Here is a 947909-nt window from a genome sequence, read left to right as displayed (position 1 = left end):
AATGGGGCATTGCCCCACCAACCTCAGACTATTCTCAACCAGCGCTCCCCATCGTTTTTACTTATGGGTCCAGATGTCAGGGACTGGGCAGAGGAGGAGGACACTGGAGAAGGGGGTGATGTCAGAGGCTGGGCAGAGGAGTGGTGGAGACCGCCTCCTCATCCTGATCCTTCCATGGAGGAGGAAGAGGAAAGCAGTATAGATTTACAACAGTGGTTTGTTGGAAGGTCACAGCCAGTAGCGGAGCTTCATGCTCTGGCACCAGGGGGTGGAGAGCAGGCGGGGTGGGGCTGGTGTGCATCCTGGGGGCATGACGCGCTGCCCACAGGGGTGTGGCATGAGTCCTGGGGGCATGGCATGCTGCCTGTGGGGCCGTGGCGCCCAGCATGGACAGGGGGGCAGCTGCGATGGCACCCCACTAGGATCGCACTGCTGGGGGTGGTGCACTCCCCCCGTACTCCTCTTCCTCCGCCAGTGGTCACAGCTCAGAGGCAGATGAGGAGGAAAGTTGGGAAATAATGGAAGAGGAGGAGCAGGCAGAGCCAGAGCAGCAGCTGGCTGAAACGTCGTCACTAGAAAGCATTCCAGACCCACCATCTCCCAGAACCCAGCAAGCCTTAAAAGTAGGAGAGCAAAGAACTCAAAGACAGAGGGCGCTTAGCAGCAACCATAGAGGAGATGATGATGATGAATGAGGAAGTGTGTGGAGATTCATTTCGGACAATGCCATTATCCAAGAGGCTGGGTTCTATAGCCTCTCTCTGTAAAGATTGAAATAAAAAAGGACGGTAAGAAACTTTTCCTCATCTTTATACTTTTCTGGGAAACCATCTGGGAACCACTGTCAGCACCCTGACACAAGGGAGGGTCACTGGCTTTTATCTTCCTGTTTCTTACTCTTAGTGTTGCCCTTCTATAATTAATAATAATTATTAATAATAATAAATATTTATATGCTGCTCATCCGACTGGGTTCCTCCAGCCACGCTGGGCAGCTTCCAACAAATTAAAACACAATATGACACCAAACATTAAAACCTTCCTTGAGCAGTGCTGCTTTCAGATGTCTGAAGACATCTGAAAGTAGAACTCAGTAGGGAGGAAGATGGGAACACAACTAGAATTCGTAGGCTCTGCCTGTCATTGACTTTGGCTTCACCTACTGTTGGGCTCCCTTCCTTCTGTCCTATGAGTCCTAACGGGGACCAGATCCCACTGTACTCCATGGTTCTCCAATTCATTTGCTCCCCCCACCCCCCAAAATATGCTCACGCATTTTATACTTAATTCCAGCACTTGCCACTGGGCTTGGCCACTTCCTTGCTGCAGAAGCTCGGTCAAGCAGTTAATCTCACTACAGACAGCAGCCATTTAGCAAAGTTGTCTTTACTAGGCCAACACCAACACACCACTATAAATACACACACTATTTACAGATATTACAAGTACTGTAGTCTTCTCTCTTACCCAGTGTAGTGTTTCTGCTGGAAGATAGAGACTAGTGTCTTTAAGAAATATGGTTTATTAGCACAAATTTATACTTCCACCCTCAACTTGTGTTGATGATGATAATAATAATAATAATAATAATAAATTATTTATTCACCGTGCATCTGGCTGGGTTTCCCCAGCCACTCTGTGCGGCTTACAACAGAAAAATGAAATACAGTAATCTATACATGGCTGCCTTCAGATGTCTTCTAAAAGTCTGGTAGTTGTTTTTCTCTTTGACATCAGATGGGAGGGTGTTCCACAGGGCGGGCGCCACTACTGAGAAGGCCCTCTGTCTAGTTCCCTGCAACTTGGCTTCTCGCAACGAGGAAACCGCCAAAAGGCCCTCGGTGCTGGACCTCAGTGTCTGGGCAGAACGATGGGGGTGGAGACGCTCCTTCAGGGATACTGGACCGAGGCCATTTAAGGCTTTAAAGATCAGCACTAACACTTTGAATTGTGCTCGGAAATGAACTGGGAGCCAATAGAGATCTTTCAAGACCGGTATTATGTGGTCTCGGCGGCCGCTCCCAGTCACCAGTCTAGCTGCCGCATTCTGGATTAGTTGTAGTTTCCGGGTCACCTTCAAAGGTAGCCCCACGTAGAGCGCATTGCAGTAGTCCAAGCGAGAGATAACTAGAGCATGCACCACTCTGGCGAGACAGCCTGCAGGCAGGTAGGGTCCCAGCCTGCGTACCAGATGGAGGTGATAGACAGCTGCCCTGGACACAGAATTGACCTGTGCCTCCACGGACAGCTGTGAGTCCAAAATGACTCCCAAGCTGCGCACCTGGTCCTTCAGCGGCACAGTTACCCCATTCAGGACCAGGGAGTCCTTCACACCTGCCCACCTCCTGTCCCCCTCAAACAGTACTTATATCTTGTCAGGATTCAACCTCAATCTGTTAGCCGCCATCCATCCTCCAACCGCCTCCAGGCACTCACAGAGGACCTTCACTGGTTCTGATTTGAAAGAGAGGTAGAGCTAGAGGTACTTGTAACAGTCTAGTTCCCAAAATAGAAGTGATTTCAGTGAGTAAGTCCTGTGAAGCTTCCAGCACTAGGTAGTGTGAGCACAAAGCCATCAATATCAACTTGCCTTTCCCCACAATTTTCATCTGTTTCTTCCTTGGGATGCTTCAGTGGATTTTAGTCCTGGGTAGCCTACTTATTAATTGAACCTGAAGCTTCATTTATTAAAAAAAATAAATTAAATTAAAATTTAAAACATTTCACTGCTTGGCTTTAAAGAGCATTTTTGTTGAAAACGAATATGTCCCTCCTGTAAAGTTAAACGGACTGAGTCGGACTGCTCAAAATTAAAATGATTTGGAAAGCTAATCTTCTCAATTCCCAAAGCAAGTCATTAGCTGCTTTTATATCACTTAATTTTGCTAATAGAGCAGAATGTAATGTTCTTCACTGCGAAGAAAGAACACTTAACTTCAGGGGGAAAGCATATTGTTCTCATTAATGGAAGAAGAAAATAAATTGACAAAAAAGTTTACTTTTATGGCAATTAAGTCTTCTATAGAATCAGCATAAAATCCAGTTTTAATAATTAACCTTATATCTGGAGCAGAAAACCAAGGGAAGAGGATATGGAATGGTTACTTGACTGCATACAAGTAAACCTTCCTTTCAGCTGTGATGCTCTAGGAATTGATGAAGGCAAAGTTTACAGGAGGGATGAGGCATCTCAGCCCTGGGGCGGGGAACAAATGCAGATGTCTAGGCCTCTCTGTTTGGCCTTCAGATTGCTCTCATGCACACCCTGCTCCACTCCTGATTCACATCCTTATTGAGTGTTTTTGTCTGGCTGGAATGTATCCTGGAACTCTGATAAAGCCTCTTACTTGGAGAGGGATGGTTGGATGAGTGTGTGCAGAAGATAACCTACTGAGCAAAGGTACAATGTACATTAATTGGTCTGGAAATTCCGCCTTCTAGCTCTACCCACCACTGCAGAGGCATGGCTCAGAGGGATGGGAGGCAGGGCGCATGGGACGCCTCACCATGAGGGAACGGCACTTACCACAGGGCCTGCAGCACACCTGAGCCATGCGTCTCTCCTGGGAGTAATGCGGTGGCTCTGGCACCTTCAGTCTCCACACTGCTTGAAATGGCAGTGTGGGGCTTACATGTGCCCGCTGCCTCCCTCCAGCCACCCTACTGCTGAGGGGAAGGTGGTGAATGGACTCCTTGGAGGCTCCGCAGGGTTCCCTGCCACAGCTCGCCCCGCACCATGGGCAGCTCACCCCACCCCTGGAGTCAGGACACGTGTGCCGCCCCAGGCGCCCTCGCTGCTAGCTAAGCCATTGCATCATTGGCACGGGTTTCTCAGATGGGAATACAGACCTTGGATTGTAAAAGGTTCCCCCACCCCTGGTTTAGAGAGACAGAGCTTCCATGAGGCAGGAAGAGACCATTGCCTCAGGTTGCCCCACATTGTGTTGTGGGGGTGGATGAGCACCCGCATCCCAGCAGTTTCTTTCCACTCACAGCCCTTGGATGTGGGATGAGGAAGAACAATCCCTAGTTGAACTGTTTGACTTTTCCCTCTAATGCAAGTTCAGCCCTGGATGAAACCAAGCAAAATGCTTTCATTAATATTAATAGTGCAGCTAGGTAATTGTGATCTTTTAAAATGATAATTGGTCCAATATATTTGTAATTGTAACCCTCAAGCACTTATTAACCTCTTTATCGTGAACACATGTGGGCAAGGAAGGAAGAAATATATAAAAATTCTAGCATAATGTAGGAAGCGATAAAGGAAAGAATAGGCCTCCTTCCCTCTACTCTCATATTATCGATCTGCTCATTACAAATGATCATGAATGAACAAACACAAAACAGGAAGAGATGTTGCAAGTCCCAGGTGGGCAGATGCAAACAGATATGAGATCATAGTATCAGTTTCCTACTCATGCAACTTCCTACACAATTATGTAGCTTTCTACATACTGTAGTTGTTATGCTCTGGAACTAGTCAAGCCTTCAATATGCTCCTGGGAGCCTCATTAACAGAGCATTATGTAATAGCAGTAGAGAGGATCCTCTGATCGTATAGATATGGGAAGTGTTCTAGTAACAGGTAAATGCATCTGCGTCCTACTGAAATTTGAAGAACCAGGATTCATTAATGAGTGGCTTTTGAAAACTAATGAAAGCCAGGTCAATTGTTTGCAATGGAGGTTTAAAGCTAATTGTTTTCCTCTCCTTGTCTGAAGTAATACATGCAAGAATCTAAGTCGTTAGTATGAATTACAATGTTTCCAGCAGTGCATATTGTTCCACATTATTTTGTGTCTTGTTGTACCAGTACATAACAAAAAGGCTCCATTTTTCAATGAAGTGATTATTCTTTCCCATACTCTTCGTATTGTCCTCCAGTGTTAGTTACACTTGGTGGAAATAATCAATGCACTAATAGTTGTGTGGGCTGTTAGCAGATGTATAACCATTTTCCTCTAACAAGACTAAATCTTTAGCATAGCTAGATATGCTGATAAGTCACACCTAATAGTGATTTCTATCTATTATAACTGCTGTTCAGAGATATCATATCTTTGAGCAAGACCAAATAACATGCTATCTATCACCATTAATTGCTCTATACTGTACTTCCAACACAAACAATTTAATCTCCCATAAATCTTGAGGGTGTTAAATCAATCAATCAATCAATATTTCACAGCAGTACTGTGAAATATTTTTTTTGCTGTGAAACCTACTACCACAAATATTTTCATGCAGATACAGGTATTTCATGTGCCAGATCTCTTCCACTTTAGCTTGATAGGTTTTAAATGCTGTTATCTATACAGTATTCATAATACCATATATTTCGCTCTGTAATTTCTGAGACTGATCTTTTAGCATTAGAGATTCAAATTCAGTGTTTTCTCAAATAGGGCCATGTTTTAACTTCTGGGTAATTCATAGTTCTCCATACTGTTTAAAGGATCTGTTTCTAAACCATTTTTAATCTCAATCTATACGTTTTCCAGAAATGAAAATTGCCTGGCAAAGCTGCTTTTTTACATTTATTCATTATAAAATAAAGTTGTTATTGGGGATAATCCAGGATTTAATTTTCTCTTGGATTTACTGTGTAGCAAGCAAAGCTTTTGTACATGGGATAGTTCTAATCAACTCTTCTTAAATAAATAAATAAAACCCCAAAATAGTGTTCTCTTTTGCAAGTGGGATGAACAACACATATAGTCCACCGGGTCCACAAAATCCTGTTGGCAACTGTTTTCTCACCATCTTTGGTACCCTCCTCTGGACATTTCCTAATTTGTTGATATTCTTTTAACACTGCAGTGCCCAGAACTGGACACAGTACTACTCCAAGGTGAGGTCTGGCCAAACAATAATAATGTTCTTTTTCTCACAGTCTTTGCACAGAACTCTGTTGATGCAACCTAAGATTGCATTAGCTTTTTTTGTTGCCACATCACATTGTACATGTTTAGCTAATATATACAATATAGTATGTACAACTGCTGCTGCCATTCCCAAGAGTCAGGGAGATTCACTGTTAAGATGGGCAAAGTTTGTTTCATCCCTGCTTCCAATAGGCTGGAAACTGTGGGAGTTCTGTTGGGTCTTGAATGTGCCTGCAGAGATTAAATGAAATGCAAAAAGACAGTGCGTAGTTTCACCATTTGTCCTCTACAAAATAAAGACTTCAGCCAAGACCAGAAGATTCTAGAAGTGTCTCCTTTGGCTCCACCAGGCAAGCAAGTAATTGAAGAAAGAATAGGGAGGACTTTGATCTCAGTGAGGTGCTAATTTGTAAGATCTGGAGGCTGTTAAGAACTTAGGAAGCAAGGAATCAGTACATAAACAATGACCTTTATCTCGAAGGCCATTACTGACGCATTACTCTCTGGATACATTCATTTACACAGGTTTTTGAAGACAAGACAATGTGTCAATAAAGGAATTAGACCAGACACCTTGAGCCCATCACATTTATCTCAGTTTGCTGACAGGAACAGTAGGTGACACTAAGTCACAGAAAATACTTCAAAGTCTCCTGGGCCCTAGGTTTTCCACAGAAGCCAAACAACATTTACTGCTTTGGTAACAACAAACAATGTGTTGGGATAATGCAGCTGTAAGATGAAAGCCTAGTCCACTTAGCAAACACAAAGCTTTCACATCCAGTATTCTTTAACCAGATTTAATTCAATTGCCGTTGGCTTTTGAAAATTGAAATTATTTCTAACTTTCATCTTGACCATTTTGAAAGGAACACTTATTTTTTAAAAGGATGTAGCAAGGTTGAGAACTAGGATGTTTAAACATAGCTGCCAAGTTATCCCTTTTTTAAAGGGATTTTCCATTATGCTGAATAGGTTTCCTCGCAAGAAAAGGGAAAACTTGGCAGCTATGGTTTAAAGCCATGAAAAGCCAGAGTATTTGCTTCATGTTGTTTAGAACAAACACAACATGTGGTGTGACTAAAAGGTGAGGATCATTACCAGGAAAAAAAACCCTAATTTTCTCTGTAGTAGTTTGGACTTCTGCAAACAATAAGATTTTCTTCCAAATCCTCCCCAATATACAATTTACAATGGTTTGTAGCAATGGAATAGTCCTGAAAATTGTGCAGGGCTTCCAAGATACAATGAAATAGAAAACCCAGGTGAGATGAGTGTGCTTTTAATAAAGAACTAGGTTCTCCTTTGAATAAATATCCTATTTACTTAATGCTGCTGCTGGTCAAATCTAAAACTGGCAGGGTCTTTCAATAATAAAAAAAGAAAAAGAAAATTTTGTTTTGCATTTAACCTACCAGAAAGCTGAAACACCAGTCATTTGAAAAATGATTCTGATAAGCAACAGCAACAACTCTATTATCACCCCTTTTAATAATGAACTTAGGTGGTGAGGCCAGCAGGACTGTAGCTACAATGAGGCCACCGAGAAACAAGAAGGAAAAACTGGCATGCAATGTCAGCAGAAGTACAACACATACTTAAAACAAAAATCTCAATGGGGTCAATTCCATCATTAGCCCAGTGAGAACTGAACATGCATAATAGCTGTGGAATGTCATATCACACACGGAGAGAGCCTTCCCATTCTCTCTTTCTCTTTTCCATCTTAGAAAAATAGTACTGTACATAGTTGGTGGGGTGTGTGTGTGGAATGACATTCTTGGAGGTGCGACTGGATGGAAATAGAGGTACTATTTTTTTAGGAGGAAGGTGAGGAAATATTAAACCATTTTGTTGCAGGTCACACATACAGTATTCATAATTACCCTGCTTCAAACAGTCATCCAGAACACCTTACAAAGATTAAGAAGACCAATAAAATTATATGAAGAACAACACTTTAAAACAATGCTAAAAGCAGTTAATAAAAGAGGTTGTTAAAACAGCATATAGTTTATTTCGTTGACACCAGTGTAGGCCTGTTGACTTTCGGTTGAAGATGGCGACGAGTAAGGCTGCTTGTCCTTGAGCTCCATGGTCTGTTTTAATTTGTTTTAATTTTGAATACTTTTAAAGTCAGTTGGTTCAGGTGTTAAGTGTTAATTGAAACATACAGGCAATGAACATATCAGTTTTACTTTTACTTTTACATGGGCTTAAAAGCCATATATTTTAATTGGAGGGCAGTCAGTGGGATAATGGCTGTTTTGACTCAGCGCTTAGCTCAACGGATGGAGACTGCAGTTTTAATAGGGTTACCATGTGAGCACAGACCTGCAGTGCTTCAGATAAATCGTCCGGAACTCCATTGCCAAATTTAGTCCATAAATCTATGCTAGACTCTTGTGAATCAACAACTGGAGCAGCCAGAGCAAGAGAGGCAGAAGTAACTGTAAAGCATTTGTGGCAAGATGCAATTCATATGTCTTCTATGGACAGTCCTGATTCTTGCAAGAAATGGGGCTGGAGATGCCTTATCTCAAATAAGACACTTTGCAGCATATTCCTCTAATGAAAGCTTAACCAACTTTAATTTGATAACTTTCATTTGATCAATTGATCCTGACTTGTCAGGAGCCAATACACATGCTCCCAAGCAACCTCAGCTTCCTCCATATAACAAAACCTCAACAATGCATAGTAACAATTTTGGCATAATAGACTTGGCCACAACAGAGACTGAAACTCCCTCACTGTGGGAACTTCCACGTGACCAATGTCTCTTGACAAAACAAACAGCAGAGGGAATCTCTAGCAGAACCAACATATTGGAAAATGAATTTCCAATTTGAATGCCATCATTACGGTCATGATTGATTGGGCCAAAGATCTGGGTCACAATGTTATGATGTCAGAATGGGAAAAGTTGTGGAAGAAGGGTATGAAATTCACGGCATGTGCGGCGTTGAAAGAGAATTTAATGAAAATGATGTATAGATGGTATTTGACACCGGTAAAATTAGCGAAAATGTACCACAAGGGTGACAATAAGTGTTGGAAATGTAAAGAAGAAGTAGGCTCATTCTATCACATGTGGTGGACATGCCCCAAGATAAAAGGCTTCTGGGAAATGATTTATAATGAAATGAAAAAGATATATAAAAATAAATTTTTGAAAAAAACAGAGGCCTTTTTACTTGGAATAGTTGGGGAGGAAATCCCCCAAAAAGATGTCAATTTGTTTATGTATGCCACCACAGCGGCGAGGATTTTAATTGCGAAATATTGGAAAAAAGAAGAATTGCCCTCTCTACAGGAATGGCAAATGAAAATGTTGGACTTTATGGAACTGGCAGAATTGACAGGAAGACTCCGAGATCAGGCGGATGAGAGAATGGAGGAAGACTGGAAAAAATTCAAAGTATATTTAGGGAATTATTTTTAAGAATTGAAAGACTGAATATCTAGGGAAACACTGAAGTTAAGGCATTAGGGGGGAAAAAGAGAAGATTATCAAGGAGGAAACAGAGTTATAAACAAAAGACTGAGATTAACACGAATTAGGGAAAAAAATATGAGGATGAAAATTAAAAGAAATGAGTTAGAAACTGTTATAGACGAATTTAAAATGAAAATCAGTAAGAAGGGACTCGGGGAAGCAAAAGGGACAATGATTTAACAAGATGATGTATGATGATATGTGTTTATTGTCTTTATTGTTGTGTATATCTGGGTTTTTTTTGTTTTTTTTATGTTTTGTTGTAATTCGTTATGTTTTTTAAATGTTATATAAAATTTAATAAAAAAGATTTTTTTAAAAAATGAATGCCATCATTAATACTTCTATAGTAGAGTACTATGGCTCGTCATCCTCATCCTCATTGTCACTGTCAATCATCAAGTACATTTATAAATCACTTTCTATAAAACAACCTTAAGCAATTCAACTACCTGCATTTAAAAGGCTTGTGGGAAGAGGAAGGTCTTCAACAGGTCCTGAAGTATTTCCACACAGAAAACACTACTGTACCAGCTAGGCATTTCTTTATTAGTAAGATTGGTTGTTAATGTGGTGATTAATGTTTCCTCAATAGGAGCTAATAGTTGAGATTAGTCATAAGATGGAGGAAGGGGCTTATGTAAGGCATGCGAAATAATAATAATAATAATAATAATAATAATAATAATAATAATAATAATTTATTTATTTACTTGCTTACTTATTTATACCCTGCCCATCTGGCTGGGCTTCCCTAGCTACTCTGGGCAGCTTCCAACAAAAGATTAAAAATACATTAAAACATCAGTCATTAAAAACTTCCCTAAACAGGGCTGCCTTCAGGTGTCTTCTAAAAGTCAGATATTTCTTTCTTTCTTTGACATCTGATGGGAGGGCATTCCACAGGGGCGTTCCACCACTGCCGAGAAGGCCCTCTGCCTAGTTCCCTGCAATTTCACTTCTCGCAGTGAGGGAACTGCCAGAAGGCCCTCGGCACTGGACCTCAGTGTCTGGGTTGAATGATGGGGGTGGGGACGCTCCTTCAGGTATACTGGGATCAAAATAAGCATTTTGGAGGACAGAGAAGAAAGAAGCATAGAGAGAAGAATGAGCTGGAGGCTGGAAGCATCTTGGGACCAAACTAGAGATGACTTTAACTTGAAGTCTATGGTTTGTTTTTAACCATATTCCTCCAGCAATGATTTTCATTGGGACACCAGTGCACAGAGATGGGAAGTTAATAATCTGCTTCCTTGCTGTGGTCATGATGAAAATTCCTACCACTATAGCTCTTAATAATAGCATTGCCATGTTTAGCATCAAGGTTGGCAGTGGATCTGCTGCCTGGTAGGCGTGCAAGTGCTGTTTGCCACCCACCTATGCTCGGCTACTAAATAAGTCATTCATATATATCCTCCAATAGAAGCCAAATCTAGGTAGTGCTGCCCCTGGATCTTTCCACTGCTCAGGGAAGTGGGGTGCTTGTAAAAACAGTAAGTGTCATTACAGCATATCAAACTTTCTTTATATTATTTTATTTAACAGATTATGTATTGCCGCCTGATTAACTGATTCTTTTGGCCTGGCCAGTACAGATTTCAGACCAAGAGCTGCATGACAGTTTTGCAGAGAAGGCTAGAGAAAGCAAGGGATGCGTACCTCCTTAGAGCTTCCACACTGTCCTCAAGTCCCTCATGTTGTTCTTACAACAGCAAGAGGATTTGATACAGTGTTTCTCCCCTTCCTATTCATTCCCCTTTGTCCCTAACTTCTCTAGCTGAGTTATGCTGGAGTTGCAACTCAAGTCTGAACTACGCAAATGTTCTTTTGGCACACTGGGAATGTTTATGGGCTAAGTTGCTTCTCCATCCCCCTCTCCTGCTAAAGCACTACTATTTATACTGTCACTCCTGAGGTTCCACGTAGATTATCATCTATGTACCAGGATGACAAACGGTTTCAGCCTGCCAACAGTCACTCCAGAATAAAGTATATATAATTTTAACTTATACTTATGATTGTTGGCAACTGGCTCCCAAACACTTTATTCAGTAAACAACTTGCACATTAGACAGAATGGTGATCAGACTAACACAGTCTTTTCACACACATCCTATGTTTCAATATGAAGTTTGCCAGCTATGGACAAGCTTATGATTTAGTAAGTATAAACCAGCAGGCTAAATGCGGTTTTCAGAAGTTACTTGTTAGCAATCCTGTACCAAAATGAAAATTTTCAAGGGCTAATATGAATTTTGATTGTGAACCTATAAGATAAGTACTGGGCAATTTGACACAGTCTGTTTCTTCTACATACACACAGTCTCCCCACACACACCACCCAAACATGGAAAATTCACTCTCATGGACTTGAGGATCGAAGACGCCACTAGCCATTATCATGGCTACAGTGGTTGGGAAGTGCCATGAGATCAGTGGTATTTTCAGATCAAATGACAGACTTCCCCTCACCCATCTTTTAAATGAAACGGTGGTGCCCAATCTTAATTTTGAAAACGTTTGATTCCTTTTATTGCTCATGCCTTAGCTCTACACTTAATAGAGTTGGGTTTGTTTTTTTGCAATGGAATGCCTTTGCATCTTTAGGAAACAATATGTCCAGGATAGACCACATGCAGAGATTTGTTCATCCATCTGGAAGATTCCTACCACTTGCACCTCCAGAAAGGTTGGCAGTCCTTTTGGAGTGGCATCCAATGGGACACGAGAGACTGCAGTCACAAGTGAAAATCCTCAACACTCCCATTTCATATGGAAGCATTTTAGGTTTACACATACATTGGGCTTTGGGGGACTCAGACAAAAATATAATCCTGAGCATTATAGTTCAGTCTTTTCAGGTGATTCACATTGCTCAATGAGAAGTATTACCCAGCACTGGATCATCCCTGTTGCTAAATGATAGGCATTATACAGTGGTGGATAATTCCTTTGTGCTAATTCTCGCCCATCCCTGTTACCATAGGTTAAGAGTGGTACATAATGAAAGAGACAGGAGAGGATGAATACACCACTCTTAATAGCATTTTCATGTTGCATTACAGTTTGGTGCATCCCACCAACGAGATAATCTCTTAATAAAAAATGTGTCAGGAAGAACATGGATGTTGCAAAATTCGGCACAAATGCATGACTTGATTTGAATCATACTGCATATGAATCACCAGCCTGAATCGTTTGCAGCAAAGGGCTTTATGTTTCAGGAATGGGAGTGGGGACCTGATCTTGTGCAGGAACATCCTGGCAGAGATGGGTTGTTGTAGCTTACTGCGGGGGAAGAGGTGAGGCAGTGGGATGGTTGGCATGATGCAAATGTACTGGTACCAGTGCTTTCCGCCTTGCCCATCCACCTTTTGATGGGAAGTGTCCCATCTGATGGGAAGCCTGCCCAGCAGAACTACCCCACCACCAGTCAAGCCACTTCTGGACCCAATAGAGAATAGGTAGGCCCATTCCTTTATTTATCTCCCTATTGGAGCCTCATAGGCAGCTTTGCACCCATACAGGCTTGCTCCTAGGAACAGAATACATTTGTCCGCTTGTAGAACAAGTAGTGATGGATTTGAAAGTGCAGAAGGCCACCCATATACACCAACTGTTCTACTGTTGGTTTACACACAAAAAATCCTTCTTATGTACTTTATTATTTTTAATCTGTTGTTTGCGGTTTACAGTGTTCTGCTGTCTTCAATTTGTGGCCATTCGCTAACCACCAGTTGTGATTCTCTGCCAGAAGCTGTCCCCATTACAGAAGCTCTTCTGGGCAGCCACAAAGATTTGGAGACTTGGGATGCAATGGAATATTTACAGTGGGATTGTTCAGCTGTTGAGAAAAACCAAACCAAACCAACAACAACTAGGCAGCAATGCTCTAAAATGGTAAATGCTGGTGAAAAAACGACAAGCAGGAGTAAATTTCTGAATCACTGTGCAACAAATCTAATCATTTTATCATGTCAAATCCAACAGACTAAAGACCTATCTAATCTTGGTATGTGTAAGATGATGCTGGAAACTGAATTCTCACAAGACCTGTTGAAATCCAGCTTGCCTCCTCCACCTACTAAATGACAGATGAAGAAGGGGCATTGCAAGTAACATCCCCATTGATTGCTCTTCCTTTGCACCATGCATACTAGTAGTGCGTGGTTCAAGAAGGTCTTTTCAGGTGCCATGAAGTAGTAGCTATTATGGTGCAAAATAGAAGGCTGGATTGCAGTGCAGTTGTTAATACTTATTTATACTAAGCATTACTGTATACAGATATATAAAAAAATAAGACAGTCTGCAGTCTCACCATCTAAACGCTATGATGCAAAAGGAAACAAGAAAAGAGAGGAGGAAAGCATGACTTGGAGACTATGGACTAAGACCTACGCACCTATCTTTGACCACACAGGACCAGAAAGCCACAAAAGAAGATAGGGGAAAGGTAAACCCACAAAGGCTGTAGGCTATACATACAATGCATTTAAAGCACTTTTTAGGACCCCCTTGAAAGAATCTTTGGAACTGTAGTGTGTTAAGGGTGTTGTGAACTTTAGCTCTGTGAATGGTAAGCTGCAGCTCCTAGGATTTTTTTGGGGGGGGAGGGGGCAAATGCAGGGTCGGCCCTACAGCAAGGCTGGGTGGCGCCGGGCCGCCAGGGGGGTGCTGTGCTGCTGTGCCTGTGGCAGCCACACTGCGCCCGCCAGACAGCCACGCTGGGAAACGGGGCGTGGGCGTGCCGGAGGGATCTTCGTACCACGCGCCAGGGCGCCAGATATGCTTAAGACGGCCCTGGGCAAATGTGCTTTAAATGTAAGGTGCGTACACAGCCAGAGACTATGGTGATAAGTGGTATACAAACTGTTGAAACTACTGCCCAAACATAGTCTATGGGTACAGTCTACAAACCACCTGTAAAGCACAATCCTATTCAAAGCAAATAATACTTGATTCAGTGGGTCTTACTCTCAGGTGAGTGTATATAGGATTGTGGCCTTAATGAAGGAGTGATACTTTTCTCCCTCTCCCCTGCCTCCATGACACAAGATTCAAGATCCAAGCCCAAATAAGAAATTTGTCCCCAATGTCAGCTTCCTAAAATTTCAACATCTGTTTTTATTTGGTGTGCCTCCAAATCCGAATTTGAGAAGCCAGCTGGAAAGCACATGTATGTACTATAGGCCTTTTGTATATATTATCTCAAGGCACTCCCCAACAAGGCTGTTACCTTCCTGCAGTGCTCTTATGGATGGAATGGGATACGGACACACACACACACACACACACACACACACACACACACACACAGTTTACACAGTTTACAGTTTACAGCTAGGGAGTAGAGCTTGGGCAGAACTACACCATATATTGAAAGTGCATCCAGCACACATTTAAAATGCATGATTTAAAGCACATGGCAAAGGATAATGGGAATCGTAGTTTTTGTGGGAGTCAAACCTAACCATGCCATTGAAGGGGTTAAGGACCACAGAGTTCTAATTGCTGAAGTAGTGTCAGATATGCCACATCTCCTCTTCTCCTAAGAGGGAAGAAGGAAGTCTTGTTTCCTGTTTCTCTCCCCCCCCTTCATACTGCATGCAGTGGAGTCAGACATGCCTCAACATAGGTATCTGTGTCAAACATGTGTCTGAGGCTGCCTTTGCCATTTTTTTCTACCTAAGAACATATACCTGCATTTCTTATTGCTACATAACACAACACATTACTGTGACCTTGGATCAAGTAAGTAAATAAATCGTTTTTAAACTTACTTCAGAATGTGGTCTGTTTCATGGCATTAGGGTATTATTATTATTATTATTATTATTATTATTATTATTATTATTATTTATTCAATTTATACACCGGCCTATACTTGGAGGTCTCAGGACAGTTGACAAACAAGACCACAACATATAAAATCAAACCAAAAACAATAACCCAATAAAAAACCCCAAAAAGAGCCACATTCTAAAAGGGATGTCAATAAGATCAACCAAAGGCCTGGTTAAAAAGGAACGTTTTTGCCTGGTGCCTAACGGTATATAATGAAGGCGAACTTCCCTGGGGAGAGCATTCCACAGATGGGGAGCCACTACTGAGAAGGCCTGTTCTCATGTCGCCACCCTCCGGACCTCTCAAGGAGGTGGCACACGAAGGAGGGCCTCGGAAGATGATCTCAGGGTCTGGGTAGGTTCATATGGGAAGAAGCAGTCCTTGAGGTATTGCGGTCCTGGGCAGAGGGTGGGGGCAGCTACCTTAAAGCAGCTGTAGTGTATTAAAAACAGTTTTAAAGCCTATTCCTATGCTTCATTAAATCTGCCTAATGATGGATTTAAACTCTGCTACTGGGGCTCTCTGTGCGCAAGCCCTGTGGTTTAAATTTGTTAGTTACTCACACATGGTCTGTAGAGGATTAAGTATAATTCCCAGTACCCTTAACAAAATGCAGTTACCAGGATTCTTTGGGGGAAGCTTCACATGGATGCTGTGGATTTGCCCAATGGTTAGTCTTTTAAATAACATATCCTTATGTAATCCAGCAAAAAAAAAATTTTTTTTTTGCCACCGGTCCATAAATACCCATTAAGGAAATGATTCCTCCCCCCATATGAACAGAACAATTCTTTAAAACAAGTGGAAACTATTCGTGAACTGGAAGTTAAGGCTGCATGTTAATTGTCCAATGATATGTCACTGAAACTGACGGCTTATTCCAGGGCTGTCTTGAGCAGGTCGGGCGCCCTGTCGCTGAGCCGCGGAGATCGCTCCGGCGCCCCCGCCCTCGAAGCGCGCAGCGCCCCCCCCTGCTGGCCCCGCGCCCCACACCACTGGGAGTACACCTAGAGCCGGGCCTGGCTTATTCCAAGTTGAGCTTGCTGTTATATGATGGCATCAAGCAAAACAAGGGCCTCTCTTTTTTTTTAGCATCATGGCTGTTGCTGTACTCATGAAGATTGTACTTTATTATAAATGCTCTCCAAACCTCTCCTTAACCCAAAAAGTTTGCATGGAACTTACTGGTCCTTGATCATGAATATGCGCTGCAAATAATTGTTAGGCTTTACACAGAGGCTTCTACCAGCCTGTTTCCTTGCAAAAGGAATGCCTGAGAACTACTTGGGGAATGGCATAGATTGCCTTACCTCACGTGTAGGGCAAGATACTTGGATCTAACACCGCTATGTCCAACTAATGCTATTGAATCAATTCCCTCCTGCTGAATTAATTTAACTTAATTAGCACAACAGATTACAATGCATGTTAAAGCAAGTTTGCGTAAGAGACCAACAGTGATGAGTGAAACCTAAGTACTAGGATTTCAGCCATCTACCATGAAGCTTTAACAAGCAGGTAAGTCAGGCTTTTAAGTTTTGCAAAATTAGATAGGTTCACACATTCATACATAGGGTTGAATATTTACAAAAATTATATTTACCATGTCCAGGGAACAAACCCTTTCCATATACTGGGGATTCTGTTCCAGAATCTTAGCATAGTACTCCTCATGTCTCAGTTATTAATTGGCATATATATATATAAAATGAAGACACAGGAGTAACTTGAATGAACTCTCTCATGACTAACAGTACAATCCTGTACATGTTTATTCATGCCAGAAGTAAGCCTCACTGGTTTCAAGATGGGTTTATTTCCAGGTAAGTATGTAAAAGATTGCAGCAAGGGGAGCCAACATGATGTTCTCCAGATATTGCTGGACCACAACTCCCATAGTCTTTGGCCATAGTCTCGAACAACATCTAGAGAGCTCCTCGTCACCTACTCCTAGATTGCAGCCTCAAAAGTATAACCTGGGAAACTCACACCTATGAAGAAAGGAAAAACTGACTAATTTATTCTGTTGGTGCACACCAATATCCTTTCATCTCTTCCAGTGGGGTTGCTTTCCTCCTGATTTACACGAGAGGGTGTGACCCAATCACGCCCAGCAACTGATGCTCTTCCTAAATGCCTGCATTCCTGTTCTGAGCAGTATGCTTCCTTTCTCCATCCACTATTTTCACTTGGGTTTCCTCCATCATGGAGAGTGCTACTAGCTGGAAATCCTTAGCACCCCAGATGAGCAAAAGTATAGCAGGAGTGCCAGAACTTATGTAAACAGAGAATTACCTTATTACAGCTGCATGTGGTGTTATAATTAAATAAGACTGCAGCAGAGCCACTGGTGTATCACATGCGCCACAGTGTCGCCAAATCTGCAGATTTTCATCCTTACTTTTATTAAGCATGACGATGCCCAGCAGGATCTATTTTGTCTGATTATACTTTACTGGAGAAGAATAGTAAAAGGCAAGATAATTAAAAATATATGCCGAAACAAAGGCTTTGAAATAGTTCAAATTTCTCAGTTGGCTCATATGTATAGGGAACCCAAAGGATGTCTTAAATTTAGACATATGTCTTCAGTCTGTTTAATGTGCCAGAACAAAAAACATTGCTTGAGACCACCATGAATTGATCTCCAAGTGGCGGCTTGACAGAGTGATCCTAATTTTTAATATGCAATGCATGCCATCATCATATATCTACAAATCTTTGCGGAGGAAACTGCTGCAGCCTCTTGTTCATGATATTTCTGAACTGATGTAAGTTTTCTCCACTCCTCCCTGTAGTAAAAACTAGGAAGTCTTTGCTGACATCCTCATATGAGATCTTAATTTTAGAAAATCATTTCTTTGAAACACACAAAACAGCAGCAGCAGCATCATACACATACTGAACTATTTGCTGTCTTCCAATTATGTGGTTTCTCAACTTACTGAATGAGTAAATTAAGATAGACATGTTTGTGTACAAAATGATAGCCGTTTAGCAGTGGCCACAAAGGCAGAAAAACACATATGGATGGAAGCTGTCCATGATGCATTTAGGCTGATCACCAGGCCAATAATACTTGCTCCCACTCAGAGGACAATGGCTGTGCCTTTTCTTCTTTTCAGGCTCCATGAATAAAGGCCAATCCATGTGTTTTACATGTATAATCAAACCAGCAGATTTCCTTCTAGCAGTCAGTACTGGCAGCGGTGACTGGAGAGAGCCCCAAATAGACCACTTACCAGCTGCTATGGGGCGCAGTGTTTGTGGTCTGGCATGGCCCCAATGGTGACTGGGCGAACTTCCGGTGCCTAGGCTTCCAGGGCCTGCCCACAACTGCAGCTAATTGTGGGCAAGCTGAGGGGCATGGCTTCAGGTGTGGACCAGAGGGGAAACCTCTTTTCTCTGGTCTATTCCCTGCCTATATAAGCCAGTCACGCTCCACACCTGGGCTCAGTCAGCACTGATTTCCTACCCTCCTTCACTAAGTGTTATGCTCCAGGTCTCAGAATTTTTCGGTCATTGTATTCGGGGCCAGGGAGGAATTGGTCTTCAGACTGCATTGGACTTGTCTGGGGCTTTTGCCACAACCTGATAGCAGTTAAGGCATAGGGTGGAATTCTTAGCCAAGGTGGACATCCTTGGAGTCCCACCCATTGTGATCATAAGGAAGCAGGGTATCTGTCAGGGACTGGGCAGAGGAGGAGTGGTGGAGACCACCTCTCCATCCTGACCCTTCTAGGGAGGAGAAAGAGGAAGACAGTATAGATTTACAACGGGGTTTGAGGCAGGTCACAGCTCAGAGGCAGATGAGGGGAAAAGCTGGGAAATCATGGGAGAGCTGGAATAACATGTTGTCATTAGAAAGCATTCCAGACCCTCCATCTCCCAGAACCCGATGAGCCTTAAAAGTAGGAGAGCAAAGAGCTCAAAGACAGAGCGCATGTAGCAGCACCTGTAGAGGAAGTGATGATGATGACGAATGAGGAAGTGGGAGAGACGGGGCAGTGGTGGTGGAGATTCACTCGGGACAACACCATCATCCAAGAGGCTGGGTTCTATAGCCTCTCTCTGTAAAGATTGAAATAAAAAAAGGATGGTAAGAAACTTTTCCTTGTCTTTATACCAGCCAGGAGCTGCAGACAGCATCCTGACAATATCCCATTTAGGGGATTCAAGGGGAGGTGCTTCTGTCCAGATGCCCAGATGGTGGCTAATGGTGATCCCAAAATGTTGATCTTGGAGGGTGGCCCCCATTTGATGTATGTCATAGGGCAATTCTTAACCTTGGTTAACCCTGCCAAACAATCAATCAGATGTGGATTCATTGATACTGGATACACACCCAGGGCCATCATAAGCATATCTGGAGCCCTGGCGCTGTGATGCAAAGACCCCTCTGGCGCTCCCCTGCCCCGTTTCCCAGCACGGCTGTCTGGCGGGCGCAGCGCAGCGCCCCCCTGCTGGCCCGGCGCCCTGGTGCCCTGCGCCACCCAGCCTTGCTGTAGGGCCGGCCCTGCACACACACAATGCCTGCCAAGATCTGTAATCACTCAAGATGATGGAGTTTATGGAATTGGCTGAGATGACCGGAAGAATTCGCAACCGGGGAGAGGAAGCGATGGAAGAAGAATGGAAAGATTTTAAGTTGTATTTAAAGAAATATGCAAAAGTGACATATTAAGATCAGAAATTAAGTTGTAAATAAACTGTGGAATTTTACGAATATGTTATGTGAAAGGGAGAAAATAGGATTATACAAGGTGATTAAAATGGTTTAGAATTTGCTAAGTATAAATGAGCCAAAGAACCACAGGCGAAGGGAACCCGAGGAGGTTCCAATATACAATGTGAAAAAACTAAAGAATATGTATGCTTAATATGTTTTTGTTTTTTGTTTTTTGCTTTTTTTCTTTTTCTTTGTTCTGTATTATTGTTGTATTTTTGAAAATTTTAATAAAAATATTTTTTAAAAAAGATCTGTAATCACTCAAGTTGTGGCCTATTCTATGCTAAAGTGATTGTCTTAAGCATATGCAGCGCCAGGGTGCACACATCTGCCCTGACCCCCCCCCCAGGTTGCCCAGAATTGTCAACCTTTTTTTAGCAGAGGAGCCCAGTGCAACAGCCCAAGAAGTGCTATGGGCGGGCTGTCAAGGCACATACGGCAGAGCTGGCCAAGCGCCTCAGCAGCAACAGAGAGGCCCAAGGTGCTGTCGCCTGTGTGACCTCTTTATTTTGAAGTAAAACTGCTCACACAAGGAGACCACTTACATGTGTCACTAAGGTGGCTACAGTCATATTGTTGTCGACCCTTCTTAATCTGCTCTTTTCTAAATTCAAGTTTTAGTGGGCTATAGGACAAGGAGCAAAGGGGGGTGAAGCATTCTGGGAACTATAGTTTGTTAAGGGTACTGAGAGTTGTTAGGACAGCCCTGTTTCCCTCACAGAATTACTATTCTTAGGAGAACTCTGCAAAAGTGTATTTTTTCACTTCAGCTCTTCTTTGCTTTCAAGATACAACTGAACTGGTTAACTATTTTATTTTTAAAAACTAACCCTATGACACAAAGATGGCGCCTGTAGCTATAAGTGGTCTCTGGCCTTGGAGCCATTCCTAGTGCCTCCAGGAGCCAGCTGGGAAATAGTCACCTGAATCTTCTGCTAGGAAACAAACCATAGGAATGAAGAGGGTGATGCCTGTGCCTTTAACTGCAGGTATGGATGGGCTAATATATCAATTTCAGTTCCTCATTTTTCCAGTCTTCAGTTCTCCACATTTCCACATCACTTTGTGATTACTATTATTATTTTAAGAAAAACACTCATGAAAATTCATCAGCATTTTTGTGCAAATTTCCTCCACAATACACATTTTATAAGTGTGTTTGCCTAATTGTAGACCAACTTGCTTAACAAAAACTGGTGGAAAGTATTTTAGATAAAATAACCAAGCATTTCAAAAAACAAGACTTTCTGGAGCAGAACCAGCATGGCTTTTACACAAGTAAGTCCTTTCTCACTAACCTATCACAATTTTTTCTTTATGCATCTTTGCCTAATGTTCACATTTTTGAAAAGCAATTTCTCTTAATATAATGCTTTTCCGAATGCTATTTTACTAATATATGCATTTTTGTGCACACTTTACTCTAGTGTGTCTACACACACACACACACACACACACACACACACACACACACACACACGTCTGGAAAACTGCATTGCAAAATTCAGATAAGTTCAAATTCCAAATGGTAGCTGTGTTTTGCATTGCACATTGTTTCAGAAAATATGGATTTGGTCTTGTCAAACTGCAGCAAAAGCTTTGTTTCAGGCTTAGCATAGTAATGCTTTCAACAAAATGAGGAGGAAAATGTTTTAGATAAGAAAACACTGCAGTTCTCATCAACTCACCCATGGACCTTAGCCCTAGGAGGGACCCATCCAATTATCTGTTCTTAGTATGTTAGCATGCATGCATGCTAGCAATTACTTTGCCATGTGTTCCTCTGAGATTTGCTCTGCTTATAAAACATTTTGTTCAGCATGCAGCACTTATCATGTGAGGTCAGATGGAGGTGGCACACCCACTTCCTGTTGACTGTTTGCTGCCACACTTCCTCCACTATTACACGAACAGTTGGACACTAAGCATCCTGTTTAAGGAGATTTTTAAAAACATGTCCGGAAGTGTCGCTTACCCTGTGTTGAATCATGTGGCTCAGTCCTTTCCAATGGGAAGCTTGCTGTAGCACTCTGCTGTATTGATTTAATTCTTTTGTAGTCTCTGTGTCTGTACAATTGCCAGAGCCAAAAGATTTTTTTAAAAAAAAATAATCACATCAATCTCATTAAGAAGCAGTATCTAGGCACATCCGGTTAAGAGCTTGCTTCTACTTTTTTTTTTTTTTACCATGATTGAATTAAAGGCAGTGTTCAGTCAACTGAGGAGGAAACAGGAGACCTCTCAGCTTTTTATGGTGTTCATCACCTTGTACCAAAAGCATCTCAGTTTAGTGTTTCTGCTTCTACAGTTTCTTTTATTGCTTCTGCCTACATTCTTATCTCAAACACTGTCTCGCTAGTATTCCTGATATTACCCTGCAACGATTGGCCTTTCAATATGCCACACCTTTCTGGAGTGCTGCAATACAGAGCTGCCTGTTATTATCATTATTTTTGTGGGGATTGATATTTCCAAAACCTTAGAGTTGCTTCGATTGTTTCAGTACAGCTGGGTTACCTTTTCTTTGAGTTTCATGTTCAGTGAAAATTATTTCCTGTCCCATAACCAGGGCCGTCCTTCCTATTAGGCTGATTGGCACAATGTGCCAGGGTGCCCACCCAGCAGGGGGCGTATCAAGGAGGCACACGGAGCTGCCCCGTGCCTCTGCCTCCACCTCGCCCGTTCCACTCCTTTCCTGGCAGCGGTGGCTGAAGCGAGGTGGCGGCAGCGGAGCTGCCTCCGTTGGGGAAAACCTGGACCTGGACCTGGGCTACCTCCCCCCCACTCCTTCAAGTCACAGCCACGGAGCATTGTGGGGCAGCGCTGTCTGTGCTCGCTGTGACTTGAAGGAGTGTGGGCGGAAGGTAGCCCAGGTCCAGGTCCAGGTTTCCCTCGCGGAGGCAGCTTTGCTGCCGCTGCTGCCGTCGTGCTTCAGCCGAGCAGGCGGAGGCGGAGCACAGCTGGCAGCATCCCTGCCTGTCGTGCCGTGCCCTCCCGCTGCCCGCTGCGCATGGCCCTGCCCGGCGGAGTGCGAGGAGCGTCAGAGGGATCATCGCGCCACGGTGCCAGGTACACTTAAGATGGCCCTGCCCATAACCCTGCAAGAAAAAAAAGTCTCAAAACTGGCCTATAGCTACATTAGTTTGTTATGTAATATAAAGATATTGAAAAAGGTTTGAAATGCATGCGTGGTCGGGGAAGATGGGAATTGTAGTCCAAAACATCTGGAGGGCCGAAGTTTGGGGATGCTTGCATTAGTGCATACTTGCAATCAGAAATGCACAGAGCCCTTCCCTCAATAAATTGGGAGTGTTTTTATCATGTGCCCAAACACCAGTTCCTGGATATGTAGTGATTTCTTTGGCACCATTAATGTTAGACGTTCCACAACCTTTTGGATATTGTTGGTCAAGCTGAACTGAATATGCACCCTCTTTTATAGGACCATTTATCACCCCCAGGAAATAGAAGTGGGATGTCTGGGGACTAGGTGGGTGGAGAGGTGAACTTTACAAATCTTCATCTTATCATAATTATAAGGTTTTTCTCTTTCTTTTTAACAATAAATGGCCTTGTTCCCAACTTTGGAATGCTCCTGAAATGACAATAAATAGATAGGTTATAGAACTAAATTTGACTAAGCTGCAGATGAAGTCTCACAAATTTAAGGATTCTATTGCTTTGCCTGCTATAGTTTATAAAACAGGAGAAATTGCAGGCGGAAAAAACACACGAAACCGTTTCTTCCATGTGGTTCTGGCATTTTCTGTGCAGTGTCATCTGATGGGGGGGGGAGTGTTTAAATATAATCCACAGAGATTTCACTGAACGCATTGTAGGAGGAAGCAGTTTATGAGAATTATTTGTGGTTTACAAGAAAATAATCCTTTTGGATGAAACATAAAACAAGCTGACAAACTAAATAAAACAATTCCTCCAAACTGTGCTTTCCTTTGACAGTTTAAAAACCATCAAAGCTCAGGGAATGTTGAAACCAACATGAATACTTTTCCTAAAGGAGAAGCTGAAAAACAATATTCTTTCAGTGGATCATCTGTTTTGAAATTTATATAGCTCATGGCTACCGTTTAGATAATTTCTGTTATTTAATTGACTGGTTTATGCCATAGCATGCAAGTGTCCTTTGTGGCTGGGGATGCTTTTTAGCAGCTTCATCTGGTTCACCAGCTTCTGCCATTCCTGAACAGGGATAGTCTAAACACTATAATCCATGCGCTGGTAACCTCAAGGCTAGATTACTGTAATGTATTCTACGTAGGGCTGCCTATCATCAGTCATTGTAGACCAGGCATCCCCAAACTGCGGCCCTCCAGATGTTTTGGCCTACAACTCCCATGATCCCTAGCTAACAGGACCAGTGGTAAGGGATGATGGGAATTGTAGTCCAAAACATCTGGAGGGCCGAAGTTTGGGGATGTCTGTTGTAGACAATACTAGGCGTGGGTCTGGTAGTGGTCTAGTTCAGTACAAGGAACTTTTCTATGTTCCACTGCTAAGTTGAAGAAAAGTAAGATAGAAATATAAATATAAAGATCCAATCTGTTTTATAAGACAACACCTCATTTTCCTCAAAGACACCCAGGCAGTTCAATTAGTTTTCTTAAAGCCTGCTGTTGCCCCCCAAAATATTGCACACAATCCAAGGCACCATGTAGCAGTTATTTCTAAGTTTGTCATCACTTATAATCCTATGAAGGGCTGGGCAATCAGGCACTACAATCAGCTTGTAAGTATATCTTATTGGTTGGTGCAGGATTTGACGACAATAAATGTCTAGCAGCTCCATCTGATACACCGGCTGAGACCCTACCTGCCTGCAGACTGTCTCACTAGAGGGGTACATACTCTGGTTATCTCCTGCTTCTTGGGAGCCAGGAGAGTGGAGTTTTCACTAAGCACTCATCTTTTGCAAAGCCAAAACTCTATGGAACTTAAGAGCTCATAGGAAATATGTCTTTAATTATCAACAGTATAAACCACCAGCAAACAGTACAGAAATTAAGGAAGGAAGGAGTTTTATGTCCAAATTTAGTGGAGGGTTTCTAAGTTGTAGCACATAAGTTTGCAATCCCACTGCCATTTTTAAGGGTGCAGCAAAAAGCATATGTACTGGGGGTAAGGGGATTTTTCTTAAACAACACATTTCCTCTGTATAGCTAGCATTCTTTATTCTACTATAAGCAGCACATCCTGCAGTTGTGACTTAACATGTACATTTTTATTTATTTCAATATAGGCCAGAGCAGGATTGAGACCACGGTGTGCAGAGAGGGATACAGTGGTCCCACCAAAAATCCAATTTGAAGCTGATACTAGCCATAGCTATCAATGGAAGGCTCCCACCCAGGCATTATTAGTGGAACTGAGGTGCCTTGCAGGACATCTTTGGGAGAAGAAAGGCTAAGGAGTGAATCCTACACCATTCCAGAGTGGAGTCCCTATGACAGTTGGGTCTTGTACGTCTCCTGGCAAATCCTGCAGCCAAGCTGGTGCCAAATAGAGTGCTCTGCTTTCCTTTGGGCCACATCAGTAAGGCCAAGAGAGGAATTTTTGTCATCTGGGGAGCCAGGATCTCCACACACACTGCCAGGGTTTGGTTTGACTTCACCCCTGGAGGTACAGTCCATTGTCCTTTGAGACAGATGGATGCCAAGAAGAGGCACATCAAGGTGCAAAGCAGCTCCACCCTTCTCCCCACACCCTACAGTTACAACCCTGCTCCCTCATGACTGATATAGTTCGAAATTGTACCAAGACACATTTCAGAACTGCTACCTGCTAATATATTTATGGAGAAACACTGCATTCAGGACTGTTCTTGCCACTGGCAGATGCTGCAAATAGTAGTTGTGGTGTTCACGACATTGTGTGCATTGGTTATTTGAAGCTAGCTGAAGCACTACTCTCCTCATCTATCAACTGACTCTTCTGCTTAGCATTTTTCCATTGTGGAAATGGGAATTCATTGGATTATTGAGTCAGTAATAGACTCTCCAAATCACCAGTGATTTATTTGCTTCATCATAGTCATTGATTGGTTGGACAATGACTGATGGACTCCTCTACACATGCTAACCTATATTAGAATCTCCATCAGTAACAAGTTAACTGCTTAACTATGTCAAAAGACAGCGAACATCCATATATATGCAAAACTTCCAACTCTGAAGCATATATGGCATATAGTCTTTTAAAGGATATATGTGTGGTTTTTTTTGGTGTGTGTACATACGTTCATACATACCAGTATACATATACCTAGCAGTTCGAAAGCACCTCAAAGTGCAAGTAGATAAATAGGTACCGCTACGGCGGGAAGGTAAACGGCGTTTCCATGCGCTGCTCTGGTTCGCCAGAAGCGGCTTTGTCATGCTGTCCACATGACCTGGAAGCTGTACGCCGGCTCCCTTGGCCAGTAAAATGAGATGAGCGCCGCAACCCCAGAGTTGGTCACGACTGGACCTAATGGTCAGGGGTCCCTTTACCTTTTATACTTACATATATACACACAGTGCTTTTTTTCTGGAGGGGACTCAAGGGTACGCACACCCCTAAACATTTTGTGAATCTAAGCTTGGCCTCATAGAGGGGCAGTATTTCAATATGAATAGGAAAATGAGAGTAACCCTAAACATTCTTCTTCTTCCTCTTCCTCTTCCTCTTCTTCTTCTTCTTTAAAAGGAAGTGCTCTCTCTCTCTCTCTCTCTCTCCCTCTCTCTCTCTGTGTGTGTGTATTTGCTCATTGGCTTGCATGAATGAATAAAGAGGCAACATATTATGGCTACTCACATCCCCCCCCCATCTTTTCTGTAAGCAGTAATAAAAAGACATTTCAAATGTATGCATTGTGTTATAACCTTTTATGGAAGGCCTACACACTGTGTGCTTTGTCACTAATGGATTTTTATTTTATGGTTGCAGGCAACAACCTGCAACAACCTAGTAACATTTCCTTCCGCTGGTCTTCCACACATACCCATAAAAGTATTACATCACACATGTTCTTCCTCCACCATATGGACAACATACAATCAGGAAGTAGGCCATCATTTCACTGGCCTTGTTGGTAACATGGTTACATTCCTTTCATGGTGATCAAGCTTTTCCCTCCATAGTAGGAATTCTATCAAGCAATACAGAAGCATCAAAAACGTGATCCAGAGCTTACTTGGCTAATCTTACTGCTCTTTGCTGTATGGATTGGGAATTGCCCTTGTACACCTTTCCTTGTACACCTTCGTCACACTGTGTGTGTGTGTGTGTGTGTGTGTGTGTGTGTGTTATATGTGCACATAGTGTGTGTTTATGTGTGTATAGATTCAGATATATACTGTAGTGTCAAAACACTAGTAACGTATTATGGGGAAAGTGCTGCTTTGGGCAATATATACAGTTTGGTGATAGAACTAAATGGTCTATCATGTCCCCTTCAAGATAAAAATTATTTAAACTCTGAGCAGCTTGCAACAAGCAAGAACAACAGACTGGGTGGAGTTAGGATAGTATGCAGGGGTGCCAACTTGAATAAAATATTGGGGGAGGAAAGAAATCCTCACTCCGTATAATCGATCACAAGAGACGGGGTGCACACACCATTTGAATGGCAATGCCCATCAACTTCAAATGTGACTGTTGGATTTTCTTAGCAATTGGCCATTTACATGTAAAATTAATTTAATAGCACTGTAATCCCTGCTCCCAACTAGTTTAATAACACATCTTGCACCAGATCTTGGGCGACCCTTATGCTCCTTGATAAAATAAAAATGAAAGTACTCAACTTGTTACACTGGTAGGGATGGTATCTGCAATATATAAAATACTACTCCAAAATCCCATGAATCGCCTAGACACAGTCAAAAGACAATGGGAAGACGACATAAGCTACAAGATTAACCCCACTCAGTGGACCAAAATGTGGTCTAAACCCCCCTTTAAATCCATATCAACAAAAAGGAAAGAACTCACTCTGCAACTCACCTACAGGTGGTACCTAACACCAAGAAAACTAGCGCTAATATGCCCAGGAACATCACCAAAATGCTGGAGAGGGTGCACCTCAACAGGAACATATTTCCACATGTGGTGGGAGAGCCCCCAAATCCAACTATTCTGGACAACAACCATATGAGAAATATGTAAAATAACCAAGCAAGTATTAGAAATCACCCCAGAACTGGCCTTGCTAAACATCTTCCAAGGCAATAACACCCACCTACATCACAAAGAACTCATAACCCACTTCTCTCAGCAACCAGAAACACCATAACCAGACACTGGAGAGACCCGTCAGGAGTAAGCATGGACCAATGGTACCAAATAGTATGGGAAACACCCTTACTAGAAAATTTACCAAAAAGCTGAAACTGACACGGGGAGAAATTGAAGAAGACGGCTTCACCCCGGTATAGTTCCCCTTTATCACATACACAGCCCAACAAGACAACGACAAAAATCCACCAACAGCATACAAATCAATATGTCTAACCTGACCCAAAACACCCACCCACCCCACTCACACATGAAACAAAGAACACTACAGCCAACCACAAATGAACAACCATATCCTAGGCCAACCCCAACATCTCTCACCACCAAAGGAACGCAAGCGAACAGCAGAGAACCTACACAAGCGATGCTGACAAAACAAAAAGCCCACATACACTAAGCAAAATAGAAACATCCTCACCCAACCCCAACCACCCAACCACCCTCCCCCATCTACCTCTTCCCCCCTTTTCTTCCCAATGTCTCAACAAATGAAACTGATTTGTAAAGATGTTACAAGAGACGTTGCACATATTTTTGAAACTCAAGAAAATCTTTAATTAAAAAAAAACTTGTTACACTGGTTGCATGTGGAGTTATTACGAATCCAATTGCTCAAAATGCTCCTAATAATTGTCTGTATTAATATATTGCCTTAATACAAGCAGAACATACAAGGATTGTGAGATTTTAAAAGGATAAACCCCCCCCCCCAGGTAAGCAGCTCCAATCTTCATTGATTTCAGTGGATGTAGGATCAGATATTTCTTCATTTTTGAACTTCTTTCCTTTATCTAAAATCATTGAAGCCCTGATTCATTAATACCTCTGCCAGATATCTGATGTAAGGAACATAATTACAGCTCAAGACCTTGTCTTATATCATTAACCAGAGCTTTGGCTTTTGTGCCCACAATGATTTGAGTGAAGAATTGCTTTTCAGAGGCTGTCATGACTAAAAAGTCATTACAATCAAAATTTCCATTGTTGATTTATCCCTGCTATTTGGGCTCTTAATTTTCAGGGCTTACCAATTAGTTCCGATGATTAGAACGAGAGCTGTTACGCTTAAACTAAAGGACGTTGCCTCCATTCTTCAGAGACTTCCGTGTTGGTTTTTTGTTTTTTTTACTTCTTTATGGTATGCTAAATGGACTTCTCTTATTGTTCATGTTTTCTCTCGTCTTAGATTATTAATTGCTATGGCTATGATGGGCTTTGATTTATTTAAATCAAAACAGGCCTATCTGGCTTCAGTTACTCTTCATTTAACTTCACGTAGACATCGTTAGAAGTCTTACTGATACAAAGCACATCTGGTTTTGATAAATGACATCTGGGGATGCATGGCACCAGTCAGCTCCAAAAAACATCCGCAGTTTACCATGCATCATTAGATGCATGCAAATTTTGTCTATGGCTCTAATAACACTGAGTTGATTAAGGGGGCAGAGGTGGTAAAGCACAGGAACCTTTCAGCAACACAGGGGTTCAGGAAGTAGACTATCACAAGGAGGCACTCCATATTATTGCAAATAGAGAGGGAAAAGGTTATACAGCCATATATTGTACAAATTTTGTAAAAAAAAAAAAAACTACAAAGATAATGGATAAAGGTGTGTATACAGTATACACATTCCTATACATAATATCTTGGGAGTTTTTCTCTGCCCTGCAAATAACAGATTGATTCTAAGTCTGAAGAGGTTGAAATCATGTGCTGAAAATGGGTTTGGAAACGTGCATTTTAATTCTAAAAGCATCTTTTGAAAGTAAGTCATAATAAAATTAAGAGGACTTGCTTCTGTGTAGTTAATTAAGGCAGAAATTACTAACCTTTTGGATCAGTGGACCAATATTTTGAATTCTGAGAGAGTTCTGTGGGTGCAAGTCACAAAATCGCTGCCTGGGGATATGGCATAACAAGTCAAATTGTGACTTGGTGTGGCATTTCCAAGCAGCAACTCTCCCCAACTTCCCTTTCTTTCAGTTCCAGGCATGCCTACATCTGCTGTCAGTTCTGCAGTTCCTTCCACGTTCAAGTTCAATTCTGCTTAAACTCAAAGCCCCAGTTTCCTGTGTGTCTGGCCATCCATAGCCCCAGCTGTCAGGAAGGCACCAGCTATAGTTACAGATATATGTATATTTTGGCTGCTTCCCTGTGGTCTGGCAAAAGTAAAAGAACCACAGCAGATACCCACAGCAACAATTCTTGTCATCATGGCAGTGAGAAAAAGTGCAGCCACGACAGCTAAAATTGCAGCCAGATGCTGCTACCTCTATCTGTGCACACACAGCCTGGTTCACACTGACATTATCTATGTGATACAATATTCAGGCGTGATGATGAGTGGTTTTCATGGACATTTAAAAATGTGCTGCTTGAATATGTAAATTAGCTCCTAGTTATCATAGAATGGGGGGACAGGAAAATATGATAGAGAAGTAAGCGTGAGAACACTCAATCGCTATTAAAGAAATTAAGTAAAAAGTAATCGAAACAATCTGGGATTCTCAATCCAAATTAATGAAGCTGTGCTAAATCTGCAAAACTGTAATAATATACTCAATGCTTTTATGTTGGTACCTTAACTACGATTATGGGGGTGCGATTTCTGTAATGTCGGTTTTCAGAATATGATAGAAAGAAAAAATGATTTCTTATTCTGGATGCAGTCTCACTCCCTGGCAGGAACAAATGTATTGTTTGTTTAGATGTTTTTGTCTCAGGCAAAGGGAGGGAGATTACTCCTTGATCTATGTTCCTTGAGACTTGGGTGGTTTTGGTGGCTGTAATGACCTATTTCCAGCCATTCCAGGTAGTTCACCAGCTATAGCTGTTCCTGGACAGGGATAACCTGGCAACAGAGATCAACACTCTGCTAACTACCAGACTGGACTACTGCAAAGTGATCACTGTGGGGCTACTCTTGAAGATGGTTCATAATTTGAAACTAGTGCAGAATGCAGCAGTAAAGCTGCTGATGGGGGTTTCTGACCAGACACACATTGTCCTGGTCTTGAAATATCTGCACTGGTTGCCAATTTGCTACCAAGCCCAATTTAGGGTGTTAACACTGAAATATAAAGGCCTTCATGACTTAGGCCCCAAATAGTTGAAGGACCATTTCCACCCATGTCAACCAGCCTGGGTGTTAGGATCAGTCAGTGGGGGAGGTCCTGTGGGCACTGCTGACACTGTCTGTGGTTTGAGACAATGCATGAGAGAAAGAGCCTTCTCTGTGGTGGCCCTATAATTTGAGGAATGACATCTTCTCTAAGATGTATCTTGTGCCATCACTTAATGCTTTTTGGTCAGCATGTATCTCCTTACACAAGGCTTGGACTGAGTGGATGTCTTCTCTCTTCCTGCACTGCTGTTCTGTGTTTTTTTAACTTTGTTATTGCTTAGTTATATTCATATATTTTACAATTTTAATATAATTTGTGTTTGTTTTAATTGTGATATTTTTTGTAACCTGCCGGAACCATTATAAAGTACAAATAATAAATATTTTATGGAACTTGAAAAGCAATACAGAGGGAGATTTGGAGTACCATATTAAGTGCTAATGTTCTTTGTTCAGCTTTTATAAAGTTTGTTTCAATTTCAGAATACAATGAACAGAAACTCAAAAAAATGCTAATGCTATAAAGATTAACATCTTTATTCATAATCTCCCTGGCTTGATATTTCAATAAAAATAAAAATGTAAGCAACTGTTGAAGACGAGTTCAAAGTAGCAGATCTTAAACTGTAGGGTAACTATTGAATGATAACAAGGAAACATTTGGAAAACTGCTCTGGTGATAGTACATAAAATAATTTCCTGTTTCCAATGACTTGCCTATATGGCTCATTCAGTATGAATTTAATGGGTAACTAAAATATACATTGGAAAAGAAAATGCCACAATAGCCCAGAGAAGTGTTTCCATATGCATCTTAGAAGAAAGCCTTTCTACTGGCTAATAGAAACATGCCCTTTAATCTTAGTGAGTACAATCAAATGATAAGGATTCCAACTATAAGGCAAGGCAGTTTCTCCAAGATAACGTCTGCAAGTTTATAAAAAATTAAGGCCACAAAACAGAATTAAAACATTGTGTAGTATTTGCTGCTAATCACCCCATCCTCTTTTAAGTTCTGGTGCCTCATGTAATCAGTTGGCCAGATCACTTCCTGAAAGGGCTATTTTCAGTTTTGACAGGGTGCCTTTCTGGGTCCCTCCACCCCTGCTCACTTATTGAAGGTCAAACTGTGTTGAGTTTATAAGCTGGTTAATGAAGGAAGTACATTCGAAATGGATGCAGTGCAATGATTAGATCTGAGCTTAACAATATTAACAGTATTAACTGGTATGATTTGTCATTGTGTTAACATATATGGATCTTGAGAGACATGGTAAAGTAAAAATGCAGATGTAATTCCTCCAACATTCATCATGCTATTTCATCAGAATGTACTGGTGCCCCAAAGGAGAAAAGGATTAGGAATTTAGCCACAATTTTAAGTTAAATGCTTGTTTCTTTTATATCACCATAAATCTGCATTCCACTTATTTTGGTTGAATCACTTAAAATCCTACATGGGATGATTTCAAGCATCCTAGAGCCAGGATACATATTATACATAACATATAAAAAGAATCTAGTTTGTCTCATTTAAAGTCAGCAGCATTTTCTTCCACAAGATATTCCAACAGGAAACAAAGAGTGGTCATTGGGTGCATTATTGAAATAGCTGAAGATAAAGTTCAGGATGGAAACAGCCTTGGCTATCTTGGTGGAACAACTATACAAGAAAAGGGGCAGAGAAAGTGTGGCCTCACTTCCAATGGCTGCTTTGATAGGTGGGCAGAGATGCCCACATGCCAAGCACCTGACATCACCAGGTGACCCAACTCTGATTCTTTCATTTCCTCCTTTTCAGCTCAGCTTGAACTCAAGTTGAGCTGCAAAGGAAGAGCGCTGCTGGAAGTGCAATTTCTAGCCACTGCATATCAGCTGATCAGCATCGGATGCCAACCTCAGTTTTGGCCTGCCTGGATAATTTCCGCTCAGGAATCCCCAAGTTCAGCTGATCTCAGCAAGGTTGCAGCTGCTGCCAACCAGCTGATTAGCACCAACTGCACCAATCCCCTCCTTTGGCAGGAATCAGCTCCAATCCAGAGAATCTTGAGTGGAGCTGATTCCAATCGGCTGGTCATTGTCAGATGCAAACTCCAATAGGGAACTCCCAAGTGCAACCAGTAGGTTTTGCCTTTGGCACCAGATTTAAATGATGTCAAATACAGAGGAATATGCCTGCCAAGGAATATGCACTTTAAGGTTCCTTCCCCCCCCCCAGTATATTTACCTGCCTCACACCTGGTACTACTTATGATGTCAGGTGAGGGGCACATGAGGGTGGCTTGGGATAAATTAGGCTAACAAGCTGGATATTTCCACCGCTATCTTAGATCTTTCAGAGACATCAATATCCTTCTGGATGACTTGTATGTATTCACAGTAGGAGCCACCACCTTTTATCCCTTAAAGATCTGGCTTGCTGTTGTGAGCGCACCTGGACATGCAAGTAGAGTACTTAATACTCTATTAGGAAAGCCAAAATTTATTTTGCATCATGGAGAGGGAGACCCGTGTGTCTGTATTTGTTGCATATATGATAAAATTCCACCAAACAGGATAGAGGTTTTTCAGGATCCTCTGAGCCTTTGGCAACATGTAGTTTATGAGTTATTTTTTCAGCTAATGCTCAGCTCCGCATTTTGTTATAACAAAGCAAAAGTCTCAAGTCCTGTAAAGCTCTTGCTTTACCCTGCCCTTTTGTTAGGTAAAGGTAAAGGGACCCCTGACCATTAGGTCCAGTCACGGACAACTCTGGGGTTGCGGCAGTCATCTCGCTTTATCGGCCAAGGGAGCTGGCATACAGCTTCCAGGTCATTGTATCACATAGGAGCAGGGACCGAACAACAGGAGCTCACCCTGGTGAGGAGATCCGAACCGCCGACCTTCTGATCAGCAAGCCCTAGTCTCTGTGGTTTAACCCACAGCGCCACCTGCGTCCCTCTGCCCTTTGTTAGTCAGCAGCAATTTACAATGCAGCACCTAGGTATAAGAGGAAAACTACAGCTGCTACAATCCTGAATCCGTTAGTCATTCATTCCAAGGAGCAAAAAAACTCCTGTATGGCATTCTCCAGTTTCTACAGATATTTACTCTCCCCTTTCAGAGGAAATTCTGTTGGCTCTAAGCCAGTTCAGATTCTGTTGGCTCTATGCCAGTTCAGATTTACATTTTAGTGGGAAATGGAAAAAAGAAACAATTGCTGTTAGAACATGAGCTGAACAAGAGTTGATTGATACCTTTGATCTGAAAATGCATAGTTTATAAAGAAAGGAAATAATTACATCACATATTTGCTCATACATAGTATAGATAACCATTTCACTCACATTTTCCATAACATGGCATGGCATTTGACATTAAGTACTATTTATGTGCCCCTTATCAGCCCCTTGCTTATGATAAAGCAACTTAATGGCAGCTTCAATACCTGTAATTGCTTGGGATACCATACCATTAGGCAGGGAACTATAATTATCAATTCTCTAAAGGAGACAGCCTTGAAGACCAAGGAGCTAAAGTGTGCAGTATCTAAACTACTTAAATACAGGTCTTCCCTGATTCTTCGTAAGGTTGGTCTGTTAGAGCCAGACAATGTTAGTTCATTTCTTCTGTTTACTATGCTGCTTGAATATCTAGAGGCAGCTCTCTTCCTGAGTTGTAAAGTCCAGGAAACTCTCTGAATGATAAGCCTGAATATTGGCAAGTGTGCTTTTTTAAAAAAGTCTGGTTTCAGTACTGAAACGTCCTTGGTTGCCTTGTAGAATGACACGCTGGGAGAGAGTGGAGAGTAAAACCCCATAGCTTCTTCTGGACCTCATGGGGATTATGATGCCATCAGCCATAGTTTCCTTCTAGACAGGCTGTCCTAGTAGAGTGTAGGTGGGACTGCTTGACCTTTAAAGGTCTTCATGGCTTGTGCTCACAGTATCTGAACCATCGCCTCTTCTGATATGCACATGAGGCCATCAATGACAGGGCCTCTCTTTGATTGACATTGTCAGTTGATATATAGTGGGTGGCTACAAGAGAAAGGCTCTTCTCAGTGGCGGCCCTATAGCTATTGAATGGGCTCCTCAGATAGTACCTACAGTACTTTGATATCTTTTTGGCAGCAGGCAAAACCCTTTCTTTTCTCTCATGCTTTAAAAACTTGCTGCTTTTTAAGTATGATTCATTTAAATTTCCTGTTTTTAAATCCACATTTTTTGTAGTTTTTAATGCGGTTTCAATCCCTGGCATTTTAAGGTTGTTTCTGCTGTTTGGTATAGTTTTTAGTCCTTTTTTCGGTTTAAGGAAGTTTTCATATTTGATGCTTATTTTTGCTTTGTTTAAATTTCCCTTTCTTTCCCCCTTTTCTCTTTCTCACACTCCAAAAGAGCAACAGCTATTAGCCATCTAATAAAATCAGTGAGTACCGGTAATTTAACTAAATCATGGTCTTGTCTCTAGATTTTTTGTATAGCTTGGTGACCAGAGGATGCTTTGAACCACTGGGATTTGAGACATGTCTCACCATCCTGAAGGAAGAGGTGGAGCAGATTGTATTCAGCTGGCCAAAGATCTCTGGTTTAACCACTGGCTGGCAAGAAGAAGAAAAATATCGGGACTGCTGCTAATTTTGGGGATTGATATTGTTTGAGGAGCTGTGCTGCTATTTATCCTGTGCATAGAGTCCAGCTTGTAAATAAATGGACTGGGTTAAAACACGTCCTCTCTCCCTACAAGGAAAAGGATGTTATGTGGAAGCCTTCTCTTGAAATATCCTACCACTCAGGAAAATGGGGAGTATGGAACAATATAAGCCACAGTACTGATAACTGGTTGATGTACTCCCGGCCAGAGTAATGCTTAGTCTCAAATTGTAAGAGAAAGTTCACTGACTGATCAACCTGAATCCACAGGTAAGAATTGTAGAACTGCCTGCCCAAATCCCCATCACTCTGTGTTGATTGGGGAAGTCTGACAGCTGTTTGTAAGCCCATTCGAGCCTCCTTGTGATCAGGAAGCCTGATAATGCATTTCAACACAATGACATTCAATGAAAGAAAGTTAGAGTTTGGTGGAATTATTCTATCACAAGAAGCTAGGAACCTAGGAAGTTGCCTTACACTGAGGTAGACCATTGGTCCATCTAGTTCAGAGGCTCTCCAGAATTCAGAAAGGAGTCTCTCTTAGTCCTACCTGGAGATGCTAATGATTAAAAATAGGTCCTTCTGCATGCAAAGCAAACACTCTTCCAATTAACCATGCCCCCTTCCAGGAACTTGCAATTGCAGCACAGAGGACATAGTCCTGCAGAGGAAAAGGCTTTAGCCAGAGGTAGAGAACCTTTGTATCCAACTCAATATATTTGAGACATGATCGGTCTTTCAATGCTAGTTCCCCATTTCAGAAGGGGCAGAACTCCTTGAAAGCTGGCAGGGATTATGAAAATGTATGGCAATATTCCTCATTGTGCTAAGCTAAAATAAAATAATCTGAATGAGGTTCTGAGACCCCCTTGCTAATCTTCAGATTTCTCTTCTTTGATGGAATGCCATGAGAAAACTGCTTTTCATGGTAGTTCCCACTACAAGCACATGGCTTTCATCTGGGCTGTAACCACAAAAAGAAAACCACGTGTTTATGGCTTGAGAACACCAAGGAGAGAAACCGTACTCATTGAATTTCAGGCTAGAAGAGATGCGCTACGAAAAAGTCTCATTTCTCTTGTGTCACCAAGTCCTACTATTATTATTATTAAACAAGATCAAACGGGTCCAGCCAAGATTGACATGAAAGCAACAGACTTTTTTGGGGGGGGGTGCAGAGTTGGGGGAATAAGGCAGTGAAAAGGAAGAGTGGAAGCGATAGAGAACAAACGTTGTGTGGAGAAATTTGTAATTTAACTTTTAAAAATCGGTATCCATGTCACTTCCAATATTTTAAAGCCATTCGTTCCTGAAACCTACATAGACCTTGTGTATTAAACTGTGAAGTCACAATTGAATGCCATTCCCACATTAACTTGACATGGTCAACAAGGAGAACTCTATGAAGGCAGGCTTGTGGTGACCAATGATCAGAGGCCAGCAATTTAAGTTATCAAGGAGGGAATTCTTGAGTCTTAAATAACTGCATGTGTAGGTGCATGAATTATAGGTGTGCAATTGGCCATTCTGAAGTAATGAGAATATTTTTAAAATGTATAATGACATTTTTTTTTCTTAATTACTTTGATTTTAATGTGTACGAAGTTCATCTTATTATGAACAGCTTAATCCAAGATTATAATACAATTTTAAAGGACTATACAGTCATACCTCGGTTTAAGTACGCTTCGGTTTGAGTACTTTCAGTTTAAGTACTCCGCGGACCCGTCTGGAACGGATTAATCCACTTTCTATTACTTTCAATGGGAAAGTTCGCTTCAGGTTAAGTACAGACTGCCGGAACCAATTGTGTACTTAAACCGAGGTACCACTGTATATATATATATTCCTGTTATTTCTCCCTGCCCCAGGCTAAAGCTGCATTCAAAAGCCCCCCCCCCATGTCTTAATTTATAATGTAGTTCAAATGTTATCAAGGAAAATATCTTACAGTTTAAATTCTAGATAGGCAAAGGATTTAGTAATATGCCTAAACTATCCAAGGAATGCTTTGTGGTAAAACAGTTTTGCTTTTGTTTTTTACAAATGGCTAGACTCTAGAGGTGTGATTCTATTAAATTCTATTTTCACTCCCATGAGATTAACATAACACCCTTTTTTGTAAATTTGTGTGTGCTGTTGATGTATTTTATCTGACCTGATATTTCATTATATCATTTGATTTGCACTTTCATTTTTTGTGGAATTGAATAAGTTGAGCACTATACTGTACATGTATCTTGTTAGATACTTTACATATGAACTGAGATATCACTGCACCGTTTTTAAATAGAAAATGCATCATTATCACATGTACCGTGCTACGCTATTGACCAGAAATGTGATTAATAGCAGGTGATTTTATTTTCAACTTTGCAACAGTCATAATGCCCTTAAAGTGACTGCAGATACCACAATAGAAAGCTTTTAAAAAATGTCCTTCGTTTTAACATTTCAGCTACAAACCGTAGTTTTGGGATATTCATGTAGTTTTCTTATGACCTTTAAGCAGATATCATTTCATGTTGTATTTGTCCTTAACTCATTCAAATATAGCCTATCCCCAATTAAACTACTTTCCCCAGAATTCATTTTCTCTACATCCAATTACAGCGGTTTAACTTTGCCATGTGGTTTGCACCGTTGCACAAATTCATGAAAAATCTGTCAAAGGTTTACTGAAAACAACCTCACTGAGGAATGTTTAGCATTAGGTAGTCATTGCCTTCTTGTAGAAACTACAGCTGGCAAACCTTGCTTAATGATCTGTCTTAATTACTACCACAGAAAATGAAAAGATTGAGTCTTTTGAATACAAAAGGTGCCTTCCTTCCAACTGAAGTTGTATATTAGAGCAATATCAATTACTACTGATCTGAGTAGCCAATTCATAAACAAGGTAGGCTTCAGTCCCAAGGAGTAATATGACATTGTACTGTATATCCCAAGAAGGTAACAATTTTGCCCCTCTGGAACTGATGTATTTTTACAGGGTAGAATTATGGGGCTTTTAAAAATTCCTAATGTGATACGCTCCAGGTGGCTGGCAATATGATGAACTGCTAACTGGGAGTTCCTAAACAGCACACAAATGGAAAACCTCAAAATCTTGTCTTGCCCAGACGCAAGTGTTGAAGAAGTTGGGCTCTGCACTTAGTTGTTGCACTCTATTTACAAGCCTTTACATAGAAAAGGCACTTTTTGCTGGGCCAATATGCAAGCATTTGACCTACACAGAAATATCCCACAGCTTTAGGTTTTCAGAGCTGACATTATCTTATATATTACCTAGCTGAATCTGCTTGCACTTCCCAACGAAGGAACCATATTTTGGCAAAGCACTATCTCAACAAGGTCTTCAGACTTCTCCCCCATTATGTGCTTTAATTGTGTGACTCTTCCATAATGTTATAGGAAACAGGGAGATTGTGTTGCTCTTTGCTTCCCCTTTAAAGAAAGCTATAGCAGTGGGACAATGTCCTCTTGCACATAAGAGCAGTTGCACAGATTCAGTAGCAGAAACTGTTGTGAGGGCTATCTCAGAAAGGAGCTCATAAACATAGCTGCCAAGTTTTCCCTTTTCTCACGAGGAAGCCTATTCAGCATAAGGGAAAATCCCTTAAAATAAGGGATAACTTGGCAGCTATGTCATAAAGCAGTTGTTGAATAAGTGTCCAACACTTGCCTGCATGCAAAAAACAAGAAAAAGGGTCAAAAGCAATATGGTTTGGGAGGAAAATTGTTTCCTTATTTGCTTCTTTAAGGAATTAATATTTCTAAACAATGTTGCATTGGTTATTATTCCTGCCACAGGCGAAGCCCAGTAGAAGACACTCAAAACAACCACCTTCCATATTGTAACCACATTATGAATAGTAGAATTAGTAGGGATGCGTAGGATCAGATTTTCCCAGTAACAGTCTGTTGGCAGATGGGTACAATATACATATGCAATCATTTTGTAACAGGATCAATGTCTTCTTGAAGGGAAATATTTGGATCCTATGCAACTGCTCATTTATTTAACACACACACACACACACGTGTGTGTGTGTGTGTGTGTGTGTGTGTGTGTGTGTGTAGATAGATAGATAGATAGATAGATAGATAGATAGATAGATAGATGATAGTTTGAAATGTCATTTGATTGCCTTGCTGGGAATGTTTAAGTTACAGATAGCTAAACAAACATACAGTGGAACCTCGGTTTATGAACACCTTGGTTTATGAATTTTCGGTTTACGAACGCCGCGGACCCGCCTGGAACGGATTAATCCACTTTCCATTACTTTCAATGGGAAAGTTTGCTTCAGTTTATGAACGCTTCAGTTTATGAACAGACTTCCGAACCAATTGTGTTCATAAACCGAGGTACCACTGTATATCTCAATGGCTTGATTTGGACAATTGTTCACGGCTTCCAGCCAGGAACAAGTGTTGGGGTTGAGTCATTTTTCACATGTGTCTCAAGATTCTTGACAAGCATACCATTGGCTATGCTGTGAGTAAACCAGGAAATTCTGGCTTAATGTTGGGTAACAAATTGGGCAAAGACGTCAGGATCATATCTAACATTAAGCCAGAGTGGCGCAGTTTTTCTGTAAACAGGAAATCTGCCTTAATACAGGCCAGGTTCTTTCTGCCAAAGCCAGAGTGTGGTGGGACTAAGGGATGGGTGAGAGACGAGTGCTCGACCACATCACAAGTTCACAAATGCATAAGCGATGGACTCCCTTGGAATGAGGTGTACTCTCCTTCATTGAAGGTTTATAAACAGAGGTTGGATGACCATCTGTCAGGAATTCTTTAACTGTGATTCCTTAGCTGTAATTCTTGCATTGCAATGGGTTGCAGTATATGACCCTGGGGATTCCTTCCAACTGTATAAATCTTGAACCATCATTTGAACCATGCCAGTGACTTCGGGTGAACTTATTTCTTGACCTGCCAGTTGAGAATAACACTTCATACATCTGATGAAGTGGACTTTAGTCCATGAAACATTGTACCACAAGAAACACTTTCAACTTTAAGGTGACCCAGGATGTGCTGTTTTTTGATAAAATAAACTACTAAAAAGAAATGTTAATGTGGTTGTAATGACTCCCAGGAATATTAAAACTTTTATGTACGCAGGACTGCCTACAAAAGTCAAAGTTGCAGCAAGTCACATTTGCTAATCTTTGGTTTCAGAACTTTGGAAGATAATACCTCTAGAGAAGGAAAGAAAGAGTGTGCTCTTCAATACACACACACACACACACACACACACACACACACACACACACACACACACAATCTTGTTGAAAGTGGTTTGTGAAATGATCATTCCTGCCCACCCAGTGTATAGAAGATTCAGTGCTTTGAAATAACTTGTTACTGAAATCTATTTTTGGTGATATTTGATTCAGATGTAGGAAGGGAGGCCTATTGACTACAATAGACACATATAACAAGAAACATCTTGTGGACTTCATGTGTGTGTGCATGTGTGTGCATGAGTAAACAGACAACAGACACACAAATCTGTCTCTGTGTGTTTTCATTCTCCCTTTCTCGTATATCACATGAAATAAACACTATATTCACTTCAACAGGCTCGTGCTTTTATTCTTGTCTGTTCAAGAGAAGCAAAACAGTGAAATCTAAACCGGGCAGCAATCTTACATACCCGCCAACATTCCTCAGATGAAAATAGAGACATTTCTCACACTCACCCAACTGATCCTCCTTGACACCCTCTCCATTTTTGTTCCCCCCACGAGCATTTCCTATCAGAAGAAAGGCAAAAGCCACCACTACAACTGGACACAGCACACCCACCCCTCCGCTGCCCTGAGAAAACTCCTTAATCTGTTTTTTCATTGCTTTTTGGTAGGGAAAAGATTAGATATGGACAAACAAAGCATTTATTTTTATTTTTTAAAATCAAGACTCCTTGCACTCTGCTCCGCTCACCCTTTCTTCCCTCCCAGGGTGGCCCTGCCCTCTGCCTGCCCCTCAGAGCTAGCAAGTCACATGGGGCTGGGCCTCAGCAGCCTTTCCTCCTCCTGGCCCGCTCTCCAGCGGCTGCTACGAACTGTCCAAGGGCTCTCAAAGGCCCTCTTGCTTTAAAGCTGATAGAACCTTACATTTGTCCCTATTGAAATTACGGTAATTTTGTTAGCTTGGTCAGGGGCGTACAAAGTGGGGGGCGGAGGGGGCAGGCCACGGGTGCCACTCGGGGGGGGGTTGACAAGATGGCACCTGCCTCACCCCAGCTGTAGAGCAGCCAAGGGCGCGTGGCGTCCGTACGGGCTGCCGCTCTCACGCGCCATCCATAGGGGCTGCCTCTCACATGGTGACCCTACAGGCTGCCGCTCTCGCGCGCTGTCCATACGGGCATCTGTACGGGCTGCCTCTTGCACAGTGTCCATACAGGATGCTGCTCACGTGGCAGTCTACGGTCACAGTGCAATCGGCAGCCCGTACGGACGTCGTGCAAGTGGCAGCCCGTATGGAGTGCGCATGTATGGCATCCCATACAGTCACCGCACATGCGCACTCTGTACGGGCTGCCCCGCCCCAGGTCCTGGAGAGGGTTCCTCCACCGCTGAGCTTGGCACAGATTGGAGAAACTGGGCCAACACTAATGAAATAAATTTCAACAGGTGCAAATGTAAGGTTCCATACTTGGCAATAGGAATCAGCTGCACAAATATAAGATGTGGGGACACCTGGCTTGCCAGTAGTACATGTAAAAGTCTAGGGGTCTTAGTACACCACAAGCTGAACACAAGCCTACAGTAAGATGCAGCCGCAGCAGCCGCAGCAACAATAACAAAAAAGCTGATGCTGTTCTAGGCTGCATCAACAGAAGTCTAGTGTCCCAATCAAAAGAAGTAACAGTACCAACTCTATTCTACCTTAGTCACAATTTTGATGGATAGCTGTGTTGCACTTTTCATATTGTTTTGGAAAGCGTGATTTTTGATAAATTTGTTTCAGTTTGCATTCATTGCCAAATTCATCTTCATTTTTATCTATGACCAGCAATAACTTTGTGCAATGTCACCAATTGTGCCAGTTATAACTCACCCTCCATGCACCCACACTTTTCTTTGGTCACCTATGAAAGTTGTCGTATCAATTTATCAATATAATGAGTGGGCAGTGGAAACATTTATTTATAGATATACACAAACAATAAAATGTCTGCAGACTGGACTAAAAGACCACTTCCTGACATTAGATTTATTTTGAGCCCAAAGCACTGCAATTTGATTTCTGAAGGTCTTGCGCTCACTGCTTTTAAAGTGTACTTCCTGCCTTTGACCAAGCAGTTGGGAAAATGTTCTCTGTGTATGAAACAGAATTCATGTTGGTTGCTTCTCTTCACATATGTGAACACCTCTGACTTTAAATAATAATTCAGGGGTATCATTTCAGATAAATATTTTATAAAGCTATTGCTTTATAAAAGAGCTTTAAGCTCTGCCAAAACCTTGCTCACATTGTTCTGGTCATCCCTCTGCATTTCCAGATGTTACCACGATTGCCATTTTTGGAATCTGAACCTTAAAATAACAAACACATCCAGCTTTTAGAAATCTGAGGATTAGTTGATTAGACTTTTAGTTAATCCTGGTATGTCAGGGAACACAGAATGTAAACTTTGATAATTACTGTAAAATCAAAGGCCTCTATGACATACCTCTTCCAGGAAAGAAAAAGCCATATTTTATATTAGAGCATGACACAAAGTAAACAGAGAAATGTTGTTATCTTACAATTGCTGTTCCGCTTCTTCAGTTTCCTCTAATTATTACTCTTAAAAAAATTTCTATGGCAGTTTAATTAATAATCTGTGCAGGCATCTTTTAAAAGGGTAACTAAAAAAACCCATGCAATTAAGTACCATTCAGTGCACACATGCCTCTGGGTTGTGAGGAAAATATACATAACTGAATAATGATATTTACATGTAAATGCTGACAACAATTCCACATGCCTTTTGTGAATGAATATATATCTCAGATTTTAGAACATATACCAGAATGCTTCCAATTCTATGGTATCAGTGGCAGAACATCTGCTTTGCATGTAGAAGGTCTCCAGTTTAGTCCCACATTTCTCCAGGTAGTGCTGGTAATGTCCTCTCTCTGAAACCCTGGATAGCTGCCAGTCAGTGCAGACAGTACTGAGCTAGATAGACCAATGGTCTGACTAGTCTAAGGTGGTGCTGAGGAGGGCTGCACTGAGGAAGAATGGTGGGAGCCACCCCCTCCCCCTGACCCTGAATCTTCCCAGCAGCAGGAGGACAGTATAGATTTGGAAGAGTGGTTTGCAGAGGGGCATAGTTAGAAGGCAGAAGCTGGGAAATACTGGATGGGGGAACAGCTAGCAGAAGAAACACTAGAAGAGAGAGAGTTAACAGATTCGCAGTCTCTGGAGAGTATTCACCCCCCTTCTCCTCAGATTATAAAATGTAGGAGTGACATAGATTAACAGGGAAGGAGGAGTGAATGACCCTTAATTGGGATCGCCATTCTAGGAGGCATATTCTTTGTTCTCTCACTGTGGTTATTAAAGATTCCAACTGGCAAGACATTCCTTTCGTTTGATCCTTTGTTTACTGCTGTGGGGAAGGAAGTTGATTCCCTGAAGTCTGACAGGTGGCTTCTTATGCTCCAAAACAATCCTATCTACTACTAGGAGAAGGCCTAGAGTATTGCTGGCTAGTAGCTGCTAGGATAGGAAGTTGGGGGAGAATACGTTTATAATTTTGTCCCCTCCCATTGCAACCAGTGGGAGAGAATTTACTATGCCTGCCCCATGGCTGGTAAAACTCCAAGCTGTTTGAGGACATGTTGGGGGAACATGTCTCACTCTTCCAAATTACTACTCTAACTCTATGTACTTTTTAAGGATACAAAAAGATAATCCTCCACCTGACAGCAAAGGGTCCTAGAGGCTTTGTGGGGATCGGACTTCAAGGGCGCCACATTTGCGACCCCTGCTGTAAGTGAACGTTTTCTTAAGTTTCCAAAATTAATTCAGACCTACCTTATTTTACTAATTGATTAATAAGTACGAGGAGGAAAGATATGGAAACACTCTCCTGCAGTACGCATTTCTAATTTTTATTTAGTGATGCTGAAAATTACTTCTAGGTAGTGGTGCCTGTCTACTGTAGAAGCCTGTGGTCTCTGATAACCGGATTCTAGTTAAATGAGTCCCATTTACAGTGCAACTGAGATTTAAAAGGGTAGAAACCCAGCAAGTTAATAGATGTAAATTTAAGTAAAAGCACTAGACCATGCCTGCTCACTAATATCAAGACTCGAGCCAAGCAATTTGCTTTGGGCATCCAGAGGCTATTAAATTTGTTTTGCACATTTGATGGTGGAAGTCATGCAGAGAAACAAATGGATTCATGGAAATGTGGGATTCAACTTTAGTTATAGATTTAAATTAATAAATTATATAGTCTTGAAGAGATATTAATGTAAAAATAAACACGGGCATATTAAATGGGCTGTGATACAACCCACAGGCCACTGCTACTTTCTGGAGCAGAGATAGGGGAATGTCTGGCCCTCTGGATATCATTAGCTTCCAAGTTCCATCAGCCTGAGCTAGTGGAGCTAATGATCAGGAATGAAGGGAGTTGCAGTCCACCAATATCTGGAGAGCCACAGGATCCCAGTTCTGGTCCTAGAGAATTCTAGCTTTTTTGATTTAAAAAGGATATGTGTAGGGCCAAACAAGACATGATGGTGTTAAAGCCATCACTTAAAATATAAATAATAATAATCAGGCCCGTCTTTCTCATTGGGTTTACTGGTGCATTGCGCCAGGGCGCTGGGTGCTCATGGAGCATTCAGGGGCACCCCAGCAAGTGGGGGAGCTGCGCTGCAGCCTCCCCTTTCCCTCCTGCGCGCCCACCAGCTGTGCCGCTCAGGGGAGAGCAGGGAGGTAAGCAAGGCGGAGCAGGGGTTTGGTGCCTCTGGCGCCCTTTGGAGGCACTAGGACCCTGTTCTGCTCTGCAGCGCCTAGGTCATCCCTCATCCCGGCGCTGCGTTTCATTGGTAGAGGTGGGACTTCCAGCAAGGCAAGATGGCGATGGGCATGCTGCCGCGGAGCTCTTGAGGGCGGGCAGCGTGCTCACGCTGCCTGAGGGGCTCCCAAGCCACCGAGAGCCACTGAGAGCACCGCTGCCATTGCGCGGGTGCTGGGGGGAACCCGGTGGACCGGCCGAGGAACCACTGCCCCCCCCCCCCAGCTGGATACCCTTAAGACGGCCCTGATAATAAAATAAAATAATAATAATAATAATAATAATAATAATAATAATAATATCTTCATACCCCACCCATTTGGCTGCATTCCCCAGCTACTCTGTGTGGCTCCCAACAGAATTAAAAGCACAATAAAACATCAGTCATTAAAAACTTCCCTAACTTCAGATGTCTTCTAAAAGTCCTTGACATCTGATGGGAGGGCGTTCACAGGGCGGGTGCCACTACCGAGAAGGCCCTCTGCCTGGTTCCCTGTAACTTTGCTTCTTGCAGTGAGGGAACCTCCAGAAGGCCCTCGGAGCTGGACTTCCGTGTCTGGGCAAAACAATAGGGGTGGAGACACTCCTTCAGGTATACTGAATCATAGTGTCTTTTTTATGGTTAAAAGTCACTGTGACCGTTCTACAGTTTTCACAGGGAGGAAGGTTAATTCTTCCCTCCCTGCTGCAGTCCAGATGAGAATCACCTCTTCTGCATGGCGACTTTTCAGCCCGGAAGGCAAGCTCATGTGGATTATTCCTTCTTCATTTTGCATGTTGATTGCTGAGTTTTTCTTCAGCTGTGATTATGGAAACTTACAAACCAGTTACCCAGATTGATTTTACTACAGTACCAGGTTGTTGGTCTGCCTTTCGCAATGTAAAATGACTAATAATACAGATTTTATATGCATTGCGTTTTACTAATATATGCAATTTTTATGAACACTTTCCCCTAATATAAGTGTTTTTATACAATGTTTGGCTGGAGAACTGCATTGCAAAATTCAGGGACATAAGAATTTCAAAGGAGAATTGTCTTTCCGTTAAAATATTGGTTTAAAAAGTCAAAATTAAGTAGTTACTCAATAAAATACAAACAAAATTGAATTTATTCCCCATTTCTAGGTGCAAATCAGTTTCTCAGATGCACAAGTTCAGATGGAGGAGCATCTCACATGACTGCATACTCTCCCATAGCAATCATTAAAATACAAGGTGGTGACCATTTTAGTCGCTACCAAATGACGCACAATTGCCGATGCACGGGTTCTTTTGGAACTGGAAGAGGGAAGAATGGGCCAGAACAGAACAGGGCAAGATGTGCTTATGCACACTCAACCAACATGCACAGGGGCTGGGAACGGAACCCCTACACGAAATGGTCATTGCTTGTAAAATAAAATCCCCCATATAGAAGACTAGATATCAGGAAGTGTGGAAGCCTAATTCTCACCAACATGCACATTTTCTGTGCCCTGGAATTCTTTGGTATGGAGGAACATGAGGTTTCTATGAATACAGATGTATGGGTTAGAGCTAGGTTTGTGCACATACCCCAGTCCAATTTGAGGCCTGATTCAGCACTTCAGAATGGCCTCGGAATATTCTGGGGTTGACCCAACCCATATCAAAGTCCTAAACCTGGGATATTTGCACAGCGTGTAATTAGTTTTCTAACCCTAATTCAACATGTGATGGGTTGGGTGGAGAGAGGAGAGGAGAGGGAGAGGAGACACAGGCAATGTTGGTCCACTTAGGTTTGAGATCTGTGATATGGGCAGAGTGGTTGCAGGGTGGTTACCTGAAGGAGCGTCTCCACCTGCATTGTTCAACCTGGACACTGAGGTCCAGTCCTGAGGGCCTTCTGGTGGTTCCCTCACTGCGAGAAGTGAAATCAGAGGGAACCAGGCAGAGGGCCTTCTCGGTAGTGCCACCCGCCCTGTGGCACACTCTCCCATTAGATGTCAAAGAAATACTGTAAACAACTATCTGACGTTTAGAAGACATCTGAAGGCAGCCCTGTTTAGGGAAGTTTTTAATGACTGATGTTTTAATGTGTTTTTAATCTTTTGTTGGAAGCTGCCCAGAGTTATTATTATTATTATTATTTTATTATTACACAGCTCTAGTGAAAACAAAACTCACTTTAAAATGAGTATGCAATATATTTATTAGATACTACTTTGTTTTGTGCTAATTTATATTTGCATGCTTATAAATTTGCATTACATTTACACGCCTCTCTGTCAAAAGGTATACTCAAAAGACTTTATAGTCTCACATCTCACTCTCTGCTTTTCTAAAGTCTGAGAGATCCCAATGTAGAAACCACACAGAGTTAATGATAATTGAGATCATGTGTTCTTTATCAAAGCTTCCTCAAGAAAGCAGCTTAAGAGGAAAACCCATAAATCTGTCTTGACCACAGTCTACCAGTCTTCTTCCACATTGCTGCCTTTAGCTAATTTGTTGCTTTAATTTCTGTAGGAAGAGGAAAGTCCATAAGAATTATAATCGAGTGTTGTTCAGATAATCAGATAAAAATAAGCTTGATTCAGCAAAAACACTTGCCTATCTTTTGCAATCCTATACCCATTTACATGGGAGTAAGATCCACTGAACTAAATGAGACTTACTTATGAGTAGACATGTACAAGATAACACTGTTAATGATTTTTTAAAGAACATACTGCAATTTATTATATTTCATTTTGTATTTATTATTGTTTTTGTAAAGCACCTGGGAATATTTGCGGAAGGGTGGTACATAAATATTGTAAGTAAAAAATAGATACTGCCGCCTTGCTATGGGGCAAAACATACATCATAGCTGATATGGCCAGTTAAGGCAAGGAATGAAATATATCCCTGGTCCCATTCATCAGAGATTGACACTGTCTACATTCAAAACAACTGCAGTTGAGGATGGGTGGGGAAGCTGGCAACAGTGAACACATCACAACCATGGGGACAGAGGAAAAAGTGTTCTCCCATGCCCCCTAGCAGCCACCTTGATATGGAAATGTGTCCAGCTGAGAGTCAGCAGGCCCCTCTTGCCTCCGACTTGCCAGTGTGAAGAAAGGTTGCTCTGCTGAGAGGCAATAAGACAGTTCTTATGAAGTTTGTCATGGCAGCCAAGCAACTCTCGTGGAACATGCCCACCCCCTGCAAATGGGTGTCTTTTAGGGCTGTGATATTGTGGGTGCCAAAACAGGGCATCCCAGGTTCCAATCAGAAGCCAGGATGGCTGACAAATGCGCAGCTCGCCTGCCGATAGGCCGCCCGCTGCACCTATGAAGTGGCCCTTTGTGCGCATGACAAGCACGAGGGGCGGGGCTCCTTCCGGTGGAGGAGCTGACCGGAAGTGCCTCTATACCGTGAGGAGACCCGGAGGAAGCAGAAGGAGTGGCGGCCGGCTGAGGTAATTGAGAATTGAGCAAAGTGTTCTGCAGCCCAGCCGAGATCCACAGGTTGCAGAATGCCATCTGATGTAACAGAGGCGCTAGAGGAGCCTGAAAATCTCTCCTATGAGGAGTTGGAGGAAGATGACAATGTGAGCGCCATAGACTTGTCTGAGCTGCTCAAGGAAGGGAGCAAGGAATCACATGATCAGGCTGAAAACACTCAGTTTGTCAAGGATTTGTGCATTAAGAGGGAGCTTTTCAAGCTGGGCACCATGGCCCTGTACTTCACGTACTCTGCCCTGCAGGAGGAGATGGAACGCCACAAGGACCAGTCGGCCTTCACCCCTCTCTACTTCCCCCTAGAGTTGTGGCCTGGTACATAATGTGAGGATGCAGTGCACGCTGCTGCTGCTTCCTAGTGATGGTGGCACTTATTTTGCGGGACTCTGACTGTTTCCCATTGACTCAGGTGGAACGATTTAATTAAGAAACCATTAAACCCAAATGCACAAGAAATGAGCAAATGGGGAAGATGCCTGCCTGCCTGCCTGCCTGTACATGAGTGGTGTTTTGGTGGGTTAGCTAGCAAGATGGCACTAGAGATACCCCCCACCCCGGGCTGCTTGCTTGGCACTGTGCTTTGTTGAATACCAAAGCCCTGGGTGGAGCCTGGCAGCTCGTTCCCAGACCCACAACTCCCTGCCTGCCTTTGCCTTTTGCAGGTGGAGAGGGAGGTCTGGGCGCTACCATGGCTGGGACCAAACAGTTTGCCTCCTTGCAAGGGGAGGCAGAGAGGGGGCAGGAAGCGCCCTGCCCCTTCTGCTTCTGCTCACGGTGGTCTCTGACTTTGTGGCATTCCAGGTACGTAGTAGACGAACTGCAGACTTTCAGTTACCATCTTGTACATAAGAGAAATGCTAACGGTTTAGTTTCCCTGTAACTTATGGATGTGTTAATGATTCAGAAATAATAAAATTTATACTTTGGTGTCTTAAAAAAGAAGCAGCAGCCGCCGGATGGCTTCTATAATTCCAGGATGTCCTGCTTAAGTCGGGACAGTTGAGCAGTATGGTATGAGTAGAAGCATGTACCTGGAACCTCTGGTGCTTATAGTATGCACACAAGGGAATGAAAAGTGTTGGATTTAGACAGTGTGTGGTTGCTCCTTTTACCCTCTTTCCTATATTTAATCAAATGGATTGTGTGATATGCAATGAGATTTTGAACCAGCGTCGTGAGCATCAGCACCATGTGAAATGAAAGTGAGGAATAGGCAGAAGTTGGTAACTGAGCAGGGAATGGATGATTATGAAAGTACCTTTGAGGAGTCTGTATGTCTGCCAGGAAGGGGGGGGAATGATCCGGGGGGGGGCAGGAAGTAAGTTGTTTGCTAAAATTATCACTTTCAAGTCCATGAACCCAGAATAAGTTAGTGCTAAGATAAAATTGAAAAAATGCTGTCCATAACTTGTCATCAAAGCTCATTGTCAGAGTCAGCATGGAGGCAGTGAAGCATTTTAAATATAGAAATTTATAAGTAGCTATTTATGTCTTTAATAAAATTATACTAGCCAAGGAGAGCAGAAGGAACAATGGGGAAGTTCAATTGCAGAGGCCTTGTACACAGGCTTGCACTGAACTTTTAGATCAAATTGGTGTCTATTTGTCACAGTTTCATAGAATCTGAAAATCTTTCATGTTGAAGAATACAGTGGAAAATTCAATAGCCACTGTGTGAAAAGCAGATGATTAAGAAATCAGATTGCTATCACTTGCAGAACGGAAAGATAAAGGAGGAAACATGAAAAGGATATTTGGTTGCTGCACAAGTAGAAATTGTGATGCTGGGATCAAAGGCCCTGGGATCTAACTTCCTAACCGTGTACTTACATTTCATTCATTTCAATAGAACTCAGCAGTATTTAACATTGTCTGGCTCGCAAGTTTCTTTTTTAAAATGTGAATCACAAAAAATAATAGAAAATAGAGAAAAGTAGCATCGTATACTGGGTACAGGTATGTATTACTATGAACTGTGCCCCTGCCCGCTATGCTTGCCTACCACCTTGTCATTCCCCCCACATTAACCCCCTAGAGCTTCCTCTAACCACCCTATGTAATTACTAAGCTACCTTTTTACCTTCCCAACCCCATTTCTGAAGCCACTTCTGTCTTCTATTCCGCCGCCCTGCTTTGCACCTGTTTCCACATTCACCTTTATGCCGATGGCTCAACCCATCCATTCATCCATCCCCCCCCCCTTGCACACAAACCACCCTGGGGAATCCTCCTGCATCTTCATCTTCTCACACCCTTTTCACCTTCTGCCTAATTATGAAGCTGCCACCGCCTCCTTTTATTCAGACCCTTTCATGCCCCTGCTTTTGTCTTCAACCCAATTCCCGTGCCTCCTACTCCCTCCTTTTCTGCATCCCCCTTTGCACCCCCATTTTTTCTTTTACCTTCGTTCCCTTTTCCCCACTTTACCTTCCTCCTTACGTCTCTCAGCTCTCCCTTGCTCACAGTTCAACATTTCCATTTCCATGCCTTTGGTAGGAAATAGATACAGTTCTCAAGTACAGGTAGTACTTTATCAATTCATGAACAAAAAAATCAGGAACCTAAGAAACATTTTGATCCCACTTCTCTTCCACTAGCACGGGAACATAGGAAGCAGGTTTATAGTGAGACAGACCATTGATCCATCTAGTACTGTCTACAAGGACTGTCAACAGCTCTCTAGGATTTCAGACAGAGTTCTCTCCCCAGTGTGTTGCCTAGAGATGCTAGCATAGAACCATTGAGATATGGCGTTCCCCAATATTGCACCAACATGGTGTACCAACCTACCTAAAGAGACATGTATTTATAAATACAACCTGTGTGCAAGTATCATTTGCTGGACTGAGAACTTTGCGTAATCTGGATGTATATATGAATGTGAACTGGAGTGAGGACACTGTAATGCTTTGAATGGGATAAGCATTCCAAATATGCTGTCGAATGCACGTGCCTATCCACATTTGGACGCACCTAGTCATGCACCTAGTCATGACACGGGTGGTGCTGTGGTCTAAATCACAGAGCCTAGGGCTTGCCAATCAGAAGGTTGGTGGTTTGAATCCTCCAACCGGACGTTGTGTGGTCCCAGCTCCTACCCACATAGCAGTTCAAAAGCACATCAAAGTGCAAGTAGATAAATAGGTACCGCTCCGGCGGAAAGGTAAACAGCATTTTCGTGCGCTGCTCTGGTTTTCCAGAAGCGGCTTAGTCATGCTGGCCACATGACCCAGAACCTGTCTGCAGACAAACGCCGGCTCCCTCAGCTTATAGAGCGAGATGAGCGCAGAACCCCCGAGTTGTCCGCGATTGGACCTAACGGTCAGGGGTACCTTTATCTTTTAGTCATGTATTAACATCTTGTTTAAATGGGATTAGAGCTGGATGACCAAGAACATGTGCTAGAGAGCCATGGGAAATCAGAGATCCTTGGTGTATATCCGCTGCAAGTCCCTACATCTTTACAAATGTTATCACCTGCTTCCCCCAATGTGTCTGAGGACAGCGAGGACATAGATCAGATTTCTGCAACCTGGTGCCCTCTAGAACTTTTGGACCAGAACAACTCCCAGCCAGCAAGGAGTGATGGGAACTTCAGTCCAAAACCTATGGAAGACATCAGGTTGGGAAAGGCTGACCTCAACATTCTCTTCAGATAAAACTTAGGTACCAACCCTGTCAGTTGTTCTTGTTAGTGAATTCCATTAAAATCAGTACGATATTCCATTCTACAATAGTTGTGCATGAGATCAAAGCCAATGATCCAAATCCTGCTAAAGTTAGTCATGACCGAGTCCTTGAAGACGATGGGGCTCTGGCTTGTTCAGAGTGAACTTTAGCAGATATAAAAGAACTGATGCAGAATTTGTTTAAATAAATTTAGCAAACCAAGGCTTTTTTTCTTGCCACAGGAGAAAAGACCGAACAACAACAGCAGCAGTTAAAAAAAAGAAATTCATTGTGATGCCTACATCATGGAATATGCTTGAATCCATTGCCCATATAACTTTATTTACTATTTATTTCATGTAATTTATAAACTGTTTCGTAGAGCTCATAAGAAACTGTGAGCAAAAACAGAAGTAAACTAATGAAAACACTATAATCAATAAAATGACACTAAAAGGCAGCGGGATCTCCCTTGGCAACATTTCAAAGTTGGGGAGCCATCGCTGAAAAGGCTCTGCACCTGGTATGACCACAGAGGTTGACCTGATAATGAAAGGGTCTCTGAAGCTAATGGGATGACTTAGACAGGTTCTTATACACAATCCCCTACCAGAAGCTGTGATGATGGCCTGTGGCTTGTGGCTTAAATGGCTTTAAGAACTTAAGAAGGTGAGATATTTCATGTTCAATGACAGTATACCAGGCTTTTGCCTTCATGTCATAGTAATCAGCTTCCCAGAGACATTTGACTATCTAGAAAAAGGATGCTGAACTCAATGCGTCTGATCTGGTCCGGTCCTTCCACGTTCCCTGCAAAATTCATTTGTTCATTCTGTAACTTCTGGGACTATTAGTTTTAAAACTTAGCACAAAATAGGTTAAGTATTTGTACTTAATCATAGCGGCAGACAGGAGTGGTTTATGCCTAAACCACTTATTTGCAGACAAAAATGTTCATTGAGCTAGCCAGGAATCCCCCATCTTTAGGCCTGTCAATCTAGCACCTTTCTGAAGTGCTACTCTAATTAAAGCCAAAATCTTTCCTTTTGAACATAAGTGCATCATCAAACTCTGAGCCGAACAGCCATCCTAATATGGGGTCATCCGCAAAGGAGACACAACAGTCTTTATCTGAACTCTCTGGCAAAGGAAAATTGAGGATTTTGTTGTTGTTTTGCTTGTGTTTCCTAACTTTGTCTCCACTAATTAAGCAGCAGTTTATCTACTTGCACTTTGAAGTTTCATTCAATACCTGTCCTGTGTTAAGTCAACAAAAGGCTGAGCTCTAAGGCAGCGAGTGGCTGGCTACCCCTTTCTGACTGCCTAATTAAATGTAATTACTTTATTTTGTACCAGAGTTCGTACTTGTAACATTGCCTTGTAATAATTTAAATTGCATGCATGCTTCAGGGGGACTGTTTGACGCCAATGAGGAGACATTCCTGCTGTCCCTCCCCTTGTAGCATCAAAGTCAAAAGTACCGGGATGTCATCCCTCTATCTGCTTATTAACCTCACTACAAGAGAAACTTACCAGAGGTGTTGTCTCTGCTTAAATGGACAGGATGTATCCCAGCGGACCCCGTTGTATTGCTAATGGGGAGTGGAAGGGATCCTGCTTCTGGGCTTACTGAATATTGGAAGTTTGTAAACAGACCTTTCAAACAAATACATGTTTTAACTGGCTAATCTGCTTCTGTTTTATCCATTTTTTAAACAAACAAACCAGAATAATTAGTGGCACAATATGGTGATATGTAACAAGATTAAACACAAGATCTATATGTAAAACTGATTTCATTGTCACCAGACAATACCTTTTCAACCAGATTTTTTTTCCATATCAGCTTGGGTGGGATAGATAATGTTTAAACGAACTTTTTCATCAGCTTTACATCACAAAATATGGAAGTAAAACAGGATAATAATAGGGGTTGCCGTCTTTCATTGGTGTACAGTTTTGCATGCGCATGCGCACACGCACACACAGAGTTGAAAATAATTGTTTCATTTCTCATTACCTTCCTTAAATGGTTTGGGAAATAGTGTTCCATCATAAATTGCAACAGGCTCTCCCACCCACTTTTATGTCCTGAGATGCTGGCAAAAAAATATTAAATCAAAAGAAGTTTACTGATATCATAGAAATAGTAAATTATAAGCCCTATTAAAAAAGACAGGTTTAATGAGCTCTGGATAAACTCTCAGTAGCCAGCCAGAATTTTGATTCTGACTTCAGTGATTAATCATATGGTAAATCTGTGTGTCACTAGCACTAATAATAGGGTTTGCTATTTAATCTTTGTTGGCTAGTGAAATAATAGCATCTTTTCTGAGTGTCAGAGCCCTCCCCTTTTGTTAATGGTGCCAGTAGGTCTACAATGCTAGCAGTTAAAACTAATATGAGACCCAAGTCTCTCAAATTGCATCCAAGTTTAAAGAGCAAAGGGGGAAGTGGAGAGGAGAGAGCCGTACTTCTTGACTTGGGAGACACGACCAAATTGTGTATTGTGCAGGCAATATTACAAAGAGTGCTGGTGGGGAAAAAGCAATTCACCCACTTATTTTATTTGAGTGTTTCCACACCACAAACTTGTTCAAAAGTGAGGTACCATTTTTAAAACACTATAAAATTTTAAAACCATAAAATGCAAAAGAAATGACCAACACCGATTCAAATTAATTCTCTAAAAGCTCTTGGTGAAGCAGAAATGTTTTCAGCAGGAGGGAAAATATCAGAATTGCGGTGGCTTGCCTGATTTCAATGGGGGCAGCATTCCAAGGTACTGGTGTCACTACTCTAAAAGCCTTCATTTGCATAGTAGAATAAAAGCCTATCATAAACCCAAACACTACCTTAAAATTCCTGCTGCAACAATAAGCCTTAGTCATCTCCCTGCAGTTCAGCAAGGAGGGTGCCTGTCTAATCTCAGCTGAGGAAGGAGTTTGGGCCACTATCCTGGATGCACAGCTTCCATACCTGCCAAATGCCCCAGGAAAAATCACTTTGTTCAGGGCAAGAGTGATGTGCAGGTCACATGACTTGTCTGGCAGCGAGTCCTAGAAGACATGTATCCCAGTTGGATGGTATGAGCTTCTAGCAGTTACAAAACCATGCATCCGAGTCACAGGGGACCACAAACAGAGACTTCCCCAACTATCTCAGTGATCAGGCTGGTATATAAGGACTAATAGAATTGTAGCATTGGAAGGCACCGCAAGGGTGAACTAGTCCAACTCCCTGCAATGCAGACATCCCAACACACGATCTCCCATCCAATTTGAAACGATATTGGACCCTGCTTAGCTTTGCAAATGCGCTAGCAGTTTTATTGCAGCACCACTATCACCTTAGGATACCCTGGACCCATGTTGTTAAGGGCCTTGTGAATTAATACAAGAACACTGAGCTCAGCCTGGTAACATACCAGCAACCAATGCAAACTTTTAAGCACTGGAGTTTGGGCATGTTGGTAGTTTGTCCCCATCATCAGTCTAGCCACAGCATTTTGCAGCAGCTGGAGCTTCCTGACCAGATGGAAGGGTAGCCCCAAGACTCAGCTATACAGCTGCAAACATAACATTTTAAGTGTGTGTTTTAAGTGCATTATACAAATTTGACACTAGAGGGTGATGGTGAGTTTATGGCAAATTCAATCTATTTTTCAAAATGCTTTTTTAAAAGGAGCATTTTCACAGTGTTTTTTTTAAAAAATAGGTGTCTAGATTCTACCCCACAGAGAGCAAATTGCAATGGTGAAGTTTTGAGTTTAACAATGAATCCCTGCCGCCAGGCTACCCCTGTCCAGGAATGCCTGTATTTGGTGCACTAGTCAGAGCTAGTACCCTAAGACGTAGTCATAAAGTAAGCCATGGCAGGGTTTTTAAGCATTTGAGAAATATAAGACATACCCCCAAAATAAGCCATACTTCCGCACCGCGGAAACCAACCCCCACAGGCACCTCCACTCACAGAGTCACTCCATGCGGCCGGCACTGCAGGAGCGCAATCAGCTGTGAAGCGGCGCTCCAAGAGCTCCACTTAACAGCTGATCACACTCCTGCCTTGCTGGCTGCATCCCTGCACTCCGCCTTCTCGTCCACCGCCGTTCCTGCCACTTCCGTGCTTGCTGCCACCACTGGGCTCACTGCTTCTTCTTTGCCTGGCCCGGCCAAGGAGCTTGGAGCACCCTGCAGCGGCGGGCGGAGCGCCTGAGCCAGCGGCCTCCACCTGGCCCGGCCAAGGACACCTGCTGCCCCGCCACCTGGAACCGGTGGCTGCTGCAGCACTGAGCACTCAAGAGAGCCCAGCAGTGCCCTGAGCCAGCGCCCTGAACCATAAAAACTGTACCGGTAATAAAAAATTAAGACATCCCACCGAAAGTAAGCCACCCTGTGTTTTTTTTGAGGAAAAAAAGTTGTAAGACGGTGTCTTTAAAAAAAGGGAAAACACGGTAATAGACACTCCTAACTACGGAGGCTACCTGAGCCTCAAGGGACAAGGATAGGTCAAGGAGCACCTCCAATCCACACATTTGTTCTTTCAGAGGGGAGATTAAACCCATGCAGGACAAAGAGATGGCCAATCTCCTGGAACAGGAACAATCTCTCAATCCACATAATGGCTTCTTTCTGTTAGGAAGAAGCCATGACCAGTCTTAAGCACTTTTTAAACAAGCTATTAACATAATGTGTAGCTTGGCTCACATTTAGCATCCCAAGCCAGGAACCGAGGATCTATTTCTAACACCCATACACAACAAATGAATATCCCTAAAGTTTTTAGAGAGCATGGCCTGCATAAACCTGGAAATGGATAATTCGCTTTGCATGAAATAAAACATAGTGAGAGAATGTACAAATCTTATCTTGTCAATACTTCTGCCCTCTTAAATAAACTAAGTATTATCATGTCACAGAGCATATAGTATACATGTATACGAAGGAATAAAAAAAATCAATTGTTTGGGGTTGTATAGAAAAGGGGGGGGGTATGGAAAATTGGATTCAAGACCATTTGAACACACACAAAATCTTTTGATTGCTGTATCAATCAGAAGTTGGGGGTGGGGGGAGGCAGTTCCTGATGTGATAAATTGCTGCCAGTCATTTAGCCATGGTGAAGTTGTCGCCAAGCATCCCCTCCACTAATACAAAACACACGCAGCCGGCTGTGCTCTCCCTGTTTCCTTGCAGAGAGCCACACCAGAGCAGTGCGTCTCTGCCCTGCTCCAGGCTGTTTGTCTGTGCTAATACCCATGGAGACAACAGCCTGCTTATGTCACAAACCACATCTGTCACCGTGAGCTTTGTTTCTCTAGCCTTGAGTTAATGATTTTTGAAGGAGGCACCAGATCACTCATGCTCTCTCTCTTCTCTTCATCCCAAGTATGGAGCCTGCCTTTTGGTAGAGGTGGTTGGGAGATCAAAACCATGTCTTGGACAGTGATGGGTGGCCCTGAGCAGCGAGGATGACAGCATCAAATCTGTTAGATAAAGCTATAATGTGAATCTCTGTGGTGAGCTACACTGCATGGCCCAAATGCTTTCTCTGTTGCTGCTGGCACCAAGCACAACGCTTGGCTTTAATAGCTCTGTTTTACTAGGGCAAGCACATCCTCTTCCATGCTAATAAAATAGCTCATTTCTGTCATCACCCTTCCTGATTGATAGCATTTAAGGACCCCCTACTGGTGTTACATTTGCCCACTGCAAGAGCGCTTTTGGAGAGATTCTAGGGAAGCCATATCATATGAAGGAGGAAGAGAAAAACATGACATGCCAGAATCAAGTTGTTTCCTGCAACAACCACAAGAGCAGGAAATGTGACTTGCTTTTCAGCTATACCCCTGGAAAACCCCATTTAGACAACATGCTGGTTTCAATTTGATTTCATCTATAGAGTTAGAACAACATTTGGGTCAGCTCCAGGTTTGAGGGTCCCCACTGAACTAGGGCTGCTTGCATTGGCATGTGAATCTGTGGCAGGTGGTTATGATTCACCCACAGTTTTAATTCATTTTAATTTATTTACTACATGTATTCATTACCTTGCTGCACCATCCATTCCTCCATGGAGCTCAACGTGGTTTATATGGTTCTCCTCCTCCCCATTTCATCCTCACAACAATCCTCTGAGATGCCCATGTAAGATCTCCCATATAATGTACAGTGGTACCTCGGTTAAGTACTTAACTGGTTCCGGAAGTCCGTACTTAACATGAAGCGAACTTTCCCATTGAAAGTAATGGAAAGTGGATTAATCCGTTTCAGACGGGTCCACGGAGTTCTTAAATTGAATGTACTCAACCTGAAGCGTACTTAACCCGAGGTATGATTGTATTTAGATTATGAGTCATAGAGAGGGAACATTTGGGAATATCTGAGTAGAATAGCTCTTCTGCTTGACTGCCATAGTTACAGACACTTTGTCCCAGCATCTGACAAGCCTTAGTTGGGTCTTGACATGATTCAACAATATAATTTGTATGTCTTTTTGTTTTGTTTTTGCAGGCATGATGTAGACATTCTGAGTGTTTCAGTCAGATTTAAATCAGCTTTATGTATCCTGCTTTTCTTTTGATGGTATACTGGTTTTAAAAAAAGTATTTCCTGTGCAATGTCGTCTGCAATTCTGTTTATCATTCCATAGGAAATCCTACTTTTAAGTTAATTGGTCCTTTAAAGCTCATATTTACAATTTTTTTATCATGGACGCTCAAGGTCAATTTCTACATTCCTTAAATAAGCAAAATTCCCTTTTACGTCAATCATCTCTTTTCTTGATCCTTAGTGTTCAAATCTGTTGCATTCTCAACAATAACCTCCCATTCCATGGGAATGCTGAGTTTTGCACTTAGCAAAATAATTGCACCCATAATCACACTGGAATGTAACTGTTCCTTTCAATAAATTAAATATGTCATTCTTGAACAAATGTGTCTCATTTCAATCCATTAAAAAAAGGGTGAGTCTATTGCCCAGCTTGCTCAACACTGGTTTAGCATTCTGAGGATGAGCCATGGTAAGAACTAGGCCTTCATATACTCCTCCTCTCCACTCCTTCAGTTTGGCAGACAGAAGATCAAAAGCTTCTGTTTAGATTGACCACAGTCACGTCATCCAGACCTAGACAAACTGTGGTTAAACTTAAGTATTTTTAGCTGAAACAAACCAGCTCCATAAACTGTAGCCTGAAGTTAGCTTCTATCATCTAACCTAGCTAACTTCCACAGGCAGCTCCCTATACTCCCCCTAATTCTGCTCTGGAGGGTCACCAGATTTAGAGAGTTAGGGAGGGTGTTTCCACTGACAGAAGCCCAGAAACCATCAGTTGAATGACATCATTGGATCATACCCAAACAGTTTATATATTCTATGCTTAAACTGATAAATCAATCTTATAAAATGTATAAATAATAAAATTAATTCCTCGTGGTTAGTTGGAACAAGTTGCCTGCAACTAAACACCAACAAGACCAAAATGACCAAATTCAACAATAAAGAACCTGCAGGTGATACAGCATCTCTTTTTGGTGTGATGAAACCCAGTCCTGGATTCTACAGTGCCAGACATCAGTGGATATTGTAGCTTAACTACAAAATATCTCAACCAATCCCTTACAGAGAAGCCCTCTCCCCTCCCTTCAGCCAGATGCCTTTGCCTGTGAGTCACTGACCTAGAACTATGATGATAAGAGAAGCTTTCAGGGAATCTCAGTAATGTGTGTGGACTACAAAGGTATTACAAGCTGTTTTCTTTTGGGATTCCATTAGAGCTGCCCTTTTCATCTCTTAATCAATCAGTTTAGATCCTACATGTTTTCATTTTAAGTGCCTTTAATAAGTCAGAAACCTTTGAAGAATGCTGCCCCCAAAGGAGATCAGCATCAATACATTTCCAAGCATTTTGGGCAATCGGTACCAATTTTATGTGTCTGTTAGGAAAGACCACACAAGGTTGGCCCTTGAACCAGACACCAATTCAGGAAGGAGAGCAGGACTCTCCAGCACAGTACTGAGGAACCTTTAGCCCTCCAGATGTTGCTGAACTACAATTCCCATAATATCTGATCCCTGATGCTGACTAGAGCTGATGGAACTTGGAGTCCAACACCTGGTTGGCCACAGGTTCACCATCCTCATCCTAAGTAAAATTTCCAAGCTATGATGACATGAACCTTCACACTTGAGACATTTTATAGGCTCACTGGGCCCCACTCCAGCAGAGGTTCTTCCATTATGTGCCTCAGCTGATCCTTCCCATTTGCCTCTGTTTTGACTTTCTCATGGGAGTCAGCCATTGAGGTGCATAAAAGGATAACCTTGTCATGGTCCCTATTGCAATTCACACTGGGAAGTATTGAGATCTACTGGTGCCATGGTGTACAGGGGAGAAGTGGCTGTAAAGTGCACAAGGGAGTAGCCTTAGGATTATGCTGAATGCCATTTGGGATGTATCCGAGCACTATAACTATTTTATTTATTTACTAAATTCATATTCCACCTCTCTTCCATCACAGAACTCAAGGCAGTGCACACAGGATCCCTAAGCAGATTTAGGCAATGTTCAGACTCAGATTGGCTTAACCTTCCGTAAGGTGGATAAATTATGTGCAAACAAGCTATTGAAATATCACAAGTGAGTTTGTGCTTTTTAAAAAACATTGAATTGAATGGGTGAAAAGACAAACTGGCATTTTGATGCCAGCAAGATCATGTAGACTCCCGTTGGAAGCAGCTTTTGTTGTCTTCAGAATATGATCTGAGCTTGAGGAGATCAGGCTTTTGATCTGAGCCATCAGTTTCCTACATGCAACAAATATTGAAGTTGTATTTTTAGAAACAAATCTCAGTGAGAAATGAAGCAAAAAAGCAAAGAAGTTAAGCTACAATGGTAAAAACAAGTATACGGGAGTATGTTACAAGAGGTTCTTCCATTCTTAGTTGCAATAATTACGTGGAATCTGTACAGGACCAGTCTGCTGCTGCACAATTTATTACCGGTAATACAAAAGGGTTTTGCTTTTCATAGAATCATAGAATTGGAAGAGACCACAAGGGCCATCCAGTCCAACCCCCTGCCAAGCAGGAAACACCACCAAAGCATTCTTGACATATGTCTGTCAAGCCTCTGCTTAAAGACCTCCAAAGAAGGAGACTCCACCACACTTCTTGGCAGCAAATTCCACTGTCGAACAGCTCTTACTGCCAGGAGGGTGAAATTTTCCCGCTCCTGGATTATCTGAAGCTGCATTGACAGTTCTTCAAAATGCTGATTATACACATGCATTATCAACAGAATACTTACAGAAGGCCTAGTACGACTTCATTGAGATGAAACTTCCCTATTCTTCAGTCACCATTGTCTTAAAGAGACGAGACTGATTCGGCAAAAATAGTGTATTGCATTGTTAGTTTGGGTGGGTTCGTCTAGATATCATCTGAAGGGTCCCTTGGAGCCCTGTGATTCTTTGGCTGCAGGACTGGGGTTTGATCAGGAACGGGCTAAGGGAACAAGTCAAGCAGGAGCGCTGGAGATGGTCTTTATGGCCCTGGGACAGTTGTCAATGACTCTCTTCTTTTAAGGAAGTGTTTCTCAATGGATGGGCTTTTCTTAAAAGGAGAGACCCACATGGAAATCATGGCTCTTACACTCCTCCCTTGAGCGAGAAAAAGAGCAGCTAGTTTAATTTTGCAGCTAGAGCTGGGAACATCCATAGGCCTGATGTTGCTCTTTGTGAGAATCCGGTTACATCATTTGGGAGACCCCTTGAAACCTAATGGTGTGTCTATTGCAGTGTCAATGCTCCGAGCCCTTCTATCTTATGCTCAGACTGAAGTCTCATCTGCACTATACATTTACAGCAGTGTCATAACTCTTTTCAAATTGGCCTGGGTTCCTCTAATCCTGGGAACTGTAGTTTCTTTGTTTTTTTAAAAAAAGGGTGCTGAGAGTTGTAAGGAGACCCCTATTCCCCTCACAATTCTCATAGTAGCTTAACAGTCAATCCCTCTTCCCCAGGAACTCAGAGTTTTAGCTCTGTGAATAGAATAGGGGTTATCAGCATTCATATTTGGCTCCTATACGATGAAACAGTCACATTGACTGTGCAAGTTTATTAACCCCTAGGGTTTGCATCAGCCTGGTGGAAGGGCAGTTTGGCCAACTTGCGGCACTATTGGTTGGGGTCACTGAGTGGGGCTTGTGGGTGTCACTAAGGGTCCTTTGACCTCTTCGCCCCGCTTCTGCTAACCAGAAGCTTGCAGAACAAACTATCCAATCAGGGAGTTACCAGATGTCCTTGGATTTACTAATGAGTTTTTATCTTGGTATTGATGGGCTTTCTGCCTAGCAGCACTGAGATTGCTGTGGCATTAGGAACTCAAAATAGAGGGGCAACTAACGTGATTAACAACATTCCTTGGGCATAACAGTTTGGTAGCAGTAGTTGGATTATTTGGTTTCAATCCACAAAAGAACCTTATCTGGGAACGAGACAATGTATTAGCTCCAGATGGAGGAGAGCTGCTGGGCAGAATCAACTCAAACAGAGAAGCTTCCAAACAAAAGGTTGTTCAGTTGATCATGTTAATTGCAATCCACAAGAGGGTCCTTGAGAGCAAAGTCATTGACCGTGATATGAATCAACTTCTTCATGCACTGTCAATGAACACGGTTTCATGGCAGTTTCAGTGAGAGGAAATATTAATGCACTTTTGTAGCCGACTTGGTACTTCACTACAATCAGTCTTGGTGAGAGGAAGGTGCTTAATGTGAAACATCATGTTGCACATGCAGTTACAGGGCTCCTGGTCTGCTGGACTTTGATGCCACAGCGCAACACTCAACCCACACCCTGGTTTCCAGCTTTCTCCACAAATGAAATTCATTTGTCCTAATTTGGCTGCTTTGGGGGATCCCTCTCTTTTACAGCTTTCCCCCCCAAAGTTTTTTTTTTTTGTACTTGGACAAAACTTGCTGCATAGACCGATTCCACTCTTTTGTTTATTGGTTGTGCTGTTTTGGCTACATTGACACCCAACGTCCCAGACACTGGAAAAAGAGGGAGTGGTTCTTTTCCCTATGGGGAAGAGCCATAGCTCTGTGGTAGAGTATCTGCTTCACCTACAGAAGGGCCCAGCTTCCTATTCCCAGCATTTTCGTATAGGCCAGGGGTGGCCAGCTCCCAAGAGACTGATCTACTCACAGTTAAAAACTGGGAGTGATCTACCCCCTTTTGGGGGGTTCAGGTCAAAGCTGTTGAGTTTTTTTAAGGAATGGAAGCCCTGTTTTTTGGGCTTTAGGTCAAACTTGTTGAGCTTCTTTTAGGAGGGAGGAAGGCCAATTTTTGTTTAGGGCTTCAGGTCATAGTTGTTCAGCTTTTATTAGGGAGGAGGAAAATTTTGGGTGAGCTTTTTTGGGGTGCCAGTGATCTAGCAGTGATCTACCATAGACACCCAGTGATCTACCAGTAGATCATGATCTACCTGTTGGACGTGCCTGGCATAGGCCATAGGACATTTTGGCATCTGAGGCAAACAACAAAATGGCGCCCCCTCCTCACTAGGGCAGAAGGGGCGAGGGAAGATCCACATCAGAAATGTGTGGGGGAGACATATAAAAATGAATATCCGGGTGCTGCTGCCCCTATGGATCCTGCTGCCTGAGGCAGTCCCCTCATCTTGCCTTATGGGTGGGCCTGCATGTAGGAAAGGGAGAGAGCCCTGCCTGAAACCTTGGAGAGCCACTGCCAGCCAACCTAGATGGACCACTGTTCTGATATGGCATAGGGTGCTTCCTATATTGTAATTCTGCAGTCCACTCTGTCAAGAGTATAAATGTATTATAATTCTAGCATAAGTTTTGGGAAATGGTTTGCCTGCCCGTCTAACTTCCATGGGTTCAGCCGCCACTTGAGATATTGGTTCCAAATTCAGCATAAGGGTTACCAAGCTGACGGAGGAGGTATTTATTGACGGTTGGATGTTGGGTACCATTTTGAATCAAGATGATAGAACAAAGTGTGGCTTTGGTGTGACTTTGCCCAATTTTTAGCCTGGAGGAGGAGGAGGAGGAGGAGGAGGAGAAGAAGAAGAAGAAGAAGAAGAAGAAGAAGAAGAAGAAGAAGAAGAAGAAGAAGAAGAAGAAGAAGAGTAGTAGTAGTAGTTTGGATTTGATATCCTGCTTTATCACTACCCTAAGGAGTCTCAAAGCGGCTAACATTCTCCTTTCCCTTCCTCCCCCACAACAAACACTCTGCGAGGTGAGTGGGGCTGAGAGACTTCAGAGAAGTGTGACCAGCCCAAGGTCACCCAGCAGCTGCATGTGGAGGAGCAGGGAATCGAACCCGGTTCACCAGATTATGAGTCTACCTCTCTTAATCACTACATCACACTGGCTCTCACAAATTGCACTATCCATTTAAAAATCACTTCTTTTTTTGTTTCTGCAAATTTCCAGGCATTCCCCATTAGTAAATACAGAGGCGTTTCCCCAGAATCTCAATGTATTTATTTGTAATACATCTATGCTGTTGTTTTTTATACTGTCATGATACTATGACTATTGTATGTATTCTTCTAGCTCACTGGTCATGCAATGTAGCCCACGTAGGCACAAAAAGACTCTTCTTTTTGTGCCTGCCAAGAACTTAAAAAACAGGTGGGGTGTCAGACACTCTGCAGGCTATCATACATAAGCTAATAGTATCCCATTTGGCTTGGTGGACCTCAACTTCAAGTTGTGCACATCTGCATTACAGTTTGCTGATTACTTCGACAATGTAATAAAGCCAATGCTTTTTTCTTTTAAAAAAATGTTTCGAGATACTCTCATTTTGACTCAGGAAAATCACCATTTTATAGCTCATATTTGGGAAAATAAATACAGTAAATGGACAATCCCATCACCTCCTGGCAAATAGAAGGGGAAGAAATGGAGGCAGTGAGAGATTTTACTTTCTTGGGCTCCTTGATCACTGCAGATGGTGACAGCAGTCACGAAATTAAAAGACGCCTGCTTCTTGGGAGAAAAGCAATGACAAACCTAGACAGCATCTTAAAAAGCAGAGACATCACCTTGCCAACAAAGGTCCGTATAGTTAAAGCTATGGTTTTCCCAGTAGTGATGTATGGAAGTGAGAGCTGGACCATAAAGAAGGCTGATCGCCGAAGAATTGATGCTTTTGAATTATGGTGCTGGAGGAGACTCTTGAGAGTCCCATGGACTGCAAGAAGATCAAACCTATCCATTCTTAAGGAAATCAGCCCTGAGTGCTCACTGGAATGACAGATTGTGAAGCTGAGGCGCCAATACTTTGGCCACCTCATGAGAAGAAAAGACTCCCTGGAAAAGACCCTGATGTTGGGAAAGATTGAGGGCACTAGGAGAAGGGGACGACAGAGGACAAGATGGTTGGACAGTGTTCTCGAAGCTACAAACATGAGTTTGACCAAACTGCGGGAGGCAGTGCAAGACAGGAGTGCCTGGCGTGCTCTGGTCCATGGGGTCACGAAGAGTCGGACACGACTAAACGACTAAACAACAACAACAAATGGACAAAAGTACAAAGGTTCACAAAATGTTTAGGGGTATGCGTACCTCTGCGTCCCCCAGAAAAAAGCACTGAATAAAGCTATAGCAGCACAATAGCTGCTCAAAGCTTCCTTTGCCAGATCCCTCTGTATTCCCCCCCCTTATAAGCTTCAAAGAGTTGTCTGTTTAAGCCTGAGCACACAACTTCATTTAAGCTTTTGTATAACAAGGTTGTGATGTCAGCTGGGAAGCTCTTACAAGAAATCGTTGACCTTTGTATTGTGTAGATTTTGACATGAAACTTCCAGGTTCGGCTAAATGGCTTATACCACAAGAAGTGTGGTTGAAGAAAGTCACAAGTAGAACAAACAAAGGGCATAAATGATTAAACAAAACACTTCCAAAAAGAACTCTTCCCTCCAATGTATGAAAGTGAGTCTTTACTGGAAAGCAGTTTTTTAAAAAAGAAAGACGTATCAGAAATGCAGGCAGCGCCCTCTTCTGCCTAGTTTTGGAATAGGCACAATATGGATAACAAATACTCCCAAAGAAATAGTTTTTATCCAGCATTACATGTGTTCAAACGAAGTGAGATTAGGATAATTAACACTGGTCAACACTGGGAAGGGCTGAAAAATAGTGTTTTACCACCCACTGAAGAGATTATCTCACTGGGGCGGCAAATGAACAATTCTCCCTCTTGTTTGGGATGTTTTCACCCTTGTGCAAATAAGCATCCCACATTAGTTAGGTGTCAGCTTTTGAATCAACTCCTGAAAGCACTTGACTGTGATAGCTATGCCTATTTCAACCCCCCTTTTCCCCCCAACAGTACATGAAATTCTCTCAGGTGTGGGCACCCTCAGAACTGATAAATGCCAATATGATTTTAACAGTTCCTTCCCATTTCTGTCTTGATTGGCCCGCAATCAAAAACTGAAAGCAGTGTTAAGATGGCGAGGACAGCAAGAGGTGATTTTATTTTTTTTCCTACAGCACAAAGTGATGGTGGCATGAGCACATCTCCAAAATTTAGTCAGTAGAGCAGTTATCTGTATTAAATACTTATATGTTAGAGTCACTTTTAAAATTTTAGCTCAAACAAAGGCTGTCTATTGAAAGTGAGGAGTGTAAGAAGGTAGGACTTTGTGCCACAGACCCTGACCTACACCCATCAAGAATCTAGATGTAAGCCTGAACTGCCACTCTATGAAGTTTCTACAGATGGAATGGAGGAGAGGCAGGAGACTCATCATTTTGTCTTGCCATGGAAGTGAACTTGATGGGAGCCAGATAAGACTGAGGCAAAGTTAGTGGGGAGTTCCCTAGACCAAGTGGCTGAGGGTTTCTCTGCTCTTGGTGGGGTTACACTCCCTTTGATAGTGTAGGCAGCTTGGGCATAGTTTCTGGGTTGCACAGAATGTCTCCCATCGGTTTCAGCTGGTGGCTCTGCTGCGCTTCTATCTGCACAGGGATAGCATAACTTCTGTTGTCTATGCTCTGGTAAACTCTTGGTCAGTTTGCTGCAACGCGTTATACATAGGGCTGCCTCAGAAGACTGTTCGGAAACTTCGGCCGGTGCAGAATTTGGCAGCCACTGGGGCAAGACGGTTTGAGCATATTACACAGATCCTGACCCAAGTGCACTGGCTGACAGTTTTTGGTCCCAATTCAAAGTGCTGGTTTTGACCTATAAAAGCCTTAAATGGCTCAAGACTGCAAATACCTCAAGAACCACCGCTCCCCATACGGACTGTCCTGAGGCCCTTTTTTATGTGCCTCCTCCACGAGAGGTCTCGATGGTGGCAACATGAAAACAGGCCTTTTCCTGCAGTGGCTCCCTGATTGTGGTATACTCCCCCCCCCCCCTCCAGGGAAGCTCACCTGGTACCTTCATTGCATATTTTAGACACCGGGCGAAAACATTTCTCTTCAACCAGGTGTTCAGCTGAATTTAACTTCTGTGGCTTCTTAAATGTGTCTGTGGGAAGGTGGGGGTTCTTGGTTTGTTTTTGTTTTATTCTGTATTTTGTGCTCTCATTTTGTATTTTTATGTTGTGAACTGATCTGGGATCTTCAAACGAAGGATGGTATGCAAATTTTATTGAATAAACAATTTTGTCCTTTGGATCAGACAGCAAAATGTTTTGGGTTTGCCCTTCAGGTGTTGTATGACACCATTCCTATCAACCCTGACTACTGGTTCTGCTGTGAGCTGGAATCTGAAAACGCCTGGAAAGCCACAGGGCCACTATCCTTGACTGATGCGTCGTTATTAGGGCTTATGTCTTATATCTCCAAAGCAACTGTGCTTTGGTGGAATAGATTAGTTTCCAACGAGGTTTCACTTGCATGCCATTCCTTCATTCTTGTCCGTGCTAAAATTAAAAGTTCTTATTCAGTGTTAGTTGGCAAACCTGATGTTGAGCTGTTTTTTGTTTGTTTTTGTTTTTAAAAATCATTCTGGCACTGGGCTCTTCGAAAGGGCAGCGATGTAAGCCAACAGTGCTAATTACCAAGTTACCATCACAGAGGTTTCTTGGGGAAAGAAAAATGGCACAGCGGATACCCTTGTGATTCCTCATAAACCACATTATGTTCTGCTCCATCAGTCTCTTCTGCAACACGCTATTATTCTGGCAGCCGCAGAAGCAGGCCGTCATAAATCATGCGCTCGGAATATTTCCTCTAAACAAGATGATGATGCAGAACCAGGATGACAAGGTTTTGAAGCAACAGGGCTTGAACGCCCAGGCATTACTGCAAGACAGGGGAAAAAAGCACTAAACAGAAAAGTATGCCTACGAGATAGGAGTAAGTGCACGGGATCTTCATCAGCTGGTGTTTTGGCTCAGAGATAAAGTCAATGTTAGCATAAGCAGACTTGGCTTTGGATCAAAGTACCTAGGAATCTTCTTAGAAAAAGTTGCCTAAGCAGCCACACAGCACAAGGAGCGTGTGACAGCCCCAGGGGTGAAAAATCCAATGGCAGGGCTAGCTCCAGGTATATTGACGGCTGGAAAGTTGGTGGGGGGGAGGGGCAAAATGCTTTTTAAAACAATGTATAATACTATTTTTCTGGGGAGGTGGGGAATTAAAATGGCAAAACCAGGAAGTTTAACTGCACAGATTGGACTCTTCTGCCAACACCGCTAGCTGACTGAATGCCTGGCACTGCATTGTGGGAGAATTAAAATGGCTGTGCCAGAGACTCCAGGCAGTTGCATGGGACTGGAATTGACAGTTGACTGGAAAAAGGAAAAAAGGAGAAGAGGGCAGACTGGACCCTGTGGGAATATCCACTGCCGCACCTATAGATGTAAAGGAGAAGCAGAGCTATGTGTCATCAGCGTATTGCTGGCAACATACTCCAAAACTCTGTGGTTTCACATAGTTGCTTGCTGTACAAAAAAGAGTTCCGAACAACCTGCAACATGTTTAAGAGCATAAGCAGGAGGTAAAAACTTATTATAGTAAAAACACATGCAATTCATAAAATCTGCAGAGCAGTGTCAAAAGCAGCAGCTAAAAGCTTCAGCAGGAGAATTAAAGCAAAAAAAAAAAAATACCATTGTAAATCCAGACGGGGCAATGAAGGAAAGTAGGACAAAAAAAGATCAACATGTTAGAAAAGATCAACAGGAGGAAACTTTAAAAGTTTAAAAAGGAAAAAATTAAGGGAGGCACACCTGAAACCGATAAAGAAATCTAATCCTGCCAGTATGCTTATCAGGATGATGCAACAGCGGAAAAGAGAAGATCAGTAAAAGAAAATGCAGCAGGAGTAACTATCAGAAGGAGATAATCAAGTATTAGGGAAAGAACAAAAATTCAAAAGAACCCTTATAAGACAATGGAAAGAAGCAGAAGAAAAGGTATTGAAATCAGATGCAAATAAGCAAAGGAGGACTGAGTTTAAGACAACTGTCTACAGATGATAGAAACCACAAGACAGTAAACAAATATGAAAAGACAGAAGCTGCTTAACACCAGTATGAGTCGATTGGGCAGAAAATGAGAGCAGGTGCCGATTCTGCAAATACATCTACAATAGTCAGCCAAATTATGACACTGAAAAACTCAGTACAATTCAGTAGAGGGGAACTTGTGCTAATTTACTGGAATTATTCTCTAATAATTCTCTAAGTGTTGGTGTTGACCTTTAAAGCCCTAAATGGCCTCGGTCCAGTATACCTGAAGGAGCGTCTCCACCTCCATCGTTCTGCCCGGACACTGAGGTCCAGCACCGAGGGCCTTCTGGTGGTTCCCTCATTGCGAGAAGCCAAGTTGCAGAGAACCAGGCAGAGGGCCTTCTTGGTGGTGGCGCCTGCCCTGTGGAACACCTTCCCATCAGATGTCAAAGAGAAAAACAGCTACCATTTTTTAAAGAAAACATCTGAAGGCAGCCCTGTTTAGGGAGGCTTTTAATGTTTAATAGATTATTTTGTTTCATTTTTCTGTTGGAAGCTGCCCAGAGTGGCTGGGGAAACCCAGCCAGATAGGTGGGGTATAAATTATTATTATTATTATTATTATTATTATTATTATTATTATTATTATACACACGAGGAGGGAGGGGTTAGACTAAAAATATTGAATTACCATTTTTGATTGTTATACGGTAGAGAATAACACAAGAAGAGTCCTCTTGGATCAGGGCAAAAAGGCTCATCAAGTGGTGTCTTTATGATATATGGTTTATTGACACATATAACCTAAGACGGAGGAGCTCACAGCATTAACACCCCAAGAGGGTCTTGCTTCTCCCATGGCCACAGCCTTGGATTCCAGCAGAAATCAGGCATGGCTGTGTCTCTCAGCTGCCCAGCCTGCTTCTAGCTTCAAGCTCACACCCCTCAACTCCAGCTTTTGTCTTTCTACCTAACAGTCAGTTGAGGGAGGGCCCACCCACCTTTCTAGCACAGACCCACTCCCTTTGTGACCTTATTGAACTGTACTTAAGCCATTAACAACCCCCCCCCGGAAAAACCAAAACCTTGCCTGGCTATTCCAGCAACTGAAATCTTATTGGATCCAGGAATTATAAGGGACCCAGGCGTACAGGCTACTCCCCCCCCCCAAAAAAAACCCTCACAACAATAAAATCGATTCCGTTTCAGACAAAGAGGTACAAAAACCTCACTAGCTTCTTGTCAAATACAATTTCCAGTAAATGGCTCTCTATTTTCATCTACCAGAGTAAAGTATGATTCGAGGAAGAAGCTTAGCTGAAAATACCTGGGCATCTCAGACTCACAAGTAGATTCCACAGAAGCCACAGCCTTTAGATGGGAGCCAGGCAAGTAAACATCCAGCTGCCAATGGTGAGAAAACAAGTTCCAGGACTTGGTATCTGTGCCTTGCTAACTTCCAAGCTTGAAATATTCTGACTGGTTTATTTGCTGCTTGATGTGTCATTGCTGCACTGTTTACTGTCTAATGCCCGTAGCTATAAACTTGCAGTGGTAGAAGACTGCTTTTTGCAGTTTGTATATTTCTCCAGCAAGCAACCTGGCAATTCATTGGAAGTTAAGGACGAGGTGCTTCTTTTGTTAGCATGGCTCTGTGAAGGCTTCCACAGGGAGAACCACACACTACTAAGTAAGATGAAGAAGAGGAACCCCATTCACCACTGTAAAGGTAAAGGTAAAGGGACCCCTGACCATTAGGTCCAGTCGTGACCGACTCTGGGGTTGCGCGCTCATCTCGCATTATTGGCCGAGGGAGCCAGCGTATAGCTTCCAGGTCATGTGGCCAGCATGACAAAGCCGCTTCTGGCAAACCAGAGCAGCACATGGAAACGCCGTTTACCTTCCCGCTGTAGCGGTCCCTATTTATCTACTTGCATTTTGACGTGCTTTCGAACTGCTAGATTGGCAGGAGCTGGGACCAAGCAACGGGAGCTCACCCCGTCACAGGGATTTGAACCGCCGACCTTCTGATCAGCAAGCCCTAGGCTCAGTGGTTTAACCACAGCGCCACCTGGGTCCCCATTCACCACTGAAGCAAATGCAAAAATTCATCCCAGTGGTGTGACATTATCAAACCTGGCAAAAGCTAGTTTTATAATAGCAGGGTTAAGTACACCAGCAATGAAATCCAAACCCAAGATCTTCTGGGATGAGAGAGTTGGGGTTTGGCATCTCTTGGGCTTTCCTAGTCATCTTGGCTCAGACGGCAATATGCCAACAGGCAGGAGATCCTTCATCCTAGCTCAACTGGGGCTCAGCCAGCAGAACTGAAGCCAGTGTAACTTATGCCAGCCTAAGTCTTTAAAAGGGGGTGTGGCAGGGGCATGATGGGATACGGAGGGACTTGCACGTATTCCAAACCCCTTTCAGCTCAGTCACGTGATCTAGCAAGCCAGGGGGACTTAGCTGGCAAAAGAAAAAGATGGTATAAGGCAAATTCCTCCTAGGAATAGTTTTCTTCAACCGCATCTTCACATTAGATCAAACAGCTGCCCCAGGGCCTGCTCATATCCCAGCACACTGCAGCATACATACCTGTGGTGTATTTAAGCCAGGTTCCCTGTCCTCGTACAATCTCCTTAACTCATTGCCAGGTTGCCAAACAAGTGTGAGACCTTATCTTAAAGACAAGTCCTTGTGTGGAATAAGAGACTGAGCCAAACAGGCTTCAAGCACCGTTGTTGGGTTTGTTTGCATATTCCTTGACTGTTGTTGGCTGATGTTTTATACTGTGTTTCTGTTGTAGATAGTTTTAATTTTGTTAAAGAAGAAAGCTCTCGACCCAGTCACTTTACGGAGTTATAATTGCACAATAGGGTGATGACGTTTTCATTTATTTTCTCAAAACTTATTTCCTGTAGCCCAAATGGATGAACTTTTGCCTATTAAAGACTAAAATGAGGTATATTCCATTGAAATATTAAAAAAGGTTACACACAAACTGTTTTTAATTTTTTTGTATGCCGTTTTACCATTTCATAAAATTGTACAGTATTAACAATTCTATATATATTTCATATCAAATTTGGACACACCACATTCCACAATGGGGAGTGTTCTTAGCAACATAGGGTATACAAATGTCACACCTGCGCAAGGTAAAAGCCCCTTTTGGGGACCTCAAAACTCAGCCAGCACACCCTGCCGGACACGCTGGGAAAAGAACCTACAGGAGAGGTAGCAAAACATCGTCCTCTAGCGGTGTCTATACTGTTACTGCAGCTAAAAAAAGCTTCCTTGTGTGTTTGATGACCCTATATAATGTTGTATATACATATGTGACTCTAAAGCTTGGGTTCAATTTTATATCTGCTTACAGTGACTTCAAAAATGGTCAAAAAACTGATAAATAATTTTTTTTAAATCATTTTGTGCGTGAGGTTTTTTTTTATCAAATCTCTTTGAAAGTAAGATTTTTATCTAATCTTTAATGAAAGCTCATCAAATTATGATACAGGGAAATGAGATTGTAAAAATGTCATCACCCTATTGCACAACTGTAGAAGTGGTTTTATTGCCGTTAGTTTACTGAGCTCGTAATCTTTTATGCAGCAGACCCACAACTTACGTGTGTGTGTATGTGGGGGTATACTTTCTGAGGATAGTGCATAAAGCCAAAATCAAGTACTGTATAGTCAAAATATTTTGGGTGCAATGGCAGGAAGGATTGCCAAGCTCCCTTTCTCCAGACACCTGACCCCTTTCAATTGTTTTTTTTTTGGCTAAGTGTATAAAGATGAATAAGCACGTTAAATGTATTCAAGTTGCAGGTCTACCGTACAGTATTTATATTTGACTGCCCATTGCTCCTGTGACACTGAGTTGCGAAACAGCTTACAAATTTGCAACTAAAACAGAATAAATAGCTCTTACCCACTTTGGGATCATGAAAGTGATGAAGGGTGGGGATATAAATCTAAATAAAGCGCAATAATAAAAGTCCAGTTCAGTTATAAATAGTTTCCAGGCCTGCTGGAATTGATGGGAAAGCTTGCATAACTGTGCATTGGACTGAAGCCCAGATGATAATAGAAACTGTAGACCAGAAATTTTGGAACAGGCGTCTGGGCCACACCATATGAAAGAGACTGTACAAAAGGCACGTAAGCTACGGGGGGGGGGGGGGAGAGTATATTTTCAGTCACATACAGACACTTCACACATTTCATTAAAGATACAGCTCAAGGACCATTACGGTATATACTCCACCAGCACCATTAAAATCAACGGCGCAAAATCCATTTAAGTAGCAGGCAACTGTTCATCATTTAGTACATGTGAACCCTTATTTAAATATAATCTGGGATTGAGGAAGCACAGGGTGGGAGGAAAGGAGTTCTGGCAAGGAAAGGCGAAAGAAAGAAAGAAAAAAGAAAGAAAGTTTGTTTTGAATGAAGTCCTCACAGATGACCAGCTGGCAAGGCCTTTTATGGCCAAAAAAGAGATGCCTTTCTCACGCTGGCTGCACACACACACACACACAATTACCCTTCAATTTTGTTTTGATAGAACAGTTATAAAACCTGTTTTAGAGGCCAGTTTGTTTTTATAAGGCAGCCCATGAAAACAGCCTCAGCAACTGACGCTCTGCATTGTTATGGCAAGCTCTTAGACCGCAGGCAAAATGGGTCTAATCGCTTGCTAATAATAAATATATATCGTCTCTTAAATAGAAATCTAAAATTAGAAGCAGCTCAGTCCACCGCATTCCTATCAAATAGCTTTCCCTGGTTTGCGTTGGCTTCATTAGTCCCTTGTCCTGTGGTGACCCCTACTGGAAACTAAGTGTACTGCAGCCAACTCTAGGAAGGCATTTTTGTTTTAATTTTGAAAGAGCTCATAGACGTTTCATCAGTTTTTGTTTTACAGAGGCAACATATTTCCCACCTGCTCCCTCCCCCCCCCGCATCAAACACCCCTCTCTCAGCTGGCTCTACCCCACCATCCCACTCACTCCTAAGGATAAAACAGAAAGTAAAAGTATGAATAAATAATAAGAACATGAAATCTGATGAACAGAGAGTGGGTTAAGGAGATTCCTTCAGAGACTCAGCCTCTGTGCCACATTCATTCATTCACTCTGTGCCACAGTGGTTAGAATGCCAGACTAGGACTTGTGAGACCTGGGTTCAAATCCCCACTGTGGCATGTGGGGATCAACTGCACTTACCTGGGGCAGGAATTCCGCAACTGGGGTGCTGCCATCAAGAAGGTTGTTCTCTCTAGTCTGAGATACCTTCTTGATGGCAGATCCACAAGCCATTTATGTACTTGGTCCTAAACCATTTAGGGCTTTGGCTGCTGGTGGCAACACCTTGAACTGGGTCCAGTAGCCAGTGCAGAACTGTGAGGACCAGTGTCACGTGGACTTATATAGCTGCCCTGTTTAACAGCTTTGCAAACATGTCATGCACTAGCTGCTGCTTCTGGACCATCTTCACAGAGTGCATTGCAGTGATCCACTCATGAGGTTATTAAAGCACAGACCGGAATCCAAACTGCATGTCTATAGGCACTGAACCAACAGTCTTCAACACTTAGACTACCTACACTTCCAATAACACCTTTGAATCAAAGGGAACCCCCAAGGTATGCAGGTGTTTTTCCCCAGGAGGCATGAAACTGCATTCAAAACAGGCATTCTCCCTTCTCCCTGGACCCACATTTGCCCACATGAATCCCAGACCTACCCACACCACCTCTGTTTTATCAGGATGTGGCTTCAATCCAGCCCATCACTGCCTCCAGGCATTGGCTCAGCACCTGCCCAGCCTCTCCTGGTTCAGATGGAATAGAGAACAAGTGAGCGAGAGCTAAATATTTTCAGCATACCATATCAATGAACACCCCCACCCCAAATCCCCAGATAGCTGTATCTTAATCTATTAATATCCATCAAAATCTATTTTAATTTTTTACAATCCATTCCATTAATTCATCCACTATGTGCAATAATTCAAGAGAGATATGTTGAATAAGAACTGTGAAAGTTCTCATTGCTAGATGCAATCAGAGGTCTCATGGAGGTTAACTTAACATGGGAATAGATTGCGACATAAAATTGCAGATGTAGTCTCTAGTTCCTTTCATCGGCTGGAATGGACAACAGATACAAAGACCAATTGGAATACCACTCTGTATCACATGAAAACATTTTTCAAAACATGAAATGGCTTTTGGATTGTCATTCACAGAGGTTTCAGGTGACAATAATTCTAATTGTTAAATAAAGACATTGCCCTAATATGGATTTTGGGACTTAATTCCCTCAGTTTCACAATCGCTCCCTCTTCCTTGCTGTATGTTTTTAAGGTAATAGATGAATGCACCCCCGAGGCAGCTCTGTGAAAAGTTGAGATTCGAAAAGCTATTTAGAGCGTCAGCTTTAGTGCAATGCAACAGTTTGTACCAATCCCTGCAACGACTCTTTGAGCCTTCAAGCACCAGCAATCAGGCTTTACCCCGAGTCTATATTTTAACATCAGCATCACCTGGGAAGCTTTTGTGTGTGTGTGTGTGTGTGTGTGTGTGTGTGTCATGTGCCGAGGCTGTGGAAGAGCACATCTCCTTAAAGAGCTGTCGGCTATAAACAGAGAAGAAAAATGGGTTGTGAATCATTCATTAGCAAGCAATGGGAAAGTTCGGGAACCGTTTTGCTGAATCGCCACTTTTGTTTTCTAATGTGAAGGTAAGCAGGCCTAGAATACTCCACTCGTGACGACTTTTCAGTGTCATTCGAAGCTGTGAAACAGAAGCCACTAAGGGCAAAGGGAGACTTACCCTCAAAACCAACGAACCTTCAGAGGGTCATTGGGATTAGTAAACATTTTCACAGGTGGCCACAGGCCCAGGGTTGGCGGTCTGTCAGGTTGGGCGCTGGCCGAGGGCCTGATGGAAGGTTCCCTCACAGGTCTAGACCTGACTGTACTCTGCCTCTCCTCAAGGCCCTCGATGCTTTTGATTGGTTGGTGGCTAACGAATGCGAGCCAAGCCCATCTTCCATCTGTGGTGACTGCTCACTATTTTGAATTATTCAAAATGTAATGCCCAGTCCCATGTGTTTATGAAATGTATTGGTTTCCTAGACCTATAATTTGGGTATGTAGTCAATGTATAACACGACAGCTTTGTTCTACGTACAGCCATAAACCTTTATGGAAAAGTTATGATTAAAGCCTTTAAGAGTGATTGCTAATTATGGCTGGTATGGTAACCTTACTTACGCAAACACACACTTTGATGGAAGCCTCTGAAAATGGAGGTGAGCAAATGGAGGGTTATCAAAAGGGAATTGCCTCTTTTCTATAAGATTCCCCCAAATGCATGCTTGAAATTGTATTTGCTGTTCCAGGTCTACGGTTTCTGTGACAATAAATTTGATTATAACATTTAATGTAAGAATAATGGTATTTTACGCCACAGTTTTAAAATAGCTCCATTTAGCTAAGGGTTTCTGCTTGCTGTTCAGTAATTCTCTATAATGAATTAAAGTATCACTTTCTCCTTCAGAACAAAAGTGATGATAGCTTTCCATTAAAAAACAACAACTTGGATTTTAGTGAAGCTGTGGAGCATTAGCATGGCTACCAGAAACAAAAGGCAGCATTAAAGATGGAGCTTTATGTTCTTTCTAACTTGAGCCTTATTTCATATAAAAATAACGTTTTCTAACTTTGTAACAGAGTTTACAGTTATTTTGCCAATGTGAATAAAGCCTGTTGTTATTTACCCTCTACTGCAGGTACTTCACTCTTTGGTCAACAAGACTCCCAGAGTGGATTAAGATTCACAAAATCAAGGTGGCCTCTGTCTCCAGGTTTTCAATCCAAAAGACACAACACAAAAGGAAAAATGGAGGAGGAGAGAAGAGGAAAGCAAACAAGTTCAGTTACCAATTCTTAAAGTTACAGTAAGTAACATTACTTTCTAAATTTCTATTATCATGGTGCACTCTACACATGCTTAGAGACACTTATATTTATATATAGATTCCAGGACTGATGGAGCCAAGATCCCTCCTCTCACATGGGGGGAGTGCCACACACACACATTAGTATGTGCATTTTAAAGATTTAAAGAATTGAGTTATTCACATTTCCACAAGTTTGCATTTTTTTAAAAATAAAGAATTCATGAAAATTCATCTAATTACATCTAATATATTTGTTTTTGCATGCAGCTTTCCCTAATATGATGCATTTTAGTGTGCTAGTTCCACTAATGTATACATGGGCTCATTTGCAAAAGCTGTGTATCTGGCCTCTCTCTTCTGCAGAGCAAAAAAAATGGATGCTGCTGTATTTCCTCATCTCTGGTATAGTTCGTAACCACCATCTCTAAAAGGTTGGCACTTCCAAACCCTCCATAATTCTATTATTTCCACCGAGTACGTTTCATTCTTAAAACTTAAAAATGGCACAAAAGGATTTCTCTGAAGCTTGGAAAACTACCAGGGTCAAAGCAACAATGCACAGTGACAATGAGTCGCGCTTCCTGGGAAAATGGGATAGAAAAGGTTCTGCAAGCCATAGTAATTCTCCATTATGAAGCTCCCAATTTATTTATGTACAAGGGAGCCCCATGCCATGAAGCTCTGCCAAGACATTAGCTCCAATATGGCGACGGCGTAGCAAGCAGGCTTCGGAGCGCCACAGATAACAGGACTGTAATTAGTGTCAATTGCTACCCAGGGAAGTCAATTTTCCTTTTTTTCCTTTTCTACTTTTAAACTCACCAACCTACGGAGATTCTATCAGCACCTTCTTATTTATGCTATGAGAAACACCTTGGGCAAGTTCTGTGAAGTATCCTGGGCAGGCTGCCAGCTACTAGCTATTAACTGCCAGCTCCCTTTTATATTGTTTATTCCTGCGTATAAGACTACTTTTTAACCCAAGAAAATCTTCTCAAAAGTCGGGGGTCGTCTTATACACCAGGTTGTATTTCTTATACGGCGGGTATATCCCAAACTCTATATTTTAACTGGAAAAGTTGGGGGTCGTCTTATACGCCCAGTCGTCTTATACGCCGGAATATATGGGTACTTTGTTTTTGGAGCTCCTGGCAGTCACCACAGAGAAACTCTTAAATTGAACAAACAACACTTTCTATTTTATTATTATTATTATTTTCTTCGGTTAAGGAAACCTCTCCTTGTTTACTCCTCACTGCAATACTATGCTTCCTAGTAAACGCAACAGGGGCCCAGAGGAAGCAGTTCTATCACTGGCTCCCAAGCAATCTAAAACAGAGGACTTTTTAAAACAAATCTGCTTTTATAGTTCCAACAAAAAAACGATTTTCTCCCCTTAAAGATGATTGTGAAAATGAGGAGAAGGTAAGAGCACAGAACTGGATCCAACGATGAGGCAAGTTGACTCTGTGCCTCTAAGAGAGGAAGGAATAACAAGTTGGGAGAGTACCCAATTAACTCTAATTGCAAGAACGGTTGAGCATATCATTAAAAAAATTAGAGGTATTGCCTCTAAAATAATCCAGTTATCCAAAGAGGTCCACAGTTTATCAGTTAATAACAAGCAGGCAGTAACAGAACACCAAAACACCAATGTGAAATGACGACAACAAGAGCAGACCCCTATGCTTGGCGTAGAATGCGCAGAGGCTTTTAAAACAAACTCTTCTTATTTAATCTTCCAACCAAAAAAGATTTGCATGACAATTTGTGGAAGACCAGATCAAACTCCTAACTGGAAAGGTGCCCAGCGTTCCAAGCGACATTTATCAGACTTACTTGGTATTGGACTTACAGAGATTGACTTAGTTGGGACTGAACCCTTGAATACCACAAATCAAATCCAAATAATTATGTTAACTTTTTCTACTACCGGTACTAGACTGCCCTCACTGATTCACAAGCTGAAATTCAGATTGTCAAGCAGAGGAGTTTTTCCAACCTGGGTATTTTGCAATTCTATTGTTGCATCCTTATGAGATGAGGACTGGTGCTACAGAGGGGTCCACAAAACCAAGGCCTGGATCCCCAATGGAAGTAATGACGTCACAAAAAAATCAACAGGTGGGGAGGAAACAGAGATGCCCAAGTTGAATTTGCAGAATCATGCCCAACATCAAAATAACCAGGAGAGCCAAAAGGAACAGCTGATTTCCCTAGACCAGGGGTGGCCAACTCTAGAGACACTGCGATCTACTTTCAAATTTAAAATCTGGTGGTGATCTACCCCCGTTTTTAGGGGGTTCAGCTCAAAGTTGTTGAGAGCTTTTTTTAGGGAGGGAAATAGCACACTATTGGGGGGAGGAAAAGAGGCAGCCACTAACCTTCCGACAACACTAGGCTACCAAAAAAATCCCTGATTGAGCTCTTGAATGGATTACCTCTTAGAACCTGGGTACATCACACTGCTCAACTGATGGGCAAATATGACCTTTCAGTGACTGAGATCAAAGAACTTCCCTTATATTCCCAGAAAAATATTTTTAAACGAATCATAGGGACAGCGGTAATTAAAAACGATCTAAACTCTATGTATACATCCACATGCGCCCCATTATATTTTAAACTAAGAGAGGCCCATGAACAAATACCTTATTTCAATGAACTGACTTTTGTACAACTTTGGAAAGCTTTTACAGAGTTACGATTAAATACAATAAACTCTGCTTTATGGGAGACACAGAGGCATACCAACAAACGAATGTGTTTGCATTAGGGGATCTCCTGGAGTAGAGAACCTTATGCATTATATCTTGCGCTGCTCCTTATATAATGAAGTAAGTAAGATAATGATTTTTAGCACCTATAATGACAAGGTCCCCTGGCCAGAACCCCTCTGACATGATTTTATATCTCCTCGCAGACACAGGTAAGTATGTGACCTGGCGTGTAGCACTCTTTGCAACTGACGCTAGGAAAATTAGAGAAATTATATAGTCAAGATAGCCATCAACTGTAAAGGAGATGCATTTATTTGACCCTACCTACATCAAGCTATATTCTATCTTTATCACCAAACTCTGAATATAATTGTAAAGGTAAAGGGACCCCTGACCATTAGGTCCAGTTGTGACCGACTCTGGGGTTGTGGCGCTTAGCTCGCATTATTGGCCGGCATTATTGGTACAGCTTCCAGGTCATGTGGCCAGCATGACTAAGCCGCTTCTGGCGAACCAGCGCAGTGCACGGAAACACCGTTTACCTTCCCGTTTGGAGCGGTACCTATTTATCTACTTGCACTTTGACGTGCTTTCGAACTGCTAGGTTGGCAGGAGCTGGGACCGAGCAATGGGAGCTCACCCCGTCGCAGGGATTCGAACTGCCGACCTTCTGATCAGCAAGCCCTAGGCTCTGTGGTTTAACCCACAGCGCCACCTGCGTCCCTCATGAATAAAATTGTGCATTGTATTAATTAGCATTATTCAGGATGAGAACAGAAATTGTACTCTGGCGGCGCGGCGGCAGCAGGAGGCCCTATTAGCTAAAGTGGTACCTCAGGTTAAGAACAGTTTCAGGTTAAGAACAGACCTCCAAAACAAATTAAGTTCTTAACCCAAGGTACCACTGTATTTCTATAGGCACTGTTTTGATAATATAAATGTTTTTAGTTTTTTGTATTAATCTAGCATATTTCCTTTTAATTGTTGAATGATTCTGTGTACATTGCGGCAGCCTTTGGCTATGTGCAATAAAACTGACTATTTCCACTAATGTATGCATGGGCTCATTTGCAAAAGCTGTGTATCTGGCCTCTTTTCTGCAGAGCAAAAAATTGGATGCTGCTGTCTTTCCTCATCTATGGTAGAGTTCATAACCACCATCCCTAAAAGGTTGGCACTTCCAAACCCTCCATAATTCTATTATTTCCACTGAGTACGTTTCATTCTTAAAACTTAAATGGCAGAAAAAGATTTCTCTGAAGCTCGGAAAGCTACCAGGGTCAAAGCAACAATGCACAGTGACAATGAGTCGTGCTTCCTGGGAAAATGGGATAGAAAAGGTTCTTGCAAGCCATAGTAATTCTCCATTATGAAGCTCCCAATTTATTTATGTACAAGGGAGCCCCATGCAGTGAAGCTCTGCCAAGACATTAGTTGTTCCTGTATAACTAAACCCAAGAGCTCTACCATGGGACCCAGGGCAACTAACAGGTAAGAAAAGAGTCCAGGTGTCTTGCATATATTTATGCTCTTGAATCACATAAGGAGAACCCACAACATGACTCTGTATTGTGCCAGCACTGGCCCATATCCAGGATGGGGGATGCTGGAATGGGGAGAAGCCATACCAGGGCTTCTCACATGGGACAGGTGAGCTGCAGTGGCTCCCATGCTGCCAAAGACACATGGGTGGGTGGTGCCATTGACACCCCTACTGAAATGCTTTCAACATTTAATTCTACAGTCATACCTCGGTTTAAGTACGCTTCGGTTTGAGTACTTTCAGTTTAAGTACTCTGCGAACCCGTCTGGAACGGATTAAATCACTTTCCATTACTTTCAATGGGAAAGTTTGCTTCAGGTTAAGTATGCTTCAGGTTAAGTACGGACCTCCAGAACCAATTACACTCATATGCCCAGTCTTACAAGAAAGAACTAAACAGGTATTAGAAGCCACCCCCAGAACTGGCCCTATTGAATATTTTCCAAAACAATAATGCGCACTCACACTACCAAGAGCTCATCTTTTCAGCCAGGAGCACCATAGCTAGACACTGGAAGGACCTGTCAGGAGTGAACAAGATACCAAACTGTATGGGAAACAGCCTTACTAGAAAAGCCAACCAACAAATTGAAACTAGCACAGCATCACAAAGACAAATCATAGAGAGGGCAGGAATCATTACCCTCAGTCTGAAGAAGATTCCTGATGGTGTTAAGAAGCTGGAACAGAGTGGGGAAAGCGCTTTCTGCCAGAGTTCTGTACGGCACCTCCTGATAAAAAAAAGCTGGTGTGCTTTACCAGTAGTCAAGTTTTGTGTATATGTGCAAAACTCTGCCCTCTGCTCAATATAAAACAGCAACAAAAACAAATAACATTTATTCTTTATGCTGCCAACAAAGCATAGACCCTATTTTAAAATCATGTCCTCTCAGAAACACTGATTCCCAAATGTCTACACGTTTTTAAACACAATAATGCCTCAGATTCACTAATACTAGCAATGGTTTTTTAAAAATTCAATAAATCATAATTCATGATACTTAAGGAATGAGATTAACTTACACCTGTAAAGAAGGATGCTGTGCTGTTCACAGGACAGAACTCAAACACACTTTATCACACTGATCAGTAATTAACAGACTGTTGCTTTGTGGCCGCAGCCCTCATATATCTTTGCCAAAGCTCTCCACAAGCTTCTGCTTCATTATTTTGTGCTTTTAAATGCACACGAGGCACACAGTTCTGTGCATATTCCTTTACCATTCTATGCTCCGAATACAAAATATAATTCTTTCTATCCCGATTTCAGTACTCAGTCAGAATATGTACAATGAGGCAGTAATAGTGATCTCAATGCTTTGTTAAGAGTGGGTTTAAGATGGATCTCATTATAACTTCATACATCCAAGAAAACTCAGTTGGAGGGGCTGTAAATGGTTTCCTTTCCCCACAATTTTCAATCTCATCCAGAAGATGGTACACAGACCCTGCGGAAACATAGGAACATAATCTCTGCATCAAAAGCACATCTCTTTTGATAAGAGTTGAAGAAGACAGAATGGATCCAAGGTGATGGTAGCGGCCAGCCAATCTTGTCTGGCCTTCATAACTGGCTGAAGCCTGTTTTCACCTTGGCCCTGTCCTGCCTTCAGGGGAGGTCATCAGAATCATGAGACCTTACACTGAGCTCAAGACACTGCATAACTGGGCTGGAGAGGATGAACCTCTGCTTCCCTCCACAGATGGAAAGGCTGGTTGCTCATTGCTATTACACGAAGGGTGGTGGTGGTGGGGAGGTACAGCTCACCAGTGGCAACCTGGTAAATGTATTTGTGGACCCTTGGGCTAAAGAAAACTAAATCATGGAGGAGGCACATTCAAAGCCAGACAAGAAACAACAGAGAAGGAGTACATTACCACATCTGTGAGTCATGGGGTGAAGATGAAGACCAGTGGAAGTGCAGGGTGAAAGAGGCTGAAGAAATGGTATCTGCTGTGATTCAAGTCCCACTAGAATTCAGGAGCCTTTGCAGCCCTTGCTTAAAGCTGGAGTGCACTTAGAATGTGCTCCCAATTATTCAAGTTGAATCACCTGGTGAGTGGTTCAGGTGGGTGTCCCTGCCCTGCTATTAATAGTAGCTCAGGGAGGGTGGCTCAGTTCTAGATCTGGCTGTGGGCAGATTCAGTTCCCTAGTCTATTTAATGGGAAACAAGTAGTACCCGTATTTGGGTTTGTTTGTTTAGTGAAATGTCTTATTTTTGTTTTGGAATTTGCATGAAATATTGGCCATGAAGTGGGCAGTGGAACTGAAAGAATGAAGGGTGGTACTTCCCTTGTTTGAATGCCCTCTCACCTGAATGCCGCCTTCTCCTCACTCTGTGCAAGGCTTTTATTATTGCTTCACCATAGCTGCCAAGTTTTCCCTTTTCTCGCGAGGAAGCATATTCAGCATAAGGGAATTTCCCTTAAAAAAGGGGAGAACTTGGCAGCTATGTGCTTCACCTGTTCTGGGGGATTTTAAAGCAAAGCTCTAGTAGATCTGGTTTTAAATTAAGCCCTGGTTTAAGCATTTCCACATGTGCAACATGTTATGCAAGCACAAGTGAATCTGCAGACCTTTTCTGCCAACCTAATTATTTGGGTTGTATGCAGATATACTCTCTTAAAAGTGTGAAAAGGGGATCACTGGCTCTGTATAGCAGTCACATTTGGTTGGGCTCCAACAAAGCAGGGCAGAGCTGCAAAGGGAATGTCAAAATATCATTATAACCAGTTTCCCCCCAGGGGTGATATATCACGGTTTAACTTTATGCAAACAAACATTTCTTTGATGTGCCCAGACCTTTTGTCCCTGACAGGTCATTTTTATGTAAGCTAAGCTTATTAAAGGTTCAGTGTTCATTGGCCTTATGGAATTGTTGGTGGAATCCTTTTGGCCTGGAATCTATCTTGCATTCTTTAGCCCAAAGACAAGCTGTAGCTGAAAATAAATGGATCTGAGTTCATCGCCTGATTACCTTTTGTGTCTCTTGACATCACTCAAGTGCCTGCGTCATTCTCATTTTAATTCTGGCTGCTGTTGCCATAAGGTAAAGAAATTATTGATTAATCATAAAAGCTGTAGACACAAACAAAAACGGATGCATGAGAGGGGAAACAGCTTTACCAGAGAAGATGGATTTTTTAAAAAACAACAACCCCAAGATTAATTATCACAAACATCCCTGCTGTAAATGATTTTGCATCATCTTTAATCTTCCATTCTATGCATCTACAAAGGTTATTGCATTATATAATGAGTATATTGCTGATACCAGGGGCCTGATTCATGTTTCACTTAGAACAGTTTTATAGCTTAAGAATTCCATTATGGAAGCTCTCCAGCAGTTGTAAATTTACAAAGCTCCATTGGCTTCAGCAAAGTTATGCTGATTTAACCTAGAAATAATTAGAAACGTTTCCAATTTATAATGCCATGAGATCTGGATTGTTCCCTTTGCATATTTAACAGCTCTTGTGAATGGGATATATTTTTAAAATTGTCCACCAGATGTATTGTGCAGCATGTTGTGCTGTAAATGTGATAGGTTGTATCCAATGGGTGCTTTGTTTCTGCTTGTGCAAGTTAATTTCCAACTACTTTTGCTCCCTGAAAAGCTGTTCTTAAAGACTGAGCTAAAGGTGTGTGTGTTTTAATGTGAGCTGATGGGTCTCCCCCACTTTCTCTAACTCCCCCCCCTTTCTAAAGTGTGTCATTCAGTGCTATTTTTCTAGAAAAAGAGGTGCCGGAACTCACCATAAACATGGCCCTTGTTCTCTTATAATGGCAATGGTGCCCACCTGAGAAGTGCCAGGACCGATATCTGATGAGTGTATGTGTTGTGTGTGTGTGAGATGCGGAGACTCTCTTGAACAGAAAGGGATATGTGGAATTCTGGAGTAGGTAGAGGGAGATAAGTGATAATTAGGTGCAAGCAGAAGTGTTTTCCATTAAGGCAACTAGCTACAGGCTGCAGCATCCAAAGCAGTTAAATGAGAGTGTGCATCATGGTGATCAGTTTGATACACTTGTCCACTTCTAATACGGCAAAATCTCCATATGCCCATTTACAAAGTGGTCTATTTAGAAGCAGGACCTCAGGAAGAAGCAGCTTCTTAAGGGTCACATCACAGATCTAAACTGGGCGGGCACTTTCAAGAATGCAAGTTGAATAGATCTGTGCATGGTTTTTTGTATGTGCTGATGGAATCATAAAATTGCTCAAGAATCTGCTTGGCTAAAAAAAATAATCAAGTCACATTGAGTACATCCACCAGTCAGTAGGCTTGTTAACTTTTTATTTATTTTTTAAAAAAATATTGAACCCCCGCCCCCCGGTGAAGCTAAGAAATGGGACCAGGGACAAGACATGTCAGACACACAGACAGGTAAGCACTGACCCACATCACCCATTTAAAGCACACCCAACATACATTTACTGCACACATGGTTTCCCAAAGAATCTGGGAACTGTAGTTTGTTAAGTTGGCTGGGAATGAGGGGGAAACTACAGTTCCTAGGATTCTTTGGGGAAACATGTGTGCAGTAACCATGTGTTGGACGAGCTTTTAAGTGTAAGGTGTGGATCTGCCCAATGGGGCGTCATGCATAGAGACTGGAAGGTTCTGTAGCTCACCGGCTTTCAGGCTCCCTATACCGATTGCTAGCTTGGCACCACTCAGCCTTTTAGGATTCCTGCAAATGTAAGGTTGAACTATGCGCTGACAGTGTGAAGCAAATCTCAACCTTCATTCCCATCACACCAACTCTGTCATGTGAAGAGACCTGTAACGGGAGCTTCCTGTGCAAACTTTAGCATCAACAATAGAGATAATAAGTGGAGAAACGCACCTGCAATGATGAATGGAAGAACTTGAGCACACGTACATTATCTAATACTGCTGCCCATAGTGTGTAGAAGATGTTTACAGATCAGAAGGGATACAGAGATGAGCTGCATAAGTTATCTAAGAAATGAAAAGGATCTTCAGAGAGTCAACATGCTAGGTTTCAAACAATATTTGATTTTAAGTCATTTGGAGGGAGGGAGCATACTGGTCAATGGCTCTTCTAATTTTTTTGAGGAAGACATAGCGAGAGCAAATTGCTACATTGTTGGATACATTCTTATTAGAAATAAGGCACATTTAAAAAAATAAAAATAAAACCTGTTCCCCAAGGCAGCTAGTGATTTTCTTCATAGTTTGTTTCATTCAAATAAAGGCTCAACCTTCACAAGAAGGGGTCGCACAACACAGGCCAGCTTTAGGCAGTGTATAATCACTGAATTTATAATCCACGAGTAGCCAATTCACAGCCTGAAAATAATTTAGAACAGGGGTGTAGGATTATCAGCAGGGTGAAATCTGAAACAGCAGTGACCGGTGGTTAAAGCTTCTATGTGCTTTACAGACACATCAAACAAGTGTGTGATGGTTGCCTTCTCAGCTACAATCAACTTGATCAATCAGTTTCTGTGCATTTAAGTAGTGGTTTGATGATTATTAAACAATAACTCCAGAGCCAACAAGACTAGTCCATTTTAATGATATTTGTTCAGTGAATTCGGAGCCTGTCAAAAAGAGTTGTCGGGAAGAACAATTAATTGGTACAAATGTGAGTGCAAATTCTCTGTATTCCCCCCACCCTCACCCCCCCTTTTTTTTTACTTTAAAGCATTTTGTTCAAAGTATACAACTTATGTGCACGATAACAAAGTTCATACGGTTTTCCTTGGTGACGATAAAAAGCCTACTTTTTGTTATAAATGGGAGTAAAAACTAAAAATGAAAAAGAGAGGTCACAGTTTTGTCATTGGTATGTGAAGGTTGTTCCACGGGCCCATCCACAGTTCGTCGTCGTCTGACTGCGTGTGATCGCTGGGTAATTCCAAAGGCTCCTTGACATCCTCGTTGTCAACAATGGACTCCTGCTCTTCTGTGCTTTTCAACCTGTTGCCCCCTGACTTTGTTCCTGTGTTATCAGCGTCTATAGTGGAGGATGCAAAGGAAACACTGCACGGTCTTGTGTTCAGTTTGTCACTAGATGATGCCCCCGTTGAAAACGTATTGAGTGGGACATTCTCCTCATGTGTCACTGCCAACTTATCAAGTTTCTTGAAATGTTTCCCCAGCCTCACAGGGGATGTGACCTTTAAATTGTTTGAGAGGCAACTGCGCCGGGTTCGAATGACTGAGCCATTTTGGGCAATGTAGATGTTCCCATTGATATTGGTTTGAATGTTGGGGTTGCTGAGACGATTCCTCTGGCTTTCTGGGGCACTGTCCTCTCCAGTGGAGCTGGTCTCATACTCTGGATCAACGACCAGCTTGATCCTTTTTTTCCTCGCCCACTGAGAGATGACAAAGAAAGAGAGAAATCAATTATTTTATAGTGTTGGTTTTTTTAATACATAGCACTGGCAGCTCTGTTGTTTCCGCTAGAAAACAAAATTAGGTAAGTGAACAATTTCCTTTAGAAAAATCAATTTAACTGCACTAAAATATGCTGAATGACTTGTTAACCACTGTGTATTGAGATTAAAACGAGGAATGCCTCAATATGGATATTTTTGTTTCAGAAATGAAGTAGAAGCTATTTACATTAAGATCTATAATAAAACAGAGGGGGGGGGAATGTGTGAAGCAACAATTCCTATAAACATCTCTCATCTCTCACTGGACACATGCAGGAAAACGCTTTATTCATGACCTGGAAGGGAGGAAGCAAGTAGAATCTAGATTTTGATCTCTGTGGCGGCCAGTGATCACAAAGCACTTCTGAACTGCCTTTGTCTAGTGCCCCCCCAGATATCACTGGACTACAATTCCCATCATGCTTGAATATTGGCTGTGTTAGGTGGGGTTGATGGGAGTTGCAATCCAACAAGGTTAGGAGTTGAGGAAGCCTGCTCTAGAATCTCTGTTCCCTGACACCATTTGTATAATGAACTGAAGATGTTTTCAAGTTAACATGCTTGGTTTTGCATTTCTATTAGTGTTTGCAGGAGTGGATTCTCTATATTGGAAAAACTTGGGAAGTGAAACACACTGAGGTATCTTCCCAGGAAAAGGTGTGATGTTATCTTCAGGCTGATCTGCTTGACCCCATAAGCCAACCAGTGAGCCCAAGCTGCAGAAAACCTGGGTGACTTTTCCTGGGACACCTCTCTGAAAGCCTGAGATTTAGTTCTCTCTGAAATACATTCACCTGAGGCAGTAGATTATGAATGACATCTTATCTCTCGATATGCTTACCTCCATGATCAGATACTGAACTTTATATAGAGTTATATCCATGATAACGGCCTCTGTCAGACATAACCAAACTCCCAAAGTTTTCACACCACAAACACAGGCAGATAGATGAACAAGCCTTAGAGATCAACAGGGTATGTATAATATGCCAATAGGATACGTATTTGGAAAATCATTATCACCTCCTTCTAGAATTAACCACTTGAAATATCGTATTGTAATATCAGCTCATGAAGAGCACTTGACATTTCTGCTTCAAGGGGATCATTGCACAAAAGCAATGGTATTTTACAGCTTGGCAGTCTTAATTTCTGAAGCAAGTGCAACCATGTGGATGTTGCAATTAAAGGGGATGGGGAATATACCACATGAAACCACGCTTATCCCCACATGATGTCTCACTAGCATGAAATCCCGATGCGTGTAAGGATTTGCTCGTTTACATTAATCGAATTACAGTACACAAACCAAAACTTTGGAACACACCAGCCAAATATAATTGCAACAGATTCAATATAATTATTAATTATCTTCATAATTGGCCTCCCAATTTGAGCACTAACCATGTAAATTTAATGAAAAATAATCAATCTAGTTAATAAGTAGTTTCCATGCTAAATAACGAACCTAGCTATAAGCAATTTGGGTAGGCATAGAATTCATGCAAACAGTTCTTCAGTGAAAAGATTTTATATATATATAAAGCAATTTGATTTCTAAGGCACAGAGACATCTTTAGAAAATGCAAATCACACAGTGGTAGAAATAGACATATCTACCCCCCTCTCCCAATATTTAAAGAAACTGCTAATTCACACATGCTAGCTGTTTGCTTGATTACTGCAGCTTCAGCTTTTCTGAGTGAATGAACCATCTCAGAGCGCAAACACCGGAGGAAGAATGTTCATCGCAGCTCACAGCACTTCAAACACAACCCCATTCACTGGAGTTCTCCTTCCACTAATGTAAGAGAGAGGGCTTGCAGAGAGCAGCCCACTCTGCTTACTTCCACCAGATGGGAGAGCAGCAGCAAGTCTGGGAGTTCAAATCAGGAACAGGAAGGGTTAAGACGGGTCCAGGGCTCTGCAGAGTCCTGGTGGCTCAGCTCCAGGTTGGTAGCAGGGAAGCAGGGGAGGAGCTAGCTTCAGCAGGGGCTGGAAAGGAGGGAGGAGAGAGAACGGCACCTCAGGAGCCTGGTTTGGGACCACGGAGGACCCATAGAGCAAGGAGGAGGGGCGTTTGGAGTCTTAAAAGGGGGGTCAGAGCCCACGAGACGCCATTGTGGGCTTCTGCCCCATGCAGAGCAGACATGATTTGAGACATCTCACCACTGTATATAGCATGCACAATAAAACTATGAAAATCCAGAGGATGTGTGGAGTGCTTACTCGGGAGTAGCCAACACCCCATCTGTGACAGCAAGCCCACAATCTCTTGATGGCTACCCCGAGGGAAGAGGGCTGCAAATGTAGCAGCCGGCATGAAGTTGGCAGCATCTAAAGCAGAAGAGAGAGATGCCAAGGGAGGATTGGCATGAGTTGCCAGCACCCTGCAACTATGGAACGGCTCAAGCACCAGGTAGGCACCCGGGCACAGGGGAAGCCAAGCTTAGTGAACCGAGCAGCTCGGAACACAGCCAAGCCAGAGGAGCGGAGGCTGGACAAGCAGAGAGGACACTCGGGATGGGCCAGCACTTTGTAGGGCGACCCTCAGCACAAGCTGGCTCTAAGACTGAGAGGCATGGTGGCGTGGAAGTGCAGGAGGCTGAGAGGCGAGTCCGGGCAGAGGGGACAGACGGAGGGGAAAGGCAGCGGCCACAAGTTCCCATACAGTCCCGGGGAGGCAGCTGCAGCCAAGCACAGCCCCCTCCAGCCAGATGTGATGCAGAGGGACAAAGCCCGCGCGCGGGTACTTTCAAACGCTGACGCGGGAAAACAGAGGGAAGAGAAAGGCGGGAGATGCCTTTACAATGCACCCAGCCACTGGGTGGAACACTGCCCCCAGAGGAAGGAATGGCGAGAGCAGGCAGGCACAGACACAAGCCTGGATGCCAGATCAGGAGGGGAGGGGCCAGGCAGAGCACCAACAACTGAGCCCTCCTGTAACACCCCACAGCACGACAAAGAGATGGAAGTAAGTCTGCAGCTGCCAAGAGGCCAGACCCAGGAGACAGTCGGGCTTCTCTGCAGGGGCAGCAGCAATGATTTCCTATCGGTGGACTTTGCTAGGCAGAATCAGATTCCCCTTTTCCCAAGGAAGCTTCCCATGAGCGTCTCGGCCATAGACGGCAGGGAATTGCAGGAGGGTGAGGTCACGCAACAGACCCCCTCTCGGAAGATGACAGTGAACAAGCACGCAGAAGTGCTAGCTTTGGACTTAATGGACAATGACCCTGTGGGCAGCCAGCGCCGGGGAGATCTCACCTTTGGAGATGCAGACGGCAAGGAGCACTGCAGGAAAGAAGGAGAATCCTCAGGATCGCACCACATCAGCTCCCCAGGCGGATGGAACGACGCAGAGGCGGGGATGCAGGAAGAGAAACTGAGCCGACTCACCAAAGAGGACACTTTTACCCAGAACATACGGAGGGACTTGAGGGAGAAAAAGGGGGCAGGGGAAGGGCTTGCCGAGAAAGAGGGGTTACTCTTTAGCAATGATGCCCGGTATATGCCCCAGGACTCCCTCAGAGGGAAGATTCTCAGGCAATATCATGACAACCCCACGGAGGGGCATGCAGTACATGTCTTCACGAGGCTCACACCCAGTAAGGCCAGTCTTGGGCGAAACCCCAGAGCCTTCCCAGAGCAGGGGGAGGGGGAGATTGGGGGACCACCTATTGAGGCATGGGGTGAGAGGAGGGAGACAGTACACCAACAACTGGATGGAGACGTGGCAAGGAGCAATGAGGCTTACAAGGAGGGGGCAGACCATCACGGGGGACTGGAGAAGGTCTTCCACGGAGGGGACAGGGTCTGGCTGTGGTCAGAAGGCCTTCCCATGGGGGGAAGGGGGAAGAAGCTGGCACCCAGAAGGCTGGGGCCCTTCAAGGTTCTGACACAGATCAACCCTGTCACCTTCAGGGGGGAAGTACCTACAGCGAGAAAGGTCCATCCCGTGGGTCACAGGTCTTTGCTCTCACACTTTAGGGAAAGCCCAAGGTTCAGAGGACGTGACACACATCCAACACAAGACGCTGACAGGAGGGAGGGGGAGGAAATCACACAAAAGACACTAGACAGAAGGGTGGAGGGAGAAGGCAGCCAAGAGGTTCCAGAAAGAAAGGAAGAGGAGGAGGTCTACAGTGCCACAGCGAGCCCGGGCTCCCGGTGGGGGGAGGGGGGGTTAAAATGTCTGATGGCCAGGCAGGGCACTCCTGCTTCCCAAAACGCGGAGGCAACCACGCACACCATGCAAGGGGAGGACCGCACACTGGAACTGCACGCTCCTTTCTCCCACAGACCCAAACCACCACACGTCAGTAGCACAGGGAACACAGAGGGGGAGGGCGATCCCAGGTGGGGAGCAGGGGAGACGCAGACCCAAGGAGCCCTCCGGGAATCGGAAGCAATTTTCCAGAGGGAGGAGGAGGATGACAACGGAAGGAACTACACGGACCAGCCACCCAGCACCGACGGGGAACAGGATTTTACACACACTACAGAGGAGGAAGACCTGTCAGGCTTCCAGCCCTCTTTACAGACATCAGACCAGGCAAACCAGGCCTCAGAAAGGGGGGGGGAGCCTGGAGGGGGGGTGGATGTAAGAGAGAGGGCTTGCAGAGAGCAGCCCACTCTGCTTACTTCCACCAGATGGGAGAGCAGCAGCAAGTCTGGGAGTTCAAATCAGGAACAGGAAGGGTTAAGACGGGTCCAGGGCTCTGCAGAGTCCTGGTGGCTCAGCTCCAGGTTGGTAGCAGGGAAGCAGGGGAGGAGCTAGCTTCAGCAGGGGCTGGAAAGGAGGGAGGAGAGAGAACGGCACCTCAGGAGCCTGGTTTGGGACCACGGAGGACCCATAGAGCAAGGAGGAGGGGCGTTTGGAGTCTTAAAAGGGGGGTCAGAGCCCACGAGACGCCATTGTGGGCTTCTGCCCCATGCAGAGCAGACATGATTTGAGACATCTCACCACTGTATATAGCATGCACAATAAAACTATGAAAATCCAGAGGATGTGTGGAGTGCTTACTCGGGAGTAGCCAACACCCCATCTGTGACAACTAAGGATCAGGAAACGCTGAGAAATCAAGAATCACATCTGGACTCAACCAGATCAATCAATCAATAAGTAATAAAAGTTTTGTTGTCAAAGTTGTTGTAATCTGGACAAGCCACCCTGTTTTTAATTATTATTATTATTATTTTAGCCCCTGTGCAATCCTATTAGTGCGTATTCAAGTTCATGAAGCTGTTCGGCTAGGAGCCCGTAACGCTTCTGCAAAACATTTCTTTTAATGGAAGAGAGTAGCAGGCTGGCTACTGGCTGGTTCCCAAGCTGTGCCCGAGACTTGCATAATGCTCCCCCCCCTCTTAAAAAGCAACACACAGAGAGCACAGCAAACCAAAACCACACCTCACTGCACACTGTCTACCTCTTGTTCCACCTCCTGTGTTCTAAAAAGATGTAGAGTCACTGGGATTTTCTGACTCAGCAGTATCTGCGATCCTTGTGGGCCCTTTCTTCCGAATCCTCTCCCTTTTGGGGACATCTTCAGAATCTGTTGGAGTTTCTGAGCTCTTGGTAGTACCTCTCTCTGCCTCACTGTCCTCCTCTGGGTCAATTTCGTCCTCACTGCCCCCTCTCTGTTTACTAGAGGTTTCAATGTCATCTGACTCCTCCTCTTCTATAGCTGATGGTGGCTCCTCTTCTTCTGATAGTTCTTCTATGGTGTCATCTAATTCACTTCCTCCTGTAGATGACCGGTTCTTGAGACTGGACTTGGAGCTCCTGCTTTTCTTCGTCTTGACAGTAACTTCGCTGCTGACGGAGCTCTGCAATGACGACGACATCTTGGACTCTGTATCTTCAGACGCTTTACTTTGAGAATCGGAGGTTTCGTCTTCAGAGCTGCTGCTACTTGAACTGGACCCGGACGAATCTGAACGCTCTTCATCAGAGTCCACTGTGCTTTCAGTGGTTTCGTCTTGGTCCAGCGTCACTTTCAAGTAGTCTTTATCGGAGGCAGAGGTGCTACTTGCAGATGACGACGACGACTCACTTGAAGACGACGACGTCCTTCTCCTTTTCCTCCTGCCGTAGTCACTCACTTCAGACTCACTTTCTGCCGTGACGCTGATTGAAATCCCTGACTTCGATTCTGATTCGCTCACTTCCTCTGACGTGCCACGCTCCCGGATTTTCTTGGAGGTGCGCTTCAGGGCACGGCCAACCTTCTTTGTCGATATCACGTCACCTGCTGATTTCTGGAAATAGCTTCCCTTGATAACCATGCTGTCTTCTCCTTCCGCTTGGCGAGCTGCTGCCTCCAGCTCTGCATAATCTGCATCTTTCCCTTTCACTTTCTGCAGCATCATTGGGAAGATCTTTGCCTTCTTCCAAGGAGAGGGTGTTGCCTCCGTGGTGGTTCCTGGCTTGGGGGCACTAACTGTTATTCGGCTCAGCTGCATCACTGCTTTGAGCTTCTTCCTTCCCTGGCTGGGGCCTGCCTTTATAGCCGCCACTTCACCTACTGCACTAATAGCTACTGGAGGCCCTGGTCTCTGGCTTACAGCTCTGCTGGGAACAACTGCACCAGGACTTGTCCTCTGTAAATCATAAGAAATGGAGCTTAGTTATAATTTTAGAAAGCTGGCTGGCTTGAAGACAGGTTGCCCTAGAATACTTTGCGGCAGGAAGAAATGAAGAGTTAATTGCAAGGAGGAGGGGAAGAAGCTAAATAAGTATATGGATTAGACTTGTTTTTAACATCACCACTGGTAATATCTAAGGAACAATGAAACTAAAGTAGTTGTGAAAGTCAAAGGCTAAGCCTTTGGGGGGGGGGGGGCTGTGGATTTTCGTACGGCTTGCAGTGGAGGCAGGAGACAATTCTATGGCACAGTAACTTGAATCTTCTGCATATGTTAACACAAGACCTTTTTGATTGTTGCCTGTATCAAAGGCTTTTAGATATGCACTAGTTATATGATAATTTAAAACCACAATTGTAATAAAATGCACTTTATCACTTTAGCCGCTAGAGGATGCTGCAGCGCTGAAAATGAATACATGTCAAAGAAACCGTTTTCAAACTCTTATCTTTTCCCCCCTCTGCCCTGCCACATAGACGCATCTAGAGCCCTAAACAAGTGAATTTCTCTATCCTATTTATTGGCAGAGACACAGGCACTCCCCCTTGTTTTCCTAAGGTATTTTATTTCTTTCCTGGCCACCCTTTTGCGTCTGAAGGCAGCCTGTTTAGGGAGGCTTTTAATGTTTAATAGATTATTGTATCTTATTTTTCTGTTGGAAGCCGCCCAGAGTGGCTGGGGAAGCCCAGCCAGATGGGTGGGGTATAAATAAATTATTATTATTATTATTATTATTATTATTATTATTATGGGGGGCCAATGTGATGTCCTGATATCACACACGTGACTTCTCATGACGTCCTGAACTCACAAGCGTGACATCATGCAACGTTGCGAGGAGCCAGGGGGTGGAGCTGAACACCCTCTGAACATTGAGGGGCCCCAGCACCCTCACAAAAAACATGGGGGGGGAAGTGCCTTGGTCCCAAGGAGCCGGCATGCATGCATGGACTGCCATGTATAATTGTAATCTATATTTCAAAATCTACTATCTACTATGGCAGGGTTTCCCAAACTTGGGTCTCTAGCAGTTTTGGGACTACAATTCCCACCTACCCTGACCACTGGTCTTGCTAGCTAGGGGTGATGGGAGTTGTAGTCCAAAAACAGCTGGAGACCCACGTTTGGGAAACCCTGTACTATGCTATCACTCTTTCCCACAACTCAATTTTTTGATTCACAGAAATTCAAATGCTGAAGGTGGTAACACAATGTGGTCTGGGGTGGAGAACACTGCTTGGCTGCATTTGGACAGAAATCTGGTTGGCTTGGGGAAACTGCCACCTCTCTCAGCAGGCTCATTTCCACCTCACAGTGATAAGGAAGTCACCCCAGGTAAGTTTTTTAGAAGGGCAAGTGGCTTTGGAGAAGAAAAAGGGGATGCAAAGCTTTCCTTCCACAAATGTCCTTCCATTCGCTTAACTCAGAATCGACGCTGACCCTGTCAGAACTGAAAAAATGCTTACCAAATGTACACATGTCCTGTTAGGAGCTTTGATATATTTGCAAAAGGTCAATATATTTGGAACTGGAAAAATAAATAAATGAATAAACCTACATCTGCTTCTGCTGTAGGTCCCTGTGGACTATAATAGTAGCCGCCATCACTTTCCACGACCACTTCGCCATACTCATCATACATTCCAGAAGGAGACAGCAATCGGCGACGACTTCCATATTGAGGCAATTCGTACCTGGGGGAAAAGCCAGGTACAGACATCCTTTATGTTTGTATCCATGTTGGTTATGCATACTCACAAATACATGCAAGATCACTCATCCTTAGCTTGCTTGCTTGCTTCTTTTTTTTAAAGTGAGTACTCTTGTTACTATAGTTTTACTGCAAACTATATCTTATATATGGTATCTTCTTGGTTTTGGTGGCAGTGAGGAAAGAGGGATATATACACATACAAAAATGCCCTTTTGTTTTCCTACCTCAGACTTATTCTTGTACAGCTGTTTTGAGGAACTGGGGGGGGAATGTCAGGGGGGTCACAACAAACCTGCTATGAAGCCCACGGAAGATACACATGTGTAGGTAATGTAACCATCACTCTGACACTACTGTAGTCAGTCACAACAAGGGATGGGTGAATCAGTCAATTTTGGTTTCTATTGGTTTCTTATTTTTCTACTCACAATTAGTTTGCAATTGCAATTTCACATTAGTTTGCAATTGTTGTTGTTTAGTCGTTTAGTCGTGTCCGACTCTTCGTGACCCCATGGACCATCAGTTTGCAATTATTGTTTTTAAAAAAGAGGTTCTCGTGAAAATTAAGCAGCTATCTATCTATCTATCCATTCAATTTATATTTTGCCCTTCCTCTTGAAGGAGCCCAGGCTGGCAAACTTTAATGCAAACTTCTCCTAATAAACACATAGCCGTATGCAATCTTGTCTAATATACATTTTGCAAAGCAATTTCCATTAATATAATGCATTTTTCTATATTATCTGCACCAATATCTGCATCTTTATGCACATTTTACCTTGCATATCATTTCTGAACACACTAATTAGCCAGAGAATGACATTTCAAAATTCAGAGAAGTGCAGATTTCAAAGAATTGTTGTGTTTCAGCCAGGTGTATTGTTTTGGAAAATGCAGCTTAGGTTGGTTTGACTTTAAAGGTGAACTGAATCAAATTTCTCCCCCATCTCTTGTCATAACGGGAGACTAGAATACTATTTTATGCTGTACAGTGGAACCTCGGTTTATGAACACCTCGGTTTATGAATTTTCGGTTTATGAACGCTGTGGATCTATCTGGAACGGATTAATTCATTTTCCATTACTTTCAATGGGAAAGTTTGCTTCAGTTTATGAACGCTTCAGTTTATGAACAGACTTCCGGAACCAATTACACCCATGCTTCAGTTTATGAACGCTTCAGTTTAAGTACTCTGCGGACCCGTCTGGAACGGATTAATCCACTTTCCATTACTTTCAATGGTAAAGTTCGCTTCAGTTTATGAATGCTTCAGTTTATGAACAGACTTCCGGAACCAATTGTGTTCATAAACCAAGGTACCACTGTACTTGGCCCTGTCCTTGGAAGCAGCTACAAATAGTGCAGTTTTACAAGATGAACAGACATAACAGAAAGGCACAACATATAACATGTGGCATGTCCAAGGGCAGGGACGGCTTGTCCCGTCTTGCTGCCTGCAGCAAACAGGAATTGCTGCCTCCTGGCCTGCTGTGGTGCACTGCACCACAGCCCACTTCCTTAGCCGCTGTGCCCCAGCTCTCGTCAAACTCAGTGGAAGACGGGATGCTCCTCAAAGCGTTGCCCCTCACTCGGCTTCTCCTCCCAGGAGTGAGGAAGATATAGGTGGCAATGCCTGTAAGGGCGCTTGTTAGCTTCTCACGAGTAAGAGGCTTCAAACTCTGTAGCTGGTTTTTACAGAGTTTTATTATATACATATGTACAAGACAGAGCTAAAAAGTCCATGACTTCTCTAGTCCGATACAGAATCCGGAAGTGGTGCGCGTTTCGATTGGCGCCAACATGACAGGAACTGGGGAGCCCTCAGCTTCTGCTTTTGCTCCCTGTGTTTGTCCCCCCCCCCTGTGCTCCTGGGGTGAAGGGGCAGGAACATAGCTCCCCCCCCCTCAGAACTGCTAAACTGTTAAGCAGGCTCTCTGGTTACTGACACTTCTCCCTCTGCAGCGCTCAGGTCCGACACTTCCGATCTTCCCCACTGCTCCTGTGAGCTGTCAGTGTCCCCTTGGCGCTCCACTGCTGTGGGAGCCTCAGCACCACCTTCCTACCGATGCTCTGAGGCAGCAGCATCTTGCAGCCCTTCCACCGATCCGTTGGGCTCCCTGCTGACCCCTGGTGGTCCCCTGACAATGCCACACACTGAAGCCCCTCCCTCTCAGCAGTGGAAGTGGTGAGGCAGACAGAGCACCTCCTCTTGCACTTCAACCGCCTGAGGCCGCCATGGGTGGGCCGGCTCTGCCCAAGGGAACGAGCAAACTTATTTTTAATTCAAAGGGACTTTCACCATTTGTGATATGGTACTGGGCTCTGCTGTTCAAAGAAATCTAGTGTAAAAACTGCTTGGCCGTGCCTAAAGCAGTCCTTTCGATTCTTGCTCTGGTTGGCATGTAAAGTTGTGAAGTGGTATAGAAAATGCAGAATGAATAATACCCATGTTCATAACTGTAGTAATCTTGCCCGTAGTACTCTTGGCCAGGATCAATTCCAGATTCCATAGAAAGTTCCTGTTTGTCACAATACAAAGAAAAAGAGAAAAAGAAAGCTCAGTAGGAATACACAAACCCGTAGATCTTAAAGAGCCCCAAGTTCATGTGTGAGAGGGGTATGAGCACAGAGAACAAGATAAAAGTTGCTGGGTCCTTTTTTATCCTCAACCTCTGGCACTGGAATAATAATACAAATAATAATCCCAGGGTGGTTTTTTTCTCCCTTTAATGCTACTGCTCAGATGTGGGAGACATAAAAAGTTCTTCATTGGTGCTCTTCAGAATTCTCAGCCAGCAGTGGGGCTGAGGCAGGGGCAATGGGAACTTCAGATACATTTTTGGAATATGCCTACGTCTATTTCAGCTTTCAAGAGGATCCAGTTGACAGATGGTGACTAAAGCTGAAAGAACAATATTTTGTTATTGTGCCTTCTTTACAAACTATTTTCTCTGACATGATGGGATTGTTCTGAATGTGGTATCATATTTCTAAATAAATAAATAAATGTTAAGTTTTGCTTTCCTGCCCCCAACTTTGTTTTATATCATTGCTAAAACATACTCCTGATCCAAAGAGAGAGAAAGGAGAGAGAATTCATCCTCAGCACCCTTATTCCTATGATATAAATTACATAATTACCATACAGTTGTTAAATAATTATTGCGCAATGTCTTTATTTTTATTCACTATACTGTACTTGAATAAACCATTGTAAGTCATGAATACATGCATTTGTCTGAACCAGAGTTCACTTCTACAGTTGCATGAAGTGATCTTCTGTGTGGTAGGAGTGTAAAGAGGACAGGGGGAAAGCTAGCAGTGAGGTTTGAGAGAAATGAAATGCAAGAAATGCAATGGTGATAATTATGCTAAAGCTTAGATCTATGTAAAACACAGTGCCTATTCACTGTAGTGTTTATTTTAAATTATGATGATAAATAGCCTAACACTGATAGTTAGTAATGAATAGTCACTGCAATTATTTTACATGCATCTAAGGCAGGGGCAAGAGAATCTGCAGTCAGAAGTTGTCGGACTATAACTCCCTGACCATCGATGATGCTGGCTGGGGCTAATGAGGGTTCGAGTCCAACAGCACCTGGAAGGGTAGGGGGGGCCACCAGTCCCCCACTCCTGAGCTAAGCAGACATATTTCAAGTTGCTTGGAAACCAAACTTATAAAAGTAGAGCAAAGTAGACTGTTTTTCTTTGAAACAAATTTTAACAGTTGGTTGGAGACATTAAATATGGGGAGGCAGTAGCAAAACTCTCTATCAAACTTCCTTGGAGGGATGTTGTGGTCAATCATGCACAGCTTACATTGCAGCAAGAACAACAAGCATTCATCATGGATTACCAAAGGACATACCGAAAAGGGAAAATAGAGAGGCTGATCTAGCTCATGACATTAATATCTCCTGAATCACATCCATATTGCTCCACTATAATAGCCATGAGTTGTTGGAATGTGCTCTGCTGGGCAATATCTATGGCTGGTCTCCTAGTTCATTCTGTTTAAAAGCAGCTGGGCCTGAGCTGAAGTAACATCTTTTTCATGGGTGGGGAGCCCAGGATCAAGCCTTGAAAATGTGCAAAACTGACACCATGTGGATTGTTGAGTTGGCCTAAGTACATATTATGCCTGCACCATTTGCTTCCAAGACATGGTCCTTCCTCCTTTTGAAACCCAAAGAAGGATCAAGCATGTGAGAATCATTAGTGCACGTATGTTGTTGAGATGTGCAAACTTCAAGCTTGCAGGATCTATGTCGTCATTTTTATGGAACTTTGAATAAGGCAAAAATAATTATTACTCAGAGACTTCACAATGTTGAATTACAACAAGAAGATGCCTCACTCCTGGAGAATTACAGATGTTTAAAATCGTGGCCTAACTTTGCGGCTGCCCCTTAATTATCTAACAACACTAATGAAGCCTATAGATGGGCCTTTTCTAGAGCCCGTTTTGAGGCAATGCCCTCAGCTGTGCTGTACGGCAAATTTATGCCTTTGCCCTTGCATGTCCAATAAGGTAGAATCTGTCACTCACATCCTTTTATTTTGTGAATTTTATAGTAAAGAACGAGCTCGACTTATTTTACCCCTTTTATCAAAATTTATACCCTTACAATATTATTTGGAATTCTCCTCCGAAATCTTACGAAAATTCTTTCTGGAAGATTCCTCAAGTCCAGTATCATAGGATATGGCCAAATTCTGCACTTTAGCTATTAAGAAACGTAAATCTCTTCTATTGAATAATACATTGCAAATTCCTTTTGTGTAACTGTTCTGCTTGTGGTGACGTTATTGCTGATTTTTTGTTTGGAATTATGGTACTTTGTATTGCTGGCTTTTGCTGTAATAAAACTGAACTGAACTAGAACCGCAAGATCCACCAGCCAAAATTTGGTGCAAAAGACATACATGTAAAATTAAAGAATTTGAGGCCAGAAAGTTTTTTTTTTTTGAGTACTAGAATTTAAGAATCCTTCTACACAAAAAATTCTTCCTCCTGGTTCATCCCCAGGATATATTTATTCCAGCAGTGAGAGAGGCATTTTGTTTTTGCTATTGTTAAATAATTGAGAGTCAAAAATCCTTGCCCATCTTCTGCAAATCACTACTAGAGCGAGAGCTGCCTTCTTCCTTCTGCTATTATATGTTCTTCACTTGCCTCATGTAAGCTATAATTCTGGCTTTCCTCATGTGGAGGATGATACTATGGCCTGAACCTCTAAACCAAGTCTTGCATTTCATAACTAAAGCGCCATCACTTATCAATATACTTTACAAAGAACTGAGGGTATCGTTCATGCTGCTAATGAAGTTAATGGAAGTTCTCAAGATTATTAGAGCATAAAGGGTGTTTGCAATTATCATTCAGCTCCTTGAGTATAGCTTATAACACTGCAGTTAATTATGTTATTTGGGACAAAAAGGAACTTGGGACAGTTTTAGTAACAGCAGAGAAGCCACCGAAATATGTCAACTTTAAAATCACACAACTGAAGACAGGCAGTCTCAGGTACATGAAAATATCACAGTATTGCCAAATAACTTGTCAGCATAAATACATTGAAAAATAATTTAAAAAACTTGTTTTCTCCTTCAGTGTTAATGATAAGGAAGTGCCAAATGTATAAATGTGTGTCAGAAGGTATTCTATACGAGTGCTCCCAAAGTTCTAGAAGAAAGTGAGAAAATTGTACCTCTGGTCTGAGAAGGGACGGCCTCAGCAATTGCTGTTGCTGACAAAGAAAATTGGAAACAGAAACAGGTTGATGAGAAAGATATAACAGAAAATGCAAGTAATTTATTTTGAGGTTGAAGGGTTATGAGGTAACCTTTAAACCAGCACGACAACAGTAGTTTTGCTTATGACTCTAATGGCCAAAATGTTGCTCAGAGCTAATTTAGTTCTAATCTAATGGTGGATTTTCTCAAGGCAAAAGGGCAAAGCCACTTCAGATCCACATGTGTTAAATTCAGCTTAACTGCCCTGTGATTTGGCAAAGGTCCCAACAGGCCATAGATGTTCTTGGCCTCTAGGGACCTGGTTCCCACAGTTGTCAATATTGTCATCTTCTTCTAAGACATTTATACTTATTCTGAACAAATTCCTGAGTCTGAAACACCTGTCTTGTGTTAGTTTTGAAGAGTGACCACATGCAACAATCAATCAGTCAATCTTTATTGTGGTCAAAGACCAGACAGGACCACATGTATAATTTACAGATTTCCTCTTCAAAACTCAAGTGAAGAGTTATTTCTGGAGGGAAAAGTTACAATTAACATACTTTGGTGTCATCTATATACCTATATTACAGTAAAGGTAAAGGAACCCATGACCATTAGGTCCAGTTGCAGAAGACTCTGGGATTGCAGCGCTCATCTCGCTTTACTGGCCGAGGGAGCCGGCGTACAGCTTCCGGGTCATGTGGCCAGCATGACTAAGCCGCTTCTGGCGAACCAGAGCAGCGCACGGAAACGCCGTTTACGTATTTTGATCTGGGAAATCTGTTCTCAAGTACAAAATGTTTATTGTAGCAGTTCTAGCCAGTGCTTTTTTCTAGTGAAAAAGGTGCCAGAATGAACCTCCCTTAGAAGACCCACCCCTGAGCCCAAAGAGGGTCTCCTCACCAGCCAGAGGTTTGTTGAGGCTGCTCAGCTGAGGCGAAGGGTGTCTTCCATGCCTCAGCTGAACTTAACAAGCCCCCTGCCCATGCCACTCCAGCATGAGAGCTTGCTCAGCTGAGACGCAGAGAGGCCAACGAGTCCCCTGCCCCCCAACTCTCTAACTTGTGTGAGCTGCGTGGGGGCTTGCTCAACTGAGGCATGGATTTCCCATACACCAGCTGTTAGCTGGGGGGCTGAAGAGCCTCAGTAAAGCTCCGCTGCACATCCAGCTCACGAGGACACCCTCTCTGGAGTCTGTAAGGGATTTCATCTTTGTGCTCTCAGGAGGGTCTCCTTGCGAGCCAGAGGTGCAGGGGGACTTTGCTGAGGCTGGCCAGGTCTCTTCTCCCACTTCTGGGGCCCAGCTGAGAGGTGCCAGCACACTATTCTGGCAAGTTCTGGTTCTAGTTCCCTGAGCCCATTTATCTCGCAACTGCCAGTCCAACTGGGTTTTGAACAACAAATGGGAGATAGGGTTTCATATATTCTTATTCAGAATGCCTTGAGCAGGCTCTTTTCATGAAACACTCCAACTTCTAATGCTCAGACACTAGGCAAGCATTCATGCAAAAATTACTTTTTTGAAATATAATTACAGAATTTGGAAAGGCATTTCACAAAACAGGTACCGAGGAGAGGCCAGGTGTGCTGTATTTGGAAATCCCTGAGTGGACTCCATTTGCAGCTCTGCAGATCCTCAACTCTCATTGATAATGCAGTTTTAATGTTGTGTTCAGTGAGTTAAATAATATAAAATGCAAAAATTATCCAAGCTATGTTGAAGAAAAGAAATGTAAATGGTAACTTCTTACTAAAATATAGCATGTGTCTTACCTCTTGCTGTGCATATCCACGCCTGAAAGTAAGCACAAGATAAACAGGACATTAACCCAGCTATTCAAGTTGTAAATATAAATATGCATTTTACCAATCTCATTTTCTTCAAAATGTAAAGACTTTGCAATAGAACATTATGGGCCTCACTGTACATCCCACTGAATTCTGTAGAACTACCCTAAAACAAACAACATGGCATACAGATTATGTTGCATCCTTATGAGGACTTTTCCTTGCTGTGCTTCATGTTCCCAATCTAGAAGGTCCTTGAGACTTAATTTGGCACACTACTGTGTGGCTCTTGGGCAAATGCATTGGAAATAATGATCAAGATACAAAGAAACAGATAATGATGGCAACAGTACAAAAATAGGCCATAAATATCTTAAGTTCTGGATTACTGTGGGTTTCTTTTGATTATTACTGCCAACAGAATAATAAAAATGAGAACCCAAAATTGACCAAGAAAGGCAAGGTTCATTTGACATGGGTCGGGTACCATATTCTAATCCTAGATCTCCCAAGGAGATATGAGTAACTCGCTCTCCCCCTCTCCCTCTCCTAGGAATGCATAGAAGCAAAGGTGGAACATCTATTTGTAGTTAAAAGCTGCTGGCCACATGTCAGATATCCAAAAGCCTTCCCCTTGTATCTACTGCCATTGGAACCTTCCATAGGGTCACTTCAGAAAGTCAAGACACATCTAGGAAGATCTTCCATCAAATCCGTAGTTCAGATGGAACTGTGGTTGGAATGGAACCTACTGAAAAACAGGATCTGCCCCTCAGAAATAAGTTTCCTGGTAGCATCTCATGTATCACAGTACTGAATAGCTTAAAGCCAATGAAGGGTTGGACCCAGAATTAGCTTGCTTAGAGTAGGCGCATTAATGGCTCTACAAGTTAGTCATGACCAAATTAGGCCCCATTGATCTCAATGGATCTACTCCAAGCTGGATCCAACCAGGAGAAATTTCAAAGCAGCTTGGGAGCTTGGATGGTGGAGCTACAGGTCAGTAGTAGCTACTGAGGTGCACAGGTGGGACACCATGGAGGGGGTGAGGTGCAAGGAACTTGGCCTTGTGGTGGCAGGAGTGGCAGATTGGCTCTGCCACCATGGACCAAGCACCCCCCCTCTCTTTCGCGGGAAGTGCCAATCAGCTGCTATGTTGAGATGCCAGGAGAGCAAGAGTACCACGCTGCTTCACTGGCTACTGGCTAGCATCCAATGCTTCTGTCGACAGAAGTCTTTCATCAGAAATTCCTTTTCTTCCCCATTCCACCTTCCGTCAGTAGAAGGGAAACATTGCAACCCACTGAATGTAGTTTGTTAAGGGTTCCAGGAAACTGTAACTCTGTGAGGGGCACACTACATTTCCTAGGATTCTTTAGTGTGGGGGATGTGCTTTAGATCAGTGTTTCTCAACCAGTGTGCCTCCAGATGTTTTGGGACTACAACTCCCATCATCCCTAGCTAGCAAGACCAGTGGTCAGGAATGATGGGAGTTGTAGTCCCAAAACATCTGGAGGCACACTGGTTGAGAAACACTGCTTTAGATGTTTGGTGTGTACGCAGACGGAATCTTTAAATGACTTGGTAGGCAGACGACGATCCCATACACAGTTACTTGGGAACAAACACAGTTGGATTTACCAATTGGGGTGGAAGTAGCTGTGCAAGTAGCCCTACCCATTTCCTCTGATACCTTTGTTCCACCCCATGCTTCCCATTGTAGAAAGCCGGATTGAAAATGTGCTGCAGAGTGGACGTGGCAGGCAAAGGACAGAAGGTGAAATTGGCAGGTTCTCCAGCTCCTGTGTTGTATGCTTGATCTAGCTGCCAGATGGACATCATACATTTTCAGGGTGCAGTTTTGAAGACTTAACATTTTCTCAAGACTTATATCCCACTAAATTCAAGGGGACTCAGCCCCCCAGTGCATTGATAGCCAGATTAGGCGTTTAATTGCATGTTTATGGACAACTGGTTTTAGTCAACTTTAAGAGCACTTAAGTTCCTCTGGACTGATCTCTTCATGTTCTGTTTAGGACTTACATTTTTTTTTTAATCTTGAAGCAGACATGCTCACAATTATATTAAGGCTAAACTAGTAGAGAGACAGCAGATGAGGGAAACAATTTAATTACACCTAGGGGGAAAATAAAGAAGAGTCTGGAGGATCACATTTAATTTTTAATATTACCATCTGCAAAGCTTTTCTATTAGCATTCAGCTTGTGTATTGGATTATCAGAGGTAAATTATTGCTGTAGTCCATTTGATAGGAAAGTAATGAACATCTAAAATGGAGATTTATCACTGACTTTTCAAAGTCTACCTATGCAGTATTGCTTTATTATTTTGTATGGCATGTTCCATTGCTGCCTCATGGTTAAAACTCTGGCTGCCTGCTGCTTCTTAGCAAAGTGGCACTGGAAGGAAGAAACTTGAAGAGCAAAAATGGCAGAGAGCAGCAGGGGAGCTTAACTTTCCCTTGTTTATTGTTCCACAGACACACCTTCACACAACCACTCCCACTCCAGTTGGCGTTCCTGACTGACAGAAACATAGATCTGAAAGTTGGGGGGGGCATAATTTATAGGGAGAAGCAGCAGGCAGGAGGAGGGCAGTTTAAGCCTTCTCCCACCTACTGATTTCCTCCTGAAAACCCACCAGTTAAGGTTTCGGGTACAGTGGTACCTTGAGTTACAAATGCCTCAGGTTACAAACTCCGCTAACCTGGAAGAGTTACCTCAAATTGAGAACTTTGCCCCAGGGTGAGAACGGAAATTGTGTGCCGGCAGCGCAGCGGCAGCAAGAGGCCCCATTAGCAAAAGCACGTCTTTGATTAAGAACAGTTACAGGTTAAGATGGGACCTCCGGAACGAATTACGTTCGTAACTAGAGGTACCACTGTATATCCTCACAATGCCAATATGGACTTGAAACCCAAAATGTGAGTAGTACTGGGTGGGCAGAAAAGACCTTGCCACCCACTTCCTTGTCCTCATTGTTATTCCCTGTGAATGCAACTTTGCAGAAGAGAGGTTGTGGTCAGGGTTTTAAGGCACAAGGTAGCAATAGAATGTGCAACTCCACCCACAGTCTCCAAAACCAAGATGGCTCAGATCCCAAGTGGCAATTCTCAAAAGCACTTCTACATTTACGTAGAGGCTGGCAATAATACTTCTGCTGGCCAGGTAGCAGCTTCCCAAGCCACAATGATCATGTTCTGGATCAGGCATGTCAAACCTGCGGCCCTCCAGATGTTTTGGCCTACAACTCCCATGATCCCTAGCTAGCAGGACCAGTGGTTGGGGAAGATGGGAATTGTAGTCCAAAACATCTGGAGGGCCGCAGGTTTGACATGCCTGTTCTGGATGGTTCAAACTTCAGATGACTTTTTAAAGAGCTGCCACTAGAAGGAAAAGGCTAATCGTCTCTGAGCACACGCTTCTGTGATCCAAGATAAAATATCATGTTGCAAGCAAGAAAAGCAACACTATTACTTTAATTCAGGGATGAGGAACCCGTAGGCCTCCAGATGTGGTTGGACTACAATTCTCATCATCCCTGATCACTGAGCAGGCTGGCTGGACCTGATTGAAGTTTGAGTTTAGCAACATCAGGGGCCAGGGAACTGATATGAACTGAATGATATAGTGTCAAATAAAACTGTTCATAACAAAGCATTACACAATAGTTATGTAATAACCTGCAAACTGTTCATAATAAAACCAAAATAATACTTTTCTCTCTCTTATTTTTATAAAACAGATCTCAAAATGTTTCAGCAATGGTTGCCATGCTATTGCCCTGTGCATTAAAGGAAAACTGGAGAAGAATCAATATACCAGTACATAATATTTCTTATACACATGCAGTCGTTATTAGAAATCCCGCCACCATATTTTACCAGTCTCTTAAGTTGCACTCAGTATGTGCAATCAATGATCTTTTAGATAATTTGAATTCCTGACAACTTTGGTTTTCAATCTTTCTTTTTTAAAAGTAAGGCACACTTCTAATCATTATTGTTACGAAGACAAAAAAAAAAAACTGAAAATGCATTAATGGTTTTGGCTAAACGTGAAAGCTACATTGTAATTCTAGTGGCTTGAAGGAAAACCATAGACCTATCTCCTGCAAACTGTCAACATTTCTGGATTACTATTCAATTAATACTAGTAGCTGAGCAAAAATCTCTTAAATCTCAAATAACAAATAATGATATATAATCATGTCCAAACAGCAGCAGATGGCAGAACACTTGCTGTACATATACACCACTTCTGGATACAAGAAACATAATTTGTAGAATTGTTTGCATACTGTCCTGCAATTTTTTTGCTGATACAGATTTAAAGGAGTTACAATTTGTCAACTCCAGTTACTGGATGGATAGATTCCTATGTGTATTTGCCTTACTCTAAAAGTATTTTAGTTATTATCTTGTATGAGACCCAAAAGATAGATCAAAATCAAAGGCAGTAAACAGAATGTAGAATTAGAACATGCTTTCTTGCAACTTTTGGCTCCTGAGATAAAGGTTTTACTATTTAAAGCTTCAAAGATACCGCCTATCTCTGTAAATGATAAATACACAGGCTCTTTTCAAATAGCTCATGGAAGGATCACTTGTTTCTCTTTAATCAGTTCCATTCTATCCTTGCTGTAAACAGAATATAGTTTTTCAGAGTCCCTCTATGGTCTCTGATCAAACAGTGCTTCAAAAATGGTTTGCCACTCTGAGCAGTGTCAACTGGATTGAATTTTCAAGGGGCCTCAAAACGCCAAACTTCAGGTGTGCATGGCCCTCAAGGCTAAAAATGGTCAACTTCTAACAAGATATCTAGCACAGAGGACACTGGTCTTCTCAATGGCTTCAGAGACTTTATGTTACATTCTGCAGATATGTGCAGTAGGAAATCTCCTCGTGGTGCAATTTCTTTTACTCCCGTTTTAAAAGACATTGGAGGCACCGAAAAAGTTCAAAGATTTGCCCTTTACAAATGGCAGAAAATGCTAAAACAGGAAGTATGGGGAAGGGAAAAAAGCAGGATGGTTTCAAAACAAGCGGAAAAGGAAAGTAGGCCAGCCAGAAGCCACATCCACATTTAAAGTACCAGGTCTTCCTCTGAAGAATTCTGTCAGTTATTATTATTTTTTAGAGTGCTTACGAGTTCTAACTGTAATTCTGGGAGGAAAATAGGGGTCTCCTAACAATTCTCAGCACCCAAAACAAATGACTGTTCCCAGAATTCTTGGGGGAAACTCATGACTGTGAATGGGATCACATTGCTTTAAATTTATGGTGTCTATGTGGCCTTAATTATGTCCACCTGAAAAGAAGTGGGGTGGTTATGGGTCTACCTGAAACATAGGCAAATGGCATCCCACCCCAAACAAAATGATAATTTATGTTGGAAAAAAAGACACCGTATATAGCCCTGAAAAGCGTTCTTTAGAATGACAGCGTTCATTTCACCCGGGAGATTATTCTAAACTTTGTCTGGCTGAACTAAAGAAACCTTTGTAAACAGGCTTCTTGTGTATTGGCTGACCCACTTGCATATGGAAGGTCACACATGATTAGAGATTCATTATCCTCTTGATGAGATCCACTAGAAACTAATTTTGAAAGGCAATGGCCATTTGGTTCCGAATAATTTAGTGCTTTGAAAAATATGTTCTTCAGTAATAGATTTCACGTGCCCTCTCTGGTCTGCCCATATCAGCCCTTCAAACGCACATGACTAGCTTTATTCAAAGTAGGAAGTGTAATGGAATCTGAACATACTATACATGTTATAGCACATGGAAACTGTTTTAAGGACCTCGACATGATATAAGGCTCCATCTTCAGGTTTAATCTGAATGACTATAATTATCCATTTGCCTTGGAGTAAGCCTGGTGTGGTCTGGTCCATGGGGTCATGAAGAGTCGGACACGACTAAATGACTAAACAACAATAATAAGCCTGCTGGAACTTCATGAGGCTTACTTGCTCACAGACAGGTACCTGTAATCTGCACATTTTCATAAGGGCTGAAAAAAACGTCTAGTCTAACATGAAAAGTAAAAACAAAGGTGATTATTTTGATTTTGGCTTTAAATTACGCACAAGAACTCTGCCTGTGTGCTTGCTGCTGCACCCTCTTAATAACAGGTTTATTTGTACACAGCCAAGGTGAGGGACCTGTGAATGATGTTGAGCTCCGAACTCTCATCAGCCCCAGCTGTCATGGACAATGATCAGGAATTATGGGAGTTGTAGTCCAATAACATCTGTAGGGCCCCAGGTTCCCTACCCCTGATATACAGCAACATGATAATTTCCCAGTGGGCTCCGCATCAAGGCAAACTGATCACGAGAAACAGGAATGGGAAACCCATAGCTCTACAGATGCTTCTGGAAACAGTTCCTCCTTGGCTACTGACTAGCATGAGGGTGACATGAACTGGAATCTGACAGCAAACTCCTGCAGTATATCATCACCACTATTTTAATAACCCAGGGTGGGTTATGACAGAGCAAAGAGGTGAGTCTTCAGCATTTGCCAAAAACTGTACAGTGGTACCTTGGTTTTCAAACATCTCACTTTGGTTTTCAAATGCCAAAAACCCAGATGTAAATGCTTCCATTTTCAAATGCGCCTCAGAAATCAAACGGCTTCTGCTGAGGCGCCCCCCCATTTTCTCTATTGGATTTGCAGTCTGACCTTTGCGCCTCGGTTTTCGAATGTTTCGGAAGTCAAACGGTCTTCCGGAATGGATTATGTTCAAAAACTGAGGTACCACTGTATAATGAAGTTGTCAGGCGCATCTCTATGGGGATGGAGTCCCACAACTTAGGGGATGCCACAGATAATGCCCTCTCCTGGGCCACTCCCTCTAACCAAAAGTTTTAGGAGGGTGGTGGAACTAGCAAGAGGGCCCCGTCTTGTGGGAACGGGATGCTGGACTAAATGGGCCTTTGGTCTGGTCCAGCAGGGCTCTTATGCTTCCATGTGTCTTCTGGGGGGCCACAAGTTTCTCACACCTGCTTTAAAAGCTGCCCTGAACTTTCGATTACTAAAGGAACTCTAACACTGTACAGCAGCATGTTACAGTATGTTAATAAGGCTTGAAAATTTAGCTAGTTATGCAGCACTGCAGCATTTCGTTCAATTGCAGTGCCATTCTGAAATAACGGAATGAAGCAAATTGAAACTTACAGATTTAGAAACCTCTTATTTCAGGAGTTTCTGCCATTCCTGAAGACGTGCTATACTCAAGAGCGCTCAAAAATGTTAAACTTCTGTTGTAGCAAGAAAAGAAAATGAATTGATTACTGTACTCACTACATAGCTGGCTATTACTGCTACTGATGACATACGCTGGACGTGAAATAAACTCCACCTTGAATAGGAGACTTTATTAAGCACAAAGCATTTTCTAATGTGTCAGCACAACTCAAGTGATGAAGTTTGCAGCGCTTGGCTCCAGGACAAAATAGAATCTACCTTCAGCAATTTTTGATTGAGCCATCCATACTTGTCCCAAGAGCCACTGGAGAAAAAGCCAGACGGTGAAGAAAAGCAGCATATTTTTAGACCTTTAACTAAAGTACCCTTGTAATTACTTGTCTGTGCATGACTGATAATATTAGCCCAACAAACTGGCTTTTAAAGTTCACTCCAAATACATGCTTTCTTTTGAACTCACATCCTACCCAGGGTACAACAGCGAAGTTCTGTGATCAAATCACCCACTGTCATTTTCTTTCATGGAAAGAATATCCAGTGTGAGACTCTTTTGCTATGGTGTTGAACAGGGGAATCAATGTTTTCTCTGATGGAAGTCACCTTGTTCCCTACGCCCTAGATGGACAGAAGGTAGGACATTGGGAGAGTTTCTGACTCACTGATTGTTCAAGACTTGCAACAACAACAATAATAAAAATGCTCCCCCTCTTCTTTCTTCTTAAAAAAAACACTAGGCTACTGAAATGAAGAAAGCTGAGGGGGGAAACCAAGTGGATTTTGTGTATGGCAGGCCTGTGAGCTCAGTCTTGATACTGAAAACAAATCCCTGCTCTGTGAATATGATCAGAGATACTTTGTTCCTTAGTTTTAAGAGCATTGCCCCCTTCCATTCCCAATCACTATTTTACACCTGGCTCAGGTTGACGGACCTCTGCATTTTATGAAAAACCGCTTCTGAAGTCCACTTTCCCCTGCAAGCTAGTCTGCTGCAGTATAAACACCTCTCTTCCCCCCACTCTGTGGCTAAAAGCAGTTTTGAGGGGAAATGTTCAATATCCATCTCCCCAGTGCTATTCCCCTGATCCAAATACCCTCCTCCCCGCTTTTTACCACAGAATGGCGTATATTTGCTTATATAGCTCCGGCTTCTCCATCTACTTTGGCCTTTAGCCTTTCTTCTTCTTCTAGCTTGTCATGTATTCAGAGAGCCAGCTACCCAATTTAATAAAATTATCATTTAATAAATAGGTTTCATTTGGAGTACTTCAAGCCACATGCCTGCAAAATCTACCCCACCAAAAAAACCCCGCACACTTATAAATCCCTCTTTTTGTAATAACAATTCAAATTACTTTATTAGATTTGATGAAATGGGGGGAGGGCGACTTTCTGAAAGAAATATGCTGAGCAATGTAGCATGCAGAATGGGGAAATTCTGTGTTTTAATAAGAATATGTTCTTTCTTTTTTATATAAAATTCTTTTTACACAAAATAAATTACAAACGTGAAGTCTTAGAATATGCAGTGTCAGTATATGAAAAAGTAATGAAAGGCATGCTGTGGATTACAGAAAGAAGGAAGAGAAGGTGGAATGACAAATCAGAAAACCTTTATCAACACTATAAGCCTGCCATCCTCTCCAATCTACAGAAAAAGATGATACGTAATTGTACTAACTTCAGCTTTCCTCCCCCCTTTTTTTGCTGAGTCTGTTTTGCTTGCTATCTCTTGCTTTCCAGTGACATCCAACATCTTACAGTGAAAAGTTAAGACTTCTCCCCTAGCGAACATTTTAACGTGAAAGCAATTAAGACACCATAGCCCCTCTTTGCACTGCAGGGTAGTTGCTGTTCTTGTTGATACAAACGCTTTTGACGGAAGGATGCCCCCCTCCCCGATAAACAAAAACATCCCCATTTAGCATTGCATCTGAGCTAACATGTGCTTCCAGTCCACTGATTTTAGTTCTGGAATGCCTCCTCCTCCTCCTCCGAAATAAAAGCAGTACTTTTTGAAAAAGTAGATAAGGACAGCACTCCCATAGGGAAATAAGCATCATAAAATTAAACCATCTGCACCAACTGAAGAAAGGTGTTATCATGGAGGGGGGAAGAGAAGAGAAACTCTTAGTGACAATGACAAAACAGTTCTGTGGATCTGGAATACATGGGGGATCCTGGGCGACAGGTTTGCAATGGTACCAGGCTATACACCAGGCAACATACACAGAGTTGTCATAATGCAGTGGACTGCGATGGGAATCTTTTTTCAAGTTCCTCCACTATGCAGCTCAAGTTTCCATTCTGCTGGCTGTGCTCAGCCTCAGTCACCGTTTGTGTACTTGGTGGTTCTGGCGTCGCAACTGGCCTCAGCTTGGCAATGTGCTTAGGTAGGATGTGGTTTTTGTCTATTTGACTATACATATTGGCCACAGATTTTTCAATATCTGCTAAGTTCTGGATGTTTTTAAGAATCCCCTTCAGCTCCCGGCGAGGAGGGTCAGGTAAGTCAGGGATGCAGACCTGAGGTGACACCACTTCTTGTTTGGAGGGTGACTTGGCGTGTTTTGCAGGGGAGAGGAGCTGAGTGCTTAGAGTAGATGAAGACGATGATAGGGAAAGGCTGGGAGGAGGGGAAGGAAATGGAAGTGGCAACGGGGGAGGAGTTGGTGGTGGGGGAAGGGGAGACGGAGGCGGTGGTGGAGGGGTTTTGGGTGGATCAGGAATGATTTCCATTGCTTCCACTGTAGGTTGACAGGGTAAAAGATTTTGGCGAGCTGGAATTTTGATCCTAAAGGAAGGAGGAATGGGCTTGTGAGATGGTGGAGGGGACAAATGTTCAGGAGCGTCATGGTGAGTGATGATCACAGAAGGTATAGTAGACGTGTCGAGTTCTACCACCTCAGAGTGAGGACTGAGGGAGGAAAAAGAAGGCGAGAGGTGGACAGGAGATGGAAAGAGGCTTTCGGTAGACAACTCAAGTGAGCTCTCTCCATCCTGAGTGCAGCTGCTGTGTGTCGGTGAACGCAAACTTTTCATATCCCGGGATCTCACTTGTTTCATTTCCTGCAGAGCCTGCTGTTCAAACTGCCTTGCTTTCTCTCTGACTGATATCTTTGTGCCAATGATCTTTTTGAAGACTGGGCTGCCAACGTCGGCTCTGCGGTGCTGAATCCCTACCCTTTCCTTCTCTGTCCTGATTCTCTCCTGCTCCCATTGAACTGGGTCCATAATGACTGCCCTACTCAAAGCATCAGAAAGGTGTCTTCTGGGAAGACGAGTTGGTAGAGTCCACGCCCGATGAATGCTTCCCAAAGGCCATCCCAACAGAAAATTTTTCAAGGCTAACCTTCTGGGAGAAATGGGGGGCAGAAAATCTTTTCTCTCTGGCAGGATCCCAGAATAAGAAGAACCCTGGATCGCACCCTCCATGTACAGAGGGTTCTGAGTTGTCAATGGGTTCTCATCAGACAAAAGTGTAACGTTACTTGCAGATTTGGGGAAGTTATTGTTCAGGGTTCCATTGATATTAGATTGCTTGTGGGCCTCAATAGCACGAGAGGCAAAGCTGCTTATAGCCCTCTGACGGTCCCCTTCTTCGAAGACTGACTTTTTTCCCCTGCTTTGTTGAAAATGGTAGAGAAGAAAAAGACTTGAAAGAAAGAAAATAATCACAGGTAAGGAAGCATGCATGGACATTGATTTGAATGAGAAAATATAATCTGAATGCTGTGAACAAAAAGCTGGGATGTCTAAAGCTTCCTAAGGATATCTAAGAATCTAGAGCTACAAGTAATTAATCTATATGTAATTAAGCTACAAACACAAGACATTTATTTATTTACTAAGGGAAGTGGTTCACTTGTCTTACCAAGGGAAGGCAAATAAGGTAAACTTTGATCTTCTTAATTTAAACAAATGCCTTGCAGAAGCTAATGCTTTGTATAAATCTGAATTTTCTCCCGAAAGCTCAAAAGCCATGACAAAGAGGCATTGTGTATGAGATCTGTTTCAAGGAGTGCACATGGTGTCTAGGTCCTTGCTTATAATAAGTGGGGATCAAAGAAATAAAAATGACAGCACAGTGGATTGTGAGGGAAGTTCCCAGTCTAGTGATTTCTTTTGGATCCGGAGACCTCAAGTACACATGGACTCAGCCACAGTAAGGGCTTTACCATTCATCTGAATGGAGGAGACAGCTTCATGTTGAGAGCTGCCCCTTGAGTTGATATCCATAGGGGCACCTATATGAATAAGAACTTGGTTGTACATTATAGCAAACGTAAGGGTATGGATTGGGATGTTTGTGTTCCAAATGGGCTAGAACAGTCCTTATGGTCACCAAAACAGCTGTTAATCCCTGTTCTATCGGAAACATCTGTAAGTACTCACCGTATGGATTCATGGTAACATGCTGTGCATATGCTCCATATTCCTAGTGGGACCAGGAGTCTATTGCTCTATTGATATGGTGAGTAGTTGTAAGATTACGGGGTTAGTGTGGGATGAATACCTTCTCAGCGGCATCCCATGGCAGTTGTGCCATGTGGTCTGCTTGCAAGAGCAAATGGAAATTGTATTTAAATGAGTCAACCCACTAAGCGATACTCCTGTGCAAGCTCTGCTCACTTCACTAACAAGGCGCTTGCAGGAGCAGCGGTTGGCAGGCTATGCTCTATACTCCCTATAACTCAAATCCATTTTGGCTTAGCCTAACTGCAGACACGGTGAAATGAAAAGGCTACGCTTTGGTGATTTGATGATTGCAAAGCTTAAGCTGCTTAACAGCGATCAGTCCCATTGGCGTTAATGAGCCTTCCAGTAAACGCACGTTTTCAGGTTGCAGCCTCTAAATTTTAGACGTGCCAACAAGCTGAAGGAGATAGAATCTACTCACCAGAAATGACTGGTCTTCACACACAGTGCAATAACAGTGCTTTCAGTTCCTTAGCCCTACTTCCCTTTGGAACGTAGTACATTGAATGATTTAGAAATAAATGTCTTCCAGGTACTACATTACTATGAAATAATTGCAATTCTCAGTAACAAAAATCAACTACTTTCCCCATATGCTACAATATTACCCGCAACGGTTTGAGTTTACTTACTGATGCCTATGTGTCCAAAGACAGAGAGGAAAAGGGAGAAATGAGACATGAAATGAAATGAAATGTTAGTTCATGTATATAGTTGCGTATATTATGAATAAATCCAAAGCCAACAATGAGAAAACAAGTAGATTGAGTGATACGGGGGAAATCAGAAAAGCAATTAGAAGCAGATGTCCTCTTCAGAGCACCTATCTCTTAAATTTGGAGAGATCACAGAAGCACTGGAACTTCAATTTCGTCTTGAATAACTTATTGAAGTGATACAAGTTATTGTTTTACACAAAAGCAATTTCACCGATGAGGTTTAAATACAACACAATTAAGCAAAGCAAGGTGTTCTTAATCCACAAAGTCTCTCAGTAACTTCTCTGGGCACAGCAGGTTTTCTGAAGTAAGTCCCATTTCTAAAAACAGCCTCATCCCACTGCCATCTTCACAACTGGCTCCCAGTGCTGCATAGAGTGCTGGGCTGGATTTTGGACTCTTTGGATTTTGAGCTCTATCCAATCTATATCTGGACCTTCTGTACGTGTATACCATATTCCTCACCCCCTGTGACAACCTCGTCCTCCCTCTTGAAACTCTCCCTCTCTCATTACTGGGATTTTGCACTCAATATTGTTTAATGACTAAACAGGCTGAAATGTTATGAAACATCATAAGTAATGATGTTCTCTGGTCAAGTGACAGTATAGTGATGATAACCTTTCTTCACAATTTCCGCTTGAATGCAGAAGTTAATAAAACACACACCCTGTCTTCAAAAAGGACAACAATCAGATTAATTTATGCACATGGGCCATTTATAACTGTATACAGACCCTAAACCTGGTGACCACACACTTTCCTTTAATTTTTTGTTGAGCCCTATCCAGAACTTCTGCATGAGGTGTGGGGGTGGGTCAGGAAGTGCTGATGTATATAGCTATAATCACAACCCATTAGGAGACAACTTCCTATGCTGTGGTACAGGTGGATGGCATCACATCCCTTATAGGGCCATGGACTCATCCAGCCACATCCTAAATAATGGAAGATTACCTCCTGTATCACCCGTGCACTAATTCCTGGGCAAGCTAGACATTCCAAATTTTGTATGTCAAGAATGCAATATTCTGGTTGAAATACCAGCCTGCTTAAATATCACTTCCATCATTTACAGCTGACTCCATGGTGGATTGACCCTATGCCATAAAACCCTGGTGCCAGAACCAGCTTCATAGTGTGAATAGCGTTGTCAGTGAAAGCAGCAGTACAGAATCCTGGGGCTGTGCCAGATCTTGCTTCCTCCAGATTTAACTTGTTTTGTCTCCACTCTGACGACATCACTGGCTCTGCTCCCTCAGATCCTGAGCTCCCTTCCCCAGAACTTGACCTGGCTCTGACCACACAACCCTCTTTCTATCCTGGGTCTTGACAACCAACCCTTGACTCTTGCTGAGGTAGCCCAGACCCAATAAGCTACAGATCATGAAAAAAGGTATAGTAGCAAAAAAATGATATTGCTAAGGCATGGCTTGCTGCCCAGGTATGCCCACACATGGAGGCGTCTACAGCCAACTCTCTATTGATGATAATGAATGCTGGATCACGCCCAGCATTTAAAAGTTGTAAACTATTTCTGAGATGATACACTGTTGTCAAACATGTTGTTAAAGTGTTGTTGTTTTTAAGTGCATTGGAGAAAATTATATGATGCTGTTTGAGATACATTTTCCTGGATGCAACTGGCATCAGTAACCCTGAGCAAACTTATCCTTCCCATAATTGCCTTGTATTTAAACAAACGAGCAAACGAAAACACTCCTACTATGAAAAAAAAGGCACTATAAAGATGTTTACATGGACTAGATTGTAAGACTTACCAGAATAACAAGAGCAAAAATGTGCAAGGGCAAAAAATTGTATTGTTTGATGTAATAGCATCTCTTACCACAGTTGACAGTATAATCAGAGTAACCTTGGGCCTCAAATGCGTTCCAGAAATGATCAATGCTGAATTGACCAACATTCCAATGACCAAGCCATTTTACAACCTCAAGTTCAGGGAATGAATGTGGCCCTCCGTGGATCTCTATGCACCCTCAGGACCTTCCCTAGGCCACATTTATTTCTTGTTTAAATATTTATAAACCACATTTTCATATATAATATCGTGTCTTTCATTGATCTTGTTCTGTGATGCGTTACCAAATTGTGATAACATCTCTTGTTTGTTTGGGTGGAGAACACAGAAACCTGTCTTTTACATGGCTAGCCTGTTGCCTATTGACAAAAGAAGTGCTTTTTCTTCGGTTCAGGGGACACTCAAGGGGACACAGTACCAGAATCACGTTGTTGTTGTTGTTGTTGTTGTTGTTGTTGTTGTTGTTAAAAAGTGTGACATTTACAGTAACAATGTCATGGTGAGTACTGGCACCTATTTTTCTAGAAACAAAAAGCACTGTACAAAGGTAAGGGTTACATCTGTTGGTTTGGGCATTTTTGCCTTTGGCTCTGCCCACCACTCATATTTGGCTGTCTGGAAGGTTGATCATGTCGGAATGTGGCCCCCAGGCTTAAAACATTACCCCATCATAGATCATAACCTTGATGTTTAAGCCACCATGAATGGCTTGTTAATTCTTCCCTTGTCCTTGAATTTACACAGCAATGTCAACTGTAATCTCTGAAGCATCGGAATTATATTTTGGATTGCTAGTATTGTAAACCGCAAACATCATTGAGGACTTACATGGTGCTGTCGCCGAGTTCTTCATAGAGATTATGGGCAGGAGTGCTTGCTGGTTTGCCAGCTGGTAAGGCCATCTGGATTCGAGCTGTCTTTGCACATTCTGCTTGTCTCCTTTGGTGAGCCACATGGAAAGGAAATGGAGAGTGTCACACATGGTTTCCCACCAAGAACACGCCACGGCAGCCCCCAAAAGGAATATTTGTTGCAGTTTTTCACCTCGTGATTGGTGACAATACTAAGAAGAGGATTTGAATGCACCACATTGGCAGAATAAAACCTGGCTCCTGACTTGATTTTATTTCCTTCTGATATACTGTATGCAACTCAAGATATGATAAAATATCCTTTAGTGAGACTTCTGAAAGAGTTTTAAATATCACCTCTTACTCTCGGAAATGGATACCTGAGACACCTAAACAGGAAAGCGAATGATGTTTTCAATGGAGCTTATTTCCAAGTAAATTTAAGAAAAGATGCTGCATTTGTATTACAGAGCAGATAAAACCAGATTATCTCAGTGTGTTACTGCTGACCTAACAATCCATGTATTGATTAGTCTGTGTTAGGAAAATACACCGGGATTTATTCTTAAGGCGATTATACTATTCATTCCTCTGTCATTCCTAGCCATGTTCAAGATTCAGCGGTTCTTAAGAAAGTGTACTTCCACACACAAACACACCATGCAGTACAACACGACATCTATCATCTATCTATTTATCTATCTCCATAACTCTTATCTTACACTATACAGGCTATATAATTATCCTGTCTCTTTTAAAACCTAGGCATACTCTGATACAGTATATGTCATTTTCAGTTTGCGTGTTCAGACCCAGAGACCTCCCACCTAAATAAAAACACACTTGACTAAAATTTTAGTTTTGGTTTTTGGCAGAATTTAGGCCACAACTTTATTGATTACAGAAAGTGAGTGGTTGCATAGGCTCTGGTTGGACTAGCTCCCTGCACCCTTGCAGGCAGCGCTGACCCAGAGCTCTATCATAGGTCAGCCAAGGGTGAACACCTGAGGTAGGTAGAAAGCCCAGGTACAGGCTATGTCCACTCCCCCAGATGCTCGCCTGGACTCAGGCACGGGCACAACCCCCTCTCAGGGGTTGACCAAACCAAGTTGAGTCCCTGGATTCCTTTAATGGAATACCCTTCACATAGGGATGGCGAGACTGTTCTCCCATCCCTATCACCTGAACCAGTGCCTATCCGCATCTGTACAAGTTGTGACGATTCGCTACGCAGCAGGCAAAACCCAAATGCAACAGCTAATCAGCCAAGTGGGGAAAATTCCTGCTGTGTCCCTGTCCCAACAACAGACAACACACGACGACACAGCAAGGTCAAGCACAAAATGCCCTAAATATAGGGAGAGGTGGGCGGGTGTTCCGATGCACTGAGCCCGAAAGAGGAAGCGCCACATGCATAGATATTTATAGGTCCCTCGATCTGTTGAGACAGCACCCCATTGGCCAGATTAAACCAAGCAATGAGGGACCTACCAGTCGGGTGTTGTGGCTGTCCAATATACCCACCCACAACACAAGGGTCAGCCTCCAGGTCTCACTGCAACACATGCCCTCTTTTAGGAAGGACACACTTTAACTTTATTGCTTTCCATAGGAATACTTCAGCCAATATTAAAAGTGGCATATGGAGACCTCCATTTCAATATGATCTTTGCTTTCAACATGCAATAGCCAAGGGGTGGAGAATCTGGGGGCAGAATGTATCTCTCAAGTTCTTTCCAACTGGCACTTGGGATATTTCCTCGGCCACCTTCCCTCTCCTCAGGCCACAATCCCAAGTGATATTTATTTATCCTATGTAATGCATTTGAAACAAGGCCAAAAATAAATACTTACTCTTTAAATCTGTTTTGTTATGCAGAGTGATAAAACAGAGAACAAAAGTTGTGAGTTTCACTTAGTAAAAATAATTCACATTGTGAAATCTAATAAATTTCATAAGGCATTAAATTCAACTGTGCAAATCACATTAGCACTAAAACATTAATGGATTAGTCAGTTAACAGTGCAATCATATGAAGGTCTGCTCAGAAGTAGACCCTGTTGAGTTCAATGGGATTTTATCCCAAGTAAATGTGTATAGTACTACAGTCTTAAAGAATCAATTAATAAACTAAACAGGCATCGCTGATCAGGCAATGCAAATTAAATTAAGCATTTTACTATAACCAGGAAAACCACAGATGGCAAAACACCATCTTAAGAGAAGCACCACCATTCTCATATAGGAGTTAAAGTATCTTCAGAGACAGCAGCTGATGTGTCATATAAACGTCCCCTCTTTAAAATAAATCAGCAAGCTTTTTTCCTTTAAAACAATCACATGTAAATTGTTACAGGTAGGTAGCCGGGTTGGGCTGCCGTCGAAACAAAATAAAAATAAAATAGAAAAAATCCTTCCAGTAGCACCTTAGAGACCAACTAAGTTTGTCATTGTTATGAGCTTTCGTGTGCACGCACACTTCTTCAGAATTGAAGAAGTGTTCTCCATTTTGCTCTCCATTTTGGAGAAGGCTGTTCTCCATTTTGAGGTCCATTTAAAATGTGCCACTCTACTTTGATTAATTCATAATTTGTGGTTCACCATTGATTTCTTCTTCAATACAGGATACCAAAATTTCAGAGGTGCCACTTAATAGAAATGAGCAGCAATATTTTTTTTTGGTTATTTGCAAACTATACAAGAAGGCACTGAGCAGTGCTACAACACTGTTAATTCACCCTGGAAAACAAGTAGTGTAAAATTCATTTAACTTTACTGTGCTTTTTTACAATCTGCAAAAATTAATTCATTGAATATTAAGCTGATCAGTGGGCTGGAAAGTATTGAAAAATGTAGCTATGACACACACGCAATTTTAATACAAAGCAATTCTTAATGTTTCCATTTTATGTGCACCAATGATGACAGTTATGTTCATTTGGCTTTAATTCTTGCATTAACTTGAAAAGTTATTTTGCCAGCTTTGATATTTGGTGATTAAGGCCTAGCAAAACCTTAGGAGAAGAGGAAAATACACATATTCCCTTATTATTTAAGTACAGATCACAGGTGACAGGTACACAGGAGTACTATTGAATATGGTTTAAAAAACCATCAAGGTATTCATATGCTTATCCTTATTAATCTTACTAAAATTTTATTAGTTGCTTTTTCACAAAAGAGGCAAGAAGCAACTGACAAACTTTGTAATACTACAAAATAGTTCAAAATACAAACGTTAAAGCCAAAATAAATCATAAACATAAGAACACATCCACACATGCAAAAGACAGGTTGAACACATCCTACTTCATTTAAAGAGGTCTGGAGGGCGGCAGTATGAAAATGGGCCATTTCCATGGTGGCTCCCTGCTTGTGGAATGCTTTCTCCAGGGAAGCATGTCTGGATCCCTAATCCCCCCCAGGCCTTTGGCTAATTAAATGATCTATGGCCTTTTAAATGTGTTGCTGGTGGGGGAGACTTATTGGTTTTGGTTGTTACTATGGTATGTATTCTTGTGTTTTTATATTGTAAACCTTCCTATGATCCTCCGTTGAAGGGGGGGTATATAGATTTAATAAATAATAGTGACCACAATAATAATAACAACAAACACCTAAAACCCTCCAAATTAAGGGCCAAAAGCCTGGGTAAAAGGAAACCTTTTTTGCCTGGTGTCTAATATTATTGTTATTATTATTTACTGAATTTATATACTACTCTATACCCAGAGGTCTCAGGGCATTTCACAGAACAAAATCAAAATATAAAAGCACAAAATATATAATCAAAATAAAAACAAGCCAATAGCACCTCCCCCCCAAACCCCCATATTTTAAAAGGGCATAGGAGCGTTCTACAAGCAGGGAACCACCACTGAAATGGTTCGTTCTTACCTTCTGCACCCCCCTTGGAGGGATCACACAGAGAAGTTTAGAACTCACAGGATGGAAGTAATCTGAAATATGGATGATGGGGTGCAGAAAATCTATGTTGCAGCCCCTGGAAAAAAACTGGATTCCTGCACTAATGATCCCTTGAAGCATACCAGAAAGCGAGAGGCCTTTTTCAGAACATGATGAAAGTGTGATCAGGTTGTGTGAGGAGAAAAGGAGAATGTTTGGTACCTATAGGCAGCTGATGTATGAATAGAAACCCGTAGCTCATTTGGCTGAATTATTAGTTCTTCTAAAGTCATGGGAACAAAACTGGAACCTTATTTGTGACATGTATCTTCCACCTTTGAGTTCTGGTCCTTGCCCCCCAAATGGTGAGCCTCTGTTTCCGAAGAAGGCAGAGCCTTGAGTTTTTCTGTAAATGCTCTTGGTGAGGAGGGGAGACAGTGGAACCTGGAGCCTAAACGGAAAGGGCTCCTCAAGTGTGCATGCTGGGAATGTGACCAAAAGTATGGAACATGCCACCAAGCACAGCCCAGTCCTTCATCTTTGATTTATACAGAGTGCTGGCATACTTACTGTTTGTAGCTGACCATAACTATTAAAATAGCAGGCATGCAGCAAAGGATGATGATGACAGCCAGAGCCAGCAATGCCCCTTCTGTGTAGCCTACGGCTTGGGCCTGCTTCTTGACATTGGCCACCACATCTGGAGTGCGGATTTCCAAAATGCGTCCTCCTTGCCCAAGGTACGGCTGAAATTCTTTATTGATATCAAGGAGCTTGCCATCCAGAAATCTTGAATATTAAAATAAAATAAAGAAAAGAAAATAGCAAGTGAAACAGGCAAGATCAAGCTGCCATCTCTCTTCTCCAAACCTGGTGCCTCCTCCAGATGTTTTGTAGTGGGAGTTTTCATCCAAAACATCTCAAGGGCACCATGCTTGAGAAGGCTATTCTATTCCTATTTAGGGCTGTACTGGACATTGTTTAATATTTACTCCAATATCAGCATATTAGACACAGATAAATGATTATTGGGAAGAAAACAGAAAAGTATTTATTGGGGGAAAATATGAACATTCTGATTCCCCCCCAGTGCCCTTTTGGTTCCCAATAATGCTTTTTGTGCTTGGGGACAACAGTTTCCTCTTCCTTCTTTGCCTTTCACTGCCATGGTGCCTTGCTTGGCTCACTGCTGGGCTGTAGTGACCCACAGGATTGCTCTTTAGGGGGGTGACATTTGCAATGACATTGCACCAGACATAGCATCATGAGATCACAGCAAATCTAAACTGTCATTGTTAATTGGGCTGAACAGCATCGGGGGCAAAGGGGGAGGAGTAAAACGGAGCCAAGACACAATGACCCCCGAAAAGAACCAAAGGGTATTGAACAACACCGACGCAATGCAAACATGATCATAATAGCGAGTGCCCAAAAGACCACATAAAAACAAGAATGCATTGCAAGGTGTAGATGCTGTTCTGCAAATGGGGAGAACATCAGGAGACTCAATATTCCCAATATTCTGTCTGAACTATACCATGGGCCCATTGAAGTTAATGGACATAACTAACTTAGGTTCATTTATTTCAGTGAGTGTATTCTGAGTAGGACTTAGTTGAATATGACCCCATTAGACTAGCTGCACATTCAAGTGTAATGCAAGAAGAAAGCCTCTCACTGCACACTAGATGATGCTCGTGTATGCTAGATGTCATTTGTACTGATGAAGAAAGAACATGAAGGAATTTTGCTTGGCCGGCAGTATACTTCTGGGAGATGTAACACCGCCTCTCCTAAAAATTCTGTAAGCAATTTCTCTACAAACCTCTATTTTAAGGTTTTTATAGCTCAACTGTGCATATTCCACTCCAGATGAAATCTGGCATACTGTACAAAATGAGACAGGGGACCTTTTTCATTTTTTAATGTCACATATTTTCATGAAGACAGTTTGCTTGAGAAATTCTCTCTCTCTCTCTCTCTCTCTCTCTCTCTCTCTCTCTCTATCTATCTATCTATCTATCTATCTCTCTCTCGTTTGTAGAAGATAATGCAGGCACCTAATATTTGGTACCTGACAGTCACCTTTTCCTGGTATTAGTAATGGAATTGCAAAGTAGCACACAACTGGAGTTACTTTAGCAAATAACTTCATACGCATCTTCAGGATATTCTCAAGTCAGCACTCAGTTCAAAACTGCAATTATATAATTGATCGCAAGACTTTGCACACTTACGTGGAAGAAAATGCCACTGAAATCAATGGAACTTCCTTCCAAGTATGTGGAGTTGCAGCCAAGAATACCAGATAAAATTATGCAGGCTCCATTCTGTGTGAGCACTTCAATTAATGAGACGTGAAACCATCACTTAATATCCAGTGACTATAGACTGTTGATATACTGAAATAGGGAACCATAGCCAACTTTATGTTCCTCTTGATAGGAACAGGGTATCTGCATAGTCACATCTAAGTTTCTCTTTACTGTCATACAGCCACATTTTGTCCACAGTGGGCAAACTATTGTTTGCATAGTCAAGATTTTTTAAAAAAATTGTGATCTCCAGTTCTGGTCTGGAGACAAAAGTGGGTTGCATAAACCAAGCTTTGCTGAGAACCAGGAAATATGGGAGGATATAAGAGCCCATGAAGGGAGGAGAGAGAGTTCTAACACAGGGCCTGTGTCCTTTATTTACATCTCTCCATTCTCTCTCCCCCAAAACACATTCTTTCTGCTGTTCTCCATTCCCTGAAGGACATTCCTTGAATCGGGTCATGAGCCATGGAAAGAAGAAAAAACAGGGGTCTGAAGAACCCAGCTTACTCTTCCAAAGGACAAGGAAAGCCATCTCTAAGATCCCCCTGCAGGATCTGCTGGGTAAGAAAGGTCACAGAATCCTCTTCAAAGCTTCTTACAGCAGGATTAGGTGATGGAAAGTACCAGTTGGAGTAGCTTTGGAGATTAGGATAAGAATCTGAGCTTATCTGAACCAAACCTCTGGAGGTTCCTAGCCACAAGCTAAAACATGTTAATGCTTCAAATTGAAACTCTCACTTCATTTCCCCCCTTTACTTTGCTAAGCTGACACTCATTCACCTCTACCCCAAAGCCAAGGTACTATTCCCTAGGATTTTGCTGATTAAAATTTTATAAAGCTTTTGAAGAGAGGGGGGAAAGGCTGACTGTGCAAAAATAAGAAAATTGTTTAATTAGGTTGCTTCTAAGCCAGTGTTAATCGGTAGCTGTTCAAAACAAGAAACCACACACTTTCTTCACTTTTTTTCACGTTAACCTTCTTTAGTACAAAGTCTGTATATTAAATGAAGGAAAAATGATACAAGATGATTCCCCAGACCTGTCTTGGGGTGGGGGTGGGGGTTGAGGGTTGGAAAGAACAACCAATTAACACAAGATGCTAAATCTCTAAAAATTACACAAAGCCGGGCTCATATTGGAGGCTGCTGTTAGTGCTGATGGTATAGAAACAGTTCTTTTTTAATATGTGCTGTGATCCTGTGTACATTTACTTGAGAGTAAAATATCTCGGCTATTGGGTGCTGCAGCTCTTTGGGTGTTCTTATTCACAATAAGAAGAAGATGTAGCTGTATAGTCAGTTTATTAGTTGCTGGCTTGTTTATTCTTAGTGGTTCAGTTCTAGTTATGCAGCTAAGAAAAGGAAGTCACAGAAGACTGGCAGAAGTCATACAGAATAACCTCTCATAGTCCAAAAGGAAAGTAGAGTTGCCAGCCAGTGACGCTAGGTGTTAAAAAAAGAGTTGGTCCAACTGCTGAAGTATCACCAGTGATTTATGCAATTTGTGCATATGACGCTTAAAAGAACAACTGTGTAACGTGTGCAACAAAGTTGTTTCCATTTCCAGGTATAGATTGTCACAGGAGCAGCTGCACTGGTGAAGCTTTCTGGAGCACCAGAAATTGTGTGGTGGTTGTGATCTTGTGGATCATCCTTGCAGAGTAGTTATCAAACTAACATCCAGAAACAAAAACAAAACAAAACAAAAAATAAGGGTCTTTTCCTGACTCCATATTATGAGAGGAAGAATTAGAGGGGACTGCTCTGCAGCCATGTAGGTAGCTGATCTAAAGGACTATCAGCTGACTGACCCATCTACAGAAGCATGATGCGAGTGGGCTTTGTGTATGTGTCAAGGAAAACGTCTTCAGCCAGGGAAGAGTACCAGCCTGGCTCCAGGGCTTAAGCCCAAGAAAGATATTCTACTATTGTAAAACAAAACACCCATTTTGTGGCTGTTTGTTACATAGCTTACTAGAAAGGCAGTGAGATCTGTAAACTAGCAGATCTCTAGGCAAGCTTCACAGGATCACTGAAACCCTGTATTTCAGAAATTGTCTTCATTCCATTGAATAAGTTGAAACCAAAGAACGATTCTAATAAAATATCCTGTTGAGTGCATGATTAACTATGACTTTTAGGATATAAAAAGAGGACATAGCAGGATAAAAGAATGACTAGGGACTGAAATACTACAACATGGGACAAATTTGCACAGGGATAATATTCCTGCATACAAACAAAGCACTGAGAAAATGCAGATTAAGACATCTCACCATGAGTGCAAATAACTATCTTGTCTTAAGTGATAGCTGTGTGAATGCAACTGATGACTGTATTCATCCCTTCTTTTTTGAGTGTGTGTGTGTGTGTGTGTGAGAGAGAGAGAGAGAGAGAGAGAGAGAGAGAGAGAGAGAGAGAAAGGGGAAACCAATCAAAAGGTTTGAAACTACAGAATAAATCCTATGTTTTCTTGTTTTGTTCTGTATGTTCAAACCTTTACCACTGTCAGGCTGTATATTTGCTACCTGTTAATATAATATTAGTTCATAAATTAATTTTCTCCTCTCTTTTTCTGTAGCTATTTCTAACCTATGATGATCCTATTCACTATACCTCTTCTTAACAGCCACATGCTTTTCTATCTCACTTGTGCTATAATTTATCCACACAAGGTTTGGGACTCAGGAGAATAAGATTCCTCTAATGAATCACAATTCAAAAGGCATCCCATAGGTATTTGCTTCATGGACATATGACTGACAGATTGCCTCATTCCATCATGGAGCACTGTGACCTGACTTTCCTTCGGGGAGAAGAAGTACAATAAAATATATGCAAAGCAGCAGGAGGCACAAGAGGGGGTTTGGAGAAAGAATAATGATCTCCCACTTTCCACAAATACAAGGCAACAGATGATATAGGTTTGGGAATAGAGGTGAAAAATAGCAGTCTTCACAAATGAATGAACCAACACATGCACACTCATTGCAGCAAATGTCCTTAGCTTGCTGACTGTGTCATTCATACAACTGCTGAAGATCCAGACAAAGTTTGTGAATAAGAATGTGTGTGGGGTGGAGAGGAGGGAAATTCAATTCAGTTCATATTTGAAGCCAATTTTACACTTTCCAAAATGGTATGCAAATTGAGAACAAAATTCATTCTGTCCTTTGCAATGCAGTTCTCCAACCAATGTTTACAAAAATGCAAATATTAGAAGAAATGCGTGAATAAATGAGTATATATTAGTAAAAATAGCATACAAACTGCATTATATTAGGAAAAAAAATATACGTTCATCAAAGCTGCAGGCAGAAATGTGTTTATTAGTAAAATATTGTACTTCATTTAGGATATTATTGAGGATAGAAAATTGCTTTCCCACTGGCCAGGCTAAGCTTTTCTCCCTGACTTCTAGTTTTCTAGTTACAGAGAATGCTTTACAGTGGTGCCTCACAAGATGAATTAAATTCGTTCTGTGAGTCAATTTGTTTTGCGAAAAATTCATCTTGCGAATCCATTAGGAATGCATTGAATTTTATTTTATTTTGCTCATAGGAACACATTGATTGAATTTCAATGCATTCCTATGGGAAACCATGATTCGCTAGATTAATTTTTCACAAAATGAATTCGTCTTGCAAGGCAACCTCTGATCGCAAAACCCATTCGTCTAGCGAAAAATTAGTCTAGCAGGGCATTCGTCTAGCAAGGTACCACGTATTATGAAAAAGCATTCTGTCATGAGAGCCTCTACCAGTGATCCAGATACAGTCCAGACACAGGTTCAGCTTGCCTTCAGAGTCCTATTTGAGTGTCCCCTCCCATGTAATTACAGTTATGAAAAAGGAGAGAGTGCTGTTGCCCTTTCTCTCTCTCCCCATCTGTTGTGCCCCCATTGTCTCAAGGTTTATATTGTCCAGGATCCTAAATTACATATGGAGCCAATCTTCTTATGGTAGGCTTCCTGCTGCAGAAGTTATCTTTATAACAGGTCAGAGGTGTGCAGATTGAGTGGTGAGGACATGAGAGAGGAAGGTAGGTTCAGGAAGCATGACTCAAGTCTCCTGTTTCTGGTGGGAAAAACTAGATATATGCTTCTTTCGCCTGCCCAAAAGCTAGGTAGCGAATGGGAAATATATATTTCTACATATGCACTGGAAGGGCAACCTTGAAATGACACTGAGTCAAGATAAAGCTAGTTTCAAATCCTAATGTGTTGTATGAGACAGCAGAATTACATGGGTACTCAAAACTTTCCAATGAGCCTTATGTGGAATGTGGCTATAAGTATTATATACATATATCAACAGCTTATAGGTACATCACGGTGTGCATGAAATCACAGTGTGGTGCAAAAGGAGAAAGGGGTATTAATTTTGCTAATCAATGTGGTTAAGTCAGTAACTAAAATAACCATTCTGCCAACCAGATATTCACAGTGCTGACAACAGATATAATGCTACAATGACATGATGGAATACATACTTGAACAGCTCGTTCCTCATTATAGCACGGTTTGTTTGAGGGTCAATTGCGTAGACCATAAGATCGGATTTCGAATAGTCTTCTTCTGAATAGCCATCTCCGTATCTGCGAGCACCAATGGATTCTACCACAACCCTTGCGCCAGGAATCTGGTCTTGAATATAGCGTTCCAAAATCCTGATAATGGAATACAATAGAAACATCTTCTGTGACTAATTGACATGTTCATTGCAGAGAGACAGAGACACACACACAGAGAAGCCCAATGGTAAAAAAACACCTAAAACCCAGGTATTTTTAAGTACAAAACTCCTAAGGAAAACTGTAGCAACAAAGAAGCAGCTCTCACCAGCATTGTGCCATAACACTACTAATGTCTATTTATGATAGCATCTGAGTTTTAAATGGCTTTGTGGAAATTCCAATGGTATTTTCCAAATAAAACTGTTAGCATTATATAGGAGTCAGTTTCACCTCTTCATGAAAGGCTAATAAATTCTCTCTCACACAATTATGCCGACAATGAGTTGCAGTAGTATATTTCATTGATACATACAAGATGAGATAACATAGCAGGTAGCAGTGTATCTAGTATTCCCCAAGAAATATAGTAAGCTTTGCAACCAGATATGGAGCTGACAGGTTTACCACAGGATGATAAAACAAACAAGCAAAAACCAGCCTGCAGTTAAACCACAGGCATTATATAGAAACTGACAAAACTGTTGCAAGATAGCTTAAGCAATGTAGTTGCACAGATACATACTGTATCAGGGACATAGAAAACACAGTTCGAAATTGTCCTGAATCTAGCAGGCGAGATCTATCCACAGAAATAGGCTTCTGCACCGATACATATCTAAATGCACATCTATGCTCTTCTTAAAGGGGGTTCAAAGCAAAAACAAAAACAAAACACAAATAAAAAACCAATGCAGTAAACAGTATAACAAATTCAAAATAACTGTAAGTTAAACCAAAATAGTAAAAATCAAGTCAATAGAAAAACAGCAACAACTGGATTTTGTCATTATTGAAAAGTAGCAGCTGAAAAACTTGTTGAAAAAAGTAGGTTTTAGCTCAGCGGCCCTCCAGATTTTTTGGCCTACAACTCCCACGATCCGTAGCTACAGGACCAGTGGAGGGCCGAGTTTGCCTATGCCCGTTATAGTCCAACAATATCTGGAGGGTAAAGACTTTGGCAGGGTACAGACATTTTATGTCCTTTATACAGTTGACTAACAGGTCTGGGAGCTGAGTGGTTTGTTACTATTCAACGTTTTGCTATGTTCGTCTTTGGATTACCGTATCTGAGATAGAGATGCCAGAGGAATCTTTTGGCCTATAAAGCAGATTTCCTTGCACTCACGCATTCAATCCCCAACCCCAATCATGACATGGACTCTTGTTATGAAGGTTTTTCACCTGAGTTGTTTTTTTAAAGAATGAAAGTTTTAAAAATAATAATAATGCAGCACTGTAAAGAGATATTTAAATTGCCTTATAATTTATGTTATTTACATATTCACTGATATATAATTGGTGCTGTCCTAACAGGGGCCTCATTGCTTTTCTTTATCCTGAAGTGTTGTCTGCTAATTTTATATGCAACAAAGTTGTTTGTTGCTAGAGGCAGTCTATAGACACTAAGGATGCAATTCTAACCATGTCTATTCAGAAGTACCGGTAAGTGTCATTGAATGATTGCAACCTTTTAAAAATAGAGTACATCATTCATTATTGTTCTTTTCACATGGAAATAAGTGACCTGTTGTCACCTGTTGATTTTTTGTGTGCTCCTCAGTCAAAATCTGAGGATTTCTAGCTGTTAAACACAAAACCCTGTTTATTACAAATATTTAAAACATAGACTAACTTGAGCATTATTTCAACAAATCCAGACACACAACCATCTTCTGTATAAAGTACTCATTTATGAAATAAAATGTTGCATTACAAACACTTTTACAAGTGACATTACAATGACCGAAGGAACGTGCCTGTAAAATGTTTATTAGGTAAAGGTAAAGGGGCCCCTGACCATCAGGTCCAGTGGTGGCCGACTCTGGGGTTGCGGCGCTCATCTTGCTCTATAGGCTGAGGGAGCCGGCGTTTGTCCGCAGACAGCTTCCGGGTCATGTAAATGTTTATTATGCCCACAGTAATTCACGCAAGCCAAAACACAAAGAGCAAAAAATATCAACAGGATGTGAAACAGTCCTTCCCTGATATCTGAGCGAGGGAAATAAAACAGGAGTAAATTTCTGTCAAACTATAAAATCAAGAACACAAGCCTTCCATCCTAGCTTGCCTCATTTTGGAGTAAGCCCAGTTGAATTCAATGGGATGTATTTCCGAGTAGATATGGTCAGGTTTAGATTTATTAACTTTGAAAGGGAACCCATAGGGAAGTTAACTGGTTTGTAAATGCTGATGACTGATATATGCACGTCTATTGCGTGCTACGATATTAGTAAAAATAAATAAATAAATGTATTTCCACATCAGCAAATGATGTAACAGAAGACTTGTGTAAAATAAACCAGTAACAGAAAACACTGGATCGAAGTGTGAATGAACAGATTGAGGCACCTTTGTACATCCCTACTTGGGGATACTTCAAAGAACAACCACTATATTTGGGGATACTTCAAAGAACAACCACTTTAAGATGGGAGTCCCAGGTTCTCTTGTCCAAGGAACCTATAAGAGCCTTGCCCACAATTTAAGCAACACTAGGAATCTCTCTTGGTCCTCTTAAAGATTGCAACTGGCCCATCTTTCCTTTCTCAGTGGTTTCTCATGGTTCCTGCATCCATTCTGCACTGGAAAGAGGTGTCTTTTAGTACTCCGAAATGTTTACTGTGACAAAATATATAAACTACTCTAAGGACACGATAAGCAAGACTGCAACAGCACAATACTAGGAATGGCAGAAAACTCATCCAGTTCAGATCAATATTTGCTGTTCCTCACAATATTCTTTGAATTTCATTTTATGTTTTAAAAGGGCTTGACACTGATTATTCTAACCATACAAACATCTTGGGTACAAACCTCACTACTGAAAATTTCAATATACAGATCAATGAATTGTTTTCAAACTGATCCAATGAACAGTATGCCTCTGTCCTGTTTCATCTGAAATTTAACCTGACGGAAAGAAACTACTAACAAAAGCAGAGCTTTTCATATTCATTATAGACAAAGGCATATGTACATTTCAGAATAGTATCTCTGTGGGCATTTGCTACATGCTGCATCTAATGAAAAGGGGATTTACAGGAGTTACAGGAATGGCTGCGTGAACTTCAAACATTGTAATAATGTAGCAAACAGCTATTCTGTTCTGCAATTTAGGAGTTGCTGAACGTGATAGAGATGGAAGGTGAATATTAACTGTGTACCCCAGTGTTAAGAAAACTAAGGCAATGATTTTGTACATTTTTGTTTGTTTGAAAAATACACATAATTGTATGGCTCTAGAAATAATGCAAAATCCTCCCAGTATGGTTTTTTCTATAAACATAGAATGAAAAGGAGCATCTTGATGAAGACTAATGCATTGTTGGGTTTTTTTTAAGTGTGAAAGCCTTGCTTGTGGGCTGTTGCTGCTGAACTCAACAAGAATGAGAGATGAGAAGAAAAAAAGATGACAAATAAGAAGAGCTCTGTTGGATCAGCATTCTCCATAGTCCAGTGTTCTCACAATGGCAAACAAGATGCCTGAAAGTAGGATCTGAGGACAACCATCTCCCACTTACAAATCCCAGAAAGTGCCATTCAGAGACATCCAACAATGGAGGCAGAACATAGCCATGATGGCCACACACAGAGAAGCAGAGGTTTACGTGGATTGTAAAGATCAGAGATAAGGTACGTGAAGGACCCCAGAATCTCAAAAATGGCATATATATATATGGGAAATATGATGAAACCACAACTGCACTGTTTCCAGTATAGAGTAGCGCATCTATGCACTTATTTTTGTCCAAAATTTTAAAAACCGGAATGATTTTAGGGACCATCAAGTTTAGGCAATATTGGTTCTGTTGTAGTGCAAAAACATCTAAAGCAGGAGTCACCAGCTTTTGGGTGTGTGTGTGTGGGCATATCTCACATGAGAAAAACTGACTTGGACATGGCACCATAGACAAACTGCTACATGTGCCACAATCATGCACATGTGGAAAACACACATACGCACACAAGGCATCACAATCACATACATGCACACACTCCTGCGGGTGGTTTTTCCAACGCTATTTTATAGGGGGGGAGGGGTACTTCCCTGGGGTTCTTTGGGAGGAAGGGTAGGATATAAATTGAATGAATAATAATCTATCTGAGTGCAAGAGTTAATTTTAATGCCCCAGCTGCAATTTCCAGAAAGATCACATCCCTATAACTATTAGGCTTTTTCAAAAGTACCCACAGAGGTTTTCTCCAATACCCACAGAGATCCACCCAATCAATGTAAGCTTTTCTTAAGCCTAACTCACTCAAGGGGAACATTTTAAGAGTGTGTGTGTGTGTGTGTGCGTGCGTGCGCACGCGCAGGGGCCACAGCTGGAGACATACTAGTTAACCCTTCCCTATCCAGCTGTGACTCTTTCTCCAAAAGAGAGAATGACAGGGGAAGCCATTTTTTATCATCATCATCATCATCATCATCATCATCATCATCATCATCATCATCATTTTATCTTGCCCAGGGCAACCAAACAAAAATACAATAAACCCCACATAAATATATTAAAAACAAGAGGAAAAAGGAAATACATTAAAAGCATCCCACCTACTTCTAAAAGGCCACTTCTATGAGTTCATGTTTGCTCATAGGTGCCACACTGGCTTGAAAAACAAGAAAGGATTTGTTGTCTTCTACCCAATTTTCCAATCCACTTTTGGAGAATATAGTGCAAAGCCAATTAACTCTCTGTGTTACCTAAACCAGGCACTCAGCTATTGTTATTTTTCTTTACCTAACGTTTGGAATGTAATGGATTTTCAATGCCCACCCCCTGCCCCGCATTCGTCTGTAGGAAAATGAATAAAGTTGTACTTATCGTTTCCTCCATTTTTGCATTACAATTATACAGCAATGCTTTCCAGGAGATCAGCTCTGCATGCTGCCTTTGCTTCTGTTTTTGTATCAGCAGCTCTTCTTTCTGCAGCTAGCAGAGAAGCTTTCAGAGGCAAGGCACCCACTACATTTCTCTCCCCTCAGCTTGCTTTTTTCTCCATCCCTTCTCGTTTGTACTTAACCAAACCTCAGGGGGCTCCCTCTCCCTGGGGAGGCAGGTATTATGTTCCTCTTTCCACCCTGCATAAACATCCTCTTCCTCATGCATGCAGGGGTGCACAACTGAAATCACGATGAGTGCCATCTTCAGATTTTTATTACCTCAGGAGGTCCACGGGAGGTGATTTCTGTTACCATTTTAAGTTGTTGCTTTCTTTTCAACAGTCATTTGTCAAGCTTCCTTTTTCACTCCTCACTTGCATAGATTAAACACTTTTTTCTGCCTATAGTACATATTATGTCCTCCTTCTTTAAAACCACACTGAACACCTGTATTCTGTTAAACCTCTTTTTCTTTTTCTCTTTCACCTGCAGGTCATTTTCTTAGCCACCCCCTTTCCTCTCTACACCCCACAGTGCTCTCTCGTTTACCTCCACACCACAGGTCCCCCAGCACCACACTGAGTTCCTTCCTTCAGCGTCTCCCCACTTTAATTCGACACCCCATCTGATTGCTACTCTTCCTTGTGGAATTTGCCAGCAACAACACAAAAAGCTTTAACTCTTCCTGCAACTAACAGGTGGGGAGAGGCTGGCCATGCAGTATGCCAGAGTAGCAGCAACAGGTTGCAAAAAATGGCTCTGTCAGCTACACTGGCCTTCTTGAACAAAATGATGGGGGGGCAGGCACATCTTGCCCTGCCCTGCCCCCCACTACCTTGTCTTGCCACCTGCTGCTGCCTCCTCATTGTGCTACACTACTTCTCAGCCAGGGGTCATGTTGACACACACCCAGTTCAGTGCAGTAAGCACAGGCGATTGGTGGTGGTGCCTCCCTCCCTCCCTCCCTCCCTCCCTCCCTCCCTCCCTCCCTCGGTCAGCTGCCTTCCCCCAACCATGCTCCTACCTCTCCAATGCCTGCTGCTGCTCACTGGCCAGGTGTGCTTGTCAATGCTTGGACTGCAGTAGTTTGGGGGGGGGTGGCCCCCAAGGGGGCCCTGCCATTGGAGGACACCGCCTCCACTGGCTCACCTGCCTGGCCATGCGTTCCTGCAGGGCTGCTCCTTGCCAAGCCACAAGTAGGGAGCAAGCATGTGAGCAGGGGAAAGAGGGATGGGCAGCCCACGGCAACTGCTGCATCCCTTTGCTTCTCCTGGAAACAAGGCAGAAACAGGGGCAGCAAACCGAGGGAGGGATAGAGGGAGGTGGAAAGGCAGGCAGGTGGGGGAAAATATTAAGGGGACTGGGCCCCCATAAGAAAATTACCGGGGGGGGGGGGAGAGGCCTAAGGGACACCAGCCCCTTAAAAAGTTGGAACCTATGTGCTGCATTGTCATTTCAATTCATGCAGTGAATTCTGCTCTACCATTGGATGTGAATGTGGAGTTCACAAACCCTGATCTTAACGATACAGTTAAAAGTACAGACTCTTCCTACAACAGAGCTATAGCTATTAATTCATTCTCCCAAATGAAAAGACCAGTGGAAGTATTAATGTTTCATTATACTGATTCCCTCCCCCCACTGCACTGAAAACTGAAATTTACAGAGAGATTATTATAATAGACCCAACAAAGCCCTAACATTGTATATTGAGATTTGCTTCGAGATCTTCACCATGCTGTCTAGAATCCAGGAATCCCAGTGGAGGATCAAAGGCTGAGCATACGTATGTCAGAAAAGGATTTGAAGATATTAATTCTTCATTCCGAAATAGATATTGTAAAGTCTTAAGAAATGTCATAGGATACAGCACTGTGGCTCATTGTAAAAGTCACAGGCAGCCGTAATATCTAATTTTCACTCCCAAATGTTGAAATTGTGTATTTTCATTTTTTGTTATAAACATACCTTTAGAAGTAATGCAGAGGGAGGGGGGGGGGAGGAAGGTCAGTCCATAACTGGGAAAATGATTCTTGCTTATGAATGCCCAGGCACAAACACAAAAATGGGTTTCTGAGTTGCCAGTAATATTTACATTAGCCAAGATGAAGACGCTAACATATCTACAGGCTTCTGCAAACATAGCTACAAATCTAATTCACCCCTTTGGTGGGGATGGAGAGGAATTCATTTTGGTTACCTAATTTGCACTTCTCAAAACAATATGTGTAGCAAAATACTTCTCCTAACTTTCCAACACAGTTCTGCAACCACTTAGGTGACATATAAAAATGAATAGTTTAGGAGCAAGTGTGCATAAACATGTACCCTTTTCTTAGTTAAAATAACATCTTGATGTTTTCACATTTTGTAGTGACATCTCAAGCCACAAGGCCATTTTATTAATTATCTGCCATTTTTTGTACACGAGCATTTAAACACATGTAATTAGATCTTTATGGACTCTTGCTAACTCCTCCAAGCAGGCAAGGCAGGTATTGACATTTCTCAAACAGCAGTGATGTGGTGCAATAACCACTAGGATGAAACCACTGTCTCCATATGAAAGATCCCCATCATTGTGCTTCTGTGAACACTTATGTTAAGATATGTGTGCACATGTAAATTAAGCATGAGTCAATCTGCTAACAACTTGCTCCTTCACTTGTGTATGCTTGGATTAGGCCCACTGTGCTGAGACCACTGGCATTTCAGTTTTGTGAGCAATGAATGAATTTTTGTTATTCATTTGTTGTACACACAGTCTTCATTTAATCTGTCACCTTTGCATTTCCGTTGCTGAGGGACATGGTAATTCCTGAGTACTGAAAGCACAGCACTTAAAGCCGTTAACACTATGCCTGTGTTGCTGTTGTGCTAGGTTGCCTGGTGTGCTAGGTGACTGTCCCAAATAGGTGTGCTCTCTTGTGACACAGTTCGTGATAAGCAGCACAGATATCTCCGCATAAGACTGGCCTGTCTCATAATACTTTTTTGATTTTACCAACAATTTCAATAAGCCCATTTTATTACACAATATTATTTTGATCCGTTGTCGTGGGGCCCCTAGAAAGCATGGGGCCCATAGACCAGTCCCTACTCTGCCTCTTTGGTAATCCGGCACTGTCATACAACTCAATTTTTTTATGAATAAACATTTTAAAATAGTAAGCTATTAAAAGATGGATTGTGGAGAAGAAGGGAAGGACTATTGTGTGCATCCTGTTATGGTAACAGAACAATAGCCAGAATGCTTTCTAAAATTAAGTGGTCTTCATCTCACAGCCAGAACAACACATCTGCATTGAAATGGGAAATGATCACCAATGCTTTTATGGTAAATAATCTAAAGAGCAGTCTCCTTGATTTCATCAGAGATGTTAACCAGAAGTAATTGCCCTCCTTGTGGTCTAATTTATTGTTGCTTTGTTGAAGAATGAATAAAATAATTCTTGGCATAAAAATAAATCATAAAATCCTAATACTTTAAAGTAGGGCTACAAGTTGTTGTTCGTTTAATCAGCGCATTAATAAAAAAAAACCTGCACTTTATTCATCACTGAGGATCAATTCTAATACGTGGGAACTATGGGTTAAGAGTTAAGAGCACATTTCTTTAATTTGTTTGAGGTTCATTTTGTTCCGATGTGCTACTATAATAGGGAAGGAATAAAAAAGGAAGGTGGTTTTTAACAAGGAGTTGTTTTTTGTTAAAGAAGAAAATTCTAAGTAATCTTACATTGCCTTCAGTGCCTCCAAAAATATCTATCACGAGGTTTTGATAATAACCACATTTATATAAATGGAATTAATTGACTGAAAAGACTGGATTGTGGGATTTATTTCACACAAGGTCAGCAAGGTGAGGATATATGTGGAATTTCCTGGTGTACTTGCTACCTTTTCTGATTCCCTTCATGCTCAATCTATTTCTCATCCATGTCAATTTTGCACGTGCTTATTCATAAGTCCATTTCACCCTGTTTCCACATTAAATGGCAATGATTTAAAAACAAAATCTGTACCAATGGTCAGATTCAACATGAGTCCTGCTAATAGAATGGTCTTCTGCTAGTGCTGGGTGGCTTTCTGCCCTCTCTCCTCCCCCGGTGTTTTATGTATTTATTATTTATTAATTGAATTTATATACCGCCCTATACCTGGGACGTGGGTGGTGCTATGGGTTAAACCACAGAGCCTAGGTTGAATCTCCTCAACGGAGTGAGCTCCCGTTGCTCGGTCCCAGCTCCTGCCAACCTAGCAGTTCCAAAGCACGTCTAAGTGCAAGTAGATAAATAGGTAATGCTACAGTGGGAAGGTAAACGGCGTTTCTATGTACTGCTCTGGTTCGCCAGAAGTGGCTTTGTCATGCTGGCCCGCCGGCTCCCTCGGCCAATAACGCGAGATGAGCACGGCAACCCCAGAGTCGGTCACGACTGGACCTAATGGTCAGGGGTCCCTTTACCTTTTACCACCCTATACCTGGGGGTTTCAGGGCAGTTCATAGTGTTCTCCCTGGGGTTCCAAATTGGCTCAGTGGTGGTGGTGGGGGGGAGAGGAGAGATTGTTCTACCCGGCAAGCTGAAATGGACGGACCAAAACAAATGAAATGTCAGTGAGGCATTGAAGAACACACCAAAATGGAAGTGCTTTCCAAAAATAGCAAAAGTGAAACTCAAAATGTTGTGCCTTAGCTCTTCTCCCTCGGTTTCTCCCTTCTTTCTAATCTTTATATTGCCTATTGCACTGATGTTTCAGGAAAGATTGAACAGTAACTTTTTAACCACTGGTACTTTCCAGGGTTTGACTCTATAAGATGTTTAGACAATGAAGACATTTCATTACCCTATAAGCTGATCCTTGCTTTGTTCCACAAGAGTAGGAGGAACATTGGAGACAATGACTTGCATGTCCAACTGGTTGACTACAGAGACCTGGAAAAAGAAAAGAAAGAAACACTTGAGCTTGCAAAACATACATTATCATTATCTCAGAATGAGAACAGGAGCAAGGTGAGATTCTCCACCCGCACCTGTAAGCACCATTGATGTGGAGCAGGGATGCAGAAACATTGAGAGGAAGTGCATCACTAAAGAAAAAGCTCAGAAGAAACAGAATTGGGAGGAAAATACATATGCTAATTAATGCATATAGCTGCAAATTTAGTTACCATAATGTGAATAGAAATGCAGTACACCTCTCACCACAGTGGGAAAGACTGTTGACTAGACAAGGTCTCTTTCAATAAAACGTGGTCTGTCATTTATAAAGAAGGGCACATGGCCATCCTATTTGCAACACTGTGACCACTTACAGTGGTACCTCATGTTAGGTACCGTCCCCCTTATGAATGCTGTGGGTTACGTGCTCTGCTAACCCAGAAGTAGATGCCCCTTGTTGCAGCCTTTCCCCCGGGATGCGAGCGGAAGTCATGCTCCGGCGGCGTGGCAGCAGCGGGAGGCGCCATTACAGAAAGTGCAAGTTACAAGTGGTTTCTGGAAAGGATTAAGTACGTAACACAAGGTACCACTGTATATGGAAATTAATCCCCCCCAAAACACCTGAGAAGCTAACTGGGTAGTGCATACAGGTTCTGATGCACAAAGGTATCAAAGATAATGATTTTTTCTTTCTTTTTGGAGACAAAACTAGTAACTGTCTCCCCTCGAGCTCTATTTCTCAGAACAGCAAAGGCAACCTGTTAACAGTGATAGGAAATTTCAGCTCATATTTTGTCCCCTATATGTGAGACAAAGCAAGCATAGTGAGAGTTTAGCCACATGTACACTGAAAGAGCGATCAAGCTGTGTGTAGTTTTTTCTTTCCTTATCAAAAGTGGTACAGCGTCGGTTTCAAAGATGACAGGAGGGAAGGAAAACAGCTTGAATGATTTTTCAAATGGACTAGCACAGGAAACTTCTCTCTTCCTCTCTCACACAGAGCCTTGTTTTTCTCCGCTGGCCTGTATGTGAAAGGGAGGCAATCAAGTTGCTCAACCGAGAAAAGAAATATGAGAGAATTCTCTTCTCTAGTGTTCGCAAACTAGCCAGGGTAGTTAAGGGTAAACAGTATTAATGGCACAGAAGACAAATCATAAAGGACCTACAGTACTACCAACAAATGTTCATTCAGTGATAAATCAAAAGATAAATTCAAAATTCAAAAGAGAGTCAGTGGCTCAGCTGTGATGGGGATGCAGGGGCAATTGACTTCAGCTGAATTCAGTAGAAATTCCACCTTGGATAAGGAACCTGCAGTGTTTCTGAATGTGGGGAGGATTCTAACCTTCAAAGTGTTGGGGTTGGAATCCCCATTCAGAGCTTGGGAGAAGAACTGTTGAGAATGTTCTAGCTCTGGATTCCCTACACTGAGCTGCCGATTGGCTTACAAGGCCTCTTCAAGCTCTATGATTCAACACAGACAGTTGCTCTTCAGGATTTCAGGCATATGTCTTTACAGCCCTACTTGGAGATGCTGGGGATCAAACCGGGAATCTTCTGCATTCTAATCATGAGTTTTACCACTCAGTATGGCCCTTCTGCTTGAAAATCAGTTGCTTCCCCATCTGCACATTGAAACAACTCCATAAATACCACATACCTGGCACAAGAGTTTGAGAAAAAGGTGATACTGTAAATGATAAGCAGAGGTACTAGAAAATTATATGCAGATACATGTGCAAATCTGGATGCTATTAAACTCAACTGCAAACTTCAGTGTAATCCAGTAAATGAAACTCTGAAGCAGTTAAGTGTTGGTGTATTAGTCATTCTCAATATGTAGTGTTTTAAAAAGGACAACTCTTTGTGTTTGTTTGTTTTTAACAGACAGAATTATCTAAGTCTTTATAGATTTAAGAAAACAACATTTCCATTCAGTGGCCAGGTACCTCTCCATACCATAGTAGTGGCTTTGGTAAATAGAAGTAGTATCATCTACTGTATTGAAGAATAAATCCTAAAGACATTTCTTAACACTGGATGATCATGCCTTCTCTTTCAATTTGTTCTTTAAAGCAAATAATAAATGAACAGGGGTCCACAAGGTTTGATTATTTATGGTTGCCACTGTTGGGAATTTCATTCCTCCGTTCTGCAGATGTGTGATTGTTGTTGATACGCGTCTGTGTTTACATTCCACAGTGTTGGATGTCATGGGGAATGGAAGTTCAGATACACTGTTCCGTTCTTTATTGCTTTTGTTCCCCGCCCCTTTCTCTCCGTGGAAGAAAGAGAGAGAGGAGCCATGTTTTCTTTGTTCTGTTATGTTTGATTTTGTACATAATAAATTAGGCTTAGATGCCACACCTCAAGGCTCAGCTTCTGTTTGGACTCTGCTAGTGTTGTGTACTCATGTTCTTGGATATGGGTCACATCAGCGTGACTGGACACAAGAGTGATGAATCATCCTGGGCGGCGCTGTGTTGGGGGAGAGGGGTTGGCCACAGTGTTTCCCAACAGCCACTACACCTTTTCCTACTCTTGAATAGCAAAAGGGATGCAGAAAGCTTGGTGTGGGAGGAAGTTGGTTATCTCATGTTCTTTGGCAGAAGTGGAAGCTTTGGAGAAAACAAGAGGAGCTTCTGCCTGCCAGAAAGCCCAAGTGATATGAGATTATTTGATGCAAAATAGTTCTGAACTAAGTAGCAGGGGCTCCCCTTCCTTCTTGAGTGCTTCCTCTGAGTGCTGCAATTTGAGTCTGACCAACATAGTACTTTGTGCCACCAACTTCATCCTTGGACACAACGTCTCAGACAGTGAAATATCAGCTTCAAAATCTCAAAGCTGCATGCAGCTTGCCAGCAAGTGGAATGAAGATGAGTGAAATGACATCTTTGCATGACTCAGTTGCTCCCTTTTGCCATGGCTGGATGCACAATGAAACTACCGCAAAGCAGTGACCTCCACACTCTATGATTCTTGCTTCTCCTCTAAGCCCTTGTGGGTAATGTTGGCGAGTTGTCTTTGAAAGTTGAAAGGAGAAGTGACTGGGCACACATTTCCTCTGCGCTTGAGGGCAGAGACCCTGCTATACTGCCCAAGACTTCTCAATGCTTTACAGAGAATTGGGGAAACAGGGAGAGGAAGGCCTCAGTTCAAGTGTTTTCAAAGCTGAATGCAATCCTCTGCAATTCGCAAACAAACTTAGGACAGGGAACTAATACGCTGGTGGGTGTTGTACACAAGGTTCACTAGGGCACTAGTCTTTGGCAACCTGATAAGCAGATTTGTGAAAGCCAATCCCCTTCAGCCCCAGGCAGGCAACAGGAACAGGAGATTTAAAGACCCACTGATGGGCTACTTAGAAAGGCATGACAACACCAGCTATTGCATCTCCATCATATGCAATCAGAACAAAAAAACTACAAGGAGGGTGGATGCCTGTAGCACAATGTGGCCTATAATAAACTTTGCAGCAAAAATAAGCCCCCAAATGCATACTTACAAGTACATCTGATTTATTGCTCAGCCCCTTTCCATAGTTGTCCGTAGCAATGACCTGAAACTTGAAATACGACCGCCGCATGTTTTTGAAGAGCATAGCAGTTTTGATCAGCCCCGTATAAGGTTCGATCACAAAACCTTCCTTGCCATCCTTGATTGGAGGGATGATGAGTCTGTACTGCATAGCACTGTAGTTGCCCGTATCTTTATCATTCGCCTGATAGGTTCAAAAAAGAAGGGGGGGAAAGAAGGCAGAGAAATTACTGAGACAATCATGTATACTGAGAAGCACTTGCTGCGGCCTCTGTAATCAATACAGAAACTAATCTCGTGGGCATTATGATAATCAGTTTGACTGCTTTCTGCATTTGTAATATCAGAAATTAATTTTTAGTAGCTTCATGGCTTCCAGAGAAATTTAGGCTAGGGGTGGAGAACCTGTTTCAGTCCAAGAGCTGCATTCCCTTGTGAACAACATTCTGGAGAATGCACTTCAGTGGTGGTTGGGGCCAGAGAGAAAAGTGGGCAGAGCAACGGATGTGAGTAGTAGGTTATATTTCAAGCACACAAACACACACTTCATCCTCCATGCAGGCAAGGAAGAGGCATCATCACACTTTTAAGGCCTGAGGTTCCCCAACTTTTTAACACAAGGGAAGGGTGCTTGTTATCCCTATAATTTGTCCTGAAGGTAAATATTTTTGTCACTTCATTAAGGGAAGATATATGATGCCTCAAGGGTAGTGATATGCCTGTTAGAAGAGAGAAAGGACTACAGTTGATCTTAATAGCACTATATATTTTCTTTTGTTTATGTGGCAGACATAAATACGCAGATGTTTTCACAATTCTTTTATGAATGAATGTTGAGAAATATTTTACATCCTCTGTGCATGAGACTTCACCTCAACTGTCAAAATAAGGAGCAGCATTATCTTTCGGGTGCAAATTTATAGCCAAACTCAGGCATATTTTAAAGGTGCTTAAAAATACCAAATCCTTCTAAAGCTTCACCATAGGCTTCTTGTTCACATCTATGAAGGGAAATGCTTGCATGCGAAGGGGGTGGGAATGAAGCCTCTTGTAATGGAACACCCTGCAGAATTGACCCCCACCCCCATGATGGGGAGGAGACATGTCTCTGCCCTACTGCCGGCTGTATGTTTACTTGGTTTTTTTTTAAAAAAAACCTTAATTAAACATTAGCCCCCCCCCCCAAATTAATTTGGAACTGTATCTGTGGAGGGCTGGGTGGTCCTTGGGTTTTCTCAGGGTGGGCTAGCCTGATTGAAGACCATTGGATTGTAGCCATAGGGTGGATCAGGGGTGCTGTGTACAACCCATGGTCTCTCATTAGGTGAATGAGCTCTGGTAATCCTCCTCTTTCCTCTTCTTTTGTAGTTGAGAATAAAAAATCGGAAGCTTCCACTTCTTCTTCTGAAACACACAGTATTTCTCCACTATATCTAAACTCTGAGAACTGTGGTATATTTGAACTCTAGCTAGCAAGAACAAACCGGTATCAAATCAGGATTTCAGATTCTAATTTGTACACAAACTAGAATTTAAATCAGCTTTCGCCAACCTGGGACCTTCCCGAGATTTGGACCACAAGTACCATCAGTCCCAGCTAGCATATTAGTTGAAGGAACATCTCCTCCCAGATCAGCCTGCCACATACAAATATCATTTACCAATGACCTTTTTGAAGCACCACCTCTATCACAGGTGATGTTTCTTATGACAAAGGAGATGGCTTTTTCAGTAGAGACACCCCAGGGAGTTGGAACTCCCTCCTCCCGAGGTATGCCTTCCATCAACCTTTAGCGGCCAGCTGATTAAACAAAAACATCCAGACATTTTAAAGCATGTTTGATAACTTTCCAGCCTCCGCATCATTCAATAAACTGCTTGCAAAACTTGGATGAACTTCAGGAACAGCCTTTGACACAGCGTGAAGAGTTTCAACGGGGGGGGGGGAGGAGAGAATGTGCCCATTTACCACATGTGCAGAAGTGCTGACAAATGGCCTAATGGGATGTTCTGGATTGCAGCCACTGTCGTTAGATTAACGCAATTCATCAGCAATTATCTCTTGAAGATATGGCATCTTTAACCAAGTGTTCCAAATAATGAAAACTGATCTACTAACACTGTTTGCATAGACATGCAATCAATCAGGACCTAATCACCGAATTGTCAAGATGAAAGAGAAGTGGCAGTGGGCCGAAGCAGAGATGGAATGTGCTTCTGTTTCTGTTGTTTTTTTGCCCTGCGATGATGCGTCCTCCAAAATACAGACTGTTGTAAAACTAATCCATATGTGCAACCAGGCTGTGTGGGTTGTCAACTGAAACAAACAACGCCATGTGCAGGCTAACAGAAAGGGGCTGGTGCTGATGAAATGATCCCCATCTTTTTATATTGGTTAATTTCAAATCCTGGTAAGTATTAGGCATGGCTAAGGCGGGAACTGATATCCAAAGTTTTCAGTGGCAAGGGAGAAGGTGAGGTGAATTTATGTCAGAAAGGGAAGAGGCCGGAGGAGAGGAGCATGTGATCCTGTGGCCCACTTCCTCAGCCATGCTTAGGAATTGGGAAGGTTACATAGGTATTGGCTTGGTTTCTGCTTAAAAATGTCAACGTCACATAGCAATATGACCCTTTTCCCGACTACAGACAAGTGTCTGATAAAAGTGAAGTTAGTGATGCTTGCCTTTGTATAAGGGAAAGACTAAGGTGGAGTGGAGCAGAGGTATATTAAACAGCATTGCTGGGAGAGGGGCCAATTGCCCACAAAACACTAGATCAGGAAAGAATCATCAACCACAAAACAGTAAATACTGCCCTTGTCAAAAAAACAATGCAACTATACTTCTGAAATTTGACAGCTTCATCTTACAAGGAAGGGCTACTATGCCTAGAAATTTTATGCAATTCTGCTGGGAGCGGGAAGTTATTGACATTTCATTTTTTAAAAATAACAACTTCCAAGGTATCCATTGCAATAGCCCTGGACTTATTTGGCAGGTTTAATCTGTTCCTGAGGGACTAGTATACCTGCAACTTCCATCTACTTCTACCAAAAGGGAGAAAAGTTATAGTTTTATCAAGATGTCCCAATAGTAAATTGCAGTGTGTGAGGAGGGGAGACAAAGCCTTGTTTGTTTGTTTGCTTTGCCAAAGTGGCTCAGGACTTAGACCTCAAGTTGAACTGGGCAACCTCCCAAGTGCTTTGGACTGTTTTCTGAAGTGCCAAATTAGGGTCTGAACTGAATCTTATATTTCTAGGATGTCCAACAGTTTGATCACGATCTACAGGTCAATCTTTTTTTGGGGGGGGGGTCCTTGGTCAATCACAGTCGATTGCGGGAAACCTGAACCCCCCCCCCCAAGCTCAACAACTGTGGTAGATTACTGCCAGTTTCTTTATAGTGGGAGTAGACCGCAGTCTCTTGAACGTTGGAGATGCACACCCCTAATATAAATGCACATAAAACACATGATAATGTGGAGCTGCCTCTATGCACTTGGGCTTTAAGCCACTGATGTTTTAACCCCACATTAGGGCCCCATGTTCCCATTACCCAATCCAAATGGCCAGGAACCTTTATGTGGCTGCCTGAATCACGTCTCAGTGAAGCAAACATCCAAGAACACAAAATATGTCTCCAATACTACTCTTATTTTCAACCTGCAAATACAGCAGGTTCCAATGCTCTCTTTATAATGCAGAGGTGGGAGAAACCTAATCTCAACAGAGTTGAAACAAGGTGAGCATGTGGAACTCAGAATTTGAAAGTACAGTATTAAATACCACCCAGACACTTATTGTAAAATACATATACAGTATTAGCATTGAAGCTTACAGGGATGTGTTTAGTGTTTGCTCTTGGAGGACATACACTTGCAGATGAGTCATCCTTGTGGATCAATAAGATTACTCAGAAGAAGAAAAAGTTATCAGGAATTTATAACAGGAAAACCACCGATTAAGACAACCAAGATAGTCACAATACAATTATGGAAACAAGTGGTATTTTAACTGGGATCAAAGCAAGGCAAAAAGAAGAGTATAAAGAATATCTAAATGTGGGAACAAATTTACTCACAAATATATGTGTGAGACAAGCCACTAATGTCAAAGTGTTAAAAAAAACTGGGACAGCAGATGTAGCTTTTAAAACAGAAAATATACATCAAGCTGTCAGTTCCTGCAGGGAGAAAAGTGATCATGTTTTAAAAGCTATTATATTTTGCCGGAAACTGTGATTGAAAACATCTGAATTTGCCATCTGCTTTAGTGGAGCTAATGTTGACTAGGAAAGCCTATTCGTTTCATGAGCCCCTTCAGTATATTAGAACTAAAATTAAGAATGACCCTATGAGGAAGGCTGCAGTGCACAAAAGGACTGATGATAGTTTATCCGTCCCCCTCCTCGCTTTAAGTAGCTAGTTTGACTCAAGTTCGCTTTCTTAAAAGGAGAAAAAGAAATGGGTAGCAACTGATGGCCGTCACTGCTAATAAAATGATAAATTTCCAGCAGTCTTCAGGCCCTGAGCAATGTTTTGCTGAGTCCACAGAGAAGGGTCAGTACAGTAGTCCTCACAGACTCAATAAAAGCGAAATAATTGTGCAATGCATTTCTAAAGTGACATAGACAAACTGTATCACCTCTTAACTTTCTGGTATCATTTTTATTGCAACATCAGAAAGAATTTCATGAAGCTATAGCTTCTTAAGAGTGTCTTAGAAGTCTAGCTCAAAGTTCAAAATGCGGTATTTCTACTATAACCTGGAATTCTTCTCTTTTAAAACAATACTTTTTGTTCAGCCACTGCCACTTACTCCCAATTATAACAAAATAGAAATACACTGTGTTTTTTCATCAACCTCGCGAATGCCTTGAACATTGGCTAAACAAGCCTTTGTATCTCTACAACATAATACTGCTTGGCGTCAAAACCTTCTAGATATCCTATCCAGAAACAATCTACCCGAGTTTAATACTCTTAAACTGTGGAGCCCTGATAAAATTTGGGAATGGATCCATGATAAAGATGCCTTTTTAGACACCATGAATATAAGAAATTCTGGGTTTTCCTACTGGTTTCCCCAAATAAAAGCAAAATTTGTGCCATTTTTTTGGTGGATATCACTGATCCCACCCTTCAGAGAGCTTTCACTATGGCCCAGTTTCAAACATTGCCAACTGCATACCTGACCGGTAGATTTACAAAAACCCTGGTAGAGCACTGGTTATGCCCTTGCTCCATGAAAATTAAAGAGGATCTCATACATTACCTCCTCTATTGTCCCATTTATTTGGGCTTTAGAGATGTTATTCTTCAAATCATACCCAACTCTATAATTAATCCTGAAGATAGACTAAAATTTTTGTTAATTGATGCTAACCCACGGATTACCCACGTGGTTGCAGTCTTTGTGACGAAGGCCATGAAAGCCAGGGAAAGATTTCTGGATGACAAAGTAAAGGCCCCTTCTTCGTCTGATTAATTTGTTGCTGTTCCCCCCCCCCTTCCTGTTCTGTGGGATGAAGGTTTTGTTGGAATGGTATGTAATGAATTTTAATATTTTTAAATTATTGTTGTGTAGATATTTGTGTAAAGGCATGGTCACAATAAACTGACATGATGATGAAATACACATGACTACATTTGGTCTCATCTATGCCCTGTTACCCATTCCTCTGCTGCAATTTGCTTATTATACCAAATTGGCGAGACTGTATACTTTTGCATTTTCATGGACAGCTAGCCCCATGGCTTACTTCCCATCTCTTCCTGTGTGTGTGTGTGTGTGTAATATATATGGGCAACACCTGTCCATAGCAATAATTAGAACCATCTAATATAGGGAGGGTGAGTAAGGAGACTGGTGACAGCAATCCCAAAGCCTCGGAATCAGACCCACAATTATGGTGCAGGAGTAAACCAAAGGGAAACATTTATCCCTCTGGTGTGCTCCCTGTCCTTAGATTCCACTGGTGTCACTGATTGGCTCCTGGGGCATGGCCATCCCTGGCCATGATGCAACTGAACCACTGTCCACACACCACTACTTGCAAGCTACCACCATGTACCTAGTATAAACAGGCCTGCTCCTCACCTGTGCAAGGGCATAAGAGGAACCCAAGGCTACTGATAAGTCTCAAATTGCAACCTTAGTGTTGCCAGGAATATGGTTTGACTAGGGCTGCCATCCATCGGAAACAGCGCCCCCAGGTGGAAATCTCTTTAATGTCTAGGGAAATCTGGACATAGCTTAAAAACATCATTTTTTGTTGTTGAGATTTTGCAAACAAACAAACAAACAGCAGCAGCAGCAGCAGCAGCAGCAACAACAACAACACCTTGATAACTTTTGTGTCCAGATTTCCCCTTTTTGAAATACGGCAACGCTGGGTTTAAGAAAACTAGTGCCTTTTTTCAAAATAAAAATGGAATAATATAAAGAACATATTTTGGTTTCCTGTTATGCCTCGTGAGGTCAGGAGAAATGATATATAAAAAAACTGGGCAAAAATTAAACAATGCCAGTATGCCATGTCATTGTGGGACCCAGGTGGCGCTGTGGTTAAACCACTGAGCCTAGGGCTTGCTGATCAGAAAGTCGGCGGTTCGAATCCCTGTGACGGGGTGAGCTCCCGTTGCTTGGTCCCAGCTCCTGCCAACCTAGCAGTTCGAAAGCACGTCAGATAAATAGGAGTAGATAAATAGTAGATAAATAGGAACCGCTACAGCGGGAAGGTAAACGGTGTTTCCATGTGCTGCTCTGGTTTGCCAGCAGCGGCTTTGTCATGCTGGCCACATGACCTGGAAGCTATACGCCGGCTCCCTCGGCCAATAATGCGAGATGAGCGCGCAACCCCAGAGTCGGTCACGACTGGACCTAATGGTCAGGGGTCCCTTTACCTTTACCTTTATGCCATGTCATTACCAGATGTTAATGCTCAGGAAAGCAGTGAAGCAACATGACAACAGTATTGAACTGAAAGCTCACTCCTTTAATTAATCACCCACAAGATAACATGCATTAATTATTCTTTTAGAGCAAAATTAAGGCATTGGGAAGAGTGAAGAGAGAGGACTATATAATGTGGGGGGAAACAAAAGGTATGTGAAAACACAATTGATATGCAAAGCACTAAAATCATATCATATTAAGTAAATCTCAGGCTTCGAATCCCATAGATTAATAGCTGCAATTATTGCTGGTTTATATTTAATTTACTTATTCACCACAAAAATGCATAGTGTAACATTTGGCCTTAGAATGATAGTAAAAAGGGAACAGCTGTTCTAATGTGAAATTTCTAAAGAAATGGAATTATAACAAAGGTTGTCAAGAAAAGATAGATACAATTCTAAAGCAACTCATTCTGTTGATGACTCACTTTTTATAGCAAAACTCTATCTCGATATCAGGGTGGGGCACCCTGGCCACTAGGCCTCCCCACTAGGCCTGCAAGTCTGTATCTGGGTAAGTCACACCCATCACCCATGGGTCCTACATTTGCCATCCTACAGGGTACCAGGTATGAGGCAGGCAACCACAGGACATCAAAGGAACTATCAGGAGCTTAAGGTGACATCCCAATTGTTTCTTTGCTGAAGCAAGGTGTTGATTAATGGTGCAAGTATGCTTTGCTCCAGCACTGACAAACAGTTTCCATTTGAAATTAATGTTAAAATCTAGAGAAACCATTTCTCCCTGCCATTGCTGATCTTTGAACTTTTGTAAACTGATGGTTCAAAGAATAACACTTGGGCTATTTTTGTTTTTTTGTATGCTGTTTTACCATTTCATAAAATTGTATTAACAATTCTATATATATTTCGTATCAAATTTGGACACACCACATTCCACAATGGGGAGTGTTCTTAGCAACATAGGGCATACAAATGTCACACCTGCGCAATGTAAAAGCCCCTTTTTGGGACCTCAAAACTCAGCCAGCAGACCCTGCCGGACATGCTGGGGAAAGAACCTACAGGAGAGGTAGCAAAACATCGTCCTCTAGCGGCGTCTATACTGTTACTGCAGCTAAAAAAAGCTTCCTTGTGTGTTTGATGACCCTATATAATGTTGTATATATGTGACTCTAAAGCTTGGGTTCAATTTTATATCTGCTTACAGTGACTTCAAAAATGGTCAAAAAACTGATAATTTTTTTAAAATCATTTTGTGCATGAGGTGTTTGATTTTTATCAAATCTCGTTGAAAGTAAGATTTTATCTAATCTTTAATGAAAGCTCATCAAATTATGATACAGGGAAATGAGACTGTAAAAAAAGGCCTTACCCTAGCGCACACACAATTTGAATTGGAGTGTCCACCAACTTTGGGGGAGCCCAGCCCCCACAACCGCCAGGAGTTGGTTCCTATGAGCCTTCCCATTTTTATCTTTATTTTTTACAAAGAACATTTTCATAAGGCATTGTTTTCACTTCTTCCCTTTGGTTTCTTTATCAAAAAATAAACTGAATAATCAGTATTAGACCTGTGGCCAAATCTGCACCACTAAAAGACACAGCAACAGATCTGCTTTTATTTTATACTCCAACATAACCCCCCCCCCAATTTTATTTTTGTTCCATTTTAATTTAATTGCACTTGTTGAGAATTTTTGTTTATTTGCTTAGTTCAAATAATATTTAGCAGGAGAGATTAAATAATGCCATATAAAGAGCTGTATTTCTGGTTTGTTATTATATTTATATGTGACAAATAGGAGCCTACAATTATTGCACAGACATTAAGGCTATATAACACAATTTTTAGAATTAATAACTTCAGGGATTAATTTCTACTTAGATTATTGCTCATCAGACTGAAGTCATTTTTCATGAATTTGTGACAAAACAGACACACACACATCTGTGGCAAGTGAAGATCAATTTACAAGGATGCAGCTGTGGCACATTTGAGATGATGCACATAAATTGCTACCCGAAAACTTAATAACTACAATAACTAAATCATCCAGGACTATTAAAGTGACACTAATTATAGTGAAAATTGTTTATACTGACTTGAAGTGTGCACAAGCCTAAAGAGCATGTCTTTCTAACTTTGTATAAATCACACACTTGAAAACTTGAAATGCATTCCATACCAAAGGCCCAAACTTTTTACTCCAAGAGGGCTCACTAGATGCAAAATAAAAATGCAAGAAATTGATTCGGAACATTTTATAGTGCTTTTCAATTAAAATTTATTCAATGACTTACAGGGCACTTTTAAGTGTGTTTATTCAGAACTCAAGGCTGTTTCCAACATTGTAGCACTGCTTGCAACACAGTTTTTTCTTCCTCCCCTTGAAAGCAGGATTGCATATGGCTACCTGAAAAGCATCATGAGGACAAATAATCATAGATGCTCAACAGAAAGGTAGTTGGGAGGAGCCTTGTGTCTTTGTGATATTTCCCCTCTGGAATTTGGGGTTAGGAGCTGGAACTATGCAGCTGGTGGTGGTATCTGGTCTGGTGACTTGGGGCTTTTCAGGAAGGCATTAAGAAGTGTCCAGGTTGACTAATTCATGGATGGCAGAAACCTGACCTTTTGTCTTTTACCAATAGCAATACTCTCTATTGCTGTTCAGCTAGTGTCCTGTTTGAGCTTTGACTTGTCTGCATAGGAATTCTATCACTTGCTGAATACTTGCCCCACATGCCCAGCTGCTTTTCTTCCAAGCGGCTACAATTTCTTCCAGAATATTTTTTGTCTCCAAGCATTCTTTTTCCCCTGCTTTTTTGCCAGTTGCCACTCTGGACATTTTTCTTAAACCCAATCCATCTTTTGCCCCTAAAATTCCCAGCAAGGGTCATGAATCACACAATGCACCCTCATTCCTTTTCTCAGGTGAGGCAGCTACAGCCTCCATTTGTCTTTCATACCGCCCTTCATCATAAATGGTTTCACTTCTTCAGTGTGTCACCTTGCTCTGTATTGTTTCTTCCCAGTCCCCTTTAATTCTGGGTTTCTTGATCTCAGTTTGGCTTTTTTTAAAAAAATATACTTTCGTTAGTCTCCAAAGTACAAATCTACTAGAAAACAGACAATGTTAAAATGATACCTTCTTACTCAGCAGATCTCCCTTGTGCATTCATCATAATACTGCCTACTGCAAGAATAAAGAAGTTCTTGCAACTTTTTAACTTGAAGTAAAATAGCTGTGCAACAAGAGACAGGCATTTTGGAAATAGGCATTTAACCCAGTATGCTAAATTCCTACAGATCTGTAACCATGGACTGAATATCCAGTGCTACACAGTCTCATTTCCCAGGCTAACAATGCTGTAAAACTGACTCCCGTGCCTCAGTTACCCTGATAAAATACTAGTGATGATTGTAGTATTTGTGAATACTTTTACTTGCTATGTTTCTATGTCTGAATGCAGAGATGTTTTACCTGTTGTGAAGTATGATTTAAAAAATAATAATTATGGAAGGCAAATCTTAATCAGTACAAATAATTATTTCAAAATTTGTGACTTTGTCATCAATTAAATAAAAACCATCTGCGGAAATTCAACAGAAGGGACTTCCAGACTAACTGTATTTTATCATTTCTTTTTCCTAAATGAATACATATCCCAATTGATAAATGAGGGTTAACAGCTCTATTCAGAATGCACTATATGAAAGCTTTGGAAGAGTTAAAACTCCCCACAAATTTGCGGCAATGCCTATGTTTCCTAATTGGTTGTATTCATTTTTTTGCCTAGATTTATCATTGTCAATGACCTGCTGTTTTACTGCTGAGAAACTCATAGTAATGGCAATAAGAAGGAAACATCCATACGTCAGCAAAGTTTTGGAGCATCCCTCTTGCACATTAAAAGATCAAGTACCTTTTCCCTTCCATCTTATTTTAAAGCGTGCACATTTAATGATCTTTGCTGTTAAATTTACAATGCCATGACTTGCTTTTACATTCAAATGAAAGCATTTTTTTTAAAAATATTTTTATTAATTTTCCAATTAAAACCAATTATATCACATTCAATATTTCAAATTATACACATATATATATCAATCAAACCGAATGTTATGCCAAATCATCTAAAGAATTTTTTATTTGGGTTCCCATGCTTCAAGAAATTGGGAATTCCTCGCAACTGTCCACTGCCGTCTTTTTTCTAAAGTTCAAATCGTCCTCCAAGTTCATAATAATCCAGATCTTCCCCTTACAGTCACATAGATGTTTTCCACTTTCATCCGATTGTTTCCCAGCCGCTGAGATAAATATCAAACAACGTTTCACAGATGTTCTTTCTCCTGTGTGAGTTAATCAGTCCAGCCTCCCCATAAATCTTCTTAATGGAGCTCCTTGTTGCGTCGAAGCAGCCCGAAGCAGCGCCATCTCAAAAAGCTCAAATCACTTTCGCTTTCTCTCATAGCCATGAAGATTCACGATCATTATAGAATTTACAGCTTTTTCAGGCAGGAGACCCAAACATCATACCATAAACTCTTGGTAAATTAATGGATCTCCTTGCCCTATAGCTGAACTTAGCTTCAGGTCGCTGCTCCAATTTAAAGTGCGTCACAACTCATAAATCCTCCGAGCGCGTCCAGAACTCCTTCCGCCCGACTAGGGGGAGGCTTTTCTCATCGGCAACTCCACATCTTTAAAAAAATATGCTCAGTAACAACAGTTATAAAGTTCAACTCACACAGTCTTTTGCTTCTCTTTCACTCCAAACAAGCCAGGACATCGCGTCCGGGAAGGTACGAGGCAACAATATGAAGGAAATAAAAAATAAAAACTCGCTTCCCTTATCGCTCCGTCCCCATCAATCCTTCTTCCAGATGCAGTACAATCTTTGACTCCTCTCCTTTCAGCAGCATAAATTTCTCAGCAGTAAACAGCGCTTCTTCCCCTCCTTCTGAAGTATGTCCATAGATTTAAGCCTAATTATCTTCTTTAACCATGGAAATCCCCGCCATGCAGATTAGCGTCCGGGAGTCCTGGCCCTCGTAAGTGCTCAGCCCAAGCTCCCCCCACTCCAAAAACAGTCGGAGTGGGTCTGGGGGCATCGCGGGCCAGCGGCCCCTCTCCGTAACCCCCGGAGAGGGTAGGGGGTTGCCATTTACTCCCCTAGCAACCGCCAAATTCCTTACGAAGGTCAGAGAGATGGAAAACAGGTCCGCCATTCCTGCAGGCGGAAACCGGAACACAATTTTTAAACTTCAGAGTCAAAGTGACATTAGTTGAAAAAGCTTGACTTGATTTTAAGCATACTGCTTTCTCCAATTTAATGAGGACAATTATGAAATTCAGAACCCTAAATTACAATGTAGAACTTTAAAGAAATTTTAAGCCAGAAGTGCCCCTTTTCATTTCTGAGAACACTATTTTTGTAGTCTAGTTACATAAAACTTAACAATAAACATTGCATTTAATAGTTACTTTTTACAGTAAGACTCATTCTTAAAGACTTACTGTTAGGAAGGGGGGAAAGTGCACTTGGAAAATGCACTTCACGGATCAGGTAAATTGATCTTCTTTTCCCTAAATAAACGAAGTTATGATGATTTTTGTATAAACATGGAATATATGTACAGTTAAGGTTGTTTTGTGATTGCTGTTTGAATGGTTGATTCAAAATCTCTCTCTCTTTTTTTACTCTAATGGCTTCTGGGATGGAATAAGTCAACCTATATATTGGATTATTTACTTTCAGTGCAATTTTAAGAATGGTTATTCAAAAGTGAGTCTCACTGAGCTCAGAAGGGTTTATTCCTTTGGTAAACAAATTTAGGATTAGAGTGCTAAATTCTGTAAATGTATAAGGTAAAATGTGGAAGGTCAGATGTAAGAGGTCAAAAATTAGACAGAATTTAAGAGGCTCACCTAATCCAGCATTTTGTACTCACAATGGCCAACTAAATGCCTATGGGTATCCCACAAGTAGGACCTGTGTGTAATAGTGCTCTCCTCACTTGTGGTACTCAGCAACTGGTATTAAAGGGCAGAAAGCAGTAGATAATACAGTGACCAACATTAGAGGCATGATATGGTTCATAATCAATATCATTATTTTAGGGTTAAAAAGAAAGTTGGGTGACAGTTAGATACAGAATGAAGCAGTCATAAATCTAAAATAAAACAAACAAATGAACAAAACCCACTATAGTAAGATGCCATTGCCCACCTTTGTGACTTATGAGATGATAGTTGGGCTTTTGCTAATTGTCAGGGGGACTCCTTACAGGGAGCCTCTCTCAGTCATCCTGACCAGCACTTCGCTCAGCGATAGCGTCAGCAGCAGGTCAGGAGGGAGCAGTATGGAGGGAGGGCTCCAAGATGCTACTGAGCCCTTGCACCGACTCAGACAGCCAGTAGAGGAAGGAAGGCTCAGCGACGCAGCAGAGTCACAGCAACGTCACAGCCAACGAAGGGGAGATGGGACGCAGCCCCTTCCGGCACCCGGTTTGAGGCCGCGCCCCGACGTAGGGTGAAGGGGAGGTGTTTTGGGGTCCCCAAGCTCTTATGTTGGACCAGAAACCAGAAGGCGGCATTGCCGGATTCTGAGAGCGACTAGGCAGTCATGTTTTCTGATGTCTCTGCACTCTAAATAGTATGCAAAATAAAACTCTTAAAGACAGAGCGGACTGGAGCATCTTTACTCGGGAGTAGCCGCAAGAATAGTGCAATTCTATGCATATCTACTCAGATGTAAGTTCCACTGAAGTGAATCCTGTATAGGGCTGCAATTGAACTCAGCCAAAGTTGGCTCAACCATCTCTTGTTAATGGAACACATTTCTGTGGATAAGAAATGCCTTCATTCTATTTACATTGGTGAGCAAGAGGATGGAACTGATGGGTTTCTTTATGGCAACTTATTATAATTACAGATTGACTGTAAATAGAAATTACAACAGTAGTTTAATTCTCTGTGGTATGAGCACTTTTATTCTTCTGACTATAGTCAATCCAATGATTGTACATTTCTATAGCACATTTATGGATAATCAAGTACTCCTAATATCCTCTGCCCACTTCTTAAACTATAATGATTCCTGCTTAGCCTTTCTAATTTCAGGGTTTGCTTTCCTGGACTCTGTAGTTTTCCTCCAAATAGGCCTCTCTCCTGCTGCTACTGTCAGAGACAGTGAGAAAATATGAATGATGAGAGCTTACTTCTTCCCCTCCTCTAAATCTTAACCTAACCTAACCATAATACCTCTGAGTTAACATTATGAAGAACTACCTTGAGGGGAAATAATGGGCCTCTTTAATAAACTGCTGTCATTCTCCATTAGATTTCTAGCTTCCTAAATCAGGTCCAAATAAGAGAATTCTTGGCAGGCCAGGCATCCATGGACACTTTTCAATAAACCTGTCAGCAATTTAGATTCTTCCCCATGTTGACTGCACAAAATGCAAGATGAAGAAGATAGAAAAGGACACACATAAGTGTATTCGATCAAATACTTCTAGTCACATGTAATCATAAACATACTTGCTTATATGGTACTTTTCCCATTATCTTTCCCCCTACTCCCTTCAAATTCAACACCTTGGTATACAAGTTTTTAAAATTATACAAGCATCAAGTACTGAATCTGATTTTAGGGCAATTGTATGCTTTTGTATGTATAGAAAAATAGTCAAAAATATTTTTGGACAGCAGCCTTAGTGGAAAGGACCTCTGCCCAATTCGGACCCACCTCCTTCCCCAATATCCCCTGTAATATTTTCAACTCTCTGGAGAGGCTTTTCAAGGGGTAAAGATGGCTGTAGCAGGAGAAGGAGGGGAGTCAAGCTTACAAAAATCCCTTTCCATGAAATTAACCATTCATGGTTCTTGGGATCCATGCCATCTTCTCTGAAGCAACTCTTACTGATTTTGATGGTGTTAACATGCAACTAAGGATGCTTGGATTAAAGCCTTATTTTAATTTTAATTTTATGATTCAGGATTGGTATGTGAAAAGTGGTTTTCCTTCAGGGATCACAAGATGGTGGAAAGAAAAGCTCCTAGACTGGGGACAGCCGTTCACGCTCCTTGCCATGCCTCTGGTGCCTATCTCACCGCCACCACCAAAGACACCAGGGCAAGTGCTACTACTGTATATGGAACTATAAGAAAGGACAAGTCAATGTAACAGTAGTGGCAGCCGCTGCTGCATTGTAGCTGCAATTTCCCATGGGCTAGCCCATGCCCACCAGTTAGAATCTCATGCCAGTACCAAAATCCTAGTACCTCCTCTCTGTGCATCTGCATGGACTATCAGGACTGACACATAAGCACGCCTTTAAAAAGTATTATTATGGTCTTAATTATATTATACTATAATAATACTATAATAATGTATTATTATAGTAAGTATAAATGAATAGCTGTAATTCATTACCGGTATTTAGGAGTACAGTAAATGAATCAGTTCTGGTTACAGGTAGGTAGCCGTGTTGGTCTGGGTCGAAGTAAAATAAAAAAATTCCTTCAGTAGCACCTTAAAGACCAACTAAGTTTTTATTTTGGTATGAGCTTTCGTGTGCATGCACACTTCTTCAGATTCTTCAGGTAAAACTTAGTTGGTCTTTAAGGTGAATTTTGAATCAGTTCTGAAATTTCTTTTCACAAGCAAACCTTCAAACCCATAAATAACAAAAAAAATCTGTATACATACCAAATGGCATCTTCGCATCCTGCTAAGACTCGAAGCTAAGTGTTAGAATAGGCAGGCAAATTTGCTTTACATAGTTGCACCTTTCGAGGACATCCAAATGAACATACAATATTTAGACATCCAAGATACAGGACTCTGGACCTCAGCCATGTGCTTGTTTAACGTGATTCTCACCTTCACTTTCATCACGGAAGCGAACATTCTAGCATCTTCAGACACGCCTCCTATGTATTGCTTCCTTGTGAAGACAGGTGCATGGTCATTTTCATCCTGTACTTCAATGAACACTTTGGCAGTATTACCTAAAGTAAAAGACAAGGAATTAGAAGAATTTGGCTACACACTGAGTGCTTTTAAGTAATCGGCATTTCTGAAAAGAGACACATAATGGAAGGAAATTAATTTGTAGCATTAACGCCCTGATCCTAAAGGCCTGCAGAGGTACACTGTGCACATTGCATAGAGTGGCTTGCTGCCGACATTGGCTGGCCTGTGCAACTCCATTATATGATGTTTCCTCAACTGCATGGAGTTCTGAAGTTGTAGCTGCTATGATACCTACAAAGGCATTTAGGTGAAGTGTTCCTTTGTCCTTTTCTTTAGCTCCAAAATTACTTTGGGTGGTATCACTGCCCTGCATATGAGCATGGCCATGGTAGTTATTTTCTGCTGCACAGATCCAAACTTCAAGGGCCACAATATTTTACTAATGTGGCACATGATTATTATTTATTAAATGTATATACCACCTTTTCTCTGAAATGAACCAGCAGTTATGACAGGGCACTGATATTGCAGTGACTGCAGTTCATTCTGAAAACAGACCAGAATTTCACATGGTTGGGTTGTTAATCATACAGAGACCATTTCACAACAAGGAGTGAGGGCAGGGTAGCAAAGTGGTAAAAGTGAAGCCATTATTGAGTGGAAGAAGACACAAGGAGGTAGGATTTGTGGGCTTTGCGTTTAGTGAGACAAAGCAAAGAGACTGATGTGGGACTAGTCAGAGCATGTATTTATGACTCTATGTCATATGGAAGTCTTGGTAGGCATCTCTTAGGACTGGGAAATGTTACCTCATATTATATCAAGGTAGCAGGTTAAACAATATGGCTATGAACTCTAACATCATCAATGGAAAAGACTGAGGCATCTAATCAAATGAAATCTAGCCTTTTATTTGCAACTACAATTTGGTTCCCAGCGTGAACTGAATATGAGTAATCGTACTAATAAAATGGATACCAAACTCACTGCAGCCACATAATAGATCTTAGATTTGAAAGAACTTTCTTTCCGGTAACCTTGGGCCACAAGAGCACAAAGCCTGAACATCAATATGAAAAGTACATAGTAATCTAAAAAAACCACGCAGACAAAAAAAAACCCCACATCACTTTCAGACTCCATAATCAAAGAAGTTGACACATTGTCGAAAAAAGTGAAGTCAGTTTGCTGAAAGAAATCCCATTTGCCAGTGAGAAATGATTTCCTTTCAGAGTTGATTCTTTTCCATGACGGCAAGTTATGGCTGTTTTATACTGCTATATATGGGGCATGTTTTCTTTATATCCGTCACCCTGATTATTTTGGTCTCTTTTCTTTTTGAGTACCGTATTGAAAAGAGTTCCATAGCTGTATCTGGAACAGAAACACACCACTTCCTGTATTGGCCAAGGTGTCAACAATATGACATCTTTTGAAGTCCAACCATTGGGAAAATTATAACTTCATAAGAAAATGGAATCTCATGCTTTATATGCATGAGAAGATAAACAAGGAACTGGTGGTACCATACCTCAGCAGAATATCCAATTATTCAATTTCTTTGTCTACAGGTTTTGTTTAAAATCACCAGAATGTGATGCTTCTATAATTTTCTGTTGCAGACAGTTGCACCCTTCCTTCCCTGCAATTCATTTCTTTGTGACTGTTTCCCTACCTATTGACACCAATATACTGTAATGGAAAATACCTTTGGTAGCTCTAGGCTGGTATAGTTTGGGGGTGGGGTCTGTTTTGTAAGCATACTGTAGAAATGAATGGACTTGTTCGCATGAGTTTAACAAATATATCAGAGATTGGCAGGAAGGTGAATACGAAAGGAAAAGGAAAAAAACACACACAAAACCTTTGTTTTTGTCTTCTTTTCCAATACTTTTAATGTTAATAACTTTTTTTTGAATTCTTTCTCCAGGCTCTAGAGTTGACAGATATAATGTACAATATGAATAAAGGAACAAGGGTCACAGGGGGGAGGGAGAGAAGACGTTAAGGAAAAGGGTAGGAAAGAAAGGGTGGAGAGGGGTGGGAGCAGAGAGGGTGGGAGGGGGGAAGGGAGTTTTTATCTACAGAGATATAGGAAATGGGTATGACTTGTAAGATTCGAAGTATTTGAGTTGTACCGTTACCTTATGTGCTTTTGTTTTATGTAAAGTTTTAAATTGATCAATAAACTTGTTTTTTAAATTCAAAAAAAGAAAAAAGAAAAAAAAGAAATGAATGGACTTTGGTTCAGAGCATCCAAGGCTGCTTCTGACACATGCTAGTTCAGCTCCTACTACCAGTCATAATACTACACCTATGAATCTTCCTATGGGCATACTGGGAATCTCTTGGCTCCATCAGAACTCCCATCTCCCAGCCTTCAGCAGTGGCTAAAATTGCTCTGCTAGTTTAGAACTGTGGCAGTGAATTGTTCTAAGCAGTTCCTTTACTTCAGTTAACTCCTGAGTGAAAGAGTATTTCGCACAATTATAACCTATGTACATGTTCCAGATTTGCAGAGCTTGTAAATTGCTAGTTATTGGCAGACTACTCAAGGAGGAAAGATTAATTTAAGTTCTGTGTTTGCTGGGCAGCAGAAATTTGCATAATATATTTAAAATGTAAATTAAAGATTTCTTCAATAATGCTTGCTGTTCTTGATTTGACAGTAAAAGCAGGCATTTTTGGTCATGTGATTTTTTATTTTTACTTTTGTGTTGGTGTAGTGAAGGTGTGCATTTTACTGTGCTCTCAAGGAATGACAACCAGCAGAAAATAAATAAATAATAAAAATAAAATAAATAAATAATAAAAAAAATGCCATTAACACCAAACATTCACATTTTTATTAGGCATGCTAGTAAATTAAACACACTGACCAGGGTGTAACTAGTTATAAATGCCCAAGTTTCTTCTGAACTGTGTTCACCCCCATAATAAATGGTTACCTGTTTTTGTGGCATACAAACAGAGCACACCTCTGCACTTTCACAAGAACCAATGTGGTGTAATGGAACTTATTGGGTAACCTTGAGCCTGTTACTCAGTCTAACCTACCTCACAAGGTTCTTGTGAATATAAATTGAAGATGGTGCCTTGAGATCCTTTGAAGAAAAATGGAATAAATGTATTTTTTAAAAACCCTATTTGCAGTTGTGCTCCCCATTGATATTTGCATAATCACCAAGATGCTTCCAATTTTTAAACAAGGTATAAAGGACAATTTTATTTTAACGATAAAAACAACAAACTATATATATATATATATATATATATAGAGAGAGAGAGAGAGAGAGAGAGAGAGTTTTAGAGGTTTTCTAATGACTTGCCACATACTATTTCAGTAATCCTTACAACACTCCATCAGGGGAGAGCAGTATTACCACAACTCTGTGGTTTGTGTTCTAGAGGCTTATTAGAAGGAATATGAGGGGGAAAGGGCAGTAGGAAGAGAGTTTCTTAAAAGAAAATGAAGTGTGATATTTCTGTGAGTAGAACCCACATTACAGAATAAATGTTTAGACCACCCCTGCCTTCCCTGCCTGGTGCACTATGTATTGCTAGAATCAGTGCCTTTTTTTTGGTAAAAGGTGGCAGGACTCATTTTTTGATAAACGTACTGTGCTAGCACATAATGGCTCCCACAGGCAGGAAAAAACAGAAGTGATGGTACTTTGGACCAGTAAGTACTATCACAAAAGAGGCTCTGCTAGAATCATAGAATTGTAAAGTTGAAATGAAGGGACCATAAGGATCATCTAGTTCAACCCCCTGCAATGCAATAATCTTTCATGCATGACCCTGAGATTAAGACTCTCATGCTCTACCGACTGAGAAGCAGCACTTCACCTTAGTCAAAAGACTGAGAAGCACTTTCAAGATTTAGCCAGACACGTCCCAAGTCAAATAGGAGTGGCCGATCAGGTCATGTCGCTGAACAGCAAATAATCCCGCATTATAACTTCTATTTATGTTTTCTGTTAAAAGTTGAGAGAGAATTAAATCCACTTTCAACTTCTTCTTCTTTTTAAGCTAAGCTAGCTAAAATGTTACCCTGAAAGGCAACTGGCAGAGTGTGGTTTTGGTAGCTTTCTGTACTTCCAGGTCATAGAAAGAAAGCTGAAACTGGAGCATACAAGAGGTGTTTTCAACACTACTAGTCTACTTAGCTCGATATATTTATTCAAATGTCAAGTAATCCCTTCCTCTGCATAATTAAAATTATTCTGTTATTTCTGTGTCTTTTAATTTCTGACATTAAACTATTAAAGCCTTTAGTCCATATAGTTATTTATCTACATAAATCAATCTACCTTCCAGCTTTAACTTCGATGACATTTAATTTCATTAACACCTTCATTTCAGCTCATCATTTCATTTTTATACATGGCATATATTTCATTGGTTTGGCAGCTTGTGAGCACAACATCTGTGAGTCACTCATTATTTAACTCTTTCCTGCTAAGAAGCTCCCAAGCAACCAGCAGCTGACTATAATGGAAGAATTAATATGTCAAAATATAGCCATTGGTTTGTCTTCCAGTCTGGGCTAACAGATGTTAGAATCCCAGATCTCATTCTTCACACAAGCAGATATATAATCATTATGTGGAAGCAGAATGCGAGACTCATTTCGGGGTTCTACATCTTGGTGGGAGTCTACCTGTGAATAGGAGTCCCTCCCCTATAGATACATCTCTCAACACATGAATGGCAGAGAGGTGAAACTGATAGACAACAGCTTGGGATCTGTGTGGGATCAGTGCGCGAGGCCCATCTTTATACCCTCACATGCAATCATTAATCATGTGAGGGGGAACACCTGAATGGGCATTTACGTTTTCAATACCGGGCTTTATTTTCAATACAGAAACTATGCAACCCCTACAAATGAAGAAACTGCAAACCTTCCCTTATTGCTCTCTACAATCCCGCATTATTTTACCGGCTACTCTAGAAACATTGGCTTAAAACCAAGAGTGCTATTTTACTAGTGGAAAGTGTCTTCCTCTTCAGTAAGGGCTATTTCTGATGAAGTGGAAACCTGCTGTGTGAGTAAAGTGAGGCCAAACCTAGATTTCTTCCACTCACAAAACTCTTTTCATGAGGTGTTTTTTAATGGTCCACTGAAGTTTATTTGCTATCACATGAATTTTCTTTCTCCACTATATTTCTCATCACCGTGAGAAGACTTCCACTAGCACTTATTCAAGAGTTCACATAACGGCAGTAATATATTTTCTCCTTCTGCTCACAGTTCCTTAGATCCAACCCATGTAATGGCAAAAGCAATAATAAATATTTAACTTTTATTTGGGACTTCAAAATATTCAAAGTACTTTACATACATTATCTCACCTCAGAACTCACTATAACAGCTTGAAATATCATGCTGGTACTTTATCCTGCAGAGGAGTGGAGGCTGAGAGAATTGTAGCTTGCCTGAAGTCATGTAATTCACAACTGAGGTGAGATTACAACCAGAGATTTCCCAACTCAGAATCGTAGACACTCTGCTGCACTAGCTCTTGACTTGCTTTACCCACACCTCATTCCTTCTTCACTATAATATCTGATCCTGATCTTTTTTAATAATAATAAAAAGCATGTGAATGCCTCCAAGATAGAGGCATTCTGCACTAGATAAAGGTGAGGCTCGGAAAGGACAATGATAGGTTTTAAACAGGCAATATTGTAATATATCCAGAATAGTTTTATACTGCATTATTCACACCTTATTTCTCTTCATGGTGATCAATTTCAGGGGTGCAGTGCCTACCTATATTTGGTTTCCCTGAGAAGGGAGGTGACTGGAGATAGACAAATCTGTCAATTTCAGTTTCTCTTTTTTTCCAGTCTTAAGTTCAGTTCTCCACATTTAAAAATCCTCATGAAAATTGATCAGCATATTAGGGCAAATTTATCCTAAAGTAGACATTTTTTGTAGGTAATTTTGCCTAATATACACATTTTTGCAAAACAAATTTCCTTGGTATGTTCTTTTAACTAACGTGTGCATTTTAGGCATTCTTTATCCTAGTATATGCATTTAAGCACACATTACTTGGCTGGAGAACAGCATTGCAAAATCTGGAGAAATGTTTTGAAGGGTGGCTGTGTTTCAGCTTGGCATTGTTTAGGAAACTGAGAGTTTGGTAGATGCATCTTTGAATGCAAACTGAATAAATTATCTCCTCCATCCCTACTAGAGGCCTATGGTATCCTGTAACAGCTGAGTGAAGAATAGGTGGATACACACCAAAACTCCAGATTTACTCCCAACAGCAGATCTCCAGAAGGAGGCAGTGAGCACCCCAAAATGCTACTAGCTTACAGAGCCTCTAAAGCTCTCTCTCCCCAGATCTCTCCCAGTTGGACTCATTCTATGACTCAATCTGCAGTTCTGTTGTTTATTTTCACAGAGAGATGTAGAATAAATCCATGCTTAGCTAGAGGTGGGGAAAGGGGAAGCATGTCCCCTTCCAGGACCACCCAGATATTTCCTAGCTATTAAGAAATTGCCCACCATCAGGAATCAAGTACTTGGCCACTTGGCCACTGGCCATTAAAAAGCATTTGCAGTCATTGTGGGCTCATTAACCCTGTCCTGTCCAACCCCTCAGTCTTACATTTATATGCAGTTGAACTGAAATATTTACCAAGCTCCATGGCATTAGGTGAACACTACTTCTGGTGGCTCCACCCTCAGAGGAATGCTCAGCAGAAAAAGAATGGGGCACCTGTTCGTTTCCACAGTAGGCTAAAAGCAGACAGTTATTTCTATTACAAAGGCCGCTTTAATTAAACTGTGGTTGAGCAATATAATTGGATGGGCATCAGTAATAATTTATGCAGTTCTGCCCTTAACGATCTGCCAGGATGTTCTTGCATATTGGCAGGTAAAATAAACCCATCTACTGCTTAACTCAATTTCTGCTTTAAAAACCTGGCTTCAGCCACATAGATCACAATAATTTAATGACAAATCTTACCTGTTATTTCAGTTCTTCAGTTGCCTGCCTTTTAAACAATCAATCACTAGTTTAATCTGGTAAATGCAAATACATTTGTCTATAACTAAACTTCGATACACGGACCATTTTGTCATAATAAAGGGAGTGCAAAATAATTACAATGTAGCACAATTTAATAAACAAGAGCTACAACATGTTAATGGGTGATATTGAATGTCTTGCCAGAAGCAGCAAAACACAGGCCACCTTCTCTCCCCCTCCCTACAACCCCTGCATTCCCCCTCCCTAAATCTGCTCTGAAGGGTTTCCCCAAAAATGTGTTGCACAAGCAGAATGGTACTGTTTGAAGTCACCAACTCCTTCTTTTCATTTTTACTTCTGATACTGTTGGAAAACTACATATTACCTTAAAACATGTGGCTGCTGCCAAGCTATGTCTTATTCCTACATCTTCTGATGATATTTAGTTAAAGCAGCAATGGCCAATAACTTGGATAGCTTGAAAAGAAGATTAGACAAATTAATGGAGGTGGCACTGTGCGTTAAGCCACAGTGCCTAGGGCTTGCCGATCAGAAGGTCGGCGGTTTGAATCCCCACGATAGGCTGAGCTTCCATCGTTCGGTTCCTGCTCCTGCCAACCTAGCAGTTCGAAAGCACGTCAAAGTGCAAGTAGATAAAAAGGTACCACTCTGGCGGGAAGGTAAACAGCATTTCCGTGTGCTGCTCTGGTTTGCCAGAAGCGGCTTAGTCATTCTGGCCACATGACCCGGAAGCTGTACCCGGCTAGTAAAGCGAGATGAGTGCCGCAACCCCAGAGTTGTCCATGACTAGACCTAATTGTCAGGGGTCCCTTTACCTTTACCTTTAAGGCTACTAATGGAAACTGTCTATGTCTATGTTCTGCCTCCAGTGCTGGGGACAGTAAGCCTCTGAATAGCAGTTACTGGGAATCACAGGTGGAGAGACTGCTGTTGTGCTAAGGTCCTACTCGTTGTCTTCCCATAGGCATCTGGTTGGCCACTGTGAGAACAGGATGCTGGACTAGATGAGCCATTGACCTGATCGGGCTTTCCTTCTGTTCTTAAATCTGTCGCATGATAAGATATCGTCACACGCCTCCTACAAGTTGCAGACAACTGAAGTTTGGCACAGCAGTCATAACAGAACCAAAATAGCTGGAGAAAAATAAAATAAACTTGACTTAAGGTCTTAGTTAAATTGATAGAGGCTTTCCAGAAAGGTAGCCAGGTCAGTCTGTTGCAGCAAAAGCAAGTTTTTAAGCTCATGGTTAAAAGACTGGCAGGGATCTTGCAGATATACAACTCAAAGGGTGGAGTGGAATTCTACCTCATTATTAGCTGAGCTGTTTTGTCCCTGAAGCATCTGCCCTGAATAAGAGAAGGCTCCCCAGCTCTAAAAGCAAGTGTGGTAGAGAAACTGACTTTAATCTCTGTATTGTGCCCCTTTTAAACTAACCCCAAGGCTTTCTGTGCCTGTGAGCAGATGGAGGACCCAAGGAAGAATACTGCCTTCTACTTTTCGCTCTCCACTTCTCTCACAAGGTCCAGCTGCCCACTGACTCCACAGAGCAGCAGGCAGAAAGATGCTTGTGTGAGTGGGGTATTTTTAATGAATAACAGGTACCAACAAGGAATTATAAACTTGTTTCCACTAATGCTGTATGGTGAACTCCTGCTATTGAGCCCTGCTGTTGCTTCGTGGGGTGATATACTGTATGTAGTTCTCATACACATGAATCAAGTATTCCAGATGTCCTGGAAATAATGCAAACTGCTACACATAATCTTAGGAAGTAGCATAGCTTTTTCATCACATCTCATCATTTAAAGTGGGTTGGGTGGGGAAAGCTAGACTACAACTTGTTAGACTACAACTCCCATCAGCCCTAATTGGCATGCCCAATAGTCAGGGATGATGGGAGCTGTAGTTTAACAACATTGATGGCAGGGCTGCAGGTTCCACATCACATGTTGCTTGTATCAAACAGGGGGGACATGGGTGGCACTGTTGTCTAAACCACCAAGCCTCTTGGGCTTGCCGATTGTAAGATTGGCAGTTTGAATCTGCACAACGGGGTGAGCTCCCATTGCTTTGCCCCATCTCCTGCCAACATAGCAGTTCGAAAGCACACTGGCACGAGTAGATAAACAGGTACTGCTGTGCAGGGAAGGTAAACACCATTTCCATGCACTCTGGCTTCCCTTACGGTGTTCCATTGCACCAGAAGCGGTTTAGTCATGCTGGCCACATGACCCAGAAAGCTGTCTGCCAACAAATGCCGGCTCCCTCAGCCAAGTGGAGATGAGTGCCGCACCCCAGAGTCAAATTCAACTGAACTTGACTGTCCAGGAGTCCTTTATATTTTACCTTTACCTGTAAAGGTAAAGGTAAAGGGACCCCTGACCATTAGGTCCAGTCGTGACTGACTCTGGGGTTGCTCCGCTCATCTCACATTATTGGCCGAGGGAGCCAGCGTACAGCTTCCAGGTCATGTGGCCAGCATGACAAAGTCGCTTCTGGGGAACCAGAGCAGCGCACGGAAACGCCGTTTCCCTTCCCGCTTGCAGTGGTACCTATTTATCTACTTGCACTTTGACTTGCTTTCGAACTGCTATGTTGGCAGGAGCTGGGACTGAACAATGGGAGCTCACCCCGTCGCAGGGATTCAAACCGCCAACCTTCAGATCAGCAAGCCCTAGGCCCAACATCTCTCTCTCTCTCTCTCTCTCTCTCTCTCTCTCTCTCTCTCTCTCTCTCTCTCTCTCTCTCTCTCTGAAACAGAAACTTTAAAACAGCACATATTTCTTAAAAGGCACTAAACAGCAAAGCTGCCTCATTTCAACTTAAAAGTTGTGGTTGGAAAACAATACACCTCCCCCCCCCCCGGCAATATGATTATCCACCTGAGAAATATTTATCACCTCTATTGCTTAGTTCTTGAGCGTGGCAATTGCTCTTTGAGGTGATAAAACAGAAGAGAAGGTGCATTCTCTGTAAACATCCTATAGCTATAAACAACCTCCTAGTCTACCGTTGACAGAACAGCAAAAAGAAGATAGTGATCAAAGGTAACATTTACCGAATATGAAGTTTCCACTAGGTATCATCTGCCAACTGGCAACACCTTTATCTTTGAGGACTTATTTTTCAGCCATCTATTTGTATCCATGACCATTCTCAGAGTGACACTAGAACAGCCTGGAGGCTTCTTCCACTGAATATGCCAAAGATTGCTAAAGTTGGGTGTCATATGTAACAGGAGTGATAATTCAAGAAAAGATAATAAACTGTGACAACTACTGTCAGCAGTTGTACAATAAGCAACCGTCAAGCATTATACCTAAGGGGTCTTGAGAACTGAGTTGAAATATAAACAGTCACCTTATTTTTTGGATACTGTAAGAATTAAATTTGAGAAAATATGCGATAAAACCCCTCAGTTTTGACCCTCTAGAACAGGCACCCCCAAACTGAGGCCCTCCAGATATTTTGGCCTACAACTCCCATGATCCCTAACTAACAGGACCAGTGGTTGGGGAAGATGGGAATTGTAGTCCAAAACATCTGGAGGGCCGAAGTTTGGGGATGCCTGCTCTAGAATATGGGACAACACTGTGATCTACTAGTAGGATACAGCCCACTGATGTGAATGAGATTACATCACTATGTCATAAGGTACTAGATTCTCTGTCAGGCCTCTCCGGAATGAAAACACCTGACTGTGACTGATAATAATAATCCCCACATGCTATGGCTTTAGTAAGGTACCATGCTTACAAAAATATATTTTCTTGTCACACTTTTCTTCTATCCTCTTAGATCTCTGCTGTTCTTTAGCTTTCCAAGCTTCTCCTTCACACATTGCTTTGGTTTCCTGAAATTCTCCATTCCACTTCACTGCAATGTTCTTTCTTTCCCCTCAGGTGAGTGTGTCTTATATTATTTATTATGAGCAAGTGCCAGGTGCATTCTCTTAAAGTGACACACACATGTTGCAGTATCTAGCACTGCGCTTTCAAAGCACAGATCCAACTGGATCCACACTTCCAAAAGGCACCCCTTTTTTGGTATGTTGCATGGGTGGATATCTGCAGTGTGTGTGAGAGAGAGATGTTTCACTCTATCTCCATGCCACACAGCTTCTCTCTTATTAAAAAGAGAAGGAAGCAGTGCTGGGTGGTGAGGAACTAAATGGAGAGATGATGAGTGGTGTCTTTGGCTCTGCCCACAACTCACAGTGGCTTATCACCATTGTTTTAAGGTGGACTTCTAACTTTCCCCCTTCTTTCTGCCTCAAATTCTTTTAATTTGCGGGCTCAACATTTTAAGTGGGGTAAGATGTTTGTGGTCAACTTCTGTGGAAGTGATAGGTTTCAAGAGTCTTCTTCACATTCTTCCTCAGGGGCATGTGTCCAGCAGGAATTCTCAAATGCAATGGAGGGATTCTACAGTCACTGCAGTAACCCTTGCATTTGAGAGCTGCTTGTAGAAACATGCCCCTGAAGATGGATTTCACCCCAAAACATGGCAGGCCTAGATTGAACCATGTTTCAAGCACCTAAAGTTTGTTCTTCTCCTTTGCCTGTCAGTGGTGGCATCTCCGCCTTATGCTGTTGTTGTTTCTCTTCTTTCAATTACCAGCTCTAGATGAATTATAAGCGTGTCAAGATTTGTCTTCTGATCTTGTCTGGAAGATCATTAGCATTTAGGTACATCCATCATATATATAAGAAAGAAGCAGCTATTTATATATGATAAGGAGAACTCTTGCGTCATACACTTTTGACAGCTTCTGTAAGACACATCAAGAATGGAACTTGGCTCATATGTTGATAAACTCTGCAGATCATTCCACACACCATATATGAATTTCTAAAATAGGTGGGGAAATGCAAGAAAATGAAACAGGGCTGGTGGACGGTTCACAAACATCACATCATCTTTAAAGTATTTACATGCTTCATAGTTGTCAATAATACTGCATTCATCTTGACTCTGGTGAATGAAGAAATGAAAGCGATAAAGACCCCATGGACTCAACAAGTGTTTGTTTAAGGGAGCAATACTTTATAATTGATATGTGCTGATTTTTAACATTGAGCCTCTGGGAATAAATAGCCTCAAAAAGCCATGTTCACAATCTGAAACAGTACTGGAAAACAAAAGGTAGCAGAACAATGGAAACGATTTAAAAAAAGAAGAACCATAAAATGCATATAGATGGTGCTGTTATCATTCTACTGATAAAGAGGTATTGGCATTAAAATGGAAAAGGAAAAGAAATATTGAAGCTGAGAGATTTTTCCCTCCTTAAAAGTGCAGAGCTGAGGCTGTTGTGGCAGACAGCCACTGACTGAAAGAAAACTATTATTATTTTACTTTCTAAAACTGGCTGAATAAGGAAAAAATATTTCAAAATAGTGTTTTACTTAATTAAAATATCCTTCTAATAATAGAGATTTTTTTAATGGCCTTCCATTTTCTAAACCATACACTCAGCTCTGTGGGATAAAAGCATCATAAGCTATTTAACCACTGGGCCTTTCAGGGACACCCAAGGAAATAACACAGACTTTCTTTGCTATGGAAGAGCTAGCAGCTGTGTGCAATGAGTGATATTTTCTGTGAATGCTAATTTTAATAAGAGGTGCACTCATTCACATCAGCCTTTGGGATCATTTCTGGCATACTGCCTATGAAAATGAGAAACATTACAAGGATATGCCCTGAAGCAAAAACATAAAATGGAATCAATAACATTCAAGTTGTCTTCATCACAAAATTTATTTTAATTGCCCTGCAATCCATTATTATTTGGAAGGCTGATTAGCCAAGTGTTTTGATGTTCTCAGAAGACATGTTTCTGTGACTCCCAATATTTTGGTTCATGGTTATGATGGCTCAGAGACAAATGGGAAGGGTGGGTTAATTCAAACAATTGCTTATGAGACATGCTGTGCCCCTTAGAGTTTTCCCCATCATTCTTATCCAACTAGCAGCATATCTTATGATGGAAACATCATTGCTCTGAAACGGAGCAATCTTTTTTGCCACTTTCCAGGGACCTAAGAAACTGCCTCAGCATTATCTACTGGCAGCAACTGTCCAGAGCTTCAGCCAAAGGTCTTCTTAGCTCTTCTTAAAGATGTCAGGGATTGAACCTGGGACCTTTTGCATGGGAAAGGTATCCTCTCCTATTGAACTGTGGCCCCTTCAGTTAATTGCATGATATACTTTCAATGGAGCAATAGTAGCTACCCCATTCTGCCATAGTAAATGTATAATTCCAAGATTTGATTACAGTTCACTTCTGTAGTTTGGAAGGCAGATGTGGCATTACAAAACATTTCATATCACAACTTAGACTTGTATATAAAATACACCAAAAGAAGAAGAAAAACCACACAGAAAACCATGACTGCAGAGAGGTAAATGTCTTCAGAAAAGCAGAAATGGGCATTTCCCCCCTCTGTCTAAAGGGATGGCTAACCTGTGACCCTTCAGATGCTGCTGGACTAAAACACCCATCATCTCTAACCAGTGGTGATGCTGATTGTAGCCGACTGGAGTTTAGAGTCCAGCAATATATTGAGGGCTACGCATTCCACCCCACTGCTGTAGAAGAACAGAGTAAGCCCATCCAACCAAATTAAAACTTGAAGATGAGCTCCTTGTTCTATTACTTAAATCCATTAAGTTTAATTAATTGGGATGAAGCAAGTAGATATTCATAAATTAAATGGCCATAAATTTTAATCAATTTAAGATACCAATTAATGTATTGTTCTTATTTAGCTTCATGAACATTTAATTATGCTTATTGAAAAGTTTAAAAGACTTCCATTCTTTGCTGACTGCATACCAGGAGACACTCTTTCATAAAGTATTCATGGAGAACTTATTGCTATATTATTTGACCAAATCTTCCAGTTCTAATTATGATTCACACTTTTCATTTAAATACTTGTTTCTTGTACTAAGAAACTTTGAGAAAAGTTGCTAACTCAAGATTGCTTCTGGTTTCAGAAGCTGAGTGTAAATTGGTACTGGAGAATGTATGAAACTCTTATATGTTTCCTTTAAAATTAAAGCTAGGAAACAGAATATTGTGTGTGTGTGTGTGTGTGTGTGTGTGTGTGCGTGTGCGCGCGCACACACACACACACACACACACACACACACACACACACACACTGGTCATTTATACTGTGCAGGATTTTCTCCAGAAAAAAACACAATATTACATTTTTTTTTTTTAAAGTAAGCACAACCCATCCCTTATGTGCAGTGGAGGCTGGTCCATTAGTATGGATGGGACACTGTCCCACCAACTACAGCTCTTGGCCACACCTCATCCACCTTCTTAATTACAACCAGACAAGAGGATGAAGCTGTCAGCCCCTTCAGTCTCAGCATTAGCCTTGTAGAACTCAGGAGGGAGGAGGACGAGGGCAAAGGGGCTCTGGCTCCACCTACTGTTGGTCTCCCTGCCTTCCAACCTACCAACCACAATGGGTACCAGCCACCACTGCTTTTGTATACAGCTGCATATACAGTAGCATATTGGCCATATGCTACTACAACTCCATGGAAGAGAGGCATTCTGTGTCACCCTGATGGTGGTAGTAGTGATGGTCTTGGCAAACTGTGTTGAACCTTCAGAATGACTGACATGTGGAGGAGGCTGGGAAGGGATGAAATGTTTGGCAGTGCAGAAGCCACCCTACATCCTACAACCAGCAAGCTATCCAGAGAGCTGTTGGCGATGCACCAGGACAGCAGTATTCAGTCATTACATTTTAAAACAACACACAACTTATTGTTAGCACACAGCAAGAGCCAAATAAGCAAGACACTGTATTCTTATAGTAGAATTAAGTTGCAGTGGCTTGAGGCTGTCAGATATATATCTGAAACTGCTAGGCAAATTTAGCACATGAAGGAATTAACTAACAATGTAATAAAGTGGCAGAATAATTCTTAAGGTAATGTGTGCAACATTGGTGGGGGGTAGGCGGTGAGGGGGAAAGCAAGATGACCTTTTTGCTCAAATATCCAAATGCACAAAGAAATAATAAAAAAAGGTGAAAGTAACTTGCTTTTGGATGGCACAGGTAAATTGGAGCGGACCACTTGTAGCGAGTCTGCTTGCACGCGAAGTAAATAGCTTTTCACAGTTTCATAATCCAGTGGGTTTTTGACGTAGATGACACCTGTTCTGTTATTAATAGCAAACACATCTGGAATGCAACAAAGAAAAAAGAATTAGTGACATTCCCCCCTCCTCTCTCCCTTAAAAGTACATTTTATTCATGTATCGTATTAGACCACCTGGGACAGTATTACTTACCGTCTTCATTTCCTGAAACAATGGAATAGATAATCGTCTGATTCAAAGCAGCAGCAGTTACAACAACAACGTGAGTTCCTTTGGGTGCACCTTCACTCACAGGAGGGGGCCTGCAAAATTGGGCAAAACAGATTGCTCTTTCTTATTGTCATGTCCTCAGTGCTCTACTGAAATAATATATACAAAATTTTTCTCCTTGTCTGGGGGGCAAGAAGAAACTGGAAGCTATGTGTGACTAGGATCATGTAATTCCAGCGGTTGCCTGACATGAAATTAGGAAAAAAATAAGCATACAGAATAAAGCAACAATAATGGCTTGAATCAAACATTAGAACAGTGGCGCGATTGCTACCTAAATTTGCTGCTACAAGTGAATATGTAAACATTTTAATCCCTTTCCCACATGGGTCTGCCTGATAGCTTGTGGAAGGAATTCCAGTATTCTCACAGCCATATAAGATCCCTACGCCCAGCCTTATTGCAGGAAATGTTGGTGGGCAATCTATGCCATTGATTAAATGCTTTAAGCACATCTATGATTACTCCTGTCCTCTGCACAAAATATTTCTGCACAAATGAGGCTGGATAAACTTGCCGAAAGAAGTAAGCTCAAGACTAAGGCTGAGCTAGAAAGAATAATGTAGTTGCTAGTTATTGTCTTTGCTGAACAAAAAGGACCATGCAATGGAGACGCACGCCCTGAGAAGCTTCTCTCTAAACTGTTTCTGCTGTCAAGAAGCAGTCACAAATAAATGTGCCTGGCAATAAAATGCTGTTCCCTGCACCTTTGAACATGAAGCCATTACTCAGTTAGATCAGTTTGAAAGGGGAGGAAAATGCTGAAATCAATTTACCCTTCTCCACCATTTTGCAGGACATCATAGGCCTAAGGGCTATATGAATCTTTTCAAATCAGGTCAAATATGAGCCTTGATCATTCTGTAAATGTCCATGGCAAGCATGGATGGATTGTCCCACTGCTCTTGTTCGATGCATCTTAGGACCGATTTTCATTTTACTTTTTATACTCAGATCGTACATCTGATGACAATATGTATGCATATCCAGAACTTAGGGTGTGTGCATGCAAATATAAAATTAGAAACAATTATGGGAAAGACTGGATTTTTAAAAATAGACACACACCTAATTCTGCATGTATGCGTCTATGCAGGCTATATGCAGGGAAACCCACATCTTCTCTATTTAGTTATCTATTCATACCAAAATACAAAATATAAAGAGAGAATTGGCTCTAAGATAACTCCAGTACTCTAACTCAACTTCAGTATGTTGGGATGAAATTTCACCGTACACTGATATACTTGCACAGGAAGGATAGATAGACAGGAACCTTCCTAGACTGTCTTTCTAGACTTAACCTATTGATCTTCCCGTAGACCAGGCATCCCCAAACTTCGGCCCTCCAGATGTTTTGGACTACAATTCCCATCTTCCCCGGCCACTGGTCCTGTTAGCTAGGGATCATGGAAGTTGTAGGCCAGGGGTCAGCAAACTTTTGCAGCCGGGGGCCGGTCCACTGTCCCTCAGACCTTGCGGGGGGCCGGACTATATTTTGAAAATAAATATGAACAAATTCCTATGCCCCACAAATAACCCAGAGATGCATTTTAAATAAAAGGACACATTCTACTCATGTAAAAACACCAGGCAGGACCCACAAATAACCCAGAGATGCATTGTAAATAAAAGGACACATTCTACTCATGTAAAAACATGCTGATTCCCGGACTGTCCGCGGGCTGGATTTAGAAGGCGATTGGGCCACATCCGGCCCCCGGGCCTTAGTTTGGGGACCCCTGTTGTAGGCCAAAACATCTGGAGGGCCGCAGTTTGGGGATGCCTGCCTTAGACCAATACTCTGAGAGTTGTGGGTCTCATTTTCTTCTTCATCCTTTCCTTGGGAGAGGAGACAACTTTGTATGTGTCTCCTGCTGAGATGAAAGAGCATGCATGGCTCTTCACATCTCTACCTTAGTTAGAACTAGGATCTTTCCTTTCAAGTATGTGCTTCCTGCAATAAACACAGCCCTTTATTTTCTTAAGAGCAGTGTCTCTGTGTGATTATATCCAGGATAAAGTGTGCTCCTCCAACAGGGATCCAGGGATCCATTCTGCTTCCGTAACCATGTTAACACCAACACAGTCACCCTTCCTCTGAATATTGTGCTTCTGCTGGTGTGTTTGCACCTTGCTAGCCTCTACCTTATCCCCCTCTACCTCCTGGTAAGCAGGAGCCAAGCAAAGCAAGCAGAGGTCAAGTGAGTACCCTGCATTGCAACTTTTTTTCATAGGGTATTTGCTCTATCCCCATTGACTGACAGGGTTGCCCTTTTCTATCTTTTGTATCCTTGCTTGCCGTGCACACAAATGTGTGAAAAGAGCTACAGCCTTTGCTAGTAGTACACCTAAAAAAGGTATTTAAAAAGTGAAATTTTCACATTTGAATTCCAGGTTAGAGTGACACACTTTTCATTAAAGAACAGCAGAAATGTTTGGTACTTAATGCTTAGTAAGATATTTGGAAATGCAGAGCCACACAATTATTTTGTGACAGATTTTCTCATTGGGCTGGCGTTGGGTGCAGCCTGAAATCTGATAGCAGACACTATACTGTAGTGAAATTATGGATGACAGGATAAAAATCATGAATTTGTTTGTAATCCAACAGATTGAACTGCTTTTCAATTAAACTTTTCTCATTTATCTGGCTTCTGCATTGGTCTGCATGACACCAAAATTCAAGTAATGATAACAATACATTATTGATGTAATCTCAAATGTAAACAATTTGCTACCTTGTTATTTTAAAGACATGCAGGCTAGATTCCTTCTATGTCCACTTTTCTAAGATGAAGTCTTTAAAAATTCAAAATGGATTTTTGGGTGTGTGTAAAAACCCTTCTTTTGATCCTAACCTGTTTTTAGCACTTTCTTTTTTTAGTAACATCTCTGTAACTCCCGTTCTGACATTGCTGAATTCTATGGATTGAGAAATCAATATCAATTAGGAAGGTGCTTTTGCATTCAATATGGAGAATTTGAAGGAAGTGAATAGAGAAACACCAAAATTCATGTTCTTTGTAACCTTATAGTAATTGTGCCTTATCGATTTAACTTCCTTGACTTAACTAATGCAATCGGGTTCAAAGAACAATACATCACTTCAATGAAAACATACTGTTAGTCCCTTAAGAAACTTTTGTCGAAACATATGGAACTGAATGGGTAAAAAGGATAAAAGGACTCACCAGCTAATATGTGGCTATGTTTGTCCTGAGTATTTTAGCTCAAGTGCTTTTCCTGTTTCTGTAAAGGTCAATTATTAAGCTAGAATCTTGCATTAATTGCACAGAGGCGATCCATTTCTACAAAGGGACAGTGCAGGCAGCCCTGCTCCTAAGGTTGCACAACTCCTCAGCATCACTATGATGGGTCTAGTTCTGCATAGCCTCTCTTCTTCGCCGAGGGGAGGGGTTGTGAGCGGGTCTCGCTTCCCGCCAACCAATCCGGCTGGCTGGGGGGGGGGCGTGGTTTGCCGCTCTTAAGCAAACGTGAGACCGTGGCTCAGCCTGTTTGTTTCCTGCACACATGGATCACCCTCCCTCCCTCTATTCTCATGCATTCAACACCTGACCTTGCTATGGACCTTGGTTGGTCGCCAAGGTCCACTTGGCAGATTGGCACCAGCCACTTGGTTTTTCGCCTACCTCGTAGCAAATCATCACAACTTTGTAAGGTTTGGCGGTTAGGCATTGGAAAATGCATTGTGTTGGAGGGGAGGTTGTGGCCATCACCTACCCCTCCCCTTGAAAGGTACCAGTATTCCATTAAAAGAATCTGGTGGTCATGGTTCCTGTCCGAAGCCCAGGTGGTGGCTAGGGCCATGGCACGACCCTCCAGTGACTCTAGGGGAGAGTTTCCAGTTGATTTCCAACAACAGGTTCCCCCTACAGGTCGTTAACCCTTGTGTGACTTCCTGCAGGGTGGGCAGGAGTCAAGGAAAGTCTGTTCGGATCCAGTGCCTAGGCCAGGCTTCCTCAAACTCGGCCAGATGTTTTGAGACTACAATTCCCATCATCCCCGACCACTGGTCCTATTAGCAAGGGATCATGGGAGTTGTAGGCCAAAAATGTCTGGAGGGTTGAGTTTGAGGAAGCCTGGCCTAGGCCCCAAGCCAATACCACTCACATTCTGTAACCAATAAAGTTGTGGCCATTTTTAGCCCACAAACCTAAAATACAGGTGTCCATGTGTCTTGTTTCATCATAAAGCGGGGGACTGGGCCTCGACTCACAAACATGTCTTGGCCTTCTTAAGAATATATTAGCTTTTAAAAAGAAAGTGGTAGTAGTAATCTGTCTCCTTCAGTCACAGTCCCCTTCCAACCCCCCTAAGTATGAAGAATGTGTACATTATAACACACCGTCATGTCTCATGCCCAACATATGTCAACAGAGGCTCTTATGTGTAACAAAAGATCTTTATCCAGGCATATATAGGCTTGGCAACGGACACAGTTCAGGAGTCACAATTCGGAAATTCAGGCATCAGCCAAGACGCTCAGAACTGGATGGAAACAACGAAGTTATCCCAACAGTTTCCACGCCCTGCCCATCAAGCTCTTAAATAACAGACTTTGTGGGAATGTCAGAAGTGCAAATGTGTACTCCTCTGAGGTGGGTGCTACTTACAGCTGGATGTTGCATTTGGCAATGAATGCATGTGATCTGCTGGTCACAGGTATGGAGACAGGATATGTGTCACTTCAAGCTTTTCCCACTTATCAGATGATTGTAAATTGGGGACACACCAGCACAGAGGAGGAAGAGACTTCTCTCCTGCAGTCTGGGGCTTTGGATATTCCTTTCCTAGTGTGGAAAAGAGCCACACTGCAGTGACTTCCATTCATGAATCCAAGAAGAAAAGTGATCCTAATGTTCGCTCTCTGTTCCATTGAGCACCAGAGAATAAAATCATTCTGTTTTAGAGCTCTGTAAAGTTTAGCTGACATATTTTAATTTATAGCATTTCACCTTTGCATGCCTTTGTGCTTATGTGTGCTGTACCACGTCAGTAAAACATCTGCAATAGGCTGAGCTGCCAACATTCACTGCTTCCAGAAGGCCAATTTAAATTGTTTCTTTTTCTTCTCTGCAATATTATTTGCAAGGTATGTTCAATGGGATTGTGTGTCTTTTCCTATGCCCCCTCCTTACATTTGTCATATTGGTTCATGAAGTTTTGACCTTTTCGGTGATATTTACCTCAAAAAAAAGATGACAAGGGAGTTTAGGTATTATTACAATGAACCACTGACATGGCCTATTATCCTTAAAGATAAATGTCAAACTTCATTCTGATGGACTTAATGTCATCAGGTGCAATGCATCCTTGTGTAGTCCTTGCAAGGATTCAAAATAAAAGCTAGAAGTCAGTTTTTCTGTCAGGAATTCTTCAGAATCAAACTGTACTCTTTAAATAGCTCTTTAGCAATCAATTATTACAGCATAGTTATTTAGCAATCAATTATTACAGCATAGTTGCCAAGATGAATCAGATATGGAAAGGTTATTCTGTATGCCGAAAGACAGTGAAAAGGTGGGATGTTTTGCTAAATAAATGAATAAGGAAAGAAAGAAAGGAAAATGAAGGTGTAAGAATTGTTAAATTCTTATGATAAACTAGCTGGCCTGGCCACGCGTTGCTGTGGGTTTTTGTGTTAAATGGACCTTTTTCTGTTAAATGGACCTGCAGAGTCTCCCTTTAGAGTCCCCTCACCTGCCGTGTCCCAACCCTGACTCCCCTACTGTAAGTTTCAAAAATAAGACTCCCCCACCCACGCATGTTCCTGGAAATGTCCCCACCCCCACTGCTTTGGCTGACTCAGGGTCCTACCCCCCCCATGGCTATGTGTTTTCCCCTCCCTTTGTTGTGCCTCATCCCTGTGACCCCCCCATTGTGAAAGCCCCATATTCTTTTTGTTTTTGCCTGTGGCCTACTGGGCAATGGTGAGGCCTACTTATTTTTCCCTGCTGGGCAATGCTGCGGCCTACCCAGTTTTCCCTGTCCCCCCACCCCCCACTGCTTTGGCTGACTCAGGGTCTCCCCCCCCCCCCATGGCTATGTGTTCCCCCCTCCCTTTGTTGTGCCTCATCCCTGTGCCCCCCCCCGTTGTGAAAGGACCTATTATGTTTGTTTTTGCCTGTGGCCTACTGAATGGTGCGGCCTACTCAGTTTTCCCTGCTTGGCAATGCTGCGGCCAATTGAAAAAGCTGGGCCTTGTCATCTGGCGGCGCAGCTTTGGAGGCGGCAGCGTGCGATCTGCCTTTCTATTGGATGCTGCTGGAGTCTTTAGAGCTTCTGGTGGTGATGTCTAATTTGGACACCATTTTTTGTGTTTAATCATTATTTTAGGTGTGAAAGGTGTGGGGGTTTTTTGGAATTTTTTTAATGCCAGATCCCTCCCTGATGGGCATGGAACGTTGTGGCCAAATTTGTTACATTACGGTTCAGCAGTTACGGAGAAAGTCTGTGACCTCCGCGCGCAATGCCTACATTTTAATATATAGATTTATACTATTTGTTAAAAATGATTTTGCTGGGGGATGTTTGCCATTAAGGATTTGTTCAGCAGCCCCTTCCTTTCTTTTGATAATAGTAAGAGCTGAAAAAAACTTTTTTTAAACTTCTTTGTGAAGGTCAGAAGAAAGTCTTCCTTTACTGTAGCAGTTGATGCAGAATCTTGCTATGATTACATGCCTCATGTCTTCTGTATTAAACTCCCTTAGGGAGGTGTCCTGAGATTCAGTTATTTGACTTTGAAAGAAGGAGGAGAAAAGAAGTATTATTGTACAGAATCCTCTAAGGAAGAATACTTTGATTTGTTGTGCCTTTTCCAGCATTCTAAAGAGAAAGTCCTGCTAGTGAAAATGCTTTGGATTGTGAGAGCAAAAGATGTTCTTGGGATCATTATACTCAAGTGGGGCCCATACAGAAAATGAACAGGAAATAGATGAAATGGCTGGAAAGATATTGGCTTGGTTCGCACAAAGTGCTAAGCCATGGTTTGTTGAACTATGAGTTAACCATGAGTTGTATCACAGATAAATCAAGCAAACCATGGTTTGTTTCTCAAAACTTTGGTTTGTTTCCCAGTTGTGTCTGTGGTGGGGTAGCCAAACAAATGATTATTAAGTAAGGGTGCTGGGTTCAAATGTAATACAATCCACAGTTAAACAAGGATCATGGTTTCTTGGTAATAATCAAGAAAGTATAGTTAAGCTGTTAGGTTAATAGATAACATTAGTGTTTAGTGCAAAACAGATCACTAGCTTTTCTTGAACCATTGTGGTGCTTGTCCAGAGGAAACCTTAACCAGCAAGAGAAAAATACATGAGCTCTCTTGGGATACTGACATCAAGGCTACCTTTATACATAGGCAAGACAAGGGTCTAGTATTAACAAAACCATCTTCTTTAGAAAGCATGGATTGGTCTGGCTGCTACAGAAAAATAGTTCTCAGCCATTACTTTTCATATTTTGGCCACCATGTAAAGTCAAGGCTGACAATGTTTACTGCATTTTTTTTTAGCTGTGGTGTGGACACAGCTTCGTAGTTTATACTACAGATGTACACCGCAGGCAAGATGAATGGTGGAATAATGATTTGCTTTCCATGCTAAGGAAGTCAATCTTGTCCATCCCATTGTGTGCCAAGAAGGTTGACTAGCTTTAAAAATATTGTTTAAATAGGCACATACACGTTTATGTGTATAAACACTCACACTTCACATTACAGAAGGAAATTTAGTAAGATTTCAAACTGTTTACAAAACTACACAGACAGAACTCACAGCAGAACACACACACACACACACACACACACACACACACACACACTTTAAGGATAGTAAAAGCAAAGTGCTTCTCTCCCTTTGAAAGGTTAACATCTGCCTTCACTCAAACTGTCTCCTTAACTGTTATGTACAACTAATTTCTCAGTCACAGTTTTCTCTTATCCTATGTGGCACGTGCCTGGAAATAGGAACAGAGCAGAGAGGTGAACATTCTGGTCAGTCAAGATCATTCTTGTGAATTAGAAATCTGTGCACTGGATCATGCTTATAGAAACAAAGGTCATGTTGCAACAACATCAACTGAACACTGTGACCTTTGGTATTTCACTTTTTCTGCAAGAAATAAATCCCTTAACAGAAAGTTAGTGTTCCTTAACAACAGACCAATTTCTCAAAATGGAGCCTAGGGTTTACTTTGCTGTTTCAATGCATTTGAAAGATGTGACTATTTTCCTTTACTTGATATAAAATGCTTGAACACCTGTTAAATGTGCCCACAGGCAATACTTAATAGCTATTGATTGCACTCCTTTGCTAGCAATTTATTGCCTACAATTGGAGTCCATGGCTATTAACTATGACTTTCTAGTTGTGTAAGAGGACAAGATATGCATTAATTAACAAAAATCCAAGGTACCTTTGATCTCTTTTTTTTAAAAAAAAGGGTAATTAATCACAAGAGGATGCCATTTCTCAACACCCACCCACACACACCCCAGATATTAATTTAACCATTTCTGCTTTAGGTTTAATTTCACATTTGGCCTTTACACATTTTATAATGCTAGAAAGAGTTAGGACTTCTGCGCTCCCTTTTTCCAGAAAGATTCCTTTTTCTTAACTTCAAATTAATTTTGCACACGTACATATTACAGTGACAGCGATGCTAAAAACATGCCATTGTCAAATTCTGAATGAATCCATAAGCAGCAGAGCACATCATTTAATGAACTCATCCTCTTTGTTAAAGCACCCAATTATCCAAATGCTGTACATAGCCTGCTGAGGTGACCATGCCTACCAGTCCCTGTGTAAATTGTGCAACTTATTTGCCTGTGATTCACATAGCTAGAATCACAGGCAAATAAGTGTCCAATGCCATACAAGCCATGCAGGTATATGAAAAATGGATCAATGGAAAAGTAGCTATATCCAGAATTAACAATACAGCACAGTAGGGATCTTTCTTATAATTCCCTGCAACCTAGCATAACTCTGCTCCTCACATGCTTTAGCTTCAATCAACAAACAAATCATTTTATTTCTCTGCTTGCATCCTATTAAGTATCCTATTAAGTATCCACATCCTATTAAGTATCCCAGAATTCTGCCCCTCTTGTTGCATAATTATCCTGGATGTTTTGAGCATAACATACATTGCAAAGTGGTATATAAATGAAGTGGCTATGAAAATAACGCCATTACATTTTTGAATGGTTTCATGGTAAATAAGAGAATAATGCAATCACTTTAGTTCAGCAGCTCTCGTTTTGTGGTAAGAGATCTGAGGTGGACCTGGAGTCTCAACATAAGCAGATGTTGGACCTTTGATGTCATGGAATGTCTGGATAGCTCAGCTGGTTACAGCATGGTGCTAATAACACCAAGTTTGCAGGTTTGATCGCCATATGGGAGAGCTACATATTCCTGCATTGCAGGGGTTTGGACAATATGATCCTCAAGGTCCCTCCCAACTCTACAATCCTATGATTCTATTATCCTTTCTATATGTTAAGGGGAGCCATATTCCTGGTATCTCAAGACAGGTATGTAAATATACATTAAGATATGTTTTATAAAAGGGTACATAATCTAATTATAAGACCTTCATATCTGTGTAACTGCCCATCAGTGAACTGAAGAATGAATGCAACCAATTAAATCAGGCTTCCTCAACCTCGACCCTCCAGATGTTTTTGGCCTACAACTCCCATGATCCCTAGCTAGCAGGACCAGTGGTCAGGCATGATGGGAATTGTAGTCTCAAAACATCTGGAGAGCTGAGGTTGAGGAAGCCTGAATTTAATAAAACCAGCCAGATGAACGAGACTCAGGTAGTTGTCATTAACGTATAACATCTAACTGCACAAGACCCATATGCAGAGCCAACCCAGTGGGCTTAAGTTAGCTAAATTCATTTGTTTCAATGAGTCTGCTGTATGACTTAAGTTGGATACAATCCACAAGCCTGACAAGGAAATCACTGTTTATTTATTGGTGCTAACTTTGCTTCCTGATTACATTATACTTTTCACAGTCTACATAACGACAGAGTTCAAATAATAGTTTCTTTCTCCTCCCCTCACATTTCCCTTAACTAATATTAATGATATTTTAAATGTTTATTCCTTACATTTACATACCACCTTTATCTTCCAAGGATTTCAAGGTGATATGCATGGTTTTCCTCCTCCCCATTTCACTGTCACAGCAACCCTGTGGTTAGGCTATGAGATGGTGCCTGGCCCAAGGTCGCCCAGTGAGCTTCATCATCTCCCAGGTCATAGTCCAACACTCTAACCATTATCCCACACGTAATGGTAGAAATGGAACACATACTATACCTGTATTCATCCTGGGTAAACCTTGGAATTACTGAGGGTTGCAGTACTGAAATTTCTACAGTGGTGGTATTGAACTTCACAGGATCCCCATCATCATAGGCGATGACCACGAGCTATCAAGCACACAAACATAGTGAAGATCAATTTCAGTCTTACACATAGTGATATTACATGCCATTTGGCTTCTGGTAAAAGTAGCCAGCTACAAACTTTGCAGATCTCCAGAAAACTCTTAATTCCTTCATCACGGACTAGCCAACTTTAGGTGTGATGATGATGTGCTCAGCTGACTGCCTCACTGCACAGCACTCTGAATTCCTTTTGCTGTCAGATCTGCAGCACTTGATTTTTTTTAATGAACTTACTTTTGTTTTGGTTACAGGTAGGTAGCCGTGTTGGTCTGGGTCGAAGTAAAATAAAAAAATTCCTTCAGTAGCACCTTAAAGACCAACTAAGTTTTTATTTTGGTATGAGCTTTCGTGTGCATGCACACTTCTTCAGATCTTCACATCTGAAGAAGTGTGCATGCACACGAAAGCTCATACCAAAATAAAAACTTAGTTGGTCTTTAAGGTGCTACTGAAGGAATTTTTTTTATTTTACTTTTGTTTAAAGGCAAAAATAACATTGAAATAAAAAACGAGTAGCAAAAAAAAGAAAAGCCAAACTTTTTTTAAAAGCCTGTTTGGAACCCAAAGTGCAATTCTAACTCTTTAATCCTAAAGCTTAATCCTATAAATATTCCGAACTACAGTGAAAGATTAAAGTATATTATGCAACAAAGAAAAGAAAAAGTGGAAGGAGTTTAATTAGGGGTGTGCTGGAGTCCCCTGGGAAGTTTCACTAGTCTTACTGAAAACATTTTCAATTCCCTAAAAGTTAGTTGGATCTTTCACCTCAGGTGTATGAACCTCAAAACAACTCTAGAAAGCTCAGGGTGAAAAATAAATTTAAAAATATTAGTTCATAAATTTCCAAATGGAGAATCCAGAAATGAACAGCTTTTGCTCCATTCCAGATGTGTGCTTGGTTGCATATTATTCATTCATTCATTCACTGAATTTGTATACTGCCCTTCATCCAAAGATCTCAGAGTGTTTTGCAGCATAAAATACAGAATAAAACCATGGCATATACAATATACATGTATACACTATAGTGGATATAGGCTACCCAATTCATTGTAATGGAGGCAGCAGATCTGCAGTCTTCATTGGCATGGAATGAGAAGCTCTTGTGGGCAAGGAAGCTCTGTGTAAAAAAGCTAATGCAAAATCTGTTGTAGTCTATTACATTTTTGAAACAAAGCATTCAATTTTACATTCAGTACTTCCTGAGCACAATTATTTGAATCACTGCAGACAGAATATACTAGGATAACAAGATAATGTGTGTAAATTATACTGGCATTATTGTATCTCAAAACTTGGTTTCTAGTGTTTTTTACATAGATGCAAATGACAAAGAGATTTAACATTAGTCTGTCTTCTCAAAATGTTATTTTATAACTAACGTGCAGTATAATCCTATGCCTATTACTCCCTAGTAAGCATACAATCCTGCGGATATTTACCACCTAGTAAGCATATTTAGGATTGGAACTTAAATTATTGAATGGTACACGTCTGCAATCTTTGATGGTCCCAGAAAAATTTAATGGATTATTCATGGCAACATTTTCCTGAAGCAGAGGTATCAAGATGCCTAAAACCCATTAAACCCATTCCTTCCACTTATAAAAAGTGAAGCGACTTCACTTTCTGTCATAGTTTCACACACACACACACACACACAAGCAAATGAACTAGAAAACCATGGCAAGCAGATGGTGTTTTTCAAGAAGACAGATGAGTGGGTTAAAGTACACAAACTCATTGAGATACCTTTTGGGGGCTCGCTGGCATGTTTTTCAATTAAGAAAACGTGTGATTAAAAAGGAACTGTTTTAAACCAATATATCAGAGAAGAATAATTAATTATCATAACTTGAACCAGTACTTTTTTCAGGGGAAAAATATATATATGAGAACACTCATCCCCCAAATTACACTGAATTCGATTTTCTGTAAAATGATGCATTATAATCTGAGCTTTTAAAGCTGCAGCGTCAACTGAAATCCTAACAGACAAATACAAACTGAGTTGCAAACATTAATTAACTTAATGGATCTCCTCAACCAGCAACTGTCAGTACAAAGCTCCAAAAACAAGGAAAAGTAAAAAAAAAAGAAGAAGAAGAACTGGAGGCACCCCTCCCCCATTTTATACATATTTGCCTGAGTGTAGATTCCTCTGATTTAATTGGAGATTGTTTCAAACTGAGCAGCTTGGAGACACTGCAGCAGAATCTGTGCTTGCTCATCCCTAGTGATTTAATTTTTCTTTCTTTTTGCAGTTATTCTGTGGGGTTGTGGAGGACCAGGAAAAAAAAAAGCTAGGTAGTATGATGGAGCCCTCAGGCTGGGGGATAGCCACTCCAGTGCAAAAACATATTACAGTGCATATGTGGATGTTATTACCTTAAATAATGTACTGGGCTCTTCATTAAGGTTCACACGAGTAACCACACGTCCAGAATCTTCTTCGACGTCAAAGATACTTGCACTGTAAGGGAACTGGACTACATCCACTTTATACCTCACCCAACTTGCTGGTGTCCCCTATAAGAAAAACACACAGTTGTTATTGTATACAGCATGGGCTGGAAAAGAAGACTTAAATGTTAAAATACAACCCAATATGATTATGTTGACATTTTTAAAAAACAAAGAGTCAAAACTACGGGATCGACAGCAACCTGCCCACTGACAGGAAAGAGCCAGGACCACAGCGGGGAAAAAGGCATTTAACACATTGGTTATTGATCTCACAACAAAGGGATGTTACTTTGGAGACCCATTTCCAACTAAAAAATCATGGGGGAAAGTCACCTTGTCAAAAATTATCAAGGCTTCAGGTACTAGAACTGAATGACACTTTCAGTCCTGCATTCATTTTGGAATATTCCGCTCCTAACAAAAGAGCTTTTTAAGTCTGAAATTATGCTACACCTGTAGTTAATGTATCTCATTATATTCATAATTCTTAACTTGAATGTACCATTTATGGGGGAAAGGGGAGTCAGATTGAAACCTGACCAAAGGCCTGGTGCGGAACAGCTCCATCTTGCAGGCCCTGCGGAAAGATGTCAAATCCCGCAGGGCCCTGGTCTCTTGTGGGGCCAGTGTTTGTGTTATTCAGCTGAGGTGTCAGTTGGATCGTGAAGCAAAATCTTTACTGATGCAATTTTCTACTTTTCCCTTTGTGAGTAAGCAACTGGTTTAGTTGTTTTCAATCTTTATTATCCCTGTGCTGTTTTCCCTGTGAGTAAATTCATTGTTATACTTATTGATGGTTATGAGATGGCAAGCATCAATGAATATGTGATCAATAACAACAAAACTATTTTGCATCATATTAGTAAACGCAGCTTGTGGCAACCAATCATGTTAATGAAAACGTCAGTGAAAATTGGTATTTGATGTTTTGTGTTATTAAGAAAGATGTAGACATTTAAATGGAATCTGGTTGCATTTAGGTAATAAGACAACCTTTTGTTTCTTTTGCAAAACTGATCATGAATTTTGGAAGTGAATCATGAGAGCATGACCACCAACCAACCAGCCAATTCACTGATTTATTTATTGCTTCATTTAAGGGACAGAGAACCTATAGCTCTCAAGATGCTGCTGGACTTCCATCAGCCAAAGCCAGCACAGCCCATGACCAGGGATTATGGGGGTTGTAGTCCAACAAGGTCACAGACTCTTCATCCCTGTTTTGATTTCAGGGTGCTTTATATCCGACCTCCCAATACAACACAGGCATTAATTCACACCCTGGAGGTGAAACAGAGAAAGGGGATTGGGAGGGACAAGTCCAAGCCATTTTTCAGCAAGCAATCAGGGGAATGTGCCCCCTTTGTGCCATAACAGAGAATGCTGAAGTACACATTTGGAGAATACACAACCATTTAGCCAGATATGGGATCTATAGGGAATGGGTACCATAAAGCTGGCAAACTGGAAGGGCCTGGAAAAAGTTTTAAGTCATATGCAGATCCAATATTTGTAGAACAATCACAGGTGAGTTGGGACACAAAACTTTTTTTTTATTAATGCTATGCCATGGTACAGTGTTGTTCCCACTGGGTTATCCTCAGTGTGGAAAGCCACCAGGTTGCTCCTGCTTATAGCAGTTCACTGGTGCATGGCAGAAACCCTTTTTCAAAGAATGACAGGAACCCTCTCTTGCATTATATCTCCACCAGTCGTTCCCAAACTCCCCCACCAACCCACGGATCACTTGAAAAGTGCTTTAGGTTCTGGGTGGACCACTTAATGATTTTTTTTGGCCTGTTGTAGCCATTGTAGACGCTAGAGATACTGTATGATTCTTAATTGCATTTTTAGAGACACCTTGTAGACCACCTGTATGAAGCTCACAGAGGTGGTCTATGAGACTCGCAGATCACAGTTTGGGAACCCCTGACCTACACGGTACATCGCAAACCGCACTCCCCTGGCAAATTTTAGGAAATTTCTCTCTGTCTCCCTGGAAGCCCCACAAGTTCATGGCGGATGAATGGTTCTGTGAAAGGTGGTATTTTGTCCTCAGTCACATCTAGAACCGGATTTTTATACAAATGCTTCAGTTTTAGAGTTGTTTATTTAGCAGCACTGGTGCTTATGGGCCCCAGACATGCTTCTTACATTCCATATGGAAAATTAGTGTTGAGAGGGTGGTTTTTTTTGTATCCCTTTTCATCTTATTATTTACAAAATCCTCACAGGAATAGCTATTATAGCATGTGCTACCTCATCACTGTCATATCCTGTCCTCACGAAAACGTAACACGCCATTCCTGACATCACATTCTCTTGTCACCATGTGAGATGCCAGATGCTTCGAGGTCAGTCAGAAACTGCAGCCACCAGGGAATTTTTTTGCTGTCATCAAAAAATCTCCAGAGAAGCAGATTGGAATTAGTGTCCCATCAGAAGCGTAAAGCCCCGGGATTTGATTAATTCTGCACACACCGTCAAAAACATACTGTCAGAGGGCCTGGTATGGCTACTCTAGAGTAACGACTCCAGCATGGTCTTTTAAGGTTTTTATTAAGTGCTGATTATTTACAGTGTTCAGAGCAGTAAAAATGCATCCTTAAGGTGAGGTGTCTGAACTCCCGAATGGCGATTGGCGCGTTTTCTTCCAGCACCACAGCTTTGGCAGACCCAACCTCTTCCCCCTACGTTTGCGTCGCAATTCGGGAGTTGGGGGAATTGGCCTCCCCCCTGTGCATCCTACTTCCTGTCCCACCTGCAGCCTGGGCTCCACAACCTTGCCTGAGCCTCGGACACCACTTCCTGACTCTCCGCTGGAGGCAGAGCTCTCCTTACTCTCTCCCGCGCTTGGGGATGGGCTGGAACTTAAGATGGGAGGGACTTCCCTGTATCCCTCGTCCCTCACATCCATCCCCCTCCCAGGCTCCTCTCCCCCCCTTCCTAGTGGCTCTCCGCTTGCTGGGGACGAGTGAAACCCCAAGAAGTCTGTGGCATCCGAGCCTGTGGGTGTAAAAATTTCCCCCCAATCCTGCGATCTTTCTCCTTCCCCCTGAGAAGACGGGAATCCCAAGAAGTCAGTGGCGTCAGAGCTGGTGGGAGTAAAAATGTTCTGCCAGTCCTCTCCTGCCTCTGACGTCGTTGACCTCGGTGAAACCCACACCTCTTCTTCCGTGTCCTCAAATTCCGCTTCCCATCTCCATGGAGAGCTGCTGCCTGCTATCCCTTCCTCCTGCCCCTCCCCCTCTCCCTCCCTTTCCATGTGCCAGGGCTTGGGCCTGTGGGGGAACAGGGCGTGGAACTCTTCCACTAAAAATTCCTCAGGTACTTCTGTGGCCGGTATCCACTCATTGTGGGACGGCGGAGTGTCCTCCCATGCTATCAGGTACTCCAGTCCTCTCACCCCTCTCCTTGAGTCTAAAATCTCAGTTGCCTCATTGAGCTGTCGGGCGTCTCCCGTCTCCCCCCCTCCCTCTGGAGGCTGATCGCTGTCCCTGAACCTGGTACTTTCCCTGTACGGCGACAGCAGCGATCTATGAAACACTGGGTGCACTCTCATGTCCTCCGGCAGTGCTAGCCTGAAGGCTACCGGGTTGACCTGTTGCGTGACCGTGAAGGGGCCCAGCCTCCTGGGTGCTAACTTCTTGCATCGCCCCCTGGTGGGAAGACCTTCCGAGGATAACCAAACCTTGTCCTTGTCCATCGCCAGCCCCTTGTCTGACAGCTTGTAGCCTAGGAAGTCCACTTCTTTGGTGTGAAACTTGCACTTCTCCAGCTTCACATACAGGTGGTTGTCCTTCAGGCGCTGCAACACCTCCCTGACATCCTTCACATGCTGCACTGGGTCATTGGAGTAGATAAGGATGTCATCCAGAAAGACCAAGCAGTTCTTGAAGAGGAGGGACCCCAGGACGTGGTGCATGAAGGCCTGGAAGCATGCTGAGCCCCCTTGCAACCCGAAGGGCATCACCAGATATTCAAAAGAGCCCAGAGGCGTGAACATCGTGGTTTTCCATTCATCACCCTCCCGGATCCTAATCAAGTTGTACGCCCCTCTTAGGTCGAGCTTGGTGAAGATCTTGCCCCTGCGTGCCGCTGTCAGGAGATCATCCACTCTGGGCATGGGGAAAGCCATTGGCTCTGTCACCGAATTCAGCCGTCTAAAATCCACCACCAGACGGCGCTGTTGCGTGTCTTTCTTGTCCACCCAGAAGACCGGGCTGCCCCCTGCTGCCTTGCTTTCTCTGATGAACCCCCGCTTGAGGTTCTTGTCGATGAAAGCGCGCAGATCCTCCAGTTCCTGATCTGACATGGCGTATAGCTTGGCTGGGGGTATAGTTGCCCCTGGCACCAGGTTGATCTGGCAGTCAAAAGGCCTGTGTGGGGGTAGGTGGTCGGACTCCGCTTCGCTGAAGACCTCCTGCAGGTCCCAGTACGGCTTGGGTATTGCCTCACCCCCCTTGACGTGCATGGTGGCCACCGTGGCTATCGGAGGCCCCTCCCCTGGTTGGTGCTGCATGCAATGTTCCAGACAAAAGTCCGATCCAAAAGTGATGCATCTCTGGTGCCAACTTATGGAGGGGTCGTGGCGCGTCAGCCAGCTCATGCCCAAGACGATGGGGGGGTCTGAGATGGTTGTGACGTTGAAAGCCAGTGTCTCTGAGTGCCTTCCCACCGTCATTCTCATGGGGGGGGGTTGATGCGTGATGGCCCCTCCCAGCAGCTCTCTGCCGTCAATGGTGGCCACGTGCAGGGGAAAATCCAGCTGCAGAAGTTGGATCTGGTGCTCTTCCGCAAAGTTTCTCGAGAAGAAGTTGGCTGAGGCACCACTGTCAATTAAGGCGAGGACTGTCAGGGGATAGCCATTTGGGAGCGTGAGCGTGACTTCTAGAACCACTCCTGCTCTGGGAGGGGTGGGCTGGCTGTGCTCCTCTCTGTGCGGGTGGGCGGGCGGGGGCTGTTGTCTGCTGACTGTGCCTGGCCGCTCCCCCTTGTCTCCTGCAGCCAGGCTGTCTCGTTTCCCTGCTGTGGTGCTGCGTCAGCTGGGGAAGGTACAACCGTTCCCGCCTTTCCTTGCCACTCTCTGCGATGAGGGCAGTCTCTGACGCGATGCCTGGGGGAGTTGCAGAGAAAGCAATTCCCGCCTCTTCCCTCCTTGCGTCTTGGCGCCGCCGGGGTTTGAAAAGCCCGCGCGCGCGCGCTCCTCCGATCTCCATCGGTTCCGGCTCTGGGCTTGGCCTGGGCGGGTGTGGGGGCGGGTCCTGGGGTGGGGTTTGGTGATGTGGTCTGTCCTGGGAGCGTGGGAACCAAGGTTTAGCTGCGCGCGTCGCTTGTTTGTCATTCCATCTGGATTCCTGTCTCACCCCCCACCGCTAGCGCCGCTTTGCTTAACTCATCCATAGTTCGCGGTTTGGGACCTCTTGCCAGCTCATCCTTAACGTCTGCGTGCAAACCCATGTAGAAGGCTGATTTCACTGGCTCACTTTGCAGATCCCACCCCAGTTTGTGCACCAGCATGGTGAATCTCGCCCAGTAGTCCCTAACTGTCGATTTTCCTTGTGTTAAGTTATGAAGCTCCTCTTTAGTGGCCTCCATTTCACTGTCACTAGCGTACATTATTTTTAAAGCTTCTAGAAATAATTTTGCGTTCTTCATGCAAGGATTTTTTTGCGCGATGAGCGGTCTTACCCATTCTCGGGCGGCCCCCGTCAAATGCTCTATGATAAAGGAGACTCTGTGCGCGTCATCTGGGAATTCTGCTGCATGCAATTCCAGCGCATAATTTATTTCTGTCTCGAATCCTAGGTACTCCCTAGGGTCGCCGCTAAACTTGGTGACTAGGCTCTGTCCCCTTCTCACTTGGACTAGCTGCGGCTGGGGCACCCCCCCCACCTCTAGCGGCTTTCTCCTCTTCCAACTTCTTCTGTAGGTCCAAAACCATCACCCTTAGCTGTTTCTCAGTCTCCTCTTTTGTCCTCACCTGGTCCACCAGCTTGTTCAGCTCCTCCTGCGCCCCTCACGCTTCCTCCTGAGCGGCATGCAATTGCTGCTGTGCGTGCGCTGTGAGGTTCTGCAGCTCCTGCTTCGCTGCTTCGGCCTCCAGCCTCCAATGCTCAGCCTCTTGAGCGCTCATCGCTGCACTCCAAAGTAGCCAAAAAAAAGATTCGGGAGTTGCTGTCAGAGGGCCTGGTATGGCTACTCTAGAGTAACGACTCCAGCATGGTCTTTTAAGGTTTTTATTAAGTGCTGATTATTTACAGTGTTCAGAGCAGTAAAAATGCATCCTTAAGGTGAGGTGTCTGAACTCCCGAATGGCGATTGGCGCGTTTTCTTCCAGCACCACAGCTTTGGCAGACCCAACCTCTTCCCCCTACGTTTGCGTCGCAATTCGGGAGTTGGGGGAATTGGCCTCCCCCCTGTGCGTCCTACTTCCTGTCCCACCTGCAGCCTGGGCTCCACAACCTTGCCTGAGCCTCGGACACCACTTCCTGACTCTCCGCTGGAGGCAGAGCTCTCCTTACTCTCTCCCGCGCTTGGGGATGGGCTGGAACTTAAGATGGGAGGGACTTCCCTGTATCCCTCGTCCCTCACACATACGGTACTAAAATTATTAGTAGCAAGAGGAGCTAATTGAAAGACAAATGTTTAACTATTTTGCAGAGTCCCCCCATGCCATCTCCTGTAAATCAGAATACCAAACTGATTACATGCATTTTTAGGTGTGGATGTTAATTACTGTAAGTTCATAAACATGTCCTAGAGACAGAAGCTGCTGAAGCAACTATATATGCAAGCTATGCAACACATATGTGCTGTCTTTGTGCGTGGTTGTACCATTTGCTTTTCAGTGGTTTCAATTTACCTTCTGGGCAACGTTCTGAGGACCTTATGCCAGTAGTGGACAGAGGCAATACTAGGCAGATCAATTAATGTAAATTTTACTTGAGCAATTTCCTTCTGTTATGGAGACCTTGTTTATTGTTGTTGAGCTTTATATATATATATATAACAAAAACATCAAAAGAACACTGGCCACAGAGAGTACAAATTTAGCTGTGCTGTTCTATTTCATGGAGAAGAGATTCTGCTTCATGAGATGGCTCCTCTCGCCACCAAAGGAACACAAATAAACAACAGAGAACCTAGACAAGCAATGCTGACAACAAACCCTACATATATTAAGTAAAATAGAAACATCATCACCCGACCCCATCCATCTCTCCCCCCTTTACCTCTTTCCCCCTTTTCTTCCCAAATGAAACTGATTTGTAAAAATGTTACGAGATACATTGCACATATCTTTGTAAATCAAGAAAATATTTAGTAAAAAATGAAATAAAAATGAGATGGCTCCTATATGCCATAATGAGGTATGATGACTATTCACAAAGTCTTCCCACTTGACTTGGCTTCTGCAAGTTGGCTTATTATAGGGCTGATTCATATAAGCCTTCTGCAAATTGGCTGCCTGAATTCTGCATCACAGACAAGGTAAACTAAATCACTGCACTATGTTTTCTTCTAGACTTACATGCTAAAGTTCACTATATCAAACCTTGTCGGTGATACTGCAGCCTCAGAAGAAAATAAATTACATCCTGAACATGCCATTTCCAGGAAGGGGAAAGAGAACTACCATCCAATGCTGCTTAACAGGAGGCTCTGAAATCAAACTATATATGACTTTCCATTCCGCATATTGAGAAAGGCAATGGCAGTAATTCCATATATTGAAATTCTGCCGCATATGTAGAAGAGAAAAGAGACAGATTAGGAGACATGGAAAGCAACTTGTTCTCTTTTCTTTTTTAATTTTTTTATTGAGGATTTTCTTGGTTTACAAAGGTAATGCAGTGTCTCATAATTCTCTTTTCTAACTACTCCAGAGTTAATGTGATGAGCCTTCAGAACTCTAATCAGTTCCTTGTGGTGAATTGCAACCCACAAAAGTATTTGGAAGACGGGTCTGATTGACATTTTGCAGGCTCTAGCTCAGGATGCAGAAATGATACAACATTTCGATAGAAGGCACATGATGGCTTCCTACAGGGCATTCCAAAGAGGACATCTGTTCTCTACTGCTGCTACTTCTTGTCTTTGTGCATTGAATATGAAGGTCAGAGAAAACTTAGGAAGCTGCCTTAGGAGTCGGACCACTGGCCCATCTAGTTCAGAATTGTCTACACTGAATGGCAGCAGCTAACCAGGGTTTCAGGAAGTGGTCTCTCCCAGCTTTGCCTGGATATATCAGGGACTGAACCTCGGACCCACTGCATGCATGCTGGGTGCTCAACCACTGGCTATTCCTTAGTAGTTAAAATTTTACTGCATACTTTTGCATGTCAGGAGAGATGGGGTGGAACCAGAATACACAGGCACACTGAGGGTAGGGTGAGCACATGGACATTTTGTGAACACCTAAAAAGGGCTTCTAATGTACCATAATTCAAGAAATCATATATAAAAATAGGTAATTTTTAGATCATTTCAAACATAAGGTATTCCAATGAGATCAGAAGGCACTAAGATAGTTATACTCTTAATGTCAGGCGGAAACCTGATTTAATAATGTTTTTACAAAATATAATTAGCAAGAAATTACTCAAACCCAGATAATGTGGTTCAGAATAGCAACAATCACACTCTGTTCCAATGACTAAAACCTACAATTATCATTAAGCATCAGCACATTAGGTAATTAGTTATTGAATTCATAAAGCTGGCATGAGATCATTATTTCTGAGAAAGCTACTTTCCCCCCATCATTTTAGAAAACAACAACACCAGGATATTATAGTTATTGGCAAAGTTGCAACTGATTGACAAAGATCATCAAAGGAAGATTAAACATGGGTTTTTTATTTTATTTTAATAAACTTGCTTTCATTATCTGTCACATTCATCATCTGCTTAGGTTGCTTCAAGTCATTCAGAAAGCATGCTTGCTTCTGTTGTGAACATCAAACATTTTGAAACCCTGGGTTGGAGCACATTTATACTGGGAGAAGTGTTATATCCTATGCTAAGGAAAAGACATAAGCTATGCATTGACTTGATGTGTTGTAGCACATAAAAAAGGCTACCACTATCATCCTCCACAAATGCTTTGAAGGGGGGAGTGCTGCCAGATTAAGAATCTTTATATTATGTGTTATGTGTTCTTAAATGGCAATTGCCTCCATTGAACTCCATAGGATTTACTTCCTTGCATAAACACAAAGGATTGGGGCTTCAAAGCTTCAATTCCCAAAGCATTAAAAATGGAAATGCCACAAGCATTACAATAAAAATGTGTGGTTACTGTCTCACAAAAAGAATTGTATCCATACACTCCCCCCACCCCCACCCCAAACTATAGTGTCTATGGAACAGTGAGCAGCCCAGCACAGACATAATGGTAGCTCAGTTCAAAGCACTGGTTTGTAAATGAGGAATTGACCCAAAGAACCTACGCTACGCTGCACAAATGCCCTTTCCCTTAACTAGTCAGACTTAAACCATAGATTAGCATTACATCTGCACCTTGTCAAATCTAAGCAACACTTTAAAAAAAAATGGAGTTCACAATAAGGGTTTGAAGCGGGTTCACAAATATTGGTTCAGGGGTCTAGTGTCAGTGCAAATGTATTGCTAAACCATGGTTGACAGCAACAATGTAAGAGAGGGGTAGACCCATGCATGAGAGAATAGGATGTTGGGGAAGGAGCCTTCCTGATGAAGACTCCCTGCAAATCACAACTGAAAACTGGAAATCCACATCAGAAATGCATGCTTCTTTCTTTCTTTCTTTCTTTCTTTCTTTCTTTCTTTCTTTCTTTCTTTCTTTCTTTCTTTCTTTCTGACGTGTGAATGTCTCAGTTTCATTTGGGTGTCACTGCTTTAGGTGGACAGCAAAAGCAAGGGCCAGGGTATTTTAAACATGTGGGAATAACTTCAGACTCTCCTTTAGACCTCAGACGGGGTGGTCTCTCTCTCTTACTGGGAATGAGTATGAAATTTGTTTTTGGTGAGTGGTGTAGGTTTGGAAACTTTTTGCCTTGAGATGTTCCTAATTGCCTCACTAGATGACCAAGCACTTACGAAAGTTTATTCCTACATATTAAATGTACTTTGCCTGCTACTTTGGTTTTAATTATCTAGATTATAAATGAATTTGATCAGCGTCCTTTTTAAGCTTGTTTCTGACTACTTGGCTTTTGCACTTCTTATTGCAGTTTTTACAAGATCATTAACTTTTAATTTTTAGCGTGGCTTATATTGTAATACTGGATTTTGAGCTGTTAGTTTCTCAACCACCTATAAATATGATTTGCTCCTTCTGTGGTACCTGCCAAATATTTTCCCGGTGCTGTTACTGCTAACAGCAAGGAAAGGAACAATTAGATGCCCACTTTAAGTTCCCAATTCTTCCTTTGTAGTTACATCATTACCTGCCCCACACCTGATATCTGGAACATGAGAAGTAGTTATGGGCCTTCCTGGGACCTATCCCAGGCTCATGGGCTAGAAGTTCCTAACCCTTGCTCTATAGCTATAATTGAGGAAACTATCTGATCTTTATCATTTGTGTTTCATTGCAGTCTCCAAAATCGTACTCATCAATATGGTATGAAAAAGTGAAAAGGGAAAGTATTTTTGCTGCTTTGCCAGCAGGAATGTGTAAATAAAGTATCTAGGAGGCTCTCTTAACACCTCATTTCCAGGCTTATTTACTTATAAATAAAGCTAGAAAATTATATATGCTCTCCCTGGTTGTCCTAATGGCCCTATTTCACCCCCTGCTAATAGACTGCTATTGAATGACTATTTTGAAGCTTAGCAGGTTTTGATAAGATTGCCTACAATTACTTGGTGTCCTTCAGTGGCATTATGCTCTCTGCAGTAAATAAGCACTCCCCCCCCCAAAAAAAACCCCACACAGTCTTCCTCTAAAGACAATAAAAAATGCCACTCTGGCTATGCTAGAATTTAATGTGAAGGGAGGTAGAGAAGATACAGGAGGGACAAGCACAATAATAATGGGCAAGTTCACTTATTCTCAAACTGATGGGACAAATATCAGCTCAAGGCACTCTGCCAACGAAAAATTACTAGATAGCATAAATGGCTTCTTCCAACTGCCAGCTCTAAAGCCCATTTAAAGAGAGGTTCGATTTAGTCTTCAATGGAATGCTGAAGATGTCCACAACCCTCTGCCAAAAGCTAGGATTTCAGCAAAGAGGAAAATTAACATTTTCACAACTGTTTTGTGGCTTCTTTTACCTTACTGCCACAGTAGCCCTTCTCGCGGTCCCTGTACAGAAATGCTAGTCAAGAGAAATACAGAAATGCCAGTCAAGATACGGTAAATCACTGCTGTATCCTAATACCTACATTAAACATGGTGTTGATCACACAGAGCCCTTCTACAAACAGGCTCCTGTGATGGGATAAAGTTCCATTCCTCTATGGATTAGATCTCAGAAAATCCCTTGAATCCAAAAAAAAGGAAGAAGAAGAAAGAAAGAAAGAAAGAAAGAAAGAAAGAAAGAAAGAAAAGGAAAGGAAAGGAAAGGAAAGAAAAGAAAAGAAAAGAAAAAGCTAGTGCTACAAAACCCCAAAACACTCATCCCTTTTAAAAACAGCATTATCTGCTGGCTTTAGTAACAAAATGTTTAGGGAAATTAGAGGGGAGTCTCTCTTTCCCACCCTCTGCCAACATTTTCAACCATTTGGTGTGGGTGTGTGGGAGGGAGGGAGGGAGGGAGGGAGGGAGGGAGGGAGAGAGAGAGAGAGAGAGAGAGAGCAACCACAAATGTAGTACGTATTGAATATATTCAAGAACAGGGCCTTGACTCTTTCCATGAACCTTATCCCCCACCTGAAATCTCTTTGTCTGTACCTTCTGAAAACTGGAATAATGTTGTGGTCACTATCCATAGTTTGAAGACTGAAGAGATACGATCAACTAGCAGAAAGCTACTAGATTCTGACCAGTAGGGAAAATTTACTGTTTTGAACCAAGAACATGGGACCAGTGCTGTTTTTTTCTGGGGGGATGCAGAGGTACACATACCCCCAAACATTTTGTGAGTCTAAGTTTGGCCTCATTGAGGGGCAGTATTTCAATATGAGTAGGAACATGAGTTTGACCAAGCTGCGGGAGGCAGTGGAAGACAGCAGTGCCTGGTGTGCTCTGGTCCATGAAGAGTCGCACTGTATGGGACTGTCATGTTCCCACTAGCAACAGACTGGGAAAACATGCATATTCCCTGGGAATGTTGACCAGTCTGATAACTATTGAGCTTTTCCCTTTAGGCTCCCTAGAATGTGAGATAGCTGAGTCAGTAGAGCATGAGACTCTTGATCTCATGGTCATTGGTTTGAGTCCTACACTGGGCAAAAAAATTCCTGCATTGCAGATAACCCTCATGACCCCTTCTGGCTCTGCAATTCTATGATTCTAAGATCGGTGCTTTGACAAACAAATCAGAGTTTACCCATAGGATATAATACAACTATGTCAATCAAATGCCAGACTGAAACCCAGATGCTGCTGGGAAAGCTGATTCCAACAAATCTGTGCTGCTATATTCTTACAATATATTAACAAAAGGATTTTTTAATGTGGTTTTTTATTTCTTCACTCTCACACAACACTTTTCATGCTTGAAGACTTTTGAACAGCCCTTCAAAAGTTTTGCTTTGTTTTCTGTAGGAGCCACAAAGCTGTTGCAAATGCAGGCCCACCCCTTGCTTTTTCCTGTTTATCATCAACACACTAAACCCTGATAAGGATTTCACATATAAATTGTTCCATAAGAAAAGAAAGTGGAGTGGGGAGGGAGGAGGCATTGGGGAGCTGGGGAGAGTAAAAAGAACTCTGCGTTGTGATTTTATCCATCTTGAGAACAATAATTGAAGTGCTCAAGCCAGAGGATAGGCTGGCATAAAAATGCATAGGAGCTACTGCTGGGTTAAATAAATAAAAATAAATCATAGTAATCACTTATGTTGTTCAGAGGATTAAGGCCACTTATTTGGCTTTTAAAGAAATCTCTCCTGGGTGCAGGGTATTAAGAAAAAGATTTTTTCTTCCCTTACCGGAGGGTCCAGATCCTCAGCTTCAACCGTTGTTATAACCGTGCCCTTGATTGCATCAGGAGCAACCATGCCCCTGTACAGAGGTTTGCTAAATACTGGGGAGAAATCGTTCATATCCTGCAAAACATAATTAAGAATTTACTGCTGAAGCTGAAATGAAATTATGGACACATTCACAATAGTTCTTTCAAACAAGGCTCTGCTCAGCCTCTTCCCGTTATCCAATTCATTTACTATTGTCAAGCCTTCTGGCTCCTCAATTGTGTTACTTATCTGCGCACAAGACTGGTACTAAAGAGGAGGATGCAAAATTTCCCATGCAATGTAAATGTGTAAAGAATTGACAAAGAGTAGATCTGCTTCATCAAAACGATTGTCATTTCAATAAACGAGATTTCAAGGGACTGAGCAAATTCTTGTAGGCTGTGAAAATGCAAACTCTAGAGTAGAGTCTTGAGAAGCAAACATATCACTTTTTTATTTTAAACATAACTACTGATAGGTCACTGGGACACAGGTGGCGCTGTGGGTTAAACCACAGAGCCTAGGGCTTGCCGATCAGAAGGTTGGCGGTTCGAATCCCCGCGACGCGGTGAGCTCCTGTTGCTTGGTCCCAGCTCCTGGCAACCTAGCAGTTCGAAAACACATCAAAGTGCAAGTAGATAAATAGGTACCACTACAGCGGGAAGGAAAACGGTGTTTCCGTGCGCTGCTCTGGTTCTCCAGAAGCAGCTTTGTCATGCTGGCCACATGACCTGGAAGCTGTATGTCGGCTCTTTCGGAAAATAACGTGAGATGAGCGCCTCAACCCTAGAGTTGGTCACGACTGGACCTAATGGTCAGGGGTCCCTTTACCTTTACCGATAGGTAGCTTTCATCATGTGATCTCTTATGAAATTAGTTTCAGAGCTTTTGAATGACCCAACAGGTTTTGAGAGAGGGACTCTTTTTCCTTTTAACAAAATGTGATGCAAAATAAATTGGATCAAATCCAGGGTTTTGTAGAAACTGTGATCAATCAAATACGCTTGCAATAACAAGCTCAGATATGAAATACCTTAACTTTCAGGATCATCATTACTGCATGACCTATATATCCTATCATTACTGCATGACCTATATATCCTATGGGGGGGGGGGATGACTTTAACCATGCTCCCATGAAGCCAGTTTTTTGTAAGTTCCACTCACATGTTGAAACAAACGTTACCACTCTCCCACACATGCAGGAAGAGGCAGCAATCAACCATTAAAAAACGACCAACTCAGTTTAAGGGAATCTGCCTGCACTGGATTTGTAATCCATATTGGCCGGAGTTCTCAATTGGGTGTAGTGGGACTATATGTGTGGCATATAGTGAATAGAGCTATTGTGGTTGGAAGTGCTGCTCATCCAGCACAAGAAAAGCCATCAGTGCAACAACCAGTCCAAGTGATCACCAATGCCACCAAACACACACTCACTCTCTCTCTCTCTCTCTCTGTGTGTGTGTGTGTGTTCTGTGTCTGCATTTCTAGTTCATGTGTGTTGGGGGGGGGGAGGCGGATAGAGCTCCATGCATTTCCCCCCCTTTTTGTTTTGCCTCTCGCCCAGTTTCTCCCATTTATCATTGGTGAAGTTTGAATCTGGTCTAGCGTAGAAAATTAAGTAGATGGGGGAGAACATATTTTTTTTTGTCAGGTTCAACATGCTAAGTGAAGGAAAGACTACATGCATGTTTGGATGTTGTCTGGGGAAAAAGCTTTTTTCCAGCAGACAAACATATTCTGCAGGTCAAGTAAGGTTCACATGTTTATCCACATGATGGCCTCTACACCAGTGGCCCCAGATTCCCCCTGCCCTTGACAGATCACATGGGAAATGCTGAGGGTCTTGGTGGACCACCTAAGAAGTTTTCTGCCCTTTGTAGCAATTGTAATATACTGTGTTAGTTGCTGAATTATTTTTCAATTGTCTTTTTACAGCCATGTTGTAGACCACCTGAATCGTCCATGGACCACAATTTGGGAAACCTACCTCTACACTACAAAGGTGCAATCTGAATAGCCCAAGAAGTAGAACTAGGAGGAACTGAAGAAAAAAAGATGGAGATGGTGTGAAGGCTATTGCTTAAATTGCAGTTATTTCATACCAAACATTTCTCTATATGGATATAATCTGTGTAGGAAATACTTGCTTAACTGTAATGTATGAAATATAGTGCTAATATTTTTCAGTACACTGATCAGCCCCTCCCCCCTCTAAATAAAATGTTGTGGGGTTTTTTCCTATTTGTTCAAGAACATGTAAAACAAGGGATTATTTCAAGCAAACATCATATTCAGGCCTTTGCTATGTCCCTTTGTTGTGTCTGTACTGTTTCCCGATAATAGATGACAAATTCAGAACGCCTAAACATTTGTGTTCATCTTCTGCATGTCCTTATGTCCTTTGTGTTAGGAAATCAGCAACTATAAATAGAAATGCCAAAAAGAGAAATGATGTAGAACATCCTCTGATAAGAATGCTTCAGAACATACCCTTCTATAGGAAATGACTGGAAGGCCTTATTTATATTTCTAAGGTAAACAAATCAGGAGCAAATAAAAGTAAGAATGCAAAGTTGCCTAAAATTAGGGTCACCATATCTCAAAAAGTGAAAATCAGGACACAGTTGTTCATGTTTTCTTTTTAGGGGAACCAAAGTTTTTGAGATTTTTTTTTAGTAAAGCTACAATTATTTTTAAAGGCATTTTCAACATGATTTAACCCCCGTTGCCTATTTCTGAAAAATTATCCAGGACGCAATTTTCAAAGGCTGATTCCAGGAAAACCAGGACTTATGGCAGCCCTAGCTAAAATGCTGAAAGATGAGAAGTTTTTGAGCCACCTTTTTCTACTGAGTCAGTCAACACATGAGTATTTAGTGTGGTGACAGTTGTACAATTAGCAACACAGCAACACAGAATGCTATTCAATAGACATTCAAAAATTCAACCCTAAACCTTTAGCTTTAGTTACAGGTAGGTAGCCATGTTGGTCTGAGTTGAAGCAAAATAGAAAAAAAAATCCTTCAGTAGCACCTTAAAGACCAACTAAGTTTTTATTTTGGTATGAGCTTTCGTGTGCATGCACACTTCTTCAGATACACTTGAAACAGAAGTGTCAGACCCTTATATATATACAGAGGGTGGTGTGGGTGGGTGGGAATGGGTGATGGGCTGATGGGAGTGGTAAACCTGTAGATGGCTGTTAACGACTGCTGATGACTGCAATTAGTCCGGGGGGGGGAGGGAAGCAAGGGCTGAGGCGCCAAAGAAAGCTTGATCATGCATAATGAGATAAGAATCCGATGTCTTTACTACTTTAGCTTTAAGTAGTAAAGTTCAAGGAGAACTCTACCCCATGATTTTGCTGATATACAAGCTTTGTTCTTAATCCCTCACAAAGTTCACTATTTGTAAAAATGTTACTGAAATAATATTTGGAGAAATCTATTAAGGGAGTGGACAAGTTGGATATGATAGTAATTTAGCTAGAGGGAAAGGGCACACTTCCTTTGAAAGTATATGTGAACAATCAAAATTAGGTAAAATGATAGTTTTAAAAGAGCAGCTATTTTCTATGAAGGAAAGGTTATGAGTGTCCAGCCTGCCATTTTTTTAAAAAAGGAAGGCTTTGTTATCCCACAAAAGGAAAGAGAGAGAAAAATATCTCTAGCCTGCATATGTCAGATGAATCAATATGTCAGATGAATCAATCAATATAAATACATTGTAAAGAATTACAACATTTTAAAATTAGCAGGGAGATTTGGTAATACACAGCTTTTATGTCCTCAAGTAAAGTTACTCATGCACAATTGCATGGAGAAGAATGCATTATGGCTGGAGAATATCTGCCATTACTAGGAATGGGGGCCTTTTTTAAATCTCATTTGCCTTCAACTTGACGGGGTCTGTTCAACCTGGCATGTCTCCGCACCAAGACAAAGGTGTGGTGGGTCCTAATCCGAGAGATGCCATTTGCAGATGACGCGGCCTTGACAGCACACTCTGGGGAAGCTCTATAGAGATTCATCAAACGTTTTGCCCAAGCCTGCAGGGAGTTCAGCCTCACCATCAGCCTGACGAAGATCAACATGCTGGGTGAGGACATTGCCAGCACTCCACGAATCAGCTTTGATGGCCACATGCTTGAGGTAGTAGATGATTTTGTCTCCTTGGGCTCCACTATAACCAGCAACCTCTCAATTGAGCTGAATAAGCATATTGGTAAGGCAGCTATACGGACCCAGGTGGCGCTGTGGTTAAACCACTGAGCCTAGGGCTTGCTGATCAGAAGGTTGGCGGTTCGAATCCCTGTGACGGGGTGAGCTCCCGTTGCTCGGTCCCAGCTCCTGCCAACCTAGCAGTTCGAAAGCACGTCAAAATGCAAGTAGATAAATAGGAACCGCTAAAGCGGGAAGGTAAACGGCGTTTCCATGTGCTGCTCTGGTTTGCCAGAAGCGGCTTTGTCACGCTGGCCACATGACCTGGAAGCTATACGCCGGCTCCCTCAGCCAATAATGCGAGATGAGCGCGCAACCCCAGAGTCGGTCACGACTGGACCTAATGGTCAGGGGTCCCTTTACCTTTTTAAGGCAGCTATAGCAAAGACTTGCTTCTCCAAAAGGGTACGGGAGAATGTGGTGCTAATGACCAATACCAAGATGAAGGTCTTCCAGGCTTGTGCACTGAGGACTCTGCTTTATGGTAGTGAATTGTGGGCAACTTAAACTCACCAGGAGCAACACCTCAATGCCTTCTATATGTGCTGCATCAGGAAGTTTTTGAGCATCAGGTGGTAGGACTTGTTTGAGTCTCAAACAAATAAGTGCTCTCTCAAGCCCACATTCCCAACATGCTCACACTCCTGTCTCAGTGATGTCTATGCTGGCTTGGTCATGTCCACAGAATGGAAGCTGGTACGATCCCCAAGGACTTGCTCTATGAGGAGCTGGCTTCAGGCACCGGGCCCATTGGCACACCAACTCTGTGTTACAAAGTTGTCTAGAAACGTGACATAAAGGCTGGCCAAATCAACCCTGCCATGTGGGAATCCCTTGCAGACTGTAGTGTCTGGAAACTGTCAGGTTGTGTATCCACAGCAGTGACCAGAGGAGATATGACCACAGGGAGGAGCACAGAAAGAATAAACACCACGGTACATCTGCATCAGCACAACTGAATGCCTTCATGTGTCCTGCTGCAACAAAACATGCCTCTCCCTTATTGGTTTCTACAGCCACAGCAGATGCTGTAACTCTCCGACAGTTTGACTTCACCCCTGAAAGCACACTCTTCCATTGCCCCCCAAAACAAACAGATGCAAACAACAACTAGACTTACAAGAACACTGACAGAAATAATTTCATTTGAGTGTAAACTACGTATTTCAGATGATTGTCATTTCCCTTATTATTTCATCTTAGATATTTAATAATACTCTGTTTATGTGTCACTCATCGATTCAACATATCATTATTGTAAATGTGACTAAAATGTAGAAAATAGAGAAATGACATTCAGTTTAATGCAGTATCCTAATCATACAGGCCTTTGTTTCAATTAATTATTAGGATTAAAGTATTAGGATTTAGAGTTATGAAGACAGCACAGAATTATACCACATCACAAATCCCCAGATTATTTCACTCAGGGGATTTATGTATATGTTAAACAGCATGGGAAACAATATTGTAGGATTTTGCATTGAGTATTGAGATGTGAGAGACCCCATACAACTTCTGCTTACTGAAACTGTACAGGCAAAACGGTGGTGGCAAATGTCATTTGACATTATCAGCCTGATGGAAGAGAAACTGGAATAGATACTACCTCATATCTATTTGGACCTCTCTCAAGTTTCCCACAATTTACACTTCAGATGTCACTTATCACCCACAATTCTGTGGAATAAAAGTTGCACATCTTTGCCAGGCATCAAATATTGCGATCTTTGAGTTGTCAGCTAGCGCTTGAGTAGGAACCTCTCTTCACACGTTTTGCCACTGTATTATCCTAAGGTAAATATAATCTCTTTCAGTTGTCTTTTTCATTGACTAGGATGACTACCCACACAAGAACCTGTTGTAAACATTCCCAGGGGGTTACTACTGTACTTCCCTATCATTTAAACAGATCAATGCTAGTTCATAATACAAAATCAAATATCACCACGCAAAATATTAATTGCTATCCTAATATTGTTTCTGTTGATTAAAATCCAAATGTGTGACATTTCTACATTATAATTATTAGTTATATTACTTATTTCTTGTTTCACATTGCAGTAGATACAACCTGAAAGCAGAAGACAAAATGCATGCTTTTCTGCCGAGATTCCATGCTTAAGTATATGTGAAGATTGCCATATAGGAGGAATGTCCATGAATTCTGACTGCACATTATGAACTCTGTCTTGCTAGCCTTGGAATTATGCCACAGTAAAAATAAAGACTGATAGACAAGATTTCCGGAAGCCATCCCTGTCATCTTGGCTCTGGCAAGATCTGCCAACACCCTTCCATCAAGAGGTGAACTGACAAATCAGCTCTATTATATTTAAGAGGCTAAGAAGTTGACACTGACTTTGCAAAAGAGGAGACAAATATAGTAAACAAGCAAACACAAGGTCAGTGAAGGACATAGTGGGACATGCATTCTAGAGACAAGGAGAAAGAATGCGAGGGTACTGAAAACTGGCCAACTTTTTACTGCCTTCTTAGCCTGGTCTCTTGTTTCCTCCATTCTTTTTAGTGAGGTCTGCAGGGAAATAGTGTTAGGAGGGGCTGCAAGCAACTAGAAGAGATAACAAAATCATTAGCCAATAATGGCAAATAAGATGCTCACTGAAAGCAAGAGTCCTGTTATACAAGATGGAGATGAATTAGATTATTATGTACAAATCAACCTGTAAATCAAGTCGATTATGAAAACACAGCCCATTTTACCTGTTACGCTTACATTTCTAGTTTGCATTTGTTTTAGAAATGAATGAAAAATTAAATGAGCCGCCATTTGGTTAATCATTTCTAAAGCACATACAAACGAATAAGCATGTGAATGAATAAAACTTGTTTTAACTGCTTTGCACTGAAGGCAGTGTTTTGCATTGATCACATGGGCCAGGATGCTGTGTGCTATTCACCGAAATGTCACTGTGAGAAGCAGTTGAGAAAGAGCAGTGAAAATAACAAGCCTATAGATGTCAAAGAAAGATTACCGGGGCGTCGGAAATAAAGGAAGGGAAGTAAGGCAGAATGGTTGGCAATCAACTATGATAAAGCCAAAGTATTTATCTTTACAAATGGTGTGTTTCAGATCACTAAGCAATTGAACGGGGAAATCATTTCAAATATTTGGGAGTTATTTCTCAGCCAACATTGTCCCTGTCAATTCAGATTCAAAACATGACATCTGGTGTATTGAATATTTTAGTGGTAGTACTAAGTTTTTATTATACAAAAGGAGAACAGCGTATACCTTCAGCTTAAATGATTCAGTTCTCTTGGATGTCCTTAAAAATACAAGCTTCTCATACAAAATACAGACACATATATATGCATGAGATAATCGGAATATATACACTTTATTGTATAATGGGCCATGAAAAACGGCAACAAATGTTTCACAAATATTCCTTAAATAAATAAAAGTGTGATCTTGACCCTACACTATAGATGCCTGGAGGGAGTAAGGATACAGCAATAGTACTTTTCCATTGGCCTTTCCATTACAGTGGTACCTCTGGTTAAGAACTTAATTCGTTCCGGAGGTCCGTTCTTAACCTGAAACTGTTCTTAACCTGAAGCACCCCTTTAGCTAATGACGCTCCTGCTGCTGCCGCGCCACCACAGCATGATTTCTGTTCTCATCCTGAAGCAAAGTTCTTAACCTGAGGTACTATTTCTGGGTTAGAGGAGTTTGTAACCTGAAGCGTTTGTAACCCGAGGTAACACTGTAGTATGAAGGAGGCAGGCTCTGTCATGGCAGAGCCTGAGAAGAAGGCTATTGCTGGTAGTAGCTGAAAGGATGTGTTTAGTGAAGGACGGGGTCAGTAGTTTTGGCTCTTTGGGATCCAAACTCCACAGATCTTCCAAAGGGACAGTTTTCAATGTCCTCAGCCATGCCCACATGGAGCTGGCATTGGAAAACAAAGAAGAAATGAGTAATTTTCCAGCCCACATTGCCCTGGTCAAGTCAGATTCTAAACATTACTTCTGCTGCATCAAACATTTTAGCTGCATTGCTGAATGTTTATTCTACAAACGGAGAACAGTGCATACATTCAGCTTCAAAGATTCAGGTATTGCATACTTTTCTAATGATCCAAACGTTCAGGACAAAGTACAGCAATGGAGAATTTATTTTTCGCACAGAAGATAATCAGAATATAGATACGCCATTGTGTAATGGAGCCACTGTCTCAACACTGGTGTCACTACAACTTACCTGCGCATAGCTCTGGCGTCTTGGGGTAGGAAGCCAAACCATGCTGCCTTCCTGCCCTTCCCCATCCCAGGAAAGTGCAGCCAGTGTTTGGAGAGTGTCTCTGCCCTGCAACATGGGCCACTGCTGCTGCTAAGTCATTTCAGTTAACGCCACTTATCATTTTGTTGTCAGTGGAACTGTCTGCAACAATTATTGGTAATACTGAATCTACAGCAGAATCTTATTAGCAATAAAGGAGATTAAGCAGTGAGGAGTTTACAGTGAATCAAAGAACTGATTGCAAAGTGATTAAAGTCAGCATGGCAGGATTCACTAATACAATGCCAAGTGACCACTGCAGTGAGCGCCAAGATTTGCTAGGAGAACTGTAACAATGCTACTACTAGGAGAAACTCAGTTTTTCTTCAAATGGCATCATTAGGAAAACGATATATTTTTTAACCTCGGCCCTGTTTTTTGTTAGAGTAACGGCTGATGGGCAGATGACCATATAATTCTATTACATATTATCAGTCTGTCTGACTCACTGTCATTCTCCACTCCCTCGCAACTGTTTGCAGTGGCCTGAGTCCAAACCTATTCCTTTCCCTGCATGCCTGCAGCCTGACAAATTACTCTCACATCTGTTCAGGTGTCCCCTCCCTCCATTTTGAAACTTCCAGTAACCTTTTCACTGCCACCACAACACAGTGTCTGCTGGGCTGAACTGAAGCAGCTGCCATGTCACGTCAGACCTTTGGTCCATCTAGCTTTGCATTGACTAGACGGCCCTGGCTCTCCAGGGTTTCAAACATCAGATTTTCCCAGTCCAAATCTAGAGATGCTGGGGACTGAACTTCTGCACGCAGAGTATGTGCTCTATTACTGAGTTATGGCCCTTCCCCAATATTTTCATCCAGTATTTCCAGTCTAAATAGCAGAGGTACATCGGTCTGAGTATTAAGTACAATCAGAAAACATATAGCAAGTTAGTGACTGAGTATTGTGAGGGTGGATGACTTTGCCTTGTCCTTTTATGTAAACTTTTTTGGATTCTCCTCGCAAGTCTTGGCTACTTTTCTTATGAAAGTCGAAAATGGCCACTTTCTCTTATTCTCTCTCTTTAAACTAAACAGACCTTAAACTAATTGCAGTAATGTTGTTAACATGGCACAACGGCCTCTTTTTCATATTTAATGTTCTGCAAGCCTAAAGAAGCTAATTATTTAAATTAAGGGATAATGTTCACAATGAAGTATATGAGGCAATAAAAGGCTTAGGCAGACAATTAAACACCGAAGTTAAGTTCAGGAGTCTGGTATCTGCTCAAGCTTCTTATTGCACAAACTGTCCAGTGTGCCAGTGCATTCCTTTTCTCCAAATAAAAACAGAAGAACAGAAGAATACACACACACACACACACACACACACACACACACCAGGAAGCAATGTCATTAATGAGCTTGGGAGAAGATACATTTTGAAAGGTACAAGGAAGATAATTAATGAATAAATGAACAGGAAAGCATGCACATAAAATATGAGTCAGTGTTTTGTTACTGATTTTGTGAACTGTATATTAGGATGTCTTTGGGATATAAATAATACATCCATTGAAAGCATTCTCCCTTGTGGGAGCAGTCAAAAATAGATACCCCCCCCCCACTTTAGTCTGAAGTGCACCCTCTCCAAGAGGGTTGTACCATGTTATATTTCTGCATCCACCATCCAGCTTTAAGAGAACAATCTAAAAGTAGCCTCATGTACCTCAGGAGCTGGCACAAAGTCAAGGTAGCAGAGGATCTGTGCTCATGGTGAAGCAATGAGATAATATTTTCTATATCCCCCACAAGTTTAGCAAGCCATGCCTTGACAAATATTGTTTAGGGCCCACGTCACAACTGCCATACCACTACTTTAAGTCAATCTACATAGCTTTTGCCACCATGTGATGAGAAGTCCATGTGCAGTGGATCATCGTCCAGACTAGGAAGCTTTTTCTAATCCAGATCTGTAGTGACATTTGTTTTTTTTGGGGGGGGGGCAATTTAATCGATGCCTTGAGATGAACTTACATGTGGTTCATCAAATGACAACATCCCCACATGGCTTTCAGCTGTTCAGTTATGCTATATGCACTAGATTCTAGTTTGAGTTGATGTCAAGACTCTGACTACTGCAAAGATGCCCGAAAATGACTTTTATAGAAACATAGAATTGTAGAGTTGGAAGAGATCCCCAGAGTCATCTAGTTCATCCTCCTGCAATGCAGGAATCTCAACTAAATCATACATGACAGGTGGCCAGTCAACCTCTGCTTTAAAACCTCCAAGGAAGAAGACTCCCGCCTTCTGAGGGAATCCACTCCACTGTCAAACAGTTCTTCCTGATATTTAGTCAGAAACTCCTTACTTGTAACTTGATTCCATTGGTTTGGGTCATACCTTCTGGACCAGGAGAAAACAAGCTTGCTCATCTTCCATGTAATATCCCTTGAGATATTTGAAGATGGCTACCATACCTCCTCTTAGTTTCCTCATATCTAGGCTAAACATACCCAACTACTTCAACCGTTGCTCATAGGGCTTTGTTTCCAGGCCCTTGATCATCCTGGTTGCCTTTCTCTGAACACCTTCCACATTGTCAATATGCAAATTCATACATGCACAAGGATGTGAGCATTCTGACATACTTTTCCCTTTGCTGTACATGTGGCAGTGAGACTTTTTTTTTCATGTTCATTTTTACAATGTTACAAAGTAAAAATCAGACAAGAGTGATCTGGCATGTACACAAATGTCAGAACAATAATTTCTAAAGAAAGCTACATGATAACTTTTCCCAACAACCAGATCCTGTTGTCTTAGTACAACTACAAAGACAAATTATGACCACAAACACTAAATACAACTGCTAATAGCAAGCAATATATTACTTTAATAGCAAGCAATGTTTTAGTTTAATAGCCAGCAATATTTTACTTTAAGCTTTTTGGGGGAAACATTTTTATCTACAGTGTCTCTAAGGTGCTAACAATCAATGTTTTCATTTGACAAAACCATTGGCTTTGTTTGCATGCACAAGCCTTGTTCCATTAGCACAGGGGTCAGCAACCTTTTTCAGCTGTGGGTCGGTCCACCGTCCCTCAGACCATGTGGTGGGCCAGACTATTTTTTTGGGGGGGGGGGATGAATGAATTCCTATGCCCTACAAATAGCCCATAGATGCATTTTAAATAAAAGGACACATTCTACTCATGTAAAAACATGCTGATTCCCAGACCGTCCGTGGGCTGGATTGAGAAGGTGATTGGGCCGCATCCGGCCCATGGGCCTTAGGTTGCTTACCCCTGCACTAGCCTATCTCATTCCTCCTTGTGCAGCACAATTGTAGACTACTTAGTTAACTAAGCATAGTTTTCTGTTACTATGTAACCAGAATACTATGGTTACAAGGTACTGTAGTTTGTATTCCTGGTTTGTCCTGAACCTGCTATCTATAGTTTCTTTGTTCAGATATCACAGGAAACCATGGTTATTTAACTCAGGAAATTTTCAATCATGGCACACCAAGAAGGGGTGGCATGAAGGCAGAACTTGCTTGCACAAAGCTAGTGCATGTCTTGGCTTAATAAGCCGAGATATGTACGTCCAAAATGGGTGTATTGTTAAGGACTCTTTTTAAGACAATTCAATCACTTACTGGTTCTGAGAGATGGGTCTTTGCACACACCAATATGTACATTAATAGAGATCACATGAAAGTATGTGAGAGCAATAGTATGCATTCAAATGATGCTCAAAAATAATTTTTTTAAAGAGAGAATTAAAAAACCCACAAATGAAAATACAAACCTTCTCAGTTCAGATACTAGAGAGTATTTTTTTGCACTGTATATAACTATGTCAGAGTACAACCAGAGAAATGAATAGGCATGCCATGTTGATTTCAACGAGTCTACTCTGAGTTGGATACCTAATAGGATATGAATCACTAATAGCAACATAACCCTAACCAACAGCAACAGTGTCTCATGTACAACAGAAGATATAGGGGGGAAAGCTCACTGCTCAGAGGACCATTAAATGGCCCAAAATGAAGATGGGAAAGGAGGTAAAGTGTGATCAGTGAACAGAACATACGGGAAAGGAAGAGTAAGATGTCACAGGATAAACTGTGCTAAATGATGAAAAATAAGAAGCATAAAAATAAGGTGTGAGCCTTGTTCAAACAAGCCCTGCCCTGCCTCAATACCCTGGCTCTACTTCCTCTGTATGTTCACCACCAAGGCACATTGAATGTGGCCAGAATCCTCCCTGAATTCAGGAATCCTACACAATCAGGGTTCCCAACTGAAGGGACAATTCTAACTGTGTTCAGCTGACAGCAGTTAGAATCTTGCTGCAGAGCTTTCTGCTCACTGTACAAAAAAGAACAGATAGTGATATTGGGCGGGGAGGGGGGGTAGGGCTGGTGTGTGCCCCTGAAACGCCATACACAGTTTGAGCCATTACACTTTCTTTTGATGTCTGAAAACAGGGTGCGTGTGTTAAAGAGAGAGATATGTCTGGTACTATTCACACGTGGAACAGTTTAATGTTTCCATTGTACAGAGTATGTAAAATACTCTGGGATCGGACTAGGTTAATATTTTGGCTGAGATAATATTCACTCTTCTGTGGTGACTTCAGGACGTTTACCACCATTTAGTTGAAACATTCCGTAGCAAGATTGACAAACTGAACCCAGCTACCAATAGTTTCTCTATGTTTCCCTGATTAAAACCACTGAACAAAGGAAAAAGAAATAAATCAAGCTTGTATCTTCTGCAGAGATGAAAGATGCTAAAACACTGCTCCTTTCAGATAAGCACATCTTCACTGCTCTGCAGTTGCCCTCTGTGTGCCACTACTGGGTCATTCCCCATTCCAAGAAAATGTGGAATGGGCCACCAATGTGCATTTAGCAACGAACAGCAGCCAATCACAATCCCTTGAAGAGCATACACTTCAAGCACATGTTTGTGTCATGTTCACAATTTACATTGCTACCATTACACTTAAAATGTATTGATTGTACACTTAATAATTTAAAGCCTTTAAAAAGCAGGAAGAATAAAGTAACAAGATCCCACACTAAATTATGAACAAAGAAATATTCATAATGAGAAAGCAGCTTTCACATGGCCATTTCTTTTGGGATAGTTGGCACTTCTGACAGCAGAAATTGAAATTCTAATGCAGCATGTACAAGCGGTTGATCCATAAGCGAGGCTCATAAAACTATGGGTTTATGCGAACTTAAACTGAAATATAGATGTTGCTACTTTGGCAAACAATTCTGTTGAGTGTTTATTTCAGTCTTTGGGGGAATTTAAAGGATTCACCAATCTAATTTTGTAACTCACAAATCTAGGAGCCAAGGCATAGCTCTGTAATTATGTACATTTGCAAAGCAATTATATTTGTTAGTACTGTACATTTTAAATGTGAACAAGTTCCTGCTATAACGTTTGCAGATGTATGCAAATGAAAGAGAATGAACATTATAAAACTGTAGGGAAAAGAAGAAGTTTTCTCTTGGGTGCCTCTGCTTCTGCAAAAATACATTTGGGTCTCTGTTTAATGGTACCAACCATCCAATTAAGTTAGAAGATAGGAATTTTTTAACTCTTACCCTTATTCTCACAGTGACAGTAGCAAGGCCTGGAGGCATTGTTCCCCCAATATCGAAGGCTTCCACTAAAAAAGTGAATGCTGCATCTGGGTCAGGAAATGACTCAAAATCCAAGGACTTTATAAGTGACAGGTCCCCGTTAAATTTGTTCAATGAAAAATACTGCAACGCTTCCCGGGTTCGTATTCCATAGGTAATATTGGCTCCAAGGTCAATATCCTTAGCCTAGAAGACATAAAGAACATTATTTTGGCTTCCAGCAAAGGCAGTATACACAGATTTCATTTAAAAAACACCACCACCACCACTTTGGAGGCCAAAAATTATTATTGCTTAATTTAATCTGAGTAATTACGTTTCCTCAAATTGTTTTTTTCCTAAAAAATTATTTAAAAAAATCTGCTAACACAATATATTGAATCCAATAAATCCTAACACAGGCGCTCCTGTCCTTCTGAACTCCAGGCTGTAGGCACAATACCTCCATGAAAAAAAGCCCCACAGAGACAGACACGGAGACAAAAGGCGCTCTTCCCTCTACCCCACATACCTTGGTGTGCATTGTCCTTTACCTGGAATAGGAGGCTGATATGCCTACATATCTAGTGCTTTCTTCCCTCCCCATGATCCTGATAATTAAATTACTCCTATGCTACTGAACCATATTGCAATTGTTCACTGTGCAGCTATATAGGAGGGGGTCAGCTATTTTGTCCTGTGCTTATAAGGCCACTGCACACACACCCCTTTTCAGTTTTGTGACTTGGCATGAAAAATGGGATAGGAGGTAGGGAGGAAGCATCTTGCACTGGATTACAGGCAACCTGTTTGTACTGCAAGAGTCTGAAGATGCATTTAGTTCTCTACTAGCTGCAATAGCTTCCTCATCTTTCTTTGCACACCAAGATCATCTTTCTTCTTTGGACAAATGGGTTTGCGCACCAATTGTACAAATCCAGAAGTACTTTCAGACCCCCCAAATTATAATGCATATGCTTTCTCTTGCTGGTATAAAAGTTTTGCTTTACAATCATGAAAATAGTAAGTAAGCTAAAACAAGTTGCTGAATTTCAAGAAGTCTTTAAGGTTCAAGCAGGGGTAGGGAACCTCCAGCTGTTTCTGGACTGTGTCATTCTAACAAAGACCATTACACTCATAGAGTGTAGTGGCATTTGCGGACAGGCCTGAGAGAAATCTGGGAGGGGGTGGGCTAAATGTGAGGCTGAGTCACGGGGCGTGCCTTGAGTTTGATTGACAGGCACATCTAACTTAATGATTGCGTTGGTTTCGCTTCTCCCCAGTCTTTTGGAAGGCTTCCGAATCCCCGCTCACCCGCCGCTGATTTTAGGTTTTAGTCGACACTGCTTGCCCGACTAGCGGGGGTCGCCTGTATTCAGGGGTCCAGTAGGAATTTTTCCCCTTGGCTGATTGGCTGTTGCCATTTGGTTTTCGCCTACTGTCAAGCAATCTGTCACAACTTGTTAGGTTGGCTGTTAGGCTTTGGTTAAATGGTATTGGAGGGGCATGGCTTAAATGCCTACCCCCCAATTATTTGCTCCTCATAGAAGTATTCCGTTAAAGGAATCCTGGGGCTCAGGGACTCTAGTCCATCATCCGGCCTTAAGCAAGGATGGTGTGTCCATTACAGAGCCGAGCCTTGGGGAACACTCCTTGGGGGAAGGAGAGTATAGTGAAACCGTACCTCCAATCCCTTGGGGTGTTCACTTGACTTACCAACCACTAGGTAAGTCGGAGCTGGTCCTGACTCAAATGGTCAGATGGAATTGGTCCTGCTCAACTGGACAGATGGTATGGTCCTGACCCAATGGTCAGATGGAAATGGTCCTGTCCCTTAGGGTGGACAGAAGGATTAACCAAAGCCTAAGCCAACACTCAGAATTAAATTGTATTTTAAATAAAGTTGTGGCCAAAATAATGCCCCAAAACCAAACCATAATTATTGTGTCTGTTGTGAGTTGTTGGGATTTCTTGGGGCCTTGTTACGCAATTAGACATGCTGTTGGGGGCTGTCGGTAAGCTGAAATTCAACAGCGTTTGGAGGGTCACAGGTTCCACTTTCCTGTAATACAGTAATAGTTTACTGTATCTGTACCATAAGAAAGGAGTTAGATTCTATTAAGGAGACTTTATTCAATTCAAAGAGATGCTGAGATTAATAAGGAGTCATAATTCAGGAATTCAATTTTTTAAAGTACCATTTTGGGGTGGGGGATGAAGATCTAATGGTGCCTCAAGATATTTTAGTATTAATCTAATTTCAAATATTGATGATCTTTCTTTTAATTAATTTATTATGAAGACTGCCAGTGTTATAGATTGCCTTTTGTAGGTTAAAAACTTAATATAAATCCCAGAAATAAATGATTAGAAGTTTTATTTTATTTTCCCCTACTCTCTCAACTAATTTTAATTTTTTTTTAAGAGAAAGCCAACTAGGTAGACTGGTTTTGATGCAATACGATTAATATATATTCTTCTTCACAGAGAATATTCAGGGAACTCATGGCTCTCTTACCTCTAAACGTAGGAAGACGCTGCCTGGGGGCAGGTTTTCAGGAATAGTCACTGTATAGGAAGCATTCGTGAACACAGGGCTGTTGTCATCAATATCCAGAACTTTGATTCCCAGAGTTAATGTTGTACGGCGGGCATCCACAGCTCCATCTGTTGCTTCAACAATGAGTTCATAATAGTCCCTGTTTTCTCTATTTAGCTTCACTGAAGTGTAAATACTGCCATTGGATGTTATGCGGAAAAGATTGTTGAAGTTTGCCAAACTGTAACGGACTTGACCATTTACTCCAGCATCTGGGTCAGTAGCCTAAAAGATAAGGGAGGGGAAGAAACATGAAATCAGGAGCTTGTAGCACAAATAGACCCTTTTCGGGCTAATGGAAGGAATTCAGATTCGTTGATATCAGATTTATAGCCCCACAACCCTAAGAAAGCATGGGCATCCAGCGCCACTAATCCAAATCTCCTTGACAGAAATCCAGCTTCCAAAAAGCAAGGTCCCTGAAGGTTGTGGGAAGGTGCAAAAATAAGCCTGCATAGCTTCCTGGGGTTGCTCTAAAACTGGATGCAGGAATGCTAAATTCAAGTAGGGACCAGGAATTAAGAAGTAGCTGGTACAATATTCCCTACAGACCCATTTCCTAAAGTCTACACTTTTCCCCAAATCTCTTGAATTATATCTATAATGCAAAGAAAGAAACTCTGCTTGCTTCCACTTTCTGCTGGGTGTTACCAGTTGCCAGGGGGAAATGAAATCCTCAACTCTGTTCCTTTGGTCACTTGCTGCCAGTCCTACTTGGACCCACAGCCAGTCCTGCTCCATTACTCCATTAGAACCATAGAAGAGGAACAGAACTCAGAATATCGGCAGATGTGACACCACACCTCCTCTTCTCTTTACCTTAAATAAATCAAGGCATAAGAAACTTGGCTGCATAAGAGAAGGGAATGCCTGCTTGAGTAAGGCATTTTCATTTGTGCACATTTCTAAGAGCCTGCAGATAACACCCCACAAGTTGTTACATAACATAAAAGTCCCTGGCTATCACCACAACTGTCAGGAAGTTTCCAAAGACATTTAATATCCTGCCATGGTGCTCAGTGGGAGGCATAATAATGAAACCATTTATCTTCATGGAAATCAATTAAAAGTTAATTAAAATGGTTAATAAAAATCACACACTTGTTTCTCTTTTGTACTACATCAACACAATAAACATTGGTGGTTTCAGCTTTATTTGTGTCTCAGGTTAACACATCCTTGCAAACAACAACGCCTTATCAAAGTTGCCTATGTGGTGCCTTCTGTGGCTTCTGCAATATAAGTGTTAATGTTTAGAGAGCTGAAAGGTGCTGCTTTCACTGGGATGGGGGGCTCAGGTACAATAGTAGCATATGCTGCACAGGTTACATTTCTGCCTGATAGGCTGCTGCTAGAGGAATAGGATCTGTGCCCCAAGATTACCATGTTAGGCACACATTCAGCAGGTGCAACATTTACTACTAGTCTGTCTGCTTCTCCACCCAACATCTGTTAGATTTCTGCCCGCCTTAAGAGTAACCTGTCACCAGGGGCAAAAAAATAGCAATCCTAGTAGGTATTTGGATATGGTAGCAACACATATAAGCAGGGCCTTGCCACAAAAGTGTATATAATATGGCGGATCTCTGTTATTCTCATTTCATAGATGGGGAAATGAGTTCTCTTGGCTTCAAAACACCACATGCTGTTGCCATTTCTGAAGGGGGAGACAGGGAAGGAGGGTGGGGGGAGGCCATTTGGCTCAGTGCAGGGCCAGAGAGAATTTCATGATGTCAGCACTGTGGCTGCCCATGTCGAGCGCCCTTCCTTGTGCTTCTCCCTCTTGATAACCAGCAGCAAGGTGTGGTGTTGCGATGCTGGGACAGCAACACAGTCCCAACCATGCAGCCCTGCCAACTGCTACTGGGTAAATATGTTTGTGATGCACAGTTTGTTTGGAAATCTAGGCCAGGCCTCCCAAGACTGGCTGTACTGGAGTTTTGCAATAAAAGTTGCTAACTGTAGCTAGTTGTAGAGAGTACAAATTAAAAACATTTTTTTTAAAAAAACAACCTTGTTGCATTTTTTTTTTTAAAGACAGAATGCATTGTGGGGATTTTAACTGAGTAGTGGCAGAACACTATATCTTCAAAGCCTTAATCCATGGAGCCAATGTGTGTGCTCAGATAGTTTTGCTTTAAACAAGGGCCACATGAAAGCAATTAAACAGCTGCTAACTGGATTACAACCAACACCCATTAAGACAATAGTAAATTAAAAAAGATTTATCGCTGTCTAAAATTCAACAGCCAAGTTAAGTTGCATAAACATGTAGCTCTTAATTTATCAGGGGAGCAGAAAGCGGGAATGCCCCCAAGTAACAAGAGAATTTTTATTTGTTAAAAGAACACCACCACCACACACCAAAAGTATTATTATTATTGCCATTTTCTTCACTTGAAAAGTTCAGAGCAATTTTTGCTCCAATAAGCCTTCGTGAAAAGCCTATAAAAATAAATGAAGGTTTCAAAAAAGCATATGAGCCTAATACTACACTACATATCCCAAATTAGCTGAAAGGAAAAAAATCAAGACTCATGCTCAAGGGAGGAGATAAAAAATACAGGAACATAAGAGCTGGGAAATGCCATAGTGGTAGAGCATCTGTTTTACCTGCAGAAGCTCCCAGGCTGAATCCTTGGCATCTCTAGGTAGGACTGGGAGAGACCCCTGTCTGAAACCCTGGAGTGCCACCATCAGTCAGTGTAGACAATACTGAACTAAATGGACCAATTGACTGACTTCATATAAGTCAGTTTCCTATATTCCCAATTGCCTTGCTGGACCCATCAAGTCTGGCTCACTGTTTGCCTTGATGGAAGAGAAGAGAAGGTACAGCAACTTGAGGCCAACCTAACCACACTTGGCGCTATTGGACAAGATGAGGAAATTCTTGGTAGACCAGAGTGGATTCTCCTGGAACAGAATGCAGGTGGGGTGCCCCTAAGGGGAAGGGAGATTGCCAGTGCAGGAGATGAATCCCCAGAAGAACGTGACATAAAAAAGCAGGCTGTCAGGGGGAAAAAACAGGCTGCTGCAAAATTGATTCCATGCCATCAACTTGGACACTGATTCTCGGCCAGAGAAGAAACAGTAGTTTCAGACCTCAGAACACACTGGGGTGGCAATAGAAGGAAGATACAGTGCACAGAACAATTCCTGCCACTCTCAAGAAAAGGAAGGGACATCTGGAAGTGGCATGTGACTCCCTTTGGAGAGGGACGGAGGCAGCTGTGTGTGGAAGGATAACTTAGGGCAGGCATCCCCAAACTTCGGCCCTCCCGATGTTTTGGACTACAATCCCCATCATCCCTGACCACTGGTCCTGTTAGCCAGGGATCATGGGAGTTGTAGGCCAAAACATCTGGAGGGCCGCAGTTTGGGGATGCCTAACTTAGGGTTTAATTTGTCTCTATATTAATGCACAGTGTATGGGAATCAAGCAAGAAGAATTTGAGTTCTTAATACAGGAAGACAAATATGACCTAACAAACATTAATGAAACCTGGTGGGATGTGACTCATGAATAGAATGTAAAAATTGAGGGGTATAAACTATTCAAAAGGAGTAGATTAAACAGGAAGGGAGGAGGAGTAGCATTGTATGTAAAAGATGAGAAGAGATCCATGACATTGAGAATGAAAGACAGACTGAGATCATACACCATCAATGCAGGCAGAATTTGCAGGCCACTGTCCATAATGGCTACAGATCAGTATCATTAAGTTAATATCTATTCATAGAATTCTCACATAAGAGAACAGATAAATGCTGCTAATATTTGTCTACACCTATCTGGAGGCAGGCTTGTTTATATTCAATGCTGAATCAATGCATTGTCTGTTTAGAATGAAACTCTGCATAAATATGAATTAGGGTTCTCCCCCTTTCTTTTCTAGAAGCAAATCTTAAATTTATTCTCTGCCAACAGCTGCATCTTGTCAATGATTGTAACAAAGGAAGAGTGTGATGATATGTGCTGTTGGGGCTGCACTTTCATTTTACACAATCAGAATTGTAACAAGCCAGTTCTTTTGAAGTTTCTACAGTATTTGCTACTGCCTGATCTATTTGACTACCATTCTTTGTAATGTACATAGTGTAATACCTTGGATTCAGAGGCAAGGCATGTGGAATTTTCACAGCATGAAAAACAAACTGCAGCAAAGCACAAAAATTTAAAATAAAATGACCTTACACTAAGCAGATACTAAGCAAACAGAGATACTTAAAGAGATGAAGCAGTATGATTCTGAAAATTTACTGAAGTTACCCTTTCTTAAAGCTCTGGAATCTAACATTTTGAGCAAAAATGTGCCAGGAAGTTTGAATGCAGAAAAAAACATTCCTTTTCTCCCACACCTTTGACTAATTTAATGATCTATAGACTTTTAAACTGTGGGTGGGTGCATGGGGTATAGTTTTTATTTTTTATTATGATATATTTTTGTGTTTTTATCTTGTAAACTGCCAGGATCCTTGGATGAAGGGTGGGATAGAAATTTTATAAATAGTAATAATATATAATTAGAATTATAGATTGAAGTCTGCTATCTCTATACAGTCGTACCTTGGATCCTGAACACCTTGGTGCTTGGACGTTTTGGCTCCTGAATGCCGCAAACCCGGAAGTGAGTGCTCCGGTTTGTGAACGTTATTCCGAACCCGAACATCTGATGGGGCTTCTGTGGCTTCTGATTGGCTGCAGGAGCTTCCTGCAGGCAATCAGAAGCCGCATTTTGGTTTCTGAATGTTTTGGAAGTTGAATGGACTTCTGGAATGGATTCCGTTCGACTTCCAAGGTACAACTGTATACTTGTAAACCAGAAATGTGTGTGACCACATATTTTAACAGGAACCTGAATGTGTGCCAACTAGTCATTTCCATGATGCTGATAACCAAATACTAACATTAAATTGCCACTGTCCTACAGTCTGCCCCTTTTCCATTATCCTAATTGGAATAACTGACTTCATTCTAAACATATCTGTTTTGCCCTAAAGGGTAATGGAATGACATTTAGTTCTTCCACAAAGTTTAAAATATAGAACTGAAACCTATTCACAGGAATTACAAGAATAACACTTGCATTTGTTAACAGGGGAACTATATGCAGGCCTCAGTTAAACCAAGAAGCCCAGTCCAGAGAACTGCAGGTGCAGAAAGCTACACATCCACTGTTGCACTTATCTTTTTGAAATGTAGCTCATGTAGCAAGGACCAGGCAATTTCCATCATGCTAACATAAATCACCCACAAAATTCTGATGAGGCATGGTGCTGTAAAAATTACTGGATCCAGAGCAACTGCAAACTAGTGGGTAGTACAGAAATCATGTTCTCTAAAGCGCCGGTGATGTTTTCTTAAACTGGACTTTCCTTGAAGAAATCCCTGTGTCAACAGGAGAACTCAATGAATCAGGCACTTATCCAGTTTTCTGTTTAATTAGCTTTTATTTTAAAGCCATTTGATCAATGCTGCAGATTTTTAAATAGTGATGTGGAATTAAATATTCAATGAAACCTTTCAGCTAGTGGGAAAAAACACAACTTAATGGGAAGATAATAATTTAATTATTATTTATTATATTTATATCTCACCATTCCTCTAAGGCGTACATGGTTCTCCTCCTCCCCGTTTTATCCCCTACAACAACCCTGTGTGATAGGTTAGTCTGAGAGTGAGTGACTGGCCCAAGGTCACCTAGTGAGCTTTTTGGCCAAATGGGGATTTGAACCTTGGTCTCCCAGGTCCAAGTCCAACACTCTAACCCCTAGGCCGCATAACTAACCTCAGCAAAGTGAAAATTATCTTAGAAATAATGGGGTTTTGGGGGGGGGGTGGAGGGAAACTTAGATATTCCACTACAGAAACATTTTCCCCCTCCATCACCCAAGGGAAATTGGCACTAGAAAAATATGCACTTCCCAGCAAAGTATCTACTCAGATAAATTAGTTTTGAAAAGATATCACCTTATTTTAAGGTGTAGCTTGATAAACGTTACTGTACCACCTATAATAACATAAGAACCCTCCATAATCCATGCAAAGGTGTATATTCCAATTCTTAGAACCTTCACATTAACGTACCTAAGCATAAGAGTGTAAGAACTTTATTGTGCTTTTAAGTCCTAATAGTTTCACTGGGATTTAAATGCATTTTAACTTGGTATTGCTGCCTTTGTCTACATGACACCTACAGTAGCTCTTTCTGGAGTGCCTTTCTGAAAACCCTCTGCTAGGGAAGGATTAGGAATGTTACACACATACCAAAAGGGAGCACTTAGCTCTTAGCCATTTCTATTTATTTCCCAAAGATTAAACTTGCCAATGGGTTCTTAATTGAGAAAGAGATTCAGTGCAAAGGGATGTAGGCATTTTTACATTTCACATGTCAGAGCAGAATATGTAACATGCCGTGCCCCATTGTGTGAAGTAGCTTCTTAAAAATGGAAAATATTTCAAACTTTGTAATTATGAATAATTCAGGAAGTTAATTCCGACATAATCTATTCTCCTCTCTTCCCCCTTCAAGGACTCCCACTGTGACATTAAGAAAAATAACCAAGGAACGGGATGATCCCTGCCTAGGAAGTAATAGTTCAATTTCATAGAACATTAGGGAATATGCTGTAATTTTCTTATAAATTCAGTTTATTTGGTCAACATTTCAAAGCAAGAGAGTGTACTCTACACTGCTATTTTATTTCCCCCCCCCTTTGCACAATATCATCCCCCCCCCAACTAATCCCTCTGCGAGTTTGATGCCCAGTTCAGAAATTAAGGCTTCTTTCTCCAAAGGTGGTCAAAGAGTATTATTGAATTAAGGCATAAATAGAAAGGTTACCTGCAGGTTACAATTATATATTTATTATCCAGCCCTTATGGTGTGATAAACTGTTGCAGGATAATAAAAGAACCAAAGAACTTAGGAAGCAGTGTGTGGAATGAGAGTGTAAGGAGACAAGCCTGGTAGATTTCCCAAGGTTACTGTATGGAAAATACCGTAGTTGGGAATTCTCAGCCAATGGGCTGAATGTTGGCCACAGCATCTCCCCCCCCCCACTCCACACAGCAAATAGGATTGATTAAAAATAAAATTGAAGCAGCTTACATTGGTGCCAGTGGAAGTTTCTAAAGCTTAATTGCCATAGTGGTTAGCCATCCACAACACACCCATTCCAAATTTCCCCAGGTAGCAATCAAGCTGGTGAGGGGAGCCTTCAATTGGCTGTAATTGGAAGCTCCCATTAACTGTGGGGTGTCATTTTCCTGGAAGGGATCACAGCTGAAAAGAGAAAGGTTGAGTCTCCCATGCACTGCAGGTGCCACCACCAAAAATCACCCCCCCCCCATGCAGTACTTAGTCTTGGGGAAAGGAAAGCTCCTACCAGCCTCAATAGTGCACTGTTTTTAAGCCTAATTGTTATAATGGAGGGGATCTTTGTGGATTGCAGCTGGAAACAGAAGAGTTAGTTCTCCCTTTCCCATGCACCGTGATCTCCATGAAGATCATACCCATATCTAGCAATTAGACTTGAAAAGAGAGAGGGAATGTATGAAAAGGTTTGTGTATATGCATGTGTGAGAGAAGTGCACAGTCCTATCTGCTTTGTGTTAGTCCCATTATTCCTGGCATGTGGTTTCCAGAAGGTGAGCCACAAGGGGATCTGGCATTTGGGCAAAGGTTCTCCCCTCCCAATACAGAATAAAGAGTGGAGGAGGACTGTGGTCATTTCTCTCACATCACAATAACAAAGGATCACACGCCAGAAGAAGATAGAGGAGCCTGGTCAATTTCCAATCAATTTAATTTTTGACATTATGAGCCACAGATTTTCTTGTATCATTCTGTTGGCGACTCTCTTTTCTTTCTGTTCTTGCCTGTACTGATGTAGACACGGTCACAATCAGAAACAAAAAGAAATCTGGCTTTAAATATAGGAGTTCTTTGACTCAAAGGAGGGCGGTGGACCAGTAGCGTTAGTTTTAGATTATTTAAGCTGAAGATGAAATGCTACCCAGTGAGATATGGCCAAAGAAGACAGACAGAGCCACACAATGTTAGCATAAAATAGATCATGCATATCCAAAGAATAAATAATAGGACCAAGAAGGAGGAGATGATGCATCAGCCCAGACCAGCCATTGCCACATTACGTCGTCTCTTTGATGATGGGAATGGTCAAGAGCTGAGATGGGAAACTACCACCAGGAAGTAAGGAAGCCCAGTATTGCGGCCCCTTCCTTTGGGCAAGGCATTTTCTGGGGAAGGAGCTCTGGTTTTGACACAGGGGTATCAGGTCCCACACAAATGCCCACCCCAGGATCCTCCCCTCCTGTCTTCAGAGAAGGTCTTATCAAGACTGAGAGCAGAGTCTTGTGGGTCACAGCCTAGTCACTGCTGTTACTGAATGGATTTAGGACAAATTGTTAACGTGATTAAGAATACAGAGCTCTGTAAACTGGAACTGAACTTGAAATAATATTATTTCTTATTTCCAGTCCCAAGAATCTCAAATTCAACCTAGTTTTGAAATGTAGTGGGCCTCTCCAGCATCAATATGTCCCCTTTCCCACCAGCAATTAGATCCCAGGGAATTGTGTGATCCACACTCATGTTTCTTAAAAATGGATTAGTTGTAAATATTAAAATATGATCTCGTAAGACATCTCGGATATAATTTTTGATCAAAATATTTTAATGTTCTACAGAAGAAAAGTCAATAGCTATAAGAAAAGTGGTTTGATATGGTTGAACTTCACTGTCAGTTTCATGCATTTGAACTCTCAAATCTTTATGCTTCACATTGGCCTTCTAAAAAGAAGAAAAGGAATTGCATTCAAAAATTGACTTTGGGGGATCCCAATGATAAAATTAAAAGAACAGTGGGGAATCTGGTACAACTCCAATTTCCACAGTCAAGTAAGTACTGTGTGGAGTTTAAAGGATATGAAATGCATCCACAACACTTTGAGACTTGTCCTTTTTAGTTTTCTTCTTTTAATCTTCTTTGCATTCCCCCATTCCCAGCAGGGTTTTTTCCTATGCCACCACCTACAAGGATACCAGCTGTGAGCTCTTTTACTTGATAGGATATTAACACTTTCTATTGGCTCTGAATATGCAATGAGGTTTATTGATGTAGCTTGGAGTTTCCAAGGAACTATGCAGTCGGAAATTCTCTTGTTTCGGTTTCAGCAGCATGTTCAAAAGAAAACTCAAACAAGGATATCTACATTCAGGTGGGAAAGATCTGCTTAACACTCTGCTAACAATAGTTCCATTCTAGTTTTCTGAGTTGTCTTCAGGCTGATTTGTGGTGCATTGTTTTTATAAAAAAACTGTCAGGTGTGCACTGCAAAGTTCTGCTGAGGCTCCAGAAGAGGCATCCCCAAACTGTGGCCCTCCAGATGTTTTGGACTACAATTCTCATCTCTCCCGACCACTGGTCCTGTTAGCTAGGGATCATGGGAGTTGTAGGCCAAAACATCTGGAGGGCCACAGTTTGGGGATGCCTGCTCCAGAACAAAAGACTACTGTGCCTTTAATTAAAAGCTTCCTCCTCGCCATTCCCTTTATTGTTTCCTGTTCAGCATGAGTCATAGCTGCCAAGTTATCCCTTTTTTACAGGGATTTTCCCTTATGCTGAATAGGCTTCCTCGCGAGAAAAGGGAAAACTTGGCAGCTATGGCATGAGTAGTGGATAAATGATGTATTTCCATTTAACTGCTCAGATCATTTGAACAATTAGTGGGGAATTATTTATGCCCCCAGTCATGCTGGTTTAAATTACTGCATTCTTTTTGTTCCTTTTTCTTAATTTTCTTTAATAGAACCAGTCATTAAAGTCTCGTGCCCTGCAGAGAACTGAATACTAATTAAATGGGAATTCATCACTACCCTACCTTCAAGTGTCGTTTGCACAGAACCTGTGGATGTAAATCCAAACATGCATAGTCTTCTGTATGGACAGATCTCTTCATGGAAGAGACACATCATGCACTGGGGACCCTATGCATATTCAGCTGTCTGCAACAGAAACTTGGACATGTGGAGGTTGGGGTGGGTGGGACCAGTGGGTGGGACCCCGATTCTCAGTAAGACTATAGACTTCAGTTCCTTTTGACAATGTTAAAGCTTTTCATGTTACATGAGTTACAAATCATGATGCATACTCCCTGCTTGTTAAATCTACAAAGCAATTGAAGGAGTTGAACTCAAATTGCAACCAACATTTTCAAATTAAGGCAGTTTTTTATTTGCATTGTTATTTATCTTTTCTTTGTGCACAGCTAAGTGTATGGCTCAATTAAACTGGCTGGGAAACAAATCACTCTAAAACTTCTTGAAAGGAAAGGGAAAGGGAAAGGAAAAGGAAAAGGTTAAGTTTTGCCAACACTTTCCTTGTTATTTCCAGATTTACTACTAAATGACAATTCTGGCTTCAGCGAAGACAGTGAAGACAATTTTACCCCAGTTTCAAACAGTGTAGGCTCACTTCAAGTTTTGTTCTAGAATATTTTATGAACACAGTTTTCACATTTCTTATTTAATATTCCCAAACTGGATTTGCACATTTGTGGAAGGCATCTTTCCACAGATGAGAGACGAAGGCTCAATTTTAGACACCATCAAACTGGTACCTCCTATTTTTCTGCAAAAAGGGAAGCGGTTCTATCACATATTTACTCCAAAGGAAATCCCACTAGATTGAATAGGGCTTACACTTTAGTGTTTAGGACTGCAGCTTTAATCACAATGTGGGCCAGAAAAGAATTTTAGAGGGAAGTTTGTAAATATGGGTAACATATTTCATTCCCACTCAAGTACTATGAGAGCAATACAGGAGAGGTTTGAAGTTGGTTTCATGGAGAACAGTTGCCCAGATCCCAAGGACAGCTGTGGACAGGAAGGGTTTAGTATCCATGTGTCCCTTTTGCAACACTGCATTTCACATTCCCAACAGTTCATGCATGGATTTTGCCTCATGGTGGGTTGGGAGGAAGGGAGGAGTCATTTTCAAATTATATCTACTGAGATATGTTTAAGTTCATTTTTTTAAACCGAAAATGTAGTTAAAACCAACTTCATGAATTGGCGTCATCCACTGAAGAACCTGGCAGCTTTAATTCATTTAGAGACATATTCAAATCAGTAGGTTCACCTCCGCTAGCAACAGACTTACCCTCACTTGACCAACAAATGCATTGGCTTCCTCTTCTAGTACTGTAAGGTTCTTAGGCAGAAAAGGATCAAAGACTGGCCCATTGTCATTTACATCTGTTACAACCACATTCACTGTAGCAGTTGATGTCTGCAGGAAAAAGGAAATAAAATTACATGAAGATACTTGGTGCTTATTATTGAAATTTGTATTCCACCATTCACCATGAGGGCAACATCCATAAGAATAAACGCAAATTAGAAACCAGACAAAACACTAAACTATCTAAGACCATTACAGTGGTACCTCAGTGTATGAACACAATTGGTTCCGGAAGTCTGTTCATATACTGAAGCGTTCATAAACTGAAGCGAACTTTCCCATTGAAAGTAATGGAAAGTGAATTAATCCGTTCCAGATGGGTCCGTGGTGTTCGTAAACCGAAAATTCATAAACCGAGGTTCCACTGTATACAAATGAAAGCTACAGAGTTGGAAGGTCACAATTGCATTGTACCTGGTTATACTTAGAAGGTACTGTGGTAGTGGGGTACGAGAGCTGATACATTTATATATATATATACACACACACATACAAAGTGTGCACTGTAGATTATTTTGGACAGTATCAAAAGTAATCTGGGACCAAAGGGGTGCATTGGTTGTCAGATGTGTCCCTGGCTTTTTAGACTTGTCTACCCGTGTACTATCTGAAACCAAAGGGGTGTGTTGGTTGCCAGCTCTCCTACCCAACTCCAGCTCTCCTACCCAACTACAGTAGCAGAAGACAAGACTCAGAAATTGTTTTGTGGATAAATTATGTCATCATATAAAAGTTCAACAAAGGCTGTAATTGTGCATGTGCAAGTAAAATATCCCAGTAACAGAGCAACTGGATGAACATGAGGTGTTTTTTTCTTCCAAGGGAAGAAGACAATAAACAGCAATGTGCTACTGTATTGAAATGTAAAATGACAGAATTACGTGCCATTAAAATGAATATTAAGCAAATGTATGGATTTAAATAGAGTCTGAGTCACAGAAAAGAAATTACCTGAAAAGTGGGAGGGGAAATTTCAGGCAAAGCCTAAAATGTTCAGCTATGAGAGTATAAAAGAGGCTATGGATATATAGCACCTTTGTCTACAAAACATACACTGATAGCCTTGTATAAATGATACCCTGATCAAGCAACAGAGATCTACCATGCATAAGATTTCTAAACATGCACATTTGGATGTGTATCTACACCTGCACCACAGTGCTCATTTGGACCCCACTGAATGAACTGGATCCTCTTTTGAAATAAAGATGGGGATCTGCATTCCCTTTCAGAGCCACTAGCTAATTAAAAGACGCCTGCTTCTTGGGAGAAATGACAAACCTAGACATTATCTTAAAAAGCAGAGACTTAACTTGTCGACAAAGGTCTGTATAGTTAAAGCTATGGTTTTCCCAGTAGTGATGTGTGGAAGTGAGAGCTGGACCATAAAGAAGGCTGATCACCAAAGAATGGATGCTTTTGAATTATGGTGCTGGAGGAGACTCTTGAGAGTCCCATGGACTGCAAGAAGATCAAACCTATCCATTCTGAAGGAAATCAGCCCTGAGTGCTCACTGGAAGGACAGATCCTGAAGATCCAGTACTTTGGCCACCTCATTAGAAGAGAAGACTCCCTGGAAAAGACCCTGATGTTTGGAAAGATGGAGGGCACAAGGAGAAGGGGATGACAGAGGATGAGATGGTTGGACAGTGTTCTCGAAGCTACAAACATGAGTTTGACCAAGCTGTGGGAGGCAGTGGAAGACAGGAGTGCCTGGCATGCTCTGGTCCATGGGGTCATGAAGAGCTGGACACGACTAAACAACAACAACAGACTGTCCTACTATACCATTACACGCCACCCCAATCTCCAAGCAATATGAGATTCCAGGGGGTTCAAGAAAGGGAATATCCTGAACTTGCACACTTGGATGCTACATCCTACTGATGTTCCTTTTTTATTTTATGTATTGGAGATACAGGCTGAAAATAGAGTGCAGTAATTAGAAGCAAAGATGCAAATGTGACCTTTCCCATGAAAAGGTGTAACCACAGTGACAGTTAACTAGCCAGGATGAAGCAACTGAAGCAGGAGCTCCCATTCTGTACCTCATTACAGTCTTGCTGATGCTCCTATAAATGCAACTGCAAGTCTTAGAAATTTGCATATTATTTTCTGCTCACCAAACATTCTGTTTAAAATGAAATAAAGGTAAAAGTACTAAAATCCAAGTGCTAATATATGGAAGGTTGCACCTTGGACTGATCCCCACCACCACCCCTTGAGTTATATCTTCATTAGAGAAAACTATTTGTGCACTAAACAGAGAAGGCATGCAAAGTCCCTAGATGGAAGATGCATATATGATATGTTTATTTTTGTTTTTCTCATGTAGCATTTTCCTTTCCACAAGAATACCCACAAGAAAATAATCAAATAAAAAAGTGAAATCTACATGGACTTCACAGGAAAGTTCAATGAACAACAGGACAGAATCTAGCCTGTTGCTCATGGCTTACTTGACAAAATCCTTACTTGAGTTGTTTGGTATTCCAATCCCCACTCCCACCCTGGGGAGTATCTTCCCAAAGACGGGGGGGGGGGATCAAAATAATCTTCCACAGACAGGCACAGAACAGGGATTTGGTAGATTGGAACCCCAAGTCTACATCATAGAGCCAGTGGAGACAAAAAATAATATTTCAAAGCTAAGGATGAAAGGTTTAGGTAAAGGATTGTGCCATTTGTCAGCCAGGAAGCTTTGCCCGAGGCTGGTTTGCCCAGGCATCCTTTACCAAGTGATGAATTCAATGTGTGAATAAGACATCACAGATCTTACAGCATGGAAAGAGCTTTCACATTTTCTCACAAATGCATTCAGTAACAGGGTATAGGTAGAAGGAGTAATAGGGAATAGGTAGAACTCCATGTGGGGGCTGAAGGTCAGAAAACCATCTTGGCAGGCTAGGACAGAGGCACAGAGATTAAGTTCAGGGTGCCTTGGAAAGCCAGTGCTGCACTGCTGGGGAAACAACCCCCCCTTGAGTTGTGAATGCTGTAAACTCTTCATTCCCTCCCTTGAAAGCTTCTGGTGTAAATATGTGTAATATAAACCATATGTCTCAAAGACAGTCTCTGCCACATCTTGATTCCCTACAGAAGCATGACCCTGGGTGAGTGCCTAGAACCCCCCTGGAATCTTGCTACTTCTCAGCAGAGATTGGGGGTGGCATAGAACCTTTGCAATATTACGCATGTGAGCCAGCCTGTAGTCTCCAAAGTGCAGAATGAAATGTTATGGCAGACACAAGCATACTATCAAAACAGCAGCACTGTGTGACATTATCATGTTGTAATCCTCGCTGGGCCCACTCCACTGACTGCAGCTTTGTGAGATAGGGAAACATGATATCATGTATTGAGTATCCCTTGATTTTCAAGAGGAGAACAAGACACAACATTGCCATTTTTAATGGCATTTTTAATTCCTCTCTAAGCTTGCCTCCTTATGGAGACTTGTATCTAAACACAGCATATGAATTTCACTGTTAAGAGAATAGTATCGGTTTACTAGCAACTCATTGCTCATAAATGCTTTCATTATTTAATTTTAGCACTATAAACACTACTGAAATCTTACATTATAAGCAACAGTTCAATTCCCCAAAATGATGCTTCATTTACAGTAGCAAGTATGAACTACTAGCACATTTCAGGTGGAAGAAGTGGATCCATGATCCAAAGAAAGACTACTATCCAGGATATGTTGACAGCATTTAAGAGAAATGTAGTATTTGGCAGTAAATGGAAGATTACATTTTAGTATTAAGAAAGATCACTTGTCACTGGCAGTCAATTACATCATCATTGATAACAAATAACGTAACAAAGCAAAACCTCCTAACATCTCAAGAGCTAACCTAATTCTCTATACCATAGCTAGTGGAAGAAAACATTTGATACAGTTTTCCTTATGATTTGTCACACAACATTTTCAAAATGATTTCCCCAGTGCTAGGGGGGAAATTGAACCAACTATATTTGCCATGTGCAAAGTCTCTGTAGAGATTCTGGTAAAATGCTTTTATATGGCACAACAAGCATCTCAGGTTACGGTTTCACACAGTGCAAAGGAAAATGTTCAAAAAAGAAATGTTAGAGACTTGGGCAGTGTCCTGGCCCCAGGGAGCTGGAACAGCCATAAGATGTCCCCCATGGGATGTCCCTCGCAGTGTGCAGTGTCTGTACTGGCCATAAAAAAACAATGGGAGGTCAGAGGATGCGACACAAATCATTTCAGTTGCAGCTCTATTTCCAGAACAGCACATTGGAGTCATTCGCACAGAACCTCCCAGCATAAAGGGGAATTACTGAGGGTTATAGACAGTTTAACAAAGACTTGCCCTGTTTTGGCTGCGCTGCTCTCAGTGCCCTGTTGTTTTCGTCCCAGAAATTTGTTTTTATATTTCTACAAGAAACTTACCCCATCTGGTCGGCCATCTGAGGCTGTAACAATCAAAATGTAGCGATCAGTGCTTTCTCTGTCTAAAGGCTTTCCTAAGGCTAGAAGTCCAGATCTAGCAATAAAACAAACATGTATGTTACATCAAAATATGGATCCTAAAAATTGACAAGTACTGTATATATTTATATGCTGCTGGGTTGGTTGCATTAGTGAATACTTCTTCTTGTGATCCAAAGCAAAGCAAAAAGTGATTTTCTTAAAAAAAAACCATCCAAGTTTTCGTCTGTAAAAACTACAGATAAGTGCTTTCTAGTTTGTTTGCACATTAAAAAACAAAACAAACCACAAAGCACTAAGTGCTAGGAATAGACCAAAACTATTCTCACGGAGGAAGTTACAAGGCAAGTATGTTTTTTTCATTAACTTCTGCTGATGCAGAAGATCAGAACTCTCAATTCAGGGACATCTTTATTACACCATTGTGATTAAACTATATACTTTCCTTATAGCTTACCTAATTTGGCAATATAAGCAGCAAAACAATTGTGGCTTTCACACATGGGCGTACCCAGGATCAAAACTAGGGGGAGGCAAGGGGAGGGGCCAAGGCACGGAAGGGGAGGGGCCACAAAGTGGGCGGGAACTGCGAACTCACGCTCCGCCGGGCTGTGCCCCTCCCTAGAAGCAGGGCTGGTGGGCGGAGGCGGAGCCCAGCCCAGCGGAGCGCGAGTTCGGCGTTCCCGCCCGCTGCGCTGCGCTCCCTGGTTCCCTGCCGCGCTTGGCCTTGCCTGAGGCCGCGCCGGGGAGCTGGAGGGAGGGTGCGGCGCGGCGGGAATGGCGAACTCGCGCTCCGCCGGGCTGTGCTCCGCCTCTGCCCACCAGCCCTGCTTCTAGAGTAGGGCAGCTGCCCTAACTTGCCCCGTGGTGGGTACGCCCTTGCTTTCACACACAACCAGTCACAATAGAAATCAGTATTCATGACCAACTCTTCAGGCAACAGGTTCACAGCAGACAACGGATGCGAACAATCCACTTTCTCTGCGCAGCTAAATACTGAGTTATTTGTATTACTGGCTAGCAAACATTTCCACATGGTGCTATATGTGGGGAAAGGGTTTCCCAATTCCCATGTTTCCATTTTGCTCAACCCCTTTCTGCAGAAGATATGAGAAACTGGCACAGCATGGGAAACTGTAATTGGTTCTTTAAGAGCTCTCTGACACTGATGTGCCATGCCACAATGGCCTTTGGAGGTGGAGACCATGTCCAGTTCCTTCCAACTTCATTTTAGCTTTTAAAGGATGCCACTGGACACAGGATTGTATTTCAAGCCTCTCCGATCTGCTTGATCATTCGAGAAGTGATCGGTTGTGGCATCCAAATACTAGAATTAAGTATTTTGTTTCTCTCCATTCTTGTTCTGTATTCAATGGCTCCCATTATCCTAGGGTCATCTGGAAGCAGAGACAAACTACTCTACATCAGTCAGTTCTAAGGCATGTATATGCTGCAGCATCATTTCACCACCAATTTCTTCTAATTCTAAAAGCTTGCATACATAACATAGACCTGCCCTTCTGTCCCAGGACATCAAAGTGCTACGGAGATGCAATGTGGGTTCCTACAACATGACCTGGCTCTTCTGACATTACCACTCAACAGCTCCTGTCTCCTAAAGGGAGCACTGGCCCTAGATTACCAACAGGGCATTATAAAACTCTCTTATTCTGAAATCAGAAGAAACAATTGAAATGAGAAGAGCAGTGCTGTGTTTATATTTTATTTCTATTTTTTGTGTATTGTTAATTAGGTGCTAGTTAATTAATCAGTAATATAGTGGTACCTCAGTTTAAGAACAATCCGGTTTAAGAATGATTCGGTTTACAAGCTCTGCCAAACCAGAAATAGTGTCTTGATTTGAGAACTTTTCCTCGGTCTAAGAACAGAATCTGAACGGTGGAAGGGCACCGGCGGTGGGAGGCCTCATTAGGTAAAGCGTGCCTTGGTTTAAGAACGGTTTTGGTTTAAGAACGGATTTCTGGAACGGTTTAAGTTTGTAAACCGAGGTACCACTGTACCAGAGTTACAATATTAGACCTACAGGAGGACTAATCAAGGAAGGGCTGCTTGGTACTATCCTACCCCTGCCTGGTCTGATTCTTCTAGCAGCTAGCCAATAACAGTGGGTGGGTTGTTGTTGTTGTTGTTGTTGTTGTTGTTGTACTGCAGCAGTTTGTTTGTCCTGTAAGATACCTGCCTGCAGGTAAGGGGCTGGTAGCAGTGTGGGGTACTGTTTGACTCCTGGCTGAGTAGATAGAGCTGGGGTGTGGGTGTGCTTCCAGAGCCTGCCTCAGTATAATAGACTCTGCCATAGGTCACCCTTGAAATGGCCACATCAAGGGGGTCCCATATATTGACTGGTGGTTTCCCTCGCCCCACCCCATAGGCCAGGTACTGTGGGTGACAGACAGGCCTGTGACCCTTATCCAGGGAGAAAGATTGTGAGATGAAAAGTTTGGTTTGGTAGGGTTTCTCCTGAGGGAGACAGAGGGAACAGACTGTTGTAGTCTTCGGCCTGACAGTGCACGATGCTCCTACTACTAGGCCTTAGTATATCATCCGTGAACTTAATCTCCCAGTTGCATGTAGTGATGCCATATGGTGGTGCTACAATGTGCCTAGGTAGGCAAGGAAGCAGGAAGTTGTGAAGATGCGTCCCCAATATCAGTGGTAGCGGGCAGGGGAAGATGCAGCTAGGTTGGAGGGGCTGAGCATGATATCAGGGAAGACCTAGATGTTTGGCTCCTGTTCCTGATTTTAGCCCTGCCACTTCTCTGGTAGCTTTTTAGCACCTGCTTCAAACATTTTTATTCAGTCCAGCCCATTCGTGCCTTACTGCTGACTTGGTTTCTTTAAAATATTTAATGACTTGTTTTGATTGGCATTAAAATTATTCCATGTAAAATATAAACAAAACACTTAGATGTTTCATTACAATCAAGCTGTTTATAGATTTTGTTAAATAAATAAAATGGATTAAGTAGTTACGTTGGTTCATATCACAAATTGAGTACTTCTGTTTTCTTACAGCTCACCAGAGAGAACATGTTATTATACTGCATGTTCTGAACATGGATCCTCTGCAGAGCATCTCTGCTATACTTGCTTCTAGGGACTGCATGAATAAATACTGTATGTATTCAAATGCAAATATTGTCCATTACTTTAATTGGAATAACCTGGAAAGATGAATGCCTTTTGTAACTTTTAATGAGTGCACACACAAAAGCATATGAAAAAGTAATACTAGCTGGAAATTAGTTGGCCCAGACATTTTGCGGGGGGGGGGGGCTGGAGGGGTGGAGAGGGGATGGCATTTTGGTAAATTTTCTGAAGTTGCAGAGAGAGAAATTCCTAGCATTTTCAGGGAAAGAGTTTCCCATGATGGATATGAGACAGAAAGCTACAGTCACTGGCCATGGAGGCAGACATCTTTCCTTTTTTAAAAGGAAGTCAAAAACAAGATGCCCCTGGGTCATTCCCACTGGACTATTTTATCAATGAGAAATGCTGTCAGGATGCTACCGCTTAGTGCAGCTCCTTTCTCTCTCGGAGAAATCTTTTTTTGCCAGTTAAGTGAGAGGCATTTTCAGCCCAGTCTTATTCAAAATTAGATGCTGCCCTCGACTTTCGATGGTTTATGCTGGGGTGTCCAAACTTTTTTCAAAGAGGGCTGGATTTGATGAAGTGAACATGTGCGAGGGTTTTTTGAGATTTTTTTTTTTAGGACTGACCTTTTTTTAGGTTTTTACCCCAGGACATATAGTACTGCCATGGGGGCCGGATTAAATCAACTGGCGGGCCGTATTAGGCCCCCAAAACGGACTTTGGACATGCCTGGTTTATGCATTTGCAGACCTCCAGCTACCTGGTGCAACAGTTTCCACACCCAGACCCCAATATGTATATAAATCTTCCCCTACAATGGAAAGTAGAAATAACAGAAAATGGGTTCAAGGTAATAATCTGCAGTGGCAGAAGCATACCATCAACCTGAAGAGTGGAAAAATTCTTAGATTATTGCAGCGTCCTCTGTTTTTAGTACAGTATGTTGCTTATACCCACATTCACACTGGTGAACAAATGTACATAAGCTTTGAGAACATAATGATACGACTCTGCTTGCTCTTTTCCTAATTTCTGAGGGGGGGGGAACCTTCCCACAACATATCCTTCTTTCTCCATTTACTGCAATTAATATTCAAGCAAATAATAGCTTTGCAAATGACAGGCCCTTAAAGGAAAGGTTTTCACTATTTCTGGTACATGTGCTTTCAGTGTTCCAGGGCTTTTCTTTTCACTAATTAAGGTGGCATCCATTTAGGAGGAATGCTAAAAGCTTTCTCAGTTAGTAATGCCTGGAATGTCTGGTGCTGAATTCAGACAATGGGCCCAAAAGGTCTTCCTTTTCATTACAGTACATTTCATTTTTCCAGACAAGAAATGGTAAGTAAAAAAAAAAGTCACTGTCATTAGGAGAAACCTCGCAAGTCTAAAGGCTTCTAATTAATCCCAGGTCACTCATATAATGGAAGTTTCCATCTCAGTGGGTTTTACCTAGTCAAACATTTCAAATAAATAAATGGTCTCGGGTGTACAATTTCAAAGTTCAGTACCATTCACAGAGCTCCCATTAGTGTCTGAGAGCTCAACTTCAAACAGCTGAAGACCTCCGATTAGAAGCCGTGTTATTTGCACACAATCTGCATATTCATTTGGGCTGGGAAGTTGAAAATTCAGCCGTAAGGGTTATTCTACTTACGTTCGAGAAAGGTTAAATACGTGCTGAGGATCTCCATTCTGTATGACGTATGTTATGGGGTCACCCTCTCGATCAGTTGCCTTCAGAAGAACAACAGAAAAAAAGTGACATGTTACAGATTGCAATGGCTTCTTTTTTATTAGGATATTTTAAAAACAAAGAACAAATCCTTAGTAGTGATGGGCAACACATTTTAAATGCTAATCAACTCATTCATAACAATTAAACATTTGACAGCTTTAACTCTAGATCAACTGATTGTATGTGTTAGTCCCCTCTAGAGAATGCCTGCATTTTGGCTTCATGGAGAGTGTGCTCTCATAAGCATGATAATTGCTTATTGGAATTTCAGGAAATTAGAGTATTTGCATACTTAAGCTTTAATCAACAATGACTGACAGAACTAGAGGTAATAAAGAGGTTTTCGGTGGGCAGTAAATTCTCCAGCTAATTTTCAAAATAACTGAGTAGGGATTATTTATTACTGCATTCCTTAAAATAAACATGATAGCTCCATTTAAATATTGCACCAATTTGGGCCCTTATTAAAATATGCAGTATTAAAAATTATACTGGACAATAATCAGTTTGAAAAGAATGAAGAGATTATTAGACAACCACATTAATAAAACAGATCCAGGTGGTAATGAAGACTTCTAGATCCATTTCAATTAGGGTTTTGGCCTGTCTTTGGCACTGAAACATGCCCTAGTTGCCTTATATAATTACCTCTGCTGGGAGAGAGATAGGACAATAAAGTTAAAGGGACCCCTGACCATTAGGTCCAGTTGTGACCGACTCTGGGGCTGTGGTGCTCATCTCGCGTTATTGGCCAAGGGAGCCGGCATACAGCTTCCAGGTCATGTGGCCAGCATGACAAAGCCGCTTCTGGTGAACCAGAGCAGCACACGGAAATGCCGTTTACCTTCCCGCTGGAGCGGTACCTATTTATCTACTTGCGCTTTGATGTGCTTTCAAACTGCTAGGTTGGCAGGAGCTGGGACCGAGCAACGGGAGTTCACCCAGTCATGGGGATTCGAATCGCCGACCTTCTGATCGGCAAGCCCTAGGGTCAGTGGTTTAACCCACAGCGCCACCCGCTGTCCCAGATGGCGCAATACATCCCTGTTAATCCTCCCTGACCTCTCGGCATCTTTCAATACCATCAACCACTATACCCTCCTGGAGAGGCTATCTGAATTGGGGCGGGGGGGGGAGAGCACTGCTTTGCAGTGGTTCCAGTCTTATTTGGATGGTCATTTTCAGCAGGTGATGTTTGGGGACTGTTTTTCAGCACTACTGAGCCTTCACTGTGGGATTCCTCAGGGCAGAGGCAGTTGTATCTGATTTAACTACCACCCATTTAAATCAATGGGATACAGCAGTGCTTAACTTTGGCTGTATTTCTAAGTATAAAAAAGAAATGTTTTGGTTCCATAGTTGTTTAAAAACAACAACAAATAAAAAAGAACACAGTGGTCCCCCCCCCCGCAAACTTCCAAACTTATTTTTTAATTTCAGGTGTCAAATCTCTGTAAAACTATAAAAGTACACCTCATAAGTATTACTTTTAAGCAGGAAGCTTAAAAACACTGTGTAACATTATCTACTGTTGCATACGTATTAACATTTCATGCCTTTAAACAGCTGCAAATGAAGATCCTAAACATCTGTATGACAAAAGCTGTTATGTTGAATGAATGAATTTCATTTAAGACAAATTAGAGCAACAATTTTCAGAAGTTTAGCAAGGATTCCTCAAAGAAAAAAAAATCTATAATGATGGGCAAGCTACTCTAAAAGTCCACCAGTCCATCACTGTTGTCCGCTACAAAATGGAGCCAAAGGAGACTGCTGGCTGTGTTCCAGGAGGCACTTTCAAATCCATGATGGGCAACAATGAGATCCAAGAGGCCCAACCAACACTTTACGTGAAGTGAACATGCACCTCAGAAGTGTCTGAGATGTACATACAGAGGTTTTCCCCGAAGGCAAATCAATAAGGAAAGGGTTAAATGGCAGCAGAAAACCCAGAAAAACTGGGTCTCCAGTTTCCCATCATTCCTGACCACTGATCCTGCTAGATAGGGATGATGGGAATCGTAGTTCAAAAACAACTGGAGACCCAAGTTTGGGAAACCCATGCTATAGAGCAGGCATCCCCAAACTTCGGCCCTCCAGATGTTTTGGACTACAATTCCCATCATCCCTGACCACTGGTCTTCTTAGCTAGGGATCATGGGAGTTGTAGGCCAAAACATTTGGAGAACCACAGTTTGGGAATGCCTGCTATAGAGCAATGATGGGGAACTTGAGACCCTGCAGCCATTGTTGGAATACAACTCCCATCAACCCTAACCATTAGCTGCATTATCTGGGGCTGATGGGAGTTGAAGACCATCACTTGTAGGGCCACAGATTCACTACACCCCCCCCCTATAAACCAATCTTTGTCCAGAACAGACAGCAAAAGTAGCTAGGATCAAGACCATCACATCCATAAGCAGAAAGAGTTCTGTAAATGCTTACATTGAAGCATTCTGTACCTGCAAATTTAGCAAAATGGCACCAATTCTCATGGCCTCACTAAGTTCAAGACTGTACATCTGCTGTGGAAAGCGGGGTGGGCTCTGATTATTTGGAGGAAGAACTTCAATGTAAACAGTAGTGATGGAGCTCCTGCAATGACAATGGAACAAACAAAACCCAGTCAAAACCTTTTTTTTTATTGGAAAAAAAATATTACACCACACTGCAACACTTTGGTAATAAGCACTCAACATTTCTTCTGGGCCGTTCTTTGCATCTGATGCATCTGACACAATGCGTTAACAGGGCAGAAAGATTAGTGCTCAATTACATTTCAATTATTGTATTTTCTATGTTTTTAATTTGCTCTGCTTTATCTGTGTAAACTACCTAGAGACCAGGAAAAAAGAAGGATAAAAATAATTTTAATCATAAAATTATTTAAAATATTCAAAAATTATTTCCTTTTTATACTGGTCACATTAGTTGATTTCACTTTTCATGATTTTTCTTTTCTTTTGGGTGGGGTGAATAAACATCTAACTGATCTAAAGGATTAAGAAGCTATTTATTATGCATAAATAAGCTACAGTATTTAGATCTCTGGGGTGACAGGGAGAAAGAGGTGACTTGAAAATTCCTTTCATCTGACCAACTTGGTGGAAACACTTTTTTTAAAAAGAAAGAAAATCATGAACCTTTTTTTAAGCCTAGAAAAGAATAGTATGGGTGACACAATGCCTTAGAGTGCTGTGCTGAATATTGAAAGTTGCCTCTTAAATGGTATCAGCAAAAAACAAAACAGATAATGTATAGTCTTTTAAATGCAGGGATGGAAAAAGTAAAGCCTGATGGACGTGTGTACCACACTCAGTGAATCTGTCATAGTCTATGAATTTATTATAGAACCCGGAGGGCAATGACTTTCATTTAAATCTCCTGGCCCTTGCATTTGCAATTATATATTAGAAAATGTGATGGCAACAATATTAAATGACTGGGAACAACAACAACAACATCAAAATAAGCTAAGAGTTAAAAGTTTAAATGCCTGTGGATTTTGAGCCTATATACCACAATTTTTCAATGATATTGCAGAGTTCTTCACATTTAAATGCAACTGTAGGTCTGATCAGATGATAGCTTTTAACAAATACTGTATACTAAACACATGGAGGGGGAACTAGGCCTGCACTTGTGGGTCCCATTCCCTATGTCCACCAGCACTGCCACCAACGTTAACACATTCAGTGGACCATCAGAAAGGATAGCCTGTGTATATACTTGTACATGCCTCAGTTCTCCACCCAATCAGGTCAACGGCTTATGTATCTTGGCTCTCCTTTCTTATGGCTGTTGAAGGTGGTGACATCCACAGTCCATACGTACGCCATACATGTGGAGGACTAAAGACCAAACACCCCTACAGTTGCAATTAGAGTGTAGACATTCTCCTTAGCATGAATAGTTTGGACTTCCAGGTTTTGTCCACTTAGGGGCTATTTTGGTGATATTTCACTTCTATGCCTGATGATATTTAGAATGGTTCTTTGTCTCAACTGTTCTTCACCATCCTTCTCCCTAAATATGAAAGGTAACATTCAAACCAGGAGGAGAGAAAGTCCTTTTCCTGCCTCTCGTACAGAATGGAGAGGTGAAGGGCGGGGGCAAAGTGTCACCCAAACAGGGCATGGAAAGGTTTAGGAGTATCTGTTTTAATCTGTTGTATTTTCTTTTTATTTGTCTTACAACTGAGTGGCCAAACTTCCTTAACTGGTCTCTATTTGTTTCTCCAGCTTTGCTTTTCTGAACTTTTGCGGTGCTAAGATGTGGCCAATTTATATCTTTTTGCCAACATAGTGGTAACCTTGGCATCTACATGCCCAGAAACATGTAATACACATTCCAGAATGGATTGGGCAGACAATGAAATCTGTCATTTAATTTCAAAATGGATCTGACCTCACTTAAAATACATACATTGCCCTGTTATGTATAATGTCTCCCCTCAGGTACATACATTGTCACATTTAAGGTTGGGAAACACCTGCAAATTATGACATGCAAATCAGGCTTACAGCCTCCCAGCTATTCTATTCAAACCTGAAGTGTTCTGTGAGTTAAATCACCCTTTGTTTTGTTTTGCTTTTGCCAAGTTGGTATGAGAAAACCGTCTCTTTCTACTCTACGCTTCCCAGATCTAACAAGTAGGAGATTAGAAACTGAATGACTTTGCTAGGTTTCCATGGAGTGTATTTCATTGCTTGTCCAGTGTTTGCACAGCTTGCAATTTGTGCTCCAAATTGAGCTGAGGCACACTATAAGATTGTATCATCTGGATAAAAGGTTACCTCCAGCTCAGCGATCCTTTCATTCCAGGACATTTGGAGATACTACCTTTGCATGATAGTTGGCAATTTACAGAACAGACAACTACCTTTGCCTTCATTGCTTTGCTTTCTCTCCTTTCTCTCATTCTCAGTTTCTTAAACAAGCACACACTACAAATATATTAGAATTTACTATAATAATGCTAATACTACTACTAATGCTACTATTACTACTACTAATAATAATGCCCATTGCCCAATCAACATATTATGGTGCACTGAACTAACCATATATCTGTGTGCTGGATATATACTAATTTCATGAATGAGTCACAACAGTTCAGATATAAAGGCTTCTTTTGAATAGGATGCTTAGCAAACAACCGAATGAAGTGCCTTTTCTAATGAAACCAAATCACGGGTGTCGTGTTTCTTTGATGACTGATCCTTTACACCTTCTACTCATTATAGTGCGGAAAGGTTAATTTCTCAGCTATGGAGGAAAAATATTTAATTATAATATTAATTACCTTCTCTGTGCAAGAGGAGCACTGTCAGATGCTTTGACAGTGAGGGCGTAGGAGCGTCCTACCACCAATTCAATTCCTGGAGCAATAGTGATAAGGCCCGTTTGATCATTGATCACAAAGTCTCCCGGATCTCCGGCCAGGATTTCATATGTGATCCGCCCATTTGAACCTTCATCGGCATCCATGGCAGTGAGCTGCAATTGAAAATTGGAATTTAATTTTTGTTTCCCCTTAGGGTTACTGCTTGAATGACAGGAAACCCAATTTCAATTGATGTCAAAATAAAGAGATTATTTTGTGTGTGTGTGTGTGTGTGTAACCTTTGAAATCAGGCATCAAACAATCATGAATCAAATATGGACACCCTGTGATATAGGATGAAGCAGAAACTACATTATAGAATGCATGAAAAGCAGCAGCAGATCACTTAACCCAAGATCATAGCTGCCAAGTTTTCTCGCGAGGAAGCCTATTCAGCATAATGGAATTTCCCTTAAAAAAAGGGAGAACTTGGCAGCTATGCCCAAGATGTTCCAGACCCTCTTTTGGTGCCAGTGTGGTGGGCCTGAGACACTTCCCTGACCTCCTGGCAGGAAAGTTGCTGCTACTTAGTGAGAGCAACAGGGGGGGGTGAGTGAGGCAGCAGGGAGGGTAGAGGGGTGCAAACACAGGAGCAGGAGGGGCAAATTAGCTCCACGGGTGATTTGCACCACACTGACCTTTCCCCTCCCAGTAAACAGCTGGGAGGTCATCTACTGGGAGGTCACGTAAGAACCTCCATCCCACCACACAGTCCACTACTGTTGTACACCTATCTCTAAAATTGTGCAGAAGGGCGTCAGTTTCACCCTTCTCTTCCACTTTTGAGCCTCCCTAATTTCAGTTCTGAACCAGACAGAGACATGATACCTACAAAAATACTGATCTATCAGGCTGCATACTGATGTACTTGAAAATAGAAAGGCTGTTTGCTGACAGCGAGCTCTGCTTTCACCTGCCTTTATTCCTGAATTGACACATATATACAGCATATCAATCTATTCCTGACGGCTTCTTTCTGAACGCTCCTTAACTCATGCTTCATGCAGGATGTCTGCTTTTTACAGTATTTCAGTATTTTCAAAGCAACTGGTATAATTATCAGATTACAGGTGTGCTTGGAAGGCACTTTTTTAAAAAAAAGACAGCCCCCCCCCTTTAAAACACACACACTCCTTCAACAAAGCATGGGGGAAGGAGGTGGCCCCCTTAACTAATAAAAAGGTTGTTAGCATTATTCACAGGCCTGGTGAGAAGGGTAGGTGGCTTCATGACTGACACAGGAGCTGGCCAACAAATCCTCCTTTATAAATAATAAAGATGGCTTTCTCCTAAGCCCACTCTGAGTAAGAAGACTGTATGTATGACACGACGTGTTGAGTTTGGTTCCAAACTGGGCTCTTCAGCTCACGTTTCTCTGTCTGTTTGTTCCTATCATAACCAGCTTCTTGAAAAACTATTACATAATCCCATTTACTTAGATCTCCGATAGGTATTTCTACATACTGGCCAAGTGTACAAGGTTTAGTGAGCCCCACATTGAGTGAGCAGCAGCAGCAGCAGCAGCCCTTTCCTTGCAGATAACACAGGAAGGGAGAGACACACAGCTCCCTTCGTGCACTGAATGTAAGCAAGGCTATGGTGCCACATGGCTTTCCCCTTCCCTGAGAAATGTCCTCTTGAAGTATGCTGGAAGGAGTTATTCCCAAATTCAGAGGCACATGCTGATGGCTAATGCATGCAAGGAGGGATCCTGATTGACTAAACTCCCTCCCCACATGCAGGAGGCCTTTGAGTGGACATCTATATCTAGCAGAACTCTTTCTGACAATGCCAAACAGTTATAGTAGTGGCAGCGTGATGGCAGTGGACAGGACTAGCTCCTATGACCCTGTAGCCACCTCCACGAGTACTTTCATCACCTGGAGGCAGTTGTGTGTACACTCATTGGGAAAGGCAGAATTTTTCTTTCAGCCTTTGCCTGTAGACCATGTGTGAACCAGTAACCTTGACAGGCAGGCAGTCTTTTCTGCCAAGTGACAATTGATTAAAGCTGCAATCCTTAAACCCACTGATTAGGAAGCCCTACTTACCTCGTAGTAATGCATAATGTGAGGCTGTAAGAGGAGCTCTGTTGAATTACTGGTAAACCAAATACCCACTGAGTTTGGCATCCTGTACTCAAAGTGGCCAACCAGCTGCCTATGGGAACCCCATAAGCAAACTTGAGTGCAGAAGCACTTGCCCCACTTGTGATTCCCAGTAACCAAGAGTCATAGTCATGCCACCTCCAAAACTGGAGGTAGTACATAGAAATCATGGCTAGTAGCCACTGATAGCCTTATCCTACATGACAAAAAAAACAAATCCTTCCAGTAGCACCTGAGAGACCAACTAAGTTTGTCATAGGCATGAGCTTCTGTGTGCATGCATGCATTCTGACAAAGAAGTGTGCATGCACACGAAAGCTGATACCAATAACAAACTTAATTGGTCTCTAAGGTGCTACTGGAAGGAATTTGTTTATCCTCCATGAGATTGTCTAATGCCCATTTATTTTTACATTTATACCCCACCTTTTCTTCTAGGAGCTGAAGGTGGTGTACACACTTCCTTACTCTCCTTTTTATCCCCACAGCAACCCTGTGAGGTAGGTTTGGTTGACTGGTTTAGAGTCGCCCAGTTGGCTTCATGGATTAATGGCGATTTGAAGCCTGGTCTCACAGGTCCTAGTACAGCACTCTAAAACACAACACCACACTGGCTGCTCTAAAGGAATCCAAGTTGATGGACATCACATATTGTGGGAGAAAATCCCATAGCTTAACTATAGAATTGCATGGCACAATTAGAACGGATTTCTATCATTTGAATAGATCCACAGAGAGTTAAAGCACTGAAGTCAACTATTTGCTTCATTTTTATTGCTGAAAAGGAAATCTCTCAATTCATATACAGTATTCCTTTAATCATTTAGAAATTTCCCTCTGAAACTGCTCATAGTCATTGACCTCATAAATGAATGTCCCTAATAAAGGTTGATGACAGCTTTAAAAAGTGTTATAATAACCTTCTCTAGATCAGCGGTAAAGGGGTTGGGGAAAAGATAAATAAGAGCTTCACACAAAATGCAAGTCCTAACCATTTAATTACATACTTGGAGCCCAGCCAAGTTTTAGTGCGACAACACGAAAAGGGAAACTGGTAGAATACACAAATACATAAATTAACAAGGTTAATTAAATTTACAAATGAAGGTGCTTTGAAATGCTAAGTCATCTGAATAACATTTTGGGGGCAAAAACATGCCTGAAAGGGAGAATTAAAGTCAAAGAACTGTCACAGCACTCTATGATTTTGGAAATTCAAATTGCAGGTGGTTTTGGCTGATAGACTCCATAGTTTAGGTGATTTGGGATGGGGGGGGTATTAACATCTAAAAGAGACCAAAAAAGGGATCCATTCTGCTCTTTCTATATATCTTCTTCATGCAGTAGCAGCAATTTTGTTCCATTTAAAATGTGCAATGCTCACAAGCTGCCAATGATAAATATGTTCTGTTAATGCTGAGGCAAAGATGTGGTTTTCATTATGCAAATAGGAAGCTATAAGAAACCTTTACAGCATTGTGCCTTAACAATGCCACATTGCTTTATTGGGATGCCAGTCCTGATCTGTTGCAATCATTTTGAACAAGGATTAGTTTAGTGGGACAAAACCCTTTTCAACCAGTGATGTTTCCCACCAATATTTGGAAAAGCTAGTAAGACACTCTGACTCCAGTCTGTCATGTACTAAAAGTTCAGGCAAATTGGTCTGATTCCCAAATGCCTAATGTGATTAAACTGAAACCTGCAGTTGTCGTGTTCCAAAAGGCTTTGCCTTCCAACCACCTCCACACATGGAAATAGTGTTCCAGGCAAACAAACCCACTTCCCCAAAGTCACACGCAATTAGCATAAATTTATTCTAGCTACTCCTACAGTGTTATGAAAATTACCATGTGGCACTGCAGCTGACACCTCTGGATTAATAAGCAAGACTCAGCCAGCCCATTGAATATGGGAGCTTTGTTTGTTCTTGGCCTCAGCAATGCAACTCATCCACCAAGAGCTACAGTTTAAAAAGCTGGACATGAAACTTTGGGGAAATGACACTGAAAGTTCCATGGAGGTGTGTCACCAGACAGTCACATCAAGTGATTATAACCAAATCTTGAAAGAAAGCTACATTTGTGCATAATAATTCAGCATTTAGCCTGCTCCCTCCTAGCTAGTCATTTCTAACTTTGATTCATATAAAATCATCCTTAGCCACAAGCATTTTTTTTAAAAAAAAAAAACAAGCACTGAGATCTTTAAGCACAAAAACCATTCCTGAATGAATGTTATACACAGATGCAAACTCTTTCCCCACACTTGGAAAAGAACTTCTAGCATGACTGTTGCATATCTCCTTCAGAGATTTGCTTTCGGAAAATGTAAGTACAGTACATAAGAGAAAGTCAAATTCTACCTGACATTGTTTTCGTGTCTTCCATTTCATTTTATTTCCAACTACATGCTGACCATAGGCCTGAAGCCTTAAATTACAGTGGTACCTTGGTTTAAGAACAGTCCTGTTTACGAACCATTCGGTTTACGAACTCCGCAAAACCGGAAGTAGTGTACCGGTTTGCGAACTTCACCTCAGTCTAAGAACAGAATCTGAACGTTGGAAGGGCACCAGCAGCGAGAGGCCTCATTACGGAAAGCACGCCTCAGTTTAAGAATGGTTTCAGTTTAAGAATGGACTTCCGGAATGGATTAAGTTTGTAAACCGAGGTACTACTGTACATCAGAAGTAAATCCCATTGAATTCAATGGAATAGGACCTAAATGTGTATAGGATTTGAAGCCTTAGTGAATAATCTGCCTATAGTATGCTTCCTCAACCTCGGCCCACCAGCTGTTTTTGGCCTACAACTCCCATGATCCCTAGCTAGCAGGACCAGTGGTCAGGGATGCTGGGAATTATAGTCTCAAAGCATCTGGAGGACCGAGGTTGAGGAAGCCTGGTCTATAGTATAGTGAAACTTTAGCTAGGATTTTTACACACACACACACACACACACACTTTAAGGCAATATTACTTGATGCTTAATTTTTTTTATTGGAAGTAAAGAAGGAAGTGGTCTGAAGCAAAGTGAGGCGGTAGAAGGGTAGAAAAGTCAGAAGAGTTGTGGCAGCAAATCAGATACATCCAGGGACATATGAGGTGGCAGGGAAGTACTTATAATACGCATGATCTCAGGATCCATTCTCACTTCAAGAAAGATGAATCCTTTTTAACTCCTTCTCCAGACAGAGGTCAGGTACAGGGGATGGATAAGGGGAAAATAATTATCTCCATATCCTGAAGGCTGTGAAAGCACTGAACCGCACAAGTCTCAAAATTGCAGTTCCAAAGGTTACTGTTAAGATAAGAGCGAGAGAGGGAAGAACCCAGAATTCAATTGGCTGTAACCAATCAATGAATAAATCAAACCCACCTACTTCTTCCCTGAACTCTGTCCTTGATTGTGTGCACTCGTTCTTCCATTCCACATGGGAAACAGTCAACAATTTCAAATATGGAAAGCCAGTGATTGGGGGTTTGAGGTCAGGCAGGGCTGAGATTCGCAGACCCGGAGACTGCTTGGGGCACTAGGTTCAGAAGGCTGTTTACTCAGAAATCCACTTCACAGATAAACCAAACAGTGCAAAAAGTTCACCTTTGCATATAAAGCTGGCTCTGTGTGGCCAGTGGTGTGTTATCTTTTTATAGCTATTATTTGCAGAAAGATTTGCATCCGTGATCAGTCAACAAGCCGTGTGTGGGATTGTGAGCAAAGCCATGGGTGCAAAATAATCCTAAATGACAAACTCATGAAATGGGTCCAAATTGAATAAGTTATTCAAAATGTAAACAAATAGAGATGCTGAGGATATACCTCAATGAGTAGTCATTTGGGGAAAAGGACAGCTTCAAGACAGGCAAAAGGCCCACTACACCAACAGTCCCAACCCTCTGACTTTCCAGGGAGCACCAAAGATGGACAGAGGAAGTGTAAAAGAAAATTCAGTTTGCACATACCACTTCTTCCAGATAAAGTAGGACACTGGTGCATTGCCCAATGATCTTTAAAATCCTGTAGCCAGCCCTGCACATGGCAAATGCCATTGATTAATCCAACCCTAATGTTTTCCAAACATTTATCTTAAAAAAAGCTTTAAGGCCAATGCATCTGACAAATTATACACACGCCAGATAGCGTACTGGAATAAGAACTGTCATTTTTGCAACACAACTATATGCCACTCAAATTAAATGTTTTACTATCTCAGTAATGCAGCTCAATTAGCAAATAGAAGGAGCCTTTCATCATGAATTATTGTCTAACTGCACAAACGCACTGAGGTCAGGGCTCTTTTTCTAACCTACTTCTTTTCATTGGAGTATCTGGTTTCACAGTCTAATTGTGACTGACCTGGGCCATTTTCCTTTTGAAGCTATCACAGCTGATTATCACGCGAAGGAGGCAAGGGTCCTTATAAGATTATACAGTAATTAGGAGGCAAATCAACAGAGTAGGACTGCACAATTTCCAAGGATGTATATTAAGATCTGTGTGATTATGACTGATATACCACCCTCCGATTAAAATTATATGCTTCTTAATTAAGAGATGTGAAGCCCAATGCTTTACGTGTTTATTTGGAGGTATGTTCCTCTGGGCTTGGAGTCAGTGTTTCGGGATAGTAGCCAAATTCCTAAAGCTTACAATTTCATATACAGTAAAATCGGACATCTCATCTGATCCAAAATCCTTCCACCATCAAGCCTCCTAGACTCAGGAGACCAACAGTTTAAAAGGAATTAGTATTTAAATACTAGGATGACACCCACACCATACATTTAAAGTACTCTTGTGCCACTTTAACAGCCATGGTTTCCCCCTAAGAATCCTGGGAACTGTAGTTAAGACCTCAGACCTCAGAGCTACAATTCGCAGGACCATTAACAAACTATAGCTCCCCAGATTCTGTTAATGTGTGCTTTAGACAAATGGTGTGAATATAGCCTAGATTAAAGGTTTCATGTGTGTTATCTTGCCAGGTATGTTATAAGCATTGCAATCCTAAATGTCATTTGTCCTTGAAGAATGTTTTAATTTGAGGTAAATGGAGATCTGCCAAAGCAAGTGTGTTTAACACATATTAAATAAATAATTTCTTACCTGATTCAGCTACTCTTTATAGCAGTCCAAAAGCCCAAAGCAGATCTATACCCTAACTGTAATGGGAATGCATATTTTGAAATTCAATCCAGATAGAAGAACTACAAACTTTTGAAAATATAAAAAACAGGATATTTAAGCTCACTGCAGTCATCATTGCCATAAGTACATTTTCAGGGTTGGCCAGATATATTTTACTCAGAAGTAAGTGATGCATGTGGTAGGGCAGAGCTGCCTTCCTGGATAGGGCTTTGGGTGGTGGCAGCGGCAGTGGCTATAGCAGTGAAGCTGTGGCCATAAAGTTACACTGGCAGGACCGCCACTTCAAATCCTCCACTTTTGCACCCCTATTCCACATATAACACTTTAATCTTACGGCATTTCTGACAGTGGGACAGCATCCTCCTTCACTCATGAGGTCATTCAATAGGCTATTTTCGGGGGTGAACATGCAGCTCTTTTCTCTAAGAGTCTGCTACCACACCCTGAGCCCAGCATTCACTTCCAGGACAGTTTCATCACTTTTCCAAGTGGTCCACTCAGATCCCTTGGAGACTCTAATGGGTTTGGCAGCAGAGAGTATGTGCAAACATGCTCAGTTTGAGAAGAAGGAAGGAAGGAAGGAAGGAAGGAAGGAAGGAAGGAAGGAAGGAAGGAAGGAAGGTAGGTAATGGTATGGCAAATGAGAAAGCTAAAATCTAAAGGAGAAAGGAAGGGGATTGTCATCACCTGTATAGGATGGTTATAAGGTGGAAAGAGGTGAGACGAGATATAGTTAAGCAGTAAAGAACATGTGGTTTAATTCTCAGCTCAGCTGAGGACTCCATGAACATAGCCTTAGGCAAATCACCTAGGAACATAGGAAGCTGCCTTCTTACATTGAGTCAGTCTACTGGTCCATCTAGCTCAGTATCATCTACACAGATTGACAGTGGTTCTCTAGGGTTTCAGAGAACAGTCACTCCCATTTTTACCTGGAGATGCCAGGGGTTGAACCTGACACCTTCTGCATGCAAGGCACATGATCTACTACAGAGCTATGGCCCTTCCACCTTTCAGCCTGTGTCATCATCAGTAACAGAGGACACTGACACCAGCCCTTCTATCTATCTACCTATGACAAGTTTCATGGTCAAAACCAAATGGTAAAGTCAGAACTATCCCTTCATTTCAGTGCCAGCTATGAACACACACCCTTTTCCTCAGATTACTGTTTTTGCTGGCAGTATAGCTCTACAGTGGTACCTCTATTTATGAACTTAATTCATTCCGGAGGTCCGTTCTTAACCTGTAACTGTTCTTAACTAGAGGCGTGCTTTCGCTAATGGGGCCTCTCGCTGCCGCTGCTCCGCCGGCACACGATTTCCGTTCTCACCCTGGGGCAAAGTTCTCAACTCGAGGTAACTCTTCCAGGTTAGCGGAGTTTGTAACCTGAAGCGTTTGCAACCTGAGGTGTTTGTAACTCGAGGCACCACTGTATTTGCATTTTATACAAAAGCCTTCGTTTTTCATTCACAGTCAGACCTCACAAGTGAGTCCCTTTCCTCAATATTCTCATGGCAAAGTCACCTATTTCTCTTCCATTGGGTCAGTCAGCTGAACAACCTGCACTTCTGACCTCTTGACAGCTGATCAGCTCAGAAAACTGAAAATTATTTCTGTAGAGGAGGTACTTAACTCCACCTTACTGACACATGGCCTCTCCCTCTTCAGTTTAAGAGGAGGAAACTAAAAAGACATAGAGGCCCTTGACTCTATCTCAGACACGTTCACAGTACTCTAATAAAAGTCAACCACAATTTTCAGCTGCTAATAATGAAAATCTCCAAAGGTGATACATCCTGATGAGGGAATGATTTGGTCTCTCCTCATTTATGAGATCAAATACCCCATGAACAGAATAAATCAATTGTTGCACAATGTACGTGCTTGATATGAGATCACAGTGGGTACTCAGAACGATTTCACTTTTTGATTTGTTCACTCCGGTACATACACAGTGGCATTTGCGTATGTGTGCCTTACACAAATTCTTTTAATCCAAAGTGTAATAAAATATGTATTGTTGTGTTACCCGGCCTGTGGAAGATCCCCAGCTGACTCCTTACTCCAGGAAGCCTCCCTTGCCTTCCTCCTGGTTTCCAGGTGCTTCTTTGAGTGAATTCTGGTGTTGCAAGTTGGCTCACTAGGGGATCAGAGTTGTGGGGGAGAAGCTGCTATTCTGCCATGCCCTTTAATCTGAAGCAAAAGCTACGGTCTCTATCGTTACATTATAAGTGGTTTCATGCTGGCAAAAGTCGGGTATATTCATCATGAAAAGGGACAGAATAGCAAAGAATCATGAGTAGTTGCTAGGCAACTCCTGATATGCCCTCTATGGCCAATTGTGACTCTTCATAAAAAGTGCATAGTGCATCAAGCCACAACATACTTTTTGTGTATTTCATGTTTTGTTGTACTTGTAGATATTGTTCCATATCACCTTGATGTTTTATATGAGCCGAAAGTGTATATATTTATAAATGAATTAAGGTAAGGAAACTATTCAGTTGGACACCCTCTAGATGTAAAACGAGTAGCTAAGCAACTGAACTATGAATTGGAAAGTTCTTGGCTAGAAACTTACCACAAACACTCCGTGCCACCGAGGCCACCTGACCCTAAAGCGACAGCAATGGATCCAGAAGTGGGGCTTCCGGTTGACCACGCCATCTTGCTCAGACGGGGGTCCGCACAGCGGAGCGGACCTCGGCGCTTCAGAGGTGGAGGGAATCGTTCCAGCGAAACGAAACCTCCTTAAAAGCCCCAAATCGTGCTTTTTGGGGACAGATTTTGCCTGGCGGCGCCAAAAGCGGGCTCTCTCCTCCCCGGATCGGCTTTGTTTAAGCCCCCGAGAGCGAGGAGGTGAACCGCGGCGGACAGGCTGACATTGCTGCTCTGAGAGTGCGAAGCTGCGAGTCTGGGAAGTGGAGGTGGCCAATTCTTCAAAGAACATTCAGCAAATGAATAGACTGTGAGTAATTTGGATTCTTTGGAATGTAAATTAAGGCAACAATTTGGACCTGGGAGAGAGGGGAAAAGAGGAAGCCACCCCCCCCACGGTAACATAAGAGACAGTAAACAGAAACCCGAAGCCGTAAACAGAAGATTTTAACTTAAAAGGATTCCTCAAAGGCATCAAAGAGAATCTCCCCTAAATGCAGGGTAAAAGGGGAGAGAGACTGTTGTGATTGCCCTGCAGAATGAAGTTAAGACTAAGAAAGACCTTTCTTTTTCTCGGGAGCCGGCAGCCCAGAAAACCCAGTGAGCTGACCAGGATTTATAGTTAAATTTTATTTCTATCTTTATCTCTGGACTTTTTGGGAATTTTTTTTTGGTTTATATGCTTTTGAAATGTGAGTTCGAACTTTATTTTTAAGAATGCAGCCAGCTTGTTAAAATGGAGTCGAGAAAATAGACTGCGATCATATTCCACCCCATGTGACAAGTTTTGACCTTGACAGGACTGAACTATGTCAACAAAAAGGTACCCGCCTGAGTTTCAGCGGACTGTTTTGACCTTAATGTGGGAAACAAGAATAGAACTATGTCAAGAGGAGACACAACGGCTAGTGTTACAGCAACAATTCCAGATTGTGATGACAGAATATGATTTCCTAGAAGATGAAGCTTTTGAAACTGAAGAAGATGAATGTGAGAATGACAATGATGACGACTGTGATGATTTAACACAAAATGAAGCCCATCACGAAAAAAATGATGATTTTACTCTACAAAAAGTTGGATGGAGTGCCTCCCCTTCGAGGGGGGCACGACTGGATTTACTGGAACTCCAGAATGACCACAGGGAAGAAGGAAAAATTAAGCAGAGAAGAGAAGAAGCTCAGGGGTCTGATATGGAGGCCTGGATGGCAAAAGACTGCAAACAGGGGGTGGGGTGAAGGGAAAGTGAAGTGGTGATTGTAAGGATGGGTTAATAGGACTATAACTGGACTGCTGACTATGGAACTTGCTGGATTGGAGGGGTGGAGCAGGTACTCGGGGGGAGTAAGGTTAGTTTGGGAATAGTTATAGGTTTAAAAAGTGAATTGATTCTGGAAAAAGGTGAAAATATGGAGGCCTATAGAGGGGTAAAAATTAGGCACGGGAAGAAAAAATGGGAGTTTGATTTCTCAGTGATTGGACAATAGGCGAAAATGATAATAGTTTAAAAGTGGTATAAGATATAAAGGTGTATGTTATAAAATATGAACTATGAAACTGTTGAAGATGATAAATAAGGGAGGAAAACCGGGGAAGGGTGGGAGGGTGGGGAAGCCCACAAAATATGGTTTAACAATTATGAATTTAACAATTATGATGAATTTTTTTTTTTTGTCTTTTTTCCTTTTTGTCTTTTTTTTTCCTCTTCTCTTTTTTCTCTTTTTCTCTTTTTGTATTTTCTTTTTTTTTTTTGGTATGACAATAGATGGTTGGATGGATGAACTCCTGCGTACTGCCCTGGTTCACTGGAGCTCCCTGGTGGCAGGGGGGGGCTTGGGGGGCAGGGGAGGGGGAGGAGGACAGAAACCCAATCATAAAATGGACCACTTCTGACTGATCACCTGCGTGGGATACTTCTGTGGCAGGGGAGGACCCATGGAGGGGGGTGGGAAGAAGGTGGAAAAGGTGTTTATGTATGTACCATCTTTTGTAATTTGTAAAAACCAATAAAAATTATGTTAAAAAAAAAAAAAAGCAATGGATCCAGAAGTACCTTCAAGCTGTTTGCCTGTTTCTTCAGAGAGAGTGTAACCTCCCAGCCACCTAGTCTAGGGAATTACCCACTAACAATGCCTCAATGATTCATCATTCTTATCTAGATTGAGCTTTTCCAACTCTAAAATATTATTTTTGTGGTGAGACGATAAGCACTGCACATCATAGCTGCCAAGTTTTCCCCTTTCTCGCGAGGAAGCCTATTCAGCATAAGGGAAAATCCCTTTAAAAAAGGGATAACTTGGCAGCTATGCTGCACATAGTATTCCAAATGCGGTCACACCATCGACTTGTATAACAGCTTTATGATATTGGTAATTTTATTTTTCATTCCTGTCCTAAGGATCGCTAGAATTGAATTTGCTTCTTTTCACAGCTACTGCACACTGGGTTGACATTTTCACCAAGCCATCTACTATGACCCCAAGAACTTCTTTTTGGACTGTCACCACCATCTTTAAAGGAAACCTTCTCACCTCTAATAGCTGCTTTGAGTCTACTTGTTAACCATGCTGGGGTCCTCTTGACCCCCAAGGTACCTCCTGATCTGTGGTATACGCTCCAGGGGAAGTTGTTCCACTCATGCATTTTTAAAGTTGAACACGCCTGTAAGGGGGAGGGCTTATAGGGAACAGGCCCCCCTCCCAGGTCGAATTCCTCTCAGAGCAGTAAATCCAGTAGCAGATCAGATTACAGGAGTCAGGAAGCAGAGAGGGAGGGACAAGGCTCTAGCAGCATCCAAGAGCCTCAACACAGAGTAGAGAGGGAGGCAGCTGGGGAGGAAATGATGGTAGAGCACTCAGAAAGACGGCCCTTCTCCCCCCCCCCCCGACACATGAATTGAGGCGCACGGCACCCCGTAGGAAAAGAGGGAGGCGCTTTGGGGTTCCCAACATATTATGTTGGGCACAAAACAGAAATAAGCCATTGTGCGGTTCTGACTCAGACTAAGCAGACATGTTTTCCAGACACTTTGCACTGTAAATAGAATGCACAATAAAAAAAACACCTTAAAGGTGTGGAGCGTCGTTACTCAAGAGTAGCCGCAAGAACCTCTGACAACGCCCTTCTGATATTGTGAGTCATCCAGATCATGTGGGTACTCCCCATGCCAACATCAAGGGAGCCCATAGCTTCTGTCAAGGGAGCAATTTTGGTTGCTGTCATATTTAAGGTACACATAGGTGGTAGATATAGGGAGTGCACACCATTCAAAGAAAAATGAGTTTTAAAAAACAGTAATACATTCTTGAAAAAGTTGCGGGATTATTGAGAAGTAAGCCCTATGTATGTTTGTCTTTTCAAGAGGCTACACTGATATTGATATAAACAATCAATATGCAAATGTAATTTGCTATATTTTAAAAACTGCTATGGGCATGTTGTGCTTTATCCGTCACCTTCTGTGTTGTGGGAAATAAGCTGCATATGATAGATAAATATGCATACATATATTGCAGCAGTGCTGATCAATAAGAGTTAGTTTCTGCTTTCCCCAGGTATTGCTGACATGCTAAAAAAAATCTTGCAAAATCAGTTTTGGCAAGGGACGATGGTGGAACAGCAACAATGAATGTGTACGTAATTGGCTAAGATGGCTTCATAATACCATTTCCAGCCAAGTTCTGTTGCTGCAGTGAACTAATTGCAATACATTACATTTATATCCTGTCTTTCCTCAAAGGATCTCAAGGCAGCACACACAGTTCTTGCCCATTTTATCCTCACAACCTCACTGAGTTGTGTTAGACTGATAGAGAGTAATTGGGTCAAGTTTACCCATGGCAGAGTAGGGATTTGCACATGCTTCTCCACAGGCCTAGTCCAACCCTCTAACCCAACAACACCACACTAGCTCTCCACTCTGAAAAGTTGTTAATATATAACACCATTATTAATCATTCCAATAAGTTTTTGTCTGTCCACAGCCTAAGGTTTCTGAATCCTGCTGACAAAACGCTGGTGGTGAAGTTAATACTGTTGCTCCTGAAGCATGCAACCTGAAGTTAAAGAAACAGTAGTACAGAATAAAGTAGAGAGGGAGCAGATAGAATTTAAGAGTCCTGTTTGGAACATGTGTGTGCATATAAACATTGGAACATAAGAAGAGCTTTGCTGGATCAAACCAAAGGCCTATCTAGTCCAGCATACTGTTCTCACATTGCCTAGTCAGATGCTATAGGAAGCCTGTAAACAGGGTGAGAGCAATTTCACTCTCCTTTAACAACTGGTATTTAGAGCCACAGAGTCTAGCGCTTGCCGATCAGAAGGTCAGCGGTTTGAATCCCCGTGATGGGGTGAGCTCCCATTGCTCGGTCCCAGCTCCTGCCAACCTAGCAGTTCAAAAGCACGTCAAAGTGCAAGTAGAAGCGGGAAGGTAAACAGCATTTCCGTGTGTTGCTCTGGTTCGCCAGAAGCGGCTTTGTCATGCTGGCCACATGACCCGGAAGCTGTATGCAACCCCAGAGTCGGTCATGACTGGACCTAATGGTCAGGGGTCCCTTTACCTTTACCTTTACCTTAGATACAGGAGCTGGAACACAGCCATCACTGATAGCCTCACACTCCATTAATTTGTCTATTCACCTTTTAAAGCCTTCTAAATATGTGGTCACCACCACATCTCATGGCAGTGAATTTCATACTTTTAAGTACATGACGTGTGAAGTAGTCTTTCATTTTTGTCTGTTCGATTCAGCTGCATTAGAGAAGCCGGAGTTTTAGCATTATTTCTCCATATCACACAATAAGATACACACCTCTATCATGTCTTATCTGATACTGTTATTCCTAAACTGCCCCAAGCATTGTAACTTATCATTTTGCATGCCACATTCTGTACCTTTTCTAGGAATTTTTTTTTTGGGGGGGGGGGATCCTGTATATTGCTTCAACTACAGTGACCCTATTAGCCAATCTAATTGTCATCCCAAAGCAAATGTGGTGGTTTTGGGATTAAACTCATTTGGAAGCAATGGCTAATTTTCATTTATTTGAATGGCAGCAATAAGAAAATAATCAACAGGATTAGAGAGCTAATCTATGGAAGATAATGACATTCACACAAGAAGAAACCAGAACTGGTATCTTAAAACAATTACGTTAGCTGTCCAATTACAATGCAACAAAATTGCCAGTCTGAATCTCTTTACTCACATGAATATATAATTGTAGTAAGCAGTGATTTAAAAAATCTACAGCTCAGGAGAAAATGTATTAAGGATCAACTTCTGCAAGAGCCAAATTGAAGAATAGCACTAAAGCTATATACAAAGCCCAAATCTCAAGGTAAAGTCTCACAAAGCCAAAACAAAACACCCCCCCCCCAAACAAATAAGTCCTCAGTTGTCTAAAACAGTATTCAATACAAGCCTCTGAAAGGTGTTATGCACCGATTTCCCCCCTACAGAAGCCACCAGTGGTGTCAGAAACAATAGCAAGAAAATATTTCCTCCCACTACGGATTCTGTGGAAAATGAGTATTACTTATTTTCACACTGAAAAATGAGAATGCATTCTTTACATTTTTGACTCTTCCGATTTTCCATTCCAACACATCTTTCACAAGGCAAGAGTTGAAATGATTGAAATTAAAGACTGTCTGGATTTCTGTCTCATGCTTACTTTAGAGAAATAACTTTGGAAAATGTACAAAACTTATAAACGTTTCCCCTCACCCCCTACTAGGAGTTTGTATCAATCAAAGGTTTTTACTTGTATCTATAGTTTTGGGATGCAGCACAATCTGCTTAGAGACACTCTGTATCTTCCCAATTTGCCTCATTTTTCAGGGCTGAATTAGATCTGATAAAAACAAGGCTCTGAATGCCCCTTTCTCCCCAATTCACTGCATTGGGGAATCTAAAAATGACTATAACTGTTTTCCTTTTTTAAAGAGTGGGGGAAATTTGCAGGCATAGCTAGCCATTCAGAATAGAGTAATTCTGCCATATTACAAACAGATACATCCAGAATTTCTCATGCAGGACACCCTTAAAGCTACATTTTTAAACAAATGAAGTCTATAATGTTTTTCTTTTCTGTCAGAATTAGATGCAAATTGTAGGAACGACCACTCCTTCTGAGGGAATGAAGGTCACCAAATTTAAAAAGGATGGCAGCAGTTTTTTTTAATGAAGGGGAGACATTGAACATCAAAGTGGGCAGTGAAAAAAGAGCAGGGATCCCCAGAAAAAAAACCCAGAAATCTCTCTCTCTCTCTCTCTCTCTCTCTCTCTCTCTCTCTCTCTCTCTCTCTCTCTCTCTCACACACACACACACACACACACACACAGCAATTACTTGAGATGACGGGATGGATCTGAGGACCACCAGTTGCAAAAGGGTGATACAGGGGCAGAGCCAGTCAAAACATTTATGGCAAATGGAGGAAGAGTTTTGCATAATCAGCTCACAGTTATTGAGATCATGTTCTTCTGATATCTGATCAGAAGAATATGGATGTGTTGAATTTACTGGTTTTATGGAAGACAGTGAAGGAAGCATTCATTTATCTGGGATGCTTATCTATCAGTCAGCTAACCAGCCTTCCTGGCCACCCAACAGCTGCTCTGCTTTTAAGAAGTCAACCCTTCCTATCTATCTATCTATCTATCTATCTATCTATCTATCTATCTATCTATCTATCTATTTTGTATACTGCCCTATACCAGTAGATCTGTGGGTGAGGATCAGGATCCATCCTCCTGAACATTTTTATTTTAATATGTTCCACTTACAGGCTTTGTTGAAGAACATTCTGAAAAAAACAAATGTACCTTGATAACGCTTTCTCCAGGCCTCATGTCTGTGTAAATCTTGACATTATATGATATGTTGGAGAAGGTTGGAGAGTTATCATTTGCATCAATCACAACAATATTGACTGTGACTGGGGGGCTTTCTTGAACACCATCAGAAGCTATCATCTTCATAAACAAACAAACAAACAAACAAACAACATGAGAAAAACTTTGAGAAAAAATACAATTAAATGAACATAATAATTCAAATATAAGTGAAAATGAGCTTTAGCACACCATGCACACAACCTCAGTATACTGTTTGGAGCAGTTCCTGAAAACAATCCCTTTAAAATCCCATTTCAAATCATTTTCCAGGTAAAGAATTATATCCAAGAGAATCATGGGGAAAATGTTTTATTTTAATTGGTGAGCTAGGAATGGCTGCCGATCCCTGTCAGCAAATACTCACTTGCAAACTTGGTTTGCCCTGCATAATGTGTGTGAAATTGCTCCTGATAATGTATAGATGAAGCAAAAGGAAGAAGTAAGCTATTAAAATTATTAACTACCATCTGGGTTTCATGCTCCAAATTATGACTTGCAAGCCTGTAACACCTCCAGTAACAGTCGTTGTTCATTTGCTTATAACAAATGATCTCATTATAGGCAGAACCAATCAGCAGAGTCTAGAGTCATAGAAGATGTGTGATGGGACAGTGGTGCTCACCTGATCTCCTCAAAGCAGTGACTCAGCTGTCGGGAGTCGGGTAATGTCTACACTAGGTAAAGGTAAAGGGACCCCTGACCATTAGGTCCAGTCGTGACCGACTCTGGGGTTGTGGCGCTCATCTTGCATTATTGGCCGAGGGAGCCGGCATACAGCTTCCAGGTCATGTGGCCAGCATGACAAAGCCGCTTCTGGTGAACCACGGAAACACCGTTTACCTTCCCGCTGTAGCGGTCCCTATTTATCTACTCACACTTTGATGTGCTTTCGAACTGCTAGGTTGGCAGGAGCTGGGACCGAGCAACGGGAGCTCACCCCGCCGTGGGGATTCAAACTGCTGACCTTCTGATCGGCAAGCCCTAGGCTCTGTGGTTTAACCCACAGTGCCACCCGCATCCACAGTGCCCACACTACCACCACACTGTACACTAATGTACATGAAGGTAGCATGTCTCACAGAAGATTTGAAGTCTACAAAAAGACCCTACCTCCTGTGAAAGCATAAGGCACCAGAGATACCTTTGTATCTATATGCTTAACAAGGAATGCAACAAAGATGGTCAGCAATATGGAAAACCAAGTCCAAAGAGGAAAGGTTGAAAGAACTTGGCATGCTTATCCTGGAAAGGACGAGACTGAGGGAGACACATGATGACTCTCTCAAATACTTGAAAGCCTATCCTACTCAAGAGGGCAAAGACTCGATCACTGCTGCCCAACAGCCTTTGTAACTGTAAAAGCAATTTAATAATGAACTGAATTATGTTGGTTGAGTGGGTGGGCTCCCCATTGCTGCAGGTCTTAAAGTAGAGGCTTTTGTTATGGATTTCTTGCACTCAACAGGAGGGTTCGACGTCACTGCCTACAAGACTTCTTCCAACTCTATGATTTTGTGAAAGAGCTTTCTTAAAATTTATGCTGATTTGACATATCCGGCAAAAATATCCTACTTGTTCTCCAACTGTGACAATAAACCAGCAACTGAACTTTGCTTACCGAAAAGGTGTACAGCTGTTGGAGCTCCCTGTCAACTGGTTGAAGCAAGGTGAGGTAGCGAGTTATGCCAGTCTGAGTCACAGTGAAAAATGTGTTGTAGTCGTTTAGAAAAATATGGAGCAGGGGGTCCTTTGTCTTGAAAGAGAAATGAAGAGAATGGTTATTGCATTCTCAAAGGTCTTGTAACAATATGCATGCAGGCTGTTTTATTTATAGTACTATGTATCTAGACAGACAATGACATTTGGGAGGAAATGCAATACAGTTTACCTAAATTGCTGGAATTACAGTCTCTTCTTGAATTGGAGGGAGGTACTGGGGAGGCAGTCCTTATCCCCACTGCACTGTTTTCCTTTTAACCAGAAGTGGCATTGAAAAGCCATCAGCCTTCTCCTGAATAATTTGAGCTCTGATCATAACCGTCTTTTGGCAATTGGGCATTTTAGCAATTATTTCAGGATCAAACTTTTATAAAGCAGGGGGAGGGTAAAGACTCCAGCCACCTGCCAGATGAACAAAACCGCAGTCCATAGCGAAAGCATTATACCATTCGCTGATAACATATTTGCTAAAAACAGCCATTCTTACTATGCAGATTTCAACAGGCCAATGGGAAGACGATAATTTATGATTCAAAGCATCTGCTTCCATTGAAGGTCTTGAGAAAGCTGCCAGTATACTTAACGTAATTGGGAAGCACAATAGCTTTGACATGTTGGCAACTGGTGTGAGGCTGTTGCTTGTGTGTCATAGAACAAAGGGCTGAAGATCTCCATTTGTGCACAAAGCGAGCCATTTAGAAAGAATCAGAGTGAAGGGTCTTTTTTTTCTGTTTTAGAAAAAGGGCCACCCATCACTGGGGAATAAGAAAATTCCCTTGGTTTGAAAAATGGTAGAAGGCATTAAAATGGCCAAATTTTCATGTGATGGAGCTCTTCACTTTAATTCATATAGAACCAGAGGCGCCAGCTTGCAAGGGCGATTGCAGGGTCAAAATCACACGTGTAGTATCAGGATGTCGAGAGAAGCTGGTGGCAGAGCGGAATGCAGTGGCTAGGTGGCTTCAATGGCTGGCGGCTCCTCCTCCACCTGCTTCCTCCCTCCTTCCCCTCTGCAGCAGCAGCAGCAGCAGCAGAAGGAGCTAGCTGCTGGAGCTGTTCTGCACTCAGCCTCCTCCACCTCCTCAATATTGAGGAGCCCTAGCCGCCTCAAAAAATATATTGAGGGGCCCCCAAACTGCTCAACTTCCAGAAGCTGCCCCCCTCTATAGAACTGTTTTAAAATGCTAGGTTGGATCCAGGCTTAGAGTGAGATCCACTGAAATCAATGAGACGCAAGTGAGTTATAAGTAACTTACTGGGTCAACTCTAAGCATGGATCCAACCTAGCACAAATACTCTGAACCTAGACTACTTCCCTCTGCAAAGTGTACTTTGCAATACTGTACATATTTGAACACCGTGACCAAAGACTCCAGAAGATGAAAAAATATTTTAAAAAATAAGCATGGCCCGAGCTATGAGGAGGCAGTGTTTTTTTCCCCTAATATTTTTTTTAGTCTTTCTCCCTTTGTCTAATTTGTTACAGTTTTGGGATTAGTGAAAATGTTACATTTCTGAATAAACAAGGCAGCACCATGTGCCACAATGGCAGCCAAAGAATGTGCTCCCCAGGTCAAATCCCGTGAAACTGTATTTTTCCAACGCTGTTGTGAACAGTATTTGTGAGATGCTATTGTGGAGTATGCTGTGATAACTGAAAGTCATCAGACTCCTAGGCAGCAAGCCAGCTAAGAAGAGTAATAAAGGTCTCATTCCACACACAATTTTTCAGACAGAACAACATCAGGACTTCCCATTTTCAAACGTTTCCATATATTTTTTCTGCAAGTACTGCAATAACATTTATTTGCTAAGCAAATAAGTATTATAAAAACCTTATAAGCACCCATTAATGTGACACACTTTCTTTTTACCAGCTAATTGAAATATCGAAGGCTTGTAAGATATTTCAAAAGGAAGTGTCTACAGGTGGTCGCTTGTGTTCCAACAGCATCACTGCAACTGACAGGAAAAGGGACAGAGAAACAGGGAAAGTACTAAGGATCTTTTTCACACGTGATGCATCTCTTCTTTCCCCCATGCTCCACATTTTGCCATATGTCAGTAGCACTGCTATGTGCAGACAAGAAGTAGGAGGACAGTGTGCAACGGGTGAAAAGGGGGTAAGGAAGAGAGATGGTAGCTTTGAACATGATGTGGCGGCCGCTTCTTCAGAAGAGATAATCACAGCTCTGGTCTTCAGATGAGGGGTGGAAACAGGGAAAGGAAAGCTGCTATTAAGCAGGTTTTTGTTTGTTTCAAAATTAGTGTTTTGAAAAATTATATTAAGCAAAAGACAGTTCATTTTTTTGTTTTTTTTAAGACAGGAAGGAAGGTGAGAAAAAGTAAAGTCGATGAGTAGGAAGGAGTTAACACACCAACACAAACATCTAAAAATACCTACAGGAATGGCACCTGGTGGGACCTAAAAAACAAAATGAAGCAAATAGAAAATAAAATAAGTGTAAGCAGTAAACTTATATAATGCCTGGAACCCCTTTAAAAAGCTATTGAAATAAGACATGTAAAAGCAATGGACCACCAAACAAAAGCACTATCGGGATCTTCTTTCCTTTGTAAAGAGTACAAATTTAGACTGAACCTAACACTCAAAACACTTTCCCTTTATAACGACACTACAGGGTATGCAGAAACAGCACTTGGCTTTGTGGTGTTTGAGGAGGTTGTAGCTTCTGCCCTGAAGTTTGTTTAATGCCCAATGACAAGGGGGCTGTGGAAATCCATATAGTGCATATCTTGGAGTAATTATGGGTGGGACAGAAATGCCTTCTTAGAATATCATCGAGTTAGATGTGGATGCAAACTCAAATAAAGGGGTTGAGGTGAGCTCTAAGGTCTGCAGTAACCTTTGAGAATACAGGTACATAAGGGACGGAATATAGCCTAAGTTGTAGTATTCTACTCTGAGCTGTATGTGAACCAACCAAACCTCCAGGGAACTAAATGGATGTAAACTCAACAATAAGTTTCAGTTTAGTGAACAGAAGTTCAAAAGATTATTTCCTAAATCACCTTGGAAATGGATTTCAACATCTCCATCACGAATTTCTGCTGAGAAACTTCAAATCCAGAATTGTTTCCCAGTTCAATTGGCAACTGTGAAAAATGTTGCAAATGATGGCCCAGAAGGACCATCTTTGCCACACACATGGGATTACAAGCTATGGTATTAGAGGTTATAATTGGTTTCCATGGGAAATCTCTCTCTCCCAGTGAAAGGGACAGAGCATTTTTTCAGGGCCAGTTGAACTGTGCCAGAGGGACCATACTGACTAGCTGTCTATGTTAGTTTCCCTGAGTCACACAACAAGGTTTACAATCCCTTTCACACTGTCTTAAACCATAATATGTCATGTTGCTTTACTGACTTTGGAGCCTGCATTATGCCAGCTGTTGTTGTTTGCATTTATAATTTCCTTCTATTGTAGATCAGCCTTCTGGGTAGGGTAACATAGATAGCTCAAGAGCATAAATCACTTTGTGGACCACAAGTTTCACAGGCCTTATCTAGACATTCTGCTACAGAGTTAATGTTGAGCTTGAAGCTAACGCAGAAGTCTCATGCTAAAATGAATACTTAATGTTGTACACTAATTCCATGTCTGAGCTTGTGAATTCCACACAATTATTAACACTAACTTCTGTCTTTCGATTCAAGAGGGAAAATGCATGTTCATTAATTTTACCAAATCTTCAGATGCTCATGTTCTCACATGCAGAAATCAAATTGTTACACCCCAGGGGTTTGCCTACAGGGAGTTAAATTAGCATTGAATCTTTATTTCTGTTTTTGATTTAATGCAGGAAAACAATTTTACCATGTTTTAATTTTGAATTAAATATTTTTTATAATATGTAAATGAAATTACAGTGATGTTAGTTGACAAAGTTGACTCTTTAAAAGACTAAAAATAATCTTGAAAAATTACTTAAGCAGCTAATTCTATTCCCCCTTCCTTTTCCCAGTGCTGCCACTGAGTCTATTTAGTCACAGAGATACCTGTTTTGGCATATGAGCATTTATTTATATAGTCTAATGCTCTATTTAAAAGCTTCATGGCCCCCAAAGCCCCACTTTCTTTTAATCCTTCTAAAAGTCTAACAAGCTAATGCAAGTTCTGCAGAGTCCTAATGCTCCTGTATTGCTTCTGGAAACTGGTAGTCAGGGATGCAAAATCTAGGAATCCAATAGCCTCAGGCTCTTAAAATACTGGAGCTAGTGACAGCCATCTGAACTGCTGGTGAGGTTGGGAAGGAGGTTTCTTCTCTTTCCAGGGATGATGTAGCTGCTGTAACAGAACTTGGTCACTGCCTCTTTTTACTCCTGAAGTGGTCCCTACCTAAAATTCCAGGAATGATGATAAATTTATCAACATCCCAGACCTGAGCAACCAGGAGGAAGTGCTGTAGCTCAGTGATAGAAGGATACTGACAGTTCAAGAAGGATACTGACAAGCTGGAACGTGTCCAGAGGAGGGCAACCAAAATGGTCAAAGGCCTGGAAATGATGCCTTATGAGGAACGGCTTAGGGAGCTGGGTATGTTTAGCCTGGAGAAGAAAAGGTTAAGGGGTGATATGATAGCCATGTTAAAATATATAAAAGGATGTCACATGGAAGAGGGTGAAAGGTTGTTTTCTGCTGCTCCAGAGAAGCGGACACGGAGCAATGGATTCAAGCTACAAGAAAGAAGATTCCACCTAAACATTAGGAAGAACTTCCTGATAGTAAGAGCTGTTCAACAGTGGAATTTGCTGCCAAGGAGTGTGGCGGAGTCTCCTTCTTTGGAGGTATTTAAGCGGAGGCTTGACAGCCATATCTCAGGAATGCTTTGATGGTGTTTCCTGCTTGGCAGGGGGTTGGACTGGGTGGCCCTTGTGGTCTCTTCCAACTCTATGATTCTATAGAACTTTGCATGCAGAAGGCCACAAGTTCAATTCCTGGCATATTCAGGTGGGACTGGGAGAGGCTCTGAAAACCAGTCAATGTATTAACATTATCACCACCATCCTGCCCTTTACTCTATGGTCCCAGGGCAAGTTACAACATTCGAACAGAACATTAAAGATTAGATAATACTGACTCAGTATTAGGCAGCTTCCTATGTTCTTAGGCATCTAATTCCATCAGTGAAACACATTTTCTCTCTCTCTTCCTCCCCACCCACTTATCCTGGCAACATGGGTCACCGAATTTGGTGTCTTCAGTACTATCTAGATTCAACATGCTGACAGGCTATGTTGAACTACAAAACCTTCTTCCAGTTCCAAAACAAACAGTAGGCCGGATACATGGGTAAAATCAGACAAGAGGAAACAAGGCATTTTGGAAGTCATCCCAACTGCCTATTCCCACATGTCTTTACCTTAGGGCAGGCATCCCCAAACTTCGGCCCTCCAGATGTTTTGGACTACAGTTCCCATCTTCCCCGACCACTGGTCCTGTTAGCTAGGGATCATGGGAGTTGTAGGCCAACACATATGGAGGGCCGCAGTTTGGGGGTGCCTGCCTTAGGACCACATTGTATGGCAGGCTCATCAGATGCCACCTGCTAGTAAATAACGCATCCAAGAGAGTTGTTCCACATGCTGAACCGTCTGTGTGCATGTGTATTTGAAGATCATGCACCAGACACTTATAGGTACTGAAGCAACAACTTTCAAGGTTCTGGAAGATTGTGATGGTATGAAGAAAAACACCATAAAAAAGCGAGGCATGATCCTGGTTCTATAGATTTTGGTGAGGAACAGCACTGTTAGAAGGTGGCACAGAGGCTTAAACCCCAAGCCTCCTGCAGTGGATCCTGTCCCTACTCTGTTTTTTAAACTTGAAAAACAATTTACTCACTAGGGGATGCTGCAAAAGAACAGTGTCAGTAAGATTCCACCCACCTACCCTTTTAATTTGCCTACTGGGAAATTAATGTATCAGGTCCAGAATATTCTGTTTCATCCTGCAGCTCAGAGTAAACTAAAGCTAGATTTTTGTTTTCCCCTCTGAAAGCAGGGCCGTCTTAAGCATATCTGGTGCCGTGGTGCGAAGATCCCTCCGGTGCCCGCCCCTTCCCAGCACGGCTGTCTGGCAGGTGCAGCACGGTGCCCCCCCTGGCGGCCTGGCGCATTGCGCCACCCAGCCTTGCCTTAGGGCCGGCCCTGTCTGAAAGTCTGTCTAAATTTGCATCATAAATATGATTTGCTCTGTGTGCATATACTATGTGTGAATTTGTGTCATGAACTTGTGCCCTGAATCTTTTAAGTATCTAGAAATTCCCGTGTCAGTGGGCGAAATTTAAACACATCTTTAATTCTCTCATTCAAATTTATTGGACTTGAAAGTGCCCACTTTTGGCTGGAACATGGCCATCACATTTTTACATTAAAACCTTTCAGTAAGTCATGGAAGATCTGCTTGTGCTATGATCTCTCTTGCCTTTCCGGATAGCAACCCATTCCTTAACAAGCACCACACGCTGCTTTTGAAACACATCTCATCCTGCATTTATCCTAAATGAAACTCCAATCATAACCATCTCATTTTCTTCACTCCTTCAAAAATTCCCAAGGCTTCATTTCAGCATGGGTTATGCAATTTGCTTATATAAAAAAGTCACTCATAAACCACCTGTTCTTTCATACATTTTCAGAATTAAACCTTATGTATGCTACTTCGTGTTAGATTGGCCTAGTAAAGGAGGACAGAGGGGAATCCAGCAGGCATGGCTTTTCACTACTAAGAGGCAGGCAATCTAGTACAATAGAGCACATTCTATAAATAAATAAATAAATAAATAAATAAACGGGGAACTAGTCAAAGATATGATTGAAGGGGAAATGGCAGAACAGGAAGGCATCTAGCTATGGCTGCATAAAATAAACCAAATATGAGAAAGGGGAGAAGACATATGCTGACCTCAAGAGGCTTGAACAAGATGGAGAAGGGTGGAGGCTTGGAGGAGACCAATCTATGGGGCAAAACAGGCACAGGCAAACTCGGCCCTGCAGATGTTTTGGGACTACAACTCCCATCATCCCTAGCTAACAGGACCAGTGGTCATGGAAGATGGGAGCTGTAGTCCCAAAACATCTGCAGGGCCGATTCTGCCTGTGCCTGGGGTAAAACATGAGAAGAGAGCTGTTCTCACTACTACATCATAAGGTGTATGCCCTCTGTAGAACTCCTGAAAGTACCGGGGTCCTGTCCTTCTTTGCATCTAGCCATTCTGCCTATGCTATGATTAGGTGCTGACAATCTGTGAGGCTGCATCCACAGTATCTGTCAAAAAGCACCCAGGTTCATCCACAGTAACACTTAAGACTTTATCATGAAGAATATTATGATCTGCGTTCTACACAATGTTTTATTTCCTTCTAATTGGCAAAAAATTATCTTTTTACTACTATGGATGGAGTTTCAAAACTTCCTTAGCTAACCGTCCTAATGGTTAATCAAGCCTTATTGTTAAACTTTGTTCGACATTCCTGCCTGAATTTGTCTAGTGGCCTGAACTAATCAGAAAAAAACCTGAATAAGAGCCCCTATAAGTACATTATTGTCATTCTAGCCTGGAATTGAATCACTTCAGTTGCAAAAGCTACTAGAGAAAACATTTCACTACTTTTTAATGGATCATAGAAACAATAGATTAGCCTGAAACAGTCTTTGTACTGTGGGAAAGTAATCTGTTGAGGACTGTTTCAAAAAATTCTGATATTAATTTTAATCCATTTTGTGTGTGTGTTACAGTGTGTTACATTTTTGTGTGTGTTACACTGGTAAACCTTGGTGCAATCAGGTTATTAAAAATCTATTTATGAAATCATCCAGCGTTTATGGACAAATATGGCATCACAGAGCACACTTAATTATTTTAACAATGCAAAACACAAACCTCTTCTACATCGTTATCCAAAGCTATGATCTGCAGTGGAGACGTCAAGTTCTGGTTATCTGAGATCGTTGTACCCACAGGGGAGGACTCTAAAATAAAGCCCTCGTACGCTGCTTCTGTGAAGTAAGGCTTCTGATTGTTTTCATCTAGAACTTCAATATGTAGGTTGGCAAATGCTGGAAGAGGATGGCCATTGTCTTGTTCTGCCTACAAAAGCAAAAAGTGTGTTTGTTACTGGTAAAGTTAGCCCCCATCCAAATAGGGCTATTAACTCCAACAGAACTTATTTATTCATTAAAAAACATTTGTAAGATGCCTTTTAGGAGGCCCATGCAAGCCAGCTTCCAAAAACGTTATTATAAATGTTAAAAACCAACCAACCACCACACACAGACAGTAATAAATTGTTAAATAACCATAACTGGCAAAAGCATTTATTCTTATAAATAAATGGCCAAATAATATTAAGCATTGCACTCAAAGAAGAACTGTGCGTAAGACACCACATTCCAGAGGTCATTGTCATTTTGAAGCCCCAAGAAAGATCCCATGTAGTGTGATCAGGTATGTGCTTGTGGAAAAGGGCTTCTTTACCCTCTACCAGATGTAAATAAAGCCTTGTAAAATCCATCCAAGGCAATTGCGCATCGTTACTCTTGAGAAAGCATCCTGAGAGTCCTTACAGTATGGCTGGACCAGACCGATTTATCACTCCAATACTAAGTTTAAGAGCTAAGGACATACTGCCCTGGACATGGAAGCGAGTGGAAAAGTCTACAGAGAAAAAGGAGTGTGCGAGTGTGTGCAGAAACCAACCTACTGTACAAAGGTAAAATTTACACACATTGCCACATTTCCATTTCATGAAAACTTTTCTCTTGGAAATACTGTGTTCATTTCACGATTTCTTGATTGAACCACTCGGCTTCTCTTCAGTTCTAGCTTCTACACCAGCTCATGGCAGGATCTGGGGCCTAATGGAGACCTTAAACGCAGCACCTGAGTTGAACCTTGGTCACTATTGTCCTATCTTAGTGCGTTAGGAGAATAGAGGGCAGCAACACTGAGGGTCTGTGTCGAGCGCTGTCGAAGGGGCAAGTCAAAATGAGTCCAATTAAAGATTGAGACCAGCCCTAATTGGATCTTGGGGGCTGGGATCGATGCCAGGAACTTCATAGCCTGTTTAGGATTCCATCCCATCACTATAAATCTCAGCATCACCCATCAAAATAATAAATATCTCCTTGGCGAGTAAGGAAAAAATTACTGACTGCATCGCTGCTGCACATTCTAAATTATGTAGTAAAAAACACCACCTCGTTCATTTTAAAGGATAACCATTAATTCTAAATATCAAAGTCTACTCCAATTAAACACCAGCTGTGTCACAAATAGGTAGAAAATGCTGATATGGTATTTTTGAACTCTTCCTACTTCCTCATCACTACATCTATGCACACACAGAGAGCAGGAGGGTGGGGGTGGGGAGGCAGAGAGGATGGCCAGGTTTTTAAAAATCTGTGTCAATCAGAAACATACTTAGAGGAAAATGAATCTATTGATTGCACTCAGATCCTCCACTAATAGAGATCATTTAACCACAAATAATCAGTGTAATGAATCTGTCACTTTCATGAGATGAAATTGTGCAAGTATTTAATATAGTGTGTGTGCGCGTGCATGTGCACACACACACAGACACACACACACACACAGAGAGACACCTATGTTAAATATATATATATTCTTTTCTTGCAGCCCAAATTCAGTGCTGATCCAAACATCTCCCTATCCTTGTGCCATAGGAGGGCAAAATTATCTGGATCTAATACAGGGGTCAGCAAACTTTTTCAGCAGGGGGCCAGTCCACTGTCCTTCAGACCTTGTGGGGGGGCCGGACTATATTTTGAAAAAAATATATGAACGAATTCCTATGCCCCACAAATAACCCAGAGATGCATTTTAAATAAAAGGACACATTCTACTCATGTAAAAACACCAGGCAGGACCCACAAATAACCCAGAGATGCATTTTAAATTAAAGGACACATTCTACTCATGTAAAAGCATGCTGATTCCTGGACCGTCCACGGGCCGGATTTAAAAGGCGATTGGGCCGCATCCGGCCCCCCAGGCCTTAGTTTGGGGAACCCTGATCTAATACTATGGGCAGGTATGACATTATCATGCTGTTCTCCTTCCACATGGAGCATCAACAGCAGCAAAGGCTTACGGGTTGGGTTTTGTTGTTGTTGCTTTTTTTAGACAGCTGAGATCTTCTTCAATAAAAGTGCATGGAATAGGAAAGTGTATAGCATTTTAGTTATATTTGCCTTCAAGCTTCCCTGTAATTACCTCACAAAGAAAAGAAGCAGTTAAATCAGGGATAGAGAAGCTGTGGCAACTCCAGGTGGAATTGGACTGCAAATCTAATCATCCTCCAGGCCCGGCTCTAGGTAGACCCCCGGTGGCGCAGGGCACCATGGCGCCGGCCCGCCAGAAAGGCGCCGCGAGCTGCGCCCGCCCGCTGGCCGGCCGATCCACTGGCCGGCCGCGCAGCTGCGCCTGTGGGAGCCGCACTGCGCGCTGCGCCCACCCGCCCACCGCACTGGGAAACGGGGTGGGAGGGCGCCAGAGAGATCGCGCTGTGCCTGCCCGCACGCACGCCGCTGTGCCCACCCGCCCACCGCGCTGGGAAACGGGGTGGGAGGGCGCCGGAGAGATCCAACGCACCACAGCGGCAGGGGCGTTTAAGACGGCCCTGTCATCCTCAATTTTGCCAGTGCTGTCTGGGGCAGATGGGAGCGAGTCCAACAGATTTTGTTTTTGGCCAACAGAGGTACAATATCAGCAAAGATGAGAAATGATCCAATACACACAATAATGTGCTTCTATACCTCTCCTTATTTGTCCAACATTTTAAACGCCAGGATGTCCACAAGGAACAGTTAACTGTGTCAAGTAATTATAAAGCAAGAAGGACATTTAGAGTCCAAAACATAGGGTTAATAGTTGTTGAATAATATATCACCAAAACTGCAGTGGAGGAGAGATGGTGCACATTTCAGGGGGACAAGTAGCAGATGTGAGATGGGGCTGTCAATTTCCAGAGGGAAAGCAGTGGTCCTAATCCTGTTTGGGATCCCACCATGGTGTTGCTCTGACTGAGACTGAGACTGCCCATGGCTGCTTTTGGTAAGGAAAGAGACATGGCCAGTCTAAAGAAGCTGAGTTTGGTCTTTGCTTTGAGGTTAGTGAGAGCAGAGGGAACCACATCTACTTTTGCTTCTCCAAAAACGAAGGCACTGCATCAGGTGTACTGATAATTCTGCATTTATTTATTGTTTTGTTTGGAAATACCCACCCATTTCATTTCTGATGTGTTGGCTAACTGAATATTGCCTATCAATCTGCCGCTCAGTAAATACCCAGGTTGCTAATGGAGGACACTACAGTAGAGAAATGTGTGCTTGGTTTCAATGACCAGACCTATTGGAGATCGACACACAACTGCACATATCAAAAAGATACATTTTCTTGTCTAGGAGAGTGAAAGGAAATAACTGATTATTCAACAAATCAGAAGCTATATGATATTTATTAAGAATTTGAATTAAAATTTGGGCCAAAAGTTATCCTTGCCAAATGCCTCCTGAGATCAGGGTGGAATGTTTTTATCGCTCTTCAAGCCTGACCTTGAAGGAAGTTTTGTGCTTTGATAAGAAACAAAAAGTCTCCAATCAATATTCATCTGGCTGAATTTATACCTTTCTGCCTATACTAATAAGATCAAATGCTGACAGAAGGGTCAACAAAAGCTGAATATAATATATCTATATATATATATCCAGAGCATATTTAAGGGTGACAAGATGTAAGAACTGTTCATTAGCGGGCCTTTCTTCTCTAAAGCCAGCCGATATGCCAACAGTTCTATTATGCTAATTTCTGAGTATTCTAAGTACCTAGCATATATTTTTACCCACAGTGCTAATCTACCTAATGGAACAGCAACAACAGTTCCCTTCAGCTACTTTCTCAAAGATAGTAACCATGACACAATCCACCCCTGCCACCAAGGTGCACAGCAAGATGCCCAGCCATCACTCAATCATAGGAGGTCCTTCTGGACCTCACAGTACATTCAACTAAATAGGTATGTTGTAGAGAGCAGCCACCGAGTGGCTGCCAAGACCACATAACACTGGTCTTGAAAGACCTACATTGGCTCCCAGTACGTTTCTGAGCTTACCTTTAAAGCCCTAAATGGCCTTGGTCCAGTATACCTGAAGGAGCATCTCCACCCCCATCGTTCTGCCCAGACACTGAGGTCCAGCCCCAAGGGCCTTCCGGTGGTTCCCTCACTGTGAGAAGCAAAGTTAAAGGGAACAAGGCAGAGGGCCTTCTCGGTAGTGGTGCCCGCCCTGTGGAATGCCCTCCCATCAGATGTCAAAGAAATAAACAACTATCTGACGTTTAGAAGACATCTGAAGGGAACCCTGTTTAGGGAAGTTTTTAATGGCTGATGTTTTAATGTATTTTTAATCTGTTGTTGGAAGCCGCCCAGAGTGGCTGGGGAAAGCCAGCCAGGTGAGTGGGTATAAGTATTATTATTATTATTATTATTATTATTATTATTATTATTATTATTATTATCAAATTCACTGCAGATATATAAAAGCTAGCATGTGCTCAAATCATCTCTTTTTCTCTTGATGCCTAACATGCTCAGAAGTGTCTCCCAGAACTTATGAATGAGGTCACCTCTTCTACTTCCATCAAATCCGTCTTCAAAACCTAACTTTTCTGTCAAGCCTTTAGGCAACACCCCCCCCCAGTTCTCATGTCTTACTGAAACTAAGCCTGTAATCAAGCAAGAGCATATGTCAAATGCATATATTTTTTTGCCTAGTTTATCGCTGCCTCCGCTTCTTTACCCTCCCTGTGTTATTTTCCCTATGTTGAATTCTAGACTGTAAGCTCCTTTGGGCAACGAGTTGTTCTCTTGGACTGTGCACAGTGATGGCTCTGCACAAATTAACAATAATAATCAGAGGTCAGATTAATCAATCTGATTAAAGAAATTTGGTAGCCTTTAAATACAAGCAATAGAGACAATGTAAAGCAAAGTATCATTTCCAGTCTAGTGAGTCTGTCTTTATATCTTTCACAATAAGCAGGCAGGATGCCCTCCTTTGCAAAGCAGTCCTTTGCACCTGTTCTTTCAGTTTACCTCACTCACCACTCAACCAAAACCAACCTTAATTAGGTAGGCAGTGCAATTAAGTAGGGGTCATTGTACTAACCAAGTTCAGGAATCCCTCACAGACCTAAAGCTGCAACGGAAAAGGAGCTGAAAACAATTCACTGCCTTTTCCCTTCCCAGCCCCACCACATAATCATGGATTATCAAAGCAAAGCACAGTTCACACACACATTGTTGATCAGAATTGTAATGGAAACTCTTATCATGTTTTGCAATTTGTTGGCTGCAACACAGTAGCAAAATTTTCACCAATCTATGCAAGCCCTTATTATAAAACAAGATGCTAGTTCAGTATGGCTTTTTAATTCTTTGTTGTGGTTTCTGCTCTATGCTAATAGCTAATAACAACATGGGTAGTGCTGTGGTCTAAACCACAGAGCCTAGGGCTTGCCGATCAAAAGGTCGGCAGTTCGAATCCCCGCGACGGGGTGAGCTCCCGTTGCTCGGTCCCTGCTCCTGCCAACCTAGCAGTTCAAAAGCACGTCAAAGTGCAAGTAGATAAATAGGTACTGCTCTGGCGGGAAGGTAAACGGCGTGTCTGGGTGCTGTTCTGGTTCACCAGAAGCGGCTTAGTCATGCTGGCCACATGACCACATGCTGGCCACATGAGCTGTACGCTGGCTCCCTCAGCCAGTAAAGCGAGATGAGCGCCGCAATCCCAGAGTCGTTCGCAACTGAACCTAACGGTCAGGGGTCCCTTTACCTTTACAATAGCCTGAGAGTTTGTCATGCTCCCACATTGATGTGTTAGTACATGAATGACATCATGCATTCATGGGCTGATTCAGTTGAGGTAACATGTTTCTCCTACTTAGGCTCAGGGCTGCAGTGATAGAGCAGCTTTCACTCTGCGTTCTACACAGGCTATCCATCATCCCAGGCTGGCCCAAGGCATTATCCTGTCTGGGATAGAACAAGTCAAGGTGCACAGTCCCCAAAGCTGGCCAGGTTATTTTGGTATACATGACAGAGAAGCATACAGGCACTACTCCAAGAGTCAAAAATAAACTAAAATAAGGAGATAACAATTTTCTAACCTTTTATGATACCCTAGAATAGATCAACTGCCTGTTAGGCAACCTCACTTTGCCTAATGGCAGGGCTGGTCCTGTGCAGTGTCACCCCTTTACCACATTTTTAAAAAGCAGATATATTTCAGGAAAGAGGTTTTAGAAGAGAAAAGTGCATAGGGGGTTCAGGTGACATTTAACCCTTCACTAACCTGACAAGGCAAGGAACCAGTCACACTACTTAGAGACACCGAGTTTTGTAGTTTTCCACAGAGAATAATTCTCAAAAAATTCATAGAGCATTGACTTATGGTCGATTGACCCTTCACAGAAGGCTCAGAATGATTCTATACTATTTTAAGAATAATACAAGTGGTATCTGCAACAAAATGTTGCAGTGTACTCCTGTCATTACTAGCTGGTTGACACCTTCTTCCTTTCAGGATACTCCACGCCATTGTTCCTTACCTCCGCCCCGTCCAGTCAGCATTCCATGGCCTCTTGGTATGCTCAGACTTTGTCTGACCATCTCTCTCTCTCTCTCTCTCTCTCTCTCTCTCTCTCTCACACACACACACACACAAACACACACACACACACACACACACACACACTTACTTCTGCAAACCTTTGGTCTTCCACCAACTTATGGTACTATCTGTCCTATATAAGGATTGGCACTCAGTTAATTGAGATATCTGTTAGTATGTATAATTTCCAACATAGGAAGTATTGAAAAGTGAGCTTACACATCTGCTTTTCAACACAAGTATAGCACCATTCATTCACTGAATACTACAGCAGAGGTTCACAAAAATGTAACAGCAAATTCATCCAAAATAATTTATCACATGAAGTATAAATTCAAGGGAACAACTGGAAATGGAAGTAGGGAAGAAGCTTCCCCCAAGTTAAGGACAGAGACTTTAAGATGAAAAGGGATGATTTTTTTTGGCAGTATCATTAAAATTTGTATGGAAAACTTATTAATGCTAATGCTACTTGGCTTTCTGAATAGGTTTGCCTTCAGATATAAACAGAGATATTTTGTTGAGTTACACACTACAAAACACAAGCCCAGATAAGCAAATTTGCCACATCTTGCCAGCATAATGGAACTTTCGACACTGTAGTGCTAAATGATACTATTCAAGCATGTGGCATATTATTAGTCTTATAGACTGATACCCTTGCTTATTATCCACTCAACTGCTCACCAACCATGGTAATTCGAATCTAATAATGCCGGTAAAAAATTCCATTAATGATATAGCCAGTTATTAAGGTACTACAATTTGGCCATGGGAAATTGGTGGGTTTTTAAAATTTATTTTTAAGATTGTTGTAGAGTTACTTAGCACCAATCCCCAGTTGTTTTTCCCAGTAAAAACTAACAGGTATTTGTGAATGTGGGTCCGAGCACTCAAATGTGTGAAAGCATTTGTCTTAACTAACATCTATGCCAGGCTTCCTCAACCTCGGCCTTCCAGATGTTTTTGGCCTACAACTCCCATGGTCCCTAGCTAGCAAGACCAGTGGTCAGGGATGCTGGGAACTGTAGTCTCAAAACATCTGGAGGGCCAAGGTTGAGGAAGCCTGATCTATGCACATCTGAAGCATTCAAATAAGAGAAGTCGTCTAACAATTAGGCATGAAAATGAATTATTTAATAAATTCCCTATAATTAGTGGCATCAATATTTGGCACATTCCTTAACAAATATTCACATGGAAGCAAACTAGTACAGCATACAGTGGGGGGGGAGTATTTGATCCCCTGCTAAATTTGCCCATTTGCCCTCTGACGAAGAAATGACCTGTCCATAATTTTAATGGTAGGTTTATTGTAGCTGTGAGAGACAGAATAACAACAGGAAAAACCCCAGAAACCCAGAAGACAAAAGTCAGAGATTGGTACGCATTATAATGAGTGAAATAAGTATTTGATCCCCTATCAACCAGTCAGATGTCAGGCTACCTGATATCTTTGCTGTACAGTATACAGTAGTTGTGTATGTATATACACATGAAGAGTGGGGGGTGGGTGGGTGGAGTGTGTATATATTTACCATACTCAAATGATAACTATCACCTTAGACAGCATAAAAACCACTGATACAGACAGTATATACTCTGTGTCTCTTAAAGCTTATATGGGTTTGACAGAATATACTGATGAACAGCTACCTGATAAAAGAACAAAACAATCCCACTGTAGGATCTATGGGGAGGGGGCAATGAAAGCAAAATGCGGCTGGTTGTGTAGTGGCAGTGTATAAAGCAGAGAGGAAAAGTGCCTTCCCTCTTTCTTGCCTTTACTATTGACAGCGGGAATACATGTGGCAACTTCAGGACCATTGCCTCATTTGGGGATCATGTTGGGAGACTAGGAATGCTATGAATAATTTGGAGCCAAGCTTTCTCCCACTCCATCCCACCACACACAAGGTTGGAGATCCCTCTTAGAGGGTGTACCCCCTCCTCTCCCTCTTGTTGGAGAGGGAGATAAAAACACCCCATGGCCTCTAGGATATCCTCCCAGGAACCATAGGACTGCAGCCTCAGAGTGGACACAGGTAAGAACCGTTCCCACTACATTCAGAATGAGATTCTTCATGGTTGTCTGCAGGGGGAAATCCCAAGTTACAGTGAACTTCCATTTTGTCAGCAACCTTGATTTCAGGGTCTTTTTCATAAAGCATGTATATCTATGGTAGGCTGGATTCTCTGACAAGCACTCAGAGCCCATGGTGAGATGGCAACAGGAAAAGTGCTATCTACTGGGGGAAATGGCTGCCTGAAGCTGCAATCATATGCATGTCTACTCAAAATAAGTCTTATTGAATTCAGAGTAACTAACTTCCAACTAAGAATATACAGAATTCCAAGCTAAGCCTCTCTACGGAATGAATGAAGCAATTTTCACTTCTAGCTTGTTACTTAAAATATTGAGTTTTTAAATCCCACACAGTCTTCCATATGAAATCAAATCTATAAATGTCAAAGAAAAAATATATTCAGGCATGTCTCAGACAAAGCTTGTGGTTCGTATTTTCTCTGAAAAACACAGCTCCTCAAGACAGAAAATCAAAACATGGTAGCCACAAGAGACTAACGTTAGGTGTGGGGAAGTCCTTTGAGTGGCTTAGTAATACCCAACTTTGTATTGAATTATGGTCAGTAAAATTTATTGCAATATATAAAGGGAGTTGTAAAAATTACATTTTGTAACAAATATTTCAGGCACAAACCAGCAAAAGTTAATTTTGATTTTGGTTGTAATTCTGCACATATTTACTTGGGCTACAAGTAAAATTGATCTCAGAGGGACTTACTTCTGAGTTAACATGCATAAACGTCGGGCAGCCTTTCCTAACCTGGTGCCATCCAAATATTTTGGACTGCAACTCCCATCAGCCCCAGCCAGCATGGCCAATGGTCAAGAATGATGAGAATTTTAATACAAAGCATCATAGTGGAGAAGACCAACTTGGGACAGAAGGTTCACTGAATGTAATGAAGTGAAACTAAATGCCAGCTAATGGTTGCTGGATGCCAAGTTCAGTGTGTTTTCTCCCATGCAACATTATTGTCAAAGCAATTACAATGATATAGATCAGTTACTTCTAATATGGCATTGAATTAAACTTACACCTTACTGCTAGAAGAATCTTTGTTTATAAGTTGACGGTTCCCATTTTTGTGTAAGGAACCCTCACATTCTCCATGGACACTGCTACTTAGTAATGTACAAACACATGGAAATGAGAATTCAGTTGAAATTACCTTAATAACCAAATCAAATTTCTGGTGCAAATCCCTGTTTATTGGCTTTAGGAGGCTGAGTACAGCAGTTGTCGCATTCATACTGAAATACTGTGAATAATCCTCAGGAGTCCCTGCAAAAAGACAGCGAGGTTTGAATAGATAATTGAGAAGAAGGATCAGCATGGAAAATCACAACTTTATTTTAAATATATATTAACTTGAATAATCAATAAAGAATTAATTAAAAACAAAAACAAATACCAAAGTGTGAATATTCAGTAGAGCTGCATATAAGAAACCCTTCTTTCTTTTTGACCTTGATCACCATGTTTAATAGGTTTGGGATGCCTCAAGAGACTTTATTTTTTCATAAAAGAGAGATGAGTAGAAATGCCAGGATGCTAATATTTGAAGTGGAGAACACTTGATCAGCAGCTTTTATATCAAGCCATCAGAAGCTCCATTATATGGAATCAAACCATTGTTCCACATCAACTAGTAAGGTCTACAGCAGGCATCCCCAAACTTCAGCCCTCCAGATGTTTTGGACTACAATTCCCATCATCCCTGACCACTGGTCCTGTTAGCTAGGGATCATGGGAGTTGTAGGCCAAAACATCTGGAGGGCCGCAGTTTGGGGGTGCCTGGTCTACAGCAAATGGCAGTGGCTTTCCAGGGTTTCAGGGCAGCATTCTATCCCAGTCCTACTTGGAGATTCTGGGCCTTAATCTGGGGAACTTCTGAATGCAAAACATGTGCTCCTTTACTGAACTACAGTCCTCTCCCCTGTAATTCCTCCCAACATTCCTGAAACATTCTTACTTCTTACAACATAGAATAGGTATGGCATTTCCAAAAGCTGTAAAATTGTACACAAGAAAAGTGCAGAAAAATGTTATTACTCCATGCATACACACTTTTTTTTGTTCAAGGGGAGGGATGGAATAACAACTCTGAATGCAAACAAGAATAAAGATGACATCTATTTGCAATGTAACAAGAGAGAGAACTTTCACACAATCTTACTTCTTTCCTGCAGGAAACAATTTTCTAGAACAATTTCTTAGAAGCATTACTTTACAGCAGCACACCCCATCTCTCCCAGCACATCCACACTTAGGCGTTTTAACAATTATACCCCTCGCTGTGCTGGAGATCTGTGTATAGAGCTCACCAATGCACAGAGCAGATGAATGTCTCTATCCATTGCACACAAAAATAAAGAGTGAGTTATCTTCATAGCTGTCTTTAGGGTCTTCCATACAGAGTGGTACCATTTCAGAAAGAGGATATTCTTTTCTAGTTGCGAAATGATAGTATAGATTGCTGAGATTTGATCAGTAATGAAACGTATTCCAGGCTGCATCAAACTTCAAAACATTTCCTAGGGTTGGTAAGTGAAACACTATTCTGATAAATGCTTTTGGGTGCACTTAGTTTTAGGGACACCAAATAGCCCTCCTGAACTCAGCTATACATACATTCTGTTCCTTCCCAACACCCCTGGAAGAGGCACAGGCTCTATCCAGATGAACTTTTAGATCTCCCCAGAAGGAAGAATACTAAAGCAGTATTTCTGACATGATATACCTATCATGTCAGTTCCAGCTCTTGATTCTGTAGTCCAGGCATCCCCAAACTTCGGCCCTCCAGATGTTTTGGCCTACAACTCCCATGATCCCTAGCTAACAGGACCAGTGGTCGGGGAAGATGGGAATTGTAGTCCAAAACATCTGGAGGGCCGAAGTTTGGGGATGCCTGCTGTAGTCAGGAAGAGCAGGTCTCCTAGTAGTTCACAGCTGCAGCAGGCCTTATGTAGAAGCTCTTATAGGGAACAGTGACAATCACTGTTGGCCTATAATGTCATCCTATATAATAATGTCCAAGTTGTCCCTGCGTCCAAGCTGTCCCGTGTGTCCCTGGGTCACTGCGCATGTCCCCCAGGGACACAGGGATTGGACAGCAGAGACAACCAGGGACACAGGGATTGGACGCGCGCGCTCTCCCCACCCCCCACCCCTCTGCCAACCGCTGCTCCCGGCGGGACAAGCACCTCACTGCAGTTGCGCTAAAGCGTGAGGAGGAGAAGGCTGCTTTCCCCCCCTCCTACCCTCCCCGGCCACCGGCGACTAGCAGCAAGTCCCCCCACCCCTCTGCCTACCATTTCGTTGGCGGAACTGCCTCCGTCAAGGGACGGTGCCCCCACCCACCCACTCAGCCAGCCCAGCCGCCCAACACTATGCGCTCCTTGGGACGCAGATTGCTGTGCCTCTGACAAAGCCGTCTTGAAGGCAGGGAGGGTCGCCGTGGATGTAGTCGGGATGGTGCCGCCGCCCGCCGGGTTCACAATGGGGCGAAAGCGGGTGACTGCTCCTGGGAAAGTCAGCGTCTCAGGGTGTGAAGGAGGGAGGGAGGCTCATCCCCCCAAGACAAAACAAACTTCGCCGTCGTACTGGAGGTGGGGGAAGAGAGACACCTTTCTCCCATGAGCGCGGCTCCCCTCAAGTGCAGAAAAGATACCCGCTCCGTTGCCACCGTCCCAGAAAGCCCCTGTTTGCCTTTGTAATTGTTATCGCCACTCATTATGGTAGTACCTTACAGTATTTGTCTCAAGCCTCACGCACTGACGAGGTTTGGAAGCCCCGCCTAGGAGCAGGCAGGACCCTGCCCGCTTCTCCCCTGCCCTCTGCCCCGCCCAACCCTCTCTTGATTTCAACCTCCCAACCAGCACCCGCGCGCGCACGCTCCCGTGTCCTGCTCCGAGATTTCAAGTAAGGATTCAGTGAGATGGGTTACGGAGCAGCGTGCGCGCCTGCGCGGAAACGCGCAGATTCCCTCCGCTCTCACTCTTCCCCCAACCTCCCAACCAGCAGCCGCGTGCGCACGCTCTCACATATCCTCTAGCGCCCGTTTTCTAAACGGGCTGAACAACACTAGTGGGCCTATAATTGTTAACTGAATTCCTTGGCTGGTATAGCTGATTTCTCTGCAATTTATTTCTTGGGCAAAAGCTGAGTAGTAGTCAGAGGTTAACTCCTTGCCTGAAACCCTCACATCACACATTGAAGACCTATTGTGGGCTCTGGTCTGAACACGTGGGAAAAAATGGGCAGAAAAGATATACGCCAGTGTCTCTGTGCAGCATCAGTACATTCAAACTTCTTTTGGAATTGTGCTTTTTACTATGCACATAGGGAACAAAAGCCTATGAAAAAGTGCATGATGTGGTATGTTAATAAACCAGTAACTCATGGTTGTAGCTGATTGCAAAGCTAGCACAGAATGGAGTGGATGTATATACTGAAGTGGATGTATATACTGAAAATATTAATAATACAGTGGTGCCTCGCTTAACAAATGCCCCGTAAGACAAAATTTTCACTTAAAGAAAGGATTTTTCTAGCAAAGGTTGCCTCGCTAGATAAATTCATTTTACGAAAAATTCGTCTAGCGAATCGCGGTTTCCCATAGGAATGCATTGAAATTCAAATAATGCGTTCCTATGGGCAATTTTTTTTTTAAAAAAAAATATTCAATGCATTCCTATGGGATTCGCTAGACAAATTTTTCGTTATAAGAATAGACCCGTGGAATGAATTAAATTCGTCTAGTGAGGCACCACTGTACAATGATTGGTACTGCTGGCCTTTGTTAGTGCTATTATAATGAGAAGTGAAATAAATGGATGTTATTGTAAATTGTGTGTTTTCAGCTGCAAAACACTACTGTATCCACCAAAGCTTACAGGAAGTGTGGGCTCTGTTAGGAAAATCTCATCCTGTAGGAGATTTGCCACTCAATCTTCTCTCAACCTCCCCCCTCCCCCCTCTTTTTGCATAACAGCCGACAGTGGAGATGACTAACCTTGAAAAGAGCCTAGAGAAATTCACATTGTATGCTAAAACGAGTCCTGATTGTCTTTGTCAGAAGATGGCATGAAAGCCATGCCTTTCTGTGAATGGAAACTATCAAGCTATTGTAAAAATTAAATAAATGGAAAAGGAAATAGAGCAGCTGTATTCTATTGCATACTCGAAAGCAGTAAGTTAATTGTTCTGTATATCTGGTGGCTAAAATTCAGACAAGAATAAGGCCGTCTGTTGCAATGCTAGAAAAATCTGTTATGCAGAGCAGTTCCATGGATACAAGCATGGGAAGGAAATAGCATCTGAAATAATCCTTCATAAGTACTGGCTATTTCTGGGCACAGTTAACTTCTTAGATAAGGTAGGATTGAATTATTCAATTTTGTATGGATAAGTATAACAATTTAAAATTAAAATAAAGGTTAATTTAATTACTGACTATTCACTATAAAATTGTGTTTTGAAAAATACTCATTCTATATCCCCCTACAGTTTCAATCAAGCTTGTCACCTTGGCAATGTTAAGTTATGGCACAGAGAAGGGATTGATCATTAGAAAACATTAGTTTATAAATGATGAAGCTGTACGTTGTAAACATTCTATGAGTACCAGTATTTCCACCAGTATTTACAGATAGAGAGAGAGATAGACAGATTTAAATCAGAAACATATAATAGACTGCATACAGAGTTATAGGAGGTAACTGGGATTTCTACTCATGCAACCTCCCTTTGCTCGGTTTTGCCCACTCTTCCATTATTCAAGAGCAGCCAAGGACTCTGGACTTCCGGTCTGCTGCAGAGCGGAATGGCAGTGCGCTCCGTGTCATCCGATTAAAGACGACACCTTGGGGGATTATTTTGAAAAAAAAACCTCCAGGGACAGATTAAAATACAAATGGTCTGGGATGCAAGTAAGGCAGTAATGAGGGGACTGTTTATACAACAAAATTCTATTAAAAGGAAATTGAAAGAAAAAAAGATGAAATTATGAAAAAGGAGAGGGAATTGCAAGAAAGCTAATAAAGAGTCAGTAAAGCAGGCAATTAGAATATTACAAACCCGATATTCTATAATATTCAAGGAAGAAATTAGTTGGTAAATAAAAAGAATGAAGCAGAAATATTTTGAACATGCCAATAAATCAGGAAAATTGCTAGCGTGGCAATTGAAAAAAGTGAACAAAGAAATTTTATAAATAAAATCAATATAAATGGGGAAATTGCAGATAAAATGAAGGAAATAAAAGAAGCATTTGTGAAATACTTCTCAGAATTGTATAAGAAATGAAATGAAAAAGTTTTTAAGATAGAGGAATATATATATAAAAGTAATCTGCAAAAAATAAAAGGAACATCCAGTGATTCTAAATACCCAAATAACAGTTCAAGAAATATTAGAGGCAATAAATTGGACAAAAAGTGGCAAGTCTCCGGGACCAGATGGGCTAACGGCAAAATATTATAAAAAGCTAAGTGAGCGATTAGTAAATCCATTGGAAGATGTGATGAATGAGATTCTAAAAACAGTTGAAATCCCAGGAACATGGAAGGAAGCTTATGTAACAGTGATCCCAAAACAAGAATCGGATTTAATGCAAATAAAAAATTACAGGCCTATTTCATTATTAAATAATAATTATAAATTATTTGCAAACATTTTAGCTAATAGAATGAAAAAGAAAGGACTTTGTATCTTATGTGGTGGGAATGTAGAGAAGTCAAAAAGGTTTGGGAGATGATCTACAATGAATTGAAAAAAAATGTTTAAAACTACATTTGTATAAAAAAAAACACCCAGAAGCATTTTTTAAAGGGATGTTAGGAGAAGACCTGCCAAGGAAAACAAATAACTTATTTATGTATGCTACAACAGTGGCAAGAGTCTTGTTAGCACAAAGATGGAAGACTGACGAAATCCCAATGAAAGAACAATGGCAAGAAAGACTGATGGGTTATGCAGAACTGACAAAGTTAACATACAAACTATGGAAGAAGGACAACTGTGACTTCAAGGAACTTTTTACAAATTATCTAAAAAGACAACAGAAAGATTTCGACTCCTTGGCAGGTTTTGAATAAACACCCACAACTTTATTAGTAAAATAGATGATAGATAAGGTAATGATATGTAGAAATTTACAACATGCAGAAAACAATATGTATAAACAAACCAGTCCTTGGAGGGTGGGAGAGGGGTGGGAGGAGGAAAATGTGATTGGATATATTGATTGTTAAATTGTTTTGGTAAATTTGTTTTAATAAAAAAATATTTAAAAAAAATAAAAATAAGAGCAGCCAAGGACTCTGAAACATAGGGGAAGAACCAACTATATCGGGAAGAACATGTAAGCTGTGGAGATGCCGAACCTGTACTCAGTCCCTGTGTCCAAGCCTGAGTCTGTCAGTCAAGAGTCCCTTGAGACAAAGATTCCCAAATTTGGGCCCTAAAGAGAGCATCTTTCTTTTCATAAGGAAAAGGTGCCTGCTAGTAGTTGCAGCCAGTGTGGAATAGTGGTTAGAGCAGGCATAGGCAAACTCGGCCCTCCAGATGTTTTGGGACTACAGCTCCCATCATCCCTAGCTAACAGGACCAGTGGTCAGGGATGACGGGAGTTGTAGTCCCAAAACATCTGGAGGGCCGAGTTGGCCAAGGTTCTGCAACTCTGTCCTGACCCCACCTACCCTCAGGCATCTGATGAACAAATAGACAGATAAGGTCGCTTCCTATGTTCTTTGTATCTTTCTATCTGCCCCAGACTTTGGAACTTCCTCCCTAGAGAAGTTATCCCCTTGTTGTGTTTCCACCAGCAGGAGAAGACTTTCTTGTTCCAACAGCCTTTGGGGAATGGACTGCTTTTAGTGAAAGGGCTGGTGCCGTGCTGTTTTTATTTTAATTATTCGTATGGTTTTCATAGATTTATATCTACACTTTTAATTCTATCAATATTTAAATGTGTTTCAATCATTGTTTTTGCCCTATATTTTAGCTGTTCTGATTTTTAATCTGCAAGCTGCCCTGTCACTGGAAAAGCCAGGGTATAAATTAATAATAATAATAATAATAATAATAATAATAATGTTAATCATAATTATTTGAACCTGTTATTGATATTTTTGAAAAGCATTGATCCTTCTCTCCCTCCACCACAAACAATTGTTTTTCATTATCTTCTTTAATGCTTTGTCATGCTCCATCCATAATTTATACATGTTAAAAAAATCCTTTAAACACGCGCGCGCGCACACGCACACAGACACACAGACACACACACCACAAACTCAACTGGTGCCATTTCCCAATGGCAACACAGAAAAGAGTGATGGCCGGAAACGTTTGCTGCTGCACCCATGCAAATTGCTCTGGAGAAGTGGCAGTTGTAACAATGGACACAGCTGGGCACAGATGCTATTTCCTCCATGGGGCTTCTCCGCGCGGGGGATTTTCCAGCTTCTGAACCAGCCGTACGCTAGATGAAATGCGAACATGCACCAAGCCAACCATAATTAGTACATCAAATGGACTGAGAAGCCCGAAATGTTCCTGCTCTACAAATGTAGCTGTGGCATAATGAACTGTCTGCTCATCTCAATTTTCTTGTTATTCTTAGCAAAATATGACAGACTATGATATTATAGCAATCAGGATATGAGACAGCCGAACAACAACAGGGGCTTAACTAATAAGCAGAAATGTATGAGGAAAGAAAGGAGAGAGAGAGAGAGAGAGAGAGAGAGAGAGAGAGAGAGAGAGAGAAAGAAAGAAAGAAAGAAAGAATTAAGTTTTTACAAAGCAACTGGATATGTGGCAAGGAAGATGAAAGAGATCCCAAAAATGTACTTGAATCGCTTAGGCGTGCAATTACGTAAATTGCTCAGTAAGGATAAGAGGGGTTGTAATCTCCTCCACATTTTAAATGATCATCTCCTAGGGCTCAGACACCTATTGGAATACTCTGATAAAAGGAAGTGCTGCTGAAATGTCAGAACTCTCTGATAAAAACATAACTCAGTAGTTTGGGATGACGACATTAGCACCTACTAGCAAATCTCGGAAGGCTTACTGTAAGGTTTGTAGCACATTGACAGAACAACATTTTTTTTTAACCAGCATCCACTTTTTCTTTTGCCTTGGAAGAGAGCACACTGTGGGAGCTGCCTAACAGTTACTGGCTGGCATTATATTCAGTTGGAGACCATAGTATTGGGACATGGCCTCTGAACAATTCAAGACAACCATGTCTTTCCAAAGACTTTCACAACCAAAGTATTCTTCAAGCTGGGATTTCTGGGCTTCTCCTAAGCTCACAATGAGTCCCTATTCAGGAATCAACACTTGACCAGTTCTTGAAAGTAGCAAAACAAAGTGCTAGATCAGGCAATGCCAATATGGTTGGACTACATCTCCCATCATTCCTCACCATTGGCCATGCTAGGTTAGGCTGATGGAAATTAGAGTCCAACAACATCCCGAAGTCACCAGGTTGGCAAGATGTTGAGAGGAGCAGCCATTTTCATATACAGTACTTAACAAAGCACCCTGCTTCAGCCATGTAGATATTAAACCTACCTCACCAGACACACAACCTGGTGAGGAATTTAAACCTAATAAAACGTTTCTTCCAAGTCACCAGTGAAATGGTGCTTGATTACCCTTGGTTACCTTCATTCAGTTATCTTTCACAACATAAAATACGCTGTTTATTGCTTCCACTTCTTTACTAGTATTGCTGCCTTTTGACTTGCACTAGAATGGACTGGTTCTCTGAGGACATCAAAGGATCAAGACCATGACTCCCACTGGCTCTTTAGTAGGTATAGGGCGGCAGTATACACCTGTTCCATTAGCACGAGAGACTTGAACTAGCAGGATGGAGATTTCCCTTCCTCTCCTCTCCCCTACAGCTCCCTGTTGAGTTGGGGGAACCCTATGGGGAAGATTTGGAGGAGTGAGGGAGAGGAAACAGGTGGTGCTGCAGAAGTGAAAATCTGTTGCTGCTGCTTTTGAATAGGAATCAGCCCTATGGATGAGATTCACCTAAAGCAGGCATCCCCAAACTGCGGCCCTCCAGATGTTTTGGCCTACAACTCCCATAATCCCTAGCTAACAGGACCAGTGGTCGGGGAAGATGGGAATTGTAGTCCAAAACATCTGGAGGGCCGAAGTTTGGGGATGCCTGACCTAAAGAGCCCCAACAGCAGAGGCCCTGCATAGGATTGCAGCCTTAATATAGCAGATGGCCTAATAATACTAGTTTTACTGTAGAATTTTGGAAATGCTGTTTTGAAAACTTTGAACAATACAACCAATAAGAATTAAATATTTGGGTGAACTGTATTTATGTGTCTCGATGTACTGTTTATTATATTGTAGACGGTAGCATCCAATCTTACAGAGAGGAAAAAAGAAGAAAAGTCAAAGCAAAAGCAAAAATCTCTACAGCAAGAGTTTTGAATTTGATTTTTTAAAAATTTGAATTGTATTCACGATACAGTCTCATTTTATATATATAAAAAACTAATCTGATACAAACTTAATTTTAAAAACTGAATCTGTGATTTTTTTTAAATTATCAAATAGACTGGTTTTGTGCCTGCATGGTCATTGGGGAAATATATATCATTTTTGAGATCAAGGATTATAAATGAGATGGAATACATAAGGTACTTTTGTGTTTATCAGTATGGATTTCCTACCGGAAGCAAGGAACTGCAAAAACACCATAGGCCTTAAGTTCCAGGATACTCTGTTCTGTACCTCATTAGGAGCAACTACTGAACCCACTTGAGTAATATTTATTCCACACATGGGGGACCTGTGACCCTCCATATGTTTTTGGACACTAGCTTCCATGAGTCCCAGCAAATACAGCCAATGTTGGGAGCAATACCTGGAGGTCCACGGTTCATCTGCTCAGTTTCTAAATTATGAAGATTCATGACTCTTCTGATCAAACAGCATATGTCCAGTCTAGAATGGTTGGCACTTCAGGCAATTGGTCTTGCTTAATGTCCTTTGATGTGAACAGAGAACATCCAAAAGACATCATGCAATTACCGGTATGTGCATAAAGGCTCTCTCTCTCACAAACACATATGCACTCAAAAGATAGTACAAAAGACATAGGATAGCATGATCAATATCTCACACTCGTCAGTATGATAAATCCTTTATTTAATTGCAAACCAATATGCTTTAATTGGAACTAATTACTGCTCATGTTTGTCCAGAAAATAGACAGTTTGGTCAGAAAACAGACAGTGTATAACATGGAAAACCTGATTTAAATCAATTATTCAAATCAGTTCCCCACCGCCATCCCAGTTATTTAAGTCTTGATTTCTATTATTCATTTAAACCGCCTTCATTCAAATTATTCCACCCTGCTTTAGAATCCTTGCTTTGCTATAATTAAATGACCCACCTTTAATTCCAAATGGAATATCTTTATATGTGATAGTCTCAGCTCCTACACACATACCAGAATCCTATTATACCTCAGGTTAATCACTATGTCCCAGTTACTGGACAGTTCAAGCATGAATAAACTCTATGCAATTTACTAGTTTATCTTTGTTTCAAACTTACCTGCCAGCCCAGTTTTACACTGCTGCAGAGGCTTCTGCCACAGAAGCTGAAGCAGCTCTCTTTAACTTAGCCCTCCCATCTCTCCTTACTGTATCAAGTCTTTGGGGCAACATCACATCCACACATGACATGATGCCCAATGCTACAGGTGGTCTTGTGAACAACCAACTTATGCCATTGAGCATGTGCTGAGCAGCTAAATTTGCATCGGTGCAAATGTTGATGCTTCTCTAATTATTCCATTGCAATGGAACATCTGAGGTAGCTTACTGAAATTGTGGTACCTCCAGCAGTGCACCAATGGAGAAACAGCAATAACTGGCTATCCACAGTAACGGGGGAAAGATTAAAATGGAGTAAGGGCATAGGCTACTTGTTCATTTAGAGGGCTGGGGAATGTTTGGCTCTCCAGATGCTTTTGAGCTATAAGTCCTCAAGACTGCTCATATTGGCTGTGGCTGATGGTAGTTGGAGTCCAACAGCATTTGAAGAGTGACCAGTTCCCCATGTCTGATCCAGCCCAATATTGCTTATTGTGACTGACAGCAGCTCTACAGGGGCTCATGTTGAAGTTTTTTCCATCATCTCTAACTAATCCCTTTCACTGGAAATTCCAGGGAGTAAACTTGGGACTCCTGAGAATGAGCTTTATGGCTGAGCTACTATCACTCCCTTAACCATATGAACTATTCATGAACTACTTTTCCTATGCTCAGAAAAAAATCATGGCAACCAAAGAATCTAACATAAGGGATTTTTGTTGTTATTATGCCTCTTATTTTTTATTTTATCAGTCCAACATAGTCTAGCAGCAAAATCTATGTATATGGACAAGCATTTCATTGGATTCATCTAATGTAATTGCTTCATTATTCTGAGGCAAAAACAAAACCCTTCCAAAAGAAAGCTAAATCTTCAAACAGCAGCAATCCAATTTGGAATAAACAACCACAAGAAGAAACTGCACAATAAAACACTTGCCTAGAACAATAGCAGCTATCACACCAGACTCAGCATGAATCTGTTATTGGGTTTCTGCGCCCCACTTAATCTTTGCCTGCCTGCTGATAATACAGTGTTTGTTTGTAAAAGATAGTGAGGTAATCAAATACCAACCAACTAAGATGGAATAGAGGATCCCTGGCCGATCTGAAGGAGGCTGGATGTTTCGGTCCTGATCTATAGCTTGTATAGTTGGTGTGACATTGATTGGGTTCACACGTGCCTGGAATGAAAGTTAAACACATTATAACAGAAAATTTACAAAGTGGGTTCTACTTAACAGTAACTCAAGTTAGCTTGTGTATCGAATAAATAATGCCCTATGGTAGACAGATGGAATATAGTTGGCACAAGCATATAATTTTGCAATACTTTTAAACCTACATTTTAGGCACAATCTAGAACCATTGAAACCAACAGGAAATGTGCTATTGGTTCACAATTGGATACGCATATGCAGTCAGCACTTATCTGGGTTTTGTTCACTTTGGTAAAGAGACTTAAGGTGTTCCTGTAATGTTCGAGATTATATACAAACGTGCAAATTGAGTATAGGAGGAGGCAGTTCAATACTCTCACAAAGCAAGTCTGTTGCCCCAACATCAGTTCTTGAAAGAGAGACTATAGTAGCTTCCCAGATGCAAGGAAGATCTGTGTTTGAGGCACCTGAAGTTTGGAATAAGGACACAGATCTTGCTTACATCAGCTGAGAGAGCAAAGGTATGCCATCTACTCCTCCACCCCAGTGCTCTGATGGGCTTCACATTCCTGGGAAGTTTCTGCAATTTCGTGGCTATTGGTTTCCATTAAGAGACATTTGATTTGAGAAAACTGATTAGTGCCACAGCTCTGGAGCATTGCATTCTTCATTGTCCTCCACTTTGAAAGTTTTGCCCGTTTTTAGACTGCAGGTATTTTATACTGTCAGAAATTGGCTAATCTTCCAATTCTATCAAAGAGACTGATGCCATGTTCTAGTATTCAACCAACTTCAATGTATCCACAACAGTTTTAATACTGCACTGAACGGCGGCACAGATAAGAACAGATTTCATTGAGTGACAACCTTAAAAAAATTGTATGAATACAGATCATCACCATCATTTGCTTGTACATATTTCATCAGTTCTTAAATCTACATTAAAAATAGCCTGGGGCATGAGCCACCGACAGATAGGACTTTTCTTTATGCATGTGATTGATTTATGGCTAAACTTCTCCCATTCTACTTTAACAGGTGGTACATTGGAGAGATTTTAAAAAAAGAGGCTTTAAATCTGAAGTCATTTTAACTATAATCCCACTGTTGCAATACATATAGGCTACTGTCAAAATGCAGCAGTACAGCCGCATAAAGGGACTGCCTTAAAAAAGATTTAAAACCCATGGGTTTTATGCGCGCACATGCACCCCTTCAAGAATAGCTTGGTGTGATTCAAAGCATGTATGGAAAATGAGTCATAAATTTCAGAAATGGAATGTGGGGAAACCAAACCATTTTAAATAGCAGGTTTCTGAGTCTTGCATTATATACTTGTCACATAATATGACAGGAAGATAAACAGCGAAGTGCTTATTTAGAGGTGCCACTTTGGAGCACATATGCTATAACTTCGCAGACTTCAACCTCCTATCACAACAATGTTAGATTTAAATTTTAGTGGAGGATTTGATATCTTTTTATTAAAGATCATTCACGATTTCCCCTTAAATGTGGTATTTAGCAGGAATCTAAAACAGAACAGTAGCGGCATTCACCCGCTTTTGACAAAGACCTCCTCCCAAACCAACTGCGGCTTCCACAAAGTGGCCCAAACTGAAGCGGGTGTTCTAGAAGCTTTGAACCTGCTTCTGAGCTTTGATGCCAGGGATGGGCAGGAGCCCAAGGAGTGGGGGGATTTGTGGGCAACAGAGGCAGGTGGGGAGGAGAATGATTCAGGGCAAGGGACCAGTGATTTGTGGGGGTTCTATGCTGCTACTGGTGGTGGAAGTGGGGAGTCAGCAGGAAGAGACCAGGCAGCTAGAGGTAGCGGAGGAGGAGGCAGGAGAAGAGCTGCAGGAAGTCTCTGGGTTTGGAGAGCCTGTGGTGCTCCAAGAAAGAGTATTTGGAGTCCTCTGCTGTCTCCTTGCTTAAGGAGGCGCTTGAAGTGATGGGAATAGCTGGAGCTGTTGGCTGCTTGAGAGGACCATGTCAGACAAGGGGGTTTAAGAAGGCCGGGGGGCAGGGCTATAGTGTTGCTCCAACTATCCGAGATGGGGGACACATCTGCAGTCATAAGTTCCTTGGGCAGCTAGTTAGCAAGAAGTGTTGTCTGTCATTTGAATGTTAGGAGCTGATGTAACCGAGTGCTTCACCAATAAAGAATTAAAAATCTAGTCACTTGTCTTCATTGGTTTGAATGTGTTCATGAGATTTATTGGGGCAGTTATCAAAGGCTCCATGTGGCCTCCAAAGTACCCCCTGCTATGGGCATGTAGCCCCTAGGCAATTCTAGCACACACACACCCCAGTGCTGTCTCCAACGACTCGCATAGGGAAAACAGAACGAAACAAAACCTGTGCCCACAACTAGTTAATACCTCTTTGGTTAACCAAATAGGAACACTGAACGGAGCTACTAAAGACAATACGCTGCTGGTGTTGTTACACCACTTTGTGTTTTTACACACTTCGTAACATTGCATTTTGTCAAGTAACAACTGTGCAGTAAAAATTTGTTCTCTAGGCTTTCCAGTTTGGCCCTGTTTATATATGGCATTAAGCTGCTTTTTGCACATTTATGGTAGTCTCCCAGATATCTGCATTTGTATGAATAATGCAGTGTATAAGACGGATCTCAACTGCAGCAGCTTCAAGGGACTCTGGTGCATAAGGAGTCTGTTGCAGCTGTCAAGATGGGTGAGTTTCCTGTGTGCTGGAGATATAATTCCAAGTCCTACCAGTGAAAAATGCATTGGTAGCGGCATGAGAGAGCTAAGCAAGTGAAATTGATGACATATAGAATTGCTTAACATTGGTTGGATTGTGTCCAAAAAGTTTCAACATAAGAAAGTATGTTAATTAACATCAGATAGTTTTTGCACCAATAAACAAGCACAGGCTGCACTACTACAAAAGGAATCACGATACTGCTGTTAGTCAATGTTACCTTTTCTTGTTCTTTCTTTTTCTTCTTTTTAAGTATTCCTATTGACCTCTGTCTAAAATGCTATTGCTATGTTTAGGTAAAGGTAAAGGTAAAGGGACCCCTGACCAATAGGTCCAGTTGTGTTTAGGTGCAGGATCGTTATTCAAGGACATAGATGCCAAGAGAATTTCCTTAGCCCAGTACACTGTATAGGTGAAACTCGGAAATTAGAATATCATCGAAAAGTGCATTTATTTCAATAACGCAACTTAAAAGGTGAAACCAATATATGAGACAGATGCATGACTTGCAAAGCAAGATATGTCAAGCCTTTATTTGTTGTAATTGTAATTATTTGTCGTTAGGCAGGTCAATTATAAATGGAATGTAATTAATGAAATGTAATAGCGATGTTTATTTTTGTATTATTGTAACTATTTGTTACAATAATATTTGTAAAAAGCATTTGTAAAAATTAAAAGAAAAATAAATAATAATAGGTTGCGTTACTGAACTACATGTACTTTTTGACGATATTCTAATTTTCCAAGTTTCACCTGTACAGTATGTGGATTGGGACCCTCTCCATCCCCCTAACACTGCCCCACCCCCTCTATCTTTTACTACTGCTTATGTACACATATTAACCAAGCCAAGTTTAAAAGGTAAAGGTACCCCTGACAGTCAAGTCCAGTCGCAAACGACTCTGGGGTTGCAATGCTCATCTCATTTTATAGGCCGAGGGAGCCGGCGTCTAGTTTTCCTGGGTCATGTGGCCAGCTAGATTAAGCTGTTCTGGCACAGCTTGGTCTTTAAGGTGCTACTGAAGGAATTTTTTTATTTTACTTCGATCCAGACCAACACGGCTACCTACCTGTAACTGGCACAACGGAACACTGACACCAGAGTAGCACATGAAAACGCCATTCACCTTCCCGCCGGAGCGGTATCTATTAATCTACTTGCACTTTTTGGCGTGCTTTCGAACTGCTAGATTGGCAGGAGCTGGGACTGAGCAACGGGAGGTCACTCTGTCGCAGGGATTCAAACCGCCGACCTTTTCATCGGCAAGCCCAAGTTTCAGTGGTTTAGACCATAGTGCCACCCGTGTCCCCAGTTTACCTACAGTAGTTGCAAATATAAAAACCGAGCGAGGAGAAACATGTATACAACCTTGTGCTCTTGCCTGGGAAAGCAAGATATAAATATATACCACATAGGTAAACTATGCAATACACTCCCATTTGAGGCAGCAATGCCCACCAATTTGGAAAACCTACCAAAGCTGCCCAGTGGTATTTTATTCCGTAGAAGCAGCCCTCTTGGGGAGTGAACGAAATAATGTGAACATGAGGAGTTTAAACAAACATAGCTCAGTATCTTTCTGCACCCAAGTTCACCTGATTTTTCTGCTCCCAAGTCTCAGGAGGGGGTGGTCAACATTCCTTCTTCTGGTTGCTTAAGTGATTAAGATTCACTAGCAATGGGGCTGTCTGTGAAGTGCCAAAGCCTTTGGAGTAGCCTTCAGAATTTATTTTATAACTTTCTGAAGAGCTGAAGAGTCTGGGTTCCTGATGACATGAGACCTGGTACACATTCACCCCTTGGATGCCCCTCTCAGTGAGATTTAGTTGCCAGGAAGCTATAACTTCTTTTGGATGCTGATAATACTATAGACTATGTGCTTAACAGGGAGGGAGGGAACCCCAGTATATGGATCAAATGTTGAATTCTAAAGAAACTTCCATACCCAGTAATGCCCTTGTCATTGTAACTGACAGCAGGCTAACTCCTCAGCTAACAATAAATAATGCAGGCATGCAGACAAGTTCTTTGCTCAAAATTCACCTCATGAAATGCCATTGACATTATAAAGTAGGTTATAAGAAACTGATTTACTTTAATTATTTATGCTAATGATTAGGAGTTCAAATGCCTATAAATAAATGAGAAAAGAAAGAGATTTTACATCACCTACGCTTAGGTCGTACCAGCTGAGGCAGGCATTGTGAAGCCTATGAAAGCCATGGCACCTTCGTTTGTTTTGCCTTAGGCAGCCCTTACCGCCCATTTCTTGTTGCAATGTTTGGCTTGGCTCAGTGGGCAGCGCTTCCCAGGTTACCTTTAGCCTGTCGTGCAAAGTGGCAAAAGCACATCTGCCCCTGCCTGACGTTCTTCCTGCCCTTCGCAAGAACTGTGCATGGTATAGCAGTGCCATACATAGGCTTCTCTGAAGATGGAAGTAAATAGGGAATTCTGAGGTGGATGCAAAATAATTTACTTGACAGGCTACTACTAAAGCTTGTGAGGCATGGCATATTGCTCTCTTGAAACCGGACGAGCTTTACCCTCAAATCCTCTTTTTCTTCCCCATCACACTCCAAATGCTTAGGGCCTTTGATCCACACACAGCACCATGATCCTACAGGATAATAAACATGCCATTGCTTTGAACTTATCCACATCACACAGAGAGAAATTAGGAGAGCCAAATTACATGTGACGTCCATTATGTAAAAGCAATTAATGTGCATTCAGAGGCATGGTGCCTCTGACAGTGGAAGGAAAACACAGCCATCATGGCTTACAATGCCTATTAGTCACTATGCCTATGGTCAGAGACACTATGCCTCTGACTGCTGGTTGAGGCCTCCCCATTGGGCAGAACACTATTACACTCAGCTCCTGCTTGCGGGCTTTGCCTATGCATATGGCTGGCCAGCACAGTGAAAATAGGGTGCTGGACCAGAATCACAGGATCAAATAATTGTAGAGTTGGAAGGGACCACAAAGACCATCAAGCCCAACCCCTAACGTGGGGCTAGATGGGTCATTGGCTTGATCTAGCAGGGCTATTCTTATGTTGATGTTTATACATTTTAAATAGCTACGGTGGCATTAGAATTATGTTGCATGGGGAGGATTTACCGCCTTTTCTCTTGAAATGGTCCCAGCAAAAATCAATCACTTGTCCCCTGCCAAATCTGTTATTTGTATCAGGAAGGATGTTTCCATTCATGCCAATGGGAGTTTCCTTCCCAATGCAAATGGCAGTTGGGGGGAATTTCCAGAGGGATCTCGGGGAGGGGGGGTCATATTCCCCTCCCTGACTGATGCAGTCCAGATCCTGCTCAGAGGCCACTGCAGGAGGCATTTACAATAAAAAAAAATAACTGTGCACATTATTTTATTTCAAAGTTACAGCTCCCTCTAATAAGCTACAATGTACTTTCTCGGGACAGTCTAAAATCTTTAGTTTAGGCTTGGTATAAACTGAGGGTAATGAGTTACTACCATTATGCAGTCATACCTCACTTTAAGTACGCCTTGGTTTGAGTATTTTGAGTTTAAGTACTCCGCGGACCCGTCTGGAACGGATTAATCCACTTTCCATTACTTTCAATGGGAAAGTTCACTTCAGGTCAAGTGCGCTTCAGGTTAAGTACAGACTTCCAGAACCAATTGTGTTTGTAAACCGATGTACCACTGTAAACTGAGGGTAATGGGTTACTATATTCAGCAGTATAGATTGTATCTTCTATCTCCTTTACAGAACTGAAGTCTTTAACTTATAGATCCTTGCTAGGTTCCTGGTGCTCCGTCTCAGAGCCCCGTCTTTCCCTGGTGGCTGGAAGAAAACCTATAAAATTCTTCAATTGGATCTGTTGAGTTCATGGTAGAAGACAATGCACATGTGATTTCCTCCCTTTGTTTCAAACTGGAAGAAGTGGGATATCACTTGGTTGGAAAGATGTATATTTCTGCTAATCTATTCATATCTGCTAGTAATGACATGGAAATCTACACCCATGCTTTCCCCCATTTCTGTGTTTTCTGTTTTATAGTCCCAATGGGGCAATTTCTTTTGGAGTGATCCATACATTTGTGTTTATCACTTACTTCAGGCAAAGGGAACATTGGTCAGATTTGGGGATGGTTAATTGTACCCCCAACATACACCAAGCACTTAATGTTGTGAAAATAATACAGTGAGACAGCATCTTTCCTGAACCTTTAATGAACAATCAGTTTGCAGTCTAACAGGATAGCTTGGCAAGTAGAATTATGATTATCTCCACAAGTGGCAGCACTGTGACAAAGATGAGAAATCTTTTAGAAGTGAAGCATGCTGATAAGGCATCGTAAACTACCTTATCTAAATGTCATTTCAGAATCTCAGTGGTGAAAAATGACATTTAATGATGAAAGTATATGAATGCATATCATTAGATCAAAATAATTAAACACAATAATTCCCTCTTCTTCTGATTTCTTAATAAGTTTGATTTTTGCAAAAAAAGGAAATTTGATGCCAACTTTTTAGCAAGCCTAAATCTGTCACAGAAAATATTTTGCAGAGGAATTCCATTGCAGCAAGCATCAGTGGTACCTACAGGGGCTTAATCAATACTGGAAATTGTACAGAGTCCTTATATGGATAAATGCTGGAGAGCTATCATTTCGGCTGGAAGAGCAGCAAGATGTGGGAGAAAGGAGGCCTATTTACATACTGAGATTTATAACTGGAGAATATATTTGTTAGTTTCTAGGGCTGTGCATAGCCCACTGTACTCTGCCATAGCTGACCTGGGGAATACCCAATCAGGATGCAGCACCAAATCAATTTCTGGGATGGGATAATGTGACTTAAGAGTTTTTAAAACCCCATATGATCAGGAGGGGGACAGGGGAAGGAAATGCTATGTTGCTCCCCTCCCCCAGTGTAGAGAGCAGGAAGGTTCAGTACTGTTGTAGGCTGCCTAGTCAGTATGTTCTCTGCACAGAACATGATAGTAAAGCAGACACCGCGTGCAACTAGCACCCTTGCACCCTTGGCCTACTTGCCCTCCCTCTTTGTCTTGCCCCTTCCTACATTACTGCCCCCAAATGTCTTACCTATGTGAGCTTCAATCCCTGGCCATCCTCACCACTGACAATGATGCTACCTCTATGACTGCCATATAAGTTTTAAGTGGTTTTTTAAACAAACAAACAAAACTGGATGTAAACATAATGTTAATGTAACATTAACAATTGGTTTTTCCCCCCTCTCACCGCTCCCCCAGAACAGAGGACTAATACAACAAATTTTCCAAGTTTTAAGTGTTAAGGTATAAACTTTTTTGTGAAGTATACAACTTTTTCTTCTTTGAAAGAAATTTTGAAAGAAAGATGATTGCTTTTGAAAGTCTCAAGTTATTTAACCTCCATCACATTTTAAATGTTAGAAGATACACTTAGGCTTCATTATGTAAAATAGCCATTTTAATGTAATTCCAGGTTAAAAACTTAGCCGTTTGCGAAGCACACTTATAAAACATACCCTTCCACAGCCGGAAAGATGTGCAGGTAAAATAAATGCTTGCACATCTGCCAGGAGGGAATCGCAAACCCCTCCGCTCCTAAGCTTCGTGTATTTCCATATTAAAATTAGTGCCAATTTCTTTTAATTAGCCTTGTCATTCTTTGTGCAGCCCTATGCAGATAAAAATTAATTATCTGTAAATTCACATCTTCATGATTTTTAACCTTCGCTTCACTTGTTTTCAGTGACATTTACTGAAAAACACCACTTATCAGGAGATTGCACATGGAGGACAGACAATTCATCAAAAGGTAAAAAATAAAAATATAAAAAATTAAAAAGGATGAGAGAGGGGGGAAATCATTCTGAAACAGTGCATGAAGCCTAAACTACCACATAATCAGGAGCTCATCAAACCTTTCTGTTTTGATGCTACTGAAAGAGGCATCTCATTTAAATGCCATTAATATGAAATGGCAGTTTTCATTAAGTTGTAATATCTAGTACCTGGCAAGTCTTGCTGTAAATCTGTTGAAGATTTAACATTCCCCTTCACTTTGTATATAAATCACTTTGTATTTATATTGCTGATGACTCTGTGTTCCCATGTTGTGGTAAACTGAAACCATCTTTAAAATATCGGGGGGGGGGGAATCAAGAAAAATAAATAAGAAAATATTTAAATTACAAGGATGGCTTTATATCTCAGTGAAATAGCTTCTTACAACTGTTGAAGTTTCCACCCAAAAGGTGAATGTCAGTTTGTCACATATCTAAAGCTACTAAAGATGCAACACTTAGTCGAGTGGGACAATTTCTGAGAAAACATCCATAGCACTATATCGTAAACATGCCACAGCTAATAAATCCCCAGTTGCAATTAAGCAAATCAAAATAAAACCATTAGCAGTAAGTGCCTAAAACTGCAATCTGCCTTCTTCTCTACCCCATCTAATGATTTCAGTTTTTGCCCACAAATTGTAAAAAAAATCAAATCAGTGGCTCTCACAAAATTCACAAATTGTTCATAATCAGCCCAATGACAATAAAACAGTTACAACCTGGGAAGATAGACTGTTTCTAAATGGCCGCAAGTGAGCAAACATGAATAATAATATTAAGTCTAATTCCATCTCTAAAGTTCTGATTGTGGCTGAGATGAGGTGACAGGACTAAACTGTATCTAATATTTCACCACCTACCAAATGTCTTTTAAAGATGGTAAGCACACATGCATCAACTCCATTAGCATTTAATTTATTATCCAACAAGAACTTGTTTAGGATGAGAGATTATAATCTAATTAACACCATCAATTCAGGGGCAGTCTCAAAGTGTCAAGGTTTTTGGAGAAAGCAAAGGAGTATTTTCTTTGATTTCATATATCGTGGCATAAATGGAAGCTTTTCTTCAAGTGCATGTAATAAGAGTGTAACCCACCAATTTGGATGAGAATAACAGAAGAGGACAAGGGGTTAATGATTATTACCTCCACCCCCTCAATACCTTCCTAAGCCAGGTTTCTTATGTGGATGAGATCCGCTGAACCTGCTATTTACCTTTAAAATGCCTTTCAAACAATTGCATTCTGGCCTCATAAACATACAATTTTTCTTCCATCCCTTTTGATAAAGTAAATTTGGTAAAGCAGGGGTGGGGAAACATTTTGGTTCAGGGTCCAGGATACTTCTTAGGGCCAGCCTCTCAAGCTGAACTTCATAGATGGGGGGCACTGTCTTGTCAACTGCATGACATCAATTGACAGGTAGGCAGGGTCATCCAGCTGTCAAGATTGCTCCACCTGCTTTGCTGATCTTCCTGTGATCCCCTTTTAAACCCAATGTGGGTTTTAAAAAGGAACGTGCGGAGACTTGCAAAGCAACCCTTGGAAGAAGTGAAAGCTGTTTCTGAGAGTGCTTTTGCCAAGCATTTGTATTTAATTGCCTTTGCTTGACAGTGCTCTGTCTTTGCGGGGGGGGGGGGGGCAAACAACCTTCTCTGTCACATGGCAAACCAAACACAACTCTGACTTTGCTTCAGAGTGGAATCTGAGGAAGGAAGAGGGAGGAGACTTACAAAGTTTCCCTTTCTTCCCGTTTAAGTACCCAATCTCATGCCAATCTCACTGCCATCTTTAATTTCTGCTCATCAGTTGGATGAATGGAGATAACATAGCCTGCCTAGGCTATGTAATCCTGTTCCTTGCTGTGAACAAGATTGTACTGCCAATGCAAGATTAAAGCCCGTATTCTGAAATATTGCATACATTGCTAATTTTGAAGCATTTGCTGCTATTTTTTTCTTATACTTTCACTGTGCTAAACAACTCACTAACCCCACCGTACTCCAGGGAGGCACCTGGTTTAGATTCCAGGAATTTCCCTATTGTTCATTACAACTGGTACATAGGCATGGAGGAATTAAAGAACCTTTTAATGAGGGTGAAAGAGGAGAGCGCAAAATATGGTCTGAAGCTCAACATCAAAAAAACCAAGATCATGGCCACTGGTCCCATCACCTCCTGGCAAATAGAAGGGGAAGAAATGGAGGCAGTGAGAGATTTTACTTTCTTGGGCTCCTTGATCACTGCAGATGGTGACAGCAGTCACGAAATTAAAAGACGCCTGCTTCTTGGGAGAAAAGCAATGACAAACCTAGACAGCATCTTAAAAAGCAGAGACATCACCTTGCCGACAAAGGTCCGTATAGTTAAAGCTATGGTTTTCCCAGTAGTGATGTATGGAAGTGAGAGCTGTACCATAAAGAAGGCTGATCGCCGAAGAATTGATGCTTTTGAATTATGGTGCTGGAGGAGACTCTTGAGAGTCCCATGGACTGCTAGAAGATCAAACCTATCCATTCTTAAGGAAATCAGCCCTGAGTGCTCCCTGGAAGGACAGATCGTGAAGCTGAGGCTCCAATACTTTGGCCACCTCATGAGAAGAGAAGAATCCTTGGAAAAGACCCTGATGTTGGGAAAGATTGAGGGCACTAGGAGAAGGGGACGACAGAGGACAAGATGGTTGGACAGTGTTCTCGAACCTACGAACATGAGTTTGACCAAACTGCGGGAGGCAGTGGAAGACAGGAGTGCCTGGCGTGCTATGGTCCATGGGGTCACGAAGAGTCGGACACGACTAAATGACTAAACAACAACAACAACAAACAACTCACTAACCCCACCGTACTCCAGGGAGGCACCTGGTTTAGATTCCAGGAATTTCCCTATTGTTCATTACAACTGGTACATAGGCATGGTAGCAAGCACAAGTCATAGAATCTTAGAATCATAAAATCATAGAGTTGGAAGAGACCACAAGGGCCATCCAGTCCAACACCCTGCCAAGCAGGAAACACCATCAAAGCATTCCTGACAAATACCGTGTTTCTCACATTTTAAGACATGTCTTATATTTATTTTTACTCAAGAAAATAAGCCTATGGCTTATTTTCGGGGGGTGTCTTATTTTATTTCTTTTACTAACCGGTAAGTTGCTGCTGCTGCTCAAGCACCGACAAAGCGCCCAGCAGCGTGCGCCGCATGGAGCCCCGAGCCAGCGGGACCCGCTGAAGCGCCGACAAAGCTCCCGGCAGCGCTGCGCAGAGCGCCCTGAGCCGCAGGAGGAGCACCGTGGCTCTCGGCCTCTCCGCCGTCCCGTTCCTGTTTCCGCCGCAGGCACCGCCGCCTCCTGCTCCCTCCCGGGGCGTCCCAGGCTTCGCCCGCTCGGCAGTGCTCCATGCAAAGCCAGGGGCGAGCGCAATTCCACCAGGAGGTTCCTCCGCGGCACCCGTAGAGACCATAGAGGAAAGGCGCGCGGCAGACACACCACTTCCGACTTCCGTTACCCTCACCCACTCCTGCTGCGGCTCGGGGCGCTCTGCGCAGCGCTGCCGGGAGCTTTGTCGGCACTTCAGTGGGTCCCGTGCCAAGGGGAAAGGAAGGGAGGAGGGGAGAGAGAGCGGGCAGAAAGGGAGGAGGGGAATAATCGCTGACGCTACATGGCGAAAGAGAAAGGCAAGTTGTGGCTCCAGGTGGAGCGACTGTCCCGAGATAATTGGAAAACAATCCTGCACTGTGTGAGCGTTTCTGCAGACCACGAGGCGCTGCTTGGCCCTTCCAGTTTGCTGCTGCTGCACGCCACAAACAGTGGAGGGTGAAAGGAGCAGCGCCGGGTACCCAGAGTAACCTCCACAACCCCACAGCCACAACGTTTCCCAGCACAGGATGATTGAGGCTTTGTCGGCGCTTCAGCTGGGTCCCGCTGGCTCGGGGCTCCACACGGCGCGCGCTGCTGGGTATTTTGGCGAGGCCCTCCAGAACTGCACTTACGGTAGCACTACGGCTTATTTTCGGGGTATGTCTTATATTTTTTCAAAGCATGAAAATCGTGCCATGGCTTATTTTATAGGGACGCCTTAAAATATGAGAAACACGGTAGCTGTCAAGCCTCCGCTTAAAGACCTGCAAAGAAGGAGACTCCACCACACTCCTTGGCAGCAAATTCCACTGTCGAACAGCTCTTACTGTCAGGAAGTTCTTCCTAATGTTTAGGTGGTATCTTCTTTCTTGTAGCTTGAATCCATTGCTCCATGTCTGCTTCTCTGGAGCACCGGAAAACAACCTTTCACTCTCTTCTATATGACATCCTTTTATATATTTGAACATGGCTATCATATCACCCCTTAACCTTCTCTTCTCCAGGCTAAACATACCCAGCTCCCTAAGCCGTTCTTCATAACCATTTTGGTTGCCCTCCTCTGGACACGTTCCAGCTTGTCAATATCCTTCTTGAACTGTGGTGCCCAGAACTGGACACAGTATTACAGGTGAAGTCTGACCAGAGCAGAATACAATGGTACTATTACTTCCCTTGATCTAGATGCTTTACTCCTATGGATGCAGCCCAGAATTGCATTGGCTTTTTTAGCTGCTGCATCACACTGTTGACTCATGTCAAGTTTGTGGTCTACCAAGACTCCTAGATCCTTTTCACATGTACTGCTCTCAAGCCAGGTGTCTCCCATCCTGTATTTGTGCTTTTCATTTTATTTATTTTTGCCCAAGTCTTCCGCTGGGAGCCTCCAGAGGTCAGCAAAGGGCCTCCTCATGGTGTGGGCTTCAGCAGGTGCCCAATGATGCCAGTCTGAGGGAGGAACATGATCATCCTGAACTAAGGTGTCTAAATGTTTCTAAACTGGAACCAGCCTTGCCATACAATCTTGAAATGAGGATAAATTATTGTTTGCTCTGCCAGGTATTGGAGATAGAATATATTTTAGGCCTCATGATGATAATGCTCTCTTATATAAGAAGAGCCAGAGAGGCCTTCATAAATGGGAAAGGACTACAAGAAGTTTGAACTGCTGCTACAAAGGAATAGTGAAAGGCTTTATAAGATGTGGAGGTCTAGACCTATAACTAGAGAACACAGAGGTGACTTTGAAGCTTTCTTTGAAGTTCCTTGCACAGTTTGGGGTTTCTTTTCTGTTCTAGGCTATAGAGAATTCTCTATATAGTTAAGGGAAGGCCTTTTCTATAGCTGCACAGTCAACTAGTTATATCATGAAAACAAATACTTCAATTTCACCACCGCTGTCACAAAAACAAAGGTTTTATTTGACCTTGTGCTCTTGAAATTGTTAGTGTCACTTCTGAGATTTCACAGGGGAGACGTTATTTTCCAGGGAGTTATTTTGCTTTCAGCATAGTGTACAGTTTTAGAAAAGTTTTTATCCCCCCCCCCAAATAAGTGTTAATGTGTTTTGTTTCCAAGAGCAAAGCAGCATCAATGTGAAAAATACTTTAGGAGATGATTGAGAAAGGATGGAATTTGTCACACAAGAATAACATTAAGAAATACTTTCTGCCCAGTGGTTTCAAGAAAGATTGGGGGTGGGGGTGGAACAGAAGTCTAAAAACCTTATCAAAGAAATAGTGGGTTGTATCTGATTAATTCAGGAGTGTTGAACCTCTGGCCCTCCAAATGATGCTGAATTATAATTCACATCAGCCCCAGCAAGCATGACCAATGGCCCAGGATGATGGGAGCTGTAGTTTAGCAACAGCTGGAGATCCAAGGTTCTCCACACCTGGAGTGTAGTGTAGATCTATGACTCTTTTATGTTCATTGATTTCAATGGGTCTACTCTGAGTATAACTTAGTTGGATACTACCTAGTCTCTTTGTGACAATGTATACCCTGTCCCTGTCTCCTCCATTACAGTTTTAGGCTTATGCAATAGGAACCAGAAGTAAGCAAGTAATTATAGGCATTGGGATTGTCACAATTAGGGTTCAGAAGGGTTGATTTAGGCCTCAGGTGCCCTTGGATGTGTGTGTGTGTGTGTGTGTGTGTGTACACAGAGAGAGAGAGAGTGGTGAAAGAGACGGAAACAGGACTGTATAACCATTCTTTTCACAGCTACCAGCTCCATCTATAGACATAATAGACATAGACATAGACATAATATTCTGTAGTACAAAAGGCACATGGGATACATTAAGAACTGGAGAGAGAAGCAGGAAGAAGAATAGGTGATGGCAGAAAAGATTAGGAGGGTAATGCTGGTGCCACCAAAAAGAGGATTGGCTGTGAGAAGCAAGAAGTGTTGAATCTGTCCAAGAAACACAGAAATGTGAAAGAAATTAAGTCTTAAAATTTGTCTCCTGAGTATTAGCCAAGGTATGTTTTATTATTCACAGTAGCATGCATTGGTTTTAGCATGTGGAAATTCCATAGTCATCTCTGAAGAACATTAAGTTGAAGAGAAAAAAAGCCTTGAAATATTACTTTTTAAAAATCCCAAGCCAGTGTTTCCTGTCCTGGGTGGCATTGATCATATTGTCATTCATCATATTCCTTAGCTACAAAATGCAGTCTTCTGTGTGGTGGTTCTCAGGTTTATCAAATGTGCCACATGAAGGACATTAGAACTTCAAGACAAAAGAGCTTTTCCTTTGTTCATGCAGAACCTTGATGAATTGTGTTTTCTCTAAGATAATATTTGCAGAAGTCATTTGGAAAAACCCCGCTTTATACTAAGTGCCAAAACAAACAATGAGTTGCTGGCAAGCCCTTGTGTACGAGTCGGCTTCATGACCTTCAGTTTGGTGAGAAGGGGGAGATTGATACAAAGAACACATCCGTTCTGCCATACACAGATATCACAGATTGCCCTAAAAGGCATTGTCTACAATGTTGGTTGTGACGTTTTTCTTGCAGAAAATGTCTGATTAAAAACATTTTGAAAACAAATCATGCAGTCAAAATGAAGAATGGTAAAGGACAAAGCAGCAGCAATGCCGCTAAGTGGAACCAATGAACTTTAGCATGACGGTAACTCTTTGAACTTGGCAATGATTCAAAAACAGACAGCCATATTAATATGGGGTGCATTCTGTCATTCTGGGCTAAGTTGGTCACATCCTAGCAAGTGTGTGTGTGTGAGAGAGAGAGACGGGGGGTGGGGGCATGCCTGAACACACTTTATGACTATGGCATAGGATGGAATTTTATCCTGTGTTTTAGGTCTGCTGTTAATTCTCTCTCTCTCTCTCTCTCTCTCTCTCTCTCTCTCTCTCTCTGTGTGTGTGTGTGTGTGTGTGTGTGTGTGTTGGGGTGGGGTGGGGTGGGGTGGGAGCTCACTCCTAAAGGGCTGTTGATAAGCTTTTGATAAGCTTGAAATGCTGGGTAGTTGGTCAGAAAAGAGAATGATTGAATATCTGTCAAAACACCATACATCTCCAGACCCACCCAAACACCCATTTCCTGCTCACTACAGCATACGTCTACGTACATATATGGAACCACATTATTCAAGGAAAGATAGATACGGTAAATAGATAAATAAATAAATACAAAATTTAATATATATATATATATATATATATATATATATATATATATATATATATTAAAAGGACACCAGTCATTTGTTTCTGTAATGCAGAATAGAAATTGCTATGAAAATATTCTCTTTTAAGATCAAACACAAGGAATAAGAAATTACATAAAGACTGGAGGGAGGCTTGGGCAAAGCAAAAAGAAACACAATTAACCCTGCTTCATATAGGCAGCTGTTTACAAATGGTGTAGAGTTACCCACACCACATACAACTCACACTTCTGGTCTTGTTTCCAGACACGTCCAAGAAGTACGTCCCGAAATCTTTTCAGTTTACAATTACATTAGGGAAACTGTATCACTTACTAAGTTCAACATGTACATGTAGTCAAGTGGGGGATAAATCACAAACAAACAAAATAAAATGCAGATATGCAAGTGTCAGAGTGACATAAAAGAACCTGGGACCTTTTGCATCCAAAGAATGAACTTTACTATGGATCTACAGCCCTTTCTCATGTACACTCCCTTGAGAAAGGATGAAAGGAGGGGTACAAATGAAACTTTTTGCTGTCCACTGGGAAAGTGCTCTTTCTTTACCGATTAACTGAAAATCTTAATTACTGTCTCCGAGACACCTATAAATCGCCCTTCCGGTTTTAAAACTATGTAATTGTGTTTTAAGCTTGTCATTTAGGGGCACATTGATTTGATGGATAACAGCCTTGTATCAAACGCTGGCTCAGATGCTTAGAAATTTCCCTTTAAACTACACATTTGTTGGCTGAAAGCGGGCAACACTCCGATTTCTGTTCTATTACCGAGCTGTCACAATACATCACAGCTGCTCGACGCCATTAATATTGATGTTCTTACAACCTTAAGTACACATTATACCATCAGTGTTATAGCAGGGTAGGGAGGCAAAAATATTGGTGTTGCCGAAATGACAGAGTCTGCAACATCCATTACAACTTCCTGAAGTACTTGCTTCACCTTTAGCCCCCTGTGCATCCCAAAACCAGTTGTTAACCACCCAGCCTTTCGCCTCGCAGGGTGGCTATTTCTGTTATAAATGCTTGTGTTAACATCTGTATTCTTGACAAGGAGCAAATAATATAGCTCCTTCAACACCCTTGGGAAAACTTCCTTTACGAAACTGGCAGTTTGGGGGCAATTTAGACCATGAAAAAGCCTAGCCAAATCCCAAAAGCTGCTCCGAGGAATATTACAAATCAAAGCAAAACATTGCATAGGCCTAAAACTAATGTTCAGAAGACAATGGTTTCTCACAGAGGCATTATTAACAGTTGGCTTCTGGAAGTCATGAATAAAGCACATGTTTAAACAAATAGTGCTCTCCTCAACAGAGTCCATTAAAGTATGCCAGCTACCTTAATCTCCTCAGTCACATGTAAAATAAAAAAGTTCCTTTGTTGATACTTTGTATGTTTCCAATGTATCACGCTGCTTAATGCTACCAGAAGAAATAATTGCATTACAGATGTAAATCTCTTTCTCTCTATTTTTTACATCACAGGCTGCTGTAACAACAAAAACGACTGAAAATAAGGGTGCTACAGACACAGACAAAAAAACCTCCTTAGATGCTACATTTATAACTTAGAAATGCCATATTCTGCTTAATTCAGTGTGACATCCTGTGTTTAAAAATTGCCAACATCCATAAATGGAAATGCTACTGTATAGGTGACAATATAAATATGTGACATTTGGAATATTGAACTCCACCACCACCCTTTTGCTAGGCAGAAGAAAGTAAGAACCAAAAGGGAAAGTATTGCAGGAAAGTGAACCAATACAGTATTCACATTGTGAATGATTACAACATAATTTTGTGTTCCATCTCACTCTAACCACCTAAAATAGGGATGAAGGGCAGATGAAAGGCAGGAAAGGCAGGAAAGGCAGGCAGGCAGGAAGGCAGGCAGGCAGGCAGGCAGGCAGGCAGGAAGGAAGGAAGGAAGGAAGGAAGGAAGGAAGGAAGGAAGATCAGGGCTTTTTTCAGCGAGAAATCGCTGTAACTCTCAAGTGGGAACCATTACCATTATAAGAAAACAAGGGGAGTTCCAGCACCTCTTTTTCTAGAAAAATAGCACTGATAATAATTATAATTTGTTTGGAAGCAATACAGCAACTCACATTCCTTAAGTGATTAGTGCAGGGTGGGGAGGGAGGGGGAAGAGAGGGAGAAGGGAGAGAAGGGAGAGAAGGGAGAGAAGGAAGGAAGGAAGGAAGGAAGGGGATGAAAGAGAGAGGGAGGGAGAAGAGAGGGAGAAGGGAGGGAGGGAGGAGGGGGTGAGAGGGAAATAGCGAGAGGGGGGAAGAGAGAGGGAGGGAAGGGAGGGAGGGAAGGGAGGGAGGGAGGGAGGGGTGGGTAAGAGAGAACTTGGATGGACTTGCAAAAGCATCCCAGAACTGGTGCACCAAGAGAGCCTTGCATTTAACTTACACAAGCTTTCCCACCATTATCTGACCTTTAAGGAACGGGGACAGGAGAAGCCGGGGTCGGGGGGGCGTCGGACTCGCATCCCTCCCGGCGTCGCTGGACTGCAGCTCCTTCCCCAGCCCCTGACCCAGGAGCTATGACGGCTAGAACCACCGGCGAGGGAGGCTAGAGGAAGGCGGCGAGCGGGACGAGGGAAGGCGAAGGAGGGACTTGCAGGCGGCCTACCCTGCAAAATGAGGTTTCTTCCCTCCCTTCCTCCGCAGGGCCTCCCTTCCCCTTCCCCGGCAGGAGCTGCACGTCCCAGCGCCCACTCCCTCCTGCACCACCTGCCCGCAGTCAGGACCTCTCGGCCAGGGGCGGCACTTCGGCGAGGCTCCCAAGAAAAAGCGTGGTGAGTGGCAGAAACAGCCCTTTCATTGGCTGAGAGCCGCTGGGTGGGTGCGGCCGGCTTTTGGCTTCGTGCTGCGAGCGGGAGCCTGGCGCACCTCTGATGAACAGCTGAGAGGCGCGGCGGCCCCAGGCTCATGCTCCCCGCGCCCCTCCTGTTCACCTCACTCATGGCAGCGGCCTAGTTCACCTAAATGGAGGCACCGGCCCTGATGGTAAGGCGACTAGTCTTGCGCCTAGATGAAGCAGCAATGGCCCCTAAACCAAAAGCATCAGCCAAAGACCAGGATTCATTGTTCATGATGAAGATAATACTGGATATATGTTGACAAGTCCAGAGGTATCCAGTGACTCATGACCAATTCTTTGTTTCTTTTTGGACTTGAGCATGCATATCTCATCACAAACCACATCCATAGTTTGCTGAGTCTAGGGGGAAGGCACATGTGGAATCAGACATCTCTTAAGAAGAAGAAATACCCTTGAAAGTCAAGAAAGGAATGCCATTTCAGAGATTAATCTGAAAGAGAGGAATGGTACTTGCATCCGTTTGAAATACTTGATGGGGAATAAATACCATATTTTTCTGTGTTTAAGACTAGGTTTTTTAACCAAAAAAATAGGTTTAAAATTGGGGCTCGTCTTATACATGGGTAATGCTGAGGGGTGTTTTCTTAATTTGGAATCCCCCCCCAAAAAAAATAGGGGGGGGGGCGTCTTATACATGGGGGCGTCTTATACATGGAAAAATATGGTACATGTTGTGCTCAAGTACGTGTCTCTGTGAGATACAGATACACACACATACACACAAAGTACAAAAAGTAAAATGAAAACAAGCCCTCATTTGGTGTGGCACAGGTGCTTGTTCTGCTTGAACTCTGGTACAAAATAGTGATTCTGCTACTCTGCCAGCAATGTTCTGCCACAGCAGGGGTGGAGAATTGCCAGCACATTAGCCAAATGTAGTCCCCTGTGTCTCCACATTTGGCCTGCAATTAGGGTTCAAAAAAGCCTTCTATTAGAGCCAGGTTAATCTTCCATTCCCTATGTGTTAACAAAATACTGAAAATGTTCCCATGCTGAAGTTAGACTTGAAAATAAACCATTCTGTTAACTTGAATAGGAGACTTTTTTCAAGACCAACTGCAGTGTGCCATAGCACTTTTGGATGGGGTGTCAGTTTTTGCAATCTTCATGGACCTGCAAGAACAAAAGGATGTTCAAGCACCTGACAGGCCACAATATATGGTTGCTGGATTGTGTTTGGCTTGCTGGGCACAGAATCATGCTACACAAGAGAGTGATTGACCTGAACATAGGTAGAGAATGAATGAATGAAAATAAAAGGAAGGGCGGGGGGAGGGAAGAAGTCCCTTCTTGTACTTACAGGGTCCGTGAGCTCCGGCAAGCTAGCCTGGTAAGTGAGCGGCCGGCAATCCCGAGTGTTAAAAACTAATACACATGGAAGGAACATTGGTCCAAGGTCATCCCCATCAAGGACATCAACAGTAAGGGTGGTTGTACTTGTTCTTCGTTCCATAAGGTTTTGAGCTCGGTCCTGTGGAGAAAATAAGGATTTAACCAGACAATAAAAGTTGTTTGTCTTGATATCACTGCATATAATAATGTGTAATTTGAAACTGCAAGCCATAAACATGTTGCAAAGACAGGTGGAAGTGAACATGGCACGCCCTGACCACACAAAGCTCCAACCTGGGACCACTACTAGAACTAAGAGGGTGTGTGTGTGAGTGAGAGTGCATGTGTGAATGAGAGCGCTTATCAGCCTTTTTTTATCTCAAGAGGCAAATATGCTTCGTGTAGCCTTGTTCCCACTTCCATGATTTCACTATTTTCACTATCTGAGTAGTATCATATTTTGTAGCCTACCACCCTCTCTTTCCTTGCTCTGTCCTTTCCTATGTATCTTCTTCCCTTCCTCCCAACAATCCCTTTTTTGACCTTCCTTTATACCTTTATCCCATGACACATCTTTCTTTTCTATAGAAATTATTCTCCTCAAACCCTTCCTCTTTCCTTGGACTCCAAATCATCACACTTCTTTTGTGCTGTTTTGTAAGTCAGGGGGCTTGTCTCAGAAGTAAAGCAAGTTATCCAATATTAGCAAAGAAATCTGTTATTAGTCATGTGTGTGAGGGAGAAAACATTCAAATGGAAGCCCCCCCCCCTCCTATCTAGCAATATTTGGGGGAAACAGATTATGTGATAAAATCTTCTCTCTGGCAAATTTGGAACTGATAAGCATTGTTTCCCCACACACCACAACAAAGGATTTTAATCCCCTATATCTCCAATGAGAAAGTTGTATGGTTTTAATTATAGAATCACTTATCAGCACAGCACACCAGTATGTGTTCTATATATTCTGCTTACTGACAGAAGAATTCATAAATTCTCTTTGTTGCTTTTCTAGTAGGAATAAAGTAGTCTGCAGAAAAAGAATTAAGCCAGACTATTCTTATTCAAAACGGTAGCAACATTATCACATCACAAAGATTTTTAATTTGGTATTCACATGCCATTTCCACTTTTCAGCCATTTCATGGTGGAGGGTCTGGGGTAGAACATTGCTAATGCCTTGCCTTTGGTGATCAAACTGTTCAGGACAAGGCAATCTGCTTAGCAGGATACAACCCACTGTTATATGTACATTTGTTGAGCTAGTCAACTAAATAGAAAGTGTAATGTCTCCAGGAAAATAAATTAAAAACTGGTATTGGAGATCTGGTATTGGGGAAAGTTTGAACTTGCAATCTTAGATGATAGACCCAGGAGCTTTGTGGAAAGAGAAGGCTGATACTGTGCAAGAAGGGGGAGAAAATGGTAGCAGGATTACGTTGCACCCAGAAGAGGCAAGGTTGTGTCAAGATCTGAAAGGAAGGAAGGAAATCAGGTGGAAGCAAGTAAAGAAGAAAGGAAGCTTTGCAACAAGGGCAATATGCAGCTAAGACTGGAACTTGAGACTGAAGTCCATGGGCACGCTTCTCAGGGAGTCTTGAAATGGCTACCCAGAAAGTAACTGATAATGGAGAAAGCAGCAAACAGGTCCAGCTTCAGCACCTAGGCTGGCCTAGGGATGCTTGGACTCACTGAAGCATCACTTTGATCACTCCAGCATCTTCTTTTCTTTGCCTTCATCTTTTGAGAAAACTTTCAAAAGACAGTGGGTAGCCATCAGGGAATATACATAGTTACAGGTGCTCATTTTGTTGTAGTCTTTACTTTAAAAGTATATTACTGTTTTCTACAACGGAATCATGCTTACTGTATTTGCAAATGAATGTGTTTTGCATCAGGATAGTAGAAGCAAACATCATTTTAGTCCTATAATAATCATTATGGCATTATGATTTAAGGAGGTTTAAAAAATTTTTTCACATACTCAGAGGGGTGCATTTTTAAAAACCAGGGATGGAAACTTTTTTGTTTCTTTGTTTTGTCCTACTGTATCAGGAATGTAGAAGCAATTAGAAAGTGCAGAAAGGCAGTGTCTCCACCCCCATCATTCTGCCCGGACACTGAGGTCCAGTGCTGAGGGCCTTCTGGCAGTTCCCTCACTGCAAGAAGCCAAGTTACAGGGAACCAGGCAGAGGGCCTTCTCGGTAGTGGCACCTGCCCTGTGGAACGCCCTCTGTGGTGGAATAGTGCCTGGTGATGATTCCGGTTCATCATGGGTTAACCTATCACTCCCATGAAAGGCAGGTGTTCCCTGGGAGGCGGAGCTAGACAGCGTTCTAAATGGAGGGGGAACAACCGTTGAAAGGCAGTTGGGGGTTGGCAGTTGGGAGTGGACAGAGAGGGAGCAGGAGGTTAGGCTTGGGTGGATGGGAAGAAAGGTTATAATCGTTATTATCAAGATGCAGGAGATGTATTAACAAGTCTGTGTTATATTAAAAGAAGATATGCACTTTTAAGAACCAGAGAAATCCATGTTTTCAATTTAAATAATCAAGTTAAATGTGCCTAAACGTTCACTGACTCGGCAGTGTCTCAGTACCTTCAGAGGTGTGACTAAGAGGCGAGAACAAAGCTTTCCTGTGGAAGAGGAAACTGTTTGCTTTTTCTCCTGTCATACAAAGGGCTGGTTAGTGAAGCCAAAGGAGCCACATAGTTGCTTAAGGGAGAGGCACATTGTAGCAGTAGGGATCCATGGGAGGGAGACCCCACTGGTGGCAATAGGAGACAAGTCCAATTTGGGCACTGGAGGTTTACTCCCGTTTGTATTGAAGCACAGGGAGAGCCTCTGTTGTCAAAGCAGTGAGGGGTGGGAAACTGGGAATCCCTCCCACCCTCCCACCAGATGTCAAAGAGAAAAACAACAGACTTTTAGAAGACATTTGAAGGCAGCCCTGTTTAGGGAAGCTTTTGTTGTTTAGTCATTTAGTCGTGTCCGACTCTTCGTGACCCCATGGACCAGAGCACGCCAGGCACTCCTGTCTTGCACTGCCTCCCGCAGTTTGGTCAAACTCATGTTCGTAGCTTCGAGAACATTGTCCAACCATCTCGTCCTCTGTCGTCCCCTTCTCCTAGTGCCCTCAGTCTTTCACAACATCAGGGTCTTTTCCAGGGAGTCTTCTCTTCTCATGAGGTGGCCAAAGTATTGGAGCCTCAGCTTCAGGATCTGTCCTTCCAGGGAGCACTCAGGGCTGATTTCCTTAAGAATGGATAGGCTTGATCTTCTTGCAGTCCATGGGACTCTCAAGAGTCTCCTCCAGCACCATAATTCAAAAGCATCAATTCTTCGGCGATCAGCCTTCTTTATGGTCCAGCTCTCACTTCCATACATCACTACTGGGAAAACCATAGCTTTAACTATATGGACCTTTGTAGGCAAGGTGATGTCTCTGCTTTTTAAGATGCTGTCTAGGTTTGTCATTGCTTTTCTCCCAAGAAGCAGGCGTCTTTTAATTTCGTGACTGCTGTCACCATCTGCAGTGATCAAGGAGCCCAAGAAAGTAAAATCTCTCACTGCCTCCATTTCTTCCCCTTCTATTTGCCAGGAGGTGATGGGACCAGTGGCCATGATCTTGGTTTTTTTGATGTTGAGCTTCAGACCATATTTTGCGCTCTCCTCTTTCACCCTCATTAAAAGGTTCTTTAATTCCTCCTTACTTTCTGCCATCAAGGTTGTGTCATCTGCATACCTAAGGTTGTTGATATTTCTTCTGGCAATCTTAGGGAAGCTTTTAATGTTTAATAAATTATTGTATTTTAATATTCTTATGGAAGCTGCCCACAGTTGCTGGGGAAATTATAAATTATTATTATTATTATTATTAGTAGTAGTGTTGGCAGAAAGAAGAGAAACAACTGAAGGAACAGACATGGGAGTCTAAAGTAAGGTCCCCCAAAAGGCTATGGAGTCCAGGATCTAAAATTACCTAGCTTGCACCCCTTGAATGTTGAACACATTAAGAAACAATAACAACAAGGGCAGTTACCCTGATGTTTAGGCAAGAACTCAGAAGTGGTTCAGAAGTATCCCTGCTTCTGCCTTGGAGTCTGTACTGTGCTGTGCTGCAGCCTCTTTCTGTTCATGAAACCCCGTCACCTATTCTGCTTCTGACACCTCCTCCTCCCAGTCTGCTCCCTTTACCTCTGACCATTCATTGTTGTACCACCATCAATCCCCAGACTCTGAGTCTTCTTCCCTTGGAAGTCACCTGGCTACTACCTCCCACGACCCCTCTGCATCCAGCTGGCACACTTGCTTTGACAAAATGTCATTCTAACCTCCCAGCAAACCTATTAGGAGGACTGCTCAATAAACAAGTTGTCTGGAAGCAGCCTTAATTAAATATGGCACAAGAATGGCTGGAATTCATGACTCATTTGAAGCGGATTTATAATTATGCAAGTAACTTGCAGAATTCTGCAATGAATGGAAACTTTCCCAGCTCTGGTTGCAAAGACAACATCAACAGTAAATCTGATTCCAAGTAAAGCTCTCCAACTGGTATACTCTGTACAATGTTGGCCTCACTTTATTTCTCAGCTTGAAATATCTGTTACATAACATGTCAGGAAAATGCTTCACACATATACCTATTTGATATACACAACTGGAGGTGAAAGAAAAAGCATCTTCAAATGGTTGCATTTCAAAGCTGAAGGGTGCAGTTAAACTGCAGCCATTAAATTAATTTCATACCAAATTAGTATTGCTAGCTGCAACAGAACAGTAAAACTCATTGACACTACAATGCATCATTCTATACCTTCCTAGAATAAAAAGGCTCTTTCACAACTGAACACTAACACCTTTATAACCAGTAAATATGTGAAAGATTGTGTTACATGGCAGCAGAGACATAGGGCTGATTCTCATGTATTCAAGTCATTTGATATCTCATCAACAGATGGTGATCACTTGAGGATTGCAAAATAATTTGCTGACTTACAGTAAAATGTAAGGTCTGCTTGCAGCCTCTAATCTGCAATAGTTCATTCAAATACAATGCTGCAGGAATCAAATGATGGATATTCATGGGTGAATTCCCTCTTTAATTAAAAAAAGTCATGTGCTGATCATGACAATTTAAATGCCCATCATATACAATATGAAGATACAGTTTCTCTTCTCCCTTAAAAACAGTTATATTCACAATGGACACCAAAAATCACAAGTTAGTCATACTCACATTGGCTTGGACAATGACAAAATAGCGTGTTTTTTCTTCATAATTTAGCCTCTCACGCAAAACTACTGCTCCAGACAGTGTGAGAGGAATATCAAAAGTTCGATTTGAAGTCTGCCAAAATTAAATGAGGAAAAGAGAAATATAGGTCACAGGGAAAAAATGATGTAATCAAATTAGGAAGATCCATCAGTGGCAACTGACAACAACACTTCCTTGTCTTCAACCAGTGAGCAATCTATTCACTTTGCCCTCACATCCTTCCCCATAAGCCTAATGAATTTCCACAGAAGAAAGACCCTTGGCATAATGACAGTGTGGAGTCACATTTATTCCAATTAAAGAAAGAAAAAATGCCACCAAGAAAAAAAAAGCATATCTTTCAACAACAAAAAAGCTAATTAAAACATTTCAGGCTAGATAGGAACAGACGATGATATCCAACTAGATGATGCAAAGAGTAGACCCACTGAAATTAGTAACTACAAGTCCATTCATTCTGGTGGGTCTACTCTGAGTATAACTGACATTGTATTATCTCCCAGTTTCTGGTTGAAGCAAAGGAGAGCAAGTGATGTGATGGCAAATGGGACATAAAACTGACACAACCAACCATGAGGTTCTTGGAGATTTGGAACCTGTTCACGTGACCAGGCTGCATTTGTGTGCTTCTGGTGACTGTTGAAACCAAGGCAAATGGGTTGCCTGATTTCTTAATGGGCCCATAAATACTGTAAAATCGAGGCTGCTAGATAATGAATTCCAAAAACTTTATCCCTTTCAGCCCTCTGTATGCTCCCCTGCCTATTTGGTCACCCCATCACACCATGGAGTATTTATGTTGGCCCGCTTCAATGCCTTTCCATCCTCCGTGTTATCTGGAAGGGTCAGAGGCATCCCTTATCAGAACAGACTCTGCACCTGTAGCCAGAATGTATCTGACTCTATGGACCACATGATTCTGGAATGCCCTCTTTTAAACATCTTACGTGATGATCCCTCGATGTCCTCTTTGTGGCTCTGGGCCCCCTCCAATAAACAACACATGACCCAGTTTCTGCTGAGTGATGACTCTCCTGCACTTACTAGAGTTATGGTGCAATTCTTGACTAGAATTTTTGAAGTTAAATCTGGGGCAGTTGGGCCTACACAATAGTGACTGCCGAGGACTCATTATCCCTTTCCTCTCTCCCCTTTTCATTGTAGGTCTCCGAATTATATTTTGTATAGATGGTTTATATGATTTTATTGCTATATATATGCCAATAAAGGTGTTGAATTGAATTGAATACTGTAAAATCAGCAGTATTCTTGCTGTAAATTTCCTGTGGTTATGTGGCCCTCACAACCACAACCACCTGTGGTTGGAAGCTTGCATAAATGAACCCAGGGAGGGGAGTTCTCCCCATGCAGATGGGTCCTTGAATGAGGGGTCAGCATGTGTAACAACACTCTGTCACACATACGTGTACATAATTTGCACAGAACTGCAGTCTGATGAAGTAGAGGTAAAATCCTGGACTTTCCTCTGTTTGAAGAATCAACACAAGCTTTTAGGCAAATCAACAGGCCTTCTCCCATGGTTTTATCTTTATTCTTCTTCATGGGGGTGCATTTATACAAAGAGGTAACCCTGGAAGGATCTTAGGAATGATTTCTCACCCCACTGTGACATTTCTATGGTGTTGTTTTTTTAAAAAAAACACCAGACAAGTGTTTAAGCCCAATCGACTTTCGGTGAAGCCATGAAATGACCACATTGCCCTGCTGAAAGTGCTCACCAGGAGCTCAGCACTTTAGTTTGTAATTTGCCTAAAAGGTTGTGCAACCTAAAATCATTACAAGGTATGGTAATTGTGATCAAGTTACTTTTGAGCACTGGTACCTGTTAAATTTAAACCGGAATAAATCATTTCTATAGCCAAGTATTCCTCGAACTGCTATGTACTGATTCAGATATCTGCAAGTGATGGGAGACTTTACACGATGGAACATAAGTGTGTGGGGGCACAGAATGCTACAGATCTAATGTATGTTGTGGACACTCCACCTACAGATATGGAAGCCACTCTGTTCGAAGCTACTTCCTTCATAGCTAAGACAAAAAAGAGTGCCGGTGCCATAATTTGCCTGTTGTGGAGATGTGACCGTATCACTTCTTCACCATATCAAGCCTATAACAATGAATAAACATCTGAAGTGAATGTCATTTACCCCCCTAAAGACTAAAGATGTTCAGGAGATAGAAGAAATATTGAAAAGCAAGGATTTTTTAAAGCAAAAAGCCAACTTGTAAACCTGTTTGGGCAGATCCACTTTAGCCTGCAGCTGACTGAATTCTCTTTCATTTTAAAATATATTCTATGCACATAGCCTTCACTTTGACATACTAATATTCTACATATAATAACCTCTTTTTGAACGTAGCAAGGAGAACATTCCATCTCATGAGCCCACATGGGCAGTCTTTTTAGCAAGACACGGGCTTATCAACATCACCTGCAGCTTGTGAGAACTAGGCACAGTTCTTGTTGAATATTAAGTCTTGCATATCAGTATTTTCTCCATCTCCTACAATACCCTTGGCAAAGTTTCATGGAGCAACACAGCACATTGTTTTCCCATGCTTTTGCCTAATAGTGCAGTAACAGTGAGTGTAATTATTTTAATTCAACAAAAGGTGTGCCAATCATTCTCCTGATCAATTTTCTTAAAACACTGCTTCTATAACTTTCTAGAATACAAACCATTCACATCTCAGCTTTTTGTATGATTTCAATCACAATGCAGTCTCCACTATTACCTTGGAATAATAAGCAACCTACAAATTATAGCAATCATTCCTCCTCTTCTCAAAAAAATGTACTTATTTTAACCTGAGTTATTATAGTGTTACTGCCACTGATAACTTAGAGCATTTGCATAGCAATAATAATCCAAACTTCTTTTTTAAAAAAGTTCATGGTGTCTAAAATGAAGTATTTTAGATACATATCACAGGTGCAGAAAACCTACAACTGGTAAAAAAAAGTTTTCTGTGTATAAAATTGTGTTTAATTCTGCAGTAAAATATTCCCTCCAGAAATGGGCAGCCTAAAATATCATGACACTATTTCGACCTGCCCACTAGGAAACCTTTTTAAAAATCCCATCAACTATATGCACCTGAATTAAACTTGCATAAACTCGCTGGTATAAAATTTCCATAAGTTAAAAAGGAACAGAATGCAAAGCCCAGTTTTAAGAATGACAGAAAATGCACTGATAAGTAGATGTACTACTATGTTATGTACTACTATGTTTAATGCTGCAAATGTAAGTGCCATTTATTAATACCATAACTCTATGCTATACTTGACCTTTGGCTCATTTAGGACCAATTCACACAGATCATGTTAAAAGTTCAATCATCACCAGTGGAACTGGGGAGATCACACAGTCCTCCCCTACACAAGTAAATCATTTAGTGAGTTGGGACCTGAGTATGTAAAATGCCTACATCAGTGAGCCCTACTCACTGAATCCCACCCCTTGTTCACAGTGGATGGATCATATGAGTGGCCAACATTCATGACTCTAGTTCACACTAAGCATTCTACATGTGGTGCCCTCCCATGTCGTCCTAAAAGTACATTATACGTGTGGCATAATGGAGGATTAAGTTTCATACTCATATGCCCTTCTTGGGTCCACACACATAATTGCCTACACAAGTAGTTCCAGTTGCCATGACCTATTTTTCCAGGGAATTGATATGAGCTGAGCATTATGCATTCAGTTGTATTTACACCTTCAGGACTGGTTCTTGGACATCCAGCAGGGGCATAAGTGTGGGAAGAAGCAGGACATGGGATTCTAGAACAGCGTTTCTCAACCAGTGTGCCTCCAGATGTTTTGGGACTACAACTCCCATCATCCCTAGCTAGCAAGACCAGTGGTCAGGAATGATGGGAGTTGTAGTCCCAAAACATCTGGAGGCACACTGGTTGAGAAACACTGTTCTAGAACTCCACCACCAGAATCAAGGAAGGTTCCCCCCCCCAATGGCTTGTTCCCTCTAAAAAACATCCATGCATTTTTGTCAGGTTTTACTTGTATGCATAATGTGTTCTACATGTGTATGGTTAAAACATCTCCCTCTGCCCTCGCCAAAAGGAACAGCTCTCAAATAGCTTAAAAATTAACAATGCCAAGTTTCTTGAAGAAATGCTTTTGGGCTCATAAATCTATGTGCGATCCCTTTCCCAAATCCCACATGCAAAGGAAAGTCCAGTCCACCCTCCCCAGGATGCTATCTCCACCATGATGAATATACCTGTGCCCAGCACCACGCACATCAAATCAATCCTGGGTTCAAAGTGCCTTATGAGAAAATATTACCAAAAAAAATGTTCAAAGATTTAAGAAAACTTAACAAGGGCAAATTCTGTTAAAGATAAACTGAGTGGGCTTTTGTATCCTATTTTCGTTCTTCCAACAACACATGTTTACTGAAAAGAAGAATTTCACATACTGGGTCGCTGGGATTGTACTGGATGACGTACTCTATCTGTCCATTGGGACCATCATCTATGTCTGTGGCACCATTGTTTCCAGAGAATCCTGTAAAGATGGTAGTTCCAACTGGTGTCAACTGTAACAACAAAAATGATGTGCACACTTAGGAACCCTTGAAAGACAGAAGAAGAAATCCAAGTAATGGTTTCAAGTAAAAATGTAGTTCATGATGTGCTGGCAATGCTACCCTGACGGACAATGTTACTGGATGAATGTATTGTGCACGCAAGCATTTCAGCTTGCCAGATGGAACAATCTCCCTCTCCTTTCCTCCATGATGTTCTGGAGGTTCTCCTGGCCCCACAGAGCCAATTTTGGGGGAGTGGGGACACAGAAGGGAGGAGAGGAGGAGAAAGCTGCACTGTGCAAGCGGAAGTCCTTGCGCAGAACTTTCACTGATGGGGCTCATTCGGCTAATCCCACCCATTATCCCCACTCCCAGTTCAATGTTCCTTTTTTAAAATAAAAAAAAACCCTAAAGAGAAAATAGGAAGACTAAGGGCACTTCGAGTGCTGATATCTTTAGGTATCAATCTCATACTGGCAAATTCACATTGTGCAATTAAATGACTGAGAGCTCTTGTGGAACAAACCCACTTCCTCAAAAGTTTTGACTTTTTTGCAATTAAGTGACAGGAAAATGCACTGGAAACTGAAAGGTAAGTCTTAATTGATGCAACATCATCTGACCTCCCCACAAACAAACAAAATGGGATGTTTGTTAAATAGCCAACACCATCTCATCTCCCTGCAAACAAATAAGGATGAATGCTCAATAGACAGGCTGTCTGGAAGTGTCAATATGCTTAATCACACACTGCAGTCCATGAATGGTTTGCACTCTAAAATTAAAGAAATACAGGTATGTGAGAGAGTGAAGCTAGTTACAAATGAGGAGAGGCAATTATAAGGCTGCAGAACGCTATTGACTGGTTGAGAGGAGTAGAGGCAAGCAGCACCGTCCAGTGTGAACTATACTGGCTCAGATGAGCAAGAGGAAGTTGCACACCATGGCACTTTATACCATTTCAGGGAACAGTGAAATGCAAAAATGACACTGCAGGCTTTCACAACACAATCACATCCACACGTACATCAAAGTAACTACCCCCGTGTTCAATGGGGATCACTCCCCCTGGTAAGTGCATACAGGATTGTAAGGGCAGTCTCATTGTCACCTTCAACTTCTCTTGTTCACATGCCAGATATCATTTTGAGAGAAATATATGATGTTATAGTGTTTGTCTGAACAATTTTTAGCACTGTGGAGCTCTACTTCCTACCCAAATTTTAGTTGCTTCCACATCGAAGTTACTGCAAGTTTCAAGGATGAGGGGAAGAATTATTAGGCACTTCTAAGACTCAGAATCCACATGTAAATGGTACTCATGCTGATCCCTGTGCTGTTCAAACTACACGTGTATGGGTTTCACAACCTCGTGGAGCAATGCGATTCCACAGAAGATTATGCCAATCTTCTTTTTCTCCTTCTTTTACAAGTACTGTCTTGATTTATCGCTTAACCACCAAGTCACAAGTATTCAATCAGCTCCCATGTGGATATAGAATTATAAATTGGGGGGAGGGGAAGGCTCCCCTAAAATATCTGGATTCAGTAAAGGATTAGAATATAAGGAAACCTCTGTGTCTAGTAGGGGTTGGAGTTTAAACCAGTTTTTCCATGTCCAGGAAACCTCCTGGCAAAAGAACTATCAAGAGGTAACCACTGGAATGGCTCACCCATTAACCCATTAAGAAGGCCACAGATGATGAGGTGAGCAAACAGGAAGTAAGTGTCACTTTTGCAAGCTGGGGAAGATAGGCAAGAACACAAGGTGGGCAGTCTGTTTTATGCTTCAAAACTATGGTCATTAGACCGTTAACAAGACTTCATCATTCTGTATGCATTTGCCAGATATAAACATTCTAAAATTGATTTCAAAGTTCTATCACTGCCATTCAGCTGCCCATACGCTCTCTCACTCCAATTTTTCAAAATCTGCAATTTTTCAAACTTCTTGAAACATCATGCCCACACTTAAATGTTAGTGCCATTCCTACATCAAAAATCTGTTTCATCTCTGTCACACTACACTTGTGAGAATAGTTTGTACAACTCCCAGAAGCAAAACATGACACCCTGTCTTCTGATGGGAAGAACTGCTGGTTCTTACTTCACTAGTGTAGCACTGCAGGAGTTATCTAGAGCATTACGGCACAACTCGTGATATTCTAGAAATATGTTCTTCAGAAAATGAATGGCAAAGCTCAGTATCAATTAGAACTATTTGGTGAAGAAGTCCAAAGAACACTGGAATATAGGAAGATGCATTGTACTGATTCAGATCATTGGCCATCCAGCTTACTACTGTCTATATAATTATTATTATTATTATTATTATTATTATTATTATTATTATTATTACCACCACCACCACCACTAATACTACCTGACAGCAGCTCTCCAGGATTTCAGATAGTGGGGTTTTTTAACCATTGGGGTATAGTTCTCCCCAAGGGTCAGACTATACATGTTTGCATTTAAACAATAAATGCCCTTATAAAAATTAACACCACGAACATGAATAGAACCAGGTCCAAAGTGGGCAGAGAGGGATTTAGCTCTTTAGACCTCGCCGACATCCTGTTCCCATTGGCAACAATGGGAGCTTCCCCCAGGTGGTGGAGGGAGGGGTTGGCACTTGGATCTGGCCGAGGGGAAAGGAAGCGCCAATGGTCACAACTCACCAAAATGCTGACCTGCCTGTGTGTCAATGAAATGAATGGGGACTGCACAAGAGCACCATGGTGTTTTTTTCCTGGATGGCCTCTCTGTTAATCAAGAGATTTTAGTTATATTGCATCTCTTCTGTTGCCATGGACTTCAGGGTGACCCGGGTTAATAATTTTAATTAATATGGTATTAGTTAAAAACAGCAAATTACTGTACCATATGGAAAGCATGTTGTGTGCCAATACAGCAATTAATCAAATTCGTGGGTAGAGAGAAAAGATACATGGCTTAGATTTATTTTTATTTAAATTATAAATGGCTCACTGAAGACTATAAAAACATAACTGATTGCCACAACTGATGAACACAACCCACAGCAACATGTACACTTATTTTTCAAATGCTTTTTTCCATTTATCACACTTCTTGGATTTTTTTTTAAGCAGTTTGTATTTTTACTGATTTTGTTTCAAAGGGGATTAAGGAAAGCCCCCCCCCCAAAAAATGTACCTGGCAGATACAATTATGAAATAATTGCCTGTATATGAGAGCCAGGGTGGCAGAGCTGTTAGGCGGTTTGCACTTGGAAGACCTGGATTCAAATGCTGGCTTGTTTGGGCCATGAAGTTTATTGGATTACTTAACTCAGTCACACTCTGAGCTTAAAAACACCCACACAAAAATCACTGAAAACCCTCCCATGTTTATGGAGGATGCTATACTGCTATGATTTTGAAAGCTGATATTGTTCCTTGGACAACTTGCTGCTAAGAGTAGATCAGGGATTAGAGAATCTGAAATTCAGGGGGAAAATATGGCCCTGCAGGCTTCTCTATTTGGCTTTTGGGACTCTCGCTATGCCACACCCATTCTCCCACAGGTCACACCCCTCATTTGCCCTACTCCATACACACCTGAAGTTCTTTTGCCTGGTTGTGTGCATGTGTGTGTGTGTGTTTGCATTTCCTCCTTAACTTTATTTTTCAGTTTCTAAAAATACATATAGCAAACAATTGCCATTATACTGCTACTCCAATAAGCATTCCATGTATGTACAATGCAAATAATACAATCAAACATTAGGTAGGTTTGTCAATAGCTTTAAATCACCTACATCGGTTAGGTGGTTTTGTAGGGTTGCCATGCACCTGGAATTAGCCAGGATTCAGTCGCTACAAAGTGTGTCCAGGCGGAATTTGTGGAAGCGTCTGGGAAAATCCAGACATATGGCAACCCATGCTGGAAGTGTAGATTTTGGCGAATTCCCTTAAGAATAGATCAAAAATGCATTTTTTAAAAAGAGATCTTGTAAAAGAAGCTCAACAACTTCTAGGTTCAGATTTTCACTTTTTGAAATGTGGCAACCCTAGCTTTTTGGGTTCTTGAACTATGCAAATATGGTAGACATATCTGGAGACAGGGGAGGATTTTAGTACATGTAGCAAATGACTGATTGACATCCTTACCCTATATATATGCTTAGCAAGCAGCTTTCAGTTCCACTTTTGCTGCTCACAACGAATCTCCCGCCCGCCCTCCTCTAATTTTAGGCGTCCTTGCATTGACCTTGCTGCGCCTCTCATGGGGTCGCCTGTTTTGGATCAGGGGCCTGGTAGGAATTTTGCCACTTGGCTGATTGGCTGGTGCCAGGTGGTTTTTGCCTACTACGCTGCAATAAGTCACAACTTGTAAGGTTGGCGGTTAGGCATTGGTTCAAATTGGATGGTGGAGGGGTACAGATTTTGGTTGGGCCTGCCCCTCATGGTTGCTGCTGCCTTTAGGGGTATTCCTCTAAAGGAATCCTGGGGCTCTACATGTTTGTCCGTTCATCCCCGTTAGGGGCCAGGGCCGCACATGAGCCTCGGGGAGCATCTGAGGGATGAGGTCAAGGGCGTGGACCCCTGCCCCGATCTCTCCCAGAGGGTGCTTACCTACTGGCTCCCCTACTAGGCTAGTGGGAGTCATATCTGTCCCAGGCGGGGGACAGATGGCAAGAACCAATGCCTAAGCAACCACTCACAATCAGTTGTATTTAAATAAAGTTGTGGCCAAAATTAATGCCAAAAACCTTAAACTTAAAATATTGTGTGAAGTGTGAGTTATTGGGGGGATGTCTTGGAACCTCGGCACGCAAATCATGCTCAGAACAGAAAGTAGACATGTGGATTGGATCATGTGTCTACAGACCTTTCCAGACTGCAGCTAGTAATTTTGTATGAAGTGGTCTTTTTCTTTCTTTCTTTCTTTCCTGCCTTCTAGCTGCTTGCAATGTCTTTTTCTCTGTACGATTATCTGAGAAGGTGTAGTATATCATAACGTACCAATGTGTCCAGGGGCTTTTTGCTCTAAGTTTTCAACTCCACCCACAAAATCCCTGGTAGTCATATACTGTACAGGGAAGGGAAGGGAGGAGACATGCAACAATGGGCTGCCACTTCCAGGGCGTATTTACTCAGACATTTTCAACAGGTACAGAAAGCACTTTTATGTAAAAGAAAAGAAGTATGATGTAACCTCTTTTGGACCTCTCTTATATGTTCATTCAAAAGCATTTCAAACCTGTTGAAAACATGTAGATTTCAAAAGTGTTTTAAAGGATTTTGTCTTTAAAAATATCCACCTAGACATGGGATGGAATAGACTCACCAGTCTACTTGTGTTCAAGGGACCCATGCCTGATCAAGACCATTTCATCCATCCACTTTGGCTCTTGCTCACCCATTGCTGGCATACAGTCCCTCCACTAGGGACTGAAAAAAGTAATGCCCTCTGGAAGGAAACTATAAATGTAAAAGGCTGACATTCTAAAGAGGAGCAGCCTCTTTCTACTCTGGAGGTGATAAGTCCTCAGAAAAGTCCCAAAGAAGCACAGATGGCAAAGTTAGGATGTCTCAGATGAAAATGGACAGATAAAACCAGCAGAGCACAGATGTGATGCTTGCAAAAATAAAGTAAGAACGAACCTGTTTCAGTAGTTATGGGGGCACCCAACTAATTCCCCCCGCAAAGATGCACTTCCAAGTTGCAGGGCAAGTTCGATTTCCAGCACTCAAAGCAAAATATTTGGTTATTCTTGGAAATCACAGTTTTACACATGTCACTCCTATGTCTATCACCTCCAACAATATATAACCTACAGTCTATTGTTTTTATTCCAGTCATTTAAAAAGCTCTTCATAGAACTGTGGTTTTGTTGAAGAATGTGATGCAGATGCAATGAAATGGCTTTCCTACAATTGTTGTTTTAAACATTCAGTAAGTTCATTCATGCCCATACTTGTGATCTTTCGTCATTCAGTTACCAGCATATGCTGACCTTCTACCAAATGCCATGAAAGCACTCCATTGAAAAGTATAGTGTTTGACTTAACAGTACATCCGGTGATAATGAATATTCTGTTTGTGGTGGTGCTATAACAATTGTGCATTTATTCATGAAGGTCATTGCTTGATCAATGAGGAATGGTGTGTAAGGTAAGTCATCACAGTATGTCTCAATAACAGGTGGCATTTTCAGAATGCTGATTTGAGGTAGCAGTCTTCCCTTACTTAATTCAAAATGTTTAAAACACTTTTTTTAAAAAAAACAAAACCTCTCCTCAAGGTTATAAAAATACGAGTGTCGGTGCAATCAGAAATTTAATCATGGCAACCAGCAGCAAAGGATATGCAATGAATGGAAAGCATCCAAAATGAACCCCAAAACAAGAGAGAACGTATGTCAAGATGCTGAAAAAATATAGATTTTATTCTCAAAGCAGTCCAATGTGTTTCAGGCAATGCTTGTTTTAAAGACTTCTGCGGTTCAGGAAGCAAGAAAGCAAAGCCCTGCTGGTTACTAGAAGAGTGTGGGCTGCCAAGCACAGCCAATCTTTGTAGAAGTCTGATTGTCTGAATCAGGAATGTACAGCATGAATAGCTTTGAACCCCCACCTCCATTTCACATGGGCAAGTTCAATTAAAATATACATTCTGCACATCTATATTCTGTGAATCTATGTGCTTTATTGAGTCCTGTGAAACTCCCTGAGAAATAAAATAATTTAAATCACATTGCTTCCCCCAAAGAATCCCATATTTGCCCCCTCACAGAGCTACAATTCCCAGCATACTCAACAAACCACAGTTCCTAGGATTCTTTGGGCAAAGTCATGTGCTTTAAATGGATAATGTGCATTTAGCCAGCCTGTGGAACACATAGCCAAGGGATTAACGTTGAGACCCAAACTGTAGATAAAGACACTTCAAGTAATAATTTAGAGGCTGCAGTCAAGGGTAGGAAGTTTGCATTTCCAAAGCACATCCTATGTGTGCATTAAGTAGGCATTTCCTCTTATGGCTTTTTAGGACACGAGAAAAGCCACCTCCCTCTTTCTCTGGAACAAATACACAAGAAAGGCATGGCAGCAATGAGTTATATAGTTAGTGCCATCAAGATGACAGAACTGGAAAGGTTAAATATTCTTTCAGGAACTGTCAGGTGTGATAGTAGTAAGTAATTTACCAGTCCCATCTATAATATTCTGAGGGACCAGAGAAGGCCTTTAACTGCAAACCTGCCACCAAGGGAAAAAGAAAATTGCTAGGTGGACAAACTACAGTTGTACAATAGCACTCTCTTTAAGTGCATGTTAGAATATCACATCATCAGTATGAGAGGAGGGGGGAATTACACCAGAGGCATCAAAGGAAGAGACTGCTCATCAGCTATAGGTTAGCAAAATTCTGTCTGTTGGAATCTTCCATATAATATGCCAGTGTTTCTCAACCAGTGTGCCTCCAGATGTTTTGGGACTACAACTCCCATCATCCCTAGCTAGCAAGACCAGTGGTCAGGAATGATGGGAGTTGTAGTCTCAAAACGTCTGGAGGCACACTGGTTGAGAAACACTGTAATATGCCAGCTCTTCTGAAACCCAGTTACCTTGTTAGTTAAAATCAGGCTTCCCCAAACTAAGGCCCTTTATGCGGCCCCCAGCAACCCCCTCCCCCTGCTCTTAACGGCGCAGCTGCCCACTTCTAGGTCGCCAGAGCGTCAGAAATAGCTTGTGCGCATGCGCAAGCATCATTTCCGGCACACTTCCGGGCCGGAGGAGGCCCATGTGCATGCGCACAAGCTATTTCCGGTGTTCCGGGAACCCGAAAGTGTGCTGCAAATCGCGTGTGCGCATGTGTATGGGCTTGCACTCCCACGTGCTCCGGCCCGCAGTGCAATCGGCGCTGGTGGCACCGGCCCTCGGCGACGTAAGTTTGGGGACCCCTGGTTAAAATTACTGAATGATATCAGTTAAAACAAAACCTTAGTACCAATGCAGACCACCCAAGTGTCCTTATTTTCCAGGGACATCCCTGATTTAGAGAAGCTGTCCTCGTTAATGATTAGATTCCAGAATGTCTCACTTTTCCTTAGGGTGTCTCTATTTTCATTGGAGAAATGTTGGAGGGTATGGAGTTATCCTGAGCTGTCTGAAGGGAATCCTATACAGAGAAGGGTTTGGTTTTTTTTTTGAATGTTTAATGTTTTATCATGTTTTTATATATATTGGAAGCTACCGGGGCAACCCAGTAAGATGCATGGGATATAAATAGTAATATTTTCATTATGGAATGGGGTGTCCTATTTTCATCAGAGAAACGTTGAAGGGTATGCCAATGTGCCTTCCTGAAATGCTAGTATAACACTGGTGTGCTGGTATGATTGCTAGCGCTGCCTTCTCTAAGCTAATGATTTATTAGTCAGACAATTTTTTTTAAGAGTTCAGCCCATATGCCCCTCATTTTCGGTAGTACAGTTTTCAGGGACTGAAAATATGCATCAAGGCTACATTCCTTAAGCCTATTACCCCGTAGCTGTTTCATTTAGGCTAAGCTGTTTTCTTAGACTTTTTCTAAAACCCACATGAAATTAAATTGCCCTTCTGTGAAACCAAATATAGAACCAAATAAAGATCTCTTACAGCTCTATGGCCCAAATCATGCCAGCAGTTGCTGGTGTGACTGCCCACATGAAAATGGGAAAGGGACATAACTCCATGGTTGAGCAACTGCTTTCAAGAGTTCCCAAGTTCATTCCTGTCTGAAACTTGGGAGAGCTGGACGTCATATATGAAGCTGGAAAGGGCAAATCCTGCCACATTCGCTTCATCAGGCTCTATACGGGCTGCCTTTGAATAACCTTCAGAACCTTGCATGGGTCTAAAATGTGACAGCAAAGATGCTCACCGGATCATCCCATTTGCTGGTGAAAGCATATTGCAGGTGCTCTTGGTTAGCAATACATTTCTGAGACCGATTCAAAGGGCTGATCACCACCCATAAAGCCCTGCATGGTCCAAATCCTGGAAATCTTAAAGAATACCTGCTTCCCAAGACCCAGTGAAGAGGCCCTTCTCTGTGTGACAAAATGGGATGAAGCAAGAGTGGCTGCAAAGTGCTAGAGGGACTTTTTTTGGCCACCGCTGACCACGGGGGCTTCATCTGGAACCTTCATTTTTTAGATGTTATTAGCTGGTTAAGACAGCTTTGTTTAGGCGGGCCCTTTAAAAAAGGAAAAATCTCATGTAATTTTATACTACTTTGATGTTTTAACTAGCTTCCATTTTGCCTCTTTAGTGTTTTGTCTTAACCTCCTGGAGCTGTAATTATTTTTATTCATGTGTTTTTACTACCTTGAGTTATTTCAGCGGAAAGGTGGGGATAAATTATATTCATACTCAAAGCTGCATTACGTGCTGATCTTTTTTTAAAATGCCAACACTACCACCCTGATTTAGCAAATACAATCTGTCTTGAGAAACAGGTTTCAGTTGCTGAGTCTTCCCAGTCAAGTGTGCAGAAGACTAATGCATGGGCTGGGAGACCACATCCAAATACAACAGGCATCTCCAAACTGTGGCCCTCCAGATGTTTTGGCCTACAGCTCCCATGACCCCTAGCTAACAGGACCAGTGGTCGGGGAAGACGGGAATTGTAGTCCAAAACATCTGGAGGGCTGAAGTTTGGGGATGCCTGAAATACAACATAAGGCATGTAGAATCCTCATTACTGATGCAACCAAGCTTGTGCAATGTCTGTATGCAGATGCAGAAGCAAGACACAGTTCATTATTAGAATTGTGAACCCTTAGGTTCAGTGCAAGGGAAAATGAAGCACAGCTAAGATGTTAAAGCAGGCATCCCCAAACTTCGGCCCTCCAGATGTTTTGGACTACAATTCCCATCTTCCCCGACCACTGGTCCTGTTAGCTAGGGATCATGGGAGTTGTAGGCCAACACATATGGAGGACTGCAGTTTGGAAATGCCTGTGTTAAAGCAACTTAAAAACACAGCTCAGTGCTTTGGGAGGCAATCCTAGGAACACTTATGTGGAAGAAAGTCCCACTGAAAGCAAAATTTACTTCTGAGCAGTGGTGCAGCTTGGGAATAGAAGAGCAAACTGATTCAGCTGTAGGTGGTTATGAGAAGGAGAAGAAGAGGAGGAGGCGGAGGAGTTTGGATTTAATATCCCACCTTTCACTCCCTTAAGGAGTCTCAAAGCGGCTAACAGAGACTTCAGAAAGTGTGGCTCGTCCAAGGTCACCCAGCAGCAGCATGTGGAGGAGCAGAGACATGAACCCGGTCCCCCAGATTATGAGTCTACCGCTCTTATCCACTACACCACACTGGCTCTATAATAAACAAATGCCATGATTAGGTAATCAGTTCTGAGATGGCATAACTGACATACTGCTATAGATATACGGAATGTTCTTATGACATCCTTTGTCACACCAAATTGCCTTCCTGCCAATTTCCTTCTGACAGTATACTGCGAAATACCTTGTGAACTATTGCCCCTTGCCCAGGGTAAAGAATATTAAGCAAAGCTATGTAAAAACAAAATAACAAAACAAAATCCACCTCTGTGTGTGTGTGTGTGTGTGTGTGTGAGAGAGAGAGAGAGAGAGAGAGAGAGAGAGAGAACCTAGAGTAAAATAAGAAATGTGAATAGGAAGGAACGCTTTGCAACTCAGTCAAATATTTTAAAAAGGTCAAACAAAACTTGCCAGCCAAATTAACACATCGAGGGACAGATTCCAGCATTCGAAACAATAAAAACTTTCCTATTATCTAGAAAGAGGGGAAATGGAACTTCAACAAACTTGGCAGAGTAAAATGAGATACCTTCCACCATGTCATTACATCAGGTGCCTGAGTGTTTAATATTGGGTGCATTTGTTTTAATTGTGCTCAATAATATATGAAGAATATCTGTCACTTCAGAGACCTCAGGGACTTCCCATCATTATATCTGAGATATTTTAAATTTAGAACACCTTGGAAAATTTTGGTAGTACACATTTAAAATAGAAACACATGGTGATGTCTTATACCGAGTTAGTCTATCTAGTTCAGTACTGCCACTGACTGACAACCACTCCTCTCCAGGGTTTTAGACAGGAATCATTCTCAGACTTGCCTGGAGATTCCTGGGATTGAACCTGGAACTTTTTGTTTGAAAAGCTCCAATCCAAATTTACTGGAATCCACAGAGAAACCAAGTGGTGAAGTGGAGAACTCCCTTACGGGGAAGATTGGATTATATATTGCACTCATTTATAACAATATGATGTGGTTTACCGGTAATTATGCTTACTAATTGCAATATTCACTGTAACCAATATTTCTTTGACTTAATATAGTGAACATAGGAACAGAAGAAGCTGCCTTAGACTACATCAGACCATCGGTTGAGCTCAGTATTGTCTACACCAGGCATCCCCAAACTTTGGCCCTCCAGATGTTTTGGACTACAATTCCCATCATCCCTGACCACTGGTCCTGTTAGCTAGGGATCATGGGAGTTGTAGGCCAAAACATCTGGAGGGCCGCAGTTTGGGGATGCCTGCTCTACACTGACTGAAAGCGGTTTCCCTAGTGTAAATCATTCTGTCTGCTTCTGATACACCCTTGATTTCATCATGTCTTGAGCCACTTCCCCATATTATTTTGATTTTTTATTGGAACATCGAAGTCATTCATCCAGGGCCGGCTCTAGGGGAAGGCTGGGTGGCACAGGGCACCAGGCTGCCAGGGGGGCGCCACGCCCGCCCACCAGCAGCGGCAAGAAACGGGGCACGGCGGGGGCGCCGGAGCGATCTCTGCACCACGGCGCCAGGGCGCCTGACATGCTTAAGGCGGCCCTGCCTTCATCCCTATAAAACAGCCTAACATTCCTTTAACATGTCACCAGTTCTTCATCATTCAAGCATCAGATTGTATCCACTTGCCAGATCTCAGGATGTCGTAAGAGGAAAGTTCCTTGTATAGCTTTATAATAAGAATAATCTGTATGTAAGTTTCAGGTATCTTTTTATCATGACATCTTTTTAATATGACAGCCTGCAATAAAAAACATCTACATTGTTGCTCATATATGTTAGCTGAAGGTTCCCAAATAAAAGGGGGAGGACAACCAGAGAAACTACTGCAAACTGTCTAAGTGGCTCTTTTTAGAAGACAAACTACAAAAGTTTATTGCTGCCAATTAACAACAAGACATTCTTACATCCCTGGAAAAAGTGGAAGCATTATAAATAAAAGAGAACCTTATCTACATATGGAACACTTAAGCTTTAGAAATCCACTTCAGTAATTTATGTATTAAATTAATCTAATTTCTATGAGATGCATCCATTACTTTCATGGCCTATTAAGCCTTATTAAGGCAATAAATAATAATAATAATAATAATAATAATAATAATAATAATAATAGTAGTAGTTACTGAGGACCTCCATAGCGAATCAAAATACAATTTACAGGTAGTTATCACACACCAATATGCTTCTGATGCTGTACATACCAACTGAGATTAGTGATTTGAACACCAAGGTGGGGTGGGGAGAATAATTACACTGGAAGTGGAAGAAACTCACTTTGAACTATAATTTCCAAGTTCACATCTTACTACAGACTATACTTCCAACAAAGGGGATCAAACTATATCTAAGAATTACCATCCAAAAATAGGGAGGAAATGTTCTCCAAAAGAACAACTAAAGGACAGCTACTATCTTCTTACTATCCTCAAATAAAGGCAAAAAACCCAACACATTAAACTCTTGTAACTAACAGAATAACTGGATCTGAATATTCTTAAACAAGACTGCAATCTTGCCCTTAGAATAAGAGCTAAATACTACATCAACAGAATGGTTTCTCTCAAAATGGAAGATCAGTAAATTTTGCAGTAATTTCTCCCAGTAGTTATTACCCCCAAACACACCATGGTCTGTTAAGGTTGGCATTGAGGCATACTAAGATTTATGACTGTACAGGCCAGTAATGGATTCATTGACCTTCAGAGCTACCTCATCATAATAAAATTCTTGCAACTACAAAAGAACCAATGAACCAATGGACTATTTAAAGCATATCAATGTAAGCTATTGCTATCCACTCTCACCTTAATCTTCTTTTCTCTTAGCTAAACAAACCAAGTGCCTTTGACTTTTCCTCATGTGGCATGCTTATGAACTATTTATCATTTCCATTGCTTTCCTTCAACTCTTTCCCATTCAGACTGGGTGTGACTGTTCTGTGTCCCCAGAAAGTTTGCAGTTTAGTTTTATTTCAGTTGCTAGTGTTGAGTGATGTGCATTTTGATTCCATTACACACACACACACACACACACACACACTGCCTGGGAATGGCTACAATGATAATATGAAGGTACTGCATACGATACCATTTATTTCCCTTACACTACCTGGTATCACAGTTGCTGAACAAAGCTCAGTCAGAAATTATCAAGTTTATATGGAATTATAAAGCTCACAAGAAATGCCCATATTGTAAAGGGTAAAGTCATAAGCAATACAATAAGACAAATGTAGAGATAGATTATCAGGCTTTAATATTATTAACTATTACCAGGCAACAACAGTATTAGGTTGCTGTGGTTTCAACCATTCAGAAGTGCCCTACCATGGGTGGGGAAGCAAACAGGGACTGATTATTCACCAACGCAATTGATATGCCTTAGAAAACAAGAGCAAGAGAAAGTGCAGCAAAATGAAACCAGTATTTCTTCCTATATACATTGAAATGTAAGGTTGTTATCATACTGTAGTTCACATGGCTACCAATAGGAGGCCACGTGACCTGAAGCATGACAACAGGGTGGCACACAGCCCAGACGAACAGCTTAAAAGAAGGGGAGAGTGGTGAAGCATCTCTCCTTCCATTACATACAGGTGCAGTGAGGTTTAAAGGTGGGAGGAAGCACTTCAGAAACTTTCTGAAGCACCTTCCCCTCCTATGAGGGGAGTGGATTGAGGTGAGCCATTAGGGGAGTGGGTGAGCTGAGCTGTGATGGGATATGCAAGGGAGTAAGTGAGGTGTAAAGGGAGGAGCAGTTGGTCAGGTATTCAGGAAGATGGGTATATGACGGGGTTGGCAGCAGGAAGAGCAGATGTGGTAGCCCTAGGGTTTTTTATACTTTTATATCCCACCTTTTTTTCATCATGGAACCCAAGGCAGGATACTTGTTGCTACCAGGCTGTCACTTATCCAGGCACTGGCCAGAGCTACTTAGTTTCAGCATGATGGTGCTCTCATGTGCCTTCAAATCCTAAAGCACATGTAACCTTTAGCACCTAAAATATCCCTCTTGGCTCCACTGCGCAATAGCACATAATTTCAAAGAGCAAAACAAATGGGAGAGAGTATTCTATATGAGCTAGAGTAGGGTTTTAAAACTTCATCTCTCAGGGGGTTATAATTTCATATGCTAAAAAAAAAGCAAATAAATAAAAATTCTAGTCTTCACTTGCCTTTTTCAGTATTTGCAAATACTCAAACTCTTGTAAGAGGAGCAGAAGTAAGGAATATCACACCATGTGAGGAAAAAATAGGGTCTGGAAAACAGAAGGTTCCGTTGTCTTAAATAAAGATCTAATAGCTCTTCTAAGCAATAGTAGAAGGAATTCAGCAAAACAGGAACAGGAAAGAGTTTAATATTAACATTGGAAATAAAATGTATCTGTGTAGGTTAAAACAATGTAAAATACACAACATATGCTGTAATATAATATGCATATGGCAATACGCCAGTTAAAATATAAAGATGCAACCATGGGTTGGAAGTATACGAAAAGAAGAGACACTTTTGCTCATATTCGGTGTGTATGTAGCCTGATATAATTTCAGGTATCGTGGCTATCACAGGCTTTTAGTTAAAATTATATTCCCCAACACTGCTCATTGGGAATGTCAATGATCAGACAGGGAAGGCTACTGTATATTGTTGGGCTGTTTATGCCAATGGCATCATTGCTGAGGAGTGGGGAAATTTCTTCAACCCAAGGACTGCATCCTCTTCTGGGTAACATTCCAGAGGCCACATGCTAATAGTGGTTGGGGCTAGAGGCAAAATCAGTTGTCTGGCTCCTTCCTCCCCACTGTAGCCTCCTGCACTCACAGAAAGCCTGAGGGACGAAGAAATAAGCGAAAATAAGGCAGAGACAGCTTGTGCTAGCGTAGTTCTGATTTGCAGAACCTGGCTGCGTCTGACCTCTCCCCTCCCCTCACTGCAGTCTCTCAGCATGTCATGTCCCCATCCTTTCCTGCAGGCCCCCGATGCACACGAGAGGCCTACTGAAGGTACAAGGGGCTGCAGTGGAGAAGAGGTGACAGGACAGCATTGCTGTGCAAATTGAATTCAACTCATGTAATGGTCAATGGCTAAGAATGGTGATAGATGGAGGACCACAAGTTTCACATCCCTGCCTTATAATTAAACCCATCCAAAACACTAGAGCTCTGATTAAGACACTGAACTCCTAAGCTCAGCAGCTACCCCTGTACAAGTCAAACAGCAGCAGTTGTGGAATTCAGTAACATTTGAAACCTCCAAAGTTTGTGAGAGCTGCACCTTGATTAGCAAGGAAAAGGGTCATTTACTGAAATCACCAATTTCTTTTCTTGTCCTAATTTCCTCCAAGGCTATAAAGTGTTCCTCAAATCTATGGAGCATGTTATTGAGAGATCTTTTCTTTCAACTGACGGCTATACAAAAAGAGGGATGGTTGGGTGTGCAAGCAAGCAAGCAAGCAGAAGGAGACAGTTTGAAAGTTTTTACTGCTGCAGACCATAAGCTAGTTTTTACAATCCTTAATTTCAGCTAATTAAACCACACAATTAATTATGCTACTGATTTATCACAAGGCTGCTTGCCATTTCGTGTGACTTTTCAACAGCAATTCAAAGACACTCTTAATAGCCGCACCTGATCAAGTAACAGAACTTATGAAAGATTTATACTGAACCAGCCACAAGCCACACATGCCTGCAGAGAAGTCGACAGAGGAGGCTAATCACCATTTGGCCAATTGAAGGAGGAATACAAAGGCATGAGGGTTGTCTATGTGAAAGAACTGGGTTCTATCACATCACATAACAGTGCAAAAATCCAGCTGTTACCCTGAAGAGCTTCCACAGTCCATACAAATAGCAGTGCCAGCTCCGAGAGAAGCTTGTGATCTAGCAGATCCTGGGTCAGCTCAGCCCCACTCTGTCCTCAGTACACCCTGTTTGGGGCAATTTCCACTGGGCTCTGCAATTGGGGATACCACTGAAGGGCCTTCTGCCTGCCATTAAGAGAGTGAAAGAGGAAGCTCTGTGTTGATGGAGGTGAATCTCTTTCTTGCATCACTTGGTTGGTGGCAGCCTGCAGGAGGTTGGCTAAGCTGGCAGAATTGAGTAGAGGGACGGATGCTTCCACTCAGCCCATACCCACACAGCCCAGTGTAAGGTGGTCCTTTATAAAAATTAAAAATTAAAGCATGTACATTCATCTTGTGGATGCAGGCTTTCTCACACTAAAGAAAGTCACCAGGGTAACACACACACACACACACACACACACACACACACACACACACGATAACTTATCATGCCTGGTATTAATTTAAAGCATTGTTAAATGAAAAATTCTGAGGACTGTGGATTAAAATTGCTGTAAATAAACCACAACTAATGTATTCTATAATTATATTGAACTTATATGCACTTAACAAAATCAATTATAGGGGGAAATGTTTGTGCAGTTGTTTGAATTTTAAACCTACCCACCCCAGTGCTCTAAACAGCTCAAAAATATTTCAACTTGAAACAATAGCAAATAATTATAAAGCTTCAAGACGCAAAAACAGCCAATAAACTCTTACATTAAGAAGAAATTTGGAACAACCATAATGGTATTTACAATAATTTGTGCCACTTAAAAGGCAAAAAACCTATGTACAGAATAATGGACATTAAATGCTTTGAAATAACAGCTCTTAAAAATCAAGCAGTGCTCAAAAATGTTCTGACTTTTTTGGATTTGGGCTCAGCAACGTAGGAATGAAAAGAAATCTATACAGAAAGGGAGTGATATATATCAGACAGGTGCAGGAGGAAATTAATAGAGCAGTTAAAGGGGAAGATTCAGCTCATTTTTTGAAACTTATTAAAGGAGGAAATCAATACATTTGGCATAAAATTGGTCTAAATTATTGAACTATTCTGTTGTACTAGATCATATTTTCGAGAATTGCCATCATTGTTGACCTATCTGACATGGCTAAATGGTATACCAGGAAGATCCAGCAAGAAAGTAGATCGTTGTGCTAAAATTGCCATTGAAGTGAGGAATAAAGAACCACCAGGGGTGAGGAATATTGTAAAGACACAACTCTTTAAAGCTGAAAATTAAGGTTGTGCTTAGTTGTTCCTTTGCATAGTATTATACCATTTCTATTATGGAAGAATAATGTTCGGAGACCTTTGCTTACTCATATGCACCCAGCCCCTGTTTGTAATACCACTCTGAATGGGTTGGGTTTGTTTAATTACCGTAATAAAAGTATGATTTTCTCTCAAGTGATTCAGTTCAAGGCAAGTTCTTTATATAAACGCACAAAAGGCTCAAAATCAACTGGAAAACCCAAAAGGAAATTAACATTAAGTGCTTTAGTACTGTAGCTAGCATTGATGAGAAGATACCAAAAAAGTACATGAGTAGTTAGAAAAAAAATGATAACAATACCAATACTAAAACTGACCTCGTTGACTGCTACATAGTACTGCTGCTGCTGAAACTGGGGAGAGTTATCATTTCTGTCCCTCACTACAATCCGAACTTCGTGATAGATAACAGTTCCTACTTTTCGGTTAACGCACTGGACTTGAACCACAATAGATTGAATGGACATTGGTGGCTGTAAAGAAGGGAGAAAAATAAATGCATAGTTACTTCTACAAAGCACCTGGATATGTGGAGTATTATTTCTGTTTAATATAAAATAAAAGTGCAACCCTAACCAAATCTACTCAGAAGTTAAGTCCTATTGAGTTCAGCGGGACTCAACTCCAAGAAACTGGGGTAAGAATTGAAGTCTAAGTCAGGGAAAAAGAACCTGGGGGTTGTTCACATGTTATTGGACTTCACCTACTGGCCACAATGACTGGAGCTCCTGAGAGTTACAGTTCCATGACAACTTGAGGGCATCATATTGGCTTACCATGGTGTAGATCAGAGTTTCCCAAAATTTGGTCTCCAGCTGTTGTTGTACTACAACTCCCATCATTCCTAAGCTAGCAGCACCTGTGATCAGGGATGATGGGAATGGTAGTCCAAAAGCAGCTAGAGACCCGCGTTTGGGAAACCCTGGCATAGATAATAGTGAGTTAGATGGACCAATGGTTCAAATTGGTACAAGGCAGTTTCCTCTGCTCCTGTTTTCAGTCTTTTGAGCCCTGCCCAGACAGCACACCAGCTTGGAACTCCTGCTCACATGTAAGGGTTCCATGCAGTCAGGACACCTGATCACACAGAGCTCTTCAATGTGGACAGGATCCCATGCACTACAATTCCTTTACAAGCAGCTTCTTGCAAGCCAGAGTTGTTGAAGAAAGCTGATGAGGTGTCATTGGTGGGGTGAAGAGCAGAGTCCCATTCCCCATTGAATACATCATTGTGAAACATGTGAGCCCAGCATTCCTAAGGCTTTAGGCACAGTCAATTCAGATTCCACAAGCGGAGAAGTGAGGTTGGGGTTAGGGGCTGGTGGATCACTATAATTGATTACACAGAATCTCATTAGCCACTTTTGCCCATTATCCCAATCTGACACGCCTTTTGGAACTCCTTTGCAGCTTGGGCACCACCCAAAATAATTTGGTGTAATCCATAAATTGGCTCTCTTACCTCTCTTCCTTGACTCAAAACATTTATGAAAATTAAATAGTGCAGGTCCCAATAGCATCTTGGGGGACCCTGCTTCATATTTTCCTGTTCTGTGAAAACCACAAATTCACACCTGTTTTCACCTTCCTATTATTTAACCAGTTACCAAATTTGTAAGAGGGCCCGTCCTATTATATTACACACTTTAAAGCAAAACATTACATATTGACTGAAGATTTCCTTCTTGTATGATCACTTAATTCCACTTCATTTAATCCTGCCCAAATGCTTCTTTAAACACACTGAAGATGTTTGCGCTCTCTGGCTCTGAATAAGGAGCTCAATCTGTTGAAATCAAACAGAAATGCACAAATTCGCTCCTGAATTGAAAATGAACAGTGGAATCCTTATAAACCTGTCTTTTAAAAACCATCTTTTGAAAGTAAGTTAATAAAAGAAAGGACCAGGTGTTTGGCTGTTAACTTCAAAACTTAGTTGCTTCAGGGCTTCACCAGATCAGATGCAGCCAAGAATATGGTGTATGCCCTGGAGCCCCAAAATCTGAAGAAAGTGTAAAGAAATGAAGAAAGTGATTGGCAGCAGAAAGAGGCTGCAGGCTTGGCCAGAGGGAAGAAAACCTCTTGGCTTACTCAGTAGGCACTCCGCCTACGGTGTGCACATTCAAATCATGGCTGCTTCTGCAGAAAAGCAAATTGTATGGACTATGTTGTCAGCTGGCTAAATCAACTGAATATATCTGCCCACTTACTAGCACACAGCAGACTAAAAAGGATACATTCTGAATCCAAATAAGTTCTTTTGCCTAAAGAAATGAGGAGTTCACAAATATTCATCTCACAATTGCTTTATATAATTCAGGAAGATGGTGTCTTTTGTGAATCGCGTGGATGGGGAGAGGAAGGAAGCAAGAAAATGTGTGAGGCTTCATTTTACATCATAATTGGTGAGGGCAGGATGGCCTGCTGGTAGGGAAAAATGCATGCCCACTCCAGCTTCTAATTTATAGCCATTTTCCCTAACAAGATGGTAGAGTGCTGAAATCAACTACCATAGGCTGAACTGCCAGCAGATTCTCTTTTATCCCTTTACTGCTAAAGGAACCTTAACACATACACACAAAATAAGATACATTTCTTGAAGAGGTAGAGCATTGCTGTGGATAAGTGCCTAGTTTTATTTATTTCTAGGCAGCATCAATGTGCATATAGGTAAGCTGATATGCACACATTATCCATATCTATCTATCATCTATCATCTATCTATCTATCTATCTATCTATCTATCTATCCATCCTGTATACCCATTCCTAGAACACCAAGACACATATCTACTGCAGTTAACACTGGTTCTATTTGTCAGGAAGAAACTGGGTCTTTTCCAGGTTATTATTGAAGTGGAACACATTTTAATGTAATCCTATGTTCAAATAGCAAAAGGTGTTGCATTAAAGATTTTTGCAGAAACCTCCCAGAAACAAGCAGCAAACATTGCACATCATGGGTTATACATCATGCAAACAAATTGGGTTTGACTGCTGCTCTAGGAGTCCAACACAGCTGTGCTAATTCTACCAAGATCATTTTATTTTATTTTGGGCAAGACAAACATAGCTACCACCCAGGTTGTCAAGAAAGTGTTCCCTTTTCTAAGTCTGCAGTAGAGAGCAAGACTAGGAGGCATATCAAACTCCTAGTGGTCTTCAATATATGTCTAATGGGTTGTGCTGAGTTTGGGGCTCACAGTAGGTCTGGATTATAGAGTATTAACCATATATCATGTTTATTGTTTGAAATCCCATCACTTCTGGTTTACCAGGTGCAGCCTTTAGATCAGGGATGACCTGCCTGTGGCTCTCCAGATGTTTGTGGACTCCAACTCCCATCAGCCCCTACCAGCATAGCCAATCAACAGGGATGACAGGAGCTGTGGTTCAGCAACATGGAGGGCCAAGGGTAGTGGGCTGTTTTCAAACTGCTCTGGTTTGTAAGCTTGAACAAAAAATACACACAGCCTTGCATCAGTATGAAAAGAGATCAACATACAGATACAAAATGTCCTAAAAAAACAAACAAACCCTGCCACTATTTTGGACAGAACATTCAAGAACTATAAAATATACTAATAACATTTTTTTTCCTTAAGTCATCTTCACTTTTGGACAAGCATCCTTAGGCTGCATTCTGAAGCATACAGAGCTGGGCTGAATGAGACTTACACTGAGTAAACAAACACTTCAGCTCTGTGCTGCACATTCCCCACCGAAACCAGCAGTTTTTAATACAAAAAGGAAAACTGGAGCGAGGGGGAGGAAGAGACACCAACTTACATCTCGGTCGAGAATTCGTCCAGTACTGTTTAGATAAAGCCTCTGGTTGATAGGATCTAAGATAACCCAGTAGTCTACGTTGTCCTTTAATGTTAGTTCAATGGTGGGATCAGGTCCTCTTGCTGTACCTTTGATCAACATATTGTCTACCAATATTGTGCCTGAAACACAAACAGAGATGACAGGTTTTGCGTTACATAAATGCAATGCAGGTTTTCAAAAGGCAATAACGAGTTTCCTCATATGCTATGCACCACATTCACAAATTATGACTACAGCTGTTCAAAATATTGACAAGTGAGATGCATTATGTAAAGCTATGAGCACACAAAGGGAGAAAAAGAACCACCACAACGTATTGATCAGAATTAAGTTTTCTTACTGGATAGGAATGGAAGGGTGGGAGGGAGGGAACTATTTGTTTCATGACTATGGAATTAGGCTGAATAAGATTTATTTCTTTTTATTTTCCTACATTTATATGCCATACAGGAGTGCCAATTCTATGGGGCCGAGCTATCTTTGCCCCCTCTATATCTGTTGGCAGGGGGCCAGACCCCCTCAATGTTGGAAGATCAGAGGAGGCCAAGGGTAGAGCAGAGCATGGTGTGACTTCAGTGGCTGGCTCTTCCAGAGCATGAGAGAGGACCCACTGGCCATTGAAGCTGTGCCAGATTCCTCACTCAGCCTCCTCCTGATGAAGTGACATGCATGACAGGCCCCCTCAATCCTACACGCAACTTGGCACCTCTGATATGTGGTTCCCATGTCATCACCTATCCAGGCACTGACCAGACTCAGACCTACTTAACATCAGCAAGATTGCTGCTATGTCCTCACCCACACTATACGTTGAGGTATCGCTTTGAGACATAGGTCCAAAGTCATGAATACTATGCAGCACTAGCCATGAAATCTGGTCTCTTGGCTTGCACATGTTTGCCATTGCTTTTAACAAGTGAAGCATGTCCATTATTTCTACCGAAACCTTCATTTCTAAACTATTTTCCAGTCCTTAGGACCCTGGGGCAGTTTATAATGAATGGCCAAATAAAACAACAATATAAAACACACTAAATCATGAAATGATGTTTCCAAACCATTAAACCTCAGATATAAATACTTTATAACCATTGATGATTCAGTAGAGCTCAGGAGGAGCTTTGATAAGACACACACAGAGCACTGTACCAGAAAGCCTAGTATTTGGAGTGCTTGAATTACAGGAGGAGGGGAAGAAGGAAGTGTTTGGTTCTCTTATCTGTTGTGACAACAAACCTTTAAACTTGCTTTTAGAAGACTAATAGGGGACACCATTGGGCTAAAATTGAAAGGAGTCCCATTACAGGGCTTTTGGATTTCATTAAGTCCCCTACCTTTTCTCTTCATTCAAGTAATATCTAGGCAGCTTATTAATCTAGTGGAGCAAATGATTTACAGCTGAAGTACAAACTTAACCACTGAGGATCAAAATAGATGTGACATTCAATACATTATTATAAACCATATCAGGATTTACTTACTTATTTAGAAAGCAAGAGCACATCTATTTGGTTCTGACTTCTAGCACTATCATGCAGGATTATAATCTTTGATGTCTTTCATTATAGTAAGTTTCATTTATTATTATTATTTATACACAGGAGTTAATCATATTATACTCTTCTTGCTTAATTATACATTTTAGAAACAGTCCTTGATCCAAATGACTTTGTTTTATCACACTTATGAACTTAAGTCCATATATTGGCTTTTGCTAAATGCCCTATTTTATTTCTTCAGAATGCTGATCCTCCTTTTTAGGTGCTTAGAGCCTGCTTTTGTCCTTAGGCAAAAATGCCAACTCGATAACCTACTGGCAATACATCTGAAAGGAGCAGATAAGATTTTGATGCAGCATGGAATGACATTTTCTACACTGACTTCAGCCTGTGCACTTGTGTGGAAGGATACATATTCTCAGATACACAGTGTGCATTCTTCCTTACAATACATCTGAATCCCTAGTTGGCAACTCATTTCTAGTAGAAGCCCTCCTTGGAACCAGTCAAGAGGTGAAAGGCAACAGCATTGGATTCACCTATTGATTCAATTCTACACAGGCCAGGAAACAAGCAGAGGGCTCTTTATGTGGAATAAATCAGCCTCATATAACCAACATACTTAACTCTAATTAACTCTAACAAAGGGGTTAAGGCCATAGAGTAAGCTGTCCTGCCATGTGAGCCCTTCCAATAAAGTGATCTAGGCTGGATGCTCCAAGCTTAGACCGCAAGGTTTAAGCAAGCCATCTTTGTGTTTCTGTACAAATAATTTAGAAACATCTTACTATTTTGGTACCCAAATTATGCTGCCTGTCTTTTCTTGCTGCTGTATAGAAAAGCACATGAATCTACTCTTTGAATAATTTGTAAATAAAACATTTTTAACTTAACAAAAGTGTGGTCTCTTTCTATGCTAAGAGAAGGGGGGGGGGTTGGAAGCAGCACATAAGGGGATAATTTAAAGGTCTAACATCCTTTATTTCCACACTTTGTTTTGATGCATGTTTTGTAATTTTAAATCCCTGCTGGGGCTGTCTCACCAAAGTACTGCAGGAATGGTTTAGAAGGAGTAGCTGTTTTTATACCAAACCATAGGAAACTAAAGGATAAGCTTTGGGGATCTTGTCTTCCCATTTCAACAAATGACGACGATTGAAAAGAGACTTAATCAAACCAGCCTGATTTTGCAAAACAAAAATCCTGCAAGACACTTGAATTCTCCCTTCAATCTTGGCAACTTTGCATTCAGACAGTAGCACATATGCGCGCGCGCACACACACACACAATTCAGAGCTCTCTGATATGATTATGGGAGGGTCACTTGCCCATTGTCCTTTATGCTTGAACAAAATCCCCCAAAACTTTACAGCAGTTTTAAAAAGCAAACATTTTGAAGATCTGCTATGATAAAGTAAGCTGTATCCCTCATTTTACCTGTGTTGCACCAGTTGCTTTTGTAATTACCTACTTTGGGGGATAAGATTCTTGTACAAAAAAGGGCAGCGACTTCTCCCTATACATGTAATGTGCTCCCTTTCTAAAGCAGGGTTAACACGTGACATTCACCTGCTGAAATAGCTTAGAACCAAGTAATTGGGATTTCACAAATGATTTCCCACTTAGTGTAAAAGGTCAACTGCCTTCTGTAGAGAACAAAGTACAAAGGTTGCATATATGGTTTCTACACCTGGCTGCGCTATTCAGCATGGAATGGCTGCAAAGCGAGCTTGAGAGTGTTTTAGAGTTGTTGTTTCAGATCCCAAAAGCCACAAAACAGCCTGCTGTTCAGAGCTTCAGTGTGACATGAAAAACTCTTTCCCCCCCCTTCACATACATGCAGAAACAAAAGTCAAGCAAGAAATATTATCCCTAGTCAGCCTCTCTATACTAATGCTGAGGCTCTCCACTCTGCAGGAGAGTTGGATGGAAGAGTCAGAAGGCCTGGATTAAAAAATATATATATTTTCTATTTTCCACCCCCAGGAAAAAGTGGGAGGGTCTGCAATCTCTACATATAAAGTACAGTCGTACCTCGGTTTAAGTATGCTTCTGTTTGAGTACTTTCAGTTTAAGTACTCTGCGGACCCGTCTGGAACGGCTTAATCCACTTTCCATTACTTTCAATGGGAAAGTACACTTCAGGTTAAGTACAGATTTCCCGAACCAATTATGTACTTAAACCGAGGTACCACTGTATATGATTTAGTCAATGCACTTTGCTGAATGTGCTTTGATTTGGAAGAATAGTACAACCATGGTTTGCTGGTTTAGATGCAATGACAAACTGTGGTTCTGATGAACTGGAAGAAATGACACTCATGATGGAGGAAGGAGGAGGAGGGGTTCCAACCTTGGTTTGACATTGTATGGTAAGACAGGATTTGGGGTTACCTGAAAGACTCAAAGAAATGTGAACTCCAATTTCACAACATTGCCATGACCTTCCTTCTTACTTCTTTTATTATTTTTTATGGAGCTATTCTTGAATAACGAGGAAATCTCAAACTGAGACTAAGGAGAATGGTTTGTTCTTTAAAGGAGAATTTTAGGAAACCAGATTTGATAAAAACTTTGTCAGGGGGACTATGGGATTTGATAGTTTTCCTTCATAGAGTGATCATTTTACATCTTCCCTTCTTTCATTGCATCCAGATTTTACCTACTAAAGCAAACAACTGTAACAAATGCGAAATCAGATTCTTGGTTTCTGAATACTGTTCATTTAATTCAATCATATGGATTTTCTTTGTCATATTTTAAGGAGATTAAGCTGGATGTGGCTGGGGTTAACTTCACAAATAGGTTATTTTTGTGCAATCTGATCTGATGAAATTGAGTGAAATTAAAGCATCTCCTTAGTACCATATGATTAAATTTGTGCATGGCTCTGAAAGCTATTTACCAATCATTTCTAAATTTCAAATCAGGAAACATTCATTTTAATACATGTTCCGTTTATGCTTTTTGTGGTTCTGGATTGCCATGAGAGGAGAATGCCATACTCTCTCAAGCACTGCATTTGTGGTTAAATAATATTGGAGAACTCTTCTCATTGGTTTCCCACCCCAACTGCTGAGTTTTTCAGTCAACATTTTCACATAGAATACAGCTTCTCTGCCTTTTTACCCAAAGTCTCTATTTTCATATAAAGGGCAAAGGGGAAAATTTTTTTTAGACAAACTGATTTATGAGCATCACAAGAAATGTCAGACCTTTGGGGAATGGTGGAAAAATAGGTGTGATAGGAAGAATAGGTTTTCAGTCCAGTGTTATGGTTCCTGTATTGTTACTTGCTATAAAATGTGGTACTTAATCACAAACAGCTTTTGACACTGGAGGCCTGTACATTTAGCCTGCTATAGCTGCAAATCTATATAGGAATTATTAAATGAAGAAATGGCTAAGTTAATTAAGCTTGTTTGGATTTTTCAAGGTGACATGGGTTTGATGTTCCTGTGAAGGCTGTTCCAGGAATCTAGAACAGGGCTGAGCAGCCTGTTGGCCTTCAGATGTTGTTGGAACTTGTATCAGCCCCAGTGACATCCAGCTACACTCCCTCGACAATAAGTGCAAAGGACAGGATTCAACAAATGGGCTCCTGATTTAGCACTATTGTAGCATCCTAACGAGACAGCAGAAAGAGAAACAAATTGCCCGGCAGAGCTTCACACTAATGTGCATTGCATATGGAAGTCATGATAAATCATGACTTTATCATGTTAGGAATGAGCCTAAGCAAAATATGGGCCCTCAGTGTTCCATCTATTCTTCTAGCTCAGATACAAGGAGGAGCTCTGAAGCTTTCATTTCTATTTTTAGATTAGTTGGTAGATTATGATGGGAATGAGTCTAGGAAAGCCTGTGTCTCTTGTACTCTACAAAGTTTATCTTGATGTCCAAATACAGCCACTGCCTCCAGATACTCTATCCCTAAAGCAACATTTCAAACTTGGTGATTCCTCCTTGATTCAAACAACTGAATTATTTCTGTAAGATAGTGAGATGTGTCAAGGGAGTCTGCACACATTTGCTATGCAGTGTACAAAGCATTTGAATGGGGAGAGGAGGAGAGGAAGTGTCTTTAAACGGTGTGAAGACTTAAGATTTTCACCTGTCCTTAGACAATTCCCCAAGCTTTAAGGCCCAATTTTGTGCCTGCTGATGGACCTTGCCATTGTGATGTCAAGTGACATTTTAAAGATAAGAGTAACATATATGGACAGCTCTTTCTTTCATACCAAAAACAGACACAGAATACAATTGTATTCGTTACAGTCAGAAGAAGTCTCCAAGGTAGCAGCAGCATAGGGGGAAAGTCTTGTAATGATTCTTCAGCTGTAAGATCAGGAAAAATCAAGCCTCTAAATGTTCCAGAAATAATATTTGAGTTTACTGACTCTTATCTGGGCCCTATTCACTGATTCTGATTGCCTGAAACCATCAGATGCTACACACACTCTCTCTCTCTTATAACCAGTGCTTTTTTCTTTAAAAAATATGTTTAGGGGTACTCTCATTTTCCTACTCATATTGAAATACTGCCCCTCAATGAGGACAAACTTAGACTCACAAAATGTGTCCCCCCAGGAAAAAAGCATTGCATATAACCATCAGTTTGGCTCAGATTGATCCTAAACATGGGGGAAGAATTCAGAAGAATTCCCTGTCTACATCATACAGAAGGAAAGTGACAGATGCTGTCAAAATTTCATGTGATTATATCCCCCTCCCAAAGCTCTTCATAACCCATATAACTCCTAGGAAAGGATGAACTGCAAATGTCCCAGTTCTCATGTATCTGATGCATAACAGAAATAGCATAGCATGCAGAGCTATTGCTACTTTTTTATTTCTGTAGTAGCTGCAAAGTAACAGACTGTGTCACCCTGCTGGTGCATAAGCTGGTACAACATCCCCCACCCATAGAATCACTTATTTGACAGCTGCTTCCATCAGCCAGATTTGATTGTCAGCTAGAATACAGTCATATGGAGAAAAGGTTAGAAAAGTGCCTATCTCATTTTTGTGAAAGCACCTTGTTATTTGATTGTAGGTTTACAAAAGTGGTTCAAATTCAAAGTAAAAAAAATTAAACTGCAGCTTTCTTTGACTGTTAGCTTATATTTGAATATGCAACAAAAAGCCAAATACATCATTATTAGAGTACAGATCTCACTCACAGAACATTCTCTGGGAAATGAGAACACTTGTTTCCTAACATTCCACACAATACGATTTTCTGCATAAGATTGTGCCTCTTTAATGTTCCCTCACATAAAAACACACACCTGAACGGAAATCTGTTTTAAGAAACACACACTAGCACAATGAATGGAAATGAACTGATCTGGCATGTTCCTTGCTGTGCTGGTTTTCTACTTGTAAGTAAAGGTAAAGGGACCCCTGACCATTAGGTCCAGTTGTGACCGACTCTGGGGTTGCGGCACTCATCTCGCGTTATTGGCCGAGGGAGCCGGCATACAGCTTCCAGGTCATGTGGCCAGCATGACAAAGCCGCTTCTGGTGAACCAGAGCAGCACATGGAAATGCCATTTACCTTCCCGCTGTAGCGGTTCCTATTTATCTACTTGCACTTTGACGTGCTTTTGAACTGCTAGGTTGGCAGGAGCTGGGACCAAGCAACGGTCCCCGTTGCAGGGATTCGAACTGCCGACCTTCAGATCGGCAAGTCCTAGGCTCTGTGGTTTAACCCACAGCGCCACCCGTGTCCCACCCGCGTTTCTACTTGTAGTAAGCTTCAAAACAGGGCAACACCGGCAAATGTGATCTGTAACTTGAATTGATTGAATTCAATTCTACTACCTTGGTCCTGCCACAGTAGAACAGGCCTAAGTCCTTCATCACTGCCTGCTCAAATACTCAAACACACACACACACACACACACACACACACACACACACACACACACTGTCCATGGTTCCTCTGCTTTCTCTAGAAGCTCCCATTCCAATCTCCTCCCTCTCAGTGAAGAACACAACCATTGAAACCCAAATGATATAACAATATCAATATGGAAGAAAAAAGAAGAAGAAAGGAGTTTGATCAATCCGAAATCTTACTGGGTTGGAGGGAGAGATAATAATAAACTGGCTCAGCTATCGTACAAATAACTTTTTATGCTCAGCCGTCAGCACACTGCAGTCCTTTTGCCGTGAAAGTCCAACTCAGTTTTATTCATGAAGCTGAGTAGCATCTTGTATTCTGCCTGAAAGATTTCCCTTTGATTTCACCCTCCAACTCTCTCCTCAAGTAGGAAAGGCAAATAGTTTCTGTCACTGTAGTTGTGCTTTTGAATTTGGTCACTAGTTTCTGGTGTAAATATATGAATGTTTGGGGCTTGTTTGGGCTGCAGCTGATGTTCAGGAAGATATAGGAATTTGCTCTATTTGAATAGTAATAGTAAACAGTTTGTAGTGAACTTTGGTACTGTTCAGGTTTATAATTCCTATCAGAATTCTCTTCACGAAGGTCATGAAGAGGGAGAGAGAGAGAGGGAGAGGGAGAGAGAAAACCAGCTTCAAGAAAGTTTACTGTATTTGATGTACTGTATTTACTTTTTCTTATGGTATGACATATAATACTCAAATATTTTACAGGGTGATTAGTGACCATATTGTACTGAAATCGTCAATCATCACTGAATATATGGGATTGGATCCAGACTTGGTCTTGCTTAGTGTAGACCCATTGAAATCAATAGGGCTGTTGATGTGAATCTTTCTACTCTAAGCATGCATAGCAATGCAATTCTAAGTGTGGTTAAGATTGCAGCCTGCCTAGATGCAAGCTAATATGATACACTTTCAAATTTCCTACTTATTTTTCCATCATTCTATTTCCCCCCCCCCTTTACAGTGGTACCTCAGGTTACAGACGCTTCAGGTTACAGACTCTGCTAACCCATAAATAGTTGTTGTTTAGTCGTTTAGTCGTGTCCGACTCTTCGTGACCCCATGGACCATAGCACGCCAGGCACTCCTGTCTTGCACTGCCTCCCGCAGTTTGGTCAAACTCATGTTCGTAGCTTCGAGAACACTGTCCAACCATCTTGTCCTCTGTCGTCCCCTTCTCCTAGTGCCCTCAATCTTTCCCAACATCAGGGTCTTTTCCAAGGATTCTTCTCTTCTCATGAGGTGGCCAAAGTATTGGAGCCTCAGCTTCACGATCTGTCCTTCCAGGGAGCACTCAGGGCTGATTTCCTTAAGAATAGATAGGTTTGATCTTCTAGCAGTCCATGGGACTCTCAAGAGTCTCCTCCAGCACCATAATTCAAAAGCATCAATTCTTCGACGATCAGCCTTCTTTATGGTCCAGCTCTCACTTCCATACATCACTACTGGGAAAACCATAGCTTTAACTATACGGACCTTTGTCGGCAAAGTGATGTCTCTGCTTTTTAAGATGCTGTCTAGGTTTGTCATTGCTTTTCTCCCAAGAAGCAGGCGTCTTTTAATTTCGTGACTGCTGTCACCATCTGCAGTGATCAAGGAGCCCAAGAAAGTAAAATCTCTCACTGCCTCCATTTCTTCCCCTTCTATTTGCCAGGAGGTGATGGGACCAGTGGCCATGATCTTGGTTTTTTTGATGTTGAGCTTCAGACCATATTTTGCGCTCTCCTCTTTCACCCTCATTAAAAGGTTCTTTAATTCCTCCTCGCTTTCTGCCATCAAGGTTGTGTCATCTGCATATCTGAGGTTGTTGATATTTCTTCCGGCAATCTTAATTCCGGCTTGGGATTCATCTAGTCCAGCCTTTCGCATGATGAATTCTGCATATAAGTTAAATAAGCAGGGAGACAATATACAACCTTGTCGTACTCCTTTCCCAATTTTGAACCAATCAGTTGTTCCATATCCAGTTCTAACTGTAGCTTCTTGTCCCACATAGAGATTTCTCAGGAGACATATGAGGTGATCAGGCACTCCCATTTCTTTAAGAACTTGCCATAGTTTGCTGTGGTCGACACAGTCAAAGGCTTTTGCATAGTCAATGAAGCAGAAGTAGACGTTTTTCTGGAACTCTCTAGCTTTCTCCATAATCCAGCGCATGTTTGCTATTTGGTCTCTGGTTCCTCTGCCCTTTCGAAATCCAGCTTGCACTTCTGGGAGTTCTCGGTCCACATACTGCCTAAGCCTGCCTTGTAGAATTTTAAGCATAACCTTGCTAGCGTGTGAAATGAGCGCAATTGTGCGGTAGTTGGAGCATTCTTTGGCACTGCCCTTCTTTGGAATTGGGATGTAGACTGATCTTCTCCAATCCTCTGGCCATTGCTGAGTTTTCCAAACTTGCTGGCATATTGGGTGTAGCACCTTAACAGCATCATCTTTTAAAATTTTAAATAGTTCAGCTGGAATATCATCACTTCCACTGGCCTTGTTATTAGCAATGCTTTCTAAGGCCCATTTGACTTCACTCTCCAAGATGTCTGGCTCAAGGTCAGCAACCACACTACCTGGGGTGTATGAGACCTCCATATCTTTCTGGTATAATTCCTCTGTGTATTCTTGCCACCTCTTCTTGATGTCTTCTGCTTCTGTTAGGTCCTTACCACTTTTGTCCTTGATTATGGTAATCTTTGTACGAAATGTTCCTTTCATATCTCCAATTTTCTTGAACAGATCTCTGGTTTTCCCCATTCTATTGTTTTCCTCTATTTCTTTGCATTGCTCATTTAAGAAGACCCTCTTGTCTCTCCTTGCTCTTTTTTGGAAATCTGCATTCAGTTTCCTGTATCTTTCCCTGTCTCCCTTGCATTTTGCTTGCCTCCTCTCCTCCGCTATTTGTAAGGCCTCGTTGGATAGCCATTTTGCTTTCTTGCATTTCCTTTTCCTTGGGATGGTTTTCGTTGCTGCCTCCTGTATAATGTTACGAGCCTCCATCCATAGTTCTTCAGGCACTCTGTCCACCAAATCTAAATCCTTAAACCTGTTCCTCACTTCCACTGTGTATTCATAAGGGATTTGATTCAGATTGTATCTTACTGGCCCAGTGGTTTTTCCTACTTTCTTCAGTTTAAGCTGGAATTTTGCTATAAGAAGCTGATGATCTGAGTTACAGTCAGCTCCAGGTCTTGTTTTTGCTGACTGTATAGAGCTTCTCCATCTTTGGCTGCAGAGAATATAATCAATCTGATTTCGATGCTGCCCATTTGGTGATATCCATGTGTAGAGTCGTCTCTTGTGTTGTTGGAAGAGAGTGTTTGTGATGACCAGCTTGTTCTCTTGACAGAACTCTATTAGCCTTTGCCCTGCTTCATTTTGAACTCCAAGGCCAAACTTGCCAGTTGTTCCTTTTATCTCTTGATTCCCTACTTTAGCATTCCAATCCCCTGTAATGAGAAGAACATCCTTCTTTGGTGTCATTTCTAGAAGTTGTTGTAGGTCTTCATAGAATTGGTCAATTTCACTTTCTTCAGCACTGGTAGTTGGTGCATAAACTTGGATTACTGTGATGTTAAAAGGTCTGCCTTGGATTCGTATCGAGATCATTCTGTCATTTTTGAGATTGCATCCCATTACAGCTTTTGCCACTCTTTTGTTGACTATGAGGGCCACTCCATTTCTGCTACAGGATTCTTGCCCACAGTAGTAGATATGATAGTCACCCGAACTGAATTCGCCCATTCCCTTCCATTTTAGTTCACTGATGCCCAGGATGTCGATATTTATTCTTGTCATCTCATTTTTGACCACATCCAGCTTACCTCCACTCATGGTTCTTACATTCCAGGTTCCTATGCAATATTTTTCTTTACAGCATCGGACTTTCCTTTCGCTTCCAGGCATATCCGCAACTGAGCGTCCTTTCGGCTTTGGCCCAGCCGCTTCATCAGCTCTGAATCTACTTGTACTTGTCCTCCGCTCTTCCTCAGTAGCATGTTGGACGCCTTCCGACCTGAGGGGCTCATCTTCCAGCGTCATAACTTTTATATGCCTGTTGTCTTTGTCCATGGAGTTTTCTTGGCAGGGATACTGGAGTGGCTTGCCAGTTCCTTCTCCAGGTGGATCACGTTTAGTCAAAACTCTCCACTATGACCTGTCCATCTTGGGTGGCCCTGCATGGCATAGCTCATAGCTTCTCTGAGTTATTCAAGCCCCTTCGCCACGACAAGGCATTGATCCATGAAGGGGCCCATAAATAGTACCTCGGGTTAAGAACTTTGCTTCAGGATGAGAACAGAAATCGTGCAGTGGTGGCGCGGCAACAGCAGGAGGCCCCATTAGCTAAAGTGGTACCTCAGGTTGAGAACAGTTTCAGGTTAAGAACGGACCTCCAGAATGAATTAAGTTCTTAACCCGAGGTACCACTGTAATTTGTTTATTTTAGTTAGTTAGTTTTTGCTATAGCAAATTCTGGAAATGAGAAACAGTCCTGTGCAGGGTATTGCTCTGTCCAATGTATGCATCATTTATTTATTTATTTATTTTTATTTTTGGTAAAAGTAACTATCATCTGCAAATCCATTTGCTGAATCCATCAAAAAGGCATCTGGAATTCAACTTCGTTGATTTTTATTTTCAAAACAAAAAAAATTGTAATTATTTTTGTTTCGTTTTGTAAATATTTTAGTAGTGATGAAAATCTGAGACAGCCTTAGAAGAATATTGTGAGAAAAGTAACTTCGTCCTGAAAAGAATTAACATTTCCCCCATGCATCCCCAAAACATTCTTTTCCAAGGTAACACTCTATAAAAGTCAGATTTGCAATCCTTATCTCAAGGGGCCTTATCTTCTCATGTCCTCTTTAATGTAAGACAAATTAGTTCAAAGACAAATCCAAGTCCTTCAAAACAGACAACAGCTCAATGCAACTAGAATAAGATGTGGGCAGAGAACAATCAGTATCTGAACAAACTGTTTTGGAAAGCAGACTACAAGCACATAACATTTTATAAGTGGATATTTTATGTAGCTTGTCAGAATGACCACAGCCTCCTCTTCGTTCTGTTTCACCAAGGAACATAGTTTATATAGGTAATTTAGAAAGAGATTACTAAACTGATCCACCTTGTATTTCAGACTGCAACTCAGTTTAAAATATGCCCTTGGAAAATCATGATTGCTTTCCCATTTCTTCTTTCATTATCCAGATAAGTGAACATCTGTACCTTTTGGTTCTCTTATTCAGAAGACTAGCTATTGGATTTCAAGCAAGTATGGGATGAGTAATAATGAACAAAATGGGGCCAAATGAGCTTCATCTCTAAGTCTCATCCTGATTTTGTAAAAAATGTAACCCCAGCTGCCATCCTAACCCCATTTTGTGGCATTAGGCCCCACTGAATTCAATAGGATTAACTCCTGAAAAGAAATGGCTAAAATGGTGGTGTTAATCTCATTTTCCCCAAGTTAATTAGGAACATTCATATGGCTCTTTGCCAATTACACAAAACAGAAACGTCAGGCCAAAATGTAATGATTATTTCTTAAAATCTTAAAGGAGCCCATTCCATGCTTTCCAAAGTTATTTATATTTATAATTCATTAGTGATTTCTATATAGTTATTTACCCAGTGATTCACCCTTTATTGTTTTATTGTATTTTTATGAATTTTTAATATGCTTGCTTTTATTGTTGTACACTGCTTCAATATTTGTAAAATACGGTACTTTAATTATTTTAAAAAACATAAAAATAAAAGGAAACAAGTAGGCAAAGAACTGAAGATTAAATAAATACACAATTTTTCAGCTAAAAGCAGGGCCCAATGCTATGAATATTGTCAAGTATTGCTATTATCTTCATCATCTCTCAGACTCAGTATATCTTTACAAAAATATAATTATACCAAATTTAAAACAAAACATCTAAAATTTATACATATAATAGAAAAACACATCCTGTTAACACAATAAGTGTTAGCATAATATACATACAATAACTAAAGCCTGTTGGAAATTGATAATTATACAAAGCCCATCACATATCAGTAAATGCCAGTAAGCAGATGGAAGTCTTATCCTGGCACCAAAAAGATAGCAATCTTAATGCCAGGTGGGCATAAAATTCCATAAACAGGGCTCTTCAACCTAAAAGGCTCTCTCTTCCTTGTCGCCATTCTCTGAATTTGTCTGAGAGGGATCAGAATTCCCTCCCAAATAATCCCACTACCTGATTCCACACAAACATGAGTGACAAAAGAATTCTGAAATTACATTTTCTACATTGGGGTTTCTCTACAATTTCTCCAAACATCCACCTTTTCTTTGCTATTTTCCTAATATAACATCTAGCCTGCAAAATGAGTTTTTTGTCCTGATCAAGGTATCTAAGTTAAAGTTTTGACATTTTCATTATTAACATAATTTATTACTCACTTTCTTTTACAAAATAATCCCAAGCGATTTATGAAATAACCCAAACGTCAAAGCAAATTTAAGAACCCAAACAATAAAGAGCCTAAAAACTCCATAACATTTGTACAATCAAACCCCAGTAAAAAGTAAGCAACATAATACTATCCAAACTAAGGGCTAAACCCCTGGGTGAAAATACTCCCCCCCCCGGTACCCAAATATATATTGTGATGGAGGCCTGGGGAGAGCATTCCACAATTGGAGAGCCATCCCCCAAATCCCTGACCTCGTGTTGCCACATTCTTGTATGCAAACATTTTGTAGTTACCTTTCAACCTTTATTTTTTTCTCCTAACCTTTTTCATTGCAGAATTATGCATTATCTCCCCCAAGTCAAATCAAATCAAATTTATTAAAACGGTCACAGACCAGCTTCAACTCGTACAGCCTTCAAGTCAATATCTCTTGTAATGCAGCACTCAAAATACCACAGTGTTGTAATGCAACACTCAAAATACCAACTGGCTTAACTAGTTGCTGCCCCCCCCCATTTAAGTTCTGATGAGTGCTAATTTGCTGAAACTTATTTCAGCTGCTGCCAGAGTTATTGCTACTGTATATGAAATCTGAAGGTGTGTGCACACATCACTGAAAATTGGTTGCAGGTGCTACTATTTAGAAAGATAAGTGAGCGGAGTTCTCTCCGCAAGTATACTCGAGTATGTTTTTGTAGATAGAATATTTCACAAGGAAAATTGCCCAAAAGACCTGCAGGAAACTTTTAGAACTGTCTTCCAGCTCCCCAGGCTCTTCTGTTAGATATCTTAGCACAGAAAATGGAATATAAAACAACTCTTTTTTTGTTTGCTTTGATCTAGAATTTAGGTCATTTCCCCCCTCCTGGTAATGAAGTTGCAGCCTGGGTCAGGTTGGGTCCTTGCTCTGGATCTCTGTGTTCTGGTATCCTCTGCTGCATATACGCCATACATTTAAAGCACATGGCTCCCCCCCCCCAAGAATAATGGAAGCTGTAGTTTCCCCTACGGTGTTACAATTTCCAGCACCCTTAATGAACTACAGTTCCCAGGATTTTCTGAGGGGAGTCATGTACTTTAAATGTATGGTGTGTACGCGGTCAAAGAGTCATTTTGCTGATCTGTTGTTGGGCAGTTGTGTATGTGACACAGGAACAGCACTCTGCATCTCAAGATGTTTAATTTCCCTCTCCACAGACACCTTTGTGTGATGATCTAACTGAAAACAGTGGGGCATTCCTACAAATGTACATGGGTTTATGACTGATGACTTTCATATTTCCAAAGGCTTTCTTTCCTTGGGAAAAGGAAAACATACATAGGTAATAAAATGGGTAAAGAAATAATAAAAAAAGGTCAACAATATTCTCTTTTTCAATTGAATTCATATTTAGTCCATTTGTAGGCACAACAATCAAGCAGCAACAGCCAAATTTATGAAAATTGTAAACAGAGATTATAAACCAATAAAAATAATGGATGCAGCAGCTAAATCTAATCATGGATCACAGGGCATCAATAACTACACAGCAGGCATTAAGACCATGAAAATTAATACAACGGTTTTCATTATGAGCAAGTCAACTAAAAAAATTGGCACATTAATACATTACCTTTAAGCTCTAATATGAGTGGTATTTTTATTTACACACAGAAATATTAATTAATGAATTGAACTTTAATATGAAGAACTGATTTGCTTTTGAATCTAGCTCATTAGTGCGCTACTCTCCTCTTAGGAATTAATTTAACATCTAATGGCATATCTGTTTCTTGGTGCATCATTTCATAATCTTTGATTCTCAGCATTAAATCTGACTGCTGGGAATCTTTTAGCAATGAGCACTGTTTTAACATGCAGACAATTTCATATGAATGCTTCTCAGTCCTAGAGATTATGCATGGCTGTCTGCAGAGTGCAGACCATGGAAAAAGATGATTCGTAGAGTTAAAGAAAGGACACCTCTTTCAAAGTAGGATGAGCACAATGAAGCTCTGCACCACAACCATGAGAATTTCATCAAAATTTTCTCTTCCCTTTCATAATTTTCAAGTGTCATTTATTTTATTAATTGGAGAGTGGTTAAACAAAAAAAAATCAGGATAAATTTTTCAGCACACACTAGGTGAACCCAACAAATCAGAGAAACATAGAACTGTAAAGTTGGAAGGGACCCCGAGGGTCATCTAATCCAACCCCCTGCAATGAGCATGCTCAGCAGCCATGAAATGCCAAATGACTGGAAAGGAAATGGAATCTCATGGAAGAAGAGCATGGCTGGCTACAAAGAAACACTCCACATTATTGCTATGATAATAGCAAACTTAGGTGCTGAGTTATGACAGCTATGTAGCCAAAGCAGGGTTCCTGATAAACATGGTGGAAGTATTAGCTCTGCAGCAGTAGATTCAGACCCACCCACCCACCCCGGAAGGGCCCCTAAGGGAGTTAGCTGCTCCCCTCCCCAAAACCAACCCAGTAAGATCTAAACATGCTCAGGGTCTATATGTAAAGTATCCTCAAAGGAATGGCTAGCTGACTGGCTGAAACACTGAACAGGAAGACTCCATCCAGCACTGGTGGGTCTCTGATGCTGAATTTAATAGATTACAAAAATTATTACTGTCCAAATAAAATGTTCATTCTATATTTCCTGACAGCTGCTATGATAATTATCACATTAATATGGAACTAGACAACCTCCCCCATTCTCCCAATTACTTGAGTAAACACTTCCATATTATTGCTAAATCCTAAAATGGTGTTGAACATTTGGCCCTATTCAAAATCTCTTATTTTTTCCCATTTCATTTTTTTAAAAAAATTTCTATATTCTTTTTTATCTTTAAAGCTTATTTGATATATAGATATTTTGTGACATTTTGTTGTTTTAAATTTAAGAATTCTTGTTATCTCTTTGTAAATCAGTTAAAATGAAATATAAAAAGTTATCCCGGAATAATTGCCTTTCCTTTAGAGTTATATGAGCGTTATTTTGTGTTTTTTAGAATTTTCTTTTCCTTTGGAGTGGCGGAGCCATCACAGAGACCGCAAATCCGAGTTTCCCTTTGGTGTCTGCAACTGCAATCTCTTTGATCTGACTAGTATATTTTAACACACAATATATTTCATGCCAGGCAAAAATAACACTCTCCACTTACTTGTTCATGTATAATGCATGACATGGACAGAAATGTGTGGCTGCACAGCTGCTTATCTATTCTCAGTGACTGCCAGGCACAAACAACCAGGGTCAGCCCAAGACATTTTGCTGCCTGAGGCAAAGAACAAGATGCTGCCCTCCCTGGTTCCATGTCCAGAAGCTGACTGGACTGCCAGTTAAATCCTCCACCATACATTCACCATACCTCAGGACAACAGAGGAGTGCTGCGGTGCATTGTCAGTCAGGTAGCACTGACAGCATACCACAGCTGAGGAGATTACCTCACAGTAAAGCTGGCCCTGTGAGCAACATTACGTGCTACAAATGCATGTCATAAAACCTCAAGTGATACCGGGCCTCTGCGGAAGGAGTTTTCAGAGGAAAATGACTAGCAGAGGAAGAATTAAATACTTGTCTCCTCCCATAGCCCTTCTGTTACAAATATCATACACATACACAGTGAGGCTTTGCAACATGTGTGAAAGAAAGAAAGAAAGAAAGAAAGAAAGAAAGAAAGAGAACAGAAGGTTGTGAGGGGAAGAGGGGGACCTTTTGTCAGGTTCCCAGCTTGATAACACAGTAAGCATAGATAATTAAAAATGGCGATTTATTGCAAAAACAAACAAACAGATAGCTCCAGGTGGCTCTAACGAAGCCTTCGGCACCATTACTCAAGCTGACCCTTCTGAACAGTTCTTCTGGCGTCTCCGCAGATATTGAACTTACGACCCTGACATCTCTTGTTTTGCTTCCGATCTAACAACACCCCCATTTGGCCACTCCGCGGACTTATTGGATCAGCTCCAACCTCTTCCGGGTCTGAGAGGGGTTTGTTCATGCCTGATTGTGTTTCCGGAAAACTTTGGCTGTGTTCCAGCCTGCTCCCAGCTACTGCCTTATCAACTGGCTCGTCAAGGTCAGGAAGAGCCAAAGACTGCAGCTGCTGGCTCTCTCCTGTCTGACTAACATCAAAGCCTCCCTGTTCTTGGCTGCTTTCTGCAGTTGGCCGCAAACCTTCACTTTGAGCTGGCTCATTCCTGACACCTTTATACAGAGCCTATTTGTATACAAATCAGGTGTGCCACCAAGATCCCACTTCTCCTCCACATATGCATTGATGCCTGGGGAGCACATTGCTTCCCTCAGGAGAGACCAGGGCAACCAGAAATGAACCTAGAAAGAAGCAGTTAAATGTGCTTAGGCTTCATTTGAGGTAAGGATGGAGACTTAGGGTTTAAGCCAGGCATCCCCAAACTTCGGCCCTCCAGATGTTTTGGACAACAATTCCCACCTTCCCCGACCACTGGTCCTGTAATGTTGGGGATCATGGGAGTTGTAGGCCAAAACATCTGGAGGGCCGCAGTTTGGGGATGCCTGGTTTAAGCCAAAAAACCCCGAGAGAGATGGTTTACTAGAAAAGGGTTTGCTAGAAGGGTGATGTGGCACAACATAGATGTTCTTCTACCATTAGAGACATCGAGGAAGAAACGATGCCATTCTAAGACAGAGACCTTCATTTGATTCAGAGTCACAGAACTGGAGGGTAAAGGTTATGGACAGAGGTACATTGTGATAACAGCAGGATGAGATGGGAAGGACATCTATGGCTGCTTGGATCCCTTCTGATTCTACATTTGTGCAAGAATGGAAATTCCTTCATTTGTGTATGGATTGAAGATAGGGCAATCTGTCAATTTTAGTTACTGTTTTTCTCATTTCTCCCCCACACTTAAATTGAGTTTCTCCACATTTCCACATCAGTTTGTGATTTAAATAATAATTTAAAAGTTCACATGAAAATTCACCAGTGGTTAGTGCAAATTTCTCTTAAAACACACATTTGTAATATCTGTTTTGCATGGGTTTTCATGTTATTTGCATTAATATATCCTTCCTTTTATATGCACATTCTTACCATAGTATATTAATTTCTGTACATATTACTCAACACATTACAAAATTCAGAGAAGTGTGGATTTCGAAGGGTGGCTTTATTTCAATTTGCACATTGTTTTGGAGAGAGAGAAAGAGTATTAAGTAGGTTTGCCTTTAAATGTGAACTGAAATTGATTTTCTCCCCTATCCCTAGAAGGAATTGGTGAATGGGTTTGGTAGCCAAGTTCTAGACAGAGCTGAGATTACTGAGAGAAGGTGAAAGAAGTCAAAAGGTTATAGCAGTTAAGACAAGAGATCCCTAGAGCAAGATCCTGAGTTAAAAGTTGATGGGATGGAGACAGGGGGACAGCTTGATGACTGGGGAACAAAGAAGAGGAAAGCATGAAAGATTAAAGCTGAGGATTCCTGTTTGTTCAACAGGGTGGAAGCTAATGTTATATGTGAGAGAAATTAAGAAGAGGAATACTTGGGAGAATAAATCAGTGCACAATTGAGAATACTGAGTTTGACATATCTTGAGGAGGGGGGAGTAAAATAATTGGAAAGAAAAAGCAAGCTATTGTCTGCCTGGTAGATAATTTCTTCTGTTTCTTCTGGTCTTTTGTGTAAATACATATCCAGTGCATGTGGTGATACAAAGCAGGAAAAATTATTAGGAGTTAAAGAGGATTTGATGAAAGATAGTGGGCACCTTTCTTATTTTAAAATATAGTGAAACCATCAGAGGCACCAATTACAGCAGGAGGAAACAGTTGTATTATCTAGATATTTCAAAGAAGTGTAAAAGAGATATGGAGTTAATAAAGCAAACTGATGAACTGTTGGTTAAGAACAGAGCCCTTATTTTAGAAGATATAATATTCTAAAGAAGCAGCACATATTAAATGGTTACTGGCACCCCTTTGCCTATTTTCCATTCAAGTTATAGACACCAAAGGCAGCTGTGCCTGTTACCCAACATTCCTAATAAAATCAAAGGGTTGTTCTTTTTAGCCAACAGACAGTTCACTTCTTCATCATAACTAAAAGAACTCAAGGATGCCTGCCAAAAGCTAGAGTCTTATGTTAGTTACAGCTAATGACTAGCAGGTGGTTGTGTGTGTAGAGGGAGCAAAAGATAGATAAAAGGAAACAATTTATTTAGAGTTTGTAAATTCTTCTATTATTTTGTATCAAGGCTATTAAAGGGAAATCAAGTTAACCTCTGGTAGTGCAAACAGCAAAACATTTTATATTCTGAATTATTATGGGGATTTCTGAAGTTATAACAAAGGATTTGCAATACACACAAGCAATGCAAAATTACATCTTGCTATTCAGCATAAGATATATATACAGATATACAAGCTTGACACACTGCATGTCCAAGGAGAGCCAGCTAATTCTCTTGGCTGGGTGGTATGATGATGGTTGTAGGGTTGGGAAATATTGTGGGTGAGTATGTATCGGGAGTATGTATACTACATTAATTTAGTAAGTATCTGGCATCTGGCATCCAGTTTCACAGATTGTACCAGTTTTGAAACAGCAGTACCGCTGCCAATTATACATTGCTGGAAAATAGTCATATTGGTGTCAAGGGAATTAGTTCTACTGCTTCCTTGCGCCCTGCTTGTTGCTGTTTTCTTTTTCTTTTTTCATTTGTGAATTGCTTCCCATAAAGCATCCTAAAACTATTTACAATATAATAGCATATATATATACAATGATTGCAATTTTTAATATGTAACAGTTTTCTGTTAATTGGGTCAATAGTATAATCCAACTAAAAATTAAGTAAAGTCTGACATTGTATAAACACTGGCAGATGTCCACCAAATGGTGGGAATATGTATGCTACTATGATTATAAAGAGGGGCCATAGATTAATGGATGAGTTAGTCCTTCTAGCTTCCTTTTCCAGATGGCACCCTCTTTCTTTCACTTGGCCACTTCTCCTCCCTTACCTCAGCCCTGTGTCCCCATCTTCTCATTCCACATGTTCAACTACTGTATATCCCGTTACCATGGACATCTTAGGATGATGTCAACCAAATGCTGGGACTATGTTGTGGAATATATCCATCAGGAAGTGCTGCCAGTGATGGTATGTATTAATGCCAACCAAAAATTATTTACAGTATTACCACTCTTTCCCTTTGCATACACTTTCTCTTCCTTCTTTTTTTGGGTGGGCAGAATCTCTGTATTTTAAGCTTCCTGTCAGTCAAAACTGTAAGCGCTGCTAATCCTTCCACTGCCCTTCTCAATTAGTATATAGAGCTAGGAACCTCTCAGCATTCAGACAAGTGAATGGACAGAGGAGCTGATTGGCTGGTTGCTCTACTTGCTGTGGCTGTTTCAATATCTTTTAGGCAGCCATTTTCTTACTGTTGTTTCTAAGGGCAGTTGGCAATTTGACGTCTCTCTTTCAGATGAAAGGACATAGGTTCCCCAGACAGACTCAATTATCTTCCCATCCCTCATAGTTTCCTGGCAATTGCTCTTCCTTAAAGTCAGCAAAGCAGTTTAAGAGGAAATGGTCTGGACATCTGGAACCTTACTACAGAAAACAATTGCATAAATCTACTTTGCACACTCATCTACTAAAACAAAGGTATCCTAAATGCTGCCTAATGTACGATCTTGCTAAAGGAAAAAGTTTGTAAAGACAAAGAGAATTAATTTCCCTAGTAGATGACAAAACTTCAGAAGTATGTGTATAAAAACACCTGCTTCAAAAAGTGATATATTTATAAATCTGTAAAGGGATATATCTCAATGTATTACATTTCATTTGACCTACTTTGACTGACTAGAACATGTAAAGTTGAAATATCACGCTACCTCCTCCTTCCCAAAAGTATCACAATCCTGAAATATCTCTGACATAAACAATAAGTCTGCTAGCACACCTGCAGAAAAGGCATTTATTTGTGCTGAGGACTATTTATATTCTCATATTCTTACGGCTACCATCAATTATCATATAAATAGTTGAAGTCTTTACTGACTTATTTATGAATAATGCATTTGTGTCTATTGCCTTCAAGGGAAAGTAAGGAACATTCTTTGAAGCTCATAAATGCTTTCTAATGCAAAACAAGAAGTAGCTTGTATGAGTTTACAGTTAAGATGTTCAGGTTGTTTGGATTCTGTTCCAATATTTTAAAGGCATGCTTGAAAGCTGCTCCAGTGTTATGCCATTCAACCCTTAAACCATAAGGGGACAAAGTTTTTATTTTATTTTTTACACTAGATACTTAAGGGCTTGGCAGAATTGTATGAGTAATCTTATTCATATGAGCTGCTAGTTCACTAGATCACGTCATATCACCCGACTACTTAACTTAGCTAATCCTCTCCACTCCCCTAATGTTTGTAGTAAGAAAATGACGCTTTAAGAGAACCTTCCAAATTTAGCCTTCAGCCAGTTGAGGCATTGCTCCTGAGACTTAAGTTGTGATAATTGAGGCTAGAACATTTTTGATGAATATCAAATAGCCAATTAGCAATCATTCCAATTAGGTATCCCATTCCATCTCATTCCTATTAGGCTTCCTTGCTCCCAGACTTGCAGCCCAAGTGACTGAATGAATTAATGAACAACAAGCACAGCAAAGTGAATTACAACAAGGTACTGCAAAAGGCAAAAGGGATGCAGATGGTGCTGTGGTTTAAACCATAGAGCCTAGGGCTTGCTGATCAGAAGGTTGGCAGTTCAAATCCCCACGACGGGGTGAGCTCCCATTGCTGGGTCCCAGCTCCTGCCAACCTAGCAGTTCGAAAGCACGCCAAAAAGTGCAAGTAGATAAATAGATACTGCCCTGGTGGGAAGGTAAATAGGGCTTCCGTGCGCTGCTCTGGTTTTGGTGTTCCATTGCGCCAGAAGCGGCTTAGTCATGCTGGCCACATGACCCTGAAAAACTGCAGACAAATGCCGGCTCCCTCGGCCTGTAAAGCGAGATAAGTGCCCCAACCCCAGAGTCATCTGCGCCTGGACTTAACTGTCAGGGGTCCTTTACCTTTACCTTTTTAGCTGCTTTAGTAAACTAGAGATGGTGGTAAATTTAGGGAACTGGTAGGCAGGGGTGGGTGGGGAGGAAATCTGTGCCTTGCAATGAGCATAGTTCCAATTTATGCTCCAAATTTGGGCTCAGTTCTTAATGGGCTTTCTGCCAGTCAGTTCTCCTTGACAGCTCTCTTGCCTCCTCTCCTTCCCAAACCAATGTACTGTTGTGAATGGGGCACACTGGGAGAGAGGACAACTACTGAATATAGTGGAGGGCATTCAGACCTTATTCTTAAGCCATGAATGCATTTGATGGGGTGCATGGGACTTCTCATTTCCTATGCCTAGCAATTTAACAAACTGGACATATAGGCATAGAAATTATACCTGAAACCTGAGCTTTCTTGCTTTCTTTTTTAGAACTGACTGGCCATGGAGGCTTTGAAAAACAGAATTTATCATAAGGTGAGCTGGGAGAGCTCACCCATCAGTATCTGTACTAACAAAGCATATGGAAAAACTTCCATTAGAATAAATGGGACTCTCACATAATAACCATGGATGCAGTCTCAAGTGGCACACTGCAGGTATGTGTGCTTCCCCTGGAGTTTGTTTCTGAGACATATCTACCTAGCACTTTTAAAACAGCATTCTATCTCACTAGGGAAGCAGACGGCTGTGATTCATTCAGATAAGAAACGCAAGTACATTTCAGCATTTATTTTACATCCGAAGTATTTGCAAATGTCTATTTTCTTTTGCATCTTCTTTAAATGAAACATGGGAACCTTTTTTTAAAAAATAAAAAAGCAGCATTACAAACCTACACAGCCCTTCTTATGTGCCAGTAACTGACAACACACTGGCATGATCCTTAAGCAAAAAGAGATAATTGCAATAAATGACTACTTTTTGGCAGCAATAAGGAAAGAAAAAATCAACTACACTCTGGGTAAAAGGAACGCCATTCAGACAGAAATATCTTCATTAACATTTAGTATATTTGCATTTACCAGATGGAAAATGCTTATGGCAAATACCTTTACTACAGAATTAATGAATATGAGAGATGAAATCATAAATTTGACTTGAAGCAAGCAGCAGCAAATTATATTTTACTTTGGTTAGCAAACACAATGGTGCTTATTTAATAACAGATGCACTCTTGTTGCTTTTTGTGCCAACTCTCATTTTGCAGTACAATATGCTTTTTTTTAAAAAAAGTGTACAGTTATATGTGTGTGAGAGAGAGCTGTGGCTTTCTGGTGCAGCTGTTGTCAGTCAAGGCAAAGATATCTGTGCAATTTCATTTCCTTCTCATCTAGCCTTTCATGACTTTCGTGGACAAGTGCACAAGGAGATCGAGACAGGAAGAAAGGTGTATTGTTAAAAGCCATGCCGCCAGAGGCTTCAACAATAGTTCACACCACACAGAAGCATCAAACATAACTGGATCTTAAACTCCTTGGGGCAAAATGAGATTAAACGTCCAGCTCTTTTAGCTATTAGGGACTTCATAGCATGGCCAGGCAATCTGAAGCTGAATAATTGGCTTTCAAAGTTTAGTACAAATGAACACACTGCATCATGTTGTATCACTTCCAGGATGCCACCACAAGGAGTTGAGTTAATCGTAAATATTAGCATACACATAGACCCACAACTTACTAAGCATCACAATAAATCTTTCAGTAGTCCCCACTCCTCACTACTCATGTTCTACAAGGTAACGGAGTTCAGAATATTGTTTAAATGGCAGTGGCGTATGCTGCTTGTTTCACTACCCTTCAGAGGAAAGTTGATGGGAAAGGCCACTTCAGTTAATTTGCAAGGGTGGAAAAATTTGAATATTTGTTTCAGGAAGAATTAGGCTTCATACCTTCTTCAAAAAACAAATTTCCAGGTGTGGGAAATGACGGTAATCATCATCATCATCATCCTCCTCCTCTCCCTTCAGACCATAGGATATATAGCAGGCTTCTTCAACCTCGGCCCTCCATATGTTTTGAGACTACAATTCCCATCATCCCTGACCACTGGTCCTGCTAGCTAGGGATCATGGGAGTTGTAGGCCAAAAACATCTGGAGGGCCAAGGTTGAGGAAGCCTGATATATAGCCTTGGAGTTAGGAGGTAATGCCAGATAGATCACGGATGGAGCCTTGTGAGAACTGACTATGTAGAGATATGCCTTGGTCAGTCAAGTAAAGGCATACCTGTCTATAGTATCCTAGGAAGAAATCTGATGGTTGTGCTGGTGGGACAATGGAGCAAATGGCAAAACCTCTCAAGGTATTCACAAAATAGCTTTTCAATTGATTCTGGCCCCTTACCCCTGAGATTTTTTACTTTTTACCCTGGATTCTCTAAGGGAGAGATCAATTTCTGGTCAGAACTGAACCCTGGAAACTTACTGGATGCACCAGAAAAATAATTTATATTGGAGAAAGATATTAATTATTTGAACCAGAAAAGAAACAAGCTTTTTGCAGTGAAAAGTCAATGTGAATCATTATCACCAACTTTTTAAATAGTGCTCACTGAAGACTGAAAAATAAAATGAACTGCATGAGGCTGGATTCAACTAACCTTGTGCACTAATGGAAAGCCCCTCTACTCCCCACTGTGCCTCCTTCACATCTACTCTGGAGGGTTCAGGGAACTCCCACAACAGCATTTGAGGGAAGAGGGGAACGATCATATTTGCATTACATTGATTTCCACCCATTATTAGCATCTGATGCGTACTCACCATTCCGACTCTCTTCATCAATTGGAACTATTGTTGCTGGAGGACCTGCCCTGGCCAACTTGCAGTCTACAAATATGAAAATAAAAAGTTACATCAAATCGCAGAGTATGACGGTGGTGGAAAAATCTTTGTCATTAATTTGCAATAGGCGCGACCAGTTTCCAAAGTACTTACCCAGATTTTACCTAGCTCTTAATTAAGTGAACTCCTTGTGACATAAGGGTTTTTCTTAGCAAGATTTTAGCATAGGCTTTGGTATATGACTTTAACAGCTTTCAGACGAGGACTGGGTTTACATGTAACACTATGCAATGGTTAACATAAACCAAGATTTGCAAAACAACAATGGATTGTGGTTTTTAGTGGTTTGTTCAAGGTTAATGTGCTGGGCTGGGTTCAGATGACCAAATAAATCCATGGAGTCATTGCATAAGCAGACCAACAGAACTTTCCCTCCCTCTCCTGTCCCCCCCCCCAAAACCCAAATCTCCAGAGGCTGCAAGGAACCCCAGAGTAGATATGGGGGGGGGGGTTTCCAGGGGAGAGGGAGTAGAAGTTCTGTTGCACAAGAATAAGTTGTTCCACTCAAATAATGACTTTGTTGCATACAATCCATAGTTTATAAACCATGGCTTCACCTTACATGCAAACCAGGCCATCATCTGTATTGTTTTACTAGGATACTAGCATCTACTTGCTAAAAAAATTATTTCATGTACACAAACACCAAGTCTTTGTCACATCACAAAACAGTACCATTCACTTGCTACTTTTTTAATTGTGTGTTGTGCTAAACAGAAGTCCTTGTGCTAAACAGAAATCAGGACAGAGATAATGTGATGGCAATTTAACCCAAAATAATAACACAAAAGAATGATTAAAAGGAATAAATTATAATTAAAGCTTCACAACAGAAACAAACATAATTGAAATTTAATTGCAACACAAGTCTCTAATTAGAGTGACTGAACAGAATTTCAATAAAGTTCTAAACAAAGTAAAAACAGACAAGCAATTTTCAGGAAGTTACTGTTTGCCATCTTACCCTCATATTGCCAGTCTGGAAGGAAGTTAAGAGTCATCAGTGGAAGCAGAGCAGAATAATGAAAGAAAATAAGTAAGATTTTGCTGTGGTTTGTAGAGAAAGTTTTAAAGACACATAAATCAGTACAAGAGATTTGAGGAAATATACGTATGTATATTATTCACCACAGTGCAGCAGAGAAGTTGCTGTCAAGAGCCCAGGACAATCTTAACAAACACGGTAATTGCAGTGTATAATATTTCATACAGAAACCATCCACAGCCTACATTAGATGAAATAATAATTCATTCTGATTCAGCAGCTTCTTGCATTCATGCAAAGCCTTCTCCATTCAATTCTGTGGAGAGGCAACTGCTGTGGAGTCTCCCTCCCAACTGAAGTGAATAGTATTTACTGAGGTCGAGGCTCTGTGTGAGAGAATCTGCAAACCTCTACACTGAGGAGGGTGAGAGCTATCTATAACCTGGTATTTATAAAAGAACAAGTAAAAGTGTTGTGTGTTTTAAGAGCAATGGACAGCAGAAGGAAAAAATCTAATTTGTTCTTTTAAATAGAGGGGGTGGGTGACCATCTCACGATCTGTATGATTTAGCTGAGATTCCTGCATTGCAAGAGACTGGAGTAGGTGACCCTCAAGGACCCTTACAGCTTTAAAGAGTCATGGAATTGTAAGGAAGTGAAGATATATAGTTATTGTAAATTTATACCCCACATTTTTTTCCTGTACAGGGTTCAGCACAGCTTACAGATAAAATAAGAACAGCTATAAAGATAGGGGGAATCATTAAAAAAAACAATTAAACATCAACAGAATTAAAACTATGCAAGCATTAACCAAGTTAATGAAGAATATGAAACATCACATCATCTATTAAGGTTTATCCAGACTTTAATATCTGAACTCTACATTATTTCGAAACTGACAAAATGGAAATGCCTGTTTAATTTCCATTTGATGAAAGGATAAAATAATACTACAAATGACAGGAGGAAGTCTGTCCATCTTGACACTGCTTGGTCAAGTCTCTATTGACTCTATTGACTATCCCAACTGGTGCCCGCCAGCTGTTTAAACAAGTCCCATCAGACACAGCCAGCTTATACTGGCTTGAGCTAATGGGAGTTGTAGTCAGAAGCATCCAGAGGACAACAGGTTGGACAAGATTAGCTGAGTGAAAGGCAGGACTAGCAGACTCTTCAAAGTCACAGGAAGAAGGAAACAGAAAAGCCCTGTTCCATGAATGTAAGTCTGCTAACTTTCTTACACACCAAACCTATTTTTCTAACCACATAATTTGCAGAAGTAAAATTCTCTTCTATTTGACTCTTCCATCATAGATTTAGTATTAGGGACCTCTGAGGATTTCTTTCAGTCCATGTTATAAAGCAACCAACCCGATTTGCCCTTCCAAGGTTAATATAAACATTCTTTGATTTTCACACATCTTTGAATATACAGTAATTGGCTTTAAAAGACAAGCAAATCAAACCAGAATGTACACAAAAATGTATATTTTAGTTTCAAATGCATACAGAAATGCATATTTTGGTGAAAAAATATAATCAGGATTGCAGGTTTTCATCTACTGCAGAATGACATGGAAATGGGAATGAATGGACTTATGGATCAATTCATGCAAAAGTGACGCCAAATGGAAATAGATGTCCCTGTCTGCTAATATTACAAACCCCAGATATCCAGGCTATAGTTCTCTTTTACAATTACATGTCACTAGGGGCATGATTACACTGAGACCAACACAGAGAAGGATTCTGCACAACCATTAGATTTTTACTATCACCAGCATTAAATCTTTGTTACTAATGAGATTCTTTGCTCAAGTTGAAAACCTTGGACAAGAAGGCGGTAAAAGGAGTGCAAGAAGGGAGTAACAAAACAATGATGAGGGAATGTTGAATTTATACCAGCTTGCAAATATTGCCAGGCAGGAGGAAAGAAACCTGTGCTGAAATCAACATAGTTGACAAATGGCAGGTGACAGGCATCTTCTTAATTAAAATGCACATCATACATGAACAGTAGCAAACCTCAAGAAGCATTTCTATCTTTATATCTGCGATGCTGCTTAAAATACTGAAACAATTCAGCTCATGCCTTGCACTTCTGCTGCTTGCATACCACAGCTTTTATTCTCACACCTTGGAGAATTCAAGGATATCTATTTACAAAGCAGTTTTTGATATATATTTGTTGCTACATCCTTTAGTTCAACAAGATGCACTCCCTGTTCAAGAACTGGGCTTTTTAAAAATTAGATTTTTTTTCAAGTCAGTGAACACTGAACATATATACTGATATAGTATCTCTCTTACACACACGCCTTCTCTGCTTGTGTCAAGAGAGTGTCAGGAATAATAATAAAAAACCACACACATTTTGAAAGCACAGCTACCACCTTACTCTTGTGATGCCTCTATGTGAAAAAGATGCATATTTTCTTCCCACTCTATAATTTCATTTGCTGTTTAAGAAATAAAAACAAAGATGAATAAATGCTATTTTTTTAAAAAAGAAATCTCTATCCCATCACCAAGGACCTCAAAGTGAAGTGCATGTTATCTTGTTTTAACTTCACTTTCACCATCTGAGAAAGAGTAATGTGACTATGCCTACCTGTGTGGTCAAGTAAGAATTACAACCTGAGGTTTCCATATCTAAACCCAACGTGTGTTCAGTGACACCAGCCTAGATCTTCCTCACAGCATGTTGATGTTGAATTTTCTAGAATGGAGGACCATGATGCAACAAACAAACAAACAAAAAACCCACACCCCTACAAGTGAATGATAATAGAAAAGTCTGTGCAGTCACAGGGGACAGACTGGTAGTGGTAGCAGAACCACAGTCTGCAGTAGGCAGCTGTAGCCACCAATCATGTAATTTTCCTGCAATAATGCTCTGCTGCAGCATTGTTGCAGAGCAATGGGGGGGGGGTACTTAAAGTGGTGGCCCTACAGAAAGTAATTAAAAAAAATGAGCTGGGATATATGTATGGGCCAAATCCACAACAGGCATCAGTACCAGTGGGTCTTGATAACAACTTGAGGTTTCTGAGCACTGATGTTGGACGTTGCCTAGATGTCTATTCTGCTTACTATATTTATTTCACTGTAATCTCCACTGCGTACCTATTCATTTCTGAAACTAAAGGGAAATTAAGCAAAGGCTGTTAGTTTCTAATTAATTTATATGTGAAACAAATGAAAATATATAAATGAATGGGAGAAGTGAATGAACCCCCCCCCCCATTTGTTACCATTATTTCCATTCCATTCTCCTAGGAGATCTTATTGAAATTGACAAGAGGCACTGAATTGTATGGTTTTAAAAAGAGACACATTCCTAGAACAGTATATATGCGTGTTCAGATGTTCGCCAGAACATGCAAATGCTCTATTAATAGAGAGGGGCAGGGAACACGCCCCGCCAACCTTCCTCATGTTGTGCAGGAATGGTCTGTAGGGGACTTCAACTCATTCGATTGGATTTTCAGTAATTATGCATGCTGTAACAAAGAACTGTACACTTGGGAATGTATACATTTTCTTATTGTTCCTCACTGTTTGTTTCCATTTTTATGTTGTTAATAAAAAGTGAACTGTGGCTCAACAGAAAGTGTCAATTTTAAGTGTCAAAGAAGTAGCACAACTAAAATAAAGTAATTGGCATACTGCTCTAACTTGACCCAAGAAAGACAGCAGATTGCGATTATGCTCGAACACATCCTCAAATATATCTCATCAGAGGTGTAAAATATTCACCATAAACATGCCTGTCAAATCCTAGTTTAACACTCATGTATATGTATGTTAAAGTGACATCCTATCCATGAACACACAAAGACACACTGAGTTGGTTACAGCGCAGCGCTGATAACACCAAGGTCATTGGTTTGATCCCCATATGGGTGCCCATTCCTGCCTTGCAGGAAATTGGACTAGATGATTCATGGGGTCCACTCCAACTCTATGATTCTATCATTCTAGCATAACAATAATGAAATAGACCAGGAGTCTGACTCAGTAGAACAAAATATGTTCCTATACTCTCAAAAACAAGTTCTTCCAAACATTAATTTTTCTCTATTATTTCCAAATGCCAATCCTCCCTCAATGCATTTGTGCCAGTTGCGTTTTCCTTCAATACAGTCTGATCTTGTTTGTAGCTTGATCCTCAGACAGCAAAAATTAAGCTGCTACTATCTAATCTACTCAATATGCCAGCTATCCCACTTCTCAATACTGCAGCCCAGCAAATGCCAACTTGTTACTCTAGCTTCTAAGTAGGGTGGCCCTAGGAAGGAAAGTCAGCAATACCTCCATTTCTTTTGTGCCTCCTGATTTGGCATGAAATGCCATCTCCATCTTGGATATGTACTTCAAAATCAACGCCAATTCTGAAAAGCCATCTTAAGCACGAAAAATTCATAAATTTCTTTATTTACCCTTTTGCACTAAAGACAGGGGTTTAGCGGATTAGTATAATGAACCACTATGTCCTGAACCTGAATATTGATAGTGTACATGGCAAGCGGCAAGCGGCAAGCGGCGTAGTCTAAGCTGAAAGTTGTACTGACCACAATCTCAAAGGCAATGTTAGAGAAGAGCCAGGCAATCCTATGATCAAATACAGATTCAGGGCCAATGCAATGAGAAAGGTTCAAAGTCAAACTGGTAAAACCAGGTTCCCATCTCTGACAAAGATCCAGGCTTGGAGTCCTAGGGTTGCTCCCAATATTGCATTCCCAAAACAGTTTGGTGGCATCCCAAAAACAGTCAAGCCGTGATCCATCAACAGTGAAGGTTGAGCAGACAAAGTTCACCCATAAGCTGATAAACTCCTCGTTGTTTAGGTGTGGAAGTAACCCCTTCCCTAGGCACCCGCCCTAAGGTTAAAGACTTAAATCTTAAACCAGTATCTCAGGGCAGCCCATCATGCTTTTGCTGAGAGAGGGCATTCACCTGTTTCTAAAAATAGAATTGCATTTGGAACCTGTAAAGGGGACCGCAGAAACTTTGCCTGGAACCCATCAAACATGGGAAATGAGCCATTGAAACAGACATTTGAGGCGTAGAGGAGTTGAGAGACAGATTTTGTATTAAATACCCTAATGGCTGATAGAACATAATGGCCTCCCCTTGTATAAAAGAATCGAAGAATAGCCAGTTTGCTTACCTCCACCTTTTGATAGGGGGTCGAGCAGACAAAGAGACCCTGCATTGCTTCTCTTCCCCCCCCCCCCATCTTATTTGACAAACCAAAGCTTGCTTCAGCTGTATGGCTGTTGCTCTGATGAGTTGCCAGGTTCCAGGACCCTTAATGAAGCATGTGATCATCAGCTGCCCTGAGCTCAATCAAGCTGAATGAAAACAAACCTCTTCCTGGACCTAACGAGTTCCATTATCTTCACCTGATCAACTAGTAAGCTGGACTGTGTTCTCCTGCCTGTCTCAGTCTCTTAAAGTGCACTTCCCACTGTTCACAACACCTCAGAGCCTGTTGTGTTCCTGGAGAAGGGGGCATTTCCATTTCTGGTGATGTGCCCACTTCCCCTGGCTCCCATGTACTTCCGGCTGCTCCTTCAACATCCTCCGATGTCCATTGAATGCATCCTATGTCCCCAACCTCCCCTTCACCACCTTCAGCTTGCCCCACTGTGTAACAATCATGGCTACATCCCTTTCTGGGATCCCCTTCCCCTTCCTTGGTGTCCTGCCAGCTCATGGCACACTGATGCCTCAGATGAATCAAGAATTCTCTAACACTAGAAGTTATACGGACCTCCCCTTCACTTTGCACTTTCCTAGATTGCAATCTTAGGATGCAACAGATAACTCAGTCAGCCAGTGTTAATTCCACAACCCCAGCTCAGCCAGAGATACACTGGCGTAACTTGCTCAACCTGGTTCACTTGAAGGACATTCTGGGGGCAGGACCAGAGAAGGGCAATTTAGGCTGGACCCTAAAGCAATTTAGGCTGGATCTTCTCCAAAAAAGATAACAATGCCCGACCTGAAGAATATGGAGCAGATGATTCAGCAGGGGAAACACAGCCCAAAATAAGTAAGTAAATAATAAGTAAGGAATAAGCAATTAATAAGTAAGGAGGTAGTACAAGAATACTTGGCTGGTTTAGATGTATTCAAGTCTCCAGGGCCAGATGAACTATGTCCAAGAGTATTAAAAGAACTGGCAGAGGTGATTTCAGAACCACTGGCAATAATCTTTAAATATTCCTGGAGAACAGGCGAAGTTCCAGCAGGCTGGAGGAGGGCAAATGTTGTCCCGATTTTCAAAAAGGGGAAAAGAGAGGACCCAAACAATTACTGCCCAGTAAATACCAGGAAAGATTCTAGAGCAGATCATTAAGCAAATTTGCAAGATTCTAGAGCAGATCATTAAGCAAACGGTCTGTGAGCACCTAGAAAAACGCTGTGATCACTAAAAGTCAGCATGGGTTTCTGAAAAATAAGTCATGTCAGACTAATCTGATCTCATTTTTTGACAGAATTACAAGCCTGGTAGATGAAGGGAACACTGTGGATGTAGCCTATCTTGATTTCAGCAAGGCATTTGACAAGGTGCCCCATGATATTCTTGTAAAGAAGCTGGTAAAATGCGGGCTAGACAATGCTACCAGAGGACAGGATCACACTTCAAAATGACCTCAACAGATTAGACAACTGAGCCAAAGCAAACAAGATGAATTTTAACAGGGAGAAATGTAAAGTACTACACTTGGGGGGGGGGGAATGAAAGGCACAAATACAGGATGGGAGACACCTGGCTTGAGAGCAGTACATGTGAAAAGGATCTAGGAGTCTAGGTAGACCACAAACTTGACATGAGTCAACAGTGTGATGCAGCAGCTAAAAAAGCCAATGCATTTCTGGGCTGCATCAATAGGAGTATAGCATCTAGATCAAGGGAAGTAATAGTACCATTGTATTCTGCTCTGGTCAGACCTCACCTGGAGTACTGTGTCCAGTTCTGGGCACCACAGTTCAAGAAGGATACTGACAAGCTGGAACATGTCCAGAAGAGGGCAACCAAAATGGTCAAAGGCCTGGAAACGATGCCTTATGAGGAACGGTTTAGGGAGCTGGGTATGTTTAGCCTGGAGAAGAGAAGGTTAAGGGGTGATATGATAGCCATGTTCAAATATATAAAAGGATGTCATATAGAGGAGGGAGAAAGGTTGTTTTCTGCTGCTCCAGAGAAGCGGACACAGAGCAATGGATTCAAACTACAAGAAAGAAGCTTCCACCTAAACATTAGGAAGAACTTCCTGACAGTAAGAGCTGTTCGGCAGTGGAATTTGCTGCCAAGGAGTGTGGTGGGGTCTCCTTCTTTGGAGGTATTTAAGCAGAGGCTTGACAGGCATATGTCAATAATGCTTTGATGGTGTTTCCTGCATGGCAGGGGGTTGGACTGGATGGCCCTTGTGGTCTCTTCCAACTCTATGATTCTATGATTCTAAGTCCCTAGAGCTCAGTCCTGGGACCTGGCAACTCAGCAGAGTATACTATTTTAAAGGTCTTGTGCACAGGATTGCTTCCTAATTCTGTGAAATAATTATCTTTGTACATTAGCCGCAGCCCCACAATGGTAAATTGTGCTTTATGAAGAATGAATGATCCTTAAAACAAGGTGCAATGACATGCTCGCAAAAAGCACATAGGAAACTACAAGTTAGGGGATAATATAAACTAACAAATAAAAGGCATTTGAACTTGTTGACGTAATCAGCAACAAATAACACTGAAATGTGTGCCTGTCATCAACATTCAAAAATTCTCACTCTTTGAAAACAAATGGTATTAATTAAATGAAATAACCCATGACTATATTTTTAGTTGCTGTTAACACTTTAAGTAAATGTTCTACAATGGCAAGTGTATGCAAGTGTGAAGACAACATCAGAACATCATTTGAAATTTCAGCCAATTAAAAACTCATGAGCTTGGGAAGACAGAAACTAGCAGAGAACACCCAACATCGAAACAGACCAGCTTTCCCCCAAGCTGGTGCCCTCCAGATGTTGTTGGACTAAAACTCCTATCAGTTCCTGGCACCATGGCCAATGGAACAGAGAAGAAGGCAGTTGTAGTTTAAAACATCCGAAGGTCACCAAGTTGGGGAATGTTGAAGTAGAGTCTTATATAAATAGGTAGACAGGTACACACACACACACACACACACACGTTAAAGCATAGCTGTCAAGTTCTCCCTTTTTTTAAGGGAAATTCCCTTATGTTGAATAGGCCTCCCCATGAGAAAGGGGAAAACTTGACAGCTATGGTTAAAGCAATACTCATTTTCCTTGATGTGTGATGTGTATGACAGGACACACAGTTTATTTTTCTAGTTTACTGATAAGTAAAATATGCCAAATCCATTGCGATTCTAGATTTTATAGCCACCGGGTGACAATGCAGATAAAGCAAAACATTTTGCCATATGCTGTAGAAGTAATAAAGGAAACGACCCTGTGTACAATACAAAAAGCATTTTTGGAGCGGGGGGACGACGACATTTCATTTCCTTTAAAGGTATTCCTGCAATTTAAATTGCGGACAATGAATAAAATGTTAGACATATGTTGCATTTTTAAACACACACACACACACACACACACATTTTATTGTCCTAATTATCCCTTGTGATCAATTGTCTTATACGTATAGCAGAAACACAATGAACATCATTCTTAAAAATGAAAACCTGGGCTACAGTTCTCTGTGGCATAGTGATCTCATGCCATTTCCCCCAGCATTAATCAAACTGAAAATCATGTGTCAATAAACAAGCATTCCAAAAATATTATAGCTTACTGGCTCTTAGGAACACAACTCCAAGGAAAGCTAGGAAGAGAGACTATAGTTGAATCAATTCTTGGCAATGACTGATGTTTGCTCTTATAGCTGGCAGATGGAACTATAGCCACTGCAGTGAAACCAGAAATAAGGTAAGGAGGCCAGAGGCATTCTGCAAGCATAGAGTGTTTCATTCCAAATGATGTACCACAGATCTCATAGGGCCAAGCCCTTCCCAGTTAGAGTAACATGATCTTTCTCCTTCATAACTGGAAGAAAGAGAAATGTCTCTATGGTAAGCTCTTCTGGGTTTTGGGTTCTATTGCTCTAACGGTTTCAGGTGTGCAGTATCACACAATATTTAGCACTAATAGAAAGTGTATCATCCTGTGGCTGATATGTTTTCCCTCCATGTTAACATGGAAAAATCTTGTTTGGGAACAGAAAACTATGCGAGTATCGTATCTCATGTGAGACTAAAAAACCTTGCACTGGGTTTACACTGGAAGAGACTTAAATGTCAGTTATTATGAATTTGTTCCCCCATTGAACCAGTTGCACAATAATTATGTCAATGTCATATTATTTTTTTATTATGCGTTTTGTGTTTTTATATTGTATTTTTATGCTATTAGCTGCACTGAGATCTACAGATTAAGGGTGGTATACAATTTAAATATAATAATAATAATAATAATAATAATAATAATAATAATAAATTCAGTACATGGAAACAGAAAAAGAAAGAGGAAAAAACCCATAATTTTTCTTCTTCTTTATTTTTTAAAAAAGCAAATAAATGGCTTTACAATGGATTATATAACCTCTAGGGCAGAACATAATTCCAAATTGTCTGAAATAAAACTAGGTTAAACATTTCACCCCAATCCCCTTTAAAACGCTTTTTTAAAAACCTGACAAGCTGCAGTACAAGTTCCTAATAAAGGGCTGCAAAGAGCCATACATCTAAGTCATTTGAGTATCTAAGCAACCCAGTGTTAAGGGGAAATTGCCCTGTTTCGTTTCCTGTGTAAGTGAATTCAGAACTACAGCTGTGCAAATTAGGATAAGCCTGCCATAGCTCTTTACATTAGCTAAATTGTAGTATAAATTCATCTGTCTTGAAAATAGCATAAGAGGGGCTTTCAGTCTATTTCCAGCTCTTCCTGCAGAGAGATTCAATTGTAAAGTCCCTGGGAGGAACGACAGTGAACTTTAAACTGTATTCATCCAGCACCCTTATAGCATACTTGTAAACTACACTTGGTTTCTGGGCTATGGTTCAGACTGTAAATTAGGCGGTTAATTAAGCAGCATTCGGAAAACTGTAGCTCAAAGATTCAAAAGGAGAGATGGCACAGAATAAAAGGTTCTTGCAAAAAGTTGGCCAAATGCTAATTGTTGACTCTGACGACAATGTTGCTTTTCTTTCTTAACAAAGCAAAGGCGAAACCCTCGGCTTGCTGTGTTCTAGAAAAACAAATAAAGGAAACAAATGTGAAGTGTGTGACCTCCTCTTTCAGTAACCATTAGCAAATGGAAGCTCATTCCTTGAGAATCATCTGAATGAAGCATTTTCTCACTCTCAAGCAAAACAGTTTTGTTGTAAAGAATTACAATTCTCTTTAAGTGGTTTGAACAAGCTAAGTACCAAGGAGGGAGGAATTATTCCATACTTATACCGGGTTCCTTTGGGTGGTAAAAGGCCAGTAAATCACCTCCTAAAAGTATTCATTGTCATTGAATATCTCTTTTTCATTTAACTGGTAAAAAACATCTCTCTCTCTCTCTCTCTCTCTCTCTCTCTCTCTCTCTCTCTCTCTGTGTGTGTGTGTGTGTGTGTGTTTTATATTACCGTTGAAACTATGATAAATAGGAAAAATATAGATTCTTATCTGTGATATCCAGGAATGGGACATCAAATGCCCCTATCAATGTGTTAAAAGAACATGTAAAGGGGGTGTCTGGGAACATGCTAGTCTTTCTAATGGATATCCACATGTTCAGCCAGCAGGTGAACAAGATTCATATGTGTAGCTATGTATGCAGGCAGAGCTACTCACAGTGGAAGGGAAACCTTGTTTCGACTGGGGTCCATTCTCATTTGAAGGAGCTCTGTGTGACATCCAAGCATGCAGATGCTGGGGCTGTCCCCATTCACTTTCAGCACTCATGATGAATCATCTTAAATGTCCTACATCTGTGTTGCAATCCAACATAACCAGGAAGCGGGATGCAGAATACGGCTCTGTTGCTAGAGGGACACGGCTCTACAAATGGCAATGGATTCTTATCTGCAACTGGATGTTGTCAAGAAGCAAAGCTCACACACAAGGTATTTTGGGTGCCAGGGGCAGGATTATTCCCTTCCCCAACAGAAATCTTGATCACCATCTTTATTTTTTTCTCCAACGTAAGTGAATAGCTGCCATTCACAGCAATGGGATTAAAGAAACCTTGAAATTATCACTCATTTCAAGAAGAAATGTTCGCTTGTTTACCAATATAAACATTGTATAATACTAAAATGTAATTTGAAAATCTGTGTAACAGTAATTACTGAACACAGCCCAAAGGGCATATCTTCCACATTAAATTTAAAGGAAATAAAATGCTTATTTTTTCAAGTAATTTATTCAAGGAAGTTTTATTGGTATATGCCATCATGTTACCTTGACAGGCATTTAAAAATTTAATGTGAGAATAGCCTCATAAACTAAGAGCTACTGTATTCCCCAATTAAATTAAGTATAATTTGCAGAAGGGGCTCATTTTTAAATGACAGTTACCCTTAAAGTAAGTGAAATTAAGTACTCTCATTAGGGATCCACAAGTACTGTAATTTTTAAGACACAAGAGGTTAATAGCAAATGCTTCTTATAATAAACAACTTCTTCATTTGTCTTATAAACATTATCTTACTGGTTATAACCCACATTGAAATTCTATGCACGTCAAGAGATTCTATGCATGTCATTCCAGAAGAAAGCCTCACTGAGTTCTATACCAAATGTATGCAGGACTGCAGCCTTAAGGAAGCAGTGATTCAACTTTGGTTGGTAAGACAATTACCAACTGGTTTGGATAGCCTGACCACACTTATCCGTGTATTGGTTGGGTGACTGCAATGTGCTCTATGTGAGGCCACAGCTGGTGCAGAACATGGTGGCTAGGCTGCTTATGGGGACAAATTTCCTCTGGCATGTAATACCCTTCACCTGATATTTGCAATGGCTGCCAATATGCTACCAGGCCAAATTCAAGGTTTTGGTACCAATATATAAGGCTCGATATAGCTCAGTACTAGGTTACTTGAGAGACTGCCTTGTCTGCCAGTAGATTGCTCTACCTCTCTTTCAAATCAGAACCAGTGAAGGTCCTGTGTGAGTACCTGGAGGCGGTTGGAGGATGGATGGCAGCTAACAGATTGAGATTGAATCCCGACAAGCAGCGCAGTCTTAAGCGCCCCTGTCACCATGGTGCGCTGGATCTCTCCGGCGCCCTTCCGCCCCATTTCCCAACGCGGTGGGCGGGTGGGCGTGGCGCGATCTCTCCGGCGCCCTCCTGCCCCATTTCCCAGCGCGGTGGACAGGTGGGCGCCGCGCGCAGCTGCGCAGCGGACCGGCGGACCGGCGGACCGGCCAGCCAGCGGGCGCAGCTCGCGGCGCCCTCCTGGCGGGCCGGCGCCATGGTGCCCTGCGCCACCGGGGGTCTACGATGAGCCAGCCCTGCCGACAAGACAGAAGTACTGGTTGTGGGGGACAGGAGGCGGGCAGGTGTGGAGGATTCCCTGGTCCTGAATGGGGTAACTGTGCCCCTGAAGGACCAGGTGCGCAGCCTGTGAGTCATTTTTGGACTCACAGCTGTCCATGGAGGCGCAGGTCAATTCTGTGTCCAGGGCAGCTGTCTATCAGCTCCATCTGATACGCAGGCTGAGACCCTCCTGCCTGCAGACTGTCTCGCCAGAGTGGTGCATGCTCTAGTTATCTCCCACTTGGACTACTGCAATGTGCTCTACGTGGGGCTACCTTTGAAGGTGACCCGGAAACTACAACTAATCCAGAATGCGGCAGCTAGACTGGTGACTGGGAGCGGCCGACGAGACCACATAACATCGGTCCTGAGAGATCTACATTGGCTCCCAGTACGTTTACGAGCACAGTTCAAAGTGTTGGTGCTGACCTTTAAAGCCCTAAATGGCCTCGGTCCAGTATCCCTGAAGGAGCGTCTCCACCCCCATCATTCTGCCCAGACACTGAGGTCCAGTACCGAGGACCTTCTGGCGGTTCCCTCGTTGTGAGAAGCCAAGTTGCAGGGAACCAGGCAGAGGGCCTTCTTGGTAGTGGCGCCCACCCTGTGGAACGTCCTCCCATCAGATGTCAAACAGAAAAACAGCTACCAGATTTTTAGAAGACATCTGAAGGCAGCCCTGTTTAGGGAGGCTTTTAATGTTTAATAGATTATTTTATTTCATTTTTCTGTTGGAAGCCTCCCAGAGTGGCTGGGGAAACCCAGCCAGATGGGCAGGGTATAAATAAAAAATTATTGTTATTATTATTATTATTATTATTATTATTATTATTATTATTATTTAGTTCGTGGAAATGTTTTGCTTGCAGGTTCCAAGGACCTCAGAAGCCTACTCCACAGTAACTCAGAGTAGGGCTTTTAGTGTGACTGCCATTGTTCCGTGGAATAACATTCCTATGACAGATGTGCATGATCTGTGGTGTCTGAAAGCAATCGAAGACATTTTTGTTCTGACAGGTTTTCCCAGCTGCGATGAGTGCTGCTCTGCTGCTTTTATTGTACACTGCCTTGATTCGATTAATCAATTAATAGTGGCAATGTTTATAACAAAACCTTTCTACCCTTCTCAATATTATGTGGCAAAGTAGTCTGGAGAAAGAGATCTCACATTAAACCACAACTGACAATATGGTCTGGTATTGATAACATTTCACATGTGAGAACACTCCCACAAAATTACGTTGTCTTGCAAAAACTGAGAGGAAAACCCACCATACACTAGTAGTGATGCTTTAATTTCAAAAATAGCCCAGATCTGCAGAGCATCCTTGTGCAAAGATGATGACCCCAAAGGATGGCAGGGATGCAGCCCTTTGAAGCCCCTTAAATGAGGGGTATATGCAGCTTGCAATGATTATGTCCCCAAACTGCATTTGGAAAGATTCAAAAGAATAGATACAGCTTCCCTGCTGATTAATAGGATCAGGCTCACTGGGAGTAGCAGTATTAGACATTTCTAGTGACAGGAATGCAGGCAGTAAAGCATTTGTTGTTGGCCCTCTGGGACATGGGGTGCAGATTCCTTGTCTTTAGGAAGAATATTTAATGTTCAGCCATGAGTAGATGAGAAACAAAAGTTTAACTGAAAACAACAATAATGTCAGTTTAAATTCACATTGCTTCTTCATCAGTTGACAAAACCTTTGCAAATCAACCTGTTCAGAATTTTTTTCCATCACAAACTGCATCTGAATTTAATGAACACTCCACCCCATCACTCTACTGTGGTGGCAAATTCTACTTTTAAAAAATCTGCTATTGATTGCTGTCTCTTTGGTGTTCTGAGCATATTTGCAAGTAAATTTGCAGTGCTCTCTACCATTCAGCACACACTTTGCCTGAGGAAGGAAGGGGCACGAAAAACAATCCTACAGAGTCAACACACAAAGCTTCTTCTCCCTGAAGCTTTTCTGGGGTGTTTGCTTTAGTATCTGGCATAGACTTAGGGTTTTTCAGTCCATCACACACAAGCAAATGGACACAAGTCATTCTGGACAATTATTTTCCTGAGTTAATTACAAATAGTGGTTCTCCCCACCCCCCTTACAAGAAACTGTGATGCTATCTAATAACATTACTGGTTGAACTCTGCAAATGAGGACAGGGTAAGTGTTCATAAACATCCACACACCCCAACCACCTCATATAAGTAAGGGAGGTCATTCAAAAAGAGATGTACGGCACTACAACTGTGGAGGAGACATCAGAAATTTCTATCTGCTGATTTACAAAATACAGGAATTGCAGCTATGAGCTCTAAGGCAGGCAGGAAGAAATATCCCCACACAGTCTCCAGCAATGTGACACAGCACAGTGCTAATTATGGCTGTGTTTGTCCCATATTTTGCTTTCTTCTGGTACCACAGGGTGTTGGATGAGCAGTTTGGTAGTAAAATGAGGAGAAGGCACATGGCGTGAACAGTGAAAAGCATCATGGGGAGAAGTTCAGCTCCAAAAGAATGGGGAGTGGGACAACATAATGGGAACTCAGGGGTGAGTGGAGCAAGACAATGGGCAATAATTACCTGAACCTACATTTATAAAAGGGGACGCGGGTGGCGCTGTGGTCTAAACCAGTGCTCCCCAACCTTTTTATCGCCGCGGACCAGTCAACATTTGATAATTTTCCCGCGGCCCGCTGAGGGGGGGGATGTTGATTGTTTATATTTTATTTAGATTGTTTTGATTTAATAATTTTAATTAAATTGTATTTAAATGTTCCTTGGGCGGCCCGGTACCAATTGATCCACGGACCGGTACCGGTCCATGGCCCGGGGGTTGAGGACCACTGGTCTAAACCACAGAGCCTAGGGCTTGCTGACCAGAAGGTCGGCGGTTCGAATCCCCATGATGGGGTGAGCTCCCATCGCTCGGTCCCAGCTCCTGCCAACCTAGCAGTTCGAAAGCACGGCAAAGTGCAAGTAGATAAATAGGTACCGCTCCTGCGGGAAGGTAAACAGCATTTCCGTGTGCTGCTCTGGTTCGCCAGAAGCAGTTTAGTCATGCTGGCCACATGACCTGGAAGCTGTATGCCAGGTCCCTTGGCCAGTAAAGCGAGATGAGCACCACAACCCCAGAGTTGTCTGTGACTGGACCTAATGGTCAGGTGTCCCCTTACTTTACCTTTACATTTATAAAACTGTTTTTTTATAAAAAAAATCTTTTAAAAACTTTGCTCAGGCAAACACATAAAATGAGCTAGTGCCATTATACAAAATAAACAAACAAGAAAGAAAGTGTAGCAAATTTTACTATTTTCTTGCCAATAGAGCATTTTGGACTGTGACCTTCTTTACAAAGCAATTACTTGCAACTCTACTTTTGTGCATTCACCATGCAAATTTTGTTAATTAGTTATCATTTTCACCAAATGCTGCATTGCTATGGTGCCCCGTCCTCTTAATTTATTCCATTAGCTAGTTAATATGCAGAACACCTGACACAGAGATAATCCATCAGATACAGCACACATTCCCATCTGGCATGAGTAAAGGTGCTTATGAATTTTGTATCCATCAATACATGTTGCAGTGGAAGAACCTCACGTGCTATCTTATCCTGGAATAGTAAGCCAGTGGGATATCAGGAGCCGTTTTTTCACATAAAAGTACCACATATTATTTCAGTGTATTGGTGGTTTCTATGTATTACTTTATTTGCTTCTCTTCACTTTTTGGAAACTCAAAGCCCCCACTCTTCTACAGCATACTAACTTAAGTGTAACTGGCATGATGTGAATGGACTCTTGTCCTTAATATAGGCACAAAGAATAATGGAGGTATATATGGAGGTGTAGGGACGCGGGTGGCACTGTGGGTTAAACCACAGAGTCTAGGGCTTGCTGATCTGAAGGTCAGCGGTTTGAATCCCCATGACGGGGTGAGCTCCTGTTGCTCGTTCCCAGCTCCTGCCAACCTAGCAGTTCAAAAGCACATCAAAGTGCAAGTAGATAAATAGGTACCGCTGCGGTGGGAAGGTACCGCTCCGGTGGGAATCAGGGGACTCTTACCTTAAGGCAGGGGTCCCCAGATACGGGCCAAAGGCCTCTTTTATCTGGCCCGTGACAACCCCCGCCACCCGCTCTTAGCGGCATGGCTGCCCACTTCTGGGTCAGATGTGTGCTGGAAATAGCTTGTGTGCATGCGCTAGTGTCATTTCCGGCTCACTTCCAGGTCAGAGGATGCTCATGTGCATGCGCACAAGCTATTCCCGGTGCTCCTCCAATCCGGAAGTGCGTCAAAAATAGTGTGCGTGTGTGCGTATGGGCGTGTGCTCATGCACGCTCCCCCGCCCTCCGGCCTGAAGCTGGGTAAGTTTGGGGACTCCTGCCTTAAGGCTTCATAATGCTATGAAGAGGACAAAGGAGTATGGTTTGCTTAAAGGGTGTTATTTAAAACAATCCAGCTCTGGTCCTGTATAGCTTCAACAAGATCCCCAACCATGCACTGGACTCAGGTGCTCCTCAGGCCTGGCCCTAGCCCCATCCTGCTCATGCTCTGACATTCTCCCCAGATCTTTCATTAAGTGCAAGCAGACTAGGAGATTGCCCGTTGAGCTTCTGAGACCAATACAATGGGAGGGTTTTTTTTGGAAGCTAAAATGTACTTCCTGGTAGGGAGGGGGCCCACAAGCTGGGCTACAAGCAGGCCGCTGGCAGAAGCCAGAATAAGAGACATGCTTGATTTATGTTTGAATGCAAGGCTGTGGTTACAGGAGAAACAAGATCTTCTGGAGTTCTGATTCTGTGAGTCCCTCCATCATAGGCTCAGGTTGTATATACGTGTAGGTGAACCATGTATCATAAAGACACCACAGTCTCCGCTCTCCCTTATTCCAAGGAAACCAAAGGCAGCTGGAACCTGTGGAGTCTCACACTACTCAGAGATTGGGGAGGCATGCAACAATATATTGTTTAATTGCTAAGATGCTTAACTCATTATCTCCCTGAGGTTAACTCTTCTTCCACTTAAATATTAAATGAAATTTGCATGCAATCTTTAGCTAGCAGCAAACAAATGATTTATATAGCAAATGTAACCAAGATGGCTATATATTCCTTGTATCTTAATAGCTTGATTCCCCACCACCACCAGTAATGGACATTAATCAGTCAAAGATGGTTTATTTTATTATCTTTAATGGGTTTTGTTGATAGATGGGAGATTTTGTTTACATATTATTCTTCATTGAACTGCCAAAGCTTACAAATTATATGATTTTTAAGGAAGGCTCCGAAAGCAAAGATTGCACTGCTAAGGAAATGAGGTCACATCCAGACCTTTACTGCTAAGGAATTGTCTGCTTAACAATTGTCTGGGGAGCTGCATAAAGAATGTGGTTGGTCAAGGAAGTCATCGAAAACCACTGTCTTAAGCCATTGCCCATGCTGTGCTTGGGACTACTTTTCTATCTCAATCCTGTGTGAGTATTTCATACTAATTATGAAATAACCTGTTCAAAATGAATAGACCAAACATTAAACAAACATTAATAGACCAAACATTTTGACATACATCTGCCTTTTTTTAAAAAAAACCCAACCCAAATATGTTTTAACCCATATTTAAATGTGTGTGTGTCCTGTCCCCCTAATTCATGTTTTCAATGCATATTTTGATACATTCAAACTGCTGAGAGCTGTGCTACAAGCATTATAAAAAATGTGAGTTCTGGACGACAACAATGTTCCAATCCTCATACTAGTCTGAAACTTGTAGATCAGGTATGTGGAGAAATTTGCAATCAATCAATAATCAATCAATCAATCATGCAGTAACAAATATCCTCCAGCAGTCCTAAGTCCATAGGTTTGGGGGTTTTATTTTATTTTATTTTATTGCTGCGATCAAGAGCACAACCTGCATGTAAGCAATATTTCCCCCCATTTAATGAGCTTTAGCACATGAACAATTAAGAAAACATAATTGAATGAAGCTAATCAGTGAGATATGGGAGCTTGCCTTAGGGATGCTGCAGAACTAAACTGCTTCTTCACTCTACAATTTTATCTGTTAAGCTAATGGCACCAGTGTGCATAGAGGCACAGAGCAGTAATTGTACACCTCCAGGGGCCCAGCATATTTTTAATTTTTAAAAAAATGCTTAAGACTTAAACAAAGGGGGGAGCTGTTATTTTGCTTGAGCACGTTTTTCTAACATATCATGGGGATGTTTGTTTATGGCTTTCTGGCTGATCAAACACAAAAGAGGAGGTATAGATAGAGAATGTCATATTTGGAAGATAGGAATTCTAACATTCTATCTGAGGAACATGGGTAGCATAATTGGTCAGTGAAAAACCAAATAAGGGCAAATAGAGAGGGAAGGATCCAGGAGAGAAAGCAGATATAAAAAGGCAAAGTGGAGCAAAACAAATCACCAACGAGGTTCAAGGCATCCTAAGCAAGGGCTGTTGATCAGCCTGCCAGCAGCCCATCTCTGAATTGTGTCATCTTATTTAATGTGTTACAGCGTTTATTCTCATATAATGAATTGTTAGGGCTTGAAAATTCCATTTATTATTTGAAATGGTTTGTTCTGTGATTCCTAGTTTGGATTATTTACTTATTTTTATTATCAACTTGTTTGCTCTGGGATATTGTATCTGTGTCTGTTTCACGAACCCACTTTTGAGAGCCATAAGTGCAAAACCATGGGTATACTGTATAAATCTCCCTTCTGCCAAGCTCACATGATGTTTGCTCTCCATGGCAAATGGGGTGGGTAGTTCTGCAGCACCTCTCGGGGTGGGAGAATATTGGGGACTTTGGGGTGGGGCAAAAATTGCAGGCCTTTCACTTGGACTACTTACAATTCTTTAAGCTGGCAAGTGTGTTTCCTATCCCCCCCCACCCGCTTTCTTTAACTTTACATAAGCTAAGCTGTTACACCCGGGACCCAGGTGGCGCTGTGGGTTAAACCACTGAGCCTAGGGCTTGCTGATCAGAAGGTCAGCGGTTCGAATCCCTGTGACGGGGTGAGCTCCCGTTGCTCGGTCCCAGCTCCTGCCAACCTAGCAGTTCGAAAGCACGTCAAAATGCAAGTAGATAAATAGGGACTGCTACAGCAGGAAGGTAAACGGCGTTTCCGTGTGCCGCTCTGGTTCACCAGAAGGGGCTTTGTCATGCTGGCCACATGACCTGGAAGCTATATGCCGGCTCCCTCGGCCAATAATGCGAGATGAGCGCGCAACCCCAGAGTCAGTCACGACTGGACCTAATGGTCAGGGGTCCCTTTACCTTTACCTTTACCTTTAAGCTGTTACACCATGACATTTTGGAAAAGAATACCCATTGGGACAATAAACATTCTCCATTGGAGGCTCAGGTTGTATGCTTGTGTAAGCAACCCATAGCCTCTATATCCTAAAGACCCTCCAATCTCCGTTGATCCTCATTTTGAAAAGGAAACATGTACCCTCCAACATTTCTCCGATGAAAACAGGGACATCCCACTCCATAATGATAATTTTACTATTTATACCTCACACATCTTACTGGATTGCCACAGCCACTCTGGGCAATTTCCAACATACCAGTATATTAAAACTTAGTAAAACATTTAGAAACCTTCCCTATACAGCATTACCTTCAGATGGCTCAGGGATTGAATAACTCCATACCCTCCAACACTTCTCCAATGAAAATATGGGCATCCTAAGGAAAAGTGGGGCATTCCAGGATCAAATCAGAAACTGGGATGGCTTCTCTAAATCAGGGACATCCCTGGAAAATAGAGACACTTGGAGGGTTTGACATAAGCCCCGGGTAAGCACCTGGAACTGCTGTAATCTCACAGTTTCAGTGGGGTGGCATGGAACCATATGCTGATATGTCCACCTCAAAGGAAAATGCATTACAAACGACCTCTTTAATTCTTGGTCTCTGTATTTTTCAAAGAATTAGCCACCTGTTAACATGCAAAAATGTGACCTCTTAGTGAATGCAGGGCAGCAGTATTTGCTTTATATGACTGCTACAGCTCCATTCATTATCTTGCAAACCAGGTGGAAGAATGTTTAATCAAATCAGCTGGACTTGAGAGATGAACGGCATCCGACGGGCCCCCTTTGGATAAATAAATCATAAATAAAAAAGTATAAATGCCTGTTTACAATCCAACACTCCAATCTGGTGCTGTCCGTCCCCTAAATCTTTTCCTGTTCATTCCACTTCCTTTGTATGTTTTGTCTTTTTAGCCTGTAAGCCTGAAAGCAGGGCCTGTTCTCATATTCATTTATGGGCACTGCATACCAGCAGCACCATTCTGAATTTTTGATTGATGTGAACTGCTTTGGGATATGTACGTCTGAGAAGTGAGATAAAAATCTACCACATGAAAGTAAAATAAATAAATAGCAGCCAAGCAGATATTTCAACCTAGATAACCTTATGTCCAAATTCAAACCAAATTCAAATGAATGAACTTGGAAATAGCAGAAGTTGTCACAAGATGCCCACCCCACACCCCGCAACAACATAAAACCAAACTACATTCTCTGGGACACCAATGGCTTTCATAAAAAAAATCATATATAAGCACAGTTTTGACAAGTTCCCCCTCCTAAACTGTAGTCCCCTGGTCCCTATCATAGCAATCATTTTTAATGTTTTCTCATGCCACAAACCATGGCTCATGGACCACATGCAGCTAGGGTTGCCAGACTCAATAGAGGACAGGACTTCTGTGCCTTTAATTGCCCTGCTCTCTTTTGAGTCTGGAAACCTTAAAGAGAAACGAGCAGACCCTTTGCTTGGAAATTAAACAAAGGGTCTGCTGGTTTCTCTTTAAGGTTTCCAGACTCAAAAGAGAGCAGGGCAATTAAAGGCACAGAAGTCCTGTCCTCTATTGAGACTGGCAACCCTACATGCAGCCCTTAGTTAAATTCAATGTTTGCCATAGCCCCAATACCAGTTGATTCTTACTAATTTGCTGCCCAGGCAGCTGATTATAGCAACAACTGAGAAACTCCTTAACTCTTCCCACCACTAATTAACTAGGCAAAGGGGGAAGCACAGAATATGAATGGTAATATGATCTCAGACTCCCCTGTTTATTTTGACTAGGAATAGCAAATGAGAGTTCTAGCTCTCCTCAGTTGTTTTTGGTTCGAATCAGCTGGGCAACTGGGAGTGGGGAGGTGTGCAATGAGATCTCCCCATTCTAACATGGAGAATTGGGGGGGGGGGAATGAGTCTCTGCATTGGAGAAAGTGTGTGTAAGAGAGCTGTGGGGGTGGGGGTAACCCATGTCCCACCCATGTCCTCTACCTGGTGGCTCCACACACTGTCTGCCGGCAGCTCCTGAACCACCATCCACTATTCCACAAGGGACAATATGGTTACTGGCCCCCAATCTCTTTTTTTAAAGTATTTTTTATTAAAGATTTCTTGAATTACAAAGGTGTGTGCAGTCTCTCTCATATTTTTACATGTATCATTTTTGCAAATCAGTTTCATTTGTTAAGATACTAAGAAGAAAGAGGGAAAACGAAGTAGATAGGAGTGGGATGGTGGGTGGGGGTGGGATTAGGTGACGAAGTTTCTGTTTTGCTTAATATATGTAGGGCTTGATGTCAGCTTTGTTTGTGTAGGTTCTCCTTTATTCACTTGTGTTCTTTTGGTGGTGAGAGAGATTGGGGTTGGCCAAGGGTGTGGTTGTTCATTTGTGATTGGCTATGATGGTCTTTATTTTCATGTGTGAGTGGGGTGGGTGGGTGTTTTGAGTCAGGTTAGCCATACTGATTTGTATGCTAGTGGTAAATTTTTGTCGTTATCTTGTTGGGCTGTGTGTGTGATAAAGGGGAACCATACCGGGGTGAAGGCATCCTCTTCTATTTGTCCCCGTGTCAGTTTCAGCTTGTTGGTTAGTTTTTCTAGTAAGGTTGTTTCCCATACTATTTGGTACCATTAAAAGGTAAAGGTAAAGGGACCCCTGACCATTAGGTCCAGTCGTGACCGACTCTGGGGTTGCGCGCTCATCTCGCATTATTGGCCGAGGGAGCCGGCGTATAGCTTCCAGGTCATGTGGCCAGCATGACAAAGCCGCTTCTGGCAAACCAGAGCAGCACATGGATGGAAACACCGTTTACCTTCCCGCTGTAGCGGTTCCTATTTATCTACTTGCATTTTGATGTGCTTTCGAACTGCTAGGCTGGCAGGAGCTGGGACCAAGCAACGGGAGCTCACCCCGCCACAGGGATTCGAACCGCCGACCTTCTGATCAGCAAGCCCTAGGCTCAGTGGTTTAACCACAGCGTCACCTGGGTCCCTACTTGGTACCATTGGTCCAGGCTTAATCCTGACAGGTCTCTCCAATGTCTGGTTATGATGTTTCTGGTTGCTGAAAGTAGGTGGGTTATGAGGTCTTTGTGGTATAAATGGGCATGATTATCTTGGAAGATGTTTAGTAGGGCCAATTCTGGGGTAATTTCTATTACTTGTTCGGTTATTTTACATATTTCTCGTATGGTTGTTGCCCAGAATAATTGGATTCTGAGGCATTTCCACCACATGTGGAGGTATGTACCTGTCATAGCTGCCAAGTTTTCGCTTTTCTCGCGAGGAAGCCTATTCAGCATAAGGGAAAATCCCTGTAAAAAAGGGATAACTTGGCAGCTATGGTACCTGTGGAGGTGCACCCTCTCCAGCATTTTGGTGAGGTTCCTGGGCATATTAGCGCTAGCTTTCTTGGTGTTAGGTACCACCTGTAGGTAAGTTTTAGCGTGAGTTCTTTTCTTTTCATTGATATGGATTTAAAGGGGGGTTTGGACCACATATCCTATGTCATCATCCTATTGTCTTTTTATTGTATCTAGGGGGTTTGTGGGAGTTTGGAGTACTATTTTGTATATTGCAGATACCATTCCTTTGCCGTGTCCTTTTGTCATTAGGAGGAGGTTGACGAAGGGGTCTAGTTGCTGCTGATTTTACTGTTGGGTTGTTTAGAAAGGCATATAATTGATGTTGTGCTAACCAGGGCATTAGGATGTCTTCTAGTTTGTCCTGTATTTCTTGTGTTGACAAAGGTTTGTTGTTTTTATAGAAGTCTATTTGCCAGGTTTTTATCTGGAGGTTTTGTGCTGCATGGTGGAATAATGGGTGGTAAGCCAGGGGAATTAGTGGGGATGGGGTTGGGGATAGTTTGCTTGTTTCTGCTTTCCATGCTTTGCCCCCAATCTCTTCTAAATGGTGCAAGATTCCAGGGGCCTTGGCACTTAACCAAGGTTTGTGTTTACTTTGCGGCAAATGAAGCAAAGTGGAGGTGGTTGTGTCTTTGTGAAATATGGCTTATTTAAATATATTTACAACTGAGTCAGGGTGGAGAGAGGGTTCTGAGCATCACATCTCAAGAGGGGTTTGCTCCCCACAGCAGCACAGTATAGCATTCAAAGGCCACCTCTGTGTCTCCTCCACACAACTTGTCTATCTCTCAGTCTGCATGGCATCTGGCTCCACCCTTCTTCCCCCAAACCCTTGCTTAACCACAACCCAAGACTCTCACAGAAAAAGGAGACTTGTTTTCCTGCAGTGACATCACACCCCCTGTAACCCAGCCTCCCAACTCTATTGTCTGGCGCTGTGGGTTAAACCACAGAGCCCAGGGCTTGCTGATCAGAAGGTCGGCAGTTCGAATCCCTGCTACGGGGTGAGCTCCTGTTGCTTGGTCCCAGCTCCTGCCCACCTAGCAGTTCAAAGGCACCTCAAAGTGCAAGTAGATAAATAGGTACTGCTCTGGCGGGAAGGTAAACGGCGTTTCTGTGTGCTGCTCTGGTTCACCAGAAGCGGCTTTGTCATGCTGGCCACATGACCTGGAAGCTGTACGCCAGCTCCCTCGGCCAATAACGCGAGATGAGCGCCGCAACCCCAGAGTCGGTCATGACTGGACCTAATGGTCAGGGGTCCCTTTACCTTTACCTAACTAACACACACCCCACTCCCCTTCTTGTCTGACACTGAATGTCAGAGTACTGTCTGTCATCACCTGTTTTGTTATTTGATGTCACCTTTCTCAGTCAATCTCCTGAAGAAGCTGGCTTGACTTAATTTTTAGGGCTTCATAAATCCATTGCTCAATTTCAAAAATAATGGGGAGAACCTGGCACCCAGAATTTTAAGGGGTTCCTTGACCCCCAGCATAATTATAGGATTCTCACTAACCATATGTTATCTGAATTGGACTTTTGAATATGACAAAGAAGCCTGCCTTAAATAACTCTGTTCTGTCTGATATTTTTCCTCATAATATTTGTATGATCTTGCTGCTGGCTGGCTGGTATGGCTGTTTTTAGTATCTGCTAAAGGGATTTCTTTTCTCTCTTTTATTTCAGTAATGAAGAGTTTAACGGACTGGCTTGTTATACTGACCGACAGAAAATATGACCTTGTAAAGGATACACAGCAAGCAAAACAGCAGTGCTATTACACTTCTAGACATGGCAAACTACACTTTCCAGTGCCTTCAATGCTGGTCCTAAATACCCCTGATTAAACAAGAGTAGCATATGGCAATTGGATGTGTCAAACATATAAACCTTGGCCATCTGTTACTTTGTATGGAGCTTACCCTGATTTTATGCCTGTAGCAAAACTGTAATTTTGTGTGTTTCTCTTTTGATCTTTAGTGCCTTCTTGTGCATATAACCAGCTGAACAACAGAGCTGGCCATTTGTTTAATTCCTCTGCTGGTACAGAGAAAGAAGTTACAAGAGGGGTTGTTTTGATGGTCCCAATGAAAAGCAGATGAGAGATTTTATTAGACCAGCTGCGTAGGTAAAAGTACAGAAACAAGTTTTGGTTTGCAAATAAGGGAGCTTTGTGAAATTCAAAGCCTGCCAACCTGATTAGATCAATAGTGCTAGTCAGATCTACTGTTTTTAATCAACAGAGAGAAGGCTATGCAAGGAAATGCAAACAACAATAATGTACAACAAAAAGGGGGGTTCTAATTAGGCTTTTAAAAGTAACAAGCTGAGACCTTTGTTTTCAGAAACTGTGACAGGAAGGAAGCTAAGGAAATACACAAATGTAACCATTCCAACATTTCATGTGATTTAGCCAACGGCCATTGGACACTAAGGCATCAAACTACTCCAATAAAAGACAAAAGACAGAGGAATTTTACTTTTTTACACACCACACTAACATTGCTTTTTGTACTCTTGCATCTGTGATACAAACATAAAACCTACATTTGCTGGAAAGAACATTAATTAAAAAAAAGTTCCCTTCAATTTTTAATCCACCATTAGTAACATTCACACATGTAACCAAATAGTAAAAGGGAGGCTCAATAACACTTGGGTGAAAATGCCCTTAGAGTCAATTATAAGAACAATGCACTGGAGCTGGGCTACTGCATGTCTAGTGAGAAGGATGCTTCCAGAAAACAGAAGGCATCTAGAAGCCCATTCTACATGCAGACTTCCACCATTTAGGCTTTTAAACTGTGGTCCAGAGATTCTTCCAGGTCAGCAGTTTGTGCAGTGTGCACATCAAACCTTGTATTCTGAACAGCAAACCTTTGCTATTCTCTTGAGTTCCAAAAGCTCACATGGTTTTCTAGACTAGAAGCAGAAGATTTTGCTGACCTTAAAAAGTCATAATTTAACTGGCCAGTTTGGGGGATTTTTGCATTGTGAAGATTATGTGCATTGACTATTCAGATTGATGTAGATCTCAGAAAACAATTAATATGGATCTCAGAAAATGCATTTTCTCATTTGTACTGGACAAGGCTTATATTTAAACAAAACAGAGGTGGAAATATCCATAACAAAGTTTCAGAACTTCTATACTAAAACAGATAAAAGCAGAGCACTCATTGCAGACTAGAATACAGTAATTGTTCCTTTGTGAAACTCCTACCAATGACTTTTCAGATTAAAATAACTTTTGCCCACAAGGAAATCCAATTGCAAACATAGCAGACCACAAAGCCTCTCCAAATTGCAAGACAGACAATTTAAACTGAGATATTATCTCTTGCAACAGATGTCATCCTGCCCACAGGCTGGGGGGATGGAGGGGAGAGAAAGCAATTCAGAGATCATATTGCTAAGAATAATTAGTTACCATTTAAAAGATGAATGAATTGAGTATCTTTTAGTATACATTAGACTAATAAATACATCTTGCATTCTCCAAATGCAGATAAACAGTCACTGAAATTCATTTTCAAATTGGATGTGGATTCAGTTGCAATAAAGGATTACCTTTATTGACAGAGAAACAGGGGGAGTGCAACTCTGTTACTCTTAATCTCTCAGTGGCCTTTGATACCATTGATCATGGTATTATCCTGGATACCATGGCATGAGATTCAGAGGCACTGTACTACAGTGACTCCATTTCTACTTGTGTGGGCAAGTCCAGAGAGTAGCACTGGGGGAACGTTCTTTTGACCTGGCACTATTCAACATGTATATTAAGCTCCTGACATTAGTCATTAGTTTTGGAGCTTGGTGTCATCAGTACATTGATGACAACAGTTCAGTTTCTCTGTAATGGCTGATCAGCGCTTGAATGCAATGGTGGATCGGAAGAGGTCCAATAAATTGAGGTTGACTCTTGGGAAGGTAAGAGACCTTTGTTAGTAGGTGGTTCTTGTGTCTGGAAGATAAGACAACCACCTGTTCTGGAAAGGTGCAGGTTTGCAGAGCTTCCTGGACATATCCTTGTAGCCTCTTTTGTCATCTATGATCACATTTGGATAGCCTAGTCACTGCAGTCCATGCATTGGAACCCTCAAGACTGCAATACACGGTGTAGGGCTGTCCTTGGTCCTGATTTAGAAGCTTCAGCTAGTGCAGAATGCAGTGACTGAATTGCTCACTGATGAAAGGGGGTGATGGCAGAAAGCACGGAGGATCTCTGCTAAATCATATGTACTGGCTGTCCATATGGTTCAGGGTCAGTTTCAAGGCTCTTGTGCATACAAACTCCTGAACAACTTTTGTTCCAAGATACCTTAAGGGCCACCTGAGCCCTTACAACCCAGCTTGATGGATTACACCATCCACTGTTTGAGAATCCCCAGAGCAGTGTTCTTTCAAAGGGACACTCTTGAGTTCTATTCAGGGGACACTGCTGCTGCTGGAATGACTTTTTGCTGTTTCCTCCCTCCTCTTCAATGCCCAGCACCAACTTTCATGCTGTTCCAGTTGGTTGGCAACACATTTGAAGGGGGGGTAGTGTATCAGGCTACAGGGTGAGAGGAGAATCAGCAAAAAATTCCCTCTCCACTGGATCAAACAGAAGGATCTTTTCCATCAATGGAAAGAAATGCCTGGCTCCAACTCAGCATTGTATCTATTTCCAAAGTATCTTAACAATTTCAGTGAGTGAAGCAATCCCATCCGTCCTAGTTTCAATATGATTGACTGTATGTTTGTTCTCTCAAAAGATGTTCTCCTTCACGTTTCTTTTTTCTGCCCATCTGCCCATTTTGATGCTAAAGGAGGTCTTACCATAAGCCTGAGTTGAAATCACACGTACGCCATTTCTGACAAGTATATTCCCCCTCCTAAAATGGCAGCCAGTTTTCTGTGGCTTTCTTGGAGGGTGGACGGAGCAATTTCCAGGATGTTTATGCCGCTTACATTACTGCCAAGAAGTGCAGCCAGCAGGAAGCTCCTACTGTTACACACTGACCACGCTGCTGATAATACATTGGGAATGACGTGATGTGGTGTGGTGTTGCTCCCAAGGCATCCCTGGACTTGTGGCCAGCAGCAGGAAGTTGAAGAAAAAGCCTTGTACTACTTTGGGAGGCATGGACCATTTTTAGTTAAGAAAGCAAGAAAAGAAAGCAAAACCCTTAGTTTAGTAAGGTAAGCAGCAACGCCACCCTGAAAAATCCAGATAAATTTCTCACTTCCCCATGACTTTTCGCAAGTGTCATGTTTCAGGTGCTGTCACCCAATCAGTGGTTGGCTGGCTCTACTTTATGTATGTCCCTTTTGGCTCCACTGAAACTAGCTGTTCTGATGACACAGATAGCCTCAGCAGCTGACTATCAGTATTACGCCAGGCAGGTGATAGTTAAGATGGTCTGTGACATCAGGGCAGATCAAACAGTAGGGTCAGGAATGAGATTTCCATGGATCTTGAGGAACTGTTTTAGAGCTAAATACCCTAAGTACCTCCCACCATACTGGTTGAAAACAAATTGGTTCAGCAGCTTCTGAGCTTTTCAGCTCTGTCGATGAAAACAGACAAGACAGATGACAGTTGCTGCTTATAAGGAAGGGCTGGTCTAAATATAGTTGTATAAACATACAAGGGTGCTGTGGAAAGCACAACTAATAGTGGTTACTTTTCAAACCATCATTGCATATAACAAAGTAATAATGATCCATAGCAAATATAACAGCATAGCTCCCTCCCACTACCAACCCAGCTAAAATAATTTAAAAAAACAAAACAAAAAAACACACTTTCCCATAGCAAAGTGATACAATGCAAAGCAACATGCTAAATCCTTTCCTAGTAAGTAGATCTCTACAGAAATTTCCTGCAGGATTTCTCTCTTCAGGAGCAATGTTTATTAGTACAAGATGCTTATAAGGCTCTTACAAGGTAGAAATATAGGTGGGATGGTTGGAGGGGGGGTGCTAGCTGATTTCTTGGTGTTGATATGGAACTTGTACCTCAGAAGAGAGGGTAATGAAAGAGGAAAGAATCTAAAAAATCTGAATCTGGGGCTCTTGAAACAGTTACAGCACTGCTGACTAAAGAGGAGCCTCCTAAAACCAACTTTTTCTACCTCCTAGTGATTTAGGCAAAAGCAGCAGCGAAGTTTACTATGTGCTGGGGGATATATTCTGTGAGCCACAACTACTTGTCAGTTTGTCTTGGAGAGGAACTTAATTCCTGGGTTATATTGGTGCCTTCTGGCTATGGAAGGCAGGCTGAAGAAATTTGAAGTTTTGAGTGTGTTCCTTCTGAATACTGTTGGCTCTGAATATTTAGACATTTGCTCAAGATCTCAATAATACCAGGCTATAGATTCCTGTATAACTTAATGTTCTAGACTACTAGACAGAAACTGAAACATCTGCAAGTTAGCAAATCAAATTAATTGGTTAATATTAACCAGCATTCAGTTTCTAAGTGGCATCTATCTCAGGAGACTAGGGCCCAGCGGGAGTTGTCATCTTTTCATAGGGCCTGCAAGACGGAGCTGTTCTGCTTGGCCTTTGGATTGACCCAGTCCCTAAGGCTTTATCCTACAGATATTTAAATGAGGTTGCACTTGTAGATTCCTAATTTTAAAATTGAATTTTAACATTGTATTTAATCTGCATTTTAATTAAATTGTTTCTTTTATGCTTGCTTTGATATTCTTGTTGTTAGCCACCCAGAGCCCGGTCTTGACTGGGAAGGGTGGGGTATAAATAAAATTATTATTATTATTATTATTATTATTATTATTATTATTATTATTAAATGTAGAATACTTTTAAAATTAATCTTCTGATATTTCTATTTGTTCACAAACAGTTCCATTATGAGTGAATTTATCAGTACTTGGTCTTTCACAATCAAATAGAAAGCAAGAATCTTTGAAGGACTCATTCAACTCATTACATAACCTATTCCAAATACTATGACAATGAACAACTCATCAAAACTTAGGTATCACATGAAATGCTTCCAGCACAACCTTATGAGCAGAAAATGACCCATATCCCACAATATATGTTTATTTCCATATCAATCCTGAAATGGGGGAGATGCAAATATTCTGTAACCATGTAACAGGGTGACGAAAACCCCCAGGAAAATTTATAATATGAAATAGGTAATGTGGTTGCTATTGCAGTTTCACTAGACTTTCCTAGAACCACCTTGATATAACACCATCCATTTTGGATGTAAGTAGGCAAATCCAGTAACAAATAAATGTCCAGCCAAGGGGAAGAAATAGCAGTCTTGAATAGCATGAAGAGTCGCATGCAGAATTGTCCGTAACTGTATAGGTTCATTCCAACTTAGCATCACAATTGCTATTGAAAATCAAAACTTTCAAACCATATGTCCATCCTATGCCAAAACATGCAAACTTAATTCATCCTTCTCTCTACACTGGTGACCATTCCAACCAAAAACTATGGGCTGTACAAAGCTGAGGGTTTGTTAATTGCTCTGTAATGATTCTACAGTCTGCAGCTGTAATTCTAGAAGGTCTGAGATGATCATATATTCACAGATGAATTTGTGGGCTCTACCTTATACCCAGCACTTTAGCCAAAGCATACATAGGGTGGTCCTTTGAAGATGTGGGAGAACTTGCTTTATGAATTATATAATTATGAAATCAAGTATAGGTCCCCCCCCCCCCCCCAGAATTATGCAGCATACAGAAAAACACTTACCATCATCATTCTGGGCCAAAGAATCCATGAAGACAGCAGAAACTGCAATCCCTATCGCTAACCATTTTGAGAAGCAAAGCTGCTGTAACATTTTATGTCACACTTCAATCAAGGCAGATCTGGAAGGAAGTAAAAGAAGAAGAAAAATCGATTTTAAAACCTGTTTGTGTAAATTCAGCTGGAAAAAAACCTGCTTGTTTGAAAGATTCACATGAACACCATCATATATCTTCTATGTTTTGGGATAGTGCTTTGCCTCAAAAGTAGACAAAATAAAATAGGCTAGGAGGAGTAAAAAAGAGGGATAGTGTTAGATCTGAGTGGTTTGTTTTTGCAATGCATGTGAATAAGGAAATGAATGATTCTAGTTATAGATAGGTAGTCGTGTTGGTCTGCCGTAGTCGAAACAAAAATTTTTAAAAAATATTTCCAGTAGCACCTTAGAGACCAACTAAGTTTGTCATTGGTATGAGCTTTCGTGTGCATGCATGCATTCTGAAGAAGTGTGCATGCACACAAAAGCTCATACCAATGAGAAACTTAATTATTGGAACCAGAAGAAAATGCCGAAGGATGCTGACAAGAGTCTCTTTTTTAAGCATGCAGGAATAAAACAGTAGCAAGGACCAAAATGAATAACATGATAAAGGCCCATTTAAAAAAAGTTTGATGCATTATTTATAGAAGTACAGTGTGAAACAATACAGGGTTAACTCTGTAAACTGCCAAATCTAGCGTACTTACTCACTGTCACTGTTCCATGATTATATTTTTGTATTATGGTCACATAAGCAACATTCCCCCCCCCCGCGCACACACACACACACACACAAAAACACACCACTTTCTGAGTCAGATTCCCCCTTTCCTACCCTCAGCTCAACATCAAAACAATCTGTTCTGCCTTCATTCTTAAATCATTAAAGTCACTGCTATCATTTTACTTCCAGAAGTCAACTTTTCTTATCTGTGCATTTGCAGTGTCGTCTCTGGCAGTTATTTACATCACAAACAATGGTATCATGTCAAGACATTAAAGCTCCTCTCTGGATCTTTCATCACCTCTTTATATTCATTGCAGTCAAGAGAAAATAGGCTTGCCTTTAATGGGGGTAAGGTGGCATTTTCATGAAAAGTAGGAACAGGAAAGCACATCTATCAAAACTTGAGGCACTGAGGAATTGCTCTTGATTTCCCAACTTACGATTTTTATGGTATTTGGGGAGAGAAAGCAGTTGTTTCAATTGGATATATGTTTTCAGCAAATTCAGCAAATAGATATATGGCATCAGTTAGAAGGGAAGCCAACAAATATGATATATTTGAAGTAAAAGCTAGAATTCTTTTCAAAGATAGTTGCAGAATAATGAATAAAGGGCTGACAAAACTGGTTGTAGGAACCGATACCCTGATAAGTCACTTTATTGTATAGAAAACCAGTCCACCCTCTTTCACGAATACAAAATGTACCAACTATTCTTGTTCTTTTAACACACATATAACCAACTACCTTTCAAAATAAATAAATAAATCAAGGGGCTTTTGAATGCCATAACACTTGTTACAATGAATGGATAGGTCTTTGCCATGGGTGTCTACTTGGCATTGGTTTTTATCTGCTGCTATTTTTTGTGTTGCTTTAAGCTGTTATTTAGTTGCTTTTATTACTTTCTGTACATCGTCCTGAGAAGTGTGTGCAAGGAAATTAATAACAAGAGCTCCTAAGGTGGCACATCAAATGCTTGGGGGTGGGGTGTGTGTGTGTGTGTGTGTGTGTGTGTGTGTGTGAGAGAGAGAGAGAGAGAGAGAGAGAGAGAGAGAGAGAGAGAGAGAGAGAGAGAGAGAGGAGGACACACAGAGCAGGGTGAGACAAAAGATAATGCAAGGAGGTTGAAAAGTGGGCAAGATGGTAACACAACATTGTTTCAAGGAGAAAACATTTCAATGCAAAAATGGAAAGCTTTGAAGAAGAAAAACACCTTAGAAAAAGTATACAGATAAAAAAAAAATCTGTGATGAAAGGTTGAAGGAATTGGGTATACTGAGCCTGGAGAAGAGAAGACAGGGGGTTTAATATGATAACGCTCTACAAATACCCGAAGGACTTTGACATAGAAAAGAGAAAATATATGCTGTGCTGCTGTTCCAGAGGGACAAGGGAATAGATGGAATGGGTGAAAATGACAGGAGAGCAGAATTTGGGGAAACATTTGGGGAAACCTCTTGCAGTAAAAGCAGCTTGTATAATCAATTATCTAAACTGGTGGGTTCTCCCTCCTTGAAACTCTTGGAGCAGAGTCAGGTCAGCCATCAGTTAGAGATGCTTTAGCCCTAGTTTTCATACAATGAATAGGGGATGGACTTGGTGGCTTACAAGTCCTCCTTCAATTCTATGGGAGGTATTCAATGGGTTTATTCTTTAGAGCAAGGATTTATGCTTGCGCTATGAAACTTTTATCCCATCTCCACTCCCCCCCTCCCCCAAGACTGGGTGATCCTCACATTTCCCAAACCTGCACCAGAGGGTTGGGGAGTACTCCCAGAAGGGATTTAGGGTGCTCAGTTCTCAATGAAAGTAATGTGCTACATCAAATGGAGAAAATCTGATGGTGGGGGGAGTTGTAGGTGACGTGTTAAACACGTGTGCACAGACACAGATTATCTCAAACGAATCTTCCCATCATTTCCACCACTTTGCAGTGAAGTAGCAGCTGGGGTTCCCAGATCCATGTCTGCTGCCAAATATGCAGACCAGTCCTATGCACCCCCAAAACACCAATCTCCACCCTCCTTACATATCTACTCACAATTTAGTTTCCCTCTATCTGTAAGTGTCTTCTCGCTGCTTTCACAATTCCACTTTCAATTCACCTTTCCATCCTTCAGCCCAGGTGAAGATGCTGGGGCATAGCTGCCAAGTTTTCCCTTTTCTCACGAGGAAGCCTATTCAGCATAAGGGAATTTCCCTTAAAAAAATGGATAACTTGGCAGCTATGTGCTGGGGAATCTATGTTTTGGACACCACGGACTGCATTATTGCCACCTTCCTCTCCTTGAGTCCAAGTGTGTTTCCCCTTGGCATGCATGCTTCATTTATTTCTCTTCCTATTCTCGGTTTCTTGACCTTGAGACACAGTTTGACCATCCTGTCATGTTCTCAGATAAACTACAGCATTAAAGGCCAAATATGCTTGGGGCTGGGTAGAGAAACAGCTACTTCTAACAATAAGGCATTTTAATTTATTTATTTCAGCAGAAGGGAGATTAATTGGCTATGTTGCGAACAGGTTCAGCAGATGAGACAGTATGCAATATCCCATATTCCCTCTGATGCCTCTAGAAATGGGTCAACAATTTCACAAGCCTAGGAATAAATTGATTCCCCAAAGGATCACAGTAGTTTGTTGAAGTGATTTTCAGAATGTGTGCCTGCGTATTTGTTGCTGTCAGCATTACAAAAAGGATCTGAACCTGATCTGAACCAGAGAAATCCTAATTCCATAGGAATAGTTGGGAACGGTGTTTTGCTTTGTGAGCCACCCAGAGAACTCTCATTATCGATGTAAGTAAATGAATGAATGAATGAATTTTGCTAGGAAAGGTTGGCCATTTAGGAGTAGATTCAAAGGGCATGGTTTAGTCCTCTTCAAGACCGAACCATATCTCATCAAGAAGGAAGGGTTGAAACCAGCCTGCCTGTACTTGTTAAATTGTTTTGAGATGTTTTCTTTCATAGAAAACAACTGATAAATGTAATATATAGTAATGACTATACCATATACTTTCTCGGAAGGTATGACTCAAGGCTTATGCCATTTAAAATGCAGTAGCAAATCATTTTACATACACATGCATACCCTATTTTTAGAGATTAACAATGCAATCCTATGCATGTTTACTCAGAAGTAAGTCCCATTAAGGTTAATGGGGTATAATCCAAAGCAGTGGGTATAGGATTCCAGCCTTAGTCTGAATTGTTTATTTTGAACAAGGGTCTATATTTAAGTAAAGTTTTAAAAGTCAATTGTGCTTTGTTGAGTTGATAAAATTAATTTGGAATGGTTGATTTCACCCCCCACAAGGCTTGTAAAAGACATGATTTTTAGAACAATTAATTCATGGCATTTTAATTGAAAGTAGCGATGAATCATAAATATGCTTAAGTATGTTTGGATCTGTGTTCTATGATGCATTCTGATTACTTTTGAGTCCATGAATAAAACAAAACATCCTCACACTCAGCTCACATTCTAAAAATGATCACCTGTTGTACATATTCCCAAATGTTTTAAAAGCTGAAAGCAGTTATTCAAGGGCTGATAAAAACTTGTCGCCCAAGAGAAGACATATAGCAGGGCAATTAGGACAATGCAAGATGTTGCTAATTAAAAATAGGGCTTTTCTGTTGGTTTCACCTTCTCCTTGGTAATATGTTTTCAAATAGGAACCTCCCCATTTCACTTCCCAACTGTTATATACTTATTCTCTCTAATCCATTATGAGAACACTTTTTTTTTGCATAATACAATAAATGTAGTGATTTGTTTTCCTCTCCTGTTTTATTTTGAAATTTCATTTTTAAGGAATACAAAGAATTTGAAATGGTTTCAGAATTCTACATCAATATATTTATACTATGTGCTGCTGATCACATTCAAATTTCTACATGGTGTTTAAGAATATGTGTGTGTATTAGAGGATCCATAGATATAACCACAGTTCCCCAGATGCATTTTTCATTATTGCAGCTGTAATTATTACAAGTTCTCACTAAGGTGAGAACTTATGCATGGACTTTCTCACTTCAGACTACACCTGAAGACAAGCTGCAGAGACTAAATTACATTATCACATCCTACTCCATACAAATGCAGCAGCTCCCTGCATATAGAAAACTAGATGTCAGGTGAATGTTCTAGCCTTGTAGTCTTGGTGACATACTAGTTTCCTATTTGAAAAGTTCTTCAGTTTTTAAATTTTTGTTCTAACCTGTGGAAGTATTCAGTCATGTGTTAATTTCTACCTGATTTTTGAAATGTCGCAGCCTATGTTTTGCCACCTTAGTGAGAACTAGACAAATGATTATCCATGCAAGTAAATTATTGGTTTGACTTGTAGCCAAGATTTATTGATCCTGGAGCTGGATCTTTGTAATCAAGCCCTCCACCCATTTTGGAAGTAAACGAAAAATTACAAGAACTCGGGCCAGAAAGGATAATTTCAAAAAAACTTCACAAAGTTTTATTCAGGATAACTTCCAGTGAACATCAACATCAGGACAAGGCCCTGTTTCGATGATTCTTCATCAGCTGGAATGTAAAAGTTAACATAAATCTTTGTAATGAGAAATTATTCAACTCTTTAGATATAAAGTTTTAACAAATAAAAAGAACTCCAATTTCTACTCCACCCATTTTGCACACACAAAGGAATGGGAAATAATTTCAGAACCAACTTAAAGATGACAGCTCACAGCAAGAGCTGTTTGGCAATGCAAAGGACTCCCTTGGAAGGTGGTGAACTCTCCTTCACTGGAGGTTTTTAAACAGATGTTGGGTTGCCATTTGCCTGCGATTACCGTATTTAGCTGTGATTCCTGCACTGCAAGGGGATGGACTAGATAACCCTTGGTGTACCTTCTAGCCCTATAATGATATGATAACAAAGGTCAGCTGTAAAAGAAGATATGCCATTTTAGGCTAACAGAAGGATCAGATTGCATTCTGGTGCTGTTCTTTCCCTTCCTTCCATTAACACTCTCAAAACTAACACACCCAACTGCAAACAGTAAACTTTCTCAGAAGTTAGCTATGTGAACAACTGATGAGATTTAAACTTCCAAATACCCTTGAATGTGGGCAAGTGAACAATTAAACCGGGTGTATTCTTCTATATGAAATTCAACTTTTCCTCTCACACATTAACAAATAAAACCAGATACATGCAATTTCCACATGCAGCTAATTCTTCCACTCAAAAAGTGCTTCCCAAATACATACTTGTTTGTACAGAAAATCTTACTTTTAGCAAGTGATTGGCACACAATCCTGTGCACATTTACTTAGAAGCAAGTCCCCTAGTAAGTGTATTTGGCATTGCAGACTGAATAGTTATCTGCTTTCCTTTCCACACTGAAAGTGAACCCAAACTGTAAGATGCATTTTCTTCTATATTGTACTGATTGGAAAGGAATGGGATTTCACTTTATCTCTTAAATCAAGCAAGACACACGCTGGAATTGGTAAGGAAAATATTGTAGCTTCTTCAAGTAATCGAGGGCACCTTTCTAGGGTGGTTCACTTTATGGTTTGAGAACGATGCTCTGCAGTAACAATTCAGGGCTTTATCCTGAATGTATCAAGCTAAGCCCATTTGCAACAGTGCTGTTAAACACTGCCTTTTGATTACAATGGCTGTGTTCATTTGTAAAACTAAACCATGGTTTAGTGCTACATGGATGTAAAGTGTAATAAGCATCTCCTGAAGATGGCCCACAAGGCAGTGGGTTTACTCCCAAAGGCTTTCTCGTAAATGAGTATAGTCACAAGGCAGCAGAAGCTTAGGATCAGAGTTTTCTTTCTCCCAGGCTAACTTCCCAGGCTGACAAGAATCATCTGCCCTACAAGATACTAATGACTCCATATTAGCTCTATTAATACTCCCACTTGGTAATCTTTAGTACCATACAAATGAGGTATACTAAAAAGGAGATCTGCCAACCTAGCAGGTTGAAAGCACATCAAAGTGCAAGTAGATAAATAGGTACCACTCCGGTGGGAAGGTAAACGACGTTTCTGTGCGCTGCTCTGGTTCGCCAGAAGTGGCTTTGTCATGCTGGCCACATGCTCCCTCAGCCTATAGAGTGACCCCAGAGTTATCCGCGACTGGACCTAATGGTCAGGGTCCCTTTACTCTTTACCTAAAAGAGAGATAATTTGAATAGTTTTTATAAAAGTAGCTTCAGTGTCCGTCCACCCCCCACATTTATTTGGCTATGATCACCCTCTATCATTCTGTAAAACCATCTTAACTGCTCAATCCTATAGATGTCTATTCAAACTTGTGGGTGCAATCCCCTATCAACTTACCTAGGAGTAAGCCCCACTGGACTTACTTCTGAGGAGACATGTATAGGATTACCGTTAAGTTTTATTGTGTTTAATGGGGTTTACTCACAAGAAAGTTGGAGAAAGACTTGCAGCCTTAAAATTCATTTTCATAAGTTATAAGTGGATAGAAGTGGAGGCCTACAATATCTGACCTCATTTCCTCAAGATAATGTACTGGATGATAAATCAAAATCTTCTATATTAATTGCCAAGTTCAGCATACTCATTGTAATTTTCCATTTTGCAGGCAAAATGAACAGAAGGCTGCCATTTTGCTAGTCCTTTCAATTCAAGGTGATAGCAGCAGTAGTGTCAATAAGATGTAAAATTTAATTCAGTTTCTCCTTAATGAACCTTAAGAGCTTAATAGCGCACATTTTAATTGAAAGTTACAGCAGTGCTAAATGTGAGAATCGGGGTGACTCTTTGGGTTACATCCATGCAATTGGCAGAGTAACGTAGCTAGAAAAAAGCTAGTTCTATTATCAAAGGATAATGGGAAATTACAGAGAAGCAAGGCCTGAGACACAAGCACTGGGAAAGAGCTGCCTTGCAGGCACAAGTCTTCTGAAGGCAGTGAAGTATATCTTCCTCTAGGGGAGTAGTTCAGGCTTCACACTGTGTAGTTTCTCTCATCCATATGGAGCACAATGTCACCCTATCCTGAGGACACATACTGTACTAAACTGATGAAGTTCCCACCTGTCCTTATTCTTCAGGGTGGTTTTGTTCCTATTATATAAAAAAGAATTGCTCTCATACAGTTCTCTTTCTAAAAGGAGCAACATCCTGTAAGTCTCTCTTTGTCTACTACCATCCATCTCTCAAAGGCATGGATGCCTTTAGGGCTTGAGTAGCACCAGTCTCAATTCTGCCCTAGCCTCCAGACCAAAACCTAATCGCTGACAACATCTTAGTAGGAATGCTTCCCCCAAATTGCTAAACAGACTTTAGGATAAGCTTTCAGAGAGGAGCTGCAGCATAATCTGGTCTATGGAAACCCACCTAAATGCTTACTCTCCTCCCATCCTTTGTATGCAAGTAAACTGGGGGGAAAGGTAGTGGGTGACACCATGGATCAGGGCATAGCTGCCAAGTTTTCCCTTTTCTCGCGAGGAAGCCTATTCAGCATAAGGGAAAATCCCTTTTAAAAAGGGATAACTTGGCAGCTATGGATCAGGGGTCAGCAAACTTTTTCAGCAGGGGGCCAGTCCACTGTCCCTCAGACCTGGGGGTGGACAGCGGACTATATTTTGAAGAGTTTGTAACCCAAAGTGTGTGTAACCCAAAGCGTTTGTAACCCGAGGTACCACTGTATATGGTTTGTTTACACTTACATACAACCTGAGCCTGTGATAGAGGGGTTCACAGCATTAACACACCAAAAAGGGTATTCCTTCCCCCATAGCTGCAGCACTGGATTAAAACAGAAATCAAACATGGCACTCTCTCTGCCTTTCCAGACTGAAGCTTCTGGCTCACATCACTCAACTCTCTATTCTAGGCTTTCTTTCTTTCTAACCAACTGCTGAGGGGTGTTCTCCAGCCCAGAGCCATGCCCCTTCTCACCTTCAGCCCATGCTTAGTGGGCCATTATCAAGTTCAGCCTATGCTTAGTGGCTATTCCAGCAATTGAATTTGTGCTTGATCCAGGAATTAGAGGGGGGGGGCTTGGGCATTAGGAGGGTCTTGGCCTACAGCTTACTTCCCCAAACTGAAAACAAAACATTTCTCCATGCAAATGCAATTGTTGCCAGGTGTTCTGACTACTAAACTAGCTTCAGTTTGGGCTAGTACTAACTAACCAATAGACAAGTGCCCCATTTAAAAGGAAAGATACATTAGACCTTGTTGCTGCTTGTAAATAATCTCAAAAAAACCTGTTCATACTACAGTACTGTATGCCGATTTATGAAGTCAGTATTTTTATTCTCTTGATATCGATACGTGTGTAGAAAGGGAAGGTGGTGAGTTCAATAAAAGTGTCTTGTTTTAAGCTCTATTTTTGCTGATCCCACCACCGAAGCCTATAGAGCAGCCTGTTGCAGTTACTAATTCAATAAACATGCTTGCCTCCATGGGGCGGGGAGAAGCAGAATCCTAGATGACAGGAATCAAGTTTGCTTCCAAGCTAATGAGATCAGTGTTGATAAGATGCATGTCTTGGAAGGATTTTCTTGCACACAGTTCTTATCAAGAAACAGCAAAAGTCTTTATATATATAAAAACCTAATCTCCCAATTTGTTACTGTGCAATCCATTCTATGCTGCAGGGGAAACAAGGCAGCAGTATGCCCACAGCAAGCACCTTATATAGTTATGATGAACGGGAAGGGGATATTTAAGGTGCATAAAGCAGATTAGGAGTTTCATTAATTTCCTGTTGCCATTGTGCTAACACCACTCCAGGTTTAATCTATTTTAGGGGAACAAACACCATTAAAAAACCAGCATATGATATCTTTTGCCAGCAGCTTTGATAGGACATAAGCAAATTATATTTGTGTGTGTGTGTGTGTGTGTGTGTGTGTGTGTGTTTGCTGATAAAGATCCAGACAAACTTGTCAAGAACACCCACGTTGTGATTTGCTAAGGTAGGGCACACTTTGGAATTCTATTGCTTCTCTATATTTATTTATTTATTTAAATTGCAAGCCTAAATGAAAACCCACATTATGGAGCACATTTTAAAAGTTACATGAGGTCTTAAGAATTAAAAAATAGCATATTAAAAAAAAAAACAGAGATGAAAAAAAGCAGTCGCAATAAATCCCATATGCATTTAGAATTGATATGTTTAATATGTTGGAGAAGCTTTTGCCAGTAACAGGAACTTGGAGAACATAAAGTATGAACTAGAATTATTTATGACTTATATTAGTTTCAAAACTATGCTTAAGGCTGCAATCCTATGCATAAATTCCTGGGAAGAAGCCCCACTGAACTTATTTCTGAGTAAACATGCATAAGATTGTGTGCCTGCATTTCTTCCAGGTGTGATACATATGCAATAACATATACTTCTTCTTCTTCGCCTAAATTAACTACAAATAGCATAAGGATGTTTTAAGGCATTCTGAACATTGCATGTAACACAGCCATTTCATTGAGCTTTTACACTCTGAAATATGATTTGGAGAACATCAAAGCTACTAACATCTGTAAGTTGCCAGGTCATGTATAAAGATGGAAATAAGAATGGACAGTTCCTTTCGAGTGAAAACAAAAGTGCTCTATGCTATCATGCAAATGTGTCTCTATATGTGTTTTCTTGTTAGACAGACTTGGATACATTTCCACCGTCTATCAGAAAAACAACATATTCACAGCTGCCTCAGCTACCAATGCACCACATTATGCTTGTCCATAAATGGATTCACTAGGAACCATTAGGATGACTGTTTATGTTACCTTACCAGCATATGATGAAAAGTTTATCTCAAGAAGAATCACCACCTCCTCATGCTCAATGCTTTAGTCAAACAGGATATCAATCAATAGCAGTCATGATATGAATACCACAGCTTCTTTTAAGTCACCTGTAAAATATCTTAACCTTGATGTGGAGTTAAGTGATCTTTGTTTCCATCAGGTAGGTAAACGGTTGAACATGTCACATGTGATCCACAAGTCATGCTCTAACAGGAATTCTCTATCTTTCCCCTAATCCGAAGCCGTGGTATGTGAGGGCCAGAGGGCACACCCCTAGCGGTGGCCCCAGGATGAGTTCCTAGTTGATGTGCATCGCAGGACTCACCCAACGGTTGTTAACCTTTCACAGACTGCCAGCAGAGCGGGCTGGAGTCGGATACAGTCGGTTAGATCCAATGCCTAGGCCAATACCCCTCTACATCCGTAATCAATAAAGTTGTGGCCTTCTATGCCCATTAACCTTATGCAATGTGTCTAGTGTTTTTATTTCTCGGGGAGGTGTCGGGGTATCACCACACAATACTCCTGCATCTCTTTTAAGAGCCGAAATGGGTCAGTTCTGCACCAGAATAAATGGCCCATTCCTAAACATGTTCAATCAGAAGGAAAACCCACTGTGTATTGATGGTGACTCCGAAATACGCATAACACTGTAGCCTAAGGATACAGACATGTGCCTTTTAAAACAGGCCAGTAAGTTGCACTTGCAGAACATCAAGTACCCTTACTTTGAATGTACTCACTCACCTAGTCCTTCAAACCCATACAGGCCCCACATGATCCAAATGGAAAACCTGGTGGTCCTGAAATCATCTACACACAACTATCACAAACTAAGTAACAAAAACCGCTTAAATTATTTCAGATGCAGTGAGTTGTATCCAGTGGCATTCCTCAGATGAAGAAAGACTGTGATCCAGCAGAGGCTTCTGTCAGTGGAAACCGGAAGGCTTATTAATTATTAATTATTATTTTGGAAATTCATAAACTTTACTGTAGAACAACATCATCCCCCCCCCACAAAAAACCCTCTGCTCCAGAGGGTTGGGGGACATTTCAGAAGACTGTGGACATATGGGTGGAGGAAACTGCAGGGGGAGAAGAATAAGCAAAAAAAAAAAAAGCCCCTCTCTCCATTCCACTGACGGCATCCCCCCTGGTTCAAAAACCTTCTACCAGTAAAAGGGGGAGATAATTTGGATTCAGCAGCAGAGAATTCTCCTGCATCAGGCATCCCCAAACTTTGGCCCTCCAGATGTTTTGGACTACAATTCCCATCTTCCCTGACCACTGTTCCTGTTGGCTAGGGATCATGGGAGTTGTAGGCCAAAACATCTGGAGGGCCGCAGTTTGGGGATGCCTGTCCTACATCAACTTGATTTACAGCCATGCATTATGAAGCTCAGCACATGAAGCAGCCTTAGGTGCTGGTTGAACAGAGCACATGGGAGACTAAGCGGCTTAATTCAGGAGCTTCCTAACTCCTGAAAAGTGTAATTAGTGTAATTAACTCTAACAATTACAGAGGAAACAACAAATCAAGAAGTCAAGAAGAACAGAGGGGATTGTGGTCCGGCTAGTTCGTACAGAATGCCTAGAAAAGAGAAAACCTCCCACATGCACCTCGCGCCCAGAGGGTTTTTCTTACAGCACCAGTAGAAGCAGTGCTCTTTTTTATGCCTTTTGATGATATAAAAATCTCCATGCCACCAGAAGGTGAGGGAGACAGCAGACGAGCATCATCACAGCGAGGAAGGTGTAATGAGTGTCTCTCTGGTCAACTGTAACACTTTTAATTACAAGCGCCAATAGCTGGTATAACTAGCCAGAGGCTTCTGACCACATGGGAGCATTTTTAGGGTTCTTGTGAGAACTATTTCTGATACGTCTGAAGAAGAATCATTAATTTGTTCGTAATTATCCATGCAGAAGTAGCAATTCATTTAGTACAGTGGAGCACCCTGTTAATATATCATTAACCAGAGCTGAGCTAATGTGTATACTTTGGCTGTATGCAATTTACATTATGTGGTCATTTTTCATGAATGGTTTGGATTCTCCTGCACCTAATTCCTGGTATTCCAGCTGAAGGCTATGAAAAGTATTCCTAGGACAACATGTGGTCCTTGAATTATATCGTTCTTTCACTCATCTAGATTTCTGTGTATGAACATATGACAGAAACACATCCCACCCCCCAGGTGTTCTTCGCAACTGCATTTTAAACAGAGCCACATTTGCAAAGCAAGACATATGGCACATAAAGAGAAAACTACAGTGCTACTGAAACATTGTACCATGGCTGCAACACAGTTTAACCAAATCCTTAGTTGCTGCTAATGGTTTCTGCCTTGGAATTTCAATTTCTGGTCAATTGCTTGGGCCACTACATTTTACACCCTCAATACCGGAGGCTGGTTTTTTTAAAAGCGAAAATTAAACATCTGTTACATTGGTAATATCCAGCATAACCATTGGAGCCTGGAATTTCACAGGAGGGAAAATCAATAAATGTGGGCAAGAAAATGATGGTGCAATTGATACCTTAATTAGAGGCTTAATGATCTGGTTTAATTTAATAACAAAAAGTATGATTTCACTTTATGAATGTGTAAAAGTGGTAGGGGAGGAATTCCTCTCTGTCCACAGTTGTGTGGCTCTTCAATGATACATTACAATGTTATTAGTGCTTCATTACCCAACTTGCTGCTGGGCATAAAGCAAGAAGTCTGATGGAGCCCAGCATCCTCTATTACATAAAAGCCTAGGCATTAAAACAACGCTAGGTTTTGTGTCCTTCACAAAAATGTTATGATTTGCTTCTACAGTTTCATAGAGAACTGAGGGAGTGCACACCTTGCTCATCACTGGTACAATTAATTAATAATTATTGATTAACGTTGTCAATTTTCAGCAACTTAAGGCAAGTCTGAAGAGCTTGGACTTTAATGCAAGCTGAAAAAAGCTGTTTGCGGTTCAAGACAGGGGGGGGGGGAGGAATTTCCCAAGTGGTAGTTGTAGAAGACACAGAGTGATATACCAGCGTTCTAATATACCAGCATTAAGGAAAAACATTTACTTAAAAACTTAATTCTGCATACCAGCTTTTCCACACCTATATTTTTCTCCCTTTCCCCATTCCTCTCAACTGTGTGAATCTGAAACCATGTTAAGGAGAGGTTTAAGATAACAGGTGCACCAATACGATATTTACGATCCTGAACCATACATTTCCTGTTCCTTGTACTAATGTCCAGAAGTCTACGGCAACTCATGTGACGCAGCAGATCTTGAAAAATAAACCCCAGCTACACACACGAGTCAGGCAAGAACATATGAAGAGCCCCAATGGGGTGCCAACTTGAAAAAATATGGGGGGGGCAGGTAAGCCCCACCCTGCATAATCGGTCACATGATGCAACACACATACATTATTTGAATGGCAATGTCATTCAACTTTGGGGGGGGGGGGCCCGGCCCCTCTAACAATAACAACAATAACAATTTATTGAATTTATATACAGTGGTACCTCGGTTTATGAACACAATTGGTTCCGGAAGTCTGTTCATAAACTGAAGCGTTCATAAACTGAAGCGAATTTTCCCATTGAAAGTAATGGAAAGTGAATTAATCTGTTCCAGATGGGTCTGCGGCGTTCATAAACCGAAAATTCGTAAACCGAGGTGTTCATAAACCGAGGTTCCACTGTACCGCCCTATATCTGGAGGTCTCAGGGCAGTTCACAGAATAAAATAAAAACATATCAAAATAAAAACAACATCCCAATAACTCCCCCCCACACACACACACACCAAAAAATACCCCACATTTTAAAAGGGCATAGGATGTCAATCAAAACAAACCAAAGGCCTGGTTAAAAAGGAACATTATTACCTGGTGCCTAAAGGTGTATAATGAAGGCAGCAGGCAAACCTCCCTGGGGAGAGCATTCCACAGATGGGGAGCCACTGCAGAGAAGGCTCATTCTCATGTTTCCACCCTTCAGACCAAAAAATATTGGTGTGTGTGTGTGTGTGTGTGTGTGTGTGCAGAAGATCCCTCGGCCCCTAGGAACTGGCTCCTATAGAAGAGCCCATTTGGACAAACCAAAGGTCCCTCTATCTCAGCACAATGCTGTTCATAGTGAACAACCAGATGCTTCCTGGGATATCTCTTCTGTACTCATTGTCACCTTTACTAATAACCAAAATTGCACATTTTTAGATTGCACCTTGATTAGGTCACACCAGGCACAAAACAGAGTTGATCAGGAGAGGGGCCAAGGGCCACCAACAAATGCCAACATTAAGGTTTTTCCTATGCCCAATCTAGTTTGCCTAGGACCACATCCCCCCTCCCACTTTCATGTGCTGAAATAAATAAATGAATTTATTCTAGTCGAGAAGAGTAAGGAAAGCAAAAATAAACACCTTGCATTCAATGTAAATATTTCAACGTTCCTTTCTGGTTCAAACATGAGCCTGAGGCAACATAATAGACAAGACCAAACATAACCTTGGCCTGCCCATTTCCTAAAAAACATTATGTTTAGCGATACAAATGGTCAAGGCCTATGATAGCAATGACTGTCATCAATAGCTGCTATTGGGCCTGACTACCAAGTGAGCCTAGTTTTTCCAAGAGCAGCACATGATAACATTTTCTGGGGTGAGATGAGATTAAATGCGGCATATAGCTCCTGGAAAAGTGTGCAATTCCAATTGATTTGAATATACTGTATAAAACTAACATTACATGTGGAAAACAAATGAACACACTTTAATGGTTTGTGTATAGAATAACAGTTCTTTTCATGCAGATTTTATTGTGGATAGTTTGAATTCCAAATGCTTATTGCACAATATCTCAGAACAGTCCACTAGTTATTTCTGTAAAATGCAGAGCTTTTTGAAAACTGCACAAACACATTTTCACTTCAGAAAATTAACCTAGTCCAGCATGTTATGTACATGAGTTGCTTTATAAATAATTGAATCAAAATATGCTCTTGAGCAATTCCACCTCCACAACCTAGATTTCCAAATTGACCAATTTCTATTGCCTCCTGCGTTGCCCTATACCTCATCCAGCGCCAGATCAACAAATTTTGTAATAGGTGAGAAAAGTCTGCACTGCCACCCACACCCCCAGAGAAAAGAGAGGGAGGGAGGCACAGGTCCTGAAAAATTCATAGGGAAAGCCTTTTACAATGCTTCTTGCTTAGATGCACCCTCACCCTTTTAACCAAGCTAAACATGTCTGCATCTGCATTCAGCACACATGGATGTTTGCTAAAACAAGCATGTTCAGTCAGCTAAAAGGAAACATTTAACTTTTTATTAGAAATGCAAAGTAGACTGTGATGAAGTGCTACTCTTCAAACAGCCAGTGTGAAATGGGAACACTATCAAAGAAAAGGAAAGTAGTATTTAGCCCTTGCTTTATTACAGTGGTACCTCTGGTTAAGAACTTAATTCGTTCTGGAAGTACGTTCTTAACCTGAAACTGTTCTTAACCTGAAGCACCACTTTAGCTAATGGGGCCTCCTACTGTCACCGGGCCGCCAGAGCACGATTTCTGTTCTCACCCTGAAGCAAAGTTCTTAACCTGAGGTACTATTTCTGGGTTATTGGGGTTTGTAACCTGAAGCATTTGTAACCTGAGGTACCACTGTTTTTTTCCACATTTTCTTATTTCCTCTATGCTAATCTATCTCAAAGGAACTTGCCAGAACAAGGAGAGCCCATCAATTATCCTGGCATGATATGTAAAAACAAATCTGGACCTGCACTTCTTCATTATCCCCCAATACATCACTGCATGTGTATACTAGACTAAAGGATTCCACTAAATGCCTAACTGGGGTAACCAAAGCACAACCCCCTCTGGCCAACGATTGGCTAATTTGAAGCTTGTGAATGGCAGGCTGTCCTGCCCTCCTTAGCAGCCAGCTGCAAAATTCCCCAACAGACCAGCTCACAATAGAAGCCTTTTACTCTGTGGAGCTGAGCCCTTCTGCAAGAGGCCACAACCACTCCCACCCAGAGACTGGGTAAGCAACCATTGTCCCAAGAAGGTCAAACAGCTGCAGTGACTAAGAGTGCCTTTTACCAGCTTTGGTGAGTAAATCAACTGTGCCCTATTCTGAACAAAAATAGCCATGCTACTGTGCCTTATACATTGCAACTTCAAGACTGGGCTACTGTAATGAGCAGCGTTCAACTAGGTTTTATTCAGAGCAGACTCGCTGAAACTAGAGTACATGCCGAATTAGGTTCATTCATTTTAATGGGACTACTTTGAGTAAAAAACAGAGCTGAATACCACCCAATGTGTTTGATGTGTTCTATGTGTGGTTGGTCCAGAATCTGAAGGAAGTGCAAAACGCAGCAGCTGGACCACTTTATAGGGTGGTACTATTGTGTGTGTATTCTACCATTCTTAAAGGTCTAGGTTTAACATTTTTGGAATTCACCTATAAAGCCATAAACAATTTGGGACCAGGGTGCTGAAAGTAGCAACTTTTCCCTTACTGCTCTGAATGATGGTTATAATCAACTGATGATGACCCCCTTGGTTGCATTGGAATATCTGGAAGCTCAGTTGGTGGCAAACAGAGGGAGAGCTCTCTATGAGATGGCACCCATATTGTGGAACAACATCTCCCTTCTCAGCTTAGGCAAGCTCACATATTGATGCCTACTATGTTCCAGGACTTTGCTGGTGCTAAATTCCAGGTTATTTTATCTTTTTCTTACTTAAACTGTACCCGAGTTATCAGCAGTGCAGTATTTTATTCTGTGTGGTGATTTTAATATCGTTGCTATTTAAATTATTGTACACTGCCTCGAGAGTAAGGTAGTACGCGGCATAAAAAAATCTGTATGAATAAATGAATTAAGCAAATCCTTTGAATCAAAAGATAGCAATAAAAAGAAGAAGAAATGAGGCAGTTTACTTAGCATGGTAGCTCCAAAGCTCTTTCTGCCCTGGGCACTTTTAAGACTGCAATAATACCACAGTAAGTGATCACCAAAGAGCAATGCAAAAGGTCCCGATTAGCCATGCTCATAAGATGAGCTCCCCACACCCCACCTGCCCAGATCAGAACTGACATGTTATATTCATTGTAAACTTGAACAAAGAAAACATTTATTTTTAATGAAGGCAGCAGGGAAACAAATGGTTGCACAGCTATAGTCTGTCATATATGACAGCCTCAAGACTTGAGAAAATATGCAAATACTGTCCAAGATGATATATTTCTTAGGCAATCAATAAACATACAGAGATGTCTCTACATGAGGCGCCACCTCAGGTTGCAGATTTCTGGCTTGGTTAGAAATGAAGTTTTTGTTTTTAAAATGTCAATTATTTAATGCCTTTATTGCTGGGGTGGGGGTGGGGGTGGGAATATAATTTGGATTTTTTGCCTCAGGTACAAAAGTGTCTTCAACCAGCCCCAAAACTAATAAGTTAGAATAATAAAAATGGCAAAGCTCGAGTAAATCCCCAAACAGCCCTTTGCCAGTCTGATTTTTATTTAGGAGCAAAGTTGAATTCCTTGATAAAAGCCCTTAAAAACAGTATAAACTGTTGTAAGCTTTTCAGTATTTTAATGCTGTATGCTAAGAAATCACCTTAAAATCGGTCCGAGCAGCGTAGGGGGTTAGAGCTGCCATCACCTTCCTGGTATCCTTCAAAGGTTTTGGAATACAATTCCCATCATCTCCAGCTACTGGCCATACAGACTGGGACTGATAGGAGTTGTAGTCCAAAATGTTTGGAGGATACCAGCTTGGTGAAGATTGAGTTAGCATGTCAGACTACCCCTGGGAATATCCAGATTCAAATCCTCACTCACCCATGAAGCTCTCTGCATGATCTCAGCCCAGTCACCATTTCTCAGCCTAACCTACTTCACCTCACAGAAAAGGACAAGTAGAAAGCTCTGAGAGACATGACTCTGCCTGGATTCAAGGGGGGGGGGGAATGTATGTGTAGTGTGTGCAGAATTATGACCTCCTGTGGCCAAGGGATCCCAGGTTAATAATATACTTTGTTAACTGAGAGGATATATTTGAAATAGGTCTACAAAGAATGAGTTGCCATTGTTGAATTTTAGTATTTTAGTTTGTTGTATTGTTCCCACTCTTCATTACTCCTAATCCCCAGTGAAAGTCAATGGAAGCTGGTCCACTAAGTTGGGAGTCACCTTCATTTGTAAATCTAAACAGGGGCACCAGACTCTCTTACTTCTTTTTCTTTTTTTTCTTTTAAAAGAAACTCTCTAGTGCTTCTAGAAAGAAAGTTATGAAGCATCGTATGCAGGTACCCTTTTAAGCATTTTCTGCTAAATGAGCCAGTCTGGTTCCTCCCACCTGTCAGTCTTTTTGGCCATTGAGTGAAGTCACACCTGTGATTAATAAGATAGTTATTTTAGCACCAGGAATAGGAATCCCTAGGACTAGGGCAGGCCTAGGCAAACTCTGGCCCTCCAGATGTTTTGGGACTACAATTCCCATAATCCCTGACCACTGGTCCCGTTAGCTAGGGATGATGGGAATTGTAGTTCCAAAACATCTGGAGGGCTGGAGTTTGCCTATGCCAGGCCTAGGGTCATAACAGGAACAAATTCATAATGGTGCAGCTGGAGTAACTGCACCACGGCCCATGCTAGCAGAGGCCCATGGCTTTCATTTTGTAAAAGAAGAAAGTTATAAAACATAATGTGCAGGCAACCTTTTAAACTGGGGGTTGCAACCTGAACACAAGCAAAGAAACTGGTATAATGCTGCTTCTGGCTCTGTAGTGCAGGTCATTTGCTTTAGTTGGAAGGGCCCACCCACTTTCAACTCCAATTGGCTATGGTGTTAACTCCTCCCCTTCTGGAGGCAAGTATTGGCCAGGGCAGTTGCTGTGGGGCAAAGATGGAGTGGAGAGGCAGGATAGTTGCCACCCCTTTGGATTTTTGGATGACTTTCATGGTCCTGTACTTTGGCTGCCCATTGAATAATTTTTTGAAAATGTGGGGGTGGGGGAGAAATTAAGAAGTGTTGTGCCCTGCTTGCCTTCCCTTCCCTTTGCTAGCCATGGAAGGGTGTATTTTTGAAAATGGGGGAGTGGGGAGGGCAGAAGGGTTTTTCTGATGGAAGCGTTTTGGAAAAGCAGGGGAAAGAAGTGTGAGAGTCCATCTGCCTCTTCTTTACTTTCCTGACCTCTAGGCCTCATGAAGCAAACAGTGGGCAGTTGCTCTGGCAATAGATGAGTTTTAGGAATGGGGTGGGGGCATGGTAGAGGAAGATGTGAAGGATCCACCCAAGGAGCTATTTGTTTTGTTCTGCTGCCTGTCAGCCACATGGAACAGTAGGCAAGCACATCCTTTAAAGGAAAACAGATGTTGGGATGATCAGAAGTAGATGATAGCTGACAAAAATATTTTAAAATGCTTTTAATTCAGATTTTCAGTCTTCAAGACTAACAGAGATAAACATTAAAAGATCTCAGCAGATGTTCACACCTGTTTACTGCAAACTACTCTCTTCATTTGTTACTGCCATCTGGTTCCCCCCCTCTCTTTTCTTTCTCCCCACCCAAACAGCTATGCTGAATAGACACTTGTTCAAATTTGTTTTCATATCAAGAAACTGATTTGTTTTGGGCACTGAAAACTTCAAAAATACTCTAGAAAGCATAGTACCAACCTTATTTGTTCTTTGTTATTTTATGGCCTATTTCATTTCAAGAGATCAGTATCTTTGACTAATATAAATTCCTCCTATCAAGGTAGTTCATTTTCATAACACCACCTGTTTCTTCATCAGACAGCTAATTATGTGTACATTTTTCTAAAAAAGGAAACCAGAAAGCGATTTGCCAAAGATCTGGTGGCAAAACATCAAGAGTCAATACAAGAACTGATAAATTCAAACTTACAGGTTTCTGCTTTAATTGCCACTCAACACTTTCATCATCAGGCATATGTAACTGTTTGATGTTGTAGGAAAACATCCATACTATATGGTAGCATAAAGAAAGGGAATATAGCAACGTCAGCCTCTGAACGCAAAGAATAATGAACACATTATTTCTTATTAATACTGTGTAACTGTCCAACTTGGTCACAATAATAAATGCCTAAACCACTTTTGTAGTTGGTTTAATGGGAAAGTGGGGCTATTTTATTGATTGATAAAATGTATTACTTTGCAAGGAAAACTAAATGACAGCTTATTACTTCACTAATATTCAACAAAGGGCTTACTTATTTATGAGGTACCCTGATGTGTCAATTAACTCTGAAGAGGCACCTGGTTCTGCAGGTATGTCATTGGCCTCTTCACCCAACTCAGTTTTAATTAATGGGATTGTTTTATTATGGACCTTTATAGTTTAATGGGATTCCTTTATTGTGCATTTTAATTGTGGGCATTTGTATTTTAATGCTTGTGTGTTTCCTTTTTTACTAGTAAACTGCTTATTTTGCCATTGAACAGCCTATAAACAAACACACGGCAAATCAAAATCAAAGTATCCTGCCTCATTTGGAGCTGGAATGAAATTTCCAGGAAAACAATTTCATAATATTTTTTTTTCTTTCAAGCTCATCTTGAACCGCTTGGGAATTTTCCCCAAGTGTTGAAATGTTCATGTGGCAGCAGCACTGTCTTTTGCTTCCTTTAGATGAGAGAGCTCCAGTGGCTCAAGGTGCCTTTGTAATATCTACCTTATAAACAAATATATAAGCAGAGCCAACAGAAAACAGAGTCCAGTGGAAACCAACAGGCACTCCTAAATGGCAGAAAATCCACTATCACATATCAGATCAATCTATAAATCATAGAATCATAGAGTTGGAAGAGACCACAAGGGCCATCCAGTCCAACCCCCTGACAAGCAGGAAACACCATCAAAGCATTCTTTGGTGAAATTCCCTGGATGTGTGTTGGAATGACCCAGCAATGAACTGAGTTGTTCCAAGAAAATATATAAATAGTTCATTTTTCTGGTCCCATCAGACCCCAAAGCACCCCCCTCCATCCTTTTCTTTCCTAGCCTTAACCTTCATTGCATATTTCCTAAAATGAAAAGTCACGTTAAGAGAAAAGGCTAGGAATAATTAATTTTGTGTAACAGTGGTATATCGTGTGCTACATAACTCTGTTATCCTTTTCTTGGACATGAAATATATATATCTTTTTTGTTTTAACTAGATATATGTTTTTTAATGTGTGTTCAATCATTGTCCCAATACCATCATAATGAATACATTCATTCATAACTCTCTTATTGCTTTTTTACAACAACAGCAACCTGAATCTTTGGTGAGGTCCCAGATATAAGATTCAGGTAGTTATTCTGCAATAGTTTAATGCTACATATTAAGTGGGTGTCCTAATCTATCCCTCTGATGCTGAGAAATCACTAAATGAAGTAACAAAGTATTTAAAGATGCCTGCGGGCCAATTATGTAATTCCTCACACAAACTAATTAGGCGTTTGGACCAATGCCAGGAGTGGGTGGGAAATACACAAACAGAAAGTTTAGCTTTCAAGAACTTATGTTTACAATCTCACACAAGGATGTGATTGGAACACACTTTTTAAACAACAACAAAAAATCACATTATATCCAAATTAGTAGTGTACATAGACAATTGTGAACTTGCAAAAGCAAAAAAAAGCCTTTTATAATACATCACACTCCAAATTACATTATTAAAGAATAATGATTTGATGCTCAAATTCAGATTGCAATTCACTATAGATGGAAACAAAGGGCTGCATTTAGGAATGCAGTTTCAAATGTACCCCTGGGCAACCCAGTATTCACTAACAGGAATTTTAAGCAGTGTGTACATGGTGTTTGTGTGTGTGTGTGTGTGCGCGCGCGCACAAACAAACAATGTTTCTCTGTTGGCAGAGTAAGCAGAGGCTAACTGGACAATGCAAGTATTTCTATCAAAACAGTGGGTGTAATATATAGAAAAAGCAAAAAATCTATCCTCCCAGGCTACCAGAAAAGGCAATGAGAGTTCACACACCACACTGTTGAAACAAAAGTACTGGAAGGCTGAATAATAGTAGTAGTAATAATTAAAAAACAAGACGGTGTCAACCTGTTTGTAAGAGACCAGAGATACAACATGGTGCAGGAGAAGGGCAGCGTTAAAAGCTGAAAATGCTACTGTACAGAACAAATGGATTTCGACAGTGAGAATATTGTTGGAAAACCGGACAAGTTGAGGGTGTTCATGGTATGTAGCATGTATGATATGTCTCTTTAGAGAAAGACGTGGATTGTAATAAAGTGGGTGTATATTTACAGCTAGAACCAGTTAGGGTTCCTCTGTGCAACAAGCCCAGACATTTTGGTAACATTTTGATCAAGCGGTTGATAAAATTTCTAGATCAACAAAATAAGCAAGTTGGTGTCTGCTGTTTTTGAATACAGAAGGTTCTTGAAGTTACCCTGCCCCTTGACACATGCTGCTTCTTGGCCTTAGGGAAAGCAAGTTGGAAGGTCATCTTACAGAGTAAATATTTTCCTCCAGATCCAGATGAATCGAGGAGACATTTTACATGGAACTAATCTAAAGGTAAAAAGATAAAGGACTCCTGAACAGTCAGGTCTAATCAAAGGTGACTATGGGGTGCGGTGCTGATCTCGCTTCAGGTCAAGGGAGCCAGTGTTTGTCCACAGGCAGCTTTCCGGGACATGTGGCCAGCATGATTAAACCACTTCTGGCACAATGGGACTCTGAGACGGAAGCCAGAACACATGGAGACATCATTTACCTTCCTGCCACAGCGGTACCTATTTATCTGCTTGCACTGGTGTGCTTTTTGAACTGCTAGGTTGGCAGAAGCAGAGCAACGAGAGCTCACCACTGTCACATGGATTCGAACTACCGACCTTCCAATCGGCATGCCCAAGAGGCTCAGTGGTTTAGACCACAGTGCTACCCACTCCCTGCAGGAACTAATCTATGCTAGCCCAGAAGTGGTTAGAATATCAAAAGACTGTACTAGATCATATTTGGGCAGAAATGTTGAGATAACTGTGAGCCTAGTATAGGGCTGTGGCCAGCAGGGTTAGTACAGAGCCCAGGAATACATCACTATCCTACAATATACTCCACCCAGTAGCTCAGGGGCAGCAGCACACAGAGCAAAAGGCTCCCGATTCTTGCCCTGGTGGCCCCAGTCATGTCCCCAAGTAAACATTATCTTGAGGACAAAGGGAAGGGAAGGATTTCCAAGGAACATAAGGTATGTTTAGATATTAAGCCAAGATGGTAAAGCCATGTTGTGTTGGCTAACATTAAAATGTTCTGGCACATGGCAGAATCATTACTCACCACCCAGCTGGTTCAACCCAGCCTGGATTTTATTTTTCAATAGATGGTTGCCTGCAATGTAACATATAAGTGACATCTCAGAGCATTCAAAGAAAGAGTCACCATATCAAGAACAAAAAAGTGCCACTATTTCAGCTGTTTGTGGTTAGAGAAAGTAGATGAAACTGAGAATAAGTGAGAGGGATGTAGTGAATATAATCTTTCCCCTCTGTGGAACAGGGGCAACATCTGCTCGAACATCTTGAAATTGCTTATTGTGGTTTGATATAACTTAGTTCTAGGTTGGCGTAGAGTACATAGGGAGATTTCATTTTATCTTCGCAATAGCACTAGAGTGTTAGACTGAGAGACACTCATTGAGCTTCATGGTCAAGCATGAACCCTGATCTCCTCAGCCCAAAATCTTACCCTCTGTCCAAACTGAGCTGCTTCCTTTCTGAAGAGCAAGAGAGTCAAAGAATCAATAATAATAATAATAATAATAATAATAATAATAATTTATTTATACCCCGGCTTCCAGCAAAATATTAAAATAATTGATCAAATATTAAAAGCTTCCCTAAACAGGGATGCCTTGAGATGTCTTCTAAAAGTCATATAGTTGTTTATTTCTTTGACATCTGGTGGGAGGGCATTCCACAGGCTGAGTGTCAAAGTTATAGAGTTGGAAGGGACCCCGAGGATCATCTAGTCCAACCCCCTGCAATGCAGGAATATTCAGCTGTCCCATATGGGGATCGAACGAGCAACCTTGGCATTATCAGCACCATGCTCTAACCAACTGAGCAAAAACAAAACAAAAACTCACAAATGTGCAGCAAGTTAATAGGTTTGCAGTGCAGTCACACCGGCCATCTCTTTTCAACAAAGAATAACCTATTTACACTTTTGATCAATAAAAAACACTGAGTTTTATTAAGTATACTGGCATAGGCAATAAGAAACTCCTAGCTAAAGAGCCAAGTGTATTTTCTTAGGCGTCAAGTGATTCAAAGCAATAATATAAAAGACAAATGGAGGCCTAAGTAACAGGAAATCTAAATAATTTCTTCATTGAATTATATTGATTTCTTTTCCTGGAAGGTGTTTACTTCATTAACATGATTAGTGAAGGAGGATAGTAGAATCCATAATGAGGAAGTATCAACAGGGCCACTGTAAAGTGTGATACCCCAATGCATCATAAGCAAGATGAAAAAATAAGTACACTATATAAGTTGGCTCAATAGCCATATTATGTAGCCCAAGAGAGAAGAGTCAAGCCTACATGACTAACCAGAATTATTTTGTTCTTTTTAATCAAACTAATGGGTGTACTAACAAAATTGCCTGTGAATAATTCTTGTGTTAGGCCTCTATTCCAACACAGTGGATATTATTCCCATTCATTGGCCCTGTTATCTTCAATTCGCCATGAATTCTGCTTGTAGAAATGAATGAGAAAGTGGAAAGCTTCTTGGGATGTATCAAGAAAACCCCAGTAACTGTAAAACACTAGAAATAATGAGAAATTTTAAAATGTGAAACAAAAATAATAGTTGAGTGATTCCAATGGAAATGCTTTCTAAAGTCAGCTTAGAAGCATATAGGACCCTAGTGAATTATAGCTACAAAGCACCAATATGAGGCAGTCACGTGTTCTAGCTAACATAGGCAATACTTTGTTTGAAAGAGTATCTGGTCTAAATACACTTTAAAAATAAAGAACCCTAAGGAGGGAAAAACACTGAAATTGCCCATTATCAATTAGCAGATGGATAGCATACTCAGGTCACTTGGCCATGGCCTTCCCCACTATGCTGAGATTTGTTGTACAGTCATACCTCGGTTTAAGTATGCCTCGGTTTGAGTATTTTCAGTTTAAGTACTCCATGGACCTCTCTGGAATGGATTAATCCACTTTCCATTACTTTCAATGGGAAAGTTCGCTTCAGGTTAAGTACGCTTCAGGTTAAGTACGAACTTCCAGAACCAATTACACTCATACCTCGGGTTAAGTACGCTTCAGGTTGAGTACTCCGTGAACCCGTCTGGAACAGATTAATCCACCTTCCATTACTTTCAATGGGAAAGTTTGCTTCAGGTTAAGTACGCTTCAGTTTAAGTACTCCACAGACCATCTGGAATGGATTAATCCACTTTCCATTACTTTCAATGGGAAAGTTTGCTTCAGGTTAAGTACGCTTCAGGTTAAGTACAGAATTCTGGAACCAATTGTGTTTGTAAACCGTGGTACCACTGTATTTCTATTTAAATTATAGTAATTGTTTTAAATTTTGCATCTATACATCAGCACATGCAAATTTAATGTAAATCTATTTCCAGTTTTGCTCTCCTTTTTGGTGATATGTTTTCTTTTTTGAGGCAATGCATGTGGCCACCCTTGGAAAGGATGTAGCCCACACCTTTGCTCAGCTTCTGATTTCCCGTATCATTGGATAAGGCATTTATTTATAGCAGAGAGCTCTAGAAAGAACAAGATTATGAAGAGCTGGGGTTGTTGACTAAGAGAGTAAAGCTGTGTGATGAGAATTCCTGGATACACTCAGCCCCTTCCCAACAATGTATGGAGGAGGAGGAGGAGGAGAATACTGGACTGCTTCACAGGGTTGTTGTAGAAGCACTTGGAAATAAAAGAGAAAGAGAGGGGGGAGGGAGTGAACAATAATAAATGCCGAGTATTCCTTCTGTATTCACATAACTCAGTCATATAAATAATTTCTATAACTTCTGATTTTATATCAGAAGATTTCAAAGATCAAAAGTCTTTGCATATCTTTAATACAGCAACCATGCTACTTCTGGCATCCGTAGATCTGTAGAAGTTTCCAAATAAAATATTTTGTCTGTGTGTCACATTTATCCTTACAGAACCTTGACTGTGTTTTCTTTTATGTTTTCTTCTCTATAATTTTCTAGTCTCCCACTGGTTTCCTTCCTCATCTTTTCTTCTTCCTATATGCCCTGAGGCATCTCTCTGTGTGTGTATTCTCTGTGTGTATGTGTTTGTGCACACATGGCTGTCAGACCATTTTATTTCCTGTCCCTCTTCATTACTATTTTTCCTTCTTTCTTTCTTCTTAGGCTTACTTCTCCTTGCATCATTTACAGCAATATTTCTATAACGGACCTGCTAAAAATCAACACAAACCAAGTATTACTTGATCAAAAGGGGAAGCTTCAAAGTCTATATTCAAAAAGATCCTGCCAATTTTTTGCTCTGAACTCCAGATATCAAAACGAAGACCAATTTTCTGATTGCAAGCTAGAAGCAAACCAGGACAGAGGTCTTAAGAGAGAAAGGCAGGGAAGCAAAACAACCTGAAACGGAGAGTGAGGAGGGGTGTGAACTTATTATTGTCAAACTATACTTACCGTACATCTAACAGCTTAATCTGCTGTAGTTCCAGAGCAAAAGGCTGAGAGCTAGTATTTCAGAGCTGACACAGAAGAGCATTCCATTCTTGCTTTACTTATGGTATTATTAACTGAGCTGAGACAGGTCTGGCTCTATTAAGTAGTGATGTCAATGAGACTCATATTTCCAAGGTAGGAAGTTGAAGTCCCAGGGCTTATAATGCTCATCTCAGATAAGAAGCAATGATTATGGACCCAAATTCCTCTCCAACTCTAAATATATAATCCAATTTGGAACAGAATTCCCCTCCATCAGACCCATCTGTGCTCTCCCTGATCCTTAGCCCTATCACACTCATTAGCGGAAAGGTGGGATATAATAAACATAATGGGAACGATTCAACAAATGAACTCTGTGAGCTGAAGCCCTGAGCATGAATTCTGCTTGTGAAATAAGACTTTCCTTCTTCTCCTTCCTTTCAATGCCCCCAAAATTGGCTTGGAGGTGTCAAAAATGCACTAGAACATCACACAGGAGGAGAGGGGAGATTATTCTGTGTGGCAAAAAGAAATGTTTCCCCCCTTGGATGATGGTATCCAATCAAATATCTCTGGATAAATTGAAGCATGTCCCAATGTAGTATGATAAAGAAGGACATCTCCAGACCACCTGTTTATTGAGCATTCATCCTGGTTTGCTTGCAGAAAGTTTCCAGGGATGCTAGATTACATCCTATTTTTATTGAGCATGTGTTCTGATTTGTTTACAGAGGAGTTACAAAACAACAAGCACTTCTCCTGCTTTCATCCTGATTTGCTTAAATGGTGTTTACATTTTTTTCTGCGGGACACAGGTGGCACTGTGGGTTAAACCACAGAGCCTAGAGCTTGCTGATCAGAAGGTCGGCAGTTCGAATCCCTGCGACAGGGTGAGCTCCCGTTGCTTGGTCCCAGCTCCTGCCAACCTATCAGTTCGAAAGCACCTCAAAGTGCAAGTAGATAAATAGGTACTGCTACAGCGGGAAGGTAAACGGTGTTTCCGTGCACTGCTCTGGTTCGCCAGCAGTGGCTTTGTCATGCTATCCACATGACCTGGAAGCTGTACGCCGCCTCCCTCGGCCAATAATGCGAGATGAGCGCCACAACCCCAGAGTCGGTCACGACTGGACCTAATGGTCAGGGGTCCCTTTACCTTTACCTTTACCTTTACATGTTTTTCTGTTAGTCATCCCTCCATCCCACACTTTTCAATGCATTTCCCCATCTCTTTATTAACTGCAACAAGTCTTGTGGATTTGGTGTGGCAGGGCAACAAGAGTACTTTAACTGCAAAAACCTAAAGTTCTGGTATGCACTCGAATCCTTCCTGCAAAAGTGGAGGTGGCTGTAGAGGAATATGACATAGATGTTCTTGCTCCATTCGAGCAAGTGGGTTCTGCACAAGCTTAAACAGTTCTTTGTACTTTGGCATCTGGAATGCTTGCTTGTCTTGATTGCTTGGTTACCTTTTATCAGTTTCTCTCTCCAGCAAAATTATTGTTTGTCAAGAAGTTTTAGTGTCAAATTAGCAGCAAACAGTATCCAATGCTGCAACAATCCACTGACAGCAGTTCTGTTGGATTTTACCCATACTCAAGGGCTGTGTGCTCATCATCATTGCAGACAGTATAGATTGCTTGTGAGAAGCTGAAAGCAATTTTTGAATAGAATAGAATAATTTATTGGCCAAGTATCAACCATACTTGGAATTTTGCTTCGACTACATTGCAATGTAAAGAAAAACATACCTCATAAAAACACTATTCCCCTCACAAGACAACAGCACAGTGGAAAAAAACCCATACCACCAACTGGCCTCCCTTTCGCCCACAACTACAGATTCAACAATTTGATGGGCACAATGCTTTAAAAGGTTGCAAAATCTTGACAGCATGGTCACCTGGCTGCACAGCACAGCCTTTTCACTGAAGGAATCTGACTTCTACGGCACTTGCAGTGCATATCTGGAGAGAGAAACTGATAAAAGGTAACAAAGCAATCAAAACAGCTGTAGCTGCTGTTCCCAGACTGCTTTTTTTAAAAAAAAGTAATTGAGCATCTGTTGATTAGGTAAGGAGGATGCTATGGCTTGTTCTACCAATTCAACTTCTCCACCAACTTATAAGTAATCTACTGCCAGGAGCCACTGGGACTACAGGTAACATTCCTCAGCTCTGTAGTCAGCTGCCCCATATGGTAGCACGTTAGAAGAGTCTTTTGGAGCACCTTCCTGAGCAGTAAAGTATTATTAGGCCCTGGGCTGGCCCCACTCAGCCAAGATGGCCATAAACCTCCTCTGGGTAGTAACAGCTATAAAGCCTTCAGGTTTAGGCTGGCTGAACTTTGCCTGCACTAGTGATTAGCCCTCCTAGTTACTCTGGTATTTTCTATTTCCTTATGACCAGGCACATAGCAAGGGAGGGGCATAGGGGGTGGGTCGCCCCTAGCTCTACACTAGCTCCACTCTGGCGGGGGCAGCGCTCCCGGCCTCTGGCCCACCCCTCACCTCCTCCGCTCCGCCCGAGCAGGAAGAAGCAGTGTGCGCTATGGAGCAGGTTGCCGCCGGGCAGCGCCAGTGCCAGCGAACCGCTCTGTAGCACGCTCTGCTTCAGAGTGCGCAGGCCAAGGAGAGCAGCAGCGCCAACCCGGACGGACTGTGCATGTGCGGACATGTGCATTTCATCCTGGCGTGCACGTCGTGTGTCATGACATCACGACGCATGTGTCACGACACGCGCACGCCCTGCGGAGCAACACCCCACCCCCAGGGGGTGCTGCCCTGGGCAGCCAAGCGGCACCATTCGCCACTGCTTATGACTCCCTCCTCCAAGGCTTTAATTGAAATGTCGGCACCCAACAAGACTGCAGAGTTCACCACTGCTCAGATGAAATGCAGAATGAAAGGAAGGGCATTCCCAAACATTCCTCAGCTGCCTCAAAATAAGGTGTACACAACTAAATCCATCCACCTGGCCTATGAGAATTTCACCATAATTATCACTCCGCTTTTATAATTTTTGAGTGCAATTTCTTTTCATATTTATTCATGGGAAATTGTCGGGAAAACTGAGTCCAGGTTCAAAACTTTAGTTCCAGGTTGCACTCGTTCATCAATTCTAATTTGTTCTTTATATCTTGACCCTCTAGTGACCACTGCTGTTTCCCGAGTCATATTCTGACAACTTCCTAGGACTCAGCCTTGATGTTCATTTTTTAAATATATTTTATTTAAAATATTTTTAATTAACTTTTTCCAAATAAACAAACAAAACAAAAACCATTTTTTTTATACAATTCATCTTATATTCACCCGTCTCAGTTCATTTCACTCTGCCGAGCTGTGACTTCCCTCCCTCCCGTCATTCGGCTTTATTTCTCACTCTTATCTCGCAGTTCCTTTTTACCCACATTTTAAATCAGTTCATAGGATTTATTTCAGTGCTGCAAGTGTCTTTAAACTTCTACAGTTCTTCTCTATATAGTCAATGAATTTACTCCATTCCCTTTGGAACTTTGTCTCTCCCTGGTTGCGGATCCCGCAGGTCAACTTTGCTAACTCTGCGTAGTCAATCATTTTCGTCTGCCACTCCTCAATCAATTTTTTATATTTTTGGCACACTGTTTCTCTGGCAAGGCAGGCAGCCTGTTAATATCCTGTATTTTTAGGATATCTCCTAAATGGATTTTAAATTTACTTTGCTGAAAGTAATGTTGTTAAGACCACTTGCTCTTTATTATATACAGGCTGTCATTTGCTTTCTGTCGTCTTCTCTCTGCAATATGCATATAGCATATAAATCAGTTATCTCCAAGTATACTTGAGAACACTTATAGTTTCACTGTGCTGATGCTTGACCAACTCAGAATGACAAGTGTGTGTAATAGCTTTCTGAAGCACTTGTAATCTTTGTGACAGCTTATCATAATAAAGACCTACTACAAGACAGACCCTGAGAAGGTCATCTTTGAGGATAACATACTTGCACGACTTTGCTAGTGTGTCTAAAGACATGATAAAGTTGTCCATGGAATCTGCAGGTCCTTAACTTTGGCGTTTAAAATGCAGCCCACACATAAGAAATTCCCCTACCCACCCATAAAAAGGTCTGAAAAAGCATCTGCCAATTTATTATATTCAGCTTTGTGCTCTTCAGGAAGGAATATTACATCTTAACTGTTTGATTCTCCATAGCATAGAGTTCGGCACCACTCGGTAAACCTCAACATTTATGTGTAAATATCTGGGCTGTATTAAACCACCTTTCATGGTTCAGTTTTTATAACTACTTCCCCAGGTTGACCCTCCCAGCTCTCAAATGGAAGCTCTCCTTTCTTCTCCCAGTCTCTCACCTTGGGAGGTCTTTCTTTCCCTGCCTCTCACTCAGGGTGCTTCAATCAACCAATCACTACCTACGTGTGTGTGTAATCCTTGGACCCCAAAACCAGTCAAGAGCAGACACAAAAGAAAGAAAGAAAGAAAGAAAGAAAGAAAGAAAGAAAGAAAGAAAGAAAGAAAGAAAGAAAATTCAAAGGACTTCTGATTTCCACCTCACAGTTACATAAAGAAATTATTCCAAACACTCACTCTAGAATGACATCCATCTGCTCTATTTTCTGTGAGGCAATATTTTCCCAATCTCTCCACTCAAATGTCTCAGATTAATCCTTTTTTTCCTTTTTCCACAAAAAGTCCAAAAGGGATTCTCTAATTATTGTTATTAAAAAATGTCAGCAATGGTTTTTCTCTAATCAAATGAATCAACTTTCTCTCCAACAACTTCAACAAACTTTCCTCCATATTAAAAAATAATGAATCTTTCCATCTTTGTCCATACAAGAGAATCTCTGCTGTGACCATATATTAAAATAATATTTCATAGTTCTTTACTTGTTATGTATTTATTACAGTCATACCTCGGTTTAAGTATGCTTCGGTTTGAGTACTTTCAGTTTAAGTACTCTGCGGACCCATCTGCAATAGATTAATCCACTTTCCATTACTTTCAATGGGAAAGTTTGCTTCAGGTTAAGTACGCTTCAGGTTAAGTACAGACTTCCGGAACCAATTGTGTACTTAAACCGAGGTACCACTGTAATTTGTATCCAGTTCCATTCTTCCACCCCCATTTCCTGTTGTATTTGCCATTGTTTTCCAACCTGATTTTAAGAAATAGCCCTTACATTTATGCTTCTTCCATGAAAAGCACCAAAGGTTTGATAGCTTTTTCTTCTGAATTCACTCCAAGTTGTACACAGAGTCCTTTCTCTCTCAGCACTACCTCTGCCAGCTCAGGATGTCTCTTAACCTCTCCATTCATGGCTTCATTACACTTCTCCAACATCACAACTCCACCATTTTGCTGTTACATTTGTCTAAACACATGTGTGAAGGACTTTTCCATTTCACCATCTGTTGCCTCTAACTCTATCATTTCACCCTCCTGTTCTGACAATAGCTTATTCATATTATTCTCCAAGGTCTCTGTGTCCTCTTTGATTCTGATTTCCATTTCATTCTTCTCTGGTCCATTTTCATTCTCCATTTCATCAATATTAGACCTAATCAATTTTATTTCCTCATCAAACATTTGCTGAAGGATGCCAACAGTCAATGGAATGCCCAGCCATATATTTGTCTCTCTGAATGTTCTTGATCTTATTAACAATTCAGTCGCATTATATCTCCCATCTCCACCTTAAGATCTTCACAGTGTTCTCTTATCAAAACACATTCCTTTCCCATGGAGGAAGTATGAAGTGGCAAAGTTACTTTCAATTTAAAGGCAACACTTACATTGATAAAACAGAGAATTAAAAATAAAGAAAATAAAAATTCTTAGCACTCAGAACTCCCTTGTTCATTTAAAATTTTCTTGGTTCAAACAATTAGAGCATACTTTTTGTTCTTCCTTCAGCTCCTTAATGATAAAATTCATTTCCCTTCTTCTTAAAATCAGAAAGTAGCTCACACACTGAATGTAAAAATTCCACTGACAGACAGCGAAACATTTCTCAATTGTAAATTATAGCTATATCAGAGATAACTAAGAAAGGGAGGCTTTTGCAGACCCTGTGCCCATCAGGGGTCTTATGTGGCTTTGGGGGAAAATGCTGATTTCTCCACTCATACATTGCTCACCCCTAGGAGCTGACAGTTTCTCTGTCTCCCAGCATAGAAAATGGCCTTTTCAGAGACGGCACTTCCGTGTTCTGCTCTGGTTCGCCAGAAGCAGCTTTGTTATGCTGGCCACATGACCTGGAAGCTGTACGCCGGCTCCCTTGGCCAATAACGCAAGATAAGCGTCGCAACCCCAGAGTCGGTCATGACTGGACCTAATGGTCAGGGGTCCCTTTACCTTTTATCCTCAATCAGAATGGAAGCATAGATTAAACACAATGGGGAATTTATTTCTAAATGTTAGCACTGATGTGACCATCTAATGCAGGGGTCCCCAGACTTACCGTGCGGCGGGCCGGAGGGCAGGGGAGTGCGCGCCCAGCGGGCCGGAGGGCGGGGGAGTGCGCGCCCGTGCGCATGCGCACACGCACACGGGCGGGGGGAAAATCGCCGAAAATCGCTTGTGCGCATGTGTATGGGCCTCCCCCGACCCGGAAGTGCACCAGAAATGACCTCTTCTGGGTCGGGAGAGGCCCATACGCATGCACACAAAGGATATTCGGTGATTTTTTGCCGATTTTTTAGATCGTCGCTGCGCCACGCGCCGTGGGAACGGGCAGCGGCAGCGGGCGGCGGGGGTCGTCGCGGGCCGGATTGGAAGGCCGATTGGGCCGCATCCGGCCCGGGGGCCGTAGTTTGGGGACCCCTGATCTAATGTATTTGAAGTTCTCTCAACATTTATCACACCAAGGATGAAAACAATCCCATCTAATTTTTGTGATTAATGTTTCATGTATCATGCATTATGCAATATATAATGTTTATTGATTGACATGCCATCTAGAATACCTGGAAATCAGAATTAAACATCAAACACAGTTTGCTGAAGTTTGGTGTTAGATATCTAAAGGAAAAAGTACCACAGAGGAGAACAGATATAGCTGCTCTTGGGCTGCGCCCCTGTATTCTCTTATCTAGGAGTAAGCCCTATTTTACCACGTGTGGCTTATTTCTGAGTAGACATGCCTAGGATTGTACTGTTACTCATATCTATCCTTAATGCAAAAACAAAAAAACCCACCATTCATTTAAAAAGCTGCAGCCAATTCTCATTCGTCTCTTGAGCAAGCTTTATAATATTAGAGCACCAAATTATGAGCACCAAGTCTGAAACAACTACAATCTGAAACATGCCTTATTTAAGTTCATGTTTCAGTTGGACATGCTTCTTAAATGAGACCAAAAGTATCAGTACTTTATCATCTATCACCCTGTAAAATTCTCACACTTCAGCAAGTCATCAAAATAGTTTATATTAGCACAGCAGATGTATTATCTAGCAATCTGTTTGGATTTATTCTGAAAACCAGCATACGGTTGGAACACATATGGAGAATAATGGTTTCAGCCAACAGTGAGTGAACTGCAGTCAAAAGTTAAAATGAAACCATTGTGCTATTCACCGTTTTGTGTGCAATGCTAATATTCTGACTCTGTAGAATAACAAGATTAACTAGAAAAATTAAATCACAACTGGCATTATAAATAAATATCTAACACATAGCACATTATACACACATCTAAGCAGAGAATGCCTTAATGTTGCATATTCACTGGGGGGGGGGGGGTAGATACCAGGGGAAAAGAAACCTTCATCAAGTACCACCATCTCAAAGCATGAATTTTATTTGCAAAGAGGCTACTTGTCCTATATCAGTAAATGTCATAATACTTTAGAGAACTAGGAATTTCAGTTGATTCAGCAAATTAAGGACAAGTGCTTAATATCCATCACATTCATGGAGATACTGGCTGCATTCAGATGTTATGCCAGACTATGCCTTGCTGAACGTGAATGAGCCTACCCTACTCCCAGATTCATATGTGTCTCTCACCTTCCCTATAGTCAGGAGAAGGAGTTGAGAAACTTCTGCTTCTGCTTAACCACAACTTGATGTGACATTCAAATCCATAATTATGGTTAACCTTAGGTATAGTTAGTTTAAACGAGCTTGCTACACTTTGAAGTTGGTTGGTCATAGTGAATATTTACCACAGTTTGGATAATATGGCAAACTGGCAAATCAAACCATTGTGCTTAAACTGGAGAAGGGGAGGAAGGGAGGGAGGGGAGCTTGTAAATCAGGGAGGGGGACTAGGTTTGTTTATACCTCACTAAACCATAGTTTAGTATGGCGTCCAGACACAGCCAGTGTTATAACAATTTTGATTTTTTTTTCTAGTGATGAACCATTTGACACATAAATTTCCATATACAGTGGAACCTTGGTTTATGAACACCTCTGTTTACGGACGCCGCGGACCCATCTGGAACGGATTAATTCACTTTCCATTACTTTCAATGGGAAAGTTCGCTTCAGTTTATGAACGCTTCAGTTTATGAACAGACTTCTGGAACCAATTACACCCATGCTTCAGGTTAAGTACGCTTCAGGTTGAGTACTCCACGGACCCGTCTGGAACGGATTAATCCACTTTCCATTACTTTCAATGGGAAAGTTCGCTTCAGTTTATGAATGCTTCAGTTTAAGTACTCTGCGGACCCATCTGGAATAGATTAATCCACTTTCCATTACTTTCAATGGGAAAGTTCACTTCAGTTTATGAACGCTTCAGTTTATGAACAGACTTCCGGAACCAATTGTCTTCATAAACCGAGGTACCACTGTATATGAATTAAAAAACCTAGAATAAAACATGAAAAATTGCAGCAGATTAAAAGTTACTTATACAGAGCCGAAACAAATTATTGACATTACCTAAGGCATTATTGACTTTAGGCCAACAAAGGAAGACCAACATACACACATATTTTCCCAGGGAAGGTATTCCAAAAATGAGGGTCACCACAGACAATATCCTTAATGTATTTTAAATTTTTGTTGGAAGCCGCCCAGAGTGGCTGGGGAAACCCAGCCGGATGGGTGAGTTACAAATAATAAAATTATTATTATTATTATTATTATTATTATTAATCTAACAACTGTCACTGGCAGACCAGTGATCTACCCTCCAGTGCCAATCTCAAAGGCTGGGTGGGTTTACATGGGTGTACTGTAGACAGTCAGATAATCTGGCTGCAAAACACATAGTACTACAAAGGTCATTACTAGCACGATGAATTGACTTTGGGAGGAGGGGAAAACCAGCACCAGCACATGGAACTAGCCAGGAAGGAGTGCAGTAGCCAGCTGTAGTATTAGCTCTTGGTTTTAATCTGACTGGTGCAAGAACTTCCATAGGGTCTGTTTGGAAATTCCTTGTCACAACCCCAGTGCAAGTGCCAACATTTGCATATCTTCCTACCCTCTGGGGACTCAGAAACAGGCAACTTCCCCATTCAAAGAATTAAGCATGTGCACAAATGCTTATGGACAAATTTTATGTTCATGTATTTCAATTACCTGTAGCTAAAACAGAAACTAGGTTTTGTTTACCCTTTAAATAACTGTCTTGTCAGTTGGTCACTGCCTTGTTAATTGGTTTCAGGTAATTGTCACTTTCTGCTCAGTTTGCATTTCATTTCCCTCTGACCTCACTCCTCTACATCCCCCCTGAGTGCACATGCTTGTCATTTAGGATTAGAATTCATGCCTTTTATGCAGTTGATTGTGGTCCACAAAAGCTGGTGCCTTCAGCATGCTGCAAAGGCTCTTTGTTGTGCTTCCTACAAGAGAGAAACATGACGGCACTTCTGGAAAATGTCTTTCCTCATCTCACAAATTCATCCTGAACAAACTGGGAGTGTACACAACACACATAAACAAAGTCTCACTTTCAAAGTTCAGGTTGACAAAGTGAGTGTCTTAATATTCTCATTAGATCAACAAACACACACAGGGAACAACTGTATAACCACTCATCATATACCATTCTACAACTCCAGTGACTCAAAAGCAAATACATTCTTATATTTATCTCAATTAATGTTAACTTCTTATGATGGATTACAGCTTGTTGACTTCCTATTGCCTGCTCAAAAACAATTCTAAATGCACCACAATAAGAGGGATAGAAACAAGGTTGTAACCACAGTGCAAGGCAGAGACGGAGAAAGGGACAGGCAGAGAAACAGATTTCCAAAGAGACGACAATTCTGATCAAATATTTCCATGTCCTAATCCAATTAAGCTCCTTCCAGAGATCTGGACTGCTGGGTAGCTCTTTGCCCACTGGATTGTGTCCAGCTGTGAATTCAGAAGCTTGTTTGTGATTTCTCAAAAGTAGAACCACAGTCAGAAGCTTGAGTGTAGGAGTAGCTGCAGACAGCAGATGGGATAAATATATTTGTCCAATATCATGAAGAGCAGAGTCTCTTCTCAAACATCTCCATAATCTATTCTATTCAGTCACCAAAGTTTCTTAGAGGGCTGGCAACAGCATCCAGCACCCTCATCCAGCTGCCAAAGGCAGGGCCCACCAGTGCTGCTGTTTGGCTCTCCCACCCGCTTGGTCTCTTGGCTGTGGGATTATGGTGGCAGCAGCTAAGAAGTCACTCATCATTTTGATTTTTTTCACAATGCCCCAGAACATCCGGAAATTCTAGAGCACTGCAGGGAAATTACAGGGGGGGGGGTGGCAAGCAGCCAGGAAGCCTGGTGGGTAAACATCTGTATGGAACCTAACCACAGGGCACTTTCATGGGTGGTCTTCTAAACCAGCCTTAATTTATCATGATGGTTGTTATTGGAACCGAGAGTGGAAATGTCCTGAAAATGGAAATGTACCTGCCTTCTCACCTAGGAACCATGATGAAAGTGCATTATATTATCTTTTGTGTTCTTTCACAATGAAACACAATAATTATTCTGTCCTCCTAAAAATACTGAGTTCTGTAATTAATGAGCAATTGATTCAAGACAGATTTGGAGAAGAAACCATGGTTCTTCAGGGCGAAAAAGAAGAGGCAGTTCTGCCCAATAAACTATAAAAACAAGCAAGCCAAATAAACTCAGAGTACTATGAGATCAAAGAGCTCTTTTCTTGCTCCTCTTGTGTAGCTTCAGCTGGATGTGCCAATGAATAACAAATCTGTGATCTTTGAAATGCCACAAACTCAAAATAAATTACTTTTTTTCCCAGGAATATCTGAAACAGTCTTTGGTTTTTAAGCTTTCTGTAACAGTCAAAAGTTTTTTCTTTAAAATCCAAGTGTCACTCAGCCATGCTAACCTTGATCTAATCTAAGCTTCCCCACTTCTACTGCTTGAAAAGCAAGATTGAGCCAGACCTTTGAACCTCAGTAGAATCGGTCAGCCTAACTCTAATAGCTGCATCAAGTCAGAGAGGATAAAGAAGAATGGATGCATTCAATGTATCATTGAAAGGGAGGACAGGAGAGTTTCAACCACATTCATACAGAAAAATGGTTAAAATGTTGTAAATGAACAGAGGCAGCAACTTATCCTTACTAGTCATTTCTCCACACACATCTCTGACCATCAGTGAAAGGTTTTTTTTTGACACAAGGGCTTACAAATTAGAAAGAAAAGAGACAGATTAGTTAACATTCCCAAGGTGGGGGGGGGAGACTAAAAAAAATATATCCAGGTACAGTACTGTATTTTCCCAATGCTTGGAAAATCACTGTTGCCCTCTTGCTTCTTCCTAACAGGTGGGCCTACCAACCAGTTAAGAAGCCCATCTGAGGCTGTCCTCGAGTGAGCTGTGTTTTGACTAACTCCTTATAAATTGAACAGTTGCACAATCTTCCAAATATATTTTTTCCTGATCACTGTGGCCTGTTTAGCCTTCATATGTGTGTTAAAGGGCAGGAGAGAATATATTAATTGCAACATAATGTGCCAGTGACTCATGCTATACATAAACACAAATCAGAGAGACTTAATTAACACAAGGAAAATGATATTTACATTGCAGTATTATTCATTCCATATAGAATTTCAAGACCTGGGTTTTAGGCAGCTTCATGAAACGACAACAGATTGCTATCTTATTTACATTGATTGTATTTCTACTCCCAGGGAGAAGCGCTCATGGGAGTTTCTGTCTGCAGTTGGCCAGTTTTGTGTACAAGGCACTTTGACTGGAGTGGTGGTGGGCACCATTTTCTCTTCTGCCTCAAGCACCAAAAAATATGTCAACAGTCATGTAAATCAAGTAAACACTGAGTTACAGCCTTTTATTTCATTGAATTTAATATATAGTTCTATTTATTTTATTTTATTTCATTTTATTTTAACACCACCTTTCCACTGGATGTTGTCCAAGGCAGCTAACACTGATCAATACAAAACAATAACCAACAACATCATAAAAATAAAGCACATAAGACACATCCAATAAAATACCGGTCAATTAAAATAGATAACTACAATCACTGTGGCAATAAAACAAGTCACCTGGAAGGCCAAACACCTGTCTCAGTAACATAGGAAGTTGTCTTCTACTTAATCACACCATAGGTCCATCAGACTCAGTACTGTCTACATTGGCTCAGAGTGGGTCTCCAAGGCATCAGGTGGGAATCTCTCCCAGCCCTGCCTGGAGATGCCAGGGATTGAACATGGAACATTCTGCATACAGGGCAGGTATTCTGTTGTCAACAAAGGTCACCAGAAAAGGGGCGAATCAAGCTTCCCCTGGCAAGTAGTTCCAGATCTTAAGATCCTATCAAATGTTCCTTTGATGTTTGTTGGACACAACAAAGACTCTCTCCCACAGACATAAAAGCCCAGGCAGACTTGTATGGAAGGCGGCTATATTTAAGTAGTCCGGCCCCAAGATGTTTAGGGCTTTATAGGCCATAACCAGGGCCATGATGCTCCTCGAAGGGGGTATGGAAACTTCACTGGTTCAGAATTCTGCAGCCAGACTGCTAACCAGGGTATAGCTATGAGAAAGCACATGCATGTACTGTACAAACTTTTGATGTACAAAATGCAGCCTTTTGTAGAGCATGTTACAGTAGCTGAAATGAGATGCAACTAAAGCCCACTATGTGTTTCCCCCATGAAAAGGGAAAGTGAATAAAGACCATACTCTCAGCCCTGTTCTTCTGTCATATGGAAGATATGGGACAGAGGCACCTGGAGAGGTTGGTGAAGAAGGCAACAGAGACCCCTGATGAAAAGGCTGGTGGAGGAAGGAGAGAGAACGTTGAAGAATGCCCTCCCTACTCCCTACGGAGAAAAGGAGTAGAAGTGGGAAGGAGCAGTGAATATGCATGACTATGTACGTAGGATGTGGGTATGTGTTTAAATTAAAATACTTCGAGGGTTTGTCTGCCTGCCTGTCTCACCCTGTCCAAACAGCGCTAGGAACAACACCTCCACGCAGTGCCAGTCTCACCCACAGTGGCAGCTCAAAAGTGCTGCCTGGCTTCCTTCCAGCTAATCAGACACCAGTAGCAGCCGGCAGGTTGGCAGATGACCAGAGTGGCAGTGATGGTATGCCATGCAGGGGATTGTTGTCCTCACATTTCCCTCCATATGCCATGTACATGTACAGAAGAATCGCAAATCCATTTGAAGAGCACCACCTCTCATAGAACGACATCAAGTGAGCTGTTTAAATGCTCACAGTGGACTTTAAAACTTGCGAGGGAAGGACAAAAACTGCCACTAATAAGGAGAAGCTTGGCTTAAAGCAAGTGACTACTGAGCACAATCATTTTTAAAATAATCTTGCCACAAGTAAGCCATACAAGTCACAGTGGAGTAGGTTTTTATAAATGCGAAAAGTACAACCTCCCCGTTGTGAAGATGATGAGATCAGACTTTAGGGAGAAAATCCAATTAAAACCCAATAGATTAATGTCTATGACATATGGTGTGTGTGTGCCTGTGTGTATGACTATCAGTAGCCTTTCAGTAATATAGTGGTGCAGAAAGGGTTAAGCATATCATACCTTGCCTCTTCTCTCCTCCAAACTGCCTCTCTCCATCATTCATCACTTTACAGTGGTGAAATGGTGGCAGGGATTCCCAGACTTATGTTTGCTATACATTGGCTTCTTTGTATAGGGAAATGTAGGACCAGAATGTGTAAGGAGGGAAATGGATGCCCATTTCCTTCTAGTTCAATATGTGGAAATCAGTGTAGGTATCAATTTCTGAGTGTATTTCCCAGTATAAACTTAACAGGCCCTAACCAATGGGTAAGCTGAAGCTACTATGCTTCTTTTTCAGCCTTTAGATGGTTTTGTCTCTTTGATTAGATGCCATTCATCCAATTAGTAAGTGAATAAAAGTGTTTAACTTAGAAGGCCACTAAGAAGAATCTTAGTAAGTGCAACAGCTAGCTGACTGTCTGAATAAAAGCCCCAAAGGGGATTATAATCTTCAGCACTTCTTCAACTTCAAAAGATACTAAAAATAAATAAATGTGTTATTAGCAAAGTCTACTAAAAGCTAAAACAATAGGTCACTAAGTAAATGTAAATATAAGTGAGCATTCAAATTCAATACAGGACTGATTTGTGTAATTTCATCTGATAAACACCATGTGACTTACACTTTGTTCCCCTTTTTTACAATCTTCATGAGACAAAATATGTGGGGGTTATTTAACATCACAAACTCAAGAACTAAGAACACTGTAAAACCCAGCACATCCCACCCTTTAAGTCTTAAAATAAAATCACAGGCTTTCAGGGGAGGAATATGGTGGACTGAATGTCTTTTGTCATCAGGCTGCTGATGGAGATAATGATGTGGAGGCTGATGACACCCAGGCAGAAATCTTGGCCAGGCATAGGCAAACTCAGCCCTGCAGATGTTTTGTGACCACAACTCCCCACCATCCCTGACCACCGGTCCTGTTAGCTAGGGTTGATGGGAGTTGTAATCCCCAAACACTTGGAGGGCCGAGTTTGCCTATGCCTGATATTGGCTATCGAAATCACTCTAGAGATAAGAGTGAACAGAGAATTAACCTCTGATGCTCTGAGAAAGCCATTTTCTACATCAGAAGACTGAGAAGCTGATGTGGGTGAATGACACATGAGCAGAAGCATCAACATTTTGCCCAAAAGCCACATAAGAACCCTGATGGGAGTTCTGAGTGCTAATAATTTAGATTTTCTTCATTTATTTTCCTCAATGAAAGCGTTGCTTGGAAATCAAAAGTAACTTTGCCACTTCATTTTTCCCTCCATGGGAAAGGAATGTGATTTGAAAAGAGAATGATGAGAAGATCTTAAGGTGGAGATGGGAGATAAAATGAGACTGAATTGTGAATAAGATCAAGAGCATTTAAAAAGACAAGTATATTGCTGGGCATTCCAGTGACTGTTGGCACCCTTCGGCAAATGTTTGATGAGCAAATAAAACTGATTAGATCTAAGATTGATGAAATGGAGAAACGGAAAGTGGAATCAAAGAGGATGCAGAGACTTCGGAGAATAATATAGATAAATGATTGCCAGAACAGGAGGGTGAAAAGGTTGAGCTAATAACAATAATTAGAGAACCCCTTTTGGACTGAAAAGAAAAATGAATTAATCTCAACATTCGGGTTGCAAGATTGGTGAAATATTGCCTAACAGAAAGTAGATCATCTGGAATGTCATTCTACAGTAAATGTTTAGAATTATTTCTCTATGTAACTAACAGACGGATATTCTGCTTTTTTTCTATATATCTGTTGTCTTCCTTTGAGTCCTCTGCTCTGGTCCATTTTGGGGTCCAAGGATTACAAACACATGAAGGTGGTTGATAGTGGGTGGAAGGACCTTGAGTGAGACACAGGGAAGGAAAGACCTCCCAGGGTGAGAGACAGGGAGAAGAAAGGAAAGGTCCCAGGTGAGAGCTGGGAGGGTCCACCACCTTCTATGTGAGACAAGAGTTAAGAGCTACCTTTGAGAGAGGAATCTGTATTTTTTCTTTCTCTGTTTTTGTGTTTTATTTAGATTAGATTTTGTTATCTTATGAAAAAGCTTGAATTTTTTAAAGTCATAAAATAATATTGCAGTTAATTTACCCATGTATTATTTACAAAACCTTTCCTAAGAGTGGATTTACCTTTTCTACTACCAACCCCAAGATTTCTTTTCCTGGCAATTTCAGCCACTTCAGAGTACATCATGTGGACTATGTGAGTGCATATCATTTTGCACTTAATTTGAAACTCATCTGTTCATATTTCAAGGAGATATTATTCTGTAGCCATTAACATACTTATATCAGTTGTTATCATAAATGTTTTTTGTTAAAAAAAAATACACAGGAAATAAACCAATGAAAAACAAATGTATCAGATCTTGATGCTTTTATCATTATTCCAGGCATCTTTAGTGAGGGTTATGTTTTTCTTCCATTGAGCTCTTAGTTGATATGATCTCATCAAGTTTTGACTGTAATAGCAAATAATTATATGGCTAAAAATGTAACACCCCACACTAGAACAGCAAATGTGAAATGTAAAGTAAGTAATAGACTTGCATCCTGAATGTTAAAATAAAATTAAAGGAGATTCTTCTCAGACAAACAAATTGTGCTTCCATACGGAGTCAGTGATCCAGAATCAGAGAAGTGTCACTCTGGCTCCTTTCTAAAACAACAGGGAAAGCATTCATTAGGAGGACTTGCTATTAGAATGATGCACTTCATTAAGTACATGGCTGTCTTCCTTTACACAGGAAGCTGTTATTAATTCTACTGGCCATGCTCAAGCTTTCCTTTCACTGAATACAGAAATGAAAGAAACTTCTAAATAATAGAAATCACACATCTCTCAGCAATGGAACATTCATATCCAGTGGGAAGTCACTTCTAATTGACAGTTCAATTCCGAGTGTGTTTCTTTCATCCTGAGCAAACACTATTCTGCCTAACCCTACTCACCACCTTAACTTAAAAGATAATCCTTTCAACAACTCAAAAGACTGCCAGAAGGATTCGTTCAGAAGACAAGAAGCAAATTAATTTTAGAATGTACTAGAGTGGCAACTTATAGGATGTATTTTTCATCCCATGAAGGAAGAACATGGAAGCCATAATGTTCAAATGAACTGCAGTCATCAGCAAAAGACCATTGCAGTGGGTTTCCCATTGAATTTATCTCTAGGTGGCTTTTCTTACTATATTTGCTGAATGATTATGTTTCCTACATGATACATTGGTGTTAGTGAAGAAAATGGAACTCAGGTAAATGCAGTTTCAATAACAAACAGAGTATACAACAAAGGGGTTATATACTACTGAGGTCAAGTCATACAACTTCTTTAATTGTGGGTAGCCATATAAAAGGTCTGTGCATGCTGCCCTTTTCAACACTGGATGGCAACATCCAGACAGAAATTGGGTTTTGGGTTGTCACTATAAAGGACCCCTGACAGTTAAGTCCAGTTGTGAATGACTCTGGAGTTGCGGCGCTCATCTCACTTTACTGGCCGAGGGAGCCGGCATTTATCCACAGACAGTTTTTCCGAGTCATGTGGGCAGCATGACTAAGCCGCTTCTGGCGAACTTAGAGCAGCACACAGAAACGTTGTTTACCTTCCTGGCAGAGCAGTACCCATTTATCCACTTGCACTTTGATGTGCTTTTGAACTGCTAGGTGGGCAGGAGCTGAGACCGAGTAACGGAGCTCACCCCGTCGTGCGCGATGATTTGAACCGCCGACCTTAAGATCAGGTTTAGACCACAGTGCCACCCGCAAATGCTCAAAAAGCACCATTCAATGTGCCATGCATAATAATAATAATAATCTTCCACTAACCAGCAAACACATACAAATAACTCACAATGAAGCTGCTTGAAGCCCTCCTAAGCATCACAGGCTAAAGCCCTCTTACAAATGCAAGTATGCCATTCATTGTGGACTGCTTACGTTCACACTATCTTATTTATTTGTGTATTCTTTTCAATCCTGGCCTTCCACCCAGGAGCTGAGAGTGCCATACATAGTTCTTCCCTGCTCTTAAAACAACTATGTGATGTAGAGCTAGGTTGACAGACAGTGACTAGTGCAAAAGCTAGTGAGCTTCATTATAGAGTAGGGATTTGAAAGCAGCTCTCCTTAACCTGGCACTGGCTCTACCGCTAAATGCAACTTCAGCAGGTCAAACTTCTTGGACCTCTGTACTAGCAAAGGGTGCTCCATTCATTTCAAAGTCAGGGAATCCGGTGAGGAGGGCAGTCTGTGCTTGTGCTGAGCATTATGTGAACACCGAACAGGGCTCTGGATTGTGGCCAAGGGATCATTTGCCCACAGAAGGTTGAGATAATTAAAAAGACCATTATCTTGTGCAATCAGTAGCCAAGATTAACAATATACAAGTTACGAACTGGAGTAAACTTCAAATAGGGAACAATTTATTTCTGAAGTTACTAAACACAACCACAATGCAAATGGATAATAAAATAATTAGATCAGCCAAGCTAGTAAAGTTGTTACAGCACTGGCTAAATGATTTATGCTAATTTAAAACCCGCTGGAACAATCATATACTTGAATAACTATGAACAGATGGAAATCGATAAATGATACTGCCTGTAGACACCAAGGCATTAGTTTTCTCTAGATAATATTATTAGATAATGAGGTCTTTTAAAAGCAAATGTTCATACATCAAGTTATTTTAAGATTAAACTTTAGTTTTATAGAATTTTGACACATGAAGAATTTCTACAGCTTGCTAAACACAATAAACCAATTCACAGTGGAGTTTTTGTAACTTTTAAAGAGCCAGTTCATATATTAACTTCACCATTCTGTTGCACATTAAGTTGTGCTACTTAGCTGAGCAGTGTAAGAATCTTACAATTCAACTTCCTCAAAAAAGATTTCTCAGTAAGGAGCACTCTGGGCACACAGAAGTACAGTAGATAGGTTCCTTTGTCTGATATTACACTACACTTGCAAGTAGATCCACTCATTGAGAAGATAAATGTATAAAAGGGTTAGCAACATTTAACACATGAATCGACTCCTCAGAGGGGAATTACTGCAAACTTCCTGAAATTTTCAGCTCAAAGGATCATTGTGTAGCAGAATTCACATCACAGTGAGAATCTATCTTTAGGATTCTCAAAGTCTGGATTTTATTGTGGAACTAGCATTGCTCATGCATTGAAGATTTTAAAAAATATATAGTGTCCACACAACCTCACCTTATCAAAATGTCAGCCTACACTTTGAAAAAAAGAACATATAATTACTGCAGAAAATTCCATAAGTAAAAATAATCCATTATACATCTGCAGTCACTAGCAATATGAAAGCTTGCTAGCATGCTGCCATTTTTGTTGACAATTTGTAACATGTATGGTGAAATTTCAGTTGTGGCCTCTATTGCAGGCATCCCTAAACTGCGGCCCTCCAGATGTTTTGACCTACAACTCCCATGATCCCTAGCTAACAGGACCAGTGGTCAGGGATGATGGGAATTGTAGTCCAAAACATCAGGAGGGCTGAGGTTTGGGGATGCCTGATCTAATGTCACACCTTGAATTCCCTTTTTGCAGTACCTGAGTACAACATAGCCATTTTATTTCTCGCAGTCCAAATCAGATGAGCATCCTGATTTTCATCAATTGCCACATGCTGAAATTTCAACAAGCAAGTTAGGAGCAGCTGTTCTCTTCAGACCTTCATACCATACATGTAGGGATTGCTTGGGAAACTAATCACAGTATATACACTGGGCTAATAATTATGGAAAAGCATTTCCAATTTTTTTAATGCCCCAAAGCATTTCCAATTTTTATATGCTTTGGATAGTTGCCCTTAAAATTTTGTGGTATTTAAATCCTAACCATGGAAAGGAAGTATAGAAAGTCCCCTCCCCACACAGCCTGCCTTATAAAAAAAAAGCCCTGGGGGGTATGCCCTGAACTAGTTCATAGTACATAAGTTTCTCGTCCTTGGCTAATCTCTGAACTTATATTTGCCCCTGGAGGAACAGAAGAGTCATGGAAGTTCCTACCATTTGAACAGGATGATACAAGGGGATTACTTAAAAATGCAACCTAACTTCTGTATAGTGAACTTGATTTCCACAGGGAGGCATAATGTATCCTGACTTTTGATCAGAATTTGGATGGCAAGAAGAAACTAGCACAAAACGAACACAAGAATGCACCAAAGCAAATGCATTCTTCACCACCCCTTCATTGTTATGCATTGATACAGCATTGGCAGAAATAATTCAGTGAAGTGTGAATATCTTATTTTAGCAATACAGGATGTGAGGTCTCATCTTGCATGGTGGAGACCTCAATTCCAGTGTTGCTCTCCTTTTTCTACTTGAAATCACAAGATCCCTTCACAAGGGTTAGAAAGCAAAGAGCATTCATGGAAAATAATTTTCTCACAGTATCTTGGTAGTGAAACTGGAGTATAGGACACAAGTAAGACAGATTTGGGAAGCAGAAGGATAATTGGAGCAGATTGTGATAACTTTTAGTTATATGTTTTAAAATAATTATAATGAAGTTTTAGTTGCAAAAACTATTGGTTGAAAAGTGGGATATAAATGTAATAATGCATTAAACACTTAAATTTAAACTGGATCAGAGTTAGCGTAATATGTTGAGGATGTAAATGTGCAGTGAAATGATTAGAAAAATAATGTTTTGCTGAGTTTGAATCTGTTTTGTTATAGAAGTGGGAGGAGTGAGAGCTAGGTTAAAGTGTATACACTAGCCTTTGTTATAGGATCTTGAGAATGTGTCTTTAAGTATTGTAAGGTGATTCTAATCTATTAGTGATTTGGGTTACAGAATCAAGAGGTAGCATTTATCCATGATTAGTTAATTGTGAATAAAAACTGCTAATTCTGCAACTGCCTCTTTAGGCACAGGTGGGCAAATTAGGTCTAGGATAGCTTGAATCTGTATTATGATACTGCAGAAAGTGTGAAATCATAAATGCATTGGACTACTGGTAACATACTAAACTTTAAGTACTCACACATATTCCTTCCTAAACTATGGATACATTTGTTCCACAATTAAATTGTTTCTAAGCTACCACAGGAATCTTTGTAACTTTTGCTGCAGCAAACTAACATGGCTATCCATCTAGAGTTTGCTCCTAAACTCTTCTCACATTGTAGGATCTGCTCAACTGTTGGCACTTGGCTCTAACACTTCTAACTGACAGATCAAGATATCCTTTATTGTATAGTTCACAATTTTATTGCTTTATCCTGACTACTAATTCAGCACTGAACACTACCTAATATTTTCAACAAACATACCAGAGACACACATGGGTAAATCAATAATCCAATATAAAAAAAACACTTTTCAAAGATTATTAAGAACTTCAGTGCCACTATTCTTACAGGCGACTGCTCCCCTGGGAAAGCTATTGCACCTGAGCTAAGATGACATGAGATGGCAATGCAATTATTCCAACCAGTGATTTAAGACAAGTATATAACTATAAAGCACAGAGGAAATTTCAGAGTTTGCCACAGCCTGCACGCTTACCATTCAAGGATAACTGGTGAGGCAAAGTGATTGAAGCTAACATTCCAGCCTAAGCACATCACTGCATCAGCAAAGAGAGAGGTGCTTTGTCTTTAAGCCTAAGAGTATGCTGTCTAAACTGCACTCTTATTTCATAGGGCTCTGACTCCAACCTAGGTAGATTATATTGCTGAAACAAGAGTAACACCACAACCGGATAGAAGCATCAAATAACATTTTATCAGCTATTAGACATCCCTTTCAAACATGAGGGAGAGAGATCCCATAATAGGACCTGAGTAACTAAAAGTAATATAGACAGTTGGGGTTTTCCCCTATAACAGTTAAGCTAGCCACAGCACAGTTAATGTTGAAAATGCATCCTAGTGTGTAAATTAATTGTTCTTTTGTTATCAGAAGAAGCATCAACTTCACCTCCTGCCAAATTCGCCTACCAGCTCTAACAATTAGCTGTCTGTGAGAATCAGAAAAGTATGGGCACAGACTTAAACTTGCAAGATCTTATAAGAATGAAACAATTAGTCGAGTGTTATATCTTTTAATAATAACAAACAAAAATAGCAACAGTGATTGTCAGAATAATGTGGATATCTGTTAAGCACACTGAATTTCACACCATAGCTGGACACGTTTTTGTGTGTATATAAAGTAAAACTGTGCACATGTTTAGGAAATTGTATGCTGACGTTCCACAAGTAAAACATACTAACTCTGTAAATAAGTTACTACTTCAGCTATTTTGTATTCATGCAAAGGGCTTATTGTTGCAATGAATAAACCAACCTCATATATTTTCTCTGAACAGCTTTCCAATTAACTTAATATATGGATCAAATGGTGCCTCATTAGACAACAAGTAAAATGCAGCCCCTTCTTTCTGGATAACAGCCCTCTCAACTATTTTCATCAGACAAAAAAACAAAACACAGAACAGTCAAATCCATAATTAAGGTAACTTGCTTTCAACACCACACTAGAGAATTGCAAGCATATACTGGCTTACACTGCAATTGTGAACAGACAAGAATTTTAAGAAGCAAAACACAACAAGTAAAAGCAGGCATGCTACAGAAGTTAATATGCAGAAGACAGTTTCTAGGGTGAGAGAAGCTACTGAACATCTAAAATAAATGGTTAGTAGTACCACTTCATTACTGCCGGCTTACAGCTATAAACCTCAAAGCAGATGATTCATAAGCTAGATACATTACTTTGCTCTTTTAGAGAATCTCCAATCTTCAGGTAGTTTACCATCAATGCCAGTTTAAAGTGGGGGGAAACAACTTACTGAATAGCTGAAAGTTTCATGCTTAGCCAACGCTGGGTTATGCATTAAGTTTTTTTCCTGCTAAGCCTGTTTACAGTGAATGAGGTTTCCTTTTTCTCTTTTCAAGGTAAACAAGGTGAAGTGCAGAATCGCAGCAATCTCTTTGCATGAGAAACAGCCATCCCAATCATAGCCTGAACAACAGCGAACATTTTTTGGAAGACGAAAAAAACCTTCTCATATCAGAAAGCCACAAAAAACATTTTCCACGTTCTGCTATGCACTCCAGCCGCTTTAGTCATCACAAGTAACTAGCCATACACTCCAAGCAGGAATTTGTGTGCCCTCTATCTGCAGCTATTAGCTCAGCACACTGATTCACTGGCATTAAAGCAATAGCAATTAGCTGTCCTGCTCTCAGCAGCTACTGGAGAGACAGACAGACAGACACACACACACACAGAGAGAGAGAGAGAGAGGGAGAGGGAGAGAGAGAGGGAGGGAGCTGAGTGGGGTAAACTATACAGTGACCACTGAGCTCTCACCAGCAATTAGTAGCAGGTGCTGCAGCCCTAAGACAAATTGATATCCCACTGATAATCAGGGCTAGCTCCTTGAATGTACTGTGTGTCCAATCAACATTTGCCAGGGGCTCTTTGTTTGCTTTTCCCACTTCATTAGCAACAAAGGAGTACAGCAGCTTACGTTCATTTACAATGTATCATTTGACCAGAAAGGAATAATCTGTTTAAAGCCTCTCAGCACTAGAGGAGTGGATACTTAAGTCCACCTTATGTTTAATCTATTAGGTAAACAAATAAAGAGGAGTAAAAGATATTGCCCTTTTTGCTTTTTCTAAACTAGCAGTGAAAATATTTTTGCCTAAAAATCTTAATTAGTAATTTTCATCAATGCATTTTATATATATGCATCCAGAATGCACATCCACTTTCAATTTAAGGAGCCTTCCTGTAATACTCTTCAGCATTGTGTGGTTAAAAGATTGTACAATGGCCAGACTAGATTACACATTCCCTAATTGCTTCCCTATGCCTATTTGAGAGAACTCACCCTGTCACAGGGATTCGAACCGCCGACCTTCTGATCAGCAAGCCCTAGGCTCAGTGGTTTAACCACAGCACCACCTGGGTCCCTTTTCCTAAACATGTACATGAATGTACAGGCACATGTCTGAAGCAGCACAGGAAGACAGGCCTGACTGACACCATTTTGACTCTCTCTGACCAGAATCACACACACATTTCCACATGACTATCAACTTGGGAGCCATAATCCTGTAAGCCAGAGGCTCTGCCAACTGGACATTTCCCCATCAATGGTGCCAGACTGCTAGCCATCTCTTTCACAATGGAAGACTCCTCTGAACAAAAGATAGTGATAAACTTTTAGGAAACTGTTAATTCCTCTTTGTGTTTAGGAATTCACACCTGGGAGGGGTGAGAGGACTAGGAGAGGTGTCAAAGGTGCTCGGATTTCTAACTTGAACCCTCCCTTTTTGTGAGGTATTGATTACGTAGCTGTGATGTAGGAATGATGTATTTTGGGGGTGTTTCTTGGTGATGGGAAAACTGATAAAAGTGGAGGTTCTCTTTTGTTCTGGGTTTCTTCCTTGCTCTCCTGCATGAGGGGAAGGACCCTGTTGCAACAGCAAAAATAAAGGCTTTGCTTCTCAAAATTCTCTGGTTGGCCTCTGTTACATTCTCCGACCGATGGAGAACCCAATAAGGGAATAAGAGCAGATTTTTGCTTATTTCACAACCAAGCAGCACCCCTTTCACCTTCTGCCCAGTTATGGAGCCACTCTCCTCTCCCATTATTTAGACCTTTTCATGCCTCTGCTTTAATCTTCAACCCCATTCCCAATTTCCCCTTGGCCATGTCCATTTTCACCTTCACTCCCTTTCCGCCTCCACCTTCCTCCTTACTTTTCTCAACTCTACCTTGCGCACAGATCACCCCCATTTCCATGCCTTCTTCTCTCTCCTATTCTGCAGTCACCTCATGCTGATCTATGTTACTGTATCTTTGATATTAATGGAATCTTAGGAGCACCTTGGTTTCAAACAGCAATTTGCCTAATGCCACTTTGTCAGATCATTATTGAAGCTAAGTTTGGACAACTGACTTAAAACATACAGATACAATACTAACACCACCTCACAGTGATCCTACGTTTCTGCCATGCCCTCACATTCATTTTCAGCACAATAAAGCTATTCTCCTAGCACGTGCACGGACTCGTGGCTGCCCACAATCTCCCCTCCTTCTACGACGGAAGGGACTTTCTATAACATCCTCCTTCAACTCTCTGAAACAACTGTGATCTGCCTCTAGTCCTTGGAGCATATAGCAGTGTCTTATTTTTTTTAATAAATATTTTTTATTGATTTTGTAACAAATAGAAAAAGAACAAAATACAAAAAATACAAAAATACAAACAGCTTAAAGAAAAGAAGACAAAATTAAAGAGCAAAAACCAAGAAAAAACAGAAAAACAATTCTTTAACATTTAATCCAATATATATCTTACCCTGCCGACTTCCTCCTTCCCCCCCCCTTCCACGTTTCTATTCCTGTCTATTGCGACACTCTCTAATTCTTAATCTATTTCTTCTTCTAATATAGCTATAATAAATGTTTTCAATAATTATTTTACATTTAAGACTTATTTCCTTCTCACAAACGCTTAATGCTTCTTCAGCATCTTTGAGTATCCACTTCCCTTATTGTCCATTTTTAATTTTATATTTCTCTAGATAAATCTTAAATTTCTTCCAGTCTTCTTCCACCGTCTCTTCTCCCCACATATAGCAGTGTCTTATTTTATTGGAAAAGTAGATAGGAATGATATACTGTATAATTTGGAACCCCACAAGTCTTAGTGCACATCTTAACATACAAGTCTTAGTGCACATCTTAACATCTTAACATAATTGTGTAGAACCAAATGGTGAAAATGTTCCGGAAGGCCTGTATCTTGGCAGTCAATATAACTTAACTACTGCAAGAATGTTTATTCACCTGCTTTGATATATATTAATTGGCTTGTTTCGATGCTATGTTTATCTGTGGGCTTGGGAGGCTCAGCTAGTCAGGAGAGAGAAGGTGTCTCACACTGGTTGGCTGTCAGCTACTTCCTTATTGGGGTGATGGATGAGAGCTGGAAAGTGGCCTCCAAGCCAGGGGTGAATGAAATGGGCTACTGATGCCAGCATCCATATAAGTAATTGCTATTTGCTTTACTGGGTTCGGACAAGTTATGACAACTGCTTGCTGCTTCAGTATCAGTCCCAAGACTATGAAGGCAGCAGGGCTCTGAAGGCTGTGTTGTAAGTTTACACCTTTCTTTAATAAAGCACTGGAATTAATAATTCATTCTGACTTGCTTATACAAAGGATAGACTCCCCAATCATTCCTTCATCCCACACTTTTCAGTGCATTTGCCCATCCCTTTCCTAACTGCTAAAGGTATGTTGTTGTTTTAAGTGGATTTGTTATAATACATATTTGTATTTAGTATTTTTCAAACTAAGGTAGCTTTTTCTGGCTAGCAGACCTGGTGTCAGGACTTCAAAGTGCATCACTGGACTGCTTTCAAGGGCTTAAAAAGCAGTGCATGGCTGTTTTAAAACCCTTTTGTGAGCAGCACCAAGTTGCTCTTTTAACATCCAAAATGGCAGGTTTCAAGAGCAGCATGGGGCTGTTTGCAGCAGGATATTAAGACAAAGCACTGAGCTTTGGCTACATGTCCCTGTTCTCAGCAGGGAACAGCCAAACTGAGCAGGATTTAACCCCTGGTCATCAGCTGATGAGATAATGCAGCTAAAGCAGAACCAAACTCTGACACTGTGCCTATCAGTTGATGTCACCTCCTTCCATTTGGCAAGTTTAATTTTTCTTAATGGTATTTTGGCTCAAGATTGGCCCATGAGCTGTAAGTTCCCCACCCCACCACTTGGGTTGCCTAAATTTCTGGTATGCACTTGAATTTATCCCACAAAATATTGAGTGTCTGGAAGCACACTGGCTCCAACAACAATCTGTTCATAGTGGAGAGAATACAAACTGGGTTGGCCCGTTATTTGTTTAAGTCTCCCACAAACAATGTAATGAAACAAACCTGTGACAGAATCCTAAAGGAGAACATCACATATGACAGGGGTCTGCAACCTGCGGCTCTGGAGCCGCATGTGGCTCTTTTACACCTTTGCTGCGGCTCCGGAGCGGATACGAGGGGAGGAGGCGTCCGAGCCATGCGGCGGCGCCCGCCACGCCCGCCAGACACTCGCGCGGTGCCCACCGCCGCCAGAGCACACTGCTGCGGCGGCGCGCTGTGCGCCTGCGCCCCGCATGGCGCCCGCCGGAGTCCACAACTCCGCTGTGCGCGTGCGCTGTGCAAAAAGGACACAAGGTGACGTTAGCAGCCCGGGGAGCGTGGTCGGCCCCCTCCCTGCATCAGCCCCTCCCTGCCGCATTTCTGCAGCCAATAGGCTCACGGGGGCGGAGTTATTTATTTTTTTAAACGGGCGCGCTTCTTTCCGCCCAGCAGCAGAAAAGGCTTGCGGGCTCGGAGCGCGTGTTTGCTGCTGCTGCTCCTGCCTGCGGCCTGCCTGTGGCCTCCTGCCGGACTGGTCAGGAGATAGAGGTAGATGTATTAATCAATGGGTTGATTCAATATGAGGAAATTTTATAAGTTCACTTGATGGGAGCAACACACATGAAACCATACAGGTGTCCTAATAAGGGAGTCAGAGTTTTGCCCATTCCCAGTAATCAAGGCAGCCCAAACTCATAAGGCAGTGGTTGCTGGTGCCCATTCCCAGTAATCAAGGCAGCCCAAACTCAAAGTTATTTTTATAATGACGAGGATGACATTGGGCCCTCATTATTAATTATTATTTACATCAGGCACTGATTAGGATTTATGGTACACTGGGGCCCTGAATAATTTTCTATGGCATTTGGGGGCATTTATTATTGGGCATAGCAAATTTTGCTATGGGGCCCTCTGATTTCTAATTACGTCCCTGTTTTGCGGCTCCCAGTTTATTTTTTTTCTTTGGAAACGGGTCCAAGTGGCTCTTTTTGTCTTAAAGGTTGCAGACCCCTGACATATGATGAAGGACATTAGAGTAGATAACAAAAAGTGGTTGTACTGTAGAGCAAAATTGGTGGCACAACAGAAGCATTCACCCCTGCCATCTTAAGTCAATTTGCATGTTACAAGAGACCAGGCTTGCAAAAGCACGGTTGACTTACTCTTCTGCTAGACCTGCTTCTGATGAGTATCTACATAAGCCCCATATTTATAGCCACAGTTCTAAATATATTTGCGAATGCAAGTGAATTTACTTTTGTGAACTTTGTAGCTATTCTGTTTAGGTGTTTGATGTTTACTCCCCAAACATGTATCAAATCATATAATTTTTTTCCAAACTTAAGGCCACTTTGTATATTAGTTTTAAATCATTTTTTTTCTGAACAGGCTCACAGAATCATAAATTGTATATGTCAGTCCTAAATCTAAAACTGGTATCTGCAAAGAGTTTATAAAATTGCTACAATAAAGTTGTCAGATAGGGCTATATTAAAGAGTCTCTAGGGACCCAGGTGGCGCTGTGGTTAAACCACTGAGCCTAGGGCTTGCTGATCAGAAGGTCACGGTTCGAATCCCTGTGATGGGGTGAGCTCCCGTTGCTTGGTCCCAGCTCCTGCCAACCTAGCAGTTCGAAAGCACGTCAAAATGCAAGTAGATAAATAGGAACCGCTACAGCGGGAAGGTAAACGGCGTTTCCATGTGCTGCTCTGGTTTGCCAGAAGCGGCTTTGTCATGCTGGCCACATGACCTGGAAGCTATACGCCGGTTCCCTTGGCCAATAATGCGAGATGAGCGCGCAACCCCAGAGTCGGTCACGACTGGACCTAATGGTCAGGGGTCCCTTTACCTTTACCTTTAATCCCCCCTTATTGTTTAAAAAACACTGTCTGGAGTTAAAAGCACAAAGGAAGGTTGGAGAAATATTAGAGAAAAAGCAAGGTTACCAAAACCACCATTCTCACGGCGAGCTATTTTTCTCTGTAAAGTTGTGACTGAGTCATCTGTGGCTGATCTAACAACGCCTTTACCAAAGGATGATGTAGGGAGTTGGAAGTTTTCAAAATATATTTAGTGCAACTATGGAGTCTGTGTCCCTCAATATACTAACAGCAATCATCATCATCATCATGGGCAGGATTCAATTATTACGTCATGCCAGCATGTCTTCCACTTGCACAATGGGACTCCCCCCCCCCACTGTGCGCTCCCCACTTGGGGAGCTTAGGGAACTTGGGAGAACCTTCAGAACAGGATACAGGAGAGGAGGGGGGGATCATTCTACCTGGGAAGTTGGAATAATTGCTAGTCAGGAGAGAGAAGGTGTCTCACACTGGCTGGCTGCCAGCTACTCCCATATTGGGAAGATGGATGAGAGTTGGAAAGTGGCCTCCAAGCCAGGGGTGAGTTAAATGGGCTACTGATGCCTTTGTGCAATGCTGAATTCCTCCTAACAACAACAGCCTCCTACTTCTATAAATTCACCTGTTAATTGAAATCCCATTTGTTCTTGCTTTAAAAACTGACAACCACCAGATCTGAATAATTACACCCATGAATAATCCCCCCATGTTGATATAAGCACTGCTGGGGATAGAAATGTATTGGGGGGGGGGAGATACTTTTCCATGGAGTATTGTTAAATACTGTTTCCTGCCTTTCCTGCCTTTTCCTGCAGTACTGTGAACATTTAATTGCTGTTGCTACTTATTTAGGGTTTAGTTTGTGCTGAGTTTTATTTTAGGTTGGTTTAAATTGGTTAGAAGTTCATATTATGTTCATGGAGTTAAGGTGCATTGAGCCTGAGATGCAGTTATAAATCTCCGAAAGTGGGATGTGTTAGAAAATGCTGACACAATTATTACGGTAATCTCTGGGGATTCGCAAAAAGGCTACAACATTCCAGTGGGTATACAGATACCAGGAACCACAAAATCCCTGTTACAATCAGCTCCATGTGGTATGATTTTAAGAACAGCATGGGGTGGGAGATTGGAAAAATAAGCTCTATCTACATAAGGGTATTTCAGAAAAGATGCATATCTGAAGGGACTCTGCTGGCATTACTTCCACTGTTATTGTTGCTGAGTGGCAGGGTGTAAGGAAACTTGATTATAACTCAGAACACAAGGAGCGGGGAAGCAGTAGGACATATTGTTCAGAGCCCTGCAATCAGTCCATCTGTTCACCATGAGGTCTTAATCTAAATCCCATATTCACAAATCCAGGGACAGTAGTAATTGACTATTAAACAAATGGAAGTTTCTGTTGCATTTGCAATTTCATGTTAGCATCTTGCCAGCACAGGTTGGTTTCCCCAACATAAATACCCCCCCTTTCAGTGCTTTTAAGGGTTTTAGTATACCTACAGGAGAAAAACACTGTTTTGTTAAACTGGTGCTTTGAATACTAGCATTTTATTAGAATACACCTTTGTTGCTGAAATACAAGGACAACTAATTGCATTGGTATGGACAAATTGCTTTTCATAGAACACATCGCTTCCATGCCTTATAAAGTTATAGTGCTCTAAATTGATATGAACAATCATCTACATTTTACATACAGCTGTGAAGAAGGTTATAAAAGCTGTTTACGTTCAACCCAATTCATTTCTGCTGGGATCATTTGAGTGAGAAACTCTGGCCAGAGACTTCCTGGTCTGTTTTTGGAATAAGCTACTGCCTGTGGAAACATGCATGGAGGCATTCCATATAATCTAAACCTTATGTCTTATACTAACAGTAAACAGCAGTTTGGTCAAATGCCAAATCATTAGTTTTCTGTAATTGGTGCTGCTATTGGTGGGTTGTTTCTGTTCCAGTTTATCTGGCCCTGGCTCTAGTTTGGGCTACTAAAGTGTCAGCAACATTTTTGGTGCTCCTGAGCTGACGGGTTCATTTCTATAAAATAATAATAATAAGTATAATTCCCATTACAATGCTTATTTCAGTATGTGATAAAGACACCACTGATCATGATCACTATGATACTGTACCCTAGCCCTACTACAAGACATTTAATTATGCTAGGCAGTAAAGCCTATGAGTGGTATAGGAAACTGATCTATAGTAGGAATGGAAATATGGGGAAATAATGGACTGATCTCAGATCACCACTCAATATTTACAGAGATGCAGTATTAAGGGACATACGTTTACACAGACATACTGTATGTTTGCTATCTTTACTCCAAGAGATTCTGTGAGTCTCTTGGAGCTGCTTTAGATATGGAAAATTGAAAGCTGTTGCACCCTGCGCTATTTGATTATAGTGCACTTCTGGAATCTGGCCCAGCGCCTTTTCAGGATCTGTTCTGAGTAGAAGGCGTTGCAAAAGCTGGACAAGAGACAAGGCTAGATCAGTTCAGTTCTGGGCAAGTTCGGAAACGGAAAGGCAACAATGTATGCAAGAAGTTTTAAAGGCCAGGAGAACACACAATCTCAAGCAAGATGCTGACATGTCTCCTCCTTTACCGGAAACTATCACCGTCCTAGGCTATTGGCATTGCCTCTTCTGTTTCCTTCCATTGTCTCAGACTGGACCCTTTATGGGCTCATCCAGACTTCCTGTTGCACCACGCTTCCCACGCTTTTCAGGCCCATGTCTGAGCAGGGCTTTTCTTTTTCTTTTTTGTCCCACCACTTTCCCCAGGAAAACCCAATGTTTACTGCTGAATGGGAACAAACAGCAGTCTGCAGAAAACCCAAGAACCAAGTTACAATTCTGCAGGTTTTCCTGGGGAAAGCAGAGGGACAAAACAGAAACATAAATGCTTGCATACAGACCTGTGCCTGTAAAGTGTGGCACAAAGGGAAATCTGGATGAACCATCGGATACCAACATCATTCACTGCTCCTGTCAATCTGCTCTGAATTCTGGATCCAGGAGCTTTCCTTGGCCTTACCTTCAAAGCCCTTTACTTCCCTGCCCAGCTTATCTCCTGACACATCCCCTTCTATGACCTTTACTCCTCCAGTTCCACCATCTTCCAAAGATCTACTGCTTCCTTAAATGACCCTTCATTTTCACGCTTGTTGCCATGCATGTTTGGAACTACCTTCCAGAACGTGTGTTGAAATTCTATCCATTTTTACTTCTTTTGGATCCCTCCTCAAAACTCACCTGCTTTTATTAAGTTTTTGGCACAACCCCCAGAAACAATCAGAGATTCTTGCCTCCACTTTTTCTCTTCCTTTGTTGCTTCTTCTGTGTTGAATTTTAGATTGTAAGCTTCTTGGGGCAGGGACCTGCCCTCTTGTATTCTGTAAAATGTCACACACTGCTGTTGCCATATTAATATTATTATTATTATGAACACCAACAGCAACTGAGTTTATGGTAGTTATACCATAGTAAACATCCACCTGGAATGAAAGCACATTTTTAAAAGTAAGCTTTTATTCCTCTCATCCTTAATCTGAATTTGAACTTGAGGTCAAATTGCAAAAGCCTACATGCATATGCTGTTTCAAGACCCTTGAATCCTGAGCCTCTTTTAAAAAAACTCTTATGAAGAAAGACCCTATTGAGTATTTATAGGTAAAAGGAAGCAATGGGTAGAAAGCGGAGAAATGGATAATATGCTTAAACTGTTTTTAAAATAATCCTTATGTTTACCCACTATTTTAGATGCCTGATTATTATTCATAAATTAACAGTTTGACTTTCAAATATATTCCAGAGGTTTGCATAATACACTACTGAACTATAATGATTTTTATTTTCTTGGAAGGTTTTGAACCATTAGAAATGAACTTCTGAGAAGCCGACGTCAATACTATCCTCAAGTTTAATATGGCAAATTATATACAGAGCAGAAAAAGTACTATTGAAATTATTACAGCCAGGAGTAAAATTAATCCAAAAGTCAAATAAAGTTTTAATTCATTCTACTTTTGCTGGACTAATATGAGAAGAAGAAAAAACAATAAGCTGAGATCTCAAACATATAAAAGAAAACTCAACTGAAGTTATTTCTAACCTGGATTAATTTCCACAGGTGAAACAATGGCAGTCTTGGCTGAAGCATTGGCACTGAGTGGATCCTCACATGAACTCCACTCTGGATAAAGAAGGCATGAATTTGATAGTCCTGTTGTTCACACATAGGTATGGTAAGAAGAACTTAAAGCCCACTGTCTCTTAGCCACTTCCCTCTTCAAAGGCAAATCACACAAGATTAAAAGAGGAACTCTCTAAGCAGTGCTGGGTCCTAAAGCCCAACAGCTTCAAGAAGCACTCGCTGTGCTATTTAATACAATTAGAAAGCAAAGCAAAACCAGATGATGTTGGAGTAACTGTATATCTCACCGGGTTGGGCAATTATGTACGTTTCATTCTATCATTGCCTAAGCAAAGCATTTCTATTATTATTATTATTATTATTATTATTATTATTATTATTATTATCATCATCATAATTAGATAAAGCGAACACTCCTCGAAGCTTTCAGCGTTTAGGATTATGTATTACATAAAAGACAGAATCTGGGCGTTGAAACAATCTGTGTTACCAAGTATGGATCTCATGCAGCTACAAGCCTGCACATTACTTAATTAATAAGCCTATTTTGACCCACCGCTTATCATATTATTTTAGAGCTGGGCACAATGCAATTAAAAAGCAATCAATTCCAAGTCAATTAAAAGAGCAGTTAAGAATCATAGCACATCTGTAAAAATTACGGAAGTGAAAACTACGGAGTCACGCCCACCTCTTTAAATGCACGCAGCTGGACACTATCACTAACATCCCACAAAAGCCTAAGCATGTAGTCTTAGACACTACATGTATAGAACATATCATCTCCACTATATGTTGATGATAAAACTGCTATAGATTTTAATAGTGGCGGATAGCAGCTTTGTGGATGGCCGAGTGGCTCCCATTCCTGGGTACGCTTCTAGATTAACGTCCATTAACATTCAAAATATGAAAAATCAAAAAGATGCCTTAAATTCCTTGGAAATCACTTTCAGGCTATGGCATGGTAGAAACCTTATTTTAATGTTCTATCATTTTACCGGAGAGTACACAGCCAATCACATAATGCAGTTTGAGTCAAATATTTGGCAAAGGAGGCCTAAAATGACTGAACAGTTTTTGGGGATACTTTCCAGACTTTTTTATCTGGGTGCTTGGCATAAATTTATGGTGGGCATAAGTCCTAATTTACAGAGGATAGGACAGATAAACGGTCATAAGAAGGAAGATCAGGGCCTTGAATCTGTCCATCAGCAGTTAGCACCTGACAGAAGGCAAAACTTCCCCTCCATGGTGAGATGTATTAAATTGCTATTTAAATTACTGTGATAATTTCTAACTTTCCATCTATGCATATGTTAGCATGGGCATGTTTTATACAAATCTGGTGTCCTCTTCTTTGATGTGTTTCCTCTTTTTTGGGTGGGGGGTATACCATATTTGTAAATTTGTGCCCATGCAATGATTGTTCTTTGGCTTTTTTTGTTTGTGGGGGAGCAGTCTTCCGGGCCTGAGAATTTGTACCTTTGAAAATATTGTAATTACAGTTTTATCATATGGGGCAGCTAAAAAAAAAAGACCTCACTTCACAACTGCAAATGACTTTTAGCATTTTTCCCCCATCAGGAAAATATCTGTGCTTGAAGCAGTACAAATCTTCCTATCCCTGAAGGGTTTAAATCTGCATGTGACTGAAGAAGATTACCATGAGGTTAAAAAAGGCACACTGCATTATTCTGCTCACTCACACCTTAGCTTGCAAGTCAGCAAAGAGGCTTGAATTCCCACTCCAAGCGCCTTAAGCAACACTCTTATTAAAAAAAAAACACAAAAAACTTTTTTATTCCCTGTACCATGTTCACTGACAAGACAAACAAATATGACAACGCAAACAATGATAAAAATATTTTGTTGGGGTGAGGGGTTGTGGTTACACAGCTTGTAAATGTGACGCCTTGTGCATTGGGTGATAGATATATTCCTTAATGTTTTATGTGAAATGTGCTTAAAATAAATAAATCTTGACTGTGTGCATGCAGCTCACTTACACAGGGGTTGTGATCCTGGTCATCACACATATAAGCAAAATCTTGTAAAGCCACATTGCCGCAGAGCAGCACAGTCACTCAGTCCTTTGCAGCTTTGAAGCCAGGGGCTTGATTTTCATCTGTGTCAATTTAAGCCTGCTTAGGCATTTTCTTCCAGAAAAACCATGTCTCGTCTGCACTGGAGATTTGTTCAGGAAGATATGCCTTGTCATCCAGCAGACACTTTAGTTGCACAGGATACATTATTTGCAGTCTCTTTGTCGGCAGATACAGCCTCCCCTGTTGTCCAGACGTTCTTCAGGTTAAAGCAGGTCATAAAGCTGTTACGCCAAGCTGTGCTGGTTTTAAATTCCTTGGCAGGCTGCTCCTCATCTGTGTTTGAAGGCCTGAAGTGGTCATAGAGGCTCAGAGCCTTTTGGTTCAAGATGCTGCCACCCACAGGAACACACTTCCAGTTCATAGTTACAGGTAGGTAGCCGTGTTGGTCTGCCGTAGTCAAAACAAAATAAAAAAAATTCCTTCCAGTAGCACCTTAGAGACCAACTAAGTTTGTCATTGGTATGAGCTTTCGTGTGCATGCACACTTCTTCAGATACCAGTTCATGTCTCCTTGACACAAGTTCATTGCCTTCTCTGTCTCCAGCAAAGCCTTATCCCACTCCTGGCTGGTCACATTTGCCACAGCCCCACAGTTCTCCTTCTCAAACACCTTGATGACACAGATGTTGGACTTGTTCCAGCCAAATCTGTATGCCACAGCACACATAGACATGCCACATTTCAAGAAGTACAGTCAACTTCCAGCGTGGTAATTACCCTCCACTTTTTTGGTTTCTCAGCTGCTGCTGCTGCTGAGGTCCTGAATTCTGGGGTCATTCTGCAGTCTGAAGCTCTGTCAACCACCTCCTCTGCAGTCCAACCCCCATCTGTTGGCTCTCCAAATCCCTTTGGCCTTTTCCAATCACTCTCTCGAACTGCCTTTTCCCCATTTTCTCCCATGCATGCTATTTTCACACCATTTCCTTATCCCCCCCTCCGCGTGTCTGTCATTTCTGCATAATTTTTATTTATTTATTGGGGGGGCAGCGTGCCTAAACATGAAAGCGCATATGTTAAATAAGCATAAGTTGTGAATTTTCTTGTATTTTGCTTAATAATTTTGCTTATTCTCTTGATAAACTAAACACTTTTTCTTTTTTTAAAAAAAGATAACAAAACACTGGAAAAAACATTTCTATGGCAATGCAATGTTACATAAAAGTTTGGTAAAGAGTCAAGAAGCTGTCATGCCTCAGGAGAAACAATGTAGGAAGATAGACTGAAAGTTAATGGAAACCAAAAATATACACAAAAACCCTCTTTGAAGACTTTTAAGTTCCCCCAATTTCATTTTTTGCATGTCAATTCAAGTCCGGTGGGTACTAAAATTAAAACAAAAATGATTCATTAAAAAAAAAGAAGCAGAGAGAGGAAGGAGTCCCCTCCATTACGCTGCCTTTTATGTCATACAGATAAGTTAGGCATGAGAGCTGTGTTAGGATGGTCCAATATTTCCCTGAAGAGTGTATGTTAATCAGATACTCTTTTATCCTACATTCCTTTTACCTCTCTCTTGAGGTGCACAAATGCACTGAAACGAACTGTTGGAGGTAAAAAGAGAGGCATATATAATGCTTAGGACAAATAGGCCATTGGACTGAAATAAAACATATCCTGTAAGAGTCATCTGCTTCAAAGTGCATTTGAAGACTCCTGGATAAGGAAAATATCCTGGAAGTTTGGGGAGAAGTGAAAATATAAGATGAGCAAAATCTCATGCATTCCTAATAGGACCCACAAAGATACCAGTGCAGGACTATTCTGTGTGTGGCAGCTGACTATTGTCAACACTACATGAACAAACCCACTGTGCACTGGGCAAAGCTGCTATAATCTGGAACTAGAGTTGCTACTGAATTTTCATAAAAGTTGACTATTCATGGTGAATTTGGACATTCCTACATGGGAGATTTTGTTGTTGTTGTTTAGTCGTTTAGTCATGTCCGACCTAAGCAATTCTGAGGGAAGGAAAGGGAATTTAGGCAAGACTAATGAGTCATTCTTAGGGACATTTTCTGCCAACCTTTTTAATCAAAACTTAGATATACAGGAGGGAGACAGTAAGGTACCGTGCATATTGTGCTTTGAACACATACATATCTGCACTCATCCACTAAGAAGCTCACTGTGTGACCTTGGGCTAGTCACTTCTTGCAACCGATTGGGATAATGTATGCCACTCTAATAAAATGGGATAATGTATGCCACTCTAAGATCCTAGATGGTATAAAAATAATAAATAGGCCAATTCTTCAAACTGCCCTTGACGAATTGAAGAATGAATGTAGGGAAAATAAACTCTCATTTAATTACACCTATAAACAGCTGATCTATTTGAGTCTCAATAGGTCTCAGTTTCTCTCTTCACTGAGTTGTGGAAGATAGCTAAAATTCTGCTTTAGTAAAACTACTTTAACATCTTTGGCTGAAAGTTGTCCACTACATAAATTAAAATGTTTATAAGTATTAATAAGTTAATGCCATGGACATAAAAAAATGCCTGCTGAAGTGGAATGTCTATCATCAGGAAAGCAGTGACTGGGAGGGTGTGGAATCTGGAGTCAAATGTTTATTAGACACTCTTGCCAATGAAGCCCTCAGTTGATGAAATGTACAATGAGCTGATGTCTTTAGTCTTATTAATCTACAGATAAACAAAATCAGCAAAATGCAATGAAATCAAGGCCGCTGATATTGCACATCAAAATGAATAACAATAGGAACCTGAAAAAGCAGGCTCCCCAAAACATCAGCTGAGCAATATGCAATTTACATGATGTATACTTAACTTATAGTACTCTACAAAAATGTGATATGAAACTTATAGATTGGGAATTATTGAGGTTTATTTAAGATATTTCCACATCCTCTATCAGTTCAAATTGGATAGTAATTTATTAACAAGATGCAAAGGAAATATTTCTCTGATGCAGTAATTAATAATATTTTATTACAAAACATCTATCTGGAGAAGCTGTTTGTGTGATAAGAGCTCTCATAAGACATGGCTATTTTTAACTAGAAGTTTTCAATTGCTTTGTACTGGGAACAAATCCCTTGTTGTCAGGAGTTGAGATGTCAACTAAGTGCCACAAATCAGATGAAGACATACACAAAGGCTTATGTTTCACTGTCTGTCTTATATTCTCTACTTTCCATTTTTTCCTGTGCATTATAGCTCTCACGTACCTGCAAATTTCACCAGCTTCTGCTTTAAGGGGAAAAGGTTACAGCATTTTTTAGATTTTAGATTTCCCTTAAGAGTGAAAGGGGAAAACAGAGCTTAGTTTTATAGAGCACAGCTTGTTACCCGAATCACAAAGTAAAGTAGACTGAGGACATTTTTCAAAAAGGACAGCTATGGATACAAGGTGGATTTAGGGGGCCATGAACACCCCTGGCATGCCAGAAAAATACTGCCAGGCATTCAGAAGTTAGGGGAGGGACTCTAGTTCAGTGGTAGAACACTTGTTTTCAGAATTGCAGAGTTGAAAGGGATTCTGAGGGGCATCTCCTCTCAGTCTTCTCTTTACCATGCTAAACATACCCAACTCCCTTCACCATTCCTCATAAGACATGGCTTCCACACCCTTTATCATCTTGGTCTCACTCACCTGAACACATTCCAGCTTGTCAATATCCTTCTTAAATTGTGGTGCCCAGAACTGGACACAGTATTCCAGGTGTGGACTAGCCAAGGCAGAATAGAGCGGGACTATTTCTCTAATGTGTTTCAAATTTGCAGTTTGGTACCTTCTAACTCTACCTTACTTTACAACGAGTCTAGATGTTATGTCTGATACACATACACAAGCTGTATATGAAGGACAACTAATAAAGATTGTGTCTACCTACAACTTAAATCAATGACACAGAAACTTAAGATACAATGGCACCAACTTCTATCCAACTTATACTGGGAGTCATTCTGAAGCAATGATGGAAAACCTTTGACATTACAATGCTGGACTACAGTTCCCATAATCCCTTACCATTAGCCACTGGGGCTTACTGGAGTTAAAAGCCAACAATATCTGGATGTCCACGAGTACCCAACCCCACATTTAAACAATAAATAAGGTGTGTCTGCATATGTGTCTCTGTGTAGAACTCACTATGGAGATGCCAATTCCTTTGGTGCCATGATATTGACAGTAACAAGATTTTCAGTGATCAATCTGATCCAATGGGTCAGCATATCCTGTTATGTTCAATTAGTCTTATTTCTGTAATGAATGAATGAATAACTTTATTTTTGTAACTGGCAAAATTTATGCTAGGCTTTTATGGAATCAAGTTTTGGAATGGATGATGTAAAAATTCTGGAAGATGAACAAATTGGCATTAGATCAGGCCAATCAGCCATAGATCATGGTTTCCACTTGTCCCATCTTGCAGAAAACACTCAAATCCAAAGGGTTTTTTGAAATGAATATGTTATGGGCAGGGCTGGAGACATTGGTCATTGATAGCAGACTTCTATTTTCAATCTGGAATTTTTATAGCCAAGCTGAAATGCAGGCAGACAAGGGCGACAGTTTTGTGATTCAATTTTAACCACGAGAGTAGTGTGTAAAGGATATGAAAAACCTTTGCTTTTATTCATTTTGTAGTGACCTTGGTCACTCTATTCATTATACAGTAGTTCTAAATATTATTATTTGTTTTCACAAAAGTAACAAAGTAATTTATAGAAAGATTCTGTCTGAGTGCCTTGAACTTTTGGATTTGGCTATATTGTTTTCAGGTCACAGGGTCACCTATGTAAAAAAATATTTTATGTTTTTGCATGGATGAAATTGTTTAGATACTAGATCTGCCTCCCCACCCCCGGTCCTAATGATGAGGTCTAAACAGAAAAAAAGGTTCAGAGAGTTATGGATGTAGACTTTAAAGCATGCAGTCTTTAGGAAGAAATATCTTTATAGATATGAATACCAATTAAGAAATGAAAATGAAATATTCCTTGCTGCATATTTTGCTGAGTGATTTTATTGTACTGAACCTTTCAGAATTTTGTCTATATGCCAATAAAGGTTTGAGATTGAGATATTTCTTGTTAGGATTCATCAGTGATTACCTTTGCTTCATATTTCAAGCCACAGGTCTATATTTTAAAGCTTCCTGTTTGAGCAGTTTTTCTTTTTTCTTTTGCTCTGCCGCTTTCCCCACGAAAACCCACTCTTTACAACTGAATCAGAACAAATGAAAATCTCCTGCAAATCTAAATTGTCATATGATGATAAAGATCAGATATTCCTGGAGAAAGTGGCGGTTGAGTGGGGGTGGGAAGCACTCGGACACAGACCGGAAAAGTGCAAACCTGTGCCTAGAAGATGCAGGGCAAAAGGAAAGTTTGGGCAAGCCTTTATAAAAATGCTTTAATGTTATTACAGAGGTTCAAGGTTTTATCTTCTGTATTCAATGGTAACCCTTTCAATCCTTGTGAGACTAGGGAAGTTGAGTCTGTCACACATGTCTTATTGTGCAGAGTCTGTCATGTAGAAATTAGATCAAAATTGATGTTAGATTTAAGGAAATCCTTAAATTATTGAATTGGATGTCTTATTTCTACAAATCACAAATAGCTGACTGGGGCTTTAAAAAATAAAGTAAATACAATGCGAGTAAAATTTGAAGAAAAAAAAAGATTTAATGTTTTCAATTGATTTTTCATTTACATCATGCTGGTTTGGTACTATAACAGAAAACTGATTTGATTTTACCAACGTCAAGAGCTATTTTTAATCCTGTAATGACTAGTTTTGCTGCATTGGGGCCCAGTGTCTTTTCTGCCAAGGCAAGGCTTTTCTGTTATGACATCCCAGTATTTAATTAATATAGTTTAAGAATTTTAATCAAAATCCACATGCCACAAATACAGCCCATTTGCTCTCTAATAACTTCATTTTGGAATCACAATTTAACACTGAAATGTTTTAATAATCTTTGTTTTCCTAAGTCTGAAGGGTAACTGCTCAATTGAACTCATCTTGCAATGCTTACTATCCATAAAATATGTTAACTTTCATTCTGTAATAACTTGCACCTTCCTTTGGGAAGGCAATCACCATTGCCATCACAGAGATAAGATCCTGCTTGCATAAGCAGAAGCTTCTGTGACTGGTGTTTTGATGGCAAAAAATATATTACTTACTGCTGATTACCTTTGCATATAGCTTTGCTATTCACTTCTTGGAACCCATCGCATTTCCTTCTATAATGCTATTTTATGGACGACTGTGTACACAAATCAAAGATTCAATGGTGATGTAGAAAGAATGAACATTGACTTCCTCCTATTGGAAAATAGGTTTCTTGTTGGGCTTTTCTCTCCCCTTTGAGGATATGACAGTTTCTTTTCTATGAAGTACAATGATGATGATGGAAAAATAAATCTACCAAAGCCAATATGCAATAAAGTCAGACATAGCAAGAGATCATGCATATGACCCCCCAAAATGTGCTGGGTACTCATCTGTCTATCTATCTATCTATCTATCTATCTATCTATCTATCTATCTATCTACCATATATTCCGGCATATAAGACGACTGGGCATATAAGATGACCCCCAACTTTTCCAGTTAAAATATAGAATTTGGGATATACTCGCTGTATAAGAAATATGACCCAACGTATAAGACGACCCCCGACTTTTGAGAAGATTTTCCTAGGTTAAAAAGTAGTCTTAAACACAGGAATATACAGTATCTGTCTGTCTGTCTGTCTGTCTGTCTGTCTGTCTGTCATCTATCTATCTATCTATCTATCTATCTATATCATATTGAACTCAGGGCACAGTACACAAAAAATCAATTAGTAACAATGATTTCATTAGCAATCAGAAGAGATGAAAACGTGTGCGTGCGTGCGTGCATACACACACAAACCCCTTACAACAATAGAGTGAATTGTTCTCTCAGAATGAAATATTCAGCTACGTAATAAATGCCTGAGAGAGCAACCAGGTCTTAGTCTGGCACTGAAATAAAAAATAAATTTGGCATCAGATGTTCCTCACAAGGGTAGGCATTCCACAACTGGGGCACTAATAGGGAGCAGCACTTTCAACCACATATGTTAGAGCAGCTTTCCACAACTCTTATGTCTTCCAGTTGTTCTGGACTTGAGCTTCCATCAGCCCTGGTTATAGGCCATACCGGTTGGGGTTGATGCATAATTTTTTTGGATGCCACCTTTCCATAGCTCAAGCCATGCTCAAGGCGGCTTACAACATGGAAAGAATACACAACTACAACATAACAAAAGTAGTCATAAACAATCAATAAAGCATTAAAAAAATACACAACCAAACTGAACAATTTCCATATAAATCACAAGAAGTTCTAAAATAAAGACACCAAAAAAATTAAAACCCAGCAGGTCTTCCAGAACTTACATCAAACAACATCTGGAGTGCACCATATTAATCACCACTGTCGTATAGCTACAGTTGGAGAGCACTGATGTTTTCACATTCTGATGGTGGGCTCCCTGGAAGCATCTGTCTGTCACTTTGGAAAACGTGAAATTAGACTAGATAATCATCAATGGTGTCAGCTAACTGCATGTTCAGATAGGTTGGTAACTAGAAGAGAGTTACAAATCTACATGGACATGACTATTGGTTTGCTTTAGTGCACTCTGACTAGGATGACCAGAAAGAAAGGAGACATTACTTTGGTATTATCAATAGTTGCAGAACAGATTGAATTTGTAGGGAAGAGTGATTTCCCTACTTGATAATTTCTATGCTTTACCTATAACTATGTTTTCTCCTTTTCCCATACATGTTAATGGAGATTTCCATGCACACTGCTGCCTACAGTTGTCGACAAAACACTGATATAGGGCTGGTTTGCACTTTATATTTTGCTATGGAAGATAACAACCTGCTTGGGTGAATGTTAGTAGCAGGGTATATTAAAGAGGGGAAAGTCACCTTTCTTTGCAAGGGATTTTTTCCAGCAATTCTCTGAAAAAGAGATGAGAGAGAGGGAAATGAATATTGATATGTATGAGGGATGGGAGTGAGTTTTTTTGCACAGAGGAACTCTCTTGAAACCAGCCATTCTTTCTATTTGCTCCTATTTATGAAGCTTCCTGTCCTTTGCCGGTGACATTCAGGAGTTTCAGTTTTTGCAGTGTGAAAAGTAAACCTTTTGGTCAGGTTATTTGCCAAAAGAATAGGTTAAATTGTGCTGTGCTGTGCTGTGAAGTATACAGCTCATGCAGTATGACAGGAGTGATATTTGTCTTTTTCATTTGTGCCATCAGCTTATGAAATTGGTCCAGACATAGTCAACAGAAACTACAAATTCATTCTTTTAGTTATTCACACAAGTTACAGAACAAATTTGATTAGTATTTCAGTATTTATGTTCCATTACAAATGACTCAGAATAAAAATATATTCATTGTACCATGTTATATACTGTGGCTTATATAAGTCCTAATATAGTGTGCTATATTAATTTCATCAATTCTTTTTATTCCTTTGTAAGTTTTTTTTTAAAAGAATATACTGCATACAAAAAATACAAATTAGTTTGAATTTTATGACTGCTCCCATGAAAAAAGCAGCTTTTGAAATAAATTCATTTGGTTCAATTCTCCTCCTGTAACATGATCACAAATGAAACTGCTCTTAACTTTTGATTTCTTGCTGATGTTGATTAGGGTAATACAGTTAGTATCCTCTCTGAAGTAAATTAAGGAGAACCATAGAAATCAATAAAATAATTAATTATATGGAGATCAGGAACTTTTACATAAACAATTCCTATAGTTCAGCAGAGGGCTATAGTTTCAACATAACACCATTTTATTATTGGCAGAAAACTTGGTTCTTTCTCTCCATAAACAAATGCATGCTGTTCAATTCAATAAATTATAAGACTTGGCATTGTTATTGCAAGTGCTTACACTCTCTGTATCCAATGAGACAATGAATTTAGGGCAACAACAATATGGGGAAAATAAGAGGACTGCATGTGGGTTTAGGCATGCAGACAAAAAGGACAAGAAAGGTTTAACATAGGTGTGCTTGTCTTACACTGGCAGTTGGTTAAGAGTGAGTCAGCAAATTTGTGAGTGAGTCAGAGAGTGACACAACACAATATAAAGTTTAAATACGCTGGTGTTTGTAGCAAGTTTGCCTTGGTCTCTATTCCTTGGCTAGAACCTAATCTGTGTTGGAATAATGCAAGAAGGAAATGTTGCTGGAAAGACCTTTTATTACTTTTGCTGTAAGCTGTCTGTCTGTCCTTTGGCTGATTAATATCTTATACCCCATTTAAATGTGTTTATGGGAGGGGATTGGGAGGTTTATTCGTGTGTGTGTTTTTGTTCCCATTTTTATCATGCATTTTGTGTTTTTATATTGAATTTTACATTGTGAACTGCTCTGAGATCTATGGGAGGAGGACGATATACAAATTTAATAAATACAGTCGTACCTTGGTTTTAGAACAGCTTAGTTCTCAAACGTTTTGGCTCCCGAATGCCACAAACCCGGAAGTGACTGTTCCAGTTTGAGAACTATTTTTGGAAGCTGATCGTCCGGGGTGTGTGTGTGTGTGTGTGTGTGTGCTTCCGCAGCCAATCTGAAGTCACACTTTGATTTATGAACGTTTTGGAAGTTGAATGGACTTCCGGAATGAATTCTGTTCAAATTCCAAGGTACGACGGTAATAATATTAACAACAACAGGACCTGCTTTATGTGTCTACACTATGTAAGAGGTGGACATCAGCGGCAAAGTGCAGGGTGTTCCCAGAACTGCTTCAAAGTTATCAAACAGTCTCCTCAAATGAATTCAAACCTGTATTGCTCTACAGCAGTGTTTCTCAACCTTTTTTGGGCCATGGCACACTTGTTCCGTGAAAAAAATCACGAGGCACACCACCATTTAAAAAGTTAAAAAATTTAACTCTGTGCCGCCCTATATTATAATTATGACTGTAAGAAACACTTGCCAAATATTGCTTTCCGGCGGGTCAGCGTTGTGTATTGGCGGCCGCCAGACTCGTTTGTACTGAGCTTTGGGAAAGAGGAGGAGAAATATTGCTTCCCGGTGGGTCAGTCGCGAGTATTGGCGGCCGCCAGGCATGTGACAATGCAAATCGCCCTTCTCGTCGCCGCACGTCGCGGCACACCAGCCAGCGTCTCGCGGCACACTAGTGTGCCACGGAACAGTGGTTGAGAAACACTGCTCTACAGGGAAGATGTAAAGTCTACAGCTGCTGGGGGTGCAACATTTATATCTGATTACTCTCTATGATTTTGTTAGGGTGGGGATGAAATCGTCCTTTATTTTTTTCTTTATTGGAAGTAGACTTGAACGTTGAAGAGAGGAAATTCAAATTAAATAAATATTAATGCGAAAACAAGTGATCAATGGAGTTGCGATTGTTTTCCATTGCAAGGCCTGATCAGTGGCAGGCAATTTCTGGAGAAAGGGAAAAGATCCTCTCTAGAACAACAGCATTCTGGGGAGAAATGTTATGTGACAAATACACCAACTGACTCGAGAACAGAACATTTTATCAGAACGAAACAAGAGAACCAACTTCCATTCACATATATGCAACTGTCATGCCCACAGTACAGCTTCACGGAGAATCATTTTCAGAGAGAAACACCTGAAATAATCATTCTAAATAAAACATGTCTTCCGTTCGTTGTGCATCATTTGGTTTCATAGTCTTCAGGGAAAATTGCACAAGTAAAAGCAGGCTGCCAACTGACAACTTGGCAGTGAAAATAATTGGCATCAGACTTTAAGGTACACGGATTGTGTGACAAACACTAGTGCAGCATATATTAATGAATAAGTCTAACAATCAAATCAATCTGTTGCCATCAGACCTGCAGGCCAGACTATTACCATTTATTTTCAAACATAAGCATTTGGTGCTGAATGCCAACTGCTGTGTTTATTGTGGCAAAATGGGTGCATTATTACTTAAGGGTGGTGTAGGAGGAAATGATTTTCACTTACCACTAAGTTTTATGCTTGACGGTTCAAATTGATCTGATATGCTTTAGATGAGTAATGTTCATTTATTTCAATTTCTAACCTCCCCCATCTTTGGGGCTCATATGAAACAAAAGCCCACTGAAAGAATTGTTTCCACTTATTTCAAAAATTGCATGACTGTAGAATACCTATAATATCTAATTGCTCATTTAATTGCATTTCCAGTTATTGTAATGGAATTCTCAGAGCGATTTACAAAATACTTTAAAAAGAGATTCATAGTTCCATGCAACAAAACAATAACACAGAACATGTAACAAAGATCAATTAGACTAAAACTAGCAACAAATTAAAAACACCAGAGGAAATAAAAAGGCACCCATTTGGCTTCAAATAGATATCAAAACAAGGCAAAATCGAAGTGGTTTGATTTTGGATAGATTTAGATGAAGAGCTGAGAATGGTGCAATGAAGCACCCAATCTTGGATGCTGAAACCATTGCAGAATTATTATTTTTCTTTTTACTGTAAAGTGTCATGTGAATGTGTAGTATGCATGCCAGGAGCTTGCACTTTACTGCATTTGAGCTTAAACCTATGAAATCTGGATTAGGCTACAAGACAGAGAGTTAAACCCTCACCACATGTTTGCGATATGCCAGAGCATATGTTGAACTACTGATCAGCATGCCAAAAATACTGCTCACTCCATGCAGTCTTCATGATATCACTCAGCACTTTTGCTATTTATCCCAATCTATGTTCTGTAAGAATTCTTTTTGAGCATATGTTTGTTTAAAACTTATTTCTTCATTATTTTTTTAAAAAGATCCACAACATTTACAACCAGATCTTAACATACCATAGAGGAACTACAGTTAATAAAAAACAACTTTTAATGCTAAAAAGGATTGCAACACAAAGTGAAAACCCACCAGATAGTAAAGGTAAGAGCTAAAGAAATCCTGGACGGTAAAGTCCAAAGGAGACTATGGGGTTACGGTGCTCATCTTGCTTTCAGGCCGAGGGAGCTGGTGTTTGTCCACAGACAGCTTTCCGGGTCATGCGCTGCTTCTGGTGCAACGTAACACCATGATGGAAACCAGAGTGCACGGAAACACCTTTTAGCTTACTGCCACAGCAGTACCTATGTATCTATTCACACTGGTGTGCTTTCAAACTGCTACCGGTAGGTTGGCAGGAGCTGGGACAGAGCAATGGGAGCTAACCCTATTGCGGGGATTCGAACCGCTGACCTTCCAGTTAGCAAGCCCAAGAGACTCAGTGGTTTAGACCAGATAGTAAATACACCTGGTGCCTATACAACATCAACACTGGATTCAGACTAAAACCCTGGGAAAAGAAGCAGAGGAAACACCCTTTACGTTATGTATTTATTTATACCCAACTTATTCCCTTACTCAAGGTGGCTTACAGATAAAAAAAATAAGAATAGCTAAAAACAGCGAAAAGCCCTTCTCTCTCTGATTGCCATCTACTACAGTTCAGACGGCAAAGGCACCTGGAGGAGAACTCCAAAGATGACAGTGGTGAACCAGCAGGTTGATGTGGAGGCAAAAGCTAGGCTACATAACACACTCACACCCACAGCAGGAACATTCATCTCCCACTAAAGCATTTGACAACTTTCAGTGCTGTCTTTGTGATATGAAGGAAAGAAGAAAGTACAGTTGATACCTATACGAAGGGTAATTTTACATTGGCATCTAGCCTAGCCTGGAGATTGCTGGTGGGTTGCATTTCTCTTGCTGGCTCACAATTTGGGTAGGCCCAGCCTTAGTCCAGTCCAATATGATCATTTTTCACAATAGAGCACCAAAAATTGCATGTTGATGATGCGTGGGGTGATGATACAGTTTTATTCTGAATGTTTACAGAATATTTTACTGCTGAACCCATTTTCCTAGAATAAACACAGGTCGAACCTGACTCTATCAAGCTGTGTGATATTCTGCTCAGCCTATATTTGCATGTGTCACATCACCAAGTACTCATTATGTACTGATATGACTTATGGTTCCATAGTTCAGTTTATAAAGATAACCACCAGGGCCGGCTCTAAGGCAAGGCTGGGTGGCGCAAGGCGCCGGGTTGCCAGGGGGTTGCCACGCTGCTGCACCTGTGACAGCCGCACTGCGCCTGCCAGACAGCCGCGCTGGGATACGGGGGGGGCGGGCGCCGGAGGGATCTTCGCACCAAGGTGCCAGGGCGCCAGATATGCTTAAGACGGCCCTGATAACCACCTCAAGTTCTAGGGGTATAATTTATCTTTCCATAGAAAGGTGCCTTATCCTAAGCCAGCCCTTTGGTCCATCTAGTTCAGAATTGTCCACTGCCAATGACTCTCTAGGGTTTCTTACAGGAGTTTTCCCCAGTCCCACCTCAAGATTCCAGGGACAGACTTGGGGGCATATGTTGTCCCACTGAGCTATGCCTCTTCCTCAAGGTATACCCATAATGATACTGTGGATATTTTTTTTTAACTCTTTCCATTTAACTACTATTTAATAACTCTCATCTATCTCTTATTTTCTTCTGTGTTAATATTCATAAATTCCAAATCAAACTTGTAATATCTAATTTCCATTACAATCAACACAGCCCTTTTTAGTTTTGTCCTTCTCATCATTTTTGTTCACTTGATGTAACTTGCTGAAGTCCCTTGAAACCTAACTTAAGCATCTTTCAGGTCTGCCTTCCTTCCTACAGTTTATTTCAATGTTATAGGCCACTTAATATGTATAGACTATGCTGACAAACTTTTTCCTACTGTCTTTTCTGTTCACATGTTTTATTAAGCTTTTCATTAAATTTGTGATCCGTCTTGGACGGACCCCTGATGCTACCATCAGTTTTTGGAGTTCTGCTCTAAGGTATTCTCTACTTCATTTCATTTCACCCCACAGAAAAAAAGGGGTGGTTAACAGGCTCTGTGATATAGCGGAAGGAAGACTCCCACTGAGGAAACAGGGGAGGCTTATGAATAACCCATCCAAACATTTCTGAAGGCTTCCAGATCTAGAGAGCCCATGAAAAAAGATGTTCATGTGAGCAAATGACTTTTCCATTTCCAACAATATGACTCAGTACCACATTTAAGTGCAGTAAGAAATGAATGGTAATCTCTTGGGAATGTTTTCGTAGACTACTAAAAGGGATGCAATGGATAAACTCTTGCAAATGTATTTCATCATATGCAGAAGTCACTGGTGTTTATTTTCATAGCAGAACTCTTATTGACACAATGGTGAAACTGATATCAATGATGCATTTCCTAACATGGGCAAGAGCTGAATATCTATTCTTCTCTTAGTTCTTAACTGGCCCAACCAACCTTCCAATCATTTTAGGAAGGAGTTCAATTGCCTCTTCACTTTTTGTTGTTGTTATTTGTGTGACACAGAATTTTTCTTCATGATCTCGATTCCACATGCTAATTTAAATGCAAGTGAATTGCCAAACTTGTGCAATGGTCACTATCCATTAAAATGTCTGTAAAGCCAGTGATATGAAGTGTGTAAATCCATGTCTAGATTTTCTAATTGAGAGCTGTTGTGTGTAAAACTTGTTTTATTTTATTAATTATAATTATTTTATTATTATTATTGATACTTTTTTTAAAAAAAAATATATGCCACCATTCATCAAAAAACCACAGGGCAGTTTGCGACCCAGAACACAAATGTCAATAAATGACATAATATCTATACAATATAAAAATAAAAACAAGTTATATATAAGCACTATGTCGAGTGAGAAGCAGGGAATGGAAGATCTCCTAAGGTGAGAGGCTGGGAGAAGAAAGGAAATCTCCCATGTGAGAGCTCGGAGGGTCCACACTTTCTGAGGGTGACAAGAGTTAAGAGCTCCCTTTTTCTGATTTTGGTTTTATTTAGATTTGTTTCTTTTATCTTATTGCATTAAGGAAAAAACTTCCATAACTGCTTATGGGGGGGAAACAGTTATAGAAACACAATTATAATAATAAGAAAGATATAATTGAATACAGGTTCTCAGAAAACACATATTATTGTAAGAGCAACAGCATAGGAAATAAGGGAGGAGAAAAATCAGCACCAGGGTCCTCAAATACAAAAAACAACAACCCAGTTGCACCATTACTGAATCTTCTCTCTACTGAAAGTAGCTTTTAATCCAAGCCACACACACAAAATGACAGAGCCTCCTAGCTCTCACCTGGGAGCTTGCCTTTCCTCTCCCAGTTTTTCATTCAGTGAGCTCTTCCCTGCCTCTCACTGAGGATTCTGATATCATCAATCGGCCACTTTCATATGGGTTAAGGATTTTCAGTCCTTCTCCCAATGGTGTATTAGAAGCGAGGCATGGGAGGGGTAATTCCTTGTGGTGTCTCCCCTTCAAGGTCACTGTGCAGCAGGCTGCCTTTGTCATTCCAGCCATAGTATCAGATCTTTACAGAAACTCATTTATTCATTTAAAACATTCTACTCCCTCTTCAGCTTAGAAGACTCCAAGGGTGGAGGCCCTTATACCTACAATCTAAAAAACAACAACAACCCACCTTTAACATAAAATCAAAAGGATAGGGGTAGGTGGGAAGCAAACAGACACCAGTTCTTAAAGGTACAAAGATCATTTGTGATGAAAACAGATCTGAGGAAGGACAAGTCTAAAGGAGCTGGTCTCCCAGCTGAACTTATGGTGTGATGCTTGAAATTCCACTAAGTGTCAGATATTCCAGGAAACACAACAAAATTTTGAGGTTTCCGAACAAGTTTTACACATGCATTTATTTCCCCTCCAAAACAAAGGAAATGCATTTTCTCAATTATTATTTTTTATGTCTCTTCATCCATGTCCCGGAAAGCCCATTGTTATTGGTGTACCGTATTTACTCAAGCCCCCGTGAAAGGCTTCAAGAAACGGTGAAATGGACAAACTGCCTCCACTCCAAAGCTTGGAACCTCTATTTAATTAAGTTCTTCTCTGAAGAAATATATATATAGTCCTGGTGGAGAGGTGAGGGAGGAACAATGTTGGTGCTCACTGTGCTCTCTGCCCCCTTCTTGTACAACTCTCCAAAGAAATGCAAGATGCAACACAGAACACACTATGTACAGTCATACCTCGGTTTAAGTACGCCTCGTTTGAGTATTTTCAGTTTAAGTACTTCGCGGACCCGTCTGGAACAGATTAATCCACTTTCCATTACTTTCAATGGGAAAGTTCGATTCAGGTTAAGTACGCTTCAGGTTAAGTACAGACTTCCGGAACCAATCGTGTTTGTAAACCGAGGTACCACTGTACTATCAAGAAATGTTGCAAAAGCTGCAAACAACACCAAAGAAACTGACAAACTTGAGGCGGAATCCATTTCCATGGTGAAATATGGTAACTTTTCTAATCATACTACAGATTCTCAGCATCAGTGATAGCTGCTCTTAGTGTCCTTTGCGCACAAATCTGCCTATTTGTGCAAAGCATCCAGGCACAAATAACTGGTTTCTCTGAGGAGTGTGGACATCAGTTTAAGCATCCAGAAAACTTCCAAATAATTGTTTTTATTCCCTTAATGAAAACTAAACAGATACTTGCCCACTCAGTGGATCTACAATACCAATGTCAGAAATGAGAACTGGTGGATTACTGCAGTATCCCTGGTTGTTTAGTTGTAAAAATAAGGCTTTTAAAACAAACAAAGCTTAAACATAGGAAAAAGAACAGCTGCATTTTGTTTAGAGGTCTGAAAGTTTAAGGCACTAATTAAAAGGATTATGGGGTGTGATGAATGCTTACCTGAACAGTGGATAATCTTATTCCGCCAGGTCTTAAATAGTCCCGTAAACTTAGAAAGAGCTTAAAGCAAATGTTCACCTTACTTTAATCTATAGTGACCCAAATAAAACTTCATTTATTTCCCTTAGCACACAACATTTGCTTATCTCAACACCTTTAATTCTATGATAAGCAGATAGTTTCTTTTTCAGACACAGTAAGACTGAACAGAAAGTGTCCTGTTGTCTCACATTCAGATGCAAAAGGAGATCTTTCAGATGTAATGAGTGTTTGATTCTACTCCGGAGTCCTTTCTCAGTAGGACAAGAGTAGGTAGTTCACTTAGCAATTTGCCAATTATTTTTTCTTTAGGATATAAAAAAACACATTTTGAATAGTGTGAACCTTGATACTGCCTTAAAATACATATCCAGCTCCCAGAGAGCATCTACTAAGGAATCTCTTGTTTAGAGCTTGAAAAACAATTCAAACAAACAAGCAGCATCACATAAATAACCGGTAAATGAATTGTGAGTTAGCATCAATATTTCTGGCACCAGTCATGCATATAGCTGGATAAATATTTGACATTCCCATTGATGGCAAGCATAGCATAAAAAAGAAAGTGTATTCACATCTCTGCTCTTTTTCTTTTTTGTATTATGTCTGTCATTTCTTCTAGATAAGGGCACAACTCCATCCCCAGCCAGTTAATGTGTTGGGTTGTGTTCTTTGGGGGGAGGGGGGAGAAGCCTCAATGCCATATTACAAATTAATATACTGGTAATTAAACTGATTTTTTCTCCATTTTATAAATCAAATCTAACCACCACTTTTACTTAGTTTGTATCAGATGCCTAATAATGACAACAACAGGTGAGCAGGAGCAGCATATTATGCTGGAGGAGAAAAGCCATAAGATTTAAAGCTGCATTTGTCAGGCTTCATTATTTTTGATGGGGCCTGGCAGTGCCAGGGTCAGAGGTGCTTGAAAACAGGCAGTGGGAAAGAGAAGCAGATAACATACTTAGTGAGCCAATAACAAGGTACATGCTTTCACAATCTGCACATTTAGCATGGCTTTGCTAATAAAACAGACCGTGCCTTCTGCCCCTCCCTGGCAAAAAGTCTGCTTTTACTTCACATGGGATTGATAATCACCCTTCATCTCTGCCACTGATACTAGCTTCCCCTTTTCAGGTCCCCTGCAAATGTTCGCGAGGGCAAAAACTGGAGAGGACAGAACTGAAATACATTGGACTGATGTTTCCACAGCCCACAATGCGGTGAGAATATTTGATTTGTGTTTTGTGAAGACTAAAAGAATGAGATTAGATCCAGAGAAGGCAGTGTCTGATGGCAGTCTGTAGCTAAGAAGGTCTGGGCTGAGCTACAAAATGGATGGGAATGAAACTGCTTCGTAATCTAATATATGCTGCTGTGAGTTTCCTTGGTAAGTGCTAGGTGCTTAGAGTCTGTGGGTTATAAATGTGTAGTGTTGTTGTGTGCTCCCCTCTTCCTTAAACAGTGAGAAATTCCAAAACCAGCACAGCATCACACATGTTAGAGGGAAGGAAAACAAGAGACATGAGTTGCTATTCAACCCAGTATTCAGAGTAGAACCACTGAAATTAATGGACCTGAGTAACATTCATTAATTTCAATGGATCTACTGAATGCCACCCAACCGGTGGTGGTGGTGGTTAGTACTTGGTTCTTGCTTTAGGTAAACCATGAATGGGGACAAATGAAGGTGGGAATTCCTTTCGCAATGATGCAGCAATGCTTTTTAATGTGTTGGCCTTAGAAATGGAAGGCACCAGAAACCTTTAATGAATGGAAAGATCCCTGTCTGTATACAGAAGTCATATTGATAATTGAGAATTAGCAGGTGTGTGTTTTATTACTTTGCTTATTGATTCTTTTGCAGTTGCTTCCTCATTGAGCATATCCACAAGAACACAGTAAAGCATTTTTAAAATGCTAATTCCGCCAGTAACATTTCAATCATTTTCAAGTCTATTTTATCACACAATTACTGAGCACTAAAGGAAGGAAAAGCATTGTTTTGTTTTTCGTTGTTGCTACAGTAAACTTTCTGAGGTTGATTAAAGATTTCTGAGCATCTTTTCAGGCTTCTTCAAACATTGTATGCACCTATATATTGGAATGATGTTCTTTGTGCTTTATCCCTAGTTAATCTACCTGATTTACTGTTGCAGGGATTTCAAAGAAAGAGGAAACCCAGATCAGTGAAGTGAATAATTTTGTCATTTAAAAATGCTGCAAACCACAAAAATAAGTCTGTTAACACTAGAAAAATTACATTTCTACATATGTCTGAATTAGATTTTAAATGAATGCTGAATCCCTTGCATTTTTATTATTCCACTCCGACCGCAGAGCAAATAGATCTGACAGTATATCCAAGGATGCACTGGTTGTCAATCTTTCTACTTGGGAGATGAATTCTTGCCACATTTCCTCTGAATTTAATCTTGAGTAAAGAAATAAAAAACAATAAAAAGCTACGCGTGAAACTAACAACTGTTACAAAAAAACTTATTTGCTGTCCAATACCAATTCAATAGTTCATTACCACACCACAACACCACAAATAGATTAAATATCACTTTTGGAAAGTGTTCATACAAACTGAAGCTGAAATCCTTTTCAGTTATGTCCAGATTGGCAGCTTGAAAAGTTGCGAGGTTGTTTCCCCCAACTATCTTTCAAAGGCACTTTCTTCCCCTTCTGTTCACATCAAAGCAGGGGCAGGGATGTCTTCATCCAATAATTTCTTTCCCTGCATCAAAACTCTGATTCAGTTAAGCTCTCATCTGTGTGCACATGTGCCATCTATATGCATGAGCAAAAGCCACCGGAATTGTTCACACCACAATGGAACCATAGCTTAGCACGGAAGCTGGCTTGAGAAAAAGAGCATTGAAGAGGAATATTTCTCTACAGGATACAGGCGGATTGTGGCTAATGCCATGTGAACCCGGCTTAAAAACCAGCAGTGGCAGCATGCTGGAGCTGCATCAAAGTGCACCTGGCACCAGTTGTTAGTTACGAAGTTTCTGTAGTGACCACCTGGAATGCCCAGGGGAAGGAGCACATCAAAAGAGGGGTGTTTCATATCTTCCATGGGCCCATGTCTGAGTAAAGGGTTGAAGAAGTCACTGACTTATACCTGGTCTGCAGCAAGTGTGGCTTTTTTTCAGCTCAGCTGAGTTACAGGAAAGCTTCCTCCCAGATAATCTTCACCAGTAAGCACAGTTCTTCAGTAGGCCTCCTCTTCTGGGAAGCCTGCAGGGCTGTCTTACCCACATGCGCTAGGGGTGTGGGGCACCCGGATGCGAGGCTCTCAGAGGCGCCAGGTCAAGAGTCCGGGGCCTGAGAGTTGAATCCTGGGAAGAGCCTGCCCGTCGGCCGGAGCACCATGGCAGGCTCTTCTGCTGCAAGTGGCTCTGCGTCGTGAGTCCGGGGGCAACCAAACCAGTGAGATGCTGAGGCGGGCGGCCAGCTCCACCCTTCTGCACACCTGGGACTGGGAAACCTGGGGGGGGGGCGTTGGGTGGATCTTTGCACCCCAGTGCTGCATATGCTTAAGACAGGCTTGGAAGCCTGGCTTCTATGTTATTAGTATTGACAGGCTTAAATCCAGGATACCTATGCTTTACTTTGGAGGAAGATGGCTGGGTAAAACCTAGAATGTAGGTATTTTCTCTTTGACCCCACCCATTGGGATTTAGGAGAGCAGCCTAAAGACAGTCTCTGGCAGGGGAGTGAGGGTCAAGCCTCCATTGTAAGCAAGACAGACTCCCCACATCTTACTTAGAAGTCTAGCTATTCCAGCTTGTTAGGTATAATTGTTTAATTGACACTGAAATGGGGAATGCTGAAATGTGTAATACTGCAGGCTTTAGCATGGAGTAATTCCACCAGAGTAGAGCTGCCATATGTCTCTTTTTTCCAGAACATGTCCTCTTTTTCATGGGTATGCAAAATAGTGATCCATAGTTAAAAGTAAAAGTCGGCAAATGCGTCCTATTTTTTGCTCTTCAAAATATGGCAGTCCTAAAGTGGTCGCTGAACTCGGTGGGTTGATAAGTAACTATTGTTGTTTTCTGCTAGCTAACACACGTGTGTTTAACCTTAGATCAGGCGACAAAGGTATTTGGTTACAAATCTCGATTTAGAAAGGAAGCTGCCTTTAGTCTTTGCTCCTGGGCTTTGTGGGAGTAAGGATTTACACGAAACTTTCCAGGAGCACACAGCCTCAGGCTGCAATGGAGGCTGCGATGGAGGAGAGACAGAGTTTTGATCTCAAAGCTGTTTAAAGTTACCTTTGGGAAGAAAATGGAAGTAAAAGTTGAGAATTTCCTCCTTGTGGCAGTGCCAGAGGATAGAGGAAAAGGGTGCACTTATGTGTGAGGGTCTCGTTTATTCATTTCGCTTTTATAAAAATTCTACTGCAAACCTTCTGGTGCACTAGTTTAGTAAAAGCTATAACTGGCTGCATCTATTGCAGAATGCAGCAGCCAGATACCTCATAGCACCAAGTTACTGGCAACATGTTACCCCATTGTTGATAAAGCTTCACTGGTTGCATGCCTGCTACTGGGACAAGTTTGTGCTGTTTCACAAAGTCAAAAACAACTTGGACCTAGGGACTGCCTGGTTCGTTTTCCTCCACCTTCATCATTGAGGTCCTGTGATGAGTGGTGGTCCCACACACCAATCAAGTTCAATTGACCCTTACCAGTAAAGGTTTGGCAGGAACCACCTATGCCTTCATTCAGACATCTTCTGAAAACTGAACCATTGAGACAGGCCTTTAAGACATTCCCCCCTTTTTTTAACCAATCAGTATTTGCTGATGTTTCTATTGATGCTTATGTTGCATACCACCTTGATATATTTTCATGAAACCGCAGGTGATAAAAAATTCAAACAATAAAAATGTGCATGTCACGGCTGCTATGCTCTTGTTCTCTTTAAATGCCTCCTTTTAAATTTACATGTTATTAATCTGAGTAAATATTTATCAGCCAGTAACTTTAGTCTTATAATCTCTGCGTATTTTCTGTCCCCATTTCATTGTGTAACCTCCATCTTCACTGCCTTCCACTCCAGCACTGTCCTTGCAACTGCAAATTTTCTGTAAAGATTATTTCCAATGGGAAAAGAAATATTTTTAATGAGCCCTTTACACATTCAGCCCCCCCTGCACAGTAATTTGAAGTATCTCTTTAATTTGGTGTAGACTGCCTAGTCAAACATAAGCATTATGACTTTGATTACTGGGAAGTCTGATGGGTCTTTAGGAATCACAGCAGCTAGTAGGGTCCAGTATAATGGTCTTGGGGATGGCCATGCAGCCAGACTTTACTGCCATAGCAGTCTATGGCACATTGTAAGTGGATTTAAGTTCCTGACCCTAGCAACAACAAAAATGGGCATTGATTTCTAAGTATTTTATTACACTCTGCAAACCTTATGGAAGCCAGGATGCCCAAATAAACCCCTAGCTCAGGCATCCCCAAACTTCGGCCCTCCAGATGTTTTGGACTACAATCCCCATCTTCTCCAACCACTGGTCCTGTTAGCTAGGGATCATGGGAGTTGTAGGCCAAAACATCTGGAGGGCCGCAGTTTGGGGATGCCTGCCCTAGCTACTAGCACAGATGGCTTTAAAGGGGTTACTAGACAAATTCACCAAGAGTATCTTCACCAACATCAACTATTCATGATATCTAAATGATGTCTCCACATTGAGAACAATCCCATGTTGGATGAATGCCTACTGGTTCTGGACATGTGAACAGTTGGAGAGGCCTTTGGAAATTGTATCCACACAATTGTTTCAGAGAAAAAAGCTTCTTGGTTAGACAGATTCCGAATACTCAGTTGAAGACCTCTTGCATCTTCCAACCAATGGATTTCTTCACCTTGCCCTTAAACATTTAGATATTAGCTTCAGTTGTCATGAAAACGGTGGAAAAAAGGTGGTAGCTACCCCTCATGGTACATATTTTCACCACAGAACATTACTACATTACTTAGTTTGTTTGCATTAAAAGTGAGCCAGGTGGGCTGTGTTTAAACCAATAAAGCAAAAAGAGTGCCCATGACAATTGCTTGATTTTCCCCCCCTTTCCAAAATGGTATATCAAAACAATATTGCAAAAGCCATGTAAGTATTTGAAGTCACTAAGCAGTCTCACTCAACAGATAAAAATGCACAGCAATGTTTAATGGATTTGGCAGTTTTTAAAATGATACCTCTTGACCTAAACTTTCTTTGACATATCCTGGGAAAGCATGCAGAGCTCAGTAATAAAAGCGGATGATATGTTATATAGATTTGCCTGCACAGATTATCATTAGGTGCAAAGCATTCTGTGAAATATCTTTCTCCCCAGAATGAAGAAATAAAATCTACTGAAACAGAGCTGAAAACAACAACATAAAAACTGGATGACCTTGCAGACTGCCCCCAGAGTCACCAGAGGAAATGTTTTCCAGTAAAAGTGTCTGGGGAACCTTTGCTTTCACCTGTTATTTTGTGTTTTACAGGTGCAAAATACTGAGCTCCTCAAAATTTTCTGCATGAACTGATCATTACACACCATCTCCTTCACAGAACTAACACAGCAACAAATTACAAATAGTAATTTTCACATGTGACTTGTTCTGAAAATCAAAGGCTTATTCCATTTTAGAAATAGAAATAATAAGTAGTACAGTAGTAGTAGCAACAACAACAGTAGTAGAAGAAGTATTTATAGCCTGCTCTTCATTGAATGTGTTCAATTCCAGAGAAGGGAACAAAGACTACCACACTAGCAACAGAGCAAAATACATACACAACAGAAAAAGTGGGTGGCAATAAGCCATAGCTGGTATTTCCCTTCCCTTCCCAGTCCTGAGGGCCACAAGGTCAGTATGGCTGCTAGGAAAGACATGCAAGTGGATTTGCTGATCTCTCCCATAAGGGCCAACAATTTACCGATAATTTCTACTTATGTGTGTGTAACATCTGTTCCTGTAGAGAAGGGGTTCTCTAACTGATCTTGAGTAGTATGTCTATTTCAGTACTATTCACTTTTGTTCTTGACAAGAAAGAATCAATTGACCCAGGAGATACCAGTTCATTGGTATTTAAGTATCTAAAGCCTTATCATTTCTTGGGGATTATCACTTTTCCTACAAACATAGTGGGTGGTCATTTCCTAGAAACAGTATTCAGATGTCAAATAAGGATCATACCCAAATAACTTGACAACAAAATAGGGCTAAGTTGAAATTTCACAGAAAATAATTTACTGACAAATGTTTGAAGCTTTTCTCTTTCTTTCTGAGTTCATTTATAATATCTCAGAATTTCAGTCTTTTCCCAGAGAATAATTAGCAATATTGCACCCCCCCCCCATATTGCCACCCATTAATTTTGGGCTCAGTTTTGAATCCAATTTTATTTTTTCCTACGTAGTCTCAAACTGCTTCTGGGAACAACTAATGTGCGTCAGTGCAAAACTAATCTCTGTTCTGCTCTTTTTATTCTTCTCAGAGACCAAGAGGGGGAGGTGAGCTGCTTGCAACTCTGCACTCTGCCATAGACTCTTCCTGCTCACTAAACTCTGTTGCCCCTCCAGATTCTGACACCTCCTCCCCCCTGTCTTCTCCTTCTGGTCACTCATTGTTGTCCCACTACCAATCCCCTGGCTCCGAGCCTTCTCCCCCTGGGGGTTCCTATGGGGGTTTCCCAGCTGGTGCCTCCTACCATTCCTCTGCATTTCACCAGTCCACCACACCTACTTGGCAATCTGATGTCAGACTTTTCACAAGTATTAATACTATGTGAAGTACCAACATGTTAAAAACTACCCCCCCTTCCACCCTGCCACAGTCTTAAAGTGATGAAGTTTAATCTCTGAAATACTAAACAGGCTCTGAATATGCTAAAGGATTGCTGAGCAACCAGAGTTTGGAGCTGGGTGACAGAAAACAGTTTAGGTTCTGAAGGGACTGAACTTTGATAGCTGTGAGTCTGGTACTACAGGTAAAAAAAAAAAGGTAAAGGACCCCGGATGGTTAAGTCCAGTCAAAGGCAACTATGGGGTTGAGGTACTCATCTCGCTTTCAGGCGTTTGTCCACGGACAGCTTTCTGGGTCATGTGGCCAGCATGACTAAACCGCTTCTGGCGCAACAGGACACCATGACAGAAGCCAGAGCGCAAGGAAACACCGTTTACTGGTACTACAATCTCTCCTCTGGCCCCATAAGATCAGCTTGGGCTGTGCTAAATTAACAGATAGTTGCAAAGATAACACAAAGCCCCAATGTCCATACCTATGATAGAAACCCATTCTGTGACGATTGCCCAGATTTTTACACTGCTTGGGTAGCAGCAGCAGCAGCATGCAATGAACCATCTTGTGTTAACAGCCATGGCCAAAACGAAAAATGATGTCGAAAGCTATAAAGCAACATTTCAAGGAGTATGCTGTAGATAAAATATACTGATATGAAACATTACGTGATTACCACTGAGAAATTTACTGTTCAAGCAGAATTGTTTGCACCGTTTAGGTTTGACTAGAAAATATGGCACACCTTCTGACAAAGAAAAGGCTTATTGAATTCTTCTTCTTTATTTATTTATTTATTTTAAATTGCTATCTCATCGAAGGATAATACACACTTCATGCTGCACATGTAGGTGAGGGGGAAAACACTGGAATCCCCTAATCAGTAAGCAGAGCATAGATTGTAGTTTCAACACCAGGCTGCTTATTTCCGGGGAAATGCAATCAGAGAAGCTTTTTTTTCAGGTTGTGTCAGGTAAGGAAAGCTGGAAGGCTCCACATACACATGCTTTCAGCAAGTGCTGGAAACCAGAGCCAGAATTCAGGGGGTGAACCCCCATCCTTTGATACTACTATTTTCCAGGTCTGGGGTCAGAGAAAGGAGCAGCAGAGAAGCTGAGAGGCTGATAGTTCTACAGCATTATCTGGCAGAGTTAGATGAAGCTGAGAGTTGCTGGTAACTGAAGCACAGAAGGAAATTAAAGAAAAAGAGTGGGGGGAAACTGCATGCTGCTTCCTACTCAGTTCTCTCTAGAAAGACGACACTGAGAGTTTGACCTCTTTTTCTACACTCTGCAAATGAGTCAAATCACAATGGTATGTGGACATAATAGCTGGGTTTAAATGGCAAGGGGGAGTGGGGAGTGGGGCTGAGAGAAGCTGATAACTCCAACATTTTTACATCCCTCAAGTGTGATGAGTAATGGACCTTTTTCAGCAAAGCCAGCACATAAATTGCTTATGAACACACAGTTATAGGAATAAGCACTTTAGTGCACACTGCTGTTTAAAATGGATGATATCCATTTTATCCGGGAATTGTGAATTTATTTGAAAGGAGGGAGAGGGATTAAAATGACTGAAAAGTTCATTTTGTGTGTGTGTGTGTGGGGGGGAGGTACATAGAGCAAAGATCTACCTGTTAAATAATAGCAAACAGGAAACGGGAGTCGTCGTTATATTGTTAGTACCTCTAGAGGGCAGTGAATAAAAGAAAACAGAACACCAAGAAGCCAGCCATGGCACACAAATCACAGTGCAGTTTTGATACACAGTGAACAACCTCACATCCCAAAGCTAGCCTGCATTTCTCATGTTAACATGTTTTATTATTTTGCTTATTCACCCTATAGCCCCTTTTGTCCTTGTCCCAAAGGAAATTAAGACTACTATATATATGAAACTACAGCAGATTACTCATCATAGTATCTTTAGCTTTGCTTTCCTTCAACCTGTTTCCTCCCGACTAAATCTGAACTATAACACAGGGACCTGTCAGCAAACCTTATGCAAAATGATGTTGGTGATTGACGGGCTGCATTTAAATAGTATTTTATCCTGTTTGAAACCAGCTGAAGGTTGTCAGTGCTAATAATGAATAAGCTTATTACAGCTTATTTGAACATTTAAGTTAGAATGAGATATTCCTCGTATGCATTTTTTTCGGGGGGAGGGAAAACTAAAAGCTTAGTGAAAGGAAGGAAGATGGACTGGCAGATTTGTCTGAGAACAGGAAAAGGCTATTTTATTTTATTTAGCAGCAACATGTGTTGTTTAAAACATCCATAGGATATTTAAACTGTAATTTAAATATCAGCCCTACATTGGCTATGAATTAAACAAATACAAGCATGCTTCCATGTGATGTTTTAAGTGTCACATGCCAAAAATCCCCTAAGGGTGTAACTTAACCATACTTTAAATGTGTGATTAGAGTCAACCAAGTTCAGGTCTCCTGAAGAGGGGCAGGAAGAGGGGATTTAACCCTTTCCACTGCAATCCTGAAAAAGGGGAGGGGGGAGCTTTTCTGTATGGAAAATTGAAATTTGAAAACAAAACCCAGTTGCTTCCTAAACTTCTTTTTAATAATTTTTTTTTTAAAAAAAACGGCTGTTGCTTTAAGCGACACGTTTACAGTAATGTATGGTTAGCCCCTAATTTAATACTAGAAATAGCCATTTCACTATTTCAGAAATAGTCACACAAGACTAACTCCATGCTGTGGATATCAGAAAGGACACTGAGATATAACAGAAAATCCTGAATAAAAGATACAGTGAGCAAGTATGCATTCACCAAACTGGCATTAGCAAAATGAACCTCAGGTACTGCACTGACCAAGAGTGAATAACCGTTCTTCAGACCAAGAGTGTTTGTTGATAGCTTCATTTTTAAATTAAAGATTCCTCACATTTCCATATAAGAAGAAGAAGAAGAGTTTGGATTTGATATCCCTAAGGAGTCTCAAAGTGGCTAACATTCTCCTTTCCCGTCCTCCCCCACAACAAACACTCTGTGAGGTGAGTGGGGCTGAGAGACTTCAGAAAAGTGTGACTAGCCCAAGGTCACCCAGCAGCTGCATGTGGAGGAGCAGGAAGTGAACCCGGTTCACCAGATTATGAGTCCACCACTCTTAACCACTACACCAGGCTTTCTCAGCCTCGGCCCTCCAGATGTTTTTAGCTTACAACTCCCATGATCCCTAGCTAGCAGGACCAGTGGTCAGGGATGATGGGAATTGTAGTCTCAAAACATCTGGAGGGCCGAGGTTGAGGAAGCCTGCACTACACCATAGTGTTAATGCTAGGGATCCATGTCTGCTTTTTGCCAGACAAATAGTGGTAATAAGCTTCATCTTTACATGTTTTATTATTTTGGAAACATTCCTCAAGTTCACAAGGGCATTCTGTTAAAGAGATCCTGGAGGAAACACACACATGGGGACTAGGGCCATAGCACTTCTCCAAAAGGTGATCTTGGTGGGGTGGTACCTATTTGATGTGCCACCACTGGCCCAACCTTTCAGTGAATCAACCAGCAGGAGAAGGGCTGATACGGGTTATATCCAATGCCTAAGCCAAACCCCTTAGATCTCTAATCAATAAAGTTGTGGCCTAATTTGAACACAAAGGGATTTTGTCACAAGCGGTCATTCAATCTCATACACAGTGTGGGGTGGTGGGCTCATGGTGCCTGGGCACGCAATCAATTACATCATGAACTTACTTATAGGTACACACACATTTTTACTGCTTCTATAGGATGGATACTGCTCTTGATTAATGCAATGCAATATTGTGAATGTTTGCTCACAAGTCTCACTGCGTTCACACCACTGGGAGTGTGCACAGGATTCCAGCTCTAGCATGTGAAATATTTCATTTTATTCAAATATTCAAACTGGCTTTTTATTTCTCCAGTTTTCTTTTAAAAAAATAAGTAAATCATAAAATGTGAAAGATGTATACAATATGAAGAGAAATCAGAGTACTCTCATCAAAATATCTGTATTACTATGTACCCAATATACATATATTGTATTATAATAATATATATTGTATTATAGTTTTAAGCATTGATTTTGTTTTTGGATTTCCTTTTCATTCCCTTCACTGCATTTCGATACTGAAAATTTTCAACAAAATATAAATATTTAAAAATAAACAAACAAACAAATTGTATGATACCTGCATTTCAGATTATGTTTTATGTAGCAAACATTGGTTTTGTTTCTGAATTATGTGGTTTTGTTAAGAAAAGAAATGTACCTGAACTCTTTAGGGTCACTTCATTTCCCAGAAGAGTATGTTGTTTCATTGCAATTGGATGCATTCTGGAGGAACAAAAGCAAAAAGAGATAAATGAAACTAAACAAAAATTATTCCCTTCAACAGATAGTGAAATATTTCTGCAAAGGATTAAGCTGCATTCCACCCCCCTCCAAGTTAATGTGTAGCCTATATAGGATCTTTGCTAATCATTAAATCCTAGTCTGAACTGGTTACAGTATTACTTAGGAACATACTTTCTACTTGCAGTAATAAGAAAAGTTCATTATCTAATAACAATACATGCTGTAGACTAAGTAAATGAAGGCTTCCATATGAGCAACAACATGTCCCTTTTGGGTAGATTAAGGCTGCAATACTATGCACTGTTGTTGTTGTTGTTGTTGTTGTTGTTGTTGTTGTTTAGTCATTTACTTGTGTCCAACTCTTCATGACCCCATAGACCCCACTCCAGACACTTCTGTCTTCCACTACCTCCCGCAGTTTGGTCAGACTCATGTTGGTAGCTTCAAGAACACTGTCCAACCATCTCGTCCTGTCATCCCCTTCTTGTGCCCTCAATCTTCCCCAACACCACCATCAATTACTGAGGAATAAATAAACCTATTAAATTAAAGGAGCATCACTTCTGAGTACAGATGGTTAAGCTTCAAAAGGAACCCTCATCTTGACCTGGAAATAACTTGAGTTCTTCCCCCAAAAAAAGAATTGGAAAAGTTTAGATAACATTCCCCAACCAATCTGAGGCTTCATCCCTTTGAAAAAGATGCTTTAAAGCCAAAAGCCTAGAGTGGGAAGGAGGTCATCTTCCCCCATGAAGACCTACAGGGTGGCTTTGACTATCCCTACTGAGGGCAGACTAATAGAGCTACTGGACTACATTAAACTTGTATAGGTTATAGGGGAAATTCTACAGGTGCAAAACTCTGGATTCCTCTCTAGATAAGGTTTCAGTCTATGTTGGAGAAAAATGAGAGGGCATTTGAAACTTGTCTGTCTTTCTTTTTTGCGGTAGGCTTTAATGAGTCCTCAAAGTTCCTGTCAAGGCTCACTCAAGAGAACATTACTGTTATCTTTTTCTGAGTAGGCATAAATAGAATTGGGCTGTATTTCAGAGAAAGGATAATTTGATTACAAAGAATATCACCCATTATTTTTCACTGGAAAAAAACACAAAATTTATTATAAAATGAAGAAAACAAATGTGTGTGTGCTGCTTTAATTTTTCTTCTTTGGGAGTCATTTCACATACTCTGAGGCAAATCATCCTGGAACTAGTGCAAAAAAGTTCTTTTTTATTCTTTAAGACAGAATAGAACATAAAAAGAAACTTTCATTCATTTTGAGTGCAGATGCAAATAAAATATTACATCATAGTTTTACGTGCAAAGCCTTATTGATTGCATATTTCCCAATGGTATGTGTATCAGTTCTAATTTGATTTCTGCCCAATCTTTTCTTGCACCACATCAATATCATATGTTCCATACTCTTATGGACGCAGAAACCAATTTTAAAAGAAGCATCTGTATGGAAATTATTGAAGACACTCAATGACATATAAATTATTTTCCTCTTTGGAAATCTGAAATACCCCCCCCCCCAACAAAACAAAGCCTGAGGGCATCTAACTGCATTTGCACATAAATGCCCCCCCATCATTATTATATTGCAGGCTTCCATCTCTTGCAGGGAGGGGGAGGCTGTCTTCTGTATTTATGTTACTTTGTGAAATGTTATATACATGGCCTATGTAAACATCAACACATTACTTTTGAATGGTATCCTTTTTTGAGGATCTGCAATTCTTTAGGGACCATAATGAATGCAAATTATATAGGGAGGCTGCAAAGTGCTAACAAATGATTTTATCTACCATGGCCTAGATCTTAAAAAACAACTATCTAACTCCACAAGGTCTTGTATTTATCATACAACAGCTTCCAAGACACCACAACAATTATATTCTGAAACTGTGAGGAGTTTCAAAATTTTCAAGGTGGGTGGCAGTGGGGGGGGGAATCCACTTTTTTAATCCTAAACCCTTAGGCTTTTTAAATGTCTTAAAGGGAACATGAGTAATGTCATGCCACATTAGACCAATAGTACATGGAGCTCAACCTGTTTTTTAATCTAACTATGACTAACCAGATGCCCAGGGCAACTCCTAAGATGACAACACCAATCCTTTCATGTGTACCTGGATAACACAGGTTTTGTTCACTATGTTCCATAGGGAGCCAGCATCCTTGTAGCTAGGGCAGCCTGCAGTATTGTGTAGGTAAGTAGCCAGGGGTTGAACACAAGTGGCAAATGGCATCAGGGCAAATATCCACTGGAGGCAGCAGTGATCAGGTGGCGAGGGGGCACAATTCACCACCCCACCAATCTGGCCTCAGGGCTGGTCCTTATGAGGCAAGTCCTCATGTAGGGCTCAGCAGGAAAATGCCCTAATACCGCTTCAGCAACAGTCAGCTTTAGAGTGAGCCTCATTTGGAATCAGTAGTTCTCGCTCAGTTGTAAGGTCTGCCTTTATTATTAAAAGGTGTCTCCAATTACTTATAAAGTGTAGCTGCTCCAGCAATCTTTTACTCCAACGCAGCAAGGGAGCCCCTTGTTGCATTCCAAGTCATAAGATGACAATGCAACATATTTGGGGCTGAGGTACCCTAGTAACTATTGGGCTTCTCTTGGGGACACACTTCTGGGTGTGGAGCTACATGCAATGTCCTTTCTTATTCAGAGTCCTTATTCTCACCCCCTGAACAAAAAGGAATCCAGTCCCAGGGACCTGGCACATAAGATGCTACTCTGTGAAAATAATTTTTACAGGCTAATTGTGCAGAGTGTGAAGAGCTCTTCCCCACCTTGCACTCGTTGCATGTTAAATGCATCTTTGTTGCCTGCAGAGTTATGAAAGCAAAGGATTCTGGGGCTATATCAAAAAGAGAAACTGGAGCAGAAGTTTGTGGTGATCTACCCAGTCGCTAAAGGATGCTACTCTACCACCTCTTCCATTATGAATCTTTCCATGCATTAATAAAGATCTTCATCAGAGTTCCTTCTCCACCATAGTGATAAAGTGGGTGGGACATATGGCATTCATTATCATGCCACCTCAACTGTATAATGTTCTGCCCCGAGGCCTCCTGGGTCAAAGGATCTTAGGTTCAATCCCTGGAATCTCCAGGTAGGGCTGGGAAGTACTCTGGTATGAAATCCCAGAAAGCAGTATTATTAAACTGATTTGTATAATGTGAAATTCTTCATTGTCAAATATTCCCTGTTGTCACATGGCATTCCACACAGAACAAAACCTAAGGCATCGGCAAAGGTGCTAGGTGATGGTTAATGTGAACACCTTGCATGCTACATTTTGAAACTGGAGCTATTCTCCATATATTACACTCCATATATTTTTTAAGTTGGAAGCAAACCCCACTGAAATAAATTGTAAGTGCTTCCCATCATCATTATCATCAAGTTTGTTTATATTCAAATAGCACATTGAACCACTTGAATAGCCAACATACTCAAAGAGGTTGAGGTTGCAGCATTCAGATGAAGTAATATTAGAGCCATGAAAATGTAAAGTTCAATGTAGATTCAGTTCTTCCTCCTAAAATAATCACAGCAGGAAGAACGGCTCCAGCAGTTGAATTTTTATTTTGTTTTCCCCATGCTGGGTGAAAGTCACAAGATCAACATAGAGTTTTAAAAAATGATGTGCAATCACCAGCACTCTGGAAGTATCCATAAGGCCTACCATCATTATCAGGAAGCTAATGAGAACACTCAAACATATTTAAGCCAGCTTGTTTGAGAAAATGCTCATGTGAAGCAATACACAGTTCATGCTCTTGATCTTTTATTCTCATTAACAACGGTGATCAAGAATAGACAAGGAGCAGCTATGCTCATATAAAAAAATAATTAAACAATTTCAGAGAGTGCAATTTAAGACAAGGGAATTAGAGCATGACTTGCTTTTTAATTATTCTCACTTTAAAACAAAATGATCAAAACAAATTCCTATTCTGACATTATTCTTCCTTGATGTAAATCCGCAAAACCTCAGAGCATGTAATGATCTCAGTTGTTCATTCTGTTCCCAGAATCAATATAATTATCTGGATAATATGCCATTTTAAGGAAGGTTGGCATTTGGAAAACATGATTTGATGAAAGGACTCAAATAATAGGACTGCCTTCTACACCATAATTTCTTCCCCTAAACAAGCTCCACAATAGTTCCCAGAACAATATTTTCCCATTCCTTGCCCCAATACAGGAATGCTCTTGGTTGTATACAGTTACATCAGTTTTGTCTATCCTGAGATGATATTAATGGATGTACAGTCATACCTTGGAATCCATTCCGGAAGTCCGTTTGACTTCCAAAACATTCAGAAACCAAAGTGTGACTTCTGATTGGCTGCAGGAAGCTCCTGCAGCCAATTGGAAGCCACGGAACCCCCATTGGACGTTCAGGTTCTAAAGAATGTTCGGAAACACTTACTTCTGGGTTTGCAGCATTCTGGAGCCAAATGTCTGAGTACCAAGGCGTTTAGGATCCAAGGCACATTAGCCTGATTGATGTTAATATAAAAATGCTATTTGGACTAAAAATGTGATAGAGGTAAAGAAAAACACTTGCCAGTGGTAGATGTGAAAAAGATCTAGGAGTCTTAATAGACCACAAGCTTCACATGAGTCAACAGTGTGATGCAGCAGTTTAACAACAACAACAACAACAACAACAACAACAACAACAACAACAAAGCTAATGCTATTCTAGGCTGCATCAATAGAGGTGGTGTTCAGCTCAAGGGAAGAAATACTTTATTCTACCTTGGTCAGTTCAGACCTGGAGTACTGTGCCCACTTCTGGGCACCACAATTTAAGAAGGATATTACCTAGCTGGAATGTGTGCACAGGAAGACAACCAAGATGACCAAGGTTTTGGAAACCAGGATGTATGAGGAATGGTTGAGGGAAATGGTAAAGAGAAAATTGAAAGGAGATTTGATAGCCATCTTTGAATATCTAAAAGGCTGTCACATGGAAAATGGAGCAAGCTTGCTTTCTCCTGCTCCTGAGGCTAAGACCAGAATCAATAGATTCAAGTTACATGAAAGGAGATTCCAACTAAATATCATTAAGAACTTTCTGATGGGAAGTGTCCATTCTGACAGTCCCTTCTAACTCTACAATTCTATGACTCTGTAATAGAAAGCCAAAGGAGCAAATAATTTCACACTGCCCAGATGTGAGCTGATTTCTCTCTCTGTGTGTTTTTTAATACAGCATATCAGCTTCATCTTAACACCTATTATATCTTCCTTGTCCCTGGAGTAACACATACAAATGCACAGTAACATTCCTTAAACAACCTGTTTAAGAGAGCAAAGAGGTCTCTAAATAAACATTGCTCTGATCGTTCTAAAACATTATATCCTCCTAACACGTTTGCAAAGCAGTATGTCACTGCCTCTTCTACATTTTCCTAAATGAAATTTGAAGTCTGCTAAATTAAAAGTCGGCATCAAAGCAATGTAACGTGTAGGAACAAACCACTCTTTCTATGAAGTCAAAAGAATCTAGAAGTAATCTAAGGATGAGTGAAAACAATGGCAGAAAGTAATGGCAGACAGAGGGTTCATGAAGATTGGTAATATAAGCAATGCACAATCTGTGCAGGTTCAATTTATCTAAGGAATCCTTCATTTTGTGACTACTGATTATGTAAAGTCCACATTGGATATTTTTTTGTGGTACATGCTGGTACCTCCCTTTTACTATATAGCATTTGAGTTTTCTATTAGTACATACGGTATATTTTTTTATTTTATTTAAAAAAAGTGATTGCAAAATAAATTGTTCTTCTGATAGGTTGTTTGATAGGCTGTGTTGTTTCACCTCTTTCTTTACCTCAGTGGGATCTAGCCTAGCCTAGCCCTTGATGCACAAGTGTTTTGTATGCTTGTTGGTATTTAAGCAAACACAGTATTTTTTACATATGGGAGCAGTCAATAAAGGTGTTTGCAAATTAGATCCTTCCGGTGAAATAATAGTGAAGTATGTGAATATTGGTACATTTCATATGTTGAGCAGACAACATCTAGGACTGATAGCTCAGTTGATAGAGCATGAGACTCTTAATCACAGGGTCAGGGGTTCGAGCCCCACATTGAGCAAAAAGATTCCTGTACTGCAAGGGACTAGATGACCCTCATGGTCTCTTCCCACTCTACAATTCTATTATTCTATGTCAGGGAAGGGTGCATTATGTCAGCATCACATCTGGTTTTTCTGCCTTCTTTCTGGCATCCCTATGTCAGCAATGTTGGCATTAAACCAACAGAGCAAGGCAAGAGATTGCCAAGAACCTCTGGTTAAAATGAATTCATTTGGAAATAATGGAAATATTTCATTAATACTTGATTGAACAGCTTATGGGATTAATTTTTTTTGTCTTAAAGTGGATTTTTAAAATAATTTCACACTTTTCTCCTGCACTAATAGTTTGAGCTATGGCCATTTATGAAGGAGAGATAAGTCTTTGGCATCCTCTGCATTCTACAGTGAGAATAAAATTAAAAATGGGGAAGGAAACAATTGTTCAAATTAAAGCAGAATAGAACAAGTCATTTCTTAAAGAGGTATGTGAACCAAAGGGTTTTTCTGAAGCCATGGTACTAAACTTTAAAATACCCCACAGACTGGATTACTTTAATTCCCATTTAGTAAAGTTTACATAAAGGCTTCCCTGCCAAATGCAATGGACTTATAAGTGTGTTTGTTTATGGGTTTGAATAATGCATTGTCTGTGTTGTTGTTAAATTGATTTTTAGAAAGTGTTGTTTAAAAGTGCTAATCTTTAAAGGACACAGCATTTGGTATTGGCTTTAGCTGCCTCTTTTTATCTCTTCCTTCAACCTTTTTTATTTCTTGCATTCAAAGTCCATTTATCCTTCAGTGAAGTCAGAGTTACATCTTAAGTCCTATTCTGTGAGCTGGTTAGGCTAAGGGATAGTGACTAGCTCAAGGCCATCCAATATGCTTTCTAGTGAAGTGGAGAAGTGAGCTTAGATATCCTACATCCAAGCCCATTCCAAACAGTGATTTCCAAATAATGGGGCAGGCATACTTGAGAAATTAAATAACCACGCTGAGTACATCCATCACTCTGTGCAGAGACCACTTGTAGCATATACACTGCCCCCCTTGCCATGGTATGAGCAGTGATCCCATCTTAAGGGAGGAAGCAAACAGTGTGATTCCTTTATGCAGCCTTTACAACAAGAGAGAGGCTCAGAGAATCCTAATGTTACCATTGCCCAGAAAGCACAAGCTTTCTGACTGAATGGGGAAAGGATAATATAACTGACTGATTGGGCAAAAGGCAAGACAGCACAATCTTAACTGTGACATTCTTCTGTTGGAAGTAGGACACACACCCTGTATTTTTGCAGCTGACTCTCTGGAAATCAGATCTGGGGTAGTGGATTTTGCTGATGGTGTGTTTAAGCCAGGGCAGTTCAGCACACAACCCAAGGGCCACATGCAGCCCTTGATGCCTTTTTGGTGGCCCTCAGCAACATTTGACCACCCACAGCAGCCTTTGTGCTGCCTTCCCCAAATGTGGTGCTGGGCTTTGGGAAGGAAGCGTGAGGGCTCTGACAGGGTCCTAGAGGCCTCATTCCTCATTCCGAAAGCCTAGTTGGTGCTTTCCCAGCTTAGGGAAGGAGGTGGGAGGACTCTAGGACCCTGCCAGAGCTTCATGCCTCCTTCCCAAAGCCTGGTGATTCACTTGGCTAGCTATGGAAGGCAGCACAAGGACAGGGGGTAAGGGGCACCAAATTTTTGCCTTCTCCCCCCCCCCTCCCACACAAGTATGTGGCCTGCAGGTTCCATGTCAAAGTATTCTTGCGGCCCACTTAGTATGAAAAGTTTGACTGCCTTAGTTAAGCTGTCTGCTTCAATCTGTGGCCAACTTGTATGTTCGTAAATAAACTCAAATATTACAAAGTATCTAGCAATCACTTCATCCAAAGGAAAGAGTGGTTTAGAACAGTTGTACATAAAGCCATATGATTAAAAATCCCATAAAGGTAAAGGGACCCCTCACCATTAGGTCCAGTTGTGACCGACTCCGGGGTTGCGCTCATTTCGCTTTATTGGCCGAGGGAGCCGGCATACAGCTTCCAGGTCATGTGGCCAGCATGACAAAGCCGCTTCTGGTGAACCAGAGCAGCACACGGAAACGCCGTTTACCTTCCTGCTGTAGCAGTACCTATTTATCTACTTGCACACTGACGTGCTTTCGAACTGCTAGGTTGGCAGGAGCAGGGACTGAGCAACGGGAGCTCACCCCGTTGCGGGGATTCGAACCGCTGACCTTCTGATCGGCAAGCCCTAGTCTCTGTGGTTTAACCCACAGTGCCACCCGAGTCCATACAACCCCCCCCCATACAAATACAGTATTTAAAATCAGAGCTCAGTTTAAAACATGTATTCTTAATTTGGTGTATTCCTAATTGCTTGTATAAATCTGATGGATTGGAAACATTTTCAGCGGATGTTTAAAAGTTGAAACAGGAGGCACCTGCTGATTCTTTATTGGCAAAGAATTCCACAAGACATGCCAATATCACTAAAGGCTTGTTGTCTTGTTGCAGATAAATGAGCCTAACCAACTCAGAAAATGACTAACAACACTCCTGCAGGCAATCTCAGTGATCAAGCTGGGATACAAGGCTTTAGGGAACCTAAGACACCCTGTACCTAACTTCTTCAGGGCTTTGTAAATTAAAATAGAATCTTGAACACGGCTCAGTAGTAAATGGAAAGCCAGTACTGTACAGATGTTTTAACAATGGTGTCAAATATTGCCGGCGATCAGCAGTCTGGCTGCCACATTCTGCATCGGCTGGAGTTTCCAAAGCAGGCCTTGGAATTGTCAAAGCGTAGACTACAGTGACAAATCTGACAAGGCTAGTAAAAGGCACTGCTTTCCTTTAGTGTAAACTGTGTCTAACACTGACATTTGTGTGGTGCAAAATGTCTAAGTTCCCTCACATATTTGCTTTCTTGCTCATCAACATAAATTATGGGAGAGGGGATTATTGGTTTTGTTTGTTCTTGTTTTATTATGTATTTTGTGTTTTATCTTGTATTTTTATGCTGTGAACCACTCTGATATCTTTGGATGAAGGGCAGTAAAACTAACTAACTAACTAAACTAGTATTATAGAAAAATACTCTTTCACAAAAATGGCTCTTTCAACAGCATTCTTAGCCAACGTTCTGGATAGCCTTGGGCCAGTCACTTTCTCTTAGCCTAGGCTACTCACAGGGTGACTAGAGAGGCTTAAACCTGATTAACTGGAGCAAATAGGAGTTATTCTGGGCTTAGACCACTTATTTACCATTGCAGGTGCTTTATTCATACAACTTTGGTCATTTCAGATAGCTGCAAAATCCATTCCCATTGAAAAACAGCCTTTGGTGGCTGCTTTACACAGTAACACAAACTATAGCTTATTGGGAACACTTAAATATGTTGGCTCCCTGAAGATCTAGCACTCATTTTTCTCAATGCAGTGTGGCAGCTAAGCCAAACTTTGGGTATAGCTCATGATTAAGGAAGAGAGAGTTTAACCACTAATGGCTCAGCTACTGTTCCACAGTAAGAGGAGCTGCAGTGGCAGACCTTGGGGTCTCAAAATTCAGTGGCGCCCTGTGCAATGGCAAAATTTGCCCCCACTGCTTCTCGTGCTCCATTCTAAATCATAGTTGCAGCACCACCAAGGCTCTGTGTCCAGTGTGACGGAACTGGTCAAGCTCCCTTAAATCTGGCTGTGGGAACAGAGAGGAGCAAAAAAAGCTGTGATCTCCTCCCTGGGGGTACACACATCCTATATAATAAAGTGCAAGTGTCTCTGCGTCCTGTCCCTGTGTCCGCGCTACTGTGCATGTGCCCCACGGACACAGGGATTGGATGCAGAGACTTGGAGCGCAGAGACTGGCCCCTCCTCCCGCTGTCCCGAGTGGCAACGGCCTCCTCCACCTCCCTTCTCCTGAGGAGAAGGAAGAGGCTTCTGCCGCCGCCTCCCGCAGCGCGCCTCAGGTAAGTGCGCCGCCCCTCGCTCTCCCGCTTCGCCGCCCCGCGTCACTCTGCCGCAGCAGGGAGGTGGAGGAGGCCGTCGCCACTCGGGACAGCAAGAGGAGGCGGAGGAGGGGCCGGTGGGCCTCAGGCGCTCGACGGAGGCGATGCCTGCGCGGTCCCAGGGTTTCCCCCCCGTTCCCGCCCGGCTAGCGCCCATTTACTGAACGGGCTGAATGACACTAGTTCATACTAAAACAAAATAAAAAAATCCTTCCAGTAGCACCTTAGAGACCAACTAAGTTTGCATTAGACCAACACGGCTACCTACCTGTAACATTCATACTAAGTCATGGTTTGGCTGAGTGTTATGTGTAGACACAGCCAAAGTAACCAAACTAAGAACACTGAACTGAAGTTCCCCTTGAGGATCCACTTCACTCACTGAATTTTTAAAAAAACCTTTCAGGACCTGAACTTCCCTGCACTCCACCGCACCGAAAAGCTGTGTGTTTAAATAATGTAGGTTTTATCACTCATCTAAAGATTCATATTCAGCATTCATCTGTACCACAATCCTTACAAATCCCTCAAATCTACATACATGCCACTTAAATAAAAAGGTGACATATAAAGGTCAAACATGTATAGAAAATAGACCATTAGGGACAGTGCAGGAATCAGCCAAGAAAATGAGGTACAATGAGCATGCAATATTTATTTTTATACTGTGCCATTAAAAAACCCCTAAAATGATTACTGTAGTTTTGGGGAATTGGGAAAGAATATTGTAAAATTTAAATTTGCTTATAGCATTTCTATATTAAAAGAAAATAAACAGTACCTTATTTGCATTTCTTCACCAGAGCTCCGGTGGCCTGAAAACAAGAAATACATGTGTTTTAAAGTCTTTTGTTTACATTTTTATGTACTAGCTAATATATATATATAAATCTGCTTATTACTACCGCTGTTTACAGTTTATTACAGTAAAGTTTTATTCTGTCTCCTAGGGGCAGAATTGGTTGCAAAATAAATAAATAAAATGTCTTGGAAGATATTTTACACCCACATAGTGGATGCTTTAATAAGATAAATAATATGGAGATTATGCTTGAGGCATTCCTTCAGACAGTCTGCATATTCTAAGCAAGCATTTGTCAATTAAGGATCCAGACAACTAATGCAAGATTAATGTATCAGACAAAAAGATAATACACAACATGCATAAAACTCAGAAGCAGTTTCAGGCCTTCGGGGCTTTTACTTCCTTACAAATCTCTTAGGACAAAATGTATTCACATCTGCAGTTCATACATTTGCATTTCTTCAATATTGTTTAGTCGTATTAAAAAAGAGAATTTACATCCAGATTGAATTTGTCTCTTCCTTCATCCCATTACAAAAAACACCCTGGAGTATGCCAATAATACAGCTAATTCCTGATAGCATTCAAGTCCAATTCACATTTGCATGCACATGTATGAAATATCTCCGCTGAAAAGTATTGTGTCTGAAGTGATGCAAGAGTTCTGCTTAATGTGTACTCTGCAATAGCTGTTTTCATCCTTCAACCAGGACATCGCAAAGGCCAGAGTGTTTACGTTGGGTATTTTAGACTCTGGACCGTATGAGAAGGGTGGCCTTTTATATGATCACTAACTTCAAAATGTGGTAAGACAATCCTTGACTGAACAAATGCTATACAGTGGTACCTCCGGTTGCCACAGGATCCGTTCCGGAGCTCCAGTCGGATCCTGAGGTGTGCGTATTTGGAGGTGCTGCTTCTGCGCATGCGTGTGGCACAGTTTAGTGCTTCTGCGTATGTGTGCAGTGTGTAGCGCGCATCTGCGCATGCGCGCGGGGCAAAACCTGGAAAATACTTCCGGGTTTGCTGCACATAAGTAAGTATGTGTTTGCTGCACATAAGTTTGCTGCACATAAGTAAGTATGAACGTAAGTAGAGGTGTCATTGTACTAGATGGGCCTTTGGCCTGATCCAGCAGGGGTCTTCTTACACTACCACAGAATATGATTAGAAACATTACAATCACTCCAAACAAATTAACAGTATTTACATAATTGGCAAAGTCTTGTCGTGCTGGAAGGATAGAACCACTGCAGCATTTTCAAATGACTCTTAAAGACTAAAGACATTCCCACTTGCAACATGTGCTCATTGAATGCAGCTCTCCTGCCACACATTTGCAGAAGATCTGAACAGAACAAATGTACACACAATTAAGAATTGTGTTTAGCGCACAGGAAGTCTATGTGCATATATATGCTACCATACAGAGTTCCAGACACACTTAATTCTGACTGTGTAGAAGCTGAGAGACAGTCCAAGTTTCTGCCTCTTGTTTTGGTGTCACATGAGAGTGAACAACACTTAACAGAGATATTCGATTATGTCAAGATACCACCTAAGTACCCCTCTTGCTGTTTAGGAGTTAGCTCATTGGTCTTCACCTGGTGGGTCACAGCCCACTAATGGGTCATGGTCTGATCTAGCGTGGGCTTCAACTACCACCATACAAACATTTGATTAAAATAATGTAAGAAATTGGTCCCTAGTGCTTGTTTCGGTTCCCTAGTGCTTCCCAGGTCTGGGAAGTTTGAAGGTTATTGAAACAGAGACTTTATTTTGAAAATGTTCTGTCCTGATTGGACTGAATTTGCACAATTCTTTTCAGTGCTTGCTCAATGAAATTAATGGAATAATTCTGATGATCATCTGAGGTGGGTATGAATTGATTTGTTACTCCTATCTTGCCAACAAAATGACAAGGCCGTCACAGTCGTGGCTTTTAATTGGAGTCACTGGAGTCGTTTATTGCATTATGCAATCCATTCAGTCAAACATTACTGTCATTAAGCTACAGGTACAATATCATATAGATTCTTTCACATCGATTGGAAAAAAAAGAAACTGCTCTCCAGAATCACTTAGTGATAATTGGTTAACCAGCCATTTCAACTAAAACTACTTTTTATGGCAGTGTCAACTTTGACACTCAGGAGACTCCAGATTTTCTGTTTACAGCCCAAACCTGTGGGTGTTTGAAATGGAATAAATTTCACTGTATTCCGTGGGGTTTTGTGCTCAGGTATAAATTCATTTTCAAATGAGCTATATTTGCAGGCACTGTACTTAATTTTTGAATTTTTTAGATTACAGGGTGGTTCACAAGCCTGAATTAAGGGTGATTTAGAATTACTTAAAATTAGTAAATACAATATCTTATTAACATCATGAAATGAGTAAGCTGGAGGACATTGTGAATAGGTTTAACCTATGCCCCCCATTGTCAGATTGTTCACCTAAAATGATGCAACAAGCCCACACCAACAAAATAAGCTGTGTTTTTTAAAAAAAACAAACGAACAAAAAAATGAACAAAACACAGATATAGAACAAAATAGACTAACAAAGTGATCAGGCTTATTAATGTATGATTACTTGCATGACTCTTCCCAAATGGTAGACCAGCTCCCAGAAACTGAATTGTGGGAAATAACTGTTTTCATTCCTGAAGGATGTTGACATTTCTGGTAATCAGTTTGAAAGATCAAAAATCCCAAGCAAACAACTCAGCCATTACAGGCACCAAGGAAAATTTTTCTTAAATGCTGATATATATTGAAGGGTACACACACACACACACACACACACACACACACACACACACACCAGAACAGCTGCATATAACACTCTTTTGGAAGCAGTTGTTAATTCAGTTTTACTAATATGGACTATATAAGACTTCATCCTAGCTTTGGTTTTACTGAATATTTCACTTACATTTTTCTCCCAGATATTTTATACCACAGTAGAAAATAAAAATATATAAAATGTATCTTCATTCTTAACATAGCAAGCAAGAGTCCTTAATACTTGGTATGTTTAGCCCAGGTCAAAATCCCCACTCTGCTGTGAAACTCAGCATAATTTACCTCAGGGGGTTTTCTGTGAATATAAAATTGGGTGCAGAGAGAACTTTGCACACTGCACTGAGCTCCTTTAGGGAAGGGTGGTGTGGTAAACCATGGGTTTGTAAAGAGTACTCACTGTGTGGGGAAAGCCTGCTCTAATACCAGGAAGCAGCAGGAGTCAGAATAACTTCAACAGTTGTATTTGTTGGTGAAAAACAGAACAACAACTCAGCCGAGCAGCTAGGACTTGTTACACAAACAAAACTAAGGTTCCAGCTTGTTCTCAGCAAACTATGGAGGAAAACACACCCAGAGACGAGAGGAAAATTTCTATTTCAGAGCAGGCCATATTTACTGCCAGTGGAATATGAATAAGTAAACAAACATTATATTTCCCCAAACCGGAATGCCCAAACCCAAAAATTATGAATTTTTCACTAGACACATGAAGGAGTACTTCTTAATTTTGGCAAATTGTTCTTGAACATGTTCTCATTATTTTGACAGTTTGCATTGAATATATGCTATTTCTAGTCAGTATGTTTTGATTTCTCAAACAATTTGTGCATATTCTTATATTTGGTACGTTGCCAGGTTCTCGTTGCTGCCATGTGCGACAACATGCTGAAATCAGCAAAATACAAAACAGAAGCAAACAAAAACAACAAACATACCGAAGACATTGAACAAAAAAGATTCTAGGTTCAGATAGTTTAATTAGACTTTGCTTAATTTGTTTAGGCTGCATTGACTCCAGAAAACTAGCTAAATGAATTAAGTGAAGTCAATCTAATTAAGCAAATTTCAGCATTGTCAAAACAAGGCAATTGAAGTAAATGTCAATTTCTGAGCGTGCATTTCTGATGGTGTGGGGCTTGAAATTTAACCAGCTAGCAATGATAATCCACAGTATCCTCTTTCTTCCAGGACACTTAAAGCTGCCAAACACTCAACACCTTGAAAAGCACAGGATACATTATAAATATTGGTTGACATGCAATTGGTGCCCTTGTCCTCACAGGAGGGCTTCTGATCCAGCAGATCAGAGAAGGGGATGCCATTTTTGCCAGTTCTCTGTCTCCCCAGCACACCCTGAATATCAGCACCAGAGACTTGAGACTCCCTACAAAATGGAGTGGGAGGTGACATCAGTAAAAAATATCATCTCCTACTCTCCAGTTGGATGAATAGCCCTTTGTGAGTGAAAGGGTCCAATTGTATTATATCCCTAAATTAGGCAAAAGTTGTTGCTTAATCTAATACTAAACAATCCGTAGGGCAGTACTATTAGAGATAACTGGGTAATTATCCCAATTGTAATATGATGCTCCGTTCAGAGGAAAGGGGTGGCTGTGTACCACCCCCAGTTTCAGAGGGAGCACAATTGCTGGCCTAAATGGGTCTTTGTTCCTATCCAGAAGGACTCTTATGAAAATGGCTTTCATGCTAGGCACAGGGCAAGGATCCATGGGAATGGAGAGTAAGCTATAGCAGGTTTAAATAGCTCTCCAACTGGCTACTGGGATAGGGCTACCAGATGTCCCTGTTTCCCGGGGACAGATCCCAGATTTATGAATAAGTCCCCGGACAAATTCCATCCCTGGAATGTCCCTGGATTTCATCTAATGTCCCCAGGAAACACAGCAGCAGCAGTCTCAGCAGCCCAGAGCAGTTGGCTCTGGCTGGCTTCAGGAGCTGCTCTGAAGTCCCCATATGATGGTGGTGCAGGGGCTCTAAGATGCAGCTTCTGGGCTGCCTCCACCTTCCCTGACCCCACAGCAACTAATCTGTGAAGGGAGGCTTCATGCTGCCTATTGGAGCAGCCTCCCAACTCCTACTTGCGTGCAAGCAGGAGCAGGGCGGGGATCTCTCAACTGTGAAAGGAGGCTTCACAGGACGTGGCAGGGATTTCTCAGTTAGGCAACGGGAAGCCTCCCTTCCCAGCTGAGGGATCCCGCCACCTCCTGCTTGCACACAAGTAAGAATGGGATTGGGGCTGCTCTGATGGGAAGGGAGGCATTGTGCTGCCTGAGAGATCCCTGCCCCCTCCTGCTTGCACACAAGTAGGAATTGGGATGGGGCTGCTCCAAAAGGCAGTGTGAAGCCTCGCTTCCCAGCTGAGGGATCCCCGCCCCCTCCTGCTTGCATGCAAGTAGGAATGGGATTGGGCCTGCTCTGATGGGAAAGGAGGCACTGCACTGCCCGAGCCTCACTGCTGCTGCTGCTCTCGGCCCTCCTTCTCCGCCTTCCATGCCTGACCCACCGCACACCACTTCCCTACCACCACCACCACCACCAAAGAACCAACAACAGGAGCTGCCCGGGCTAATGGAGAAAGGAGATAGAAGCCTTGAAGGAAGGGGAAACGTGGCGGTTGAGGTCACGGCGGTGGCTGCCCCTCTGCCACCGCCATAGCTGCAGCATCAACATCCCAATTGTGTAGTGTTTAATTAATTAATTAAAGTCTCCCCAAATTCATTGAAAAAAATCTGTTAACCTCATACTGGGAGCCCTCTCCACTCTAGTCTCAAAGTCTCTAGTGTGCATTGCTTTCCTATTTTTAAGCATTGATCTATAGAGTTTGGAAGACTGAAGCTCTATGCCATGTGCTCCAGTTGTAGAGTGCAATATCACAGGAGCAAGCTATTCATCTTCAGAGTCCTTTTAGGTTTAACTCCAGTATCATCAATACTAGAGACAGGAGATGTAATAAAAATATTAGTTTCATTATAATGAAAGGCACCCTATGGAAAAAGGAAACTGTGGGAAAACTCTCTTCCCTAAAGTCATGCATGCTTATATTTGTTGCCCCTGATATATTTGTCAGAATTTGAACTGACAACCCTGTAATATAAGGTCTCTCTCCAACTATAAAATGCATTCACATAAGTGAAGCATGCCATGTTTCAGGAGACAAAGACAAGGAAATATAAAAGAGACCAAAGAAAGTGGGAAAATGTGGCAGTATTTTTGCCTTTGTTTTAATTTTGAAGACAGCATGTAACCTGCTTTTATTAAAGAAATTTAACATCAATGCCTCTGAGATGCTTTTGTTTTGAACGATGGGAAAGCCTGTGAAAGGCCTGTGTTTTTTAAGTGTGGCTAGGTTTAAACTTTTTAAACTGAATATTTGTGCATGCAAAACTTGTAAAACCATGTAGCTTGCTGCACATTCTTCATTTCTAAGGAGCTTTATCAAGCCTGGGCAGCAGGGCACAGTGGAGGCTCTTAATGTCTGAAAGTACATGATGCAGAGTTTAGTCACAGAGCCCCAACCCACAAGCCCACCAAAGTGGAAGATTTTGATTATGTTTAGAATAGCAAGCATGGGTGATGGTTGCAGATTGTTCTTCCCATGATAGAGCATTTTGCACTCTTAGTAGATGCAAGCTGCAAGCTGAACCCTGTGTCAGAGGTGGCTTTAGAGAAGCGCGACTGGTTTGGCTACACTGGGTGCCACAACAATGCTGTAGAAGAGAGTGCGAGAGACAGGGGATGCTGACTTTTAGCGTCACACAGGGTACTGCCAAAATTTGAGAGTCCAAAGTCCACCTCTGCCCTCGTTGTGCTCGCTTGATTCAAGTTTTATCCAAGGACTTTGCCTTGCAGGTCAAGCAGAAAACATCTAAATGAGTGAATAACTGGTTAAGTTACATATATCAGATTATTATAGAGTATCGTATTATGTCATGTGAAAAAGAGAGTAGGGCATTATCAAAGGGTAGGAATTTTAGGGAGCAATCCTACTCTCCCCCCACCTGCAAACCCAGTGGGGTTTAATGGAGTGCATGGCAACTGGAATGGAAGATGGAGGCAGGCAGATTGCTGTGCAAGACTGAAACTGGAACAGTGATCAGTTTCTTTTGGAGTCCAATGCAGTCATCTGCCCTACTAACCCTGATACAATCAGCCCTAGAAAAGTCAATTTCTGCTGGCTCCTAGTGATGGTGATCTCATTCATGGCACCACCACCTAGATTTTCAGCAGGTGGAATAATAATAATATAATAATAATTTATTACTTGTACCCTGCCCATCCGACCGGGTCTCCCTAGCCACTCTGGGCGGCTTCCAGCAAAGATTAAAATACAATAAAATGTCATAGATTAAAAACTTCCCTAAACAGGGCTGCCTTCAGATGTTTTCTAAATGTCAGGTAGTTGTTTATCTCTTTGACCTCTGATGGGAGGGCATTCCACAGGGCGGGTGCCACTACCGAGAAGGCCCTCAGCGCTGGACCTCAGTGTCTGCGCAGAATGATGGGGGTGGAGACGTTCTTTCAGGTATACAGGCCATTTAGGGCTTTAAAGGTCAGCACCAACACTCTGAATTGTGCTCAGAAACGTACTGGGAGCCAATGTAGGTCTTTCAGGACCGGTGTTATATGGTCTCGGTGGCCGCTCCCAGTCACCAGTCTAGCTGCCGCATTCTGGATTAATTGTAGTTTCCGGGTCACCTTCAAAGGTAGCCCCACGTAGAGAGCATTGCAGTAGTCTAAGCAGGAGATAACTAGAGCATGCACTACTATGGTGAGACAGTCCGCAGGCAGGTAGGGTCTCAGCCTGCATACCAGATGGAGCTGGTAGACAGCTGCCTTGGACACAGAATTGACCTGTGCCTCCATGGACAGCTGTGAGTCCAAAATGACTCCCAGGCTGCGCTCCTGGTCCTTCAGGGGCACAGTTACCCCATTCAGGACCAGGGAGTCCTCCACACCAGCCCCCTATCCCCCACGAACAGTACTTCTGTCTTGTCAGGATTCAACCTCAATCCATTAGCCACCATTCATCTTCCAACCGCTCTACACTAGAGAGCTCTACACTACTGGAGTGACATGGGTATCACTCTGCAGCTGGTGGTCGATCAGATCTGGACAGGGGGATTCTTCCACCCAATCTACCTCACCATGTCAGTAAAAAGGAGCTTTGTTAGATAGCAATGCATAATACATTTAATGCAGCAAATGTCTCAGCTGTTATACTGTAAAACTGTTAAGTAGCAACTGACCAAAAACCTCTAACAAAACTGATGTCTCATTATGACTCTAGATGATGTATATATCACTGAAGAAATATTGAATTAACCATGGTAGCTGACAAGTACATTAATATCTTACATGCCTATTAATTTTTTTGTCTAAGCATTCATTTAATGACCAATCAATATTAAATTACAAAATAGGAACTGTCGAAGCACATTAAATTTACTGCTTATTGGATATATTTCTACATTTGGATTTTATAGACTAATCTGAAATTATACACACCATATATGAGTTTAGCATTCTTCTAAACCTTTACTTAAGTGTTTGTAGATACCATGTTTCTCATATTATAAGACATGTCTTATATTTATTTTTCCTCAAAAAAAAACACTATGGCTTATTTTCAAGGGATGTCTTATTTTTTCCCTCCTCCTGCCGCGGCCAGCATTGCTGCTGCGCCTATCACTATGTCTTATTTTCGGGGTATGGCTTATATTCCTTGAATGCTTAAAAATCCTGCTATGTCTTATTTTATGGGTATGTCTTAAAATATGAGAAACAGGGTATAGATGTCTGGATATATTCAGCCCAGCAAATACAGCTATTTCAACATTAACACATATTCTAGATTTTTGATAGTTTTGAAAATGTCTAGGTCATCAAAATATTTATTTTTACATTATTTTCTACTGAAGTAAACAATGACTTCCTAGCCAAAAGTGTTTTGCCCTAGATTAGTGCGTAAATTTTCTTGATTGTGCCTTTGATTTTGCTAGGTTAAAACTGATTGCAGCTTGTTAAATTGACATACTAATTTTCTGCTTTAAAAACAGAAACAACTATTTTGAATGAACTGACACTGTATTTTGCTTTAGGACAGGAAATTAACCATTTATTTCCCTATGCTGTAAAGTTTCTGAACAGCAGCAGATAATACATGCTCAAAGGAAGGATTAAGAATAAACCAAATGTTCTTTCTCCCTCTCCACTGAACTATATTTCTGTAACCATAAAACTGTGGCCAAAAATAAGTTCCAAAATCCTAAAACAAAGCCCTTTTACTGTTTCATTTTGCTTGAGCTGTAATCCAGTTAAATAACGTTTGGTGAGTAATCATATGAGTTTTATTTATCAATTTAAAATTTGATAAAATGTTTCAAAAATGCATTTGGGTAAAAAAATAATTCTAGAGAAAATTGCGCACTTTCTTTTGTTTTTAGAAGCAGTCTTTATTGTATTATTATTATTATTATTATTATTATTATTATATTTTATTTTATTATAGTATTATTATTTAAATTTCTATACCACCCCTCATCTGGGCATCACAGGGCAGTTAACTATATAAAAACACAAGAAACATACTCACAAACAAAACAATAGCCTCCCCACATAGTTTAAAAGGATGCAAAAGAATGGAAACATGCTTTTTAAGACGGTGTGTGTAATTTATGGCTCTTGCGTTAATTTGTACCAGAGGTGTGACCCACTCCCAACACTTATGCTCCAATTGAGGAAGTGAGTGTACACCAGAGATCTCCTGGAACTTGTGCACTATGTCTTCCTCCTTGTTTCACAGGAAGAACAGTCCACTGCCAAAATATTCAGATAAGGTTTGGGCTGTGGATTAGCCCCCCCCTTTTTTTTGTCTCGCATCTCACTATTCAGAATTAAAGTCCAGTTGGATGCTGCTGTTTCACTGAAGGAATCTGGCCAAAACAAAGCTATTTCATAAGGTTTTTAGCTGATTGCTTTCTTGGCTTTCTTATTTTGGTGCTGTTCCTTCCTGACCCATATACTGTGACTTTTTATTTTATTCTATTCTACTCGTGGATATGTTTTATGCATTGTTACAAAAGCTCGAAGCTGGGTTGATTTAGCTCGTGAAGTAAAAGGCGAGATATGAATTGTAAGAAATGAATAAATAAAAATAATACATTTGGTGAATGCTCAACAAAAACCCAACTTATTAGTTAATCAAAGGTTTTTAATCCATCAATGTGGCTGATTGGAACTCTACTGCAGAGACAGTGACATCTGGTTTAGTCACTAGGTGGCAATGGATCTCATTGTATTTGGGTGGAGCCAGAAGTTTCTTGTGTTATATAATGAACTTCTTGTCTAGCTTTGTGACATGTGTTCTTTGAGCATTTCATGGCACCTGCCTTGGGGATCACACTATCCACTGAAGTTCCAGGCTCCAACATAAAACACATTTCATTAGATACAAACAAACAAACAAACATACAGGCTTTCCCTAAAGGATGAGTTGATTCATGGGCAGAAGTATATTTCTTTTGGAAACAGTTTTCATCTGTCTTTATAATTTCATTTTTATTGTTGTATATTGCAATGATATTTTCTAATGTTTATCCATCTATAAACCTTATGAATAAATAATAATAATAAAGTTTCCCTAGTAGCAATATTACATGGATATATTTTTACATAACACAATAGCTGAGTGTAAAAACTACAATGGAATGATGGGTGAGGAAGATAAGCTTCGTGACCAAAGGTCCAAAAGTATTAGATAATTATTTGATCACAATAATCACCAAAACAATTCTCACCTCCATGCCAATTTATTATCCACTAAGGAACATGATAAATAAAAACTATACTGCAGCTTCCCGGCTATTGCCAAGGGCTGAATCAGCTAATCTCCAGTCTGAAAAGCCATTATTTACACCTAACTGCTGCTCAACCCCTGGCATAATTCATTCTGCCTGTGCCTGTGCAATATTCAGTCTTGGCTGTATGGGTGAATTTTGACGGGTTCCCTAGTTTTGCATGTGCCTAAAGATCTATTACCTTAGAGACTCTCCTACTTTCTAGGTTCAATACGCATCCAATCACAGTTGTGTCACTCTGCTTAACAGTAGCACATTCTGAAAGTGTCCATACTGCATTTTTGTTCACAGGATTTTGGGATGTATTTAAACTGAGTTTTGTGTATTTCACTTAAAAGTATGCCACCTCCTAAAAGAGAGAAAATGTTATTTTATATTTTTGTTACATAGATAATTGATCTTACAACAACAGAGCTGATAGTTTTAGAATTATATATGTTACTTTTAGGGATGTAAGAAAGCATTTTTTGCATTTCACCCTGTGTTTGTTACATGCAGCAAGTCTCTCTTCTGCCAACAACTACACTATTTATCTTTCTGTAGCTAAATTACATAATTTACGTAACTTACATAATTAATTACATAAATTACATTGTCATTATGTTGTTCTACCACATTCACTTCATTGCAAAGGAAACAAAATGCAAATGGGGTGGGGGAATCATAATCAATTATGTAATTTATGGGAATTTTGAGTATTCAAGACTCTGCAAAAGAAACTCTGCAAAAGAATATCATATATTCCAGCTTCTGTGATTAGTTTAGACATAATTGTTCTTCACATTTGTAATCATTCCCATTAGTGCTGGTTCTCATTATTCTGTGACTTAATATTACTCCATTAAATTTTGTAGTTCTTCATTGTAGTAACAGTTTAAAACATTTATTTTGATATTAATTCTATTCTATTATAATGGTAATTAATAACTAAATGGATTTAATTTAGTAACTGAACTCTAAAGTAACCCCAGAACATAACTCAGTAAAACAATTACATGGTAGAATGAAATCAGATCAGTAATGCAACTTCATGGCCATTCAAGGGGGGGGGGGCTTATGTAATGGAGCTACTCAAGGAAAAAGTTGTGAAACCTATCAGAATGTGTTTCATAAAAGTTCAAATACCAACCCAATAAAAATTAAAACAAGGCTATAAAGCCATCAAAACTAATACAGCAGAAAACTAGTAGCAGAAAATAAAACCAATTTAACAGAGCTCAGAGCAGCACCTAATTGTCATGGATTTTAAGAGTACAAGAATAGTACAAGAATGTTTCCTGCTTGGCAGGGGGCTGGACTGGATGGCCCTTGTGGTCTCTTCCAACTCTATGATTCTATGAATATCCAAAGGATATGAAATCTACCCAAAGGGTTTAATATTGAAACCTCTGAGCAATGCCAAGGTCTCCAACTTTTGCTTAATCGGGCCCACTAACAAGAGAGCATGTGTTGCAGTGTGGCCTGGCAGCCAAACCCTGTGTTGTAGGTGGGAACGTTTGGATGGCCACAACACCCTATTGGAGATCCCTCAATGCTGGGGGCAATCATACCAATGGGATGCCAGCTAAAGTCTATCGAGAGACCTCTATTTAAGCCCATGCATGTTTCCCTGAGCCAGTGCATTTGAACACCCGCCCACCTCTCCCTATATTAAGGGCTTGCACGCATGACCTTGTTATGCTGTCGTGTGTCATCTGTCATTCTCTAGGGAGACTTTCCACAAGTTCTTCTTTCTTACAACTACTCATCATACCTCATTTGATGTAGACATATGGAGAAGGGCATCAGAAGATGACTTCAAGATCCAAACCAGCTTATCTGGTATACTAAAAGCCGACAAATCTATCGCTCTCTCAGCTGAATAATTCAAAACAGAGTGGCGCTTTTCATTAGCAGGACAGGAGGCAAAACTTAAGTTGACTGACAGTGTCTTGGGCTGTGTGCAGATTCCTGTTCACTCTGCATCCAGTGAACTCCCACCACTGACTTGGGAAATGATCCACCCACATTAGCCACAACTCACATCTATCCTGGACCTATCCTGCCTATCTTACAAAATACTGCATTTTGATACATTTATCCCAAATCAGCTTTTATCTGAATTGAGAAGAAGAACAACCTTGCTCTGCTTTAAACCAGTAAATGTGTTTATAGTATTAGATTCAGGGGATGGAATTCCCATTTCTACTAACGCAATGGTTGTTTATCAATATATTTCAGCAGATTTATATCCTGCCCTTCTCACGATTCTCAGGGCAGCAAACAACGCAAAAGACAACTACAGAAATCCATTCAGAAAACATTAGCAAGACAGCAAACCATTAATTGCTAGAGGCAGGAGCAATATATAAAAACAACCTAAAACAAGAGGTCAGTCTGCTAAAGATGCACCAGCGCTGCATGCCATATGCTTGCCAGAACTTGTATTGACTAGGCAGTTGAAAGCACGAGGCAGAGAGTTTTAAATTTGGCCATGGCCACAGAGAAGATGTGATTCTGCATCCCAGCCAGTCACACCTTCACCACTGTCAGGATGCAGAGAAGAGCCTCACCTGTTAATTTTTAAAGAGTAGGTAGGCTATTAAGGAGGAGATGGCACTACTTTTACAGTCATCCATCTGAAAGAAAAAGAATTTATTGTTCTGAGTTTGGGAGCGGGGGTCAGTCTGTATGATGCCTGAGGTTCCTTCTAATTCCCTGGAAACAGCAAGTGTTAAAATCTAATGGAGGATCCCATTGTTGAATTAGCCAGGGAAGGGCCTACTTGCCACCTAAGTACCAGCACAAGTATAGTCATTATATTAAAGAAGGTTTTTCTGTGCCAGAGGGGAAATGGGTAGTCCCCCTTCATCACATGGCTGGTAGTGAGAAGGGCAAGAGGCAGAGTTATGTGAGAGAGCTGGGCTAGAAGCAGGCAGCAACTAGAGAGACAGACATGCTTGATTTCACTGCATTATAGCTCACTATTTAACAGGAACAGACAGGGATTGTAAGAGGATGGCAAAATGTTTCCTAATACATTCTAAGTTGTGAATGATCATAATATATGAAGCTATATAATATCTATACATATTATATAGCCTAGAAGTTAAGACAGGGTCCTTAATGTACAAATTTCATGCTCTTTGGTGTATGAATGTGTTTCTAAGGGCCTTTTCTTAAGCCAAAAAATATTTGATCTTGGAATATATTGTTATAGCTCTGTATTTCATGTGCTGCTCATCACTCTGGATAATCTACCTGTGAAGTGGTCAGGAAAAAACTCATTAGTAAGACTAAAATTTCATTATTTTTTTACAATATTTACATTATGCAAAAAAAGTCAGAAAAGATACAGAGAGATAAAACAAATTAAGTTTTCCACGGAGCATTATCTCATATATCATCCTGTACTGTCAGATTTGTTCCGCATCTCTAATTCTTTATTCCACTGTTTGAAATGGAACAGGTTTTGCTGATTGGTCTTATGTCTGTCATTGATTGTAACACCCTTCTATTTCCCTGCATACTTGTTGTAGATAATATTATGCACAAAAAGGCATTCATCAGCTAGCGTTTTCACAAACTTTCTTTGAAAGACTATTTTAATTATAACCATATTATGTTTTCTAGTTATTCAACAATACCATTTTCATTGACTCCAAACTGTCCAGTCTTGCTTTAAATAAATGATTTAAATAAGGCTTGCTCTGGCATAACATTTGTACAGCCAAATCCAATGGATGTTTGTGCATTGGGACATATTCTCAAGCAAGCATGCTGACTTAGTTTCTTTAATCGTGTCCTCCCTAAAAGAGGGCACGTGTTTTGTTGAGACCTGGAGACTGACCTCCTGTGTTGTGGGTGGGTAAGATTGGTCAACCTCAACACCCAATTGGTAGGTCCCTTGATGTTGGCTTCAATCTGGCCAATGGGGGCACAGTCTAAATGGATCGAGGGACCTATATATACCCATGCACATGACCCAGAGCTTCCTCTTTCGGCGTGTGCATTCGGAACACCCGCCCACCTCGTCCTACTTTTAGGGCTTTTGCGCTTGACCTTGCTATGCTGTCGTGTGTCATCTGACATTGGGACAGGGCCACGGCAGGAATTTTCCCCACTTGGCTGATTGGCTGTTGCCATTTGGGTTTTGCCTGTCATGTAGCAAATCGTCACAACTTGTAAGGTTGTGGATAGGCACTGGTTCAGGTGATAGGGATGGGAGAACGCACTCGCCATCCCTATGTGAAGGGCATTCCGTTAAAGGAATCCAGGGACTCAACTGGTTTGGTCACCCCCTGAGAGGGGGTTGTGCCCATGCCTGAGTCCAGGGGGACATCTGGGTGGCGGACATAGTCTGTTCCCGACTTTTCACCTATCCAGGTGTTCACCCTTGGCTGACCTATTCTGGTGCCCTGGGTCAGCACTACCTGCATGGCAGGGAGCTAGTCGAACCAGAGCCTATGCAACCACTCACTTTCTGTAATCAATAAAGGGGTGGCCTAAATTCTGCCAAAAACCAAACTAAAATTTGAGTCAAGTGTGAATTTATTTAGGGGGGAGGTCTCTGGGTATGAACATGCAACTTTGTTTCTTCAGGATCTCAGTAATTTTTCACCACTTCCTGATGAATTATTATGAGGAATTTCTCAAATATGTCACAGCCACAATGTGCCAGCGAAATAATGTTACTATATTTCATGAAATTCTAGAGTCTCTGAAGAAGAAAAAAAAATCTGTAAATGTATTATGTATTTAACCTATTTTGAACAAACTATGTATAAATTGCTGGTTGCAAGAACTTGAGTCTGCCAGATGTTCAAACAGACAAAGAAACAAAATGAAAGATCCTGCTGTGCCAGCTGATATAATCTGTATTAGTAAAGCCTGATCCTATGATATAGCACCGCAAAGTTTTTTCCAATTGTCATATGACCCGATCCCATCTATCCCAAGTCAATTTTTTCTTTTTCTTCTTACTCTTGCCAGATCTACTAATTAGAACCAATACAGGAAGCTGCCTTAAATGGAGACAGCCAATTGGTTCATCTAAATCCCTGCAGACAGAAAACCAAATGTGAGGGAGAATGCTAGAGGTAATTTTTGTACAGACTAGCATTCAATCACATGGGTATCCACCAGCATTCTCAGGAGGCCAAAAAATGGACTACCATCTCAATGATGACTAGACCTCAGGCACAATTATACTCTAGACTCTGTAACTGTAATCAGAAGAGACCCAACATTCAACATACAGTGTTTGGAAGACACTAAATTGATCTATGTAAAGCAATTCCTGTGGTAACTATAGAAAGCTGCCCTTTGGGCAGGTTTTTACAGTTGTGTTTTGATGGCTTTTGTAGCTGAAATCTATAGTGTTGGTACTCAGAAATAATCTGCTATACGACCCTTAGGGAGAACATTTTGCTGTAACAATACATTTTTACTTCTTAATCTTTTAAATTGCACAAAACCAACAAATTCTGTATAGAACAAATTCTTCCTTAAGAATCTGAGAGCTATGATCTGGTCAACATTATTTATATTTAGTCGCAGGAATAATAAGCAGGGGTGGAATTTGGTAAGATGGCATCCTGTGTGAGGCCAAAATTTTATGCCCCTCCCCCAGATGGTGCAGCAGGAGGCTGGTACTCCCTTCTTCTCCCCATGCCCTCTCCTATCCTACCCTATCCTCTCCATTTCCCCAGCTTGATTTTCCCTCCCAGGAAAAAAAATCTCACAAAGAAAGTCGGAGGGAGCTTTTTGAAATTTTCTAGCCATCTTTCTCAAGCAGAAAGAAAAATTCAAAACTTAGAAATTTCCCCCTCTTTTCTCCAAAAAAGAGAGAGAGCTGTTGACTCCTAACATAAACCATTCACCATTGGCTTCCAGTCTCACTACCTGCCTTACTGTTGCCATGCATAAAAGAGGGACATGGGATAGGGGTAGTCCTGCCTCTCAGTCCTCCTACTGTGTGAGGGAACCAATCTCACCACTCCCCTCTTCTCCCCTCTGTTTGGTGCCTGTGAGGTGAACTGGCACTGCCATAAATTCGCTCCTGGAATAATGCATATTTCTTGTGTCATCATATATTCATCTTGGTATTTTTCAGATTCTGACTGCCATTGGATATAAGAGGTAGGACAGTTGTGGAAAGAATAATGGAAAAAATAAATGGCCATTACATGGAAAAAAATGTAATCTACAATATACTTGTTTCCCTACTTGAAATGCACATCTTGCCCATAATGTTATGGTGAAGGTGTACTTAGCTTGGCTGGAACAAACTAAAGTGCAATTTTAAAACCAAGTATGGCACCTTGCCCTCTGCAAATGCTTTTGAGGTAAATGGTTTGCTGTAATGTCAGGCCAGCCTAAAAAAACAGACTATGCAGAAAATATCCTTAGGCCCCAAATATTCTTACCGAGAAGTTCTCCTGAGCCACATTTGGAAAAGAACTTTGGGAACTCATTAAAGCCTGCTTCCGAAGAGACACCTGCATTATTTTCCAGCTCATATTAAAATCATAGTGGGTGATCAATTGCCTATTTTTCCTATGCAATGAAATGGAGGGACAGAGCATTCTTACACTGCATAGAAGAAAAGTTTCCTTAGATTGAACCCTTGCATTTTTTCTCTCCCTATGGAAGCATCTTTAGCCCCATTCGAGGGCTGAATTCAAGGTGTAGGTAGGAGATGAGCTTATCCCTTATTGGTCCTCAGCAAGGAAAACCAACAACCCCAAGCTGTAGCTCAATACCATAGCATCTGCTTTGCATGAAGAATGTCCCAGGTTCAAGCCCCAGCATCTGCAGTTAGGGCAAGGAATGTCCCACCAGGAATGTCCACTTTCAGAAATCCTGAAGAGCCACTGGTCAGAATCAGTGTAAATTGATTTTGGACTACAAGGTAGGAAATGCAAGTGGCTTGCACCAGGCATGGGGAAATGACTAGGCATAAAAACAGATGAAGACGTCTGGTTAAATTATGGGTGAAACATCTATGAAGGTAATGTTTCATTGGCACTGGAATCCAGTCAATCTCTCTTATGCCACCCCTGCAACTTTATCCCAATGCTGGTGGCAATAGGAGGGGACCTCATACATTTATGGTGGGAGCTTACTGGACTTGGGCAAAGCATTTTTGATAGTTTCTAATGTTATTGATTAACTGTTGAACCTGCTCTGGCCCTTCTTTCACTAGATGCCAATCCAGACTCTCCATTTAGACATAAAGGATTAACTGCCATGCTGTTCACTACTGCATGTTTAGAGATTGCCGACCACAGAAAGACCCCAATGGTCTATCTTTCATGGGCTGGCAAGAGACAGTTTGAGATATGGTTCTTTCCGAGAATTTAACACAACACTGAATGGTTGTTGATCAAACTAAACATGATCATTTTGACATATCAATGATATAAAGCAAAGTGATTTTAATGTTAGACCTCCAACCACTCAGGCCGACTTATGAAAAGGCAGGCAAGGCCCGTTCCATTTTTTTCACCCCTGTCCAAAGGGGAATTGTTGCCTTCTGGCCTCGCCTGCCGCCATGCTCCAGTACTCCTCCAAGTGTTGCCAATTGGCTTTCCCCCATGCCATGGGGAACTGGTGCACAGGAACATCCCAGCTCTTGCCAAATACAGTGGGAGCCAAGGCACTCCTCCAATTGTTGCTGCTTGCTTGGCTTCTCCAACCTGATTTTTTAATTATTTTGACACAAAGATCTTGGGTAATTTCCAGATTAATCCAAGAGGAGCTTCTGAGAACATGCCCATCACTAACTCTTATCTTTAAATGACAATGAAATTAATGAAGGCTCAAAGCTTTTCAGATACCTCTCACAGAGCAGGTCTCGGATTATGTATCTGGAGTGGAGCAATGATGCTGAAGACTGCCGGGACTGGAAGTATGTGTCCCATGCAAACATAATCCTGGTTCCCTGCAAACCAGTCATTTTAAATTGTCTCAATAAAGCAAAGATCCTTCTCCCCTCTCTTATCCAATCTTGTGCAAATTCCATCATTGCCTTGTGTGCATTAGCCATTGTCCAGTGTATGTGCACCAAGGCTAACAATGGATAGGGCTTAGTAAGAATTGCCTCCATTTAGCCAGGAAATAAGGCCAGGGTTTGGTGTGGGCTTACAGTCCTTGATTCAGATGGAAATTCTGTTTAGCCTTAATCATTATTAGGATTGGTCCAAGCACAATGAGACACCATGGTTAAGGCTAAGAAAGGAAGGGAAGGGGGAATTTATGCAGAGGGGGGAGGACTGAGGAGGAGGGAAGGGTATTCTGGAAACTGGAGCCCATTTTATAAACCTCAGTTTTAGGGATCCAGTTCTTTGTCTGCACTGGGTCAAATTCTTGGAAATCACAGGCATTATCTGTTAAGATGGAATTAAGCCCATTGCTGCTTTGTTCTAGCATGTCTCTAAGTATTTCAATAGACTTTCATACAGCAAAGATTGAACCTAATTAAGTTTGCAATTGCTTTCTCCACTCCCATACGATTGAAGCAATCTGCAGAGACAAATGTGACATAGTACTATGCTTCTGCAAAAGAAACCCCACAAAACCCCCACATTTTTTCCTTTAAAAAACTATTCTTGACTATCCAGTCATAGGATATTACTGTGTAATTTGAAATCTCAAAACCTGCACTGGAAACACTTATTTGACCTGATTATTTTACTAACCCTGTAATTTTTTTTTTCCTGTAATCGGTCAACATGGTACTCTAATTTTGGTCAACTCTGTGAAATAAGGACCTTCTGAAGTTAAAAAACTCTTAACTTACAACACTGAATTTGCTTTATTGAAACTGTGGGGGAAAGACAATATTATCTGCCTGTTTTATGCTCTGATAACATTCTCATTGAAGCTAAAGCAATAAACTTTAATCCTTTACTTTTTCTAACTTCCAATTTCTGCTTTAACAAACAAAACTGATTGTGAAGAAGATGAGAGAGGGAAGTACTTTATCTTCATTAGCTTAAATCAGAATGCCCTTCAAGAAGAATGAGATGTAAAAGCATATAAATGTTAAGTTTCCTGCTTCTTAATTGGCATATTCAGCCTGTAAATATACATTCTAAACCAATTACTTCACTGTGGAAGTGCTGAACACAACTTTGCACTAAGGAGATAGATGTACAGTCATTGTGCACGATAAAGATTAATGGGCATTAGATCTTTATATAAATAATGTAGTAGAACACCATAAGACAGTTGTAGATGCCTGAATTATGTATTTTTCTGCTAACTTTTACAACTTAAAAGGCATTGTGAGGTGAAATCTGATGACCTCATCGTACACCCGCAATATATTTAGGAAAAAGCATCTATCTTTTCTGTATGACACAGTCAGTGAAGTCAATGGGAACTTTGTAAAATGGAATGTGGTTTTGGAACATGAACTGCTATGGCACCTCTGCTTTATCTCAGTTTATGGCAATAGGGAGTCAAAATTCACACAAGAATATGGGGAGTAATGTTAATTAATTTTATTACTTTACATGCTGTTTTTGTCACTCTTCTAATTAACCAAGTGTTTGAAATGGTGCCTTGAGATGACACCTAAAATGAAATGAAATAAAGCTTTCCAAAAAGTCTTCACAATTTATTTTTTAATGCATCAGTTTATATACACAAAGACTAGCACAGTCATCACATGCTGATAAAATGCCTCAGCAGATGAAATTGTCATGTTATATGGAAAGAAGTATAAGGATTGGAACAATCTGATTTGCCCGGGATGGAGTTTGAAAGGGCCAGAGGCACAACAGGAGAAGCCCAGTTCCACAACTTCTAAGCAAGGCAAAAGAAAGTTGGAGCAAGCTGGGAGGTCACACGTCTCCAGTGTCCAGAATTACTTTCCATCAGACCAGTCAATCAAATTATGGGTAATTCAATTTCAATGTATTGTAAGCATTTCCTAATCAACAATTCTGTCAAAGAACAACATGTGCTCTGAGGGATGAGGGTGGAGAAGCCTAGATACAGTTATCAATACTTCCTTCGTATGTTTGGGAGAGTCTTATTGATGTTGTTGTTGTTGTTGTTGTTGTTGTTGTTGTTTAGTTGATTAGTCGTGTCCAACTCTTTGTGACCCCATGGACCAGAGCACACCAGGCACTCCTGTCTTCCACTGCCTCCTGCATTTTGGTCAGACTTATGTTGGTAGCTTCGAGAACACTGTCCAACCATCTCGTCCTCTGTCATTCCCTTCTCCTTGTGCCCTCCATCTTTCCCAACATGAGGGTCTTTTCCAGGGAGTCTTCTCTTCTCATGATGTGGCCAAAGTATTGGAGGCTCAGCTTCGGGATCTGTCCTTCCATTGAGCACTCAGGGCTGATTTCCTTAAGAATGGATAGGTTTGATCTTCTCACAGTCCATGGGACTCTCAAGAGTCTCCTCCAGCACCATAATTCAAAAGCATCAATTCTTTGGCGATCAGCCTTTATGGTCTAGGTCCATACATCACTACAGGGAAAACCATAGCTTTAACTATACGCCCTTGTCGGCAAGGTGATGTCTCTGCTTTTTAACATGCTGTCTAGGTTAATCATTGCTTTTCTCCCAAGAACCAGGTGTCTTTTAATTTCGTGACTGCTGTCACCATCTGCAGTGATCATGAAACCCAAGAAAGTAAAATCTCTCACTGTCTCCATTTCTTCCCCTTCTATTTGTCAGGAGGTGATGTGACCAGTGGCCATGATCTTAGGTTTTTTGATGTTGAGCTTCAGACCATATTTTGCGCTCTACTCTTTCACCCTAATTAAAAGGTTCTTTAATTCCTCCTCACTTTCTGCCATTAAGGTTGTGTCATCAGCATATCTGAGGTTGTTGATATTTCTTCCGGCAATCTTAATTTCGGTTTGGGATTCATCCAGTCCAGCCTTTCATATGATGAATTCTGCATATAAGTTAAATAAGCAGGGAGACAATATACAACCTTGTCGTACTCCTTTCCCAATTTTGAACCAGTCAGTTATTCCATATCTAGTTCTAAGTGTAGCTTCTTGTCCTACATAGAGATTTCTCAGGAGACAGATGAGGTGATTTATTAGGAGACAGATGAGGTGGGAGAGTCTTGTTCAGCCAAATTAGATGACCCTCTGAATGACCTTTGAAATCCTATGTGAGTTTGTTTATAATCCCAAAATTTCTCACTTCATTATTTTTAATGGTTCATGCAACAGAAAGCTTTGTACCCAGCTTGTGCACACTCCTCATGGGCTTTAATACCTGGCATAGTTTGCCACTTCCTGTTCTAGATTACTGCAGAAGAGAGGATACATAATTTATCAAAATTATATCACCATTTAAGATATAAAATCAAAACCAGCAATATCCAGCAAGCTTTCACTTCCCTTGCATTTCCCCCCATTCAGATTGAAAACAAAGAGAAAGTAGGTCAGTCTTTATAACTATTCATATAATGAATTTATATGTAATGGAATCTTCAAAGCATTTCATATTTCAGAATGTCTAAATTGGGCAAACTTTACTCACACAATGATAATAAAATATCATCATAAAATAATGATATGAATACTCTTACACCCAGTAGGACAATCACTGTCTCAGTTGTGCTTACCCAAACAGTATTCCTAATTGTTTGAACTCACTAAGACTGTCCCTGTTGTCACTTCATACCTACTGAAGATCTTCCTCTCTCAACAAGCTTTTTAATCTGCATGTGTATTGGAATTATTATTGTGAGGGACAGGGGATATCGCGAAGTCCCTCCCCTCCTGAGTTCAAGCCCATCCCCGAGCACAGGGGAAAGCAGAGAGAGTTCCGATTCCAGTGGGGAAGCAGGAAGTCGTGTCCGAGGCTCAGGCAAGGTAGAGGAGCCAGGGTACCAGGTGGGACAGGAAGGGGCAAATAAGGGGGGGAGACCCATCCCCCCAACTCCGGAATTACGCAGAAAGAGGAGGGGAAAGAGGATGGGTCTGCCAAAGCTTTTGTGTTGGAGAAAGACGCGCCAAAAGCCATTCGGAGGTTCTGAACCCGACTGAACACCTAGCTCCGTGTATATAGCAATGACTTCAGCACTGTAAATACGCAGCACCAATAAAAGAATAAAATGCAGAGCTGTGTAGAGTCGTTACTCTGAAGTAGCCCGCTCCGGCCACTGTGACAATTATTATTATTATTTTGAAGAAAATACGTTTTTCTTGTTTCATCACTTATTGTTTGCTGCCCTAGACTCCTCTACCTACCTACCTACCTACCTACCTACCTACCTACCTACAGTATCTATCTATCTATCTATCTATCTATCTATCTATCTATCTATCTATCTATCTATCTCATCAACAAGAACTAGGTAAATACTGCCCCCGCAAGGAGATTAGAACATGAAAACATTAAAAAGGATCAGATCAAAGGTTCATTTAATCCAGTGTTCTGCCCACAGAATAACCAACAAGATGCCTACTGGAAGCACATGAGCAGATCAGCTCCTGCCAACTGCACAATACTGCATCTAAGAGAGTTATTGTGGCTTTCCCAGTGACAGAATTGAGGACAGTTCAACTCAAGCTGAGCCAACAGTGACTACCTTTTTTTAATAAGAACTCTTCTAGGAGGCTATTGTTACTTATTTTCATAGCTTTCTAAAAATTTCGGTAAGGAAGGACCCCTGCAGATGAGAAAAACAAATCCAGCTTCTCAATTATTGTCCTTGTACCCTTTTCCAGACCTGCTAGATGAAAAGTTTTGCTGTATCTAAGACCTTGCCCTTGCTTCATAAATATGGCTCCACTAACCTCAGTTATAAGTTTCCCTGGGGTTGTTGCAAAGACAGCCTGAACATCAATGGCAATGTAGGTTGATTCAGCCAAGTTAAATTTCTGCATGCCTTGAAGCAAGGTGGGGTCTACAAGGAGGCCATCTCTACACCCCAAGCTATACTCTGCACCACTTGCCATGGATCTGTGGAACAACTACCGGTAAGCTGTAGTAAGAGATGCCCATTACAGTCTTCTTTAAAAAGCAGATATAATGCAGATGACATTTGTTTCAAAGTTAAATTCTGAAATGCAATTTGAATGATTTCTCATCTGCCTCAGATTTGCACAGAAGGAACTTCTAAAAGATAAGGACACATCATCATCATTCTGAAAATGACTCTGCCGTCTAAAATCACATTAGTGTTGTTCATTCTGCTTTGCAGAAATGAGCACATAACTCACTTGCAGTGGTTGAATCTTTACAGAGGAAACACCATAAAATTTTTGATATCCTCTAGGGCAAATGTCTGCATGGGAAAGATAGTGAAGAATTATAGGATACATGAACCTTGAGCAACCTCCTCCTTGATGATATGTAATTACCTGCCAGCCACTAAGGCAGTAAGTAGTAACTATAAAAAATTCATTGTTCCATTGGACTCAGTGGACACAACCCATTTGAGAGCTTTACAAAACCTTAAAGAGCAATTTCTCTTTAAATAGCAAATGTTTTAGAGCTAGGAAAAAACTGATGCATTTAACTAATAAATCAAAATCATTACAGGGAAATGAAATTTCCATCCAATCAATATCCTAAATCACATCTTTGATAAGCACTACATGTATAGATGTTTGCTGTTATTAGATACTGCCTTACTATGTCTGCATAAATATACAAAACTATTTGTCAGCCAATAAATAGCAATGTTTTGTCACTGATAAATTTTGCAATCAAGAGGGAAGTATCATTAAAGTAATATATGAAGACAAGTGAAAATGTTCTTGTAAAGTTTAGACTAGAGAAAAAATGGGTGGGACACAAAGGGGAATGAAAGATAACAGAATCTTATGTTCACAACTTTCTAAGAAAGAATATGTAGAATCATGCATCTCTCCTCCACAAACAACAACATTTAAGATAACGTATTTGTATATTATTGCAAAATCATAAAAAGGGCTTTGCTGGATCAAACCATATGCTCATCTAGTCTAGCATCCTGTTCTCACAGAGGCCAGCCCCATGTCTGCAACCAGAACATGAAGGCCACAGTAAAATCCCCACTTGTGATTCACAGCAAATGTTCTTCAGAGGCACAGTACTTCTGGCATTGGAGATTGAACAGTAGGTACAGATAGTCTTATTCTCCATGAAATTATTTCTGGACATGAGAAAATAGAATAAACTTCACCAGGGTGGTGGGGAGTGCTTTTTGTTGTTGTTCATTTAGAAGGGAGAAGTGGAGTTCAGGGATTTCCATTTTTAAAAAATGATATAAGTTGTGTGTCTTTGTTTCTCAATTCGATCCTTTTAAAGGTTTTTGTATGTATTGTGGTATTTTATTCATTGTGATTTGCACTGTGACTTGCAGTTATCTTTATGGATCATAGTTTAGTAATTATTTATTGTAATTGTGAAGAGTGAATTTGTTTAATTATTATTTGAGTGTTAATTGTATTGTACTCTTATATTCTAATAGATCACTAAACACAGTATTACTTTATTTGATATGTCATTCCATTTTGAAGTTCTTGGATCAGATTATGATATGGTGTGTGTTCTTTGTTGTATATTTTGTTGCTGTAAACTGCCTTGTGTATAGTATTATAGAAAGGCAGTATACAAATTAAAAGTGAAATGAAATGGAAAAGTTGTGTACAATCTAAATGGAATCCCACTCAGTAATCAGGTGGTTGCATTTGGGGCCAATCCCAGTTGGTGATTTGAACCAACCATACTGGGAAAGAGGCACTCTTGGCCATCAAGGCCATATCATAGCTGCCAAGTTATCCCTTTTTTAAGGGATTTTCCCTTATGCTGAATAGGCTTCCTCGCGAGAAAAGGGAAAACTTGGCAGCTATGGGCCATATAAATATTATTATTTTTTGCATTTGTGACATGTGTCATTGCATTAGTTCACTTTGGAAATAACATGCAGCCTTACAACTAAGGCATTGAAAAATGACAATTAAAATTACCCTTAGTTCACGCCCATTTTTCAATGTTGGTGCAGTTGTCAATATAAGAAGATAACTTGGTGAGCTTGTGAATAAGCCTTAGGTCCATTTCTGTCGAAGAGGCCCAAAAGCTGCTTACTCCTCTGAAGGCACAGTTCCTGGAATGATAAAACACTGTATTATTCGTAGAGAAACTGGTTGATGGAATAAGTAATGGAACAATAACACAAAGTGTTGTCTGAAAAAGTAGTGAGCTTGCCCTACATGAAGTTCACTATTCCAACAACAGAAGACCTTTGGGCAACAAATTGCAAGCTACCCGGTATACAAACTAAAAATTTCAAGAACATCGTTTAAGGGACTTTAAAAGATAGTTGATAAGTACATGGATTGGGTACAACTGCAAATTGAAGGGGAAATAAGTTTGGTGACAGCTGAAGAACATACAGATACAGATAGCAACAAATAATATCACTACAGAGAACTACTGTAAATGGAAAATAAAAAAAGATACATCTAAAGTCCAGAGGGATTTCCCACTCTCTCATTCTAGCTGTCCTCTTGATTCAAGAAAAAAACATGTGCTTCTCCTGTAAGCATGCAATCACTGGCACATGTGGACGCACGGAGGAACAGAATATTATCACGGAATCATAAAACTGTAGAGTTGCAGGAACCCTGAGGGCCATATAGTTCAACCTCTTGCAATGCAGAAATCTCATGAACAGTGCTATTTTTATAGAAAAAAGAGGTGCCGGAACTCGCCATGAATGCCTCCCTTGTTCTCTTATAATGGTGATGGCGCCCACTGAAAGGTGCCAGAACTGAGTTAGGGAGAGTTATGGCTGAAAAAAAAGCCCTGCTTGTGAAAAACATGGATTGAAAGAAAAATATGCTATATGGTTTCTTAAAAAATAGTTATTGGAAAAATGCAGATATAAAAAAAATCTGAGAACATAAGAAGACTTTGCTGGATCAAGCTAATGGCGCACGTGGTCCAGCATCCTGTTCTCTCTGTGGTCAACCATATTTTTGTGGGAACTCCACAAGGAGGACCTGTGGTTATGAGTAACTGGTATTCAGAAGCATTACTGCCTCTGACTATGGAGGCAGAGAATAGCTATGCTTGGATTAAAGAAAAATATTGTTTTGAGGAAAGGTGGGGGTAATTTTTTACACTAGCATTGATTTATTCCTTCCTTCTCCCTCTCTCATACACACATTTCAGAGCATCTTTCACTGAAACATTTAATTGAAGTTAAAAACTGCACACTTTTAATACTAGACTATTCCACACTAAAGGTTTTCACATGTATGCTCATTCAGTGACTACAGCATTAAATGATGACTCATATATACCATCAGAAAATACAGAATGAGTGTTCCTGGTGCAGTTTTCTTTGGTCTCTTCACACAAGCAGCTCACCAACCTGAGTTTGCTGGCCATCACAGTGTTGTTCCTGCTCCAAAGGCAGGAAAGCAGTCACAAGCCAGTCCTATATGTTTTCCTATATTTTGCTGGGCCTCGAGTCCCAGGCTGAGTCAGATGGTTGGTTGTCTTTTGGAATCTAAACAAAAAAACACTTTTCTCTTCCGCTAACATTTGGAAAGGTCTCTTTTAGAAACCTTCCCTCGCATTTTGTAGAGAAATGTCCCCACTCCAAATCTTTACAAAATTATATGGCATTCTCAACATACAGGAAATGTGCAAAGATGTTGACGATCACAGCTAAATATAATGATTCCTCTTGCAGTGCTAGCATGTCACCAAAAGGATGTGATGCCCAGCTGGGAAACTAAATTATATGGACATTTGGCTTGTAATTACAATGTTAATTGATGTGACAATAAAAATGTATATTTATTAATGTCTTTATGGTCCAGTACAACTCCTGTATCATCTCTATTAATTTGGGTCCCAGAACTACTACCTTCCAAGTCCAACAGTAGCCCACCAGACCCATTTTACTTCCATTTATAACATAACCACCTCTCCAGTACAGAAGGTAAACCATATGCTGGGAAATGATAAGGAAAAAACAACCCATTCATACAAGTTTCCCCCCTTCCCCTTAAGATGTAATCTTCTTTCATTAACATTTTAGTTAGGTCTTGCTAAACACTGTTTGAAAACAACAAATGCTGCTTTGGGGCTTATATAGTTCTGGCAGTTATTTGCATCAGCATTGTTTAATCAATGCTAATGAGTATCTTATATCTAAAAGTATTCATACTTAAACATAAAGGCATCATCACCAACAACTGGATGCAATTAAGACCATTAATGGGGTTATTATTTAACAATGTTAATGATGTAGATTATCATGATTTAGGATAAGATGTTGGTAATAATGTGCAATTAGGAGATAACTTATCCATTTTAAACATAATACCCTGTGGTTATAATTGGCAAGAACAAAAGTAGGTGCTACAAACTTTATTTTGAAATACCTATGCAGATGCAGTGCTCCCTCTATATAAAGTATTCTATAAATGGATGTCCTAACATAGAAGGTTTTAAGGTTGCCAGCTGGTGCAGCTGCACCATGACAATGCTGTAGAACAGTGATGGCGAACCTATGACACGTGTGTCAGACGTGACACGCAGAGCCCTCACTGCTGGCACGCGCCCCATCGGCCCATTCGCGCTGTTGTTGTTGTCCCCCCCTCCCATTTGTTCTCCCGCTCCTCCTCACGCTACAGCTTGTCTCCGCTGTTAAAACACGGATCCTTTTTTGTTGTTGTTGTTGCTGGTAGCCAGAGATTGGTTTTTAACCCTTTCTGTGCTGTTTTTCTGGCGCTTTGGCAGATGATGATTGGGTGAAACAGCGTTCGTTTTTTAACCCGTTCCGTGCTGGTTTTTTTGGCGCTTTGGCAGACTATGTCGGTGCTGCGTGTTAGTTCCAGTGAAGGTATTATTCGTCATTTATTTCTGTTCTCCCCCCCCCAAAAAAAGCGCAGCAGCTTTGGGGCATCCCCCCCCAAAAAAACAAAGCAACTTTTGCACCCCCCAAAAAAACCTCCAAAACTTTGGTCAGCAGCTCCCCCCAAAAAGCTCAACAACTCTGGGCACTTTGTGATGAATAAGGGTTTTTTGGTTTGGTTTGGTTAAATAATTAGTTTTTGGTTTATTAAATACAGTTATAAATTACAATTATACATTTTTGTTATTTAAACTATAAATATCGCGAATTTATGGTTTTTTTCTCGAAGTGACACACCACCCGAGTTATGCTCGGTTTTGTGGCGAATTTTGACACACCAAGCTCAAAAGGTTGCCCATCACTGCTGTAGAATGTAGCGAGAGAGACGTAGGAGTGTGTGCCAAATTTTAGCACCACTGAAATTTGAGAGCTCAAAGTCCACCACAGGTCCTATAGAAGGGACCCTGAGGATTGTCTGGTCCAACCCCCTACAGTGCAGGAATATGCAGCAGTCCCATACAGAGATCAAACCTGCAACCCTTGATGTTATCAGTGCCATGCTCTAACCAACTGAGCTTTTGATATGATAAACTCTAAAGACTTATCAGAAACAAAGGTACAAGTGGATGGAACCAAATGAGACCGCCTCCTCTCATTTCTAGTTAAACCGGGCACTACTCTTCCCTCTTCTGGGCTCACATATGTCCCTCACATATGCAAAATAAGAGCCAAATAGAGTTCTCTTCGCTCTCATAGAAATAGGACTCCATCTTCCTCCTCCTCTAAAAAAATAAAAAATGGAACCTGTGGCTAAACCAAGAAAACATCAACAGAACACCTCATTTTATCCCATGCCTGCTCACATCCTGCAATAGCCAGGATCATTAATCATCCATGAAGGGGATGGTACAAAACTCTGTTAGTCTCCCTTAGCATGCCTTTAATGTGATTATCTATATGTCCCTGAGACGCGCAGGTAGCTGTTGTTCTCTCTCACAGGCAGGCGGCAGGCTTAAGTGAACTGGGTATTTCTTCACAAGCCTTTAGGAATGCCTCTGTAAGTGTCTGAATATGCCAGTCCTGACAAGTTGGACTTGCCACAGCTATCTTTAGAAATTCAGAGAATGAGTTATTCCATAAGGATTCCACATTGTCTCTTCAACTTCTGTCAAAAAAGTTATTAGCGTCTAGAATGAAATACACAAATGGTCAGATGGTATTTTCAACTTTCATTTCTACAGAAAGAAGCGATGTCTTAAAGCAAATTTTCTCAAAGCAACATACCAAGTATGTATTGGGCAAAGTGGATCCCAGTTAACAGGATCTCAGAGGAACTGTGCAAGAACAAAACTCTACTGATGAATTTCAAATTATCATACAAGTATGATAAGGTATACTGGTGAATGAGAGAGAGAGAGAGAGAGAGAGAGAGAGAGAGAGAGAGAGAGATTTGAACTAGATTATGTAAATCCAATATTTTCCTTAGTCAGGACACAGCTTGATAATTACTGAGCCCAGTTACAATCCAAACCAAATTCCTTAAATGGAATTCCCTTCCAAAAGAGGTGCAGCTGGTCTCGTCAGTTCTGGCCTTCTTCTATTCCAAATGTCTTATAGTTAAAATGAATTTCTTGCTGGCTTTGCAGTTTGTGGGCTTCAAGGTGTTTATTTATTTATTTTTCCGATGTCTTTTGTGTCGGGCAATTAATGTTACAAAATATTTATTAATTTCAGATATTTCTTTGTTTCTGCTTTCTGAAGTTGATGTTTTGAAGCATGTCACTCATTCAAAATGGAGATGTGATCTTGCACCTGCAGCTCCCTGTGAATTTCCAACCATCATGAGCTCCCAAGCGCCCTTACATATCAGTTGCTGCTTTTCTGGTGACAGCATGGAAGGGAGATGTCTTTCTCCTCTAGTTACTAGACTATAGCTGCACTACTGGGCCAAGTGCCAGAAAACCTGAGAAAGATGGGAAGGAGGCACTTCTAACAATTTATCAGTGAGTTAAGTGTGTGCATGAGAGAAAAGGAAGAATTCTTTAACTTGGAGCCAAATTTAATCTGGAGAAGAATTTTGGTGCCTTTAATGTTTGCCTCCTTTTTAAAGCTTAACATTATGAATTATTGGGGTTTGGGTTCTAAGCCAAGTAATTGCAAAATTCAGTGACATCTCTAATAATCACTTAATGATGCTTAAATGGATAACTTATGAAAATGACAAACTGCTAGGGAGCCAGAAATGAATAAAATGTCTGTGATGAGAACAAAGAATGACAAAGATGGTGGCCCTTAATGTATTTTATTGCATTAATGTATCTTTACACTGTTCCTAGATTTTCTTGCAATCCTTTCTTCTTCAGTTGAGTCACTCTGCTTTTATGAATTCTCAAGTTGCAAACAGGGCAATATAAGGGGGGAAATTATACTTGGTGCAACAGAGGAGTTGGGAGTCTCTTTACGATTTCCACTCTCCTTTTCTCTCTTTTGCACAGGATCCAGGATTAGATTACAAAACCAATGAAATCGGATAAGTGATAATGGAGGACAGGGAGGCAAGATGGACAGGAATAATTGTGTTAAATTTTGTTCTCTCGCCTTTCTTCAGTGATTCAAATATTTCAGTGTGCTTGCCCGAGGAAGCTGATGTTGAAGCTACCAGTCACATATACTTGTGCAGATCCATTTGCTCTGTTTTAACCTCACTTTATGAGGTTTTTCATTACTCCTCTGTTCCCACTAGCATAAACCAACTTTTGTCTGTGCAGAAAAGGTAAGACTTGCACTGGCCTCCAGTTAGCTAAGCTAAGGTCAAGATGCTGGTACTGGTTCCTGAAACCTTATACAGCTTGGGTCAGGACGCCTAAAAAATTGTCTTACTTCTTACATACCCAACTGGTCATTGTGCTCTGCCCTCTAAACAACATTCTCTTAATAATAAAAAGAGGTAGATTTAACAGTTCTGTGTATTTATGAGATGCCTTATACAAAGGTAAGGAGAATAAATCCCATTCAGAAGGGGAAAGTGAGTGTAAATATGATACCCTGCCAGGCAACACCAGGAAAGCGAAGTGCAGGGTGAAAAGGAACAGGTAATAAGAAACTACACTTTTCCTGGTTTCCAATTTCAGTTTCATTCATATTACAGACATATTTAATTAAATCTTAACATAAGAGAAGACAGCCTGTGGCCGATAATACTGTTGAAAGTTTAACCATCTTATTACTGTAGGTGTATCATTGTGGTTTTGCCTGTGGCACACAATTGGATCTAGAGATCAGGAGATCTGTAGATCGCTTAACAGTTGTGGCTACTTAATGAAAGGCAATTGCCTGCCAAGGGAACATATTAGATTGGTGCTCTACAATGTTTCTTTGTCTGTTTTGTTGGGAGAGTCAAACAGTCCAAAAACAGAAAGGTTAAAGGCTACACAAAATGTACTTTGAGAGTTCAGTACCTTCTTCCTGTCTGCATATCTGTAAACAAAGCAAATATTAAGTAAGATGTGGAGTTTCCTTTTGGTAGCTGTTTGTTTCCTCTGCTAGCCCTTACAGACCTAGGCATTTACACATTTACAGGCTTCCTTAAAGGTATCCAACCAAGTGTACAATGTGAAGCTGTCTAGAATGGCTGCCTGTAGAGTTCTGAAGTGCTCTGATTGTTGTTGCTTTGGTTAAAGCAGAAAAATGGGATTTTTAAAAAGCCAATTGAAGCTTTTAACTTTTTTAAAAAAGTAATCCATTGCTTAACAAAGAATCATCCATATTTCTTCAATGCTCTGCAGGTGAGATTTTGAACAGCCTCAATTGCAAAGTCTTTGGACCTAGAGCACAGGAAAACACACATATAGCTCAACCTTACATTTTCAAATATATAAGGCACAGAAGAGCATAGAAGCAAAGTAACGCAAGGCTTTATGGAGGTCCCTGTCTTAGGTGTGTGTTACTGACATCATGCTTCAACATTAGAGACGGCAGACCCCCAAATCACCCCAGTTTGCCTCTTTATCCAATTCACACACAGAGCCAATTCAAACCCCTAGTAACTGCTGAAAACGTTAACAAATCTGATTTTGGTTGAAATAAGGATAAGCTCAATGACACCCATGTGCAGGAAATGCAGCAATATTGCCAATCACCTGAACTTTCTTAAAATAGGTCATGGGCTGACATAGGGTGGGGGGAGCCACAGGGTGGGGGGAGGGGGGACAGGATACCTCATGGGTCGATACAGGATGGGAGTAATCACAGGGATGAGACACAACAAAGGAAGGGAGTGAGGGGGTCCCGGTTTCCGCCGGCAGGAATGGCGGACCTGTTTTCCATCCCTCTGACCTTCGTAAGGAATTTGGCGGTTGCTAGGGGAGTAAATGGCAACCCCCTACCCTCTCCGGGGGTTACGGAGAGGGGCCGCTGGCCCGCGATGCCCCCAGACCCACTCCGACTGTTTATGGAGTGGGGGGAGCTTGGGCTGAAAAGCACTTACGAGGGCCAGGACTCCCGGACGCTAATCTGCATGGCGGGGATTTCCATGGTTAAAGAAGATAATTAGGCTTAAATCTATGGACATACTTCAGAAGGAGGGGAAGAAGCGCTGTTTACTGCTGAGAAATCTATGCTGCTGAGGGAGAGGAGTTAAAGGCTGTATATCATCTGGAAGAAGGATTGATGGGGACGGAGCGATAAGGGAATGGAGTTTTATTTTTCTTCATATGAGTTACTTCGTACCTTCCCAGACGCGATGTCCTGGCTTGTTTGGAGTGAAAGAGAAGCAAAAGACTGTGTGAGTTGAACTTTATAAACTGTTGTTACTGAGCATACTTTTTAAAGATGTGGAGTTGCCGATGAGAAAATCCCCCCCCCCTAGTCGGACGGAAGGAGTCCTGGACGCGTTCGGAGGATTTATGAGCTGTGACGCACTTTGAATTGGAGCAGCGACCTGAAGCTAAGTTCAGCTATAGGGCAAGGAGATCCATTAATTTACCAAGAGTTTATGGTTTGATGTTTGGGTCTTCTGCCTGGAAAAGCTGTAAATTTTATAAAGATCGTTAATCTTCATGGCTATGAGAGAAAACGAAAGTGATTTGAGCTTTTTAAGATGGCGCTGCTTCGACGCAACAGGGAGCTCCAGACTAAGAAGATTTATGGGGAGGCTGGACTGATTAACCCACACAGGAGAAAGAACATTTGTGAAACCTCATTTGATATTTATCTCAGCAGCTGGGAAACAATCGGTTGAAAGTGGAAAACATCTATGTGACTGTAAGGGGAAGATCTGGATTATTATGAACTTGGAGGACGATTTGAACTTTAGAAAAAAGACGGCAGTGGACGGTTGCGAGGAATCCCCAATTTCTTGAAGCATGGGAACCCAAATAAAAAATTCTTTAGACGATTTGGCATAACATTTGGTTTGATTGATATATATATGTGTATAATTTGAAATAATGAATGTGATATAATTGGTTTTAATTGGAAAATTAATAAAATATATTTTAAAAAAAAGGAAGGGAGTGAGGAAAAAACACATAGTCCAGGGGGGAATGGACACATCCTCCCCCTTTCCTGGGAAACAAGGACCCTGAGTCAGGCACAGCAAACCATCATAAGAAAACGAAAATAATTAAAACAACAAATCCAAGGACAAAGTTCATACATCCAGAAAAGCATATTGCATCAAAACACTAACCAAAAACAAGTTATGCAACCATTACCATTCAAACCACAAATGACATCAATACAACCCCCCCCCCCCAAAAAAAACCACAGCAACGCATGGGTCAGCTAGTCACTAATAAAAGTCTTGAAATAAAAATTTTGCATCATCCATTTGTATTACTAAGGAACATAAATATATTAAAGTTTTGGGGGATATATATTGTTTTATCAGTTCTTGGCAATTGCTGAACTCCATCCACTTAACCCCCTACACCCCTTCCCCCAAAATAAAAATAAAAATCAGAGGGTTTAAACAATGTGGGATGTAGTGCACAGGGCTGCAGTGGAACAGGAGGATCTGCAGAACATTGGACCAGAGCACCCTGTGCAAGTGACCTTTCAGGGACACAGAATGATGAAGTACAGTACTTAAACTACTCAAACAAGTCAGTGTCACACCTACACTGTACCCTTAAAACTGTACTGGTTGCAGGAGTGTATTAAGATAAGACCATGCTTCTCAAATTTCATGCTAATTAATAATGAATGCTGGCTGAGAATCAAGACGGAGAAAATACCCCCGACTTCACTGTCAAATTAAATGCTGCTGTTAGTTGCAACAGCTGGGAGATGCAGTCTGCTCAATTCATAATTATAAGACTCTGACAAAATACTTTGTATCTGAAACCATGTCTCCAAGGAAATAGCACAAAGAGTGTAACGAACAAGAACTTTACATAATGATAACAGAAGCCTGGAGCTATATATGCCCCCATGTACGGGATCACCTGTCAATATCAGGCTGGAATTCTATCAAAAGCCATGCAATTCTATTAGCGCTTCCATTGATGGTGGTCTCTGTGGATGATGCACTTGTTTTTCCACTTCTCTTTGGATGATTGACTTTGCACCAAGATTCCACTGAGGAAAAAATTGTTATGATTTATTTATTGCAGACACGTAAACGTGGAAAGAACTGTCAATTGAATATGAAATATAAGAGCCAAGTCACAAGATGTTATCCTCCAAGCTGTCTCTCACCTTAATAAGGATGTGCCATAAGTCAGAGTATACAAATTAAATGTTTCTATTATACAAGTTGCAAGTAATTACTATTCAACTAAGCAGTAGAAAAATAAACACTAAATATTTGCAAATGAGTTTCTGGCTTCGGAAGAGTACCTCGATTTACAGCTATACACATTATCAACAGAAAGCACCACAAAATGCCCCAAAGCTTTCCTAAAACTGTTGTGGTATATTATTTATACAACAGTGCAAAGTCAATTAAATAGGATGGATTGTTTTTGCTAGTGGTAACCAGGAATAATACCTGATTCAGTATTATATTTATTTATCTGAAGGAGGATTTTACTTACTGATTCTGCTAGCACGGCTTTTGGCGCTATTAACAAAACTCCCATTCTCCAGAGAAAGCCATATCAAGCAGGCTATGCATGCAACCCTTCATATATACCGTAGAACAATGGTCCTCAACCTTGGGCCTCCAGATGTTTTGAGACTACAATTCCCATCATCCCTGACCACTGGTCCTGCTAGCTAGGGATCATGGGAGTTGTAGGCCAAAAACATCTGGAGGCCCAAGGTTGAGGACCACTGCCGTAGAACATCCCATTGCATGTCATGGCCCTGTGACTTCATTACAATGAAATAATCAGACAGGACAAATAGTCAATTAGGCCACAACTGTGTTGATTCGAAATGTGAAAGCTTTGGCACTGCACAGTAGCCTGCCTGCGACTGGCCAATGTGCAGGCAGGCGACAATTGTGAGTCCTGGCCAGTGTGTGACTCCACAGGGCACACTATGATGGCTAGGTCTCCCACCCCAGCGACAGATCATGAAGGGGGCAGGACCAAGCCGCAACACTAAGCTAATGTTTTGGCTCAGCATGCCTGAACCTAGGATAGGGTTTTCTACCTGAACCAGGGTTGCTAGTGAAGCTTTATCCCATGGCTACAGATCATGGTTGAGAAGAGACCTTAACTTTGATCCTGTGTTTGGAGGACATGCTGAGCCAAACCTGACAGCTGTCATCCAGGATGCTGGTAAACCATACTCTGGTTTGCCATGGCATGTGAATTAGGCCTAGATCAGGAGGGTAGTGCAAGGTAGGTGAAAGTAGCTCATGGTTTACAACCAGTTTAAGAATCTCGCTTCTTCTGAAACTTGTAGCCCTCTCTGCAGTTGTCAGATGGGCAGCCCAGGGTTTCCGGCACACGTGAGAGTTAACAATAGGATTTCCTTCTTGGGAATTGTTAGGTATCATCCATCATACAAACAGGGGCATGATAGAAATACTCCTGAATTAAGTTTCCTGACAATATTTGCATGATTAAATGAATACACACACTGCTGCATTGGAACAGAGAAAATAAATGGTATTTTGGTTGCTCTCAAATCCCCTGTATCATGTAACTGGGGCCTTTTTTTGGAAGATCATTAATCTTTCAAGGTGGTTTAATAGTTGAAGAATATGTCCTTTTTTTGGTATTAAGTGTCTTGTATCTGGTTTTATCCATAGGAAAACTCCAAACCAACTGAAGACCTTGGTATTATCCTGATGTTATTACTCAATATGACATCTATATGCTTTGGTCTCCTGAGCACTGTAAAAGGTAGTTTTATGGCCAATTTTGTTGCCCAATAAATCAAGATGTGACTGACTAACCCATCCAAAGCGTGTTTTTTTCTTGGTCAGTCTGGATATTCCAGGACACAGTATATGCGTGTACACTAAAATATAATCTCCCACAATATAGGATGGATTTATTTAGGCCCAGGGCTTTTCTTGGATCTCCAGTTTGCCACATATATCGATTAACAGGCTTTAAAACTTTAGACTCAGACTGATACTATTTTCTTAACTATTCGTTTGCAAAGAGAGAAAATATATTTAGCAATAGGACTTTCCCAGTCACATAAAACAGTTTTGTTCATAACCAAAGAGTAAATCCTCTGAAAGGTGGCAGGTGGCTATATATCATTTTAACTGAGAAATAATTTCTTTCCTGTTGCAGAATCTAGTATTGATAAATCCAGTTGTGTTAACAAACTACTTTATTTGCCCACATAATATATTGTCCTTTACATTTTAATATTTTAAACATGTACATAAAAACATATATCATTAGTAGCTCCTAAATGAGCATGATTGTTAAGACCACACATGTTGCATGGTTTCCTATCAGTCTTTATTTGGATAGTCTCAACCAATAGCTGGATCCTTTCCGCAAAATGCACCCAAAGTTAAGCAATTACAAATGCCATTTCAAATATAATTTTAGAATTATCTTTACTTGGAACAACTTTAGGGCACACTAACCTATTGAATTCAATAAGCCTTGAACGTACCTAAGTTTGACTGGATCAAAACTTTTGTATTCAAAAGATTGTAATCTTAGTTTACTATTTTCTTAAAAGAACAGAAATAGTTTATTCAAACCTGAAAATGATAAAGTGATACACACACACACACACACACACACACACACACACACACACACACCAATCTTTGATCAATGTTTTGATCAAATGTCATATGACGGTTTATTTTCTGAAAATAGGTTTTAGCTTCAAGGCTCATACGAATACAAGATCAAATGAAGGGTCCACATAGGCCAATATCCAGATTCCAACAACTGCTCCCCAGGTGACCAACTAATTAAATGCAGTGGCAGCTGCCTGCCATATTGCGAATGAGATGGCTGTATTTAATATTGTGGAAAACATGATTGTGCCTTCCTATTCTAGTACTGGGACTCCTGGGAGATGAACAACAAGGTTATTGTGTAATAGCTTAGGTGCTGCCATCTGCCCACCCCATGTAATGAGATGGCATTTTTATTATTATTATTGAATGAAAAGAATGTATATATCATATTTCATTTTGAAAAGAAATGCAAATGCTGTTACCTATGCTGGCCCAAACATTTCCTCATGTGGCCTGTTGTAAACACTGGGCTGCTGATTTGAACTTACAGCAAGCCCTTCATCGGGAAGGAATTGGCTGCACTGTTCTAAATTGGGAACTCTGTAGGGCAGCCAATCCTTTGCAAGGCTTGTTATCAATACTTGCTGTCGATCAGTTTAGCAGCACCGACAGCAAGCCTCACTTGAGAAGGAGCAATTGCATACCTGTCAGCTGCTTTGAAAAGAAGAAGGAGGATATCCTGTTGGTTTTTTTCCCGTGAAAGCATGGCGACTATTTGTTCTCACGAAGTTTTGTGCCAATATCTCACCCCCCAAAAAGTGCTTTTGGGGCTCCAAGTTTTTGGGTGCCATGTCTGAAAAACCACTTTCCCCAGGTCTGTGATCTTGCATAGGATTTCGAACCTGGAAAATGGTGTCTTGGATTTGGATCATGTCACATTGGAGGAAATGCAATTGGGAGTGCACTGTTAATGCTCTTTATTGTTGCTTTCTAGCTATTAATTTAACTGCCCCACATCTGTTTTCACATATAATATCATGTGAGGGGCTAGTGAGCATGTTCTGGAGGAAATGGCCTTGAGTGTCAAATTAGGATCCCTCACGGGTCTAATATGTCCCTTGGGTCAGAAGTTTCCCTCCTCTGATCTATTGGAAGATATATCAACTTACCCTACCTAGTCCAGAATGAATACACAACAGATCATTTGGATATGTGTGTTACACCACCCTCAATTAATTATTATAAAGGAAAGTCCTTTGCAGCTGCCTCTTGGAACACATGATTAAATGTTCATAAAAATATTTCAGTGCTATATGAAACAAATCTAAATTATTTCCTGATGACTCATTTAGTTTGCTCCAGTAGCCTGACAAGTTCGACATAAATTGTCCCGATCCTTGAGGCTGAAATAATTTTCTTGGATTTTTAAATGTTTTCATTGTACAGTATATTAATGCTACTAGAGCTATCGGTTTTATTAACACAATCAAAACATAAATAGACAGTTGTGCAGTTTTAAATAGCCAAGACTCTCTGATAGATAGGGGCTCAGAGTGGCTTGGATGGATTTGTCAGAACAATATAATTTCAATTCCAAGAGGCTAAAGAAAAAGAAAAAGCCACCTTTGCGATGAACTTTGTGTAATGTGAATCACTATGAAGTTACCTTATACTGAGGCAAGCCATTGGTCCACTTAGCTCAATACTGTGTATCATGACTGACAGATGCTCTGAAGGGTTTCAGACATGTCCTAGTTGAAGAAGACAAAACTAGAACATGGGGCAAAACTGAGACAAAGTCAAGAGGACTTCCTGATAGGTGCCAGGAAACTGCTTCTCTCTCCCTCTCTGTTGCCCTTGCTGCCTCTTTAACTGTCAGGGTGGCAGAACTCTTTGATGCCAGTGGCTGACAGCCACCCTTTTCTTCCCAGAGTGCCCCAGGTGTTGTATTGCTCCAAAGAATTGGTGGGAACGGTCTGGCCAGTGGCCTAATCTGTCCCATCAGTCCTCCCTATTTGCCCTCCAGGATGTTTTAGGCAAGCCATGTAGGTGGGAAATGACCATTTCTCATATTAGAACACAACATAATTCTGGGACATTTGGGGAAACAAAAAAGATAAATTCACCCCTTCAAAAAAATCTTCCCTAGTCATTGAAATGCCCACCTCTTGGCATAAAGTAACAGGGAAGCCAAACAGCTGACATCTTAGCTTGGTCTAATTTTAATCTTTTCTTCAAAACTAATAAGAGTCTGTGTTACTGCTGCTCACAGGCATCTGGAAAGTAAACTAATTTTTTTTCCTAGAGAAAGTAGAGGAAAAACTAAAAAAACTTTAAAAAAATACCTTTCCATATTTAAGATGCATAGTACTCAAGATTTCCCAAACCATCTGAACTACCATCTGAACTGCTGATGTCTTCTTTCAGATGAGAATGTGATCAGTTAAATAATGAAATTGTCTACTGGATAAAACTGCAAAGATCAAAACAATGTTACAACAATTCTTAGAAGTGCAGCAAAGGACAGCTAAATTTATTCTGAGTGGACTGAGTCACAATAAAATATTAACTGATTAGCTTCTGGCACAGAAGAAAAAAATTAAGATCAAATGGAAATCTCATTGATGTAAACTAAATCCTAAAAGAAAAGGGTGAAAAAAAATAACACCAGCCATGTCTGATTAGAAAACAAGAGGCTATCTATGTCTTGAAATGAAGTAGGCTACACAATAGATTGCAGGTTTGCTTATTTTCAGACTGATTCACTGTTTGGGGAGAATGGGCTTGGACAAGGAGCTCTTATTGGGCCTTCCCTGGAGTGAGTCTATAACCATTCCTGTTGCTACTGCCTAATTGCTTATCCTGAAAGCAAACAGGCTGGTGAACAAGAGAAGAGGTGGTGGAAAGGAGCAGAAGTGTAGAAGTCATTATCTCTGTGAAAGGAAGAGAACAGGGAAACAAGTGCTTGGCAGCCAGAGCTTGCTAGAAGATGGGCAGGTGAAAATGGTGACAAGTATCTAAACTTACTTGTTCATTGAAATGACAAGCATCCCCCACATCAAAAAATATATATGTTAAATTAAGTTTATGCAAATGTGTTGAATGTGCTTGAAGGTCATTCCAAGCCAACATCAGTATTAATAGATAGGACCTGAGGGTCAACCTGGGAAGTGGGATGGAGAACTGTAGCGTGAGAGCCCCATAGCCACTGGTGCAATATGCCTGCACCAATTTTTCCCCTTTTGAATCCTCCCACTTCCAACTCCAGCTCCACATTCAAAGCCAACCACCATTAGAGGATTCTCGGGGCCCACAGGAGAATGTGGAGTGAAATAATTCCATTTGGGGCTAAAATAGCGAATCAAGCTATTTTTGTGACTATATTAAGTTCTCCCACATATATATGAAAAGTGAACTTATTATCCAAGTGTGTACTATTGTGTAGTCAAAACAGCACCATCTACAAAGACAAGATGGAGGTATTAGGAAAGTCTGAGGGAAACACCAAGTTTGCAGAAATCTAAAAATCTTCAGAAGATGAGGCTAAGGTCCAGCATGGATGACTGACTGTTTTCTTTTGCAGGGGAGGTGTTGAAAGCTGGAGGCGGGAAAGAAGAAATAAAATAGACTATCCTAGGAAAGGGAATGGGTGGCTCAATCGCTGAACTTGAACTTTTCATGCTGCAGGTCCCACTTGTATCTATTCAAGTAATGAATAACTTATATACATCTTTTGCATAAATAATAAGATCAAGCAGTATAATGTGAACATTTGGGACTAGATATGCAAAACATGTGCTTGCCACACAGCTAAGATGTCAACTTTTGAGCTTCAGTGCCAGGAAACAGGTAATATCCATGTTGCCAGGTATTAATGCAACATTTGCCAAAGTGGCTGAAACAGCAACAGTTAAGACTATCAGCTGTCAAAACCAAAAACGAACCATGGTTGCTTCTTTAAAAAGCAAAACCACCAAATACCTAGAAAACCTAGGTTTTTCAAATCACATTATTTCATTGCTATTTATTTCTGGTGTGTTGCTAATGCTTAGCTTAGCAATAAAGTTTGAATCGTGTACAGTTACAATATTCTATAAAACATCTTAAGGAAGAAGCAAAGGGCCTGTACCTTATCCTTAACTGGATGATACAACTTTTCAGGCTTTTCAAATGAGAGTCCTTAAACAGTTAGAAATCATCTTTCAAGGACAACCTGTTTCTCCTGTTTGATTTTTTTTTGTCTGTGTGTAATATCTTGAGTAAACTCAATGTAACATGATACAACATTATCAGTAGTAAGACAGATAGGGCAAATCTTAAGAAGTAACTGACTCAGCTTTCCAATGAAAACATGTCAGAGGACTGATATTTGTTTCCTTGAAAAATCGAAACCGCACAGCAGTTTCAAATATATGGTTACAATGCTGTCACCGTACACAATAAACTGGGTAGACTACTCCATCCCATGGAAATATATCATTTTAGGATGTTGAAGAGTTACTTTTGCAAGGCTGAAATGTAGAACCACTCCTGAATTCCATAATTTGGGGTGGGAGGGGAGGTGTTCTGTGTTTTCAAAGATACCTTACTGGGTGTACTGCCTGAACCAATGTAAGGAAGCAATTTAGGGAAGCATATATATTTGTACCTGTGAAATGTACTGAAAAATGAGGGAGGAAATTCTTCGAGAGAGTGAGCACAGCAAAAATTGATTCTCACACTACTTTCTTTCAAATAACTTGAAAAATGTGCAGATCTGTAAACTGACGGCTGTTTAATTTCAAGGCACGCTTGAGCAAAACCTTCCAGAAGCTGATCCTGACAATTGTGTCCCAGACCATATTCACATTAACAGATGTGTATTTAATTGACTAGGCAGAAACTACTTAATAATGATATTTTCATAGTGAGCTTTAAATTGTCTTTTGAACCTCTCTTGCATCATTTATTTGAATGTTAATGCAGAAGAGAAAGCAAGGAGGTGGACTTTTACAATGAAAATTAGCACTATGGCCAATTGATGCAAGTTTTAGGAATGCTGCAAGAAACTTTAGGTTTGCTTTTACAGGCTACTCTGTTCAACACTCTGTGGGTCCACTGAACAGTCTTGATAAACTCCCGCCATAGTGTCTATTCTGCTGCCTCCTTCCCTTGCAGAGGAATCTGCCACTAACCTGTGGTGGCAGGGAAGGCCATGAAGACTCCCTATCTGATAATCCATCCCTGTAAGAAAGTCATGGGACCACAAGTCCAAACCTCTCCCAGCAGAAATTGCCTCAATCATTTTTCATTATGGAACTTTGAGTCTCCATTCCCAATGGGAATGACCCTGCCACTGTCATGCCCATGAACACTTCCTTCCCTGGTCAAGTGTGCCACAGCCACTTACTGCATACCCATCAACTGCCCCAAATTGAGTAGGACACCCCAGAATTACAGAAGCCAACCTGGTTTCTGATTGGATCCCAGGATATGCTGTTCTGGCTCCCACAAGAGTGCGACCTCAAAATACATCCAATTTTGGGTGGCTGTACTCTCTTGTGAGTCACCTAGTTTCCATGGGAGCATGGCATCAAAAGACATGAATCCCGATTTTCCTCTGCAGCATGTCGGAGAGTGTTGTTACTGCCTGTGGAATCTATAGCGCTGTGCCACATAAACTTTACAGGTCATGCTTATCTGAGATTATAATTAAGGATCAACAAATCATTTGGAACAAGCATGGGTTACGGCCACAGGGTACTACAGCAGGGCAGGAAAAACAGATGAATTCAGTGGGGTATGTTGTGCAAGTGGATGTACTTTTCTGGTTGTGCAACACATCCCTGGATCCGATGGATGTGTCAGTCCCAGGAATGCTGATTAGGGATGTCAGAAAACACTGCTTCCCATTCCATCCTATATTTGTTTCACGCAGCATGGTTTCCATTCCATAGCAGTTCATCCTCCAACAAAAGCTTTATTTGTCTCACTGTGCACAGTGGCAAAATTATGTAAATTACATAATTATGTAGGTTACATAATTTACAAAATTAATGCCAATCATATGCACTGGATTTTTCTGACATCCAGTGAAGCTGTGAATACCAGCAATATCTGCTCCCATTTTCACCAGAATTCTCCCAAATCCCTACTGCTGGTACTAATTTTATTGCCTGATGTTAATAAAACCCTGTTTGGGAAGATTCACTACTGATTTTATGAGCAATTTGTTGGCTTAACATTTGTGCTTCTGTGTCGAAATTTTCAAGTGTGAAATTTAACTTAAGCTGTATGGAAGTACTTATTTCTTTAAAATCAGTAACATGCCAGATTGAACCTACAGTAGCACCTCGGCTTACGTTACCCCCTGGTAATGTAAACTTCGGGTTGCGAAAGCGGCAACCCTGGAAATGTTTCGCCATGTGTGCATGCGTAGAAGTGCTCTACCGCACCACGCGCATGTGCAGAAGCAGTCCCTCTGGTTGCGGAAACCTCGGGATCCAACTGGAGCTCTGGAATGGATCCCATCCGCAACCGGAGGTACCATTGTAATGTCTTTGTTAATACTAAAGGTAAAGTAAAGGTAAAGGGACCCCTGACCATTAGGTCCAGTCGTGACCGACTCTGGGGTTGCACGCTCATCTCGCATTATTGGCCGAGGGAGCCGGCGTATAGCTTCCAGATCATGTGGCCAGCATGACAAAGCCGCTTCTGACAAACCAGAGCAGCACATGGAAACGCCGTTTACCTTCCCGCTGTAGCGGTTCCTATTTATCTACTTGCATTTTGGCGTGCTTTCGAACTGCTAGGTTGGCAGGAGCTGGGACCAAGCAACTAAATACTAAAGGTATCATGACTCTAACACTGGGCGGAGGTGGGGGAATCAATAGGGGTTTCAGATATAACATCCCCAGCCCAGCAAACTATGGTTTGTTGAAGCAGGAGAAAGAAGAGGCAAGCACCACAACCAGTGCAGTAACAAAAACAGAGGCTAGTCACACAAACAGTGCCAGAAATAAGGAATAAGGAATGCTAATAAACATGTCAATTGCCCAATAAAGTGCAGATGAAATCTTCCTTGGGGGCAGAAGAATATTATTTCGTTTGAAAACCTGCTGAAGTACAACCGACAGCTTGGCTTTCTGCTAGAATCTAACCTCAGAAGCACTGCTAATGTAAAATCATGTGCTTTTTCTGATTCTGTTTCACAAGCAACCATGACTGTTTTAGTTCTTTTGGGAGTTTCTTCTGTCTCCTTTTCCCTTTCCATCATCATCACCATCACCTCATTCCGCTCTATCTGTAGGTCTTCTGTGACCCATAGGAGCCACAGAAGGCAGTGTGAATCTGCTCACCTTTAATCAAGAAAATATCAGATAATATCAGAAAATATCCGGATATTCCGTACATGGGATTGCACTTCAGCTGCAACAGAGCAAGCTACTATTTGCATCATTTCAGCTAAAGCCAATCTACAGGACCAGGTTGTTAGATACAGTGCAGGAACAGGCAGGCATTCAAACTTCTTTTGTTCCAGTTGAACAAGCGCAAGATTAAAACATTTTCTCAAACTGCTTGAAGCTTTGTCTAAGTACTGCTTTCCACACAGGCAGGTCACCTTATAAATTACATTGGCACTTTTAGAGCACTGCTGAAACCTGGTGTTAAATTGGCACCCAGTGATGGAGCTCCTAAAACATTTTTCTGTTAAAGTGACAAAAACAGAACTCCCATTATATATCATGGCATTGATCAAACAAACTGCCAGTATTAAGAACACTCTTCCTGACTTTAAGGTGTTAAAAGTTCAACAGAGCTATGTTGACTCCTGACGAAGTAAACCCATGTAACAAAATGCTGGGATGCTACTATCTGCTTTTGAAAAGAGTGGCAACTGTTCATTGTTACAGATATTTATGAAACAGATTTATTTTGGTGTTAATATTTGAAGGTCACTCATTTAGTATCACTAAGTATACAGCTATAATAAGAATTCACTTGCCCAGGCAAGCACATTATGTGACCATGAGAACAGCAAAATAACCAGACTGTACAACAGTGATGGGATAAAATCTGGCCAAATCTTTATTGACAGCAACAGGCGGGGCAAGGATTGGCATGGCATTGGGTCTCAAAATCAGTTCAGCTTTCCACAAGCCCCATGTTGATGGAATGGATTCGCTTGGATTGGATCTCTCCACACCTGAACAGCAGGAGTTGGCCAGTGTCAACTGTGATGCAAGCCAAGCAAGCAAGGTCACACTGGGGGACCAGGGTGCAGATTCCAACCAAACCCATGCTTGGGTTTGCCATGGTCATCAATCCTCTCCTCAGGCCCCTTATAGCGGCTCCCTATCCTAATAGTATACTATGTTGATCCTGCCATTTCCACCCTCATACGATGTTCTTCCACCAAACAAAGGAAAACCATAATTTTACTGAGGGAAAGGTGGAAAAAACCCAACCAAGTGCCAATCAGGTTGAGAGAGGAAAAAATCCTTGCTGGCCCTGTCACCCAGCGACCCAAAATTGCTCAGTGAAGGCTCTAACCTGATAAACTCTCAAAGCAAAATGGCTGTGAGCTCCAGGGAAAGCAGCCTTATATAGGCTTCCCCCTACTCTTTGCAGCAAAGGCTCATGGGACAGCTTTTTCCCATGAGTCCATCACACCGAGAAGATAACTGGGCAAAACCTTGGTCCATTGTGTTTACCTATTTCTCCTGCCATCCATCATCAGTTTCGGAAGGAGCCAAACCTATCATTAACCCAACATTCCTCCGAAGCAAATAATGGCCCCTAGAGAGGTAGAAATAAACACTCCTTCCCCTCCCTGAAATGTTTGTTGCAATTGTGCTTAATTCAACCTGCTTTGATGTGCCATGTTTGTCTGTGTGCACGTGTGCGTGCATGTGCACAAGCACACAAATGAATGAACACACACACAGAGGGAAGCACTGGATATGCATTGCAGATAGCTCAGTGCAGTGTGAGACTCTTAGTCTCTGGGTCCTGGGTTCAAGCCCTACGTGGTGCAAAAGATTCCTGCATCGTAGAGGGTTGGACTAAATTACTCTCTATGTCCCCAACTGCAACACTATGTCCCCTATAGGAATGAATGGCAATTATTCACTTGTGTGGGGAAAAGCCAAATACTGTATGTATTTAGGGGCACCATTAAGGTAGGGGCTAAGCCTTCTGCGTCCTGTCACAGTTAATCCATTTAATTTGCCCCCTAAGAAATTCAGCAAAATTCAAAAATACTCCAACCAGGGCTTGCTGTGGCTTTTTGGCCACCTCACGGTGCAATGAAATGAGTGTGGGATGAACTGGTGGAAATGGTCTCTAGATAGAGAAAAAAACTTTAACCATTACTTGCCAACTTGGTGGGTAAAACATCTAGCACAGATCAGCTATGAAGGATAGAGTTGTTGTTTCAAATGATAGTCAGCTGCCATTAAAAGCAAGATAATCTAACAGCCACCCCACCCTCATCCTTTAGTAAAGCTTTGACTTATGCCAAGTGTAACAGCAGGAAATACAGTAACTTATGACAAAGACCCACATTTTACCATTAGAGCAAGGCTCTCAAGTGTGTAATATTATGCAGAACTTATCAATAGGCATTCAAGTGGTCTAGACGTAATAAATTGCCCTCTAAAATGTAATTTAGGCAAATAAGAAAACTTCACGTGCAAATTCCCAGCAACTGAGCACACTTGTCAGTTGTGCCTATAGGACTGCCAGATTGCCCTCCGGCAGCCTTCTTAACAACAAACAAAACATTCCTTTCTCTAACTTGTGACATTTTTCTTCCAAAAAAATGTACAAAACAGATCTTATGTGTAACTAAAAAGCTCGTTTTAAAATATAAGCTAGGGCTACAATGCATAATCGTCTTTTTTTTTTAAAAAAAAAAGAGGAAGAAAAATAATAAATAATTCTTATGCATTGCATAAAACCAAAACAATCCCAATATAAAACAATAAAACAGACGGATAGACACAATGCAGCAAATAGCATGAAAAACAAAGCTTAAATAAATAAATGAAGCATAAATAAAAACAAACAATTAAAACCTGGTAGATGACCCTTCAAATGTAATAATTAGTTCTACCAGTGATTTACCTAGATTTAAATTTCCATCATACTGGTTTCTAGCTGTAGTTTTGTAGGTAACTGCTGACCATAATTCAATATACAAAAATAAAATGGAGGTAATAGAGACAATCCATTCTGTGATATTTCACATTTGCAATGTAAATTTTGGCTTGTGTCTTGGCTTGTGCTCCAGTATACAGGGGCTCCCACTTATGGAGGGTTATGTTCCAGGCCCCTAAATGCATAAAGTGGGGAGCACCCTGTAAACATTGTGTAAAGTGGAAGCAAAAACCCTCTCTGCCGCTCTCTCTTCAAGCCATACAAAAAATACTGTATCCAAAAATATGTAAGTGTGGGGATGCTTGTATTAATATCCTTGCAGGAAACCTATTTTCTGACCTATTCACCAGTGGTAGAAACTTAGATTGTATGGTATCTTTGCTAATATGAAGAAATGTAGAAGGCATTAATTGCAACCAAGCAAGAGTGAGTTCCTTCATCAAACAAAGTGTACTAATTTTAAATAAGCAATCCCCTGGGTCTGGTTTATATTTATACCAGAGATGCAAAATTTTCCTGCATAAACACATCATTTCTACACCATTTAAAATCTTTCTTGGCTAAAGCTATATCCCCTTGGGGGAAAAATAATTGCATAGGTTGTCAAATTTCTGAAATAAATATGTCATATTTTGATACCAGGATTTATCCGTCAATGGACTAATGTTCATTGTTCCTGATAACATAATTTTGTCAAGCGAAGCTCTGGCACTTTTACATTTTAAAGAATAATTAGATATCTGCTGAGAAATCTTCATGGACCAAATAAACGATCCTGTCTCCAGCCACAAACACTGGTTTGGGGTATAAACAACTAAACAACAACAAAGTGCAAGGATTATGAATATGAATAAAAACATATTCATTTAATTCTTTGTGAAAAATTGACACAAGTTCACTGATGTTAAATAAACAAAAAGATCAAGTTTCTGAAGCATTTTCTCACCAAGACTCTGGAGTCATGATGTTGGGTTGAGCTTCACTGCAATATGGCATTCTGTAGTTTGTCCGCCATTGTCGCAAACCTGTGGATAAAAAAATAATCGTTTTTTAAATTAAAAAAACCACGATAGCAAAATGGTGTTCTGCGTTTGCTACTGCATGCATTTAAAACAAAACAGTCTTCATGATAATTTATTTGATTGTATATCATTTTTGTGGCACCTGCCAACTGTAATAAAAAGAGGGCCGCCTTTTAATCCAAGTCTACATACTGAAGACTGGCGCAAAAGCAACAGCACTTCTCTCTTATGGATGAGTTATTTAATATCTTTATTTCACTTTACTGTTACAATTTGGTGCTTTTATCCACAACATATGTGTCTGTGTGTCCAGTATTTAAAGTCATTACAATAAAATTTTGAAAGGAGCCTTTCTGGGTTTTTTATTCAAGTAAGACCCTGAACCAAGAAGCTGTAGGAACAGTATTTTATTCTAGTTCTTTAAAAATATATATAATAAAAAAGATCACCAAGATAAATGTGAAGCAGCTAAGTATTCCTCAGTGACTAACCAAAAGTGGATTTATTTCCCTCCCCAAGCTATTTATAAAACTATAGTAATATTTAATATTTAATGTTAATATTTACATGAATATTGTACAAATCCCTGTAAAGTCCAGATTCTTGCACTTGTAAAATAGGAATACTTGATATATGCCCTAAATACCCTGGTGTTTTACAAATGTCATTCATATTTTGTCTATTAGGGTCCACGCACATTAGCCAGTGTATAGCCCAATTGCACATACTACCTTATTGAGTGGGTGGCAACATGCCCGTGCGTGGTTGCCTCTCAAGGAAGAGCTCTTTATTAACCAATATAAAAGGACCTGTTTCATTATATATTGCAAGCAGTGATGTTGCCACAATCCACAGACACATGGAGCTCATACCATATGTTTCACAAATCATTCATCATTTCCCCCAGAAGTAAATCAAGATTCTGCACGTGTGCTCAGTGTTTAGTAGACCCAAACACCAGGTCACAGTATCTAAACTATTATTTGCTTGAAACCATTTTTTTAGTTTTACAGACAATAATTTCAGCAATATAAGAACCTAAAGTCAAATGTCCCCACAAAAAAAGAGAAATGTGAGTGATTATGTGTACCTGCTGTTCAGACCATGTAACAAGGTCTGCTACAGAATCTGCTAATCAGCTGTGAAAAGTGCCAAATACACTTTCCTTTTTGTGTGGTAAGAGCACTTGTGCTTCTAAGGAGCTCTCCTTAAAATTCAGTGCCACCAGCTATTGAATAAATTTATCCAATGAAGACCCAAGCAGCTCACAAATACTAAGGTTATATCTGCAATGAGTGTTTATTTTCAGAATGAAACCACTTTCTCAAGAAGTGCTTTTTAGGGACAAAAATACAGGCTCAGTCTCCACAATCCTATAAGAAAATGCTGCATTTATCCAGCCTTAATGTCAGTTAATATATTAAGACCTGATGAAGATTAATGAAAAAAGAGAAGGAAATGGGTCTGTAAAATGTACCACTTTCCACATGCTCTGGGAAAAAAAATATTTGAAAAGTAGGACATAATTAATTACTAAGAATGAAATTATAACATCACATCACAACACAACACAACACCATAGCCCTGAGGAGCTGCATCTCTGAAATCAGTTCATTGTGGAATTTAGTGATGTATTAACAAGCAGTGTTTTTTCCAATGCCCAAGATTCATTCTATTATGTTGATTCACAAATAAAGATCAACAGATGTCCTTGGCAACTTAAAATGAAAGGTTATTACCTACAGGTTCAGCCCATGACATTTGTTCTTATTGACTCAGAATGGGCAATTACTGAGCAATATCCTCTTGAAAAACCTCTCTGTGAATCACCCCATTAGCTATTCCTGTCTTCCTGTCTGTCTGTCTGTCTGTCTGTCTGTCTGTCTGTCTGTCTGTCTATATCACTAGCGAAATGTGATTCGTAAACTCCATGTCCCCACCCCAGTACGAGGGGCTCCTCAATCTGCCTGTAATGTTCTTCCCACATGCAGGCTGGGTGGCAATACAACTTAGCTGTCTGGTGTCTAGATCTTTGCTCTATGCCGGGTCAAATCCTGTGAACTGAAACATTTTAACTCACTTCTGTCTATGTAGTTTTTGCTTCTGTACCCCACCCTGCATGACATTAAAAGGTTAACTTTATGTATGGGCATACGGTCTCCAAGGTTGGTTTCTTCACAGAGGTTTGTTAGTAGTAGGGTGTACTTGTGCATCATTCATGCAGAAGAAGGAAAAGGCACTTGCTGAAAAATCTGGATGCACTCTAACCAAGTTAAAGAGAGGGTGTACCAACTCCAGCAAAACAGAATTAGTCTTTCCCATGGACTTTTCCATAGTTGGGCAAAAGAACAGAGGAATAATAGAAAAGGAAATATTTTAAAGGCCCTTAGGTGGACAAATAGACAAATCGCTACAGGTATACAGCTATGTAAGTTTCAAGGAAGTGCCTTGAGGCAAAAAGCAGTGTTGCAGATTTCATCTCCATTAAAAAACAACAATAACACCACAAATCTAAAATAAAAATGAAAAAATCCACAGCTGTTCAAGTTAGAGGATTAAAGTGAGCAGGGAACTCACAGCACAGTCAGAATACTGTACAACGAAGCATCATCAGCAGTAGTGGTCAGTGAATCACTCCTAAGGTTTATCTGTCCTACATTAAGCCTTGAAGAGACATACAGTGGTACCTCGACTTACGAAGACGATCCGTTCCTCGGCCATCTTCGTAAGTCGAGGATTTCGGATGTCGAAGCGCCGCTCTGCGCAGGCGCAGAATGGGCACATGCGGCGAAAGGACTTCCAGGGGGTTGCCGACTTTGTAAGTCAAAACCTTCGGAAGTCGAAGCGTTCGGATGTAGAAAGCAGGTTTTGTGGACACCTACTACGCCAAACTCAGAGAGACAGAACAGAAAGGCTATCTGCAATTGTTAGCTGCCATCACCCAAATACTTGCCCCAAAAACATCCAAAGTATTTTTTTTCTGGAGCCAACCAAGCCCTCTCCTGTCAGGGCTGTCTTAAGCCTATCCAGCGCCGTGGTTCAGAGATCCCGCCGGCGCCCTGCCCCCCCTTTCCCAGCAGGAAAGCCGGAGACATGCACTGCGTTGGGGACGCGCACACACACACACTTCGTTCAAGCAGCTGCGCCTCGCAAGGCGCCAGACCTGTTGCCTCACTTTTGTGTCTGCGGTGCCTTCATCCACACAAGATGCCGTGGAAGGCTTTTTGCAGAAATGATAAGCAGACAAGCCGAGATGGCTGAATGCATACTCCCCCCCCCCCAATCTGTGGGAGAAATAGTTGAAGGACGGGACTCAAGGCCAGGGTTGTCTTAAGCCTCCTCCAGCGCCCTGCCTCCCCCTCCCCAGCTTTGCTGCCGGCAGCTTTGCGTGGCTTTCTTGTTCGATTATTTTAAAGGGTGAAAATTGGAAACCACTGGAAACAGCAGCAGAAGTGAAGTGTGCAAACAGTACAGTACTGTACTGGATAATGAAACACTGCACGCTCAAGTTAAACAGCCGCCTGGAAGAGTCCCCTCCACGATTGCCCTTTCCTTCTCTCTGCTCTTTCACGGGATTCCCCTTTCTTGGATTTTCTCCTCCCCTTCGTGTTTTGGCCATGCCGCCTCCCAGATCCACTCAGCTACTCGCCCTCTCCCACCACCGCCCCTTTTCCCCGCCATGCCCTGGCCCCACCTTGTTCAGATTTGGCTTTGAGCCTCTCCTGGAGGGGCTCGGCTAGTGGGGCACTGGGTCACCCGTCATTGAGGGGGATCTCAAGAGGCACTTTAGGACCCAGACTTAGCCCGCCAAGTATCCCATTTTTTTGCGGGAAATCCCTGGATTTAAAACCGTTTCCCGCTGTTCTCCCGAATGGAGAAAAATCCTGGAAATCCCACGGATTTCCTACCTGCCAAGGAGCCTACATTTTGGGTGCCGCTCTTCTCATGTGTGGTCACCGGAAATCAGGCAGAGACGGTATATCTGAGAGTATGCATATGTGATATAGACAGATCGTTGCATGGGGAAACATAGGAGGTTGGGTGAGGGAAGAGGGAAGGGAATTTTTATAATATAATATACAAATACAATTCTCCACTTGTAAATATAATTTTTATGAAGAAGATTTTCTTTTTTATCCTTTAGAAAATCAAAATGCAACAAAACTCAGTTTTAACTGGAATTATACGAGTTAATAACATGACTTAGTAAGCAATTGGTTGCAAGGCCAGTTTAACAGGGCATTCCAAAGTAACAAAATTACTTTGTAACTTCATTAATTATTTTTCAACACAGCTTCACTTACAATAAAATGATTCCAGAAATACTCCAGGGTTCTCATTATTGATTACTATCTACAGCAAAACAAATGAGCCCCTCATACAAACTATCCTATTAATCCAAGTTTCTTCAGATTGGAACTTGTATAGGTGATCATGATATAGTACCAAAGGAATTTTTAAATACCGTGTTTCTCATATTATAAGACATGTCTTATATTTATTTTTCCTCAAAAAAACACACTATGGCTTATTTTCAAGGGATGTCTTATTTTTTTCCTCCTCCTCCTGCCGCGGCCGGCATTGCTGCTGCGCCTATCACTATGTCTTATTTTCGGGGTATGGCTTATATTCCTTGAATGCTTAAAAATCCTGCTATGGCTTATTTTATGGGTATGTCTTAAAATATGAGAAACAGGGTAATAATAATAATAATAATAATAATAATAATAATAATAATAATAGGCAGGATACAGTCATACCTCAGGTTACAGACGCTTCAGGTTGTATCTTTTTGGTTGTGCACCGCACAAACCCAGAAGTACCCGAATGGGTTACTTCCAGGTTTCGGCGCTCGCGCATGCGCAAAAGCACCAAATTGTGACCCACGCGTGCGCAGACACAGCGCTGTGGGTTGCAAATGCTGCGATTGCGAACGTGCCTCCCGCACGGATCACATTCGCAACCCAAGCATCCACTGTACATGCTATGCAAAAGTGACATTTCACTGTAACAGATTAAAAACCTCTACAGTACTTAATTCACTGAAATCCCTTTCCATATCAAGGCCTCTACCTGACAATAAAAAATGTAGTGATTTTCAAATGCTTAAAATGGAAGGTTTTTTTCAGTAATTCTACAGCTATCACCTTTCCCACTTTGCATTAGAAGTCTTTGCTATTTTATATAGCAGATGAAAAAATAATTTTGCTAAAAGATGGCTCACTTCACAAAGGTTGAAAAATGCATTCAGGAATTGAATAGGCAAGGGATAGCCTTAACTTGTCAACTTGTCTTCTTTGAATATATTTAATACTTCTCAACAGTTGTCACTCCTAAGGCAATTAACAGTACAATCCTACACATATCTATTCAGAAGCAAGTTTCACTGAATTCAATGGGACATAGCCCCAAGTCAGTAGGTGCAGGACTGCAACCATTCTCCTTTCCTTTTGATGAACATTCTTTATTGCTTATAGTTCAGCTCCATAAAACTGATATTAGGCTGAGCACATGATTATTCCATGACAGAATTCCCCTTAATTTCTATTGCAATGATTGAAGTGACACATTTTTCACTTTACTTATACCAGTAGTTGGCCATAGAAAAGTTATGTAAAATCTAGGGGATGTTAGTAGACCAAGCTGAACATGAGTCAATGATGTGATGCAGCAGCAAAAAAGGCTAATGCCATTCTAGGCTGCATTAACAAAAGTATAGTTTCCCAATCAAGGGAAATAATATTACCACTCTGTTCTGCCTTGGTCAGACCACTTGGTCCAGTTCTGGGTGCCACAGTTTATGAAGGATATTGAAAAGCTGGAAGGTGTTCATATTAGGGTGACCAAGATGTCTGGAAACCAGGTTTACAAGGAACAATTGAGGGAGTTGAGTATGTTTAGCCTGGAAAAGAAAAGACTGAAAGGTGGTGTGATAGTCATCTTCAAATATCTAAAAGGCTGTCACATGGAAGATGGAACAAGCTTGGGTTTTTTTGTTTTTTGTTTTTGTTTTTTGCTTCTTCAGAGGGTAGGACCAAAACCATTGGGTTCAGATAACAGGAAGGTAGATTCTGATTAGACTTTGTGACAGTAAATGCTGATCCCCACCTTCAATTCCTAGTCTTTTTCATAGTTCATTTGCATTTGGTATGAGACCCTGTTTTCATAGACATTATGCAGCTGGCGGAGAAGAGAGGGGAGAAAAATGGGCGGATAATGAACTTTTGTCCTCAAATGCACCCATTTACTTTCTTCCATATTTTGCCATTCATTCATTTGTGAAATAATATAAAATTATTAATAAACAATATAGGGGAGGCAGAACCTTCTATCTAATCATTAAACTGAGTGGTTAGTCCTTCTCCAGCAGCAAACCCACAGTATTTGTGCATGGACATAAGATGTAGTGGTTATGCCATAACCCCATATGAGAAGCAAGTGAGCATAAAGGTTTCTGCCATAATTTTTCTTAATATTGAAACAGAAAGAGATCCTCCCTTTCTTTCAAAAGGGTCTTTTTTTCTGCAAGAGGGGATAATAACTCATACTGCTTAGGAGTCCCTTTCTTTTCAGATTCATAGGAACGACAGAAGAAAACTGACACATTGTCTTCTAGGTAACTTAAAAAATGCATATAGTGGTACAATAGCCAGTTATAGTTTTTGATGTGAATTAGTAGGAATATATATTAATTATATTTAATCCTCCACCGACCTACGTGTGTGGGTTAATGAACAAAGAAAAAAATGGCTGATACCTGTTTGTTTTTTGTTTTTAATAAAAAAAGTCATGTGGCTAGCACACAAAGAGCCCCAGTAGAAGATCATTGAGTCTCATCATGAGGCAGATTAATGAAGCATAGGAATAGGGTATTAAACCTTCTTTTATTTCCATTCAGCTGCATGGAGCAGCTGAACCCATCCCCCCTTCAACCCTCATGCAGTGAAGCAGACCACACTCCGAAGTAAGTTTAAAAAATGATTTACTTACTTAATTGAGTTCATGATCCTGCATTTTCTTTATGGCAACAGCAATAAGATAATGCAAGTAAAAAACTTAGCTGAAGTTCAGCAAAGGCAATCTCAGACAAATGTCTGAGATTGGGAGCTAAATTGAGGCATGCCCAGCTCCTTTGCGTGTAGCATGAGAAACATAGAAAGAGAGAGAAAGAGAGGAACAGGAAACAAATGTTACTTCCTCCCTCCTATCAGAAGAGAGAACATGACCTCACTGACCCTACTCTACTAATTAGAACTCTGTTGCCCTTAACCCCTTCATATACTAACTAGCATTCTTAGGCTTGAATGCAAATCTCTCACAGTTTTAGCAATGATGCTGTCAGGGCAACACTTCTGTCCAGTCCCACTCAGCAGAGTGAGTACAAAGACCACCAAGGTAGTATGGCTGACTTTCCACATTTCCAAGTACGGCAAACAATGTCCACTACTATCTAAAGATAGTGCAGAATCTAAAATTGCTAAACTGTGCCAAAGAGTTTCAGCAGCAAACTACTGCAGAACAGTTTATAGTCTGTTACAGAATGGTAGAAACTGAGAGCCTTGAGGACTTACTAAGATAGACACACAAACATGAAAATGCCACAGCAATGGCCGGAAGTTGAAGTGAATGGAAGGGCAAGCAACCCACAAAAATATTACCGTTGTGACAACTTAAGTTTTGCAGCTGTTTGAAATAGAAAATGATGACGATACCTATTTTCATGCCATCCCTTCATTTCAATATTTTCATGCCAGCCTATTTATCCCCCTGAATAGATTGTCTCAAACAACAGCAAAAGGTTCATATATAGAAAGTCCCTCAACGAGCTTTGTAATTAATAATTCACCTTGATGCAAACAAGCTGGCAAAGGTCAGTTGGTTTGACCATGGTACCAAGTAGAACATTAATCTGACTTTACTGAAGCATGCAGGCATGAAGCTGATTTGGTTGGTTCTTCCACTGACAGTGGCTGGGAGGGAAGCCAAAGCAGTTTAAAGAGAGAGAGAGCAAATGATGCCTATTTCCCCGGGAGACCTTGAAAGGGCTTGGGTTTAAAACATGACCTGACAACATTTCAACAACCCAGATTTTGTCAGCCACTAAAGTGTGATTGTTTTAATACATACATATGGCACAAGAACCCTTGAGGCATGCCTGAAGGTGAATAAAGAGCAGCAGATCAAATCTGCAAGCAGAGGCCCACCGCGCAGAATTCTGAACACATACAAATATATTTTTTAACACAGTGCAGAAATAAAAAGGGACATTACAGCCCGCTATCACAGCAAGGCAAAGCTATTTACATGTACAAGTATGCATTTTCTACTCATATCACTCTAATTTTCTGTATTGTTTTCTTGTTGCTGAGATTGGCCAGGACCAATGGAGATTTCAAAAACCTAAGATTGGTTTTGTAGCTTTGTGTTTTTGGCATGAATTCAAAGGATTCATCTTCTTCAGCCAGATCTGTGTGAGCCATTCTATTGCCCCCAAATGGCTTCCAACCCCAACCCCCTTTCCCTTCTTTTAAAATCCCAATTATGGCTGCAAGGGCACCATGTAGAGTCTGTTCTGCAAAAAAAACCCTGGTGGTGGTAAAATATTTCCTTGCAGAATACCAATAAGGCAAGGCTGTCTTCAAAGGGGTGAATGTTTCCACCACTACCATAGTGGTTTCCTGAGGACACAGCCTTTTTATCTGCACCATTTCCTCTTCCCACGACTTCCTGCTTCTTTTGCTACCAGTCTGGTAATCCAACCCTGCCAGAACAAATTTTGGGTGCATACAGAGGCTGGAGGAGGAGGAAGATAAACCTAATGTGCCATTGCATAAATGGGTGACCATCACTGGATGGCACCCCAAGTTTGCATGGGCAATGGACAGGGGTGAGAAAGACACCTAACATTTTCCTTATGTTACTTTGATTTAGTATTCACCATAACTCATTTCATCCCATAGGCTGCCTTCAGCCAGAATCATGTTTTTTTTAAAATAAAATAAAAGTTCTCGCTGGAATTTATTTTACAGGTTTAGAAACTATGTATTCCTCTTGAGTGCTGATTAAGAAAGGATTATCCTGCTCAACAGCACACTTAATTCAGATTCCACATGATTTCCTGAGGTTACTTACAAACTAATATTCCAATTACTGCTGCACATTACTTTGGTATCCTTCTCCTGATTCCACCCCCCATTTCAAGTATTATTATAATCTAACTATGAATGGAACATAAAAGGGATCGTAAGCAACAAGTAAAGCCAATGAGCAAACTGAATCATCTTGTTGGTGACATTGCACAAACAAGAGTCTGAAATCTACTGAAGCAGGCATTGCCCACCGCAAGAGACAGCGGTCATCAAAAAAGCACTTCTCTGTTGATTCTCCCTTTTATCTCCATGGTGTAGTGAACCATTTAACTCTGTGACAGGGTACCATCATGTGCCTCCTTCGTCCTAAGCTTCAGATCACTAGCTACCACTGGTGAGGTGTGCACAATAGGATAATGTTCTGTGAATCTGTCACTGCTACTGAATGAGAGTTTGGAGACCTTGACAAGGAGGGCATTTCTGGTAGGCACAGCATGTCTTCAGTAATGTGAAGTATTACCCTGAGATTAAGAAAGGTCAAATGCTCTAAAAGCCATATTTTAGATGCAGCCATGAGGGTGTCCCACATGGTGTTGGGATGTAGTATTTCTCTTCAGTTGTTTTTTTAAAAAAGGATTGTCATCTTATTCACAGAAAAAATGATTCTAGCAAAGCAGAAAGAAAACACCACTTTTACAAATAGCCCAGTTTGATGTCTTAAGGAGCTCTTCAAGGGGTTGTAGCAGCTATTAATATATTCTGTGCTCAGCAGAATCCTTACCAAGGATATATAGTTCTTAAACAGACAAATGAAGCCTCAGACCAGGCACCCCCAAACTCAGCCCTTCGGGTGTTTTGAGACTACAATTCCCATCATCCCTGATCACTGGTCCTGCTAGCTAGGAATCATGGGAGTTGAAGGCCAAAAACATCTGGAGGGCAGAGTTTGAGGAATCCTGCCTCAGAAAAATGAGAGCCGAGGCTTAGATGCACATTTAGAGCAATTCAGGGAGATGTAGAACAAGTTCTTTGTACTTATTCAATTTTCCTTAATAAGGGGAAATTCAGATTAAAGGGGAAATGGAAAAAGGTCCAGGCTGACATGGTGATGACAACATTATGGATGCTGCAAAAAAAGAAAGAAATGTGTGCATTAACAGCACTGAATCCACAATAAACTCCTGTCTGGAAACACTCGTGATTCTTTTTCTCTTTTTTTAACCATATGCATTCTTCAGTTCATTAAGTTGGCCCTCTGTGGATAAAAAAATCACACTGCAGTGGGTTTTCAGTTCAATGAGAAAGATGGAAGTTAACACAATTTAGAGCAATGTTCTGTGGCTTATGTTTGCTAAAGAATCTAATCTTGTGAAGTTAAGCCTTTATTATTCTGCATAGTTCAAGCTTTGCAGAGCTTAAACGATTAAATAACATACATACTTGAAGTTAGACTTCATATTCAAAAGAAAAAAAACTATTTTATTTCTGCTATTTATGTATATAAATGGCTTTAGTTTTCATAAAGCAAAATGTCAAGATCTAATACTGGAATGCATTTTTTTTTAGATATACGTATTTTTAATTACAGAACATAGTTATTCTGAAATCAGTTTCGCTTACAGATGGGGCACTAATTTTGACACAGAAATGTTGCAAGAGAACAGGATTACTACAGTACAGATGCAGTGCTTGTCCACTAGGGGACACTACATTTTCACTGCAGCATCTCCTGTTAAATTCTCTCACCTAATACAGTGTGTAAACTAGCAAACTATAGCATTTTGCACCACAGAACACATTTGGGTTGCATACATTTGCAGCGCTGCATAAGTGTGACATGCTATTTATAAATTGTAAATGCATATAGAATTATCTGTGCAAATTCCAAAGTCACAGTCATTTGTTATGACTTTATGCAGATCCTAAACCTTCTTTATTAAAGTTGTGGACTTTACACAAAATACATGCCTTGTGAATCTTCACTCCAGATACGTGCAGGCAAAATATACTACTAAACAGTACCAGCAGCGGCAGGAACAGCAGCAGCAACACAGACAAAGAATGTATGTAGTGTTCAGCCTTTCGAAGAAACTGAGACTAGAAATCTTGCTAAGGGACACCAAGGGATATTTTCATGATACTTAACCATATGGAGGCAACTTGAAACTGCTTCAGGGAGGCACCATACAGCTAGGCATATTGTACACTAAGATGATCTGTCACTACCCTGGTTCTGGAACGAACTTAAAATGCACAGGTGGGCATCCTGCAGTCCATGGGCTACAACCTCATTTTATGTGGTCACCAATATTTCCCAAAACTCCCCCCATTTCCACATCCCATCAGAGCGCCTTCCTCCTGGTCCACTTCTTTTGTGTCCCCGTCCCCCTTATATAGTTTTAGAACAATAGGAAGTGATGCTGTGGGTTAAACCACAGAGCCTAGGGCTTGCTGATCAGAAGGTCAGTGGTTGGAGTCCCCGCGACGGAGTGAGCTCCCGTTGCTTGGTCCCAGCTCCTGCCAACCTAGCAGTTTGAAAGCATGTCAAAGTGCAAGTAGATAAATAGGTACTGCTACAGTGGGAAGGTAAATGGCGTTTATTTTTTTATTTTTTTTTAACATAATTTTTATTGATTTTACAAATTACAAAAAATGGTACATACATGAACACCTTTTCCACCTTCTTCACACCCCCCTCCATGGGTCCTCCCCTGCCACAGAAGCATCCCACGCAGGTGAGCAGTCAGAGGTGGTCCATTTTATGGTTGGGTTTCTGTCCTCCTCCCCCGGGACGAAAACCGGGGAAGGGGGGAGGTCGGGGAAGCCCACAAAATATGGTTTATTAATTATGAGTGGAAAAAAGATTGTTTTTGTTTTGTTTTGTTTTTCCTTTTTTTCTTTTTTTTCTTTTTCTTTTTTATTCTTTTTGGTATGAGAATAGATGGTTGGATGGATGCCTTCCTGCGTACTGCCCTGATTTCCTGGAGCTCTCTGGTGGCAGGGGGGGGGCTTTGGGGCAGGTAAATGGCGTTTCCGTGTGCTGCTCTGGTTCGCCAGAAGTGGCTTTGTCATGCTGGCCACATGACCTGGAAGCTGTACGCCGGCTCCCTCGGCCAATAACGTGAGATGAGCGCTGCAACCCCAGAGTCGGTCACAAATGGACCTAATGGTCAGGGGTCGCTTTACCTTTATGGATGAGGAGGATTTACTAGATAGTGAAAAGACTTGCTTTCAGGCTGTTACTGGAAACAAAGCCCTAGTGAGCATGTCACCACCACTAGTTATACCCTCTCGCCTCTCATGGTTCAAGGGGCAAGAAGGTTTTTGTTTCGCTTGCTTGCTTGCTTGCTTGGGAAGAAATGTCTGGCAAAGCTTAATTACTTTTAAAAATATTATATGCTTTTAGCCTTCCGTATTGTATGCTTCATGTTGAATCTGCATGAACTCCATTGAGTTCTAGTCTGAGAAGAAGGCAGGATACTAATATAGTAGTAGTACTAATAAGTTACACTGAAAAATATAATCATTTTACTTAAAACTGCCATTTTTATTATTTATTTCTTTTTTGTACTTGTGGTTGTATTTTTGCTTGTGTTTATCTATTATAGTTAAAAATCCATTGGGGACATAGCTGCCAAGTTATCCCTTTTTTAAAGGGATTTTCCCTTATGCTGAATAGGCTTCCTCGCGAGAAAAGGGAAAACTTGGCAGCTATGATTGGGGAGGGGGGAACAAAACTCCAGAGATTTTCACATTTACATTTTTACAATAAGGTAGGAAATGAAACAGGCAGAGACGATAACCTAGCAGGACCTTTTCATGTATACAGGATTCCATGCATACTTCCCATGTATGCATCCCTTCTAAATTAGGGATGGGGAATCTGTCATCCTCCAGATGTTATGGACTACAGCTCCCATCACCCTCTCACTGTTGGTCCTGCTGGTTGGGGCTGATGGGTGTTGTAGATCAACATTTGGAGGGCACTAGGTTATTCACATCTATTCTTAATTAACACTTTTTTTGCTGATTCTATATGCTCTAGAATGAGATGCCAGATTTCATTAAAGTTAAAACTTCATTCTGCAGGCTCAGTGCTTGTTATTTGTTAAGAGCAATATCTGATAATGATCATGTCCACTCTGAACAGTCAGTGGACAGAAACTCGCTCAGCATCTATGGATTTTTTTTTTTAAGTATCAAAGGATTTTGACTTCATCCAGTTACTTCCTCCTTCTCAATGTGTGGTTTCAATACTGTCCTGCAGAGGAAGAGCAACATATTGATATTTAATAATTCTATTGTTATTCTCAGCATTTGCTGCTGGGAAGCTCTTTCTGTGCAAACCCCAAACATAAGCAATGCATAATGTGAAAAGAAGAGCCAACATCAATTGGAAGATTTAAGCCACAGGATTTTCATCCCCCTGGGTGTCCAAGTGCAACAGATTCATGATGCTAAGTGGGTTAGCTTTAAATATGCATCTTTTATAGCTTTAGAATATGAACTAGAAGCTTGCAGCCAAATATTCCCTGGCTACTTCAGGTCAATATATGCCCTGGCTGCATATATTGGTCTTTACTACCAATTTAGGATTAGTGGGTCTCCTTGCTGGCACCTGGAATAGCTCTTCCTTTTATTAGACTCTTAAAGGCACAAAACCCCTTTGGGGGCATAAACTTGACAAACCTATACCTCCTTGCATCCCCATCACACAGTCTTACAGTCTCTGCTCTCCTTAGCAATGGAAGGACCATATACAGTGGTACCTCAGTTTAAGTACACAATTGGTTCCGGAAGTCTGTACTTAACCTGAAGCGTACTTAACCTGAAGCGAACTTCCCCATTGAAAGTAATGGAAAGTGGATTAATCCATTCCAGATGGGTCCGCGGAGTACTTAAACTGAAAGTACACAAACCGAAGAGTACTTAAACCAAGGTATGACTGTATACTCATTCAACGACTTTGGTCTGTGATATTGGCCCTTATACAAGTGCCACATAATGTTCATTTCTCACTTGTAAGACTTTCACTCTGGAACTCCCTTCTCATTAGGAAGGCAGCTTTGCTGTATTATTTTTGGAAGATGCATAAATATTTTCTGTTTAGGAAAGCCTACCCAGCCATGTAAAGCTGATGCATATTTTAATCTGTAATTTTAGCTTAGAATATTATAATTGCAACCGTTTGCTTTATTCTTATGGAATACTTACAGGAAAAAACTTGCTTTTAACATTCATTCTATTGACAATTTTTTGTACGCTTTATATTATTTGTTATGGGTTTTGTTTACACATAAGCAATATACACATTTTGCTAAGTGAAATAGAAATAAAATAAACAGCCTCTTTCTCCTTGGTCCCTTCTTTTATCATTTCCTTCCCCATACCACCCATTGTTTCTCAACCTCTTGCTTTGCATCTCTCTGCCGTCCGATTCTGTACCACCCGACTCTTGGCCAACTGGCCCTTGTCTCCCGACTCCATCTCTGCTTTGTGCCTATAGCACACAGTCTCTCCTGTTCTTTGGTCCTGTGCATTGTTCTCCACACCTAAGAGTTCATTTTGCTTTCAACTATGAGACATCACTCCCCCTCCCCCATTTACGGCAGGACTTTAACTCCAAAGGCCAAATTATTGCTTTCCTCTCAGAAAAAGGACTGCTCCCTGGCATTCTGTTATGGAGAACTGCAGTTTCTGAACACTTAAGTGGCAATCTTATACTTTCTTACCAGACAGTAAGTCTCATTGAACTTAACGGGAGCTACTTCTGGTAAGGTATATACACTGTTAAGAAAGTTTGGAAGCAAATTACCCTGTTCAGCTTGATAACGGCAACCCGTTATCCACCAAAGAAGCAGGCTATAATGGGATAATGTATTGCAGTGTGAATAAACTGCCCTTCCAAACTGGCATACCTAATAGTAATGGCCCTCAAATAAAGTTATAATCAAGCAATTATAATCATGCATGTTGGCAACTGTAACTCAAAGAATCAATGAATCCCTTTTACCTAGACCCAATTCTGGCATTTCAAACCATGTTCTAAATACCTTGAAATGACGATCAGTGGTACTATACCTACAGTACATGACACAAGTTTCCCCCATTGGCACTTGAAACCTGACAAACCTTCAACTCTACTGCAATAGGTTTGGAAGTGCTTGTCACAGCAGGTGCTTTATGTTTTATAGTCTGCAACATGTTAAAACCACACACAGAAAACTAGGTCAAATATACCCCAATGCTACAGCCAAAGTGAAAAGGCATTCACAGTAAAAAGCAATACTCCTTTTTCACTTATTGCTTTAAAAAGAATCAAGAGCCCTTGGCCATATAGAGTAAGGTCAATGCTTTGCTTTAATTGCCCTCAATAAAATCACATAGTGAATAAGATGATATCATGGTGCTATGTTACCATGTTTTGCTATGATCAGTGTAATTGAGGGCAAATTAAGGCATCTGAGACTGAGGACAGTTGCTTCGTGATCCTAGTCATTCGGTGATGGTATTGTAAACAGGACGGCATAATAATTATACTCCATCAATCCTATTTTGCTGTGCAATTTGCAGGTTCTACAATGGCATATGTTCTCTCTCTAATCATATACTTCTTGCACATCCATCTTGCATATTCCTTGATTATATCAGGTGGCAGATTTACAGATGTTGCCCATTTTGGGCAAAAGATCCATGCATTGCAGGGAGTTGGACCAGATTACCCTCGTGGTCCCTTCAAACTCTACGATTTTATTATTCTAATTACAGTGCAACATAGAATACCTTCTGCCAATCTATTTATATCCTCCCCTTTTGCCTCTTCCTTTGTGACATGCGTTCTCTCTCTCTTTTATAAACTGAGAATCTTCATTTTGTTTTAGTAACAGGAAAGTTCACTGTGACAAAATGTTAATGGCTTCTTATTGCTACTGCTTCTCCTTCTGTTCTTCCTACTTCAGGATTAGTACCAAGCAGAGATCAGTAGCATTTGGGGGGAGGGGTTGCACCAGCTCACATACACCTTCCTTTGCTCTCCAGGCTAACACAGAGGTGAATTGTTGAGCTATGATTTGACGCAGGTGGTGCTGTGGTCTAAACCACTGAGCCTAGGGCTTGCCGATTGGAAAGTTGGCAGTTCGAATCCCCACAATGGGGTGAGTTCCTATTGCTTGGTCCCAGCTCCTGCCAACCTAGCAGTTCAAAAGCACGTCAAAGTGCAAGCAGATAAATAGGTACCACTACGGCAGGAAGGTAAAAAGTGTTTCTGTGCACTGCTCTGGTTTCGCCAGAAGCGGCTTAGTCATGCTGGCCACACGACCCAGAAAAACTGTCTGCAGGCAAACGTTGGCTCCCTCAGCCATTAAAGCAAGATGAGCGCCACAACCCCAGAGTCGTTCGTGACCGGACTTAACTGTCAGGGGTCCTTTACCTTTTTACCTTTTTTTAAAGAGAGAAATATTGGGGGGGGGGGGGAGAGAGCACATGAATCACAGGCTAGCTCCTAGTAATTTGCGGGGAGAATCCTAAAGTGGTGGGGGGAACTAATATCCAAACAGGGACACAGGTAACTGACCACAATAACATATTTATATAGCTACCAACAGATAATTATTCCCTGGGTGGTTTACAAACCAATAAACATTTCTACAAAATGTAATTAAAATACACAAAGAACAATACAACACACCCACACCCACCCACCCACAAAACCCAAAATATATTTGGTGTAGAGAGAGAAAATAGCATAATTAAATTATAATGAAAAAGCCTAGGTGAATTTAAAAAACTCTTCAGGTGGGGTCAATAACAGCATTTTTTAAAAATCCAGAAATCAGAGAAGGTGCCAAATGAGCTTCTCCACAGAAGCTATTCCCTCTGGAGAAGCGAATGTTGCACTTCCAAGAACACCCTCTCCCTAGTATCCACCCACATCACTTCATTTGGCAGGGACACTCATACCCAGGCACCAGAAGAAGGTCTTAAGGTTTTGATAGGCATACACACTAAAATACTATACACTTGTTTACTACATAAACTCATTTGCCTCCTGATTACAAGATTCCTGAAATCTCAAAATGAAAATGCCCTGTTTGTCCAGACCAATGATATGAAACTGAATTTAGGAAGCACTGAAGTATGCTTAAACTGTTGCCCACAAATTTAAGTTAGAATAAAATTACACTCGAAAATTGAATAATCTCTGCCAATACTGAAATTAATTCTATTCCTGAAGAACAGCACAAGCACAGTGCCCCAAAAGGCTCAAAGAAGATACAAGAGAAGAAGCTAAGGAATGCCTGGCATGCTTTCATAATATATTTTCTTGGGGCTTTTTTATTATATTTTATTGGGCTCATGCTTTCCAAATTCTGACAGCCACAAAATATCAGCACCAGTAAACAATTTTCTGATTCTTACCAATTTAAAAGATTTCCAGAATATAACCCTATAGAGAGAGTGCAAAATGACTTGTCAAATATTTGTATAAACTTAGCCATGTTTTTTTCTGTTCTGTATAAAGCTTATCTCCAATTTGTTGCTTTACACTTGACAGATGAAAAGATTAGGCTGCTAGCTACTGTGCTATGCAGTGAGAAAATTCAAGGCAACTTGTCTTCACTTTTCTTTTCCAAATTCAGCTAACACTGGCTGGTACAAGTTGAAAATGTAAGTGAGTAGATTATCTCCCCTTCTCAAAGCGCTAGAAGTGAGGGCCATCCAAAGAAGCTGAATGTTGAAACATTCAGGACAGACAAAAAGACAGACTTCTTCATACAACACACAGTTGAACTATAGTGTGGCAAGGGAGACTCCTCTTATGGAGAAAGTGCGGCATAGCCCTGCCAAGATTCTGACACGTGTCCTTAAAACCTCGAAAGCCATGGTCCAGTCTTTGTCCTGTAACCCATAGCCATATTGATACATTTCCAGTGACTAAGACACTTCTTTCCATCTCATCTCCTTTGCCAGTCATAAAAATCACTATGATCACCCATCCTAAGCAAATCAGAGCCATGCATTCCTCATAGGGGTCATAGCTGCCAAGTTATCCCTTTTTTTAAGGGATTTTCCATTATGCTGAATAGGCTTCCTCGTGAGAAAAGGGACTATATTACAGAAAGCAAAGATGAAAAAACTGCAAAAGTCCTGCTTCTAAGAAAAAAAAAACTATCAAAATAACTATCAATGCAAAGAATCTTAATCCAGAAATATACATATGTGTTGCTATTGTTTTACTGATGGAATGCCATAGATGCACTTTGTCATACTTACATTTATTGCCTGCACAAAACTTCAAGTGAGTCATGTTTTCTTCCAAACAAGCCCAAGCTGCTATGTTCCAAGATACTGGAACATACAGATGGTAAAGCTAGCACTCTTCAGCAGATGAGTCAAGCAGGAACTGGTAAGCTCCAATGTGTGATACAGATCCAAGATGCAGTGCATTAAAGCACAAAATGCCAGAGTCAGAAAGGCCAGAAAATAATTAATAAGCAAGAGCAGTCAGATGCAGAGCTTTCAAGACCCTGGAGAGGTCAGCTGATGTTGATCACTTGTTCAGCTCCACTATACCTCCTGATTCTGACTACACATGCTCACCAGCTGAGGAGCCAAGAGCCTTAAAGGAGAAGGCAGTGTTTCTCAAACTTGCATCTCCAGTTGTTGTTGGACTACAGCTCCCATCTTCCCTAGCAAGCAGGACCATTAGTCAGGGATGGTGAGAGTTGTAGTCCAACAACAGCTAGAGACCCAAGTTTGAGAAAGATTGATATCAGAACATCATCCTGACGGCAAGCTCTCTGTCACTTCTCCTTCTACACACCCACCTGGTGCACTGCCTGCATTGATGAGAAGGAACTTGGAAATGTGAAATCCCTGGTGGGGAAGTCCTGGCTCAAGGAGTCCCCCAGTTCAGTAGTTATGTGATCTGCGGGCTGGCTGTCAGGTTCAAGCTTCCTACTGAGGGCCGAGTCCAGTGTCCCCATTACTGGTGCTGTCTCACTCAAGCAGACAGGATCCTTGCTGTACACATCTGAATCATGGCAAGACAGCTGTAAGGGGCTGTCATTGAAGACTGGAACCTTCAAAATGCAGTATTCATTCATTCATAAGTGTGGGTTACAATGATATACAATTATGAAACCATCGAATTTCAAAACAGGTAAAATCATTCAAAATGGACAGAACAGAATGAATTCCACAAAAGAGGTGGGTCTCACATAACAAAGGCAGTAAAGTGCCTTCTGATGAGTCCCAGAAGCACATTATATTCAACATCTGCACTGTATTCTTTTAGTATCTTGATGTAAATCAAGCTGTTTGAAAAAAAAGTAACAACAACCACAGACAACTCTACATAAATAAATAAATACAAGACACCTACTACCTGGCACTGAAATACAAATCACTTTGATGTATGTTTTCCATTATTACAGGAGAGTAGAAATTATTATGTCGATTTGTCAACATCATGATGCACAGAATTTGGCACTTCTTTTTCAACACTGAATTTTAAACTGTAGCTCAACATTTGTAAATTTTCATATAAATCAGTAACATATTTTTAATGATTTCTTTTGAAAGTAGCTGCGTGCCTAAGCTTTCGTAATACAGCCACCTTTTTTTTTTATTACATCTCTCTCCCAATTTCTTGTCCAATGTGTTTGGTTGACTGACAACAGAATTCTGTGGGTGTCTACTCAGATACAAGTCCCACTGAGTTCAACTGGACTTACTGAGTGGAAAAAATTAATAGGAAGTAAAGCTGAGTGGAAAAATTAACAGGAAGTAAAGGAGAAAGCCTGGAGAAATAGAAACAGAGAAATAAGAAAAACACAATGTAAAGATAAAATGAAAAGGAGAGAAGCAGAGAGGGACAGAGGTCAGTTCTCAATCTGATGGCTTTTGTAGTTAGCACTTCTAATTAACCCAAGCTGCTTGCGGATATCTAAGTAGTGGCTATATTCAGGGTAGAAAAGGGCATGTGGTCAAAGACACACCTCTTGCACTTTTTAATGGGCATGAGTCTGGGGCACTTGGCAATAGAAATCTCATCAACTCGAAGTTAACAAGCACAACTTGTTTACCAGCTCCTTTTATAGCAGGCTTAATGACAGTAGTGTCCAGAGACAGCATTATTGAAAAATGTGAAAGATCAGCGCCTGCAATTCAGTCATTCATAAAGCCATTCTTATTCTAGTGTTCCAAATGGATTTCGTCCTTGCTTCTTTTTGCCATAATGGATTAAGACAACTTTAATAACCTTTATAGAAAAAAACACTCAATAGTCAAAAGTAAAACAAGTTTCCTTTCTTTATGACTAATAAACCATTAAATGTTTCAATATCTTTTCAAGTTGCTCAGGGAGCTGTAAGAAAGCTACAATTGTCTCCTTCCCTAGGGTAACCTAATTACAAATAATTTGACTACAGCCAGTACGCTTATTGTGTGGGTCTCTTAGGAAATCTGTTAAAAATTGCCATTCAATTGTATTTTGTTTCATTTCTCTCAAAGTGTTGAAAGGACCCAATAGTACTAATAAAAAAATAGCAACAGAAAGACAAAAAAATATTTCTTATTTTTAAAATGTCGGGTTCTTTAAAGAGAAATGTGTAAGCATCCCAGTGGAGTTGTCTGATGCTTTTTGATTTTTTTTTTTTATGGAAAGCAGTGCCTCATAGCAAGAGACTTCATCTTTTGCTAATAATTGCTAAATGAGTTCCACTTTTAGCAACATTGCTGAATTTCTGGATGCGTTTGGTAATTTGGTACAAGTAGTATTGAATATTTGAATGCTCCCCTATGAAATAAACATGGAAATATATAATTTCTTTGTATATCAGAAGTAAGTTAGGCTAGAACCTTCTCTCTATTTTTGTAGTTGTTTCATTAAAAAACTGAGTAGTGCATTTGAACATTAAATCGTCACACCCGATATGCCATATGAACATGTTGATCATGTAACCCAACAGTTATTCTAGGTTATTTCCACATACATAATGGAAAATGATTTATAACTCATGCTTAACCGGAACAGAATGTTCATGCTGTTTCATTGATTCAACTCACAGAGTGGTGGATTTTACTAATGCACTTATTTTGATGACCTAGTGGATTACTATCAACAATGGAACAGCAGTATCTACTTCCTATATCATCTTCATAACTCATTATTTGAACCTCCATTACTGAAGACACCTGATTATGCACACACCGCAAAACGTCATATCTATGAAAAGTAATGCAAACAATGTTCCTAGTAAAAGCATGCTATGTCAGGCCAATGGCCCATCTAATCCAACATCTGTTTGTCACACTGGCCAAGCATATGAATATGGGAAGCCTGCATGCAGAGCCCAAGCATTTGCCCGCCCTGCAGCTTCCAGCCACCAGCATCCTGAAGAATACAGCCAAAGACCATGAAAGAAGAGCAACAGCCGTCATGGTGAGTAGCCATTAATAGCTTTTACCTCAGTGAATCTGTGTAATCCTCTTTTAAAGCCATCCAAGTTGGCAGCCATCAATGCCTTTGGTGGAACTATGCCATGTGAAGAAATGCTTTCTTTTGTTTGTCCTTAATCCCACAACATCCAACTTCATTGGCTGTCCACAAGTTTTACTGTTAATGTGTGAGAGAAAACCTTTCTCTATGCACTTTCTCCATGCTATGCATAAATGTATACACTTTTATCAGGCCACCTTTTCTAACTAAAAAGCCTCCATCCCCTTGATTATTTTAGTTGCCCTTTTCCGAACCTTTCCCAACTCTACAATGCCTGTTTTTAAGACCAGAACTGTGCACAATATTCTAGGTGTGGTCACACCATAGAGTTGTATAATGGACACTTTCCCCTTCCTGGGTGGGCACCTGTTGTAGCCTCTCATGCTTGGCTGCCATCCCGGGAAGTGAGAACAAAGTGCACATGGCCAAGCAGCCGTTGGTGGAATTCCCCCTGGCTGCCTGGACATCTGGCTCGAGTTCCTGCCACCTGCTGCATCTCAAATGGGCCAATCAGTAGTCACCCCTGCAGGGTGTGCCTCACAGGCTAAAAGGGCATTGGCTGCATGCATGCCCTTGCAGCCAGTGAGGCATAAAAGCTGATGGCACTGTCCTGCCTCAGTGCAGTCAGCCTTACGACAGCCAACTCAGTGGGCTGATGTTTTGGGGAGGTCATAATCCTGGCAAATTCCCGCAGCGATTCCAGTCCTCCAGCTGGAGGCTGGAATGGATATGCCTGAGCCAAAATTTCACCTACATCTGTAATGAATAAAGTTGTGGCCATTTTAAATCCAGATCGATGTCTGCCTGAGTTAATTAATCATATATTACACATAGACACTGACTCAGAGCGGGCAGCACTGCGACTAAGCCCACAATGACATTATAATATTGGCAGTTTTAATGCTGTGATCATTCTCTGCTCTGGTCTTAGTACTATTGCATTGTTTTTCTTCTTTAATTTGTTGTAAACCATTCTGGAATCAAAACATTGCATACTAAATGTGTAAAATGAATAAAAATACAGGGGGGGTGAATCTATTTCCAGTGTCCTTGTACAACAGTAACCCACAAATTTCACAATACTCTCTTTTGTCTAAGCAGGTGTAATTATGTAACAAAAAATAAAAAAATAAAAAATTTCCGTGATATGTATTTGTATAGTCAACACTTGATAAATGTCTATAAACAGAAATTCAAAATGAAATTTCACATGGCTGTTGAAAAAAGAGAAGGAAGCCACTGCTCTTTTCAACCAAAAGCTTCTACTGAAAGTACAAAGGTAAATTCCCTCTTTGTACTTCTCAGACATAAACAAACAGGAAGCAGTTAACACTTAATGAGAACTTTTAAAAATCTGGCCACAAGCCCAGTTTTTACTATCTGAGTCTGTAATCACTTACAGAAACTACAGAAAATCAAAACTTCAATTGCATAGAGCCTACCTGAGAAATTGATCAATTATCACCCTGAGTAAAGAAAAAAACTATGGGTATTGACTTTATTATATTATCATTCATAATTTTAAACTGCAGTAGAAGGAGGATGCAGAACATTAACAAGGAAGCAGGGCTGCATGGTTCATTAGTTACCAGGGCTGAATAAATAAGGAAGAGGGTATTTTCAACAAATGTGCAACTCCCCAACCTCTTACACGGTGGAATATTATCAGACTACTTGGCCCATGTTCCATGTATTTTGGGCACAGATAGTTAAATATGTTGTGATTTAAGTACAACATAGAGCTAGACAGAAGCCTCCTAGTCACTGGAAATTGATATTATTGTGGGTTTCAGGGCAAAGACTGGATCATAGCTTGGGAGGTTTGGGGAGGTTCAGAATCTTGGCAGGGCTGTGCTCCGCTTTGCCACTAAGAGGAACCTCTTCATCTTCTTTTAGAAACACCAGGCAGGTATAAAGAGATCACTACTTCGCCCCAAAGACCACACAAGGCATTTTATCCATGCAGGAGGGTGGAAGCAGCAGGTGAGGTGGGCAGGTATGGGAGGAGCAGGTGAAAGGCAGTGGCTGGGGCAGGGAGAGAATAAAACCAAGCTCTCTTTTAAAAGGTGGGCAGGAAAGAAAGAAAGAAAGAAAGAAAGAAAGAAAGAAAGAAAGAAAGAAAGAAAGAAAGAAAGAAAGAAAGAAAGAAAGAAAGAAAGAAAGAAAGAAAAGAAAAGAAAAGAAAAGAAAAGAAAAGAAAAGAAAAGAAAAGAAAGAAAGAAAGAAAGAAAGAAAGAAAGAAAGAAAGATCTACCTCACCAAAATAAGAGTGTCTATCCCAAATTCAAAACTGGAGAATATTCAGTACAGATGCATATGGAGCAGTTCTAAAAGCTACCACTAACTGTGCTGAGATATTGTGACATCTTAAACAGACCAAACCAGCATTTCAGGACACATGCCTTGCATTCACAAATCATCAGGAGAAATAAAAAGAAAATATAACAGAAAATATTTATCTTTGGGAGGTAGATGTGCTCTGCTGCAATACAGAAAGTATCAGGATAGGAGAAATACAGACTTGTGGTGTTGTCTTCAGTCCTTAAAACAGATAAAGATGTAGCTCATATAGCTACACAGAGAGACTGTCTCATCACAGTGACACCACAATTTTCAAATAACCTCTTTAATTTGGGAATATCCTTATCACAGCTCTAGCAAGTGTCTCCTAATCATGAGAGCTATCATTAAAGCTGAGGTTCAAATTTTCACATTAGGCTGGAAGATTCTTGAAACACTTTTGAATCCTACAAAAAGTGAAAGCTATTCCTGATATTGTATATTCTTATGTAACATTTGTGTGCTATATAACAATTGATTAATTTCCACCCCCTTGCTTCTAAATATGCTGCTTAAAACACGGACTTCTATATTTTGTACTAAGATGCATAGGTGAAAAGTTATATTAGAGAAGCAACAGTGCAAAATCCCATTAGATAAGAATGAGAACTTTGTACTATAGTTTAACTCAGGCATCCCCAAACTGCGGCCCTCCAGATGTTTTGGCCTACAACTCCCATGATCCCTAGCTAACAGGACCAATGGTCAGGGATGATGGGAATTGTAGTCCAAAACATCTGGAGGGCCAAAGTTTGGGGATGTCTGGTTTAACTCATATCGCTTCAAGAAAATAATTTCTTCTAAACTGAGGCTAGCAATTCTGTAGTATGCTAAATTGTTCTCTCATTTTGTTTTTACTCGGCTGTTCTTAACAATTGAAACAGAAAAGTAGCAGGGCACAGGGCTTTGCATCTGTGCGTGCGTGCGTGCGTGCGTGCGTGCACACACACACACACACACACACATGGATATATGTATTCTCTCTCTCTCTCTCTCTCTCTCTCTCTAACTTTTGGTTCAGAGAACAGATTCAAATGGTTATCTTCTTGTTTCTCTATATCCCCCTTCCCCAACTTGGTATCCAACACAGGGCCGTCTCAAGCCGGTCGGGCGCCCTGGCACCCTGGCATGGAGATCGCTCCGGCACCCCCGCCCTAGTGGGCGGGCGCAGCACGCAGCACGGCTTCCATGTGGCTTTGCCGCGCAGCGCCCTCCTGCCGGCCCAGCGCCCTGGCACCCCCGAGACTACCCCTAGAGCCGGGCATGATCCTACATATGTTTTGAACTACAATTCCCAACAGCCACAGACTGGAGTTCTCAATTGGGTGTAGTGGGACTATATGTGTGGCATATAGTGAATAGAGCTATTGTGGTTGGAAGTGCTGCTCATCCAGCACAAGAAAAGCCATCCAGCACAAGAAAAGCCATCTCTCTCTCTCTCTCTCTCTCTCTCTCTCTCTCTCTCTCTCTCTGTGTGTGTGTGTGTGTGTGTGTGTGTGTGTGTGTGTGTGTATTCTTTGCTGGCCATGGCAGCCATTTTGTACTACCACACATGGCAATTTTATAAAGATATGAGAACTGGCACAATATTTTCTACCAAAACACCACTGCCTAGATTCATTGCAAAACCACCAAAAATAACCTTCACCCCCCCCCCATCTAAAATTGGCATCTAGTAATTTAGGACAAACAAATCCACAAATAACTCTAATACTCCATTAAAATGAAAGCACTTCAGTGAATAAATAATCTGCTCTTTCAGTTTCTCCAGTGATTAAGGGCTTGACTCATGAGACATTTATTTACTCGCTAGCCATTGCTAGTCATGTGAGTAAACAGCAAGGGCTGACAAGCCTGACCTCTTGAGGAAACTGCTTTGTGTTTTAATAATAACATCTAAGCAGCTCTCTCAAGCATTAAAGAATATGTGAACTTTTACAGTCATTTAACTCAAAACTGATTGTGCCACAGACTCTAGAGTTCTGATTACGTTTTTGCTCTTCCTCCCTAGTGTTTGGAACCCATCAAGCAGGTTAGGTGGTGTCTCCTGGGACAGGTATGTCTGGTTAAAGAGGTTGGAAGGACTCCCACAGCTAGCTGAAATGCGGTCATCGCAGCATGGCTTGTGAGCAGCTCTCAGCCATGGAATTTAATATGTGGTGATGAAAGAAATACTGATTTGGGCAGGAAGGTCACATAACTTACATTAAATGGTAATCATGACTCCAACTATGCCCCCCCCCATTATTTCAGCTATTCATTGGGTGGGTGCAACACAAATGTTGTTGGCATCCATCTGTTTCAGGAAACAATGGAGGAATGAGCATTTGGGGGGTGAAATCAAACTGTTGGAAGGTTACAGCACCTGCTGTGGCTGTGGAGACCAATACAGGAGAGACATGTTTTGTTGCAGCTGGGGCTGATGAAGGCATCATGTTGTGCTGATGCATATGCACGGTGGCATTTATTCTGTCTGAGCTCCTCCAAGCTGAGGTCTTTCCTCCTCTGGTTACTGCTATGCATGTATGACCTGACTGCCTGCCTCCATGCACTGCGGCCATCAGCAAGGGATTTTCACATGGAGGGGCTGATGTTGCCAACCTTCACGTCACATTTGCAGACATCTTTGTAACACAGAGATGGTGTCTGCCAAAAGAACTCCTGCCTGAAGTCAGCAAAACAAAACCCTCCTAGAAGATTTTGAGGGAAGGAAATAAAATTATCCAAAAATAAAAACAGAAGAGGGTTTTCACATGCATTATAAGGTTGTTGTTTTTTTAAAAAGAAAAACCTCACATTGTACACCATGGTGCAAGACTCTCCCCAACACTTCCTATCATTCACACTTCTTGGAATGGAATGGGAGCAAAGCCATGCTATGCTATATATCACATTGGCCCCAAGGCATTCTGGATAGTGTTGCCAGTAAAAGTGAAATGTTGCTCTTTGAACAACTTCACACTGCCACACTTCTTGGTGTAACCCACTAACATAAGTGGCAAACTCCTCTAAAAAAATTGCAACAACATTCTCTCCCACCTCTAAGAAAGTCACAAAAAACAGTGTGCTGGGTTTCAGAGCAATAGTATTTTTGGGAAACTGGGGGGCAAGATAGATTTCAGCCCAACATCCTTTCCTATCTTGAATTTAGAAGAAGGACTCCCTGCCAATGAAGGTGAAAGAATGAATTCTTTTAACTTCTGCATTCTTTAATTCAGCAAGCTCTTGCAACACTGAACACAAACACAGTTTAGACCTTTGCGTCGAAAAGCTTTGCTGAATGTCAAGCACTTTAATATGGATGTCTTGAAACCCTGTGAGTGAGAGCACAGTAGAATTCAAAGCTAAAATGATTAACATTCAGTTTTCTCAAAGATACTCATACTTTGGAAAATCACCTTATAAAAATCACAGTTTATAAGAAATTAGCCACTAGAGATTGAATGTCTCTTATGTCTTAAGACATTTTCCATTACCCAATCTGCTTCATCTCACTTTTCAAATAATTGACAACGATGATTTAAGTGTCCCTTTTTTCTTCCTTGTCTCAGCTGAGATAAAATTCTGTCCTAGTTTTTCTGACTTGTCTATATAATATACAGTGTGTATGTGTGTGTGTGTGGGCGCATAATCAGCTTCTAAAACTACACCATGAAGATATTTGATTATGTTTGACAATTATGTATCTATAATGCAGTGTCATTTAGAAAGGGTGAAATATTTACATTCCTCACGAGTTTTTATTTTCCTTAGTGGTTCTGATATTGCAACAATAACAAACAAAAACATCATTTTGTCTTCAGCTCAGAAACATTTGCGTAAGATGGAAAAACACTTAAAAGTGTTACTATTAACTAACAATCCACATGGGGCTTTTTCCATTTTTATTTTTCATTGAATAAGTTTTATTTAACATTTTTTTTAAGTTTTAGCATTGCTAACTATTAACAAAACTGAAAGCAATCAATACATGAAAATTAAAGTTAAGTTTGGAGGGGGGGGGGAGAAAACTGACCAAATGAGCTCTATTTCATAATCCAATAATTTCTCCAGAAAGTCAGTGAAGTCATTGTTCCACTTTAGTAGTGGCTAGGGAAGACTTTGCCACATGGAAAGATCAGACAATAGCCAAAGACCCCAGATAGCATGTGAAGGAACTGCTGAAGCGACCCCCAGATCCAGTGCAAAACTTAACTCATCCTTCATGCTTTCCTCCCAATATTTAGAAGAAGCGCAGGGATTATGTCATGTTCCATGCGAATTCTTGCCAGTGAGGAGAAGAGATGGCTCAAGCAAGGGAAGTATAGAAGTTCCTAGTTTCCCAGTCAAGGCACCTTGGAGGAAAACCCAGGTGTGGGTTTAATACCATAGATAGCTGCTGAGGTCTTGGAACAACTGCTGGGTAACCACTGGAGGTCCCACTTCCTGAGGTCTGCCTCCTGGCCAGTTAAAAGGGCTCCTTCATGGCAACAGAACTCCCAATGGTAAACACTTCCTCCTCAGTGTTCTCCTAATCTTAACTCTAATAGGAGCTTCTGGACCAGCCATCAGAATCTGGCTGCAGAGGCTTTCATAGTGTTACTTTTTTTTAGAATGTCAAAGGAGGTCGGAAGCAGTAATGTTTCTGAATACCAGTTCCTGGAAATCACAGGAGGTGAGAGTCTCTTTTGTTCAAATCCTGCTTGCAGGTTTCCCACTGACATCTGGTTGCCCACTACAAGAGCAAGGTACTGGACTATATGGGACACTGGTCAGTTCCAGCAGACTTTTGTTGTGTTCTTATATTTTTAATCTGCACCATGTATGTCACCTCTTCTGTTGTATGTGTCTAAATCTGTGCAAATAGATTTAAACACCCCATACACAAAGCTCAGTCTAATTGCTCACTAGTACAGTATTTATGTCAGTTCCATACTGATGGCCTTAAATGAGTAATGTGTGTGTTTGGGGAGGAATCTAGCTTTCTCCATAAAAAGTTTATTTATTTGGTAACATGGAAGCAATTCTTACTTGTCACAGATGAGCAACTATTTAGAAGACCATCTATAAAGAATTGTCTGTACAAATGACCACTTACTATGCATATATAACTGATCTTATCTTCAACTTGTGCACAAACCACTAAGCTTCTTCCCGATTTCTGCCCTCAAAAATGAATGCGCTGATTTGTAAAAAAAAAAACAAAAAAAAAAACACAAGAGTTTTTTATAGAGTTGGAACTGTTGCCAAATTGACCTCTAATGGTAAATGACTAAATGAATATATCCATAAAATCGCACCCAAAGTTTTTAACCTCACAACAGAAAATGGGCTGTTTATTGTCTAATAAAATAAACAATGCTGTAAAAAAACCGCAACAAATTGAAGTGCACTAGGAATGCAGATTATATTACTTCTATACCATATTTTTATTGCAAAATGAAGCAGCAGCCCAGAGACATTTCTATAACGCAAGTGCTTCATTATAATCTAATAACTTCCAAAAGGTCACATTACTTTTATGACTTCATTTATGCTACAAAAAAGGTCATTCAGTGTAGGGGCATTAAAATGAGTTTACTTTGGAGGGCAAAATGTGTTCAGATGATAGATATTTAGGGTGCATTCTGCTTTGTGGTACAATGTACAATAAACTGAAGCCAACTTGTGTTTTAGTAGTTCTAGAATGCCATCAGGTTTGCAAGGAGTACACCAATTCCCCATTATTGACAAAAACTATAACAAGAAAAGTCCATGCACAAATCTTTTTTTCTGTCATAACTTTTCAAAAAAGAGATGTGCTTGTGCTGGGTGGAAGGATTAACAAGAACCAAGGATGGAGATGGCACAGCTGAGATAGAGATGGCAGTGGGAGGGATCCCTTTCAGATGCTGAGTTTCCAGTTCCACTGCACTCTTTGATCCTGCCGGCACACACTGACCTTTCACCCTGTCTTTGTACTGCCACACTTTTTAGGCATTTGGTTATATTAATAGAAGATATCTCCTCTCCTTGCTACTTATTTCCTCTCCCTTCATCCAAGAGTAAAAGAACTGGAAGCCTCAAGATAATGATTACTTGGAGACGAGAAAAGTTGACAAAATTGTGGCAGTTTGGTAAGATGACTCTGGTATATGCTGTTTTACTTGACCCATGCCACTGTTGCTATCTTGATCTCTCCACCACTCTAAGAAGAGTAGGAACAGTAAATTTTCTCTATTTGCTGCTTTTTCACACACGCTTCACCCTTTCTGTGAAAAGTGCTGGCTTTTTAGCAGAGGTCTTGATTGATAACATGCTGGGGTACAACCTTCAAAATGTTAAAGCGGGCTTCCGGGTTCAGCGCCAGCGTCGATCGGCGGGGTTTCGTCTCGTCTCCGAGACGGCCCGTCTCTGCTAGGAGTGGGGAGGGCAGCGAGAGCAACGCTGCGCCCCTTAGAACCTCGGGAAGGGCGTCCCGAGGGCAATTTGCTCGGCACAGACCCAATCCGGACTCCCCAACTCTTCGGTTAGCTCTAATAAGAGCTCCGGAGCGAGGAGGGTAGAAGTCGCGGGGGCCATTTTGAGCGGCAACGTTATTCTAGCAGGGAGAAGCTTCAAGCCGAAGGCGGAGAGCGCTGGATTCTTCCGAAAATAAAACGATTGGAAAAGACTGTAAGTAACCTCACGATTTGGATTATAAAACAATTTGGTCTGGGAGAGAGGGGAGAAAAGAGGAAGCCACCCCCCCCCCACGGCAACAAAGAGACAGTAAATAGAAACCCGAAGCCATAAACAGAAGATTTGTAATTCAAAAGGATCCCTCAAAGGCATCAAAGAGAATATCCCCTTTGATGCAGGGTGAAAAGGGGAGAGAGACTGTGGTTTATGACTGCCCTGCAGCAATGAGGTAAAGCCTAAGAAAAACCTTTCTTTCCCTCGGGAGCCGGCAGCCTAGGCAATTCAGTGAGTTGATCAGGATTTATAAGTCAATTTTTACTTCACTTTGTATTTCTGGACTTTGTGGAATTTCTTTTTTGGCTTAAGTGCTTGTGAAATGTGAGTTCGAACTTTATTGTTAACAAGACTTGAAGAATGCAGCCAGCTTGTTAAAATGGAGTCGAGAAAATAAACTGTGATCATATTCCACCCCACGTGATAAGTTTTGACCTTGGCAGGACTGAAATATGTCAACAAAAAAGTGTTCCCCTGAGTTCCAGCGGTCTGTTTTGACCTTAATGTGGGAAACAAGAATAGAGTTATGTCAAGAGGAGACACGACGACAGGAGTTACAGCAGAAATTTCAGGAGGTGATGGCGGAATATGATTTTCTAGGAGATGAAGCTTTTGACACTGAAAAAGAGCAATGTGAGAATGACAATGATGGGGAAGGAAAAGATGAAGATGAGGACTGTGATGATTCAACACAAAATGAAACACACCATGAAAAAAATGATGACTCTACTCTACAAAAAGTTGGATGGAGTGCCCTGCCTTTGAGGGGGGCACGATTGGTATTATTGGAACTCCAGAACGCCCACAGGGAAGAAGGAAAAAATATGCAGAGAAGAGAAGAAATTCAGGGGTCCTGTATGGTGACCTGGATGGCAAGAGACTGTAAACAGGGGGTGGGGTGAAGGGAAAGTGATGTTGTGATTATAAGGATGGATTAACAGGTTTATAACTGGTCTGCTGATTTTGGAATTTGCTGGATTGGGGGGGGTGGAGCCGGTAATCGGGGATGTAAGGTTAAATTGAGAATAGTTATAGTTTTAAAAGTGAATGGATTTTGGAAAATGTGAAAATATGGAGGCTTATAGAGGGAGAAAAAAAAAATTAGGCACGGGAAGAGAAAATGGGAGTTTGAATTTTCAGTGATTTGAATATTAGATGAAAAGGTTAACAATTGATTTATAAGTTGTATAAGATACAAAGGTGTATTTTTATAAAGTAAGAAACTGTTGCAGATGATAAAAAAGGGATGAAAACCGGGGAAGGGGGGGAGGGGAAGCCCATAAAATATGGTTTTTCAACTATGAATGCAAGAAAAATTTTTCTGTTTTGTATTGTTTTTTTCTTTTTCTTTTTTTTCTTCGCCCTTTCTTTTTCCCCTTTTTTTCCTATTTCTATTTTTCTCTTTTTTTGGTATAACAATAGATGGTTGGATGGATGTCCTCCTGCGTACTGCCCTGGTTTGCTGGAGCTCCCTGGTGGCAGGGGGGGGCTTTGGGGTCAGGGGAGGGGGAGGAGGACAGAAATCCAAGCATAAAATGGACCATTTCTGACTGTTCACAAACATGGGATACTTCTGTGGCAGGGGAGGACCCATGTGGGTGGGTAGGAAGGAGGTGGAAAAGGGGTGTAAGTATGTACCGTTTTTTTGTTTTTTTGTATTTTGTAAAATTAATAAAAAGTATGTCAAAAAAAAAACAAACAAAATGTTAAAGCTACGGAACTCTCATTATTACTTAGGGAATATTTACTATTTTGTCCTTGGTTTTTAGGCACAAGTTAATAAACCAATACTCGCTTTAAATTAAATTATTGCAGAGCCAAACCTTTCATGATAGATCCATTCTAACATTATAGGTTTGTATTTCTACGTTCTGAAAATGTCTTGTACTATTACGTTCACACTGTCTATGATTTTACAAGTATGTATTGATAAGTGCCTCTTTGCTATTATTATTAAGTATGGTTTTTGAGATCTGCATTTTAATGGAGGCTAAAAAAGCTTGCTGTTAGGTATAGAACGGGATTAATTTCATATACTGCAACTTGCCAGTCAGTATTCAGGGCAATGATGAAGTTGGAGCCAGTGTGGTGTAGTGGTTAAAAGCAGTAGACACGTAATCTGGGGAACCGGGTTCGCGTCTCCGCTCCTCCACATGCAGCTGCTGGGTGACCTTGGGCTAGTCACACTTCTCTGAAGTCTCTCAGCCCCACCCACCTCACAGGGTGTCTGTTGTGGGGGAGGAGGGGAAAGGAGATTGTTAGCCACTTTGAGACTCCTTCGGGTAGTGATAAAGCGGGATATCAAATCCAAACTCCTCCTCTTCTTCTTCTTCTTCTTCTTCTTCTTCTTCTTCTTCTTCTTCTTCTTCTTCTTCTTCTTCTTCTTCTTCTTCGTATGCAAGTCTGCACTGTGTTAAAAAAAAGGTTAAAAGTGAATCCTCAGACTGCTTCCTTACAACTCAGGTGGCGTTTGCCCTGTTTAGGCTAGCTATAGCCATTACTGAACCAGGATAGTCTAGTCTCAGTTGTCCATGCTGTGAAAAGTAGAGTAAAAATGTTCTGTAGTAACTCTGTCTAAGACTAGAATAACTTTCTTTCTTTCTTTCTTTCTTTCTTTCTTTCTTTCTTTCTTTCTTGTTTTAAGTAATTGAATGGAAAGTAGATTCTTACTGGGATGTTTGCTCAATTGCACTCATTTGGAAATTATATATAAGGGCAAAACATTTTGTTATTTCTTTTTTGAAAGAATAACTGTGTTTGAATCGTATTGTATAGAAGTAACTGAATGTAAACATAGCATTACAAAATAAAATTAAGTGCCATTCTGTTTGACACTTAGCTTAAAAATATAATCTGAACTGCTCAGGTAGAAACAAAACCTAATTAGGGACTGGATCAAACAAAATGCATTAGTTTACTGTTGGCATTAATAAACCTCCTGAAATGTCCTTACAAAATCGGTTGAAGATTAAATCTAGTCTACTGCTGTTTTAAGAACATACAATTAAATTATAAATAATATAACCAGGGTTCATACTGCAGGTAACAGACTTTCCTCCCTTCCAATTAATTTGTATGGGGATAAACTCCATATTTTAACATCAGGTAGCTGTGCGTATTCTAAACTCCCATTGATTTTACTGGTGAATGATGCTACAGTTCCCACAAATTCCTCGATGCTCTGGTGTGAGTTAGGTGTAAATTTTTCTCATGTTCATGTAAGGTATGTGACCTGCCTTTGATTGTCTCTGTATCATTGCTAGCACTATATGCCTGGTCAATTAAAGTACATTCCAGCAAAAAACAACAACAAACAAACCAATGGTGATCCAAGAACAGGAAGTTAAAAAATCTTGTGGTATGAGACCAGATACCTCAAATGCTGAACAAAGTTGTAGAGAGGAGCTATTTCCCTTTCACATTGCTCTCCATTAAGCCCAAGGGTAGAATCAATGATGCTTGCAATTTATAAAATGATGAATCAATAAGTCACACAAATGCAAATTGTTTTGTGAAATTTGAATAGCATTGGGTATTTCTTATTTATTTATTTGAAGGCAGAGTACATTTTAATCAATTAAAGGCCATGGAATCTGGCCTAAAGAAAGAGTATGAATAATTTACAAGTTTATCCACACACTGAAATGCTATTTTGAGGATGCTGAGCTAGATTTCCATAATGGAGTAATAGCATTTTCAATCAATGGTGTTGGGGGTGGCGGGGGAGGGAAACCAAGGATTAAATTGGCTAACCATTTTATTTCATTAGAAATATTATAAACACTATCTATTTCAGCACCGCATGAGGAAATAGGTTTTTGCATTCCATGATAACAATGCCAGAGAAGCAATGACCTGTAAAAGTTTTTATTTAACCTTATAATATTACAAAATTAGAATCATAACCTTAATCAGATGCATGAAAAAATATTCAAATATAATTTTGTCCTTTAAACAGTTTCTATGAGAGTAATTTAGGGTTTTCTCGCCATCATGAATTAATGAAAACTTACACACAGTGAATTCGTAACAGATTTAAAAACTGAATTTTGATTATGTGGTATTAAAAGAGAACTCAGCATTTATATAAACAAAATGTTACGCAAAAGACTTAATAGTCCGGTAAGGTACAATTTTCATTTTAATGTGCATGAAGTTGATTGAAGTCATGAAACTAATCATGGAACTAATCAAAATTCAAATTGCAAGATGAACATATATGTAAAGATTTGCAGATTGCTCAGTTGACTGCAAGTGTACAGACTTTCCAAATTTCAGAGATATTTTTTCTTAAGTGAGCACCTGATTAAAAGTAGGAATTTAAAAATATGAATTACACATTAAAGACCCAGACTGTAAAACAGCTATTTGCTTTTCCTCATACTAAATTACATTTAATAATTTAGTGACACCCACTGGGTTGGGAGTACAAAAACCAGCATTTAGAATTTCAGAGAACATCAGTTAGTGTGGAGTATACAAATACTGTTAATAAATAAATAAATCTAGTTTCAGAAGCCTCAAATGAAGTGTAACATTGACATTTTTACACTTTTTAACTCTGCTGGCAATAATGTGAAGGATTGCATGGCTGCACAAAAGATTTCCTGGACTACAAGTCACCTTCTAAAAAAGTAAATATTGACCTGGACAATCCCAGCAGATGGTTTTGTGTATCACATGGATGTGAAAGTGGAATAGATGCTGCCGTCAAGCTTGCAGCAATGTTTTAAATATATATCTATGCATTTTATCATTGTTAGGTAAATGCTATGAGATTTTAATAGACTGAAATTTTTGCAATCATTAAGAAAGTAGCTACAAAAGGCAGAGCAGAAAAAGTACACCACTGGAAATATAACAATTGGGAATACTGGGGGGAAACGAATAAAACTATTTGTTTTCTTAGAAAGAAGAAGATGGGACTACATTTTGGCATAACATAAAGTTTGCAGTGTTTGTATCTATAGCCTTTGATAAAGTTGATTCAAACTGTGTGTCAGGAGCACAATCATAGTTTCACTCCTATATAGAGGGTTGGTACCAGAAGATAGCTTTGGGAGACTACTGTTTGGACCTCTTGTGAATATGATTCCCTACAAATGTGATTGGCCACTCTGGAATGGAAATCCAGCAAATAAAAGTGAAACCATGGAGAGTTTTACTCAAATGTGTCAACAACATCCTGTCCCCCAGTCCCCAACATTTCTGAATATTCCAGAAAATCATTTATGATTGCTGTAATCCCTTAGTATTGTCATGGTGATGAATTCAAGTTTGCTAACATAAAGGTGATACCTTGTATAAATGTGAAGAAAGAAGCAAATATACAACCAAAAAATCCACAAAAGAAGAAGAAGAAATAAAACCCTACTAAAGAGAGATCTGGTCTAAAGGCTTAATGAAAATACTGCAAAGCTTTCTATCATAGCCACTAGAAGTAATAGTATCAATGAAATTGTAATAAAAGATATATCAGGAGACGTCAGTACGTCAATCAAAAGGCACGAAATAAGAAAGCAGATGGAAGGGATAAAATTCAGTATTGCTAGTAGAAACATTCTTTAAAGTACACCCAAAACCTACCAGTATTCTTCAGTATCCAAAACATTTATCATTCTTCCTGCACTTTGGACCAAAGTTTTTTCTATGAGGGGATGCTGATACAACTGCTTGCTGTGAGTGCAAGGGATCCTACATATGCCTCTGCTCATTAAAGTCAACCATGTGTGTCTGGTGGGGAGAGGTGAGGAAAGCCCCATTGTGGAAGTGGAAATTCTTGCATGGAGCTCAGCTGACATGACTCCTTAGGTGAATCTCACCCCCTGCATAGACAACTGAGAAAAGAACAAGTACTCAGTCTCCACTGATTTTAGAATAAAATGCCAAGTATACACAGCGAGAGACTCCTTACAGTACTGAAAGCTGAGCTTACAGCCAAGAATAAAATTAATGCATTTTACACCTAGGCAGTCCTGGTTCTGTCTTACTCAGTGGATTTAATTAAGGGGTCTGATGCTGGTTTCAATGTGCTTGATGGATTAACCTGCACAATCATGATGAAGTTCAGAATGCATCATCCAAATGCCATATTAGAAGGGCTATACATCTAAAGCTCTGAAGGAAGTAGACAATACACATGCATAGGTGAACTCTGCAAAAATCTGCTAGCAGAATGCTGAAACTACTTCAGAACAATGGACCATCCAGTTCTCCAAGCAGTGATCAAGGCGGATCAGTGAAGAATTATGCCAACCAGTCTCAGCACGGATAAAAGAAATAACTGAAAGATGGAAATCCAAAACCCTACATGGGGAAAATGAAGAAAGACTTTGCAGAAGGAATGTGGGTGTAGCCTTATCAGTAAAATAGCTAAAAGCAGGTCAACTTAGAAGCACAAATTTAAAAAATAGAAGGTTTTATTACAGATAGTCAAGACCAGGCACCCCCAAACTTCTGCCCTCCAGATGTTTTGCACTACAATTCCTATCTTCCCCAACCACTGGTCCTGTTAAGTAGGGATCATGGGAGTTGTAGGCCAAAACACCTGGAGGGCCGTAGTTTGGGGATACCTGGTCAAGACAAATCACTACCAATAACATGTATATATAACAAAAAAACACAGACAGGGCCATCTTAAGCATATGCGGTGCCGAGGTGCAAAGATTCCCCCCAGGGACCCCAAAGTTGTTGACCCTTTTTTAGGGAGGGCCGGTGAGGTGCGCATGGCAGAGCTGGCCTGGCCGACCGCCCGAACAGCAACAGATGAACCTGAGGCGGCGGTGGCGGCAGTAGAGGAAGGTCAGAGCCAGGCACTGGGGGGGGGCAGCAGAGCCCCAAGGCTCATGTGAGCAGTGTGTGCTGGGCAGGCCTCTCGACGGCCCGCCAATCCCAGGAGCGCAGGAGGGCAGAGCCGGCTGGCTGCCTCAGCACCTCGCTTGCCCTCAGGGAAGAGCTGCGGTGCTACAATTGGCTCTGCTCTGCTCAGCAGTGGCTGTCAGCTCTTCCCAATTTTTGGACTCCAAATCTTGGCCCCAGACTCTTGGCCTGGCGCCCTGAGAGCCCAGCACCCAGGTGCCCTGCACCCCTAGCACCTCCACAGATTGAAACAATCTCCACAGATTGAAACAATCATTCATAAATAGCTAGAGCACTAACTGAGCACTTTAGTTCCTGGGCAGAGCCATATGAGAGCAAAACCACGCTTAGTAACCCCACACAATCTAAGTCCCCTCTACTAGCATTCATGCACACATCTGTTGGAAGGGTCCTTCAGACATACAGCTGTATCAAAGGTTTCCATGGGTCCCCCATTCTTGCAGGCTTCCAAGTCTTGTGGAAGCCTTTTTATGTACAGTGGTACCTTGGTTTACCCCTTCATGGATCACTGCCTTGTCGTGGTGAAGGGGCTTGAATAACTCCAAGAAGTTATGAGCTATGCCGTGCAGGGCCACCCAAGATGGACTGGTCATTGCTGAGAGTTTAGACTAAATGTGATCCACCTGGAAAAGGAACTGGCAAACCACTCCAGTATTTTGCCAAGAAAACTCCATAGACATAAAAAAGGAGAAGCTTTGAGAAGAAAGTGAGAGTTTCCAAGGCATGCTCTGGTTCATGGAGAGTCAAACACGACTAAGACGGTTAAACAAAAACCCTGGTTTAAGAACAGCTTAGTTTATGAACAACTTGGATTAAGAACATTGCAAACCTAGAAGTAGGTGTTTTGGTTTGTGAACTTTGCCTTGGAAGCAGAACATGTTCCGCTTCCTGTTGAGTGTGTTCCATTTGTAAATTGAGTCCCTAACCCCTGCTGCTATGGAAAAGCATGCCTTGGTTTAAGAATGCTTTAGTTTAAGAATGGACTTCCGAAATGGATTAAATTCGTAAACCAAGATACCACTGTATAACTGTATGCATGAAGACTGCTCCCTGAAGATGTTTAGGTAGTATGTACAAACACCAGGAGAATGTGCTTTTCATTGTGAAAGGAAGAGCAACCCCAAGCATATGCTTTATACGGAAGTAAAAAGCCTGTATAGCACTAATATACATAAACCCAACTGATTCATTTAGAACTACCCCTTAACCTGGGGGATGCAGGTGGCGCTGCGGGTTAAACCACAGAGCCTAGGGCTTGCCGATCAGAAGGTCGGCGGTTCGAATCCTTGCGACAGAATGAGCTCCCATTGCTTGGTCCCATCTCCTGCCAACCTAGCAGTTCGAAAGCATGTCAAAGTGCAAGTAGATAATTAGGCGGGAAGGTAAACAGCGCTTCCGTGCGGTGCTCTGGTTTTGCCAGAAGTGGCTTTGTCATGCGGGCCACATGGCCTGGAACTTTCTTATGATAACAGCTTAGGATCCATGCCCAATTTGGGGTGATTCCCACCATGACACTCAGCAGTCACCTGTGTGCCACCCCACATTGTTCAAGATGCAGGACAATCCTTAACCTTCTATAGAGGCTTTGGAGGGTGCAGCTAGTAGAAAACTTTCCTCCCATTAACATTATTTAGTTGACCATTCCCCAATTTCCCTTGCCCTTGGGGGGGGGGTAGTAAAACGAGTTGCATTTGCTTGCAGGTGTCTTTATTCTTTTATTTCAATAGGCATAATACATAGTAATAAAATGGATTATTTCCTTCATTGAAAATGCAGTCACCAAGAACATTTTGCAATTTTCCTTGTGCTTTTCTAGATTGTGGTGTTTCTTTTAGCCTACATGTTACCGCTCATTCTTTCAAAGCAGTATTTTTGACTGTTACAAAAGTATGCAATTATCCTTAGGGTTATTAGCTGTGCTTCCATTTAGAGTGGGCACTGTAGCGACTTTAATTCTGCAAGTCATAAATCAAGGGCTGCTGTAAAGCAAAAGCTGATAGTTTCACTTGCCTCTTGATGGGGATATATGTATGCGGGTCCCCACCCTGGGTGGTTTTATGCCCTAGGGCATGCTTGGTTTTTAGTATAACAGCAATAATGAATTCTGAGTCATCTTGCCAAAGCTCATAATTCCTTAGTTCTAAAGAGAATAAGCCTTGGCCACTTGACATTTTCACCTTAAATATGGAGCAAGCAAGGGATAGGTAAATCTGTCAGTTCAGATTTCACAGATTCTCATTTTTCGAGTCTTAGGTTCAGTTCTTCACACCAGTTTCTTTCTTTTTAAAAAAGTTCTTAGGATAATTCCTTTTTAAAATTAATTAAAAGCTTATTGGCATAAACACATACAGAATACAATAAAAATGATGGATATGGTGAATAAAAATATATGTATTTTTGTTTCTGTAATAATAATAATAATAATAATAATAATAATAATAATAATAATAGATGTAAAAGTAGAAAAGTAAAACAGATACAGAGGAGGGGTTAAAAACCCCCAGCAAACTACTGAAAACATAGCTGCCACGTCTCCCGCTGAAAAATGCGGGATCAGCAGCAGTGCGGCACCGGAAGTCGCTTCTATGCATGTCTGGACATGCGTAGAAGCAACTTCCAGTGCCAGCGCTGCCCGATTTCCACTGCCTAGGCATGGGCAGAGCGGCACCGGAAGTCGCTTCTACACATGCCATGCGTAGAAGTGACTTCCAGTGCCGCTCTGCCCGATTTCCGGTGCCCAGACATGGGCAGAGCGGCACCCGAAATGGAGCCTCCCTGGCAGGTAGGAAATCTGGGGGATTTCCGGGATATTTTTTTTCTATTCGGGATAACAGCAGGAAACGGATTAAAATCCGGGGGTTTCCCACGAAAAACGGGAGACTTGGCAGGTATGACTGAAAATATAGTGCCACATTCAATTGTTGCATGTGAGAATAAAAAGATGGGTCAATTCAGTTCTCAATAAAACCTCTCCACATACTTGTCTGCAGATCAAGGGGTTTGGTGGGCTGTTCAGTTGAGTTAGCATAGGAGAGAAATTTATACCATATCAAATAAAAAGGGTCCATTTTCAATGAACCATTAAGGAATCTCTATTTATATGTCAAGTGTTCTGACAATGCCATGTCCCATACTTTCTCTGGCCACTCCTCCTAAGGAGGAGGTGATTTGGATAATTCATCAGCATTTTAGTGTGAATGTTTTCTACTCCTTCTCGGTCCGCTCAGCTGGCCCTGCCCAAAGCGATACCACAGATTTGCACGTTTGAATACGTGTTCCCCAACGGTCCGTGGTGCCAGGAAGGCTGGCCAGCTCTAGCCAATCCGGTGTGTCTCAAGGGGCAACGGGGTTGCAGCGCGCCAGTCCACAAATGGCGCCCACAGTTAGATGTGTGAGCGATTAATACCATACATATTTCCCCCCAATTTTTTTTTTACTGGATAATAATGTAATGCATTTTGGTATGTTATGTTTACTAATATGGTGTATATGAATTGCAAAATTTGGAAAAGCATTGTATTTTTTATTGATGATTGTGTTTTTGTTGACAAGAGGTTTCTGAAAGTGCAAATTTGTAGGTTTGCCTTTAAATGTGATCTGAATTGAGTTTCTCCCCCACTCCCAAGGCAAACTTTGCCTTCAGCTTGGAAAACCTCTCACTCTCGCTGCCACCTATTTGCTGCTATTGCAGCAGGAGCAAGGGAAAGGACTCTTCTGTGGCAGCGGTGACAGGGGAAGAAGAAGTTCCTCTCTATCATTTTTAGTACATCAAAAACTGGAAATCATCTCTTTCGTTTTTCCTTCCACCTTTCCCAGTGCCTGGGGTTCAGAAGAAGATGGGAAAGAGAGATACCTCCATGGGATTCACGACAGCTACCATTTGCCAGTGTGCCAAATATATATGCTGCAGGTCTGACCTGGGAGAATGGAACAAAATGTAGCAGCTTTCCATATATGAAATTTGAAAGAAATCAGCCATAAACTAATTGTGCCATCATAAAGATTTGAACAAAACAAAGAACTGTCCTGTCCCTACCCTTTGCTAAAAGCCCTACATTTCCATTTAAGTGGGACCGACAACTTCCTTTGCCACAATAAAATAAAGCATGCTGCATCAAATGCAGCCTAACTCCTTCCATTCTCAAGACACCTCAATCAAGAAATCCATTTCAAGGTACACTCCATTAACACATATTGTGTTCAGCCCATTAAGCACTGCCTCTGTGACATTCCAAAACAAATATTTGTTTTTAAAAGATGTGCTTGAAAACTGGAGTGGAATTATAAAATGAGTTCTATTTGAACACCATATTTTCTGAGGCAAAAGAATATTATCCTTCGTCTTAATTTTGTTTGTCCCATCATGCAGAAAACGCTGATCTTTACGTGGAACCGTTTCTCTGTTAAGACCTTTGTTCTTGCAGCTTCAGATGGTTTCTTTGTATTGCGAACATTAGTAATGCCACTACATGCTGAGACAAGTGCAAACAACAAATGTGCAAATAGACTGCTCTTTACTTACTTTTCTGTATCACACATTAAAACAATAAAAGGAATGTAGGGCAGGCGGAAGAGTTCCTAAATTCTTTACTTCATCAAAACATCTTCCCTTCAACTCCAAAAGATAGACTGGAGGCAGCACTTCAAAAAAGATATTTTTAATTAAATTTTCAAATAAACAACAACACACAACAACAAAAATAAATAATAATAACAACAAAGAAAAACAATTTTTTTTTTGCATTTTATCATCTATTCACCAGTTCAGTTCATTTTTCTCTGCCGAGCTTTGACTTCCTTCCCCCAATCCTTCAGTTTTCTTTCCCACTCTTATCTCACAGTTCCTTTTAGTCCATCTAATTAAAACCAATTCGTAGGATTTATTTCAGTCCTGCAAGTGTCTTTAAACTTCTACAGTTCTTCTCCATATAGTCCACAAATTTACTCCATTCCTTTTGGAACTTTGTCTCTCCCTGGTTACGGATCCCACAGGTCAACTTTGCTAATTCTACATAGTCAATCATTTTCGTCTGCCACTCCTTAATCGCCGGTATCTCCTATAATTTCCATTTTTGGGCTAATAAAGTCCTTGCCGAGGTTGTGGCATACACGGAGACAGCACTTCAAGGTAATTTTATCTCCTCCTTCTTTTTTAAGAACCACAGAAGATAGGTTTAACTGACACCCACAGAATGATACTAACTTTTTATTCCAGTGTAGGTAAGCCCATTGGTATACTCCAGATCAGCCTTTTCCAAACAGCTTAGAACTACAGCCGAAATCCAACACCTGTGCTCAAAGACCTACAGTGGGACCTCGACTTACGAATTTAATGTGTTCCGGATGCACATTTGTAGGTCAAAAACTTCATAAGTCGAGTTTCCCATAGGAAAAGCGGTTCCCCATAGGAATGCATTGGAAACGGAAAAATTCTTAAATCGAGGAAACAGCATCTAAAAACTCGTAAGTCGAGGAAACCGCATCTAGCCGTGAACAGGTTTTCCGTTCAGATGTCGGAAAAATCATAAGCGCGCGGCCACTTTTCCCGCTCGAAAATGTCGGATGTCGAATAGCTCGTAAGTCGAGGTGCCACTGTATACTGGTTGCTGATTTGCTATTGGGTGAAATGGAATCTGTATCAGCATGGGAGCAACATTACTATAAAATAACACACACTCTATATAATTTTGGGCTCAGGCTATGTGGGGCTTTATGAATATAGGTGGAATCTACACAAATATAAAATAACACTGTGAAAATCCTTTAAAAAAACTTTTAAAAAATATGTAGAATTTGCCATTAGTTCACCATAGCCATCTAATGTCACATTTGTATAATGCACTTAAAACACACTTTAAAATATTTGCAGCTGTATAGCTGAGTCCACAATGTAAGAAATAGAGCTCAAATATCTCATTATCAATAGACCCAACACAAGTTTGTCCACAAATATGCTATTTCATTTCTGTTAGTATATGTAGAAGCAAATCATTTTTTAAAAAGAGTTAATGCTTACTAAGGGTCATCATTGTTCACAACTTGACATTGAAGTTAAGAAACAAAGCTCTATCTGGATATTTATTTTAGGCTTCATTCAGACCTTTAAGATAGTACATTCAGTACAAATGCAGTCTCTGATACCTTTCCTTAAGTTCTGAAATATGTATTTTCCTTCAGATGTGGACTTGATCTTAGGCACTTAGTAACCCACACTGGTATCTCCATTGACAAAGACTTCCATGACAAGCACAACATAACGTCAGGTTGAAAACGAGAGAACTCAGTCCTTCAGACTTCCCATCTTAAACATTAACACAGTGCTATTTGTCTTAAAAGTATGCTGAAAAGGAGGAGCAGAAATGCAACTCTAAAATTATGCTGGAGACAGTACAGTCTAAAAATGTACTAGTTTTTTCAGACAATACAGGGATAAGAATACTATTTTTATACTATAATTTTCTCAAATTAAAAACACAAGAAAATACTCATGAGGTTTTCATTTCACACCCCTTCCCAAATTTCACTCTATATGTGTGTGTTTTGAAATCACTACAAAAGACTGGATTCTGAAACTTCATGTTATAAAGATTGATTTTCATCTTGAAAATGTTGAATTCCACTTGTAATGGTCAGAAAGGTTTTCTGAAACAGCAAAGTTCAAAAAGTCATCAACCTGACAGATCTTTTGACACATCATGATAGGTGCAGCAGATCTACTACTTTATTGCCAGAAATGTCCTTCAACAGAATGAGGCAATCAATGAAGAATAATAAATCTCACCTGGAGAGAAGAACCATGGATAGTTGTAAATGTATGAGAGGAGGAACACTGTTGGCATTTTTCATCTCTGGGAGATTGACATCTATTTTTAAAAACCCAATACTACATTATTTCACTCTCTTATTTTTCTTCTGTCATGCATGACATACCCTGAACTGCAGGTTCCATATAAAGGCACTTGGATAGGCAACTGGGAGTCCAGGTGCCAAATCACCCACATCCACATGTGACTTCACAGACACACACACACACACACTCAAATCAAAGGGTGAGCTTTATGACATACTTTATTATGCTTCTTAGTCACTTTCTCCCAAGCTGAGATACAGGCTTATTTATCCTCCATTTCCTGATCTTGTACTTAGCTACTTTCTCTTCAGCTTCTCACTCTGCACACACACACACACACACCCCAAGTACAGTGAAACGTTAGTAAGCAACTGTGTGGTGTTGAAAGACAGAGCTCTCCCACCCAAAGCTTCTCAGGCAATGCAGCCAGTGAAAAATTCCCTACATCTTGGCTTGTGGCTGTGCCCAATTATTATTGCCCCCTCAGCAATAATTATTCAGTTGAAGACATGGCTTCTCTTAAAATTTAGCCACCACGTTAGGATCTAGTGTCCATGCAAGACACTACCCATTTTTTGTAAGTAACCTCAAAATAAATAATTATTTGTAAAACTTAAAAGGGAGCATAAACTGGGGATTCTTCACAAGAGCCATTCTTCCAACCAGTGAAACTTACCCTATTTATCGACTTCTCTTTGTCAGTCACTAAAGTGACAAGCTATTTCTACTGTAGCTATCATCTGGTGAATTACGCCCCCATCGTCATGGAAGAGGCACTGTTATTGATTAACACTATATCAAGGTCCTTGCTTCAAGTGGAGTGTGGATGCGTTTAATTTTCTTTCAGAACAAACCCATATTTGAGATTAATTATAGTCAGCCTGGAAGGGTAAAACTTACATTCATTCACTGGAGCAATTCACAAGGAGTACTGAGGTGATTTATAGCTAACAATTCACACCATATACACTTCATGCAACAGCCTCCATGTTCGTAAACCAGCAGGTGGGAGAACTCCAAACACAATCCTGGATTGTATCATTTGCTTATATTACCAATAGCAAACTTGCAAATTCCACACAAATAAGACATTTGAAATATAGTTTAGTATGCAAACAGAAAGCACATTTAATGTTTGTTATAACCCAATAAAACAAACGAGTGTTTTATGTTTCAGATGGATGGCAATTTCAGGAATACATTGAAACATACTGTATGTATAAACTGTGCCTTTTAATTCTTCTAGAAAAATATGGTAGGTGCTGGTACTCACCATGAAGTGACAACAACAACAAAAAAGAGGTGTTGGTACTGCATACCATTGAGAACCCCCTGAAAAAAACCACTGTATAAAATAGGAGACCTATTTTCCTTTCACTTACATACAAAGGGTTGCATTTAACCAATGAAATACCATGTTTCTCTCCCCCAATGAACAGTATTGCACATGACCACAGGAGTTGATAAGCCTCAGTGCTGAATCCTAAAGTGATTATCAATCTCCCCAAATAATTCCCTCTTGCTAAGGTACAAGCTTTTGGGATATGGGTGGTGCTGTGGGTTAAACCACAGAGCCTAGGGCTTGCCGATCGGAAGGTCGGCGGTTCAAATCCCCGTGACGGGTGATCTCCCGTTGCTCGGTCCCAGCTCCTACCAACCTAGCAGTTCGAAAGCACATCAAAGTGCAAGTAGATAAATAGGTACCGCTACAGCGGGAAGGTAAACAGTGTTTCCGTGCGCTGCTCTGGTTCGCCAGAAGCGGCTTTGTCATGCGGGCCACATGACCCGGAAGCTGTACGCTGGCTTCCTCGGCCATTAACGCAAGATGAGCGCCGCCAGAGTTGGTCACGATTGGACCTAATGGTCAGGGGTCCCTTTACCTTTACCTTTAAGGTACATTTGGCAATGGGCAGTCAGTATAAAGGCAACATGTCCCCATTGGAACTGGGCCTGAGCTAAAGTAGCTGATTTGCTTTGATGATGTCATGGCAAGCTTACCTGTCCATTGTTTAATGGTAGAGCACATTGTTTGCATGAAGCTTAAGTACACAGCATCTCTAGGGGTAATGGGAAAGAACACTCTCTGATATCCTGAAGAGTCACCACCACCACAATTTATTATTTATACCCTGCTCATCTGGCTGGATTTCCCCAGCCACTCTGGGCAGCTCCCAACAGAATATTAAAAACATGATAAAACATCAAACATTAGAAACTTCCCTAAATAGGGCTGCCTTCAGATGTCTTCTAAATCAGAGTAGATCAGGGGAAGGAACCAGAACCCTGAGATCCAACAAATGGAATCCATTGCAAAAGAGGCACACTTAGAATTAAAAGAATTTTCAGTCTGCTGCTGTTCATTATTGATTTATCTTCATCTACTAGCAGGGCCATCTTAAGCACCTTTGGCGCCTTGGCGTCGTGGTGTGACGGATCCCTTCGCCGCCCCGCGCTGCCCCGTTTTCCAGCGCGACAGGCGGGTGGGCGGGCGGGCCGGCGCCGTGGCGCCCTGCGCCACCCAGCCTAGCCGTAGAGCTGGCCCTGTCTACTAGGCTGCCCTGCTTGCCTCCTTACACCATCTGCTTCCTGGCTTGTCCAGTTCTTTATTATTATTATTATTCTTGGACCACTACCAATATGTCCATGTTTTGCCAAAATAGCTTGCCCTGTGCTTTATCTGAAGCCACATACTTTGACAGTCCTACCATGGTCTGGGGGAAAGCAGCTAACACTGACAATATGAAGCCGACAGGACAAACCATATTGTATTATTATTATTATTATTATTATTATTATTATTATTATTATTATTATTATTTAATTCAAAATGTGACACATATATACATATAATCCCACTATACATTTAAACTGGGGGGGGGGGAGCTGTACCAATCATTTTACCTCACCTTTTCATCTACCAAATGTCCAAGACAATTTGAAACATAACCATCCAACTTAAAAGGACTATAGAAACCGAAATAGCACCATCTGCTCTAGCCATTGTTGGCTGGTGTCGATAAAAGCCACACGAACTGAAATCACTATGGTGAGCTTAGGAAATATGTCCTCATCTGTTTATGCTTCTGCTCCTGAAAGTCTCTTTATGGCAGCAATAGAAGCCCACCAGTGCTGGGGCGCCCTAAAACCTGCTATGTCTCTGTCAAATATGCCATCTTATGCGGCAGATGACAAATGCAGCAGTACTTGTGACATTTAATCCCATTAGCCTGTAATGAACAGTTACCCCTGGGAAGATGATAAACAAGTATTATTTCCCACTCAGAGGATTTTATCTTCGTTGTCTTTTCAATCCTGGCTTCTTGGTTTTTGGTGTTTTTTTTTTTTAAAAAAGTCTTTATTAGCAAACCTGTTTCCCCATGTCTATCATGCCTTATTACGCAGGAAATCCAGTCAACTGGCATCACGTTGCTGCTGTGTATAGCAATCTCCCATAACAAAATGTTATGCATTATAGGAGCTGCACTGTATTGAGAGTATTTGCTGAATCAAGGTTGGCTCTATACAAATAGGTCCAAACTGGAAAGGCCTTCAGTCTTTGAAGAATCGCAAGACGTTTTAGCAATAGATTAAAGCTATGGTGGCTTTGCTCTGTGAGGATACTCAGCATGCAGAAAAGGACACATATCCCACAATGTATGATTAACAGTGTCCCTCGCACCTTGTCCCTCTCTATCCAGACAGGAACTGTGTGAGGGGGATGGGAATGCAGATCCGCATACAAAACACACAAATCAAGAAGGTAGTTCTGCCCCCACGTCCTTATGCCCTAAGAGACCCTAGGGTGGGAGCCAAGGACGTCCACTCCCACCTTTACCAGGTGCACTTAGCACTGCGTACTTTATCATACCACAGGCAGAAATTCAACAGGTAAGGTTTTTCAATTGCAAAACTCTGGCTCACTCTACCATGGCACAGATAGAAATTCAAACAACAGGGTTTATTCAGTTACCAAACTCTGGCTCACTTTACCGTGACACCAACAGAAGATCAATCAAAAGGGTAGGTGACAAAGTGGCTTAGGAACTGGGTTTATCTCTCCCCCCCCCATCAGCAAAGCCCAGAAAACAGAAAGGCAAAATTCCTCTTCCAGAATTTATTTTAAAATAAAACAGCTTAAATAAAATAAGACAGCTTAAAACAATGCACATTTCTTTAACAAGTTACAAACATAAGAATAAAGAAGGTATTTAGTATTTCTATGTAGGTACATACGAACCACTAACATTTCAGAAGCACAGCAGGGATCAAACAGAAGTCAGAAGTTGGTTTCAAATGGCCAAGTGCCCACAGGCCCTTTCCCTTGGCAGATAACATGATGAGTTGTGCCCTTGGCAAGTTGCTGATTGCAAAGTGTGAAGTTCCATTAGCAAGGCAGCTATTCTTATACTAATTGTTATCACGGGGGGGGGGGGGGGTCCCGAGAATCAACAAATCCCATTATTGCTCTAATTTAATGTAACCAATAATATAATGGGTGAACCATAACTCAGAGTCCATACACAGATGTCTGTGTTTTGACTCCAAGGCCAGGCCCTGACATGATTGAGGGGAACAGTAGCGTCTTAAGCTCATCGGGCGCCCTGGTGCAGGGATCCCTCGGGTGCCCCCTCTTTTTTTAAAAAAAAACAACAACACCAGGGACCAGCCCGCCATCGCCTCTACGCTGTGTTTCATAGGTAGAGCATGCCGCCATGTGGCATCACCTCTACCAATGAAACACAGCGCCGGGGTGAGGGATGACCCCTGCTAGTGCCCCTGCTCCACTCGTTTACCTCTCTCCCCCGAGCGGCGTGGCTGGCGAGCGTCCAGGAGGAGGGAAAGGGAGGCCGCCGCGCAGCTCCCCCACTTGCTGGGGCGCCCCAGTTTTAAACTGACAAGAGAAGGAGAGAGGCAGACAGCAGCAAAAGCCTTAGCACCTTGGGATGAGCTGTCAGCCACACTACAGATACAAAGGCACAGGACTAAGTTTGGCGATCTACAAAAGAAAGCTAAAGAAAACTCATTTAGGAGCTAGAGATTGGACTGGACTTGTATGCTCCAGAACCAAAGGACTGTGGGTGGAAGAAACAAGAAGGATGTAAACCATGGGAAGATGATAAAAAAGCAGGAACACTAAATCACTGCAAATATATGTACAAAGTCCCACAAAGTGCCCCACTTTTCCTTAGGATGTGCCTAAGCGCATGTATTAAACAAAGCATAAGCAAACAATCAATCAGAATATCATCACGGGCACATAGATTTGAAGATATAATAATTCTGTAGTAGCAATTGTACATTAATATTTATATTCAGAAGTATTATTTCATGTAATTTGACACTGTGTGAAAAGAGAGGGGGTAGATGAATTTTGTTTGAACAAGTTCTTCTCATAAGTCATTGTAGAAGCTGGCTGCTGAACATTCCCTATGAAGGCACATAATGATAGCTTCATCAAATCGCATTGAGCATTATTCAAGAGCAGGCATTTTCAAAGTACCACTTCATGCAGGCACAGCCATCACAGATGCAATTGTTTAAACTGTGTTCTACACCCCACTCCCAATTCTTCAAAGACTTGAACAGTATGAAATTCTGTATAACACTTCTGGAATATTTACAGAAGGTAGTGTTAGATTTCCTCTTCTGGATAAATTGTTTTTATAAGGTATGTATGCTACACAACCCCTTCAAGAAGTTATGAGCTATGCCGTACAGGGCCACCCAAGACGGACAGGTCCTAGCCAAGAGTTCACACTAAATGTGATCCACCTGGAGAAGGAACTGTCAAACCACTACAGTATTTTGCCAAGAAAACTCTATGGACATAAAACAGGAGAAACTTTGAGAATAAAGTGAGAGTTTCCAAGGCATGCTCTGATTCATGGGGTCATGGAGAGTCGAACATGACTAAGACAACTAAACAACAACAAAACAATGCTACACAAGTAAGATGAACAACAACAGGTTGTTTGTTTGTTGGTGTCTGGTACACAACTCTTTAGTCTGACATCTATCTTGGACCATTCCCAAAGCACACAGACCTTGAGCATGATCAGCTGCAACTTTTCTCCCCTCAAGAACCACTTTAGACATTGGGCCAATATGTGACAGCCACATAAACATATCTCAGAGTTTTGTAACTTTGGGCACCCACTCAACTTCCAACTATACTGCTCTGCACTATCTATCCAGGTCTCTAAAGTTATCTGAAATCTTTATTGCATCAAGATCCCCCTCCTCTCTTTGTGGGTCTCTTCGTTCAGCAAACACTCTCTTTTTAAATGCACACTCTTTGTGCCGTTTCATGTCTCCCATGCAGCTATTTGTTTCTTTAAATATTTGGCTGGCTTCTTTTTCTATTGCAATTAAAAATTACTTTTTATTATTATTTTTAAAGTCACTCATCTATTTTGTATTTGCCTCTTTAAATGTTATTTGACTTTGCAAAATTGTTTCTACTTCTAAGTTACATAAAGGTAAAGGTAAAGGGACCCCTGACCATTAGGTCCAGTCGTGACCGACTCTGGGGTTGCGCGCTCATCTCGCATTATTGGCCGAGGGAGCCGGCGTATAGCTTCCAGGTCATGTGGCCAGCATGACAATGCCGCTTCTGGCAAACCAGAGCAGCACATGGAAACGCCGTTTACCTTCCCGCTGTAGCGGTTCCTATTTATCTACTTGCACTTTGATGTGCTTTCGAACTGCTAGGTTGGCAGGAGCTGGGACCAAGCAACGGGAGCTCACCCCGTCACAGGGATTCGAACCGCCGACCTTCTGATCAGCAAGCCCTAGGCTCAGCGGTTTAACCACAGCGCCACCTGGATCCCTTCTAAGTTACATAGAACCATAGAATTGTAGAGTTGGAAGGGACGCTGAGGATCATCTAGTCCAACCCCCTGCAATGCAGGAATATGCAGCTCTCCCATGCAGGGATTGAACCTGCAACCTTGGCGTTATCAGCACCATGCTCTAACCAACTGAGCTTGTAATTTACTTCCAACTCTTTAGCCCCATTTGAAACATAATTTACCATGTTGTTTCATTGTTCATTTACACAAACACACACCCAAGCAAAAGTGTGCAGAGCAGAAAACTTTAGAAAGAAATAATTTAAATTTTATTCAGTTGTATTACTCAGTGTGGACTTCAAAAAGAAATATCATAGCAACAAAATTACTACAAGCCATAAAACTTTATTCAAGCACAATTTGGATACGTAAATAGCTGTTACTGAGATAAGATTCATATTTGATATTACGTTTCCCCCCTCATCCTTCATGTATCAGTTTATCTTTATAAAAATAAGAACAAGTGAAAGGGGATGTCAAATCTTTACAAGGGATCTTTTAATTTCCTGATTATGACTGAACAACCTTCAGTTAATATGTCTCCTGTATTCCATGTTGAATAAAATTTTCCACGTTATATTTATTGCTGAAATGAAAAGTTAAAAGCATTCTCTTTATATGTTTTAGAATTATCTGAATTTCCTCTAATTTTACAGAAACTTGACTTCACAGTACATGAACTACACAAAACTCCACATTTAGGAGAGAGAAACAAGTATTCTTTTTGATCACTACGGTGTTATGATTACATAGCATTAAAAAATGAAAAAATAAAGATGGCTGCTATTTGTAAAAGAGAGAGAAAGAGAGAGAGTCAAAAGTCTTCTTCAGCTTCCAGTAAGAATAAACATGGCTTCACACAACATTAGCAGATTGTAACCTGCATGAATAGCTGTGGTAGAGCATGAGACTCTTAATCTTAGAGTTGTGGGTTTGAGCCCCACATTGGGCCAAAAATTCTTGCATCGCAGGGGATTGGACTGGGTGACCCTTGTGGTCCTTTCCAGCTCTACCATTCTGTTACCTATGATCCACCCTTCTCTTTGAAAACTGCAGAAGTGGAAAGCAATGCTTTCTCTGTTCATTATGTCCCATATATCCCCAGGTGCCTTGAAAAACAGCCAGGGAATGGGACAGTCAAAAGGACTGGAGAAGGAAAAGGCAGGCAAAGCTGGAACTGCTTCATCTCCCACTGTCTCTGCGGTTTTAGAAGGAAAGCAAATTTCTAGGTTGAAATGTGGCTACCGTACACACATAGATGGTGTTTTCTATGACTCTGGAGCAAAGATTCCAAGTACTTGGCTATTTTTATGCAGTAGTGGAGAAGACAGATTGACTAAGAGAGGGAAATGTTCAGAACAAACTCACAGGGTTATTTTTGCTATGTTAAACTGAAGCCACTGTGAAAGACAAGATAGGCTAAAATATAGGCTACTTTAGACACACTGAAATACTTAAAGCAACTTTAATAATAAAAATTATAGAAGTCCACTAAGCCTGTCTGATCTTATCATTTAAGAGGCTAGCTAAAACTGACCTTTTTATTCCAAAGACCTTTGGGCAGAGTTCACGATTCGGTTTCCATGCTGATTTTACAGCTGATTCCTGTGAGTCACTTACAATTCATACACAGATTGTATTGTTGAGTCTTAAGATAAACAGTATACCAGAAGAATGAACCAGTTTCTTACTTAATGGTTTGGTGAAATGTATGTTGCCAAACAATGTTGCTTTATTCATTCCATTCACATGACATTTGTCCCTTACTATATCTTGTTGCAGGTGTAGAGTATCAGGAAAATTTGCAACCAACACAGAGGAAAGATTACTGATCAATCTGCTTTGCTGTTTCTATCAAGGCAGTACTTCTAAACAGTAAAAATTTATAGAAAACTGCTGTGTCGATGTGGACATCATAACATGGAGGATATAATGTTAGGTTTTTAGTTGGCTCTAGGTTTTTAATGGTTTTAAAAACTTGCTTCCCCTGGCCCCAGTATGCCCCAGTATCATCACAATCTACTCCAGTCGAAACTTGTACATAACAATCTATAGTTAATCTACTGTAGCCTATCCTACAACCTTTACTCTTTGATTATTTTCACTTATTCATGAGAACAGTTTCATCAAAATTAACCATTAGCTCCTCTTTTTAAGAGGGAAAGAGGGACCCAGGTGGTGCTGTGGGTTAAACCACAGAGCCTAGGGCTTGCTGATCAGAAGGTCGGCGGTTTGAATCCCTGCAACAGAGTGAGCTACCATTGCTCGGTCCCAGCTCCCGCCAACCTAGCAGTTCGAAAGCATGTCACAGTGCAAGTAGATAAATAGGTACCGCTCCAAGCGGGAAGGTAAATGGCATTTCTGTGCGCTGCTCTGGTTCACCAGAAGCAGCTTTGTCATGCTAGCCACATGACCTGGAAGCTGTACGCTGGCTCCCTTGGCCAATAACGTGAGATGAGCACCGCTATCACAGAGTCGGTCACGACTGGACCTAATGGTCAGGAGTCCCTTTACCTTTACTTTTACCTCTTTTTAAAGACTGAATGCAAAAGAATCTGAAAGAGGTCACCCATGAATGTCCCTGTGTTACTGGTAGAAATATAATAATGATATACATTGATATATATGCTGTGTGGTTTCTGGAAGTTTTAATGTCAACTGTGCTGTGTTTATTTATGTTGCTGTTGCATGGTAAGGTCCCGAACCCTCCTCCATTGTTGGAATAAAGACACTTGACACCAGTTAATGGGCTAAAGAAGGCCACAACTTTATTGGTTACAAAATTTGCGTAGGGTGAGTTCCCGACTGTGGGCTGCTTAAATGGAGCAAGCCACACCCCTGGCCAACCGGGTTGGTTGGCCTAAGGAGTGACATGGTCAGGGTCTCCCCATGACACAGGGGCTAGCCATGCCCCCTGTGCATGGGGCGAGGTCATGACCAGCCTGCAACTCTGTTTCCCTGGGAAAGGGAAACAGCTTTCTATAATGTCCCTTGCTTCAGATTTCTGATGTAACCAACAGGTGAAATAGTTAAGGATACATAAATAAAATTATTGGCCCCAACCCCATAGAAGGTGAAGAGATACATGCATGGAAATGGGCATGAATCCCAATCACAAATGCTTGTGATAGTGTTGTCATTTAGGCTCTCAAATTATGTCCACTAATCACTAAACCAGGAATTAATCTATTTCTCAGATGACTAGATTAGATTTTTTCCTGGCTGGTAAGCTGTCCCACCAGTTCAGTTAGGCTAGAAACCAGCTTATGAAAGGCAGGGGAAATAATAATTTAGTCTTTTAAAATTAATAGTAACACAATAAGGAATTAGGAATACTCGCAAGTAATCACCAGATCCTTAAAATACAGTTTGGCAAGAAACTGCAATTATATTTAATTTGTTGTATACAATTATCCTAACCAACTGTTCTTTTCTGTCCTAATAAACTTCTTTGGCTTGCTATGGATGCCAGAGGTTTTGTTGCTATTGGCTGGAATAAATTCTTCCAACCTGTCAACACACAAGTCTGTTTCCCACTGCTGTTTGTTATGTCTGTTTATTTTACAGATTTATAAAGTGCTTCACAACAAAGCTATTGAAGAGGTTAGCAGCAAGATAAAATTCAAATTCTGGAAACAATTGTGCGTTTAATACTGTATGAAATGCCTGGGTCATACATACCTCAGGGAAAGCCACAATAATGTCTTCATTAGCACTCTAAACATCAAGATGCTAGGCTCCTATCTAATTTCAGTGCCAACTGATTTCAGCAACACTGAAATCTTGGTTTCTACTGCAAACTAAATGCCATAGCTGCCAAGTTTTCGCTTTTCTCGCGAGGAAGCCTATTCAGCATAAGGGAAAATCCCTGTAAAAAAGGGATAACTTGGCAGCTATGCTAAATGCACCTCTGTGTGGAATGCAGTACCCATCTGAGGAACGCAGTTGCTGGGTAGTGGTCTATTTGGCAAGGCAGTTCCTTGGGCAACCTGTTCCAAAGTTGCTTAGGACTTTTAATGCTAAAAGGAAAACCTTGAATTGCTTCCAGTAGCATATGCATGGCCAGTGTAGCTTCCTCAGCAGAAGTATTACATGATGCCATTGAAATCCCTCTGTCTACAATCTAGCTGCTGCAACCTACAATAGCTGAAGTTTCTAGGTTAAGCCCAAGGGAAACCCACATAGAATCCATTGCAGTAATCAATGCCAGGACCACAGTGGCCAAGCTGTTCCGATAAAGGAATGGTCACACCAATGCAAGCAGGCAAAAGGCACCCCTAGCCACTGACAAAGTGACAAACCTGGATCTATGAGGATCCATGGATCATGTACCTCTTCCTTCAGAGGGAGTACAACCCCATCCAGAAAAGGTAAATGATTTATCTCATGTGCACAGGAACCACTCACCCACAGGGCCTCCATCTTGCCAGGGTTTAAATTCAATTTATTGGCCCTCACCCAGACACTGCTCAAGAAATATTCCTGATTCAGATGTTACAGAGCTGTGTATCATCAGCATATTAAATACACTTTACTCCAAATACCCAATGACTCCTCTCAATGGCTTTGTGTGTTGGCATCTGTCTGTCTTGGGAGACAATGGATGAGTATACCTTCGGGGGTGAGGTCAAACTCCTGGAAGGTTGCAGCGCCTGCTGTGGCTGTAGAGACTGATGCAGGAGAGACATTGTTGCAGTTGGGGCATTTGGAGCCATGGAGAAAGTATAGCATAATGGGGGGTTGGTGGGTTGGAAACCTCTGGTTCAAGGTCTGCCAGCAAGGCTCTGCCTGCTAGGAGCACTCTTGATTGGCTGGTGCTTTTGGTGGACAATCCCACCTTCCAATGTGGCCAGCCAGGATGGATTTTTAGCAGCCAGCTGACCTCATGAGACCTGGGCTCCTGGGGATGGCGGCAGTCTCACAAGGGGCCACAACCACCACCCCAGAAAAGGGTAAGCAGCCATTCAGGATAGATAAAAGAAAAGTACTTGTGAACTTGCATCAAGCTAACTAGGAAAATATGGGTGCTTAATCACAGTGTGTCTTTCAAGGAAATTGCTCTGACCTGCACTAATTTTTCCCCCAGAAGTGGATGAGGAAATTTAATTTAAGTTTAGACTAATAATGCCATAAATTGAAGTCCCAAAATAATGAAGGATGGATCTTTCAGTTTTTTTTAAAAAAAAAGGTTATTCACAACTAATATATTTAGTACCTATTGATTAAAAAAATGGCATTTTGAATGGCAAAGGCACCTGGGGAACTAAGTGGACAGGTGCTCAAATGAATCTTACAGTAATTCTGGCACTTCTCAAGACCAAAGTACATCTATGCTATCTGTTTGCAAAGACACAGATGACAGGAAAACTACAGAAATCAAGCTTTCTTGAAAGCAAGTACTTTATACTTAGAATATGTCTAAAATGTCCTAGTAGGGATGGGAGTGTCTTCATAAAAAGTAAATGCATGATTCAGAACTATTCCTTCAGGCCCTTGGTTCTAGAACCAAGCAGAGAACGGCAGGGCTGTTTTGCTTTTTGGCGGAATGGGCTTGTGAATGCAGCCCTGGTTGTAGGGTGAAACATCAGAGAGAATTGTATGAGCAGAACCTAGTTGTACATGCAGTTCTGCATACATCTATGTATACACGTCCACAAACGTGTCCACAAGCATTGCTCCCAGTTCCTAGCACATATATCTCCCTTGAAAACTTACAACAGCAGAATATAGCTATACTGACTAAAGCACTACATAGAGATTTTACAGAGAAAATTGCAACAATATTTTCCCATTTTTTTAATAAAAAAACCCCAAAACTATTTTAGACCCTAATTTGGTGTTTTTAATCTTTTTTAATTCCGCTACTGGTCGCTACATTATTTTCTTTCATGTTGCAGTATCCGAAAACAAGCAGTATTTACTGATTCATCAAATACAAGCTGCTCTCAGGTAAGAGGAAACAGTCTGGAGTACTATTGACACACTTTTTTAAAATCACTGAAGACCAATTGAGTAGCCACTGTGGTAGTTTAATGAGGAGACTACTAATTTGCCAATCTATCATATTAGTAAGGCAATATCCCCGCCCCAATTACCCAATTTCTTTAAAGCACTGGCATGCAAAACTTTGCCTATGGTTGAAATAAACTACAGTACTCCCTTCCCTGTGGTTGTTTGACCACCTGCTATTCAAGGTCTGTTTGGCAAGACATAAATCACCAAAATATGCTGCATATATTCTGATGGATTTTCTGTCCAATTCTACTGTCTTAAATTCTTCTTCTTCTTCTTCTTCTTCTTCTTCTTCTTCTTCTTCTTCTTCTTCTTCTTCTTCCTCTTCCTCTTCCTCTTCCTCTTCCTCTTCCTCTTCCTCTTCCTCTTCTTCTCCCCCCCTCCTCCTCCTCCTCTTCTTCTGTTGTTAATTTAATGCATAATTTCTCCAGTAATTGGCAGAAGGATGAGAAAGGAAGGGAAGAGCTCAATAGTTTGACACAGTTTAAAAAGAAAAGAAATTGTCAGTCCTCCAACAAACATCCTGGATTATAGAAGAGTTTAAACTTTAAGCACAGCAGCAAAGGAATAAATGTCCTCTAATTCAAAATAAAAGGCACACACACAAATATGATAGGGCTCATTTTAAGAACTATTCAGCACCTGAAGCATTTGGACCTAGTTACACAGACTCCCAATTATGTGGCAACCACAGGGGAAATGGCATGGCATCTCCCACTCAATTAAAAGCTGATCACTGGCTGCCAGCATGGGCAGCAAGATTCATTTTAATGCACACTGGATTGTGCCATTTCCGCAGTACTTCCTAGTATGCTAATTCATGTTAAAGGTGCCTGTGGGCAGCTTGCTCTAGGCTGGAGAGCATTGCACACAGACTTGCCAAGGGCTGTCCCTTCGTCTCCATGTTCCCTATGCTCAGGGTGGTACTTCAAAAGATACACATACCTTCCCTGAATATCTAATGTGGAAGAGTTAAGTAACATAGTCTGCCAAAGCCAGCATATAACACTGAATTGAAACAGACCGAAATAATTTAAGAAAGATTTTGGAAAGAAAGCTTCAAAACCCCTCTCTCCCCATCCCCAGCAGTTCCCTACACCCTATACCACATTGAGTCATGGATCGGGTGGCTGCGTTGTTGAGGGGGAGGAGTTGCTACTGGCACTTAAGGAAAGTGCATCTCTTTCACAAGAGGATGAAGTGATGAACTATTGGCAAGGCACCAATGCCCTCCTTTTGAGCAAGGTGCTTGAGAGAGTGCTGGCAGTCTAATTTCAGGCAAACTTGAAGGGAGCAGATCATCGGGATCCATTTCAATCCAGCTTGCAACAGTGAGAAAATATGCTCTTCCCATCATCTGGAGCCAAAGTGGGTGGGGGGGCTGCTTGAGAGACAGTGTGCTGCCTCAATTATGGTCAGAAGAGCTGAGATGCTTGAAGAATTCTCCTCTTCAGGAGTCATGGTGTGTAGTATCCATACATAGCATGGAGGAATCTTAGTGTAGCCATGACTTGGTAGCAGCATAAGCAAAAACAGCAGTAATGACAGGAGTTCCCGTGTTTAATGTGAGCTTAGAAATTCCATATCCAATGTGGTGACAATTTTATGTCTCCATGGTGCTAAATTGACATCAACATTCCACAGATCTTGGAGGTTTACAGGCACATGTCAGTCTATTTGTGTATACACACACACACACACACACACACACACACACACTCCTGCGAATATGTAGAAACCAGTACATTATTTTTATGGCCCTTTTTCAGATTCTAATTGCCAGACATTCAATCACATATTTGCTATTAGTAGGTGATTAAAGTTTCTGAAACAGGAAAAACAACTTTTAATACGTACCAAGAAAACTGCAGTTGTTTTCTTTGTATTGGTTGGTTTTTTTGTTTTTTTGTTTGTTTGTTTTACAGAGGGAAGGGACTTGCACTCTTTATAGCACATTCAACATTTTAAAAATTCCTGATTATTTCATATATCCAGGTCAATTTTATCAAAATAGATAGAAACAAACCATCAATTATTTAAGGAAAACTATTCAGAAGTGTTTTATATTGTCCCACCTCCTGCAACAGATCCTCTTCTCTTGACATTTGTTGTTAACAAATTCTGGACAAACAATATACACCAAAAATAGCTGCAGCATTATGGGAACTCAAAATAAACCACACAAGCATTGCATGCCAAACGTAATTTGCTGTATTAAAACTAGAGCTGCCCTGCAATTTGGCACATTTTTACATCAGCTTAAATTACATTTTGTACAATAAAAAAATGGGGTACTGTTTTCCAGAATATTTGTACCTTTATATGCCTGAGCTTTAGCACACTAGTGCTTCCCACAATTGCCTGAAGCTATCTTTTTGGGTAGCCTGGCAAAGCAGTCCAGCACCTGCCAAAAGTTTAATTAAGATAGCAAGATTTTGCCTCTTTGCCCTGGGTGATGTGTCTTCCGATTGTTTCCCAGAGACGAATGAACCATTTGTTGCTCTGCCCGGTGTACGTTCTATGACACCCACTTAGTAATTTCCATCAGCCCTGTCCCTGCCGACAGAAAAATGAGGACGTCTAGAGTACCTTGAAAGAGCAGCATTTTATCAATTATACAGTATGTGCTGTATTCATGCATGTGTGACACAGAGAAACAACATGAGGGGCAATTTGGCTTTCTGCCTCAGGCCCCAGAATGCCTTGCTCCATCTCTGATTTCCAAATTGTGTTGCAATTCAAGGCACACTTTGAGGAGAAAAGTGAATGATTACACTAGGCATAATGTTTCAAAATATGAGCTGTGACTAATGGCAGCTTTTCTACTGCCCTCCACCCACTAGTACTTAATTTGTATTTAGTGAGTACTGCAGTTAAGTATGATTTGCGACAGTTCAGCTTAAACAATAATCTGTATGTTGGCAAAGGGACAACAGCATTTGAGCTGCTTCAACTAACCTTAAAGCGCAACAGTGAAATATATAATTTGCATTACATGTTGAAGTCTCATATTAATGGGGGGTACTCACTAGTGCCTCACAAAAAAAGAGAACACCTGTTGCTGTTTTTATAATTAGCAAGAGCATTGTAGTACTTTGTCCAAGAACCCAATCTAGTAGCTGAAAACCACATATTTTGAAATTATAGATTATACATCAACCAACACTTACTGCATGGTAAGAACCTAAACAAAAACATCCCAGCCAGTTGCTTCTCATGCCCTTCTTCCTCGTTATACTTTAACTCCAAATCTCTCCTTTTCTTTGGCCACAGTACTGTAATTAGGTAATGAAAAATAAATTGGCTCATTTACATCATTTTGACAGCAAGTTTGGCATCAGATTTTCACTCCATAGTCATGGTTAATGAAACTGCCTTCACTGCTTTCCTCCTAGATTTTAAGTATTCATAGAAAATTGCTGTGCCCACAAACTATATCACACACTACCGGTATATCAACAAAATATTGTTATGAAATATACTAACATCAGTACACTTAAACTATTTAAAATAAACAAACAAACCACCCCCTGTTTGGAATGTAGAAGAAACGAGATGTATCTCATGACCTTGCAAGCAGAAATGTGTTGGAGGAAGGTAGGAGTTTGCTCTCAAGGAAAGTGAATCTTAGAGAACACTAATAGACAATTCACAGGAGAGTCTCTCACCCCATGGGCCATCCCCATTGTGTAAGATACAATTAAGCTTCTTACAGTATAAGGAACAGCAAAGGTCTCTGAGTGGGTGGAAGTGTTTCAAGCACCTCTCTTTGAAAGCAGGAAAATTTAAAGTTCCAGTTAAAGTCACCTAGAGAATAGCCTTGTTCAGAGAATGAGTCCCAGCAAGTCATGGGCTCTCAAGTGCCATGGGAAGAAGAATTCTGAAAGCTTTCACTTTTTAGATGAATCACAAGCTTCTTGTGTTGTCCAAACCAAGAAAGCTCTGGTTAATTTGCAGTGCAGTGTGTTGAAACACGTCAGTTTCAAATAGGGACATTGGAGAATTCTGCCAAAAACGGAAATACCCTGTTTCTCATATTTTAAGGCATCCCCATAAAATAAGCCATAGCAGGATTTTTAAGCATTCAAGGAATATAAGCCATACCCCGAAAATAAGACATAGTGATAGGAGCAGCAGCAATGCCGGCCGCGGCAGGAGGAGGAGGAAAAAAATAAGACATCCCTTGAAAATAAGCCATAGTGTGTTTTTTTGAGGAAAAAATAAATATAAGACGTGTCTTATAATATGAGAAACACGGTAGAAGTGAAATGTTTCCTATATACAGTGGTACCTCGGGTTACAAATGGTTCAGGTTACAAACGCTTCATGTTACAAACCCCACTAACCCAGAAATAGTACTTGGGTTAAGAACTTTGCCTCAGGATGAGAACAGAAATTGTGCTCCGGCGCCGCGGCGGCAGTGGGAGGCCCCAGTAGCTAAAGTGGTACCTCAGGTTAAGAACAATTTCAGGTTAAGAACGGACCTCCGGCACGAATTAAGTTCTTAACCAGAGGTACCACTGTATAGGTTCATATTTATAATGATCTGAGTTGTTTAAAAAGTTGTTAAAAATAATTTACACCTCTTTAAAAATACATGGGATTTTTTTAGCTAAATATAGTTTGATTAAAGGAATTTGCATTTATTAGCAGAGCAATCAGTAGACAAACATGCTGAATGTGCCAAATTTCCTGCTAAAGCAAATCCTGTTTTTAAAAGCACCAGTATTAAATATAAAACATAAAGGAAGTCAATGGCAATTCTTCACTTAAACTTTAGAATAATTTAGTTATAAACTACCTATTTCCATTTTGGATTAATAGATGAAGAAGTTATCAAAACGAGTTTCCTTTATTTGGGGAGCAAAACTAAGCCTTTACATCTCATGTCATCGTGCTGGCCACACAGTCCTCACATCCTACTACAAAGGAATTAAATTAATCTTGAAACTACCCATCCAAACCCAATTATCTTTGCTTTATGAAAATTTGGCAGCATATCATCTGCATAACAGAGTTTTACACAGAAAATCCATTATATAGAAAGAAATCATAGGGTTTTTTTGCCTGCTGCCTGAAAATGAAAAAATGAACCCGTGTTTTATTTTAATCCTAAAGTTTTTTAATCTTTCTTCATTTTAAAAAGACTGCAATTATTTTTTTTAAGACAGCTTTTCTGAATGTATAAAGTCACAGTATATATTTGAACTTACAATTAAGTACATGGTTTTTATGAGGTGTTCCTGTGTGTAAGCTTGCTCACACTGCACCAACATTCTAGAATTTCTCAGAGATATTACTCTGTTATGTCTGTAAGGCAATGGACCCTGAATAGCTCTATTAACTACTCCAGTAGTGAAAAATAAAAGAGTTGCAACCAAGGTATTATGAAACCAGCTCACTCTAACCTTAATTAAGGTAGGGATGGATGCTATAATGCATTCAATTTTAGAAGCAAGTCTCTTTAAGATCATTTGAGTGTGTTAAATTAAGAAGTAGATAAAAAAAGACAAGATTTCAATGTGCACCTCTGTTTCTGAATTCATTGCATCTGCTAGAGAAAATTGAAATGGTTTTATTATTTTCTGTGGGATGCTGTGGCTGGTTTTTATTTTAAAAAGATAATGCCACATTCAAGACAAATTACAGTGCAGTCCAATGGAGTGTGCATAGTGTGTGTGTGTGTGTGTGTGTGTGTGTGTGTGTGTGTGTGTGTGTTACTTAATATCTAAAATCCCACCAATTAGCTGCCACGCTGGGAAAGGGGTAGTCCAACCCACCATTTTCCTTCCTGGAAGACAGATCACTAAAATATTATCTTTCTTTTTACAAAGTATGCAATTGAGGGAACCGTGCATGCAGCATTCCGTTGCACACTTCTTTTTTGCAGACATGGTTTCCAATCCAAGTTTGGGGTAGTGTTCCTAAGATGGAGTGGGCCAATGGATATTGTGGATATTATTATGAAACTTCAAAAAGTGATGTGTTTTGTTTTCTAAGTATTATTACTTAGTTCATACACATGGTAGTAAATCTACACCAGGCTTCCTCAACCTTGGCCCTCCAGATGTTTTTGGCCTACAACTCCCATGATTCCTAGCTAGCAGGACCAGTGGTTAGGAATGCTGGGAATTGTAGTCCGAAAACATCTGGAGGGCTGAGGGTGAGGAAGCCTGATCTACACCATCCATGATACGTGAAAACGTAAGAAGAACCTGCTGGATCAGGCCAATTGCCCATCAGTTCCAGCTTCCTGTTTTCACAGTAGCCAACCAGATGTCTATGGGAAGCCCAAAAGCAGGGCCTCTGAGTGCAACAGCTCTCTGAGCAACTGGCATTCAGAGGCATACTGTCTCCAACAGTGGGCAGTGAAACTGCATGAAAGTGTCACCTGATGGCATGAACACATGCACACGTCTCAACTTTATGAGCCAGCACACTTTACATCTTTGTTTGCTAAGTGGCTTTTGATACTTTTGCAGCAAGAACTTTGGCAAACTCTGGTTTCTTACAAGTTTCAGCCTGCAAGTGATCTCTGAAGGGAAGCCTTTGAGCTTCTCCTAATAGGATACAGTTCCTCAAAGCCTTTGGCCAATATTAAAATGTTGTTGTGGGCCTAGTTGCAGTGCCGCCCACCCTGCTACGCCTGCTCTACATCAAGTATGCATTTGTTATTTTAGGTCATACCAACTTACGGTAAGTGTTAGCCAAGCATGTTTACAATTTTGAACAAGTATAAACAACTACCTGCCTTGACATTTGTCCCCTTTGGGTAATAGCCATATTTCCTAGACTTGTACAAAGTTTATTTCTATTTGTTCCCAGTTTCTGCCATGTAAACAAAAATATTGCCTTGAGATATCCCTCTGAAGCACCTAATAAATTCCTTTAATACATAGAGTTAAAAGTAGCAAAAAGAGAGAGAAATCACTGCAAGGTGAATTTTCTCAGCAGTGCTCTGCATGGCTAGCTTTATATTTAGAAGAAAATAAGCGTGCATTTATGATTTAGGCCCAAAGTTCTACTTAAGGCAACTCTGTTTCATTAAACATACTATAAACATGCATTTAGTTTTGTCATACAGGATTATTTTACCCATGCCTCTGGAGAAAGAATAACTTTATAGTCTATTACAACCACTTTCAGGGTTACAGCTGATGAGATGGGAAAAGAAACAAAGCATAGGATTTTATGAGACTCAATGGAGTTGTATACAAAAAAAGACCTACTTTACCAGGATCTTCAGATAGAGAAATCTGTGTTCACAACTAGTACATTCACTTTCTGCTTCCAAAGTCAATAAAACAATGTTGCTGTTTTTCCATATTAAAGATAAAGTCGCAAAACTTTTATATGGATGGGTTGTTTCAGTTATTTCATTGAAATTAATTTCCCAATTTTAGCAGCTTAGATCAGTATGTTGTTCTCAATCACTATTTGAAGTATAATATAGGCATAAGATGCTGATTAAAGAGCCTTATCGTTTAGCCTCTTCCTGCCATTCCATTTGGGTTAGAAAGCATTGATATGAACAAAAAACTGGGTGGAGGGTAGTGATGAAGCTAAAATAAAATATCCTGGACCAAGAGAATGTTTTGAAATGTGGTAACTTTATGAAAGTTGATTGCATAGTGGGTTGACAATTTCCAACTCAACTTTTCTGTCTGGAATTTCAGTTTTTAAAATATTGCAACCCTATTTTAACAACGTTTGTAATGCCTGTCTCGGGTGGATACACTTAATTATAGGTGTTCAGTCATCTTCCTCATGCCTCTGGTATGCAGCAGGCTGCCCCACCTCCCCAACATATTTCTTTCATTTTATCTCTGGCAGTAATGGCTCTTATGAGACATAATTCAAAAAGCAATGTGAGATGGCGAACTTTTTCCCCCAAAAAAGCTTTCCAAGCTGTATATACTGAAATATAAGGGGATAAGCCAGACTAAGATCCCCAAACTAAGGCCCGGGGGCCGGATGCGGCCCAATCGCCTTCTTGAAGATGGACTTCTGGCAAGTGATGGACTGCACCTCACAAAAGTTGGGAGGAATGTTTTTGCCACAAAACTCAAAAACCTCATCAGGAGGGCTTTAAACTGACTTATGTGGGGGAGGGAGACAGTGGTCCTGAAGGTAGGAGTCTATCAAATGCTGAAGATGATCATCCAAATGTCAAGGACCAAATGGAGCAAGCAGCATGCAGACCTAGTGGTGGGACGAAAATATCCTTAAATAAGAGACATGGGGGAATGATCAACGGTCTTCAATGTCTGTATACTAATGCACAGAGCATGGGAAATAAACAAGATGAACTTGAGCTCTTGGTACAGCAAACTAAATATGACATAATAGGCATCACTGAAACCTGGTGGGATGAGTCTCATGACTGGAATGTAGTAATAGAGGGATACAATCTATTTAAGAGAAATAGACCAAACAGGAAAGGAGGAGGAGTAGCTTTATATGTTAGGGATATGTATACCTGTGAAGAGATCCAGGATTTAAAACTTCAAAGCCAAATTGAGAGTATCTGGGTCAAAATTAAGGGAGAGAAAAACAACAGTGATCTCATTGTGGGAGTTTACTATAGATCCCCAAGCCAAACTGAGGACACAGATGATGCCTTCCTGGAACAGATGGCCAAGCATTCCAAAGGAAGTGAGATAGTAGTAATGGGGGATTTCAACTATCCTGATATTTGTTGGATGTCAAACTCAGCCAAGAGCATAAGGTCGAACAGATTCCTCACTGGCCTTGCAGACAACTTCATTGTCCAGAAAGTGGGAGAAGCAACAAGAGGATCAGCCATTTTAGATCTGGTCCTAACCAATAGTGATGACTTGGTTAGTGGGGTAGAAGTGGCAGGATCATTAGGTGGGAGTGACCATGCTCTTCTGGAGTTTATTATCCAGCGGAAAGGAGCAACCAAGCATACTAAGGTCCAAATTCTAGACTTTAAGAAAGCCGACTTCAGAAAACTTAGGGAAACGCTGGGTGAAATCCCATGGACAGTAATACTAAAAGGGAAGGGAGTTCATGATGGTTGGGAGTTTGTTAAAAGGGAGATATTAAAAACACAACTTCAGGCAATACCAATGAGACGGAAACATGGAAGGTGCCTAAAGAAGCCAGGCTGGCTATCTAAAGAACTTTTGACTGAGTTAAGATTTAAAAGGGATATGTACAAAAAATGGAAAAGGGGGGAAATCTCCAGAGAGGAATTCAAACATATAGCCAGCACGTGTAGAGACAAAGTCAGAAAAGCTAAAGCACAGAATGAACTCAGGCTCGCCAGAGAGGTTAAAAGCAACAAAAAGGGCTTTTATGGGTATGTCCGTAGCAAAAGGAAAAACAAGGAAACAGTGGGGTCACTCAGAGGAGAAGATGGTGAAATGCAAACAGGGGACAGAGAAAGGGCAGAACTCCTCAATGCCTTCTTTGCCTCAGTCTTCTCCAAGAAAGAAAACAACGCCCGACCTGAAGAATATGGAGCAGATGATTCAGCAGGGGAAACACAGCCCAGAATAAGTAAGGAGGTAGTACAAGAATACTTGGCTAGTTTAGATGTATTCAAGTCTCCAGGGCCAGATGAACTACATCCAAGAGTATTAAAAGAACTGGCAGAGGTGATTTCAGAACCACTGGCAATAATCTTTGAAAATTCCTGGAGAACAGGCGAAGTTCCAGCAGACTGGAGGAGGGCAAATGTTGTCCCTATTTTCAAAAAGGGGAAAAGAGAGGACCCAAACAATTACCGCCCAGTCAGCCTGACATCAATACCAGGAAAGATTCTAGAGCAGATCATTAAGCAAACAGTCTGTGAGCACCTAGAAAGAAACTCTGTGATCACTAAAAGTCAGCATGGGTTCCTGAAAAATAAGTCATGTCAGACTAATCTGATCTCATTTTTTGACAGAATTACAAGCCTGGTAGATGAAGGGAACGCTGTGGATGTAGCCTATCTTGATTTCAGCAAGGCCTTTGACAAGGTGCCCCATGATATTCTTGTAAAGAAGCTGGTAAAATGTGGGCTAGACAATGCTACCATTCAGTGGATTTGTAGCTGGATTACTGACCGAACCCAAAGGGTGCTCATCAATGGCTCCTCCTCATCCTGGAGAGTAGTGACTAGTGGGGTGCCACAGGGTTCTGTCTTGGGCCCAGTCTTGTTCAACATCTTTATCAATGACTTGGATGATGGGCTTGAGGGCATCCTGAGCAAGTTTGCAGATGACACCAAGTTGGGAGGGGTGGCTAACACCCCAGAGGACAGGATCACACTTCAGAATGACCTTAACAGATTAGACAACTGGGCCAAAGCAAACAAGATGAATTTTAACAAGGAGAAATGTAAAGTACTACACTTGGGCAAAAAAAATGAAAGGCACAGATACAGGATGGGAGACACCTGGCTTGAGAGCAGTACATGTGAAAAGGATCTAGGAGTTTTGGTTGACCACAAACTTGACATGAGTCAGCAGTGTGATGCAGCAGCTAAAAAAGCCAATGCAATTCTGGGCTGCATCAATAGGAGTATAGCATCTAGATCAAGGGAAGTAATAGTACCACTGTATTCTGCTCTGGTCAGACCTCACCTGGAGTATTGTGTCCAGTTCTGGGCACCACAGTTCAAGAAGGATACTGATAAGCTGGAACGTGTCCAGAAGAGGGCAACCAAAATGGTCAAAGGCCTGGAAACGATGCCTTATGAGGAACGGCTTAGGGAGCTGGGTATGTTTAGCCTGGAGAAGAGAAGGTTAAGGGGTGATATGATAACCATGTTCAAATATATAAAAGGATGTCATATAAAGGAGGGAGAAAGGTTGTTTTCTGCTGCTCCAGAGAAGCGGACACGGAGCAATGGATTCAAACTACAAGAAAGAAAATTCCACCTAAACATTAGGAAGAACTTCCTGACAGTAAGAGCTGTTCGGCAGTGGAATTTGCTGCCAAGGAGTGTGGTGGAGTCTCCTTCTTTGGAGGTCTTTAAGCAGAGGCTTGACAGCCATCTGTCAGGAATGCTTTGATGGTGTTTCCTGCTTGGCAGGGGGTTGGACTGGATGGCCCTTGTGGTCTCTTCCAACTCTATGATTCTATGATTCTATGATTCTATGATTCTAAATCCAGCCCGCGGACGGTCCGGAAATCAGCATGTTTTTACATGAGTAGAATGTGTCCTTTTATTTAAAATGCATCTCTGGGTTATTTGTGGGGCCTGCCTGGTGTTTTTACATGAGTAGAACGTGGTCCTTTTATTTAAAATGCATCTCTGGGTTATTTGTGGGGCATAGGAATTTGTTCATATTTTTTCCCAAAATATAGTCCAACCCCCCACAGGGTCTGAGGGACAGTGGACTGGCCCCCTGCTGAAAAAGTTTGCTGACCCCTGATAAACCATCTTCAGACAACACTTGATGTTTCAGCAGCAAAGAATTTAAAGCAATGTTAAAGCAGAGCTGAGCTAAATCTGGGGTGCCATTAGTGAGCAATTTCAATGCTGTTGAAAAACACTTCTCTTGTTGTTTTCCCCACCCCACTCTTAAGGTTGCTGTAAAAGGGTTAACTACTCCAGAAACCATTGCCCTCATTCTGAATTGCCTTGAGCAGAGGTCCCCAGACTACGGCCCGGGGCCTGCCAATCCGGCCTGCGACGACCCCCGCTGCCCGCCGCCTGCTCTTACGGTGCGCAGCGCGGCAGCGCTCTTCCGGGTCGGGAAAAAAGCGCCGAAAATCCTTTGTGCGCATGCGTATGGGCCTCTCCCGACCCGAAAGAGGTCATTTCTGGTGGACTTCCGGGTCAGGGGAGGCCCATACGCATGCGCACAACGGATTTTCGGTGCTTTTTCCACCCTGGAAGCGCGCCGCGCGATCGGCGTGGTGGGAACCGGCCCAAACGCTGGTAAGTCTGGGGACCCCTGGCCTTGAGGAACTTTAAGTACTGTAAAGTGATAGTGTCATGTGACCAGACCTGCTTAGTGACATAGTGTTGTGATATGTATCCTAGTTCACTTGGCTGGGATCACCCAACATAACCCTTTCATAAGAAAAAGAGGTGCCAGTAATTATAAGGGGGGAAATGGCTGAAGCGACAGCAACAGAAAACAATGGCAGCAAACAGTATCATGCCAGCGTGGTGTAGTGGTTAAGAGCGGTGAACTCGTAATCTGTAGTGGTTAAGAGCAGTAGACTCGTAATCTGGGGAACCGGGTTCGCGTCTCCGCTCCTCCAAATGCAGCTGCTGGGTGACCTTGGGCTAGTCACACTTCTCTTAACTCTTTCCCTCACTCACCTCACAGAGTGTTTGTTGTGGTGGAGGGAGGGAAAAGAGAATGTTAGCCACTTTGAGACTCCTTAGAGTAGTGATAAAGCAGGATATCAAATCCAAACAACAACAACTCCTCCTCTTCTTCTTCTTCTTCTTCTTCTTCTTCTTCTTCTTCTTCTTCTTCTTCTTCATACAATTTAGCAGTTTTCAAGATACTACTCGCCCCTCCACCCCAAAACACTACTCTACTCGCCCCTCCACCCCGAAAACACTACTGAAGACCCCTAGATCAAAGGCATTATTATTATTATTGTTATTGTTATTGTTATGTTATGTTATGTTATAATTATATATCTGTTTACAAGGCAATATGTTTTGTTGTGCAAAGTTATGGAGGAGTATTCACTGGATTATTCAAATAAACACACTTTAGAGAACTGCATTAGTAAATGAAAAAGAAAAAAGTAGAGTTTCAAATGGCACATTTAAAAAACTATTAAATTTCTTCACATCTATGTTTCCAGGAGCATTAAAATAGACCTGTAAAGTGGATTAGCACTATTACTACCGTGTGTGTGTGTGTGTGTGTGTGTGCAGTTGCCCGCAGTGGTCAAAATTAAATAATAGTGGCTTGGTGAAGGCTGCCTATTGAGTTTTGGTCAATTCAGTTACTTGTATCAGGGACTTCCCTATCGCTTTTCAACTTGTGGATCATCTGTTCTAAACATCTAATAGGGCTGCAGGAGTCCTTGAAAATGAGTTCACTTATAGAAAGAAGCACAAAGAAGATGTTCAAAACTATACTCCAATCATAGAGAATAGGAAAGTCTCTTACAGTGTGTTTATAAAATAGCTTATTTTATGCCTCAACTTACAAAAGGTGATGGTGATTGACCCTTTTGTGTTTAGCCACATTCTTATTCTTATTTATGTCTATGGAGCTTTGCGAGAAAGCACTCTGCAGTTCATAGCCTCACAGAAAATGTGAGAAGAGAAGCACTGATTTGTTCACACCTGGTTTAGGTGCTTTCAGTTAGCAGTGGACCCTGGCAAATGTTCAAAAATGTTGACCTCTCATTTGGGGCTTGCCCACAGCTGTTCATTTATACAAAGGTAAGATTAAGTGTTTTCACGTGTGAGTAGTCCAGCCGTACCAATACTTGGCACAGCGCATAACAAATCCACTGGCTAATTCCCCATTTCCAACAACACAGTTCATAATCTGGGTCCTTATTCTTAATGCCCTGCTGTAGGATGGATCTGTACACATGATGATGTGGAGCCACCACTGAAAAAGCTCTGTCACTACTACCTGCCAGCGTTATAAATACTTGAAATAAATTAATAATACATGTTTTCATATATATTCCAGATGTTGAATGTTACATCTGGGCACCACAGTTCAAGAAGGATACTGACAAGCTGGAACGTGTCCAGAAGAGGGCAACCAAAATGGTCAAAGGCCTGGAAACGATGCCTTATGAGGAACGGCTTAGGGAGCTGGGTATGTTTAGCCTGGAGAAGAGAAGGTTAAGGGGTGATATGATAGCCATGTTCAAATATATAAAAGGATGTCAGATATAGGAGGGAGAAAGGTTGTTTTCTGCTGCTCCAGAGAAGCGGACACAGAGTAATGGATTCAAACTACAAGAAAGAAGATACCACCTAAACATTAGGAAGAACTTCCTGACAGTAAGAGCTGTTCGGCAGTGGAATTTGCTGCCAAGGAGTGTGGTGGAGTCTCCTTCTTTGGAGGTCTTTAAGCAGAGGCTTGACAGCCATATGTCAAGAATGCTTTGATGGTGTTTCCTGCTTGGCAGGGCGTTGGACTGGATGGCCCTTGTGGTCTTTTCCAACTCTATGATTCTATGATCTCTGCTATTTATTATGTATGTGGGGTTAAGGCTATGCCTGAAGAAACGTGTTCCATAAATGTGAAGCTTTTATTGTAAGATTATGACTGACAACACACCGTTCTGGCATTCAAACTACTATCTGGAAAACAGAGTTGCCCCCAAAGAGAACAGAACATTGACATCCTTTGGCTACGCCATTACACAGAGATGACAGATGTATGATAAATGAATTTATTATGAACCTTTGGCTAGCTCACCTCCTCTTCCTTTAACTCATTTATCTTCCCTATAAGTATGTTTTTCATACTGCATTAGATATTCCTAAAGCAAGCAAAACAGGGGGGAAATGACTAAAGGGATGCTAACAATGTTCTTCCCTATCAAGCCATTTCACAGAAACCTGGGGGAAGGAAGTCTATAATGAAGATGATCATAAATAGTGTAATGAGCACAGAACAAATGTAAATAAACCAAAGTACAAAAGAATGCATATTTCATCACAACACCCTTCATTAACCCCAATACAAAATGAAAACTCTTATTTCCCCCAGTGATCACAATAGATAGAAGACAAACAAAAAGCTAAAGCCTTTGTTGGAGTGGAGGGGGGGGGGACACACGACCCAATGCATACAAAATATTATGAATATATTAGAATAACATGTTGGCCAACATTTTAACAGATAAGAATAGGGGCTCTGCTGCAAAACTGCAACTGGCTGGCGGGGGGTGGGGTCCAGAAACTGAGAGGCAGAACCCAGTGGTCAGAAGGTACTGGCAACACAATCCAGATTAAAAATGTGCCACAAGCAAAAGTCTGCAGGTGTGTATCTTATGATCTCCAACCTTATCCTGTGCACTCACAGCAATGCTTACTGAAGCTACCCGATTTTCCAGTCCTGTCAGGGTTCATTTCTTTCTGTTCATTCCTCCTTATTTTCTGTCTTGCTTTTGAAGGTGCTTCCCCTCCCTCTTTCTATGCAGTTTCAAAACAAGCAGAAGTGACAACACTTTACTTGATAAAAATATTTTTTTTAAAACAGCAAGTTTATCCTGGGTATTTTTCTCCACAGCACAACACAGAACAAATTGGTAGGCTTCTCCTATGTGTATACAGCACACTTAAAGTCAGAAAGGAATTACTTTCTTGCTTTCCAGAATAGCACCTGTATTGGTCTATTGTACTAAGAATAAATAAACTTCTGCATACTATTGCCCACAATAATACTTATTAGACTAACTCCATCAAATCTAGACTGCCTGAACTCATACAATCTTGCCTGCACACTGTGATATCAACCCTCTTGATGTGTCCACTCCAAGCTTTTTGAAAGGCCCAAGTATCTTACTAGTTTTGAATGCTGTTCCCCAGAGTAATTTTTTTGTCCATTTTGGTGAATGGAAGCTGGAATTCTATTATGCTATTGGCATTTCAGTTTTGTTTTTAATATCATGATTCTGTTTTATTTTTGTTTTTAATGATATTTATTTCCTTATACTTGCAGTTTTTATTGTTTGTAAGCCACTTTGTACAGTCTTTGTCTGGAAAAGCAGCATATAAATAAACCAAATAAACCTAGTGCAGCTTTTTTTGAGCAGACCTGCTTAAACCTAGGTTGCCAGCTAGGAATTGAATCAGGATGGTCTTTGATTCTGTTTACCATACAGTAAGCTCAGATCCTCCAAGTGTCCCTATTTTCCAGCGACAGTTCTGGATTTACAGAAACCATTCCGGTTTCTGATTTGACCCCACTTTTCTGTAGGATGTCCCTATTTTCATCAGAGAAATGTTGGAGGGTATGGAGTTATGCAATCCCCTGAGCCAAGGAGAGTAGTAACTATGCAACCTTTAGAAGACATCTCAAGGCAAGGTGTTTTTTTTAAAAAAAAAATTGTAATGTTTTATTGTGTTTTTATATATGTTGGAAGCTGCCTAGAGTGGCTGGGGCAACCCAGTCAAATGGGTGGAGTATTAATAATAATAATAATAATAATAATGTTGTTGATGATGATGATGAAATAGGACATCCCTGTTTTCATTGGATAAATGTTGAAGGGCTTCACCCAATTCCATCAAGTACCTTGTGCCTTTTTAGCCCTGAGGGAACATAACTCTCAACAGAAATATTGTTGAGGTATAACAGGGCCATGTGTCCTAGATAAACCAGGTCAACTTGCAAATATTGCATTTCCTACAAAAGCTCGCATGCCAATAAGTGTTTTGAAGTTCATTGTTACAGGACTATTTGTTGTTCTCCTTGCAGTAGACTAAACACAAAGCTACTCTTCTGGAATCAATTAAGATGCAGTTCTTAGCTCCAAAGCACATTGTTCTAATCTACAGTTCCTTGGGACATACCACAAAGTATGCTGGCTTAGAGTCTTCTCATGCACAGTACTTCCAAGGAGCATTACTTTAAAAATCACACCCATTTCGCACATGGCAAGGCTAGCCAATTAATTTCTCCATCTAATTTATCCCAAATAAAATTTGTCAATGAATTTGCCTCCCACCCTTGGGTAACCCAAGACCAATAGTTCCACTTCCATTACAATTAATTTACTATAGCTGTGAAGAGGTGTGAAAAATGCACAAAAATAGCAAATTCTGCACAAAAATGGATTTTCAAAAAATGGAAAGGACACTAATCCAAAAGCAAGCCAGTGTTGTCTCAGGAAACAACCCTCAATTAAATTCCCACCAGGATTTTGCTCCATTACTGAATCAGCTGCTATTCAGTTACAGTAATTACACCCATCAACCACACGTCATAAATTACATTTTAAAAATGGTGCTTAATTCTGTTTGGGAGGAGTGTCAAAGTGCTGGGCAGGAAATGGGAGGGCTGAGAGTGTAATAGAGGAGGTAGAGGGAAAGGGGACAAGGAAGAAGGTTAAGTAGAGGAAGATTGGGAAGGGGGAGGGGCGAAAGGGAATGGAGGAAGTCAAAGGTTTTGGGGTTGGAAATCAGGAGGGAGGGGATGTTTGGAACAAGGACTGGGCAGGGTGGAAGAGATGGAGAGAGCCTGGAAAGAGAAAAGCGGGAAAGGCCCATCCATTTGCTCTATGGCACAGGAGAACTTCTTTGGTTATGTTAATGAAGGTGCCCAGTGAAAGCCATGCATAGTTCAGTAAGAGACTCTTATCAACTTTCAACCCTTATTGGTTAAAGGACTCCAAGAATTGGAAGGGAGTCAATCCCCCAAACTCACAACAATACAGACACCTAACTAATGCAGGGACACTGAATGAGATACAGAGAAATATGCACCCCAGAATTATACTGGCAAATGAAATGTATGCCACTGCACATCCTTACTATGAAACAAGGTGACTGGCAGACAGTGCAGAGGGCTATTCCTGCAGTATTGTTGTTTTATATAGACTAGAAAATACCCTACAATAACTGGATTTTTGCAGTTTTTTCTCAGCTAGTTTAGCCAGAATGAGCCTTGAAACACACAAGACAGGGACTGAAATTGTTATACACAAAAGATCTAAAATTAGATTCTAGCCCATCATAAAATGTCTCAAACTATTATGCCAGTACTTGATCAAACTCTTACAGAAAGAGACCTTAAACTTTAGTTTTGAAAAACAACAACAACAACTGTACTTCTGAATTTTATGCTTCAGCTAAAAAAGAGCATATCCATGCAGAATTTTATAGTGTGATGCCCAACAGAGTCAAGGATTCAAGACTACTTTCAAATTCATATTTAAAAATTTGGCAGACAAGAAAAGTAGGCTGAAAGGTCTGTAATACCACAGTTCTGCAGAAATATATCAGTTACATACTACAAACTGATCAACATCCTTAACTGTGTACTAGGCATGATTCAACATAGTTGATGGCCAGATTATTAGTGAAATATTCCTTTAAAATAATTTTAAACCCACTGATATATTAGTTCTCATGCTGTTCCGATTTGTGAAGCAAGAGATTTCCCAAACACATTTCAGTTACTGCTTTGGTTGAGAAAAATGTATTTACAACTAAACTTCAATAAGTAAAATGTCTAATTGTCGAACAAGCTTTAGAAATGGTAGCTATTAAAACAAAGCAAAAAGTACCTTAAAAGATTATTGGCCAGGATCAAAACAGCCCAGTCTACAAGTAGAAGACACTTTATGGAACCCCCAGCTGTATTACACACCACGCTAAAGAGTACTCTTACCTTCAGAAGTGGGTCTGGGGTTTCTTTGTGGGGAGGGTGATGGAGATTGCAGCAGTAAGTCAGCAGGAAAAGCCACCGTGCACCTGCTTGGTTGAATCCCAACCAAGCACATTGCCATAGGGAATCTAAACAGTCCACTAACTCCCAAAATAGCACAATATGGCTCAGATGTGGAACAAAATCACAAACATTCCCAATTTAATCTGGGATATTTATTCAGCACACACCACAACTTATCCTCCGTGGAAATCAAGTAGCTCCTCAAGGACACCACCCAAAAAGCGCCGTTGCTGAGATGGAAAGAACACATCGGAGTAATGCACTGCAGCTGTGAAACAGAACGATGAAATCAAGCCCACAAGCACAATGAAACTGAGCTAATGATTACAACAATTTTAAAAGTGACCATGGATGCAATTACACTGCCTGAATCAAATATTTAGATGAGATATGCTCAGTTCACTAACTATCAAAGCTCAGTCTGAGAATATTCTGTACATGGTGGCATCTTGCATTCAGAGTGTTTTGATTAGGTACTTAGTACTCAAAGATCATTTTCTAGAGAGGTCTGGGGACAGAATAGATATGTAGTTAGATTTTTGGCTTTTACACAGTCTCTTAATTTGCTCTTTTAATTGTCAAAGGTGCTTGGTGACTTTAAGCATTCTTGGTGAAGATTCAAAGAAGAAAGTGATGTACCAAGAGATGCCAAGGCTAATTCCCCTGCCGCCGCCGCCGCCACCACCACCATATCTGTTTTTGCACTTCACAGCACTATGGTGTATAGAATCCCACCCCCACCCCCCAATCTTTTCACATGAACACAAAAAACTGAAGCAAGTGCCCCCAGGTAAGTTCCACCCTCTATTCTGTGGGTAGGGAAGTCCCACCCCTACCTGACCAACTCCCCTGGCAACGCCTCCCCCACTGGGATTGGTTGACTTTTCGAGGTTGGGCGGGAACCTCCAGGTATCCAGCCGGGGGGGGGGCATGCCGGGCAATACTGCTAGGAACCGTGTAGGATCAGGGGTGCTGCACGCGTCCATGCAAAGTATGCCCCCATTGGATGTGGGGAGTGGTCATTATAGGGAAAATATGTATTTCCATTTACAGCTTGAAGACATTAAAATGATGTACTGATATTTTATGCAAACATTTTGTAAAGGAACGCAACAGCAGATTTTACAGCATTAGGTTGATTTTCAAAGCATAGTACTCTTACTAAAAGGTGAAGCAAATTGATATTTTATCAGAGTTTTGCAATATAGCACTTATGGTAGCTGACGCAACTAAGGCCAAGCTACACATCATGTTAAATTTGTAGTTTGGTTCTTCACTTTTTTTTAAAAAAAAAAAGTATTGTGGACTTGGGGGCTTGGGGAGGCAAAAATGGGACTGTGGTGAAGGAGGTAAACTCCTCCCCCCCCACTATGGTACAGATATCCCTCTGTCAACCCAAGTGGATGCTTTGCAGAATGGATTTCAATGGGACCACAACTTAGAGATAAAAAGCTAAAATCTCCCTCTACCCCAGCCACCGCCAATTGTCATTGTCTCTATCCTGACTGAGATTGCTATCTAATGTTTCTTATAATAAATAATATACTGGGTAGGGTAGGGAAGGGTAGGGTAGGACAGGACCTAAGTGCAGTCACTGGCAGAGGAAAAGGAGTGGGGGGGAACGCACCACCCCCAGCAGCGCGATTCCAGTGGGGTGCCATCGTGGCTGCTCCCCCGCCCGCACTGGGTGCCACGCCCCCAGAATGGGCGCCACACCATGCGCCCAGGACACACGCCAGCCCAGTCCCCCCCCCTGCTCTTTGCCCCCTTGGTGCTGGAGCATGAAGGTCCGGCACTGAGTGCAATCATTTCTTTTTGTTTTATTCCGCACTGAAAAATAGCTTAACAGATCTCCCACACCCTGTGCAGCAATTCATGTGAAAATTACTGAATGGAAATAATGTGCCATAATTTTATCTCTCTGCTTTATAGATATATAAAGATTTTTTTTAAAAAAAAGAATTTACAAAATACTATAAACTTCAAAAGCAGGTTAAAACATAAATCTGAGCCCTGCTATCTGGGGTGCATTCTTTACAGTTGTTCACTTTAATAGCCACAGCTTAAGAACTGTAATTATTTCTCCCTATATTAGCCTTTACATATAAATTCCATTGAGATTAACTTGCAGCATTAAAATCATAATTGGATAAGGTCACAGATGTCATAGTAGTCTCCAGGTCTGGTTTACTGATGAGCTTCCACCTCATAAGATGTTCATTAGAGTACATTTAAGCAGCAGCAACAGCTTCATCTGAGTACATCTTCACTTGATCTTTTTGGCCAACATCATGGCTTGTTGAAAAAAGGCTGTTCATCATTAAAGCCATTAGAGCTAGTTAAATCTGAGAGCTTTTATAGGCTGCATACAATGTTCTGAATGGTAACTCTCAGCTTTTCTGAAGTGTCTGTATAGTTCAACATCCAATTTCTCTGTGAATAGTTGCTCTGCAACCCCATAATAGACTTGTCACTGGGCGGGCCTTAGCCAGACCGAACGTTACATTTACCACTGAACCTCACAGATGACAGCTCCTTCATCTCATCTGCCTGCAAATGACTTCAACATTTGTTGAGTCCGTTATGTACATGCAACTCCCCGTTTACACATGTTTGAGTGCCATGCAACTACTGGTGTCACCCCATTTTTGGCTATGGAAGGGGGTGGGGCGGGCTGCTGCGCATGGTGCCTCCAAACACAATCCCTACATAAATGAGGAATTGTCTGTACCTGTAAAGCTACATAGCCATTCTAGAGATTTATCATGCAATTGGTTAACAGAGAGGTTGTCACCACGGTGACTCTTTTAACTTCTTTATCTATTACTAGGGCTGAAACATGAAATGATCCACATAGGTAAGAATCTCAGACTCGTTAAGCATCTTGTATCTAATTAAATTGAGTATTGCCTTCATGTCGTTACTATACCTGAAAGAATAAACTATGCCCATTTCTGTGTTTGCCTTATGTGATAAACTAAGGCAAATTTTGGAATCGCCGTAAGATAAAGTATATTAGGGTTGCCATACGTCCGGAATTTCCTGGACCTAGCTGAGATTGGGCTGTTGCAAACAGTGTCCGGGTGGAAATTGCTGAAATGTCTGGGGTAATGGCAACCTATGTGAAAAGAGTAGATTTTAGCAAATTTCCTTAAAAATAGCTGAACAACAACTTTGAGAAAACCCTATTTTTTTAAAAAAACTTATGGCAACCCTATAAAATATGAATGGTAATATTGTAAATCTTTGGTATTCCTTCCTGATATCTGCACTCTGGACTTGAGCTTCAGCTGGCATAACCAGAGAGCCACAGCTCAGTGACAGAGCACATGTTTTGGATGCTTAAGACCTCCGGTTCAATCCCAGCTTCTCTAGGCATGACTGGAAGTCTAAACCTTTAGAGAATCACTACCAGAAAGGGTAGTGAATACTGAGCTAAATGCTCAATGGTCTAATTTGGGACGAGTCACCTACCAATGCACCTACATAGAATGCAAGAAACAATAACAAATTTTAAATTTTAAAACCAGGAGGGCTGGATGCTAGGGCCTTGAAAATAATGGCTATTGATCCAGCTGAAGCAGGACAGCTTTAGGAGAAATAAAATATGATGTCTCATATTGAAGACTTGTTTACTGTTTTTCCTTACAAACAGAACTACAAACTGTTCTTTTCTGAAATCTGTCGCTAGGCAACTTACATTTCAAGCTCCTTTAGAGATGTTATTACAAATGTAGGAGCTCTTGCGGGTGGAGCTTTGAGGCAGGAAATGCATCATGTTGATGCTTGTGTACAGTATTTTGAAATTATTATTCAGAACGTGTTTTATTTCCACAAGCTCCCACAAATTATTTGCTTTAGGAGACCTACTTGCAGCATTTTGGGGGTGGGGTGGGGAGGTGGAGAGAAGTGTGAATCAACATTATCAGTAAGTTATTCACCTATTAACAAACCCCATAGAAGAGACAGCCCTTCTGCAGGGCGATCATCACCAATTCTCCACAGGCTGCATCTCCTGTGCTTTTCAGGTAGCATGAGGGAAAGTAGTCAAGAAGCAAATTGGTGCTAGACTATCCTGTGCACAAGTAAAAGTGCTTCTGATCATTCAAGTAAAAGGAAAAGGTAAAGGGACCCCTGACCATTAGGTCCAGTCATGACCGACTCTGGGGTTGCAGTGCTCATCTCACATTATTGGCCGAGGGAGCCGGCGTATAGCTTCCAGGTCATGTGGCCAGCATGACTAAGCTGCTTCTGCCGAACCAGAGCAGTGCACGGAAACACCATTTACCTTCCCGCTGTAGCGGTACCTATTTATCTTCTTGCACTTTGACGTGCTTTCGAACTGCTAGGTTGGCAGGAGCTGGGACCGAGCAACGGGAGCTCACCCCATCGCAGGGATTCGAACCGCCGACCTTCTGATCGGCAAGCCCTAGGCTCTGTGGTTTAACCCACAGCGCCACCCGCGTCCTGATCATTCAAGTACCTGTAGATATTCAGATCCAAGCTTATGGAACTTACTTTCTTTACAAAAAATTATCCCAATATAATTGATGACTATAGGTTTTTCATTATCACCTCATGGTCTATAACACTAATGTTAAGAAGAACACTGCAAAAAGAAAACTCCACATCAGAAACACATAATATTACAAGATTATCATAAGAATCACAAACATGAACAAATATTACTAATATAATATAAGCTGGGAATTGGGTATTTTAGCCTGGCAAAGAGAAGACTGAAAGGTGGTATGATAGCTATCTTCAAATATCTGAAGCATTGTCACACAGAAGGCAGAGCAAGCCTGTTTTCTGATGCCCCGGAGACAAACCAATGGATTCAAATTACAATAAAGCAGATTACAAGAAAGCCCTCCCTACAAAATAACAATGGAACTTCCAATTGAATATACAGAGAACATGCTGCAGCAATTAATCCATTCATTAGGATCCAATGAACTGCACAACTTCAATTTACTATAGACATATGCCATATGTCAAAACACTCTTTGGCAAGTTTCAAAAATGGATTGTGATCTGGAATTGTGCCACCTCTTCAAATAAACAAAAATAAAATAAAGTAATAGCTTTGTTGGGCCTTTAATAGTGCTTCAGATCTTGGCCATTGGATCTACAAACATACTACAGTAATTAATGCTTTGTAACAAATAATACAATAATTCAGCTGTCAGGGGGACTCCCTACGGGGAGCCTTCCCCCCCCCCCCGTCATCCTGACCAACACTTTGCCCAGCGATAGCATGAGCAGCGAGTCAGGAGGAGGGAATGAGGAATGGAGTGGAATGGAGGGAGGGCTCAGTGAGGCGCCCAAGCCCTGGCTACGCTCTGGGGAACAGAGCAGGCAGGAAGGGCTCAGAGATGCGTCAGAGCCTTGGCAACGCTCTGGTCGAGGGACAGCGGATGAGGGGCTCAGCGAGATGCCGGAGCCCAGGCGCCGCCCCAGCCAGCAAGAGGGGAGACCTCACCTTCCGACGCCCAAATGGAAGCGTGCGCCCACACGTATGGCTAAGGGGTGGTGTTTTGGGGTGCCCAGGCTTTTATGCTGGCCCCGAAGCAGACGGAAGCCATTGCCAGATTCTGACTAGGTGGTCATGTTTTCTGCTATCTCTGCACTGTAAATAGTATGCACAATAACACTCTTAAAGACAGGGAAGACTGGAGCGTCTTTACTCGAGAGTAGCTGCAACAATCCCCTGACATCAGCACTTAAAGTTATCATCAGATGGCTTAACTTTCCAGCTTTCCTCCAACTACAGTTTCAGAGAGGGATTAAAAGCTGTCTATCACCTGTGCCCTAATCACTGTGGATCCTTTTTTTTAAAAAAAGTAAGATTTGCAACAGATTTGATTAATTTAGTTTTTTATCACATGGTGCAAGATGCATAACAACCCAATGCAATGGTTTGACTTCAACTACTGGCTTGCATAGTCATGCATACCATCACCAGTACATATGCACATCTCCACTAGCATGCCTTGTAGAACACTTGACAAGCTGCAAAGGCTGTCATAAGGCAGGACAGACACTACTTCATCCTGATGAGAAAATCTGGAAAATCACTTCAGAAGATACAATCATCAGAATGGATATAAAAATTTGATTACCTAAGAACAGGATAATGAAACCAAATCAGCTGAAGAGAGCATGCAAAGGAACCTACTAAGCAGAGGATGGAAAAATGAAAACTTCACATTGCCTATGTCAAAGTTTCTATCAGGGAAATTTACTGGGGTGTGGATATGTCAAGTAGCACTTCTGCCATTAGCAGGGGTGAGCTTGCTCCAACCCTCCATGACCTGAAAGAGACTCTGATAGGAATTTCCCACAGGAAAGGGGCAAGGTCACCTGAGACAAGGTAACCTATCGCAGGGTGGTTGGCCAATTTAGAGTCCCAGCCAGGAAGAATACTGATCTAAATGGTGAATGGTGTTTAATACATGCTATAAGTTTGTCCGGTCCACATATAATGCAATAATGGGCTGTACTCTCTGAACAGGGAGGCGGGTGGTGCTGTGGGTTAAACCACAGAGCCTAGGGCTTGCCGATCAGAAGGTCGGAGGTTCGAATCCCCATGACAGGGTGAGTTCCCGTTGCTCGGTCCCTGCTCCTGCCCACCTAGCAGTTTGAAAGCACGCCAAAAAAAAGTGCAAGTAGATAAATAGGTACCGCTCTGGCGGGAAGATAAACGGCAATTCCATGCGCTGCTCTGGTTCGCTAGAAGTAAGAAGCAGCTTAGTCATGCTGGCCACATGACTGTACACCGGCTCCCTCAGCCAGTAAAGCGAGATGAGCACCGCAACCCCAGAGTTGTCTGTGACTGGACCTAACAGTCAGGGGTCTCTTTACCTTTACTCTCTGAACATAACAAAAAAGTGCATGGTTTTGTGTGTTTTTGGGGGAAGGGAAACTTGCTCCCTTCACCTGAAACCTAGCTGCATTCTATAGCAGTTTGTTTCTACCACAGCTTAAAGGCAACCAAGCAAGGAAAGGTCGGTCAATACGATCCTTTGTACAGCCTTTGTACATGTAACTGATGCAAATACACGCTTAACATAGATGACTGCCCCACATGTTCAGGTTTTCCCATTCCCTTATAGTTTCCCATTCAAACAGCTTGGCCAATATGTCGTGGTGTTCGCTTCCCCATACTGTACCATTGGCCATATTTTAATTTTTACTGAAAGGCTTTAAAAAGCTGCCTTCCAGGGGACACATTATCCTCAGCACTCCAAACCCCGATGTTGTGAACACTTTTCATTAACTAGGGTTTTCAGTAACTACAAATCACAAATTTAACCCACTGAATGAATATTGCTTTGTAGGAGAAAGGAAGAGTGAGTGAGAATAATCTTGAGGATTTAATGTACTACATAGCAATGTAGGTATCTGAAATGTATGAGTTTGAACTCTGGCAATAGCTCGGGAAAGATAGGCAAGTGTATGTGAACACACTAAACACAAACACACACACACACACGTGCATCATTTTGCTTCTCAGCATAACTTACATTTGAGCTTAAGCTACAACCCCTTCCTTTAAAGGTTTAATTTTCTACTTTTTGGGTTTCTCTTCCTGATAATGAATGCTTTCTGTCTGGTTCTAGACAGAAGTAATGCATGGAAAGGCAAATAATAGCTGGTACAGTAATACGCTTTTCAAGTCTTTATAAAACAGTTCATTCCGTCTTTGCGGACATGTCTACAGAAGAAGGAAATCAAAGAACTCAAACCAAAAGTTACTAAACAGACACACACACACACACATATGTAAGAATATACAACAGACACTGAATAGCTTCCAGCCAACCCTAGCTATATCTCTCTCTGTGTGTGTTTGAGCCGTCAGAGTTATATGTGGCCCACAGAGAATAACACCATAAACTTAAGAGTCCAATGTCAATACTAAGGCAAGAATCAATGCAAAGGAATTGTAAATGAATTCCCACAACTGAGTGATATGTGTACTAAACTACGGTTTTGTTTTGTTTCCGAGAGGGGGGACAACGCTATGGTTATGGTGTACGGAGATATCTTGCAGCCCTCTTGATGACAGATAATAAAATAAGCTGTGTATCTCATTTTCCCTGACATTGCTAAGACTACTTTGCTCCTTTGAAGTATATCTTACCTTCCTTGGTAATAGGCTCGTGCAATACAGAGAGTCGGAAAGACTGAGACACATTGTATACCAGATGATGCATGCAGCAGAGCTAATGGCACTTCCTTGTATAAGAAGTATAACTGACATAACAGAAAAGTAGGTATGTTGATGGATAATGGTGGATAACAACAATGCCAAGGAAAAAACAAAATAGAGAACAAATTTAAGATTTGTTTGCTGTTTGAATTACAACATGATTTTCTCAGTAATGGGTGTATGCAAGACTATCAGCAGAGGGAAAAACAGGTAAGATATCCTCTCCAGTACGATCCACATGACAGCACTAATAGCACCTTCTTGTATAAGAGATATAAGTAACAGAAGAGGCAGAACATAACTTGAAGGTAAGCAACAGCACGTCCTGTGTGGTTCTCTCTATATCACCCTTTGTTTGTGGTTTCAAAACAGCTTAATCACCACTTACCTGCATGGGTGTCTTACAATAGCAACTGAGCACAATTAATTACTGATAAGAGTGTTTTAATGTTCATTGCTGGTTTACAGTCTAGTATGTATTATATATTATCCATATAGTGTTCAAAGCCACCTTGGAAAGTTTTATCCTAAAAGATGGATTATGAATGCATTTGACAAAAAAATTAAATTAAATTAAATTAAAAGTTATTTGTTTGCTTATTTCTCAGTCAGTCCCACACTCTGGTACCTGTTAAATCTCTTCAGACAAAAATGTTAAAAATAACGGCGGCACAATGCAGGCATCTTGCGTATAAAGTAACACCGATGGGTTCCATAGAAGTAGAAGCGTGAGATTCGCACTGAGACTTTAAAAATAACACCCAACCCTTCCCCCCCCCTCAAACATCAGAATGTGTGCTGTGTAATCAAGCTAATGCAGGCATCCCCAAACTTCGGCCCTCCAGATGTTTTGGACTACAATTCCCATCTTCCCCAACCACTGGTCCTGTTAGCTAGGGATCATGGGAGTTGTAGGCCAAAACATCTGGAGGGCCGCAGTTTGGGGATGCCTGAGCTAATGCTTGACTCTTAACCTCATGTGACACCTCTGTGAAATAATGCATGCCATATTGACTCCCCCCCCCTCCAATCCCTCCATTATAATATTTCTGATTGAAAAGGAACCCTGGTTTTAATTCACCAGTGTCTGTGCCACTGCACACATAATATAAAGCCATGGTTAACTGCTAAAAGGAAAGAGCTGTTGCTGCACTACAACCCCCATCATCCCCAGTCACTGACCATGTTGGCTGGGGCTGATTGGAGTTGGGAGTTGAACAATACTTGGAGAGCCATCACTGCAGTAAGAGGAAATAATTAGAAAGTGGGGGAAAGAAAGTATTTGTGTTATGTGTGTTTTTATTTACTGTTTGTTTTCACTGATTTTTATACTGTTTTTCTAGAAAAAAGAGGAGCCAGAACTGAGTTTCAGTGAGTTCCGGCTGGGGGAAAAAAAACCCTGCTCCTGATGCTTTTACATTCCCCATCTTTCCTTCTTTGATTACTGTGTTTCCTGTGAAGGAGGAAACCTACTTACAATCCGCATAACAGTGATTGTCACAAGAAAGAAAAAGTTATCACAACCGGCATACTGAACACCATCCTTATTTCTCAGTGCTAGGAGAACCACATAATGTTTTCAATGCAAGGGAAAAAAATTAATGCAAGAGCATTACTGTAACAATTAAAAATTACATTTGATGATTTATGCAATAGAGATTAATTTAGAGTGTTCTAAATTCAAAAATTTATATGCAATGTGGCAATTAAATTCATTATTAAAATAACCACATAAAGATTTAAAATATTCCCTTTTGATTATGATAAATTTACTTGGACGAGATGAGATTGCTATCAGATTGACTCATTCATATGCTTACAATAAAAAGATATATTAAAAACAAGTGGGTGGGAGAGAAAAATTCACAGAAGCCAAAATGATGTCTCTCATGTGATATAAAACTCTCGTTCTTGTAGCACAAAGACAACGAGCCAATGAGGGCTGAACTTTCTTTGATATGAGCAAAGTCTGTCAGCTGTGGTCTGGAGAACAAGTGATAATGTTGAGCTGTCTAAAAGAGAAGACCAGTTCTGAAGTTTCTGAAAGATGGATATTCTCTACTGGGCTGCACAATGTCATGTTGTCTAATTATGCCTGACATCTTGTCCCACATACAGTAAACTTCCATAGAGGAAAGGTATAACAGCTTACTTCTCAGCAGAGAGAGGAAATAACAGACAGCAAGGAAGTATTATTCAATTTCCAGATAAACTGATTTTACCAATAAATAATATAAAATGATCGTTGTGAGAAGACATTGTTATTCCTTTTCTTATGAGAAGAATAGGATTTAAAATAAAATAAAAAACAATTCAAACTCTGTTTCCTATCCAAATAGATATGCCCTATTTAGGACCAATTAAAAAAAGAGAAAATTGTGACATTCTTCCAAGTTGCCCAGATCCCTTCATCAGGCAGGTGTTGGGGAACAAATAAATAAATAACCCCCCAAATTCTTCTTGGATCTAATATTGTTTTATAAGATTACTCTAGTCCTTTCTGGTGCTACTACCAACATGGATATGAATCTCTAAACAAAAATAAAAATAACTACTTTTATTTCATAATTACTAGTTCGTGAGTGCTAATATGCCCATAGAAAATACAACATATATATATTCCTATCCAATGAAGAATGACCTTAATAAGTCACATGATCTTATGAAACATCTGAAATATTCATATAATAGAAATATGTAAGATTCAACTTTATTACATTTCTTCTGTTTGCATGTACACCACAGTTGTCGCTTCTTATATTTGTCACAACCTAAAAATAATAGTTGTCCAATGACAGTCTGCCAGGGAAGGCCCACATTATATTGAATGGTCAGCCAAGATAGTCCTGCCACTCACATAAATGGCAAGTAATTCCTTTTAATCAACTATCAAAAGTGCTCTATCCAATAATACTAAAAGCAAATCTATGTTTTAACAGATTGAAGGCAGAAACATCCCAACAACTCATGGTTCTGTGCACTCCTGCATACCAGGTACCAATTTGTGTTGAGGCGCTACAACAAGGAGGGAGACCCTATCTTCCCTTGAATCTTGCAATACCTCGCCTGCTCTCATGAGGCTTTGCAAGATCGGGGGGGAGGGGGGAGCAAAAGCCTTTTGAAAGCCTTTGCCATGTGCCAAAACCAGACTTTTCCCCATCCAGCTTCCTCACCCCATCCTTCCTCAGTTTAGGCTTTAAGAGGCTTCTGTTTTTTAGGGCCATAAGTTTTACTCTCAATGACTTAATAGTTTGTGGTGAATAATAATAATAATAACTTTTATTTATACCCCGCCCTTCCCAGTCAAGACCGGGCTCAGGGCGGCTAACAACAAATAATATCAACACAAATATAAAAGAAACAATTCAGTTAAAATTCAGTTGTGAGGTTTTTGTCTTTTTCTCTAGACTCCAAATGAAACCAACATTCATTTGAAAACACTAAAGTAAAAGTAGTATCTAGAGATGAGAAACGTCCCTTTGTACTCACTTCAGAGAGGTGACTCATTCTCTATTATTATTTTTCATCCTTAATTTGAAAGCATGCCACAAACCCATCAATTCACAACACCAAGGGCAGTGATGAACTTCTTGTCTACATACTAGTGATTAGAACTAATTGGGCTTCATAATTTCAGATCTGTTGTTCACAGAACCGTGGGCTGATATAGCAGAGACATGCCTGTGTTGAATACTATCATAAGCATACTTACGTTTTCTCAACAGTCTGTAGCTGAATAATACTAATCAAATTCATGATCAAACTACTCATTGTAAATACCAAGGGCAAGGGGAGCAGCGATAGAGTGCTACCATACCATTGTCGTTAAAGTCAGCATTCAGTTTGCTATGACTTTATTAAAGCTAGAATTATTAAAGTATGCAGCACATTAAAAAAGCGCTTTGCCCATTCTCTAATCTCCTCATGCTTCTTTCTATGACAGAGAGAAGACGCAACTGCAAAAACTAACTAGAATAAGAAATATATTCCAAAAATGGCTTTCTTAAAATTAATTTTATCAATTCATTCTGTGACAAGAAATTGCCAATCTGAATTATTTTTATGCTCTCCATTACATATTAGCTCTTGCCAAAGATGGTGAAAAAGCAGACAGGTCAGAATGTACATGAGGTCAGAATGAAAAGGAAAATTCATGTCAATATGGCAATCTGCTGTGTTAAAAATAATAAGTTTCATGGTAGCATTAAAAGTTCAATACTAGGTACTACTGAGAAAACCAAGGGGACAAATTACTTAATTTAATTCTTTTACCAAATTAAAATTCATACATCTATATCAAACTCTCAGATTTTGGAAAGCTTTTATGACTATCTGCTAGTTCATACCGTATTTAATCCACAGGAAGCTAGGATTCAGCAAATAAAATATTTTAAGTGTGTTTTAAGTGCAATATACAATGTGACACAGGGACCCAGGTGGCACTGTGGTTAAACCACTGAGCCTAGGGCTTGCTGATCAGAAGGTCGGCGGTTCGAATCCCTGTGACGGGGTGAGCTCCCGTTGCTTGGTCCCAGCTCCTGCCAACCTAGCAGTTCGAAAGCACGTCAAAATGCAAGTAGATAAATAGGAACCGCTACAGCGGGAAGGTAAACGGCTTTTCCATGTGCTGCTCTGGTTTGCCAGAAGCGGCTTTGTCATGCTGGCCACATGACTTGGAAGCTATACGCCGGCTCCCTCGGCCAATAACGCGAGATGAGCGCGCAACCCCAGAGTTGGTCACGACTGGACCTAATGGTCAGGGGTCCCTTTACCTTTACCTTTACAATGTGACACTAGATGGAGATGGTGAACCTTATGGAAAATTCAATGTATTTTTTAAAAAGCATTTTCAGAACGGTTTTTATATGTGTGTAGATTTCACCCAAGTTTGCTCTCTGCAATTAATCCATTAATACACATATAGTGTTTCGAAGAGTAAGAAAGTATTGTGTGGATGAGAAGTGAGGAAGAAATATAATTAAGAATTCCTTTTGGCAGAGATCCTGTGTTGGACCACTCATTTCTCTCCAATCTGTGCTTTTTATATGCTCCACTCTTTTTACTATTATTCTTAAAGCTAGAAGCTAGTAAACAATATTCATACCTCAATTATTTATTCTTCAGATTCTGCATATTTCTCCTGCTTTCCTGGAAGTATTCCACATGCCCTGTCTTACATTTGATTACAATTGAGCAAATTTCTAGGTACTGAGGAATAAAGCTGTTTGTAGCTGAATGGAGCTGGAAACAAATCTACTCTCATTTGCCTTGCACCAGGGCATATATTATCACAGCAATACACCTCAAAGCTCATTATTTCCATGTTATCATTTAACAAGCACTGGAAACATATTTGAGATGGATGCTCCTCATCATTTGCTGCTTGTCTGAGGTGGAGAACCTCAGGACTCTCTATCCATCTCTCCGGACTGCCTCCAGATGACAAACCCCTGACTGGCTCTGCTCCACGCCCTCCCAGAATGCTTTTGCATTTCGCTTTGCTCAAGGAGCTGTGACCAAGCCTCTTGCATACCAGTCTGACTTTTGCATGGCTGGAATGTAGCCTTTTGTACAATGGTAAGAGTCACATGACGGGACATGGGTGGCGCTATAATCTAAACCACAGAGCCTAGGGCTTGCCGATCAGAAAGTCAGCGGTTCAAATCCCTGTGACAGGGTGAGCTCCCGTTGTTCGGTCCCAGCTCCTACCCACCTAGCAGTTTGAAAGCACATCAAAGTTCAAGTAGATAAATAGATACCACTTTGACGGGAAGGTAAACGGCATTTTCTGTGCTCTGCTCTGGTTCGTCAGAAGCGGCTTAGTCATGCTGGCCACCTGACCCGGAAGCTGTCTGCAGACAAACCCCGGCTCCCTCGGCCAGTAAAGCGAGATGAGCGCCGCAACCCCAGAGTCATTCGTGACTGGACCTAATGGTCAGGGCTACCTTTACCTTTTTAAGAGTCACATGACTTCTCTGCCTAATTTTGCACCCACCACCACCACTGACAATGTAACCCCAGATTATCCAGAAGGGAATTCTGCCCACCCTTGTTTCAGCCCATTGTCCCAAAAGCTGATCATCCAGTGCTCAAAAATTTGCAGCTGAACGTGCAAACCAATATGAAATTATTATCATTTCTATAAGGGTTTGATGTACAGTGTCTATTTTTCACACACCAATGAGTGCTTCAGTTTGCAACTCTACAGATATGCACATGGGAGTTACATGAGTTTTAAGACAGGCATCCTAGCATCCTCTTTGCCAAAAGTGACAAGACGTTAGCCTTTCACCCAAGTTTGGAACCACAAAGGTGGGAAGGGATTGTCCAAGCAGATACACATAGCCACTGCATTGAGAAGTACCCAGAACACCTTAGCTATTGAGTGGCTAAATCAGCAAATACCACAACCCCAAGGGCTGGCCCATCCATGAGGCAAGCTGAAGCAACTTCCTCAGGCAGCAGGATACACAGAGGCAGCAAACCTGGCTTCTATGGAATGCAGCGCCCACTGCAGAGTCGGAAGCATCAGCTCTGATGCATTCCTTGGAGACCTGATCTGCCCGCCCCCAATGCTGCCTCTACAGTGGCCTCTTGGCCATTAGGAGGCACTGCTTTTGTCTTCCCAATCGTGTTCTTGGTGTAGTTTTCCACACACCGCTTCTTCCCTGGTGGGGAGGCCTGCACCATTTTGTGGTTTGCCTAAAGTGCAAAAAGTCTTGGGCTGCCCTGCCAACCCCCATTCCTGCAGCCAGACCAGCCAAGAATTGTGAACCCCAATTGTAGAGCATTACAAATAACCTTATGTTATTGTACCAAAAGAGAAAGAGAGAAAGAGAAATAGATTTGGCAAAAGTAGGAAGGTAAAGAAGATTCACACATTCATTAAAATTTCAGCAAGTAGAAACCCCCATAGATATTTCATACATATAAAAATGCAATTAATTGATGCTTAAAAGGCAACTAAAACCCCAAAAACTCATGTTTTACTCTTAGGTGGTGACAGCGATATTTCCTTCTTTGTACAATAGTTTCCTATGAGGAAAAGACATTATATCCTGGGTTGCTAATTCTTTATTTCATCACCTTCATATATGTGAACTACTAAAAAGACTTCTGCTTGCTTCTTAGAGTCCCTTCTTCATAGCATATCTCCTGTCACTTGACAGCAGCAAACACATTTAGAGCAAACCAACAAAGGATAGTGCCTGTGAAAAGAAGAATCAATTTCAGCCAAAAAGCAATAGCATAAAGGAAACCTCAATGCATAAGACGAGATTGCTCTACTAATGCAAGGTTTTAAGCAGCATATCAGCTGGTGTTTGCTTCAAGTCAGGAAGACGCCTAATTTGGGCCAGTACTATAACCATAGTTGTCTGCAAGATTCTTTACATGGAGCTTGGGAGGGGGGGCGGGAGAGAGGGGAAAATAGAACACTGAAATAGTGGAGCAGGCTAGTTTCTCTCACACAAAGAAAAGAATAGGTACCTGCACATTTTGCCTCCTATTTCAGATTCTACAATTGCAGTAGACCAATCCCCCCCCTCTCAAAGTTGGGAATCTGGAGGTTTTGGTTCATTTAGGAGATCCACCTCCAATAGACATCCACAGTCTTCCTTGGCACATCACACAATTTTCATACATCACTCAGATGTGGTAATTACACCACACTACAAAATATTGGATGGTCTTCTCTCTGTGTGTGTGTGTGTTTGTGTCCAAAAATTGGGTGTCTTAAACAAGACAGTTGCAAGAATTTTCTGACTCCATCCAGATACAACTAAGTCCTGTGCTACTTTGTGGCTTTATTTATTTATTCATTTATTTGTATGTATTGCATTTGCCTTTTGGGGTGTTTGTGTGTGTGTGTGTGTGTGTGTGTGTGTGTGTGTATTACACCCCTAAATGCATGCAATTCATCGTTTGTTTGTTTTTTAAAAAATGCCATTCTTGTGAAGCACATTCCCAGGCTTTCTGTTAACAAGTACATGGTGATAAATATTTGAAAGAAAGTACATGTGTATAAAACAGTGTAATCAGAACATTCGCATTACCTAGGATGGTCCACATAGTTAAGTGTTGGAAAAGCTGTATTGCAAATGAGAGATAAGTGGAAACAAAATGGACTGTGATTACACACATCCTTCAGAGATCTTACAGATATAGCAGTGGCAAAAAGGAAAGTCTAAAGCTATTTAAAAAAAAGCTTTTAAAACTATAAAAATGTTTTACAAACTAACTCCTAGCTACATTGCCATTGAAATAACTTTCCTCCAAGTACTCTGGCACCATTCCATAAATATGACCAAGAAAGGCAAGGGTGAACAAGAATAACTATTACAGTTACATCATAGTGTAAAAAAGAGAGGCTATACAAGGAAGAAAGTATTATCTATTAAATAAATGAAAAAGAGTAATCATTGACTTTATCTCCTAACACAGATGAGTTGCTGGACTGCCTTTCCAAGTGGTCCTCTAACAAGAAAAAGGAAAAAATGAGGGCAACAAGATGCAAATAATTCATCAAAATCACTGCTGCTCTCAAATTATGAGACAAAACAGATGTCTGAAAACTTCCACATTTAAAATTGTGTAAACCATGGGGGGGTGTGTGTGTTTGACCAGCAAGGCTAAAGAACTATACTGAAACTATACTGAAAACTTCTCCCAGAGTTCAGAACTTTATAAGTGCAACACTACCCTTGAAAGCTCTTCCAGTGCCCATGACATCTCTAAGTCTCCCACCACTTCACACATATTTACTGACACCATCACCATCTGGTACTTTTCAGTGCTGCCATAGTGCAGAAACATGGATCCAAGACACACATTCTCAAAAAAATTCAGGGAGAACCCCCTGAAAACTACAGGGCAGTTAACATTTATGCCCACAGACATGTTACGTGATATGTTGGTTGATTTTTATGGTCATCCTGTTTAAAAACAATGTGTGAGGACTCATATATCTTGGATCCATGCTTTTCTGATGTTTGTAAGCTTTACTTTGACTGTGGTTTTTATTCAGGTGTTTCCAACTTTATACCAACAACCCCAAGGAAAAGCAAAGGATGTGCAACTTACACATGTTTAGATAGGCATAATAAAAATAGGAATAATAATAATAATAATAATAATAATAATAATAATAATAATAATGTTTCTTATAGAGTACACTCAAAGTGTGCACAGCCAGACATACTGAATTGCTTGGATGTCATACAGGATAGCACAGTCCTAAAACATGATTAAAGAAATAAGTATAGTGCCTATGTAAACAAATTTAAGATTAACCAATAAGCAACCCCACTAATAGCTGGCACACCCAGTATGTTTCAAGTATATCTGCAATGTGCTTGTACATTAGAACTCCACTCTTAAGATATAATGATAATTTTAAAAACTAGCTAGAAAAACTGAGCACCGGGAATTATTAGTGCTGTCGAAAGATGTGTCCCTCCGATTATGGTCTAAAATTGATCAGAAGAACATATAAGCTGAACATCAAAATGTTTCTAAGTGAATCCAATTACCTGAGCAGTGAAAAGTCATCCCAAAGAGGCAGCAGGTTCAGCTATTGAACCATTTCCACTTTAAGAATGTACGACAGATAGCAGTGCTATTCTGGCAGAGCATGGACAGGTTGATAAACCTCTTGACAGAAGCATTGTTGTTAGGGTGAATAAGGAAAGCACCCTGATAGCTGTTTTATAAGTTGTAGCTGCCTTACCACACCAGCCTTCATCAGCGGAACACACTGAAACACGTGGAACCAGGTCCTGTAAGAAGCAGCCACCAGTACATGTGTACACACACCAGGAAGCCTTGCCTCACCCAGTCCCAGACAGTTGTCACAACAATCAAAGATGTAGCATTGTATAGATGCCAGGATTTTGATATCTAGAGGTTCCAATAGGCAACCTGACACAGTAGCTGACTAGGAATTCAATACAGTGGAACCTCGGTTTATGAACACCTCGGTTTATGAATTTTCGGTTTATGAACGCCGCGGACCCATCTGGAACGGATTAATTCACTTTCCATTACTTTTAATGGGAAAGTTCACTTCAGTTTATGAACGCTTCAGTTTATGAACAGACTTCCGGAACCAATTACACCCATGTTTCAGTTTATGAACGCTTCAGTTTAAGTACTTCGCGGACCCGTCTGGAACGGATTAATCCACTTTCCATTACTTTCAATGGAAAAGTTCGCTTCAGTTTATGAACGGTTACTCCGCGGACCGTCTGGAACGGATTAATCCACTTTCCATTACTTTCAATGGGAAAGTTCACTTCAGTTTATGAACGCTTCAGTTTATGAACAGACTTCTGGAACCAATTGTGTTCATAAACCGAGGTACCACTGTATATACAACTTAAACCTGAAGCGTCTATTATAAATCAGCAAAAATAATTGTCACGACCAGGCTATAGAACAAACTGAAAACTCCTAGTAACTGAAAGAACAGTTGTAAATGTTTGGGATCTGTAACTTAGCATTTTGCCATTTTTTCCCCTCAGATTTGCATGTGTAAAATGAGCAGCATTTGTGTATTTTCCTTCTATGATTTCTTCCAAAAGCAGCCTTGTCAAGATGGCAAATCTCAGTGTAGCAAGTGAACACAGTTATGAGGAAAATACTGTTTAAACAACTGCAACTTGGGGGTTATTTGCCTCTTAAAATTGCCTCTGTTTCTCAAACCTGAATAATCATCACAACATACAAAAGAAATGCCCTCCTCACATTTGCACATATATGCATGCATAATTATAATAAATAATTATAATAATGAATAAATACACCAGTACCACAGCACCCAAGCTGCAGAGCAACACTGCAAACATATAATTATAGTCACAGCAGCTTGCATAACAATTCAGAACATTAAGCAAGTCAAGCAAAAACCTAGTGTTACTTGTTTGGAGATGAAGTTACATTTACAACTGTGGGACAAAAGCCTGGCTTTTACACAAGCCAGGTGTGACGACCCGTGTCCCACTCTCTCTTACTATCACTGCGACACAGGAATCCAGAGGGGAAAACACCCACCCTCTTCTCCTGCCTCCTCAAAAATAAACCCCTTTTACTAATGGGTATCTAAGTAAGGAGAGCCTTCCAGCCTGCGTGACCTGGTACCTTAAAGAACCCTAGGCTTTCCCACGGAATAACCTCTTGCCTCCAGTAAAGGGTCTCCCTCAGTTGGATTTCCCCACTGTAAAAGTTTGCCCTATGCACTCTGGCAACTCCTTGGCACCTCAGGTTACCCTTCTAAGCCTCCTCCGTGTAACTTCAGGACACAAACCGCCACCTCCCTGCCTGAGGTGAGTTTTGCCCTCTCTTGAGTCACCACGGCTGTGAGTCCTGGTACCTCGCTGGAAAAATAAAGACGGACCTTTTTGGCAAAACAGAGATGAAGTTTTATTGTGTTAAAAACATAGGTGATTCTTTAACGTGTCATTTATTAATTAGCTTTGTTCCAGTTGTGCAAAATAAACTCAGTCAAACATTTAACTTTAAGTTTTCCTAGCCTCTTCACTGTCTTCATACAAGCCACCACATAACACCACACCACACCTTCCTCCCTCTCCCTCCTAACTGACCAAACCGACACTCCCTCCTTTCAAACCGGGCACAGTCCCGCCCCCATCAGAGTTCTATGCCAGTCAGGCTGGAGGTGGGTTAACTCTTTGTCCGCCGGGTAGGAATAAACATTATAAAAGAAGTGCTTCGATTTGTCACATATCTCCCCCCACCACAAAGACATTGCGTCGGCTTGCTCTTAATTAACTAGAGCAATGCCAAAGCAATGGGCTTGGGGTCCAAAATACTTCAATGCATTCTATAACATTCATATTACAAAGTCAACTAAATTAACATCTCATAAACTTGTACACAGATAGACCTTGTGTGGCATGTGTTAGATTATAACGCCTTAGCACAAATGTTTTGCTAGGGTTATCACCGTTTCATATAATCATTTGCACCATTCTATACCTCTCAAAAATACCTGGATAAAGCGTCCGCTATGATGTTTTCCTTCCCACCTATGTGCTTACCCTGTGTCTATTATATGAGTTGCTAGGCTGGTCCTCCCTGGGATGTTTGAGAAGATCTGAGCAAACTGAGCAAGGACTATTTTTAACTGCTCCTTTTGCTCTGGGGTCAGACCTTCATCGAATGACACCTCTGCTAGAGTTGTGCCCTTACTCAGCTCTCCCCACCCAGTTAAATGAATTCCTTGTGACATCTTCCCCTTTACTTGTAACACCAACTTATTTCTGTCAAAATAAGGCTTAAGTAAATTTACATGAAAGTTTATACATCGGTTCCCTTCCCCATCTAACTCTACCAAATAGTTCACCGCTGATATCCTCTCGACCACTTTGAAGGGACCGTCCCACGACATCTCCAACTTCTTTCGACGTCTTGTTCTTAACACGAGCACACTGTCACCAGGCTGGAAAGATCTGTCTCTTGCGTGTGCATCATACCACTGCTTCTGTCGACGCTGTGCCTGCTGCAAGTTGTGAGCAGCTTGCTCCCGTAGCTCTTGAAGGTCGCTCTGCAGCTCCTGTAGATACGTCACAACATCAGGGCTGTCGATCTGCTCCTCCCCTGACCACGCTGCTTTCATCAAGTCTAGGGGTCCTCGTGGCTGTCGTCCAAATAGGAGTTCAAAAGGACTGAACCCTGTGCTCTCCTGCGGCACTTCGCGATAACCAAATAGGAAGTGTTGCAGCCTCTCATCCCAGTCGTTAGGATGATTGATGGAATAGGTTTTTAGCATCCGGCTCAGGGTTGAGTTAAATTTCTCCGTCAAGCCATTCGACTGCGGATGATAAGCCGTAGTTTTAACATGCTTAATTCCACAAAGAGTTAAAAGCTCTTCCATGGTCTTGGACGTGAAGGATGTCCCTAAATCTGTTATAATTTCTTTGGGGAATCCCAGCCTTAAGAATACCGACATGAGGGCTTTTGCTACAGTCTTTGAGTCAATGTCCTTTAGAGGTATTGCTTCTGGATAGCGCGTAGCATAATCCACGAGGCATAAAATAAATTTATTCCCCCTTTTTGTAACTCTGGAGATAGGCCCGAGGATGTCCACTCCTACTCTGGAAAAGGGCTCGGTAATTACAGGAATAGACTGTAACAAGCCTCGCGTTTTGTCCGCTCTTTTGCCTGCTTTTTGGCAGATCACACAGGACTTGCAATACTCTTTGATGTCTTTGCCCATCCCAGGCCAGTAAAATCTTGCTTGGATTCTATCACTAGTCTTCCTAATGCCTAGATGCGCTGCTGAGGGTGCGTCGTGTGCCATTTGTAGCACTTGCAACCGGTAAGTTCTCGGCAACACTAACTGTTTCTTCCTTTCCCAAACAGCAGCAGTTTTCCTCCTCCTAGAAATTCTATACAGTCTTCCCTCAATGGTGGTAAATAAGCAGGGGTTCTCCACAGTTACTTCTGCAGTAGGACTTTGTGCTTTACCCCACAGCTCTTTTATAGTTTCATCCTCTTTTTGATCACTCAAGAATTGGGCACCGTGCTCCTGGACCACTGGCACGCTAATCAGCCCTTCATCCTCACCAGGCTCTATGGGTGACTCTATAACTGCAGGAGGATTACTCTCAGTGACTTGAGACTGTGACCTAGTTATCACTTGAATACGGAGCTTCTGACTAGCTAGGTCATTCCCTATTAAAAAGGGCACCTCCAATTCATTTAGGATTCCTACTCTCCATTTGCCACAAAATCCTTTGTAGGTAATATCAACTTCAGCTAATGGTACTTCAAAATGTGGGCCCCATATGCCTTTTAAACTATAGGACTGACCCTTGAGGTACTGCTCCTTTGGAACAAATTGTGATTTGACAAGTGAGACTTCTGCTCCTGTGTCCCTCAAACCTAAAAAAGACTGACCATTTAATTCAATTGGCTCCATGTAATCTTGGTTGCACTCCTGCTCAGGCCTCCAGACCTGCAAGACCTTAGAAGTAGTCTCAGCTGGACTGTCTGCTTTCTCTGAGCCTTCTGTCTGAGGCGAGCTATTTTCCTGTGACTGCATTACCAGTTTTATTTGTTTAGCTGCAGTAGGTGTAGTTTGCGATTTAACCAGCAGGGGGCACCTGGCACGTACATGGCCCTCACGATTACAGAAAAAACAAGTGATTTTCTTAGACCCTGTCTTGTCAGAAACTGATTCCCTGACAGGAAAATTTTCTTGCCTGTCTTTATTTTCTCTGTTTCTCCATGGATTACCCTTCTGTGAGTGTTTTGGGAATGCTATTTCATTGAAATCTCCTTGTAGTTCATCTAAGACCTCAGCAACCTCTGCCACAGTTTTCAGTTTTTTATCCCTCAAGAACCAACGTAAATTGCTAGGGATTTGCTTAAAAAATTGTTCTAAACAAATTAATTGTTTTAACTCATCAAAGTCCTTCACTCCACTCCCTTGAATCCATCTGTCAAGTAATTTATCTAAGCGGCTAGCTAGTTGGGCATAAGTCTCTTTATGTTCCTTTTTTGCCTCACGAAAAGCCTTTCTGCTTTGTTCAGCCGTGAGCCCACATCGAACCCTGACCCTTTGCTTAAATACTTGGTAACTTGACAGCTCTTCTTCCCTCAGGTCAGCATAAATTTCACTTAGTATCCCACAAATTTGAGGTCTTAAATAAAGCATCCAGTTCTCCTCAGGTATTTGAAATTCCACACAAACGCGTTCGAAGGTAAATAGAAACGATTCGACATTATCGTCTTTTCCAAATTTGGGGAACCTTTTTAAATAAATTGCGATACTATCATTATTAACTGGGCTACTAGTTAATTCTGATCGCAAACGTATCTCTTCAAGCTTCATTCTGTCCTGTTCTAATTGAACCCTTAACCTCTCGGACTGCATTCTCTCCTCAGCTTCAATTCTAGCTTTTTCTCTCTCACTTTCAGATGCTATCTTTTCCCTCTCAGCTTCAATTCGGGCCATCTCAATTCGTAGTTTCATCAGTTCTACCTCAGAACCTGGGCTTCCCTCAGCCCCTTCCGTTCTTTCATCTCCTTTTGCCTCTCTGGGTTTTCTTACGTGAGTCATTTTCCTCACAGGAAAATCCTGACAGACTCAAACCAAACTAGGCGCGTGAGCTTTGAATTTCGATCACGACGCTGCCACCAAAAATGTGACGACCCGTGTCCCACTCTCTCTTACTATCACTGCGACACAGGAATCCAGAGGGGAAAACACCCACCCTCTTCTCCTGCCTCCTCAAAAATAAACCCCTTTTACTAATGGGTATCTAAGTAAGGAGAGCCTTCCAGCCTGCGTGACCTGGTACCTTAAAGAACCCTAGGCTTTCCCACGGAATAACCTCTTGCCTCCAGTAAAGGGTCTCCCTCAGTTGGATTTCCCCACTGTAAAAGTTTGCCCTATGCACTCTGGCAACTCCTTGGCACCTCAGGTTACCCTTCTAAGCCTCCTCCGTGTAACTTCAGGACACAAACCGCCACCTCCCTGCCTGAGGTGAGTTTTGCCCTCTCTTGAGTCACCACGGCTGTGAGTCCTGGTACCTCGCTGGAAAAATAAAGACGGACCTTTTTGGCAAAACAGAGATGAAGTTTTATTGTGTTAAAAACATAGGTGATTCTTTAACGTGTCATTTATTAATTAGCTTTGTTCCAGTTGTGCAAAATAAACTCAGTCAAACATTTAACTTTAAGTTTTCCTAGCCTCTTCACTGTCTTCATACAAGCCACCACATAACACCACACCACACCTTCCTCCCTCTCCCTCCTAACTGACCAAACCGACACTCCCTCCTTTCAAACCGGGCACAGTCCCGCCCCCATCAGAGTTCTATGCCAGTCAGGCTGGAGGTGGGTTAACTCTTTGTCCGCCGGGTAGGAATAAACATTATAAAAGAAGTGCTTCGATTTGTCACACCAGGCAAGGTTCTTAAGTCTGCAGCTTTCAAGCCTTGATTTCATATAATAGGGTTATGTGCTGCCCATAGATGATGCACCCAAAAGGTCCCTCAAAATGGTTGGAGGGCTCTGCAACATTGTGAGAGCCCACTGGGCCAAAATCGGGTGAGATCCGGGATTTCTAGATCTCACGGAATTTGGTGGTGAGGTTTTGGAGGGCCCTATATAATGTCCTGAACACAATGATTGGCTTCAGTTCTGTTCGGCCAGATGGACAGTGCAACTCACCAATCCCTTCTATTTAGGGTCACTCAAGGATACAATGGGTTGCTCTTTGAGGTCCAGGAATGATATCTTTTGTATCATCCAGATTAGTTTGGGAGGGACCTGGGTGTGTTGTATCAGTCTTAGTAGGATAAAGTGGTCACCTATGCTCTGCACAGATAACTTGCTGCAATTATATGGCAGGTAGAATTGTGTGGGAGGTGGAAATGTTACCATCCATACTGGATGAAAGGAAGTGCCTGTCCTACGGTGCATAACCTGGGGCATTAGGGCAGGGTCTACCCAAAGAAGAGGAGGCAGTTGAAAACAGCGTCACCTGGGCTGGGTTCACCCAGCAAAACTGGAGCAACTACAAGGTTAGGGCCTGCCTTTGGAGAATCATGGGGACTTGCACATAGCTTTTTATTAGTCAGGGTGCTCACAAATGAGCTGGTGACCAGAGGGCAATTTTGGCATGGAAAGCCAAGTTAGTACCATCTGTAGATTTAAATAAATATGTCTCCATTATGTAGGAACATTGTTCTTCTCCTTATTGCCAATCACAAATGGTTCATACAGGGCAGTCTCGAGCAGGTCGGGCGCCCTGATGCTGAGGGGCGGAGATCGCTCCAGCGCCCCCGCCCTCGCAGTGCGCAGCATGGCTTCCGAGTGCCCTGCCTACCGGCCCGGGGCCCTGGTGCCCCGCGCCACCGGGACTCTACCTGGAGCCGGCCCTGGGTTTATAGAGGGTTAAGAACAATATTGGCAAAGTATACTCATGTCACAATTCCCCAATTTTTAAAGGGCACGGACCATCTGGTAACCTCTCCTGCTACCAGCAACGGCAAAATGCAAAGATGTATATATATATAAGGGCATTAAGGAATGCCCTTCTATATTGGTCAATAATAATTGGCTTCGAAAAATGAAAGCGAAAAATCAAGACAAGGATTTAAAATATTTTCCCTGACTTTGCTCCCAATACTGTATTCTATGTTTGTAACACAAGCATTAGCAAAATAGAGTGGGGCTGCCAAAAAGAGAAAAGGGAAACAACTAAGCTGGACATGGTTGAGATACCAAAATCAGCTGAGCCTTGCAAGAACATCCCATCTGACCGTTAAGCTTGACACAGCAGCTTGAAACTAATGTCGACAACATCACTTATCCTTCTCTTTCTTGACAACATACCCGCTCCGCACTTTCTAGCCTACATGTGTACATTGTGCCAATATATGAACACCTGTTTTCAAAATGAAACATTTCCCCAACACACATGTAACTCCAAGGCTTCTACTGAACCACATAACTATAACTCAAACAATTCCATATACTTGATATTAATGGTTGTTTAAAAGGTAAAGGGGCCCCTGACCATCAGGTCCAGTCGTGTCCGACTCTGGGGTTGCGGCGCTCATCTCGCTCTATAGGCCGAGGGAGCCGGCATTTGTCCGCAGACAGCTTCCGGGTCATGTGGCCAGCATGACAAAGCCACTTCTGGCGAACCAGAGCAGCACACGGAAACACCGTTTACCTTCCCGCCGGAGCGGTCCCTATTTATCTACTTGCACTTTGATGTGCTTTCGAACTGCTAGGTGGGCAGGAGCTGGGACCGAGCAACGGGAGTTCACCCCGCTGCAGGGATTCGAACCGCCGACCTTCTGATCAGCAAGCCCTAGACTCTGTGGTTTAACCCACAGCGCCATCTGCACCTTTACATTTTCCTTTCCCATATTACATACTTTTTTAATGATGGGACAATGTTGAAAGCTGATACAGCATTGGCACAGATTAGACCAAGTACCGCCGGGCTTCTTTCCCCCTAAGACTCTCACCCTGTCTGTACAACCCACTTGGCCGTTATAACCATTATGCAACTTATGTAGGAATAGGCACCTGATGCAGTTCCTTGTTTTCCTCCTTCATCAATATCCTCCTTTCCTTCTGTATTGTTTCTGTTAGAGATTGGTATGTGATTTAGCAGTCATACTTTTATAAAAAAGAACTTGATTGGTATGAAGCAGGAACATTGGTTAATGTGTAACCTCTGTATACCTTCCCTGACCTCACCAGAAAACACACTAAGAAACACCATCTCCCCCTCCAACTTTAGTAACTACCAGATGACACTTAAATGTTTCTCTGTCTCCAAAGATCTTATACTGTGAATAAACTCAAAAATATTTCTATAAATGGTATGGCAGATAATTGGCTTATATACATTACTTGGCTGCTGAAAATACACACATTGTTTGGGGAACCCCTACACTGGTGCAGAGTGCAATCGTATTAAAGTACAAATACCAAAGTGCCATAAATAATCTTAGTTTATCAAAAACAGTAAAAGAAAACAAACAAACATCAGGCTTTGTACAGTTTCTATAAAGAAATCCGCTCCACTTCCCAATGGGGAAGAATTGCGGTGGACCACGTGGCCACCCACTCCTCTCCTGGGGCAGGGAACTCAAGTTGGTTTGCATCGACCGAGCTCCCCCTACTGGTGGTTGACCCTTACTGGAGAGCCAGTGTGGTGTAGTGGTTAAGAGCAGTAGACTCGTAATCTGGTGAACCGGGTTCGCATCTCCGCTCCTCCACATGCAGCTGCTGGGTGATCTTGGGCTAGTCACACTTCTCTGAAGTCTCTCAGCCCCACTCACCTCACAGAGTGTTTGTTGTGGGGGAGGAAGGGAAAGGAGAATGTTAGCCGCTTTGAGACTCCTTCAGGTAGTAAAGCGGGATATCAAATCCAAACTCTTCTTCTTCTTCTACTGGACTCCCTGCGTGATGGGCAGGAGCCAGATATAGTCAGGTCAATTCCAATGCCTAAGCCAATACCACTCACATTCTGTAACCAATAAAGTTGTGGCCTAAATTTGCCCAATAACATTAACCTAATATCTGTGTCCTTGTGTCTTATTCATCAACGAGGGGGTGGTCTTGGGGTCTCAACATGCAAATAACTGACAGCATGTTGCTGCAGTCTCCATTTGCAAAAAAAAATTACTAAAAAAAACCCACAAGACATCCAGTGGGTTTAAAATATCTGCTATTCTTGTGGAAAACATCACTATGCTTCAAATGGGATCCCGGGGATTGGTCTCAAAGGAAAATGAGAAACAGCAACTGGATTTTTCAAATCCTAATGTCAGGTCAGGTTAAAAGAAAACCCAGAACAGAAAAACACTGATCGTGTTGCTTGTTAGAATATAAGCATAAAACTTTTTTTAAAAAACAAAACAAAACACTATTCTATTTCATGGGACATAATTAAGGCCACACACACACACACACACACACACACCAAGAGTATGCATGGGTTGTTTTCATGAAGGCAATTGTGCAATGATATATTGAAGTTAGCCTGGGAAAGACTCGGCAGTATGGCATGATGGAAGACTCAGAAATGGAAATAGCTAAAAACAGCTAATGAGAAAACTCAATCCTATGTGGATCAAAATGAAGAAGAACTGTAGTAGCAATAAGGAGACATTTAAGGAAATTACCCATAGAGAGGCTTTAGCTTGGCCCTAGTATTCTTCATAAATCATCAGACCTAGACAAAAGGTATCTAAGGATTGAGCATCAGAGCAAGAAAATTGTCTTTTTCCAGTTACAGAACATATGCCCTTTATGAAAAATAATTCAGAACAATATTATACATGGCGCTTCTCTTTATTTACTATTCAGTTATTATTATTATTATTATTCGCTAACCACCCTAGCAAAAAAAGAAAAGAAAAGAAAGAACTCAAAGCAACTTATGAACACTAAAAACAGATATAAAAACAAGGCTAAGAAAACAACCTAAAATACAATAATACACATAAAGCAGCAAGTCCAACTGGACCCCACATCACCAAAAATACGCCGACAGCTAAACTCCAAAGGCCTGGCTGAACAGAAATGTTTTTAACTGGTCCCCAAAACACATAGTGATGGCATCAGCTGTGGCTTCCTAAGGCACAGGTGGTTTGGGGGCAGCAAGACCAGGGTGGCCGCACTGGGCCCTGGGCTGCAGGGGGTGCCACAATAATGCTGTAAAATAGAGCGCAAAAGGAGGGGGTAGCTGAATTTTGTCATCGCACAGGGTGCCACTGAAATTTGAGAGCCCAAAGTCCACCACTGCTTATGGAGAGAATTCCACAAATGGGGAGCCACCACTGTGAAGGCCAGTTCTTGTGTCACCACCTTCCTCATCTCCCTTAGAGATGCAGAGAAGGGCCTCAGCTGGTGTCCAGGTTGCTTCATGTGAAAGAGACGGCCCTTGAGGAATTGTGTCTTAAGCCACATTAAGGCTTTATAGGTCAAAACCAGCACATTGATGTGGTCCCAGTAGTAGGGTTGCCATATTTCAAAAAGTATAAACCAAAGTAGTTGAGCACTTTTTACAAAAATGCTAAAAAGCCAACAATTTTTCAATTGACTTGCCTAAGATCCAGGATAAGACGCTGCCTTTTGGAAGTTTCCCCCTGACATCCTGGTAATGTCTGGACGTATAGCAACCCTAATCAGTAGCCAACGCAACGGTGCCAAAATTGGATGTGTTCTGATCATATTGCCACTGCTACATCAACTGCAGTTTCCAAACTGTCCTCAAAGGCAGTGCCAGATATAATGCATTCCGGTAATCTAACTTAGAGGTTATTTTTTAGCCTACAGGAATTAAGGTGCCAATACCATTACTTGATTTTCATAAGACACACCAGTTTGGTCTGTTAAAATTTTAATAAATCTGCCCCATCACTTTAATCTATGCATTTTACTCTGTTAAAATAACCAAGGCAGACACTGAGGCATTCACATAATAACTAATTTACGAAGAACAGATGTGAATCATTAATACAAAAACAGCTGACAAGAAGGAAAGACTATTAAACAGCATGTACTGTACTGAGCAGATTGGTTTTTAAATTACTCACACTTGTTCACTTACAAAAAGAAGAAAAACAGATCTGATTTCACATAATAGAATTTTGATATTTAAAATCAATTGCTAAGGTCACTTCACCCAACTTTTTAGACCCAAATGACAGAGCTAGATTTTATAGGAAACATGGAGCCTTTACTAAAAGGTCGTATCACCGCTTGCCCTCTCATCTATAATGTTTTTTTATTTGTAACACATGGAGGGCAAAATGGAAAGGAAAGTCCAAAATAGTTCAGCAAAAGAAGCATGCCCCTCTTTCTCGTAGGCTCAAGGGTCCAGATTCCCTTCCCTTCCAAAAGTGGAAGTAGCATATGGGAGAGACGGGTCAGATTCAGCAAGTGCTTTCCTGGTAGTCAACTGCTTGTGAAAAAATGATTGCACAGAAAGCAGGTGGGGAGGGGGAGTCAGTGGACTAAACACTGGGAAATGTTGTCCTTGCAGTATATTTAGTTCTTTTCCACATACCACCAATTGGCAAACTTGGTCACTGCACAATGAGAGTTGAGCTGAGTTTATATTCTCACCCGCGTTACAACCACTGAAACCTTCCACATGACAGAGAAGATCCCAATTGTTACAGAGGATACAAGCTTGCTGTTTTTGCTTCACCGTTTTGATCAGGAGTCAAGAGTCTCAGTACACATACCTGGGCTGAAACAGGGAAACTTAAAAAAAAAAAATTCAAACGGATGTAGAAATGTGGAGAAATGAATTTAAGTTTAGAAATATATGAGAAATCAAAATTGACAGATCTGCCTGCCCCTGAAAGGAACAGGTGATGCAGAAGAAAAGAGGAACTAAGTTGAATGCAGCAGTATCAAGCACAAAAAACTATTTCTCGTATCAACAAGTTTGGTTTTTTTCCTACACAGGCAGTCTCTTGCACTCAATAACTAAGGATCTTGATATGTTAAAGGGGGTAAATGTCACCATCAGTCAACAGTGCAATCCCTCTAGGGACAGAAGAGAGATAAAAATCAGATAATATCTTGTGTTAAATTACTTGGAAGAAAAGGGAGATAATATAAATGCTATAAATGGTAGCAGCTTTTCATCATTACCAACATTAATACACACCCCACTCTTTTTCAGTTATCTGAGCAGCTGTGAGGGCATGATTCTCTCAGCTCAGTACACCATAGAGCCTAGTTGCAACTATAACTCTCAAAGTAGTGATGTATGACAAGTGCTTGTGTGCTTCAACCCCAGGGCAAGGGCCACACAGCAATAGGTCTTCTACCCAGGTTGCATATTTAAAGGAGACACTAAATGATACATAAAAAAGGTAAAGGGACCCCTGACTGTTAGGTCCAGTCGCGGATGACTCTGGGGTTGCGGCGCTCATCTCACTTTACTGGCCGAGGGAGCCGGCGTACAGCTTCCGGGTCATGTGGCCAGCATGACTAAGCCGCTTCTGGCGAACCAGAGCAGTGCACAGAAACGGTGTTTACCTTCCCACCGGAGCGGTAACTATTTATCTACTTGCACTTTGACGTGCTTTCGAACTGCAAGTTTGGCAGGAGCTGGGACCGAGCAATGGGAGCTCACCCCATCGCAGGGATTTGATCTTCTGATCGGCAAGCCCTAGGTTTAACCCACAGTGCCAACAGAGTCCCTAAATGATACATTAAAGGTAAAGGGACCCTTGACCATTAGGTCCAGTCATGACCGACTCTGGGGTTGCGCGCTCATCTCGCATTATTGGCCAAGGGAGCCGGCGTATAGCTTCCAGGTCATGTGGCCAGCATGACAAAGCCGCTTCTGGTGAACCAGAGCAGCACATGGAAATGCCGTTTACCTTCCCGCTGTAGCGGTCCCTATTTATCTACTTGCATTTTTGACGTGCTTTCGAACTGCTAGGTTGGCAGGAGCTGGGACCAAGCAAAGGGAGCTCACCCCATCACAGGGATTCGAACCGCCAACCTTCTGATCAGCAAGCCCTAGGCTCAGTGGTTTAACCACAGTGCCACCTGGGTCCCCAAAATGATACATAATGATACATTAAGGATACACTAATCATGGGCTTACCCACACTTCCTCTTTTACTGCTGCTTTCCCCCAGAAAAAAAACAAAAACATTTTTTATCGCTCAATTGGAGCACATTCAAGTTTTCTGTGGATTACTATTTGTTCCAATTTAAACCTAAAGAATGTGTTTTCCCTGGGAAAGGAGTGAAGGAAAGATCGGGTCAAGTGGAAAATTGTGCTTTCTAGGCATGGTACAAGTGGAAGTGTGAATGTCTACTCAATAGTCCTATTGAATTCAATGGGGCTTACTCCCAAACACGGGGGTCAGGATTGTAGCTTTTGATACCTATTTTTACTTGGCAGCATTTTCTATTTCAGCCTCGTGTGTGTGTGTGTGTGTGTGTGTGTGTGTGTGTGTGTACACAGTAATTAATCACATTCCATGGCCTTATAAAGTTATTCTCTTAGCCAGCAAAGCTGTAAACACCAAAAGTATGAATTGATCAAAGATGTGGGTTTAAAGAATCCTTCCCAGGCAATTGTTCTGCTTTTTAAATATATACAGATAGATATAGAAGAGATCAATTTGTAGCTAGTACCCAACTATTTATTTTGGGCAAGAGCTCTAGATGTTGTTTTTAAAAAACTTAAAATACACAGTGCAAGAAAATATTGAACTACCCCCAACCACCGCAAAGAGATCCTGTGGTAATATTGTAGGTTCTATTCACAAGGAACAACAGGTTGTCATAAACAAAACCATGGGACACTAGGTAGCAATAATTCTACTGTTTGTTTTCAGTGTTTGAAGTGCAGGAAGCTGCTGTAGAGACAAAAGATCATGAAATGCTATCACCAGCTTTGTTCACAGCAGGGGCATTTTATCAACACAAATAAGAGCCATGGATTTCAGGGGAAACAAGGAAACCAATAGAGTCATGTCATGGTTCACAAGCAGAAGTTATAAGAGGCAACCTTAATACTACCCTACTTTTTGTATTATACTGACACCAAATAACAAATATTGGTGGGGGGAGGGGGGAATTCACTAGAACAGGATGCAGCTCATCATCTATACTGAAGAGTGGCTAACTAATAGAATTCATATTTATATGAATTGAGATTCAGTTCATTGTTGGCTATTCAGTCCACTATAGAGAGTCGAACACGCTGAGGCAGTGTAGGCATCCCTATTGAGAAAAGTGAGTGGAATAATATTTTGTGTGAGATTATATATCCTGCCAACCTAGCAGTTCGAAAGCACGTATAAATGCAAGTAGATAAATAGGATCTAGCTACAGCTAGAAAGCTAGAGAGTTCCAGAGAAACGTCTACTTCTGCTTCATTGACTATGCAAAAGCCTTTGACTGTGTCGACCACAGCAAACTTTGGCAAGTTCTTAAAGAAATGGGAGTGCCTGATCACCTCATCTGTCTCCTGAGAAATCTCTATGTGGGACAAGAAGCTACAGTTAGAACTGGATATGGAACAACTGATTGGTTCAAAATTGGGAAAGGAGTACGACAAGGTTGTATATTGTCTCCCTGCTTATTTAACTTATATGCAGAATTCATCATGTGAAAGGCTGGACTAGATGAATCCCAAGCTGGAATTAAGATTGCCGGAAGAAATATCAACAACCTCAGATATGCAGATGACACAACCTTGATGGCAGAAAGCGAGGAGGAATTAAAGAACCTTTTAATGAGGGTGAAAGAGGAGAGCGCAAAATATGGTCTGAAGCTCAACATAAAAAAAACAAGATCATGGCCACTGGTCCCATCACCTCCTGGCAAATAGAAGGGGAAGAAATGGAGGCAGTGAGAGATTTTACTTTCTTGGGCTCCTTGATCACTGCAGATGGTGACAGCAGTCACGAAATTAAAAGACACCTGTTTCTTGGGAGAAAAGCAATGACAAACCTAGACAGCATCTTAAAAAGCAGAGACATCACCTTGCCAACAAAGGTCCGTATAGTTAAAGCTATGGTTTTCCCAGTAGTGATGTATGGAAGTGAGAGCTGGACCATAAAGAAGGCTGATCGCTGAAGAATTGATGCTTTTGAATTATGGTGCTGGAGGAGACTCTTGAGAGTCCCATGGACTGCAAGAAGATCAAACCTATCCATTCTTAAGGAAATCAGCCCTGAGTGCTCCCTGGAAGGACAGATCGTGAAGCTGAGGCTCCAATACTTTGGCCACCTCATGAGAAGAGAAGAATCCTTGGAAAAGAGCCTGATGTTGGGAAAGATTGAGGGCACTAGGAGAAGGGGACGACAGAGGACGAGATGGTTGGACAGTGTTCTCGAAGCTACGAACATGAGATTGACCAAACTGCGGGAGGCAGTGCAAGACAGGAGTGCCTGGCGTGCTATGGTCCATGGGGTCACGAAGAGTCGGACACGACTAAACGACTAAACAACAACACAGCGGGAAGGTAAACGGCGTTTCCATGTGCTGCTCTGGTTTGCCAGAAGCGGCTTTGTCATGCTGGCCACATGACCTGGAAGCTATACGCCGGCTCCCTCAGCCAATAATGCGGGATGAGCGCGCAACCCCAGAGTCGGTCACGACTGGACCTAATGGTCAGGGGTCCCTTTACCTTTATATATAGTGCAAAAGTTGGAGGAGGAATATTCAGCCCTGTATTTCTTTCCGGTTTAGAACCTGCTCTTAAGAAGGTTGGCAAGTATTACATTTCACCAAGAGTATCTTTGACCCTCTTCAAAGATATTTAAACTGAATGAAGTTGTTATCATTGTTATGTCAGGTATTATATCGGAATAAAAACTGCAGTGAAAGTTCTCGTTCCCCTTTAAAGGCAGGGAGGAAATTTTTCTTTTCTTTTCTTTTTTAAGCAATCAGATTAAAAACCAAGTAGTTGTGCACAGCAGGTGGAAAGAAATGTCACATAAATCTTTTTCTGAGGTTTGAAAAGGCTCAGGGGCTGACACATTGAAACTCCAGATCCAATATAAGTGCAATAACGAAATAATAATAATATATATAAAAAACAGGTTGCATCTATTTTTATCCAGCTAGTGTGAACAGTGGCATAATTTTAATCTGATCAGAAGTTTCAGAAGTTGCTTCTATGGTTCCTTCTCTCTCAGAAGTAAACAAGATTTGGGCAATACACTTTTCAAGCTTGCAGCTCCTGGTCTCCCATTCCAGTTGTAAAGTTAAAAGATAATATATAGACAGGAGTTATTATTCAACTGTAAATGGATACAGAATTCTAGTTCTCCAGAGTCCCAAATAATTCCAGGGAAAGTTACATAGCAACAATACCTGTGGACAGAACTAAAGGCTGTAAGATTGAAACCACCAGATTTCATAAAATTAATGCTGCCTGGTTGCGGCAGAGTAGAATTTGTAACATATATTACTGCTGCTTTGCACTAAATACTCATCAAAGAAACCTAGTATCTGCTTCCTATAGAATGACATACCACTCTCTGGAAAGCTCTTTCTGCCAGAGAGGTAGACACAGAGGGTTTGTGAATTATGGAGAGGGGGAGAGTGATGAGCCCCTCTTAAGAATAGTATGGAAGAAATGGGTCATGATTTCTTGGAAGGAATCCAGGTGTCCTTTAATTCGAGCTCTGGCCCCAGGTTAATTGTGCACTGATTGGTAAGAATTTGAAGCGCACGCATGAGTCACTGACTCCAATTGTCAATCCAACTTTCAGTTGAGAAGTGGTTGAAAGCTTCCTCTTTTCTCAGAAGCTTGTGCATGATCCACATCATTTCAATGTGAATAATCTATTTACTATTGCTTGCATTTTATGGAGCAAACGGGGGGCGGGGCTCATGATGATGAAATCATTCTGAAAACATTTGTTTGTGGGCAGGGGGGTTATTGGTTTGGTTTGTTTTTATTATGTTTTTTATCTTGTATTTTTATGCTGTTAACGACCCTGGCATCTACGGATGACTGCATTGCCTGGATACAGTCATGTCATGTACCCATAGCACAGAGAGGAGCACAGAGAGAAGAAACGCCACAGTGCATCTGCAGCAGCACCTTCATCTGCCCTAGCTGCAACAAAACATATCTCTCCCACATCAGTCTCTACAGCCACAGCAGGTGCTGCAACGTTCCAACTATTTGACCTCATCCCCAAAGGCACACTCCTCCATCGTCTCCCAACAGAGATCGATGCCAACAAATAATTTTTAAAAAGCTGGGCTTGGGAAAAGGAGAACAGGGCAAATGGAATGGAGGAGGAGAAAGCAGGTGATGAAAAGCCATCCAGAGGGACGTAACTTGTAGGGAAAGAAAAACTCAGGAGATAATTTGCTGAGAGAGGTGATACACATAGTCAGGAGGTACACTTGCATGGAAGGCTGAAGTGATTTGCACTGCTGGTGCTTACCACATTCTGAAATAAGTAATAAATGTGATGCAAAAAACTATGAAGTCTAGAAATTTTAAAATTCCCTAAGATCACCAGTGATGCTTTGAAATAACCAACTAAATCATACCTGCAGACCTTTAGACATACTATAGTAGGGGTAGGAAACCTGTTACCCTCCAGAAGTTTCTGGACTACACAAATCGCAACACATGGACCATTAGCTAGATGGGCCTGATAAGAGCTGGACCCCAATAGCATCTGAGGGGCCACAGATTTCCCAGACTTAAACTAGAACATAGTTAAATTATCTTGAAGTCTTAGTGAAATGTGGTGTTCATTTGATTTTTTGTTGCTATTGCCTTGTATTGTTTGATTTTTGCACCTACTCTTGAGTTTTTAGAAAGGACTATTTAATTCAGGCTTCCTCAACCTCGGCCCTCCAGATGTCCAGCTAGCAGGACCAGTGGTCAGGGATGATGGGAACTGTAGTCCCAAAACATCTGGAGGGCTGAGGTTGAGGAAGCCTGATTTAAATTGTAAAAGGCTTTGACATTATTTCTGCTCATCAGTGGCTTCTAAAAATTATTTTCCCCTCCAATTGTTCCAATTTTTTTTAATTGCCATCGACAGTAAGCAGGTGGGTTTTCTCATCAGTGAAGAATTAAGTATATGGCAATTATGAGGCAGAAGGGATGTTAAAATGCCAACAAAAATTTTGAAACAAATATCTGTCCCCCAAGTAACAATTTACTTTTAAAACATAAGGCTATAATCTAATACCCAGTTACTTGGGAGTAAGCCAAAGGCCTTACTTCTGAGTAGACATGCCTAGGATTTCAATCTAAGGCTAATTACTACCCTGTGTCTGATATAAATACCTGTAAATAAGAGAAAGCGACAGTAGCCAAGTTATTTCACATTCCGTCTTTCCAATTCCTTTCTGTAGGACTCCAGTTAAGAATTTTTCATTCACTTGAAATGTAATCACTTCCAGCTAAAACATAAGAAATTGTACTTTCAAGCTAAATGTCCAGAGTATGCTTTTAGCCAACAATATTTACTCTATATGGGGAGAGATATTGCTAAAAAGAGGTACAACTGTATTTTCTGAAGCATAACAGCGAGTCCTTGGCTTATATGCATTAGGCTTTTACCATAGATTAGTGCCAATTTAAAGCACTTGTAAAGAACGTGAGCTGATCTGTATTGCTTTGCCTGCATACAAATATCTGTGCTAGGATATCTGCTGTCGCAGTGAGAACTGTGCAATTTTGAAAGGCTGCATGAAGATCAGTTCAGCTGCTAGACAAAATGTGCAACATACTTAAGCCTTGAGGCAATTGTGATTGGCCTCAGGACAGATGATAATTGTATGGTAATTTCAGCTTGAAGGATGTGTAGCTGTTGTGGGTGTAAATACAAGCTTGGCAAGGTGACTGGTCAATATAAAGTGATTTTTATCTCTTTACACTTTTCTTTGAACTAAAATCAATGTAAGATCAGGAATGAGATGGTTTTATTTATGTAGTTTTAAAAGCATCTAAATGCACAGTTCTGAGTATTGAATATTTTGGTAGCTGGCAGTGCCTGGTGGTACAATTCAACAGCACATACTTATGCCATGTACATGCAAATGTATACTTTTTCTCTTATCTTTCACAATTGGTATCCTATGGACCAATTGTGAATGTTAAAGGGCACTTTCTGAATAGATTAAGAGGTTCCTCCTTCCATCCCATCTTTGTGTGTGTGTGACCTGAGCTAGATATCTGACAAAGCTCCCACTTGCCATACTAAGAATCGCTTTTACAGAATTGTGATTCCAGTCGATGCCCTCGATGGTGTTGGATGGTCGGTAAGGCAAAGTACAGTACGAGGAGAGACTTTGTATATGTGGACAACCCTGTGTAGAGGATCCGTACCATTATTTATTGCAATGCCCGCTATACATAGATCCAAGAAACCGATTTATAAAACCCCTGCTTACGAATGGAATGCACTCTAACAGGGTGGAAAGGTTGAAATGGCTGCTGAGCGATACTGATGACTTTGTAACTTATAAAGTAGCATTATATGTGTTGGAGCTAAGAAGATCAGAAGAAACGAGCTAGATAAAATACCGGTCAACTGCAAAGGGGATTCAGACATTTAAGATGGCATATTTTACCTGAGATTTCCCTGCTATTCTATTTTATGCAACTAATAATCTCTAGGAGACTTGATGTGGTTTATTGCACCGGTAGTGCTAAACATTTTTTAAAAAAATGTCTTTATGGTTATTGTTGTTTTTCCTTTTGTTCCCTCTGTGAACGATGCCATGGCCTTTGGCTAGCGCAATAAAGTTTATGAATTTAATTGAATTGTGATTGTGTGGGTGGGTGAACTGAGATTGTCTAAAAGTAACTGCATACCTAGATATCTCCTTTTTATGCATATGCCATCTTTATTTATTTTACCTAACACTGTCTAGAGCTACTGATATTAACCAGTAGAGGGAGGTAAAACCTCAAGCTAATGAAACATGATTTCATCATTACTATTTAAATTAGTGAAATTATAACACAATATACATACTGCCAAAATCATAAGGGATATTATTGTTGTTGTTGCTGTTGTTGTTGTTGTTGTTACTAAATAGCTGCTCATTTCAGTATTTCTTAAATACTTAGACTTCAGCAAGAGATAATGCATGTTAAAATAACCAAATTAAAAGCAAATTGTATAATATGAAGATGTACAGAGTCAAGCCATTTAATGGCAAGAGCTAGTTCCAGGTTTGAGAGGTCTCTGAGCAAAATATTCCTCCTACCATCCTGCAACCAAAGCGGTCCAGGCAAAAGCACATTTGCAGAGGAAGCGAAAGTGGGTGAAAAAGCCACTTCTGCTTGAAGATGGAGGAGCAAGGAGGACCTTTCTTTTATGGAAGAAGGGTGGTTATTACTATTTTGTTGGTCCAATACAGATCAGAGAAGGAAAGGAAAGATGGTTAGGTGAAGGGTTTCTTCTGAAATATGCCCAGTTTCTTCATTAAGAGCAGGGGACAGCAACCTTTTTCAGCCGTGGGCCGGTCCACCGTCCCCTCAGACTATGTGGTGGGCCGGACTATATATTTTTTTTGGGGGGGTGAATGAATTCCTATGCCCCACAAATAACCCAGAGATGCATTTTAAATAAAAGGACACATTCTACTCATGTAAAAACATGCTGATCCCCAGACCGTCCGTGGGCCGTATTGAAATGGTGATTGGGCCGTATCCGGCTCACGGGCCTGAGGTTGCCTACCCCTGATTAAGAGCATATGTGGCACTTAGGGGTTCTGGCCGGGGGAATTTTTCATGCAGATGGGTCACCGCTGACTAAGTATCAATTTGAGGTGGTGAACTGGAGGGGATTATATACCGGTACTACCCAATGGGCATTTTCAGCGCCATCCTGTTGAAGGAATTTAGGCTTGTCCTAAATATAGCATGCATTTGCAGTGCTTTTTAGGATAAAGGGTTGGGCAAAATTAAGCATCAACTGTCTACAAACTTCGCATGACTGTCACCTAATTTTTTTTCTTTCCTTCATGTTTTCTTTTACAAAATTCATGGTTCCAAGTGCAATTGCTTTCTCTTTTGGGCAGATTTCCCTCAGATTTGTACTTGCCAACCGCAAATACATCCTACTATTCACTGTGGGAATCAAAGCATCGTTCACACTGTCTCAGTCACTGGCATCTGGCAGAAAAATAAAATCAGTCTCCATGTGCATTGCCAGCCAAAATGCTTTGTTCGTGTTTGTGCTGGCAACAGTTTTCATAGGCAACAGAAGATGCTCAGGTTAGCAGGCAGTCATCCCTTCTCATCTTTTTATCCCACACAGCTCAGATGTTCCAGAGATGGTATGAGAATTATTCCTTTCAACAGGTTCAGCATTTTTTGTTCCATTAGTGACAAGGGAAAACTTCAGGAACCTGGCAAATCATTATGCTCTGTAACAGAATGGGATCTATTGCCACTTTCCACTATTGTCTTCACTGACACAAAAACTAAAGGTTCCTTTTTTTGTATCCATGCACCTTCAAGCCTCGTGGATAATATTTGTCTTCCCAACACAATGCACAGTATTCCAGATAAGCCTGCTCACTTTTATTACTCTAGCAAAATGATCATCATTATAGTTTGCACAGTAAATGTAGAGCAGGATTTGTACTGGAAGGCCATTGGCTTAGCTGATCAGTGCTTACTTTAAGCCCTGTAGCAGATCCCAGCAGGCTTGAAGTCACCATCAATTGATAAGAATAGATAGACTTTCTGCATGGGTCACCCATGCTACAAAAACATGTGTGTTGCAAGGAGCACTGTAGCTGAAGCGCCACTGAAGGTATGTACTCTGATGTCTCGGTCATTGTGTGAGATGCATGGGGTGGACCCTCTGGGTTTGGGAACAAAGAAGATGGGAACTTGGAATAGAGCAATTGATCTGTTTAAAAACTGTGGAGAGGTATCATCAGGCAGGGGGTACTATGTTATCTCCTTTTGTCATATCTAGTAGTTCTTAGATATTGTTCCCTGCCATCATTCGACGCCCACCCTCCTGGTACTTCCAGGGGCTCTACAAATGGGACTGTATAAAATGAAAAAGATGGAGCCCATGTCAGTAGTAGCTGTGGAAGGAAAAGCATGATGTCTTAATCATATGGGCTGAAAATTTTCCTGCTCTCTGGTGCCCTCTGGAGTTGCATGTTTATAGTGCATTCAAATCATTGCTTGTTTACTAATGTAGCTGTGTCCTGAATTTGCCCATTGCTCTAAGTAATATCAGTCACCTCTAGGGTTTCCACATAATGCAGGAAACTATAAGCTGCCATCTCTTGACATTACTGAAAGGCCATACATTAAATATGTGTGATTTAAAAAAGGTTATTATGTGGTATTTATCTCTGCACTATTGTAAATGAGTTTAAAATGACAAATGCTATGGACTATGATCAATAGTGAAATATGATACTTTTTTTAAAAAAACCCTACAGTTATTTGTTTAATATTACTAATTAGTGGCTTGTCAACCTTATTGAAATAACCTTCATGACTATTTAAATTACAAAATATCTACTTGGAGCAACTGCATTCACACACACACACACACACACACACACACACACACACACACACACACACAAATGCCCATAGGATTAGGCCTTCATAGAAGAGCATAGAAGACTATTTTATGAACTAGAATTGTCCCTTGATTTCTTTGCTTTATAAAATGTCACCCTCAAATCTAACCCATTAATCTGTATTACACTGAACTGGGATTTAGCTGCATATCCCAGCCTTTGTTGCAGTAAAGCTATAGATAATAACAATTTTATTAGAAGCTGCAGTTACTGACACTGAATTTTCTTAAAAAATTAAATGCTTTATCCTATTTAGCAAAATTATACAGTAACTGAATTGCTCACTGGAGGCATGGATTATCCTGTGTTTTCTGACTGTTAAAATGGCATTCTTACAACTGAGCTGCAAGAGTGTGAGGAGTCATCTGTTCCTGAGCATGCAATACCATCATTTAGTGGTGGTTTCATGGGGGAGGGGGGAAGCTGGGCAAGACATCTTCAGAGGGATGCACCCCTGATCCACATAATGACTTGTTCTGCCTCTTCCTCATTCCTCACCATTGCCCAAGTGATTTACCCTCTCTGCCCAAATTCTTGTTCCTGCTCACATGCTCTGAGAGGGCAGGTAAGAGAGCACCCACAGAGCCATGGAGCTCCAGAGATTGACAGTGAGACATTGAGCCAGGCTGGGCTGGATCTGTGTGAATTGGAACCATTATCTGTATGTCAGTGCACAAATTCAGTAATTAGCTGGTGAATGTGAAAAAGATTATATGCAAATATGCCAATGACTATGCATGCAGCTCTAAAATCCTCCACATGGTTCTGTGGTCTATCTTGTTCAGGATTTCTTATTTCATACTTCAGATGTCACAGGACAAATTACTATTTCAAGACTTTGACTCAGGGAATATCACATTTCTAGGATGGAGATGATGAAGTAGATTGGATTAGTATTGGCTTTATGTAGCTTTAAAGATGCTGAAGTATGCAGAAGGATGCTAAATCTTTATTATATTCATTAAATGTTTGCATGGATTCCAGAATATGCCTCTGGGAAATTATTGCAAGTTAGCATTCTTTTATTTTTATATGCTGCATATTTATTAATACTTTCATATGGTAAAGAATCCTGAATGCTTCTTTTAAAAAGGACCCTTCAACAGATTAAAGAAAAATGAACAACCAGAAGAACAACTAGTTTAATTTGCCACCACTCACCCTACCCACATACATACCAGTACTTTTAAAAATGAATGCTTTCCAAAGCAGTTATCCTGACAAGTTCTAATATATTCTGTTTTGCATACAAGTTTCTGAACAAACTTAGAGAATTAGTTTACTGTATGTGCCCATTCTCAAAAAGTCCTTAGAATGATTATTTTGGGTCTTTGTCCCCCCCCCCCTGTATTTGCGAATTTTATTACTGGGTTTAGAGTGGGAATTGTTTCTAACTTTCATTTATTTATTTGATTTATATATAAGAGCAGAAAAAGAGATTATAAGGATAAAAACTGGGAAGAATGAATTTAAATTGAAAGCCTTTGCTGATGATTTAGTAATTATGGTAGAAGATCCAAAAAACTCTCTCCCTAAGGTGATAGAGAAAATTCAAGAATTTGGGGAAGTGGCAGGATTTAAATTAAATAGAAATAAAACTAAATTATTAGTTAAAAATCTAAAAGAAGAAGAGAAAAAAATGGTGCAAAGTATTGAGATAAAAATTCATAAAAAGTAAAATATTTAGGGATATGGTTAACATCAAGAAATATAAATGTGTATAAAGATAATTATGAAAAAAATATGGTGTGAGATAAAAAGGAACCTAGAAATTTTGGAGTACAATGAACCTTTCCCTATTAGGAAAAATTGCTGTAATAAAAATGAATGTGCTCTTTCTTTATAAATTTGTCCGGGGGGGGGGGGCAAAAGGCCAAGGCTTAAACATAAGATACTTACAGACACAAAAGAAAGAGGATGCTTTGCCCTCCCAGACCTTAAATTATATTACGAGGCTACATGTTTGGTTTGGATTAGGGACTGGATAAAACTGGAAAAGGAAGAAGCATTAGATTTGGAAGGAAATGACAATAGATATGGATGGCATGCATACTTATGGTATGGGAAAGGGAAAGTACATAAAGGATTTTATAACCATATAATTAGGAAATCATTAATGAGAGTGTGGGAAAGGTATAAGAATCTAATAGATCAAAAAACACCTTGGTGGAAATGTAGAGAAAAAGAAGGTACTTTGTATCATATGTGGTGGGAATATAGAGAAGGTTTTTTTTTAAAGGGAGATGATATATAATGAATTGAAAAAAGATGTTTAAAATGACATTTGTAAAAAAAACACCCAGAAGAATTTTTGTTAGGGATTCTAGGACAAGACCTGCCAAGGAAAATAAAGAACTTATTCATGTATGCTACAACAGCGGAAAGAGTCTTGTTAGCACAAAGATGGAAGACTGAGGAAATCCCATCGAAAGAACAGTGGCAAGAAAAACTGATGAGCTATACAGAGTTTGCAAAGTTGGCATATGAACTACATGAGAAGGACAACCGTGACTTTAAAGAAGAATGGGAACTTTTTACAAATGATTTAAAAAGACAACAAAAGGATTTGGACTCCTTGGCATGTTTTGAATAAACATCCACAATTCATTACTAGAACATATGATAGATAAGGGAACGATATGTACAATTTTATAACATGCAGAAAATAATATGTACAAACAAACCAGAGAGGGGAGCTGAGGGAAGTCCTTAGAGGGTGGGAGAGGGTGGGGGGAGGGGTAAAGGGGGGAATGGTAATTGGTTATGTGATTGGTAATTTGTATTGTTTAAGTTCTTTTTCTTCAATAAAAATATTAAAATAAATCAGAACCCTTTCCAGAGGATTATGCAAGCCACATAATGAAACATCAATAAAACTACCTTGAAAAATATCCATTTATGGCACTGGACAGTGCCTACAAAGGAAATAAAAAAGGAAGTAATTTATTCAGATTTCTGAATGAAAATGTCACATTGTCCTTCTCAAATATCTTACTAGAAACTTATTAATATGAAAGTAGTAGATAGGCAACATATTTTTTTCCTCTTGCATTCTGTGTAAATCCACATACTATAAATCATATGCATAACAAAGGTTTGACACACTAAAATCCAGTCAAGGGTAATATTAATTTTTTACCCTCTCTTGAACCAGTTTTCTGAAACCTGGGTTTGCATTGCTTGCAGAATGAGAAGAGTAAAACCTGCCACTCAAACTAGCATTGGAAAATCACAATCTGTTTTTCTGCACATGGCATGCCTTTCTATTCCAATTAATAGTATGGAACAAATTACTTTATAGAAAGGCTTCAAATGATACATTTGCTCAGTTATTTTGGCAAGATAGTTGCAAGTTTCACATCACAATAACCAGATAAGGTGATCAATACTTTACTTTGGACAATGAAAGTACGTGACTGGTTATATATGTTATATGTAGCATATGTGAACAAGTTTCTATCATATACATAGGCCATTCATAGAATTCCAGAACATTCCTGAACTGAGGTGGGTATAGATTTCTTGTGTTTTGTAAAGTTCAGCCACCCAAGAAAATAATTTTATACATCTACTGCACAAACAGGAAGCCTCAGACCTGGGGTCTAATGCCCCCCCCCCGGTTTCTCTTAGATGACCCCTAAAAGATAACCTTACCCACTGTATAGCCAACAAATCACTGAGCTGTTCAACAGAGGATCTCCTGTAGATGCAATCTCATGAGGAGGTCCATTCCATATGATGTAGGAATCAAGTCTTTAGTGTGAAGGCACATACCCCCGGAACTGCCAAAAGCACAATTTCCATTATCATTTCAGAACCTTCCAAAGACATTTCTTTTTCAGCTAGCCCTTTTAGTAGGGAACCTTATCTGTACTGGATTTCTGTTTTTGTTGTTAATCACTTCAAGATGTTTCACAGAAGGAGATTCATAAATGAAACAAAGTGTAATGAAATAAGTGGAGTTAGGAATGTTAATGGATAAGTTCCTTTGGGATAAGTGGGTGTTTTTTCCCCTAATTCCATGAGAAAATGATGGATTCTAACTTATAGTTCTTTTGTACTGGCACTTAACTCTAGTCAAGTCAGAAAAGGTTTTCAATACAGCCTCAAATAAATGTTGCATTGGGCATATATTTCATGGTTGTTATCTCAAAATGCCTCTACGAAAGCAACATCTTTTCAAAAAGTAACATTATTGACTAAGCAAACTATTCCTCAAACCCCAATACTTCAGATTCTAGGCATTTCCCCAAAAGGTCTAAAGTCTATCCCACATAAAGCCTTTTCAGTGGTAATGGCAATATCGGTCCAGTATACCTGAAGGAGGGTCTCCTCCCCCATCATTCTGCCCGGACACTGAGGTCCAGCTCCGAGGGTCTAATGAACTGTGAGGGTCTCACAGTTCCCTCACTGTGAGAAGTAAGGTTACAGGAAACCAGGCAGAGGGCCTTCTCGGTAGTGGCACCTGCCCTGTGGAACACCCTCCCATCAGATGTCAAAGAAATAAACAATTCTAGAATCTTAAATGAATTAACTGAATTTGACTCCCCCCCTCCCTTAGGAGTATGTGTAACTGATACTGAAAATATCTATGTTTCTTTTTTTTAAGAAGCCACTGGAAACCAAGCCTAACTTTAAGGTAAGTTTAACACTCAGTAAAGGTGCTTAGATGGTAATCCAGACCACATAGCTGCCAAGTCTCCCGCTGAAAAATGCGGGATCAGCAGCAGCGCGGCAGCGGAAGTCGCTTCTACACATGTCCGGACATGCGTAGAAGCGACTTCCAGTGCCGCTCTACTCAATTTTTGGTGCCCAGGCATGGGCGGAGCGGCACCGAAAGTCCCTTCTACGCATGCGTAGAAGCGACTTCCAGTGCCACGCTACCCATGTCTGGGCACCGGAAATCGGGCGGCGCCAGGACCCAAAATGGAGCCTCCCTGGCAGGTAAGAAATCCGGGGGATTTACGGGTTTTTTCCCAATCCGGGCTGCCAGTGGGAAACGGTTTAAAATACAGGGGTTTCCCACGAAAAACGGGAGACTTGGCAGCTATGCCAGAACATGGACTCAGTAACGTTAGTAAGGAAACATCATTTTGAATGTGTTATAAACATGCAATACAATACCAGAGAGTTTTTTAAAAAATCTAAGCAATTTTCCATAGTGCTTTTTTTCTTTTGTTATAACGTTTTAATTTCTGACTTATTTATGGTGCTTTTTTCCTGTGTGCAGATCCACTATCAACATATAACAAAGTCATTAAGCTCCCGGAGCCTCATGTATCAACATGAAGGAACTGCCAAATATAACCATCATATATGATGCAGACAACAGCTTTTACATTTGCTTTAAATCTTATATAAGTCATACTAAGAATCCTCCTACCCAATCACAGTTATGTGTAAATAAACGAAGACATTAAACTGGGCTGTGGCAATTAGAGTTACCAAGATGGTCTGTAGCTGTATTTTTGTGAGGTATTTATCATTGTTAATATACTAAGGCAACTTCAAGTGTTTATGATAATCTGCAATATCTGAAATTGATTCAAATAGAACTCCTCACTTAAACCTTGCCCTAACTAAAAACAAAGCAAATGCTCATAACATGCGCAGTGAAGGAAATCAAGGCAACAAATTGCTTCTCTTGTATACTTAGATACATAACAGAACATTCATTACAAGACATATTTTGAACAAGCACTTCAATGTTATTGAAGTTATCATAGATGTTTTTGAAGCACAGTTGAGTCAAGCTACCTAATTAAGCTGAGATGGGTTCAGGAAGCTACCAAAATTTAAAAGGATTAGTCGTCAGTATATGCCAGCAATCATTTAGCTAAGATAAACTTCATAGCAAACAGTCATAGATCATCTGTAAAATGTGTTTATGTGATGGTACTGGCAAGAGCCATTATCAAATTATGGAAAAAAGATGAAACACAAACAGAACTCAGGTAACTTCTGTAGGGTTTGAGGCAGTCCCAAAGTTGCTTAAAAAAAGTTATGTCTGCATCTTGATCTCTTTTAACATCTTCTACAATGCAGCTCAAGGAAGAATATAAGAATATCATATCAAGTACATATGGGATTCTTGTGTGGACTGAGCTTAAGTGGCATGGAATGGCAATGGCTCCATTTCCTTGATAATTGGTCTCAAAATGTTCTGAGCATCTTGGTGAATGGCCTATGTCAGGTACAGGCAAACTCGGCCCTCCAGATGTTTTGGGACAACAATTCCCATCATCCCTAGATAACAGGACCAGTGGTCAGGGATGATGGGTCTTGTAGTCCCAAAACATCTGGAGGGCCGAATTTGCCTATGCCTGGCCTATGTGTTTCAAAAGGGTTCTGTTCTTCTTAATATATTCATTAAACCACTGGCAGAAATAACCCAGAGGTTTGTGTTGAAGTATCATAAGTATTGCATGTGGAATACAGTCATACCTTGGGTTGCGAACGCTGCATGCACAGAAGCACAAAATGATGTCACGCGCGTGCGTAGACACAGCACTACAGGTTGCGAACGTGCCTCCCACACAGATCACGTTCGCAACCTGAGGTATAACTGTATACTCAGCTCTATCTCTCTGTTCCATCTTCTCATACCAAGGAGGCCATTTAACTTCTGAATCAGTGCCTGGAAGCAACATTGGCCTGGAAGAAGGTGAATAGTTGATTTTGAATCTGTTTTAATGGGTATTCTAAGCTGCCTTTCCACAGCTCAAACCAGTTAATCAATGTTTTAAAATCTGGACCCAAACCATTGATAGCTTATTATAAACAAAATACCATACAGGTTGGGTTGAGCTATCTGCTGCTACCCAGAAGCTACTATAAGACAAAACCATTTAAGTCACTTTGATACCCATGCTAGTGTGCGCACTACTGTATGTTCTATCCTATGAGCTGAACTTTGAGATGCTAATTAACCTAAGGCTCACTGGGTAAGGCGGCTTTATCTCACACTCACTAGTTAAGAGCCAAACACTGAAATCAGTACTCTTATCAAGAGAACTCCAGGCACCACTGAGGTTAAACTCTAAATTTGTGCTTTGGCACGAAATTGGCTCAGAACTTGATAAGAAAATGAATTAAACTTCTTAATGCAGTACCAAACAGATTTAAATTTGCACCATAGATATGCCATTCTTAGACTGATAGGGAAGAAAATGGTATGCTGATATGTAATTGCAATTTGGATTCATCTTTTGTTAGCTATTTAGTTTCTTCACAATATTCTACTTCCCTACCAAAGAGATGAGCAAGACTAAGGCTGCCTAAGCAAGAACAAGGAAATGGTGTAACAACACTACTTTATCAGTAGTACAAATTAGGTAATGTTTCAGGCTAACTAATGGCCAGCATTTTAAAAAAAATTAATTGAGGGATTTATTTTGTCAGCTGATTAATTCTCTATCAAAGTCTAAGACCAACAGTTTTATTTTAAAAGCTTATCACATAATTTCATTAAAAGTTAATTATTCAAATGTGAGAACTGCTTGGCTCTTCATTATCAACGACTGATTATTACAGAATAAAAATAGCTCAGTTATTAAGGCACTGACACCATGTTCATATGGAGGCTAGGAAGTAACACCCATTTACTAACAAAACATTGCTCTACATAATGAATTCAGGATTAGAATGTAAGTAGTTTCAGATCAAACAGCCAATGATACATTTATGTGGTGCATAAGAAATAGGATTTTATACTTGACAAAAGCCTGTAGGTGGCTTTTTAAAAAATAAAATAAAATAATCCAATTGACCATATTAAATATTAAAAATAGCTAAAGATGCAACATTTGACATGATATCACTGTATCATATAGCAACCTGGTTAGCACATCACAGTAAGCCATAGTTAGGGAGGGTGGAATCTATGGCTTGCCACTAATGAGCAGGATGCTACCACATACCACACTCCTCCATTTGTTAGACCAGGAAGAAGCAAAGTTGCTCTCATTATTTACTTCTCCCCAACCAAAATCCAAGAGAAAGTCTGTAGTGTGTGTCACTGTGAAATCTGATACTTTGTTTCTGCATTTAAACTACTGTAACTGTTAACCACAATTTTCTTGAAAACTGTAGTCATTTTACAGACTTCAGGTTCATCCACACTTCAGCTTGTCTTGCTGCTTCTCCCTGGGGAAACCCGATATTTACCACTGAATCAGAGCAAACACCAGTTGGGGTTTGGATTGATGTTTGCTCCAGTAAAGAGCAGGTCTTCCTGGGAAAAGCAGTGCTGCAAATGGAAAACCACTCCGACCCATGCTTTTTAGGCACAGGACAAGTGGAAGTGTGGATGACCTCTTTAAAAAAAAACCCAGTAAGTACAGCTACATATGAATAACCAAAATAATCATTGTGTCTGCTGCCCCCACCTTTTGGGGAGAAAGGACTATTGCCATGTCAAAGGAGGCTGCTGAATGATTCCAACACCTGAGACAAATGTAACTTTGCTTTGTTCATGGAGAATGATGCTAAACAAAACAACTGGATACCTGCTCTGCTGAGTTTAAACAATCTTGTAAAATAAACACATGCTTTAGCTACTCTGGTTTATCCATTTTTCGAAAGCTGCTGTTTTTCACTTTTCTAACCAGTACCACTGGAAGTTGAAAATTGCCACTACTATTGGTCTGAGAGTGTAACAAACAATTCATTCATGCTAGTACTCTCCCTCTGTACACTTCATGTTCTGAAAACAAAGAAAAGAGAGCAATTTGGGAGAGGATGTGAATATCTTGGGGAGAAAATGAAACAGAAAAACTTTTGCCTTTTTCATCAATCTGTGTTGTTTTTAAGGGGGGGAGTACAGAATAAGAGAAGATCCTGCTGGATGAGGCCAATAGCATAACTAGTCCAGCACCCTATTCTCACAGTGGCCAACCAGATGCCTGTGGAAAACCCACAAGTAGGATTCACGTACAAGAGCCCTCTCCCATCCTTTGGTTTCCAGCAACTGGTATTCAGAAGGCAGAGTGTAGCTATCATGGCTAGTAGCCACCAATAGCTATTGACAGCCCTCTCTGCCATGAATTTGTCCAATCCTCTTTTAAAGCCATTTAGGTTGATGGTCACCATGGCCTCCTGCGGGCGCAAGTTCCATAGTTTGACTGGGCACTGCATGAAGAAGTACTTTCTTTCATCTAAATCCTTCAGCATTCAGCTTCATTGGGCATCCACTAGTACTAGTGTTATGAGAGAGGGAGCAAAATGTTTATTTATCCACTTTTCCCATGCTGTGCATAATGTTACAAACTCTTAAACTACTCATTATTGGAAATGCTTGATGTGGACCTATATAGACAATGTTCTTTAAGAATGTGTTTGCATATTTGTTTCAAACGTGTTAGGCATCATGTAAGGTTTACGTGAACCACACAAAGTTCCTCAGTCCCTTTCTCCAAGCTATTCGTGAAGTTGATAGATTAATTTGATCAGAGAGTTATCTACAGTACAGAAATCACAGCTGGAGGGGGAAAGTGTTTATTAAAGTTAACAGTAACATCTGAAAATTTCTTCTGATCTTGTTAGTGTGCTTTATCAGCAGCATCTTGCTTCACAACACCAACAAAACAAAGCACACAAAAGCATTGTGATACCTGCCAAACTCTAAGCAAGCTGGCTCTCCTGACAAAGGAAAGCCATAACGTTGCAATGAAAGAAGGACTTTTAAATGTCTATTCTTGCATGAATTCACACTGAAAGGTGATATGCAAGCGAGGCTGTGTAAATCCAATTCACAGCTGCTGGCTGACAACATGCTGACATACACAAACTGTGGAGCACATTTGTCTGGAATCCAGGGAGTCTAACAAGCTGACAGTAACATTACCTTTTACAGGGAAACAAGGATTCAGGGGTAGGCAAAATTGCAATTCTTTATTTTTTCACTTTAAAAGAACTCTCCAGCACACTTGAGGATATCTTTAGATTTTACTCAGCAGCATAGGAAGATGAGAATGTGTCATTTAGCTTGTCAGAAGTAATCTCTTTATAAGCACAAAGCGAAAACACTTCTTTGATCCTTCCTACAGTATACTACTTATTTTTAAAGCAATTCCCATTCAATAATATGGACAGTAATATGTAAGGGAAGACTAAGCCTGTTGGCCTCTTTCGCAATTTTTAATTATTGAGACCAGAATGGACACACAAACCAAAGTGTGAAACTTCAGCTATATGGGGTTTTTTGGGTGAGGCTGGGTTGAGTGGGGAAAATAGCCTACTAGGATCTTTTTTGCAATTCCAGGGCATTTCCCCAAATAATATCTAAATACAAATACAGTATGCATGTCATAAATAAAATACTAATATAATAAAACAAAGTTAAACATTCTCAGCTAAAAAAAAAGAGCAATAAATGACAGCAAAGCCTACCCGCTAAAACTAAAGCAAAACCAGCTCATCCAAAGGCATGGAAGAACAGATATGTTTTGATGAGGCAACAGAAACTCGCAAGCATTGTAGTAATCTGACTTCCAGGGGAGTGAATTCCACAGCCCTGTCAACCAGCAGCTACCCTGTTTCTCATATTTTAAGACATACCCATAAAATAAGCCATAGCAGGATTTTTAAGCTTTCAAGGAATATAAGCCATACCCCAAAAATAAGACATAGTGATAGGCACAGCAACAATACCGGCCGCGGCAGGAGGAGGAGGAAAAATATAAAACATCCCCTGAAAATAAGCCATAGTGGGTTTTTTTTGAGGAAAAATAAATATAAGACGGTGTCTTACTTTTGGAGAAACACAGTATCCTTTGTCCATGGCAATGTTACCACACAATAAACAAGGGAGGGTGTGTGATGAAGTCAGTAGCAGCAGTGCTGAAGCCACAGGTAGGTCCTCCCATTCACAGTACTGGCTTAGACACATAGGAGTGGTGGAAAACACCCTGCTGGGGAACCCCAAGGGAAGAAGGCTCAGAGCCTGGGGATTGGTGATGGGATAGCGATGAGTCGTCAGAGGAAGAAGAAGCAGCAGACTGGGAGGAAGTGTCAGAAGCTGAAGAGGCAACAGAGTTTAGTGAGCAGGAAAAGGCTGGGGCAGAGAGCAGTCGGCAGGAGACAAAGATGAGGAATGCTGCTGAAGAATCCAAGGAGTCCTCACAACTGCCTCACTGGGGCAAGAACTATTGGAAAGAGTTGCTGTGATCACTAGGCCTGCACTGTTTTTGTTTCTTTGAATAAAGAGTTAACTTCACTGACATCAGTATATATATTTTTATTGCTGACCTACTCTTGACTCCAGCTTCCAACAATCCAGGTGCAGACTAGAAGTACAGTCATACCTCGGTTTACAACCACCTCGGTTTACAAACATCGCTGACCCATCTGTAACGGATTAATTCACTTTCCATTACTTTCAATGGGAAAGTTCACTTCAGGTTAAGTACGCTTCAGTTTAAGTACAGACTTCCAGAACCAATTACACTCATACTTCGGGTTAAGTACGCTTCAGGTTGAGTACTCCACGGACCCGTCTGGAACGGATTAATCCACTTTCCATTACTTTCAATGGGAAAGTTCGCTTCAGGTTAAGTACGCTTCAGGTTAAGTACTCCGCGGACCGTCTGGAACGGGTTAATCCACTTTCCATTACTTTCAAAGGGAAAGTTTGCTTCAGGTTAATTACGCTTCAGGTTAAGTACAGACTTCCGGAACCAATTGTGGTTGTAAACCGAGGAACCACTGTAGAAATTTCTTTCTTGAGTTTATTCTCTAGTCCCAACTGCAACTGCTTGGCTCACAGTATAAAATCTGACCCCAGCAGAGCTGAACAGCACCTGGGCCCAGAAAGCCACAAACTGTGTGCTGTACAAGACTGGGCTCCCACCCTCTGTGTGCTTCCAAGCAATGGTACAAATGGGAATTCCCAGTTAGTTGGGACCCAAGGCTTGGTGTGTTTGACTGTATAACTGAGAAGTAGTTGTTGAAAATAAGCCAAACAATAGGGAGAGGAAAAAACACAAATGTCAACTAACCATCAAGCATGTCGGAAAAAAAGAACAAGTGTGACTTGGAGAAGTTTTGAACAGATTTCTATGTCTTAGATTTGGGGGTATTTTTTTCTGGAAAAAAAGCTGTTATTTTAAACAGTGTATTCCACACCATTTCTGTAAAAGTCAATCTGTGGCAACTAACAAGCCACAAGTTTTAAAGACGATATACCAAAAACAATCAAAACTGGCACCAGAAATCCAAGCATCAGGATCCCATTGGACAAAAACCTGCACATCCCGTCCACTTTTTACAGCCCATCTCTAAACCACAAGCAAATGTCTACTATAAAGTCTGAGCAGCAGCAGGCTATTTAGAATGCTTTGCGGTTTTGTTTGTACATTGAAAAACAATAATTCCTGCATTGCAAGTCACAGAATTAAGCTGAAAGCCAAGCAGTGCACTTCATGAAATAGAACAACTCAGCACCAGTAGAAATTGACAGAGCCTACAAGAGAAATAAAATCTAGTGTTCAAGTACTATAGGTTGTGATAGGTTTGGCTTCCAAAAACAGCCAGTCTCAGGCAAATGAAGACATGAACTAAAAAAGTAAACCAAAGAGTAGTTACAAAAGTTAGTCAATTGACCATTAGCAAAATACTACATGTATGTGCATTACTCAATGTGTTTATCACTCAGTTGATGTGCCATTTGTTCCATCATATCCATTTCACAAAGGGCCAGATTAAGACATTTAGAGGTCTAAGCACTGAAAAGATTTTGGTGTCCCCCCTATGTTTTATTTTAAGCAATCTAAACCATAAAATAAAATCTATTTCCCCCCCAAAACCCTTCACGTATGCTGAAATGTACATGCAGGTATTCTATGTACAACACATTATTTCGCATTATGTTGAGCTACACTAGTAGGATGCCCCCGATTTAGCTGGGAATAAGTAATAAAAAGAGAACATAAAAATGTGGGAAGAGTGCATGGTGTGGAGCAGGCTTCCTCAAACTCGCCCCTCCAGATGTTTTGAGACTACAATTCCCATCATCCCTGACCACTGGTCCTGCTAGGTAGGGATCATGAGAGCTGTAGGCCAAAAACATCTGGAGGGCTGAGTTTGAGGAAGCCTGGTGTGGAGTATAAGGAACTTGGAAACTCTGTATCTGAAACACTCCACAGCGTTTCCATGAATATCCAACACCACTGGGTGGAACACAAAATAATTGGGACAAGGTCCATATATCTTCTGTAATATCTACTGCTACTCTAGAAGAAAAAGTCCTCCTCCTCTTTGAAATCTCACTCCTTAGTACTAGGGGTACTCTAGATATATGACATTTCCCAGCACCCCTATTGCCTGGGATACTACCATAGGAAGAATAGATCCCCCATTCTGTGCCATGTTAAATACATTACATTAAATAAGTGATACATGCCTCTTATTTTTGTTACCAATGAATGCAGCATGTTAGTGTCCAATAAACTTAGGCAATGCCATCAAAGAACTGGAGATAAATCTGAAATATTAATTCAGGCTGAAATTAATCCGAAGTGCCATTACATGCTGATATATGTGTGTATGCCATCTATTTATTAATTTGTATCTTCTCTCCATGTGTATAAGATGAGCCTTCTCACTATGCTTTATAAATCAAAGATGCTATCAATAATACTCTTAATATATTCTTATGAAGTAGCAGAAGGAATTAATCTTCAATGCTCTTTTTGAACCAGAGATACAAAAGAGAGAGAGAGAGAGAGAGAGAAGGAAGAAGAAGAAGAAGAAGAAGAAGAAGAAGAAGAAGAAGAAGAAGAAGAAGAAGAAGAAGAAGAAGAAGAAGAAGAAGAAGATACACCTAAAGCAAATATCCTTTCCAGTAAAGATGACATTGAGTAAACCACAGGTATTTTAATTCTCACATGAAGGCATCCTGTGTGACTTGAGGATCATCTCCAAAAGGTTTAAAATTCCACTGATGATATTGGTGTATTTTACATTACTGATATAGGACCTGAACAGTGTCCATGCAAGTAAACAAGATAAATTTCCCTCAGAGTGATTGTACTTAGCGCCATCATCAATATCTTGTGACTTGCCACTGCTTATTATTTATCTATTTATGCTATACCACACCTACCCTCCTAAAGGAGCCCAGAGCAGCTGATGTCAAGTGATAAAACAATAAAATATATTTTAAGTATCTTTAAAAAAAAAAACTATTTTTAAAATGCCATTACAATTCCAAAAGGCTTGTTGGAAGAGGAAAGTCTTCAGTACGTCCTGAAAAGACAAGTAAGATGGCACCTGCCTAATATATAAGGGGAAGGAATTTCAAAGGGTAGGTGCCACAACACTAAAGGCCCGTTTCCTATATTGTACAGAATGGACCTTCTGATAAGGTAGTCTCTGCAGAATGCCCTCACTTGCAGAGCTCAGTGATCAACTGGGTATATCTACTGCGTGATACAATCTTTTGGGACTTTCGCTGTTGAAATAACTAATTTAACATTTTCCAATGGGAAGCTCTTCCCCTACTTTCCTTTTCTTTGTTGAGGTGTCCCAAGGAATCTGTACCCGGTCCTCTGCCATACTCACTCTATGCTGGTCCTAGGTGACATAAAATCCAATCATTTTCAGAACCACCTATATGCTGATAGCATGAAGCTCTGTTTCTCCTTGTGCAAGCACTGGTCTCCAACTGCCGCCCTATCAGATACTACTGTTAAGAAGTGTCATTGTCATTGCCATTTCCAATGTTCTCTTGTTCAAAATGGAACTTCTTACATTTCACTCCAAGTCTTCCGCTCACTTGTACTCTCTTCATATCCATTGACAGGTCACTATCCCCGCTAGGATCAGGTAAGAAACCCTGGCTTTGAATTAGTTTTCTCTCTCTCTTTTACACCACATAATCAGCTCGTAACTAAGACACTGTTGTGTCTTCTAGTAAAACACTGTAAAAATATGCCCTTTCCTCTCATAGTTTGGTCATGCCCCACTTGGACTATTACAGCCTTCCCCTCCCTGGCTTCAATCCTCTCAGCTCTGCCTACAATTCTTCAAGCAAAATTGCTTGTCACTCTCAACATTCAAATGATGTGTCACACTACTTAAAACCTACACTGGCTTCATCGTCATCCATTGCCTCCCTCCTCCCATTTTGAATTTTAGATTTGTAAACACTTTGGAGCAATCATCAACTGTGTTTTTCCTCACCCCTGGCTCTGATCATCATGCAAACAATTGATGTTGCCATAAACATAAATACCATAGAGACTGGAATAAAAGTAGCCCCAAAGATTGAAATGTAAGCAAAAAACGCACCTCAAAAAAATCTGCGGAAGAATGGATACAAGAGAAACAACATATTGAGATGTAAAATCTGAAATGGAATGTTAAACCGCAAAATATTTTGAATTAGAAAAATAGCATTAAAAACCTGTTTGGTGTTGTTTTATTAAGACTCTTTAAAATTGACTATCTCACAGAGCTACTGCACATTTTTCCCCAGTCATTTCGACAAGATTCTCTGTAACTAATCTAGACTAAGTGTTGTAGATTATTATAACCTAATTCACGTATTTCAGAATTCAATCATCCACCCTATTAAATTTTCTCATAGTCACTTTATAAGCAGTCAAAAGCAGTCCAATTCATTTGAAGCTATAGTGACAAATAAGCAGGGCACTTTGAGCCTGTGTAATGGAACAGTTATAAAAAAACAGCTTTAAACAAATTGAACAGTAATGCACAATCACCTTGCACAACAGGAATCAAAATAACCTGCAAACTTCCTTATTATTATTATTTCAGTTGAAAGTGTCGAGACTTTCAACTAATGATGATGATTGTGATGTTTGTAGATTGTTTTGATTCCTATTGTGAAAGGTGATTGTACATTACTGTTCAAAGAAGAAGGGGGTGAAGCACCAAACTTACAGAATGTGAAGAAAACACAATTCTTCCAACATTCAGAATCCTGCAGAACAGTTAGCTATACCGACAGAAGTTATTTTCATTGCAGCAAGTACCCTAAACAAAACAGAAATCAATAAACGTTCAGTTAGAATTCACAACATGTACAAAGGATAGAAAAAACGAAGTACACTACCCTTAAGATAGTGGGTGCTTTATTCCCCTACCATTTCAATTACTATCCCCCGATTAAATAGAAACCCACTAAGTGAGCATGTAACAGTGAACGCCTGCAATTTACTTCAGCGGTCGCATGCCAATGCTGCAGATCTCATTCAAATATTATGAAAGTCCAAACACACCAAAACACATGAACACCTATATGTCTGCACTTAGCGGTGCTCAGGAAATGGAAAAAATATAAATTGATTTTCCTCCTTTCATATCTTGAATTGTCAGCATTGAATTGTGGTTTCCCAGCATACCTCATACTTTCACAGTTGAAATAGGCCAATCAATAAACCTTACATTATTATTTGATGCAAAACAATGCATGTCTACCTGGTGTGGGGATCCTTCCGCCCACCATATGCTGGTGAACTACAGCTCTCATCCTTCCTAGCCATTGGCTGTGCTTGCTGGGGCTGATGGGAGTTATAGTTCAGTAACATCTGGAAGACCAAAGGTTACCCAGACCTAATACACATAAAAAGAAGAATTGGCATTTTTGCATTCCTAGTTGCTCTCTCCACATATAATTACAGTGGTCAAGGAGTTCTAACCCAAGCCAACTCTAACCCTTGCCTAGTTCCCCTGGCAAGGGTAACCCAGATGTTTACACTTTTGAGTCCTTTCTGCTTGCTTCTTCCCACTCATCAATATGAACAAAGGCTCATCAGGGCTCAGATTGGTTTTCCACACCAATGCACCCCTAAATGCGAGTCATTTATTAAATTAGAGAAGCACGCACAGAGTGCATCTTCCTCACTACTTTGTAATTAGAAGCTGCTCCTACACATGTTTGATTGGCAAAATGGGATATTCTGACCAGAAAAATGTTACTGGGAATCTTTAGTCCCAGCACCTCTTTTTTTTTAGAAACTATGTAATGTTCCTCGCACACTTAAAAACTAAATCTGGGAGATCATGGCAGGAACTAGAGGTTCCTGCAAAATAAGATACAATGCACCCTATGTAGATATGGTACTTTTTGCACAGGAAGGTGACATGTGGACATGAGAAATCTAATAGAGCTTTGTTTCTGATCATATCCAAAAGAGGGAGTCTGAAAATACATGATCCTACAGCAGCTGACAAGACTGCTCTGTTGAATTTACTTGATTAATCACATTCTACATTCAGGTTTATTTTAGGGTTTCCAGTACACTTTAATTGTTACGCAGTAGAGGTCAAAAAAGAAGGGGGGGTTGGATTTGACACTAAATAAAGGAAAAAGAAGGGGATGGAATAGAAGTGAAAGTTCTTTACATTGTAAGCCAGGCATAGGCAACCTTGGCTCTCCAGATGTTTTGGAACTACAACTCCCATGGTCCCTAGCTAACAGGGCCAGTGGTCAGGGATCATGGGAGTTGTAGTTCCAAAACATCTGGAGAGCCAAGGTTGCCTATGCCTGTTGTAAACTATTGTTTGTATTAAGTGAACTCTGGGAATCATGCATCTTTCCCCCCAAAAAATGTATTTAAACAAGATATTCACTTTAAAAATGAGTATCATAATTGATTGAAAACTCAATATTTATTAAAGAGCAATAAATATAAATTGTTGCTATGGCTATATGATTTTAGGATTTTATTCCTTCTTGCTACCTTAAGTTGCTTAGGTAGACTAATATTTTAAAATATCATCTTGATTTCTTAATCAGAAAAAATAGTTGTATAAATAATTTATAGCTACAACTAATAATAAAATAAGACTATTAAGATTTATAGACGTGCAACCTGCCTGTTATCACAACTGGTAGTTTTTTTACATTCTGCCCTCTAACTGTAGATTTGAAACCTCTTTTATCCTCATCCATTCTACCAAACCTAATTTCGGTTCCTGACCGATGCACATTTCCTCTTGTCTCTGTTTTTTCCTCCTTGAGCATAGCAAAGCAGCAAAACCAGAGCTGAATTACAAAAAGGCATAAAAAGAGGGAGGGAGGGGAGATAGGTGCCTCGACTGAGAAACAGATTGTCTTTCACTGGGATTGCCCGCTCTCTAATGCTAAGGTCTTGAAGAAGAAAATACTATTTCATTCTAACTTTACCTTTATAAATCCATCCATTTAATGGCAGAAAGTAAAACATCAAGTGAATGCATAATAGTCAAGTCTAATTCAAAGCAGTATACATAGACTAATGTCAAATCTGTACCTAGCAACAATGGCAGAAACAAACAAAAATATATCATACCCAGGGAATTCAATGGTACTGCAACAGTCACTAGTCTGCTCAGAACTCAGAACTATCACCAATCATACATCTATAAGGCACCCACATTGGTGAAAACAGAGACTGTATGTGTAACTTAAGGTATATTGCACAATGTGTTGTTGTTGTTGTTTTTTTTTTTTTTGCTCAGCTACACTGCAATTTCTGTAAGTTTCACAGCTGGCCTGCAAATTAAAAAAGAAACACACACAAGGTGATAGACAGCGCTTTTCTAAGGTCTCACAAGCAGAATTTTAAACCCCCTTGGTTTAAACTTTTCAATTTGCTACTTAACAGTTGAATAAACAACAGTTAACCAGTACTGTGACCATGGGGTCACAAAGAGTCGGACACGACTAAACGACTAAACAACAACCAGTACTGTATTCAAAACAAAATACTGTAAAAAGATTCCTTCCAGGAATGCACATGAAAGCTCATACCAATGACAAACTTAGTTGGTCTCTAAGGGGCTACTGGAATGAATTTTTTAATTTTGTTTCAACTATGGCAGACCAACACGACTACCTACCTGTAACCAGTACTGTATGATTCCTATCCAATCCACTCTTTAAAGCAATATGAAACCCCTTAAATGCTTCTGCTCCATCAATCAAAATCAAACTTGAACTAAGACTAATAGTCAGACATCTGTTTTGCTTGCTTTTTTTGGTACCCACTTTTCAGAATAGATAAAAAATGATTATTTCTTACAAAAACAATGCACCCAGATATTTTGGTTTTAAAAAGGATTAAAAAAAACTTTAAACCACAGACTTTCCACATTTGTTTGCTGTTTTTGTGTGGGTAGGACTGGTTCAGGGAAAGTGTGAAGCATGAAGAAGCAACCCTAGGAAGAAGAAAATGCAACAGTTGTCCATTATGCCTATTCCAATGTTCCCTTTTCTGGGCTGAAATCCTACACCCACTTGACAGGGAGTAAGCTGCATAGAAGACAATAGGAGTCTTCTAACTAGAAACCAATTGAGATGTTGACCTAACAAATTGTTATGGGTGCTTAGTCCTAATAAAGAACCTATTTGGAAATATTTTAAATACGTTCCCCTTGTAGGTTAAATAAAAGGGAAAGAAATGCAGATTCAAGACAATTATTTATTATTATTATTATTATTATTATTATTATTATTATTATTATTATTACCCTGTCCATCTTGCTGGGATTCCCCAGCTACTCTGAGTGGCTCCCAACAGAATATTAAAAACATGATAAAACATCAAACATTGAAAACTACCCTAAACAGGGCTGCCTTTAAATGTCTTCTAAAAGTCAGACAGCTGTTTATTTCCTTAACATCTGATGGGAGGGCGTAACACAGGGTGGGTGCCACTACCGAGAAGGCCCTCTGCCTGGTTCCCTGTAACCTCACTGTGAGGGAACCACCAGAAGGCCCTCAGCGCTGGACCTCAGTGTCCAGGCTGCTGCAAGAATGAAACAAAGGTTGTTGTATGCACTATAGCTTTAAAGCACATTCAAAACACATTCTTTCTCTCAAAGAATTCTGGGCTCTGTAGTTTGTTAAGAGTTCCTGGGAATTATAATTCTGTGAGGGGTGAACTGCAGTGCCAGAGACTTCTTTAAGAGAAAGAATGTGTTCTGAATGTGTTTTAAAGGGTTGTGTGCATGTTTGTGTGTGTACATCACGGATGGTGAACCTGCAGTCCTTCCACGTATAATGGACTAAAAGGTAAAGGTAAAGGGACCCCTGACCATTAGGTCCAATCATGACTGACTCTGGGGTTGTGGCGCTCATCTCGTTATTGGCCAAGGGAGCCGGCGTACAGCTTCCAGGTCATGTGGCCAGCATGACAAAGCTGCTTCTGGCAAACCAGAGCAGCACACGGAAACACCGTTTACCTTCCCGCTGTAGCGGTACCTATTTATCTACTTGCACTTTGACATGCTTTCGAACTGCTAGTTTGGCAGGAGCTGGGACCGAACAACGGGAGCTCACCCTGTCGCGGGGATTCGAACCACTGACCTTCTGATTGGCAAGCCCTAGGCTCTGTGGTTTAACCCACAGCGCCACCCACATCCCTGGACTACAACTCTCATAAATCCTGACCAATGTCCATGCTGGTACCTGATGGGAGTTGAAGGCCAAAAACACCAGGCGGGCTGCAGGTTCCCTACCATGTAAATAATACTCTGTTTTGCTGGAAGTGACATGGTTCATGTTCCAATTTGCACCACTGTTTAAGAAATACAAGAGGGAAATGAGATCTAAATCAATCCACCCTGCTGCTTTCACAAGAGGTCAGGAAGTAGTAACAGAGGCTTTAAAGCTAGGTCAGGAAAAGGAATGCAAGTCTTTTTCATTTTTATTTTAAGTAGCTGGCAGGTATCCACCCTACAGTACAAGCACACATCAATTGTTTTTTGCTAGCCTTCACCCAACGAAACAATCAACAATTACACTAGTTCAGGCATAGGCAAACTCGGCCTTCCAGATGTTTTGGGACTACAGTTCCCATCATCCCTGACTACTGGTCCTGTTAGCTAGGGATCATGGGAGCTGTAGTCCCAAAACATCTGGAGGGCCGAGTTTGCCTATGCCTGCACTAGTTAATAGGCTTCCCAACAGTGAGCTGGATAGTTATATCTGAAAATGTTACAAAATGCAGGAAGGGGAAGAGTCTCCACACCCTGACACACTCTGAGAGTTGCTCCCACAAACTAGGTCAAGTTTAAAAAGTTGGTACAATCAGATCATGTTCCTGTGTGTTAGAAGTTTTGTTTTTTAAAAATGAATAGACATTTTGCCTTAAAGTTATAAAAAACCTTTTGTTCTGCTCTCTGTGCAAGTTCTAACAAGTTGCAATTTTCAAAAAAAAAATAACTAAAAAACTGTTTAATTTATGTGAATTCTTTGCTGCCAAGGATAAGAGATTTTCCAAACAGCTCTGCTTTTGGAACAGGTAACATTTCAGAATCCTTTTACTCTATTTGAAAATATAATTGCCTAGGAAACTTCCATAAACAAATGGATACTTTGTAACATTACAAATGAAAAACAGCAATACTGTACTGTTTTGTAAATTGGCTTTAGTAAGACGTTAAAAATGTAGGGAAACAGATGTATCCAAATCTGTTTTCTTATTGACTTACTTATTGTAACCCTACATATAATATTAACTGGCACTCTTTTTTTAAAGAGTAAAACATCAATGAACAGAAACAATAAACTCAATGAAGTATCTTGCTTTCAGAATTATTTTACATTTGACACACAATATTTTTACCCTGTGTGTGAAGTTCAAAACATTATTTTTGAAATCCCCTGTTGCCCTAATTAAAAACTACGAAGTATCAAGAGGTATTCCTGTGATGGAATTAACCCAAATTCCCCAATGAATTCTCATTACATTTCAGTCCAATTAGGCAAACTAGCATTCCAAGGTTCTTAAGATTTTGTAAAATGCTTTTGGACTATCTCCCTACACATATTCGCACATTTTAATAAAAGCAGCTTAAAACAAATAGTGGTGGGAACAAGAAAACCAGCATCTTGGGACTGCATAGGAGTGAGCCCTGTAGAACTGTTTTCCTACAAAAATGTGCTGCAGTTTTCCATAATATTTCTGCAAAGATGCCTTTGGCTCAATATATTACATGTGGCTATTTGAGGGAATGCTTTCAACTCAACTTTAAATTGTACCCTTTTTTGCATGCAATAAATATAGAGTTTTCAGAATCACAAGAACAGTTACATAATGCAATATGTATTAGTTTGGTGTGTCTTGGGGGAGAACCTTTAATTACAGTTACAGTATACACACACTCACACACACACATGTATATGTATACACACATATATATACAGCAAGATACATCATAAAAATAAGACGAGTACATTGCATATAAACAAAGCTTTATAGTTAATAAATTTATAAACTGTTTGAGACTGGCTCTATATCACATCTAAATTACCACAGCAACTAGGATAGCATTTAAAGTGTTGGTAAACAACATCGTATAGATATATGATCCCATCAGTTAGAATATTTTGAATTATTAGTATGATGGTGGGAATGGAAGTTAAACAGGAACACCCACATACACTTGGTGAATCAGCAGTGGTGAATGGAAGCTGATTATCCACATATAAGGGGAGGCAATTCTACACACAGCTCTTCATGTTTCTTGACCTCACAAATTTCTAATGACCTAACCCATTTTCTAGCTGGACTCATATTCAATATTTTCACTTCTCCTCCCAACTTTTAAGCCAGTCAGGTGGAAAGGAGAGTTGGTTAAGTTTCCATTTCCCTTCAATTGCTAGTTCCCAGGATGTATGTTTGTTCTGCACACGATGTCCTGGACAAAACATCCCCTTGTACTTTTAACCTTCCTGTGAACTTTTGATCTGCCTATGCCTGAAAGCCTTTAAAACAAAAAGCTACAGTTTTACAACCAAAAACTCAACATAAATGGCTGAAAGCCAACACGTACCAGTGTTCATTAGATGTGTTACATTAGCAGTGCCCCGAAAGAGACAAGTTTACTAAGATTCTGTGCCCAGTTGCATGGAATATTTATTTAGTCACCACAGGTGATCAGGTAAATGCATATTTAGAGGTCTGAACTGGTCTAAACTGAGGTTGGAAATTAAAGGTGCTTTGGGCTAGGCTTTCAAACTGTAAAACATTAATATTTACCTAACTAACATGAACCTTACCAACATGAACCTGTGCAAAGGCCATTTGTGTATCTGCAGGCTATCATTCACAACTTTTACTTGCAGACTTTTATACAATCTGCCTTCAATTTTAACCAACTTTATTAAACCAGAACTACAACACCATTATTATATTTTCTTAATCAAACTACAATTCAGTTCAGTGGAGACATTATATATTTTAAGGAAGATAATTACAAATTAGGACAATTAATATACTTCCCTGATAGCAGTAATATTCTAAGGAAACAGCCTGTCTTGTTACTAACCTCAATATGTATTGCCTGATACCTGGAATATATGCAGAAGACATACTCAACACACTATAAAAACATACTGCTCAAACAAACTCTTGACATTTTAGATCACCATTTCCCATGAGAAAAACACTTAAATGGGAGACAAATCTATCCAAATGAAGATCATGTCAGCAGCACTAAAGCAGCCTTGCAGTACATGATTTCCATTGCAATAACTCTGGAGACAGAAAATCAAGTGTATTTTTAACTCATGTCTCCCTTTCTCATATCCCATTTTATGGAGAATTGTAGCACAAATCTTCAATGCATGACTACATAATTAATACCCATGTTTATTTTATTAACCTCCATAATTCTTGTGACAAATATTCTCTTTTCTGTGTTCTAAGGATATTGAATAACAACACAAAGTAACCTCAGCCACATTACTAAGGATGTTTCACACAATCCCCAAACAATTCAAAATATATTCATTTCCAATGCTGCAAAGTTCTAAGCACAACCTGGGCCTTTGTGAAAGCGAGGACTGAAAAATCTGAGATTGGTACTGGGAAAATAACTGTCCATGATGTGTTGAACTGCAGCATATTCTCATTAGCAGAAGAGTAAAAAAAAAACTTTTTATTTATTTACATATTCTCTGCCACATTTCAACCCACTTCTCTCCAACAGATGACAGATCCTAAAAAAGCAGCAGCCAGTAGTGGCCAGCAGAGTGGAGTGAAGTGACATTACTTACCTGATTTCCCAACAAGTCGCTGCTGGTAACTGAGAGGGGAATGGGGGAGAGGGGGAGAGGGGACAAAGCAGGGGTATGGTTTGATCCACTGCTGTGCCTGCATTTGGGGAAACATTCTGCCCTGCCAGCTGTTTATGGAAGCTGCAACTACAGAAACCTCTTTTTACACCCACTTGTTACAATAGCATCATGGATAAATTGAAGCCTTTAGTCAATTGTAAAGAGACTGAGCTGGGGCATAGGCAAAAGATAGCCTCCGAGTTGCGTTGGGGCAAAGCCATTAAGGTTGCATTGTTTCCTCTTTCCTTGTAATAAACCAACATTTCTTGTAGAATATTTGTGAGAGTGTTTCTTGAGTGTACAGCTTAGGTGTACACTTAGAACAGCATGCACTTGTCTCCATGTAAAAGGTTTCATTACTCATTGAAAAAATTGTACTGGGGATCATATGTGGGGTGGGCTCACATAGGGGTGAAAGCATGTAGCATTCCCACAATGGAAGGCTTTTCCATTGTTGCAGAGAAGTGCTCTGAGGAGGAAAAAAAATTTCTCAGCTACCACACATCTACCCTTAAACTCAGAATATAAAGGAAAGAAACATCTTTCTTGTCCAGCATCTTGTTCTCACAAGAATATGATACAATATAATACAAAATCTTTTTAAAATTAAAATTAATGAACGGTAACTCATAGGTAGTAACATAGGTGTTAAGGTGCTACACTCAATATGCCAGCAAGTTTGGAAAACTCAGCAGTGGCCAGAGGATTGGAGAAGATCAGTCTACATCCCAATCCCAAAGTAGGGCAGTGCCAAAGTATTGTTCCAACAATTGTGCTCATTTCACATGCTAGCAAGGTTAAGCTTAAAATTCTACAAGGTAGGCTTAAGCAGTATTTGGACCAAGAACTCCCAGAAGTGCAGGCTGGATTTCAAAGGGGCAGAAGAACCAGAGACCAAATTGCAAACATGTGCTGGATTATGGAGAAAGCTAGAGAGTTCCAGATAAACATCTACTTCTGCTTCATTGACTATGCAAAAGCTTTTGACTGTGTCGACCACAGCAAACTATGGCAAGCTCTTAAAGAAATGGGAGTGCCTGATCACCTCATCTGTCTCCTGAGAAATCTCTATGAAGCTACAGTTAGAACTGGATATGGAACAACTGATTGGTTCAAAAATGGGAAAGGAGTACAACAAGGTTGTATATTGTCTCCCTGCTTATTTAACTTATATGCAGAATTCATCATGCGAAAGGCTGGACTAGATGAATCCCAAACTGGAATTAAGATTGCCAGAAGAAATATCAACAACCTCAGATATGCAGATGACACAACCTTGATGGCAGAAAGTGAGGAGGAATTAAAGAACATTTTAATGACGGTGAAAGAGGAGAGCGCAAAATATGGTCTGAAGCTCAACATCAAAAAAACCAAGATCATGGCCACTGGTCACATCACCTCCTGGCAAATAGAAGGAGAAGAAATGGAGGCAGTGAGAGATTTTACTTTCTTGGGCTCCATGATCACTGCAGATGGTGACAGCAGTGACAAAATTAAAAGGCGTCTGCTTCTTTAGGAGAAAAGCAATGACAAACCTAGACAGCATCTTAAAAAGCAGAGGCATCACCTTGCCAACAAAGGTCCGTATAGTTAAAGCTATGGTTTTCCCAGTAGTGATGTATGGAAGTGAGAGCTGGACCATAAAGAAGGCTGATCGTCGAAGAATTGATGCTTTTGAATTATGGTGCTGGAGGAGACTCTTGAGAGTCCCATGGACTGCAAGAAGATCAAACCTATCCATTCTGAAGGAAATCAGCCCTGAGTGCTCACTGGAAGGACAGATCGTGAAGCTGAGGCTCCAATACTTTGTCCACCTCATGAGAAGAGAAGACTCCCTGGAAAAGACCCTGATGTTGGGAAAGATGGAGGGCACAATGAGAAGGGGACGACAGAGGACGAGATAGTTGGACAGTGTTCTCGAAGCCAATAATAATAATAATAATAATAATAATAATAATAATAATAATAATAATTTATTATTTATACCCTGCCCATCTGGCTGGGTTTCCCCAGCCCTTCTGGGCGGCTTCCAACAGAAATTTTAAAATACACTAATTTCTTAAAGATTAAAAGCTTCCCTAAACAGGGCTGCCTTCAGATGTCCTCTAAAAGTCTGGTAGTTGTTTTTCTTTTTGACATCTGGTGGGAGGGTGTTCCACAGGGTGGGTGCCACTACCAAGAAGGCCCTCCGCCTGGTTCCCTGTGTTCTTCTCGCAGCGAGGGAACCGCCAGAAGGCCCTCGGCACTGGACCTCAGTGTCTGGGCCGAGCGATGGAGGTGGAGACGCTCCTTCAGGTATACTGGATCGAGGCCGTTTAGGGCTTTAAAGGTCAGCACCAACACTTTGAATTGTGCTCGGAAACGTACCAACATGAGTCTGACCAAACATGAGTCTTACCAAACTACGGGAGGCAGTGGAAGACAGGAGTGCCTGGTGTGCTCTGGTCCATGGGGTCATGAAGAGTCGGACATGACTGAGCAACTACAACAACAACAACAACAACAACAACAACAACAACAACAACTCATAGGACACCAAACTCAAGGAAATGAAGATAATATCACATGGTTGGGGCATACCTTGGCTTGCAGTTATAAGCACAGGCAATAAGTTCTGAATTGCTGAGGTCCCCTGTTGAATGCATTTTATGTGCCAGGCAACCCCATGTCCTCTGGTCACTAATAGGATGAGATGGCCCTGAGTGGCAAGGGAATGCCAGTATCTGTAGATGAGGGGGCCTCCTAATCATTTCTGGATTCATGTGAGTTTATAACAGTCCTGAAATCCAGTAAGCGTCAAGTCTTCAAGTTTCCACCTCATTTAGGTAATAATGCTTCTATATTACAGCCCTGTAAAAGCAGCAAGACTACGCATAATAGAAAAGCAATTAATACATCCAAGGGAAAGACTGTTAATGCTACTGGAACCAGACATATTTCAGCAGAAGAACAGCTGGTTACCAAAAAGTAGCCTGCACTATTTGCTGACGTTCCTGTTCTAAAAAGTTGTGTGTGTTTTTTAAGTCTCTAGTTACCTGATTGAGCACTTCAGAAGCAAGCACTTATCAAATGTAACCTAAGCACAGATCAATTACAGTGGCAGCTTCTGTGATCTACGGTCAGCCATGGATGCTCTCTAAGGGCCAATCCCCCCAAGCAAGCCCCATTGCAGTTAATGAGAAAGTTAAAAAGGCAAATTTGACTTCTACTTTGTATACCTTGAAGAGTCGGTATAAAATTAATTTCCACTCTGTGAGAGTAATTTATTTTTAAGACAGCAAATTTCTTGAAAGAGAGCAGTCTACAGCACCATTTCTGAAAGTGCTTATTGATTATCAGCCAGACCTAACAAGATATTTGACTTCTTGAAACTGTGCTTAATTTCTTTGTCACTGTGCTGCATTTTTCTGATCTGAATTCTTTTCCAGTACTTCTGCCTTCAGAATGTCACTCTCTCTTTGACTTAATATTCCAGAAAGGTGTCCAAGAGCTTTTTAAGTAAGAATAATATATATGCAAAGCAATGTATATATTATGAGAATACAATAAGCACAGAATATATATGCATGTTAGGCAACAAGGATACATTCAAAGCAGCCAATAAAGTCTATTAATAATATATCATGGCCTTTATCAATCTAGTGCCCTCCAGATATTTTTGGACTACAATTACCATCAACCCTGACAAATGCACAATGTTGTAGTCCAACATCACCTGGAGTTTAACAACTGAATGGCAATACTACAAACTCCTAAATGAAAATAGCTGGGCCAAGAGGACTCTTCACATAGGGAATTCTACCTGCATGAATATAAAATGCAACATACAGAGTATCAAGTGCAAATACACATATGGTAGAAGCAATAAAAGGTGGGGGGGCTATCAAATACTCAGCCTGAGCACAAGGGGGTAGACAGTCACTCTTTCACTTACATAGATATATACATATTTTGAATTTCATATTGTTAATCAGTGCTTAAAACCATCTATTTTTTCCACTGCAGTGTGTGTGTGTGTGTGTGTGTTATAATACATGTGTGCAAGATTAATAACATAATTCTCAATCTCTGTATGACATGGGACGAGCTTGTACATCTTTGAGTTGTGGGGTAAGGAAATTTCCTCAAATATGCCCGTTGTCGGGATGAGTGTAGCAGCTCTCTGAAGACGCATGGGACCAAGATTTGATATACAAGAGGGAAACCAAGGGGGAAGTACATGATCTTGAATAATAGCTCCTGAGAGGGTACCCCATTACGTTTCCAGTATCTCTTATTTAGTCCATTTTGATGCATTGGCAGCAAACACACCAGTTGAAATGAGAGGTTAAGGACAGTGTAATGAAAGCAACATTAAGGCAATGAATAAATAATTAAATATTATAGCACAGGGAATTAGGTTTTATTCCTCATTAGACCAAAGCAACTGGGCTCCTCACTGAGAGGTAGCAGTAGGGAATTAAAATCTAGAAAGAACCTAGTCCTTTGCGCTTGTCTCAAAGTTTTTCTGCAATTCCAGTATAGCTGTTTTAGAGACAAGCGCAAAGCTTTCTGTATGCAAGTTTTCTACTGGAAACATTTAATCATAATCTTGCAGCAACATAAATCACATTTCTGGATGTATTTTAGTATGTGTTCATATTATAAATAATCAATATATCTTACAACATCAATGTGAGATTAAAAAAAAAATACCAGCAAAGATGAAAATGCTAAATAAACTTGATTCAGAATAATATGCCAGGGAGAATAAAAACTGAAGACCAGCTGTTCAGATTTCTTGAACAGCAGCAGAAGAGTATCAAAGAGGGATGACACATTCCTCCCTAGATATGGGATTATAAATCCAAGACACAGTAACAGAGAAGGCCCTTGTATATTCCAAGCCAAAACAACTTGGATGTTGGAGGAATGCGGTGGGTGGTATCTCAGGTGAGCAGACAGGATGGTTCTTAAGGAAACCTCACCCCAAACCATTTAGGGCTTTAAAGATCATAGCAAGAACTATGAATTGGTCCTGAAAATGAATCTGAAACCAGGAAAGCTGTTGATATCAGAGTTATATGCACCTGATCATCAGCACCAGTCATGTATCTGACCACTGACTGGTTCCTGGGCAAGCTGGAACTTCCAGACATTTTTGAAAAGTGTTGAGAGCACTGCAGTAGTCTAATCATAATGTAACTAAAGGCATGTGACACAACAGCCAAATCTGACTTCTTTAGGAATGGAAACAGCTGGCATACCCACCTAAGCTGGACAAAACAGTTCCTTGCCACAGGAAGCACACCCAGAATGCCAACCTGAATGATTAATGGATGTGCTATTACATCCAACATGGACTCCTGTCTTGTCAGGATTAAATGTTAATCCATTACTAACCTCAAGCACAGGGTTAGAACCTCAACAGCTTTCCCAAAATATGACAGAAAGGAAATATAATGTGGGGTGTTTTTTTTCACATACTGGTGGAATTGTACTCCAAATCCAAGAACATCCCTCCCATTTTATGTAGATGTACATTTTATGTAAATGTTAAACAACTTGGGGAAAAAGAATGGGGCCCCAAGGATACTTGGCAGTGCTTAGAACTAGAAGTGGTTTCTTAAATCCAAGCTCTACAATTCTATGATTCTGTTCTTGCTTCTACCTCTTTCCCTCAAAGCACCCATACTGAAAGAAAAGAAAATTAAGCTTCTATGGAAGTGGACTGAACACAATTCTTATTTATCGATGCACAAGAAGTTTGCCATAGCAATTTTGATCTGTATGGAAGTCATAATGCATTTGCACAAGCTATTATTGCTGTAGTTACTGCTGTGCATAGTCCTAAGTTAGGTTTGTTTGCACATGTCTCATAGTATAAAGTTTGAGCTGTTGTATAAGTTCTTGCTCTAGTTTAAAATGCTCCACATTTAATTGCTACTGCTATGGTGTCACAGTAGAGCAAAACAGTATACTGTACCAAAAAAGGGAAAGAAATGTTTAAATATTTTAGAAAGCCACACAGTAGCGTCTGTTTATTTGCTCAGTTGTATCACTTTCTCAACTGTAGAACAATGATATACTGAAAGATATATTGTTTCCAGGTTGTATTCTATTCAGGCACTGATCTGCTTAACTTCAGCTAGGATGCAGCAACATGTTATCATATACAGATAGTTGTGAGGGAGCTGATGATTGCAAAGTTAGCTGGGAACTCAGATTTGCCCATACACATGTGAAAAATATCCCTCCCAAGTAAATTACTAACCTGTGCAATTTTTCTATTCATATATTGATGTAGAATCATGAAGCTTTGCTAATTTATGCAGCCTTGGGTCATCCACGTATCTTTTCTTGCAAAAATCATGCCACTGCAATGGTTTTGTTATCACAAAACCTACATGTTACAAAAGTATGCGTAAATGCTAACATACAAACTTTTTTTTTTACTTGCGACCTTTACTATTTGATCTTGAAAGCTACACATTTCAGATACGATGAAACCCATGTGTGCATCAATAAATCATAACATATCACTATTGTGATGAATTTGTGGAGGAACAAGGCAAGGAGAGTACTAACCATGCATTTAATGTACTCAGGTTGGTGTGGGTGGATGTTAGAGAGAGAAAGAGACACAGACAGACAGACAGACAGACAGACAGACAGACAGACAGACAGACAGACAGACAGACAGACAGACAGAGGTCTACATTTGCAAGTGCATGGTGTATTACTTTTAGAACACACCGTCTCCAACACAGCTGCAAACTCTTCTAGAAAAAAATACTGTATTTGATTTTTAAAATTTTAGTTTATAAACACTGTGCTTTTCTCTCCTTGTGCACAATGAACACAGTAAAGCATTTTGCTTTTCCTTGTCAGGCAGATGACACTTAAGCTGTCATAATATAATTTTCCTGTACTTAGGTTTGATGCCTAGCATAGTATGTTTATTCACATTTTTAGAAGTGTCAGTAAATAAACCTGAGTCAGATATATTCAATTACATTTATTTTGTGGCTTTATTATTAGTAGGTGGTTCTTTTCTTAAACATGTATCTTCTGCTACAACATGCTTCCCAACTGCAGAGAGATAAAATGGAATATGAACACAAGCGGTGCCCAGAAGAAGGGTTTGTTACAGTATATTTATAAGATTCTGGTACATCTGACTTTAATTCCCATAAAATATAGAATGTTGGGGCTTTTGTCACAAGTTTAAGAGCTCAACTAGTGCTGTGTCTCCCAGGCGTCTCCTATGGAATCACTTGGAGAACATTCACTAAATGCACTCATCTGCACTCACTAAATGCACTCATTCACTAAATGCCCTCAGAGTCGAATGGTAAGGAAACCAAGTGCAAGTGGGCAGCAACTTCTGAAGTTTTCTGAGTTTTCTCAGACTATTTCCTATCTATCCAATTGGATCATGTGCCACTGCAGCACTGTATTGTCTGTGTAGTACCTGCAGTTCAAACTACTGCAGTAGAATAGACTTCCCACCAACCCACAAAACATGATAATCTGAAGCTGTTTTCTGAGGTGGCAGCAAGAGATACTGAAATGTTATCTGCTTGAGGCAAATAGAATGAATACTTGCATTTAACTCAGGTGACTGAGTGTGTACATGCATGCAAGATGTTTCCAATGACTTGGGTCATTTTCAAGTAGCACTAAAAATTCCCTTTACTCTGGGATCTGACACCTGTTATACGTGCATGCCAATGCATAATAGAAAGAGGAAGATAGACACTCTCAAACCAGATGTGTATTCTAGACAACAGCAATCTAAATTATAGATGTGGAAAATGCAAAAGCTACAGTATTTGAGCATCACTTTTAAAAAAAAATGCCTTATGGCTAGAAGATGTGTAAATTTCACACTGTAATGCTTCAAGCCATAGTGTCTTATTTCTAAAGGTCTCAGTGTTCAGAGAAATAACAAACTCATTATGGACTTTCTTTCCCATTAAAACTCAGTAATGAAACATCTGATGAGTTCAGGGCTTTTATTAAAAAATAAAAACTTATGCTATGCAATTAATTTTTGTCTGTTAATAAAAAAAAATTACCCTCTCTTGACACAGATACACCACAACTAATGAGGGGAGAGTATGATTTATGTATAACGTCCCTTTTTACTGAATGTTTTTATTTGTGAATTTTGATGGCCTTCCTTTTGGATATCTAAAGATAGGTGAGATATGACCTGATCTTTGAAAGGCCCTTATTCCTTCTTGAGATACTGCATTCTGAAATGCTTTCATGCTTTGCCAAATACAAACCATACCTTTGTTGCTTGAGAAAAAGCTAGCCAACTATAAAGTTACAGTAAAAGATCTGTGCATCTTCATATTATGTTAGGCAAAGACTCTATTATTCCAACACTGCTCGCCCATCATCAATGCTCTCCGGAGACCAAGTTACATTATATCCAAGATGCAAGTGCAACCTGGCTCTCTGTGTTGACAATTATAGCCCCTACTGCCAGAGGAAACTGAAGGGGATCATGCATGAAGGGAACAAACTGCCTTTCTGCACCTGTTGTTTATCTCTGCTTTTCTCTCTCTAGCTAATTTTCCATAGGAGCTATGGAACATGTTCTGTAGTAGCTTCTGCTTGCAGCAGCATCCCTCAACTTAGTGCCCTCTGGACCACAACTCAGTCAGTACAGCCACCAGAATGCTCAACAGCTTTTTCAAGGTGACAGTAATTCTACCATATAGCCTGGCTCTGAATAAAATAGAGGCAATGCCTTCATGTTAAGACTGTACCTTCTCAGTAGGAAGCCCTGCCTCTAAATTCCAGGTGTGTGTCATACTGATGGTGAAGGGAAGTTTGAGAAATCCTCTTCATTCCAAGCTTCAACATTCCAAGCTTGATAGTCACCTTCCTTCATCTATAACCATGAGCTTCCTCACAAACAATAAACTGCTCAGTGTGCTGTTGTTTTTCTTTTAAAGATCAATATATCAATATAGCAACATGATTGATGCAGTATCAGTAGAGAGCCCACCTATTTTCTTGCTGAGAAAGCATTTTATATGCTTTCCCAAGTTTCAATTAGGGCTGATTCACATCATTCTATGTGTTGGATTTTATGGTTTTGCAGGACTAGTTCTCATGCCATTGCCAAAGCATATTATAGATTTGTCCATCATATTGGCTTACTGCCAAGTAAGGAGAAGAATTTTAACACATCTGTATTAAAATATATGAATGGTCAGTCTGCGATAAACAGCTTCAAACAAACCTGCACATCACATTCCTGTTCCAGTTTGACAAACTTTTAATTATATCGCCACCAACTTATTGCTACTATAGTAAAGAGTTCATGAATACATATTAACATTCAACAGGGTACTTGGATTAGAAGATTGTAGTCTTTTAGACCTATTTTACTAGTTGTGCCAGCATGTGCTTCCATTGACACCCAGCAGCTGCTACACACCAATGCAGCAGCACAGACTACAATGTGACAAGGAAAATGCACTACATTATTCATTTACCCTTATCTGAAATACAGAAAGAAATTTCTCTAAACTCAACTGTGTCACTGTCTGTACCATTCAGGGCTCTCTCTCTCCTCCCCCCCCCCCCGGCATATTAACATATCACATATAAAACTGCAATGCTAGCAAGTTATGTACACCTTTGAGGAATGGTTTTAAATTGGCATTTGAGCATATGATTAGGAAATTTTGATTACAAGTCTTTGAATAATAAGCATTTAAGAAGTAGGCAAGCTTATCAAGACACCCAAAACAGAAATGTGAATGTAGGGATCCACTTGTTTGTTTGTCAACAAGGGTATTTAAACACTGGCTACTAACACAAGTTCTCAAGGCAGCCTTATAATAGTTATATAATACAATAAAACAGACGGGAGTTACTTGGGAAGAGCAAAAATGTATACCGGTTTCCGCTGTTTTCAATTGTTTGAACTGCTGGATCACTGGACCATGGTGGATCTCAGAGGAAATAAATCCCAGCCTGGAAATATGCACACAGACGTATGTCCCTCATGAACTAGGAGCTCCTTACTTGGCTGTAGCTGATCTTCTTTCTCAACCTCTGGTGGCAATAACAAGAGGCACCAGCGAGCAAGAGTGTTCATTTGCCCCACCCCAACAAGTCTTCATTCAGATGTTTCAACTGCCACGTTCTAAGTGCTGTTTTAGCTCTCCCAAAGTGCTGCATTAGCCACCCCTTAATTTGTTGTTGCCTGCCAACCTACTGCAGTTCCCCAAGTCATCTGGCATGTGGAAAATGCTTTGGAGAGATGTCGTATCCCAGGGAAAATTAGATAATATGCTGCTCACTCCAAGTTCTTTGGCAGACATGTATTTCAATGTAAAAGAGAACTTAAGCAAAAGGGCCTGCATATGATGAAGCACCCTGCTGGCTAGAGGTCCAGGTGCCCTTAACACCTGGCAAGCAAATTTATCTGCATGAAAAAAGTGCGGAATAAGCACATACATGCCATTATCAAAAAAATTCAAACTAAGTCTCTCAGCCTAAATAGACTATAATCCTGCAAAGACCCAGAGAATTTCAGGGTTGGAAGGGGTCCTGAGGATCATCTAGTCCAAACCCATGCAAAGCAGGAATATGCACCTGTCGCATACAGGGATCGAACCTGCAACCTTGGCATTATCAGTGTAGTCTTTCATAACCTTGTTATATTGTGCTCACTGCTCTGGCACAACGGACTAAGGGACCATCAATGAAAGTCTAGAGAAGGAGAAGCTCATACCCCAGAGTTACCACTAGCCATTTCTTCATCCAATAAATGCTTCTAACCTGGCAGCCCATAAACTTACTGCCATTTCAGTAGGGTGACAAAGGCTTCAACAAGGAGCTAACTTGTAAGTACATACTCAGTGCAGTCAAGCATTGGCGTAAAGAATGAGAAGCACAGGTACAAGTACCTTTGGTCAGTCATTAGCATTGTTGGTTCAGTTCTCATTTCTGTGCAGGGACACAGCTAGAGCGCAAGATCAAACATGGAATGAAGACAGATTCAAAAACAACCATCTCCCTTGGAAGCGTATAGTATTTCTGTAACCATGACATCTTCCATCAAGACAGTCCTGAAAATAAACAACTTAAGGAGAATAATATGGCAAGCAAACACTCAGTGGGAGCACAGGCAGGGAAGAAACAAGGCCATCTACTGTTGCTGAAAACCAATAGGCACCACTGTTAGCACACATCCCTTCTCTCTCCACAGACAGGCATCCTTCCTACTACACTCAGAGAAACTAGCAAGATGCTTTCCCTTGATCCACACAGGCAGTAGAACAGAACTAAAGCAGCGCTATCAGCAAAAGAGACAAGTGGAGCACTAGATTGTGTTGTGCTGCCATGGTGTACCTGTTAACTTTCCATATCAATAATGCTTTAAGTGACACAACTCCATTTCTTTTTATAGCAGTTAACAATGTTGGGAAAGGAAAAGTAAGAGCATGAGAGGATAAAAAGCTCCGAGGAGGTATTTCTATTAAAGAAAGCAAATGCATTTCGTGTATGTACTCATATACTACAAACAGCTGCAAACATGCTCTTGAATCTCATAGCACATATAATGATTTGCACTGTCAAGAGACTCCCCACCCTCCTTGAATACTGTTGCTACTAGGAAAGATGTGCCACTTGAAAGTACATTAAAGTAGAACGGAAAACCTTACTGACAATGGCATAACCCTAAGCAAAGAGAGAGAAGTAATTTATGCTATGCAAAAAATAAATAAATCACATTTGCAGGAACCACTTCAGATATCATGCCATTTCAAAATTTTAAGTACTTGCAAGGTTAGGTACTTTATTCAAATAAATTGGGAGTTAGTCACCATGTCTTCCAGAGGGTGGCATAAGTGGGGCTTCCAACACAAACACAATATACAAGTGATAATATCTGCTAACAAAAGTCCACTTTCCCTATTTATATACCGGTAATACACCATGCAATCTTTTAAACCACATTCTCCCCCATTCATTTTTGTTTGTTTGTTTGTTTGTTTCTATTGTTGAATCTCACATTGTGGAGAATGTTATCTAGAAGTTGAAAATATAAAGAAAGTTTTAAAACTGCATTCAACATGTGGAATTACATGCACAAATCACAGACCCTGACATTGTGAACACCAACCAAGCATTGTTGGGAGACTTGCCATTCCATCATATTTTACTCTGATGTTGCCAGTGATTCTTCTTTCCAATATACTGCAAGCCATTACTGCAGCTAGAAGAGCTACACAGTATGCAAATTGAAGAGAACCATTCTCACGGCATTTTCCTCTTTGAGTACAGTTGTTGGCAGAAGAGGCTTAGTTAACTAAATATCTTAATCAAGTTGCTTGATTAACCAATACAAAATTTGATACTAGATTTTTTTTAATAACATCATAATTTTGCTACAACATCTTGTCTGAGTTAAAAGAAAAATTAATCATCTGTCCCATCAGACTGGCCATGTTTTTGTCGAAGTTGTTATTCAACATGGCATATCCTCCATGGAAATATCAAAATGCAGAATAAAAACTGTCAGATTATGTTTTTATTCTAAGTGGAAATGAGCACCTCAGCAGAATAATAAGGAATGGATTTCTTCATATACCTCCAATTATTAAATGACATTTTTAATAAATCAAAAGTTTTGCACTTTAAAAATCAATAAACTTTGCTCGTTAGCAACATCACACTGAGCTTCCTAGTAGAAGAGTGGAGTGGAAATGTTACAAAATAAAACAAATAATGAATCTCCACCATTTAAACACTAGCAGCAATAGCCTTATGCACACTTATTTGGGTTCTAGTCCCATAGATTTCATTGGGACTTACTTCTTGAGTAAACATGCACATGGTTGGGCTGCATAAATATGAAACTCTTTGCTATAGTTAAGGCAACAGATCTCATTAAACCCAGCTGAGGAACCATCTCCCATTTCAGAGCAAAATTGCTTTACTGATATATTATGTGCTGATCCACCCCATCTTTAAAGTGCTGTGCTCTCTCCATCCGCTTTGCTATTAAACATCCACTAGGACAAAAAAAAGCTCTGCTGCTCTGGGAAAATCTAAATGATGGATCTCGCCGGCTAGAAACATCACCTGTAATGCCAAAACCACACAATTCTAACAGGGATTGGGGGGGGGGGAGTAAACAGTGTACGTTCTGCAAATATCCTGGAGAGTGTGGGGTCGTCTGCCGGGACTTCCAGCTACAGAACAAGCAGGCTACTGGTGCTTCTGTAGTATGGCAGAATACATGCTGCTTCCCAACCCCGAGTAAGGCTTGCTTCCACTCACTGCTTACTGGTCCATAGGCAAACAGGAGCGGAGCCAAAACGGGGTGGGGTGCTCGCCTCCTCTCTCTCCCTCTCCCTCCCCCCCCCTCTCCGCCTTTACACCGAATCTGAGGGGGAAGACGGCACGTGCGAGACAGCAGAGAAGGCAGCCAGCATTATTCCACTCCCACCAACGAGATCGGAAATGAAATATAACAGCAGCCTATCTCTCCCGCGCCAAGTCTTACAAGAACAGAATACTAACGGGTTCATTTCTCTCTCTCTGACCGGTTATTACCATATGCAGATAAGCAAAGCACACAGGCGCAGCAGGAGCAGCTCCCTTCGCCTTCACATCCTACCCGGCGCAACTTTTTGCTTGGGAAACAGGCGACGATCACCACACCAGGGCAATGCTTCTCTCCCCTAGTATTTGCTTTAGCAGAAATGGTGTTTCGTCACAGATTCAGGAAGGACAGCGCGAGAACGGTGCTCGCTCTCCCTCAACTCTCAGTGCCCATCAACCCCAGAAATAGGGAAAGTCACGCCTTTCTCTAATTTCATCGTGGCTCTTTGCTTCTTTACTCAGAACTTACTCCACTCCACTGAAGATGCCTAGTAAGCATCTTGAGTAACTTTAAGGGTTTTTATTTGAGGACGACTGCCTCAGAATAAACTGGGGGAGTGAGATTTGCCTTTCATTACATTCCAGAGCCTTTTGCTCCCTCCTCCACTAAGGAATCATGGAATCATAGAATTACTGAGCTGGAGGGGGACCCCTAGGATCATCTAGTCCAACCCCCTGCAATGCAGGAATCTCTCCAGCCCACCACCCTGAGATTAAGAGTCTCACGCCCTACCGAGTGAGCTATCTCAGATCTTACATGTTAAAAGGTTAAATGAGGAATGGAAAACATGGTGGGCAAATAGCTCTCACCACGGGCAAAGCTCCCATCTTCTCGCGGAACTAGACACGCAGCCGTGCTACATGCAGAAAGGAAGGGAAAACTTTTACTAGCAGAAGGTGCTATTGCAACAGCTTGAAATGGGGGGAGGGGGAGGGAGAGCATTTCAGCTCCCAACCCTTTCGCACCCATATCTGGCACCCTGCGCCTCACGTCACACACTATCCATCCAGAAGAATGCCGTCGTTATTTTCTTGCACGACACGGGGCGATTTCTGCCTGCGTGGCTTCGTCAAGGGGTTGGGCTGGATGACCTTCAGGTACCCCCCTTTCTCGGCTCAGTGACAACAGTTGCCTTGGCAGCGCAGGGCCTGGCTCGGCTTCTTCGGCACGCGAGGAAAGCGAGAGGGAAACGCAACTTGGATTCAAATCCTCCCCAGCCCATCCTCACCGAAGCCCACCGACGGCAACTTTCCGGCATCGCCAACGGACACTGCAGCAAGGCGAGGAGCGAGAGAGAAATTGGACGAGCAGCCCAAAAAGAGCTCTTCAAGGAGACGCGGACGCCTTCTGCCTCCACCTGGTTGTTCTTACCTTAGCAGAAGAAGCCACCTCAGCACAGCCGGCGGATAATTCCCTGCCCGCGCGGGCGGCCGGCGGCTCTTCCCCGCAGAAGCTGCTCCTCTCGCTGCCAAGGCGAGGCGAAGCGACGTCTTCTCCCGCGACGCCCTCCGTCCTCGCGCTTCTCCCTCCCTCCCTCCCTCCGCCCGCTCGCCGGCCCGCCTCGCTTGGGCGCCACCTGGGCTGAGGGAAGCCGCTTTGCCCCCCGCGCTCCTTCCTTCCCTCAGTCAGTCCGCGGGCATCTCTCCAGTCCCATAAGAAGAGGGCGGCGACGACGACGACGCTTCGCCCGGGCTGCAGGCTCGCTCTTCTTCTGCCCGGAAACAGGAGTCTTGAGAAGGGAGAGCGAGGTGGGGAAGAAGAGTAGCGGGAGATAATAATAATAAAAAACTTTGAGGTTAAAAAAGGGGGGCGGCGAACGTTACGTTTAAGGCAGAGAGGGCGGGATGTCGGGGGAGAGACTGAGCACGCGCCGCGAGTGCTCCGCGCGAAGAGGCGCTTCTTGGCGGAGCCTCTCCGCGAGAGGAAAGGTGTTCACTCCCACCATCCAGGGCAAAGGGAGCTTCGCTGAGCGAGGAGCAAGGACGAGCGAAGAAGAAGGCGCCTGCCAAATCCGGAGGGAAGCGCGGTGTCGCCTCGACACGGTAAATCTAGGGGGTCAGGGAGACCGGCCAGTTTTCGCTCTCCTCCTGCAGCAACAGCAGCAGCAGCAGAGAAAAGAGAAGAGCGCTGAGGGAGGGAGAACTCGAGGAAGCCGCGAGGAGGCAGCAGGTTGCAGCAGCCCTTCTTAGCCGAGCGGGCGGCGGCGGAGCTCAGGGCTCGTTCCCTCTCGCTGGCGCAGGCGGAGGAGGAAGAGGAGGAAGGCGGCAAGACGACGTCCGCGCCGTTCCTCGGGAGTGAGGGATGGCCGTTCGGCTTCAGATCAGGTGGGCAGGGAAGCTCGGAGAAGATTCATGGCGCGCTGTCAAGAGGGGTTTGGACACGCCGTCCTCCTCCTCCTCCTCCTCGGCTGTTTCACGCTCCCCGGAGTGAGACGGACGTCGCCGGCGCTGCCTCGGAAGGAGAGGCGAAGCCTTGGCAAAGCGGCAGTGTGGCCTCAAGCAGCAAGGCGGGCTCCTTTTCAGTTTCTCTCGCACGCGTACGCCTCGCCCACGTGCTCTGATGCAAGGGCGCAGGGGTGCCTCGGAGGGATCGCTTGGTATGGGGCTCTTGTTTTGGGGTCGGCTGTTGATGCACTTAAAAAAAAAAAAAACTGGCTCGCGAGTCCGCCAACCTCATGCCAAGAACAGCAAGGGGAGAGAGCTGTCATTGGCTCATATGATATCCTCTTCGGAGATTCTCGTCCCAGGCGATGGCTCCATGCAATGGACCCCAGCCAGAAATCAGGAAGTTTCCAAAGAATGGCTGCTCAGGGAAGTGAACCTACTGGCAGGTGCTATAGGAAGGGTGCTGCTCCTGGAATGATGCCAGTCATTCCAAGAGTGTTTCAGAGTTTGCAGCATCACCCGCAGTTTCTAGAGGAAGATGAGTAGTCCAGAGAAGAGTGCTCTGGGGTGAAGTGGTTGGGCCCAGGCTTCGCCTTTCCTCCATCTTGGAAACTCTGGCTTCACATGGAGTGGACAACGAACTGATACTTCTTTCCAGTACTCCTCACTTTTTCATCCTTCCAAATGGAAAGCCGAAAGGGCAGGAGACTGAAAAGCTAAAATACCAAAGATATTTCACAGCCAAACTGTCAGAAGGGTCATAGCACCCTTCAGGTCCTTGCTTGTGAAAGGAATTGTCCCAGCTAGGCAGACAGGTACTTATAGGGACTACATATAGTTTAAGATCTGGAGGTAGCATGATAGACTCATCATTTTCCATGTTGTGCATCTGTCTTCCCCAACCTGGTGCCTTCCAGATGTTTTGGGCTGCAACACCCATTATCCTTGACCTTTAGCCATACTGGTTGGGACTGATGGGAGTTGTAATCCAAAATAGCTGAAGAACACTAGGTTGTGAAGGATGATGTTCATTTATTTTTGTCCACAGTTGTCTCTTGTTTTGTTTTGTTTTGCTTTAAGCCCTTCCAATTTGTACAAAGCCCGCATGTCCAGATATGACAGTGGGATGAATGTCCTTGCTAAAGAACACTATCACACCACTTTCAATTTAGTCTCCATCCTATTAGTGGATGCTTGCCCAGAACTGAGAAAGGATTACATCTCTAGATTCCCTTTCTGCATTTTGAACATCTCCTTCTGCTACCCTTTCCTTTACTCTGACTGTTACCTTTCTACCTCACTTCAAATTTAGATTATTTGGAACATAGTGACATAATAAGAGCCTGCTGGATCAGGCCATGGCCAATCTGGTCTGGCATTCTGCTACCACAATGGCCAACCAAAGACCTGTGGGAAACCCACAAGCAGGATTCAAGCACAAGAGCACTTTTCCCTCCTGTGGTTTTTGACAACTGGTACTCAGAAGTTTTACATATAGATAGATAGATAGTACAATTTGCTATACAGGTTAAGCAGCCAGTAGGATTAAACCTAAGTTTGTCACATTGCAAGTTGTCCCACACATTTTAGCTTTAGATGCATTATATAATACACATAGTGTATTGGTTAGCAGTACCTTTCAAGCACCCTGGGCTTATATTGAAAATCTTGGATTGGAGAACTTCATCTCATGTTTGCCATTATGGCACCAATGTGTGTCTTCAATAGTGTCTATGAAAAAAGGTTGCAATGCATGTACCTGGAGCACAGAATTAACCTGGTAGAATCATCTCTCTATGCCAGGTTCCGGGGAAAAGTTCACCTGCTAAACTGAAGATACTGGAGAAGTACAGTAAACATTTTACACAAAAAAGGTAGAGTTCTTAACCTGCTAACCTATCTGCTTACCCAGAAAATGTCTGTTATAGAGTGAAATAGCATCAATGAATAAACATGGAATTGCACTAAACCCATGCCCATTTGCTCCAAAACTGCTTTGAGGCTTTTAAACCACCTTGGGTTTGTTTTTGTTTTTTTACAGTCAAGTGGTGTATAATTTTTTATGAAATAAAATGAATATCAGGTCTAGCCCTTTCATCCCACCTCTTCTTCACCTGTTTTATACAGCTGTATTTAGGCTAACCATATGCAAAGGAGGATAGGGACACATGTTTATAGATATTTTTTTTTAATAGAAGGAGGTGTGAGGTACCTGCCAACATTTCCCCTTGACACAACATATACATATATAGGAACTCTGTTCTTCTTTGCACATGGTCACATTTGTCCAGGGGTGGGCAACCTGTGATCCTTCCAATTCCCAACAGCATGGCCTATTGTCAGAGATGATGGGAGTTGTAGCCACAACATCTGGAGGGTGGCAGGTCCCCTCCCCCTGCCCTTGTTTTATTGTAAAATACAAGGTGGAGTTTCTGATGGGAAAGCACTTAGCAAAAAAAACCCACCATCTATCATAGCCACTGGCCAGACATTAGAAATAGATTTACTGTGAAAAGTTTGCATGACTTACTACCATCTGGGTTGCTGTCACTTACCACTAGAATCCAAGCTTGGCATTGGAAAGGATAGCATATCCTGGGTACATGCCAATCTCAAAAGACTCTGTTTTGAAGGAATGCTATTAAAATGCATGCCCAATGGAATTGCTTACAAACATTAGCTTTATTTTTAAATATATTTCTTTGAGTCACTTAAAGTCAGCTTCCCTGCATGTCAGTGTGATGGATCACTTTGTTCCCTGTTTTTGAATTCTTTCACCATCTCCCTTGATTAGATTTGTTCTCTCCCAAGGACACTTCTCTCTCTTTCTCTCTAACCCCCCCCCCCGCCCCCATACTTGTCTTTCTGGGTTCATTTTTTCCATTTGTATTGGCATGCACTACCACCAGACAGGAGTGCCTGGCGTGCTATGGTCCATGGGGTCACGAAGAGTTGGACACGACTAAACGACTAAACAACAACAAAACAACCACCTTTGATTATTTCATTTTTACACATCAATCTGTCTTTCTCATGAATGTATTTCTAACATCATATCCTGTTAGGTTATCTTGGGAATTAGAGACTAAGTTTCAGCCAGCTGCAGTTTATTTATTTATTTTATATACAATACTTCCTTAAAAAACAAACAAACAAACAAACAATACAGCAATACCGAGGAAAGACCTACAGCAGAATGGAAAAGCACCTGTTTTGCATCCAGAAAGTATCATATTGAATCCCCATGTTCCACTATTAATCAACATGGTCACATACAGTAAAACTAAAATATATCTACATTTATTCCAAAGCAGCAGTAAGCTGTTACATTCCAAAAAGCAACAGAATACAAAATTGTTCAGCAGAACACTAAGAGGTCAAGCAGGAGTGTAGAAGTGCATATTATGTAGATAATGAAACTGAACAACTGATGATGTCTGACTTACCTCCAGTTTGTCTGCATGAGTCTTCTCTCTTGGCTAAGTTTCTGTTAGGAGTTGCCTTCATAAATAATTCTGTGGGTAAGTCTTCTTCATGGCAGTAGTTTGTCCAACAATTACAAAGTGATCCTGGAGATGGCGTAGTGGCTGTTAGACATGCATATTTTCTCCTTGCCTTCATATTATTTCTAGATGGTTGTAACTTACTTTCTGTGTATCTTGTTCCTATGCATATTTACATAAAAAGTAAACATAGGCATATGAAAATCTTTATCACCAAGTTAATATTATTTATTAAATTTTTGAACCATCCTTTATCTGAAGATCACAGGGTAGTTTACAACAACAAAAACACAACATGTATAACCTAATAATAAAAAGCAATAACCCCTCACACACATTTGAAAGGCCAACAGGCAGCAGCTTTACTCTCATGTAGGTTTGCAGGATTGTATCATTGTTTCTGGTTGCCAGCTTCTGAACCAGTCCTGAGACTTACTTGGATGAGTTACTAATCAGCCTTGGAAGCTATGGCTCCAATACCCATTTTATCTATACAACCTGACAATAAATATATTTATTCAGAATTAAGTTCTCCTACATCCAGTCAGAGTTACTTCCAAATGAAAGAGCAGAGGGTATAGCCTTAATATTTCTGGAACAGGTAACATAAATATTTGGGTATGTCCCCTACAATGAGTAGCATTAGTTATTCAGTTTATACTTCATTGTTAACTAGGGTGGAATCTACACACACACATTAAAAACACTATGAAAACCCTTTTTTTAAAAAAAAAAGTTTTGAAAAATACATTGAATTTTGCATAGCTCACTGTTGCCATCTAGTGTCACATTTGTATATTGCACTTTATAACGCAGTGGTGAAGGGCAGGCTTTTAAATAAATAAAGATAGGGGAAAGGGAAATTCCAGCCTCCTAAATTGTTATGTTTCAGGCTGCAGCTGAAGGCAAAGGAACAACATCTCCAGTGTTAAGTATATGTCTATCAAGTTCTCTTGGTTTCTTTGTTGTTGTTGTTGTTGTTGTTGTTGTTGTTGTTGTTGTTGTTGTTTTAAAAAACTCTGTTTCTTCTTCAACACTTTATATGTACCTGATCACACAGGAGCTGCCTCCACATATCCATTCAACTTGTACATAATCACAAAGAATGTGCTCAATAACAAAATGCAGGAACTTGCCCAATTCCTATAGCCACTTGTCTTTTACATTAATTGCCCTTTCACAACATATTCTACTACTGTAATATCCAGTAGTTCACTATTCCACACCCAATTACAAATTTGGAAAGGAGACAATGGAAGGTGGGATAGAGGATTTTACAGTCCTTGCCTAGTTCCTTTTGGTTTGCAGCTTCCAGCTATATGAAATGAAAATCTATGTTGTCAAATGCAGGGAGATTGTGCCCCCTTCTCTGTTTGGATCTTTGTTGTACTGCAGCTGAAACCGGAGAGTCTGCTTCCAGCTCTAATTCCCACTTATAAAAGCCATTAACAGAATGAAGCTTTTCAAAAGACCACATGGAGAAAGTGATACCTCAGTTTTATGTATTAGCCTTCACCTTTAGCCAAACAAACCAGCCAACAAAAACCAACCTGCACTTTTAACACCTTGATAAGACTTTTTGTTGCTGCTTTCATTAAAATCACTATCCTGGGTGGTTTCTGCCTCTCTGCTGTGCTAAGTTATCTCAGCTGTTTGCTTCAATGTTGAAAGGCAAAAGTGTGCATGTATATTTTCATACATTCCTTCAGTACCTGGTATATAATATTGTATTTTAGGTGCAGTCTTTTTTCTGGCAGTCCTCCCCCCCCCCCTCACTAGCAGCTGCAAAATAGGGTGGAATCCAACTGGTCGAGCATTTGCACACCTACAATTACCCGGGGAGGTTCCCCCCGCAAATAGATTTCTGGTCCTAATGTACTTTTCTTAAAGATCCAGGATTTTAAATAGCAAAAGGTAGATCCCAACTGGTACTTAGAAGTGTTACTGCTATATATATGTAATATTCAATTAAGTAACTTGCTTATCAAAGGCGTGCTTACCTATGCATTAATATGCTAAAATATATTACACTGAAATAGCAGGCTTGTCAGCAACAAAAATCCTACTTAGCTTGGAGATAGTGCCATTGAACTCCAGAGGAGCTGCCCATAATCTTGGCTTTAAAAAAAACCACCCAAAAACACTACCATACTTTTCCATGTATAAGACTATGTTTTATCCCTTTAAAGTTATGCTAAAAAGTTGGCATCATCTTATACATGGGTAGTGCATAGATTGGGCGTTTGATTGGTTGCTGTTGAGGCTGTCAGTGGCTATTGTGCATGTTATTGGTTGCTGTGTCAATGTGTGGTGTTGATTGGCTGACACTCTGGCAATTGGGCAGGCGATTGGCAGCTTCTGCCAGTGACGGGACAGATGGGAGGTGGATTTAGCGACGTATGTGGGTGGGTGATTTTTGGCAATCCCCCTAAAAAAAGCTCAACAACTCTGGGCAACCCCCCCAAAAGCTCAACCATCTCCCCGCCCCCATTTTCTTAAATTTGAGTCCCCCAAAATAGGGGTCATCCTATACATGGGGTCATCTTATAGATGGAAAAGTATGGTAATTATAAAGACCTTCCCCATTTAGCTTTCATGTGGGTTATGATTTGAAATTAGAGTGATTATGTGGATCCATGCTACCCAGACTACCTGGTTTAAAATCATTTTCAATCTTTGACTGTGTACACTGATCCTGGGCCAGGATCATTGTGATTGTGGTGTATGAAAGTGTATTTACAAAACAGTTGCCAATTCTGATAGGTCTCTTCTTCCGCTCTTGGTAGCCACTTTATCTGCATGACTAAATGCTATTCTCCCAATTGCTGCAGACATGAATTGAATTAAGCAGATGTTCCTTGGGGGCCAAGCTCACAAGACAAGAAGCATAAAAAGTTTTCCTAGCAAATAAATTACCTGCTCTTTCTTTGTTGAATTATTCACAATTTTCTCCGTAATGCAGTAATTATATCATAAGCCACTGTCAAGGTAATGAGCGAATTGTTTAATTTCTATCAGATTCAGTGCAGTAATGAGAATTCTTAACACAATCTATACTGTACTAGATTTAAGCATTAAGTTTAATTGATAGAAACCAATACACTGAAATTACTTTGCACATGCTCTGTGATTTATTTGAAATAAATTGGTGGGTTTTGGTTTTTTTATTTGGGAAACATGAAGAAATACTGTGCTGTAGAATATATTATGCAGCAGTGGGGGGGAAACATATTGAATACATCAATAACATTGTATATATCCTGCTGTAATTATTTCCTATGAGATTCAAGGTGCTTCTATAGTTTGAATGTTTTGGTAAAGCTTAAGATGAATATTTACAAATCGTGTTGACAACTGACCAGAAAAAAGAAGTGTGCTCTGGTGTTAGCAACACTTTGATCTACAGAAATCAGAAAATTAAGCTTATTCATGTTATAGAGATAAACAATTTCACCTGTTAGAACCTGCAGATCAAACTACTGCTCAACTTTTAACAAATCAGGAGCTGATTAAAGTTGACAACCCTGTCCTACAAATAAAAATGAATCTATGCAGCACTCATCAAAATCTAATAGACATTGTGGCCAAGATCCAAAGCCCAGCAGGCTTGGGGTTTGTTTCCCAAACAGTGGTGCTATATGCCATATGGTGGTCTGTTTTTGAAAATGGGATGAGTTTCAGAAGCAGTTTGTGAATGGGCACAGGGGATCTGTAGTTAAATGGGGGGGGGAGTTCTAAAGTCCCACAAGGCATGTACAAGCCCTTGACCACTTTTAGAACATCTCTTTGGATCTCTGCCTGTTCTTTTCAAGTGTCATTGTAACTACTTCTGGAACAATATTTTAAAGGCATAACAACACAGTCTACTAAGAAGTGAGGCCAGTACACTCATTCCCTGCTAGCACAGCTTCCCATAGGCACCTATGAGAATAGAATGCTGGGCTAGGTGGGCCTTTGATCTGATTCCTCTTATAATTTTTTACTTTGAAAAAAGGAACAGATTCTGTCACTCCATAATTTATGTCTGCTCAGGTTCTTGCTCTCTTGGCATCATCAGCAGGGCAGTCAGCACCCCCTGCCCCCTGCACAGACTGATCCAGATCAGAGTAGCTAACGATCTAGATCAGAAGATCACATCTCCTCTACTACACTGCTGACTTGAACTTAGAGAGTCCTCACAACAAGGGCTTGTTGGAATTGCCCTTCAAGCTTACCAATGACACAGAGACAGCTCTGACCATCTTTTCCTAAGTATTCATCCTACCCTACACTCCACCCCAAACACCTGAATTTGCAGTCAGTAAACCAATGGATGGTACTATTATTCAAAGAAGGGAATAAGAAAAAACTTGAGAATTGATAGGGTTTAGAAAAGGATATTCCACAGGAGATCTATTACCTATGAAAATACTGATAGAAAAATGTAATGAACATAAAATTCCTATATACATTGGATTACTCAATTATAAAAGAAACCTTTGACAGTACTGAAACTTGGGCTGTACAGTGAGCGTTACAAAACTGTAGAATTGACAGCTGATACAACCATCTACTGCAAGAATGGCAGATGAGGCAACAGCAACAAATCTCCATGTAAAGACAAATCCAAAACCCTTAAAAAGAGGCATACAACAAGGAGATTGCTTATCACCTAAGCTATTTTACTCACCTTGGAAGATGTGTATAAAAAGCTGGAATGGTCAGAAAAAGGAATCAATGTCAATAGAAGATACCTAGATCATCAATGAAATGCAGATGATAGAGTAAAAGTCAGAAGTCAGTAAGAACTACAATAAATGTTGGTAGGACTGAAGATGAATCTAGCCAAGACAAATGTAGTTTTTAAAGAAAATAATAAAATACAATTAGAAAATAAAGCAATACAACAAGTAAAGGTAAAGGTAAAGGGACCCCTGACCATTAGGTCCAGTCGTGACCGACTCTGGGGTTGCGCGCTCATCTCGCATTATTGGCCGAGGGAGCCGGCGTATAGCTTCCAGGTCATGTGGCCAGCATGACAAAGCCGCTTCTGGCAAACCAGAGCAGCACACGGAAACACCGTTTACCTTCCCGCTGTAGCGGTTCCTATTTATCTACTTGCATTTTGACGTGCTTTCGAACTGCTAGGTTGGCAGGAGCTGGGACCAAGCAACGGGAGCTCACCCCGTCACAGGGATTGGAACCGCCGACCTTCTGATCAGCAAGCCCTAGGCTCAGTGGTTTAACCACAGAACAAGTAGACAAATATTTATGATAAAAAAACATGCTAGGAATAGAAAATCAAAGAGCGGAAATGGAGAAGAGAATAAAACAACTATGGGCAGCCTTTGGAAAGCTCAACTTTATAATGAAAAATAAACATGACACAGAAAAACACGAGCAGCTTAAGAATAACAAGAAGTCATGGAATGCACAATGTTGGGAATATCATTAAGATATAGAAAAACTAATAACTGAATATGACAGAGATTGAAAGTTATGGATGCAGTGGAAAGGGCCATGAAGTTAAAATGGACACATGCAGGACATGTGGCAAGAGGGGATTCAGGGCAATGAAACAAAGCAATGTTAGTATGCTTTATTTTTAAAAGACCAAGGGGACAACTACCTATGTGATGGGTAGACAATCTAAAACTAACAGTAGGGCTTATGTGGACGTAAGGAGCAAACAAGGGAGAGTGATGGAGAAAAGTTGAAGAGGTGTGGCTCCAAAGATAGATGTGAGACACTGAAAGAGGATAAAGAAAAAATCAGTGGGTTAAGATGGACCTAGATAGCTGGTGGTCCAGTAATGAGTTGTATGAACCTTTTGCACATAGTTCAATAGGGAGGCTTGCTTGGCACCTTTGTTACATATATTTAGGCACCAAGCAGAAACATTCTTCTTCTTTCAGGTATTTGGCTCATTAAACAATCTATGGCCTTTTAACCTGGGAGGTGGGATATTGGTTTTGCTTGTTATTATTGTATGTATTTTTGTATTTTTATTTTGTAAACTGCCCTGTGATCTTTGGATGAAGGGTGATATGGGAACTTAATAAATCATAAACCATGATCATGGGTTTGTTGAAAAATTGTGTTTGTAAACTGCAAAATCAATTAAGCAGACGGCTTTCTTATGGCAATCTGTGATGCGGCTGGGTTGGTAAAGGCTATTGCTAATTACTAGCCTTGATACTCTTTCTCTGTGGTTAGAGGCTGTATGCTTCTGAATACCAGTTGCCGGAAATCACAGAAAAGAAGAGTGTTCTTGCACTTGGTGTTTTCTGCTTTAAAGGACAGTGCTAGTTGTCCAATACACCGCTTGGTATGTGGGATCACATCACACACACAAAATGGCTCTCATGTGGCTGTGACTCAGCTATGTTTGAAGAATATCCCCATAGCTGCCAAGTTATCCCTTTTTTAAAGGGATTTTCCATTATACTGAATAGGCTTCCTCGCAAGAAAAGGGAAAACTTGGCAGCTATGTATCCCAAGTAGACCTCATTCTACAAAAAAACCCCCCAAACTGGAGTTTGTTGAGTTTCTGTGAACCATTAGAATGACTTATCATAGCTCTTCATGTATTAAGAATTCAGAAAACTTCACCACTAACATAGAATTATTATTTTTTTAGCACTCATTGCTATTTGAAAGGTAATGGTTTAATTGCTCGAATATTAATTTCCTCCTGCAACAGATTGTTTGGTGATATTAAATCAGCTCAGCAAGTAGAACTGCAAAATAAAGCTTAAGAGCATTATTAATTGAACATTTGAATGCACTGAAATATTTAAATTACTGTCTTATGTCATAAAATTTAGGGTAAATTATTACTTTTGGTTTTTGAAATGCTGCAATTTATTTAGTTAATGTCTTAAAGCTCTGTTTAGTATTTTATTATTATATGGTGGAACTAATTACAAGATCATCAGATAACCAGAGCACTTCATGACATGTCTTCTGTTAGAAAACCTGTTTTTATATGTACACACCGGATATGTAAAGGGTGATACTATCATATTGCCTGTTTGAATATATTTTATTCATTTATTCAAGTACAGGTGTCCTGGAATGAATACAGCAACAACAATGACAACCAAAGTGCATATGGTAATAGTAAATTATTGTATAGTGAGCATGCTTAGCAACAGTGTAGTATCAATAGAAACCCCATTCTTTTGGTTGACACACATTGAACAGACTGTGGCAAAGCAGCAACATTGCTCAATGAAAGCCTGTGTTTCCAGCTTCAAAGACCATGCATAAAAGATCACTTCGCAGTATACCACACAATAGCCTGCTAAGTTATCCCAAAAACCTTCTGCACAAAATTTTGTTTTGCCCCCCCCCCCCGAAACTGCCCTACAACAAACCAAACTCACACTAAACTCACACCTATTGCTTGCATTCCAACAAACCCCACCCCTTACCTGTGGGAAAATAATAGCATGCATTTTCAATAATGGTGATTTATAGTGTATAACACAAAAAACTAAAGTGAAAGCCTGTACTGGAAATATTCCAATACTGGGCTTACCATCTATGGGAAGGAAGCTCTCAGAAGTGTTACGGAAACCTGAGAACATTAAAATAATTGACAAATAAATGGCTGGAAGCAGAAACCTTTGAAAATGGACGTGTAGTTTCAAGGTCAAAGCCACACACATTTTAAGGACCGGCATTGCAGGATCCCATGTGAATGGGATTTCATCTTGTAAATAATTAAATAATAATACAGAAAACAGTTTGCAACTTGCAGAAATGGAATTTCACATGATTTAAAGAGGCTTATTGCAATACAGTGGTACCTTGGCTCCCAAACTTAATCCGTTCCAAAAGTCTGTTCCAAAACCAAAGTGTTCCAAAACCAAGGCGCATTTTCCCATAGAAAGTAATGCAAAACAGATCAATCCGTTCCAGGCTTTTAAAAACAACCCCTAAAACAGCAATTTAACATGAATTTTACTATCTAACAAGGCCATTGAGCCATAAAAGGAAAGCAATAATCAATGAACTGTACTATAAAATAAAGAATACAATATTGTAGATGATAAAAATTAAAATTAATTTTTTCCCCTTACCTGCACTGATGATAGTCATTGTTTGGATTTGGGGGGGGGTGCTTTTATTCATTTCCACAGTCACACAATCAATTAATCAGTAGCTGAACTTGGTTCCAGTCACAAAAACAAGTCACAAGTAAGAGTCCCATAAAAAGAAGAGCAAGCCACAGTCACAAAACGAAAAAGCCACACAAACAAAAGTGCAAAAAATTAGCAAAAACAAAAGCACCAAATATCACCTCAGAACACTGCAATCAGAAATGGAAGGCTTCAATTATGATGAGGGCGGGGGAACGCAAATAAGCAGCACAACAGTACAAATGGAAGCTCAGGAGCACGTTCGGCTTTCGAAGTACAGTTTGCAAACTCTGCGGCGTTCGATTTCCAAGTTGTTCGGGAACTACGGTAAGCTGTTTGAAAACCGAGGTACCACTGTACTGTTAAGAATGAGAGATGCACAGTTCCTCTAACTATGCCCTTAAAGCAGCAGTGGTGGTGTACAGCTTTCTTGACAATGAAGGGAACACAGAGGCTTGGCTTCAGCATGTGAACACACGCCACACTAACAAGGGAATGTGGAGCCTTTGTGGCCTATTTAAGTCTGGTCTGCCCCTCTTGCTGCCTCTTCATTCATTATCCACCCCCCCCTACCTGTTTTTCATTGCAGACTTTGCTGGTCACTGCTTGGGGCCAGGTAGGCATAACTGGAAAGCTTATTTCACCTACTCTACTGATTTGGTGGTGGATGTAATTAACATGGATAGCTGTTAAGGAGGTTAACTGGCTACAGTGGTGGGAAAGTGCAGAGAGTCATCAGCACTTTTAGGTCCCTTTAAGGGTGAAGGGTATAGTCCCAAGACTTGCCTTCAGCTCCTTTGGGACAACCTGTAACACGCTCCCAGAGTTGTGGGGTCCCAGGACAGGGCGAAGCAGATGTTCTGGTGTTAAAATAAATGTGGCCCAGTTCACCCAACCTTGTGTCTTGCCTCCTTATTTCCCTGTGTGTTTGCAAACTGCCTTTTCCCTTCCCATATCTGATACCTGAGTGTCATTACCTGGGACCTAGGTGAATCTCATGACCTGAGAGCCACTGGGGACAACACAGCAGGCAGGCATTTCTGAGCATACAGCCTGCTAAGTGTTGAGCCTGCATAAACATGTTCTCAGTCACAACCACAATCTATCTGTGCCATTGTCCTGCATAAAAGTATATAACTAGCTAAGCAGAGATTTTTCATGCACCTCAACCTGTCTTTTTGCTAACAAGCAGGGCCTTGTTTATCAGCTTCGCAAACCAGAAAGGCGAAGTGGCCTTGAAGAGACTAGAAGCTCCAGACTGACTGCTTCATGTAACAGACTACCAAAAATGCAACATTTTGCACGAGATATAAGAATAGTGAATTTATAAACTTTCTTCAGAACTATGTTGCCATGGTACAGTCTGCAATAAATGTGAACTCTTTCCATGACGTTGCTGTCTTCATTTGGCTAAAGAGGACTAACGTATTTCCAGACCCACTTTGGGTAACATATCTTTGGTATAAACAGGCCACAACTTAATTCCTTCCACTGCCTTTAACTTTTCCCTGGACTTTTTTATTTTGCTTCTACTTCCCCATCTATAGCCCTCTCAGCTTAAGCACTCTAAATGTCTCTGATTGTAACTGCCTGTCTCATTTTTCCTCCCACCCCCAAGATCTACTTATTTTTCCTTCAGATTCTTCTTTCTTATAGCACTGCACACCCTCACCTTTCCTTCAGCTTTCATCCTCTGGTGTCCTCCATTATTTTCCCATCTGCCTTACACTCCTTGCTAGTCTTCCACCAATCCCTGTGTGTATCAACATTTAATCTCAGCCAGCTGGCAACTTTTCCTTCCCTCACAGAAGCTTGAATGCAAACTGCAATGTTCTCTGAGCCACTGAACATTCTGAGCTGTCACACCTGCTCAGCTAATCTGTGTCAACCCCCACCCCCACCCCCACCTCACACATCAATGTGAGACTCAAACACAAGTTCACATAAAATGTGCCAATGGATTTCAATGAAATGATAAGGGGCGTAGTGTTAGGTTTTTCCTTTAAGACTGATGTGGTCAATGGTGCTACACAGAGATGTGTGTTTGTAACCTTGTTCTGAATGATAGCACACCTGTGAGCTTTTGCTAATTTGAATATTTGAAGGTAGAGTTTGCTTACTGTAATGTGATTGGGTAAGTGACTATTTTGAATTCTGTATTTAAGCAAATGGTTCATGGGTGTGGTGGTGGTGGTGGTGATGTATTGTGAAATGAGAGGAAAGGAGTAGAGGAGTGTGGTGTATATAATTGTAAATAAAAGCAAGCAAAGATACTGAAGACGACTTTGTTATTTCGTCGACCCTGCCACTGTTGCTACTCGGTTGGTGCGTATTTTGCACAACATCCGGTTATGGGCCCAGAAACTGCGCATGGGTGTTTGAACTGCTTGCTAAGAGGGCTGCAAAGCTGAGCTATCTGCCAGTCGAAAAGGAGCCAGAAGTATATCCAAGATGGATGACGGCGAAAAGACGGCGCTTACCTTTCCTCAACTAACTGATGGTAATTATAGTCTTTGGTCCTATAGAATGAGAGGATTACTCGAATGTAAGGACCTGTTTAACTACGCCACAGACACCCCTCCTCAGCCACTTACCCCTGAATGGACACGGGGGGATAACAAAGCCAAAGCTTTTATAAACTTAGCAGTGTCCGACCAGCAAGTTGTGTATATCAGAGATAAAACGTCGGCTAAAGAAATGTGGGAGAGTTTGGCTGCGGTCCATTTGAGAAAAGAGTCCGCGTCAGCCTTGGCTTTTTACCGCCAGCTTTATCAGGCAAAGCTGCAACCTGGCGGTGACTTGGCAGCTCACCTGAGACATTTACAGGAAATCAGGTTGGAGCTTTTGAGAAGAGACATTGTGGTTCCTGTTAATCAATTTTGTTTTATAATCCTCTGCTCATTAAACAAAGAATATGATGCAGTCGCAAGCCAGCTCGCTTTGGTCCCTCCTGACCAGCTGAGTATTGAAGGTGTGACTGCAAAACTGATGGCAGAGCTGGACAGGCGAGACGCCTCTGTTATGCCAGTTCCCAAAGAGCAGAATGTGCATTCAAATGACAATGGGGACGTTGTAGCTTTAAGAGCCAACAAGAAATGTTTTGCCTGTGGTCTTTTGGGACATTTTGCTTCGGAATGCAGAGCAAAGAGTAAAAAGACTTCCTCTAGGTCGCAAAAGGGACACACAGTCACTCAGGCGTGGAAGCCTTCACAGCGACCGCAACGAGGTAGTCGACCCGAGCCACAAGCATTCTTTGCAGAACCACAGGCTTGTGAAGTTAAAAGAGGTAACTGGGACTTTTTCATCATCGATAGTGGCGCATCGCAGCACTTGTGCAGCAATCACAGTCTCTTCATAAATTACACACCAGAGACTGGAAATGTGCATTTAGCGAATGGAATAGTTTTGCCCTCACTTGGAAAGGGGACTATAAAACTGCATAGTTTGAATATTATTATATCAGATGTTGTTTATTGCCCTGAATTGTGTGGGAACTTATTATCAGTTTATCAGTTTGCACGTCAAGGTGTTAGAGCTAAATTTACTGAAAAAATGTGCCGGTTTTATCGAGCCAACAAGCAGGTTCTCTATGCAAAACAGACTCATGGGCTTTACAGACTCAAGTTTCACTCCTCTGGAGGAAGCAATAGCTGTCGTGGTGTAGCCAATAAGAGCAGGCAGGGGTTAGCAAATTGCCAGCCACATAAAAACTGCTTACATGAAGCTCACCGCAAACTTTGTCATAAAAACTTTGCAGATGTTTTGAAAACACGGGATATAGTGCATGGTCTAGAGATTAAACCGTGTAAATTTTACATGAACTGTCTGTCATGCTGCAAACATAAAATTAAGGTGGCACAAAAGGGCAAAAGCACTATGAGAGAAGTAGCAGAGCCTTTTGAAAGGGTTCACTGTGATCTAGTAGGACCATTGCCAGAATCACTTGGAGGGTCCCGATTCTGGCTAACACTTGTGGACCAGAAAACCAGATATGTTTGGACATATGCAATCTCTAAGAAGTCTCAAGCACTAGAAATGTATAAAAAGTTTTGCAATTGGGTTAAGACTCATTTTGGTAAAAATATACAAAATCTGTACTCTGATCTTGGAGGTGAATTTATGTCACAGGATTTTGAAGAGTTCCTAAATGCGCAGGGGACAGTACACCAAGTGTCCTCACCCAGGAGTCCCTGGCAGAATGGGATTGCTGAGGTTGTTAACAAAAACCTACAATCTGGGATAAAAACAATGCTCCATGACGCTCAACTTCCTGATAGCTTCTGGGCTGAATGTTTGAGCTGTTACACGCATACAAAGAATCGATCCTATCATTCTGCATTAACAGTAACACCTTATGAAATGCTTTTTGGAAAGCGTCCCAATCTAAAGTATTTGTGTGTTTGGGGCAGTGATGTTATGATGCATTACCCAGCTAAAGGGAAGCTGCAGGAAAGAGGTATCCCGGGTAAATTTATGGGATATCAACAAGGGAATTATCGCATTTATTTACCAGACACAAAAAAAGTTTCGCCTTACTCGTAGCATTATACCATCAGTACACTGGGATGGTGTAGCTGAGTTTCAAGATAGTGATGGTCTAAAAGAAATATCCCCAGAGAGTACAGCTGATGCTAACGAGCAGCCAGTTGATACCGATCCTGACAGTAATCAGTCAGAGATTGGAAAATGTGAGTTTAAAGGGGAACAAGAGGCAATGGACAACTCAGACCATACTTTAAGTCCAAAGCCCTCTACTAGCCGTATGTCTGAAGTTTTGGAAGGAAATTTAAAAGCTGACAGTGAAAGTTTACCAGAGCTTAGACGCTCCAGTAGGATAACTAGACAGCCGCAGCGTTACATCGATGAACAACAGCTACAAAGGCAGAAACGACAGGAGCAGTTGTTTAAACGTAGAAATATTGCTACTGTTGATGAGGAAATAGAAGAAGTTGCAAACAATGTATACTGTAACCAAGTTAATTTTGAACCAAAAAGTTTTAAAGAGATACACACCATGCCAAAGTCACAAGCTCAACAATGGAGAAAAGCGATAGATTCTGAGCTTGCATCTCTAAATCAAAATAACACCTGGACTTTTGTGAAGCAAACACCTGATATGCGGGTCATAGACTCAAGGTGGGTGTTCAAAGTAAAACTCAATGATAAAAATAAAGTAATGAGATATAAAGCTAGGTTAGTAGCAAGGGGTTACCAACAATTGGAAGGCATTGATTATGAGAATGTGTTTTCTCCGAGTGTGAAGTTTGAAAGTATAAAGTTGATGATGCTAGATGCTGTTAACAATGGGTGTGAATTGTACCATTGTGACATTTCCACAGCTTATCTTAATGCTGATTTGCATGAACACATATACATGAAAGTTCCGGATGGTGTAGATGCTGCACCTGGAGTAGTTTGTAAATTAAACAAATCTCTGTATGGATTGCATCAAAGTGGCAGGAATTGGCACGAAACTTTAAAACAAACCTTGATCGAATTTGGGTTTGCGCAGGGGAAAGCTGATAATTGCATTTTTACCAAACAATGTGATAATTCTGTTGTCAAATTGGCCGTTTATGTTGATGATTTATTATTTTCATGTAAACATTTAAAGGAATACCAATTGTTTCTTTCTCAACTTGGTAAACGTTTTGATGTAAAAGATTTGGGGAAAGTTAAGAATTACCTGTCCATGCAAATAGACAGGGGTGCAGATGGTTCTTTTGCTGTACATCAAACTGCAAAAATTAAGGATTTAATAGAAGTACTAAATTTGGAAAACACAAAAGGAAAAGAAACCCCATTAACATGTGGATTTACTTTTACTAAAGAGGATACACCTTTTCATGATAAAACACTTTACAGGTCGATATTAGGAAAGCTGAACTTTATTCAGCGCGTGTCCAGACCAGACATATCTTTCAGTTTTAATTTTCTTTCCACATTTGTGGAGAATCCAACCAAGCAGTGTTTTCGAGCGTTAAAAAGAGTGGTGCTTTATCTTAAACACACGCTGCATTACAGGTTACATTTTAAGGCGCATAATGATACAGGGTTCGATATTTTTTGTGACGCATCTCATGCATCTGAACATTTCAAATATAAAGGTGTGTCCGGTTTTGTTTACAGATACAATGAATGTCCATTTGAATGGAGAACGCGCAGGCAGCATATAATTTGTATGTCAACCACAGAAAGTGAACTTTGTGCATGTTCTGAAGCCATCAGAGACATTGAATGGTTTTTGCAGTTGTTTGCAGACCTAAAAATAAAAGTGAAATTACCAATACCCGTGCACATAGATTCCCAAAGTGGAATAGCCATTTTGACATCAGAAGGCAATACCCAACGTACCAGAACATTACGGTTACGCTTGGAGTTTGCAAAACAAATGATTGATGAAAAAGTGATTACTTTTGAATATGTAGCTGGACTAGAGCAAATAGCAGATATTTTCACAAAAGCTTTGCCAACAGCTACACATCTTAAACATACACAGAAAATGCTGAATGTTACTGCTACGCATCATTGACCAGCAGGGGGTTGTTAGGTTTTTCCTTTAAGACTGATGTGGTCAATGGTGCTACACAGAGATGTGTGTTTGTAACCTTGTTCTGAATGATAGCACACCTGTGAGCTTTTGCTAATTTGAATATTTGAAGGTAGAGTTTGCTTACTGTAATGTGATTGGGTAAGTGACTATTTTGAATTCTGTATTTAAGCAAATGGTTCATGGGTGTGGTGGTGGTGGTGGTGATGTATTGTGAAATGAGAGGAAAGGAGTAGAGGAGTGTGGTGTATATAATTGTAAATAAAAGCAAGCAAAGATACTGAAGACGACTTTGTTATTTCGTCGACCCTGCCGCTGTTGCTACTCGGTTGGTGCGTATTTTGCACAACACGTAGTAGTAGTAGTAGTAGTAGTAGTAGTAATAATGTGACTGGATTTGTTGTTGTTGTTGTTGTTGTTGATATACTGCCCTACACCCATAGATCTCAGGGTGGTTCACAACATGAAATTACAAAATACATAATAAAAACAACTTTCTTCTTCTTCTCTTCTTCTTTGGCGATCACTTGTAGCTGAGTAAGATTGTCTTCCATAAACATGGTTTTAACAATGGGTCCGTAAGTGACTGTGGAGGCCAATTCTGGATCCACACGTCCTTCCACAGTGGGGACATTGGTTTCCAGGCGGGAGTTGATCACGGTGTGGATTTGCCAAGCATGCCTTCCTCTTAGCACGTTTCTCCCTTGCATCCTGAGATTGAGTTTCTTCAAAGCCCATGACACCTTTGGTAAAGGCTGTTCTCCAACTGGAGTGCTCACAGGCCAGTGTTTCCCAGTTGTCAGTGTTTATACTACATTTTTAAAGATTTGCCTTGAGACAGTCTTTAAACCTCTATTATTGACCACCAACATTACGCTTTCCATTTTTAAGTTTGGAATAGAGTAGTTGCTTTGGAAGATGATCACCAGGCATCCACACAACATGACTAGTCCATCAATGTTGATGTTGAAGAATCATTTCGCAAACAGGGAGCCACTGCATAAAAGACCCGTTCTCATGTTGACACACTCCAAACCTCTTGTGGAGGAAGCACACAAAGAAGGGCCTCAGAGGATGATCTCAGGGTCTGAGTGGGTTCAAACGTAGGGAGCCAGTTCTTGAAGTATTATGGTCCTGATCTGTTTAAGGCTTATAGATCAAAACCAGCATTTTGAATTGGGCCTCGAAACTAATTGGAAGCCAGTGCAGTCAGATCAGAATCAATGCAATGTAACAGTTAAACTGTTTCGCCCCAGTGAGCAACCTGGCCACTGATTTCTGCGCTAGCTGAAGTTTCCAAACTGTCTTCAGAGGCAGTCCTATGTATAATGTGTTGCAGTAATCTAACCTAGAGGTTACAAGAGTACAGCTGCTCCAGAAGGATACCATGGTCAATGGTAGTGAAAGCCATTGAAACTGAAACATCATAATGAAATAGCTCTAGTTCCTAACTGCTGTATCACCTATGTGTAAAATAATAATATATAATTTCATTGCTAAAAAAGTTATTTGGAACTTGGATGAAGAATGTAGTTACTGTAGACTTGCTTCTATTAGAGGTGGAATCTTGTTTGACTTTTATAAAATGCATTTTATTATTCTGAAAATACACAAAAACTTCACAAAATACTGTTATTATTCTGAAAATAACAAAGCTAATTCCTATATGCTGATGTATTTCACAATATCAAATTGTATTCTGTGTCTTCCATTAATATTCTGTAATACAGAGTAATTGGGAGTTTTCATAATTAAAGCTTCAGCATCATGGATAGTAGAAAACCAAGGGAAACATACCATGATTTGAAGACAGGCATTCTATATTCTCCTTCCAAACTCAGTTAATTGTACACAGAAGCCATTTAGGGCACTTACTACAGTTGTTAATTAAAGCATAGAAGAGGTCTATTTGTACCCACCCAAAAAACCTATAGTTCACCTGAACATTTTTTTTGTAAAAAACAAAACAAAACTCTGAGTAGACACACTAGAAATACTGCTGACAAGAAAAAAAAACCCAATACAAATATTTGAATATAAACTCTGTACAATAATGTAATGGTGTCAAATGCCATGCTAATGAATGAGTACAATGAAATAAAGGTCACATTTTGGCAATCCTATGTTAATAAGAGTAGGCTGCAGTATTCTGAGAGTACTTTTGCCTGGTGTTTGATGACCCCTGGTGAATTCTAAGGGATGTGTTCTCATGAAAATTTCTTGTAGCCAAAAGGAAACCTTCACAATTATACCATGGCTTCAGGCATAAAAATATAGGTTGGTATAAAAGCACTCGCTCAATTGCTGACTCCTTAATGAGCCTGTAAACTCCAGCCTACATTTATTGGTGCCTGATTTTAAGAGATGGCCGCAAAAATGTGCCAGGGCAGCAGCTTTTACAGAATATTGTTTTTCGCATTTGCAGCTGCAGGTCAATCATGGCTTTGAGAATGTTTTATGAGAATACAGCCAAAATGTCAGAGTTCAGGAGACTTTTGCAGAGCAGGCAGAGAAGCTACATCACTTCCCAAACACTGAAACCCATAGAGTGAGAAGGATGTTTTATGGATTCATGTTAAGCACAGAAGAAACAACACCTGATATTGGACTGACTGATTGCTTTGAAAATCCCATAAGCTTTTGTATGTTACAAGAATCTCTAACAGTTTGGTAGAGTCACATGTTGCTAGCAATCCACATTAGGAAAAAATGTGTTATCAACATCTAGATTGTGAATCAGCAGTGTTGATTTAGTTACAGACTGTAAAGCTTTTAAGCTCATGGGCACAAACCCATTCAGAAATTAGTTGCACATAACATTTAAGTAAGGCCTGTTCCATTCTCCACTTCCATTTGGATTGTAAAGAGGTCTTCTAAGATTAAAAAAGAAAGGAAAACAAAAGCTGCTGTTATGTGAAATAAAGACATTATCTTTCAAAGAACATGTCTGAACTTTTTTGTATGGAAAGTGTGGTTAGAGGGACGGGAAACAAGTGGCCTTCCAGTTGTTGTTGAACTAAATTTCTAATTATCCCTAACCATTGACAATGCTAAGTTGATGGGATCTGTAGTCTAACAACACCTGGAGGTCCTGAGGTTCTTTATCCCTGCAGTTGTAGCAACAGGTACCGGTATATGCAGGAAAGTCCTCAGTTGTCAGCCACAAGCTCACTAGATAGCAGGAGTGACCATCAAGGAGAGGTCACTGCCACTGTTGCAGACTGGGATGGGGCAGGGCAGGGCAAGGCAGCAGCAAGGTCAGGATGGCGCAGGTGCGCTGGCAGAGCCTATCCAGTGCTCCAACTCAAGCACCTCCACTGCCTCACCTCTACATCTTATTGGTAAGTAGCAGCAAAACTAGTGCTTGGGGGGGGCAGTTATTCTGCAACACTCCTCCTCCCCGCTAGATATCCTCAGGCAAGCCATGAGTAGAGGCAAAGTAACAGGATTTAATCAGAATGTTTTGAGGGACAAAAGTCTGGCATCTGTTTTGCAATCATTGTTAGGCCACGGCAATTCTCCTAAATTTTTGAGAAAGACTTGCTAGGTGAAAATATGAAATGGCCACCACTCAATAGGTTGTGTATGTGAGTGTTCTTAATGGGGTTGCGGTGATATGATGATTGTGTGGTGGGGGATTTGATGTGGAGCTGAAATGAATCTGGGGTTCCACTGGTGCAAAGTCGCTCTGCCTGATTTTGGGTGAGTCCCCCTCTCACCGAAACCTCTCAAGCCATAGCTCATGCTGTTCAGTCGGGCATCCTGACACATCAGAGTCACTGTTTGAGGGCACAGAGGGATGTAAATGGGATATTGGTTTTGTGGGTTGCTTTCCACTTGGATAGCTTTTAGATCCCATCCCTTATATTTCTTTCATTTTCTGAGACTAAATACTCTGATCTGCTAAATGCTGCACTGTTTGTTTAGACCTCTGAGCTGGGTGATTTTTGAAAAATATATTTTAAAAACTGAAAGGACTGTTTAAGTAAACATCAGTAAAATCCAAATATGGGAAGCTTGTATTCATAAAACAACATGCCACTTTAACCTTGTCCATAAGCACTTTATTAAATTACTGTTTTAAAAGTTCATTAAAGAGCTCAGCTTTACCTAATAAATCAGATTAAACAGAACTATGGATTTAGACTTCTTTTGTAAGTGGTACATGTTTTATCCATAGAACAGATATTTATTCTCTGTTTGACCTTAAGGAAACAATATATTAATCACAAACTGTTATCATTTTAGATGGGAATTTAGATTGCTGTACTTTAATTCATGTTCTCTCTAGCACTTGCCAATTATATATTCAAGCTAGTTTTTATCTGATTTGGATACATGATTTAACTTAGCATAATATAGCAGCTTTTCTTCCTAACTATGATATATTTTAAGTGGATATTTTTTCCACATCTCCAGAATTTACAACAGTCACCATAGTATTTGACATGCAGTTTTATTTTCCTAATAAGCATGTTTGTTGCAAATAATTACAAGGTGGTTTGTGGATTGCAGCTTTACCATGCCATGTGTTACATATTAGCTGTGGGAAAACACAACACTTAAACAAAATAAATAAAAACCCAGTTCTCGTTCTCTCTCTCTCTCATATGTGTGTGTGTGTGTGTGTACGTGCAAGGACCAACACAAAGTTTATTTAAAGCAACTACATGCCAACCTAGCAGTTCAAAAGCACATCAAAGTGCAAGTAGATAATCAGATTTCCCCCTCCAAGCTCAAAGAGAGCACTCTTGACAGAAGGACCAGATGTTGGATGCCTTCTCTGCACCACAAAAGCATCTGAGAGAGATCTGGCCCTGGTTGGGCAAAAAGGAGACATGTTGGTGTCATGCTGGGATGGAATGGGTGAGGGCTTGGATCTGAATGATCCATGCTTTCTTCATCTCTTACATGCCCCTAAACCTGGGAGAAGTTTATGTTAGTTCCAAATCTGGTGCAGACCTCTTCCTTGTATCACTTCCCCCTTATTTTCAACAAGGGATTCCCCACTCCAAAAGACCAGAGGAATGCAAGAACACTCCCTTCCAAACTTCTGGTCAGAGCCTGGCAGGGCATAGGTTAAGGTCGTTGAACCATAGGATGGCAGGCTAATTCTTGATAAAAGGCTGTGTTGATGCTTTGAGGAGTATGCTCCTATGATAAGCATATGAAGCAGGTTTGTTCTTTGTCAGAATTATGACGCAGGCTTATTCCGTGTCTTGCTTGGCACTGTCTGTTCTAACTCGCAGTATCTCTCCAAGGTTATCAGCAGAAGTGTTTCCCCAGTTCTGTTATCTGAGATGTCTGGGATAGAACTTTGTAACTTCTACAAAGCTTACACCCTGCTGATGAGCTATGGCCCTTTGACGTCTTGGGGCTTAATCCCACAATCTTGTTATTACCATATGTCAATACGGTTCTTGGAACTCCTCATCTGCCATGATATTACTGAGCATCTTGCCATAAGCACTAGCTGTCCCTCAAATTACCCTCTGTAGAAGCCTTCTAAAGGCATAAACCACCTATTTCTTCCTTGCTGCTTTGACGAGAATGAAGATTTTCATACATACTATTAGATGTTCTGAAAGGTTGAGGGTAAGGTGGAGAAAACTGCCAGCAAGGCTCAAGGATTTTACAGCTGACAGTTACTAAGATCTAGGGTGGTAAACAACCCACCTGACACTTTCTCAATTCCTTTAAAAATTCCCCACACAGAAAAAGGCCATGGCAGATTGTGCCCCGTAAAATTCCAATTCCTTTTGTTAAGGTTGTGCGTTTTAGAGTTGTGGATGTGCCTATCATTTCTGGAACATTTATCAGGTTTTGTTCAATCTTGAGAACTCCAGGCCAGTCTGTATGCCATGTAGTGTGGCTTCACTGGGCTTTGATTTGAAGGTGTCTTTTAAGATGACAGTACATATTTAGCAGCTGTTTCAACTATAAGAACTTTCAGAGCAGATTGACACAGAAAAATATATCTTTCCACTCCCCTCTTTTCCCTTTGACAAATCAAGAATGGCAGGTCACTAGCAGGAGTTCAATTTTAAGTACATTCAGGAACATTCCATTGTTATATTTACACCTATCTCACCATGGGAGACTTTTGAAAAGTCGCATTAGCTCTGGTACTGGTTTCAAAACTATTTAAGTGTGTGTGTTTCTGTACTGGTAATGCTAGCATCTCTCTGCTTTAGATGAATTCCACTCACTAACCTCTCTAGAACTGAAGGATGTGCAGTTTAGCAAATTGTGTTTCTATTTTGATCTGCAATAAATTATTTATAATTATTCTTTAACAACTTATCCCTCAACTGTTGCTAGCTTAAACTTTGTGCTGGTGTTCATCTCAGCAACCTTTAATAAATAATAAAGGTCCATGCGGAAAGGGACCTAAGAACCATGTAGTTAATCCAGAGAGATTTCAGAAAGGAAATTTTTTTATTCATAATTCTATAGACTAAACAAGCAACCAGCTAAATAACTAGAAAAAAACCAAGAATCTTGTGGCAACTTCAACTAATACATTTATTGCAGATTAAGCTGCACTCAGCAAATGACAAAAAACAAAGTCAAAGTACTAAATGAACACGTACTTTTAGAGCATAGATATGAAAGTGTTTTAAAACTTTACAAAGTTTAATTTGTTGCCTATAGAATATACAATAATAACCAAATTGTCATATGTGACCTCCACTGAAAAACAGACAGTGTATACTGTCAAATCAATGCTCATTTAGTACCTTGACTTTATTTATTCTTTCGCCTCTATTGAATGGCCAGGGAATACATTCTTTAGGTTTGTTTTTTCACTCAGCAAGTGAAATTAGAGCAAAATACATCTCATCCTGGCCATCTCACAAGAGGGTATGTGCAGAGGGAGTGCACTTACATAATAGGTGAGATCTGAGTCCACCTCCTCCAAGTTCTCCAGTAAATAGAGCAGGCATCCCCAAACTGCGGCCCTCCAGATGTTTTGGCCTACAACTCCCATGATCCCTAGCTAACAGGACCAGTGGTCAGGGATGATGGGAATTGTAGTCCAAAACATCTGGAGGGCCAAAGTTTGGGGATGCCTGAAATAGAGTAACTGTCCAAAGCCCTAACATAAATTATTGCATCATTCAGATTCTTGTGTCACATCACAATTCTTTGTCTTGCAACTAATTGATGAAGATATTCAAGGGGTTGTAGAACGAAGCAGCAAACACATATTTCATATTTTATTTCCAACATGAACTAGCTATAAGACAGGCTACAGAAGGGCTCTAATTTGTCTTCTAATTTCCTCTCATTCTGTTAGGTCAGACACAGCATTGCTTTGCACATCCTGCCAGAAAACGCTGGAGGGTTGGTCAGTGTGAGAAACAGGATGGTAGGCTAGGTGTCTCAGTGGTATGACCCAGGAGGCTGCTATTTTCTTACTACGTGATGTAGTAAGTAGCCCATGGCATATTTTAGGTTCTCTCAAGACAAATGCTAGCAGAACACTACTGAAAGGAAAAAAGCACTGAAATGTCAATCCATGAGAGTGATGTCAGTCCCAAGTGATAGACACAGGTATCTCTGAAAAGAGAGCTTCAAGAGGTAGTTGGAGCCAAAACAATGCATTGACTGAGAAAGAAAAATTAACCCATTATGGATGCAAACAGTTCAACACACTGCATGCTAAAGGGGCAATTTAATCTTAGATTTTTTAAAAATGGCATTGTGTTATTTCTTTAGCGTCTGATCAGTCCATATGGAACATCTATATAAGGCAGAAAAAAAGAATTTTTTGAAGTTACCATCAGGAAAACAGAAATAGCAATGAATAAATAATGCATGGACTATATTTTAAAAGAAGGTTAAGAGCCAAGGGCTTAGCTTCTACCACCAGAAAACATAATGTCATAACTCTTAGACTTTTGAACTAGAAGATAATGCCTTTCAAAATTAGTTTTCACTGTGTTTCCAAAGAGGCAGATAAAACCATCTATAAAAAGATCCAGGGTATCACTACAGAAACAATCATCCGCTTCTTTCAAAGTTTTTACTGTCTATAGATACAGGAACAGTATATTGTTCGAGAATTCTTAATGTAGGTCTTTTATCTCACACGGGGAAATGGGAAAGAACCTACCAAAAAACAACAACCTCTTCATTGCATTCAAAGATATCTACTGAAACCTGAATGTACGTATTTGAGAACTGTAACACCCCAAATAAGGCAAATATTTGAAAGACCCTTCTTAGGACATATTTATATATATTCAAAAGCACAAAAAATTAACCTAGACCAAATATTGAATCACATTCCACTTCAAGCTTCATGGTATTATAGTCAATGCATGTTTCTTGAGCTTTTTGAAAGGAGAATAGGATATGAATAATAATAATAATAATAATAATAATAATAATAATAATAATTTATTTATACCCCACCCATTTGGCTTGGTTTTCCCAGCCACTCTGGGTGGCTTACAACAAAAAAATGAAATAAAATAATTAAACATTAAAAGCCTCCCTAAACAGGGCTGCCTTCAGATGTCTTCTAAAAATCTGGTAGCTGTTTTTCTCTTTGACATCTGACAGGAGGGCATTCCACAGGGCAGGCGCCACCACCGAGAAGGCCCTCTGCCTGGTTCCCTGCAACTTGGCTTCTCGCAACGAGGGAACCGTCAGAAGGCCCTCGGTACTGGACCTCAGTGTCCGGGCAGAACGATGGAGGTGGAGACGCTCCTTCAGGTATACTGGACCGAGGCCATTTAGGGCTTTAAAGATCAGTACCAACACTTTGAACTGTGCTCGGAAACGTACTGGGAGCCAATGTAGATCTTTCAAGACCAGTGTTATGTGGTCTTGGCGGCCGCTCCCAGTCTCCAGTCTAGCTGCCGCATTCTGGATTAGTTGTAGTTTCCGGGTCACCTTCAAAGTTAGCCCCATGTAGAGCGCATTGCAGTAGTCCAAGCGGGAGATAACCAGAGCATGCACCACTCTGGTGAGACAGTCTGCAGGCAGGTAGGGTCTCAGCCTGCGTACCAGATGTAGCTGATAGACAGCTGCCCTGGACACAGAATTGACCTGTGCCTCCATGGACAGCTGTGAGTCCAGAATGACTCCCAGGCTGCGCACCTGGTCCTTCAGGGGCACAGTTACCCCATTCAGGACCAGGGAGTCCTCCACACCTGCCCGCCTCCTGTCCCCCACAAACAGTACTTCTGTCTTGTCAGGATTCAACCTCAATCTGTTAGCTGCCATCCATCCTCCAACTGCCTCCAGGCACTCACACAGGACCTTCACCGCCTTCACTGGTTCTGATTTGAAAGAGAGGTAGAGCTGGGTATCATCCGCACCCAGCCCAAACCCCCTGATGATCTCTCCCAGCGGCTGCATGTAGATGTTAAAGAGCATGGGGGAGAGGACAGAGCCCTGAGGCACCCCACAAGTGAGAGCCCAGGGGTCTGAACACTCATCCCCCCCACCACTTTCTGAACACGGCCCAGGAGGAAGGAGCAGAACCACTGTATGACAGTGCCCCCAGCTCCCAACCTCTCTAGACGGTCCAGAAGGATGTTATGGTCGATGGTGTCGAAAGCCGCTGAGAGATCCAGCAGAACTAGGAAACAGCTCTCACCTTTGTCCCTAGCCCACCGAAGATCATCAACCAGTGCGACCAAGACAGTTTCAGTCCCATCATGAGGCCTGAATCCCGACTGGAAGGGATCCAAATGGTCCGTTTCTTCCAGGCGTGTCTGGAGTTGTTCAGCAACCACTCGCTCAATCACCTTGCACAAGAATGGAAGATTTGAGACTGGGTGATAGTTGGCCATATTGGCCGCATCTAAAGATGGTTTTTTAAGAAGTGGTTTAATAACCGTTTCTTTCAGCAGGTCTGGGAAGGCTCCTTCACAGAGAGAAGCATTCACCAACCCGCGAAGCCCATCGCCCAGCCCTTCCCGGCTAGCTTTTATAAGCCAGGATGGGCATGGATCAAGGAGACAGGTGGTTGGTTGATGAAGGTGATAGACTGATACATTACCAGCACAATCCTATGCTTTTCTATTCAGATGTAACCTCTGGTCTAGCCAAGGTTTCCCCTTCAAATATGTTATTCCCTACATCTGTCCCTAGGTGGTACATTCCTGTATAAAGTGCCACACATGCCTTCTTGAAACATTTTAATTGGGTTTTTAATGGTTCTAGAGAGACACTTTTCAGAGTAAGCCGAGACTGTGTATGATCCAAACTAAAAAGAGAGCTCATCTGCTGATGAGTTTAATGATCTGCTCAAATATATTTTTCAACACTGTTATAGTTGTCACCAGTAACACTGCTTCTCCGTCTTTTTTCATGCTAAAATGATAGCTGCATTTACCACATGGATGACAAGGGACTAGAGTTTCCTTAGCAACAGTAATCATATAAAAGCCTTATGTACACTACACTGTTCCTCTCATTTTTTTTCTTATTTGGATGTGAGGATAGTTGAACTGGGTGCTGAAAGCCCAAATGAAATCATTTGGCTCACATGGAGCTGAGCTGAACTTGACTATAAAGGAAGACCTTGGGGAAAGTGGCGTGCCTCTCATAATGGCAATCCAAATGCATGCCAGGCTTTCTGGTTTCAAGTAGCACAGATGTTTTAACTATCTTTTCTCTCCCTTTTCTTTTTCTTTTCTTTCTTTTTTTTTTGTGCAAAAAGTTGATATGATGTGAACTATGCTTTGGGAATGCAATTTATCCAGAGTCAATATATTGAATACATTCTGAGATATTGAAGAGTTGGAAAGAGATGGAATGTTTATTTTTGCAGTACTTATTTGAAGTTGGTAATGAGGGGACCCAGTTTAACTAGTCGTGCAAAAATATCAATTAAACATTTTGCCAAATTTAGGAACTTTTCCTTAGCTGTGGATGTGGCACTACTATAAAACTTAAGAATTCACTTTTTCTCCAAATGTTATTTTTTATTATAAATCCATTAATTTCAGTGAGTCTAATCTTTAGAAAACCTAGCTGAATACCACCCAATGTGAATAAATGATGCTGCAACCCTAAACCCATTTATTTGGGGAATAGGTACAAAATGGAGCTTATTACTGAGCAGACCTGTATAGGATTGTTGTTGTTGTTGTTTTTTTAATGAAGCTTTTGGCATGCATATCTAGCACATCACTGAAAGGACCTTTTTATTTTTATTTTTTGTTCTAGCCTTATGAACATCCCACACAGGTTTACCTGGAAGTAATTCTACTGATGCTGTTTTTATAATATAAAATAAATAAAAAGGTCCAGATCAATTTGCTTAGGAGTGGGGTATAAAAAATTGGAAGATGCACAGCTAATGGGGGGGGGGGGGCGCACACATAAGAATTTGGCAGCCTCTCTCCATCACACACACTCTCATGATCACTAGAAGCCTGACAGCTTGAGCTGAATCCAAGTTCTGAATCTAGCAGGCAGCAAGCATCTGACTTTGAGATGCTTTATATAGTAACCCACAATGGGATTAAAATTAATAATAGAGATGTTATATTGAAGTATGGGATGTCTCTATTTTTTACAGCTTGGAAACTGCCCCCTGCCCATAGGAATGGAATTTCTGGTAAACCTTTACCATGCCTTGATTTAAAAAATGTGAAATGCCTGGATAGAATTTCCCTGAGACCAGCCCTGCACTTTTCCTTATACCAAATATGTGTTTGCTGTTTCCTGTCCAGCTGTATGTTGATTGTCCTCCCAACACACACACACACACACACACACACACACACACACACACACAGCCCTGATCCAACAATGCACAATTGCAGCATCTAGGGCTGCATATGCATAACCCTAACAATGAGAAACACATCTTTCTTTTGCATGGTATGAAGAGTGCCTTAATAAACCCTTAACCTCAAACAGCTGATTGTTACATTCTAGCTCCCTTTAAAATGCTATGCAGAAAACCAAGCTCCATAGTCGTGTGTGCATATGTGGCAATGTTTTCTGTCAAAATGGGGGCTGCAGTTATGTGTTTGCAAAATGGAAGGCACAATCCAGTTTGATTTAAACCACAAGGAGGCATGTGTTTATGTTCTTTGGGTCTTTTTTATTGCTGTATCTAATTTTAATTGTCATGAGCTTAACATAGCTGCCAAGTTTTCCCTTTTCTCGCGAGGAAGCCTATTCAGCATAAGGGGAAATCCCTTTAAAAAAGGGATAACTTGGCAGCTATGGAGCTTAACATTTTAAATGCCTTTTTTAAAAAAGGTGCAGGTGGTAAAAATGTTAGGGCTAATATAATTGAGCTGGTCGATTTCCAGTCTAGAACATTGACTGGGTTCCAAAAAACTGTGCAGCCAGTTCCACAGGGTCAAAGAGGTCTCCCCCCGCCCCCACACACGACAGAACAAAGCAAAGCATCTCACTTCTTCATGTGTCTTATAGCAAGGCCACTGAAATAATAAAAAAAGTAATATATATCACATCCAGGCCATTAAGTGTGCCTAAAGTAGCTCGTTGGATTTCATGTCATTTCCTAGTCTTTAGAGTTGTGTATTTTCACTAATAAACGAAAGACTTGAGTAATAATTTATTTTCACGCTGGTGTGGGAGGTCCTTCCAGCTACATAAGAAGAGCGTTGCTGAAGCAAGTTAATCGCCCATCTAATCCAACAACCTGTTCTCGCAGTGGCCAACCACAAGCAGGACCCAAGCAAAAGAACACTCCCCCCTCTCCTACAGTTCCCAGTAATGGGTATTCAGGAGAGTTACTTCTCCTTCCCTGGAAATAAGGGGGCAATTTGAACATTCCTGTCAAATACTTTAAAATCCCCAGAGGGATTTTAGCATATTGTTCAGGCTTACACTTAAAAAAATATGTTTTGCGGTAGACCATGGAACTTAGTTATCTCTGACTCAATACTTAGCTTGGTAGTGGACAAATAAATACCTTTTTGTCCCACAACTTCATCTTATGCATAATTGCTCCGAGACCATTGTATTCATTTAAGTTAAGATGTGGAATTTTCTCCCGAGATTGGAGTCTTTTCATAGTTCTCTCTCTCCTCTTCCCTGTCTCCATCAGTATCCTGCCCTAGGACTGAGTTATGATTATGGTTACGGCATTAGTTCTGCTAAGTTTAATAAAACACTAAGTATGAAGTCAAAAGAGACAAGCAGCCCTTTATGATATAGCTATTCACTGAGCAGCCTGACAGGGGAACTTTCTCTCCTCAGAGATGTGCATGACCTCTGTAATGCAGATTTTAAATAAAGAACTATGTTGCAAAATTCAGCTCTCCTTTAACTCTTCTGCTAAAGAGCTATGTTGCAAAATATAGATCTTCTTTCATGGTTTTGTTAGTCTTTGCATGACCTTTCTAGCTATGACTGCTACCACCTTTGCTAATTTAGGATTGTTTTCAAACTGCATTTATTGTGGTTTTTATTATATTATTATGTTTGGGGGAATAACCCCAAAAGGGCGGCATATAAATAAATGAAAACAAAACAACCACACTTTTGTATAACAACCCTGAGGTCTTTCCAGGCCTCCCACAGATAAGGCTGCAAAGTGCTTGCATCTTTTATTTGAAAACACAGCTTGCTCTCTGTTGCTTTTCTGAGTCCTTTCTCTCCAAAGACCCTTAACTTGACAGGCAGTTATCAAAATATTGTCAAAAGGGCCTTTTTACCCCCCCCAATGATGTTGCATACTGGTAAGTGAAGATATACATCTGAATTTTCAAGCTCTTGTCTGTCTACAAAAGCCAATACCATTATTAAAAACAGAACTCCAATATCACAGGCAGCAAGCCTCTGAATTCCAGTTCCTAGAGGCATGAGTGAGAGAGGGCTGTAACTTGCTTGCAAGTTTTGCATAGGCTTCTGGTTGGCCACAGTGGGAACAGAAAGCTGGATTAAATAGGCCTTAGGTTTGATCTAGCAGGGCTCCTCTCATGTTCTTAGAAGTGTAAATGTAACCTTCTCAAAGAAAAGGAACTCTATTAGAGACAGTCCCTAATAGCTGGGATTAAAACAGGCCAGGACTTCATTAAAGGAACACAGCAGAAGATGCTAGTTCTTAATGCCTGTGTGGATGAGGCTGGTTGTAGGCTTTCATACTGAGATGATTAGGAAGATTAGCATGGCCAGTCAGCTGCAATGTTTTACTGGTATAATTTAGCAAATTTTGAAAGTAAACCTGATAAAGGCATCTTGGAAGTGTGAGGTGCCTTGCCTATTTGAGATTCCAATATATTTAACAACTAGGTGTTTTTTTTTTCATGCCCACATCGGTCCTTCTGCTATAGCTTGACTGAATTCTTCCTAACCACATCCCAGCTACCATATTCCTTGCATAAAGAAATATATTTACACCTAAACAAATAGTGCTTCATAGATAAAAGCTTTCTAAACTTTTCTTTTCAGTGACACACTTTTTAGACATGCATCATTTCATGACACAGTAATTCAGTTTTACTAGCAAACCAGAGGTTAAACTAACCCATTTCCAGCCCCAGGAGGAGCACAGGGAATGTTTGCATGACACTCCTACACACTAGCATGTCGTGACACACAGTTTGGAAAGCTGCTCTAGATAGCACTTCATAGAAGCTCTTCCTGTTCCTAGCTGATTAACAATAACCCTGCTGATGGCTTGATTCATTTTCCTTGCAGCCCAATCTAACTTGTAGGGTCTCACAACCACATACAATATACAACTGAACCTCATTTCCAGCCCAGTTATCCCATCCTTGAGAAACAAACATTCAGCGGCCTCAGCAATCAAGTCCTTGCTGATCATTTCATGCTTTGAAATTTGGTATTGATAGTTCTTGTCAAGTTGGATTCTACATCCATAGGTTGTATTCAACTAACTTTTACTTGGAGCAGACACATTGAAATTTATGACCATGACTAATTTAGATCTATTAATTTCAGTGGGTCTATTCAGAGTAAAAGTTGATTGACTATTACTCAAGTTCCTATGCTTAGTGGATCAAAAATCAACAGCTAGACCCACCTTGTTTCCCAAGAGACCAATCAGTGAATGTTTCTAATGACCAGCTGAGTTACCCAAACATTGGAAATATTCTTTTTCTCTTTGATCAGAATATTGTGTCCTCATATCAAAACACTTAATAGTAAGCTATCTCCATCAACCACCAACCCCCCTAAAAAACCCTACTTTCAGATGTATGTGTAGAATATGGCTTAATCCATCCATAAACTGGGATGGATAACATTTTTTGAACCAAGAATTTATTGGCTGGTGTGTGGCCAAAGTGCAAAAAGTGGGCCCTGTAATTTCATTTTTAAAATATGATATATATATAAGGCCTCTTCTGTCTTGTGTGGAGTGAGGGCACAAAATCCCATACAGGAGCAGACTGTTAATTTAAATAAGAGAAAAAATGGGATGTTGCTTGGGGGACAGCTAAAAGACTTTCAGCAATATGGGATCATTGTGGGGTACTCCCTGAAGTGATCTTTCAAAAAAGAAAAAAAGAAAAGATTTCTTTTAAAAAATATTTTTGGAAATGACAGATGGGGGGGGCTAGGGGTGACAAAACCTTTTTTTGAGGGGAGGAGAAAAATAAAGCTCTTTGAGTGTGATTTTTTAAAAAAACAACAACAACACAACATGTTCTGGGGGCTGCATCTGCCTCTTGCATGCCAAAAGCTCCACCTTTTTGCCAGAATTATCCTTTGTCCCATTTCTAATTCCCACAACAACAGTTGCAAGCCCCAAACAAAAAGAGTAGCAACCAAACACTTGAGCTTGCATGACAACGGCTGTGGCTACCCACTCCAAAACACTCACAAATTGAAATTTAATTGACAGAGGAAAACAGGGTTATGTTTAAGAGTTAAGGCTATTGTGTACGAGGGCAAAAATGACCCCCCCCCCAGCATCTCAGATATAAAACAACTTGTAGTCTGAAAGCATTTGAAATCTTTTGTTTTATGATAGCTTTGCTGTGTTTTATGAGGGTTTAAGAGCGCTGAGATCCGAGAACTGAAACACATGTATTGTGATTAGCAAATCCATATTCGGCAAGATTTAGATCCCAGGAAAGAATGGAGAAGACCTTCGAACCTGACTTCGACTTTCTACACTTGATGGTGTCTGAGAGTGAAACGGATCTAAGAACAACATTTGGACTGCTAGAGTGTAAATGTACAAGAACAGCAGCTTCTGGTTAGCTGAAAGAAACTGGATGTTATGTTAATAAGAAACGTACATGTAAACCTTAATCTCTTCATAAATATTTGACAATGAAAATGTTGCACTTTTCAGGGATTTCAAAGCATTTGTCTGCAGTGCTCAAGTGGGGAAAATGTAGAGCAGCTCTCTGCTAAACATGTATCTGCTGGCAGGTACGAATCAGGCCACCAAATCTCTGACGTTTTGGGTTTTGCCTTAAAGGCAGATGAAGTCTGAAATACCCTTGAGGCTGAGATGAGCTGTAGGTCATAATGGAAATCAAGCCTTTGATCAGCTAGTAAAAGCTGTGTGAACACCGATTTCATATGGTAGGTGACTTCTCCCAGATACTTTGTCTATCTGCTATCTTTCATCTCTTTCAAAAGAATTTGCTTCCACTGCTAATCTTGTTAAAATGTATAAGCAGGAGAGCCGAACAACTACAGTAACTACTGTTTGGAAGTGTATTGACCCACAGAATTTGCTGCTTTGGAAGGAAGTCTCTGAGAATTTTAAAAGCAGTCCCCTTTTCTGGGAGAACTGTCACTTTTATTTTGGAAGGTATGACTTAGTGCTGTGCTGAAAACCCCAATTCGAAACTTTTTTGGGAAACATTTGGGAGCTGGAGGGGAAGAAAAAGAATAGTTTTCAAGGGCAGGAGAAAAATAATCATGTATGTCAGGCTCAAGGGACTTGTGTTTCAGAAGCTTGTCCTCTTCTCCCCACCTTTTTTAAAAAAAGTTTATCGCAGCTGTGCCAAACAACTGCAACACCCTCTTTTCATGGCACAGGGATAATTTTGGCATCTACACTGGTTTATCCATGTCCACAGAATGGAAGATGGCAGGATCTCCAAGGACGTGCTCTATAGGGAACTGGCTTTAGGCACTAGGCCTGTTGGCAAACCAACTCAGCGTCATGAAGATGTCTGCAAATGTGACATGAAGGATGGCAAGATCTCTTGCAGACTATCGCAGTGCCTGGAGACAGACAGTCAGGTCTTGTATCCATGGCAGTGACCACGGGAGAAATGACCGCTGGGAAGAGCACTGAGAGAAGAAACACCATGATGCACCTGTAGCATCAAAACTGGATGCCTTCAACTGCCCTACCTGCAATAACACATGTCTCTCCCCTATTGGCCTCTACAGCCACAGCAGGCAACTCTCCAGTGGTTTGACTTTATCCCCGATGGTGTGCTCTTCCGTTGACTCCTGAGACGATGTTAGCAATGGTAATGCGGAGTCCTATACTCTGTAATCTCTGTGAAGAGTCTATAGAATCAACTTCTTAATATTATTAACAAGGCCCAGGTGTTATGCAATTAGTGAACAGTGGATGTGAAGAACAGTAGCTTCAGGCAGAGCTGGGCCAGAGAGACAACATACAGCCGTTTGGTCCAATTTCCATCATAAATGCTGATCCCAGCTCAATTTTTCCCCCTTTAGCAGAAACGGCAGGTTTGAAGTGGCACAAGAGGAAACGCCCCAGAAGACAATTAGAAGCTTTTTATGTGGTGTTTGTGTGTGTGTTGTTAATGAGATTGCAGTGGGGAGTTAGCAAAGTAAATATGTTTTTCTACATAAATGTTTGGAACAATGCAGACACAGTAGTAAAAATATTATGTTCACACAGGCACACACATCATGTAAAAAAAAAACACTGCCAGAAAAAAGCCCAGTATTTCCTACTCCCAGTTCACCTTCTCCTGTGTCTGAGTGAGAATCAGCATTCATATCCGATCTGCTTTTTTTTTCATTTTTAACCCCTTTGCTGCTGCTTTCTCTGACAAATGTGCATAGAACTTAATAGGCATAGAACTTATGATAGAAAAAAATGCCACTATCCAAAAAACCCAAAACCAAAATCCAAGATACACAGTGATGAAGTATAAGAACAAGGGAACTAAAGACTTATACCTGAGTTTGCTTTTTTCCTCTTCCCTCTCAATCCATTTGTCTTTTGTGTCATGTCTTTTTCGGCTTTAAGCTTGAACTTGGAAATTGTCTCCTTCCCTCCCTTTTAATGATCTGTAAGCTGCTCTGTAAGCCTTTGTCTGGAGACCATGATAAAACTTCTTTTAATAATAATGTCTTTTATTTGCATTAATGCAGAAACACATTTTAATGATTGCCGGTGAACTTCCTTCAAGTGTTTTGTTTAGACTGTTCCTTCCTAGAGTACTTTGCTTGAATAATAAGGTAGCTTCCACCCCTGCTTCTAAGATCATCTCCAATACAACAAATGTCACTGATAAAAGAATGTCTCAAAGAGCACAAATCGTTAGAGTTTTAACTTTTCTTTTGTATGTTGTTTAGTGTCAAGCCATTATGACAATTGTATTTGCATAAAATAATGAAGTCTTTTCAAGCCATGCCCATCTGCAGTGCCGCATAATGTATGAAACAGCTAAAAATTATGAAAGGAAAATAAATTGCTTCAGCACACAAGAAGAAAATTGTGAATGGGAACATGTCTATTGACTGAATGATCTCAAAATTTTGTGTTCTGAGACTATGTCCCATTTAAGGAAATGAACTTTTCATCTTGATGCAGTTGCAGATGAAGAGGCAAAATGAACCAATTTTCAAAGAAAGGAGGGAGGATAACCTGGCTAATCCAGTTTTTCACACATTTCACTCCTTAGAAATCAAAGGCAGGAACAAGGTAATCAGTATCAATGTGATAAATTTAGAACCTTACGTACCATTCCTAAAGAAACACTGTAAAGAAAGCATTGGTGTGAAATTTTGCTGGGTAAGGGGGAAAAGAATGGAGCTTTTACATCAAGCACCCCCAAACTCGGCCCTCCAATTGTTTTTGGACTACAATTCCCATCATCCCTGACCACTTGGTCCTGTTAGCTAGGGATGATGGGAGTTGTAGTCCCAAAACAGCTGGAGGGCCGAATTTTGGGGTTTTTACATGTTTTGGTGTCACCACTGTCTAATTTTAGGCACCAGGCAAAAACATTCCTTTTCACCCAGGCTTATGGATTTTAATTGGGAGGGTAATTAGATATGTCAGTGGCATTTGGTGTGCTTATCCTTTATGTGCGGTGGGTGAGACTTGTTCCTTTTAAATGCATTATCACAAGAATGCTTAGGTTCTGAGAACTGCTTTTATCATATCTATGCTACTGATTGAAAGCTTACACACCTGGTTAACATCCGGTCCCCTCAAGTAAGGGATATGTAAATCCACCCTTCACTTCCCACTCATGTACAGGCAAATGTTCCCTCTCCTGTACAAGTTACCAACACAGTTGCTGTCAGTATGAATGTGGCTTCACATGCCAGCTTCCTTGATAAGCCTTTTCAGACTGGGGAAATGCAGGTCTCACAGGGCATTGCCATAGACGGAATCCATTCTGTCCAAAACATCAGCTATGTTTTGTTTGCTTTGGCTCCAGAAAATAGCCAGATGAACCCAGCATCTTTGAGGATGTAATGTTATGACCTTGTTAAAGCTAAGCAGGTTTTTACCTGGCTCACAGCTTGGATGGAAGATGACCTGGGAGGCCCATGCAATAAATAAATAAAAACAAATGACTGACTTTTATAGATTTCCTATGAAGTTAATGTTGTTTAAACCTTCCTAGAAACATTATCGAAGTAAATATATGTGACTTGTCTCTTTGAACTAAAAACACGATGCAATTTGTAGGACAAATCCGGTTAACTCTGTTCCTTTGGATAAGCCACCTTAACTGCTCCTCATCATGTATCAGTGCAGTGAGTCAGCTAAGAATTAAATTGTTTAAACATTCTCTATTACTATGGAAATATTGAGGAATTCTAGTGAAAGGAGCATTTTGTTGCCATTAAATGAAAGCATTTATTTTTCAATTATCTAAAAAAGAAAGAACTTTAATAACATTTTCATACCCTCCAACATTTCTCCGATGAAAATAGGGATGTCCCATTCCATAATGATAATTTTACTATTTATACCTCACACATCTTACTGGGTTGCCCCAGCCACTCTGGGCAGCTTCCAACATATATAATAACATAATAAAGCAGTAAACATTTTTTTTTAAAATCCCTATACAGGATTGCCTTCAGATAGCTTGGGGGTTGGTTAACTCCATACCCCCCAACATTTCCCTAATGAAAATAGAGGACATCCTAAGGAAAGGTGGGGCATTCTGGGATCAAATCAGAAACCAGGACAGCTTCTCTAAATCAGGGAAATCCCTGGAAAATAGAGACACTTGGAGGGTCTGCATTTTCTAAAATAGCATTTTCATGTTAACAAGACAAGACAAAAATAAAATTTCATTCATACTAGTTATGTCCTATATTGTGAAAATTGTGAGCTACCACCATACTAAATCTTTAATTAAAACAACCCACAGTCAGTAATATATTTCATGCTATCAGTCCCGTACAATCAACTGAGAGTTCCTGTATTGTTTCAATGAGTAGAGATAGAAAAGTTTTAATGGCAAAATTAAAGTATAGCCCTCCATGAGTCTAACCTAGAAGCATGAACCAACCCTATTTGCACCTTTGTGAGATAACTCTTCAGAGTCCCATAAAGAACAGCACTATACTTGTCTGCAAGTAACAGGGAAGGAGTGAGGTAATTGTATTCCAAAACAAAGGAAAGTGCCTTATACCAAGGTAGACCATTGGTCCATCTAGCTCAGTATTGTCTGCACTTACTGACAGCAGCTCCAAGGTTGTAGAGGGAGGAACAAAAGAAAGTATCTGCTGGATCAGGCTAATGGCCTATCCAGTCCAGCATCCTGTTCTCACAGTGGCCAACAAGGCACCTGTGGCAAGCCTAAAAACAGAACCTTAGCAATAGCAATCTTCCCATTTGTGATTCCCAGAAACTGGCATTCCCTGTCCTATCCCTATGGAGATGCCAGAGTAACCGTCTGCATGTAGAGTCGATGCTTTGCCAGTGAGCTATAGGGGACCCAGGTGGCGCTGTGGTTAAACCACTCAGCCTAGGGCTTGCTGATCAAAAGGTCGGCGGTTCGAATCCCTGTGACGGGGTGAGCTCCCGTTGCTTGGTCCCAGCTCCTGCCAACCTAGCAGTTCGAAAGCATGTCAAAATGCAAGTAGATAAATAGGAACCGCTACAGCGGGAAGGTAAACGGCGTTTCCATGTGCTGCTCTGGTTTGCCAGAAGCGGCTTTGTCATGCTGGCCACATGACCTGGAAGCTGTCTGCGGACAAACGCCGGCTCCCTCGGCCAATAATGCGAGATGAGCGCGCAACCCCAGAGTCGGTCACGACTGGACCTAATGGTCAGGGGTCCCTTTACCTTTACCTATAGTCCTTACTTGAAGGGGGAGGGATAGCTTTGTTGCAGGGGGATTCCACTGGCTGCTCTTTCAAAAATAGACTACTATATGCTTCAGCTCTGGGGAATGATACAATAATAACGTTACAGCAATGTTCAGAAAATGGTAGCAGAAGACCCTTGCACTTAGAATTGCATGAGTGCTATGAAAATACCTTTCCAATCTCAGTAGACAAAACGTGTGAGCCGAGACCTGTCTTGTCAAAGAAATTTGGCATGCCACAGAAGAGACCCGCCTGTGCAAATGCTTCAGAAACCTACTATGCATGCCACAAACAGTTACATACCATAACTAGCCATTTCTGACTCTGGTTTACAGGAATTAGCTTCTCAGATTAAAATATTGAAGCAGATATAAGAGAAGGCAGTCATCTTTTTTCTTCTTTACATCTGCCAGGCGTCTTCCTAATTCCTCTTTCCCAAGCCTCTCATACAATATATTAAAAATAAACAATTTAAATCATCCAACTTAAATACACTGCTTACTATCCACTGGGAACTCTTGTTGCTGTCAAGACCAAAGAATCTGTTCTAAGCACTCATGTCACTTACAGCTCTCTGATCTGTTGAAAACGGATACAAAGATGTTTTCCCAGTCAAGTGTTTTATTGCATCACAATTCATTCTGGGATGCGATCCTTATGCACAGAAGTAAAATACTTTTTAAACTACCAGTTATTTGCGTTTATCACCAAAGCAGGAAACAACCATCTCTCCTGCCATTTTGGTTCTAAGATTCTCAGCTGCCTTAGGCACCCTCCTGCAAATGACATACATGTTTCCTTCCATGAACAGATAGTGCAAAATAAGTAAGTCATAGAAGACCAGGTGCGGGACGCAGGTGGCGCTGTGGGTTAAACCACAGAACCTAGGGCTTGCCGACCAGAAGGTCAGCGGTTCAAATCCCCGCAGCGGGGTGAGCTCCTGTTGCTCAGTCCCAGCTCCTGCCAACCTAGCAGTTCAAAAGCACATCAAAGTGCAAGTAGATAAATAGGTACCACTACAGCGGGAAGGTAAACGGCATTTCCGTGCGCTGCTCTGGTTCGCCAGAAGCGGCTTTGTCATGCTGGCCACATGACCTGGAAGCTGTACGCTGGCTCCCTCGGCCAATAACATGAGATGAGCGCTGCAACCCCAGAGTCGGTCACGACTGGACCTAATGGTCAGGGGTCCCTTTACCTGGTAATTGGTTGTTTACTGTAATTTTATCTTGCTTTACAGACAGTTACTTCTCACAATCATCATCTATGCCATTGAGCTTACAACTAAAAAGGCAGGAAAACACAAAAGAAGGGAATGAGAGTGGAAGGAAGAGAGAGAGAAGGGAGATCAGCTCTTTAAAGCCAAAACAAAGTGCTGAACAATAAGCATTTATATTCCAATTGGTCCTTGCTGATCTTCTCTTGCTGGTGTTCTTGCTTGAATGTCAGTTGGTAGCTCTTGTTCCTTGCTTTCGCTGATGGAATGAGCCAGAGAATCACGTTCCCTTGCTTCTGGCAACTGGAACAGAGTGTTCTTTCTAGCAAGGTGGGGAATAACTTGCCCTTCAGCTGCTCCTTCTTTAGACAATGACTGGAGCCAGATTGGTCTCCCCCTTGCAGTGCTGAATTCATGCACGAGCTAAGTAAGCTACAGTTTGGGGCCTCAGATTGTGAGGGGGCCCTGAACAACAGCAGCAACAACAAAACAAATTACAAGTTTTACATAATTGGTTAACAATAAACAAATAGGCTTACTGCAAGGTACATGCTTCGGTTAGATTGGTGGATTTTAGTTTCATCTTCCCCTATGTGAAACTTTAGCTTTTCTATTTTCACTGTCTTTTCTGCTAGAAAAAGACACGTATTTTGGTAATGCTACAGGGGCCTCTAAAGCTTAGCACTGCTTTGGGCTTCCACATGCCTTGATCCGCCCATACCCCCTTGCCATCAGGTTCATTCTAGGCAACACTGAGAGGAGCTTCCCAGTAGCCCTAGGTCCCGTGGTTGATGGCAAGGACCAGAGTGTTCTGTCCTTCAGCTCTGCAGTCTCATGGCAACTGGCAGCTATGATACACAAAATCTGCATTTTGCCTAGCCCCTCTGTGCTTGAGAAACAACGAGACTGTTGTCTGACTCTTCTAATTTGGTAGTGAAATCAAACACTTCTTCCTCTCTGTTATCGGTACAGTGGGCAATGAAATGGACGGTGAGCAAGCTCTACTACATCATTTTCGCTACAGATACAAATAAACTCATTGGCTATGTTCCTATATATCCAATTTAAGAATGCTGAGGGCAGAGTTTGGAAACTTAATCTGGTGAAAGATTTTCTTAAGGATGGATGCATGAGTGAGTTCAAATTAATACCATTGTGGGGAAATGATCAATCTTGTAATGATAGTACCATCACAAGAAACCTGTATTTTGAATTTTTGCCAGATCTAAATGGCAGCAAATTTAAAGATCTTATCTTTGATTCTCTTTTTTTGCTCTGGCTCTTGTCTATTGATCTAGCAAGACCTGGTGATAAATTACACTGCAGCATTAACTTCTTGGACTACAAGGCCCAGTCATGAGTAGCTGTTCTGGGGGAAAAAAAGGTACATTATATTGATTCCCCAGATGATTTTGCAGTTGTCACCATAAAGAATTAACATTTTTAATTCTTTCCTTCAATGAAGGAACATGTACTTCATATATTCCAACTGGTGTACAATACAGGAGACAAACCAAAGTTTTAAGAAATTGGTTTGGTAAGATCTCAAGGGATGTGAAAAATTAGAATGGAAATAGGTGTAACTCAGTGGTATTCAGAAGGTCCCAGGTTCAATCCCTGGCATCTTCAGGTAAGACAAGGAAATACCCTTCTCTGAAAATTTGGAGAGCTACTGCCAGTCAGTGTAGATCAGAGGTCAAGAACCTCTAGTCCTTGGGCCATACTTTGCTGCTTTAAGACAGTCTCCACAGAACCTTAATAGTCAGGATAACTAAATTAGTCCCTTCCTGTAGGGATAACTTCAGAATAGTCTATGTCACTCAGGCATCTATTAATTTTACATTCAAGATATGATTTTTCAAGCATAGTAGTCAATTAAACAAATGCCTAAAGTTTCAAACCTAGGCTAGCATGCCCCTCTCTGGCAACCAAAAAGATCAACCTCCTCTCTAAAAGAACAGATGTTTTATGCTTCAGGATGGAATAAAACTGGATCACTTAATTGTTCTACAGTACTATTAATGTAGAAATTGGAATTGAATGGGACCAATAAACAGCCTTGCTTTTCAAACCCTCCTCGCTAGAGTCTTATCTTTTGAGCATAAGTGCCCTGCCCTGCTGATAATTATAGCAGCAGCCAACTGAAAGAGGTACTTTCCAAAGTCTACTGCGGTGCCTCTAATTTGTTAAGGAAAAGCTTTGTGAGCAATGCTTGAACTCTTGTATTAAATTATCATTCCTATATTATAAGGAATAATTTGTTTTTCCTTTCCATTGTTTTTCATCCTCACCTCTGAAGTCTTTCCCTAACAATCTTAAGATCTTTGATCAAGGCTCTTTCCTAAGTCCCTTCCTTAGTGGAAGTAGGCCATATATATCCAACGGTGAAAGAATTTTCAGTGGTGGTGGTTACGTTTTCACATTAATACTTTCCCATTGATGTAGGCCAGGCATAGGCAAATTCCGGCCCTCAAGACGTTTGGGACTTCAATTCCCATCATCCCTGACCACTGGTCCTGTAAGCTAGGGATGATGGGAATTGTAGTCCCAAACATATGGAGGGCCAGAGTTTGCCGATGCCTGGCCTGGGCACTGGTCCTGTCACCTCAATCTGTCTTTAGTTATTATCAATTTTATTTATTTATTCCTGAATGGGATGATCTAAGATGTTTGTGTTTTTCATTTGAATGGCATGCTCTCGGAGGCTGTGGCTAATGCTTAATGTGTCTTGCTTAATGCCATTCCTGGCCCCCACTCCCCAAGGGGAAGCCTGGAATTTCAGGGTCTGGAATGCTCCTGACCTGGCAGCTATAGCAACAGCTAATATTTTCAAATCAAAATGGTTGTATTAGTTTGTTTTACTTTCAGTACTTTTAAACAGGACGGCATAATCTTTCCCCATATGAGGTTGCAGTGGCTCTGTGTGGAAGGATCTACAGAGGGGTCAATGTGGGCATATTTCTCTCTCTCTCCACACTTCAGTGTACATCATCTTGTACATGATTACAAGAAAAAGATTTATGCCTGGTTTCCGTTTGTCCATTCTGGAATTCATGTAACTTAATGCAGGAAGATGGTGGGGGGAAGGACTTACGTGAGGCATGCAGACACCTCATATTCCCTATGATGCCCTACGATTCCACATGCTACCTCTGCACTTGCCAAGGTAGGAGAAGGTAAAACAGGGTGTCGTTTTGCCTTATGGAGATCCCTCTGCCCAAAGGTGGTGCATCTCATGTGACGACACATCTTGCCCTGGAATTGTAATTGCGTGTGTAGACCTTTTAACCACCCCCACGAAATAAATTCAGACATGACTCAGATTTTTGGTTTGGTTTTTGGCAGAATTTAGGCCACAACTTTATTGATTACAATCAAGTGAGTGGTTGCATAGGCTCTGGTTCGACTAGCTCCCTGCACCCTTGCAGGCAGCGTTGACTCTGGACACCAACCATAAGTCAGCCTTGGGTGAACACCTGGGACAGTGGCAAGCAGGGGGGTCTGCTAGGCCTCCACCCAGATGAGCCCTGGACTCAGGCTCCGGACACAACCCCGCACAGGGAAGACCAACCATGAGTCTGTGGATGCCTTCTTAAAGGAATAACCAATGCATAGGGATGGCTAGGCATCCTGCCACCACTATCCACCTGAACCAGAGCCTATCCACAACCTAACAAGTTGTGACAATTTGCTATGCGGCAGGCGAAACCCAAGTGGCACCAGCCAACCAGCCAAGTGGGGAAATTTCCTACTGTGCCCCTGTCCCAAAGACAGACAACACATGATGGCATAGCAAGGTCAAGCACAAGCCCTAAATATAGGGAGAGGTGGGCGGGTGTTCCGATGCACTGAGCCCAAAAGAGGAAGCTCAGGGACACATGCATCAGCTTAAATAGTGGTCCCTCGGTTGCTTTGACTGGCGTTCCTCATGCCCAATTGCTCCCAAGATTGAGGGACCACCAACAGGGTGTTGTGGCCGCTCCAATGTTCCCACCCACAACAGGGTGTTGCCAGGTCCCACCGCAACACATGCCCCCTTGTTAGGGAGGACCCAATTTGTATTCCCCCCCCCCGTGCTTTTGTTCAGTGTTGGTCATTTGACTCTGATCTTTACTTTATGCCCAATACATCAAACAAATACATTTACTTACTGACATAATACTCTGTCAAGTAAAGCTCAAATTCCCGTGTTCTTCTGCTAGCTATAGATAAGATAAAATTACTGCTCCCCCCCCATATTCTTTATTCTATTTTAAAGTTTGAGAAAGTAGCACTGCATTCTAACTCCCTTTGAATTTTACCTTGGTGTAAGGTGGTAGAATACTAATGTCCCCAGTGCTTGCTGAATTACAGTGATGCATAGAATTATTCTGACCTTTTCAGATACTTTGCATTTGGAAGGCCTCACCCTCCTAGTAATGGACTTGGCTTTCCCATTTGCAGCCTCAGTGAGCTGGGGGTGTGCCTTAGACTGTCCAGTTGAAGCAGATAATATTAAAATAGCTGGAAACAATATATTTCATGGGTGGAGGGGTAAATGTCCCAAAACAGAAATAGCTAGAAACAATATATTTGTGGGAGAGGGGGTGTACCATGACAGAAATGTTTTAATAATAAGCCTACAGATGCTGAAAAAAGAAAGAATTGTAAGTGGCAGGCAAGTGAATTCGTTCAGGAAAAGTCAATAAAGAGAAAACAACATTGTCTTAGAATTTTTGGATTGTAATCTAATGGTTCCACTTGGATGGTGTAACAAAAGGAAACATTTCCAGTTTCCTCCTGAATGGCACACAAAGGCTAGCAAAAATTTCAAGGAGGTTTGCTTTACTTTTTTGAAAAGAAAATGACAAAACATCCATTAGTTTCCCCCCTCTCCCCAACTGTGTACTATATGAAATAATGGCACACTCTTTTAAAAAACCCCATCATTTTATTCAAAGTATATATATTTATTTTGGCAAGAGCTAACATCCTGCCTGCAGTTGTTGCAGGATTCCCCTTCCTCCAGCAGTCTCTCCCCTTCCCCATGCCCCTCAATCTGCTCTTGAGGGTCTCGCAACCCTCTATAGAAGATTTTGGGCGTATGAATAGAGAGAAGGAAGGGCAAGTCCCATTTGCAGAAGTGGAAGTCTGCTGCCCAATTGGGACCACCTCAGTTGGATTTCACCTATTGTTAAAACGAAAGCTTCCAGGCAAGAATAAGCTTTTTTGGAGCTTAGCCCTAATTAGAACTTTGGAGTGCTAGTATAATGTCAATAGCAACATATCATATTTGACTAGATATTCCCAAATTGTACTTTCCAGATGTCAGCTGTGGTGAATATAAATCTTTCCCACATTTAACTTATTTCTGAAAAGTACTGAGAGAAAGAGTGGCTGTTAGGAATGCACAGCATGGCAGGAAATGGCACGGAGGATATTTATGTTTCTCTAACACCATCCCTCATGTTTGGAGGTCTACGAAACTCAGCAAGAGTGCTCATTATTGAAAATAAATAAGATTGCATACAGCATTTAAAAAAATGAAATGGGCACATTAACCCAGTCACTATGTGCAAACTAACCACATGGAATTAAACATACCAAGGATTTTGATTTTCCTAAAACAATATTTTATTAAACAAAATAAAAAAATGGTATGAATTAAATTTAAAAGGTACATTTATTGCCAATTTGCACCATTTTTAAAATAATAATTTTGCCATATCTACATGGTACTCAAACTGTGTGGCTGACATAAGGATCACTTTAAAACGAAACATGTTTTATCATTGCCACTCAGTTGATGATGTATGTCAGCTAATTATGCAGACTATATTTTATCATTTGGCTGTTCAGCTGGTAACCACTGGAGATGAGTTTTCCCATGATTACGGGAAAGCCAAAATGGATAGATGGGCTGTCTTCACATCAGGATTAGACTAAGATCTTTTGACATTTAGTCACAGCTGTTTTTCACACTCACAGCAGTTTGCATTCTTAAACTCTTAATCACAGCTGGCTTGAATTCTGCAGCTATGTTTCTTGGAGGAGATTTAAAACTCAGCCATACCTTACTCGAGCAACTGCTTTATCCCTTATATAACCAGTAGGTCACTGCAGTCTATGGGACAGTTTCTCTAGCAAGTTCCAAAAATCTCAACATCCTGCTCCACAGTAACTCAGAGCTGGGCTTTCAGCATAGCATTCCTACTAAGTGATGGCAGGTGCCCACAAACTGGAAACAATGGAAGGCATTCGTGTTCTGATGGGTCACTGCCATGGGTATCCACATAGTATTGTTCTTCCAATATATCTGCTGTTTTCTGTGTTGTTCTAAACTGTGTTTTTAGCTGATTGCATATTGCCTTGAGACATACACGTGGAAGCAGATTAATTAATGCTAATATAAATAATATTAGTACTAATATAGGTAAAGGTAAAGGGGCCCCTGACCATCAGGTCCAGTCATGTCCAACTCTGGGGTTGTGTTGCTCATCTTGCTCTATAGGCCGAGGGAGCCAGCGTTTGTCCGCAGACAGCTTCCGGGTCATGTGGCCAGCATGACAAAGCCGCTTCTGGCAAACCAGAGCAGCACACGGAAATGCCGTTTACCTTCCCGCCGGAGCAGTCCCTATTTATCTACTTGCACTTTGACATGCTTTCGAACTGCTAGGTTGGCAGGAGCTGGGACCGAGCAATGGGAGCTCACCCTGTCGCAGGGATTCGAACCACCGACCTTCTGATCAGCAAGCCCTAGACTCTGTGGTTTAACCCACAGCAATAATACCTATTTCAAGCATGTCTTTCTTTCTTTTACAATCTGGCATTTCTGCTAATAGACATTTTTCAATACGCTTTGTGGCCTTGCGCATGACTGACATGTTTTTGTAATTAAAAGAACCACACATTAACAAAACTGTTGTTGTTACTATGCACACCTTATTCAATCAGATTTCCTTCTGAATAGACATGCATAGAATTGCATTGTTAATATGACACCCCTCTGGTCCTGCAAGGTAATGCCTCCACCTTATTTTTGCTGGTTTGCATTTTCATAGGTCATGCTTGTAATGAGGACATTACATTGCTGCCTGGTCAGAGAGAAAGTAGGCTATGATAGCTAGGACCAGAAGCCGAAAATCATAGCCTCCATTCTGCAGAGGAGCTTCAGGACCGAGTAAGAATGTTAATCTTTATCACAAACTGGCCTTGGGACTGGGTTGCGCTTGGTTTTTCCCTGCCCTCCTCTGCTTGTTAGTGGGTCAGTAATAATAATAATAATAATAATAATAATAATAATAATAATAATAATAATAATTTATACCCTGCCATCTGGCTGGGCGGCTTCCAGTGGATTATTAAAAACACGATAGAACCTCAAACATTAAAAACTTGCCTAAACAGGGCTGCCTTCAGATGTCTTCTAAAAGTCAGATAGTTGTTTATTTCCTTGACATCTGATGGGAGTGGGTTCCACAGGGCGGGCGCCACCACCCAGAAGGCCCTCTGCCTGGTACCCTGTATAACTTCGCTTCTCGCAGTGTTCACTAGCTGGAGGTATGTACGATAAACAGGTAATTAACCTATTCCCAACAGACAGGAAATTACGAATAAGGACAGTCTAACAAGATCACTCTCCATACAATTCCTTTAGCAACAAAATGGCAAAATGAAACATAAGCCCCTGTGTAATCAGTGGGATTTAAGGATGCAACCATGTACTCAAGGAATTGCATTGCATTCTGGTCCTGCCTAACCATCTCTGAACTTCGCTGTGTAACATTAGACTGCTTAAGTGGCATGCGGCAGCTGCACAAACTTTCCAAATTGTGCTAAACACAGGATGTAGAATTTATATGAGAAATTTCAGAAGCCTCAAGCAAAAATGACAACAACCCCATAGTGTTATTATTTGAATTCCAAAGGTTTTGCCCTTGTTGTACCTCTCCTAAGGCTTCCTTAACCAGAATAGGTTATCCAGAGTGACAAGTCTTTGCAATCACAATATCTGCACACAATGATTATTTTCTTGTCAACTGTTGGGTGTCGGGTTTTTTTTCCCCTTTTGTTTTTGTTTCAAGACTTGGCTTGCATGCTATTCTTTGGCAGGGGGAAAAATTCGTCTGTCAAGCAATCCCCACAACCCAGCAGTTTGGATGGTGCCCAAATAACAGATCTGACAAACCAAGAGAAGGTTCCAAGGCAGCTGCAATTGGACAAACTACTAATTATTGTTGAGCTTTTCAAAGGATTATGACAGGAGAAAAGCCATTGCACAGAGCGCTGACTTCTCTTTTCTCTCTCTGCTGCTACTGGTGAATTTTTAGTGCAGTTTCCCCTCGAAAATGTACAGTTCAGAATATCTGCCCCCCGAATCCAAACTAATTCTGTAATATGTATAGATCAAATGAAGCATTATCTAGGACCAGAATATTTTCAGTTGATTCTAAAAATGCAAATAGTCTTTTAAGAACTGATCCCGGGAAACGAGCACTTGCAGTTTGTGTTCAAAAGGAAAAAAGATAATGCATGCTTCTTCCCTGTCAATTGGAGACCAAACAGTTGTATGGAGAAAAGAAGAAATGCAGCCCCCCCCCCTCTTGCTGGCCAAAGCTGATTAGGGCAAATGCTGCTTTTTAAAATGCAGCTCTTCACACATATATCGGTAGATCTGAAGATATATAGCACTTCTGCTGAGAGTATAGTTCCCTTTTAACTAGCCTTTCAACCAAGGAGTTTAGGGCAGGGTGCAGGACTTAGGAAATACAGCCTGTGTGTGTGTGTGTGTGTGTGTGTGTGTGTGTGTGTGTGTGTGTATAGGGGATGATAAAGGTGGCCAGTGCTGAGGAAATAATAATAATAATAATAATAATAATAATAATAATAATAATAATTAGAAATGATATATTTATATAAATTTATATACCTCCCTACGGTATATCCGCAGGTCTCAGTTCCATGAGGAAAGGTTGAAAGAACAGGGTATGTTTAGAGAAGGGGGTTGGGATGGGACGTGATAGCACTCTTCCTCCTCGATAGCTCAGTTGGTTGGAGTCTGGTGCCGATATCGCCAAGTTTGCACGTTCGATCCCCATATGGGACAGCTGCATATTCCTGCATTGCAGGGGGCTGGACGAGATGATCCTCAGTGTCCCATCTAGATTAAATTGGTTGGGGAATATGACAGCAAAGTCATGTAGATGCCTTGCACACCTGAAGAGCGCTCGACCTACATCTGGAAGCACCTTTATGGCCAGCTGCCACAGTGGACGGGACTAGAACAGATGGGTTTAAGTTACAAGAAGGCATCATTTCAGTTGAGCATTAGGTGAAATGTTTTGACAGTGTGAGCAGTTTGATAACAAAGCCAATTTCCTGAGGAAGTGATGGTCTCTCCTTTTTTGGAGGTCTTCAAGCAGAGGCGGGTCAGCCATCTTCTGGAATTGTTCCTGCTCCAGATTTTTAACTGTTTGTATGAAAGAAATTGTTTTGAATCATTTTTATTTTTGCTTTTATTATTGTGAAATTGCTTTGAGATATTCGGATCTATGGGTTATTTCTTATGAAACTGTTTTCTGCACCATGTAGAATGACATTCTGCTGCACCTTTTCTTCTGTGTACACAGGGTCTATATCTCTTGCAACTGCAGCTATTAGACAATGTTTATTATTGGATAGGTGTCAAAGGGGGCATTTTACCCAGACAGGATTGGTTACCTTGCTAATAACATTTCAGTTCAGGTCTCTTCTCTGATGATAACGATGCAGCAATTTGGATTGTGTTAGCTTCCCACCACCACCACCGCGAAACAGTCAATACAGAAAAAGTCAATACAAATTTGACACAAGGCGAATGAGTCAAATGGAAGAGGCAAGCAGCCTAAATACATGCTTTCCCCTGCATCCCAAGCAGAGAAATTAATGAAACTTGCAGAAAGCAGTTTCCAAGATTTATTCCTAAAGGCAAAGAATTATTTTCCCTATGATGCGGTCTTATATTGAAACTGCTCTCAAACTGCAACGAAGGATTCCCTCATCTTCTCAGAGCCTAAATGCAGCCCAAACATGCTGCAAATTAAGAACTGGATTCTTAATAGAATGAAAGAATTCGTGGAGATCCCTGGCCCAAATCCTAAATGAATTTATTGGAATTCTAAATTAAAATGCTGTGATGTGAGTGCATTCAAAGACTTCTGACTCCTAGATATGGAAGGGGCAAAAAAAGGCAGAAATCAGAAGTCTTTGAATGGGCTTGCACAATGTTTTAATTTAGAATTCTTAAAAAATGTGGTCCGGGGATCACTTCAATTGCTTTCTGCTTATGAAGCACCCAGTTACCTTAAGTCCTTTGTGATGTATAAGAATCATATGTTTATAAAGAAATAAACCTTTCATAGAGCCATTTTTAAAATTATATGTGTATACAATCTCAATTTCTGTAATGGCCTAAAATAGAGCTTTGGAGCCTGAAGCAGTCTAACCTCTGTGTTCAAGTACAGATATCATAAAATTTGATGGCTCGGGTAGCAATTAATTTTGAGTTCATTCTCTGCTTCACTGAGGTATACAGAAGCAGAACTGATGTGAACTTAGTGCCTTTCGACTGAGCTAGGAATTAGCCGCCAAAGGGCTCTGCGACTGTAATGAATGTTTGGTACTAACAGCCTGTAACGGAAGTAAGAGCAAGGTCCACAGATAAACAATGGAAAGTCACTAAACAGAATATGCACTCCTTTGATATGTGCGCTTTTGCTAATTCAGGAACTGTAATTGGCTTTTGCAGATCAATGCTCTGTTTGCTATAAATTTTAAACACTTCAAGGTGGACATGGTTCTCTAGCAGAAGAATGAGAAGATCAGTGCATTGTGTAGTGCTAAACATCCTTAATACTCCCCCCCCCTGAAAACAAAGTTATATAATATAGACCTTAGGTGACAGTCCACCGCAATCCCCCTCCCCAGGTTTGCCACCTATTATGCAGACTGTGAAGCTGGGGAGCTATTTTAGTGTTTTATGGGGGGAGGGTGAAAGGATGAACAGAGGTGAAGATTGTTCCAGCATCATTCACTCTTTCCACTAATGCTGAACACTGTTCCCCCTCCCACCCCAACTGTCTTTCATTCATCAGCAGACTGAAAATGTCCCTCCCTTCTTCTACCCCTGCTCCAATGGGATCCATCCAGAGGCTGAATGTAAGGGTGGAAAGCATTTATTTCCACTCATGCCCCCACTCTGACTTGACATCAGGGCATACACCATCAGAAGTGAGGGTTAGAAGAAATGCTTCTTGTCTATTGAGGAAGGAATGGAAAGAACATATGACAGGCAGCAGTGGCAGTGAGAACTGAACACGCAGTGGCAGCAGTGGAAAATGTGAATGGGGAAAACATCCTCCCCTTCCACTCTCATTCAGGAAAAACAATTCATTTAAGAACTTGTACTTCAGAAAGAACAACAAGAACACTTTGCAGAGGGAAGCAAGGGTCAGATGGGGCTTGTCAACCTGGGAAGGTAGCCTATCTAGGAGAACTCTGGTCCTAAATCTCTCCTGCCTTGCAAAATATATTTGGGAGAAGAAAAGCTAAGTAAGCCCTACATAAATCTGGAGTGGAGTCTCTAATATGGTTGGATGGCAAATTGTATGCCTCCTTCCAGCAACTCCTGCAGCCAAACTGGTGCCCAGCATATTGCCCTGCTTTTCTTTCAACCATATCACTGAGCCAGGGGGGGGGTTGTCATCTGGGCAGCCCAGGACCCCCATACAGTACACACACTGCCCAGGTTTGCACCCTGAGGTGGGGAGTTCACTTCAGTGCTGCTAATGCAGTGGTTTGAATTCACCCCTAGAGGTGCACTCCGTTGTCTCTTGAAACAGACAGGTGCCAACAACAACAAAGCTGTGGAAACACAGCCCTACCTGCTTCAAAAGTTGTATCTAACCAGCTGGGTCTGGATGAACAATGGGTGTGTGATTTGTATCAAGATGAACTTCTCCATCCATGTCAGCAACATGTCTGGAGCCTTTCACCCATACACAGATCTCTCTTGCTAGACTGTGGCATCTGTGGATAATATTATATAGGTAGCTCTCAGTTTAAGAGGGGATCACATTTCAGGGATAGCGTGTAAAGCCAAAAGAGATGGGAGTTTGATGTTGCTGCTCTGATCTTCTCTTAACTGGCACAATAAAGTTCTTTTCTAGCTTCCTGACCAGTGTGTTCTCCAAAATTTCCATGACAAGATGAGACTGTATATTTGTATAAAATTACACAATCTCTCTCCTCATACTCACAGTCTAATTAGATGCTCTTAGTGTCCGTTTGCCCCACCCACTCATGAAAGATTGTAAACTTATACTTCCTTTCTATTTCTTTTTTCTTTTAAATACCCAGCACAATTAAGCTTCTGTGTAACTAATGAGTTGTTTAGTGTAGACTCATTTACAACAAATTCCAGAAAGTAAGTGTTTGATATGCTAATGCAGCTGTTAATGGAAGACATCTATACAAAAGTTATTTGCTTGATGACAGAGAATATTTAAGCAAGCTATTGTGGTACTAAGAACATCTGTTAAGGAAAGCATTTATTAAAGGCATGCAATGCTTTTGTACTGCTAAATACAAAAAGAAAAGGCTACCAGAGAGTCTTTTTCATTAATTTACTACCCACAAAATGGATTCTCTCTAATCTCCCATAACATCATTTTGATAAACCTGTCACTGAAAGTTGAAAGTGTCAAGAATGCATTTTCAGAAGCAGGCAGCACCTGAAATCGCGCAAAGGCTCCAAACCACCATAATTTATCCGCTGTCCTTTGTATGGCTATTTCTGCACCCAGTGTGGTGAGAAAAGTGTCAAGATGACTCCTAGAACGCAGGGCCTAAACCACATGGTGATGCACAATGGGATTCATTAACATTTCATTTCAAGATAGTCTCGTCTAGAGGCACAAGGTAAGAACATACAAAGCACATGTGGCTGGGTCAGGTCAAAGAGCAAGTTGACTGGAGAAGCAACTAGCAAATATATTCTGCTATTTAAGTCAAAGGCAAACCATGAGAAAGAAGACAGACCCTCATCCAAATAATCATAGCAAATTAATTTCCTGATTAGGATTAGGATAACATACCATGCAAGTGTCCTGGAAAAACTGGGACATCCCATTCCCCCCCCCAAAAAATAAGAGCACGTAGGCCATTTTGGGTGCTGTGATCTTGCACAATTTTGTGTCAAGATCACCCCCCCAAAAAAACTCTTCTTTTGGGATTCTGTGGTCTCATGTAGGTCACATGACTTGTGGTTTGTCCAAAAAGATAGAGGAAATACTAATTTATTGATATGTAAGACAGAAAGTTTTTGTAGCAATATTAGACAGCTACAGAAGACCTGCAGCCTTCACATGTCAAGAGGAAAATTGATACTCAGAGAGAGAATTGGCAGGCTTACAGATCTTCTTCACTATTAATATTTTAGGTCACCATATGGATGAGTTCCTTGTTTCCAAGATTTCAAATGAAATAATAAGCAATATTTCAGAATATGAAATGCCTGTCATTAGGAAAGAGGAATAGAGTTTGAGCAGCAAATTTTGTTTTGTCTTCGCAATGTTTTTAGGTGCCTTTATCCACTCTGAGTCCAGTGGAAAAAAGAAGAGTTATAAACTATCATCATCATCATGTGTTTCTGCAAGAGTGAGGCATTGCTAATCTTAAAGGGGAAAAATAAATCCTATGATTAGGAAAAAATGGTTTCCAGAATGGCTAAGGAATACGAAGTGTGGCCCTAGAAGCTTGACATCTGTTACAAACTGAAATGCTTTCTTTAAAATAAATAAAAAATCATCATGTAGCTTGTTGCTATTTCACATTTGGGCAATCTATACTGACAGTATGCAGTATATATCTCTTCCCACTAACTGCACAGATTTTCTTTACTAAATTACAATATATGCATTATCCTGTCTGTGTTCAATTTACCTGTACTGCATTCATTAATCCTGTACTAAGTCAGAAAAGTGTCAGAAATAAATAATAATAATAGTACTGTGGCCGTCATATCTAGCTATTCTGAGCCAAAGGGAGCCTGCAACATAAGAAAATAAATCATGGATAAGAGCAAATGTGTAACATTAATAATGGTTATTTACCTAAAATAAATATATGCATTCTGTAACTGATTAATTCAGTCTCTGTCCACTTGTGATGCTTCATGAGAACAAAGTGCTTTTCTGAGAGGAATTTTCAATATAGAGCTTTTGAAGAATTGCAATAAGCAAGTAAGAGAGTCTGTTTAATAAGTCAAGGCACAAATGCATTGTGCAGCTCTGATTATTTAAGTGGTTTTAAGTAGATTCAGGTTTTTCCACATAATTATGCCCAATGGCAGAACAGTAACATCAGTAGCAATCAAAAGCATATGTGAAGCCAAGGTAGAAATGCCCATGGATTATACATGCCACTGATTGGAATGATTGTTTCATGCAGCTGTTCTATGAAACATTCTAAGGAATTAAAAGGTGATTCCTGTTTAATTTCCCATTGTACCCTGTATTTATTGAACGCAGCAGTGTTTCTGTTCAGCTGCAGTTAATCTTCCACCAAAAAAACCTATTTGTTTTGCTATCCACTGTAGAGAAACCATGTAACGTATGTAATTTTTGTGATCAATTACGTACATTTCTTAAATTATGGAAATTGCATTGTCATTCCATTATTCTATGCATTGCAATGCAAATGGGAGTGAGGTGGATAATATGTATCATTTTTTTAAGTGACAACAACAGCAGCAGCAGCAGCAGCAAATAATCAATTGTATTTGCTGGATTGATTTCAATTCTGGACATGGGATGAATATGCAAACAGTAGCTATATCCAATCCCGTAGCTGTTTTTGTTGGAATTCTCCAATATCCCTATTACAGCCACATCAACAATTAATTCCTAAACAAGTACATCAATCATTTTATTAACTTATTTTTATCAGATGATAGACATATCATCAACATGTGAACATTTTATTAGAGCCACATGCAAAACAAGACACCTCACAGTTTTCCAACCTGTGTATGGACAGAAAGATTGGAGGGTTGCCATTTGCACATTTCAGTATTAGGAGAGAGGGGATGAGAAGCTAGATGCACATAGTACAGTTGGATTGGATGTATCCAAGATCAAACTTCAAAACAGCAGTGCCTTTTGAGCATAGCTGTTAAAGCAATGCTTCTTGTTTCACTGTTAAGCATGTTATTGAATGTAATCATGCGTCCGATATTGAAATTTGACTGTTAGGGAGGTGGAGGAATCCCTATTTAGACTAAGACAGTGGCTTATTTATCCTGGTGCATGCAGAAAAAAGATTCTGAGGTCAAGCTGATATCTTTGATCAGAATCAGAAAAAAAGGCACTGTTAAGGGGGTTGGAAGAACATTTAAACCCATTTCCCCCCTGCATATCTCCGTGAGGAAAAACTCACTGTGGCCATAGGAATCATTCTCTGTGCCCTCACTGAACTAAAATTCCCAGGATATTTAAAAGTTAAACTGATTCAGGTTCATAGTGTCGACACGCCTCTAGATTGTAGATAGCAGAACAGAACATTTTTAATTCAAATGTGCATTCTCATGTATGTGACTTTTTCATCCACTGTATAAATCTTGAAAATCCACAATGTCAGTTGTAATGCTACTTTAGAAGATCGAAATGCTCTTAGTCTTTTGCTTCAGTTATATTAGCGGCTGCAGTCTGCTGTCTTAATTACAATGAAGTATTAATAAGTATTGGATCTAATTCATGAGTGGCAAAGCTTTTCTACGTCAATCACACCAATATCCGGCAATGTAGCTCTTAGTTCTAAACAATGTTATGTCACTTTCCTTGTTTTAAAGAATGATACCACCACAATTTCTGCTATATTCACAGAAGGAACAGAATAGAACATCGGCCACCACAGTACTGGCAGGAATGAGGATTGCCCTCACTTGTTCGACATCAGTTGCCAGCAGTTTGCAAAGTTGTATACAATTTTAACAATGAAGGGAGTAACTCTTTGAACAAGTAAAAAAAAGAGGACACAATAGCGATGCAAAGTGATGAAATGGAATTTTTCTGCCCCTAAGGAAAGTCTTCATCAAAATGTGTTGGGCATGACACACACACACACACACACACACACAGAGAGAGAGAGAGAGAGAGAGAGAGAGAGAGAGAGAGAGAGAGAGAGAGACTGTATTTCCTAAGTCCTGCACCCTGCCCTAAACTCCTTTGTTGAAAGGCTAGTTAAAAGGGAACTATACTCTCAGCAGAAGTGCTATAGAGAGAGAGAGAGAGTTGCATGTCATCCCAATCTCTAAGCAGGGTCAGATTCCAGGGGATCCAGGCACTTACCCAGGATTTGTGTTTCCTTGTTATGAGGGGCAGCGGAGACTATGGTGTCTCTAGGATATATGGTTTATATACACATACTGTATATACAACCTGAGCCTACAATGGAGCAACTCACAGCATCAGCACTCCAAGATCATCTTGCTTCTCCCATAGCCACAGCCTTGGATTCCAGCAGAAAACTGACACAGTTCTGTCTCCCAGCTGCCCAGCTTTCATCCTTGCTTCTACCTCACAAGCTCAACTCTCAACTCTGGCCTTTGTCTTTGTCAGTGAGTTGAGGGAAAGGGGCCCACCCACTTGGCATCTGGCACAGAGCCACTTCCTTGGTTACCATAATGGCCCACATTTATAGGGACATTACCTCACCAGCATGCTAGCCTGGCTATTCCAGGAATTGAATCTGTCTTGGATCCAGGAATTGGAAAGGTCTCAGGCATACAGCTTACCCCTCCCCCCAATTCATAACACTATGCACACACTACTTTCTGAGGGAAGGAAAGAGCAATTTAATCTCTCTCTCTCTCTCTCATAATTTTATATCCTGTCTATTATCCAATCTGGAGCACAGAGTAGTGAACGGCAACACTAATAAATAAACTACATAACTTTAAAATATAACTAAAACCACAAAATAAGTGAACATTTCCATAAGAGGTGCTTCCAAGTGGTCAGAAAGGAAGAATCGTCTTCTCACATGAACAAATTCTGAGGACTGGGCTGGTGAAACAAGAATGTTTTCTTCTTGATTGTAACACACTGGAGAGGGAATGATAATGCAATCTCATTGCCAATTCAGAAAATAGTTCCAAGTCATTCACTGTGCAGATTTGTAATAGCTCCGATCTTCCAAATTCTGATTTTTCATTTTGACTTTCTATACAGTTTGCCACACCATGGTCTATTAATCAAAAGTATATTGTATTGCAAAGGAATGACAACAACAACAATAGCAGCAGCAACCATGATATTGTTATGAGTTTGGGGGTGGGTGGGAAGAGAGGCTGTATGTTCCCATTCAAATGCTTGGAATAGCCAGGCTGGTAATGGGCCACTAAATATGGGTTGTTAAGGTAACAAAAGGAGCGGCTTTGTGCCAAAGGGCAAATGGGTGGCCTTCCTCCCTCAACTGTCTGTTGGAAAGGCAAAAATAAAAGGCCAGAGTTGAGAGTGGCATTAAGGGAGATGGAAGAGAGATGAAAAGAAGCAGGCTGGGCAGCTATGTAGGAAGCAGAACCATGCCTGATCTCTGATGTGATCCAAGGCTGTGGCTATGGGAGAAGCAAAGCCTTCTTAGAATGTTAATGCTGTGAACTCCTTCATCAGGTTGTATGTGTGTGTGTGTGTCTTCATATTCTTTCTTGCATTTGTAATAGTGCAGAAATAGCAAGCGCTGAAGCACAGCAGGAGTTTAAGGGGGTTCTGTAACAAAATTCCTATTCTAATTATGATTATTTTGATAAGACATTATCAGAATGAATGTTTGGAGAGCTTGATGGGACTTGATATGTGTTAATTTTCTCTTTAAAAAGCTACAACTGCTCAGGCGTGACATTTACAGCACAAGCAGTGAATGAGCAAAAACAGTCAAGAAATGATGTCAAGTTATGGTATATTTACACCTAGGAAGGACAGTCAGCATCACTTCCCTAAGGGCACCCTCCTATCGCAAGGTGAGGTGGGGTGGTTGGTCGTGTGGAAGGGGGAATGTTAGGACCACAGCAGAGTGCAAGTCTTCTAGCGCTCCTTTTAAATATTTGAACCCCTGCTAGATGTTTTTCAAAACTTCAACAAGGACATTCGAGGGCCGCACATTGGACCACCCTGACTTAGGGTCTAGCTGGCAGTACATTAAGCCAACCTCATTTTCTGATCTTAAACTGGGTGATCTTTCTGTACAGAGAGACACAACAACAACAGCATGGTGGGCCAAAATTCCAATGCAGGAACACTTTAAAAGGAAAATCTTATATATTCCCACCAAGTCACTAATGTGGCGTCAACTGTGAGAATATGATATTCTTAGGCATAGAATACTGTATTGTTGCATCTGTCAATTGAGTGCCCCTCTGGGGTGAAGTCAAACCACTAGGCTAGTAGCACCAAAATGACCTTGCTGGGGTGCAAGCCTGGGATGTTTATATGAAGATACTGGGTTGCCCAGACTGCAAGCCATTTCCCCCAGCCTTGTTAACATGGTCCAAAGGAAAGCAGAGTTTGGTCCAGCTTGGTGCAGCACTTGCCAGAAGGAGGTGCCATCCAACCACACATATGAGATCAATGTTTTGCAGATTTTTCCAATTTGACGACTCACTTTCCCAAGCTAAAGTGTCTGCTGGGTTCATATTCTATGATACACCATGTCACATAGGCCTGACCTGCCTTAACAAATCTCTGTGTGTACCAAGGATGTGCTGCACACAACACATTCAACATTCACCCCTGGTTACACAGTGCAGGCCTACTCGTCTGTCTTTCAGATTAGGAAAGCATGTCCTTTAGCACCGATCTTCTCACTGAAGAGTCTCTTGTCAGATTCAGAGGAACTCTAGATTTCTCCCATAATAAACTCCGAAACCTACTGTAACACACACCTATGGAAAATTCAAAAGTTTATTCTAGACAGAGTGCAGCCCACTTATACGGGGCTTCTATGTGACATGAGAGCAGCAAGTCTTGGAGGGCGGGGGGGGGGAATGCTTCCTCTTAAAAAATGCTTATGTATCTGCTCACTTCCTGAAGTGCTTAATTCCTCTTTAAGTGCACTCTTCCAGGATCCCTCTGATGTCTGAAGAACTCTTATTACTATCACTCCAGAAATTTATAGTCTGCTGCTTTGATTTCCCCCCCCATTTGCCTCACCTATGCAAGCAAGGACTACATAGCCTTAATCCAATTTGTTGACTGTAGACCCCCGCCCCCTCCAAAATTCTTAATAATGAGAGCATCACAGTTTGGGGCTTATGAGGATATTTTATTTCAGAATTATTCTACTTAAACCCCTTCTTCATCTGAATAATGAGTCAGTCCCCAACTCCATCCCTGGCAGTGAGTTAACTGTGAAGCATTAGACCTTTAAATTAATTCCTGGAGGTCATCCTTGACAAAGTGGAAACCCCCCACATGCCCCAGCAGGAACAATGAGCTTTCACTAGACTCTCACATTGGTACTTTATTTTCAGTTTTACAGCACAGGAACCAGCCGCAGTTAGTGCAAGTGCTTCTGACGCCAAGTCCATTGCAGAAAGACAGGCTTTCTGCAAGTGGTATGTACCGTATCTAATAGCCACTCTCTCAACATGGTGTCTCAGCACAACCAAGCATGTCCTCTGGGAGCAGTGAAGCCACTGGCATAGTGCAAGGATCCAGTGATGGGGAAGCCTGTCTGTTTTCTGGTGCCCTGCTCCAGTCCACATGTTGGGCAACCAGGAATGGATCCCAGCTCCTTCTGTGGTTCCAGCCTGAAACCTAGGATCATAGTGACTGGTCCTGCACCCCCAAGCTAGGTCTGAAGCCTTCAACTGCCACCACTCCTATGAAAGTCCTCTCACAAGCCATGGATCTTGTCCAACCAAGATGTTGTGTCTGTTCTAAAACCTAACTTGAATCAAGCCTACGCTCTTGCTACGGGGAAGCCCACCCCCTTGGAGACTGCCAAGCCCACTGATTGGCTCTTAGGACACAAGCTAGATCAAGCTCTGGCATGACAATGATGCCCATTGGATGGATCAGATTGCTCCTCCTGAGTGCCACAATGTAAGACTTGCCATGAAATGGTGGTGAGTCAGTTGCAACAAAAGTGATAGAAATATCACCTTTTCTCATCGGTTATTCAAAAATGTGTGCTGTTAAGTGCTGTGCCAAAAACTCTCCTCCCATCTTAAATGTTTACTTTCCCTGTGAAAGGGGCTTCCTTTTTTTTTTTCTGTTTCTTTTTCAGAGTACTTAAGAATTTCTTTATAATGTTGGTGGGTGGAGATTGTTAACACATACTTTATCATTGTGAGGTGGCTGTGGGTGTTGTGTATGGTTTCACCCCCTCATTAACCTTTTCTCCAGTGTTCTGTAGTCTCCTCAGATGCCTGCACTTTCTGTCCTGAGAAAGCCTTATGAAGTAGTTGCGTCATGATATCCTTGCCTGAACTTTTAATTGAAACATGGGAAGCTAGAGAGTCAGGCTACTGAATGGATGATAATAATAATAATAATAATAATAATAATAATAATAATAATAATAATAATAATAATAATTATTATTTATACCCCGCCCATCTGGCTGGGTTTCCTCAGCCACTCTGGGCAGCTTACAACAGAAAAATGAAATAAAATAATCTATCAAACATTAAAAGCCTCCCTAAACAGGGCTGCATTCAGATGTCTTCTAAAAATCTGGTAGCTGTTTTTCTCTTTGACATCTGATGGGAGGGCGTTCCACAGGGCAGGCGTCACCACCGAGAAGGCCCTCTGCCTGGTTCTCTGCAACTTGGCTTCTTGCAACGAGGGAACCGTCAGAAAGCCCTCGGTACTGGATTTCAGTGTCTGGGCAGAATGATGGGGGTGGAGACACTCCTTCAGGTATACTGGACCAAGGCCATTTAGGGCTTTAAAGATCAGCACCAACACTTTGAACTGTGCTCGGAAACGTACGAGTATGAGATCAGTTGCAGTTACTAATTCTGTTTCAAAGATAAGTTCTTATTTATATCTTAAGAAAAAAATTATACTGGTTTTTTAAAAGAAGTATAGCCCTTTTTTACTCTAAAAAAGCCAATAAATAGTTGTCAAGTTGCAGTAGGTAGGCCTGCCATCTTCCCATCCTCACTGGAAAAGTCAGTTGGGGACACTGTGGGGGTTTCAGGAAATAAGCACCTAGGAAGGCTTCAGAGTGCAGACGATTTGAGAGATGATTTATAGAATGAAAGAAAGCACTCAAAAACACTCCTCTGGTTATCTTCAAAGTCAGGTATGTACAACAAAATCCTGGACCCCATTTACTGCATACATAATTTTTCAAATGCCTTTTATCATAAATTGATGGATAATGAGTTTTATTTTAAGGTGGGTTGTTTTTTTTTAAGTACCAGTGCTAGCCAATACTAATGGTCAAGTGAGAAATTCAGTTGTATGTGAAAGGAAGAGGCTGGTGCCATGTGTTGGTAGCAGCAGTCCTGTGTAGAGAGACATGTACATTGCCAGCTTTCAGTACCTACAAAGATAATGTGGATCATATGGTGTGATCGTTTTGAAACTGCTAAATGTAGCTCTTCTTCTTCTTCTATCACTCGTAGCCGAGTAAGATTGTCTTCCATGAACACGGTTTTAACAATGGGTCCGTAAGTGACTGTGGAGGCCAATTCTGGATCCACACGTCCTTCCACAGTGGGGACATTGGTTTCCAGGTGGGAGTTGATCACGGTGTTGATTTGCCAAGCGTGCCTTCCTCTTAGCACGTTTCTCCCTTGTGTTCTGAGTTCGAGTGTCTTCAAAGTCCATGACACCTTTGGTAAAGGCTGTTCTCTAACGGGAGTGCTCGCAGGCCAGTGTTTCCCAGTTGTCAGTGTTTTTAAAGATTTGCCTTGAGACAGTCTTTAAACCTCTTTTGTTGACCACCAGCATTACGCTTTCCATTTTTAAGTTCGGAATAGAGTAGTTGCTTTGGAAGACGATCATCAGGCATCCTCACGACATGAACAGTCCAATGAAGTTGATGTTGAAGAATCATTGCTTCAACACTGGTAACCTTTGCTTCTTCAAGTACATTGATATTAGTTCACCTGTCTTCCCAAGTGAGACACCGTTGATGGAATCTTTTGAGGAGTTGGCGTTTATAAGTGGTCCATGTTTCACAAGCATATAGTAAGGTTGGTAGTACAATAGCTTTGTAAATAAGCATTTTGGTTTCCCTGCGAATGTCCTGGTCCTCAAACACTGCACTTCAATCGGGAGAAAGGCGCACTCGCAGAGCTCAGGCGATGCTGGATTTTGGCATCAATGTTGGCCCTTGTGGAAAGGTAACTGCTGTTGCCAACATTGAAATATTATTTTCAAGTGGGTTCCAATAGAAATCCACTGTATTCACACATGTATAGCCCATTCACACAACAAAAGCAGCCCTATGATCAACAGACATTTGGGATATATACTCATAGCCTGTTCAAGCATTCATTTGCCAGGTTTTCTAAGGCTCGGAGTGTGGCAGATCAGTGGAAGAAGTAGGTTTTCTACAGTACTTAAATTCTGGAGCATGCTAAACATGCTAAGAGTTGAGCACATAAGAAACACTCTCAAGTAAAGGAAACAATAGTTTTTGCCATGATTCTGTCTCCGCATGCTGAGATGTTATTTATTCCTTTGGACCCTGGCAAGAGTACTGAACTTCTGATGCTGTTTATGAAACCCTAAAAACTGACAACTGTAGTATAAGCTCTAGCAGAGAGAGAAAATTAGGAAACCAACTGACCAATGTCAGAGGGCAAAATTTGTGTATGTTTTTATAGCATATATGCTTGAGCAGTTGCACAACTGTTTTGGCCTGTGTTGGACTCAAAACTGAACTTGCGCTTCACCCAATGCTCACCAGTCTTGAAAGTTCTTATGGGATAGGCTTCAAGGAAGAGGGCATGTGACCACATTGTAAAATAAAAGAGCTTCAGCGCTCTGCCGAGCCACTGAGTCCACATCTCAGCTTTGTCTTGTGAGTAGCCCTTAGATATAAACAACTCAGTCAGAACTTAGCACCATTGGCCAGATGTAATGAAAGTGATATTATATAACAGATTTCTCCTCCAAAATGAGAAACTTCATAGCTCTCTAGCCAGTCCCAAGAGTCCATTACGGCAAGACAGGTTGGATTTTCTGCCATTCCTAAGCCTAGGGCAAGCTGTGATTCTGTTTGAGGGGGTCGGGAGCTGCTGTCACCTCCAGAATGTTACATGTTAACAAGTCTGTAGTTTTGTCATCTTTTGTGGGAATTAAAGAACTGCAAAGCACACAGCAGTAACTACTTTGACATGGAAGCAGAAGCCAGGGTTGTTTCTTTTGTTTTGCTCTCTTGAGATTAATTTCTGGGCTCATATTTGGACAGCTTATTAAGGAATACTAGTATCATAATATTATATTTGATCTTAAAAGGAACACAGGCCCCATATTCTTCACATACCAAGCTACAACATGCTTTTGCAAGATGGATATGTAGAGCTAGGACAGAACACAGGCTAAGCATGGGTGCTTTGAATTCCCTAGCAAGATTCTTCACAGCCTCAGTTTCCCATCTGCAATATGGGGATGACCATTCTGGCTTAAACTGTAAGGGAGCTGAGATACTGAACGGGAAGTGCATGGGACACTTGCTAGCTACTGTATAATGATGACATCATCGAAACAAAAATGCAATGGCCATTAATGTTTAAGATAGAAATTGAAGAAAACAGATTAATTTAAATGCCCACAGGACATGACCTTTGGAATACATTTTTATTATATTGGGATTTCAAATGTCCAGAAGTCAATTCCAGGTATTGCTGTGATTAAGACATTGCTCTAAATACTCTTTCTCCCTGTACATCTTCTTCTCTGTGTGTAACCCCCCTGCCTATACACAAACACACACAAAAGAAAACATATATCCTGTGAGGACACAACCAACAAAAAATGCTCTATATGCCAATGGTTCCTACATCCCCTTCCCCCAACCACTTGAAACTTGCTGAAGGTCTTTGTGGACGACTTAATGATTTTTCTGTCTGTTGTAGCAATTGAAATGTGCTGTGCTAGATACTGTATGCTTTTAAATTGTATCTTTATTGCATCTTTTATTTCTTACACCTTGTATGTATTTTATGGTATTGCAATTTGAATTCCATAGGTACCATATCTATGAAGCAAAAGGAGCAGTAACAATTAGAAATCAATACAAATGTTTAATGCAATGGAAGTGCCTCTCTGTGTATGTCTTTCTGACTCATCCTCTCCACTCCTTTCTTCCCTGAGCTCCCCTCCATGGTGGGCTAGAATGGTGGAAAATTCACAGCCACTACTCCCACTGGTCTTCGAAGACACACCAGCTGAGTCAAGCTCACAGACCTCGGTTTGAGAACACCTGCCCTATGATGCTCTTAGTCCTTGGAATGTAAAATGTATTTCATTCAGATAACCAAGGATTGGTAGCTTTCTGCTTGGCACCTTTACTTAGTCATAGTCAGTTTATTTATATACCACAAAAGGACTGCGCTCAAAGCAGTTAACAGAAAAATAAAAAGTTTTGGTACATCAGCAGCACAATAGCCATAGTAAATATAAAATTATAATATCACTGTAATATAAAATTGGCAGTGTATGAAGAGAGCCCCTAAGGTCAAATTCACTCTGGCGACATCTTGTCAACCAACTGGGATCACAGATAATGGCTGTTAAAATGCAAGTTCCCTTGTTTTTTTTTTTTTAAATTCTGGTGGACCTACCTAGGAAAGAGGACTTTCTTAGGTAGAGCACTAAGAAAGAGCTCCAGTCTAGAATGGATGTAATCTACCAAAAGCAGACAAAACTATTAGGCTTGTCGGATGACCTCAAATGACCTGATTTACTATAGCTTTGGGAGTCAATCTGGATGATTCCAATGGGTCCCCTTCAGACCCATTGTATGTGAAGTTGGAGTATGTATGAGGAGATCTGTCAGACCACTTTCATTGGAAGATAATCACCTTAGCTGGCCAGTTAAGTACTGCTATGTACTTGTCCAAAGAGGTGCCCTGTGGCCATAGAGACAGATGGATGGAGCTTTTCTCACTTCAACTGGCTGGGTTCTGCATCATCCTGGGAGGGAGAACAAGAGGCCAATGCGGCCTGTGTATGTAAGATAGAAAGTTTTGATTGATGCTTGAGGTTTATCTGTATCAAAATTCTTCCACTATGGAGACCTGTGTACACACTACCTACTTTAAACCTATTTCAGTGGCCCATGTGCAGGAGAACTTTAGGGTGGATTTTTCATTTCAACTCTTGCCTCTCTGATGATGTATGTACACTTACACACACACACACACACGTACACTAATGAAAAATTAACTATAAACAAATATGTTCACAAAAAGTGTGCATACCATTCTTTCCCCTGATGTTATAAATTTGTACAATGCCATTAAGTGCATGAAGGGAAGGTAGGTCTGATATGTAACTCTGTCATTTGAATTTAAAAACAGGCTGCTATTTAATACCAAGGAGAGAACTTGTGTAGCTGGCTTCATGGAGGTCAAAAAGTCATAACCAGAGTTGCAGCAGTCTCTAGACAAAATCTTCTCTCCTCTGGAATCCCTGACTAAGGATATAGTTTCTTGCTTCCAGACATTTCCAGAAGGTCAGCCATTCACAAGAGGGAGTAAATTTTAAGGAAAGACTTGCAGCACAATCCAACCCACGATCTGTCAGACTGAATTTGTTTTGGCTCAGCCTGGAAGACCTTAAGCTATCTTAAAAAAATTTTTTTGTTCTGAGGCAGTGGTGGGGTAGGATGGGACAAGGAGAAACTTACATCTATTCTAAAACCTGTTAGCTTGATCATCTGACCTAGGGCCTGAGTTTTAAGGAACTCAGGCCTATATTCACCTGCTGACTCAGCCATTGAAAGCCCCGCCGAGAGGCGCCTAAATGGGGTCTGGAACAGAAAATAAATTACACCAACCTACATTATGCCAGTGCAAGTTATGCTGGCTTCCTGTAGTAAGGATTGCTCTGTTATGGTTTATAAATGTGGGGGTGAGGGGAACCAATCACCAAGATTAAAACTATGGATTAACTAACCCATCTATTTCTGATGCATGTCTACATGTACTCATTCATATGTCCTTTCTGTCCTATGTCCACAAAAATCTGATATTTTTTTAAATTTAAAAAATGCATGAGAATTCACATTTAAATACATATAAATAGGGTAGGGAGAGAGAGAAGGACTGCAGTGTCCCTCCCTCTCTGTGCTTTTGAGAGATTTTAATATTGTATTTTTATATTGTTGCAGTTTGTCTTGGGATCTATCTCCTGGTGAAGGATGGGTAAAAAATAAAATTAATAACCCAATAATAAATAATGCATTTGATCCTAAAATATATATTCAACGCATTTTATATATATTCAATGCTGAGAACTGTATCATAAAATTCAGAGAAGTACAAAATCCAAATGATAATACATTTTAATCTGCACATCAGGGTAGGAGTTGTAGATCTGTTTGCTTGCATCAGAATACACAGGTATCAAATTTCTCAATCATCCCTACTTTTCAGGGCACCATTAATCCCTCCTCTCCACCTAAGATCTTTTATTTTCACCCTGGTACAAAACATCTCTCTGCTGTTGCTGGCCACGTTCAGAACCACCAACCTCTTTCCATCCACCTCTATGTATACAGGCAAGGTGTAAGTAGTGAGTAGCTACTTCAAAAGCTATTTGGACAGCAGCTTCATCTAATGTTCCATGTGAAAGTCCAGAGTAAAGGTAATTTGGCACATCCAAAGGATGCTTGCAATAATCCCGTGCTTTCACTGCTTGAAGCCTCCAAACTACTCACAAGCTGTGAGTCTAATGATGGAATAATTCTTCTCAGAAAAACCAGCTTGGATATCTTTAACAGGACCATAGTTCCATTGGGAACAGTACTCCACAGAGATGATTTAACTAGTCCTGGGGTCTCTCTCTAGTCAATCAATCTTTAACCTCTTCCCTCTATAAGGTTGTGAGTGCCAGCAGGACATACCTTTGAGATACAATGGGGATTTACCAGTATGTGGAGGGGAACCTCAAGGGATGCAGAAGGAATAATAGCAACAGCAATAATAGTAATAGTAATCCCCTGAAAATATAGCCCAATGAGGACTGAACATGTTCAGTAGCAATGAAATTATAGGTGTCAATTGGAAAAGAAAAACAGAAAACTGTGAGTGGGGAGAGCAGTAGAATGTCTTGCTTGAAGAATCATAAACAGGAGCACTCCTATAAGCAGGTTAGGATACACACCAATATTTTCTTGAAAATTCCACTTGCATTGATATAAATGCAATATCCTCCTTGCCCTTAGGAGGCATGTAAGCAGTGTTCCCCTAGGCTAAGTGGTATGGCAGCACAGAACCCTAAATAGACTTCCATTGACAGACTTAACTTGTAAACTCCTTGGGATGGAGACTTTCCTTTCCTTTCTTTTTCACATAGAATCAAACATGCTGACTGTGTATAATGGATTAATAATAATTTGACAGCTAGCAGCTTGATTTGGGCACTACATCTTGTTATGCATGCAAAATGTCTAAAGTGTATTTTGGTTCTTAAGTTATGCCTCCTGCAGTGTGCATTTCTTCCTTTACTTTGTCATTCAGAGAGATTCTGGATTTATTTTGACTGCATTTTGTATGGGATAGGATTACCAGACCAATGCTATTTTGAAAATGCAAGTCCTGAATTCAAGGTCAAACATTGGGGAAATTCTATTTAATAAAATAAACCTCAGGGACTACCATGGGAATATATTATAGAAATGCAGAGCTAAATCTGACTGGAGGGGAGGTGGGGGGGGGAGAAACAGAGAATTTGTTTCACTTTCTGTCAACCGAAAATAAGATGAGAACTCTTCCTTATTTTTATGCCCAACAGAAAGGAAATGAGGTTATGGGTTAGCAAAGTTACTTTGCCATTCACTGGATTTATAATATTGTATATGTCTTAACCAGCTCTCACTCTGTTCTCCTCCTCCTTGTGCAATTGCTTCAAAAGGAAGAGTTTTGTAAAGTCCGCTCCCCTGCAAAAGTACAACAAACTTGGTGTTATCTGTAGGTGATAAAGGGAGATTATTAAAACCTTTTACAGAGCCTCCTCTAGCGTTAGTCAGAGTGATTTGGCTGCCTAAGGCAACTGATCTGGGGTGTAATAAAAGGGTGGCAAATTGTTCGTTATTTAATGTATTATTATTGTAGTTTTACTGACAGGGACGGAGGGAGACGCTTGTGGGATTTTCGCCTTATGTGCAGAAAGGTTGTTTTCTGCTGCTCCAGAGAAGCGGACACGGAGCAATGGAGTCAAACTACAAGAAAGAAGATTCCACCTAAACATTAAAAAGAACTTCCTGACAGTAAGAGCTGTTCGGCAGTGGAATTTGCTGCCAAGGAGAGTGGTGGAGTCTCCTTCTTTGGAGGTCTTTAAGCATTTGATGGTTTTTCCTGCTTGGCAGGGGGTTGGACTGGATGGCCCTTGTGGTCTCTTTCAACTCTATGATTCTATGCCAAAACAATTTGACTGGTCCTTAAGTATACATTTTGACTTACAGTGATGAACATTTGCTGCTTCATCTCAGACAGCAAAGTCAGCTGGCTAAAGTTCACTATCAGGCGTGGGGAACCTTTGGACTGCCACATGCTGCACCAACCAACAGCACCAACCCAGTAAACATGGCCAATGGTGAGAGATTATGGGAGTGGGAGTTTGCAGATGCAGAAGCAGTGAAGCCATGGGTAGTGGGCCAAGGCATGGTGAAGTTGCAGTAAGCACAGGACAACCACTTGGGATATAAACAGGCCACAACTTTCTTGATTACAGATGTCACCCAGGGCGGGTCACTTTTATAGCCAGGGAGCAGACCAGAGGGAAGGCGTTTCTTTTCTGGTCTACTTGCTAAACCGTGCTCCCTAGTTTGCCCACAATTAGCTCCAACTGCAAGTGAGCCTCAGCAGCCGTGTGGCCAGTGGAGGAGGAAGTGATCTGCTCCCCCCACTGCACCAAAGACCACACCACTCCTGCAGCCGTGCCAGACTGCAACAGCTGCTCTCCTTCGGCGGTAGGCATTCATTCCTAACCCCTAATTTATATGTCATGTTTGGATCCATAAGAAGGTTTTCATATACCTGAAGGAGCGTCTCCACCCCCATCGTTCAGCCCGGACACTGAGGTCCAGCTCCGAGGGCCTTCTGGCGGTTCCCTCACTGCGAGAAGTGAGGTTACAGGGAACCAGGCAGAGGGCCTTCTCAGTAGTGGCACCTGCCCTGTGGAACGCCCTCCCATCAGGTGTCAAAGAAATAAGCAACTATCCTACTTTTAAAAGACACCTGAAGGGAGCCCTGTTTAGGGAAGCTTCTACTATCTGATGAAGTATTGTATTTTAATGCTTTGTTGGAAGCCGCCCAGAGTGGCTGGGGAAATTCAGCCAGATGGGTGGGGTATAATAATAAATGATTATGATTATATTAATCTTATTCAGTCAACATAGAGGCCCTTCTATGATTCTTTGCCTCGAATCATGACTGTTGAAACTACCAACACAAAAATTGCACAGTACTTCTATGCACCCTGAAGAAAGAAGCAAGTAAGTTACCTAACTGAACTAACTTATTAGAATTGCCATTTTGAGTATATTAACATTAGAACAGCTGATAAATGAAGAGGATGAATTTTATACATATTCCATTTTAAGAGACAACTACAGATTACCTACAAATGCTCGGTGGTAATATCTCCAGATAAAACACTTGCTAACCACCATCTACGGACCAGTAGCTTTTATAGCCGTAGAGACCCCAGAGATATTGAAGCAGTTGATTAATTCTTATGCAACAAAAAACCCGGCCATCAGCATATATAAATCTTTGTTACTAGCAAACCAATTTTATATACAGGTACTGAAGGAGGATTGGAATAAAGAATTGGATATCTCCGTTTTGACCACAGAGTGGGAAGCTGTTTTAATTGCTATAGCAAGGGTGTCTCTGGACCTTAATTTTAGGCTCATACAACAAAAAATAATGTTTAGAATATAAACTAAAGATATTATATATATAATATAAACTGGCCCCCATTGCATTTGTTTAAAAAGGGCTTTCTAAGGTATCTAACTGTTGGAGATGCAATAGGGATAATGCTTCTCAGTCCAGTATACCTGAAGGAGTGTCTCCACCTCCATCATTCTGCCCGGACACTCAGGTCAAGCACCCAGGGCCTTCTGGCGGTTCCCTCGTTGTGAGAAGCCAAGTTGCAGGAAACTAGGCAGAGGGCCTTCTCGGTGGTGGCGCCTGCCCTGTGGAACACCCTCCCAACAGATGTCAAAGAGGAAAACAACTACCAGACTTTTAGAAGACATCTGAAGGCAGCCCTGTTCAGGGAGGCTTTTAATGTTTAATAGATTACTGTGTTTTATTTTTCTGTTGGAAGCCGCCCAGAGTGGCTGGGGAAACCCAGCCAGATGGGCGGGGTATAAATAATAAATTATTATTATTATTATTATTATTATTATTATTATTATTATTATTCTCTAAAACATATGTTTTTCCATTGTCCCATATTGAAAGATTTTTGCCAGAAGGTAACTGAAATGACCAACATAACTGTCTGGAGGAACTTATCCTTTTCAATTATATGCCCAGTTCATGGAACCTTCCAAAGGACAATATGAGTGGACTCTTCGTGCCCTTACCATGGCAAAAAGACTGATACTGATGAATTGGAAAAATAAAAATGTGACTCCCTTCTACGATTGGATTGAAGACTTATACAAACTCGCAACATATGAACAACTTGCATGTAAAGGCAGACTTGCCATGGACAAATTCAATGATATTTGGAATCCATTCCTACAAATACTGTAATAGGTTAAGATCTGATGGAGTACAATAACAACTTTATACAGAAAGAAAAAAGAATTGGCCCCGCCAATTGAGCAGCTAAAGTGTTAGTTGATTTACCTACTGATTCAAGCATTTCCTAGCTACAGGATTTGAAGTATATCCTTACACTTCAGCTTGAGACTGGGCTGAGAGTTAATTAACATGTGCAAGATTGAAGATGAAATAGGAGTAACCTAATAAAGCTGAGAAAATATAGTAGTACTGTACAAAACACAAAAGTGATGTTATAACACGTTCTTGAGATTACCATGACCCAGTGGAAAGGGGAAGAAAAACACTAATTAAATAATGTTAAACATTTGAGAAGAAACTTGAAGAAAATGATGGAGGAACAAGAAGCGTCTCTCTTGGGAAGATTAGCATGCAGTACTGGATCCATGCTCTTTTCAGCCTCCATTTGCACTGCCTATGCTATAACTCGGTACCCACCCCTCCCCGTTTTGGCCTTTAATCACAGAGGTTAAAGGCGCTTCTACAATATTCATGAAGTTTCTGGAAAAACCCTGACAGACAGCCTTGGATACATATGGCATCACTTAGCAGGAATTAATCCTTTTGAGAAAGGGTTAAGTTGTGTGCACTAACCCACTGAGCTAAGTAGCCCCTCAGTCATTACCGCTCTTATATCTATGGGAAGTGATGCAGCTTGCCTGAGGAAGGGACTTGGGTTTAGTGAATACTGATCTGCTTTTCTAAAGTAGGTGGAAATAGTTTGAACACATGTTCCCTGCACTCCAATGCCTAGGCTTTGGAGTGTGTCGAGGGACTGGTGGATTGGGCCCGTTGTCCCCACTTGAATATTTGCACATTCAGCAGGTAGCCTCAACAGAGCCCAACAATTCTGCGAATGCATAGTAGCTGTGGAGGTCAGGATTAGTGGCGATGACTTCTTTCTCTCCCTGCCACCCCCAATATGTTCAGCACTGACGTTTTGAAAGGTTCTCTACCCCTTCAACACTGTGGGAAATTAATATAGAGGCTGGATTCAGCTGCCTGGTGCAGCTTCCCAGGTGCTGATGCAGGCCTGCACAATAGAACTTGAAGCATAAACAATGATATTTCAAAAAAAGCAACAGTATTTTCTCTATTTAGATAACGTTCCAGTTAATATATACAAATCACTTTTCCTAATATATGGCAACCATAACCCATACTTGAATAATTATATAACTTTTACAAAATTAAGCTCCCCTCCTTAAGACTAATTGGCAGAGGAAATATCATAAAAATGATAATCTAGCCAACATTAACATATTGATGTTCCAGCAAGCTGTGAAAGATTGCCTCATTTGTTACCTTTCTATTTCAAAGTCATATTGATAAACTCCTTGTAAGCCACAGTTCCACGGTTCCTCCCTTTGATGGTTTTTAACTATTATTTTAAGGAATTGGTTTTTTAACCCTTGCTAGCTATGGGTCATGGGAAACGATTGAGAGAACTTGAAGAACCTTTGTCGCTCCCAAAACCAAAATTAAAAAGGACTGACCGACACCTGGGGAAAAGAGGGTGTGGCCAAGTAGACCACCATGCCGAGGTGGAAACCTACAATCGCTTCCTCCCGCTAGACGACCTTGAAGACCCTACAGTGATGGCCCAGTGCTCCCCCAAATCAACGATCCATCTGAACTCTCCATGTAAAGGGAACCAAACCCCTCTGAATGGAGGAACGGCCCCTGACCTAATGGATTGCCCTAGATGCGAACAACTACACTTGGTTATTCGGACTCTTCACTATATTTTCAAAAAAATGGATGAGATATCTCTCCAATTATCAAATCTCCAACAGAAAGTGGATAAACCTGAGCTACAAACATTTGGATCAAAAACATTCCAAAACTCACCCCTTGTTAAAAAGTCTCCAGCTCTCCACCCCCTCTCAGTCAAATCGGAGGGGGGGAAACACAAATATCACCTTAATCCTCAACTTAACAAACAAGCACTAGTCCTGCAACCTAAGAAAATCTGCCTTTTTATCCGGGCTAATTCAGCAAAATGGCTCAACTTAGAAGGGGCTAAAGAGTGCCTCAGTAAAATCCTAAAGATCAAGAACCAGCAAATAGACATACATGCGGTGCTGCCCCTGCTACAGCAGGACGGTTCCCTCAGGGTGATCCTAGCTTTTCATTCCCCAAAGGTCCCTTCTATGATTGCACGTCGGAAAAAGGACCTGATTAAGGCTGATATCATCCCAACGAGGGTGTTTATGGACAACTTGATTAAGCCATTATTATGCAGAGCAGCCGACGGCACGCCTCAAAGTACAGACCGCTCTGACACACCAGATAAAGATGCTGCTATACAACTTCCCCATCTAATCTCAGCACCCCCTTGCCCACTTAATGAACCTTCACCTGTACCTGACATCCTGCAAACCTCCTTGGACGAAAGCGCGCTCATCATTTCTTTTGGCGAACTTCCGTTGAGTGAACAAGCAGAAACAATTCAAAGACTCGATGCGCTTAAATCGCAGCTCTTACATGCCCATGATAAAGCAAAGGCCAAAAATAAGCTGATTCCATCTTGCTCGACAGAAGCACAGGACCTCCTTCATTTTAGCCCCGTGCCTAAATCCAAATGTCTTCAGCAGGCTCTATCATGCCGGGCAACAACAACATTATGCTCTGACCTGCATGACGGCCCCTCAACATCTGCCTTAATAAATTTTGACCCGCTCACCCTGACGGAGTCAGCGAAGGACAAAGTCTTGGCCCCTCAGCAAGAGCTAAATTCCGGCTCGACACATTCATCTATGCCGGCCTTAGAATCCTCACCCTCTCCGGATAGAACAACACCCAACCAGCAAATGAGTCTCCAAAGAAACCTCTTCATAATATCTGATCCTACAGCAGACCCCTGGCAACCTCAGCCTCTATGGGAAGGTACTCCTTTAGTACAAGATACGACAGCGGATCTGATTGAAGACCCGATGGGCCGTATAAACAAAATTATCCAAATTCCAAATGACAATTCTACTAGAGATTCTGTCCATGCTGATCTAACTTCCATCTCCTCTAGCAGAATGAATATGCCGACCTTACAGCCAAACCTTCCTAATACGGTTACTACTTTGGGACGCCTACCCCTGTTGCCATCCTCCCAAAGGAAAATAACAGATTTCTTTGTATCTGCAACTCCCCCCACTAAAGAACCTTCCTTGCATCCGAATTGACTGCTAAATGGTCAGACTAGAAAATCCCCCCTGACATTTTTATGTTGGAACATTGCAGGATGGAGGGGGAAAAAAGCAGATCCTGATTTTTTGAAGTTTATAAATTTATTTCAGATAATACTCCTGCAAGAAACTTGGGAAGAGGAGGCAATTGATATAAACGGCTACAATCTCATTTCTCTCCCAGCCTGCCCCTCCCTTAAAGGCGGACGCCCTAGTGGAGGCCTATTGATCGCCATCTCTCTTAAATTGCAGGCCAAATTTACGCTTGTCCAGTCATTACCTCCTTATGCCATCACAGGCTTGATTTCCGGTGAAAAATTTGAATTACTAATTACAAATGTTTATCTCCCTCCGGGTGGTCTTTCAGCAGACCTACACCGCAAATGGGAAGCCTTGGAGGAGCACTTATTATATTGTTATTTTAAACATCCTAATATTCCCGCAGTAATGGGTGGCGATTTCAATGCCCGTACAGCTGCAAATTGGGAGATGATAAGTAAGGCCAAGTGGTGGGTCCCCCCTAGTTTTCAAAACTCGGCTTTAACCCCCCTGGCTCTGAGATTATCCAAAGATAACAGAGTGAATGAGGCGGGTGTCTTACTCTACCAAATGGCAATCCACCTAAATCTAGTTATTTTAAATGGCAGCTGCCCGCCTGATATCCCTGGAGACTTCACTCACCTGGGTTCATCCTCAAATAGTGTCCTTGATTATTTTTTAGTTTCCAAGGACCTATTCACAGATTTCTTTTATTTCAAAATAGAAAATGTACATTTGAGTGACCATCTCCCTTTAGTCGCTAAACTTTCTTTGGATTGGCTACCGGTTGAGAAAAGACACCCTACCCACATGGGACTAAATGCTGCGGGCCAAATAAGAGGAATAAAATGGTCAGCGACTCAGGCCCAAAAATACACGGCATTTTTCCAAAAAAAGAAAACCGAACCTCATATTGTCCTATTAGCAGATACACCCGACTACAATAAGACTCTAGACTTGTTCTCTCTACTCTCAACGGATTTTATGTCTTTTTTTACGGTTCCAGCCCACTTGGTTAATCGGGTGCAGCTCAAGGTTGGAGCTCCTTGGTTTAATTTGCAGTGCAAACAAGCTAGACTCCATCTTTGTTCTATATATAATGAGTATAAAACCTCTGGCGCCCTATCACTGCCCCCTAATTATTTAAAAGCTAAAATTGCATATAAGCAGGCACAGAAAAGAGCCAAATGTGAATGGCAGCAAAATCGCTGGCAGGCTCTACTTGCAGCCTCCAGGTCTCGTAGCTCCCGTGAATTTTGGTGCCTGATAAACAGAAGATCAAAGAAATGCCCCCTGTCAGTTATCCCCGCCCCGATCTGGGAGCAATTTTTGAGGAAATATTTCTCGCAGACAGAGACCTCTACCTGCCATTCTGACGTTTCTTTCGAACACCTGCCCATTTGGCCCAAAACTGAACCTGATGAAATTCTAGATTTAATCTTGAAACTAAAAATAGGCAAAGCCCCCGGGCCTGACCTGATCCCGGCGGAGGCCATAAAGCTACATCCGGCCTGGTGGGCAAACATACTTGCCGCAACTTTTGATGCAATTAATGCTACTGGTCTCGTGCCCAGAACGTGGAAGGAGGCCATCATCATCCCAATACACAAAAAAGGCCCCCCCGATGATCCGGGAAACTATCGAAACATCAGTCTCCTGTCGATTATCGGGAAAATATACGCTCGTTTTCTGTTAACTAGACTGACCCAGTGGGCAGAGGAACTCCATCTCATCGGCCCAGAACAAGCTGGGTTTAGAGCTCACCGTTCAACCACGGACCATGCAGTAATTTTATACCACTTAGCTCGGAAATACTCTTCTTCTGAGCGGGGCCAACTCTGTGCTGCCTTCATAGATTTGAAGGCCGCGTTCGACAGCATACCCAGAAAACTATTATGGGGAAAATTGGCCCATTGGGGCATTGATAGAAGGTTATTGTGGCTAATAACCCAACTCCACGATGGGACGACCGCCAGGGTGAGAATAACACCTACTGGTGACCTCACAAACTCCGTACCCATCAACAGAGGAGTTCGACAAGGGTGCATTTTAGCCCCTTATCTTTTCAATCTATTTATAAGCGACATGAGAACACCTCTAGCCGAGTCACAATTAGCTATCCACGCTCCTCGCCTTGCGGATTACCGCTGCCCCTTATTGCTGTATGCTGACGATGCTGTGATACTCTCGTTCTCTAGAATCGGTTTAAGGAGGGCACTTAAGATTTTTGCTTTGTACTGTAAATCTAACCTCCTTACCATAAATCAATCTAAATCGAAAGTGCTTATTTTTTCCAGAAGTCGGAAGTTGTACAAATGGATGTTGGATGGGAAACCTATCGAACAAGTTCAAAAATTTCAATACCTGGGAGTGCACTTTCAACACAACATGGGCTGGAAAGCGCATATTGCTTACCTCCAAAACAAGGCCAAAGCCCTTTCGAACGCATTACTGCGTTTCTTCTTTTCAGAAGGGGCTCTACATGTACCATCTGCCTTAAAGGTATTTAAAGCTAAAGTGGTGGCGACAATGGCTTATGCTGCCCCGTTATGGGGAGCATCAGTAAATTTGGCGCCCCTAGAAACAATTCAGAACCAATTTCTGAGACGCCTTTTGAAATTGCCCCAGTGCGTGAGCAATGCAGCTATTCGCCTTGAACTTAAAATTCCCTCGTTAGAAAACTCCTTATGGAAGCATATTTTCTGCTATTGGCTGTCCTTGTGGCATAGATTGCCCAATCACCATCTCATTCAATGTCTTTGGAGAGACGACTTTGTTAGTCCCTGGGCAAAAAAAATCCACTCCAAAATTATGTCCTACGGATTGTTCCCATCGGACCTATTGAAATTAGATCTTCCCTCAGCCAAAAGAACTATAATTCAAAAACTAGATAACTATGATTTCCATCAAAATATTATAACGGGAGGTGGAACATGTTCCCCGCTGAATCAAGGCATACAGCCCACGCATCAGATTCCATCGTACCTGTCTTTTCTTTCTGTCGCAGCCCACAGATTCGCCTTCACCAAAGCAAGATTTAATGTTTTCCCATCCAATGTCCTGGGGCACAGGTTTTCCAAAGGCCAAATCTCAGTTTTATGCACGTGTGACAACAGAACAATAGAATCCCTCTACCACATACTGTTCTGTTGCCCCCTGCATACGCCCGCTCGGACTAAAATCTTGTACCCTCTAATTCTGGAAATCACGGACAAACCGCTGGAGACCCAATTAACATACCTGCTGCAAGATGATGATACGACCAAAACATTACTTGTAGCAAGATATTTGATTTCAGTTCTCTCTTACAAAAAACAGCATAACTTACTTTACGACTACTGACACTAAGATACATCATTCAAGTAACCTTCTGAGCTGAGTAATGGAAAATGATGGCCTGCAATGCACTAACGTTTTAACCATAGCTAAAAACCCCATAAAACTACTTGAAACGTTTTAAAAAAGTTGTACAATGTTCCTTGTATGAGGAACTAATTTTGCCTGATTGTTCTGATTCTTTTATGTTTTTTAATTTGTCTGATTGTTTTTATGTATGTCGGTTTTATACTGTTTTATTCTTGGTTGCAGTACATTATGGGCCTATGGCCGAAATAAAGTTTATTATTATAACATATTGATGTACAAACAAACAGAGCCTTCCAAATACAAATTATTTACGAAATGAAAACCAACGCACTCGCTTTTTCCCTCTGGGCCAATACGATCTCTCAGCTTGATCATCGTACTTTATCACAATATCAAAAGTGAAGAGACATGCAAGTGCAACGCTACCTAATTTAATCCACACTCATTCTGTAGACCTAGTGACATGTTCAGACCATGGTGTTGAAAGCTTATTCATAACAGCAGGAATATGAAAAAAATGCATTCTCAGAATCCATCGGAAAAGACTGCAAAATGGCTTACGACATGTTTCGGTACAAGCGTTTGGATAAAATACACATAAAATGCAAATCTGTGCAGTGGTGTGTCAGACTCAGTTACAAAGCAGCCGCATGCTTAAAGAAACAACCTTGCAGCACAATCCTATGGGTTTTTACTCAGAAGTAAATTCCATTGTACTCAATGGGACTTAAGCATGTACAGGTTTGTGATGGTGAAGCTTCCCCAAGCTTCCCTCCATTCACCTAATATTAACAATTAGAGGTTCAACCTCACCATGGTAGTCAGAAATCAAGGAGTTTCATATATCTTGTCCCACTCATTAAAGAAGATTCTAACTAATCCAACAAGAAGCGTGTTCACATGTTACTTTCAATGAGTGTACAGTCTGTAAACAAATTTAATAAAGATATAACACTATGGCCTTTTAAATGAGTTTGTGAGTTACTGGTTTGCACATTTTTTGTTATGTATTTTGTAAGCCACCCTGTGATCTTCGGATGGAGGGCAGTATGCAAATTTAATTAATAAATACAAGTAGTTGAGCTGCAATGTTCAACAGGCATGCAGTCTGTATACCTATGTACACAACAGTTGAGCTGAACAAATCAACAAGTGTATGTTCTTTCAGACAAACACTTGTACATGTGCAGAATGGGCTTTAATCAGTCTTTAGTGTAATGTGTGAACAAGCCTAAGGTTACTAGGCTTTATTCTATCTGTCATTTTATTCAGCCACCATTCATGGTTTTTGTTTCCTTTGATCAGGAAGATATGTATGTGAGTCTATTCTTGTACCCACTTTTTATTTATATTCATATTAAAATTTACATGCCATTTTTCTACTCAAAAAGGGTGTGCTAGGATAAATGTGACTACAGCTTTAAGGGCACCTACCATAACTAGATTAGGAGGTTATTCCCAAACTGGAGGTAGAGCTGGAAAGTAGTTGAAGAAGAGAAGACTTGCTATACCTAGCTCTTTAATAAAACCATTTCTTGTTCTGTTCCTTTGATCTGCTCAACATCAAACAGAGAACATCACATGGTACCAGGAGAGGGGTCAACAACAAAAGTAAGGGGCAGAAAATCAAGACTAAAAGATGGAATAGCTCAAGGCCTCAAGGGATTCGAAATTCAGTGGCAATGCAGCAGAATCTTGGAAAAGGTTTAAACAAGACTTCATCTTTGACAGGAATGGATGAAAAAGAAGATCCTCAAAAGGTCCTCTTTGCATATAGCATGAGGCAGTAGACATCTTCCATGCCATACAAGAACAGCAGTTATTTGAAGAGTATTGCATGCCCAAGAGCAATGACATGAAAGTTATTAGTTTCACCTCAGAGTGAAGTGAAATCAGCAGAAGAATTCCTTACTGACCTTAAACTGGCAAATCAGACATGCACCTCTGGGGTAATTAATTAGAGATCAGATAGTGCTGGGTGTTAGAGATGGTTCATGGTAGACTTTTAAAAAGGCTCCTGGAAGACTGTGATCTTAGTCTAGAAAGGGCTGTCGGGACTGCATAAGCTGCTGCTGCAACAGAGGCTAGAAGTAAAAGTCTTAGAAAAATGGCAAATGTTTCCATTGATACCATTAGTCAAGACAAAAGCTCCAGGAATCTTGGATACAACAGGAGCAGGATTTTACAGAAGGGGCAGCCCCGGTAGGAAAATAATGCCAAGAAACAAGGAAATTACAGGTATACTGGGATGCACACATCTCTGATTTAACATCTCACAAAGAGAAGTGTGTGCAGCATGGAGGCAGTCAGAGGCACAATAGGGAAGTGTTGAACAGTAGGATTGCATCTTGCACACAATCAACTTGTGTGATTTCAACCTTACACAGTTGAAAACTGGCTGGTTGAAAGCCCTCAAAATGCAAGCTTGGACCAGTACTTTTGCTGCAGCATTCTGCACAAGCTGCAGTTTCTGAGCAGCCCCAAACAAGGTTTGTTGCCGTAATTAAAACCTGAACTGCGTGACAACGGCCAATCAGTGCTCTTTGTAGAAAGTTGACCTCAGCAACTGGGTCGTCTGCTCTGTCCCTCTCACCCTCTTTTGCTGTTCTTTCTCCTGACATACCAACAGTCTCAGCTTCTCCACCCTATCATTTCCCACTAAAAACTCAGGAAGTGATGAAGAGAGAGAGAGAGAGAGATCTCAAAGTAGGATGGTGCTGCTGCTGAAAGCCTCTGATCCCTGAGTGATTCATTCAGTGGAGTTTAGCCCCTGCTGTGCTTCAACTGGTGATTGCATACTGTCAAAGTGAACAGGCAGGGCGAGCCAAGCAGCAGGAAAAATAGAGAGAGAGCCAGAGAGAAAAGAAAATGGCACAAGGTGGATTTCATCTCCTGCTGGGTCAATGGTCCCTCTATGCATTTGTAGGGGTAGGGATGGAGGCGGGTGGTCTGCCCTATGTTGGTGGCCATGAGCAGCACGATGGACAGGATTTTTGTGCTGCTCCTACCCAGGAAGTATGACAGGGGCTCTTTCTTGTGAGTTAAGAAGCCAAGCTTCATTCCAGCAGAATGACAGGGAAAGCTCAGCAACAGAAGAAGGCAAGAATTAGTCCAGGTGCCCTTAGGCATCAGAGATGTGGCAAGGATCACCGAATGATCAGAATGAATTCATATATTTTTAAAATAAAGGTATTTCAGTTTCTGTTCCACCTATTCTGTTATGATAAACACACATACTCCCCAAATATACAAAGAAAAAGTAAGAATATCAGACAAATCCAACCTAATTGGCTAGCACAATTAGCTATTTTTGGCTAATCTAGCTGTCCTGCAGAAATGTGTTTTAAAAGTGACTTGAATAAATTGCTTTCTGAATCATTATCATACCTTCTGCTATGAATGGGCCATTGGGCCATGTATTACAGGAGTGGGTGACCTATAAATTGGGCATGTGTTGTTGTTGTTGTTGCTGCTGCTGCTGCTGCTGCTGCTGCTACTACTACAAATACTCCTTAGTGCAAAAACAGGCACATTTAACAACTAATTGTACAAACATGTAGTGTGACACTAGTTTTAGACACACTCTTCTACATATAGAACAAACAATGTGGGGGAGACCATGTAAATTGGTTCCTAAATGTTTTTTTCATAGTTCAGAGATATTTCCCTGCATAAACTGCACCTGATGATGATGGCAAGGTAAAAGAATTAAACTATCAGAAAAATGTGGCTTGGAAACCTAAAAACAAATTTAGATGAATTGAAATTATAATATGGATGGCCTAATTCTAAAGAGATGGAAATCTCTGTCTTCATAGAATAATAGAGTGGGTGCTCTCAGCAGAGATGGTTTGGCAGCTTTGGGCAACACACGTGGCATTTTTAATTGATGAAAAAGGCAGCGTGTGCCCAGAGGTGACTTACTTTATGCATTAGACATCAGGATCAATAAATAAAATGTGAGAGGCTCAGTGTGAGTTCCTTTAATAATAATGGGGCGAAAACACATGTGAAGAAAGTAAGAGTCCCATAAATTTCATGAAAAGAAAAATCTGAACAGCCTTGACTTATAGCAGGCATCCCCAAACTGCGGCCCTCCAGATGTTTTGGTCTACGACTCCCATGATCCCTAGTTAAGAGGACCAGTGGTCAGGGGTGATGGGAATTGTAGTCTAAAACACCTGGAGGGCCGAAGTTTGGGGTTGCCTGACTTATAGGGTCTCTGTGTTAACCTAACTTCTCTGCATCCCTGTGAAGGTTAGGATTCAGTTTTGGATTCAACTGATGCCATCAGTCTAAACTTCTCTCAAAGCTCTCCAACAGATGTCCTTCTTCCTTGCTGTACTAAGCTGAGAAGTTTTAACTAGGGATTCAAGAGAGATAACACGAGTTATGGAAGATCTCATACATCAGGCCACTGTTCATAGAATCATAGAATCAGAGTTGGAAGAGGCCACAAGGGCCATCCAGTCCAACCCCCTGCCAAGCAGGAAACACCATCAAAGCATTCTGTTAATCCACTGTTGATTGCAAAGTCTCATTAGGAAGGCTTTAGACTAGGTAATATTTCACATTTTTAAACATTTTATGATGATTAAAAAGTAAGAATTAATTATATATCTCTGCACTTATTAACTTCTCACTGTAACCCGTGGATACACGACTAACCAAGATTCTTGTAGTTAATTTTTTGCAACCTTGTCTAAACCAACAATTCATGTCAGTCTATTGTCATTAGTGATAACTGAAAAATTGAATTAATTAGCTGTTTTATTAAAGGTAAACTTGCTATGGAAATATGCAAATTTGCCTTTAAAATGTGTGCTGTGTCCCTCATATAATTAGGAGGGAGAACTAGAATTGTGTAGCTAGCTAGAAGCAAAGGCAGACAACATGCTTGATGCAAGGGGCAGGAGTGTGGCCCAGATCTCCAATAATTGCATGATGCCCTTTCATGCAAATAGCAAATGAAGAGTGCATTGGCAGGAATTCCTAGATATTTGTGGTGGTTTATAGGCTATGGGTATGCATCAGCACTATGTATACTCCAAATAACAAGGTGAATTGGAGTAATTCATAAACTCATGTTCCCGACTCACTGCTAAACAAAGCACCCTGTTGTATATCAAGGACCTCCTTTGCACCTGAGCCACTCTGTGGCTTCACTTTTTCCAAAATGTTTAATCCTTCTTCCCCTTTCATTTTCTGAGAAACAAAACTTAGTTGACTGAGAGAAACACCCTCAGCTCAAAAGGGGAGGTGGTGGGATGGTGAACAGGGGAATTATTTCCTGGGGCCACTCCAATCACAGTGATTACTCTTAAACACAGTGAATTATTTTTAGAGGCCACTTCAATCAGAATGATGTGTGGCAGTGATGCTGACATAAATAAATAGAGCTGTTCTTCACATTCCCCAGGTTTTGGCTGTGAAAGCCTGAAAAAGGTGGAGATAGACTATTGGGGGTGGCCTGCTTCTTTTGTAATTGATCTCCTGCCCTTGACAAACAATTAAAAATCATAGCTCTCTTTCTCTCTCCTTCATGGAAGAGACTTCCACAAAGTGTGGGGGGCAGCAGGAAAAGCTGTGATTTCCCCAGTTTTTATAACAAAGTTAAAATCGCCTAGCGTGATAGCCACCCAACCTATTTGTTTATTACTCAGGGGCCCCTTTTCCATTTCTGAACCACAAAAAACTAGGGGAGGGAACATTATTCCTATTTTCCCAAACCCCAAATAGTAAAGTCTGTCCTTAAGGTAGAATCACTGCAACTATCATTCTGAAATTTTGCAGGCTTCCTCCCCTCTGAAAGAGTGACTAGGCCTGCAGTTTGTATACAGTTCTGGCAGGAAATATAGCAGCCATAGTTGCATTACATTAAAGGTTCTGAAGACAAAAAACCTATATATGGCTCTGCCTGAACGTTGGCAGATTTAAGCCACCATGAAGGGGTTACTTTACCTGAATGTGATAAGGAAAAAAGTTATGGCCAATTTTAAATTGCCCATTATGGTTCATTGCATTGTTAATCCTGTGAATATTGATTGATTTTCAGCATGTTAGAATCCTTACGGGCATTGTCAGAATAAGTCATATTTGAAATGTAACCAGAGATTAGCATTACGTAAATGAAACAGGTCACCTAATTGATAGCTTTTTTGGGGACTTGGTTGGTCAATAAGTTTCAGCATATTTAACTTACAGTATTCTTAGCTTCAGAGATAAAAGCAATTGAAGTAGGAAGCATGTAATCAGAGAAGCTTTCAAGATTTATTTTCAGGAAGCTACAGTACTCATTACTTTTTCAATCAATAAAAATTCTTGAGTTGGTTAAATACCACCCACAGAGTTAAATATGCTATAATAATAAAATTACTATTATTATTTAGGGAACCTTTTTAATGTATAATGCTTTATTATGTTTTTATATATGTTGGAAGCCACCCAGAGTGTGGCTGGGGTACAAATAATAATAAAATTATTATTATTATTTGTGTGTGAATAAACTACTGTACTGTGATCTTCAGCTGAAACAAAGTAAATCACATGTACCGGTACAGTAGATAGTCTTCTGGCAATCAAATACAGTAGTTGTTTTTGATGGTTTCAAAGTAGCAAGGAATCTCTGTAGCATGGTTACCTTTTAACCCATATAATGTGAATGTTGTAAGAAGACATGATATCACTTCCCTTAGAAGAAACCTTGTATAAAGACTCAAGAACCTGAGACTCTTGAAAAACCAAAAGTTGAATAGGCCACCCAAATGCATTTGTTAACATCGCTTTTCACTAGCTTTTAAAAGTGGCTTTTCCTCCTGGCACACATTCAAGTCACTGCATCATTTGCCTTATAAAAATGTGCAAAACCTCTTTTCACAAGAAATGTCATAGATCTTGTCTTGTAATGCCCTGTATTCCTACCGGGCAATGTGGATGTTGCACCTTCTAAAAAAACATGCAAAAAGTGCAGTGAAAATAATTTGACCAGTTTGAGACAGACAGAAACGATTTTCCTTCTGTGCAGTCCTGTCCTATGACCACTGAGTTCTGTGGGTCTTATTGCTACGTTGGTGTGTGCATAGGTCTAAAGTACAGCCTCCAAGAACCAGAAACTGAACCTGGTAAAAATGTTACTCTTGTTGGTGCAGCTTCACACAGCAGAAGGTGTGAAAACATTCATCCTACAGAGTGCTTATCAACACTTCAGTTGCCCCCTTCTGTGAATACAGATTCCTCCTAGAGCACTCTGGAGCAATTTAGATAATAGTGGGCACTTGGGAGGAGTTATCTAATTTTTTGGCAGCACAGGATATGATTGCATATGCTTGAGTGGCTATCACAGATTATGGTGAAAGAGTAACATAAATGGCATTCAGATCTCAATGACTGAAATTGTTAGTGCATGCCGAGTGCTTTCGGTAGGGTACTGCTTTTTTGCAGTTTATTATTATTTTTGCCACATCCTGCTAAGGCACTTGTAAGGACTGCTGAGTCATTTAATGATAGAGCATCAGCTTCCATCACCCCCAGTTACCATAAACATATTGAGAGAGCTCACCCTTGGTCTCTATCCTGCTTCCAACAGCGGCAACCAACTGCGTGCGTCAGTTGACTAGAATACGGTAGAAAGGCTAGGAAGGGTGAAGTCTAGGCAACTTCCTGGAAACTGAGAACAGATTGTAGGAGCTAACTAACTGTAAAGAAATCTGTAAATTATAGTTCCACATTTTCAAACTACCTGGACAACTTTAGGCACTCTATCTCAAGAGTGCCTAGCACCCAACTATCTTATCCCCTTTTCAAATGAGACATATTCCAAAAGGGTAGGCAAGTAAGGCTCTAGCACAGGCATCCCCAACCTTCGGCCCTCCAGATGTTTTAGACTACAATTCCCATCATCCCTGACCATTGGTCCTGTTAGCTAGGGGTCATGGGAGTTGTAGGCCAAAACATCTAGAGGGCCACAGGTTGGGGATGCCTGCTCTAGCAGGTATGGTATCTTAGAATTTGCGGTGGGGTGATCTCTGATAGGCAAATTCTAGTTCATCAGATGCAAAATAAATGTAATAAATAGATACTTTTTTTAAAAAAAAAAAGCATCTCAACAGGAAGTGGAACATGTTCTTCTTCCAAGGCAAAGTTCACAAACCAAAACACCTACTTTTGGGTTTGCAGCATTCCTAATCCAAGTTGTTCATAAACTAAGCTGTTCTTAAACCAAGGTACCACTGTAGTACCAAGTCATGGCTGAACCAAGGCAGACGGTGATCTACTAATAAAGGAGGATGGAGCTCTTTTTCTTCATGGGCTGTGTGTCGAACAGAGACTCCCAGGAATTTAAGCTTATCTCAAGCCTGCACAACCAACTGTACTTCTGCAAAATTATTAGATGTGCAGGATATGTCCCCTCATTTGCATCTTCTCATGAGAGGCAGTGGTGATAGGTAGAAATACTGATGTGTGTTCGAAAATTAAAAGCCTAGGGTTGCCAAAATGACCAAAATTGCCCCACCCTTCTGCCTTAATAACAAGGTACTGTGCATAAATGAACAAGTGGAATTTTCCAGTAAGTTGCTCATTCAACAGAGGCAGGTTGAAAAGGAGCCAAGCAGAAGCATAATTCCCACTCTACAGATATATTACCATAAGCTCCCCATAAAACTGCATTATATGAGGTGGGCTAAAAATGTTATAAATAAAGTAATAAAAGGTTGAGGACTACCAAGATGGATTCTATAGGAAGTGGGCATGATCTTGCCAAAGTGATGCAGTTTTAAGTCACACACGCTGCTTTCAGTAGAAAATTTTTGTATGTGCTTAATGTTCTCCTATTGACTTTGAAGTGCTGGATGTTCACTGGATTGTGGCCATTCCTTGTTCCTAATTATGTTGTCTGCACCTCCTGGCATCATACATGACCTAATGACTTCTATAAATAACATTAAAAGGCAAAGACAACCTGCTGAGTTTTTAATAAACATCCTTTACCCTAATCACTTTAATGTTCCTGGGAAAGAAGCCTAGACAAAGTTTGCATAACAGAATGCTTGACATTTATAATTTCAGCTATAAATACTTTTATTTATTTTTTTACAATGCCTACTGTTGATTAATTGCAAAACCTTGCAATAAATAGTTCTAGGGCAATGACAGAATGGATTTTTGCAAGAACAAACAAAAGATTGTTTGTGGGGGGGGAGCATGCCGTTTTGCAAAACTAAAGGACTGTGCTGTTTGTTTGTTGTTGGTTTTTTTTAAAAAAAATTACTGTCACAGGGAAGTGTTTATAAATCACCTTGACTTTCCTTTTGCTTTTTGCTTGTAGTATTTGTACTTTACAAATTTGGATGGGCTTCCACTTAAATATTCTTCCTGTTGGAAGAACATAACATAATCAGTGCTGTGTTATTAATTAAGATTAAAGCAGAAGTTAGGATCTAGGGTTGAAAAGCCCAAGAAGAAACAATTATTATTTTGAACCCAACACAGGCAGTAGCCAAGAAATATAATTATGCCAGAGGTCTCTTCTTCAAAAAAGCTGGCATTGCACTGTGTGGAGGTGCATATTTATCACCCCAGGAAATGTGTAAACAGCTACTCCTGGGTCACTCTCTGGAAGAGGCCCAATTCTGAAAGGTAATAGAAGGATAATGAACAGCTCCAAATTAAATTACACTGCTATAATGTGGCATTAGTTGGTATAAATGATTTCAGTGCAATTAAAGAAATCAGATACATGGTTCATACCAGGTGGTTGATGATATACAAGCCTCAGACCAGTTGGCCTGCTTATAGAAAACACAGTGGAATTAAAGCATTTTTGTATATGCAGCGGAGTCCTTACCTCCACCTATTTAAAGAGCATGTGTTGAAAAAGTTTGAACTGCTAAATAAAATATTAAGAGAAATTTAGCCACCTGCCAGCACTGGTAAGTTCCGTAGGAAATAGGCTATATTTTATGTTAAATATGGGCTTTTGCAGATGGGCTTTTAAAGGCATGTGAGATGCAGGATGGTCAGATGCAAAGGAAGTCAGGGCTCTGCACCTTGAAAAGTTGCACGGCAAGCTACATCTTGGACATTCTCTATTTTGCAAAAGTTATTAAAGGTGTAGGAGGCCCCATCCTCTTTTGCATCTAGCAAAAGATGCACTTTGTGAGTTACAGTGAGCAGTCTGGCTGTGTGGGGGTGATGACCAATTGGGCAGAGAAAAAAGGGAAGCCATGGCTGGAACTGTGGGCTACTCTCCCCCCCCCAATACAGCTGGCAGTCAATTTGCTTATATTGAAAGGATTGGACTCTTTCACTCCATCTTTTTCTCCTGAGATGCCAGAGTAAAAATTGTGCCTACCCCTGTGTCATTGACAGTTCCTTGGTCCTAGGTGGAGAGATGTTTTGGATGTGAAAGGAAGGGGACTGGTGAATCCTGGCCTTTTCTGACCTCAGAGGGGTGGAAATAGCCTATATTATTGTCCTTGCCCCTGTGCCATATAGCCCAGCCTGTGATTTGCTAACGTTCAAAAGTAATGCCAAGAACTTCTGGTTGCACAGGAAACGGATACTTTCTTTGCTTTCTGGTCAGTGCAGGGTTAATCTGGCCTCCAATTATTATGATCAAATGATCAAATGATTTCTGAAATCCTTAAAGTCGCAATATATATTTTCCTATCTCTTGGAAAGTACTTTTCACATTTAGGTGTCACACATCTGCACATATATATACACACACATACATATATATATAATGTACTGTGCTATGAAAACGTTGAGATAAGAGTTGCCAGAACAGTCTTGGTGCCACTCAAACCAATATTGCGGAAAAATAATTCCAGTATTATAAACACAGATACACGCTAGCAACCAAAGCACAGAGTATTAAGATGGCTAGTTGAAAAAGAACTGGAAAAGTAGGCCAGAGGTTCTGCAAGCTTTGCGTATTAGGCGAGATCTCAAGCGAGACTTCTTTATTTCAATTTAATTTACACCTCTTTATCTCCATTCTCATAATGCATAGTAATTAACTGATTTTTGATGAAACTCTAGGTGTGCATTCATTCAGAGCCCGTTTATCTTCTTTGTCTTTGTGTAGTGCTATGAACCTTCAACAGACATATGGAAAGATAGAGTCTCACTACAATATTTGCAATTCACTTAAGCAGCATAGTGTGAGCTATGGGGCTGTAGCGGGATCTTCTTCAGTGTAGCTAAAGGAATGGTGAAAGCTTTCTGGTGACGTAAGTGCGGCTAAGAGTTTCCATTTGCTCTTGTATCACTGAGCAAGTGGGACCTGCAGCACAATGTTGCAATATGCCCTGCCTCCTATACAGGGTTCTAATCAACTGTTCCTCCAAGAAGACCAGCCAACTCCCTATTCTCCATTTCCCTGTTGATAGTCAATATCCCATAGATACTGTGCATGATCATTCTGAAAGGTCACCCCACTTAGGATTGTTTTTAAATGTTTGCTGCTATTTTGCAATTCTTCAAGTTCCTCGTCCTCTTCATTACTTTCCAATGGACCTGCATTGCCAACACAGCCATTGGCACTCATTGTCTGAGTTCACTATTAGAAGGAGTGATGGTGCAGTCCAGGATCCTTTTCCTCCCTCCCTCCCTTCCTTTCTGAACACTGAAACTCAACTGGTCTGACTATGGTAGTTTGTAATGTAATTAAAATTCTGTAACATTCCTGGATTCACCTCCACACTCACATTTCAACAAGCACTTGAATGACTGATTAATTGACTGATTTAATATGAATAATCCAACAATAGTCCTTCCCCACACCATCTCTACAAAAAATGTTATTCAAATACTCTAACCAGATGATGAATTCTGAGGGCACATCCACATCATACATTTAAAGCACTCTTATACCACTTCAGTAGCCATGGCTTTCACTAAAGGGTCCTGGAAACCATACAGTAGTTTGTTAAGGTTCCCCACAGAACTATGATTCCCAGCACTCTTAACAAACTGCAATTCCCAGGATTCTCCATGACTGTCAAAAGTTGTATAATAGTGTTTTAAATGTAGGTGTGGATGTAGGACTCCATTGTCCAAGATAGAACACCTAGAAGATTAACTGGCCCAATTGGTTAGTCTGTTTCACAAATCAGGGCCACTCTTAAATAATACATGTATGTCTATGAGCGTTGCCCTAGGGTACAAAAATTTGTCTGTGGTATTTGAGGACCTGGGATTTGTTAATTTAAATACCTTTCTTTCAATTGATATGTATCTGAACAGATTCCATACAATTAGAAATCTGTACAAGAAAAGTACACAGGGATTTCTATGCAATTTTATCCTCAATCACAGTTGTTGCTTTGTTTAATTGTATTCTGTTTGGCTTGGGCTGAGCCAGACATGATGTCTGACAACTTACCAATGCTAGCCAATATTAGTGGTGATACAGATACAAATGGGTCACCCTGATGAGAACAGGTCATTCAGTTTGAAGAAGAAGAGTTTGGATTTGATATCCCACTTTATCACTACCCTAAGGAGTCTCAAAGTGGCTTACATTCTCCTTTCCCTTCCTCCCCCACAACAAACACTCTGTGAGCTGAGTGGGGCTGAGAGACTTCAGAGAAGTGTGACTAGCCCAAGGTCACCCAGCAGCTGCATGTGGAGGAGCGGAGACGCGAACCCGGTTCCCCAGATTACGAGTCCACTGCTCTTAACCACTACACCACACTGGCTCTTTGAAATAAAGATTTATCCAGTTCCATTTGTGTAAGGCAACATTCAGTCATGAGGAGACGGTAAATGGCAATATAAATGGCAATATAAGTAAGGAATTGGATGTTTACCTGCTTATGTCTACATCTACTTCGCAGTGAAAACTTAGAAATGGAATCACTGGACACCAACCAGCCCCACTGTTTATACAAAAACCTGTCCTCAAATCACCAAGTAATGGCGAGAAGGCCTGGAGAGAAGCATGCAGTTCAGAATACTTTGAGGGGGAAAGAAAAGATTATCTGAAGGCTTTCAAAACAACAACCCAAAACTGTATAGCCCCTGGGTCTGTGGAAAAATTAATCTCAGATGAGCAAAAACCAGAGGAAAACAAGTTAAATAAAAGTATGAGTTTATATAATGTGAATTTTTATGAGGGGTACATGATTGTGTGTGTGTGTGTGTGTGTGTGTGTGTGTGTGTGTTTCTCCCTACTGCCTGAGGGGAACATAAGTTCTCTTGGGTCAACTTTGAATTAACTCAAACAAGGCATGCAGACCATAATATATATTACACTTTGAAGTGCATTTAAGAGATGTTGCACGAGACTATGACTCTCTTCTTTATGGTTAGCATTGCCAACATTTTTCCTGACAAAGATGGCCTGCTCCAAAAAAAATCCAGATGGTCCACAGAAATGTAACAAGTCCTTATTTTAAACAAATGTTGAATTATTTGCCTGTTGTGCAGCTTTTCCATGATAAGACCCTCTGTCAAGAAACCAGTGGCAGACCTACATCAATCCCTGCTGTGCAGAATTGCTTTGTGGTAAGCTTTTAGACCAGAGGTTCTCAAGCAGCCTTACTGACAGGGCTAAAAATGACTGACAACAGAGGCAAGGGGCAGAGCGGGTCACAAAAATGGTGGTGGCACAGGGGTAGAACCAGTCACAAAGTTGCGATGGCACCAGGACCGGCAAAGACAGCCACAAACAAGTTGTGTGAGATGAATGTTGTTGTTTACTCGTTTAGTCGTGTCCGACTCTTCGTGACCCCATGGACCATAGCACGCCAGGCACTCCTGTCTTGCACTGCCTCCCGCAGTTTGGTCAAACTCATGTTCGTAGCTTCGAGAACACTGTCCAACCATCTCGTCCTCTGTCGTCCCCTTCTCCTAGTGCCCTCAATCTTTCCCAACATCAGGGTCTTTTCCAAGGATTCTTCTCTTCTCATGAGGTGGCCAAAGTATTGGAGCCTCAGCTTCACGATCTGTCCTTCCAGTGAGCACTCAGGGCTGATTTCCTTCAGAATGGATAGGTTTGATCTTCTTGCAGTCCACGGGACTCTCAAGAGTCTCCTCCAGCACCATAATTCAAAAGCATCAATTCTTCAGCGATCAGCCTTCTTTATGGTCCAGCTCTCACTTCCATACATCACTACTGGGAAAACCATAGCTTTAACTATATGGACCTTTGTTGGGAAGGTGATGTCTCTGCTTTTTAAGATGCTGTCTAGGTGAGATGAATACAAGTATAAAATGGCAGGAAACAGGGTGGCTGAGTGGCAGGGTGGCTGTATTGCAAGCAGAAAGGTCCCAGATTCAACCCCCAGCATCTCTAGGTAGAACTTGAAATGGCCCCTGCCTGAAATCCTGAACAAACACCACAACTCAGTATCGAGATTACTGAGCTAGATGGACCAGTGATCTGATTTGATATAAGGCAACTTCCTATGTTTGTTCCTCCCCTTAAAGCTCAGTCTCATTGTTTTCTCTCCACCCCCCCCCCCCAATGCCATGAAAAGTGAGGAGAAACCAGCCAGCATGTGTTAAGACACTGCGAAGCGAGGGACATAAAGGTGGCCAGGGATGGAACAGCTCATCTGGTGCAATGCTGTGCCCTACACTTTAAGAAGTGCTGTTTTAGATTCATCCCCACCATAATCTATATAGCCATACAATTTTGTGAAGCCAAAACTAAACAAGAGGCATGTATTGCTAGACCGGGAGCTAACTCCAAGGTATGCACAAATGGAAACAATAAAAAACCTTTGGGGGGGCACACTAACGGGGAACACACAAAATGGCATCATCATCTCAGTGGTGTTAAACCACAGGGTGGAGTCTTTGTTAACTCGGTGGGAGGGAGAAATGGAATACTGAGACAGTATTCTGACAATTGGGTGGGGGGGGAATAGAATAGAGGGACTGGAGCAGCAGGATATAATTTTATTTTATATGTTTATTAAATTTCTATCTCAGAGTGGCAAGCACTAAAGTGATGACAAAACTATTAAAAGCAAAGCCACACTATGAAAAACAAAGCTGATTTTTAACATTTGAGAAACAAGTAAAAACCTCTACAGGTGTTTAAAAGCATTGAGGACATCTAAAAACGTGTAAAACAGTTCAGCCATCTTACTTTCTGGTTAGGTCACTTCTGCGGTTCATGCTGAGAAGCTATTTTTAAAGGCCACCAGGGATGGAAGTGAGAGTTGCCCATGGAAATCAATGGAGTTCTCTCCAAAGATGAAAAAACAGACTAATCAGGACTTTACAATGCTAACCTGCTCTGCTTGTGGTTGCTCAACAGTGAGAAATCGCTACAGTAATTTCATTAAACTAATGACATAATTGCTCTGGAAGTTCTATTTTTAAGCTGGATTTTAAATGCCATCATCTTGTGCAGGGGGCAGGGAATATATCTTATAAACCAGAATGAATGCTGGGATGCAGGCTTTCCTCTTATCATTTGATTACCTGGGGTAGTTTCCAATTTGTGCAGCATATTTTCTGGTGTTTTGCCTAGTATTACATTATTCAGTCAATGAAACTTCCACCTTCATTTCCCTGGAGATTTTTTTCTTCTTCATTCATATAGACATCCCTGCTGAGAAGCTGCTTTAAGTTTCTCTGTTCCTAAAGCTGTTAAGAGCTACCAGAGGGAAAAAATAAAAAATAAAACAAAACCCCTTTTCATGAGTGATGTTGACTGGAATAGTGTGTATATTACACCAGAGAGATTGTGTAATGGTGTATCTGGCACAATACACATTTCATAGTAAACATGATAAATTGTGCAGGGGAAAATAGCATGTGAGTAATCTGATGAAATATTCCAAGTATCATTAGGTGTGTTCAAGACTATATAACAGATTGGTCCCTGGGAAAGGTTAAGGTCCATAGCTGTACATTGCAGAAGTTCAAAATGGTTTGTGGGGAAAGATAGATAAGAACTGAGTGATTGCTTTTGAAGCTTTTTACCTTTATTAGAAACCAACTGAGATTCACCATGTGGTGCCAACTCCAGGCTTGTGTGTTGCACAGGACTCAGATTGGAAACTAAACAAAAGGAAACACTTTTCAAAGGGCACCATCACTTCTAAGTCATTGCTGAGCTGCAGTTTTCCCCTTTCAATTAAGTGGTTTGGAAAGAACAGGCAACAGCTTAGAGTCCAATAGGGCTGTGCTTCCCATTTTATCTCATTTTTAGGTAGGTCAGTTTGAGAAAGAGTGACTTACTTAAGGCCACCCGCTGCTTTCTCCATGGTTCATTCCTGGCATTGGTCCATGCTGGTAACCCAAATTGGGGGCTGGGTGTGCAACTGCTTCAGCAACTGTGGGTTTGATACTTTTAAAAGAGCTGCTGAACCTTTGATCATTCCCTCCTGGCCATCCAGGAAATTGTTGTCATTGTTAAAAATGTGGCTGGTGTTAGGAAGAGAACAATAAATTGCTTGATTTAAACTCTGTATGTACCATTTTGCTAGCCACAGAGAAAGTTGTGCTTTCCTTTTTTGCTTTTTTAAGGACTTGGTTCTTTACAACACCCACCCACCATCACTTTACAGAACACTGGTGGGTCTGTTGAAATGAGATTTCAATGAATATCACTGAAGAGATGGAACAACACACGCAACAGAAGACAGAGCTGTTTCTGTGAATGCTTGCCAAATAAACTAAATAAAAATAAAGAATAGTTCATTCCCGTAAGGAATGAATTCTTTATCAAGATTATCTGCATTGGGTGGGGGCAGGGAAAGAATTAAACTCCTAAGGATAAGCAACTGGAAGATCATTAGCCAGATGTCCCTATGCACATTTTTCTTCTCCTGGATTGTCCATGATTTAAGAAACATATATCCCATCCTAGAATGCTGCACCTGTGTTTTCGACTTGAAACTAGTATGCAAATCAGGCACCCTCTAACGTGGTTTTTTTTAGTGCATGGGCATGTTTGCTAACTGGGCAAACTGTCACGGACACCACACACTCACCACAACCAAGCATACTCCACAAACTATTACACTGACTATGACAGAATGACTTGTTTCCAGTGTAATTTCGGCAGGAGGAGGGGTGGGATCCAGGGAAGCTCTCTGTGAGTGAATGTAAATGTCAATGTGCATATTTATATTTATGACAAAATTTATATACCTCTTCTCAACCATAATTGTTCTCAAAGTGGCTCATAATAAACAAATAAATCAGATTTATAGGTTGATGATATGGGCCTCACACTGGCAGATCCTGTAAAGAACAACCTGGCACAGGGGAAAGTATTTCTGAATAATGTTATCATTTTGGTCTGAGAGTATTCCTCAGGCAAGAGAAGCAAGCCTCTTCTCTAAGCTATCTATCATCTGAATGTCAGGTGCAGTCCATGGTGTCAGATAAACCTGGGCTAATGTCCAATTGCTATGGCTCTTGGCTCTATTCCTCCTCAATGGCACCAAAGGGAAGTGCTCACCAGGCAGATGTGCTTTGTAGTTTCCTGCCCAGTCCACCATATGTCATGGCATGCCTGAGTGCAAATATTGAATCTCTTTCTGATCTCCAATGGTGCCAAACGTACTACAAAGCTGACCCCCAGCTAGGCCACAGACTAGTGTAAAGAACAAGGTAGCCTTCCAAATCAAGAGAGGCTGGCCACCTATACTTGGATTATCTCCAGGATGGGCCAGATAAATTCCCCAGTTAAAATATGCAAGGATCTAGATTAGCAGCACAGGAAGTGATAGTCAAGATTGTTGTTGCTTGCATCAGTACCAAATTGGGAGGGCAAGTGACAGTGGTAGGCACCGAAGTTCAAAGCTGCATATATCTTGGATGCCTTGTGAAACTGAGCCTTGTTAAACCTGCTTCTGAGTAAACATGAATAGGATTACCCTGGAAATCTCATCCAAAAGATTGGGTTTTTACTCTGTTTCCCTGCAGCAGTTGCTCTTTGTTTCCTCGAGGGTTCCCCCTGTTTGTTAAAGTGACAGTTCCAATCTTTTGAATCCCCCCTTTATAAATTTATGGTGCCTTCTGGGGCTCCTCAGTTCAGTGCCACTCTTCTGCAGTGTGCAAAGATTTTGCATGCAATTCTGTGTCCACACATTCGGCTGCTGCTGCATGCTAGGGATTTTTGGGGTGGTGTAGTATATATCACATTGGCAGAGCTATCCTATTTCCCACAGCCCTATTCATTCATCTAGTCCCTTAAGAACATGTAGATAACTCCTGCTGGCCCTATCACTGACCTCCATGTGTTTAAGGCTGCTGAGTGTGCATGGAAGCTGGGGGCGGGGAGGGTGCAACTCTGATCATCTCCCTGCTTCTGCCATACATATTCATTAACTGCTGGGACAGGATTAGTCAAAACAGTGAATTGTGCTGGGGTGGTTAGAAAAGCAGCAGAGCAATGGCATGTGTCTGCATGTATATCTATGTGGACTGCTCTGAAACCAAATATTTAAAGTGCAGTCTAATAATGCCTACTCAGAAGTTAACCCCCATGTAAATAGATCTAGGATTGCAGCTTTAACTTTTAGAGACCTAACGTAGGCCTCTAGGTGTCCTGGTTTTCGGGTGAAAAAATGGTGTTGGGTGTATGTCAGCGCGCTGGAAAAAGCAGCGGAAACAGCTCCAAAAGCTTAAAATCACTATTTTGGGGGGAGGTTTCAATAAGAAAGCTCAACAATTTTGGGGTGTACCTAAAGAAAGCTCAACAACTCAGGGATGTTACCTTTTGAAACATGGCAACCCTACTGTCTGCAGAAGGCAAAAATTGGGGCAGAACAGAGAAAAATACCATAGTAGAGGGTCTTTCCCCAATTTAATAGAGCCCACAGCAAATGGCAGTAACTGTTTTACAGGGGAAACTGGGAAAAATATAAGAAAGATTGATATATATTTTTTTGCTTTAAGCTTGAGAAAACAACACTTTATTTTTCCTTAACACTCTCATTGATTTCTCCCCTTTCAATAATATTTTCTGAGAGAAAAGAATCAGGAAGAGAGTCTTCTGGTGCCAAGCCAGCTTCCTACCAGCAAGCTGTTCTTTTTTTCCAAAATACAGGCCTACTCCCCAGCACTAGTGATGCTGCAGGAAGAGCAAAGGAAACCAAAATTTGCATTTGCCATCTCAGCTAGTTTTAGTGGGTTCTAGAAGAACCTAGATTTGGGGACTGGAAAGAGCTCACTTGAATATGCTGTGGGTCTTTTTCTTTTCTTTTTTAAAGAACTGCTCAGTAATATACACACAATACTGGGCAATACTTTTGTTTGCACTTGCCCTGTCTTATTTACGGAATTTTTCAGAGGGTCCTATTTCACAATTGCTCTTTACTATATACTTGCACTGAGGTCTGGCACACATAGCTAATAGTGATAATAGTCAAACTGCATCTGCATTCCAGGTGTGGGCCTCTACCTAACAAGAGCTGTTGTGCTATCACTCCTGCTGCACTATTCCCATAGCTGCCAAGTCTCCCGTATTCCCCGGGAAACCCCCGTTTTTCCAGCCATTTCCCGCTGGCATCCCGAATTTTAAAAAACCCGTAAATCCCCCGGATTCTTACTGGCCCGGGGAGGCTCCTTCTGCGCATGTCTGGAGTCTCTGAACACGCGCAGAAGCGATTTCTGGCGCTGCGGCCATTTTGGAAATGGGCAGAGCATGCATAGAAGCAACTTCCGGTGTCGCTCTGACCAGTTCCAAAATGTCCGCAGTGCGACTTCCGGTTCCGGGCAGCTGCCGATCCTGGATTTTTCAGTTTGGAAGTTGGCACCTATGACTATTCCTCTCCTCAGAGTAGGGCTGCCATACCCTGCTAGTTGTTGAGCACCACCTTTCGGAAATCCCCTCCAGATGTCGCTTCCACCTTTGAAATCCCGGTAATATCCGGGAAACTCTGGATGTATGGCAGCCCTACCTCAGAGTGGCTATGGTGTCAACAGATGTTTCTTGCTAAGCTTGGGTTTAGTACAGCAATGCGACTTATTGACAAGCAGGACTTCACCAGGCTTGGTAAGACACAGTGCTCCTGTTGCTATCACCACCAAGGGGCGACACATCCTATTTTGCCGCTTGAGGCAAAACAGGAAATGCTGCCTTGTCCTGCCACTACTGCCACCATCTGCACCACCTGTCCCACTGCCTCCACTGCCGGCATCAGTGCTGATTTCAGGTGATATCCCAAATGCTCTCCAAGGATTCTGAGCAATTTCAGCAAGAGCTCACCTGAAATTGGCACCGATGCTGGTGCCTCAGGGCAGGCGAGGAACCCACAGAGGTGCCCCCTTAGGGGCTTCCGTCGCCCGAGGCAGAGGCCTCACCCCATCTAATGGCTGCACTGGCCCTGATCACTGCTTACCCCTGATCAAATAGAGGAGGAAAGGATTTGCTTTACTATCTTCCTTGTGTGGAAGCAGTGGTGGTAACAGGCCTCAGAGCACCTACGCCTCTGAAGCATAGCACAGCAATGCAGATCAATGATAGTCCTGAACCATGTGGAACACCAGACCTAGATTTGAACCAGGCAAGGAGAATGAGGATGTTGGCCAGGTCTTAAACTTCCAAATTAATGAGATATGTGTTCAGCAAAATTCCAGATTCTTTCCTGATGGGATCTACCAGAAACGGCAGACTCAACAGCTTCTTCATACTACACCTGCCAGTGTGGTGTAGTGGTTAAGAGCGGCAGACTCATAATCTGGGGAAGCGGGTTCGTGTCTCCGCTCCTCCACATGCAGCTGCTGGGTGACCTTGGGCTAGTCACACTTCTCTGAAGTCTCTCAGCCCCACCCACCTCACAGGGTGTCTGTTGTGGGGGAAAGGAGATTGTTAGCCGCTTTGAGACTCCTTCGGGTAGTGATGAAGCGGGATATCAAATCCAAACTCTTCTTCTTCTTCTTCCATAGTACAGCCTGTTCTTCCTACTTTCTACACCCCAAGAAAATAAAAATGTTTCAGATTTCTAAGATTTGAAAATAGCGTTGTAGACCTGGACAGCAACACAAATTATACACATGCCATCTAACATTTTAGGTGAAAGGGGGGCAGTTTTGGGTACTCGTGAATGCCAGTTCTCTTCCTCAGAACCATGCCAGTCCCCAGGGCCGTCTTACCCATAGGCACTAGGTGTGCGGGGCACACGGACACCAGGCTCTCAGGGGCGCCAGGCCGAGAGTCCGGGGCCTGAAAGTTGAGTTTGGGGAAGAGCCCACCCATCAATCGGAGCACTGTGGCAGACTCTTCTGCTGTGGCCTGCTCTGTGCCGTGAGTTCGGAGGTGGCTGAGCCAGCAAGATGCTGAGGCGTCCAGCTGGCTCTGCCTTCCTGCGCACCTGGGACTGGGCAATCTGGGGGGGGGGTTACGCTGGGCAGATCTTTGCACCCCAGCGCTGCATATGCTTAAGACAGCCCTGCCTGTCGCCCTTTTCAAACTTTCTTGCTGCTGAATGCTCTCGTCAGCCGACAACCACTTGTCGCGCACTGGCTTCTGATTAATAAAAAGACTTTCCCCACACCTAGGCTGTAACCTTAAACATTCTTAAAGGTAAAGGGACCCCTGACCGTTAGGTCCAGTTGCGAATGACTCTGGGGTTGTGGTAGAGAGTTAATTCCACTGAATGCAGTGAAACATCCTTCTGAGTCAACGTGTATAGAATGAATGTACTGCTAGACTGCAATTCTATGCACACTTTGCGAGAAGTAAGGTCACTGAAACCAATGGGAATTACTTTTAAAGAAGCATGCCTTGGGTCGTGTCATTAGAGCACAAGTCTGTTTTTAAGCATGTTTCTCTGCACTTTTGTGTGTGTGCAAAGCTGTTCCTAAATACATCGAAAGAGACATGTTATACTACGACAATACACAGCTAAAGACATGTTTTCTTTACAATAAAATAAGTAGTATTATGGAACACAGCCTCTTAGCCTGAGTGTTTAAATCAATCATCCAATGGAAGTAGACTGTGTTGGTTACAATGAAGAAACAAATTAAATATCAAATTAAATGCTCCCTTCTATGTACTATAAGATCAATACTCACAAAGTAATTTGGGCCTTACTTTCACAAAAAAATAAAAGGCTGTTATAAAAAGAATGATACAGTCCTTTTAAACGTTGAGATATAGTGAAGGTGAACGGATTGGATTTAAGTGTTCTAAAACTAACATTTTTTATTTTTTGCTTTCAGCTGTGTAATTGTTTTCCAAATGATGCTTTGCTCTGTATCTGTATCTCTCCATCTCTCCATCCATCCACCCATGCACACACTATAACTGTATGGTCTTCTGCATACTGAGAATAGTACTTGTCTTTTAGTTCACACCTCAGGTATGGTGTTTTTTTAAAAAAACTTCTCTCTGGCTTCCACTTCCCCAAGGAAAAGTACACCTGTGCAGTTTACCAGAATCAGCTCTCTGATATTTTATTTCAATATTTCATTTCAACCATTTATATATCATTTATATTTATAGAATCAAGGCTGCTACAGTGGAACCTCGGTTTACAAACGCAATCCGTTCCACGGAGGCATTCGTAAACGGAGGCATTCGCTCCCCGAAGGCATGCTTCTGCCCATGCACGAAGCACCGATAGAGCACTTCTGCGCATGTGCGAGCTGCGCAGAAGCGATCTGTGCATCTGTAAACACTTCCGGGTCCGCGGCGTTCGTAAAAGGAGGTGTTAATAAACAGAGGTAGGTGTAAAATGAAGTTCCACTGTACTTGAAAAATGCAGAACTGAAGTGAAAAACACATGTGGCTGTGTACTCGTAACGCACATTCAAAGCACACACACCCTGCCACCATCAAAGAATTCTGGGCACTGTAGTTTGTTAAGGACTGCTGGGAATTGTGCTCCATGAGGGGGAAACCAGAATGTCCAGAATTATTTGAGGCTGAAATGTGTTTTAAAGTTATAGTGTGTACTCAGGTAGTTCCTGATATGGGAAGCTAGGAGGGCCACTATACTACTTATTAAACTTACTCTCTTAGGACTAGGGGAAGAAGAGTTCTACAAGTATGAGAGTAAGGAGCATAATATGACCAAGAATCGCAATACATGGATCAAGCACCATTTTCAGTGTGTCTACCACAGAAAGAATGTTGCCATCAGTCTCATGTTATGAGAAACCTCATTCCATGGCATACAGAAATAGAATGTGTTTGATAGCTGTAACACAGGGGGAGCAAACCTGTGGCCTTTTAGATATTGTGTGATGGAGTCCAACAGCTGGAGGACTGAAGATTGGAACGAGGCCCTATAGCATGGCTACAGCTGAAATAACAGATTGAGCAGCTTATTGAGAAAAAGTGCCCAACCCAGTTCCGGGTATTCAAAATATTTGGTATGCCATGATTTATTTATTTTTGTTTTTATTTAAAGATGTAAAAAACTACAAAAAAGGGGAAAGGTTTTTTTTAAAAAAAAACAAAAAACAAAAAATATATAGCCCAATTTGGGTATTTCAGGATTTAATCTTGGCGTGTGAAGTTTATATGGCTCCTTTTAAGGACTATTCGGGCCTAGTGCAAATGGAAACACACAACCCTGTTACATACCCTGAAAATACCAGAGATTTCACATTGAAAAGAAAATAGCAGGAGTTTAATTTTTTTTTACAGAAACTTGAATGGTAAACTGAATAGAGTTGCCTGTCAGTTTGCCAATGCAAGTGGCTGCCTGTTCTAAGAAGACCTAGTTTGTAGATATTTCTTCCTTTTCTGTTATCTCATTATGGATATTCTGGAAATCTCAGGCGCCTGGCAGAGGCCTGTCAACTGACTGAAAAGCTGTGCTGAGAGAAGCTGTTTTATCAATATTTGAAAAAAGAACTTTACTTAAGACATACCTAGTTTTTTAAAAACACACTCTTCTGTATATATATATATATATATATATATATATATATATATATATATATATGAACTTTTAAATAGTCTAGTCAGCCATTTCCTACTTTTGCCTTTAAAAGAAACAATGGGGAGAAGAAAGAAAACATCAATTCTAAATATAACCCTCCTCTTAACTTCCCACTTCAAATCCTCATGCTGATAACAGAACAGTCAGTAGCCACCACCTGCATTCTGACTTCCTTGAGTGCCATCTTATGCAGCTTTCAGGAGCATGTAAGAACATAAAGTGAGCTTGCTGGTTCAGGCCAGTGGCCAGAGGTGTAGGAAGGGGGGTGGAGAGGGTGGGTCGCCCCGGGTGCCACTCTGGGAGGGGTGACAAGATGGCCCCTGCTTCCCCCCAGCTGTAGAGCAGCTGAGGGCGCCCGCAGTCCCTGTGGGCTTCGCGGGATGCCACACATGCGCAGTCCGTACGGGCTGCACTGCCCCGGGTGCCAGAGAGGGTTCCTCCGACACTGCCAGTGTCCCTTCTGGTCCACCATGCTGTTCTTGCAATGCCAACAAGCTGCCTGTGGCAAACTCTGCAAGCAGGACCTGAGTACAAGCAACACTTGCCTTTCCTGCAGTTTCCAGTGGTTGCTATTCAGAAGCATGCTGCCTCCAACCGTGGAGGTAGAACACACAGCCACCAGAGTTAATAGCACCTGATAGTGTTATCACTACTTCTTCTGAGAGCAAATTCCACATTTTAACTTTGTGCTGTGTGGAAAAAGCTCTAGGCAGTTCTCCTCCTCCTCGTGCATTATGTCTGCAGGCAAGGACATGTTAGTTAGTCTGTTAGACTGGCCACATTTTGGAGGAGAAATGTCTATAGTAGTCCTGCTGTACTTGTGGAGGTGCCCCAAATTCAGGACCCTCCACAGAGTTCTAAATTGTGTGGTGAGCCACTATGGGAACAGCAAAGTGCACCCCATGTGTCACTGTAGACCTTTGCCCTCCAACATGCAGCGCACAATGGGATTGGGCAACAGAGGAGGTAGAGCCACCTAAGTTCTCCTCTCACATGATTTCTAATTATGTAATTTTTGCACAGGACTATATAATTTTTTGAACAAGGAAGGGTAAAAGGTGATATTAGTAAAATAAATGAATATTGTACATAGATGACAGCATTCTGCAGTTGTGAGACTGCGTTGGGGCAGATATTCAGCTGTGCTTTTCTGAAGCAAGGCCTCTTGAACCATGAGATATGGTAGCTCAGCTTCCTTCTGGTGCTCTCCAGATATTTTAGGCTATTGCTCCCAACATCCCTGACTACTGGCTGCCCTGGCTGGGAATGATGTGAATTGGTGTCCAATACCTCTGGAGGGCGGGGATGCGGGTGGTGCTGTGGGTTAAACCACAGAGCCTAGGGCTTGCCGATCAGAAGGTCGGTGGTTCGAATCCCTGAGACGGGGTGAGCTCCTGTTGCTCAGTCCCAGCTCCTGCCAACCTAGCAGTTCAAAAGCACGTCAAAATGCAAGTAGATAAATGGGTACCGCTACAGCAGGAAGGTAAACAGCGTTTCTATGTGCTGCTCTAGTTTGCCAGAAGCGGCTTTGTCATGCTGGCCACATGACCTGGAAGCTTTACGCTGGCTCCCTCGGCCAATAACGCTGCAACCCCAGAGTTGGTCACGACTGGACCTAATGGTCAGGGGTCCCTTTACTTTTACCGCTGGAGGGCTATCCTCATTCATTCATGAGAGGTGAGGACATCCTGGCAATGAGAACATTCCTCTGGGGTGCTTGTACTCTGCAGCTGTGGTAATGGGATGTAAGTTGTTTGTGGTTTTCCCTGAAGCTCCTGCTGATCATGGGAACTGGGCTACCCATACCCTAAAGCAAAACCCCATGCTAAACAATATGGTGTCTAGACGTATTTTGCTAACCAACAAGTACTCTGTGTGGTTGATTAATCTTCTCAAATAATATTCCTTACTGCTTCCAGACAAATAGTGTGATTAGCACTTTAAAATTAATATATCTAAAACTAGAGTATCTAATAAGTGAAATAGTATTTCATCAGAAGTATATACTCTCCAAATTATGCTTCCTCAGAAGATAATAGTCAGAATCATAATTATTTTTATTATATTTTTATTTATGCCCCCCTTTCCCCCTTCAAAGTGGCTTACAGATTAAAAAGAGAAGTTGAAAACATAGGAAAATAATAGTGTTAAACACACACACACACACACACACACACACACACAGAGAGAGAGAGAGAGAGAGAGAGAGAGAGAGAGAGAGAGAGAAGCTATTTAAACCAAGTTGTATAAATAGAAGATACATCAAACAAGTCATATGTGCACACATGCTAATGATGATGGTGATTTTGGAATTTTTACATTCTGATCTCATATATATTTACTTGGAAAGGTGTCCCACTGAATTCTTTTGGAGACAAGCCCCTAGTGAAGGATGGTGGCCTGATTGTGTGATGCAGTTAAGAGTTCAGCCACTCAGCATTTCTTATAATTAGTTTTTTCTTCTGTGAGTAATCATCCACTAAGATATTACTTGCCATTCTCCCTTCTTCCCGCGAACTACTATAGATCGAGACAGTTTCAACACAAACTCTTGCAAACAGAGTGAGACTCCCCACTAGTTATTTTGATTAATCTCAGCAGAAAACATCATAAATGATGTGATAGGTTGATAACACTGAAGGATCTGTGTAGCTTCAGAAGCAACTAAGCCACATTTTCCAGGGCAATCCCCATTGGGGCTGAATCACACTCTGTGGGGAACCTTGTGTTCTGTGAGGATATGACAACTACGAGAAATTTTGCAAAGGCTTCAAACCTATCTTCCATAACAGATCTCTTAATAAAAAAATTCCTTCACTAGCACCTTAAAGACCAACTAAGTTTTTATTTTGGTATGAGCTTTCGTGTGCATGCACACTTCATCAGATCTCTTAATGAAAGGCCTTCGTGGAAGACAGAATGCTTTGATATAAACTTCCCTTGTTCTCAGGGCAAGGGAACTGATAGAGAACAAAATTTTCATTGACATTTTGACATTTGTATTCCCAATGCTTTTTGCATTTGCTTTTCAACGACACATTAAAAGTCAGAGAGCTGTTCTAGTAACTGTCAGACTTTCAAGTAGGTATAAAATGTTCTGAGCTCACCTTCCATCTCTTCCTGGGTGGGGTTCCTCCTTAATCAGGAAAACCAGAGCTTTAAGTAAACTAGAATATCTTGTATCTGAAGAAGTGTGCATGCACACGAAAGCTCATACCAAAATAAAAACTTAGTTGGTCTTTAAGGTGCTACTGAATGAATTTTTTTATTTTAGAATATCTTATCTTCTCCATTCTTTCATTTTGCATCCTATCCTAAGTGCAATTAACACAATTGAATCCCCTTCTTTCTCCTAGCTATGGTTGCCCACTCTCATTTGTGCTTCTCTTCCCCTTGACCTCTTTATTTTTTATTCTCCCTGGCTGGCTCCTCCAAACAACCTAAGATCTCCTCTAGCTCTCCTCAAGACCTCATTGAAGTTTGGCTCTTAAGCACGAGATGGGCAAAACCACCAGAAAAGAGACTACAGGCTTTATGAACCTAATTTAAAAGTTTATGAGAGAGAGAGAGAGAGAGAGAGAGGGAGAGAGAGAGAGAGAGAGGGAGAGAGATTATTCCTTGGAAAATGGGTTTAACATCTAAATTGTTACCTGCCCACCAATCAATCAATCCCCAAGAGCAAAAACTAATGGGAAAATGCAAGTTAAACACGTTCAGTTCTTCCTGTCTAAACTGTTTCTTACTTGGTGAAATTCTGCTAAGCAAGATTCTCTCAGTTAAGAGTTCTTAGGATATTATGTCAGTTAGCAGCCCGCTTCCCTTCCTCCTGCACCAAGCTTGAGTTCTTCTGATCTTCCTGTGTGTCCTTCTGATCTCCTGCAAGCAGCTCCCTATCTATCTCCCTGAACTACCCTTCAATCCATAAACATACCAGACAACAAATGGTTCACTTTTGCCTTAATCCACTCTGCTGACCAGACCGCCCTCAATCCATATTTTACCTTCATCTCCTGAAGTGTTTACCTGCCAGACAAGGTTGGCTCCAGGAAGCAAATTAACCACATAATTGCCAAACCAAATGATATACAGGTTTCTTTGTTTATTTTAAAGCAATACCACTTCTCCATACCCCCTCAACCAGTAAAATAATTTCAGTGACTCCTCCAACTTAGGCCACCTCAAATCCTGCTTCTTCCAAAATATCACCACATCATGAGAGGTATTCAGAAACCTTACTAATGCTGCACAAATGGTGCTAAGTAGTCATTTTCAACTTGGGATGGACAAATCTCTTCATTTTGGTTCTACAAATTTCTTATTTTTCAATTCTCTAGAAATTCATCAGCAGTACAGTATGAATTTCTCCTAATAAACAGGGCTGTCTTAAGCATATCCGGTGCCGTGGTGCAAAGATCCCTCCGGCACCCCCCCCCTTTCCCAGAGTTGTCAACCTTTTCTTAGGGCTGGAGGAGGCAGGCACCAGCTGGGGGCGGCTCCTCCAGTGGGGAAGAGGTAGAGGCTGGATGCAGCGCCTCCTGGCTCAGCTGGCCGCTTTGTGCCACAGTGGCCACGGCTTTTCCCCTTTTAGCCTTCTGGTGCCCTGCAGAATTCGGCACCTGCAGGCTAAAAGGGTAAAAACTGAGCTGCCACTCGCCGGGAGCGGTGCACGTGCCCTTGTTCACTCAGTGCTCTTGTTCGGTGTTCCCCGGACTCTCGCCTGCTGCCCTCTAGAACTTGGCGCCCCGGCGCCCCACACCACTAGCCTTTATGGGTAAGACGGGCCTGCTAATAAACATATTTTTGTATGCAATTTTCACTAAGATGCATATTTTGTAAGCAATTTTCTGTAATATAATGCAATTTGTACATTAAGTTTACTATGTATTTTATGCATGTATTTACCCAAGTACACATGCTTCTGTACACAATATTTAGCTGGAGAACTGCATTGCAAAATTCAGAGAAGTACGATTTTTTTTCATAAGGCTATATTTTAGTTCACATATTGTTTTTTAAAAGTGTGATTTTGGCAAATTCCTGTTTAAATGCAAACTGAATCAACTTTCCCTCCCATCCCTAGCCCCTATCAAGTTTCTGTTTTTACCTATTCAGTATCAGAATCTTTGAACCCAATTCTATAGTATCAAGAAGGAAAATAATGTCATGTTTCTATTTACGCCATTGCTTGTGTAAGCACAATACAGTCAGAACCCAGAACTCAATTTTTCTAACATTTTTTGAGTTCTGCATTTAAATATTCATGGCATAAACCTCATGACAACATAGTAAGTTCACACAATCACTCTTTCGAAACGCTGACCTCTAAACAAGATTTCCTGAAGTTGTAAATTACCCTTTTCTAACCATAATTCACTTATGAACTATTCCCCTTAAAAAGGACTTTTGAATATGATTTTACTGTGCGTGGAATAAGAAATGCTTTTGGCTGCTCCAAACACTAAAATAAAGTTAATCTGACCTTTTAAAAATAGCACTTTCCATTTTAACCAGCAGAATTGCTTTACATTTTGCCTTTACTGAAACAATCAGAGGAGAAATCTAATTTGAGTTTGAATAGATGAGCTGTCACACTCTAAATGTGCATACACAGTACCTTCACTGACATTATGTCAATTGTATTTTTCTCCTTTTGAATACAGAAAGGGAGATAGCCCCAGTGCTTAAAATAACAAGCGAGAAACAAAGGCTCCTATAAGGACCTGAAAATACTTTGTTAGAAGGAACAAAGGCAACATTGCCTCTGTGATCGTAGCTAAAGCTCCAGCCCTTTCTGTCTGGCCAGGAATCAGGCATAAAGAGCCAGTTAAGAAACTCATGGGAAGTGTGAAAAAGGCAGAGCCAAAGTCTTCTTTCCTAGCTTCAAGCAATGTGAACTGTTCAGAATCAGAGCAATCTCAGCATGACTCCTGTAGCCACGCTATTGCATTGCTAGGAAATAATACATGTGTGGAGCTTGGAGCTTTTGAAAGCCACCGAGATTGAGAAATCCTAGTAAGTTATTCTGTAAAGAAATCACACACTGGGGAAAAGTAATATTCAAAATGTCTTTATGCATTTCTTTTAAAAAAACCTATATGGTGTCCTTTGATAATAATACCAGGGCGTGTTTTGAATAATTTTCTATATATAGCGGACAGATGAAGAATCAGAAGTTCTCTCTTTTTTTCTTCCTTTCTCTCTACTCTATTTTTCCCCCTGCCCTTTTGGTTTCTGTTTTTATTTAGATTAGTTTTTTAAAAAGCATCTTTGATGAAAAGATATTGGATATTAACCTTATTATATTTTCTTTCAAACTTTAATAATAATAGGTGTGCATGAGAAAAAAGGATGTTTGGAATTTGATTGGCAGAGTTGTTGCTATTTGCAGTAAGCAGCTCTTGCAGGGGGCAAATAATAGCTGTGGGCAGGACCAGGAGTGCTTCTCAGTGGGAAGCAGGCTCAGGGCCCTGATCCAGACTGAAGCACATTCCAGTTGGAAGGCCCATGCAGCTTCTTTTCCTTCAAAACAAAAGAAGCCAGCTTTGACAAAGCTTCTAAAATAAGTGTGACTAATGTAACATGTTGTTTGGATCTAATCTATCCCAATTCTATGTTCTAAATGTAATTGTGATGTTATGCTAGAGAGTCAAGACGAAACCAGAACTGATGTGTATTCACCTATGTCAGGCGTCGACAACGTTTTCCGGCCGTGGGCTGGAGCATTCCCACGGACTATCGTCTGTGAACCGGACATGGGGCAGACATGCACAGAAGCGATTTCTGGCACCACACTGCCACACTGTCCTGTTGCAGAAGCGATTTTCGGCGTCTCGGCATGCACAGACGTGATTTCCAGTGTTGGCGCAGGCACCATTTCTGGCGCTGCTTGGCGAGTCCCCTGGTTTAGCGCAGTGCGTGGGGGACTCGCTGAGTGGGTGGCTCGGTTCACGGACGGCCCATGGGCCAGATAAATGGCCTCCATGGGCTGTATCCGGCCCATGGGCCGGAGGTTGCTGACCTCTGACCTATGTTGTTAATGTGTTATGTTTGACAAAATTTTCATAAGGAGTTGGGTTTCTGAGCATATTTTTGCCCTTGCTGGTTTATATTTCTTCCAGTGACTAAAAATAAATCTGAACGAAAATGTGGCATGCACACTAAAAAGTGCTAAGTAAAACTGACGAATCTTGCATCTTCTTTTCTAGGTTAAGCTAGATAATTTTGCAAAGCCAGATTTTATGCTCTTTGAACATTGAGTCCATTGAGTAACTCAGCCTCATGTCTCAATTATTTAATTCCAAGTCCACGGAGAGATTCTTAAAATAACAGTTTCAGAGGCCCTATGCCAAGAATTGGGGTGGTAGCAGAACACATTATGGACTGCGTGAAAAGCAAATGTTGACAGTTAAAAGCGCATCAACTTCTATGCTTTTAAAGCTGTGTGAAGTGGAGAGAAGCAGAATCTTCTGCAGACAGTAGATTCTACTTTCCCCAACACACTGAAAATAATACTTGCTGGCCAATTAAATGCTGGAAAAGTGAGGCTAAAAGAGATGAGGCTAGATTTGACCTAGTTAGTTTCATTTAAGTTGTCAGAGCGATAAAAGGAGCAGGAATGGAAGGAAATCAGCAAACCACACCAGATAGTTTCCTAAATTATGAGAGGCAAAACACTCCTGAGGAATACTCAAGAACATAAAAATGATTATCTCTTTTCTTAACTCTCTGTGAAATCAACGACTCCACATCTGTTTGCTATAATATTTAATGAGCTTTGGTTATCTCAGGATGGAGTCTTGTTCTCCCACCAAACACTTAATCTTACTGTAATTCTTGACTCTGATGGATCAGCTGTGAGAGTCAAGAGTTTAGAGAATCAATTACATCCCACTTGCCGCTGCTCCTAGTCGCACAGGTCTTGCCGCAGATTCAATAAATTGCTGCAAAATGCATCACTTCAGCAATGAATAAGTGCAGCTCCACACTTTGCATGGCATTTGTGTATGCTGTGGGTACAGCTATGCTTCCTGCAGTTATCATGTGCACACCCTTAAACACTGGCAGATATTTGTGTATACACACACACACACACACACACACACACACACACGGCTGTTGCTTCTGGTCGTACATACATGTTGCATCAAGTCTGCCATGTTAAATGGTGTGAGATTATAAGAAGAACAGTTTTTGTCCCTTCCATAGCAGCCAGAGGGGAAGGGTTGAACATGATCAGGATCGTAATCTACAGCCAGCAGGTAATTATGCCTTTAGTTGAATGGTGCTCTTTCCCCCTCCTTGAGTGTCCCTCCTGGGATCAAAAGCCATTTCATAGACGGAGTGATTGTTGGCAGGACTATGGTGCATGGGGGGGAAAGCAGTTTCCCCACGCATAGTGTTCCCCATTCCCCTTACTTTTTCCACAGTCAGTTAAGAAACAACAATGTGAAACACATGTCCACATTAAATGCTGTTTGTAGTTCAATCCTTAGCTGGGGTTGTGGGAGAACAGGAGAGAGGCTGAGGGCTGTGTGTCTTTGTAGGTAAATTGCAATGTGGGGATATCACTGCACATAAGAGTTATCATATGTTTCCATCTGTTATCCCCACCAAAAAGAAATAGTTGGTGATGCTTGTGGGAGGAACTCAGAGGGCATAGTTCAGGCATAGGCAACCTTGGCTCTCCAGATGTTTTGGAACTACAACTCCCATGATCCCTGACCACTGGCCCTGTTAGCTAGGGATCATGGGAGTTGTAGTTCCAAAACATCTGGAGAGCCAAGGTTGCCTATGCCTGGCATAGTTAGCTAGAAATTGGGCCCAGAGTTTGAGGAGCATTGGTGTAATATTCTGAATCCCCTCCCATTAAAAAGAGAGAGAGAGAAATCTGGATGCTTATCAGCTTGTACCAAACTTGGAACAAGAAAAATGAAGCAAAAACTCCTGGATCCAGCTGAAATCCAGCAATTTAAAACCTCATTGACCTCAATGGAAGTTGCCTTTGAAATCAGTGAAACTCCTAAATCCTTACATTTTGCTTAAGTTTTCTTGTTGTGCTTTTTGTAATAAAGCGACAGATTATTGTTCTTGGCATTAGTTGTAAAATGTGTCAGAGCCCAGTTTCTAAATTAATAACTAAAATATACAAAATGAAGCAGACTCAGAAAATTGTTGGGGGGGGAAGGATGTTGTTTTGTTTTCCTTTTTAAAAAAACAAAACAAAAAAACAATCAATAAGTACGAATAACCAATACCTATAACTTTCTAAAGTTACAGGTAGGTAGCCGTGTTGGTCTGAGGTAGTCAAAACAAACAAACAAACAAAGAAACAAAAAGAAGTGTGCATGCACACGAAAGCTCATACCTATGACACACTTAGTTGGTCTCTAAGGTGCTACTGGAAGGAATTTTTGTTTGTTTGTTTGTTTCTAAAGTTACAATGCCAGTGGATGCTCTTTATGAGAAAGTGTCACCTTTTAGATGACATAGACCATTCCGAACAGGTTCCAGCAAAGCTTAAGCATGTTTATGCCTACATTGATTTCAATGGGAGACCATTACAGCACTTAAATCTCTCAAGAGAAATCAATGTGACTTCAGCATGTTGCACTGGGGATGCATTGTGCCATATATATATTTGGAGCTCGGCTAATTTGATACCCATGTGGTGTAAATGAAACACTGAGGAAATAGCTGAGGACAATGTGTAACAAATGAGGAACAATGAATTGTACTCGTTGTGTAGCAAATTCTAGGCGGGGAGAATTCCCACTGTGTGTGGGAAAATGCTAATAAGCTACACAAATTATACAGCAATTGACTTAAATAAAACAAAAAAATCTATTTGTGAAGGAGCCATCTGTTTTCACTGGAGAGAACAGTCAGCATGAACATGTCCTCCTCAAAGGGGCTGATCTGCTGTAACAGGATTAATTTTTATGTCCAGAATAGGCATCTAATAACAGAAGACAAACATTCCTACCTGGTCATCTCCTCCCTCCTTTCCCGGCACCCTCTTAGAGGAATTCCCAGGAATCATGCAGAGTGCATAATCACTATTAGTCTTTGCTTCTACAGTTGTGGCAGAGTCAGCAGCAATTCACCTGTTGACTTGCTCTTCCAGTTGTGCTCTAAATGTTCAGAATGAGGTTCATGCTTCTTACCCATGGCAAAAACTGCAAGCTACAGAGGACCCCGGCAGGGTGAGATCTGTGAATCTCACTTTGCGCAAACAAGAGGAGCAGACACACATGTCACTTATCTCCACTTTCTGTGCTTTTTTGTGGGGAGTGCCTAGAGGCATTCTTTGAGGCTAAGGGGTTGGAGCTTTGTAAATATATTCAGGAAACTGTGGCCAGTTCACCCACTTTAGAGTGCCCAGAAGGGAAAATGCACTCAGCTCGCACATTGACATTATGCTGTTAAACCCCTGATTCACACATCTCACAGCAGATGTCTCTTCAGGCTGGGGTATGAGGTTTTTTGATAGCATTGTGGGCCTATGGCACCTCCACTGAGATTGGCCTTAACCTTCTTCACTTGTGCTAATGGACTGTTGTCAGGATTCAGAAGTTTACATCTACTCTGCTGCCGGTGGGTTCCAAATCATAGCTGCCAAGTTTTCCCTTTTCTCGCGAGGAAGCCTATTCAGCATAAGGGAAAATCCCTTTAAAAAAGGGATAACTTGGCAGCTATGTTCCAAATGCAAATATAACATATGCACTGGCTTGAGCAGTGAATGTTTAATTTTCTTTCTTCTGAATTCTCTCCTGAATCAGCATTATTCACAAACGGCAAAGAAAATGAAACAGGCAACCAACAAAAGCAGCAAGCCTTGGTGCCAATGCACTTGCTACAAGTGGCACTAATGAAAACATCCAGAGGATCTTCAAGGTGTTTGGTCATCGTGCCCTCAAGCAATGAAATGACCAAATGTCAAATATCGCTGTCTGAAACTACAGTCATACCTCGGTTTAAGTACGCTTCGGTTTGAGTACTTTTAGTTTAAGTACTCTGTGGACCCGTCTGGAACAGATTAATCCACTTTCCATTACTTTCAATGGGAAAGTTCACTTCAGGTTAAGTACAGACTTCCGGAACCAATTGTGTACTTAAACCAAGGCACCACTGTGGTTGCATTTAGGAATGCTTATGAATTTGAGTATGGTTAGGTAACAAGCGGGAAATATGACGATCACAGATATGGAATATTGAATTTGATGGTTTGCTTCATGCACAGCAGGTTTTCTGAATAGTAAGCGAGGGAACACTATGTATACTAAGGCTGGATGTTTCTGGACTATAATTCTATAATTCCTGACTATTGGCAATTCTGGTTGAGACTGATGGGTGTCAGAGCCTAACAGTACATCCAGGACCACAGGCTTCTCAGCCCTTATGAACACAATGTCTGTTTATAACAAGACTGGACCTAGTTGCCTAAAGGGATGGTGGACAACACAGGTCTTCAAGCAGACATTGGACATCTATCTATCCCACATCAAGCAGATGATGACCTACATGTCCCCCATGATTCTAATAAAACATAATAAAAAGATATATAAAAGGAGACCGAATATATATATATATATAGAGAGAGAGAGAGAGAGAGAGAGAGAGAGAGAGAGACTAACACCCTTGCACCGTAACACCCTTGCACCGTAATGGCTGAACTGAATTGCATCAAATTAGGGCAAAGCATACCTTACCCATCAGGGAGGGATCTGGCGTGAATTCCCCCCCCCCCAAAAAAAACCACACCTTTCACACCTAAAATACCTATTAAACACAAAAAAGTGGCACGCAAATGATAAATCACCAGCAGAAGCTCTGAAGACTCCAGCAGCACCCAATAGAAAGGCAGATCATGCACTGTCACCAGCAAAAGCTCTGAAGGGCAGCACCAAATAATGACATCATCAACCGAGCAACTGAAACCACCAAGGCGGTCATTACCAGACAACCCACAGAGTCAGGCCAAGGAATGAAGATACAGGGCGGAGGCCTCAGCTCGCATTTAAATACTAGCCCAAGCCAAGGCTGACAGACTAGGTCTCGCCTCTACTTTAAAGCCTACAAACTAGGGCTCTGCTCTACTTTACACACTAGTCCTTGGCTCTACTTTACAGCCCACAGACTGCGCCTCAACACCAATTTACAGCCTACAGACTAGGCCTCGACTCTACTTCACAGACTAGGCCTCGACTCTACTTTACAGCCTAAAGACTTGGCCTCGGCTCCACTTTACAGACTAGGCCTCAGCTCTACAGCCCTTTAAATACTATCCCGAATGGAGCCCTGGGTGGGGGGTGGGGGAGGAGGGGCCCGAATAGGTCATGGGCTGATGTAGGGTGGGGGGAGCCATTGGGTGTGGGGAGGGGGGACGGGATACCTCAGGGGTCGCTACAGGATGGGAGTAAACACAGGGATGAGACACAACCATGGGGGGGGCACATAGTCCAGGGGAAAACGGACACATCCTCCCCCTTTCCTGGGAAACATTGACCCTGAGCATAGCTGTCAAGGTTTCCCTTTTCTCATGAGGAAGCCTATTCAGCATAAGGGAATTTCCCTTTAAAAAGGGGAGAACTTGACAACTATGACCCTGAGTCAGGCACAGCAACGCATCATGGATCGTCACAGGGTGGGGGTAGCCACAGGGTTAACTCACAGCAACGTGTGGGAGGGTCAACTAGTTTCAAATAAATATTTCAGATAAAATATGCTACTAAATAAGTCCAGCTGCTGATGCACTATGGCAAGCTGTCAACCATAGTGAGGAACAAAACCCAGGCAATTCTGCTCTAAAATCCTTGGGTCTAGAAGTTAGGAAAGAAGATGCCAGGCAGATCTCCCCCAAGAAGGAGTTACAGTACAACCACGGGAAAAGTTCCTTCTTTGTTAGACACTCACCTAACCTCAGCAGGCAAGGGCATCCTTCCTTTGGGAGATTATAAAATCCTTGGTGTAGGACACAGCCTTTTTGTAAAAATACGAAAGTGTCCTCTAAGTTACAGCACTAAAAATGTAATGGACAACACTTTTCAGTGTCAGCTGCTTTTTCCAGTCTGTTTGGTCTACAGAGCTTTCCCGTCTTACTTGATAATACACTTTTGTTCAATCTATCATCTATTCTCTGTGAGCTGTGGAGCCCAACCCAATGTGTGCTTATTTTGAAGCAAGTCCTACTTTGTTCAGTGGGGTTTACATCCCACTAACTGCATGGAACTGAAACTGTAAATGATGTTCGTTTAAAGTTATGGCCCACCTTTCTGCATAGCACATCAGAACATGTCAGATGAGCAGATAAAGACATGAATGGATAAATATGGCTAACCTAAAACCAACAAAACTATCAGCCACAGCAGAAAAACATTTTCCGATGCTAGTGGAAGAGCATCGAAGTTGGATCAAGAGGGGCCTCCCTAGGAAGGAATTTCCAGAGCCTGGGTGCAGCCAGAGAAGTATCTGTGATGTACCTCTGATATATTTGTGATATTGAAGCTGATTGCCCAAATACCTCAATGCCCAAGCAGGTTTATAGCAGAGAAAATGATCCTTCAAATAACCTAGTCCCAAGCTATCTAGGGCTTTAAAGGTGATAACCACCACTTCGATTTGTGCCCAGCAGGGGAAGTCAGTGAAGCTGGGCAGCTTCTACACAGTTATAAAAACACTCTGAAAATGCCCTGAAAAACCCCCGTTTTAAAGCTTGCAATGAAAAATTTCACAGAGTTCCAATTCAGCTCTACAGCGCCATCTGGTGTAACAGTGTTATAACACATTTATAAAGTTTTATTTTTACTAATGTAGCTGAGTCGTTGTAATAAGGGAGTTGCGGATTGTCCGAAGACCTAGCCCTGCTCTGCAGCCCTGCTGAAGCATTGTGAATCAGCTGTGGTTTTGTAACATTTTTCAAACGGAGCCCCATGTAGAGCATGTTATGGTAATCTAACCAAGAGGTAACAAAGGTATGTGTCACAATGGCCAGATCTTTTACTCCGATAATTCAGTCTTTAGCTACACACATTTTCCCTGATAAGGTGGTTCGTTGCATTGACAACTCTCTCCGTTCCTTTTAACCTTCTCTTGTAAATGAGCTGGGAAAGCATGAAAAGCAACACTTTTAACCTCTATCTCGACATAGGCCGTATCAGTTTCTTGGAGAGAGTTTATATATTTTGATGGATATAAGCATCTCTTACTTTGTGTGGTACTTAAAAGAGCCCCATGTCTGTATATATTGTGTAAGTTAACTATCACACAGCAGTAAAGCCTTGGTTGTCTCTTGACTTGCAGTTCTTGTAGACAAATGCATGCACTGAAGTATGTTTTGTAATACTATTGTGGGAAGACCTTTCATCCCCAAGCACCGTCTTTCAGAAATTATGCGCCACAGCTGACCTGACTGTTGACACCATTACTTCAGTGTCTTATTTAATTTCATAGATTCCCACTAATGTATGCACTCTCTCTTCCACCGTTTCCCACGCTATACTAGAGAGAACATCTTGTCTTCCCTGTTGTGTGAAACTGTTTCTTTATTTTTAAATGGGCTATCTGCTGCCAGTAAGCCTTTTTTCCAGACTAACATTCCTGTTCTGCAAACAGCATTTCCATAGTGTTTTAACTGGATGCAGCAGGTTCCAAGCTACAGAGCAGAATGGTACAAATTCCTTGTGCTGAAATTGCAAAAGAGCTTCAGATGTGAACAGCTCGAGAAAAATTTCTCAACATGTACTATGGTACTCATTGATGTACAGACATATTCATTGTGAAGAGAAGATGCCTATCTTTCAAATGTTGAGGAGATTGTGATTTAGTCCTGGTAACAAAATGATATGTCTAGTCTTGGAAACCAGGCATATTATGAACGTGACCTTCTTTTTACAGGTCTCTTTACTGCTGGTTGTCATGCACTGGCTGGGTGCAAAGGAGCAGTGTGAGGCACCAGCTGGGGGACCCCCATGCAAAGAACGCTCACAGCCAGGGGATTGGTCATGGGATGATGATGTGGTCAGAGGGAGCAGACTGGGAGGAGGCGGTGTCAGAAGCTGAAGAGGTAACAGGGTTTAGTGAGCAGGAAGAGGCATTTGGCAGAGGGCAGTCCAGACTCAGAGACTGGAGAGGAGGTATCCAAGAGGCAGAGCTCAGGCAGGCAGCTGAAGAAGCCGGGTGGTGGTGTTCTCCCTCTCTTGTTGTGACCAGCTCCCCTCCGCCCCGGTCTCCCAGGACCAGAAGAATGCAGAGCAAAGAAAGACAAGACAATGTAGTCTAAGGTTGCTTGGGAAGGACTTGGGGGAGGAGGAAGCTGAGGCAACTGTGGGAAGGCAGAGACCTTCAGTCCTAACAACTGCCTCATTGGGGCAAAATCTACCTGAGCTGTTTGTTGTTTGTTTTTTGAATAAAAAGTTGACTTCACTGACACAGTGTAAGTTATTACTGACCTGCTTCTGGTGATTAGTCTCTCACACTAATCATGAGGTGGTATCCAACAAAGCTTTATGCAGAGTAGACCCATTGAAATTAGTGGACATGACTAAATCAGGATCATCATTAGGTCTTCTCTCAGTAAAACAAAGTCAAATACTACCCCAGGCATCCCCAAACTGCGGCCCTCCAGATGTTTTGGCCTACAACTCCCATGATCCCTAGCTAACAGCACCAGTGGTCAGGGATGATGGGAATTGTAGTCTAAAACATCTGGAGAGCCGAAGTTTGGGGGTGCCTGTACTACCCCTTATGTTTTAATTCCATTACTGATCATTCCCCTGTAATAATGTTAGAAACTTCAGCCAATTCAGACTTCTGGTCTGCTGCGGAGTGCAATGGGGGTGCGCTCTGTGTCATCTGACTAAAGACGACACGGCCCTGGCTGATAGGGCACCGGGAGTGAAAGCCAGGGCTGGCACCCCTCCCCAAAGAACACCCCATGGATTATTGGGTACTCCTGGGGTCCAGCAGAGCGTGGAGAACTCACTCCAACCCAATCCCCCCTTCGCAATTGCTGCAAAGGGGGAGGGGAAGGGGCTTGAGTCTACTCACGGCTCCATCACACCCTACAGCCAAAGCCACATAACGTCGCCGAAAGCAGTGGATCTTCCGATCAGAGGTAAAGCAAAAAAAAAAAAAAAAAAAAATCTAAAGAAGAAATTAGGTGTAAGTTTATTGATTTGGCAAAAACAGAAGCCAAAAAGGAAGTCAGCTTCCAATTTCTGTGGACAGGCTCTGCAAGGAGCTTTTTGTGAATGGGAGAGGAGTATAACAGCAGCTAATGGAGACTTTCTAGCAATTGGAAGTTTTAAGAGACTTTTGGATATAAGTGGACAGCTGGTGGAGATACAATTTGACGGACTGATATTTGGCAGAGTAGAAGGTCAAAAGACTTTTACATGAAGAGACTGGATATACAGGCTCTAAAACTCTAAACCCTGGAACTTGGAGGCACCAACCGAGGCTAAGCAGGAGAACTCTCTATTTGCACTGGGAGAGAAATCCCCAGAAAGAAAAGAGAACCTGGAACAGCTGGAGATCGATTGGAATATAAGAAATATTCTGAATGTGATAGAATACCTGGAAGTAAAAAATGAAAGGAAAAAAAAAGCAGCAATGATGTTTATAGACGCTGAAAAAGCTTTTGACAACCTTTCCTGCCTGGGATTTCATGAAGAAATTGCTTGAAGAAATCAATTGTGGATATAATTTTTTAAAGGAATACAAGCAATATATTCAGAATAAAATGCGAAGCTAATTGTAAATCAGGTGATAACGAAAGAATGTAAAATACAAAAAGGAACTAGACAAGGATGTCCGTTATCACCATTCCTGTTCATCTTGGTCCTGGAAGTACCTGTAAGAAATATAAGAGCAGATAAAAATATTATGGGAATAAAAACTAGGGAAAATGAATTTAAATTAAAAGTCTTTGCTGATGATTTACTAATTACAGTAGAAGAGCCAAAAAAACTCTCCCTAGAGAAATGGAAAAAATTCAAGAATTTGGGGAAGTGGCAGGATTTAAATTAAATAGAAACAAAACCAAATTATTAGTTAAAAATCTAAAAGAAGAGGAGAAAAAGGAATTGGTGCAAAGCACTGAGATAGAAATCCATAAAAAAGTAAAATATTTAGGGATATTGTTAACAACAAGGAATAGAAATGTGTATAAAGACAATTATGAAAAAGTATTGTGTGAAATAAAAAGGAATTTAGAAATATGGAGCTGCATTTTTCTATCAAAAGAGTGTGACTTTACACAGAGAGAACTTGTTGTCTGAATGGATGTATGATGAACTGCAAGCTTACATGTATTGTTAGACACAATCAGAGTTTCTGGCTAGGCCCTGTGGCAAGTGTCTCAAACAACCAGGTAATCCCAGGCAGACTCAAATGAATTAATGGAGCCTCATTTTAAAAACAATGTACGTTAGTAGTGCAATCCTATGCATGTCTACGCATAGCCCCACTGCGTTTAATGTGACTTACTCCCAAGAAAGTGTACATAGGTTTGTGGCCAACGTAGTTCTTGCTGTAAGCTTGCCGGCTTGAAATGAAAGCAGAGATTCCCAGCTGTGAGTTAAAGCAAAGCTTTTGGGCTATAAGTCAGCTATCCTGTACATCGCCTTTCCCCAACCTGATGCCCTGATGTTTTGGACTGCAACTCCCATCAGTCCTAGGCAGCATGGGCAATGGTCAGGAATAATGGGAGTCATACTCTGAAACATCTGGAAAGTACCATGTTGGAGAAGGCTGCTCTACATTAACACTGGACTGTTCAGCCGCAGTGTTAGAGTTTCTAGACATAGGAAAAAACCAAGTGTAAGAATAGCAGCAGCTCTTTAGAGAGTTGAAAAAATACCAGCACAGCCACAATGCTGCATGCTTTCCCCTTCCAATCACTCTTATGCATTGTCTTCAAAGGTTGTATCTTTACTTTATTTAACTCACTTAAAAATCTATTGTTCACCTCTTCTTATTGATTTTATTTCAAATAAGTCTGCACTTAATTTTGAAAAAGAAAAATGCTTGTTCTAAAAAATTACATCCCTGCTTTCGGCAGGGGCTGATTTGCCTCAAAAGCCCTCCTTCCACAGGAAGAGGCTCAAGGCAATCTCTTCCTCTCAAAGGGGGTCTGGAGCCATGAGGGTCTGAGGGTCCAAGGAGAGGGGGCAGACCAGCATGGTATTTAAGGCTGCTAATTGGCACTCTCTGCAACTAAGGGTCCTGTTGCCCTTGGATCAACTCTTAGTTTTTAACAAGAAAGACAGGCTTGCTTGGTATATGACATTCTAAATGTGAGATGTCTCATAATGAAGCATTTTCTAGATTGCAAGAGGGACGTTCTGCATGCAATCATGTGCAGAAGGATAGATACAAGGCAGGGAACCAGGCAATAAGCAGAGCCAGATAGGCAGAGACAGAACCAATAATAGACACAGACAATTAATTATAGTTTTATGCCCACCCTCCTCCCTGTTGAGGTCTACAAGGCAATGCTGAGACTAGGGGGAAATAAATTGACTGGCAGTACCACCCCTTGGTTGTAGGGGTGGACCAAAAATAGCCTGACAGTGGCACACTTGCCCTAATGGCCCAGCCTCCATTGACTCTACCCACCCACTGAACTCTGGCCATTTGCCCAGTCTAGTTCTCCACATGATGTACCTTGAGAATAGGGCCTTCTCGGTAGTGGCACCCTCTACCGGGCGTGGAATGCCCTCCCATCAGATGTCAAGGAAATAAACAACTATCTGACTTTTAGAAGACACCTGAAGGCAATCCTATTTAGGGAAGTTTTTAATGTTTGATGTTTTATCATGTTTTTAATATTCTGTTGGGAGCTGCCCAGAGTGTCTGGGGAAACCCAGTCAAAGGGGCGGGGTAATAATGGTAATAATAATAATAATAATAATAATAATAATAATAATAATAATAATATCATCATCATCTCCCAAAACAAGGCTCCCCCCCCTGCCATCTACGGACCTCAATTTCAAGTCTGAGACAATTCAAAATATGTGAATATATAGTACTTTTCTGCCCATTTCCATGGTTTAAGACCAAGGGATTGAAGACAAGGTTCTGATGGAGTGTATAATGCAGCAGCAATAGTTAGTCTACAGAGATTGCAATATTGAGCATCCTTCAATCCATTCTTTCAGGAAAGCGATGGATCATTAATTGACCATTTACTGAGACTTTTTCCAAGCAAGCTAAACAGGACGCGAATGCAGCAAGAAGGGAACCGACTTTATGAACTTTACAACACAACAATTAATAATGTAGCTTAACCATAAGGGAAAAAAGAGGAAAAGAAAGGTTATGCCAATAGCGGTGGAGGCTTAGCGTGGTAGAGTGATTAGGGTTAGAGTTTGTGCATGAGATACCCAGATTCAATGCCCAGTTCACCCATGAGGTGCATTGAAAGGATACCATTTGACCAATAGGCCTAATTCTAAGATGTTTTAGAAGAATTCCTTAAAAGAAATAAGTGGCAAATAGCTTCATTAGGTTATACAGAACCTACAGTCAAGAAACTAGGGGGGATTAAACCTATTTTATAAATTTATAATCTGGCCTTCATCTTCAACCAAAATATTTTTGAAAACACTTTGAAAACTAGGCACACCTGTTCACTGAATCCTATATTACTGAGCACGTATTTCTTTGGATGGCTATCTCTGCAGGGATACAGCTGTAGCCACAAATGCCCTTTTGGTAGCCATTAGGAAGTGAGAACAAAGAACTTCCTGGAACAACAGCCACCGTTTAATAGTGAAAAGTATCACAATTGACAAAGGATTTTTATTGAACCCAGGGTGCAGTACTATTCAATATTGCAAAGAGGCAGGGGATGTGAAAACCAATGATGGGAAGTTTCTGCTAACAGGGGTTTCATAATTCATGCAAATCCATGGAATAATTGCAAGAGGCATAGCAATTACAGACAGAGAAATTCCTTTAGTGTGATTCCTTAAAGATAAAGGCAGCAGGACTACTCTAATTTAGCAGGTTGTAAATACTCTTTTCTAGAGGAGGGAGGCTTCATCTATCTCCTGCTATACTCAGATTCACAAATAGAAATTAAACATGCATGTATACAGATTGGCATGGTTCGCTCCTCAGCTGCTATTTTGGTCCTAATAAGAATGGATGGCGTTTTTAAAATGTAGTTTTACAAAAAGAATTCCTCAACATTGAATCTCCCTATCTCAGTAAAAACCTGATATTCATATACCAACAAATTGTCAGGTTGCAACCCAGAGACCTCATCTTTACCTTCCACAATGCATATAGAATGGGACAGTTGACCACAATTGCATCCTCCATCCCATTTTTTCTGGTCCTTGGCTTCTTCTTCACCATCTGCTGAAAGGCCGAACGAAACAGCTTCTTTCATCAACAGAGATGAGAAATAGGACCCAGGAAAGTGATGCAGGAGGTACCATGGCAGCAATATTGGACCCCAAATAAATGGACAAAGGTTCCAGGAGAATCCTGGCAACACTTAAAAAAAAGGGGGATTTGACCTTTGACCCTGGGTTTCAGTGAGGTTCAGCTGCTGCTCAATAAGCATAAGCTGAAAGTGTCTCCTTGGGCAGCAGAACCCACCACTGAATTCTAGCTATTGAATTCTTCTAAGAAAGGAAAGAGTCATTTTTCACCTCTCCATTGCACAGGCTATATATTCCCCAGGATATTAGTCCTTCTGAAGGAAGAGCAATCCTTCACTCTGCTGTATGCACACCCTTGGAATTAAAATCAAATATTCAGCTCGAAACCTCACCTGAATTCTGGGAAACAGATCCTTGTATAAGGAAAGTATAATTAATTAGAGGGTCATGTACCGGAGCAGCTAAATTTGTCTCACTTTTTCCACTGGAAACAGCTCACTTGCACAAGCACTTAAATATTTGCTTTCTGAACATTCACACTTCTACATTCTAAATTCATGGCAGTGCACACAAATTATATATTTCCCCCTTGAAAGCCAGCATAGAAGGGGTGATAGGCATTTAAGTCACTTTTTATTAAAACTGAGCAGTAATTTGTCAGCTTTGAATTTTCATTGGTTACAAAAGAGGAGGAAGTTGAATGAGAAGTTAAAAGGTCAAATATAATAATCCACCATAATATTTGTTCTGATGAAACTCAAACATCATGTCGTGGCTACAGTCAAACGTGATCTTATTTTCTTCGTAACAGCGAGAAGGGATTGTATCATTATCCTTTTTTGTGATGGGCGGACAACCTCTTAGTTGGGAGGAGGGTGGCATACTTTACAGGAGACAATTGGCAAATTATCCCCTATGGACATGCAGGCAACTCTGGAGAAATGAGGAATAGTTTAAGAGAAAGACCTTTAGTCACAGGAGCCCCTAAGACCTTCTGCTGGAACTGAAACTAAAGGCTTAAGGACATGCATAGGCAAACTCGCCCCTCCAGATGTTTTGGGATTACAATGCCTATCATTCCTGACCACTGGTCCTGTTAGCTAGGGATGATGGGAGTTGTAGTCCCAAAACGGCTGGAGGGCCGAGTTTGCCTATGCCTGCTTAAGGAGCTGTCCAGGTCATGTGATTCCATGGCAAGTCCTCATATTGCCAAGACCTTAACACCAAGGAAGTGTCAACAAATTACAAACTTTGCCATTATGCTATGCAACACCCTATTTATAGTATATTCCTAAAATTATTCTGGGGAGCTTAAAGGGGGGGGGGGGAGGAAGTCAGTTTATTCTACTGATCAAAGAGCTTCTGCAACACTGAATTTCCATGTTTACTGGCTCCCGTCAGTTTCCTTTTCTTTGTGAAGGTCATTACGTGAAATTGTATTAGGCATACCGCATACAAATGTCTTCTCTTTTGAAAGTTTCACAATGCATTTCCATTTCTGTTCCCTCTGTTGTAAATAAATAAAAAAATTAAAACCCAAGAATGGGAGGATAGATAAATGGAAAGGGTAAATCCAGTTATCTTCCCTTAATAATAATATAAAATGTGATGCAAATTTGCTTAAAAAGCCATTTAGATGCTTGGCACTTGGCACTCCAAAGCAAGCATTATTAGATGCAATGTTATGGCCTTGTTGGCTCAAAAGCAAGAGGGACAAACCTGGTGATTGTGTGAATACTTATGCACGCGTAAGCCATTGATTTAGGATTGTACCTGAATCACAGAAGACTATGTCTGATGGAAGAACAGGGTAGAAAATATGAAAAAAAGATATGGGGAGTAGGAAAATAACCAGAAGGGAAAGGATCAAGCAGCCTCTGTCATTCTACAACTCTGTGAAGAGCTTTCCATGGCTTCATTCATAAAAAGCCCAGCAGGCTGGATCTTGCTTGGTGTAACATCTATTTTAGCCCTTATAATTGCAGTAAAGTTGAATTGAAAGCATCACCTTTTAACTATAATATTTATCTTCAAAAGAGTGACATTATGAAAATATTTCCATGAATATTTCCATAGTAAGCAACTCATTTTAAATAGGGGTGATATTATGAATCTTGTGAGCCTTGATCTGGTAGCCACATTCACCCTGCCAACAGATTCAATGCAACAACAGATTCACCCGCATATTTCAGGAAAAAGCAAGATGTGTTGTCATGTTACTATTCGGTCTCTCTGTCTCAAGTCCAAAGCTGTGGCTACAGAGCATTCTTCAGAGTGCTCCTGTTATGCACCCTATGAGATCACAGCTGTTTGCATGTTTCTTGATTTCTGGGCTGAGAGAATCATGTCCCTGTATCTTTTCCCTTGCAGGGAGAAAATTTAATTGGACAGAGGATTTTGATAGGGGGAAATGGCTGGGAGAGAAAGGCCTAAGTACCCCTACACTAGCTGCCCTTTCTGTGTTGCTGATTGCAGCTTCTATTTGGGATCATATATGCCCTGTAAAAGTAATTATTGTCATATATTCACAATAGAGATGAATTAATGCATTTAATGCAACCACATAGTACTTTCAGACAGCAACACCAAAAAAACTAAGATCATGGCCACTGGCCCCATCACATCCTGGCAAATAGAAGGGGAAGAAATGGAGGCAGTGAGAGATTTTACTTTCTTGGGTTCCATGATCATTGCAGATGGTGACAGCAGTCACAAAATTAAAAGACGTCTGCTTCTTTGGGAGAAAAGCAATGACAAACCTAGACAGCATCTTAAAAAGCAGAGACATCACCTTGCCTACAAAGGTCCGTATAGGTTTTCCCAGTAGTGATGTATGGAAGTGAGAGCTGGACCATAAAGAAGGCTGATCGCCGAAGAATTGATGCTTTTGAATTATGGTGCTGGAGGAGACTCTTGAGAGTCCCATGGACTGCAAGAAGATCAAACCTATCAATTCTGTAGGAAATTGGCCCTGAGTGCTCACTGGAAGGACAGATCCTGAAGCTGAGGCTCCAATACTTTGGCCACCTCATGAGAAGAGAAGACTCCCTGGAAAAGACCCTGATGTTGGGAAAGATTGAGGGCACAAGGAGAAGGGAACAACGGAGGATGAGATGGTTGGACAGTGTTCTCGAAGCTACCAACCTGAGTTTGACCAAACTGTGGGAGGCAGTGGAAGACAGGCGTGCCTGGCGTGCTCTGGTCCATGGGGTCACGAAGAGTCGGACACGACTAAACAACAACAAATATCTGAGTGCTCCCCTCTCTAGAAAACTTACAACATGAAAGAAAATAGTATCTGGGAAAAGGGTTTGTTCATAGCCTTCTTCACAAGCTATAAGATGTTTACAAAGGGAAATGTTCAAACACATAATTTCCCAGTTTTATTCTAAGTGGTGCTGCCCCAGTAAGGCTGCATCATACAATTCCTAGGACTGAATAGATCAGCCTTAAAGTACGTCACATCTGCTGTCTGAGAAAATGGTAAATCCTCTCTACAGAAAACAGGCCCTGAAGTATACATAAAACCAGAGAGCCGCAGCAAAAGACTCCATTAAAACAAACACCATAGATTCAAAATAAGTCTTCGTGTGTGAGTGAGAGAGATATTTTTCTCATTGCTGACACTACCTTTGATAAAAGATATATTTGAAATTTTTATTTCGCAATATAAACAATACTGCCCATAAGAATGTTTTATCCTCTCTGGGAAAGATGAAATGCATAATGAGTTATATTGGTATGATAGGGAAAGACTGTAAAAAAAAAATGTTTCTGGGTTAAGATGTGCTTTTTATGAATGAGAAGTGATTTAATTGTCAACATTTTAAATGCAGTTAATACTGATTTTCCTCAGCAGCTCTAATAGGCTGGAAGATGGAGGCAGGGGTGGTGGGGGGAGGAAATTAATTTGAGCATGAGTATTGTGAAAGTGTTAGATTCCATTTTTAAAGCCAAGGCGTCTGTTTTTTATTTTTATTTTTTAAAAATCCAGGATACCCTTAAGCTAGTTGGAGACTGACCTATATACATAAAAACCAAGTGTTTATGTTACAAACTGTAAGGCTAGAAGTGCAGCAGCAAGCTGAGTGGCCATCAGGAACTATCTTAAAACTCACACTTAGAAGCCAAGACAGAATCAACAGCTTGGTAGGGTAAGGCAAAAGCTCTTTTGTACCTGATTCCATAATGAATTGGTAGCTGCAATACTATCTACCTATGATGATGACTATACTGTTTACTTCTGATGAGCTCTCCCATTTTTCAGGAGAGAGAGATAGAACGGCATCAGGGATGGGGCAAACGTTTAAAGTGGGGACATCTGACTAGGTGAGCACCATTGTTCAAATGTTATTGGGCATAATCTAGGTAAACAAATTCCACCTTCAGCAGACATCTCAGTTCTGATCAATCACAGTATATTGTTACTGGGACATTAACCGCTCCCCACAAGGCAGGGAAGTTGGTGCAGTGCAAATGCACTGGCAGGAGGGCCAGATTGGCTCCTTTGACGCGTTTGCACCATGATGACCTCCCATGGCTTCACCCCTCCCAGTCTCCTTTTCAGTAAGCAACAGGGACCCATATGCCAAGAAGCTAATATCATAGTCCCACCCTGGTGAGCCACTTCTTGAAGGCTCCCTTGGTGACAGGAGAGACCTCCTGGACCTCCCCTCTTGAAAGTTGTGAAGATGCTGCCTGCATAACAGCACCTCCAGTTGTTGTTTTCTGCTGGGGATCATGGGGATTAAGCCCAGTCAAAAATGATGCAGGAAACATCTTTTACAGAAGGTTAAATACTCCCTCTTTGAAGAAGCCCTCTGCTTTTTGTTGCATTTATTCTCACAGAAGTGAGCGTCAACTAAGAAGTCAGCATAGGGAATCAGGCACTTTTGAGTGGGTACTTTCAATGCTTGGAAATCTCTCAGGGTTTTTCCAAGGGCTTAAAAGTGCCTGCTCAGGGTGCCAAGCTGGTTTTGCAGAAAAGAAGTCTGCTGCTCACCCATCTCTACCCCCTGGGTCTTGCTGCCAGAGTTCTGGCACCCTTAAACAAGCACTGTTCTGAACACAGAAAAGAATGCATCTTGTTCTTTCTTTATTCATTGTATCAGTATGAAATGTCTCAAGCTCTAATTACTACTTCATTATGAATGGGTCTGATTAATTTGCCTTTGATTTTGCTCCATGAATTACAAAGTCCTCAATAGTTCCCATGATAATGGGTGGTGCAGTATTATTTTTATTCCAGAATCTGACATCAGTCATTGACCTTTATTTTATTTTTGGTCCTTCTAAATATATGCATTAATAGAAAATAAGAAGTGAAGTTTAGGCAACTTATTATGATAAGTACTCACAGAAAGCCAACAAGAGGGTGGGGGACTTAATTAGTTTGATGGTGGATTGTACTGAGCAATAAAATAATGGCCACACTGCAGAAATAAATCCTTTGTTATTATCAGAATATTTACTATGAGATATGATAGGATATGATGTGACAGAAGTTCAGTTTAGTTCACATTTTACTGTAAACCGACCTGATTCACACTTCCTGAAACAATAAGCAAACTAATTATTATTAGTAATAAGAAACTTATACCTATCCTTTGAAATTCACACTTTTCCAAATTTTGCACAGCAAAAATGTGCACACAATTGCATATATTGGTGAAAATGTCATAGGGAACTACATTATATTAGGGAGAGTTGTTTTTTTAAAAAGTAAATTAAATATAATTGCATACCAACATGTGTATATTAGAGCTACACACTAAAATGTTGCCAATTTTTCATCAGACCTCTAAGGGGGGGGGATGCAGAAATGTGGTGAATTGAAGGAACAAATGAGAAATGGAAAGAAATCAAAATTGACAGATTTGCCCATCCCTAACAGAATAGGACCATTTTTGATGGCTTGCAATACCAGTACTGGCTCCTTCCCCCAGACCCCTGTGTACCTAGGGACTATGAGAAACCCAGTTCTGGCTGCTGTGGCTCTTTCTGAGATCGCCTGGTTCAGCAATCTGTTGGCCAGCAAGTACCTTCTTGGCAAGTTGTTGAGTTGGGAAGGGACAGAGAGTCTGAAATCAGCTCAGACTGCAAAGCTGGGTCAGAGCCATAGGTCTCATAGGACTGGGTGCAGTATCGGACTCTGGGCTCTCAAGTTTCAGTGGTGCCTTATGTGATGCCAACATTGAGTGCCCCCCCCCCCCGCCTCTCATCTTTGTCATTGTTGCAGTGCCCTCTGTGGCATCCTCTCGGTTTGGCGCCCAGTGTGGGCAAACCAGTCATGCTCCCTTAAATCCACCTCTGCTGGGAGGAGCACTATTGATGCTTTGGGTCCTTCCCTCGGTCAATCTGGTAGATACAGTACCAACCTCTGGTCTGCTCTGATGCTTAGACAGAGCAGAGACTAGGTCAGCAACTGCCTCTCTTCAGCAAACTAGTCCTGTGGCACAGAATATAAGGTGCCTGGGTCACACTGACAGAGTTCCTGGCTAAAGCTCCCAGTACTTTACATGTATGCCTCCCAAGTCCACATGCATATATGGAAGGAAGAACAGATAAAGCGATGGAAGTAATAGAACAAGAATCAATGCATTTCTGAGAAAATTGTTAGTTGAGATAAGCAACCATGACTTAGTTTGCATCTGCTTTGTATGGTATATTTTTATGTGCTGGTTTTTTTAAAAAAAATGCTGTTAACTCCCACCATAGAATATAAATTAGAATAAATTAGATCTGAGCTGAACATTTGTCAGTTTAGATTTCTTTCCTCGTTATTTTCTCATTTCCTGGGATAAGTATTTTTCACTGGAAAAGTAGCCATGTGTGAAGGCTTTAGGGTGGCTTTGGAAAGAGCAGCTTTCTAGCCGCTCTAGAAGCATGCGTGCATGACAATGTGAATTTGAATTTGGTGTCTGCGCCTTGCTGACCATTGTATGAGCTTCCCTGCCATGCCCTACTAGCTGTGCGCATCACACTTTCACATACACGTCTCGCTCCAGTTCATGCCCCATGTGCCTATAGGGTGATGAATTCTAAACTTGAAAGACCTCTTTCTTCTGTGGCAGGAAGGACTGCATGTGTTGGAGATGTAGAATGGCAACATGGGAGGAGATGGGAAATGGTTCCATCTTGCATTCCCTGATAGAATGATCATCTTAGCAGTAAGATGAATTCCTCCCTGTTGTTGTTGGGTTTGTGATAGGCAAACTCTGCCCTCCAGATGTTTTGGGACTACAACTCCCATCATCCCTAGCTAACAGGACCAGTGGTCAGGAATGATAGGAATTGTAATCCCAAAACATCTGGCGGGCCGAGTTTGCCTATGCCTGGGTTTGTGTGTGTGCTCATTCATGTGCATATTTTTATATATAGCACAGCTAGAATGCCACCTACTATACTTTTGTATATGATGCAACCCAGCCTAGCATGCTGTCAACGATGGAATTCAACTTTGGGCTGGAAGAGGTTCCCTGCCCTGTTCTAAAGTGATAATTGTGATCAATCCATGTGAATCCACTGGGAGAATATAATACAACAACCATTGGGAAATACAGATATATTAAAGAGAGCAATTTCATTTTTTAAAATAAATAAATAAAGGGAGCTGAAAGGAATGGCATCCTAACAGCAGGTATCATTTTTATCAAATGGGATGGCATGGATATGGGGCTCACACAGATAGAAGCCAAGGCGACAGGAGGAAAGGTCATGCGGTGTCTTAAAACTGAGCAACAGAACAATAAAATCAACACAAATGGCTTTCAAATAGAATGCTGTGACCTTAACATTTAATCTGACACCAGATTTTGCGAGCTGGCCTCTGAGCAATTTTTACTTAGGAGGGCACAGATCAAAGGAGGAGGAGGATTTATGCAGGTGCAGGAGAAGATAGAAACGGAGCTAGCAGCAGCATCCCAGGGAGATGAAATGCATTCTGACAGTACACATTTACAAGGCTAAAATTAAGGCAATCTTGTTAGATGAGGAGCAAGGATATCCTTGGTAAGAAAAGAATATTCGACCATGTAAGCATCCTTTATGAATGGAAATGTTAAATATTACTATTGGAACAGCTCCCTATGAATGATGTTAGAAAGTCAAGGGAGAATAAGGGAGATCAGCTTTGCCTAGGCAGCTGTGGACGGAATCACATTACAGGAGCTGCACAGCTATTTATGCCAAATACTTAGGCAAATATTCAACATTAAACACATGGGCTACTAATGCTCTGCCTGAATTCTGCCATGGTGTAGAAAGGATGGCTCAGGCAGACTGCCAGGCATCCCCACAACTGAGAGGATAATGACCAATTTGTCATGGAAATGAAAAGAAAGCAAAAGCAACGGTTCTAGGTACTGACAGGACCATGCCCACATTTCCCAACAAGCTGTGGACATAAATGTTCTTCCTCGGAGTGACTGTGATCAGATTATATCTATGTGTAAATGAGTAAATGAGCTATTGGTATGGTTCCCCGGATGTAAATAAAGCTGTGCTCTTTTTCTCTTTCTAAAGCAGAGCTGTGGAGTACAAAGTTGAGCACAGAAACAAATTGTGATTGACAATTTTATCTATAGGAAATGAGGCTTTAACCTTATGTTGTCTCGATGTTGACGGCAATTGTGGCATGGATCCCAAACACAGCTGTGTCACCCCCCCCCTAAAATTTCCTGCACAATTTGACAGATTGCTGCACCTCAGAGTACAGGTATACTGCAGTCACCAGATTGTTAAATGCTCCTAACGCTTAGTGGGCCGAAACAGCACAGCATCTATGGCAGATGCCAAGTGATTTTTCCACATTTCTTTCATCATCCTTTTATACGAATCCATAAACAGAATATAGAGCTCTTGATCGGAAATGGTGGTAGTGAAAAATATATCATTTTATTTTAATGGCATTCTGTCACTCACATGTGGCTTCTTAAGTACGCCGAGCCATCTCATCCTGCCCAACTGTGATGGAAACGCTTGTCCAAAGTCTTTAAATGACCACATTACCATTCAATCTTATGGGTGTGGGAAATCTACATTTCCTGTGTCCTTAATAAAGTCTGGAGTAGATTTGCATCGAAAATACAATACGCAAAATAAATACAGTGGTACCTCTACTTAAGAATTTAATGCGTTCTGAATGCACATTCGTAAGTCGAAAAAATTTGTAAGTAGAATCCCATAGGAATGCATTGGGAGAAAAAAATTCGTAAGTCGAAGCAACCCAATCTAAAAATTCGTAAGTAGAAAAAAATCCTATCTAAACTGCATCCAAGATGGTGGACGGAGCTCCATTCGTAAGTAGAAACATTCGTAAGTAGAGTTATTTGTAAGTAGAGGTACCACTGTAAAGGCTGGGGGAAGAGCTCTCATTATAGCACATATTCTAATGCAAGATTGGACAACATTTTTGAACCTGAGGGCCACATTTTCTTCTGAGCAACTTTCTGGAACCCACAAGTCATTGGTGGTTGGGCCAGAGGCATCTGGAAACCTCTACATCTGGAAACAGTAATACTTCTGAATATGAGTTCCTGGAAACCACAGGAGGGAAGAATGCTCTTGAGCTTTAGTGCTGTTTGTGGGTTTCCCACAGGATCTGGTGGACCACAATGCAAACAGGATGCTGGACTAGGTGGGTATAAGGCTGCCGATTGTGTGGGAAAGCCCAGGGTGCACACACACCACCATCCTTATGCAACTGAACCACAGAGAGCTGCTGGTTTGAGACTTATTCTAACATGAAAATTGTTGCATGTGTTGGAAAGAATTGGGCTATAGAAAAATTAGCAAATTCTGAACTCTGAAAGCTCACAATGAATGCACAATATGCAAGCATGTGGAAGAGCTGATTTGACTCTTTACTGATGCTGCAAAAAGTTAGCTCAACATAGAAGGTGACATAGCCTACAGCTTCTGAAAGCCAGACAATCAAAACTGATGCATTTTGTAATGAATCTCTTGCTGAACTTGTCAGGTAAATGTGACCTAGATGATTAAGGATTGTTAGTGCTGCTGCAAGCTAAAAATATTTGTGAAATTGAGTGTAAAATAGGGCTCAGAGTCACAATACTCCTCATAAACAGGGATGGATTGGGTTTCACTCAGTTTCTCATTTCCCCAATCTTAAGTTCACCATATTAGTTTGGTTTGTTTGTTTGTTTGTTTTTAAAAAAACAACCCTTCATGTATACATTTTTTTGTACACATTGATTCAGAGATGTGTGGATTTTGAAGGACACCTATAGTTTGGAGGAACAGCAAATTAGGTAAGTTCACCTTTCAATGAGAAATGAATGAAATTTCTTCCCAATTCTTACTCATAAGATACACAGTCCAAGTGAAGTAGCTGGAAAGTACAGATAAATACATTAAAGCATGGAAAGCAGACCTATACTTTCAGAAAGAGAATCGTCAGTCTCTAAACTGCCTCTTTAAGCAGAGGCTTGACAGGCATTGATGGTGTTTCCTGCTCAGCAGGGGTTGGACTGGATGGCCCTTGTGGTCTCTTCCAACTCCATGATTCTATAAACAGTAATCAGACATCTCTGTCTTTTTATCTAATAGATCTATTAATCCGTACTCCTCATACATTTGTTTTTATACAGGCTCTTTTAAAGCCATTCAACATCTGTTCCCAATCCAATCCCATAGGGCAGACACAAGCAATATTGTTTTAAAAAAGCAAGGAGTTTGAAATATGGAGTATACCAAGAGGTATGGATGCTGGAAGTTAAGGTGAATGAAAATTTACTCCATATGTTTTGATGGAAACTCTTTAGAGCAAATTAATGGTCCATTAATGCTCAATGTACTTGAATAGCTAAGGTGCATAGAATTCTTTTATGAACTGAAAATATGATGCTTAATTTACTTTCTCAGAACATTACAACATTAGAACTCCAACTATCCCTTTTCCATGTTGCCATTTCTTTATATATTGCTCAGTCTCCTCTTTAAAAGATTTCTAGTAAGAAACTGACATTTAGTTAAACAAAAGGACATATTTCTTTGTAGTACGTAATGTAGTATGTAATGGTTTGCTGAATTTATTGCCACTATAAAGATAATACATCCTTTCCAAGGGAAAATCATACAAAGAGAACAAAGTTTTAAAATGTGCATTTGCATAATAGTTATGGCTTCATACAATTTAGACCCTAATGAAACACAATGAAATATATTAATAAATTGTATTACATATCAGAAATGTAGAGAACCTCATGAGAAACATGTTTCAAAGAGCAATCAAAGCTACAATATTTAATTAAATTTCACTCCTGTATTTTTATATAAATGTACGTTAAGTTCAAGTTGAATAGCCAGACCCAATATAAGTAGAAATCATTTTTTAGATCCTATCGTGTGTGTCATCACAATTGCTTAGGACATGTGTCTCTATACACATCTGCACAGACAAGGAATAAATTACTGGTGAAGGTGAGATTTAGCTTGTGTGCTAGGGAAACATTTCCCTTTGGGACCCTGGAACTGTTCTTCAAGTGGGCAGGTAGGTATCTCCCTAGCAGAGAGGGCCATTTACTAGCATGCTTAAGGTAAAGGTAAAGTGGCCCCTGACCATCAGGTCCAGTCGTGTCCAACTCTGGGGTTGCAGCGCTCATCTCACTCTATAAGCCGAGGGAGCTGGCGTTTGTCCGCAGACAGCTTCCGGGTCATGTGGCCAGCATGACAAAGCTGCTTCTGGCGAACCAGAGCAGCGCACAGAAACGCCGTTTACCTTCCCACCGGAGCGGTCCCTATTTATCTACTTGCACTTTGATGTGCTTTCGAACTGCTAGGTGGGCAGGAGCTGGGACCGAGCAACGGGAGCTCACCCCGTTGCAGGGATTCGAACCGCCGACCTTCTGATCAGCAAGCCCTAGGCTCTGTGGTTTAACCCACAGCGCCACCTGGGTCCCTTTTACTAGCATGCTTACTGAAATACAAAGAAGTACAGCATGAGAAACTTCAGTTTGTTTAGTCACGGTACTGAATTGTCCTAATACAATCCAGAGATGAAATCACACAATTTCCATCAACAAAATTTTATTAAGAGAGGAAGCAGAAATGGAAATTTAGAGGTTAACAGCAGGAGGCCATCCTCAAGGCAGACGTGTCTGGCAGAAAAACTCATGAAGTACAAAGAGGTTGGTGAAGAACTCGTGTGACTCATCCAGTTGGATTCCAAGGCACTCATAGCCTTTAATTACAAAGACTCAAAAAAGAATAGGGTAGTCCTGGAAGCGTGGTTTTCATGTCTTTATAATGAGTCCTAATGTAACCAGCCCAAGGCCCATCTTGTCCAGCATCTTGTTCTTGCAGTAGCCAACCAAATACATATGGAAAGTCCGCATGCAGGACCCAAGGGCAAAAGCACCCTCCTTGCTCGCGATTCCCAGAATCCAAATTCAGAAGTATACTACCTATTTGGGTGCACACAATATTCACATGAAAGCAAACAAGTTAGAGGAATCAGAGGTGTGCTGGCAAGCCCTTCCCCTTCTGGTGCATCATTTTAATCCAGTTTACAGCTCAACACAAATTTGAGAGCAGAGATTTGAATCGTATTTATTCATAGAGGCTCCTTGTACATTTTAGGACCCTAGTCTGATAGATCTTTACCAGCTCACCTTCCCCGAGAAAACTTAGCCTTTTGAGATGACACATAAAATGGCAGTTCAAGAGTGTTCTGCTTACAAATGCCTTTCTTGATACTGAACTTTTCTTTGGAATTCTCAATTTGTTGTAGCTCCCTACCTTGTTAGGGATAGGTGACCTGGGCATTCCAGATATGGTTGGAGTTCCACTCTCATCATCCCCAGACGGCATGGTCAATTGTCAGGGATGATGGGAGTCATCATGCAAGAATATTTGGAGGGCCACAGGTTCCACCGACCTGCTCAATTTATATGTAAACTGCAATACAGCTTCTAATACCACCCTTTTCTTATAGCAAGGTGACCAGTCATGAGCAAGCATTACAAATATCATATGGGTTCTGCAGTGCATTTGGCACAACATCTGTGCTTTGATCTTGCATTTTCTCTAACACAAAAAAACACACAGCTGATTTGCTTTTAAAACAAACAAACAAAAAAACCCCAACCTGTTCTGTGCTTTGAGTTACTCCTAAGCTTGGTTGAACATTTTCCCCCTTAAAGTATCATTCAAGTTCAAAGCCCTGCGGCACATGAGAGATTTAGATTGTTCTTGCCAATCTGCATGACCGTTAAATTGATGCCAGTTGAATTGCAGCTGCCAAAATTTTAAAATTCAACTAGTGCCTTCTGCAGTCCTCTGTGGGTTTTACTAACTGAAGAATTTAAGGCCGAACTATCCAAACCTCAGCTTTGCAAACAGTGTTGGAGTGCACAAATGAAGTAGTTACGAGTCTTAAAATGCCAAGGGAGCTACGATCGCAAGAGGCTGAGCAAGTATTTCCATTACATTAAATTGCTGAGGCTCAAAGCTCAATATAGTTCTCCCCACTTGAGAGCAATGGACCACTGGGCCAATGACTCACTGTTCATCATAAAGGATGTTTGTCTTAATCTAGTTTATCACATACAACAGCATTGATACACCAGTGCTAAAGCTTTATGTCTCCAAGACTACTAGGGCCATGGCTGATTTATTCAAAATATGCTTGTTTTGGAGAATTCATGGCTGTTCCTCACCTCTGCTCTCTTTCCATCCAGTCCATTTCATGTGTTTATACATCATCTGCAACATTTCTATAGGACTTTCAAGTGCTTCTCATTAATTTTCTCTCTCTCTTTTTCAGGTCAGCGCTACCAATAGGGAGAGTGAGGCAGCTGTATCAGGCAGTGAATGTGGGGTGGAAGCAAACACTCCACTGTTTCCCCTGCACTTCCCTGCTTACCTTCAATGTATTGGAGGATGCTGTCCTTTTGTCAGTGCTGAAGTAAGAGTTGAATGCCAATCTGATTGGGTTTTGTATGCAGAAAGGTGTGTGTGTGGGGGGGGTATCTTATCCTTTGCATCCCATACTTTGTATCACTCTACTTTTGTGTGTGTTCTTTTTCAGCCAAATTTATAAATGGCTTTGGATCCTTGGGTAGAGTTAGTCTGTTGCTCTGAATGTGATGCCAGAAGACATTCTGCTTTCGGAGTTCCTGGCTGGGTACTCATCCTTGCATCTTTGAGCTGCAGGATGCCAAGCGATTCAAGAAAAACAGTCTGGCTTAGTGTGAAATCCTTGCTCCGAGTGCTCCACATTTGCACTTCCACTGGATGCTGCCCCATACAGCCTTTCTGCAACCAGAGGAAATACTTTTTTGTCCTTAGGTGGTGGGGGGGGGGGTTGTGTATCGGGCTGAGCAGGGGTGATGAGCATTTATTTTTTTAAAGCCACATTCCACATACACCTTCCTTTCTGAATGTGGCCCATGTGTCAGCAGTGGGTGGGGCCAGAGGTGAAAGTGGGTAGAGCAACAAATGTGGCATGCACTTGCTTATACATTCTCTGTGATAAACATCCAGGCAGGTGAGATACATTGTGAGATTTTAAGGACACATTCCAGCCAGGCAAAAACACTCAAGGAAGATGCAAAGCATAGCCTGGGGAGTTTGGGTGTGGCTGCGGAGAGGTTGTCATCTGAAGAAAGACCAGGGGATCAGACAGAGAAGCTTGGAGGACTACATTTAGCCCCATCCCCAAGTTGTTGTTGTTTTTACCCCAGGACAGACCATAATGAAAGAAAGCTATCACCCTATATCTATTTTGTCAGCCTTTGCCTTTCCCCCTAGAAGCCAAAGCAATCACCTTACAGCTTCCTTGGCAATCCTAACCCTTCACCCTCTCATTTCTGGGCCAGTCTTAAGTAGCTAATTGCTAGGTTGCCCTTTTGCTATATTTTCTTGATTAAGCTCAATTCCTGGAAAACCTCTGTTCACACCTCTGTGGCTTCCCAAATATCTTACAAGGGTACTCTGCTGCCTTGAATAAAGAATCTGAAGTTACACATGCCACACCTCTTTGTATTTTCATGAATGAGCTCATTTCTGGGTCAGCTCTACCAGAGAGGCAGCAGCCTGTCCTCCAAAGGAGAATAACAGAACCAGGGTCATGGTAGGAAATAATTTCTCTGGCACATTCAACCTAAATCTCTGCCCCTCCCACAAACTATTCATGCTCTGGAAGGGCTTATTTCATGAACATGGAAAAGTAATATTGAATGTATAGAGAGACATATTCCAAGCAAGCAGGATATTACACCACCCACTTTGTGTTTCGCTGGCCTCATATATAGGTGGCAGAGATGGAAAAAATGCACAACAAGGCCTTGATATGTCACACATGACAATACTGCACAGTATGGAAGACAATGGAGAAAGTAGACATGGGTCCACTGTTTTCATTAGCAACCCAGTACTTGGGATAATATCTTAATGTTTGTGGGAAAAATCTTGTAAACATTACAATCCTCTGCCGCGATCCCCTGACCACTCTCAGGCACTTTGCTTGGGATGTCATTTGTATTCTTTCTGATTGCAGGGATTTGCAGAGATAATGCCTTTTGAGAGCTGATAATCTGAATAATGTAAGAGCTGCAATCTCTGCAGTGTTGTATTTGCATAGCTATTTATGTAAATATTATCAGGTTTAAACCTTCAAAGGGTTGCACATTTTAAAATTGCCATTGTTTCACTGAATGCTTCATTCCCTACATTTGATGGCGAAAAGATCAACTTCAAGGGTTTTCAATTTACAAACAGTGAATGCATATTAAAGCTTTTGCAGGCAGCGCTTCATGGACCACACAGTCACTTTGGGTAATTTGAAATTTGAAACCATAAACTTTTGAGGTGAACCATATCAAGATCAACTTAAGGACACACACAGGCCTAAACTCAGATGTTTCTTGAGAGGCCTTCTAGGATGTCAGTTTAAATACATATAACATACCATATATTCCGGCGTATAAGACGACTGGGCGTATAAGACAACCCCCAACTTCTCCAGTTAAAATATAGAGTTTGGCATATACTCACTGTATAAGAAATACGACCTGGCATATAAGACGACCCCCGACTTTTGAGAAGATTTTCCTGGGTTAAAAAGTAGTCTTATATGCAGGAATATACAGTATTTGCTAGGAAGCAGCCTTTGGAGCTAAGTCTTTGGCATAGCATTACAACAGCTTTTGGCTCCAGTTCCTTTTTGAGAATGCACTCAGTTGAAAACCCAGCTTCACCCGTACATTATGCGTGAAACAGAGGGAGGAATATTCCAGTCCTATACACCTATACTAAGAAATATGTTCCCTTGTGTTTCCCATGGGCAGAGATCTAGAAATAATGGAAAGGCCCCATCATCTATCAAAAAGGGAAGACAATCCATTCATCTGCTGCTCACATTTTAAGGTACACTTTCTGTAGATTGTGGGAAGATGATCACAATGGAAACAGCTCCAGATTTCTCAAGCAGGTCAACCAATCTGTGTGCTACAGAAGAAGACATCCCTCCTTAATCCCTTGAGTAAGTAACATTGAATGGCACTTTCATGCCTAATATGTTTGGTCCAAGAGTAGGGGGGGGAACCTTTGGCTCTCCAAATGTTGCTGAACTACAACTCCCATCATCTCTGGTCATTGGCCATGCTTGCTGGGGCTGATGCAAGTGGTTCAACAACATCTGGAGTACCAAAGGTTCCACACTGGCCTGACAGTCAAATAGAAAGCTGGGGTAGATGGACCTTAATCCATTGAATAAGACCATTCTTACTATCTAGTAATATAATTTCTAGTGATTTACTTTCAAGTACTTCTAAGTTAGGTGTTTCTGTTAGACATCTCCAAGATGACTTTACATCTCATTTATTTTTATCTCTCCATCCTATTGTCTAGCCAACCCTTAATACAACAGGCCCTGGGTTATGGTGTAGTGAGGTTTCTGGTTCTTTCACAAGGGAAATCCTAACTATTGAGATTGTAACCAAACTTTAGATCAAACAGACCACAGGGAACTTCACAGATTTGGATATATATATATTTGCTCTAATATTCTCTGTGTCTGTGTTTATTCAACTCCTAGTTCCTGGGGGGCAAGTCTCAAAGATTAAACTTTAAAAAACCAACAAACCACAACCCACAAATAAATCATCCACATGAACAGCTTGCAAACCAGAATCATGAAAATTGCAGAGTGCTAGCTGGTAACCTTGAGGGAAATTATTCAAAGAATGAGATGGGTGCATTTATCTGTATTTCAAAACTGTGGCTGTTTATGTCTTAATTCAAGAAATTCCTGTGTGCTTGCTGGAGTTCTGATTTAGCAATCCATCTCCACTAACCAAAGAACACACACACACACACACACACACACACACACACACACACACACACACACTGTAACTGTTTGGAAACATGCAGCTAGCTTAGACATTTACAAATTGCTCCATGCTGAGAGGCCCAGCCATCTCCAAGGTTGAACCGATGTGGAGGAAGCAACATCTGATGTGCTGTATCCCTCGATACCAGCAGCATTTAACAGCTGTGATTAATGTAAATGTGGTGGATGAAAAATGTGTCATTGTACTCAAGTGAATAATTTGTAGGACATGGCTGTATCTAGGGTCACACCAAGCAAATTCTTTATTCATGTAATCAGCTTCTCATATCTATTTCCAGTCCATGGAATCGTGTGCACATTTCTGAATGAACTGGAAGTACATGTCATACATGAATCTGAATTAATATTATATATCCACCTTAAACACAAAAGATGACGTAAGGGTGGCAAAATTGGCCACACATGGGTGATTGTGATATGGAAGGTGTCACACAGGGAGGTATACTCTCATGTGTCACCCTCCCCATTTAAATTACACACGAACAGGATGGGCAAGTATGCCCATTTTGGCTTCTTTCATTTGTTCATTTTCCCAATCTTGCATTATTCACATTTCTTGATCAGGGTGTGTTGGTGTGTTCATCGGCATCTTTGTTAAAATTTCTCCTACTGTACACATTTTTGCATGCAATTCCCCCCGTATACATATTTTGCAAAATAATTACCTCTAATATAAAGATTTTTGTATGCTAATTCCACTAATATATTCATTGACGTGCACACTTTGCCCCAGTATGTGCATTTTTGAACACACTACCTGGCTGGAGAACTGCATTGCAAAATTTGTTTCAGTTTCAGAAACTGTGAATTAAGTAAGTTTACTTTTAAATTTGAACTGATTTTAATTCCCCTCCCAAGCTTATAGATAAGAGAGAGGGGGGGGCAGCTTTAGTCATCCCACTGGCATGCAACCTCTAAGTCACTAAAAATGTCTGCTACAGTGTTTTTAGTCAACATTGCTTTTCATTTGTAAATAATTTTTGAAAACAATTCCCACCACTGGACAAACAACAGAGCATAAATGTGGACAGTAGTATCAGTAAAAGGAAGTATGCCTATACTTAAAATGAGAAGGAAACAAAATCTACAACACAGACAATATCAATGTCAACAAAGCAAATGCAGGACCAAGGCATGGATTGGTGGACATTGTAAATAACAAAAGTAAATTATAAACGACAAACCTAATTAGGAGCTGAAATCACAAGGTTTTAATATTCAGTTTTATATACATGGACATATCCTACTTTAAACCCTCAAAAAGCAGCTGCAAAACAACAACAACAACAACAACAACAACAACAACAAAGTAAAACAAATGAATTGCAGAACAGAGTTGCATGGGCAACAATAAATCACTCAGCCAGTGTTTTCATCAAAAGTCTTCTGAAGTAATCAAGATTTTGCTGCCTGCCATAAGTTGAAGAATATAGGCAGCTGCATTATTCTGAACCAGAGCACTGATTCATCTAGCTCAGTTTTGTTTACACTGGCTGGTAGAGGCTCTTAGTGGTTTTAGACAGGGGACAGTCCCTGTTCTACTTGGAGATGCTGGGGATTGAAACTGGGATCTTCTGAATGCACGGCAGATGCTCTGCCACTGAGCAACAGCTCTTTCCTGAACAGTGCTGGAGCATTGGGAAGTAAAGAGAGCAATAATAGAGCTGTAGCTGAAATTACTGCATTGCATGGGGTTGGGCTAGATGACCCTTGGGCTCCCTCCCAACTCTACAATTCTATGATTCTATGAAGTCGGCCTTAGGAGGCCATTGAGTGCTGTAGCACTCAGGTCCTGAATGTAGACTTCCCATAGACCAGGCACCCCCAAACTGCGGCCCTCCAGATGTTTTGGCCTACAACTCCCATGATCCCTAGCTAACAGGACCAGTGGTCAGGGATGATGGGAATTGTAGTCCAAAACATCTGGAGGGCCGAAGTTTGGGGATGCCTGCCATAGACATTTGACTGGCCTCTATGAGAAGACAATACTAGATTAGATAGGCCTTTGGACTAATCCAGCATGACATTTCTTATGCTGTTAGGGAGTTCCATTACAGATAAGGTCCCGTTATGTCCACTGCATCTTAGACACTAGGGTGGAGGGAGATACACAGAATAGCTGTGATTGTGTCTGTATCCTTGTACTGTGCTAGGCATTGCAAAGTACCGTAAACTTAAACACCAAATAAAGGATGTCATTAAAACAAAACAAAACAAAACCCATGTGGGCAATATAGATCCATTTCACTGGGCTATTTTAGTGTCTGGGTCATTTTTGATCGGATCAGACTTTTATGACATTTGCCATTTTCTTTTGATTTCCTTTAAATGCAAATGATATTAAATTACTAAGACGGAGTCCCTCTGCAAACTGAGGATCCACTGAACTCAGTGGTATGCCTCGTTGAAGAGGCTTAAGAACGGATATTAATGAGTTCTGAAACATCACAACTTTTCTAAATAATTGGCATGGCATGGCCAAAGTTAAGCAGTTTCCTTAAACTAATGTGTAAAACTCTCCAATTTGAAGTCAATGGCACTTTAAAGGGAATAACTTTGGCTGGAACATGTCCAATGATCTTAGAGTGATACATGTTTTATAGTACTTCAGGAACTGCATTCTAACTAGAGTGCCATTCTGCCCAGCTCCCGTATAATTCATCCTATCGATTGCCTTTACATTATGCTTGCATCTCTTCATATTTTGGCCTTTTTTTTTTTATTGCTGCGACACCCCTGCAGCACAATCCTAAGCATATGTACTCAGAAGTAAGCCTCAATGAAGTTAATGGGACCTACTCCCATTGTATAGTATTAACTCAAATATTTCTAGTGTTTACTTAAAAAAAAAAGCATTGGGAAATGGATAAAACAGTTCCCCCAAGGTGTCATGATGGGCACAAACTTGAATGGATTTAAAGAAGGATGAGACAAAGTCATGGAAGAGAAAGTGTAAGTAGCTACTAGCAATGATGCCTGTGTTCAGTCTCCACCACCAGAGACTGTATTCTTCTGCTAACCAGTTGCTTGGTATTACATTTGAGTAGTTACCCTCAGGTCTTGCTTGCAGGCTTCCCAAAGGCATCTGGTTAGTCACTGTGCAAAGAGCATACTGAACTACATGGGGTTTTGGCTCTAGCTGGGCTTTTCTAAGGCTGGCTGAACTAGCATTCAGGTTCCTGATATGCACATATGTCCTATTAATTGCAAGGCCAGGAGGGATGGCAACTCCCAGCAATCACCGTGGCTGATGGTTCCACTGTGAGTTCTCTTTTTATATATGCCTATCTCCCCCCACCTCCCGGGTTTTCTAGCCTCTCAATAAACTGGAGGGAGGCACTCACTTATGAATCCAACTCGCTTACATCCGCAGATCAGATAAATTCAAAGAGTGACTCAGTTTGGATTTAAGATATTTTTTGGGGGGGTCATTATCCGTCAATATTAATAGTAATAATAATTACAGTGGTTTACTCGCCTTACCACTTGCAGCAGAATCAGGGCTGTACTAATAACAACACCATCTCATTATCAAATATTAATAAAATGAAAGCACAATGGAGCAAAACTAGTATAACTGGAAGATACCAAAAATAAGGCAAGGCAAACAAAAAGTATGCAATCAGCTGTGGAAACTAAGGCAAATTACATGGGACACAGAATTCCACAAGCTTGATTACATTTCAGAGAACCCAGATGGTTTCCACTATCTAGACATGAGCAGGAAGTAGGAAACACAGAGGCTTCTTTCCAACAGACTGCAGAGGATGGGCAGAATAGGGCGAGATGGTTCTTAACAGCATCTGTTTGTACCATCCATGTGTTTGTAGCTATGAGACAGTACAATTGATTTATAACCTCAGTCCAATCATTTGATTGGCCCTTGAGTGACCGGCATCAATTTCCCGGGTGTATTTTATATTTATGACAGTTATATAATGATAAAGGTCCTTGGTTATTATATTTGTACAATTCCACAGACTGAACAGTCTGCACGCCTAGGTACAATTGTGGAGCATTATCTAATAGTGCCTTTCTATCTGGTTGGGCTTTCATTGTGCTTTTCCTTCCCTAACTGCTGTACTTATTACTGGGGGAGGGCGGGGGGAACCCTGTGAAGAATAGTGTGCTGACTGCTGATAAATTCACCACATTCCTAATAAAAGACATGGCTGAGTACCTTTGACTTGCAGCAAGTGTATATATGAGTGCTGGAAACGCTAGCCAGGTTGAATCTAAAGTGTCTCATTTGCTAGTGCACCTGATACCATCTGAAACAATATTTCTCATACTTTTCCTAGGGAATTAGAACGCCCCAAGTCCTAAAGGATGGGGCATGGAGTGTAATAAGAGACATTTCTCTTTTTATTAATTGGAATGCAGAGAACAAGGGCACAGACCTAACAAAATTTCTAAAAGGTTTCTATATAGGGGAAAGAAAACAGCTTCCCATTTATCATTTGTATGGCTAACGCTGGCATTTGCAAAAATTATTTTTTATTAAAAACTGTAACAAATTACACTTCAAAGGCTATGGCAAATGAAACATTTGCACAGCGGTCTATTCCTTTCAACAGCTGGCTCTAGCAGATTCATTTCATCAAGCATAAGAAGCTTTCCTCAATAGGCAAGGTGTAAATAAATTCCTGAAAGAACCTTTGTTGTACATGCTCCATCTTGATAAAGCAGTGCCAGCACAAGACGCAGCAATATGTTGAATGATTTCTATCATTCCATTTATGGGGTCTACCATATACTCTCTTTCAGAGTACTGTACACCCTTTTGCTATCCTGGAGTCTGACACATTTGCAGATAGACTATTTTAGCACCAGGCTTTTACACAGTTGAGCTGGGTTCTTCATGGCAAAAACCTGTTTCACTAGCTATTTGTCCCTGTGCTAGTTTAGCTTTGTTAATTTTTCTAGTAGGGCTGTTTCCCATACATATTGGTACTAGTGGTCTATGTACACTCCTGATAAATCCTTCCAGTGTCTAGTTATGATATTAATAGCTGCTAAGATTAACGGTAAGTGATTTATAAATTCTTTGGCATTGCTCCATTGCTGCCCTAAAAGATATTTAATAGGGCTAGTTCTGGAGTTGCTTCTACTACCTGTTTTGATATTTCGGAGATTTCCGGCAGTACTGATATCCAAAAGGATTACCGTAGACTTCACCACGCCTCCCAACAGCATATGAATCAATATGGCTAATCTGACCCAACAATCTGCCCCTCTCCCTACATATAAACAAACCATACTGTAACCAATCAAGCTCTGGACTCTCCAGTCTCTCACATTGCCAATCAAAATAAATAAATAAAAACCCATATAAATAAAGGACCCACCCACATGAAACTGACACAAAAAATATCTGCACAAAGAAAAGATCATCATCTCTCTCCCCTCTCCTCTCCCCCCGCCAACGTCTATAACAATAACGTCTCATACCAAAGGGAAGCAAACTGTGAAAAACACTCTGACTTGAAAATGGAGATCCTATATGTACTTTTCCTTGCTTATTTGTTAGTTTTTATTAAAAAAAAATTGTGCTACAAAACAAACAAGAAGGAGGTAGTAGTTTGCCCCATTTGTTTGTGGCCTAGACCAATGCAGAATGAACTCTTTATGCCGTGGTGGAAGAAAGGTCCACTTCTACTGTTGTCTATAACAATGCAGCTGCCAGCATATATAGATGCCTATGGGGGTGGGGGAGGCAGTTGTGTTCCCCAGATAAACCATAATAAGCTCAGATCTTTTATCCATAGAGTTTTTATTTTTTCCTTTTTAATTAGAGCTCTGGCCTTTGCAGAACCCATGAAATGAGGCAAAATGGGCAGACACAATTCTGCTCATTTGTTTTATGTGATACTATCCTCCTTACACCTTTCAGTGTTTTAAAGGCAACACATGAAGGCATAGCAAAGAGCAACATTTAGGGAAGCAGAACTAACAGTAGATAAAAAGAAGGTTAGAGCAGAGCTGGGCAACCTGTGACCTTGCAGATACAAGGCGAGGTGGTGCCACAGACCTGGAGTGGCATTACTTTCTGGTTGCTGCTGTCTCCAGATGCCCATGCTGGCAAACCATTTGGAAGTCCCAGAAGAACCTTAAGCAACTGATGTGGCATTATCTCCAAAGTGTTAACATCATCCAAACTCCACACAAGCTTGCCAACACAGATCAGAATATTAAAGTTTTGTAGCTTTCTCCCCTGCCCTTAGAGAAAGTTGGAACAACCTGGACTAACTGAAAACTAGCACGTTTTATTGCTAATTTGTGCCCTTTCCCACACAGACATTTATTTAAATGGGTCTTTGAATATTAGAAACTGTGGACTTGATCTATGTCCTCTTGCCAAAACCCATAACTTTGGTTTTCTAATAATTTACTTTTAGATGTTCCTCCTTGTGGGAGGCTCACATATTTTTAAGAGGAGTCGGAAGCCTTCCCTGGATAAAGGAGATGAGGGCAACTTTATATGCATATAGCAGGGTACAGCTGTACCACTGAGCAGAAATGCTGCCCTGCATCATGTGATGAATCATGTCTACCGCCTCTGGTGCTGCATGCCATCACATAGCACAAGGGGCTGCTGTGGCCAATCGCAGTTCCCCAACAGGCGAGCTTAGAAACAGATCCACAAACATGTTTGTCACATTCACATTTTACATTTCTAGACTGCTACCCAACAACTGCAATGGCCACAAACTAAATCAAATCACCGCAATTGCCACTGGCTACAAACAATAAAAAACCTGATTCTCTAAACCATCTAAACCAGGCATCCCCAAACTGCGGCCCTCCAGATGTTTTGGCCTACAACTCCCATGATCCCTAGCTAACAGGACCAGTGGTCAAGGATGGTGGGAATTGTAGTCCAAAACATCTGGAGGGTCAAGTTTGGGGATGCCTGCTCTAAACTGAATGTACTGCTGGGTAGAGCAATACAACCCCCTTTTGTGCTGAGCTGGTTGGCAGAGACCAATCTGACCAATCCAGCTGGCCTCTACTATTGTATCATTGGTGAGATCCCTGATCGAGGCCGACAGAAAACAAGTGGGGCTTTCTGGGTAGTGTATATGAAAGAGAGAGCTGGCCTGCAACCCAATGGATCCTGCTCTGGTCCTGCTGCCACTGTGTGATAGTACCAGGCCCGCTGAACGAGCTCGAGGCTGGTGGTGCAGCCATCCGCCTGTCTCTCCATCTAGCCCCACCCCCACTCCCAGTAGGGCTGTGGTAAACCCAGCTGGGCTGTGTGTGTGGGTTAGGATTTCTCCCATTCCCATTGCTGAGGTTTTCCTTGGTGTGACTTAATGCACAACGAACTTTTTCTGGATTGAACTCAGCAAGTGAAGTGACCCTTTAATAGGATAGTTTCTACTGCTGCTGGTGGTTCTTGGGAAAGCTATTAGTTTCTCTTGGGAAGGCTAGAGTTTACCTCATGAATTCTTGTGTAATTGTAAGCTTACCTGCCGCAGACATTTTGCATAATGCAGGGATTTTCTATCTGCCTGGGAAAAAACCAAGAGCTGCTCAGTTGGAGCTCCTGATATTTCTCACTGTCAAACAGTAATCACAAGATTTTGCCTAAGACTGAGAAGAGAGTTGGAGAAAAGCAAAACAGCAAAGCCAAGATAAATAAATGGCTTGTTACAGGCAAATAAGATGTTTTGGTATTGCAAGCTTACCCTTCCAGTGGTGTAATGTTTAGAGTAATATACATTGCAATTATTAAATATTTATATACAAAAAAACATTGCTGAGGGAAAGGGATTATGGCTCAGATTGTTAAAAATATATGGTTCAGTTTCTTGCTGCTAGGGAATAAAAGGGATACTATATTTTCTTGATCAAATAGTCCATCCATCCCAGAACCACGTACTGTACAGATAAATGTCAGGTTCCATGTCAATGTGCAAGTCAGGACGCAGCAAGAATGGTTGAGAGGAGTACCAAGATGGGCATGGCCTCTATCAGCATCAGTTTCCAGAGTTGTGAAGGCAGGCTGGTGGGAAAACTATGGCTAAGCTTAACACTCCACCCTCCAGAGCTAAACCATGAGGTAGGAAGGTCTACTGCAGGTGGATAGACTTTTGTCCCTCTAACATCAGTTTCCGCTTCATATTACAACCTATGCAAACAAAAGGTGGTATCTTCTCCAGCAGACTGTATAAGAAAGGCATGGGGAACCCCTGGCCTCCAGATGTCTTTGAAGTACATCTCTGGTCAGCCCTAGTGATAAGCTGTGCTGGCTGGGGCTGATGGGAGTTGCAGTGCAACAACACACCAAGAGGGTCGCAGCTTCCCCATGTAGTATGGGAAAGTGATTTGAAAGGATAGAGACCAACATGCGACTTCGGTCAGGCTTTCTCCTGAACCTCTGGCCTACCTTGCAGCGAGTCAGTATGCCAAATCCAAAGTCTGAAGTCCAGGGTTAAGCCACACAAACAAAGTCCAAAGGCCAAAGGACAGGAAACGTAGTCCAGGGTTAATCCAAATAGACAAGTCTGAAGCCCAGCAGTCAGAGTCAAGGCTGAAGAACAGTCCTGTTGAAGTCTAAGAGCATCTAAGCCAAAGTCCTGCAACATGGGCAGTGGAGCAGACACAGCGCCTCAGCTCTGCTTCCCTTTGCACTTTGTATCTGGGATTGACGAGGCTTGATGACCCTCACCTGTTCCAAGCCTACTCCTACTGAGAAATCTCTCACCTGCTGCCAGAGCTAGCAAGACCCACCTGGCCAGCTAATGAGCTAGGCTGTGGGCCCTTGCCTGCCTCAGCCTCCTAAAATCCCTCTCCCACTGCTCCCTATGCAGCAGAGCTCACCTTGTTTGTGGGGGCAGGGGCCCCTCTGATTCTGCTGATGGGTCCTGATGCTCTGGTTCCTGTGTGTTGATCTCCATCCCCTCACCAACCTCCGTCACCCTGTGAGTACTTCCTTCCCCATCCCCTGCTTGCCCTGGTGTGTCCCAGTCCTGGCTACACCCCTTGTTGGGATCCTCTTCCTCCTCCCCATCATCCTTCATGACAGTCTTCAGGCCTGCTGATGGCAATAAAACCGGTTATACGACTTCTTTTTTTTAGGAACAGAGATGGAGTAAGTGTCAACCTGTTCATTCTGATTGAACTCTTCATGGCTTTCGATAGTGTTGACCATGGTATCCTCAGTGACTCAGGAAGGTGGAGGTTGGGGATATTTCAATGGCCTTTGGGGCCATCTGAGGAAAGTAGTTGTGATGTGTAGTCTTCAGGGTTAGATACTTGTCCTGTGGCATCTTGCAGGTTTCCATCTGATACCCCTTGCTATTAAGCATCCATCGGAAATTTCTAGGAACTGTCGTAAGGAGATATGGAGTGCAGACATGACCTAACTCCATCTCTCTCTTCCTTCTGAATCAGGAGAGGTGGCAGGTGGTAATGGGCTGCATATTGATCAATAAATTGAAGCTGAAGCTGATATTGAAAACACAGTGGTGTTGTGCATTCTGAGGTCTCAGGTCCAAGAGGTGGGAAGGCAACCTGTTCTGGTTGAGGATACGCTTCCCTGGAAAAATAGAGGGAATCTGTAAAATTGCTGCACTTCACATGGTTGTCTGCACTCAGGAATGGAAACCAGTCAATTGAATACTATCAATTTTTGTTATTTTAAGTCCACAAATTACATGTAACTGATGACTCCTTAAAATAGTGTTATAGCATTTGTTTTGCCTTGAAATGAGTCTAAGTCAGGCATCCCCAAACTTCGGCCCTCCAGATGTTTTGGCCTACAACTCCCATGACCCCCTAGCTAAGAGGACCAGTGGTCAGGGATGATGGGAATTGTAGTCCAAAACATCTGGAGGGCCGAAGTTTGGGGGTGCCTGGTCTAAGTTATGTGAGTTATGTAAATAATCACTGAAGTTATGTAACCTACATTAAATAGCTGACAGTGAGACAAAAAACCCCAAACCCAGTATTTGATGAAAACTGAGCTGCAGCAGGTCAGAAACAGTCCTGATTGTGATAAAGACAGTTCAGAATGAAAATAACTGCTTTTTACATTCTCATCTGGAAGGAACATACGTAGTTGGAGATGCTTCTAGATTTAAAGGCAGATTGCTTAAAAGCAGAGGAAGAATATGACTTCCTCCTTTAATGTATGGATTGTGGATGATTGGGCTATTTCCTTTGAAGCAGGGCTTGAAAGGTCTATTTCACAACGATGATGGTGGTGAATAAGAAAAGCCCTAAGATTACCTGAATGGAAGCTAAACTGGTCCTGAACTCAGTATTAAAATCAGCTTAAATGCAAGAATTTTAGATTGGCAGTTGTTTGGGACTATTTGTCTCTGTCAAGCTCTGAAAACTGTTAGCTCTCCAGAGAAAATATTATGAGTCTTGTTACGTTTAATATTTAAAATCTGATTTAAATGTAAATAATTTATACCATGCTGCATTTAATTTGCCACACGGAAAGGATCCACTGTGGTCTGTATTATATTCTGCCAGGAAGAAAGCTAAGGGCGTTGCAACATTTTGTTGCTGCTAAAATTCAGGGGCTGAATGCTTGCCTCTTCCTTTACAAATGTTATTTTTATCATAGGGTCATCACACAATGTTATTTATATTATGTCAGGCTGTGCTTCGCATAATGCAGGAAGTTGGCAGCTTGTATGATAACATCTGCTTTTAAGGTTTGTGCTGTCAAAAATGGACGTCTATTAGCAGACACCGAGGGTTATGCATAACCTATGGTGCTACCAGAAAGGTAGATCAATGACATTTGGTTCGCTGTTACAGCTGCAGCATCTGCACCGTTAAGCCCTTTGTTAGCATATGCAAAATTGCATTTCAGAACGTGCAGGTGCTTCCAAGAAAGAAATTTACAAGGTAATCTTCTAATGAACATCAACATTTAGTGGGGTGTTTTTGTGTTCTTTTTTGAAACCATGGCTAAGGAATTTGATCCATCATACATTAGAATAATAGTATGTCACATAAAGAAGGATGAATAAAATAAACTATTTTATCGTTAAATATATATCGCAGCATTTAAAACAGGGGTGGGAAACCTCAAGCCTGGGAGCCAAACCTGCCCACCTTCAAGTTCCCCCAGAGTCACATCTTGTTTCCCATCCTCCTTGAGAGTTTTTGCTGGGCTGGAGTATGCCCTTGAACACTGATAATACCTCTTGCTTCCCTGAATGAAGGATAGAGAGGGTGCAATAAAGGTAGCCTGTTGGGCAAAAGTAAATTTTACATTAATTGTTCTAGCAACTTTTACTTCTGGCTCTACTAACATATGGTCCACAGAGGGTTGCTCAGAACACAATGTGGCTGTCAGGCTGAAAAAGTTTCCTCACATTCTATAACTTTAAAACTTTAAAATTACTTTAGAGCCAGTAAGCCCAGGGCCACAGTCTGATCAGACTCTTTGCAGTACAAGCTGAAGGTTTGATGGGATCAGGCCTTGATCAGATGTTTAGCGGAGACAGGCATTGTTTGCTTTTGTGTGATGATGATGATGATGATGATGACGACGATACACAGAGAAAGAGAATTTGTGCATGCACCAATTTGCACAATAAAAAAACATTAAAATTGCAAAATATTTTATTATTGGGAGGGGTTCCTTTTAAATTGAAGAGACCATAGGAAATGCTTGGGTGCATGGGATAACACACCAGTAGCAGAACTCACACTATTTAGACTGTCATGACCAATTAAGGATAGTTTGAGTTGATAATGTAACTTCGTTGAGACAACTGTGTGTTGACCGGAAAATAGCAAAGCATAAACTGTGGGCCAAGACACAAAACTCAGGCATGACCTGAAGGCCACATTTGATGGCCCCCTGTTGTGGTTGCCTGACAGAGAAACATCCTGTCAGCACACTGGTTAGTGACAGCCAGTAATGCAGCTTCACGAAGCTACTAAAAATCAAGCCTTTAGGATGTTTGACTTCTTTAAATACAAATTAGCATTTTGCAGCTATTTTTTCCACCTGCAATAGCCCAACGATAATAAACAGCTGATCAAAAAAGAGAGGACAATAACCCTTCTACTTTGTATTGTGTGCTAAAGCAAGATGTATTTCATCTCTCCCCAATCCCTACGCTTTCCCCTCATTGTGTGTAGCTGCTAATTTGTTCCCTTGATTACAAATCAGCACCAAATCCCTAAAGTTTCAACAACAGTAAGCTTTTGGTGTCAAGGAGGGAGTGTGTGTTTTTACCTACAGACAGAGTAATTGCAGATATATGGCCCAGTGCACAGAGGTGACCATAACAGGATATAATTTAAAGTGCCATTTTGGCGACCTCACATTTCATTTTTTTCATTTCTAAGTACTATTGCACTGAAGCAATGAGGTTAAATTCACTTATATTGTAGACAGCTAAGTGGTGGCGGCCTGTTGTCAGGACTAAACCCAGCCTCTTAAACAATTTTATGTGACCTCTGGACATCATAACAAATTATAATCAGGGTATGACAGAGTAATTGCTTATTATTCTGTGAAATGATTGCTTTTAAAATATATATTCCATGAAAGAGTATGAAGGAAGCAAGAAATCTGGTTTTAGTTTTTGTGGGTGTTTGCCTGCTACACTTGGAGTTCTTGTGAGGAGGATTCTTGTAAGAAAATGGACTACAGCAGGAGTGGGAGACCTGTGCCCTTTGAGGTGTTGTTGGTTTCCAGCTCCCATCAGCCTCAACCAGCATAACCAATGGCAGGGCATGATGGGTGATGTAGTCCAGTCACAGGTTTGCTATGACTAGTCCAGGCATCCCCAAACTGCGGCCCTCCAGATGTTTTGGCCTACAACTCCCATGATCCCTAGCTAACAGGACCAGTGGTCAGGAATGATGGGAATTGTAGTCCAAAACATCTGGAGGGCCGAAGTTTGGGGATGCCTAGACTAGTCTATAAGCCCAGAAGAAAAGCATAAGCCTGAAGGCATAACCACAGCTTGGTAGGAACGGACAAATGAGTCTATTTGTGCTCATTCCATGCCATTTTCATGTGCCTACACTTAAATCTATTCCATCCTCTTTCTGCATCAAACTGCAATTTAAAATCTACATGAAACGTTGCATTTAAATTCATATTTAAATACATCGTCTTCATACGTGGTTTCAAAATATATTTCTTCTCAAAATTTCCATCTTCGGTATGTTTCTTTGAACCAAGAACTGTGCCACAACATTTGGGAAGTGTGAAATCCTACGGATCGGTAGGCTCTGGTCCACATATTAGTCTGAAAGGCCAGTTTATATCAGGATTTGCAAAGACTACATTCCTCAAGCATCCCTTAGTTGAGTTTGGGCAATCATACATGATATGGCAACAGCACCAAGAAACATGGTGGGAATTGGGACCCTGTTGCCTGAGACCATCCACCAATTAAAGGCTAGTTGTACAAAGAACCTAACATATAAATGAATGAGCTGTCTCATCTCTTCCAATAGTAGAAGATGATGATGATGATGATAATAATAATAATAATAATAATAATAATAATAATAATAATAATTACAAGGTTGTATCCAATATAGCACTAAGCTAACATCATTTAATTGTTCTGCTGGTGAAATGTTTTGCTTCAGCAGAATGTGTTAAGCAAGAGAATGCATATGTAGTTTGCTGGTAACTTTGTAGCACCATGTTGTTGTTGTTTAGTCGTTTAGTCGTGTCTGACTCTTCGTGACCCCATGGACCATAGCACGCCAGGCACTCCTGTCTTGCACTGCCTCCCGTAGTTTGGTCAAACTCATGTTCGTAGCTTCGAGAACACTGTCCAACCATCTTGTCCTCTGTCGTCCCCTTCTCCTAGTGCCCTCAATCTTTCCCAACATCAGGGTCTTTTCCAAGGATTCTTCTCTTCTCATGAGGTGGCCAAAGTATTGGAGCCTCAGCTTCACGATCTGTCCTTCCAGGGAGCACTCAGGGCTGATTTCCTTAAGAATTGATAGGTTTGATCTTCTAGCAGTCCATGGGACTCTCAAGAGTCTCCTCCAGCACCATAATTCAAAAGCATCAATTCTTCGGCAATCAGCCTTCTTTATGGTCCAGCTCTCACTTCCATACATCACTACTGGGAAAACCATAGCTTTAACTATACGGACCTTTGTCGGCAAGGTGATGTCTCTGCTTTTTAAGATGCTGTCTAGGTTTGTCATTGCTTTTCTCCCAAGAAGCAGGCGTCTTTTAATTTCGTGACTGCTGTCACCATCTGCAGTGATCAAGGAGCCCAAGAAAGTAAAATCTCTCACTGCCTCCATTTCTTCCCCTTCTATTTGCCAGGAGGTGATGGGACCAGTGGCCATGATATTGGTTTTTTTGATGTTGAGCTTCAGACCATATTTTGCGCTCTCCTCTTTCACCCTCATTAAAAGGTTCTTTAATTCCTCCTCACTTTCTGCCATCAAGGTTGTGTCATCTGCATATCTGAGGTTGTTGATATTTCTTCCGGCAATCTTAATTCCTGCTTGGGATTCATCTAGTCCAGCCTTTCGCATGATGAATTCTGCATATAAGTTAAATAAGCAGGGAGACAATATACAACCTTGTCGTAATCCTTTCCCAATTTTGAACCAATCAGTTGTTCCATATCCAGTTCTAACTGTAGCTTCTTGTCCCACATAGAGATTTCTCAGGAGACAGATGAGGTGATCAGGCACTCCCATTTCTTTAAGAACTTGCCATAGTTTGCTGTGGTCGACACAGTCAAAGGCTTTTGCATAGTCAATGAAGCAGAAGTAGACGTTTTTCTGGAACTCTCTAGCTTTCTCCATAATCCAGCGCATGTTTGCTATTTGGTCTCTGGTTCCTCTGCCCTTTCGAAATCCAGCTTGCACTTCTGGGAGTTCTCGGTCCACATACTGCCTAAGCCTGCCTTGTAGAATTTTAAGCATAACCTTGCTAGCGTGTGAAATGAGCGCAATTGTGCGGTAGTTGGAGCATTCTTTGGCACTGCCCTTCTTTGGAATTGGGATGTAGACTGATCTTCTCCAATCCTCTGGCCATTGCTGAGTTTTCCAAACTTGCTGGCATATTGGGTGTAGCACCTTAACAGCATCATCTTTTAAAATTTTAAATAGTTCAGCTGGAATATCATCACTAGTTCAGTTCAATTTTAAATAGTTCAGCTGGAATATCATCAATAGTTCAGCTGGAATATCATCACTGGAATATCATCACTAATTTTAAATAGTTCAGCTGGAATATCATTGTAGCACCATACGTTGCACAATTCCCAAATATTAATTCGGTGGGTGGGTCACCGTTTTCGTGTGTTACTATGGTATGTGTTTTTGTGCTTTTCTATTGTAAGCTGCCCTGTGATCCTTTGATGAAGTGCAGTACATAAATTTAATAAATAATTTAAAAAAACTTTTAAAAACCCTCTTGCATTGGATTCCTCTGTTGTGCAACATTAAAATTCCCCTGTCGGCTAGTGCAAGAACCCTTTGTACTAAAAATAGTACAAAATAATGCCTAGCCGATAAAAATAAATTACAACAAACTAACAAAACTCCCACTCGTTTATTCCTTTGGCAAAATAAATAAAACAAAAATTGCCTCTGCTGCTAAAACAATTCTTCCAGGTGAGCTTTGTTGCCATTGTTGAATGCAACCAATGCCATCCCTCTTCTTCAATGCAAAACTTCTTTCTACATGGGAAACCACAAGGGGACATGCTGGCATAGTATCTCCCAGCTGTCAGAATGCCAAAGCTAGAGTGGAATTCACTTCTTTCTTTTTGTGCCACCAGGAATTAAATCCAAATACAGTAAGAGCAGTTTGCCACCATTGTACACTAAAAATACAGCAAGTATTTCTATGTGGGGTGTGTGTGTGTGTGTGTGTGTGTGTGTGTGTGTGTGTGTATTCTGTTCTGTACATAAAGGATTATAATGTACCACCTGCTTCATGTCTGGCAACAGCAACAAAAAGTATTAAAAAATCTGGATGAGCATTTTTGGAAGCAAAGACTCGCTGGGATGCTCTCCTGCTTTCCAGAAGCATTCAGACTGGAGCTATCCAGCTCAGGGTGGTAATCTGTCTCACTAGTCTGAGCTCCGTGCATCATTTATATTGCCAAGAGTACACATAACAGCATATGAGAAGGAATATCGATAGACAGGTGCCTGTAATCTGTGAAAGAGACAAAGATTCCGGCAGATGATATTGTCAAGCACTCCGCTGGTGCAAGTTTCATTTATTTCAATGGGACTTGGATGGGCAACACATATTTCAAACGGGTCTGCCTGTCCCACCAAGATAAACTTTTCTGGTCTTGTAGTTCTCACTTGGGAGTGCTACGAGGGATGGCAATATAGTCTATTCTCATATTGCCACCCCTCTGTCAATGATGCTTAGGGACCTTTTCTGCCTGCTTCTCTGTTCCAGAATGCCAGGACAATAGGAAACAATTACCTGCCACAGTTTAATCCAGATGTCTTTGAGCCATGGTTAATGCAGCAAAAAGAAATACTGTAATATAACATGACAGAGGACGAGATGGTTGGACAGTGTTCTCGAAGTGGTGTTTTTTTTTTTTGCAGTAGCAGGTGTTTTTTTGGGGGGTGTGTGTGTGATGTTTTCCTGGGTGCCATCCATTGCTCCACTTCCATCTCATCATCGCCTGAGCACAGCTAAGGGACCTTTTGTTTCCAACAGCTCAAAGGAAAAGTTGTAGCATTCCCTTTTCCACCAGTTATTGCTGAAGGGATGTTCACAGTACCTTTATTTTTATTTTAACAGCTGTTTTGTGCAGGACTGCCTTTGTGCAAAACAACTGCATTACAACTAAAGATATAATTAACCTTTGCATGTACAAGAGGTGGGAATGAAAAAGAAAAACACTGGCCTATGTTCTTTCTCACATAAGCAATTTGTGGCTTGCTTGTTGGTTATACAAACTGTATAACTAACAGTTATGCAAAACAGAAGAATGTTCTAGAAGGTGTTCAATAGGACACGGCTTGTGCACATCTAGGTTATATGAAAATTATCTGACACTATTTTTTGCTGTTTCCTTAAGGCTGTATTATTTGTTCTATACCTGTTATTTGTCATTTCCAAGTAAAATAATCTCTTAAAAAGTATTAGTAACCTTAAGTATAGCCCTGAAACAAAGGATATATAAAAACCACACCTTCTGCCCTGCAGCCACCACAGAGTGCTATTATGCTAATACAGATTTCAGGAGTGTGGAAAATTATTGGTAAGATTTAAAGGCCAGCTCAAGAATAAATAGTAAACAAACAAACAAAGGACATATTAAGAACATTTGTTCTTCTTACTGGTGTGCTTGTCATCCATATCTAGTATATAATAAGCCTCTAATTGTATGCATAAGGGACATGGGTGGCACTGTGGTCTAAAACCACAAAGCCTAGGGCTTGTCGATCAGAAGGTCGGCAGTTCGATTCCCTGCGACAGGGTGAGCTCCCATTGTTCAGTCCCAGCTCCTGCCCACCTAGCAGTTCGAAAGCATGTCAAGTGCAAGTAGATAAATAGGTACCTCTCCGGCAGGAAGGTAAAAGGCGTTTCCGCGTGCTGCTCTGGTTCGCCAGAAGCGGCTTAGTCATGCTGGCCACATGACCCAGAACGTGTTTGCGGACAAACACCGGCTCCCTTGGCCTATAGAGTGAGATGAGCGCGCAACCCCAGAGTCATCCGTGACTGGACCTAACGGTCAGGGGTTCCTTTACCTTTACCTTTAATTGTATGCATACTTACCATGTGATTTACTTCTGAGGGAACATGCAGAAGACGGGCATTTTAAATGTTTGTCACACTGGTCAAAAATATCAGGATAAATAATCACGTGGTTGATAAATAATCACCTGAGGAGCTGAAGGAACCACCATTCAAATGGCACCCCAGTACAGAGCTCCTTAGAACTGTTTGTACTGAATCGTACACATCCTGGTTTTGGTGAAGATAGTTCTCCTAGATTGTCTGAATATGTCCATATTAGTTTATTATTTTTAAGTTCAGTTCACACCATTTCTACATCAGTCTCTAATATCTAGTAGATAAATACACAAAAAGTCCACACTAAAACTTGTGTTGGGCGGGGGGGCATTTGTCCAAATAATGCCACTTTTTGTATACACGTTTGCATTATACAGTGGTACCTCGGTTTATGAACACAATTGGTTCCGGAAGTCTGTTCATAAACTGAAGCGTTCATAAACTGAAGCGAACTTTCCCATTGAAAGTAATGGAAAGTGAATTAATCCGTTCCAGACGGGTCCGCGGAGTACTCAACCTGAAGCGTACTTAACCCGAAGCATGGGTGTAATTGGTTCCGGAAGTCTGTTCATAAACTGAAGTGTTCATAAACTGAAGCGAACTTTCCCATTGAAAGTAATGGAAAGCGAATTAATCCGTTCCAAATGGGTCCGCAGCGTTCGTAAACCGAAAATTCATAAACCGAGGTGTTCATAAACCGAGGTTCCACTGCTGCTGCTGCTCTGCCAGGGAGTGTTTGGGAGGACTGCTCCCCCTGAAGCCCACTTCCACCTGGGGCTTGGGGCAGGTCCCCCACTCCTCCACAGCTTTTGAGGCTCCTGGGAGGCCTGGAACATCAGTGCTGCTGTGAGTACTGGAAGGACTGCTCCCCCTGAGGCCCACTTCCACCTGGGGCTTGGGGCAGGTCCCCCACTCCTCCACAGCTTTTGAGGCTCCTGGGAGGCCTGGAACATCAGTGCTGCTGTGAGTACTGGAAGGACTGCTCCCCCTGAGGCCCACTTCCACCTGGGGCTTGGGGCGGGTCCCCCACTCCACCACAGCTTTTAAGGCTCCTGGGAGGCCTGGAACATTGCTGCTGCTGCTGCTGCTCTGCCAGGGAGTGTTTGGGAGGACTGCTCCCCCTGAAGCCCACTTCCACCTGGGGCCCGGGGGTGGGACCCATACTCTACCACAGCTTTAAGGCTCCTAGGAGGCCTGGAACAGTGCCGCTGCTGCTTTTCTTGTAATTCTGATGTGTTTGTAACTTTTATTGTTTTTGGTTTTTGTTTATCGTTTAGTTTGTTAGTTTGTTTTCTGTATTGGTTTTAAATTCGATTTTAAGGGGAGGGGCTAATTTTAGTTTGTAATTTTCTGTCTTTGTATTGTTTTATTGTACGGTATTAGTGTTTTCTGTTTTGGTTTTAAATTTGATTTTAAGGGGAGGGGTCAATTTTAGTTTGTAATTTTCTGTCTTTGTATTGTTTTACTGTATTTTTTGATTTACATAGGTTTTAGGGAGGGATTTTTAGTTGGGTGTGGGAATCTGTTAAATTTTAGTGTATTTGTAATTTTTATTGTTTTGGTTTTAGTGTTTTATTGTGTTTTTCTTTTGTTCTGTTCTTTGCTGTTTTTTACAGAGGTTTTATTTTGTTTTTAAGGGGAGGGATCAGGGCTGCCCAGGAGGGGGTCCCAGCAAGCAAAATGGCTGGGGCAGATTCCACAGGGGGTGATGCACTGGGACAACCGATCTCAGTGGTCACGGGTAGGAGGAGGAGTTACGCTAAGACCAGACCATGTCATTACCGAGGAGGCAGACTTAGTCGTTGTCTGAGGACTATCCCTGCCTCCGGGTCTGGTCCTGACCGGACGGATATTGGAATCAGCAAGGGATACCCACATGACCTGAAGGTGCTGCTGTGCAATGCCAGGTCGATGATGAATAAGACCACTGCCATTCACGACCTGATTGTGGATGGAGGATTTGACCTGGCATGTGTGACAGAGACCTGGTTGGATGAAGCCGATGGGCCCGTTCTTGGTGCTGCTTGTCCACCAGGTTTCTCTTATGCACAGCAACCCAGGCCATCTGGGCGGGGAGGGGGGGTTGCAGTGATTTTTAGGAAGTCATTAGTTTGCACCAGGCGTCCTATTGGTAAGACGGAGTTTTCTGAGTGCATGTTCTGGAAGTTGGGCAATAGGGGCAGTACAGGATTCCTTTTGGTGTACCGACCTCCCCGCTGCACCAAGGATTCCCTGCCCGAGCTGCTTCAGGTCGTGTCGGATGTGCTCCTGGAGACACCTAGCTTGGTTGTCTTAGGGGATTTTAACATCCATGCCGACACGACCTTACAAGGAGCCGCTCGGGACTTCGTGGAAAGCATGGCCACCATGGGGCTGTCCCTGAATAAGTCTGGCCCAACTCATAGCCGCGGACATGCCTTGGACTTGGTGTTTACCTCTATGGATGTTGGTGATCTGACATTAAGTAAAAGCGAAACAAAAGAAGTGCCATGGTCAGATCACTTTCTGGTGCAACTGGACTTCTCCGCAACCCTTCCCCTCTGCAGGGAGGTGGGACCGATTCGGATGGTCCGCCCCCGCTACTTAATGGATCCAATTGGCTTCCAGAGAGTGGTAGGGGATGTTTTATCCCATGTCGATGGCCTTTCAGCTGATTCCCTGGTGGCCCGCTGGAATGCGGAGTTAACCAGCGCTATTGACTGTCTGGCTCCGAAGCGCCCTCTCAGATTGCATGGAGCCCGGACAGCCCCGTGGTTCTCCCCGGCGCTGAGGGCGATGAAACAGTCATTGAGACGGCTAGAGCGCCGGTGGCGGAAAACTCATTTTGAATCAGACCGGACACGGGCTAGAGCTCAACTTCGAGCCTACCAAGTGGCAATGGCGACGGCGAAGAGGACCTTCTTCGCCGTCTCCATCGCATCTGCAGAAAACAGCAGCAGGAGACTCTTCCAGGTGGTTCGCAATTTGGCGGAACCACCTGCTCCATCCGGGCCCAGTACGGGCCACATGATCTCCTGCAATGATTTTGCAAAGTTTTTTGCAGATAAAGTCGCTCAGATTCGGGAAGAGGTAGACTCCACCGTGGGAGCAGGGCCGGGGCGGGGGAGTGCTAGAGTCCTGTCTAGTCAAGTTTTGTGGGATCAATTTCAATCTGTTACCTCCGAGGATGTGGACAGGCTGCTTCGACGAGTGAAACCAACCACCTGTCTCCTTGATCCTTGCCCATCCTGGCTTATAAAAGCTAGCCGGGAAGGGCTGGGCGATGGGCTTCGCGGGTTGGTAAATGCTTCTCTCCATGAAGGAGCCTTCCCAGACCCGCTGAAAGAGGCGGTTATTAAACCGCTTCTTAAAGAACCATCTTTAGATCCGGCCAATATGGCCAACTATCGCCCAGTCTCAAATCTTCCATTCTTGGGCAAGGTGATTGAGCGAGTGGTTGCCGAACAACTTCAGGCACGCCTGGAAGAAGCGGACCATTTGGATCCCTTCCAGTCAGGATTCAGGCCTCATCATGGGACTGAAACTGCCTTGGTCGCACTGGTCGATGATCTCCGGCGGGCTAGGGACAAAGGTAACAGCTGTTTCCTTGTTCTGCTGGATCTCTCAGCGGCTTTTGACACCATCGACCATAACATCCTTCTGGACCGTCTAGAGGGCTTGGGAGCTGGGGGCACTGTCATGCAGTGGTTCCGCTCCTTCCTCCTGGGCCGTGTTCAGAAAGTGGTGGTGGGGGATGAGTGTTCAGACCCCTGGGCTCTCACTTGTGGGGTGCCTCAGGGTTCTGTCCTCTCCCCCATGCTTTTTAACATCTATATGCAGCCGCTGGGAGAGATCATCAGGGGGTTTGGGCTGGGTGTCCATCAGTATGCTGATGATACCCAGCTCTACCTCTCTTTTAAATCAGAACCAGTGAAGGCGGTGAAGGTCCTGTGTGAGTGCTTGGAGGCGGTTGGAGGATGGATGGCGGCTAACAGATTGAGATTGAATCCTGACAAGACAGAAGTACTGTTTGTGGGGGACAGGAGGCGGGTGGGTGTGGAGGACTCCCTGGTCCTGAATGGGGTAACTGTGCCCCTGAAAGACCAGGTGCGCAGCCTGGGAGTCATTTTAGACACACAGCTGTCCATGGAGGCACAGGTCAACTCTGTGTCCAAGGCAGCTGTTTATCAGCTCCATCTGGTACGCAGGCTGAGTCCCTACCTGCCCGCTGACTGTCTCTCCAGAGTGGTGCATGCTCTAGTTATCTCTCGCTTGGACTACTGCAATGCGCTCTACGTGGGGCTACCTTTGAAGGTGACCCGGAAACTACAACTAATCCAGAATGCGGCAGCTAGACTGGTGACTGGGAGCGGCCGCCGAGACCACATAACACCGGTCCTGAAAGACCTACATTGGCTCCCAGTACGTTTCCGAGCACAATTCAAAGTGTTGGTGTTGACCTTTAAAACCCTAAACGGCCTCGGTCCGGTATACCTGAAGGAGCGTCTCCACCCCCATCGTACTGCCCGGACACTGAGGTCCAGCTCCGAGGGCCTTCTGGCGGTTCCCTCACTACGAGAAGCCAAGTTACAGGGAACCAGGCAGAGGGCCTTCTCGGTAGTGGCACCCACCCTGTGGAATGCCCTCCCACTAGAGGTCAAAGAGAACAACAATTACCAGACCTTTAGAAGGCATCTCAAGGCAGCCCTGTTTAGGGAAGCTTTTAATGTTTGATGGATTTCTGTATTTTAATGTTTGATGGATTTTTGTATTTTAGAATTTCTGTTTTGTTGGAAGCCGCCCAGAGTGGCTGGGGGAACCCGGCCAGATGGGCGGGGTATAAATAATAAATTATTATTATTATTATTATTATTATTATTATTATTATTATTATTATGTACATGTATTTTTGCAAGAAATTTATCACCATGAATGCATTTTTACATTATTTTCACTCATATATGCACACTTTCACCTAATATAAACATTTTTCTATGCAGTTTTTCCCCCTTTTTTTGTTTGGAGAGGTTGGAATGTTGCATCACAGAATCGAGAGAAGTGCAATTTTCAAAGATAGCTACATTTGGCTCCTATATTCTTTGTGAATTTCTCCCCAGTCCCTCTCTCATACCCCTTATTTCTGCATCCAGCACATGTTGCTCATAATTCTTTATGGGGGTGGAAGAGAGTTGTGATTACTTTTTGATTGCTTTGTAAATGGTAAAGTACCGCAAAAAAAGTCTCAGCCCAGTTTACAAAAGCATGTTGTAGATCTGCAGGTTAGGTTTGCATGCTTGTAAAAGCCAGAGCCGCTTCCCAAATTACAACCAAAAGGCACAGCGCACCTTTACAGGCATGCAAGTATCTTGTCAGGATACTTAATATAATATATGATCTTCAACACAGACACACAAATACGCGGAGCCTCCTGTGGAATATGAAGAAATCACATTACAATCCCTGTGCTTTTTACATTCTAAGTTGAACTCACTGCTGGAACAAGCAGTGGCTGTGATGGCACTGTGTGAAAGATCTCAGTGCAACCAGGTAGTGATATACCTAACTGATGGATGAATGGAGTTTTAGAATGTGGGGTTCGAGGATGAGGGGAAAAATATATTTGTGATATTATTTGTTATTACACAGTATAAAGCACCATAACATTCTGTCTGCTGTTTGGAGGTCACCCATGACAAACCAAGCATTTTCACCTGATGACAAGGACCTTGCTTGTGGGAATTGTATGATTCTAGGGAATATGTAAAAAGAATCTCCCTATTGTATTATGAAAAGGAAAAAAAAGATATGTACAGTATTCAACATTTTAAATACTCGATTCCTCTGCCCCTCCCCCACGACTGCAAAAACAGCGATCTGGGCTACTTAGCAATTGCACAGATGCCACAATGACTGCAATCCAGACATGTTCAGATTTGTTGGCAGCAGTGGGCAGCATGCCAATGTGTTTAATGCCAGCATTATCTACACGTGGCGGCTTCGACAATGAGATGTTAGCAAGGGAAAGAGACACTTACGTACATCTGTTCTTCACTCTTGCTGAACAACAGGAGGCCTCCGAGTTTGTGATGAGACTCATCAATAATGTGAGAGCACAGTGTAGATACATCCCGGGTGCTTTCAATGCTGTGCCACTAATCAGGCCACCAGATGTGGCCTAAATTACAATCCGTAGGAAGAAAGGGCAGACTCAACAGCTTCTTTATAGTACACCAACCAGTGTGGTGAAGTGGTTAAGAGCGGTAGACTCATAATCTGGGGAACCAGGTTCGTGTCTCCACTCCTCCACATGCAGCTGCTGGGTGACCTTGGGCTAGTCACACTTCTCTGAAGTCTCTCAGCCCCACTCACCTCACAGAGTGTTTGTTGTGGGGGAGGAAGGGAAAGGAGAATGTTAGCCGCTTTGAGACTCCTTAGGGTAGTGATTAAAGTGGGATATCAAATCCAAACACCTCCTCCTTCCCCTCTTCTTCTTCTTCTTCTTCTTCTTCTTCTTCTTCTTCTTCTTCTTCTTCTTCTTCTTCTTCTTCTTCTTCTTCTTCCCCAGTGTCCATATTCCGGTTTTCAAATGCAGTCTTGTTATGTATTCCTGCAATATATAGCCTTGGGTAACCTCCAGACGTTTTTGGACTACAATTCCCATCATCTCCAGCCAGCATGGTTGGCAAAGGCTGTTGGAATACAATGCCTTGGCTGCACACAGTATCTATGTAGCTGTCTTGGTTTGATTAACCGTAATTTGATGCTTTGTGTGCTAGTTATGTGTGAAGCTGAAAGTATTTTGTGACTGCATGGAAGTGTAGCATCCTGTTTTCTAGCCCTCATTTATATACATAATTATTTAAACAATATTTAGGCCACTCCTCAGAAAAAGAAAAAGAAACTTCAGATTGCCACACAGATGCAACCCAGTAGATGATATATGTTTATTGTAAAAAAAGAAAGAAAAATCCTTCCAGTAGCACCTTAGAGACCAACTAAGTTTGTCATAGGTATGAGCTTTCATGTCCATACACACTTCTTCAGATACACTGAAACCTATGACAAACTTAGTTGGTCTCTAAGGTGCTACTGGAAGGAATTTTTTTTATTTTTTGTTTCGACTGCATCAGACCAATGCAGCTGCCTACCTGTAACAAGTTCTATGTTTATTGTAGTTTGACTCTCCAGAGGGTCCCTATTTTCCAGTGACAGTACCAGATTTACAGACGCTGTCCTGGTTTCTGATTTGATCCTGGAATGTGCCACTTTTCTTTAGGACATCAATCTTTAGAAATTGATTACTGCACAGCATAAATACTGAGTTCACTTTGCAAGAGGCAAAGCAATCCTTATAGTTTTGATGTAATTTAGAATTCGTTTATCTGCTGTCTATGCAGGAGGCCACTTCCATGGACTTCCACTGTTCCCACCTGGTGGGGTCAATCTGCACCGGTTGCTAATTTCACCCAGGCCCAATTTAAGGTGCTTTCGCTGATGTATAAAGTCCTGAGGGATTTGGGCTCCAAATATCTGAAGGGCTGCTTCCTTCCAGGTTGGTCCTGATCATTGTGTCACCATCCAGTGTTTTCCAGGGTGGTGGGGGTAAGTGAGTGGACCTTTGCTATGATCTTCTCCCTAACATTGTGTGCCCTTTGTCAGCAGGTCGAGACGTGACCTTTTTCGTAGGCCTTTGGAAGATGATGTTTAGATAGAAGTGATGACACTTCCTTCTACTGGATTGATGAGTCGGGTGCTTCAAACTATGATGATGATGATGTTTTAACCTCTAAATGCCAAAATAGGATTTTAAGTAGCTTATGCAATATAAAAACTAATTACACATTGTTAAAATGCACAGTAACTAAAACACACATCAAGATTCCCATTAAAACATTAAAACATAAATAACCAAAGTTATGAGTTGGCTTTTGTGACCTGCTTTGGAACCAACAAGTGAAGGGCATGTAATAAACACCATCCATCAACAGATAAACAAGCTGTAATCTATCACATTGTGCCATGTGGATCCTCTCAATCACATATCATATCTGCACTAGATATTATCAGAGGTAACTTTCACTTGATGTTGAAATTCCTTACCTTGGTGGGAAGAGCAGCCCAAACAACACATTGAAACAAAGCAAGAAGAGGCACCCTGTGGAAGCATGTTCTTTTTACATAGATCTGGAAACATGAATTGTAGCCTTCCTCAAACTGGTGCTTCCAGATGTTGCTAGACTACATCTCCCATTAATGTTGAACCCTGGCCATGCTAGTTAGGACTGATGGCAGTTGTAGCCCCAGACATCTGGAGAGCAGCAGGTTGGAGAGGCTGCTGTGGACCAGTCCTCCATGAGAATCCATGGTGTAGCATTCAATAGGAAAGTCTTAGAAGTATATGCCAATCCCTGTAGGCAAAGAGCTGAGAGTGTTTATGGGTAGTCAGCCATTAATTTAGCTCAGTCTCTTAAAAGGCTTTTAATAACCTTTAGAGAGGTTCCTTTCGATAACTACTCCCAGGATGCTGTGATCCCAGACCCTTCCCGCACCACACACATTGTGAATCTGCTGATGGAAGAGCCTATGAGTCTAGTGGTTTAGCTTCAGTGCTGAATATAAAGTGCAATTTGTATGCATTGCTTTTTTCCACCAATGAAGCTGTGGATTTGGGGCTTTGGTCTTAAACAGTAAAGATAAACTGTGCTCTTTCAGTTGATGGCCAAGTCCCAACAGATCTCTATCTGCATGTTGTATAACTATTTTTTAAGCGAACAATGAATCACCTCTGGGAGGAGAGGACAAAATGCTGAAGCAGCCGTTCTAAGTAGGTGAACTACAGAACAATTTCTATTCAGTAATTCAGTTATTTTTGGAAGAAATGAACCATATGAGCAGCAGGTGTATATGCTAATAGAATTACTTTCTATTTTAATTAAGCTGCATTTCCCTACAGAGTAATTGCATATGGTGTTTACCCAACTTTTTTTTTAAGGCCATTAAAGTCTTTGTAATCTCTTTTCTTCCCAGTCTATAAGATACGGTTTCCAAATCTCAACAACATGTGCATCCCTTAAAAGGCAAAGCCTCAGTCAATGCGCCTCACCTCCTCTCCAAAGAATTTCAGCCCAGCCAGCTGCAGATATTTTGCTATTCTTAGGCTTCAATTGCATACAAACGTGTGTGGGGCAAGCCCCCTTGAACTCAGTGGGACTTCCTTCTGAGGTGACATACATAGGATCACTCTGTAAACCTGCTATTCTTATTCTGGCCGAAACAGTAAGGGCTTTTTTTTTAGTACCAATTCCTAAATTCTCTGCTGATATGTGACTTTTCTCTCCTCTCATCTTGCACTGTGACATGGGTTGGGCTGACGAACTGGTTTCATTTGTCCTGAGGGTTTTCCTTCCAATAAAAAAACAAGCCACACACAGGAATGAGATACTTTCAGCTCTCACCTTGTTATCAGGTGTATATGTTCTCAGGTTAACAGATCTGCTTGGAGAGGTTGACCTAAGTTAGTTCAGAATGTTGCATACCATATGTAAATTATTAATAAAGTTGTGTCCCATCCATAGCTGCCAAGTACCCCGTTTTCTCCGGGAAAACCCCGATTTTACTTACCTTTTCCCGGTGGTCCCCCGTATCACTTCGTCTCCCGTTTTTCTCCGTTATTTTCTCCTGCCGGCGACCATTTTTTTTCTTTCTGATTTGCCCTTCTATGGGCACAAAAATGGCCGCCGGCTTCAAAAGTGGCATCTACGCATGTCTGGAAGTGCATAGACGCGACTTCCATGCATCTACGCATGTCCGGAAGTGCATAGACGCAACTTCCAGTGTCGGCGGCGGCCATTTTTGGTGCCCATAGATGGGCGGAGCGACACCGGAAGTTGCGTCAACACACTTCCTGACATGCGTACAAGTGACTTTCGAAGCCGGCGGCGGGCATTTTTGGTGCCCATAGAAGGCCAAAGCAACACCGGAAGTTACGTCGACGCAACTTCCAGTGTCACACGGCTGCCGGTCCCGGATTCTGCAGTCCGGGACTTGGAAGGTAAGGTCCTATCATTCAAGTCATTTACTGTCGTGTCTTAATTCTGACACTGAAGGGACAATGGTAGCATGCCTGCATGTGGGTGAATAAAGAGAGACATGTGAGCACTGATTCATACAGATGACATGGTCCTTGTATCCTGTACTGTTATAGGTATGAAGCATATTCTTAGAGACCTTGGATCACTTTGTAAAAAGGAACTTCTTACTTTGAACTATGCCAAAACTCAGTTTGCCAGGCCACATAAATGCACAAATAAATAATACAATGGTACCTCGGGTTACAAACGCTTCAGGTTACAAACGCTTCAGGTTACAGACTCCGCTAACACAGAAATAGTACCTTGGGTTAAGAACTTTGCTTCAGGATGAGAACAGAAATCGTGCTCTGGGGGCGCAGCAGCAGCAGGAGGCCCCATTAGCTAAAGTGGTGCTTCAGGTTAAGAACAGTTTCAGGTTAAGAACGGACCTCCGGAACAAATTGAGTTCTTAACCAGAGGTACCACTGTACTGATATAGAACAAGTTAATGATTTTAAGTATGTGGGATTTCAGTTAAAAAATATTTGGAATCTGTAAGATGTGGAACTGTAAGTTAACTAAGGGCATAATTTAGTTCCCTCTGCATTTAGTATCTTTTTTTGGAAAATAAACCCATCAAGTGGTATGTGGTGCAGAAGTGCTGGGCTGGGCAAATGTTGCCAAATTGGAAACTTTCTGAGATCATTCTTGAGCATAGCTGCCAAGTCTCCCGAATTCCTGGGAAACCCCCATTTTTCCAGCTGTTTCCCACTGGCAGCCCAGATTTTTAAAAAACCCGTAAATCCCCTGGATTCTTACCGGCCCGGGGAGGCTCCTTCTGTGCATGTCTGGAGTCTCTGGACATGCCCAGAAGCGAATTCTGGCGCTGCAGCCATTTTGGAAATGGGCAGAGCATGCGTAGAAGCAACTTCCGGTGCTGCTCTGCCCAGTTCCAAAATGGCCACAGCGCGACTTTCGGTGCTGCGCCGCGCCGATCCTGGATTTTTCAGTCTGGGAGTTGGCTCCTATGTTCTTGGGCCTACCACATGGCACTCATGCCATATTGACATTTGAGGTTGGGTTTTCTTCAATATTGTTCAGAGTCCATACTGTCTTGCTTTTGTACTTGCTTGAATTACAGCATCTGCCAGGTACAAGGTTGCTCCAAAAATACTATTGGAGCAAATTTCTAATAGACCTGTACAAAGCTGGGTGAAGAAATGTGAAACTCTCATAGTTCGGTATGAATAGAAGCCTGACATCCTTGAGGTTGCTACTTGCATAGATTCAGAACAGTGCATTGAAAACAAAATTCAGGAATAAGCCTTTTGTTAATTAGATGACATCTTCAAACTATGTTGTTTTCATCATTTCATTATCATGTTAAATCTTACCATGGTCTTCCAGATTATGTTTTTGAATTATCTGTTGGTATGATGAAGAAAGCATTAACTGCCTGAGATCCCAAACTCCCAAACTTATACCCACAGAGTATGTAGAAGGGAGAAATGATGGAATACCTGTAAATTGCTGTTTATGCATCTGTGGCCAGAGAGAGGCGGAAGATATTGTTCATTGCTTATTCTATTCTTCTATAATTCCCCTAGGGATAGGTTTTTGAAAAAGATTCTTTAGACAGTTTCCTTTTTTAAATAGTAAAAGGAAAATCTGTTATTTACTGGTTGAAATGGATTAATTTATCACATATACAGTTCTTTTGTTTGCTCTAGCAACCCAACAGATCAGACAAAACATTTGTCACACACACACACACACAAAATAAGTGCCCAGCATGCTGGGGATCGTCTATGTTAAAATGCAGCTCTGAACTTGAACCCCCTCCCCGCCCTGGGGGAATGAACACTTGTTTTGGCAAATACATTTGGTGAAATCTGCTCTTGACCATCTGGTCCCGAGGCAATAGCTGTCTATCACCATCTGATAACAGGGTGGATCATATAAAACCCCCGTAAAATGTAAACATCATATGTAATTTAAAAGGAGTATTTTAAAGTTATTTGTTTAGGCCAGGCATCCCCAAACTCAGCCCTCCAGATGTTTTGGGATTACAATTCCCATCATCCTTGACCACTGGTCTGTTAGCTAGGGATGATGGGAGTTGTAGTCCCAAAATATCTGGAGGGCCGAGTTTGGGGATGCCTGGTTTAGGCTGATTATTATACATACAATAAGAAGCATCCTAAAGTCATAGCTGTGCTTTGTCACTATTTTCACATCCTAGGGGAGTCTACTTTCAAGAAGAAAAGAAATATTTTGTAGACAGCCATCATTTGTGTTGTGCGCGCGCGCGCACACACACACACACACACAATGCCAAGAAAGACAAGGGAGCTCACTGGAGGACATTCTGTTCCTATTACAGATTTAAATACATTCACCGAGTCAAACCTTTGGAAATATGCTCTAGGGTAAACACGACTTCTCTTTACTGTGGGCAACTGCAGGCTGATACATTAGTGTCAGGTCATTGAAAAATCTTTACGCTGGGCCACTGAATGTGACAGCATGAATGACGCTTCTTACACATGCATTGTGGAGGAGAATATTAAAGGCTAATGTATGTGCTCCTTTCTCTGGAGGTAGATAAGATAATGAAAAAGAAGTGCTAAGGAGGACATAAGGTCCTGCATATCAGTATATATAAGGATGATAATCTATTTTATTTTATAAGTTTCCAGCCCTTGTGAAAGTTTGCTGAACATTTTAAGGTATGTTAAGCAGTGCTTTTTCGGGGGGGGGGTTACACAGGGGTATGCATACCCCTAAACATTTAGTGAATCTTTATACTTTTGTCTATTTACTGTATTTATTTTCCCCAATTTGAACTATAAAATGATGATTTTATTGAATCAAAATGAGAGTACCCGTAAACATTTTTTTATAGAAAAAAACACACTTTACTGTTAAGTCTCAAGTATGAACTAGTGCAGGCATAGGCCAATTTGGCCCTACAGATGTTTTGAGACTACAACACCCATCATCCCTGACCACTGGTCCTGCTAGCTAGGGATGGTGAAGGTGCATGTGTGTTATTCCCCACTTTTCTCCCACAAGCACTTACCCGATCGTCCTGAAATTTGGCCACAACCTCAGAGTCACATGAGAGCAGGTAATCGTGCACTTACACTGGCCAGCTGACACACCTAACACAGGTAAAAACCTGGATTTGTGGTCAAAAAATTGCACCCTCCAGTGGACATTCAATGAACAATGGACAAACATACTCCCACAATCCCTCACGCCCCGGAGACCACGCCTCCAACAGAGAGCAAACCGCCCCGAGACCGAGCCGCTCCTCAGGGAACCAAGCACGGCTCACCTTTATGGACTAGGCCGAATGGAGGTGGGGACTCGCCTGGGTGTGGATTGGGGGCAGGAGGGGATGGGATAGGTCATGGATCAGGTCAGGGTGGGGGGAATCACAGGGATGAGCCACAGCAACGCGTGGCTTGGCCAGCTAGTTATTATTAAAGGAAGTCAGCTCATGAAGTCGATCTACTGAACTCTGGACTGAAGCAAGAAGGCCAGTTTATTTTATGAAATTTGAAACCACAGTTTAATTCTAAGCATGTGCTTGAAAAGAAAGCTGTTTCACAGGACAATCCTATGTATGTCTACTCAGAAGTAAGTCCCACTGGGTTCAAGGAAACTTACAAACCGGCAGAATTTGTAGGATTTCAGCTTTCGTTACCACGCATCTACGAAAGGAATTGGCAATTACAGTTTCCTTGCGTTGTAAAGAAAAGGAGTAATTGCTACCTGTAAAAATACGGTAAGTTGACCTTCTGTGTAGCACCTCAATTAAGTAGTTCAGCATCTAATTCTCTCCATACTTAGCCGTGACCTCTGTACACTGTACATGAATGCTGGAGGATGTTTCTCTATGAGATAAGATTCTCAGTGCCACCACTACTTTCAAAAAGCAAACCTGAACTTGAGTAAATGCCACCCTTGTTCTTTATATTGATGTAACTATGGACAATGAATCAATTATAGAGAAGAAAACACACAGTACAAAGCTTATTATTTTAGGTGGGGAAACTTGCAAATTAAGAAGCAGGTTTGTCAAGGAGGAAGTTCTAAGTGAAAAATTAAACAGAAATTGTAATTTTTGACCAGCAGACCATTGTTGTTGTTTTACAATATATTCATCATCAACAACAACAACATTAAAATGGGAAAGAGGACTCTGAAACAGCATTTACCATAACCAAGGCCACATCTGCACTATACATTGGTTTCTCTCATTTTTATATATATTCTCATGTAATAGTACTCTGCTTTTCGGACAACACTGAGCTCAAAGCAGCTCCAAATAATAATACCTGAAAAATCTTAGCAGACATTACAATCCTTGTAATCATATAACAAACACAATAGCAAATAAATAAGGCTAATGTATGAAATAACAAACTGAGTACAAACTCACAGTGATTCAAAATACCTGGCTGCTGAGCACCAGCCTAGTGCCAATTTACATATTGTCTTTGTGAAACGGCTTCTTCACCCCGCACAGCATCACACTCCCAGGCAGTAAGTTCTTGCATATTTTTTTAGTCTTGACTACCTTTTCACCTTCAAAGAAATAGATTACTTCTAGTTTGTTTTCACAGTGGCGGGGCAACAGGTTCCACAGAAGATCCAGAAAGTCTACAATGTCTTTTCTCCATTTCAACATGTTTGTGGAAATTCATTAGCATCAGTGCAAATTTCTCCAAACGTACATACATTTGTAAGGAAAGCCTTATTACTGGATCACACCAAAGGCCAATCTAGTCCCGTTTACCACAGTGGCAAATCAGTTGCCTCTAGGAAGCCCACAAGAAGGAAATTGTAAGAACTTGTAACTAAGAAATTGCACCTGGGGTTGTTGATTCCCCTCCTGCCCCCCAATCCATTTCCCTGATGTGTCTTGTCTTTTTAGATTGTAACCCTGAAGCCAGGTAGTTGCTCCTTCCCCTCACCCCAGTCTACTATGTAAGCTGCTCTGGGATTTATTTTTGCCAGAAGGTAAAGGGTAAAGGGACCCCTGATCATTAGGTCCAGTCATGACTGACTCTGGGGTTGCGGCGCTCATCTTGCATTATTGGCCAAGGGAGCCGGCATACAGCTTCCAGGTCATGTGGCCAGCATGACAAAGCCGCTTCTGGTGAACCAGAGCAGCACACGGAAACGCCGTTTACCTTCCCGCTGTAGCAATACCTATTTATCTACTTACACGTTGACATGCTTTCGAACTGCTAGGTTGGCAGAAGCAGGGACCAAGCAACGGGAACTCACCCTGTCGCAGGGATTCGAACCGCCGACCTTCTGATCGGAAAGCCCTAGGCTCTGTGGTTTAACCTACAGTGCCACCCACGTCAGAAGAGAGGGGTACAAATTCATTAAATGAACAAAGAATAAAACACCCTTATTTAATATTTGCTTTCCACGTTGAATGTTTCGTTTCTACTGTTCCTCTGCCATGCCATCTCTTATATCAGTTTGCTTGTGCTTCTCTCTGACGCCCTGATAAACTATCTTGCTGAGGCATCAAGGCATATGGGCATCTCTGAAGTTGGCAGTCGGCAGATTGGTGAAGCCAGCAGAAACCAGAATTGAGGTGCGCCACTCAAAATCCTACTGGCTCACCTTTATGACATGCTCTACTACTCTGGAAAATGCAAAAATTAAGACTGCCTGAAACCTGAATCTTTGAGAAATGTGGTGCTTTCTGACTTGGCTTGCTTTCAAAATAAAGATAAAATAGAAAAACAACTTGTGCACGTGTATTTAGCAGAGCTTTTTATTTTTATTTTAAAAGGAGGCCTTTCCTTTTAAGGAATGGCCGTTGTATTCAATCATGTTATTCAGCACCTTACTGCATGCTATATTTGAATTAATCCACCTTCCTAGCACCCTTGTGTGTACATGTTTTCTTCAGAATTATTCACTGTAGAGTTTGTGATGATTTCTTTTATGGTACTAACCTTCCCATGGATTCCTTTGTGTAAGCCCTCCCAATCCTACCATCTCAGATTGAAACACCTCATCGTGTTCACAGTCAGGTAGCAAAAATGTTTAAGACATTAAATGAATAAATAAATACACATCACAGGATCCAGACCAGTTTAGAAAATCTCAAGATCTGAAAGCAATATCTCAGAAGCCTCCAAATACCATTTTTTGAAATAAAATGGTTCAAGTGATGTTGGGAGGAAGTTCCAAAGCCTAGAAAAAAGATCTAGCTTCACTAAAGGCCTCTGAGGTAGATCTCAGTGAACAGGGTGGTTCACATGGTGAAAAAGTGGGTCTCAATGGGGCACAATTGTGGCATGCGGAAAGGGGAGGTTAACCCTTTCCTCTGCACAGAAACCCTGGCAAAATGTCATGTGTTTACTGGGTGGTGGAGGAAGCGCTGCCCTTGGTATCAGTGCCAATTCACCTCCTAGAGTTAACAGCATCTTTGAAGAGGTGGTTTCTCCAGGGACTGTGGTTAAACCCCCTTACTCCACCCACTGTGGTCCTGATTCAGACATGTTATATACATCCATGAACTTAATGTCACACTAGTTTGTCCCACAGACCAAAGGGTGTGTGTGTGTGTGTGTGTGTGTGTGTGTATTTGATAGCTACTTGTGGAAGCTGATGCATTGTGGTCACAGCTAACTCTTAACCTGCTACTAATAAATGCTAGGTATACATGTTTTCTTTTCCTTCTTTTGGCAAAACCTAGCAATTAGTCATTGCAGAAATAACTCTAAAATGTGAAGATTCTTCACTGCTTGTTAGGGAAGTCCGATTCCCTTTAATCAGTTACATCATGGCAGGCTGGGTTGCAGGAGAAATTATGTCATGTGGTGGCAAAATGTGAGGACCAAGAGGATCAGCTGTCAGAAGGGCCACAAAGCACTGAAAGGCTTGTAGGGAACTTTTTGTTAAGCTTTGGGCTAAACAATGCATTCACTGATCATGACCTAAAGCTCGTTTGTTGAACAGTCATCCTTGAGTACAGAGCCCATACATGTTTGTGTCACCACACACCATAGGTTGCAGTCAACAGAGCATCAATCTCTGCATGTTTAAAACACAGTTATTGAATGGACTCCTGAAAACACAATGGAGAGCTATTGAATTTATGTCCACCTCTACATTCAGATAAGAGTTGTGTGGGATGGAGGGGATAACCCAGAATGCAAGCTGGGCTGAATCTGAATTTATTCAATGTCTAGCATGGGGCTGACTCAAGTTGTCGTCTTCAGTTTTCCTGCCCTTTCCAGATGCTCTGAAGTTGAGGGTGGTGTTTTGGTGCAGATGCAGGGTAGGTGTGAGGATACAACTGTCAATCATGGAATGAGTGGAAGTCCCCATAGCTGGCAGGTAGGGATGTCAGAGAATCCAGACAAAAATGGAAATGGGAGTGGAAATTGTCCCTCTTTGCTTATTCATCCCATGTAAACCAATCTAGTGAACTTGATCAGTATTTGCTGCTGCTGTTGTTTTCAGTCCGCAATGATACATGATTGCTTACCGGTATGTCCCCACTACCACCACCGTGTTTTCTTTGTACTGTAATGAATCAGGTGGAATTGCTATGGCAATGTAATTTATTTAATTAATTGTGTAAATTATGTTAAGTTACATAATTTTGCCACAGCCTACAGTGGGACAAATAACATCAGTTTTGCCAGAAGACGAACTGTGGTGGAAGAGAAACAGTGCTGTATGTGATGATCACAGAATGGAACGGAAAACAATGGATTAGAGAAAGACACTATTTTCTTATGGTTCTGAAAGAGAAGACAGGAAACACCACTTTTTCTAGTTGGCTTCATGATGAAGCCGGGGGGGGGGGGTTGTACTATTTGGTACATTTTGCTCTGGAAATAACTTAAATACAAACCAGGGGACAGGAGTGAGGAGCGAACTAGTAGTTGGGACCACACCACTATCAAGGATACAGAAGCACACCTGGAAGCCCTTGTTGCTCAAAAAAGATTCAACTGCCACAATAAGGCTTCTTAAATTTATTCCTGGTCCTGCAGAATCCTATGAATGGCCTGCATGGGCACACTCAACCACTGATACATAAGCCTACTTAACTGGGAAGTTGCCAACTCGTAATTTTCCCCTGGGAAACTATTAGCATCTCTGATCTCTGCCCCTCATTATACCTGCCTAGTTTTTCTTCCTCTTGTCTGAAATTAAATCCGTGTGGATCCTTCTTCTAATCCAGCAGTGAACTGATTTGTGCTTTGATACTCCTAAACAAACACAGAATATGCAACTATCATGATATATTACATATTTTAGTTAAGAGGGAAGCTTCATTAGGGAGAGCAATAGCAGAGAACATTAATTAGAGTTTTAACACCCTTATGTCCTTCTGGCAAAATATCACAGCGTTAAGTAGCACAGAAATCCAGGTTAATTCAGGATAGATATGCTGAGAGCTGGTGTGCTGTAGCAGCTAAGAGAGCAACCTATGAATCAGAAACAAACCAGGATATCAGTTTATGAGCTCAAGAGGGGCAAAACACTCTCCCTCAGCAGCATCTCTGCATGTCCAACACGATGGTAATCATAACACTGACCTATCTTACAGTTCTGTTGTGAAGATTATAAAAAAATATAGTATGTGAATTACTTTAAACACTATACAAATCCTACCTATTATTCTAACATGGGTCGTATAAATTTTCATTTTAAATAGGTTAAGTTCTGCACGTCGACATTTTACAGATTAAAAGAAGGGAAGAGCCAAGGAAAAGTACTTTGTGCATGTTCTCTCTCTTCCTTACAGCTTTCATGGTCTGTGTCATCGATTATCACTATCCTAACTGGGAAAACAATATTTTTATCATGGTCTCTTGTCACTGGCTCATGCATATTTGAAATCAGGTTCCCTCAAGTTGATGGTGTCTTTAGAATGTAAATCTCACCAGCTCCTCTGATTTCACATTCAGGATGTTGGATATTGCAGAACATACCACCCAAATTGCTCTAATCTGTAAAGGATTCGGAATTGTAATCTGTGTTTATGTTACGTTTTTATATTAGGAAAAAGAGGATAAAGATTCAATCAATGTCTATTTCATGGCTCAGCTTGTTAGATTTTTTTTTGACACTGGCATTTGTCACTTGATATAATTCTCCCACCCAGCTCTGAAACTTCTGCATATCTGCTAGAGCTCAGTCAAAATGAAAAATCCATGCTCTGTCACATGGAGGGGAGGGAGGGCACATGTTTGCATTCCGATCACTGAAAAGATGGTAGTTCTTTCATAGCAGTGTCCAAAAGTGATTTTTTTAAAAACAACATCAACAACAACAACAACAACAACAACACCCAGTGCTTAAAACAACACTGGTTGCAGGAACACATGATGAGCATTTTAATCCCTAGTACATTTTATACATCTGTAAACCTGGATATTATCCTCTCTCTCTCTCTCTCTCCAGCCTACACTCGTCCTAGCTGGATCTGGCATCTGTGCATAATTTAAGGCGTATTTTATGTGGTATATGTTTGCTGTCAGAGCAGTGCTTGGTTTTCAGCAATGAGAATGTAGAGACCCAAATCCTGAGATACATGTAAGTGGCAATGTGCTTCCTATGCACTGCTGAGTACATGCATCTATAACTGTCTAGCCATCCAACAGATGGCACTGTCAGCATTGCCAACACTGATCACATGCTTGGAGGCTAGAAAACTCCAGATTCTTCTCGTAGTGAAGCGAAAGGAAACACAGTTCAGTTTTGGAACTGTGCATCTCTGAGTGTCTGGTGCAATGAATCAGCCATTAAAGCCGCATGCAGAACACACTTTTGCTTAGCCTATGCAATTTCTGATCTGGTAATGGATGCATGGATATAAACCTGCTTGTTTAATATGGATTGCAGTAAAAGAAAAAGAAAATCCAAAGCATAGCCATCCATACCAGGACCCACAGAAAATATTAATGCAGATTGCTGGTCAAGCTCTGCTGTCATTGCCCCTCAGCAGAACTGGATGTTGGGTTTGGAATTCAGGACTGGAGAGTAAGTTGTTAATTGCATTTATATTTCATAGGAACCTGGGCTTACCTCCCTCCCCCATTGCTTGGGCACTGCGATTAATGCAATGGTAACCTTGCAGCTGGACTACTGCAATGTGTTCCCTGTGAGGCATCCCTTGGGATTGGTCCATAAACTGCAGCTGGTGCAGAATGCTGCAGCCAGGTTGTTGAGTGGAGCATATATTACACCTGTCCTGGGGGAACTGGATTGGCTGTCGACCAGCTACTGGGCCATGTTCAAGGTACTGTTGCGAACATATAGAGCCCTGAACAACTTAGGACCAAGTTACCTGAAAGACTTCCCAGTCGGTGTGTGTGTGTGTGTGTGTGTGTGTGTGTGTGTGAGAGAGAGAGAGAGAGAGAGAGAGAGAGAGAGAGAGAGAGAGAGAGAGAGAGAGAGAGAGAGAGAGAAGTGGAGCTTGTAGGCTTCATTATGGTTGGTCAACCTATCTTTTCCTTTCATTATTTCAACAAAGTTGCTGAAACCTCAGGGCTGGAGTTGCTGACAAAGTTCACTTTTGTTGAAATTTCAAGAAGAAATGCTTAGAAGAAATAGCTGAGAAAATTCAAAAGAAGCAGAAGGCATTCTGAGAAAGCCTGGCAATGTTTTGCAGTGAGATTCCAAATCCTAAAGAACAATCCCTCTTCCCCCACACCAACTAAGAATTTAAGAGCTGTTGAGGTTGCTTACAACACAGCTATTTTGAAGCTGCTGTTGCCGGCTACTGTGACACAAAAGATTATGTCAAAGATCCAGAAGTTACATTGCCAGAGTCAACTTGCTATTCAAAATGACTTTCCACCTGAGACACACACAGAGTTTTGATTATTTGTGTTTAGCATTCTGTGACTGAGCCAAAAGCCTGTCTTTTTGGCTTAGCTGGGAAATAATTGATCATCTTAGGAGTCAGAGCATCCTGAAGCAAAACAGAAATGACTTAACACTGACAAGGTCAATTATCTCTTGATAAATCCTACAATCACAACCATTAATAATAAAGGAGGTTGCTCATGGAATGTCACCAGCCTTTTTTCCTTATTCATTTTGTGGCCACTGTCATGTATGGTTAGTTTAGACTGAGTAAAAGTGAATGATTCAAATGATAAGTACCCCCCCCCCCAGTTCTAGCCACTATTATTTATTTGTTTCATTTTTAATGAAAGAGGGTAAGATATCCAACTATATGGGGGTTGTGATATTTCTGTTTGCCAGGAAACCACTCATCCCTTTTTGACAGCCCAGCTGAAAATTCAAACCACGCTGTTTAAGCATTGCTATCAGACACCATATTAGTTATGCCACTGAAGCTTATAATTGCTTGGTTCAGTATTGTGGCAAAATTATATGGGATTGGATTTTAAATTTGTATATTGGGAGGCAGTATTATATTACTGTTATGTAGATGATGTGAGTGTTGTGGGATTGTGCATTGTGGTATGATTGACTCTACTGATGTGGTGTTTGAGGTCATTCTGAATCTTGCATGGTTGACAGGGGAATTTTGGGGTACCTTTGCCTTAAGTGAGGAAAACTCCTTTTGGAGTCCTGTTGTGGGGGAAGCTGGTTCAGAGAATTCGACAGCTGAGGCAGGTTTATGAGGGGAAAAGGGATTGTTGGCTATGGTTTAGGACCAAAGGGGGCATTTGTGTTTAAAATGAGGGCTTTTGTTGTGAAGACTTCCCCCCTTCAGGTGATCACCATCATGGGAGGGGAGTTTCGAGGACTAAAGTACAACTGTGAAGCTCCCTTGTTATTTTTGCAATTGGATGCTGCATGTTGCTTAAGCAATCTTGATATATTTTTAGTAATGAAATGTGGGTTTTTTGTATTTATATTTGGCTATGTTATTATGAAATTGCCTTTGTAGTGTTTGAACTGCATTCCTGTTTCTTTGTTGGGAGCAACTTTGAGCATGATTTTTGTATGTGGAAAAGTTGCCTTCAAATAAAATGAATGACTGAACTGAAACACAGAGGAGGAGGAGGAGGAGGAGGAGGAGGAGGAGGAGGAGGAGGAGGAGGAGGAGGAGAAGAAGAAGAAGAAGAAGAGGAGGAGGAGTTTGGATTTGATATCCCGCTTTATCACTACCCGAAGGAGTCTCAAAGTGGCTTACATTCTCCTTTCCCTTCCTCCCCCACAACAAACACTCTGTGAGGTGAGTAAGGCTGAGAGACTTCAGAGAAGTGTGACTAGCCCAAGGTCACCCAGCAGCTGCATGTGGAGGAGCGGAGACGCGAACCCGGTTCCCCAGATTACAAGTCTACTGCTCTTAACCACTACACCACACTGGAGAGGAACAAACTGCATTTTAAGCCAATAATGTGCACATAGCCTTACTATCCTGATCTCAAGAAAGGTATTTTTGGGAGACTCAAAGGACTGAAATGAGGATGAGGGGGCAGGAAAACCCCATTGATTATGCTACTGTAAAGATATGAGGAATGGGTAAAAAGGTCATTTTTGGATTGTCTCCATTTCTTGTTCTTCCAGTCTTATGTTCAGTTCTCCACATTTGCCCTTAAAAACAAAAGAAAAAACCCTAATCATTAAAATCCCTTTTAATATAGACATTTTTGTATGCAACTTAGCACAATATACACATGTTTGCAAAGCAAATATAATGCATTTTAATGTTATTTTCACTAATATGAGTCTTTATTAGCACACTTTACCCTAGTATATGCACTGTTGTGTATTTACTTGGTTGGAAAACAGCACTGCAAAAAGTGTGAATTCGGAAGAGTGCTTGTGCACTCATCTTTAAATGTGAACTGATTTGCATCTGTGCCATCCTTAGGAGATACACACACACACAAATCTAATTTTGTTATTATTAATACCAGTGTTCTTTTGATTCTTTTTAATATATTTCTGTCCAAAATAATTGCTCGTGAAAAGAGCATGTACTGCAAAGGGGGCATGATTTCCTAGAGGAGCTGGCACTTAATTAACAAAAAATAATATATTCAGGAGATAAATCAGAATGTCTGAAGAGGTTTACTGGAATATCAAGATAGCTGACTGGCAAAAGGAAAGATCCATGACTTTTCTAGAAATAGATGCTGGGAAACGAACTTCAGCTCAGAAAAGAACATAATCAATGGCTAAGCCGTTGATTTTTGCATTGGGGCCTCTTCATCACAAAATGCAGATTTCATTCCAGGCTTAGGCAAAGGGTTTAAAGGTTTATGGTGGGATAGTGCTAGAAGTGAATAATAGTAGTTTAATTTTGCAACGGTTAAAGCCCATTTTAAAAGCTTTTATCTAATTTGCACATTTATCTAAATGGGACCCAGGTGGCGCTGTGGTTAAATCACTGAGCCTAGGGCTTGCTGATCAGAAGGTCGGCGGTTCGAATCCCTGTGACGGGGTGAGCTCCCATTGCTTGGTCCCAGCTCCTGCCAACCTAGCAGTTCGAAAGCATGTCAAAATGCAAGTAGATAAATAGGAACCGCTACAGCGGGAAGGTAAACGGCGTTTCCATGTGCTGCTCTGGTTTGCCAGAAGCAGCTTTGTCATGCTGGCCACATGACCGGAAGCTATACGCCGGCTCCCTCGGCCAATAATGCGAGATGAGCGCGCAACCCCAGAGTCGGTCACGACTGGACCTAATGGTCAGGGGTCCCTTTACCTTTACCTTTATGTCCTTCATTTGGATCCCACTATTCATTTTCATGATCCGCTTCCATGAGAGCAGTTGGCCTTGGCCAGAGAAGGAGCAGATAAGGGAGAAATGAGTCATAGTTCCTAACATAAAGTCAATAATTCTGGAGGCAAGCAGAAGACTTGGGGGAGGGAAAGACTCCATGATCTGAAGACTTGTTTTAAAAGATATTTGATCTGAACTTAGGTTGGACAAAGGACTGAACTTGGGAGATATCTGGGCTTTTTTTTCATCTATTTTTTCATATTCACTCATTCTCAAATCCTATATCCAATAGCAATGTGCATGTCTAAGAAAAATAAAGGGGAGAAATCATGGGGATTGTTAAACAGTAGCTCATCCACCAAGCAGGCAAAGACTTCTTCCCCAAAGTCCTTCCTTGAGGCGGCCAGAATGGAGAAGCTGATGCAAACCGCTGCTGCTGACAGGAGGAGACTCTGTGAATTTATGCCCCATTGTGGTGGTGTCAGTCAGGCATCCAGTATACCAGGATGGAGCACAGGTGAGGATCTGCCGTCAGGTTCAAAACTCGTAATCATTTTTGATCAGGAGCTTAGCAGTAAAACTTAGCAGTCCCATTCCTTGCTGGGTGCACTGATGTGGGTTGATGATCTCATTTATCAGCAAATATTGGTGGTCTGGGCCTTGAATTGGGGTCAATGAACTATGGCTGGGGGAGGTGAGCAAGGGAGTCCAGAAGTAATCCAAACCCAGCGGACGATCCCTAGATGGCATCTGCCTTGCCATACCTAGCTCTAATCAGAACTATGTGTCTATCCTATAATTTTGTATCAGAGCTACTGCATACGTGAGACTTTATCCATAGTAGAAGTTTTGTTGGATTAGGGGGACGGGGGAATCTTTGCAAAGTATTATTATAGCACATCGTGCACAGTTAATGCTTGTCCTGTCCCTAACACTTTTCACAAGCACTAGAACAGGCATCCCCAAACTTTGGCCCTCCAGATGTTTTGGACTACAATTCCCATCATCCCTGATCACTGGTCCTGTTAGCTAGGGATCATGGGAGTTGTAGGCCAAAACATCTGGAGGGCCGCAGTTTGGGGATGCCTGGGATAGGCCATACCCTCATGCTTGGGTCACCTCAGGAAATCATTTTGTCACATTTCTCCACTTTGGGAGTGGTGAAGTCCTTTCCTTCAAGTTACCTTGGTTGACAGACCAGGCTACGTTGACTCTATGTTGATTGCTGAAGCTTATTGGATGTGCGGATTCATTCTGATTTATTTCATTGGTTGGACATAAGTAGGGCCTAACAAATCCAGCATTCTGTTCTTACATGACTTACCAGATAGATGCCTGTAGGAAGCTGGGAAGCAAGATCTGCACCATCTTGCTTGGGATTCTTAGCAACTTTAGTATTCAGATGTTGCCTCAGAAGTAATACAACCATCAGCCTTTTAAACCACCCTGTGTACCACATTTACTCAGAATTGCTCTGAGTACCTCTGTCAGTTTGCTCAGAGTTGCTGTGGGGCAGTTCTTTGCACAAATTTCTAAGCAGCAGCTGTTGCTAAAGAGCAGCCTGCCGGCAGCATAGAAATCTTCTTCCAATCTCTCCTTTGACTGGCTATCTAACAATGGCAGAGGAAATCTGTTTGTACTCATACTGGATAATGCAGCTCTTTTTGTGCTACAGATTATGTAGTGCATATCTGGATTTCTTACTCCAGGAATATTTGAAAACAAGCTTTGTTCCAGTTTATTAGCTTATAGCTGCAGGGAGTTCAGTTAAGATCAGACCTAAGATGTAAAATTCACACATGCGTGTGAAATTAAAATGATACAGTTGTATTGCTGTTTACTGAGATATCATATTGCAAGCACTGTTACAGTAAAAGGCACAGCGAACAGTGATTGAGATGTACCCAGGCTTTAGGCATGCCATGATCTCTCATCACTGCCCTCCCCCTACAATATGGGGGATAATGTCACTGACTTACCTTAACGGGCTGTTATAAGATTTACAACAAATCATTTCACGTGAACACTTGAAAAAGCTCTGCAGAAGTTTTGTTAACATTGCTGCACTTCAGCACCATTGTAGTTCATGCAAAACCTGCTCTTGGTCAAAAAAAACCCCCACAAACTTATTGCTGATTGCAGACAGGAGTGCCTGGCGTGCTCTGGTCCATGGGGGTCACAAAGAGTCAGACACGGCTAAATGACTAAACAACAACAATTGCTGATTTGCTTTTTGTTTTCAAAAAATAAACTGTAATGATGGTCACCTACAGGGATCGCGCAGAGAGGTGATCAAAGCCCTTTCTCAGCAAACTTTGCAATTTAAAAAGCCTTCCTTCCACACACACTTACCCATTATAACAATGGGTGATAGTTATGCTGAGAGTAAGGCAAAGGTAAAGGGACCCCTGACAGTTAGGTCCAGTCGCGGACGACTCTGGGGTTGTGGTGCTCATCTCGCTTTACTGGCTGAGGGAGTCGGCGTACAGCTTCCAGGTCATGTGGCCAGCATGACTAAGCCACTTGGGAAATGCTGTTTATCTTCCCGCCAGAGCGGTACCTATTTATCTACTTGAACTTTGACGTGCTTTTGAACTGCTAGGTTGGCAGGAGCAGGAACTGAGCAACGGGAGCTCACCCCATTGCGGGGATTCAAACCACCAACCTTCTGATCGGCAAGCCCTAGCCTCTGTGGTTTAACCCACAGCGCCACCCACGTCCCAGTATGCTGAGAGTAGACCCCTTGAAATTTGTTCGTTTCCATGGGTCTGTTCTGAGTATGACTTAGCTGGATACTATCCAATGTATTGTAATTTTAAAAACAAAGGAATTATTTAAACGTGAACATCACAAATGGTAGCATTGTCCATGAAATTCATTGTTGTGATAGAAGAACCAAAATGCTTTCTTTTCAAGAACAAAACAAGCCATGTTGAAATCCCTCCAGGGTGTTATATACATGCCCAGGGTCATAACATTACAAGTGCACCTAAAATAAATTATAGAGTTAATGAAAGGAAAATAAAAAGGAGGGATAAAAAGTTCCTTGTTAAGTATAATTGATAGCACAAATCTAATCAGAAAGGTTAACAAGCTCTTGAAAACTGTTGAATCAAGCATACAGAGTGAAGTTGCTAATATAATTATACACAGCTAAGCATAAGGCAAAGTATCCTTTATTATATTCTGAATCTAACCTAATATAGTTTTATTTCTGAAAACAAATTATAAATGAGAGAAAGAAACTATTTTTGTATTGCAACAGTATAAATATTTTCCTGGATTATTGTCTACATACATTTTTTTCCCAAAAGATAGTATTATTTTAATAAAGTTATATGTTAAAATCCTGTAAGCTTTACTTACATATTATTCCATTTTAATAGGACCGATTCAGCAAAGACTGACTGAGTGAATAGCCTATTTTAATATTGTCTCCTTTACATAATCTCCCAGAAGTAAATCTCAAAAAGTTCTCATTCATGTTCATTTTCTGGATTGTGGCTTTAATGGCTATTGAGTGTGGCTGTTGAGGCATTTCAAAAAGAAAAGAAGAAGAAACGGACAGATTATGTGCACATGCCCTGTAATCACCTGCCAATATATAAGGGAAGGGTGAGGCTGGGGGGGAAGGAAGGAGAAACCTAGGCTCAACCTAGGACTGAGAGCAACTGACTTTGAAGGCAAAAGGCAGGGGGATGCTGTAGAATACCAGACCCATAAATTAACTTCGAATAGAGAACTGATGACAATATAGGTGGGAAAGTTACCAATAAGAGGTGTGAAGTTAACATCATAAATACAAGGCAGAATTCTGAGAAGGGTTCTGTAATGAGAACGGGACAGACAAACACAGCACTTGCTACATGTGGGTGCCCTATGACGAGAAGAGTCTTGTACCTACGGTACCCCTCAATGAAAGACAGAGGTTTCGGGGGCTCTGAGGGAATGCTGAGCCTAAACAAAACTCTTGTACTAGAGGGAAGGCAGTGAATAATCTTGCACACAGCTCTGCATGAAAGTTGCATGAGCACACGTCTGACCACAATAGAGAAGCTTGTGATCAGGTGATGTGTGCCTGCTCAGCCTGCTATGCAGGTGCTTACTGTTGACAGGTGCCTTCAAAGCCTTTGCTCTCACTTCTTATGGTTATTTATCATTAAACCAGACTTGGACCAAACAGCACTTTGAATAATGGAGACGTTCAGATAGAGAACTTCCCTCTAATGGCCCTCAAATAAAGGACTGCCCTCTGTAAGGTAGGACACATGACCATAGCTGCCAAGTTTTCCCATTTCTTGCGAGGAAGCCTATTCAGCATAAGGGAATTTCCCTTAAAAAAAGGGAGAACTTGGCAGCTATGCACATGACCAGCCTAAATCTCAACAGGTTATCAAAATGCTTGGGCAGAAGATCTGTTCATTTTTATCCAACCGGAGGCAATACTGTAGATGCATGGAAGCAAATCCCATACATGTTTTCCTTGATGATAAGTGATAAGGAATTTTGCATGCAAACATCTTCTTAGAGGGAAGTTCTCTAACCTGATCTACCACGTAGGGCTGTACATATGTAGCTCCAATTACAGAACATTGATCAACTGTTTGGAATCTTCTCCTCCTCCTATCCTCCTTCATGACCAGCGGTATTAAGAGTCTTTAACCAAGAATTGGTGGGCATGCATATAATTGACTATTGCAGTAGACTACGGGTAGCCAATGTGGTGTTCTCCAGATTTAGGACTGTTGAACTTGCAAGACTTTGTACAATTAATATAAGAACAAAGAATGAGAAAGGGAATGGGGGGGACACAGGTACTGGCAGACAACAATACTAAGCATCAGTATGCCAATTCAAAGGACTAGTGTTTACCATCAAAGCCCAAAATGGCTTGGGACCCAGATATGCTTCACAGTGGCTAACAAGATGCTTGTGGCAAGCCTGCAAGCTGGACAGGGGTGTAACAGCACTTTGCAACTGGTATTCTGAGGCATACTGCCTATGACAGTCCTGGTAGAAAATATCAGCCTGCCTGTGCTCCAGATCTCTTTATGTACTTGTTTTGTTGAACCGTTCTTTTCTTTTTTGCTGGCTCATCTTATACTTGTGACTTATTTACTTCTTGTTTTTATATTTTATAAAAGCTTTGCAAAGTGTGCTGCAATCTATTTGGATTAAGGGTAACATGTAAGTATTATAAATAAATGGAAGGCATATCAATTGAATGTCATTATCCCCATTTTGCAGATAGGAGGCTGAAACAGTGGTGCCTGAGACTACCTAGAATTTCCGACTCACCTATCAGACTCCACTGCTGCAAAAACAAGGCATAGACACCTGAAAACGAATTCAGTGCTCTTGCACTGTTGCCTTCAATCATGCAGTATAAGCCCCTCTATTCCACACCTCCATGTTTATGCCCTGTGTATGGACTTGGTAAAAACAAATCCCACCCAAAATTTTATAGATGTTAACCATACGATTACAATCTCCAAACTGCCACAAAAGTGGATTACATTTGTCCCGTCCATATCTCGCTCTTGTTACAATCATAGCTGCGAGATTGGATTTATGCTGTGCTATTTTTCTGTCCTTGTTCCAATCTTTCTTGCCAGAATGAAGTTGCAGGATTTTATAGCCTCCTATATTCTTTGAAAGATAACAGTAAACTGCGCTACTTTAATCTTTTCAATGTTCTATAATTTCACAGAATGGTCATTTTTATTCTTCCTTTTGTAATCTCGGCAGCATAGGGAAGAAAGATAGGAATGGCCAGCAAAAAGAATATATGGATGGTTACAATTCAAAAATGATCTACCTGACTATTGTCTCTCTCCCACTATACAAAGCACAGATGGATGTTTGTGTGTGAGAGTGCCTGCTTGGGTGTCGCTCTTGTTCCAAGGATTTTAACAAGAACAGAGTATGGCACAGTGTGAATCAATCAGTTCTCAGTAAAAAAAAACAGTGATGAAAATGGATGGCCTATGGATAGTTGGGGAGAGAAACCGGAACACCTAATGATTTCATTTCCAGGATGAACTCCTGCAATGTCATGTACCTGGAGCAACTTGACTGAGAGACAGTCAGCATGAAATAACTATGGTAACAGAGGTATTGTGTATTTCAAAACTAGGAAGTACAGCGTTTTCAAGAAAACTACCTGTGCACTGAGCTCTTCTCATGAGACTGCTGCATTATTCAGTATTAGAGAGATGTAACAAAGAGCCGATTTAAGCAACAAAAAAATGACTCGAATGTGTTGAATGCCAGGCTATTTGTAGAGTGCGAGAATTCAGGGCACATGAATGTGGAGAGTTAACGCTTAGAAAAGGGCAGACAAAGTATTAAAATTAGGGTTCCTTTCTACCTGCCACATTTGAGAAATTACACTAGTCTTCTTGCATCTTTCCTTTGGATTCTCCTCATAATCCAGTGATGTTTTACCTCAGAAACTCCAGCCATGACTAAGGCTGTGGCCTAGTTACTCCAATGCCAAGTGCCTCATCTCTTTATTCTGAGGGGGGTCAGATTGTTTGGTAAAATATACTTTGCCTGGAGAAGAGAATGGATTTCAGATATTTAGTAGTTTGCCATCCCTGTCTTAAAAACATGACTCATTCCCTTAGACACAGAAAAACCAAGCTATGCTGTGTTAATCATGCTGGAGTTGGAATGATCTCCATTCATTTATTTATCCCCACATGTCTCAATAGAGAGTATTGCGGCTGCTCGATTGGCAGTTGATAGCAGGAAAGCTGATGCAAGCGCTATGTGTAACTAAGGTGGAGAGAGGAGAACACAGTTCCAACTTGTAAAGTAGCATATATGGGATAAGCAGCCTCATATAACCAACATGCTTAAGTCTAATTAATACATGATTACCAAAGATATTACCATAGAGCAGGCATCCCCAAACTTTGGCCCTCCAGATGTTTTGGACTACAATTCCCATCTTCCCCGACCACTGGTCTTGTTAGCTAGGGATCATGGGAGTTGTAGGCCAAAACATCTGGAGGGCCGCAGTTGGGGGTGCCTGCCATAGAGTAATCTGTCTTGCCAGGCTTATTTTAGTCCACTTCCTCTCACTTTGGGAAGAACTAGGTAACCAAGACCTTGTTCTTCTTCACCTGAGAATCTCAGGCTCCAGCTCAGACCACATGGCTTTCACCAGCCTCTCTTGAGTTCCTATACTAATATTCTAGGAACTTTCACCACTTTGTAACTAAGCCGTGCTTAATTCTGAAGCTCACAAACCTGACCTGTTGAAAGTATGTAAGTAAACAATTTTTTTAACTTACCCAACATGTGGTCTTTTTCTATGCTAGGGGGAAAGTGAAACTTTGGAAAGAAACTTTCAAAGGGCACATTTTGGACCTTACTTGGAGGGCATATTTTAACTGTCTAACAGCCTATATTTACACACTTTACAGCATATTTTGTGAGTTTAAATCCCTGCTGGTGTTGTCTCACTGAACAGTACTTGCCCCAAACATGGATCTTGGCTTCCTTCCTTCCATCTTCCAACAGAGTAAGGTGAGAACCTGATCTCAAATTTTTATGTTCAAGGACTGACTTTTCATCAAGCAGGTTCCATCATTGTTCTCTTTAGCAGCATGGAAAATTGCATCAACTTCCCTTCCCTATAAACTGGTATACAAGTTCAAATATACAGGATCAAATCAGAAACTGGGACGGCTTCTCTAAATCAGGGACGTCCCTGGAAAATAGGGACATTTGGAGGGTCTGTAAAAGTATAATGTATAAAGGTGAAAAAATGACTTTTAGTGTGTGCAGAATTAGGTACCTAAGAGAGACTGAACCAGTTAAGAAGCTCTGCAACTCTGCACACAGGGTGTCTATGAACACAGCCACATGGGGGAAGTAACATGCAAATCAGTGCAAACATGTTGACCACTGGAGCTTCCTAGCAGTGGTTTGCATGTGTGGAAGTGGGGGGGGGGATGCTGATCATAATTCTGATCATGCCAAAACAGATGTTGCTTCCTCTCTGTGGCTGTGTCCATAGGGGCTTTCTGCACAGAGTATTTTAATAATAGGAACTAGGCCATCAATATGCACATAATGTATGGGCCCTTAAGCTGTGAGAGGCTGTCAAAAAGACAGGTAAGGTTAAGAATTCTGATGGCGCAGACTTCGGCTGAGTTCCGATTTGCTACAGTTCTGGAAAGGGACTGTTTGTGAGGAAATGGCACTGCAACACAGGGGCTGTTGATGCAGCCACCGCAATTTGAGTTATCACTGATTGCAACAGCTTGAGAAAGAGCCACCTGTGATCACATCTCTGATAAGTAGGGAGGTGTCAGTATTTGCTTCATTTAGGTGACAAGTGTAAGCCTTTTTATTCCCCAGGACTGTTAATGGATAGCGTGTCACATTGATGCCAGCTGTCTGAGTTGTTTTTCTTCATGTTAAAGCTACTACCAGCTTCTGCTGTTCGTTTTGATTTTATGAGTAGGCAGGCTTTCACGAACATTTCTTCCAATGTTGTGTTTTTTATATATTGCTTGTGCTTGTGAGCTGCTTTGCATTGGACCAAAGATAGGTGGCATATAAATATTTAAGCGAATGAATTAGGAAATAATGTAAACCAGGCTTTCCTATCATGGTGTCCCCCAGATGTCTTGCATGATCAGTGACTAGTGGTGCTGACCTTTATAGCCCTAAATGGCTTCGGTCCTGTATACCTGAAGTGTATACCTGAAGGAGTGTCTCCACCCTCATTGTTCAGCCTCCATCCAAGAACCATCTTACTTTTATAAGACATCTGAAGGCAGTTTAGGGAATTTTTATGTCTGATGGTTTATTTTGTTTCTTACATTCTGTTGGAAACTGCTCAGATGGGTGGGGTATAAGTGATAAATAATAATAATAATAATAATAATAATAATAATAATAATAATAATAAATAATAATAATAACGAGTTGTAATCCAAAATATCTGGAGGGCAGCAGGTGCTGATAATGGCAACTCTATGTCACTTTTGCTGTGCCACTAGTCTCACGCAAGGGACACTAATGTGCCATGCCAAATAAGTACAGTTAGACAGCATATATTTTTGAGGGCCCTATATCCACTGAAATCAATGCAGTTTTTCTCCCCCCCCCCAAAAGCATTTGTAATAAACATTCAGAACCTGGTACAGCAGAACCAGGTGCAGAGTTCGTATACTGCAGGATATTCCAAAGCAAACGCAGGGTCTAGCTGCTGAACCTAGTTTGTGATCATGAAGACAAATTTTTCATTGACATAGCACTTCGCTAAAATAGTTTATATGCAGCAAATAAATACAACAGCATTAAAGGGAAAAGGTACATCAATTTGTTCTCAGAGGTAAAAATCCTTCCCCGAGGTAAAATGACATTAAACAACAACAAAAAGGCTGGATTCTTAAGGATGTCAATCATTTTTTTAAAAAAAAAATAGGACAATATTATTATTTTCTTTTATTTTAATGAGGCCCTAACATAAGCTTTGATCCTGAAATTGATCAAACATTTATTTGATGAGGATTGCAGTTGGTACTTGTACTCATTGTACTCCCTTAACTTATTTTCCTGTTCTTCATATTGTAGTCCTTGAGGAGCTCCCCCCCCCCCCCCGCTATTCTTATTTAGACTTTGCAAAGGAAGGTGTTAATTACTTCATCTGAAATTCTGTTTTGTTAATCAACTTCTTTCATGTTTCATGAACACAGATTCAAAGAATAAACAACCCCCCAGATGTTCTTCATCCTGCTGTCCAAAAGTAGCAATTTTTGTTACAGATGTTTCTCAGTTTTTGATGCATTGCAGCAAGGCAGGATGTATTATAATGACATTCGGGATGAGCTGCCTCTCGAAAGCATCTCTCCGCTTATACAGACAGAAGGAAGTAGATTCTCAGATAGATAGATAGATAGATAGATAGATAGATAGATAGATAGATAGATAGAAATTTATATTTCATAGGTTTGATTTGGACAAGCAAAAATCCGTTTTTGTTAAAAATCATTCACAGTTTGAAATATTTAAAGAGTGTGTTCGCATCAGCATCATAATGGAATGGTACCATCAGGCAGGACTTTGGGAAAAGAAATTCAGGGCCCCAACTCAGCAGAAGAGGCAAGAGGGCTCACAAGTGCAGCAGTACAGCAGTTCAGACTTGCACATTTTGAAGCAATATGCACCATCTAGAGCAGGCATCTCCAAACCCCGCCCTCCAGCTGTTTTGGGACTACAACTCCCATCATCCCTAGCTAACAGGACCAGTGGTCAGGAATGATGGGAATCATAGTCCCAAAACATATTGGGGGGGGAGTTTGGGGATGCCTGATCTAGAGAGATCACCCCGTTACAAAAACTGTTAAGTCTAGGGATGGCCTAATTGAATCATTGATTTAGGGTGTGTGTGTGTTTTCATAGAATCATAGAATGTAGAGTTGGAAGGGTCCATGAGGGTCATCTAGTGCAATCCCCTGCAATGCAATAATCTTTTGCCCAGCATGGGACTCAAACCCACGACCCTGAGATTATGTCTCTCATGCTCTACTGACTGAGCTATTTTGATTGCACCCTTATTGAGTCCACACTTATAGCTGCTTCTTCTTCTTCTTCTTCTTCTTCTTCTTCTTCTTCTTCTTCTTCTTCTTCTTCTTCTTCTTCTTCTTCTTCTTCTTCTTCTTCTCTATTTATCTAGAAGAAGAGGTGCCAGAACTCACCATGAACACCTCCTTTGTTCTCTTATAATGACAATGGCTCCCACCTGAGTTCCAGTGAGTTCCAGATGAAAATAAGTCCTGCTTGTGACTTACAGCTGGGTCTTTATAGGAAGTATGAACAGTTTCCTGGGTCAGTCTGAAGCTAATCCATGGAGGGACTGTAGTACTGTAGAGCTGGCTGCCTCTGATCTCTTCCATGAGCAAAGCTAGGGAGACAAGATAACACTCTAGTCAGGGTGATATGCACTCAAATTATTGAGCCACAAAGAATCTGTCCTCAGCTTCTGATACATGGAAAAGATCCTGCAAAGTGCTCAGTTGGCTGTAGTGGAGGAAGCCTGATACATTTAGTCTTGCAAGCATACAAGGTACATGTGAATTCAGGACTGGGGTACCCACTCCATCTAAGCAAAGGAACTTGTCCTTTACAGGACCAGTTGCCTGAAATGTGATGCTCCCCATGTACCTTGGCAAATAAAGCCCGGGCAAAGCTGTGGGGCTATTTAGTTTGCTGGATGAAAACAACAGGGTGACACAATGGCAATGAATATTCTGACATTGCTCTGACTTATTGGTAGAAAATAGTTTAACAAGCTCTTTAGGACTCCAATTTCACAAGTGTCCCTTAAGTGCCTTGGCCAATTATCCAGAGGTGCTGCTTCTGAACATCACTTTTCAATCTCTCTCTCCTCACTCCCTACTTTGCTGCTAACGTGGCTAATTCAAAACAACAGTAAAGTGCACTTTAGTGGCAAATGGGGTATTGTGGATTTTTTTTTTTATGACATCTGAAAGGAATGAAAGGGAAAATGGCTTCTGTGGGTGTCCAGCTAAATGGACAGTATCTGGTTGATTGGTGAGTGCTATAACCTTTTGTACACTCTCCATTGTATTTCCAACATTTGTCCAAGAACAAAAGCTTGAGGGAAGTTGGAAAGTGAAATGTGTCCTGGAGTGGGGAAAAGAGAGAGTTAGAGAGTTTTCATAGAATTGAGAATTTCCACTAGATTTGACATTTGGATTTCTATCCTTACACTTTTCCTTAATGAGTGGGACAATTAACATTTTCAAATTTGTAATGAACTAATATATGCAATGTAGTCAATGACCTTTTCTATCTGGGAGAAGGGGGCAGTTCTCAGTGTTAAATACTGATACAACTTGCACACTGAGTGTGTGGTGTGTCTCAGGCAAGCCTTCTGTGCTTGGCAATCTTAGCTGTGCTACTGGCCATTTCTCTTAAATTGTGCAAATCACTTTCTTTGCATGCCACACTTCCCCACAACTCTGCTTTCCAGTTCTTAGATCTGTCAGCATTAGTGCTTATATTGAGGTTTTGCTTCCCCCCACCAACTTATTGAAGTGGTAAATATCCAGACATCCAGTCCCTGACAGAGTCTAAGAATGGGATGGAGATCAGCTCAGGGTAGAGCGTCTGCCTGACATAAAAAAGATCCCAAGTTCAGTTGCCAGCATCTGCAGATTGGGCAGGGAAAGATCTCTGTCTGAAACTCTGGAGATCCACAGCAAGTCAAAATCAACAATACTGGGCAAGATGGATCAATGAACTGATTCAGGATAAGGCAGGTTCCTATGTTCCATAAACCCTTGTGGGAAACAGATTCTTCCCGCATCATATCCAAGACATTGGTGCAGGTTAAAGTAGTGCCCCCTCCATTCCACATTATCTATAGCAGGGACATCTAACTCCCAAGAGACTGCAATTTACTCCCAGGATAAAAAACTAGCAGTGATTTACCCCCATGGGGGGGGGGGTTCGGGCCAAAGTTGTGGAGCTTTTTTAGGGAGGAATGTCCTGCTATGGAGAGGAAAATGTCAAAATTGAGGAAATGGGAAAGTTTCTGCTTCACAACGAAAACTCAGTCTCAGCAATTCATGCAAAAATGGAGGACGGGGCGTGGGGACGGGGACGGATGCTATTATGCCACCGCAAAGGAAAAGGAGCCAGCGATCGACCACGATCGACTGGAACCTCCCGGGGATTGACCAGTCGAACGTGATCGACCTGTTGGACATTCCTGATCTATAGGAACTAACCAGACTCAATTGTTTTTCAGCACTGGAAGAGGGACAGCGACTTCTACTGCATTTGAAGGCAACAGGCTGGCTTACGACACCCAATGGCTGGCTGTGTGTTCCACACAACTCTATCCTTCCAACTTCCTGCTGCTGCTCATCACCCCCACCCCCAGCATCTACCACCTGAGGTGTATGCCTCATACTCATTATATTGGCTTGCCAAGAGCAGTGCAGTCATAGCAATAGCCCCTTGGTTGCAACTTCACTGTTGCTTACTGGGAGAGAGTGGGGAGGAGTGAGGAGAGAGCCGATGGGAGTGCCAAATTGGCTCTGAAGGTGCATCCATGCAGCCTCGACCTCACTGCCACCTTGTCCCACCCCATCCCTTCTCTCTCTCTCTCTCTCTCTCTCTCTCTCTCTCTCTCTCTCTCTCTCTCTCTGTAAGTGGCAGGCACTCTACTGCCAAGATTCCATGGCGGCGGCAGCACACCACTGGGTGAGCCATTCCTGCTTAATCATAGAACTGGTTGTGGGAGAAGGCTCTGAGTTTTGGAGCCATCGAGGCAGGGGGAAGTGCTGGCTGTTCCTCCAGAGCAGATTAGCAAGGTAGCAAATAACCTTGCAAATAACCCCTGCTCAGCGCCTGAAGGCCCCAGTCCTGCCACTCACCACCTGGCCCAGGGCGGAGCCAAGGCCTATAAGAACTGCTGTTGCTGCTGCTACCAGCCAGGAGGACTCCCCTGCTCAGCGCCTGAAGGCCCCAGTCCTGTCACTCACCACCTGGCCCAGGGCGGGGCCAAGGCCTATAAGAACTGCTGTTGCTGCTGCTACCAGCCAGGAGGACTCCCCTGCTCAGCGCCTGAAGGCCCCAGTCCTGCCACTCACCACCTGGCCCAGGGCGGGGCCAAGGCCTATAAGAACTGCTGTTGCTGCTGCTACCAGCCAGGAGGACTCCCCTGCTCAGCGCCTGAAGGCCCCAGTCCTGCCACTCACCACCTGGCCCAGGGCGGGGCCAAGGCCTATAAGAACTGCTGTTGCTGCTGCTACCAGCCAGGAGGACTCCCCTGCTCAGCGCCTGAAGGCCCCAGTCCTGCCACTCACCACCTGGCCCAGGGCGGGGCCAAGGCCTATAAGAACTGCTGTTGCTGCTGCTACCAGCCAGGAGGACTCCCCTGCTCAGCGCCTGAAGGCCCCAGTCCTGCCACTCACCACCTGGCCCAGGGCGGGGCCAAGGCCTATAAGAACTGCTGTTGCTGCTGCTACCAGCCAGGAGGACTCCCCTGCTCAGCGCCTGAAGGCCCCAGTCCTGCCACTCACCACCTGGCCCAGGGTGGGGCCTGATGGGCTTTATAAAGGACTGTTGCCGCTGCTGCTGCTGCTGGGCAGAGAGGGCTCCATTTTGTTTTGTTTTTTTGTTTAAATTCCTGTTATTTTTACCTATGTTATTTTAAACTGTATTGAGGATGTATTCTTAGTTTTAGATTTTGATTCATGTCGAAATTGTTTTCTATTCGGTTGTGTATTTTTTGATGTGGTTTATGTATTGTTTGTGACTTTTGTAATTGTACTATTGCTGTATTGTTTTGATGTTCGACTGGAAGCCGCCCAGAGTGGCTGGGGAGACTCAGCCAGATGGGCGGGGTACAAATAAAAAATTATTATTATTATTATTATTATTATTATTATAACAGGAGCACATTACCTTCTACTGATGTAGTGGTTTGTGCCACCCCAATCTCCATGAGTAGTTCAAGATTCCAGGGGCCACAGGCACACGTTGCCTTTTGGGAAAATGGGGCTCAAAAGAGACTGTGCTGTCTTTATGATATCTGCTTTTATTTACACACATATACAACTTAGATGCAGGGATTGTAGAGCATTCACATCCTATGAGGGTCTGGCTTCCCGCTTAAGGACCGCATTGGATTCAAAAGACAGCCTTTGTCTCCTGCCAATGGCCCAGTCAGTTAGTTCTGCCGGGCTGACTTGGCTCATTAGCACAACTAAGTCTAGGGGTTTCTGTGTTTGGCAAAGTTTAAACTTTGCATAATTCTAACTTTTACTAAATCCAAGAGTTATGGGGAGAATCTAGCACAAACCCATGACATATTTAGGGGGATCGACTCCCCACTTCACAAATGCATAACAGTATTGTACTCACTTCTCCATTGCAATCCATGATAACAGATCCTACTAAGAAACCAGCGAGGTTCTACATAGCATTCTTATCAAGGAGTATAAAGTTTCAGGGCTCACTGATTTATGATGAACCACAAGTTCAAAATTATGAAATAAGATAAGAAAAGGTTAAAGTAAACAAAGTTAATGTCTCTAGCCCATATCCAGTTTTGGTCTTGCCTGTTAAAAAGGATTAGTGCTTCAAGGCAGAGATGTGCACTTCTGACCTCATCAAGAGACACATCAGTTAGGTTCAATAAGATCTGAATGAGCTTTGCCCTATGTGTTTCACCTCGAAATATTTCTTTGTCTTTTTCAAATATTTAGAAGCAAACAACATAAATACAACAATGCAACATTATAACAAAAACCGTGCAAATTCAAAAAGAAAGAAAGAAAGAACCCCACCCCAATGTCATTTATAAATGTACAGGTAGAAAGCCATTTCCAAAGCCATCATTATGAAACAGTAATCAAAATAGTGACATGTCTAGTAAAAAAAAAAAAACTTCACCAAAAGCCATTGGAATAAAGTGGGTTTTTAAATCTTTCTTGAATACCACAGCTGGCAGGGAGTAGGGGGGGGGGGGGGACAGGGAGACAACTTCACAGAGTTACCATTCTCAGAGTGGTTTAACAGTCAATCCCTTTTCACAGGGAGCTCTGGAATTGGTCCTGCGGGGGGGGGGGAGCAAGGCACAAAAGAAAGCAAGTTATGCTTATTGCAAGCTTTCTTTGATTTCAGGTGCAGCACAGAAATCCCAGCACACAGAAAGGGGAGATGTATCCCTTCTCTCTCCAGGTTCCCCATGGAAATTACCCCCTTCTTGTGCACAGCTAAAAGAGTGTGTTTATTATTTATGTGACTTACTTACAGGTCACTTAATACATGAAATTTTCAAACAGTCTGCAGAAGAATTCAAAAGGGCCCCTGCTGATTCCAATGGGAGTGCCCCCTCCCTCCCTGCTCCCACTTTAAACCTCTTGCATGGTTGGGAAGAGAAGGAATAAAGCTCTCCTTCCTCTGTGCTGTAATTCCCAGAACTGTCCCCCTACACACACACACACACAGTTGGATGTATGTTTGGCCCTTTGATTCAACATTTGGGTGAATGTAGAGTCATATCAGCTTGAACTACCTCCCCCCTCCTGGCCTCCCATGCACACTGTTCTTGAAGTTCTCTTGATTCCCCCTGAACCAATGTCAGGGTGCAGAGGAAAAAGGGGGGAAAGCTGTGTTGCGCACAAGCAGAAGCCCTTGTGCAGGACTTCCACTGCCAGGGTTTGTTAGGCAAATCCTGCCCTGTACTTTTCATTGTTTGTTACAAATCAACAGAATAAGCAGGATTTTGCTGTAACAGTAGCTACCAAGGTTGCTTTGAAGAGTTAGTGTTTCAAACATTCTCCTGGCCTTTTGAAAGGGAAAGCAGCAGGCGGAGAGAACCAGAGTTTTCGACAGTTATGCTCAGCTAGCACATAAAATGAACTGTAGTTAAATGCTTTAACAACAGCATTTTAAAAGACAGATGTCTTAAGTCTGACTCTGGCAGGCTTCTTTCTTTCTGTATTTGTTTGCAATCTCCTGCCTAGCTGCCTCTGAGACTAGCAAAATCCTGTCTTTATTAGCTTAGAAGTAGAACTTGCAGTTTCCCCGTGTTTGCCTCACACAAAAATATTGGCACTAAAGCTATTTATCCTTTTGCAATAGATTCTTTAAAAAACACTATCTCGTCTAGTTCTTGCTTGTGCTTGCCTATGTGTAATGCCTTATATTTTTCTATTGACTTTTATTTTATTGTTTTGTACCCACTCCCCTCCTAGTGTATAAACATCCAACTTTGGGTAAGCTCTTTCAACTTTTTTAAAAAATATGTGTCCCATCCAATAAAGTCATTGTGCTTGCGGATTGACTTCCACTCACACAATGCAACTTCCCCAATTTCCGCAGCCTCCTAAATCTGCTTGGGTTTGTGGTGGGTGGTGGTTTCTCAAATGTTCCAGAACATTTTGTAGCATGGAGGAGTGGAGCACAGCAGGAAGTTCCATTGCATGAGCAAAAGGAGTCCCACAGCTGCAATGATTTTGTCGGATGTAAACCAAAGTTCTCTCACCATTTTCATACCTTCACACTATTCACTGCGGTTGAAAAAAACACAGAGAAGGACCAGAAATATCAGACCTCTTCTTCAAAAACTCACCATTTCCCCTCTTTCCTTATTTAACAAAGAACTTGAGGAGTGGCTAAGGCTGTGAGCTATGAGCCAAGAAAGACTGTGTTTCAAATTCCACTCTGTCCATAAACCTAGTAGGCAGCCTTAGGCATTATTCTCTCAGTTCTTCATCTGAAACATATGGATAATTATTCAGACCTAATTGAAGTTCCATATTTAGATGTTGTGGAGATTTGCAGAAGCAGGAAATTTGAGGCACTGTGGAATTTCCCCTCCAAAAGAGGTAGAAGCTACACAAAGTTGAAATTGAAGATGCACCTCTTTACCCTTATCTGATATATGTATGTGTGTTACACACACACAGAGAGAGAGAGAGAGAGAGAGAGAGAGAGAGAGAGAGAGACAGACAGACAGACAGACAGACAGACAGACAGACAGACAGACAGACATTTTAGGACTAATCCTATTCTTCTGACCAAAAATTGTTTTAAACAAATTTAGTATTGTACTTCATTGTTTTAACTTCCTCTGGGACCTTATGGTAAAAGCCAGGTGCAATATGTGTTGTTGTTGTTGTTGTTGTTGTTGTTGTTGTTGTTGTTGTTAGTTTCTCACCCCATCCCCACCTTAAGTTCAGTTATCCATTTTTATGCACTTCCAGCTGTTAGCTGTGAACCTCATGGAAGTTTTCGACTGCTGCAGCTATGTCTGTTCAAGCCAGTGGGCCAGCTGTGCATACTTTTAGCATTGTGTCCCAATGCAACAAAACAACCATGTGTTTCCCCATTGCTTTTCCCTGGCTTATTCCTGAAAACTCTGAAGATGGCAAGCCATAGGAGCAGTTAAGGGAATATTAATATTTGGTAAGCCATAACTTTTGGGTGTCGAAGAAGCTCTTTGTATTCCACTGCCACAACACTTCTTGCGCTTGAAAAGGCAACAGAGACCACTTTAAATAGCAGTAATAAAAAAACACCCAGTTCCCTCTCTCTGTCGCTAAGTTGCAAACATCTGGTGAAAAACAACAATGAAGGCCTGTGTTGCTTTTCTGCTCTCAATGTTTTATCTCTCAAGCCGCATTCACACAATTTGTTTAAAGCACTATGACACCATTTCAAACAGTCCTGGCAAGGCTGCAGTTTCTTAAGGGTGTTGAGAGCTGTTAGAAGAGGCCCCCCCCTTTCTCCCGCATAGCTGCAATTCCCAAAGTTTCATGTGAAGGATTGATTGTTGAACTGCTCTGAGAATGATAGCTCTGGCAAGGGAAATAGGAGTCTGTTAACAGCTCTGAGCACCCTTAACAGACCACAGCTCCCAGAATTCTCCGGGTGAAGCTATGGCTGTTGAAAATGGTATGGTACTGCTTTAAATGTGTGGCGTGAATGTGGCCTTTCTTAGCCTTTGACCTCCTTTTGACACCTGATCAGCAATATCATGGTCACTGTTGTAGCTATGTGTTGTGGTAAAGTGTTGTATTTTAAGAAGCTTAGCATACAGGGGTTGCATACGTTGAGAAATCATGTTATACTTAATCAGTATGAACTACCTTTTCCTGTTTGCTGACTAATAAGAGTGTTTACCCACTCTATCCTTGTGACTCTAATTTGATGATGATGATGATAATGATGACGATGATGATTAAAATGAATGGCACAGAAAATTAAACATGTAGCAGAATCCTATGCCTATTTATTCAGAAGGATGTCCCACTTTGTTCTGTGGCACTCACTTCCAGGTAAGCCACTATTATCTCAAAAACCATCGTCCACCACATCATTACAATTTATTGAACAAGACATTATAACTACCAGTTGTTTTAATGATGTAGAAAGCTGAATGAAATATAGTTTGTTCTTCCATGGTTGTATTGATTCCTTCATCATACAATAGTAAGAATAAAATTTAAAGTCTGGCTCCAGTGGAACATTTAAAAAATAGCTATAATTTGAAAGTTTTGGAGTGGCAATAAGATGAAGATTATGCTCATATGTCTTTTCTCATGAAAATTATCCAGCTGCTGTGATCTTTCATTTTTGTGAAAGTTTGATGACTTTTGATCACATCAACCCAGCTTTGTAGACAGTTTAAAGTTACCAAGAGGTGGGGTGTTGTTTGGGGCTCACAGAAAACACCTTTATTATTACCAACCTGCTTTCCGAAAGTCTCTACTCCAACATTGCCTTGAAGTTCCAATACAAATAAAAAGGAGCAACTTTCCCACACTTAGAAGTATAGCATGTCAGAAAGAAGGCCTGGCTGAATCCCAGATCCCTCAAGTGTCCTTATTTTCCAGGGATGTTCCTGATTTAGAGAAGCCATCTCAATTTCTGATTTGATCCTGCAATGTCCCGCTTTTCCTTAGGATGTCCCTATTTTCATTGGAAAAATATTGGAGTGTGTCGAGTTATTCGACTCCTGAGCTGTCTGGAGGCAATCCTGTATAAGGAAGGGGTTTTTTAAAAAAAATGTTTAATGTTTTATTATGTTTTTATATATGTTGGAAGCTGCCCAGCGTGGCTGGGGCAACCTAGTAAAATCTGTGGGGTATAAACAGTAAAATTATTGTTATGGAATGGGACATCCCTATTTTCATTGGAGAAATGTTGTTATGGAATCCTGACAATGTAACCTTATGCATTTTTACTTAGAAGCAAATACTGTTGTGTTCAGTTGTGCATACTCCTACAAAAGTGAGCATAGAATTGCAGAGTTCTAACTGTATTTGTGTGTGTGTGTGTGTGTGTGTGTGTGTGTGTGTGAGAGAGAGAGAGAGAGAGAGAGAGAGAGAGAGAGAGAGAGAGATTTTTTTTTACAGTTGTCAGTTGTACCTCAGGTTACAGATGCTTCAGGTTACAGACGGTTCAGGTTACAGACTCTGCTAACCCAGAAATAGTACCTCGGGTTAAGAACTTTGCTTCAGGATGAGAACAGAAATCGCATGGCGGCGCGGTGGAAGTGGGAGGCCCCATTAGCTAAAGTGGCACCTCAGGTTAAGAACAGTTTCAGGTTAAGAACGGACCTCTAGAACAAATTAAGTTCTTAACCTGAGGCACCACTGTATTCTGGCTGTGTGTTATTGATGTTATGTTTTCTGCTTATATGTAAATGATATCTAAGTTATGGGGTTGTTGCTTTTACGAAAGAATTGTAAACCAGTGAAGTTCAAAAGTTTGTATCATTTTAATTTTTATAGCAGGGTCATACAAGATTTGTTTCCGAAGGGGAGAAAGGCCAAATGGGCGGGGCTAAAGAGGGAAGGACTGTGGTTCAATAAAGAGGAGTTGTCAAATGGTAGAATCAAAGAAGGATGTGGTGTGTTTAGACTACAGGGGCCAGCAAGCTTTTTCAGCAGGGGGCCGGTTCACTGTTCCTCAGACCTTGGGGGGGGGGGAAGCTGGACTATATTTTGGAAAAAAATTAATAATGAAGGAATTCTTATGCCCCACAAATAACCCAGAGATTCATCTTAGATAAAAGGACACATTCTACTCATGTAAAAGCACACTGATTCCCAGACCGTCTGCGGGCTGGATTTAGAAGGCGATTGGGCCGGCCCAGGCCCCTGAGCCTTAGTTTGCCTACCCATGCTTTAGGGAAGAAGGGGTAGTTGCTAAAAGGATGGTATCAAAGTGGGTTTGCTGATAAACCTGTTGTCCAGGGCCCACAAAAACCCTGAGATGGCTGTGCACTTTACCAATGAGAACATATCTTTCTTAATACTGAGAACCTGTATACTTGTGAAGTCATGCTGCCCAGGAGGTCTTGATGTCACAGGCCTACATATCACACTTTTCCTTGTGATGTAGAGAAATACTGTTTGTGGATGGCTTGGAACCGTATGGGTTTTATAGCCTGAATATGCCAAAGGTTTGCTCTAGTTCTACAAAGCTGGTGCACATTTTTCTTCAACAGAAGGGGATAGTCAATGTATCTCTTATTCCCTGAGAGCAGCATAGCCAAAAACGATCTGTGCCAAGTGAGAAAATTGGGTTGGACAACATATAACCTTCCTTCCAAGCGAGATAGATAAATCCATTTTAAGTGATCTTTAATACAATAATTCTGGCACCGAGACAAACTGTAGATTGGTTAAGAGATATATTAAGTGTATATTTAGATTTTATAGCCACCATGCTACCACCAGTGATAGAAAATTAGCCCACCAGAGTTGGGAGCAATTAAATGTAACAGCAGACTGTGATCTCCCCCTACTGGTCCACAGAAGTGGCATCAAACTCTAAAATACCCATGTTGTAAGTGCACTCTTTCTTGACAGGGAAGATGCTGTTCATTTGAAGAGTAAGACATACCGGTACACATGGGCAAAAATATGAGATTTGTTTTTTGTTTTGTTTTTAAAAAAGGCCCCTTCTGATGGCAGGATACTGAATTGTTGAAAAAATGAGTGGTCTACCCTACACAGCAAGCCATCACATTCAGACTCTCTGACTCCCAACACTGAATTAAATTTATGGCTCCTTCTATCTATTTTTTATTTTTAAAAAATAGTTGGTGTGTTTAAGATAGGAAATTTAGACACACATGTGAGAAAACACTGAGGTGCTTGATTATGTGTTCTATATTTGGAAGGGATATAGACTGGAAATACAGGATAGTGGAGGATTTCAGTATGTCGGTTTATGAAGATTTTCCTCTGCATTTTCACACTGTAGAGAAAATACTATTTTTCTCTTCCTTTCCATATATATATAAAAAACCTTCACATGCTTTGCAGGAGGGAACCATTCCAGGTGAACTTGGCTGAGTTTATGCAAAGGAAAGCTTTGCATGTTTCTTGATGTTTCTTGAGGGGGAAGCTCTCACTGAAAGCAACAAGAACCTTGTTACCTAAAAAAATCTCACAGCTGTCTTGTGACTAACTTACTGTCTTCTCTGGCTTAAGAATGCTGAGAAGCATGTACACAGAGATATAATACATGCATTCTCTCTCTCTCTCTCTCTCTCTCTCTCTCTCTCTCTCTCTCACACACACACACACACACACACACACACACACACACACACACACACAAACTTTGTTTGCATTAGCCACTAGTCATAGCAAGAGAGATAATATAGTAAATGACTGGCAGTGGATTTTGCTATTTCTCTCAATTCTAAGGATTCTGACATTAACTGGTAACATTCAAGATTAACCAAGTGCCCTTGATAAATGACCAGATTGCATTATTTTAATTGGTCAGTTGATCCAAAAACTAGCCTTTGAGCTGGTATGTTTTCGGAAACACTGCAATACCATTATTATTTTTTTATTTGGCTAGGTTAAAGCAGATAGGACACAATTTAATCAGTAATTAGATTTAATTTCTTTATTAGGAATTTTAACTGGTATTACTGTGATGCATTTTAAAATACAGAGTAAGCCCCGGGGATGAGAAATTTGGTGTCTAATTTAATGGATACATTGGTGAATTAAATGCTGATGGCAGCAGAGTATCTCAAAGATAAAATGGAATGAGGCAGATGGAAGTGTGAAAGGTGCTTTGGGCTTGCATGATGGAGGAAGATGCGATGAGTAATGCATCTTAGGAAAAGAGAAGTGGCAGAGAAGAAAAAGCGGTTTATAGACAGGAAGGAATTGAGGCTCTAGAATATGATTCAGGATAGGCCTCTAAGACATTTAATTAATTCATCTCTGAGTAAAAGGGCTGCTTGACACAAACTTAACTACTGTCCTTATTAAAGATATACCTGCTCTTGGTGGTATATATTCCCCTTTGATAGTGACTATGGCTAAACACAGAGTGCAATCCTATACACACACTTATCTGGGAGTAAATCCCATTGAGTTCAGTGGGGTTTACATCTCAGTTTGAACAAATTGGATTGTGCTGCTGCTTGTGCTGCATTGATTTCAATGGGGGAACATATTCACAGGTAATTTTACTTTGAGCTAAATTACAGATGAAAGTAGCTATTCAGCAAAGCGCCACTGAAGTGATCTGGTGGCTTGCAACAGGAAGGGAAGCAAGAAACAAGAACATAAGGAAAGTCCAGGAGTTTTGTTTCTTAAGTCGACGTAACCTTATCCGTGTGCTTCTTTGCCACATTCACTGGTTATGCATTCATTTAAAGCAGGCATGTCAAACCTGCAGCCCTCCAGATGTTTTGGACTACAATTCCCATCTTCCCCAACCACTGGTCCTGCTAGCTAGGGATCATGGGAGTTGTAGGCCAAAACATCTGGAGGGCCGCAGGTTTGACATGCCTGATTTAAAGGATATGTAATGAGCCTAAAGAAAGCTCCTTTCAAAGACCACAAGCTGCTTTTAAAGTTCTGCATTCTGCAAGAGCATCCTCAATCAGTGGCCACATATGGGAAGGAAGCTATGACTCCTTAGAAGCAGCAGGAGGCTAAAATCTTCTAGTAACTTTTCCTCAACAGAAACTCCATGAGGTCTATTTTATTTTGTTTCCATCTAGCAACTGAATCTCTTTCAGCAGCAGCAACGAAAAGACATTTGGGGAATAAAGCATCCAAAGTCAACATCTTCCTATACATATAAATATCTAGTTGAAACTTGAGGGGTTTATAGTTGGGTAGATCTTTCAATCAATCGAGTCCAAATATTTTAGATTGAGGTCCCTAAGCAGCCATGAGCTGCGAGTGGCAAATATCAAGGGGATACATGTGCAAATCCCTTCCCAACTTGCTTTACTCTACTTTGCTTTCCCTCTCAAAATCCTTGGAAAACTCACCTCTGTTTCTTGCCTCATCTGTATCATTAACTCAGGCCCTGCTCATCTCTTCTTTATAGTTCGGTTCAGCTAGTAAGCAAAGTTAGTAAGCGAGGAAATGGAGGCTTTGTAGGGTGGCTACTTATGCACACACATCCCCCAAAGAGAGAAAATGCATAATCAAAACGGCTGGTTTTTGTTTTGTTTTTTAAATGGCATATCCTGACTGATATGTACAGATACAAATTTAGAAATAATTCTCTATATATTTATAAACCCCACACCATTTATTTGTATTGCATTTGTACAAAGAGGTCTCCAAGTGACTGAACTACAGGCATATGAGTGTTATTATGGAAGGTTTTTTCATATCGTATGGCAGGGATAGGGAATGTGATGTCCTTTAGCTTTTCCTCACATCATCCCCAACCATTGGCCAATGGCCATGCTTGTTGGGGGTGATGGGAAATGGAGTCCCATGACATTTTGAATGTTATCATAACAAATGTTATATATATAGTGTGATACAGTGGAACCTCGGTTTATGAACACCTCGGTTTATGAATTTTCGGTTTATGAACACCGTGGACCCATCTGGAATGGATTAATTCATTTTCCATTAATTTCAATGGGAAAGTTCGCTTCAGTTTATGAACGTTTCAGTTTATGAACAGACTTCCGGAACCAATTACACCCATGCTTCAGTTTATGAACGCTTCAGTTTAAGTACTCCGCGGACCCGTCTGGAACGGATTAATCCACTTTCCATTACTTTCAATGGGAAAGTTCGCTTCAGTTTATGAACGCTTCAGTTTAAGTACTCTGCGGACCGTCTGGAACGGATTAATCCACTTTCCATTACTTTCAATGGAAAAGTTCGCTTCAGTTTATGAACGCTTCAGTTTATGAACAGACTTCCGGAACCAATTGTGTTCATAAACCGAGGTACCACTGTATATATATATATATATATATATATAGAGAGAGAGAGAGAGAGAGAGAGAGAGAGAGAGAGAGAGAGAGAGAGAGAGAGAGCCCTCATATGTGTAACTGCTTTCAGCAAAGCTAGGACCCAGAATGAAAAATCATTCCATGTGGCAACTTTCTCTAACTTGGTACCCTCCAAATGTTTTGGACTATAATTCCCACCAGTCTCAGGCATTGCCACCTCTGCTTGCTAGGTCTGATGGGAGATATAGTCCAAATCATCTGGAAAGCAGCAAATTGGGAAAGTCTGCTACAAGGAGAGGAGAGGGTGGTAGGGGGGGGAAGCTAATCTGCATGATTGACTTGTGGTGTTCTTCCCAGGGCCTCCCAAGTTCCCCACCAGTGCTAAACAATGGAGCAGACAATGCTGTTAATTTAACACATTATGAATTCTGTTTTGATCTTTTTCTCCCCACACATCTGCTTGCCAAGAATCTATCAGAACAGCTTAGAATGATGTTCGCATTTCAAGTATTGCACACACTGCTTGAAAAATAAAGCAACCGCCTTGGCCTTCTGAAGAACATGGCAAGGATTGGGTAGGAGTGTAGGAGCACACCTGGATTCAGGAAAGACAAAAATGAATTCTTCTGATTCTGTTCTGTAGTAGTAGTAGTAGTAGTAGTAGTAGTAGTCGTAGTAATATCCCTCTATAGTGCTTCAACTGGACTCCAGCTTTATAGATGTAATGGCCCAAACAAGCAGTGTTTAAGAGATGCTGATATTATAAGGTGTGGTGAGAGAAGAGAACTGAAGGAAGTTGGTCTGTCACATCCAACGCCTGACCAGACTCTCACTGGCAAGGCAGAAATTAGAACAGGGTAGTTGAACAGCTTCCTTCTTGTTGGGAACAGCTGGAGGGAAATAAACTATTGTCAGTTCTTGAGCTGGCCAGCTCCAGAAAAGAGACCATTGACAACTGCAGACATTTAGTTACTTCTGGCTCAGTCCCCATGGTGAACAACACCCCCACCCCTGCCAGCCTGGTGACGTTATTGACAAACACCATGCCAAACTAGGATGAATTATAATCATGTATCCATGTTTGATTGTGAATGAGGGGACTTACTAAAACCTTGGAGGGGGACAATCTGGACGCTCCAAATGTGACCCAGCAGTGATCCCTTGGCTACTGGATATAGCATCAGCACAGGTTAGTGGGATGGGCGTTGTTGCCATTGTCTATAGAGGTTTCATCTCTCTTGAGACACAGTGTTCTTAGGTGCTGGATCATTGGGTTTGCATCTGATATTGGTCCAGAAAGACTGAATAGGGATTCTGCTGGTCTACCACCCACCCCACTGCTCAACAGTCTCCATCCTAGAACTGACAACGCTGGTCTCCAGGAAGGTGTTGGAAAACAACAGGACCCTTGACCTGGTGGCTTTCAGTGTCATGTCAGGGTTGTTTTGTCAGGACCAGCTCATGGCTTCATGGCCACCATGACATCACTGGGCCAACTCATTGAGGAGGATGGTCAGGCTCTTGAGCTTTTTTTTAAAAAAAAAATAGAAAGCAAAGCAAAGCAAACTGGAAACCTGCTCGATGGTTTGGTGGATGTGATAGTTGTTACCCTGAGGTCATGGACTGACCATCTCCTGATAAAGTTGGTGGTAGCAGTTCCACTTGCAGGGGTAGAGGGTGGTTAAGAAGGTCTGCCTCCCAAGAGGCTTGTGCAACCTGAAGGATTCTCAAATGGTCTGACTCGCCTGTTGAGGCCCTAGTCTTACTGTGGAACAGTGAGATAACAGAGACCTTAGACATAGTTGCTCCTCTCTGTCATGGTCCCCTGTTACATAGGTGAGCACCAAGTGATGAAACAAGAGGGGTGGAGGCTAGTGTGTAGGTGGCATAAGTGCTGTGACCCTGGGATCAGATTCCCCTTCTTTAGGGGTGAGATCAAGGACCCTGAATCAGAAGGGGAATTACACACAGGCGCCACACCCAGAAGCATGCCTGAAAAAGACCCCCTCTAGCCTGAGAACATTGCACTGCCATCCTCTGGCTTGGAGGACTCCATTACAGAAGCCCCAGTACAACCAGATATTCCTACACTCTTTTGGCCCCTTTAAATGAAGAAATAGACAACCGAGATAGAACCACTGATTGGTCCATCTCTGTGGCCAATCCCCTGCAACCAGCGGTGCCCTGAGAAAAGGCAGAAGTGAAGAAGCCCAAGCCAGGGAGCAGTCATCAGTCAGCCTGAGAGTGTTCTGCTGTTTCTAATTTTGGACCATTGGTCAGTTTTAGTATTTTAAACTGCCATGTGACATGTGAATGGAATTTTGATAATACTTTATAATCTATTAAATACCCAGCAACTGTGATTCATCTGTCTGTCATATGTGCATCCCAGCTATTATCAAGGACCTCCCAAGTGGCATAGATGGGATTACTCCATCATAGCTTCACAACAGTTCTGTGAAATACTGCCGTGAGCTGAGTAAGGATTTAAACCTGGCTCTAAGGGATACTCCATTCACTGTCCCACACTGTCTTTGAGAGATATCAACAAGCTGCAGTGTTAGGATAGATATCTGTTATGGTCCCCTGTCGGCCATAGCATATATAACTTAGTTTGTTGGACTGCCATCACAATATGAAGTCTCTTCTATCTTCACAATGTATGCAATCTTCTCAGCCGACTTCAATCCAGCATCATCGGTCTGACATTTTTGGTGCTATGCTTTTTACTACGTGGCTGACTGATGGAAATTATCCCTCAAAGAAACATGGTAGCCCAGAGGCCTTTAAGAAAGAAGATAATGACTGAGGGGAAATCCCACAATGGGGTTTTAGAATGACCATCTCTTAAAGTCCTCTTGATTGCAGTAGTGATGCTTGCGTTCTAGTTGACAACCTGAAACAGCTTATGATGTATGATTGGCAGGGGTGTAGAAACCCTACGGAATGTTTTTCCAAAACACTTCAAGCCAAAACCTATAAATTGCTCTCTTTGATTTGCCTCTGAAAGACCAGGAAACACATTTACCTTTAATATGGTATTAGGGTCTCAACAATAAAGAAATAGGCAAACCGTTGATTCCTTTCCTGGAAGGCCTGTTATGGAATCATTTTAATTGTGCTCATAATGCAGAATTAAGAGGCAAATCCCAAGATAAATGAGGGTCACACCTTTATTAAGTGAGCAAAGATCTGCAGGGGGGGGGGGAACCTGACCATCTGTGTGGGAATCATCTGCTACCTCCTGCTCCTCTGTATATTTAAGGGAAAGCCTGGACACAACCTGCCTGGGCCCCACCTCTTGGTTGATGGAGGTCATTCCAATTCACTTTTCCCACCCAAGCCCTATGACTTAGGATGTGTGTTCCAGGTGGGCCTCAAAATGGATCCTTTCCCCACTCCTGGGTCTCACAGTCCATTCAGGAATCTCTCTTCCTTGTAAAGGTGCCTCACTGCACTGTTCTGCACTTGTGAGGCTGATTTATTTAGTTATACCACCACTCATTGTCCTTCAGGAGCAGTGTAGAGTAGGTGACTCTAGGGCCAATCGGGCTGAGACAAGAACCGGCCAGCAACTCAGGCTTATTCAGTCCTGCTAGCTCTGTCCCCACCAATCAGCATCACATACACATTACTGTGCAGTTTTTACTCTATCCAGGAATGGCTGGAATTGCTCCAACAACCTCACTTGCTGGGCTTGGGGGCAGGAAGTATTCTTATGCTGAAGGATCACTGTTCAATTATCCAGCTACATGTTCATCAAAGAAAGCCAAATATACAACTGGCCAAGTGTCCCAAAAGCTCCAGCTTCAGACCCCGGTATTAGTACCTATTATAAACATGCTGCAAAACAAGGGGCAACAAATCTTTACTCTTGCCCCTGAATCCAGATCAAGGGGAGCATATTTACGTAGCTGCTTCTGCATGCTGCAGAAGCTATATAATGCATCTTACAATGATTGGACATCTTACCATCCATGTTTGTCCCTAAAGGAAACATATAGTGTTTTATTTCAGCCTTCTCCACATTTATTTTTCAGGTTTTATATTCTCTGCAGAGACATAAATGAGGGAGGACGAGGAGGTCTTTGTTCCCCATTTCCACGTGTTCTCTCCATAGCTCTTAGGAATGTCACCTGCCTTGGTGAACTTGAAATTTGGTTGCGTCAGAGCCCAAGCTATTTCCTTGAACTCCTGCTGATTCTACCATTGCTGTTGTAACATTACAATTGGCTTTATGTGACCATGAAGCTTGCCACATGAAAGGGACAGGAGGAAATGTGGAGAACCTGGTGGATGGTTGCCTAGAAACACAGAGGCATCCTTTATTGCTTCTGAAATGTGTAATTGGAGTCAGGGCAGGTAGAAGACCTCTGTGCTACATTGGGAAGTATCATAGGCTACAGAATACTCTGAATGTGTCTTGCTGTCAACACTGCTTTCAAGGGACATATTAACATTTATGATGCAGACTTGGATAATCACATATTTAATTCTGGTCCTCAACAATTCTAGTTGTCATTATGTCATTTCTTAACTCTCATACAGGTTAGGGATCCTGAAGTTCCATAAAATTCTGAGAACTGGGGCAGTAATAAACAAAGGCTCATATTTAATCTGGGTGATTTTTCAACCTCCTGCACCTCTTACTCTTCATTTTATCAATACATTTCAAGAATAAGACTATGGGGATGGTAAGAGCTTTGGACTGAGGCCAAACAGCCACAGTCAAAGTTTCTTCCCCAGTCTCAGGTTAGGGCTCTGATTATTGGATAGTGGTGATGTTAAGTTTATATGTTGGAAACCCTGGTTCAAATTCCCATGAAGCTCAGTCATGGACAAATTATTCCGTTTGAACCAACTCCTGTAGTTGTTGTAAGGGTAAGGTTGCAACACTTATTAGGGAGCTAGTCCCACTGAATTAGAGAGTTCCGCTCTTGAGTAAGCGTGTTTAGGATGATTCTGCAGTCTACTAGTGACTGTACCGAATTCCTTGGAGTAAGTGTAGAGTACAAAGTGCTGGAATTGCAACAAGCAAGGATCATTCCGTTTTTAAGTTAAGGGTTAATTCTGTTAGTGTTAAAGACAAGAAGCCAAGAGCGGGGCAGGGGGAGGTGTTGCTTGGCAACCAGGAAAAGTGGTATGAGCTGCACATGTGCTCTGATTGGCTCTGTTGTTTTGTGAGAACTTTCCTTTGTATGTTTGGATAAGTGTCTCCCTGTCATATATTGAACTATGAATGACATAAGTTCTGTGTTCCATTCCCTTCAAATGATACACTGTTTTTCTTCAGTTATTAGAACTTTTTCTCACTGGACTTCATTTGATATATTTAAGTGACTTTGGTAACACAAAGTACAATTAACTCCTACTCTTATCCAGACAAAGTATCAGTAGCCTGAGTACAGGAAAATGAGTCAGTCAGAATTAAGGCAAAACTCAGTGGAAGAATACATTTGAAGGAGAATGGGAATGCATCACAGAATCCTTCTACTGCTGATGTTGAAGTTTAAACGAACAATGGAAAATCATCAAATATGTAATCACAGATTCATAAAGAGAAATTGCATTTTAGAAATCCAGATAATCTAGTTAAATGATGTCACCAATAGAGGAAAGTTCAGATGCAATTCAAAGAAAAATTAGACAATTGCTCAGATAATTGCACAGAGTAATTCAAATAAAAATTAGGGAATTGGCAAGAAATGTCTCAATATGTACTTGGTACAGCTGAGCAATTCAGCTGTTATGTCATGATATTCTACATTCAATAGAGCTTTAAAAATACAGATGGTGGTGAACCATTAGGACATAGGCTTTGCATGAAGAAAGTGTGTATTTCAGTTCCTGACACACCCAGTTAAAACAAGGCTAGGGAACCTTTCTCAGCCAATTACCTGTATTCCTGTTGTGGAATACTAATACTGCGAATAGGAGAGGCCAGAGAAAGAAGTCGGTGGGGGCAATGCATATTATAAGCTTTATCTTTGTCTAGCTGGCTAATTTCTACAGACCCCCACCCCCACCACCCCCACTCTGTCCTCTGGCCAGGCAGTCAAGAGGCACTCTTACAGTTCAAGGCAAAAATACTCAAGTAGGGTGTGAAGAAGTTCTATAAAGGGAGTGACATGGGGAGGGATTGTGACCTGGGGAAAATCTTGAGAGCCTGGCAGAGAGATCTAGAGCCCTTCATTCTCATACCCTCCAACATCCTATGGATCAAAATCAGGATGCTAATTTTTGGTCCCGAGCTCTCGTATGACCCAGTTGATTCACAAGATCAAAAAAAGTGTGTCTTTTAGTCTGGTGCTCTGGTGCGAGCCAGCTGACATGTGTCAGAATGCAGGAACAAGAGAGAGAGAGAGAGAGAGAGAGAGAGAGAGAGAGAGAGAGAGAGAGAGAGAGAGAGAGAGAGAGAGATATCAGGATCCAATCAGAAGCCAGGATGGCTTCTGTAATTCTGGGATGTCCCGCTTAAAATGGGATGGTTGAGGAGTATACAGTCTCCCCACTGGCCTGAGAATTCCCATCCCTGAATTGGGTAAGCAGAGCTGGTAAAGAACTCTGTGAGAGAATGTAGAAAATTGTTGTCACTCAGAGGAGACAGTACTAGGCTAAATGGGCCAATAGCATGTTTCAGTACAAGTCAACTTCACAATCCCACAAGCCTTTTGTTGTGCCTTTCCTATACTCCACAGTAAATTGATAGTCAGACAGTTTCACCTCTGACTGTTGGTTGACAAGAGTTCATTTCCTTCTCTCTGAACTATTGTACCCGTAAAAATTGCCAGAGAATGCCTCTTACCAATAATGTGCAACCACTCTAAATGACATGTAGCATTTTCAGGAGATGCTCCTACAGAATTCTCTCCCTCAAAGACACATCAAAGCCTAAATATCTTTGAAAAGTACTGAAAGGTTTTTTCCCCTTAAGTAAGCTTTTAGTAACTAAACTAACAATTAAGCTGAGAAATGGAGAAAGAAAATTGTCTGGGATATCTGAAGCAATATTAGGATGTTACAAAACAAAGATAGCTGTGTTGGTCCATAAAGGGGGAGGGGGCAAATTTGCAATTGGGCAATAACTTTGTACGGACCAACCAAAATGACACAAAAGAGTGGCAAGCTTTTGAGTGCTCCAGAACCCTTCTTCAGGCAAGACTTCACACAAAACAGAAAGGGTTTGGGGAAGATTTAAATCCCCACCATTTAAATCCTGCCCATTAGCTCTTTTGGTGGGGAGGCTTGGGAAGTGGGACTGATTTCCTTCAATAGTACTGTATTTCACATAAAAGTCAATAGATTAAAAATTAGGGAGATATACTTGGGATGAACAATATATTAGCTTCCCAACATTGCACACATTTTTAAATACTCTTCCTGACCCTATACCCACTTCTTAAATGCCATCTGCTCGGGGGGGGGGATTTGTGTTTTGTTTTCTTCTCCATTGTGTCAAATTAATGTTCTTTAGACAGTATTTAGAACAGTTCTCCCTATTAATTTTCTATATTTCTTTAAGAAAATGACACCTTATTTGGCACCAGAATTCTCTGCATCTGGTGCATGGAAGTAAAGTAATGTGTTCTAAATTGTGCAGTTGAATACTTTTTGAAATAGTGAATCAATATGATTGGCTGGTTTTTTAAAATAAAATAAAATAAAATAAAAATAGAATAACTCTTCTCACTTCCACACACACACAAACACATACATATGCTTGCTATGGACTGATTTTCAAGATGATGTATGGAAGCAATTTTCCCACTATGTTAATTTCATGAGCTGAATAATATGTTTGAATGCATCTTCACCCGGTGAGAGTAGATTTCTTCCACCTTGTGAGGGAAATCTATGGTAAATTATATTTCTCATTCCACACACAAAGTGCTTGCACAGAAAGCTAGAGGTCAGGGAAAAGTTCTAATACCACCCTTCTCCCTGGCATGTTTTCTTTCTATTTGCAAGGAGCAAGGCTGTTCAAAGACATGTTGCTGTCCAAGCAAAGGGCAACATGGTCCCTCTTTCCTTTCCATGTACAAAAGCCAACCAGGCTGGAATCTTACTTAAACACTGAGGATGGGAAAGCATACTCTGTTGTACCTGAGGTCATCAGGCTAGTTTAGGAGAGGGCAGACCACAATGAACATACAGCTTTGTTCCTCTACTCCGCATCACTGCTGTTCCCTGTCCCTTGGAGTCACTTGTCTCAACCGGCTGCATCACTTTGCCTAATGGTTGGACTGGCCCCACAGGTGTAAACCTCCATCTGCAATCTGAATTGATTGACCCAATTTTCCACTAGAAATTATCCAATTAGAAAATAGACATCAAGCTTTTCAGGAACAAGGGACTACCTGTATTGTACCTGCAAGTAGGAATGGAAGATAAATTCGATTCAGTTCGCATTTAAAAGCAAATCTATCAAATTTCCACTTTCTGAAACAGTGTAAGAAACGAAACATATCCATCCTTTGCAATTCACATTTATCTGAATTTTGCCATTCAGTTTTCCAAAATTGCATGTACGGGGGGGGGGGGGGGAACTGTGCAAAAAACAAATACAATAGTGAAAATAGCATAAAAATATAAATTGCTTGCAAAACTGTGTATATCGTGCAAAAATGCACACTAAAATGCTGGAGTGTTTTCATGAGGATTTTTTTAAAAGATCACAAATTGCTGCAGAAATGTGGAGAACTGGATTTAATGAGAAAGTGAGAGAAGAAGAAATATGGAAAGCTGCCATCTACCGAATCAGACCACTGCTTCATCTTGCTGAGCATTGTTTGCACTCAATGGAAGCAGATCTCCAGGCCTGTATCTGCTGTTACCCACATCAAGCCTTTGAAGCCAAAATAAATATGTAGTACATTGCTGTGTTTATCATGTTGCTTAGCTGAAACTTTGATTGTTCTACTACATCCCCCATTGCTTTTCTTAACTAAATATATTTCTTGAATAAATACATTCAAGAAATGAATACATTTCTAGTTGAAGCATATTAATAAATAATACCTTTACAACTTATTTCAAAAATTTGGGTTTTCTGTGCTGCAGATTGGGCTACTTAGATCTGAATTTAGCAGCATATGCTGCAGTCCTATTATTATTATTATTATTATTATTATTATTATTATTATTATTATTGGCTTTCTCCATCTCATGGACTATATCAGAGTCGGTGACAGATGCACTGGGCAGAGTAAAGCTGGGCAATTTTGTACTTTTAGCTATTTAAACTAGTATGATACCAAGTTAAATATAAACTGCAGGTATGGTCATAATAGTTGGATGCTGACAATCCTTTGTGGAAGAGCTTTCCCTATTATGCATCCCCAGACAACTCTACTGAGCTGTCAGAGAGAATAGGGCTCTGTTCTGATTCTCTGATACCAGTAATAAAACTAATTGGTGCTAGTCCTTTTCAAAATGGTTTTGATCTAATTACCATATTTCAGATTGGAACATTGTATGTACAAGAGTTTGTAAGATAATGAGCCTTTGGTTTATTCTACAAGGAGAATAAACTTAGAGCCATTTTCTGTGTATGATTTTTTCCCAAACACCTTCTTGTCAGACAAACTTGCTTTGAAGTTGCATGCGGCAGCACCTATGTATCAAAAGACTCAACGTTTTCCCTCATCTGTTTTGCAAATTTGTATGAAAATAGGAGTTTAGGGGCCCATGTCACATTTGGTAAGGATGAGTTTTAATTATCCTTCTCTCTTTTTAGCAAATGTACCAGATGGCATATCTCTTTTTTCAAAGATTCATTGATCTAATGCAAATTCCTAAGTTTGACGGGGAAACTTTAAGTGACAGGATTTTACCAAGTTATTGTTCTGTGTATTTTTAAACTAGATAAAAAAAATTGCAGATGTTTGGCCAATGTTGTTTGAACATCTTGCTTGCAATTAATGCCTTTCATAAGGTAAAATCATACAATTAATTTTCCATCAACCTGTTCGTGTTCAACTTGTGCAGGCACAAGTGTGTGTGTGTGTGTGTGTGTGTGTGTGTGCATGTTTGGTAGCAAAATTCAACCAAGTTTGGAAATATTCCATTTTTTGACTGGTAACAAGTCAAGTTCAACCCAATTTGTTCTTGTTTGGATCTGAGAACTTGCCCAGCTTGTCAATAGGTTTTTCTCCAATTATTATCCGAGATGCAAGTGAAATGTGTCAGCTGAAGCAATCCTGAATATTTCCATGTGTAAGCAAATGCAGGAATGATGGAGATGTCCTTAGACTAGCCTTGCACTCCAAGCCAATGGTCATTACCTTTTTCCTACATGGAAACTGGTGCAGATTTGTGGAACGAAAACATGTGCAATGTAATGTGACAATATCTGTGTTGGTGCCCATCTTAACTTAGCACCACAACAGCCTCCTAAAATTATTTAGGAGTGAACTCCCTCTGGTGCAATTTGAAAACTGGGCTTCATAATCTGTGTGCCTGGTCTGTCTTCCATCCAGGTGCTAACTGTTGGTGGGCAACTTCAAGGCCCTTGTTTTATATAATAAATAAAACTATTATTACAGTATCTAGAAAACATCACTGTCTTCCACACTATGCAGAGCTGTATTGTATTTTTATTTAAATTATAGTCGTTTCCCCCTAAATTTGCATCAATACCTATAAATCAGCACATGCATATTTTATATCAATCTGCATCTTCTGAGTCTTTTCGACCTCCTCATCCCCCAACCCTGATATGCAGTAACACTCATCCACATGTTGAATAGATTGTTTTGAAGGGTTACTGAGATTATATACGTGAAACACTTTCAACAAAAGTGCACACAGTTATCACAGCATAAGAGGAATGTGTTCTACATTGCAAGAAATATTGTATCCAAATTCTTCGCTTTGACAGTCATGAATAGCTTTCTAAGCCCTTGCAGTTGTTGACAGAAACAGAAGGGCAATCTGTGCAGCCATCTCCATTCACCATCAATGGCACTGACAGGCACACAACTGCATCAGCTCCTGCCACATGTGTCCAGCAGTTAACCTATCAGTGGAGGCTGTAGGACTCAGCCCTTATTTGAGTACTTCATTGTTAAGTTGTCTCCTCAAGGTTACAGTGGTAAACTGAAAGAGAGGCCTGGTATATTTTGCCCAGAGTTGCTCCTGCAGAGCTGCTTCAATGATCAGGTATGGGGGAGGCACTTCTATTTCCAAGAAACAGCGGGAGATTGGAAGCTTTTATCTAGTGACCCTAAAGAAACTTGTCTGTTGTCAGAGAGTGTGATGAAAACAAAATAGGGAATCTGCTGTTGTGTATGAGGCAGGCAAGGCTGTTAAAAGATAAAGCAGCTGAAACTTGTCTTAAACATAAAAAGGCAAGTCAATCACCTTGGAATGAAAGCCCACACCTGTTTCCCTGTGGCTATTCTCTCACAATGGATATCTTTCTTTGTATACGTTTGGATGACTGCCTCCATGCAAGGGCTGATAAACCAAGCTGGCTGAGGTTGGGGCCTGGGAGACATCCAACCTCAATTTTCAATGAAATTCTTAGCCAAATATTCCCTTTCTGGATATATACGAATTTGTTTTTTTTTTTTTTAATTTATTTTTATTTAAGGTTTTCTCAGTTTACAAAGACATGGGCAGTGTCTCTCATAGCATTTTTACAGATCAGTTTCAATTGTTGAGACATTGGGGAGGAAAAGGGGGAGAGCGGTAGATAAGGGGAGGGGGTGGGGGTAGTGTGACAATGTTTCTAGTTTACTTAAAGTGTGTTGGGGGGGTTGTCAGCATCGGTTGTGCAGGTTCTTTGTTGTGCATTTGTTTTCCTTTGATGGTGAGAGTTGTTGGGGTTGGCCTAGGATATAGTTTTCTTTTGTGGTTGGCTGTGGTGGTCTGTTTTATGTGAGTAGGGTGGGCGGGTCAGGTTAGCCATATTGATTTGTATGCTGTTGGTGGATTTCTGTCGTTGTCTTGTTGCGCTGTGTATGTGATAAAGGGGAACCATACTGGGGTGAAGCCGTCTTCTTCTATTTGACCCCGTGTCAATTTCAACTTATTGGTTAATTTTTCTAATAGGGCTGTTTCCCATACCGTCTGGTACCATTGGTCCATGTTTACTCCTGCCAGGTCTTTCCAGTGTCTGGTTATGGTGTTTCTGGTAGCTGAGAGTAAGTGGGTTATGAGTTCTTTGTGATGTAGGTGGGCATTGTTGTCCTGGAAGATGTTTAGCAAGGCCAGTTCTGGGGTAAGTTCTAATGTTTGTTGGGTTATTTTACCTATTTCTCTTACGGTTGTTCTCCAGAATTGTTGGGCTTTGGGGCATTCCCACCACATGTGGAAATATGTGCCTGTTGATGTGCATCCTCTCCAGCATTTTGATGAGGTTCCTGGGCGTATTAGTGCTAGTTTTCGTGGTGTTAGGTGCCACCTGTAGATGGTTTTCAGAGTGAGTTCTTTCCTTTTTGCTGATATGGATTTAAATGGGGGTTTAGACCACATCCTGGTCCATTGAGTGGGGTTGATTTCATAGCCTATATCTTCTTCCCATTGTTTTTTTATTGCGTCTGGGGAGTTTGTGGAATTTTGGAGGAGTATTTTATATATTGCAGATACCATCCCTTTGCCGTGACCCTTTGTCGTTAGAAGGAGGTTTTCAAAAGGTGTCAGGGGTCATATACGAATTTGTTGAAGGCCTGTTGTCCCACTTCAATGACTTCTCTACCACCACTCAGTAGTGCTGAGGACCAGTTTTACAAATCAGCAGAATCAAGGGGATATCTGGAATATAAGTGAGAAGCTTGAGTGTCTGAATGTACCCTCCTGGGGAAAAAGCAAAACACAGAAAAATAAAATCTTGGGAGAGCCTAGCTTTCTGCCTGAATACATCCTGTTTATGTGGGCTGGGGGAATTTTTCCTTGTTGTTGTTGTTGTGAAACATTCAAATGTGTAACTAACACACGCCCCTCAGCCTGAAGTTCATTCCAGAAACAAAGTTTGGCTTTGTTTGGCTCTTGGTGGCCTAAAGTGAGCATTGTTGTTTTCCTCTTTCAGGCTCCAGCTGACTATTGACTGCACCAGGAATGGTGGTGGGTACCATCAGAGGTACATTTCACTCTTTATCTATTAGTTCTCTTCTCCCTGCTGCGTAAAACATTTCCAGCTGGTTAAACCTCCCCTGCAGTTCCCATGATGGCTGACTCCATGCTGTTATTTAGCCTTTCCATAAGCATCATAGCACCATGAGGGCCAATTTCCATCATAACTGTGGGAGAAAGAGTAAAGGTTTACAGTGGTCTTTTCCCTGCAATCCCCTCTGTGCTGCTCAGCACAGGCAATGGCTAATACTGGTGAAAAGGGGACTGCATAGCCTTTATCTGAAGCACCCCAACTTCCTGCTGCTTGGAAACGTATGCTAAGCACCAATACCAATCTAGGTAGTGGAGATTGCACACTTCGGAACAGTATTTTTTAAAAAAGGGGATATATTTCATAGATACCGTGCATACTGACCAGGGAATGTGCATATGTGCAAAGGATGTACGTACAAAATGCCATCAGGATATGCACATTCCCCAAGGTCTGTTGGGAACTGTAATAGCCAGAGAATGTACAAAATTCAACCAAAATTCACACACATTCCTGAAAGACTGTTGGAGATTATGCATAGTGTTATGGCTGGAAAATATACAAAATTCAGTTGATGTATACACATTCCCCAAGGCCTGTTTGAGGTTATGTATAATGACTGGGAAATGTGTTCAGATTTCTCTACATTGAAGGATTATTTGCACATTCTCCATGAGGCCTGTTGAATATGCACAATGGTCAGTTCTGATGCATATTAAATGTTCAATTTACATTCCCCTTATCATACATTCTCTCTGTGTGGAATGCAGTCAAACTGCAGAATGGCACTCCAGAGGGAGAATATTCCACAATCGCCCTCTCCCATTTTGTGATATCCTGCAATCTTGATGTCACCTTCTACCGGTAGCTTCCCTCCAGAAATTGAAGTGGTACCAAATATGATTTCTTAAACTGGGCAGAATGCTTTCCTGTCTAAGATTCAATGTGACTTTCTATATTGCGTTGGAATTAACAATATGATCACCTTTGAAAAGCAGAGAAAATTAAACACACGAAAGTCTCACTCAAGCAGCAAGGCAGCTTTTCCATTACAATGGTCACTAGCAATGATGCAGTTCCTGTTTCCATAAAATCCACAAAATGCTTCTCAATTTGCACTTGAACTGTAACATTCTATATGCACCTAGCTGGGTAAGTTTTGTGAGGCAAGATGAGTCCCTTAGACATTCATCTCAGTATGAAAGGAATGTCAAGGTTTCTTCAAAATCAAATCAATTCCTCCCTTTCCTCATGCAAACAACCGAGAAGCTCAGTGTGGCACATTCAAGAAGGAGGAACATGAAATTGATTCCCCCAGCTTAGTTCAAAGAAAAACCTGATCATTTTTCATGTCTTATTGGTATTTCCATAACAAAAAGAAAAAGTCTTGTGTGTGCTAGTTTATTTATTACAGGATGATTGACCACCAACATCACTGTTATTCTTACTACTATTCTTACTATTTACCATAGGAGCCAACTCCTAGGGGCCATGGGGGTTTTGACCCCCACAATAAATATTTGAGGGGTCGGGCCCCCACAAAGTTGATGGGCATTCCCATTCAAATACTGTGTGTGCACTGTGTCATGTGATCAATTATGCATTGGGGGGGGGGCTTACCTGGGTCCCCACAATATTTTTATTCAAGTAGGAATCCTTGCAGATTACCCCAAGGTATATTTACCTCAGGGTCCAAGGCCCGGTTACAAAATTAAAGCACAATATTAAAAACAGTATAAAACCTGTTTAAAAACAGTTTAAAAACAGTTTAAAAACAGTTTAAATACCTGAAGGAGTGTCTCTGCCTGGACACTGAGGTCCAGAACCGAGGGCCTTCTGGCAGTTCCCTCGTTGCGAGAAGCCAAGTTGCAGGGAACCAGGCAGAGGGCCTTCTCGGTGGTGGCGCCTGCCCTGTGGAACGCCCTCCCATCAGATGTCAAAGAAAAAAACAGCTACCAGATTTTTAGAAGACATCTGAAGGCAGCCCTGTTTAGGGAGGCTTTTAATGTTTAATAGATTGTTTTATTTCATATTTCTGTTGTAAGCCGCCCAGAGTGGCTGGGGAAACCCAGCCAGATGGGCGGGGTATAAATAATAAATTATTATTATTATTATTATTATTATTATTATTATTATTATCAAACAACTTAAAATTAGAGAAATAAGGTGGGTCATGAAACTGTGCCAAAAAAATAAGTGTGTCTTCAGCGTTCACTAAAAGCTGTAGTACAATGAAGAGTCTAGACTCACATCTTTGATAAGGCAATTCTACAACTTAGGGGTCACCACCATAGCTGCCAAGTTAGCCCTTTTTTTAAGGGATTTTCCCTTATGCTGAATAGGCTTCCTCGCGAGAAAAGGGAAAACCACAGAGTTTGCCCTCCAGGCAGCACATGACAGTAGGGAACTTGTGGCCTTCCGGATGTTGTTAGATTCAGATTCCCATCAGTCCCAGCAAGCATGGCCAATGGACAGGGATGGTGGAAGCCAGAGACCAGTAACACCTGGAGGGCTACAGGTTCCACACCCCTGGAACAGATAGTCTAATGTAGAACTTTGCCAGTTAAGTATGATAAAAAAAATCACAAAGCAATATGAAAGCATTTGAACCATGCCTAGTTGGAATAACTGCAGGCAACCTATACTTCTCTGCCTAACTCACATCACAGCGTTAAAACAGAGCAGTCCCACCACACTTCCCAGAATGCCACTTGACCCATCAGGCCAAATGTTATTAACAGACTTCCTGATCTGTACGGTTTCCTGCCCAACTTCTCCGAAATCTCAACTTCTGGACTCACTGCAGTCTTCAGGCCTTACAAAGAGGGAATAAATGGAGAATAAATGCAATGTTTAATCAAGAAATAATATAACTTACTCTCCATCAATAGAACACCCATTTGACCAATCAGAAAACTGGCAATATTTTTGTATGTCTAGGAAGATGAATTCTTAGTCTTCCTACTGTTGTTGTTTTTTCTTCTGCCAGCAAAGGCATTTTCACGCTTTCAGATGTGGCAGCTGGATGGGAATTTAACCAGATCCCTATAGGATTAGATATATTTTCTTGTCTAAGCAGTGAAACCACAGGTAGTAATGAACATGATAAGCATTTCATTGCTACCACCAGGGCTTTCCCTTCTCCTGGGAATTAGCTGTCTTTACCAGTGGATTTACAATCAGTGGGAAGATGGGGCTGGGGAATAGCCTGCTTATATTGAATAAAATGGAGATGACCACATCATTATGAGAACAATGAACACGTTTCTGAGGTTCCGGTTTCCGCCTGCAGGAATGGCGGACCTGTTTTCCATCTCTCTGACCTTCGTAAGGAATTTGGCGGTTGCTAGGGGAGTAAATGGCAACCCCCTACCCTCTCCGGGGGTTACGGAGAGGGGCCGCTGGCCCGCGATGCCCCCAGACCCACTCCGACTGTTTTTGGAGTGGGGGGAGCTTGGGCTGAGCACTTACGACGGCCAGGACTCCCGGACGCTAATCTGCATGGCGGGGATTTCCATGGTTAAAGAAGATAATTAGGCTTAAATCTATGGACATACTTCAGAAGGAGGGGAAGAAGCGCTGTTTACTGCTGAGAATTTTAAGCTGCTGAGTGAGAGGAGTCAAAGAATGTACGGCATCTGGAAGAAGGATTGATGGGGACGGAGCGATAAGGGAAGCAAGTTTTTATTTTTTCTTCATATTGTTGCCTCGTACCTTCCCGGACGCGATGTCCTGGCTTGTTTGGAGTGAAAGAGAAGCAAAAGACTGTGTGAGTTGAACTTTATAGCTGTTGTTACTGAGCATATTTCTTAAAGATGTGAAGTTGCCGATGAGAAAAGCCCCCCCCTAGTCAGACGGAAGGAGCTCTGGACGCGTTCGGAGGATTTATGAGCTGTGACGCACTTTAAATTGGAGCAGCGACCTGAAGCTAAGTTCAGCTATAGGGCAAGGAGATCCATTAATTTACCAAGAGTTCATGGTTGGATGTTTGGGTCTCCTGCCTGAAAAAGCTGTAAATTCTATAAAGATAAATAAATCGTAAATCTTCATGGCTATGAGAGAAAATGAAAGTGATTTGAGCCTTTCAAGATGGCGCTGCTACTTCGTCGCAACAGGGAGCTCCACTAAGAAGATTTATGGGGAGGCTGGACTGATTAACTCACACAGGAGAAAGAACATCTGTGAAACTTCGTTTGATATTTATCTCAGCAGCTGGAACAATCGGATGAAAGTGGAAAACACCTATGTGACTGTAAGGGGAAGATTTGGAATATTATGAGCTTGGAGGACGATTTGAACTTTAGAAATAAGACGGCAGTGGACAGTTGCGAGGAATTCCCAATTTCTTGAAGCATGGGAACCCAAAAATAAATTATTTAGATGATTTGGCATAACATTCGGTTTGATTGATATATATATGTGTATAATTTGAAATATTGAATGTGATATAATTGGTTTTAATTGGAAAATTAATAAAAATATTTTTTTAAAAAAAAAAGAGAACAATGAACACGTTTCTGGGAGAAAACAAGCATTTAAACTGAGACCAATTACAGAAATATAATACAAGCTTAAAGCCATTTACCGGCATTTGCACTCATTTTCAGGACAAAAGCTTTACTCACATTAAAAAAAACTATTGAGAGTTAAATGCTACTAAATTTCACTGATGGTTGTATTACTTCTGAGGCAACATCTGAATACTAAAGTTGCTAAGAATCCCAAGCAAGATGGTGCAGATCTTGCTTCCTAGCTTCCTACAGGTATTTATCTGGTTAGTCATGTAAGAACAGAATGCTGGATTTGTTAGGCCCTACTTATGTCCAACCAATGAAATAAATCAGAATGAATCCACACATCCAATAAGCTTCAGCAATCAACATAGAGTCAACGTAGCCTGGTCTGTCAACTTGAAGGAAAGGACTTCACCACTCATGAAGTGGAGAAATGTGACAAAATGGTTTCCTGAGGTGACCCAAGCATGAGGGTACTACCCTAAAAGAATGTCTGTAGCCAGAGACATGCACAGTGGTTATTCGAAACCATGTCTTAATCCTCTTCTTTACACTACATAAAACTACCCTTACAGTCAAATGTTAAGTTCTGAAGCTCTGGGTAGAACAGGCACCAACAAACTTTGGCCCTCCAGATGTTTTGGACTACAATTCCCATCTTCACCAACCACTGGTCCTGTTAGCTAGGGATCATGGGAATTGTAGGCCAAAACATCTGGGGGGGCCGCAGTTTGGGGATGCCTGGGGTAGAACATCCTGGTTACCTGGAACACTGTCCCAGTGGGGTGACGTGCATAGCTGTCAAGTTTTCCCTTTTCTCACGAGGAAGCCTATTCAGCATAAGGGAATTTCCATTAAAAAAAAGGGAGAACTTGACAGCTATGGCAACATGTAGGAAAAGATGTTTCTGAAGTTTCAAGCTTTAATCCCCAAATGTCTATTAAAAACCATATTTGGTTTTGACACAAGGAAAGCAGCAGAGGGAGAGTGGAGAAGTGGGGAGAGAAGAACTGAGAAAGTACTGCAGAATATGAATAGGCAATGTCAAACCATACCTCCCAGAACGGTTATTCCTTATCCTTGCTTGCTATTTTGTTTTTCTTTTTTTCTTTTTCTTTTTTGCTTTAATATAACTTTGTTTTGTTTTTTTACCATGTAGGTCTCAAAGCAGCTTACAAGAATAAAACATGCAATACAGTGGTACCTCTACTTACGAATAACTCTACTTATGAATGTTTCTACTTACGAATGGAGCTCCGTCCGCCATCTTGGATGTGGTTTAGATAAGATTTTTTCTACTTACGAATTTTTAGATAGGGTTGCTTTGACTTACAATTTTTTCTCCCAATGCATTCCTATGGGATTTGACTTACAATTTTTTTTGACTCACGAATATGAGTTCGGAACGCATTAAATTCGTAAGTAGAGGTACCCTGTTTCTCATATTTTAAGACATACCCATAAAATAAGCCATAGCAGGATTTTTAAGCATTCAAGGAATATAAGCCATACCCCGAAAATAAGACATAGCGATAGGCACAGCAGCAATACCGGCCATGGCAGGAGGAGGAGGAAAAATATAAGACATCCCCTGAAAATAAGCCATAGTGTGTTTTTTTGAGGAAAAAATAAATATAAGACATGTCTTATAATATGAGAAACACGGTACCACTGTAGATAAAGTTTGACTGCACTCTGGGATAGATGAGGTTGGCAGTATTGGGAAAAGAGAAAGGAAAATATGAGGACATGCAAAGCAATGGACATGATGGCTAGGATATTTGGACAATATTAGAACTAGGGCTCATCCAAACATCCCTCCTGTGGAATGTTTGGTGTTTTCCAAACTTGTGTGTGTGTGTGTGTGTGAAGCCCATCCTAAAGATGGGGAACGAGAAGGATGTCCCTGAATATGCTGCTAGGATATCATGTACTGTAATAGTGTTTCCTGGGACATAGTATGGTTGTCCCCTTAAATATAATCTTTAATAGTTTATAGGGAAGAACGGGGGGAGGGGATCATAAAAATTGATCAGAAGAAAGGAAGGATAATTCTAAAAGGAATGAAGGCTGCTACATTTAGGGTGGTAGTTAACTAAGTTTTACTCAGAGTAGACCTATTGGAATGAATGACCCTACCTTGGTACTTGTCAATGATCTGATTGGGTCTACAATGATGGTTTAATTCCATCCATTGCATATCTGCAGGTTGGGGCAGGGTGGAGGCAGGTGAAAGGGTGGAGGGAATAAAACACTGGTGTAGCAGCTAGAAAACTCTAGAGAAGCAATCCAATTAGGATAGCAGCAATGATTAACAGTCAGAATATATGTTGGAGCTTTTGATAATGAGGTCAAAAGGAAAATCAAGAATTAAGAGTGAGTGCAATGAATGCAATTATAAAATTACAAATGGGGTATGAAAAGACAGCTTGTACAGTGCAAGAGATAACGCCTTGTGCTGAGCTTGTATTATCTGGCAGTTATTGTTTGTTTTTTCTCTTTGTACGTATTGTCTGTTTCTGTTGTTCAATACAGTTTTGTTGTTCAATGTTTTATTTTTATTTTTGTTCTGTTGTCCAACAAAATTTTTAAAAGAGAATATATTGCAGGAAAGAATACATGAGTACTGAAGGGTGAGTGAGTGAGAGAGGCAGATGAAGTGAAGTTTCCTTGCCCGGTTTGCTCATTTGGTTCACAAAGCAGGACTTAAGGGCAATAGCTGAAGGGGGAGTCAAAGGCACCACGGTCTGCTAAGGCTCCTCTTAATAGGGTTTTATCTCCAGGGAGCCAATATCTGGACTCTTCTACCTCACCAGAACCTTTCATTACACCAAAATTGTGCAGTCTTTCTTTCCTGACTGAAACTCATGCATGCAACCATACAGGAGCGAGCATTCGTCGCTTCAGCAAGAAATTTCAATTAACTTGTGACATGTGTGCAGGATGACCTCCATGTCTGAAAGAAACCGTCAACAATCCCAATTTCTTCCTCCTGCCCCTTTGAGTTTCAGACATTGCTTGCATATTCTAACTAAAATATGACCTGAGTTCAGCCCGGAGGTTAGTTTCTCAAAACAACACTATGCCAATAATATTTTTCATTATTAATGTGTCTTTCTCATATTGATTCTCGCTTGAGGGAGAGCAGCAGGACATCCGCATGGAATCAGGCCAGCTCCCAGGAAGTTAAATGATTCTGTCAAATCTAGGCTATAATACAGTTGATTAGGAAGGACAATGGCATGTTGAGAAGTTGCACTTGTTAGCTCAACTCTTTCCTGCTTCTTGGGGGCACACTCTTCAAACTTAAGAAATGGGTGAGGGCAAAGAGTTTGCTGCAGGGCATTTGTGATGCTTACAAATTATGGAGAGAGCAAGAGGGTTTCTAAGACAGAAAGATTAGGCAGGAGTAGATATGGAAGTGACAATGAATAGCTTATGCTCAGGACTCAAAATTTCTGACAGGGCAAATGGTTCACATTGTCCTTCGAGTCCCTCTTTAGCTACTGTCCATTCCCTTTCCTCGAGGAGTGCAGAGGTTTTTCACAGAGATAACAAATGATGGACATGACAGTTATATGAAAAGAAAATGATGCCAGGGAAACTGCTACAAAGCCACTTGAAGCCTTAGCAATACAGAAAGGGGGTAATGATAAATGTAAACACAGACATGTCTAGAAAATACTGAGGAAAAATAAGCACTGTACCAGTTTGCGTGCAGACTCTATTATATACCATGAACTAAACCAACAGTCAACAGTCCAGGAAACAAAACCAATGGTCCAGGAAACAAACATTGCCGCTTATTATTATTTTTAAATTGTACAACTGCAATAAAGGCCTTTTAAAGCCTATAAAATATGAAGGTTGTTTGGGAGGATTAGCAAATAACGACAGCTCCAGTTATCATATGCTGGCATCACATCTTTGGCAATAAGTTAATATATAAATGTATTTGGAAATGTGCTGTCACTTGGAATTTTTCATTATATTCATATTTTGATCTTAAGAAATAGGAGACCTGTTAACAGGAACCAGTAAATAAGAACAGACTGTATTCCTAAGGATACTTTATTGGAGGTAAATGGGTTTGGTTAGAATTGGGCTCTTATAGAGCAATCTGATACATGTCCAATCAGAAGTAAGCTCCACAGAGTTCAATTGGACATACTCTCAAGCAAGTATGTATAGGATTGTAGCCTTAAAATTGTTATTATTTGTTGGGGTTTGTGTTTATCCTCAACCTATAAATCTTCATCTCTATGTGTGCAACGTGGAAGCTTTAGGAAAGCAGTTAAGCTCACCAACAAGAATATTTTTTATTTATTTGTACCCCGCCCATCTGGCCAAGTCCCCCCAGCCACTCAATAAGAAACAGTTGTTGTTTCTAGCAGAGTTGTTTTACTTAGCACACGCAAGACAACCACTATATTTACACACCATATACTGGCCACACAAAGGCTTTTCTCCCTCTGGTCCCAGAGGGGGTTTCTAGTGTACTCCAAGACCTTGCTGAACAAAGGCCACACACAACTTCTAAGTCAATTCACGCAGAGCGCTGCAGCAGCTTAGAGTTCTCTCTGTTCTCCAATTCTTCTTTTCAGATGAGCTCCTCTCAAAGTGTTCTGATAACGCCACAGTCCGGCAACAATGCACTCCTTCCTGATTACAACTCATGGCCCATGTAATCTGAGCCCTTTTATAACACAAAGTTGCATACCTAGTAATCTCCCCAGTAACCTGATGGAGGAAGTCACCAGATTCAGACAGATGCAGCTCAGGAATGAGGCAGCTCTTTCCTCACGAATGGAATTAACCCATTAACTGTCTTCCTTAACTTTTTGAGGTGGGGAGAATGTGGAATCTTGTCTGCTATACAGAACATTTAGCATTTATTGAAAAAGACAACTAGGTCAGCTGTGAAGAAATTTTTATGCATTAATGTTTGACATGTTGGTCTGGTTTAGTAATCAATCTAGTCAACTAACATTGGAGGAACCAGCAATATTGTACTTTGGTGAACAGGCAGAGGGGTTGCCATTTAATGTGTACACATTAGGCAACTTGTGTTTATTGCATGCCACCATTTCTTGATCAAAACAGAAATAAAACAGAAGCTGGCTAGCCCCTCACATGTATATTCCCCTTTCCACACATACTCATCAATTGCCTTGCTTCAGACATAATGAACAGGATCCTAAATGATGGTATGGTATGAAATGCAAATTTGGACATTCAAGCTCTTCTTCTTGTTGGGTTAATAATAATAATGCAAGTTGGTTGAAAACAAATGTAAACTACTTGCCAATAACATTCAAGATTAATTAACAGCTACTTAGTGCACCATATGTAAAAAAGATATTGGGTTAAAGAAAGATTTTTAAAAGTGTGCTAGATTTGTTTACATGTTGAATTATTGTAATGGAGGAGAAGGCTGCTGGCTCTAAAATGAATAGTTCAAAGCTTTGCATAATGTAGACGGATTTGCTCTTCAGTTTGATTCCCTCCCCCCCTTTAGTGCTAAGCTCTAAAAATAACATTTGTCTCTAGGAGCCCTCCTGCATTTTCTCCACATTATGTATGTGTTAACTGAAGTTAATGAATGTGGGGAGGAAAGCCCCTATTGATAGGAAGATGAAGGGGGACACAACCCCTCCATAAACTTTTCTAGAGCAGCCACTATCACTCCCTCATTAAAGTCATGAATCATGGCTAAAATGGCTGCTACAATTAATGAGTCTCCCTCTGTCACAAGCCTGTGCCTAATTTGCCTTTCAGACAGATGTCAGCCAATGATACATTCAGAAAAATAAAGACCTTGTTTGTAATCTGATGCTCCCAGATAATGTCAAGAAGACAGCCTGGGTGATATAGAAAGCTGCAGTTGGGGGAGGGAGAACCCCAAGGCATCCACCTAGATGGAATGCTAAGTGACTTGCTATTTTTGAAAATGCAGCTATGATAATGCTGTTTTGCCATGCATCACTCTAATTCACTGCTCAGATATTGGCTGTCAGAAACTCCTAGCTCAAAGACTTAGCCCTTCAGTGAAATCCTCGCTTCTCTGAAGACCAAAAAAAAGACTCTGAAAATATGGAGAATCATACTGTCTTTCTAGCTATTCCTGCGGGGAAAAAAAATCTATGTCAACTATGGCCAATAGGATAAAATAGAGTAAGGCTCTACACACCACATACATTTTGAGCACATCACTCCCCACCCCCAAAGAATCCTGGGAACTGTAGTTCACCCATCACAGAGCGCCAGTTCCCAGCACATTTAACAAACGGCAGTTCTCATGATTCCTTGGGGGCAGCAATGTGCTTTTAAAATGATTTAACGGTATGGTATATACACAGTCCAATACATTAGATGTCTACCTGACACCCTCTTTGCACTTTGCCGTGATGGGCTGCAACTCACTTGAGTGAGTATCTGAGAGGACTTGGTGTTAAAAGACCCCACACATTTACTATAAGACTATGAGATTATCTGTAAAATGAATTGTATTAGCTCTTTGACGGAAATTTGCCAAAAGCACAATTCTGACTTGAATGTTACCATCCGCTACTTTCCAATATTGGCCAGAAATAAATCTGGAAAGTTTACTGAAGCCACTAAACTTTTTGTAAATTTGCCTGATATTTATCCACAAAGAAATGAGGAAAATGTTTTCATGCTTTACATCAATTGATGTTCTGTAATCAACAGATGTTCTGTTTTCTCATTCTCTTCTCATATCTACATTCTTGTGATAGTTTAACCCTTTTGCATCACACATTCTCCCAGACACTTTTCTGCGTAATGACTGCTACAGATCCAATTAAACATACCTCACGTAGCAACTCATTTATGTTTGTACACATGCTGCAAAACAAAATGTGCATAAGCAATAATGGGTCTGTCACAATCTGATTGCAAACAGAAGATCGGGGGTGGGGGGGGACAATCCTTTGTTTACAATCAGTGAATTTTAATAGTGTAACCCACCCCACGTCCACAAAGGATTAAAAGGGGTGTGGACTTAATCTGATGGAGTTCTTTTGTTTTTTAACAATTGGGTTACAAACTCTTCAGGTTACAGACTCCACTAACCCGGACGTAGTACCTCAGATTAAGAACTTTACCTCAGGAAGAGAACAGAAATTGTGCGCCGGAGGCGCGGCGGCAGCAAGAGGCCCCATTAGGTCAAGTGGTACCTCAGGTTAATAATGGTTTCAGGTTAAGAACGGACCTCCAGAATGAATTAAGTTTGTAACCAGAGGTACCACTGTATTTTTTAAAAAAATAATTCAAATCAGATCTGAAGGCAAAAATAATAACACATATTGGATTAAAATCTGAAAGGTGTTGACACACACACACACACACACACACACACACACACACACACCCTGGTCAATGTGAGGTTTTAGAAAATGAAGAAAATATCTACAGGTAACTTCATTTTTAAAAATATACCCCCAAACTACATTTATGAACAAATGACTAGGCCAAAGGACTATACACCAGTTTTCACAACTCCTGTTGTGCAACTCAGTATCCAACACTTGTATCCATAATGCTTCAGGCAGAATTAAATGATGGAAACCATTTTTGTTTTCAGTGGAACTCTTTCAGCTGATCATTCCTCATATAAAACTACTGGCTATGGTATAGGAACTAGGTCATTAAAAAAATATGCTGATATCAACCTTTTGATCTTTGTTTGTAGTTTCTTCCTCTGCTTTCTCTCTCCTAGTTAAAAGACAAGATGCAACTTCAATGTATCTTGGAGGATCAGCAATTTCCCATTCCCAGAGGTTTTGGCTGGTGAAGTCCAAAAAAGCCATGATTATGCAAAGTAAGTGTGTGGATTTTTAATCAAGTTTGGTCTGAATTGTGTGAGTTCATAGCATTGAAGAGCAAGGAAGCAATCAGTCTGTGGACTTTTCACTTCTAAGATTAGGTACAGCAAAGCTATTCAAGTGGATTTAGGGGCAAGTGTTTGGAGAAGATACACATTTGCATTCATCACCATGCATGATCATCTATATAGAATTGCATGGAAACACATAAAATCAGAGAATAATAGAACTGTAGAGTTGGAAGGGACTATGAGGGTCACCTGGGACCCAGGTGGCTCTGTGGGTTAAACCACTGAGCCTAGGGCTTGCTGATCAGAAGGTCGGCGGTTCGAATCCCTGTGACAGGGTGAGCTCCCGTTGCTTGGTCCCAGCTCCTGCCAACCTAGCAGTTCGAAAGCACGTCAAAATGCAAGTAGATAAATAGGAACCGCTACAGCGGGAAGGTAAACGGCGTTTCCATGTGCTGCTCTGGTTTGCCAGAAGCGGCTTTGTCATGCTGGCCACATGACCTGGAAGCTGTACGCCGGCTCCCTCAGTCAATAATGCGAGATGAACGCGCAACCCCAGAGTCGGTCACGACTGGACCTAATGGGCCTTTACCTTATGAGGGTCACCTAGCCTAACTCTCTGCAATGCAGGAATCTTTCATGCAACATGAGGCTCAAATCCACACCCCTGAGATGAAGAGTCTCATGCCAGAGTCTCTGGGTTACGGTATATCTAATATGATTCATACTCATGTAGACCCATTGAAATAAGTGGACACGATTAACTTAATTTCAATGGGTCTACTTTAAGTATGACAATCTGTATACTTGTAAGGTCAGATATGGAGATGGGCCTAAGTTGTGACATGAACTGGAAAAGCTGAGTGGGAAAGAATGAATAGGCCTCATTTAAACAAATCAACAACCAAAACCCTCAGAATTAAAACCAATCTTATTACTTTTTAATATTTACACACCATAAAATCGCTCATTTTAACATGACAAAAATCTCACTTTTTTCAGCCTAAGCCTAGAATGATGGGAAACTTATTCTTTTTTTTGAAGTGACTGCTTGCATAATAATTCTTTTCAGAATTTAAATGTCATTTACATTTCATCCTGAAAGCTATAGTAATAAATTCAATAGGAACCCCTGTATTTGAGAATCAGACAGTCAACAACATTATGCTTCTCTGGGCATCTCTGTTGAATTTGCAGCATTTCACACACAAAGCATTTGCCATGGTAACAATTTTCTCATGAAAATATGAATCGCATTGCACATTTGCATGTTGTTGCTTCTTATTGTAGGGTATGTGGATTAATTTCTTCAAGGTGGAAGCTGTATATGCAAACATATCAATATGATTGATTTGTACTATAAAGAAAACATGGAATCTATAAACATCCTGCTTTGATTGTTGCAGACTTTGCCCCCCCCCCCAAACTTATGTCAAGGTTTCAGAAGGAAAAGGACAAGATGACAAAAAACATCTGAAGAGATTTATGGGAGAAGAGAGGTGCAAGAGGAAGAGAAATTAAAGCTTGGGTATATTTGTGGATCCTCCATGTGGAAATTGTGTTTCCCTTCCCAAGAAAGAAATGTTTTGTGAAAAGCCTCAACCGTTCACAGAGCTCTTGCAATGATGAAAAATGTGTTGCTAGATGGCTCTGCATCTCCACGATGAAGATAACATTCTTGTCTCTATAAGCTGTCTTTCTACAAAAAAAACCAAAAAACTTGAAATGGGTATGAATGAAATGCAACAGCAGCAATAAATAGAAGGCCCTTTTGCAAGTCCCTGCCATATGAATATCTATCTGGTAAACATTCATCTGTGCTATCTCCACCACATGGTGCTGCTTGCCACCGCTTCTGTTTTCCACAGATCTGTCAATATGTTTGCAAATCCCTCATTTTGTCATTAGTAAGCTTATAATAATAACTACCTTGGAAGACTGGAACTGCCAGCTGATGAAATAGAATGCAAAGCTCTTGGTCTTTTCTTCAGGCAGAAATAAGGTGGGGAGGAAATGAAAGGTTCAGTGCATTAAAGTAGCTTAAAGCTAAGCTTACATGGCAGACAGGTTCATTTACAAGGCAAATGTTTCCATCACGTCAGGTAGATAATGTGTTGTCAACAAGCCCTTAGCACATCAAGGGAGTTTGATCTCAGGTTGGAAACTCTCTTACGCACACTGAACGTAACTCAAGATGTTATGTTCTCAACTCAGAGTGGCTCCACTCTGTGACAATTGTGGCTGCTGCAGGTGTAATGTAAAAAAAAATATGTAAAGGACCCCTGGACGGTTAAGTCCAGTCAAAGACGATTATGGGGTTGCGGCGCTCATCTCACTTTCAGGCCGAGGGAGACGGCGTTTGTCCACAGACAACTTTCCGGGTCATGTGGCCAGCATGACTAAACTGCTTCTGGCGCAACGGAACACTATGACAGAAGCCAGAGCACATGGAAATGCCGTTATCCTGCCACTGCCGTGGTAATTTAGCTACTTGGCTGTCGCAGGTATGCCATTGTTAGACCAGTATTTCCTGGTGTACCAGTACTGACACCAAACACGATTATTGCATGAAATGTGGGGTTGTCCTAATAGCTTTGTCACACTTTATACTGCAGTTGAGCATATGAAACTGCTGTATAATGAATTAAACTTTTGGCCCATCTTTCTCAGCAAGTTCCTACATGAAGGATGAGGAATCTGATCTGTGGACATGTTGGATGAGGCTGATGGGATCTGGTGTCTGACATTGGAGGACAACTGATTCTCCATGCCTGGGACACACTGACTGGTAGGGGATCTCAGACAGGAATCTTCCCCAGCTCTTGCTGGAGGTGCCTTGGAACTTCTGCATACAAAGCATGTGCTCCAACACTAAACTTCAGCCCTTTCACATTTGCTGCTTTTACACCAGTGGTTCTCTCAATTAAAATGTACAAGTGTTAAGGGCAAACTAATTCTAAAATGTGGGAACTTGCCCCAAGAAACTGTGGCTGGATAAAACTTCTTGATGTGTGTGTCTACTGCATTTTTGGAATTTGACCTTCGTGAGTCTTTCTGATTTTGAGTCTACTAATGGAAATACACATAAAAATGAAGATTCTGTGTTTAAGGGTTTATAATTAAACATTAAAGCTGTAAAGGAGCAAAGTGATTGTAAGCAAATGTTGCTTTTTAAAGGAAGTGTTATTTTCTTAAGTCTTCCTTTGATGCCATGAATCATATCATCAATATCATTAATGTGGAGAAATAGATCAAGTTACATGTGAAATAGATTACATTGATAAGATATATACTAGATATAGATATGTGTGCATGTTTGTGTACATATAGGGGTGTGCATGGCACACAGTATTTGCCTTATACTTGCATCTGTGTGCCTTTTAAGATTCTGTTTCTGAGTTGCTCTGTTTTCTTTCTACTTCACTATTTTGAGTCCTCTGCTGTTCTGATTAAAACAAAACTGTATCATATGCCCAGGGGTCTGGAGGGGTTCCTCCCTAGCAGGATTAGTCAAAATCCTTACCTACCCATGATTTTTGAATTTGGTCAATTTGGTTAGTTAGGTTTGCAGATCCTCTAAGTTGGTTATATTAAGAAATATAACCCTTATCCCAATGTTTCATCTAATGAATCTGCTTGAGTTTGGGCACAATCACTTGTCCTCAACTGCTTTGGGATGCCTAAGCTACCATGGCACAGAACCTGGACTTTGAAAACTTCAGCAAGAGAAATGAAATGTTGTAAAATGAATGGGGTAGCACAACACACCTGATCACTTTATCTATCAATTCGGTAAATTATCCTGAGCAGCAGCAGAAGCAACGGCAGCAAATTCAGCCATTGATTTATGGGCACAACTTCAAGTTTTGGCTTCCTTTCATTAATGGAAGTGTTGCTTGGAGCACAACTTGAGTCAGATGTCCTGTTTCCAGAACTGGAACTGTCTGGACGATTTGATGAGCATCCTGAAGCCACCTGAGAAGAAGCCAAGTGAAACCAGCTAAAACAATTTGTCACTGAGCTCATATCGCCTCTGCCCAACCCATATGATGGAAATAGCCAAGAGCAGCCAGATGTTCTACAGGACACATTGGTCCCTTGTGGACTTCTTGGATAATGACCTCATGTGCCTTTCTTTCTTTTTATCCCATATGTGCCTTTAGGCCTGCAAGCCAAATTGGCAGAAAGCCTGTGGATGCTAGTTCCCACTGAAAACATGGATAAAGTTTGGCTGCACAATTCTACACCCACACCCCTACCGTTATTTGTCCTACATGAGAACCTGCTTTGAAATGACCCTCCAGCTCTTCCCTCACTGTAGGATAAATAAAATGTGTGATAAAGAAGAATATGAATTGGCAACCCTGGGAGATCCATATTTTAAAAGGCGGCGAGACTCTACAACCATATTAAAGCAGATGACAGAAAATGGAACAAAATGTTAAGTGCTCACAGTCCCCATGTAACTGCACTCTGCCAGCTGCTTGAATTATTTACAGGCAGTTTGGCACGCTTTCCCTCTGTTGATTTTGTAACATCAATTTTTGCAAGCATTGTAAACAAACAAGACATCCGATGCGGAATATATCATAATGCAAATTTTTCCTCAGCTATCTTCTTCAGGGTAACACTTAGCTTGTTGCTTGCCCCTGAGTAGCTTAACTTCTGCTCAGCTTGTTTGGGGAATTCACAGAGGTCAATATCATATCCCAGCTAAAAGCTGCTCTCACAGACCATTACCACCACTGCTTCACCATGGCCTCTTGCTATCTTGTGATGGCAATGCTCAAAAACACCAAAGCAGGTGGTAAGAGCTGTTTGTGTGACTCCTTCCTCCACTCCTTGTAGTCCAAGGAACTGCAGTAATGGTCTGGTCGCTGCTACTTGGTGGAGAGGCCACAATTAATTCTGGAAGTTGCAATGTGCTAGTACAAATAAAGGGCAAACATTGAATTAATGTTGTCCATTTATCAAAATGGTAGTTCTTGGCTGGAGAAGGACGGCTCCTTCACGAGTTTATCCTCCTCTGTGCAAAGAAATCCCTTATCCATTCATGGGCTGTGTGTGTATTTTAACAAGAGTTCTATTAAATTATATGCAAATAGAGATACAGCCTGAAAAAGTGGAATAAACATAACATGTTTGCTGAAAATAGCACTTGTTTCTGAGAACTCTCTCACACACAAATCTTTTTTATTTATTTCAGCAGGCCTCAACAGATTCTGTATATTCATTTAAAACATTTTGCTGATTGTATCTGTGCTATATTGATAAATTTTAAACGTTTTGCTGAATTGATGTTTCAATTTATTTTGTGCGTATTTATTTCTAATAAGTTGCTGATTTATTCTGTGTTTTATTGATAATTATTTTAATAAGTACACCACTTAGCTATTTTGCTGATTAAGTAGTCTATGCATTTTTAAAATAAATGAAAAACAGAACAACAACAAACCCCCATGCTTCTCCCTATTATCATACGCCACACTAGTGGAAGCGTCTCTTTCCCTTCCCCTTTAAGGACCCAGTGTAATTTTTAAAGGATGTTGAACTGCTTTATCATCCAAAAACTGTTCCCTATTAAGTCTACTGGCTTGTCCCATGATGTAGCTCTCCTTTAATAGGTTCATAAAGATTTGCATAGATTTTAAGCCTGAGCTATAGCTTTTATTTTAATTGTGTGGCCACATAAGTGGCAGTATATTTTAGTGGTAGGAACAGGCCATTAGTTACTTTCTGTACATGAACCAACTCGTAATTGTAAGATATTTGGGCAAATACAGAATAGTGTAAATGAAACAGGAAAAATGACCGGGGGGTGGGGGGGGATACATTCAGCAATTATTATTTTTAGACTTTTAGAAATACACCAGAACTGCTATTGGGTAAATTGAATGGGAAGAATTATAACCTTCTTAATCTAATAAACAAAAAGCTACTAAGCATATGTTTTTATTTAGCCTAATACTAACAATTCCTCAAAAGTAAGTAATGATGTTCAACAAAGTCACATCAGAATAGCTCCATTTGAAATCAGACAATTTACCAAAGTCCATTGATTTCAATGGGTATGAGTAAAGTTGGATATCACACAGCATTTTTAGTATCTTGGAAGTAATCTCTTCATTGTGGATTTCTTTCATCACATCAGAGCTCCCATTGGGAAATCACTCTTGGCCTCAGTCTAACTTGGCCAACAGGATTGAGGCTACAACATAACTCTGACCAATATGTCAAACAATTGAATTCAAATGTTGAATTTTGAAATGCCAGCACCACCACCCTTGGAACTGCCTAACTATGTTTACATTCCAGCTGGGTTGTTGCTTTTTAAATGAATGAGCAGTGGGACCAAAATCTTGTGCATAGCTGATGATAAGAGATGTAGTCCAACAGCATATGAAAGGTGCCACCTCCTCTACTATTACCTTGGGATTTTGTATTATGTTTAGTTGATCACAGTGAACATTCAGGAAAAGTCCAAAAACTTTAAATCAGCAGCAGCACCATCAGCAGCACCTTGGTAAACAATAAGCCTTGATAGTGTAAAGACCTAGCCTTAACATAACTGGTGTTACTAAGTGCCATATCGAGGACAAAATGATTTCTGGAATTCTGGAACTGGGAAACAGATTTTTTGCGATTAACTTTTCAGTGTTAGGTAAAAGCCTACCTTTCCCCCTAGGTTTTTGATGGACCGCAATGGTGCTCTCTGCCTAATTTT

At 41.3% G+C, this 947909-nt stretch overlaps 2 protein-coding genes across 5 annotated transcripts; both read right to left on the bottom strand.

Moving 5' to 3' along the window:
* Positions 1-88388: 88388 nt before the first annotated feature.
* PCDH15 (protocadherin related 15) lies at positions 88389-708466 on the bottom strand. 4 transcript variants are annotated; one of them, XM_035137532.3, is made up of 40 exons: positions 708328-708466; positions 553027-553105; positions 529926-530062; positions 504297-504330; positions 493323-493387; positions 402061-402179; positions 369992-370057; positions 344290-344450; positions 340819-340974; positions 322951-323070; positions 318441-318551; positions 313166-313336; positions 292755-292863; positions 281203-281315; positions 271142-271348; positions 263133-263267; positions 261443-261592; positions 244610-244803; positions 241767-241899; positions 239221-239300; positions 234417-234510; positions 229912-230040; positions 218641-218946; positions 216105-216329; positions 201975-202091; positions 188811-188951; positions 186292-186404; positions 175848-175957; positions 175597-175737; positions 160409-160536; positions 144567-144782; positions 140967-141055; positions 130994-131170; positions 124756-124974; positions 120256-120366; positions 105161-105182; positions 103360-103398; positions 100091-100164; positions 97489-97624; positions 88389-89222 (listed from the first exon to the last, which is right to left on the bottom strand). In XM_035137532.3, exons 6-40 carry the CDS (start codon positions 402149-402151, stop codon positions 88671-88673), a joined length of 5136 nt encoding a protein of 1711 aa, XP_034993423.1. In that variant the 5' UTR covers positions 402152-402179; positions 493323-493387; positions 504297-504330; positions 529926-530062; positions 553027-553105; positions 708328-708466; the 3' UTR covers positions 88389-88670. The 4 variants fall into 4 exon arrangements, with proteins under 4 accessions (XP_034993423.1, XP_034993433.1, XP_034993432.1 ...); XM_035137542.3 differs by having other exon boundaries at positions 97489-97600; XM_035137541.3 differs by lacking the exons at positions 493323-493387; positions 504297-504330; positions 529926-530062; positions 553027-553105; positions 708328-708466 and adding an exon at positions 462268-462392.
* Positions 94620-96752, bottom strand: LOC148685631 (uncharacterized). Its single transcript, XM_088669609.1, has 2 exons — positions 96742-96752; positions 94620-95907 (listed from the first exon to the last, which is right to left on the bottom strand). The coding sequence occupies exons 1-2, from the start codon at positions 96750-96752 to the stop codon at positions 94734-94736; spliced, it is 1185 nt and encodes a 394-aa protein (XP_088525735.1). The 3' UTR covers positions 94620-94733.
* Positions 708467-947909: the final 239443 nt, after the last annotated feature.

Source organism: Zootoca vivipara, chromosome 5 (genome assembly GCF_965207765.1).
Source record: "Zootoca vivipara chromosome 5, rZooViv2.hap1.1, whole genome shotgun sequence".
Lineage (NCBI taxonomy): Eukaryota > Metazoa > Chordata > Lepidosauria > Squamata > Lacertidae > Zootoca > Zootoca vivipara.
Note: the sequence above shows the minus strand (reverse complement) of the source record. Positions and strands in the feature narration are given on the sequence as shown.

Excerpts from the sequence above, each read along its gene's own strand:
- PCDH15 (XM_035137532.3), bottom strand. The coding sequence starts at position 402,151 with ATGTTACAGCAGCTTTGCTTCTCAAAATGGTTAGCGATAGGGATTGCA. Across the intron at positions 318,552-322,950 it reads AGTACAATCCCAGCGACCCA|ACTTCAAATCGAACTTTTGA; the intron begins GTATGTGAAATT and ends TAATTTTGGCAG. Across the intron at positions 97,625-100,090 it reads TACTACAGTTATGAACATGG|GTACGAATTGCCTCAATATG; the intron begins GTATTATTCATT and ends CTTTTCCCCCAG.